Here is a 1,153,433-nt window from a genome sequence, read left to right as displayed (position 1 = left end):
GAACTACCCGGTTTTAATTCTATCGTCTGGTTATAAAGCTTTGTGGTGGTTAATTTATCACCCGGTAGGAAAAAGACATCCGGATATTTTGCGCATATATTCTCAATGGATTTCTGTTCCTCTTCGTTTAATTTACTCAAATCTAAAGCAGAAAACAACAACTTCACCCTTTCGGCATTCATAGTTGGCTTACTAAATTCACAAATAAAGAAATCGCTCAATCTGCTCTTATTAACTGTAAATCGGCTTAAATTTACGTCGCTATCCCTTGTATTTAATATTTTAATTGGTATTTTACCCTGAATTGGTTTAACTATAGCACTTGCAACATATATTCCCTCGCATAATTCCTGACTATTTACTACAAAATCCTCCGTAATACTAGTATCCATGTAATGAATGATTTCACTACGAGCGGGTATAGTTAAATAACTATTTGCCGGTTCTGATGAGCTTCTAAACCCTATCTTAGCTAACTGTCCGTGTCGCGATAGTAATCGTACAGTGTTTGTTTCAAAATCAATATTGGCTTTATGCTTCGCAAAGAAATCTTGTCCTAAAATACCGTCCGCGCTACATGATAAATTCTCAAAAACAAAAAATGAATGCTCGAACTCACAGCCATTGTAATTTAATTTTAACATAACATATCCGTTAGATGTTACTTGTCCGCCTATACCTGTGACACATAATCTCTTATTATGGAACGGAATGTCCCAATTTTGTATGATTTCATACTTTATCGCGCATAAAGATGCTCCCGTATCCAATAGCCAGTTGTAAGCGGTTTTCCCTATATTTAAGGTTACTCTATTTAAATCACTACACGTGTAAATAACATCAGTCTCGAAAAAAATGATTCAGCGATTCCGTATTTGGTGCACTCGGGTGTTGACCGGTCGAGCCATTCTCGGCGTGCCGTATCACGTGCAGGCTGCCACGAGCGGTGACCCCTCGGGCACGGGACCCGAAATACGAACCCCCTCGTGCCGGCCTGCCTCGTGACTTGTATCCACGGCCACCTCCTCGCGAGTTGCCTTGTTGGGGTTGAGGATATCGACCATAGGAGTACTGTCGCGGACCCCTTTGATTACGATGCCGATGACCTCTGTACGAGTTGTGAGCAAAGCCTCTGTGGTACCTGTTAAAAGAGTTTTGTGAGCGGTACATACCCATGACCTCCGATTGGCTGGACGTTGTCGGCCTCGATACATCTTCGTCCTGCGCAGCCTGGATCGCATCCTTCAAGCTGCTGAAGTTCCGCGCCGCAATGATGGTGCTGAGCCTTGGATCCTTCAAACCATCTGTGAACTTTTTAATGCACATTTTTTCGTTCAGCGGCTTTAGCACATCATAACTCGCCGAATTACCTTCTGCCTGAGTTATAGTCAACTCAGAAAAAAGTTTCTCTATTTCGGATCCATACTGATCTATACTACGCCAACCCTGACTTATATTTTGAAGTCGGGAATGGATTGCTGTAAAGGACTTTTTAGGTAAAAGTGAGTTACGTAAATCCCTTATAAGTTGCTCTACGGTCGTATAAGTAGCTGACATACGTAATTTCGCACTTTCAGACAACCTTCCTTTTAACACAAATGTAATTAGCGACTTTTTACCTGTCTCGTTTAACATACCCGAATACATATCAACAGCATCTATTAATCTCTTTGTTGTTTCCTCAGTACCATCCATAAGTGGTATAAGACTACACGCTGACTTTAAATCGAACTCCATGGTGTCGAATTCACTGTATTCGCTATCGCTACTTGTAATTTCCTCTACCTCAGACTTTGAACATAACTCTAATATTTCGTTATGCAAACTAGTAATATTAGCATACAATTTGTTGGTCTCCTCAATAACTCCTGATTTTACGTCCTTTAGTAGGGAAAATTGTGCGATAAAATTATTACACCTATCTATAATATCATTAACTTTTGACAGTTGATTTTTTGTTATGTTACCTTCAAACCTTGATTTCCCTTTTTTAACTAAATATTTTCTTATTACGATTAACTCTTCGTAACATTTCAATAATTCATCTGCCATCACAAAATTATAACTACCACTTTAATATACCTACGTGTTTTAACTTACATTGGCGTCTCATTACTGTCCTTAATTTGCTTCATATGAAACTTTGTTCACTATATCACTTAGCAACAGTTGTTTCTCGGTCCGTTGAATTGTATCATAAAACAAAATCCGATACACACACTACACGATATACGTTATCCGTTAACACTTGACTCAAACACTTATAGGAGCCGTACGAGCAGCACGCTGCAGCTCAGCTAGAGCGACCTCCTGGCGCATCCATTTCTTGTGGGTTTTCTTACACCTTCTGTACAGGGCGTAGCCTCCTCCAATGACGAATAAGACGAGCATTATACCCAGGATAATATTAGTGGTACTTGCGTGGAATCGAAGTTCGTCGGTGCCCGCAGAAGCCTTATTGTCACCTCCGGCCGCAGTTTGTGCGATGATAACCTCTTCTTTTGATTTTGTAGCCCCCATGATGAAACTTTGAATCAGCAACAGCGTAACCACTTAACCGTGAGAAACAGCATTACATTATTTAATTGTTCTATTAATCGTCCACTTGAGCATGTTTACATTGTAACTAATTGAGCTCTCAATATCACTCGGTGACTGACCGCACGCGCGACACCGTATATGGCAGGATCGCCATGTAAGGTGAGGATTCGGAGCTGAGTACAAACAAGTGTTCAGCTATAATGATGATTTATTACTGCCCTAAATACATTAGTAAATGGTCCTTATATATATCCTATGAACTACGTACATAACTATATCTAGTATACACTACAAACCGGTTCATGGGTATCTATTGATGTACCCGTGAATGGGTTCCAGCAGGCGTTCTACATGACATCAAATCTCTCCAAATGGCCTCTACGTGTTGGATCTATATCCCCACGCACGCCTTATAAATGACCGGGCTCGAAAGACTCGAGAGTTTTATAACGGAGATACAAATAATAATAATAATAATACGTGCTCGTTGACATCACCATCCCCCATGATGAGAATCTCGTGAAAGCCGAGAAGGACAAGTCCAGTAAGTACCTAGACTTGGCTCACGAGATAACCGCCATGTGGGATGTTGATTCGACGATCATTGTCCCGATAGTTGTTTCAGCGAACGGTCTAATAGCGAAGAGTCTCGACCAACATCTTGAGAGACTCTCGCTAGGTGGTTGGATCAAGGGCCGGATGCAGAAGGCGGTGATCTTGGACACGGCGCGGATAGTCCGCCGGTTCCTCTCTCTGCGGCCCTGACCACCGGTAGCTTGGGCCCTGCCCCGCTGCCGGCGGCATTCTAGGTTAGGTTTTTTATAATGTGTTTATATGTTTTTTTTTTATTGTTTTGTAAGTGTTTTTATATTTTACTTTTATATTCATATTATAAAAACCCTAACTTAAGAGAAAAGATAAATAAAGAGATAATAATAATAATAAAATGTTTTATTGCAGGCATTAAAAAAACCCATACACTTCTTAAAAATTAACTATTAACTAGCTTAACTTTAACACAAATTCAAATAATGAGTATTAAATAAAATTCAATATTCAATATTATTATTTCCGGTTCTCGCTCTGATGAACAGATAGCCAGTGCCTAAAAACATGACTATTTGGGTTCTCACTTATCGTCCTCAAAATTTCGTTTTTGGAGCTTCTAATAGCTTCCCAAAAGGAGGCTACTCTGGCTCTGAGGATCCCGAAGAAGTCGGGTACTCTGGCCGCCGCAAACATGTCTGATGCACTACAGTATCTAGGCTTATGCATCAGGATACGATATGCATCATTATATTGTACCCTGATGCTACTGTACGCCCGCCTCGTGTACCTAGTCCATAACTGGCACGTATACTACTTACTTACGTACTTTGGCAATATGCTTTAAATAACGTGATTTTGACCTCGTCTGAGCAACGACCGAATTTACGTGCCAGCATGTTACAACGAACGGACAGAGCTCTTCTCTCTCTTTCTATATCTGCGTCATCGTTTAAGGTCTCCGTCACAATATGACCAAGATATTTGACCGATGTTGCAATCCGAACTGGTTGTCCATTCAAAAACACTCGTGGGACCCTGTCCGGACCCCTTCCACATCTAAAAACCAGCAGGTCAGATTTGTTTACGTTATACACCAATCCATGATTAGCTGCATATCGCTCACAAATCGCTAGTAGGTCACTGATACCATGGATCGAGGGGCTGAGAAGCACCATATCGTCTGCATAGCTAAGGTTATTTAAGCAAACATTACCTATGTGACAGCCTATTCTGGTACTTCTCAGCTCCTCGATCAGGCCGTTGACATAGATGTTGAACAGGTCCGGAGAGGTTAGCCCACCTTGGCGCACGCCACATTCTAATCTATAATCATTAGAAAGCACGTCTCCCCATCTTACGTTATTTAATTGGTTCTCGTACCACAATCTCAACACACTCACGACATCCGGTGCAACCCCAGACCTAAGCAGTTTCTTCCATAGTAGGTTATAATTAACCAGGTCGAAAGCCCTGCTTAGGTCTAGGAAGCACGCGTACACCGATGTACCTCTTTGGGTGTAATAGTTTACACAGTGTTTAAGTGCAAATATGGCGGAATCTGTCGAGAGTCGGGGCCGAAAACCAAATTGTGCATCACTTATTTTAACATTCCTCATCAGTTCGGGCTGCAACAATCTCTCCAAGATCTTACCGACGACGGTACCAAGAGATATTGGCCTATAGTTTTTAAGGCTGGATAAGTCACCCGTCTTGTTTTTAGGCACCGGCGTCACAACAGTACGCATTAAGTCACTGGGCAGGTAGCTATATTTAATGCAAAGATTAAAAAATACAGAAAGTACGTTACATAATTCGTCCATAATAGTATTTATTAAATTTACAATTTTATTTCAAAGTAAGTGCTTGATTGTAGAAAAAGTATTCTATGCAACGTGGTTTAACTGAGTCAAAAAATACTCGTGGCGTCTTTATTAACAAACAATTTTCGGCTTCGCCTCAAATTGTTACTCACGCCACTCGACTTTTTTGACCTTTCTTAAATAACGGTTGCATAAAATACTATTTTTCAGATATCGGGTTGAAAAAAGGTTATCTTCAAAGTCAAAGTTGGCACCTGTCAAAGTGGGTGTGCCAGAGTTGGCACACCCACTTTGACAGTAAAAAAAGGCGGCTTAAAAATGTAGGCGCGAAGTTTGAACCACCTTGGAAAATTTGAACAGAGTGGGTATGCTATAGTATAGTTTTTGTATTAAATAGGTATGGCGATTGAAGAAGTATGTTTATTAATCTTTATTATGACATTTATGACACAGATTGGCAACCTAAACAGATAAGATTAAACTGTTCTTATAAATAAATAAAAAACTCTTAAAAGTCTTCAATTTTCAGCCAATAAGTATGTAAACTATCTCAGATCACTAAGTATAGTCAGTGAAAAATTGCTCCGAAAAAGTTGCATATTTCCTTAAAGAGTTTTCGATTATGCTAGGACATTGCCTACTAAGAATAATATTTAGTCTTGATTCGAAAACACCTCGGTTCCTATCTGAAAACTGTATTAAATAAAATACTTTTATTCTCGATCTGCCGAAACAATCCGAATTGAGTCATAAAAGAAAAGTCCCATCGCAAAATGTGCCGATCGACATAAAAACCAAATGGTGATGGCGCTTACGTTGCTAGGCGTCGCATATTGTATTGAAATTACGATCAAAATGGCGTAAGCACCAACAGCCTAAAGGTCCTTTTCTAATGAAGAATCACAATATATCTGAAAAATAGTTCCGAGTTCTAGCATCCTCTGAAGTGGCTTTGTAAGCCCGTCGGCACGTGAACGGATCAAAGTATTCTTCCCCGGGCTTTCACCGGAATACGCAGTATTTTCTTATTTGAGTGTTTCACAATAGGATATTGCTGACTTATCTTTGTGCATTGTTGGAGGTGTTTATTAAATTTCTGTGAGGTGACAAAATTCTTCGAGTAGGGTAGACCGGGGACAATTGAACCATTTTTTGGATAATGGTTTCTAGTTCAAAATGTATAGAAGCTGAACCAAAACTGTACGTACATATGAAATAGTAGGTTATTGATTTAGGTATTTTTGAGGGTAATTGTTAATAAACGGTAAGAGTATGGTAGAAAATCCAGTTTTTCGTCAATGATTCCTAGTGGTACAATTGACCCTTAGTGCGGGTCAATAGTACCAAAAATTCGAACGTAAATAAAACCCAAATAATATGTTTATCATATAAAGATTTATTATTTTAGAGCTTTACTGTAATCAATACTTTCAGTTACATAAGTCTTAAGAAGGAGAATATTTAATAACACTAATTGAGATCAGTCGTCACTTTGAACTCACATTACTATTAATATATCTCACTAAGTAACAATAATATAGTTTAACGAACAAAACCACAGCCACAGATTGCTCATAGTATTCTAATTTGACAACAATTTATACTAAAAACTAACAAAATAACGATTTATTCAACAATCGTACTTTCTATATAGTTACTATTGCCCCCTGTTACAATCAACCCCATATAACAGTCAAAATTGACTTATAGCTGCGTTAGTGCGTGCGTGCGTTATGACATGTCACACCGCTTACTGGAGGTTTTTTTTTTTAATTTATTTTTTCCACTTCATAAAAAGGCTCGCTCATACAGCAGCAGATCTTTAGTGCCACGCTCAGTTTTCCTTAGTCTTTTTCTCGGCATCTAAAGGGCAAAGGATATTTGAATTCAAAAAAGTCTAAATCTGCGGCGATCCCGTTACAAAAAACGTTTTTTAGATAACAGGGGAGTTTCATCTAGTTAGGTATGAAAATTGAATTATGAAAGTACACATAGTGTTTATCATACGAAATACGAGTTTAATATATACTATTTTGTTATAAAAACATGATATTTATTTGTAATTTAAAAATTAAAATCGCAGTTTTATTATCTGTATGTCACGTGACCGCAAACACCATATTATATGGCGGTCGACGCCATATTTCATAATTAAAAGAGAAAAAAACAACTAAAAATAGTAAGGGGTCGTTTGTACCGCGGTGTCAATAGTAACGATACAATTGTCCCCGGCTCACATGGTACTAATGCCCCCGAACACCCAAAATTACATAAAGTACTGATATTTCGATTACTTTACCTAACTCATCCCCATACTGTGTCACAAAACAAACTTTGATAACTAACTAATCATAATCAAATACTAATCTAACTCTAGGATTATTTAGTTTTGAATAATATGACAAAACATTTCTCGTAAATACTTACTTTGATCGCTCGAAAACAAAAATGGTCTCCTAGCACCTCCGTTCCGCGTCGCAGCGAGCGGCCGACTAGTGAGTGGGTCCAGACAAGTATTGGGCTCCATCGTGTATACCCACATACACATATTTCGTTGTAATTGTGAAGATAATAACGATGGTACTATTGCCCCGTGGTACTATTGCCCCCGGTCTACCCTAAGTACCTACAGCGGTACCTACATAAAATTGTAGAAATTAAATAAAATGGAACTAGGTGAAAAACATTGGCAAGTTGGCAACCCCAGACGCCCAGTTGACTTATCAGCTTACGAATATGTATAGTTGGTTAAACCAAATTGTCAGTAAATAAGAACAAAAAAAACTATCCTTTTCTTTTGAGTGCTATTAGTACTAGTGTAAGACAAAGATAGTATAATTCTCTATCTGGTTTGAAATCAGACAGTCCTTTGACAAACTACATATATTAAGAGTATTGTTCATTTTTGAGATCCGTATATTTGACTGATTTGTTTTCCCAAGTACTTAACTTAATCGCGTATCTAATAAGTTTTTAGATTTACCTCCGACGTTTCGAGGACGGCGTTGTCCCCGTGGTCTCGGAGAAGACTGGCTTAAGTTGACATCAGCATCTTCTAACCGCGCGAGTTTTTCGAACTACCCGCACTTGGTTTTGTTTATCAGCTTGAACGTTTTGCACACTAGGGATGTCACTCTGTCGACACACAACACTAACGATATTCGATTTATCGACTGTCGATATTCGTTTACGCTTACATTTACTAATGACTGGATTCCATGTGGATGAGATCTTGAAACCCTCATCCCGTTTAAAATTACTTTTTGATTTCAATGGCTTCCCGTACTTTCCTGCAGTAGAAATGACGATCCATGGACAGGATTTTAGGGTTATGCAGCTCAATCCAGTGGTTTGGTCCTGACTCCAGTAAATGCTCAGCCACGGCAGACTTGTTCACCTGACGATTTTTGACAGCTGCAATATGTTCCTTAACTCTTTCTGCTATTTTGTTCTATTGTGTTATATATCGGAGAAACAAAGCGCACAATAGCAGAAAGAGTTAAGGAACATATTGCAGCTGTCAAAAATCCTGTCCATGGATTGTCATTTCTAGAGCAGGAAAGTACGGGAAGCCATTGAAATAAAAAAACATAGTAATTTCAATCGGGACGAGGGCTTCAAGATCTCATCCACATGGAATCCAGTCATTAGTAAATGTAAGCGTAAACGCATATCGACAGTCGATAAATCGAATATCGTTAGTGTTGTGTGTCGACAGAGTGACATAATATATCCCTAGTGCGCAAAACGTTCAAGCTGATAAACAAGACCAAGTGCGGGTAGTTCGAAAAACTCGCGCGGTTAGAAGATGCTGATGTCAACTTTAGCCAGTCTTCTCCGAGACCACGGGGACAACGCCGTCCTCGAAACTTCGGAGGTAAATCTTAAAACTTAGATAGAATAAGTCGCGTTGTACAATTTAATAATACCTAAGTACTTATTAATTGACAATGATATTAAATAACTTATAGATAGGTTATACTCATACATAAGGAGCACAAAAAATACTTCCATGTTTATTTTTATACCTAGGAAGAAAACTGTTATTTTTGATTCATTTTCGCATTCCATTCATTTTTGTCATACTCGTTGTTAGTGTTGTTACACGTTAAACAGAAGCTTGTCTCTTTCTCTTTCGGTATGCGGGAGCTCGTTAGCACGTGCACATTTCTCGCTTGTCTGGGCGCGACTAAAGGCAACTTGTACAATTTGTACTTAGCTTATTCATACCAATCAATCCAATCATACCCACCTATGTTAAATTCCCCAGGTCTGACCCCTGTGGAAGGGTGCCCGTATTCTGTGATTAAATATTCGTTATTTAGTTTTCGTATGCCTATCTATTCCATATTCTGAAAATATTTTTCAAAACACCTGCCTTTTTCAGGTATTTCTTTTATTTGTGCCAGAGTAGAGTTAATTAAAAAGAATAAAAGCAACAGCGCAACTACAAAGGGCAACTTAATTGTCGCCTCACAAAGACAGCGTATTTAAAATGTATAAAGACTTTTTTCTGGTAGTCAGAACGTAATTGCGTTTTGCCTGCAGCTACGTTTTACTCTGCTATTATGAAAATACTCGGTATTTCGCTATGAAATTTTGCCGTCTCTGTTATAAAAGGTTTTAGTCTACAGTGAGAATATTAACTCGCATTTATAGACGACTATCGCGTATCGCGAATACCCCGACCCGTCTATAAATGTGAGTTAATATGTGTTCAAAACTTAGAGGATACAACTAAACGGAGTAGCCATTAACAGGCTTTCCCCTCTGTCGAAAATAGGCGGCCAACGGTCATACACAATGTATGGACTGACGTTTATCTGACATGGCTATTTTTACGTTACGCATACATTTGACGTTCCCTTCCCCCGCAAAAATCGGCAGACTGTTTTGTACAGAAAATTACAGACATGGCGTCTCCGTTTGATTATATCCTCCAAGGTTCAAAACGCGAAAGTTATAAGTGAGAATATGTAACTCAGCTTTTTTAATGCATATCATGAATTTTAATCTCCACATGTTGTGCGTAATGGATTTTCAGGATTTTTATTTTATGTCTGATTCATGATCAATATGATCATGGAATGTTATCGGAATGGATCGTACTCGTAATAACCTTTGACGGAAAAACTGCCTTCACAAAACGGTTTGAAATGCCATTATTATTATTTGCAACCATAGCTCATGCATGTCATAACAATTACAATTAGCCCCAAGACCTTAAAAACTTGTCGTGGAGGAGTTCCATTGTATAAGTCTTCATGAGCAATTGCTCAATGGAATTCCATTTCAGCAAATATTCTTGGATTTCAGATGAAAATCAAAAATATTTTAAGTTTTGAGGAGTTCCCTCGATTCCTCATGGAAGCCATCATCACAACACGACCTTGATAAAAATGATGCTTAAAAATGTAACATGCTAAACACATGTCGCCCAACGTGAAATACGTGTCGTTGTGGTGTTCCGTTCTGGGCTTCATCTAGGGTTGCCAGATGGTCGGGATTCGGCGGGATTCTCCCGATTTTTAGCATGTGTTCCCGATTCCCGACAAAGTGAAAATTGTCTCGAAAAACAGCATCACGTTATAAAACAATAATTTCAAGTTCCGAACTGTCGTCGAGCGAGCCAGCGACCCGCGTCGAACCCATCAGCGCGCGCGCAGGGCGCGCGTGGCGAGATTGGGCAGAGCAGTACGGTTACCATCAGTTTGTCACTGACATAAACGCCGTCGAGAACGTAATTTACTTTGGCACGTATTTAACCGGTCAACTAATTAATCGATTTTGGGTAGTTTAAAAAAATAGAAATGGCTACTAAAATTAATAGTTTGGCAACAAAAACGGAGTCTTAAAATATTTCAATATGAGCTGTATTTTAAACGTTTGATTATTTTTAGGCAGGTACCAAGTATTTATTTGGCAACTGAATTAATATATTGAAGACTATTTATGAAGCACATTTTAAAAAGAAAACGGCTATCTATTAATTCAAAAATGAAGTTCTTTTAAAATATTTTGTTTGGTCATTACACTGTCAACCTAACACGCTCCTCCTCGCTTCGCTCGTCGTCGCACCTATCTATTGACTCTAGCAGAACACAGTGGTAACTATTGAAATTAGTAATTAAAAATTTAAACATCTAATGGTATAATGGCCATTAGGCGTTTCATGATTAGAAATTTCGACTATAAGTATACTGATTACTGACCATTGCGTATTGGTAAATTAATTTGAGGTGTTTTGTGTAAAAAGTGACCAATATTCATTAAATTTAACTGCTTTCGTGTTAAAATACTACCAAGCTGAATACGATATGCTCAGTTATGATTAGTTGATTACTTAGGTGTGAACAACTAGATGACAACTAAATTGTATGATCGCTTTACAATATTAGTTGCCAATTTATTATTTTAGACGCCAACCTATCACTTTATGTTCCCTATATTTTTTTAGGTGGCTTGATTTTGCTGCCAGTTTTTTTAATAATATGATGCTTATATTTGAGGCTAAAATATTTTTTTTTGGCGCCAAAATATGAATGCACAGCCAAATTATATTATTATATGCCCAATGAAAGTTCTTATTTAATATTTTAGTTGCCCGGTTAATAATAAGCCATTTACTTTCTATACATCCCGTTTGCACTAATATGCGAGTGCGAGCGAGATGTATAGAAAGTAGCGAGATGTAGTAAAGTACGTTCTCGACGGCTTTTATGTCAGTGACAAACTGATGGTAGCCGTACTGACTGACGTAGTGCCAATAATGTAAAATATCGTTGTTTTTAATACAATTAATTTAATTTGAATGGTTTTTTTCCCGACTTAAGGCCCAAAATCCCGAAAAGTTGTTTTTTTTCCGATAATAGCGCCTTTCGATCTGGCAACCCTAGCTTCATCTCCTGATGGGGTGCGTATCATAATGAATACGCACTTTTGGTATAATTTCAATTTACAAACGTTCAAAACGTATACTAATCTTATGTATAATGCACTAAATCTATATTTTCAATAAGGAGAACATAAAAATAATATAACATACACTATACATACCGCTGTTTGGTATAACATACAAATAAACTAATTACATTTAATATAACATTCATTATGCATATAAATTAAAATAATGAATAATATCTCATATAAATATCTGAACAAAACACCAGTAAAATTATTTGGATAGCTCAGTATTTCATAGGTCATCGAAACTAATTACTGTCAGAAAAGTAGGTTAGGTTAGGTCAGAACTGTGACTCCCCAAGAAAAGAAACTGCTACCAGAAAAGTAGGTTAGGTTAGGTTAGAACCGTGAGTCCCCAGAAAAAGAAACTGCTACCAGAAAAGTAGGTTAGGTTAGGTTTGAACTATGTGACCCCCTCAGAGAAAGAAACTGCTACCAGAAAAGTAGGTTAGGTTAGGTTAGAATTGTTACCCCACAGAAAAAGAAACTGCTACCATAAAATAGGTTAGGTTAGAACTGTGACCTCCCACAGAAAAAACTGCTATCAGAAAAGTAGGTTAGGTTAGGTTAGAACTGTGACCCCTCAGAGAAAGAAACTGCTGCCAGAAAAGTAGGTTAGGTTAGGTTAGAACTGTGACCCCCCACAGAAAAAACTGCTACCAGAAAAGTAGGTTAGGTTAGGTTAGAACTGTTACCCCGCAGAAAAACACAAGGTTAGGTTTATTGCGTGGTATTTGTTTTGTATATTATATTGTTTCAAAGTTATACCTTTTTATACTTATCATAAACGATATTATATGTAAAGTTTTATTATAAAATTATAGCATTCATTGTTATACGTATTGCACGTTATACTTATTGCACGTTATGCCATTCAAAATTATACTAATTGAATTTATATTCTATTCGATTCTGAGCAATATATTATAGGTTTGTATACGTTCTATTACTTACCCCTCCTGATGAATTCTACTTCATCATGATGAATTTTATTTACGTCACTTTTCATAATGTTAAATGCTTGGTTTGTTGATGATATATAATACAAACATTATGTATGCCTATAAGATTCGAGGAGTGCACTCGATTCCTCATGTAGGTATCCTTTTGTCAGAGCTCGATTTTGACATGGGACCAATCTGTAAGTCTGTACTTTCAATTAAAAACAAGTTTCCAAATAGGTTTGGAAATGACGGAGGTATGAGAAAAAAACCAACCGAATTGAGAACCTCCTCCTTTTGGAATTTTGAAGTCGGTTAAAAATATATATATAACATTTTGCGCCACTTGCACCATCCCATCCGGGGTTAACCGGTTATACCTGGAGTTACCATGGTTACCAGTACAATTTGACACTGTGTTAACGGTTTAACCCCTTAACCCCGCGTTAAGTTTATTATTATACAGTAGTAAGCAATTTCTTAAAATAGGTTAAGTATAGTACAGGCAGTTATGATTTGATCACCTGATAGTAATGGCTCACGAAGGGTTTTGAAATAAGGGATTTAATGTAAAATGACCGTCTATGAAATGTCAGGTCTTTCAGGGTGATGTCCGACCTTTTGTCAGGATATTCCATTTTTTTATGCAACCCTAGTCTCATCCTGTCCTCTCTATTTCGAGAAAACAAAATACACCGACCTACTTGAACTCATATCTCATGCCACCAAGATTCAGAAGTCGCTAAAAATAGCAGGGACGGTGGCAATTTGCCGACATTAGCGCGGCAGTTTACACTTACAGCGCAGGCGCGTTATCTGAGCCATTACGCAAACGACCTTCTTGCGCCCGCGCACCGCATAATGCAAGACCTGTATGTGACTATGTGACTGTTTTGAGATTGCATCGTTTGTGGGAATATTTGTGGTCACACGTATTAATGACGAGACATGAAAATATTTTGAATGGTTATGTATCTACTCACAAGTTGAACGCATATTTTGCAAGATACAGATGTCCAAAATGAAATATTATGGGAACTGGAAAACTCCGGGTAAATTAGTTTTTTATACTTATAAATGAACTGTATTGTGAGCGCTTTGCTTCCTCTTTTCTTATGCGCACTGCCAAGGAATGGAATTCCTTGCCGGCGTCTATATTTCCGAGCTCATATATTTAACCCGGCAACCTTCAAATCAAGGGTGAACAGGCACCTTCTGGGCGAGCTCGCTCCATCGTAGGCCGCGTCTTGGCCTCGGCTAGTCTGTGGCCATGAGTAAGCCCATTTATAATTTAAAAAAAAAGAAAAAAAAACGGAGCGGTTCTTTAAACACGTATTTCTTCTAGGAAATTTACTACTGATGCCTGTAAATAAGATTGAAGGGCTAATAATCATTGCAGAGGGGCGCCATTAGAAATTAGGATAGTTTCTAATTATCTACACTTGAATAGGTTAAGAATACAAGAAAAATTGGAATGATTTTCAAATAATTTTGCTCTGGTCCAGTAGGACATCCACAGAACACAAGTAACACAACACATGGGTGTACGGAGATTTTCACCTATCAGGAGACCCATTTTTGCTCTTGAGTAGATACCTAGGTAGCTACAGGTATTACATATGTATATCAGAAAAGACAGAATTTAAAAAAGACTGTGAATAAAATATTCAACTGGAGATTAGTGGTTCAAAGTAGGGAATCTTAGGGACTTAACGCTTTGTGGATTTGTTGAACGAAGATGGTTTTGATTTCGTTTATTATATTTAGCTTAGCCAGCTCTTCTAGCTCATTGTTTTTCCTCTACTTCCATTACCTCCAACCCCCTCTTTATTTATCAATGAGTGTCCTATGACCTATAATCAGAGCTCGGCGGGGGTGAGCTATTTACCTTATAATTTGACATGGCTTACGTCATATTATAAGGAAAATCGGTCACCCCCGCCGAGCTCTGCCTATAATACATATATGTAATCTAAGGGTCTCTAAACTTTTATAACCGAGTACCACACGGCGTCCACGGCGGCCTTTTCGCGGCCCGGAATGTTTCGAATTTACCGGGGTGGCAGACTAAACTTTGTACAATATGAACACAGCGACCCGTTTTCTGTGCTTATGACAGTATCTATGCCATATTTGAGTATCGTCGCGTCTGCAATTCCGTGACTAAATTAATCGGAAATCCACTCAGCGTGCACTCCGCTCGCGAGGGGTTAACTTTTCTTTCCTATCATATGGATAAAGTCTTGCTAGTAGTGGCACAAAATAGCTGGCTATACCAAAACATATCAGGCCAACTCTTAGTGTAAGAAATCTATATTTACCTATTTAAGGAAGGGAAGGAACGATTTTGCTTTAAGAAGAGCGAATATAAGACGTTTAAGAAAAAAACGTCCCGTTAAGCCATTAACCGCGATACATGCCACTGGAGCGGCTGAAGTGATGACATTAATTATTAGAATGCTTTAATGCTTTTGGATATCTAACTGGCTCAAAATAGGGAAGATTGGCGATCGATTGTGTTGAACCAAGGTCCAAGCCAATACCCTCTTTGGGCTGCTAAGCCTAGTTGTAATAGTTGGTTTTTAGGGTTCCGTACCCAAAGGGTAAAAATGGGACCCTAAATATTAGGTACTAAGACTCCGCTGTCCGTCTGACCGTCTATCCATCCGTCTGTCTTTCACCAGGCTGTATCTCATGAACCGTGATTGTCTGTCTGTTGCTATAACAACAAAGACTCAAAAGTACGGAACTCTCGGTGGGCGAGTCCGACTCGCACTTGTCCGGTTTTTAAATGTTACTCTACACTTTGACTTTGTTGTTTTAACATTTATTTTACCATCAGGGGCTGCGACCCTCGCTCTGGTTGCACTGCAACAAATTACACTGGCAATTCAGCGAGGGAATGCCGCCAATATTTTTGGCACATTTGGTTCGAGTGAATCAGAGTGGGGGGAATCGAGTGAAAATTGTATTTAAGTTTAATAGTAGATAGGTAGGCAGTTAACGAAACCTGTTGTGGGTGTATATTTAGTAAAGTAGGCTTCACCTATGTAATATAAACATTGTATTGTAGACTTTATGTTAAGATTTCTTGAATAGTTGGTTATGTAAATTTCCGTAATGAAGGTATAGTTTGTAGCTTTCTAGTAGACCCCGAAGGCTTATCCTATTGTCTATTGTTCAGTAAAACCGCACGTGCTACTTACCTGCAAAAAAGGGTTCTAATTATTCTATTTGGCACCTGAGCGCGGGCTAGTCCAACGCTCAAAAAACCAGTGTAGGTGCGCTCTCCGATAACGCGCCTTTGTTACGCATCTCGATGACACATTTTAGACTGGTTCTGTAGCGTTCGACTCGCCGGCACTTAGTAACCGAAGTACCGATTTTTTATGCAGGTGGTTGTGGCACGTGGCACGAGCGGTTTTTCTTAACAATAGACAATAGGATTAGCCTTCGGGGTCTATTAGAAAGCTACAAACTTATAAGTAATGTAATGTATAACTTCATCTTGTGGTTGAATATTAATTTTGTATGAGTTTGTATGTATGTAGATAACTTACGAAGATTTGGTTTGAATGAGACAAGTTATTGCATGGTTAAGAAATAAGAACAAAGTGTATTTTAATTCTTGAACCACCTAAAAAATAATGCCGGCTCCATGTTCTTTAGTTAGGCTTGCCTAGTTACGTACCTAATAAGTTAGGTAGTTTTACAACTGTAATAATTACATACATACTTGGTACCTATTAGGTATTTTAATTTATTAATATTTTTTCTCATTTCATATTTTTCCCAATATCCCAACACCTCGCTAGTTTCAAACCGCCAGGCGATAAAAGCAATTATTTTAAAAGGCACTCCCAGCAGCAATCAGCTAAAAACCAAATGATTTTCCAATCCCATTTCCGCGTGGAAACCAGACAAAAGATCACAAAGGCCGTTGTTTCCTGGCCGGGCCGGGCCGTGGCCCCCTGCGGGCGCCCGCCCCCCTGGCTTCCTTCCCCCTCGCCCCCTGCGCCCCTTGTCCCCCTTGGCCGGCTTGGCCCCCTAGGGATCGCGTACTCTAATTGCGACGCTAAATTGGGGTAATGTATGGAACTGCGCGGATAAAACGGGCTAAGCTTGAAGGATCAAAGCTGCCATTTGTTTTAGTTAGCAGGATTTTCCTGTCTCGTTTATTCTTTAATGGGATTTTTGGTGTACGGAGATCGATGCGGGATTATAGCAACAGGTTTACGACGGCCTGTGTATCCAGATCAATTTTATTCATCTTTATCTGTACCTCCTGCTGACTGAATAACGAAATACTCCAAAAGTATCTAATAGAGTCTGTGCGGAAAGAGAAGAGTCGTGAAATGTATGGGGTCCATTCTACGACTCTTCTCTTTCCGCACAGACTCTAGTAAATGTGACACAAAAAGGAATGTCTGTGATAGAATGATATATTCAAATATCAACTGGCGGCAACTGTGACATGGCATGCAGTAAACAAAGCAAACATAACGAGTTGTTGTTACGAAACGAACGCTGCGCCCGACCTATTGGAATATGTAAATCATACAATGTAAATGGATGGGACCGAATACCAAAATGAATGAAATGATACATCGCGTGCGGGCGTCCGCTTTCCAGTCTTACCTCGTCACGAATGTTATCGGCTGCTATTAAACGAGGCAACGAACATAAAATTCGATTGAAACGCCGTAAATAAAACATGTTGCCGGTCTCCCTTCGCATTCGCGTTATTGAGTTACGCGGCCCTGGAGCGTTTTGCCGCCAAAACAACGAACATTTTGCCCCCCGGCGCGCGTAAAAACATCCACAGAATTCTCCACGCGAGAGCAACACGGAATTAACGCGCAAGACAGAAAGGGATGGGTGCCTTAATATTTTATCAGGCATCTTCTCATCAGGAAATTAAAGATCATTAAAAATGGAACTCTAGCTGAAAGTCTTAGAGTTTACAATGGGATGTCGTCAGTGACCATTGCGTGTGTGCCCTTACGTCGGTGAAAGGAAATTACAACCACACCCACGTATAATGTTGCCGCAATAAAAAACGTGTGAGAAGAAATAATGAGCGGTTACTGGCGAGTCGAGCGGCCAGCGATTTGATCTTTTTTCGTATCCCTTTAATTGATTAGAGGAAGGAGCCGTCAAAGTACGCAGGCCAAGACTCAGGCCATGAATGATGGATGAAGGGTCGCAAATCTGATTACAAATTTAAATGTCGCGTACAGATGAGTCGTGGTCGAGGCTTGTTCAAATTCAATGAGAACGGGGCCACCGTGATCATGCATCGATAACACTGGATGGTTCATGAATTGTCATTCAAAACATCCTACCGACGCATTCGATATCTAAATATAGAACTATTGTGCTGTTCAAAAGACTGCATCGATACTCAGTGACGATTGAATGGGCCGTGTTATTATTTCGTTAAAATATTTATTTTAATAGGGGCCTAAGGGTCTAACCATGCACTCAACTTGCATTTAGACCAAAACAACACAGTCTTATGGTTTTTAAAAATTGTTTAGAGGTGATGTTGGGATTTGGGAAGATGGGAAGATAACGTTAACATTGAATATGCCATTACAATCTAACCATAAACGATCTTACATTTCTACAGCGTTACCATAAACTGTACGGTTACCATCAGTGTGTCACTGACATAAACGCCGTCGAGAACGTAATTTACTTTCTATACATCCCGTTTGCACTAATATGCGAGTGCGAGAGAGATGTATAGAAAGTAAATTACGTTCTCGACGGCGTTTATGTCAGTGACAAACTGATGGTAACCGTACAGTACTACATACTTATGTGATTAACTAAATTAATGTATGCTTGTCTCGTGTTCTTCGATCCCAAAAACCGTGAGAAGTAAAATACATTCATACCTCTATTTAACCTGTGCGCTGTCCCCGCATAGCAAGTACTTACAGATCGCTCGAAATACTGACAAGTTGATACGCCGCAGTGGGGCCGATAACTGCCCCTAACTCATGGCAAATGGCCACAATTCCACCACAGGCCAAGGCGCCAAGACTGATATCGTTCTCCGCGTTTACAGGGAGCATTTAATTCCTACCTTTTTTAAATTTGGCTTTTTCTACCGATGGCTCGGGCACCTAGTCCGGATGGGGGAAGATCGCGCAGTCTGGAGGGAGTACTCTGGATTACCAAGTGGCGGAAGACCGTCTGGACGCCCTAGGTACCACTGGAGAGACGAAGTGCAGAAAGGCCTTAGCGAACTCAGCGCCGTCGACTGGACAGAAACGGCTTTGGACAGAGTAGCATGGCGGTCTTTAGTGTCGGAGGCCAGGATCCACTTCGGGTCGTTGCGCCACAGCAGTAAGTAAGTAAGTTTCTACTGACAAAGCTAGCTTACAAAGGTTTAATTTATAGCTTGAAGTGCTGGAGTTGGCAAAAAGTTTTAACTGGTCAAAATACAATACATAGATACTTTACCTGTCTTATTTTTTTGTTCAGCGGTGCAGAGGTTGGGATATGTACTTAAATATTGGCATAATGTATTTTCTTTCCAGGGATCATCATCATTTATTCTCGTAATCTTTGTTTATCAAATTTAAAACCTGTTAAAATTGTATACGTATTGCGGTGTCCCTCTTGTCAGTTACTATAGATTTAGGAAGGTGTAACAAGCTCTTTAGATGCCTTTTTGACAACCGTACCAACCAAGTTACACGTAAGAAGCTGTAAATGGGCAATCCTTAAAATCATACACAACAGAACTTTTTTTATTTTATTTTTGTTTAATCTTACCCAGAATCGTGAGCTCTTTCGTTCCTAATAGGATATATACTTGTTTCGTTCCAATCCGATGTCTTGTTTCATAAACTACCTATGTATACCTATGTAGTAACTACCTAGTAATAGTAACGTCACCAATCATAAAACATTTGGCGATTGTAAAAACTACAAATCAGAACCAGTTTACTTTGCGTTATGTTATGACATGGGGTTTTTGCAATAAGTGAATATTCAGGATAGGAGTTGTAGATTTGGTACAAAAGCTTACTTAAAGAATTTAAAAAGACATCTTACCATTATAGTCCATAAAAACTAGTGCCCACGCCAATTACTGGGATTAGTTGCCAAGCGGACCCCAGGCTCCCATGAGCCGTGGCAACGCGAGGAAGATGATGATGACCATTTTAGTCCATAGTTGCGAAAATCTCTTCATCATCTTCTTATACCTTTGTCCCGGCATTTTGCCACGGCTCACTTGGGGAGACTGAGGTCTAGGGTTTGCTCACGGGAAATACCGGTACCGAAAGTACCGGGAATTCCCGGGATTTAGAGCCAAGCAAAGAACCGGGATTTCAATTTTAAAATCCCGGTACTCCCGGGATTTTCGGGACTAAAATTTCCGGTACAATATTTGACTGCTTTCTGTTACTTAGCATGAAATATCATGTTTTATAAAGAAAATAAATATATTTTATCAATCTAAGGCTAGGTAATACTTTTACGGCTGACCACTACATTAAAATAAATTTAAAAAAAAGTCAATGGGTTTGACAATGCCGACAATATAAAATTGCGTAATTTGACACTTTAAGTTAAGGGCATATAAATGTTTGTACGATAAATAATTTTATACGAACAATTAGTTATTTCATATTTGTATACTAACTAGAAGCAAAAATAGAGACAATTTTGTAATTAATAAAATACTACTTTTAATTAAAATTCAAACACGGTATAAGAAACTCACATATGAGAATGATATTTTAAATGAATTAATAATTCTGGCTGAATAATTTCTTGATTTGTCGTATTGATAGTTCTGTTATTATATGTTCGAAGGTCCACAGCCCATTTTGAACGCATGCGAAAATTATCAGTTTTTTTACTCCTTTTTCACAAAACGTCTTACATATTTAAAAAAGATGATGATATTACTGTGCCACAATTCAGTTTTTGCCAATCAACAAAGATAGTAAAAATATCATGTAGTTTAGTAAAAAAAAAACAAATTATATTAATGATTGTGTGACTTAAAGACACATATTATGGTACAAAAGAAGTGTGTACCTTCACTGTGCTACTTTTTTATTGTTTTAAGAAAGATTCGTGGTCGTTTTACGCTTTTTTTTTACTGAAAATTGATGTGAAAACTGATTTTTGAAGGCAGTCCCGAAAGTACCGAAAATACCGGGAAATCCCGGTTCCATTTTTGCCCGGTACCGAAAATCCCGGTTCTTTTAAACAGTACCGGTTCTGCAATCTCTACTGTGGTCTGCTGGGCAAAATTATACCAAGAATTAGAGCACAGGCTAGTTACGCCTTCATTGGAGTAAAAGAGAAAGATCCCCGCAATTTGGCGGTAATAGGTACTACTTTTTGTGGGAGCGGCTGGCGTCTGCCCGAAAACCTGCGGAATAAGAGGTAACGATAAACGTTTGTTAGATCTTCTAGCTACAATATGTAGGTAAGTTTTTTTGCTTCCATCTAAGCGTTTTCCCGGTTACAACTTAAGAGCCTATAGGCCCGCGGGGTCCGCTTTGTGGTATGATTTGTGGGCGTCGACGGCGATGGCAAGATGACCTCGACGCCTTAGATAGGAACAGACGAGCAGACGAATTGCCTGATGGCAAGATTGGCAAGTCACTATTGTCGCCCACGGACTGGCAAGTCACTATTGTCGCCCACGGACACCCGCAACACCAGAGAGTATTAGGGTACGCTCTTTTTTAGGGTTGCGTAGCCAAATGGCAAAAAACGGAACCCTTATGGATTCGTCATGTCTGTCTGTCTGTCTGTACGTCTGTCCGTCTGTCTGTCCGTCCGTATGTCACAGCCACTTTTTTCCGAAATTATAAGACCTATACTGTTGAAACTTGGTAAGTAGATGTATTCTGTGAACCGCATTAAGATTTTCACACAAAAATAGAAAAAAAAAAACAATAAATTTTGGGGGTTCCCCATACTTAGAACTGAAACACAATTTTTTTTTCTAAACGAGATCTAGTAAGTACTTAGTTTTTTTTAATACGTCATATATCCCCTAAATACGGAACCCTTCATGGGCGAGTCCGACTCGCACTTGGCCGCTTTTTTTGAAGTTTTGAAGGTAATACCTAACTATGTAGGTACTAAGATATGTACTTACTTGCGGCAAGACAGTGACTACCGCCCCGTCTTTCACGCACGCATCATCAATGTAGTCTGTCTGTCAGTCTGTAATCTTAGAATCAAATCTTGTGCAAGTTAAATTTGACCCACTTCCCGGTTTCCGATGAAGCTGAAAATTTGCATACGTGTGTAAGTCGGATGACAATGCAATATTATGGTACCATGGAGCTGATCTGATGATGGAGACAGGAGGTAGTCATAGGAACTCTGTGTAAAAACAACGGAACCTAATTGTATTTGGAGTTTTTAGAATTGTCTCGATGAGTATAAGTTGTCTGTGGAAAAAAAGTACAGTTAGCGATAAAAGATTGTACCAAAAATGAAAATTTTGCCAAAAACTTATGTAAGTAACGTTGATGTTCGTTGATTGTATGTGGCTCAATCGAATTATGCGCTTTCCAGTCGTGAATAAGATTTACAAAAACACAACAAAAAAAATTGAGTCAAGTAGGTAATAGGTATAATATACCTACCTACCTACAGGTGGGCTCTTATTTTACAAGCTTTCAATACCCACGTTTGTAATCAAATCTTGCACGCTAAAAATTAGACCCACTTCCTATTATTCGATTGATCTGAAACTTCACATATTTATGTAAGTTGGGTGACAATGCAATATTACGGATCGAGCTGAACTGATGGAGAACCATAGGAACCAACTCTGTGATAAAACAACGAAACTTCATTGTTTAGGTTTATTAGAATTGTCCCGATGAGTGTACCTATTAGTTGACGGTTGAAAGAAACTTTCAGCGATAAAATTTAATTGCAAAAATTAAAATTTTGCCATAATACTTATTTAGAATAAGTCATTTATTTACAAACAAGATATATGTATACAGTGTATTACTAAAAGAAATTAAAAACTAGCTTAAATCTAAAATAGGCCCTTGAGGCATTGTACCAAGGATGCTGGCGACATTTCCTCGCTGTATCGCAATGCTGATACGTTGTGCGAGGTAGCCGCCAGCTCTTCGGTCACCAGTTACGTCAACCAGATGCTTCGCGATTTCTGCGAACAACTTATGCGCGCTGGGACCCCATGGACCTAGAGTTTCAGCTCCAAATGGTACAAAATGGTACTCTCTACCGAGGCTCTTATATTTGTTACGTTTTAAAATTTCGGCGCTTTCCGCCGCCCGGCCCGCTTTTACATTAGTCCGTTGGAGGTGGGACGGTGCCAGTGTGTCTACGCAACTTATTTAGTAGGTCCAAATGTCTACTTCACTAACCTACCTATTACGGTACGTTGACAGTTCTCACTACATAATAATTACAATGACATAAATACAAATCAAACATCTTTATCATCGTATTAATCACTCTGGCACTGTTAGCAAGTTAAATGACAAACAAAAAGACGTAGGCATTCATAACTCTACCTAAACATTTATTCATTTCATTGCAGCAATAAGAAATGAAACACCGCCGACTAATCTCCGACAATCATAAATAATAACATCACGAGTTCCCACGTCAGTCAAGACGTCTTATTTATAAGCTTGTTATTCACTAACGCACTTGACCCTTTCAGAGCGGTCCCCGGTAAAAAAAATGCAGAGAGAATAAAACTTATGAACGCATCCATTAGACACAGCCACACATACACGCGATAACCTCATTCGGACGTATCAAACGATTTAAAAGTCATGCACACGCACAAAACCCTGCTCGTACACGCACAAGCGTAAGTAAACCCAATAGACACACATGCGCAGAGAACCGTGTTACCGATCAAGCATTCGTGTGGCTTCCAATTTCAAATTCTCGTTCGTTTGCTCCGAACGGCGGCCTTAATTTGGATTCGGCTCACTTGCGCAGTGCGGCTCCGGCCATGTTCGTCGTATTTTTAGAGCTGATGCGCTGTTTTGCTGACGCTATATTTGCCGACTACGCGTTTTTACCGTTAATTCTTTCGAAGTTAAAGCATTTTAAAACGCTGACGTGTGGCTAATGAGCTGATAGAACAAGTTCCTAATAAAGACACACTGGGTTATTCCTCTTTTTATTATCAGGAAAAACATCTTGTTGTATGTAATTTATCGTGTTTTTATGAAAGTAGGTAAGCGATAACTTTTATTAAACAGCGCATATTCATATAAATGAGTTTCATAGAACTGCCAATTAGGTAATATTGACTTACTGGTTACTGGTCGCCTTATATGGGAAGGGGCTAAGTGGACTGAAAAACATCACCCTCTTTTATGATAACAAAGTAGTACCTATTCCAGTCTTTCATTCGATAAAACGTGGTTATGGTGATATGATATCTAACGGTGTGAAAATTATTATACATTACCTACTTACAGAAATTGAATAATGAGCAGTGTAACCTGTTGCAGACTGCAGAGTTAAAATATCCGGTTCAAATACTTACCTACCTACAATCTGCCTAAGGCTGCCAGCCGTCCCGGATTCTTCGCAGCATTTTTATGGTAATAAAAAATGTGCAGTAGGTACGATGTATGTCACCTATGTTAAGTACCTACACAACGAAGGCCGCAAAAATATCTGACACGATCTTATTTCTAATAGAGCCATAAGAGCGTGTCACATATTTTTTGGGTGTAACATATTGTACATATTATTGCAGGATTTACAGGTGACTGCATGTACGATGCCTAAAAAGTCTTACAGCCCATACAAAAATAATAAAAAAAAACCTTAAAGTCAAACTTATAATGAATACCTTAGGTAGGCAGGTATATAATATTTTTGCACGATACATTTGTCACGAATTACGATGAATATATTAGTATATACGAAACTGTAAATAGGTTCGATTTCCGAATATGTAATTGACTTACCTAAACTACACGTAGTTCTAATTCTAAGTATTCATAAGTAACTATTCATTAGTAATTTACCCCCTTTTCATAAAAGTTAGCAAAGCTTTGTTAAATTTTGTCTCTACAGATGTCAAAATGTCGGATCGGGTATTAGGAATGACAAACGATTATCAACTGCGTGTTACACTTATACGAATTATATACGAAACTAGCGATCCGCCCGGCTTCGCACGGGTTAACAAATTGTACATAAACCTGCCTCTTGAATCACTCTATCTATTTAAAAAAACCGCATCAAAATCCGTTGCTTAGTTTTAAAGATCTAAGCATACATTAGGCGACTTTGTTATTATACTATGTAGTGAAGACGAAATGCGTGTGATGATTGTGATGACCATGGTTTGACATGAGTATCTAACTTGTAGATAATCAACACGAATCCATGGGAACTTAAGTAAGTAAATTATGTTTAAGAATTAAATTTATGGCCATTATGAATTAAAAAATACAAGAGTTATCTGATAAAGTATCAAGTCTCTACATCAGTCTTAAAGCAGAGGATTCAAAGGACTCGAGTCTTAATCAACATTTACGTAATATTTAATAAAAGCGGCCAAGTGCGAGTCGGACTCGCCCATGAAGGGTTCCGTATTTAGGCGATTTATGACGTATTAAAAAAAAACTTACTAGATCTCGTTCAAACCAATTTTCGGTGGAAGTTTACATGGTAATGTACATCATATATTTTTTTTAGTTTTATCATTTTCTTATTTTAGAAGTTACAGGGGGGGGGACACACATTTTACCATTTTGGAAGTGTCTCTCGCGCAAACTACTCAGTTTAGTAAAAAATTATATTAGAAACCTCAATATCATTTTTGAAGACCTATCCATAAATACCCCACACGTATGGGTTTGATGAAAAAAAAAAAATTTTTGAGTTTCAGTTCGAAGTATGGGGAACCCCAAAAATTTATTGTTTTTTTTTCTATTTTTGTGTGAAAATCTTAATGCGGTTCACAGAATACATCTACTTACCAAATTTCAACAGTATAGTTCTTATAGTTTCGGAGAAAAGTGGCTGTGACATACGGACGGACAGACAGACGGACAGACAGACAGACAGACAGCCAGACAGACATGACGAATCTATAAGGGTTCCGTTTTTTGCCATTTGGCTACGGAACCCTAAAAAGGTGTTCTCGAAAGAACGGAGCGTACAAAACTCTTTCGAGAACACCTTTAAATATTAAATGGGTTGCCATACGTCAGGATTTGTCCGGACATGTCAGGATTTTTGACCCTTTGTCCGGATTGCGGCCGGACTTGGCAAGTGTCAGCATTTTTAGGAATGACTTCATAAAAAAAATGTTTAAGTAGGTACGTGATATATTTATTACAAAGTCGTTCAAGCTACGCCAAATCTCTGTTACAAGAAATGTCAGGATTTTTAGGGTGATGTCAGGATTTTTATCAGGATATGGCAACCATAAAGTCTATTTTTTTATTCGGTAGACTGAAATGACAGTTCATAGTATGAACATAAAATGTCATTTCATACTATGAAATGTCATTTTAGTCTACCGAATAAAAAAATAGACTTTAGTCTTGCTGAAGACTGGAAAGCACTATGAAAAAGTAAGAATTTCCTTTACGAACTCTACCTACTCTTATATTATAAACTTTCTAAAAATTATAGGAGCCGTTTTTGGGGTGACTCTGAGTTACCATTTTTATAGTGTCAAAAATACTTAAAACAACTCAGCTTTCTAGCATTCACAACAAAAATCAACAGACCCCTCGAGATTATAGTCATAATTATTCGTCTTGACGAGTCCAATCATTTAAGAACATTATTTACATTCAACATAACCTCCTGAGGCCCCGTGTCATAAATATTTATGTTACGTGGAGTTTGGACTCTATACCTACATACAGGGCTGAAGTTAAAATTTGTCTGATAAAGATGACGTCACCGGGCCTCTTAGATCAGTTAAGTATTTGAAATTATATTCATAGCTCAAATTTATTTTGTAAAAGATGATTGCTTTCTAATTTTCGTTATATCCGTGTTCGATGGTAGGTGTAACATATACGTACGAATTATACATTTCTACATATTTTTAGGTGATTGTCCGACTAGATCAGGTTCCCCTACCTATATAGACCTCAACCAGAGTGGCGGCCGCACCCACGTTATCGGTAGATAACCGTGACAACTCTAAACTGCCCTTCACGTACGCGCACGCGGAGTGTTCCCTTTGTAGCCACATACTGTCACCCGCCGTTGGGTACTTATTCATCGATAGTCAATGAGTGTGAAACTTCTGTACAAAAATCGCAAGTTTTTTCATATGTGTGTGTGTGGTGGCCAACAATCGGGTACTTTGGTCGTACTCTACGTACCTACAGCGACGGTATACATATAGAGAAAAAAAACTTTCTTGAAAAAAATGCAAAAACGATGACTAAAAATTCACACAGACAAAAGGCTAAGTCGACACTGGTAGATTACATTTTTCTAGCAATAATAAGTAGGTAGTTATACTGAGGCATTTATCATTTTCGCTTTGTATTTAAAAGTATAATGTTAATTATGTAATGGATCTTGAATTTAGTCGTCATTAAATATAGTTTTATCACGTTATCAACTCAAGCATTCCAAAAAATTAATGTTTGTACCTATATATTCTAAGCTTCACGCCTAAAACGCCGTTTTGCCAAAATTCGTGATTTCGTGCCTCTTCCATATGTCAAATCACGCTTGAAGTATGAAGTAGGTAATTCATCTTTCGACACACTTATGACATACTTATGTTAAATTATTTTTGTAATTTATTAAATCACTCCTGTACCAACATGTTTCTGTTTCACCCAATGGTTGACTGGTACAGTACACAATGAAAGAAAGCTGTAGGTATACAAATTGCGGACTTAATGTCAAATTAAGTCCAACCAAAAAAAACATTTTCCGAATATTTTTCGACGCGCCGCCATCCGCACATGCACTGACGCAGTGGAGGTCCGCAATACTAACCTAACCTAACCTAACCTAACGTAGGTACCAAAGAATATGTTTGACATAAACCACACCTCGGACACTGGCGATCAAATGTATGAAACAAACGCGTTCCTAACGCACACAGCCTAAGCTCGTGTCGGTGAACGCGTACCATGTTTGTGTGAGTGCAATGAGATAAGACATTGTAGGGTAACTGTGAGGTAACCGAGAGCGGGTGGGCGGCACTTTCAACGGGAGGCAGGGAGTGTCCATACTGTACGCTAGTACTTACTCTTTATTATACTCTGACATAACTGACATAAGCCAGTGGTTGTAAGCTAGTGGTGCCAAGCGGAGCGCTCCGGCTCGGCCAGTCCGGTTGTTTGTGGAGCAGGATTCCGTGCGTTAACGAGCTGCGCACACGCAGCGCTTCTGAGAAACTGCCGCTCCACTGCCATCAGCTTCTAATGCATTCCGAAAACTTACTGTTCATTCTAACCTGCCCTGATAGTGATGCGAGAATTTGAGTGCTAAGCTGCTAAGAGATGCTCACTAAAAAATGTATCCAATGCAGCATTTATCCGACTGCAAAGCTTCTACAAGATTGAGACTTTCGTGTAAATTTACTCATAGGTATATGTGTAATTGTAAATCAAGTAGCTTGAGAAAGCACTCCAATGCCATCAGTTTCTAATGCATTCCGAATATTAGCTAAACTCGCTAGAAAAATAGAAAATAGTAATAGAGAATTTGAGAACTGACAAAATTAATAAGTAAAGTGAGGTCTAATAATGTATAGATAGGTATAGTGCAAATGGCTTGGGTTTAAGTTTCTGAAGATCAGCCCGCTTCCCTGCTCATCATCTTCCTCGCGTTGTCCCGGCATTTTGCCACGGTTCATGGGACCCAGGCTCCGCTTGGCAACTAATCCCAGGAATTGGCGTAGGCACTCGTTTTTACGCGACTGCCATCTGACCTTCCAACCCAGCCCCAGACCGCTTCACTGCTATCTTCTAGCTAGCTAGCTTCTAATGAATTCTCAAACTTACTTATTCTAGTATGTAATATAATATTAATTCATTCTAATTTTATCTTTATTTTATTTTCATTTTTTTTTGTAATAAAATTTGAGAGAAAATAATTTGAATGCTGACAAAGTTTGCAAGCTGGCGTATCCCAAGAATCTGTACTAACGCGTACCCTATTCCTTCTGCATAATCAATGAAATGTTATTAACCAACAATATTAATTAACACATCTCCGTATGGGCTCTAGACATCATTTCATCCTGTTCAACTCAACCCCAGTAAATAAGACACAAGTCTACGCGTTTTCCCCCAAGAAAATCCCATTTGACACGGCGCCAATGTTTCAATTTCCTCTTACCACCTCTAAAAGATGGTGTTGACATTAAGAACGAAGTCCAGTTTTGGAGTCATCTGGAACAGGGATGTTGCGAATATCCGCATCCGCATCCGCAACCGCGGAACTTCCGCATTATTTTCAACATCCGCATCCGCATCCGCATCCGCATAAAATCGATGCGGATTTAATGCGGATGCGGATGTGGAACAGGTCGGTACAGGAACGTCTTAGCATCGGCGTAAGTGCTAGACTGCTAGGTAATTTAGTCATTAACCAAAAAACCTATTAGAAGTGAGCAGTCAAGCGTGAGTGGGACTTAATGTACGGAACCCTTGGAACGCGAGTCCGACTCGCACTTGGCCGATTTTTTGAAATAAAAATTACTAAAATGTAATATTTGACGTTTTTTATGGTACTATCTTGACATCCGCATCCGCATCCGCATCCGCGGATGTGAGCCTTTAAAAATCCGCATCCGCATCCGCATCCGCGGATGTCAAAAAATCGGCATCCGCAACATCCCTGATCTGGAACATAAAAATAAACTGGCCTTTAAGAAGCCGGGGTGCTTAACAGAGCCAAACAGTACTTCACACCGGGCCACCGGCTTTTGTTATATAAAGCGCAGGTTCGACCTCATATGGAGTACTGTATTCATCTCTGATCTGGCGCTCCGCAATATCAACTCCTTTATATCTTTTGACTTCATCCAACGGCGGTCAGTTCGTATTGTTGGCGATCTCGAACTTACTGAACCTCTTAGCCTTCGGAGAGACGTTGGCTATAAGCCTATATCTATACCTGGTGTACCGTCTGTCAATGGGGACAGCTCCGAAGAACTTTTTATCATCGCACCTCCCGCCAAAGGAGCAAAGCTCATTATCACTTCTTAGATACATGGCACACCAAAAATAAGCGGGCATCTTGCTCATTTCTTCCCAAAACATACAGAATATGGAATGAGTTAGCTCCGGTGAGGTATATTCTTTGCGCTACGACATGGGGTTCTTCAAGAAGCGGGTACGCAAGGTTCTCAAGGGTGGCAACGTAAATTGTTCCTCCGATGTTGCTCAGTGTCCATGGGCGTCGGTCGCTTCCCATCATGTGGCTAGTCTGCTCGTTTGCTTACTATCATATAAAAAATGTAGCAGTCCATTAAACTATTATGCTTTATTTTCTCATAAACTCTTACTTTACTAGAAGAATAACTAGTCCATATCAGTAAATACGTGACTTATCTCAACAAAACTTTTGTATTCAATGTATCAAACATACTCACATCAACGCTAATAGTGCAGACATTCATCGGAAATAAACCACTCATCTCCCTCTCCCTCCCCTTGTTCAAGTCTCTAGGGATGACACATGTGTATTGTGTACCTAATGCACATACACAACTGTCTAGATGAGTTAAGGAACTTTGTGTGCATGGTGAATCCATCTTTGAGGGCATGTATTTAGGTACAGCGAATTCTCAAAATGTTTTAAATTGAGAGCGTATAACTTCGATTGTATGGAGGCGAGGCGGCTAGGTTCGTGGGACTCTCAACCGGGTACTCAGACACAAAGTCTAACAAAATCAAAACTTGGCATTTGGTACTAATAACAATCAGACAGAATGGCTTTTTGTATCAGCTACCTAATCTACAGCACATTTGTTTCTGACGCTCAGATGACTTCAGTATTTTAAAGCTAATATTAGACGCTATAATATTTACACTAACCGAAATTAGTACTAAACTAGCAGTTTTCTTTGTACATAAACAAATTATTATTAAAATCTAAAGCCAGACTCCACAAGTCCACACTCGAACTTGCCTCAAACGCATTGCCTATTCCATTCTTAGCCGCCGCGACAGCCGCCTACACACTCATTCATTCAAGCTCATTTACATCAGCCTCGACCCCCACGCGCCAGACAAGGATAAAAATACACGTTAGAGCAAGATGGGGGATGTCTAAAGCGAGGGTTCGCTATCGACTAATGAGCTTCGGACAAGAAGCGTGGCGGCACTTGATAAAAAGTAGAAGTGTGATTAAGTACTTACAAGTTGTGGGATACGATTGTGTTTGTTTCTAGGTTTTGTTTTGAAAAAGTTGGCGTAGGCTTTGGTATATCTTATCTTATCAATGAATTCTTTGAAGTGGCAATCATAGGAGTAGTTTTTGTAAGATAATGTTACATAAAGGAATGTCAACTTTTCCAATAACTGCGTAACAAAGCAATCAGTAGTAATACAGGGTTATGTCATTAGTAAGATTGTGCAGGATTAAAAAATATAGAATATAGATAATGATCAAATTATTAACATTGCACTAGTAGAAGTTATTAGGTCGCGAGCGGTGGATGTTTTAATGAGCCTACTAATTTATCGTTAATCGACTTGTTTTCCATTGCCAGTAGCCATAATAATTTTAGCAATTTAACCGTCACGGTAATGAGACAAAACAAATTCTACTAGTTAGTACAAAGAAACAACATCAAAAGAGCATTAAGAGTTTAAGACATATTTAACACCAATTACAATAAAACACACCTTTGAACAAGCCCATTACAAACGTCACACACCATTAAAGGTCAATTAATCTCACAACGTCAAACAATGACTCTACTCTGCCACAGTAGAGCAATAAACACGCACAATACCCATTTAAAAACACTAATTTAATTCAAAAAGGAACTTTACCCCATATTACTACGCGTTACATTCGAAGCGTCTATACATGAGCGTAATACGTTGTTGTGAAAGTTAGGGATAATAATAGATACTTTCTTCAACCGCAAGCGGCGATGCATGAAGAATAGAATGGGCTAAAGAAATGGCGCAATGACACATGGCCGGCATATGGCAACTAATTCACTCTAATTAATAATGGAGTAATTTCAATAATAGGGAAACACCGACATTGCGAACATAGTTATTGTGTTTTTGCTGTCGTCGAAATGTTAACAGTGCTAAATGGTGGGTGCAAGTTCCTTACTATGGAAGTTTAAAAATATGTAATTATCCGTTTAAACCACAATGCATGTAGATATAAAGAAATGACAAAGTATGTCTGTTAATTCCTATTATCTCGTTTCGTATCTACCTATTTTACATCCTCTTATTGTCTTCGAAATAAATAACATATTTACTACCATACATCAGAGCATCATTAGATTTACATACAAAGAACATTTACAATAGACTTGTAAAGTAATATTCTCTGTCTACAAATAAGTACATATTTATATTTTTGCGGAATCAGTATTTTATCTGTACTAATAATTGCAACTATGCCATATAATTCCAATAGGTATTTCAAAAGATTAGTTCAAAAGACGTAACTTTTTATGCAAATATGTACGAGTAGAAGACACCTGTGCCAGTGAGTGCGCAAAAACTGCTAATTCCAAACAAGATTAATGGTTATTCAATACGCCCCTGCGCGTAATCGGCGAAGCGGTAACGACACGCTATACCTACAATGTAACGATAATTGATATATGATATTGTGGTTATGTAACAACTATCATTGCGGTAGATGTTGAAAGTGTATTACGTGTCTTCTCCTAAAAAGCCCCTCCTGGAAGCATGGCATGGGCCTGGTGAAGTCCCCGTGTACTTGTAAGTACTTGTACAAATTAAATTCGAGTTTTGAACTCATATAGAAATAAAAGAAAGTTCCAAATTCAAAAGCGCCAAAATTGCCCTGGGTCTTACGAGGTTATTGATCCCATTTTGATGTATGGATTTGAAACTTGAACTGAAAGAAGAAATCATGTTCTTAGTGGTAAGGAAAAACTGACAGAAGATTCTATAAGACCTAATCAGGGATGAAGATGAAGAAGTTAAATGCGTACCTAGAAAGAATAGCGAGCTAGGGGAGCTGGTTGCTAAGCCCAATATGACTGGCGAGATCAAAGCCACACTCCACTAGCTAGGATTTGGAGGGGATGGGAGAGGATCGAGCTATGAGAACAGCGTATTGTGTGGCCACCCGTATGGAAAACGTCCGTCCGGAGTCCGAACGTCCCAGATAGGTACGCGTTAGCGCCAAAACCTCTCCGTCGGTTATTGTGAAATCGATCTGTGAAACGCTTTACGTAGACCAAGATATAAAGCTATGGGTGCAATTTGACATATAAATGCCCGCGATATGATTAGCTTTTCTGAATATACTATAATGTTTATAGATACCCTATAAATACAGACAAGTGGCGATATGTAATCAGAAGCAAATGAATTACGCAGGGAAGTTACGACCCTCAGGAACACGACGCCACGCGGTGAGGATACCTTTAAATATAGTAATTGTACTTAGTATAATAAGTCATTATTATACTAAGTACAATTACTATATTGAAAAAGTTGACAATGATTGTCAAATCATTGTCCCTAATAATAGTTTTACAAATAGAGATATACCTCTCCATTTCGCATTTGAATGTATCATCTACACTCAGATTTTTTTATACTTTCAATATAGAGACATAATTAATAATTAAATGATCTCTTTCTGTACTTAAACTAAACATTGTGACGCTTATCCGTTTACCACCATACTTTTGATGTTAGCTTGTAAATAATATAAGTATACTATATTTTTCCTTACGTAATAGGTTAATATTTAATTATGAAGTTAAAACTATACATAGAGTACTTTAGTTGGTTTCTCACGGTTTAATATTCAGTCACATATCCGAGTTGTCAGCAAATCACAGCCCGCGCACCTGTTTCCTGCTCGCATCCTGAATTTTATTTATATTTTTACTACCTTTTGCAGCAGTGGCTCTGCTCCTCGCGTTCATTTTAATGTTTTTTCTCATATTATGAATGAAAAGATTTGATTTTATCTGTAAAAAAAATTACCCAGTTCCTAGTTTCTGTTTGATTGACCAGGGAGGTATCTATAGCGTTAATGCAGTCATGACTATGTATTTTAATAAGCAACGATTGCCTTACTCAAAAGTTATATGTATTTAAACAAAAATTTATGACGGAAATAAGTTTACAGTATGAGATTGAACTTAAATAAACAGGTAGATGAATTCTATTGACATTGTGATTACATATAATATGACCATTGTGGGTCTCTCGGTGAATGAATGAATGAAGAAAACGTGAACCAACCTGACATTTACGGATGTACGATATAACTTCTAGGATATTCTCATTCTCATATTTTATAATTTAGAAACAGTCGTTACGGCAGCGTGGCTGGAGCCGGGAAAAAGTGACGTCTCAATGGGCATTACAGTGATGGATGGGATAACCACCGGCCGACCCATTGTCTCGTCTGTGTAAGACAAAGTACGCAATAATGCCACACAAGCGTTTCAAATACCTACTCTATTTATTATACGTAGAGTTGAATTTCGATTGTAGTGGTGGGATAATACCTAGAGGTTTCTCTTGCGGTTGCGGGAGTTTTTCGTAGTTTTCGTCCAGTTTTAATGCTTTGTGCTTTTGGTCATATTTTAAAGGACTCTGCTATTATTTTAAAATATTTAGGTACGCATTGTTATCAATGTTTTTTTTTAATTAAAAGGAATACTAACATCATCATTTGAAGGCAACATAAAATAGAACAAGGGCGAATCAGGGACAGGTCGAAAACAACACTTATTTTGAATTAAAGTACTAAATGACTCAAAATTAGTAAGATACAGTGGGTTAATTAGACAAAAAACAAACTGTTTAGATGTCCCTTTGAAGTACTTACTTATTACCTATTCTGAGAATAAAGCAATGCATTTATTTCATAATAGCGTCCTGTCTTTTCTAAAAAACTACAACACAACACAAGACATAGGTACATACAAAAGAAAATAGATTTTACGTCTGTAGTAGGTTAGTATATTTATTTACTAATCGATTGTGGTATCTAATGTATTAATATGTAAATATGTATAGACAAGTGATAACATTGATAATAAATTATAACTGCGTCATTGCTTGTTTTTATAGCGGAAACCAAAAAAAAACAACCATTACCAAATCTAATAAATAACAGTCAGCATTTTCTCTTTCTCATAACCTTACAAAAAGATGTAGGTATATGTAGAACAATGGGACTGTGACTTTAGAACGCAAACTGTAGATATATATGTACCTCTATTTGGAAAAGGACTCCACTTTCCGAGCGTTGTTTCATCCGCTACTATTGATGCTGACTGTACCTAGTTCTGAAACGGTATCATCTTGGGTCGTCCCATTCGTTTTTCGTCAAGTTCTTAAATTAGTCCTATTCTTAAAATTATACAACGGGACTTAATCGCGTATCTAAGTTTTAAGATTTACCTCCGACGTTTCGAGGACGGCGTTGTCCCCGTGGTCTCGGAGAAGACTGGCTTAAGTTGACATCAGCATCGTCTAACCGCGCGAGTTTTTCGAACTACCCGCACTTGGTCTTGTTTATCCGCTTGAACGTTTTGCGCACTAAGGATGTCACTCTGTCGACACACAACACTAACGATATTCGATTTATCGACTGTCGATATTCGTTTACGCTTACATTTACTAATGACTGGATTCCATGTGGATGAGATCTTGAAACCCTCGTCCCGATTGAAATTACTATGTTTTTTGATTTCAATGGCTTCCCGTACTTTCCTGCTGTAGAAATGACGATCCGTGGACAGGATTTTAGGGTTATGCAGCTCAATCCAGTGGTTTGGTCCTGACTCCAGTAAATGCTCAGCCACGGCAGACTTGTTCACCTGACGATTTTTGACAGCTGCAATATGTTCCTTAACTCTTTCTGCTATTTAATAATGTGTAAAAATCGTGAAAGTTTAAATCAGTGGTAGTCCTATTCTGCTTTCGTCACTCATTCTACATTGAAAGCCACTGACGATTGTAACGAATGTAGAATGGGTGACGAAAGCAGAATAGGACTAATTTAAGAACTTGACGAAAAACGAATGGGACGACCCAAGATGATACCTCTGAAACTAATAATAACCCAATCCTAATTACGTGAAAACTCACTGGTCAGAGCACACTCCAGCGCGCCCATAAAAGTGTGAGCCAAGATAAGCGAGGGTTGAAGCCCGAGGTTTTCAATTTCCGCCCCAACCCTCCCCTCGCCTTCACCCTTCGGGCCTGGGCTATTAAGTTCATACAATTGCTTGCAGAATGTTTGCGAGTCACACGCGTTCACGACCAGTGTAACGGTTCTCTAGAGTTGTTACGGTATTTGAGGTCACTTTTTAACTGGTTATTGTGGGAGTTAGATTAGACGTTGCTTAGTGAGCGTTTGGAAGCGTCCCGGGCTCGGGGCCCGTCGTCGGTAATTTTATTAAAAAAGTCCGGACTGAATTTTTATCTCTTCATGCATTCCGCGTTGGTTTTGGTATTTGAAAGGGGTCGATGTTATTTTTATATTTGGAGTGAGTTAGGTAAGTTTTAACGTCTTTATTCTTTGGTTTATTACGAAAATTCTATTTCGGCTATTTCGACACTTAGCCTTGGTTCCTACTTACTTACAGTAGGTACCTATTATATACAGCAGTTACATTAGAGAGGTCAGAAAAATGCCTTCGGTGCCGATTTAAGGCGTAGTAGGTACATAAGTGTTGCTGAAGGTGAAAATCACTTGATGGGTAGAGGCAGAGATACCTCTACCCTCCATACGTGTGACTTTAATTAAATTGTCCTTGCCAGTTAAGAAATGTTCAAGTAAATAATAATATCAAAATAGTATTCTACTAAAATTCCACAATTTAACACGAGTTTTGTGTCTAAATGAAGCCATAATGTTGAGGGTTGGCCGAGCTATAAAATTAAGGAATTTTAAAATATTTAGTATGATTCTCAAAAAACATTTTATTTCATCATTTAGCTAAAAAAATAAATATCGAATACAAAGTCCTAAAGTCTATAGCTATACTATCTAAAGAGATTTATCCACAAATGGGCTCAACTCAATGGTCAATTGTCAGATATGCTTAGTCTGAGCTTGTCAAATTATGTCACTGTTTTGCTTGGCTCGTAAAATTTTACCTTAATCAAGAATTATATACTTTCAACAGCAACGTCAGCAACACTCTATATATATCGAGGTAAGATTTAGCACTGTTTTAAAGAAATACTTATTTTTTGAGACTGCTGATTTATTACCAAACCATCCGACCGATCTCCAGAAAATCACACCAGGCAGAGTGATGCTCCAGAAATGAAAGGCATAATTGAAATATTTCAGATCTGAGTACGAGTACGAGTCAGAGGTACGAGTATCTGTTGAAATTCGTATAAATGTATACATAGTAGACATGATTAACGACTACTCTTGCATGATTAAATGATTAGGAACAATGATTATATTTAAAGTAGATACCGGTCTACATAACTATATATATCTACAGCTGTAAGTACATATTTTTCGGGTTCTAACGAGCATGGTGTACGAGTAATTCACCGGTAATACCTACACTCTCATGTCAAAAGTTTATAAAAGTTTGCTCTGTAGGTACAGCACACAACCAAGGTTAAAACCCACAATTTTTGACCACCACACACACACACACACACACACGGCTGTAGCAGCATTTTGCCTAGTTGATGCCATCTGTCTATGTAGGTAAGTATGTATGTAGGTACTTACATAGGTACCAGAGTTTAATAACAAAATTAAACAAATTTTTATCAAGCAGACTGTACGTCTGCAAGCGATACTCCAAATTATTCCTCTACTTAATATAAAAACTAAATTAAACATTTGAATGTAAAAAAGTTAATTTAGGTTAAAAGATAGGTACTTTAAAGTTTGGGTCATAAAAAGAAAAGGCTTTCACTAATCAGAACTCCTTCAGGCAAGAAATGTCTTCTGCAAAGTGCCTATCGTTTGTATTGGCCCATATTTAGGCGTGCGTCATAACTCGCATTACGAAGAAAACTTCAATTTGAAAGGCAATAGGTACACACGTGTACTATAATAGGTACTACATAGTTACAGGCCGAAACGAAGCGCTCCATATATTATATCTCCTTCTACAGTAAAATTATGCCACATTCATCCAAACAGTTAGCTCGACCGCGTCCATATCTCCCGAGGATTCAGTGGTCGCATATTAGTTCAGCGGTCCATACGAGTAGGGGCGCGACGTGACAATACTACCGTTTCGTACCATCGTCAACCCACTGCAATGTAAACCTTATTTCAAAGATATAGGGTCCACCAATGGCTAACAATGTCGGTGTTGGTACGTGTTACGAATCAGAATCGGCACCATTGTCCGCGATGTCTTCTTTTCAACATCTGGTCTGGGAACTTTCACGATTATATTTTGCAATTCTTATTTGAGAAGACAAACACGTTTCGTTTGAACTTTATGGTTTTAGAATGGGGTAGGTACTCGTATAGCTACTTAGTATAAACCAGCCAGCCTATTATGGACAGCTTTATCCATCTTTATCCACGTGATAAAATAACTGTCACTGTTTAACACCGTGGGAAAGAAAGTGACGGACACCGTTTTATCACGCTGTCACGTAGACAAGAACGACCATCATATCCGTACTGATGTAGTTTTACTTTAACAAATATGTTATACTGTTTTTTGTTCAATGTGTTAATGTGGTAATAAATATGATGACGATGAATGAATTACGTTAAAGGAAAAGTAAGTATAGGCCTTTATTTATAGTTATAATAGTTTATGCATTTTATATATAAAATTGCAAAGCATCAAACTGAAAGATATAGGTATTTTTAACAGACAACACACAACATATATCTATACGTTTCTATTTAGAATGAGTATTAGTACATATAATGAACCACAACACAAATAACCAAAACCATTTTAAGAAACCGATAACGTCACAGAAATCTCTACAGCGAGAACAAAGGTTCATCGCAATTTTTTTGTACAAAGCACCCAAAAGCCACATGGTGATACCGACCGCGCAAATTCGCAAACAGGACCGTTCTCAGAATATCCTTTGTCAGCCCAGACTCATTACAACGCGCAAATTTCGCCCGACCTCGCATCCCCTTTATGTATGCCAGACATTAAAAAACGACAACATCCTATTATCAATCTTAAATCCGCTGCAAAGAGCTCATTTTCAAGTGCCCGCTCGGGTGAAACAAATTTTACCCCTCTGTTATTACGCTCAAGGCACCTCCGGTGCTTGGGTTCCACTTTCAAATATCACACAAACTAGCGCTGCTTATCTCCATACATTATTCATCCGTCTAGCTGACGACAGATAGCTTTAAGCGCTTCATCCGCTGAGCGATAAGGGTGAAGGAAAAAAGAATTTGTCGAATCGGTATTTTCCCAAGCCATTGTCGGGCTCTTTTCAGAAATACCAAATGTTATTTACAACACTGGATTTGTTTCTTTTGTGTTTATGCGTAATCATATATAGCAAAGAGGTTGCTTAGCTGTCGGCCCGAGCCAGACCTATTTTGTGGCTAAAGGCGGACCATAATTTACGAGGCTTAGACAGATAATTGCAGATGATGAGGTTATTTTATTCATAATGGGCACCCATTGTCTCTTTAAGTGGTTTTTGCGCAATTCGTGTTGTGGAATAGGTAAATTATTGTCATTATTGCGATTAATGAGGGTTATAGGCATGCAACTAACCAATAATGAATGCTATCCGTATATTTAGGTATTTTAAGCATTTTGCAAATAAATACCATTACCATGTAAGCAATATATTGAGAGATGAAGTAAAGGTCAGCAGGTATGCAGATAGATAGGTGATGAAAATCATGATAATGTTAAAGTCAATTTAGGTGGGTTATCTTATCTATTCATTGGTGTTCTTGTGGAGCAAAAAAAACAAGAACGGTGAGCGGTGACCGGAAAAATATATTTTAGATTAATAGATTGGTAGGTAGCTAGGTACTATAAGGTATAGACAGTACATAATAGTGAATAGGAAGTTATAGATAAACCATTATTACTTGTGCACTGTATTGTGATTTGTAATTTAAATCCAGTAGGTAAATGAATTACTTTTACCAGCCTAATAGACATTTCCAGTTAATACTTAGGTATATTTCTGTTTTATTTTCCAAAACCAACCTATAGTGTATTAATTAGCTGCCAGCAACTTCTTCTGCTTAAAATAAGGTATTTCCACGACAAAAAATTGGGACAACATCGTCCATCATCTTATTTCCTTGGAGAAATACGTGATCATTGATCATTTCTGTTTTATTTTCCAAAACTAACCTATAGTGTATTAATTAGCTGCCAGCAACTTCTTCTGCCTAAAATAAGTACTTAGGTATTTCCACGACAAATAATTGAGACAACATCATCCATCATCTTATTTCGTATTTCCTTGGAGAAATACGTGATCATTGATCATGATCAACATTACAGTAGCTGTAACAATTATAATCTTTCAATTGTCACCAAAGCGAAGTCAAGCAGACTTTTAGCACTAAATAATGTAAACTAGAGCCAATATTTGATACGCTTGCCGTGGCCCGTGAGCCCATACGCCTGGCACTGGCACCGACATCACACAAGCAATATGTCTTGTGCGCCGCTTTCACTCGCCGCCGATTTCTAGACCGCCATCAATAACATTTGATCGATAAAGTGCTAAGACTCACGCAACGTGAATATTAGGACGCTTGGTTAATTCCAATGGATTTCCATAACGCTAAGTGTGAATCAAGTATTTGGGTCGTTCCAAGCAAAAAGTCCCACTTTGTCGCTTGCCATAAGGGCGGGAGGAAGGGGTTATTCGTATGAAGATACAGAGAAAATCTCGTCCTTATGGTAAGTGACAAAGTGGGACCTTTGACTAGACTTCGACACATTTCTTGTTGTGTTTTTGTCCCGTCAGCCAGGTGACAATAGTAGTACAGTTAGTTAAATTACTCTTGCACCAAATCATGCATATCGCGTTCGCGTGCTTGGTAGATGGCTAGATGGCCCATTGTGGAAATAATTGCCACAAAGTTAATGTAGGTATGTTCAGGTAGGTAGTTTAAATGCCATAAAACCTTATATGATTTACCAGTGACCCAGGCGACCGTAACCGTGGTAACGAGTGAAAAGAAAAAGTGTATTTAAACTACAAAGATGCCGGGATATATTATATAAGTAGGTACACCCGCCCCGGCTTCACACGGGTTACACAAAACCATAAAAAATTATACACCTAAACCTTCCTCGAAAATCACTCTTTTGGTAGGTGAAAACCGAAGATTTCCATAACGCTAAGTGTGAATCAAGTATTTGGGTCGTTCCAAGCAAAAAGTCCCACTTTGTCGCTTGCCATAAGGGCGGAAGGAAGGGGTTATTCGTATGAAGATACAGAGAAAATCTCGTCCTTATGGTAAGTGACAAAGTGGGACCTTTGACTAGACTTCGACACATTTCTTGTTGTGTTTTTGTCCCGTCAGCCAGGTGACAATAGTAGTACAGTTAGTTAAATTACTCTTGCACCAAATCATGCATATCGCGTTCGCGTGCTTGGTAGATGGCTAGATGGCCCATTGTGGAAATAATTGCCACAAAGTTAATGTAGGTATGTTCAGGTAGGTAGTTTAAATGCCATAAAACCTTATATGATTTACCAGTGACCCAGGCGACCGTAACCGTGGTAACGAGTGAAAAGAAAAAGTGTATTTAAACTACAAAGATGCCGGGATATATTATATAAGTAGGTACACCCGCCCCGGCTTCACACGGGTTACACAAAACCATAAAAAATTATACACCTAAACCTTCCTCGAAAATCACTCTTTTGGTAGGTGAAAACCGAATGAAAATCCGTTCATTAGTTTCTGAGTTATCGCGAACATACACAAACAGACAAAGGCGGTGGGGGACTTTTTAGGGTTCCGTAGCCAAATGGCAAAAAACGGAACCCTTATAGATTCGTCATGTCTGTCTGTCTGTCTGTCTGTCTGTCTGTCTGTCCGTCTGTCCGTCTGTCCGTCTGTCCGTCTGTCTGTCCGTCCGTATGTCACAGCCACTTTTCTCCGAAACTATAAGAACTATACTGTTGAAACTTGGTAAGTAGATGTATTCTGTGAACCGCATTAAGATTTTCACACAAAAATAGAAAAAAAACAATAAATTTTTGGGGTTCCCCATACTTCGAACTGAAACTCAAAAAATTTTTTTTCATCAAACCCATACGTGTGGGGTATCTGTGGATAGGTCTTCAAAAATGATATTGAGGTTTCTAATATCATTTTTTTCTAAACTGAATAGTTTGCGCGAGAGACACTTCCAAAGTGGTAAAATGTGTGTCCCCCCCCATGTAACTTCTAAAATAAGAGAATGATAATACTAAAAAAAATATATGATGTACATTACCATGTAAACTTCCACCGAAAATTGGTTTGAACGAGATCTAGTAAGTAGTTTTTTTTTATACGTCATAAATCGCCTAAATACGGAACCCTTCATGGGCGAGTCCGACTCGCACTTGGCCGCTTTTTTTTTATAAGATGTAGCGATACTACTTAAGTCATGCTTATCTAGGTGACATCGAAACAAAGCTTCAGACTAATAAATATGTAATTCCATGACGATAGACGTTAACCAATAGGTCACCTCCGGAAGGAAGTTTTCGGAAAATATAGGTAGATTGCCGTGAAGAAAACTCTCCGTGATAGCTAGACAGTTGAAATTTTCACAGATGATGTATTTCTGTTGCCGCTATAACAACAAATACTAAAAACAGAATAAAATAAAGATTTAAGTGGGGCTCCCATACAACAAACGTGATTTTTGACCGAAGTTAAGCAACGTCGGGCGGGGTCAGTACTTGGATGGGTGACCGTTTTTTTGCTTGTTTTGCTCTATTTTTTGTTGATGGTGCGGAACCCTCCGTGCGCGAGTCCGACTCGCACTTGGCCGGTTTTTTGATATTTGATTTGCGAAGTAGGTACCTATTGAGTGATCTGCAGCGCAGCTTGACCCATGTTTGACCTCCAAGGAGTAGGAAATGTCAAAGATTCGATATAAAAAAGGCACTGGTTAACCTTCGATAAAAACTTGCGAAGAGAACTGAAACACGCGAAGATCGAGGGCTATGACTAGAAGCAAATGTTTTTAATGTTTCTTCTTTGTCGGTCCCTTATCGGTCATCACTGAGACTAATTATAATATTCTTCATGAGGCGCGGTCTAAAGCCAAACATTTTTAACGGAACAGCACTGAACCAGACCAGAAACCAATTGAAGAGAATTTAGTATTTGAAGTATTTAAGTACCTGTGTCTTCTCTCTTTCAGCATTAAAATTAATAAGTAACTTTTGTATACTATGTAGGTATAAGAAAATGAAGCAATAACGGTTTGAGTCTACAGAAGAAGATACAAATTCTAAAAATTCTTGAATTATCGACAAGCAAAGTCATATATTCTGGAGCATACCGTTCCACGCTGGATCGAAAAAAGACTAAATCCGGCCCCACGAACGTCGTAATTTCTGCTAAGTATTTCTATCGATCAGAATAAAATTCCAAGCCGCTTTAGAATTTGAATTTCGAATTCTAAGGTTTCCAAGCGGCGCGGGTGTGATAACGATCGGAGCCGAAACCCAACGGTCAGTGGCGATAAATAAACAGAAAAAACTCGAAGGGTCGGGGGGTCCGCCGCGCCGAGTGCCCTATTTGCATAACCACTAAATAACGGCTCGGAATTAGGTAGTATCGACGTTTATGTATACCAATACGAACTAGCATTAAGGACGAAATTTCATTAGGTAATTAATTTTATTATTCTGGTGTTCTTAAATGATGCGAAGGGGCGAAGAGTACATTGCCAAGAAAGCTCTGAAAGAAAAGAGAAAGGGAGAGGCCAGGGACGCCCGCCGACAACATGGTGGAGTAGCATGACCCATTACTTAAGAAAAAAACCGGCCAAGTGCGAGTCGGACTCGCGCACGGAGGGTTCCGCACCATCAACAAAAAATAGAGGAAAACAAGCAAAAAAACGGTCACCCATCCAAGTACTGACCCCGCCCGACGTTGCTTAACTTCGGTCAAAAATCACGTTTGTTGTATGGGAGCCCCACTTAAATCTTTATTTTATTCTGATTTTAGTATTTGTTGTTATAGCGGCAACAGAAATACATCATCTGTGAAAATTTCAACTGTCTAGCTATCACGGTTCGTCTGTCACGTCACGGTCACGGTTAGCCTGGTGACAGACGGACGGACGGACGGACGGACGGACGGACGGACGGACGGACGGACGGACGGACGGACGGACGGACGGACAGCGGAGTCTTAGTAATAGGGTCCCGTTTTTACCCTTTGGGTACGGAACCCTAAAAACGATTTACCCGACCCGACAACCCTGGACAGAATCTCGTGGCGCAAAATAATTAGGAGAGCCGACCCCACTTAAAGTAGGATGGAGCAAGGAAGAAGATTCTTGTGTTCTTAAAAATGTATATATTTTTGTTTTAAACTTTAAACTGTGTAGCAACTGTCTTAAAAGAAAATCTCTGAAAGAGTTTTAAGATAATACTACATGTCACGAGCGTAATTTAAACACACAACCGTAACTTCAAGTGATAGGTAGGTATATCAAATGAAAATAATTAGAGTTAAGTATGTGTTATAATTATGTACATACGCTACTTTTCCTATGATAGTTGGCCTGCGTAATAGGTTACTAGCGACCCGCCCCGGCTTAGCACCAGTTAACAAATTATACATAAACCTTCCTCTTAAATCAATAATATCTCATTCTTACTCTATCTAGCTAGCTTATCTATTTAAAAAAATGCATCAAAATCCGTTGCGTAGTTTTAAAGATCTAAGCATACATAGGGACAGACAGCGGGAAGCGACTTTGTTTCATACTATGTATGTAGTGATTTAATCGCCATAGTACCTATTATTTTTTACAAGCCAATATTTTGTTAATAGGCTCTCACGGGTTTCCTCACTCGCGTTTGCTACGCAATGAGGTAAATACAGTGTTTAAAACCCAAAGGCAATTATCGAATCAATCCACCATTGCTATCGTCGGAGTATCCTATAGACGCCAGTCCATTCAAATATAATATTATCATTTTTAGGGTTCCGTACCCAAAGGGTAAAAAACGGGACCCTTTTACTAAGACTTCGCTGTCCGTCCGTCCGTCCGTCTATCACCAGGCTGTATCTCATGAAACGCGATAGCTAGACAGTTTAAATTTTCACAAATGATGTATCTCTGTTGCCGCTGTAACAACAAATACTAAAAATAAAATAAAATAAATTTAAGGGGGGCTCCCATACAACAAACACGATTTTTTTGCTCTATTTTTTGTTGATGGTGCGGAACCCTCCGTGCGCGAGTCCGACTCGCACTGGTCGGTTTTAATTACCTACCAATACCTACTTATGGCATTATTCATAAACGCGTTACAACCCTCAATAAGCTAATTAATCGTTTGTCCTAATCTGTCATTTTGACTTATGTAGAGTCTGTGCGGAAAGAGAAGATTCGTGGAATGTAATATGGGGCCCAATACATTCCACGACTCTACGCACAGACGTTCTACCTATTTGTAAGAAAGGGATAAAGAATAAATAAATAATTGAGGCTTGTAAATTTTAGAGGTTAATGTCTTGGCAACACCGGATTGGCTTGGTTATACCAACCTCGTCTATACGCATCACGGAGTGCTATTATTAAAATTAATATCTGGGTGACCGAGCTTCGCTCGGAAAACATATAATAACTCGAAAATGCGCGTTTTTCCAGAGGTAAGACCTAGCTAGATCGATTTTTCGCCCCCAAAAACCCCCATATAGTAAATTTCATCGAAATCGTTAGAGCCGTTTCCGAGATCCCCGAAATATATATATATTTATATAAATAAATAAATATATAAATAAACAAGAATTGCTCGTTTAAAGGTATTAGATTTCATCCCTCTCATTTGAATCATATACTTGGTCAACCAGATCTTGACAGTAGAAAAAGGCGGCAAATTTGAAAAATGTAGGCGCGAAGGGATATCGTCCCATAGAAAATTTGAATTTCGCGTCTTTTTTTACTGACTAGATTTGGTTGACCAGCTATAAATGAGCCATTGAAATGGATAGAAATTCTTCAGAATTAGGCTACAATAGTATCTTAAACCGGATCCAGACGGGTGTATATAACGTGTATAATGTAAGAATATCTGGGAGACCGAGCTTTGCTCGGAAAACATATAAAAACTCAAAAAATCCGCGTTTTCCCAGAGATAAGACTAGATCGATTTTCGCCCCCCGAAACCCCCATACAGCAAACTTTATCGAAATCGTTAAAACCGTTTCCGAGATCCCCCGATCCCCGTAATTAATATATATAAATATATATATATAAATAAATAAATACCTATACAAGAATTGCTCGTTTAAAGGTACCTTTAAACGAGCAATTCTTGTATTGTACCTATATAAGAGTTTACGATGTAATATAGCGTCAACGTGTGGACACTGTGTGGACGCCGCGCGCTAAGAACCAGGGATGTTCCGAATATCCGCAGCCGCATCCGCAATCGCGGAACTTCCGCATTATTTTCAACATCCGCATCTACATCCGCATCCGCATAAAATCGATGCGGAGTTTATGCGGATGCGGATGTCGAACAAGTCGGTACAGGAACGCCTTAGCGGCGGCGTAAGTGCTAGGTAATTTCGTCATTATCCTATAACGAAATCGTCTAGATCCAGAAAAGTCGGCCACTGTTACTGTTTATTAAATACTAGCGACCCGCCCCGGCTTCACACGGGTTAACAAATTATACATAAACCTTCCTCGTGAATCACTATTATCTATTAAAAAAAACCGCATCAAAATCCGTTGCGTACCTACTTTTAAGCATACAGACAGACAGACAGACAGACAGACAGCGGGAAGCGACTTTCTTTTATACTATGTAGTGATAACGCACCCTGTCTATATTCTTGCTCAAATACTAAACGATTAGTTTTTTTTTATACTAAAAATGACGATGACTTGACGTTTTCTAAGTACCTAATCTTGACATCCGCAACCGCATCCGCATCCGCGGATGTGAGCCTTTACTTAAATATCCGCATCCGCATCCGCGGATGTCAAAAAATCTGCATCCGCAACATCCCTGCTAAGAACCGACAGGCGATGGATCTGGCACGAGCGTTACATGTAATGCTCGTAGTGCCGTCCACAGCTCCACACGCAGAATTCGTGTTACATTATACAATTACACGATGGATTACATTACACGTTACAGCCGTCTGGACCCGGCTTAACCGTGATGCGACTAGTGTGGCTACCACCAGTTTGACACTGACATAAACACCATCGAGAACATAATTTACCTACTTACTTAAATTTCCATGCATCTCGCTCGTACTCGCTTGATATATATAACGTTCTCGATAGCGTATGACAGTTTTGACACTGTCAATGACTCATGGTACGGGCTGAGTTGACGATTCGAAACCGTTCGGGTGTCATCAACCCCTGACCTCTCAGCATCGAGAAAACCTATATACATAATATAAAACATATTGTGCTGTTCAAAACATAGAATGCTTAAATATCATAATAAGTATTGCTTACATAAATACAATGCTGTGAAGCCGATAAATTTGCCGTTGTTTACAAAAAAGGCCGCCTGAGCGGCGCCGTTTACGTCATTGCAATGCTTAGGTAAGCGATATAGAACGCGACACGGTAAACCGTCTAAGGAAAAGAGGACATTTGATTTGAAACAACATTAAGTAGATTTGTAGGAATTTACTATTCATTGTCATTTATATTAAATAAATATATTAAAAACGGGTCACTCACGCAACGCCTGTGTCTCACGGAAGTTTTGTTATTATAATTGTCATCTATGTTATGGACTTCCTTCTCTGTCGTTCACTTTTACCCATGGTCGTGGTCACGCATTATGGTGGTCGTTCTCGTGGTAGGTATAGAGGAACTCGACCCTTTTGAGTCTAAATTTGAAGAACTCGACTAGTTTGTACGCGACTCTGCGCGTGTCAAGTCCTTAATTAAGTATTTTAAGCGCAATTGCCGTATACAGCCACGAACGTAGGTAAGTGTCGACACCGGGATCAGGCGTGTCTCACTCCGCGATTTCCTACAGGTAGCTTAAAGTACATCCGTTCCGGCCCCAATTTTGGGGAAAGCCATAAGCCGCGCGTGGCGCTGTCGCCACCTAGCGGCCATATCTGTGCTAATCGAAAAACAGACGCGTTTTGTTAGAGAGTGAGTCTTCTGTACTTAGTACTATTATTTGTTTTGTGCCGGGATGCTGCTTGAAACATCTTATTACACGGATAAGAAGGCCTATTATTAAAAGGACTAGGTATATAGGACAGAGCCTTCGGATAAAGACTTCGTCAAAATTGTTGGGGGTTTTATAATTTTTGTATGTTTAAGGAAAATAGGTACCTATTATTGAATGATGTGTAGGTACCTAATCTAGTAATAGGTAGGTACATGAATTTAATGTTGAGACACTGCGTTTTAAGAAAACTTTTGTAATATGAGAGTTATGGACTCGAGTCTTCACAAAAACTGAGTTAAGTCTTAAAGCAGAGGACTCAAATGACTTGAGTCTTAACCAATACTAGAAGCGGCTTTTTTATAAGTCGGTTTAGCTGGTTGGTGTAGCCTTCCATCCTACTATGATACCGGGAACTATGAAACATGGCCATGAAGAAACCTGAGCGAAAGCGGCAAGATGTAATCGTACATTATAGAGATTAAGAGATGAAATGACCGTGGTATATGCTGGATGTTCGGAGTAAAGCGAAATAACCGCATAATCCCGCAACTCTCGGATCCAGGCGGCCTAGCCAAGGTGACGATCGCTTGCGCATCGCCATCGAATCGCTTTGTGTCTCTCTATCAAACTTCCATATTCGTTATCGTCACCTTGGCTAGGCCGCCAGGTCAGCCTTCATGTGCATGACTGCAGTTATCTTCGTCGCCTCTGCGTTGGTGCATGTTAGATATGAGCGCCGCGCCGGCGCGCCGCCGCCGCCGACAAAATTTTCGCGCCGCCGCCGCCGACGCTGCGCTATCGGCGTGGCATCGGCGTGACCTTGGTAGTTACTACTACTTTCGGAATCAGATAATATATTTTTAATCGAGTTTAGATCATTAACGGCGCCACTTCGAATAGTTTATAGGCATTCAAAAGGTATTATAGGCCCATATAATTAAAAAATATCGAAGGCAAATGCAAACTTATATGTCTAGTAACCGCGCTAGTAGTCTTGGGGAAACGAAATTATTTAATATCAATTTTAACATCAATATGCTTGTAATAAACATACTGATTTCCTTCAATTTTTATTGTGGAACGTTCCACATTACAATTTATATTGTATATATACGAGTACACTAGACATATGTCAATCACAATGAAAAAAATAACTGTGATCAACTCTGGCTAACGTGAGACTCGAACCCATCTTTGGATTACCGATCCAATGCATAACTAATTTTGCCAGCTAACCATCCGTCATTTACCGCGAATTTAACCATTGCAAGCATGGTTAAACGTCTTTAAAAGGTATTAAATGGGGTTAATTTTGAGATATTAAGCGTTTCCACGTCCAAATGTCCGGCCGTTGGCTTCGCACGGAAAGGCGTCGGAATCGGGTCTCAAATATACTTGGCCACTGTTCAAATTTCAAGCTTTGCTCTCTCGCAGCTCAATCTTTGGCCTTGCATCGTTCGCATGGAATTAAGCCGCTATCTGAACCTGCAAGTTTTTGGCCCTGTTTGGAGCTCAACTTTCGGCCTGTTTTAAAACGCTTGAGCATTGGTCCTTATGCGATCTTAGCTCCATTGTAGCTCGGCCTTTGGCGTCGCACGAATGCGCCCGCAGGAAAGCTCCAGATCTTTAACACTATGGCTTCAGTCTTTATCGGCCTGCGCCCTCGCTCTGCTCTCTTGCAGCTCGGCCTCGCACAGAAGCGCGCCGCAATCAGCGCTCTAGGCGTTCGGCCGTCAGCCAAGCTTACACTTGGCGTTCGATTCTTAGCTGTATGCTTACCTGCAGCTCATCCTCTGGCCTCGCATTGGGAGGCGTCGAAATCAAGTCTTCGGTGTTACATGGAGCTCGGCGTTGGGCCTCACTTTTTGACATAAATTGGTTTTGATGAATCGATATTGGTTAATGACGGAGCTCGATTTTCTTTGGACTGTCGACAAGACGTTTCCCTGATACAGTCAATCTGCAATTTTTAACTTAGCACAAAAGATAAGGGCCTCGCTAAGATCTTCCGGCCAGAGCCTCGCCAAGATTAAGACCGCCTCTGATGCCGCGCGATACCGCTTATCCACAGTTTATACGATATCAATTTTTTTCGTACCATTATTCAATAAATTATCCTTGAAAATAAAAAATGCATTTATTTCATAACTTTCTTACAGCAAATACATGTTTTTTCGGTAAAATTTTGGTTTGAATTCTTTTTTCATTAATCGAAGGTGTTTCAAGGCCACGCCGCCGATTCGCCGCCGCCGCCGACCAATTTTGACCGGCGCGCCGCCGCCGGCTATATGCCTATCGGCGCTCATATCTAGTGCATGTACACTACATCGTGCGAAAACCGGCGAGTTACATAGTTAACAAATGTACATTCTGCCTGGACCTGGCCTCTGCCTGGACCCGGTAAAGGAGGAAAGCCCTGACGGTGCTGACTTGTCACTACGAGGGATGCCAATGGACTCACAAAAGAGTCGCAAGAAGCGCTTTGCTTCTTCTTTTCTTATGCGCACTGCCAAGGAATGGAATTCGTTACCGGCGTCTATATTTCCGAGCTCATATAACCCGGCAACCTTCAAATCAAGGGTGAACAGGCACCTTCTGGGCGAGCTCCATCGTAGGCCACGTCTTCGCCTCGGCTAGTCTGTGGCCATGAGTAAGCCTATTTATAATAATAGAAAAAAGTAGGCAGGTGGCGATAATAGTGCAAAGCGGTGGAGGAAAAGATTGGAAATGTAGGAATGCGGCCCTTTTCTTTTTACGTACGTTGGAAAAATGCTTTTACGCATCCCGTCTCGAGTGTCCCGTTGGACCTAATCTTTCGAAGACTCAATATGGCTTTAGGGCCGGTCGATCTACAGTCGATGACCTTACCCAACTAAAAGACCTAACAAAAAGTACGGTTGACTAAGAAGAAATGACCGTGGCAGTATCCCACAATACTAGGTACATGTTATTGGATGGCGTCAGATAGAGAGTTTAGGTTCTGAGACCGTTATGAACCTAATCCAGTGTTTAGTTCTATTAAAGTCACGTGCGCAGAAGTCGTTTATATCTTTGTGTAGACCCGTTATATCGCGATTATATCGCGGTAGACCCGTTTGTGTAATTAAATATGTGTACAAAACGCGAGAGTTTAAAGTGTTATATCGTTGTGTAGGTTGGAGACAAAGACAGTAAGACGAAGATCGTACCGACAAACACATATTCTGATATTTCTGATACGTGTCAAGGATGTCTCTTCTAGTTTCTACAGAAACCGGCGGTTCTAACTATTTTTACGCTCCACATTTAGAATTCTAATTCTAAGAATAGAGACTTATTGTTATTACACATCTACCTACTTAATTACCTATCTATTTATTTCTAGTTCCTAATGTAGTTCATCTAATATGTAGGTACCTATGATAAATGAAACGAAAATTAACAGGAATCTAGTAGAGATTGCTTTAATTTTAGGAAAAAACGATTGTAAAATACATGTGCCACGGAGTACAAGAATATGAAGTGACATTGACATGAGAACCGTCAAGTGTGAGACGGATTCAAATAAGGCGCGAAATTCGAATTTTAAAATAAACATTTAACACTCCCTTTGAATTCGAGCCTTTTCAAAATAAAATAAGATAACAATAGCACAATATAGTTGCTTAACAGAAATGCAACATAAGACACATTTCAAAGAAATAACAATCATATAGATCCAAGTGAACACATTCCAAGTTTGAATCTAAGAGAATTGAATTTATCTTTTGACAAAGCTTTGGTAAAAATATCAGCATATTGATTTTTACTGGTAACAAATTTTAAAGAGATAATCTTTTGCTGATACTTTTCTTTAATAAAGAAGTATTTCACTTCAATATGTTTACATCTTTTATGAAAGTTCACATTTTTAATAACACTAATGGCACTTTGATTGTCTAAGTGAAGACACAAAGTGTCTTGTTGATATTCACCAATGTCGGTGAGAAATTGTTTAATCCACATTGCTTCCTTAGTAGCTGCGCATGCAGCCATAAATTCGGCCTCAGTTGTCGAGAGAGCCACGGTTTGCTGTCTTTGACTGGACCAAGTTATTGCTGCTCCACTCTTTAGGAAAACATAACCGGTCACAGAACGACGTGAGTCTGGGTCATTGGCATAGTCAGCATCACTGTAACCAGTCACTTCTGAGGACTGATTAGTGTTTTTGTAATATAAACCATAGTCTTTCGTTTCTTTTAAATATTTGAAAATTCTTTTCACTGCATTCCAATGTGTTTGGTTGTAACAATTAAGAAATCGACTCACCAGGTTGACCGCAAACGTTATATCTGGTCGACTCACAGTTGCCAGGTGCATGAGAGATCCCACTGCTTCTCTGTATGGCAGATTCCTCTCAGGCTCTTCTTCTCCCTTTTGCAACTTCATGTGAGGGTCGACAGGAACACTGTTGGGATTAGCATCATGCATATTAAATTTATTCAACATTTGCTCTATGTATTTTGTCTGGTGAATAAATATATAGTCATTACACCTTTCAATTTGCATCCCAACAAAATTGCTAGGCTTATCCATAACTTTAATTCGAAATACTTTATTCAGTTCCTTAGTTACTGTTTTTAAAGCTAATTCATCAGTTGAGAATAATAGTCCATCATCAACATACAGACATAGATAACATTTCTTGTTATGAACTTGACCAATATAAACACTTTGGTCAGCTTTACTACTGACAAAGCCAAACTTTTTCAACACCGAATCAAATTTGCTGTTCCAACATCGTGGCGCTTGTTTTAAACCATATAATGATTTGTTAAGTTTACATACCATATTTTCTCCATGAGGAAGTCCTTCTGGTGGAGCCATGTATATGGTCTCTTCAAGCTCGCCATAGAGAAAAGCTGTCTCGACATCTAGTTGGACCATCTTGAGATTTTGTTGAACGGCTAGAGAGAGTAATAACCGAATTGAATCATACCTTACAGTTGGTGCGAAGGTTTCTTGGTAATCAATACCTGCTGTCTGTGAAAATCCTTTCGCGCACAAGCGTGATTTGTAACGCTGACCAGTTGGTTCTTCTTTGATGCGGAACACCCATTTGCATCCTATAACTTTTGCATTTGGGGGTTTTTCTACCAATGTCCAGGTATTGTGTTCATCATGGGAATCTAATTCTTCTTTTATAGATTTTCTCCACTTTTCTGCAGCAAGTGATTTAATTGCTTGTTTATATGTTTCAGGAACATTTTCCGTAGGTTCTTCGTCATAGCACAGGTAAGTATTTTCTTCTAACTTGTTTGTACCCATATTCTTTCTAGGTCTCAGCTCCATCTTATTGACTGCAGTTATATCCAGAGTTGTATCAGGTGCATAATCACTTTCTGAGGTAGACCTGTTCTCACATACTGTATCATATGAGCTGTCTAGACTTGTGACATCGGTGTCACTGACACTTTCATTTGATTCTTCCTGGATATTATTATTTTCTGTCGGGTCACTTGAAGATAGTTCTAAAACAACGTAATATCTTTTCACAGTAGATTCTAGAAATATAGCATCTCTGCTCTTTATTACTGTAGTCGTATCTGGTACTATAAATCGGTAGCCCTTGGTATGATCACAATATCCAATAAAGATCATCTTGAGTGCTTTGGGGTCCCACTTCTTACGTTTCTCCTTGGGCAGGTGGACCATAGCTTCACAGCCAAATATGCGCAAGTGTTTCACATTCGGCTTTTGTCCAGACCACATTTCTTCAGGAGTTTTGAATGATAAAGACTTAGTTGGAGAGCGGTTGATCACATAAGCAGCGGTGTGTACTGCATCAGCCCAATATTTCTTTGGTAAATTGGCATTCTGAAGCATACATCTTGCTCGTTCCACAAGGCTTCTATTCATCCTCTCTGATAATCCATTGCTTTGTGGGCTATACGGTGTGGTTGTTTGGTGTATGATACCTGCACCTTTTAAGTAGTCAGAGAAGTTTTTGTTAACATATTCGGTTCCACCATCGGTACGAATCACCTTGATCCTGACATTGAGCTGGTTCTCAACTTCGTTTCTAAATTCTTTAAATTTTTCTAGAGCTTCTGACTTGTTCCTGAGAAAGTACACATACACTTTCTTTGAGTAGTCATCAATAAATGTAATAAAATATTTTGCTCCGCCAAGCGTCTGAGTTTCCATAGGTCCACATAGATCAGAGTGAACCACTTCAAGCAAACTTTTAGCTTTTGGCCCTTCACTTTTAAAAGGTAATCGAGTCTGTTTACCTTCTTGGCATGTTATGCATGTCACATTTTCTGTTTTCGCCGAGAAAATTACATGATCAGTATTTTCTGTCATTTTCTTTAGACTCTGAAAGTTGAGATGCCCCATTCTCTGGTGCCACAAGTAAGTATCTTCTTGTTCTGCAACGTCAGACATGCATGCATAGCCTTTTCCAGGCATATCTAGCCTGTACATGTTGTTGATATGGGTGCCTGTTGCTACTATCTGACCTCTATTGTTTATAATAGTACACCCGTTGTTATCAAAATTTACTTTGCCACCAGTTTTTGCAATTTCACTCACTGACAGGAGATTGTTAGCAAGATCAGGAGTATAGAGCACATTTGTAAAAAGCACCTTGTTTGCTTTACCTTTATCATCATATGTGTCTAAAGTTAATTGCCCTGCGCCCTGCACGGATAACACTTCCTTGTTGGCAACCTTTATATTATTTATCGGAGGAGCAACTACATTACAACTACTAAATCTATGTTGGACGACATGCTGTTGGACGAAATACGTGTTGACGTAATACGCGTTGGACAAAATGCTGTTGGACGAAATGCATGTTGGACCAAATACGTGTTGGACGAAATGCGAATTGAAATATCATTTGGACGAACTGCGTATTGGACGTCCAGCTAACAAATCGCTATAAGTACTAGCTATAGGTATATAGAATAAGCCTATATATAAAAAAAAAGAAATCATTTGTATTAAGTACATTATGATTTTATGGACATCTTTATTTAGTTCTCATCAACCTCGCTACGACAACTAATAATAAAACACAATACATAATTCGCGTCCTTTGTGTCGCAAGCTGTAAGTATATTTATCGCTCGTATCTCCGCCGAGCTGACAACAATGCCCTCAATGTGCGGCCCGCATCCGGACCCCTCGCTATAATCCAAAATGTCCGTTTATTTTTCTACATGAGCAGCGTACAAAAAACAAAGTTGAAAATCGAACTAGAGAGAGAGGCAAACACGCAACTGCCGAGCCGCGTCGGGCGGGGCACTGCGTCGCGTGTTCTTATTGGTCGCCTCGGCTTCTCGCCCGCCGCCCGCGTCGAGCGGCCAATCAGGCGTGCGTTCGTATCTCCTCTCCCGCACCCCGCAGCCACGAAACGACGACGGCTCACGAATACCGACCCGATTCGACACGACTGTGAGTGCCTTAGTTACTTCACACGCGTTCTGATAGCCGGTCGCTTTCGCTGACGTTTTCAGTGAAATTTAAATAAGCTGGACCACTTTCGCGACCGAGTCTTTGTTGTCTTTCGACGTAGTCAATTCGTTCGTCATCGGAGCTGTGTTGTGCCGCTACTAAACAGGTATAATTTAAAACAAACTCGTCACATTGTTCCTAAAGTCATACTAAACCTAATACTTTTTACAGAATTAAAATATCTCTTCAAAATCCCGTGATAAACAAGTAATTTCGCGCCGGATGATCGAACGTAAAAGCGGTGTCCTCGTAATCAACGTAGGCCGTTCGGCGCGGCAACGTCGCGCGTAAATAATAGGGTAGCGCCGTGTTTCTCTCGCAGCCGGCGCGGGCTGGCAACGCCGCGTGGCTCCGCGGGAAGCGCCCGGCGCATTCACCGACAACCGAATATACCTACCTAGCCGCGACCGCGCGCAATCACAACAACTGCTTTCCTTTTGCAAATTATAACTTGTACTAAGATGCCAACTCATTCGGAGTATATCTTTGATGGTTTGTCTATCACCTAGGATCTTATCTTTATATACCTATTAATCTAATTATAGTACACACTTATATACACATTAATTATGTGTTATATACAATTACCTATCTTATATATGAAAAAGACAATTTATATTCACGATAATACTAATTTTAACATCTTAACTGCATCTATAAAACTTGAAAGTATTATAAACTGAAAATAAGGCACGATGTTGATGAAAATAAAACTTGTTTACAGATATCGAGCGGTTGTTTGGAGACCGGTAGCGCGCTCTGTCGGTGCGGCGAGGAGTGACGCGAGCGGGGCGCGCGGGGCGAGGACGGCCTCCCCCTACTTCAGTTTCTGCCGAGAGATCATACGAGGAGGCCGCGTCGCGTAACTCCAAAATCAAGGGACGTTCGCGCGGCAACTTTAAACTGTGACAGTGTGTGTTGACAAGAGCAGTGTACTGGATTGCGGTGCCTAACCATTTGGATGCAGTGATCGGATCACACTAACTGGATTGCAGTGTTCTTGTTGGATCTGTTGAACGAATTTTGCCGGCAAACTGGGGATGCACAAGATGGGCCTGGGCGACAGCGTGTACGCCGCCGAGCGTATCATGAAGAAGAGAATTAAAAAGGTGAGCTTTCATTATTTTTACGCACGTAAAAGTTTACGCAATTCGTTTAAGCATGATCATATACCGGCTTTGGCTTGTTTCATAATAACAGCTTGTTTTCGGTTGCGAATTAAAACACGCTTTGTGTAGTTAGTGCCCGATGCATGGTCTGATTATAATTTAGATTCTGGTGCATTAATCCTGGCATTGTGGCGGCAGCAGCTGGTAAGGGTTCAGGCTCCTTTCACGCGTGTTTAACGTTGCTTATTATTATCAAGGCTCCCCTTACACGGCCCACAGAAACCGGGGCCCACTGAGAAATTGAATGGCCCATTATGCCCGTCTTGAGATTACATTAAGTTTTTGATAGTAAACAAGTTTCTCGTGAGGGTAGCCTTGTGACATTGTGACATCTATTTATGTGTCTTTTGGTTCTGTTACTAACCCTGAGTTTGAATAAAAGTTTGAATGGTTCCTGTTTGTTTTCTTGTGTGTCCGGTTTTTGTGGGCTGCACGGGTAAGGTCACACACGGGGAAGCTCGGCGTGTGGGAGGCGAGTGTTAACTCGATACGCCCACTGCGGTAAGTACTCTTTGAAGTCCTAATAGACGTTTCATGCATAACACTGTATTTTCAGACATTATAGTATAATTGAGTAGTGTCCATTTGTTCCATGGAACGTTACAAACAATGCAACAAAATGGGGATTATTTCTTAAGAGATAATTGGGATTTTTTTGCTATACCAAGGGAATTAATGGGAATAACTCCTCAAATTTACTGCAGCTCTCTTTGTGGGGCTGACATATGTTTTATAATGAAACAAAGCTCTTAAAAGTTCAGGTTTAATTTTTTGCCGGTATAATGTCAATGCGTCACGTGACACTGGGCGTACACGTCAGTTTCCGGCGTTGCAATCACATGCGCAGGGGTAACTGCGTACACTTTTATTTACACAATTAGGTATCGCGATACTTGCGCGTGTAGTTATTTACTGCTCTACAAATTTATCTTCTCGCTATATTTATTAGTTAGTTTTGAAGCATGTTAAAAAAAACAATATTGTTTTTACTTTTAACTTTAGGATGCTCCAAGAATTGACCCATATTTATTAGAATCACTGTGTTTATGTTTAATATTACTACCTACTTTAAGTAAATTTTTAATTATTTCATACTGTCTCCTCTTTTCCTAGCCTTTTTACTTTTAGGATTTACCAAAATAGTTTTTTCTTTAATGCGCTGATTAATTTTATTTAAACATTTTGTCGTCTAGGTAATTTTATAAAATGGTCTGAGCCGTATTTTACACACAGAAAGCTATGCCTAGATTTATCATATAGTAATTATTAAAACTTAAAAAAAATCATGAACGTAACTTTATTTGCGTAGCTATTAGAAGAAATCGAAAAGTCGTTAAATTACTTAACACTCCAATGAGATTTTTTTTAATACTTTGCCAACAAATAACTGCTTTCAGTAACACGTTATAACTAATAGGTATTGAAATATATTTTCTATTAAAAGCCGAGTATAGTTCTAAATTCATGAACCATATCATCCTGATACGCTCTAATAGGAAATGAATCCCGAAATAGGCTCCATAGCTGGAATATCAATATGGAACCGTCACAGAATGCCTTAATTAATCCTATTCCTGGAGCTGCCCAGTCTGCCGTGCGTTCATTGCGCGGGGGTGGCTCTGAAATATGTCATAGCCATATTTGCAAGGGGTTATTCAGAAATTTAGCTGGGTTAGTGGGAAACTTGGAAACTGCAGGTAATCTATTTATTGTTATACCTACTCTCCCATTTTGAAGCTCATTTTAGGCATAGGTATTTAAGGCAAATAATAAATTAGATAACCAATTTATTGCGAAACCAATAAATTTTAGGTACGGCTAAGCTTTGGCAGAAAGAAATGAAAGAATAGAAAATGTGAAAACATCTGTTTCACAGTTTTTGCGTAGCCTTGTTTTTTGTGTTGAAGTTGTAAAAAAATTGGAATATCAAAACAATAGAAAAATTGCCACAGTTATTTTGATTTGGATCTCCACCACATCCTAAAAAATGTATATTCTTAGGTCTGAATCAGTTTTCATATAGAAAGTGGTCTTTAAGCTTTAGATAAATGATGTGATCCTTATTCATCGCTTTACCGTTATTTTAAACATGCTCTTTATCACATTTTAGTTATAGAACTGTTCTCATTAGTCAAAGCTAATACCCAACCCGTCCCGACTTCACAAAGCTAAATTGGAACAGATTTAGCGAACACGTGACTCGTGACTAGCAGTTAACGACACATATTGTTTTGTACACACGCAGTGCTGGAGCAAACGTAATGCATTGCAGCTATGAGAGTTATACTATGACAGTAGGTACTTATTATTACACTGATTTAAACTTTCACGATTTTTACACATTATTAAATTGTACAACGGGACTTAATCGCGTATCTAAGTAGGAGAAGACCCGAGACCACGGCGACAACGCCGTCCTCGAAACGTCGGAGGTAAATCTTAAAACTTAGATAAGTACTTAGGTACGCAATTAAGTCCCGTGTTACAATTTAATAGTACTTATATTACCTATAACACTCTCAAAATGTGCGAAGTTTCTTACTGTTGTATTGATCTCATATCTGTGGTGGTCCTTTTTGCTGTACGTATATATGCTACATTAAGGACTTAACTTCATTCCTTCATATATTTTTCAATAGCTTAAAGTGTCTAATCACTACATACTAGGGCTTCCAAATACCGGACTTCTCACAATACCGGTATTAATACCGAAACTCTTCATCAATACCGGGATCCCGGTATTGGATATGAATCGCTTAAAAATATATAGTTTTATTAAAAAGGGGAATTAGAAAGGCTCACTGGAATACCAGATATGTCCTAAAAGCTATTACAACAATAAACAATCAATGCTGCCATCTGCAATAATTTTATTTCACACTCCAGGTTGGCAATAATTTTATCCAATTTATTGACTTCACCTCACCAGTCACATTTGTAGTCCAACTTAACCAACCAGACAACATATTTTCAAATTTCCGTCAAAATTGGTTTGCCATTATTACAGTTATCCTTGCTCTTTCGTTTTATTTTTTGATAAAATTATAAGAACTAATTATGTTAATGTTAATGTCACGTGATATCATCATATTCATCACTCACATAACTTCAGGATTCATCCACCACCAACCACCAAATATTTATCTACCGCATTAGGCAACGATCTTGTTTCAATAATAAAATGCGGGCTAGAGACCAGTTAGAATTAGACCAAGTAAAGTCTGCAACGATTTTGATAGCATACGCAGTGCAAGTATTATTTGTACGTCATCATTTCATGGAAGTTTGACGTTTAATATAACACTGCGCGTGCTATCAAAATCGTGGCAGACTTTTCTTGGTCTAACTCTAGATGCGTCTGACCTTTAGTAAGCTTTTTGATACAGCCGAATATAATGGATTTAAAGGGTTTATACTGCGCATTTCCCTCATTTTTTTAAATACCGGGATCCCGGTATTGCCTTTAAAAATACCGGTATTGAAAAATGCGTTTAAAAAGACGGGATCCCGAAATACCGGGATCCCGGTATTGGAAGCCCTACTACATACCTAATATAAAACAGTCGCTTCCCGCAGTCTGTCTGTCCCTATGCATGCTTAGATCTTTAAAACTAAGCAACGGATTAAGATGCCGTTTTTTTTTAAATGATAGAGTGATTCAAGAGGAAAGTTTATTTATAATTTGTTAACCCGTGCGAAGCCGGGGCGGGTCGCTAGTCTTATTTAAATTGGCAATATCAAGCTAATAAGCTAGACACACTGGGCTTTAACTATCTGCAAAGGTTAGTCGAGCTCAGTTAACGACACATACCTATTGTTTTGGACACACGTATTGCTGAATCAAAAGTACCTACCTTGGTCTAGTCTTATCTAACGTTTAACTCTAAGTTGGGCGGTATAGTTTTTGATCAAAACCTGCTAAATTTCGTTCTGTTTGTTACTGTGTTATGAGTCCTATGCCCAGGCTTCATTTTGCTCTGGGTAAGGCCTTCACAGTTTCTAATGCCTTCATACATTTTAGAGTCTGTGCAGAAAGAGAGGAGTCTGGGGCCCAATACATTCCACGACTCTTTCCGCACAGACTCTACATAGCTGCAATATCGAGAATTTAAACCCAACAAGGGGCTTTTCTTTAAATATCCGCAAAGGTCTTCCGTTACAATACTTCCGCGTACAGAAATAAAGTAGGTAGGTACCTACATATTTACTGGGTAGAAGAAAAAGCTTGGAATAATATGGACTAACCTAAAATTCATAACTGCAATATACACAAATTCACACTACATTTCAACGTGAAACGTACCCTTTATTAAACTTCATTCATTATGACAAGCTGCAGCCGAAGTTAGCCTCTACGGCACGGCCGCGTCAAAAGGAAACTACTTAATACCAATATAAATAAACCTATACCAGTGGGATTTAAACCATCTCGTTAGTCAAATAAAGGCTATTTCAATCTGATATCTCCTTGGCTTCTTATCTGTCGGCATATTCTAACGTCGAGCTAACGTACCAAGTTGTACGAATTTCAACTCTGCGTCACAGTCATACAGCGCAAAACGTATAAACAGCGGATAATTCATAAAGTAACTCCTACAGAGCGCTGTGGCCCTGGTATCTCGGAGCGAACGCGCCAGTATTCGGCTACGACCGAACGGACGTCGAGTGCGCATGCTCCCCGCCGGTTCCGCCGACCAATCAGCGCCAAGCACTCGGTCGCTAGCGACTAATGCATTCCGCACGTCTTATTCCAGGAAAACTAACTCAATTGTGTTTGATGGATGCATCTTAACTTTTTGCTTTCTTCACAAGAAATGCCGCCATATAGTAAATCTTACCGTAATAGCCGTAATTCGCGTTAGAATATGTTGTTTTTGCGAGCAGATAGATGCCACTTTTCCACTACACTTTTGCTAGCAACATCCGTTGTAGTTCAGGGGTTGACGGTGAGATGGCGTTGTTATAAATTAGTAGAAAAGTAAGGCAAACCCTGTTGATTGCTTGTCTGTTAAAGAAAGTTTCGAGAAGGGTGGTTTAGGGTAAGCTTTCGTATAAGTTTCTTGTATTAAAAAGAATATTTGAGTAGTGTGCTAATTCGTTTCCCATTTTTTTACTGTTGTTTATTCAATTGTTTCTGTAATCAATACAATCATAACCTTGCATTTACATAACCTTGGAGTTATCTGATTGCAAATTGAATTTATTCACGTGTAACCGTAGGTACCTTAATTAATATTATGACTTTACGAAAGAGTACAGAGTATAAGTTTCATAATTACACACCAAAATACACAAAATAAAATCTACTCTAAAATGTATTATGGTGACCTATTTTTCAGTTATTAGATACCTACTTAATCGACATACAGAATGATTTGCAAGTGTTGTGAAAACCATGACGTTTTATAGATATTAATAATAGGTAGGTATAATAAGAATATCACTGCATAAATTTTAACTGTTTTGAAAAAAAAAGTGTATTTCAAATTATAACGGCCCTTATATTCATAAAGGTCAAAGTAGGTACAAATTAACAAAAAAAGACACCGTTATCCACGGGTCACGATCTCACCCGAAGCCTTCGAGAGCGCCAAGAAGGAGCCAAGAAGCGTCCCGGGGCGACACAAAGCGGCCAAATTTTCTATAAATAATCGCCTGACAATGCCGATCTGTAATTTTATCCGGCCCTACCTATATCGGAATGAAATAAAAAACGCGAAGAGAACAGGGCAAGGTGTGGAGAGGACGTTTTTTAATTTATTATTTTCGCAACGATTTTATTTGTTATATCTTTTTAACCTTCACCTACAGGCAATAAGTATATAAATCCGGCATTAAATCCGCCATTTGTACATTTTTTTGTGTATTGTGCAATAAAGTTTAAATAAATAAATAAATTGAAAACATTGTAAAATGAATGTCTGTGGCAAGGTTAGGTATTATATGTATAAAAACATAAAAATAAATATCAACGGATACGAACATGACATGTTGCATAGGTTTTAGGTTATCATAATATGTATTCATTTATGATCGCCTAGAAAAAAATCCGTGTAACACGAAGTCAATGCATTTCAAAAAATATTTTTTACTTATTTTAATTAACCATGTATTTTTTAACATTTTTAAGACCGAGATGTTATGACCGAAATCTGTTATTAATAAGTTTGAATAGTGTGATGGGTACAGGCCAACATGATAGACACCGGATTAGTTATATATTGGTAACTTTAATCGAATCAATGTAGACATTCTAAATAGAGTTAGTTCACTTAGTAGTTTTATAAACACAAGTTACTTTGTAGTACAAACTTAATAAAATAAATAAATTAAAAGCCGCAACTACATCCACTGCTCTCGATGTTCCAATTCTTCCTTTCATTATAACTACACTCTTATATACCCGTTGCGTAGGTACCGGGCCGCCACCCTTCAAAAAACTATGTGAAGGGTCCCCCTATATTTAGAAAGCATACTTAATCGGGTACACGTTCGCTCCGAATATTAAAGCAGTGAATGGGGAAACGTCATATGGGAACGGACCCCTCGCAATTAGAGAGAACGCATTGTCTGCCACTTGCGTGGCATTCCGTTACACGCGGCGCGACGGGAACCACAATGCGAAATCGAGTTCTCACAGTATTCGGAGCCTGGTTCTTAAACGTCTTTGAATGAGTGTTTTGGTTGATGACTGCTGGCTTCGTCTTCTGTAATGATTTTGAATGAACAAAAGATACTGTAGTCTGTAGTACAGTAATCAGGCTAATAATGTACTTTATTGAGACTCCTGTTGCAATTTTCATTAAACAATACTATCTTTTGTGCAAGGAATGTATCTAGAAGTGTTTGTTTACCTTTTTTTATCCTGACATAACATTTAGAGCCACCTTCACAACCATTACAAAAATTATAATATCTATGTCATCACAAAAGACTATTTTTTTGTTTCGTCACAACTGAACTTAACGATATACCATTGTCGATCCATGTTCAGTTGGCATATTCTGTCGATTTAGGCCTGAAACAAAATCCCACCATCAATCCCACTTCCACATACGAAATAGGAAACGACATCAAAGAACATGGACACCGTTACGAACATAAAAACGAGAGACAAGTTGACACTCAGTCATTATAAACGCCTTTAAAGATGAAAGGTAGTATAAAAGCATAAAGCCCATACAGCGGCTGCTTTTTTAATGCAGTATTATAATGCGCCCGCCGATCGGTCGTTATGCCCCACGCATTATTATGTAGATGTGATGTGAAACGAAAAGGAAATGTTTTTTTGTGCCTTTATCTGATGTAGATAAAGCCATAAAGGGACAGTAATTAGTGAAGGATATTGCAGGTGAGATGTTCCCACATGATGCGAACTAAATTATATTATACAGGAAACTAAATAATTTTTGATGCATCTGCTGTGGACGATGTAATTTTGCCCCTACAGAACCGCATTGCTCAATCTAACTACAAACACTTTGATAATTACTAAGCTGAACCGTGCCCCCACATCGTCCCGTTGTCGGACCTCACCCTTCTTTATAACTCTTCTAAATCATCAGCAGCACATAATTCCATATTCCTATAATGGAATGTAATCAGTAACGCCGCCTGCGAAGGGCCGCGAGGGTCAGCGCTGGAAAATATTTGGTGTATCTGCGTCCCTCCATTATTGTGTTTTTCTTATCGGTCCCGCAGGGAATGATGACTCTTAATTGAGTTATTATTTGCATTCATATTTGGGTCCAAGGGTTATTTGTTCAACAGATTCAGAAGTTAGCAGAATTCTTATATCAAGTTTGAATCTGCTTTGTCTGATAAATGGGTGTAATCTAAAAACAGGAATAATCTCTTAGCGCTTGTTCATGAATCTCATTCTTTTTCCGTTTACGCTTAAGCCATACGATGCATAAGTACCCCACCTTGGATAGGTATTTTGTCTGTTAATCAGAAAGAACCATCCGATAATTTACCGTATTCACCTATAGATTCCAATACAACAGTACCTTTCTAACAATGAAGAAACGCGGCGTCTGCAAATCAAATCAGGACGGTCATGTCCTCCACAAGTGTTTGTGCAGCGACTTAGACACGAGTGCGGAAGGGTCGCCCCCTGCCCGAGCCTGCAGCCCTACATCGCCCTTTTGCTTAATTTGCCCAATACAAGCATTCGTTATCGCAAGAATTTTACCTATCAAATGGTTCAGGTCCTTTTGTGACAGATTAATTATGAATTTAGATTTGAATGGCGCTGTTTATTGAGAAAGTTACCGGTCGTTGTCAATGTCACCCTCTCCTTAATTATAACATATTAGTCGTTATAATTTGAAACCATGTGTACCTGCTTGTCATGCAGAGCTGTTCTAATGAAATACACATACTCGTATGACATCAACCTTAATGTCAAAATAGATCACCAACTTTGCATTCCTATTGCATTCAAAATGAGGTTAATGTAAACTAACATATGCAAAACAGACCCCAAAACTAAACAGATAAAATCAAAATCTATCTAAATACCAAGGCCGATTAGATAATTATGACCCGTCTGACAGCGCAGCGTGTTCGTTGATTTTATAACACTATTGCCAAATCCATTTATGTTTAATGATCGATATAATATTAACTGTTACGGATTCGAATTATTCGTGAACTATGAATTCTTTATTGCATATTACAAAATAGTTTTGTTGAAAGATTTCACGTCGTTGTTTGATATTCACTTAAATGTAGGTTATTCATAGGAAGAATTGTTAAGGAAATGTCTGTATTTGTACAACAAACCCCTATTCAAGTGATATAAGAATCCTTTTTTTGTGGGGATTATGGTGCTGATCTTTGCCTGAAGGTATTGCGTTGCGTCTCGCTGGCATCCTTTGAGCTATTTTCTACATTTCTATTGGCATGATTATTAAGCTTCTTATGTGTTTGTAGACCGGTTGATAAACATTAAACATGAATAGTCCTTCCTTATAGTGGTCGTTTGATTTTCTAGATATTTTCTCATTACCTTGCTAATGAGAATACATTCAATAGAAGAGCTTCTGTTTACGACATCCGCGCCCGCAAAAGAGGAAATCCTACCTGGTTTTGCCGGTTTGTTTTAGATACATTACCAAGTTTAAATTCAATTCTTGTTAGTATACATATTTATATGTATAATCTAATTTAGTAGGTCTATTTTAGTACCTATCAGTAAATTAAGTCCAATAGCGCTACAACCGCAAACATTCTCGTCTTTCCCACTCATATTTCGATGCGTGACGGGTGACAGTGCATCGATTTAAGTCGAGTCGATGACCACGAGTGCCGTTATCGGTACTGTTTTACAAGGCCCTCCAAGGCTATATAGGTTCATTTCCACTGTCGTTTTGGGTAGCAACGATACGATTTGTAGGATTAGTAACGACATTAACCGTTACATTGACATAATTAATTTCAAAATGTATCGGTTTTGTTAAATCTTATCTTTACTTCTTTCTTCAAATCTTTCGTAATTTAATACACACAATACTTTGCCTTCACCTTCACGAAGTAAAAACCTAATTAATTCATAAAACATATCGATATTATGAAGACGACACGTCCGTGCGGCATCGTGGCAGCAGAGCAACTGGCGGCCGCCGGCAGCCCGGCCCAGCCCCGTTCCCAGACTTGCTCGCCTTGTCTGGCGTATCAGTTTTCTCGGCTCGAACCACCACAGCGCGCCGCTGCGCTCCTGGTATTTGAGTTACGAAAGAATACGCGCGAGACTGCGTCGGCTGATAAAAAACCGGCCTTGTTCTTGTTGTTGTTTAAGAGTACCTTTATTATTAAAAATTCTCACTGCAAAGTGACTGATACGTCTTTTTTCTTTCACATCGCCCTTAGCAACCGTCACGTGTGAGGTCGTCTGTGTTGTGAGGTCCGTACGTGGCCGGAATAATCACGCTCGCTCGGTGCGAGCTTGTCCTCGGACACTTGTGATGCTGCCCGCGTTCTGCTGGCTGCGAACTTAACTTGATTACGTGAATAATTTACGAAGTCTAGAGACTTTATTATGCAAAAATGCATGGAGAGCCACTGAGATCTTTCGAAATGTATGTTCCACACGTACACTCAAATTACACACATGGGTTATTACACAATGTATCAAACTATCAACACATAACTAGGCATTAACGAAATTATCTTCACTTTACAATCGATATTATCACAAGTTGTGTATAAACAATGTGGAATAACTCGCACCCAAGTCGAGTGAATTTCATTTCTAAACATCTCGGTTCACGCGTTCGGTGTAATTTAATTATCATAGCTGCAGTGTTGCCCTTATTAGGCGTTGTTACGACTCTCGTGCGAAGTTGTAATTCACAAACTAGGTTCTGTTTGGCTAGCTACCGAGAGCTGATAGTAATTTCAGGGAAACCCGTATAAAAGAATTCTCTAAATCTGTACAATATTCTTGCTCAAATACTAAACGTTTGGTTTTTTTTTTTGATAAAAAAATCCTAAAAATTTAATATTTGACGTTTTCTATGTACCTAATCTTGACATCCGCATCCGCGGATGTGAGCCTTTAAAAATCCGCGTCCGCGGATGTCAAAAAATCTGCATCCGCAACATCCCTGATCTAAACGAACGAGAGATAAGCAAACCAAAAATGTGGGCAATAAATACGACAAAATTCTTATTCGCTGAAGCTGATATCTTAATACGCTTTAAATGCTATAGTAATTATTTACGTCAATTTGACATCTGATAGTCGTTTAAGCTTGGTGCTAAGGTGCAGCTAAAAGCATACAAATTCAATAAAGCGCGGGGTCTAGCCAGTCACTGTCGTTCCACTTTAGATAAATGAATTTTAAATATGGAGGCCATTTTTGGGGGGTAAATGAGAAAATTAAAAAATAAAGTTTTTCAAACTATATCGTGTTATAATCAAATGAAAGAGCTCATTGTAAGAATCTCAAATATATATTTTTTTATAATTTTAGGATTAATAGTTTAGCAGTTATTCAAGAAAATAAGCAAAAAATTACCATTCCCTCCCTTATCTCCGAAACTACTGGGTCTAACATTTTGAAAAAAATACACAAAATAGTTCTTTACCTATAGATGACAGGAACACCTATTAGAAATGTGTAGTCAAGCGTGAGTCGGACTTAATGTACCCTTGGAACGCGAGTCCGACTCGCACTTGGCCGGTTTTTTTTAAAAACATCGCATTGTGACTACCTAGCTCTTATCGTAATAAAAGCATTGAAATATTTCATTTTATACCAATACCTTTACATCTCCGGTCTCGATATTGCGGCCGGACACCCGAGGGGGGTGGGGGGTAGGGGGATTAATAGCCTGCCCCCGGGACCACTGAGCTTGGCGGCTGTCAAATGCTCCACTTTACCAAGTTTACCTCAGTTACGCTTAGTTAAATACCTGCATGTACCTACCTAATAGCGATTGTGGATTCAAACTTCAACTGTATAAGCTATGTGTGAAAAACAGGGTATTCATACTTTAAGTATTTCAAACAAGATTAAGCCCAAAATTACTTTAAGACATCATTAGACCTCTGGCCTTTTCAGGTGTTTTTTTTATAATCTGGATTGGCTACTATTATTTTAATTCAGTACCTACTAAATATTTGATAAAATTTTAAGTTTATGTTTATAATTGATGAAAATCTGAAATATCACTAGGTTATATACCTAACGAACCTAACCTAACCTAATTGATTCCACTTCGTAGCAAGAAATTCCTTTGTAAAGTAAAAAAGTAGGTAGTGAAGAAACGAAAAAAAGTAGTGAAGTAACGAAAAAAGCAATGAATATTATAGTTGAAATCTTTTAAGCTTACCGTTTAAGACTATGAAAGCTTATGTTCTAAACGGTCAGCTTAAAAAAATTCAACTATAAGTATATAGTTCGTTTTTTTTTAGCATTAGAAATAAGGTAAACAATCTTGACGTGTCTTTTTATTGAAAAACACGTTTTAAAAATACATAATGGCAAATATGTAACAATTATGAATCTAATATGATCATTTATATTCTTCTGCTTTCATAAGTAATAGTTACTGATTTTTAAAAAGCGTTTTTCAATTAAAAGACATGTCAAGATCGCTTACCTTCTTTCTAATGCTAAAAAAAAACGAACTATAGATGTTTTCTTTTATCCATTTAGGTTTTTATGTAGGTAGGTAGGTAAATACCTATACTCGTAGTTATGCCAAGCTCTCAGTAGTCTTAGTATATTTCCAACCTCTAGTAGGATACCTATCTGCTATGCTATTCTGCTGTTTCATACTTAAGGCACACCGCCTTAATAAATTTTGTGAGCAATATTACTCCGTCTGAACTAGCAGCAGGCATTTTTTCTCCATTCCGCTCCGCTATTTAACTGGTGTATTTATTCGAAATGTATCTCTCAAAAAATTCTTAGAAATCATACAGCAAATAAAAGTCGAATTCATTCAATAGAACAAATTAGGATGTTTTGTACCTTTTGTGCCTTCCTATCCAAGTAAGTACCTACATACCTATATCTTCTATCTTCCCAGTTCCCTGAGACATCGTTAATATTAAGGTACTCTGCTCTGGCAATCTTCCGTTTCGAGCCTAACAGCAGCCAGCAGCTGCTTTTCAATCGGATTTCAACTTTGTGTGCAACACATAGAGTATCTTCTCAAAATGACCAGTAACTCAGCGTAACTTTGGAAAGCGTGACGCTGACTGTCCTACCCATTAACGTCCTTTGAGGAATGCGTCTCTTTATCGTCTAAAGCTATTGAATAAGTCAATTTTCGTAGCTATTATGCCAAACGCCCAAGACCTCACCACATTACATTTTCATATTTGTCTCATTACGAGTATTTAACAACAGCACAACAAGAAACTATTTTTATTGAACCTATAAAATATAGGTAAATAAACTGTCATTCAATAGAACTTGCTAACTATGTAAACAAAAGTTACTAGTAAATTGACATTCAGTGTCAATTTTAGTATGGCGGTTTATTTACATAGTTAGCAAGTTCTATTGAATGACAGTTTAGGGGAGCATAGGTTACTGTAATTGAAATAAATTACATATTTGAATAAAGTGAAAACTCAAGTTTTTCTGCACTTTTAATCTTAAAAAAATCTAATAAAAAGGAGTTTGATTCCTCCAACGCGTGATGTCATGTTTGAAAATTATACAAACTTCATGGCGAATCGTTTTGAGTAGGTAACTCCTTTGACTATAGCCATTCCGATCCCCTATTCTTCCCCTGACTGAAAAGCAAAAAATAATTATAACACCCGCGATAAACCATCACAAGCTCATGTCGATATATTTTCTAAAAATTACTGTCATTTTAACTCCGACAAAATTTGATTTAAGAACACTCCGTAAATTGCTCTCCCGGCAAGATATAACGAGCTCAATCCCCAATGCCCCAGGGTGTAAATTTGAATGTAATCCGATTGTAGCATTTAATTTCGCGACCCTCCGCGCTAAAAGGGTGGGTAGAGGGTGAGGCCCACAATTGGCGTGCCTAATAAGCTGCCGTGATTAATTTTTCAATGGAACTTTATGAAAAATGGCACTTCGCATGTCTTACTTTCGGAAGCTCTAATCTTTCTTGATTGTTTTGTTACTATTACGACTGTATCTAGTCTGAATAAAGTCCAGATTTGTAGAAAACCAGAGAAGTTTAAGAGTTTCTGTAGATTGTTCAAGGACTTGTTGATTGGGTGTGACGACTGACAATTCAATTCTTGAGTACGGAAAGGGTTTTGATAGATGCCCGCTTCAGATTTGAGGCCCGATTTCACCGCTAATTGAACAAGAAACTGTCGCGGCTCTTTTATAAAATCAGACTCTTCATTTTTCAAGTAAGATTAATGAGGGAGATCGGATGAGAAAAGTATTTTGTTTGTCATTTTATACAGTTTAATGGGGCCCACTGATTAACAGTTCCGGACGATATTATCGGCCTGTCAGTTAGAACAAAAAGTTGACAGTTCCGAACAACTGACAGGCCGATATCGTCCGGCGGACTGGTAATCAGTGGGCCCCTTAATAGGTACGTCAGTAAATACAGGTGCGGGATATATTTATCAAATGAAAACTATGTTTTTAATTTTCTTCTATACCTAGTAGGTACCTTAGTTTGATCATATCCACATCTATGAGTTATCTTTATCTACAGCAAATAATCTACTTATAATCAAAATCGTTTGGAAACTATTAGCACACATTAGATGGATTATTTCTGTCCTCATGGAGCCCAGATACCTTTGTAAAGAACAAATTCCCACTTTTATCTTTTAACTTTTATTAAACATATTCTTCCAAATTCTAAAATATAAAACTTGTGGGGTCCAGGAGGAACTAAAAATTATCATAAGTATACCTAGAGGTAATTTTGAAGTCAACATTTTATTTTGTTCTGCAAATAGATCGAGGCCCCAGGGACTCTTTAAAATGGGGTAGGCAACTGTCAAAGGTTTTGCATAGATGGCGCCATCATAGCTTGCCCCTTTTTCTATGAAATTTAGCTTAAAGGACTTGCATCCAAGGCATAAAAAAAAAATTACACAGTTTTAAGGATTGTCAGGGCTTGCTATGCTGGCGCCATCTGCTAAATATTTCGACAGGGCAACCCCATTCTGGAAAGGAAAGAAACGTCATCAAAAAATAACCGACTAGTTTTCCCTTCTCGTTATCTCATATATCTTATCTTGTAAGACAAGCATTAACCCTACCAACGCCACAGAAGGGGCACACCAGTTAACCCCACTCGCGCCGAGGCGGGCGAAGTCGCGGGATGATGCGGGCGATCTGTGCGCTCGTTAATATTCAGATTTAGCCATTTAAAATACTCGCTCCAATGGTTATTTATCGTGTGTCGTTTAAAATATGCAACCACTTGACGAGTCTTGTGATAAAAATTCTACGATTTAAGATATTATTATTCGACTGTTCGTCGTTGAAGATATTCCTCATATTTCTGTGCCACTTATGTCCAGTACCTAGTATAATCTAGACACCAAGCACAATCGGAGACCAAAATCTCAAGAATAGAACGAATCTAATGAGTTTTTAACTATAAATAAAAACTAATACAGTTTTTAACTATAAAGGCTCTGACATAGGTAGGTACTTCAGTATTAAAATTATTGTATACTGGTTACTTACTCGCGCTCGATCGTTAGAGTATCGTGAGCTAGAGACGGTCGAGTCGGTGCTCCAGTCGACGAAGATCTCCAAAAACGGATCTAAACATGGGAGTCGAGAGTATATTCGGCTTGACTGATTAAAATATTTTTAAATATGTATCTTTGATCCCGAAGAAAGGCGGATCCATAACTTCCATAGTAGATACATAAGTACCTATCTATTTAAAAACTCCCATACCTATTATTGATCCAGTAATTTTATACATTTTGCTTTTGCGTCAAATCCGGTATAGTTCTGATTTTTTGCAGACTTGTTTATGATGTTGGCCCAATGAATAATCCAAGTTTGTGACCTCGAGCGCCGAACGCAACTTTTTCAAAAATCGAAAAAAACGCGAAAATTTCGTTTTTTTTTTAAGTTTTGGGCGATTCTAACCCTATAGGACTAGTTTTTGATAGTACCTTCCTTAGACGTTTTTTGACAAAGTCGCGTTCGGCGCTCGAGGTCACAAACCAGCGGGCTCAGCACGGTTCCATTTTTATCCACTATCACTAAGCCCGTCACTTTCGCACTTACATACTTGTTAGAACGTGACAGGCATGGTGATAAATGATAAAAATGCGACCGTGCTACTAGGGCTGGATTATTAATTGGACCAACATCATAAATAAGTCTGCAAAAAATCAGAACTACCGGATTTGACGCAGAAGAGCCACGTTACAAAATTCTACAATTTCACTGGATTATATTAGGTAGGTACTGTAATCACATAGCAATCTTATAACGTTGCGTATCTGCTCTTCTAACGTAGCGTTTATGTCAGGCGCTGCAGTAATGTAATTGGCATCACAGTTTTCATATTACAATCCTATAAGTACCTAGAGTCCAGACGTGCTGGGCAAATCGACCGATTTTACCTATCAGGAAAATATTTGGCGCCAATCTCATCTAGCGTCCACGCGTACACAATTTAATCACCAATTTTCATTCCATAGATACTAACTTCGAAAATTGGCATTTTTGTCCGCACCTGCTGATTTGATCATGGAATGAAATTGGCGTTTGCGTCCGCATCGCACAGCCTGATTCGATCGGAGAATTTCATCAGATTGGCGAGAAATTGTCTCGTCTAGACTCCACTACCTTTACCTACCAGTGGCGGCGCGTCAAACATATATCCATAGGCAAATTTGGCTTACATATTTCGTTTACAATTCTGCTCAAACGTCCAAAAACAGGCCAGCTGGTGGAAATCGGCTTTTATGGACGCGCCGCCACTAAGCTGTCATCTACGGAAATTGGCACATATTTTGCTTACCGAAGTTACCTACGTACAAGAGCTCAACTATAATAGGTATATGGGGCTACACGTGGCTAATAGAACCTTTAAACTGATTATAAAACGCTTGTGCGGACATTTCTGTGGCTTCCTTCCGTGTCCGGACAAGCGAAGCATATGCAGCCTTGTGCCTTGTGGCTCACTTAACTTGTAGGACCTGCCTAAGTAATTTATTTGTTAGATTGTAAATAGGTAAATTTAGCACTAACTTCAGGCGGACTCTATCGCTGCGTCTTACTTAAGCCATAGAGAAAAAAATACATAGAGTGCTCACTCCATACATCAGTTCAGACTATTAATTTCAGTGTCTACATCTAGCATCGAGTAGCGGAACTATCAGTACTGCTACTTGACAATAGATGTAGCACCGACCGGAAAGTCTTATGCCGTTGAGATAAGACTTTCCGGTCGGTGGCGACATCTATTGTCAAGTAGCAGTACTGATAGTTCCGCTACTCGATGCTAGATGCTAATAGTCTTTTTGGTACTAAAACTGATGTATGGAGTGAGCACTCTATGTATTTTTTTCTCTATGCTTAAGCGAACAACTCGCGAACGCGGGGGTTGTTGAATCAATCAATTGGCAGTTCAGCAATTTTGGAGCCCCAAGATTAAAAACGGGCCCTTGGCAGACATGACAGTGCCTACACCGTTCAGGTAGGTAGGTAACACGTTGTAATCAATAATCCTTTGATGATTCCATAACTTCCCATTAACTGCCAGTGCCATCAGCATAAACGTCAATTAAGCCCTAGGTATTATCTCATCGACCGCATTGCGGCTGACTTTAATTACTCGCACTAATTACCACGCGTTCTGTTCCGTCCTAATTGGCGTCGTCCGACCAGACGCGGTCCGCCCATGGCGCGATTACTACCATCAAATCTACCATCTTAGCCACACCCACCGAACAAACAAGACTCAACCTTAACGGCTTACATACAAGGGCTATAGTACTGGCATTAGTAACGTGGTAGGTCGAGCCGGACGTGCGCGGGGGTGGGGTGCGACGCGGAGGAGGCGGGGCCCTCCCTTCGCCCCGCCCGGGCCGTCTCTCGGCCAATGGCGGCGCGCCAGCCGAACGAGTTCACCTTGCCCATACGTCCCGGTGGGTCCTTTTATTCTTTGAAGGATTGCATTCGTTTATGGTTTTGAGTTTTGCTGCGGCGAATACTTGATGTCTTTTGTTTGGGTTTATTGGTCTGACCAGGTAAAGAATTTGAATTGTCTTTTTGTTTAAGTTTTTTACCTGTTTCTTGTCATTATTTATCTAAGGTACTTAATTATAAATTCGTTTAAAAGCAATCTAGAATGCATAGGTACCTACAATAAAATCATTATGTATTTACTGCTTTTGTCAAAACAAAGTTTTAATATTCCGGTTTCATGCTAATTTTAGTCAAACAGCTAAAGAAATGAAACTAAGTACCTATATTGAATTTATTTATACTACATCCCGACGTTTTGAACCCTTCGTTTCGTCAGGCGTGGCTCACTCCGCGATTTCGTCGCTTTGCTACAGGTAGCTAAAAGTACATCCGTTCCACACCAATTTTGGTGGCTAGCCATAAGCCGCGCGTGGCGCTGTCGCCACACTTAGCGGCCATATCTGTCCTGATCGTAACAGACGCGTTTTGTTAGAGAGTGAGTCTCCTGTACACTAGCACTATTAGGTATTTAGGTATTCTGTGGTTTCGTTTCGTTGTCGGGATGTAGTATAAATTCAATATACGCGATATAATCCGTTTTATTTCCAGAGATGCGATTTATTTGAAATACTTCTATTTAAAATGCAAATACAAAATGCAAAATACCTATTTTGTATTTTGCATTTAAATGCCTTTTAGTAAAAAACATTTTGTATTTTATTTGAAATACTTTTCGAGATGTATTTTGCATTTTTAATATTCATTTCAAAATGCAAAATACTTTGTGATTAAGTTTAGCCAACATTACCAGTCAAACAAAATGAAATGAACGAATGACGCTTGTATTGCCGAATTTGACCGATAGAGGCGTCTGCTAGCCATGCGCGCCCTTTTTTTAGGGTTCCGTACCCAAAGGGTAAAAACGGGACCCTATTACTAAGACTCCGCTGTCCGTCCGTCCGTCCGTCTGTCACCAGGCTGTATCTCAAAGAGTAGTATAATATATATATGAGAACCGTGATAGCTAGACAGTTGAAATTTTCACAGATGATGTATTTCTGTTGCCGCTATAACAACAAATACTAAAAACAGAATAAAATCAAGATTTAAGTGGGGCTCCCATACAACAAACGTGATTTTTGACCGAAGTTAAGCAACGTCGGGCGGGGTCAGTACTTGGATGGGTGACCGTTTTTTTGCTTGTTTTGCTCTATTTTTTGTTGATGGTGCGGAACCCTCCGTGCGCGAGTCCGACTCGCACTTGGCCGGTTTTTCTTTGGTCAGAGTGCGCGCCTTATAGCCGTTTAGACTCGCGGCTCGGCTCGCGGCGCGTCTCGTGGCTCGCCTCGACACACTCGCATTCGGCTTGTCATTCGGTTATAAATCTTATGCCGTGCCGTTAGTGTTTAAATTATATTAGCTCGATGAGCTTGCGAGCCACGAGAGTCTAAACTGGCTATTATGTCTGACTAGTGTCAATGTGAAACGAAAATGACGAACATTATCTATTCTATGGCTATTCTCATGATAAATACCTAAAATAAATAAAAATATCTGAGATTTGGTCAAAAGGTATTTTATTTTGAAAAAGTATTTTGAAAATACCTATTTTGCATTTAGCATTTAAAATACAAAACGCAAAACTATTTGGTATTTTGCATTTGAAATAGTAAATCTGAAAAGTATTTTGCATTTTGTATTTAAATGCTTTTTTTAAACCATTTTGTACATCTCTGTTTATTTCATAAGTACTTAGTATCGCGGTAACCGAAGACAATATTAATATGGCTGAAGTCGTTTACATATAACGTAACGCCATACCTAAGTGATTAAGTATGAGGCACTTATTGGTTAAGGCGAGGAATTCTCGTCTTAATCATTTGAGATAGGTACCCACCTACGTATTAAATATGAATGTTATATTTGAGATTTTAACCTCTATCTCTCGGGTACCGGTTAGGTATACCTACCTAATAAAATAAATTTATTTTTATTCGATCGTATAAATTATGGGCTGGTACTCAGGTCGTTTCACTCCCGGACATACCTAGGCCTTATTCTTATAAGGCGTTTGAAGATGCTCGCCGTTAGTGGTACATAGACTTACATAGTATAGTCGTTGAAGGTTCAGGCTATTCTCAAATCGTGTTGATCTCTTGGTACCTATTTAGGTAAAATTAGGTATCTACCTATAGAGTTTTCGTATAAGCCGTAAACATTTATTTTCAATACAATGGTAGGTATTTCTTATTTATGTAGGTACTAGATACCAACATAGATACACACTTATAGGTCTCTATGCAATTTTGTGCAAGGCATAATAGTACTGCTAAAGTTAGGTAATTCCCACAGATCTGAGTTTTAACCGGTTTCGTGATTCCTATGAATTTTAGTTAGAGATTTAGAATATGTAAATATACCTAAAACGGTACAATTTGTCCTTGCTAGTTATTAATTTCTCCTTGCATCAACATATGTGTCCCTGTTTTATTTCACCCAATGGTTAACTGGTAGAGAATGCCTTTTGGCATTAAGTCTGCCATTTGTAGATACGTTTTTCTTTATTTATGCAATAAAGTCGAAATAAATAAAAACCTAATAAATAAATAAAAACCGAACGCCCCTACAAAGTCACATCGCGCGTACCGCGTTCTTACTCACCCTCCGTCACTAAAACCAATAAGAGGCGAGGGTTCCCGAGATCCCGCCCAGTACCGAAACGGCCTATGTACATAATGACCAATAGAATTGAAGCCTTATGTAACAAAGTTTAGAGTTGGTTTTTCTATGTATTAGCAATGGAATTAAGAGTGAAAGGTAATAAAATGTAGGGTTTTATTTTTGGTTCCGTGTCGCGTTCGAGTAATTGCGAAGTCCACAGATGGTCGATACTGTTAACATTTGGAAAGGAATTTTATTGAACGTACTTTATTAAATTTTCTTTCATATTTCTTACTGCAGTACACAGATCATCGTACCAAACCAATAAATATAAGATCGTGTATACCTATACTAATGACATTAGTACCCTATTTAGGTAATGACATGACCTAATGACAATTCAACTAAGTACCTACACATACCTATTTGCAGGTAGGTAAGTTGATAGGTATCTACTACCTACTTCTACCTAGCATGTAGCTCAATTAGTAGATAGGTATTAGGTAACTATAGGTACCTAATTAAATAAAATGTCCTAGTTATAGGACATTAGATTAAAAAAAAAGTTTTTTTTTAATAAAGCCTATAATGTCCTACATTTAAGTAGTTCAGCATCAGCCATTTGACCACTCATAGCATGACATTAAAATACAACTGTTTAACACATGTCCGTCATAAAGTTCCTCCTACGAGTACCTACCGGCTGGCAAAAAAAAGAGTAGAAATTAAAAAGTGGCAACACTGTAGTTTCGTCCCTTTCAAATCAATCTAAGTAAAACGGGACGACGCTGCAGTGTTGCCACTTTTTGATTTCTACTTTTTTAGGGTTCCGTACCCAAAGGGTAAAAACGGGACCCTATTACTAAGACTCCGCTGTCCGTCCGTCCGTCCGTCCGTCCGTCCGTCCGTCTGTCACCAGGCTGTATCTCACGAACCGTGATAGCTAGACAGTTGAAATTTTCACAGATGATGTATTTCTGTTGCCGCTATAACAACAAATACTAAAAACAGAATAAAATAAAGATTTAAGTGGGGCTCCCATACAAAAAACGTGATTTTTGACCGAAGTTAAGCAACGTCGGGCGGGGTCAGTACTTGGATGGGTGACCGTTTTTTTGCTTGTTTTTTGTTGACGGTGCGGAACCCTCCGTGCGCGAGTCCGACTCGCACTTGGCCGGTTTTTTCCCATGCTGTACTGGCGTGACGATGTCAGATTATTAGGTACAAATATCTGGGAGACAGAGTTTTACCGAGAAACATAAAAAACTCAAAAATGCGCGTTTTCCCAGGAATAAGACCTAGCTAGATCGATTTATCGCCCCCGAGAACCCCCCCCCCCCCCCCCCAAACAGCAAATTTCATCGAAATCGTTACAGCCGTTTCAGAGCTCCCCGAAATATACATATAAATAAATAAATATGCAAGAATTGCTCGTTTAAAGGTAGGTATTAGATAGATAGATATATGTATTAATTAGGTAATACAAACATATCATCATAGTCCGCAAGTTCATGTCCTTTATGAAGAACAACAATATTCAATAATATTATTAATCTGTCCTTATATTGCATTGCCTGTCCTTTATGTAGTACAACAATAACTTTATTAATCTCTCGTATGGCATGACAGGTTTGCATGGGTATTCAATAAAGCCTGTTATTATATTTTTTACCGACCGATCGCGTAACAAAACCAGCATAAGTCACTAATTCTTTTAAACCGAGTTTCTGTATCTATCTCGGTCACTTCAATAAGGTAAGATAGAGACGGGAAAAAACGAAACTATAGCGGATACTTTTACTGGTTTTGCTTTTTATTTATACTCGGTAAGTGTTGACAATAGCCGAGTGCGCGAGGGTTCTCGGTTCGATTCCCGGGGAGATAGTCGCCAGCTGGCCCGGCAGGTGCGCTGTCTTTTGGCAATTATTTTTTAATACTTTAGGGCTCCGTGTTCTTTTTTGAAAACGGAACTAGTTTTGTTTACCTCATGTGGTATTTTTTTTTACTTTACAAGCCGTGCATAATACCTACATGATGCATGTAGATATACATTAAAAAAATAGTACACCTATTTATTTAAATCCGGCATGCCGCAACGCAACGCAATTTAATAATGAGTCAGTAACTTAATTGAAGTAAGTAGGTAATAGATACCATTATCTAGGTATGTATTTAGTCGAAAGTCGAAACTAATAATTATTTTCCGCGTATTATCTTAATTAAGTATCTAATTTTGTGCAACGACTGACTAATTCATTAAAAAAAATAAGATAAGAGCCGTCAATAGAGAACATGCAAGTTTAACGAGCCACGATAATGACTGAACCCGCGCTCTCACGCGAGTGAACAGTCGTTAGGGCTCCTGTAGGTAGCCTGCAATTCCCGCAATATGCCTTATCGCCTAGGTACAATCAACACGTACTTTAGGTACTGTGCTAACGTGACATCTACATCACAGAATTTGCAACCCTAAACAGTGCAACCTAAGATAAAAATTCGCAAACGCTAATTAGACCAGTTAAGTTTTTGAATTGTTTGAAACAGACCCACGCCAGTCGCGGCACGAACGCCTTCCGAGCATGACTTAACGTACCGGTCTCTTGTTACAGGGCAAGGTGGAATACTACGTGAAATGGAAAGGCTGGAAACCGAAGCACAACACCTGGGAGCCGGAGGAGAACATTTTAGATCCCAGGCTGATCCAAAGCTTCGAGAGGGGAGAGGATTCAAAGAGGCCAGGCAGGGAGAGGAAACGCGAGCGCGAGCACTCACCCGAGAGAGCCCGGAGCGGGTCCGACGAGAGGGGACCGCTGCCCGGCAAGCGCAAGGCGCAGGTCTTGTCCCAGGAGTCGGGAAAGATCGGAGTGACTATAACTATGAGCCCGCAGAGGAATCGCGCGCCGCCAGTGCAGCCTCCGCCAGCCGCGCCGGCCGGAGGCGCCGCCGCCCCCGCCTCGCCCGCCGCCGAAGCGGCAGCCCCCAAAACAGGCCAGCGACGAGTACCCCATTCTCCCGAAGAAGCCGACGCTCACACGCCTCCTGAACGCGAAAGGCGCACACAGACCCAGCCTGAAGCAAAAGCCCCCGCGGAGCCTAAAGGCGCGCGGCCACCTCCACCCGCGCCTCAGGAAGACGAGGACTCCTGGAGCGAACCCCCAGTGGCTGCAGCAGCGGCCCCCCAACCGCGCCGCAGCGCCGCCTTCTGGCTGGCGCGATCCCCTGTAGCAGACCAGATCTTCATTACCGACGTCACGGTCAACCTTCAGACCGTCACGATCCGCGAGTGCCGCACGGAGCGAGGGTTTTTTCGTGCCCGAGAATCTCGCCCCCTCGACGTCACGTAAATCCTGTATTCATTTATTAGTGATGGACAATGTACAGTAGCTAGTTATTTAGTGATTACTACCGGAATCTCGGCTCCCATAGACCGTACAACTGTCTAATGTCAAGCTAGGTTTGTCTTGATGCGTCAGAATATGATGAGCTTGTGGGTCACGGAACAATCTTTAGCTTGATCAATTGCCGACGGAGTACGTAGACTGTCCCCAAAGTTTATTGAAAGCCTAATGGACAAAGTGATTGTCAATTGTTAACTTAGATTATTTAGTTGTTGTTCAATTGGTTCGGCTGTGGGCATTATAAAGGACGTTAAATACAAATGTGAGGAGAATTGTTGGAAAATTTATGCAATAATAAATGTATTTAATATAAATTTGCTAACGAGCCTTTATATGTAAATCCCATTTAGAAAAATCAAATATCGGTTTGTATGATAAATGTACAAATGTCAGGACCTGCGACTAAATGCCAAGTGACTACATGATACCTACCTAAAATTATCGTGATTTGTGTGTTTGTAAACGTACGCACGCTTATAAATAAGTACCTATGTATCACATAAAACACGTTTTATGATACCCATTGATTTCATAATCATTTAATTCATATTATGAACATGGCAACTATTTGTATATGAGCTGGATAATGCGCAGATGCACTGAGAGTGACTGAAATCGTTTTCGAGAACATACTATGAGAACGGATTGTTCACATCTGTATTTAATGTACCTACTTGTAGGTATATGTAGATACATTTCTTAATCAGTTTTGTCCTAAATTTAGGACATTGGGCCTACTTAGTATGAAAAAATATGACAAATGATCTGCAAATAGCTGTTCATGTATTTTAAATATCTATTAATACTGGAAAAATCATGCAAAACATTATTATTAAATTAGTACTTATGTCACTTGTGTTGTGTCTAACAAATTTATTCAACGACGAATTAATTTACAGTTGTTTTATTTTAATAATTGTTGTTGTTATTTATGTAGTCTTGATTTAATTGAATGATTAGTATAAGTTATTTATGCAATTCTTTGAATTCTCAATACTGCCGAGGAGCAAGTTTAGTTTTAATACTTTTAATTGATCTAATCATTGAATATACCTACCGGTTGAAAGAAATGTAATTTAATTAGGTTTGAATAACACAATCGATATAAAATATATTTCTTCAAACATACCTATTAAAAAGGAACGCTGAAAAAGTGTAATTAGTGGCTGTTTATTTAAATGTGACATTTTGAACCAATAGGGTACTTATTTTCGGTTGTCAATTACGCGCTATTTCCATTAAGCTTTAATTTGAAATCACCTAATCGACCACCGACAATGTGGTACCTTTTACTTGAAAACGTCACAAATGATATATACTTGGTCAACCAGATCTTGACAGTAGAAAAAGGCGGGAAATTCAATTTTTTTATGGGACGATATCCCTTCGCGCCTAAGGTGAGTTCGACTAAGATCGGACACCGGGTAAGATCGTATGATTCAAATTTCTGCCTGTTGCGGGGCTTTTTTTCAATGCTGGCAAGGTGATGCAATGCGCTGTTTTGTCCCGGGCATTGCATCACCTTGCCAGCATTCAAAAAAAGCCCCGCAACAGGCAGAAATTTGAATCATACGATCTTACCCGGTGTCCGATCTTAGTCGAACTCACCTTACATTTTTCAAATTTGCCGCCTTTTTCTACTGTCAAGATCTGGTTGACCAAGTATAGCTGGTCAAGCAGAGCTTGTCAGTAGAAAAAGGTGGCAAATTTTAAAAAAATAGTCGCGTAGGGCTATCGTTCCATAGAAAATTTGAATTTCGCGCCTTTTTTTACTGACAGGATTTGCTTGACCAGCTATATGATACCTACGCATTTATTTCTTTTAAAAATGTCAACTTGTCTTGATAATGATAATGCACACCATGCAGTAGCGTAGACGATTGCGTTTGCGGGCCCTACAATTTTTACCCTGGCCGCACACGCACAGAATTTTTATTCGGTTTCCGTACGGAATGACAGGTGGAAACGGGACGTCGCCCTACAAATGCATAGCGCTCTCTCGCTTGCACATGTCATTCCGTACGGAGAATTCCGTGCGTGTGCGTGCGGCCAGGGTAACCGCGGCTACACACGTTAACTTTAATTATAAATGTGCAGTCCGATTTGCGCAGTTTTATCTACCGTGTGGTGTGTATGACAAACCGTTACGATAATCGACAACGATTTGTCATACACACGGTAGATAAAACTGCGCAAATCGGACTGCACAGATTAATCGCTACGATTTATAGTTACGGTAGCCGGCATTAGAAGCTGTAGTTGTCGCCATGCTGCATACGCATATACTTGGTCAACCAGATCTTGACAGTAGAAAAAGGCGGCAAATTTGAATAATGTAGGCGCGAAGGGATATCGTCCCATAGAAAATTTGAATTTCGCGCCTTTTTTTACTGACAAGATTTGGTTGACCAGCTATATATACGCATGCGATGTGGTCTGGCCATTAGTCATTATTGGTCTATCTATGGTAGCATCTCTGTGGTTTACAGAATGAACTATTTGTTGTACCTATGTCATAAATATAATTTTGTTCTGTGGTAATAAGTTATTTTAGTTATTACATTTTAAGATTGTATAGCATTGAACGCTAGTATTGTGTTCCTTTAAACTTTTATTGTTATTTTGGTTCCTCTTTATCAATAAGGAATTGTAATTACCTGTATTCGTGGATGGATTGAGTTGAGTATTGACTTGACAAGTATTTCGCGGCACTGAGCCTTGTAAATAGTGTAAATATAATATAAACCCTGTTTTATAATGTGATAGTTTCGCATTGTAGTCTGTAAATAAATGAGAATGAATTAGACTACGTTGTATTAATTCCCTCTTGATCCTAGAACTTCTACATGAAAACATAAAAGACACATGCGATTTAACAAATATGAAATACGTAGTTAATAATGTTCCCCGTGTTCTACGAGTTCTATGACAGTAAATTTTGTCTAAAAGAAATACCTACACTTGTATATTGTATTAGCTTTTATATTTTCTGTACTCATTTCATTCTGTATTAATCCAGGCTTGACAATGTAACACCCTAATATTATATCTAGTATTTCTTAATAAACTGGATGATTAATACAGTGTACCAACATTAGGTTATGGTAATAATGACAGTTCGCGTAAGCCCGCCGAAACATCAGTTTTGGCGCGTAGAACGTATATATGTTGTCTGTGGTAATATATTTTTCTGGCTGTCAAGCATTTTTGTAACACGAAGAGAGAAACGTTTGTAAAAGTTACCGATTAAAACCACTGAAGAAGTACTACGTTTTCATATTTCAAGCATCTTACGAAACCCCAGAAGAGGCTCACGAGGTGAGCTTTCAGTTCAGAAGCCGGGATGAATTGGAGAAGCTGGCTCTTTGAAACCGACGCCCGCCTAGCTGTACAGGACAAGAATTCTATGAATCGGAAGATAAGGTCAGAGAATTCCATTTATTTGCATCTGTATTCACCGTGTGTTGGCAATTAACGGAGTGATAACTTACTAACTGAGCTCAGAGACAAAAAGGGGGATGTTTGAATAACGAAAACTAACCTATATGAACGAACAATTTTACATAATCTAACCAAGCTTTCCTATAAGACGACGTGGTGTGTTTGTGTCGTGATCGTACTTACAAAAGCATGTTTAGTGGAGTTGGGCGTTTGTGAGTGTGCGTTTTTTTTTTGGGATCTGGACGCCTACAGTAACTATAACCATAATAGCTGAAATACTGCTGAGTGAATAGAAATATCTTTTTAGCTGCTGGTCTGCATTTTAATGGTGAAAATATGTTTAAGATAATTCTGAAAACAATCGACTACAAGGAAGAAGTGAAATTGTTATTTAGTTAGGTAGCCTATCATAAATAGCTGTAGTAATTTATTTTAATTTTATCCAGAGACTGTCAGTTAAATAATTGTTTACTTTAAACTTCACTCTGAGTTACTGGTATTAATTTTCATTCTATTTGAGTTGCGACAGGGAAATTGTAAAATGGGAAGATCTCGTAGTCGTAGTAGGGAGTGTGATAGGAAAAGGAAGAGAAGGTCAAGTACTAGTACAGATACACACTATAGGTGTATGAGTAGGTCGCATGATAGGGCACACAAACGTAAACGTAAGAGTAGAGAGCGTCGTAAGGATCATTCATCTCACTCACATAGTTATCGCCAAAGGCCGAACTATTGGACAAGCTCGGAGTCAGACCGCAATAAGACTCGAACACCACCAATACCATTTTCTTTTGGTTCTAATAATTTTCCAGTCTCGCACAGTGTCGTTCCAGAATTTGATCCTAATGATAATAGCCAAACTATACTTACCTGGTTGACCAAAGTAAATGAATGTGCCCAGATATACCATTGGGATGACCGACATATTTGTCATTATGCCATACCAAAGTTAAGCGGCTTAGCCAAGAAATGGTACCAAGGACTGCCATCAGTACTGTTTTCATGGGCTGAATGGACAGAAAAGTTAAAGACAGCTTTTCTAATTAATGAGAATTATGGAGACCTCTTAACAAATATGTTGAAACTTCGTTGTAGGATCGGACAGCCCTTAGAAAATTATTACTATGACAAAATGGCTTTAGTAAATAAGTGTGAAATATCCGGCCGAAAGGCTGTTGGATGCGTAATCCATGGTATTGATGACAAATTTGTACGGATGAGTGCCGGTGCATGTATGTTTGAAAAACCAGAACAACTACTAAACTATCTACGTACTGTTTCTTTAACCGATACAAATAATCTTATGCGTAGTAAGAACATGCCATTAAACAAAGCTGTACACAGTCAAAATAAAACCAACGATTCAAACACACAGCCGCTGAGATGTTTTAATTGTAATGAGGCAGGGCATATTAGTATTAGGTGTACTAAACCACTAAAAAAATGCACTTACTGTTACAAATTAGGTCACGAAACAAAAGACTGCCGTAAAAAGGCCGATTCAGGTAGTAGTAGCAATAATAAGGAACGGCAGAATTTAAACGGAGAAAAAACTATATTATGTATTGATAATTTTGATAACTCTACAGATGGAAATGAGAAATATTTTAAGTCCATTCATGTTAACGGGGTACAGAGCCAGGCATATGTTGATTTTGGGAGCCGGTGCACTCTGATGAGAGAAACTAATGCTCGAAATTTGCTTATGGATTGGGACCTTAGCGACTTACCTTTATTGAAGGGATTTGGCAATTCTGTTAGAGGTTTCATATCTGTAGAATAGTAACCTACTTATTGTAATCCTGGCCGACGGCATATGACATATGTGATTGACGTGCTTGTTATTCTTTCTATTCTTGTTCTTGTTTTTACTCTTGTGCTGAATATACTCTGCTTACATATTTTACAATAATATGTGTTTAAATTAACCCATACATCAGGTGAAGTTAAACATATGCTAGGCATTAAAGTAGATCGCACTAGTAGTGAGTTGAAGCTGAGTCAGAAAAACTATATCGAAAAGATGCTCGAACGGTTCGGTATGAAAGACTGTAAAGTCGCAAAGACGCCCTTAGACTTAGGTCTGAAGTTTTCTGATAATGTTACCCACGATAGTAATCTACCATATCAGGAGTTAATAGGTTGCCTGATGTACTTGTCTGTGACCACTAGACCTGACATTTCATTTGCTGCCAGTTTTCTTAGTCAGTTTAATAATCGTTTCACAGCTGAACATTTTTCTGCGGCCAAACGTGTATTACGTTATTTGAAAGGTACAATGAATTTAGGTCTTGTGTACAGGAAAAGTGATGTTAATGATAAATTTCGTGTTTTTGGATTTACTGACGCTGATTGGGCTAACGGGGCGGATCGTAAATCATACACGGGGTATTTATTTAAGCTAGGTAAGAATGTCATTTCCTGGGGTTGTTACAAGCAATCTTGTGTCTCACAGTCGTCTACCGAGGCGGAGTATATAGCTTTGTCTGAAGCTGCTAAAGAGGCGGTATACGTCCGTGCGATTCTTGCTGAGTTGACAGGTCGTAGTAATACTGTTACTTTGTATAGTGACAACCAGTCTGCTGCTAAGCTGGCTACTAATCCAGTTTTCCACAAACGATCTAAACATGTGGACGTTAGATATCACTATATTCGTGAGACTATTGAGAATAACGTCATAGAGTTGTCTTATATGCCTACTGAGCAGATGACTGCTGATATACTTACGAAGGCATTGCCATATTGTAAACACGAGTCTTTTGTTCAGGACTTGATGGAAGTCGTCCAAGATTAATGTTTTTACTCTTGTGCTGAATATACTCTGCTTACATATTTTATAATAATATGTGTTTAAATTAACCCATACATCAAATTCGTTAGTTAAGCCTTTGGGCAGGAAAGCAGTGACTCTAGAAATAGACAATGTGAGAGGGGAGGTTAAAATTTTGATTGTACCCGATCAGTATTTGCTAGCACCTATATTAGTTGGACAGACATTTACTGAACAGCCGCATGTCATGGCCTTTAAAACAAACGATGAGTTGATATTTTTGCAAAAACCTGAGGCTGTGGGAGAGAATGAAAAATTGCAACTATTCATTCAGGATAATATTGCTATCTTGCCTCGTTCCACCTCTCCAATGGATGTCAAAGTGGAAGGTGATTATTCAGGTGGACTGTTTGTACAATATGGCCATAGACAGAAAGTAGGTAATACTGATTACATGGTTCTTCCAGGAATTTATAAATTTGAAAATGGTAAAGGATATGTAATGATAAGTAACTTATCAAATAATACCTTAAACTTTAAAGTTGATGAGTTACTTACTCGAGGTTATCGGTACAAAGAAGTATCCAATGAATATGTAGGCACATGTACCACTAGTCAAACTGGTGATTACCAACCATTGCCAATAGATCAAGTGAAATTAGGTATAGAGCTAACTGAAACTGACAAACGTGCATTCTATAATTTACTAGACAGGTATAGGGATTGTTTTGCGTTGAATCTCAAGGAACTAGGAAGGACCGACTTATCAAAAATGCACATAACTTTAAATGACAATGTACCAGTAGTACATAATCCTTATAGAATGTCACAACTTGAACGCGAACAGTTGTCGAAAATAATCGAAGATCTGTTGTCAAACGATATTATACGGGAAAGTACGTCTTCCTATTCAAGCCCGGTAATATTGGTGAAAAAGAAAAATGGTGAGAAACGCTTGTGTATTGACTACAGAGCTTTGAATAGGAAAACTCTAAAGGACAAATATCCGTTGCCTCGAATTGAAGACCAGTTAGACAGTTTAGGAGGCAACGCTTATTTTTGTAGTCTCGACTTGGCGTCGGGATATTATCAGGTGCCAATGGATGAGGAAAGTAGGCATCTCACAGCGTTCGTTACACCTGACGGATTGTATGAGTTTAATCGCATGCCGTTTGGGTTGGCGAACGCTCCGAGTGTTTTTCAGAGAACTATTAATGCTATGCTGAGAGGTTTTGGTCGGAATTTGGCTTTGGCCTACATGGATGACTTATTAGTTGCTTCCAAAACCGTAAGCGAAGGTCTAGATAAATTGGAAAAGGTGTTTCAATTAATACGATCCGCTAAACTCACGTTAAATTTGAATAAGTGCCACTTTTTCCAGACCCGTATCGACTATCTGGGGTATGAGATTAGCTCAGAGGGGGTACGACCGGGTTTAGGCAAAATCCAAGCTGTACACGACTTTCCGGTACCGACAAACGTACATGAGGTTCGTCAATTTATTGGGCTCACGAGCTACTTCAGGCGCTTCATCAAAAACTTTTCAGTCATAGCGAGGCCATTGACGTCCCTTACAAAAAAAGACACGGTTTGGAATTTTGGTGAATCTCAAATTAACGCTTTTACGGAGCTTAAACAAAAGTTGACTAGTCGCCCAGTATTAGCATTGTACGATCCAAGTGCTGAATTAGAAATTCATACAGATGCTAGTAAGTTAGGCCTTGCAGCTATACTTATGCAACGTCACCCTACAGCGGGGCTGCAACCTATATCGTATTACAGCCGCCAGACCACTCCTGATGAGAGCAAATTACACTCCTATGAGTTAGAAATGCTGGCAGTGGTCTGTGCTTTGGATCGGTTTAGGGTATATGTACTCGGTAAGGCCTTTAAAGTAGTTACAGACTGTATTGCCATTCGTAGCACAATGACCAAACGTGATTTGATACCGAGAGTGGCGCGATGGTATATTCTTATGCAAGAGTACGACCTGGTTATAGAGCATAGGGAGGGTACTAAGATGCTTCATGTAGACGCTTTATCCCGAAACCCAATACAGTCCGAATCAAATGAAATTACGGAAGTAGTAGATATTTTATCAATTGACGATGATACATGGCTTCAAACAGTACAGCAACAGGACTCTGAAATACAACGTATTATGAACATACTGAGCGATCCAAATACTAAAGAGATTGTTGAGGTCCATAAAAATTTTACTCTGAAAAACGGACGTTTATATCGAATAATAAACAAGAACGAGGAAATAAATCTCAAATGGGTAGTCCCAAAAACAGTTCGATGGCAAATAGTTCGTATGAACCACGATGATTTAGGTCACGTAGGATTCGACAAAACTTACGAAAAAGTCAGTCGCGTGTATTGGTTCCCAAAAATGAGACGCTTCATCAAAAAGTATTGTAAGGCGTGTCTTAACTGTGCGCATAATAAAGTACCAGCTGGGCCCAAGGAAGGGTATCTTCATCCGATACCCAAAGTAAATAAACCGTTCGATACTTTGCATACAGACCACTGTGGCCCATTCCCCATGAGTACATCCAAAAATTGTTACATACTTTGTATAATTGACGCATTCACAAAGTTTATTTACATTAAAGCTGTGAAAAACACTAAAACTAGTACTACCATAAAAGTGTTCAATGAATATTTTTCTCTCTATGCCGTACCGCGACGAATTATCTCAGACCGTGGAACTAGTTTTACCAGTAAAGAATTTGCCGAGTTCCTGAAACAAAGAGGTGTCATGGAACATGTGTTAAATGCTGTCGCCAGTCCTCGCGCGAATGGACAAATCGAGAGATATAATCGTACAATTGTAGACTCGTTAACAGCCGTTAATCATGATAAACCGGATAACTTATGGGATTTAGCTGTACCTCAAGTTCAATGGGCAATAAATAACACGGTTAACAAGACGACAGGTCGCACGCCTGCTGAAGTGTTATTTAGTTTGAGGCCTACTGGGTGTTCAGATGGGGTCATGAATACTGTAGTATCAGAGTTTGAGCAACCTCAAGACATCGACAAGATAAGAGAAGAAGTTGCCCAAAATATAGAAGAAAGTCAAAAACAGCAGAAGGAACATTTTGACAAATCCCGGAAAAAACCTGAAATATACAAAGTAGGCGATTTAGTACGCGTTCAGAGAGAAGCTCGTGGTGAACCAGGGCAAAGTAAAAAGTTAGTTCAAAAATGCGCTGGTCCGTATAGGATCAGTAAAGTATTAGGTAACGACCGGTACGAAGTGGAGGATACTCCCATCACACGTAAACAAGGTGCTAAAGCGTACAAGGGAACTTATGCGGTAGATAAGTTGCACCCTTGGTTAGTTTTCAGTAATGATGTTATTTCTAGTGATTCAGAGTGAAGACAAAGGTTAAATTTAGAGCAATTGATGTTGAGTGAATTAATAGTTAATAAAAAAAAGAGAAAAAAAACCACGAATGTGAAAACTTATTAGTTTCAGAGCTATTGTAAAGTTTTAATGTTTAGTAAACATAATTAATTACAGTTGTGATAATAACTTGGGAAACAAGAGACTGGTGTGAATAGTATATTATATTGCTAAGAATACTATCTGATTACTTTTGTGATGTGTGAATAGATTAGAGAAAGTCAATGTGTGATATATAATTAAAACGTTAAAATGTATGTTACTACAACAGATGCGTAGTTGTAACAATTTAATATTCAGCGAATAAGAGAGTTTTGTGATACTATTATAAACATGATAATGTCTAAAATGAGCCAGAGAATTTAGTGAATAAAAAAAAAAAAGAGAAGTTTATTTTATAATTGTTTATAATACTGAAACCTAAGTGAATTTATATTGAAAAGTGTATTTTTGAATGTCTTTGATTATTTGATAAAAGAGCGAATCATTACAAAAGTCATGTAATGATGTGCCAGAGAATTTAGTGATAAGAAAAAAAAAGTATAAATATAAATGTAATTCAGAAGTCTAAGTGACATGTGAATCAATATTGAAAAGTGAAAACTTCTGAATATCCTTGATTATTTGATATGAAAGAGCGAATCATTACAGAAGTCATGTAATGATGAAAATTAAGAGTGAGTTATGTATAAGTTATAAAGTGAGTCATTGTAGATGCAATGATGTAAGATAACAGTGAGTCAATGACATGAATGACATGCATTGATGTAGTCGTTAAGAGTGAGTCGTTACAGGTATTGGAGATATGCCTGTAGTGATGTAGTTGAGTTTTTTATTTTTTATGGTTTTCTATTGTTCATTATTTGGTTGTGCAGTATGCGTAATGTAGATTATTTCTGTTTAACTTTAAAAAAAAACGCAGAGTCGCGTTTTATGTCAGGATTAGCCGAGTATTAGCTTTTATATTTTCTGTACTCATTTCATTCTGTATTAATCCAGGCTTGACAATGTAACACCCTAATATTATATCTAGTATTTCTTAATAAACTGGATGATTAATACAGTGTACCAACATTAGGTTATGGTAATAATGACAGTTCGCGTAAGCCCGCCGAAACATCAGTTTTGGCGCGTAGAACGTATATATGTTGTCTGTGGTAATATATTTTTCTGGCTGTCAAGCATTTTTGTAACACGAAGAGAGAAACGTTTGTAAAAGTTACCGATTAAAACCACTGAAGAAGTACTACGTTTTCATATTTCAAGCATCTTACGAAACCCCAGAAGAGGCTCACGAGGTGAGCTTTCAATTGGTAGGTATGGGTATGGGTGAGCGAGTTAAGGTAGGTATGTGTTTTTATGATTTCAAGTCTCTTCAACCCTTCATTCAAGGATTCAAACCTTAGAATATATGAGGACTATCGGTATAAATCTAGAACAAAGGGAATCAAATCTATTTTGAAAAATAATACATTTACCCAATCGATATTTAGCTAAATTTATTTAAAAATGGCGCTAAATAAAAGTACGCTCAAATACCATTAGCAACAGATGTCTCGGTGGTAAAAAGCGCAAGAAAAAAAATGAGCACAAATGGTCAACCAAACTTGTCAGTAGAGAAAGGCGCGAAATTCAAATTTTCTATTACACGATATCCCTTCGCGCCTACATTTTTCAAATTTGCCGCCTTTTTCTACTGACAAGATCTGGTTGACCAAGTATATATATTATTTTCTTGCATAAAACTGTTTATTATAGGTATAGGTATAGTCCGTCAACCAAATCTTGTCAGTAGCAATGTAAAGCAAACTAAAGTAGGGCAACACTCAAAGAGCAGTATTGCGCTAAGAAAAGCAGCAATGTACATCGAACCAAAATATTTTTTTTTCCGCTGAGCGCGCCCTGCGTACGTCAATTCAAATTGTCACTCGCGGTTTATTGAAAAAATTTGAAACATGGACGGACAATTTAAAAGCGATGTTAAAACAATGTTAATCAAAATGATGAACAAATTTGAAGATATCAAAAAACAACGCCCTATCTTAGTGCTTATATTCTCTTTGTTCCCTATCTATGTCTTCTAAAGTTTACTAAAATAAAATCATATCAAAATGCAGATAATTAGATAGTGCATATATTTGTTATTTACAATATAATATGCCACTTGTTAATGAAAATTAGTGTACTCTTCTGGATGAATATGACATACCTGTGTAATTTTTTTGATTGGTATATATTGTACAATAGGATTACATATTAAAAATAAAACAACTGATATTTGGGTGTTTATTTAATTGAAAGGTAAATAAGATAAGGGTCACTTTAGCTTACACTATAATTCAGGTCATTAATTGAAAAAATATAATGAAGTTACCAATGTTACCGGGTCACTTTAACCAAGCATAATACTCTGTAGTATTCTATTGCATCTTTGTAAATAGTCACAACTGATCGCTGAAAATATTAGACATGTGGGCCTATGGACGGTTTCCAGGACACAATTTATGGTCTTGTTGGATAGATTTAGGCATACGTTTTAATTTTATTTATGCCTTTTAACCCTAAAACAAAAAAACTGAACATAATCTTAAAAGTTCGAAAGAGTTCTTCCAGTATGTACTTGTCATAACCTCAATTTTTAGTAATGTTTACCATCAACGAGCATGATTGTACATTATAGGCCCCTTAGCTTTGCTTATTCTTATTTAATGTATTGGTATTTAATGGTGACAGCAGAAATATCTCTTGAAACAGAAACGATTCAGAATGAAAACCAAATGAAAACAAATAAGGTGACGGCTGTCATTCACGGTCCACATTCCACAGATAAAACACAGATGACACGCATTTTGGAATTATTCGAACACAGTGTTGCTAACCCGCGATTTTTCAAATTTGCCGCCTTTTACTACTGACAAGATTTGGTTGACGGACTTTAGTTGGTGATATCTGAACGTAATCAAAATATGACAACACTGGCTGGATCGGTCTGACAACAAATGTATCGATCCGCGCGTCGACGTTTGACAGTTCGCTCCGGCAACCAAATTATCGAACAACAATCCGCGCAGTCTAGCAAACAATCCGGTGATCTGTCTTCAAATTATTACCTAAGTAACATTGCAATTCCAATGTTTACGTTTTGCTGTGCCGACTTGTGAGACGATGGAGTGGTCAAAAGAGAAGACTTTGAAGTTAATCGAGTTGTTACAAGTTAGTGCTAGCCTATGGAACCCCTCTTTGTGTGATACGCGAAGGGATAAACAGAAAAGAAAGGAAGAATTGCGTGGTATTTCTGCAATACTAGGTATTTCTGTGTCGGACACTACGAAGAAAATACAGCATTTGCGTACGCAATATAACCGGGAAGCCGCTAGAGAGGCCAGGGCTAACGAGGAGGACCCTGAGGACAGATTTTTGAGTAACTGGTACGCGTTTGAATACTTGCACTTCATGAAGGACTCAAGTAAACCTTACAGGATTTTGCAAATAGTAAGTGACTTCAATTTTGGCAATTTTAATATTTGTTGCGCAAAACGATTTCAAAAATTATATTATAATTATATCAACAATTCTCTGGAAAAAAATATTGCAATATTATTATTTAAGCATGTAAAAAAAATGTTATTTTGATCTGCTCCTGTATCAAAAGTGTGTAATATCATTGTATGAGGTAACTACAACTACTACAACTATTATGAATTAAATTTCAGGACACCCATTCAGAAGTCAACAGTAGTCTTCCCTCAAACTCAGATGGCTTTGTTGAATCACTCCAAAACAAACTAGAAAACCATTCTCCGCCCCACAAAGTTCCGCGGACAGACAACTTGCACTTAGTCAAATCTGAGCTGGTGTACTCGTCTCCACAATCAAGAGATGAGTTCTCAGTGTTCGGAGAATACATTGCTAATGAGTTAAGGTCCTTGAAGGGTGAGAAGAACTTACTTGTACTAAAGAAGAAGATACAGGATGCTATATTTGAAGTTAAAATGGGGATGATCCATGAGCCAAAGACTGAAGAGAGTGCATGCACGGTGTACGTCCACACCAGTCAACCACAAAATGTTACTCCTATACACAGTAAGCTGTACACTACACCGGTAATGACGACGACGGCCCACATAGACCCGCTCACATCACAAACACCCACTTCAGGCATCAGTGAGATCATCATTAATGGTGCTTGCCATTATTCCAACTTTAAGGTGGATAGCCAATAGCAGTGACATCCACTTCCCAGCGGGGAAGTGGATAAAAATGAGACTTATACTATTAGGAATTAATATAAGATACTCATAGTTTATAAGTTTATGCTGTGCTATTCTGGTGTTATGTTTAGTTTTAATAAGTATGAGAATTGGCTACACATAGACAGTAAGTTAAGTATTTCTCTGAGGTCTTTGACCACACTAAGCTAGTACTACTCATAGAGTCTGTTCGGAAAGAGAAGAGTCGTGGCATGTATTGGGCCCCATACATTCCACGACTCTTCTCTTTCCGCACAAACTCTACTCACACTGTTTACATAAGTAAATTGTTCACAGGTTCAATGATTAAGAATTAAGTCATTGCTAGTTTATACCAATGTAAGTTACTTGACCTGTTTCAATCATTGATGACTTTGCAACACATAAATTATTATTACTTAATATTATGGAGAAGTAATAAATGAAATATTTTTTTGTGAATGGTACAAAGTATACTAAAGCTGCTAATTGAAGAATAAATAAATAATGAAATGTCTAATACCGAGAAGTATTTGTTATGGTCATAATTTGTACCAAACTAATTTAATAGCTTACCTATGTCAAATAATGCGTGTGAATTTACCATCTGTGTCAGTATTTCTGATATTGTACATATCTAGTCATCTTCTCCTTATGTGTACCTTAGTCAATTGCAGAGATACCTGGCACACAAATTTTTATAAAGTGTCATTCAATAGAACTTGCTAACTATGTAAACAAAAGTTACTAGTAATTTGACATTCAGTGTCAATTTTAGTATGGCGGTTTGTTTACATAGTTAGCAAGTTCTATTGAATGACACTTTACTTACAAATGCCTCTGCAGCTAAGTTGACGTACTTGCCATTAATTACTTTAATTAGCATTCAAATGTATCAACTTTACTAGTAACGCTCAGAGGGCCTACCGCGAACCACGTTCGATGTGTTGTCTCCCTGTCACACTTACGTACGAATTTACAAGTGCGACAGAGAGCCAACACGTCGAACGTGGTTCGCGGTAGGCCCTCAGGATACATATAAATATAATGATACAAAAAGTACATCTCTGTAGCTTTATTTTACTCCCTATTACATACTATAGCGGTAAATCTAAACCTATCATAGGTATAATTTATTTTTTTGATATACACATTATTAGCAAAGTTATTACTACCTAATACATAACATAACACTAAAATTGTGTATTGTACCATTCTTTTATAAAACGTCCACTCTAACATAACTTATAAAATCTTTGATTTGAGGAGTTAATCCTCGAAGGTCAAAACACATTTTTAATAGGTAAGTACCCATTTTGTCACTAAAGTCAGTCCATGAGTCCATGAAAAGTCTGCAGCGGATTTGATAGCCCACGCAGTGCACGTGTTATTTTAAACGTCAAACTTCTATGAAATTATGACGTATAAATGACACTTGCACTGCGTGGGCTATCAAATCCGCTGCAGACTTTTCTTGGTCCGACTCTAGAAAAAGATACAAAACTTAAATGTATGGAATATCAGCGCTTCGTGCCTACATTTTTCAAATTTTCCGTCTTCTTTTCTGACGGAAATGGCTTGCCAAACTATACCTGGTCAAGCAGATCTTGTCAGTAGAAAAAGGCGGCAAATTTGAAAAATGTAGGCGCAAAGGGATATCGTCTCATAAAAAATTTGAATTTCGCGCCTTTTTTTACTGACACGATTTGCTTGACCAGCTATATCAAATTTAAAAGTGTTAACACACTATCGCACCGCACCGCGACTTTCGTGCGTCGCACTCATAAGTGAGAGCGAGAAACAGATATAGCTGGCCAACCAAATCTTGTCAGTAAAAAAAGGCGCGAAATTCAAATTTTCTATGGGACGGTATCCCTTCGCCGCCTAAATTTGCCGCCTTTTTCTACTGTCAAGATCTGGTTGACCAAGTATAATACCAAATATCTCTTTTTTGCTCTCCCTTATGGGTGCGACACTCCAAGGTAGGTGCAATAGTGTGTTAACACTTTATGCCTTTTGTCGCAAGGTCTTTAGAAGCCTTTTGGTAACTGGCAACTCAAAACATTTGTTTTTAATTTTTTATAAGTAACTTCCTTCCGTTACCCTGTCAGTTGATTGGTCGAGGATTTGGACTCGATATTTGAATCGATGTTTGATTTGTTTGGCTGTAGTGTCAAATGTCATAATCATAAACACTATAATCAGGTTTTGGTTCAAGCCGGCCGGTCGTCCCGTCAGTTGCGATTCGTAAAGTTGTTTTGAACTTGCAAAGTGATAACAACTAACGGTAAAGATAACAGTTAATAGTCTTTGTGTTCTATATTTATATTATAACGAGTAATGCTAAGAAAATATCTAAAATGAAAAGTGTGTTGCTGTTTTTTCTGCTCCCCTTTACAAGTGCAAAAATTCGTAATGAAAATTATTTCAATGTGGAAAACTTCGATGTGTCGCGACGTTACAGTCCTAACTGGGATGATTTGGATACTCGTCCTCTGCCCCAGTGGTACGATAACGCTAAGATAGGTATTTTCCTTCACTGGGGTGTATTCTCTGTCCCGAGTTATGGTTCTGAATGGTTTTGGAGTAATTGGCAAGGTGAGTGGACTTTTTGTAACTTACTTAATATCAACTCTCTTTACTATGCGCCTGAACTAAATCAAATGCTTCGTAAGTACTTTACTGTATTAGGCTTAAGTTCATTATAAATGTGCCATGCCTAGCTTAAAAATATTGTACCTACCTACTTAATAAAAAAAAATTAAAACTTCTGTCTGATTATCTGTCTTTTGTAGGGAAAAATGATAACTACACAAACTTCATGAAGAAGAACTACCCGCCAAACTTCACTTACCAGGAGTTTGCTCCTATGTTCACTGCTGAGTTCTTTGACCCGGCAGAGTGGGCTGCCCTGTTCACTAAAGCTGGAGCCAAGTAAGTACCAGCATTGTTAACTCCGTTATACATGAAGATATTTAATTGGTGATCAAGAACCAATTTTCTAATTCTGTCATTGATGTCATCACATTTAAGTATAGGACCAACTCTGAAATCGCAATAAAAAATTGGCTCTCTCATTACTCTCATAGAAAATAATCAACATCGGACCAGCCTAAATGTATGAAACAGCCAAATATTTTTTGTGATCTTGAGGTTGGTCCCATAGTTAAAGGTGATCACCATCAATGACTGAATTAGAAAAATTGGTTCCTGATCACCAATAAAATTTCTTGATGTAGTGTCATGTCATGGGGCCCTGCAGGCAAGTTTTTGTTCTTATTCCACCATGTTCATGTGTTTTGAATTTGGAATGAGATATGGGGCATTATCTATGAAAAGGGACCTTATTGTCGATGGCGCTTACACCGCACAGTGTCGCGAGGCAATGTATTTATATCGGAGCATGGTTAATAATGGCGTAACCACCATCGACAATAAGGTCCCTTTTCATAGATAACGACACATATAGTTCCAAATTCTAAAACACAACAAGAGCTTTAGGGTCTTAGGAGATTCAAAATGTAATAATATGTCCTAATGTCCAAATCCTATATATAGGGATACTACATTTGTGGTTTCCTATGGTTTCTCTTTTTAGGGTTCCGTACCTCAAAAGGAAAAAACAGAACCCTTATAGGATCACTCGTGCGTCTGTCTGTCCGTCTGTCACAGCCTATTTTCTCCGAAACTACTGGACCAACTAAGTTGAAATTTGGCACACATATGTAAGTTTGTGACCCAAAGACGGATGTGTAACGTAAATGAATGAATTTTAAATATGGAGGCCATGTTTGGGGGGAATGAGAAAATAAAAAAATAAAGTTTTTCAAACTATATCCTGTTACATAACAAATGAAAGAGCTATATATTTTTTATAATTTTAGGATAAATAGTTTAGCAGTTATTCAAGAAAATAGGCAAAAAATTACCATTCTCCCCTCCCCCCCCCCCCCTCTTTATCTTTAAGATTTAAGATTTTTATTGAACATAAGAAAATAAATGGGTCTAAAATTTTGAAAAAAATACACAAACAATCGTTTTTTACCTATAGATGACAGCAAAACCTATTAGAAATGTGCAGTCAAGCGTGAGTCGGACTTAATGTACGGAAGCCTTGGAGCGCGAGTCCGACTCGCACTTGGCCGGTTTTTTTCATTTAGTTTTTACTTTTAGCTTCTGGAATTTAATTTTGGTTTAGGGGCATTCCTTCACAGTATGAAGTGTGTGGCCTAGGGCACCAAATTGAGACACTTGCTTTTTACTGGGGTATAGCGAGCGTAACAAGCGTAGCTTAGCAGCATCCCTATGTTTTATTTTTGGGCCAGTCATTTCCATTACCTATGGAGGTGAAAATTGGATAAACCTTCCATGCCTTCCTTCAAATATGCCGCTTTTTTAAGTAATGCATATATTTGGCCAGATTAAAGGTCTAAATTGAAATGTTTTACAGGTATGTAGTCCTCACAAGCAAGCACCACGAAGGTTTCACTCTGTTCCCGTCCAAGCGCTCATATAGCTGGAACGCTGTCGACGTCGGCCCACATCGCGATTTGGTCGGCGACTTAGCGGAAAGCGTGCGCGATGCAGGTAGGTTTACGGCATCGATGGACCAAGGATCTAAATATCTGGGCAAAATATATAAATGTGCGCTGTGCCAAGGAATGGAATTCCTTGCCGGAGTCTATATTTCCGCAACCTTCAAATCAAGGGTGAACAGGCACCTTCTGGGCGAGCTCGCTCCATAGTAGGCCACGTCTTCGCCTCTGCTAGTCTGTGGCCATAAGTAAGCCCATTTATAATAAAAAAAAGTCGAGATTTAAAGGGGCCCACTGATTAACAGTCCGCCGGACGATATCGGCCTGTCAGTTAGAACAAAAAGTTGACAGTTCCGAACAACTGACAGGCCAATATCGTCCGGCGGACTGGTAATCAGTGGGCCACTTTAAGATTTATGTCGCGAGATACACAGATTTTTTTCAACTTTCCCTCAAATTTTCCTTTCTCCCACGTATGCAGGACTCAAGTTCGGCGTCTACCACTCCCTCTACGAGTGGTACAACCCCATCTACCTAGAAGACAGGGAAACTAACTTCACTACACGAACTTACGTCATCAACAAGCTATGGCCGGACTTGAAACAGCTGATTAACGACTACCACCCCTCAGTTCTCTGGGTCGATGGGGACTGGGAGGCCTACGACCGTTACTGGCATTCGCAGGAGTTCCTAGCCTGGCTGTACAGCGACAGTCCGGTTGCTGATGAGATTGTGACTAACGACAGATGGGGGATCGGCTGCTATGGCAAACATGGAGATTTTTATAATTATGCTGATAGATATAACCCAGGTTAGTACTTAGATAAATATCTGTGACGGACTTGAAACAGCTAATCAACGACTACCACACCTCAGTTCTCTGAGTCGATGGGGACTGGGAGGCCTACGACCGTTACTGGCATTCGCAGGAGTTCCTAGCCTGGCTGTACAGCGACAGTCCGGTTGCTGATGAGATTGTGACTAACGACAGATGGGGGATCGGCTGCTATGGCAAACATGGAGATTTTTATAATTATGCTGATAGATATAACCCAGGTTAGTACTTAGATAAATATCTGTGACGGACTTGAAACAGCTAATCAACGACTACCACACCTCAGTTCTCTGAGTCGATGGGGACTGGGAGGCCTACGACCGTTACTGGCATTCGCAGGAGTTCCTAGCCTGGCTGTACAGCGACAGTCCGGTTGCTGATGAGATTGTGACTAACGACAGATGGGGGATCGGCTGCTATGGCAAACATGGAGATTTTTATAATTATGCTGATAGATATAACCCAGGTTAGTACTTAGATAAATATCTGTGACGGACTTGAAACAGCTGGCCAACAACTACCACCCCTCAAGTCAGTTCTCTGGGTCGATGGGGACTGGGAGGCCTACGACCGTTACTGGCATTCGCAGGAGTTCCTAGCCTGGCTGTCAGGGATCGGAACCGGTTTTTTGCAAAAACTTAGAAATAACCATATTTTTCGAATTATTTTATACTCGAAATGTAGGACTCAGTTGTGTTTTTAGGTTACGACTTCGTATTATTAGATTGCCCAATTAGAAATGAAGTAATTAGCAAAGAACGAAAGTATACCGTTTCCGTTCCCATACAAAAAATACCGGTATCCGATCCCTGCTGGCTGTACAGCGACAGTCCGGTTGCTGATGAGATTGTGACTAACGACAGATGGGGGATCGGCTGCTATGGCAAACATGGAGATTTTTATAATTATGCTGATAGATATAACCCAGGTTAGTACTTAGATACCTATCTATGGCCAGACTTGAAACAGCTATCAACGACTACCACCCCTCAGTTCTCTGGGTCGATGGGGACTGGGAGGCCTACGACCGTTACTGGCATTCGCAGGAGTTCCTAGCCTGGCTGTACAGCGACAGTCCGGTTGCTGATGAGATTGTGACTAACGACAGATGGGGGATCGGCTGCTATGGCAAACATGGAGATTTTTATAATTATGCTGATAGATATAACCCAGGTTAGTACTTAGATACCTATCTATGGCCAGACTTGAAACAGCTATCAACGACTACCGCCCCTCAGTTCTCTGGGTCGATGGGGACTGGGAGGCCTACGACCGTTACTGGCATTCGCAGGAGTTCCTAGCCTGGCTGTCAGGGATCGGAACCGGTTTTTTGCAAAAACTTAGAAATAACCATATTTTTCGAATTATTTTATACTCGAAATGTAGGACTCAGTTGTGTTTTTAGGTTACGACTTCGTATTATTAGATTGCCCAATTAGAAATGAAGTAATTAGCAAAGAACGAAAAAAATTCCGTTCCCATACAAAAAATACCGGTATCCGATCCCTGGCTGTACAGCGACAGTCCGGTTGCTGATGAGATTGTGACTAACGACAGATGGGGGATCGGCTGCTATGGCAAACATGGAGATTTTTATAATTATGCTGACAGATATAACCCAGGTATAGTAGTTTGCCTAATTTACTTTTGGTAAGTGTCCGCGCGCGTTCTATTAGGATTGAGCCATTTAGCGGTTATGGAAAAGGGCAATAAAAACATATTATTTCAGACAAAAGTCCATATAAAAATTAAAGCAGCGGATTTCCGATTGCTTGATTTATAAATTGTTAACGATAAAGCTTCTGTTCATTACTTGCATGGCATACCTACTCATAATTAACAGGAAAAAACAATATTTTGTTAAGGAGTGCCTATAGATATTATGAATTTATTGTTATTTGTTATTGTCGTATTGTTTATGCATTACCTATAATATAGGTGTCACAATGGTATTATGAAACTACGTCCATATCTGTTAGATGTAGGTTATCTATAATTTTTTCGCAATTGAAAACATACTTATTTCAAAATCCACATTAACCTAAATAAGTTGATTTCAAAACCACTAAAGATATAAGCTCTGATATGTAATCGAGGTTGACAAACAACGTTTTTTCACTGCAAAATTACTTAGTTATTTCAGGCAGATATTTGATTGACCTAAATATTTGATTTGAGAAAAGCGGTTTTAGGTAAGTAGATACTTTTTGTGTTTTGGCGCTCTGGTGTGTAACTGAGGGACTAAAGCTGGTTTTAGTGTCACGCGGACCGTCCGTGCGGATCGCTCCGCACCGGACCAATATGTATTAAGTTCAGGGAGCGTTTTAGAGTGGTCCGCGCAGACAGCTTTCTCATAGAATTTGGCAATCCTCACGGACGGTCCGCGTGACACTAAAACCAGCCTAAAACCATGTATGCTCTACATATCATACTCTTTGATACTACAAGACGCACCACCACTTCGCTAATGGCATTATTCATAAACGGCTGCTAACTTCAGATAATGATGATCATCGTTTGTCCCTATCTGTCGTTATGCCATAGAGGGACAAACGATGATCATCAGCTGATTAACGCTTGTGTATACCTACAGGTAAACTGTTGGCCCACAAATGGGAGAACGCGTTCACGGTGGACTTCAAGTCGTGGGGCTACAGGAGGAACGTCAAACTGAGCGAGGTGCTGAGTTTCGACGACTTGTTGTACCAGGTCGTGTCGTCCGTCAGTTGTGGAGGTAACCTTGTTATAGGGATTTGTAGGTAAACTCTAGGCCGACAAAAAAAAAAAAAAAAAAAAAAGGGAGTACGCGTTCACGGTGGACTTCAAGTCGTGGGGCTACAGGAGGAACGTCAAACTGAGCGAGGTGCTCAGCTTCGACGACTTGTTGTACCAGGTCGTGTCGTCCGTCAGTTGTGGAGGTAACCTTGTTATAGGGACTTATAGGTAAACTCTAGGCCGACAAAAAAAAAAAAAGACAAATGGGAGAACGCGTTCACGGTGGACTTCAAGTCGTGGGGCTACAGGAGGAACGTCAAACTGAGCGAGGTGTTCAGCTTCGACGACCTGCTGTATCAGGTCGTGTCGTCTGTCAGTTGTGGAGGCAACATTTATTATGGGGACTTATAGGTAAACTCTAGGCCCACAAATGGGAGAACGTGTTCACGGTGGACTCCAAGTCGTGGGGCTACAGGAGGAATGTCAAACTGAGCGAGGTGTTCAGCTTCGACGACCTGCTGTATCAGGTCGTGTCGTCCGTCAGTTGTGGAGGTAACATTTATTATGGGGACTTATATTATAGGTAAACTCTAGGCCGACAAATGGGAGAACGCGTTCACGGTGGACTCCAAGTCGTGGTGCTAGAGGAGGAACGTCAAGCTGAGCGAGGTGCTGAGTTTCGACGACTTGTTGTACCAGGTCGTGTCGTCTGTCAGTTGTGGAGGTAACATTTATTATGGGGACTTATATTATAGGTAAACTCTAGGCCCACAAATGGGAGCACACGTTCACGGTGGACTCCAAGTCGTGGGGCTACAGGAGGAACGTCAAACTGAGCGAGGTGCTGAGTTTCGACGACTTGTTGTACCAGGTCGTGTCGTCCGTCAGTTGTGGAGGTAACATTTATTATGGGGACTTATAGGTAAACTCTAGGCCCACAAATGGGAAAACGCGTTCACGGTGGACTCCAAGCCGTGGGGCTACAGGAGGAACGTCAAGCTGAGCGAGGTGCTGAGTTTCGACGACTTGTTGTACCAGGTCGTGTCGTCCGTCAGTTGTGGAGGTAATAACATTTATTATAGGGACCTTTTATGCTGCAGTATACAAATACATGACATATCTGCTTATAGTAGGTACGGGAAAAGTAGCATATTTAGGCGGCAAAATAAATATGTACATTCATGAAACTTTGTATATGACCATTATTTTGGCACTATAAGTAAGGATCTGCCGAGTCCTATCACTTAAATCTTAGCTCCCAGGTTGTAAGTACTTAATTTCTTAAAACGTTAATAAGACAGGTTTGTTGGCTGACAGTAAGGTCTCTTACAAGTTGTGTTGTCACTTGTAAGAGACCTTACGCATTTAACCTTTTGGGCGCCAATGACCGATATATCCGCACCGTAGGTTCAACGCAAAAGACCGATCAATCGGTCACAGACCACAGAGCAACATAGACCTACGTGCATATGCATAAAGTTCAATATCAGTTTTGACACTTCGGTGACGTGGCGTCAGCGTGGCAGCTTTTGTGTTTGACACGGCGTCGAAAAGGTTAAACTTAAATAACTTTAACCATTGTTTTTTGTTCTCGCTGGCCGACGTTTCTGAATTGTGATTACGCGTTTCACTCAATTGTTTCGATTAGAGAATTCCCTGACTGAAGATAGACTCAGTTAAAATATACAAACACAAGAAAACGCGCCCAACGGCTTCATAGGCAATTTAAATAATCCACTAAGGGCCAGTTGCACCAACCACATTTGACAGATTTGTATGTATGAAACTTTCCATACATACAAATTTTACGAACTCTTTAACGATACACAGACAGACAGAGTGTTCTTGCTACAGAAAAGGGCTGTTAGAATGTTGGCTGGGGTGCCGCCATTTACTCCGACTAAACAGTACTTCCGCGAATTAAGAATTCTAACGGTCCCCTCTTTATATATCCTGGGTGGCAAAGTACATGTATAAACACAAAAGTGAATATGTGATGCGTCGACCTGAACAAAGGAAAACTGATATGGACATTAAGCCTGTTTTTGTCAGGCTTGCGAAAACATCCAACTCGTTGGGGGTTGTTGGCATTAAAATCTTTAATAGCCTGAGCCGTGCGATTAAAGAAGCGGCATCTTATGACCTGTTTGTTGAAAAGTTGAAAGCCTATTTGTTAGATAAGGCATTTTTTACTATTAGAGAATTTTACAGTAAATTTAATGTTAAATAATTTGCATAATATTGACATTTGTGATATCTTATATGATTGTTTATTGTCCTTAATTATTATTATTTTGAACCAGGGACCGGAAAACCCCTTTTAAAGATTAATCGTATCGATAAAGTAACCCTATTAAATGCTTACCCAGAGGTCATGGTTACCCTATCGTTTGGCTTACCCTATCGTTATGGAAACCATTTAGAATATGATTAATCATATTAGATGTGGTTACCAAATCAAATAGGGTGTAGATAAGGTAGTTAAGCCTATAATATTTACCTCTTACCCCTTCATAGGGTAACCCTTTTCCCGTCTCTTTTCTACGTAGGCGGCGATTCTACCTTTCTCATTGAACAGAACAGGATAGATAGAGATAGGTAGGCGGGGGGCGGGGGGGCGGCAGCCGCAAAAGCGAAACAAGTGGAGTGAATTGGAGCAGTCACATCACATTCTGGAGTCCTCTCTAATTTCTCGTGTTACTCGCGTCCTGAGTTTGGTGACACGACGTCATGGAATATACAGGATGGATTTTCTTTTTGGGTCAGTGAGGGCAGCTACCAGATCCCGTGCTGCTACGAGAAAACGGTCTAAGAAGACCTTCCCTCGATTTCAAATTAATGAAGATTGGCTTTTACAGGTTTTGGAAAAAACATACAGGGTGGGAGGAAAAGGTCATTTTTGACAAACTTTTTTTTTGATGCCAATCGATCCAATTCCCAAAGCTTGTATGGAACATTCTCGTAGCAGGACGGGATCTGGTAGCTGCCCTGACTGACCCAAAAAGAAAATCCACCCTGTATAAATGCAAGTGTCCGGACGGACTGACTGATTCATCAACGCAGAGCCGAAACTACAAAAGATAGAAAGTTGAAAATTACACACCAGATTACATTTATAAAGTGTACAAGAGATAAGAAGCGATTTTGAGAAATTCAACCCCTAAGGGGGTTAAAAAGGGGAGGAAAGTTTGTATGGGGTTCAAGTTTTATTTTAAGCTAAGAATTTGAAACTTCGTAAAAAGATATATTATTATAATACAAGAAAACTAATTTCAGCGGTTTTGAAAATTTATCCCCTAAGGTGGTGAAAAAGGGGTTGAGAGTTTGTATGGATATCAAACATTTTTTCGAACGCGGAACTTGAATCTTTGTATTTGGGGATATTATTAAAAGACAGGAAAAGCAATTTCAGCGTTTTGTAAAATTCATCCCCTAACAGGGTTAAAAAGGGGTTGAAAGTTTGAATCCATTACAAATGCTTTGAAACTTCTTAGAAAGGCATAATTGCCGATTACAAAAAAAAGTAATTGCAACGGTTTTGGAAATTCAACCCCTAAGGGGGTTAAAAGGGGATGAAAATTCGTCTTGGGGTGCGAATTTTATTTTTAGCTAGGAACTTGAAACTTCGCAAAAAGGTATTAAATTAAAATACAAGAAAACTTGTTTCAGCGGTTTGAAAATTCATCCCCTAAGGTGGTGAGAAAGGGGTTGAAAATTTGTATGGATATCAAACATTTGTTTGAGTGCGGGACTTGAACCTTTGTATTGGGGATATTATTAGAAGACAGGAAAAGTAATTTCAACGTTTTGTAAAATTCATCCCCTAACAGGGTTAAAAAGGTTTTGAAAGTTTGTATGGGGTTTAAATTTTATTTTAAGCGAGGAACTTGAAACTTCCTAAAAGGGTATTATTTCAAAACGGCAAAAAACGCATTTCAGCGTTTTTGAAAATTCATCCCCTAAGGTGGTGGAAAAGGGGTTGAAAGTTTGTATGAAGATCAAACATTTTTGTGAGTGCGGGGCTTGAATCTTTGTACAGAGGCATATTATTAGAGTAAAAGAAAAGTAATTTCAGCGTTTTTAAAAAATTCTTCCTTTATAAGGGTTAAAAAGGGGTTGAAAGTTTACAAGATACAAGATATTTATTCATAAACAATGTCAATTGTGTTTGAATACATGCAGTAGAAGCATAACATTAAATAAATTCATGAAATACAATGTCCATTTAACTAAAACAAAAAAAACATTAATAAAATAAAGGAAAGAATTTGCCATTATAAATATACCGAAGATAAAAACATAAAAAAAAATAGATAAAGTCTAGAGTGCAATTAAAATTGAACCAATAAAACATTAATAAAAATAAAAGGAAAGAATTTGTAATTTCAAAAATCGTCAATATTATATAAACATTTGTCGAGCAAGTATTTTTTTAACCTATAGCTAAAGATCTTATGATTAACGAGTCCCTTCAGCTCGATTGGCATTTTGTTAAATAGTCGCACGGCTTGAACTCTGGTAGTATGCTCTACCACCACAAGATGGGGTGTAATAATAGGAGTAATATTTTTTGTCCTCGATTTTAATCTTAAAGCCATTTGCTCATCCGATTCGAAGCGATATCTATGCTTGATTGCATCCGTCAATAGGACTAAAATATAAAGGGCGGGGACTGTTAGTATCTCCAACTTTTTAAAATGCTCTCTACAGCTATCCCATGATGGAATTCGAACGATCGTTCGTATTGCTCTTTTTTGTGAGACAAAAGCACGTTGAATGTTATATTTATAACTATTGCCCCAGAGCTTGATGCTGTATCTTAACTTAGATTCGACAAGGGCAAAGTATACCATCTTTAGTTGCTCCAACGTCAGTTCATCCCTTAATTTTGTTTGGAGTTTGTATGGAGATCAAACATTTTTGTGACTGCGGGGCTTGAATCCTTGTATAAAGGCATATTATTAGATAACAAGAAAAGCAATTTCAGCGTTTTTAAAAATTCATCCTTTAAAAACTTTTTACAAAAAAAAAAAAACCGACTTCAAAAAGGATGAAATAAAATATTATCCTTTTTGAAGTCTATGCGTTACCAACTGATATGTTTGAAGTCGGTGCCAAGCCAAGTAGTAACAATACCAGTCAAAAATGGGATTTATAGCCGTAAAGCTGATTATTTTTGACTGGTATGGTATTGTTACTACTTGGCTTGGCACCGACTTCAAACATATCAGTTGGTAACGCATATACTTCAAAAAGGATAATATTTTATTTCATCCTTTTTGAAGTCGGTTTTATTTTTTTTGTAAAAAGTTTTTATTTTTCCATTTTTAGTTTTAACGCATTGTTAATAGCGCGACACATGAATGAAAAAAATCGGACTACTCTGTAAAAAGTTATGCGTGGTCATACGTTACAATCGGTGAGTGAAAAATCAATCATCCCCTATTTTCCTACCCTTAAGGTTGGATTTTTTTTCCAAATTTATATGGGACCAACTTCGGGGTATACCAAATCCAATAAAAAAATAATTATCAAAATCGAACTACTCTGTAAAAAAAAATATGTGATCATACATAAAAAAAAATACGCGTCGACTTGAGAACCTCCTCCGTTTTTTCGTCGGTTAAAAAGGGTTAAAAAGGCCGGGGTTGAAAGTTTGTTTGGGGTTCAAATTTTATTTTAAGCTATGAATTTGTAACTTCGTAAAAAGTTATTTCATTAAAAAAGAAGAAACCTATCTCAGCGTTTTTCTAAAATTCATCCTTTAAGTTAAGGTGATGAAAAAGGGGTTGAAGATTTGTATGGAAGTCAGACATTTTTTTAAGTGCGCGACTTGAATCTTTGTAAAATGGCATATTATTAAAATACGAGAAAAGTCATGTCAGCGTTTTTAAAAATTCGTCTCTTAAAGGGTCGAAGGGGGGTTGAAAATTTTATAGGGTTCCAATTTTATTTAAAGCTACAAAGTTGAAATTTCGTAAAAAGGTATTTTATCAATATAAAAGTAATTTCAGAGTTTTTGATAATTCATCCCCCGAGGTGGTGAAAAAGGGGTTGAAATTTTGTTTTTTGTTTTTCGTGTTTTTTAAATATTACTTACGGGTTTCAAAGGGGAACGAAAATTTGATTATTTTTGACTACGATAAAGTTTTTTTTTTGTTTTTTTTTTATTTCTCTTTTGTGTTTTTTTTTTAATATTTATTAGGGGCTTCTTACAGAGGAATGAACATTTATTATTTTTGCGCTACGACGCACGGTTTAGGAGATACAACCCATAAACATTTTTCTTTCTTTTTTTAATTTTTTTTTTGTTTTTCGTGTTTTTTAAATATTACTTACGGGACTCAAAGGGGAACGAAAATTTGATTATTTTTGCGCTACGACGCACGGTTTAGGAGATACAGCATTATAAAGTTTTTTTTTGTTTTTTATTATTTCTTTTTTGTTTTTTTTTTTTTATATTAATTAGGGGTTTCTTACAGAGGAATGAACATTTTATTATTTTTGCGCTACGACGCACGGTTTAGGAGATACAACCTATAAACATTTTTCTTTCTTTTTTTTTATTTTTTTTTAGTTTTTTGTGTTTTTTAAATGTTACTTACGGGTTTCAAAGGGGAACGAAAATTTGATTATTTTTGCGCTACGACGCACGGTTTAGGAGATACAGCCCTATAAAGATGAAAACTGATGATGATGATGATGATTAACCAAAACATGTCTATGGTTCACTCATCTGTCAGAAATGACAATTAAAATTAGGTTGGCAACAATGTATTCCATACAATATTTTTTAAGTGGTGATTACACGAAGTATCGTAAAAGTGCCAAAAAGATACTGCGTGTATGCACAAATACTTTTTTGGGGAATAGACTAAAGACTTGTCTTGACAACTATAAGAGAGGGGTTTAAAGGTGTGTGCACGACCCTTTAAATGACAAATAAAAGTACGGGAGTAGAAAAAACATTTTTTTTTAATTTTGGCCATATGAAACGTAGAAATGTAGGTATATTATTATTTACCAAGTCCAGCCCCCTACTAAATAACTATGATTTTTAAGCCGGGACAATTTCCTTATCGGCCGGGACGCCGGGACACCGTGCTTCAAACCGGGACATGTCCCGGCGAACCGGGACGTATGGCAACCCTACCTTAGGGGCTTGAAACTTCGTAGGTTGTGAATAGGGTTGCCAACTATTTTTTGGTAGAATATAGTATTTTCCAGAATAGGGCATCAAAAATATAGTACATTTCAAAAAAATATGGTACTTTTAGATAAAATACTAAACATAAGTGTAACATACGTTTAATCGGAAATATAGTATTATAGCGTACTATATATTTTTCCAAAAGTATATAGTACAGAGAGCCAAAATATAGTACAATACTATATAATATAGTACGGTTGGCAACCCTAGTTGTGAAAGAGAAGTCTCATGCGTTGTATAATATTAATAATTAACAACTGATTAACCGTCCCGTCCTACTGCAATCTTTTGCTGCATAATGTTCTAAGCTAACGTAGAATATATATATATATAACCACCAAGTGAAGTAAGTATTCACAATATTTTGCAATTTAAAATTCCGCCGACCGCAACGCACTATTACGAGCTCCGTCCGAACAATTCTATAAACACAAACAGCAAGCTCGGACTTGTTCGCCACCGCCGCCCGGCAAATCACAACGATATTTTCGCGCACGGACAAGCAATAATAGCATCTTGATCAAAGGCGTAAGCGCTACGGCTAATGCATAAAGTCTGTTTATTTGTGTGTGTAGGCTCGCTCGTGCCGCCATACTTGTACCTATTGTCAACCATGCGCTTGTATGTTGCTGCAATAATCAGCCGAAAGCCTTGGTCACAGAGATTAAAATAGCTTGATCGCATTTGAAACCCGCTTCATAGGGAAACTTTAATAAAGGGTTTTTGGTTTTGGTAAGCGCTTACCCGAGTTAACTGTATTCAATTTGGTAATTTTTTCGTTTGGGTAAGTCAATGATGTGCTTTCCGAATTGATAGGGTTTTTAAAAACCACTCTATCATTAACCCGGGGTAAAACCCTCTTCAGGGTAAGCGGTTCCGGTCCCTGTTTTGAACCAGTTATATTTTTAATTTAGTGTTGTTTATTTTGTATTTTTATTCTGGAAATGTCTCTGTAATTTAGTGTTAGTTGATTATTTTGTGTTGTTATTTTTATTTTATTGTAATTTTTGACACGTGTTGTTTTAACATTAAAGATTTTTGAAATTGAAATTGAAAATACGAACAGTTTGGTACAACCGACCCTAATTCACGTAATATTCCAGGTAACGCCCTAATCAACGTCGGCCCGACCAAAGAAGGCACCATCGCCCCAATCTACCAAGAACGCCTCCTGTCTTTAGGCGCCTGGCTCGACACCAACGGGGAAGCTATCTACGCCTCCTCGCCCTGGCTTCACCAGAACGACTCCGCCAACACCCACGTCTGGTACACTTGCCACAGAGCCGAGTACAATGCGCAGTCGCCCACATCGAAGCCTTTGGTCACTGATAGTTTGACAGCAATCTATGCGATAGTGCTGAAATGGCCGCAGGAAAGCGTGCTGGCGGTGAAGGATATAACGATGACGCTACACAGTGGAAATTATAAGATTCAGATGTTGGGTAACCCGGATGTTAATATACAGGTATGTTTGTGACTAGAATTACCAGTAATAGTGATACAGAAAGCGTAGCGCAAAGGATTAGCACATTAGCATCCTAGCTAGACCCCCAGTTCCCCTACCACCTAAAAAAAACATGTTTTTTTTTCATTAACCGGCACAAATGTATTAACATTAACATACACGATAATGATTCATACTTACACATATAAGTATCATATATATTTTAGATTTTATGATATTTATACGAAACGTACTATTACTTACTTGATATTGTACATTTTTTTTTTCAGTGGACGATAAAAGATGGGCGAGCTTTGATCTTGTTGCCGAATAAAGCTGTGGTCAAGTCTACCAATGCATGGGTACTGAAATTTACTTTGAAATAAATGTTTTTGATTAACTCTATGGATTTTTTTACAACTAACCTATATAATACAATGATAATCGCCTCATTTTAACCTGGTATGTACCTACGAGCGGAAAAGAAAATGTATGTCAACTCATGTAATAATAATAAAGATTTTGCTACTGGCGTAAATAATGATACGAATTAGCTCTACAGCCGTGCGTGGCGCTAGTACCTACAGTCAGCATCAAATAGAAAGTGGCTACTTATTACAACCCACCTACTAATAGGAGTAAATGTGACAGTCCATTTCCAACCGCAGCTGCAATACTGTTCATTTTACTATGGATATTGACAGTAACGGCGACGCGTTCAGTACCAGTAGTGCAGCTGCGGTCAGAAACGGAATGTTACCCAAAGATGTCATGCGATGTTTTGTCAGTAACCATGTTACTCTTTTATGCTTGTGAATAACTCCACACGATAACGTGTGCAATGGTGTGACACGAGTAGTTAGCATGTAGATATCATAGGTATGTAGGTTATATATGATACCTGCATGTTTAAGTAATTTTAGTTTAGGTACTAGCTTTATGCCCGCGACTTATAACATATAACACCCCTGTTTTTGCGTCGGGGGTCATAAATATGAGTGCAGCTTTCATATTGATTGAGATAAGGATAAACTAATTTAACAGCATTTTGACTAAAAGCGTTTATGAAGGCACAAGTGTACACGCTCGTGTATTATTTTTGTTTATTACAAAGAAATAAAACCCAATAGATAACGTCAAACAAGTGTATTCATGTATAGGTACAATCCTTCGTATAACAGAATAATCGGGTAAACCGTTGGAATACATAGTCAGATAACCCCAAATTGTGCATAGATTACATTAGGAATGAATTCTACATGAAGATTCTTATAGGATCGAAAACTTTATAGACAGTTTAAATTTTAAATAACATAGGTCTGGATGAATGCTTGAAATAATTATGCCAGTTAAAGCAATGTTCAATTGTTCAGTGCTTAGACAAAATTTAAGTAATAAGTACTAATAAAACATAATTTCTTTAATAGTCTTTTGAGATAAGATTTGTTAATTACATGATACTGTATAATACAAAACTAGACTCTACAGGGCTAAACATACTTCATACATTTTTTTTTATAAATAATCGGACTTATTCTTATTTAAGAAGCATAATTACAATATTGTCTGGTACCGGGGCGTACCTAATTTCTGTAGAGGCTCCTGGTATGATTACTGGTTAACATACAAGCTTATAAAAATATACTTCTACATATTTCGATAATATAGCTATAAAGAAAAAAATAAGTATTGTATCGTAAAGACAGTTACATAGATTTCACCATAGACAAAATGATCATAAGATACGTTTGACGGTTAATGGGGTAACATGGGTCGTAAGGAAAATACTGGCCAATTATTATTAATACAGACACAGAAATATACTACTTATAATCCTTGCATCCTGAACGGTAACTTGATCAATATTGTGTACTGCTTTAACTAATTCTTCTCTTAGGCCCCTCAAGTCCCAAGTTACCGAATTTATGGTAGATCGTTAAGCTGTTTTGACAGTGTTAAGTACCGTAATACTATGTAATATATATAACAACCGTGGCATGTAGTTCATCAGTCATAACCGCTACAAGATCTGTCTACTAGAGTTTTTCTGTCTATGGTTTTAGTAAATGATTTAAGGTTCTTAAGAATATCTTGCTCACGCTCAGATTTTGCGTGGATACCTACACAAAAAAGCGTGGAAAAACAGTATAGGAACACCAAGGGCCAGAAAAACGCCCGTCATTTTGAAAATATAACCCTGTTCCGTACAACAGACTCCTTATACCAATGCCAACGATTAAATATGCCCCAATGACGTCCGTAGACTGTGAACGAACATTTTCGACTCATAAATGGGTCTTAACCTTTTGGACGCCAATGACCGATATATCCGCACCGTAGGTTCAACGCCAAAGACCGATTAATCGGTCACAGACCACAGAGCAACATCGACCTACGTGCATAATACATAAAGTTCAACTTCGATTTTGACATTTCAATTACCTGGCGTCTGAGTGACAGCTTTTGTGTTTGACACGGCGTCGAAAAGGTTAAATTATGGTTATGTTTTCAAAATGACGGGCGTTTTTCCGAGCCTTGATGAACACTTTAGTTCATTGGCTTTCACAGTCCAATCTTAGTTATTGCACTACATCCTCAAACACGGCGTATTATATTAGCGAAGCACCATTATTTTACATATGAAGCATGTGCAAGCTATGAAATATGCAACCCCTCCGTACTTTCCTAAAAAATATTTAGCTTAAAAAATAAAATACGATTAATACAACTATAATTAATATGGCTACTTTATAAATTCATTTAAAAATAAACCTTGGGACTTTTCAAAGTGCCTATCTATAACAACATTTTTTGTTGATTTTAAAATGTAGGAAAAAAAAAGTTTAATCGAACTGGTAATTTCATTGGAAGAACTCCTTCAATATCTTGTGACAGGCATGAAAAGTTTCAAATAATTATTGGCATAAGATTAAAATAAACCTGATGTTAGTGTAGTAATGAACTAGTGTACAGTCAGCAGCAGAAGTTGCTAAGCGGGCGGGGTGTTCAAAATTACCTTGACGCGCTCTTATTCTCTTAACAATAAAGTCGCGTCAAGATCACCTCATCATCATTTTGAACACCTCGCCCGCTTAGCAACTATTTCTGCTGACTGTACATTGTAGACAACTAATTTGTTACTTTGCATGTTCAAAATTAACTGAAGTTTTTTTATTCTCTTCTATTTTCTTAAAAAAAAATCTCGTTCCTATTTTTGGCAATTCATATTATTATAATGACTACAATCATTCAATACTCACTACCTTTTACTAAAATTCATGGTAATACATAAGGAAAAAGACCCATTTTTACCTTAATATAAAAAAAGTATTAAATATAGGTAATAAGTAACGATATAAAATTTGGAATGTTATTTTTTATCGCTTATCATGCGAATATTGCGAATGTTTCAATGATAAAAAAAATTCAAAGCAATAAATTTACACGGCCATAAATTTCATATCATACCTGTATAATTTTGACCTAAAAACACAGTGCATTCGGTGGTTATGTGATTTTTTTAATGAAAAGTAGTAGTATTCAAAGCTAGGCGTTTTTAAGTTCCAATATTTCACTCTTGATTTTATTAGCATTTTGTTAACAAGAAAAACAAATTGTAGGTAGTTTTCTTCTTAAAGAATTAAAGATAATGTTACACTAATAAGTAAAATAAACGATTATTCGCACGTATGTTAGTTACTAACAGAAGTAACAGATCAATACAGTAGGAGTTCGCCATAAAACGCCTACTCTTCAAAATAGAGATCGTTTCGGACACAATACCATTACCAAAGATTCACTGATTGTATACGATGTGAAAAGCCAAAGAAAAAAATCGTGCCTTCGAGCGTGACAGGTAAAGAGTATAGCGCTGTACATCGCCAGTTGTTTTGGGTGTGCATTAACAATAGTAGTCAAACAACAACCGAGCGTTTCTTTTATTTTTTGACATTTTTATACAGTATGGTTGTATATGTCACCGTAAAATTGTAAACACTCGTCATATTATAATCTCGCTAGTTACATTATAAACTGACGGTAGGGAGATTATAATCTAACCTAACCTAACCTACGTTAGATTATAAACTAACGGGTTCACAATCTTACGGTGTCATATACATATCGTCGCTATACTTACTCAACCTCATATCTGCAACAATCATTTGACGGAAATGTCGCTTTTCTTTCATTCGGAATACGGGTGTTTTTGTCATCAAATGAGTGTTGCAGATACGAGGTTGAGTAAGTATAGCGGCGATATTGTGACCTTTATTGCCATTTTTGTGTCATTTCTACTCAAAATCACGAGCCGAAAGAGCTCCTATCCTAATGGGATAAAAAAATATCACAGTTTTTTTCCTATTGTGTTATCATTTCCCCATATACTTTGTATGGCGGTAACAAAAAGGATTTTTTTTTAAATATATGGAAATTTTAGGACACTTCTCTCCTATAAGGATGAAAAGGGCTCGCGATCCTGACTAGAAATAACACAAAAGTGGCAAAAAGGTATCAAAATATAAAAATGGCAAAAAATAAAAGAAACGCTCACCCAACTACAGTTACTGCATAATGTACCTACGGAGTCGTACAGCGCTCTCTACATAAGCTTTTAAACTCGAAGCACGAATTTGTCTGACACTTTGAACATCTAATACAATCGATGTAGGTATCATTGCTATTTTATTACGAAATAAAGTACATACTACTGATAAACTGATAGGTACCGAAATAAAAGTAGGTACATTGTGTTAGCGATTCTAGTCGCTAAAGGTTTGGTTTCCTCCGAAAGCGGTGCCGTCATATAGCGGCCGTCTCCATACAAATACTACGACATCCATATTTAGCCGTATTATTTGGTATGGAGACGGCCGCTATATGACGGCACCGCTATCCTAGGAAAACCGATCTTAAGGGTGGTATACCATCTGTCCAATATGTTTGTCCAATCTCAAGGCGTCTCACTCTCTCTCAAGCAAAATGAGAGACAAAACACACATTGGACAAAGAAATTGAACAGGTGGAATACCACCCTTAAACCCTTTGCTTGGTCAATGGGTTCATATTATTATTACTTGTCATACGTATAACAACAAAAACTATAACCGGTCTAACACGACGCAGCAAATTTACAATGCATATATTGCGCAAAAGGCCTCATTAAATCTCTTTTATAATTAGAAAAACGCATTTATAATTTACAAAAATACCTTCAAGACATCGACTGAAGCCTGTCTCTTTGTTTCAAGGCTTCTAAATCAGGTAGTATGGATACTTTCTCGTTGAAGAATGCCTCTAGAGGTTCCTGTGAGAGCATTGTGGCGAGGAACTGCTCGAGGGAAATGGACCATTCGTCGTCCACCGAAGGTTCGGTTTCCTTTGACGGGGATGGCGCAGTGTCTTGGTCGGTTGTGTTGCCGTTGGGATCCATCTGTATAAAACAATCATTTTAATATTTAAATACAGTGATAATTCAAACATGTCCAAAAAAAACAATAATTAAATGCCTTAAAAACTACTACATTCAATAATACATCACTTAACATGAAACTTGTAGGACTAATAGGTAACTATTTAACTAATCAAATAACCCACCACGAGTCATTCCAGGCGCAAAAGTTCCCAACACGCGCGCTGCGTTTCCGCGTTGAATCCATCCAACCACCCATTTTAATTATATGTTATACTTATGTGTGATAAATAATAAATAAATAAATAAATAAAATATTTTTTTTGACAATAACAAGTTACAAAGTAGGTTTTTAAGTCCCTGTCCCTTTAAGTAAATAAAATATTTTTTTTGACAATAACAAGTTACAAAGTAGGTTTTTAAGTCCCTGGCTTCTGAGCTAGGTAAAGACCTGTGTTACAGAAGTCAGTGTCCTCTCCTAGACAATAGAAACTATATAAGGAACATCGAATCTAGTATGGCTTATTTACTACATTTCCCATTGAAGATTAGTATTGCATATGATTTATGTAAAGCAAGAACTTTATCTAGATTTAAATCCTAAACGGCTAGTAAGTTTAATGTAAATGGTGAACAACAGTATCGGGTTATTCCCACTAGTTACCACCAAGTTCTTACCACCAACCAGTGTTGGCCGAAAGTTAATGCGAATTGAAAATGTTGGCCATTAACCATTATAAATTGAACCTTAAACCGTATCGGACGATTATAGTTTACGATTCAATTTATAATGGTTAATGGCCAGCATTTTCAATTTGCATTAACTTTCGGCCAACACTGCCACCAACTCGGTTTGGTGGTAACTACTAACTAGTGGGAATTTTTATTCCCAGTAGTTACCACCAAAATTTTGTTAGAGTTAAATACTAATAAATACAGTATAAAAAAATAAATATAGAGTGATTTAATAAATCATTATTAAGTCGATTAGTGTTTTAGTAAACTGCCTTAAAAGTGACGAAAAAATATTGAAAGAGTTTAACCGGTACTAGTACAAAAACTATAATATATGCAAGGATAAATTAAATAATCCATTTAGATTATTTTTAAGTGATTTTATTCGGTAATTCAAAATCACTCTATATTTATACTATACTATTTTATACTGTTTTTATTAGTATTTAACTCTAACAAAATTTTGGTGGTAACTACTGGGAATAATTTTTCCCAGTAGTTACCAGTGGTAAAAGGTGGGAAAAAAAATCCCAGTAGTTACCACTGGTAAGAACTTGGTGGTAACTAGTGGGAATAACCCACAGTATCTTACCTGTCGCATTGTGGACTGCTTTTCGGCGGCTGCTAAGTACAAGCTGTCCTGTGATATCTCGCGGTCCAGGCTCCGTCGCCGGTGGTTCCATTCACCCATCTTCAACAGGAGCGTGCCTAGAAAAAGAAATACTAAAATTATAAAGGTGAAGGTAGTCGTTTCCATAGGAGGAATAATAGGAAGTCTGAATGAGATTACGATTCATGATTTTATTATGCCTAGTCTTGGCCACACTACGGGAAACGCCGTAGATTATTGCAAAAATCCCAGTGTGGCCGTATGAAAAAGGTCCATTATTGCGATAAACGTGTGGCCACGACATCACAAATAATGTCGCGGCAAAGCTATAATAAAATTCAAAGTAAATATGACGTGATATGCCAACCAGGCAGGACGTAAAGGGCTAGCATCCGTCCAGGTTTATTTGGATTTATTTTAGTTTGGTACGCGGTAAAAACCAGACTATTTTGAGTCGGGGTAAACATCTGCAACCAATATTATTTTTGAAATAAGTTTATTTTCAGCCTGGAACCGACTTTAGTAAATTCGGCGTCCGTATCCTAGGTAAAGGCAGCCTTAGAAAGGAGAGGGTGCAGATTGGGACTCACATATAAAAAAAAACGTACCAGCTTGCACGGCCGGCCCTTACAACTGGTCTTTATGTAGCGTGAGTCGGCCAGGGGGCCGATTTTTGAATTACGATCGCTCGATTTCGTCACTCGAAAATCGGTGGAAAACGGTGAAATGCTAATTTTTGAAATACGAGCGATCGAAATTTGGAATCTATTGGTATTGACCACTCGATTTCAATTCTATTAGTAGAATTTAAATGCCTAGTCGTGGAGATATTATTTAACGAAATACACGAAATCGAGTGGTCGAAATTCAAAAATCGGCCGCCAGTAGTTGGAGAATGTGAGCTCGAGCTAGGTAGGTACTTGGGAGCGGCGGTGCCGCACCAGGCGCGAATGGGATTTATTTAGCGCCTGGAGTGTACATTCCTGTCAGTTACATACCAGCTTGTGCCGCCGCCTTATACAGCTGGTCCTTAAGCCCTTGCTACACGGTCGCCGACAAGCCTACTAACCGTCTGACCTTGGTCAGTTTTGGTCAAATTTTGTTGGAAACAACTGTCTACACGGTCCGGGACGGACCAAGGCCACGCGGTCTGGGGGCTTGTCGGCGACCGTGTAGCAAGGGCTTTATACAGCGTAAGTGCATGGCGGCCAACAGTTGAAGAAACTGAAGAAAGTGAGCTTTAGGGCCCTCCCTAAAGCGAAGCGAAGCCGTGGTCGGGGCAGACCTGGGTGTTGATGCACCGGACCCGGACCCGGTGCCCCGTCAGGCGCGAATGGATTCTATTTAGCGTCTGGTGTGAATATTCCTGTCTCACTTGCACCATCCCATTAACCCAGTGTCAAATTGGACTGGCAACCATGTTAACTCCAGTGTGATGAATCAAAATCCTTGGTACAACCAATAACTTTTATTTTACTCCAACTTCTTACTTCAACACTCTTAAACAATCTTAAGTTAACAAGCAGGCACCTTCATGCCAAATGTTACTGGTTTAAGCGCCAAGCGAGAATGAATCTTCCACCTCATGTTACGTTATCTGTATACTTTTTTATAATTAGAATACGCGGGTAGCAGAGAAGGGTCCTTTTCGCGAGTACCGACAGATTAATTAACAAATATTCGGGTAAACACTGATCATATTTTCAATCCCTACCCACTGAATGCCATTAGTTAAACCTAACTTACACTAAATAATTATAATTTACTCTCGAAATCTTATGAAATATCACACCAGGTTTAACCGGTTAACTCCGGGTTAGTGGAATGGTGCAAGTGGGTCTTAAGCTTTGGATTCCTCCGAAAACGGTGCCGTCATATTACGGCCGCTATATAGCGTTGACTGACGTCACTAGAACGTTGTCTATGTAAACAAGATGACGCGGTTTCCTAGACGGCGTTACGTTACGTTGATTGTCAACGTAACGTAAGATGACGGCCGTCATGACGGTGTCGATAGTTTCGTGAACGTTTTATTAGATAGCGGTGACGCCATTTTGAATAAATGACACGAGATTTGAATAAATGATTCCGTACTACGATTATTTTCCTCTTCTGATGATATTTCATCCTCCAAGTAAACTATAGATGATCAAGCAAATCTTGTCAGTAGGAAAAGGCGCGAAATTCAAATTTTCTATGGGACGTTATCCCATCGGGCCTACATTTTTCAAATTTGCCGCTTTGGCCTTGGTGGATGACGGTGTGTTATGACGCCGTGGTACTTTCCACATGTCGCCACCGTAAAGACGGCCGTCTTTTGCTGCCGCTATATGACGGCCGTCATATGACGGCACCGTTTTCGGAGGAATCCAAAGCTTTAGGCCCCCGTTAACCCAGTGTCAAATCGTACTGGTAACCATGTTAACTCCAGGTTTAACCGGTTAACTCAGGGTTAGTGGAATGGTGCAAGTGCTTAGAGTTACATACCGGCTTGTGCCGCCGCCTCATACAGCTGGTCTTTATGTAGCGTGAGCGAGTGTATGGCGGCGAGGAGCTGCAAGAAGTGGGCGCGGGGCAGTGTCAAACCCCGGAGTTAACCCAGTGTCAAATCGTACTGGTAACCATGTTAACTCCAGGTTAAACCGGTTAACTCCGGGTTAGTGGAATGGTGCAAGTGCTTAGAGTTACATACCGGCTTGTGCCGCCGCCTCATACAGCTGGTCTTTATGCAGCGTGAGCGAGTGTATGGCGGCGAGGAGCTGCAGGAAATGGGCGCGGGGCAGCGGCGGCGCGGCGGCCGGGGCGCTGGTGCCGGGCGTGGAGGCGCCGGACCCGGACCCCACGCCCGACCAGGCGCAGGCGCGGATGGACTCCGCTATGGGGTCCACGCTGGACGCTGGAAAACAACGTGGTATACTTTAAAAGTTTGGAAAATCCATAGATACACTTAACCTGTCAGCTCCCAAGGGCTCAAATTTGAGCCAGAACGCTTATGGTGACGTCACACACGTGGGAACTCACGGGTTAATCATCCATTGTTTTGATGTTTCGAGGGAATTTGTCAGAAAAGCGAACTCGGGAACCAAAATAATCTTGTTCTATGCGTTTTTAAAAGGAATTTCCTCTAACGCCTCGAAAAATTGACTGAATGCTGTAGAATTAACTTTAAAAAAGAACTAAAATGTGACGTCCCACGGATAAAGATACCTTATGGCCGTTGGCGCTTACGCTATTATTAACGCCGCTCCGCCGCCGCGCGCTATTGTTATTGCGGCGCTATGCGACGTAAGCGCCAAGTGCCATAAGGTACCTTTTGCCGTGGAACGTCACAAATATTCTGAACGTCCAGCAAGGCACATGTGACACCTCTGAATTTCCAAGCTAACATATCTATACCGTAACTGCTAACCATCAGACAGGCTATATGCTAGTATGATAAATCATTGAATACTGCTGGAAGATAAAACCAACTTGGTCTACAGCTAAGTAAAATATTCATGTACAGCAAGCTGCAAAGACAACCGTTCCCCTCTGCATATAAACTTGTTTGCAGAAAGGGGTGTAACGTCGCACTCTCAGTGTACGCGTTAACATAATATTTAATACGGAACCACGGTATTTACTTAAAGCGCTTAAGGTTTTAATCGCCGCACGCCGCGGTACGCGGACAAGAGCGGATCCCTAACGCTAACGAGCTTCTCCGAAGATGCGCGAGCGCCGCCTGCGAGCGGCATTCGGTTTTCTCTGCCTTCACACCGCTCCGAGACATCGAACGGGGAGCGCGTGTTACTTTTTATCAAAATTCCGTTATTCGACACGTCGCATGTCGTGTCGTGCATAATATTAATATCATTAGTTTTAGTGTCGAGTGTTTCCCGCTGGGGTGAGTTCACATTATGTAGCTTCTGTGCTTAATTGTATATTAGAGCTGTGCTAAATACTGTTATAAGGTTTTAAAGTTGCCGGTTGAGCTAGGTAATTGCGCTTCCCTTCAATCCTTAACACTGGACCTTGACCGGCACAAACAGATGACATGGCCTGCACCCTAACGCTTATCTCTGGGACTTCCAGGATCATTTACTCGACGCCTAAGTACCGGCGTAAGGGCTGGAGTTGCCGTACTACAAGCGGTCACGGAACTCACTGGAGCCACGCCTAGCTGACGTGGAGCTGCCTAGTCCCTACAACATCCACCTTGGAGTCTCCGCTACCGGACCCTAGTCAGGCCAGTGTTATTTTCAGTGCGCTCATCTACCCAGTGCTGTTAGGAACGGACAATATAGTTATTTTTTAAGTAACCTGAGGTTTCATTGACCCGCGACCCTACCCTAGCGTGACCAAGCGTTACAGGGGGGTGATCAGTTATCTCTGCATACTGTACCTGATTGGCTGTTGGAGCTGTCGCTGGATTTGTCCATGTAGCCAGCGTCACCCGAGTCGCTTATAGACCGCTGCAGCTCTTGAGGCACGGGTTCAGATCCGGACGGGTTCTCTACACTGTAACAATACAATATATCATATCATAGTGTTGCATTTACATTAAAAGTAAAAACGTTAACTTCCAATGAAATATTGTTAAGTAGTGTAAGAAATATGGAACGTCGCGAGAAAAGACAAGAAATAGTAAATAGGGTTTTACCGGTTTTCTTCACTCACTGGGAAAAAAGTACTGCCGTTTAAGATTTCGCTTGTGACGTCGTTCGGCTACATCACTATACATTTTATTTATACTATGTAATTATACTGCTACGGTATGCAAATGAAAATTAGACATTTTGTAGTACGTTGGGCTTAGCCGATAACAGAATAAATCCTTACTAATATTATAAATGCCAAAGTGTGTCTGTCTGTCTGTTACCTCTTCACGCTTAAACTGCTGAACCGATTTAGTTCAAAGGGTATAGCCGGGTACGCATGGCCAAACTGCCCTTAGCGTAAAAAAACAATTTCCTTTTACTGGATTATTAACCTATGTATATGTAGTGCTTTCACCAAATATTAAGCCTCAAATGCTTCAGATTAAAAAAAAAAAATGCAAAAAAGAAAAATCATTTTTATTTTATTACAGTCAAAGTACTAATCCGATTTCTTTGTAATTTGGGTATGTTGTATATACAATTAAGGTCGCTTTCTGAAAAAAATAATATTGAATTATCTCTTAAAATAATAGTAAAAAATTGAGATGAAAATTTTCAGAAAAATAAAAAAAATACGTGCGAAATAGCGACAGTTACCAAATTTACATATTTTATGTAGAATTTAATAATGTTTACATATATTTTTTTCAAAACTTAAAATCGGGATTAACAGTGTGAAAAACTCGAATTTGTAACATCCCATAATCTCTCTCTTCATACAAAGCAAAGCTAAGCTAAGTAGTCATAAACGAATGAAGTATATTGTGAACGCAGTCTTTACGAATTTGAATTTAGAATGTGACGTATTTTATTCATCAAAGGAACAGACATTTTTCAATCGTTAACGCTCTGTATAAAATTCGTGCCTATTTTCCTGTTCCCGCGCTTTTTTTAGGGTTCCGTAGCCAAATGGCAAAAAACGGAACCCTTATAGATTCGTCATGTCTGTCTGTCTGTCCGTCTGTCTGTCCGTCCGTATGTCACAGCCACTTTTCTCCGAAACTATAAGAACTATACTGTTGAAACTTGGTAAGTAGATGTATTCTGTGAACCGCATTAAGATTTTCACACAAAAATAGAAAAAAAAAACAATATATTTTTGGGGTTCCCCATACTTCGAACTGAAACTCAAAAATTTTTTTTTCATCAAACCCATACGTGTGGAGTATCTATAGATAGGTCTTCAAAAATGATATTGAGGTTTCTAATATCATTTTTTTCTAAACTGAATAGTTTGCGCGAGAGACACTTCCAAAGTGGTAAAATGTGTGTCCCCCTCCCCCTGTAACTTCTAAAATAAGAGAATGATAAAACTAAAAAAAATATATGATGTACATTACCATGTAAACTTCCACCGAAAATTGGTTTGAACGAGATCTAGTAAGTAGTTTTTTTTTATACGTCATAAATCGCCTAAATACGGAACCCTTCATGGGCGAGTCCGACTCGCACTTGGCCGCTTTTTAAATCTCTGAATGCCGTTCGCCCTAGCCGCATACAGCCACGGAGTTTAAGGTCCGCGCTCAGCGAAATAAGTCGCGTTCTAAATTCAAATTGCGTTGGGAATATAACTTTCTAGTATAACGTACAAGTTATTTTGTATGAAGAGAAGGTATTATGGGATGTTACAAATTCGAGTTTTTAACACTGTTAATCCCGATTTTAATTTTTGAAAAAAATATATGTTAAACATTATTAAATTCTACATGAAATATGTAAATTTGATAACTGTCGCTATCTCGCATATATTTTTTTTATTTTTCTGAAAATTTTCATCTAAATTTTTTACTATTATTTTAAGAGATAATTCAATATTAATTTTTTCAGAAAGCGACCTTAATTGTATATACAACATACCCAAATTACAAAGAAATCGGATTTGTACTTTGGCTGTAATAAAATAAAAATGATTTTTCTTTTTTTGCATTTTTTTTTTAAATCTGGAGCATTTGAGGCTTAATATTTGGTGAAAGCACTACATCCAATAAAATAATAATCCAGTAAAAGGAAATTGTTTTTTTCGCTAAGGGCAGTTTGGCCATGCTTACCCGGCTATACCCTTTGGTATGGAGATAGTTCGAGTCTTGGGGAAGGACGTAGGGTAGTTTTTATCCCACAAATCACACTTCAAGGGGGTGGATGTTTGTATGGGAAATCGTTAAAAAGCGGATTGGGTAAAAATAAGCTACCCAAATTAATAACTCCACGCAGACGAACTCGCGGGCAAAAGTAGTAAGAAAAAAAAAAACGTTTATTCAGAAATCTTGCTTACAACTAATTACATATATTTATCTGCCAAACCACAGAGTGGTTTGTTGGCAGACGAGGCTCCTTTATGCTTATAAATGCAAGCTAGGTAGTTGACAGGTAACTTAAACTTAGGTATCTACTTAACCCTTTACCGCATGCGCAGCCCTATATAGCAACTATTAAAGTTCATTTTTAAACAATAGTTATTTGTACAACAAGAGATCAAAGTTTGATATTTCTTCGAGTGCTTATTTTGAGTCCCGTGCAAGCGAAAGATTCTATACTAGATTCACGAGCGTGGCGAGTGAATCTAATTTAGAATCTTGAGCGTAGTAAGGGACTCAAAAGTGCACGAGATGTAAATCACTTTGATCTCGTGTAGTTCACAAAAGTTTTCACCTCAGCAGTGAGAACATATTAGAGAACCCGAAAAATGTATTTCTTCTTCATTACTTACCTCTATTCACTCATGTTTTCTTAAGATATACCAACAATTAAGTTTTCACCTCAGAAGCTCGAACAAGGGTACTTTGCTACTTAAAAACAGTGAGCAAAACCGCATTTTGCTCACTGAGTGAGGAAAGTTGCATTTTGCTAATTTTGTCTCACTCAGTGAGCAAAATGCGATTTTTCTCACTGTTTTTAAGTAGCAAAGTACCCTTGTTCGAGCTGCTGAGGTGAAAATACTTTTTACTTATGACATGAAGTAAGGGGTTAACTCTATAATAAACCGACCTGTCGAAGAAGGAGATAGCGTCAGTGGCGAGTTCGGCACCAGCTTGCGCGGCCCTTGCGTCGCGCAGTTCCTCGTGCGACAGCAGCGGCGGCGCGTGCGCGCAGTACAGCACGCGCAGCCGCCGCGCCGCCTCCGCGCGCGCGCTCACGCCGAGCGCGAGCGACAGCCCGCGGGCAGACACGAACCCGTCGCTGTCGTTGTCCATTAGCTGGAATAATAGTTGAGCGTTTTCCAAAAAAAGTGTACATTTCATTCATGTCTTCAAAATATTGACTTCTTGGGCTCATTTTACTCAGAATCATTTGTACATTCACGCCTCATACATGAAAAAATGTGTCCCAAAATTTTGTATGAAAAAAATTTTTTCCAGTGCGTCACGTTCATACAAATAAAAAAAATTCATACAAGAATGTGACGATCTGGAAAGGAATTTTTTGGACACATTTTTTTATGTATGAGGCGTGAATGTACTAATGATTCTGAGTAAAATGAGCCCAAGAAGTCAATATTTTGAAGACATGAATGAAATGTACACTTTTTTTGGAAAACGCTCAGTTATTTGTTTTACAAGTGGGCAAAGTTGTTGTTCAACCGCTCGTGCTAATATTGATACCCGAGCAAGCGAAAGATTCCAAAATTGAACTACGAGCGTAGCGAGTGGTTCGAAATTTGGAATCATGAGCGCTGCGAGGGTTTCAAAGCACTAGGGTTAAACAGAATTTGCCCCCTAGTGTAACACAAAATTTTTCACCACACCAACCCGAAGCAAATATTAAATGTAAACTTTCCTTGGTTAAAGTACTTACTTAAATTATTACAACGAAATTAAATTTACCGCACTATGTAAATACTGATGAACTGTATAACTGTTGACATGTAAAATATTACTTTTTACCAATAAACGCTATCTATCTATCTATCTATCTATATCAAACAAAATCAAATTCAAATGAATGTTATTAAATATTTATCATCCAAAATCATCATTTAAAAGTCAATTCTACCAGCAAACATAAGTAAGAAAAAAACTCAAAATTTGCATTTGATTACATGTGAATTACTGATAGCAAAGTGCACGTTTTTGAAGTGCAAAGTAAGCCTTTCCGAGCTGGTGTGGTGAAAACAATTATAGTATACTCGTACCTACATTATTATCGACGCGGGGAATGGAGCAATACGGCTGACAAGGCGGCCTAGCCAAGGTGCCAATCGCTATCGCTTCGCGATCGAATCGCTTTGTGTCTCTCCATCACTCTACCATATTAGTGTTGACATCAGGGATGTTGCGGATGCAGATTTTTGCGGATGCGGATGCGGATTTTTAAAGGCTCACATCCGCGGATGCGGATGCGGATGTCAAGATTAGGTACTTAGAAAACGTCAAATATTACATTTTTAGTATTTTTTTATTAAAAAAACCAAACGTTTAGTATTTGAGCAAGAATATAGGTGCGTTATATTTAATAAACAGTAACTTCGCCGACTTTTCTGGATCTAGACGATTTCGTTATAGGCAATGACGAAATTACCTAGCACTTACGCCGCCGCTAAGACGTTCCTGTACCGACTTGTTCAACATCCGCATCCGCATAAGCTCCGCATCGATTTTATGCGGATGCGGATGTTGAAAATAATGCGGATGTTCCGCGGTTGCGGATGCGGATGCGGATGTTCGCAATATCCCTGGTTGACATTGACAGTTGCGTTTCGTTCGCTACGGAGCGTTAGCGATTGGCATGTTGCCTACGAAACTTGAGTTGTAATTTTGAACGAAATACCTTGAAAGTCTGTTTAATTTAATATGATGCCATTCTCCAAGTCTATCCTCTCTTTCCCTCCCCACGACAGAGCAATGAAATAAAGAGGTTTTTGAACTGCGTGTAGTCAAATCCATAAACTTCATATGCGTCTTCTAATCGTTGCCCCAGCCCACATTTGACCCGGAGACTTCATTTTTATAAGAAAAAGATTATTTGTCCCTAATTTTATATTAAAGGAAAAAATGGAAAAATTACGCTTCCGGCAGGACTTGAACCCGCAACCTCCGCAAGTCCTGCCGGAAGCGTAATTTTTCCATTTTTTCCTTTAATATAAAATTTGGAATATCGCTCGCAGACGTAATCTGCATGTTAAAAATTGATTTATTTGTCCCTGTTCTCAAACACTTCTATCAAATATCCTTCCATTGGAAACCAATAATTTGTTTTACCCTAAAACATCCTAGCAGTGATGGCCTCGGCGCACTCCCCCTTCCCCCACGGCGACAGAGCAGTGAACAGGTTCTTGAACTGAGTATAGTCCAGTCTATACGCTTCATATGGGGCTTCTAGTCATTGCCCCAGCCCACATTTGACTCAGACACTTTATTTTTATAAGAAAAAAATAATTTATCCCTGTTCAAACACTTACTATCAAACATTCTACCATTGTAAACCAATAATGCTACCTTAAACATCCTAGCAGTGATGGCCTCGGCGCACTCCCCCTTCCCCCACGGCGACAGAGCAGTGAACAGGTTCTTGAACTGGGTGTAATCGAGTCTGTACGCTTCGTATGGGGCTTCTAGTCGTTTCCCCAGCCCACATTTGACACGGAGACTTCATTTTTATAAGAAAAAAATAATTTATCCCTGTTCAAACACTTACTATCAAACATTCTAGCACTGTAAACCAATAATGTTACCTTAAACATCCTAGCAGTGATGGCCTCGGCGCACTCCCCCTTCCCCCACGGCGACAGAGCAGTGTACAGGTTCTTGAACTGGGTATAGTCCAGTCTATACGCTTCGTATGGGGCTTCTAGTCGCTCGCACGGCACGCGTTTAGCCCACAGCAGCTCTTCACGGATTATACTTAACAGTTCCTGTAAGCAAGAAAAAAATATAGGTTTACAACGTGTGCGTCCAGGGTAATCTACTCATTAGCTGGGACCAAACGAGCTATGTCAGTTTGCATACCAGTTGCATACTATACTTTGGCAGGAGTCATTTGCCAATTCAGTGGAGCATAGGCAGAGAGAATATCTAATTAGTCTTATTACCTCAAAAAGAGGGATGAGTAGAATTTCGTTCTTCTACAAAACTGATAAAACTTGTTTGCCAGATTATAATTTCTTAGATGGAATGGAATTGGGAAGTATAAACGCTGAAATCGGTGCCCATGCTACTAAACAATGACCTCTCACTAAAATACCACGATACTTTTCTTACAGAGGGGTTATAGGGGTAGCTAGGTAGGTAGGGGTAGGGGTAGGAACCCCAGAAGACACTAATAAGAGTATAACCAGCAGTTCCTGGGGCTCCAGAAGCCGGTCCATCTGCAGCGCCCGCAGCGTGTTCCTCTCGAGGCTGTCTTCTAACTGCCGCACCACTCGGAGTCTGTGTTTCAGACGGAGATGTTCTATGCATTCTGGTGTCACGCTCTGCCCGTATGAGCGGTAGGACTGGTAGATGATCTCTTGGATTTTCACACTCTGAAAATGAGAAGAAACATTATACAAATCGTGAAAGTTTAAATCAGGGACCGGAAAACCCATTTTAAAGATTAATCGTATCGATAAAGTAACCCTATTAAATGCTTACCCAGAGGTCATGGTTACCCTATCGTTTGGCTTACCGTATCGTTATGGAAACCATTTTCAATATGATTAATCATATTAGATGTGGTTTCCAAATCAAATAGGGTGTAGATAAGGTAGTTAAGTCTATAATATTTACCGCTTACCCCTTAATAGGGTAACCCTTTTCCCGTCTCTTTTCTACGTAGGCAGCGATTCTACCTTTCTCATTTTAAATTGAACAGGACAGAATAGGCGATGGAAGCGGAACAAATGGAGTAAATGGTTGCTGTTATGTAGGTATTTATTCTGGAGTAGTGATCAAAAATAGTCGGGTTTTGACCGATTTGTTTGTTCGATCGTATAATTGTGACGCTATTATTCAGTGTTTAACATTATGCCATTGTAAAAAAGTTGATTAAATCTCTGAAAAAACTTTTGAGTCATTTGTTTTCGATGTGTTTTAGTCTTCTCACGATACGTACTGACGTTGGTTGTGTGCAGCTAGCACTTCGACCTTGGTCCAGTCGCGTTCAGTGCTTGTCTAAAAGCGCATGCAGATTCGATAACATTAGTATGCACGACTAACGCCAGGACTGGAATGACTTCCAACTTCGATGACCCGTAATTTCTTACGGGGATTCTTTTAAAAAACCCATATGTTTTAAATACTACAGCCAGCGAGTTTTACGACGGTCGGGGTTAACGACCTGATAGAGCAAATATCACTTTTTAAAATTAGATCCGCTGGGTCATAACCTTGTAACAAAATGTTAGTATGTCCTGTATAGTCGACACGACTTAAGGCCCGTCTCCATATTGCGCGGCAAACTATCGAACATTGGCTCGCGAGGCAGCCGCGCGCAATGGATACCGGGTTGGCTCGCGAGCCAACTCGATCAGATCGCGTTGGCTTGCGAGCCAACTCGATCAGATCGCGTTGGCTTGCGAGCCAACCCGGTATCCATTGCGCGCGGCTGCCTCGCAAACCAATGTTCGATAGTTTGCCGCGCAATATGGAGACAGGCCTTTAGTCTCACCTTCTCAGCGGTCCTCGGTTCAGTAGATAACGCCATGGCTTCATCATTGTAGATGCCCTTCAGGTAGTCGTTAAACACCTGCACAGCCTGCCCGTCTTCTGTACATTTGAGCAGTTTGTCCCGGTTGATGTCCAGAATCTTTAGCGTCACCTGGAAGCATAAAGATAGTTATGTTGCTTCGAAACTGACCACTCCTTTCTATAAAGGATGAACCAACAAGTCACCCCAATGGTTTTCAAAGACTGATCAGATCATCATCAATAGTTTTAGCCCAAGTACTGCTAGAAACGACCTCCCCAAATCTTCAATAGTCTTTCGTTACCCTCTTCCATAAAAATCACTAGGTCATCCACAAAACATACGTCCATCAGACATGAGATTATAACCAAGGTCAGTGGCGGATTTCCCATAAGGCACAGTAGGCTCGAGCCTAGGGCGGCGAGATATTAGGGGCGGCAAATTGTGACAAAAAATTCGCTGATTATAACAAGAAATAATTCAAAATTAGGCAACGAATTCTCAAAAAAAGGTACCCATAGAGGGAAATGCTTGGAAGTCTTGGAACACAATTTTGGACTTCGTAACTTTGTTTGAACTATACTTGGTCAACCAGATCTTGACAGTAGAAAAAGGCGGCAAATTTGAAAAATGTAGGCGCGAAGGGATATCGTCGCATAGAAAATTTAATTTTCCCGGCTTTTTTACTGACAAGATTTGGTTGACCAGCTATATATGAGTGTTTAGAGGTGAATTTTGGCAAAAAAATAAGATTTTTTTATGTTTCTTTTTAGATTTTTTGAATATTTTTGTACATAAAAAGTAAGTGTTATTGGTAAAACTGTCACTTAAAATGAATAAGTATTTGCTTTTTTCGTAAAATCAATTTTTTTTTGCAAGGCGTTACTACTTTCTGACATTTATCAATAAGGATAATATGTAGACTACGTCGCATAGTGGCTATATCGCCACCGTAAATGCATTTTAGATGTTTTGTTTTTAATTGGTAATAATTCTGAAACTAGGCGAGTTCCAGAAAAGTTTATAGGACATTTTAGTCTTTAAATTAAATATGATCAGCGGCGATATCATGGTCGCATTTTTATCACTTGTCATGTTATGTGTCACTTTCGCACTTACATACTTGTTAAAACGTGACAGGCATGATATTGTTTTTTTTATGTTAAACTGATCGGCGATTGGCTCTAGACACACCTGATGGAAAGTGAAGACAGAGCCTAAGATGGAACTCACCGGTTCAGTAATAGCCTATTCACTCTAGCTTTAAAGAGACCGAGGTCATATTTCTCAGGGAATACGGATGACGGGAGCGCATTCCATTCCTTAGCCGTCCTTACCAAAAAAGACGAGGCAAATCGTTTTGTGCGGACAAATGGGATGTTAACCACGAACGGGTGCATTCGCTCCCCGCGCCTGGACGTCCGATGATGGAAAGGGGAAGGTGGAATCAGGTCATGCAGCTCTTGTGCGCATTCTCCAGAATGTATCCGATAGAACACCGATAGACATGCGACTCGTCGGCGATGATCGAGGCTCTGTAACTTTGATTTGACAGCTGGGTCATCGCCTAAAAGTCTATGAGCCCGGCGCTCTATTGAGTCTAGGGCCGCCAGCTGATACTTGGCGGAACCGTCCCAAAGGTGGCAGCAGTATTCCATGCACGAGCGGACCTGTGCTTGGTATAGGGAGAGAAGCTGATTCGGCGTGAAGTACCGCCTCACCTTAAATAGGACACCAAGTTTCTTGGCAGCAGTTTAGCCCTGGACTCAATAGTCGACCCGAAGTTTAGGTTGGGTTTTAGACTTAGACGGCTTAGATCAAGAAGCTCAAGATGGTTGGTCACGGGAAGGGACACATTCTGGAAAGTGGGAGCCAAGGTGAACTGGCTCCGTTTTGCGGTGAATAGGCACGCCTGTGTTTTTGTGGCGTTGAATCTAACCAAGTTGGCCGCGCCCCATTCGGACACGGTATCCAAGGAAAAATTCAACCGCTCCACCATGGTCTCTCTAAGGGTTTCGGTGTCACCTACACTGGCTCTGGCGTTAGAAAAGTATCTCTCTGTAACCGTGCTGTCATCCGCATACCCAAAGATACCGGGCTTGAGCAGATCGTTGATGTGCAGCAGAAAGAGGGTTGCAGAGAGGACTGAGCCTTGAGGCACCCCGGCCTCAAGATATCATAAAAAACCGACCATCTTAGCCCTACAGGAATACACTGTTAAAATCTTATAGGTTGTACGTAGTTGTACCGTAAATATTTACATATTATGTATTGAAGGAAATTTAATGCAAAATTACAGAGAGCGGATTTCTCAAAAACTAAACAAAATACCTATCGAAAAACTCGACTGATTCGACTGTATAAAACTTGTAGCAAATTTAATTAGCTTTGATTTTGTATAATGAATTTGTCACAAGGACGCATAGTTACTGAGATATAATAAGCAAAAAGCCGAAAAATGGGACCTTCAACCAAACCTCCTACCCCCGCTCAAGGGGACTTTTGATATGTTCACCTCCTAACGAGTCCAAATAGAGTTACTAAGTTAAAAATGTGTCCCAAGCATTTCCCTCTACACCTTTTCGTCGCCTGACCTAAATGTAGTCAATATGATGGGTGCTGATGCTGAGAAAGGGGCGGCTACAAGGCCTGGAGCCTAGGGCGGCAAAGACTGCAAATCCGCCACTGACCAAGGTCTTCCAACAGTTTCCTAAGATCTTGAGCAGATTCTTGGTTTGTTGAGGGCTTTCCGAAGGATCTTAAAAACTGTCGGAAGAATGTTCTTCTTCGAAGCTAAATATACTGAAATTCATAAGACACACTTTTGAATAGAATAGTTCTTTCGGGAGAACTTTACTGACCTGGAAGATGACCTTAGCTCCGTCGTAGAAGAAACAATCCATGACGTTGACGGCGCACTCGTACGGCATGACGCTGATGAACAGCGTGAGGAACCAGGACAGGGAGATCATGTTCATCATGCCGAGCTCGTCTAATTTCGCGTGGAGCTCGGGCAGGTGGGCTTCCGTTAGCTCTTCTAGGACCCCTTGGTCGACCTGGAAATGAACATTGAATGTTTATTGGTATGTGCAATGATGGCGGTTAATAAAAAAAAAGTATTGTTATGGAGCGTTTACAAGGGTCTGTTCCGTACAAACGCATGTTTTGTTCTCTATTGGCGTTTTTCTGAGCATTATGAAATTGATGACGCATTGATGATGAAGCAATTTTGGAGTATATGTCACCGAAAAACACCTGAGATCGCCATAAAATCGCGTTAACACTGGACATGCGATGGAATACGTGGTACTTATGCTACTTCATTTTATGACTAACTAGCGACCCGCCCCGGCTTCGCACGGGTTAACAAATTATACATAAACCTTCCTCTTGAATCACTCTATCTATTAAAAAAAACCGCATCAAAATCCGTTGCGTAGTTTTAAAGATCTAAGCATACAGACAGACAGACAGACAGCGGAAGCGACTTTGTTTTATACTATGTAGTGATGTGTACTGAAATACGGTAAAACCCACCACGTCTCATTATAGTTTTTACGAATCCTCCACACTTACAATTAGTAGTAAGAAATGCAACACGAATAATGAAATACGGTGAAGTTGTGGACATTTCATACTCACCAAAGCGCCAACGACCCTCGTGTTATAGTAATCCGGCAGTAGCGTCTCACAGATAGTGGCCAGTAGCCAGAACGCTTGCTCTTCAGGGCAGTATATGAGAAGCACTGAAGCCACGATGTTCATGGCTTGGCAGTAGCCGATGGTCGGGTTCTTGAGTGCGTATGCGCAGAGGACGCGACGGAGTGCGGAAATGCCTGGAAAGGTCGCATTGAAAGGACCATGGGCAACTTTGTATAGAGCCTGGACCCAACGCCAACAGAAATGAGAGTAAGGTAATAGATAGGTATTTCTATGTACTTCATTTTTTTCTATGGGCACTAATCGGAATTCCATTGCAGAACTGAGATATTGGTATTTTAGCCAAAATGACGTCACCCTTATTACCTAGGCAATAAAGTCCAAGTAAGTAAATTAATTGCTGCAGGGTAGATGTTCGCGCACCGCCGGGAGAGCACACCGAATGATTTGCCGCGCTCATCCGGCGGTGGACTCTATTGCCTAGGTAATAAGGGTAACGACATTTTGATTAAAATACCAAATTCTCAGTTCTGAAATGGAATTCCGCTTGGTGCCCATAGAACGAAATGAACTACAGAAAAATACCTATCTAATGACCTAACTCTCAACTCTGTTGGTTTTGGGGCAATTTTGACGCATAGTTCTTTAGAATACAGTAATCCCACCAAAAACATTTTCATGTAAAATGTTGCCAAGACGAAACCATAAGGCTCGCACTGACAAAAAGTTATCAGATCTCTTGTAGAGCCAAGCTTCTAACTCTACAAGCCCTAACTTCACATACTCTACACCTTAGTCAAAATATGTGGCTTGACCGTTTCGCTACTGTCACATGGACGTAAGGTGAAAAATGTATTCACTATTCATTATTTTTTATAATGAGTAACGTTTCGTCTTGGCAACATTTTACATGAAAATGTTTTTGGTGGGATTTCACTTCTTTTTGTAAGTTGCTTCCAACCCCTAATTTAAAGGGTTGCGCGTGTGATTTAAGGTACTATTAAAAATCCTAAAATACGTACCTCGGGGCATCTTTTATACAATCTGCTTTTTACTGATTCCCCATACAAACTTCAACCCTCCTTCTCCCCTAACGCCCTTTTCCACCCCCTTTTCACCCTTACGGGGTGATTTTGGGGTTGAAAACTATTCAATGCCATTCCACATTATAAAAACTATCTACATACCAAATTTCAACTAAATCGGTTCAGCGGTTATTGATTTCCCATACAAAATTCCACCCCCCTTTCCCCCCCTTAGGGGCAAAAAATTTCAAGTTTTTGAATTATTTTGTTGTTTGTGTACTAATACTATCTTACATACCAAATTTCAGCTTCCTAGGACTTCAGGAAGTACCCTAGAGGTTTTGATGATCAACAGTGAGTGAGTGAGTCAGTGACGAAATTGGGGTTTTTTAGATATGAATAAAATCTTAAGTATAAGAGCTATGCAATTGAATTTTTTTATGTTTAATAAGTCCACTATTGACATCATATCCCGAGAATTTTGTTTATCTGGTATAATCCAAACCCAAGTTATGAGGGTTCAAAAAAACGACGAAGCGCTTCGAGAAAAGGTAGGTAGTGCCCTTGCGCTTCGCTTTGCGTCTTGGCGGGGGCACTGCCGTGCCCCCAGATTATAGTTTCATTAAAATTGCAACAAACGCCGGGGTATTATACTCGTAGTCCTAGAATGGGTTTTGGAGGAAAGGGCTTTAAAGGATAGCCTATAACAATATGGACGGCTGGCCTCGTAAAGGTCGCTGGGATGCCGTAGTATGTTGTAACTCCGTACTTGGAGGATAATATAATAAGGATAATATCTCATACACCAGCCGTAAGTAGCTGCTTGCTTTTTAGACTCTTAGTATGATATTGATATAGAAAAACTTACCAACATTATTCTGAGTGTTCTGTAGTATCTAGCCTGAGAAGACCCTTCACAGCTCGCCTTTTAGACTCTAGTATGAATCGAAATGTTCAAAAGAAACTCACCAACATTATTCTGAAAAGCCGGATGCTCGGGCAGCGACCGATGCAGATCCCTTTCAATTTCATCATTTGCCTGATTCTTCGAAGATAACGTCTCATTCACGAGCTGTTCATACAGACCTTTATTCTGAGTGTTCTGTATTAGTATCTAGCCTGAGAAGACCCTTCACAGCTCGCCTTTTAGACTCTAGTATGAATCGAAATGTTCAAAAGAAACTCACTAACGTTATTCTGAAAAGCCGGATGCTCGGGCAGCGACCGATGCAAATCCCTTTCAATTTCATCATTCGCCTGGTTTTTCGAAGACAACGCTTCATTCACCAGCCGTTCATACAGCCCTTTATTCTGAGTGTTCTGTATTAGTATCTAGCCTGAGAACACCCTTCATAGCTGGCCTTTTAGACTCTAGTATGAATCGAAATATTTAAAAGGAACTCACCAACATTATTCTGAAAAGCAGGATGCTCGGGCAGCGACCGATGCAGATCTCTTTCAATTTCATCATTCGCCTGATTCTTCAAAGATAACGTCTCATTCACGAGCTGTTCATACAGACCTTTATTCTGAGTGTTCTGTATTAGTATCTAGCCTGAGAAGACCCTTCATAGCTCGCCTTTTAGACTCTAGTATGAATCGAAATGTTCAAAAGAAACTCACCAACATTATTCTGAAAAGCCGGATGCTCGGGCAGCGACCGATGCAAATCCCTTTCAATTTCATCATTCGCCTGGTTTTTCGAAGACAACGCTTCATTCACGAGCCGTTCATACAGTCCTTTGTTCTGTGTCTTCTGTAGTATGGATCCAGAGAAGACGCTCCATAGTTCGCCTCGGAGGGACTCTGGTATGCCGTTGATGACCAGCTCGCTGCCGGCGGTGGTTTGGTACATGCTTATACCGCGGCCGACGTCGGTCATGTGGTCTTCCCATTGTTTCTCCTGAAAGAATAGAAGATATCGTATTTTCTTATTTCCAGCTCGTTGATAACAAATGTAATTGGATGTAGACAAAGGCATAGAGAAATATAGTAAGACAAGAGTGACATCCATCAGTTTTGGTACCAAAAAGACTTTTATTTTCAGTGTCGACATCTAGCATCGAGTAGCGGAATTATCAGTACTGCTACTTGACAATAGATGTCGACACTGAAAATAATAGTCTTCTTGGTACCAAAACGGATGTATATAGTAAGCAATCTATGTATTTTTTTCTCTATGACAAGGGTTAGTGGGGATAGTCTTCGTTATTCGGGAAGTTACCTACTAATAGAAACACTGACAAAAATGCGTGTTTAAAAAGAGGTCTTCGTAAAATCTGTATAAAATTCAGTCTGCGCGTAGCCTATGGCGATACCATTCCGCTGCTTGTATAATAGTTAATTATCGAGCCTAAAGGCCATGCCATTCCGCTGCTTGCTTGTCTAAATATTATCGTTTGCTCACTCCAATATTTTACGACTCTGGTTATGTATATCGTACAATAGCCATTACAATTACCCATTTCTAAACCTTATTACAAAGACATATGTTCCATGAATGATCAGTTAAGTATTGATAACCGATTTTTTGGTATGCTCGAGTGCAGCCCTATACGGTCGGTGTCGATGGGAATACTTACGATTGGCGCGGCCCTGACTGTGATTTACCTAAGCTAGGGCTGTTATCCATGTTTTTATGTATTAAATCCTTTATTTAATGATGTATGGTGTTTTCTCCTTTAACAGTATGTTGCTGTTAGTATGAAACCCCGTCTCGATATCGCGCGGCAAACCATCGAACATTGGCTCGCGCGGCAGCCGCGTTATGGATACCGGACGCATCGAGTTGGCTCGCGCGGCAGCCCGGTATCCATTGCGCGCGGCTGCCGCGCGAGCCAATGTTCGATGGTTTGCCGCGCGATATGGAGACGGGGCTTGATATAGAGTTGAACGCACCTTTTTCTGCTGTATCTGCTTGATGGGCGAAGTCTGCTGTGTCAGGAACAGCGTCATCAGCGGCGGCTGCGGCACCCACGACGGTTCCTCGGTCTTCTTATGTGGCTTCTCCCTGTACACATCACTGACATTCAACAGATTGAGAATTGGTTTACGAAAAGGGGGCACCCTTTTGTTAGTAGACCATACGCGTAGCAGGGGTAAAATTGTTGCAGAAACCCATACTGAAAATTATTGGAAATGATACGTAAGTTGAAAGATACGTTTCAAACTTTTTTTTTGAAATCGTTGAATGTAACTGGCATGAACTTGAGAAGAGTTAGAGATCATACGTTTTGATAGTTTATTTACGATCTTGTTTACATGTTCTTGAAAAAAGTTTGATAATGTATCCTCAACTTGAATAACCCCAATAGTCGTCCTGGCTGCATTCGAGTTAATAGCTGAAATGAAACTGAAAAATTAGATGATAGAGCCCAAAGATGAACATGTATAAAAAAAATCTCATGCAATTTTTTTTTTTATAATTCAATAGGATCAGCATCTTTGATAATATTGCTGATCCAAAGTACCCCGTGGAAGGTAAAAAAAAGTTGTACAATTGTTAGTGGTGGGGAGGTAGAATATTATGTTAGGTTCAACTGGGTATAAGATTTTATTAGGTATGTTCATGTGTAAAGTAGTGTAAGATATTGTAGTCACATAATAATATGTTGAAGTAGATGGCGCTTTACGGCCCCTTGTATGTTGATAAATAGGGTGTCAAACATTAACTACTAGCAATAGTAAATACGACAAAAAATTACGGTAAAATGTTACATAGTGCGCGATTACGTTGCGTCGATTCTGGCTCGTTCGCCGATTCAAACAATGTCGGATATCTGGCAAGTGGCAACCCCATTGATTCAGCGTTCGCATAAGGTGAACGAGTAACAAGCTTAGAATCATTCACTCACTTGGGCAGCTTCGCGAGCAGCTCCGAGATCTTGTGCACCAGGAACTCGCGGTCGGAGATGTTGCCGAAGAGGAAGCTGATGTTAGCATAAGGTGAACGAGTAACAAGCTTAGAATCATTCACTCACTTGGGCAGCTTCGCGAGCAGCTCCGAGATCTTGTACACCAGGAACTCGCGGTCGGAGATGTTGCCGAAGAGGAAGCTGATGTTAGCATAAGGTGAACTACTAACAAGCTTAGAATCATTCACTCACTTGGGCAGCTTCGCGAGCAGCTCCGAGATCTTGTACACCAGGAACTCGCGGTCGGAGATGTTGCCGAAGAGGAAGCTGATGTTAGCATAAGGTGAACTACTAACAAGCTTAGAATCATTCACTCACTTGGGCAGCTTCGCGAGCAGCTCCGAGATCTTGTACACCAGGAACTCGCGGTCGGAGATGTTGCCGAAGAGGAAGCTGATGTTAGCATAAGGTGAACTACTAACAAGCTTAGAATCATTCACTCACTTGGGCAGCTTCGCGAGCAGCTCCGAGATCTTGTGCACCAGGAACTCGCGGTCGGAGATGTTGCCGAAGAGGAAGCTGATGTTAGCATAAGGTGAACTACTAACAAGCTTAGAATCATTCACTCACTTGGGCAGCTTCGCGAGCAGCTCCGAGATCTTGTGCACCAGGAACTCGCGGTCGCAGATGTTCCCGAAGAGGAAGCTGGTGTTCGCATAAGGTGAACGAGCAACAAGCTTAGAATCATTCACTCACTTGGGCAGCTTCGCGAGCAGCTCCGAGATCTTGTGCACCAGGAACTCGCGGTCGGAGATGTTCCCGAAGAGGAAGCTGATGTTAGCATAAGGTGAACTACTAACAAGCTTAGAATCATTCACTCACTTGGGCAGCTTCGCGAGCAGCTCCGAGATCTTGTGCACCAGGAACTCGCGGTCGGAGATGTTCCCGAAGAGGAAGCTGATGTTAGCATAAGGTGAACTACTAACAAGCTTAGAATCATTCACTCACTTGGGCAGCTTCGCGAGCAGCTCCGAGATCTTGTGCACCAGGAACTCGCGGTCGGAGATGTTCCCGAAGAGGAAGCTGATGTTAGCATAAGGTGAACTACTAACAAGCTTAGAATCATTCACTCACTTGGGCAGCTTCGCGAGCAGCTCCGAGATCTTGTGCACCAGGAACTCGCGGTCGGAGATGTTCCCGAAGAGGAAGCTGATGTTAGCATAAGGTGAACTACTAACAAGCTTAGAATCATTCACTCACTTGGGCAGCTTCGCGAGCAGCTCCGAGATCTTGTGCACCAGGAACTCGCGGTCGGAGATGTTCCCGAAGAGGAAGCTGATGTTAGCATAAGGTGAACTACTAACAAGCTTAGAATCATTCACTCACTTGGGCAGCTTCGCGAGCAGCTCCGAGATCTTGTGCACCAGGAACTCGCGGTCGGAGATGTTGCCGAAGAGGAAGCTGGTGTGGTGCGCGGTTGTGATGAGGATGCTGCCCGAGTCCGCGCTGCCCGTGCCGCCCGAGTCCGCGCGCTCCACTTGGTGCACGGTCCGCAAGGGGATGGTGAGACGGACCAGGTTACGCACCTAGAATTAAGTATAGCCTCCTAAGTCCCCGCGTACAAATTTTTGTACATATTCCAAAAAATATTTTGAACTTTAATTGAGTAACTAAGGGTTCCAAATTCAAAAACAAAACAAATGCTTCTGGGTCTTAGGAGGCTAGATAAGACTAGCGACCCGCCCCGGGTTCTTCGCACGGGTTAACAAATTATACATAAACCTTCCTCTTGAATCACTCTACCTATTTAAAAAAAACCGCATCAAAATCCGTTGCGTAGATCTAAGCATATTAGGGACATACAGACAGCGGGAATCGTAGTTGTTTTATTTACTATATGTAGTGATTAGGTGTGTCTAGATCCAGTAATCGCGCCGCGAATGCACTTGATATCAATATACTATGCTATGCATGTCCAAAATAAGAAATTATCCTGATATTTGCGAGTGTGTTTCATAAGATTACCACATTATGGTGCAAACTTAAAACATTTTATCAATTGATGTTCGAATCATATTTATACGTAATGTTAATCTACACTACATAAACCCCTCGCAGATGGCTGAACGTTGAAAAACAACCCCGTCCCTGAGTAATGTACTTAAAATAAATTAGGTACATTTTGGACTCGACATTATCATTAGCTATATTAGCTCTTGCTGTAACTAATTAAATAGTAACATCGCGTGCCACGATGCGATAACCTATTCGGCAAACAAACTCCATATGTCAACATGCAGTCTTACTATCATAACATAACTTGTTATATCCTCCGCCCGTATACGTCAAACCTTGCCAAGCAAAATGAAATTTTATTTTGTCAACACAAAGTTCAAATTAGAATGGAACAGGAGACCTTTTTATAGGTCTCTGGGCGGCTAGACGATAATGTAACGCCCTGTTTAGTCTGGGTAACTATGTGAATATGCAAACGGACCTAATTAACACTATTCTATGAGCTATATGCATTTACCTATTATTACAATTATGTGCCTCATTGTTTATCGCCAATTTTCAAATAAGTAATTTCGGAATTGACGTAAATTACGATTATGGAAGCGTTCCACGAAATTTCGCTTTGCTTACGAAATGCCATTCTTCTAATCTTTCTGAAAATACTGAGTACCTAAGCTATATTTGGTTAATAGTGGGTAATATTTTCCTGACTTGGCTACCTAAGCAATCGGCCGTATATTCCCGAGCGTTACGCATTTGATTGAATTAGCTGAAATAACTAAGCAAAAGCATCTCGTAAGCGACATTCTAGGGAAATTTTACTGTGACAAGTGTTACGGCTTTAATCCATTTTAATTCCTGCCTTGACAATAATCAAAATAAAGTTGTTACATATTTAAATCACGCTGGCGCTGCCGTAATTTTACTTTACGATTGCCGTAATTTTACGATTATTACAACAAGATAGAAAACCAAATGTATAAAAACCATCCGTCAACCACAAACTAAAGATAAAAGCGTAATCATAAGCAAATAATTTTCTCATTTACTTACCCGACTATCAAAACAAATGAAATTCTGCGATAAGTACAGCCGCCCCCAATTATGCCTTTTATTATAAGGCGTCCACAGGGAACACTCTTCGGACCCGTCCAACTTTTCCGTCTGCGGCAATCTGAACCTTAGCGTGTAGAGATTAGACTGCTTTCTCGCGTCCAGGTCTCGTTTTAAGAAAGAGGGTTTCTTCGGTACGTTTTTGCTGAGTTTCGTTAGAAGGTCCTTGTCTATATTGAAGCTGCCCGATTTGTCGTCGATCAACCTTGAATCAGATAAAGATAAAAGATAGTTTATTCAAGTAGGCATAATTTTATTACAATGCGCTTATGAACGTCAAATAAAGCTACAGCGGCAGAATAAGGTAGAATAGATAGAATAAGGTAATAGGATAAACCATTTTACAACGCCAGTTAATTGACATTGTAATAACATGCTATGGTTTGCTAATCGACCGAGTGAAGGCGAAGGTCTCCGTTTCAGGTTGGGCAATAATACTTTTGTTCGGATGTTCTCCTCTGGTCGCATTTCTCAAACGATTCTTGTGAAATTTAGTGAGCTGGTTCGATAATTATTCATATATAAATTTTTACCCGATTCTCTTTTTGGGTTTTTTTTTTAATCCGGAAGCAGGGGGTTTCGCGAGATGTACACCTCACTGAGCTAAAAAATCTCCCAAGTATGACAATTGGCGCGCGGAGGATTCCATACCATACCAAATACCTAACTAAATTAAATTGGACAGCTAGGAGTGTTTTGACTATTTGGATCAATTATTTCGTCATTTTTATATAATTCAGAGAAACTTCTATCAAGTATTTTTCTACATCTGTCTATATTAAAGGAGTGAGAGTTTGATAGTTTATTAGTAAAATTCAAATCAACACAATTAATAAACTACACTTATCAGTAACTTGATATGCTCCACAAACTATTGATAAAGTTCTATGACACACCAAAACCGCGGTGATACGTTGAACTAACCACATTTCAATTTAAAAATGAACTACATATAATATTTTCCCTATGCTGTACTTGTTAGGATGTCTACTGCACTTTATTATAAAAAATAAAAAGCAGTAATTGATTGGGTTCTCAATTATTTTAGAGGTGCAATACAATAGAAATAATTGAAAGTAAAAAAACATCTCAGCTAACAATTGAAGGGATGTTTACAAAAACAACATAACTGCTTAGAGCGGTTGACACTTTTTTAAGAACATTGTTAATCGTTTCAGGTGTCAACCAGTGTAGTCAGTTATGTTGTTTTTGTAAACATCCCTTCAATTAAACTCAACCTTTGGATAATGGATTGAGATTAAGGTTAAAGACTCATTTACACAGTATTATACATTTCAATACTTGCTATTGAGTACAAAAAATTCAGCCGTTTGACCAAATACCGCATGTAACGAAAATTGTATGCAAGTTCTTGATCAGTCTAAATAGGGCCTGACAGTTGATTATTTCATTGTTTCAATATTGTGGTTTGTTTGTATGATGTAGGTAAAATATTGTATTGCTAAATTGGTAAGCACACATCATAATTAACACATTCACTGCCAGGGACCATAATCATAATAATAATCATAATCAACCCACCTGGTGGGCGCTCGTGAACTTTGTTCAGATGCCAGACAACCTGCTGGGCGGGTTGTTTTATACACAGCTATAGACGACCGGTTTCTGGGGTAAAGCGCCGTTTTTTGTCTGGCAGTGAATGGTAATGTAATGGAAGTGGTAATGGTGCTTTAACACATGTGAGAGACGTTTGATGAGGAACTTACATTAAGACCTCTCCTTAAACAGGATATCACAAAAATACTCACTGTTTCATTGCAATGTTAGCTAACTGCTGCATAAGCGCATACGTCTCATTTTTTTTCAAAAACAGAGTAAAGTAATGCTCCGCGTCTCTCGTCACCACTTTGATAGAGTCTGGAAACAGTAAACTGTTGGTCTTGGCTAGCTCCGTCACATCGGCCCATCGGATCTTGATCGTGGTCTTGTGTCCGAATATGTTGGAGTAGAAGCACATGTAGTGGACGGACAGGTACATCCAGCCTTGTCTCGGCATTTTGCTTTTCCAGTAACTGTCAAATGAGAAATACTTCAGAATCAAAAGCAACTTACTATTCAATTAACACATTCCGCGCCAGGCCACAAAAACTTCTTCATATAAAGGAGTAGTACCATGATCCCGACTATCGGGTTGTCCGGCCTGGAAACGGAATCATAAAATACCCGAAAGTCGGGTTTTGCGGCACTGAATGTGTTAAACTACACTAAATAAATGACACATAAATGGTGTACATGATAGTTGATATTGTTTAAAATCCTAAATTATCAAAAAACTTAATTGGGCCTATATGCTACATACACATAGGGTACTAGTCATCAGGAGACCAAAACAATTATCACAAACCCTCATTAAATTACAAATCTAACCTACACAAGGGCTATTTATTTTGTATAATTTTGCTCATAGCAAATAAATATTCAAACATACATACACTCTCACTCTTGAGTCACTATGTTATCAAATCACATTTAAAATTAAGTGGTACCCAGACCTCTATCAGATTTAGAACAAACATGATTCATGATTGAAATGTCAAGACTTGTATGAACAAAGACATCGACTCACCTACAGGAGTAATAACACACCAATTTTTCATCTTTCGGCATTCCAAACCTTTGGTGGAACTCATACACAACATTTTTGTATGTTATTGTATCCTCATCTAAAAAAATAATATTTTTATTAACATTCTTCAAGCAAAATATACATTATTCAATAATCTAACCCAATTGTATGATTTCTTTGTATAAGAAATGTAGAAGAAAATTACTATGGTGTTGGAGGGGCATAAAGAAAATAGAAAAAATTCAACCTTCTGTAAAGTTTTCTTGTTCCGTAGCAATGATCGAGTTAATTTTACAACAAACAAACTCGGTGATCTCCTCCTCAGTATCAAAGGAATGTAGTGTGGGGCAAACATTGTCTAGCAGCCACTGCCAATCTTGACGAATATCTTGTTCCGTTAGGGCTGATGATATAACTGCAAAAGTCAGAAACTCATGTATGTGAGGGGAACTTTTTTAGATCATAATAAAAACTTTTATGGTGTATACCTGTGGTGTATAGATCACAAATATCACAATGGTATGAACTACTAGTACTGCTGAAGTAACTTAAATTTGACCAAATTCTTCTAGTTCTAAAATAGTCAAAATCAAACTACCTCCTGACTAATTTGATTAAATAGGCAATTTGAAAGTTAAATCAAAGAATTCTTATAGTAAATTGTTACCGTAATATATTTCCGAATTCGGAGTTTGGTGGAGTATCCTGTATGGAGCAGGCTTTGTGTCTCGGACACTATCGAAAGTACTAACGAGCAACGAAGACAGCCCCGCCGACTTGCCATGTCCTTTCCGTCTCTGAAGTACGAAATATAGCGTCGTTTCATCACTATCCCTGTAAAATATTACTCCATTTCAACTTCCAGATCATCGTTACTGCATATGTACAAAATAGATAAGCCACAGCTTGAATATACATTACCACAACGCAGTTTTTATAAACACTTCCTGCGGCTTAACCCACATGATAACAATTTACGATAACCTTGACAATGAATCTTCACCGGCCATCAAACAATATTAGCATTTTAAAACAATTAAGAGTTTTCTGTGGACAAAATTAAAGATATTATGGTACAAAATGGCACAATACAAAACAACGGCAACTTGACAGAACCAAGACAGAACTTGACAATCGTTTTGACGTTTCACGGTGAACGCAATATGTTGGCGTTTATAAAGGCCGTTGAGAATATATAGCTGGTCAAGCAAATCTTGTAAGTAAAAAAAGCGCGAAATTCAAATTTTCTATGGGACGATATCCCTTCGCGCCTACATTTTTAAAATTTGCCGCCTTTATCTACTGACAATATCTGCTTGACCAGCTATAAGGCAAAGAGTAGTATAATATGAAAAAAAAACTTACTTTATAGCCACAACACACTACCGCACCGCACCGCGACCTTGGTGTGGTGTAGTAGTGTGATAAGGCTTTTAAATAAAATTTACTTTCTATAGTTTGTCAAAGGACTGTCTCATTTCAAACATAGTCAGAGAGAATCATACTATAGCTTGTCAACCAAATCTTGTCAGTAAATAGGAACCAAAAAAACCATACTCATCCTTTTCTTTTGGGTGCTAGTACTAGTGTAATTAGCTGGTCAACCAAATCTTGTCAGTAAATAGGAACCCAAAAACTATACTCATCCTTTTCTTTTGGGTGCTAGTACTAGTGTAAGACAAAGATAGTATGAATCTCTCTGTCTATGTTTGAAATGGTACAGTCCTTTGACACACTATATCTTTATATATACTTGGTCAACCAGATCTTGACAGTAGAAAAAGACGGCAAATTTGAAAAATGTAAGCGCGAAGGGATATCGTCCCATACAAAATTTGAATTTCGCGCCTTTTTTTACTGACAAGATTTGGTTGACCAGCTATAGTTTTTTTTGTTCTTATTTACTGTCAATTTGGTTTTACCAACTATATAACCTGCCAGTTGTTGATTTGTTATAGCTGGTCAAGCAATACTTGTCAGTAAAAAAAGGCGCGAAATTCAAATTTTCTATGGGACGATATCCCTTCGCGCCTACATTTTTCAAATTTGCCGCCTTTTTCTACTGACAAGATCTGCTTGACCAACTATATAAAATGACAAGGTAAATTTATTACATTTATAGGAGTTCTTAGCTTTGTGTGGTTCTTTAAAGCACTAATAATCATACATTGTACATGTAAAACTAGAAAGAATCACCTTTTGCTGTATATACCTATAAACACTGACAATCCAACCTCGAGGTTGGATTGTCTGTGCCTATAAATAACTGGAATGTAACATTTGAATGAAGGAAAAGTTAGGGTCGTCACCCTACATACGTAGTATCTTCTTAATAGTTTGTGGTGACCACTGACCACTGACCATTCAGCCTCTAGACATAGCATAGTCGCGCTACCCCCTCTGCCACACATACGGTAGCGTTACTCCATCTTCGAGTCACGCCTACACCGCTTACTTCAGTCGGCGGACCGGGCTCGGTCTAGAAACTTCGGTAGCTCGAAGAAGTTTTTGCTATCAAAAATGCATTATTGTTGTGTCAAATTGTGTGGCAAGAACACTAAAAACTCTGGTGTACAAAAAAATGGCATTTCATTTCACAGGTAAGCCGATTTTTTAGAGATTTGGATAAAAAAATATTTTAATTTAAGCGTCTCATCAAATTTGACAGCGCTTGAAACTCGATGACGTCTTTTAAGAAAGTCTCTTTCTATCGCGCTGCATCCGTATACATCCTTTCTTGTCTTTTATTACGTGACATTCCTAAGCCCAAACTAGTGATGTCCATATCCATAGAATGTGATTGTTTACTATTGATAAGGTAATTCAATTCAAATCGCATAGGTATTTGCGAAAAATTCACTATAAAACAAATAAATAATATGAGAATTACACTTACGGTCAGGTACCAATTTTCCCTTGAACATAACCGATATTGTCAATTCAGCACTACATAGGTACTCGTATTACTTTTAGCGATTATAAAAACATTGCAAAAATTAATCACAAGCCCAATTTTATACAAAAACACACGGTTGCAATTTAAAATGCATTATATTGATTCCATTTTTGTTGAGAATAGTGGGCGCCGGTTTAACTTTTTAATGTTTGCTTTTTTTCTGTGTACGACTGCCAACATGGCAATGATACTTGAACATTCGGCCAAATAATTTAAACCTCATTTAGTTAGATTGTGTTAAATAACATTTCATTTACATAATAACAAATCAATATTTGATTTAAACCATGTAATAACTCTTAATAGAATTATACAGGCTGTTTTTAATGGGTGGGTATAGTAGGATACCGCGAATACAGGGTGGATTTTCTTTTTGGCTCAGTGAGGGCAGCTACCAGATCCCGTACTGCTACGAGAAAACGGTCTTAAGAGACCTTCCCTCGATTTTAAATTAATGAAGATTGGCATTTACAGATTTTGGAAAAAACATACAGGATACGAGAAAAAGGTCATTTTTGACAAACTTTTTTTATGCCAATCGATCCCATTCCTATTGAGGATCAAAAGCTTGTATGGGAGCAAAAAAATATTTCATGCTAGAAAAGCCACAAATCGAGGAAAACTTTTCCCATAATATTTGAATGAAAATGAAAACTTTTATTTTTACATGCTACTTTTGTATGCCAATCGATTCCATTCCTATCCAGTATCAATAGTTTCCTAGGGGTCGACTTACGGTAATGTACTAAAAAGCCACAAATTGAAGAAAACTTATCCATACATTTACTATGGAGAAAACGTGAAATTTAATTCACAGTTTTCTATCTGGCCAATCAGTCCTGTCCTGTTACATTTAAGAACCATAATACTGTATGAAGACATTGCTGTACGAATGATGGGCGAGGTAAAAAATTGTGAATAAAATTTCACATTTTCTCCATAGTAAATGTATGGAAAAAGTTTTTATTAATTTGTGGCTTTTTAGTACATTGCCGTAAGTCGACCCCTAGGAAACTATTGATACTGGATAGGAATGGAATCGATTGGCATACAAAAGTAGCATGTGAAAAATAAAAGTTTTCATTTTCGTTCAAATATTATGGGAAAAGTTTTCCTCGATTTGTGGCTTTTCTAGCCGGATTTTTTTTTTGCTTCCATACAAGCTTTTGATCCTCAATAGGAATGGGATCTAATTTGAAATCGAGGGAAGGTCTCCTAAGACCGTTTTCTCGTAGCAGTACGGGATCGGGTAGCTGCCCTCACTGAGCCAAAAAGAAAATCCACCCTGTATATAAAGCCGCAACCCGACTGATTAATTGACATAATTGCTCTCCCAGAAGGGGGTTCCTGGGGTATTTGACTTTGATACGGTCGTATAGAGGGGGTGGTTTGGTGACTTCCAGAAAAATCCGACTTTTGGTCTACCGGATTATCCGACTTTTGGTCACTAAACGGTGACAGATACGGATACGGGGAGATGCTCGACCAAATGTCATAGAGGGACGCTGACAGTTTCTGAAGCCGCCATTATTTTTTTAAAATGGCGGATTCAAAATGGCGATCATTTTTCAAAATGCTCCCAGCGCGCTAAAATTTTGGTCACGAAAACTCGGGGTCACCTAGCTGTATTCCTATGGATTTTTTTTTAATAAAACCAATATGGCGGTAAAAATGGCCACTTATTTTTTATGAAAAGCTTCAAAGGTGAGAGATAGGTGGGGGGTGCTCGACCAAATGCCATAGAGGGCCCGAGACAACACAAATTGCATTTAAAAAGTTTCAAAATGTACTAACTAACATAAAAACACCTTGTAATACCATGGGTGCAATAAAGAATTATGATTATGATTATGATTATGAAAATGGCCGTCTTTTTTTTTTCAAGTTGGTCTGAGCGCGTTGAGATTTGGCATGCGGCGAGCTTGGGGGCCCAAGATTAGTAAGTGAATTATTTTTTGAAAACACTCAAAATGGCGGCGGACACGGGCAAAGGAAAATTTCCAAGTAGGTTAAGCGAACCCGAAGGGCGAATATCAGGCTGGGAGGCCGAAGGCTGACCCGCCGAAGGCCCGAAGCCTTCACCCCGACTCCCAAGCGTGCAACCCTCAGTAATTTAAAGCGAGGCCGAAGGGCGAGCTGCGTGAAGAAGTGCTTCCAAGCAGGGATGTTGCGAATATCCGCATCCGCATCTCGTCTCGTCTCGCGCTTCTCTAAATCCCATAAGACGCCTTTTTACCAATAGTTTATTTTTAAATTAATTATATAAAGCAGATACACCTGCTAACGAAACCACAACGTTATGGGTTAATGTTTTCGAACGAACGAATCAACATAGCATTCAAAACATGCTTGCATATTATTACTGTTATTACATTATTGACCGTGATTGACCATGTTATTATTCAACGTGTCACATCACTAGCGCCCGGCAGATATTACTGTCTGACGCCCACGTGTGTTTGAACGGACCAATCACGGCACGGGACTCGCTCACCTCGTCCCCCGCACCCCTGTATTTTTGGCAGCATCGGTTTCATGAAAGAATTGGCCTAAGTTGAGTCTAGAGGCTGGATGGTCAGTGCCACTGACCGTCTGAGGGCCTACCGCGAACCACGTTCGACGTGTTGCCTCCCTGTCACACTTACGTGCGAATTTACAAGAGCGACAGAGAGGCAATACGTCGAACGTGGTTCGCGGTAGGCCCTCTGTTTTAACAGCGGGCGCCGGCGGTGTTTTAAAGAATGCGTTAAGTGCGTCATCGCTGACATAAAGAATCGGGGGTTTAAATAAAATTAAACTTCGGTCGTGCTTTATACAGTCGAGTTGAACAAATCGTTCTCGAAAAAAAGCAAAAAGTGGACTAAAAATTCGGCCAAGATCCGACTTCACCCTTCAAGGAAAAGTAGGTATGTAGTTTTAGAAAGTAATTTTGCAATTTATCAGTAGTTTTATTGAAAGATAATAATGGTAACAATATGTTCTTAATGATGTGCTTCTTTTTCAGCTATTTTTCTCTGGGATTCTGCCCAGCTTGCTTTATTCGCGTCAGAATTTACCACTGCGTGAATCTTTGCAAACGCATAAAATCCTACAACGCAGCCTAATGGATAATACATCCAGATGTTGTTATATTTCATATAGTGAAACATAGGAAACTGCGCTATTTTTGCAGATAAAGTGTAAGGAAATTTCATGTGCCTTCCGGATTTCCTGAAATTTTTTAAATTAATATGATTAGTAAGTATTTTAACAACAAAACTGGCGCCAAAACTAAGTTCGCATAATAAGGACAGTCAATTCGTGTCCGTGTCTTATAATTACAATTTATAACTGAAAGAAGGGGAAGGCGCTTCAAAGAAAGGGAATTATGTATATAGTATATAGTAACTTTTGAGAAAATAATAATTATTATGTACCCGGCAAGGAAGCCCATTTCGCGCAGAGTTTTCTCAAGTGCTATATAAAAGACTTGCATGGCCTTGGGAGAAACCATATTGGCGCTTGTATTAAATGAAAGAATCTCTGAAATCTACTGTATACTTGTGAATCTTTCTGCCAAATCTACGGATTTACAAATTTATTTGGCAAAACAAATTGACATTCATTCGTTCGAGGTTTGACCGTTTAGAGATTGTCATTTTAGTTTTTTTTTTTACTATTTTATGTCCAGATTGTAGGCCTCTACAAACCTCACCGATATCGTTTGCAATTTTAGATATAGTCTGTCAAACAACTTTGTCAGTAAAAAAGGCGCGTAATTAAAATTTTCTATGGAAGATTAACCCACCGCACCTACATTTTAAAATTTGCCGCCTTTTTCTACCGACAACGTGGCTGTGCCAGAGTATAAAATTCGTTGTTTACCTATATGTAAATAATTTTCGGGCTCTACCGCTAAAATCGGACGCACAAGTGGGGGCTTTAAGTCCCCTCCACGTGCGCGAATCACGGCGCGAAGCCGCGAACGTGAGTGTAGAGCCCCCTCCAGGGCTATAACCGCGAAAATCGAAGTTCGTCAATTGTAGGCATTTTTCTCTGTCGCTCTAATTACGCCTTCGTTGGAGTAAAAGAGAAAAATCCCCGTAATTTGCGAATTTCGGTTTTCGCGGTAGCCCCCCAGACTATGCACATAATGCTGGCTACACACGTAACTGTTAATAATATAATGTATATTTACATTGGCAACAATCGATTTTTCAATGTTCGTTCCGGACGTCTGTAAACAGCCTTAATTTCATTATTGAATTGTTTCTGAACGTCTATTTATCCCAACTTCTCCCCCACTACCTTCACTGACATCTGTCTATCACGTCAATTGGCGAAATTACTTCACGTGAACCATCGGAAGGAAATTATTAAAAATTTACAGACGGCTATTCAGTTCGCCAAAATTCTATTGCAATGAGCGATAACGAAAAGGAAGAGGCTGCCAATTTGGTAAAATACAAATCTACAGTTGACAAAAACATAATTATCTAATGACATTTTGTTTAGAGCGCTATCCTAACAATCTAACGTTTGTGGTTTTTGTGTTTTTTAGAAAGAAGAATTCGAATGGGTTCTTCGAGAGGAGGTTCACTCGATCTTGCATCAACTACACTCGGTTTTAGTCGTAAGTTTATTTTTAATTTAATGAATTAATGTACTGTGGCATAGTTAGTATATGGATATGTATTGCAGGGTTGCGCTCACAGATTTCCTGTCCCTCTGTATGGGAATGAGGGCCAGAAACAAGACAAATTCATATTGACCTCGCAGCCTGAACAGCTGAAATGCATTGTAACCCTAACTGGCGACAGCATAACTCATGCCGTGAGTATTATATTACTTGTTAATCCTCACTCATTGGAATACAAATGAGTGGCCTTACACGGTTGAAATCGCTAACAGATGTTTGTGGTGAGCTTGTTAATAATACTTTAGTACAAATGTATTGGTGTATGTTATGAAAAGATTTTTTATTTTATAGTAAATTTAACATAATACATTCTAGGTTTCTCAGGTAAAATAATGCTTAAGTTTTACTAGGTACTAATTAATAGCTTTCTAACATTTATGAAGCTTTCTATTACAGTAATAAGGGCATAATGTGGTGGTAATCAAAATTATATGCCTTCAATATTACTAAGGTTTGTTAATAACCATGGCAAGGCAACACTATAGATTTAATAACATTTGTTTTCGAAACTGTTTATCTTCAATAAACAGTCTTGTTTCTCCCACCAGGACATAAGTTTCAAAGTGCTCCGGCAAATGCACACAATATGCCGCACTTCAATCAACCAGGACGGGCCGTGGAAGCTTCAGCAGATCCAGGATGCAGCCAACCACTTGCAGCAAGCCATCGGCTACATTGACAATGTAGACAAACATTATATATTCAGGTTAGCAATATCTTGATGACACTATTTTACAAGGGCGTTATAGAAATAACATAACCTTATTGTTTCTGTAAATATATGATAGCAATGACATAAGCCTAGTTACATATTTTTGGCCTCAAAATATAATTCTTTTCAGTAGAACTGTGCATGTCTAATACACCTGTGTGGCTTAATGTAAACCTAACTGACAGTATTTTAACTTAAAAACATGGTACTTGACTTAGTATCAGGCAAAAAGGGTGGAATGTCGTAAAAATAATACTCTTCAGTTATTTCTATAATTAATGAAAACTCATTTAGGTGCAATTACTGCACCTATGCTCAAACGATTTTATCATGAAAACAACACCTGGATATAACAAATCTCAAGATGTTTAATCAGATTCACTACTGTGAATACTGCATACTGCTACTGCATTTTATCACTTTTATTTTATCAATTCAATTACTCATATAATCAGTGATTAAATTAAATCAGATAATTGACTAAGTTGAGCCTTAGTTAGCAATAAATTCATCTTTTTTTAAAATAATGGTTTAGCATTAGCACCTATCAGACCTTTTTGAGTTACAATAAGTAGCTGCGTAGAGAAAAGGTACTGTTATAGGGCAGCCTCCGTCGGAGTTTTGAAGAAAACTCTTGAATTCAACCCAGTTTATTCAACTAAAATACACTGCACAAACTTACACACTAAAAGATTTAGAATATTGTTAGATCTATGTTAAAGAGTAAATTACGAGTGACGATGTTTTTAATATTATTCGAATTTTATACAGTAATATTGCTGTCAATGCTTCACCTACAATTTAGTTTTACCTGGTAAGCAAAATAATTATGAGTGTATATAACAGTACCACCCCTGCATACAAACTTCTATGCAGGGGTAGTACCTTTTCTCTGCAGCTGACTGTATTTGTCTTCATTGCAGGTCATCGGATGAAGTACTACATATAATACAATGCCTGATTGGTTCCCTCCAAAGAGCGCGCACAGCTTTAGTTCTGCCAAAAAAGAAAGCCATTGATGAACTAATGAAAAGTCGAAATATGGTAAGTTCATACCCCATTCATGAAACTTTATAAGCCTCAAATACATAGTTAATTTATGCCTTTCTTACAAATAAATAACTCAAAATGACAAATAAAGACAAACAATTAATTTCGCTAATTGAGGTTTGTAGCATGTTAATGAACAACGCTAATGGTGTTTGACTATCAAGTCAACAGTGATATATATTTGGCAACACCACCATAAACATCTTTTAAAAAAATGTAACAGTGTAAGGCCTGAGCGGACGCTCGAGTTGGGCGTGCAGCGGGGCGGGGCGTACGGCGTGCATGTTAAACAAATGCAAACGTATAGGAGCGGACTTAGTGCACGCTGCTCAAATCACTTGGGAGCTCGACGCCACGCTGCACGCCCCGCCGCACGCTCCGCTTCGAGCGTTCACTCAGGCCTTACACTTATGGCGGCGATGTTAACAACCACTTTGCTTACAACAGAAAACTACTGAGGGAATGAGTTTTTTTGTATATTTCCAACAATACCTAACAAATATATCAAATTTTAAGTAAAATATGTATTATTTTAATCTGACAGCTGCAGTGCCTGCAGTTGAGTGACAATAAGATAAAAGTCAATTAGACATCGTACTGATTATTTCATGTATCGATATCGGTTATCTGCAGAGGTTCTCAAAATGATTAAATAAAGAAATAATAAATAAATAATAAAATTATTATACCCGGACGACCTGGATGATGTCCAGGTTCTCATTATGGAGTCAGGAGTTGGTCACCGAACTCCTAATCTACTCATCATAACTCATCGTGTTTGGGCTCAATAGATTTGCCTTGACGAGCACCATCGATCTAGATGAGGTCCAGGTTGGATAATACAATTTTTATCAGAGGCGGCATTGAAAATAAACTACCAATTCTGCCTGTCTTTATCTGGATTTGGTTAAGTTTAATTGTTGTTATTATGATGCATTCAACTTGTAAGGCTTTACCATATCAGTACCTATCTCCTGTAATCTTTTATCAATCAAGTCATTGTCTAATATTTATCTGGTGTACCTAATCTTCAATACCTACTAGTAGTTTGGTACAACTACATGCACAACAAATAAGATGGATTCTTGTTGAAAAACTGTGTCTAATCTTGATTAAATTATTAGTATGACCACAGAATAGATAATAGTACTAGGTACAGAAGATTCGCTCTCTAACAAAACGCGTCCATTACGACAGATATGACCGCTAGGTGGCGCAAGTGCGAGCAAGCGTCCGTTCCGTAGCGGAGCGCAGCAACTACTATGGCTAGACACCAAAATTGGTGTGGGCCGCATGTACTTGTAGCGACGCGACGAATATGACTAAAACAAGTAAAACTCTTGAAAAACTATAATTGTTCAATGTTTTGTTCAAGGTTTTGAAGTCAGTTAAAAACTAAATCGATTGACACATTTATCAAAATCGGCTCAGTAGTTTTGACGTTACGATTGAACTCACGACACAAATACCTACTGCTAAAATAATCATTCTTCCCGTAGTCATATAAAAATAACTACTTAAAAATCAAGTAATTACAACATAAAACTTTTTTAATCGACGTTGTGTAACTGTAATATTCCCATGTCCTTGACTGTCAGGAAAGTAAATAAGAACTCAAATCAGCGTACGACTCATTTCCTCAGACAATGTGTTCATGTGTATTTTTTATTTTGTTCCTAACCTTAAAAGCATTACAGTTGAAAATCCATTGCCTTACCGCTTTTGACCTTCTGTGGGATAAGAATGACATAACATGAACGCTCATAAATTCATGTTATCGCACGAAGAGCGTTGTATAGAAAGAAACCCATTTATTGTCTCGGCACATTCATTATACCTACACAAAGACTTATTTACTTTTGTAAAAAAGATGGAAAGTCTAAGAAAATTAAATTGCCGTCAAGTTTCACAGCCGAAATAGATGGCTCTATACGAACTACGAACTGAATTGTCAACCGTCAACTTTTGATAACCAAAGTTAATGCATCAATTTCTCGAGGCACCTCTTCTACTATTAAGAACTCTTTGCTTAATACTTGTCTCTTTTATCGTCGTGAATAAATATTGTACATATAATATACAATACTGTGTCCGTTGTCCGGTTCACCATTATATTATACGGTATCTAACATCTCTAATGTCGTACTAACGAAATGTCGTGAATGTGTGTGCTGTTGATGCTCCCAAGGGGGTATTACACTGCGCGTTCTCTCACGCCCTGTTTCTAGAGTGCCTCGTCTTATTATATTACGCTAGAAATTGTTTACTGACTGTTTTATTCTCAGACCTGAGCCACAGAATAAGTAATAGTATTATCATACAGAACGGCCACGCACCGCCCCGCCCCGACTCGCATTACCTCGCCCCGCGACTGGCTCGACATGTATCTGGCGGACTTCTGGCGTCCTCTCAGTAAAGCGACATACCCACACATACACAATGACGCGTGTACAGACGTGCCGCGCACACATATAAACGCAAATCATTTTTGATGTATGGCGTGTCCGCCCTGTGCCTGTCCATTGCCCTGTCCAGGCACCCTGTTTCTTATTACATTACGCTATTCCTTTCAGCATGGGGCCCGGCAAAACGTGTCCCTTATACGCTAATTTCTAAAGCCAAGTATATATTTTCTCTTTCCAGAAAGCCCTATCACCAAACCTACCCGAAGACCTCGCAATATCGTTCTACATCCAGTCGCACAAGCTGATATTCGTGGCCTACCAGCTCAGCTCGGTCCACGGAACCATGCGTATCGACTCGTGCCAGGCGGACTGCGCTGTCCCATGGCTTAGTGATGTCTTGTTCATGCTGACGGCCTCGCTACACATGTGTCAGCAGCTTAAGGATAAGGTGAGGATGGATGGTAGTCCCGATTTTACGGATTGGCCTGATCTTGGAAGCTTTGTTTGTGCTACTGTTGATTATGATGACATTGATGACTAATTCTTAAAATATAATGTCGATTAATAATTTCTAACTATGTATGTAACTGTTGTAAGTCAAACAAGATAATTGCGTCCATGGTGGAAATCACTGGTCACTTTCTCTAGAATTACAAATGCATAGAATTTGTTGTAATTTTACTGTGAACGCAGTAACCCCGGGAGGTATTCGCATTTGGTCGCTACGTGAAATAAAAAATACTGCATTGGTTCTTATGTACCTACGCAATTATCCTGGTTGACCTTAATTTAACGATATTTTATATTTATATTTTATATTTATACACACACTAGTTTATAGTTGTTTACTTTTATTTTATTGTGACAATAAAGTATAACCAATAATTTATAATAGTTCTGTGATGTTTTGTTTTGTGATGTTGTTTTTTACGTTATACTAAACCAAAATAGTAACATAACCTAACCCTGCTTAATTATACCTAATCAATTTATTTCTCTACATAGTGTGCATGCTTACTTACCCGGCAATATACATAACTAAATATGTCAAAATTTTAGACAGAAGAGAATTACGTACAATACAAACGTACTTGAATTCATTTCTCCTAAAATAGCTAGCGAATACTCAAACTCAATTTGGTAGATACCTACGTGTTTCGCCTCCCAAATCGACCACTTAATTTCGCCAACTCGTATTATTGCTTCGACATCGGCCTAAATATGAACTCTTTTTCTATTATAACTGAGTCGATTTTGCAGTGGGAGAGTTGAGTAAAATACGAGTTTGCTTTTGCATTTCGAAGTGGGTGGTTTTTATCTAGACGTGACCTAGCACAAGCCTTGATAACGTTGTAAACGATAATAATCGAATAAATAGGTAAACGTAGTTTTTTTATCGTTTGATTATTAATATCGATTTATCGAATCGTTTTGTTTGTTTTTTAATCTGTGCTAAAACGGATTACTGTCTATGGATTCTATAGTCATATTATTTATGTTAAAAAAAACTACGGCCATAAATTCTCTATTTACCTAGACAACATTTTTAAAATTTCCTGTAGATACGATACCGATCGATGTATGTAGAATGGCGAATAAAGTCAACAAAATTAGCAAATTCTTTAGGTGCTTTCAGGGCTTACGAACCATGTTATTAAAAGTACAGTCGCCATCAGATATGTCGGAGCGGCCTCAAAAATATCTGAACACGCACTCTAACGCCTTGACAATAGAGTCGTGTTCAGAAATTTTAGAGCGCCTTGGCCGCTCCTATATATCTAATGGTGATGACTGCACCTACAGTTGGCGATAAAAGATTGTACCTGGGCCATTTTATTTTTTAAAGTTGTCTCCTACACTTTATTTTATTTGTGAATTTATATCTTATTTCTACTCAGAATCACGAGCTCTTTCTATCCTAATAGGAGAAAAAAAGTGTCCCAAGGGTTTTTTCCCATTCCGTTACCATTTTTTCATAGACTTTGTATGGCGATTTCGGAATGGAAAGTTCGAAAAATGTATGGAAATCTTGGGACACTTTTTTCTCCTATTAGGATCAAAAGAGCTCATGATTCTGAGTAGAAATAACATAAAAAATCCCAATTTTGAAAAAAAAGTGTAGGGGACAACTTTAAATAAAATGGCCCACCTATCTTTTTTAGGGTTCCGTACCCAAAGGGTAAAAACGGGACCCTATTACTAAGACTCCGCTGTCCGTCCGTCCGTCTGTCACCAGGCTGTATCTCACGAACCGTGATAGCTAGACAGTTGAAATTTTCACAGATGATGTATTTCTGTTGCCGCTATAACAACAAATATTAAAAACAGAATAAAATAAAGATTTAAGTGGGGCTCCCATACAACAAACGTGATTTTTGACCGAAGTTAAGCAACGTCTGGCGGGGTCAGTACTTGGATGGGTGACCGTTTTTTTGTTTGTTTTTTTTTTGCTTGTTTTGCTCTATTTTTTTGGTGATGATGCGGAACCCTCCGTGCGCGAGTCCGACTCGCACTTGGCCGGTTTTATTTACTTATCTAAACTTTTTCGTTACAGCTGTGCGTGTTCTCGCAGTACAAAGACTTCACGGTAGGCTCCCGGTCCGCATCCATGGTGTTCAATTGATTCCATTCTTCACGTGATTCTCAATGTACGTATGATTAACGAATGGGGTTGGCCAATCGAAGCTTTACAGATGGCGCCATTATAGATTCCCATATCAATCCTACCAATCCTATCAAATTCTGTTTTTTTTATGACTGGATGTTGATTTTACCGTATTCTTGACGACTTTTCTGCCCTCCTAAGGTAAAAGGCCGTATTTTCAAAGAACACTATATGAAAATACGGCCTTTTACCTTAGGAGGGCAGTTTTGACCACTGGTCTGGCCTAGTGGGTTGACCCTGACTGTGAAGCCGCGGTCCTGGGTTCGAATTCCGGTAAGGGCATTCATTTGTGTGATGAGCACAGATATTTGTTCCTGAGTCTTGGGTGTTTTCTATGTATTTGTATATTATATATATCGTTGTCTGAGTACCCACAACACAAACCATCTTGAGCTTACTGTGGGACTTAGTCAATCTGTTTAAGAATGTCCTATGACATTTGTATTCAACCTGCGGCCTGCCGGCAGCTTGTTATGTGACCCCCCAGATGATCCTGGTCACCTTTAAGCAAATGTATCATACGGCCCGGGGCTACAAGGCAAAACCATCTTTGTGGCCCTCATAAAAAGGTTGAGTATATGGCTGCTTTAAGCCAAATCCCAGAGCAAAACTAGAAACGGGAAACCTATGCTGGCGCCATCTGTGAAAACCTTCGAAAGTCGCTATCCCCGTTGTATGTATGTGTATTTATTTTATAGTTAACGAGTCCATTGTTGATATTCTTGTTGAATATGTTGTAACATAATGTATATGCGTAATAACTAACATTAATTGTGACGTTATCTATGAAAAGCGACCTTATCGTCGATGGCGCTTACGGCATTATTAACGATGCTCCGATATAAATATAATGCCGCGCGACGCTGTGAGGCGTAAGCGCCATCGACAATAAGGTCCCTTTTCATAGATAATGCCCTAATTTATTTAGGTATTGTTAAGGGAGGTTTGCACATGTTAGAAGGATAACGGATGGTAGCTGTTGAAATTAATATTATGGCGCACTACAAAGCTGTTTCCACATTTTTATTTAGCCTATCTATCCCAACGTTAATTAAACTGATTATAAAGTCCAACGGAAGAATAAACAAAATAAATAAATGAATAAAAACAAAAACACATTATTATAAGCGTCTCAAACGCTGACACAAAATTTTCAGTTGGCATATTGAGGTGTTTTCATAATCATAATGAGGAATCGGACTTATATGCCTCGCATCAACATAAACTATGACAACATGTCAAACTGGATTCTATCGGGAAGGAATTGGCAGTGTTCATACATATATGATTACGAGACAAAATTTTCATGAGAGTAAATATACCAAAGACATTCCTTAAATAATTCAAGTTGGGTATTAGATTTGTAAAATCAATGTGGACACAGCTTTTTACACAAAAGCAATATAGCACAGGGATACCGATACCGCTGCCGATAAACTTAATGTTATATCACAATTGTATAGAGTTGTAACTTCACAGACTATTTTGACATACAAACATGTTGGTAGAAATTATTTAGTCTTGTAATAACTAAATAGAACAGTCTCGTATAAGTTAGGCTAAAGGCTTATTTCTTGTAAAATGGGTGTTTTACAATTTTAAGTTTAGCGTACTACAGACTTAATTATATGTTTATCACAAAAAGTGTAAAGGATGCAACTTGAGTTAAAATGATAAATTACCTCTCATTCTAACGCCTTGATCAATGATCACGAAACACTAATAAAAAAAAAACAATATACATAGCAGTCGGCAGTTGGTAAAAGACTTTCACTTCGCAAGACTAATGTTAAATGGTTATTAGTTGTTATACACTAAACTGCAATATTCGGTGCTATGGATTCTTTGTTACAGAAACATGTCAAGTACACTGGATATATTATAATTTTCTATGCTATTTTTTAATCAATCCAATCAGATTTTGATATGACAGTTAGAATGCGTTTTTAGGACAAAAACTTTTACTTATATTAGTTACTTTTTTTTTCAATCAAAATAGAAATAACTACTTAAATATTACCAAAATATGGAAAATTGTTATTTTGTTCTAAAATCAATTAACTATCCGTATTTTATTTTATTATAATTATTATATCTATTTCCAATAGTAAAAACTAACGCACTGTAAGCAACGCTTTTATAGAACCACGATAAAATCACAATGCTTAAAAATGTACTAAAAGGCAAGTTTTGAAATTGTATTCGGATAGATCTGAACGAAATGATAGGTTGTTGGCTAGTAATGTAATTTCGAAGCAATAACGCTTCTTTTAATTTAATCGTATTAGTCGCGAGAATAAACGTAACCCTCGAATGCATCGTAGCTAATTAAGTTTGTAGAAATAAATATGAATAATGTCTCTTCCTAGAATTCAGATGTCAAATTTTATTTTATATTACATTATACTGCCCGCGTTTTATAGTAAAATACTTACCTTTAGTACCATTACATTAGAATTTAGATAGAGACGAGTAGAAAATTAAGAGCCTTATCACACTGGCGATTTGCAAGAGTTGAAAGTGAGACGGCGAGTTCGCCGCGGGCGCGCAATGATTTCGCCGCGAGCGCGCTAGTGTGATGAGGCTCTAAGTTTCCTGATCTAAGTATGTGGAAAGTTTCATCTCTGCCCGATGGCGATGGCGCCACTTCAGACCGCTATAGACAGCCCTGGTGTCATCAATTACTTAGAAAAAGCACGAGAAACACCATTGTTACATCGATTAGTAGTCGATATTATTTACTGGTCTCTCAATTAGCCTAGAATTGACTTTGTCACTGTCCAGAATTGTGCAATTAAGATATGTTTATAGGTATATGAAATTATAAATTCATGAAATCATGCTGTAAATTCGAATATCAAAAACCCATTCATAACGGTTTCCATTTGCCATAAAAGGCGGTCGCTGATGAAAATAGTGGAGGTTTACAGAGGTAGGCTGCGGTCGTACTGCAGACGCCGCACGCAGCCGACAACGTCACGTCGCACGCAGCGTCTGAATGGTGTGTTCGAGAATGCTCGGGAGTGGTCGTTTTCGCTCGCTGCGTGCGGCGTCCCCCCGCCAACACCATTCAGACGCTGCGTGCGACGTGACGTTGTCGGCTGCGTGCGGCGTCTGCAGTACGACCGCAGCCGTAGCCATTTTGTGTCAGCATCGAATAGCTGTTGACGTTGCAAGCGGCAGCGTCAACTGCAGCGGATTTGCTCGGAGCGTTCATTTTGGCTATATTTCCACTGGGGAGACTTTCCACGTGCAAGAATCAACCAATAGCACGTCTACACCTAACATCTCATCCTAAGTGAAATGGCATTCTTAGGCCTGTTTGGCCTACTACATTGTAGGCCATCATAGGCCAACACATTCAACGAATAGATACTGGTGACATAATTGTTACATATCTGTAGATCTCATATTATGTTTTAGGATCTGATCATAAATGCATATTTCCGTAATAGTTCAAAAGTTTTTGCTGATATAATATCAAAATTATAAAATAACAAAAAAAGACCTGTAACTTAAAAATCAGTCATTAGTTACATTACTTATGTTGCAGAAAACGTCATCTGTCCATTTTAAGTAGAATTTACTACTTATCTTTTAATTTAAAGATCTATTATGATATTTATGATGTAAAAAGATATATTGTGATAATAAATCAAACAACGGAATTGGGAAATAAATAATGTTAAAATTGTATTTTTATGCACACAATAATAATTATAGTTAATATTGTTAACGCACTTTCTATTGTAACTTATAACCGTTTGAGAAGTACACGTAGGTACCTACTTTATTTAGTCCTTGTAATTAAAGAAATGTATTATTGTATTTTTAAGTTATTTAATCAGTACAAACGGTACCTAAAGTCATACTTAACTCCACTAGTTTTCTGGTATCGGCTTAGAAAATATGCAGGCCATGCACGACTCGTGTAATAATAATACTGTTTATTTTTATGTTAGCATCCCTATAGCGAAGAGTTAATTATTGTAGAAGAATTATATTATAGTCTGAAAAATTGATGCTTCGAACTTGACAGCTGAAGCAGATGGCGCTGTACGGCCTCCGTACATGCCATTTATGCGACCCCAAAACTAATATCAAACTCAGGCCACAGTTTTTTCTTAAACTTCACAACTCTTCTATAATCAATAGTTTTTTGCTTATAGTATAAGAGGTCCCTAATATTTGGTAGATTTCCAATAATAAATGTATCCAAAAACTGCATTTATAATTAACATTTTCTTTTTATATGACCTCTTAAGTACCACCTGTGTAATTTTTTTGACATGTTTGACAATAAAATTATTATACTATACTAGTATTATTAGGTAGTCGCGGACTATTTAAATCTGTAATATATGATAAATAAACAGTTCTTGTGATTGTGTTGTATTTCAGTAAACCAAAATGATGTTATGTGTTTGTAGTTTTATTTATGTTTATTTCCATTACTATTTGCAGATCTTTAACATGCCCAAAAGATATCTTCGTAGGTAGGTAGTTTCAACATAGGTATATAAGCTCACATATTAACTCACACCAGTTAAATGAATTTATAAATGAGCTTTCGCTAGCCTTCTAATGCCTACAATTTTATCTGTCCAGTTAAATTAGAATAAATTGAATTTTTTTGGGCGGACCACATTACACACGATCGAAGAGGCCTCGGACCGGATCAAGGTCACGATCCGGTACGCCCGTCTGTAATAGCTATTACAGCCAGTGTGGGATCACCTTTACTTGTTTCTATTGCCACGCTTTTGCCACGGATGTTAGAGTTAGACCAAGAAAAGTCTGCAGCGATTTTGATAGCCCACGCAGTGCAAGTGTTATTTACACGTCATAAATTCATAGAAGTTTGGCGTTTAAAATGACACTTGCACTGCGTGGGCTATCAAAATCGCTGCAGACTTTCCCCGTCTGACTCTTGTGTTTAAATGTTTACAGACGACCGCACCGGACCGCGATCTAGGCGACCAAAACTGTAGAATGCAATACTGATTTCATGTTTTGGCCATTCTCAATTTAATGGACGTATTGCAACCTATCTCCGTAAACGCCATTAACCTTTGGCTGCGTTGACGTCTATCAATAGACGCTTTTGTTTTGAATACTTTTGTTGACGAAAACGTCGCCCTATTTTCACAAAATGTTGTAAGTTGTGAAACAAAACATATCGTTATTACATGTAGTTAAAGCTTAGAATCGTTTACGATGATTCAATCAATATTGATAAAAACAACGTTGCAGTTTTATTGACATTTGGAAATTGTAGTGTTTTAGGGACGTAGTGTTAAGTTGATTTCACTGATATTTTCAATTATTTATATTTTTCTTCGTTCTAATGCCATTAAATTAAGGTCCTGCAACTGTAGAATCTCCAAAGCACAATGGCATTAAGAATTGGTGGGTGGTTTGGTTTAATTTCCGTGATAGTGATTGGGTTGTTTGGATTCGGATGGTATTTAACAATTCTTTCGTTTTTGGTCTCCTTTCTGGCAGGGTAAGTATGTTTATTTCAACTGAAAATACTGTTTTTTCATTGAAAATATCCAAGAATCTAGTTTCGACCTTTCATTGACTGAAATTTGTCAATAATTTTATTTTACAGGATATTAACGATCCTTTATTTAAATTATGACGACAAGAAGATCTTCAATGTAGACATAAATTGCCTGGATGACCCACTGCAGCGAACAAATTATTCCATTCAGTCCCCAAAGGTGAGCTTAGCAGAATTTCTATGGTTTTGGTTATGGTGTCTTACCGTTAACCTTATAAGGCTTTATGACCTATTATCGGTTGTAAATTTATGCTGGTGGTAAATTGTGCTTCAAATTACCCAATCAATGCCCCTTTTGTATAGATTTAAACAATAACTGTTTTTATAACTCCAGTGGACTCATTCACATCATCAATGTTCATATGTTAAATTATATTAGAAGTACTACATATAAATCTTTGCCCCTGATAATAATAATATTGTGGTGTTAAAGCTTTTTTTCTGCTCTATATTTTTTATACTTTGTGAATTTTCCTAATGTAGTGACTTCTAATATAATTGATTAGAAAATATTCAGTTAAAATTTTAAGTTTCATTAACTAATGTAATGTATGTTTCAGATTCTAGAACTATTCAATTCCAACCAACCTTTGCCAAAATTTGACCAGCGCATTACTGGCAGTGATACAGTTGACTCGTTCCTGAATGAAATCATCACTATCATCATAAATGACTATGTGACCACATGGTATGGCATCTTGACTGATGATGAAGAGTTCACAAGTCGTTCAATCAAAAAATTGGTGATTTCTACTAGCGCTAATGTAGCCAATAGGTGAGTTTTGCTTTAATCCATTTACATCCTGTTTATTAACTTCCTGACTCACACAGTTAAACTTTGGAATAAAATGTAGCCCGCAGTAATTCCAGACTTATTTTAAACCTTTAAGAAAAGATCATGATCCTCATCTTAATGCTTTAAAATTTGCTTACCATCAGGCAAATTGTCTACCAGTTTGCCTTGGTTTGAAAGACATTGCTTTAATGTATGCTTTAATATTACACAGTAAAAAAGGAATCTAACTTATTTATTTGTATTATGGAGTTGTTTAATAGTAGTAGTAACTTCAGTATCGACGACATCATAGCAATTGCAGGAAAGACTTGGGAGAATAATGCTACAGACAAAGAGAAATGGAAAAAGATGGAGGAGGCTTTTACAAGGGATCACACATCGGGAAAATATAATAAAGAAGAAGTAAATTTTAAATTTTATAACGGATGTGCGAGAAACAAAGCCATTATACAACTTGTTTACATTACATTTTTTCACGGTTTATATGCTTTCCCGCCTAAGAAGCTATGGCATAGATATAGCAAAAATATGTCCAAAAGTGTACACCTTCATTTTGATTTTGTCAGAGTTGTACAAAAAACCTCTGTTTATGACAGACTAACAAGAATAATGTTCCTTGTGAATAAATCGCAAATGCTCCTACATATTAATATTTGTTTTGAACATAACATTGTATATAAATAATGTAATTAAAAAGAGGTTAATGTCCGCTGGGAAACATAATTAATGCTTATCTAATGAACTCTTTGCTAATTATGATAATGCTCTCAAGAAAGGTCTGTTACGATTACTTTAGACCTTGATGAATGATTATTTTTTAAATATTTGGTATCTTAGCATTTGGTATTCTTCATTGCTGCAATTTCGCAGTAAATGTTTAAATTCATAAAACTATTACACAATATATATTAGCGGGTTGCGGGTGCTTCTATACATATATTTCATATGTTTAAACGCAAGTCATGTGCCGCGCGCCCTCGTTTGACTATTGGCGCTACTTTAGTATCTACTGTGTAAACATATATAGGAGGTTCAAATTCATTTGACACAAGTGAGACGTGTCCCTACATAAAATGTTACCTTTTCCAGAGTAAAAAGCGTAGACTGGATCCACCTCCTCTCAACAAAATTTCCCGAGGAGCTAACAATGCACCTAAAACTGTTCAAACAGTCGAGAGTGAGGTTGAAGCACATAGATCTAGTAGCTGCTAAAGAGGTCAATGGCAACGGCAAACCTAGCCCAAAGAAGGAGGAAAAGAAGACGCATAGAAGGAATAAGAGTGACACAGATTTGTCCTGGCCCCCAGGTACCTATGATTTAATCTGATTATCTAACCTTGAATCCGGAATGTGAAACTGCAATGTGAAGGTTGCGAGCGTGTATTTCAAGAGATTACAAAAAAAAACAACCTTGCTTCGTTACTGGTACGATTGGCTCTGAACTTGTAGTAGTAATTAGTGATTTTTGCTGTCACCATGGAGCCGATGTAAAGTTAACTTAAATGGACTCACAGATAGACAGCGTATTCGTCAGATCAGATCAGGTGCCAAGACATAGACAAACAATAATAAACTTAGCCAGCGGCGATTTTTTTCAGATACTCAAACATTTGGAAAGTCCAAGTTTTACGATAGCTCCGAAGATTTAAGTGGGAAATCATTGACCGACCTGTTTTTCGACTTGGAAACCTCAATAGAGAACAGACAGCTCTGCCGCGACGCATTTTGCACCGATCCTAAAAAGGAATATGGTGAGAAATAGTAAATCATGAAGACAATTCTTATCTATGTGTTACTATACATTCTACAATTTATTCGATTGTGTACAGTAGGTATTCTCATCCAAAAAAGCACATATTTCAACTGACTTTCCAATGTCACATAAGAGTGTTATAAGAAGCAGAATCAGAAAATACAACAGCAGGAGTAGAAATTATGTCTATATCAATATAGTAAAACAATACTTGTGTCGGGAGAGGCCGCTCTTCCATTAGGAAAGACAGTGTGTTGTTTTTTTTTTTTAATTCTATTTTTTTTTTTTTTTATTTAATCCAAAACAAAATTAAAGTGTATTTATTGCACTTATCTGCCAAACTGCAGAACAGTTGTTAAGTAAACTTTAGCTTAACTTAAGGGCAATCCTGCTTTAAAAATTGAAATGAAATTTCTATAATAAACCCTTATTTTTTTTTTCAGCATTACTATGCGAAGTGTCAGAAGCCGTGATCTACCTAGTAGCTCCTGAGGAAGTGTGGAAATGTCACGCCTTGAAGCTGTTACTCATTGATCTACTGTCGTCGGTGGTTCTGCGACCTGTGGTGGCGCTGCTTAGCGATCCGGACAACATCAACAGAGCCATTATTAGGACGGTGAGTGTGAAACAAAGTTAATAAATGGTTGGTGTAACATAATATAACACAAGGCCGCTGCGTCGCCAGTTCACTTCTTTTGAACTTGGCTTGACACGCTGCCGTGTGTCTAGCTTTCGGTGGTTGCACCGTTTAGCTGATAGCACTGCAGTGTGGAAATACCTTGAAGTTGCTACATAATCTACTATCCTCGGTGGTTCTGTGGCCTGTGGTGGCACTGCTTATTGCTTAGCAATCCGGACAACAACGACAGAGCCATTATTAAGGTTCCGTCACTCAGGCGCGTTTTCCGGGTGGGGCGTAAGCGGGGCGCGCCGCTTTTACATATAAAACGCTCACGTCCCGCCCGGAAAACGCGCTTGTGTGACGGAACCTTTAGAACGGGAGTCTGACCCTATAGAGTTAAGTATTTCGGTTGTTGCACCGTTTACCTGATGGCCCCTGAAGTGTGGTTTATTATAATTACTGTTTATTCTAGTGTTGTCGCGACGCGGTTCTGCCGTCAGAGCAGTTCCTCACAGTAATACGGTGCTGCGGCGACGCCGAGGAACTAGATGCCACGTTGGAAATGGTGCAGAAAGACATACAGAAACTAGTAAGAATTCTTAACCTGACATTTTAAATGACATTTTATTGGTAACAGTGGTCTACAGCGACTAGCGACCAATTATTTTCTTGCATAACAAACGTATCATCGTCGTTCACACTGTTGACTGACAATTCGTTAACTTTATTACAAAGATAAGGTCGCTCTAAATTAACTTTTCCAAGAGAAAATACTCGTTCACGAGGAAAAAACTTGTTTATCGCCCTATTTGGACGATAATGTTCAAGGTATTTCTGTAATTTTACTGTAACATAATATATTGTAATTATAGCATTCGAGAGACAGTGCTGGAGAGTGGGAACTGCAAGATCGGCAGAAGCTGTCTTCACTGCAATACCTTACTAGGATTATACAAGCCCGGAAAGCCACTTTAGGTCCTCAAGGTAAATTTAGAAGCGTGTTTGCATTTTTTTCTGTAATTTTTCATATGTAATTTGACCTTTGTATGCGTAATTTTCACCTCTGTAAAAATGACCACAATTTATTTTATGTGTGGGATTGGCAACGAGTTTCTCAACCCGCCAACGGAGCATCGGCTGACGTTTATTAACCTTCCTTTTTAGGAACCAGCAGCGCCACAGAAGTGAAATTGTCAGAAGAAGTGATTAGATCCGAGAAATTTCTGCGGGCACAAGAAAACTGGAGGTCTCAAGCGCAGTACACACTAGACATAGAACTCAATGAAACAGGTTGGTACCGTTTCTTTCTACTTATAACGTAGCATAAATTATTACACAAAATAACTTAAAATCATGATTTGCTGTAATTATTTTGAATTTATCAGTAAATTCATGTTATTGTAACGAAAAACACAAATATACCTAATGTTATTTTACTTGTTAAGGTCATAAAACTGCACTTTACACAAAGAAGTTTATACTAATAACTAAAAATATTAGTAATATTAGTTTTTAGTTATAATTACAAATAGACCTAGAAAAAAGGGATGAGTTCTAGTTAATTCATGGTGGTTTTTATGCTCGTAAATTCTTGCAATAGTAAACAGTAATACTTGTTTTATATTTTAAAGTGACTCTATTTCGGAGGATGTCAACATTATCAAACAGAGGTAGGCCTATTCTGCAAGATAGGCATTCTAGATTAGCCTGTACTGCTTGCTAGTAGGAGTAGTAGTTAATCATTAGATATAGTACGGTAAAAAGTTATTTTAATAGTGGAGGAGTAGAGTCGTCTATGAAAAAATTGAGCCTCGAATTTGGCAGCTGAAATATGTTACTGTGCAGTCGATCACGTCGTACATGGCGCAACTTTCATTTTCAAACAAAGTCAATTCAGTTAATGTCCATTTTAATTTTTAACAAGCAGAAACGTTAAATTTAAAAGTGGTAAAATTACTTAGGTCTTACGGACCTTACGGTAGATGTCGCTCGGGTCGGGTCTTATGGGTCAAGGGACCCATATGGTGCAAAGATTTGCTGGCTATCGATGAGGTCTTGGTGGGTCAGATGGCAGAGCGCTGGAGTATCGATCCAGAGGCCGTGAGTTCAAGTCTCACCCAAAACAGTATTTTTTCCACTTTTAATTTTATTCTTAGCTTTATTGACAATTGCCAATCAAAACCCCGGGGCACAATTTTTTTCAGTCTACATCTCTTCTATATTAAACAACTCTTATATCTCATTAGAAAAACATTAATTATGCTTATATCCGATAACAGTCTAGTGTCATTTTCCAGTCCATGTTTAGTCTCATTGGATCAACTTTGACATAAAATAGACGCTGGTTACCTTATGCTTAATTCAACGCGCAACGCAACCTAAATACACAAACATAAGGTTCAATTTCCAACTTCCAGATTCGATACAGTCTTCTAAACTAGTGATCGACAAGCTTCGGTCATCCGCCTTGGAAGTTTGCGACACGTACCTGTCTCCGAGCCGAGTGGGCGTGCTAGGGCTCCCTGAGAACACTTACGCGGAACTGGTCCGGAAGATCAATACGGAAGGGGAGGAGTTTACGAACAACCCCGTTATATGCTTCGATGACGTGTATAAATGTGTTTGGGATGCCCTTCAGGTGAGTTTTTCATTGATTTACTTTGTATACACTGATTTCAAGCTTTAAAACTACCTCGACGCCATTATCCCCGTGGTCTCAGAGAAAGACTGCTAAAGTTGACATCAACTTTCTAGCTGCGCGAGTTTTTCAAACTACCCGCATTCGGTCTTGTTTATGAACTTGAACGATGAACTGGAATAACTTCTAGTGGAATACTATGAATTTTCTATTTATTTATGTGCTAAGAACAATAATATCGTTTTAAACATTGTGACGAATATAAATTAATACTTCCGTCTGATTGATCGCCGCCGGTGGGACGACTATGTAGACCTAATCATAGAGAAATATAGTAAGACAAGGGTGCACTCCACACATCAGTTTTGGTACCGAAAAGACTATTAATTTCGGTGTCTACATCTAGTATCGAGTAGCGGAACTATCAGTACTGGTTCTACTATGAGTCTTATGCTCAACAACATAAGACTTTCCGGTCGGTGCTACTTCTATTGCCAAGTAGCAGTACTGATAGTTCCGGTACTCGATGCTAGATGTAGACACTGAAATTAATAGTCTTTTTGGTACCAAAACTGATGTATGGAGTGAGCAGTCTATGTATTTTTTCTCTATGACCTAATTAAGTTTGTTATCAACTGGATATGAGTATTCATAAATATAATTTATTTCGTTTTAGGACGATTATTCGTGGCAATTGTATTGCATGACGAACGGAGAACAGGACTCAGCTGCTAACAGGTACTACTGAATCTGGATATTTGAACCAAAAGCGAAGAAACATATGTTTATTTATTCTAAAATCTTGATGACGTATTGAACTTTTCTTTTCAGTGAAATCAAAAAAGATGACAAAGACGCCAAGAAATATACCGGTAAGATATTTGTTAAAACATCTAATAGCTATAATACAGTAGCTTTAGGGATCGTGTGCGTTGGAGTCTGCCATCTTGTAGCCTAAAAAGAAAACTTAAACTTAACATTGAAACTGTCACTGACAGCGGGTGCTACGCCATACAGTTCAATGAGTTGGATAGTCGCCCACTTTGTAGTCTCAATCGGAAAACTAAACTTAAAATTAATAGTTCGCGCGAATCTATTGGACACTCCTACAATTCATACACCCTCCCTATTGGTAGGAATTCACTAATAAAATTGGGTACAATAACATTTTAACTTTTTGGTTAAGTGACTAAGGCGTGACGTCACACCCTTGTGTCATTTACTCTCATTTCTTATTGTTACGTGGCATCAATGCAGGTCCAATATAGGGATCTATATCTGAATCCCTAAAGTCTTTTCTCCTATCTTTAAATTCCCTAATATTGTTTGTCATAATGATCAGTTGTCCTAACACTAAAAACCTTAATTTTGGTTTCCCTAATTATTGATTATTTATCCTAATGTTATTAAGCATATTTTCTTTTTTGCGAGGGTCGCAGTTCTAACCCTAACCTAACTTACTTTTGTGGCAGCAAGTTCTAAAACCTAACCATTTTTCAGAACCTTACATGGAAAATAATCGTTATGACAATTGGTCGTTAGGGCATGTGCCCATTAGGACAAACCAGTTAGGGCAAGTGACTTTAGGACAAACGTTGTTAGGGATTCAGAATGACACACATGTAATCGTCATCAAAATAGTATATATCGACGATATAAAACCATTTAGTCAACATGCGGCTTACATTAATAGTATTTGTCACCAAGCCAACCCAGGCAAATGCAAGAGACTATTGAAGTCGTGCCTCAGCACGTTTCCCAAGTTGTTCCACAAGAGTGACAAGCCCCAGTGGACGAACAAGGCGTCCACTTTCCCACGCAACGTCACTAGGAGACCGCCGTGCGACAGGAGCCATACGCTGCCTAAATGCAAATTTGGTATTTCGTTGCCGTTTTGTAGTACAACACCATCATAGTGCCAGTGGAGTTATACATAATAGAAAAAAAAAAAATAAAAAAAATCGCGACAAGTAGGTAACTATAGCTCGTCTTTTGGATTAGAAAAATAACCGTCTATATTTATTCCAGCCATCTTAAAAGAATATTTTTCAGTTTTAATATGGTTTTCTTAGAAAATACACATTTTCTTAATCTAAAAAAACGAAGTATACATTTCGATCTCACACATACCTACGTTAGTATTGTGATAGCTATATTCTGCCGGCACGGTGTTTTCTTACTGTAATATGTATCTTTAGTGTCAGTTAGTACTTAGATTATAAATGTACTTACATTGGAGTAGCATTTGGTTAGTTCGATTAAATGTAGGTAAGTACCTACGCTCTGGATGAATATATTTCTGTATTGAAACGTATTATTGATTACCGAATTGGCTAGATTTTATAAATGTATATAGTAGAGAGTTTTCATCATTGCTTCCCTGCTGGTGGATATGACTTGAACGCTAGTAACAATTCTTTAAATTACATAAATATCTAATAGTACTGTGGAACATTCTTTATATCTTAGTATGTATTTTAAGTTTTAAGCGTGAAATGGCACAAATAGTAAGCTGATTCTTTTTTTCACTTAAGTAAAATAGTATTAACTATTGTCTATGTTCATCGTCAGTAATAATTTTATGTTGTCTTCATGACAGGAGTAGACACGTTACCAGTGCCCGGTGCAAGACACAACCGATCACGGTCTGATATTGTGGGGAATTTGGCACAAAAAATGATCAGTGAAAGTGCAGGTTAGTTTCACTCTCGCTCTCTTATTTGTGCAAATTATTACAATTATAAGTTGAAAACATTATATTGAAAAAGATTCCGTTGAATAAGTTGAACTAGTAATTAGAAATTTTGAAGCTTATATGTTACTCTAAGTGACATGGTTCGCAGTTTCTCAGGGGTCCTCTGACTCAGGTCCTCAGAGACCACTCATTGAGATGATATGTAGAGTTAATGGTCACGGCGGCCACTTGTGGACCCTGAGTTAGAGCATTTTACCCTGTGGTTTTGAATACTGCAATATTATGTAGGTACCTACTGTATTTCCACGCACGTGAAGAAAAAAAAATTGTAAAATTTCAGGACCGTCAAATTTGACTTCTCCCAACACAAGCAATATGTCGCTGTCTCACTCAAACATCAGCCAAAACGCAAGGAATCTCACCTCTCCATTGCAAGCGTCAATCATTGAAACAGGTAATCATTTATATCAATCATGTGTAGAAAAGTATTTCATTAAAGAAAGAAGAAATTTTAGCACGCTCCGTGGTCTCGTTTCATTTTCATTGAAGTCAAATGTTTATTATGTTAATCGTGTAGAAAATGTTTTTATATGGTGGCGGCAATAACCTGATACCTTCCTTGTAGCTCTGATGCAAGACAAAGGGAAGACAATTGGAATCTACGCAATAGCAGTGACTAGAGTGTCAGATAACGAGAAATGGCACATTTATAGGAGATACAGCGACTTTTATGACTTACATTCATCGATTAAAGATAAGGTAAATGAGCTGAATTTTACCCTTATTCATTATCTATATTATATACTTAATATACTAATAACAATTCTTTTAAATGTGGACCTTATGTCTCGGCATTAAGGTTTACGAAATGTAAGTTATACTTGGTCAACCAGATCTTGACAGTAGAAAAAGGCGGCAAATTTGAAAAAATGTAGGCGCGAAAGGATATCGTCCCATAGAAAATTTGAATTTCACGCCTTTTTTTACTGACAAGATTTGGTTGACCAGCTATAATAATGTGACGCGTGTCCGGGCTGTTTGAAATGTATGCATTTTAATAAAGTTTATGAATTAATTATTAAACAATTAATTCTTCTCTATTTTTCTGGACTTGAGGTTAAAATATCAATACCTTATGAAATATCACATATCAGTAAGGGACTCTTTGACAAAAGAGTGAGCCGCTTACTAATGCGCCGGCGGCAAATTATATGGACCAGAAACAAATATTAGTACTTAGTAGATTTTTATTTAATTCTTCGAGTTATCTTTCATGTTCCAGTGGCCTGAATTAGGCCACCTCCCTTTTCCTGCGAAGAAGACATTTCAAAACACCTCCCGCGCCGTTTTAGAAACCAGAAAACGAATGCTGAATAACTACCTGCTGAATTTAGGGAACCTCGCAAGGGAGGCGCGGTATATGGCGCTCTGGTCACCAGATTACCTAGGAGGATTCCTTAGCCAGGAGATACAGACAGGGAAGACTAGCAATATGGTAAGTACGATTCTACATGCAATTAGAAAGCGAATGCTGAACTAGTACCTGATGAACTTGGCGAACCACGCACTATTGCGCGGTACACCGTACACGGCGCTCTGGAAACCAGATTATCTAGCAGGGTTCCTGAGTCAAGATATACCTACAGACTGGATAGACTAGCAACACGGTAAGTACGAGTACAAAAATTATAAAATACTTCTGTTTGTAAGCCAGGTTTTCTTCGGAAGCTTCGTATCCTACCGACTGCGCCAAATAACATGTATTTATAGGTCCGTACAAAAAATACTGTAGCATGACAAATACGAAGGTTTCCGAGAAAATACGATGGCAAAGGATTATGTACTAAAGATGAACTATTCCAGCTTTTAAAAACATTCTACGACTTGCACATCTGTACTACTTACTACTTTACATTTTGCAAGGATTTTAAAATGCCTAATCTCTTCTATTCCCCAGTTCGATGCCCTGTTTGTGAATTCAATAAAGGCTGGTGTGAGGACATTAAAGAACATGCCTGACCAGTTTGCTAATACAGTCGATGGAGTTATGGATGGTAAGGAGCCAATGATTACAGTTTTTTGATGCTGTATGAGGAGGAGCTGCAACGGGACATAGAGGCGGTCTATCGTTGGAGTGTTGAAAATGAACTCTATTTCAATGCAAGTAAATGCGAAATGATGTCTTTCACCCGGTCCCATACACCTCAAATATTTCGTTACAATATTGGCGGCGCCGACATATCACGCTCGGAACAGGTACGTGACTTAGGAGTTCTCTTTGACTCAAATATAACGTTTCGCGAACATGTCCAGGCCGTGGCTAAGACTGCATACAAAAGACTGGGTTTCGTTCTGCGCAATTCAGCGCCCCTGACTGTGGAAGCCACACGCGTGTTGTATGCGGCACTCGTGCGCAGCGTTCTCGAAACGAACGCTGTGGTGTGGAGTCCGCATGAAAGCAAATATATACTTATGCTGGAGCAAGTCCAAAAGTCGTATCTTAGGGCATTATACAAGAAAATACACACATCCGTATATGTACCCTACTCTGTTTCTGCAGGGACATCTAGGGTACGACTCGCTTCAGCTACGGAGGTTGCTCTCTTTGGCGAAATTCACGATCGGTATTATTAGAAACTTAATAGATAGCGTAGCCCTTGTCGAGGCCTTCATGCGATTATTTGTGCCTAACCAGTACACTCGCGCGCGGCGCCACCCGCTGCTGGCGGAGGGCACCGCGCGCACGCGGGCGCACGCGCAGGCGCCGGTCGTGCGCGCGCACGCTCTGCTCAACTCCGTGCTCGAGGCACACCCGGAATGTGATTTGTTTGCGAGTGCAATTGGACGACTGATGATTGAGTGTAAGAGAGTGATAGAGCGAGAGATGCCTGTAAGTAGTATTATATAATGTTGTTATGTATGTAAATACTTTCTCCCAATTTGTGCCGCTGTGGCTTTAGCTGTTAAGGTACAATTGTCAACTTAATAAACAATAAACAATAATAAACAATGAGCATACAGTTTGACAATATACATGTACATAAATTCTAATATTCACTTCCATGAAAATTTGACATTTCACAAAAGAGTACAGCATATTCGCTAGCAAACTAATGTTAACCTTAATTTGATCAGTTAGTCAAGTATTACTATTTTACAGGTATTTCAAAGGTGTTCCAAAGCAAAGGAAGTGACAGTTGCGAGGACCTTAGATACGCAAATTCCTCGGATAGTCAAGATGTAAGTATTATTTATTTAATTTTAATGTCTGCTAGTTTCAAACTTGAATAAGATCATTCTTAGTTCCAAAAGCACTTATGGCGGGTTGCAATCCGGAAAAAATCAACGAAATGATTAACAGGAAATAAATATCGCCGGTGCCTACGGCTATTGCTATTGCGCATGATATGGCACAGTGCTTTATTTAGAAATGAGAGCGGGCGTATAATGTACGCGGTTTCCGCATAATAACCACATAATATGCAATAGTAGATTGTTAACCAACGGATGAAAGGATAAAAATCGTTATTTATGGAATGGTGAGTTAAATATCAGAATGAAAATTGTATAACAAATAAATTTAAACCCAAATTTCAGTTGCTTATCGTAAATAAAATCATTAAATCGTACTTGGAACGTACAATGCTCCAGTTTCTGCGTATCATTTTCTGCACACCTTTTAGGACAACAATGACCCTCTCTTAGAGCATGAGAAATGAAAAGTCTAGTAACGTTATGTCCTGGTAATTGACCGAAGCGTAGCGAAGGTCTACGTTTTGACTCGGGCATTTTGCTTTTGTATGTCCGGATGTTCTCCTCTACAGGTCACAATTCTCAACCGATTCTTGTGAAATTTTGTGACCAGATTCTATGAGTAAATAATTTTTTTTGTCGATCCCGTTTTTGGAAATTTTCAAAAATGGAGGAGTTGTGATACCTCGCGTTTAAACAAATAGTTGTATCGATATCATAAGAGTATTTTCTTTTCGAGACATATTTACATAGTAAATGGAAATAAATGCAGAAAAATTGTATTGCTGGTTTAGGCGGTATTTAGATATTTAGTTTGTACTCGAGAATGAGTAGCCGAATTTCGTCAGCTTAGCTAAGAACTATCATGGCGCATTTTGTAAACAATCGCTTTTTTTGTTTGCACACAGAAAGTCTGGGTTCGATCCCCAGTAAGACATCACTTTTTGTATTTCTTTTTCACTTAAACTTCGTATTTTTTTTAATAAATTAAAATCTTTGTATTGTTGATTGATCAAACCGCTGTGTGGCGCTGTCATCGTGCACGGTCCCAATAAGCTATGCTCGCGAGGTCTACAGCTCACAGAGCCACTAGATATTATAAACGATTGTATTATGTACGCAGGAGGGCGACGAAAGCGCAGCGCTGCGTCTGCTGGAAGAGGTGTTAGGCATTCGGGGGCTGTGGCTGCGGAGGAAACTGCTAGCGCCGTTGCGCACACTTATTGCAGACCGGGTCAACAAGTAAGTTCGGTACAACTATAGCCACAGACCACCTCAACTACTCACCAGAGGTCACCACATATAAGCACTCCCGGGCAAATAGAGTATGCGAGGGAAACTTATTTCAGTTGCGCCTACAATTACGAGCAATACTCGTGAAAGTTAAAAATACATACAAAAATTTAGCTTTAGGGATGAGCAAATATTTCTCTTATTTTTACAGAAAGGTGTTTGATTTAGTATCTTCGCTGACTTCGCCCCGGAACGTCGTTCAATATCTTAAGACATTTAAGTAAGTTGAATACTACTTTATTTTTTATTGGTTGCACCATGGTCTTCAAATTAGGTAGGTATACAGCCATCGCATATAATTATGTTGGGGGTGTATTATAATACCCAATGTACCTACTCGTAATTTTGACACCAAAAATGATTACGCAAGCCATTTAAAAACGCACAGGAGAGTAGAGCAACAACACAACTATTTAATTTGTCATAATCTTAATTCTGTCTTCTTGTAGGACCTAGGTCTATATGGATCCCGACCTAACAATATTTCTGTTTCAGACAATGGCTCACGAGCCGCAACAACCCGCAGGGCGGTAACCGCGATGCGGCCACTAAGGCTAGGACCAGAGTTGCTGCCAAAGTTGCCCTATTAGCTGCTTCATCAGGTTTAAAACCAAACAAATATTACAAGCTTTTTATCTTAAATACCTAAAAAGCAAACTACATATAGTTCGTTTTTTAGCATTAAAAACAAGGTAAACAATCTTGAAACACGCTTTAAAAATAGTTTATATTACTTATGAAAGCAAAAGAATGTAAAAGATAGTATATATGATTTATAATTCTAACATATTTGCTGTAACTTATTTTTCAATGGTGATTTTTAAAAAGACATGTCAAGATAGCTTACCTTCTTTCTAATGCAAAAAAAAAACGAACTATAGTTATTGGCCTTTTAACTTGAACAAGGATACTGCCAGTGTATAATTTTAGCTGTTAAGATCGGTTTTCCTAGGATAGCGGTGCCGTCATATAGCGGCCGTCTCCATACTAAATAATACGGCTAAATATGGATGTCGTAGTATTTGTATGGAGACGGCCGCTATATGACGGCACCGCTTTCGGAGGAAACCAAAGCTTTACCTCAGTCTGATTTACTTATGGTCTGCCAGTTTATATAATGTATTTACTGCCTCTACAGACAGTCCACGCACGATCCCTATGAATGTCTTATTTAATTCTCGGAAAAGTGTAGATGTGAAGTTGTGAAACATAAATAATCGGTTATGTTATGTTTGTATTCTACCTACTACGAGTATATATCAGTTTTAAAAGTACATATGTATTATGTGTGTGTGGAACTAGATACTTTAATCGTATACCTAATAGTATATTTTGTTACTTTTGCCTGTTAATGCTTTAGGAGTTGAATTATTGTAGAATAAAGGTTTCAACGGTGTTTAGGTTATGCGTTGTCTGTTAGTGTTATCTATCTATATATATAAATGCAAGTGTCCTGACTGACTGACTGACTGACTGACTGACTGACTGATTCATCAACGCAGAGCCGAAACTACAAAAGCTAGAAAGTTGAAATTTGCACACTAGGTTGAATTTGTAAAGTGTACAAGAGATAAGAAGCGATTTTGAAAAATTCAACCCCTAAGGGGGTTAAAAAGGGGATGAAAGGTTGTATGGGGTGCAAGTTTTATTTCAAGCGAGGAATTTGAAACTTTGTAAAAATGTACTATATTAAAAAACAAGAAAATTAATTTCTGCGTTTTCGAAAATTCATCCCCCAAGGTGGTGAAAAAGGGGTTGAAAGTTTGTATGGAGATCAAATATTTTTGTGAGTGTTGGACTTGAAACTTTGTATATGGGGATATTATTATAAGACGGGAAAAGTAATTTCAGCGTTTTTGAAAATTCATCCCCTAACAGGGTTAAAAAGGGGTTGAAAGTTTGAATCCATTACAAATGCTTTGAAACTTCTTAGAAAGGCATAATAGCCGATGACAAAAAAAAGTAATTGCGACGTTTTAGGTAATTCAACCTCTAAGGGGGTAAAAAAGGGGATGAAACTTTGTCCTGGGGTGCAAATTTTATTTTAAGCTAGGACATTGAAACTTCGTAAAAATGTACTATATTAAAAAACAAGAAAATTAATTTCTGCGTTTTCGAAAATTCATCCCCCAAGGTGGTGAAAAAGGGGTTGAAAGTTTGTATGGAGATCAAATATTTTTGTGAGTGTTGGACTTGAAACTTTGTATATGGGGATATTATTATAAGACGGGAAAAGTAATTTCAGCGTTTTTGAAAATTCATCCCCTAACAGGGTTAAAAAGGGGTTGAAAGTTTGAATCCATTACAAATGCTTTGAAACTTCTTAGAAAGGCATAATAGCCGATGACAAAAAAAAGTAATTGCGACGTTTTAGGTAATTCAACCTCTAAGGGGGTAAAAAAGGGGATGAAACTTTGTCCTGGGGTGCAAATTTTATTTTAAGCTAGGACATTGAAACTTCGTAAAAATGTACTATATTAAAAAACAAGAAAATTAATTTCTGCGTTTTCGAAAATTCATCCCCCAAGGTGGTGAAAAAGGGGTTGAAAGTTTGTATGGAGATCAAATATTTTTGTGAGTGTTGGACTTGAAACTTTGTATACGGGGATATTATTATAAGACTGGAAAAGTAATTTCAGCGTTTTTGAAAATTCATCCCCTAACAGGGTTAAAAAGGGGTTGAAAGTTTGAATCCATTACAAATGCTTTGAAACTTCTTAGAAAGGCATAATAGCCGATGACAAAAAAAAAGTAATTGCGACGTTTTAGGTAATTCAACCTCTAAGGGGGTAAAAAAGGGGATGAAACTTTGTCCTGGCGTGCAAATTTTATTTTAAGCTAGGACCTTGAAACTTCGTAGAAATGTACTATATTAAAAAACAAGAAAATTAATTTCTGCGTTTTCGAAAATTCATCCCCCAAGGTGGTGAAAAAGGGGTTGAAAGTTTGTATGGAGATCAAATATTTTTGTGAGTGTTAGACTTGAAACTTTGTATATGGGGATATTATTATAAGACGGGAAAAGTAATTTCAGCGTTTTTGAAAATTCATCCCCTAACAGGGTTAAAAAGGGGTTGAAAGTTTGAATCCATTACAAATGCTTTGAAACTTCTTAGAAAGGCATAATAGCCGATGACAAAAAAAAAGTAATTGCGACGTTTTAGGTAATTCAACCTCTAAGGGGGTAAAAAAGGGGATGAAACTTTGTCCTGGGGTGCAAATTTTATTTTAAGCTAGGACCTTGAAACTTCGTAAAAATGTACTATATTAAAAAACAAGAAAATTAATTTCTGCCTTTTCGAAAATTCATCCCCCAAGGTGGAGAAAAAGGGGTTGAAAGTTTGTATGGAGATCAAATATTTTTGTGAGTGTTACACTTGAAACTTTGTATATGGGGATATTATTATAAGACGGGAAAAGTAATTTCAGTGTTTTTGAAAATTCATCCCCTAACAGGGTTAAAAAGGGGTTGAAAGTTTGAATCCAATACAAATGCTTTGAAACTTCTTAGAAAGGCGTAATAGCCGATTACAAAAAAAAGTAATTGCGACGTTTTAGGTAATTCAACCTCTAAGGGGGTAAAAAAGGGGATGAAACTTTGTCCTGGGGTGCAAATTTTATTTGAAGCTAGGACCTTGAAACTTCGTAAAAAGGTATTAAATTAAAAAACAAGAAAACTAATTTCAGCGTTTTTAAAAATTCATCCCCCAAGGTGGTAAAAAAGGGGTTGAAAATTTGTACGGAGATTTTTTGAGAGTACGGGACTTGAATCTTTGTATTTGGGGATATTATTAAAATACAGGAAAAGTAATTTCAGCGTTTTGTAAAATTCATCCCCTAACAGGGTTAAACAGGGGTTGAAAGTTTGAATCCATTACAAATGCTTTAAAACTTCTTAGAAAGGCATAATAGCCGATAACAAAAAAAAGTAATTGCAACGTTTTTGGAAATTCAACCCCTAAGGGGGTTAAAAAGGGGATGAAAGTTCGTCTTAGGGTGCAAATTTTATTTTAAGCTAGGAACTTGAAACTTTGCAAATAGGTATTAAATTAAGATGCAAGAAAACAAATTTCAGCGTTTTTAAAAATTCATCCCCCAAGGTGGTAAAACATGAGGTTAAAAATTTGTACGGATATCAAATATTTTTGAGAGTGCGGGACTTGACTCTTTGTATTTCGGGATATTATTAGAAGACAGGAAAAGTTATTTCAGCTTTTGGTAAAATTCATCCCCTAACAGGGTTAAACAGGGGTTGAAAGTTTGAATCCATTACAAATGCTTTGAAACTTCTTAGAAAGGCATAATAGCCGATTACAAAAAAAAGTAATTGCAACGTTTTTGGAAATTCAACCCCTAAAGGGGTTAAAAAGGGGTTGAAAGTTCGTCTTAGGGTGCAAATTTTATTTTAAGCTAGGAACTTGAAACTTTGCAAAAAGGTATTGAATTAAGATACAAGAAAACAAATTTCAGCGTTTTTAAAAATTCATTCCACAAGGTGGTAAAACATGAGGTTAAAAATTTGTACGGATATCAAATATTTTTGAGAGTGTGGGACTTGAATCTTTGTATTTCGGGATATTATTAAAATACAGGAAAAGTTATTTCAGCTTTTGGTAAAATTCATCCCCTAACAGGGTTAAACAGGGGTTGAAAGTTTGAATCCATTACAAATGCTTTAAAACTTCTTAGAAAGGCATAATAGCCGATAACAAAAAAAAGTAATTGCAACGTTTTTGGAAATTCAACCCCTAAGGGGGTTAAAAAGGGGATGAAAGTTCGTCTTAGGGTGCAAATTTTATTTTAAGCTAGGAACTTGAAACTTTGCAAATAGGTATTGAATTAAGATACAAGAAAACAAATTTCAGCGTTTTTAAAAATTCATCCCCCAAGGTGATAAAACATGGGGTTGAAAATTTGTACGGATATCAAATATTTTTGAGAGTGCGGGACTTGAATCTTTGTATTTGGGAATATTATTAGAAGAAAGGAAAAGTTATTTCAGCGTCTGGTAAAATTCATCCCCTAACAGGGTTAAAAAGGGGTTGAAAATTTGTATGGCGTTCAAATTTTATTTTAAGCTAGGAACATGAAACTTCAAAAAAATATATGTTATTAAAATACAAGAAAACTAATTTCAGCGTTTTTGAATATTCATCCCCTAAAGTGGTGAAAAAGGGGTTGAAAATGTGTATGGATATCAAACATTTTTTCGAACGCGGGACTTGAATCTTTGTATTTCGGGATATTATTAAAATACAGGAAAAGTAATTTCAGCGTTTTGTAAAATTCATCCACTAACAGGGTTAAACAGGGGTTGAAAGTTTGAATCCATTACAAATGCTTTGAAACTTCTTAGAAAGGCATAATAGCCGATTACAAAAAAAAGTAATTGCAACGTGTTTGGAAATTCAACCCCTAAGGGGGTTAAAAAGGGGATGAAAGTTCGACTTAGGGTGCAAATTTTATTTTAAGCTAGGAACTTGAAACTTTGCAAAAAGGTATTGAATTAAGATACAAGAAAACAAATTTCAGCGTTTTTAAAAATTCATCCCCCAAGGTGGTAAAACATGGGGTTGAAAATTTGTACGGATATCAAATATTTTTGAGAGTGTGGGACTTGAATCTTTGTATTTTGGGATATTATTAGAAGACAGGGAAAGTTATTTCAGCGTTTTGTAAAATTCATCCCCTAACAGGGTTAAAAAGGGGTTGAAAGTTTGTATGGAGTTCAAATTTTATTTTAAGCTAGGAACTTGAAACTTCGTAAAAATATATGTTATTAAAATACAAGAAAAGTAATTTTAGCGTTTTTAATATTCATCCCCTAAAGTGGTGAAAAAGGGGTTGAAAGTTTGTATGGATATCAAACATTTTTTCGAACGCGGGACTTGAATCTTTGTATTTCGGGATATTATTAAAATACAGGAAAAGTAATTTCAGCGTTTTGTATAATTCATCCCCTAACAGGGTTAAACAGGGGTTGAAAGTTTGAATCCATTACAAATCCTTTGAAACTTCTTAGAAAGGCATAATAGCCGATTACAAAAAAAAGTAATTGCAACGCTTTTGGAAATTCAACCCCTAAGGGGGTTAAAAAGGCGATGAAATTTCGTTTTAAGGTACAAATTTTATTTTAAGTTAGGAACTTGTAACTTTGCAAAAAGGTATTGAATTAAGATACAAGAAAACAAATTTCAGCGTTTTTAAAAATTCATTCCCCAAGGTGGTAAAACATGGGGTTGAAAATTTGTACGGATATCAAATATTTTTGAAAGTGCAGGACTTGAATCTTTGTATTTGGGGATATTATTAGAAGACAGGAAAAGTTATTTCAGCGTTTTGTAAATCCCCTAACAGGGTTAAAAAGGGGTTGAAAATTTGTATGGATATCAAACATTTTTTCGAACGCGGGACTTGAATCTTTGTATTTCGGGATATTATTAAAATACAGGAAAAGTAATTTCAGCGTTTTGTAAAATTCATCCACTAACAGGGTTAAACAGGGGTTGAAAGTTTGAATCCATTACAAATGCTTTGAAACTTCTTAGAAAGGCATAATAGCCGATTACAAAAAAAAGTAATTGCAACGTGTTTGGAAATTCAACCCCTAAGGGGGTTAAAAAGGGGATGAAAGTTCGTCTTAAGGTGCAAATTTTATTTTAAGCTAGGAACTTGAAACTTTGCAAAAAGGTATTGAATTAAGATACAAGAAAACAAATTTCAGCGTTTTTAAAAATTCATCCCCCAAGGTGGTAAAACATGGGGTTGAAAATTTGTACGTATATCAAATATTTTTGAAAGTGCGGGACTTGAATCTTTGTATTTGGGGATATTATTAGAAGACAGGGAAAGTTATTTCAGCGTTTTGTAAATCCCCTAACAGGGTTAAAAAGGGGTTGAAATTTTGTATGGAGTTCAAATTTTATTTTAAGCTAGGAACTTGAAACTTCGTAAATATATATGTTATTAAAATACAAGAAAACTAATTTCAGCGTTATTGAATATTCATCCCCTAAAGTGGTGAAAAAGGGGTTGAAAGTTTGTATGGATATCAAACATTTTTTCGAACGCGGGACTTGAATCTTTGTTTTTCGGGATATTATTAAAATACAGGAAAAGAAATTTCAGCGTTTTGTATAATTCATCCCCTAACAGGGTTAAACAGGGGTTGAATGTTTGAATCCATTACAAATGCTTTGAAACTTCTTAGAAAGGCATAATAGCCGATTACAAAAAAAGTAATTGCAACGTTTTTGGAAATTCAACCCCTAAGGGGGTTAAAAAGGGGATGAAAGTTCGTCTTAGGGTGCAAATTGTATTTAAAGCTAGGAACTTGAAACTTCGTAAATAGGTAGTTAGGTAGTAGGTTTTATTACTGAAAATCTTCTAAGGGGGTTTAGAGGGATTATATCGAGGACAATTTTATTCAGTTAGGGGCTTGAAACTTAGTAGGTTGTGAAAGACAAGTCTCATGCATTGTATAATATTAATAATTAAGAAATGATTAACCGTCCTACCGCAATCTCTTGCTGCATAATGTTCTAAGCTAATGTAGAATATATAACCACCAATATACAAATCCACGCGTACGAAGTCGCGGGCAACAGCTAGTTTAATTATACATATGTAAGTAGGTAATGTTGTAAGTACAGTCGCCATCAGACATATCGGAGCGAACAAGATGTTCACAATATCTGAACACGCACTCTAACGCCCTGATAATAGAGGCGTGTTCAGATATTTGTGAGAGCCTTAGCCGCTCTGATATATCTGATGGCGACTGTCCATAAATGTAGGTAGGTAAGATCCACTTCGGGTTACTGCGCCACAGCAGTAAGGTAATGTTGTTGTTGTTGTTGTTGTCAACATTATTGTTATTGTTTGTCAGATGAGCTGAAACACATTGTCGGGTCGGACGCGGCCAGACGGGGCCTACTTACAGTCTTCGATCTATTCCAAAATGAAGAGATCAACAAGAGGCTTATCTTAGTGCTACTTGAAGGTGAGTTCTTATTTATCTCGAACTATTGGATGAATTATGTATATTCATACATTGTGTAAATAATCAATCACTTGTGTGACATTTTGAAAAAAAAAAACGCATTAAACCGATTCGCAAGACCGAAGTGATCCCCCAGTGTAACAGTGAAACAAACTATAGTGGAATTATTCTTATTAGCGTCATTTGACACATTATAACTGACGTATATAGAGATGTAACTAACCCAAATCGATTGTCACAGCAAGCGATTACGATTGGATGGCACCTAGACTGAGGTATCGAATTGTGACGTTTAATGAATTTTTATTTGAGATTTAAATAAAGCTAGAATTATATGGTTAATAAATAATAATAAGAAGATATAATAAATTTAATAATACTTTGTTATAAATATCTAATAACTATTGTAATATGAATGATTTATAAAAAAAATACCTAAATTTAATAATGTTTAAAAAATTTACGTGTAAAATGTATATTTTATGAATAAAACATTGAATTGAATTGTTGCGACCTAAAATGAAAAATTTATATCGATTTACTTAGACGACTACCGATTTATAACGGTAGTGTCCGGCCAACCCTAAATAAAAAAAAAAGACGTAGAACGTAAACGTTCGTAATGCAATTGTCTTCCTTTGTAATTTCGATGTGCAAGATATTTTACGTTCTATTGCTGTTGTCAGTGTCATGTGTCAAATGACGCAAATACGAGTGCACAAGGTATAATGTGAACTTTGAGTGCCGATTTATTTTATGAGAAAACATATGAAAGTATGTTTATACACCGTGTTTTTTTTTATTTCCGTTAATTTAAAGGGTGCATTCCTGAGCTTAAATCAACTAACTTTCTCAAAGACGCCGATATTCTAATTAACTCCATTTCGGAGATAATCAATAATTTTTTTTTCCTATAAGGCCTCTACAAGCGTGTAAACTTGCCGGTTTACATATTGATTAGTGTTTAGAATGAGTTCATACATTTGCTACTAAACTTAAGTACAATCTCGGTCAATCAATGTTCGAAATGACATTGATATGTCACAGATTTCAATTGTTTGGTTGAGTTAAATGTAATGCCCGTGTTACAACAACGCTACATGCTACATTTAATTACTTTTGAAACTTAATTTTTTTTTGTAAAAAAGCAAAAAACATTTTTTTTTTTTAAATTAACTATGCCATTTAGTTATCTTAAACGTACTTAACCATACCCCGAAGTTAACGGAATTCAATAAAAACACGGTGTATAGTAGTAGGGGAAGCTGTTTTACCTCGGACAGTTTTTTCTTTTATGAATTTTAGAAAAAAAACTAATGGCTGTAGAATTATTGTTTATCCGAATCTTATAAGATACATTAATAAATTATCTATTACGATATAAAATTTAAAGATCAGTTTATTTATTTTGATGGGATACGTTGACGAAAAAAAAAGGGAAGTGTTCAAGGAACAACACCCCTGATGTACCTTGGTCATTTCCCGTTGTACCTCGGACATGAAAATTTTAATTAATTTATTTATAATTTAATCATAGAAAAAATATTTATATATGAAATCACAGATATTTTTAGCATATTTACGCCATTGAATAGATTTTTCTACTACAATTACCTTCGAAAAATATACTTAGCAATGGTAATTTTTTTATTTTTGCCTAAAACATTTTATGCATTGTTTCTAAAATTGATTACTTGGTAACTTATAACGCATATAACTAATAATTATAAACACGGCAAATATGAAACCTTAAGTTAAAATAGTTATTTTCGATACAAGTGCGGAAAAGAGGAAATTCGAAACGAGTGGCGATAAATTAAAACACGACCGAAGGGAGTGTTTTAAATCGACACGAGTGGCGAATTACCTATTCGCACGTGTATCGAACAACGTTTTACAGTACATATGGCACTTTAAAGTTTCGACATACGCACGAAAAGTGCTATTTTACGCACTAGTGCGGAAAAGTAGCCCCATATGTACTGTAAAAAATATTTTCAGTAAGTAGCAAGTACGGGCCAAGGTACAACCTATTTTCGTTGTCCGAGGTACAACAAAGAAACTTTTTGGACAAGTAAGCTTGGTAATTATCACTTCCAATTGAGAATAGGCTGAAATGATCCTACCAACCTAATTAACTTAAGTTTAACTTATTATATTCAGTTTTACTATCTATTAGCAAAACATGAAATAATCATCCTTGATGTAAAGTTCGAAATACTGACTTTTTTCTTGAGTTACCAGCCGCTCTCAAGTTTCGTTGATGGCTTGTTTTTTATACTTAATAATAACGTTTCAAATAATATAAATGAAATATTTCAATAACCGTGGCAATGTGGAAATATTGCCATCTGTCCGAGGTAAAACCATGTCCAAGGTACAACAGTTTCCCCTAACTAACCGTAGATTTTATTCATACAAAAATACAATAGTATTTTTTTTTGTTTTTTATAAAAAAAAATTGTAAGTTCGGGGACTTATTAAATCTCTAAATTCATCGTTTGGTATTGTTACAGCTACTCTGGCGAACTTGTTCCCTGACAACGAATTCCCAGAACTGTTCAAGAAACTATACTCCAATTCGCCGAGAGTGCCTGCGTCTAAGAAAAATGTTAGTACTTAGATTAAATTGTTCAAGGGATCAGCTGGTCTGATCTGTTCAAAATGCCGCGTGCCAAGTTATTGACTGAAATTGATGCGTTATTTAAATTGGCAGTATGTTGTGCCCTAAAATATTCAAAATGATTAGAGAAGCTATTTTGTACTGTATGTATACATGTACAGCGAGCTACAAAATTGCACATTATTAATGAAATTAATTCATAAAGTGGCCATGCACTGCAGCTGAGTGCAGGTACATTGTACAGTCCGAAGTGGCCAAATATATCGTAACACACCTTTGTTATCATAGAAATAAGGATGTGTTCCATTATATTTGGCCACTGTGCCCGGCACTATCTATTTGATGCTGATTATACCTATAGTAATAGCACGATAAAAACCATACTACAGCGAAACATGTTAATTTCTAAGCGTCAAGTATACACCACGACGATGATATAGGATCTTAAAAGAAATTGTGAAATCACTATACTTAATTTAAGAAAATATAAATTCAACTTCATTATATTCGTTTACAGCGCATGGTCTTCGTTGGACAGTTGTGTTTAAGATCTCCTGTCTGAACTTAAAAAAAATTAAAGACGCTAAAATAAAAATTTAAAAACCGTTTTTATAATCGATAGAACTGTGAATCTACCGCATGTTTTTTTCACACAAAATCATATTTCATTTAGTCAAAAAATTCCATCCTTTATGTATGGACTAGTAATATAAAAAGTTTAAGTATACATATTTAACTAAAGGACTACATTGCACCGTGATTAAAGTATTATTCATATTTAATGAAAAATTAAACAATTAGGGTATTGGAAATTATAATGTGATAAATTAGAAAAATTTACATACCTAAATACTTGTACAAAAAAGCTTTTTACTATTGTTGTAATATTTACATATTGTAGCAAAGTTTTGAGATTACTTCGCAATTAATATACTATAATTGTATACAATTTAGGTTGTCTTGGTAAAAATAACAAACTTTTGTTTTGTATTGTGAAAAACTATGAAATTGCTTGAATAGTCCGAGAAGTCCGAGAGCCAATCTTGTGGAATTTAAATAAAAAAAAACATTAAACGATATTATTAATTTACCATTGAGCAATTTCACGCTTATTTTAAAACATACTGATTACTGACAGTGACAGTTTGCGTGAAATTTTGTTAAAAATTATTATGATAATGTACTTTATTGACATAAAGCATTATTGAAGCAAATATACTCTAATTGGGAGGAATTTGCTGCGAGCGCTTGGTTTTTAAATACTAGTTCTTGGAAAACATTGTATACACGCACTTCATGTTTAACTTTTATCACAGACAACTGAATAGACGTACAAAGTAAAAATGGTAAAAATAAATCGTTTCATCGTCATACGTTTTGAAGGCTTTTGTCAGAGTTATTTCGATAGCACACAAATTCTCTTCTTAGCAGTACTATTTTTTGGGGTTTTCTGTGTTTTTATAAGCTTTACATTATAAGCAATAGGGATGATGACACATGTTGAATTTTATAACAAAATCTAGTAAAATTGATAGCAAACGAGCAATTTATCACAATAATGTGGATATTAAAATAAAACATTGAAAAATTACAAAATTACAGGACCTGAAAGTTTCAAAATTTAAGTTTTTTTTAACTTCCAAAAACGATAAAAGTAAGGGTACCATTTGATTCTTTACCTTTCATCCAAAAAAATATTGTATAGCAACTATATACATAAACGCAATATTTCACCGACAAACACGCAATTTTCTTGTTTTTTCCATACTATAAGATGGGCGATGACGTCACGGCCTCTGGCCGTTTTGTATAGGGCGTTTCGCGAGTGAAGTGCGACTGTCGGACTTTGACTACAATTTCTGACTTTTGTGTTACTTTAATGCAATGGGTCCCATATACTCGTAGACATTTGATCCTAAAAACAAACCCGATCGATTGATACCATAAAAAGAAATAGTCATGTAGCCTATTATTAGTCTGGAGGGGTGCCATGTGACGGTAAAAATCTTATAATTTTACTTTTATTTTAAGTTTTTGTTTCTTTTACTCATGTATGTTATAAAAGAGGTTATACAGGTTTTATGGTTGCTGGTCTGATAAAATACTTTTAGTTCAATTTAAAGCAATATAATAATCAACACATATCATGTAAGGTTAAGTAGTTTCCGCGTTGTCCTCGTTACTATAATGTTAATAGTATTATATTTTTTATAGCTGGATACATTCCACTTGTTTAACTTATTTAAATTTTATAAAATAGCCGAATGTTAGTGTAATATAGTTACGTGCCTATTTATTGATTTTAAATAAAATATTTCAACTTGAAGGAGACATATGTTTTATTGATATTAAAAACAATTATTTTTTGTTACTCGCCTCCTAAAACTATTACTCATTAGATAATCCTTAACTTTCCGTAAAGTGCCTTTCATTACTTAGATTTAAAACATGTTTAACATCAATTAAACAGCGATTTTACGATTCAGTGTACTTTGGAAAACTGGTTTTAGTACGATAATTTCTCCATCTATGTAGGTTATTGCATTAACCAAACTACCAAAAGCAAGTAGCCCAGATTTATAAAAATGCGCTTAGCATTTTACAGGCATGTTTACTATAGGTAGGTTCTAGTACATGCTTGTAAAATTCTCCCAAATCTGCAAATTCTGCCGAAACTAGACCATTAAACCGCCTCGTTTGCATACAATTCATCGTTAACCAGAAGCTTTTCTCATTATAACAGCAATTAAAACAGTGCAAGACGTTCAAACGTAGACACTTTCTTGGTTTTCTCACAAAACTTTGTGAAATGGCTCTTGATTTCTTGGGTCGGCTAAAGTCGGTCACGAAGGCTTATGCTTGAACATGACTTAAGAACTAACCCCTCATTTGACCGACTGGCAGAAGCCTCTGTCGAGTTTAACCTAATGAGAACTGTACTGCAGTTCTGTAAAAAATATGCCCATTGAGATGGCATCTATTAAATTAAAATTAGATAATTATTAATTAGGTAGTGCGCCATGCAGTGACGTAATTTATAGTATGATACAAATTTACAAACTAACGCGTTTCCCATTCAATGTCAATAAGTTAGTAGGTCATATATTTAGGTAGTCCCTTTATTGTTAAGACTACGTCAACCGTCCAGTGGCGCCATCATTGGGGGAATTGTTTTTTTCTAATAAACCAATTAATTTCTGTATAAATCAGTATATTACTGTGGTTGTCCTACTGATTCCCCAACTGTACGTAGTAGTCATAGCAACAAATCGTAAAAGTATCTAAACTATACACCAACATTTCACAATTTCCAAAAAAGTCCACTCGCTTCCCAGATTAAAACCGCACCGCGTGGCCAAAAGCTAACTCACCGTAAACCGACTTAACCTTCCTTAAATTATTCAAAAGGAATAATAGTGTAACATGAATTGAATGCATATTACTATGCAGTGAAAGATTGCCAAATGAAGGCGGTAAACGTTGCGACCACTTTGTGTCTGGGGGTTGGGCGGCCGCCAGAGGCCCCGATGCCAAGTTGCACTCGCACTCGTTAATGTGAATGGATTTGGACTTCAAATCTGCACGTCCGATGTGTTTTAATGAGATGTAATCAACGCATGTTTCTTGCTCATTGCTTTTAGTTTCATGTTTTGCAAATTTTTGCGTGATTTAATTCTGTATATGAGCACTTACAAATAAACACCCAAGCGAAACGTTAGATTTTTTTTAACTCTACCTTTTTTTTTCATATAAAAATGCTTCTCCTATTTATAGCCTATGTCATGTGCATCATGAAAACATTATATTTACTTTCTCTTTGATGAAAACGTATCGATTGTCATCTTATAAGTATGTACCTACGTATACATAAAAATCGGCTCAAAAGTTAAGTATGCGCTAGGGTGAACATATGATACAAAACCTATCCGTGTAATCCGTGTATGTATATGCAGTATGCAAGTACTCATGCACAGACTGCTGTTCCTATAGTCGAGTAATTGTAAAGTGTTTTTAAAGTTTATTTTCATATTTTGTTACCATTTGCAACCTATTAATGTTGATATTGTTGATACGAGAGTCAGCATTCCTATTTTTTCGCTGCACATGACATGGTCTTCGCATATCATCAAATTCAGTTCTCTATAACTACATCATAATTCCTTAAGTTTTAGGTTTTTCAGTGGATCGTTGATAAGTTGGTGGCTGGCTACGTGACTTGCTTGAGAGCCTTTTTATGTTGATGTTGTAGTGAGCTTTTCAACTTGCTGAGCATGCTGTTAAAAATGAAGCTCATATTTGCATCTTTAACATATTGTCCACAATGTTTATTTGCTGAAAATTGTGACTCGGTTGTCTATTAATTAAGGCTTTGTTTGTTTGTGTGTTGTTCATAATGAATATTTCAAATCAACTCCATTGCAGTACCTAGGTATCGTTCCTTTACGCATTACGAATCGAATATACGATTATGAATCGAAATAGCGAAAGAGGTCCAATAGGTGGTTATTAGGTATCGAAATAGAGATAATTGCACATTGCCTTTACCTACCAGGTATTTAACAAGTTGGCCCGGTTAATTTACCTTATATTCTTAGACTTTGATCTTATTATTATCTATTATATTATAATTATATACCTATTAGTATAAGCGAAATGTGCTGGCTGTGCTGCGAGTATGTTAAATACTTAACTATAGTGTCAAATCATGACTAAAATGAGATTAAGTTCGAATAAGTTTAGCCAACGAAAATGAAGGGCTTAATTTGGCTTGATGGTTTTCCATTAATTACATTCTAATGATAGGTAGGTACAACGGTTAAGCAATTAGGCAATATTGAACTCTTTTCTTAATGTTTTACAAGAGTAAGCCTTGAATTGGACGTCGTCCAGAGTTCAAAGCTGCTGACGCGACCCGCGGTGTCAGGGACCTCCGGTACGCTCGTCGCTTGATGAATAGCGGAAGTTACTTGACAACAGTTTAAACTTTCAGGTAAAATCGTTTTTAACAGATTTGTCGCAGATAAATGGCCCGGGATCTGTTTTCGTTGTGGTGGCAGATTATTTGCAGATATAAATCCATGATGAATGTTGCAGTCGACGTTCTGACGTTGGGATAGGTACGTATAGGATAGGTAGGTATGTATTTGTATCTTCATGCGTATCTACTTCCAATTGTATACCGCTGAGAGCGCTATTCTCTCGAACCGAACGTGCTTATTACTTATTTAGGTTAAAATAGGATAGGGACATATATAGAAACACTCTTGCTAATTACTGGGTACCTACTGGTTTTAGATATATTATGCATGTTATTTAGGCCGTAGGCGTTAACTCAGTAACTCTATAGATGAACGCGTTCATAAGTAAAGTAGGTACCTATCGGTTAAGCCGATCATTTATTTTATTGAAAATTTGAGCTTGGGTAGAAAACAGACCCTTATTTATTAACCCCAAATGAAGGAATATAATTATTGTTCTAACATATGTTTTAATAGCATCTATCTTGAACTGTTCATTTAAACATAGGTAACTCTCGCTCATAAATAAACCTTCTATTCAGTAGGTCACAAAGACGGATATTTATCTTGGGGTGAACAACTGTTGTATTCCCAAAATTCTTTCTCACAACGACCATCGGGATTTCTCCAATATAACTTTCGTCTAATCCGCAAATTAGGCGCTTCGTATACTCCGGGGGAACACCGAAAAGACTCACCTCAAACGGTAAACAATTTCACGGACAGTGCTTCGATTTAATTGGTCGATTATCTTTTTTTACGCTCGGGTTGTGTAGAACCGTCGTCAAGTGTGTGACAGACAATAAATGATGCATCGGGCATCGCTAACTAAAGGGTTCCGTTAGCGACCGAACCTGGGGTTCTATTGACTTGTCGGTTTTTGAGTGATTGGTGGCCAGCGGCGAAAGGTCACGTCCTTAACTGTCTTTGATTTGTGCTCTTTTGTGACGGAACCGTTTAAAATCTCATTGATGTTGCCTTGTAAGGGTTTTAAGTACTTTAAGGAAGCGCGGGTTTGAAGCGTTCACCCCAATAATAACGAGTCGCTATTAAATACTTGCTATTGTTTTTGAAGTAGCAAATTAGTATTGCGCGAGGGGTGTTGACGGTAGTACACACTTTCAATCTCTTAAGTCACGCTCTTTGATTTGATCAATCAGATTAGGATCGTCTGTAATATCTTGCCCTAATAATGGAGTGCCTATATTAAAATTTCATTCTTGAATTTTACTTGACAACAACCCGATATCTTTCACGTCGTAATGTAAACATAATAGGTACCTTATAGGTAATGGTAAGTAGATGGGTGGAGACATTTAACCTCCGGGGAGAAGAATATGTAGGTTTTACTATAATATAATTACTTTAAAATAACAATTTTTCTTCATAGATACATACCTCTGTTTAATCAAATACAATAAAACTACATAACTTGCAAACTGCCACGGCGAACTATTGGAAACAGGTAGGTACCTACTTTTACTGCGTATTTTCGCGTTTAGTTGCCATTGGACGCTAACGAAAACTTATGAGCAGAACCCGAACAGCAATAAACCATTGCACGGCTAGATGTCACAGCGAATAAAATTATCTGAAAGTATTTTCTCTCCTAGCACTCAAACTGCCAAACTGTAGGTAATAAACTTGCAAAGAAAATTAAGAATGTGAAAAGCAGTGAACGTTTTTTGGCAATCTCCCCAGGAGGCGGCCGACGGCCGACCTTGCGAACACATCTAGAGAAAGTCCAGGATATTGCAATTCTCTTCGCACTACATAAATCGAGGGTCCCTTTGAAACAACTCGAACGGCGCGGGGTCTGCAGGGCCATTTGCAAACAAAATGCCCTACACGATTTTAAAAGGCAAAATTGTTTCCTCTGCTACTGCTACGGTCTTCGGCGGCAATAATGTAGGGGTATTTAGCAGACTATTTACTGCGCGACACTGCGCTCGGCGACTCCTCTAATACTCTTAATTATTTTTGCCAGTGTAAGCTGTTTTTCTGACGGGGAAATGCAATTGCAACATTTTGCATCCCCCTGCCGGCGGGCGCTCTCATTACGTACCCCGCATCCGTCCGCCACGGCTGAGATCGCAGAATAATTAGACTTTAAATCAGGAGTAGCAAAGCGGTCAACCTCTCCAATGTGGTATGAATAGTCAATCGTCATTAAATTGTTCAGCTTTGGTAGTCTAATGCGTTCGAGGGCGGATGGAGAGCCCGTGCTCACGTATACCTACGTATGAGGAGAATTTATAATGAACGTCAACCTAGCTACGGCGAACTACGGATTTATTTACGTAAATTAATTTGTTGAACTTTCATTTCACCTGCGCTTTCCAACTTGCCGTTCCGGCTCGTATGTGCGCTGCGCTATCTAAGTGCTGCATAATTATTTTATAACAAAAAGTTACCGTATAATAAAATTCTCATTAGCGATTAAAATTAAATTAATACAGTCCGGGTGGAGTTCGCTCAAATTTAAGCAGTGCAAGATTTAAACGACAGCTCACATTTCGTACGTAATTATACCGTGGGTCGCCCGCTCGTGGCGCAATGTGCCAAATCGCTTACTCGCGGCTCTGACGAGCTACCATCGTTGCTCATCGAGTCATTGCATATTGCGATGTTACGTAGTGTGAACTCACAGCGAGCTCGCTTAGTTCCGCCGCGATCCTGAGTCCGCCGCCCTCCGCTGACCGCTTCCTGTCGCTATATGCTGTAAAAGAGGTCCAAGGGAAGAGTCGAGGAATGTATAGGGCCCCATACATCCCACGACTCTTCTCTTTCCGCACAGCCGGCCTAGCCAAGCTGACAATCGTTATCGCTTCGACAACGAAACGCTGTGTCTCTCTATCGCTCTCCCATATTAGTGCGACAGTGACAGTTGCATTTCGATCGTTATTACGGAGCGTAAGCGATTGGCACGTGGCTACGCGGCCAGAGGGCCTACCGCGAACCACGTTCGACGTGTTACCTCCCTGTCACACTTACGTACGAATTTACAAGTGTGACAGAGAGGCAACGCGACGAATGTGGTTCGCGGTAGGCGCTCAGACTCTACAACACAATGTGATGTGAGTGATGTGACGTCACCTCACGCTGAACTCGCGCCGAGCTCGCGTAGTACCGCCGCAGCGATCCTGATTCAGCGCCACTCGGCGCGCTCCGCTGCCCGCTTCCTGTCGCTGCATGCTGTAAAAGAGTTAACCATCAGTTCATAGGTCACTTATATTCACATGTGAGTGATGTGACGTCACCTCACGCTGAACTCGCGCCGAGCTCGCGTAGTACCGCCGCAGCGATCCTGACTCAGCGCCGCTCGCCGCGCTCCGCTGCACCCCGCTTCCTGTCGCCGCCCTATGCTACAAACTTTCAGTTCATTTCATCGGTTACGTTTATTGTACGCAAAATGACAGAGTTGGGCTTGTTGTTATCTGTTCACTTGACTTGTTCGGTGAAATGGCGATAGGAATTATTATTTACAAACCGATTAGATTTTATTAGTTGTTATTATTTTTGTAAATACTTAATAATATAGCCTTTATTTACTAACAAAATTGGCCGAAGCATATAATTGTAAATAGTGTGCCACATACTTATAGTTTGGTAAAGTAATTTGTCAGTAGAAAAGGGCGCAAAGGATCGATCTCAAATAGGTACAAATTCTGAATTTCGCGCCTTTCTCTACTGACAAATTTGCCTTGCCAGAACATAATATGTATACCTACCTACCTACAATTTGGTAAACTAATTTGTCAGTAGAAAAATTCAAAATTACAAAAATTAAGACTTTATTATTTACCCAGGTATAATATATTTATTAAATCGCATAACATAATTGAAACAGAATCGGTAATAACTATAAGGTAATAAGTAAGAAGTTACCGATGACCTCTACTATATAACAATATCTATACTTGACACCTCTTTTAAAAATGGGTAGCGAGTGTAGCGACATATAAATCTTCCCAAAGCCGGGGTAATTAAAAGAACGGCGTTTTACATTAGAGCTTAATCAGCACTCGCCCGCATGGAGCACGTGAAACGCTTGCTTCCATTTCCAATGCAAAACATAATAAAGAATTTTCATCCACTCCAAATAAAGAAATTTCTAGAATATACACAGGTATTTATGGATGCTAGGTACTACTGGCTTTTGTTAACGGCCTTAGACTGCGTGGAATGATAACATGGGCTCAAACTTGGCTTAAACAGCAAATTACATCTAGAGCACAGAAAAAGTAATGGACTAATGGTACTACAGCGAAGTTTGACAGCGATTCAGGGTCGAATCATGATATGCCTTTCTAACTTATGGCACTATCCCTTGCTGTGACTGTGACTGGTCGTGCACTCAAAGGGACGTCAAGTTGTGTCCACCCTAAAGCCCCCTCCACACTCGTGCGCGAATCGCGGAGCGAAGCCGCGAACGCGAGTGTGGAGTCGATTTTCGCAAACAGCGAAATCCCCCACTAGGAAACAGTAGGACGTACGTACACGTAGTACGGGAAGCCATTGAAATCGAAAAACAGTAATTTCAATCGGGACGAGGGTTTCAAGATCTCATCCACATGGAATCCAGTCATTAGTAAATGTAAGCGTAAACGAATATCGACCATCGATAAATCGAATATCATTAGTGTTTTGTGTCGACAGACTGATATCCCTAGTGCGCAAAACGTTCAAGCTGATAAACAAGACCAAGTGCGGGTAGTTCGAAAAACTCGCGTGGTTAGAAGATGCTGATGTCAACTTTAGCCAGTCTTTTCCGAGACCACGGGGACAACGCCGTCCTCCTCGAAACGTCGGATGTAAATCCTTAAACTTAGATACGCGAAGATTAAGTCCCGTTGTACAATTTAATAAACTCAAGAATTTGCTCAAGAAACATCTATAGGTATATGGTCTCTTATTTCCGTTTGCGTGACGGCTGCCATGGCGGCGTCCATGAATTTTTCGCGTTGTGACATAAGTATATATATAGGTATATTAATTTAGAAATAAGTGCTAATTTAGTGAAGTTCATGTGTGTGTAAATAAATATGTATTTGTAGTTTTTCAAGTGATATGTGGAGTGAAACATTTGCTGCCTTCAAAGCAAAGAGACGATTACATTGCAAGTTATCCAATCCTGGTGAGGAGCTGAGGATACCCCAAGGCAGCAGATTGCTCGAAGCGTAGCTGCAGAATAACTCAGATGTTATTGAGGTAGGTACGATAATCGTGTGATTATTAAAAACTATTATTTTAACTTGCTTGTTCGCTGTCTGTTAGTATTTAAATCGGTACGGTGCGTTTGGGCGTTACACAAAGTCTGATGACAATTAATGTTGTAGGTTGTTTAATACTCCACTCCAGTCACTCCAGCGCTTATTACATCTAAGGTAAACGTACTAGTGCTCGACTTGCTAATGCCCAATAGATGACATCCTACTGTCACCTCTATTGACAATGACTTAAGTTTCAAGATAACATGTACTGGGAGCGCGTCGAGCACCAGTACGTTTACCTTACACGCTCGCCGGGCATTTTTTGTAGGAAGGTGGATAATTTTTTTTGTGTTGTTATTCTGTCCCGTTAGCCCCTTGGCTAACAACCGTTGGCCCCTGCCAATAGTAGCATAGTTTGATAGAAGAAATGTTATGCTTTCTAGCCTTTTTCATAATGGGTCACTAAGGTCACTTAGCATAATAAATATTTGAGCAGGAGTAAAAAAAAACAAAATGTACAATTTTGTCGCTGACTGTAGGTACATTTATTGCAAAATCTGTAGATGCCAATTTTAATTGTTTTATAAAGTTACGGGAGATCTCCTAAGACTATTTTTACATAATCCATCGAATCCTTTATACAGCGGTTCACATATCCACACACAATAATTTGAATTTTATTTGAATACCTTCCGCTAGCAACTATTGCAGGTGTGGTACAGAAGCTAAGCGCACAAATTGCAACACAACTTTGCTGCACATTGACAACGCTCCACTTTGATTAGACGGCTTCAGACCCCTTTAATAAGCATACCGGGCTTAAACTAATAAATCAACGTGATTTGATTAGCGGTATTTACTGCCGCGGCTCACGTGTTTGCGGGGCTTGCGGGATTACGTCAGATTCCCGGCATTACTGCGTTACGGCTGCAGATGTACTGCACACGTGATCATTAACTTTGCTCTTACAATACAATACATTTTCGAAAGCGTTCTGCGTTACATACTGTGCTGCGCTTTATGGTCATTAACTGGGTTGTTACAATACATGCTTCTCGCGGCGTTGGTATGCTTCCGCAATTTGTGCATAAGATTTTTAAGTACCTTCAGCAGCGACCGATTTAATACATTCAAATGCAACGAAAATGGTTCTGTCTATCAATATTTTCTTAAAAGTGTAGGCATACATTACTTTGATGTTCGAAAGATAATGAAAAATCTTGAAAACAGCTATTATTCTTAGCTGTTTGTCTGTTTTTACTAATATAAAGCTTCTTGTGGAAGCAGAAGTCTCCCTTTATACTCATTTTAGAAATGGGACTTTGGCTAAAAATTATGAAACATATTGCACATGATCGATATTAAACTTTCGTGAGATATATTTTAAACTGTTTAGACGACTGTTTTGTGTTTTGTTCAGACGACTGTTGTTTTGTTGTTTGATATTGCACATGTGATGCACTAGCATATATTTTAACTACAATACGACTACATCTTATAGGGCAACTTCAAACCCTTTAATAAGCATACTGGGCTTAAACCAATAAATCAACGTGATTTGATTAGCGGTATTTACTGCCGCGGCTCACGTGTTTGCGGGGCTTGCGGGATTACGTCTGTTGAGGGGCTATCCTGGTGTCTGGATGCTGAATATGAACTCCAATGTAGTTACTATGAGTTTAATTATAAAAAATATACAAAAATGTAATGCAGCCGAGTCATTGCCGCGGTGGCTAGTAAGTAAGTCACGTGATCACTTGGCTGCCCCCCGCTCGAACCTCACCCCGCGGTCGCCCTGCTGGAGTGGTACGCGACATGCCGGCGGACCTTGAAGTATCGTCTTCAACTGCAGTGTCCACAGGTAAGGGGCAGATTTTGGTGAAGTCTCTGCGCAGCAGTCCAGTGGCGGTTTGAATTTCGGCGACTCTGGTAACACCGTCGCGCCCTGGGAAGACTCGTTGTATTCTCCCTAGGAGCCATTTTATTGGAGGCTGTTGCTTATCTTTAATAACGACGAGGGTCCCAATCTTTAGTTGCCCGTTCGTCGATTGCCTCCATTTAGTTCGGATCTGAAGCTCGCTTATGTACTCCAGTTGCCAGCGTGCCCAGAAGTGCTGGCGTAGCTGCTGGATCTTCTGGTATCTGTCCACTAATCTGGTACGTGAAGTGAGATCTGCCTCTGGGATCGCTGTCATACTTCGCCCGATTATGAAGTGGCCAGGTGTGAGTGGCAATAAATCATTCTGGTCCGAGCTAAGTGGGGTCAAGGGTCGAGAATTTAAAAGTGCCTCTATATAAGTCAGTGTAGAATACAAATCCTCATAAGTTAGATTAGCCGAACCTAATACGCGGCGCAAATGATGCTTTATAGATCGTACACCGGCTTCATGTAGGCCACCAAAGTGTGGCGCATGTGGAGGCAAAAAATGAAAATTGATTGATTCCGAAGTTGTAGCGCCTAATATGTCAGAAGCGTTTTGTGCAATAAAAGATTTGAGCTCGTTAGCCGCTCCTACAAAATTCGAGCCATTATCGCAAAATATGTCTAAAGGTTTTCCTCTGCGAGCAATAAACCTCTTGAGAGCGGCAATAAAGTTAGCTGTGCTCAAATCGCCCACCAGCTCGATATGTATGGCCTTGGTTTTGCAGCACACAAAGATACAAATGTAGGCCTTTATGAGACGACAACCACGTCCCCTACGATTAGCCATCATTATGGGCCCAGCGTAGTCTACATTTACTTCCAAAAACGGAGAGCCTGGTTGAAGTCTTTGTTTGGGTAGATTGCCCATGATTGGAGTTACGGTACGACCACCAAAACGACGACAAGTTACACATTGGTGTGAAATGGATCTCGCTATACCGCGTCCCCCAATAGGCCAATACCGTTCCCTTATTGAATAGAGCAAGTGCTGAGGACCGGCGTGCATGAGAGCTTTGTGTTGACATTCGAATAACAATTTAGTTATACGATGACCCTTGCTTAATAGAATCGGATGAACCTTGTCATAATCATAATCCGAATTCGACAATCTGCCACCTACCCTAATTAAATTAAAATCATTTGTGTCTATGTACGGGTTCAGTGACGAAATTGTAGATTTTTTGATGGACGTTCCCGATTTTAACTTAGTATATTCCGTGGGAAACGATTCCTTTTGTGAAATTAATATTAAATGTTTTAACGCGTTGTCTAATTCCTCGGCACTGAGTGGGCCACTTCTTTTGTTGGACCTAAAGCGCGTGTTGTGAATGAATCGTGTAATATAAGCAAACGTGCGTTGCATGCGCTTTAGGTCCGAGAACTTGTTAAAAGGAAATGGCTCATCATTGCCGGAACTCACTGCCAGACATGTATTTTGGGTTTTAACTTCAGGTAAGTTACTAGTATTTAGTTTTAATTTTAATTGAGGCCATGAGTGCTCTGGCTGGGACAAAAATTGTGGACCGTTCCACCATAACTGGTTGTGCACTATTTCGTTGGCTGTCAATCCACGTGAAATGTGGTCTGCGGGATTTTCGTTGGTTGGAACATGTCTCCAAGTATGGTTGGCGCAAGTGGACTGTATCTCGGCAATTCTGTTACGAATGAATGTTTGCAACTTACTTGGATGCATGCTCAACCAACCCAATACGATAGTTGAGTCAGACCACAGAAAGCAACTGTCAAATTGTAGTCTCATGGATGTCAAAATCTTGTCTAGCAACCGAGAACCTAGTAGGGCTGCGCATAATTCCAGACGGGGAGTGGTCAACGGTTTAAGTGGGGCCACCTTCCCCTTTGAGCACAGCAAGTTGACAGTCACTTCGTTATTTTCGTTTGTTGAACGCACGTATGCACAAGCACCGTAGGCTACTTCGGACGCGTCCACGAAGATATGTAATTGTAAATTGACAGGACTGTGACATATCGCGTGTCTAGGGATTTGTACTTCGTTGAGATTGTGCAACGTGAGCACAAAGGCTTGCCACACATCTTTGATGTCATCAGGAACAGCTGAGTCCCACGATAACTGGTGCAACCACAACTTCTGCATCATGACCTTGGCTTCTAAAATAGTTGGTGCGACCAAACCTAAAGGGTCAAATATCTTAGAGATAGTTGACAATATACTGCGCTTAGTGACAGAGCCCTTAAGGTCTACATTGGTTGTAATGCACAAGCTATCGGAGATGCTGTTCCAGGTAATGCCTAAAACCTTGGAACTATGCTCGGGGCATAGGTCCAGGTTTCCTTCGGCGTCTACAGTCTTGTCATTAGCTATATTTTGAAGTACGCTAGTGTCGTTTGATCTCCATTTTCTCAGTGGAAAACAAGCACTATTCAAGACTTCTGTAAGTTTTGTATATATACTAGTGGCGCCCTCTGCAGAGGAGTACCCGGTGATAAGGTCATCGACATAAAAATCCCTAGCTATGATTTCTTTAACAATAGGATCATCACACTCGATTGATAATTGTCGTAGACAGCGGATGGCTAGAAAAGCCGCCGACGACGTACCATAGGTCAAGGTATTTAATTGAAATGTTTTTATAGGTTGGGAGGGGTCGTCCCTCCACAATATTTGTTGCAATGGTCGTTGCGACTCAACGACGCCGCACTGGCGATACATTTTTGCGACATCCGCAGTCAATGCCACGTCATGTTGTCTAAAACGCATTAAAATTGAAAACAAATCGTCTTGTATAGTCGGACCGACTTGCTGCAAATCATTGAACGAGTAGCCAGATGACGATTTAGCCGAACAGTCAAAAACGACTCTTAATTTGCTAGTGAGACTGTCGCTTAAAACAGCATGATGTGGCGCAAAGTAGGTAATTTGCGACCTATCGTTATGTGATTCACTCATGTGACCTAATTGTATATATTCATGAATGAACTTTGTATAGGATTCTTTTAAGCTAGGATTTTTTTGTAGTTTATTTTCTAAAGAAAGAAACCTTTGTTTTGCTAAGCCATAGCTATCACCTAATAAGCTAGGCGATTCTTTGAGTGGAATGGTAAGTAAAAATCGACCGTCAGGTAAACGTGTCGTGTTTTGTACAAAGCTTTGTTCACATTCCATCTCCTCGACACTCAAAGACGTAGAATCATTTGTTATGGAATCTAGTTCCCAAAACCTTGCTAATTGTTTTTGTATTGTGCAATTTTCTATGTTATTTTTGTTTTGTAATTGTGTACTTGTCATATTTTGTGCATGTGCGAACGCGCATATGTCCGTCATGCCTGGTTCTGAGCCTCCTAGGACCCAACCGAATTTTGTTTCATGCAAAATTAAATTTGTATTATCTAAGTCGATTTGCTCTGAGCCTAATAAACCCCAAAATACCTTGTTCCCTAGTAGGATGTCAATATTGGACTTTTCATAAAAAGTAGGATCAGCCAATTTGATGTTTTTGGGTATATTGAATGATTCAATATTCATTGGTTCACATGGCCACGGCCTACTAATTACAGGTATGACAGTACAGCGTATTTCAATGGAATAGTCACTATATTTTGATTTTAAATTAACGATACAAGTTTTATTTAGAATTGATTCATGTTCGTTTATTCCTGTTATCGAAATTAAAGCTTCTTTCGTTTCCAGATTCAACTCTGTGCACAATCGCTCACTTATAAAATTTATAGTACTACCACAATCTAGCATAATACGTACTGGATAAGCGTTAGTGTCAGCAGCGCGCACGTCGACTATAGCGGTTGTCAATACCCCTTCTTGCGGCTCGGCGCAAACCAGGCTAATAGGCGCAGGTGCGGTGGTCGCGCCGTCCGCCCGGTCAGCAGGCGCAGACGCGGCCGGTTCGGCCGGCGCGGGCGCAGGTGGCGCTACCGCGACGGGCAGCGCGAGACCGCTTGTGCTAGGTACCGAGGTACTCGGCGCGTTGTTATCCCGCGCAGTCGGTTTAGTCGAGTGCAAAATAGTGTTATGTTTTTTCCTACAAACTCTGCACGGGCTTAAACGACACTTATTGGTAGGATGCCCATGGCGGAGACAATTGAGACACAGATTCAAACCTAGGGCCTTGTTTTCCCTATCCTTAGCATTCAAATCTAGAAATGTTTTGCAATTGTAAATGTTGTGAACGCTCGAATTGCATACAGGACATGATTTGGTATTATTATTGGTAATATTAGTTTTAGTAGGTGAATCGTAAGTGACTAAGGCTCGCGGCTTCTCTTGCCTAACATTTCTTTGCTCGAGAGTTTCTAGTAAATCGGCCCGCATCCTAACAAATTTGACCAAATCGTCAAATGTGTTAGAATCGCCTTCTAATGTTAATTTGTATTTTTCCCACTCAAATAATGTTTGGGTGTCTAGCTTGGTACACACAATATAAGTCAATAATGTGTCCCACTTATCAACTGGTTCCTTTAATATTTGCAATGACTTTAGGTTTTTTACGAAAGTATCAATTAACCTGCGTAGCTGAAAGGCTGTATCTTTTTGCACTGCAAATACGTTAAATAAGGCTTTAACGTGATTAGATATAAGCAAGCGTTTATTATTGTATCTGTCACACACGAGCTCCCATGCAATTTGGTAGTTCGATGCACTAAATTCGATTGATTTAATCACGAGCGATGCACTGCCCTCTAAGTAAGATCGTAAGTAATGAAACTTCGTAATATCGGATAAGCTAGTATCGTTATGAATCATAGATTCATACATGTCACGAAACTCCAACCATTGACTGTACGTACCGTCAAACTTAGTAAGGTTTATTTCAGGCAATTTTACCTTTGTGTGCTTCACATCCGTCACCTTCATATCGGCTGGTGATGATTTAGCATTACTGACCGCAGGTCCCTCCGCCTCGCTCAGCAGGAGCTGGGCGCGGGCGATGCTGCAGTAGTACGTTGCCTCGAAAGCCTTTCGCTGGCTGTACTGCTCGGCAGCATCCTCATGGGCACATTCGATCTGTAATTGTACGTCATGGAAGTCATTAAACACTAATTCCAACCTCGAAATGCGCAGCTCGAGCTCAAACCTTTGATGAGGAGTTAATTTTTCTGGTAATTCACTCAAATAGGTATTGAAATTAGTTAACTGAGCCTTACAAGTACCACGACGTTTAACATTTTCTTTCAAAATGGCTTCAGTCATTTTTCACCTCCAAAAACGACACTGCAATGCTAAAACAATCAACAGGAAACGAATGTAAACAACACTTACTCGTAATTAGTAATTTTAGGTTAAGATTATTTGCACTATATTCTTTGTAGGTACTAATATCTTTGAACACTAGTTGTATTGATCGAAAATATATGTAATGTTCTTGTTTTATGCACTAGAAGTTAAAATAACTGCACTTTAATCACAATAGGCAAGTATTTTAGTTAATTTAGTTGTAATTTCTATGAGCCGGCAACTAGTACTGACGGCGTAAACATGTGATTTTTACCGTTAGCTGCAACAAGATAACGATGGCTAAGTAGATATCTATAGTTGCACTTTATGAGGATTCGTATTTAATTCACTGTTTATTATGTAAGTAAGGTATGTTTTACGTTGTAATCTAGTTTTTAATATGATTTCTGACGCTAGTAATTTTGAAATGATTACCTAAGTAGGCACTTATAAGAAAGGGAGTGGATGGGAACTTAGCTGGTTTCTAGTAATCCTGGGCTTCTGGTTCCTTAAATCCGTCCATAAAGGCTTGTAGATCCCTTCTTGAAGTATTTTTAGTGGACTTAGCTTGTTTCTTGCGGCGAACTCGACGTAACTTAGCTTGTAATTTCGAATAGTTAACTGCGCTGTGACAATGGCGGTGCACGGACACGTTGGCTGGACAGTTAATTCGTAGTTACTCGCTGGTTCTTGATTTGTAGGCTCGAAGACCAATGTTGAGGGGCTATCCTGGTGTCTGGATGCTGAATATGAACTCCAATGTAGTTACTATGAGTTTAATTATAAAAAATATACAAAAATGTAATGCAGCCGAGTCATTGCCGCGGTGGCTAGTAAGTAAGTCACGTGATCACTTGGCTGCCCCCCGCTCGAACCTCACCCCGCGGTCGCCCTGCTGGAGTGGTACGCGACAACGTCAGATTCCCGGCATTACTGCGTTACGGCTGCAGATGTACTGCACATGTGATCATTAAATAAATAATTACAGATAATTACCAATCGAACCTGCTGACAAATTTTCAGAATCATTTGAAAAACGCAACATGTAGAGAAGAAAAGCCGGACATACAAAATATTTTTCCAAGGTTAAACGGAGAGGCTTCGCTCGCCCTTCGCGCTCGCTTGTTCAACCAAAATACCTATTGATAAATAAATACCAAAATACTCACTGAAAAATTTAGTGTGGTGTGGGTTCAGATACTGACGCATGAAGATTGATATCAAACCAATATCAAATTTTAAAAGTCTAAACACGCCTCCTGTCTCGTCACAGAATGCACCCCGCAACTCCTGATGCCAGTTTAATTGCTCCCGACTGTTCTAATGCCCAATGTTTGCAAATCTCTCGCACGATCAACTTACTTGATAACAATGTTGTGTGAAGTTTAGCCGCGATTGCCGTAACGTAACTTCGGTGCGGGATTAAAACAAGCGTAAGTGTTTCTTTAAGGATTTGAATACGGGTTGAGGGTTACATTTGAATTCTGTTTGTAATTACGCTTTTAGACTGACTTTTTTATGTATTTTTATTATTTATTTAATTATGATCATCATCTTCCTCGCGTTGTTCCGGCATTTTGCCACGGCTCATCGGAGCCTGGGGTCCGCTTGGCAACTAATCCCAGTAATTGGCGTGGGCACTAGTTTTTACGAAAGCGACTGCCATCTGACCTTCCAACCCTCTGGGTTAACTAGGCCTGTATTGGGATTAGTCCGGTTTCCTCACGATGTTTTCCTTCACCGAAAAGCGATTGGTAAATATCAAATGATATTTCGTACATAAGTTCCGAAAAACTCATTGGTACGAGCCGGGGTTCGAACCCGCGACGCGACCTCCGGATTGCAAGTCGCACGCTCTTACCGCTAGGCCACCAGCGCATTATTTAATTATGATATCACTACTGTTTACCAAAATTGAAACTTAAGGTCAAGGCGGGGAAGACCTTCTATAAGGAAAAGCCGTATACAAGCTCTGTTGTCGCTTTCAACTCCTGCGTACACATACTCCGCTATGTATTATCTGCAATACATTGTATATGCCGGTTTTCTCCGCAGTTTTTCTGTTCAAAATAAAGAAAATTTGGATGCCATTTTTAACACATAACCAAAAAGATATCAGTCCTACATTTAGGTAGATTTGTGTAATATTCAATAAAACATGAGTGACCTGGAGCAATGTTAATCTGAAGCAAGTCTAGTTAGTGGCGCTTCGCTTCGCGTTCGCGCGTTGTTCGCCTACGTAGTACGCGGCGTTATTTGTTCTTCAGATATTTAATCAGACTGTCTTTTCGTATTTAGTTTGTCGACAAACAAGATATCGATACTTTTTTAACACAACAGATGTCAGTGCCTATTGTTAGGTATGTGCTGTGCAAGAATTCGTTTCAACAGCACATGAGTGACCTGAAGCAAAGTTATTCGGACGTGAGTCTAGTTAGTGGCGCCGCAGGTCCAGCCGCGCTCGCCACAACTGAACAGTTTCCAACTAGCCGCGTTACCTGACTTAATGAACTGAATTAACACTGTATTTAGGCAATTTATTTATTACTTTAATCTTTAATCAGATTGTCTTTGGATCAGTTCAGTTGAGCACAATAAAAGTAGACATGATTTTTAAAATATTTAACTCATCGTAAGTATTGGCTAAAGATGGCTAGCTCATTTCCAATGAAATTAATATAGGTTTTCAGGGCGGCCATACCGGATGCCTGTGCGTAGACTTGCACGTAGAAACGCGAGTATCACTATCACTGCATTTTCAAATATAGTAGGTAATTTTAACCCTAATCCTAAAATTAAAAACAATAGGTAATAACAATAATGCTTCTCATCAGAAAGTTTTTACTGAGTCTGTACCTAACACGTATATTGTTTTATATTTAAAATTGATATTTCAAGGCATAATTCACTTTCGAATAAAGACCTGTGGCCCGTTTATCAAAAGCTTGTAACTTGTAATACAAGTGGAAGTCCCTTTCTAACCAAAGCTGTCAAAAAGGGACTTCCACCTTGTATTACAAGTTACAAGCTTTTGATAAACAGGGCACAGCACACAAGTTTTTACGGCCACCATTATCTATAATGATTGCGCATCAGATCAGTAAATGTGACTATACCAAAGCACGAATTCGAATCAAATAGCATTTTTACAGCCGCGATACTGACAAACGACCATAAGATACCTTTTCCTTTAAAACGACACAAATATCAAACCTTAGTTATAAACGAAACTAAAACTTTTACTTATTTTGAAGAATTTTGTAACAAATTGAAGGCGGACAACTTATCAAAACAATCGCTGATAACTTATAAAGCAAGTCAGAATCAGAACTCGCAGTACAATTTAGACTTTTCAAGATACACATTGAAATGAATGATAGCTTCCACCTAATAAATTTGATGATTAAAACTGGAAGTTTGGACGTTAATAAAATGCTCGCGGCGTCAGTGGAAAGTTTCATTTATAGATTACTAACTCAATAGATGGAGCATATAAGACTAATCAAATTGAAACTTACAGTACGCGGCGCGCGGTCATCGTGAACTGGTGGTTAGCACAATTAATGCTTGAAAATGGAGACCTCTCCGAAATACGTTAAACTCTAAAAGACTGACAATACATTAATCGTAAAATTTGCTATACCTACATAAAAATAGTTCGAACTTTTGAATTCGATTGATTGACAGTGACACCTAGCTGTACTTACCTGTAGTCAATACGTCTAGCTTGCACTCAAATATTGCGAGGAATTTTGAGTCAAATAACTCAGAGTAATGTCAAAATTCTATCGTTAACAGATTTTGAAAGTTCGAAAGCTATTCATGAGATCAGTGATAATGAATAAAATATGCAAAGTTCAGTTACACCGACGTAAACACCTTGAAGCGGCATTCGAAATTGTAATAAATCGACTTGCTTTGATTTTGATTTGTTATTATATTACTCACACACTGCATATCGCTCAATACTAATATATTTTTATGACATCAAATCATCTACCTACCTATTACTGTTTATTCTATAAATTCCATTCCTAAATGTGCATAAAAATTAGTAAATTTATACATACTTTTAACTTGGACTGAACAACTTGGAATAACAAAACAATGTAAGATGTACCTAATTACTTGTTGGGTACTTAATGTACTTATATGTACGAGTATATAATTATATGTATATGTTGAGACCGAGTTTTTGTATAATCTTTATAACGCGAAATCTAGGGGAGGTAATCTGTGGTTGGGCTAGACAAAGCTCGACGGTCAAAGGGTTCATTACTTTATTGTAAATTACTTCGCAATAAATTCCAACACAGATGTTTAATTTATCGATGCCAAGTATCGCAATCGGGGTTTTTATGAAGCTTGCCCGTAACGTTAACAAAAAAGTTAAGTAGTTTAGAGACTATTAAAACATCTTTTAATTGTTCTTTTGAATAAAATACTATTCTTTTTAAGGGCAAAACGCTTTCGTAACGACGAGTTTCTCTATAGTGATTATTTATACAATGTTATACTTAGCATTATTTTTGTCTAGTTTAATTTTTTTGTGGCAAATGAAAATAAGTGGGATTAGGATTCAGTATTTTTTTTTGAGTATTCTATCCTTTATTATAAACATAATACAATTTATATGTCAGGTTTACAGATTTACACAACAAAGTAATCTAAAAAAAACATGCGATCTAAACTAACTAACATCTTTAATAAAACAAACAAAAAAACATAGGTATAAGATTTGAATTTTCATATCCCAGTTTTCACAGTTCTAAAAACCTAGTTCTCTGTCAGGACGCTAGCCCCCGGGCGCAGGTTCGACTCCCGATGCTAGGCGATAAAGCGTGTGAAAGATTCATCACGGCTCCCCCGGGGGCGATTCCTCTTCAAAGTTGTTGCCGACCCTCCCTCTCGCTCCGTTAAATATCATATTTTTCAAAATTTCCCGCAACTTCGAAATTTCACCGGCTATATGATGAGAACTTTTAACATTGAATAGGATCGACGATCCGATATTATCCTTGTTTGCTATCTGTTTAATTACGTTTAACTCAGCTTGATCTAGTTCTGTTGCTTAGTTTGTGGTTTGTAATAAAAGTTTAAATTGTTGGAAATTTTTGGCCGTGTTTCGGATTGTTTTAGAGGGAGAATCTTGGATTTTAATTAGAGCTTAAAGTAAGTCGGTCCTGAGTTTGCTTATTTACGCAATTAGATGCCTGAAATAGCAGGTGCGTGGTTAATTGAAATCACAATTAAACGATTATTGTTCACGCGATGTATAAAATAAAGTTTGGAAATAAATTTTGTACTTTAAGTAGGTTATTAAAATTCATTTCCATTGTTTTTTGCAGTGTGATGTCATTCAGGATTTGATATCAGTTTATTAAAAAAAGAGAACTAAGAACGCACATAATCGTGATATTGATGACACGACTGACTTTTGATGACTTTTAGATACTTTTAGATAATATTTTTACCTTAACTGTTTTCAGAGCTTTTACTGGATATCTTTGGATACTATTTATGGTTTTCGGTAAGGAGCCCTGTCGGTCTCGATACTAACCACTTTTTGTCCAGATTTTATAATTAGTTAGCTAAGCCCGAGGTCACAAACTTGGAGTGTTCATTAGGCTAACATTATAAACAACTTCGCAAAACTCAGAACTAATAACAAATTTGGCGTAAAACTCAAATGTTTAAGTTCAGTTTAGATTATTGTGCTAGATTGGGGGCAAGATAAACATATTTAAAATATGGCACTCAGCAGCTAGTTATATGGAGAAATATCCAAATATGATTGATTAACAGGCTTACCACACAAGTAACAAAACCTACGGATGGAAGGACTTACTATTTTAAGGCCCACTTGCACCATCCTACTAACCCAGGTTTAAGCGGTTAAACCGTTAACCTAGTGTCAAATTGTACTGGTTACCATGGTAACTCCAGGTTTAACCGGTTAACCCCGGGTTAGTGGAATGGTGCAAGTGGGCCTTAGTTGTGTCTTTCTCCTATATGTTACATGTCTTTTTTTGCAAATGATTGACTTCTTTCAGATTTGCACTGCATCAAATCGGGATTCTTCCGACGGTTTTCTATCCGAACTATACCGTGATTATTGGCAAGAGGAAACTAGGCGCTGTACGGGTATGTGTGATTTTATCTTGTACCTTGTCCTGTCTTCCTATCATATAAGGTAACCATATTTCATCGAATACCACATGTAATGGTACCACATGTGTTATGTAAGGGTAAAAAACGGGCTATATGTTTTCAAATTTCCATACAACATAATCCGTTTTTAATTCCATTCACTGATTACACTAGTACCTAATGAAATAATATTAATTATTAAGGTATATATCGACTTCACAATGTACGTCCTTAAAAAAAAGGAGGTATGAGTAGGTTAAGTGATTAATAAATTACGAAACTTATTGTTATCTAAAGGGGCCCACTTATTAACAGTCCGCTGGACGGTATCGGCCTGTCAGTTGTTCGGAACTGTCAACTTTTTGTTCTAATTGACAGGCCGATACCGTCCGGCGGACTGGTAATCAGTGGGCCCCTTAAATGGTTTTCACCTGAGGATTAGTTAAGCATGAGCGTAAATCAAACTCCAACAGAACAAGACACTAGGCTAGGCACTTGAGCCTAAACGCACCAAATAGCAGCAATAACCGATTTGAGAGGCATAACTTGATAGCTCTCAATAGTTATGGCGCGGTATCGCGTACTAACGAGACATTAGTCTGCCGGTCGGTCAAATTGCATATCATCTTGATTATAATTAACTGGCAAGTTATAGCCGGCAGCCACTCCCAGCCGTTAGGGCTGGTACACACCTACAGAAGCGTTGTTCCAATCGTTTGTCTAACGCAGGCGAGTTGGTTCCTAATAAGAATCAGCGTATGACAGCTATCTGATTCCGTATAGTCGTTACAGACCTCGGGGTCAAGTAACATTAGTCATCTTTAGAACTCGAGTTTGCTCACGCTCGCTCATGCGTAGTGAATACAAAGAAAGGCTATATGTGTAATTGTGTATCGTCTTGTTCGTTCTCTCGATGCTTGTGCGAGACGGTGCTCTTATAACGTAGCTCAAACGCAAGTTTGTTTATGTTGTTAGTATTAGGAACTGATTATCAATTAGATGCAACCTGAAAATTGGTTTTGAATTATCGAGATTTTTGAATTATTAGTACCAATAAAAAAAACTAGAATTGTCGCTACCTACTTCATTCAAACACCATAAATAAAATCGAATTTATTTTTAATGTTTTTTGTTGTATGATAGCTATTAGAAGGAATGCGTGTATAAACGCAAAACTAATTACAAAACTTGAAACTAATATCGCAACAGTACGGTCTATTAAAACATTTAAAACTATCTTCCCTGTTACAATTTCTGGGGCGTTTCCTGATAGTTAAGTACTTACACAAATCTCTGTTTGACAATTTGCTGGAACATCAGATATCCGTGACCACGACCTCGACGAGTGTACTCGTAACCTATGTCTAAACGTTGGAAATAATAATATGTATTTAAAATTTCTATTACACCTTATGTGTATAATTGCATGAATTCTATAGTAATTTAAATTGTATTTTTTTCCTTATTTTCTCGTAATGCATGTTAATGATGTAATGCACGAAAGATGTAATTTTTAGATGTGCCCCGCCGAGTTTGTTGCCGGTCCCATATATTGGGATACCCTCCTCCATCCAATTGGGGGGGGGGGGATTTAAATCTTCTCGGGGCAGAGGTGCGGTGGTGTAGGGTTGGAGCCGGTGTAGCTTTATTTAACGTTCATAAGCGCATTGTAATTATGCATACAACTACATGAATAAACCATCTTTTATCTTTATCTTTATAAATTGCGACAGATCCAGTATAATTTCCAGATTTTTTAAGATTCAGAACATTTTTATATTATGTTCTTTGTCATATTGGTGAGCAATAAAGAATATTTGTATTGTATTGTATTTGAATGTGTTCAAAATGCAAAAGTTTTAAATGTTATAATGGTTATAAAAATATAGGTACCTACTATTGAAAAAACAAGCAACGGGTTGCACTCCGGGAGTGCCGGCAGAAGTGAAAACTCAATGACATTGTAACCGATAACTACAAAAATATCTACATTTCACCCGAGCGAAGCCGGGTTTTCATCTAGTATATTTATAAATTACTTACTCATTTTCTTTCGCTATTTTACACAGACGGTCAAGCCATCATCAGTGACAGTCGCAGTCGTGTGAATAAATACACATGTATCTTTATATATTTGTATCATTCAAACGCTTTTTTAACGCGCGTTGAAAAAGCTGCCATGCGAATAGGGCCTTACGCTTGTTTAAAATTCGAAATTCAAATTTGTAGCGTTAATTGTTTAAAATTCGAATAGACATTGTAAAGTTACCTTGCAGACCTCGCATCTAAATATATAATGGTCATGGTATTTTGAGTTTTATTCACCAGTACTAGAGTTCACTTTTATTAGCGATTTCATCAAGATGTAGCTTTAATTGTTTAAAATTCGAATAGAAATTGTAAAGTTACCTTGCAGACCTCGCATCTAAATATATTTGGTCATGGTATTTTGAGTTTTATTCACCAGTACTAGAGTTCACTTTTATTAGCGATTTCATCAAGATGTAGCTTTATTGAATTATGTCATTGAGTGGTCCTTATGGTCCTTACGGTCCTTACGCTCTCGAGTTTATAATTTTTTCCCCACCTCAAAATGTGCCCAGCGCCGCTAAGGAAGTTTTCACTTCAAAAATTGTTGATGCATAGCGTAATGGCTTCAACTCAACGTTTTGCATCACTTGTATTTTATAGGTCACAAAAGTGTTATCTTTACAAACAAATAAAAAAAGAATAAATGGAATAAAATATCTTATTCAGCAAAGTTGGCTGGGAGGGATCGGTACGTTACTTTCCCGGGGTATGCCTCCCGAGTAACTGCAATAAATGTCGGGAAACTTTTGCAAAACATCCTTTAGTTGTGCTCGTTCGACATGTTTGGTTTTTAGATTTTCACTTGAGCGAGTTTCGCTATTTCGGTTCTTAGTTATAGTACTGGTCTTACCGGTTCGCGTGTATCTGATATGTATAGTCCCCGCATGGTTTTGTTTTGACGAGGATTTACGTATGAGAAGATTGTCATGTGGACATGTCTCGAGTCATGTCGATTGGAAGTTAGTGTCATATGTTGTGAAGAAATGGTAGCCGTGGGCGATTCCTTTTATCTTATATATATATTATACATACCTTTAAACGAGCAATTCTTGTATATTTATTTATTTATTTATTTCGGGGATCTCGGAAACGGCTCTAACGATTTCGATGAAATTTGGTATGTGGGGATTTTTGGGGACGAAAAATCGATCTAGCTAGGTTTTATCTTTGTAAAAACGCGCATTTTTGAGTTTTTATATGTTTTCCGAGCAAAGCTCGGTCTCCCAAATATTGAATATGTAATGCATGAGTAAAACACATACATATTTTAATGATGTGCATCCTCTTTTGTAGTGACGATATATTTTGCCTCGAATATTAAATTAACATTAAGTACATACAAATTTACGTAGATTTTACAGAATGCTGAAACGACTGGTGTTTTTTTTAACACATGTAGTCGGTGTTCGAACATAAATAGGATCCACTTTTCTATACAATTAGTATGGTGACGTGTGTCTGTGTACTTAAGTTGGGGCACCGACCGTAGATCAAATATTAATAACAAAAAAATAACAAAATAAAATAAAATATTTTTTTAAAGAAATGACGATAATATGTTATGTTATGTATTAAACATATAATTAACTAAATAAATAACTATGTAAAATGTAGTTTAATAGAGCATCTTCTTTACTTGTAGTGAGTTAAATAAGAACCAACTCAGACAAACAAATAAAGAGAACAAGACATAAATAGCAATGTGTATGAAGGTCGATCGATACGAAACAGAAGTTGAAACCTAACGCCGTAAAATAACCGGGATAAAGCGGTATCAATAGTTTACTAAGTAAATACAGGGTGGGTCATAAATTTGTGCCCGTTTTAAACATGTCATCTTGGAAATGTTCTTCTAGCAAAATTATGTATATTTTTCTATTTGAGTAAAAACAGTGTCTTGCTCGCTCTATCTCGTCAATGCTACCATCTACAAGTGGTAGGTAACCACTTGTAGACGATTCTATGACAGACACGGAACGAGACCGATGACTACGGTTGGCACCGTAATTTCAGTAATAGGGCTTTTTGTCGCTGAATGGCATTGGTAATAATTCTTAAGTCACATAGTCATATCGTTCATAGTTAAATTTATAGTGTGATCGCTGGAACAAGGAACAAATGTTAGCTTTTATTTTTTTTCTTATTTTAATTACTGTAGATTATGCTCACTCAATACCAATAATACCATTTGATCATCCATCGAACGTCTAAAACTCATTTTCTTTAAAACTTAAATGTTTTTACTCCTAACATACATACTTAATTGTGACTATAAATGCATAAGATTATCCGTTTCCTTTTACTTCTCATAAATAATACACTGGAGTAATTTTTAGAACGCACCATTATGTCCAGGCGTATTATAAAGCCCTCCTGTATATACCGACAAATAAAAAGTATCTCTCTTAATAATAACAGTTAAGATAATACGCGTATGAGATCCAGAAACAGTAAGTAGTTTCCTTCTTCTTTGGTTATTGTTCAATAACGTTAAATCGAGTTGTATAGGAGCAAACTGGGTTACTAACTTCTGCAAGTCGCTGCTGCTTCCAGCAAAATTGATATCTTACTAATTTTTTTCGATAGTTTCAACTGATTACGTATAGTTGTTTATTGTTTAGCTGGACACTCGAGAGATATGAGAACGAGTCACTGTGTTTGGAAATTTATTTAATGTAGAGCCTCTTTTATTTTTTAAGTGTAATTGCGGTTATTGACTAGATTATTTGCATTTATATTCGTTTATTTTAAATTTTCCAATGTTTAAGTATTTATTTCTTGCGGCACATTATAAAATAACGTAAGTCTAAGTGATAGTAGAATAAAATAACCATTACTGAGAAAGTCTAAGTGCTGGTACAAATAACACGAGCTTGCTCAGCTTGAAGTAATTAAGATTCTTTGTCCAGACAGTCGGTGAGTTCGTTGATATTTCAGTAAATTTAACCGTCTTTCACTCAATAGTGTTTAAATGTTTCAAATGTTTGGGACTATTTGGTTTATTAACGGCTGTGTATATAGGTGGTAGTTGGTACTGAAATCGAAGCGAAGCTTGAATCCTAAATGCGTAATACCATAGTTTGTTCATATAACACTTAACACATCAAAATAACATAATCTGATCGTTTTTCGGGATGCATCCTGTAGGAATTTGATTTGGCAGCCAAAGGAAGTGGACCTTTTTGGAATTAATCCGGTTTGTACTGTTAAACATATATTTACAGTTCTTAGATTTTCAAGAAATTAATTGATACCCGCCTGAGATCGGGCGGGCGGCTTCTCGACATGACTACGAAACTTTTTGCTAAATTCAGCCTTTAAAAGTGCTGTACCATCGACCAACTTTTTATCTGCGCTTAGAAGTTTTTTAAACGTGTATACATACGTCAAACTCTAGGAGCGGCTTGTACGTTTTTAATACGTACAAGCCGCTCTTGGAGTTTGACGTATCACATTTAAGCGGCATTTACCTTTTTCACATATGATAAAATGAAACCCATAACGTGTATCTAACTGAGGAAGATGCGCGCTCATGTCTACGATTTATCTCAGTCCGTATTTATTCCATTTATTATTTACAGGCACCGAGAATACGTTCTTCAAATATGTCACGAGCACACAAATCCAAAGTTGCCCTAAATAATGTGTGCATTTCGTGGAATTGTCACACGTCGCCGGCTTAACACGTGCAAGACAAAGACATAGCTAGCACACCACGGCCTCTAGCACCTCGCTAACTTACCTGGCGTTCCTGTTTAACTTTTTGGCACTTTCGACTAACACAAATATTCTGAAGAAACAGTCGAGTGAAATGGCGCTGACATTTCTAGCTGTTAGAAATTTTCAACGTGTGACTTAGAGCTGTTTGTTAAGATTTTACGGGTTACGTCTAACAGTTTTGCAGTTTTCTAGTAACAAATATAACGAATGAAATAACGAGAGAATCCAAGTCGTAGTACGTAAATAATCAGCCAGTTTTAAAACCACATTGACCGGATAGTAGATTAGGCCGATTGACCGGATAGGGGTTTAACATAAAAAAAAATCTGTAATTGTTGTGAGGAGAATAAGTAAATTTACACCATACATCGCCTAAGCTTTGTAGAACTGTGATAAAGAAGAGTTATTCACCAACAATATTTACGTTTGTGTCTAGTTTTCACCACATATTTAAATATTTTATACCAGCGACCCGCCCCGGCTTTGCATGGGTTAACAAATTATACATAAACCTTCCTCTTGAATCGCTCTATCGATTAAAAAAAAACGCATCCGTTGCCTAGTTTTAAAGATCTAAGCATACAGACAGACAGACAGACAGACAGGGAAGCGACTTTGTTTTATACTATGTAGTGATGAAGAAGTCGTGGCAAGTAAACGTATCCTGCAGATACATAGAATAGAATAGAATAGAATAGAATAGAATAGAATAGAATAGAATAGAATAGAATAGAATAGAATAGAATAGAATAGAATAGAATAGAATTTCTTTATTTGCCAGAATACGTATACGTATTTATTAAAGCTAAGACAATTCTTATTAAATTTATATTGCATTGACGGAAGATATCAACGGAGAGAGAGAGAGGGATTTCAACTGAGTAAAATAATCGATAAATCATAAAATACCACTTTAATAAAATTACGTATCGCTAACGATCAGTTCCGTCTAATACAATATTCATTACTGCTCTCCGTCAAGTAGTCTTTGATCAGTGCGTAATACCGGGCTATTATATCGAGCATCCTCACAAGGACCTAAAAACGTGCTATGACAAAGAGTGTCGGGGCCTCGCCTCGGAGGGCCTCGGCCGGCCTCGCCCCGCGAAGGGCCCTCCGCTTTTGTTCGAGTTGCAACAATGCCTCTGTAAGGGCACTTGAGCGCACTTCAATCCGATGTGATATTCGCTACTGGATTAGGGTTTCCAACTTTTCCAAGTAATTGTATGTTAAAAAGTGCCTTTGTGTTTGTCCATAAATTGTAGCATTTCTTAAAATAGGAGCGCTAAGTAGTTGTTAATGTATTCTGGGAAGGCGATACGCCTGCAACTGAAGGAGCCGCATCTCCTCTTGCTGATCTAAGTTTCAAGGAATACTCACTGTTCTTGTTTATTAAAATTTGCAAGATCTTAGTCTTCAGCTGGAGAAAAAAATATTGTCGGAATATAAGAAAACATGAAACAGGCTACAAACCAGTGAGACCAAATATATATTTTATGTGTAGAAAAATCCGTCTAAGGTAACTTTGCACCCCTTACGCCGCGTGGTCCGATCGGCTTGTCCGATCAATCGGACTACGAATATTTTTTTTTCCTGTTGGCTCGATTGATCGGACGATAAGTACTTATTGAAGTCTTGTAGTCCTACTATCGGACTAACGGGATTTTAAAAGTTCATCTAGTTCGATCGATCGAGCCACGAGACTTTGTAAAATCCTCTTAATACGATTACACAAATTTTATTCTTCCTGGTGGTTCGACCGATCCTTTCGTGGTGAATTTTGTGTTCTGTTCATATGTCGAAAGTGTTATTTACTTACAATTAGTTAAGTAATCAATGTACTGTATTAGTTATTTTATGGCACGGACGTAGACCGACTGGGACACCATGGATTATCTTGTCAAAAAAGTGCAGGCCGTTTTTCGAGACATGCGTCGCTTAATGACATAATCCGTCGGTCTCTTGCCACCATCAATGTGCCTGCTCTTCATGAACTAACGTCGTATCGGAGACAATATACCTAGAAAAGATTATCTCATGCCAGTTTCTAGTACCTAAGCTAAGATAAGCCTTCATGTATTTTTAGCTGGACTTAACAAAACAGTTTCTATAAAAATAGTCCGATCAATCGCTTTAACGGGAAAAAAAATATTCGTAGTCCGATTGATCGGACAAGCCGATCGGACCACGCGGCGTAAGGGGTAAATGTGCTCTCTTTATTTTTCAAAAACTGATTTAACTACGTAAATTTGGATTTGATTTGTAATGTTAGTATTTTCCTCGCTTCGATTTGTTGATTTTTTTGGGTTTTACTCGGTACCAAAGTTTGTTTAACCCTCGCCTCGTGTCTTGAAACCCTCGCAACGCGAAAGATTCAACTTTTCGAACGACTCACTACTCTGGTGGTTCAATTTTGGAATCTTTCGCTTGCTCGGGTTTCTATAGCACGAGGGGTTAAACAAAAATTATATCATAGCGCCCTTGTAAACCAAATAACTATTTGCAATAAAGTCTGAGGCCTAATAATCTTCGGTTATTTATGTAAACCCATACAAAAGACGAAAGCAAAAGTGCGTGAGTAGAAAGTCTCAGTAAACGCCGGAACTGAGAGCACTCAGCATTGTTACAGTTTCCATGCTTCAACAAAATGCCATCTCTCACTATCAAATACATGGTACTTACGATCTTCTGTAGACCTAACGCAAAGTTGTATAACAATGGTAAGGAAGCCGTCTCGCTCGCTCGCATTCAACAAATTAGACTTATTATAATTGTGGATGCAAACTTGTTATTATTACGCAGTTGACAGAGAGTCTTTCCGGCAAAGTTGCCCTAATCCTCCGTTGTTTAACACGGCTGTGTGTGTATGCTGATGAAAACGCAACAGAGAAGTAACAATGCTTATTTATGAGAAATTATGATTTGTAGCTTTAAACAATTCAAATAAACATTGTAATAAATTGCGCTCCCTATTGTCATAACAAGCCAAATAAATTTATTTATTTTTCATATACTAGAGAGGTAAATCAACCATTGGTGTAGGAAAAATCCGTGAGAAAACCGGTCTAAATGTAACAAATCTAATAGGCAACCGTTTCATTACCATACAAAAATATTAATAATTTTAAATATAATAATTTGAACCTATACAATACACGTCCCACTGATGGGCACAGGCCTCCTCTCATGCGCGAGAGGGCTTGGGCTATAGTCCCCACGCTAGCCCAATACCAATGCGGATTGCCATTATTAAAATACTGTACGCATTTTTTTACATTTTTTTTTACATAAAAAGCTTAATCTATACCAATCAGGATAAAAACTCCGGGATTTACGTGGATTCAAACTGGCTTGAATAAATTGCGAATTTTATAGAAGTCATCTCGCAAAATGTTTCCAAAATCATAGCGCACAATAAAAGTTTTATTGGCTCGGTATTGTCTCGCGGGAGCTCGGCTCCGCTTGGGGCCCCACCCGCACTTTATTTTCATTGATTAAACTGTTTGTTTAATTGAACATTTCGTTTAAAATCGAATGGGTTTGTTTGCAGTTACAATGACCTTTTCCAGCACAGATAAATACGTGTGTTGTGTTTAACATAAAATATTAGTAAGTAAGTTTTGTACCGAAGTTAGCGTATACTTCACTGATGGTTTGAAAACTACTTAGTTCAAATAATGTAATTACTTACTAGAAACTTTTCAAGTTCAAAACGTACTTAAGCGTAATTTTAGAACGCGTTTTATTGTCATCGATGCTCAAGTCTTTTGACATTAAAATTGTACTTACCACTAAACGAAAACGGACGTCGACGCGAATGCTAAGTAAAAAACCTATGTAGGTACAACATTTTAAACTGGGAAGTTATTACTTCAATTTTGTCCTGTGTGTGTCCATAAAGGATAAAGGTTATTTGCCCCCGAATCGTCTTTGTTAATAATATTATGTACTGTACAAACTTGTAACTACGGCTTTGAAAAAAGTTCATTATTTGAATTTGATGAAAAAAATACACTTACAATCCCTATATATGTAGAGTTTTGTACAAACTAGTTAACTAGCGAACCTAACTGCCTGATTCGAACTTTAAGATACGTAAATTAATACTCTTTTTTTTAATCAAATACTATTACATTTATTTATATAAAGAATAATTAATTATATGTCAATACAAATCTTACAATCTACAATACAATACAAATCTAAAAATTACAAATGTCTTAACCTAAACTAGCAACTAACAGAACAAAAATTAATAGATTAAATTAATAGATCTAGAAACGATATGGATTATACGTGTCAGTGTCAAAAGTGACGTTTTTGTTTGAAAATACTTCAGATTTGACACTGACATATCTAATCCGTATCGTTTCTAGATCTATTAATTGTCGTATCTTAGAGTTTGAATCGGGCCGAGCCTCCTTAAACATGCAACGGAAGTCGCTTAGATGACGACTCTCGACGCTTAGATTACGGTCGTTAGGTTGCGTTTAGGGTTTGCACGACGGATCCGAAATGTATGGGAATATCCGCGGATCCAGATCCGGATATTTTCATACATTTCGGATCCCGGATTGCAAACCCTAGTTGCGTTAGGTAGATCTAAGTAGAATGCACCCAGCGGCGTGGGCGCGACTGTGAGCGGAGCGGGAAGCGGAAGCGAGTTGACATGACGTCCAGCAACTTCACCGGACGGGAACTTGTGTAATTTTTACAAACGTGAAACTTCAGCGTGACGCAAGGTGACTTGTTTCTCGATACTTTGCAACCGGTGTCCAGAAGAACAAAACCGGCCAAGTGCGAGTCGGACTCGCGCACGGAGGGTTCCGCACCATCAACAAAAAATAGAGCAAAACAAGCAAAAAAAAACAAGCAAAAAAACGGTCACCCATCCAAGTACTGATGACCCCGCCCGACGTTGCTTAACTTCGGTCAAAAATCACGTTTGTTGTATGGGAGCACCACTTAAATCTTTATTTTATTCTGTTTTTAGTATTTGTTGTTATAGCGGCAACAGAAATACATCATCTGTGAAAATTTCAACTGTCTAGCTATCACGGTTCGTGAGATACAGCCTGGTGACAGACGGACGGACGGACGGACGGACAGCGGAGTCTTAGTAATAGGGTCCCGTTTTTACCCTTTGGGTACGGAACCCTAAAAACGTTCTCAATTCGACTTTGTTGCTAACTCTGTCCTTGACTGTTCTGTAATTCAGAAACCGATGTAATATATTTTTGACCTCTTAGCGCCAGTTGCACCATCCCGCTAACCCGGGGTTTACCTGTTAAACCTGGAGTTATCATGGTTACCAGTACAAACTGTGTTAACGGTTTCACGGGTTAACCCCGGGTTAGTGGGATGGTGCAAGTTGCGCTGAAAACATCCACGAGAAATCGTCGAGACTCTTAGGAGAGAGGAGCTTCTGAAATGTTTCCATACATATTTAATTTAGTAACCGTTTTGATAAAATGAAATTTTTTATAAAGACACTTTACGTGAGCGATGAATGGATAAATCGCGTTTCAAAGTGCTTGTATTACTTACAAGCACTTTGAATATACCTTACATAGGAAAGCTCCCGAGGATGCACTGAAATGTCGACCAGCCATATGTTTTTGTTTAACCTGTCAAATCCCACGATATGACGTCACCATAATGCGAAAAACATAAAAAATTATTTGGGGATCTACATCTTCATCTTCCTCGCGTTGTCCCACCATTTTGCCACGGCTTTTGGGAGCTTGGGGTCCGCTTGGCAACTAATCCCAAGAATTGGCGTAGGCACTAGTTTTTACGAAAGCGACTGCCATCTGACCTTCCAACCCAGAGGAATAATCTGACAAAAATCAACTTAGCCCCAAACTAAACTAAACTATGGGTAGGTGCCGATATTCATACCTGTCTAGATAAATACAAACTTACATAGATACACATAAACACACAAATAAATGCCCTTACCGGGATTCGAACCGATGCATTGCAGGTAGGGTCACTACCGACTGAGCTAGGAGGCCGTTAAAGAATACTAATACAAATAATTTATTGAGAAAAGTATAGTACAGTGGTTGCTCTTAAAGACTAAAAATTTATAAAGACAAGTGATTTACAAATGCCTGAACTAGGATTCCCTGTGTTTCAGGCAGCGAAGGACAATATTAATTATTTATTGTTATGAATACTGTGAAGGGACGGCAACGCTCATGTGACATTTTTGGAGTCGCAGTTTTCTTTGGTATCAGTGCCGTAGGTACTTTCATTTGCCATAATTGGTTCTATAAGCTTTGATGAAAATATTACCCTCCCACTTACGACTCTATCGAGTATTTTGTTGGCTGAACGTAGAGATTTGAATTCCCTAAAGATTGGTTTTCCAGCCACCGGTGTAAAACGAATTCTAAAATGGTTTAATCCTTTTTCTCCGTGAGAGAAAGAATATCGTCCACGACCGTCGTACGATGAACCTGTGGTCATCGTCATCATCCTATTATGTGCTGTTGACCATGATCTTTGAATCTCAGATTGTTTAGGATTGATGCTTGGCAAAATAAGTTTTATACCAAGTGAGATTTCCTACATATTCCAAGCAAAACTACTGTAACAGCTACAAGCTACAAAGTAACTTCATACAAATGCCATTTTAAGGAACTCGTTTTACTTTTGCAAAGTTGAACAAATTCAAACTAGTCGAAGTGCGTCATTTCAATACGGAGCCAGTGTGCCCCCCACCTTAATCTATGCGGCGGATCTTAGAAACAATCCCGCCAGATCTTTCCAACAATTGAAATGAATTCATTATTCGAAAGAAAACACAACATGGCCAACTTCGAATTAAGTACTGCACTTTTAAATTGTTAGTAAAGTGAACTGGAGAATTGCATCGATTTCTATATTTCTCGCAATAAAGGAGAATCTAAATTCATCGAATACAAATAAAACGAACTGTGAAGTCCTACCGTGCAATTAAACCGCACTTTACTGCTACAATCCCTTCAGTTAAATAGAGAACTTTAAAGGCGTGTCCTTTTGTCCGAGTTCCTTTATTTCTTGCCGGGAAATAATGTGGGTGCGAGCGATGTACCTGCACTGCATGCGACGTCCGACCTCAAATGGCGATGCATTTTGTTTCTTTTCGGGAAGAGGATTAACCGTATTTTGGAATCATTTGCATAGGTACGAGTACGCTTGAGTGCTGGACTCTTTTGTTTAAACGGTAAAATAAAATCATTGGAACGAAATGTGTTTACATAGACACGAGATTAAACAACGCCTTGCCTTAGATAAAAAGACATCGCCTTGGGCTGGGCGTTCTGTACCGTACATTATGGAGTTTAGTTTTCCCGTCGGTGGTTTACTGTTGGATTTTCAATAATTGTCATTGCCAGAACCACGTTATCTACGAAAAAAGCGAGCTATCGTTATTTCGAATTTATGTCTCTGTCGAAACTGTGTCCGACTAATACGATAAGTTGTGATACGGCCATTGAGCAAGGACTATTTTTAATAAAACAGTACGTAACGTAAAAAAAATGACTACGTTTTTTACTCGTCCTAAAGCCGTTTCTTTTCTCACATAAAACTATTAATCTATACTAAGCAGGGATGTTGCGGATGCCGATTTTTTGACATCCGCGGATGCGGATGCGGATGCGGATTTTTAAAGGCTCACATCCGCGGATGCGGATGCGGATGCGGATGTCAAGATATTACCATAAAAAAAGTCAAATATTACATTTTAGTAATTTTTATTTCAAAAAACCGGCCAAGTGCGAGTCGGACTCGCGTTACAAGGGTTCCGTACATTAAGTCCCACTCACGCTTGACTGCTCATTTCTAATAGGTTTTTTTGGTTAATGACTAAATTACTTAGCAGTCTAGCACTTACGCCGATGCTAAGACGTTCCTGTACCAACCTGTTCCACATCCGCATCCGCATTAAATCCGCATTGATTTTATGCGAATGCGGATGCGGATGTTGAAAATAATGCGGAAGTTCCGCGGTTGCGGATGCGGATGCGGATATTCGCGACATCCCTGATACTAAGTAAAAATTGTTTTGACCCATATTAATTTAACACTGTAAATGAAAAATAGTTCCCAAAAGGCAGTTTTTCTTCCACGAGCACGGGTTGTTATCTGTGTATATTTAGACGCGGGTAGTAAGAGTGGGGGCGAGATAGCAATCAAATAGATGTTGTTTCACTGCAGTCCCCGTATGCACACGTGCCGACAAGTGGTCTCGACGTCTTGACACTTGCGCTTATATACTGCGATGTAGATTATGACAACGGACCAAGGCCGTTTGTAGGACAAGAGTATATTTTCACATGACATTCGTGTGCATTGTGACTTGAACATGTTTCGAAGGATGGTTACGATCGATCGCTACTCACGAAAAGTTTCTGTGCAAATGTAGGTTACAATATGAAATCGTTTTCATTGTTTTAGTTCCCAACTTGTCTGAATAATGCAGGATTTTTTAAATTCTGCTAGTTTTTCTCTTAAACTCTTTATTGTACAAAAACACTATATTAAAAGTAACATACAATTAGGAGAAGCGAAGTACAAAGGCGAACTTAATCCCTTTGATCCGATCTCTTCCAGTTAATCTTTAAGTAGATAAGTTAGTACAAAAAATATAAATAATTTAAATATTTATGTAGGTAGGTAATTGCCGAATATCCTACAGAACGGAACCAAAGTAAAAATTATTTGGATTTTTCATTCGATATCCTATTCATAACATGATTCATTTGCCGGCCTTGCATGGCAAATGAGAGCCGATGACGAAGCGTTTTGTCCAACTATCCGTGGCATAAATATTAAAATGCAACCGATACAGCTGATAATTTTATTCTATCGTTTCGAAATTTTCGACAAAATATGCAAAAACAGCGAACGTTACATTTTTCGAGCGAAATACAACGGTGAAAACCGATGTTTTGTGGAAGTGTAAATTATAAATTGGTCCAGTGGCAACGTTGCACCGCATTTCAGAGGTAACATTTGAAATCGGCGCTACAATTAAAATATTTTGAAATACATTTAATTTAGGTCAGAAACATATTTTAAAATCGTATTAAACGGTGTAAATTTCCACGAAATGCACGGGACAAGAGCAATGGGCCCATAGCGACATAAAATATTTCTGGTAATATCGCGGTCGCTGGCGACAAGCAATTGCGGTAGGTATTTGTGAAGAGATTGTTTTAAATAATATTGCGTTTTGTGTTGCAGCCGCTTCTGTGTTTCCAAGGAAACTCACTAAATGCATTTCATAGTCGCTAACAATGTAATTTTTGTAGAGTCCGCAAATAATATCCTGGAACAAAAGAGGCGAGAAAAATGCAATTTTACGCGCTAAATCACATTTCCCTGCTTTACAAAATAGTGCACACTGCCCTTTTATCTTTCTGATTTTACATTCCTTCTTATGCTTACAAGCACCATATAACTGTACCTACCACTATTTACCAACTAATATTAAACAAAGAAGAATAACAAACTATCAAAACTTCAGCTTCCACGTACATTTTTCACCTGAAGTATGTTTCGGCTGACGTAACGGTCATGAAACGTATTTTGGAAGAGCGATAAGGAAATGACACAAAGAAAACAAACTACAGTCCTCCTCGGTTGAAAATTTGTCGAGGCGGGCGGAGGCGGGACGGCAGCGGGCGCGGGCGCGGGCGCGGGAGCGGGCGAGATAGTAGCAAATGTCAAAGTTATCGAAACGATGTCAGCGATCGCTCGCAACGGATATCTATCGACTTTTACGACGTTATTGCAATCTTTCGACGCTTTTAGACATATTCCCGTTGCCAATAAATTGGCGAGTTCCTAGGTAAGCTGCATTTAATAAAGTATGTACGTTATGTTGTTCGCGGAGCTTTGTCGTAAAATTATTTTGTGACATTTACGAACGAGCAGTTTGCGCGAAATTGAATAATGGTGATCCCACCTCCTGAAAATTGTGCTTTTCATCTGCAGCAGGCTTTTACTTGCTGCAAAATAAATCTATATTTTTACTAGAGATGATTAGACCAATGATAAAAGAAGTTTGTTACTCAGTACATTCGTTATTTTATTTACGTAAGCAGTAAATATGAGTACACTAGGAAGTTATTCCTGGAAGCTAGACATGACAAATCGATAGGCATTGTAAATTCAGTCCAGATTAGAATTGTATGCCGCACGCGAGCGATTGACGTGTCATCATATTGTCTTTGAAAATGGCCTTCCAAGAAATGATTTCTATAGCCGGCCAGTAAACATTACAGCAGCGATTTGTCAAAGGGAATGGATTTCAACAAAAGGGTCCCAATTTGAATGGCAACTTGTTGTACGGCCGTTTTAATTTCATAAGTCGTTTATCATAATCAAGGCGTCGGGGTGATTTCACAACCCATGTCAATGTCTCGCCGTCGCCGATGAAGGAAATGTCACATACCTGCTTGGGCAGATGTGTGGACAAGGCCCAGACAAATAATCCACATGCTTGATAAAACCAAACATACTTTCAGGAGTCGGCCCGCTTGCGTTGATCCGCCAACTCGTGCTCCCGTTGAAGCTCCTCGATGTGGAGCGAAACATGTTGAGCAATCTTCGACTTAAAATACGCGAGTGACCCGTTTTGAGTTGTGTACCTATCCTAATTAAAGAATATCTAGATTTTTTGGAATTGTATAAGTAATTTCTAATGAAAACTTCATATAAAAACAATCACTTAAAAAAAAAAACATGAAACGAAAGTAACAATACATCTTAATACAATGTAACAAAAACTAATGCTGGAAAACCGAAAGCCGTCTCCTCTTATCCGAGCAGGAGACATTACGACAGATTCAGGTAGCTAAATAGTTCGCGCGGACCGATATCCCTAATCTAATATGCTCCGTCCGGGGTCCGATGTCCGTGCCGGCTGTAATCTTCACTCTGTTGCGGTAACAGTGTCCTTTTCACCCACTATTACTTGGACATTTTGTCCAGCGCTGACGCTACTTTTGACCAGTGGTTTTCGGACGCTTTTCGAATATTCGGAAGTGTAAAATACTTCGTATATTATACTCTTTAAAATTCTATTGTTATTAAACTAAACTATTAAGGGGCCCACTGATTAACAGTCCGCCGGACGATATGCTGATATCGTCCGGCGGACTGTTAATCAGTGACAGGCTGCTGTCAGTTGTTCGGAACTGTCAACTTTTTGTTTTAACTGACAGGCCGATATCGTCCGGCGGACTGTTAATCAGTGGGCCCCGTTAGACTTACAGGCCAATGCGAACGCGCACTGCCATCAGATTGATATTAGAATGATATTGGAATCATATCAGTTAGCTGTCATTATGTAAGTATGTCGGTAAGTTGGGCGTCTCGCTCGCACTTATACTTGTGCGGATAAGCGGACGTGCGGGTGTCTTCCTGTACGTAAGCCAATACATTGAGGTTAGTACAAGAAACTACAGTTTTTGTATCAACTAATCGTTTCAGATAGTCAAGTCAGTACCTAAGTCCATCATAAAATCAATTTTGTTTATTATCTATTCTATGAAAACAATTAAGGTTATTTAAACTCACTAAATGGCAAAATTAGGTAAATAAATTACAAATTTACAAATGTGTGGTCAAAAATTAAATCTAGTTTTTGTTCCTTTAGTTATAGTGTTACAAAATAAAAATCGTGTTCACTCTGATTTTACGGTACGGTACAGTACAGTAACATATGTAAAAAAATTACTCGGTAATTCCCCACTTAAAATCTGTAAATATAAGTTTATTTTAATTATAAAATAGATTTTTCAAAAATTTAATTAACGCTGTGATTTGCTTAGTGAAAAATTATCTACTGTTTCGCTAATTGCTACCCCGTACGGTGACCGCGCATTCGAAATGTTCTACGAGTAATCCTGTATTAGTTGAATTAAAATTAACCTTCCTAGCTGTGCTTATGTACCTACAATCGCACACGTAGGTGTGAATACATAGTTACTGGAGCATTGTCGTGTTCGAGTGAATTGAATTGAGAGGATTGGTCCAGAATAGAATCCTAGTTTTAAGAAATAACTACTTAGAGAAAATGGGTTTCTACTTATTTGTTGTAAACTAATGATACTTTTGAGAGTATTTGTCTACGGTCGAGTGGCTGAAAATCTGTTCAAATGTTGTTTTTTTTTATTTATTTAAAGCTAAAATGTCAGCTAACTGCTAGCTTTACCTACATGTCCATCTAAAATACAGTCTGGCTGCGAAACATTCCAACAACAATTGTAATGTGACTCAAGTGTTTGGTTTCAATTGACCGTGTCCGTCACTCCAAGTCGATACCGACTGTCAGAAATATTCCGCAATGCTCAAAACAATTCTATTCCTAGAAACAGACCGACATTTGTTTTAAAAATAGCTATCAGAACCCAAATCTAAGTACGAGTATACGTATACGTGTAACTGAAGAACTCTTTATTTCTTTAGCTTCACAGTCGATACTCGCCGGCTTTATTGCGAAACTTTCGGCAAGCATTCCTCTTTTATTACTCCAATTTTGTACGACTAAGCCTACGGAACAGAGGGGCCGCGCGCGATCTTTATTATTTAGATTTCGATTGTTTGAGCTTACACACAAAAATACACGGTAACGCGTCATATATATTCAGCGTTTCTGATTCGGAATCAATTGCGGATTTATTGTCTCGCGGCATCAATGCTTTATCTCCTTCATTGAGATTTTATACTCAGTTTTGTTGAGCGTATACCTACTGCCAATGCAAAACAGAAAACCTGTTAGACATTTAAAAATTAACTTGTTAATTATTGATAGAGTATCAGGCAACAATTGAGATCGTACCAATAAGAAATTAAGTTGAGATTTTAAAATTTTAATGTCGCTACAGTTTTCTTACATTCAGTCATAGAGAAATAAGTAAGACAAGAGTGCTCACTCCATACATCAGTTCAGACTATTAATTTCAGTGTCTAGATGCTAATAGTCTTTTTGGCACTAAAACGGATGTATGGAGTGAGCACTCTATGTATTTTTTTCTCTATCATTCAGTTTAATCAATATAAATTATTGATTTAATATCAACATCTGCACGTTCGACTTGCACCTGTGTGCGAGTAATTTATCATTACTCGACCTCCACCTTACTGCAACTTAAGTATGTACAATTGTACATAATATATCAATTGCAGTAATAATTGTTCCAACTTTTACAGTGTCTAAAACAAACATTGCCCCCCGCCTTAATTGCACTTTGAGACAACTAATTGCTATTGTATTAAGTGCACCGAAAACAAAAGGAATGTGATAGACAAATTAAACCGTTACCAAAATGAAGCGGGTCGTTTCGCGCTTAGCGTTTTTCGAGTGGTTTGAACATACACCCCCATACGTACCCCTATATAACGCGGTAAATAATTATCTACGTGCTAGCCGTGACGTATGCGCGCTATTTAAGCCAGGCGTCCTTATTTCCAAAGCGTTCGGGAAAGTTCCGATAAAATACCTGGAGGAATTCTACATTTAAATTGGTGATGGATTTGTAACTATGACCATAGAGAAAAAAATACATAGATTGCTCACTCCAGACATCAGTTTTGGTACCAAAAAGACTATTATTTTTATAGTCTACATCTAGCATCGAGTAGGTAGCGGAATTATCTGTACTGCTACTTGACAATAGATGTAGCACCGACCGGAAAGTCTTATGTTGTTGAGCATAGTTGAAATAATAGTCTTTTTGGTACCAAAACTGATGTATGGAGTGAGCACTCTTGTCTTACTATATTTCTCTATGCTATGACATGTAAATGTAACAAAGTTCCTTTAAAAACAAGGTTGTACATAGTTACTGCTGTTTAATATATAACTTGTATAAGGAGTTTTCAGAAAAAAAGTGGTCCTTTGATTTTATTCCAAAAACTAAAAAAACTTAGTAGAAATAATCTAATAGTTGATAAATAGTTATTCGAAAAAAAAGTATTTGTTCTGAAAATGCACTTATACCCGTCATACAGATCATGTGTCAAATATATTATATGTATAACTCGGTCTACACTGCGCCCAACCGGATATAACCTGCCAATTGTTTACGTTGGAAGGCATCCGCGGAAAAGGTCCAGTTTGACAGCATCATGTCCCTATAATTGTGTCAAATTCTTGTGCTTTATTTTTATTATTTTATGGCCCTTTAAGCCTTATCTCATAGCATAGAACAAAAGTAGAGAAAGGGGCAAGCTATGATGGCGCCATCTATGCAAACCTTTGACAGTTGCCTACCCCATTTAAGCTCACCTTCGAGACAGTCTTAAATATGTTTTTAACGCTCAGCTGTTTTCTTACGTTAGACCTATGAGCTTGTAAGTACTTTCTGCAATGTGTTTTTATATTCCAACCACATTTCGCTAATAATCTCGCAGGTGTCGGAATAGGCTCCCAGCGAGAGTGATGGCGGCGATAAGTACTAGCAATTAAAGCATTGCTACGCGACGCACGCGTTTCTTTGCGCCTCCCTTAATGGAGATTTGTGGTTGGCTGTTCCGCGTGGATTGGAGTCCGCGGTACCTACTGTGAGATGCCTGGTTAAAAAAGCAACAACGGTTGCATTCCGGGAGTGCCGATAGAAGTGAAAACTCACCTCACTATGTTACCGACGCCCGGTAACACGATACATACGTTTAGCGGAGGTATTCTATTTATTTATTATATAATTATTATTATCATTCTCAAATAATATCACACTTTTTCATTGACATGTTTATTTACATACTACCATGACAACGTCAAATTATTTGAAAATAGGTAAAGACTCTTGAAAAGGAGTCCGCAACATAAATGTCAAATACCTCACATTGAGTTTTTCTTTATTGATTTAAATGCCATTTAAATTATGAGCCTTACGCCCCTTACGGTCACGTGATCGCCTTACGCTGTCTCGAGTTTATCATTTTTTCCCCCCCTCAAAAAGTGCTCAGTGCCGCTAAAGAAGTTTTCACTTCAAAATAAAAAAACTAACAAGAGTGTAAAAAAGTACACTGGACTTTCAGGCTCCGTACCAAATTTGGCTGAAACAGGATGGATAATGGGATCACTTCCGAGTCTGCCTGACCGTTTTTAGCTGGAGTTATTATTATAGAAACTGTTGAGCCAATTACAAAATTACAAACTTAATGACAATATCTACCTATCCAGCGGGCCCTTAGATCAGCTGGTGTGCCATCGGTACTTGAGCCACCAGGTCTTAGTCGTACCGACGGTAAACGGCCTGATGGCCTGACTTTGGTACCATGGGAAAGGGGGCGGTGTTTGGTATGGAACGCTACGTGCGTCAGTACCTTCGCCGCTCCCATGTCAGCCGTACCTCACGCGTGGCCGGAGCGGCAGCGGAAACATAAGCGGATGTGAAGCGTCGAAAGTATGATCCTCTCTCCCCTGCCAACATAATCGTCCCTTTCGCAGTTGAAACGGCGCGCGGCGGGTTGCTGGGGAGCCGATGCGAAGCGCTTCACACGCGACTTAGGACGTCGACTCAGACAGAAAGGGGAAGGCCCCCGCTCCGAGTCCTTCCTCGTGCAAAGGCTGTCCGTGGTGATCCAGCGTGGCAATGCTGCGAGCATCATGGGCACCTTTGCGCCAGGAACGACTAGAAGCGTTTTGTCTTTTTTAAATTTATAATTTTAATTTTAATTTGTAATTTTAACTAATAAAACTTAAATCGTGATATATTAGCACGATAATATCTACCTATTTAAAAGATAATTATATATCTGTAATACCATGGATGAGACTAATAAATGAGGGGTCATCCATTAATTACATCACACGTTTAGGAGGAGGGAGGGGGTCAAGAAAATGTGACATATTGTGACATGGGGGAGGGGGGAGACATAAACTTTGTGATAACCGAAAATTGATTCAAATTATTTTATTCGCTGTACATTTAAATAACAAGTTTTTAAAACGATAATCGTTGTTATTCGTTTAATTTTCTTTCCTAAGCAGTTTTGGGTTATAAAATTACTAATAGTTATATCGACAAAAATATTTTGATAAAACATTAATAATACTTAGGGACTTACTTAATTCGATTTGGCAATTTCGTAGAAAAAATGTGACGTCACACTAGGGGGGAGGGGTTAGCCAAATGTGACCAAGTGTGACAAGGAGGGTGGGAGGGGTCAAAAAACCTAGAAATTCGTGTGACGTAATTAATGGATGACCCCTGATTATGATTATGTCAAACTTGAGTGGTTTTCGAGGGGGATACATATATATGTACTTATGTCAGGACACCGATTGTACTGTGCTAACGATTTATTTGATGGTTATAAAATATTATTTCTCAAGTGTGATTAAGAAAATCAGCAGGCATTCTATATTTTTACGAAATCAAATAATGATTAATATTTTAAAGCAGGTAGCAACTTAAAACGGAGTCGTGTTATATACAAATAGGTAACAATTTCACGGCGAGTATTAAATGCTCAACTTTCCGCCCGTTTGGCCGGTTATTTCAGCTTTTTCAGATCAATTACGGCTTTCTGACTTTAATCCGCACTTGCTGCGGCACTGAGCCGGTTTCAATTCTAGTTAATAACTCTCGCGCGACTTATAGTACTTCTCAACTATTGTATTAGTCTGCTGATATGTATGTTAAAGTATACGGGGTCCCGTTGTTTCCCATAAAGTTTTAAGTCATAATGTATTGTTCGTCATATTATCATTATTCATAAAACTGAAACCGTTAACTTTTCAGGATTTTCGTAAGGTTATCCTATATACAGGGTGCTTCCTGTAACAGGAGCAATAAATTAAACTGTAGGCTGTACTCCTCAAACTGACCAACATTTGTTCAGCAACTTTTAAAAATTATGAATCCTTTAGACTTCCTCTTTTTCATACAAAATAAATATTGCCTTCAATGTACGCTGACATCAGTGTGTTTGACGTTGCTTGTCACGCTTTAAACATAACAAAATTTGCAATACATTGCGTCTTAGAATAAACTTTAAAGTGTAATGAAAATCAAAACATGAGTTATTTTCAAAAGTTGCTGAACAAATGTTGGTCAGTTTGAGGAGTAAAGCCTACAGTTTAATTTATTGCTCCTGTTACAGGAAGCACTCTGTATAGATAGGTTAGGTTAGGTTTGTTTTATGGCAAGTGACGCGTTTCTGTACCAAATGAATTATGACTAACGAAAATGCGGGCAAACAATACATTATGACTTAAAACTATTTGGGAAACAATAGAGGCCCAAAGCATACACATAACTAGTGTGGTTAGTTATACACGAAAAACATTTTGTAAGGCTCGTTTTATTTAATAATAATGTTTTCAAAATTATACCTTTTATTTATTTTGGCCTAAAGATGTGTTTATAATCTTACTTACATACATACATAATTAATCATGTAACCCTAAAAATAATTCCAAAGTATGAAAAATTGTTTGAATTAAATTGTACAAGGTAGATTTCTTACGTAGTTAAGTCCAGGAGCCACATTTGAATAAATCATCAATATCAGTTGTAGCACTTGTAGCGAATCAATACTTAATACTTAATTGTTTTACAAGGGAATAAAGTTGTTGTTTAACCGCTCGTGCTAATTATGATACCCAAACAAGCTAAGACTCCAAAATTGAATCACTAGCGTAGCGAGTAATTCGAAAAGTGGAATCTTGAGCGTTGTGAGGCTTTGGTCCAGTGAAACACAAAAAATTTCACCACACCAATGCGAGGAAAATACTGTAAAACATAAAACAAAATCAAATCCAAATGAACGTTATTAAATATTTATCATTCAAAATAAACTTTTTAAAGCCATTTCTACCAGACAACATAAGGAAACAACTCAACATTTGCAACAAATTACTTTGCCAGTCTTGTGGATAAAATAAAACTTTCTCATCAGTTTTTGAACAATCAAGAGAGCCTTTAAAAACTGATGTGTTGAAACATTATGCCTATTAAATGTTGAGTGCTTAGGGTTCAGTGTAGTAGTGTTAAAAGATTATCGCTTTGAATGCTCATAAAATCCGGTTTAATGACTGATAAGCCATTTATGATGACGTGACATAATAATTTAACTACGTGGATTATGAATCGTAGTTTTAATAACAAAATAAGGTAATTATTTGGGAACATAACCATGTATATAATATCTCATACGGAAAACTCAACTCATCTGTCTTATGTATTTTCGTGTAATGAAATTCAAATTCGCTGGTTCATCATTGTAATACATGGCTGCTATTTTTGCTTGGTACAGTAGAAGTATTGAAGAATAGTTTGAGAAATTTTGTTAAAAATTTGTAAAGAATTAGAGAATGCGTGAAACAAAAACAAGACAAATATAGTCTACTCTTTATCCACTTAATCAGTGTTTATTTTAAAGCTAATATGCGATCTAAAAAAATAAACGGTGATTTGGTTATAACTGGCTAGATGTGTAGTGTATATTGTATATAATTGTAATTGTATTGTTGTGTATTGTTGTTGTGTTGTATAATTGTATTGTATTGTATATGTGTTTATTGTATACGCTCGAATATTTATTATCATTTATGCAAGCCGTTATTATCTATTATATTTTGATTCATATTCATTTCTTTTTAATTTCAATTAATTTATTTATATTTTGTTACAAAATGACATTGTATAGTTTATAGATCATAATACTAACAATATTTTATAAGGCATAGTCGTAAGTACTAACAAAAATGATCCCTGATGGTCCTTAAATAAATGAATTTATTATTTATTAATTATATTTTCCAATTAGGATTTTAGTCGTAGGAGTAGTAGAAAGCAGAGTCGAAGAAAGAAAGTAAGAAGATGTTTTACTATTTGAATTATTAAAAGCATTTATGTATATTATGTATATAGGTTAGGTACATAGCCTTAAGCCTTCATTACATGATAACATATTTATTTCACTACATTGCTTCCCTACTTTCCTTGTAAAATGATGTATGACGTTCCGATTCATGCGAGGCTTAAAGATTTTCCCATCAGGATTTATATTCTTGATCCAAGCATGTTCGTAAAAACCCTTTCCAAATATCCTCAACTACGATAAATCACACTAAACGTAATCAGTACATTTCCATTGGGAATTTTATTTCTAAATCGGGAAACCCTCTAGGTATAATTTAACAACGAGAAAATCAGGAAACTTAGTAATACTCGGTTCTCGCTAGCTTACAATTTGCGAAGTTCACTTCAGTACCCGTAACTAGAATTTGGTAGTTTGTAGCAAACCTACTTGAAACTGAAAAGTTTCAATGGATGCTGGTGCATAGGGAAATTAAACGTGGATTAGCAATGTATAGACTCACGGTTAACTTTGATTACGGTGCGCAAAACAGATCTCTTCGCTCCTTGACTACCTTTGGATGGTCAGAGTCCGCATTATTAATATTTGGAAGATGTATACTTTTTGACTGAGCCCCGATTTTACCAAACTATGCAGAAGTGAAAGTTATATGTCCTACGGGCTCAGCACGGTTCCATTTTTATCGATTATCACTATGCCCGTCACTTTCGCACTTATGTAAGTGGTATGTACCTACTAGTTAGAACGTGATAGGCATGGTGACAAACGATAAAAATGCGACCGTGTTACTATAGGGCTGATCCGGTTTAGTTATCTTCGGGGATAAACTGTTGTCTTGTTTATTCGTATTAATAACATTCAAAATTATTGGATTATAGGGCTACTAATTATTAGCTTATAACTATCATGCATCAAACTGGCTTACTTAGGTACCACTAGTTTGTCATTGACAGGTGATTTTTATACAATTAATTTGTACATTATCTCAATTCTCATGATGCTCAAGAATTATATATCAAAAGTCGTATCAGTTCTTAAAATATACATTTTATTCTGTTTGTAATAAGGTAGAAAAGTTTAAATTATTTGTCAATCATAAACTAGATAATGCACCTGAACAATTGTTATGCTAATGATCTTTTACCTACTTCGTACTGCTGGTACATCGTAAATTAGGTGTGAAAATACATCTAAATAAGATAAGATGGAGACTAAATATTATGACTATTCTTTTGGAAATACATAAATGAATTGACAGCGCATTGCATAGGTCAGGATATCCGCACGACAATTAGCACAAGTGCGTCAATGATGAACCACTAATCCGGCACGGAATAAATTTGCATCCGTAACGGCGCATTAAACTTAGGCGCATTCAAACTATATATTCCACACTATTTCCCAATATTCAGAATAATACCTGTGCGACTATGGACTGCCCCAGAGGCAAGATGCTTGTTTCCAATTTGAGACCTGGAGGCCTAGCCAAGATTGTGCATCGACAAACGCCAAATGAAAAGATAAAATGTATCGGGATGACAGATGCTACGAAAAATCACGTGACTATTTGTAGCATCTGTTGTCATGCACTTACATTATTTAAGTTTCGACTGGAGTTTCTATCAGCGATTGTTTTTGCGTGATTAGGTTTTATAATTTTCGCAAGCTAACTTTGCACAAGCTTGGCGGTATAAATGCATAAATATCCCCCTATAAAGTCCATACTTGACGTAGCACTGGACATGAAGACTTAGCGTTCCGACGGTATTTACCTATACGTGAACATGAAGTTCTAACATTTCTTTGACCTATATAATAGACCCCTTGATGGCTTGATAGGCCTATGTTAGGTATGTGCATAATTAGACTACCCGCATTGTTCTAAACTATTTATTTTAAAATTAAATTGGACGTACAATAAACCATCCGTTTCAATGTAAGTTTCTTCAAAACTACAAAATAAACCTGAATACAGCTACAATAATACAGTCGCTTCATGCATTAAAACAATGTTTATCTGTAAATGCAGGGAAAACTGGAGAAAGATTGCATCATTTGCATTGCACCAATTCGTTTGCCTCAAAATACAGCGAAATAATCCACCTGCATCATACGAAACCCGCCGCTATTACAGGGTTCCGCGGCAACCTTAATAGAGAAATTGGTCTCATTGTAATGCGTTTATTAGTCATACCGCGGTATTCGGAAAACAAGATCCGTTCTAGAGAAGAGAACGATACGATATGTACTAGATACCTGGTAATTTAGATTTCAACTAGATATCTTTTGCAGCTCAATTCGGGCAATCAATGTCACTTTTACGTTAAATTATCGTAGTAGGATCGTTTCAAAATCGTTTAGAGATCTAAAAATAAATAACGAGACGTTTTAGACATTGTGGAAATCGTTCAAGAGTATCACCAGAATCGCGGAAATCTCAAATTTGACAGGCTAGATCTTAAAAATATCGTTGTCGTATCTTGGTGATGTCTAATAGATATCTAGTTCGAAATCCGAATTGGGCCCTTAGTCAATTTAATATGTGGGACATGAACTATGCGACTATATACTAATATGTAAAGGTCTGTTACATTCTGCGTCAAAATCTTAGGAGAGTGAACTTCTCCACCGTCATTCATTATTGTTTTTTGCGTTTAACGGCGCGATTCGGGAAATGATTTAGAGATTAACTAGATATGAAATAGTAAAGATATGTGAAGTTCCACTGCAAAAGGTACCATTGCCCCGGGTGAATATTGGAGCGGCGTTAATAATAGCGTAAGCGCCAGCCGCCATAAGGTACCTTTTGCGTGGAACGTCACTTATCTTTACCATTTCATATCTAGTGAATCTCTAATTCATTTCCCGAATCGCGCCGTAAGTCATGTTTTTAACTTCGTGTAGCAATTGACAAGACAAAATAAGACAAAATAAAACGTCTTCCCAGCAACCGGATTCCAAGATTTATTTTTCTGGACTTGTACTTAGATTTGAAAATAGCTCTGTTTTTATCTTCTATAACTCACGAATGCACATCGCCATTCAAACATTCTTTAGGAACTCTACAACGTTTGTGTATCGCATCATTAAAATCGGCTTATCTGGGATACCAGAGTCCATATAACGTTGACTGGGGTGGGTAAACATAATTACGCTTGTTTTATAGCAAAATTTTGTGTAATATTTAGTTTCTTATTAAAATTTGGTCCCACGTAACTCGTGTAGTTTTCGAATATACTCGTAAGTATCATCATCAAATATATGAATAACACTTAATACACAGGAGTTGGTATCCTAAACGAACTAAGTACATTATCATTGTCTTTGTTAGATGTATCTCGTATATCAAATATATTAAAATCATAAATTGAATGTATGTATTGAAGCATCCACTTGACAATAGTTACTTCTGCTTTTTTCTTGCCTACCTACATATACTACATGCATGATAAGTTTCTTACTTTCTCCCGGGTTGAACTGTTGAGCTTACGAGTCTGACTAACATAGTTGTTTTAGGTGAAAACGTTCTATTCCCCTAGCTTTAAGGTTTTAGACATTTGCTCGTTTTTCGATCCTCCCCTAATTATAACAGCCGTATAATACTATCGTATGTTATAGGAATTACTGACAGAAATATAGTACCCACCTGTATAAGACGTAAGGCCTCATTTATAGAGGAAAAATGCCGCCGGTTAGTGCAAATGGAGCACCATATATCATGTGTTACTGACCGCTTGCTATAGTAAAAGGTTTATTGGTAGGGCAGTCGGTAATGTAGTATTCGTGTGACTATTGAACGCTGAATGTTAATGTTCCTATCGATATATTTCTGAAATAATAAAACCTAAATAATACTGTTTATAGTTAAACGGTGAAGGAAAATCTTAAATTATGAGAAATAAGTCTATTTATCGTAGCAATCACGAAGCCGAATTTAGAAGTGAGAAACTTTCCTGGATTTATACTATGTAATTAATTTTCATTGCCTTTAAGTACTTCACCCGTGACTTTACAGACAGCCGTTGAAATAATTAACTTGTATTCGCGGTACACATACTACATTAGGTCGAAATGAGGTAATTTTGAAAATCAAAAATATCTATTAAACTACCACTTTAGACCATACTTATAAAGCAACACACAAATAGCCATATTGCAATGTTGCACCAATAGGTGCAGAGACCTAGGAAAGTATGTATACAGTGTGTGGCCTATAACGCGGGCGAAAAATTAACGTAGATTCTACTCCTCAAACAATAAAACTTTTGTTCAACAACTTTTTGAAATTATGTAGTCCTAAAATTGTCCCTTTTTCAAACAAACTAAATAATATTTTCAATGTACTTTAAATTCCGTCTAATTGACATTGCCCGTCAGTTTTGTCACCGTACAGGCATAATCAATTTGTAATACATTGCGTGTTAGATTAAATTTTAAAGTGTTTTAAAATACAAACCACAAGTTATTTTTAAAAGTCGCTGAACAAACATTGTCTAGTTTGAGGAGTAGAATCTACGTTTTAATTTTTCGCCCGCGTTATAGGCCACACACTGTATATTGCCAAAATATTAAGTGCTTCTAGTTAATCAAGTTTGTAGATGTTCTATAAGATATCCTAACTAATATATCTTACGACTTTATTAAACTGCGTCTATATCTAAAGTTTATGACTAAGGTTGAAAGTACGCAAAGTCTACACTTACAAACCATTAAATAAAACAAACTCAACGTTAACAATATTCTTTCAGACCCTCACTATTCAGTTTTATCTCCCTTTGCAGGTCCTTAATAGCGTAAAACATTCTATTACAGAGTTTTACCGTGGCCGTAGCCGATTTAACTGCAGTCCGCTTCGATTTAACCTTTCACGTGGCGAATCATAAACTGCGCCGGTTATGGAGCTCAAATTACGAAGAATGGCAGTATGCCTCCCTCATTGTCTGCCCTTTAAGGGCCTGAGTGTACAAAGGAATACACCGAAAATGCCCAATCGTATAACATTTCTGTGACCTTTAAATTTGGGTCAGGAGAAAAATTGAATTGGTTAGGGATTATGATGGCGCTTTTATGACTGAGCTTGTAATGTATGGCATCGAATGGCTTGTTAAAAGGCAGGTCGTTTCGTTGCGTAATGATTTGCTATGAGATTTTGTAGGTTTGAAGCTTACCTGATAGGGCGTGTATACATATATATGTAACATATACATTCTGAATTCTCTCTAGAATGTTTTAAACGCACGTTGTTGAAACATGTTGTGGATCAAAATAAAAAATATATATGTGATAATTTCCTTTTAGTGGATAATAATGAACAATCGAATGAAAGATTTTTAACAGTCTGATGTTTTAAAGTGAACCGTCATATTTTTGCCCTCCCGTTACTACTCCGAAATAAGAAAATACAGTCATCAATCAGCAACAAGCACGAACAAAAACTGCAAATTAATCGCGAGCGATACAGACTGACAATAAAGTGGAGACGTCCCAAATTGCGGGCCACTTCGAGGCGTAAATAAAAATCGTGGGTCGTCGAAATTAAGGTTCCTACGAGCGTTGTCATTAGGGCCCGAATAGGGTTGTATCTCGGTGGTTGTAATAAGTCATGTCTGCCGCAGGACCCGACGCCCTCGCCCCTGCCCCCCGCGCCGTGCTGCCCCCTCCCCTGCGACGCCCGGAGAACATTATCGCTCGCTAAGTATCGCCAACAGTCAATTTAATGGACAAATAGCCCGACTGACCGAATGAAATAAGTTTCTGGTTTCACCCAAATCTATCACTCATGTTAGTGCTTAGGTTTCCTTTCTTAGTTATGTCACAGAATAAATAATAGATTAGATTAGATTAGATATATTTATTTCTTAAAGAAAAAGACACAGTATTTTACACAACAGGATAAAACAAAGGCTTTCATTAAAAGATCGTCAATTTAACATTAAAAACAGAAAGAAAAAAAAATATAAGAATATAAAATTTACAAATAAAACAATGTCATAATAAAAAGAAATGTTAATGTATACATAGCTAGGGCCAACCTAGGTATTGTCGAATGTCAAGAACAAAATAGTACCAGATCTTAGATCCCGTTTTCTAAGGGGACCTTGCATTTTGGAGACAAAGCAAACCGCTTGGAACAGGTGTTCCTGGGGGTGATCTGAGCTGATTTCGCCCGGTTGCCGAGAGCTCCCCCATAGCAGGTGGGCAGGGGAGGGGGGGGGAAAAGTGCCTCCGGCGCGCCTCACTCTAAATTTTATATCTGCATACATCTAGCAACTATATCAAGTTTGGTGTCTTTTTCGTGTAATTCGAGGATAAGGAATTCATTTCTGTGACTAAATTTTCACTCACCCATACAAAAAATACGAAAAATTCAAAATTCAAAAAAAAATCTTTACACTTTTTTTTTCGAAAATCCTCTACAGAATTAAAAGTATGAGGATTTGCTCTAGAAAAAAAATACCTGTGAATAGCCCAGTTATCCTTCTATATAGAGTAATAAACTTGTCAGACATTTTTCTTTTATAACTCTCGTTAAAATAAATGTTTTGTGTCGCGCGGCGTACCTGCATTGTAAGAGCGGTATGCAGCTTTAGGATTTTTAAGCAGATTTCTGATAAGTTGTTATTGTTCTGGTTGTAGATTAAATTAATAAATTACTTTTGGACGTGATAAATTAAATATATAAATAAAGATGTTGGGAAAACTTTCGAGCGTAGAGTTATTATAAATGTGATAAAATTTTAACATATTTTTAGTTACCTAGGAGATTTTTTTAAACTTTATTGCACAAATTTACACAAAAAAGTACAAATGGCGGACTTAACGTCTTGAGGCATTCTCTACCAGTCAACCATTGGGCTAAACAGAGACAATATTGGCAACGCCTGCTCAATATTTCCTTGTTTGCCTTATTTAAATCCCTCCGTTACAGCAGGATATGCGCTCCAAGCTTGAAATACGATTTTTTTCCCTTTCCACACAAAAAAGAAACAGTGTCGCAACCTGAAAAGGCGTGGAAGAATGGCAAAACTTCTGTCCTTTCTGGTCCTGTAAAATTAATTATAATATCTAGGAGACCGAGCTTTGCTCGGAAAACATAAAAACTCAAAAATGCGCGTTTTCACAGAGATAAGACCTAGCTAGATCGATTTATCGCCCCCGAAAACCCCCATATAGCCAATTTCATCGAAATCGTTAGAGCCGTTTCCGAGATCCCCGAAATATATATATAAATAAATATACATATACATAAATAAATAAACACAAATTGCTCGTTTAAGGGTATTATATTATTATAATATATTATAGATACCTATCTATGCGTTACAAATAAAATCATATTATATTTAAAGAAAGTTTGCAGCACGTGACCAATTGCCCAGATGACCTGTTTCGTACTGCGGTGACATATTTATTTTATTTACAATTAATGGAGGAACTACAAAAGTTACCTACCTAAAGAAGCTGCAATAGCATGGCACAAGAGAAACTGGCAATTCTTTCCTGTGCCAATATGTACCCATAACTCCTGGAGCTCCGGCAATTGTGATAAACATGTAATCAACAGTAGCAGAGATAAACAAAAACGAGATCTAAGTAGCCACGAGGAAGCAGACATGCGCATGATGGTCCATGTCGCTGATGCTGTAGCCCAAGGTCACACAAAAAATATGTTACGCTCAGTGGATACTGATGTCGTTGTTCTCGCAGTTGCATTGCATGTACATCACACTTGCCGGAGCTCCAGGAGTTATGGGTACATATTGGTACAGGAAAGAATCACCAGTTCCTCCCGTGCCATGCTATTGCAGCTTCTTTGGGTAACTTATGTAGTTCATAGATATATAATTTATTTTAAAGGACCAAAAAGGACAGAAGTCATGCCGTTCTTCCTCGCCTTTTCAGGTTGTGACACTGTTTTCTTTTGCGTGGAAAGGGGAAAAAAGCGTATTTCAAGCTTGGAGCGCATATCCTGCTGTAACTGAGGTATTTAAATACAGCAAACAAGGCAATATTGAGCAGGCGTTGCCAATAATGGAAACAATTGTTATTGTCTTGTATGACAAGTAAGAGTCTTACAATATTAGTCTGAACAGATTTGAATTACGAGGTGTGGATTGGTCCCTAGACATTATTTTAACACTATGCATTTTGTTACTGATTTCAGATCAGGTATAAGTATAAATGAGTGCCGTTAAGTACTTTTTACAAAAATAAATCTCCAGTAAGAGAATCTGTCTCCAATGGAAGATGCGCTACGTAAACATATTCTCCGTGCAGTTTACCAAAGAGGCTATTTTTGGGGACAGATGATAGCCCCTCAGCAACAGCTACCATGCCCTGCTGACTGGGGCTCGTCCAAACAAAATGGTTATTGAGAGTATTTGAGAGCCCATATGGACAAGCCTACCTGCGCGCGGCGGCTGCTGCTTGTTTAGAGCTTATTCGTTGCCGCTGCAAAACAAAATGCACAGGGAGGAGCAACTGCATTAAAAAACCGGCCAAGTGCGAGTTGGACTCGCGTTCCAAGGGTTCCGTCCATTAAGTCCGACTCCCGCTTGACTGCACATTTGCACGGACCTATGTGCATTTTTTGTCAGACATATCCTAACTAAATATGTTAATTTTATCACAATTATAATAACTCTACTGGCGAAAGTGTTCCCAACATCTTTATTTATATGAATTAAAAAATGGAAAAATTACTGTCTTTGGTGAGACCTGAACTCACGGCGTATTTTTTAGTATTTTTCCCAATTTTTAATTTATTCTGAGCATAATAGCATCGGTCGCAGACATTTCTGCTTCTTAAAAAAAATTAAATTGTATATATCAAGTCCAGAAGTAATTTATTAATGTTATCTACAACCAGAAGCATAACAAACTTCTAAACATACTTAAAAATCCTAAAAGCTGCTTACCGCTCTTACAATGCCGGTACGCCGCGCGACACAAAACATTTTTTTTAACAGGGTTATAAAAGAAAAATGTTTAACAAGTTTACTATTATATATAGTAGAATAACTGGGCTATTCACAGGTATTTTTTTTCTAGGGCAAATCCTCATACTTTTAATTATGTAGAGAATTTTCGAAAAAAAAAATGTAAAGATTTTTTTTGAATTTTGAATTTCTCGTATTTTTTGTATGGGTGAGTGAAAATTTAGTTACATAAATGAATTCCTTATCCTCGAATTACACGAAAAAGACACCAAACTTGATATAGTTGCTAGATGTATGCAGATATAAAATTTAGAGTGAGGCGCGCCGGAGGCACTTTTCCCCCCCCCCTCCCCTGTCCACCTGCTAGGGGGGACCCCTCGGCAACCGGGCTAAATCAGCTCAGATCGACCCCAGGAACACCTGTTCCAAGCGGTTTGCTTTGTCTCCAAAATGCAAGGTGGTGGACCTTAGATCTCTTGCTAAAAGAAAAACAAAAATATTACAAAAAAAAACACTCAGTTGTAAATAACTTTATCAGATTATTTAAATAAAATAAAAATATATTAAATGTCAACGATCTTAATTAGGTAACGAAAAAATAATAATAATAATATTTAGTCATTTCTCACCTTCTGTACATGGATGACCTCAAATTATTTGCACCAAATAACCAAGACTTGAAGGAGCTACTGAACACCACCGAAGTCTTCAGTAGTGCCATCAACATGGAGTTTGGTGTCGATAAATGTGCGGTTATGCATGTACAGCGGGGGAGGGTTGTAAATTCAACAAATTTACAACCTTCTGAGACAATGTCTTTCAGATCTATCTCTGAATCAGAAACCTACAAATACCTTGGTATGTCACAGTCGTTGGGTATTGAGGACGAGGGTATTAGACGGTCGGTGAAGGAGCGCTTTTTCAGTCGGCTCACAAAAGTCCTTAACAGTCTTTTGTCAGGAGGCAACAAAGTGCGCGCCTTCAACGCCTGGGTAATGCCCCTACTCACATACTCCTTTGGCATACTAAGGTGGACTCAGACCGAGCTGGACGCCCTGGATCGGAGGGTCCGATCACTGCTCACCGCACATCGCATGCTACACCCACGCTCGTCGGTTATGAGATTGTACATCCCACGGAAATGTGGAGGCCGAGGCTTCCTAAACGCCAAGGATCTCCACAACCGCGAGGTGTACAATCTCAGGAATTATTTCCTTAACAACGAGTGTGGGATGCATCGTGATGTGGTGGCAGTAGACAGGAACCTCACGCCGCTCTCCTTGGCAAACGAGAACTGGCGCAAACCTGTGGTACTAAGTACTGCGGATCGCAAGGCGGCATGGGAGAGTAAGGTGCTACACGGGCGGTTCTACAAGGCCCTCACGGGACCCGATGTGGACCTGCTCGCGTCGGTGAACTGGTTACGATTCGGGGACCTCTTCGGAGAAACCGAGGGTTTTGCCTGTGCAATTGCGGACGAAGTAATGATGACGAACAACTATCGGAAATATATCCTGAGGGACGGTACGGTCGACATTTGTCGGGCATGCCGCCGTCCCGGAGAGTCACTCAGGCATATCATTTCCGGTTGTTCTCATCTTGCTAACGGCGAGTACTTGCACAGACATAATCTCGTAGCCAGGATTATTCACCAGCAGCTTGCTCTTCTATACGGTCTTGTGGACCGCGAAGTACCGTACTACAAGTATTCACCTGTGCCGGTTCTCGAGAATGGCCGTGCCACGCTCTATTGGGATCGATCTATTATCACTGACAGGACTATTGTAGCCAATAAGCCTGACATTGTGATAATAGATCGAGCGCAACGCCGGGCCGTGCTCGTTGACATCACCATCCCCCATGATGAGAATCTCGTGAAAGCCGAGAAGGATAAGTCCAGTAAGTACCTAGACTTGGCTCACGAGATAACCGCCATGTGGGATGTTGATTCGACGATCATTGTCCCGATAGTTGTATCAGCGAACGGTCTAATAGCGAAGAGTCTCGACCAACATCTTGAGAGACTCTCGCTAGGTGGTTGGATCAAGGGTCAGATGCAGAAGGCGGTGATCTTGGACACGGCGCGGATAGTCCGTCGGTTCCTCTCTCTGCAGCCCTGACCACCGGCAGCTTGGGCCTTGCCCCGCTGCTGGCGGCACCCTAGGTTAGGTTTTTTTATAATATGTTTATAAGTATTTTGTATTGTTTTTGTAAGTGTTTTTGTATTTTATTTTTATATCCATATTATAAATTAACCTAACTTAAGATGATAAATAAATGAAGAGAATAATAATATTAATGGAAATGTCAAAATTCATATAAAATTAAATTAAATGTTACAATAATAAAGTAGGTATAAAATCAATATAAAATTATTTCATAATAAATTATTTTTCGCTATATTCTTTAACTGAATATAGCGACATTTCTATTAAAAGTTCTTTCAGTTTATGTGCAAACTTGTCATTCGAGGATTCGTTTTTGAGGTTGGCGGGTAGTCGCTCATACAGCGACGGGCCGATCACTCGCGGAGACTTATCTAACAATGCGAGCCGCCGCGGCACTGGTAGTAATCTCCCCGTCTGGCGGGTAATTCTACCGGGCATATTTGCACGTTTAAACGAGTTTATATTTAGACGCGTGAACATAATTACCTCGTATATGTAAAGCGAGTAATACGTCAATAGATGGTACTTTTTGAACAACTCTCGACATGAGTACCTCGGATTCACACCTGCCAGGATACGTACGGCTCGTTTTTGAAGTTTAAATACACTGTCTGAATTTGTTGAGTTACCATACAAAATTATACCGTACGACATTATTTAGTAAAAATATGCATAATAAATCTGAAGTAATGCATCACTAGAAACAATTTAATTAAAATTTAATTAATAGTACTAGGTACAGAAGACTCACTCTCTAACAAAACGCGTCTGTTACGATCAGCACAGATATGGCCGCTAGGTGGCGACGGCGCCACGCGCGGCTTATGGCTAGCCACCAAAATTGGTGTGGAACGTACTTTTAGCTACCTGTAGCAAAGCGACGAAATCGCGGAGTGAGCCACGAGGTTATGTTTCGGCGTGATTCATAAATAATCAGCTTAGGTGTTTGAGGAAATTTTACGAAGCCGCAGTGCGAACTTGCTTAGTTAATTGTACACTTAAGAACATTATAGTAATTATTCATTACCACTCTGCTTTGTAATATTTGTATTTAGTAGGATTTTCCGATAAAAATTAAATTGGACCAAGTGGGTTGAAACGAAAACCGTTTCCCGTTTATCTTGAGTTAGTAATTTGGAGGTGCACTTATTCCCCGTTCGTACTTATCCATGTAAATACCTCACACACACAAATCCTGAGCGTAAGCTTGGGGCACTTTCCTGGGTCCCCGGTATCAGTTCGGTCCATAAACTACGTGCCCCTCCCGTGCCGCACTTTTCCCCCGATGTGTTCCTCTTTGCACCTCCTTCCCCCATCCGTTCTTTCGCTCGTGAACATAAGCCCGGCCATTTTTTTAAATGCGTGCTTCGGACCACGCCGTTACATGCTATATCGACTCTTTGAAGTGTTCAACTTTTATTTCTTCCGTAGGTGTGCTAGGATTCTTTTGTTTCCCACGCTGCGAGTGATATATCGAATGGCGCACATGTTAGTGCTGTTAGAACGTATATAGAGCATTGAAACGTTTTCGGTCCTAACGCGTATCTTTTTCCTTGTTTGTTATAGTTTTTCATTTCGAACAAAAAATTGATCTCTGTTTCGAAAATACATTACTAGTAAAAGTAACAAGGTTGAAGAAAAAACATAGTAAACACCGGGTAAAAATATTTATTCTTTAGTTCTAGGTCCATTCCTTATATTTTTCGAAATGTAAATATTTTACCTAACGCAGAAGATAAATGTATTAATAATATGAGTACGTATTACATATAATATTCTATGCATAAACTACACATTATCTGCCGTAAATGTTAATCGTAAACAGATTAGAACAAGCGAATCTGCCATGATACCAGTTTAACCAACATTAAATTAATTTTGGCAGCGTCATGTAACGTATGAGGCAAATAATTGCAGCGATTAAGTGGGTTCAGATAGGATGTCTGAACATTTGAAAAGTTACTATAGCTTCAGACTGTGTAATGTAAGCTAAATGTAATCTACATGAGAGTAAATATTGTAGTTATAATAATATATTTACATTTCATTTATTTTTTTGGTCGCATTACATTATACAGATACAATTATAAATCTAGTTCCAGAGAATTAATCCACTTGATAGCTTCGTCGTTTAGTTTTATCAGGTCTTGCGGGGGGCCTCCAGTATGTCGATAAGTAAAATTTATTAATAGAATCTTGTTGTAACCGTATTATCATACAAATTCGCACTATTCGTTTTCCGTGCGTGGTTAGGAAATCCTGTTCAAACGTTAATATTGTAGATATAGAAGGATTCCTATCCATACCTTCATTTAAGTACCTTAGACATATTTTTAAGGATAGTTAAAGTGCGCTCTTTTTAATAGTAAAGATACTCTTCTAAGCACTACTTGCTCCATCACACTAACCCGGGGTTAACCCGTTAAACCTTTTACCCAGTGTCCGAATGCCCTAATAGTCTAGGTGCGAATCTCTAGATTCTCTAGGTTCGTAATCGAAGGAATTACAAGAATGAACCCGTAACGCTGCCTACTTATGCATTCTGCGTGAAAGCTACCAAGTAACGGGATGGAAACTACCACTCTCCGCCGCTTGGTAGTTTTTGCGAGAGGTTGTCACCGGCATGACGGGTCGTGGCCTCTCGTGACGCAGGAGTGACGCGGAGTGTGGCAATTAAAACTTGCGAATGTCAAGTGCCTGCGAGGTCGCATTATAGTTTTATAATTGTAAACGTTGGGATTTGTGGGGCGTTTATGTACTGTGGGTCGCGTAATTGCTGTGGGGCATTGTTTTTAAAAAGAAATGTCGGTGTGATTATGAATTTAAGTATCCACACTTCGTTATACAAACTGGGCCGTTAGTTCATTGCAACTTTATTCAACTAGGGAACAAATGAGATTATTTTGTTACATGTTTTTTATTTGTATTTTTAAACAGTCACACTGCAATATATTATTATGAACTATACACTGAAATAGATGTCAAATACTAAAGAAAGAGTAACCAAAAATATTTAATGGAATAATTTGTTTTGTAACGAAAAAGTATACATATTTGATATCAGTAAAAATCGCACATATATATTATTTCCGTTCACTTAAATTGGTGGTATTTAATTTTTAACTCAAATACGAGTATCCCAACATAACTAATAAAACATTGAACATTTTAATCGTAAGTGCAGATACAGATTACTCCCGCATTCGCATATGATTTTTATGTTTGCACTACGTTAAAAAGCAATCGCATCGCAAATATCAGCACATTTTAATCCAGAAAAGCCTTTGTGCAACATGAATACGACTGAGCTTAATGGTAGGTACCTTCTTGCAATTGACACGCCAAAATAAATTAAACGTACACAGTGTCACAAAAAGTTATTATCATGCAGATTTTCAGGAATTGGGTTGAATGTTTATTATTCTTTTTTGTTCATAAAGCTTGCTTTTGTTTCTCGTTTCTTTTTCACGTAGGCATACTCAGGATTTTTTTATCTACTCTCCATTTGATATAATGATGAAGCACGCTTGTATCATATATAGTTCGTTTTTTTTAGCATTAGAAATAAGGTAAACAATCTTGTGACTTTTAATTGAAAAACACATTTTAAAAATAAGTTACGGCAAATATGTAACAATTATGAATCTAATACGATCATTTATATTCTTCTGCTTTCATAAGTAATAGTTTTTGATTTTTAAAAAGCGTTTTTCAATTAAAAGACATGTCAAGATCGCTTACCTTCTTGCAGGTTCTTTCTAATGCTAAAAAAAACGAACTATAGTTGTTATAAACCCATAACATCATTAAAATCATGTGTCAGGAGCTAATGGCTCAATGATCTAATCTAATATTTAAGGATGTAACCAAATGTAGCAGACTTTCTATCCATTCCTACCTAAATTTAAAAAACAAAGGTAAGTAAATTGACTTAATTTAAAGCAACCTGGAAAAAAATCCGATGTTTCATTTTGTCGAAGGTTTATTTTTACCGAAAGGTCTTTTCTAAACCCGTATTATTGTTTTATTTACTCTCAATACTTTAACCAACGAGGCCACAAGGTTTGGTTAAATTTGTTATCATTCTTAAAATCGAAATTTTGAAAAAAAAAAAAAAACGCGTTCAGTTAAATCTAACTAATGAAATAAAACATGAATTGACAAACAATGTTTCGAGGTTGCGAATGGTAACCCCCTTTTGTGACTATATGCACCATTTTGATATCCCATTCACATTGATCATTTATGCATTTGTCGATTTTCAGTTTCCTCTTCCCTCCGTACGTCGCAGTTTCTTTTTTAGCTCGCTTCATTCTTCCATTTAAATTCGAGAGCTGCTCGGTCAACTTAGTACAAAAGCCATAATCGCATAACGATTCTTTGTATTTACCATCCAATGCGGAATCAAAAGAGAAATTCGCTATAAGCGCAGGTTAATAGTACTTGCAATTGACACAGTAAAATACGATAATATTCAAAAGTGGGGTTTTATCTAAGGGAATCCGCGACTGGGAGTGGCAAGAATCAATTGTTCGGCTAACGGCCGCGGCGATAAGCTAAACTTACGACGCCTTTTGTACCGCCGATTCTTTATTGTGAGTGTTGTTGGGGAGCGCTGCGGAAATAATTGGAATAGGATAATTAAGTGAGTTTTATTGAGTAATTTACAACTTTCCAAGAACGAAAATGATGACTGAAATTATAAAGTAATGGTACAATAACTATTTACGCATTCATGAAGCAAACCAACATTAAATTTAACTTATTTTTATTCGTTGTACAGTTTGTTTAGTAAACAACAGTTTCATACATTTTACAGCGGTAACAAAGACGTTAAATGACACGAAGCTCTTGATAATAAATAAAGGTTTCATTTCTGAATGTTGAATACAGTAAATTAACATATCAACCGTCCATTTAAGTACTAGCATTTTATTTCGCAACTTTTTAACTGCTGGCATTAGGCGGCCAAAAATGGTAACCTTTTGCACCCGCGGGTATCTCAGGAAGCCTCGCCGCTCGACGGGTCATTAGGCAAAAATAAACGATTATAACCATTTCAGAAAAATGGTGAAAAAAATCTTTTTGGCCAATTTAAACTCTCGTGGATACGGATTACGCTTTACAGCTAAATGAGAGTTTTAGACAAAGTTAGTCGATAGGCAACTCGTGCGCGTAAATGTTTCAAACTGGTTGAACTTCTGACCCAATTTTAAAGTGAGTACATACACATGCTCATCATAATAATTCCAGTTATTAGGTAAACTGACTCAGTGCTAGCAGATCCGTCGTGCTCTAGTTTCGTGGCAGCATATAATTTGATAAAGTCATCCTTGAAAACCGTAGCATTGATTTAATATCTATTATACTGAGGAAGTCTTAGTTGGGAATAATATAATTTGGTTATTTTATTTAGGTATTCCGCTGCTTATTAGGAATTAACTATGCATAAGAAATTAAATATAAAAATAAAAGATAAGAGCATAGTGGCGAAGATGGAAAATAACGCTTAGATGCCCTAGTAGTTTCAGGACTTTCAGGGCCTATTCAATATTCGCTCGCGACCCACCAGTGGGCCGCGACCCATAGTTTGGGAAATGCAGCTACAGATAATCAAAGAACCTAATAATATGATCATAAAAAAATATTGATATTATAAATAAATATTTAAAGGGTATAGCCGGGTAAGCATGGCCAAACTGCCCTTAGCGAAAAAAATAATTTCCTTTTACTGGATTATTAACCTATATATATGTAGTGATTTCACCAAAAATTAAGCCTCAAATGCTTCAGGTTTTTAAAAAAAATGCAAAAAAAGAAAATACATTTTTATTTTATTACAGCCAAAGTACTAATCCGATTTCTTTGTAATTTGGGTATGTTGTGTATACAACTAAGGTCGCTTTCTGAAAAAATAAGTATTGAATTATCTCTTGAAAAAACAGTAAAAAACTGAGTTGAAAATTTTCAGAAAAATAAAAAAAATACTTTCGAGATTGCGACAGTTATCAAATTTACATATTTTATGTATAATTTAATAATGTTTAACATATATTTTTTTCAAAAATTAAAATCGGGATTAACAGTGTGAAAAACTCGAATTTGTAACATCCCATATTACTTTCTCTTCATACAAAATAACTTGTACGTTACACTAGAAAGTTATATAACTTCAACGCAATTTGAATTTAGAACGCGACCACAGAATAAATAATAGTATAAATAATAGTACTAGGTACAGAAGACTCACTCTCTAACAAAACGCGTCTGTTACGATCAGCACAGATATGGCCGCTAGGTGGCGACAGCGCCACGCGCGGCTTATGGCTAGCCACCTAGGGCGTACGGCATTCAGAGAATTAAAAAAAAGGGCGGGAACAGGAAAATAGGCACTAATTTTGTACTGAGCGTTAACTATTGAAAGATGTCTGTTCCTTTGATGAATAAATACGAAGCATTGAAAAAAATATTTTCGAAGCAACACCGCCCGAAATCGTTGTATGTTCACGCTTATGATTTGATGTATGTGAGCGTTTTCCAAAAAAAGTGTACATTTCATTCATGTCTTCAAAATATTGACTTCTTGGGCTCATTTTACTCAAAATCATTTGTACATTCACGCCTCATACATAAAAAAATGTGTCCAAAAAATTCCTTTCCAGATCGTCACATTCTTGTATGAAATTATTTTTTATTTGTATGAACGTGATGCACTGGAAAAAAATTTTTTCATACTAAATTTTGGGACACATTTTTTTCATGTATGAGGCGTGAATGTACAAATGATTCTGAGTAAAATGAGCCCAAGAAGTCAATATTTTGAAGACATGAATGAAATGTACACTTTTTTTGGAAAACGCTCATGTATGGTATATTCAAAAATGCGTACGCCGTAGCCATATCGCCGCCCAGCCGTGTCGCCGCCCGCGAGCCTCCCGCGCGCGCGCCCTCCCCCCGCCTCCTTTCTTACAATATACTTCATTTGTTTATTGTCTACTTTGCTTGTATGAAGAGAAAGTATTATGGGATGATACAAATTCGGGTTTTTCACACTGTTAATCCCGATTTTAATTTTTCAAAAAAATATATGTTAAACATTATTAAATTCTACATGAAATATGGAAATTTGATAACTGTCGCAATCTCGCACGTAATTTTTTTATTTTTCTGAAAATTTTCAACTCAAGTTTTTACTATTTTTTCAAGAGATAATTCAATACTTATTTTTTCAGAAAGCGACCTTAATTGTATTTACAACATACCCAAATTACAAAGAAATCGGATTAGTACTTTGGCTGTAATAAAATAAAAATGTATTTTCTTTTTTTGCATTTTTTTTAAAAACCTGAAGCATTTGAGGCTTAATTTTTGGTGAAATCACTACATATATATATAGGTTAATAATCCAGTTAAAGGAAATTATTTTTTTCGCTAAGGGCAGTTTGGCCATGCTTACCCGGCTATACCCTTTAATCTAGTCATTAATTTAGTTTAGTATTTAGTAGTAAAATGACATTCAATAGAACTTGCTAACTATGTAAGCAAACCGCCATACTAAAATTGACACTAAATGTCAATTTACTAGTAACTTTTGTTTACATAGTTAGCAAGTTCTATTGAATGACACTTTAGTGTATCTATTATTTCAAATTCTAACATCAAAAATATCCACGAAATTTTCATTCTCTGTCGTGGGATTACCCATTACTATTATTTTAAACAATAAAAAATAATTGTATACTTACCCTAATTCATTATCAATACACACTGCATAAGCATACATTGGCTACATAATCTTTGTCCTATTCTCTAACCCAAACCCACTTTTAGTTCCTTGGAGCCTAACATGCATCTCATCTCCACTTGTTTTTATAAATATTATGTGTTGAATGTTATTACGTTATTAATTATTAACCTATTCAATTTGTTACGTGATTACGGTTAATTAGAACTGTCATTAATATAAATGTTATTTATTGCATTTAACGGAATGTTTATAGGAAATGAGTCAAAGCACGTTATTTGACATAAGTACGATGGTTTACTCACTGCAGAGCGGTCGTGGTATAGTTCAAGAGCAAGGTAAACAACTTATGAGTAAAACTACTTGTTCTACGATAAATTTGAACACTGTGTGAATGTATTGTAGGCAGTTCGAATTGTATGAAATATAGTTACGAATTGTATGAAATATAGTTAGAAAGTCTCCACTTCTTTTGATTCTTAGATCATATTCTGGGTATACTAGGAAGTGAGAATGGCCTGATTAATCAATATTAAAAGAAATTGTATACTTAGTAAGTTGTGATAATGTAGCTACACATATATAAAAAGTAGGTACATGTTTTTAGCAAGTTACTAATATATCGCATGGATGTGTTACGTAGTTAATGACAACTAATGATCTGTTACCTCTAGTTACATAATATCACAAGTGCATAGTACGCATACAATGTTAGTAATAACAAACATAGACTATTAGCGCAGGGTTATAAAGACTAATAACCGACTTCAAAATGAAGGTACCGGTAAATTGTGGTTTCCTTCATCATCAATTTTTAAAAATTAATAATTTGTTTTTGCACGATATCATCATATATTTCTGTTAAGGTTCCTAAGAACACATCATACAATTACTTTGATAAATGTTAACCCGCGAATCAAAGTCACCCCAGTTTAGAAATATCAACAAGTTTTAAGGGATGATGTTTATGGTTAATGTAGTTTTGTATACTTATGAACAAAATTGTTTTTTTTTTAATGTTATACGCCTACTGATTTATCTAGGCCTTTCGATATATTTACGTTAGATACTTACCCACCTGCAAAACAATGTTCAAAACCCACTTTTCCTCAGAAACATGGTCGCGTGTGCAACGACATTAGCTCTTGGTGTATCAGTGCGCAAGCCAATCGAGCCATTAGCGATATTGCACCGTTTGTTATAATCCTATCAACTAAAAGTGGACTGCATCAAATGCTGCCGCGTTGTTGATTGAAATCGAGGGATTTAGTTTGTTAACTGCTTGGGTATAACAAATTTTGTTGAGCCTCGTATTTATTACACAACGATTTCTTAAACACGGTGTCAGTTATAGTTATATTTTATTTAAATGGAAGGTGCTAAAGGTTTTTTTCTAAGTCAGACTGACAGCAACCAACTGATGGTTCTGTTAATAAAGTGACTGATAGAGTATGTGCGTAAAGTCGTAGAATGAATGGGTTCCCATATATTCCACGACTCTTCTCTTTCCGCACAGACTCTAGCAGAATGAAAACAATATACTTATTTTGATTTTTTAATACAAATATAGTGGTTTCAGTGGTTAGCTTTGCCTTAATACCACATTATTCATTATTATTTATGATTGTCATAATAAAGTACATACATATATATTTATGGCATTTAGGTCACATTTTGTATGTACATTAGTTAAAATTGTCTTCGATTACATTACAGTACACATTAGTTGTACATAAGTATATTAGTTATTTTTTTATCTACGAGCGTTTGTTGCCTAAAAATAAATTTATTTCATTAATCGTTTCATCATAAATTTATTTTTAAATAATAATTATTATTCCCATTTAAAAATGAAAATGCAAAGGAAAAATATTTTATTTGGGTTACAATTTACATTTCAATAGCAATAAGGTTGGAACCTTCTTTAAAGTATAAAATATACTTGTGGCAGAAGGCCCCGCTCTTCCATAATTTGAAAGGGTACACAGTCCAGAATATAATTTAGTAGGCATGGTACATTATTTTAGAGTAAATGCGTATGTAGAAGAAGTATCAATGCCTTTTCCTTTGGGGCTTGAGGGATCCTAATCTGCTCAATTTTCATAAACTATGCTTATTTTCCCTACTAATCGAGTTCTAGGAACGCGTCGCCATCAATAATTATTATTATTGGCTTGTGTTAAATTTATGAGTTCGAAACACCGAACGCGCGGAAAGGGATTAACTCTTTCTAATAAAGCTAGTGTAGGAAAACGCTCGCAATTTGGAGTGCGGCGTGAAAATAAAAGTGGTGTCCGTCGCGGGATATATTTCATTTTTTATCGCGAACGCGGCCAGCCGCTAACTCACGCCGCTACTGCACACGCGGCCGAATCGTGCGCAACCATTTGTTCTAGATCCCACTAGAATCTACTATACTCGTACAGTACTATACTTGACAATTAAGATTAATGTGAATTATCTAAGTAAGTAGTTAAGTAAGTGCAGATTAATTAACCTAACCTACAAAAATGTCATCCAGCGAAGGGAATAATAGGTAACTAAGTGACTAAGCCTCGAGGGACTGTTAGCTGAGTTATAGTTCATTTTTTTTAGCATTAGAAAAAAGGTAAACAATTAAAAAGCGTTTTTCAATTAAAAGACATGTCAAGATCGCTTACCTTCTTTCTAATGCAAAAAAAAACGAACTATAGTATTTAAACTGCACTGTGCGCCACAAGAATGTTTGTACTTGTACCGCACACTGGTGGAACGCCTTAAGTGTAACAGAAATGACAATAGTAGGATAATAATAATATGCGTTGACCAATTTAATACATTTATTAAAATTACTTTAACTGAGCGAGTGGAATTTCCAGTGGCTAGTGTTTAAATGAAGAGTATTGCAATTTATAAAGGCAATAAATATTACTCCTATTTACTCAAAACAAGTGGTTTATAACTTGTGAGGTACAAATTAATTTACACTTAAAATTCGGAATTGCTAAAAGTTATATTATTTTCCTTTATGTTATAAATTATCTCCTTTGGACGTATGGATCACACATATCGAAGTGCTACAACAGATTATCTATTACCCGTGCATTTGTGTGTGCTACGCGCTACGTCGTAAATGTCGTCGTCAAACAAGTGTCAAAAGTGACGCGTTTGTTTGAAGAAACGTCACTTTTGACACTTGTTTGACACTGACATATCCATTCCATATCGTTTCAATCTCTAGTATTTGTTGTATCTTAAAGTTCGAATATGGCCGAACGTCTTATACTGCCGTATTCGAACTTCAAGATATTCACAAGAGACGACACGTACTAGATCCATTCTTGATACGTTATAGTTTAGATTTCAACTAGTTCTCTTTTGCAGCGCAATTCGGGCAACCAATGTCACTTTTACGATAGATCGTGTTAGATATCTATTAGATGTGAATTAGTTCTCTAAGTAATATCTTGTGGAAATCGTTCAAGAGTATCCCCAGAATCGCGGAAATGTCAAATTTGACAGGTTAGATCTTAAACATATCGTTATCGTATCTTGGCGATGTCTAAAAGATATCTAATAAATGTCTATTACAAAATCCGAATCGGGCCCAACGTCTTATAAATCGATGAACACCGGTAGCATGCACGAAAAAGTGTCACGTTGTGGACAGATCTCCATGGTAACGTTGTGGATAGATCTCCATGGTAACGTATAAAAGTAGGTATGCAATTTTTCATCAATGTTTTCTTAATGACGTTATCTCGCAAAATGATCGTCCGTAAACCGACTTTACAGACAACATTTTTTTTTAAATTATAAGATTGAAATGAGATTTTTAATCAAAACATGTATGTAAATCTTTTACAGATCCTAAAACAGAGTAAACAAAAAATTGCATTTTATTTAGAACACCCATAGTACTGCGACTAATGCCGCGGCAATCGCACGGTTTGGTGGCGACATAGTTTTTCAGAAACAGTCCATATAAAGTTAACTTTATACGAACGTTTAAGCAAGGAAAAGGATTTATGTTAAACTTGAAGTTACTTTACGGACTACTTCACTTTAAGGATTGTAAAAACAAAGCCGTATACTATACCGGCGGTTAAATGCTTTTTACTACTTGCGGTTACCTGCACAGTTCATTAAAATAATCGCTGTGTACAGCTTTCCTTACTTATGAACATTTTTCGCAATAAAAATATACTTATTTAAGGGATTCCTAGAAAACGCCCATGACCTATATCTCTTTGTAAATAGTTGCCATATTTAAATCTTGTTTAAACATGTATAAAACGGTATCCTTGCGTGACACATACCCTTTTGCTCTAAATACCACCGCACTACGTTATCCGGTCGAGTCAGAGCACTAGTAGCATTATCCGTAAACACCAGAAATAACATTTCAAACATAAAACATTCGTGAAATTCTACCGCAAATTCTGTGGTATTCCCACTTAGCGTACACATGCGCGGTCGAGTCCAAAACGTAAACTATTTAATCAACTCATGCAATATGCATTCGCCGAAATTCTGTCTCGTCCAGTCCATCAACTGAAGTCCTTATCGACGACGGCTTATCATCAACAGGTCCGCTGCCGGCTCGTGCGCTGTTATCTCCTGCTACAAATACTCACTGACTTAGCAGGCTAAAAAGCTTCTAACACCATTTTAGACACATTCTAATTTCGACCGCAATGCGCGTTCGTAGAGCTCAAAATTTGAACGAGAACCTACGATGCTTGTATAACCGTAGATAAACATACCCTATAGCGTATGTGTGACGGGGCCAGTCGCCTAATGCGCTCAATTCACGACAATGTAGACAGGTCTTTAGTAAATTAGTACTAAAGTCTATTGATATTGCAATAAAACAGCCATAAAGTGAGTTGCTTTAAGTGTATTGCATATTACTAACATTCAATAGCTCTCCTAGTTATTATTAAAATAATATCAATATTAAAAAAAATTACGTTTCGCGGTAATATTTGCTTTGCTTTAGCACTTTGTTGTATACGTGTCGATTGCGTTTAGATACAGTTTATATTGATATTACTTTGCGCTCGGCTAATACTAGCCATTAATCTCACAACATGTTAAAATTAATGGCTGCATCCGCTAATTGATTTTGTGTTAACAGAGACATAGTACTTAAATACAATGTAAAATGTCCACCTTGTTACTGGTTTATGTTCATTTAATTGCCCTACAGCATGGGACGTTCATTACACCGGTTTACGAGAGTGCTGTTTGACAAACGACCGCGCAATATTGCGTATATATTACACAAATGCCAATAATATTCGATTATATTATAATGGATTCTGATGTTTCATGTGACTGGAACCTAAATCATATCCCAGGCCAAACTATTTGAATAACTAGATTACACTACAATGGAATTTAAGTAGTAAAAGTGGCTTGTGAAGCAAATACATACCTATAATATTTTGGTAAATAAAATGTAATGTATTTTGAAATGACATGACTAATAACTGATTAGATTAATAATTAATCTGCTTATATTTAGGTGGTCTAAATATACGAAAAATAAAATACAGGTCATTAATTAAACATTACATTATAAATAAACTTACAAATTGTATCTAGAAAACGTGATTATATAAACAGCATTGCATACTTAGTTAGGGATATTAGTCCTTTTATATAAAAGAGAATCAAAAAGTACAAAATTTACTTTGATGTGTTTGCCTATTCATATGTCTATTTTAAGTATTTAGGAACATGATTTTCAATATTAAACAAATTTTATAGTTTATTCGCGTATTAAAAAAAAAAAAGATTGACTCAACACAGTTGACATTTTTCAATATTGTTCATTTGGGTAAGTACTTTACTAAAATGATATCTGCTCATCTATCTGAACATTAAATACATCTCTGTAGGTACAACGTGTTTCAGCGACATTAATCGCTGCCAATTGCACCTCAAGATAACCACCATAAGGGCTGATTTAGACGGCGCGCGAACTCGCATGCGATTTTAGTTATATTGCGGACTGTATAATGTTGGTTACGTCAAATTCAACCGACCGATCAAAACCCGCAATGCAATGAAACTCGCATGCGAGTTCTCGCATCGTCTAAATAAGCCCTAACTTCGGACCACTTAGCAAACAATGTAAGGGAATTGAAGAGTCGCCGGTGCCAGACATTGCTTTTAATTACGCTCCTTGCTCTGGCGAAACTGCACTATGGCGGATACGCTAGATTAAAAGGAACAATTAAAAATATATTTCTAGTATTTTAATCACTACATAGTATAAAACAAAGTCGCTTCCCGCTGTCTGTCTGTCCCTATGTATGCTTAGATCTTTAAAACTACGCAAAGGAATTTGATGCGTTTTTTTTTAATAGATAGAGTAATTTCAAGAGGAAGGTTTATGTATAATTTGTTAACCCGTGCGGATCCAGGGCGGGTCGCTAGTACTATAATATTACAAGTTTTCTTAGTATCTAGAAAATAAACTAGAATCACGCACAAGTTGCATTGGAAGAAACCAATAAAAATACTCCCATTGTATTTGTTTTTAGGGTTTCGTACTCATATGATTAAATTTTTTCATTTAAAAAGTAAAAAAAGACATGTTTTTTATGAATTTATTCATTTTGGGGGATACATCAGAAAATTTGACACCCATCTCGCTAAATTCATTAGAAGGTAACGCGTGCGTCGATTTTCCGAAAAAAAAAATTAAAACTTTAAAATAAAGTGTTTCTAAGACCATTTTTGCGTATCAGCACAGGATCTGGTAGCTGCCCTCAGTGCCCTATTTGAGAAATCGACCTGTATATTTGACAATAATATTACAAATGTGTGTAGATGAATTTAGAGAACCATTTACTACCTTTCAAAGACCCCCGGTGTTTACCTGTGGATTATAAATCGCATTTCATCCAGTCTATATCGTGCAGTATCACTAGTTGTCGCACGCCTTTGAACCCGTGTCCTGGCACGCTAATCGACCTACTGTCAAACGCACTTGCTCCTTCCGAGCGATCGTCCAAACTGACCCGACCAGGACTTGACACATAAACAAACAAAATACATTCTTATCACAAAGGCTTAAGAAGCAGCAGGCCTGCAGCTTTTACGTTGGCTTAGCTGTCACGCTCGCTGCAGTTGATACGGCCAAAAATCGACTTAAAGTCAACATTATTACGAGGTTACAAAGTGCTTGATAAGTTGGTTAGGTGTCTCAAAATGAATGTAATGTCCACTACATTGCGTATCGATTTCAGTACCACGAAGGGTACTTGTATGGTGGCATTTGTAAAAAAGTTGGTGATTTTGTTTCATTGTAGGTATATGGTGATAGGTAGATGGTGATTGATATGCAAGATTTGTGTAGAATTTGTGTTATTCTCTTCTTATACATGTATGAAGTGTAGGTAAAATTATGGTTTATGTTCTGTATTTTTTCTGTTGTGCATTTTGTATGTAAATAATTTTAATAAATTGGGATGAACAAGATTTCCTTGATGCACATATTTGAACATTACGACATGTAATGGTATTCTGGCCCTATAGAGTGAAGCTTGGACAAACAATAACCTTGGCCACACACCTCAGAACCACTTCCTCACAGAAAGAGCCTGAACCACTATAATTCGTGTTCGTCTGGGACGAAAGTAATTAATTCTCGACCGGTGTTGCGTCCAACGCCGGAGAGGCGCGGAACAGTTTTTCCTAAGCGTAAGTGAACTGTACTGAACAAGGCAGCTTCTGAGGTACCAAAACTTCTAGAACTGTTTCGTCAGCTACCCACGTAGAGCCTGTGTCTAATAAGTGTGTAAGCTAGCTAGCGTTATCGTATGGAGGGTTAGCAGGTGCACAAGTGCACTATATGATGTTGGATTGTAATAGTAATTGATGTTAACTGGTATACCTTTATTATTACTTGTGAGTGGCCACTATAAGCTAACCCTCGGCGCCTCGTATAGGTAGACACAGGTTGTTCTACGCAAATCATATAACCGTGATGTGTACTAGTAGCTCGTCTAATCCCTAGGCCTTGCTTGACGTATGGACGTCCAAACCCACCTGTATGCTGATAGTAGTTATACTTGCTAATATGATGGCAATAATGGAGGTTCTAAACAAAAGGAAACCCAAAAAATAGCGTCCTCAGAGGTTATCCCCATCCGGTTGGACTCCCTCCAATTCCGCGTCAAAACTACCAATACACATCAGAGCTTTACCTGAAATCGGTTCTAGTCGTTTATTAAAGCCAGGTATGTAAGGTATAAGTGGATATTAACTCGGTATCTAACAAAATACCCTCTTGTCTGTCCAAACTAACTGTAAGGTAACTATGAAGGCTTAGGTCCTAAGACAAGTATGGAAGTAGTATGAGAGGAAACACTAAATTAAAAGCAGATCAATTTATAGGTGTTTATTACCCGCGATTCGGAAAGGTGGACACTGCAAAGAGGAAGAATCGCTGAAGAAACCCCTTCAGATTATTCTTTTGGTCTCTTTTCAAATAAAAGTTAACATGTTGCTTACAACAAACCAAATCTGATCTACTACCAATATAACCTAACCACTAGCTTACGCATACAAAAATATAGCCCCTTTATTATAATATTATAACCATGGAGACAAATTATCTATATATTCCCAAACTGGCCTAGTTACGCTATCTTTATTAAAGGTTGAACGAGAGTAGCGAAATTTACAAGACAAATACACAATCAGAATATAATAGCCTAGTATTGGTTGATAAGTTTCAGGAAATAACAAGGGAATGATGTGAAGTGATACCGAAATCACCGCGGCGCGGTTTAAGGAGAAGAATATAATTAATATTTTATTTCTTCTCAACCAATACCTCAGCCCAACACAGTCAAATACACACGATGGGGTCAATTTTCAGTGACTAATCGGATAATTTTATTATGGCACTAAATCGACAAAGCCCTACGGCCTTGCCCTACAACGCTATGAAAATATGATGAAATAAATTGATCAGTATATCTGATTTGTCACCTCACATTAACAGAGTACTTAGCTTTGGATTAGCTGCTCGTCTGCCACTCGACACTGGCTTTACAACTCTCTATTTGGAACAATATTGAGATACTTGTTGTTCGTGAAAATGGTGAATTAAGTCAGACGACCTATCTCTTCCGCGTCTTTCAAATAAGTGTCCTCAACTTCTCTCTACTAACTTAACCAAACTTAATTACTACAACTTTATTATTTACATATTATCTTAACCTAAATACAATGTAACAGGGATGATTTTCGCTCGTCTCTGGTCCGGCGTCTTTGCAGCCCCTCCCAGCAAGTGCTCCGTCTCGTTCCTTCGTACTGGGCCCCGCGCTGTCGCGTTCGCACCTCCGGCGGCGCTGGAGTCGCATGGGAAGTTATCTCGAGTGTCAGCCCGTTGTGTTGCACATGTCGACTTATTCTGCAAAGATTTGAAGGAACCAGAGTAGTGCCTGCATTGCATAATCACTCGTATATGTCAGCGATAGACTTCATATTAGGTTGTATTCAACTTTAAGAGTTAATACATTTCTTTATTCTTTTCCTTGGACTGTCTTATCGCACACTTGTCTATATTGCATTTCTTTTACTTCCTTAGACCCTAACTAGAAACATAAATTGTATTGTTTTTATATTTCTTTGTTTTATTAATTTATTACTTTCGAGCGTTTGGTTTTCTCGTTCTCAGAATACATTCGTTTAAATTTATCACTCTCCCGTCGTTTTTAGTTTCGTCTCAAATTACTTAACAATGTCTTTAAGCCGAATAATATTTATGATGCAATCCTATGTTACCATCTCACCCCCCTCTCTTGTAGTCGATCAAAACGTATAACCCACCTTTTGGTCGTCTACAACAAAATAATACGGTTAACTAATTACCTAACCTACTCCCGTAACCCTACTCTTACTTATACAAAGCCTAACACAAAAAAACTCAAACTATTCTTTCTTATACAATAGCTTCAAGCACCCCATTTACTGCGGTCCTACCATGATAAGTGGGTCATAAACCCGAAGAATGTCTACCTAGCGCCGGCGCCTTCTATTCCCTTCTCCATATCTACCTGTTTTGACTCACTGACCCGAAACTATCCCTGTGCTCGCGGGTTGATTAATTCCCGACGTTCCCTGGCCTGACACACTACTATTAACACTATCGCAACTAATATTCTGGTCGTAATCGAATAAGAAATCCGTCGCTGTCCGTACGCTAACTTTCCCTACCCGTGTATGTGTGTACCACATTTGTTGTACATCCCTCGGGTAGTGACGCATAATATACCCCACTAAGTCACTCTCCTCTAACGGTATAGTTAACGCACTAACCGTATCTACCTGTTCTGCGAAGTGCTCCCCCATACTCAGTTTCCCTTTGCCATCAAACTTTCCTGTAATAAGTCTAATTTTCGCGACCTCTTGATGTTGTTTGGTCCAGTACCTATTCTTAAAATACATCTCAAAATCTTCGAAATTCTGCCAATTTTTATTATTTAAACTCAAGACGGTACGCGCGGACCCCGTCAGACACTCGACCACTACATCTAAGGCCCTATCTTGCGCGTTAATCGAATTAACGTATCTACGTAGTTTCTCAATGAATTTCATCGGGTTCGGGTCGTCTTTTCCGTTAAAGCTAGGCTTCGCGAACGGCGGCATCACATAAACGCTAGCCCTCTTACTACTGCACGCGTTCCCGTCCGTCTCTATGCTCTGCGCCGCCTCGGATTCGGTCCGAGAAACTGCACTCTCACCACTCCCACTTACGGTTGACGACATAGAGTCCACACGCTTTACTAGCTCGTCAAATCTAGTTAAAAGAGACTCAAACTACGCTGCTGTAAAGCAAACAAATCTTCACTAGCCTGCTGTCCCTCGTCATTGTCGATTTCAATTCGTCGTTGTTTACTTGGTTCGCTTCTATTCGTTAACACTGCGCTACGTTTTGCGCCACGAACTTTACTACCACGTCCTGACATCCTGCTACGATTAGACGGTTCAAGGAACGAAAAACCAACCGCTATATTAAAATTAATAATTATCTGGAGCTGCAATTATAAAGATGTACACTCGTTCAACCTTTTAAATCTGAATCAAGGAAACTGTATTGTAAATACCCCTCTCCAATCTTTAGACTAAAGTTGCTGGTATAAATGACTCGCCTCAATCGAAATATCTATTCTTAATGTAATTATTCTAAATTGAATTTTGTTTTAAAAGTGATCGTCAATTTTAAATTAGATGCCTACGTTGTGTTTATTCATTTTAAAGTAAATTTGAGTAACAGATTAAGTCCTTCTAGTTGTGTCTATTTATTTTATTTTTATTTTATTGACACAAAGTCTAGAATCCTGGTCACGCAGCACCACGTGTAATGGTATTCTGGCCCTATAGAGTGAAGCTTGGACAAACAATAACCTTGGCCACACACCTCAGAACCACTTCCTCACAGAAAGAGCCTGAACCACTATAATTCGTGTTCGTCTGGGACGAAAGTAATTAATTCTCGACCGGTGTTGCGTCCAACGCCGGAGAGGCGCGGAACAGTTTTTCCTAAGCGTAAGTGAACTGTACTGAACAAGGCAGCTTCTGAGGTACCAAAACTTCTAGAACTGTTTCGTCAGCTACCCACGTAGAGCCTGTGTCTAATAAGTGTGTAAGCTAGCTAGCGTTATCGTATGGAGGGTTAGCAGGTGCACAAGTGCACTATATGATGTTGGATTGTAATAGTAATTGATGTTAACTGGTATACCTTTATTATTACTTGTGAGTGGCCACTATAAGCTAACCCTCGGCGCCTCGTATAGGTAGACACAGGTTGTTCTACGCAAATCATATAACCGTGATGTGTACTAGTAGCTCGTCTAATCCCTAGGCCTTGCTTGACGTATGGACGTCCAAACCCACCTGTATGCTGATAGTAGTTATACTTGCTAATATGATGGCAATAATGGAGGTTCTAAACAAAAGGAAACCCAAAAAATAGCGTCCTCAGAGGTTATCCCCATCCGGTTGGACTCCCTCCAATTCCGCGTCAAAACTACCAATACACATCAGAGCTTTACCTGAAATCGGTTCTAGTCGTTTATTAAAGCCAGGTATGTAAGGTATAAGTGGATATTAACTCGGTATCTAACAAAATACCCTCTTGTCTGTCCAAACTAACTGTAAGGTAACTATGAAGGCTTAGGTCCTAAGACAAGTATGGAAGTAGTATGAGAGGAAACACTAAATTAAAAGCAGATCAATTTATAGGTGTTTATTACCCGCGATTCGGAAAGGTGGACACTGCAAAGAGGAAGAATCGCTGAAGAAACCCCTTCAGATTATTCTTTTGGTCTCTTTTCAAATAAAAGTTAACATGTTGCTTACAACAAACCAAATCTGATCTACTACCAATATAACCTAACCACTAGCTTACGCATACAAAAATATAGCCCCTTTATTATAATATTATAACCATGGAGACAAATTATCTATATATTCCCAAACTGGCCTAGTTACGCTATCTTTATTAAAGGTTGAACGAGAGTAGCGAAATTTACAAGACAAATACACAATCAGAATATAATAGCCTAGTATTGGTTGATAAGTTTCAGGAAATAACAAGGGAATGATGTGAAGTGATACCGAAATCACCGCGGCGCGGTTTAAGGAGAAGAATATAATTAATATTTTATTTCTTCTCAACCAATACCTCAGCCCAACACAGTCAAATACACACGATGGGGTCAATTTTCAGTGACTAATCGGATAATTTTATTATGGCACTAAATCGACAAAGCCCTACGGCCTTGCCCTACAACGCTATGAAAATATGATGAAATAAATTGATCAGTATATCCGATTTGTCACCTCACATTAACAGAGTACTTAGCTTTGGATTAGCTGCTCGTCTGCCACTCGACACTGGCTTTACAACTCTCTATTTGGAACAATATTGAGATACTTGTTGTTCGTGAAAATGGTGAATTAAGTCAGACGACCTATCTCTTCCGCGTCTTTCAAATAAGTGTCCTCAACTTCTCTCTACTAACTTAACCAAACTTAATTACTACAACTTTATTATTTACATATTATCTTAACCTAAATACAATGTAACAGGGATGATTTTCGCTCGTCTCTGGTCCGGCGTCTTTGCAGCCCCTCCCAGCAAGTGCTCCGTCTCGTTCCTTCGTACTGGGCCCCGCGCTGTCGCGTTCGCACCTCCGGCGGCGCTGGAGTCGCATGGGAAGTTATCTCGAGTGTCAGCCCGTTGTGTTGCACATGTCGACTTATTCTGCAAAGATTTGAAGGAACCAGAGTAGTGCCTGCATTGCATAATCACTCGTATATGTCAGCGATAGACTTCATATTAGGTTGTATTCAACTTTAAGAGTTAATACATTTCTTTATTCTTTTCCTTGGACTGTCTTATCGCACACTTGTCTATATTGCATTTCTTTTACTTCCTTAGACCCTAACTAGAAACATAAATTGTATTGTTTTTATATTTCTTTGTTTTATTAATTTATTACTTTCGAGCGTTTGGTTTTCTCGTTCTCAGAATACATTCGTTTAAATTTATCACTCTCCCGTCGTTTTTAGTTTCGTCTCAAATTACTTAACAATGTCTTTAAGCCGAATAATATTTATGATGCAATCCTATGTTACCATCTCAGACAGTGATATAACTCGTAGGTTCGTCTATCTCTCACTGTAGCCAATACCGGCTCGTCACCGAGGCCAATACAAACGTTTTTTTTACATCAAAATTATATATAAATAATGTAATGACATTATAAGTTGAAAATGAAAATGAAAAATGAAAATTGTTTATTTTGGAGTTGTGTTCAAAATATATAATTTTCTTACGCTCAGCAGTTTACACTCATTGTATAGTTCAGCTGTTGGGTATCTATAAAAGTATAAATACAGGGTGACATTTGAGTCGTGATCAGTAATATGTTTTTCTAACTCCATAAACAACGAGCAATTTAATGCAAAAATTAGACAAGATTTTTTTTATTTTTTTGTTTATTTTTTGTCATTTATTTTACTTTTACAAGTGGCAATGTGGTATTTAAACAGCTTTGTAAGATATTTCAAGTGAAAAATTAAGTAAATTATATTTCTAACTGGGACAAATGACAAAATTGATGTCAATGACAGTTCCGATTCAAAGAGGCGATTCAATTTACTAATTTAAATATCTTAATAAGCCGTTGTAATATTCTAAATCCACTTATAAAAGTAAAATAAATGACAAAAAATAAAAAAAATCTTGTCTGATTTTAGTAAGAGTAGGGGCATTAAATTGCTCCTTGTTAATGGAGTTAGAAAAACATATTACTAATCACGACTCAAATGTCACCCTGTATAGTTATCATTCGTGAGTGCATTTCGCTCGCAGTATTCCGTACATGTACTATTGGCGCGAGCGTCACGCACGGGCGACTGATGACAAAATGACATAATTTTGATATAATTTAGATGTCAAAATGTAAATTTAAATAGGAATAGTGCATACTTAGCCCGTACCATGAGTCACTGACAGTGTCAAAACTGATATTTATCGAGAACGTAATTTACTTTCTATACATCTCGTTTGCACTAATATGCGAGTACGAGCGAGATGTATAGAAAGTAAATTACGTTCTCGACGGCGTTTATGTCAGTGCTAAACTGATGGTAGCCGTATATGCACTTAACGTTTTGCAGCAGGTAAGTACCGGCCCGTGATAATATCACTTATTTGTTTTAAGTTTTTCCTGTTTTTAGGGTTCCGTAGCCAAATGGTAAAAAACGGAACCCTTATAGATTCGTCATGTCTGTCTGTCTGTCTGTCTGTCTGTCTGTCTGTCTGTCTGTCTGTCTGTCTGTCCGTCTGTCTGTCCGTCCGTATGTCACAGCCACTTTTCTCCGAAACTATAAGAACTATACTGTTGAAACTTGGTAAGTAGATGTATTCTGTGAACCGCATTAAGATTTTCACACAAAAATAGAAAAAAAACAATAAATTTTTGGGGTTCCCCATACTTCGAACTGAAACTCAAAATTTTTTTTTTCATCAAACCCATACGTGTGGGGTATCTATGGATAGGTCTTCAAAAATGATATTGAGGTTTCTAATATCATTTTTTTCTAAACTGAATAGTTTGCGCGAGAGACACTTCCAAAGTGGTAAAATGTGTGTCCCCTCCCCTGTAACTTCTAAAATAAGAGAATGATAAAACTAAAAAAAATATATGATGTACATTACCATGTAAACTTCCACCGAAAATTGGTTTGAACGAGATCTAGCAAGTAGTTTTTTTTAATACGTCATAAATCGCCTAAATACGGAACCCTTCATGGGCGAGTCCGACTCGCACTTGGCCGCTTTTTTTTATATTATGTGTGAATCTGGCTGACTTCAAGACATTTTGATCACTTAATCAAAATTAATAATATATTTTAGCCGGTATTGTAAAAAAAAAACATCATAATTAATAACAAATTATATAACCCTAATTGATCGAAGACTGAATTTACCGACAGTTTAGTTTACCGGCGTTAAGCATTAGTAGGAATAGGGTGAGATGTAACCAGGAGATACTCGAACCCGCGATAAGTGTCTATAACACTAATTAATCCATCTAACGTCGTCCAAAGCCGGAAACGTGGCTGGGATTATTGATATACATCATGACGTCAATCAACAATATCAACACTCACTGATTACAATCCATCACCATCTTCGGAAATGGAATGTCATATATTAACAAGTATTTGTATATATTTATGTTGGTATAAGGTATTGCTCCCAGTAACATCATATTTTATTATAAGTACGAATATAGTAGCAACGCAAGGTGAGCAATAAATATAGCAAAGAGCGCGTAGGATACAATAAAAGTGAATTATTTCCGCAAAACATAAGCGCATTCTTATTTTTTGCGGTGCAAATATTACCTTTCCTTTCGGATGTTGGCGAGAATTTTGGCCCCGAGGTCGCGTATGAAATTTTAATCGTCACATAGTTTCTAAATTTCAAGAGGCATCCTTAGTGTAAGGCCTGAGTGGACGCTCGAGTTGGGCGTGCAGCGGGGCGGGGCGCGCGGCGTGCATGTTAAACAAATGCAAACGTATAGGAGCGGCCTTAGTGCACGCTGCTCAAATTACTCCTGACCCCGACGCCACTCAGGCCTTAAGGTGCAGTGGTTTTCTTTTCTTCCATAAAGAATTCGTAGAATTAAGCATTACAAAGATTAAGGTGCAGTGGGTTCAACCAGTAGAGTTTTTGAAAAATCGTAGCACTTTTTAAGATCATAATACGGTTGCCGAGAATAATAAAATAATCTTGGCCTTTCTCAAGTAGCTCAATCATGAAATTTATCAGATAAAAGCAACTAAATATGTACTTATAATGAATGATATTTTTAACGTTTAATATTCTTTTGTTCCTTAATTTATTATAATTTATTACACAACTTCTGATATCTTAAACCGCTGAAAAGTGCACTGTTGTATTTAATGTTCACTAGTTCTGAATCGTTATTCCTATCGACCAGCGCATCGCCTCTGGAGAATCTGATTACTTACAGTTGTTGCGGAAGTCCGTGTTTGAGACTTATCTATCTCTATCCCTGCCACTCCAATATTGCAATATTGCGTCTTCGTCTCGTTCGGTTCTAGACTTCTGTCATATGTGTAGTGCTGCGAGGAATGCCTTCGCAAGTCACTCGGATCGGATGTGTAAAGACATAAAAATCAAATTCTCAGATTGTTACTAGTGAATTCTCGATATAACTTGGGATTCTTGGCCCGTTACGATAGAACATTCTTACGGTAAATGACGCTATGTGCCTTCTTAAACAAAAAAGGAAGGAATGAGAAGATTCACACGCTTCTGGTATGCTTCTGTAGCTCAATTTCTTAAGAGTGATCGCAAGTTCGAGTCTTGCCGAAGCGGTGGTTTTTCGTTTTTCCTTTAATATTAAAAATGTAGTGTCTCTCGCAGTATACAAGAAAAATGTTCGTTTTCCGGAACATTTTTGACCCATATATACAGCCTAATTCTAACTTCAATACACGTCATAAATTAACTCTATATACGTTATGGATCGGATAGTTAAGTGAGGTATTTTCCATAATAAGTTTTTGGCAAAAATTTCATTTTTGGTACAAGCTTTTATCGCTGATTGTACTTTTCTTACGACAGACAACTAATACGTCATCGAGACAATTCTAAAAACCCCTAACACAATTAGGTTGCGTTGTTTCATCACAGAGTTCCTATGGCCACCTCCTGTCTCCATCATCAGATCAGCTCGATGGTACCATAATATTGCATTGTCACCCGATTTACATGTGTTTGCAAAATTTAAGCTCAATCGGCAACCGGGAAGTGGATCAAATTTAACTTGCAAGATTCCGTTACATAATTACAGTGCCAACCACTTAAATAGCCTCACCTATATATTGTGAGTATTATAATTATACGTGATAATTTTTATCAATATATCTTAAATTTGGATTGTACGCCCTGACGTTTATCCAACGACACATTAACAAGTCCGAACTTATCTGCGCGCGAAACGTCCTGGACGCAAGAGCTAATACGGGCCGTTCACATGAATAGCCTCAGTGTAACGTAATCGTCCAAACCGTGCATTTAAGTTTCGCTTTCAAATTTATTTTATTATGGTAAGATAATACAGATGGCATTCTATTAAGTACCTGCAGTAACGTGATAAACCCAGTGTTTTTGTGACTATGGGACGTGGTAAAAAACTTACAAGTTTAGAAATTGAAAATGTTAATTTTTATTTAACTCTAAAAGTATCCCATCGTGAGATAGCTAAAAAAATAGGTCGCAGCCCTAAAGTTATTAATAATTATGTTAAAAATAAGGAAAATTACGGCCACCAGTATAAAGAACGCACAAAATTTGCCACTACGGATCGTGAACGTCGACTTATTTTACGCTCTGCTTCAAATTCTACCAAGACCGCGAGGCAAATAGCTAGTGAAATAAATACTAGAGCATCTCTCTCTACAAATCGACAGAATTATTAGAACATCATCCCACCTCAAACGAAAAAAAATCATGAGTAAACCTCCTTTGCGCGAACAACATGTGGCGGGTCGACTGTCTTTTGCTAAAAAGTACATGTGCTGGAAAACTGAGTGGCGAAATGTGATTTTAGTGATGAGAAAAAGTTTAATCTAGATGGTCCAGATGGATTTAAATATTATTTTCATGACCTAAGGAAAGAACCGAAAGTACTATCACGTCATCATTCAACTCTCGGATCGGTGGTGGTTTGGGGAGCAATTTCTTACTATGGTACTGTTGATTTAATTGTGGTAGACGGAAGACTAAATGCTGAAAAGTATTTAAATTTATTAATAGAAACAAAAAGTAAGATCAGAAAAGTAATAGGTAGAAAAAAAATGTTTTTAGCATGATAATGCTCCTATACACACGTCAGCGATAGTTACAAAGTGGTTTGAAAAAAAAACCAGATTGATGTTCTAGATTGGCCATCCTTGTCCCCTGATCTGAACATCATGGAAAATGCCTGGGATTGGCTGTCTCGGCAAATTTATTACAACGGAAGACAGTTTAGTAATAAAGAAGAACTGATTCAAGCTATTTACACTGTTTGGGATTCTGTGGACGTTAATTACATACATTCTTTATATGAATCACTACCTAATCGTATTTTCGAATTAATAAGGTGTAATGGAAGGTATACAAAATATTTAACGAAAGAGTTTGAATAACTAAACAGTATACTTTAGCATGTGAGGCTATTCAAGTGGAAGGGCCAATTATTTATTTGACGTTATTTCTTAAAACTTTGATTAGATAACAATAAATATTTTATTTACTATTACAAGGCTTCTTGTTTTATTTCATATTTAATGTTTAATGTATATCTCCTTTTTATATTACTATGAGAAATATTAATTTTGGTGAGTGAGGCTATTCAAGTGGCTGGCACTGTACATACAGGTCGACCTAATAAAAGCTTGTTAAAAATCGTCACTAATGACACTGTCATATAAGATAGTCCCCGTATACATAGTTGTTACGAATCTCAATGCTAGTTATCCCGAGTCGAACGCTCCTGACCATTGTGAACACGACTCCTGAACTCAGGCCGCAAGACGGCTATATCTGGAGCCCGCGTCAGCCAATCTTAACCTAGCTATTAACATGTAAATCAAGAAGCTCCACGAACACGCTACATTGCCACGTAATCGCTCTTGACATACTACAGACGCATCGAGTTTTATCTACTCTTTTTAGGGTTCCGTACCCAAAGGGTAAAAAACGGGACCCTATTACCAAGACTTCGCTGTCCGTCCGTCCGTCCGTCTGTCACCAGGCTGTATCTCATGAACCGCGATAGCTAGACAGTTGAAATTTTCACAAAATGATGTATCTCTGTTGCCGCTATAACAACAAATACAAAAAATAAAATAAAATAAATATTTAAGGGGGGCTCCCATACAACAAACACGATTTTTTTGCTCTATTTTTTGTTGATGGTGCGGAACCCTCCGTGCGTGAGTCCGACTCGCACTTGGCCGGTTTTTTTTTTACTTAAGTATATGAAAAATCAGTTGATGCACGATGGCACTGACTAACGATGTATGTTTCCCAACTGTTTTGTGTACATTGAACACATTCTAATGTCACTAATGCAAAAAAGCGTGCATTATGGTTATAATATATCCTGGGCGTAGTGGGTGTTTGGAGTATTTGTATGTAATGCAAGATTTTACGTTGAGCAACTAAGGTAATTCACGGTTGTTATACATAGTGGGGCAGTATTGCTGTTTATATTACAACATGCTACGCACTACGACGTAGCACCGCTGGAGCCGATGCGTCACACTTAGAGCGCCATTCGAACGAATTAATTAGATGGTACTGTCAGTGTATTTTACTTTGATGTATAGGTACCTAATGTAATGCTAAATCAAGATCCTATTTGTATAGCTCTATGCCAATCATTATTGTAACGCACCAGCAAACGTGGTAACGAAATCAATAAACATCAATTGAATAGCATCTTTAACTGAAAATACGCACTTGCATTTTTTTGCAGCAGCACACCGCTATTCTACAGTCCCTTGCGTAACGAGGCGAGGCGGCGACCGTTACAGTCACACTGCCGTATTCGAACTTCAAGATATTCACAAGAGACGACACGTACTAGATCCATTCTAGATACGTTATAGTTTAGATTTTAACTAGTTCTCTTTTGCAGCGCAATTCGGACAACCAATGTCACTTTTACGTTAGATAGTGTTAGATATCTATTAGATGTGAATTGGATCTCTAAGTCATATCTTGTGGAAATCGTTCAAGAGTATCTCCAGAATTGCGGAAATGTCAAATTTGACAGGTTAGATCTTAAAAATATCGTTATCGCATCTTGGTGATGTCTAAAAGATATCTATTAGATGTCTATTTCAAAATCCGAATCGGGCCCACAGTGATTGCGATTTAGGTGTCTCTGGGAAGTGTAAGGCCTGAGTGGACGCTCGTGTTGGGCGTGCAGCGGGGCGGGGAGCGCGGCGTGCATGTTAAACAAATGCAAACGTATAGTAGCGGCCTTAGTGCACGCTGCTCAAATTACTTGTGAGCCCGATGCCACGCTGCACGCCCCGCCGAACGCTCCGCTTGCGTCGGGCTCACAAGTGATTTGAGCAGCGAGCACTAAGGCCGCTCCTATATGTTTGCTTTTGTTTAACCTGCACGCCGCACGCCCCGCCCCGCTGCACGCCCAACACGAGCGTCCACTCAGGCCTTACACTTACACGAAGTCTTGCAACTTTGCTATTCTCGGGCCCAGATATCGATTCCAGTGAACTTTCGACCGACTTAACAACTACCTGTGAGGACGATTGATTTGTTTATAGTGGAAGATCTCGAGTGTTTTGTAATACTACGATATTTACTTACGTGGAACAGTGGGTCTGCGAGCTATAGACCTCACGCACCACTATCCGCCATGGTGATGATGATGAATTGTAAGTTTTTTGTGAGCCATAATTATACTATAAAAGATGTATTTAAGCCTCACCAAGCAAAACTTCAATAAACCTAATTAATTGTAACTGATATAAGAATATGAAAACATGACAATATAAAAAGCTGTTTAAGGCCAATATGAATATAAAATACTGTAGGTATTATAACCATTTTCCAAGAGAATATTATACGAGTTTCAAAAAGATTGAATTGACTTGTCTACTTCAGCGCATGTCATTTTAAGTAGGTACCACGTCATAGTTGCCACTAGACACGTGTAATGAATAAAACCTCGCTCATCGTGGTATTCTAAATTTTTTTATATTAAACAACACCGCGCATTTGCGTCGTAGATGAAGAACAGCGTTTCCGGAGGATCAACTGCTATCAGTGAGATTGGTCGACTTGCGAACTTGGGAGAGTTATATAAGCAGCTTCTATCCTACTAAAAGTTCGTGTGTCATTTTAATAATCGCTCTTATATATCCTTTGAGTAATATAACTGCGACGCGGTAAACGTTAATGTGGCGTCTGACTTAGACCGACATGTTTGTCTAGTCTACTTAATTGCTGCATGTTCATTGGAATAGATTTCTCTTAGGGATAATGTGGTCTTAATAAAATGTTCTTGACTTGTTTTTAATTTTGTCGTAGGTTTATTTAGTTTCCTAGTAATCTAGTTATTAGTGTTAAATCACATTATTTTGGGCTACATTTATACTGAGGGATTTATCATGCAAATAAATCTTTTGTAACGATGTTGAAAGAAATTTAATGAATCTTTTTGTTCACATCGAAAAAAGCTTAAAGTCATACAATTATATAAAAAAATACCCGTTAAAAATCGTAATACATTATTTAACGTGGCACATCTAATTTTTATAAATAGAACATCCAGCGAATGGAAATTAGTGTTAATTAGTTTTTAAATATTCATACAAAATATTTCTTTTTATTGCTTCACGAGGTTGTCCATATTATATACATACTTACTTCATTTTAAGTACCTAATACTGAATGCGTAATTCATATTTTTATTTCTCTTGACCACTATTATTCAAACATGATGTTATGCAGATTTATTTATGGTTAAAAACGTTCCCTATTCACAATAAATCATGTGAACATTCCTAGGATATTATTTGAAACGTTCCCTGTGTATTGACTCGTAACAAATGGTTCAAGTTTGCTCATTTATTTATAATAATTACTCTATGGTATTTGGCGACAATGCTCCGTTGCTGGGCAATATTAATTAATATTAGGGAGATATTGTATCGGTCTACCTTTAACATTAATTACGTTAAATATTATTTAGAAACGAAATTTATGACGTCACAATAAATATTACCATTATTAACAGCTTGGTGTAAAAGTATTTTATCTATCTATCTATCTATCTATCTATCGCATACCTTTAAACGAGCAATTCTTGTATATTTATTTATTTATATATATATTTCGGGGATCACAGAAACGGCTCTAAAGATTTCGATGAAATTTGGTATATAGGGGTTTTCGGGGGCGAAAAATCGATCTAGCTAGGTCTTATCTCTGGGAAAACGCTAATTTTTGAGATTTTATATGTTTTCCGAGCAAAGCTCGGTCTCCCAGATATTCGTATATTAAACCAAAGGCTCTAAAGCGATTTCGGGTTCTAAGTATATACGGTGAACTAAATATATATAACTAATATGTATATGTTTTATCCTTTTCATACAGTTACTATAACTAATGGAGGCTTGTAGTGCGTTTATAAGTCTGTAAATGTCATGCTTCTGATTCGCACCAGACTTGTCCAACGATTACATTCAAAGAAGCCGACAGTGGATGTGGGCACTGTAGTTACGTTTTGATAACACGATACCTTCACTTCATTGGAGATAACAAATGACAGGGTACTCGTTGGATTCTGTAGTTTCTCCGTTAGTTTTACGAAGCTGACATGTGAATAGAGCAAAAAAAGTAATCTAAAACAGTTCTTCGATAATTCAAAGACTCGACTTTATCGGATACTACTACTAAGTAATTATAGTAAGCTCCTCGTCTAAGAAGTTGTTGTTGTAAGTACTGTTCCTTGTCATTTAGTTTGTAGCTTATAACATTACATTTGTTATTAAATTGTACAACGGGACTTAATCGCGTATCTAAGTTTTAAGATTTACCTCCGACGTTTCGAGGACGGCGTTGTCCCCGTGGTCTCGGAGAATACTGGCTTAAGTTGACATCAGCATCTTCTAACCGCGCGAGTTTTTCGAACTACCCGCGCACTTGGTCTTGTTTATCAGCTTGAACGTTTTGCGCACATTGCATTTGCTTGTTTAGAAGTAACAATTCGGGGCTTTATTCTACACCCGTTTCATAATAAACCACTTAAGTTTAAGCACGATATAAGCGAGCACCCCGTGTGGCTTCTTGCGAGATATTGCGATCAAAGTTTACAACATTATTGGTACGTTAACAACAGCTGGATCTACACGCATTAAAGAATTATTATTTAAAGAAGCGGCACTCATTTATTAACAAGATTTTATTAGGTCGACCTGTATGTAACTATGTAATGGAATCTTGCAAGTTAAATTTGATCCACTTCCCGGTTTCCGATTGAGCTGAAATTTTGCATACACATGTAAGTCGGGTGACAATGCAATATTATGGTAATGGTACCATGGAGACAGGAGGTGGCCATAGGAACTCTGTGATGAAACAACGCAACCTAACTGTGTTAGGGGTTTTTAGAATTGTCTCTCTCCTTCTTCCTCGCGTTATCCCGGCATTTTTGCCACGGCTCATGGGAGCCTGGGGTCCGCTTGACAACTAATCCCATGATTTGACGTAGGCACTAGTTTTTACGAAAGCGACTGCCATCTGACCTTCCAACCCAGAGGGGAAAAGGCCTAGGCCTTATTGGGATTAGTCCGGTTTCCTCACGATGTTTTCCTTCACCGAAAAGCAACTGGTAAATATCAAATGATATTTCGTACATAAGTTCCAAAAAACTCATTGGTACGAGCCGGGGTTTGAACCCGCGACCTCCGGATTGAAAGTCGCACGCTCTTACCGCTAGGCCACCAGCGCTTCGTCGTTTTTAGAATTGTCTCTATGAGTATTATAGTTGTCTGTCGTAGGAAAAGTACAGTCAACGATAAAAGCTCGTACCAAAAATGAAATTTTTGCCAAAAACTTATATTCCTGTTGAAATTTATGCATTAAGTTCTCAGTCAATTCTGAGTATTTGCTGACATTTTTGATGATAAACTTCCAAGATTTTTACATATTATTAAATTAACTAATATGGGACTTGATCTCGTATAAAGAAGCTTGAAAATAACCTCCTATGTTTCGAAGGCATTGCCTTCTTGGCCCCGGTGAGTGACTGGTGAAATTAAGTAAAGTATTGTACTCGTAGTATTAGCGGCTTTATTTGCTAGTAGGTAATACTTAAATAGTGGTTAAAAGCATAGAAAGTATTTTAATGATAACATGCCTATGGTGTAGTATCGGTTACTTACCTATCTTTTGAAAGAAATATAATATATCATCACCGTTGTACTTTTCTAAAAAAATTGACTTGACGTGCCTATGAGACTTGCGATCGCGCTCGTAGCAAATGTAGTGTGTGTTTTGCATTCTCCGCACTGAATAGTCTTTACGATCTGAACATTCGCAACTAACAAAATACAATTACAGATTACTCATTAACAAATAGGTATATCAAGTTAATGGGCACATAAACAGCAGCCTGTAGGGGCCGACGAACATTTATCAACGAAAAGTGGTAATTTTGTCGAACACATTTCTCGCCCTGCCAGTTACGACTACCGTAGGTACTCTACTAGGTTGCTTTAATAACTTTTACGAGAAACCTAATGTTAAGTTGTTTGGTCAACAGTTTCATTAGGGGGAAATTATCATGATGGCAGCTTTCATTCATGACATTTGCTAATTATGTTATGTCGTATTTTAGGTTGCACTACGTTTTTAGGGTTCCGTACCCAAAGGGTAAAAACGGGACCCTATTACTAAGACTCCGCTGTCCGTCCGTCCGTCCGTCCGTCTGTCACCAGGCTGTATCTCACGAACCGTGATAGCTAGACAGTTGAAATTTTCACAGATGATGTATTTCTGTTGCCGCTATAACAACAAATACTAAAAACAGAATAAAATATAGATTTAAGTGGGGCTCCCATACAACAAACGTGATTTTTGACCGAAGTTAAGCAATGTCGGGCGGGGTCAGTACTTGGATGGGTGACCGTTTTTTTGCTTGTTTTGCTCTATTTTTTGTTGATGGTGCGGAACCCTCCGTGTGCGAGTCCGACTCGCACTTGGCCGGTTTTTTTCATTTATGAATGTATGAGAATGAAATTAATGATGATAAAATTAAAGTGGTAACATGTTTAATCATTCTTAGTAGGGTGTCAAATACTAAGCTTAGAAGGTATTCGAATTGTTGTAAAGTTGGCAATTTACTTGGAGGTACCCCATAAATATCGCAAAGAGTCAATAATTTAGGTCTGTAGAGTGCGACATGGAAGGAAACAATGCGCATATTAATCAGACAATCTCAATGGCGGGTCTAATTAGGTCTGACAGTGACAGAGCAGAGCGGGCGGGAACACTGTTTGCGTGTTGCAGCCGCATTCATTGTTTTCGCGGCATTGTCCCGCCCGCTTTGTCCTCTGTACACACTGTTTATTACTATTGACTATCTAGTTGGATATTTAATATAAAACGTGGGTTTTATAATTTTTAGGGTTGCGTACCCAAAGGGTAAAAACGGGACCCTATTACTAAGACTCCGCTGTCCGTCCGTCCCGTCGGGCGGGGTCAGTACTTGGATGGGTGACCGTTTTTTTGCTTGTTTTGCTCTATTTTTTGTTGATGGTGCGGAACCCTCCATGCACGAGTCCGACTCGCACTTGGCCGATTTTTTCAACACACTCGCTCGTAACGTGGAACTTATTAAACCGCTTTTAGGCTCATATTCCTAGATATTAAATCCGCGTCCTGTTTTCATTATAATTATCGAATGGTAGGTACGTCAGCGTGTGATAATTAGATTGTAATTTATTTAAGGGCCTACTGCAGCCGCGTCTGGCGCTTCGTAAACCACGCCCGCTAGTTCTTCCCTCCCCGCTAACACGCACACATGGAAACGCTTCGCGCCGCACGTGAAGTTTGTGTGACCTTTTAGCACCATCTAGCGTTACAGAAGTTAACTACCATTATACGCGGTCGCTGCGGTCGGCCAGAAACTTAAATTCGGAAAAAATTAAAACAGATGGCGTTGTTACTTGTACATAATAGCAAACAATAAAATAATTAATTAATAAACCTGAATATTTATTGTTGTTTTGGAAGATGTTAACAGCATAGAAGCAGCAGCGTATATAGCATATAAGTTAAGAGTATTGATAATAAGAAAATAGCACAAGAACAGAAAAGAGATTATTTTTGATAAAATATGATGAAAACAGATTTACTTGATTACGCTCACCTGACTTTGCGGTCACTAAATGCAAATTTCAACCTTATTGTTATGGGGTTACAATACCCCTAGGGTTGCAGGCGTCCATAGTCGTTATTATTATAAATGCTTTGGTTGAAATGCTTTTTAACCCTCGAATTTTTCATAGGTACAGTCACCTGCAATAATATGTTACTCTTCGACGGCCGCAAAAATATGTGACACGCTCTTATGGCTCTACAAATAAGATCTAACATGATCTACCGCAAAACGGCCTTCGGTGTGTAACATATTATTGCAGCTGACTGTACTCGTATTCATTGTTGTATAGGTAGGTATTAATATCTTTTATCCGATCGATTTGCATTTATTTGAAATAAATCACAGTGTTTAGTAATTATATGTTTTATTGAATAAGAGATTATTTAGGTATGTAATGGATACAGGGTGCCTTTTTGAAACACTCATTTTTAGGGTTCCGTAGCCAAATGGCAAAAAACGGAACCCTTATAGATTCGTCATGTCTGTCTGTCTGTCTGTCCGTCTGTCCGTCCGTATGTCACAGCCACTTTTTTCCGAAACTATAAGAACTATACTGTTGAAACTTGGTAAGTAGATGTATTCTGTGAACCGCATTAAGATTTTCACACAAAAATAGAAAAAAAAAATTTTTTTGGGGGTTCCCCATACTTAGAACTGAAACTCAAAAAAATTTTTTTCATCAAACCCATACGTGTGGGTAGGGCATGCAGTACCGGTCCCGGTACCAAGAATTTCATTTCCCGGTTCTGGGCATGACCGGAACCGGGATTTCCGGTTCTTTCCGGTTCTCAAGGTATCTTATGATTTTTTATTGTATTGTTTGTGTTAGCGTTGAATCTTTATGAATGACTTATTTTCATATAAATAATTGCATAATGTATTAATAAATGACTTATTTTATTTAAAAAAAAAACCGTTTAATTGGCGTTCCAACATATTTTACGAAATTAACCGGCACACTTTGCTTCCGCCTATACTCGTACACGGCCGTAGCGAAGTCGATGCACTCAGCACTATGAACGGCACGATATACAGAAGTTAAAAATTCGACCCGAGAACGGAATTATTTTCATATATAAAACCAACTTCCTAGAAGAAGCTTATTCGAATATAATATCCTACTTGAGATTTAAAAGTTGATTAAAGAATAGCTCAAGTCACCTGGGTCAAAATGTATAATTTAGTAGCTTTATGGCTCCATCGGGACATACGACAAAAACATACATAGATTACTAATATCATAGTCCTTTACGCAACCAGCTTAAAAGTACTGAGCGATGTTTCAGATAAAAACAAAATTTAAATAGATAATTGGGCGAATTTTTACAATTTACCATTATCCGTAATATCGATTGGAAATATTGGAATGCCTACTTTACTAGGTTAGTTTGTCGGGTTATTATTTGGGTCCCCTGTTTCATAGCACCATTATTAAAATGTTATTTAATGTCCCGAGATAAAGTACTAAAACATTACTACTATTGAAATGGGAATTAAATAGTCATATGATGAGAACCGGGAAGTACCGGTACCGGGTCTTCAGTACCGGTTCTTTTGACACTATAAAATTCCCGGGAATTCCCGGGAATTTGAGAACCGGGAATTCCCGGGAGCATGCCCTACGTGTGGGGTATCTATGGATAGGTCTTCAAAAATGATATTGAGGTTTCTAACATCATTTTTTTCTAAACTGAATAGTTTGCGCGAGAGACACTTCTAAAGTGGTAAAATGTGTCCCCCCCCTGTAACTTCTAAAATAAGAGAATGATAAAACTAAAAAAAAATATATGATGTACATTACCATGCAAACTTCCACCGAAAATTGGTTTGAACAAGATCTAGTAAGTAGTTTTTTTTTAATACGTCATAAATCCCCTAAATACGGAACCCTTCATGGGCGAGTCCGACTCGCACTTGGCCGCTTTTTCTGGATAATTTTGAATTTCAATTGTCAGGGGTGCCTACATTATTTTTTAATACATTTTACAACGACAACAAACAAAAGTTCAAATTCGCCGTATTTTTATTACCCGGGTCGATCGCAACAAAATAGAAAATCATGTTTTTCAAATCTAAGCGTTATTGTAATTTATCTCAAATAACCAAAAAGTCAATCTGACTAGAACTTAAAAACGAACTGAATTATTTTAATATGTCGATTTTTCTTGGTGACCCAGGAGAATTTTTTTTTGTATCCCATACAAAAAGAGCGTATCCCAATCGCGTATCGGTTTTGGTTTTTACTTAAAAGTGTGAAAAATATATTCTACCATATACGAAGGATGTGTGTTTTTTCATGTTTTATGTGTCTTTTTGTACAATAAAGTGTTTTACTGCTACTAATATATCATATTAACGATTAACTAAAAAGGTATTTACATCTAATTTAACTGGTAAATTATTAAAGTCCGCTAAAATTAATATATACCTATTCAAAAAAATATTTGTTAATATGTCCCAAAATCATGGCTCATTTTTTAAGTCTCCTGACTTACCAAACATATCGCAACGAAGGCAAGGGTACAACGCGGCATCGTGAACCTAATAACGTAACGTTTCAGTTACTTTTTTAGTCGCCGACCATTTTATCCGGGGTACGAAAAGAGGTATTAGATCTATCCTGGGTCTAATATGTTATAAAAACATAGTTTTTTGAAAAATGTTCGTAGGTAGTACACAAAATTTACATTTTCTTTTAAATGTGATTTGGGTCATCGTTCTCCCTGGTGATTTTTCTGGTGACCCAAGAGACATCAATTTTATTATGACTCAGGAGACTTTTTTTCTATGCACTTTGATTTTTTTGATGCGCTAATTTTGTAATCTAAAATAACTTTAAACTGCTGATATACTTATATCACTTTGCTGATGAGTGGAACTGGAATTGAAACTTAATTTATTGTTCTCTCCCTTGACATTTTGGCATACATTTGACATGCTGCAGTGCACTCCTAACGTTAATAAAGACATAATTTTTAGAAAAAGCTTTAGGAAAACTCACTCTTGAGCTTAAAACGATTAAGTCCTTATCATATTATGTTAGATTTTTAGTACAGACCCCAAATCAGTGAAAATGTCTCTTAGCCAACTAAATTTGTCTCTGGGAAAAGTACGATATTCCTAAAAATTGTACGTACATTTCGCATTTTTCTGAAGGAACGGAATTCATAAATTGGGTTATTATTATTTTTTCAGATTATTTGATTGCATTGACATATCACCAAGATAGATAGAACATTTAAGTTACCAGAAGAAAAGCATTTGTGTTCTTTTATACAGTGTGGAAAAAGTAGGTTCGATTCCCGGGCGCGACTAAGCGAATTTAAAAAAAACAACGTGTTGCATTCCGGGAGTGCCGACAGAAGTGAAAACTCAATGACTAGTCCAAAATGTCTGCAGCACTATGTATAATTGACCCATCCTCCTTTCTATTCAAAACTTTTGGTTCTGAAATTGCTGGTCAGTGAGCTTGTTTAAAATTCGAAATTCAAATTTATAGCGTTAATTGTTTAAAATTCGAATAGAAATTGTAAAGTTACCTTGCAGACCTCGCATCTAAATATATTTGGTCATGATATTTTGAGTTTTATTCACCTGTACTAGAGTTCACTTTTATTAGCGATTTCATCAAGATGTAGCTTTATTGAATTATATTTGAGTGATATAAAGTTATAATACTGTGAGATCCTCGTATTTCAGCCCGTACAAGATTATAACCTTTTTCATGTAATGTCATTGAGTTTTTCTTTATTGATTTAAATGCCATCTAAATGATAGGCCATCTAAACCTTACGGTCACATGATCGCCTTACGCTGTCTCGAGTTTATCATTTTTTCCCCACCTCAAAAAATGCCTAGCGCCGCTAAAGAAGTTTTCACTTCAAAAATCTTTGAATGCAGTTGTTTCTTTAAAAAACAATAATGTTTCATTTAAGTAAAATGAGCAAACTTAAGGTTTTAAGGCACTTTCCCTCCAGGGCCCATAATTTTTTTCCACCCGGTAGTAGACAACTATTTTTTTCGACTAAATGAAGTTTTATTAGATAAATCGTTGATCACATGGTTCGTTTCACACATCACATCAAATCGTTTGTCATCACAATCAAAATTTGTCAAAAGTAATGAAATTTATGCCAAAAAAACATAAATAAAACATATAAATTCAACACATTTTTTTAATAAAAATCTTTCTCAATGATATAAAAAAGAACATCTACAAATTATGTTCAAAGAATTAATATCAAAACAGATGTCATAATTAGGATTGGCTACTTTAAGAAAGGGACAGAGAGATTTAATCCTCTCGCTCTGCACGTTTTTCTCATTCCTCCTTGTCAAGCCAAAATAAACTATAAAATGATAGTAACACAGTACATTGTAATATTCACTTTTTCCACGGTATCATGTCATTGTAAATTACTTATGTGAAATTGTAGTGGCGTGCGACTTTCAAACCGGAGGTCACGGGTTCGAACCCCGGCCCGTGCAAGAGAGTTTTTGTAAGTAGGGACCTTTTTTTAGTGGTACTTAAATATAATAACTTTTCGTATTATTGAAATAAAATATTTTATTCAAACAAACTTAATAATATAATAATTCAGATCTATCTCTGAATCAGAAACCTATAAATACCTTGGTATGTCACAGTCGTTGGGTATTGAGGACGAGGGTATTAGACGGTCGGTGAAGGAGCGCTTTTTTAGTCGGCTCACAAAAGTCCTTAACAGTCTTTTGTCAGGAGGCAACAAAGTGCGCGCCTTCAACGCCTGGGTAATGCCCCTACTCACATACTCCTTTGGCATACTAAGGTGGACTCAGACCGAGCTGGACGCCCTGGATCGGAGGGTCCGATCATTGCTCACCGCACATCGTATGCTACACCCACGCTCGTCAGTCATGAGATTGTACATCCCACGGAAATGTGGAGGCCGAGGCTTCCTAAACGCCAAGGATCTCCACAACCGCGAGGTGTACAATCTCAGGAATTATTTCCTTAACAACGAGTGTGGGATGCATCGTGATGTGGTGGCAGTAGACAGGAACCTCACGCCGCTCTCCTTGGCAAACGAGAACTGGCGCAAACCTGTGGTACTAAGTACTGCGGATCGCAAGGCGGCATGGGAGAGTAAGGTGCTACACGGGCGGTTCTACAAGGCCCTCACGGGACCCGATGTGGACCTGCTCGCGTCGGTGAACTGGTTACGATTCGGGGACCTCTTCGGAGAAACCGAGGGTTTTGCCTGTGCAATTGCGGACGAAGTAATGATGACGAACAACTATCGGAAATATATCCTGAAGGACGGTACGGTCGACATTTGTCGGGCATGCCGCCGTCCCGGAGAGTCACTCAGGCATATCATTTCCGGTTGCTCTCATCTTGCTAACGGCGAGTACTTGCACAGACATAATCTCGTAGCCAGGATTATTCACCAGCAGCTTGCTCTTCTATACGGCCTTGTGGACCGCGAAGTACCGTACTACAAGTACTTACCTGCGCCTGTTCTCGAGAATGGTCGTGCCACGCTCTATTGGGATCGATCTATCATCACTGACAGGACTATTGTAGCCAATAAGCCTGACATTGTGATAATAGATCGAGCGCAACGCCGGGCCGTGCTCGTTGACATCACCATCCCCCATGATGAGAATCTCGTGAAAGCCGAGAAGGACAAGTCCAGTAAGTACCTAGACTTGGCTCACGAGATAACCGCCATGTGGGATGTTGATTCGACGATCATTGTCCCGATAGTTGTTTCAGCGAACGGTCTAATAGCGAAGAGTCTCGACCAACATCTTGAGAGACTCTCGCTAGGTGGTTGGATCAAGGGCCAGATGCAGAAGGCGGTGATCTTGGACACGGCGCGGATAGTCCGCCGGTTCCTCTCTCTGCGGCCCTGACCACCGGCAGCTTGGGCCTTGCCCCGCTGCTGGCGGCACCCTAGGTTAGGTTTTTTATAATGTGTTTATATGTATTTTTTATTGTTTTGTAAGTGTTTTTATATTTTACTTTTATATTCATATTATAAATCACCTAGCCTAGAGAGTTCAAGTAAATAAAGAGAATAATAATTAAGACCAAAAATAAATAAAGAAAGTTTAATAATTAAAACGAATAATATCAATTAGTTTTTAATATTTATTCAATTATTTTAAATTATTTGAGCATGAAACATACTAGATTTATTTTTATCATTACAATAGAAAAAAAGCAAAAAATATATTCTTATAGATATTTTATTTTCAAACAAAAATAAAGCAAAAAGTTACGGTTAGATTCTGATGGCTAAATACCAAACAGCTACCGATTCATTTCAATATCTGTCGAAATTTCCTAACCCGTTGTAACTGACAAAGAGTATAGATTTCGACGTAGCATGACGTAGCCTAGCAAACACGTACACATGCGTAACGTATAGGCCTGTAAGAAGGCACCATCATAGGTTTACCTCCGGTTCCGTTACTACTCAATGGAGTTACGACTCAACGTTTATTGGATATTAAAATTTTACGTAATTCGGAGCGCTGTCTTACCTCTTTGAGGCACGACGGCCATCTAATATTACTGGCATAAAGGATGCATTTATGACTTTGACGCATGACAGAAAGAGAAACCGAACTGCGTAGAATGGGCGTTTGCTGTTGAATTCATAAAATCAAAAATCGATAATAAATCCATCGGTAATGGATAATATGTTAATATTTAGTTCTTTGAAAGTTAAGACGAGATGAAAACCTTTGCTGTAAGGTGGGTTGTGCTGGATATGGATGTGTTTTCTAGTTGCACGAAGCTAAAACCGAAAAATGAACACGTAAGTTTGGATTTATTTTCTATCGAGAACATTTTAAGCATTCGTGTTTCGACTACTACGAAATCTCTTATCATATAGTCAAGAAACATATATCCGAAAATCACTACTGTTTGTTTCCGGGGCTAGCCACTGCCACCTTTCTAAGATCCTGTTATTTTTCGATGCACGGCCTTAATGTACATTTACTACCTAACTGTTTTATTTCAACAATTAAACTTCGATTACCCAATAAGTTTTATTGTTTTACTCGCAAGCGTATTGAAAAATGCCGTATGAAACACGTGTACGATTAAAACAAGACTAATCTAAATGTATAGTCATCGAAAGGATTGCCGATCTGACGTTAATACACGTCAAAATCAGACAATATTGTGCTTAATTACCGAAAATGTAGTGATAGAAGCACCTGCGTGAAACGCGCTTAGCGATCGCATCGCAAGCCCACAATGGATTGCCGAACCAATCCACCGCTGCTTGCGACAGACGTATAAAACCATTGTTGTAACCCAACATTGAGTTAAAGCTAATGACAATGAGTGTTACCTATACGACGACCGGTCTGGCCTAGTGGGTAGTGACCCTGCCTGTGAAGCCGCGGTCCTGGGTTCGAATCCCAGTAAGGCCATTGATTTGTGTGATGAGCACAGATATTTGTTCCTGAGTCATGGTTGTTTTCTATGTATTTAAGTATTTGTATATTACATATATCGTTGTCTGAGTACCCACAACACAAGCTTTCTTGAGCTTACCGTGGGGCTTAGTCAATTTTTCTACTCCAGCACTTAAATGTGTCAATTAAATGACTGACAGTGATATCTAAAGCAATGTCATTTGAATGATTTGTCTATAGGCTCATAAGATGACTGCTAGCAGTCATCTTATGAGTATAATACAACTGCTTTATTTTTTTTAAAGATACAAGTTCCGATCATCTTGATTGAAAGAGGTATGTTTTCATTTACAATAATAACTCTTTTTTTTTTTAAATAATAACTCAATTTTTTTTAAATAATAACTCTTTTTTTTAATAATAACTCTTTTTTTTTTTTTTTTTTTTGCTGCAGCTGTCATAGAAAAAGTAATGTATGCAACAGCTCATAATTGGTTCTTAAAATTCTCGGGTCTTTTTTTACAAAACTCGACTACGTCTCGTTTTGTAACTTCGACCCTTGAATTTTAAGAACCCTTATTATATCACTGTTGCATAAACTACTATTGTGTAATAATGTCCTATAATATTTATTTATTTATTTTATTTATACAGGTAGGAACATACAATAACCCAGGATAAAGTGGCTAGTTATCATCTATCTTCTATTCTACATATCTCTTAGTATTTTTAACCGCCTTCAAAAAAAAAGGAGGTTCTCAGTTTGACCCGTATGTATGTATGTATGTATGTATGTATGTATGTATATTTGTTCGCGATTATCTCGCGTTTGGCTGAACCGATTTTGGTGCGGTTTTCAGAAAAGTGTTTCTTACATTCTGGAGAAGGTTTTAGTATACATAGATCTGAGCTGATGCTGAACCCTGGCTGTACCCAGTGGAACTCAGGTTTGATGCAACATAGGCTCACGCTGTTTTGGTCATCCGACACGCCTTGATGAGCACTTGGGAGAGCAGTACCCAAGATAGAGCTGATGCTGAACCCTGGCAGTACCTAGTGGAACTCAGGTTTGGTGCAACATAGGCCCACGCGATTTTGGTCATACGTCACATCTTGATGAGCACTTGGGAGAGCAGTACCCAAGATAGAGCTGATGCTGAACCCTGGCTGTACCTAGTGGAACTCAGGTTTGGTGCAACATAGGCCCACGCGATTTTGGTCATCCGTCACATCTTGATGAGCACTTGGGAGAGCAGTATCCAAGACAGAGCTGATGCTGAACCCTTGCTGTACCCAGTGGAACTCAGGTTTGGTGCACCATAGGCCCACGCTATTTTGGCCATCCGTCACATCTTGATGAGCACTTGGGAGAGCAGTACACGAAATAGAGCTGATGCTGAACCCTGGCTGTACCTAGTGGAACTCAGGTTTGGTGGACATAGGCCCACGCTATTTTGGTCCTGCGTCACATCTTGATCAGCACTTGGGAGAGCAGCACCCAAGATAGAGCTGATGCTGAACCCTGGCTGTACCCAGTGGAACTCAGGTTTGCTACAACATAGGCCCACGCAATTTTGGTCATCCGTCATATCTTGATGAGCACTTGGGAGAGCAGTACCCAAGATAGAGCTGATGCTGAACCCTGGCTGTACCCAGTGGAACTCAGGTTTGGTGCAACATAGGCCCACGCTATTTAGGTCATCCGTCACATCTTGATGAGCACTTGGGAGAGCAGTACCCGAAATAGAGCTGATGCTGAACCCTGGCTGTACCTAGTGGAACTCAGGTTTGGTGCAACATAGGCCCACGCTATTTTGGTCATCCGTCACATCTTGATGAGCACTTGGGAGAGCAGTACCCAAGATAGAGCTGATGCTAAACCCTTGCTGTACCTAGTGGAACTCAGGTTTGGTGCAACATAGGCCCACGCTATTTTGGTCATCCGTCACATCTTGATGAGCACTTGGGAGAGCAGTACCCAAGATAAAGCTGACGCTGAACCCTTGCTGTACCTAGTGGAACTCAGGTTTGGTGCATCATAGGCACACTTTGTTTTGGTTAACCGACTTGTCGTCGTGTGCCTATGTTGCAGAGTTCCACTAGGTGGGTCGATAAACTTTTTTCTAACTGCCTTTAAAAAAAGGACGTTCTCAGTTTGACCCGTATGTATGTATGTATGTATGTTTGTTCGTGATTATCTTGCGTTTGGCTGAACCGATTTTGATGCGGTTTTCAGAAAAGTGTTACATTCTGCAGAAGGTTTTAGTGTACAGTACATGGATGGTTTGAAAAACCAATTGGACCCCGTAGGTGGCCATGCTATCCGTATACCTACCAACAAATTTAAGTTGCTGAAACCGATTTAGATAAAATAGTGGGAGTGGGAGGCGGACTCGGACTGGGACTGGGAATGGGAGTGGGAGGAATATACATACAAATCGTTTAGCACCAAAACGTCATATTATGTTGTGTCGCGATTATCGTCGAGTTAGGCCATCACCAACATTAGTAGGTAGTTACGAGCCCAATATTAAATGGAGAGCCTAACAAACATATTTTAGCCCAAAACCTAAAATAAATGAAGTACCTACCTATCACTAAAAAGTAAAAAATAAAATAAAATAAATAAAAAAGAATTAAAAAATTAAAAATAAACAAAAATAAAACCAAAATAAAATAACTTAATATAATATCTTTTTTAAAAAAAGGGAACCGCCTTCAAAAAACCAACCCACTGAAAAGTACAAAATAATTTTTATATGGCACCCCTTTACGTGTCCAGTCCCTATCCCGTCGTAAAGCAAATTTTTGCCAAAAAGTAATTAATACCTAATAATAAGAAAAATGATAATCATCCGGGTAATTACTTAGTTTTTGAAGGCGGTGCCAAACCAACAAAAACATTCTTTACTACCAATCAGAAAAAAAATACGAGTACGTAGTACCTACAAAAACTAAATTAATGAGTAAACTAAGTATGTCTTTATAATGCAAGTAAGTGCAGCATTCTTCGTTGTCTAAAATATCGGTTCTCAAAAATTTTGGTTTGGCACCGACTTCAAAAACTAAGTAATTACCCGGATGATTATTAATTTTCTTATTATTAGATATTAATTACTTTTTGGCAAAAATTTGCTTTACGACGGGATAGGGACTGAACACGTAAAGGGGTGCCATATAAAAATTATTTTGTACTTTTTAGTGGGTTGGTTTTTCCATACGAATATTAATATTTACTAATATATTAACTTTGAAGAAAGATACTTTATAATTCGTATGTAAAAAATTAAAACTTATGTGTCAACATTTTTTGAAATTCCTGATATTCATTATGTAAGCCAAAATACATTCATTGCTGTGCACAAGCCTCCAAGGATTATTAACCAGTCGTCGGTCGAGCTCATTTGCAACCACCTACGTTTTCTGGTGCATTTCCGACACTTAAGAACCTTTTTGCCCCAGCGGTCATCGGTTTTACGACCAATATGCTACTTCCACTGCAACTTGAGCCTGGCAAACCTTTGCTATCTATTTTAGTCTCAAAACTATAACAAAATATAAGTACTATATAGTTAGCATTTTTTTAAATTCCATTATTTATGTTACACATGTAACGGACATCCGTTTTTAGGTCACCGACATGTGTGTACCGAATTTCAATTCAATCGGTTCAGTACCTAGTTTTTGAGCAAATTGAGTGTAACAGACGTATGAACAGAGATACACTTGAGTTGTACAGCCCGTTTACTTAAGCCAACACTACATCAACTTTGACGTGACAACGTGTGGAATTACCATTATAAACGCCTTATTTTCATACTAAATTTGACGTTTATGACGACACTTGCACACTGTCCCTGCAAAGTTGGCTTGCTCCAACTCTACAGAGTTCAATTTTCCTCTTTCGAGTTACGGAACCTTAAAAATAATGGACAAGGGTCGATCAAGCATTACCTGTTAAAAAGCGTGCTCATACTTTTGAATCGGAGCCATGTTTGTAATTGATCTTATTTCTTTCACAAATTGAAACTGCCACGATTTCCTTCGTCACTGCGAAAAAGTATTAAGAGATCCAGCATTTTTCAGATTGCATGAATCAAAATATGATTGTAAGACGTGTGGGTCTAAAAAGAACTTCAAAGCACATTTCGACGCTATGCTTGTACCTCTAATTCAGTTACAATAATCACCCATTAGACTATCGATAGGTGCTATCAGTGATGTCCATTAATTCATGTAAATTATGGCTTCAGAACATCATTTCTTTCCCTTATCGGTGAATCAACAGCCAGTGCGTTGAGATATGACACATAATCACCTAATATACATAATTCACAGCATCCACAATAGAGCATCGGCATAGACCACGGCATTGCGCATATTAATCAGCCTATTTCAATGGCTCTAATTAGGGCTGACACTGACAGAGTTACACTAAGCGGTGAACATTATACACACCACCTCCATTAGACACCGGCGAATAGAACCAACACACCATTTTCCACCTTAAAGCCACGTGGTAAAAGTTATTACATTCAAAGTACGTGTAAGGTATGTTGGCACAAATTACAAGATACCTTTGTGTGGTGCGCTGCCTATAAATTCGACCGTCAGGTGTTTCTCAGGTGTCAACAATTTTAGTTACTAAGAAAGCTCCAAGGTTGGAAGTTAGGGCTGTTTCAAATTCCGTGTAAGGTGGCGATCAATTGAATCGGTTAAACTGTAAATAAATAAACGAATAATTCGTAATATTTCATAATATTGTGCGGCGGGTACATTGTAAATATCCACTTGTGTGTCTTATGTTTCGGAAACCACTTCTCCAAAAGAGACTATTCCTGGCGCCTATTTCACCAACTTGACAACTGACACTTGACACTGACAATTTCTTGTACATTTCTGGGTCGGTATGTAACGGCGGTAGAGCTCTTTCCCACTGAGGTCCAGGTTTTTGCTGGAACGGTTTTGTGCAAGATCCCGTTTTAGTAGTACCGTTTCAGAATGCTGCACGCATACTATTAAAAACGGGATCCTGCAGAAAACCGTAGACCTCAGTGGGAAAGAGCTCGTACAAATCGTACATATTAGCTTACTTCTTGGCCCAGCAATGTACGAAAAATTTACAATGTCGGACAACAATTGTCAGCGTGGTGAAACAGGGACTCCATGTTTTATACAAATAATTATAAATATAACGATGTCAACGAGATATTATATGTCCGTCTGGTGCATTAAAAAAAGCCTTTATATGAGTAGGTTTTTTTGAATTAATTATTAAAAATTTTAAGGTTCAATAATTGTATAATTATGTTAACATCCTCTCTATTCTTGATAGCTCTTTACCCGTCCGGTCCGCGACTTTCTTACTAAGAAAAGCCAATTAGCAATGGTACTTTTTATTTTTCAAATAATTAACAATTCTTAGATACTTCAAAGAATTTAATCTCAGTTCATTCAGTCCTAATAAAAGAAAACGTAGAACCATTTTCTGATTCGTTATTTGAGTTTATAATTGAGCATATATATACTTATCTTAATCCACCGGCTTTTGCTTTTAGTATATTATTTTCTTGTGCAGCTATGACAAATGGTTTTGAACTTATGACATTAGAACTAGACATGAGTCTATTTCATCCTCTATTTGACCTCGCAGATTTACAAAACAGGCTAACTTTCATGATGTTTCATTTGCAATGAAACGGGCCCCGCTTACTTGAACAACTAATCAAACTTCAAAATGCGGCCATTAACAATTAAAGAGCTCTTCTGAACTAATTAAAAATGAGCATCGTCATTAAAACGGGCGCTTCTTCGACACAATTTGGACTATTTAAGTGCTTACGCGACCCGCTTCTGTCCAACTGCCGTATTCGAACTTCAAGATATTCACAAGAGACGACACGTACTAGATCCATTCTAGATACGTTATAGTTTAGATTTCAACTAGTTCTCTTTTGCAGCGCAATTCGGGCAACCATGTCACTTTTACGATAGATCGTGTTAGATATCTATTAGATCTCTAAGTAATATCTTGTGGAAATCGTTCAAGAGTATCTCCAGAATCGCGGAAATGTCAAATTTGACAGGTTATCTTAAACATATCGTTATCGTATTTTGGCGATGTCTAAAAGATGATAGATGATGATGATAGATGTCTATTACAAAATCCGAATCGGGCCCCAAGTCTGAGTTCAGAATAAAGAATTAATTATGAAGTGGAGAAGGCCAAGTTGGCGAGGACGGGCGACTTGCGAGTTGGAACCGGTTACAATTTGTGGGAAAGTCGCAGGTGTGACTCGGGCCTGAAAACTTGGACTCCCGTACACACGCTTTGTTGCCTTCGCGGATGATAAAGTTGATTTGAATCACAGATTGTAGGTGTATTATAAACTTGCTTTGTCACACGCTTTAGTTGAAACTTATTGTCGCTGGGAGTAGTTGTTTGCTTTATCTACCTACTGTCTCTATCTATCGTGACTAGTAGAGGGTACATTTAGTCACGACACGTTTACATACGCATGGCTTTACTCTCTTGCAAGGTAGTCAGAGATAAGTAGGCACTGTCGTGCTGTGAATAATGCTACATCTGCAGCGTTTTGTACGGAATAGTACACGGCGGGCGGGTTGTTCGCCAGACCCATTCCCTGGGGACTATGATAGTGATTAAAAATGCTTACTATTGTTTTTGCAGAGTTCTCCTAGAGCTTTACACTCAAATCATTTGGATATCATAAACATGTTGGTACAAATACGGATAGGCAAGCAAAGATTCGATAATTTTTTTGAATTATAGATACATATAAGTCACCACCAGATGAAACTTTTTTCCTGGGAGCTTTATTTAACAAATAATAATACTAAAATATAAAGCAATACATTCGCTCTTTAGCGATAAGACTGCCTGTTGTCTGCTTCTATCTTTAATCAACTATTTTTCCTTAATACATTCACCACTGCGCTACGGTATGGATTTCCCGGTATGTAGCGAGAATGCTTCGTAGAGGCAACACGACAACGTGTCGTGTTTAGCGCTGAAAGGGTTAAGTTGTATCTAAGGCATGGCAATAAAGAGTATTCTATCTATCTATCTACATTTAAATATAAATAATTGAAATCGCTTTAAAAGGTGACAGTTTATTTAATATAATTAAATATTAATTCAACAAATCCTTGACTCAACTTGTAAGAAGACCATTATCAATTTAATTTTAAATTAGTACCTAAACGTGTATCTTGAGAGGACTAGCCACCCAATAGTGAGAAACTGAATTCTTTATAAGTATCTATGGTGTAAGTAAATCTGTATATTTATTTCACCTAAAATTGATGACTTCAACGTGTCCGTCCGGTGGTGAATCTGTCGCGGTCCCCAGAGCGGCCTACGTTCCCGTCGGTATAATGTAATAAAACGTCATCTTGTGGAATGCACTGGAGATCGGGATGTGATAAGGATTCACTGGAGGGTTCGGTCATTTGCGTCGGGCCCAACCGTTGGGGTAATTAATTCGATTAATTGCTTGTCATCTGTTGATTGTACTATGCAGACATTAGTCAAAACAAGCCTTGAGCTATGGCGCAATTGATTGTGGCTAATAAGTATCTGTCAAAAATGGAGGGTTGACCATGCTAGCACAGAATAAATAATAGTACTAAGTACAGAAGACTCACTCTCTAACAAAACGCGTCTGTTACGATCAGCACAGATATGGCCGCTAGGTGGCGACAGCGCCACGCGCGGCTTATGGCTTTCCCCAAAATTGGGGCCGAACGGATGTACTTTTAGCTACCTGTAGCAAAGCGAAAAATCGCGGAGTGAGACACGCCTGATGCTAGTATGCCAAGGTAATTTATGTAATAATGTCTTGTTTCCGTCTAGTTCCAGGCTCAGCTTTCTTATTCAATCTTCTTCACTTTGCCCGGTCTTCGGCATCCTCAGATGTGAGATTACGCTGTATGCCTACAAAATCCATTTTATGCCAAAAATGCCTTACATCATTTTGGAAAAGAGCTGATACTCCTCAAACTGCTTGATCGATTTCTATGAAACATAGCTAAGAACCACTGCAAGAAAACCTGCTTTCACATAAAAAACCGCATCGAAATCGGCCCATCCTTTGGAGCGCTACGATGCCACAGATAGACAGACATACAGACATTGGCGTCAAACATATAACACCCCTCTTTTTGCGTCGGGGATTAAAAATGGCAGTTAAATGCATGCATCTGATTACTTACAATCATGTCGAACGTCCACAAAGACATTGCTCGAAAGTGGTTTTACAGAGTTATTATTAGACAAAGTGATCTAGGCGTTTCCAAAACAGGAGTGAAGGAATTAACTATTATTATTTTTATCAGTGGAATTAATTTTGTCTCTCCCCATCCGTTGAAATTTGGCTCAACCAATGGCCACTTAGTAAGTAGAACACGCAAAGAATCTTTAACCGATTATCATTTCGACAGTCAGTTTTCAGATTTATTTCAAATATTCCCGTAGCCGCCCTAGCACATGATCGGCGCGACAGTATCTCGCGGCGAGATAGACTACCCGTCTTTTTCTATGTTAATAAAAGAGGGTCGGAGGGAGGAAGGGATGTCGCGCTAACGATATACTATAGCCCGGCAGAGTTGGTACCGTGATAAGGTGAATCTTTAAATGGATAACAGAATGAAACAAGCATTCAGGTGTCATATATTATACTAAATAAGCTTTTTGAACAATAGGTACTTACCAAGACGCCTTGATAAGCTTTTCGAAAAATAAAGTATATTTTATTGAAAACAAATTTGCGATCTTCAAAATTACCCCGGTCTGCGAATTTGCTTCGATGCACTCTCCATATTGCCATATGCGTATTGAAATTCGTATTATATTGCTATGGAATACTTATTTCAGAATGTGACTGCTGTAAAAATCCATGAAATATGATTGTATAAATATTCTTACGAATGGCAATTATCTACAGGAAGTATCCCGTAGATAGGGCATGCTGGCGCGGGACAACGAGCGAAGGACACACGATTACAGCTGACAGGGCAATTAATAAGGGCAGATGGCGATTGAACACGCGTCACCCACTCGACCGGTATTAATCATAGGTGCTGGGGTTTATTCCGTGTCGATATTGCTATCATACTGCGGTATTCGGAAAACAAGATCCGTTCTAGAGAAGAGAACGATACGATATGTACTAGATACCTGGTAGTTTAGATTTCAACTAGATATATTTTGCAGCTCAATTCGGGCAACCAATATCATTTTTACGTTAAATTATCGTAGTAAGATCATTTCAAAATTTTGAGATCTAAAAATACATAACGAAACGTTTTAGACATTGTGGAAATCGTTCAAGAGTATCTCCAGAATCGCGGAAATGTCAAATTTGACAGGCTAGATCTTAAAAATATCGTTGTCGTATCTTCGTGATGTCTAATACATCTCTAGATAGAATCTTGGAGTTGAAACTCTAGGTCCATGGGGTCCCAGCACGCATAAGTTGTTCGCAGAAATCGCGAAGCGTCTGGTTGACGTAACTGGTGACCGAAGCATATCTTATCCAGATCGAATTATTAACCTGTTATTAAAATCAGAGTATGCCCGTTAGTTTTATATTCTACGCAACAGCGATGATCTTAAATGTTGTGCTTGAACTTAACCGTTTGATATTTAAGTCCATTGAGAAGGCAAGTGTATTATGTAATTAAGCGTCAAAGATCAGTCTTCATAATATTACATTTTGTGTGCGACGTTCCGTTATCGACTTACCTTTTATTATTTATTGCTGATATTTGCCATAGTTAAGGTACCTACTCTATTTTAACGACAACAAAAAACTTTGTGTCTTTTTATGCAGCTCTTCCGATCTAGGTGAGATACAAAAAATATAATGCTTCCGTGTGATAGTTCCATACAATGTTGTAGGTACCTCCTACGTATTTCACCCCCTTAAAGGCTAAAGACGCGTAAATGCGTAAATATATATTTATAAAGAGTGAACTCATTATCACCTAATTTAACTTAATCTAACTACTCTGAAGTCTGCAGTCAACACATCCGAATACAGAGAATGTTGACAGTCTGTGAAAATTAAGTTACCAAGCGCCCAGTCGGAGTTCAGTGTCCATTTGATCTTCCATTGGCGCTTTAAACTTTGTAATTGAACCGTAAGTGAAATGGAACAGAAAATGGACAATACTGTTGCTTAAATTTAACACTAATAAGTAATTGAACTCCAGGCGCCGAGTTGCCGTGATTATGAGGGACGTTTTGTTACGGTTATGGTATAACCATTAACTATCTTTTTAAGCAGGATCCAGTTGAATACAAATTACTAAAAGTTATTGTATTTATAAAGGAATCTATATTCCTTTTTTGTGCCATCGACATTTCGCCAGTAGGTAACATGTAAAGTTTACAAGTAGGAACGTTGACCGCGAAAGGCGGGGTCGGGTAGAAATACGGTGGGCTCCTCGTGGATGCAGAGGGCCTACCGCGAACCACGTTCGACGTGTTACCTCCCTGTCACACTTACGTACGAATTTACAAGTGCGATAGAGAGGCAACACGTCGAACGTGGTTCGCGGTAGGCCCTCAGATCACTGGTTCGGTTTGATTAAGTACAGTCGAGTGCAGTACACAGTTGGCTATAGTCTAATGCTTTCGACGTGTTTGTGTTTTAGCATCTACCATCGAGTGGTCGCACATTCGCTGCCAATGTGGCATAAGCCGATCCGATTCGGCCGGGTTAGCTACCGCCGGATGCTCGCGCAGTCGCTACGATGCGGCGGCAAACGAGCCGCCCTGGTACGAAACAAAATTATATTATTTTAATTAGAAGCAACGTTTTCACTGAAAGTTCAATACTCAATATAAGTATTACATTTTTATATTATTGTCCTATCTATGTTTGACAGCGAGGTACCTACACAAAAATATTACTTATAGCGTCTTGCTTAAGAATCTTGCGTGCCTGCCTTGTTTTTATGCCTTTAAGTGCAAATATGCAATTTGCGAAAAAAGGTATGCATTAACATAACGGTTAGCATTGATATATTTTTTTAACTTAAATTGAATTAAAACAATATTTTTATTCTTATAACATCAAGCAAAATATATGACAAAATTTAACAATATAAATAATGCTGTTTGAGACAAATGCAGGTACATAACAAAAAGCATATCGAGTAAGTACTTACACAAATGTAGTGCAGCGTGCACCAAGACGGTAATTCCATCAACCGAGTGGCAGTGATCTCCGCGCTTATCGGGCACCTGTGGACTTGAATAAAGCCGTCCATTTTGAGAAATGGACCACTCTCTGTCAACCATTTGCAGATTGTAACTAGATTGCTTCCGTTACATTGCTCTGGCTCGGCATTGCACACCATTCGTGATCGAGGGCTCTATTTCAGGTTTTAGTTATTAAAATTATTACAAGTAAGGACGGGTCACTGAGGCTTTTTATTTGTTGTTATTTTGGCATGTGATCAGCATTATCAATATTTAAGTTAAAGTATGTAATAGAACAAGTTTACAAATTAAATACATAATATATATTATATACTATCCGGAAAATACTTTAGGCAGGTATTATACAATTTTAATCAAACTTGCGCTCTGAAATTCCTTCAACCATTTATTCCTAAATAGCCGCTCGTATGTTACTGCTAAAATATACAATTTCGCGAACAAAGACTAGGCTACCAGCAACATACAGGTGTTACCAACTGCGTCTCAATTCCGAGCTTTACAAGACCGCAAAATCTGTCCCCGTCGAGCGCCGCTGCCCAGCTGCACTTCAAACTAATAGACGGCTCTGCTAGCCTGGTTTTAATTTCGGTACGTTTTGATTTACGGTGTCCATATGAAAGTGCGAGCTGTGCGTACATCTTTTAAAGTTTGGTCTGCGAAGTAACAAACGTCAACCCCTTGGAGATAGGTTATGAGACGAAGTGCGGGCGGCAGGGAAACTCAACCGGTGATGGTGCTATAACTACGCCGCCTTTTCAGGTCCATAACGTAGAATTAGTTCAGCTATTCATTACACGGCGGCACGCGGTGCGATGTTGATTGCTTATTGAACTTGTTGATAGTTGACGGGAATTGCTGTGAAGGCGGAAATCGCAAATTGAGGTTAATTTAGAATTCATAGAATGCAGCAGTTTTGTTCCACGTCGCTATTTTAATGCTTCGAAGTTCTAAGGCTTATCGTTTATTTGTTACGTAAAAATACCTAATTCAACTGGATCCATTTCTTTTAAAACAAAGTATGCCTTATCGTCTTGCCGGTCACGCAGGCTTTTCGAAAGGTATGTTATCACGGAGAAAACAAATGTTCTGCATGGTATGCTGTTTATCTTCTTAGAAAATGGCGTAGTTCAGGTATTGGTGCTATTTATTGTGATACAGTGGTCTGTTGCATGAATAAAATCAATTTCTCAGTAATCATTAAAGCAAGTTAGTCAAAGATTCAAATTAAGCTTCCACTGAGTGACTAAGGGCTCGATTCGGATTTTGTAATAGACATCTATTAGATATCTTTTAGACATCGCCAAGATACGATAACGATATGTTTAAGATCTAACCTGTCAAATTTGACATTTCCGCGATTCTGGAGATACTCTTGAACGATTTCCACAAAATATTACTTAGAGATCTAATTCACATCTAATAGATATCTAACACGATCTATCGTAAAAGTGACATTGGTTGCCCGAATTGCGCTGCAAAAGAGAACTAGTTGAAATCTAAACTATAAGGTATCTAGAATGGATCTAGTACGTGTCGTCTCTTGTGAATATCTTGAAGTTCGAATACGGCAGTAATTGTCTGTTACATACCGGCAAATTATTTGTAACTGAATTATTGTTAATATTAATAATACGCTACGAAGTGATGTAAATACTGTTAAATTTTAATCTACTCTACGGAAATTGTATTGTATGCTATTACTGTTCTGAGTTAAATTAACGGTTTTGCAATATTTAAGGGCCGGTTACACCAACTAAAGTTGACGGACTGATCAACGTTACTCAGTGAACTATAAAACTTCCCATAAAATAAAATTTAGCGACCCCGACGACTGCCAGCGTTAAAGCTTTCGCTAAATATTATTGTATGGGAAGTTTCACAGATCTCTACTGACTTATATTGCACTAACTGTGGTTGGTGCAACTGGCCCTAAGTCCGTAATTCATCTAACAATTACTTTATTTGTTATAAACAGTTTGAGAAGTAATTGATGAGCGAGGATATGTTTCATGGTCATTGGTAGTATTTCACGGTACTCGCTAAAAAATGCATAATGCTTATAGTTAAAATTGCGCCCACTCAATGAAAACTGTAATTAAAGCGGGGAATCTAACGCTTAGTTGCATAAAATACTTGTTCGAAGTGAATATAGCATTCAGCTGCATAATAGAAGATGCAGGTTGAAACAAGAATAGAACCCTTGGCACAGTGGTAACAACGTCAGCATATTTCGATATTGGCTTGCCAAGTTTAACCTGACCATAGACTAGGAATCCTCTAGACTGAGTTTAGAGCAATTATTTCATGAAACCGATGCTGCCAAAAATACGGGGGTGCGGGGGGACGAGGTGAGCGAATCCCGTGCCGTGATTGGTCCGTTCAAAGACACGGACCAATCACGGCACGGGATTGACTCGAAGATGGAGTAAAACTACCGTATAAGTGGCGGAGGGGGTAGCGTTACTATGCTCAGTCTAGAGGATGTCTTGTCTGTGAACCTGACATCTTATTCTGGGCGCTCACAAACCTACTAGTGTGCAATAATACTGAAGATTGAGGTCTATTTGCTTTGCAGTTTTATTTAACGAGTAATCGATAATTTTAAAAGTAACATAAATTATATACCTATATGAACGCTGCCTGCGTATTGGGCACCCTCCCGAGGGCACCAAATTTTGATAGGTATTTTTAATTTTAGTTATTTTAATTGTAGTTAGTTTTAGTTTTATATTCTTGTCTATGTCTTTTAGTAATTTATATTAATAAATTGTTTTACCTATAGCATGATATTAATAGTTAATTTCTTGAAAGAAGAGGAGTTTTATTACGAAAATACCATATTCGGGTTAGTTAAAGCGTTCGCGTTCTATCTTGAAACGGTTGAGCGTATGAATACATGTTTGGTGCCGCAAGTTTTAAGCTTTACAATGTTTACCTTGACGTAAACATCAATGGAGCAAAAGAAACTTCAATATTCGCAAAACCCCGAATAACTTTCGACGCGCACACGACTTTCAGGTACAGTCGTCATCAGATATATCAGGCGGTCTAGCATGAGTTGCGTTCTCGTACGCGACTCCATACTTGAAGTCGCGCCAGATGTATGGAGTCGCGCGCGAGAACGCAACTCATGCTAGACCACCAGAGCGGCCAAGGTGTTCACAATAATCTGAACACGCACTCTAACGCCTTGACAATAGCGGCGTGTTCAGATATTTGTGAGCGCCTTGATCGCTCCGATATATCTGATGGCGCCAATACTACGACTTTTAAGACAACTTACAGAACGCCATAATAAAGGTGTTTACGAGTTTCCAGGTTATATATGTCACCGTAAAATTGTAAACACTCGTCATATTATAATCTCGCTAGTTACATTATAAACTGACGGTAGGGAGATTATAAGCTAACCTAACCTAACCTACGTTAGATTATAAACTAACGGGTTCACAATCTTACGGTGTCATATATATTATTCTCATTCCGAGGTAAAACCCTTTATTTGACTGTTGTTGTTGAAAAAAAAAAACAATATAAAAAAACAGTCCGTGTGTTTTAATTGTCGTCTTCGATTTTAATATTAACGCGGTCCTTATCTTTGCCTGAATCATGTAATTATACTAAGTGGATTCAATTTTCTTTGGCACGTTCGATCTAAAAGGGTTTAAATGACATTGATATAATTATACTCTTTATAATAGGGGGCGACGCGAAATGCTACGTTGCACTTTACAATTATGTATGGGGATATTAAATTGTTGTTAGGTGAATTATAAGGTAGGATTACTTCTATTATTATCTTCCGTCGTCCTTTGATAGATAAACTTACAAAGTAAACTAACTTTGACACAAATCTACTAGCAATCCTTTGGAAGCCGTAGCACATCTTCGTACAGTTTGAATGTTTGCGCGCCTGTAGCTAGTATAACCTTAAGCTTAGAAATAAATTAAAAGTGGTAAAAATTTCCTGTCTCAGGCGGGATTCGAACCCGCGCCACTGGAACACTAGTCCATGCTCTGCCAACTGAGCTACTGGGACCACACCCGAGGACAGCGAATATTTCCACCATATGCCTTAGTGAGGGCCTAGCGACATCTACCGTAAGGATGTTACACTTCTTAAACGGCTACCGGAGTTCCAAATCATATTGGAAATTCACCAGTAACGATGCGCTAATACATACAAAATTGGCAGGGCATGGACTAGTTAGTGATCCAGAGACAGTGATATTTTTTTCTAAGGTTCATATCAACGTTTGCAGACGTTTCTGCTTAATACAAAATTCATTAATTAGTAACCTTCATCAAAGATCTAAGAGAAGAAAAAGGAGTTAATAAGATTGACAGGCCAATTCGAGTTTTAGTTATTAGATCTGTTTCCAATACAATACTGCTATGTCAGTGTCAACAGTGGCATTTCTTCTATCAAACACGTCACTTTTGAAATTGACAGATCAGTATGATATTGTCAACAGATCTAATAACTAAAACTCGAATTAGCCTGTATGTTTGTCATGCAAATTGATAACAAGGGATGATGCTTTCTCTTTCACTATTGCTAAAGGTGCAATCAAAACTCTAAATTAAAGTCTTTTGGTTCATTAATTCATACCAAACTCCGAGAATCCAAGAATCTCATTAAAAATAATCCTAGAGGCCCACTTCTATTAAAATAATTAAAAATTTACAACAAATTAATTTTTACCTGACTTTCAGAGTTTATAAAACTAAAAACGGTTTTCAAATACGATATCAAAAGCACCGAACAAAACATAAAACCTGCAGCATTTTAACTCGGAGTTCGGGAAATCTATTACGGCAACCACTAATTTTGGCGTGATCCCTGTAAACGTGGTCGTACCGTAAGCCCACCAAGTCCCGGTACATCATACCGCCCTGACACACGGCTTTGCTATTTGATAAAGTACCTGTTCACATATTTTATAGTACAAACATGGGTTAAAATTTATTATAAGGTGAAGCTATATAGCGGCACGTGTTGGAACTATTTGTTTGTTCAGTGGATTGTAGCGTTTTTTTTAAGAATTAGAGGTATCTAATATTACGTGTGTTTACGCATTTTTACCAAAAACATTGATTAAATTAAATATGTAAATAAATATTAGACAATCCTACTTTACCAAGCAGAAACGTCTGCGAACGATGCTATTAAGCTTAGAATAAATTTAAAAGTGGAAAAATTACTGTCTTGGGTGAGACATGAACTCACGGCCTCTGGATCGATACTCCAGCGCTCTGCCATCCGAGCCACCAAGACCTCATCCATAGCCAGCAAATCTTTCCACCATATGGGTCAAGGGGACCCGAGCGACATCTACCGTAAGACAGTAATTTTTCCACTCTTAAATTTATTATAAGTTTAATCCTACATACATCGACCTACTTAGTCCCACAGTAAGGTCAATAAGGCTTGCGTTGGCTAGACGACGATACATAATAGCACAGAATAAATAATAGTATTAAATACAGACGACTCACTCTCTAACAAAACGCGTCTGTTACGATCAGCACAGATATGGCCGCTAGGTGGCGACAGCGCCACGCGCGGCTTATGGCTTTCCCCAATATTGGGGCCGTACTTTTAGCTACCTGTAGCATAGCGACGAAATCGCGGAGTGAGACACGCCCGATAATAGAGAGATTCATATTCGTTCGATTTAAATTCGAGGCAATTAAAAATCGAATCAAAACTATTCTCTTAGTTATCGATTATGAATTTCATTCAAATATATTTGTATGTGTAATTTTATCTTATGAATATGTGTAAGTTTACTGTATTTATTCAATAACTATTATATCTTAATGATAATGATACATTTATTGTATAGTCACGGGATTTGAAGGTTAGTCAAATAGTCACTTTTCTACTCTATGTAATGGCATTAAGGATGAAAAATGACAAACCTTCAAACTCCGTGACTGTACTTTTAAAATACCTACAAAAGTATAATTATGTCAGTTTGAATTTCCACTTTGAAACAAATTTGCTCAAGATTGAAATAAACGTAATTCGCCAACCCAATTCTTTATTCAACAATAGAAAATTATCAAATCATACTGGCGCCTCATAATCCCTACCTAATCAACCTGGCTCGCTAAAGGGAATAACTTATTCGATTTATCCGCTAATAGAGCTACGAATAAGCAAACAAGATTAAGTTGAAGTAAGCGGGCTTTATAAATTTATGAAGGAAATCCTTTAATTCCCGAAACTGATGTTAGCATTTTAAGTTCGCCTCACGGGAAGATTGTAGGAAGTTCGTTAATCCAGCTCGGTGCTTGCGCAGCGCTGGACTGGCTTTTCTATGTGAGAAAAATTCCTTATCTAATATTCCTCGGATTGCCAATGAAATTCCATTTGCAAAATACAAAAGCCGTAGTCATCAAATTAACCGTCTAGTTAAACCGTTTCGCTACGACTGTAGCTGTTACTTAGCAGTTTTACATATTGTAACAAATAGTTTGCAGTTTTACATTTTTTATTAGTAGTTTACTACTAATTATTACCTACAACCTAATAAACACTTCTAAATTATTTCCACGTATCTGTATACAACAACGAATTCATTTCGGTCCTTGATGTGAATTATGATATTTCCATGCAAAACCAAGCATGGAATAGAACGTAATTTAATCCAGAAGTTGTATTTCGCAGAGAATGTTTAACTTTTTGAATTATTTAACTAAATTTGGGACAAAACAACAATGATGCAATTATAAAAGTTTGAATATTAATTATTTATTTCCTCGCTGTCACACTCATAGTCTTCTTCTTTCTCCCGTTGTCCCGGCATTTTGGCCACGGCTCATGGGAGCCTGGGGTTCGCTTGGCAACTAATCCCAGGAATTGGTGTAGGCACTAGTTTTTACGAAAGCGACTTCCATCTGACCTTCCAACCCAGAGGGTAAACTAGACCTTATTGGGATTAGTCCGGTTTCCTCACGATGTTTTCCTTCACTGAAAAGCGACTGGTAAATATCAAATGATATTTCGTACATACGTTCCGAAAAACTCATTGGTACGAGCCGGGGTTTGAACCCGCGACCTCCGGATTGCAAGTCGCACGCTCTAACCGCTAGGCCACCAGCGCTTCCTGTCACACTCATAGTACGGTATGACTTACCTAATGATGGAGAGCCGGAAGGAAGCGTATTCAGATTGTAACAACAGGTTACGAATTTAATCTGTAAACCAACGGCGCGATTCGGGAAATGAATTAGAGATTCACTTGATATGAAATAGTAAAGATATGTGACGTTCCACGGCAAAAGGTACCATTGCCCCGGCTGAATATTGGACCAGTGACGAGCATCATCGCGATCGTTCGCAGAGTCATTACAATACTTAGGTTTTAATTTCATATTTAGGTTTTAATTTCATATTTCTGGAAGTGATGAACTTTGTTGAAACAATTGCCCGTAATTTTCGTGTAACCCCAAAGTTCGTCGGAAGCATATTTGACAAATATACGTCAACACCCCAAAGGCTTTCAGGAACGGAAGATGAAACGTTTATTTTTCTGCGTGTGTATATAATTATGTTACCGTAAAAACTCGTTTCCAGTGAAAACGAGTTTTTCCTAGTTAAAACTATTAGTTTTCCGTACAGTATCATACCTATATCCAATCCACCCATCCAGCTAATAGTTATCTATAGATACGTGACTGTAATGATGGTTTTGTGTTAGAGGTTTTTTTTAAAATTACATATATCGATAAATGTAATATGTATAAAGAAACCCAAAAGGACTATCGCTTCTGTCAGTATTGAAAGTGAGCAGGTAAGGTACTCAAATGCAAGTTCAGTTATTTTTATTATAGTGTCGTTTTATTTAAACCGGATAATAGCGCGCGGGCGATACACGGCAGAAAGGAGATTATCTTGGATTTAGCAATACAATTCCACCAGTCCAATACATAAAAGCGCAATCCATTAAATACTGGGCTACATTGTTTCGTAACTTTGTTTTTGTAGAATTGGAGTTTGTACGAGGATGCAATCGAGTCGAGCAATCTGTATTACATCAAATTTGATTATGGTCAATATTTTTTGTATGTGTTGGTTTTTAAACAATCAATTTCATTATGCGCTATTTCAACTTAAATACGATTCGTACAGTTACATATGTAGATACACTTTTATCACCATCATCATTCGCTTTGATGTAGGTATCCTATTTAATTAGATTCGTCGAATCATGTCTTTTTCATCTATACCTCTCTGTCACGTCATCTCAAAATTCGAATAGTAAAGTAAAGTAAATACACTTTATTGCACCACAAAGAAAAATACAATAACAGATTTACAGTGTAAATAAAGGTAGCAACAGGCGGTCTTATCGCTGTAAGCGATCTCTTCCAGACAACCTTGGGGTGGGAATAGTTTATCCCTTCTTCTGTAAGGGCCCTTTCTTTTGCGTGTTCCTCCATATTCATTGTTAATATCTTTCTATTCATCTGACTTTGAACGTTTTACATCACATGACCGGAGTGCCACGCAATGCGAATTAATATCCCCAAGAAAATCATAGGTGAATTAAGTGTTATATTTAGTTTAGTTATAATTAACTACCCACCCAGCACACCCACAATCACACAACAGACACAACAGAGTCAACTACAGGGATTTTTCTCCAACGATCAGACACTGTAGACACTGTAAAAACCATTATGATCCAGAGCTAAACAATTATAGCTGCACTAACTCTATTACACGGCTCCCCGACGCAGACAACCCAGTATTTTAAAGTTATATCTAGGTATATATGCATAATAAGCTGGCTCCTAATAGGGTTGACTGGATTAGGTACCTAATGCGTTATTATTATTTGAGGCCAATTTATGCCCCTCGTTATGGTTTAGATGATCCTATTGTACGATACATGCCGTAATGGGTTATTGGTATTATATTTATAATACAATCACTTTGCTTTTTGTACTAAATGAAAATAGTATGTTTACAGAGGTTTTGTTATTGCTTGCGCATTACATATGTACGAAGTAAACGTTAGTAGATCTCCTAATACTTTTTATAATATGATTAAAAATGTGATGTTACATTTGACCATTAACATCTATTTAGTACAGTCGGCAGCAGAAGTTGCTAAGCGGGCGAGATGTACTAAATGATCTTGACGCGACTTTACTGTTAAGAGATTTTATTATTTCAATCAACTTCACAAATAATATAGCCTCCTAAGTCTCTGCGTACAAATTTTGGTACATATTCCAAAAAATATTTTGAACTTTCATTGAGTAACTAAGGGTTCCAAATTCAAAAACAAAACAAATGCTTCTGGGTCTCAGGAGGTTAAAATAAATGTTAGGTATTAAATCTTTAATATTATTAACCAATTATGAATACGAATGAAGCACGAATTATACAGTTCTATAAGGCTAAATACAGTGTTTATAAATATTACCTTTCTTTAAAATTAAATTCATAATGTGAAGTAATTACACTTTGAATACACTATATTATTCCGTTGAATCCGTTATATTATTCCGTTCCGTTCCGTTAAGTATTCAATGTTAGTATTTTAAATTCGATTATATTATTCCGTATTAATTTAGCTAATAAACCTCTTGTCGGTTTTTCAAATATTATGGTCCAAATCTATAAAACAAAACGTAAATTAAAAAATGAAGCTTTAACGAAACAACTACAAATATACAATATTACTTTTAAGAGATAGACAAAATAAGAATCAAAGTTTTGCGTCTCAGATTATCAACTCAGTACCGTCCGCACAGAGTTAACATTGGCAAATAGCTCGCGTAGTGAGATCAATATGCCTTAAGCCCACTACATATGCGTATATTGTAGTGTAATTGCCAACTTATGTTGTTGATGTAATCACGTTAATTATCCTCACCCAGTGGGGTGTGAACATTATTTCGACTGCCAAACGCAGAGGTCGGTCATAGAGCTGGGACATTTAGACTGCTAATTGGAATAAAAAAACGTATATTGGTCGTTTATGAATGACTATATGAATGATGACAAGTACGAATACGATGATCGTATTTGTCTACGTGACAGCGTGATAATATCCTGTTATTTTATCACGTGGATAAAGCCATAATAAACCTGCTGATTGTCAACGGAATTGACATGTCGTTGAACTAACTATAATAATGTACATTTGTGATAACATAATTATGTTTGATTTTAAAAGCCAAGCAGCACTTACTCGTATTTCGATTTAGAGCATATAAGTACAATATAAACGTGTTTTTCTATAAATAATGAAAAATGATAAACTTTAAAGTAGACGCATGACAAACGATATATAGGTATGTACATATAGACCTATCTACATTAAAGCTAACATTTAATTTCGCATAAATACCCGTGGTCCCGCAAACATCCCGATTTGATAACGGTGGAGATCGTTAGTATAATTTCACTGAGCTCTGAGAAATTTCATGCAGTTTGCGTCTGGATTCAAGTGTGTTTACTTAGAATTACCATATCGACCACTTCGCACTGCTCATTTTCAATTTACGAGAATCAGTTTTCGATTTATATGTACTTATCGTTTATTTTTTTCTATCTCCCTCACACTTATCTGCATGCTGTACAGTATGTAATTAACTTTATGTACCCACGGATACTTATGTTTGTGTACTGACTGTTATTACTGTTATTAACATGGCATACAAGTTAACTTATTAACTTCCTTTTTCTCTTGTGTAGGTATTCTCTTACATTAATAATCGCATATAATTTGAAGAAAAGGATATGTTTTCTATTTGAATATCACTGTTGTCTACAACAGTTTAAGTTATCTGACTTCTGGCCGAAAGGTGTCGTGTTTCGGAGGTTCCGGGGCAAACTGCCGAATCCGACACAGGAGCAGCCGATGCAACGGAGCCACGCCGTTTTATCGACTAAATAACTAGGGTTTAGTTTTAAGTTTATAAAATACAAAAGGTGTCGTGTTTCGGAGGTTCCGGGGCAAACTGCCGAATCCGACACAGGAGCAGCCGATGCAACGGAGCCACGCCGTTTTATCGACTAAATAACTAGGGTTTAGTTTTAAGTTTATAAAATACATATGTATGTTAGTCTGTAAGGTATTTGTAATATGGGCCTTGCTGCCTGAATTAAATTTCTAAATAAATAAATAAAAAATAAATATGCTTAATTTGTATAGTGATGATGAATGAATGAATTCCTCAATGTGATTTGATGTATCGACACCGTTTATAAAATGCAAGTTTTTTTTACAGTAGATCACTATAAGAGCCTCCCTATTAACATCAACAAAAATAAACTGTTTAAATTAGGTATTCACGGAACAGATGCGAAGTTTGACATTAAATACTGACGCCAAAACCCATAGGTGAGTAAATACAATCCCTGACGTCAATCCGCTCAAAAGCGAATAAATCCCATTGACACCGCAGACGATTTTATCAATTTCATTCGTAATACGTTCGGGTGGAATTGAGCGAAGTAGCTAATCTGATTTCGGAAATCATTGTCGGGCAGCGTGAACCGGCGAAAGCATAAATTGTGATAAAATATGCAGATATAATAATAATAATTCAGCCTTTATACGTCCCACTGCTGGGCACAGGCCTCCTCTCATGTGCGAGAGGGCTTGGGCTATAGTCCCCACGCTAGCCCAATGCGGATTGGGGACTTCACATACACCTTTGAATTTCTTCGCAGATGTATGCAGGTTTCCTCACGATGTTTTCCTTCACCGAAAAGCTAGTGGTAAATATCAAATGATATTTCGTACATAAGTTACGAAAAACTCATTGGTACGAGCCAGGATTTGAACCCACGACCTCCGGATTTAAATTCAGGCGTCATATCCACTCGGCCACAACCGCTTCATCGCAGATATGTTTTTGCATAATTATACATGTAAGTAGTCAATCAAAACGGTTACGGGTTTTGTGGGGTTTGATTTTGTACTAATGTGATTCCTATAACTAGAATTTTTTCCGGCAAACGAGGGATTGATAAAACGAAACGTCGACAAACCTGTAATCGATGAGCAATGCAAGTCAAAGATAAAATGTATAAAAGTAACACGACTAATATTTACCCTATTTATAGAACCTGACTATAAAAACGAAAACTAAAGTATATAAAAGGTACCCTAAAGTAATTAAAAATGAGGTGATTAAAGTAGATAGGCTACTATTTCGCGGTAGATATTTTCTTAAATAATGTTAGTTATTCTCTATACGAGTAGAGTTGAGGTACCTGCGTATCGATAACAGTTATGTCGATATTTAATTTAAATTTTGTCAATCTCTCGTTTTTTTGCTAGTCCTAACAAAGTTATATATTTTAATTAAACGGCGAAAAAATTAAAATGTGTTACTTGAAGCGTTGTCGACTCTGATACCAACTAAACTAACGAACTCCACTTGAAGCCGATGAATGTTTCAAACACTTTTTTATGCCACAGGGAGCCATAATAGTAGTTTGTGTTACAAGGGATCAAAATCATATATTTCCGTCAAGGGCGTACATTGAATCCTGAGCATAATGAGGGGTTCAAGTGTTAACGCCCAAGACGAAATTTTGATACCGTGTGACACATACTGCTTTCCACATCAACTATGAGGAAAGTAAAAAAATCTTAGTGTTGACACAATCTGATGCTTAAACAGATTATTTAAGCTAAAAAAATTATGTGCAAAAAAATGAAAAAATAGTGTGATAGAACAGAAAAGTGTTACTTTGATCCCTCCTAGCAGGGAGGAAAAGTGCCACTTTGATCCCTCCTAGCAGGAAAGAAAAAGCTCTTTTCCGAATAGGTGGTGTGAAAAAATATTTGCCGTAAAAATCGATTTTCTTGTTTGAAATTCTTATCATAACGCCATAGGACAGTTACCGTAGTTGTTTTAAACTTTAATAACATATGAATTCAATAATTTCTTTAAAAAAAGGTAGGGAGTATCGTCCTCTTCTCTCAAAACAACAGTCATCGGCACAATAACTCAAACTACTTGACTTTAAAAGCATTTTTCGCTAACATTCCCATCTATTACACGAATGCTATTACGAAGTCGGTATACTCGTAGTTCAGGCAAATAGAAAACCAGTAGCAAAGGCAAATGAGGCTATTTTGGAGAGGGGAGTAATTTGATCCCCGCTGTATTAATGTGTCAGTTCATTTGTGCCTAGTGCCCAGATAGCTGGCTTTATAACCACTCCGCCATAAGTACTTTGACCTACAGTGAATAGGGAGATTATGTTATCTCGTTAGTTAATTCCTAGGTGATTGTGTCAATTACATATGACCGAAATTGTGGCGCGCTGTTACACCAGAGCGAATAGGAGAATCACAGAGCGAACAAGAACTAAACATTTAAATGTTAAGTAGTATTTGCAGATATTATGATGGAAATGAAAATTGAATCTATAGGGCAATTCGATGTATAGAAATCTCTTTTTTAATCTGTTAATTACACGTTTACATGTCGCACGTACCAATATATGTAGGTATAAGAGCCTATTTTAGATTTAAGCTAGTTTTTATTTCTTTTAGTAATACCACTGTATAATATCTTGTTTGTAAATAAATTATCGGTATAACAATATCAAAATTTTGATAGGCATTTTAAATATTTTGTTTTAGTTGTTTTAATTTTAGTTACTTTTATTTTTATACCACTTATATTACATAATTAATGAGTTCTTAAGTGAGCTCAGCTTAGGTGAACTTGTATGAATAATTGCAATAAGTCGATACTCGTATAAAACAATAGGTTTTATGGTGCTCTTCAGTAGTTCCACTTTACCAAATAATGCTTTTCGAGAGCAAGTCGTCGCGTTGCGGATTATATCTTAGGTAAGGTAATGCCCACTAGATGACACCCTGCTTTCACCTCTATTGACAATGACTTAAGTTTCAAGATGACATGTACTCGGACCGCGTCGAGCACCAGTACGTTTACCTTATTATCTAAAGGAAAATACTCACCTGATTTTTATATATCATAGTGTAAATTTCCAACTCTGTTAGCTGTACGTTCCGTAACTCGTTCAGTCGTTAAAACTGTCACACAACTAGTTTACATGCTTTTATTGAACTTCACTCCCGTGTTAGTTTAGTACACTGTGGTAACATTTTTGAAGACGATTTTCATCCACTTGCGTTTTAGTTTACGTACGTATGTTAAGAAACATTTACAAAACTTTGCGGACCTGATTTAGTTAAAATATGTTTTATTCCTTTCTTACAAATACATAAGTCAAAATGACTGATAAGGATAACCGATTATTAGCTAATTGAGGTTTGTAGCGCGTTTATAAATAAGGGGGTTAATCTGAATTTGTTTATTATCCATAACAGAATGAAGAGTTAAAGAGTTAGGTATATTCCCATAATAATAATTTATGCTAAGAATCAACAACAGATTGCCACCACAGCTTTAATAATATAATCTAACCAGCCTTAATAACAACAAGCATCTTATGCCAAATAAATATTTACATTCCGAACTAACCGGTAAATATGTAAGTTATTTTAATAATACTAAAAGCAATGCTCTAAACTAGGGATGTAACGATACCGATACCGATACGATATATCGTCCGATATAATCGGCAGGCCGATATATCGACATCGCCGATTTAAATACACCCGATATCATAACAAAATGTAAACAACCCACAGTAAGGTACTTATTTTATTGGGCAAGAATATTCTTCACCTCAATTTTAACTTGATGTGTCAAAACTTACGTAAGTTTTACTACGATATATTACTTACTCAACGAAACAGTGAAGCTGCTATAATCGTGTTATTTTGCTAATAGAAATATATTTTTCTTTATTTTTATTTGTCAGTTTTTCACACTTCTTAAAATCGAGTGTCTATTAAACATAAGTATGTATTATGCATGTAAAGGATATAATTCTTTATTTATTTGATTTATTAACTAACTACCAGGCTATCGATATCGGTATCGGTATCGCCGATTATTTACTTACTTTAAATATCGGAATCGGTATCGTATCGACAAAATCATGTATCGTTACATACCTACTCTAAACTGACATACGTGGGCTTTATTTACCTATCGCAACTTAAAAACATTATTAAATTTGTCCGATGTTTCATTAGCCAAATTTAAATTTTCCCCGGCGCGTTTTTTTTTAGTTGAATTTTTAGAAGGGTGGCCAACCTAACCTAACCAAACCCAATGGCTTGACTAGTCTAGAGGATGCCTTCTCAAAAGTTTAGAAAAAGTAACAGCTGCTGCAATTAGATACCGGACTTATATCTATGTAATAAGGTTTAAGACTTGTCAGTTAACAGTGTAAAATGATGGTACCCGATAGTCAAATATTTGGATTTAAAACGCGTATACACTAACAAACAGTATTCGAACAATGCTTATGAGATGTGGCAACGATACGATACCGATCTGTCAGTGTCAAAAGTGACATTTCTTAAATCAAAAACGTCTGACATCTTATAAGCAATTATGCATTTTTCAAATACGGCCGCTATTTACTTCTAATCTTACAGCCACTTTGAAACATACTTATAATCCATGTTAAAGGAAGTAATGTACATAATGTATGTAATGTATGTGTTGTATGTATGTAATTGTACTGCTCAATAGGATATCCTGTTTAATTGAGTTACGATGTCACTCCGGTTTACAAGTAGGTATGTACTACATATATATAATATACATGTATATTGGTACAGTCAGGTTCTTGACGTACCTCGAGATTTCCTTGGCGGCTGAATTGTATAGATGGCTATAGACTAGTACCTATTTTATTTGACCTGATTGTTACAAATAGTGCTAATTAGCATTGATTACTTCATATGAGCACTTTAACCGCCTTGAATATCTATATTTACATCTAGATATAGTCAAGGCACTAACGGTTTACGTTTAAAAAAAATTGACTTAGGGCCAGATGCACCAACCACATTTGACAGACTGATCATTCCCGCCCGCGCGCCCCAGCGCACTTACTATGAAACTTTCCATACATATAAATTTAGCGAACTCTTTAACGATACGAACAGTTTGGTGCAACCGACCCTTAGTGATGTAGTTAAAAAGCTCGCTTTGAATATCGTAGGTAAATTGGCTAGCTGTTGTTGACTCATTACCGTTGTAATTAGACCGTTCAGTCTGTCACTTGTTTTATCAAGGAGATTGATAAGTACCTACATTACCTGTTTGCCACTCCTGCAACGCTGCATCGCCAATGCTGCTGCTGTCGGCGAGTGTTACCTTAAACCGTCATGACATTAACAGTCCAAATTATATTTATTATACCAATGCTCATGCATTGTCAGACCCAATTTGACGCCTCATATTCGTATGATTAGGTTCTTAAACTACGCAACCATTTGGGGTGCTATTATTTTATTTTACGACAGTACCCTTATATACCCCATACAACTTAGCAAACCTCTCATTTATCAGACATAAGTGTAAATATTACAGATAGAGTGCGTCTAACTAAGCTAACCCTGCTGCACAGACTTTGAAATGTAAAAGTCTGTAATTGCAACTATAAACTAATAAACGGCTGCTAACTTAATCAGTTGATGATCGTCGTTTGTTTTGATCTGTCGTAATGCCATAGAGAGGGACAAACGACGATCATCAGCTGATTAACTTAGCAGACGTTTAGGAATAACGCCGTATGTTTTCATAGGAATTATTCTGTCGCTGGCGACACTGGAAAGTCTGTGCAGAGTTAGCTCGGTTGGATTCTAAGGGACAAAGTATTTTCGATGGCATTTTTGAGTTGACAGGCGTTTATGAATAGTGACACATATAATTAGGTATATATAATTGTATATATGTACCTACTCCTTTGGTGTTTAACCTATAAAATTTTCAAGCTTTTCTTGATACAGATCAAATGCATATTTGTCTTTGTTCGATGTACTCCTAAATTAAGCTCTTCGACAGTAAATGAAGGAACTCCAGGATAGTACTAATCTTCTTTTATTTTCTTAACAACTAGATATAAGTACATATAATCGTTTAGGTTTTTTGGAAATCTATACAAGATATGTGCAGCCGCTTCGGCTGTACGGTGCAGTCTAAATGTAGGTACGCGGAACGGGGAGCCGTGACGTATGTGTGTGACGTCATGTGTCGTCAACTGGTCTTCGGCCGAGTAGGTACTTATGTTGCGCCAACAGTCTTCATACAAGACCAACTTTATTTGGTCAGATAAATTAAGTCAAATTACATTTTGGTCTGATGAGCCTATTCCGGTTTTTTACCCGCATACTTACCACAATTTCATCAACAAGATGCAATCTAATTCTGTTCGTGCTCCTAATTTCACCAGCACCGAAGTGCGCGCGATTCTCACTTTGACAGCAATAGCAGTGAATATTATTTGCACATTATAAATGATATCAATTGTGAATTTTGAATAGATCCCTCTATAGCGAAGCATGCGGTTTTATAACTGTATTTTTGGGTTCGAAACCCAGATCATACGAGTGATGTGTACTCGCCTCATGTATGGAGGAGGTCACATGGGATATAATTTATTAATGTGCACAGAGACAGTTTTAGGTAAGGTCAATGTGGCTAATTCCGTCATAGGGACTATTCTGTCTACAAGCGTCGAACAACGAACAAAATTGATAATTTCATCGACAAAGCAGCGTTTGCTTGTAGTCTCAGCAATCAAAAGCAGATGGTATTTTTCCTACGATTGAAAAATCAAAGAAATAGAGGCTCGTAGACGGAATAGTCCCTATGACGAAATTAGCCGCTTTGACCTTATAAGTAACTAATAGGTAGGTAGGTTTTGTTTCTGTTGTTCATAATCTCTTCACTTTTTCACTTTTCAAACATTAGGTAGACTAAAGCTACGTTTTCGTAATGTCTAATTTGTGATTGTCAGACGGCTTTTATACATTGAATTATCCCTATTATCATAATAATATATGCTTAAATCAAGTTAAAATCACCATATTAGGTATCGGGTTTAATTTAAGAAAATCAAATACATAAAAACCATCATCTGACCATCACAAACAAGAAGTAATTTACTTTGTCGCTGATGTAACAATATTGGGGTAAAATAAATAATGAAACAACTGGTTATTGTTTGAACAATGTCCATATTATATTTATTACCACATACACACGGCACGATGTGAACCTTGTCTTAAATCATTGTATCATAATAGGTATATGTACATTGCACAATGTGTATACATACATCGCCATACACGCGCGCCCCGAGAGGCTGTATGATTATATATCTCATAGTATTATGTACGTTATATAATGTAATATTCCCATAAGTTAAAGTGCACTGGTGCACGGAATCGGGGCGGCGGACATACCGACCGCTTTTTACAAAATGTTTTGATATCATTATTTTAGTAAAGAGATGACGTAAAAACTAATTTATTTATTTTATTCAATCATTATGATTTATATCCATATTGTATACAGATTCATGTAACATATAATACACGAAGAAATGACGAAAATATTGCGTCGACGTCGCGACCAACAGTCGCGACCCGTTCGCCTATCGTTATCCTTCTTTCTCTAATATTTTAAATGTACATGACACCAAATTCGAACGTATATAAATCCAAATTTATTTTAATGTAAAATCTTAGGTAATTGATTTTTATTGCTATAGAAAATCAGTCAGCACGCGAAGCACGCAATCGAGAAGTAACCGCGAGAACGAAACCAAGCGGGCGGCGTTGCGCGGGGGGCGGGGGTGCCGGGTGAAGAGGGGTGGGGGGGGGGGGACACAGGCGCGAGCGCCGGCGGCGGCGGCGACGACCGTCACCGCGCGGTCGCCGCCCGGCGTGCTGCGTGCGCGTCGCGTGCGCCGCGAGCGGCCGGCTGGCGGTGCCGCCGCGGCCGCCACTGCCCGCTGCTTAAGTGACTTCTCATCATATTCTATACCCATAGACACGCTCTGATGGTGCAATGAAACAACCGATCGGCTGGGGTCGGTTCGTGCGGAGCCAATGCGCGTCCGGTTCTACGCGAATAAGTATACCTTTGGTCCTTGAAACATTAAGTTGGCCATCGCCGAATATGCAAAGCTACTTGATCTAAGGCCGCCACGGCGACTCTACGAACTTTACCAGTCTGTCACGTTATTAGATTAAAATTAATTATTATCTTTAATAACAATATAAAGTAGGTCGAGTGTAAAATAATGTAGAATGTTATTATACAAAATATAATAAATTATCTTTTCAATTTTATATATAAGATAAGTCGCAATATTAGGATCACATAACGAATTTTTTAAAATAAATTTGAGATCTCGCTTATTATTACGTAGTCTTTATCGTGATATAGATCACATTTCTAAAAATGATGACTGAATTAAATCAACTAACGCATTACGAGGAAGCGAGAAAGCGGTGCAGCAGCGGCAGAACGCCGGGGCACATGCATAGAGGCGGCGGTTCACGGCGCCGAACTATCGAACTGATATATACTTATTATAGGTTAGAAAGTTCGATGCCATCGTATTCGTGTCTATGTTTGTACCTCTAGGGCATCTCCCGCGCCTTTCCGCGGCAACTAGGGTCACACTAAAGAAACAACCTCACATACCGTATCAACAAACCATTTCAACAACAATGAAACTAATCCATCGTCAAGCTAATCCTGATTGCAGCTCGAATGAGTCTAATTTCGATCAGATGGTATCGGCTAACGTCTTTTTACATGCGGCTAACTATGTAACTATATACAATAGTAAGTATCATCGTCTCGATGCATCGCGGCGAACCGATGGCTTCTCACGAACGCGGCGAAACGAACGTCTCTCACTAAAATGTTTGTTTGTTTGTACTCGTTCTCGCACGGGGACAAGCGGCCGTGTGCGCTTCTCCTACATTAAAAAGGTCGGTAAGAAAATATAATTAGAGTGAGGATGTGAGAGTGAGAATGAGTCGGCCGACGGCGGAGGGGAGCGCGGCCGCGCCGCCGCCGGCCCGGCCTAACAAGTATAACATCTCATCGTAATAATTAAATATCCTAAGAAAAAATGTCTTAATTACCTATAACACCGTAAATATAAAACAAATAATTACGTTAATTTGTTAGGTATGATATCGATTTTCCGACCGTCCTACAGACTCACACCTTTCGATTTCATTATCAATTTCCTAGCTAACGTTTAACAACATAATCGCGGTCGCGTCTCCTGCGGTGCGGTGTGCGCGGCTCGGCGCGGCGCGGCGCGGCGCGGCACGGACGCGGCGCGGCGCGCTCGAGCGCGCTCGGCGCCGCTCGGCCGGCAGGCGCGGCGCCGTCACCGTCGCGTCAGCGAACCGACTCTCGGCACGAACGAAAAAACGCAAGCGAGCGCGCCGCCCGGCGACGAGCGCACTCCGTCTAACACTCCATTATTCAATTAACTACATACTCATAAGTAATAAATCACCTTTAAAAAGAATATTGATTTATTTCGTATGATTTTCAATATTTTTTTTTGTAACAGGAAACATTTATATTTATAACGTATTTATATAATAATAGCATTTAAAAGATTGTTTATTATAATACCTAAAATTTAATACCTAGATTTATAATATTAATGTTTAATTGATGTAGATAATGTGTAATAATAGTAATTAATAGTAAATAACGAACGAATGAATGCAACCGAATGCATGTGTGTAGCGAGCAGGCGGCTGCGCAGGTGCGGCTGCGTAGCGGCTCGTAGCGCGTCTACGGCGTAGCGGGCTACGACGCCAGCTACGCGCCTCTCTGCAGCAAACTAGATAAAAGTGGCCGATAAAAATGTCTCCAGTACCTAACGAATATGATTAATGAATTGACTTCATATTTAATCTATTACCTCGAACCTGCGCCTTTGGCTAAGTTACTTTTTGTGATATCCCTGTCTTTATTTTATTGAAATGCTTGTGTCGTGTGACTTTATTATCTGTACGAAAATTTATTGTTTATTAATAATTTGATTAAAATTGTAAATACAACTAAGTACGGTGTGACGTCACAATCTAGCGACGCCTCGTTACTCATTAACAGTGGTCTTACATTACGGTAAATACAATCGTAAGAAACAATGAAATATGTATTACGTAATGCACAAAATTGTCATTTATTATAATTACAATACCTAATTTTAAAGGTACAAGATAGAAACGAATTATTATCTTAACGCGATGAGAGATATTGTGAAATGTTCCGACTTAGCTTCCCGACCGTCCTTATGAACCGTCTGTGATCATTATTATCCTTAGGATAAAATTTTATATCATAATACATAAATATTAGAAAGTATGTATACGTAGTATTTTATCATAACTAACATAGTCTTATACAGAAGTAATCGAGAAACTGTTGTTAACTACATGAAACGGAACAGCGGTTCAAAGACGTGATTTTATACAATTCGAATTAGGCGAAAAATAATTACATTCATAGGTAAAATATGCGTAATATATAGTAGTATAATAATTATGTTAATATTTGACATTAATATTAAAAATAGAATAAAATATGTGTTGGTGGACGAGCTAGGAGCGTGGTGCGCGTGCGTCGAGCCGGCGCGCCTCGCTTATTGTCACGTGGCCGTCCGGGCTGCGGACCCGCTGCGCCGACGCACGCCGCCGCCATGCTTGCGACACGTTAGAACCTCCATACATAACTGCTCTTCATTTTCAAACTCCTACTCATTACAAAAGCTTGTTCCTAAAAAATTGTGACCCGTGAAACGCGCTCGGTGGGCGACGTTATATAGTACATGCCAAGTAATTCTGTATCTAGAAACGAAGGTCCCGCGCGCGTGGAGGGACATTAAGTTACATCTTAAAACTGTAATTTAACTATGAACAATAAAATAGTGAAGATATATCTCCCTGCGATTTAACTGTCTAGATGCATGTTTATATAATTATGAAATGTATTTTTTTGTAGTTTAATCCTTTAATATTCTGACAACACATCTACGGTACAGTTGAAAGCGAGAAAAGTTTGAAAAAATACCTGTTTAAGTAATAGACTATCTCTCGTTCACACGATAAAAAGTAGATTATTATTATTTACAATAGACAGGGTCTCCTCGGGGTCTTCTCGGGATAGGGGGTGGATTTAAGGAAGGAGGAAAGAGGGGGGGTAGTGATGTTTGCGGTTGACGGATCGGTCCGCGCGGTGGTCGGACGGATGAGACGACCGTCGCCGGCGCACGCGGGGGGGGGGGGGGGGGGGGGCGCCCGGTTGGCGCGCGGGGGGAGGGGCGGGTGCCGGTCGAGGAGACGTGTCGTGCGGCGGCTGCCGCGGGACGTTACGCGACGCCACACCGCTCGCCACCTACAAATACGACACACTCCGTTTCACATACTCTAAATTTACACAATATTTTTATAGGTACTGTAAAAGTAACCAAGAAAACCAACATAGATATTAAAAATTCAAAGAAAGTAATCTGGTTTCTTGAAAGTCGAATCCACTTGCGTTTTACAATGTCCCCACTAATTAGGAAATACTTAACACTTGTAAATATTAGATTATAATTAGATAATGGCAATCAATTAGTCTATTGTACAAGTTATTTGAGAATAAAAAATAAGTGTAAGAATAGGAGGACGATGAGTTTAAAATTACACTTACGTAAAATATTACTGCTGAGACACTTTCAATGGTATCCATTGGTAAAAGCCGCAGGAATCAGGGGTCCCTGAAATGAGGAGAAAATGCCATCAAGTACTTTGTTTTAATCCAATTTTATTTTAATCTGAAAGGATGATTATTCGACATTGCACTTAATGTCCTATCCGTTTTGATCCAGTTTTAAAAAAATAAAGCCGAACTGCAAGCCATAATTGAATGGAAGTATAAAGCGTTCAGTCGAACATTATCCTCTCGGGGGACAGATTTAAAGGTAGTAAGTTTGGTGTTCGCAGTCGATAGAGCGGTAGAGGCTTGGTGGCCAACAAAATAAAAACAGTGAGCGGATGAGTTAGAGCTGCGCGCGACCGCTCGCCAACGGTAATTACACCGCTTGTTCTCCTTGATTTACTGTTATTGCCCGGGGGGCACTCCCGTTACCTAATAAGACCGTTTTACACCCGGGAACCACATGCGCCGCGGCCCGCCCGACGCCTGGACCGTTCATTCTCTCATTAGCGACATATTTGTTTTACCCCGGCGATTACGGACGATTGAGTTAATATCCCATTTGATATATAACGCGCCTGCAACGGAAGGGTAGCTTATAGCCTCCGACCACTCGAATTAAGCGTCGAAAAACATTAGCTCGTAAGTCTACGTCTACTCAAGTCAGTAACTGTCCATCATTAGCACTAGGCCGTTTTTGGTTTAAGTATCCAGCAAATGAAAGGAGCTTCCGCTCTTGAAAAATGTGTTCGAGATACGACGACGTGAGGAGTTAAGATCTCGCCGGCGGCCGCGCTGGCGGGCGCCGACAAGCAATGAAGACTGATGGCGTCTCAGAGAAGCAGTTATGGAGCGTGGTCGCAGTTTTAAAAAGCCATTACCCGCGGCACTGCACCGCGTAGATTGCCGCCCCGCCCGCTCGTCCCGCTCATATTTCGGAACACTTTATAATCGCATCTCTCACGCTTCACTCGCTCGCTAACTTATGGTGATTATGCTTTAAGAGCGACAAGGAAGATCGGTTCCATAATGAGATTGGACCGTCTCGCTTAAATTTTAGAGTGCCGTCGGCTGCTAATTGCGTCTGCGGTGCTCGGCGCGCAGCTCGTGGCGCGCGCGGCGCGTGTCCCTGTCCCGCTCATCAACACGTCACTAACTAACTGCTAACCGAATTTTTGTTTTTTTTTCACAACGCCTTGAGCTGTAAAACCCGCTCGGCATTTTCCTGGACTCTGCAACTGATTGTGGCTAATAAAGAAAATGCAAAACTGATTTCAACATCTCGAAGCGCGAATCGAAAGCCCCGAAGAAAAACAAAACAGAACAAGCATTAATTTGAGTTCCTTGACAGTTGAAACTTCCCAAACGAGGACAATTTTAGGGATTGCTGTCGTTTGAATCGGCATTGGAATAGGCATTTTTGAACTTGACGTAATAAATTAAAAAAGTTAATAAATAAGTTAACAAGTTTTAACATTTGTCCGTGATGAAAATACTAAATTGTTAATTTGTTTACTACCCTATCCTTTTGTTGTGTAGTACCTATCTATCTATCTAATATAATATAAGAGTAGATACTTAATATTATATGATATCATAACTTTAAAATATTTAAATCGTTCCATACAGTACAGTACCCTTCAATAAACATTAATTATATTCATTAATACCATAATTAGAAATGAAAGAGTAATAAAACTGTACAAAGTTAATGTAGTTAACGTAGTAATAAGACTAATAAGTGACATATCCTAATACAGTTTTAGCGTCAGAACAATTTCAGTTCAAAGATTTTCGAAGTTTAATGATTTTTGAAGCACATGTTGCACTAATGTCAATCTACAATATTATTATATTATATTATTAATACATATAAAGGAAGCCACATAAGAGAGTTTGTGTAAATTAGTATAGGTATAAGATTTGTAAGTTATCATGAACAAGTTGCAAGTTATTATAAAGGAAGACATTCCGTACGATTTTCCAGCTTAACCTGTTAATATGTTTGTGCCCCGATCAAAACGAATGCACCAGGCTCTTACCGGGGTGTAATTGAGGGGCGCGCGGCTGACTGCGATCGCGGGGAATCCAGAGGGCTGGGGGCTGGCCGCCTGTACGTAGCCGACGCTATCCGCGGCCGAGCCGTACACGTCCAGCGCGGGCCCGGGCGAGCTGGCGGCGGGGAAGCCGGCGCGGCCGCTGGCGGCGTGGGGGGAGGCTGGCGGCCCGAACCCGGCGGCTGCCGCTTGATAGTTGTTCATCACTGTGGATGCAGAAGCACACAATGAAGGCCTAGTTGAAGGATGTGTAATTCGAAAATAGTTCATTTGGCCTCATGATAACTAAGAACAATTTTCTGTATATCGGTTTTCCCTTGAATTCTCGATTTGAATTGCTCGCGTTATTTTGATAAGTGATAAGAGCGCATTCATGCATTTACAGCATAATGTATGAAATTGAACTGATCACCGATTAAAATGATGATGATTGCAGTGGTCCTATGATTGGTATCCAATCGGTGTGGTAAGTCTTAAGAGGATAGTGGACGAGCGCTTTTTCCTGGTTATTGACATTATGGAAAATATATGTACACCTCTTCGTTTTTTTTATCATTATTATAAGAATTAGGAGCGTAAAACTAATTCCATACAAATATTTAAAAACTCCTAACTCCTTAAACTTCGTTTAATAATTGATTGTGCAAACGAGGGCGTAAATCCAATCCTTTTTAAATGATGACAAAAAGGACACAATGGATATACATTATTTATGCAAGATCTTTGATGGATTCTGGTTTTATAAATAAGTACTTATAAATGCAAGGAAGATAAATTCAAATGTCATTAGTTGTCATTTTATAATAATCTGCACTAATTGGCCAATTATAAGAGCATCGAATGTTTTGAAATACGGCCAACTGTTGCTCCAAACGGGGTCCCTTTTTTACCATAAAGTTTTAAGTCATAATGTATTGTTTGTCATATTATCATTAGTCATAAAACTGAAACCGTTAAGTTTTCGGGATTTTCGTTAGGTTATCCTATAGATAGGTTAGGTTAGGTTAGGTTTGTTTTATGGCAATCCTGAAAAGTGACGCGTTTCTGAACCAAATGAATTATGACTAACCAAAATGCGGGCAAACAATACATTATGACTTAAAACTATTTGGGAAACAATAGAGACCCGCTTCAAATATATATTATACATATTAACCCTACAAGGGCCATTTGCACCATCACATTAACCCGAGGTTAAGCGGTTAAACGTCAAATTGTACTGGTAACAGTGGTAACCATGGTAACTCCAGATTTTACCAGTTAACCCCGGTTGCAAGTGGGCTTTATAGGGTTAAATCGGACAACTTTGTACATAATTTAACCTCTTGAGACCCAGAAGCATTTGTTTTGTTTTTAAATTTGGAACCCTTAGTTACTCAATGAAAGTTCAAAATATTTTTTGGAATATGTACAAAAAATTGTACGCGGGGACTTAGGAGGATAAAGCATACTATGTTTCTGATTCAAGTTTGTATTTAGAAGTTATGATAGAAGATTGCCATTTGTTGCTAAACAAACCGAAGTAATGACAATATATTCCATTTAGTTTAATAGTAGTTTATGCAACAGTGATATAATAAGGGTTCTTAAAATTCAAGGGTCGAAGTTACAAAACGAGACGTAGTCGAGTTTTGTAAAAAAAGACCCGAGAATTTTAAGAACCAATTATGAGCTGTTGCATACATTACTTTTTCTATGACAGCCAGCAAACATACCTCTTTCAATCAAGATGATCGGAACTTGTATCTTTAAAAAAAATAAAGCAGTTGTATTATACTCATAAGATGACTGCTAGCAGTCATCTTATGAGCCTATAGACAAATCATTCAAATGACATTGCTTTAGATATCACTGTCAGTCATTTAATTGACACATTTAAGTGCTGGAGTAGAAAAACATAATTATGTACTCATATTACCCGGTACACGATAATCTTATAATGGGACAGCAATCTTTTTACCCCAGCGTAATTATTATTTCACTACTAAGTATACAGGGTGTTTCCTGAACAAGAGCAATAAATTAATCTGTAGATTGTACTCCCCAAACTGACTAACATTTGTTCAGCAACTTTTAAAAATAACTTATGTTTTGATTTTTATTACACTTTAAAGTTTATTCTAAGACGCAATGTATTGCAAATGTTGTTATGTTTAAAGCGTGACAAGCAACGTCAAACACACTGATGTCAGCGTACATTAAAGGCAATATTTATTTTGTGTGAAAAAGAGGAAGTCTAGAGGATTCATATTTTTTAAAAGCTGTTTAACAAAAGTTTTATAGTTTGAGGTGTATAAAATATATTTTAATTATTTGCTCGTGTTACAGGCAACAGCCTGTATATATTATGCAGGCAATTGCACTAACCACCATTAAGCGTAAGTTCGTTAGCTAGAAATGACTTGCTTTTAGATCAACTTCTTATTATGATTTAAAATAATGTTTATCGTAAATTGAAGAGTTGGATTATATAGTTTGGAGTTTATAGGTATACTTACCTAAAATATTTTCTAGCATAAACGAGGAATTGACGAAATGTTGTGTCATTATTTTATTTTATTAATCTATCGTTTTTGTAAGAAAATGTTCTAGGTGCCTATACCTAGTAAGTAAGTTTATAGGTTAGGACGAAAATTTATTAATTTAGATTAAAAATTCTACAAAACTGTATTATTATCTAGTTTCATAGTCTACTTGCATGGCCATTTCTAGCGTGTTTCCGTGTAAGTTTTGTGTTACATTGAGATATATAGTGTGTAATAGCCCCTACAGACTTACGCCCAGAAAATTCTGCAAGGTATACTGATAATTGTGGAGAATTTAGTGAATCATCAACATTCACGGCTTGTTCTCATTTATATTCTCGTCACCATCCAGAATGCATGTGTGTATATAGGTGTAAGTGCGCCAGTATAACTATCGTAGTTTCATAATGACCTGAGCATTCTCTTGCTCGTGAAATCCCTTTAATCCTTTACCAGGCTAAGACATATATTTCCCACATACGGCACTTCGAACAGAGTGTGAATGTGTGTGTGTGTGTGTTTTATTTTCCATCAGAAAGACTGACATTAGATTGTCATTTTTGAACTGTCAGCCTGGTAAAGGGTTAAAGTGGGAAAAAGATAGTGCCTGGAGGCCCCAAAATGAAAAGACATGGGATTCATCACATACTTGTTTTGAGTCTTCTCGCCGTGAGTGTATAAAAGAGGTAAATGAGTTCTGGATTAACAGTAAAGCTGTTCATTTAACTACCGACTAAATGTTCTTACCTTCTTACCATGTACCTATCTAAAAATAATCAAAACTCTACAAGCAAAAAATAATTCATGATATGAAAATAAATAAAATGGTTTCCATGTCAAAAGGTACCTTATGGGTAATGCTTAAGACCATGAACTTTACAACAAATCTTTTTTTTTTATTAAACCATTAAGGGGGTAAAAAGGGTTCAAAACTATTTAACGCTTACAACGCGGGTGAATACGCGGGCAGAAGAGGCTAGTATTATAATAAAAATGGTGTAATATTTTATATATTAAGTACCTGAAATAATTACACGTACAAACAGAAGAAAAAGAAAAAGTATTTCCACAAAAAGAAAAGAAAAAAGAAAGACAAGGAAAGTAGTCGTTACACTGTTTCCGTTCTGATAAAGTTCGACGTAAGTAGGTATTAACTAGTACAGAACATCTAATGTGACAAAGCAAACAGAAATGTAGTTGACAACGACTAACACAACATTTAAAGACACAAATACAACACTGAGATCTCAAGCGACCAACGTCGTGTTATTAATGACCGTAGTGAAATTTTCTGTTATTTCGTGTAAATTGTTAAACCTGTAGGTACAAAATGAGTTACTGCTTTAAGCGACTAGTCAAATTTTGCGTGTTTTGAGAGCGTTTTATTCTATTGTTGCGACAATGCGTTGCGTTAGTACAAAAGCAAAGTTGAAAAAGTGTGTTCGTGTGGTTATTGAAGTACATGCGCAGGATTGGTGGCGGAGGGAGCGGGTGCTCACCTGAGAGCGCCTGCGCGAGCAGCGGTGTGTTGTTGTTCGGTGTCAGTTGGCCGTTGGTCAGGTCAACTGCAAACATACACACAGTTCGCATTCGCTCCACGTTCGAGTGACGCGCACTCTCGTTAGTGACACACACATCCATGACTGAACCATCGCATTTTTGAATTTCAAAAACTTGCCACCTCGCTCGCAACACCTCATCTTTTCTCAATTTAGCATATTGAACGGTAAAGTGACTATCGATGTAATCCCAACTCAATATTAAAGTTCTCCAGAGCGGATAAAGTTGGAGCGCGTAAATGCATGAATAATTTAGCCGTTGGAGACAGATGCCGTGCTGACGAATGAGGACAAGGAAGACTCCCCGGACTCAGATTATGTCGGAACAAAAAATATCACGTATGTCACGTGCATTCAAATGAAAAAGAGTACTCCGAGTTTCGCGGGTATAAATCACAGAGGGCGAAAAAACTTTTACAAACTATCCAGTAAATTATCCGACGTGAGTTCTCGCTGGCACGCGGCGGTGTGCTTATTGAATAGGGAAGGCATTAGCATACGGGGCACGTCGCAGCGTCTTGACGCCGCGCCCGCGCGGCTTACGCATTCCGCGGGGGTAACTTTGATACAGCTTGCCGGACTACGGCGGCGGGTGCATAGCGATTGCGTCGGGCTGCGGACGCAATATGTCCACGTACCAGTGATTTATTCTCCGTCTGAGACCAACTTGTTATTCAGATTACTAAATTTGCAGTGAATTCAAGTAATGAAAAGTAGTCGTTATAAAATATGTATTATGAAAAAGAGTGAATGTTTATTTTGACAGGAAATCTTACTTATCAAGTAACCGATTAATATTCGCTTGTCGTTTTTTGCTTGCTCATAGTGTTACCATTAGCCCTATCGGCTTGTACGACAAATTTAATTTTTGTCAGATGCGCGAGTTATCATTTGGTGTGAAAAATGAAGGTCCGCGGTCGCACCAGGTGATTACCGGCCTGCGAGTGACTTTGCGAAAAAAGTACAATATAAGTAATGGAGGATGAATGATAGATGGCGTCGCGAGCCGGGACGGCGTGCGTCCCGTTCGTGCCCGCTGCGGCGCCCGCTTCCGTTCTCGCTCGCGCTCTGCTCGGCGCGCCTCTGCTCGTACTAAAATGCTGACACGTTTTAATAACATTACTTTGCGTTGCGAGAGGCTATTTATTTTAGGGTTGCTGTGTACCTACCAAATATGAAGTGGAGTGTTAGTTCAGACACGTTCTTTGGTCGTTAGCGCGCCGATCCGTCAAACTTCATTTATTTCCCATTACTATAGGAAATAGGCTTTCTATTTAAGTAGCACTATTTATAACGAATACCAATATTTTTGCGGATATAATATTTCTTTCGTAGGTATGTTAAACCGGGAGGGCTCAAGGGATGATAAGCCGTTGAGCCGGTGAAACGTTTGTTGAAAATGTTTAGTTACACACTGAATTAAAAATAATTAATGAATTAGGCGATTGATCCACTATTTCTTATTGCATGCTCTCTGTAGATTAGTTTATATTTTGGCTCTCAATCCCGGACGCTAGTTATATAGCTATATAACGTTCAGCCATAATAATCGGGCTGCAAAAATGGCAGGCAAGTGCCATAAATCTTTATTTATCCGTCTCAATCATAGCCCATGGGTCAGTGGCGATCAAAGTCACCGTCAGGATCCGAGTCCGCCGACCTCAAATAATTTACGACTCAGTTTACAAGTACGGAGAAGCAACTCTGTTGTTAGTTCTAACGCCGGTCATATCTGCGTCCGACGTTAACTTCCAACTGGAAACTTGTGGGAATTACGATAAAATTGCCATCTGTCTTGGAATTGCCTACCACGAGCAAGAAAAACAACAAATAAACAGCGAAAAGTGCACGCATGAGTCAAAAAGTGCTTGTCTTATAGCAGTAGCAATCTATATACTTACTTTGAAATTTGGTATGAAATGTTAAGAAAATATTAATATACAAACTTTGATGAATCATTTTTGTTATACAACTTTACTATATAGGATAGGACCGATCATATCCATCCCGTCATACAATCAGACTACGCCTCCGGTTTACTCGTATCCTGTGTACTTAGTTAACCGTACCTATTACCTATCTCTAAGATTCAAATTTAGGATATCGCTATCTGTCAAACGGCCGTTAATGAAAATGTAGGCTGTCTCAACTCCGCACACTTGGGTCAGCGCGTTAACAGCATGAGTGATGTGCTAATATTCGCCAAGTATGTTCTACCTTCCAGGTGAGCATACATCTATAAATTCAGGAGCCGTCCTGCGAGAGCTATTCGAACTTTCATAATTGCGAAGTTCGGGGGAAACTTAATAATTCTTCTTCAGAAGTGGGATGACGGTCGAACGGGAATATTCACAGGGCGTACTCGCGTAACACCCGCCCTTCAAGCTACTATATTACTTACAAGTGCCAGCTTTTTATATCCTCCACGCAATATAAAAAGTTTTACATGAAAATATTTGGATGGTGTGTTGTGGAGTTTTTGAGTTAAATGGTGTGTGGGAAAGTTTTACTTTGAGTTAGACTTACAAATTCTTATTACGGCGTATCTTTATGCTTTCAAACTGCGGAGTTAATACGTATAAAATATATATAATGTGCCGTACATCGCTTCATACATTAAACATATTGTTACACAATGTATAAAATAACCGCATTCTACATTTCTAAGGAGCATTAATAAAACAAAGGTATCTGGAGTAAAAATGCAGTTGCAACAAAGCAGCGTAAGTTAACGCTCCCACAGCGACGCTCGTAATCGCGGAGGGCATCACTCGTCGATAACATATGCGCATCTACCGACATTCGCAACCGGCGGATTGAAATGTTTTATATGAGCGGTTACGGGAGGCTCATCCGCACACGTCTTGCCGGAAACGTATATTTAATAGACGCCATCAATAACTCCTAGAGATGATACGCTTTGCGGGTTCTCGCGATGGTTTAGCCGTTGGGACTTATCTCAATTGCAAATTAATCGAATTTCTATGCTGGGTGGCCGAGGAGTGGCCATCGCGCACGCGCCAACGCCCGGATTTGTAATTCAAAGAAGCATGCGTCCTTCCTTTAAATCTCTCCCCGGACTATATTTTAGTGCGGCTCGCCGCTAATTCAATAAGCTGTTTACTTTGGGATTATTACATAAGTGCGATCCCAAGTGTGCGATGCACGATTGTGCGACATATTTTTTTTAACGACACTGCAATTCTGCGAAGTGATATTGTGTGACATGTCACTATTCGACCAAACTATAGTCCGGCAGTATTTTTGATCGAAGTTAAATTGTGCGACATATTACGGCTCGACAATACTTCTAGTGCACGACAGTAGGTATTTGTGGGTCTACGGGTAATTTATTTTTAACATGGTCTCAGCTCAGCACTTACACTGTTTCTTCTCAAAAAACACTTCCTTTACAACTAAACTAGACGGAGCCCCGCTTTTGGGCGCTTTGCCCTTCGGGCATTTGAAGCTACCTAACGAACCTAACCTACCTATTGATTTATATTTCGCACACACGATGATTCGCTCAAACGGCACATCGTATAGTCGTGCATCGCCTAATAATGTTTCGCACGAACAATAGTTCCCACAAATGACATGTCGTACAATCGTACATCGCCTAATCATACGTCGCACTAACAATACTTCGCACAAGCGTGTGTCGCACTCCCGTAGTAAAGCCGTTTACTTTGGTGCGGTCATGCGCACCTACGTCATCCTGGTTCAGTCATGGACACGAATGTTAATCAGTACAAGTAAAGCGACATTAAAGAAGCAAAATGAAACATAGACAAACATTTTTAGTTAAAAACCCTTTAACACACGCTTCAAGTGCTCAAAAAATGCTACATAATTACTATCTATAATATTTGTTAAAAAAATTCTACATAAGTTTAATACAATTTTTAACGTTACTAATATCCATCAATTTGGATTTACCACTACATACATTTTAAACTACAATAGTAAAATAACGCAGAATTATTCTAGACTAGTTTTATAAAAATAATTTGTCTATTCTAGTTGCAATTTGTGAATATCTGTTAACATTGTAATAAATTTACCTAAGGTACAACAGTGTTCAAATTACAGTCTAAGTCTATGTATCTTAAAACTAAACAATAATATTCAACACGCTATAAAGAGTTTGCACCACCAATCACAAATTATGTTGACCATTTTTCTATCTAGTCATTTACAAAGAATAGCTACCAACTGTATCAATTACTGATAAAAGCAAAGTTTTGCCATCCTTTTATTTAGCACAAAATACATGGGGCCCTTAATACTGACACTAGTTTTGAAGCTTTGCTAAATTACATAAAATCAAATAGTCCACCATTATTTTAAAACAATCTAGACTATTATACCGATGGAAAATCCACTAGTTTAAAATTGGTTAATAACGATAACAGATCTACAGACTTTTGATTACTTTGACACGCTTAAAAAAATCTATTTCTTAGTCTATTCTAGTTTCTATCAGAATTCACTAAAAACTAATTCAGCATAATGTTTATCTATTGAAAATCTACCACACTTGGATTTTAACGTATGAAACTTTAACAACAATATATCCAACGGTATAATCAAACTATTCTATATTTTCAAAATGGTATAGTACCTTACTGATCAACTCGATAATGTTCAAATAGAAAATTACTCGCCCTAGTTTCGTCGTCGTCACACTCCATCCACCAAACTGCTGTTTCTCTTGTTATTCTCTTCACAGATTTTTTTGTTTATGCTCACTCATATACTTGACTATTTGTGCTATTTATAGCGTTCGTAAATCCTTTATCCCTTGCAGGGATATGAAGGGTTTTATTGCTTACGTTGTAAAGCAGCAGTGTGGAGTGTAGAGAAAGCTACGTCGACGAGTGTTATTACGACACAGAACGTCAAGCCTTTGGCTGGTGTATTGGTGTTACCAGAAACCTGACGCAAGGAGACGAGTGGCTAACGCGCATGAGAGCGCTACCGGACCGTCCATGCAGGGGAGAAAGGATTTACTACGCAAACATCCCGGGTTTCTGCGCCGAATTCGTGCGCTCAACTGAACACTAACTAGAAGAGATTAGTATGCTAATAGTCACCATTATGGTCCCACGGACACACTTCCATTCGGTGAAACACTACATTAAAGTTTATAGGCGATGGAGCTCGCTAGACTAGCGTGTTTATAGTCAAAATCTATAGACATCCATAAAATAAAATAATCATCTAAAACAACAAACTAAATAATCAATTCTGACCCATCCAAACACAGCACTCGTGATCTAAGACAGCGATGGATGGTCGCCGGTCGCTATGAACGACAGCTATGTCTATATATGTACATGATGGACTAAGATTGGTCAAAAGTAGCCGGCGTCTCGAGCCACGTTCCGACCAAGCAACAAGCACTAAACGTAACAGTTACTAACACAATTAACGGTCAAATATCTTAAATTACAAATGGAGTTGGCACAGTTTGCGACACGCGGCCACTCGCCGCCTCGCCAGCTAATTATTTGGATTCAACCCTCGACGGCTGTGTGACCCTTTAAGGGATTTTATTTTAATGCGCTTATTTTGCTGAGGCATTGAATTAAAACTTCTTAAAACGAATCGAGAATTTAATCCGCTGTCTTAGTAGGTACAATATGGGCAATATTTTATCGGAAAGGCGAAGCTGAATAATTCAGATTCGAGTTGAAAGCATTAAAGTGGCCGAATTAGGTAGTGTAGGCGTGTTCGGTACCTAGATAGTGCATTCTGGGGGTGAACGTGTAGAATGCGAGGAATGCGAGTTACGCGTGCGAGGCGGCGGCGGCGGCGGTCACCGGGCGTCCCCGGCGGTGACTAGTGCATGCACTCGGATTGCAAGTTGCACGCTTACCGGCCGGTTGCGCAGCGGCGCGTCGCGGACACCACGCTGCTAGTGCCGCATTGGATGAGTCAGAAAACGAAAGCCACCGTTAGAACACATCGAAATTACGGCTGCGGTGCGCTTTCCTGGACCCATGTAAGGAGCATTCTAACTTCACCACTCGCTAGCCAACTCCTCGCTAACACACTATCTCTTCCAGTTATTTTGGTCGCAATCGATATGCGAACGAACGGTAAATAAGTGAGGCCGCGATTGACCTCGATTACAAAACGATTGGACAATAAGCGATAAACGTTTTGCTTATACAACGGCAATTTCCTTTATTTTAAAATATAGCGACTTCACAATATGACAAACTTACGGATAATGATATATATAAGACGATATGTTAGAACAGCGATAAGAACATTCTTCTATTGACTTATTATTAAGAAATAGACTTACTTATTGAAATATGAATTTGACAAGTGTTTACATTACAATGTTAAATGTATTGCGCCGTTGACGACGCTATTTATTATAATATAGGTGCCTAATTATTTATATTAATGGTAATGACTTCCTGAGGGAGACCGCAATTTCCTGATTAAATTCGAAGTGAATTTGCTCAAGTGACTTGCAACGGGCTATATGGGCGAACCTAGTCGGGCGATCATCGGCACACATCTGCGAATCCGGGCGGGCTCAAAGTTATTTATAAACCCTTAGTTTTTGCGACATTGCATTCCTGGACCGCGGATCGGGGTAGCGGAGGGCATAATACCAAAGAGATATTCGTTCGATAAAAGATTTATTTATGTTCTTAGATGTATCCGGGAGCCGTTAACGGGTGGTGGTGGAAATAGGGAGTGGTATAGCGACGTGGAGGGCTCCCCGGGAGTACGACCGCCGCGGCGCTACGAGCCCTGCCCGAGCACCACAGGGCTAACGTACTCGGCGCCGACCAAGAGCCGACTTTCCGCCGGGATAACTCCTACTACACCTGCGGCAACAAAACATACAGCTACAAAGATGGCCACGCAGCCACTGACCGCTCAAACCGACTCACGTCTGTGCAAATAAATCAACATTTAAAAAAAAAACTGACAAAAACGAAATGTGTTTTGCAACTTATGCGGTGATCTTCCTACTTAAAAAATGAACATTAAAAAACCAACCTTTCCAAAATATATAATTACTCATAGAATAGTATAAAAAACGGAGTATATCGCCCGGGGCTCCACTCATCGAATCTTTATGGGGAAACTTGGAATTGATAGTTTCCTGTTTACTGTTTTCGGGGTATTTAAAATTGTTTGCACGCACAGACACGGAACGATAGACTTGGCTTTATTGGGTTTTTGTACCCGTACTCAAACTATCTGCATCACGCACTGCCACGATGCGGGGAGGGGGCATTTCGTGTTACACTTATTGATTCAATCAAACTATCACAAACATACGGTTATTTACTAATATTTCATTTGGCGTTAGTACATCTAGACACGCACTGGGAACTCAAACGGAGTAAATATTATGTAGTCCAGTTGCCCGAGTTTGATATTTTTGGAGGACGGTTTGGTACATAATAATGGTTAGGTAGTGCTCCAATGATACTTCCGAGCATGACTGGCGCGAACAAATGCAACAGATGCATGTTAAATAACATTGCTCTATCCTAAATAGGAGTACCTTATTTTCTCTTATTGTAATATAACCTTATTGTTATTTATGACTAGTTTAGAGGATGGCGATAAGGACGGTCGCTCACTTCGGTGATAGCGATTTAATGATCAAACATTAACTTATAGTTATGTAGTAATTTTGATATCACACTTTAAATTTTGACAAAACGTAATTGCGAGGTTTGGTAAGCGATGGCCAATGAAGCACATACTTGCCACAAAAAATTGACAATTAGATATATCGTAATAGAGCGGTACACAAGGCCGAACCAAATCGGATGCGTTTGCATACTCCGAATGTGGTTCGGTCTGTACTGCCTTTGAAATTCGTTGCACCGTTAAATACATGAATACAATGAACCACTCCATAACAACAATAACACGAAGAAGAGCATAAAATAGTAGCATTCAAAAATAGCATACAACAATAACAATAAATTTTATAATTAAGTACTTCATTTTATATAGAGCCGTGTAAATATAATTATAATAGACAAATAACTTTTCGAACAAAAATACACAATAGTTATTAATGTAGGTATTATAGTTAATACAAGATAAAAATTTAGTAATAAATTATATTATCAAGCTCGATAAAGTTTTTATTATTTATATACGATTGGCATAGGAAGTGAGAAACTATCTAAACTAGTCTAGCTACGGGAAGCTAAATAACAAAACTGCTAAATGTACATTGGTTAGTAGTACTCATCCTCTAAACTTAGTAATTTGAAATTAAAGGCTAAGAGTAAGTAACCTTCTACTATACCTATCCCTTAACTATCTAGGTCAGATTATTTTACTTATCTAACTTTAAAATCTTAGATAAAGGCAAATCTAAATTCAGACTGACAATAATAATACTACGCGTATATCCAACGTCAATTTAAACTCAATCATCGGATTAAAAAAGAGCATAAGAATCAATTCCACATCAATATGAGAACGTTATGAACTTTCATTTGGTACAAAACGCTAAGAACTTTCTTTTGGTACAGAACGCGTCTTGTAGTAAGTATTATTGTTGGATAATATATGAAACAACGTAGACAATGACAAATGACTTTTATTCATTTTATTGTACGAAAGTACGGCGCGGGCATATGCCCGTCATTTCGTATGCATGCACTGGGACATAGAAGCCCCTACCACGAGCTACTACAAGCAGTCAAATATAGCCAAAAATAAGAACTAAGAAGCATACTTTTTTTATGCTTAGCTCAAAAAAATATCTAAAAATATAGCCCTGCCAGAGTGCCTTAGAAGAAGGCCTCGTGTAGGTAAGGTACCTGATGTTTAAAATTTAATAGCAGTATTATTATCGTCAGCCAAGTCTAGTTTCTATAATGAATTCGAAACTATCGTCTACGAAGCTAAATTGAAGATTTCCTGAACTATTAAAAACACTACAAAGTGCCTAATGCTTCTAGTTATTATAATAACTATTATATGTATTACCTATTATAGAGAAGTAAATTGATACTAAATTTAAATCTATTATTATATATGTATGTCTACGTGTATTAAGTAGGTACATATCTAAGAAATCCTGAAAAGCTATGATTAATTTTTTTTAATGCAAAAGTGATCACTGCATAGTTTTAGCGTTGACAGTGGCTTTTATTATAATGTATATTAGAAAAAATATTGTTTATTGTCACGCCTGATGTTCAGAGCTATAAAAACCAACAAATTGTTTCTGGTAAACTTGTATGATTAGTTCTACAAGTTTCAAATACTGGAATTAACTACTTAGGTAAATATGTATCATTAAATGTGACTGTCTTATATGTTTGGTGCACTTTAGAAGCTGATCAATACAAATATTCAACCACTTTTTTACTTCTCGATAACAGCAGTACCGCGCTCGTAGTAACACACAATAATTTCACGGAGTTATTTGCCATCGTAGTGCGAACTATGTGTAAACTATGCCCTTGCGACTCGCATCTTTTCTGGCAACTGAGGCGATGTATTAAAATGTAAGAGCTGCGGAAATTTCTTATTATTTTTCGAAGTAGGTTTAAATCTAAAATATGTTTTAGTAAAAATATTGGTATTTATTATTTTCTTCATTATTCCAGTACATATATTCGTACGTATTGCAGCTTAAAATGTAAATATTCCTGTGTCAATGTATGCTACACTCTAATTATTGATGGTAGGTAAATAGTGGGAACGCATGCCATCGATCTCATTATGATTTCAGCAGCGTAATGTAGGTATGTCTGGGGGTGTAATTAATTTATTATGTAGGTACTTAAATATCGCTGTAGATGACGTTACCAATAAGCCGGCGCGTCGGCGGAGGAATGCTAATGGCCGTAATGGACGTACATTAATTGCGAGCGGTTGCGCGGCATACGCGCGTTGCGGTCGCGGGCCCGTGCCGGTCGCCGACTACGGTTCACAGTTACCGCTTCCAAGAAAATAATTTTTCTCCTTGTCGAAACGCCTACCATATATATACTACGCGCTCTTTAAATTTCACCCTCAATAAATAATCTTCTACTCAAATGTACCAGTGTTTTATCTAATTTTGTGTTTGTAATAAGTAGCTCTTTCTGGATTATACCGTGATCGAGCGGCTAAATGGCTTCCGTAAGACCATTAAATAAAAGGTTCCTATGGGACACTGTAATTATTGGGCCGGTTCTATTGTTAAATTATATTTACAACTAAACGAACGCCTACAATCAGTGTCATTTTGTGAGCCAGCCTGTAGAAACGTCTGTCTCGCGTGCCGTAAAACGCTCACTCGTAATTAACGCGGAACGATTTGTACGACTAATACGAAAGAAAAACTACCCTAAGCGCGGTCACCGGCTTTGCTGCGATAGCATCGACTACCGCCAAGTTCTCTAAACAGACCGCAATCCAATACAAACTGAACCACGGTTTACGCGCGATTCTCTCAGTTAGAATTCTCAATTGCCTTCGCGTTTCCGAATTCTGTATGCTGGGCGGTGTTGGGACCAAAAAAACTGTGAAGTCAAAGCTTAGTGGCGCAATTATGGTGGAGCGAAGGCGGCTCAAGCACGGAGTGTGGACAAATAACGAGGAGAGTATTTGTACAGCTGTGCTCTGCTACGGCACTTTTTAGGGAACCCACGCCCTATATCGAATCGCCTTTCGATGCAACTCACTGACCTCAAAAGTATTGTTAGATTCAAGCAAAAATTAATATTCTGGCTTCATTCGAGAGGCTCTACTACCGACCTCAGGAGGACTACGTTTAATTAGTGAAAAATATTTTTCGTCTGTTCGAGATTTACATAGAAGTTACCGCAAAAAGGACGTCACTTTTCAGTACTTTTGTTTGAATCTGTTTAAATCTCTTTTAAAAGCTTTTGCTGTTAATGAGGGCCGGCGATTGTGCGATACTAGTCCGGCGCGAGCGCGGGGGCAGACTTGCGGGCGGGGGTGTGTGGAGCGAGGGCAAACACGGTATTTGCGCTAGAGTGTTTGCACGACGCGTAGCATTTGAGAATCGTTAGGGCGACTCGTCGGTAAACATCGAGCGAGGCGCTCACGATTGGCCGGATTTTCTAGACAAAATTCTGGAGATAAACAATAAACATCATTTCTCAAAACATGGACGTTTTGTAATTGACAGCTTGGCAGATTTATCTAGATGGCTCAGTCGTTGTTAAGGGTGTTAAATTGTTAGTAAAGTTGTTAGTGAAAGTTTACACGAATGAAAGTTTTGTTTTAGAACAAGTTAGTTGAAATCACAAGTTATAAGTAGTCACCACAGTTACGAAAATCAGTGCAATGCGATTTTAAGTTGGGTGCCTAGTTTTAATGACGGGATAGAAGAAAATAAAATAAATCTACGACAACGATTCGAAATACGTATCCAACTATAGGTATCTTGTATCGTTTGACAAGTGGTCCGTTTAATCCGATATCTGACGCACTTCTCGTTGATCGAGTTACAAAACGGTCGAGATATCGAATGAAACGGGGCCGAGTGTAGCGCGACAAATGGAAGCGAATCGTTGCCGCCGGAAGTTAGCGGTTAGTGGAATGCATTGTCGCAGGCGCGAGTTCACAGATGCATGGCGTGTACATTGTAGACGCCGCTCAACTCGAGCGGGTGGTAAGGCAAGAGTGTCGCCAAGTGGTGGTAGTGATTGCCGGACAGTTGGTGGTGCAAGCTCGTCAAGGGATTACCTGCAGGGTATGGCAGCCCGAAGCTAGGATAGCCCGAATAGCTCCGTCCTGCCGCGTAGGCGGCGTATGCTGCGGGGAAACCTGTACAACAAACGAAAGACATTAAACAACCGCTTCGTAAAGCTCCGCCGTGAGAAGCAAAGGTTAATTGTCAGGTTGCATGCTTTCTTTGAAACTTTTGAATCGATTGTACAAATGTGTCGACGACTCTCTTGGCCGTGATATTAAAAACTTGTTCTATGTTCCTAAAACTTGTCCTGATGGCCCAATTCTAAAATAGAGCTGTCTCAACGAAAACATAGGTAAGTGTATCGTACATAGTTCATCGTACGACATCGTTTTGGACAATGTCCAGCGGAATATATTTTGTAAACATCGTTTCATGTTGCGCACTGTAAGTGGAGTGACGACGGCTTTATTAAACAGCTACAGCGATGCCTAATACTGCATGTCATTAACAATCTATCTATGCGTAACGTTTTGCTAAACAAAAGGTAATTACACTATTTCAAAACATGACATTAATACTAAAACAACTAGTTATAACAATGGTATCATGGTTTCATTAACATGTAGGTACTAAAAAATCTACTGGTTCATCACATTTCCGATATCAACAAAGTCCGGCAAATATAAAATGTAAAATGAATGATGGCCGGACCCGTCCACAGCGGCTGATATGATTACTACACCGGATCGTTTATCATATTATTGCCAATCAAAATAGTGTATCTGTCAGGCTCCGCGATCCATCATGCGGTAGATGGACGTACAGCGCGACAGGCTGATGTTCGATAATTCATTAATTAAATGTACTAACACCTACTAACACTTAAACCGACTCGCCGAGTTAATTATTACTGCCATAATCCATTTCCATAACCCCAATTAGGACAAGTTCATTAATTGACATCGAAAAGTTTATCGAGAGACATAGGACGCGTTCATTCCAATGAGAAATGATCTGAGAGATGCAGGATAGCAGAATGAAGTGACATTGGTAAAAAAATATGCAGTAAACTTACCGTCAGGAAGAGCACCCAATGACCACATGAAATCTAGAAATGTAAAAACATTTACATAAATCGATCGATTCTTACACTTATAAATGTGTCAAATGTATAAAATAAGACTTATTTGACATTCATGTGCCGGGAGACACTATTTTGCTTGGCGAAAAGTTTTGCTAATTACTAGGTAATATCAATACTGATTGTATAAAGAGCGTGGAGTAATAATTAATAATGAATGTTTTGAAAAGCATTCATTGAAAAGTGTTTTGCCACCGACTGTATGAGCGGTGGCTCAGGGGGTAAGTTAGTTATGTCATCAATGATGATAATAGTAGCTAATTTAACATGTTAATCTAATCTACACATTGTTAGTCTAACGCTAAACATGTTAAACAAACAGACGTTTTCAAATATTTTGGAAATGATATTTATTAAACTAGACTACCGATTACCTACTTTAAACGTTAATACAATTATTTCTATTAGTCGACGAGAACTACGATTATAATACAAATTACAGAGTATCATTATAATTTTACTGCTTTAAAAACAGAAGGGTTTAAAAAATCTACACAACTAAATCAAACAAATGATGAACATCTGTTTATTCTTAAATTGGTATATAGCATATAATAAATAATAAGAATACTAAATAGTAAATAGTGAACATCTATGGTATTCAATATTTATCTAAAATTAGGTGACTATAAATACACACAAAGATGCTTTTAAGTACGTATACTAAGTTTGAAAATCATATCATTATTATGACACAAGTTAGAACAGGTAGTTCCTAATCGTCTAAGTGATAACACAAAACGCATAACATTCACTGATAATACCTCTTGTTTCCACTCATATAAATTTTTCAAAAGCCGACATCAAACTGTAAAGCTATTTATAGTTAAAAGCTAAATAATAATAATATCAGTTAGGAAAATATGTTTTATAAGTGACTTCACCAAGTATCCATAATTACTGGCGCGACTAGATTCTGTGGCTAGCTAGAAGATAAGTTAATATGGATGGACATGTGGCATGGCAAGCTGGTCGAACCAAAAGGCTCTCTCCAAAATGTATATCATATTAAAAACTACATAAAAATTTAAAAATACCAGGCTTAGTATTTGTAAAATCTATATGTAAATCAAATTGAATTAAGCGCCTACTACCTGGTAGAAAAATATTGCTGTCTATCTCCCTAAAATTAAAATCGATCCTGCTGTTTCTACTCTATATTTAGCACGATGATAATATTATTTTGTATTAATTGAATGTCCGAACTCCTTTCAATGGCTCTTCTATTCTGATTAGTACACAATTCGAAAATCTGCTAACTAACTGATTTACTAATGGCATTACTAAAATAAGACACTTTAAGATATTATCAGTTTCCTTAGAATTATAAACTTTGTCGGTCGGAGAGAAAGTCGCAGGAATGTAATATATACTAGGAATACATAGGAAGTTTGCCGCAAAGGAGAAAACAAGCGGAGTGATATCATCGATGTGATTATTTTTCCCAGAATTTTCAAAAGGGATGGTGCGGATGTTGCTGGAAAAGGATCGCGGATCAGAGGGGCAGAGCGGTGGGCAAGGTTGCGTGTGTCAGGGGGGAGTAGAGCGCCGGGATGTCCAGGGCATGGGCTCCCAGCAGTTCAGAGATGGAGTACGTCAGGGGAGGGATAGCGAGCGGCGCGAGCGCAGGGCGCGGAGGCCGCGGGGCGGGGCGGAGCGCAGCGAGCGCGCGGCGGTAGGCGGCCGCGTGCGCAGAACCTCCGCCGCCCGCGCCCCCGCCCGCCACCAGCAGCTGGGCGGGCGCTGGGATTGGGTAAGGAGCGTACCGGATTCCGCTGGCACCGGCCACCGCCGCACCGCCTAGCAACTCACCGTACGCGCCGCGACCGGCGGCTCTCGTCTTCGCCAGATTCGCTGGTAGCATAACTTCTTTAGGTTGTGCTTTCTTGCATTCCACCTGAAACAAGTATACATATGTTGTAAATTTACCAGAGTAAATAGAACCATTAATTGCTTTTAGACGGAGGTTAGGTTGCTTAACAATTGACTTTACAGAATAGCGAAAATGCTTCCTTGGAGCGGGAGTTCGTAGAATTATGGAAGAAAAGGGGCGACGAAGCCGGTCGACAATCCGTTATGCTTCACGGTTCGACTCACAAATTGAATTTTAATTTGCTTTATCAAGTCAAGAAGCTTATCATTAAGTGTTTATTATACACTACGACAAATTTTACGAAATTGATGCAATTGTTAAAAATTATGTTCAGATTGTACGAACTGGTGTTTATATGTATGTATTATGAATATTACAAAACATTTACCTCTCAAACAAAAGTTAAAGTAAATAAATATATAAAATACAAATGCAAAAAAGCTTACTTTTTTTGTTTATAAATCGTAAATATTCAACATTAATATTTATTTGTTAAGTAGTTACAGTCAAAACAGTTTATAACGACTTCGCATGTATTATAACGATCAACTGGGTACAACGACGAAACTTTGAGGTCCTGTCTTATACTGTCTACAATATGAATATATATTTAATCTTGGTTATAGCGACTTCCGGTTGTTTGTTGATAGTTCATCTTTGAACATTACATAAACATAAATAGCTGTATGTAGTGTGGACCTTTGTAGTAAACTACATTTTAATATCTACAAAATAATTAAATTCAACGCTTAATCGATCCATTAGGTAATTTTAACGAACAAGATAACTCTCTGCAGTGCTTGTATCTCCCCCTCCCGGGGTGGAGGGCAGGAGGCAAGTATAAATTACCCAATCTACGCTAACCCAAACCTTTAGCAATAGAATTTTCGCTACCAAGTAGCATCGTTACAGAAAAGTACATAGGCTTAAATAATGTTAAAGCCAGTAGGATAAATCACTTACTTAACTCTCCCCCGATCCTGTTCCCAAGTTACGTTCCATTCAAATGCGAGTTTCTACTTGATGAATAGTTATCGCACAACGCTTGACAGACAAGTAAAAACTTTTCAGTTTCATTTTTCATAGCGGTGCATAATCGCGGTCGACTATATGTGTGTAGATGTAGCTAGGGCAGAGGCGGTGTAGGTAAGTCGCGTCCACATTTGTCACGCGGACGTCACGAGTCGACAAATGAAGGCTTTGCCACGGCGTTCGCACACTTTGTGCACTTTGCACAACTTTCTGCGCCGACATGGAACTACGTGCTCTTGCATTAACGCGGCGAAGTGAGTGCGACGCCGCCGCTATGAGTGTCTTTCCACCAAGTTTTATGCCTAGATAAAGCTGATTAATCAAAACGTAAAATTAAAGTTTGTAACAACCTCGGCTTTAGGTAATAAAACGCGTACATATACGTACCGTACCGCAATGCTATCTTAAAAGTTTTTAGATATTCGTGGCTTTCAGAAGTTGTATTACTTAATTATGTATTAGCTTGCATTAAAGTTGCAACATGAAAAAAGTTGAACAATACGAAACAGAGCTAAATCGTTCCGCAACATGAACGGTATTCTTCGATCGTCCACGACATAAAAATAGTAAGTGTCGCCATTTGTCAGGTCCGATAAAGCTTTACAAATGAACCGGCGCCTACGCCAGTGGCGGCCGCCAGCGCCGGGCCCACCCTCCATTTGTTCCCCAACACGCAACCTAGGGGACATGCCAGATAAATGCCACTCCACTTTAAAACTAAGACAACACGACTTTTGAGATTTGTTAAAATTTAACGATTCTACTTTGTTTCGTGACCTCGGAACCGAAGTTAAGCCTGGAGAATTTGAGCCCAGTGACATAACGGAACTCCCGCAGGTACGCAGCATTATTCAGCGGAAAATGATTTAATTTTAAATCTATCTACAATTCGCCAGTATAGCCACGAAGAAAATTCAGCCGGGGATCCGACGTTAATTGATGTCGCGTCGCTGGCGGGCGAGCGAGAAACAAAAGCTCACAAACAATTCGCATTGGAGTTCGCAATCCCGATCAAGCGTTCCGAGATCGCGACGCAGTTAAATGACACGAAAAATAACAAAGGTAAATTGTATTTAGCCCCCGCTAGGTACGCGACGTATCGATCCGACACGGATCGAGTAGTCCTCGACGCTGCCGATGCCGACGCAAAGATGTCGGTTTAACCGAGCGGACTTAAGATCCGCTCCGACGCGCCCTAGCTTAATGCGCCCAACCAGGGTCTTTCGCCCAGAAACTCCGCGCTTCTAATCCCAACGATGTATGAGAAATTTAATTGTTTCGCAGGAAAACGCCGCGCTTCATGCTCTACCACACTCACTGAACATACACGTATGAAGGTGAATTAATACGAATCTGAAAGCAGTCATTAAATTTTCGCTCGATTGGTTCTGGTTGAAAGCCTTTTAAGGTAAAACAGTAATGTCAATAAGGTGGGTTGCAAATGATTTGGCCTACCTTTTTGTGCACGTCATTACATACGTGAATTTGAGTAAATACCAGCATAATGGGGCAGCGTTTTTCGACTTGTTTCGTTAGCATTAAGGGATTACGTGAGAGCTTGCGGAAGCAATCGGGCCCCGGTTGATGTTTTTTTCATTCACCTTTATGGACCTACCATTGAACATAAAAAAGCGTCGAAATAAAAACGGCGAAATAAAATACTCAGGAGTTTTGCGAATAAAAAGCCCTGGGGTGTGTTTAAGTAGATGCAGGACGGAGTCGAATTTTATTAATTCGCGTATTGGCTGATGTATATAGCGGGGACCGATGAGTTATTGCCGACCCTGCTCCTAACGGGGACCTTAGGAACAAAAGACACTGAGATTAAGTCATTCACTGCGAGCAACCCGCTAGGCGGGCTCTCTGCTCGTGCGAATGGCGATTTTAATGTGAAAACCGGCCAAGTGCGAGTCGGACTCGCGCACGGAGGGTTCCGCACCATCAACAAAAAATAGAGCAAAACAAGCAAAAAAAACAAGCAAATAACGGTCACCCATCCAAGTACTGACCCCGCCCGATGTTGCTTAACTTCGGTCAAAAATCACGTTTGTTGTATGGGAGTCCCACTTAAATCTTTATTTTATTCTGTTTTTAGTATTTGTTGTTATAGCGGCAACAGAAATACATCAACTGTGAAAATTCCAACTGTCTAGCTATCACGGTTCGTGAGATACAGCCTGGTGACAGACGGACGGACAGCGGAGTCTTAGTAATAGGGTCCCGTTTTTACCCTTTCGGTACGGAACCCTAAAAACTGTGTTATCGGCTATGCTCGTAGCGCGTAGCTTGCACTGGCAGTTAGTGATCGAAGATGTCGTAAAGTGGGATTAGGAGCCAAAGCAAAGTAGTAGTAGTAACTACTCTATCTATGTAACAATCAATACTGAAATAGTAGTAACTAATAGTTAGATCCATTGCGTCGTGTGCTCTGAGTACCTAGGGGATATACCGAGTACTACTAATGAAACAAACTGCCGTATTCGAACTTCAAGATATTCACAAGAGACGACACGTACTAGATCCATTCTAGATACGTTATAGTTTAGATTTCAACTAGTTCTCTTTTGCAGCGCAATTCGGGCAACCAATGTCACTTTTACGATAGATCGTGTTAGATATCTATTAGATGTGAATTAGATCTCTATGTAATATCTTGTGGAAATCGTTCAAGAGTATCTCCAGAATCGCGGAAATGACAAATTTGACAGGTTAGATCTTAAACATATCGTTATCGTATCTTTGCGATGTCTAAAAGATATCTAATAGGTGTCCGAATCGAGCCCCAAAGCAAAGTAGTAGTAGTAACTACTCTAAGAGTATGTAACAATCAATATTGAAGTAGTAGTAACTAATAGTTAGATCCATTGCGTCGTGTACTCTGAGTACCTAGGGGATTATGCAGAGTACTACTAATGAAACAAAGTCCTCTGGCTGTGGACATTACGAGGGGCGTTCAAAATATTCTCGGTATTGATATCTTACGACCTCTTCTAAAATTTCTTTCGTTACTGGCCGCTAAGGTTTATTCATTGACATTAAAAAAAAGTATAATTCGAACCGAGATAGTCTTTTGTTTTTCTGCAATTGCTGAACAAACATGAACATCATGTGCGAATTGACAATGTTAACTAAATTAGAACATCGATGCGTGATAAAATTCTTGACAAAATAGGGTAAAAATCAAAAAACCATAAAAGAGGAAATGGATTGTGTTTACCGTGAGTCTGCTCCTTCTTTATCTACCATTCAAAAGTGGTCAAGCGAGTTTAAACGCGGAAGGGAGAGTATTGAAGATGACCCTAGACCTGGCCGGCCTGTAGTAGCTACTTCACAAGAAAATATTGATAAAGTGGAAAAACTTATATTGGAAGATGGTCGAGTGAAGGTAAAATCTATAGCACAAGTAACCAATCTCTCTATTGGTACCGTACATGATATTATACATGACCATCTTAATATGTCAAAAGTAAGTGCAAGATGGGTTCCGCGAATGCTGACTCGGCTTCAAAAAGACATGCGTGTAGCTTGTTGTTCCGATTTTATTGACCTGTGCGGTGAAAATCCTGATGAGGTGCTGCAAAGAATAGTTACTGGAGATGAAACCTGGGTTCATCATTATGACCCAGAGAGTAAACAAGAGTCCATGCAGTGGCACATTAAGGGTTCAGCTCATCCCAAGAAGTTCAAGGTCATCCCTTCAGCTGGCAAGGTCATGGCCACGATATTTTGGGATTGTGAAGGAGTATTACTAATCGATTATAAAGAAAAAGGTGTAAATATCACAGGACAGTACTACGCTAACATTCTACGTCAATTAAAGGATGTAATTAAAGAAAAGAGGCGAGGAAAGTTAACCAAAGGTATTCTGCTTCTGCATGACAACGCCCCCGTCCATACTGCTCATATTGCCAAGGCAGCTATTGTTGAATGTGGGTTTAAAACTGTTACTCACCCACCGTATAGTCCGGACTTAGCCCCCAGCGACTTCTTTTTGCTCCCCAATCTTAAAAAGGATCTGCGTGGAAATAAATTTTCTGACGATGAAGCATTGAAGGCGGCAGTGGAGGAGCATTTTTACACGAAAGATAAAAAATATTTTTACGAGGGATTAAAAAAAATAATTGATCGATCTTTTAAGTGTATGAACATAGGGGGGGAGTATATTGAAAAATAAAAATATCAAACTTTTCGTACTTGTTTGTTTTCATTCTCATACCGAGAATATTTTGAATACCCCTCGTAGGTAGGTATTACTTGAGATATGTAGTTAGCTACCTAGCGTAGCGCAAAGTAAGAACTTGTAGAATAAAGCAACTTCACCAACTTGGGTACAAGCTCACCGAACCAGTCGGCATGTGTGTTGACGTTAACTGCATTTTATAAGATTTCGTGTTTGTTTTCTTTTACTAAAATTTCTGTTTCCTTTGAAATTCTTGCGGCGGTCCTCGGGCAACCAGCCAAATAGACAACTTTTATAAAAGGATAAAATATTATGGCCATTCTTAAACGAATATGAATTGGTACACGATGAAGTGACATTTGATAACTTCTGAGTATACATTTAAGTGAATACTGTAGGTTGTCTTTATAAACTGAAATATGTGATTTTATACTTTATTTGTTGTCGTCTGAAACATTATAGTTAGAACTTTTTGATTGTTACATAGAGTCGACGCACTGATAAAAAGTCAAGGAGCCAGCGTCACATTCTAGGAGAGTAATGTGGTGCGGGCGAAGCGTTGGGAACATACGTGAGATAAACGTAGTCGACGGGGGAGGTGCGGGGTACCGGGGAGGAGAGGGCGCTAGATAAGTTTATCAAGGAAACCTCTCGCCTTCGTATTGACAGAGCGCGTCGCAAGCGCGCCCTGATTGCCGCTAAACGGAAGCCCGAACGTGGGAACCGGGAGGTTTTTCCCAAAATACTCGATAAAAATACTAAATATCGTCGATAATTTTGGAAGATGTTTAAGAAAACGCCTATTCGTATATAGTATATAGTTATTATTTAGAATTAATAGTGTTTTAAGCGATGGGAAAACAAAATAAGCATCTTCTTAAGAGCGTAAGTATAGGTACCTACTTGTTTTAGTTCTTGTGATACGCAAGCATTCAGTCGCTAAACTACAAAGATACTTTTTTTTTCATATTTACACGCACGTTTTTAAGAGCACACTGGAGAGTGGTGCAGCTACACTCAAAAATAGCAAAATATTTCAATATAGAGTCTGTTCGGAAAGAGAAGAGTCGTGGAATGTATGGAGCCCAATACATTCCGCGACTCTTCTCTTTCCGAACAGTGTAGCTGCTCCACTCTCCAGTGCGCTCTAATACTTACGTGTAAAAAGGTCTACTATTTAAGACAAAGTATTATATGAACTTCATTATTTCCTAGAAATCGACGAGTCAAAGGGCTTGTATTTAGGTACAATGTACCGGATACATTTAAGCTACAGGAAAGGTTACGTAAGAGATGACTCACAAATCTTGCGCTCAACAGGTCACAGCACAGATAATGAAATAGTCAGCCGCACCCCAGGAGCTCTTTCCATATTTATCTAACCGTTGTCGGATAAAATAAGACAAGCGCGACTCGTGAATTTCAGCTCTCAACTCTGTGTTTACGGAGTGGGGACGGGGGCCCGATGGGCTGTAATGCGAAATTCAAATCAGATATAAGCGATCGACGCTCGGCGCCGATAAGCGGTAACGTTACCTGCAATGCTTCGCTGATAGCCCTCCAGCCAGTCTTATATTGAAGACGTTTTATATGGAAACGTTAAAAATAAATTTAAAATACGATAAGCAGATTTTACGCGCTTAGGTGACTTTAAACGTTTACTAAAATATATTAGATACGTATTTTTAAGCTTGATTGGGGATATGAATTTGAAATCTTTAGTCTTTTATTCATAATGATAGGTATGCAGTTTTAGGGGAGAAAAGCCTAAAGCGGGTATGCGCAGTTTGATTGAAAATATTAGTTATAAGTAGTTTATAAATAAAATAAGTTACTTGCTTATGTATAACATTTCTTATAAGTAATAACAAGACTGTTTAGTTATGGAGGAGCGGGGCACCCTGATACAGGTTCACTCACCTAAAAGGAAGTTATAACCACTGATGGCAATTTGTAGAAGCTTAATAAGGAAATAAATAATTTTTCATTTTCATTGCGAGGTTAAGTGCGAATGACAAATATATGTAGTGATATACTTACTCAGAACTTCTTGTAAGCTCTGATCGGGCAACAAATTTATTTATTTTATCATACTTAAGTACAAAATGACAGTCCTTTGTTGAAGTACCTTGCCTACTTATGTACCACAGGCCTTGAAGTACGTTATTTTTCATTTGAATGTAATAAAATTTATTAATAAAATCAAATATGAATCTAAAAAAAAATTAATGCCTCGGAGGCCTAAAGCGCGTAAGCACGCGCTTTAGGCCTCCCTCCCTCTTAGGTACAGTTATATTATAATGCTTATTGCGTTACAAATTATATGGTGTTAAAAATCTTCCTTTTTTATTTTAATAAAACCGACCTCAAAAATAATAAATTAAAATATTACCCCTATCGTAACGAGAAAGTAGGTGTTGTGGCGTTAAACCGTGAGTAGGTATAACTTTAGTTTCCTGTTTGGAACTAATAACACCTGAGGCTCGGCTATCCCTAACTTCCCCTCTGGCCATGCAATGGTTGTATTGCCTGTTAAATTATGTAGTATTCTTATAAAATCCCTATAGTGAATCATATCAGATTATTCTAGCGGCCTCCTAACCTATTTTCATAGTGACCCTGCCTACGAAGCAGGAGGTCCCGGTTTCGAATCCTGGTAAGGGCATTACATTGTGTCTTTATCACCTTTCTTGAGTTATGGATGTTTTATGTAAATACTTATATTTATTTATTTATTTATGTTAAGGAGAACCAACAGCTACAAACTTTCAATAGATAATAAGATTAAAAACAGGAAGCCAATTACAGGAACTCACAGGTAGTTACAAAGTATTAAATTTTAAACTAATGCTAGCACCTACGCACACACATGCGTACAAAAAGAGAGGAAAAAAAAAGAGAAAAAAAAACATAATTGAAAATGGCAATAGAAGCCTTACAATAGATCCTAAGTTTAATAAGTTTAATACTTAGTACATTAGCGCCTGGAATGTCAGAGGTCTCAGAATTCGAGCGATGAAAACAAAATAAAGTAAAATTATCATAATGGTAATACAGTTAAATAACATAATTATGTAATGTCGATATCAAGGCGCCAATAAACTTAGTTGAATAAATTAATTTTTAATGCATTTTGCTCGAAATGAAAAAAAAAAAAAAAACAAAAAGTATACATGAATTAAATACATTGGTAGGAAGGTCGCTCACATAAAACACCGCTCAACCAAACTATGCCTCACATTGGGAACTTTACAATTAAATATATCGATATCAAGTTCCTTCGACAACTCATTTAGTCTTCGACTCGCGCGAACTAAGAAGCTATTCTGTCTATACTTGGAGGATGCAGTCTTAACAGATAATGGGGGATAGTACCTTAGATGTAATTACTGTTATAAATATGTAATATATCTATTATATATCGTCTAATACCCATAACACAAACCCTATTTGAGCGTACTGTGGCAAACATATCAAAAATAAACAAAAAAATCGCCAATGAATTTGGGTACACTAAGGGCCACTTGTATGATCCCACCGTTAACCCAGTGTCAAATTGTACTGGTAGTTCTATGGTAACTCAAGGTTTAAACGTTTAACCCCGGGTTAGTGGGATGGTGCAAGTGGCGCTAAGTAAGTACATATATTATCATTAGGAATTCTACATAAACTGATTCGACACTTTTCTACAAATCGCCCAACGACAGCCGCGGAAATATCCAGTGGTTAAAAACAAATTGAATAAAATCACTTCAAATATTCAACAAATAGTCGGCAATCACTTACGGCTTCAACATCACAAATTTAGCTCGTGTCACATTAATGTTGAATTTCAAATTACAGTGGCATACTTGCCTTGCGATTCGCCGTCATAGAAATGTTAGTTAGGCATTAAATATGGAGGGTGGTGTAGAACGGGGCTTGCAACATTCTGAGCAAGTGTAGCACCCGCGGCTATTTCTGAGACATCGATCGCAATCGATAGCAATCGCTGCGAGCCGCGGAGCCCTCGGCCTGACGCGGCGCGGCCGCTTCGACGCTCACTGATTTATTTATTTTTACATTTTACTTGCACTTTTCGAGTTATGGAGCGAAAAGTAGAATAATGTTATTAAAAAGCAATGAAAATTAAGTACCTAACAAGAAAAATATAACTGGTAACCACTCAACAATATTAGCCGTTTGCAAGTGAGCATGATAAACCGCGGTCTCGTTGCTTAACTAATTCTTGTAAGAGGATACTTGGATGAATAAGAATGGGATAAAATAACGATGCGGAATGATCCGACACTTTTACAACGATTGTTCGTTTCAAATGTATAAGTAAGTAAGTATTTTTTGTAAGTATTAGCAGCAGACCTTTATTGACGGGTGTAAAAGTATTTCCATGTATTCAATTGAAATGCCCCAGGAATGAATTCTTCGAAGAGATTCAAATAAAATAGCTTGAATTGGTTGCAGAAACTGCATTAGCCAATAAAAGGTAGTCGTTCATGAATGCAGCAATGCTTAATTGATACATATTGGTGCAAGATGGTGGTGGTTGGTGATACATATAGTGGTGATTGAATTTAAATTACAGTTATTTGTTTTCCTTTGGTGTGGCTCTTGAAGTATAATGTGCAGGTGACGTGAGATTTTAATGAAGGTGATATTCCAGGAGCCCGCAATAAGGTGAAGTTTATGCCGTACGTACATATCAGCTGCAGCAATTAGTTGGCAGTAATTAAGTAGGTTAGAGCAGGCGCCGCCGGCACGGCTTGTCAGCCGGTGCCGACTAGATTAAGGTCTGTGGCACGTGGTCTCACCGCTCGTAACTTGTTTTGCATGAATCTGTACGCGACTTTCATATGACTCCCGTAAGGAGTCTCCGCTCAGCACCTCTAATGTAAATGAAATTGTGCGCAAGAACCAAGAAACAAAGCAGGGCTTCTTGCCCGCTATTTATCGCCGCTCGCGTCTCCTAACTCCCACGTAATGGGGATGTGGAGACGCCGAGCGCAGTAATGAACCGGCCTGCCCTAACGTATGGCCTTTATTGATGACGCCCGCGCCCTCAACACTCTCGCTACTTTATTGTCTCGCTACGCAGCGACACCGTTTCAATTACGCGCGGCTTCTTACAATACTTTATGGTGATTGAATAATTTGTCGCAAGCTCCCGTTCGAACGATTCAGTTACTTACCATAATACTGAGTAATTTGGGTAGTGCGCGATTGTTAAAAGTTCCAGCTGTGTCAGCCGTCCTTTACACCAGGGGTAGGTATGCAAGTGTATGCGTATAGGATAGGTATGGCAGGTTCGTGTGCGCGATGCCGTGCACCACCTGTGATTAATTAATTTTCTTTCACGCTTCGAATTTAAGTCGCAATCGTTAACGGCAGGAAAGGCCTGTTGAGCCATAATTTACGTCTTCGCGTTCGACTGGAGTTGGTCGCGTCATTTGGAAATTGCGTGCCGGTTGCCTTATAACCATTAAATTTATATTGTACGTACATAGGAAATTAGGCAGTTGTTCAAATAGACTGCCGTGAGATTAGAATCGAACTTGTAAACTTTCGTTAAAAAGGTTCGAATATATACAGATCAATAATGTAACCCAACTTTCAATTCATCGATGTAACTATTTTTTGGATTAATTTTAAGTACGTATTTTTGGATCAATTTATATCATAATGTTATAGTGCAGGATAAAGCGGTTCTCGGATCTCATTAGCGGGAAGGTATTGCGCACTGCTAATCCGACAGGGGATTCATGGTAACGTAACGCCTCTATTATTAATGATACAGATATGCTCTGGGACAATTCCCAGCCCAACTTTAACAAATGCACATATACATATATATATAAGTATATGAGTATCCAAATATTTTGCGGCCAAATATATTTGTAGACCAACGATACATTCGTAACCCTTTAAAAATTGGTAGGAGCATTACGCGTACTTTTCACTCGTTAAAATTGTATGTTGGTATTATTAAGTACCTATACAGCTAGAGATATTTTTTAATTACATGATAAGTAACCATGAAACTCGTTACTAAAATATATTTTATGACAACGTTATCAGTGATCACTAGAATAACGTCAATATAGTCTTATTGACGTTATTCTCAAGATAATCGAAAATAATATTTTTGATTTAAGTGATAATTAGGTATAACTGATGCTCAAAAGTAGGTAACTTTTACAAGTAATCAAACTTTAAAAGCAGATCAATAAACAAAAAAGTGTCTACCTAGTTCAGTCGCGGCAATAGTAAGTTCATAGAAAAGGGGACTGTCACAAAAACTCTTAGTATAGGTATAGAAAGCGTAAAAATGGCCGAATCGATAAGTAAAGCTTAGAAGAAGCGATCCGGGTCGTGCTAAAACGGAAAGTTTATGGTAATCACGGAGCAGAGGAACCCGTGATTGATTGTTCGACGGGCCACAATGGCGGGAGAGACTGCTGAGTCGTGATAGACGTGTCTCTCCAACACGCATATCCAGCGGCCGGCCTAACAATGGAGCACTCAGAACAAGTTAAGCTTCATTTAAGTGAGTCTTTTAATCAAAAGTTAAGCTCGGATTGGCTTGTGACAACGGCCGTATCTCCATCTTAATTTAAAGGGTTAAAGGTCGTGAGGCGTAATCCTTATCGAGGGCTATCAGCGCCGCTTAGGTATGTAGGACATTCTTTAATGCGCAGTAACGACAAGGGTGCGCCCGGGCCGGCCCCGCACCAGTTAAGACACTAAGAGAAATGGCGATCGAGGATCCCAAGATTTAAGTGGCAGTTTCAAATGTGCCTACTTTTAGTGTTATTTCCTAAACGGAAACCATTTGTTTGCCTCATGCTCGATCGAGGAGAAAAATATACGCAATACCCAAGATCTTCCCCTAGAGCGTTTACGCGAGGATGGCCTAAAAAAATGCATATATGTATGTATGTGCCACGCAGAACTTGGTTTGGAAAGTGTTAATGAATATGGAGCTCCAAAAATATTAAAAATAGTAGATTTATATGTATCGTGTGAGGCGTATCTGCCATAAAAAAACTTGCCTATGAATCATCCAGTCCTGTCACGTTGTTTTGGGAAACCATTAGTTAAACGTCCAATAAAACGCAACGCGTATAGCGAACGAAAAATACAATTTACGGTATTATTTTATATCGCTAGAGTTATAAAAGTTTCTTATGCTCACAAGTTTTAAATTATAAAACTCGTTTTAAACGTATCCAGCTACGAAGGTAAAATAGAATCAATTTAGCTGAAAACTGAAAAACAAATTCATGAACTCGTGAAACATATTCGTCTGGCTCTGAAAGTGTCATCAGAAACAAACGAGTCTTTCCCCTAGTATTTATGTTTGGCGTCGAATGTTTACAAAGTTGATGCGATAGTATTCCCGCAGAGGTGGAGTTGGCGTGTTTTCATTTGTACAGCAGCGCAGGTGCGACTTCATGAGGCGAACACCTACATATGCATAAGGCGTGTCGACAGTGCTTCTGCCGTTGTTGCATTGATTGCTTATCGACTACCTACTCGCGCAATATGAGAACAAGAATTTTATGTCATATCGGGAAATATTTTAACATGCTATTGTATAGGACTCAGGGTTTACTAACCAATGTAACACGTGCTTAGTAATACAACAATAATTTCATAAAACACGCATTTTTACTGCCGCAAGAAAGTCACGTGGTATCACCCTATCACTCTCGTGCGAGGAGGCGGTGCCGCTATTAGCTTAACGACCATTTTAATATAAGAGATGACATATTAAATTTACGAGGCCAGCTACCCGTAACGCAAACCTCGCGTTGACGTGCCATGACCCCTCTGTCTCCTTTATTGCTGGAAATATAACTATCGGATGTGTTTATGATACGAAAAAGTGATTGTTTGCATTCATAGGTACTATTTTCTGTTTCTCCTTGTATGTATGCGTCACATCTATTACCTATAGCTCATACTTTACTTGAGAAATACTTTGTCAAAATAAATTATTTCATTAACAACTTTATTCGATGTACAAATTATATGAAAACACAAACACAGAAAGGAACACATTACTATTAATGGTATTTTAGCAAACATTGTCCACATACACAAAATACTTTGTTACTTAGCAAGTTTGTACATTTTATTGGAACACGGATCGGTTATAAAAATACCTTTGTACTATCAATATTGAACTTTTACAATTCACTAGATAAAGTATTTTATAAGTAGTATAGTATTCAATAATAGTATCAATATGCAGGGAAGTATTCATCTCAAATTACAAGGATTGAATACGATTATGGCAGCACTTGCAAGCTAAATAAATATAGTGCTGCTTGCCGCAAGAATTTAATTATTCAAAAAAATCTAGATTTATATTATGTATAAATATAAATGACATAAGGGTAATCTTAGATAATGCGACCAAGTTTCACACTAAGTTCATTACGGCTTATGTTTATCTACATGCATGTGTATATCGCAATACTATTGGCCTAAACCTACTTAAAACATATCCGAGCTCATCACATAAATAATTGCCTTTGGGCCGCTATTGTCCGTGTTAGGTGACGATGTCTTCTTGGGGTTGTAGCAGTTGGTAACCACATACAAAACGCGCGCGAAACTCGTCCCGTTTTCCGATGAAAACAACGGACGTATACAGGCGGCTTTACAGTTGTGGCCAACTATAGGAACACCTCTCGTAATAGAAGAAATAGTTAAAGGTGGGGTAAATCATATCCCATCAAAATCATAAATGTGATATGAGAGCCAAGTTCAATATTAAGAATATGCGTCGTTGTTGACTTTGCCGGCAAAAGAATTGAGAATAGGGGTAAGTTCTAGTTCGTTTAGGATGTAATTAAAGTTCAGGATTTGACTTGGCTAGTTTTTTACGTAGGCTATATTATAAGTATTTGTCTATGTAACTTTTCTAAAATTTAGTTTGTTGGTAATTTAGTGCATACAGACTGCTCTATGCAATGTTAGGAGAGACATTATTCGATAAATTTTCGCTGTGGCTGCGTGTGTAGGTACATTACGCGTCGCGAAAAGAGCCCGATTCATGCACACCTCACGTTTCGCGGAAGCGAACCGTAATTGCTCTAAAACGCCGCCCATTTGTTTGATGTCTTTGTTCCTTGTTTGCACCAAGGGTACATCACGCGGTACTGTACTCTGACGAATTCAGACCCGCGAGTTTCTACACCCATTATGGCGGAGACAATGGGTGACACAAAAAACAAGCATTAATAATCAGGAATATGCATCGGCTGGGGGCGGGTGCTGAGACTTTACAGCGACAGTGAAAGATGATCTCGGTGAAAACTTTTAGTGACAATGAAGGTGGGGGTCTGAATTGCGGGTGCGTTTTAATGAGTGTTCGCGGATTTTCCCCGTGAAGAGTGAAAATGTGTGGTATTGTTAACGGCTAATGCTTCCATACAATCTCCTGTTTATGATTATGAGTACCTGCCCCGAGTTTTTTGTTTAAAATAACACTTATACTAGCAGCAGCTGGCTGTACGAGTACGATAATATTTTACATTTTATACAGTAGCCTGTTTAGTAGTTAGTATATAAACATCTCACATAAGTAATATATAATGCCGAGAAAAGATATGCACTGCCTTTTGCCCTTTGTCTCGTCTTGGCGGGGGCACGGCCGTGCCCCCAGATTATACGTTTCTACAAAGTAATTCGTGGAACTTACTCGTAATTGTGTAAGGTCAACCAAAGCTTAGATGACTGAAGTAAATGCAACTATCAGGCCAATTCAAACGTACGCTGACATCAGAATGATATCTAAATGATGTCATTTAGTTACCTATCGTGCGTGTCGCTCCCGCCAATACATATACGGACAAGTACGAGCGAAATGAACAATAACTAAATGACATCATTTCGATATCATTCCGATGTCTGTGTACGTTCTGTTAAATACACTCATAATTATTTTGCTTACCAGGTAAAACTAAAATGTAGGTGAAGCATTGACAGCAATATTACTGTATAAAAATTCGAATAATAGTAAAAACATTGTGATTCGTAATTTACTCTTTAACGTAGATCTAATAATATTCTAAATATTTTAGTGTGTAAGTTTGTGCAGTATATTTTGGTTGAATAAACTGTTTGGGTTGAATTCAAGAGTTTTCTTTAAAACTCCGACGGAGGCTGCCCTATAACAGTTCGAATTCGCCTGTATGACATTATTTCGTCTTTTTCGTTATTTCGCTATACGATTGGTCGGAACGCCCTCTATGTTGCGTTTGATTCTCCAAGCTCAGGCTTTTATTACTAAACGACAGGAGCGAAGCTCTTGTTATTCACGATGTTTAAAAAATAACTCAATTAGACGCAAATCTCCATAGTCACATTTAACCCGGTCGACCTTACCTTTTTAATAGTATTTTATGCAACCGTTGTTTAAGAGAGGTCAAAAAAGGCGAGTGGCGTGAGTAACAATTTGAGGCGAAGCCGAAAATTGTTAATAAAGACGCCACGAGTATTTTTTGACTCAGTTAAACAACGTTGCATACAATACTTTTTCTACGACCAAGCACTTACTTTTGATAGATATTTGCTTAAACTTGTTTCTATTAGTAATGTAGACTGGTGTGGTTGCAGGCTTGACAGCTTAGGAGACCCACTAAAGTAGTAGAGTGAGATGGATATATAATAAGCTCTCTGACACTGATCAGGTCTGCAATGCGCCTAAAGGGATTATTTGATGTTATGGTATTGTTATTATAATAGATGTTTTATAAAGTGTCATTAATATTGTTAAAATGTAATAGTTGATTAATGTTAGTAAATATCAAAAGTATTATATAATGTCATAGTTAAGACAGTTGACTAAAACGAAACGCCGATGGACATGTACAATAACAAAACGCTAATGTCTAGAACTACGGATTTTGATATAACCTAACAACCTAAGAGAACGCTTTTGTTAAATATGCATTAAACTACGTGTTTTTCAGCAGATAAATGTGGTTTTAATTGATGATTCCACATGCTGCTTTTATCAGAAGTGGAAAAGAAAAAAAAAAAATTTTTACGTCCACCATATATTCTGGATTGGCGAAAAAGCCGTGGATTGCTCGCTTATTGTTGACGGATCACCGGATGAACGCCACCGGTCCAAGTGATTTTGCTGTAGTGTTCGCACCATTCATCATTGAATAATAATTATGGCAAATCTTTGGTGAAGCCTTATGAAGGCGGATGTGTTGTTTATGACTGTTTGCATGGCTTTCGTTCATGGCGTCATACCAATCTTGCCCAATACGAGAAGTTAGTTGGAATAAGACATTTGGTAAGCTATATCGTATCGTTTCAATTGTTGGAGTGAGGTACAAGCCACCTAAGTTATAATATAATTGTAAGCAGATCAAGAACTTGAGTGCCATAGTGTCAAATCTTGAATAGTATTACATACTTAATCAAGGAAAACCTGTGAAAGGTTGTGTTATAGACTATTGCACTTGTTGTAGGATAGTATTGCATGTATGCAAACATTTTCCAGCCTAAAATCTTAGATCTAATGGTACAATGGCAATGACCCTCAGTTATGAGTAATCGAGGAAGAAGAAGAATGTTAAAATGATCCCTTTGAGAATGTTTTGGGAAGTGTAGCATGATCACATTATGGAAAGAGATGTTAATAATTGTCATTTCAGATAAAGTTGTCGCTTCATTTATATTTTCACAGAATAAATGTGTTTTCCTGTTGGAGGTATTGTTTACCAGAACAAGCTTTATGTCTGCATAAGCGCAGAGGCGTTGCAGAATAATTACACACAAATGAGTAAAAGGATTTGGAGGTATATAAAATATAATCAGCCATACAAGATTGAACGAGGTAAGCCAAATTATACAAAGTTTTATGGTGTTATGTGAGCAGAATTCACATAATTTGTAAGTAAAAGTACTAGTAGGTATAGCATGGTAAAATTTTAAATAAAATATTTACAATTGAAATTGAAATTGTCTTCTACATTGAATAATTGTTATTTATTAACATGTTTCAAATGAAGACTGCCTGAACATGTTGCAAAAACAGAGAAGACTATAAAGCTTTAGAGGGTTTTTGTCGGAGACCCCGACAACCTGACTAGTGAAAATGTAAAATCAATGATAAAGAAATATAACAAAACTATAACTGAGTCAGTGATTGAAGGCTAATTGTATTGTATTGTTTCAAATAAAATAGAACAGGCCAGCATAGATACTAAAAGCATGTGATGTCCAAATGGAAAGGTTGAAGTGACATGTGCCATGAGCACGGACATGTACTCGAAGGATATGGTTGTTGACTGTACCATATCAGACAGTTCAGAAGTGAATTAATAAAAATGTTATGTTATGAATTATGATACTTGTAAAAGTGCTAATTAATTTAAATTATTAATGAAGTCTTGGTTAGTCATGGAAACCATAGTCAATACTACTATAATATAACACAAGAATGATTAGAATGATGACTCAATGCCTTGTTTCAAGGATAATAATATTTCTGAATGTGTTTGTTCCTAAGTTAAGCTTCAATCTAATTGTCAAATAAATAAAAAAAAAAATGCGGAATAAGATGTGACAGAAGCAGATCACATATTTTTGTTGTTTGTTAAATGTTGCATGTTGTGTGTTGTTAGAATGTTCGAATGTCTTCACAAAGGGCCACTGCAGCTGCTTGATGGGAGTCCTCACCGAACTGGATGGTGCAAGAAATTATTTGCAGTAAAAGAAATCTGTCGGTGAGAGATGACTCCGTAGTATGTCAAAAGTTACCAAGTTGAATGCTGCATGCACCACTATGAGAGAAGTTAAGTATTCTCAACACAAGTTCTTTTGTTTCATTAAGTTGAAGTATTTGGCTGTTTCATGCCAATTTTTATTGAAAATTTGACAGTGTCATAGTATAATGGTAATAATATAATGGCACTACATATGTGTTATAAAAGGTAAAATATAATAAATTTATTGGTGTTTTGACACGAAGGTGGTAAACCTTATGTGGGTATGTGAAGAATTAACATTGAAAGATGGCTAGCTATAGAATAGAATAAAATTACTTTTTAACAAACTGGGTACAGAAGATGACATTTATACAAGAACATTGTCCCAACAGTACCCAATATAGGCGTGCAATGTTTACTTACATCTACTTAATATCTATATTTACTATGCTAGCATCGTGCAAAGTATGCCTTAAACTAATTAGTTAGGTACCCAGAACCCAGAACTAATAGTTAAGTTATTACCTGACGTAACTAATTTTGTGACTTAAAAGCTTGGCGTTATATAATATTATCCCTATCATATTCAAAATATTCCTTAATATTGTTAAATGATTTCTGCATTAGCCAATGTTTTAGTTTACATCTAAACTGATTGCCCTCTAGATATTTTAGTAGATCGGGGAGGTTATTAAATATATCCTTTGCATTTATATATTTTACGTTTTTTTTAAATTGAGGGTTTGACTCTAGGACGAACTAAATCATGCTTATATTGGTTACGAAAGTTACTTTTAACTATCCATTTCTTAACAAAATATTAACGTTATGTCGTACAACAGTACATATTTCTAGAATATAAATTCCATTTAGCGTAAGAAATTCTTCCCTCTCAAAGTAGGCTCTATGGGATTTCCAGTTTAGATGTGGGTCAATGGTTATTCCTGTTTCACTAATATTAAAATCATCGGGATTGTAACTGCTGAGCTGCATAACATTTGTTTTGGTAAAATTTACATTTAGGTTTATTTTTCCTAGCCTTTCGATCGTTTTTCTTAATGTGCAATTATAGGCTACTTGCCTACTAGTCAAATTAGCTTCTTTGTTAACTGTCAAAACGATTTACTAGTGTGGAATTTACATTAAAACGAGTATAGTGACATCACGGTCAACTCACCTACTTTTCATATTTTTACCCGATTTATTAAATAGTACGTAATTGTGATTAAAAATAACTTTCATCTGTGTTTTATAATGATTATCACGCTTGAGACACGCCTGTATTTACTATCACGTATTCCGATTGATTTATTTCTATTGTTTTGGAATTATTACAATATTTTGAAATAACTGTACGTTGTCTATAAAAAAAGGTAGTTTTCAAACAGATTTAAAGCATGACTTCTTACGCCTGTGTTTTTTTAATTGCCGTAATAAAACACTGTGAATGACACAGACGAAAGTCTCGTACATATCGATAAATAAGGCTACACATTCATATGACAAATTTTATCCCATATGTCTTTGAAAATTCTATGCTCATACAATATGGACAGTATACAGATACACCTTAGGTCAATATTGTGATCACATGTTTTGTTGACATTATAATTTTTTTTATAAAATCTATTTTTAATACGAGAATCTCGAGAGAGTATGTGACTTGTTATATAAGTGTACATTCTGATACATGTTGATGTAATTGAAGCCATCATCATTCTTACCAGTTGACGTCCCACGGCTGGGCATATGCTTTCCCTGATTGGTCATATATAATTCATTCTGATCAAACATTTGGATAAATTATTAGAAAATATTTAGAAAGCAAGGATGGTTCAACCGTAATTTCAAATGTTGAATCCAAACGTGTTATGACTTATGTTATGTATGACGAACAAAATTATTGCCCTGACGTATGGTTACAGAATGTACTGGCAAAAGTCTGCGTGGGTCTGCATACCTGAGCATTGGTGCGAGTCTGGCGGGCCTAAGTGGCGCGCAGTCATCGCGGACATTGGAGTTGCTGAGCACCAGTCAGCTGCGTCACAAGTCCCCTGATGTGACTTGGAAGGCGTATGAGGCTCAAAAGTTAAGTGTTATAGAAGCAAGAAAAAAAAAAACTGCCGACTTTCAGGGCTAACCTAACTGTTAACCGATTATGAGTTATATAGTCATGTTTATTTTTGTTAAAAGAAAGTATTGCCGATTTTGCTGTTATTTGTTGATAAATATGATTGAGATTGAGTGATCATGTTCGCACGGCTACACTGGTGTCAGTGGTGACTGGTGGGGTACGGAGCGAAATGTCTCAACGTAATTGAGATTAATGAAACAATATTTTTAATGACATATTAGAGAATGTGTGATAAGTAAAATGTTACAAATAATAATTTTGAAATGTAAGTAATCTGGCTTGTGTGTATTTATGGCTTTCAGGTGAAGTCCATGGTGCAGTTGCGGCTGTAAGCGTTGGGTGGCCAGATCAATTGTGAACTGGTGAAGTCCACGGTGCAGCTGGGGCTGGAAGTTGTGGGTGGCCAGATCAATTGTGAACTGGTGAAGTCCACTGTGTAGCTGGAAGTCGTGGGTGGCCAGATCAATTGTGAACTGGTGAAGTCCACGGTGCAGCTTGAAGTTGTGGGTGGCCGGATCAATTGTGAACCGGTGAAGTCCACTGTGCAGCTGGAAGCCGTGGGTGGCCGGATCAATTGTGAACCGGTGAAGTCCACGGTGCAGCTTGAAGTTGTGGGTGGCCGGATCAATGGTGAACCGGTGAAGTCCACTGTGCAGCTGGAAGCCGTGGGTGGCCAGATCAATTGTGAACTGGTGAAGTCCACGGTGCAGCTTGAAGTTGTGGGTGGCCGGATCAATTGTGAACCGGTGAAGTCCACTGTGCAGCTGGAAGTCGTGGGTGGCCGGATCAATTGTGAACCGGTGAAGTCCACGGTGCAGCTGGAAGCCGTGAATGGCCAGATCAATTGTGAACTGGTGAAATTCACGGTGTGTTGTTATAAGTCGTCTGTATCCTGATGTAGACGGAGTCAATCGTGTCGCCGATGTAATCACAAATCGAGGAACAACAAGAAGAGCCATCAACAAGATGTGTATTATCCCAACTACAGACGTTGTCGAAGGGAAGAATGGTTTACCTACCCATTAAAGGGCAACAAACTCTGAATTCTGTAGAAGGGACTTTGCTACATTTCTAAACCGACCTATAAGAAGATATAGTTTAAGAACAAGCTACTGTTCAAGCACCTTTCATCTTCAAGCGAAAGCAATCAAGCTAAACATATTGCAGGATTTGCAGGTTGTCGAAGGGTTGACTAGACCTCCATTCTAGACCCGTGAAAGGCAACATAAAGAATTTCTGCAATTTTTTTTGGACCTAGCTATACGCGTTGCAGGTTGTCGAAGGGTTGACTAGACCTCCATTCTAGACCCGTGAAAGGCAACATAAAGAATTTCTGCAATTTTTTTTTTGGACCTAGCTATACGCGTTGCAGGTTGTCGAAGGGTTGACTAGACCTCCATTCTAGACCCATGAAAGGCAACATAAAGAATTTCTGCAATTTTTTTTTTTGGACCTAGCTATACGCGTTGCAGGTTGTCGAAGGGTTGACTAGATCGCCATTCTAGACCTGTGAAAGGCAACTTAAAGAATTGCAACTGTTTAGTTGAAAGCCAGGCTTTCAACGCCGGGAGGATGTACGAGCACCCGACGGCCACGAAGGGATGCGGGGTGCGGGACGCAGCCCACACGGTAGAAGAGCGCGGCCGATCGGTCGCTCCCACCAGTCGGCGAGTCACCTCTGAAGCACGCACACGTCACTTAGAGTCAATTTTTATAATTTTCGTAATTTAACTTTGATATTGTGAACTTAGTAATAAATAGCTGGAGTTCTTATTGTCCGCCTGGACAATAGTGGCAATTTTATGTAGAGAATGGAAAATGTGACTAACTTCAACTGGGTCCTCGTATTTCATGTTTTAATTAATGTTAGAATTGTTTCACATTTTTGATAACTAAAATCACAAATTAAACATTGTAATTTTATGTTTGTTTAGGGACAAACAAATTTTTATCAGGAAGGCCGACTGATAGATATTTGCTTAAACTTGTTTCTATTAGTAATGTAGACTGGTGTGGTTGCAGGCTTGACAGCTTAGGAGACCCACTAAAGTAGTAGAGTGAGATGGATATATAATAAGCTCTCTGACACTGATCAGGTCTGCAATGCGCCTAAAGGGATTATTTGATGTTATGGTATTGTTATTATAATAGATGTTTTATAAAGTGTCATTAATATTGTTAAAATGTAATAGTTGATTAATGTTAGTAAATATCAAAAGTATTATATAATGTCATAGTTAAGACAGTTGACTAAAACGAAACGCCGATGGACATGTACAATAACAAAACGCTAATGTCTAGAACTACGGATTTTGATATAACCTAACAACCTAAGAGAACGCTTTTGTTAAATATGCATTAAACTACGTGTTTTTCAGCAGATAAATGTGGTTTTAATTGATGATTCCACATGCTGCTTTTACTTTGAAATAAAATTGTAAATTTAACAAATATTTTTCATTCAAGAAGTAGCAAAGAATACGGTACGGGTGGGAAAAGAATGAATGAAATAAAAAAAACCGGTCAAGTGCGAGTCGGACTCGCGCACGGAGGGTTCCGCACCATCAACAAAAAATTGAGCAAAACAAGCAAAAAAACGGTCACCCATCCAAGTACTGACCCCGCCCGACGTTGCTTAACTTCGGTCAAAAATCACGTTTGTTGTATGGGAGCCCCACTTAAATCTTTATTTTACTCTGTTTTTAGTATTTGTTGTTATAGCGGCAACAGAAATACATCATCTGTGAAAATTTCAACTGTCTAGCTATCACAGTTCGTGAGATACAGCCTGGTGACAGACGGACGGACGGACGGACGGACGGACGGACAGCGGAGTCTTAGTAATAGGGTCCCGTTTTTACCCTTTGGGTACGGAACCCTAAAAAACATGTCTATGGTTCACTCATCTGTCAGAGAATGGTCAGAGATGACAATTAAAATTAGGTTGGCAACAATGTATTTCATACAATATTTTTTAAGTGGTGATTACACGAAGTATCGTAAAAGTGCCAAAAAGATACTGCGTGTATGCACAAATACTTTTTTGGGGAATAGACAAGACTTCTCTTGACAACTATAAGATAGGGGTTTAAAGGTGTGTGCACGACCCTTTAAATGACAAATAAAAGTACGGGAGTAGAAAAAATTTGGTAAAACTATCTGAGTCTCGTAAATTTACATAAGACCAATTGAATTATCTGAGGCATAACACAAATGTCGAAAATTTACTATATACTGGACAACGGTTGCGTGTTGTTACAAGTTAATCGAGGGCGAGGTTTACTGCGTCACATGATTGTAATGGTCTTGTAAAGGGTGAATGTAATGTATTGCGGACGGTTGTAGACGACAAAGTACTAGTAAACATTAGGCAAAAGGTTTGGCAAATGTGCGGACGTGTTCTTTCGTAGAGATAACTTGATTAAACCAAGGATTTTGGTTTGAATTAAAGCATTCATTTGAATTTTGAATTATCTTAATGGTAAGAACAAATTAAATTACTTTGTATGAAAATATTTTAATTTATGTTTTTCAAGTAGACACAATACTATTTAAACTATAAACCGAAATAAATGTCATATAGTAAGGAGAAAATGACCAAAGCCTCCAGTGGAGTGGTTCAGGCACCTGTCAGGTAAACGGGGATAGTTAGTACAATACTTAGTAGATACTAACGTCCTAAAGTATAATTCAAGAAGACGTATTTAGTTGTGGTGACATCTCGAATACACACATCGCGGCCCTCCCCGGGAAAAATCTAAACACAGTAAAAGCTGAGTTTACTGGTGTTTGATGGCTCCTCTACACGATGAGCCAACGCCGGCCACTCCAAGGGACGTATGCGTTAGAGGGAGCAAGTGATATTGCTATCTCATTCTACCGCATGGCTGCGTCGCCTGCGTCCCTTGGAGTGGTCGGCGTTGGCACATCATGTAGAGGTGCCATTGTTGGCTCCACTTGGATCCGCGCCAGCGCTCTTCTTCGCTCCTAATTGATATCTGACAGACAATGTTAAACACTGGGATTGACTTGCGCTGCGCAGACGATTTCATGTTTGTGTTACGATTTACGATTCATGAATTTAAAAAAAGTTCATGATCGTTGAAAATATGTAAATTCTAAGAAAAAATTACTTGACCTTGAGTTTGACAGCTGTATTGGATGGCCCAGTAAGGCGCCATATAGTTTGTGGTAAGGACACTAAGCACGCAATCAGAAATATTTATATATATATATATATAAATTTAGTTGTTTTAAGTTTTTTTAAGGACTGTATAATGTACCATTAACGAAATTTACTTTTGACAACCGTTTAGGTAAAAAATGCACAGAGCTGTAGGTACGTTAATTTTCCAGCAATTTTGGTGCAGCATTGTTGGTTAAAAGCATCTGTATACCTTACTCTCTTAGGTGGAATAGATAATTAGGGTTAATAACAGTAATATTAACCTTAACCAATCCTCTCCTTAGAAAAAAAATGAAGAAAATCCTTTTGTTTTACTATGCTGCACCAAAATTGCTGGAAAATTAACGATCACTGAATAACACATCTAATTCACTTTCAGTTTGAAGTTGAAGAGCAATACGCAATTTTACATACAAGTTATTTATCATATCAAGTTGTAATTAAGTAGTTGTAAAAATGACTTACCATTTTGTTGTTGATTTCGTGAAAATGTATTTCGCACACTTTATCTACTATGTCTTCACTTTGAAACGTGACGAAACCGAAACCTGAAACAAAACAATAAAATGTTAGAACTCGGTATTATAAACTTTTACAGCAGTTATTGCGAGATACGTTCTAACTGCGAATATAAACTACACTCGTACTAGTAGTAAAGGTAAGTTTGCGCTTCGAACATTTCACGATTCGACAAGTCTCGCTATTACTGGCTAATATCCCGGAAAATAAGTTATAAAACTTTAAGTTACCTGTGAGCACCGACAATGTTTAAGTTAAAATTGTCTTATCTTTGGGATAGTTTTAATTAAAGGAAATTTGTGTCGGACTAGTTTAAAAGAAGCGCGTCAGTCAGTTTTCGACAACATCAGCTATCCGGTATCGTGCGGCGCGTGGCGCGAGCAGGCACGGCCGTGTTCGTACCTACTACCGATTTCATAAAACATAAACTCACCAACTACTTTCATAAGTGTCGTCATCGACAAACCATACAATATTCCTTCCTTTAAACGTTCCCATATTCGCTGAGCCGCAGCGCCGAACAACTTCGGCGATACGTTCCGCATTCGACGCATAAGATCGCTCAAGTTCGCTCCCCTATGGGATTCATGAATTACAAATTGCGATTTCGAGTTTCGCGCTCAACATCCGAATTGCTTTCCGATATTTACTCTATACTCTTAGATAACTTACTTCAGAGATTGAAATGTGTCACCTGAATTACTAATAATTACCTGACACGGGCAAGTTTCCGCTTAAAGTGTCAACCAAAACACGATGATGAACCGGCGTGTTTCGGTCAGTTAACGATGAAGACACACACACGCAGACGTGACGTGACGCCTCCACTACGACAAATAGCATTAGCGAGCCGCTCGACAAACAGGAGGTGGCGCCGCGATTATGCTGACACGTAGGTGCCGAGGGCGCGACTCCCCTGTCTCGCGCAAAAACTTTCTAGTTCGTCCCATGTCCACATGTTGATATGAGCACGTGTGAACAAGTCGCCCGCACTATACATGATGCGGGATCAGCGTCTCGCTGTATAAGAAGGGGATAAGTAATTTTGAAACCGAGTCACATTCTATAAACAAACTATGAACCGCTATTTTGAGCCTCGCTAATCAATACCCGTCCAATGCTACTTTTAGAGGAGGCAACTATATGACAATTTTATAGTCGATAATTCGGGCTTTCACGACTGTTCTGCCCTAAACAAACAACGCGAACTCTGCGATCGGCGAAACTAGGACGCATTTGGTATTTCGCGCGCGAACGGATGGCTTTACGTTGGAATTGAGGCAAAGATAATAACACCCCGAAACACAAATAAGGGTTCCCGACAAGTTCCATAGATGATGGTGTTTTCTTAATCTATCGGGCATATAAATGCATCAGAAAAAGTTGAGTACCTACAAATTATTTTACTGACAACCTTTTCGCAATTCTTCAGCTTGTATTTACGGCTTTTTAATATTATTCATATTCATTATTTTATTAGTCATTATTATATTTTATTTAACTATAAAATATTTTGAGTACTCACTGCAGTACATAGCGGATGCCACATTGAAAAATGAAAAGAGTTGGCAAAATCGGCAAGCAAAGAATCGCGGGGCGCTACGATGCCCTTATTTATGCGGGTTCGCAAACCGAATAAAGTAGGAAGCAAGCAACAACGGTCCGTCTGAACTTATCTGCGGGCCAATGGCTAAGCAAATATGAAATAGGATCTCCGGATGAAACTAAATGAAGTTCCTCTAAACACGCGAGTTAAATTCGTCAATGTCAGTTATCGCATACCTAAAAAGTTTTGGATTTCGTTTTTCTTTTGTGTGGCCGCTCTAGATAAATGGGCAGTTTTCTAGAAATTCGTCCGCGTCACTTCTGGTAACAATGGGGAAGATAAATATCACTGCGTAAGAAAAGGATTCTGTAAACATAATTATTTGAACTTGTAATTGTAGCCGTGAAACGCTAATGAAAGTTCTCGAGCGGCGTCGCTCCAGGAATTAACTTTATTTTTTCCGGCTTCAATTAAACTGCCTTTATTTTTTAGGAGGAATACTTTAATTAAATCCGGAAGCTTACAGGTGATTTGCGAGCAGTGCTTTGGACGTTCGGTGAGATAAATTGAGTTTGCATCACGGATCGAGAAGTTCCTACTTATATTAATAGCGGGCTCGCACCTGTGCGGGTGGTATTTCCTATTTTAATATGTAAGAAGTGGGGGGGTTGTAAGGCGAAGATTATGAAAGTGTCTTCCGATATCGGGTATCTCGACACATCTGTCGGGCGGCACGTGGCGCTGACAGTGGGCGGGCCGCCCGCCCCGCGCCCTCGCCCCCTATCGGGGCCACCGGCAGTATAATCTGCCCCGGCACTGTATGAAACACCGGCCGGTGGCGTTTATGGTGCTATAATAACCGTATAAAGTGCGACTTATTGTAGGCGTCGATAACGGACGTTATATACAAGCTTAGGCCTCTAGTTCGTGCCCCCTGTGCTGACGTTTTCGTCGTCAAAGCTTTGTATTTTTTTATGGTACCTTACTTTCTTTTCTACGATACCTTACTAATACAGTTATGATTTTTCGAAGTTTAGTTTAGTCGTGTTTCAGGTTACATTTTGAATAGCCATTTATTTAAATAATTTCAATTGACCTCATACAATATATAAGTGTTATAATTAGCTAATAAATAAGTACATGACCCCCCAGAATACAAAAATGTGTGATGAATTCTTTTAGAAAGAAGTATCAAAGTCTGTTAGGGGCCGAAGGGGTATTAGACAACAGCGTAAGGTCAGTCAGGACAATTGTAACTATGTGGCAAATGCAACTACCTACTCTAAAAATAAAAGGAGTCTAGCTAGAGCCACTTCTATCCATGGCACACTTTCGCCAGTCATAATATAATGGTATAAGTGGCTCTAGCTCTAGACTTACTTCTTGTAGTTTTAGAGTAGTTGTATTTGTCCCATAGGGGCATTTGCTGACCATACCTATATGAAAATTTAAGAATGAATTGCAAATATATATGGGAAATGTTATTTTGATGTTGATACGCAGTCTATGCAAAGTGATCAAAGTATATTAGAGCGCAAGTCATTGACGACAGTGGACTGCGCGCGAAAAATAAAAGTAGCATTCGATGTTCGCGGTAACTAACAAGTTTTCATTAGGAGCGCGCAGAACAGCACTCAAATGAGCAGCAAACTTGCCCAGCCGCGCTCCGACGTCCAAACTTTTGTTATTGTTTCGCTTCATTATTGTAATACGAAATACGCAGCAGTATAATTAAGAGATGCCCTAGAATTGTCCTCGCCGACGGAATAGTTGGCCAAAACTTTTATCTACGAGCTCTCATCGTGACAGAATGTTTGCTGCGTAAATAATTGCCATTTTTCTTCTGCGTCCAGCTAATAATAACAAGTTAATCGTAATAGTTATTAGGAATGAGAGACCGTTAGGAGAAAATTGGCCACGCTATGTCTAAACGTCGTGGCGAATTCGGGTCTTATTATTAGATATCGGCTGATTGTTGGCGGTTGATTAATTAATGGCTTACGCATAGCTGCGGGGGAGTCGTACTGTTTGTCGCCAAGTCACTATTACTTGCTAAAGTATTCATAAGCAAATACAGAAACAAACTATAATAATGATGAGTTAAAAGTTCTAATTAAGTTAACAGTAACTTTTCTATTTTGTATATTTCATCATTGTACCTCTAAACAAATTAAATATTCGTAAGTTGTGGATGTTCGAATTTTATTTGAGTGTGTTTTAGTTCAAACAAAGATGGAAAGAAGCAGACAATACATTGTTATGGAAACAAACAGTTTATCAAAATTGGAAGTTTTAAGGTAGTAGCTGATTCCAAGACAAATATGTACAGAGATTCTAATGCATTCTCGGCGAAGTGAAAACTGTGCGCAAACTTTCGGCTGAGCGAAGAGATTCAGCAGATAAAAGCTGTTGTAAAAAGAATTGGCTCCTCTTCATTTTCTCTATTGTGAAGTTGAATGGAACACGAACAATCAACTTTCCCGTCTAGCTGATTGTGTGGAGACACCCTTATTGTCTACCTTCAGGTAAATAAAATAGAAACACAATTGGCCCGGTACTCGGTGCGTCGAGATGCTGAACTTTTAAATTCCCAAACTTGACTAAGTTATTTTTATTTACTTTCATTTATTTTGTTCGTTTCAGTGTACAGTTGCCGGTACGATTTTTCGATACTTCGATTCTTCACCAGTGTACAAATAAATTTTCTGAAAACTTGTCTAAAGATATGAAAGAAACTGTGTCATATATCAAGCACACATAAAATTCTTTGGAGCGATACGTTAATACACGAGAATTTATTTGGTACGTTACATCGAGAGTGACCGTTAGGCCGCAGCTAGCGGAACAATTTATCAAAGGCGACGGAACCCTCGTCCAATCAGTTGATAGCAGTGCCATAAATATTTACTTTAATAAGATTCTGTCCTTTCTTTCGCGACCCTATTGTTTTACAGCACACTTTGCCCTATGGCTTTGACTTGCAGTAGCCAATATTAGAAACAAATACCATTCAATTTTCATGTAACTATTTCAATAAAATGTGAAATTTTTGGACTAAACAATGTCATATTTGATCTCATAGGTATTTCAAAATGAGAGAACGTCAGAATGACACCCGACAATATGTTACTTCCTTCTTGAAGACGGCTCAAATAAAGCATTACTCAAGTTTTCGTAGTATTACTGAAATGCCAGAAAGACATCATTAATGCTATCCTTAAGCCGCTAAGACGCCAGCATTACTAGAAGCGTATGGACGACCAGATAGTCGAGTATGATTGTTGTGGTCACCCGGGATCGCGTCTAGATCGCGCAAAGCGCGTAATCCCGCGGAGAATACGTGCCTGCAACTCAAGGGATGGGATTTGCGGGATCATCAGGCAAGACGGGAATTCCCCCGTTGGCCTCGACGTTGCTACGAGTCTGATCTGCGTGTTCAGTTGCAAGATAAACTGGATAGTGTAATCCTTACATCAAACTATCGCCCTGTTTGTCCTCTCATATGCAGCCGGAAGAAAACCGATGTATGCATAAGGTTTACTTTGTAGTTGTAAGTATGCTATTTCATTTACTAATGAGTAACGTATGTGTAATTTATTTAACTTCACACCAGAAAAGTCCTTGACTGCATAAAAATGATTGTCACGTCACTGCGTAAATCAAATAAGATTCATAAAGCTGGGGCGAAAAGTTAAAACTTATGATTATGGCACAGACCCACATATTCTAATATTAATAACGGCTCACACGAATCCCACAAAGATCGGGCGTTCAACGTTCATATGTACATTTATAATTCAAGCACTGCCAAAGAGAAGTGCATGATTCTGATAATATCCTTTTAATTGCGTAGCCAGCGTGGGAGCATTGTGATGCCACGAGCGTACGCTCGGGGAGGCAAGGCGCTCACTTGTTAGTGAGACTACGGCGCGGCGGTAAAACCAAATATTAACAATTGAGGAAATGTAGTCTGATTAAGATTTAGAAGGAAACAGTAATATGTTTTATAAATTTATTACGCTTATAGGAAATGAATTTTGTTTAGTGACTGTCGTAATACGAGAAGATAACATTCTCTGGTAGTCTTTCATGATTTCAATTATAACTTTTCTTTTTAACATATTAAATGACAGCAAATTAACATAGGGAGGTTACTCGTACTTTGTTGTAAAAACACAAAATCCATATATATTTTAAATTTATTTTAGGTGGAAAAAAAAGTTGAGAACTGAACGTAGACAATTTAACCCATAGCGATACGTATCTCTAAAAACTTTGCACTTGAAAAAGAGTCGTCCGAAAGTTGTAGGACGGGTCGTATTTCGAGTTGTCCTCGGTCGAGTTCTCGAGTGACCGGCCCGGGTCAGCCGTTATTGCGAGAACGCTTATTTGCAGAACACTAGAGAACAGTTTTCGTGCTGATTTTGGCAATATACGACTAACGGTAGTGGCCGGTGTGTGGTGTGGAAACTTTTTCGGATTGTGTTTCGAACGGTTTACAAAACCGCCTATTTTGTGATGAGTCTTTTATGCAACCATATTGTGTGTCCAGGTTTTCTACGAGACATAACTATTAAGTAGGATAGGGTAAACTACCCAGCAGCAGCACTCGGCAGGGTTGAGTGATAGTAAGTTTCTACAAAAATAAATGTCAATGACTGGTATTATTATTTAAGTGCCTTTCATTGTGTAGTTAACCCTAACTGGCACAACGTTATGCTAAGCCACTTGAATTTCAGGCGTGTATAAGTAAGGCATGAGTGCAATTTTTTGGCCACTTAATGAAAACATAAAAATGTATATAATCATCTTCCTCGCGTTGTCCCGGCATTTTGCCACGGCTCATGGGAGCCTGGGGTCCGCTTGGCAACTAATCCCAGTAATTGGCGTGGAACTAGTTTTCACGAAAGCGACTGCCATCTGACCTTCCAACCCAGAGGGTAAACTAGGCCCGTATTGGGATTAGTCCGGTTTCCTCACGATGTTTTCCTTCACCGAAAAGCGACTGCTAAAGACAGAAACTAACTAATAAAAAGTAGTAGCAATTAAAAACATTGTATTATGTATAGAGTTATAGGTGACACAGCTCAGGTAAGCAGGAAAGCACATCAAATATTATATGTTGGTAATTAATAATAATCAATCAGATTTATATAATATGTTTTCCCATTTCTTTTAATAACTTTATTTTCTTTTCCTTTTGTAAGAATTTGATATGTTTTCTGAAAGAGCTACGATTTTGTATGATTCCATGTACATATGTATATTTTCTAAATCAAATTTCTATTACACCTTATGTGTATAATTGCATGAATTCTATAGTAATTTAAATTGTATTTTTTCCCTTATTTTCTCGTAATGCATGTTAATTATAAGATGTAATTATTTTTGAAAAGATGTGTCCCGCCGAGTTTGTTGCCGGTCCCATATTGGGATACCCTCCTCCAATTGAGGGGGGATTTAAATCTTCTCGGGGCAGAGGTGTAGGGTTGGAGCCGGTCTACCTAGCTTTATTTGACGTTCATAAGCGCATTGTAATTATGCCTACTTGAATAAACTATCTTTTATCTTTATCTTTAAATATGAAATGATATTTCGTACATAAGTTCCGAAAACTCATTGGTACGAGCCGGGGTTCGAACCCGCGACCTCCGTATTGCAAGTCGCATGCTCTTACCGCTAGGCCACCAGCGCTTCTTCGCTTCGCATAAAAATGTATATAATGTCTGCATATTTTTGCCGAAGTCTCCTACGAAATGAAACAACTCGCAAACAATAATGCACGTGACTAGAAGTATGTTACACCACGTGTCTCCTCTCCACATCACGGTAAGAAACTCCGGGCGTATGTGGACACCCTGATTTCTGTAAGTACCTACATCATATCAGCTCGACATTAACCAAAGAGCCACTTGTGAAACCACCCTTATACTTAAAAGTCGATACATTGAACGCTTTGATCCACGCTTTGTTCCGGTAAGGGCCTGCACACACGGAGGCATAAGTGCAGAGCGTATTTGCGTGCCGCGATTACGGTGGTGCAGCTGTGTTTACAGTGGAATATTAAACGAACGTTAATGAATGCTTAGGGTTTTAACTTTCTTTAATTTTAAAGTGATTTTGAAAAACTTCAATGGTGTTTTAAGGATTACATCCCGTATAAAAATCAACCGACTGTTCGATCTCGATGTTTAGTATAGGTACAGTCAGCAGCAGAACTTGCTAAGCGAGCGAGGTGTTCAAAATTACCTTGATACGTTCTTATTCTCTTAATAATAATATAGCGTCAAGATTATTTTGAACATCTGGCCTGCTTAGCAACTTCTGCTGCTGAGTACGTTGTACGTTATTTTAGTGTGTCATGTCAATAAATGGCTGTAACATACGGACGGATAGACGGACATGAAGAAACTACGATAAATATATCTACTACTATCAAAACAAACTCCACATTCAACAAATAAATTACTTTCGGGGTACTAAATTAAACAATTAATAAACCTATAACGAGAAACAATACACTTTTCCTGGTAATAAATAATTCAAATGCATTAATAATAATAACAAATGATCCTGTGATCGTGACGTAAAACTTTTGGGATTATATAATTGAACGATGCTCGTCCATTGTGTTAAAATATTTGTGGTGAAATATCGAAATTACTTACAAAATAACTGGCTCGTTTAAACTTCGAAAAAATATATTTATTTGTTTCCGTTCCTATTAAGAGAGGGCTAACGCAAAATTGTAGTTTTTTTATTGAATTATTACACTTTTTAATCAAGGGCCAATGCCATGAACAAATTTAATCGAAAACTAGACTATATTTGCAAGGGAAAACTATAAGAAAACCTTAAAAAGTGGCTGTGGCTTGAGGAAAAAAAAACATTTTATACTTACTAATATTATACTCGGGTACTTTTCTTTCCACAGGCAACTAGTACTCATCGAGACAAATCTAAACAACCCCAAACAAAATTACTTTACAGTACCTACATATGGGGCTACTTTTCCGCACTAGTGCGTAAAATAGCACTTTTCGTGCGTATGTCGAAACTTTAAAGTGCCATATGTACTGTAAAACGTTGTTCGATACACGTGCGAATAGGTAATTCACAACTCGTGTCGATTTAAAACACTCCCTTCGGTCGTGTTTTAATTGATCGCCACTCGTTTCGAATTTCCTCTTTTTCGCACTTGTATCGAAAATAACTATTTCCTTGTTTTATCACAGTGTTCTCATGACCACCTCCTGTCTCCATCATCAGATTAGCTTGTCATCATAATATTGCATTGTCATCCGATTTACACTTGAATGCAAGGTTAGCTCGATCGAAAATCAGCAGGTGGGTCAAATTTAGCTTCCAAGATTTGACAAATCAAATCCAATTTCATAATATTCCATTCTAATCCTGTTATTTAGGATTAAATTAGCGTAGTCAGAGTTGTAATGACGGAATCGGATAGGAAATTTACAGGTAGGTCGCAATAAAGACGCGCATAAGAGAGAGTTAACTGCGCAAAGTAATCGCGGCCGACCGTTGTTTTACGGTCCAATTTTGCATATCCCAACATCTGTGAGAACAATAAACCCGAAAGAGACGCCGGGGTGTTGTGCGGAGTTGTTACTTGTTATTCCGTCCAAATCTATCCTTTTAAAAGCTTAGAAACGTGTTTTTATAAAATGCGTTTGATCTACATTAATGTGTAACCTAAAACGTTGTGCTGGATTCAAAATATTTTAGAACGGTGATGAACGGTGTCCACATAAAATTAAATTTTACTGTATATTCCAAGAGTACTTCAATGTTTCCCTATAATTTATATGTCTATATTAAAACTAATACACGTGTATTGTATAAGGCAATACCTACTCATAATCTAAAAATCATTTATGTAACTAAGTAATTTAGAACGAGTTGTTGTTGTTGTTTTTGAATAATTCCGATTGATTTAAAAACCATTGAGTCATATAGTCATATCTTTCATTACCTTCTTACTCAACCATGCATCTTTCTCCTAGCAGTTACCTTGGGACTGGGAGGGAAAGGATAAGTTACAAACTTGAAAAATGTACCTACCTTAAGTTGAACGAAACATTAATTTGATCAAAAGTAATTAAATTTATGCAATTATAAATTTACCCACCCTGCTACTTTTATTAGAAAGCCAAAACAACCTCATATTTAAAACGATATGGCTTATGGCTATGCAAATGCTTATGAAACTGACAGGCATATTCGGATTTGAATAACAGGTTATGAATTAGATATGGATCGGATTTATCAGTGTCAAAAGTGAGGTTTCGTTGAAGAATTGTCACTTTTGACACTGACAGATCAGATCCATAACTGATCCAAATCTAAGACATAACCTGTTATTAAAATCCGAAGAAGCCTGTGATTCTGCTAGTATAAAATATCGATGCGACATATTCGTTATAACATACCAATTATAAAACGCGCTATGAATTACATAATACAAAATAGTTTTAGCATGATCGCATCAAATTATTTTTTCTACTCCCGTACTTTTATTTGTCATTTAAAGGGTCGTGCACACACCTTTAAAACCCTACTTTATAGGTGTCAAGACAAGTCTTTAGTCTATTCCCCAAAAAAGAATTTGTGCATACACGCAGTATCTTTTTGGCGATTTTACGATACTTCGTGTAATAACCACTTAAAAAATGTTGAATTAAATACAGTGTTGCCAACCCTATTTTAAAGGTCATCTCTGACAAATAAGTGAACCATAGACATGTATTTTTTTAAAATTTCATTCATCATTCATTCTTTTCCTGCCAGTACCCTCCATTTTTGCTACTTCTTCAATTAAAAATATTTGTTAAATTTACAATTTTATTTCAAAGTAAGTGCTTGGTCGTAGAAAAAGTATTGTATACAACGTTGTTTAACTGAGTCAAAAAATACTCGTGGCGTCTTTATTAACAATTTTCGGCTTCGTCTCAAATTGTTACTCACGCCACTCGCCTTTTTTGACCTCTCTTAAACAACGGTTGCATAAAATACTATAATCGTATGACATAATATGTTAAGCGTATTGACTAAATAATTATTATTTAGTCAATACGCTTAACAATGTGGATGCACGCTATTTTATAGCGATCGTAAATAATAACGATACTCCTGTTTGCCGTTCTTTGAAAGTACAAGCAAGCCCTCGTTAGTAATGCTGCGATAAACATTGTCTTCAATTAAATATTATTGAAAGGATCCTAAAGTACATAGCTTTTTTACACACTTTTTTATTTACTATAAACGCCTAAAGGAGTTTAGCTCGGAAGAAATTTAAAATAGGGGCCCGATTCCGATTTTGTAATATACATCTATTAGATATCTTGTAGGCATCGCCAAGATACGATAACGATATGTTTAAACCTGTCAGATCCCAAGGGCTCAAAGAGCCAGAACGCTTATGGTGACGTCACACACGTGGGAATTGACGGGTTAAGACTTAACCTGTCAAATTTGACATTTCCGCGATTCTGGAGATACTCTTGAACGATTTCCACAAGATATTACTTAGAGATCTAATCCGCATCTATCGTAAAAGTGACATTGGTTGCCCGAATTGCGCTGCAAAAGAGAACTAGTTGAAATCTAAACTACATATAACGTATCTAGAATGGATCTAGTACGTGTCGTCTCTTGTGAATATCTTGAAGTTCGAATACGGCAGTAGATGTTTTTAAAAATTGCAAACTCTCTCGCATTTAAATTTGAAAAGTTGGCCGGGACCGTTCGGCTCGGTAACGGTAAAAGGGTATTACTTATGAATCAATAGTTAATGAGTATCAATGGGAGGCTTTTGAAACTCGCCGGCCTCTCTGTGTGCATTCTCGGCGCATCATTAATATTGAAACTTACTCTCCCGTCCATTGTCTCTCGAGTGGGCCTCTTTGTATAACTATACAGCAACTTCCTTGCCCAAATGAAACTACTCATTTCCTTTGCAAAGTGCTTTTCTCTCAAAAATTATAATCGGACTGGCGTTCAGCGAGTCCATTTTACAGTTTATATCTAGTTTTAAGAATGTCATTCGAATGTGGAGATTGGAAAGGGAGAGGGGAGGCCTTTGCCCAGCAGTGGGACACAAAATAGGCTAAAAAACGAATGTGGCTAAATCTCTGTTTGATGATTCTTTTTTAAAAATGTTTTCTTTAGACGACTTCGAACGTACACTGACATCAGAATGATATTTGAATAATCTCATTTAGTTATCGTACTTGTCCGTACATGTATTGGCGCGGGCGAGACGCATAATAACTAAATAACATGATTCAAATATCATTCTGATTTTTGTTCTATACTCAATAACAATTTTACCACGTATTTTTTTAGTTAAAACGACCCCGTTACTCAGATACATTATATCATTATACTGAATAACAAAAGCATCGTTTTGTTTGTAAACTAAAGGGAATGAAAACACTGCAATAGAAAAATAAATACAGTGTGTAAGTCAAATAGTGGCAATAAATTAAACCAGATATAGAATTTACCCGTCTTATCATTAATTAAGATGTTTTTTTAAGTTACACTTAATTATGACCGAGCAGCAATGTACTGTAAACATTAAGAAACAAGATGATAATGACATTACGATATATGAGCTTTTCATAGTAACTGCCAACAAGCGTTGACAGTTACTTTAAAAAGCTCGTATCCCGTAACGTGTGTGGTATATTACATTGCGGGCCGAATTATTTTGTATGGTTATAATTTTCAATGCATTTCTAAGTAAAATCTATCTCAATATACTTTTTAGGTCCTATGCTAACCACCGTTTAAATATTCGCCCGTATTGGATTTACACACTGTATATTTGCTCATTTTTCTATGAAATTGTAGTTACTACTGCACGCAAAACGCGGGAAATGTTGGAAATAGAAAGCTTTTTTCATAACACAAAAATGGCTATATGGCATAAAATATACTATTTTTCCCATGGAAACTATTTTAATTAAACCCGTTCGGTTGGAAGGAGTTTATAGAGGGACAGAATCGAACGGGAGCCGATAGATTGGGAATGTTCAATTTGGGGGCCTCTCGATGAAGCTTGGTGGCAGTAATTGTCGTAGTCATTAACATTTACGATAATGACCCGGCTGGGATTGACGCCGCTATCGCCGATATCGTGCGCCGGAGATATCGTCAATCCCTGTGCGCGCAAACGACCGCGACGGATTGATATGTCATAAGTGACGCCAACGCCGACGCCGACCCATTTCTGACGAAATTAACTCTAATTATGAGAATCCAATTTCCCAGTAACGACGAAAAGATAACTAAACGTATTTGAGGCTTATCTAAACTTCACTGAGTGATCACATTTTGTCATTGCTCACAGAGAATGTTACTATATCAACGAGATGGACAGTCAGCATCAGAAGTTGTTAGCAACTTCAACGGGCGAGGTGTTCAAAATTACCTTGATACACTCTTATTCTCTTAACAATAAAGTCGCGTCAAGATCATTTTGAACACCTGGCCCGCTTAGCAACTTCTGCTACTGACTGTACTACGAGTAAAATTTAAATAAGATCACGTAGAAAAGTTTAATAGCCCTCCTGCATGCTTAATTCAAAACTGGAATCATAATGTACTTAAATAATTAACCCTGTATCCTTGATTTTTCAATTAACGTCTTGAAAATTGAAAATACATTTGAAGAATTTGAATTACAACTAGTAACAGCAAATTTTCTTATCTGTTATTTTAAAAGTCTGTCCTAGAAAAACAATTTATTAAGAAACTTTCACCGCATTTCCAAGAAATGTTTATCTCTTGCACAATCACTTTATTGGAATTCTATTTTTATTAGCTAATGAGTAGCCATTAAGATTTACAATTTAATTGGAAGTTTAGCATTAAAGAAATAAATTCGCCTTTGTACCTACTAATGATGTGAGCTTTTTTCTATCTTGTTTTTCTTTTATGTACAAGTGTTTTACTACTACTAACTACAAGTTAGTAACCGTTAAAACGTTTACATTTCTTCTTCAAATTAAAGGTCTGTAAAAAAAAGAAAGTTAAATATCATAGTCATACCAATATAGGTCATTTATTTCAGGCGGTTGGTAAAGAAGTTGCGTGGTGATATTCTAGTAGATACATCTGAGTTTTGGAATTAAAATTAGTTTATATATATATATATATGATATTTTTTAATCAATAATGTGATAGACAAATAATAATGCGTTGCTTTATATGAAACGTAAAGAAACGACATTTAATGTCTATTCGTCCATTGTATGTACACTAAATCACTATTTAATAAGTTATCTTAAATAAACATTTTATTTACTGCATTTCATACTTTCTCATGACATATGTGACATTATCGACAGCCACACATCCATAGAGTAGGCGGCGGCCAAGTAGGAAACATAATAAAGTATAAATACTTTATACATACGAGTATATAACATTTTTAGTTGCTTAACATTAAAAAAATCAGCATTATACAGCCAAATTCCGTATCTGACCATGCCTATACCTACCGCCGCAGTTAAGCGGAAGATCTTTTAAGGTTTCATAATTTTCTCATCGCCAGTTTTAGCTGATTACTAGTCGTATGAGTATTGGTAAGTCATTAAGGCGGAGACATCTGGCGAGGCCTGCATATGCATGATTCGCGCATATTAATATCGGGCTCACGGCATCGATGCTCGTTGCATAAGACGCCGCAGTTATGAACTCTGCATATAGACATTACAATATTCAACACTAATTAGACGAGTCTTTTTATGTTTTGAAATATAATCTACATATTAACGAATACTGTATACAGGTCATGCTGAAAGTTTCTATAATCCTAAAAACTGTAGTACATATGCAACAATAGGTTTCATAATCGTTTTATCCTAACTCTTTCTTACAATGCATACAAATTATTTTTACGATGGGATCAACCTAAAAAGTACAGGGCTCATTTTACTAAGGCACTTTTTGTCTGAAAATCTGGGTCCCTAATTGACAATATACCTACTTGTAATATAAGTTTGAATTCGCCTCCGTGAAATGAAGTATCTAAGTAGATTTAAATAGTTATGCCTTTATGCCTTATATATGCCTTTTTTAACAGTGCTGTCAGCCCACTCACTGCTATCGTGCAAAAGTGCTACGCCGTAGCATTTCGTAGTTTGTAGCACGTTTATCACATTCAGTAACAGCGAGTGCTTCGCGCTACGAGCGTAGCTGATAACAAGTGAAAATCCGTATGTAGCGAAAAGCGACTACGGACTGAGCGCCCGCCTGGCGGGTTGCTGGCATCCGCCAGCATGAGCTATTATAATCGGATCTATTTCTTATTATATCAGTGCCTTAGGCAATAAAAAAAATATCAATGCTATTTTAGTTATTAAACTAAAATAATAATGAGTTTGTGTTTTTTTTCATCATTAAAGTGCCACAAACTTGCACAAATACAAAGCATCTAATCAACCACAAAAGTCCACTAAAGAAAGAGGAGTAATCTTAGTCTTAAAAAACTTTTTAAAAAACTTGATGGCAAGATGGTTTTCTGTTTGAGCGTCAGAGATGCGGATCCACGTCGAGTACACCATGTAAACACAGCACCCTCAAATGAGGCTTTTGGCTGTGTACACAGTGCGCTAGCGAGCGGGTAACGCGTAAGTAGAAAATAAAGATAGGTTGTCGCGTACGTACACATGTTAGAGTTTTATTTAGCGCTCCTCCTTATGATATCTATTTATTAGGATTCCTATCTTAAGAATCTTCAAAAAAAGAGTTTACACAAAAAATCACACAATTCCCTTCCAAATTAAAATTAAATATAGGCGTCTGATATTCTATTACTTTATTCAGCAGTGATACCGGCCATCTCAATCAGGCCGTATAGGCTATAACGATAGCTGTAGAAAAAATATTGTCTGTCGTGGACAATTTGTCTGTGGTACTTTTTAAATTACCTACTTTAGTACTTAAATTTTAAGGTGAAATGATATGGACTATCTGTTAACTTCTTCTTCTTATCGTGTGAAGGAATCATAACTAGATACTGTGGGCCCGATTCGGATTTTGAAATAGACATCTACTACATATCTTTTAGACATCACCAAGATACCATAACGATATGTTTAAGATTCAACCTGTCAAATTTGACATATCCGCGATTCTGGAGATACTCTTGAACGATTTCCATAAGACATGACTTAGAGATCCAATTCACATCTAATAGATTTCTAACTCTATCTAACGTAAAAGTGACATTGGTTGCCCGAATTGCGCTGCAAAAGAGAACTAGTTGATATCTAAACTATAACGTATCTAGAATGGATCTAGTACGTGTCGTCTCTTGTGAATATCTTGAAGTTCGAATACGGCAGTACTTATCTGTTAACTAAGATATCAAGTTCATAATATACATTATTTTAATAGTATTACTTTCTAATTTATATTTCACAAAACTGGGCGTCGATAAACTAATGTAAAAAAACGCATTCCGCTCCGCTCACCGCTTCCTCTTTCCCAGAGTCACCTGCCCGCCGCCCTCGGCGCCGCATCACCCCGTAATGATACGTCTCGAGAGATGCAACTCGAGGCAGCCTCGCGAATTTTAATTACGTCACGCACGCATTTATGAACTGTGCTTTATTCTTCTTTACCAGCGGGCTCAGCACGGTTCCATTTTTATCGACTATCACTATGCACGTCACTTTCGCACTTACATACTTGTTAGAACGTGACAGGCATGGTGACAAACGATAAAAATGCGACCGTGCTACTAGGGCAGGCTTTAATATGACATCGGGAAGTCGAGAGGAAAAAATGAGGATTGTTGTAAATTACGAGGGCTAGTCCGAAAGTTGAAAGCTGCTCGAGCACTCAGCGCTCTTGAACTATACACTTTACAATTTCAAATAAGACTACCGATACAAAATTAAGCACCTAGGCTTAACACGAACGATACGTCAGTCATTTCAACCCGCAAACTTTTCTTCAGCTAATAAATGAGTCAGTTCAACGGAATTGTGAATCGATACAGCCCATTATTACTTCACAAACTACACATATACGTTATATTAGTTTAGGCACCGTAATTACATCAGAACACATAATTTTAGCTTTATAAATGGGGTTGTACATAATTTAAATGTGAATTAATCTTATTAAGTGACCTACGTATGTACCTATTTTACGTAACCGTCTATTGTATATAAGTTGGCGATTTATGGAAAGTTTCTAACTTCATAATTCTAGCAACCGTTATTACGCGGCTGTATCATTATTATTATAATACTTGTGAGCCAAATCATATTATTTGGTCACTGGCTCAAAGTTGTCGGTTTTCCTCGTCCATTTTATTTGATTTCCTCGAGCATGCCTAAGCTCTAAGGAAAAATTTTATTCGTAGAAATAACAATGTGTACAAAGTCAGTTAGCCACCTGACTTCGTGTATGGCTTCGTGTATTGATGTAGGTTGTAGGCCCATATATTTATTTAGTAATAGTTACTTACATTATAGATATACGTATCACACACATTTTTTCTTTAGATACGCTACGTAAAGTGTAAAAAACTATTAATTTTACACCAAAGCTAACCATGGCCTAAAATATATTCAGTGTATACAAGGTTATCACGCTTTATAATTAATAGTAATTTATATCCTTCTTAACCATACCTAATTATTGCGAAAATAGGATTATATAAAACAGTCCGTGTTTTGCGTCTCTTATAAGTACGTAAATAATCGGGTGTAGAAATTGTCCAATATAATATCCATAAATATATTTCTGGAGATAAATAAAAATGTTCAAGGGGTATGCAGGTGTGTTGAATCCAACTGATCCCCTCACCCTGGGGAGTCAGAAAGAAATATCGTAAAAACTCGCGAATATCGCAAACAATTCGTGAAGTTGTAAGTACCTTAACATTTTTCTCTTTCAAGTATTCGCGTGCTGGAGTTTTGGGGCTACATTTTGTAGCTAAATGCGAGATAAGGGCGTACTTCAGAGCGTGATGCACTAACGAAGGAAAAAATGAAGCTCTCCCGGCCTCTCCACTTGAAAGAGGGCACCGTCTCTCAATAGCTCCAAATAAAGATATTTGAAAAATATACATGTTTCTTTTGCGAATATGTTTTAAACAGAATGTGGAATTAAATCTATGTTAATGTGTTTTTGACTGCATAAATACCAAGTTTAAATATTAAAACAGCATTATATTAAAAAAAACTGCATTTAATGTAAGTCACTTTCATCCCTTCTCATTAACACTATGTAGTAAACAACGGTGTCAATAATTAACGTGATCTTAACTCTACTACGTAAATTTGATGTCTCGGACTATTTCATGCAATAAAATAGTCAGCTTTACCATGTGATAGATAACTATATGATGTACAGGACATATGTAATTTAATTTGTTAACTAAGTACTTACTCGATTTTAATTATAAATTCCTGTTCATACCAAAGCTCAAACTAACAGCAATTATGAACGTTACTTACACCCACGACCCACATACTCTTTCGTGCGCGCATCAAAACATAAAAATAATCAAATTAATATTATGTAACAATACCTAGAAAAAACAAATAAGCTCAAGAGCAATGAAAACGGGCCGCTTTGTATGAATATTTCCACAATATAGGTGACCTGTTTTTACTGCAATTAAAAAAACAAAAAAAAAACGGTCATACTTATGTGATTTTAAGTCAAACAAGAGGTTATACAGAGAGATCATTTTGAAGTACTTAACTAAGTAACATATTTGTTACTCCATACATGTTTCAGAAACATATGTGTGTCCTCAACAGGTTTCCAGTTTTTTTCATAGTCACTATTTACGGACATTCAGGAAGGCAAATATCACTAACCTATTTTGTAAAGGATAAAGATCCAGAGTGTCGTAAACTTTAATGCAGTGCATAACATCGCAGTTCTGTAAAAGAATTTCCACAGATGTCGCTGGTGTCACCGGCGTCATAAAGGAGGAATATGTTTACAAGCCGGTAGCTCGTCAGCAAATCCACCGTTGCGAAGGCGTCTTACAAATTGTCGCACCCGCGGCTACGCTGTGTTATGAAAACTTGCCACAGGTAAAGAGAGCTCCGGCAAACAATTTGTGCGCCGTTTACACACTGAATAAATATACTTGCTTTTTTGCTTGCGTGTTTACCATAGCACAAAGTTATTCTCTGTCGAGGGCGATGTCTGTACTGCTAATGTGAACAATAGATCATTTCAAGACAGTCAATATTTTCATCTAAACCACATGATATATATGTCGGCGGCAGATCGTAACATCGGGCATATCGAGATATTCCTAGGCATATCATGAAACGCCGCCATTTCATGATCTGACTAAGATTAACCCAGGCATATCATGATCTGCCTTATAAAAGAGGCGGCAGTTCGGTCAGACCAATGTATTCGTTGATATTCCTAGCTTCATACCGGGCGCATCGTAAAATAATATATGACACCGTAAGATTGTGAACCGGTTAGTTTATAATCTAACGTAGGTTAGGTTAGGTTAGATTATAATCTCCCTACCGTCAGTTTATAATTTAACTAGCGAGATTATAATATGACGAGTGTTTACAATTTTACGGTGACATATATATATTACAGTCGTCGAATATTATATATGTAAGATAATTAGTAAAGGTTTCATAATGTTGGCTAAATTAAAATCTTGAATATATTCTAATATTCGACACAGACAATAAATCAAGTCACTAAATTCCTACAACCATTTTCAACAACACGCAAACCTAGATAATGTGGAAAATTTATACATTCGCGGTCCCAGCACGGTTATTATTTATCTTTATTGTATTGTAATAGCTTTTTACAAATAAAGCGGAACGTCGTACACGCATACGTCTATTTTAATCGGCCCCCGAGGAGCCGTAATGACGACTCAATTAAAAGCAATCCACCGTAAAGCGTTTACTGTAATAGACCGTTTAATACAAATGGCGTCTTCAGTAAATATTATAAACAGTTATTGGCGAGTTCTTGTATTTATGTAAATAATTATTTTCTCCATAATTGCTTAGTCGAGATAGCGGCTCGCATTTCACTATTAATGAACACAAATGTAATGGATATTTCTATAAGGTACCATAGAGGAGAAAAGATGCTGTGTCCGACCAAACGAAGCCAATTTTGATCTATTATGGACCCGAAGCGTAATAGTAGGCTTAATTTTCATTTAGCGGAAGAATGGAAAGTTGAATAATTACTCGTAATTGCTATGAACGAAAACGTAAGGATAAATGTCGATTTATGCCTGCTTTATAATTATGGCAATTATTTCAGCAATCCAAGGACTGGCTGAAATTGCGTGGAAGCTTTTTCCGGAGCAAATGTGTACCTATTTACCTTATAGTTGGCGGTAATATTTGTTCCTTTGAAAATACAGTAGCTTTAAGTCGCATTCCTTCTAGAGGCCTGTTAACGTCTAATTATTAATAGTAGCCTTATCAGCTAATAAAATACAGAAAAACACTGGAGTTTATGGCGGACAGAAGAAGGGCTATAATTGCAGGTTGAGGTGGTGATACCTGATACGTCGGCGTCAGTGATTTGTTGAAACTTTAATTACAGTGGTTGTAAGTAAATAATTAATGGGGTCGGGCGTTTTATCGTTGATCAGGAGTTGCGTCTTGAGGCGGCGGTGCGTAATGCTGTCACGTATTCGATGGATTCAAGCTGAACGAAGATTGCTCTGAACTTTAGTTAATAAAATGCGGTCAGCTTCAAATGTCTGTGTAATTTTTATTATAGTATTTTAACCGACTGGAATCAATTATTTAGTCATACGTTTAAACAACATAACTTAATTATTTAAGTTTGCTGATTAGATGCAATATGATCCAATTTCATTAAATTGTTTATAGGTATTTGTATTTCAATTTCAATTTCAATTTCAAAAACTTTAATGTCTAAACAACACATGTCAAAATTACAATAACATAAAAATAAAATCACAAAATATACAACTAACACTAAAATAGACACATTTCCAGAATAAAAATACAACATAAACAACACTAAATTAAAAATATAACTAGTTCAAAATAATAATAATTATTGTTAGCCCGCAGGGCAGCTTGTGGCGAGCTGTTGGGGAGTAACGACCCCACGGACCCGAGTGCTCCAGAGAGTCGGTCAGGGTCTCCGTCTCCAGCGTGTCTTCGTCGGTCGGAGTGGAACCCCAAGGGGACCCGCAGGACTCTCGGCTCTGGCTTGCCTTCATTGGCCGTCCAGAGAGGAGTCGTTAGAGCTATATGCTCCAGGGGTGGAAGTGACATTTGCGTAAGCGCGAGTTGGCACAGTGGCTGTTTAAGTCACTGGGTAGAAAGCGGTGTACAGCTCTCGACACCCCTGAGCCGCTCACACCGATGTTGCCCCTGGTCGTCTTCGCGACGGCAGTTTCAGGGGCCCATCTAGTGCGCGGCAAGTCACCACCTGCCTCGATAACTTGTGTAAACCTTGTTATGGCAGGTGCCCGTAAGTCTTTGCAATAGCCCAGTCTCATTGTCCAACCAAACTTCAATCCATAGACCGATATTCTGTTCACTTTTTTCTACAATAGTCCCAATGCCTGCTGAGACCGGTTCATGAGTGTCTATTGTTGCACCTGTAAAGGGGTCCCAGCAGGCGTTCTACATGACATTAAAACTCTCCAAAGGGCCTCTACGTGTTGGATCTATATCCCCACGCAAGCCTATCAAAAGACCAAGATTTATAGGCCCGTGATCCCAAAAAAGGAGATACAAATAATTATTGTTAATTTTGTTACTTATAGTGATTCGCTTATTATGATAGGCGTAATGACTTATCATTTACCTACATAATTACAAATAGGTACATCAATCACAACAAATTAAACAAAGCTTGAATCAGAATCTAAATTAACAAATTAATACATTCAATTGGTTAAGCGACTTGTAAAACAGAACCAGACTTATTTTGGTGCATTGTAATTTAAATTAATTTAACTTCATTCGCTATAATAACTATTTCGCTACATTTAAAACGTAACCTTATAAGTAAGCGGGCGGTCGATGGTTTGCGTTATGACTGTGAAGCACGCTGTAGATAATTACCGCAAGCCGAGTGGCGGAAACAGATCAAATATATACACGCACACCGCGATCCTGTCTAAAAACAGAAACAATATTTTCAAAAACCGGACTCCATTTAGACCGGGCAGATATCTGCAGTTATTGTAATACATAAAAGGGCATAAATAAATTAAAAATGAGATTTCAAATTTCGAGCAGTGATTTTTTCAAATTAGGGTAACATTCCATTTCTGACCGCAACTGCACTACTGGTACTGAACGCGACGCTGTTACTGTCAATTTCCATAGTAAAATGAACAGTAGTGCAGCTGCGGTTGGAAATGGACTGTCACCTTTACATTAGTACATACCTGATTATTTATTCCCCCTTTAAATTTATGGGATATCTAATTGTGTTCCATTAATAAATATATATTTTTCTTATCGAAATTGTGGAGTGCACAATAACACTTAGATGTAGGTACATATACGATATCTACAACCTACATCTAAAATACTTACGGAGATATCTTAGCTGCGATCAATATGGACCAGCTTGATCAAACGCGCAATAGCCAATGTCTATTGTCTGCCCCCAATTGTATTTCAAATTAAACCTTTCCTACGGTTACATTACTTTTACCTAATAAAAATGGATTATCGACCCTTGCTTTAGTTTGATTAAATATGTAGACTTACTAAGTATGTCGTGGTCTAGTTATATCAAACGATAGACCATGCTAACTCTCAGCTTAGTTTTATCAAACGTGCGTCCAAAACAGCTGCACTTCCTAGTTAAACTTTGTAAATGCTAAGGCTAAGTCCTTTTATCTTTGAATTTATTCAGCCTTTAAAACTTTTCTAAGACTCGAAAGCGATTAAGGAACTGGCAGTCGCGCGCAAGATCCTGATTATTCTAAAGTGTGAGTCGTAGAATTTTTAAAAAGCTCACGGTGCGCCGCGTTGGGTAAATAGTTCTGTTGTAATCTTGCACTGCTGTTCTTAAGCTCAAGTATACAATATACAAGGTTAAAAAAGTTTTAGTACGACATATGTTACAAATTGAAGGTGAAAAAAGTTGATAAAGTACCCAGTTACTTATAAACCCGATAGGTACGAAAAGTTTAAGTCAAAGTTAAAGAAATAGCAAAGTTTCAAGGTGCTTGTTTTTGTTGACGCGTCAAAATTTAAATCAATAACGGCTATAAATGCAACGTGCCGCGAATCTTTCTGGAGATCGTTTCCTTAACTCCACGACGCAATGGAATCTAAGCTGTCACACCGCGCGCCACCTTTACACAACTTTTGAACTCCTAATGGTTGTAACATTGTGGGAGTTCAAAAAAGCAATTTCGTGCTTGCCGGTCTAAGGTTTATGTTAATGCCGTTGTGTCCCGTCTATAGCTTTGTTTAAAATTGTGCAATATTTGTTTGGAAACTGCGCCCGTGGTTTTCAGGTGCCTTACACAATGGCCGTGGAAGTTAGTTCCAGAATCTTTGTTTGGATAACGGATACAGCTTGAAATAGTGGCCGGTGTATTTTAAAAAGTGGTAACTGATTTTCACTAGCGTATTTTTATTTACGTGTAGGTAACTGTATATTGTAGTGGTGTAGTTTAAGTTTTGCGGCACGTCGAACGTGGTAAACGCGCGAGTCGGAATGATGTTGTACAAGTGAGCAAGCTGTAACAATAATGTAATACTCGTACAGATATAGCCTGCGGGAACGTTGGGCGGACGACGGCGGATTCCGGCCCCGCTCGGCTTATCATCGCTGATAACGCGCACCACATATCTAACTTTCTACCTACACTACGGTATACATACCTAACTTTCCCTAACTTTCTACCTACACTACACTACGTTATTTATCTTGTGCATTTTCTATCATAATTGCGAAAAAAATAATTCAAGTTAATAATTAAGTTTTCATATTTAAAATCATTTTGTTTAATGACCGTACCAAGTTATAATAAAAAATATTAATATAAGTTTGATAACATAGACACTATAATATTGCGTGTTAATCACAGAACAAGTAGAATGGCGATGCGTGTAGGTTACGTAACGTGTCTCCGCGGGGTTTTGAGCAAACGCTCGCATGCTACTCGCCCGCGCTTACCGAAAATGAAGTAAACATGCCTTTTTGCGCCACAATAACGTTCAGATTAAGAAGCCAGACGTCAATTCTGTTTAAAGGAGGCGTATCCATTCACCACGCACACAAGGCGCTAGCTAGTTTTTACTACCGTTGCGCGAGTGTTAGTAAATGTGGAGAGGAACGAGCGGCGACACCGGTTCCGATACTAATTGTGCGCGATAGCCATTCTAACCTCTTTAATATGTTCTGTGGTGTTAATCAAATAATTAAGTGAACGCAGTAATTAGTGATGTTTATACATATAATTGCAGCTCTGTGTCGAAGATGAAATTAAGAGATTTTGTGTATACAACAACAAAACTACTTTATATTGATAGCAAGTAAAGTTAAAATTCTTCACTTTTTCATAGGATCACAATGGGTACGGCTTTATCAAAACTAGCGTTTCTTGAGATAAAACAAAGCCTGAATGTATCGGCAAGCAACTTGAATGTAGCATCATTAACCGTACCTAATACTCGTCCGTGCATTGTTATCTTCGTAATAACAGCCCTTATAAGACCACTCAGCGTGAACCCCTACATTCGCCATAGCTTATCGTCTCATCTTATTACGAACTGATCCCCTTTTTATATACCACAAACCAGGAATACCCGCTTATTTCCGAAATTAGTTCCCAACTACAGTGTTATCGAAACTTGTACACGGCTCGATTGGTCCAATTTGTGTAATATTACATAAGTTCTTGATTAAATTTAATAAAACCAAGACGGTTAGCTAATTGCGCGCGCGAAGTTTGGTTAACGATGGTTCGATTCCGGCGCGATCGCGGTATTTCCGATTCTTGATTTGACGAAATTCAAGGAGGATCAGTGGCAGAAACATATATATATCGGCGGCCGATCGTCAGATCAGGCATATCGTGAAATTCCTAGGCATATCGTGAGACGTGAAAATATTTGACTCGTTCCCTGAGCCGAAGGAGCCCCGCTACGCGGACATCTACGCGGGGCTCCTATTTCTGGGCAGTTTGCCCTTCGGGCATCTAAAGCAACCTAACGAACCTATCCTACCTATATATTGGTTTAATGTCACTATCGTCCAAACATTACACAGGAACATTACGATCTGCCTGATCTTACGATCGGGCGCCGACATATAGAAGACATTCACGCTAATGCTTCAACTTTAAAGTCATTTAATTCTTTTCATATTTTTTATCTTAATTAAAAATATATTATGAACCTAATAGATTTGTTTCTGATTGTATTTTATTTGACGTGCTTATTACACGTTTAAAGTAGGAAGATGGATTGTTTTCATACAATCGCGGGTACGTTTATTTTGATAATTAATGAGGTATCACAGTGATGTGTCACGTAACACGTAAATATTTAACACTTTACATCGCTAAATTGCTAGTGATATTGCATTTTTCACGTTATTAGGATTATAGTCACAAAGCCAGGCATTATCATTACCTATATGTCAAGTTTAACACTCCCTTAAACTAAATCAAGAAGCAAAACGATAACATAATAACAATGTAAATCTCATAATAGGATTAATTTTTGAGGTATATATCGTTCGTCTGTAATTTTGGCAGGATTGCTGGCATTTTGTAAATTGTATGTCGTGCGGTAAATAAAAAAGTGTCGTTAAAATAAAGAGAGACGGGCTAATTAGGACTACAGTTTTCCCTATTCTAAACACTTTTAGTATGTAGCTATAATATTTTTTTTTAATTGAGCCCTAGAATTTGAGGCAGTATAGACCAATAAACAATTTAATACAACCGACACAATCCTTGTTTTCACACAGTTTCAAAGTAACCAACTGCCAGAAATTATTATGTATTATATAATAGATATGAAACCAAAGAGTCATGATTATTTGCTCTAGGTTAAAATATAAACTTTCTTGCTTGAGGATAAGCCAAAGGCGTTATGATTATGCAGATTAAGCTGCGCCGCGTGCTTTCAGTTTTGTCACTGAACCAAAATTGGGAGAGAAAATGATTTAAATAATGCTCTGAACACTTAAGAAGATAGCTAATAAAAAAACTGTTATTTTTAAATATGAATTAGAGCTAAAGTTGAAAATTCTAGTTACATTTTTTTACAAACAGCTTATTCATTGATGCATATCAAACATTCCACAATATTCAAAATTATCAGCATCAAACCTCGCGAAATAGGTACCGATCTCACCCTCTTTTAATTAAAACAATGAAAAAATTATTCTACAATCGACCAACCCGATTCCGACAATTCCATTCGCGCGAGTCACCTAAGCCCAACAAAAGATCCGTTTTCCATTTTAATTCTATGTCACGTTTGCGATTGAATCATTTGGGAAATGTGGGACCGAAAATGAGAAAGCCCAGCGAGTGGATGAAATGGTACTTGCGTAAATGAGATTTATCAACGCGGTAGATTTGGCAGACGATTGCCCGTTTTAATTGCCGCCCGACGCTCTCAGCAACCTTGGGAGTTCGCAAACTTGTTACACTGCAATAAGGTTGCTACGATTGCATCATTATATTTTGTGTTTCATAAACTGCCAGTTACTATAAAGTGTATTTAATATTCTCCGACTGAAGCAATTAAATCACTTCATACTGGCGCCTGGGGATCAGAGCACTATCATGTTAATATCAGTTTAAAACACGGCAACATTTCGCCTCGTACCTACACGTAAGTCTGAAACTAACACGGATAGCAACACCGGTGCGGTTGTTGCTTATTAAACTTCGCTCTACCTTCTACTAGTAATAATCTACATGCGTTTATTCTATGTACATCCACGCGCTCCGATACTATTAAACAATTAATTAAATTGCTCGTTGTCTTACTTGTACGGATATACACGTATACAGGATCTGTATTGTTGATATTACCAGTTAAGAAGTCAGTTTATTTACTATGTTTGATTGAAAAAGTTCCAAATACATAGAAGTAATATTTAAAAAAAAACATAAAAACCTTCTCATTTTGGGGCTGTTTCACATTTGACGACAACATTTATTTTATTGATATAATTTATGGAAACTTTATTTCTTTTACTTATTGTTACATAAGAACAAATTAAACGTACAATCGCAGCTTCAAATAAGACTGAACTTATCAAGTTAATCAGTACATCACGTTAAGCGACAGCGCATATAAATAGTTCTCTTACTGATGTTCATTAAAGCAGTTAAACTGTAGGTTCTAGAAGCTGAACAAATTCCACAAGCAAGTCAGCTCTGACTCCTGTCTAGACTACTACAACTTAGAGCACTGCAGAAACAAAGTGAAGCAAACTTTAACTAAGACAACTACTTTTACATACAATATTCTCGGGGACATACTGACTTTTGACTTTGCAAGTTTAGTAAACAAATCATACAGAGCAAAGAATATCGGAAACTTTGTATCCGTTGTCAGATTGGAATCGCAGACGAAAACACCTTTAGACTTTAATCAAAAATTCGTGGCCAATAATCAAAGAACGAAGAAAATGAAAAATCAAATCGTCGTCTTTTTTAGTTCATACAAAGGCCTACTGAAACCGGCAGACTGTGAACAAAATCAGTAATGGATTCGAACTTATGAAGCATAATTTTATCAATTAACGTTTGGGGAGCATAGAACGGGCCGTCGAAAAACCTCTCACCTCGAAAGGCAAAAGCAGAACGGAAATAAAACCGATATTAATTTAATTGAAACTCCTCTTCATTAGTTTCAGTCGTGCAGTTGAGTGGGCAAACAAATAAAAATGTTTGATCTCACCAGTTATGCAATTGGAACGATATTCGAATCGTAACAAACGGCCGAGCGCTTCGATGGTTATGGTTTTGCGGCGGGGCGCATAGACTAGGAATCCTCTAGACGGAGTTTAGAGCAATTATTTCATGAAACCGATGCTGCCAAAAATGCGGGGGGACGAGGTGATCGAATCCCGTGCCGTGATTGGTCAGTTCAAAGACATGGACCAATCACGGCACGGGATTCTGACACTTTGACTCGAAGATGGAGTAAAACTACCGTATATAGTGGCAGATACTATGCTCAGTCTAGAGGATGTCTTGTCTGTGGCGGGGAGCTACTACGAGTACCAGCTGCTGCTTTCATTATGCATCTAACTTTTTCTGCGTCATTTGCTTATCGGTAATAAATAAGCAATCTGGAGGTACGCGGTACGCTATATCAGTGACATCGAGTAACTGTCCAGAAATGGCGTGCCCTGAAGATTTGATAAATTAAAGTATTGTATGTATGCAAAACGTAATACGCAACTTGACATTCCAAACGTTAGTTCATCGTTGACATGAAATTACTTAAAAGTTTTACGGAAAACAATAGGATTTAGATAGCATAACTCCGTCTTCATAATTTATTGTTAAAGTTGTTAAATTTATAAAACTATAAACATCAAATTTCAATCATGGATAAATTCCGGTGAACTATTTGGAATAAATTAAGTGAAAATATAAGAATTTTGATTTTATTATCTAATTTATAGCGTAGGGTATATAATTCGAAGATATCATTTTACATACCTACAAATAATAAAATCGTTTTATTTATTATCGAAAAATCTTATGAAAAACAACAGGAAAAAGTAAGTAATTACCTTTTATACTCTAAACAAAACATTCGTTGGCCAATATTCATCCAACATGTTTATCGCGATCGCTCGCAGTGAATAGGCAGTTCTACCCCCGTACGTTCTATCCGTGTTCGATTTTATGCCACTGTTATTGTTTTCATACAAACACCTATTAAAGCTTTTGACCGACTACAAAAGCTGGCCTCCGCAAAAAAGGGGAAACGTATTTAGGTATTTTCGTGAAATGTAAAACGGTTTTCTCGATTTGGGCTAAGCGGTATATTCGACGGCTTTTAAAAATGCGTGTAAATTTTGAACTTTTATGAAGGGTAAATTTAATTGTGAAACGGTAGACAATGGGGTTAAAGCGTTAAGCGGTGTTTGTTTTAATTACCACTAAAAGGCTAAAAGCGTCTGAGATATTATGCGCAATTTAATGGCTAGTGAACAAATCCTAGTTGTAGGAAAGTTTGTGCTTAAATCATGAAAGCATTGTGAATTCTGGATTAAAATATCTTTCAGTGTGTAACGAGTTCCTAGTAAACCGAAAATTTAGTTTTATTCTCATTGAAAAATGTCGGTGTGTGCGGTTCCTGAGGCTCATCAATAGCTAACAATGTATTCTCTAATAAGCCGAGATCCGAAGAAGCGCTGGCATCCGTCAAGCGAACACTCGACTCCGTCGAGAGGCCTACTGCGTTCGTTAGCGGCAGCGTGACGAACTGCTGTCCCACTCTGTCCCACTCCTCGGCTCTTTTCATTAGGAAGTAATTCAGAGTGGGCACTCTTCCGCTTCATTCCTCCACGTTTGTGTCTCGCAAGAGTGCCTCGTGGCCTCGCTGATTCAGGTGAGGCTTTTGTGACGAGATTAAAGAGAACACATTTCCTTAGTGGTGCAGCCGTGTTCTCGGAGCTATATTTGGAATTAAGGTTGCCTCGTTGTTAGTGTAGTTGGGAAGTTGATAACTTGGTCGTACGTCTCCGGTGTCATAGTCGCGAGACGCGCTCGACTTTCTTACTTGTTTTGGAGTCGTCTTAATTCAATAGTTTTACCACAAAAAAATATACAGTAGAAAAGCAACATTAACTAATATTATGATGAAAGCAAATTTAACGCAAGGATTATATATATAGAAATGTTGCTAAATAATGTGGAGTGCACCTGTTTGTATGCACTCAATACTAAATGCGTGCAAGTGCGACGAAATCATAATATAATGCCATATTGAAATGCTTAAGGTTAGTAAATGTCAGTCGAACAATTTATTTTTACACAAGAATCAATACAATCGTCTATTTGTTGTTTCATTTACTCCAATCTTAAGGTTAACATTTATCAATGACGTTATTAAGAATGTTCTTCTTGAAGATCAAGTGAGGTGCGTATTATACAAACCTAACGTATCTATAACAAATACTTCTTGTGTTGTACTCGTAGATCAAGCGTAATAAAAATGCAGCTAAACTACAGAATAAATAATAGTACTAAGTACAGAAAACTCACTCTCTAACAAAACGCGTCTGTTACGATCGGCACAGATATGGCCGCTAAGTGGCGACAGCGCCACGCGCGGCTTATGGCTTTCCCCAAAATTGGGGTCGAACGGATATACTTTTAGCTACCTGGAGCAAAGCTACGAAATCGCGAAGTGAGACACGCCTGGCTAAACTGTAAATAAACGGCCTTACAAGAAATTCTATGAAGTGGGAAACGGCAGTCTCGCACGTTTCGCACTGAAATTACTGAGCGAGCCGTCACTTCAGTGAAATTACTCGCTAAAGCGGCGTGTGAAGCAATTCGGTAATGCACTTTTATCCCGACTGCGGACATGTATGTAAGGCGGTTAGAAACCAGCAATACCTCTAAACGACACTGCCATTACGTGTATAACATTAAAAAGTCCAAAGGATCAAAGAAACGTGGAATACTTTGATTTACTTTGATGACGAATTCAAATTTAATATTATTTAAAGTAAATACGTCATCTTATTTTACCGATACTCATATCTTCATGGTTCTGATATGATCCTTCCGGCCGATTTCGGCTCCTAGTTTGCTCGGCGCTCGTGCGCCCGAAGATGGCTGACGTGGCCGATCTTCGAGGTGAACCCCCGCGCACATTGAGGGCACGTGAGGACACCAGCCACGTAGTGGCAGTGAATCGGAGCAGGCTGGCGCGTTTTCAGCTCATCGCGCTTAGTGTCGAGGCATGTATGTAAGGCGGTTAGAAACCAGCAATACCTCTAAACGACACTGCCATTACGTGTGTAACAAAGTCAGATTTATACCGCATATGTCGAATGACATTAAAAAGTCCAAAGGATCAAAGAAACGTGGAATACTTTGATTCCAGACCAGCTATCATGGTCGCATTTTTATCATCTGTCATGCTATGCGTCACTTTCGCACTTACATATTTGTTAGAACATAACAGCCATGGTGACAAATGATAAAGAGCCGGCCATCTTAGCCCTACAGGGGTTACTTTGATGACAAATTAAAATTTAATATTATTTAAAGTAAATACGTCATCTTATTTTACCGATACTCATATATCTTCACGGTTCTGATACCATAAATGCTAGTAGGTATTTGCGCTACATCAGTTAATTAAATATTATCAGTGGCTTGGTAGGTTATTAAAACATTTTTATGATACGTCTAAACACAAATAAATCACATACTAGTCTCTAAAATATCTTTCCATCCAAAAATCCATCCAAGTGACCCAACAACAGAATAAACTTGATGAGTGTCTTTTTTTAAAGATATAGATATAATAATACAATATTACTTATTGATGATTTGGTGATTCACAATAGTGGAGCCAAAACGGATAATGAATGGCATTTTTTCTCTTTCTTTTTTTAATTCATATTTGGAGAGATCTACAGTTTTACATTTTGAAATTGAACAAGGTAACCCCATTTTACAGCAGTACCTTAATTAGGTTAAAAACAGAACTCTCGACATAAAGTTGATACAAAAAGCAAAGATATAGTTTTAACTGCACTAAAATTACTACTATATTTGATAGCAAGTTGAGGCATATTGATATAATAACACATTACAAACTTTAGCTACCTTACTTTTACTTTAATCAATGGATCTTTACTGAAAATCATGTTTTGAATTAATCTGATAGTAAGGAAATTTTTCTTTCAGTAGCTTCCATTTAGATACTAGAGATAACGAATGACCCAGTAAATACAAAGTTTCAGTGTTAATAGGGCTGCATTAAAAGTAGCATAGTATTTTACGCAAGAGGCGTATCGTAGGGATCAATCGGCGGTTATCGAGGAAGTGATCTCAGCGCGTGTGTAGGGCATGTAGCGCACTATCGCGCGGCGATCGCGCGCGATATTAGCGCCATTCGTCTTTGTCGTACCGTTACCTAATTTGAATAATCGTCGGCGACTAAGGTGAGAATACCGAGTGAATTGCCTCACACCGTACGAACCCTCCTGGCAACCTGCAAGGAGCAATATGTCTTCCAGATTGGAACTTGTTTTTCTCCAGTCAACAAAGCATAAATTCCTTATTTATATGCCAGCAATAGAACCCCTATAACTTCGAGTTCAGCAGTAACAACAGGAAAATAAGACGCGTAAAAAATACAAAAGAGAAATGACAAAAATTCGAAGTGAGAATTTTCTCATTACACCACAAATCAACTGTTAAAACAAATATTTAAAAAGAGAAAAGAATTTGCAGACAAAATGCTCCTCATCCCTGGCTACTGCGAAACGCGAAATCCGATTTAATTTATTTTTATCGCGAGGCTTTATAATTTCATTTTCGCACTTTCCATTTCGAGAGCGCCGGCACCGCGGACCGCTGCTCTATCCGAATGAGATCTCTACGAAATCAGGTACAAAAGAACGATAATGAACGCTCACAGCTCGCTACGTAATCTAAATTATTATACGAGTCGAAATTCTTACTTGGCAGCGAAAGAAATCAACTTTATCTCGGTACCGGGAGATGTTTAATAAAATTAAAACGTCGGAATAGGGCTCTGTAACAGTATTCCGATTCTAATTTTCTCTCATCTCTCCAAAAACGCGTTTTATCTTCTGCTACATACAGTCAGTTGATTTCGGGTGAGCAAGAAACTCTGGTGTTTTTGTTAGATACCGCCAACGTAAAGGTGGGATTCCACCAGTGTGCGGCACAAGCATATTCAGTACAAAAATGTTCGTATTATTAAATTGCACAATGGGACTTATTCGCGTATCTAAGTTTAACAAACAAACCACAAACAAGGCCAAGTGCGGGTAGTTCGAAAAACTCGCGCGGTTAGAAGATGCTGATGCCAACTTATGTCAGTCTTCTCCGAGACCACGGGGACAACGCCGTCCTCGAAACGTCGGAGGTAAATCTTAAAAACTTAGATACGCGATTAAGTCCCGTTGTACAATTTAATAATGTGTAAAAATCGTGAAAGTTTAAATCAGTGAAAAATGTTCGTGCCGCACACTGGTGGAATCCCGCCTTTACATGCCCACCTTTTTTAAATATCGCTTGTATCTACGGAATACCTACGTAGTTCAACAGAAAGAAACAAATTGTGCGTCGTTCTGTTTAGTTCTCAAGTTCAAAGACAGTTTTTCAAAAACAAGCGCAGGAGTCGACAGCGCGGCAGGACTTTGAAAGTGTGAAATTCACCTGTTGAAAATTATCCAAATAGGGTAACAGCACCAGTGGCCAGCCAGGTACCAGTAGTCAGCCTTTTGAGACGTTTATTGGTCATAAATATCTGGTATATTCGTTTAAACAAATCACGAGTACTCAAATAGGAGCTTTGATTCCTTATTGGTTAATACGTCACACGACAGGTGCGGTGAGGGAACGGGGGGAAGAAATATACTCGTTCAAACAGGTGCTGTTTGTCGACGAGTGCAATAGTGTCATGTCCGCCATATTTTTTACTGCACGTGGTGTTCTCTTAACAGGCAAGAAAAACTATGTTTTAATGTTAAAAGTTATTGTATTCGTTAATGATTGGTTTATTTATTAGTTTATCTATTAAATTGCATTATATTTGAATGAAAATATAAATATTTCATTTATAAATTGAGGGGGCTGGCCACTGGATAACACTTTTTTCCAAAGAATCCAGTGCCCAGCCCCCCACGGCTGACCTTTGGGTTATTCGTTTATTTTATTATTTTCGAGCCAATGCGACCGTTAGGACCGTTAAATTTACATTTTCAAATTTAGTTAGGCATGCCCTAGTCAATTTAAAGTAAAACCCAGTAGTCAGCCCCATTTGAAATAACGTTTTAATGAGGCTGACCACTCGGTTTCGCTGATCCAGTACTCAGCCATTGACCTTGCTTGGTACGTCGCCGCCAAAAATATGTCCACATTTTTAAACCCTATCTCATTGAAATAAGGTTCAAAAGTGTATACATATTTTTGACATTAACAATACATAACTATCATTTTGCTTTTTCCTGGTCTGTATAATATGACTTTGTTTATTAATGATAAAATGATAATTAGATCTGAATAGACTCGTTTAATAATTTTTTACAGAATACCTACTAGGAACATAATTATATATTAGGCTTTACCTCGTTAATTTTTGACGGATTAATTATTAGAAAATAAATATTGCGATTCTTAGTTTGCAAGAATAGTGTTAGTTAAGTATAATTATACCTATGGCCAACAAATTTCGTGTCATAAGAATTGTATGTACCTATAAGATTTTTTAATTAAATAAGTAAACAAGTAGGTAAGTAATACATATAAGCAAAAAAATAATAAACTACAACTAACTACAATAACAATAACTAAAATTATAATTAAAAAAAATATTATAACATCGTTGATTTTGATATATGCAAAAAATTATAAACTAAAATTAAAAACTACAACTAACTAGGTACAATAACAATAACAAAAATTATAAAGAAAAAATAAATATTATAATATCGTTGATTTTGATATAAATATTAGTGATCTTGATTTAATTATTATGAGTAGTTTATATAGGCTGAGTACTGGGTACATAGAGGCTGCTTACTGGATTTTGGAGGCTGACTACTGGAGAAAAGTGCCACTTTTCGTTTAAACTTATTTAGAGATATTATAAAGAGGATTGTTATTTTTTTTAATATTTTGGTTTAAAACTATGATAAACAATTGATCTAACCATGTCATTTGTTTAATTATCTAACTAATCCTGTAGAAATGCCGAACGTTCAAACTTAAAAAAGTCGTTATAAGGCTGACTACTGGTGCCTTTACCCTACGCCTTTATTGTTCGGGGAGTAAGAGCGTGTGCAAAACATATTGAGCTTGCATTTTTGCAGCTTTTTCTGTGAATAACTTCATAACTTTTTAAATTAATAATGTAACGAAATACGATATAAGAAAGTAAGACCTTGATATAGAGTTTTAAAAGTAATACTGACATTAATTTACATCCAGTAGACACTTTGTTGTTACCTTTTGTACTCTAATTGCGTTTCATATTACTGAAGACGAGCTAAGTTCAGTATTTCACACCCTAAATAATAAGATTCCATCGGGATGCGACCAGATGATGTCTGAGCTGAACTCGAATTTTGTAGAATATAATCGGGCTGAGTAACGTAGACGTCTCCCGAAATAACCGTTTCGGTAATCACGAATTGTCACACCAGTGAACTGAGCTGTAATTAGGCAAATGCACCATGTAACGTGAAGTGTACGGGGCGGGCGCGGCCCGCGCTCCCGTCGCAGCTCGCTCGCTTCGCAGCCGTATTGTTCCCGTAATGATTATATAACCGTACTTTTACTACGCAATTAAAATTTAAGCGTTCCTAAAATTGTACGGAAGATTGTACAGTGCCTACCTACTCTATTTCATCTCAACCGACCGTAGCGGGCACGAAAGGATGTACCCGAAATCAGACTTTAATGTTAAATTCAAATATTAAGAAAATCGTTAGCGAATTTTTAAAATATGATCCAAAGACATTGTAAACCTAGCTATCATGCCATTAGCAGATGCAACTTAAGACGCAGTAGCGAAGCGAGTGGATTATTGTCAAGGTAGCGAAATATGAAAAAGCAGCATTCTGCTGAGGGGCGACAAATCCAACAGAAAAGGTTAAAATGTTCTCGGCGGTAAGTTCGTCAGCAGTACACTCGGAGTTTATAAAGCACCTTATTCGAAATAACAACGCGAAACGCTGCGGATGTCTAACTTAAATAAGATTTAATATTCCTATCCGACAGGAAGTTTCTTGAAGGAGCGTGTGTAATCAAAATCTGCACTGGGAAAGTTTGAGCGGGAATCTCCCAGCAATTGCAGAACCAAGTTGCCGGTAAAAAACTGAAATGAACTTGTCGCTTGAAACTAATTTCATTCCCAACTTTGTGTTAGAATAGTTTTTTTATGTTTTGCAGCTTTTTTCATCCCAACTTGTTCACAGCTTAAAAATCAATTTCTTGAAAGTTAAGGAAAGGGCAAGTTGTGAGGTGTTTACTCCGGCCCGCGACACTGCTGTGTGAAAGAAAACTTTAACTTACTTACTCTACGTACAACGGATTTTTCTTTCCTAAATTAACCAACTTTAAGAAAATATTTGCGAATAAGTTGCGTCGACTTTAAAGCGGATCACCACTAGAGAAAAAGTAAAAAGTCATAAAAAATTAATAATTGTAGAAAAAAGCTCATATGGAAGTAAATTTACTGTAGGTTATTTTTTTATTAATATCTCGTTATCTGTCATATCTTTCTGTTGTTATCTCTATAAACAAGTCGAGGTTTCCTTGTAATAATCCCTACCAAGAAAGGTCGCAACAAAAACCTTAACTGTAGCCGCTGTATCACTGCAAGTTATAAAAGCAATCTTATAAAAAATATAAGCTGGAAAAAATTAATCCCGTTCTGTTGATTATCGGGGTAGGAGTGAGCCCTCGAGTCGGTGGAAATATTAAACGTGACTAAGTACGTTTACGACAGAGCGGTAGTGCCCCTTGTCCTTCAAGAGCGCAATTAGTCCGCTTTTTGCTGCACTCGGATGCTTTGAGTAATGATTGGACGCTGAGAGCTGCGGTTGTTTACGCTCGCAACAAACGCTGATTTATAGTTGTACTAGCGAACCATTTAGGCACATGACATCATCATTACATATAAGACCATCACGTTTAGAAAATTGTTATTTTTATTTCTTCAGCACTTACTAAAGAATTGCGTTTACCGCTAAAATGTGCTCCAGTATCAAACAATTCTATGAAATTGGTGTAGAACTCCAAGGAATAGCTTAAACTGTGACGGCCGAAAACAAAAAGACCCTAGACAAATTTCCTTCTGCGTACACAAATATTTATCCTGGCAAACTCGTGACGCCCCGCTGTGTAGACGGATAAACAAATCGTCAAGCAAATGGGTCACCCCATTGATTACCAGCTTATAATTTTCTAGTTAGTCACTATATTGTCGATGGCAAAAAAAATGGAATTAACGAAAAGGATAAAATAAAATATGAACGTCATAATGTTTTCGATAGTTATGGTTCTAAATTACTAGCGGCTTGGAAATGTTGATATACATATATTTACTATAAAAATGAGACGGAGACGCAAGCGTAAGATGCAAATCATATAACCGGACTTAAGGAACTTGGCAACGAACGTGTGGTGGTGGCGCTAGCAAATCTGTGCGACAGGCTTATCAGCTGATTCACATCCTCGCCGCATACAGGGCATCGGGGACAATGGTAACGACAGAAGCTAGACGACTATGCAACTTTGCATATTACGGTATGGTGACCGCGCGCTGCACTTTGTATCTATAACTCTCACTGTCCTAGATCATTGTTAATCATGATTGACTGTAATAGACGAGTAAATTATGATTGATAAAGGCGCATAAATATTGTTTAGGAAATGAAGCTTACATCGACAAGGCCCATAGCAAATTTGATTCTTATTTACTGGGATTTAATGAGACTAGACCAAAGTAGACGAAATTGAGCTGACAAGCCGACCTCGTTCAAAACACAGCACATCCAGTAAACAATACCTGCGAAGGTAATGCAACAGTTAAACAGGAAGAGTACGACGTTAACAACATTTTTTCACTTGTAGGTCGTTACAAAAATACAGATAACAGCGCACGTGCCGTTTATGGCTGGCAACGTTGAGGGAGACGCGAGCACAAAGCGGCTGAGATTTATTGGTCTGCCGTAAACGCACGTAAGAGGAAGTTTGTTTACTCGCGCTCGACGAATGGCAATATCTAACGTTCAACTATTTCCATCAATTTGTTCTACCAAGAAAGGAAAAACTTAAATTGAAGCGATTAAATCGCGCGCGGCTCGTGATTGATTCCTCGGGGCGTGCCGCGCCCGCGCCGATGGACCCGCGCTCGCGCCGTTGCCCCCATTGTACCCTTAGATTTATTTCTATTTCGCTGTTTTTATTGCGTACTCAGAACTTATAACGAAATAGTTACGGCTGTTAAAAGGTTTTATTGGTTAACCTTCGGCGTGTGTGGTCATAAAATAGATTCGTAACCAGAGAAGCGTACGCATAGCGATAGATTTATAACTGAATCACGTGTAAAAGAAACAAATTTGCCCTACAGAAGGATATAAAACTAGAGGTATAGAGGAAATTTATCGGAAAATTGTGCAAATCTCCGTATAATAAAATATTTTCTATTGAATATTGTATGGAAAGAGTTTTACGGGTCTCACTCATTTCACTCTATTTTACTACATTTTTATGCAGGACCTCTGTATCTTGGAATACAAAACAGCTTAAAGCTATATAGGGGTTTAGGATGTCGCTTGGGGCTCACTTACCTGAAACAAAAGAAGGGTTCAATTAGAAATATGTAGAAATAACAGTTATTACTTATAGGTACAGCTTCCAAAACATTGACATAATATTATTACACACCTGACACGATATACATACAAGTGCAACCATCATATTCGACCTGCTCACATCTTTTGTCACATATGTTTTATGTTGTTATTGCGGACCTCATATATATGCTTGTAAATAATTATTAAAGGAGGCGTATTATCCGGAACCGAAGTCCTAGTGGTTATTAAAATCATGAATGTCACTAGAGTGATCACGTTGCAAGCGGTGCCCCTAGAGCTTGCGAGAAAATTCACTTAATTTACCTCTCGCGTCGGCTTCGAGCCCTTCCGCTAAAACTTTACGCACTTAATAAACTCCGAAACGAATTAAAATTCCGCCGGTTTAGTAACAATCGTGTCGGAACTCTGCGCTCGAGTTATTAATAAGAAACACGCCTCGCCGCTGATTGCTGCCCGTTACATTTTGTACATCTTAATTATTGTCTATTTAGAGGTTTTTAACTACGTGAGGCTGTGCCATTTATTTATAAATATGGTAGTAGTATTAAATTTATTGTACCCGACACAATTTGCAGAAAAAGAGGTACAAATGCGAATTTATCCCCAAAAAGGGATCTCCTTCTTCGATTAGAGAGTTACAAATATTTGATTTGTAACTCCAAGCGCCACTTGCACTATTCTACTAACCCGAGTTACCATGGTTACCAGTAGAATTTGATAAACAGTTTAACGAGTTAACCCCGGGTTATTAGTGGAATGGTGCAAGTAGCGCTAAGAAACATAATATACATGGAAAATTCTAATTAGACCGACAAACATACGGAATGGACAAAATATTTGAAAAAGTTTACAACCATTGTGTCCTCAAATGAATAAAATACATAAATAACATTACCTATGTACTACTGATTATTACTACTTTGTTATTTTTACTACCTTCATTATTACCTTAGAAATCCGAAAACGAGGACTTGAATAGATAAATATTATAACCAATAGGCTAGCCTTAATAATGTATATTACATATTAAAGTTTACTGACCGTTAAAACGTGGGAAGGATTCTGTTTTTGTAATTTAAACAAGACGAAATTAATACTTGCGGTGCTGTGCGTTGTTTATATGCAAATCATTTTTGAGTGCACGTTAGTTCGGTTGCACTTGTTTAGCATAAGCAAATCGCACTCTCGTGTGGCCACTCTAGCGTAGTGCCACAGAATAAATAATAGTACTAAGTACAGAAGACTCACTCTCTAACAAAACGCGTCTGTTACGATGAGCACAGATATGGCCGCTAGGTGGCGACAGCGCCACGCGCGGCTTATGGCTTTCCTTTGGGGGCCGAACGGATGTACTTTTAGCTCCCTGTAGCAAAGCGACGAAATCGCGGAGTGAGACACGCCTGGTAGTGCCAAGATTGTTGACAATATTATTTTCACCTCAGCAGCTCGAACAAGGGTACTTTGATTCTTAAAAACAGTGAGCAAAATGAGATTTTGCTCACTGAGTGAGACAAAATGACATTCAAGTGACCTTTATAGTCAAATGTCATTTCAACATGCGGGGTCTAATAAAAGTTCGAAATACTTGGGTTCTATTATCTCTGTCCCTTTCACACTGTTAGCAAAAAGAAACAGACAAAAAAAAGTTAAAACGACATTCAACAGTATATTCACGGTTTATAACAGACCCCTGAAAAACTTCAGACCGCATCGTTCCAAACCACGTACGAGTATGAATTCTTAATAATTTATAAATAAAAATAAAGTTTAAGATTTGATAAAAACTGATAAAATACTATATTTTAGGTATTTTATTGTACAATTAAAATAACGAACTCAAAAAATACACAGATCATCACGCAAAATTAATTATTTTACTTTTAAGAATTTCTACCATAGTTGACAAATAGTACGTATCCGCAATTCGGACCGTATCTTACATAGATTTTTTTTACAAAAAAAAGTGTCAGTTAATGTTTGTTATTTCTATATTATTTTACTGGAATTTATTATTACGTTTTGTTTTTGTGTTCCATTGCGGTAATTAAACTTAATTGTTTGTATATCTTAAGAAAACATGAGTGCAGGTATTAAGTGATGAAGAAGGATTACATTTTTCAAGTTGTCTAATAGGTATGTTCTCACTGCGCTGAGGTGAAAAATGTTGTGTACTACACGAGATCAAAGTTATTTACATCTCGTGCGCTTTTGAGTCCCTTACTACGCTCAAGATTCTAAATTAGATTCACTCGCTACGCTCGTGAATCTATTATAGAATCTTTCGCTTGCACGGGACTCAAAATAAGCACTCGAAGAAATATCAAACTTTGATCACTTGTTGTACAAATAACTATATTACAGGGGCCTAATTTTACTCGAAAACTTGACTCAGTCACTCCCACGTATTTAGCATATCGATATTTCTGTTTGTCTGTGTTTTGTTTTTGTGTTCCATTGCGGTAATTAAACTTAATTGTTTGTATATCTTAAGAAAACATGAGTGCAGGTATTAAGTGATGAAGAAGGATTACATTTTTCAAGTTGTCTAATAGGTATGTTCTCACTGCGCTGAGGTGAAAAATGTTGTGTACTACACGAGATCAAAGTTATTTACATCTCGTGCGCTTTTGAGTCCCTTACTACGCTCAAGATTCTAAATTAGATTCACTCGCTACGCTCGTGAATCTATTATAGAATCTTTCGCTTGCACGGGACTCAAAATAAGCACTCGAAGAAATATCAAACTTTGATCACTTGTTGTACAAATAACTATATTACAGGGGCCTAATTTTACTCGAAAACTTGACTCAGTCACTCCCACGTATTTAGCATATCGATATTTCTGTGGCAGGCAATGTCAAACACGAACGGTTACGTTTTGAAAGAGTAAGTCGGTGTGTCTAATTACACAAATTGAGACTTTTCACATCATAGTATCGATATCATAATTATCGTGGCCACACGTCATGTAATATCATATTTACAAGTGGCTTCAGTCATCTTTTTTTGAGAAAACTATTACCTAAGCTTGATCTTTAGCGTTAATAAAATTTCCAATTTTTAAAAATATGTAGTTAGTACTGCCTTGTCGTATGAGTATTGTGACCGGAATGTTAGACCTCTGTTTAAATAATGCATGTTGTCCCTCCGACATGTGTACGAATTGAAATCCATCGAAGTTAACTATCTCCTAGACATTCTTGGCTATCCCAAAACATTATTTCGTCGCTATACTTACTCAACCTCATATCTGCAACAATCATTTGATGGAAATGTCGCTTTTCTTTCATTCGGAATACGGGTGTTTTTGTCATCAAATGAGTGTTGCAGATACGAGGTTGAGTAAGTATAGCGACGATTTGTATCTCCTTTTGGCTTTCACGGGCCTATAATCCCGGTCTTCTGATAGGCTTGCGTGGGGATATAGATCCAACACGTAGAGGCCCCTTGGAGAGCTTTTATGTCATGTAGAACGCCTGCTGGAACCCGTTCACAGAGGTGCAACAATAGACACCCGCCAAAACATTATTATTATTATTGTAAAAGTTTCAAAGTTTGTTAACCATGTAAACGGTTAAATGTATTTTATTAAAAATTTAGCTCATAGCGTATTTATATGTATGTATTTTCTATCCGGGAAGTATTCCATAAGGAGATTGGAAGGGTTCGCAGGTTTGTAGGAAAGTGCCATACGATTTCAAGCGGACGAACTCACGGGCACTTGGTGTAGCCATTATATAATTTGAACGTATATATAATAACCTATATGATCCAGTATAACATTACATATGCTGCACTCGAAACTGAATCCTCAAGTTATCTCACTTATCGCATTCGTTCAGCAGATAATATTGTTCCGCTGTTCTTCTAATGGACTGCGAGAGAATTAATTAAATAAACTTACGATACGGCGTGTTCGAAAGCAATATAACTTTGTTTTTAGTTTCGTGTCATATTGAGACGTTTACTGTAATACTTGTGGCGAAGTTGAGGTGGAATAAAAATTAAAACGTGGACGAGGAAAGTAATTTTTTTGGAAAATGATTTCATTTAGTAGAGGAGCATTAAGACTTGTAACATATTTCAGTTTCAGTATCATAAATACTTAAGGAGGCACGCGATACCTTGATCTTGAAACAAACTGATATCTATTTGATTTGTAGAACATATTTATACAAATTCTGAGACGCCTGTCATGTCATTTAGTCATTTATTTATTGCAACCATAGTGTAGTACAGATCTTATAACATTTAGAGTCATATGGGCCCTGGCAGGGCATTGATTAATTTTTTAATTTCTTGTCACATCAACACTAATGACTTCCATAACATTATACCGACAGAACTTCATATAGCAAGGTTTATTATACCTGAACTATTTAGGAATGTTAATTAATGAATTATATTGAAATTATACACTATCGTACACATTGACATCAAGTTAAGTATAAGTGTAAGGCCTGAGTGGACGCTCGAGTTGGGCGTGCAGCGGGGCGGGGCGTGCGTCGTGCATGTTAAACAAATGCAAGCGTATAGGAGCGGCCTTAGTGCACGCTGCTCAAATCACATGTGAGCCCGACGCCACGCTGCACGCCCCGCCGAACGCTCCGCTCCGAGCGTCCACTCAGGCCTTACACTAAGGAAGATTCGTTTTCAAATAAAGCCACTCTTAATATCTTCATTCATCAGAATATTCAAATAAAGCAATAACAAATTAGGTTGCAAACTGAAGCTTAAAAAAATGGTTGTAGCATTAACTAGTTTGGTACTCGAGTTTAACTCAAAATTTTCTTGTGTCAAGTTGTGCCTTATCTCTGCAGTAAAATTAAGTAAGTTGCCGCAACTAGTTAGAAAATATTCTTCGCCACTAACTTAGTGTCTATAAAAGTTAAAATAAGCGCCGCTGCGGACGACTCCAAATAATAAACGAGAGGATTAAAGATCGCTTAAATATTAAGATTACTTTAGTATAATTAGCTGTTAAAACGGAGTTGATCCCTATTAATTTACATACTTAGTTAACTTTTTAATAATAAAAAAAATACGAATTTTACGTTTTCATCTTCTCAATGGACTCAATGGTGGTATCGATTTGTTACAAGTACACTGTTAAATCTTACAGTTGGCCAAAGGTATCTAGTTTTAACAAAATTGCATATACAGACTGCCGTATTCGAACTTCAAGATATTCACAAGAGACGACACGTACTAGATCCATTCTAGATACGTTATAGTTTAGATTTCAACTAGTTCTTTCTTGCAGCGCAATTCGGGCAACCAATGTCACTTTTAAGATAGATCGTGTTAGATATCTATTAGATGTGAATTAGGTCTTTAAGTAATATCTTGTGGAAATCGTTCAAGAGTACCTCCAGAATGGCGGAAATGTCAAATTTGACAGGTTAGATCTTAAACATATCGTTATCGTATCTTGGCGATGTCTAAAAGATATCTAATAGATGTCTATTACAAAATCCGAATCGGGCCCTAAGTCGTGTCAATGTTACGACTTGGAGTACATTATGTAATTCATCACTCGCGCCACGCTCGATAATGAGATCAAATCGACTTGAATTCGAATTGGTCTCCATGTCCCGTTAAAACTCATATACTGATTAAATTAATAGTACGATTTGTTTGCCTTTCTTTTTTTAATCAATACCAAAATCTAAAAGTATTCCTAAAAGTAGGTATTGATATATATTGTAAAATCAGGAATATAAAAAGTACATATCATTATCATTAACGAGTTGTATGTATATCATAATAATACAATGTACTCAACAGAACAGAAGGATTACCTGAGGAGAGGATAAAAGACAGGCTTATTCGCGTCTCCACGGCACATTGCTTATATGGAGATTACAGGTAGGTATCTGAGACGTACGTAAATAAAATAATGCGCTGGCACATGGACTCTCCCACGAAGCCTCAACGTAAATTATAATTTTCTATTTAGGTACGATTTCTAGCTGGCATAAGCTATGATTAACAGGCCAATTCGAACGTACGCTGATATCAATATGACATCTAAATGTTGTCATTCAATCGTGGTACATTTTGCTTGTACTTCGCCGTACCTGTATTGGCGCGGGCGAGGCGGACGATAACCAAATGACGTCATTAATTGATCATTCTGTGTCAGTATATGTTCGAATTGGTCTGCAAGTCGATTTTGAGAACGAATTTTAATAACTTTCATGTAAAAAAAATTGTGAACTATGTTTCATTTGTAGAACTTGTTAAAGTTCTGAACTATTAAGTAATATTATTGTAACTATACGCTTAAAAAAAAACATACGGTACAATTATTGTACCGAATGATTTCTTATGTTCGATCGTATTATACGATGAGTGGTATTTTTTGAACCAAATTGTACCGATATTTTTGAAATGCTTTAAAGAATGTCTTAAAGCATATTATTACTTAATTAATACGTAGTATTAACATAATATATTGTAAGTATAGGTATGTTTCACATATTACAAAATGAAAATGTAATCTCTCATGGTATCAAATATATTCATTTACATTTGATTATACAAAACAAAACAATTTTCCCACAGGTATAAACGTCTTATTACGTATACCTACTTATTCGGACACACACGAGCTCAGAGCGCCTACCGCGAACCACGTTCGACGTGTTGCCTCTCTGTCGCACTTGTAAATTCGTACGTAAGTGTGACAGGGAGGTAACACGTTGACGTGGTTCGCGGTAGGTCCTCAGGTTGACACCCACGCTCGGCTACGTAAATGGGCGGAGAAAATTGCGTTTGCATAACGTTGATGTTTCCAGAATTAAATTAGTAAATTGTGAAGTCATTTGTAGGGTTCCGTACCCAAAGGGTAAAAACGGGACCCTATTACTAAGACTCCGCTGTCCGTCCGTCCGTCCGTCCGTCCGCCCGTCTGTCTGTCACCAGGCTGTATCTCACGAACCGTGATAGCTAGACAGTTGAAATTTTCACAGATGATGTATTTCTGTTGCCGCTATAACAACAAATACTAAAAACAGAATAAAATAAAGATTTAAGTGGGGCTCCCGTACAATAAACGTGATTTTTGACCGAAGTTAAGCAACGTCGGGCGGGGTCAGTACTTGGATGGGTGACCGTTTTTTTGGTTGTTTTGCTCTATTTTTTGTTGATGGTGCGGAACCCTCCGTGCGCGAGTCCGACTCGCACTTGGCCGGTTTTTCACGGTGGTCTGCCGTGCAAAGTTAGGCCTCTTTTAGGTAGTCTAAATTTAATAGGGCACCTACCCTTTAATCTTCATACAACCTATAATACGTATTTTATTATAATTATTTTTGATATGAACTGAAAGATATACAGTACGATTTCCAGAAATTCATGAATCTAAATTATCATAAATGAATTAAAAGTGAGGAAAGGTCTTCTGACGGTAGGTATGCGTATAATGTCACTGGTCGCAGTAGCTGCCTAATTTTTACTTATTAAATAATTAGCACCTTGTACAAATAGGTATTGAATCTGTCCTAAACACGTCTCTAATATGATTTCAATAAACGGCTAATTTATAAAACTTTTATTACAAATTGCATAAACGTTTACAGACATGAATAGCAGCATTTAGCTTAACTATATTATATCGAAGACTCAAAGTTGAATACTAAAGGTAAAGTTAAATAGTAAATCAGCAATTTACGATAATCAGTATGAAAATTTATTTTGACAAGCATTAAGAGTATTTTCACTGAAGTTATAAAGGATACTGGCAGGCGTGTCTCACTCCGCGATTTCGTCGCTTTGCTACAGGTAGCTAAAAGTACATCCGTTCGGCCCCAATTTTGGGGAAAGCCATAAGCCGCGCGTGGCGCTATCGCCACCTAGCGGCCATATCTGTGCTGATCGTAACAGACGGGTTTTGTTAGAGAGTGAGTCTTCTGTACTTAGTACTATTATTTATTCTGTGGTACTGGTTCAAATAAATGCAGGAAAACATTGACAACGCATCGATACGTACACGTACGCCTTAATACCGCGGAGGTTATAATTTGCAGCTCACCCTGCACTTATCAAGAACTACTAATAGTATGGTATTAAATGAATGACAGACATTATTAACAGAACATAATAGGAGCTAAATGGAAGATACATTGATTCTTCTTTACTGTTGATCTAAGTATTACCACTACTAACGTGCATTATTCACTAATTTTACGCATCACTACGTAGTATAAAACAAAGTCGCTTCCCGCGGTCTGTATGTCTGTATGTATGCTTAGATCTTTAAAACTACGCAACGGATTTTGATGCGGTTAAATAGATAGAGTGATTCAAGAGGAAGGTTTATGTATAATTTGTTAACCCGTGCGAAGCCGGGACGGGTAGCTAGTAAATTATAGAAATGAGAACAAGCGGAGAAAGTCGAACAAAACTTTTTTTATATATTGGACTGTACAATCGGTACGATAAACATTGAATATATTTTTACACTAGAGCTCGTTATCTCTGACTACTAATAGAAATTATCATTTGAAATAAGGTAAATGGCCTAGTTTATGACTTAAGTTTGAACATTTGTTTTCGTGTTATAAGGAAACGAGATGTAACACATTTGGTGTGCAACAAAATAATGATATAAGAAGCGCGTTTATGTTTAACCATTATTGGTTAAACATAAACGTGTATGCAATCTACATGTCAAAGTAGGACTCGGAACGAATCTACTGGCAACTCGTCTAAATTGATGATCTCTGTGAACTTGAAACCAGAGAAATAAGTAAATTAATAATTATATACTGAAACAACAATTTAGTAAGTTCCGCCAGCATAATGCAAACTGCCGACCTATTGGAATTGAAATTGGAAAGTTGTCTCTAATTAAAGATTCCCGGATAGGGTCGCGACGGAGGCCCGCCACGTGAACGCAATTTCTGCGATTAATGGTGCGAGCCTAATCCAACTAAGCAGGCGCACAGAATCTCGATTACAACAGTGATCTCATGGCTCCTCTACACGATGAGCCAACGCCGGCCACTCCAAGGGACGCAGCCATGTGGTAGAATGAGATAGCAATATCACTTGCTCCCTCTAACGCATAAATGCGTCCCTTGGAGTGGCTGGCGTTGGCCCATCGTGTAGAGGAGCCATCAAATAGAAAGCAGAATCTAGGCCTGACATAAAACACGGCCAACCTTAAATGCTTTTTGTATAGTAGTATTTATGACATATCTATCCGCCAAAAGATATTTATTGAGAAACAACCAGTCATTTTTTCAGTTTTATTTTGCCTTTCTTCATATTTCAAGTTGCATTGCGTAAAAGATGCGATTTCTCCACTGAAGAGTTAATAAGTACCACAACACACACTACAGCTTTAATAAACATGGCGTTAATGATAATCTTAACATGAACATTCATGACCGGTCCAGGTATTAGACGTATGTTTTCCTGACATATCGATGGCATTTTAATATAGTATATATTATCTTGTCACAGAAACATAATTTTTTTTGCACTCTTGTGGTATACTGTGCACATCACGTATACTGTGGCTGGAGATGAGGTACCTACGGAAATTCGAAACGTTTCTCACAAGTCTATCACCTCAATGTTCTCGAACTATTTCAACTTAACTCGATTTCAAATGAATTTGAGGTGTTTTTTCAATGGGAGTCCAACGATTTTATTGCTTTTTCCAATATGGAATGCGCAGGACAAGATTGGACAATAAGAATTAATTGATTGGACCTTTTCACGAGAAGCCTACCTACCTACGAAGGTAAATAATGATGAGAACGTTTCTTATTGTATTTTTTATGGAAATTAAAACTCCTTAGTATTACATTTATATTATGAAATGAACTCGTGGTAACGCTGGTGACGTTCTGCTCCGTTAGACCATATACATAAATGGATACTACATATTATTGCACTGAGCATTTGTATTGGTTCTCAAAATTGGTAGGGAACAAATTTCGGGAATGGCTTAGTTATCCATCAGTCCATTAATACTATTTACGAATTAACTTCTTATATAAAATTGATAACCGTACGCAGGGTTTCAACGAATAAAATTACATGAGCGGCTTAGGCGTTCGGGGATACAATGTTTAAAATAAACTTGGAGCTGTTTGCTAGTCTCATAAGTTCTATTGGTTATTTATTAAATGCTTAAAGCTCCATTTCTATAGCGTTTATTTTCCGGATACGATGGTTAGCCAAGTAGAAGCTTCGTTCGAGTGTTATGTGCTTAATCGATACGTGGTAATTAATCTTCTTTGAAATTAATTTCAACTTTGATCACGACGCTTATTAATTGCAAGGCACTTGCTAGAAATTATGTTCATGTAGGTAATCAAACATATAGTTCGAAATGATTAAATAAGGTTAGGTTACTACCATTTTTGTCCATATTTTATTTTATTTTAATTTGAAGAAGTCGTGGTCAATATTATTTTTTACTTATCGTGCAGAGCGGAAAGCAAATTATGAAAATGTGTTTATTCAACAAGTACTTAAAGCCTTTATTGTACTTATCAGCGAACTGTTCGCAGATTATTTGAAATTTGAAATAAGAATATCAGACGTAAGGTTAGACACATTGTCTACTTGGTTAAAAATGCGAATATCTTGTCCACTTATAATTAATAGAATACCACTAATAACAAACATTTGCCAATGCAATGCTAGAAAGACTTTACCTTAATTACTATATTCGTCTCGTTTTGTGTCTAATTTTTTTTCTTCATTTCTTTTCCTATGAATGCGGCTTAATCATTCCTTGTTGTATAATGTGCTTTTAAAGATATTTAAAAACATTCTCCAAGTATCTCTCATACGTTGCATGATGGCGGCATTGTGCAGACGTCAGCGATCAATCAACCGATTGCCTGGCTCATCTATCACGCCATGGACTTTGCACCAAATGGCGGCTAACTGACGAGAAATTAGAAAACAATTTCCACCTACTTTGCCGTGAAAAATATTTAAGTCTTTGCTTTTAGTGCCACTTCATCATCATCATCATCATCATCATTTTAGCCTTCGGTCGCCCACTGCTGAGCATAGGCCTCTCTTCTTGTACGCCACTTGTCCCGGTCCTGTGCTAGTTTCATCCAAAAGTGCCCCGCGATACTTCGAACCACATAGTGCCACTTATGTGTAACGAACAAATTGTTATCCTAACAAATATCTATATTAATTTCTAGAAAAGATAAAAACATGTTGATTTCATAAAGCAAAATAAGGCGAACCGTTCTTACCGAAAGTATCCATATTCTTAACAAATACGCATTATTAAATAATATTACAAATTGAATTGAATATATCGAGAATCCCTTCAAATTACACGTTTTGCCTGTAAATATTGAGGAAAATCAGGCTTTAGATGCCACATAATACCGTGGATCACATGACGTAATATAATTACAGTAGGTTTTAATAATCAACTCCGTATAGAGGTTTGTCTCACGATAATTTCAGTGACATGTTTTGAAGGTAAATGATAAAACGACGTTGTGTTTGCAGTTTTATAAAAGCCAAAGCAGCGAATCGATTCTACGGAAAAATACATTTGTTATGGCAATGATGTGTCACGTAAGCAATATAATACATTGTCCTTTGGATACATTGCCGAATAAAAAAAACAGTAATTTGTAGATAAATTTCACCGACTTTCTTAGTTTTACTATTTAATAGCAGAATTTGTAAAGAATTGAAATAAATGTAATCATGCTCCAGTACAATTGCAATTAGGTAACATAATCTACGTAGGGTTTTGCTAGAGAACATTCTTTACACTGATACAAAATAATTGTACCTACATTACATGAGAAAAATGTCTAGATGCTACTAGTGAATGACAATAGGTATTGTTTTATACCTACCATTTAGTAGCTTTATTGCAAAACGTTTTCGGGTCATAAATTTTACCCTTAAATCCTATTTGGATAAAATGCAAAAATGTTCGGAAAAAATTTAATCACGCGCGGTAATTTCCACGGGACGCGCCTAAATCGGACGCTTTTATGATGTCAGACACTTCGCGTTAAATACGAAGGCTTAAAAAGGGTTGACAGCGAGTAGCCTTGTCACCTGGCAACACTGGGACATCCCGCTACCTTCATCATACGGCGCGGCCGGACGTTCATTGATAATTAATGGGCGATGCCACTGTAACGAAAACAAACGACTGGCGGCACGCGCACGATAACGATTAATATCTTTGCGGGCGCAGCAAAAACAAACCTACTCCTGGCCTTGGTGTGATAAATCATATCTCATCGAGGCGCAAAAATAAATGAAGCCAATGATAAACGACGACGAATTCATGGAGTACCGCAATAGTCCATTTGAAAATTTTAACTCTCGAAGACACTTAAAAACGATATTACGCCATGGATAGAATATCTGACGTCAGGACAAAATTAAGGGTGAGTGATGAACCGAAAAATAATCTGGGCGGATATTATCACAAACACTTTACGTTTACCGTCAAATGTGCCTCCGCCAATTTAGCCCATGGGCTAATGGAATCCATTTATTCCTTGAAAAAGCGGCATTATAGCCGACGATTTTACAGCCAATAAGAAGGTGACGTTTTGCGTTACGAACGTTGCTGTTAATAAATGTTAATAGCGCAAGCGATGTTGTAAATTGCGAACAAAGTAAACATTTTGACATAATTCAACAAAGTAACATTTTTATCGAGGAATCGTCTCAATCACGTAATCTCAAAAGACTCTTATTTGATTTTACGATAATGGTCCCAGGAGCGAGCATCGGCCGTCCCCAGGTACCCCTACATCCAGCCTCGGAAATTGTGTTAGCCACGTTCGAGGACCAGGAAATTAGAAACGTTGAAGGATGTAATCGAATGTCCTTCTCTAGCTTCGGTAAACCTTTGTTACCTCTATCACTCTGATAATACAACAAGCTAATCAGTGAATGGAATACAAATTTCACATTTCAAAAGAAAACTGAATATATATCGAAAGCATATTAAAATTTGTTACGTTCTGGCCTATTGACGTATTGAAATTATTATATTTATTATAAGACTTTGTGCTCAATCTTAGAGCTTAAATATATATACTTTAAGAACAATTAATCATGAACAAAAATGGCGAACAAATTATTTTCATTGCGTTTTTTTAAAACAAGATGTCGGTTCTGATTCGACGAAAAAACCAAATGTTCGTCGTGCTAATTTCTGGAATACTTTGTGTTCGTTAGACCGACGTGACTCCGGTACGGTCGCCACCGACCGACTGTGCTAATTACGTTAGTGATCCCCACCCACCCCCCAAAGTAAACGACTCCGCTTTCAGTGTAAACAACCACTCAACTTTACCAAGAAAAATTCGCAAACCCACTTATTCACGTCTCTAAGGTATACAGCGACAAAACGTATACGATTGCTAGTTCTTTGGTGTGATAAGATAAATTTTATTTATTTTGTTTCAATGAGAAAACTACAAACTATTTTTTGATATTTACAGAACAAAAAGAATAGTTAACTTCTAAAATTTATCTAGTTTAGTGACGTCAATTAAGCAATTTTTTAAATAAATATCACGTTAATGCGCAATAAAAATATCGAATAAAAATATATACCTAGGTAATTAGTAACTGTTTATGAATCAAAAGAGGAGAGAAAATATAAGAAAAGTCAAAATCTGTAACAAGACCTGCTGTCCAGATATTATATTTTCCAATTTATTGATCCCCTAGGATATTGTGCTCGGTTTCGTTTCGGTATACCTAGAAGTTTTCAATCCCTCTGCGTTTTGGGAGTTGCACTCGACAATCTTATCAGGGAGGGAAGATTTTCCAGTGTCCGGTGCCCTCTCACCTTGAAGGATTTCCCTCGGCGCAGAGGGTACCGATACTATTTCAAATTATGCGTGTAGTTCGCCTTTGAGGGCTTTACTATTCGTAACGTTGTTTTGTTTCGCTTTATTAGAATTGTGCGTAGGTTTACTGGTGAGATTTTAGCAGCATCTCTTATTGAAGTTCAATATAAAAGGGTAGCGAAATTTGTTTCATAGAAATTCATTTTTCAAGTAGAATATATTATCATAAAATGTAACCAAATCAATAATAAAGATAACTTGAAATAATGAGAGCGGAGAAAAAGTTTTAAGCCGCAATCGCGTTAGAGACAGCGCGGCCCTCGCCGATGATAATGCCATTGCAATACTCGAGATGCGATTGTATTGGCAAATTGGATCAAATGCAGCGTTCGCCGCGCAAAAGATAAGGTACCCGTACAACCCGTGTAATACGGGCCGTAATATCAAGTCGTGCTATCGGGCCCTGACCACCGGCTCTAATCGCTACATACAATCGTTTTCTGGGTATTTCTTTTATCTTACGGGCAATTCATTTGTTCTTGATAATAAACTGCTTTATGAGTTTGTGTTCTTAGCTTTTTTTATGAAGTCTTTGCACTAAGCTTGTGTTGCGAACGCAACCTTTATATTTGTATAAAATCTCAATACCTATATTCCTAATGCAGTAGCTAAACGCGGCCGTCGGGCTCGGCTAGTATTCGGAAGCTTTTTCTTAAGCACCAATAGGAGCGCTCCACATACTTTGTATCGCGGCCAATTAGAGGCACCTAAATTTAAACCACCTTTTGTACTATTCAAATTATGCAAATCACTCTCTCATCAGCCTTCATACAATATCCACCACTTCTACATTTAACCGTTTTGGCAAGAACCCTTGTGAACCAGTACTTTGGAAAATTATATCAGTTCACTAAGAATTGAAGCTTTTTATTTGAGTCGTCGAGCTCCTGACCTGCACGGCGGCTACAGCTTGCAAATACTGTACATATTATGATTTTTGTAACTTGACTGTACCTACTACCTGTCTAGTCGTTAAAAGTCGCACGCCTCGCCACTAGGCTGCCAATGCTCATATTCAGATATGATATTTATAGTAAAATAAAAATGAATATTTTGTTGAAATACATTCGATTCAAAACAAACAATTGGAATGACAGGTTTAAAAACATCGCCTCAAAATGGTATGAACATGAATAAAACACAGATAAGACAAAATAACAATATCGCAAAACATTGCAACAATTCCCTAAATGTTTCGCATGTAACAAAAAAATATATGTAATATCGCGTCGTATCAAACACAAGCGCCGACGGCGCATTCGTGCCATTGTTTTTGTAACAACGAATATCATTCAAATAAACGAGAGCGCTGTTACGCAGATTATTACTGCGCTATGGAGGCTCGTTACTAAACATGATAAAAATATGAAAAAATCAAACATGCGCTCATTACATATTTCAATTCGAAATGAAATCAAAGTGAACGTATAATGAGTGAAGTGTCGATAAAAAGTATCTAAGTATTTGGCACGTAACATAACATAATTATGTTAGCATGTAATTGTCAGCTACTACATATTAGAAACGTACTTATCAAAACGTTTGGATGTAACTAGCTCAGGGTACCTAGCCAAGGTGACAATTGCTAGCGCTACGACAACGAAACGCTTTGTGTCTCTGCCACTCTTCCATGTGCGACAGTGACAGTTGCGTTTCGTTCGCTATGGAACGTAAACGATTTGAGCGGGATAAGTGGTGTTCATGTGGCAAGAGTCTAAAATGCTGTTGATGATAACGTTCAAAACATGAGGATCAATACAAAATAAAAACTTAAATTAGAACGTTCCAAAACCGGCTACCATTTCAAAACCCTGACTTGTAATATTCCCATTTTTTACATATTATAACAGTAATTGCGATCAAACACCGGTTCTCATTAGGGGGTGAATTTTAAATTTGCGAGGGTGTCCCACTCAACTATGTATGAAGAGGTCCTATCCTCGCACAGCGTTTGGTCGTAGCACGCATACTGGAAAACCTCATTGTGTTCAGGATTGCCAGGGAGGGCTGAACAGTAGAGTGGCTTCAGTCTATGCCTGAACAATAACTTGTACATAAAAGGTATTTATATAAAACTATCACTTAAAATGAGTCGGTACTGTGTTTTAGTAAAACTATGTAAAACCTAGTTTTTCCAAAGTGTTATTTGTCACTTTTTGATATCCGCCAATAAACATATTTAGACCAGCCCCCATCAAAAAGGCGTTTTGCACTAAGTAACAATAAAAATATGTTTTTTTTTCGTAAATTGGTATTAACTCTGAAACTGGGTAAATTCCAGAAAAGTTTATAAGACATTTTAGTCTCTAAATAAGATTAGGAATACACTGTTATAATCTTTCGGGTTCCTCGTGAGCATGTTGTAATTGAAGCATGAATGACTTTATTTTGCAATCTTGTGATGTAGGTATGTTTGAAGTAATAAAGGGAGGTAATTTTAGTATCAATGTTTATTATTTATTCAAAACGAGATTACTTTTTTACTTCTACGCAATCATAATGAAATATAACATATAATATTGCGTTATTTTATTACTATCAAAATTTTGGACTTCATACTTTTTCAATTAACACTAACATAAACTCATAAAAAAGTATAATCACAAAGAAAATTGGTATTAAGTATTTTTTTTATATACCTGAATTACGCAGATAGTACCGTTAAATTTTCATAAAGTTTTGATTTTTTATCAGTCCGTATTGCCTGAGAAGGGAATTATTTATTTATGTTGCACGAAGGCCATTTAGTTAAACACAACTAGTATTATACATAACTTTTCGCTTCATCTCCGCGATCTTTCCCACTCCGCGGGTGAAAACTCAAGGTAAACCGATTACGTGGTAAAAATTCATAACGCCAATGTTATCTTCATGTTGAGCACCTAATGTTTAGTAAGTGGGCTTGGCTATTACGCGAATATTTGCGTTTACGTAAATGACTGAAAACAATTTTTTCGCTGATAAAAATGCCGCGTGTTTCCCTGCTACGAAACGCTTTTGCTAAAAAGGTTAAAAATCGAAAACCGGTGAAAATTCTGTGCTTTGCTTCGAAGTTGTAATATAACTGTAATCTAGTACCTATCTTAATAAATATTAAAACATTTGAATAACTTAAGGTGACAGTCTATTTCCAATCGAAGCTGCACTACTGTTCATTTTACTATGGAAATTGACAGTAACAGCGACGCGTTCAGTACCAGTAGTGCAGCTGCGGTCAGAAATGGAATGTTACCCTTATGTAATCATCCAGTTGTACAAAGTTTTTATTAGAAACTGATGTAGGTACATAATATTATGTCTGAATTCAATAAAAACAAATACGAAAATTATAACAAATTTTTTACTAGGCGACCGGTCTGTTCGTGAAAAAGGCCCCGACGAATATCTCAAAAGACGTTACATGACTGGAAGGTGTCTGATACAGAAGGCACGGATGGTCTATACCCACCTCTTTCTTATTAGAACGTGATATTGTCGCGGCGTACTAAGGCCACGAGAGGACCGTCTATAACCAAGGCTATAACCGCGAAAATCGAAGTTCGTCAGGGCCACCCCACATCTAGCGTCTTTCGAGCGTCGGCGTCTGGTCAGCGCTATGGAAAATGACGTCGCTGCGCAGTTGCGTCGACGTTGCGTCGAGCAGCGGCCATAGAGTTGTAGACGCTGACACTCGAAAGACGCTAGATGTTGGGTGGCCCTTAATTTAGTAAGTAGTACCACTGTATATATCTTTTATGTAAACAAAGGCGTTATTCCCTACTAATTTCTTTTCAATAAATTCTTATACTTACACCATTAAATAAATAGGTTTTTAGAATAATCTCTTGGTACTCATTAATCGCAAAAGCAAATGACGCAAATAATGAAGCCCTCAAGCGCTCATTGAAAACAAAAATCTCAATAGAAACGTGGTAAACAATACGGCATCAGCTTAACCTTATCTCCCTCGCTGACTTATGATATCATTATTTCCCTTTTTGCAAAAATTTACGGAGCAAAAACAGGCGCATGGCGTGAATACTAATATTTCGGTCAATATATTGATATCGGCGCGCCTCGGGCCTAACGTAATTGCCCCCTCGAAGTCAAACTCTATTCGAAATAAAACAGATGCAAAAAGATTTGTGTATGTAAAGTTTGGCCTGTGAAAGTTATCATTTGAAAAACTTTCTTTTTTCACTATTACGTTACTTAAATTGTACAGCTAAGCTGCTAAATAAACTCCGCAACACATCCCTAATGTAACAAAACCTTGCTTAGTTATTAATGGAAAACCACGTTTCATTGTGGGTTTTAAGCCTTTTGCCGGTTTAGCATACGGTTTTTATTTTGTTGATGTTAATTCTATTTTATTATTCCATTTTAAATCACAGATTATTAAGTCCCGCTAGCTCAGAACATGTCTAGAATTATTAATGTCCATATCGTGTTTTGTGTTATGAAAGGGAAAATAATGCCCATTCGCTGTCACCCTCGCATAAAACTGGTGATTTAGTGGAAAATACCGCTTATTTGCATTGCCAATACGTCTCTCCGTGGGCATAAAACATGTGAACGTAAAACCGGATGAGCGAAATAAGATATAAACGGCCGCTTGCATATGGAATCTCAGATTTTACAGCCATCTTATATATCTTAAAGTGAAATATGGGACGATGTCATTTTAGTCAATCGCCTGAAGTCGACGGCCCAAGTATTTATTTGCGAGGCGGTTTGATGTGTTTTGACTACATAGCTTATGTTTAAAGCGAATTATACTTGCATAAATTTAAATGTCTCCTTTTATTTGCCTCATCAGTAGCTTTCAAAGTAATATCCACGGATGATTATCTTTCATAAATATTTCATTGTGAGAAATTTGCTTTTGAGCGCGTTACGTTGAAGAATTTAATAATTCATACGTACGAGCCATAAATTAAATCAAAACCTTGGGAATAGATAATGCGATCTCTTGAGGAAAACAGGATTGCCGAAATCTGTGCAAACAGGATAATGTAGACGCAATCGTGATGGACAAACAACGCGACAACTGAATAGCGCTCTTAAACGAACTGCTTTTAGCATTGTTTGTGTTTCGATTTGCAGAACGAGTATTCAAATAGGAATTCTATATCAGGTTTTGAGAAAATAAAGAGTTACTTTGATGACCTCGAGACACTGATTTAAACTTTCACGATTTTTTACACATTATTAAATTGTACAACGGGACTTATCGCGTATGTAAGTTTTAAGATTTACCTCCGACGTTTCGAGGACGGCGTTGTCCCCGTGGTCTCGGAGAAGACTGGCTTAAGTTGACATCAGCATCTACTAACCGCGCGAGTTTTTCGAACTACCCGCACTTGGTCTTGTTTATCAACTTGAACGTTTTGCGCACTAGGGATGTCACTCTGTCGACACACAACACTAACGATATTCGATTTATCGACTGTCGATATTCGTTTACGTTTACATTTACTAATGACTGGATTCCATGTGGATGAGATCTTGAAACCCTCGTCCCGATTGAAATTACTATGTTTTAACTCGAGACATCTATTATTTAGTATTTTTTGCTATGCTGGTATCATTAACGTTTATTTTATAGTAAATAATTACGGGTTGCGTGTTACGTTCGTTACTATATTACTTATTATTTGCACTCACCAACCGTTTATTTGCTTTTGTTATTTAGTTGAAACACAAAACCAGGAATGCGACTAATAAAATGTGATATGCAAACTCGAACATAAAACCTCAGTGGCAGTGGCAGGGATTGCTCATTGTGGATGCGCGCGCCGGAAACATAAGTTCAAATGGCGGGTTCCTGCCCTTCATACATACTTGAGTGAGCCCGCTTTAGTATCGTAAAAATTGTAATTAAAATTCACATCCAAGCGTCGTTGAGAGCCAGGGAGATAACTATCCTGTGTGTGCGTCGGCGTAATATATATACCTACACTACTTGTACTAAAGCACAGACAATATAAAAATGCAAACACTTTAAAGTACATATTATGGAAAGGAAAAGTGGACGCGTCCGTTTAAATTAAAATAGATAGATAGATAGAATACTCTTTATTGGCACACCTCAGTAAAAAAAAAGTAAAATAGAGAAGTATTATTAACCATAATTTTGTACAACGATTATTATATTATATACTTTTGGTCCTTTCAGGCCAAGTCGAACGTATACTTAGTTAGTGTCATTTAGTTGGGGATATACTATGCATTCAATTTATTTGAATAAGTAAGATAATTATTTCAAATCTACCCACTCTTACAAGATTATTTAAAATGCATACTTGTGTTTCATACTAAAAACATATAAGCTAATAAACATCTTCAGCCGGGCTAGCACATGATTGGCGCGACAGTATCTCGCGGCGAGATAGACTACCCGTCCCTCTTTTATTAACACAGTTAGAAAAAGACGGGTAGTATATCTCGCCGCGAGATACTGTCGCGCCAATCATGTGCTAGGGGTGCTGGAATATAATGAACTAATAAAAAGTATATTTGATAAAAAAAAAACAAGGTGCTACTTACTTGTAGCGCTCTTTGCTCGGAACGAGATGCACAAGCAAGTAATCTTAAAATGAGAAATTATTAACAACACTCTTAGCATCTCATATCTATCAAAATATGTGTATAAGTGGCAAAATTAAGATATTCATCTACTTTTATTTCCATGTATTGAGTATTGAACCGACTGCTGCGGGCAGGGACTGCAAAACTTATATATCCATGCTCTATTTCCCAAACGACTCAAATTACCTGTAGTATGTATAATAAAACGTTCCCATAAAAGCAAATGTAGTTTGCAATATGAAAATAATACTCAATGTAAATATTTTATAACAAATGCATGTCTGTCTGCTCAAAAACATTTGAATAAATAACTAAGACCCACTTGCACCATCCCACTAACCCGGGGTTAAGCGGTTAAACCGTTAACCTAGTGTCAAATTGTACTGATAGTTATGGTAACTCCCGGTTTAATCGGTTAACCCCGGGTTTGTGGAATGGTGCAAGTGGGCCTAAGTGAGGCAGTAAAAAATTGTGAGAATTAGTTTTTTATTTTAGGTTTTACTTAGTCATTGTAGAAACATTGAATACCTAGATAACAAAACCTGGACTGTGATGCATATATGCAAGTCGCACTCTTTAATTTACCATCACGTAGGTAAATTTATATAATGTTCTTATATATTATGCTAAGCCTACACCCTAATTAAAAGTGCGTTAAGCATTCATTTTGCTTGCTTACGCTCACACCATACATAATGCATTTAAGCCTTCAAGCGAACAATGAAACCGTCAGAACATCATTCCATTGTACCAGGCGTTATCTAAAGATACGTTCCTGAAATCAAAAGTTCATGAATAGAACGCAGATTACACGTAACGTGGGCACGCGAGGCATTTAATGAAACAATAGATAACGTTCAAAAACACAAGGCAAACAGTACAGCGCAGCGTAAAAATACACAGATATTTCATTTTACATAGCTGCAATCGGAAAAGACTGATATTTTTGTGAAACACCCTTTTTTAGACCCATGAAAACAAGCGTAAAAGTGACTGTTCAATTAAAGGCAGGTAGTAAGAGGCCAATTCGAACGTACACTTGACATAAAAACGATAGCGATTTCAAAATCTTTGCTTTTTAATTGAATCGGTAAATAATCATGTAAAAGTCATCATCATTCTCTTGCCCTTGTCCGATTTACTTGGGGTCGGCGCAGCATGTCTTTCTCTTCCATACCTCTCTGTCACCCGTCATCTCATCACTCACGTGCGTTCGTTTCATATCATCTCTCACACAGTCCATCCACCTTTTCCTCGGGTTTCCTCTCCTTGTACTTCCCTCCACATTCATTCTTAATACCTTTCTCGTCACATGAAATAATAATCACCCAAAAGTATGAAGTTTTAATTCTAAGCATATACAACCTAAACATGATGAAATCGATTAACAATTATTCGCTACGTTTACTAAAACCTCGGCAACCTACTTTACACATTTTAAGGTGTGGTGGAAATCATTTTTCACGCAAGAGTCGCTTGATAGCGGCTAATGCTTTGCCGCGGGCTCGACCACTCCGATAGATAGGAAATGAAGACAGATTATCGCGTGACTGCGCACGCCTGTAACTATGGATAAATACACTGAGTTTGGACATAGCAGAGAAATTAAATTTTATAAAATTGAGCCACAATTCGATTATTAAATATAAACATGTTAGGCCGTGCTATTTATTTTTATTATTAACTTGCATCTAAGACAATTCACACACTAGGTAACACTAGAATTTTCCATAATGAAAGGAGTGATAATATCAATCGTCACGCGCGCAGTCATGTCCTTAGTGTGTATAACTGGGGGCCCGATTCCGATTTTGAACTAGATATTTATCAGACATCACCAAGGTCCAAGATATGACAGTGTCAAACAAGTGTCAAAAGTGACGTGTTTGTTTCAAGAAACGTCACTATTGACACTTGTTTGACCCTGACATATCCAATCCACATCGTTTCAATATCTAGATTTGACGTATCTTATAGTTCGAATATGGCTGTATGTATGTTGTATTGTCAAACTGACATGAGATGAGCGTCACGACCAGTTTACCAAGAGTATACGGGAAGAAAAAGTTATTTTGCATAGATTGTTAAATCTGTCTCTAGAGCGCTAAGTAAGGAGGTATGTCAGTGTGGAGATCGCCTAAAAGTTTTAATTTTCTGTTTATGTTACACTAAAGTGTTATCTGTTAAACGTATTTGGTTTGATGCTATGGGTTACACTTTTTTAAATATTATACTCTGGATACAAAGCTATTGGAACTTAAAATTTGATTGTACATCAAATAAGTACCTAAGCACGAATGAGATATTATGAAAATAATGCCAAATAAAAATCAGGTTGAGATTTTTAAAGTTCAAATAAGGTTTATTCTGTTAAGGGTTATTGTGTTAAGGTGTATTCTGTTAAAAATACTTGTTATACTTTATACACCTTTAAAATAACAAAAATATAGCTAGTTTTCCGCTCAAAGCATAATATAGTACAGTTTTGTACAATTTACGACAACAGTTTGCTCTGTTTGTATGCGAGTTAATTAAAGCAGAAAAATTACGTCATGCGAGCTTAAAAAATAAAGCTCACATATTGTAGCTTTTTACACAAAGCTCCTGTACTTTTAACTAACTGAAGTACTTGTGCGGGCGTAGTAATAAAATATGTAGTTTTATTTTTCATAATTTTTAAACAGTATATACAAGAAGGTACCTACTATAAGTATCTGCAGGCGCACAAATGCTACGATGGGATTTTTAACTCACATTTTGCATTTTAACTATAAGGGATTGGTGAATGAACGAAGCATTTATACGTTACTTCTATAGTCATTGCCATGTAATATAGCAATGAAAGGAAACGAAAAATCTACCCGTTTGATTCAATTTTAATCTGAATATTCTTATTGAAACCCCGTTCTTTTAGCAATCACCTTTGTTAACTAGTGTTTTAACTGAACGTGAACTAGCTAAGCTTGCAAATCACAAGTGATTAATTAAAATAGAGTAAGCAGTCGCCGAGTCAGTGTGACACACGTGGTGCGTGCGCGAGCTCCGTGCGTGCCAACAATCACGCTTAAACCAGCCTGAATGTTTACACATAAACAAGACAATTATAATTTGTCGTCCCCTATCTACCGCTAACTTACCGCTCTATTAGCCGCTGTTTTACATATTTATTTACGTCATTCATGAAACATCGTTATTTGTATTTTATATTTTTAGGACATGTTATTATCATAAATTATCATTGCTTGGTATATTAGTTTTTAGGGTTCGGTACCCAAAGGGTAAAAACGGGACCCTATTACTAAGACTCCGCTGTCCGTCCGTCCGTCCGTCCGTCCGTCCGTCCGTCTGTCACCAGGCTGTATCTCACGAACCGTGATAGCTAGACAGTTGAAATTTTCACAGATGATGTATTTCTGTTACCGCTATAACAACAAATACTAAAAACAGAATAAAATAACGATTTAAGTGGGGCTCCCATACAACAAACGTGATTTTTGACCGAAGTTAAGCAACGTCGGACGGGGTCAGTATTTGGATGGGTAACCGTTTTTTTGCTTGTTTTTTTTTTGCTTTTTTTGCTCTATTTTTTGTTGATGGTGCGGAACCCTCCGTGCGCGAGCGAGTCCGACTCGCACTTGGCCGATTTTTTCATTGATTGTTCTATAATGTTAACAAGGCATAAAATATTTAATATATTCTCGTTCCTTCTTTAAACAAAGTGGAGTTTCCTTTATAATTTTGCTCTACTTTCGTTAGAAGCAATCATAATTAAATACCGTGCGTGTTGTTAAAAAAGGCATCGAATAAAAAGCATCGTAATGCCAAAAATTATAACGAAACGCAAAACTCTCGTTTACTTTTATTTTGGAATCATTTATTTTCGTCAAACAATTAGGCTGCGAGCGCTTCAAATGCCGCGGCAGCCCGGCGGAAGAAAAGTTCACGTCACATCGACTCTTGAAAAAAGGGTTATTTTAAAAGCACTTTTTTGTTACGTAATCCCAGGCCACGCGGTCCATTGTGCCTTCGGATAATGCGCATGGCTCGGTCGAGGCGTGAGTTTAAAAATGTCATTTGCAGGGCAAGTAAATCCAGATTTGTTTTTAGCGGGTGACTTTCTAATTCGGACGTCGGGGGAGAAGTTTCTGAAACGTATACCGTGTTCACGAGACCTGCGAGTGACCGCGGGTGGCCTCTAATCCGATCCGCGGCCGAGCCGAAACTTCTGCCGGCTCGCCTCTCACAGCGCCCGCTTTGTCACCGCTTTATAATCGCTACACACTATACAAAACTCTCTGATTAATTTATACCGCAGCCGGCATAAACTTTTGTATACTAAAACAGAACCGTTATTTCCCCGCTAATCCTTATAAATGCGACTGGCGTAAAGTTCATAGATACCTAATTTGTATTTGATATCTGATTATTTGGGAACGTTAATTTTTGATTAATAACATTAATCGTTCCTTTAAATAAGAGAATAATAACAATTAATTAATGTGGTAAATAAAAAATCGCAAACCTGGTATGCGTCTATGCCGACTGGTAGGTATTTCCAGCTAATATTGTAAATCCTTTTGTATGTAAAATTATATTGTAAACGTACACGAAGTAGGTAAGTGGAATATATTATACAATAAAATATAGAAACTGCGTCTCTAATTGGTAAATTTGAGATAAAGGTCGTCGTCCAAGTATGATATTTATTTAAATGCATTCAAAGTTTCTTCTGGCTTGTCTCAAAACTAATAGCGGTGATATGATTCGCAAAGTAATTGGCAGAATTCGGGCATATGGCAGAATGGGTAGCTTACCAGGCAATCAGCGGGCAGCAGGAGGCTTTATTAACCCGTCAGGGCACTGCGGGCCCGGCTAATCAATCGACGCTCGCGTGTCGACCGCGCTATCTGTCTTTGGCCGATTGGACCCAGATAACGCCGACGCAAGATTACCGACGTATACGGGAATAGCCCATTTATAAAATTAACTTCTTTTATCTTGCCGAATAGACAGCATTACGAAGAGTAAATAAGTCTAAAGTGCTCCTTAGGAAATGAATAGGCCGATATGAATGTAGTCACCGTTAGAATAGACGCGTGACTAGATAAGCATGTGTGTTTACTGAGATACAGCCACAGACACGAAGTTTACTTATCCCTATTAATATGATAAATGCCAACGTTACTCTGTCTTCTGTTACTTTTTTACGCTTAAACCGCTAAGCCGATATACTTCGATGCAATTTAATATGGAGATAGTTTGAGGATCGAGAAAGGACATACAATAGTTTTCATCCCGGAAATCTAAAGAGGGTGAAAAGGAGAGTGGAACTTACTTGGCTAGTGGTATACGGAAATATACTCATTCTACGCAGACGAAATCGCGGGCAGATGCTAGTTTAATAAACAAGTTTTGTGAATTTCTCTTTTTTTCTTTGAATTCGCTTAGGATCTTACTAAAACTAAAAACTTCCCACCTACATGATATTAATTTGTGTTCAAGAAAGTATGTAACAATCTACCATTACCTTAATCTAGCCCTTATTTCAATAAAACTAGTCTAGTTATATTTGCTTACAACAGGAAATTGCTAGAGTATGATTTTTCTGTTTGATTTGAAAACAAAGCTTCACTGCGCAATTAATACAAAAATAGCACAGTTACCAAACGAATGAATTCGCGAAATACAAATATTTTCACATACAAAACTTCCAAATAAATGCACGCGATTTGCACAGGATATATCATACACAAAGATTACCTATGAATCGAAGTGCATTATTTAGACACCACAACAAAGTTAGTTAACCACTGGAAACTGTTTTTTATTTCTCACAATGTTCGACTATTCATAAATCACTGCTCTGAATGCCAGAGGAACAACTTTAAAAGTAAAGTCCGATAAACTCTCCCTAGAACCTTTTATGATACTTAAGTCATACTTTCCTTGATTAGAAGACATTATGTTGTCAAATACGAAACTGAATCTACTTAATTTGTGAGAAAAAATACAAGGAGGAAACGTTCGCAAGAGGTGAATGATTATATCTAAAGGAGCATGCATTTCCAAAACGGCGTAAAGGACCGCTCGTTACCGTCAACGCGGATGCTGGACCACTTTACAGCGCCGATACCTTTAAGGTATTTACAGAACGGTTAAGCGGTCGCAATCTAGCTGAGCGCGAAAAAAAATCCCGCACCCAAGTAATCCTGGTGAAATGCCCTTTAAGAGCCTCACAATTTAATGCTAAGTATCGCAATTTCAAGACGACGGTGAGTCGGTCCTCGGGAGAGGGTTGAAAAAATGATACACGTGGGGTGAAGGGGGAGGGGGCAATCACGGTTAGTTAGCGGGGCAGCTGCTCCCGGGGCGCGATAACACTTAAGGTGGTTTACGGGGCGCTCCGACAGGCAGCTCGGCGCTTGAAACCAAGTTCTACCCACTGAGATATCGCTCGTTTACCCGCTAACCGCTTGACCGTTTACTAAAAATATATTAATACATGCACCCGATTCTACAATACAGCACTGAAAAAGTTTACTAATAGAACATTAAACATATATAATTATATATATTAAATAAATGTTCCCAATTTAATTTCGCCCACCCACGAGAAAAGTGGTAACCCCAATAAAGAGCATAAAAGCAAATTTCCTCTTGATACTTCGTTACAAATTTCAGCATTAACGCGGTGACAAATGACGTTTATAATCACGTAATAAACAAGTAAAATTAAAATTTACGCAGTGCTGTTAACATAATCAGTTTATTAATCAAAATGTGCATAGTTCGCTGCAATTTATTGGGCAGTCTGAACTCGTTAAGAGGATGAGCGCTAAAGCTCTCCGCTTAAATTATGCGTTTCATTTGATGTGTTTCACCGAGTGTAAACAAACAACTATCTAAATTTGAGTGGTTTCGTTATACGTTTACCTATAACTACTATGTTGCACATAAAAGTATAAATGACAAATGTTATAGGTACTTTTTTAACACATTGAATACAGTTAAATGCAATAATGCACGCTGATGGCATTACGTTGCTCCTATATGACATTACCTAATTAGCGAAACGTCTAAAAACAAATTGCAGCCGTACCGTTTAATGATTCTGTTTAGGAACATTACGCAGGGGTCGAAAGAGAAATAACAGTTGATTCAAACCCGCAGTTTAGGTTACGCGATAATCGCAGTATCGTATTCGTCGTAATGGCGGCTAGTTAATTCATTATCGGGTGCGGCAGGTGTGCGCGCGGCTTTACGGCGTCGTTACGTGCGCCCGCCCGATTGATGCGCCCCCACCCGCGCCTATTCAAACGTAAATGCTATAGCCAAAAAACAATACCCATTCGATGGTACGTAATATTACTTGATATTACGACATTAGGAATGTGTGGGCAATTAAACCGTAAACACCTACTTCACCAGTGGTGTTATACAATAGTATAGTATACCATAGTATAGTGGTGGTGGTTTTATTTTAGTATTAAATATACTAGGTAAATGAATACATTTACCTAGTATATTTAATACTTAGTCTAAATCCAAAACTTGTTTTTTAAATTACGATGTTGACATTAAAGTAATATATTTAGTAGTATTCGCTGTACCTAGTTGATTTACTTTCCGAAGAAATGGAGCGTAGACGAATCAATACAACGAATTCAATTTACAATTCTCCGTACATCACTGACGTATCAATTGTTCAATCTAAGCGAAGGCTGATAAACGCACAGATCTGGCGATCGCTTTCCGATGAAAAAGACTGAAGATCCATCGATAGGATGTCCCAAAGTGAAAAATGTACATTCGGATGGCGTTAATTCGTTTAATTTCCGGTGAGATGGAGGGGCGGGGGTGATAAGCGGGCGGGGGTGAGCGGGACGGGTCTCTCAGATTAATTCCGCGCCAACGCCGCTGCGATAAGGACACTGAAATAAATTGAAAATGTTCCGAGATTGATTTGAATACTCTCGAGGATATATCGACGGCGGTCGAGGCAAAATGACCACCGCACTCTTATCATATTTCTTCGAGACTTATCTGGAAAACTGCGGCTCCAATGAATAAATTAAACGCTTCACCGTCTAAAATAAGTGGAAGTTTAATTGTGTTATTTGAATATCATGGGCCACAATATTCAATTTATTAGTGACATACCAGGCTTTAATACTTAAATTAACTATTACCATTTTGCGTTGGATATAACCGTTTTCCGTCCGATTATAAATAGCAGAATCTGAAGATTGACTATTAAATGGTTTATAAAATGATAAAATTAATGTAATCGGTGCGAGTGAGCCGAGATGGGACATCGTTCTAGGATTCCGTGCGCCGAATGTCAAATGAACTCGGGGCCAGCCGACCCGGGGCCTACCATTTACATATTGCGATTTTGTAGCAATACCGATTACGAGATGGAAAACTCTGGAAAGGTAGACAACTTCAAGATCAGAAAATTCAGTGTTAAGTAACTACAAGCTTTTTATCATTTACATTTTGTGTTTGATTCAGCTGCGGTCATAAAGGTAAATAAGACAACGAAACAACATAAACTTGCAAATGAAGACATGCCACAACGAGCATCCAGTCAGTCTCGTGTTTCTGTGAAAATCAGAGAATCAAAACGTCCGAACATGAAACAAATTGATTGCTGTGCGGAGGCGCTCGACAAGCGCCGAGCTCGCCGGCAGATTGGTAATAGCGCATGCTAAACTTATTAGCCAAACGGAAAATGGCATTAGCAGACGTACAGCCGTCCAGTCTGCCGTGAAACTTCATTCTTATTTCAGAGTTGACACAGCCGCACGTAAATGATTGTTGCAACCAATCAAACACGAGCTAATCTGATTCTAGTCCCCTAGGGAACTGAATTAAGCTGACTGATTTAGAGTTTGGAAAATATTTTCCTAGAGAATTTTAAATGGGATAATGGAGTTTCGTTTCATAAAGATTATGGATGACGTCCGGTAAAATGGCCACTTCCAAACGCTAAAACAATTTATCCGGAGTAATCCCAAAGTGTCAGATGATAATAAGAATGACATTTGGAGCTGGCCGAGCGGTTAATTCTGCAGCGGCGGCCCATTGTGACACGCGCTAAACCCTGTTGCCAACGGTAAGCCCATCAGGTGTTCGTTGCGAGCCTTCGACCTCACACTTCGTTTGCAAATGCACTCATTTAAATGTGCTTGTTTTATAAGTGGAACAAGAACAATTTTAGTATCGTTTTGACAATTGACATTGTATTCGGGTGGAAAAAATATTTTAGAGTGTCTAAGAAATTTCTAAAGACGAGTTCTAAATCTAAAATTGTATTCAATTGTAATATTAGTTATTTCAATGGAAATATTAAATATTTCCACAACAGAGATGTCCGCTCATTTGAGGAAGCTATTAGCAAAGAACATAAAATGTACCATTCCATTAAAACTACACGATCCATATCTCGCAACGAAAGCAATTATTCGCATTCAGTCAACAAAGACGTAGCAGAGAACTGCACAAAGAGACCATTTCATAAGTTAAAGCGTCGCTGACGATACTTATCTGAGCGCAACTAGTGATGCGGTAAATCCTGAACGTATACTTCGGAACTATCCCTTGTTACGTTTCTGAAACCTACTACTTGTTCTATCCGACCGCCACTTTAATATTTCATTCTATATCCACTATTTTTGGGACAGAAATCTATTAATATTTTTGTCTAGAGCTGTTAAAATAACCTGTTAAAGTGGCCCTAAGTATTTAATCTATAGATCTACATAAACATCTTTAAAACAGATCACTACCTTGCCAGCTTGAAATTAAGGCTAATCGCCTTTAAACCCGCGGAGCCACGCGCCTGGGTTTACTGAATCACGCCGTGCCTGGTGCATGCTCAACCGCCTGAGAACAGGAAATAGCCACTGTACCCACCTTCGGAAAAATGGGAATGGAGCGACCAAGAATGCTGCGAATGCGGATATCCAAAGCAAACCGCTCGGCATATAGTTTTGGAGTGCCCACTAACAAAGTACGATGGCCCAGTGGAAGATTTTAAGACCATAACGAGAGCAGCCATTACTTACTTGGAAAAATGTAGATTTAAATTATAAACTGTGTAACTATGTACGAACAGTGTAAAATAAATGCCATACGATAAATAAATAAACCGCCTTTAAAACACGTTTTATGCTAACTTCCCTATCTTCTGAGCTAGAGTCTGGCTACTGAAATATTAACAAATGTTAATTATTTACTATTATTTAAGAAGTGTAGTACTCTTACGGTAGATGCCGCTATGAGCCTCCCTAGGGCTCATATATGGTGGAAATATTCACTGAATTGGGTACGGTCTTGGTAGCTCAGATGGAAGAGCACTGTACTAGTGATCCAGTGGTCGTGGGTTCAAGTCCCACCCAAGACTGAATTTTTCCACTTTTAATTTATTTCGAAGCTTAATAGCATCGTTCGTAGACGTTTCTGCTTAATACAAAATTAATTTAGTATGGGATAGCGCATCATTACTGGTGAATTTCCAATATGATTTGGAACTCTGGTAGCCGTTTAAGAAGTGTAGTACTCTTACGGTAGATGTCGCTATGAGCCTCCCTAGGGCTCATATATGGTGGAAATATTCACTGAATTGGGTACGGTCTGGGTAGCTCAGATGGAAGAGTACTGTACTAGTGATCCAGTGGTCGTGGGTTCAAGTCCCACCCAAGACAGTGAATTTTTCCACTTTTAATTTATTTCGAAGCTTAACGAAATATCTGTCAACAATTTTTGGTTAGCCAGACTCTACATTATATACTATATTATTTTCTTCGAAAGAAAACTCATCAGGTACCTAAACACAGAAGAATTTTAAAATATAACCTATGTTTACAAAAATCTCACAAAAAATGGATTGCTGTGACAAAACAACCTAGTGTTGCATTATGATACTTTTTAGTTCCGTTTATTTAATTTATAAAAATTGGAGGACTGTAAATGTGTATTCACGAGTTAATAAAGACGAAACTGAATTGTGACTATTACTAGTAGTGGTAGCGGTTTTAGTGGAAGATCTTGCCCACACAATTCCCTGCGAGGATTATGGCAGAGAGAAGAAAAGTAAGAAGATTAATCCCACAAGGTAGAGGAGCGGTGGAATTTATTATAAAACGGTTTCGTCGGAGGCTTTAGTGCGATCCCGGTTGGTGCATTCGCCTGGTTATCGATGTGGTTGTTGCTGCATGAAATGTTTATGTTTAGTCTTCGGTTATTTAGTTTGAAAAATGCGTTCGTGTTTTTATAACAATTTGCTCGAACTTATTTACGATATTGGAGTATTTGATAGTCTTTAATAGGGAAATTGTGAAAGGTTGCCTCAAAAATTGTACTTTATCTACTTTAGAACTGCTATTTTACTGAAAGAAGTTTTTCATTCAGTAAAATTTTAACAGGTTTTTTAAAATCTTTTAAATTAATTTTAGCTAGATTTTCATGCGAGTATATTATTGTATATTTTATAGTATTTTACAATCCGTGCATGTGCATGTACCTACAATAAAGTGTATATCAGATACTTTTGGCGTTGTTTCATCCGCTACTATGATGCTGAGTGTATCTTCAGATTATTAAATAAGGTGTTGCTTCAAAATTAGAAGTCAACAGGAAAGTGATGCACGGTTAAAGTTTATCGTGAATAGTTTTTATAGCTATCGCGTGCTTAGAAACCAATTCGGTTTAGGCAAGTGCCTGCGTAAAAGGTCATTATAGAACTAATCAATAGTTTCATGCTCTACAAAATGTAGTTCAGCCTAAATGCCATGTCCTCACCTGTGCAAATGTCAGTCAAGGAACTGTGGGCGGTGGTGTTCAAGGTGACTTTGGGTAAAGATGTTTATGTTGGGCCTTATTGAATTAAAGGCAATATTATTTGTCTCAATTTTATTCACACACACGTACTTAATGTTTTTGAGGGTATCAAATCAGTGTTGTGAATAACGCTTATTTTTAGGCTTAAAGACTCGAGCCCTCAAGACTCGTAAGTCTTGAAGACTCGACTATATTTGAGAATTGTTTTTATTTATTTTACGCATATGGATGTAAGAAGTCGTCTTTGCCGCGTTTGAGGCGTTAAGCCTAGAGAGTCTTAAGGGTTCGAGTCTTTAAGCCTCGAAATGAGCGTTATTCACAACATTATATCAAAGCCTTAAACATTTTACTTATAATAATTTTTATTTATATATAAAGAGATGAAAGATTTAATTTATAGTATCAGACCTCTTATATAGTAGGTATATGTTTAGTTTTTTTTTTACTAAAACAGTCGATAGGTCAGTGTATCAAAATATATTTTAATCTCAATCAATGCAAAGTGCGAAACCAAATTCCGACGCCGGCATGTTATTCTGTTCTAATCCTGTTGTCACTGTCACATTACAGACACTAAACCATAGGCATATCATCCGCAGTGACATTCCAAACATGAGGGGAACAAATGGATCTGACGTTCAGTAAGTAGGCACCTAAACTATAACGTAGAAAGCAGACGGGTTATCTCCAATTATTTACGGCTCTGACAGACGCAAAGAGTCTCTAAAGTGACAATAGACCTCTCTTCAGGGGAATAAAAGTTTGCTCGAATACATGAATAGAAATCAGGATATATACATTTTTGGCAGTTACGTATACTTATAAGTTTTTATCGGGTTCGCATTATTGAAATCTTACGGGATAATTAACTGAACAAAGTTTATTTAAAATCTTTTACACGGTTTCCGAAATACAATTTCCATGAAATAGGCACTTCTTTTATGATTTTACTATAGGATTCCCTGGTACAACAAATTCATCGGGGTTCTTACGAAATAGAATAAGTTAAACGGGAATAATTTACATTCTCAAACTATCTAGACTGAAGTAAGGGGGTTCAGTTCTAAGAGGAAGTGTTCGCAGATGTGAGGCAGTAGTAGCAAGGGAAGGGGAGGAGGGGTGCCGTCGGCCCTGACGGTGTAAATAATTGCTCTGTCGAACACACCTGCCGGGAAAGAAAATTAAGCAAAACGCAATTTGACTGAGTGATGAAGCACCTACAGCGCTGGATCAGTTTAATGAGTTACTGGCGAAAAATTACTTCTGATTAATACATTCATTATCTCAACTCCATTATAAACAGCTTAAATTCAATTGTAACTAATTAATTTCTACGGAGCGAGTGTAATTTTGACACCGTTAGCAATACATTTTCTATAGAAATATATATATTATATTACGTTAATAAACAATATTAGATATTAATTTTATAAAACCTTAACCGTTGGACTTGTACCTAAGTTTATAACCATATTATCCTTAAAAACAACTTTCAAAGAGTTATGTTTAAGAAAGTTGTCTCTGCACATGATAGTATGTACTTTGTTCCGAAGCAATGATCCGATAACATTTCGACGCGCGACACACGCTGCGCGATAGCGTTTATGTGCTCATTGCATGACAACCCCTCCTTAAGACTGCGATACTTACACCAATCAAGACCCTAGACCTCGTAAAATAGACTATTTTATCAAAATTACTTAGGGATTACTTTTATTTGGGCCAAATAGCCATTTCAGATAATTCGCTTTAGCGTTTTATAGTGCGCTAAAGTAAACTTTGTCGCCAATTTTGTGTTGGGTAAATTGCAGAGGTAACAGCCTTTCACTCGGGCGTTTATTGGCAAATTCATAAACATCGACTCGCAAATAAAACGGTTGCGAGTGTACTTTGGAATGTTAGCGAGCCAACACGTTCCATATTTTCATGGGATTCAAATAAAAATAAAGTGGATGACCACGGGCCGGGCGGTCTAATTTAATATAAGCGTTGCATGTTCTGTCATGCGGCTGATGTACCTGTTTTCATTTTATTGCTTAGGAGTGTAGCCAGAATACAAAAATGTTACACGGGGCGGCGCGTTTGACAGCTGTTAAACAGTTTTATTATTGCCGGACGAACATCGCAGCGCGTATTTGCATAATTGAACGGCCACTTGGACCAACTAGCTTTGTTATACTCTGCCGTGCCATTTGTCATATTCGCCGTATCATTTATGCATGTTGCTCGTAACGAGAGCTGCGCCGTTTTTCTGGACCATTCATTATTTCTTTTGTGTTGTTTGCTATCCCGACCAGTCTTGCCCTTACTCGGACGACATAGACACGAGTAACATATGTCGAGTTTCCTCCCTATTGACACAAGCAACCGCATTTTTGTAACATGAAGTTGAAAGGGCTTTAATCTGGAATTCAGTCAGGTAAAATAAACATTTGCTTTTTGTTGCGCTCCAACAAGTTAAAACGGACTGTGATAGCTTTTGTCGCTAGCGTTTAGGTAAAAAACAAAACTCTATTTTTGAACGAAATTGCTTTCGGAAAAGGTTGTGCGAAATAAAAATTATGTTCGGCTACCGCGGTGACAAAACATTGATTGAAATGTGACCCGTGAGTTTAAACGAATAAAACTGCCTGTAATTACCATTGAGAAGGACAATAAATCTTTATCTAGAAAATCTATAAATATTGGACTCAAACTAGACTGATACCTCTATTACATTGCTTAACATAGCATAACAAGCATCAAATTAATCCGTATCTTTCTTTGCGCAAGAACTTTGAAAGCCGCCGATCAGATCAGGGAATAATAAAAGAGCCATAAAATAGGTGTAGCCAACACAAAAAGCAGGCGTTATCTCGAACGCGTAAATGTTTAATGGCACGAGCCACTCGGAGCGTTCGTGCGCAGCTCGCGATCCGATTTTAAACTGATGACTTTTAGGAGCTGGTACGGAAATAGCTACTTAAGGTCGTGAACTGCTGAGCACTTAAAAGAAACACTATCAAGTCATACAGACAGGTATCGTTAATTAAAAAAGCTCTCGAGAATCATGCTTTAATTACAGTTATTTGTACATACATCTATAATGAAAATAATAAATCAAATCCTCTGAGCACGTTGTTTCGAACCCCCCGTTTTTTAGCTTCGTTGACTTTGTTTAACGTGATTCAAATAATTCCCAATCGTAAGGCCGATTCGTTGTTATTAAAAGAACCACTTTCTCTGTCATTTTGGCGACATTAATCACGAAGCTATGGACATCAAACAGCAATGTTCATTGTCAGAGAACAAAGATTACAAGACATTCATAGAACGAATGTGATTTTTATTATTCAAATGCTCGCACACGCTTATTGAGGTATTGTGGAAAGGAGCTTTGTTGCAGGGACTTTCCTTTGTTGATCCTCTTTAGCCAATATTCAGTTATATTTTTAGAGGTTTCATTATTACATTTATATAAATTTTACTAACCATCTTGTTGTGTGTCACAGTACTCGTGGTTGAGCTAAATATATAGGTGAAAAATAAAAATTATTCCATACGCAGATCTAAACTAAATGTTTAAGTTACACTCGTAGTTGCTACCGCGGTTAAATTACGGTTTCGTATTAAACAACCTTATTATAGTCCTGAGGGCACTGCGAGTGTGAACTGAAGTCTCAGAGGTGGCCGAGCTGTCGGAGCGAGACAGCCGGCCAGTCCTCGGGGCTCGCTACACGAAACCCCTGATAGTTCCGTGGTTTACTAGACAAGTTGCAAATTTGTTGCTAGCGATCAGAGAATTGAATATCAAATAAAGTTTGTCGACGTTCAACTGTCCATTGCATCTGCAGATTTGTAGTACTATTGCATAACTATTTATTATTTAATATGTTTATCGCAAAATAAATAATTATAAAAACGTAAAAAATACAGATTCAATACTTGGAACGTAATTCAGTTGCATAATTTAAATTTTTATAGCGAAGTTAAATAACAAGAATTGGTTATACTTTAAATGATAGAAACTATAGGTTTACCTATATACCTAGAAGCCCCTTTTCTTTGTTGTGTATGTAGGACACACGACTTCAAGTAACCCTGGGTTCCTAAGTGAAAAATTTGATGCGAAATTCGACAAGCGCACTATTAAAAATATTTCCGCTTCTGAAATGATATCTGGTGAGAATGTGTTTGAGTTTTGAGAATCAGAGAGTAATAAAATGAAAATGGTTTCATATTCGACTAAGCGTCGTACGACGTTTTGGTAGTTGTTCACTTGGTAGCAGTCAATTATAACCTTCTATTCGATTTGATGCTCGCTCGGTCCCTTGGGCGGTACGGCGCTCGGTTTGGCCAGCAAAGTTTAAATTAATTCAAGATTGACACATCGCACCTCGTCGATGCTCGTATTTTTAATCCTTTAATCATTTTTAGCAACTTTTACCTCGTTATTTGTCATCTATTTAAGGGGTTGTTCATTGGAAGGAAGGAATAACATATACATAGTTTGACTAGTAGGTATTAATACATTAAGTTACGTATAAAACATGTTATTAACATGCATTTTTATTATTTTTTGATCTAAAACTAACATTCCACAAACAATAATGTGTAAATGGTAAGCTATTATACTGTATCAACGGAGGCAGCTAACATTTTTCGGCGGTGAGCGTGCACTGGCATACAAGACAAACGAATAAATCTGCTCGTCGCACACATTCGTTGCGTGCTCCAGTCCGTCTCGGATTTATGGGCCCAACCTCTTACAGCTCCATCAAAGCTTGCAAAATATTTACCTGACTGAACCATCCCTAACTGAAACAGCAAACGGCAGACAGCGTTCATAAAATATCAAGCAGTTTTGTACTCGTCGCTAATACGAAAGTTAATATTCCATCCAAATAGTTGGCTATTGGCGTTGTTGTTTTCCAATTTTGTTGTCAGAAAATTGCGAGCCAAATTTACGTTTCCACCATTTTGTTGCGAAATATCTGTGTGTAGGTACTTTGCCAAAGTAATTTTCGTATTTATTTATAGAGCAAGTATTAGTTCATTATTATCCAAAGATTATTGTCCATGCTACAGTTTACGACAGTCAGTGTAACAGATTCCCTAAAGATTAATTTAAATTGTGTAAAAAAAGAAAATTATTGAAATGTGTTTCAGTTCAAATGAACTTAATCACAATGGTGGACATGGCGCGAAGCGCTCGGCTGTATGTTGAGAATGCGTTTTAATGCAAATTTCCATTTGGCCGGTTGATATGCGCGAGCGAGTGAGTAAATTCGCAACGAATCACGTGTGACATTCAATTGACAAGCGAACAAAATGTGTAAATGTAGTGATGTTGTCGGCGCCAGAAAGTTTCAGTCGCAGTGTTGTGACCCTCCACCCGCCGCCTGACGCACTCGCCAGCAGTCAATGACAACTCGAAATGTATTAAATTGATCACCTAAAGGGACCTGCACTCGTGGTCGTATCCAGCGACGTAGCCAATTAAATCGGTTTTATTCAGTAAATCACTGCGTCATTTAAAACGGGGCATTAATATTCTGCGGTTTTTGAATTAATGTTTTAATTAACTTGGATTGGCAGTTTCAGTAGGGTTTGCGCGCGTACCCGTTGCTGTTTTTCTTTTAGTTGAGCTTTAGACAGTAGAGAATAGGATAGCTAGCTAGTGATTATAATTATAAGTATGCAGAGGAGCTCGGATCGTCCCTCGCACCTGTTGCCGCACTAAGCATACGTACGAGTTGAAAGTCCGCCTCGTAGACTTTAGTAGATAGATAAGTATGTAGTTAGGTCTATATTTTGAACAACTTTTGTGAAGTTTGAATATATGAAGTGTAATGAATTAGCTTATTACTGTTTTTTCTATTAACACGCTAAGCAGTGGGACACATGAATAACTAAGTATGTCAATGGAGCTGAGTTCACAAAATAACGATCGTAATTTGGGGAGAAAGGTGACTTCTATATTACAAAAGTACTTGCTGCGTAAGTTTTGAAATCCATTAAAAGTTCAAGCAATGATTGACCTATTAATCCAAGCGAGCTGATGTGTTTAAAACATTTAAGACCCCTTTAACAATGGATAAGTTTTGATCGGTTTATTATTCAACGTATAAAATAGAGGGTGCGAGAAACTTGGGAATATATTTGTGAGTTTTGACATAAAATAAAATGTTTGCTCACTTCAAAGTCAAGTAACGCTTAGTGTGTTGGTTTAGAACCTTGTTCCGTGTATCGCTGTCGGTAGAATTTGTCTTACTCGCGGTGCATTGCGTTATACCCTGTTACACTTTACGGTGTTCGCTTATGGAACGGCGTGGCTAGAACAGTCGACAGTAAAACTTTCAGTGGATTGTTACATTGAAGCCAACTAAATAAAGGCGGGGGTAGGTTCTCGCCAGAGCCTTTTCACGGGCGTCGCCTTTATGCCGATTTTATGTTGCATGAGCAAAGTACAGCTGTAATTCCGACACGGGAAAATGTATATTACGGCGAATCCTTAGTAGAATCTGGCAGGCGAGTATAATGCGGGGATTTCTTGAGAGACCCCCGGGCTAGGTGAGGGTAGGCGCGACTCGAGTTTGTTACATAAAAATCCCGTTACCGCTACGGAGGTCGACAGATTACTTTCTTGTTAAGAGGATGAAAACAAGAGTTAGTTCACTTTCGACACGGAAATAAATAAGAAAGATTCTTTCTTTTAAAAGGCTCTTTTTCAGCGAATCCGATAAGTGTATCTGTGGGGCAGTTTCTGGAATGTATTCCATTAAATTGTCATTCAATAGAACTTGCTAACTATGTAAACAAACCGCCATACTAAAATTGACACTGAATGTCAAATTACTAGTAACTTTTGTTTACATAGTTAGCAAGTTCTATTGAAGTCATTCAATAGAACTTGCTAACTATGTAAACAAAAGTTACTAAGTTACTAGTAATTTGACATTCAGTGTCAATTTTGGTATGGAGGTTAAAGTGTCAACTTTAACTATTAAAGCCAATTCGAATTTTAGTTATTCGAGCTGTTTCCGATACGATACTGATCTGATGTCACTGTCTATAGTGACATTTCTTCAACAAAAACTTTTAATTTACGTTAATTTTGACACTTGCAGATCAGTATCACATCGAAAACTAATCGACGTTACTAAAACTTGAATTGGCGTAACTAATACTTAGTCACTATTTGTTTTAAAAAAATTGATACAAATAAAAATATTCAGGAACGTAAAGCCGTAAAGAACGTAAAGAACGTAACATCTAGATAAAAATACTACAAGTTTGGACGTGCTTTGCGATGTAATAACAACATTTTATTGTGTAATAACATTCACATTGCGGATATCTCTGAAAGACAAAGGAATTTTGATTTGACTTACATTATATCAGTCAAGATGACGTTTTATTCGTAATAAAATGTCTATTGTAAACAAAGTGTGGTCAATGCCGCAATTATGGTATCATACGGATCCTAATAGAGAGCTTATAATATGTGTGTAGATGAAGATTGACTCGTGTTTAAATGCATTTCATTATGTAGCAGTCACATAAAACATAGAGGAAACCGATGCTAGAATCTCGGCGGGGCTCATGTTTTCAAAAATACACGACAAATCCACTCATTAGATGCTGCACTGTCATGCTGCATGATCATTTTAAGATAAATGAAAATATAGACGGGTATTTATCACGTACCTAACTGAGACAGGCCAATAACTTACCAGCTATGGAAAAGCATAACTGATTCCGGAAAGAACGAGATTCAACGATAGAACTAGGGTTTGTACGACGGATCCGAAATGTATCCGCGGATCCGGATCCAGATCCGGATAATTTCATACATTCCGGATCCGTATTGCAAACCTTAGACAGAACAAATATACATAATTATATTATTACGCTACAAGAGTAATAATAGTGCATGTATTCCAAATTGTGCGAAAGTAATCAGTCGGTTTATTCTGTGTTCTGGAATGATCTCCCGGCTGCGGCGGCAAACACGCAATTTGTCCTCGGCGTTAAATCGACCGCAAACAAAACGGCGGCGCCGGCGCCGCGCCATCATTCACCTGTGGTCGCTCGTGATAATGAGATGGACCTACCGTTCAACATATTAGGCTGATTGCAATTGTGCATGCCGTACGTAAATCGACAGTACCCAGCGTTCTTGCTTATTGGAATAGATTTATACAGTCAACAACCCTATTGGACTTATGTGCTTATTGTGTCTTTTTTCTTTTTCCTTGTTTGTTTTATTTTGTTACTGTGTTTTGCGACAATAAATGACTTTTTATTTATTTATTTATTTTATTTATTTCCATTATCCAGACGCTATTCCGAGTTGCGTATGTGAAATAAATGTGTGTTAGTACACAGTATAAAAGCTAGTAAAGTTTTAGTGTTTACTTTTCAGAATAAATGTATGTTATACTATATGTAATCTATATACTTACAGTTAATATTACCTTATTATGTTGAAGCTGAATTAATAGTAATGACTATTAACCTTAGAAACTTGTTTTATATACAGAAATCGAATTTTCAACGAGATTTTCACCCTGCGCGATGTAAAAAATATATTAGAGGTCCTAAAATATGAGTAGCCTTAAATCATTCTAAGTATCAAAAGATTTCACCATAATTTTATTATGAAAAAAGTTTAGGGGAAGTTATTATTTTAAGGTGCAATTTGAAATCCTGAACTAACTTCGTCGATAACCACAAGCGTATGACATAAAGAGATTTTCGCGATCGCGACTTGTTACTAAGTTAACGGGATGACGCTCTTTAGGCGTTATTAAGTTTTACCGGGTGTAATTAACTTGGCCTTAGTAATTAAGATGGTTAATAAATGGCCGCGTAGTAAGTCGCTTTGAGATATGCCTGGAATCCTTTAATATAACCAAAACAAGCTCGAATAACTCGCGTTAAAGTGTTCGTGTTAATGTGACAGAAGGACTTGGGGTAATGCTTTAGTGGCTAAGTTGTCGCGGAGGTCGCTTAATTATGCGAGTGCGTGCGATTATCAACACCTTAGTTTTACAAAAGTTTTATTGAGGTGTCCCTTAATAGCAATATATTTCAGTAGCATTTATTTTCATGAAATTATTTTAACCAGCACTTTTACAGTTGAATAATTAGTTAATACTTACAGAAAAGTTTGTTGGACCAACTTGCTTGCTTAACATTTTTTTAGCTAAAAAATTTGTTCATTATATCAGGGTCTCGCTTCGGTTTTTAAAAAAATCATTAAGTACTTATTCATAACTAATAAGTCTTTTCTTAACATTTCGATACATCTACACAGTCATATACTAAAAGTACTAGTAGATATCCACATAAAACCGGTGGTAGTTACCGACGGAAAAACAAAACGGTTGATAAAAACACGTACGTACCTACGTGACGTACTTACGTCCTTTGTTAACAAAATTTAAGTCAGTATAGTAAATAAATTAAAAGTTTGTAATACATTTTGATACGTTACAAATTAATAATTGAGGGGTAATCGTATTTATTACTTGTTTAACCAGTGTTCCGTCTTTGTCCTTCGGCGTAACAATGTGAAGGTTACAGTCAATTTACCTCGGCCCAGAATGGATGACTTTTCAATTGCTGCCACTTTATTTACCTTGACTCGGTAAGGATGTCTACAATAGCTTTTCTACTGTGTCATTTCCCGCACTCACTATTTTTTTATCCATCCCTTTTCGGTAGGAAGTGATTTGCTAAAACATACTTCTAATGTACATTGTCGAAGCGTCGGGTCCTTAATGCTCCATTGACGACCAATTCGAGGTTTCGATTTATTGCTATCTATTCTTAAGGAGGTATTGTTGTACGATCCAAAAGAATTATTGGACGATAGAGTCCGAGCGCGTACGTGATTCCATTGGTCAGATTACACAAATATAATGGCAGTAATGTTCGCTACTAAGTATTAAAGAAGATTAATTTAGCTACTTAAAATTGTGTTCAATTAACACTATAAATATGCTCACCTCAATCACACTAAACAGCTATTTTCAGCGTTCAATATTACACGTAAAACCTAAATTATCGGCAAAGTTTTTACCACTAGACGTAAAATATACAAACCACCAACTAGTTGAATAAACCACTTATATATAACTACCGCCCGCTGAAAAACAGACCAACTAAATTCTCCAGTATTTTCCATACCACTACTCCCCGCAGGGATCTCAATCCTCCACTAACGTGTAAATGAACTTGTTACTTGTTGCAACAGGGAGATATAGCTGCCCATCGTTGAATGTATAACAGTCTAAGTGTGTAGTTGTGTTATTTGAGGTGAGTTGGAAGTGGTTTCAGGCTGAATTTGATTTCAGTTGAAGTGTGCGGTGGAAGATTGTAGTTTAATTTACCCACAGATAGAGGATTACCGCAAGCTGTCGCGATTCAAGATTATCAAGTATTAAAAAAACAAAATGTGTGCAGCGACCTGCATTAATTAAGTATCAACCAATATTTATCTTGGTTTTGTCTGAGTTTTATTCCAATGTATGTATAACAGATTCTACTTTTAAACTACGATTTTCAAATAATAGTTACATCTAAACTTATTTATGATAAGTAATTTAGGACTATATTTGGGAACTTTTTGAACTATATTTGGGTTCCTACTTCATGATTGAATCCCATTCATAAAGTGGGTATGCACTTTTGCAGCTGTGTGCGTATCGAACGAGATAAATAAAACATTAACAAAAAAATAATAAGAAGACATCATCAAGGTGTGTGTTTTATTTATGGACCTAAGACGCCAGACACCAAGTCAGCGAGAGATATCACTTTATTTTTTCAATTACTCAAAATAATTTTGAATAGGTATGTAAGTGGTATATAGGTTGTAAGTAGACTTTAACTAAATTGCTTTGTAAAAAAGGGTTTGTATATAGCTACATTTATCATTTATTTTGTCGCCTGGTTGTCACTTTAACAATAATATGCGTGTGTTTATCATCACCTTAACTATTATGTGCTGTGCTTCGTTTATTAACGTACAAAACCATGAAATGTTCATTGAATGAAACTTTTAAGTTTTCAGAAAAGAAAACATTCGATAAGAACTTAAATCCTTTCTACTCAGACTTGAAAATATACAAAGAGGCGCGGAGCAGGTGATTACGAAGCGGTCCCAGAGCTCGCGGGCCACATCCTCTCATATGCAATGCGACGGCATGCATTCTCACTCAACCGCGCCTTCTCTGGGGAGCCAGAGATTCGATACCGTATCAATATATCAACATTCTATTTAGAAAATGCAGAAACAAAAATGGTACGTAAATAAATGTAACGCCGATTCTTTTCCGCGAGTGAGTTGAAGCGATTGAGGTTATTGTAGCTATTTAGGGTTTGTTAGTCATTTCTTTATGACGGTTTTAGGCGTATTGTAGGTAAAGCGATCGCATATTTGTCGTTAAGTTGAAGCGGTTTTCGTGGTGTAGGTGTAAATTTAATATTGAGCAAACTTGATGTAATGGAGTTTAAATTGTTAAATTAGTTAGGTACTAGTATTTTATACAATCGTGATATAATGGAGAGCTTTTCAGTCGAGTACCGTGTTTAGGCAACGAAGCTTGCTGAGTTGCCTAAGTAAAGGTACGAGATTGAAAAGCTTGATTATATCACTATTGTATACAATACTTTTTCTACGAGTCAACAAAAAAGATACTTAAAACTAGTAGAAGAATCATATATGTAGGTAAAAAATCAAAAGTATACAGCTAAGATGCGCGAGCAGCCGCGATACCTTCATACTCGTACGCGACCCGGCCCCCGCGCCCCGCGCCCCCGGCCGGTTGGTCACCGACGCCTTCTCGTAACTCATGAGGCCCTGGTACTTGCTCCGCACTTTCGATTGATCAATTTCATTATAGTTGACTAAACTGTATCGAAATGAATATTATAGTTGACTAAACGGTACCGAAATGAATATTATAGTTGACTAAACTGTATCGAAATAAATATTATAGTTGACTAAACGGTATCGAAATGAATATTATAGTTGACTAAACTGTATCGAAATAAATATTATAGTTGAGTTGGGGTCCCATAGTGAAAAAAGTATGCGATTTCACTTTGGTATACGAAGCCTTAATTCAAGCATTGCAGTCGAAGAGTAGAAAAACTTCTTTATGCTTGTACAAAACCGTAGAGCTTGCTAACAACGCACACACGTGTGTTATTAAATTGATATTGTGTACGTAGGTATTGAATTCTTGTTTTTGAATAATCTATCGATATGTTATGAAAAAATACCTTTTGAGGGTAACATAAAGTATACTACATTAATATCGATAATAATAACGTTACCATGATATGGAGGCCGATCGAAACGTATACATTTTGATATCTAAATGATGTCATCTTCATCTTGTTATTATATTGTTCGCGCGTGCATTTCGCTCATACTTGTTATATCGGCATGAGCGAGAGTCATGGGCGAATGATATCAAAATTACATAATTTGGATGTCAAAATGGAAGTTTGAATTGCCCTCATGTTAATTTTCAATATGATATACATTAACAAGTGGCTTTGTTATTTTAAGCGGATATAATGGGTGACCTCACTGCCATGTTAATAACGCAATAATTATGATGACTCGCGGTGGAGTAATTTATGGCTATATCTAAATCGTCAAATTAGTTCAAAACATCGGTAGGTGTTTTAGTTATATGTATTTGTCTGAATGCGTGTGGTCGTTTTATTGATTAATATCTGGGTGACCGAAGCTCGGTAAACATATAATAACTCGGAAATGCGCGTTTTCCCAGAGATAAGACCTAGCTAGATCGATTTTTCGCTCCCGAAAACCCCTATATACAAAATTTCATCGAAATCGTTAGAGCCGTTTCCGAGATCCCCGAAATATATATATATATATATATAAATAAACAAGAATTGCTCGTTTAAAGGTATTAGATAGATTATGAGCGTTTGCTTTAGGGCTACTACGATAGTAATTTAGTTGGATATATGAGTTGCTACACTTACTTACATAAATAATAAAGAACATAATTTACTTATTATAACATCTACTTCTCAGTATTAGCGTAGAAACCGGTGTACTGATGTTGTAAAATAAATTAATTGTAATACACGTAATATTAACAGGGCGGTTTGGTTTGCCGCAAGATGCATCTAAGCTCGATGTGCTCGCTCCCCGGGGACGCTCCCACGTGCCGCCACTTAGCACTCGGCGAATACACGCTTACGAACTTTAAAGACAGCCCAAACAACTCTTATTGTTCGCTCATAAAGACCAAAACCGCATACTCTGATTCACGGACTAAGATGGCAAACTTTACAGAGTCTGAGAGCTCTACTCCAGAAGCTTACTCGTGTTGGAATTGCCTCGACGTGTACAAAAATAGCAAAAGTGTTCGGTGAATTGAATCCAATACAAAACAAATATCACATTTTAGTGTGTTGTTTGATTCGAATGCAATTTATGATTCGCAGCTACAAACACGTAACAGTCCGGATACGTATAAGTTATTTTGTTAAAAAAGAAGTGTAAACTATGAGAGTTTTAAAAGAAATATCACAAAAACACGACAAATAGCGAGTTGAAGCGCTCCGTTTGATACCCCTTTTTTGAGTGAATCGAAAACGATCGTCATCTATGATTCACGCGATAGGCGTCTTTACACACGGCGAACAGAGTCGAATGAAATATAGATAACACTACTCTTATGCAAAGTGAAAGGTGAAATTTTCCCGGTAGCAGGGCACGCATTCGACGAAATGTGTCCCATAGGTGCGTGTTCTTTACCAAAAACCGAGTGGAATCCGCCCCACTGAGATTGGTTCCGCTAGTTCCTTTCCCTTTAATATTTAACAACTTGGTGGCTCACACATCGCGTTCACCTTTTATAATAGCATTTGATTCGAGCGTCACAGCCACTAAGAGTCGTTGCCATAACGTGGTATGATAAAAAAAACGCCCAAGTGCGAGTCGGACTTTGTTGTATGGGAGCCCCCCTTAAATATTTATTTTATTCTGTTTTTAGTATTCGTTGTTATAGCGGCAACAAAGATACATCATTTGTGAAAATTTCAACTGTCTAGCTATCGCGGTTCATGAGATACAGCCTGGTGACAGACGGACGGACGGACGGACAGCGAAGTCTTAGTAATAGGGTCCCGTTTTTTACCCTTTGGGTACGGAACCCTAAAAACAATAATGCACGGCCTTGCAAAAATAAAAACAATAATACCTACCGACTTAATCACACCAGTTTAAAAGTTAGAAAATTAAATTATTAAAAAAGACAATGGAATATTTCCGTTAAGGGATGCCATTAATATTATTTTTTACCAACGAAGGTCGTAAATAAAAGTAAAGGGTGCTATTAAACGCATTATTCGCGCATATTTAACGTACTGTAAAGGTTAAAAGGATTTTATTTTTCGCATTTTCTACGAATTAAGTCCCTATTCAACACGTGATGTACAGGCAAAAAAGGGCACCAAGCAAACAATTGGAAATCCTAAATATAAGCTAGCAGTGTAATAATGATATTATAAGCAAATATTTGTTTTATGCAAAATCGTTTGGGAGCCTTTGTAAGTGAGACTATTTTGGTTACGCTCTCTAAATTATTGTATACGAGTATATAATATAAATGTAATACAATAACAATAATAATATATAAACCTACACTAGAAAAGTAATATAAACCGCCAATGTCCACTGAAACACCCCACAACAGACGATTTTACTTTCGCGATTCTTACATATTATTAAATTACTTATAAAACGGGAACACCCCTAGTGCGCAAAACGTTCAAGTTGATAAACAAGACCAAGTGCGGGTAGTTCGAAAAACTCGCGCGGCTAGATGTTGATGTCAACTTTAGCCAGTCTTCTCCGAAACCACGGGGACAACGCCGTCCTCGAAACGTCGGAGGTAAACCTTAAAACTTGATTATACGCGATTAAGTCCCGTTTTATAATATAAAATACTCCAAGCAAAGATATGAGGTATATCCAAAATATATTTTATTTAAATAGGTCCACAGTTTACCTGATCAAACTCATGCGGAACAGAGACCACGTGAGTCACCTATTACGCTTAGTCACAACCGTTGCAGGTCATTCCACTCGCTTCAAATCACTAGGCAAGCGTAAAGCTATTGTTGTGATTTATAATTCAGGCGGTGGGATATTTTGTCGTCTTGCGGTGCCTCCGCCCTGGTCCGGGCCTTCGGTACGAAAAAATAGATAATAAAATGTATTGAAATGGCTGCGGGCCGGCTTATCCGGTTGAAAGTCAATGAATATTTGATTTCAATTTTTTTCCCAATGTCGCCGTGAAGTATTCACGATATACCTAATTTGATTTTCGCCATTCCGCCCGTTCGTCGGGGCAGTTTGCATTCATATTCAGTTTGAATACGCGTTTGGGTTGCCTCTTGCCCGAGTTTGATACAAATAAACAGGGATATTTTTACATTTCTTGCTAGTATAACCCGACCCAACTGATTACGTTTCTGGGATAATAACCCATACTGTGTATGAGCCTATATGGAATATTTACATGAAAAAATTATACTCTTAAATTACATCATAATATTCGGATGACTCTTTACATAATGATATTTGTGTCTCACAATCTTGCGATGCGAGATAGGAGATAATGTCATTGCAAAGTAAATTGAATTTTATGACATATTATTAACCAAAATTTCCGTATAGATACGCACACACACGCAAAATATTCGTAAAATTTCCAATATAGGGAAGTACTTGCTCCATAAATTGAAAAGAGGGGTTTAAAAGTACAAGCGTAAGCTTTTTTAAAATAATTACCGAGTGAGGAGCTACAATTTTCATTAGGCCGTTACGCAAAAGGCGCTAAAGTTGGATCCAGAGAAAAATCGTACGTAAATCATTTTATGTCTTAGGACGACAAAAAAAGGTTCGTTTTCCCTGAGCTGGGAATGAACAGGATTGGTTTTTGCGAACTTGCACAAATGACGGCGCAACGATATTTTACCCAGGCTGAATATTTGGGTCAACCTGTTTTTGCGTAATAGGGATTACAAAAGCAAATTTAACATTGTGTTTGTTGTAACTGCTGCAAGGGAACCTTCGTTGGCAACAAAAGATGGCCGGCCTTGATACATTTTCCACGGATTTTAATTAAAATCTTACGCGTTGTGGGGATAATGAAACTGACTGAATATAAAGAGTCCCGGCGAGTAGAGTTTTTAGGATAAAATATAATTGACTCCGTTACACATTTAATTACATAAAATAACAGCTGCGTTGAATGGTAAACATTCTTACAATGATTCCATTATTTATTTTAAAAGTTTTTACGCCAATCCTGAAAACCGAATGTAATACTAATGGACCACGAGCAAGCAACATATTTTCAAGACCACCTGCCGTATTCGAACTTCAAGATATTTACAAGAGACGACACGTACTAAATCCATTCTAGATACGTTATAGTTTAGATTTCAACTAGTTCTCTTTTGCAGCTCAATTCGGGCAACCAATGTCACTTTTACGTTAGATAGTGTTAGATATCTATTAGATGTGAATTGGATCTCTAAGTCATATCTTGTGGAAATCGTTCAAGAGTATCGCAGAATCGCAGAAATGTCAAATTTGACAGGTTAGATCTTAAACATATCGTTATCGTATCTTGGTAACGTATAAAAGATATCTAGTAGATGTCTATTACAAAATCCGAATCGGGGCCCACTTCCCCTCAGGCGTAAGCTAAGTACGTGAAGCGGTATGTGCTGTTCACGAGGCTTCAATATATATTTTATCCTTGCTACCGAATATCGCCCGGAAAAAAAAAATACTGATAGAATTAATTGTAGGTAGGCTCGAGGTCTAAAAGCAGAAAACAAAATAAAATTACTGTTCGCTAAGATAAATGATTCAACGTTGCTGATACGGTTTTCAACCAATTTTTCCCTTTCACCCGCACTAGATACCTACAAAGAAATCTCCATAAGGAAGCCATACGTTTTATTCGGGCGTCGATTTGTTATTTATTAGCCGGGAATAGTTGCAATACGAGGGAGGGAACACAATACCGAAATCGGTGAGCCTATTTAGTTTCGATACCACCTCGAACCTCCGTTTCGCTTCGTCTGAGCTGTAACCTCTACCAGCGATCCTTGACCTCCCTTGCCTCTCTGGGACCCTTTGTATTGCGAGGTGAGGGTAGGCTATAATATGTCTTACTCCACTGGCCGTGCTTCATCGAGCGTTGGCGTCTGTATTTATCCGTAGCTAGGTTACCAACGACGACTTTGTGGCGAAGACGGCCAGTGAAATAAGGCGAGACGAGCACAAAAATGATATGTTTCCTTATGTGACATGCAAGCCTTTGGAAGTTGGCTGTTTTTCTAAGGAAAAGGAGGTGACATGACAGCTGAGCGCTTATGCGTAGTGATGTGCCGTCTCCGGATATATTTCCCCAATTGTGTGCGGAATGTTCTCGCTTAGTTAGCCATACAAATGAGGTGCTATATCCAGGGACGGTATATTATAACTTGTGCTCGCGCTACTAAGTATTAGATTGTATTTTAAGTTAAGCTTCTTTTACAACCCACAATCTTTATTTCGGCACCGTATGTAATTAAATTATAAATACTGTTACCCACTGCTGAACATTCAATGGTCGTTTGTTATACCGATTTTATATAAACTACCTGTTACTTATGAAATTATATGAGCAGCCCCATTATTTAAATGTACCTTCCATTTCGAATTGCTTGTACAGTTGCAGACGCAGGTCCACTCACACATGTGTAGGCAGGGTTGAAACGAAATTCAGTTGCGTGATTCTAATGGTCAATTAATTATTTGTAAGCGGAGTAGGTATAAGATGTTACAACACGCAAACATACAGTTTTTGACCGCGCACCATTGAAATTATAGGCTGACCCAATAAAGGTTGATCGCTTGAAATATTTTATGGAAGTTTGTATCGTTACTCACCTCTGTGCCTATTGGTTTGTTTGTCGAACATTAACATGGCGTCCTCGATCTGCAACAAGAAAAAAAAAGACATAAAATAAAGTTCAAATCCTGAAAAGATCGGGGGAATATAGCGAAAAACAAGGGCGTAGTACGCGATTTTAGCCCCGCCCCGGCAATAAAACACTCCGGCGCTGTAATAACGAATAAGCACCGGTACAGAGTAAACCACACGCTGCAAATAAACTTTGATAAGCGGGGGCGAGCAGGTAATAACGTATTCATAGAGAAATAAATGGAAAGTCGGCGGTTAGGACACGAACAATACACGCGAGGAGAGATGTGGTGTCAGCGGCGCGCGCGCCGCGCGGGTTGCTCGCGCTCACCAAACTCGCCCGCGAAGGAGCATTTTTAAATTCCCCATCCGGTTACAAAACAGCGATAAATCTCTGATGCTAGGTAGCGAAATAGCATCGTCAATATTCATGTTGAGCGTACGCATTCTACATTCATGTCGGCCGTTGTAAATTCTATGCTGTTCAACATTTTCGAGTACGTTACTTAGTCTATAAAAACCGTTTTTGTTGTAAAATTTTTTCCTCGCTGAAATTTACTGGATTATCGTAAAAAAAACTAAGCTGAAAAAGTAGCTTGATTTTGCTCTCCAAAAGCAAAAAAAAGTTTCTCAATAGGAGTTTACATACATTTTCGATTAATTTATTACCTTGGCTCCTCTACACGATGGGCCAACGCCGGCCACTCCAAGGGACGCATTTATGCGTTAGAGGGGGCAAGTGATATTGCTATCTCATTCTACCGCATGGCTGCGTTCGTTGGAGTGGCCGGCGTTGGCCCATCGTGTAGAGGAGCCATAAAAAAAAGTGTCCGTGGAACACGATTGGACAAGTTGAGTTTGACAAGCGAGTGGTGCGGGTGTATCTCGGCGCCGGCGTTGGCGGCGGTTCCCTCGGGCCACATTAGGCGGAAGGTCGACGCTACGCATTCCCGATGATCGATGCCGAGAACCCGTAACAGAGGGCCTACCGCGAACCACGTTCGACGTGTTGCCTCTCTGTCGCACTTGTGAATTCGTACGTAAGTGTGACAGGGAGGCAACACGTCGAACGTGGTTCGCGGTAGGCCCTCAGGTGACCTTTCGCTGAATTATTCTTACCTGTAGAAACGTTTGTTTAGCGGTGATTTGTTTGAGTGGGAATTGCGACGCTTTTTGTTTCACATGTGAAGTGGACAACCCTTTTTTGCACAGAAAGAGTTGTATTAAATTGTGCCGGTTTGAGTCGAGTTTTGTTCTGAGTTTTGCGGTAGTTTTTAGCTAATGTGAGTTATTACGAACCTTTGTGAGGGATTTCGTAGAAGATTTAATCCTTTACGCCGGTTTTACATAGGTGTGTCATAAAAGAGTATTAATCAACGGAGCCTAATTTGGTCGCAGAGATTCAACAGAGCTACAAAACAGAAATCGACTTAAATCTTTGTCTTTGAAAAATGAATTAATGGCCATTGAAACGTTTTATTAGAGAAGTTTGGCGTAAAGCAATCTTGTAGGAAAATGAGAGAATTTGTTTAGTAAGGCGTTTGCTCGCGATTCGACATCCAGTCCCTCGGGCGACATTATAAATAAAGCAGCCTATCCGACACGTCCATACTACCAAGTTTGTGGAATGCGTTCGATACAATAACGTATAACAAGTTTTTGTCAAAATCATAATTTTTTATCTAGACACGCGGTAGCGTGTCCAGCCAAGTTCAAAGAAAAAGGAATAAAAACTATTGTCACCAATTGCACTTTTCTTTAGCCATCTATGAGTTACTGACATGGTTCTTAAAATCCCAAACTGAATAGTGATGCGTTGTTTTTAGGGTTCTGTACCTCAAAAGGAAAGGAATCTTTATAGGATCACTTTGTTGTACGTCCATCCCTCTGTCTGTCATGACCCTTTATTTCAGCAACGCGTAGAGGTATCGAGTTAAAATTAAAAGCATAATATTCAGGCCTATAACCTCTTGAAATAAAATTAAACTTCTATGTTACCACAAAAAACGTAAAGTTCTACACTCTCAAGGGAATCAAGATTTATAGGGTACTTCCCGTTGACCTAGAACTATGAAAGGCAAGTCATCGTCTTACAAGGAAAAACCTAAAAAATGTTAAATTTGTACGGAACCCCCGGTGGGCGAGTCCAACTCGCACTTGGCCGGTTTTTTCAGAGTTAATACGGCTACCTTCGGTTACTGTCTTAATAATAAAAGACTAGCTACTTGGCAACTAAAATAAAGTAATGTTTTATTCTTAAAATCGATGAACAAATAACTAAGCGGTTTTTGTTAAAAGGCATAACATACTAGAGACTACCAAAAGAACCATTTCCTTGGTAAATTTCAATTCACCACTTTACTTCGCTACTAACTCAGCGTGTATTTATACGGCTTCGATAACTCTAAGAAGATTGTGATCTAATGCGGTATCGTAACGGGCAATTTGTAAGGTCTGGTACTGTTGTCGCGCTCTAGCTTGACGGTGTAGCGGGGGTGCGACAAGGACGGGTGACTGGCACGGCATGGGCCGCTCCCTTGGGTGACGTTAGAGAAATCGAACTTGGCTTGATCGACGCGGCCTCTGCAGTGTCTTTCGCGTTAATGATCTTTTGTTATCTGTCTAATTGATGGATTTGATTTTAAATCTTAACTTTATTCTGTGATATAACGTTAACGTAAGAGTTTTGTGGTCTTATTTAAAATTAATTTGATTAGTTAACTTATGTTTAGTCCCTTTTTACAATCGGTCTCAATCGGTCGTTAGTCTTACAAATACATATGTGACGCTATCTATGAAAAGGGACCTTATTGTCGATGGCGCTTACGCCTTCATTAACGATGCTCCGATGTAAATACAATGCCGCGCGAAGCTGTGCGGCGTAAGCGCCATCGACAATAAGGTCCCTTTTCATAGATAATGCCCCATATACATATTTGTAAGACTAACGACCGATTGAGACCATCGATTAATAGCAAATTGATGCTTGTAGAGGGTTTACAAATAACTGCATATGCTATGCTACATTGCGTTCGTAGGCGCTACACCGCGATACGCTGCGTAGCAAGTTGGATTCGTAGCAGAATGTTTTCGATTCGTAGCCAAAACTGCTCGTAACGCCAACCGTCAATTGAAATCATGAGCCACTTTAAGATTGCAGTGTTTGGGCCCGATGCGGATTTTGAAATAGACATCTGTTAGATATCTTTTAGACATCACCAAGATACGATAACGATATGTTTAAGATCTAACCTGTCAAATTTGACATTTGCGCGATTCTGGAGATATTCTTGAACGATTTCTACAGGATATGACTTAGAGATCCAATTCACATCTAATAGATATCTAACTCTATCTAACGTAAAAGTGACATTGGTTGCCCGAATTGCGCTGCAAAAGAGAACTAGTTGATATCTAAACTATAACGTATCTAGAATGGATCTAGTACGTGTCGTCTCTTGTGAATATCTTGAAGTTCGAATACGGCAGTTAGACATTCACTAGATATGAAATAATAACGATATGTGACGTTCCACGGCAAAAGGTACCTTATGGCCGCAAAAATATTGGAGCGGCGTTAATAATAGCGTAAGCGCCAACCGCCATAGGGTACCTTTTGTTGTGGAACGTCACATATCGTTACTATTTCATATCTAGTGAATGTCTAATTCATGTCCCGAATCGCGCCGCCACTTTCAGATTGCAGTGTTTCTCTTACGCGCTCCAATAACTGCGAACGAGATGTTATGATAGTCCTCGCGTGCAGTTTGATTTGAGCGCACCAAGAAACGCAAGGTCGATTCTGATTTAACACGTGTTCTGTGCTCAGTACTGAATGGTAGGCTAGTAAAAATGCTATAAATTCTTAGACGGCCATTATTTTCAAATAAATTACATAAGTCTGTACAAATTATATAATAAATATAATATGTGATCGCGGTCGTCGCGGAACGATTTTTTCGGCTAGTTTAGACTAAGAGTAATTTGTGTTTTATTTTTGTTTATTTTTTAAGATTTCTTTTGACATTACCATTAGTTAATTTATATCGTATGTTTTTTTTAATGTTTATTTTTTGTATAAAATGTAATTATGTACCTACTATCTTTTATAGCTGTAGCCGACGATTGCAGCCACAGGTGGAGAGGAGCGAAATAAGAACAACTAGGGATACTTTTTGAGGTAAGTGTTAGAGCGCATGGACATGCGTTTATCGCTCGGAAGCGTATAGGGAACTGACGTTGATTGGTCGATAGCCGAGGCTCGTTGCACACATAATGCATGCTCTCGCGCACACTTTATTAACTCATAGAAGACAACAGTGGTAAGCAAGGTAAGTACCTGCATATTATTTTTATAATATTTAACTAAAATGTATATTAATTACTAAGTTTTATGTTTCAGGTTACTCATTTCAGGTCCAGTACATTGCGTCGTCTTACATAAACCTTGCCATTCAAATTACGCAACAGCGTCTTCGCTAAACGGCCGTCACCGCCAAGCAAACTATTCACTTAGTGAAATTTTCGGATATCAATATACAATTAAACATGTAGCTGCTCGCAATAAAGCGCGCAATTTTGCTAAATGTCGCCGTCTCCCTAATACAAAGCTGCCGGCCCTATTATTATTTTACTTAGGGGGTAGGCTCCGTCGTCCCCTGAGATACCTGTCGCTGTAATTTACTACGTGTAGGTACTTGTTTTAAGAATACTCGCTTTAATTCTTCTCAGATTTCCCTGTGTTACCGCGATTTAATGTAATATGGCGAATTTGAGACGTTTTATCTCTGTTATTGTTGAGTTTGTGATGATTTAAGACTAAGCCTGGCTAAATAGCTTTGATACCTTTATTTTATTTAAAAGTACTGATGAGTTTTTTGTGCTGCCCATCTAAGTATAAAAGGTTTTCACAGCCATTCATTACTTCTTCTTCCTCGCGTTATCCCGGCATTTGCCACGGCTCAAGGGAGCCTGGGATCCGCTTGACAACTAATCCCAAGAATAGAAATAGTAATGACAGCCATTCATTACTATTTTATTTTATTTATTTAAGGTTTACCAACAGATACAACACTACAGAAATTACAGATAAAAGCATTACATTAATAAGTGTCTATCCAATTATAGGTAAACACGACATACGACTATTGATATATATATACCGCGGTATTCGGAAAACAAGATCCGTTCTAGAGAAGAGAACGATACGATATATGTACTAGATACCTGGTAGTTTAGATTTCAACTAGATATCTTGTCGTTGTCGTATCTTGGTGATGTCTAATAGATATCTAGTTCAAAATCCGAATCGGGTCCATATTCCGCTTAGGTATTATAAACTCAAAGAGTAATATTGACTGACTTCAGATACAATCAATCAAGTAACAGACAAGTTTGGCTTTGAGCAGCACACTGAACAGTCGACTTATTGCATTTCAAAAAAAATGGATAGGTATGTAAACAACAGAAGCTAAGTGAACGCGTGTTTGTGCCGCAGTCCATTAAAAGCTAGCATGCGATATCGCGAAGCGCCAACATTTTGTCAGTTGAACTAATATCAAATCAATCACGGGTGTGTTTGCACGCGTTTGTATCGGCACCGGTTTAACCCAGCACATGCAAGCGGATACCGGCCACAGCTTTAGCAAACACGTATCTCGAACAGTAGCACGAATTCAAAAGCGACCTTGCTCAAATCAAAATAGAGTTTAAAGTTTAAATTAAGTTGAAACTTAGACGTGAGATTATGTGATAAACGCGAATCCGTAAACAGAGTTAGTTATGTAAAATTTAATTGGTTTGTTTAATCACGATAATGGGTACTTTGTTAAAAGGATCAATCTGATATTCGATACGACACGAATCACAAGTAAAAACCGTTTTTTTAGTTTAGTAGTAATATTATTGAGAGTCTGTTCCGTTTCACTGTTGGGCAAAAGCCTCCCCCCGGTTTTTCCATCCCTCCCGATTATGTGCAATCTTCGATCGTTCTGTTAAAAAGAAGTCTTGCTTGTCTCGCCATAGTATTAAAGTGTTAGAGAAAGATCAGCACCGTAGTATGATAACAATAACTCTGTTTATAAAATATTTCACTTGACATTTTATGAAATATGTATTTTCTATCTTTCAGGCCATGCGAAATTGTAGTTGATTTATTTAAATTATTTTAAGTGGATTTTCACGTTTTTTTGTCGAATATAGCCCGATATGTTTCGATTCCTAACATGCTTGCTTATCTTTGCATCTCATATTTTTATATAATTTTGTTAAATGCCATAGTGAATCCCGCACTTCTAAAGGGGCCCACTGATTAACAGTCTGCCGTACGGTATCGGCCTGTCAGTTAGAACAAAAATTTGACAGTTCCGAACAATTGACATACCTACCGTCCGGCGGACTGTTAATCAGTGGGCCCCTTAACACGTCTTGTCAAAAGTACTACATCAAGCGTTACTTGACATGGATTCGCTCCAATCGCGGCAAGACGTGCTAGGCGTGCTTATACGCCACATAAAGCTCGGTAACATTTTCGTAAAAACTATTTAACCTTATCAAAACTGATACTACATATGACGCAAAGTATCCAATCGTCGGACGTAGTGCCAAGTCGTAAATAAGATAGATTTTCAAACGATGCGATGATGGCGGTCGTATTGCAACTACTTCGAACATAAATACCTACCTAAATGTAATTTATGAAACCTAAACATTTTATAGATATAATAATCAATTTTAAATGTTACGTTTAAAATTCATAAAGAAAAATGGTACTAGATAGTTCTATGAACCGGCACTTAATTGTGTTATCACTAATGGTATTACTGTATAACTAATTTAAAATGATATATATTTTTTATGTTAGAAGATTACAATATAATTATAGTTAACGAGTTGTATAAGTAGGTAGTGGTATATCGTTGTTATATTCTACAGTTCTACACGCTCCGTATTTAATGTGAAATATTATTTGATAATTCATATCCACGATTTAAATTCAAATTCAGAATCCCAAAACGCCAGCTCATAGATTTATGGTTCATAAATCAGCTTTTACATATTAATTTCCTAATATCCTGACATTTTTATAACGAAATGAGCTTCCATTATCCGGATATTACGCAATAATTCCTTATTATAATTTCAAACTGCTTTATTGCATTTCAACAGAATTTTGCACAGTCACTTTAATTTTACTTAAACACTCACAGAATCAATCACTCAACGGTAATATTGCAAATTAGTACCGCTTGTTGTCGAAAGGAACTTTCAAACTATGCAACCGTTTTCTCATGACGGTCAGTGGTTACTTTAGCAGTTTGGGGAACAATGGTCTAGTCGTAATGGTCAGGCTCGCGTCCATCAAAATACCAACAATGTTGGGCTAACAATGCTGCTTGTCTGTTATCTTGGTTTACACTGGACGTGGATCGTTCACATTTATTAAAGCTGGATTTTAGGAGCGCCGTTTTTTCGTGAAAATATTGTGAAAGGGTCTTTTTCACTCGTTAGTAGCAGTGAAACATACTTACTTTTTGTTATGATTATAGTTGTTATTTTTTTCATTTAACCCAAAAAATAAAAGTAGTGTATTTATTCAGCTATACAGCCTACGTTAAGTGTTGTAAGGCAAAGTTTTAATTTGTTTAAATATTTCCGCGGGGCGGCGTTCCCAGGGCGGTTCTCAAGTTTCACGCCTCGGCATTACAGAGCCCGCGGCGACCTAATGGGACAAGCCACCTGGTCTTAAAGGCGACATAACAATTAACTTGAAGAAGAAAATATTAGTTGAGTTAATAAAGCCACTCAGATACACTCCTGCCCCTGCCCTCTATAAATAACACCCTTTCCGGAAAGACGCTCTAGAATTTTGTCGTATTTACGTAATGATTCTCTAAGGAGACAACTCTCGGAGGAGGATAGCGGCATTTTATCCTGTGTTTTTATAGGCGAATTGATTGGGAGCCTTGCGAAAGAATCACGGGATGGGATTAGTTTTCTTAGGAAAGTTTAGGGACGCGCGTTTTCTTATTTAACACTAGTGGGCGACCACTTTGTTTAAAACTCTCTCGGTACCTTCGCTTTCTATTCAAAATAACTTATCGACTCAGGTAAGAGGCAAGTTTGAAGTGAAAATTTAAATATAATAGAAAATGAATTGAAGTAAGTCTAGTGAAGGAGGTAAATTCCTCCACACTTAAATAAATTGAATGGCGTAGGACAGGTATAATGGACTGTTCATTTAACAAAATGTAGGCAAACGTGAACTTATTAATTAAAAATGACAGGCAATGTTATCGTTTAATTATATCATTGGGATTCTACAATCTTTTGCTTTATTTACACAATGGATACTGCAGACTATTTTAATGGGTCATTCTATAATAACATTTATCATACGGAGAAAAATTACAGTCCTAAGTAATTATTATGTATTTACAAATAATAAACTTCATGTTAATAATTATGTTTAAGTACAAGCTACAAAGTGAACTTAGAAATCATAAAAAAACGGTAAAATGCGTGCAGTAAAACATTTATAAAGCTTTATTTTCTTGCCTGATTCTGTTTTTTACCATCTATGTTCCAAATTTCATTGATTTTTTTGTGATAACTGTATGTGACATGCAGACTGATGGACAGATGGACATGAAAAAACCGGCCAAGTGCGAGTCGGACTCGCGCACGGAGGGTTCCGCACCATTAACAAAAAATAGAGCAAAACAAGCAAAAAGACGGTCACCCATTCAAGTACTGACCCCGCCCGACGTTGCTTAACTTCGGGTAAAAATCACGTTTCTTGTATGGGAGCCCCACTTAAATCTTTATTTTATTCTGTTTTTAGTATTTGTTGTTATAGCGGCAACAGGAATACATCATCTGTGAAAATTTCAACTGTATAGCTATCACGGTTCGTGAGATACAGCCTGGTGACAGACGGACGGACGGACGGACAGCGGAGTCTTAGTAATAGGGTCCCGTTTTTACCCTTTGGGTACGGAACCCTAAAAACTATAATGTAAGGTGTCCGTTATTGCCATTTTGGCTACAGAACTCTAAAAATCAATCTTTAAATTAGTATCCAATGTAAAATGTGGCATAGAATGTTCACACACACGGGTCAATGTAAATCATCCGTTTCTTTTCTGTCAGCAAATAGCTGTGAAAATTCTAACAACAATTACGAATTCCTCAAACCGTGAAGAAATCAGTGAATAAAATATGAGAGAAGTTTAGGGAAAACCGAAAACGTTTTTCGTATTTGAATAATCACTTTAACAAACAAAACTCGGTCGAATCCGCTTCATTACTTATTAACCTGCGCTTGAGTACCGAGACAAGCGGGAGCGAACGGGACGACACCCCCGGGGAGCCCGATCGAACCCAAAGATGAACCCTTCGGTTTTCACCCATTCTGTTCAAACAACCGGGACTTATAATAAGACCCCTGAAATTTTTCATCCGTTGCAAGCGAAACATGATATTTTATTAGGTTTTAAGTTTCAATTAAGCTTTTTGACAATTTTGGTCATTTGTGTACTCTTCGCAGTTTTGCAAAACAATTTAACAACTTATTATTTATTAAGTAAGGAGGCTGGAGTACGGAGTTAGTCACTAATAAGCTAATGGTGGTACCATTAGCTTATTTAGCACACACATTAAAATCGAAAAGACATCCAATGTCAATAAAATTACTATTGCACACTCTAGACAAAATTTATGCACGGAAGCGGTTGTCATATTCGGTATTGATTTAATCTCAGCATTAGTAGAATGGAAGCAGAGTTGTAAGCACTTTCAAGTTTGTACCTTTTTAATTACAAAACTTCTCCTATCATGCGACCTGAATAAAAAAGTCATCGTTTTGAGCAAGCGACTCCCTGTTAATGATTAGGGCATTCTCCAAACTTTATGAACACTTCAAAAGTTAGGACGTGGTCTGCGACTCTCGCCCGATGTTAATTACCAACTTTTTAAAAACTGCAACTCATAATAGACAGGCCGGGTAAAAGATGAATGATGTGTAGGCCTTTTTGCTGGCTTTCTTTTTCCCTAAAAAAGTTAATGAATGATCAGGAAAAAATAAAGCAACGTGGATTTGACAGCAATTCTGGTATCCGAATATCCAAATTCATGGCAGTGCGGATTACAGAGAAAATTAATTACGTATTTAGTGAGGAGGTATGGTTAAAATCTATCAGACAAGCTCGGACGTTGATAAAGTGTAGCCACTCATTACACTTTGATATAATCTGCTAAAGCTTGTACTAAATAGTTGAATGGATTAAGTATATTGGTTGTTATTTATAAGCACTCCAGGGGGCTGATGGAGCGGAGTGAAAGAATGCAACAGACTATGGGCCCGATTCGGATTTTGTAATAGACATCTATTAGATATCTTTTAGACATCGCCAAGATACGATAACGATATGTTTAAGATCTAACCTGTCAAATTTGACATTTCCGCGATTCTGGAGAGACTCTTGAACGATTTCCACAAGATTTACTTAGAGATCTAATTCACATCTACTAGATATCTAACACGATCTATCGTAAAAGTGACACTGGTTGCCCGAATGGCGCTGCAAAAGAGAACTAGTTGAAATCTCAACTATAACGTATCTAGAATGGATCTAGTACGTGTCGTCTCTTGTGAATATCTTGAAGTTCGAATACGGCAGTGAGCATTCGACGGGCTGATACGATCGCTGAAACCATAATGACGCTGCTGAAGTTTCACTCGTTAGTGTGATGGAGACCGTTGCCAGTCATTACCTATGGGAAAAGCTACACTTTTATGTGCTTGCTTCCATTTTATAAATTACTTAATGTTGACAAAGCAGATCTCTTAAGAGCAAAACTGAACACAATATTTTACTGAATACGAGTAAGCCGTCGTGTGTGATTGAAACTGTTTAAAACTATATTTAGAATAATACCTATGAATTTTAAATATTAGAAATATATTAGCGTCCAAAATAAGCTATATTTAATTGAATACTAGAAGTATGAGTTAAACAAATGACGCCAACAGAGGCATTAAGGACTTTTGAACTTTAAGAAGCTCAAAACAATACTCAAACTGAATAATTTCCTTGTCAAGTGATTTCTCGGATTAGGTCGGTGACACTCTTCATCTCGCATACTTGCCATGAATAGAATCGACTACCATTGTGATATTTTATTATCACTGAGTAAAATGCAGTAAAGCGAGAGATATTGTTAAGCCCTTACAATAGAGCTTCTGTCGTCTTAGGGTCCAGTGCGCAAAACTTTAACAAGGATCTCAGTTCTGTTGAAAATGTCGGACGTTTATATACGAACTACAGTAAGCATCTATTATCTATATTACTTTCAAATTTTTACATAAAGATGGGAGACATTACGATAAGTAATAATATCGTAGCGGGTAGGTACCGTAGCTGTCAGACATGGCGGCATCGTGAGGACGTCGCCAGCTGTGACGTCACGCTACCACGGCCGCGCCCACGCTCCTTTACTACCAATCTGCATATAAATCGAATATCGATAATGACGTCACTATCGCATGAATCCCGAAATTCGTTCAGAATCCGATAAGCCTTGCCGGTGAAAACCCTAATCCACAGAAGTTTTGATGACCTCGATAGGGGATAGACCTACCGTCTTCTATTATGTAAATTATCTGCCACATGAAACTAAACTATTTAGCCGCTGTGGCTTCTAAGTTTGTGGGTAAAAGTTACGTTATTGACAAGCGGTCGTATCTTTTGATAGGTAATTTATAATTACGATTAAATTAGTAGTAGTATTAGTAATCACATTATTGTACACAACACAGGTTTACATCAAAACAGAAATAAAGGTACAAAGGCGAACTCATCCCTATAAGGGATCTCTTCCAGCTAACCTTCGAGTAGATGAGAGGAGAATTCAAATTGGATAGACAAACTTACGGAATCATCCACATAACATTTAACATACACACATAATAAGTAGGTACCAGTGGCGGCGCGTCCATAAAAGCCAATTCCCACCGGCTTGCCTGTTTTTGGACGTTTGGGCACACTCTAAAAAATGAAGACCAACTAAGAGCAGTTTTCTCTTAGTTGACGTTAAGTTAATTACAACAATAACGATCTTATATAAATCAAAGAAAGCTGATTACTTAAAACAATAAGTGTATCTGTGATTGAACTAATAAAGTAGGTATGTTATTAATCCTATCAATTGTATACTTTGCATCTATCATTAACTTATTGGCATAATTATGTAACGTAGGTTGATTCAATCCTTAACAGCCCTTAGTTGATCTTGCTAGGATCAATTAGTTAGCATAATTATTTTTCGTGTAAATATTGAACAAGATCTTAATTGGTTCAGTTACATAGATATAGTAATAGCAATCAGAATTACCTTATTTGTTGTGTCCAAGTTCTTGTTAGGCTCGTATGGAATCAAGATGCTTGATTACGACTATCAAGATATTGATAGGGCAAACCAAATTTTTTTTGGAGTGCAGAGTTGTAAAGGAAATATGTAAGCCAAACTAGCCCCGGCTTGCCTATGGATATGTTTGACGCGCCGCCACTGGTAGGTACTGTTTAATTATGTTTTATAAAATTGCTATGGGTTGCAGTTCTCGGCGCTATCAATGAGTTTACAACTGCTGGTAAACGGAAGTAATTAGTTTTGTTAATCAAATTTATTGTTACACATTAGTGCTTTTTATCATGTAAAATGTTATGCAAGCAATACTCTATTGGTATAGGTACTATAGTAAAATTTCCTATGAAAAGAAGAGGTCGTTGTGCCTGTGGCGACAGCAGCTGTTGGTAACGATGGGTGCAAACGAGTCGCGTAGAAACACGACCGCCGACCGGCAGCCACTGCCCGGCCCCGGCCGGCGCAAACTCTTGCCAATTACGGACAACGTATGACATTGCTTTAATTATTACTCGTGTGTGCTGTGGATAAGCTCCAATTTAGTTCTATATTATACATATTTTGAATGTAGTAAAATTGTAAAGACGAGGGAAAATTTATTGTATTTAACAAAACAATACTGTGAACTACAAATGTGGAACTTTTCGAAATGTTTTTGTTGTAGTTTGTAACCTTATTTGTGCTGACAAATGTTTTTTAAGTTTTCTTATTCTATTTTGATGCATATTTTAAATTTGCCTAGTTACCTTACTTCGAATAAAACACTCATGCCAGTTACATCTCTTTTAACTTTAATTTTTACAAATACCAAATTTGCAGATGAAGAGCCAACAGGTGTGGAAGAGGAATCTCTACCTGACCCGAGATACCCCTCAAGAGATAGGAAACCACCAGATTTCCTAACTTACAATGTGTCAAAACTAAGCTTTGCATTATTAATTATAGCATTCGTGCTGATAACGTGTTGTAAAATTTAGGTATTTGTAAAATTAAAGTTAAAACACTCATGTCAGTAACATCTCTTTAAACTTTAATTTTATAAATATGTACCTAATTTTTACAACAGTTGTAATTGAGCGTTTTCTATATAAAATTTACATATCTTCAAAATATTGACTTCTTGGGCTTATTTTACTCAGTATCATTTGTACATTCACGCCTCATACATGAAAAAATGTGTCCCAAAATTTTGTATGAAAAAATATTTTTCCAGTGTGTCACGTTCATACAAATAAAAAAATTATTTATACATGTAAAAATGTGACGATCACGAAAGGAAATCTTGGGACACATTTTTTCATGTATGAGGCGTGAATGTACAAATGATTCTGAGTAAAATGAGCCCAAGAAGTCAATATTTTGAAGACATGAATGAAATGTATTTTTTTTTGGATAACGCTCAATTATGCAAAAAAAGAATAATTATTCATTTGCTCGGCACAAATTGACGATATTGCCAAGTGGTGGGTTGCCTTTCCTAGTGGCGTTCTGGGAAAAGTTATACGGCCTTCTATTGAGTGCATGTAACTTTGCTTTTAGAAGTCAAGTACACTAGCTAAAAGTAATGCAAGTTAGTGTGATTGGCCGTTCCTTTCCACGGTTCCTGTTTTGTATAAAAATAATGTTATTAACAGTGCTACCTTTCGTTAGGTATAGATTAACTGGAAGATACACCTCTTAGGGATAAGTTCACCTTTGTACTACTCAAATATGTTCTGTGTGATGTAATCAATAATATATTTATTTCTATTCTCGTACAATAAGGTGTTTACTTACTTACTGGACCTTATTACTAATGTAAATTAATGTTTTATTTTTGGTTGTAATGTAAGTAAATAATAATCTTTATTGCACACTATACAGTTAAAATTACACAGAAAATTATATATAGTTAAAAGCTAGGTAACAATAGGCGATCTTATCCCTGAAAAGCGATCTCTTCCAGACAACCTATTTTTTTTTCACGAGATTTTAGTCTCATGACTACCCAGATATTTAGAAATACATCAATGAATGCCACAATATCACTGAAAATATGTGTAAATAAAAATTAAATATGGTAGGTACGTGGTTAAGACGTAACTTGGAGGTAGCTACCCACACGCTTTGTTTTCATAGGGTAGCTTTACCCTGACCCAGTTTCCTTTTAATCCATCTCTTACCTATAACTTTTTATTGGCAATGGCCTATTACGACCTACATTATCAACATCATCCGATTTTACTATTTCCAGTCACGTAATCTTGAACGACGAATATAAATCATACGGCTGGCACATTTCTATATGCTTAGAATAGGGACCCGATTCAATTCAAATGAACGGCGAAGTGAGAAGGAAATATATTTCCCTGAAACTTTTTCAATAACACTCCCGTCGTAAAATATCATGTCATTTTGCATAGCCTCCTTAGCCTTTTTAGATTTTTTGGCTTCAAAGCTCGCACCCAAGAATCAACCACTAAGACAAATATGAATAGGGAAATGAATTATATGGCAAGCTCCTTCGGTGTGACGTGTGAGAGATTGCGTCGCTTTGCGTCGACCTCTGAATTTAACCAGTCGTTTGTGCTCCGCGCAAAACTTGCCTCGAGGTCACATTAAGCGGATTGCCAGCGTCAATCAAAACCCGCCTTTTTTCGTATATAACAATCCTGCTACACTGGATACGTAAATATTTTTTGTCGGCCTGCTCTACAGAATACTTAGTTTGCGTAATGAACGTGCAAATTGCATTCATTACGCCAAGTACAAGCTATTTTATCAAGCATATTTATTTAGGTACCTAATTATCATGTTCGGTGTGTATTCGGTGCACTAGGACACAAAATAAATACGAAGCTTAAAAATGGAGCAACCAAATTCTAATGTTGAGCTTCAGACTTTATTTAGTATTAAAGCTGCGCTTAGGTGGATTTATTAAACGCTTCCCGCGTTAATGCATCCCGGTAAGCCTTGAAAAAAGACTAGCCTTTTTCCATGCGACTGACCATCGGTCCGACGGTCTATCGAGCCGTGGGATCCCTCGCTGATAAATTGCAAGTCTTAAAACCAGTGGCAGGTAATTCTGCACAAATTCCTGTCGCTAGCCCTCCGGCCTGCCTTGGAAAACTTTCAACGATTACTTTTACTTCTAATTTATGTCCGTGGGTACCGATAAAACGGTAGCACGGGAGCCGAGCACAGGTGAGACCCCGACCAAATTCCCCACTTTAATTTAAAAAGCGCCGCGCCGATGAGAGTCACTGCTGAAAGTTTTAAATATTTTCAACTTCATAAGTAGGAATGTAATTATGAACAACGATTTTTGTTGCACTTGGTTTTACTTACTTGAAGGTGGATTGGTGGGCTAAGTCGGAGGGCCTGAATGTGGGCTTACGTGAGGCTGATGAATTGGCACACATTTATCACGCGCGGCGCGGGCGTGGCACGCTCCGTTGGGACGTGAACTTGCGTGAGGAATCCCATTTAAAATCGAACGTCTTTGCTTCTTGAGACATAGGTATCTGCTATAAATTTTTCAAATATCGAAATAAAACATTCGCCCATACGGTTGTATTGGTATTTGGTTGCTTAAAACTTGCAAGAGTAACTAAAAACTAGTTTTAATTTGTCGCGTGTTAGCACTTAATAGAATGAGTTTCTCAATGGTTGTTAAGGCAGTGAGTAGTGGGGCAGAGAAAGCGAATATATCAATAAGAACACTGACAATATAAGTTATCACCTGGCTCGTAAATAACTTCTATTAATAAAATAGCACGACGAAATAAGACAGACACAAAAATAACTCATAATATGATCCAATCTAAGTGAACCGATTTACCTCATCAGGAAAACTATGACCGCAGCCGCCCTTTTCGTACGTGATGCTTCAATGTTTTATTCCAGATTGTCCCTTCCGTCGGATTGGTTTTATCGCAGGCCCGGATAACTCACGGTGATGCATCGGGGAAGTACACAATCACTGTAACTTGGGATTACAAGTGAACATACCCTTAAAAGATTTAACCAATTCTCCATATAAGTACCTGCCCTTCGAAACAAATCCCTGTCCAAACGTCAGTACGTTAGGATTTGTATTTGCGTAGCAGGTCATGTGTAATGTTGATTGGCATTTGAAGTTTTATTTTCCTTCTTTTTCCTTAAGCAGTACCTACCTATTCCCGTGTTTTGTGTTGCCGTTTTCGATTTATTTTCCTTGGCAGAAAGATGATTTACGATATGGGAACATTGAAATCTATTTTAAGACAAGAAAGTTGTATGAATAAAATAAAATGTTATTTTTTTTTTTGATTCTCAATGTTTAGTGTTAATATAATTTTGGTGACCAAATATTTTAGAAACCAGCCACACTTCTTATAGACTAATAGGTAGGAAGGTAGCTACTTATGTAAAATAGCTGTCTGGTAATATGGGGCTTGATTGATGTAAGGTCTGCTATATAAATATTTTAGCGGATATCATATGTAAAGTATGTCATTAATCTAAGGCAAATATTACATTATATAGTAAGAAAATACCGTAACGCATACTGCGAATACCGTAATCCATTTATCGCGAATGAAATAAAGATGGCGAGATTGGCTGGATCACAACGCTCTTACACAAATTTCGTTCTCGTGTCTTCGGCGATGAATAATAGATGTCGGCCGCACCGGCTCGAACTCTCCGATACGATGCGTACACTATTGATATTGGAGCGGTCGAGGCCAGTATCAATACCGCTTTTTCTATACTAATATATTTCTTACGGAAATACGAGTACGTGTAAGTATAAAATACAAATCCATGTGAGTAAAAATCAAGATTTACGTTACAACAATTTTAATAGTAAGATTTAAGTATTCATAGTGAATCTGTCGATTAAACATTAGGTACATAAATTAAAAAAAGCATAAGTGCATAAATTGAATTAATCAAGTTGTATGTATCCATTAATGCATGCAGATTCTATCGGTATTGTAACACGGAATGCGTGGATAGGAATTATTTGAACATTTGGGCTGGTACTATTGCGGTGCCATCGGCTACAGTCTGTTCCGAGAGGCGGAAGAGATTTATGTACGGTATTCAATACATCTTGTTTAAATAGAATCTACGCAATTCGCGTAAATCTTGTAGCTGTTCCATTAATCTGGACATGAAGTCGTTTTACAGACGTTCATAAAACAACAGAAATCGTACTCTTAATACTCAGGCACTTAGGTAATACATTTTCCATCTCATTAAAATGGTGCGAGTAATCTTTATATCTAGGAAAAAGAGATATTTTTTATAGAATGCAACAAATATAAAAAGAAATGGCCCTACATTTCGTTGAGTTACTTTATAAGCGAAACACATCGGGCCAGGCGCGGCAAGTGCAAATGGCGCGAAACGACAATTTTAAAGCACAACATTGAATATATCTGGTGTTCGCACGTGCGCGGCGATTACTCGGTTCCCGCTCGAACTGAGCAAGTTGTATGCCGGCGCTTTTAACGCATTACCATGAATAATATATACTCAAATTGAAATGTCGCATTCGTGTCGCTCGAGCTGCCTATCTGCCCTCGCCTCCCGGCTGCCGATGCCGCCGCCAACCTCTTCTGTATTCTGCCTCTCTCGATTTGCCAATAGGCTTTACCTTTTATTGAAATCCCGATTTTTCTCTTTCAATTGTTTTAGGACTTCTCTGTTATAGTAAACTTCTAATGATTCTCTATAAATCCTCCAAACTGCCCAATATTAATTTTATCAGTTGCGGAGATTAATACCCCAATAATAATTTTAAAATTAAATCGACACGTTTAACACAGCTTATAATAAAGCAGAAGCTCTATATACATCTCAATTTCCTACTTCAATTTAGGTTGTTAAAGTTAACCAAACATAATTATCAAGAGATCCAAAGGCGAAGTAACAATATAATTTTGAAAATTACTTTTGCTAAATAGCCCTCTCTTCTTTACACCGCACTGAGTGAAACGGAAACACCACAAATTGCCGCTTTAAATATTTAATCTGTGAAGAAAACGGATTAGCGAGTAATTGTGGTGAAATTAATACATACGGAATACAATACAGAGTAAATCGTACAGAGCTACTGCTCTGTTACTTACTAGTAGGAAGGAATTTATTACGGTCCCAATTATCAACCTTACCCACGATCCATGCCATTCATTTCGCCAATTAGGCAAAATTTCCTTAGAAACTATTAAAAGGGACCTTCCGACATCCACCCCTAAGAAACGTATAAAGCAAGGGTCATCTTCAGAAATCAAAGCCGGGCCGGCCTTATTTATGACCTGGACTCGTCTGTCCTATTTGGGCAAGATAAGTCCGTATATTATAATATAATAAAGTTTATACTGTTAAGGACGGCTACCTTACTCCATCTCGGGGTTAAGATAAGATCTCCATTAGTTGCAGATCTCATTCATCGTGTGCGTGGAGCTAGCTGAAGGAGCCTCGACCCGTAATTACACTTATAGGGGCGCGCGCAAACAACAGTCGAGCCGAACCGCCACCGAAACGCGATATGCGGCTTTATTCCTTAAGCCATTAATTCTTCGATCGTGCAGCCCAATAATTATTCCCTCTTTAGAATAAGTAAATAAATACTGTGAGGAAATAATATGTTTGCTACAAATATTATATATGGTTATGTTAGTGCTTTATTGAGCAACATTAAATTTCCATAAAGTAAAATTGCACGGAGCAGTCTAAGCTCAATGTCTAGTCGGTTTTTAAGCTCTCAAGGAAAAGTGTGATCAAAGAGAGTCTGATGTCTTGTGTGACTTTAGTGGATCTTGGGCGGGCTCGTGAGTGCTAATCTTGGGGGCGAGTGGGCTCTCTAATCCGGGTACTACTGGCTGCGCAGAGGCCGGTATAATGCGCAATAGGCATTAGTATTAGTACAGAGTGTTGCGGGCGCGCCCGTAATCAGATTAATTAGATGATTTTACGGGCGTTATTAAAAGTTGAGCCGACTAAAGCGCGGCTCTGTTACCTCTGCCAAGATAGCGGGCTTATGCGCTACATATACTACTTAGCGGATATTATACACACGCCGGGAATGCTCTTTAATGTTTTAGTATTTTCGACTGAGGTTGCGAACTCTGTGCCGTTTTGTTTGTGCGCCGCAGTGGGCGGCTAGAATAATTCACTTAAGCTTAACTGGGAAAGATAATTAGGATTCTACGTCGGTTGATGCAAAATGAACGCGAAAAACATGGTGGAGGATTCTTTTTTTGCACTCATTCAGAAATTGAATTTTATATTTGTAGACCAAAGTTTTAACGAGATGAATATTTTTTCTGCGTTTAGACATAAAATGAAACTGTCGGTTCTTTTTCATAATTAGATATAAAGTGCCTCTATTTCCCTTTGTAATAAAGTATTAATTTACAATGTAAACGAAGTTTATAGTGTTGAGGTAGACTCAATTAAAAACTCATTCTTAAGGTTAATAAAATAGATCTCCAGTAGTATATGTACACGGATCAAAATTATTAATACATATATCGCGCTCCATTTCCTGTTTTTCAAATTCGAACAAAAATTTAAATATAGTGGGATTAAGAGGGATTATGAGCATCAGAATGGTTAAAAATTGATAAAAGTGAGGTTTTTATTAGAAAGTTACATAAGTATGAAACATAAGAGACAGATGGCTGCTTGGAACATAACTAGTTTTGATATCGTAATAACCTCACGCACCGCGATTACCGTGTCACTCTATTAGGACAAGGCCTAAAAAAACTTACACGTCAAACTATCCATAGCTTTTTCGGTTGCAAAATTACGAATTCAGAGCTCACAGTGGTCTGTATTATGCAACACGTGACAATGTGCACAAACCGCCCAGCAGATAGGTCTCTTAACAGCGGATCACGGCCGGCTGGGCTGAACGCGCGACCGAGCACGGCCCGTGTGCTGTCAATCATAAAACAAAAAAAAAAACGGGTGACATTTCAGTTGCTAACTCTTTGTTTAGTATAGACGTGCGACCATAGGTACTAGCTGGCTTTTAACGCGGCCGCAAGCCGCAACCCCAGTTGCATAAAGCCACTAAAAATGACGGCCGTTCGGTGGATTTAATCAAATGTCACCATTTCTACTATGTAAAATAAAAAATAGTCAAGTGACGAACTGAGTGTTAGCTCGAACTGAGTAAGTTAGTAGCATATGAATGTTAGTACCTAGCAAATACTTTTTACTTCATAATCTCCATACGTTAAGTTATTAGTTTCTCCTAAGCTAGCATTTTATGAAATCGTTTTTGAACCCACTACATAATATTGTTATCAACTTTTAAGACCGTTAAATCTACTTAATGGATAAGAACGCGGTAAGTTAGGAAAATAGATACGTATATTAGAAATAGCTGCTTTGATTAATCACTTTATCTAAACGAATTACTACTAAACAATAAATATCGATAAAACGACTTTTCTTTGTAACCTTCTGTAAAGACCGGTGGACTTCACTCGCACGTGTACGTTTTGGCCTCATGTTCCAATCGCTTGCCGAGCTCAACGGACATTGGTTGCTGCTTAAAGTGTGATCTTGAGATTTGTAACAAGTATGCATAATCAGAGTTCATAATTACACTGGTTAATATGAAGCGAACTCTCGGCAAGCATTGGAAATATTTGGTCCAGTACGAGCCGATAATGCACCGTGCACCGATTCGTCCGGCCGGTCCATTCTTTTGTTATTTTCTCTTTGTTCCGCGAAAGGTGGCGGTATTGTTTACCCACCGGAATGGCTCTAGATTGCGCTAAGAGTTGAGATTAGCGACAACGTGACGTGTGTGTGTAAGCACCTTAATTTAGTTTCGATAATGCGGAACGAACGTAGAAAACGTTTTGTGTGAAGGTACTCTTATTGCCGTATGAAATTTTATCCTTGTATTTATTTTACAGTACATTTTGTAGATAAAGTACGTGGAGTATTTGTGTAAAGTTAAATTAATAGTAGGTAGCAAGTAAGCGAGAGAGGTAAGGAGGTTAAATCAAGGCTTTTTATGTGTAATTTAAATACAACATGCACTTAGGAACGTTTTTAACAACCACTCTCAGAGTAAATCAAAATGATAGCATTTACATATTTAACGATCGAATGGAACTTTATATAAATATTTTTGTAAAATCTTACTTCTGAAAATTGTTCGTTGTTAGTATAGCATTGGACACAATCATTGTTATTAGATTGTACAACGGGATTTAATCGCGTATCTAAGTTTTAAGATTTACCTCCGACGTTTCGAAGACGGCGTTGTCCCCGTGGTCTCAACAGACTCTCAGAGAAGTCTTCTCTGAGACCACGGGACAACGCCGTCCTCGAAACGTCGGAGGTAAATCTTGAAACTTAAATACGCGATTAAGTCCCGTTGTAACAATCATTGTTGAAACAAAGGAAAAGCCCTATTGCTTATAAAATCAAATAAATAAGTGAAATGGTATTCTGCATTCTACCTCGCTAAAGAAAATTATCGCTGGGAGTTATGTTTCCACCAATTTCAATTTGGTCACAAACTACTTAGCTTACACACTCATACACTAAACGTTCCATAATCTCCGTCGGCACACATGCATTCCCTCAAACTTAATAATCCCCACTATTAGTTCAATGCACTACAATTACATTGTGCTTCTAGGTGCGTACTGGGCAAGAATTATGCAAACCTTCAATTGGATTAGGTTCCCTGTTTCCTGCGTCTGGCGGCAGTGTGTGACTGGACTAAGGCTGTTACGATTACTAAGGCGATCATGACTTCAGTTACGTCTATTATCTCTCCGAGTGCTGGTATTTTATGAAGTAATATGAAATAACTGGCATATATGTGTTAGAACTTAAATAGATAAGAAATTATTTTATGTTAGCGATTTTAATACAATTTGCTTAAGAGAAAAATAATTATGCTACGAAAATCTTCCGTTTTAACTAAATTGGCGAATTGATTTGCAGGCCATTTAATTTGATAGCTTAACATTGTCATATCTGAATGATTCAATATTATATCTTCTTGCTTCGGTAGTCTGCTGTAATAAATCCCCAAGTTCTCAAGTACAAAATGTTTACGGGCAATACTATATCAAAATCTTAAGACGGCAGTTAGAAACTAAAATTGCAAGTTACAAAACAAACTTCGATAAACATTCAGTAAGTTAAAACAAAATACACGATGTGTTTTGGCGGTTATGTATGTTTAAATGGTAGGAAAGATTTATATTTTTTTATTACTTATTTAGCCTAGATATTTTAAAGGCCGGTAAGGTTATTTATGTCAGTTAACAGCAAGACCCGTAAATTATATTGGAATGAGTGTCGGAGAATTATATAAAAAGTTTGAAACTTGAATTTATAAACTCACTGCCAATTACTTGATTAAAGAAAACCAGTCTGATACTAATTTTTATGGATGCACTGTAAACGCTTATTTAATCGAAGCAATTGCCCGTGGGTATTTAATCCAAGTTTAAAATTAAATTCCATCCAAAGTCTCAGTGGAAAAAACACAAAAGGGTAGAGGATATATAATGGCTTATTTAATGTAGGTACCTATATCCTTTCCGCGTGCCATGCCGCATTATCGTCGGGTGAAATGGACAGTCCGGCCCCTTGAGAAGCCCAAAGGGTTCGGTTTTCGTAGGCACTCAATAATTGAAGTCGTTGAAATTCCGAGCGGATTGTTGCGGCGCCACCTGAGGGAGGGGCGGCGGGGCGTTTAACGGGAAACAATAACATTAATGTTTATTATAATGCCCGATTTATTGGCGATTCTCATTTACGGTCCACGCTCGGAGTTAAATTTGCGCGGGCTTATTAACGCGCCGCACGCGCTGCGTAGTCGATTTTACTGCGTGGTGCGGCTTAACGGCAGGCCTAGCTTAATTAAAACTAAAACGACACTGTAAATACGTTGATGCCCTTGTATTCATCTGCTTTAACCAACTAGACTGCTCCGTGCTCTAATGATCTTACAACCGAGATTGCGTAGAGGCCCAGCAAGACCGTGTGGCTCCACGATGTATAATAATTGAGCAAGCATTAAAATGATTGAGGTGAACCATTTCCCAGGTAGGTAATAGAACCGCGGTAAGCTCGCAATTATCGGAGTTCATTAGTAAGGGCTGTGTATTTTTCCCCTGTTAAAGTTTCTGTGCGTGGCTAAACTATTTTCAGGGGTCCGCGGTGAGACATTTTAATCCGATAATATCGCGCTATGTGTTGTGCACGAGTTTGTAATGAAGTTTTGTTGTTTAACTTTACTAAGGCTATTTGCGTAACGTTTATATGCGTCGAATCCGAGACAACTTAGTTAAGTCCCAGTTTTCGTGCAATTCAGATATCAAATTAGTTTCACATCGTCGCCTCTGTTCGTGACATTACACAGTGTGACCGGTAGAAATATAACTTAAAAGTAAAAAGAAAAATACATCTAGAAAGGGTATAATTTTCTTTTGCCGGTCAGTGAAACTTTTTTGGTGAAATTTCCTCGTACATAAATGCAGCAATCCACATCGAATTGACGGGCCGCTGGCTCCTTCGGGGTGCGGTTAGCTGAATTCACGTGCAAATACATCTCGGCGTAGCTCAATGTGCTAATGAAAGGCAATACATTATTCAACCTTTGAATTATACAGTGGCATGTAAATCGATATTTGCACCGCATAACCGCAATTAGCTGCTGAATGATTTGGTGAATGCCGATATAATTGAAAAGTACACTTATATGCTGGATTTGTTTCTGTGTTTTGTTGAATCAATTAATAGTAGCTGCGAATTGCTTATAATGTTATATTTGCCACCATGTTAAATGTTCTAGATAATTATTGGATTAATTTAATTTTAAATGAATTGGTTTATAGCGGTTGTGTGTTTTATTTTCGATTGTACGTATAAGATTTAGCAAAAATCTAGGTACGTTATAAGTAGTTAGCAAAGATCATACCAGTTAGCAAATTCCGTTTAAATCAGCAGTTATGAAATCATCGGCAATCAACATTTTTCGGAAACAGTCAAATAAGCGTGGGCAAGCATTATTAAAAAAAAGCGAATTGGAATTCCCGTTCCTCTGTTCGGGCGTTGATTAGTTCGGTAACAAAAACTATTCCCAAACGGTGTGCAACAAGCGATGTGGAAAAAATCGATATGAGAGGGAGGCCGTGCTATCTGATTGTGGGACGTAAGGTGCAATCGACGAGATGCGTTTCACAGTGAGTGCGCACCATTTTTAAATGATCATCATCCCGGGGTACAGGCAGCTCGAAACCTATAGGACTTGCGAGATCGAACATCATCATTGATGTACCTTTTGTAAATGTAGCTGAATCATTTTTTAATCAAGATTTAGTCAAATAATAAGTACCTATACTATATCAAAAATGTCAAGTGTGTAATTATATACTATATACTATACTAATGGTGCTACTTTCCCGAACTAGTGCGGGAAAGAACACTTTCCGTGCGTATGTCGAAAGTTTAATGTGCCATATGTACTGTAAAACGTTGCGTTACTGTAAAATGTACTGTAATACACGCGCGAATAGGTAATTCGCAACTCGTGTCAATTTAAAACACTCCCTTCGGTCGTGTTTTAATTTATCGCCACTCGTTTTGAATTTCCTCTTTTCCGCACTTGTATCGTAAATAACTATAGTCAAATCATCACTCCATAGTAATACATGTTAGACCTCCATAATACATTTTACATTTAAAGCACAATATTTTTAAAGGAAACCATTAATAAAAAAGCGATTTTCTTTTATTAAAAACTTGTTCTATACTAAAAGTTCAAAACCCATCGCCTAGCCAATACCTCTCGACTCATAACCATTGATTGCTCTACACAATTGGACCGAAGCTCGCACGCACTAGTCCGCTACAAAGAACTGTGAACCAATTACAAAAAAGAGAAAAACGACTTCGAAGATTTTCATTATGCCAATGGAATGCCAGTTTTTTTACTCTGGGCCGCTTCATAAAGCAATGGAGTTGGGTTTAGACAGGTAAAACCATATCTACAGCAAAGAGAATTTGTATTACACTCTATTTATTGATTCATTTGTTGATTTACACGCTATTCTCTTTGTCTACGGTCAGGTGTTAGTATTCGATATAGTTTTATTTTAATGATTCGATTTTACCCAATTGTAATAACTTAGCTTTAGTATTTATTACTTACGCTTTGATTTATCATGCCGTACATTACAATCAACAAAAACAGGAATCGACAGTGCAATAAACGTTGCCTATTTTTTTGCAGAAACGTGTCCAATACCAACAGAGAACCAAAATTCGTCACTTGCGAAAACGAATTCATTCGTCGGATATGTAAAATGCTAAAGCATTCATCTATGCCCGCTCCGCACACTGGAATTCATGAGAGAATATAGAGCACACAAAACTGCCACGACAGCAAACCTCACTGCATCAAACAACAACCGTCACATTTGATTAAAATAAATAAAAGGGAATCATATGGCACGAGCGACGTGCGTCCTTCCACCCCACCCGTACCGTGCACACACCGGCGCTCCACGAATGCACATACATCACAAATCTAGATAAAATTTTAAACTTTACATTGTGACTGCATATTATTTATGGCAAAAAAACATTTCAACAATTCTCATCTCCTATTTCAAAACAACCCAGCAATAAATTAAAATGCATGTACGCGATGTAACAAATCAAAATTGTATCATGCAAATACGTGAAGTGCAAACCGTCATAAATATCTCGAACGCACGTCGAATACAAGTAAGACGCAACACTCTAAAACGGCATATCTATTCTAAACGGAAGCTAGCGAAGTATCGAGTTTCAAATCGTACAGAAAATCTAGATGTTGGCCATGCTCCAATCGAGAAGTGATCATATCTGTCAATATTCTTTGAGTATAAGATCCGTTTAGACCGTTTTCTACTACAATGTAAGAAAAGGAAGGTATAGCTAAAATAAGCTGTTTTTGTGTGTAACAATAATGTGTAACATGTATTGCACATAATTATCTAGGTCGTCATATTATCGTACGTACCTAATGTCTTGAGATCTACCTATACCTAATAAGACATTTTTACCATAAATACTGTACATTTCAAAAAAATGAAACTTAAAACTTCATTTGAATGCAACATAAAACAACGACACTTTGTCCTCAATCTCCATCTAAATCCTAGCTGACTCCCAAGTCTCTTTTAATCTAATTATGTCAATTTACTGAGTTACCACTTCACAGGGCCTTGGCAATTTCTTTTAATAAGTTAAAATTTTGAGGGCGTCTAAAACAACTTTTTAATTAAAGATAATCAGGCTGAAATGTCAGCAATAACGCGGTGTCACGGAGGCAAACGCCAACTTCATAATTCTGATGCGACTCCCGTTGACGTGCCGACGGCAGGAACACGTTTTATTGGTAATTATGGCAAGTGGTGAAACATAACTTTGTAGCGGAGTACCTACTTCGCTCGAGAAATGCACATTTGCGGCGTTTGTAGGACTGTAATGGCTTCTCCGTAGTTTAAAACAAGGAGGATTCTCGACGCAGTTAGGTGATTGCTCTCGTTAGACTGCGTCGCAAGGACACTCGACGGTTCCTATGCGAATTCCAGTCTCCTTACGTGGATTATACGGTACAGCCGTACGGCAGTCGACTGTTTTGCATAGATACGTACAGTTAAGTAAGTACGTAGGGCACAATCTAAACAATTTACTGTCGTAAACTACAAACTCGCATGTTTTGGTACAGTCAGCGCAACGGCGCCCGTATATTTACTGTCGGTACTGTCGAGTTGTCAAGTTGCGCGGCAACATTTGGCCGACATTTACATACAATTTCATATTCATATCAGAATTAGGTGGCTGGCGTGTCTAGGCCGCACTCGATACGATGCGGAGACGAGTTGCGGAACTAGCCTGTAGCCTACTGACTCATTTTTATAGCATTGCTCAAGAATACTTTCTGCATATTATCTTTTTCAATTTTCTAATGTCGATATCATTTAATAATAAAATTATTACAACATTTTCTGTCTTATTTAATAATTTATGTTTTACTTTTCTTTATAACAAAAACAATGTCGAACTGACAGAGAAATACAAACGAATCCATACTAATATTATTATAAATGCGAAAGTGTGTCTGCCTGTCTGTCTGTTAGTTCTTCACGCTAAAACCGCTGAACCGATTTAGTTGAAATTTGGTATAGAGATAGTTTTGAGTCCCGGGAAAGGACATAGGGTAGTTTTGATGTCAGCAATCATCCTTTAAGGGGGTGAAAAGGGGGGTGTAAGTTTGTATAGGGAATCGTTAAAAAGCACATTGGATAAAAAATAAGCTACCCAAATTACTAACTCCACGCAGACGAAGTCGCGGGCAAAAGCTAGTAATTTATAAATATTATTAAGTACATTTATTAATTACGCCGTTAATATTTCTGGGTTCTAAACAGGCTGTTGAAGTGCTCATTCCTGATAATGTCTTAATTGAATAGTGAATATTTATTATTTAATTCAGAATCCAAAAATCCCTATAAAATATTAATTTATTTGCACTTCTTCTGTCAAAGGTTTTGGGCATTGCCTCCAATAATGACTTATTTCTATCACAGAATGACCTACAAAAGTACTTCCCTAGGTATATTTATTCAAAGTATAATTAATTTTTTGGCATCAAACTGACTAGGTAATTAAGGTAATTTTATATAAATCACGGTTGTACCTTACGGGGTTAAGCCCGTTCACGCGCCTAATAATAGGTACCTTCATCCGTGTGAAAGCAAACCTCTGATTACATCCATCATTCAACATTGTCTGACTTAATTAAACGTAGAAATATTAAATTAAAACGCAAACAAAACAAAACAAAGCGTGGCTTTCAATGGCTTTATTTAGCACGATAGGAAGTTACAATAACTTGTGCATTGCTGATGCGAATAAGAGAAACGGAAGATAAAACAGTGCAAGTTATATTGAATAAAAACTTTACTCTTGCATACTAATGCTAAAATTTGTATTCGACTGAGTTTGCTTGACTTTTCATTAACTTTCTCGGATCTCGCGGGCGAGAGATGAAAATCAAAATAATCATTAAGTCTGATTAAGCGTCTTGCAAATCGCAGTTGTGATGTTTTCTTTGTTAATATTAATTAGCGATCGTTTGGCTTTGTCGTATTGAATTAAAAGGAAATGGTTCATTTAAGATATGATTATGATTTCCTATTAACATAAATTGATATTTATTTCAGGTAACATTTCATCTCACAAAGTTATTTATCATAATACTTCATCCGGACGCCTTGGCGAACCTTTAACCAGCATCAATTTAGATATAAATTAAGACCATTCCTCTTCCTTTCTTGTTACTTAAACAAAAGATTTTTTCTCTTCGTTAATTGCTCTGAAATGTTGTAAAAAGTATTTTATTACTTGAAAGATCAACAAAAACAAAACTAAAAACTTACTGCCATAGAAAAAACAAGCTGCTAAAAATTCAACAGCCACCGAGTACTAAACGCGTTGACGCGAAGGCATACAAACTAGCATTGCACTTAAGAAATAGCGTACAAAACCAAAGACGAGGGATGTCGTGTCATGCATTAGGCGAATTAAAAAGTTTTCCTAGTACTAACAGAGCTGCCACTGAATGAAGGGGTGCAGGTGCGATCATTCTAAACGTTAATCACGGTGAAAGAGTTGTTGGAATCAAACGTTCTAAACGCGCCGGCTTCAAAGGGCGCGAAATGAGCATGTTCACAGTGGAACGAATTCGAATAAGTAGCAAGCGGGCGGGTCGTGAGCACGAGCAGGTAATCGCACCGACCGGTGCACAAATAAGTTTTAATGTGATGAGCATCGAACTGCGGGATACCACGTACCGATAACACCGCTCAGAATCCATTTCATACGAATAGCTTCTGTATTCAATTGGAATTAGCTGAATGTGAACTGAAATGTTATTGCTGTATGATATTGAACAATAAAGATAAGGTAACGGGGTTTGATCAGGTTTTATGATTTGAAACATTTATTAAGTACATAAATTGTAGGTAACTTTTGAATAACATAACATAGCAATTACGTATTCCTATATATTTCAAACCTCCATCGAATCACAAAAGGCTCGGAATCAAATCAATCCCCGGTACGCGCCTATAGTTTGTACACAAACTGTTTTGTACCTCATAAAATATTAAGTTCCGTGTAAAACCACAACGGACGAACGCGCCATACCTTTCAAAGCCGTAACTGCCTACACACATTTAGGTTAGAAAACCTCCGGCAAGAATTACTAAGGTCAAACGTAATAAATTTAGTTTTAGCCAGCAAACTATGCGGTCAGAGATTTTCGGGGAGCTCGGCCTTTGTTTTGTCGATGCCTACTTTATTCCATGTAATCCATTAAGACACATGACGAATAGTTGGAGGGGGGAAGGGCCATCGACAGCCCTCTTAACTGCCCGATTCCGTGGCAAAGATTTGTAATGTGTTTACGAACCCCTTTTTGTAGGACAGTTCAGGCCGGGATGCGGTTTCCTAAAAGGCTATTTGTTATGATTTCAAACAAAGTCCTGTCAGAGAAAATAGCTTTTGTGTTTTATTTTCTGAGCCGGATATTTTAAGACCCTTACACGCAAACTGAAACAAATGCTTAGTGCGGGTACAAGACGGCTTCGATTCAGGGTTTTGTTTGCGTATGTGGGGTATTAGGTTGGTACGATCGCTTTGTATTTACGCATGCTTACATATTGCGCGGAAATTAGGTATTTTGTTAAATATACATATAATATATCATGCGACTAATATATATACATACATACATACATACATAATTCTGTATTCTGGTTTAATTTGGAAAAAAATAAAAATTCAGAGAGATCAGAGTGGTAAGTCAGAGATGCGAATAAAGTAACATATGAAAATCATATCACGCCTAAAAGGCAAAACAAACCTAATACCACAAATCATTCAGAACCAAGTGAGCATGACATCAAAAAGGAGGAACACTCTTATTTTTTTGCGTAGAGTATTATAAGACCAAGAAAATTTTCAATTTTTGTACATTACATTAAATTTGTATAATGTTCCTTGAGTAGGTAAATTATTGAACAAGTATATATTTGTATTAAGATGTAATTTAATAAAACAGTACATCTGATCCATTACGACACCCTATGCTATAATGATCACATTACGTTACTTCGTCGAAAATTTAAAGGACCATATTATATACCTACTGTAAAACGTTGTATAGTTTATTCGCACTAGTATCGTGATGAGGTGTGCAATAAAGAGTATTTGTATTGTATTGTATTGTATCGTAAACAAATAAGTATGATTAAAAAATATCTGGATGTACTTAATAATCAAACTTATCTTTGTTTATATAAGGCAATAGACTTCACTACAACAGCTTTGGTAATAAAGTGTTAGATAGGTCTAATTTTTCTTAAACGAAAATTATTTTATGGAACGTCAGTCTGATATTTCTGATTTGCAAATCTGTTATTGATACGATACGATCGCTCACGCTGATTAGTTCGCGAGAAATGTACTGCGATATGAGGCATCTCGTTCTCAACTTTATCCTTTTTATCTTAATAATTTTTTAAGTTACTAGGCCAAGTTTGATATCGTTTTCGTAGGATGCAGATTTCATTTATGGTACCTATCTTTTTGACACCATTCCGAAATAAAAACATAAAATATAAAGAATATAAAACTTTTTTTAATCCTCTTAACGCTTAAACAGCTGAACCGATTAAGTTCCGGTCTATACCGGATCTCTCTCTCTATAGATAGTTTAAGTACCCCCAAAAAACATTTCTTCAGGGTGTGAAAAGGGGGGTGGAAATTTGTATGGTAAACTATAAACAGCTTTTGATTAAATGTTTGATTAAGTTGACTTTGGTTTAGAAGTTTTATATTCTTGCAACAATTACGCAGTAAATTATGATATAAAATACAAATTCATTTAAATTGTAACAACACCAAAGAAGAACAATTTGTACTTAGGAGTAGATAACTTAAAAGATGAGTACCCAAATAATCAAGACTTGTAATTTAAATTCTACTCAATGTTGTTTTTAAGTTCTGAAAAGACGTTTCCACGAATATAAATAAATCACTCTCAAGGAAGTTGTAAAATTGCTTTATGTTTTTCACGAAAAGAAACAGAAAAGTAATAACTTTTCAACCAATTACAACACTCTACTTACATTAATCCAGTGAACCCGGCCATTTTTCCCAAAAAGAAAAGTTTCAAAACAACTTACCCTCCGAAAGAATCCCGAAAAAAGCATAAATATCAATGGTGAGGAGGCTCAAAAGCGATTTAAGCCTTAAGTAAGTCAGTAGGACTGAGAGAGAGGCCTTATTAGAATTGACTGGGGCGCGAGGGAGACAAACTTGCCCGAGTGATACATGACATTCACGAAATACTGCCGTATTCGAACTTCAAGATATTCACAAGAGACGACACGTACTAGATCCATTCTAGATACATTATAATTTAGATTTCAACTAGTTCTCTTTTGCAGCGCAATTCGGGCAACCAATGTCACTTTTACTATAGATCGTGTTAGATATCTATTAGATGTGAATTAGATCTCTAAGTAATATCTTGTGGAAATCGTTCAAGAGTATCTCCAGAATCGCGGAAATGTCAAATTTGACAGGTTAGATCTTAAACATATCGTTATCGTATCTTGGCGATGTCTAAAAGATATCTAATAGATGTCTATTACAAAATCCGAATCGGGCCCATAATCAATATGTAATATGACTTCTCAGCGCAATGAAAACTTTTGTCCTTCATCAGGAAGTGGCCTTATGGAGAAAAATCAGTGGAGCGACGCTCCGATCATATATTCCGAGGGATCCGTAATTTCCGCAGGAGAGGGTTGTGTGATGAATAATAGTTATGTTGACTACCAAGAAATTATTCAAAAATATATAGCTTCATTTTTAGGTATGTTTTACCTGTATTTTTTGGGTATATTACGAAACAAATAAGTCATTATTCACATATTGCTCTCCAATAATTACACACACAATCATTTATACATAAATAACAACAAGTTGACAAAATACATAACAAAGCCATTATTTTGATATGATAATAAATAAACGTCATAAATACCACACCAAAATTAAATTAGCGGATTATTTGCGTACGCAAATGTTGAACAAATGATTAAGCGTTTCCAACACGCGCTTTCTCCCAAAAGACTAATACGTTGTGTGGCATAATTACTTTAGGCAAAAGGGGCGCCAGTTTAGGGCAAGATGAAGAAGAATCGCAGGTGTAAATGGCCGTCTATTGCGCTTTCCATTACCAGCACTGCGGGCCGCCCGAACCTCGGCAGGATCACCTCAAAAACAAGCTAAGCAACAAAGAGATGTGGTCGATTTTGGCACAGTTAGCGAGGAATGCCCGAGAGCGAATACGCGCGGCGCGTTTGCGGCGGAGCTACGTTCCGGACAGCGGAACATTTAGAGCCAATTCCCGGCTGGCTTGTTGTATGAACAATTAAGTGTGCCAACCTGCTCCCGCGTGGTAAGAAACGTAATGAATGTTTACTGCTTCTAAGTGGTATGTCTAATGCTTGTAACGTTAAACTGTAGTGAACTGTCCTGAACTGCCGCCACATGACACTCAGTTTGCGGTTGGGTAGACTTGATACATTTGGGGTTTTTAGACTTGTTGAATAATAATTAGATACTATTTTTTGAGCCTAGCAAACATACAATGTTGTTTAGCTAAATTTAGATATTTTAAAGTCAGTAATTTCTTGTTTTACCCTCGAAACTGTACATTTAAGGACTTGTCCTGATTAGGTCAATTATTATAAGAATACAAGTATATGCAACGATGACTCGCTTTAAGCTAAACTGAATTAAGACTAGGTAGTAAAAATATTGCTCGCCGGCTTTGTATCAAGCAACGAGCGAAATTTCGGCTTCTAGGCAATTCGCGCGTTACTCGAATGCCGTTCATGCCAACGCACGGTCTTACTTGTTTTTTTCTAGTGTGAACTTAAGTAAATAGCTGTCCTTGCATTTTATTTCCATTTAGTTCCAACCTATATCAAAGGAACACGTCTTAAAAACTTTCTCAATAATTCAAAGGAAAATTCTCACCCAAGCATAGCCATTAAACTGAAGCTCGAACAACTTACCTGAAATGATAAAAATAAACATATTATAGGGAAGATCCTGCTCCATCGGGTTTAGCAATATGTTTAAGTCGGAACAAAAGCCCGTTCGGCGTAATGAGCGTTGCGTGCGGCTCCGCGCGCGTCAAACATGTAAGCAAACAATTTAGGCACGGCTGAGTAAATACAACTGCGAAATATCTTTGCTCGGGGCCCGTCTGTGCAGACTTGCGCCTTGGCACAAACTCCGAGCGGATGCGTTTTAAAATATAAATCTGCAAAGTTTTATTTTAACGATTATTGAAATGCAGTCTGGATTTTATGTGGTAAGTATTTGCGCATAATATGGTAGTACCACCAAACTTATTTACTAATTTACTTATTTACTAAATACTTCGTTTTATCGTATAGTTGAGTACTTGTGAGTATATAGTCCGTGAGCTCTAAGGTATTCGGTTTTCAGGCCAAATAGGACGTAATAATGTAACAGAAAATGACTATGAAATAAATTTTATATTTAGCCTAAAATTATAAAGAAGCAGTTGTTTTCCTTAAAACATATTGATTGAGAAACTCATCGTATAAGGTGTCTTTAAGTGGTAATATGCTATGCCATGGGCTATTTTAATTAAAAAAATACAAATAGATGGAATGTTATGATGATAGTTGTAATTTGTTGAGTAAATACAATTATGACCAATAATTCCGTAATTGTCATTGACAATACCTTTAAGTAATCTCACTAAGCTGTAATTAAAGGGCCCAACGAAATTAATAAAGATAAAAGCTGTAGAGTAGTTTAACTGTTCCTGTACAAATAATCATCACTTATTTTCCGTATAATAAGAATTCTGATTATTTTGAAAATCCGTTTTATGGCAACACGACATGAGATTATGAATGTAGAAATGAAATGTAGTGAAATCGAGCATTTTGTGACTTGCGGGCTATTGTGTTGGAGGCTTAGTGCCGGTTCACCTTGAAATACGAGTAGTGCTTTTTAAACGGAACCTTTGCTAGTAATATTGCAATATTTAAATATTGTGCTGATGTCAAACCTGACAGAGCATTATTTGTTATGGAAAAGTGTAATCATAAACTGAAATAGATGTCATATATTAAAGAAAAAGTGACGAAGCCCTCCAGTGGTGAAGGCCGGATACTTAATAAAATAATTTGATTTGTTCCCAAAGTTGTGTAAAGTGTAATCAATTGTAGGGTCGTCAGCTTAATGTTGAGAACCTATTAAGCCATGTGGGAACAGACTTGAAGCGGCATTCCCAAATTTACCCATACTGTCATTTTGATCTAATTTTGATATCAATCACAGTGTGTGTCACTCGTACATATACATATATTGCTGCGAAAGAGATGCACTACGAGTAATGTCGGGTAAGATCGGTTCGTTAGACGACAGTGGATGTTCTCTTCTAATCTTCATACAAACGTAGCTCGTAGTCCCCATTTTCCTCTCTTTCCGCCTTAATAAAGCTTTTAACACTTAAACTGAAAACAAATGTCTTATACGAAATAAAAAGTGACTAAGGCCTCGAATTTCTCCTAACTCTTTCCTATAGTAATGAATTAGGAAAAAAAAAATAAACAAACCTAGCTAGCTGTTAATATAAATCTATCTATCTATCTAATACCTTTAAACGAGCAATTCTTGCTTATTTATTTATATGTCTATTTATTTATATATATATTTCGGGGATCTCAGAAACGGCTCTAACGATTTCGATGAAATTTGCTATATGGGGGTTTTCAGGGGCGATAAATCGATCTAGCTAGGTCTTATCTCTGGGAAAACGCGCATTTTTGAGTTTTTATATGTTTTCCGATCAAAGCTCTGTCTCCCAGAAATTCATTCGTTTGCACGAACAAGCAGTCACGTGACGTATCCGTTCCTCTTAAGTTCGAGTGCCGCTTTATTAATTACCATACTGCAGTTTTGCTTAGATGACATGAAATCATTAGATTTACAATTAAATTGAATAGGACGAGGCATATACGTTATTAAATTTGTATGTATGTTTGTCAGCTAAAGTAAACCTAATTAATAACGTTCCTTAAGTCTATTTCCGTTTCCGTGGTTACTGTAACAAAAATGATATAAAACAAATTTAAACTAATTAACTGAAGCAAACCTCAAAGCGCTCCGACTAAGTTCCGGATTGAGGCGGTTCTATTCAAGTACCTAACAAGGGAGAGATTTTGCGACAAAAGTGTACGCGTAAACAGATTATCTTTATAAGTTATTCGAGAGCACAGAAATTCAATCTGTGTAAAAGCTAGGTGCGTCAACCATTACATTCTCCTACCGTCAGTTACTGCATGCTTTTGTTTTTTGAAAATAATCTATCTATCTATCTATCTATCTAATACCTTTAAACGAGCAATTCTTGTTTATTTATATATATATATATATATATATTTCGGGGATCTCGGAAACGGCTCTAACGATTTCGATGAAATTTGCTATATGGGGGTTTTTGGGGGCGAAAAATCGATCTAGCTAGGTCTTGTCTCTGGGAAAACGCGTATTTTCGAGTTTTTTTATGTTTTCCGAGCGAAGCTCGGTCACCCAGATATTGGTGTTTATATGATGTCACAGTGTAGAGTTCACTGTTTGACGTTTTAAATACATTCGACTTTTTCAATTTGAAGGTTATTTCACGATACTTAGATAATATAAACTAGCGAAGTACCATTTTTATTATTTATGGTTATACAGTTTTTTTTTCTGTCATACGCAGTTCGAAATTTGTATATTTGACTGTTAAAGAAATCAAAATCAAATTTCGTCTAGAAATACACATGGATACGGAACCCTTAAAATAATATACACTTTTTAAAACAGTCGTCGCATTTTGATTAAAACTTAATATGATTTTGGTTTAATATTAGGTAAGTACCTACATATTTTCAAATCGGAATACCTGTGGTTTTCTCACAGTCTGTCTATATTATCTACGGTGAAATTTATGAATAACTTGATAATTATGCATATATTGGCTGTTAGTGCACGTGCTACGTCTATACGTGTATGTATATCATTTCACTTACTAGCTTATCATTTATAATGATTTATATAAATTATTACATGCCTGTAGCTTCAAAATGACTAAATTAATGTTTGTTTTAGCAGTTCACACTAAGCCGCATGTAATCTGCTAAACAAAACACTAACGCATTAACATACCTCAGCGCAGAATTTCACTAATAACAACCGGATTCACAAATCTGCAAGTTGGGGAGCGTAAATAGAAACAGTCGGCGAAACTTCGCTGCATTAGGCCACAATACGTGGGTTGCACGATTGCGCATATATTAGCGTCTTGTCCTTTGGCGAGATATCTCTGGAAGTTTGCCGTAGCCCGCGACGATTTACATTACTTCCGAAATAGTAAGGCGCGCTCGCCAAGCCGTACGACTAGTACCGAGAGCTTGCGTTGCTTCCGTGAGAGCAAACTAATTTGTCACTACAACGGAACGACGCTTCCTGGCCTTTGAATGACAAGTATGACTATAGTATACTATACTATTTTTCTGGCAGGAAGTCCGAGATAGCTTTGCCTCGGTCCTGCCCAAAAAAATCTAGATAGGTAGGTACCTACAGATTTTACTAATCTCATTCTGATGCGGAATGATGCCTTGATAAAGTGGTATAGTTTTGTGAGAATTCTAATCCATGATACTCTGCATTCTTCTCTCTTTTTAGCTACCTGCTACTACTATCTTAACTTCAGGGAATTATGTAGAAATGCGATTTTCTTAACTTAGTCAATATTTCAGTTTATTATAAACGTTTCAAATTTTTTTATCTGACTCAAAAAGTTTGTCTGAAATCGTTAAAAAAGAAATAGACGATAGGATTAAGTCGGAAAGCACCGCAAGCCAACCCCAAGACCGCGGCACACACAAGAGGCGCGCCGCAAACGTACACAGGTACTATTTTACGTCGCCAAAAGAATGCGGAAAACGGCCAGTAAACTTCTGTCTGTGCGACGCGGCCGGGAGATGGCGGCTGCGTCCGGGTCAGAAACTACGGATTATTTTACTGCGAGTTATTTGTCAACAAGGGTATTGAGGCTAAAGTCAGAGATGCTTGAAGATGTAACAAATAATATGTACTGAACATACAACTGTTAAACTACGCTTGTAGTGCTACGCCGTAGCACGTAGCTAGTTAATATTAATATGAAGCAAAACGGCGTCCATTCTGCGTCGAAATATATACTATAAGGCTCGTGAGGCGTAATAGCAATGTATTAGGATTTGCTCTCAATTATTTAATATCTTACAAGAAAGAGTCATAGCTTTTTAATATCTATAAAAAGTAGTCAATTATAAAAAAATATGATGTAAGGTAAGTTTTTTGTAAGTAGGTAATTTAGGAGAGGCTTTATAGTATTTAAGTAGGTACTTACATCATTGAACAGTCTGTCTGGTCGGTCTGGCTGTCCGTCGTGAACTGATCTTATTGTCGTGTCGTTGTCATGTCTAATTTTGAATTTAAATGTCAGTAGTTCCAAATATGTATGTCAGTCAGCCAGTGAGTCAGTTGGTCTATGTCAGGTCGCCACGGAGGTTGGAAGCCACGACAATCATAAATAATAGTGAGCCAATTCTTGACCAGACTGCCTGTTGAATATGAAGCTGGGATATATGATGTGCGGATATCTGAACATTTACAACTATTTTAGGCATCGTGAACTTTGACATTGCTTTTTGAAAAATATTCCTTGAGACTGACAATATTAAAAATTCTTGGAAGTCACAATAATTTGAATCTAAAATTATTTTAAGTAGCCGCACTAAACGGGGACTATTAGGTTCAGAATCAAATATGAACAAATGACATTAGTAATGAAATTTCAACAAAACAAACGCCATTTGTACGTATTTCAATAGTATTCGTACCACAAAATAAACACGGTTTCAGAAATTAATTAAACGCATTATTCAGTTAACCAATCTAAAGGCAGTTAACAAAATAGCTTATTTGAAACAAATCGGAAACAAAGATCATATTACTGTAGAAATTAAAGGTTAACAGAGCAATACTCATTTGTGTTAACGAGCCCAAAGCACTATCTAATCAGAAGGCCTACCGCGAACCACGTTCGAGGTGTTGCCTCTCTGTCGCACTTGTAAATTCGTACGTAAGTGTGACAGGGAGGCAACACGTCGAACGTGGTTCGCGGTAGGCCCTCAGAGCCGAGTTGCCAAATTACGTGGCTGGTATTAAATGTCGGTTTACTGTAAGCTCGCGATGTGCGATACTAATACGTATGTAGAACTGCGGTGTGTCTAAACCCAGCTCGCAATCCACTGCATTGAGTCGGTAATGTGACTCTCTTATACTTGTTTATTTATTTTTCTTCAGGTTTTAAGTTCTAGTGAACATTTGACATACTTTTATTGATGTAAAGGCGCCGCATAAGCGATCAATTACGTCAAATTGAGTATACAAATAATTACGCTTTCTATAATAGCCCTTGTTAAATTAAGATAATTCACAATAAAAAATATACAGCGAAGTGTTTTCAAGATAAAATGTGAATTAAATGCAGGAATGAAAGCGCGCTCATCGATGGAATCCAAGTCGAACTTTAATACCTAATCTCGTTTCAACTATTATTGAGATCAGAATCTACAGATTGCACCTATATAAGTGCTAGCGAAATATTCCGAGTAATGAAAGATTAAGTTAGTGATGAAAGACTTATAAAATACAATAGCAGCACCTTAAATGTTATATTCGGATGGCGACTACGACTACATGTGCTATACGTATATACGCACTGTTACATCGGTACTGCAGCAGCGTTGAAGATGGCGGTGTCGCTTTCAATTTATTTGATAAAATTAGTGGAACTTTCTATCGCGACAGCAATGTGGCAAGAACAGAAACGCCATTTGTCAATGAAATTGACAGTGATGTCGCCTGCGTTAACGCTGCGGCTGACGCTGCAACAGTAAAGCTGCTTCAGACAAAATTAGTCGTCTCGTTTCTGTGATATATTTTGTAGGGATAAATAATTCAATAATGATTGTTAAACTTCTTACTTAGTCAGTGCACGTTTTCATAGCACTTAAAACTTTCAATATTACCTTTCTTCCGATTAACGTATACGATCAAAACACTTTCTTTAGCAACTGTTGTAATCCGTCCGGTGATGTCATAAGTTTCGACCCGGACAGGCGGACAAGCCCGGCCCCGGCATTGGCGGCAGCTAACTTATCACTTAGTCACGAACAAATGAATCCAAGGAGGTTACCGAATTAATAGTACGGTGCTGTTTCGATAGCTTCTCGCCGTTTGTCCTTTATCGCTCCAGTCTCGATATGGCTGTAATTTATTCCGCAGAGAGCCAAATTAAATATAAAACGTCGTTGCGGTGTATCACTGTAAGTGACTGTGATAAATGAAGCCATTAGTAACGCGAGCTGTACTTTTTTCGGTTCATCCGGCGGCGTCAACGGGCCGGGGGTTGCGGCGAGCGGGAGTTTGTGGACAATTTCATTAGAAAACGTTATAAGTGTGTCGCCGGGTGACGGGGTGACGCGGGTGACATAGAGGGGGGCGGCGGAGGGGCGGAATTACAAGCGACGCGATAAATTTTGTCGCCTCGCGACATTAGGCTCACGGCGAGATAGGGACCGGGACACACCGCACGGCGGCGGCGACACAGCGAACGGAACGCGCTGATCCTTGAAAGAAATTAAAACAAGGAGCGCACTTGGCGAACAATAAAAACGTCCAATAAATCGCAGCTGCTGTCGACGTGTGTCCTGCAGGGCTTTATCAGAAACTCTTGTGCGTTTCGTGAGATTCAAAGGCTTAGCAAATTAACACTTATTTTTTAGTATGTACTATGACATATATGTAACAGCTAACAATTTCCTTTGTATTAAAATAGATAATAGTTATGAGTTTTTTTCTAAAGTATGAAATACAAATGAAAAATAATGCTAATTACGCTTTTTGTCGGTGCACGTTTAAAATAAGCGTTATTTATTCTTGCATAACGGCCCACGTTTTGAAAGACGTTACTTTCAGCTGTGGTCCACAACGACCAGCTATAAAGTTAGAAACAAAGTAGAAATAAATAAACATTAAACACAAGAACTTAGAGTATTTTCATTAAGGGGCTACAACGTTGCATGTTCGTACCGACAACGATTACCTACTTTGGAGGAAAAACTAATTACGGTTGACAGAGTCTGTAAAGAGGGTAGGTGCGCGCTCGCTCCTTATAGGGGAATGTCGATGATGTTGCAAAGATTTTGTTACTTGACGTTTTGTTTAATTTTTAAATTTGAAAACTTTTAAGTAATAAACTATGTAATCTTCTTTTGTTAAATAAGTGGGAATCTGAAGAAAAAAACTGTCAAAGTTTTGTAAAAATAAAAGGAGCTACTCCATTGAAGTAAAAAGGGATTCGCCTTCAATCAAACGAAGTCGTTACACAATATTGAGCGTTTCTAAAGTGGATGTCATCCAATTTGTTTTGTCTTGTTTACTTATTACACCTACATAATTTATATTTAAGCAATATTTTCCTCTACCCTCCTTTTGTTGTGTTATTACGAGTGAATAAAATTCTACCGTAAATCTCACCACTACATATTCAGTAAATAAAACAATCAAAAATATTTCCGAGTCCATTGCTGTTACATGGCGGCACTTTTTTGAAGGCAGGGAGGTCGATTCTAATTTAAAAAAAATTTAAGGTTTGAACCACTTGTGATACGACCTTGACGATTGTCTCGGTGATTAGCTCTCACGTCTCACGGACGATCGAAACCGTAACAAATTGATAAATATGAATCAGGCTCCAGGAAGTCGATTCTAACTTGCATTTTGATATCAAGATGATGTCATTTTGCTATCACTCGCGCGTGTATTTCTCTCGTACTTGTTCGTACATGTATTGGCGCTAGCGAGACGCACGGGGATAACAAAATGACACCAGAGTGTAAGTTTGAATTGACCTCCTATTTGAATTATTCATAGTAATTCGGGCAGAATGTGTAAATACATTTTTATTTGAGTATTTATTTTGTTTCGGTGCAAATAAGAAATATGTACTAAATTTGTTCACCATGCAATAAAATTTTGTTCCACTCATAAATAAAATAATAAATATTCAAATGTTTTCAAGATAATTAGGATAGACGTATATAGTCCACATCTATTTAGCACAAAAACCAATTTAACCACAAAGATAACTCTTGTCTTCTTTCCAATTGGTGGGGACTTGTATAAATACGTACGAATAGAACGTGTACAGAAAATGATTATGATTAATCAAATCCTGGAAATATATGATGATAAGGATTCGGGTCTGGAACCCAAGGAAATTGTAATGGTGTTATTGGCATGCATTACTGTACCCTCGCCCTATCGACATTCAGGGCTCGCCCGTCCTACTGCCAAATATATTTATCGCTTTCACCAATTAGATTTTTACTGCTTTAAACCTACCGAGAAAAAACTTTACCAAGATACATTATCTAATTCCATTGCCGAGGATAACAGTAAAGCAAGTTTTATTACACCGACGTTGATGAACGTAGGCCTTTTATTGAGTTTATAGGCGGCATTAGGAAGTATTCAAAGTTTCGTGTTTCACATAAAAATTCTAAGGGCCTGAAAGTTAATAGAAATATTTTTTTTATAGGGAGGAAATTAGATCCGTCAAATTGCCGTATTCGAACTTCAAGATATTCACAAGAGACGACACGTACTAGATCCATTCTAGATACGTTATAGTTTAGATTTCTACTAGTTCTCTTTTGCAGCTCAATACGGGCAACCAATGTCACTTTTACGTTAGATAGAGTTAGATATCTATTAGATGTGAATTGAATCTTGTGGAAATCGTTCAAGAGTATCTCCAGAATCGCGGAAATGTCAAATTTGACAGGTTAGATCCTAAAAATATCGTTATCGTATCTTGGTGATGTCTAAAACATATCTTATAGATATCTATTTCAAAATCCGAATCGGGCCCTAAGTATTCCAATTCGTTCCTAATGTCTACAGCGGCTGTAAAACTTCGCTGTGAATCGCATTTTGATACTTTTACTATTTTTTTTTACCTTTTAATATTAAATGTAATTGTAAATCTATAAAAAGATTAGAATTAAAGTTGTGTATAGAAATTCGTGCAGTCATGCTGACTGTATGGAACCATGCAAAAAAAACTCATAATGCCGCCAAAGAGTGACGTTACCGGCTTCTATAAGAGGTAAGAATGAAAATAATATGAAAAAAGGAAAAGGATAATAAGGTCTCTCTTTGCTTCTAAGATTTTTTTGAAAGCTAAGGTTTTTCTCATTGTTTTCCTACTCAACAAGTTTAAATTACAACATTCAATCACTATCCGTAATGCGTATACATAGTTGCTTACTGACATTATAAAATGTGAAAGTTCAATTCGAATTTAATATGTCTTCTGTATTCCGAAGCCACCCTATTTCTCCTGGAGGTATAGTTACCTACGTATAGAACTTGTGACGCATTCAATTTGAAATCACATTATGACTTTCCAACATGCAACTCAAGCTTTCTATTCCTTGCTTTTACATTGAATCTTTCTAAATCTACGTTTTCAATATGACGCACATACATGGCGTAGTATAAAATATGTATCGGGATGCTACTACTGTTACGAGATATATGTAGGAATGGAGAAGATGTATGCTGCATATTAATTCGACTTACGTCCAGGTTGTAACTGGTTGACTGTCCATTTAACTATGTACTTACTTGGATTTGAGTTCACAATACAATTGTACACATAACACTGAAATTTATGATTTGATTGAGGTGGTTATACAATTCATTAGGTACAAAGTAAATTTGCACTAAATTTCGATGCTTGCTCTGTAAGTGTAACTGATTATGGATGGTTTAGATGCATGCAAAAAAAAAAAACAAAAGTAAACAAAGGGAATAGTTGTTATTATTTTCAAGTGTACGGTGGGTTATTATTTAAATACATGTGTTACTCAATTATATACCTATAAATGAATGAATATTATTTTAAAACAGTCCTTTAAAGATACGACATCCACGAAATATACTGACGCTTTATAGTATAAGGCTGATGGCATGAACAATACTTAGTATTATATCACATAGATACATCCACCAAATGCCACTAAATTCTGCAAAACGAACACTTTATATTATAGCTTTAGCTAACAGATTATCCTGATAATTCTGTAAAGTACACATGATATGAAAGTACATGAACAAGGAGAGTTTTGCGGCCCTAGTGCCACAGAGCTGGAGTAATTCCATTAATCTTACAGTCATTAGCATAGAGGGGACAGGTCGGCGCCGTTTGATCTGTGATCTACGCGGCTTACATACCCTTAATACTACATATTAATTTTCATAATTAATTACCCGGTTTCAAGGATATACCTATACCTATTCTAAATGTCAGCCTAATTCAAAATACAAGGTTCTTTTTGATAACAACCTCCTCATCAACCTTTTCCTTCCCGTGTATTTGTTTTTAAGGATAATTTCTTCTATTGAGGTGTGCAGTAAAGAGCAAGTACCGATTTGTATTGTATTGTATTATACAACAAATAAATACATGCCCCTTACATGCGTCACTACACATTTACGTTTATCCAGGAACGAGTGAAAGTATTTTTTACTAAGAGGGGACAAATAGAAATTTAAATACTAACTTTTTATGTTCCTAATCTAATACCACTTTAAACGAGCAATTCTTGCTTATTTATTTATTTATATGTTTATTTATATATATCAAGGGATATTTACAAAAACAACATAACTGACTACACTGGTTGACACTTGAAACGATTAACAATGTTCTTAAAAAAGTGTCAACCGCTCTAAGCAGTTATGGGTTTATGCGTCGTTGGACTAAAAGTAAATATGGCGATGTATAAAAATGTCTAGATATAAAATAAAAATTGGTCCGAGTATTAGAAAGCCAATACTTCAAAATGTTTAAGTCTTATCAAGTCGGAATATAAAAATGACTACTTTCAAAGTATACAAATGTCTAAGTCTTATCAAGTCGGAATATAAAAATGACTACTTTCAAAGTATACAAATGTCTAAGTCTTATCAAGTCGGAATATTAAAATGACTACTTTCTTTACATAGGTCCAGGATTATAATAATACATATATGGAACAAATTCATCCCCTCGTAACATCTAGTTCTTAAATTAAAACGAATAATATTCAATAAATATGAACAAGCTAATAGATAAGCGATCAACAAACAAGCTGAATTCTAAACAGACAAACTTTTATCTATAAATTATAAAAAAAAAACTGAGAACATTTGAAAATATATTTATTAATTATCTTCAACAAAACTACTAAACCAAATTGCTCTGCTTACACTTAAAATAAAAATATTTTATTCATTGTTAGACTATTAAAATTATAAGTCTAAAAGTCGTCCCTTTTATTTATTTATTTAGCCATTTATTCCTTAATAAATTTTACATGCATACATTTTCATTTCTCATAATAAATATAACAAAGAGTAATTTTAAAATACATTGCCATATTTACTTTTAGTGTCGCAACATATTTATATTTGGTCTAATATACAGATGCACATTTTTATACTTCGTCGAAATTATATACGCACGAACTTATGCAAGTAGACATTTTTATACATCGCCATATTTACTTTTAGTCTAGTGCCGCAACATATTTGTATTTGGTCTAATATACAGATGCACATTTTTATACTTCGTCGAAATTATATACGCACGAACTTATGCAAGTAGGCATTTTTATACATCGCCATATTTACTTTTAGTCCAACGACGCATAAACCCAGTTATGTTGTTTTTGTAAACATCCCTTCATATATTTCGGGGATCTCGGAAACGGCTCTAACGACTTCGATGAAATTTTTCGGGGGCGAAAAATCGATCTAGCTAGGTCTTATCTTTGGGAAAACGCGCATTTTTGAGTTTTTATATGTTTTCCGAGCAAAGCTCGGTCTCCAGATATTAAGTTACTAAATTGTACTCAGTCAAGATTGCAATTTTCTCCTTACATACTCGTAAAGTCATGGGTCGTAGCAGTAAGGTACGCGAATCACGATACCGTCATTTATATACGAATTTAGTTGTACCCAAATACTCGAATATCCCATCGAGGGCCATTCTACGTTCTCGTTTGTTGAAACGCCAAATCGAGCCGCATTATTCTAATTCTCTTTCCCGATAGCTTTGGAAGAAGCTATTTATTTACGCCGGAAGTCCAATCTGCTCCCTCAGAGTTGAAGCAACTCTGCTTAAAACGTAAATAATATCTTATATTATGCTGGCGTGTTATAAGAGTATACATTGAGTATTAAAGACAAAAATATTTAAGAGATTTTAGTACATATCAGCCTTCGTGTCGAATATAGTGTATAAGAGAAAAGAGAACATGATAAAGATGACAACACAAATTTGGGCATGGGAAACAATAAAAAAATCATTAATAAACAGTCACTCTAAGTTTGAGCACAGATTGCTCTTACAATAAATCACAAGAATGAAAGGGTATAACTTTTCTTATAGGTATATCATGATAATGTAACATTGGAGCACATGTGGAATCCTTATTTCTCGCGGGCCGCAGAAGTGAAAGATATTCCAGATATAAAAACACGTGCCCAATGCTAATAAAGTTGGGCAATATCGAAAAGGTGTTTTGTATGAACGGTTTCCAAGGGAGGCCAAAAAAGGGACATAAAACGAAAAGACGAAAAGAAACGAATGTGGAAATATGGGCAGTATTTTATTTACTGCATACAATCGAACCTTTATCACAAAATGTATCGCTTTACAGTGTTTTGTAGTACGGCGTATTTGAGGAAGTTCGACATAAATGTTATTTTGTGTAGCATAATATTTGTATAAAAAAAAATATTTTTGTCATAGGTAATATTTTTATTGGTATGTCAATCTGCGTAAAATTGTCCTCTAATATCACGGAACAATGCGGATATTTCGGAGGCGTGTGCGGAGCCGAAGTCAACACGTAGAGGCTCTTTTGCATTCATGCCCGTGTCATGGGCACGCATGCAGAGGCAGACACATGTCAGTAATAATATTTATTTTTAATGATAAAATTAGCTGTGCGATGAATTAGTCGTTTTATATTACATATTTGTAGCAATAATTTATTTTATATAAACTTGAGAGCAAGTTATCAATTATTATAATATGCAACAAAACACCAATAAGCTGACCTAGAATTACCGAATCGCGTTTACGATATTACATAGTCCCTACACTCACTTTGCGTTAGTGCTTGCACAACAGCCTAATTTAGACAACCTCAGCTGAGCGAAATTGCACATCCCATGTATGAAATGTTCAGATATAAAATTATGGTAGGTACTAAATCATACAGGTATCATATATATTTTATACATGTTTATGATACCTGTTCATATTGCCTACTAAAATTTTGTTAGGTACTAGTTAGTATATAAAAGTAAAAATACGTCGAAAAACAAAATGATTACTTCCCAGTAGTTTCACAACAGTATACGTTAATAGCCAAGCATTAAAAGGGCGTAGTGGCCCTTTTATAGCAAACAATATTTGTGTGTTATTGCATATTTAAAGATACGGAACCCTAAAATTTTTTTGTGGCTCAATGAGAGCTCAGTTCATCTTTTAAGTAGTAATGAAATTTAGTATTTATTCATAGTTTGACGTCCATACATATCCCTAGACCCTATTGTAGCTAAATGATTTGGTAAACAAAAATACTTTAAATAAATCGAATCTGACATCAAAATGAAAAACAAACGTGTAGATTTTCAAGAAACTCAATTCGATTCCCTCGCGTTGTTCAGCCGATCATAATCAATTGTATATTAGCAACAAAGACGGCGAAGCGTTCTATCGGTAAGGCTCAATAATTGGATTCGAAGGAAAGGAATTTTAGAGAAAAAATGTTCGACAATTTGTCAGTCAGCTAGGCGGGGATCTCAGCGACATGATCGTGCTTCATCATCGTTTTTTCGTCAAAGTACCCGCCCCTCCTCGCGGTGATACCAGAGAATTCTTATTACGCGCTCTGGATACATTCTGTATATACTTTTCCTTAAAAATAACTTTAATTCTCTTCGCCGGTCCTAAATAGGGGAAATCGAGCAGCTTTATTACTTTGGGTACGCTTGTTTTTGTTTTCTTTTACGATAAAACACGACGTTACAACATTGTGCCGTAAGTGAGGGATGTGGAGCTGCTTCACGTCATGTCGAGATTTTTATAAAAATGTAGGTCGCGACGCTACAACTAACACTGATGAGAAGAATTTTTGTCATAAATATCGTAGTAGGCAATTTCTCCTGTAAGAAAAATGTACATAGGCTTTTGAATTCACCTCTACCTATGTCATAAAATGAGCATAGTGATAAAAACGTAGATATGATAACTAGACGCTGTTTGTTGCCCTAATACATATACAACATATTATTTAGCCAAGATTACGCTTATAATATAACACTTCTATGGTTAACGCTTATTATTATATTTGTATTATTTTATTATAGGTAAATATTATGTTTTGATGGCTCAATGCATTTATTAGATTGCAAGCGCTAGTACCTACGCGACGCGAAGCGCAGCGCTCCGTACCGCGCGTGAAAAATACCTTTTCATCCAGGGAATTCGTGCAGAGATGCCGAACTATTATAAAGCGAAACGAGAAATAAAGAAACCGAATGATGGAAAAAAGGAACAGACTGAGTGTAAGTGTAAGGCCTGAGTGGACGCTCGAGTTTGGCGTGCAGCAGGGCGGGGCGCGCGGCGTGCATGTTAAACAAATGCAACCGTATAGTAGCGGCCTTAGTGCACGCTGCTCAAATCACTTGGGAGCTCGACGCCACGCTGCACGCCCCGCCGAACGCTCCGCTTCGAGCGTCCACTCAGGCCTTACACTGAGACTTGCTCGCAGCGGCCGTAGATCTAGCTGATTGTGAGAAACGCCGTGCCGCACCTTGAATTATTTGACAGTTTGAATTGTCACCGCTCGCCCGCTCTGTTATTTTTCGCACTTTCCTGCCTCGCACGCCGAAAAGATAATGCGTAAGTTATAAAACATGCCGAAACTTGTTACAATACACCCGTCGCTTCGGTTTGTATTACCACTTCGGATGGTAAGAGAATAATATATTCCCGGTAGACGCGTGGTGCAAAATACTTGCGTTGACGTTTTCCTGGGCGGAATTTATGTTTTATTTATAAAATATCGTAATACAAAATGTTTTACTATCTATGATCAGTTCATACTCAATTACATAAGTAGGTATATACTTGTTAATTGTCACTTTGCTGAACAACAATTTAATCGAAGTGAAATATTTATTGGTTTTACCCGCCTTGTCTAATCAAGGCGTCTGGTCACACTAACGATTAAAGTAACTAAATGTGTTTAGTTGTTTACCTGGCTTTTAGTACGCAGACTGGGGGCCCGATTCGGATTTTGAACTATTAGATATCTAATAGATATCTATTAGACATCACCAAGATACGACAACGATATTTTTAAGATCTAGCCTGTCAAATTTGACATTTGGCGCGATTCTGGAGATACTCTTGAACGATTTCCACAATATCTAAAACGTCTCGTTATGTATTTTTAGATCTCAAAACGATTTTGAAACGATCTTACTACAATAATTAAACGTAAAAGTGACATTGGTTGCCCGAATTGAGCTTCAAAAGATATCTAGTTGAAATATAAACTACCAGGCGGTCTAGCATGGGTTGAGTTCTCGCGCGCGACTCCATATATCGTGCGCGACTTCAAGTATGGAGTCGCGAGCGAGAACGCAACTCATGCTAGACCGCCTCGTCTCTAGAACGGATCTTGTTTTCCGAATACCGCGGTGGTTCATTTTAATTTTCTTGAGACATGTGAAAGATAGTCCTTACGTTGTTCGGATAAATATATTGATATTCACGTAGTTAGGAATGTCATTTGCGTTAGCTTGGACGTTCTCGAAGTACCTATGTACCTACATAGAATCAGTGTGCAGTAGTAGGACGATCCTCCGAGAGCCACGCAGGATCCATTAATTACCAGAGCAGCCCGCCGCGTGAGACGTCAACCTTCGCCATGAGGCGCCTGCCCCACCCCACCTCCGACCGCTTAAACCAAACCTCCCACCTAAATCCCAACACTGATCTTTTCTCAAAGAATTTTTTTCACAAAGCCGTCATAAAATGAATGAATTAGCATACCTAATTGTCCCTTGAAATGGGAACAATAAATGAAGAGCCCCTCTGTAGAATCCGAGTGGATTTCTACGAGGCAATCAAAATTTAAGATTTATTTAACAGTTCCATCCACATGAAAATCCTGTATTTTTAAAAGGGAAAGTTAACGTGAGAACAAAAAAGTGATATAGGCCGAGATGATGAGTTTTGTGAAATTTCAACACTTTATTAACGTCAGATAGATAGAAAAAGAAGAAATAATTGAGCCGGTCGCATATCAGCTTTGCGAGCTTATAAAATCGAGTCCTTAAAGTCGACTTGGAGAATCTCCTCACACACGCGTGAAACGAACCTCTTTCGATTCTGAAAGAGCTTTGAATAAGACGTCTCGGGCGCTCTTTTGTGTGCTGATTCAAATGCCTACGTTGATTTTTTCATTTTAAAGGCGACCCTTTCTAAAGGCTTGCGGATAAGTTAAATGAAATTAATAAAACACGTATTTTATATTTATCGTCATTATTAATTTTGCTTAAATATAAATAAATTGTAACGGAACTTGAGTTATCAAATGTCTAAAAAGTTCAATTTGTATAAGAAACAAATTCCTATGCGTCCTCACCTTTCGATATGATGTAGCCTGTAGGTAGGTCAGAATCACTAAAACTTCTAGGTACGGAGTATTTATAAATCATGTTTAGGCAATGTTAACACAATATTTGTTAAGTAATGTGTTGCTCTTGGTTTTACATTTAATTCAAACTACATAGTGATGCGCGAATATTGAATAATTGAGTACCTTAAAATTGACCAACAAAAGATAATCGGGCACCATCACAGCAGCTTTTGGCGGGAGTGAATTCCGGGACCCATTTCGTATTTTAATTTATTTTGTTATTTTGCAAATGATCGGCTTATAATGTCCCATCGGGTTCGAGTATTGTAACAGGATGAACTAGTCGATGCGTGAACCGTATTTATTAAATTTCACTGGAAGATTTTTTATTGGGAAAACCTTTTAAAGGATTTTTTAACCAGTCGGATATTGCGATTCGATTAATGTTTTCCAAACAGTAAGCATTTGAGATACCTTTTTGTAACAAGTTTGCGGGAAAACATAATTAACATTTTTATATATTCAAAATTTTATGCTTTTTTATTTACTTCAGTTATGGAACATTATATTATTAACCTTACAGCATTAGGTTCATCTTTTGTATAGGTATATGTTAAGATTTCCTTGAGAACAATACATTTGTAAACGAGCGAAGTGAGGAGAAGAATGTTATGTTAACACCATGGCATGGAAGGCTAATTTATTTAAAAAATAATATTTTTGTTTATATTATTTTTCCTAGTCTAGTAAAATCGAATATAAAGAATGTTTAAAAATAATGCTTAACATCTTAAATAATTATGTCTACAGCATGAAACAAACAAACGACACGCAGCATGCACTCATGAATTTCTCACTATGCTCAGGATTCAATATACGCCCACGCCGTAAGTAAATATGTAATTTTGCTCCCTTGTTGTTAGTAGGTATACTTTTTTGTATAATTTGGTGTTGACAGTGTAACGGGAAAGCTACAGTAGATTAAACATAATCTACAAAAAAGTATACCTACTCAACAGATAGGTAAGTGGAAAATAAAAATAATGAAATATGCATTCTACCACAAAATAAATTGACATTGAAAAATTTTACGGTTTAGACTCACTTGTTTTAACACCAATACACCGCCGTCGTGAACGCTGCTCACACTGTTAGTGCTTGAGAAAGGAGACCTAGGCTCTCCGAAACATGTCGCGCAAGTGACTTAAAACAAGTGAGTCTAAACCGTAAAATTATTCAATGTTATTACGTCTCACAACAGTTTAAATTCGATAAATTGACATTATTTATCCGAAAACCCCAATAAAGTTTTTAGTTGCCGTGACCTGTTCTCGTCACGTTCTCGAGTGGCAGACGTATCGCGACGGAGCCCGGGGCGTCGACAATTACGAACAGGACGAGTACTAGACTTCTAATACAAATCGCTCGCCCCAGGGTTCGTTTATCCGTACCTCCCCACCCGACCCCTTCGGGTGCGGACGCACTTAGGACGAATCAAGAAAATGTAAGGCTTAAGCGCTCTTGTTCACTAAATTTAAGGCACGTTTTTAAAACGTGGAAATGTTTTTTAAGACTAGTTTTAGGGAGCTAAGTAATTATACGGCGGATTGTATTTTTTTTGTAGGAGATAAATACCATTCTGATAAATTTATTTATATTGATCTTATCATAATGTTTACAATCAAAATACATTTGAAAATATATCTCACTGGCTTCTGCTGGAAACGTCATCTCTGTGGAATTATGATGATTGATAAAAACTATCCTCCGGCGAGTTTTAAATTATCTTCATACCAAATTTCATCTTAATCGATTCAGCAGTTTAATTGTGTAATTGTGAAGAGGTAACAGACAGACATACAGAGTTACTTTAGCATTATAATAATAATATACTAGCTTCTGCCCGCAGATTGATTTAAACTAACACGATTCTAACTCATACTTCTATAACTAACACTGGACTTAATCGCGTAAGACTTAAGTACATCTATTTATGGCCTGACGTTTCTAACTTGACTTTACGTTCGTGGTCACAAGCAGACTTGCGAGGTATTGTGTCAACATCTTCTTGCTGCGCGGGTTTTGCGAACTACCCGCACTTGATCTTGATTCTGCCCGCAAATTCTTTAGTATATCCATATGTCAATTCAACCTCCCTTTTCACCCCTCAAGGAAGGTTTCCATGATGAAAATTATCCTATGTCATTTTTCAGGACTGAAAATATCTTCATGCGAAATTTCATCTAAATCAGTTTAGCAGTTCAAGTGCGAAGAGGTAACGGACAGACATATCTACTTTCGTATTTATAATACGAGAATAAATTAATATGAATTATTAAATAATCACATATTGTAGGTATATATTATAATAAAATAGGGATTACTTGTATTATCATACTGTATTAACTACTAAATATGTTATAATGCACAGCGAGGTTCTATTTTTCTATTTAATCTCTCCTAGTACTGCCACACCCCAATGCCGAGAAAACTATTACATCATTGTCCCACCACATTCCGATTTTATTTCTCTCGGCGAAAGCTCTTGTATCAACAAAATATACGACAATGTAAATGTTTCGCTTCGACTTTCCGAAACTCTTTGTTTTTAGGCAAATAGAGGAACAAGACGGATTTGAATGTAATAAAGGCACTTTCAGTGACTTGTTTTGGTTAAAATAGGTAATCCACGCCCGAAAACTATACTTAACAAATGAACTAAACCTTAACGACTGCAGCGAAAGAAACCATAGGAAAAAAAGAACTTAGAGAAAATTGTATCCTGAAGTTAAATAACTCTTTTAACACATAACGAGTACTTACACTAATGGTTACCTGCTCATGTGAACGATTTAAAAGAGTATTTCAGACAAGAAGGAGGAAATATTAAATTACACCCTATTGAACCATATTTTAAAAGAGAAGTTCCTTAAGGGGTCATTACGTGGTCCTGTAAAATCGTTCGGAGCGTAATTAGTTCGCCATTTGCTTAATATATTGGCACTCCTGCTACCCAACTCGCTTCAATGCCGATGCAAACGAAAAAGCAAAAAAAGTAAAGTCTATTTAGAAAAATGTGCTCGTAATCATTAGAGCCAGAGCTGTTTGAGTTCCTTTTAGCAAGTGCATTTTATTTCTGAATTTTAATTTAATCTGAATCATAATTTAAATTTTTGCTTACCATAAAAGAAATACAGTTGAATCAATCAGGGCTTGAACAGTCTGTCTGGTCTTGCTGTCCGTCGTGAAATGATCTTATTTTGTCGTGTCGTTGTCATGTCTAATTTTGAATTTAAATGTCCGTAGTTCCAAATATGTATGTCAGCCAGTCAGTCAGTTGGTCTATGTCAGGTCGCCACGGAGGTTGGAAGCCACGACAGGGCTGTTAACTTTCCCATTATTCACCTTTCACCCAAAATATAATATATCTATCTGTTATTATTGAGTTCGTTTCATTAGAATTAGTACCGTGCTTTCTATCATTATTGCAGTAACTTTGAAGTGGTATTGAAACAATTTATTCTACTGAAATTCAATGTTTTTGTTATCAAACACAAATTTATCTAAAGCGCACTGACTGCTGAAAGATTTTTAACTTATCCGTTTTGAGAAATCTAAACTTTGGTAATAACATGAAGTAGGTCGGTAATGTAGTAGCACTTAATTCCTACTTTATGGATTGTAGGAGTCATAAAAACCTCCAATTAGGTCGCCATTAAGTTAATATAATGCCATCGAAAAAATTCAAGTTTCTTTCTTAACGTAACTTTGAGGCAGTCCGATAAAACTTAAGTAGGTAGACTCAATTCTTATTAAAAAGTGTTATTAAGAAGTTTATAATGGTAGAAGCAAAGAATAATATTTCAGTTCTAGTATCTAACTCGACATGTGAACATAAAACAGTTATGCAAAAGCCTATACAAATTACATGCCACAACTCGAGTGTCGTTGGTGGCCAGGGCTTTAGCAGCCTTCGATCACCCGTCAGCGCATAACCAAATTAGAGCAATTTAAGTCAGGAAATTGGAAGCGCTATCGGCCGTTCGATGCACCGCCGTTGCAACGGGGTGCGCCTCTACCGCCACTGGCATTTCAGACATCCACCGTTTCAGCAACCGTGTCTAATGTCTGAACAATGCACGAATCTGGACAGACAGATCCGAACGGACCCGAAGATAAACTACAACCGTGGCGCGTTGTAACAACTGATTGATATACGGTTTGCGATGATATCGTACCTAGCTATAGAAGTAGGCTACAGCTAAGCCGAATTCCGGGCCCGCTTCAGTTACAGTTCGAGTGCTGTTGACAGTAAGCTATGTTTAGTTAGTGTTGTGAGCGATAAGAGACGAATAGGGATCCAGTTACATTTGTTTGTTTTGATAAACCTATCTGCTGAATCCGTTTACATTTTTCCCGGCAGTAGTTTTTAGTCTTTTAAAGTGCTAGTCTGTAAATGAAAGCGGAAATGACAGGATGTTATTGAATTTGCTTTTAGAATGCGTACAAATTAATAAATGAATAAACGACTAACAGCTATTAGACCCGACCCTTCTGCACAAACATTTTACTTACGGTAAGGTGGAGTAAATATAAGACACGGGTAAAAATAAGACATAAATACTTATCATTTTCAGCATTAACATACCTATATTAAATTTAACATTAAATACATCACGTTGTAAGGCAAATATTACGGGCTATATGAAATGCCAAAGCGGGTCGCCGTTGTTATAAATATTCATTATTATTTTTGATGAGATTGGCCGATATTTTCGCTGCATGTAAGTTTGTTACGTCATGAATATGGGTATCAAGCTGATAATAATCTGTTTGATGCGGAAAATTCCGCAAGTGGACCGGAACAGTTCGATTTGGGGAAGGGCATTGCGCGGTTGTAGCTAATCCGAATGAATGTACATATGTATAGGCTGTGTAAGTGTGTAGCCGTGAACATTTTTATGAAATGATTTAAATTTATTTTTAAATTGTGTGTACCTTTTTCCTAAGTATTCTTGAATGATTTAAATATTTTAACATACCGACATAATACAATTATCTGTAAGTATTTAGTAGCAAACTAAAAAAAAACATCGACTCGAGTAGTAATTTGCGACATAATGACATAACTTCATCAAGACAGTTGATCAGAGATATCTTGTTTTCTCACCTGAAACATTTCAAGTTTGTTCACACAGCTGAAAAGCACAAGGCAACTCGCACAAACACCTGGTACGCCATTTGCAACTGTGTACGGAATTCCGGCATGCAGTTGCAGTCAAGAGAACATGTCGATAGCCCATACAAAGTTAAGGAGCATAAGTTAAGATAATAACAAGTAATCGTGCAAGTTGGAGCACGATGCAACACTTGCGTACGAGCTCAGAGCGAGCCGGTCAGAGTTTGGACTCGCTCGACGGTAAAACAATGGCGAATCAAGCATGCAACGGAACTTTCTCAAAGACACCCTCTTGTGCGTGCGACGCTTAGCGAACGCTCGGTCGCTAACTTTATATTGGTTAGGAAACTTCATCGTTAGCCGAGCTTAGAACCAGGCGAGGCGCCCGATTTGCAAGAAAGCACATTTTGATAATTATTACCAAAGTCAAGAGTAAATAAATAACTTTTTCTTTGCTGTGATATTAATGCGCTAAGACATACTTAATATAGTTCAATGTAAAAGAATAACTCATTTATCTCGTGGCGCTAAATTAAAATATAATCATAATACAAACGGATACTCGAAAAAACAGTTACGGAGAAAGTATATTTTTATTTAAGCATCACAACCAAAATTGTTGAGAATAAAGTTGTCCGCTTAACATTAAATAAGATCGTTTTAGCGAAGCAGATAGACAGATAAAGACGGCATACATTTTCATGAGAACAGAAAAAATAAAATGTAAGCAATCTGCGGCAAACTTGTGAGGGCTAAGAGTCTGTCGAGATTGGCAGACGCGAACACTCGGGGAGCAATGACGCAAGCGACACGGGGTGTGCTTCAAGATGACACCTACACCCCGACCCCTGGGGTAAACATTACAAACAACAAACTCGGCTAGATAACACTTAATCGACGCAGTCTACAGAGATTACACCGGTCGTTCGGCTAATTAATTTTTAAGCATCTCGGAGCCGGTAACCGGCATTCGACTTTCAAATGAATTAGAACGCTAAGTAGGTTCTGCTTGAATGCTTAAAACGAGTATATTGAAAAACTTCTGCAAAACTAGTAAACCAATATAGAGCTAGTTATTTTATGCCTACAAGAATGTGACACATGTTGTAACAAGAGAAAACTATTTAATTTGTTAACAAAACAACTTAAAGTAAACTGTAATTAAGACGATCCTTTTCATAAGTGTAACAATTCACCCGAAATTAATTTATGAGACGAGGTTAGGGCGCGCGTACGTTATTAAATTACAGAAATTTATTTCCTTCAACGTTTTTCTTACACATATTCGTAATTTCTAACGGCTAGGAAAAAGCAACATGAAAAGCTACTCGTAATTAGCCTACGTACCTAATTAAAGCAATCAAGAACCCTAAAGTAGATAATGTTTTATTCTTTAGGTGCCGTTAAATTCAACCAGGGGAATCTATTTCTGTCTTCTTAATAAACCAATGAATGACCAAATATACAAAAGTCGTACACAAATTCGTGCCTCGAATTTGACAACTAATGTAGATTGCGTTGTATGGCTCCATAGATTATCCGGTGAAAAGTTGGCGCTTTAAAATTCATTAACTACAAAACATATGGTATTTGCCCGTTTAGCTGTCAAACGGGTGTTCACGTGTTCGTGACGATTTTTTCTTGCACTTCACATGTCTTCTTTTATATTTATGTGAGAATATAACCCTCTTTGTTTTTTGTATTATAGTGCTGAAACCGTCTTTATTTTACTGGACCACAGCTGTGCCGATTAAACCGAAGGCACGTTATCTCCATAACTCTTTAGCTTAACTCCTTAGTTCCACTTAAAAGTTCCAAATGGAGGGAATTTTATGGAAGAATGATGTCAAGGGAATATCTCTAGAAGCAACCGATAGTAAGCGTGCGATAACGAACACTATTGAAGCGAATGAAAGTTGCACCGACCGATCAGGCCATAAATACTACTAATACTTGAAAGGGCACTGCCAAGCAGCTTTCATCAGAAAATTCTCCATTATCTGGAGGAAATCGTTACCGGGGTTGAACCTCGCCCACCCTTCGGTCCCGACCCAACGTGCTCCTTTCATTTACGGCGGCGTTGCGTGCACGCGTGCCCGCGGCCTTTGCTTCAGGTGGGCGTAGTCATTGTGTTCGGTATTTAAGGGGCTCATTTGATATTCTGAGACAGTTTGCATTCGGAAAGCTCGCACGTGGGGTGGGCCGGGGCCGTATCGAGACATCGGAGCCACGGAGCACGCACACATCGCCAGTAGTGTCGGGAGCTGGCCGCACCGGGCCGGCTCACGGTGCCGCACGTGCCGCGTCGTGCCGCCGCCGGCACGCCACCTCGCCTCGTATCGTAGCTAGCTCCCACGCACACGCACGCACCTAGATTGCGCCGAGTTACTGAGCTCATTGCGCAATGTTTATCCACAAATACACTAATGAAGGCACCTACAAAAGCGACTGGATTGTTAATTAAACTTGCTCAAAATGTGACACCCTTACGAAATGATGCCGAGTTGGGAGCACAGTGCACGGCTTGAATGTTATTGAATTAATTTGTAATCAGAATTCTCCGTGTGCGTTCTTGGATGTAATAATGGTATTAATTTATTTTGCCGCGTTAGTAGTACATACCCTTTAGGCTTGCTAAGTAACGTTTTGTGTAATCGTTGGTTTTGATAATAAACACAGCATGTCAAGGTCGACCTAATTTACAAGTGACCTTAAAAGTCACATTTTTGCCCCGACAAAAAATAAAAGCAGTATTATCTAAAATACTTTCTTAACTATTTTGTAAATACAGTTTACAGAAGCCGGTTTATTAAAAAGCTACCTATGTACACCGTCCTGTTAAGTACACGTCAGCCGGTTTTCCTTCCTCCCGTTTAATTAGATTAATTGCGGTTACACAATATTTCGTAGACGCAAAAAGTAATTCAAAAGACCCCATCATTAGGCCTCTGACTAAAAGGAATAACCATTCCCTTAATCATTATTCTTAAAAGTCTTCATTAAATTCCTTTTATCTCTCTCAGGATATTTCCTTCGGTCGGCATCAATCACATCGAAAAACTCGTTGGCTCGTTATTCTAAACTCTCATAATAGGTAATGAAGGTCTTGATCGGCCGGCGCGGGCGACTGGCAGGCACCGATTACTTTGAGGGCCGGCACAATGACTCCCCGGCTGTAGCCAATGTTGAATTCTGAAAAGTCCCTTAGTCTGCATCCACGATGGATACGGGGCTAATTACTACGAAACTGCTATAGATACCTGCGCGGCCGCCAGACAAAGACCAACTTATCGCAGACTCCCAGGCAGGCAGGCGCGGAAAAGGCGTTAATGGAATATATACTTTAATGACAAATATCAGGGCTCGATTTTGCCCATCGCCGCGCCGCTTTAGCGCCGACCGATGGTGTTAAGACGGCAGCCTCATTCAATGTCGATCTAAGACAATAATGAGACAAGGCAAATTGTTCTTTGATCGACATCTTTGTATTGGTATTGACTTCAACATTAACAATACTGTGGAAATGTTATATTTTTGCTGGTAATGTAGGTACCTAGTTATGACAGTTTTAAATTTAAAAGGATTGTACGGCGTTAACTCTCAGTTTTGCATATTTTACTCAGTATTTCATTCATCATATATTCAATATTAACAAATTTTATTGGGTATCCAACAAAAACTATACAATACGCAAATGTTTTTAATCTGATCTGTTTATCTTCGGAACCGAAGTAAGCGAGCATGAAATAGTCATAACACAGTTTGCGACTTTGACAGACACGCCTTAATTCGCGGGTAACGTGTTTAATATTATGTGCACGAAATGATTTAGCTGCGGGCAAATTTAGGGTTGGCTAATAACAACTGAGACATGACAGCACCAATTCAGTACACTTTTCCAAAAAGTTCGATGTAAATTAAATTTCGCGAGTGAAGTTGGCATAAGTTCGCGCCTTCGACGCTGACATGTCTCACGCAACATGTCAGCATTCCTCCTGCGTCTTGCTAACAAATATAAGATACAGAAATAACTAGGTACTTATATCAAAAACTTTCAATGTAATAACTTAAACTAAATAAATGTCATCTTTGTTGCAATAAGTTGGCAGTACTCGCCTCCGGGAAATAGGAATCGCTATGAAACATTGCAAACTAAAATGTGCTCACTACTGTCTTCCATAGAGGCGCGGCCTATTAAAAAAAAGTGATTGTTTAAGAAAACGGGACGTAGTCGCAATGCCGTCATCGAAACGTCAGAGGTAATTTTAAAACTTAATTATACGCGATTAAGCCCCGCTTTCCGTATCACTGCTTGTCGCTTTCATATCCCATAGATAATATTCATATAGGTACTTTACATTTAAAAACCTATTCATTGAACCAGGACGTAATATAGAAAGAAAATGTACTTACCGGGCCAAACTGTTCGAAGTAATTCTTTACGTCTTCCAGCGTTGTGGGTGCTGATAATCCTCCTACGAAGATTTTCTTTGTCCTGGTCACCATCTGAAACAAAACATTTATATTCATTAAAAATATGTACCTGGCTGTCTATGCTGGCAGATTTCAAATTATTCACTAAAGCATCAAGATTAAGTACAAACAAGAAGTCTAGCAAATAAAGGGGTATTTTTAATCGTTTTTTGAAGGCGTCCACGAATTAAAATTTTACAGTAAGTATGTATGTTTGAGTTCAGTGGGTACTTTTTTCTGTTCCTGTTGACAGCTAGAGTAATTTAATATTTTTTAAGAAAATCATAATTATATAATGATGGGTTAAATAGTTGGTCCCATCTGGTCGCCATCTTCATTAAAACTCGGTATGTTTGAGGATTGCAAAGTTTCAAGACTGTGCGCCGTAACAAGCGGGCGGACTTGAATCTTGACCTTACTTTATAAAATTGCAGTACATTTTTATTCTTTATTCTGCTAGGGTTTCTTGTGAAGTGTAGTGTTGCCATGTAATAAAACTAGATCAAGAAAGTCTTATGTTAAACAAAATGAAACGTACACTTTCTTTGCTTACCTATTCCAATTAAATTTGTTATCATTAATTGTCTGCTCTATATATTTTTGGCATTATTTGAACCTCTATGCTCAGTACGAGATTTTTTCTCTAAATGCACATTTTGCAGACAAAGGAATCCATTAAAATCTAGTGATATTTCAATAAATATTTTTATAAATAAAAATGGATTTATGTGAATGGAAATGTGATATGAAAAATGGAAATGTGTTGCACGGTGAAAAATGTAGAAAAGCTTACGAAATAGCGGTTTGGTTTTTACATGTTTCACTTAATCTGTTTTTAAGTTCGATTTATGCTCTGTTTAAAATAAATATGTAACCGCAAAACCCGTTTTTAATGAAAACGCGTTTCCCTAGTTAAAATTAGTTTTCCGTGTCACCTCAGTGAAAACGCGTTTTCACTATTTAAAACTAGCATTACGTCTCCGTAAAATTAGTATTAGAAACCAGTTTTTACTAGACGATGCAAATATAATGCTGTATTATTATGGATTTATGCACAGCTATTTTACTTTTTGTCAGTTAAAAATGGTTTTAAGATTGTATAAAGTATATACTTTAAGAGTTAAAGCGTAGACGTTTATAGCGGATTTCATTATAACGTCAATATCGTTGGCTCGTTGTCAAAGGACGAGCCTGTTTCTTCTTGAATATTTATGCCAGTAATAACGAGCAAAAAAAGCATGCGACTAGCTAACAATGGGGATTTTAGGTATTCGGCGCCGGTGATAGAGCCGGCAGTGGAAAATGAAAACAAAACTGCACAGAAGCCAATTAATTTTACGAAACTTACAAAAGACCCGTCATTTTATATTATTTATGAATATTTAATTTAACTTGTAACATTGTTATATAACAACGAATATTTCAATTAGACTTTTGTGCTTCGGTAATGGTTTGTGTTTTGTGAATATCCGAAATAACGTCCTCATATATACTTAAGTACATATTTGTGCTGTTTTCGAAATTAGAAGATTTCAAATTATGTGTCTTTATTGACGTCGCATCAGTATTGACGTTGTTTTGACTACCGTTGAGGTACTGACTAATATTCCCGAATAGGTACCTACAAATGTTGTAAATTGTGACATACATCAGCATGTAAGGTTTAACGAATTCACATTAGATCTATGTAGATATGCTCAACATTAGAAACTAGACTTAATTAACAGGTGACTGTTAGTTGCACTCAAGATATGGTAAGGACATGCAACACTCGGGAAGTTTATTTAAATACCAATTGTAGATAAATAGGGTTTCTGAATAAATCGTGTTTTACTAGTTAATTTTTGCATTTTGTTTTAATAATTATAACGTAATATCTTCCGCCAGATATTTTTTCCGCATCGAAGTTGTTAAAAACTTCCGAAAGCCAGCAATTACCGTACAATCTAACCGGTAAAATCACTAAAGTCAAACAAAACAACCAACCGCGAGCTGTCAACGCGATACTTTCTCAATTCTACCACTTCAAACTCAAACTCTTTGTATTATAATATAGCATATATTTATATTGCAGTTACAAGGCAGTCATATATGTACATATCTATATTGTATAATGTTTTTCGTGATCATCATCTTCCTCGCGTTGTCCCGGCATTTTGCCACGGCTCATGGGAGCCTGAGGTCCGCTTGGCAACTAATCCCAGTAATTGGCGTGGGCACTAGTTTTTACGAAAGCGACTGCCAGTGCCATCTGACCTTCCAACCCAGAGGGTAAACTAGGCCCGTATTGGGATTAGTCCGGTTTCCTCACGATGTTTTCCTTCACCGAAAAGCAACTGGTAAATATCAAATGATATTTCGTACATAAGTTCCGAAAAACTCATTGGTACGAGCCAGGGTTCGAACCCGCGACCTCCGGATTGCAAGTCGCACGCTATTAGGCCACCAGCGCTTCATCATGTTTTTCGTGATATAAATTGAAAAATAAAGTTAGTCATTCTGTACCTGTGTACCAAAATTTATTACATTTTTAGCGCTAAAATTCTGTTGATAAAATATAATAGCTGTGTAGAAACTGAATATAACAAGATTCGGAAACATAATCTAACTAATATAAGTAAGTGAGGCGCTTCGGAGTTCTATGACGATCCCAAACGAAATCACACTCAAATATAAATGACAAGAAAGTGTCTCCGCCCGGTCCGCTACGTGTCCAAGTGGCGGTCCCCTCCCTAGCACCCCCGTCTCTCCCGTAAATCTCGAGTGTGACAACATATCCCGCTTCCCCCGTGTCGGTGTCTGTATAAACCATCGATTTTAATTTTTGTGAAATGATGCCATTTCTGATGTCCTTTGCAACTTACTACGAAGTTCAATTTCAATAGTGGCGCGTAAATGGGCGTTTTTTTTTTGTTGTCCCCTACACTTTTTTTTCAAATTTGGGATTTTTTTGTTATTTCTACTCAGAATAACGAGCTCTTTCTATTCTAATAGGAGAAAAAAAGTGTCCCAAAATTTCCATACATCTTTCCATTCCGCGACCGCCATACAAAGTCTATAAAAAATGGTGACGTAATGTAAATAAAAACCTTCGGACACTTTTTTTTTCCTATTAGGATAGAAAGAGCTCGTGATTCTGAGTAGAAATAACATAAAAAATCCCAAATTTGAAAAAAAAGTGTAGGGGACAACAAAAAAAAAACGCTTAAATCTAGATATATTTTTATTTAGACCATCGATCACTTAATTAATTTATACTAAATATCAATAGCATACCTACTTTCAAGAAATGGTCTTACATCATTAACGCATTACCTATTCGATTTTTTTACACTGAGTTTACCACTGTTTTCTTTCTCGCAAGAAAACGATTTTGCAGGATAGAACTCATTATTACATTAAATCACCCCACCGTAATCTCACGGATGAAATCGATGTGATATTCAAAATAAATAAACCAATGGGCGATAATATCGCGCGTGGGACCGATTTGTCCCGCATCGATAACTGGTCCGATCTTGAATGGATCACGTTTCGCTTCATTCATTCGTTCAATCGATATTTGCAATTTTAATCATCGATACACTAGCTGATACATTAAGGTTAATTAATAAAATACCTATTGGATAGAACTTTACTGTTAATTAATTGTCAAATCAACAAATGTCACTAAAATAACTTAAACACAATACTTTCCTTGTCAAACAAGTTTAACCAAACGTGAGCCTCAAAGAGCGACAAAGTGCAACTTTATTTTTTCGCTATATCTGTAAATTAGGTTAAATATTACTAAAACAATAAATAAAAATTTGATAAAGCGGCATTTATTAGTGGGATTGTAAAGGGCGGCCCCGCGGGAGCGAGTGTCAGGTTTACCGGCGGCCGTCAGCCGAAACTGTTGGCAATTACCTTAAATGTGGACAACGCAGTTTACTCCACTGGGAACATTATTATTCACCGCATATCCAATTTTTGGCCTACCCTAAATTGGGTCGCAACCTGTGATTGCCGGACGTAATCGCCTCCTGACTTGTTTCTACAAACCTGGTTCCTTGAGTAAACTTCATTGCTGATGGTTATCAATTAATTAAATAGGTATTTTTTTTTAATGAAAAAACTAAAGCTATGATTAAAATGGTTTCTAAAATTTGTCCACGTTCTAGCGTCATAATTCAAAATTTTCAAACATGTTTACGGCAGATACAAGAGCGCCGCTTGGCCAAACGACATTATCCACCCCCTCGTTAACAACAGTCGGTCACCGCAGTCGTTTCGTTGTGAAAAATACAACAATTTAATTTAGTCTAACTTGACCGGAGGCGGCGGCAAACACCGAACGGTCGTAGCACGACAAAAACATACACACATCAATTACAACACGACCACCCGAGCCACGCCACGAGCGTCCCTCGCGACTGCGGGATCGCGAGCGCGTCCGCGTGTCCACGTTCGCACGACATCCGTTTACAATATCCCGGGCCATTTCCAAATAATAATTTAATACAAAATGATTCAAATGCAAACTTTTAAGAACACGCATGTATAGTAGTTGCGATGCTTATTTCGATATTTAAAACTAAATTGTCACAGCGCAATGCATCAAAACACATTTAATTTGAATTTAATTCCAACCTGAGTCGCCAGTTGCTAATCATAAAAATTTAACATATTGGAATTATATTAGCATAGTATGAAAGTTATTTCTGACTCATTAAATAAAAATAAAATTTTACCCTCACGCTAATTTAACCCATTAGGATTTAAATTCAATTCGAATTGAATTGTTTGTAGAATACAGGCCTACAAGTATGTATTGGCAATACATTGTCGGTTGTTACGCATAAATTGCTGTCGCACTTCTGTTACTCATCGCTTGCTATTCATTCATAATTTTAGAGCTCTACTCTACCCAGTGGATGTAACAACGATGTAATTAAGAACATGTTTTGCATCCTTTATTATTATTATACTTGTCGTAACAGATATAAATGTGTCAATTATATATGTGACTACTGTACCTACCAGAAATTAAACATAGGCATGAATGACTTGAAATCATGCTGAACGGGGCTCTCTGACTGTATGATCTAATAATTATTAGCCTGATTATTTGTGCACCTATATGATTGAAATAGGTACAGTAGCAGGATTAGTGATCTATCTATCGAATATATCGGTCAGATTAAAACAGTCGTTATAGCAAATTTATTATATTTGTATTACACCAATACATTAGATACGTGGGTATTAAAATGGACGTTTCAATTCTTAATTATTAGTGTTTCAGTTGAAATACAGGGTAATAAATGCTAACATGGATTTCGGATATTATTCACCTGGAAACGCGTACAGACTCTAACTCAATTCATAATGTGCCATGCACGCTGCGTCGGTGAAATTTTTATGTTTCCACCTGTATCCCCCAACGCTCTGCATCTAAAGGTATGCACCCAACGTCAGCACTCACGCTATTACTTTGAATGTAAAACCATTTTAAACTGTGAAGGTTATTTGATTAATCTCTTTTTATGATGCTTTTGAAATTAGACTCTGTATACCTTTTATATTTATTATTATGATATGACAAAGTCCTGTTAGGAGGGTATTAATTAGTTTCCATCCAAAGACAATTTTGCGATCACCCGTCGCCACACAAAGGTCGCTCCAACGCTGACGTTGCGTTTTATTTTTATGTTTGCTCCCGGCGTCTGGTCTGCCTATCCGTTCTTTGTCTTCCTGAATAAATGCGTGCTTTGAGCTACACGCATCTACTACAAGACTTGTGACATAGAAATTGACCTTACTGAAATACATGTTTTTGTCATGGACCCTACCTTTATACATATATATTATGTATGTGTTATACCTACTAAAATGAAGTAGTATAATTCTGAGTAAAAAACTACGGCGCATACTAGAAATTAACTTTGTACCACTTAACAAATTTATAAGTTTGGTTTAAAGAGATTTTAAAGAATACTGGTTTAAAGAGATTTTAAAGAATACATCACAACTTCCGACGTTTGTTTGAATATATCGCAATATATTCACGATATTACGTAAGACGGGGAACACATTTACCTTGAGCGCAGTGAGCATTCCACATAGATAGCAGATGATCCCGTCTCGTCGTGTCGCACACCTTATCTGGTTCACAGCTCATTAGGTCCGCACGGAGCGGCTGCGAGCAGACCTGTGCCATTTGTAACAATTCAAGGACCGCAGGATGGCAAATGGTGATTCCCAGGGCTTACTGTGCCAGTCTCGTTACTTCAGTCGCAACTCGCAGTCTCCCTCCATGCGACGTGAAATAACTACGCGGCTAAGGCGTGCGACATCAACCGACGCAAGACACTAACCGCGTACGTTCTAAATGGCAGACATTAACAAAACGTTATTGCTTCTCGGCTTCACTAGCACTTGCACAGTATTAATCTCTATCTCGTTCTGATGTTCACTATCTGACGCTTTGTAGACTAGTTAATTCCTAGAATAGCTCGACTTGGCTCAGGCACGTATTGTTATTCGAAGGTGAGTCGATTTTGGTATAGATAATCGTGACTGTGAAGTGGATTAATGCAAGTGTTTGTACGTAAAGTACCCTTGTTTGCGTATAATAACTATTAGAAGATTACACCGAATATTTTTACAATATTTTATGCTCAGTTATTAACACATGCTGTGAATAAAATATATACTTAGGGGTTACGTTTCCTTTCAATATCTGAGAAAGCAAGCACAAACAAGTAAAATACGAAAGAAAAAGCGAATGCATGTAAATGAGCAAACTTCTTAGAATTACGTGAGCTGAATAAATAACGACTGATCGATGGGTTGATAAGCCCATGATTTTTTTAAGAAGATTCTATGCAACGGAGAAACATATGAAATTCGTATCTATTCTGAAGTTTAGACGTTATATTAGTCTTTTGGGATCTTTACACTAGTAGGTTTACAATGCCTTAACCCCGAAATCCAAAGGACTACTTGTTTCAATTTTGTAGCAAACGCACTAGTAGTTTAAATATTTCACTATATATATTTAGATATGAAGGCTAGCTAACATAAATATCGAAATGCCGTTGTGTAAAATCCTTTGATAGCGGTACACGCTCTTACACGAGGGTTACAAAACAAAAGGCACATTTTAGCCGTCTAAAACCGTCATCGAATCCCATTGAAACACATTGAAATGACTCCATTTCCTTGAATGTTCGGCGTTTATATCGTAGTAGGTGTGCATGTACTTGCCTTTCTTTTTGCAGTCTCGCCCAATGAGTGGATGAAAGCGAGACGTCAAGCCGCATTGCCGCTTACTCCCCCATCTTTGCTAAATGCAAAAAACCGGCCAAGTGCGAGTCGGACTCGCGCACGGAGGGTTCCGCACCATCAACCAAAAATAGAGCAAAATAAGCAAAAAACGGTCACCCATCCAAGTACTGACCCCGCCCGATGTTGCTTAACTTCGGTCAAAAATCACGTTTGTTGTATGGGAGCCCCACTTAAACCTTTATTTTATTCTGTTTTTAGTATTTGTTGTTATAGCGGCAACAGAAATACATCATCTGTGAAAATTTCAACTGTCTAGCTATCACGGTTCGTGCCTGGTGACAGACGGACGGACGGACGGACAGCGGAGTCTTAGTAATAGGGTCCCGTTTTTACCCTTTGGGTACGGAACCCTAAAAACCTACGCTCATGCTAACCCTAACCTATTGTTAAGACTCGCTGAGAATGTTTTATTTCGAATATGCAGACAGGAACGCTGAATATAATATCGACACGAGAATCAAAGACCGACATAACTGCGCTAGATTCCTGTAATTTGACGCAGTACTACGTAGTCTAAACTAAATTATGTCTGATCGAGTTTCAAATAAGTGAAATTCAAATAAACATTCAATGGTAGACTACTTAATTCGAGATATCTCTTGTGAATCGGAATTACATACCAAGGTGTGTGGTAATGTTTGAGCACGCAAAGCAATTTATGCAGAACTTTGTTGTAATAACAGCGCTCAAGATTTTCGGCTTTTATTATAAATGAATTCTTGAATATGGTTGATGAGAAGGTTTAGTAAATACCTAAAGCGCAAAGATTTTCGGCCTGATTCGGATTTTGTAATAGACATCTGTTAGATATATTTTAGACATCGCCAAGATATGATAACGATATGTTTAAGATCTAACCTGTCAAATTTGACATTTCCGCGATTCTGGAGATACTCTTGAACGATTTCCGCAAGATATTACTTAGAGATCTAATTCACATCTAATAGATATCTAACACGATCTATCGTAAAAGTGACATTGGTTGCCCGAATTGCGCTGCAAAAGAGAACTAGTTGAAATCTAAACTATAACGTATCTAGAATGGATCTAGTACGTGCCGTCTCTTGTGAATATCTTGAAGTTCGAATACGGCAGTTAATCTCCATTACGAGTAAAAGAGAAGGACATGAGGTATTTCGAGTTTATTTATTTATTTTTGCTACGCATAATCAAATAAAACTTGATTTTATGTTTCGAGTCAAATTATAAGCGGAGGGGAGAGTGAAATAAAAAAGTGAATAATGAATGCGGAGGCCAAAACCGGGACCGCGCGACCGGAGCAATTATTTTGTTTCGAGTGCCATCAACACGGTACGTTCTTTCAAATTTTCATACATTAAGCAAATGTCGAGAATTTGCAACAAGGTCCTAATTGTACTAAGCCTCTGCAGCTTCACATTAATACACAAGTAAGCCAGGAGATCACGGGTTCAATTAAAATTTTCACATTTTTGGCATACAACTGATATTACATACCAACCGATTCTATAGTCTACAGACCGATACTCAAATCAGTAAATGTATTAATGTGTGTGTAATGTGTGTGTTTGTGAACGACTGAACCATTTATTGTTCAAAGCAATAATAATACTCTGGGTGTAAAATAGTTGTGCAATTTTATCAAAGTTGCGGTTTCAACATTAATATCAAACAGTGGCAATATTACTGTTTACTCGCTCAACTTTATAGCGCTATTAAATTTTAGAGAAATTTGTAAAGTGTAGATACCATTTTCTTCTTTACTATACAAGAAGTAATGGCGTCGCGAAACAACTTCTTGCCGTTCTCGTTTCCACACAAAACGTGCTGGGAAATGTATGGCACACCATTCATAAGAGTGAGTAAATAAATACAAACTACAGAAACAAGTGTCATGTATGACGGAGGCTGCCTACAAAACATGCAATCCGTATGAATGATTGCCGTCTGACTGAACTCTATGTGCCTTGTAACCGTATTTTTTTCGAATCCCTAGTAAAAGAAAACGACGTTCCCGACAAAACGACTATGGATTCTGAGTCGTGTTATGTAGGTGTAAGAGTAGTATTCTGTATGACACATGAGGCATTGGGTTGAGCGTTTTCGTCTCCACATGGGTCGATAGTGTTGACGAACAAAATAAGCTCCCCTCGGGTGGGAGCGGTGTCAAGAGGCTATAGGATTAAACTTAAACTGGGTTTGCCCGCAGTTTAATTACATAAAAGGTAGGTAGGTATGTATTCACGTGCGACTTTCGCAAATGTACTGTTCCCTGACACTAAGTTAGAAATTAGTTAATTAAAGTGTACCTACGCGTGGTTTCAGCGCCAAAATTTAAATCTTGTTTCAATTTCACACTCAAACGAGACTAATGGTTCAATGGGTTGTAAAACAAAACGGTATAAAATAAGTTTTGTTACGATGAACTTAATACAATTCGAATTAACAAAGTTGTGTAATATACAAAAGCAGTATACGGAGTAATTTAATAATACAGTTCTGTTGTTTGCGTGCGTTGTAAAGTATAAAGGCCGCACACACACCACGACTATACTAAATTGTGCGTGGCACGGAAAACTTTTACAATTTTATGGCATGGCAAGAGCAGGTCAATAAATTCTTAGCGCTCCTCTCAAACCAAACTTCCTAGAATAAGACGCTGTATTTTAAGATTACGGTATCATAATCCCCATTGAAACTTAATAATGGGTCATAGGAGAAATTTCATTGTATGAGATATGCTTTGCTTTTGATAAGGCTTCGGGTGTTTGTTCTGATTTTATTTGTCAGTTGTAGAAAAAACTTGGTTCGAATAAGGTAGAAAAGCACGCTTACTTAATAATTTAATTATTTTCCTAGATAAAGTTTCTGCTTTTCGGTTTATCGCGTGTAAAGTTTGCAATACTGTCTCATATTGGCACTTGTATAGGAAGGTTTGAATTACAAGGTCTTTAAAAGTAAGGCAATTAAAAAAAACAAGGGGTTTTTATGAGCAGTTCCAACATTGCGAACATAAAAGTACCCGCTGTACTTGCGGCGCTGACGACGTTTCCGACCAGCTGACACGGGGCAATATGGCGGACTTCCGCGACCGCGAATAACGTCACGTACGCGACTTCTTGTTTGGGATTTTGAATATTTTTTTACCTTTCGTAAGGATTTCCATTGGAAAGTATCTTACCAGTGCAGGTAGCTACTGCAAACATAAGCGTTGGCTGCAAGTTGGCTTATTACATTTAACTCTAAGTATCATTTATTATGACATCTGTCCTGACCTGACTCTTTAATAAAATAAATGAATACATCATTCACGACCTCCAATTCATTGAATGAAAAGAGATTAATTAATTTAACTATGTCTACACTTGAAGGTTAAAACTAAATGTGGTACGCAATATAAAAATGACAATCAAATTGACGACCTTATTCGGATTAATTTTCTATTTAGCTTTTCGTAAACCAAAAAGATCACCGACTCCTAATATATAGCGCGGGGTAAGGCGAGACTCCGCGTGGCGGTAGGTTACGATAAATGCGTTAAGACCGTGGCTACATTTGGATTTAGCGTGCCATTAGACGAAACTCACGTCACGTAGGTAAAGCCTTGGTATTATTTAGCCAAGTCTTACCTATTTATTATGTGCTAATTGTGACAAAATTATTTTCAGTTTGTCTAAAAGAAGTCGCTGATTAGCTATTAAAGCTACCTACTTCGCTTCTACAGGTTAGAATAATTCCTTTCATCAAAATTAAATACATATTATTTTCTCTAAAAACTATGATGTCAAGTGAACTATATTTGATTATGTAAAATGTCTGACTGAGAGTAATAAATAACACTACGTTGGCACTTTGTAAAATTACTCCACAAATGAGATAGCGTCAAATATTTTTGCGCGCTCCGTTATGCAAGATAACTCGTATTGCAGGTAGTTTAAATACTACTGGTTGATTAAAATGTATTTTGTAGGGTTGTGTTTCCCATTTTAAATGTTTATTAAACATATTTGTTATGTACGCTCGGCTGATCTCTATGTATGCAATTCTTATCATCAACTTACTTTAACATTGAACCCATAAAAAAGAAAAGAAAAATATTAAGACGATCCGCGTTCACCAGCTGCCAAATTGAGGCTTAAGCAGTGTTGCAGTTAATTGTAATAAGCTTCGAGCTAGATTGAAGTCCGCTGGTGTGGGAGGGGGTGGGACGTGAACGGGGAAGGGGAAGAGTGTTGCGCAGGCGCATGGCAGCGGGTACTCGAGCACGCGTCGACACTCGAGCGCCCTCGAGCCGGTACTCGGCGCTCGCCGCGTCGAATTGAAAAGATACCTACGCCGACACCGCACTGAATATTCGCTCACGTATCAAAACCGTAAAATGCAAATCTATGCAGTGCGGTTGTCTAGAGTGCTCGCGGGCGCGATTCATCAAATACAATCTACCACGGATTATCACAAATCCAGCGTAGATATGTTTTGATAAAGAGTTTTTGCCTCTTTTAACTGACCAGTAGCAAAAACAGTAGTTTTTGCTACTGTTAAGAACTTCATAATATATATTATTTTAATTTTAAAACTAATTATTTTTACACTTCTCATATTTTTGTAAGCGAATCGAAACTATTTCGAAAATGAAAGCTTCCTTTGTTTCCTGTGAAATTTTCCTGAATTTTCCGAGAATTTATCAAACTGTTTGGAAACTTTCTTGCACAACTTGCACTCTAGCACATCTGTACTTATTAATAAACACGTACGCTGATACTGAATTATTATTAAAGTAAAATAAAAAGTTATACACCTACATAGTGGACAGATTCTTATACCTAGATCGTTGATTGTGTGTATATTACCAATTGCAATATTTGCATTATTTTCTCTTATGTGTATTATTTTCTCACAAAAAGTATAACAAAATCGGTGTCGGAAAAAACGTCTAATCCTGTTCTAATTTAATAAAATTAATTTTGTTAAAAAAAATTAAATCTTAATATTGCTCCTCTAAATTTCGTATTATGAATCTAAATATAAGTAACGGATTCCTTTGTATATTGTTGTGTGTTGTTTGTTTGGCGTATACATGAAATCAAATTACAACATCCATCTCGCTGGCCTAATAGTGTCCCGGACACGTTAATAGAAAACGCAAACGAATGCGGTGCGACATGAGATGGAAGCACAGGGTCACAGGACGCGTCGCCTGTGTTTGCACAGTACCTACCTATGTATCTACGCTACTCCAATTTATAATGCGGACAAGCCACACTGAAATGGATTTACAGCTGCAAACCTGCTTGCCTTTGATGAGGGTCTATTTTCAGATGCGGGCCGAGCGCACCGCAACGTTCCGATATTTCCAGCCGATATATTATTATTACGCTCGAATCCGAATCGATGGCATGTTATAAAATTTATTACGCACTCGTCTCCCCGACGTTTCTTATTTGTAAACAGAGGGCCTACCGCGAACCACGTTCGACGTGTTGCCTCTCTGTCGCACTTGTAAATTCGTACGTAAGTGTGACAGGGAGGCAACACGTCGAACGTGGTTCGCGGTAGGCTCTCAGCGCTTGGGTAACTTCTCGCGAGCCGTCGATGATGTTTGATGTTTCGTTAAAAATAAAGACGACCGTCAATTGACGCGAATAAATCCGTAACTAATTTGTCGAGTGACATGCCGAGGGACGTGGTAAAAATAATTTTTAGCTGGTTTCGACATGAGTTTGTATTAATAAACGTTCAAGAAACGAGGCTTAGAAATTGGTGATCCGATAATAAAAAATCACTAAGGATTAAGAGCGTTCACTGGAAGCCATTTGAAGTGGGGGCTTATACGAATTCAGTATGTCAGAATTCGGCTTGAGTCTGCAGCGTGGAGTTCGATGGCGTTGCAGTCAGATTCAGGTGGCATGTAAAGTTTCGTGTAATCCACTGTAGGTGAACTAAAGTCCGCAGTGTCTTTTAGGCACGCCTACTCTGTATGCAAGCGTTTTCCTGCACATCCGTTGTACGCGACCGCGGCAGGACTTCCGTACACAAAATACTATGTTTATGTTGAGTTCTTTTAGAATTCCTCGTCGCAGTTGACTCTTCGTGCCGACAGCGAACCGGAAATACACATACTTTTAACTTTTCGCTGGGATTATCAAATTCCGTACATTGTATTAAGTTAACGTTGTTTTGATACGAATGCGTACGATGCTGCCATATAGGTAAAGTTTACAATTCAAGGCTTGTAATGTAAGACGTTGTAATTATCTTATTACTAGTCACCGTTTCTTGTATGGTTCTTCTAAACATAAGCATGCGTACGACAGGTAGTGTATGGGTAACATTCCATTTCTGTCCGCAGCTGCACTACTGGTACTGAACGCATCGCTGTTACTGTCAATTTCCATAGTAAAATGAACAGCAGCTGCGGTTGGAAATGGACTGTCACCTTAAGTCCCCTAGTATCGTGAAAGGTAAACACAATAACGCCAGTCGCCTGGATTATCGTATGATGTTAGCCAAGCCGTATTCGACATGCCCAAATATATATTGCTTCACATAGAGCTGTACTGCATCTTGCTACTGTTTTCACGCAAGTGAGTAGGTACATACGCATAATATCCTTGTTTACTGACACGTAAGATTGAATTCCAAACAGAGTTGAAAGGATTAATAAATATGTATTATTGTGGCTAGGTGGTCTTCCAATTTACGAAAAGAGGATATCTCAAAATTGAGCTTGATTAGAGGACTAGCAGCCATATTCGAACTTTAAGATACGTCAAATACTAGAGATTGAAACGATATGGGTTGGTTATGTCAGTGTCAAACAAGTGTCAATCAATCAATCTTTGGGTGTTATGGCTCCATCGATATTGTCGATGATTCCGCCAACGTCAAGGTTTAGGAAGGCACGTGCTTTATGAAGACAATTGACCGGTGAATATCCACGACGCAGTTCACTCAGATGAGAATCGAATGTAGATCTACCTACAACCAGGACAAAACAAACATACATTATTAAAACTAACTACTACAAATACAAGTTATTGTTTTTTATGTGTTTAGCTAAGACGTTCACAAAAGGGGAGGTAACTAATGTAAGGAGGAAATTAATGTTAACCGGACGGGGAATTTTAGGGGGGAGGATGTCATATAAGGGGGTAACGAGACGATTACAATCCCAAAATACGTGTTCGAGAGTACCCTCCGCCAGACCACATTCACATAGAGAGTGGTCTCGAACACGCATCTTTTTTAAGCGAACGGGGGTGCAAACGTGGCCCAGTCGAAGGCGAATGATCGTTGATGTAATGTTCTTCGGCATTAAAAGTGACGCGTTTGTTTGAAGAAACGTCACTTTTGACACTTGTTTGACACTGACATATCCATTCCATATCGTTTCAATCTCTAGTATTTGACGTATCTTAAAGTTCGAATATGGCCGTAGGTCGATTTAGGTACATAAGATTATTTATTTTCCTATACTATTGTTTATTTTATAATTGTCATAAAAATAATCGATCGATATGTCGATAGTTAATAAGGCTTTGATTGCCAATCAGCAGTCACGCAGAAAAAATGATACTTAATTTTTAGTCTTCTAAACACCTCTAATTTTATTTTATTGTGAACCATATCAATAGTATGATATAAACCTGTAATTTTGTATGAATCTCATACTTAGTAACATCACCGCCTTTGCCGCTATACCTACGTATTGTTTTTACCCACTTAGTGTGGGAGTGGCTTAACAAACGAGTGAATAGCGTAGTTCGAGATATTTGCCACGCTAATCTCCATTTTAAGAACGGTCGTGCGATCCTCGAGCCTAGGATTACGGAACTTGCGTGACACTAATTAAGTTGGAATTAAGGCCGAGCCTGTATCAGGAGCCGCGGCGCGAGTTATAAATGAAAGGGTATTACGCGTGTTTACTTATTACACCGAGCTCATAGGAAACTGATAAAGCGTATTATTTTGTTACCGTTTTCTACCTGGACATAGTAGCTGCGACTGGGAGTGGCTGGTGGTGACCTTCATATAATTTTGATTCTAATTCGTTATGATTGAAATTTAATTATTGAAATATTTGCCTATGGTTTAATGAAAAAAAAAACGGGTTGCATTCCGGGAGTGCCGACAGAAGTGAAAGCTCAATGACATCTTACGTCTCGCGAGTTTAACATCTTTTCGCCATCACAAAAAGTGCACAGCGCCGCTAAAGAAGTTTTCACTTCAAAAAATGGACTTGATAGAAAAAGTAACAGAAGTTACACCAAAATCAGTCATCTGCCTGTTGATGAGATAAAAATTTAAAAATTCGTAACGTTAATATGAGTATTTAATGATAATAATTATAAATAAGTATATGCATATTGTTTGTTTGAAGCAGTTAATTCACACCAGCTTTAAAGTGACAGTCCATTTCCAACCGCAGCTGCACTACTGTCAATTTTACTATGGAAACACATTGGATAGTAACAGCGGCGCGTTCAGTACCAGTAGTGCAGCTGCGGTCAGAAATGGAATGTTACCCTTAGTCAATTGATCTATAAGTATAAATAATTTTAGCTGAGCGCCAGTTACGAATGTAAGGTATGTGATTGTATTTTTAGACGGCATCATATTTAATCGCTGATACCATTCAACAGATACACAAAATATCACGTGTTCTAAAATGTGGTTGTTCAAACTTCTAAGATGTTTACAAAATATATAACAATACATTTTTCTCAAAGACTTGTCAATATGATATTCCCATAATCCTTTTGAAGAAGCGTAAAAGTCAAACACAAATCCTACTTTACCGTCACTTGTGTTAAAGTAGGGTACTCACTTTGATGGCTTTTGGGAAACGACAAGTTTTGCAACTTCGGTATTTATCAACTTGCCTATTATGGACTTATTGAAGACATCGTTACGTTGTCGATTTAATTATCTGCGGTCATGTCGGTAGAATGAAAACGAGGATAAACGAAAGAAACGGAAAATAAAGGAATGAAAACAGAATAAGGCAAAGATCGGACATCGATTGAGCGTGGTATTGGGGCCTCGAGTATCCGATGTAAGCTGCGCCCGATCGCCTAATCCCTGTGCTCGGCTAACGGCAGCGGTTAGGCCCTCTACGTAAATTTGTGTAATTTGGAATCCAGGCCAAGTGCCAAGGGATCGGGCGGCTTGGCGGCAATGGTGATTGATATGACGCTGTAGTGAGCAGCGCCTTGCCCAGTCTCCGGGCCGCGGCCCTGTCAGTCTCAGACAGCGCGTTGCATTTGTAATAGGTTACTAGCTTCTAATAATACAATTAATAGGTGAATCATCTACCTTAGAAACGATACCTACATTCTTATAGTTTGTACACCCATAAAACTTTTTAGTAAAACATATTGTGCATTTCGCTGTAACTATGAATTTTTATCAAACAATATTGTCATAAAAGAACAGTTATATGTATTTCTTATCAATTACGAATGTCAATGGCCAATTTGTTATTGAACCCCGAGTATGATGGATCCCAATCTTTATTTGTGTTTATATCAAATGTTTGTGGGACATTTTGTAATAACGTCTAGGGAAACTACATTACACGTTAATGCGAAAGTAATGTCGATAACTAGAACAATATTGAATCCAGCATGTGTGCGCCACCGTCCAGTAGTTACAGGGCAAAAGTTTTGATGCGTCGAGATGCAAATTTCAAATTCTGGCTTCCACAACGCGTTTAAAAGCGATCCATCTCCATTTCATTCCATACAGAATTTATATTACTCGTACGGGTTCCACGGGCGATCGCTCCTCGTACCGCCACGCTACGAGAAACTGAATTTCAAATAGCTACGCAAAACCTGCGGTTGCTCCAGCGCGCTCTTCAATTTCTGCCATTAGTTGCCTTCCGCTTCCCGCAAAATGTACCTGCGCTTACCGTCGCCGTACATCGCCGGCCAAAAAATGGTCAGAGCTAGGGAGGCTGGCGATTTTATGGTACAAAGCTACTATAATCAACGATCGCATAAAAATGCATTAGAAAAATAAAACGGTAACTTGCTTATTTTTGTTTGTTTTGCTAAATTATATAAAGAAAATATTACTAAAATACTAGGGGTCATTAAAGTGCTTGTGACTTGTGACACCCACTGGTGTTGCCACCGCCCATAGGTCGCGGTGGTCGTTTACAAGTTGCACGTTTGCTTGCCACCGTCGTTGTATAAAATAAACAATTATATGTTTGGTTGACACATTTTTTTAAAATTAGTAATACACACAATATGTATACACACATTTAATTTACTAAGCGAGCATTTGTAAAACACGCAGCTGCGATAATAACAGTACACTAAGCCTAACCCTTGAGAAATGTAGTCGAGTCAGGAAACTAAATGGGAAACGAAATAATAGCAGCAAAACCACCTTCAGTTTTGTAAATTACAATAAACCGTGGAGAGATCGTGGGCAGAATTCATGATGGCGGTGCCGGCGACAATAGGCTTAGATTCGGTTGGGCGGCCCGATATCTAGTGCGGATGTGAGCTCTCGCCGGCCATTAACTTAACCCGTTTTACAATTACATCACACGACTAACTGTTTCAAATAAATGGGAATCAAAATAAAACTGACTTTACAGAAAATAATTGTTGTGAATAATTGTAAATAATTATTTGTGTTTCCATTGTACATTTATTCTGAGGTTGTGCAATAAAGAGGATTTGTATTGTATTGTATGCTCGAACCTGACCTTTACTAAAATTGCTTTGTTTGACCGTGTGACCAGCCTCACATAATATAATATATCCATTTTCGGAGTGGGTATTAAAAAATGTAATGCTTAAAACATTTATCCGATATGCTATGAAAATAAATAAACCGATATGATAAAATGTAATGTTACCTACAGAATCATTAATTTGAGTCCATTTCAATATAAACTTACCTAAGTACGGTCACAGACTTTAAATGTTGATCCATTTAGGGTTCAAGCTAATTTGGTTGTCAATACTAACGGTATGAAATGTCCAATGTAAAGTAAACATGGCTATAGAGAAATATAGTAAGACAAGAGTGCTCACTCCATACATCAGTTCAGACTATTAATTTCAGTGTCTACATCTAGCATCGAGTAGCGGAACTATCAGTACTGCTACTTGACAATAGATGTAGCACCGACCGGAAAGTCTTATCTCAACAGCATAAGACTTTCCGTTCAGTGCTACATCTATTGTCAAGTAGCAGTACTGATAGTTCCGCTACTCGACGCTAGATGCTAATAGTCTTTTTGGTACTAAAACTGATGTATGGAGTGAGCACTCTATGTATTTTTTTCTTTATGACATGGCTCAAAAATTTAATTGCGTGACTGTACATAGGTATATCTTGCTTTTGGACAAAATAAAGTATTATAAGTAGATATATGCTTATTATGGTTATTTTAAGGTAGGACACTCAATAAAATGCTAACGGAAAAATGTAAGCATTGTCTAAGCATTTTTTTTGAAGTTGCATGAATGAGGCAAGTTAAAACAACTTATTCCAGTATTTTTTGATCCATTTTCCTACCATTATATACATCAGTCGATAATCGATATTTATTGTCGATCATATGACAGTAATTGTACAATTCTTATTTTACTACATACTCGATACTTAACATTTACAAAAAGAATCGAAACAACAATGCCACATACTATCATAACATAACGTACAAAAGAGCGCCCTCAATTGTTACGGAATAGATTGGGCGGCGATATCGAAAGAACTACGGCTGAAAAGGACGACCTCGTTATTATTTGATAGACCTCATGATGAAAATCCACGCGACACGCAACTTCCCTGGCGTTCACTCGTCAGAATAAAAACAACAATGTATGGCATTCTGTAATCCACATCAAGCGACCTAGCCGAGCTTGGGCCATGAATACGAATAAAGAATGCTAACAGCCCGCCGAACGAGACAATTTCTTGACAAGCTATGAGGAATTGGCCTTCATCACGCACAAATTTTCGCAAAAAGCTTCGGGTATCAGCGTGAACGTACAAGCCCGCGGTAAACGGTGACGTCGAGTACCTTGCACTGGCGGTTAAAATCGAATTTCAACCTTTTACCGGTAAACGGTGCGAAACGTTGAAGATTTACGTACCTATAACGGTATCCTATTTACAGACTAGCAAATTGTATTTGCCTAAAGGTCGAATGGAGGCAATATCGTGGACGTCGCGACGGTGTGGGCGGGGGATGCAATAAGCGGAGCGGCCAGCGGCGGTGCCGTCGCCAATTTAAAGAAAGCCCATTGAACCGAAAGACAAGCGCATTGGCGGCTCACGAGCACCGTGCCCGCACCACCCGCTTTCTAAGGCTCCTCATATAATTTTCAATCCAGCGAGCTCTAAAATCGATTGCTCTTTGTAAGTGCAAAATAAAACAAAGGAGATAACCGCACGCCGCTAAATTAACTCTTTAATTTGCTAATTTTCTCAGCAAGTTTTTCTGCTATATATTATGAACAAACGATAGTAAATACATATAGAAACAGCACCGTACCTATAAGTGACTATTATTGAACTCTAATTTATTTTGACAGTCCTAGTAGCTAAGTAATAAGTCTAATTTCGTTGATAAATAGTCGATTGATGTGGTTTAATACCAGTCAAACCTCAACTTTTACCCATATCAGAGGGATATCGGTATTGATGGCAGAGGATTGGGTAGTTCCATTCGTAGCCATACCGTTTCGTGCGAAGACCGCACTTAGGGGGCGAGTGCGTAATGTTCGGGCTTATCTGTCTCCTTGATGCCACTTTAATGAAAGGGTTTGATCGTAAATCTACATGGCTAAACTTAATAGACTGTCCTATTGGGTTTTGCTCGGCAATGGTTAGTAATTAATGTGCCGTCATATACTAAGTTTTATAATTATAAGGTATCTATTGCAAAATCTCTATAATACCCACTCGTGTAATTCGAACATAAACCGTAAGACTATAAAAGCTTTTATGTCATAAAAAAGCTATCATGATTTAATGTGTTTAAAGAGATGACTTAATCATTTTCTATATTTAAGCTAAATGTAAACTTTTATTACATCACACATTGCCAGGACCGCACAATTATATCTCATCATCATCTTCCTCGCGTTGTCCCGGCATTTTGCCATGGCTCATGGCATGGGTTCCGCTTGGCAACTAATCACAGGAATTGTCGTGGGCACTAGTTTTTACGAAAGCGACTGCCATCTGACCTTCCAACCCAGAGGGTAAACTAGGCCCTTATTGGGATTAGTCCAGTTTCCTCGCGATGTTTTCCTTTACCGAAAAGCGACTGATAAAAATCAAATGATATTTCGTACATATTAAGTTCCGAAAAACTCATTGGTTCGAGCCGGGGTATGAACCCACGACCTCCGGATTGCAGGTCGCACGCTCTTACCGCTAGGCCACCAGCGCTTTTCACCGCACAATTATATCTACGTTAAAAGAAGATAATAATTATACATTATTGCATCAATGTTACACCACGAATCAAAGTAGTTTACAGTACTTATTCGTTTATGTTATATAATAAACACTTATTGCATATATCAAATAAATATTATTCAATAAAATGTCAGATAATTTGTACTGGGAGCGTTATTCAAAATTAAAAAGGTGTTATGGATTTGTCTTTTGTATGATACGATCGTTCACGTCTATTAGTGCGATAAATGCATCGTAGTGACGAGTCATATCAAGGTCATATTATAACACAGATCGTTAACAGTTATCATATATCATATTTTAGTACCTATTGAAACGTTACTCTTTGGCAGAAACCTTTTTTCTATGAGTTAATTCCCGATGTCTGGTTTGGCAACTGACAAAAAGGAAAATAAATGAAGTTGGTGTCAACGTGAGAAGATATTCACAAAATAGAATTAATTCTGCCTATATAGCCTAGATATCGATAACGAAAGTTTTAAACGTTAATTGAACATCGCTTTTGCAATTGGGAAAACCGCTTTTTATCGCGAACATCAGCCTGAGCGTGGGCAGGGCACCATAGGCCTAAGCCTATTCCCGACATCAGTCTGAGCGTGGGCAGTACACCAGAGGCCAGAGCCTGTTCCCTACGCAGCGCTATCCCACAACTCAAGTGTCCATCCTTTTTATAAATTCAACAAAATGTATAATTTAAAGCAAACGCAAAATTATTCAACAGCTTCCTTTGTGTATTAAAAAAAATATTGTTACAGTTTTATTGCTCGCAGCCTGTTCTTTACTGGTACCAATAAGGAACAAGAAAGACTTAGCCAGGTAGGTAGCCTTTTTGTTCATAAGATTGATTTCGGTGGCACATTCTTAAAAATTACCTTAATCTGAGTACTTAGCTGATTTCGGTGGCAGATACCTTTTTATACTATCTATGATTTTGTGTTGGCAAGGTGTTTACTTATTTATTTTAAACTGTAAATTACAAAGTCTATTATTTATAGTTTCCAAATAAAACGTTTATCTCATGTGGCAATCTTGTTATATTTATTTTTTACTAAATTTGCTACACTATTAAATAACTATATTCTAATTTTGCATAAAATTGGATTGCATTAGAAACTAACATGCATAAGTTTTAGTTGCATAGGGAACAATCGGTCAGTCACATCGTATAAAAATTGTATTTACAAATATAGCTAGGAGCCGCCAAATAATTGACGAAGCCCCGCTTAGCGGAGCTTCTTTTTCCAATCTGAGGGATAAGAGGTATTAACTAAAAAAAAAATCTACTTTGGTAAACCGATGTCCAGTTTTTTCTTGCAAATTATATGATTATGGCGTATTAAAACACATAGGTATAAAACTTTCACATTCATAATGTGAAAGTGACCCTTAATAACAGATACGTAGGTAGGTAGGTAACCGTTTCTGATATTTGAATTTTTTAATCTAATCCACCATAATTAGAAATATACGAAATTAAACCTTATTGCAAAGATATAAGGTTAACTCTTATAAGTTCATTAATCATTTTGGTGGTTATTTACAATAGTAGATTATTCACAATATTCACCAAGTGCATAAAGTGGCTTATTTTATTCTAGCCAAATTCTCGGTCCGAGCGGAAGCGAGTGCCGATTTAGGTCGAGGATAAAATGGTACGCCCGAGTTATAAACTCTGATTTTCACTTCGATTGAAAATATACAGAAATATCAAATACCTATTTAAGGTTATTTTACCGTAAGACTAGTACTAAAGAAGTGAGTACTAGGGCTCGCGCATGGCCGCGTGAAGAGCGCGCCGGTCACCATCCGCAGCAGTAACAGTTTTTATGGCAGGTTTTGGACTTTATTACGAATTCAATAAGGCTCGTAATAGATGATTTGACTTTGCGAGCATGAGAAGTGATAAAATATCATTGCTTGAGATTAAGCTACCATAATTAGCAAACACACAATAAAAACTTCAACAACTGTTGTATTTACCTAAAAGTAGACTTAATAGGTATGATAAAACTAAGAAACAAAATTTAATAGAGTACCTATACCATAATATTATTTTAGAGAAGAATTTAATGACAGCATATTTTATGTGAAAGTATTAGTACTTAATCTTTGTAAAAAAGGATTTTCTTTAAACGTTAAAGTAATAAAATGTCATAATAGCTTTATTTTTTTTATAAAATCTGCCTCTGGAAAATTGAAAGCGCCGTTATGGAAGCGTAGTCAAATTTTACGATCCGTTTAAAAAGTCTACATTTTAAGCGACAGTGCGGGAGATAGTTAAAAAATAAATGACATGAGGCGTAAAATCGCAATACAATTTTATACAATAAAATAATTTTTCTCTAATTGCAGCTTAAAACTCATTAAAACGTTGTTTTTTTTAGGTAAATGTATTTGTGAAATACCAACGCACTTCAATATTTTATTCATATTTTTCTTTACTAATTCTAATTGCCTCTCAATACATTTCGCCTTCACACTTTGACTCACAAGGGCTCAGCCTACGAGGGTCGGGCATAGCTAAAAGTATTGATAGGTAGCTGTAATAATCCCAATCCGGACGCATGAAGGTGAAAAGGCGAAGATATCGAGGTCTAAGCCGTGTAAACACCGAAAGTTGTGAATTAATAACGATAACCTCAGACCCTAGCCCCACGGGGAGCAGTGGGCTTGTAGTAATAAGAACAAACTACAAGTAATTATAACAAGAACAACTATTATTTATTTAAAAACAACAGGTTAAGGAGCTTGTTTCCTGTTTAATCTGCATGCAACGGTCAATTAAAAACGGCTTCTTGTTAGTTTTGTTGTTGACTTAAGCGCTTATATTGTACTCGCGATTTAATAATACGTTTCAATATTATTTTCGTTCTAGGAAATAGTGAAAAATATGGGTCTCTATTTGTTTCCCAAACTGTTTTAAGTCATAATGTATTGTTTGCCCGCATTTTCGTTAGTCATAGTTCATTTGGTTCAGAAACGTGTCACTTTTCAGGATTTCCATAAAACTAACCTAACCTAGGCTAATTTATCTATAGGATAACCTTACGAAAGTCCTGAAAAGTTAACGGTTTCAGTTTTATGACTAATGTCATATTAGACAAACAATACATTATGTTCGGTATGACTTAAAACTTTATGGGAAACAAGGGGACCCCGAAAAATATACTTATCGTTTTCATTGCCATGTTTTTATGTTTCAAAAGAATAAAATTAAAGTATCATCCACACACAGCATTTAAAACTTTAGGTAAAACAAAGTCTAGACTTATTATAGAAAAGTAACGAAAATAAAGTGATAGAATTATATGGATTAAGTTTTGTCATGAACTTTCTCCTTATCCTTTGACATTAATACCACTATAACCTGATATCTCACATCCTTCAGACCACTAAGTTAGGTGTGCGTCACATTTAAGTTTCATCTATCATCATTCCCTGCTCTTCAATCATTACTGTTTACTTATTACTGGAGACAAGAACACCAAATAGCTGTTAAGCTTCACTAAACTTCGTAACAGCCTATAATATTAGGTTAGTTACTCGATTCAAAGGGTTATTTGGATGATGTTATTGTTTTCCAAAATATCGATCATTCAGCCTAACTTTTATAAGAACTGAGAGACTGCGGAAAACAAGATCCGCTCTAGAGAAGAGAACAATACCATATGAACTAGATACCTGGTAGTTTAGATTTCAACTAGATATCTTTTGCAGCTCAATTCGGGCAACCAATGTCACTTTTACGTTAAATTATCATATTAAGATCGTTTCAAAATCATTTTGAGACCTAAAAATACATAACGAGACGTTTTAGTTAGACATTGTGAAAATCGTTCAAGAGTATCTATCCAGAATCGCGGAAATGTCAAATTTGACAGGCTAGATCTTAAAAATATCGTTGTCGTATCTTGGTGATGTCTAATAGATATCTAGTTCAAAATCCGAATCGAGCCCAGAGTATATGAGGTGACACTTGAATTTTACAAAGTAAAGTTACATTATTTATACATACTGCCATATTCGAACTTCAAGATATTCACAAGAGACGACACGTACTAGATCCATTCTAGATACGTTATAATTTAGATTTCAACTAGTTCTCTTTTGCAGCGCAATTCGGGCAACCAATGTCACTTTTACGTTAGATAGAGTTAGATATCTATTAGATGTGAATTGGATCTCTAAGTCATATCTTGTGGAAATCGTTCAAGAGTATCTTCAGAATCGCGCAAATGCCAAATTTGACAGGTTAGATCGTTATCGTATCTTGGTGACGTCTAAAAGATATCTAATAGATGTTTATTTCAGAATCCGAATCGGGCCCATAGTAATATTTTTACATTACGTTGCTAAAAGGTCAAATATGCATTTGCCTAGATCGAACTGGATAACGTTTTGTTTACAATAAATACATACAAAAACTATTACCAAACACGTAAACGTAATTTCAAACCATTACAAAGATTTATTTTCTTTTATGATATGACATAATGAGATTAACTCTGGTTATATCGTGTCCACAATGGAGCATAAATTCTTGTATGGAAAAAAATATAATTAATTATTATATTCTATTTTAATATGATATTTTTCGCAGGCTTTTAACCTGACAGGCAAATTTTATTCGCATGTATGTAGTACCATCACAATTTTTAGAAAAGCCAACAAACTCCGCTTCATTTTGGATAAAAGTGTAATTATCAATTTAAAGTTTAGTATCTCTTCAGTTATTATATGGTTTCGTGTTGATATACTTATATATCATGAAAAATCACCCATAGTACTTACCCTCGAGAGATCTCCATTTACCCAGACAGAGTTCAAGATCCGTTTAATGTTTATTATTGTAGTGTAGGTACAGTTGTGTGCAATATAACAGCAGTGATGAAGATTGTCATAGACTTTTTGAATCTACTTAAACAAGCAGTCAATAGTAAAATGAAAATTAGGGGAAAACTATAACTTTAGATCAATTATATGGGATCGTTTTTATTAAATAATATTGGAAGTAAAAAAGATCGTCTTATAGAAAAGTTTTTTTCTGGATGACATAGGTTTAGATGTAAAGCTTTGATTGGAAATAATAGGCAAAATACTAAGTTATAATAATAATATTACACAATTGTATTTTTTTCGTAGGTTGTTATGTTCTTATAAGAATATCTGCGAGGTAGTAAAGAAGGCGTTTTCATGTTTTTTTGTTTACTTTCAATATTATTTAAGTAAAGGCTACAGCTAATTTTGAAACAATATCAATTAATGCATAAGAATAAAAAAAATCACATATAACTGATCTAGTTTTCCCCTGATTTAGTAGATTAAAAAAGTCTATGACAATCTTCATCACAGCTAACTTAGTATTTTGCCTATTGGAAATGATAGGCAAAATACTAAGTTACAATAGTATTACACAATTGTATTTTTTTCGTAGATTGTTACGTTCTTATAAGAATTTCCGCAATAATGCAGAAAAACTATAAGAAAATATCCAATATAATTGATCTAAAGTTATAGTTTTCCCCTAATTTTCATTTTCCTATTGACTGCTATTATATTGCACACAACTGTACCTACTAAAAGCCTTAAGCTAAGGAATTTAAAGTTAGCGTCATTATCATCTAAAATCGTACTAGCTTCATGGTTATAATCCATCTCTAAAAATCAACAGGTATTTATATAGGTACAGGAAATATTTGTGATAATTTCTAATTTTTTTATCATTAAACCATGGTTGATTTTGTGAGCTTTTCTTTAATATAAAAAAAAAAGATTTAAATGTAACAACGGCAATATAAAAAAATGCTATTATGCATAAAAATACTAAGTGTAATAGTAAGTGTGTAGTGTAAACTGGTACAAAGATATAAGAACAGCCCTATCAATTTAAATCATAAAGTGATGCCTTCAAAATTGAAATCAAAATATATAATAACATACGTTTACAAAACAATTTGTCCTTCTTTTAAAATATCCATTTTCATAACATTCAAATTAACTATGAGCGTTACATAGCATTGTTACACAAATCACTTGTTACTATTACCCATCACTGTATAAAACAATTATTTTTATGTTCACGTATTCAGGGAAGCTCACGCAATAGGAATATTACGGGCAAAACTACGGTATCAAATAATATAAACTAGCAATATCGTAACTACGGGTCTCATACATTAAGAATTAACTGGTTATCAATAGGAAATAATGTACTTTTATGTAAGTAGATGAAATATTCATCAACTAATTTGACAACCTAAATTCAAACGTTTTAAGCACCACACAAAATCCCCATTCAATTAACTTTTTGTATAGAACTAGAAAAAGCGTGACATTAACTTTATATACAGCGGGGAAATGCTGCCAGCGTCTTCGGCACCATGCCAAAGGGGTCCAGTTTTATAGATTTATTTTAATTTTATTTAGTATTAGTTTTTAGTTTTAACTTGGTTTTATTTAGTTAAGTTAGTTTATTTCTTTATTAATGTACAATTACCTGTTAAATTAGCTGATTACTTAGTCTCGCTTGCACCACACAAAATATGTTGATTGGATTTAGTATGTCATTAATAAAACTCATACAAGATGTGGAACATTTCTCAACTGACGTTGATAAACTATCGCTGCGAAATAATTATATTTCATTGAAGATATTTAATGATCTGTGACAATACTGATGCCAGGCACTTTTATCTACGTTATATGTACCTACTTGAGTCCATTCAAGAATTTCACCAACCTATAGGTATATATATGTATGTACAATGTGTGGTTCATATCATAGCAATACTAACTGAATGTAATTATAGATATTTGTATGTAAATATAACTATGAAGATAAGTGAGAGCAGTTAATTAGGTTTTAACATGTTATTTGCTTTTAGACGAGAAAAGCAATGTATGTAGCTGTATTAAAACTAGTTACTTTCGTCAAGAAATAAACGTATCAAAACAGACGACGACTCTCGAATTTAGTTTACCATAAAATGGCCCACCGACGTAATTTGAGAAAATAGTAGGTAAACTTGAACTGTGAACAGTTAATATCACCATTGCATGCGATCGCACAATTTTATTTCGACCTAATAGTGTAGTTATTCTTTTTCTATCGTTACATTCGGGTATTACACAAAATGTTAGTTCATCAATTGAAATCCGTCGGTTGGATTAGCTCTTTTAAATCGTATCTGTCGAAAGTAACAGGTCGATTGATCTGTTTGTTGTTTTTAATCGAGGAGGGAAGCGTCTCCGCGGCGCCGCCCAGCAGATACGAACCACTTGCGGCTGGCAATGTGCAGCGGCGCGCACTTCAACTTTACAAAACTTTGCGCTCCCGAAATAAACTTTTTCCAAACGGTACCAATCGATCACTCGAACACCGGGATGTGAGTGTGGCGAGATGATGATGATACTAACCCTGATCGTCGCGCAGTTCGGGTTCTTGTGGATGGGTAGCACTGTAGTAGCGATAGGTAGCACTGACTTTAGCACTTTGGTCATGTAAAGTCGTAGGGGTGGTCACGTGTTTGCGCGGCGCGGGCCGGCGGCGCGTGTGGAGCGACGGTCGGGCGCGGGCGCGGATGGCGTGTGTCGAGCGACGCGGCCGCGGGTAGTGTGACGCCGCCGCCGCCGCCGGGCCGGCGCGCACGCGTCGCCGCCCAGCGCACGCCCCGCGCCCCCACCACCCCGCATCGACCGCCGACACCCTGCCCGCCTACCACCACCCGACCTAGGGTTGCCGATCAACCTAGCCGCACACGCTCAGCGCTCAACTTTCAAAAGTTACTACCACCAAAAAAAGTTATAATCCTACTACCTACGGTCAAATTACTTGCTCATTCAAAAAAGTTTATTAATCGTACTTTAACCATTATTTAAATGTTTCTAAATAGTATTTATAGATATATCACGCAAGATGACAAACGTAAGTTTGATCTAAGTGTCAGTGTGTCATCCAAGTGCAAGACGCCGGCGGCGATAACCCTACGCCCGACCGACTGTTTTTCTCTCGGCACCCGAGCGGGGGACGCACCTGATTTTTTCCGTGATATTTTTTCCTCCCTCCTCTTCGCGACGCGATCCGTTCGCTTTCATTACGGTTTCGAGTTTGATTTATCACCGCAGTAGGTCTGAAATATTCTTACAAATAAAACTGGGTGTCGATCGCTAGCCTCCCAATTAGCATCAATTGATCAAACGATCATTGATAGTGAAAGTAAAAAAAAAACCCTGATTATTTTTTTAATTATCAAATGTAATATTAAAGGCAAAGTAAAAGAAAAGTATTTACTCGATACGAAAAAAATATTTACTTATTTAGCTATAGAAATGAACCCATAAATAAATGAGCCTTAATTATGAGAACGACGTAATTACTGCAGAAACTCTCGAAGAAGTTTTTCGTATTTGATCAAACTTTTTCTTCAAGGGTTGTTCGTTTAACCGCGTTCCGATAGCTTTTCCGCAGCATGCTAAAGGCTGCGTAGCACATGCCACGGTCGTAGCACTGCAGACTACGGCGTAGCCGGGCGTAGCGAATCTCCCACATTATTTGACCAGTCCGTAGCCGATTGGTATTCGCCGACCACTCCGTTCCTACATCCCCTCACCGACTTAACATATTTGGCCACGATTCAATTTTAATGTTTTCATATTTGTGTCATAACTTGCGGTAAAGGGGAAAACAAAAATTACCTCCACCACAGACGTTATTTGTAAACGCTTGACGTCTCGGCATTTTTATGCAAAGTATGAGACACCCTTGTTACATTTTGAGAAATTGTTTAGGTGGCCGGTATGGGGCTTGTAAAACAATAGCCGGTATGAGTTTTGATATGAAAAGAGCCGCGGCGATGTTGCGCTGAGATTGTGAGGTTTCGTATACGCTGCAATAAAACTTGCGTGACACTGACGGATCTAATATGTAGTTCCACAAATCTTTTACATATTCGTTTGTGAAGTAGGACTTCGTGGTAGAGTGGAGTCAGTTTGGCGTATTTTTAATTTAGCTATAACATCTGATGGATGTTTCATAAAAAAAGGGGTAGGAATTAAAAGTAATCGCCGTCAGGCCATGGCAGCAGAGACATGAAAAATAATATGCATGAGTAACTGGCGGCGGATGTGGGGCGATACTGGGATTCGGATCTCGGAGACCGCGCTGAACGCTTATGATTTAGCCTCGCTGAAAATATTTAGCAACCGATAATCGTGGTTCTGCAAGTTTATTAATAATGCGTTATGATTAATGATATATTATTATAAACGTTTGTTACTTCGTCGCACAAAAACGTCGACATAGATTTGAGTCAAACTTTGGATTATGTTCGTCAAAAGACCAACATATATCTATAATTGAGCTTGTAAACTTAGATAAGCATTTACTTTATGCTTTTTATATTTTATTATAATACTTACCTAAAAAATATTTTCTTGTATTTAGTACTTACAAAATAAGAATCTATTCAACACTACTTAATACACTATTTTTCGTATTTATAACTAAAATAGCTTCTTTAATATACATATTAAAACTGCAAAACCCAAAAATCTAATACATCTAAGTTGAGCATCAATGTTAATTCTCAACTAGATTATTTTCGATGTTTTAACTCAATTGTCGCCTAGATTCTCTTAGGTAATACTGTTCTCAGAGTCTCTAAATAAATGCAAGCCACGAAATCTCCGGGGCCATCCTAAACGTCGGATGCATCATGCAATTTTTGACGCGCATAAGGCACTGAGTGTTTTTCAATTAAGTACACACAGAACACAAGGACACACAGAAGGTTAACTGGAAGAGATCCCATACAGGGATAAGTTCGCCTTTGTTGTATTTAATTGACTATGTAACTATTATGTTTCTCGTGTTTTTATTTCCATGTGCAATAAAGTATATACATACATACATAGATACATACATACACAGAAACTGTGCTCTAAAGTCTATTTTTTTATTCGGTAGACTAAAATGACATTTCATAGTATGAAGATCATGTGTCATTCATACTATGAACTGTCATTTTAGTCTACCGAATAAAAAATAGACTTTAGGGAGCCAAGTGTAGGATTGACACTGAACCATAAATACTCCTTAGATTTCTTAAATCAATTAAGTACCTAATTTTATATCACAATCAATTATCGTTATCAAACATAACACAATTTTTATTAATTTTGAACTACACCTATTACAATTATTTCTACTTTTCATTATTTAATATGCAATCCACGTTGGTAAAATAAATTAAAAGTCACAATGTCTACCTCCTATTTATCTAGTAACAATGCTACAGCAAGCTGGTATAGTAATACTACAATTTTTTCTATAATATGAATTAAAAGTATTGCTTTACTTATTTAAATAGATAACGAGATGGTAAAATTTCAGGCATAACTGACAGACTATAATAAAATCATGAGAGGTCTAGCAGGCTAATTCGAATGTACACTGACATCAGAATGATAACTGAATGATATCATTTAGTTTATCGTGCGTCTCACTCGCGCCATGTACGGACAATACAGGCACAAGAGCTGGCACGGAGACTGTGTACCGTATCATAGAGAAAAAAATACATAGAGTGCTCACTCCATACATCAGTTTTAGTACCAAAAAGACTATTAGCATCTAGCATCGAGTAGCGGAACTATCAGTACCGCTACTTGACAATAGATGAAGCGCCGACCGGAAAGTCTTATGCTGTTGAGATAGGACTTTCCGGTCGGTGGTACATCTATTGTCAAGTAGCAGTACTGATAGTTCCGCTACTCGATGCTAGATGTAGACACTGAAATTGAGTGAGCACTCTTGTCTTACTATATTTCTCTATGACCGTATGAAAGTTTCGTTCATTCTATTCTTGCCAGCTTTCATCAATCAAGTGCACAATATTTTTTCCGTGTAGGTCCTGTTTCATTTAAACATTTTCATATTTTGTTTTATTTTTCCTGCTAGCTATTTACTTCATTAAAGCAAAGATTTGATCATACGAGTTCATATTCAAATAACGTGACCCATTTTCTTTTTCAATACTATATTTTTATAGGTACTCTAATATTTTTTTCTTTCTTCTTCATATACCCTACTGGTACTTGTACTTTTGATGGTCTCAAAAAACTTTATACCTATACTTATAAACTCGAATTGGGTACATAGGTACATTTTTGAATGATCAAATAGCTAATTTGATTGATTAGTATCACTAACTACCCCAATCTTTAAAGCTCTCAGCCCTATAGGTCTGTCTCTCCGTAGCGCAGCACTCGTCGCAAAACGGTCAGTGTTCCGTCCACTTAAGTACGTAAGCGGGTGCACAGCCAGCCCTAATTGGATCACAATCGGTACCTGTTACGTCAGCCACGCTCCGTAGGGCAGAGTCCCTCGGGCGTCCCACTTGTCTTATGCCTTTTCTTCGGGTTAATTCGCTTTAGTAATTTTCGATTACATTAAGGATCTGATTTAGTAATTTCCTCAATTAATCTTCACAAACAGAATAACCATAACTAACTGCAAAGCCTGTAATTAACTGAGTAACAAAGTTAAATTGGCGCGGATTACCGCGATCGGAGGCTACGATAGTGCAAAACAGATAAAACTCTCATCAAATACAATCAGCCGGCGCCTGGACACGGCTTACAGCACTAGGCCTGGCCGCCATTTCCTCCGAGAATTTCATTACCACTAGCTCGTCCAGTAATCCCCATCAGGCAACTGCCTTAATCTCACTCTCACTTCGATTCCAACTCTAAAATACGCCACTTGTTTAATTTTTACGTATAATCCATTTTTAATTGTCTTCTCTCCTCACTTGGCCATGATTAAATTTTCGAAGAGAAATTGATTAGAAAGACAACTTTCAAAAGCCGTCGATGTGACAATAGATTGTATCGGTGTTAATTTATTAAATAAAGCCGAGTTTAGAAGACTTTTGTTTCTGATTGATGTAATTCGTGGATTAAGATTTCAGATAAGCGAAATTCTCTGGTATTGTGGGAGAGTGGAAGTCCAATCTGTGTTTCATCAAAGTTTGCTATTGCGTCGTCTACTTAATTTTAATGCTAAAGCACATTTCATAGTCATGAATGCAATTCGGTAACATCTGTAACTCTGAGGTTGTTAATTATTATCTGTAGAAGGATTAGAGTGGGAGTAACAGGTAATTTACCTCTCGCAGGTAGTAGGTTTGTCAAAGTGTCGGCAGATGATAGGAAGGGTGACACGTGCCGCCGATCGCGCAGTGCAGGCGAGGCGGCGTGAGCGGCCGCGAGCCGCGCGGTTTAATCGAAGACTGCAGTTACGATTAGTCGATGATTAATGCTCGTACGGCGACGCCATCTGCTGAATTAATTGCTTCATTTCCTCTCGACGGCACCAAATGGCATTTTGTATTTCGATTCGTAAAACGTTTGCCGTTTTTGTAGGACGTACTACAGTCGTTCAATTCGTTCATGTCTATTACGGAATTTGTGATTTATCTTTATTTTACACTGTAGATACTTGAATACTTGAATTTGCATTTTTTTTATAACAAGACCACCCTAATATTTACGATAATGTTGTTTGTAGGTAATTACTTATTAATTTACACGTTGTTGACTTTGATTCCATCTCGTATTATTAATTTACAGAAAAGGAAAACACAAACAAGTAAGTATAGGGGCAGTGAACAAATTTAACGCCTCAAGAACGAGTTGAACTCCTTTGTAGGCTTTGGAAGTTTTCACAAAAGAGGGCCCGCATGATTTGTGAATGCGTGTAATTTTTCAAACGTCATATTTTTTGCAACGGTTTTCCTAACGTTCATATAAAGTTTGCTTTTGTACCGAAACGACTTTTGGAAATGTTTCTTTCGTTTTTTCAGTATTTTTGGTTAGTCGAAGTTTCATAGTTTGTCTCAGGTGGCTTTGTTAGTTTGAGAAAGTTTTCAATGAAGATTAAATTATTACATTTGATCTTTATATTTTGTTATCTGAACACAAAATAATAATATTGAAAAGGTTTGTCAGTTCATAAAAAATACAATATGTTAAACAAAAAAAAAAACATAAAATTACCCATCGCAAAATATTTACTAATTCTATTCTATTTAAAATTCTGAAAAACGTTTTTAAACTTTATTAATGCAGTTAAGGGTACATTGTTGTTGCAGTGCTATTGCTGAAATCGCAATCAAAACTTAATAATGTCACGTCGATATGATATTAAGAAGAACCTATCTTATCCCATAACAAAATTAATCAAGAAGGAACGAACCTATTCTGTACACCTCGGCAATAATCCCAAGCGAACTTTTTTTTATTTTTTTAAGGTTTACCAACAGTTATTACATTGAGGCTTATATCAATACAAACTTAAATAACATGCCAAATGTATAACTAATTACTGGTAAACACCACATGCAAAAATTAAAAAAGCAAAGTCAACAACAAAGCCGACACATTTGAACACCTTATTTACTATAGAATAAGGAGCAAAGCGCAACCACGATGTAGACTGGTTAAGTAGGTATATAACTAAATATGGAATTAAAACTAAATATACTAACAACTAGTGAATAAATTTATAATTTTGGTTAGAGAGTCAAAGTGAATATCAAACCTGTTACTATATCTATTGAGTAACTTGATCAGTTTACCATGCGGCTTGTCCGTGTCCATTTCAAAGCGCAGGTGACGAAGTACCGAGATGAGTTATGACACAGAGGGGTATCTCTGAACGAGGTAATCCTATGACGTCACGAGCCGCAGAAAGGCTATCTGTTGATGGCTGTCGTTGGGTGATCGACGGACTCTACGCCCGCTGTAGACGGGCTAGCTAGATGAATTTTACTGTCTGTATCGTCGAGACAGATATTGCTGCGAAATTTAATGTCACATGAGGACATTTTTAAAAATATGATGTCATTTTAGTTGTATTGTACAAATTTTAGACAAAATGGGTTATAAGAAATAAGCTGAATATGACAATTAACCTTCTTATTCATAAAACTTATAAAGCCTTTAGATGAACATCAAAGAAGTGACTTATTTAAATAATAATATACTTGGGAGTGAGTCGCATGAAAGAGCGAGGAAAGGTCGCATCAGAAGTAAATTTTTAAATATAAAATACACTTGCTTCAATGTTTCAAAAATATGATTCTCGAAATTGCTAACGCTATTTTTGATGTTTATTTTTATATATTTTTATCTTTATTAATATACCTTTCGAACAAAATGGATTTCAGTGTAAAAATAAAGGTATTATGGATTTTTTCCATCGATTGTCGATTTTTTGTCCAATTATATAACAAGGACATAGATTAAGGCTTCAATTTTTAATATTTAATTAGGGACGTATTATCTCAAAATAAAACAATATAAACGACTACATTTGTTTTTATACTAGCTCTAAAAGAATTTTTTATTGATAAAGTGAAGGCCATATAATAGGAATATACTAACTTATTAAATAATTTTTAACCAATTATTTTCCAAAAAATAAATAATATAATCAGAAATAAAATATTAGATACGTTTCAAAGAACACTCTTATTAGAATGGCGCATTTCACTTGCGACAATATCACAATATTCATTGTCACTGAGCGATATTCTGATCGCATTAACCTCTAGACACAGAAACGACCTTGTTTGATAAAAACACTTTCACGGTTAGCGGCGATGCACTCATATTTCCGGATTTCATTCCCCCGCGCTCACTATATTACACACAGCAAATCCAAATGTCATCATAACGTAACCCTAGCGGTGCTCCCTGTAGATTGTATTAAACAAAAGGGAATTAAATAGCAGACAGCGCGGTGCGCCGAGCCGCGACCGGCCGGGTATATGAACCACTTTATTCCACCTTCTATGCTGTATGCGCTCCTAGTACTTACCCCACAAATGTCACACACCACCGCCGTTTTATTGAAGTGAAAACTTCTTTAGCGGCGCTGGGCACTTTTTGAGGTGGGATAAAAATGATAAACTCGAGACAGCGTAAGGCGATCAAGTGACCGTAAGGACCGTAAGGACCATAAGGACCGTAAGGGGCGTAAGGTTTAGATGGCCACTCATAATCGGCTCGCGGTGCTCGGGCCCGGCGCCCCGGCGCGGAGGCGGGCAGCCTCGCGCGCCGCAATAGGGTGCCGCGCTTCAATAGGATAGGTTTGGTTAGGTTAGGTTAATTTAGATGGCATTTAAATCAATAAAGAAAAACTCAATGTTATTTGACATTTATGTTGCGGACTCCTTTTCGGGACTCTTTACCTATGTTCAAATAATTTGACGTTGTCATGGCAGTATCTAAATAAACATGTCAATGAAAAAGTGTGAATTATTTGAGAATGATAATAATATATAATAAATAAATCGAATACCTCCGCTAAACGTATGTATCGTGTTACCGGGCGTCGGTAACATAGTGAGGTGAGTTTTCACTTCTATCGGCACTCCCGGAGTGCAACCGTTGTTGCTTGTTTTTTCATGTAAACGACAACTTTATCCCAACGTTTGATTACGTTAAAATCGCTCGAATGTCACACTGTGACTTACAAAACAAACTGATTAGGCGAATCAACACTAGCAGGCGTTTTTGATTACCATCCCGCCGTTGAAACAGCAGCTGATTAATTAGCATAATCTGGTTTGGAAATAAACAAAGTTAATTTTGTATAAACATTTGCCGTTTTAAATTCGGATCGTGAAGCGATCGGACAACGAGATTTTTTAAGCGTGTAGTTCCTACAATGATTTACACTTAATGATTGTTCGGGCGCGGTCAGTGCTCATTACCATTTGTAAATGAGAGAGAAAAAGCAACGGCCGGCCATTAATCAAGAGAATGGAGCAACAACACTGGCTAATACACTTATCAACTTTAATTCAATAATCCGGCGGCGCCCGCGCTGCCCTCGCTGCCCTCGCCACTGGACTTTTCGTAACGTGAAAAATAAGTGGGAAATGGAACGCACGACCTAACAGACTAATCCCAATTAATTGCGCAGTACTGTAGCACAGGAGAATTCACCGGACATTTAATATGCGTATTATGGTTAGGGCTCAGTACTCCAGGCCGAGTTCGTATTATCATTAGAATATGTTAGAACTGATAGGTACAGATGAAGTTCACGGCTTACTTGCTACATTTAGAAAATACTGATATCTGTGACGGCTGAGAAAAGTGAGGCCGCTTACTTTTGTTAATAGAAAAAATAGAAAACTAGAAAAAATTATAATAAAATTAAATCGATCGCAACGTCGGGCCGTGGTCGTTGACATCACCATCCCCCATGATGAGAATCTCGTGAAGGCCGAGAAGGACAAGTCCAGTGAGTACTTAGACTTGGCTCACGAGATAACCGCCATGTGGGATGTTGATTCGACGATCATTGTCCCGATAGTTGTTTTAGCGAACGGTGTAATAGCGAAGAGTCTCGACCAACATCTTGAGAGACTCTCGCTAGGTGGTTGGATCAAGGGCCAGATGCAGAAGGCGGTGATCTTGGACACGGCGCGCATAGTCCGCCGGTTCCTCTCTCTGCAGCCCTGACCACCGGCAGCTTGGGCCTTGCCCCGCTGCTGGCGGCACCCTAGGTTAGGTTTTTTTATAATGTGATTATATGTATTTTTTATTGTTTTGTAAGTGTTTTTATATTTTACTTTTATATTCATATTATAAATAACCTAAGTTAAGACGAAAAAAATAAAATAACTAAAATAAAAAAGATTTAATTTTTTTTTCAGATATGTAGACTGCGGCATATTTCACTACATATACGTTTTGTTAAAAAAAGGACGATACAGTTAAAAAGTGATTATAAATTTTACCTAAAATATTAAATCAACTATTTGTATACGGCAGTCTGTCTGTGTGCGCGAGAAGATCAGCAGAGAGGACATATATTATGTCTCTACATGTCTAAACTTAAGTTTCTCTAAACTGGTATGTCGATCGCTGGTTAAATTGTTAATATAAATAAGTTTTTGGCAAAAATTTCAGTTTTGGTACAAGCTTTTATCGCTGACTGTACTTTTCTTACGACAGATAACTAATACTCATCGAGACAATTCTAAAAACCCCTAACACAATTAGGTTGCGTTGTTTCATCACAGAGTTCCTATGGCCACCTCCTGTCTCCATCATCAGATCAGCTCGATGGTACCATAATATTGCATTGTCACCCGACTTACATGTGTTCGGTTGACAATGGAATGGGAAAGCTCAATTGGAAACCGGGAAGTGGATCAAATTTAACTTGCAAGATTCCATTACATAGTTACATACACGTCGACCTAATAAAAGCTTGTTAAAAACATGATCAGCGGTTGAATTGAAACTATTTTAAAAAACGTCTAGTGTATTAAGCCATGTAAAATAGTATTTTATGCAACCGTTGTTTAAGAGGGGTCAAAAAAGGCGAGTGGCGTGAGTAACAATTTGAGGCGAAGCCGAAAATTGTTAATAAAGACGCCACGAGTATTTTTTGACTCAGTTAAACAACGTTGAATACAATACTTTTTCTACGACCAAGCACTTACTTTGAAAAAAATTTGTAAATTTAACAAATATTTTTCATTCAACAAAAATAATACTTTAAACAAGTGGAATCATATAGGACATATATGTAGGTAAACAAACCAAACCCGGCCACCGCGCCCCGCGCCCCACGGCCGGTTGGTCAGCGACACCTTCTTGTAACTCATGAGGCCCTGGTACTTGCTCTTAGTTAAATTACAATTTTGGACAGTTTTTTTCTCGATTTTGGCCTCAGTAGCCTATGGAGACTAACAAGCAACGCTAAGCGGTGTTCGTAGTCTATGGATCTTGCTATATTACGTCACATGCGCGTTTCTGACTTCTGAAGCAATTTTATTGTTTCTACTAGTTAATACTCATCTGTCAGAGATGACAATTAAAATTAGGTTGGCAACAATGTATTTCACACAATATTTTTTAAGTGGTGATTACACGAAGTATCGTAAAAGTACCAAAAATATACTGCGTGTATGCACAAATACTTTTTTGGGGAATAGACTAAAGACTTGTCTTGACAACTATAACATATGGGTTTAAAGGTGTGTGTACGACCTTTTAAATGACAAATAAAAGTACGGGAGTAGAAAAAGAAGTTTATAAAGGCGACGTATACGGTTTCATGACTATAGTTAATTATATTAAGTATCCACGTATCCAGAAAATAAAACTGCTTTAAATTCGCTGAACAAGCTTAAAGGTGCTTCGCAACTGTGAAATTGTCCATAAATTAACTCACAAGTGATAAATACGCTAACAAAAACTATGCTAAATTATTACAAGGCATAAATAAGAAGCGTCTACGGCGTAGAGCGTAGCGCCGTAGCGCCGGTCTACGAGCGCACGTAGCGCCATTTAGGACACCGTGTACAGAAAATTTGGTACACTTAAACTCTTTAAAACTATTATCATAATTCTATAGTCGTATTACGTCAGCAGCAGGCTTTAGGGCCCGATTCGGATTTTGAAATAGACATCTATTAAATATCTTTTAGACATCACCAAGATACGATAACGATATGTTTAAGATCTAACCTGTCAAATTTTACATTTCCGCGATTCTGGAGATACTCTTGAACGATTTCCACAAGACATGACTTAGAGATCCAATTCACATCTAATAGATATCTAATTCTATGTAACGTAAAAGTGACATTGGTTGCCCAAAGTCTGCCGTATTCGAAATTCAAGATATTCACAAGAGACGACACGTACTAGATCCATTCTAGATACGTTATAGTTTAGATTTCTAATAGTTCTCTTTTGCAGCTCAATTCGGGCAACCAATGTCACTTTTACGTTTGATAGAGTTAGATATCTATTAGATGTGAATCGGATCTCTAAGTCATATTCTTGTGGAAATCGTTCAAGAGTATCTCCAGAATCGCGGAAATGTCAAATTTGACAGGTTAGATCTTAAACATATCGTTATCGTATCTTGGTGATGTCTAAAAGATATCTTATAGATATCTATTTCAAAATCCGAATCGGGCCCAGTGACTCCTCACTGCATTCCGCAGTTATTCTCTAGTGTTAGGTGCATTTTCGCCACAACCTGTAGTTTATGGGTTTCCTCCTGGCCTGTATAACCGCCAATAAGTGAATGGATTTTAAAAATAGCTATATACTGAAACGTGGGGAACAATACTAAAGTATTGAGCACAATAAACTAAATATTATTTGGGGTTCCCAACTAACAATTTGAGGAAAAATCTTGGTTTATACGACCAGATTCTGTGGTCGTATAATCGTCGTATATACTTTTATACGACGCGAATTGGGCGCACCTTATTCAACATAAAGTCGTAAAGAAGTTGAATAATGGTCGTTTTAATACCTATTTAGTTGCGTAGTCGTCGTATATGCGTCGCTGATTCGACACTTCGTCGTATAAAAGTAACTACTCCGACGCCTATTCGACTTAAGTAAGAGTAGTGGTGCGTAGTACGATATTTATACGACTTCAAGTTGTGTTATCACCGTTTAAAGGTTGTATAAATAACAATTTCAACGCAAGTTCAGTGTGTCAAATTGACCGGAATATTATTAAGCAAGTGGTGTGAAATTGTATCTTTGAAGGAAAGTTAGTAGCCATTTTTATTAAGTTGGTGGTCTATGAAATAGGAGACAAAAGTGTATTTTATATCTTTAAACTACTGCGCAGTCAAATTTACTGATGATTGCTATATACGTTTATAGCTAATTAGTAATGCGCTTTTAAAATTCTTACTTATTTAATTATTTTGATTAACAAATTATTAAGCAGTTCCCTTATAGGACAGTTATACAACTTAAGGTTCTATAATCTACATATTTGAATTGGAATGGCCGCCATAACTTTTCAAAATTTGTATAAAAGTTTATTTAACCACATCTATTCGACTATTGGTTACATAGCGGTAGTATGATAGCACTTTTGCTACCTAAATACGGATAGCGGTCGCCCCAGTAACAGTTAGTCGACTGTTCTATAAGGAACACTTTTACGACGTTTAAGCAACTATTGGTAGTTTAAAAGTCGCATAATGGGTATCCATACCACAAAATTGTCGCGACTACGACATTATTACGACCTTATGGTCGTAGAGGTTATCCTCTATGCGATCAACTGTCGTTTAAGAAAGTTATATAAAAGTCGTCGTAATACCTACTATACGACTGTCGTATAAAATGGTAGAATAAACGTTTATTCGACCTCGCTATACGACAATATGTTAACCGACTAATTAGTCGGATAAAATGGTAGAAAAAACGTTTATACGACCTTGCTATAAGACCATAAGTTTCACCGACTATTTAGTTGCATAAAATGATAGAATAGACGTTTATTCGACCTTGCTACACGACAATAAGTTTATCCGACTTTTAGTTGCATAATGCACCATTACTCGATGTACGGTCAAAATGACGACTGTTATACTACTTTTATAATACTTCGAGTCGTATAGCTCCTTGATATACGACTAAATTGTTTGTTGGGTTGAAATCAAAATCACAAGTTTTGTAATTGCGGCTGACGTCATAATTATGACATTTATCTATCATAAACGAGGTGAAAGAATTCCAAAAAACAAATGACAATATTTACTGAACATTATTATATGTAAACTTGAGTGGCAGACTTTAGCAATTTTTCCTTATTTTCTCGTAATGCATGTTAATTATAAGATGTCATTTTTTTGAAAAGATGTGTCCCGCCGAGTTTGTTGCCGGTCCCATATTGGGATACCCTCCTCCAATTGAGGGGGGATTTAAATCTTCTCGGGGCAGAGGTGTAGGGTTGGAGCCGGTAACTTTATTTGACGTTCATAAGCGCATTGTAATTATGCCTACTTGAATATACTATCTTTTATCTTATCTTTTGATCTTTTAATGATCACACTAGGTACCAAAAGTCCTTCTTCGATTTCTGCCCATAAACCAGTAAATTACCCTATTTTTAATCGAATCACACAGCCATTCTTAAATTTCGAAAATTCAGCAGTGCCCCAGTTCTAAGAATGGCGAGCTAAGGTTTCGCGATCCAATTTCATGCCTTCCTGAACTCATGCACCAATGGTCTACCCACTAGAGAAATTTCACTAACACAAAGTTATGATTAATTGAGGCAATAACATGAAGACTGCTACATTGTCCTGCCGAGATCCCGGAAGACAAAGAGGTTAAGGCGAAGTCGTAGCTGCGGCATTTATTCCGTTAAGTAGCCATTGGCTTGTTTTACGGCGAGCTTGCTTGTCCAATAATTAACAAAGCCGGTCAAGCAAATCTTGTCAATCAATCAAATTTCTTTTACACCTTATGTGTATAATTGTATGAATTCTATAGTAATTTAAATTGTATTTTTTTTACTTATTTTCTCGTAATACATGTTAATTATAAGATGTAATTTTTTTTTTAAATATGTGTCCCGCCGAGTTTGTTGCCGGTCCCATATTGGGATACCCTCCTCCAATTGAGGGGGATTTAAATCTTCTCGGGGCAGAGGTGTAGGGTTGGAGCCGGTCTACCTAGCTTTATTTGACGTTCATAAGCGCATTGTAATTATGCCTACTTGAATAAACTATCTTATCTTGTCAGTAAAAAAAGGCGCGTAATTAAAATTTTCTACATACGTTTTTCTAATTTGCCGCCTTTTTCTACTGACAAGATCTGCGAGACCAGCTATAGTTTAGTTTAATGTTTATTTTAGCTTATCGATCTTAAATGTTGTAGCTAGAGAGATCTCTCTCTAGCGGGCGCAGCATGGTTCCATTTTTATCGCTTGTCACTATGTCCGTCACTTTTGCACTTACAAACTTGTTAGGCATGGTGATTACATGTTAAATAAATACACAAAACCATTTGTAGAACAGTTCACATTTCTCAGCCTAGTTAAATAAACATTACGGCTATATTGAAATTACTCTGAAGCATAGTTACTCTGCGCTAAGGGTTAACCAAATAGTTGTAATCTACGTTCTAACTCCCATTCCAGCGCCATATATATTTGACTGTCGAGAGACTCAGTACCTAATTCATAACATTTTATGTGTGACCCTAGTTCTGTTAAACTGAGATTACTATAAAATAACAAAAGTTAATTACACCACTAAAATATGTAACAAGATAAGCTGTTTTAGTTGAGCGCGGAGGTTATGTCGGAACGAGTTTTTAATTAGTCAAGCAGGTTTCATTACTTAACGCCGTTGCCACGTGTTGCTCTCGCAGACGCAGACGAGCACAAAAGTTTAGATTTTTCTCAAAACAATAGATATACACGGCACTGCCGAGCGCTGGATATTCCTTACAGCAGTTCCGACTTTCATACCGAAGACAAAGGGACTTCCTACGTACCAACAAAAACTCATCCACGCCAGATGATGTGTCTATGGCGAGAAATTGCAAAAAAAGAAAAAGTAACTTCTACGTGCCGCTACGTACGCGTGGAAATTTTCAAACGAGTCGTTTTTTCCCTACTTTTCGTTGAAGAAAACTGTACCGGATGCGAGAAGATAGACAAAAGGAGGGCTCTCTATACTTTGTTAGATATCTGGCGCGAGTAAAAGCGAATGTAGATGAGCCTTGCCCCGCGTCCCCGCCGCGCCCCTGCTTAACTACAAACACAAAAGTCCTTACATAAATCTTGTCGTGCCGAGAACTCGCTCGGCGCCGACTCACCTCTCGCTGCCACTACGCAGTACGCACGCTCCCCTCGCCGATGAATTCGATAACACGACAAATTAGAACGTTGCTTCGCGCCCATGCGAATATAAAATAATAAAAAATGTGGATTTGCCGCCGTAAAGCTCTACAGTTTATTGGGTTTTACGTGAGTGGCTCCCTTATTTTTAAGACACGTTTTTCATAAAAAGAAGTCTAGTGAAAAATCTTCGCAAAATCGTGCGTAAATTTGCGTAACTACCAATTTAGAACACCTTTTATCTCAGAGGTATTTCAATTCGCGCCTAAATGTTATTGTATCATAAACGCTAAGTATGGCGATGAAACAAGACAACAATAAGTCATTAAACTAAACAAATGCGGTCCTGACAATATCAGTGATATATTTAATTATATTGTTATTTTTTATGTTCCAATCCTATTTTTATATCATTCTGTTTCACACCAATTACTACACTGTCAATAGTAATTGTAATTATTATAAATAGTGTCTGAACCGCAATATTATACTCATATAAGTAAAATTTGTCAGTTAATCACTAATAAATAACCCTAGTATAACTATTCCAACTCACAATAGCTAAGAAAGTGCTACTTATTTGGTCTTTCAAACATGCAAGTCATGATAAGAATATAAATACCTACCCCATACAGCAAGAAATAAGGTTGTAAATGGCTAAAATGCACCGCAGTTCCCGTATGTAGTTGGGTTGATTTTACACGTTCGTACTTGTGAAGTTTTATGACGGCAAACCTTACTACAAGTGATGCCCTGGTTTTAATTAACGATTTCCTTGGAACTCCCGTCACTCGTTCTGAGCAAATTGAGCGCGAGTAATGTATGTCCTCGTCTTATTAGGTTAATTTAGTTATTCACTATTCCTATATAGTATATACTATTCCTATGTAGTATGGTAACAAAATAACTGACTGCTGTGTGCGAATCGATCTCACGCAACCGGAGTTCTGTACCATTGCGCAATTGTTTTTAAGGATAATATTTATTCACGAGACTATACAGGGTGTCCCAAGAAGTAGTGATATACTGAAGCTGGGAGGTAGAGGACGTAGGGGGCTATCTGAATCACCCCCATGTATGTTCCGCGATTTTTCGTATTTTCGGAGTTATGATTTTTTTAAATTTTTCACCTATCGCCGAGTACGATGAGATTTTTATTTATGGTGACGTGAATTATTGCGGTAAATGCTTGATTTTTTTTGTGTGCTAAGCTGATAGATAGGCCAATTCAGTATGGTAACATTTACTATCGTTAGATCTTTGAATGGAATTAAAAAAAATTTAATGCCAAGAAAGATAAAATTACCCAGTATGTTTTATTTTTTTAAGCGCCCTTGAATTTGTGAACATACTGGGTAATTTTATCTTTCTTGGCATGAATTTTTTTTTAATTCCATTCAGAGATCTAACCTACTACCTCTACCTCCCAGCTTCAGTATATCACTACTTCTTGGGACACCCTGTATAATCATTTTTATATTTTTTTATTATACAGTATGATTTGCTTAGTCACCAAGTTTCATGTTTAGGAATGTGTATAGTTCTGAGAAACAACATTATACAAAAGAAAACACGTTACATGATTTTCGAAAATACTTTCTCTTAAAATATACCTATCAACGACAGAAAGCTAAGATGTGGTATGCGGTGTTTCTCACAAACGCGTATTTCTCAACAAGCAGCAAATAAATCTATAGGTCACGAAATAAAATAATGGAGAGAGGTAAATTTGACATTCAGTTGCGTTGATTAGTCAGTAAAGGAGCGCCGGAGATTGGCCGCTCAGCCCGTGCATCAAATATTCTACAAGTTTATTCCTACTAAACGCTCACAATGAAAATGAGACTATAAACTTTCCTTGCGACGCAGAGTGATTCTATTACGAATATGAAATGTTATTACCTCGGACGGATTATAAGCAGGAGCAGGTTTTCACAAATGAAATTGCTTCCCTCCTTTGGAATCCATTTTAGGGATAAATGGTATAATTCTTACGAGTAGACTTTGTCAAGCGGGGCGCGCATTTGTTATAATGAAACCATCTTATTCATCGAGCCTTCAAATGGTATATTAGGCAGTGTTTTACTTAAACACATGTGTCACTTTGATTTTATGAAATAAGTTATACAGTCAATCAGTTTAAATTACTTAACTACACACATTTAAGCCAGGGTGCATATAAATAAGTATAAAAAGCAAGTACTTGAAATGTTTCTGCATTTCTACTTATCTCTCATTTTTATTTTAATGACTGTTTCAGTGTACCAGAACTTTATAGAGTGAAAACATTGAATAACACTATTTATATTTCCTAAGACACATATTTAATATGCTTTAATACATCATTTAGGATCACGTAAACCTTATAAAATAACAACAACAAACAAGCTATCATGCACACTACATACCGTGTCGAACGAGACATCATTACACCTGCAACCTGACTTACCTGAAAATAAAAATGGTTTCATGTAAATAAATTCTAATTGCATAGAAGTCATAAATTGCACTTATGTAATCCCGTATTCACGACTTGCAAACTCGAACGCCAACCGGGCGTGATTAAAGGCATAATTCGAGTTTACGACGCAACGATATGTACTTAGTCGCACTTACGTGCGAGAACATAATTCCCTGTCACGGTTTTATTACAATTTAACTCCTCTTCACACCTGTAATGGCACGTAATGTCGGGCAGCCATTACTTCAAGGGTCGAAAATGATAAACACGTTAAGTTCCGGACGTTAAAGGCTCTCGTATAAGTGTGAAGCAGTTTTAACTGCCGCGTAGTGGGTAGGTTTTTTACTGAAGTCACATAAATGGCCTCATTGGTTTTTTAACGTAGATATTATGGCCATAAAATGTTTGTTTTGGACAATTTAATAAATATATTATTGTATATCCAGCAAAACTAGTTTTTTCTCACTAAAATGATAATTTTAAGAGATGAGACCAATTAAGTCAGTTACACGTCTCATATATTTGTAATAAGTTGCATTCTTCACAACTTTCAATAGTAAATTGCTGTGGCCTACTAAAAAATGGCATAATCTTTCAATACTGTTAACTCAACCCTAGTATTTATTTGCTTGGTGCAAAGTTCAGTGTTTACGTAAATAGGTCAGCATTTTATTTTGGGCATTGTATGGTGCCTATTTTTGAAGTTCACAAATCAATCATCTACTTACGTACAAAAATGTTCATGTCAACAAGTCAAATAGTAAACTCAAACTAATAAAACTTACTCGTCAAGTGTGAAGTGTATGATAAGCTTAAGTACCTTTAGAAGTTCATTATGTCATATACATACATGAGACGTATCTTTCTTTACATCGGTTCAGTGAAGCCCCAAAATATATTTCAAAGGCGAAGTGCTTACAACTTTCTCCACCTACTTAACCCATTAAGTTTAGTTTAAGCTGCGGTTTAAGTGATGTTCACAGGTATTGTTAATGTTCATTGTAATTTTAACTATTGTTATATTAAATTAAGTTTACCGTTGCTGCTGTGCTGCGTTTCATCTTCTGAATTATGCGCTTGTTTTTAAAATATTAATTGTTAATTTTATTGGCTACGGTTGTTGTATTATTTATTATAATATTTATAATTTCAATATTAAATGGAACTATGTTGATTTTATTGTAACCATTCATTGTGTAAGACTATTTCTTAGGTCAGTGTGTACTAATATGACAAGTATCACAGCGGACAGCGGTCATGAAATCAAGTTTATGGAAATACACTAAAAAAATAAGTTCAAACATAGGTATTTTGGTGCTGTCTGCTGTGTAATATTAAGTATTTTAAAATAAAATAAAATAAGACCCATCAAAGGTGTAAATCTTAAGTTCTATATAGGTAACACATCGGTTTGATTGCATACCTACCGACCATACCTATTTTCACATTACAAAGTTTGAGCGTAATTCTATGAGGCGCGCAACTCTAAAAAGCTTTTTTAATACACTGTTGTCTGCTTTCACCGTCATTAGATCATCATTAGAGCGATGATAAATCGCCTATCACTTCTACCATCAGCAGCTGATTACGGAACGGCCGGTGCAGCGGTGCGTGAGGAGCCTTGACGCGGCCCGCGCCCTGCGTGCCTCTGACAGCAAGAAACAAATCGCCTACAATACATATATTAGCCAGGCCCCATATCTGTAATCTCTAGTAAAACCCATTTTCTAAGCACGCAATACGCTGATACGCAACGAATGAAAATAAACCCCTTGAATAATAGGTTTAATCGGATAAAAATACGCTTGTGACTGATAAGTTTTATAATAAGCTGTTCTGATCACTTGTAAAGAGGATACCTATATCTAGTCGTAGCAAGTTCATGGCAGCCCTGATAACAGTGGTTGTATGTGTATTTGTTTTAGTGGTAACTGAAATAAGCAAAAAAACATAAAAAATTACAAAATATGAAGGAATTGAATCAAATAAATAATTCAAAGTTTCTTGAACCCCGTAACACTGCAACGATTAAAGCATTGTTTCTATTAGCTTTCTTATGTTCTTCAGAAGTTATGAAGTATTTTCGTAAGACGCTATTATTGGAAAATAATTTTCTTATAAGCTTTTGAATATAGGCATAATAATGTCATTTCATCCAATAATTCCGGAAGCCGCATCGTATACTCTTTGACAAATTAGATTTTTGCTGAGTATTGCTGGCTAAGACGAAATTACTGCTGACTTAGACTCAAGTGCAGGCTTTTAAACGTGAATTAGAGACCGCGTCGCTCAAGCGTTAATGGCATATTATGACGAAGCGGTTGCCGCTTGTGAAAATAATTAAGTCTTTTCCACTTTTTCGATGCAAAAATCGTTACAGACAAACCGCTTTACGTGCACCCTTTTTGCGATAAATTGGAAGAGAACAAATTTAATTTCTCGCATCACCGTTGTTACATCCTGGTTTGAAACTTTGTTTGTGAAATTATTTTCGTATTGAAAAAAAAACACAGGAAGTGTGTTGGGACGATGATACGTCCATGAATTTTAATGTATCTGCGCCGTACCCGCGCCGCGGCGGTTTAACAAACGAATGTTGAGCTTTTGTCTGTGGACATAGATAGCTAGGTATTAGCTGCTCGTGTTTAGCAAGGGTCATGTTATACATTGTAGGGTCCTGTGGCGCAGCACAACATAATCGGGTGCTCGCCCGCCATCTGCCGGAAGTTTTACAATGTTTATGAGCTCCATCGGGAAGCGTACATAAATTCCGACTATTGGACGTGTACAAACGATAACGCGATACAATGGTTTAACTGTATTAAGCCGGGTAATTGTTTATGTAAGCCTAATGTATTAATGACTGTTTGTTTTGCAATTAAGAGTGTTTTCATTTGTGTGGTAGCTGCCAGTTTGGTCAGTCATATGTTAGCTTGAAAGGCAAATGGTATGTATAAATTTAAAATTATAGGCTGATGTTTCCTTATTTTTATTCCACACTTGAACAAAGCTTAATGTTTCATGAATTCATTGGCCGTAGCATAAACTTGACATTTAGTTTATCGTTATCGCTCACGCTATAGGAACGCATGCTTGAAGCCCAGTTAAGTTTGTCATGCATGGTACGTAACAGGAAAATAATGGTACTTGCATTGGACTATAAATTTTCGCTTGCTTGTTTGAGGGAAATATTTTGACTACGTTAAAGGTGCAGCCACCTATAATAAATCTTGACACAGATACTACGTAGGATATTCTTTTAATGTTGCACCAATTAACAGGTGAACGACTTCTCATCATGCCATGTTCATCAAATTCTAGTCCAAAACGATTAACAAAACAGTTGCTTTCCATTTTTAGGGTTCCGTACCCAAAGGGTAAAAAAGGGGACCCTATTACTAAGACTCCGCTGTCCGTCCGTTCGTCCGTCCGTCCGTCTGTCACCAGGTTGTATCTCACGAACCGTGATAGCTAGACAGTTGAAATTTTCACAGATGATGTATTTCTGTTGCCGCTATAACAACAAATACTAAAATCAGAATAAAATAAAGATTTAAGTGGGGCTCCCATACAATAAACGTGATTTTTGACCGAAGTTAAGCAACGTCGGGCGGGATCAGTACTAGGATGGGTGACCGTTTTTTTGCTTGTTTTTTTACTTGTTTTGCTCTATTTTTTGTTGATAGTGCGGAACCATCCGTGCGCGAGTCCGACTCGCACTTGGCCGGTTTTTTTTATTAAATATTCAAACACGTGCGATGTACATTGTACACCGACTATTTCTCTGCAGTATAAGTATTTAACCGCAGGTTTTTCTCTCCTTTATTTTAAATCCTGAACAACCTTCAAGTCGCAACAAAGAAACAACTACCATACACAGCTGTACTACAAACTAAAGGTAAAACAACGGTCTCAATTTATGGACAACTCTTCAGAGACGACTCCCAAAATTATTTTATATTCAGTATTAATCCCGCAACCCGGTCTCGAGCACCGTTTCTTCCATACTTTGCGAGATTTCTGAAAGAAAGCTGCTTCGAGAAACTTCTATCCAAACTCCCGTGTAATCTTACTTATAAAAATAAACTTTTACATTAACTGATTCTGAATCAGGGGTGAGCAAGTTTGGAAGGTAGGCTGAGGCCGCGTCGGTCGGCAGAGGCTAGATCCAATCAGCTACAAAATAGAAACAAATAAATACGTGCTTAGTAAATAGTTTGACTCGATAAAAGTAAGATGCAGGGTCTCAAATTTATGGAAGAGTTCGGCAGATAATGTGAAAGTTCGCAGATAAGACAGGCTTTGCCGAGCTTGAGCGTGCACTCGGCACGGTAGAATATTCCCATTCTCAGGACTTCCTGCATACACAATAACAATCTGATGCATATTTTAAAAATAACTATTAGTTCATTCTGCGGGAATATGATAAATACCTTATTATTATGTAGGTAAATAATTAATATAGGTTCATTATGATCATTTTTCACGAAGTCTTCGTGTATAACTATTGTATATGGTTACTGGAATTAATAAAGTACAACAAAAATCGATTTTAAACTATCGTGAGACATACTACCATTTAGCTAATTTTACGGTTAAACTTACGTATTTTTATCTAATTGCAAAAATATAGATTTTATCCAAAACATCGCCAATCTGTCAATAGATAAAAAAAGTGAATAAGTGCTCATTTTCTATGTCAGATTTTTCCCTATCTTTGGCTGGCTATACGTCTAGTACTTGTGCTGAGGCCGGGTGTAATTAAGGTGCAAGGATATCCGAAGTCTGCCGACTAGAGAGGCTCGAGGACCCTTCAGTGGTTGGTTGTGTACTCAGAACCAGCAAGTGTTGCGTGGGCCGCCTTTATTCCTCTGTTTTGTGCGTTCAAAAGATTCCAAGCAAGCTTAATTGGGTTGTAGAAAGATTTTCTTTTAAAATTCTGCACAATGTTACTTTTAATGCACCATAAAATAAATCTGAAATAACGTGAGACAGTAAGTAACGATACTAAGTTTATTTCGCTTTGTCAACATAAGAGTCAACTTTATGAATAAGACAGATAAAGTTTAAAACCTAGAGCGTCTATAATACGAAACTCTGTCGTTAAAGCCAGAGCTAACTCTGCGCGGCGTTACATAGCGCTCCTAAATAAACTAGTGGATGGAACAGACAGAAACATAGAATCCAATCTTATTACGATTGCCCAACTTATATTCCACATTACATTAATTTCTCCGGAGACGTCTCGCAAACTAAGGAATAGCAGCTGCCCCGGTCGGTCGCATGTTTATTGAGAAATTGCCTAATCTCGAAGAGCTACAAAACAAAACCACATCGGAAATGTTGAACTAAAGTATTTCTTCTCTCCAAGGATGCTAGTTGTACCCTTGTCTGCGCCAACCGATCACACCCTTAAGGCTCCCGAATTACTGTCCGGGTTGATTACCGCCCCCGCCCCGCCGTCGCCTCGCGAGCCCTCGCGCCCCGGGCCCTGCGTCAACTAATATTTGTGTTCCCTACTTATAATTTGTGTGCTAGAAAAGTTCGACAAACACCAGACATTTTATTAAGTATAACAAAACTTTTCGTGAACTTCTGTAGTGCGCTCTGGGATTGTTTATTGACATTGCCTGATCGGATCGTTACCGATCTGCAATTGAATTAGGCAACTCTAATTACCTGAGCGCGATTAACATACATTAATTTGTGGGGTAGAACATAATAAGACGGTGTGCGTTTCAGAATAATAAATCTCATTTGAATAACTCGTAAAACCTCTTTAATGAATTGCTACCGACTTTAATAAGTAATAAATATTTATGTATGTGTACGCGTTCCTCGGCGAAAATAAATTTCAATTTATCGCCTCCTCTGCTTATTCTCATTAGAGTAAAAGATGTGAAAAACATTTTATCAGCAAACATCAACGAATATTTCTATCGTAAATATCCTCTTCACACGCCATAAAGGTACACAAAAAGGCACAAGGTTTTAATGCTCTTACCTACGTTCTTGATTTTTCACCAAAACGGAAAAATGTGTTCATTGGCGCGAAACGAAATCATCGTCCCAAATACGTCTGTGAACAACAAAGACCGCCTCGGTACGTGTTTTACATATTTTTCTTTAAACAGGACAGGATATTTACTGGCTCACACATATATGGGTTTAAGGGGTAAACAATGGAGCTGCAAATAGGTATGTGCCTGCTTCAGGCAAACAGTCCATTTGACAGCACAATACAACCAATTTAGAAAGTAGTATTGTCCTTATATTTGAAAAGGTTATTGATTTTCTTTTCATTAATAGGCATATCAAGCCAATATACCACTTATCTATGGGTATGTTCTTATGGGGGTAGGGGTCATGCATAACTGATATGAATACTATTGCGTGATTACATATTCTTGCAAAGCTGTTTTTTATAATTATGTAAATAAACAAATCTGTTTATTATGTTGGATTGATTGGTATATTGCACTACAAATGTCTGATATGTCAATATATTATAGGAGCCTGCTTGAAATTGGCGGAAGTGAAAAGTGTACAAATAAAAAACAACAGTTTTCGAATAATGAGTAACTATTTTGTAGCAGAATATATTCGATTTCTCGTTCTAACCTTCTCAGCGGCGGGTTACACAACAGGTTATCGTCCACATGCGACATCTTTGTGAGGTCTAATCCGAATTTAAACTTTATATACCTATAGGTAAAAAGGGGTGAAGGTAGATTATACCCGGAATATGTTAAAATTATGGTACGTCATTGATAATCTAAAAAACATAATTTTATATTACACATATGTTCAGAATTAAAGTGGTTGTAATATTGGTTTTTAGGGTTCCGTGTCTGAAGGGTCGAAATCTTATTACTATTACGCTACTATTACCAATTGTATAAACATAAAAGCACACTATTGTGAATGTAGCTTAACAACTACACCACCAATATCGCAGCGTCATGTCTGTGCGTCGAATAGAAGTTCTTATTATTAAGCAATGATTTATAACTCAAGATAGGTTATAGGCGTTCCAAAATTTAAGCGCTTACCTTGTGACAAATTGGACAAGTTGCCTTTAGTCGCGGCTGGACAAGCGTGAAATCAAGTGAAATGCACACCGAAAGAGACCAGCTTATGTTTAACAACGAGTGTGACAAAGATGGATGGAATGAGAAAATTAATCAAAAATAAATAACAGATTTCTTCGTAGGCACAGAAATAAATATGGAAGTATTTTTTGTGCTCCTCAAGTATGAGTATAACCTATCTATGGTTATATAATATCATTGATTATTAAGTATTCAAACATCCTTGAAGCCGAAATGTGTCACGTACCGAGCGGAGACTAGCGCGTTGTAAACTACGTCTTTGCCAACGTTTTTCCAATATAGTGTTAACACTTTGTGTACCAATCGACTTAGGTATCAACTGCAAGTGAACAGCAGCTCTGGCTCACAGTAGAGTTTAACGGCAGTAACCAGTTTTGATTAAGAATTGTAGAGATTCAATCTAAGCGTACAATGTGGATTGTGGAGTGAAGTGAAGGTTGCTCGTTTGTCTGCTGTTGATTGTGCTGAATAAGAATACTAAGTATAACCGATAATTGGATACGGATTCGCACGCCGTGAGATGGTTCTCACGGCGTGCGAATCCTATCCTATCAATGTAAAGACCGCCTAAGAAAGTTGCATTTAGTATTTTGCTAATGAAAAACCTTACCAACACACCGGTATGACGGCGATAGAAATATGTGGGTATACGTATATAAAATTTTTTCTTCGCGCTATCCCAGAATTTTGCCACGGCTCATGGGAGCCTGGGGTCCGCTTGACAATTAATCCCAAGAGTTGACGTAGGCACTAATTTTTACGAAAGCGACTACCATTTAACCTTCCAACCCGGAGGGGAATCTAGGCCCTATTGGGATTAGTCCGATTTCCTCACGATGTTTTCCTTCACCGAAAAGCGACAGGTAAATATTAAATGATGTTTCGTACAAGTTCTGAAAAACTCATTGGTACACGCCGGGGTTTGAACCCGCGACCTCCGAATTGAAAGTCGCGCGCTCTTACCGCCAGACCACTCCAGCGCTTACAAAAACATACGAATAGCATCAACATCTAGGCACCTTGCTCGCATATCGTTACGCGTGAGATGCACGACTACGAGTCGTGTCAAGGTGCAAGTCGACGACGGCGGCAGCGACAAGCATAGTGTGGGTCCGATCGCTGTGGCTCGCTCCAACTTATGGTCATCGCTGCCGCCGTCGCAAGTCGCGCAATGTCGTGGCAGAGCCGTGAGGGATCGTCAAAGTCGTATCGTAACCAGATCAAAACCTTAACGAATTTTAATACAGAATTGACCCCAAGGCCTTATTTAGTACTAAGTATTCTGTGTGCTGCGGATTCGGCGATGGGTGGAGCATGTCGGACGCATTAAGACGGATCGCTGTAGTAATCAGTTAATGCATTATGCGGTTTAAACTGCAACATGGAGAGTTTATACAAATATTACCGCAATGCTGAAGCGTTTTTTTTAGTCATCATGAAATTTATATACCTACTACTACTAGTACAGAAATTATAGTTAGCGTGAATACTTGGTATATTATTTTTTTGTATTAAACTAATTTTCACTTCTTTCTGGTTTTATTTTTCAGTCTTTGCTAAAATATATATCTGTAGAAAAATTACAACGTTTAGTAACAGTTTGATTACATTTTAAAATTTTGCTAAACAGTCTCTTTTTATAAGAAGTGTACCTAAAACATGTGTAGTTATTTTTCTTAATATCTATTATCTTTTTTCGCCTATATTTTGGTACGATGTTTCATGGTAAACTTTAAGTAGGTCCTGAACTAATATTGTTCAATTCAATTCAATTCAAATTCAATTTGTTGCCTAAATACATATTGACATAAAAAGCTGAGAAAATGATAAAAGGGAATCTTAGTCTATGTATATCAACACATGATCTAGCAGTTATCTACCCTTAACCTTTCTATTAACCTAACACGTTTGGTACGTAAGTATAAAATAAAGTATTAAATTTGTTTTTGTTAAACCCTGGCTTCGTAATGGTTGCCCCATCGCCATAGCGTCCAAAACTAAGGTGCACATTTAAGAGACAGATGGCGTCATTCGGATAATTCTGTTATCAGCCGCGAGAGGGCGCCCCTGCGCTCGTATACTCAGACGGCCGTTTCCTGCGACGTTAAATCCTTATAAAGGTAACTGTGCTACTGAAAAACTCCCTATTTCTGTGACAAAGTGCGCTTTTAACCGCCCAAGTGAAAATTCTACGAGATTTTGTTTTTATCCGACGAGATACCAATCTTGCCCTCGCAGCAAAAAAAGAAAGCCCGATTTCAAGACAGCCTTATTATTTTCCTATTACAATGTCAAAATATAATAAAGTTTCTGTAATAGTTTTGTTATTAAGTATATCGCGTCGCACGGCGCGCAATCAGCAGTTTGTGAACTATGTAGCTATCTGTAGCGACAGCGATATCGCATAAACATAGAAACATAAATAATTCCTCTCTTTAGATTTATCGGCTATTGCATGTGCGACTTGAATCTGTAGCTTTTACTTTTACGCACTAAATCATATTTATATGATTAACGACTGCTGACGTATGAAAACAAGGTGAGTGGAAGGTAGGGTGTGAGATAAGTAGACATTAAGAGCCAACAGGAGTGGTCATTTCTCCATACAAACGTACTCGACTGTTTCCTCCGTGGGTTTTGAAGCTAGAGCAATGATTTTTTCAACACAGATTAATATTGTCAATATCTGTGTCGGACCGTTTTGATTTTTTTGATATTTTTGTTTTTTAAGGCGCTAGAGCCCTTCAAAAATGGCCAAAATGGCCTAATTGACTATGCCGCAATGAGAGGCGTGCTATTCAAAACTGACATCAATTAGTCAAAAAAGCAAAACGGTCCGACACAGATAATGTCATAATCATTTAGATTTCCAAATTTGGTTACGATTGGTTAAGTTTTGGAGGAGGAAACAGTCGAGTACGAAACCTCGATTTTTGATATTTTTACGCAGGATTTTTCGCCTTGTCCTTATCGCACTAGTTTTAGGAGCCGCTTCCGTTAGCGAGACGGGTATATTTACCTAAAATATTTTAATCTTAGCTCCTGTTGGCTCTTAATAGTGCTACTTTTAGTAACAGAAACATTGTTATTAAAGATCGGTTTGTCATCAAAATTGTTCCACCGGAAAACGAACAAGATTATTTTCCACAGCATTGTAAATAATCGCATTACGCATTAAAATTCGAGTTCACATTTCGGCTGGAACTGACACACTCGTTACCAACAATGTGGACAATTTTATCGGTTCAGTTCCTCTATTCATTCCAGCATACAAAAAGTAATTTGAAGTACTGATCCGGATGAGCGCTTACTTAGGTATCTATTTTTGAGAGACGCACCGAGACTTAAAACGAGTGGAGCTGACTTCCGCGCATATGTGAGAAGGCACGCACCGTCTCACACGTCCATGTCGTGCTTACGAACACGGTAAACACTTACATTATTCTATTCAACAGATTCCACTCCCCTCTGTAAAGGCGGTATTCCTTTCTGTTGCATTTAAATCATTTCGCAACGACTCGACACTCTTCGGCACTTTAGTGCAATATTAATAAAGAATTTTCATCGTCGTATGAACCTGAAGAGGTTAGATTCAAGTGGATTAAGTAAATCGCCATGAAACCACTATGGAATATTGGAGTGGCAAGCAGGCTTCGTCCCGTGAGTGGCTAGTAACAATGACGACGCAGATAAAGAGGGTCGATAACGTGAAATAGCAACGTGAAAACGTGGCGAGAAAATAGCATTATTAACCTCCCGGGCATAATACGCGTGCCAGTGCGCCAGATATGGTAATGATTATGTAAATCCCCTCCTCACAGGTACATCTCGGGAACGTTATGTACTTATTAAAAGCAAGATTGCGAGACCGAGGGGATTGTCTCACAAAAAGTTTGTCCGACCTTCAAAAGACTCCAAGTGTTTACCGCCCTCTCAAATTTTACGACGTTAGTAATTCGAAATCTCAGGTTTCCTGAAATCGGACTATCGACGCTGCAGTTTTACTTGGCGACTCTCTTTTCAATTTTCTTAGTTTGCTGCCACTCGATGCAGGGAAGCATTATATGGCTAGATTCTTATCTCTCTCGAAAGCTATTTAGCTAAATGGAATTTACAGAGCCCGCACTGCAGTTCGACAAAGTACATTGCAATATTTAAAATCTTGAATTTTAAGTCTAAAACCGAGGCATTGTATTATGTGTCTAAGATTTCTCAAGAATCTTTTTACGAAACTCCTCCTGTGTCCCTTTTTCATAATGCACTTCGCAAAATTAAAAAGTATCCTCCGCTGTGAACATATTTTCAAGTGAAAACTTCTTTAGCGGCGCTGTGCAATTTTTGGGGTGGGGAAAAAATTATAAACTCGAGACAGCGTAAGGCGATCACGTGACCGTAAGCCCCATAAGGTGGCCACTCGTAATTTAAATGGCATTTAAATCAATAAAGAAAAACTCAATGTTATTTTACATTTATGTTGCGGACTCCTTTTCAAGACCCTTTACCTAGATGTTCAAATAATTTGACGTTGTCATGGCAGTATGTAAATAAACATGTCAATGAAAAAGTGTGATCTTATTTGAGAATGATAATAATATATAATAAATAAATAGAATACCTCCGCTAAACGTATTTATCGTGTTACCGGGCGTCGGTAACATAGTGAGGTGAGTTTTCACTTCTATCGGCACTCCCAGAGTGCAACCGTTGTTGCTTGTTTATTTAACTAAATAAAGAGCTTCAAAGAGATTTAAACGGAATTGAGAGTTCATGAAAGTTCTAAATTATCCATTTTATGTACGCTTTTGAAAAGTAGGTACATATCCGGTAAACATTCGTCAACAATTACACAAAGCAATGTTTAAGATGTTTAACTTGAAGCACCTAATTGAGCCCCGTTAATCAAGATTCAAGAGTACAAAGTTTTAACAAGTGCTTAAATTGTTTACCTCAAACAAAAAACATCGACATTCAAAGCATTTCTGAGATGTTGTTGCTTACACTGAAAGGGCTGAACACGAAGTGTATAATGCGAATATAAAATATTGAAAGCAGGCGCTGAGCGTCAAAAAACTGAACCCGAACCTCGTTAATGAACTTAATGAGTAAAGAAACTGAGTTGTATCACACGAATAAGTTTACGAAAGCATCTCGCAAGTTTCTATTCTGAATGCTGGTGCTACAAGCCGGAGTATTCGTTTAACTTGCACGGAGCAAAATTAAATGCATCATAAAATAAATACAGTCTTATTTCATGTTTCAAAATTTCCCAACTGTTTAACATGATATCCAAACTATTTTGCGCATTATTCGTTGATTATGCATTTGCCTGTAATGATTAAGAAGATTATCTACTCAAAGGTTAACTGGAAGAGATCCCTCAAAGGGATAATTTCGCCTTTGTACTTCTTACTAATTGTATGTTATTTTTAATATGTCTTTTTGTACAATAAAGAGTTTACTACTATTACTATTATCTGTGAAATCGGTAATTATGTGATTGAAGGAGACAATTATACACCTAAATGCAAAAAAAGGGTCATTTTGTATATATGTCGCAGTAAGATAGATAAAGCCGTTATATAGTTATAACCCTAGGGATATAATTATATGTCGTAACATAGTTATACGAAAGCGATTCATTACTATCTTACTAGGAATATAACTATAATACGTCTTTAGTTTAGTGATATAGTTATATTACTGGATTCAGTTTAGTGAAATAATTGTAGGTAGGAGTGCGGCGGTGCGGCGGAGGTATAGTTATATCCCTAGGGATTTAGTTATATGCCGTATAGTACGTATTATAATCATATTCCTAGTAAGATAGTAATTGTAGGTAGGAGTGCGGCGGAGGTCTAGTTATATCCCTAGGGATATAGTTATATGCTGTATAGTACGTATTATAATCATATTCCTAGTAAGATAGTAATAAGTAATATATTACTTTAGTAGTATATTACTTTTACGTAATATTGCTAAAAAGTATTACAACTAATTGCAACCAACAAAGTTGATTTTGTAATAAAAATAAAAACGAATATACTTACTGTTTTCATTGATTCCCTGGCAGATTTATAACCATTTAACCACATTAGTTTAGTCAAATACCGTATTATAATCATATTCCTAGTAAGATATTACTATTTTACTAGGAATATGATTATAATACGTACTATACGGCATATAACTGGGATCCCTTTGTTTCCCACATATTTATTGCTTCGAATTTCGATACTCAGAAATTGATATCCATATGATTTATGAACATAATCATCAATAGTCATAATTTTTGTTAAGTACAACGTTTCATAGTTCTAATATTAATGATCTATAATATTAAACACTATAATCACAATAGTTATAAAACTGATGAGTATAACATTCAAAGATCTATCAATAATTATTCAGAAATATTTTAAGGCATATATTTCATCGTACTAATGGTCGTTAATCATATCTTTTTAATGTCATCCCTTTGTTTCCCATAAACTTACTGTATGGAATTTCGATTGTCAGAAAATGATATCCTTACGATTTATGGACATAAACATCAATAGTCATAATTTTTGTCAAGTATAATGTTTAATATTTATAATATTAAAGAGCTATAATATTAAACACTATAATCACAAAGATTATAAAATTGATGAGTATAACATTCAAAGGTGTATGAATAATTATTAAGAAATACTTTAAGGCATATATTTTAAACGACTAATTGGTCGTTAATCATTATCGTTTTAATGACTAAGATGAATTACGTCTAAGAAACATCCTTCAGATTAGGTCATTATTACTCAGAAAAATTTAAAGGTATTTGAAAGTTCATTTCATTATACTTTCGATAATATGTCTTATTAAAGTTATGATGAAAAACTTTATAAAATGATAAAAGACTTCCGATTTTACCTAATGTAAATTACGTCTTAAGCGATCAGTATAGAAACGAATTAGAACAAAAGAAACATATTTCCCCAGGTATGTAGTTCGTTAGTTACCTTGTGTCCCTCAGAGCGCAAATAGCATTGCGGGGCTCCGTCGATTCGTTGGCGAGAGTAAATGGCTTAATAAGTTACATGAAAAATAAGAAATGGCGGGAAATCAGTAAGCCAAACAAAAAAACCCTGTTTCCTCAGGTAGGTTCGTTAGTTACCTTGTGTCCCTCAGAGCGGAAATAGGAGCCCCGCGCAGCAGGGCTCCGTCGACTCGTTGGCGGGACGAAATGGCTTAATAAGCTACATGAAAAATAAGAAATGCCAGGAAATCAGTAAACCAAAAAAAACAACCTGTTTCCTCAGGTAGGTTCGTTAGTTACCTTGTGTCCCTCAGAGCGGAAATAGGAGCCCCGCGCAGCAGGGCTCCGTCGACTCGTTGGCGGGACGAAATGGCTTAATAAGCTACATGAAAAATAAGAAATGCCAGGAAATCAGTAAACCAAAAAAAACAACCTGTTTCATCAGGTAGGTTCGTTAGTTACCTTGTGTCCCTTAGAGCGGAAATAGGAGCCCCGCATAGCGGGGCTCCGTAGACTCGTTAGCGGGACGAAATGGCTTAATAAGCTACATGAAAAATAAGAAATGGCGGGAAATCAGTAAGCCAAACAAAAAAAACCCTGTTTCCTCAGGTAGGTTCGTTAGTTACCTTGTGTCCCTCAGAGCGGAAATAGGAGCCCCGCGCAGCGAGGCTCCATCGACTCGTTGGCGGGACGAAATTGCTTAATAAGCTACATGAAAAATAAGAAATGGCGGGAAATCAGTAAGCCAAACAAAAAAAAACCCTGTTTCCTCAGGTAGGTTCGCTAGTTACCTTGTGTCCCTCAGAGCGGAAATAGGAGCCCCGGGCAGCGGGGCTCTGTCGACTCGTTGGCGGGACGAAATGGCTTAATAAATGGCGGGAAATCAGTAAGCCAAACAAAAAAAACCCTGTTTCTCAGGTAGGTTCGTTAGTTACCTTGTGTCCCTCAGAGCGGAAATAGGAGCCCCGCGCAGCAGGGCTCCGTCGACTCGTTGGCAGGACGAAATGGCTTAATAAGCTACATGAAAAATAAGAAATGGCGGGAAATCAGTAAGCCAAACAAAAAAAACCCTGTTTCCTCAGGTAGGTTCGTTAGTTACCTTGTGTCCCTCAGAGCGGAAATAGGAGCCCCGGGCAGCGGGGCTCTGTCGACTCGTTGGCGGAACGAAATGGCTTAATAAATGGCGGGAAATCAGTAAGCCAAACAAAAAAAACCCTGTTTCTCAGGTAGGTTCGTTAGTTACCTTGTGTCCCTCAGAGCGGAAATAGGAGCCCCGCGCAGCGGGGCTCCGTCGACTCGTTGGCGGGACGAAATGGCTTAATAAGCTACATGAAAAATAAGAAATGCCGGGAAATCAGTAAACCAAAAAAAAAACAACCTGTTTCCTCAGGTAGGTTCATTAGTTACCTTGTGTCCCTTAGACCGGAAATAGGAGCCCCGCGTAGCGGGGCTCCGTCGACTCGTTGGCGGGACGAAATGGCTTAATAAGCTACATGAAAAATAAGAAATGCCGGGAAATCAGTGAACCAAAAAAAACAACCTGTTTCCTCAGGTAGGTTCGTTAGTTACCTTGTGCCTGTACTATATGCCCAAGTTAACATATTAACAGTAACTATACGTTACTGCCTGCGACATAATTATGCGACGCACGTAATTGTATAAATAGCATGTAAGCAATAATAGCCTATAAATATGTGTTATGTTTAGATTTACTCTCTCTCTATACTTGGATACCGAGAATACAACACAACTTCGGTAATGTTTGGTTTTACTTAAACTCCATTTCGACCCTCCGACTACCAAGTCATCTCATGGCGACCCATACCAGAAGAGAACCAGGAAAGTGAAGAATACCACGGCGCACCGCATACGAGAATGAAGATAGAAGTCAAGGCAAGAAGATCACCCTAATGAAGATTCAAGTTGAAGAACCTATTTTTCAAGAAAGAAACTTCCTGCGCATTTTCAAGAAAGAACCTTCCTATTAGAACAGAACCCTCCCACACATTTTGGAAGCGAAAGAGAAGAAAGAAAAAGATGACCAAGAAACAAAACTCAAATTAAGAAGAGACGAAGAAGGAAGAAAGAAGAGCGTTGTCCAGGGTTATCCCGGCTCGCAATTCAAGAGGTGTCCAGGGTTATCCCGGCCCACATCAAGAGGTGTCCAGGGTTATCCCGGCCCATGCTCGAGGGAGTCCAGGGTTAGCCCGGCCCGTCATCGTCGTCGGAGCAGAGGCAGCCACATGCAGCGTCAGCGAGTGCCACATGGAGGTGCCAGCTCGCCAGCAGCGTCACGCGACCGCCCGCCCGTGCCAGCGCGGAATGCAGCGTCGACATAACCTACTTACGGGAGTACATTGCCCGCTACTAATGTAAGTTAGATATAACTTTATTATTATGTTTTATTATTTCGTCACGATATTTAGCGAATGATAGGTATCCTAATTTTAGCCATTGTATGTAATTAATTGTAGCCGCGAATTTATTATGCTAGCCGAATTACAGTCCATACGCGACAGATTAAATAAATTAAGAGAAGATATTGTAAAGTTAGGTCCAGAGAGGCGACGGAAAGAAATAGGTAGGAAGAAATTAGACGAATCGAACGAACTGCATAACCGTGCGGCGGATATTGTGTCTCAGTTACAGGAGCAAAAGGCAAACTTTGTGCCTTCGGAAATAGAGTTAGCTAATAAGCATATAAACGATATTATCGAGACTTACAGTAGGATAAAAATAGCATTACAATTTTTCGATACGGAATCTCAAACAGAGGTAAAAATGGCTAAGCCCAGTTTTGATGTCAAGACGGCCATCGCCTTGTTGCCCGTCATGACGGGGCAGGAGGATACCACTAAGCAGTTGATAGACGGCATTCTAATGTACAGTTCCATTATTAATAGCGAAACTCAACAGGTTTTAATAGAGTTCGTCCTGAAAACAAGACTCTCATCTAGCGCTAAGCTCAGATTAAAGACGTCATATACTAGCGTAGAATTACTTATCGCGGATATGCGTACATTCTTACTACCTAAAAAATCGTCCGAATCGATTCAGGCTCAACTGTACAGAGCTAGGCAAGGTAGGAGAACTATAGAGGCATTCGGAGCCGAGATCGAGGATCTTTTTATCAATCTGACCATATCCCAGGCCGACGGTAACGATAGCAGGTACGATATACTTCGTCCACTGAACGAGAAATCAGCTATTAAGCGTTTTGCAGACGGTTTAGCAGATCCCAAGTTAAGTACCATAATATCATCTAGGCAATTTACATCACTGCCCGAAGCGATCAGGACGGCCATTGACGAACACAGTTCATCACCACGACAGGATCAGGTCCTACATTATGGGAGCGGACATTCCCGTAATAATTACGGGAACCGGAATGCCCACACTGCGCGTTACAGTAGGAATAGGGGTAGAAATTTTAACGCAGGTAATAAGAATACATTCGGGACACGGTATTACTCTAGTAATAACCGTAACATAGGTATTTCGCAACACGTCCCGCCAAATAGAGTTAAACGACCTGACAATTTCGCTGACAGTGCAGCTACAGTTCGCCGACCTGCGCGCGCACCCGCTCGCCCGAATACGCGTGCGCAGCACATACAACCGTCACACGATGATGAAAAACCTAACAGGCAGTTTTTTCGTGACTAATATGAATAGCGCAATATTTAATTATAACACAGACAATTATAGCACAGTCACTTGTAGTGTAGGTAATGGATATAAGTTAAAGCTCCTGGCCGACAGCGGAGCAGCCCTGTGTGCTATTAGATACGAATATTTACAAAACAAACCCGATCTTTTTAAACAAATACAAGGATATAGCATTACCATTAATGGAGTATGTGGAGATTTAACTTCAGAGGGATATATATATTTAGAATTAGACTTTAACGGTTTCATTTGCGAAGAAAAGTTTCATGTTTTTAAGAATTTGCAATGCTCAGCCCAAGCAATTTTAGGAGAAGAATTTTTCAAACGTTACGATGCAGACATAAGTTATAAACGCAATGCATTAATTTTAGAGGACCGAGGTCAGTCCGTATCGATACCTATGCAAGTACATTCAAAGAATACGTATGTCCATAATATACCTCCGCGATGCGAAGTTATGACTCACATTACGTCACAACTAGACGATGATTGCGTAGTACTAGCCGAGGAAATGCAAGAAGGCGTTTTTGTAGCAGGTGTTATTTCAAGACCAGACAAAGGTCAAATACCCGTACGGATATTGAATACGACTGATAAGCCAGTTACTTTAGATTTATCAAAGTTAAAAGTAAACAGATTATGTAATTTTGATATTTGCAATTTTGACTCAAGGAAAATTAGCGTCAATAGAGTAAAAACCTTATTAGATCTTTTAAATTTACACACTTATTTAAACACAGAGGAACAGTTAAGTATAGAACAAATTTGCGCAAAATACGCAGATGTTTTCCATCTGCCAGGGGACAAGCTTACTACAACAAACTTGCTGGAGCACAAAATTAACTTAAAAGAAAATGCCAGCCCAGTATACGTAAAACCTTACAGGATACCACATGCCTTACGCAAAGAACTCCAAACTCAGATCCAAGATATGCTAGACAACGACATAATTGAAGAGACTACTTCCGAGTGGTCCAGTCCAGTTTTGCTTGTTCCCAAAAAGAGTGATAAGTTAGGAGAAAAGAAATGGAGATTGGTTGTCGACTATAGGCAACTAAATAATAAAATACAGGATGATAAATTCCCATTGCCCAACATAACAGAAATATTAGATTCCCTAGCAGGTAGCATATATTTTTCAAAGCTCGATCTTTCCCAAGGTTATTACCAACTAGCTTTAGACAAGGAATCCCGGAAATACACCGCGTTTACGACCGATAAAATGTATTCAATGAAGAGATGTCCCATGGGGCTCCGAACAAGCGGTAGTGTTTTCTCAAGGCTTATGACCATAGCCATGTCCGGATTAAATTACAAACAATGTTTTATATACTTAGACGATTGTATTGTCATAGGAAAATCCATGACGTCACATAACCATAACCTTACTCAAGTTTTAGAACGTTTGAGGAGCGCGAATCTTAAACTAAATCCATTAAAATGCGAATTTTTACGTAAAGAGATAATGTATTTAGGGCACAAAATAACTTCAAAAGGAGTAGAGCCCGACCCAGCGAAAGTAGATGCATTAACCAAATACCCAAGACCAACGAATACAGACGAGGTCAAAAGATTCGTAGCATTTGCCAATTACTATAGACGGTTTATTCCAAATTTCGCGAACATAGCTTATCCCTTAAATCAACTTTCCAAGAAAAACGCAGTTTTTAATTGGTCTACACAGTGTGAAGCAGCATTTTTAAAATTAAAAAATATTCTTACTAGTCCACAAGTCTTAGATTATCCAGATTTTTCGGAAAATAACACATTTACGTTACATACAGATGCATCAAAAATAGGATTAGGGGCAGTATTATCGAATGCTAGCGGGAAGGTAGTCGCGTACGCAAGTCGAAATCTTAAGCCAGCCGAAACGCGATACCCAATCATAGATTTGGAATTACTTGCCATAGTTTGGTCGACAAGACATTTTAGACCCTATCTCTTCGGGAAAAAGTTTAAAATTGTCACCGACCATAAACCATTGATTTATCTTTTTGGAATGACTGATCCTTCGAGTAGATTAACCAAATTTAGGTTGTATTTAGAAGAATTTAATTTTGATATCGAGTACATTCCGGGGCGAAACAATGCAGCTGCAGACGCATTGAGTCGCTTACCGATGAATAGTGAAGATTTAAAAAATATTAGAACAAACGTTGTATCAGTCATGACCAGAAACCAATCACGGAAACAGCGCGCGCAACAAACTTGCGATCAAGGTGACTTAGCGACAGATGTACCCGCAAACGATAGGCTTGATCAACCTAGAGTTGTAGAAATCATCAAAGCGCCAAAAAATTGTATTGAACTCATATTAAGTTCCAATTATAAGTTAAGTAAGACATGTCAAAATAAAATAATGAGTAGTAAAGGAAATTTTGAGTACGTACCAAGCAAATCATGCATATATCTAACATCCCGATCGTTATCTACCGTAGGCGTGTTAGCGAGGGAATTGGAAGAATTTTGCAAGAAGCAATGCATAAATGAAGTTATAATAATAAAAGATAAACGAAATGCGCAAGAAATAAATGAATTTTTAGCTAGCTACAAATGTGATATTCCTAGGATCCTTGTAACAAAAGGTGTTACGAAAGTATACGATAAAGAGGAAATAAGAGTTATTTTGAACGATTTCCATCTATTACCCACGAGTGGCCACGCGGGGGTTAATAGAATGTTAAACAATATAAGACGTCATTACTTCTGGCCAAGAATGAGCCACGATGTATACGAATACGTAAAGAAATGTGCACATTGTCAACACAATAAACACACTAATAGATACATTAAGGAGCCAATGGTTATAACTACAACACCAAGCTCATCCTTCGAAAGAGTTTCTTTAGATATTTTAGGACCTTTAGAAGTAGATAATTATAACTATAAGTACGTATTAACAATTCAGTGTGAACTGACTAAGTTCGTCGAAGCATACCCTTTAGAGAGGAAAGACACAGAGTCTGTAAGCAAAGCATTTGTAAATAATTTTATTTTAAGATATGGCGTACCAAGCGACATCATAACGGATCAAGGTACCGAATTTATGTCCAGTGTATTTAGCGATATTTGTAGATTATTAGGTATCAATAAACTACACTCGACTGCTTACCACCACGAAACTATAGGAGCACTCGAGAACACGCACAAGAACCTAGGAGCTTACCTTAGGATACAATGTAGTAATAACCGCACAGACTGGAGTACCTGGTTAAGCTATTGGTGTTTTTCGTATAATACCACCGTACATACCGAGACGCAATATACGCCATTCGAATTAGTTTTCGGCAAACACTGTCGTTTACCGAATAATTTAATTTCTTCTGTCGACCCTCTCTATAATTATGATAGTTATCCTAAAGAATTTAAGTATAGGTTACAAAGAGCTCAGTCAGAAGCTAGAAATAATTTAATGTCTAGTAAAGTAAATAGAAAATTAATGTATGATAAGAAAATGAATTCTGTACAATATAAACCAGGAGACTTAATACTTTTAAAAAATCAAGTAGGCGATAAATTAGACTCCATTTATAACGGACCTTACAAGGTCATAGAAGATATGTCACCGAATGTTAAGATATTAAAAAATAATCAGGTTTATATAACTCATAAAAATAACACTAAGATGTATTTTGAAACTAAGTAATAACTAGTAATTATTATATTCAATTATAATTAAAAAAAAAATGTAAATGCAACTGCGTGTGTCACATTTTTTTTCTCCTTTGTGGGGGTGAAGAGTAACTTTCCAGGGAGGTGTACTATATGCCCAAGTTAACATATTAACAGTAACTATACGTTACTGCCTGCGACATAATTATGCGACGCACGTAATTGTATAAATAGCATGTAAGCAATAATAGCCTATAAATATGTGTTATGTTTAGATTTACTCTCTCTCTATACTTGGATACCGAGAATACAACACAACTTCGGTAATGTTTGGTTTTACTTAAACTCCATTTCGACCCTCCGACTACCAAGTCATCTCATGCCCCTTAGAGCGGAAATAGGGCTCCTTCGACTCGTTAGCGGGACGAACTGGCTTAATAAGCTACATGAAAAATAAGAAATGGCGGGAAATCAGTAAGCCAAACAAAAAAAACCCTGTTTCCTCAGGTAGGTTCGTTAGTTACCTTGTGTCCCTCAGAGCGGAAATAGGAGCCCCGCGCAGCGAGGCTCCATCGACTCGTTGGCGGGACGAAATTGCTTAATAAGCTACATGAAAAATAAGAAATGGCGGGAAATCAGTAAGCCAAACAAAAAAAAACCCTGTTTCCTCAGGTAGGTTCGTTAGTTACCTTGTGTCCCTCAGAGCGGAAATAGGAGCCCCGCGCAGCGAGGCTCCATCGACTCGTTGGCGGGACGAAATTGCTTAATAAGCTACATGAAAAATAAGAAATGGCGGGAAATCAGTAAGCCAAACAAAAAAAAACCCTGTTTCCTCAGGTAGGTTCGTTAGTTACCTTGTGTCCCTCAGAGCGGAAATAGGAGCCTCGCGCAGCGGGGCTCCGTCGACTCGTTGGCGGGACGAAATGGCTTAATAAGCTACATGAAAAATAAGAAATGCCGGGAAATCAGTAAACCAAAAAAAACAACCTGTTTCCTCAGGTAGGTTCGTTAGTTACCTTGTGTCCCTTAGAGCGGAGCGGGGCTCCGTCGACTCGTTAGCGGGACGAAATGGCTTAATAAGCTACATGAAAAATAAGAAATGGCGGGAAATCAGTAAGCCAAACAAAAAAAACCCTGTTTCCTCGGGTAGGTTCGTTAGTTACCTTGTGTCCCTCAGAGCGGAAATAGGAGCCCCGCGTAGCGGGGCTCCGTCGACTCGTTAGCGGGACGAAATGGCTTAATAAACTACATGAAAAATAAGAATTGGCGGGGAAATCAGTAAGCCAACAAAAAAAACCTGTTTCCTCAGGTAGGTTCGTTAGTTACCTTGTGTCCCTCAGAGCGGAAATAGGAGCCCCGCGTAGCGGGGTTCCATCGACTCGTTGGCGGGACGGAATGGCTTAATAAGCTACGTGAAAAATAAAATTGGCGGGGAAACCAGTTGGCCAAACAAACGCGTGTATGTAAACAAGTATTAGGCATAAGGACAGTGACGGAATTTAAAGGTTTGTCACAAATTGTCATACTTTACATGTTCAAAAGTGACAAAACTTCAAATCCCGTGACTGTACAATTTTATTGTACGTCTTTCTTGAGTGCCTAATTTGCTTGCAGGGACACGTTTGTTTGCTTGATTGCCGCACCATGACTTTACACTTGACGTTTACATTAGCCACTGCGTGCATTAGAATTTAACGTCAGATGCAAATTTAATATTTTTGCCGTATAGCGTTTGATAGCCAAACTTTTGCACACGCCGGAAAATTATTTGCCCTAGATGAAAGAGACATCCCTTCATCGTAACATTATCGAATAATCTTTTAATGCTATTATGTGAGGCTTTTTCAAAATCTAAGACAACATATCTAGGTGAAAAATTCAAATTGTATGATTCACAACATTCCATAATAGTCGAAAAAAGCATGTCAGCTTTGCTTGTCTTTGTATGTACATAAAGCAAAAATTAAGGGAAATGTTTTCGATTCCATAATGCAGCCGTGAATACTGTATAGTACTTACGGGACGATTTCGAAGGTTCCATCCATTAGTAGAAATTTTGCTTTGCATAGATATGACAATAAAGTTTCAGTAGTATATATTATTATCCTTTTTTTGTCAAATTGTTTGTCCAATATTATAATATTTTCACTATTATCATCATTCTGTAATAAATCTTTCTGTTATTGAAAATCGATGTCTTGCGGCTCTGGTAGTGCAAATTCCTTTTTCCTTAATCGATAAATGCTTTGCCTTAAATTTGCCATAGTCGGTAAATGTGGTAATACTTCTGAAGACGTCGATGCAACACTTTCATTTAATAGTTGTGATGGTTTCACGGTTAAGTTTTTTTTGCATTATCTTTCAAACTATTTACTGACTTTGCTATTTCCAACTTTAAAGCATCAGATTCGTGATTGTGCTCATATTTCGATGATTTCAGGAATAAATTCTTACCATTTTTCGGATCTAATTGTGTTATACAACGTGATTGGCACTTGAAATCCTTATTACTGCGTAGCTCACACATCCAATAATATTTTTCATCTGACTGGTTGTTTTTTTCATAAGTAAACCCATCGATGTGTAATTTCAGGCCTCCTCTTTTAGTTTTGAATAACTCGCAGTACACTTTATCACTTTCACCTTCGTCCGACATAATTATTTGCAATCACGAGACAAACAAAACAGTGTTAACTATATCATGAGTTAGCGACATAGATGCGTTTAAACCAATCACTCTCTACCCTCTTTATTTTTCCTCAAGTACCCACTTTAATTATAAAGCGGTCTGGAAGAACGCGTTCACTAACATCTATTTTTGTTGTTAATATTTTATGAAATGTAAGTAATTATTTTAATTGAACAAGATTTTAATATAAGAGTATCTAACAAGAATTCTTATATATATTAAGAGTGTTTTTATTGATTGTGACATTATGAAGGCTGCCAACACCATGACAACAACACCGTTGAATGTTATAGCTAACTAATCACGTGACTACCTATGATTATAACCTGCGAAAAAAGTCCTTATAACAATTATTATAAGGAAGTTTATTTGCCTTCAACGTTATGTAATGGTAACATCTGGACTTTGAATATAATGAGTAACAAATTTTATGGCTAACAATAAAGATGACCTACAAAAATTGAAAATGCAATTTGTAATGTTTAATTTTATAACTAATGATAATTATGATGGAATACGTTATGGACTAAAAAAAATCGGTACATAATATTTATGGAAAACAACAGAGACCTCCTACTTATCATTATAACCTGCGATAAAAGACCTTACAACAATTATTATAATCAAGTTTATTGCCTTCAACATTATGTAATGGTATACCATCTGGACTTTGAATATTATGAGTAACACATTTTATGACTAACAATAATGATGACCTGCAAAAATCGGAACTCCAATTTTTATTGTTAAATTTTATGAATATTGACAATATGACTAATAAAAATTATGATGGAAAACGTTATGTACTGATAAAATCGGAACAAAAAAATTATGTGAACCAATAGAGACCCCATATAACTATATCCCTAGGGATATAACTATACCTCCGCCGCACCGCCGCACTCCTACCTACAATTATTTCACTAAACTGAATCTAGTAATATAACTATGTCACTAAACTAAAAACGTATTATAGTTATATTCCTAGTAAGATAGTAATGAATCGCTTTCGTGTAACTATGTTACGACATATAATTATATCCCTAGGGCTATAACTATATAACGGCTTTATCTATCTTACTGCGACATATACATGTATGCAAAACCTGTATAATTAAGGCTCAACTAGGCTATATTTATTTGTCTATTTAAACTTTATTGTACAATATTTATAACAAATAAAGTATAAATATTATATAATTTAATTATATCCATTAATGTACATGTACACAATAAATGACAAATAAACAAATATAGCGATAAATAATCCATACTAACGGTAATAAACTTACATAAATAATAATAAATATACCTACTATAATGAAATAGACTGACATATTATACTCGTCTATTACCTACTTTATGTACCCAGTACAAAATGTACTACTATGACTACGATCGATGGACAATTTAACCTGTAATTAATTAACCATTAATTAATTATACACGTGATGAATGAGAAAAAAATATGATGTCATGGTGAAATACTCAACAGGGCCGTCCGCCCCCTCTAGGAGGCCACAATTCAAACTTACATTTCGACATCAAAATGATCTCATTTTGTTCTCATTCCCCTGTGTGTCACGCTCGCACCAATACATGTACGGATCAGTAAGAGCGAAATGCACGCGCGAAGCTTAACTAAATGACATCATTTAGATATCATTTTGACGTCAAAGTGTACGTTCGACTTGGGGTCCACGTTTCCGGCATCCACGTTTCCTCAAACCGAAATTTCGTAATAAATACCGTGAACATAGATGGTAGGATCCTATAGATGTGTAATACGCGTGCGTCCATGAGATACAGAACATACGCAATGCAACATATGATTGGTCGAGTTTATTTGCTGCCCACCATAAACAATACTAATTTTTTTTTACGGAATTAAAAATATGAGACAAGTACCTATGTACAAACAATAATAGCGATTTCTCTGCTACTCCTACTGAAAGATACGTAAGACTATCCCGTTCGGTCATTTCCCCCCACCCCTCATGCCTGATCCAGTTATACTAGATTGATGACCGTAAAGTAATGTTTTCAAATCGTAACCTTTAGCCAATTACGGTGGATAACATCGTTAAAAAAACTGATTTTATATATATTTAGTTTTAGTATTGCTCGTTCCTTAAAAACCTTGTGGTCGGTATATGTATATGCCCACTTCCCGTTATCAGCGGCTTGAAATGGTACGTATGTGGCCACTACACTGCTAGAACCATACAACGATTTTCGATTTTTCAATGTTAACGGTAGGCCGTCAGGGTTACATTGGCCTCGTTAGCGGATAACTGATGTTTCAGTTAAATCTTTGAAAAAGTTGGGGTTAGATATCACAATTTCATACATAGACTAGGAATCCTCTAGACGGAGTTTAGAGCAATTATTTCATGAAACCGATACTGCCAAAAATACTGGGGTGCGGGGGACGAGGTGAGCGAGTCCCGTGCCGTGATTGGTCCGTTCAAAGACACGGACGTCACACAAAGACACTTTGACTCGAGGATGAAGTAAAACTACCGTATATTTGTGGCAGAGGGGGTAGCGCTACTATGCTCAGTCTAGAGGATGTCTTGTCTGTGATTTCATACCACCCACCAAAGTCGTATATTTCAACTTCTGGATCACTGATGGTTCCCAAGTCGAAAAGTATTAGGTAGGTAAACAAGTAGAAGTAAAATATAATGGTAAACAAATCTATAAACCCACTAAAAATATTTTATATATTCGTCTAAGATACGATAAGGTTTTCAAAGATGCGATAAGTTTATATTATTATGATATTAATTAAGTAGAGAAATGTTACGTCTAAAAATTAGTGGAAAAATCCTTTATACTTGATAAAACATTTCCTTTTATATTTTTTGTAACATCTTTTATCGGTTTTTATCAAAGAAACGCAACAAAGGCTTGACAGGAAAATTGACACTAGAAAATATTGGCGAATAACGCCAACAAAAACTCGGTCTGAAAAACTATGCGATACCTACGTACTCAGTAAAATGAAATACGTAGTCGGCACCGGCCTTCGAAAAATGGTTTAATATCGAAATGTGATCACTTAGCGCAATCTCTTACCAAAGAAAAAAAAACACAGAAAATTCCCGAATGTACTTAGCTTTTACCAGAAACCGAAATATGTTTCAATTTTCATGAAACACACAAAAACAGTTGGATAGGCGGCCCAATCCATTCCTTTTTTGTATTAGATGAATGAGTTTTGCGTTTTTTCCGCTACATGCGTTGTGCTCACGATTTTATAAAATATTGGAATATATTATTTAAATTACGAGTGTTGGCATACCATCAGTTTTATGATTGTATGACTGTTACCAAGTAACCCTTAATTCGTTTCTGTCTATTTTCTGGTCAAGTTTTAAGATATTGAAGGTATTGATTAACTAAATTTGAACGCATAGGTACATAGTAGTTTCCATCACCTCGATTTATCAAACCTAGAAATAGTTAAGTATTCATGGAGATACGGCTATAGAATTCTTCGACGTTGCAAAAGCACCCAAGAGGAAAATATTTACGCTTTTTCGAAATGCAGAAATCAAGTAAAAGGCTTGCGAATAAAACGAAAGTACCAACGGTGCAGTAATAATGCTTACCTTCTGAAATATGAGTGAGGCATCCAAGCGTGCCGCAATGCTGGCGAATCATCGGAAATGAGCAAGTAATTAGTGCAGTCTTGATATTTCGTAAGATTATTTTTTTAAGAGGCAACAGGAGTGGTCATTTCTCCATACAAACGCACTCGACTGTTTCCTCCGTGGGTTTTGAAGCTAGAGCAATGATTTTTTCAACACAGATTAATATTGTCAATATCTGTGTCGGACCGTTTTGATTTTTGAGATTTTTGAGATTTTTACGCAGGATTTTTCGCCTTGTACTTATCGCACTGGTTTTAGGAGCCGCTTCCGTTAGCGAGACGGGTATATTTACCTAAAATATTTAAATCTCAGCTCCTGTTTCGTCTTAACCATTTTATCGTGGGTTACTTTTGCGAGCTTGGTCAGACATGAAATATAGAGATGGCTTCACTTAAATTCTGATAAATAGCAACCGATTGCTTTCATGTTTTCACTAATAACTTTGTAAATATTCCAGTGTCTCTAATCTAACGTTTATTTGAACAATTAATACATATGTATTAAATAATATTATTTAACATTATATGAAAATGACTCTATGAATTTTACTTTATTAAATAAAATAATTATCATTTATTATTTATTTATTTCTTGACTAGCGCTAAGATAAAAATGCCAAACGTATATAGACAGCCACCTTACTCACAGATATGTAGACTAATGAATGATAATAAATTCAAAATACTTAATCATTATTATCCATAGTTGGTTGTTCTTGTATCAATAGGAACTAGTGCGCACTAAACGGTATAGTCTCATATGGCTAAGCATTTTGTTTATAACACTTGACTACTCTGATGCTCGTATGCCTGTCGCCTGTAAAGGGTTAGACATGTCGTGCAATCTTCGACTTAAAATACGTGAGTGACTCGTTTTGATTATGTCTGTCTCATTGTAGTTTTGGTTATTAAAATAATTTCCGTCCAATTGAAAATATTAACAACAAAAACAATAGGTTCATAATAATTAAAATAAAATTGTCTGCCTAAATAAATGTAGCATGAATTTCTCGAGGATATTATACGGTTAACTATAAGTTTGATTATAAGTGCTGCTTCATAAAGTGGTATCTTTGTTTTTATTAAGTCGCACGTTGTCGTCCCCGATCTAATCACGAACAGTCCCGTGCGTCATTTGCCTGCTCCTCTGGTACAAGTTTGATTTCCGTGTCGTGTAGTTTTATCAAAGCGTTAAAGGAAAAATATTTTTAAACGTCACTGAACCTAAAAAAAATATTGAATCTATGAATACTACTTAGTATATAAAAATTATAAAACAACATTGCCCTCTCCCTGGTTCCCGTTTCTACTATAGTCTCGGTTATGGGCCCGATTCGGATTTTGAACTGGAGATCTATTAGATATCTATTAGATATCACCAAGATACGACAACGATATTTTTAAGATCTAGCCTGTCAAATTTGACATTTACGCGATTCTGGACATACTCTTGAACGATTTCCACAAGATATGACTTGGAGATTCAATTCACGTCTAATAGATATCTAACACTATCTAACGTAAAAGTGACATTGGTTGCCCGAATTGAGCTGCAAAATAGAACTACTTGAAATCTAAACTATAACGTATCTAGTACGGTCGTCTCTTGTGAATATCTTTAAGTTCGAATACGGCAGTCTATTCTAACGGAATTAATGTAAACACACTACTGTCACTGTCAAAGTGACACTCGCAGTCAAGTCTATACAATGAATTCTTATATACCTATCGAAAGAAAGCAATGCACATGTGGCACCTCTGGAGTTGCAATCGTAGGTACATGATCTTACCATTAGGGTAACATTCAATTTCTGACCGCAGCTGCACTACTGGTACTGAACGCGGCGCTGTTACTGTCAATTCCATAGTAAAATGAACAGTAGTGCAGCTGCAGTTGGAAATGGACTGTCACCTTTAGGCGACGTTTGTTTACGACACGCAAACTCCAAATTAGATTGAACCAAATGCAAAGGATGTAAGCTCCAAAGAAACAACTTATTTATGCCAAAAGCAAGTAACAATAAGAAGCGAGATCGTGGAAAATCACCGGGTAGCGAGTTGCAATTAGCGGGCGAACACCCAGCGGAAATAAATAACGATATTTGCTTCCAGCCGCAGATCCGGGTAAAAAATAAGTTAAGTACAAGTACCGACACGAATATTGAGTGCTCGATAAAAATAATGCGGGTAGCATGGATTATGTGCTTGGTAAGTACAAATTGCACTGTATTTATAATCTAGTATTTTTATTAACTGTTGAAGTTTAGGGATTATATTTTTGTGTCGATACAATATGACGAAATTATACCACAACGAGCAATATTGGACATAAAAAAGGTGAGTTACCCGCTTAAATATAGTCAAAATATAATTAAGACATGCATGCATCTCAAATCAAGACCTGCGATGTTATTAGAAATCTCAATATCATTTTTGAAGACCTATCCTAGTTTTTTTTTCTATTTATGTGTGAAAATCTTAATGCGGTTCACAGAATACATCTACTTACCAAGTTTCAACAGTATAGTTCTTATAGTTTCGGAAAAAGTGGCTGTGACATAAAGACGGACAGGCAAACGGCCAGACAGACAGACATGACGAATCCATAAGGGTTCCGTTTTTTGCCATTTGGCTACGGAACCCTAAAAAGAGAGGCAGAGGAAGCCCGAGACGTGCGTTTTTGGACCAAGCCAAAGAGAAAATCAACCTAGTGACGTATCAGGAGCTCAAAACAGTGGCAGAGAGAAGAACAGAATGGCGATTACTCCACCGACAAGAGCCAGGCTCTTAAAATTGTGATGATGATGATGCATCTCAAATACCTACCTACACGGAACAAAACAATAATATCTAAATGGGTGAATTTAAAAAAAAATGTGTGCCTAGTTAAGGACCAGTTATTATTCTTAAGATAATTGATTCCATTGTGCTACGACAATTTCTATTTAAGGTAATTACATGCATTAAAGTGCGTTAGCGTATATTTATGAATTAAATACAATAAATGCTATATAATAAAATTTACATGGTTAATTTTCGTACGACAGTGGAAATATAAATTATTTAAATGAAGACTAATTACGGGTCCTTAAATAAGCCTAATTACGTACATATTTTTGCAATACACCGAACTACTCTCATTTAAGGACTGACAATATATCTAATTATTCAAAGGCAAGGTTACCGAGCGACCACGACTTAGGTCATGTTTGTATTTTGTAGGTTTTTAATTTATAAGTAATTCTACTGTATCGTTGTATTAATAAAATTACTCAAAATGCAAAAAAAAAAACTTTAGTTGTGTTGGGAATCTTGGAAACTTTATTACTTAGTAATAAAGATATAGTGTTGCAACATCATACGTATTTTATTTACTCTAAGCTGTCCTAAAATCCATAAAAAAGTAATAAATGTCCACTAACTACTGAAATGAACGAAGTAATGGTATTTAGAAGTACAATATCAATTAATATAAATTACAAGTAGGCACTCAATTGTGATACAATCTCTCCAAAATTAATTCACATCGAGCTTAGCAATCGGTAAGTTAATAACAATTTAGAGTAGGAAGCAAAAGCTTTATTACTCACGAAGATGGCTCCTATCTTGGTGCCCACCTAATAGACGCTTTAAATACACTTCGGCAGAATTTAATTTATAAATTCGATGCTGGGCAGTGAACGTTTGACGTGGCGGGAGATTCACTAATGGCGACTACAGAAATGCAAATAGAATTGATTGGCTGGTCCTCCGTACCTCACTTCCCTACCTGTCTTTACGCTCCGGATTTTCCCTACAATTCAATACATCGTTATTCAGGAGTGCTTTGAGCAATTCCGATGATCATACAATGCATGTGAAATGATATAGCGAGAAAGCGGTGGGCGAGTAAAGTGCGCCTTTAGAAAAAACAACGTCTCTGTTGAATATCATAGGTAGGGAAGCCGGGGGCTTAATGTAACAGGGGTAAGTAGTAACGCTCAATTTTGATGGGGAATTAAAAGCATTTTTTTTTTTGCTAAATGACTTTCTTAATACTCGAGGAATAACGTAAACACCGCCATTGCCCCGCCAGACATCGAAGCGAGTGGATGTGTATACGAGCTCTGTTTCGACCAGGTATTGAATAATTACGGGGTAAGTTGTAACAACTCCCAGTTTTTCAAAAAGTGTCTTTTTTTTTTAATCGGATTTTTAAATTATTTTGTAATCGGAATTAGTGCTTAGATAAATACTTTACAAACTGAAAATAATTCAAATTAAGTATTTATTAAGTGATTTAATATCGTACTGTTAATTGGTTAAATGTACCTACAAAATTTAGTAACGTACGTTTTTTTAACGAAAACTTGAAAATAAGGAAGCATTAACCAAATCATAAAACCTACATACGGGACGTAACTTAATCTGGCTTGTAATGATCGAAGCTAGCCTTCGAGATTTTTCCTCCTAAGGGACCTGCCAGCGATATCAAGTTACTTTATTATTTGAATTGGCAGAAATCGGCTAAGCTCAGAATGGAAATCATTACAAGAATAATTTACTAGCAATTTCATTGCCGAAAATGTTTCTGAGACCTACTAGCGTACCACCAGTTTAGTATTTCATGTTGCTGTGTTACATTTCACTGTTAAAACTATTTATTATACATATAAAAACTCGTAAACCTACCTCCCAGTCTGACATTCCAGTAACATAATATCTTCGCATAAATGAGCTGCTGGAGTTCCCTTTGGAAAGGTTTGAAAACTCTCTAGCGTTTAGTATTTCCACAACTGATAGCTTGCACTTATATCAAATGTGGACCCACTTCCATTATTGGCAGTTGCGTCTTCCTGTACAGAGACAAAACAACGAGTTGACAAACTACAATATTGCAGTAGGTATTTGGGGAGCTTACCAGTATAATACGCGATGACAAAGCGCCGTGAGCCGTGCCGCATTTCAAGCTCCAACTTATACGGCTAAATGCGAGTAAGTAGTGATGCAAGACAGGCTATGACAAATTGATTGAAAAGCTAGAAAGTCGCCTTAAAGTTGTCGTTCTTTTTTGGAAGTATTTTACTTATATTCATGCAAGCGACTGATCTGATCAGATCGAATTAGTTTATATTTACATCGGCCACGCAAGATTATTTCGGGATAAGATGTTGGGTTTGTTTTTATTTTATGTTTAATCAGTTTCAAAAGATTAAGCTTCTAAAAAAGGCCTGTATTTTCACCATAGCAACTGTTTGTAATGTTATTTGATTATTCAATAAAATTACGACTTTTTAACCAAGCTTAATACAATAACCTTTAACAGCGGCAAGTAAGCTTAACTATAAAAACAGCGCTATTTCATTGTATAAAGCATCATTTCTAAGTTATGGCATAAAGTTTGAAATATAATAGCGTGAAGAGAGTTTACGGTCAACGAGCGACTAGAAATTGGGTTTAAATAAACGAGGTGTATTCTCGGTATCGCAAAATCTTATTTAATTGAATGATAACAGCCGCAAGACAGTACTCTGTTTATGTAAATTTGACTCTGTTATTAGACACTCGTTGGAATGTTTCGATTAGCTCATACTAGAGCGGAGTGCCAATGTTTTAATTATAGTTTTAGCTGTCAATAATTTAAATATTTATAGCTCATTACCGCAATATTACAAAGCTTTTAATACATTTTGATTTTAATAATTAAGGGAAAAGTATTAAGTATGTAATAAATGTATGCAGTCATTTATCCGATTATTACAAATAAGTGAAGGACTATACCCCAGCCAGCCTGGAGAAACAACAAAATAAATGCTCTATGTTCTATGCTCGCAGCGCTACGCCGTAGTCTGCTTGTTGTTAACATAAAGGCAGAAAGTCTTATAAAACGGAACCAAATACTTGACGTCTATTCCATTTACATTTTCCCCTATTCGAAAATTTACTCTGACGAAATCCATCCTTCTTATTAACATTCTAAAAACAATTTCATCCTCACAAAGGGGGTAAAGTGTTTATATCACAACACCTATTCAAACGGCCGAGGAGAAAATTTGCATTAAATCCATTTACAGCGAAGATTATGGCCTCACGGAATAGTCTGCTCTGCGGCGCCGTATTCCGTAGGCAGTATTGCAACGCACAATACACGTCGATTCGGATTACGCTATCGGCCGCCTCGTAAGTGGCTACGTAGCCTCAAATAGGCACTTACTGACACCACAATGAGACACCTCACAGCTTCCTTAGCTAGATCGTGCCCAAGATTGTGCTATCATCACCGATACGAGACGCGCTTTTACGCTATAATTGAATTAGATATTACTTACGTTAAGGCGTTCACCATCAATATATTGCTTTAGACGGATATGTAAACTGATAATGTTGGGCGTGAATATTTGCATATGATTAGTGTGACGTGTTGAATACGAAATCTTACGCATTGTTTAAGGTTGATGATATATGTATACAGATGTCTACAGAGATTATAGATTAATATTCATATTTTAAAAAGACCAGGTAATTTTTGAAGTGAAAACTTCTTTAGCGGCGCTGTGCACTTTTTGTAATGGGGAAAAATGTTAAACTCGTAACAGGTGTCACGTGACCGTAAGACGTAAGACGGTCACGTGACCTGATCGAAAAAACTGTTACTTCAATGTCATTGACTGTTTCTTTATTGATTTAAATGCCATCTAGTGAGTTTCGATCTAACTGGTATTCATATAACTCGAGTACTAACAGTGATGTGCTTAGGGGTTTCAAGTAATGCGACGAAATAACGCTAGATGGCGTTAACCTCAATTATACATAGTGCTGCAGACATTTTGCAATAGTGATTGAGTTTTCACTTTTGCCGGCACTCCCCGAGTGCAACCCGTTGTTTTTTTTACGGGTAAGTATAGGTTAAAAATATAAATACATAATCCCATCAAAAACATTACATGTAAAAAGGTGCAAGTCTCGCAACGCTTTTACTACAAAAAAGTTTTGAGATGTAATGTGAAACCAAGTCGGTTATTTTAATCAGTGCCAGGGGGGTGTTAAAACCGTATCAATAAGATATCTTTAATACGTATATAATTTGTAATACGTATAATGACTTAGCCATCGCACGGCTGCATAATGACAAAAGGATCATCGTCACCTATTAAAAATAATTCTAATTGAACATAATAACGCTAGCGCTAATTGCATATTTACGAGTACGGTACGAGTAAAGCATTATGTGCGATTGCCAAGTCATTATATACTGTATTACAAATTAATGATATCTTATTGATACGGTTTTAACACCCCCTGGCACTGATTAAAATAACCGACTTGGTTTCACATTACATCTCAAAACTTTTTTGTAGTAAAAGCGTTGCGAGACTTGCACCTTTTTACATGTAATGTTTTTGATGGGATCTCATCTCTTTTTGTAGGCAGTCCTTCTTTTCGGGTACTCATACCCATACTATGTATACACATATCATAACTAAACATATCTTCATTCATACTCACATCGTACATCGTAGTGTACCTTTACTTTACCTACTATTTGTAGGAACTGCAACAGTAACTTTGTAATATCATATATTTATATGGGATTACAATCTTACTTATGCAGTTCTTATATCTTTAAAACGTGACTGATATTGCAATATTTTTAGGGTTTCCCTTTATGTGGCCATTAATCCCTAACTCTGTACCAAATTTCAGCTCTCTGAGTTTATGGGAAGTACTAGTTCCATTCTGATGATCATGAGTGAGTGAGTGAGTGTCATAAATGCGAAACTTTGCTTTCGCTTAACTTCGGAACTAAATGACCTACAGCCTTGAAATTTTGGATTTTAAGTATGTGATTATAGCTTACTGGATGTCGAAAATTTCTGCGTTCTGGTCTTATCCAGAGGTTCTCAAATAGGGGCCTGAAAATGCGGCGAAATGGTTCCAGTAAAGGATGGTACGGCAGTGTTTGCTTCGCTCTCGACTTGGCGGGGGCACTGCCGTGCCCCCAGATATTTTTCTCCCTTTTTGAGTTTATTGTATTATCAATAGTTTTAGCCTATTTCAGCCTTTCGATATATTCAAAGTACGTGCATTGAATAGTTATCTTTCGTTTGCGTTTTATTAAATTTCCTGACGACGCCGCTTTGAACGTTATTCCTGCGTCGACCGACCTAAACCTTTATAAACGCTCGTAACAATTTTCAGTTTTGAAATCGATACACGGCGAGCAGAATGCCAGGCGGTTAGCATCAAATTCTATGCACATTTTCAGGAATAGGGAAGCAATTTTCACTCAATCCCTCTCGACAACAAGTTCAAACTTACGCCGCGTACGTTCCTATCAATGGTATAACAAATAGGCTGGTATTTCGTCAGAAATAACCCGAATCAAGTTTCAGTGCGTGCTTTGTGTGTGGCAGGTGAAAAAGTGAGAGGCTTGATTTATTCGTCCCGGCGCCGCCTAACGCTGGATGATTGAACGGAGAACGTGTTTATACATCGGCCAAACCGTGAAATATGACAGATGAAATACGTTTGCAATCGTAACGTTTGTCTATTTTGAAAAGTCAAAGTCAGAGAACTCCTTATAGAAGTGACTGGTTCACTTTATCCGGACCTCTACAAATGTACACATGTGCATGAACTATATGGCGCATGTAGACACTATAAAAATTATTGGACATACTTAGTGGTATTCAGTTCTCAGCCTCGCACGTAGGTACTACTAGAATGCCAGCCCTGCTAGCACATGATTGGCGCGATAGTATCTCACGGCGAGATAGACTACCCGTCTTTTTCTAATTATGTTAATAAAAGAGGGACATGTAGTCTATCTCGCCGCAGATACTGTCGAGCCAATCATGTGCTAGCCCGGCAGTTACTATAAAATAATCTTGTTTGTTTTGGAATCGCACGTTAGATGGCGCTGTTACACGAAAACGTGATAATTCTGAATGGCGCTATTCCAAGTTTTTTGAAAACATGAATGAAACACGAATTACCAGTCGCTTTTCGGTGAAGGAAAACATCGTGAAGAAACTGGACTAATCCCGATAAGGTCTAGTTTCCTCTCTGGGTTGGAAGATCTGATGGCTGTCGTTTTCGTAAAAACTAGTCTACCTCAATTCTTAGGATTATTTGCCAAAGAGAGTTATGAGTTATGACAAGAAGCTCGGGTTTTTTGAATTTATATCTGCATACTTACTTGTGTGTCATTCATGCCATTTGCCTCTTATTAAATTGCGAAACCTATACAAATGTGAAATCGTAACGACTATTGAATTTTTGTTCGGAAACAAAGAAACACTTGTACATTTATTGCAGCTAGACAGATTATTTTGTTCTTTCAAACGCCTCCATTTTGCTTTGCTCGGATACATGTTACATATCGCTTAGGTCGTGCCTACGTCTTTTCAAATAATCGAATCTGGGTTAATTTTTGTGTTTATAGTACAACTAAAAGACAATTTGACGTGATAACAATTATCTGTGTAAATTAATTTAATCAAATGTCACAAACTGTCAAATAAATGTATTTTGATTTCTTCTAGATGATATACTTTGTTTTGCTTTCTTAAAATTAAATAGTGTACAGTAAAGTATCCAAAACAGGCAATCTATTACAATAAGGCAACGAATCGATCCATTTTTTTTGCCAAATTCTTCACTACAACCACAAGTTTAATAAGACTAAACTGTTTTTTCAACATGAAAGAAAATCTTAAGAAAAAGCTACGCCTACATACATCCAGCGCTAGGATACGAGTACGTCGTAAGTGAGTTAATAAGAACTGCTCAGTACATACGAATTCTTTTTTGGGGAATAGACTAAAGACTTGTCTTGACAACTATAAGGTAGGGTTTTAAAGGTGTGTGCACGACCCTTTAAATGACAAATAAAAGTACGGGAGTAGAAAAACACTTTAAAATATGTCTCACGAAAGTTTAATATCGAAATAAACACTTGTACACGTATTGCAGCTAGACAGATTATTTTGTTCTTTCAAACGCCTCCATTTCGCTTTGCTCGGATACATGTTACATATCGCTTAGGTCGTGCCTACGTCTTTTCAAATAATCGAATCTGGGTTAATTTTTGTGTTTATAGTACAACTAAAAGACAATTTGACGTGATAACAATTATCTGTGTAAATTAATTTAATTAAATGTCACAAACTGTCAAATAAATGTATTTTAATTTCTTTATTGTTATCTTAGATGATATATTTTGTTTTGCTTTCTTAAAATTAAATAGTGTACAGTAAAGTATCCAAAACAGGTAATTTCGATTACAATAAGGCAACGAATCGATCCATTTTTTTTGCCAAATTTTTCACTACAACCACAAGTTTAATAAGACTAAACTGTTTTTTCTTTCAGGAACATTAAAGAAAATCCTAAGAAAAGCTACGCCTACATACATCCAGCGCTAGGATACGAGTACGTCGTAAGTGAGTTAATAAGAACTGCTCAGTACATACGAATAAAAAAAACAACGGGTTGCACTCCGGGAGTGCCGACAGAAGTGAAAACTCAATTACTAGTCCAAAATGTCTGCAGCACTATGTATAATTGACCCATCCTCCTTTCCATTGAAAAACTTTAGTTCCGAAATTGCTGGCCAGTGAGCTTGTGTAAAATTCGAAATTCAAATTTGTAGCGTTAATTGTTTAAAATTCGAATAGAAATTGTAAAGCTACCTTGCAGACCTCGCATCTAAATATATTTGGTCATGATATTTTGAGTTTTATTCACCAGTATTAGTGTTCACTTTTATTTAGCGATTTCATCAAGATGTAGCTTTATTGAATTATGTCATTGAGTTTTTTTTATTGATTTAAATGCCATCTAAATGAGTGGCCATCTAAACCTTACGCTGTCTCGAGTTTATCATTTTTTCCCCACCTCAAAAAGTGCCCAGCGCCGCGAAAGAAGTTTTCACTTCAAAAATATATGTATACAAATTCCGACCCAGCTAATTTCTAACAGCGCCACACAATGAATTTCAGCTTACGAAATTCACGCGTGCAAGTAAGTAATAGATGCTCGCTATAATGTGTGTGGCTGAACGTCGACAGTCGATATTGACTTTGATAAATGAGCTAGTCAGTGTCGCCACAACCAGCCGCGTCACCTACTTTGGTGCATTGCGGTTCTTACTTCTTACCAACACAAGCGCTGCCCATGTTTACACTCCATCCTAGTAGGTTTTATGACTACTAACATAATATTACGTCCGACAGGAGTGCCTGTGGTAGTCCTTTATTTGTTTGATACAGTTTATCGATTGTAAGTAAGTAGAATGTTGTAAGCAACTTTCACGTTCGCTTCCTATTGCTATGTTGTTTTGATCTTTGTTTACGTTTAAGAACTATTACTTTATAGTATTTTATGCAACCGTTGTTTAAGAGAGGTCAAAAAAGGCGAGTGGCGTGAGTAACAATTTGACGCGAAGCCGAAAACTATTAATAAAGACGCCACGAGTATTTTTTGACTCAGTTAAACAACGTTGCATACAATACTTTTTCTATGACCAAGCACTTACTTTGAAATAAAACTGTAAATTTAACAAATATTTTTAATTCAAGAAGTAGCAGAAATGGAGGGTAAGTACGGGCGGGAAAAGTATGAATGAATGAATGAAATTTAAAAAAACATGTCTATGGCTCACTTATTTGTCAGAGATGACATTTAAAATAAGGTTGGCAACACTGTATTTCATTGAAGTGGTCATTACACGAAGTATCGTAAAATCGCCAAAAAGATACTGCGTGTATGCACAAATTCTTTTTTGGGGAATAGACTAAAGACTTGTCTTGACAACGTAGGGTTTTAAAGGTGTGTGCACGACTCTTTAAATGACAAATAAAAGTACGGGAGTAGAAAATTAACTTAATGTATTTGTTGCTTAGCTGTTAGTTTCCCAATCAAATTATACGATTAGGGAAGACTTTCAGACATATTTTTTATTCTAAACATAATGATTTATTTATTGCTCCGAACCCGTTAGTGAGTAGTTCTGAAAACTGGTATAATTTACTAAGAGAGTTGAATGAATTTAATGAATTTGCTTAAAGCCAATATTAGACGTAATTACGAGAATAATCGCTCTAGTAATGCAACTCACTAAAAGGTATAGCTGTATTTTGATACGATTAGTTTATCAACTGACACTTGCAGGCGTTTAAGTGTTATTTCTGCGTTTTGATAAAATAAAAATAACTATATTTTGCTATTAGATCATCAATACTGGTTTTTGTAATTTATCGAGAGCGCTATTAAAAATAATATGTACGTAATATTATTATAATGCATAATGAAAATGTTTTTTTAATGTCAAACGTTGTTACAAAACAGGTTGGGATCTTCTTATAAGCAACAATTATGCTTGTGACAGAAGACCCCGCTATAATCGAGAAGAATATGCTTATTTGATACTTTCTGGTACCAAAATATATTCTATTCGGCGAGTTTTCGTTATCGTTGCTTAACGGTATCAGAGACGACCACCGGAGGCTTTCAGCCAACTAACCGATAGCATTTGCATAATATTGAAGCGTTTCCAATACGGTGCCCTGGGTTCATTAGCCTCATTGATCGGATTACGATATCAACCATATGTAGTAGATATATATTTAATACTATTGATATTAGGTACATGTAGATAAATCATTTACACTATGCAATTGCTTTAACACTGATGCTATTTAGCAGCTTTTTACGTAAATTTCATACTAGTAATACCCTTATTCCCGATATAATTCTTCTGTGAATAGTCACCACTTGCCTTTCGAAACGATTCTAACGAACTCATGTTCATTAATGTTGCTTTACTTTTAAACAAAGTATATATCATTATTATTATTATTCTATGGCGTTTCGTCTTATGGCCATCAGCCCAGCTTGATGGCTTTCACTTTGTATTTGTACTAACATATGCTTACGGATATCGGAAACCCGGATATGTATTTATTTTTAACGATAGCAAGTAATCTAATAAACTTTACAATGTATTATTTCTACTTATTTTGTTTAACTACATGGTCATTTCTCACTTATTTCAGTTTCAGACTTAGAATAGATATTATGTGTAACTTTTGTTAAAGAAGTACGTACCTAAGGATAAAATAATTAATGTTGATTGGTAATGCTAGCGTCATGACTTGTATTGAAGAACGTAGATAAAAAAACTGGTTTAATTTATACCTACCTCATTTTACTATACTTAGTTGTTTTTTTTAGCATTAGAAAGGAGGTAATCAAAGGTAACAATTTTGGTGTATCTTTTTATTAAAAAATATTGAAAAACGCTTTTAAAAAAATTAGTTTATATTACATATGAAAGCACAGTAATGTAAAAGATCGTATTTGATTTATAATTCTAGCATATTTGCTGTGACTTTTTTCTCAATGGTGATTTTTAATGAAAAGAAAAGTCAAGATTGCTTACCTTCTTTCTAATGCAAAAAAAAAACTAAAGTTTAATTATCATCACTTATGCACAATGTAGGTGTATTTGACCAAACTAAATATATAATATATAAGTACATTATGGGTTTAAATAAAGCAATATTTCTAATATCTTTCTACCTTAAATATTATACTGTTAAGTATTTCAGGTACTTAAATTAAATGTTTGAAAAGTACAATTACAATTCATAATTTTACGCAAAAGCCGATTAGATTAAAAACTAGTCAGCATGTTATTTCAAATGCATCTTAAAAAATAATCGAGTAACCTGGTAACGAATAGGTACCGACAAGAAATATTCTGTACTGACAAATTTAAAAGAAGTAATATTTTTATTAGATGAACGCTGCAGTGTTGATCGTGCACAGATGCACATAGCTCAGTGGTCACTAGAAGGCTGATGGCGATTGGCTTTTACTCGGTAAATAAACGCAAGCTCCTGGCCGCATATTCTCACTGCTTATCGAACACAGGCGAGTTAAGAGCTCAACTAAACCACCATGTCGGTGACCTAGTAATCGATCACAATGATGTGCAGCCAAAGAGGGTGTTTGTAATGGACTTAGTGTAAGGCCTGAGTGGACGCTCGTGTTGGGCGTGCAGCGGGGCGGGGCGTGCGGCGTGCATGTTAAACAAATGCAAACGTATAGGAGCGGCCTTAGTGCACGCTGCTCAAATCACTTGTGCGCCCGACGCCACGCTGCACGCCCCGCCGAACGCTCCGCTTCGAGCGTCCCCTCAGGCCTTACACTTACTGTGCGTCCGATTCGTCAGCACTCGGTTAGCGAGTCGAATAACATCTCTGCATAATATTGAATCGTCAGCGATACGGATCCTGTGCTCATTAACGTAATTGATCGGCTTTCCGCTGGTCCAGAATCAATCGCACGTCCCGTCATTGATTTGCATTAATTACTGAACACCGAATGTCACATACCGTCAATGTATTCATAAAGTAAATGGTTTTGATGAACTACGCATTTGATTATAAATGAAAGTGGTATGTTTTTGGGCATATGCTATTACAATAAAGTCGTATTTTATTCGCATAGCTGATGTGACTTGACTATCAAAGTTGTTCTATCTATTAATCCTATAACAAATGCATAAATAATTATTGATTGTTCAAAATCTAATATCTCAGTTAAAATAATAGCCTCAGTAATTCAAGTAAGAAAACGAGTACGAAAATGTCATCATCAATATCGCGTGCGTTACGTTAAAACATGTAGTGAACCTAATACCTTCCGTCGCGAAACAAACAAGGCAAACAACAATGAGGCTCCGTTTCAAAACATACAACTTTGACATCTGCCAAACCAGAACAAACACAATCCAGCGGAAGGCGGTGGTACACACCCGGTTTAAATCAAATAACTGTATTGCTTTTAGCTTTGTAAAGCTTCAAGTGCAATAGCGTCAGTGGCGGATGTTCCCCTGTCTCTAGTCTGTAGTCTATGATATTGCTCTCCGCCCTTTACGTGTAGCAGGGGTCTGAAGACGGCAGGCGCGAGCACGCACGGCCCGCGCCCGCTTACCGCTCGCTCGCCGGAGATATCGCGAGCGTGACGCTCGACTTAACTGCTCCAGTTTATCCCTTTAATTGCCTTTTTTCTGGAGAGCCGAGAGAGCCGGTTCAAGCGCGCCCGCCATATCTCCTCACGTCGTAATTACGAAGACGTCTTATGATAAATCTGCCGTAATTTGCATGAGATAGCATACGCTCTCAACTTTCGCGCGGTCCTTCCTACTCTTGTCGTTTATTACATTAAGGAACGTTTCCAAGAATGAGAATGAGCTATTTAACTACTAACTAGATAGTGTTAACTACGTTTTGCGGTTTTAGTGCTGGTTGAGGATTTTTCTTGTACAATAACTGTGACATAACTGGGGTGAACAAAATTTGGTGTCGAAAATGGTAATATGTATTATGTAAAGTTTTGTTCCATGTTTTGATGAATAAATTATTTATGAATGACAACCACATTTATTGCTGTATGTACCTTATTATATATTGTTGTGATGTAAATAATCAAATTTTTGACAATTTTGTCTTGACACTTTGTCCTATCTTTTGAACTTTTGTATATTTCCGCGAGCCAATTTTGCAAGTGTTTCCAAGAGCAAGAATTTTATTAGCGCACTGTGCCTTCATACAATTTTGCTCCACGGAAATAAGACGGTAAGAGGCAAACAAAACAGACGGCACAATCTCCGTGTTGCAACGTAGCGGTCGAGCTGACACCCCAAGGCTCTTCGGCAATCTCGACATTTTTTCGCAGTTGCCAGTAGGTTGGTGAGCGGTGAAAATTGTAGAGTCAGCGTTGCCTGCCCGCCTTTCGCCGCCGCCTACCGCGCCGCGGCGCGCTGACCGCCGTACGCTGCGGATTGCGACGGCTATTTGTCGAACGATGCGCCAAAACATCGCTTCGCAATCGCAGGGAAAATTATTCCTCGCTAGATTGTAACTTTTTGAAGGAATTTACTTTGCAGGTTGGAGTTTTATGCTCCGCGAATTGGGCATTGAGATTGTCTTATCTTCTTGGCAACCGTTTCAATGCCATTTCACGTTTCGATAATGCGGATGGGCGAGTAAAAATAAAATGCCAACAATATTTAAAAAAATATTTTATGTTGCTTTTATTTATTTTTGTTACTTAGATACCTACTTCTTAGTTTGATCTTTTGATTTCTATTTTAATACAGCGTTACGAACCGTTTAACATCCAACCTTAAAATTTGCATCACACACAAAACTTTTTCCAATTTTCCACCCAACATTTTAAACATAGTAAAAACCGTCACACGAAGCGCACAGTAAAACCTCTGGTCGATAAACTTATCTTATTACAGTGGAGTGTTCAATGATCGTTCGAGCGGACGGGCGGGCTCTTACGATGACACGTCATTAGTACCGCTTAGCTTCTGGCCCGGGACTTACTAGGCAAATAAAGTGGAGGAATAAGACTGCTTGCAGCATATGACCTGACTACTAGTGTTTTGATTACAGAATTTGCAGTTATAAAGATGTCATCCACAGCTGCATTACTGTTCATTTTACTATGGAAATTGACAGTAACAGCGACGCGTTCAGTACCAGTAGTGCAGCTGCGGTCAGAAATGGAATGTTACCCTAAGAATGAAACATTTTTGTAACTTTGTGTTCTTTGTGTTTTGACCCATATCGCCGCTCTACTTACTCAACCTCGTATCTGCAACAATCATTTGATGACAAAAACACCCGTATTCCGAATGAAAGAAAAGCGACATTTCCATCAAATGATTGTTGCAGATATGAGGTTGAGTAAGTATAGCGACGATATGCATATTAATATGCAGGTTTTTACTGAAATTTCACAACAATTATGTTAGACAGGTAAGATGATATTGATAATGCAGTTTTATGCACTAAAATTGAGACAATATGTACAGACAGAGTACAAAAAGTTATTTAAATTACTGCTCGTAACTCACCGCGGGTAAGCCTACTTATATTCAGTAAAAGGAGTACCAATACTTAAGAGCGAGAGGTAGTCGTGAGCGGGTCGCTGATGAGTCTGTAACTGAGGAGCAAGCTACCCATCATCTGCGATGACACCCTATTAACCCAACGGACTGGGCTTGCTAACTTACTTTGCTAATATGTTTTGAGACGTACACCTCGTTACCATCTAGCTGTAGGCATGTTTAGCAAGTCAGTAGATTTATGTGGAACGGACATATAATGTCTCGCCGGGCCTTGTAAACTGAGAGGCGGTCTTATAGAGTTATTTATTCACTGACGCGTGTCCCTTTCTGTTAAATGCGTACATACGATGTCAGGAGTAAATTATTAAGTCTCTTCAAAATAAGCTGAATAAATTGGTAACAATTCATGAAAGTACTTTGCAAATATACTTAATTTTGTGATGCTATGCAGTAACAATTTTAATTCAATTAAAAGTCGTTAACGGCTAAAATGTTCGTTATGTATTAAGGACTCGTCGTAAATAATAATGTTGAATAAAAATGTTTAAGTGGCTTTGTCCCTTTCACATTTCGTCCTCGTCACTGGTGGCCAATTTAAGTATTAATAAGACGACAAAACGTGACCCGGGCACCGGCCGCCATCCATCAGGGCCACCCGTCAAGTGGCGGGCGAGCGATTAAAAAAGTGTACCTAACCGATGTACCTAGCGGCAGATAGGGAAAGGTATTTCGGGACGCACAGCCCGGCGGTAAATGTTTTAGACAAGGGTGAAATTAAATATTAAATTCGCGGTTAGGAATTTTGGGTTGAAAAGTAACGGCGTTGAGCATGCGCAAACCCTGATCCCCAGTCGTTTCAAAATCCAGTTACCATCGCTACTTCCGGACTATAAACAAAAGTATGTAATTTTTAACATGTTCTAGAACGGCCGGTAGACTGTAAATTAGGAAATGCTTTCCATGTGTGTTAACGAATTTAGTAGTTGGGTGAATTTTGAGCGCAAATAACCCAAACATGGGCCCCGAAGTTGGTAAAGGCACGTCGTGTGCCAACGCGATAACGTAACTAATGATTGATATACTCTTACGTCTCTGTTCAAACTAATGACAGGGCGAAGGGTGTTGACTTTCAAGTTATTAATTAATACAGCTATTATTTAGACAGAAATTATTACTTACACATTCGCTCCAGTTTGGCGTTGACGGGCCTAAAAATTTGGATGTCAATGACGTGGATAATTGGATTAATGTACTTGCAACATTAAAACCATCGATTCAAATTGAAAATATTTCTATTGATTTTAAGTACTGTTAGATTTAATTGGTTTCCTAAAACCACATTTTTCACGATTTCAAGCACAAGTCTAGTTCTATTTAAAAGATCTCAAACGACAGAAAACTCCGTGGAAATGTAATCCTGGCTTAAATACATGCGCGTTAATTAAAAGTTGCTGAAATATCACGCACGGAACAGAACTTAATCTACATAGGATGAATTAGAAACGTTGCTTAGTTGAGCTACGTAAGAGATGGTTTTATACAAATCCTCAATATAATCAGATTGCATTGAGAATACCTGGTCTACCTACTTGATATAGGTACTTCAAAATTTGATATTAATTGTGATATGACTATACTTATAAGATGCATATTTCTCGCACGTATCTATAAGTGCGCATGCAATACATAGAGAACAGCGATAGAGAAGTATTAACGTAAGTTTAAAATATAAACCGTAGGTCGTATCAAAGATGACAATTTTACGTGACAAACGAAAAGTGATCATTGCCATATATCTAAATGATTAAATAATGAAACGCAAGTTTTTGTGAAACTTACAAAATTATATCCGTCAGTTTCCGTCACAAAGGGGTGCGAGTAAAAACCTTATACAACGTTGAAAGTATTAAAGTAATAGGTTGACAAGAAGTATGTTAGGAATTCATAAAATATACGAGAGAAAGCCAAGTTATGAGAAGGTCTCAACATGATTAAATGCAATTTCTTTACAAAGTATGCTCCTTGCGCCCCGTACTGGAACTTTTGCTTTCTGCGGGCTGTGTCGAAGAAGCGATTGTTTAAGTATTAAACAGCATGTTCGCATGTTTGCGCGTGTGTTACATGTATGGAATTATTTCAGGCGTGCCTTTTTTTTGTTCCCAATGTGACGATGTAGGTAAATGTCTAAACATTTTAATGGTATTTTTTTAAATACCATTTAGATGGTATTAAAAAAAAACTTGTTTTGATTAATATCTCCCTGTCGTATCTTTTTCTTTGAAGCCTTACGTTATTTAAATAATGTTCAAGTAACACTTTGAATTTTATCATTAGTAGATAAAATTCCAAGTGTTTTGCACGCCGCAGTGCGCACGCGATATTAAGTTATAGTTTGTGTATGTAATTTGTTTTACTTAATTATATAGCACTCCGGGGCCCCAAGATATTAAATGTGCAGCACAGTTTCGGATCAGCATCAATGTACCTATATTACTGCATTACGTAGTGAATTATATCTTTTTTTGTTTTATGGAAAACTTGTATTTTTTTAATAACCGAACCTTGGCAAATTTATATACGCCATAAACCAATAAATTGTATCACGATCTGTTTATTTATTAGCTTTGCGGAGAATTCGTAGTTGCAAATGATATGCAGCGCTGGTTGCAGCTTCACTCTGCGGTCGCGGGACTTATGCCCCGCTGGCCGGTAGTTATGAGTCCCGCCTAGCCCGTAAGTCACTCGCCGCATCTGTCCCATTCAACAGGCTTACCTTTATTAACTGCAAGATTTTAGTACTAATTTGCTGTTTTAGATATAGTTCGGTCTTAGTTACTGTTTTAATCTTCTGTAATGGAGTTCTATAGATAAAGTTTCTCAGTAATTGCGTAGCCGGAAAGTAGTTTTACTTGACAAAATAAAAAAGTACCTACCTACTCAACTTATCAGGTTTTTATGTTAGCAAACATATGGTAGTATTTTGATTCTGCCGTGTATTTTATGTGTATGTATGATTATGTGCCACTTGGAAAAGGTTTAGTTCTTATCAACAATCATATATGTACAAGTTAAAGTCATATATAAGACTTCGTAAGACAATTATCTATAAAATAATGTGCTTGGCTGCTGTTTCTTCTTCATACCATCATACCTATTTATTTTTACGTTTAATATTCAATGGTAAGAAGTGGAAACAAAAAAAGTGCTTGCATGCGCTCAACCACACCCAATTTACCGATTCCGTGAAGCACTATCGCATAAAACCTTACAATTTCATTAAATCCTCCCTAAATAGTTCTAAAGAACTTTGTTATTTGGCTGTCAGTCAGCTTTTAAAAGCCCAACAACAAAGTTAAAACGAAGTAGTTAAAAAAGAAAACACAAAATGCTTACAAAGTCGGAAGCTCGGCTCTCTTCACTTAAATTACTTGCGATTACACCGACAAAACGTTTAATGAAACACGTTAAATCGCGCCAACTGGGCCCCGCCACACCGCGCTCGCGCCGCCTGCCGCGCCCACCGCGCCTCCGCCGCCGCCGCCGCGCCATTCGGCCGCGTCGTGAACCGCGCGTCGCCGTCTCGCGCCTCTACGCGAACCATACTTCTCCAACTTCGCCACTTACTGCGGTAGGTGCGGGTAGTTTTTCCTCAAATATCTTAGCCATAAGGAGAGTTGGAACTACTTCTGCAAAGTCCATTAAAGAGTATAAACTCACGCCACGGTGACTACAAATGCCACCGAATTTGGCGACCGTTTCGGGCTCGATTAAAGCTTTTTAATTGAAATGACGGTGGATAAACTTTGAATAAGCATTGATTGCTGAACAGAAACGCGATAAGTGGGTGTAGCCACGTAAAACGTGGCGTTGAGTGGACTAATTTAGAAAGCTTTATTTGATAACGGTACCTTTCTGCTTGAATAGAAAAAAATTCTAAAGATTTTTTTATAAAATTATTTTATTCAACAAGTTACTCAATGCACATTTTAGATGGATTGTTCTGGTACCTACCTAACCCTATTAAATGAAATATCATTATTATCACACCAAAATGATAATTTAATGAACGTTTAAATAAGTCTGCCAGTCAGAATATCCTTAGTACGTAAAAAATAAAATCTAGTTTAAATTTTAACCGAAGCTAACAATGTGCAGACCCTATTAAAATTAAACGAATAGATATTATTTTGTGGAACGCAAGTCAGCGCGTCGTATAAATATGTAAGCGAAGGAAACGCTGACGTCTGCGTTCCGCCGCGCCGGTGCGGAAACCGCGTCAATTAACTTGGCCGCGATGACATATTAGCCTTTGTTCCCGCTCCCTCTCCGCATTCTCCAGCTTGGAACCCCCGTATAATCCAGATACAGATATCGCCCACAAGTATGCAACACCCGCGATGCATCACAAATCTTGCCCTGCGTTATTTTATACGACCGGTCTGGCCTAGTGGGTAGTGACCCTGCCTGTGAAGCCGCGGTCCTGGGTTCGAATCCCAGTAAGGGCAAGGGGGTGTGTGATGAGCACAGATATTTGTTCCTGAGTCATGGTTGTTTTCTATGTATTTAAGTACTCGTATTTGTACATTATATATATCGTTGCTGAGTACCCACAACACAAGCTTTCTTGAGCTTACCGTGGGGCTTAGTCAATTTGTGTAATAATGTCCTATAATATTTTTTTATTATTTATTTATTTTTATATCCACTCGACCATGCACTTCCCCTTAAGCCCGAGGACGCAATAATTTTGCCAAAAAGTTTGCGATTATACAAGCAGTCACCTGCCAGATGCTAGACAAATTAAGTTTCACTGAATCAAATCTAAATTGAATAGACCCACTGTGAAAATACAAAGTTTAGTGACTGTCAATGTCAAACAAAGAAGATGAAAAAAGTTTTTTCTTCCAATTCCATTTTCCTTCACGATTCCTCTTTCAGTCTCTAAAAGTTTTTAAAATAAGAGGTTTTCGCAAGAGTCTCAATTATCGATAAAGACGATATTAAAAATTCGTTTGTTTTGTTCTCAGCTTCCGCTTGAGAGCGGTGTCCCCTTTTTTCCATTGTTTGCGCTAGAAGGGAAAGCAGAAGCGCCGACGATAATCAGAATTTTAAATTTTCAGCCCCCCTCAATTAATGACAACGTCATCCAATTTATGATATATGAGTATTAACCACCTAATTAGGCAAACATAGTTCCATTAAAATTAACATTTTGTGTAAGCAGCAACGTAACATACCAACGTACTATGAATTTGTTACTTTACAATAAGTACCAAATTTTTTATGAATGTTATCGTTGGTATTGTTAGATGGAACATAAAAATGTATTCAGATACAATTCAGATACCACCATTTACTCAGACAATAATTACATTGTACTGTATGAGTAGCTCATATCGGAATAATTTAATATCGTACGTCTCTTATAATTAGTTATTAGGGTTCCGTACCCAAAGGGTAAAAACGGGACCCTATTACTAAGACTCCGCTGCCCGTCCGTCCGTCCGTCCGTCCGTCCGTCCGTCCGTCCGTCCGTCCGTCCGTCCGTCTGTCACCAGGCTGTATCTCACGAACCGTGATAGCTAGACAGTTGAAATTTTCACAGATGATGTATTTCTGTTGCCGCTATAACAAAAAATACTAAAAACAGAATAAAATAAAGATTTAAGTGGGGCTCCCATACAACAAACGTGATTTTTGACCGAAGTTAAGCAACGTCGGGCGGGGTCAGTACTTGGATGGGTGACCGTTTTTATGCTTGTTTTGCTCTATTTTTTGTTGATGGTGCGGAACCCTCCGTGCACGAGTCCGACTCGCACTTGGCCGGTTTTTTATATTTATTGCAGAATGCAGTTTATAACGAGCGCCATAGATTGCTAAAGGCAGAGGGTTCACGGCACGAAAAGGCTGGCTAGTAGGTTCTAATTTCGACCGTCATTCCGAGACCCCTCGTTATCACGGACGATCTATACACCCCGTCGAATTTCCATACCTACATAGTTGCCGTTTGGTAGTGCTGTGATGAAGGAACATGCTCTAAATTTATTCGTGAGCATTACACTGTAACATGTACGAGGCAGTGCTCCCTTAATGTATTCATGTAATTCGCATAGCCGGCATCCCCTTTGACCGGCCACGCAACACCGCACTGGCTCGGATAGAGTAATACAACGTGATGTTTTAAAACCATCCATCACGTTTAATGTCTATATTATGAAAGAAGGAGCTAGCATGCTGGCGATCGTTTTTATATAATTTGCGGTCGCACTTGGCAAGAATGTATTTCCACTTTTTATTTTACACAATTTTGGAGTGATTGGATATAATTTAATCTATAGTTCACTTCTGTAACGGCAATTTGCTTAGAAGTTTTATGTGGCATTCCCTAAACCTGGTCCAAATTTTGTCATTTATAGAGAGTAAAAGAAGTTTTCGACAGAATACCTGCTTGATGATTTCACGTGCTCTTAATTGTTTTTGTGATTAGGTTTTCATATTGTAATAAATATTAAACAATCAATTTTAAATTGATATTTAGAATAAATTATAGCATTATAATACGAAAGTAACAAAACAAAATTATCAATTATCTACACTCAAACACACAACATCACTAATACAAAAGCGAAAGCCGCCCAACTACCCTTAGTGGGGACAAATAAAACCTCAAGTTTCAGCTACTTGAATGTAAAAACGCTGCGATGCGGCCGAGCTAGCGGCGGCGGTCGCCAATTTACATTAAATGCGGCCAGCCCCGACCAGTGATAACTCACACTTACTTACAGAAGCTACAAAACAAGTGTCCAACCAGCTCCATGGCGAATTGCCTTGCTATTGCCAATTGGGGTCGTGATTGGGCTGTTTTGGACCTAATGAGGACAACGTTTAATGGGCGGTTCGCTTTTCGTACTGTGAATTTAACTTGCCAAATTCAAAATTCACTAAATACTTATTTCAGTAGAATAAACTAGAACACTTCACTAGACTTTATATAATAAGTTTCATCTAATGTAATAATTATATAGCAATTCAGTTCTAAAATATTATTATCTATTCTTACCGACGTAATAGTAAACGTCGTTATTGAGTTACATTGCACAACATGAATTATAACCGACTGATGCGCCCGTACAGCTGTCATAACCTCTATACGAATAAATCTTCAAACATTCCGCAGCTGAATTCAAAATTACCTATTTTATGCGGTTTTTAACGTGGTCGCTTTGAGGAGCCCCATTTGCAACTATGTTGAACAAAACGGAATAATACTAGACGCCGTGAGCCTTTGATATTAAACTCAATTTCATGCATTTATTAATAAATAAACTAAAATTGAAATTCTGGAATGGATGTAAAATTTGGCACGAACGGAAATGGTTGTGTAAAGGGGTGGATGACATTGAGTAAGAAAGCTACCTAGCGCATGTAAGGTGCATAGGGTTAATTTAATAAAACCGGCCAAGGGCATGTCGGGCCATGCTGTGAGTAGGGTTCAGTTTATCTGGCCGTCACAATAGGCTGCCCTGAACGGGGGCTATTAGAGGGTATCATGTACATAAAAAGCAAAAGGAAGGACTTTCACATTATTTTTACTAAGAAAGGGAGACTTTTTGCGAAACCTCAAACACGGCTCACCCGATCACATATTTGCTATAGGTTTTATTGAAAGTCTTAGTAAGCTATAAACAGTAATAGATATCATACACTAAAGAAACATCTCCACTTCATCAAATGATACTTTTTTTGAATTCAGATGCTTGATATGTTAATGAAAATACAAACATCGCCTTTAACATTTCAGGAGTTCCCTGAATTCCTAATGGATTCCATCGTCAGCACTGGATTATCACAAAAATGGGACCAATCTGGAACTATATATTATTATATTGGAACTATATAACAAAAACAGATCTGAGGACAAATTCACAAAAAGAATACGGCCGATTTGATAACCTCCTCCCTTTTTTTGGAGTCGGTAAAAATTCCCTTATACCCGCTGCTGCTGCTACCTCATGCTGAGGTTCGCTCCTTTTTAGCATCATAATTTTAAAAGTTTTTATATTTACATGATTGTAAACATATTAATTTGTGCCTATTTAAGTTTAATTCTAAGGCTTGTAATGTTTTGTAGCATTGCCTGTAAATATTTTTCAATGTGGTGTTAAATAAAACTTTTCTACGTCTTATATTCACTAATGTCAATTCTTGACTGGTTTTTAATAGGTAATGGCACAAAATCAAATGTTATAAAACCATTTATAAATTCCAAATCATAGTAAGTCATTCAATCAATCAATTATTTTAACATCACACCAGTAAGTCTGCGTCGGTCCGCCAGCGCATGCTCCCTATGATGCTGCTCGGTATGAAGTAAAACATGTCGAGCAAATTCGACAAAAAATACGTGAGTGACCCGTTTTAATTTTTGTCTGAGTCTCACGGATTTTGTAATCAAATGTTTAAGATTAGTAATATCACCTTCCTTGCATCGTCAATTTGCCAAGTATATTATTGTATTAATATTACTATATTGGAACTATATAACAAAAACAGATCTGAGGACAAATTCACAAAAAGAATACGGCCGATTTGATAACCTCCTCCCTTTTTTGGAGTCGGTAAAAAATCCCTTATACCCGCTGCTGCAACACATGCTGAGGTTCGCTCCTTTTTAGCATCATAATATTAAAAGTTTTTATATCTACATGTAAACATATTAATTTGTACCTATTTAAGTTTAATTCTAAGGCTTGTAATGTTTTGTAGCATTTCCTGTAAACATTTTTCAATGTGGTGTTAAATAAAACTTTTTTACGTCTTATAATTTTTAGAAGATGACATGACATAAAACATTATAATTTTTTTTTTTAAATAACCAAAAACTATGTAGGTATATTTAGAAATGCAATCACATATACATTTAATTATCAACATTACAATCAAAAAACATTAAAGTAGGTACACACAATAAATAGACAAAATCACCAAAAATACTTAAAACTAAGAAATATACTAGAAATAACCTTAACTATAAATACAACTAAACCTACTCATAAAAACTAATCAAACAACCCACCCCGCATCGCCTCCGATGCAAAGGTGCCCATCACGCTTGCTGCGTTTCCGCGTTGAACCGCGATGGACAACCTCTGCGCCAGGAACGACCCGGAGCGGGGGTCGAGGCCTCTCTCCTGCAAGCGACGCCCCAGCTCCCCAAGAAAGGTTTTCGCCTCCGCGCACCAGCACCCAGATGTCTCCACAGCCAGAGGAACGAACAAGTAATTCGTTAGCCCCGAATACTTGTCCCTCTTTAGGGACGCCGCCTGCTCAGCGGCTGCTCCTGCCGACCGCACAGTGCGGCCAAGGTGACTGGCGGCAAATGTGCTGACGCAGGTGGCGTCCCACAAAAGGCACTTACCTTTCTCCCACGGCACCAGAGTTAAACCGTCCGGCCTTTTGCCATCTGACCGACTAAGGCCCGGCGGCTCCAGCACACACGGGACATTGGCTGACACCAACGCCCTTCGAACAATGTCGTTCAACGCGTGGTGGCGTGGGAACCTCCCCGCGCACCGGCAGCAGCTCAAAGCATGGTGCCCGCTGCTCTCCACCATGGACCCGCAGATACATAGATGTGGTTGACAAACATCGCAGCCCAGACGAAGAGCAACGGCCACCCGCAGCGAGTCATTGTCGAGCAGGGTGCCTAAGTTCGGGGAGGGAAGGGCGTGCAACCAAGCCCCAGATTCCGGTGCCGAAGCCGCGTTCAGCCTGGCTCTATCCGCGCCAGAAGCCTTCTCCAAAAGACGGTCAAACAGACGCTTAATGCCGACTTCGTCCCACAAACGCTGACGGAACGGCTGTTCAGGCATTGACACACCCGGGTTGAGAGCCCCCCAGGCATTATTATTTTCAATCAATCAATTTATTAATATATATATATATATATATATATTTTTTCTTGTATAAAATTAATTGACATCAAGTAGGTAATTCTCTAGTGTTTAATTTTAGTTAAACCTAGTACAATTGCATGATAATTACTTTAAATAATTTATTATACTATTATAATTAAGTAGTGTAATTGTGAATTGTATTTAGTTATTAAGTTTAGTTATATATATCCTATATTGTACGCCCTAGCAGGGTGTCATGCACCTACGAAGACTATTTAAATGTAAGACCTATTGTACTGATGAGCATGAGAACAATGGATTAAATGAATATGAATATGAATATGAATATGAATAATATATTCACTAATATCAATTCTTGACTGGTTTTTAATAGGTAATGGCACAAAATCAAATGTTATAAAACCATTTATAAATTCCAAATCATAGTAAGTCATTCAATCAATCAATTATTTTAACATCACACCAGTAAGTCTGCGTCGGTCCGCCAGCGCATGCTCCCTATGATGCTACTCGGTATGAAGTGAAACATGTCGAGCAAATTCGACAAAAAATACGTGAGTGACCCGTTTTAATTTTTGTCTGAGTCTCACGGATTTTGTAATTAAATGTTTAAAATTAGTAATATCACCTTCCTTGCATCGTCAATTTTCCAAGTATATTATTGTATTAATATATATAGGTAATTATTTTCATTTTCGTGAAAGATGTAGATAATTTGATATTTATTTTTGTGCACTTCGCATGAACTCATATTTTGGTGTAGCAATCAGATTACGTCACAACCTTATTATATTAATCAAATACCTATATTTTTAAAATGTTGAAAAGCTATTTACATGTAAATACGTTACATTCAAAATTACTTCTATTCTAACTTTCCTTAATGCATTTGGTTGTAATAACTACATCTAAATAGTAATAATATATGTGCAGAGATATCATGAGAAATAGAGTTGATACGTTATTACACGATTCAATCAGGGGTCGGCCTCTGATTGAATCGCATCCAGGATAAGGATGGCCTCAAGATCACAGCCCGCATACTAAATTGTTAGCCCTTAGTTATTTATGCATCGTAAGCCAACATCTTAATAGCGAGCGAGAGTTATGTCCAGCCTAAAATAATATTTTGTGTAAATGTTTGAAAATAAACAAGCAGAGCGTTCAAGCGGTATGCTTTACCCTCATAATATGTCGTAACTTTGCAGTACAAGGTTGCCATTTTGCGGCGATTTAATGTCGGAATGAGTTTATTTACTCTAATGGCAAGTTTAAGTTTCAATTTATTGCTAACCACAATGATATTATAAATCACTTACCTTTGGATGTGCTCTTCTGGGAAAGGCCACTTTAGGATCAATCTGGAAAGAAAATTCACCATTACATTTTATGAATATTATAGTCCTTATTATGTAAATTTGTTTCAGTATTAAGCGGAGTTGAAAATGAACGTGGAACGAAATTTTACGTCGAATCATAACATTTTACAGCGTAAAGGTTTATTCTAATTATTTAACTAGATTGTAAGCAGAGTGAATAAGGATGTGAGTCACGCAACACTATTTAATGAATGTGAACTAAAAAGCAGACTTTCTCCTGCCAACTAATCATAGACCACACGTCGAGCTCGGGAGAGCTCGATAAATTCGCATCGCTAGCGCGGCTGCATAGTCCAGACCCAAAATCCAGCTAGCAAAAAAGCATCGGGCTGAAAATCCTGCGCCGCGGTCCTGTCACTCGATTTCGGCCCTCGTCTTTTTCATGTAACCGAGCGCTAGTATTTCATACGTAGCACTGTTTAAGCCCTCAGATTTTCTCCGGCCGCGGCCGCAGGTCTTTTTACTCGTGCCGCTTCGCCGCTGACCGTTATAAACGCAAAATGTAAACCTAAAGAAGCTACCTTTGACATTTTTAGAGGTAAAATGCTTCGTTTCCACTCGCGTTGATCATTCTGTCGCTTCTGCGTAGGTACTTTGGATTGCAGCGGGTTTTATGTTTTAAAATTAGTTTTTAGATTTTTTTACTAACTTAACTACAGCGGAAAATATAGCAGGATAAATAATGAATCTCGCCGTCCTTGACAGAAAATACTCAAACGAACCAGAAATAATTATGAGAGGTACGAAAAAAATATTAGGTTAAGAAAATATAGTAATTATATACATAGGTACTATATTAGTCGTCAGTGATGTATTTTGTAACTACACCTCATTGTGTAATGTACTTAACTAGGTATAGGAATGTATGTTACCGCAGTTTGTAAAATATATAACTAAAAATGTATAAAAGAATTTCTGAAAAATCTTTTAAACGCTATACACAATAGATGCGCAGGCTGTAGGCATCCGCGTCCGCGTAATTACGAAGCAAGCGTAAGAGAATAATTTAAAAGATTTTGCCCAAGAGGACTGCATTATTACAATATCAGGGAAAACGGCTTTACAGCGTCATTCATACATTCTTAATTATTTAATTATCTTCTGAGTGCGCCACGGAACACCGCAACTGCAGAAAATCTACCTCACTTATTTGATTAAATTGGATTTTGAGAAGGAATTAAAATTTTCTGGTAATGTCATTATACATACAGGGTATTTAACTAGCTTATTTTTTGTTCTTTGCAATAATTATTATCATTTTCTGAGTACAGAATAGATAATAATAAGTGTCATCGTCATTTATTGAACATATGTTTAAACTGGGTTTGTTTCTAGTAAAAAAGAACATATTTTATTTCCAAACTCATATTACTTAGGAGTATCATATAAACGGTAAAATATTATTTCTGTAAATTTTAGGTTTGGAAAAATTATAATATGGAAAAAAATAGATACACAATGCAAGGTCCAAGAGAAATTCGAATTCGCCTAAAGATCAATCACTCTTAAATAGGTATATTATATATTAGAATTAAAAAAAAAACATTTGAACATATTAAAAGTAGGTACCTTTGTCATCGCTACTTATTATACTTAATAAATGTTTATTATTGTGGCCACAAAAACCCTACACACAAACAAAAAGAGGACTTGTAAAATGTAGCAAAGCTTTTAACCCCACGCAAGCAATTTTGTAAACGTTGTAAAATGACCACGAAAGTACACAGAGCAAGCAGAAAAATCATAAAACCCCAGATGGTGGCGTTAAAGCGATTAAGCGGGTCGATGATAAATTTTAACGAGTTATTTTAATGGAGGCGATCGCAGTCAGTGGCTATCCAGCAGCCTGCGTCGATAGAAAAATAAAAGGTAACATGCCAAAGGCTTTTTAATGTTTCGTTTTTAGCAATTTATTTTCGTGCGTAAATTTGGATAGTAATTTTAATCGCAAATAATAGCCTGTAAATATGGAAAGAAAAGCATGGTGGCCGAGTGCGACTTTGAACTTTGAATAACGAACGTGCGATGAACGACTGTGCGACCGATCGCTGTAGCAATAACCTGTTGGTCGACAGAACGTTTCCGTGACGAACTTTCGTTCGAAAGATCTTTCGTCTTCGTTTTCGAAAAACAGTTGCTCGACATAACGGATGGAACGTTTGTTCGAAAATCTATATCGCGATAAATTTGATGCTCAACGAAACTACCTATATGATCGGTGTTACGATGTTACGAGGAACGTTTATACAGAACAACTTTAAATGAGTGCGATAAATTATCAATCAACTTATCGGTTTTACGATGAACGATTGTTCCACACAACGTTAGCATGTAAAAAACAATCGAATGATCGGTATCATTAGTTTGACTTGAACCCATGACCACTGGATCGCTAGCCCATTGCACTGTCATCTGAGCAACCAATACTTTACCAAATACAGCGAATATTTCCATTTTTAATTTGTTTCTAAGCTTGATGCTAATTGTTCGCAGATGTTTCTGATTGATACAAATTTGAGGATAAATGTTTACGGTCAGTCAACGAAAACTAAAAGTACCTAAAAATACAGATAGAACTCAATTGTATAAAAAAATCAAGTGTATCATCGGACAGCAAACCCCAGCGAGTCCCGGTCATCCAACAAACGACTAAAGGAAGTTTCTAAAACAAATATCAAGACAGTCAAGGTACTCCTGCGCAAAAATGACAACGAAACATAGAAACGAATGTGACATTTTGATATGGAGCCATTTGCGTGATTACAATCGACGCAGTGGCGCACCCTCCTTAGCCACCTTCACCTCCCCCTTCCTACAACTTCCCTTTGCGATAAAGATTGACATCGCCGCTTTTAAATTTTAACTTATCCTATGTCAAACACCAGAAACCAAACCAAAGTATACCATAAAATCGACCTGCTAAGACAGAGATTCATTTTCGGTTCCATTGAATTTTTGCTTGTCATCGTAAGGAAAGATTGTAGGAGAAAGCACATTAGTAGGATACCACTAAGGTTGGAAAAGAGCATGTTAGCTTTATGTAGTCAGAGCGATGTCATCGACATAAAGTCGATTATGTTAAATTTTATATTAAGCAAACACAATATCGGTGTCTGACGCGGCGAACACGAACGCGAACGCCCGCAAAGTGAGTGTACAAAGCGTTTGCTCACTTTTTCACGGATAATGTGTGTGAATTCACTAAACACATAATCCTATTGTACTTCCAGCGAGGTCAAAGATTACAGTTTTATTGTTATATGAAATGCTACTTTGATGTTCTTTACTGTAAATATATATTTTGGTGTTTTGTCGTTTACAGACTTTATAAATACTTTCGACTTATCGTTTAGAAAGTTATTTATTCCTGTCATAGGAAAGACACCTGTTAGAAGTGAATGATTGTGAAGATATTATTAAATTTAGGGATCCATGTCCTACTTATTTACTTTGGAAATGTAGTCGTTTTTATATTTAATAGGTAGAAAAAAACGATACCTACTATGGAAATCCAAACTGAAGTTACAATTAATATAAGTACGAATATCTTTCTATAAAGTGTCCAATTATATTTCAGTGAGTGCGAATCAGGGTAGTTGTTTGAACTCACAATAATTAACAAGCATCCGGCGCTTCGGTCAAAATTAGGGAGCAGCTGTAGTGCACTTTAAGTTACACATGTAGCGCTTAATGACGCAGGTATACTGAGTGAAAATGTTTACTAAAATATACGTGCAGACGACACGTAAATGTCGCAGGGGCGGTATTAAGTGGGGACCGTATCATTCGGTGTTCAGTCAGCACCGCGCACTCTAACTCCGCCTAATTGGAACGAATTTGGCTCTAGGTGCAATACTCGAGTTGGCTCAAGATTAGGGCGGCGAGCTATTGCAAGTATATTCCGGACCGTTCCCTCTGAAATATTTGATGTGCAATGTGCGACTTGCAGAGTTGCGGCCCGTGAAGTGGCACCGCTTTGCTCGCGCCATCGCCCACGTGCGCTTCCACTAACTTGAATTAAATTAAGAACAATATTTACCCCCGCAGCCAAGATAAATGATATTGCACCGTTTAGCCAGAGTTTATGCTCAGTGACGACTTATTGTACCCACATTCTTAGAATAAGCTAGTGAAGTGCCTCCGCAGCGCCACGATGAATTAATATGAGCCTGGTTGAACAGAAAGAGAAATACGAGTCTGGGAACCACTTCCAGAGGTACGATTAAACGAGCCGCGACTTTACCGTGTAGACAAATTGCCGTGGTAAGAGGCGGCATTCAACTATGCCATTGTTGTAGATTTAGCAATTTTGAATTACGTATAATTTTATTCTTAGGGGATTCGTGAGATAAAATCAGAAAATACTTTACGCAGATGGTTAGCAAAATCGGCGTTGGTTTAACGCTACGAAACCAAGCCGTAGGTAATGACACCGCCAGGGAAGAGGCTCGACAAACGTCATTACTGGGGCACGCATAAATATGCAAGGCAGGTAACGCACATTTTCATGCGACGTCGCAAGAATTTTATCGCTCGTTTAATTCTGTAAGAAAAAAGTGGAATTCTTCCCGGTGTAACACGAGACAGGCGGCCGCGTGGGAACCGGGACACCGGCTCGAGCCTACTCCTCACACCTAAGTGCAACCGAAATATATTCTCTCCATTTTGTCAGATATTACTTTCTCTTAAATACCAACGTCGAAAGCGTAAGCGGCGGATGGGAAGAGACGTAATCTTATCCATCAGTCGAAAGCTCATTCGTCGGGCGCTAATGTGGGTGCTTCGCATACCTAGTTAGACGCACCTATTAACGTGTATTTTATTCATTGCCCTTTTCCTTCACTGTTTGTTTCACGTCGACCATTGTGAGCACAGTGACCGGGCTCTAACGACGCTCTTTTTTCGTAATACCTTTGTTAAACTTCCTTGCTATTTATTCAACAGTTGTAAGTTTGTTCATTAATAACGCGTCTAGACATTCCCAAAGACCCTCGTGCCTAACGCTGTAAGAGATTGAAATAATCTCTTTGTGGTTTTAGTGATAATAGTTTAGCAGCACAAGTTAGCTGTAGATATAGTTTATAGTCAAATATTGTCAGCAACAGCTGCATAAAGGCCAGTCACGACGTTAGCTAAGTCAATGTGATTTGAGGACTCTTGGGACTAAGACCACTCACTATTCCCTTCGAGTTACGAGAATGTCACCACAACGTTTAATTGTAATCGAAGTTACCTAGTAGGATTTAGGTGGTGGGTTGTTTATGATTTGTGCAATTAAAAAAGATAAACGTAATACTACTTACTATTACTAGGTAGTTACTTTCTGTCTTTGGAGCGTGGGAAAGTCGCTCGCTCTTGGAAACCAGAGGTCATTTAATATTTCATACGATGGTTTCGTAAAAACTGATGTTAGCAACCAATTTTCTTGCTCCTATAGTGTGCCATGGCAAAAATCAGGATAGCGCGTGGAAGATGGTGATTCTTATCATTTCGCGTGTTAAGGTTTAATTTTCACGAAGAATACTTTATCTACGTCACATTCAATGCAAACTGTTACAAGTCTCCGCAACGCAACAAATCAGAATGTCGCAAGAAATTAAACCTCGGCGAAAGCATTTACAAAGCTTAGTCCTTTGAGACTTAAAGAAAACTACGAGCTGACGATGAAAAAACATCGTCTAGTTGCGTGGTGGTGTTGGTCTATCTAGGACTGTGCGGGCCGACCGGTAGACATCCGGCGCAGATATTTGCAGTCAAAACAGACTTAGGGCGCTGGCTCCACTCTGCGCATGTCACTCCGCCTCTGTATTATTTAGTAACTCCAACGAGCTTCCGATGTTACTTTATTCTATTGTGCAACTGTATCTATGCCGGTTCCTGATGTCCGAGCTCGGGAAGTTTGCTCCGAACTGACACGACTCGGAGAAACTTTTCGTGCATAGAATGAATGCCTGTCAGCCAAACGTAAACAGAACTGAGATGCTTAGCCGGTGTGTATAGCGTTGCAGTTGGATTTGGATATAAAGTTATAAGCACAAATGGTTTAACCGTTTGTGGGGATGAATGATGTGAAAATATAAATTTGTAAATATATTTTTATTTATAAAAATTGACGCTATTAGATTTTCGAATGTACTTATATTGAATTATACTCCGACTTCAATATCGTGTAGTTTGTGTTGATACGAGTGTAGGTATGGCCGCGTAGGTGAAGTGGGGGATGTTATTCGGGGACCGGGTGCAAGTAAACGACTCTATATTAAGCATTCCAGAGCCCTGATCTCGTCAGGTGAGCGCGCCGCACGGTACATGAACTCAACTCAAACTTATTATTTCAAAGCCGCATACAACTCCTTTGTTTTTCGTCTACAACCCAAACATTTACGTATAATATCTACCAACAGTCTCTAATCCTCATATTACATTCTACAAACATTTTGTGATTCCAGGACTTGAAAGTACGTAGGTACTTACTGTCTGTCGACACTTTTATAATTACTTTAATTAACGCGTGGTTAAAATTTGTACCAAGAACAGTAAGAATATTATTTACGAAAAAAATCGTCCATTTTTGCATTTGGGACTACGTAACGTAGCAGCATTTTTTGTTTTACCCGGCGCTCTGTAAAAGCTGCCCGTTTTAAAACTGCCTTTAAATCGTCCATCATTAATGAACTCGTTATAACGTTAATTGTTGCCACAATCGTGCCGTGGCGGGGCATTAAAAATGTATGTACACTATTTAAAGATTCCCATTTCGCGGTACTCGCGTGTAGGCGATTTACGAACGCGACTGGCCCAGTGCCCATTAAGGCAGATTACGGACGAAAAAAAAACCTCAACGAGCTCTTGGCGTTATGAGTTAATTTTGGAAGAATAACGCGGGCGTCGGTTAGTGTTTCCCTTTATTTGGTGTTCCGGCCGCTCGGTTTGTTTAAACGGGTAATCCAGTGCAAAAACAAGCCGAGGCCGCGCTATACGTACGGCATGTGCTTGCGGTGCTACACCAAATGTATGTTGCTCGCAATTTTGGCCTAACGCTATCGCCAACGATAAAATCACTTAGCGCCTCAGAATAACCAGTCGAGTCTAGTGCTAACTGCTACTTAGTTTACTTACATAAAAAGCGTATTCTTACTTCACTTGTATAGACAGGAAAGATACAATTGCTACTTAAATAAGTTAAATATCAGAAAGCGACTCTATGTTAAGGCCTTCTGATATTTTTAATGATGCCTACAGACATCTAGAAACAATTTTAACTATTTTTACACTGGATCAAACAAATATGTCAGTCTCACATTTTTTTTATTCCCCATCATAAATTAGTATGGATTACGGTGGGCAACAAATAAATTCGACCAATCATAGCGTCCCATTGCCTATGTTTTGTCCCTCACGGACGCACTATACCATATCTATTAGGATCCTACCGTATATGTTGTCTACACTTATTGAACTCCAAATGAAACAAAGGATAAAGTTCTTAATTTACGAACCTATGTAAATAAAATGCAACTATTACTAATGTCTAGCGGGTGCTCCATATTTTTGCAGGTGTCGAAAGGAAAAAGGAAGCATGCGTTTTCCCTGAATCTGCTTACAAGTTATGCAATAATTCAAATCGCTTAATGTACTTATATCGCTGCAAAAAGCTACTTTATGGGCTGCATTGGAAAGTATTTTATTTCCATGGATGGCGGCGATTCTCTGCAACCACCCGGTGTCGTATTTTCGAATTCAACCAGAGAGCGCGGAACGTGGTGGTTGACAATATGAATTTATGATTATGGGAATGTAAAATCGTTAAAGGCGAACGTGATTCGACGTCGCAGTAATTGTAAACAGCAAAAATTGAAAAATTTTGGTACTTCGGCAAGCGTGAGAATTCTTGGGAGATTCCAACTGTCAAGTTCTGGCTTTTGATGGCAAAATAATAGTAGTAGTAATAGTATGGTATGGTATGGACCATACCATACTTACATCACAAAACTGATCAAATATTTTAGCAGTGTGTCTCTATGTGTGCGTGTATGTGCGCTGGACAAAGATTTCAAAAGTAAAGATAAGCCCGTTCATATCTGGGGGCACGGTAGTGCCCCCGCCAAGACGAGCAAAGCGAAGCGCGAGGGCACTACCTACCTTTTCTCGAAGCGCTTCGTCGTTTTTTTGAACCCTCATAACTTGGGTTTGGATTATACTAGATAAACAAATTTCTCGGGATATGATGTCAATAGTGGACTTATTAAACATAAAAAAATTCAATTGCATAGCTCTTATACTTAAGATTTTATTCATATCTAAAAAAACCCCGATTTCGTCACTGACTCACTTACTCACTGTTGATCATCAAAACCTCTAGGGTACTTCCTGAAGTCCTAGGAAGCTGAAATTTGGTATGTAAGATAGTATTAGTACACAAACAACAAAAAAATTCAAAAACTTGAAATTTTTTGCCCGTAAGGGGGGGAAAAGGGGGGTGGAATTTTGTATGGGAAATCAATAACCGCTGAACCGATTTAGTTGAAAGGGTGTAGCAGGATAAGCCTTCAAAAATTGCCCCCAAAGCTTTGAGTTCAAAACTACTACCAGTTGATGCCCCGTCAAATGAAAATAATCCACACCAATTTTTAACCCTCTACTGCCGCCTGGAACCCCGTGACATTCATTTAACCCTAAAAAGTTTTTATTTTTTTTCTCAAAAAGTATAAAACGGACAATTATGAAATTTTTCATAAATGTTGATGTCATCTATACAAACTATCAAAAAAAAAACTAACTCTCTACTTACTTATTTTCCTAGAAAAAAACCTAAATAAAAAAATAAAACACCCTGTATATCAGTTCAAGCTCGTCGTACTATCACCATTTTTGTACTAATTATTAACCAACTACCTATCTACATAATATATAAGTTTCATGTAAATAACAAAGGTGGAACAGTGTGAAAATATAAGTATTGTTCAGTACGTACCATGTATAGTGCGTCAAGCAAATCTTGTCAGTAGCAATGTACTGCAAATTAAAGTAGGGTAACACCATGTAACACTCAAAGAGCAGAATTGCGCTAAGAAAAGCAGCAATGTACATCGAACCAAAACGTGTTTATTTTTCCGCCCTTCATACGTCAGTTCGAGTGAATTATCATAACCTCAAATTTTAGTAATGTTTATCGTCAACGAGCATGATTGTACATTGTAGGCACCTTAGATTTGCTTGAGGTCATGCATAATCTTGGTATTTAATGGTGACAGCAGAAATTTCTCTTGAAATAGAAACGATTCAGAATGTAAACAATAAGATGATGGCTGTCATTCACGATCCACATTCCACAGATAACACACAGATGACACGCGATTTTGGAATTATTCGAACACAGTGTTGCTAACTCGCGATTTTTCAAATTTGCCGCCTTTTACTACTGACAAGATTTGGTTGATCTAGTATATGTAACACGCTTACCAAACGTTGACGACACTAGTAAAAGATATCGGCCCGCCAACCGGGAAGCCATCCGTAATCATTTTTTTTTTGTTAATTTGAAATTGAGGACAAATGAAACTCATTAATACTTATTCGAACAAGTGTTTCTGTTTATTTTACTTTATTGTTTTGTAAAAAGGTACTACGTAATTGAGTTACTTAGCATTTTATGTAAGTTCTTGAGTCCTGCAACCGAAATAAATTAAAAAAAATGGCCCTCGGCCGTGATGCTGGCCGTGTTCGATTTTCAAATATTTTTTTCGTAATTAACAAAAAAAAAATGATTACGGATGGCTTCCCGGTTGGCGGGCCGATATCTTTTACTAGTGTCGTCAACGTTTGGTAAGCGTGTTACATACATGGTACGTACTGAACAATACTTATATTTTCACACTGTTCCACCTTTGTTATTTACATGAAACTTATATATTATGTAGATAGGTAGTTGGTTAATAATTAGTACAAAAATGGTGATAGTACGACGAGCTTGAACTGATATACAGGGTGTTTTATTTTTTTATTTAGGTTTTTTCTAGGAAAATAAGTAAGTAGAGAGTTACTTTTTTTTTTGATAGTTTGTATAGATGACATCAACATTTATGAAAAATTTCATAATTGTCCGTTTTATACTTTTTGAGAAAAAAAATAAAAACTTTTTAGGGTTAAATGAATGTCACGGGGTTCCAGGCGGCAGTAGAGGGTTAAAAATTGGTGTGGATTATTTTCATTTGACGGGGCATCAACTGGTAGTAGTTTTGAACTCAAAGCTTTGGGGGCAATTTTTGAAGGCTTATCCTGCTACACCCTTTGGTATGTAGATAGTTTTTGTAATGGGGAATGGCATAGAATACTTTTCAACTCCAAAATCACCCCGTAAGGGTGAAAAGGGGGTGAAAAAGGGCGTCAGGGGAAAAAGAGGGTTGAAGTTTGTATGGGGAATCAGTAAAAAGCAGATTGTATAAAAGATTTATACAATCTGCTTTTTAATGAATATAGTGAATACATTTTTCACCTTACGTCCATGTGACAGTAGTGAAACGGTCAAGCCACATATTTTGACTAAGGTGTAGAGTTTGTGAAGTTAGGGCTTGTAGAGTTAGAAGCTTGGCTCTAAAAGAGATCTAATAACTTTTTGTCAGTGCGAGCCTTAAGGTTTCGTCTTGGCAAATTTTTACATGAAAATGTTTTTGGTGGGATCATACTTCCACCAAAGAACATGTGCAAACGCGATTTGTGCACCGACGAACTGGACCACTTTGTAGAGCCCGTAAATAAGGCTTAACTTTACGAAGTAATAAGTCAATGGTGCTGTGACGAGTACATTATGTCAATTAAGTTAAATGTGAAATCAATAAACAGATTAGGTTTTAGAACCCGGATATATCTAAATATAAAACTACATTTTTAACTGGCCTTGAAAGAGGAGGATTTTTTTATTTTTTATTTTTTTTTTATTTAGAAATTTAATTCAGACAACAAGGCCCATATTACAAATCCTTACAGACTAACATACATATGTATTTTATAAACTTAAAACTAAACCCTAGTTATTTAGTCGATAAAACGGCGTGGCTCCGTTGCATCAAGTCATAGTCAGTTTTAAGAAGTCATAGTCATAACCGTAGTCAAGCTTATGCTTTTAACACGTGTTGCTTATCCTAGGGACAATCTACAGTCATTAAACTACTTTTGACTATGTACTATGGTACCCTTATAAATTTTTGAAGATTTTGTAAGTAATGGGAAATTTTTATCACTATTTTTTTTTAGCCTATGTGTGTGTCCCACTGCTGGGCAAAGGCCTCCCCTCTCCTTTTCCAATCCTCCCTGTGCTGAGCAAGATCCCGACAATCCCGCTGGAATGCACTCACTAAATGTTGTATAAAATGTAACGTTCCTTAAGTATAATAGTTGCTCGTTGGAATATAAAACAAATAATGGGCGTTTTTTTTTTGTTGTCCCCTATACTTTTTTTTTCAAATTTGTGATTTTTTATGTTATTTCTACTCAGAATCACGAGCTCTTTCTATCCTAATAGGAGAAAAAAAGAGTCCCAAAATTTCCATACATTTTTCGATCTTTCCATTCTGCGACCGCCATACAAAGTCTATGAAAAATGGTGACGTAATGGAAATAAAAACCTTAGGACACTTTTTTTCTCCTATTAGGATAGAAAGAGCTCGTGATTTTGAGTAGAAATAACATAAAAAAGCGGCCAAGTGCGAGTCGGACTCGCCCAAGAAGGGTTCCGTATTTAGGCGATTTATGACGTATAAAAAAAAACTACTTACTAGATCTCGTTCAAACCAATTTTCGGTGGAAGTTTACATGGTAATGTACATCATATATTTTTTTTAGTTTTATCATTCTCTTATTTTAGAAGTTACAGGGGGGGGACACACATTTTACCACTTTGGAAGTGTCTCTCGCGCAAACTATTCAGTTTAGAAAAAAATGATATTAGAAACCTCAATATCATTTTTGAAGACCTATCCATAGATACCCCACACGTATGGGTTTGATGAAAAAAAAAATTTTGAGTTTCAGTTCGAAGTATGGGGAACCCCAAAAATGTATTGTTTTTTTTCTATTTTTGTGTGAAAATCTTAATGCGGTTCACAGAATACATCTACTTACCAAGTTTCAACAGTATAGTTCTTATAGTTTCGGAGAAAAGTGGCTGTGACATACGGACGGACAGACAGACGGACAGACGGACAGACAGACAGACAGACATGACGAATCTATAAGGGTTCCGTTTTTTGCCATTTGGCTACGGAACCCTAAAAATCCCAAATTTGAAAAAAAATGTAGGGGACAACAAAAAAAAACGCCCTAATACAATTCAACCTTTCTTGTCCTTTATAAGAGCACAATAATAATAATCCAAGCTATAAATAGGTGTAGCTAAGTTTAGTCTCGTTAAGGCTCACTAGGGCCCCACACAGTTCCGGCCGCGACAAAAGGGAACCCATCCGGACCCACCGACCGGCGGGAAGAGGAATTTTTAATTGGCCTCGAAATAAAAGCCTATCTTACCTATGACAGTCACGCTTTCATGGCGCAATTTGATGGCAATCTTTTAAATATACAATGAAAAGATTTATTTATTAGGTAAAAGGTAATCTTGGTCATTTTGGGAGATATCCAGTTGACTATTTACCTTTTATAGCAGTTGCATAATATTAAAATAACATAAAAATAACAGAACATTTCACATATGAGTTAGATAGGTATACATTTTTTGAAAGAAATACTCGTTTTACACTGTTCTCCGTAAATTTTCATCTACATATTTATTCCCGCTTAAGATGCGTTTTTGAAGTGGCCCTTTCAGAATCTTCTTAAGCGGGTTTCACTATAGGTACCTTCTAAAGATCGTATTTCAAAAGCCTCTATTTATCTACAACTTGACCAGTCACATACAACAGAATGTTCAGTTGTCCTGTGAATGTTTGTGTCATATGAAGCAAATGCAATCGGAAGTGTACTAAAGGTAGCTTCAGTTTTGGCATCTTGTTGCTTCCTGTGAAGTGTCTTGGGATGTTGACATTTGATCGTATCTACGAATGTCTTTGAGCTACAAAGCTGTATATCTTTTGCGGTTATATTTGCCTTTGAACAAGGTATCTCTTGATTGCCTATACCAGATCAATATAATAAAATCTATCTACGTACACAATAAAAAATAATTGTATCTAAAGATTGGCCATTTTGGACGGAATATGCACTGCCTCAGGCAAAACTTCAATTCATGACTACGGGACCAGCCCTCCGCTCTACCGAATAAGCTATGATGGAGACACCCTAGAGACGCAGCTACTAATTGTAACATTTATTTCGGGACATTAAGTAAGTTTTTGAATATTTAATGAATGAGATGTATTAATATGCTATTTGAATTAAACAGTAAAGGGTCAAGAGTGATATATTATTTTCCTAACGATATCGGTACTAATAATTTATCTACAAGAGCTGACACTTTGACTTGTGCTGTTTTACATAAAAAGTGGAAATAGTAATGAACGACGGATACTTAGAATAGAAAACATCGTGAAGTATACCTAAAGTGTACCTAAAGACGATATTCGATTAAATAAATAGCCCGCATTGAATTTATATCACCACCACATTTTAAACTCCGTTAAATTAGTTCGAAACGTCACATTGCGTTAACGCGCCGATCGTGCGAGTAACAAAGTGCATCATATTTTCGAACGGCGGTTATGAAGCCGCATAAAACATCGAACATTTCCCGCGTAAGTGAAAATTTTATTTTTACGCGAAATATTCTGACGGCGTAATTTAACCGTCCCGTGATTTAGAGCGTTACGCTGCGGCGCATCAAAACTCAGGAGTGGCATGCAGATTTAAAGAATTTAATATTGATAAGAAATTGCTCTCAGTGCATCTCGCTCGCGCTTATTCTTTGGTGCGAAGACAATGCATAGGTAGTCACATACATTTCAAATGCCTACAATTTAAAAAAATATTCAGATTTCGACTTCTGTAACTTTAAAATATTATATGTTTTACATTGTAAATGAGCAAGGTACTTTTCAACAAGCGTTTCTGTACAAAGTTAAATACCTACTATAGATACTAATTATCACTATTCACATTACAAAAAAAATCCCCCGCCACGTTTGTCTGTGTGTATGTATGTATGTTGTTCGCGATAAACTCGAAACCTGCTGAACGGTTATCATCCTGCGGTTATCACCTATCAATAGAGCTTGAGGAAGGTTTAGGTGTATGATTTGTTAAGGTTTTGTTTTGTGTAACCCGTGCGAAGCCAAGGCGGGTCGCTAACTCGCTAGTTCATAATAAGATAATACACAAAATGTTGGGACTTGACAGCATTAGTACTCGTACAAATTAAATACGGATTCAAATAACAAAATATTAGACACGATGGATGGGTGCCTACTTTAAAGCAAATCAGTTCACGTATAAAAATATTTTTACAAAATTTTGATCTATTTGAACGAGATGAGAGACATTTTTGTCCCGTAAGGAACCTACGTCAATGGTACTTTGATCATCGCATCAATTCTGATGTATTTTTATAACAAGGGATGAAAGATAAAATTGTTTAATTTTCGAAGGTTTTCCTCCTCCTGAGGGTTTGTAATGGTACGTGGAAATAAATATTGAAGTGCAGTTAACAAGTCAACAAGAGATAAGTAAATTTAAAAGTGGAAAAATTACTGTCTTGGGTGAGACTTGAACTCACGGCCTCTGGATCGATATTCCAGCGCTCTGCCATCTTGGCCACCAAGACCTCATCCATAGCCAGCAAATCTTTCCACCATATTATGGGTCTAGGGGACCCTTTGGGGGGGTCTTGGTGGCTCAGATGGCAGAGCGCTGGAATATCGAGCCAGAGGCTGTGAGTTCATGTCTCACCCAAGACAGTAATTTTTCCACTTTTAAATTTATTCTAAGCTTAATAGCATCGGTCGCAGACGTTTCTGCTTGTAATAAATTAAAAGAGATAAGTACTATTTATTTTTGACTATTTTAAATTACAAAAGTCACGTGACCTCTGGCTTGTGACATAAACGGAGGCACATGTGCACGCGTTGTTCAATCGTAAATATTGTATAAATATTGATGACACAGAAAGCAATAATGTTCAGGCATACTCCAGAAAAAATGCCCGACAATTTACGACCTAAAGACATGCGATTAAGTTTTCCGCTTGGAGACGGCATTTAGCCGACATTGAAACCGATTTTTATATCGATAGGTAACATTTTCGATTAGATATAGATTTTATAGATGTCGAAGAGACTCTGAATATAGCGTATGACTGTTACTTGAACAATACGTGGTATGAAATCCTAAAACTATTTTTTTTTTCTTAGCCTGTGGGCAAAGGCCTCTCCCCTTGATGTCCACAACTCCCGTTGTTGTGATTTTTCCAGCCAGTTACTGATGAAGGTGTTTAAGTCGTCCCGCTATCTCTGTCTGGGCCTGCCACGGCTGCGCTTCTTTTGCGGTATCCACTTGATGGCTAATACTAGCCCACCTATCTGGATGCATGCAGCAGACGTGACCCGTCCAGTCCCACTTCAGCCTGGCGGTGCGTGTTTTGGAGTAAAATGTAGTGTTTTGGAAATTAACAAATAAAAATGATAGAGTGTCGAGTGATACCGTATCGTGGATCATATTAACCTCAGTGTTGATATGAACGGTTATAACAGGTTAACTATTAACAACAAAATGATAACGATATTATATTATAAAACAAATTATCGAGTACGGCGCCGTGAATAATTTAATTAATACTGGTTTAGAGGGTGACGAAATATTATTTCTGCAAGGTTTTACCCAAACCACCTCGCTATCTCAAATGCTATAATCTTATCCTCTAGATCCAGTTGTAATTTCTTAAATACCGTATACTTATGCTTATTCTTTAACAGGTGTACTACCTACTTAATAACTGTTATAGAGATGGAACTACCATAATAACTTTTACCCAACTACCATTTTTAACGTGCTATTAACTAAAGGATCTGGTCTAGATAATGTACAAAAAAAAAAGATATTCTTAGTATATAACAATAGATATACCTACCACCTGACTAAGTTATATAGCGAAGCAATATATATTGTTGCTGGTTGTGACAAATATTGTTAATAGTCTCAGCAAAAGCTAAAAATACCAGTAGTAGGTACACAGCAACAGCATTATAAAGAATATGAAAACATTCATTGTAAACAAATACCTACTTAGAAATCCACTATTGCGATCTTCCGCGTTCGTTTTATGTAAATTGAGAAAACGCTCTCTCTTCTCGCTCGATTTGCGAGGCTTCGGCTAATCTTCCGCCAGTCGACTACAATTTAATCAAAGTAAACAACGACGGGCGCTGTAATTTATCTAGATTATTTCGTGGCGAGCGATAGTAATCGACTTTTTTCTCCATCCGTACACGGAATGGGAACTCGTAATGTGTCTCGAATCCCAAGATACAAAGATGATTATTATCTACATAAAAGGCTAGACGTTATATGTATAAATAGCAGTATTATATTTTTGCTGCGGGATTTGGCGCAACTATCTGGTTTTATCGAAATAGTTTGCCATAATAAAGCATTCGCAACAGTTGACCCATTCGTCTGTTTCAGGGACGCGAGTGAGTGCGTGATACATTTATCACGCATAATATTTAAAACCCCCCGCTTAAATAAAAATATTGTAACATTGAATTGAATAAATGTCACTGTTCGAGCTTCTCTTGCCTTAAAAAGCTGGAATAAACTAAAGGCATAATACATTTAGAACTCAATAATATATTCAATAAATAAAACTTTCTGTTAGCACTAACAATTTATGTCGTAAAGCTCTCCGCTGAAGAAGAGACACAAATGTATGTCACTTTGGGTATGTAAATAAAATCTCCCAAGAAATCATGACTGAAATCGCTATCAATAATATAACTCGCGTGGGAGTAATGATACTAATGATTCAATCGTTGTAGGTTCTAACATCCTATGTAATAAGACAGAAGCGCCTGGCGTCCGTTGACTCATTGGGTGGAAGACATCCGGAAGATTGCGGGTCACTTCTGGATGAGATTAGCTCAGGACCGGGACAAGTGGCGTACTAGAAGAGAGGCCTATGCTCAGCAGTGGGCGATAAAGGGCTGATATGATGATGATGATGATGAATTAGGTACTCAGCCGATCGTATGCTTGCTTAGGAAAGGAAGCTTTGTGTATAATAACTTATTCAAGTTTATTTTTGACACATTCATATAGATATTTCTAGAGTAGATTGCATATTAATTACATTGAATTCTTACTTAAGTATAACTCCTTATTAGAGCAGTAATAAATTACTTACCTTTTTGCCGTCTAATTCGTGTGTTCCTTGCGCTAATACTTTATCTACACTACCAGGGTCTCCGAATGTGATAAAGCCAAAACCCCTGTAACAATAGAAAAACAAAGGTTAATTCAGTCAAATGAAATAATAAAGACTTAGCTTAAAGGTCTTGTAACCAGGCCATAAAAAAAAGAAAAAAAAAACATCGGTGAACGAACATAGAAACACATACAATAACAGTAGTATCCTCTAGAGGCCCTTTCATAAAGAAAAATGGTTGTTATCAAATTTGAATCAACGATATTAGGAAGAAGAATTACATGTGCTTTGTTTTACAAATAAGAAGCAACTCTGTTGCATTTAATAATTGTATAAATTTAATTGTAGGTAATTAGTACTAGTATTAGGACGATGGGACGCTAGAGGTTAAAGTCATTATATTTACATAAAATAAATGTAGCGTTTGTAGACTCTTTAAACAAAAACAAAAACACAATGTGTGAATACAACTTTATATTTTTGAACAAGTACTTATAGTATGTGTTTCAATAAACCTTACAAGTTTTAGATATTATACGAATAATACTAATCGCATTCATATTTATGTGCACTAGACCAATAAAAATAGGTTGTATAGAAATGTTCACACTACATCAATTGGTTTTGAGTGTCTATTAAATAGACCAATTTTGTCCCGTCATTTATTGATAGGTTTTCCACAGACTGTCAGATTAGCTTCCTTAGGTTTATGGTATAAACCTAAGAACACATCGGATATCCCAGAATTGCACCTTATAGAACATGATTGTTCACAAATTCGTTCATCATAACCCAAACGAAACTACATATTTACTCAAAAGACAAGTCAATGCAGCATTTTACCAGCTCAACAAAATCTCTGTACGAAACTTAAACTAACGTAAAAGTACGTAACAGGTAGAGTACAAAATGAGAAATTTCTTCAGTGTGTACTGTCGTCGGAGAGGAGACGGACCGATAGGAGGTGTCTCTCTGATTGCGCCCCGCCCGACTGCTGGTTCACAGTAATCATTTTAAAAACAGTACTTGAACTAGTTGCATAAACGTTTTATTTTTGAAACCTGCAGGCCAAATCGAACTTACATTCCAATATTAAACTGCGAGCAAGACAAACTGGCGAATGAAAGCAAAATGGCATAATTTTTATATCGGAATGTAATTTCGAATCTGCCTCCTGTTTTAAGTAGTTCCGTCCAGTAAGAAAGAGAAAGGGAATGTTTTGCATGTGTGCGACACGTGTCATATATCAAAAACCCCGCTGTTAATTACATTATTACGTATACGATCTGTTGAGCATACTCAGCTTTTTCAAGGCTAATAAAAGAAAAATTACTTTGAAATAATACGGTACTGGTTTTGCTACTTTTACTGTGTAGACGGCGACACTAACGACGTTTGTATTTATTTTGTTCCGACATTCAAGTTTGTTTGCAAACTTTTATAAGTAATGAAATAAATTAAAATGATAACTTCTGCGTCTAGGACTGTATTTAGAAAGATAAATTTATAAAAAATATTTAGTACCTGTCGTTTAAGATGTTTTCGTATTTTTCATTAAAAATAAGCATAGGCAATCATAAACCAATTTGAAACATACGAATACAATTTATCAACCTTGTACTTTCCAAGCTGAAAACAACTGATATTTATGACGTCTTAGACAAATTTAGCTTCCATCCATTGCACAAAGAATAAATGATCTTTTAAGAACTTGATATCGTGATTTGCTAATAACCCTTGGAGTTGCAGGTTGCCAGAAAACGGTCAATTAAGTCATTCAAATTTGAAAAAACAATTAAGTTTTCCTCTTATTTCCCTTTTTGAACCAATCCCAATCGCCTTTTTAGTGCGTGGCATTCAAAATTGTCTCTACAAAATTAGCACGCATGCATTCCATTATTAAATTGAACAAGTTAACACAGCGTATTTTGGAATAAGCGGCCAGCGGCTCGCAAGCGATAAATAATAAAAAGCCTTCTCCACTTTAGGACTTGCAAAAATCACAATTTATAGAGCATTTTAATTTCACTTAGCCGATCCATATTTTACATGTGGCGGGCGCCCGACCGTGCCCGGACTCGAATTAATACTAAATTGAAATTGTAAAAATGGAAATACAATTTTCTTGTTGGACCTCGCCTACCTTCCGTTTATACGGAAGATGTGTTCTCCTCACCGAGTTAGTTTTAAATGGGTATAATTCAAGCGAGAAAGGGATGTGAACCATGTTATATTAGGTTTTTAGTTGTGGGGTGACAATATCATAAAATTATGACTAGCCTATATTGAATATAAAAGATAATCGTGCTGAAACGATTAAAAATATAATAAACCCCAATATGCAGATCAGTCAAATAAGTGAAATAACAAATAGGTAAAACAATGTAACTTGATTTTAAAATTATAGAAATGTTATTTGGGTAAGAAAGTAGTACATAGGTATAATAACTTCTTGACTAATATTACGCGACGACAATTTCACTTAGCAACGGCTAAAATTAATTTCAAATGTTTGTGGCAAACTTCATCCACTTTGGCTTTTGACTTATGCCTATCTCTATTCCATTAAGGTATATAAATTTTCAATCTAAAAAGTTAACCCAAATTGGGTTACGACCCTTTTTCAAAAATGCTCGCATCACAGTCGTATACACCCTCGAAACCGTATTAAATCAGGCAGGTCTTTATAAGATTCATTACTTAATACACTCGGCACTCATATTCGTATACAAAAACATCTAGAGAAGGGCGCTCGTGTTGGGAAATTGAAAATAACGAGAACCTCCGTTCGCACCGCGCATCATGCCGCCTATGTGCACTGCGACCAACAACTGGTGACCCACCGCCGGCCTTTCGATCTACCTTATCTCCTCTGATCTTCTCATCGATATAAGACACGTCGGGGCTCAGGGGTACATGGTAGCACTACGGTAGCTCCGAGTGGAGAGGCCTGTTACCGCATAGAGTTACGCCCTACTTATCTTTAAGGAGACGATGCCTTATTTTCATCCACTTGCTATAGGAACACCTCAATTCACTTGAATCTATCATTAAATCTTTTGAAGATTTTGCGGATCTGTTACTGTAACTTTGTGTCGAACTTTTTTTTTTTTATTTGATTATACATATCTAAATTATCATTACTATTAAGTGAATCACTAGCGTCAGTTCAGCGGGAGCTGTGTTGTGGTTTCCTGTCCCTCTTCGGTTATGCACAATGGAGCTTAAACGGCTCAGTCGGTAGCAAGCGTAACCGCGCCCTTAATTTATGGATGGCGAGATTTTGATACTGCAGCTCCACTAGTTATCTTGTTATAACTACGAGTCCGGTTGTGGCTACCCGTGCCTGTTGACGCAATTGCAAATAAATCACACATTTCTCTTTTTAATTTTTAGTACGTACACAATGTTTGACCTCTACATGAGGATTTTTCTAGGTTTTTTCTAGATTTGACTAGTGTAATATTTTGCCTATATCTCTTTTAGTCTACATCGCAAACGGTCTAGAACACAAAATGACCACATATAGGTAGGTTAGGTTCGTTAGGTATCTTCAAATGGCCGAAGGCCAAACCGCACAGACATAGGAGCCCCGCGGCAGCGGGGCTCCATCGACATCGCTAACGTAAAGATAAACCGACAAAATGTAGGTAAATAAAGGTCTAAATAATTGTAGTCATTTTGTGTTCTAGACAGTCCGAGACCAACCCTTTTCTAGTAGCAAAATAGCAATAGGGTGACTGCTATAGTTATTGGCTACTACATCGTAATTGGCCACTCCTCACAAATCAGAAAGAAACAAGCCAATTGAAGCCTTATTGTTAAGAATGGCCAAATATTATGTAGCAACTCTAGTAGCAAATTTTACTTCATATATATTTTTTAAGAATACGATAGTAGGTTAGGCATGTCAAATAATGATATACAGAGCAATATTTACTAACCATTGATTCATTTTCCGCCATTGCTAAATACAATTATTGGACAAAAGTTCATTAATACGCCCAACCCGCACTAGAGTTATTTCAAATGAGTCTATTGTTTTCCGCGGCGTTAGGTTAGGGCCGAACTATCGAAATGAGTCCGATAATCCAGTCGGCTATTGTGTTTGGACAAAACTCCAAGAAAATAAATATAGGACGGGGTAGAGGCAAAAGCCCAAACCGCAACGTCAGGAACAAATAGCGGTAACTCCCGTATTCATGGCTCACGGCTGCAGCTTCAGAGGGAGCCGATAGCAATTACCGGCGGAATTAATATCACGCCCCAAATGTTGCTCGCACATTTATACGTATCGAGTGCAATATTGTCTCCTTTATTAGTTGCCGGGACAAATGCCGCCGCTGTCGTAATTCCACCCTTATTTCGGTCTTCGATTGCCGCTTTTCTTATTTAATCTTGACGATAATTAATACTTCTTACGGCCTCTCCCGTTACAGTTCTGGGGTTGACGTGGTCACCTTTTCAATTTGTATTAGTTAGATGTAATTAACTCGCTATTGGATTACGCAGTTGAACGGAATATGATTTAATGCCGGTACAATTTGGGCAAACGGCGCGGCGCGTAAATGCTAGCAGTTTTCAAATGCATTCACCATTGTGAACGGTACTGTGCAAGTATTACCCACATAATCCGGAGCGAAATTAAGTAAGTAATCCAATAATTAATCTAAATGGACCGTACAGCCGAATGGTTCAAAACAATCAGCCCTGCCGCAAAATACGTGCATTAAATGAAACGAATCGCCGCCTCCGGGGATCCCTGATAAATTAAATTGATTAGAATCCGTTCGATGCCGGCCGGTGGTGTAGCTGTGTAAAAATAAGGCCCACTGAAAAACAGCCCATGATTCTTGATCGGCCCTCTTGCACCATTATGTTCTGAACTTCTAATTTTCAGTATTGGGTTATTTTGTATTTTTTTAAAGATTGCTTATTTCGAACGTTATCTAAGAGTGTTCTGTCTAATAAATGGAGAAAACTAATTAAAATAAAAAGTTATAACAGGGGCTATATTAACATTTAAACAGGTAATATGTATTATAGTCCTTTGTATTTGGTACGGGAAGCCAGATAGCCTACCTATAATTATAATGAAAATTTTATTTATTTATTTTAAACTTTATTGCACATCAAAAAAAGGTACCTACTTAAATGGTGGACTATGGAATGTAAACATGAAAAAAACCTGATTTTTTTAAATGTAAACAGATTTTTTTAAATATAATATAATTATAATTTAATAAAATACTTTGCAATATAAACATTCCGGGCTTATTTAAGAAACAGTGCGTTTGATTTTCATATAAGTTTTTCAGAGTTATAGTTTTTAAACTATTGAAAATTTACCATAATCATTGCGTACTTCATTTCTGTATTTGTTACGGGCAATTGGACGATTTTAGTCACAATGAGCAATAAATTGTCTGTACCTATACAAATATACATAAGTAAACAATGCCGGTATCAATAAAGAATATTTTTAAACTACATTTCAACACTGCAGTACCTAAATATGCTGGTTTTATAGGTTTTTTTTTCATAATATTAAAATTTTACCCGGTTCGTGTATGCTTCGACAAAATACTCTGAAGGGATGATAAACATTATTCTCTAACTCCACAGCAATTTACTCTTGCCCTTCAAACTCGCTCCAAATCTGCCTATCGCCTACTACCTAAGTATACCTGTCACGTACTCGCAAACATTTTAAGTATAGCACCAAAGTGTTCAATAAAGAGGAGCTTTTCACAAATTCCGTTCACGTAAGCTTTAACTGGCGATTAAAATTTAAGCTCGAATTTAGACGGCCTAATCTCAGCGCTGCACCGTTTCACTGCATTTTCGTATAATTTTATATAATGAACTCGTCTCAGTTATCTATCTAGGTTGGCCAAGATGGGAAGGGAGTGCAGCTTGTTGTCGTGTCGCTGCGACTGAGCTTATCTGTTGCGACACACGCCCTGTATCTATGTTTATTAGCAGCCTACTACCCTAGTATTAGGAGCACAGAACCCTCGCGTCTTATGCTTGTGTAGTTAACAAGTTTGGCTTCGCAGCTATTGCATTGTGCTTCAGGCTGGTGTCTGATAAACTACGACCTTTGTCGTCGTAGACGACGGATGATATATTATGTGACGTCATATAACTGCGGTAACTTGTCTGTAAGGTATGTCTTATTGTGATTGTGATGCACTCGAACTTGTGCCGTTGTTTGCGAGGATTTCGAACTAGGAATACACGTTAAGCACTTGAACCACATATCAAAATACCTATGATACGAAACTCCATACTACAGAAGCTGGTAGCTTTTGAAGTGTTGCAAAACACACTGTAAACGACTGTAACAGGTTTATAGATGACAAAGAGGTATGTTTCTATTTCTAACGTCATGACGTAGTTAAATTTCAGAATTTCAGGTTGCGCCTTCGGTGGATAAGGCTAAAAGGATACAGCCAAGATTAATTCCGAGATAAGGTTAATTCAAAGGACTTCAAAATATTCTTCTAATCACAAAGTTACTGTAATGTAGTAGTAGTAGTAGTAGTAGTAGTAGTAAACTCTTTATTGTACAAAAAGACATATTAAAAATAACATACAATTAGTAAGAAGTACAAAGGCGAACTTATCCCTTTGAGGGATCTCTTCCAGTTAACCTTTGAGTAATCAATAAAATAGAAAGCGCACGACTCATGACCTAGTGGTTGACACTAACAATGGTCAAGAAAATATAATCTAACTCACTTTCCTACTCTGTCTTAAAAACGGCGTAATACAAACGTATACACTCGTAGCAGTTCATGTAGCTATTGTAGCTCATCAAATAATTCATCCCTATATTTATTTGTTTGCAGTCTGCATCGAGCATTGTTTGTCGATTGTGTACAAGGATACCGCGATAGAGGCCATGTGTATACTTAGTTAATAATTACATTAGCCCGTCCATATTCCGGTTTATTGATTATGTATACAGTATTTGCGTGTACAACCATCGCTTGTGGCAGTAACTGAAGAGTGGCAACATTGAGTGTTAGATCAAGACACTTGATTGATTAACAGTTTGTAAACACAGTAATGTCGCAACTATCAGACACAAAGTCCAACATGTATATTGTGGCTTTATTTCATTTAGGTTTCTAAAATCTAAAATAGAACACAATGGTTGGCATTTTATTGGATATAAAAGTGACACCCTTCTACTTAAATCATTTGTTTATTTTGTATCTGATATCTAAATGATGTCAATCGCACGTACGTCTTGATCGTGCCAATACATATTACGGGCATAATACTATTATATGCACGCGCAACTGGCATAATTTGTATCATTTTGATGTCAAAATGTAAGTTTGAATTAACCTCCGTACGGCCCAATTCGAACAATGCTTAGGTATAAGATGTCACAGCGATACGATACTGATCTTTAATTTTTTTAACTGTTAGTTTACATTTGAATTGCGTGTCATTCTCGTGAAATTTTGGAGGCATGTTCGTAAAATTATTTATTATTATTATTACTTTTCTTGTTCTCTTGTTTTCTTGTTTCAAACTGACCAACATTTGTTCAGCGACTTTTAATAATAATGAAAACTTACCCATTGGCCTTGGCCTTTGCGTCTATTGCAGACGATTTATGGTGCAAATCGGAGAGACAATGACCTATCCAGACTATATCCGGACGGAATTAAGGAAACGCAGGGATGCCCAGCACCTGCATTACCCTCTCGGCTTCACTGTCTTAACCCACAGGAAAGGCGAGCCAATACATGTGGAGACAGGTCGGCTGCAGGAATCTGCCGCTTATTACAGGTTGGACCCTACTCGCGCCTTACGGTAACTCCATTCCGGGATTTAATTTTGGACTATCCTTCTCCTAGATGGATTGCAAGCCAATGCTAAGAGGTCCATCTCCCCTGTGACGAAACAGCTTTTTGCTTCGTTTGTGGACTTAGTCGCCTCGTACAACACCCTTATCCCATGTGAGGGTACTTAAGACTTCCTATTTTTCATACAAAATAAATATTATCTTCAATGTACGCCATTATCATTGTGATTGACGTTGCTTGTCACGCCTTAAACATAACAAAATTCGCGATACATTGCATCTCAGAAAAAACTTTAAAGTGTAATAAAAATCAAAACACAAGTTATTTTTGTTGGTCAGTTTGAGGAGTACACCCTACAGTTAATTTTTTTGCTCGTATTACCTGTAGGCTACACCCGGTATAGATATTATAGATGATGTTAATTACGTTTTCAAATACTTAGTCAACAAAAGAACATGTTTCGGTATGTTTTAGAGAAATCAGATAAAGTGTTGTATCGTATTTCTTATTCAACTCCCTCACATAATGGGTGAAATGAAACCACTGTTAATTCTGCACCACAAAATAAACATGTTCTGTATTAACAGGATATTTTAATTAATTGAAATACCATCAGTGGATTAAATAAATATTGATGTTTTGTTGCTTAATTATTTTATGACGTACATTCGGTGACAAATAATTTTGAAAATGTGATATTGCAATTGATATAAATTATTATGTTTTATGCCCGGGCACGAGAGAGATCGTTGTGGGGTTATCAACAATTTAAATTAGCTCATTGTGGTTTTATAATTAAACTTTAATTTTTAGATTGTCCCACTTAATAGGAACGAAAATATTGCCGTAATTAATGTGAATACAAATGGCATTCATAGTAATAAATTTCCACTAAAGCCCTACTTCAGCTTTGAATGTTTAGTTTTCAGACACTCAAAATCCAGTAGGCAATGTAATTAATTCGTGGTGGGTAGCGGAGGGCTCCCATCCTGGATTAATGGATAGGAATTACAAGCGCACACACAGAACATTATTCTTTACGTTTGAACTTGATTGCTTTCCCTTGTAGTAAGCTGTCACTAAAACTGCTGAACCATACTCGTATACACTGAAGAAGTTTCTGATGTCATTTTTTTAAGGTTGCAATGTCATCTTCTAGGGTGCTGCACTTTTGGAGTTACGGGGATTTATCCGCGACCGACACGAGCTTTGTTTTATAACTATGTATTTTACTTTTATAGTAAAATGTTTAAAAAAATGGGAGCTTGAGAAGTAAACTCGAGTTAAACCCCGATTATTACACCATATGACATAATTATACAAACAAAATTAACATCTACATTACAACCGTACTGCCTTGCCTGTTGCATGCCGTTTATGTAAAACACCTAACACAAAATTAACGCGTTTTAATAAACCGGAGAGGTAAAGCGAGCCAGACACCTCCGTGGCACCGACCCGCTCTTCGAGAGAGAAGGTCGAAACCTCAGCCGGGTTAACGCGAAGCCTGCGACGTTTCTCCGAAATACATTAGCAATAGCTACCCATTAGGACAGCATTATTTGACCGGCAGAGGTGGCGTGCTTGAGGGCCGTTTTGCTTCAACGAAATTTACACCAGTAGATATCCAACCTACCAGACAGTCAGATATTAAAACGTCTGCAGCTTTTGTGCAGGAAACTAACTGGAACCGTTTAAAACGAGAGCCTGAGCGTTGGCTGGAAAGATAAAAGTTTATGACTTATACATAAAACGATTTTCAAATCATATTTATGAGTGTCGTCCGAACATCTGCAATAGCTAGTTCGCGAGGAAATTGAAACCGTAGAGTGCATAACGCTTTCACGAACAATTTAAGTTGGTATTGTGCTGAACGCCGCGGACGATGCGCTTTTTGCGATGGTCAGCGGTTCCGGCCAACTTTATTGTTGTGTTTTGTGTATGCCACCCTCTGATATCTTTTGTTGGAATGTTTGTGCAATTTACCTTATACCTGATAAGCTCGAAGTTTTGCGAGATTAACAAATGGGATTCTTTTGTAAAGTAACATTGTATAGGTACACAAGTTTTGAAAGCATTTTGTAACAAGTATGGAGTATAGAATTTATTTAATCGTATGGCATTAAATACAAAAATAGGCAATTCTATACAAAAGAAAAAAATTAAAACGAAAATTTAAACGGAGTATAGAATTATTTAAATTATACTTGCATTCTGAATAAGTGAAATCCATAATGCCAAAAAATGAATTTATTATGTCTGTAAGAATTGTATTGAACAATATTGTAAATATTGTACAAATGTAATAGCATAGAGATTCGATTTTATTAGATGCAAACTACATACTTATATTAAACTAATCGTAAAAAATGCTTTTAGTTAACTCATAAAATAACGCCATACGGATAACAGTAGCTGCAGGCTAAGTGTGGCTGGCCTTCACATTGGGGTCTGTTTGTTTACACATTGATTAGTGTTTATATCTAGATCAGGCATTTGCCATTAAATGAAAAAAGCAAGGAACAAATGTATGAACTCTCAATAAAAACTAATAATAGATAAACTATGTGAAAGTCAGCCAAACTTGGGTACTCGTATCGCCACACTTAAAATCCGTATTGACCTCATAATAATATTATTTTATTTTACACGTAAAATTATTCGCTCTTACGCTCCCTTGTATTTTATAGACTCGTTCACCATTTAACTTTAAAAACGAAGTTTGGTTTACGTTCGACGTAGTAGAAGGCATAATCCTCGCAGCATCGCACTGCGCAGTCACGCTCCGCAAGTCAAAGTCTTCTATTGCAACTAAAACGTTCCTTAAAATGCATTAATCATAGTATTCCGCGCCAATCTTGCGAAAGAGTTTCAACTCTATCCCTATCTGTATAAAGTTTAAAATTCCTATTTTACATTTTGCGTGAACTTGAACGTACCGCACGCTATATCATGCTTCGGCTTCGTTCCTACCGGATATGTTTTGCATTTTCTTTGAGGGTGTTGCTTAAGTCACTCACAGTAAAGTACGTATTATATCATTCTTTACGAAATCTTTTCATTCAAAAGAGCGTATAGTATAATAGATTATGAGAAATCAGAAGCCGTCCAAATAAACATACGTACTTATTTAGCATTTCGTTTAGTTATATAAAAACATTCTTTTCTTGGGAATAAAAATTCGTGACAAATACGCAAGTAAATACTTTTACTGGCATTCGAACCTAGGTTGGTTAACAGAGTAATTATCTACTAGACTAACAGGCTGTTTTTGTTGTATTCCTAAAAACCTGTTCGGAGTTAGTTACTTGAGCTTTCGATATTTTTGCTCGCGTCATATTGTGTAATTTAAAATCATATGTAAAACGTTATTTTTATGATAGTCTGTCTGTCGTTTAAGATCGCTGTAGGCGTTTATTAACCTCTAAATAGTGCGACTCTTCGTTTTATCACAAGCTATATTATTATTTAACATTTCTCAACAAGATCACCTTCTTAAAGGAGCATCCACAATCATACTAATATTAACTGAAAAGGGCCATCGACGAAAATGAAACGGTCCTTTAATTTTCCCAAAATTACCCACGCGCGACTTTCGCTTTAATTCGACAAGGAGAAGAGAAGAGGCAGCAATCAAAAGAACTAACGGCGGTTCAAACGAGGCCTTTCCATACGCGAGGGGGGCTTCCCAAAGTGCAAACGACACGATATTAGTTCGCAACTGATTACATTCCTCGCCGCCTTCGCTACGAACGACTCACAATGAAGTAGCGACGAATAAACTTCATTACGCCGAGTTAAGTAATGGGAAATTATAAGGAGGAATTTTCGTTAAACGGCAGCGGTAGCACGTACAACACATGTTCAACAGAATACTTGGGGATTATGGCCCAGGGCACTTAGGGCCCGGCCACATGTCAGCGGTGCGGCGCCGCCGCCGCCGCGCGGCGCGGCACCGCAGAAATCTGCGGCGACGCCCGCCGCAACGCAAAATTTTGCGGTGCCGCGCTGCGGCGCCGCAAAGCGGTGCGCGGCGCCGCGCGCGGTGCCGCAAAGCGGTGCGTTTCGCCGCGCGCGGTGCCGCAAAGCGGTGAGTTTCGCCGCGCGCGGTGCCGCCAAGCGGCGTGCGGCGCCGCGTGCGATGCCACGCTGCATAGTAAAGAATAAAATTCGACTACCAGTTGTTTAATCAGACATGGATTCCTTCACACGTGTTCTGCTCTTGCTGTTGTTATAGCGATAGCGGTTCGCCAAAAAACGCTGCAAATGGTGTTAAAGGTATGAAAATCGGTACGATTGATCTTTAGGACATTTGAAACAATTTCACCAGAAGCACCAACAAATAAAAAAACGAGAGGAGTTATGACGTCATCTTTTCAGGGTTCCGTAGCCAAATGGCAAAAAACGGAACCCTTATAGATTCGTCATGTCTGTCTGTCTGTCCGTCTGTCCGTCCGTATGTCACAGCCACTTTTCTCCGAAACTATAAGAACTATACTGTTGAAACTTGGTAAGTAGATGTATTCTGTGAACCGCATTAAGATTTTCACACAAAAATAGAAAAAAAAAACAATAAATTTTTGGGGTTCCCCATACTTCGAACTGAAACTCAAAAATTTTTTTTTCATCAAACCCATACGTGTGGGTCTAGGTCTTCAAAAATGATATTGAGGTTTCTAATATAATTTTTTTCTAAACTGAATAGTTTGCGCGAGAGACACTTCCAAAGTTGTAAAATGTGTCCCCCCCCCCTGTAACTTCTAAAATAAGAGAATGATAAAACTAAAAAAAATATATGATGTACATTACCATGTATACTTCCACCGAAAATTGGTTTAAACGAGATCTAGTAAGTAGTTTTTTTTATACGTCATAAATCGCCTAAATACGGAACCCTTCATGGGCGAGTCCGACTCGCACTTGGCCGCTTTTTTTTGTATGAAATTAAAAAAAAAATGTTTAGAAACCTATCGTGTGTAGTATTAAACGAAAGGGCTTTCTGAGCCGATTCCAAAAATATATCACATCATTACACACAGTCATTTTTTTTTTAATTATAAAAAAAATATTTTTCAAAACATACCAAGTTTGGGTTTCTCCAGATACAATACCGTTAACATTTTTATCTAGACACATGTCATTAGTGCTCTATAATGCGTTCAGAAACCGTAGGAAATGACCAGCTTTATTACAACCAATTTTACTATGAGAACTTTCTTATCTGTGGTAGTAGGAAAATTTGTACTGTAATGTTATAAGTAGTTATAACGTTACAAATTTTTAGTATCGTTATGAGTTTAAATTTGGAACAGCAGTCAAAACTCAAGTGGGTCTCTATTCTAGTATCCATAGATATTAAAACAGTTATCGATATGAAACGTCAGTTTAGTATGTTTTTTTAATATTAACCGCACGATATTTGATCTCGAGTGACATGAGAATAGGAACTCTATTCTTTTGTCTAGGAATTAAAAAAAACTATGGATGCGTGACATGCGTGAAAAAAGTTTTCATTCACCGTCATTTGGCGTACAGTTTATCTTTTAATTAGTTTTAAGTATGTGTTTAGATAAAGTAGTGTATGTAACTGTACATAATTAGGCATTAAAACTCGTGTGATCCTATTAAGAAACTCACTAACGTTCGTTTCTTAAACCCACACTAGTATTTTGATGCCTCTCATTATGTAGCAGTCACATAAACTACTATTTTTGTTAAATATACCTCAAATTATACCTAATAATCCTCATATCTAATTCTAATAAAGCAATTTTGAAAATTTTTACATTTAGTATATTTGTTTTAATTTTTTCTACTCCCGTACCTTTATTTGTCATTTAAAAGGTCGTACACACACCTTTAAACCCCTATGTTATAGTTGTCAAGACAAGTCTTTAGTCTATTCCCCAAAAAAGTATTTGTAATATCTTTTTGGTACTTTTACGATACTTCGTGTAATCACCACTTAAAAAATATTGTATGAAATACATTGTTGCCAACCTAATTTTAATTGTCATCTCTGACAGATGAGTACTAAGTGCATTGCTGCCAATTTACAAAATTGGCAGCAATGCACTTAGTAAAAGGTGAGTTTTTTCAGTTAATTCTTACATAGATAATTTTTACTACGACTTATAGATTCCGAGATATAAGCGACTTTCTGGAAAAACCGTTATACTTATATTAATTTTATGCTTTCTATTTAAATATTTAATTGAGAGATTCATAGATCACACTTTGTAAAATTGAAAATTACAAAAAAACATATTTCATGTAATTATTTTCAAAATTGATTTCTTAGGGTTAGATATGAGGATATTAGGTATAATTTGAGGTATATATTACAAAAAAATATTGAACGGTATTGTATCTGGAGAAGCCCAAACTTGGTATGTTTTGAAAATTATTTTTATTATAATTTAAAAAAAATGACTGAAATGTAATGATATGATATTTTTGGAATCGGCTCAGAAAGCCCTTTCGTTTAATACCACACACGATAGGTTTCAAAACAGTTTTTTTCAAATTCCATACAAAAAAAGATAACTCATCTCGTTTTTTTTTATTTAATGGTGCTTCGGGTCAAATTGTTTCAAATGTCCTAAAGATCAATCGTACCGATTTTCATACCTTTAACATTTAACATCATTTGCAGCATTTTACTGAATTTCTCGGTGTACTGCCAGCGCTATTAAAAAGGCGCAGAAATAAAAAACAATTGAAAAGAAAATTTTGGGTGAACCCATATCTTCGTATAATGAATGAAGATGCAAATCATTACAAAAGAAAATACCGGCGCGGCACCGCAGAAATCTGCGGCGCCGCACGCCGCTCGGCGGCACCGCGCGCGGCGAAACTCACCGCTTTGCGGCACCGCGCGCGGCGCCGCGCACCGCTTTGCGACGCCGCAGCGCGGCACCGCAAAATTTTGCGTTGCGGCGGGCGTCGCCGCAGAGCGGTTTGCGGCGCCGCAGATTTCTGCGGTGCCGCGCCGCGCGGCGGCGGCGGCGCCGCACCGCTGACATGTGGCCGGGCCCTTATAGCGGACGCAACGCCACCGTTCACAATCGCAAAGGAGTTTACATTTGTCTATGTGAATGTTACACACCTGGAATGTTCTTCACGATCTTGTTGATTGATATTCCGGTAAAATTCAAAATTCGTAACGGAAGCCCTGGCGTAAGGCGCAAGCCGCTTTGAGCTGCTCGGCCGTCGACCGTTGCAGCAGTGGCAGTCCCTTGCGAAAAGTAAATAGTGGTCCGGCAGAGGGCTTTACCAGATAAGATCTAAATCAGTCTTTGTCTCGTGCTAAACGCTATCCTTTTGAGAGATTTTCCATCTTTGCGGCAGCTCTAGCGTATATTGTATTGGATGTCGAAATTGAAGGCTTCAACGCATTTTCTGAACCACTTTGTTCGGAAAATGATTGTGTGGAACGATTTGGCATGCAGTTCTAATGTGATCAGAATTTTTAAAATCGTGTTATATTTCACAACATTATGATATTATATTACTCAGCTTTAAAATCCTCAAAAAACATGTACCTACTTAAAATATATTTTTATAAAAAAAAAACTAAAGTAATGCTTTAACTATAATCACAGTTTAAGTGAATTTGCGACGAGGGATTTTGGCAGCAGTTCATTCAAACGGCAGTGTTCACGTTATGGTGATTTCACATGTGGTTCGGAATTAGGGTCTTTGTAGCGCGTATTAGGTACCGTCACAAATAAGTTTTAATTAATGGAGTGGCACTTAGAGACACGCGCTCCCCGGTCGCCTTCTATTACACGCATGTTCGCTCGTTGGCCCTTACACCAGACGATACATTTACTTTATATATTTATTTAATTAATTAACGTTCAGAAAGTTTGTAAATTGTTTAAATATTATTTTTAAAAACCGGCCAAGTGCGAGTCGAACTCGCGCACGGAGGGTTCCGCATCATCAACAAAATATAGAGCAAAACAAGCAAAAAAACGGTCACCCATCCAAGTACTGACCCCGCTCGACGTTGCTTAACTTCGGTCAAAAATCACGTTTGTTGTATGGGAGCCCCACTTAAATCTTTATTTTATTCTGTTTTTAGTATTTGTTGTTATAGCGGCAACAGAAATACATCATCTTTGAAAATTTCAATTGTATAGCTACACGGTTCGTGAGATACAGCCTGGTGACAGACTGACGGACGGACGGAAGGACGGACGGACGGTCGGACGGACGGACGGACGGACGGACGGACGGACGGACGGACGGACGGACAGCGGAGTCTTAGTAATAGGGTCCCGTTTTTACCCTTTGGGTACGGAACCCTAAAAATCGGGTTAGCAACAAGCATTGATCGATGAGGAAAATAACAAAGGATATTCCAATTAAAAAAAGTAGGATATAATATATTTATGTATAACTATCGTCGTAAATCCAATACTTGCCTGCCCGCTCGTCTTATTCCCGTCTATAATTGAAACCTGTTATCTGCGAGAAGCACAAAAGCGTAAGAAAAACAATTTTCCGACATAACTAATAACAGGAAGTCACCTCGTTACTCACAAGTGAATGGTACGTCGACAATCTCGCGAGCGCGCCCTCCACTTCTCAACTTAATGAATGAGAATAATTTTGCCAAAATACTTCGGAGAGATGGGACACACGCCCCGGGAATTTTTCAATTTGCAAACTGACATAATGTAATAAGAGTTACACCGTGAGCATGCCGACGCTGCGTAATTAATAACCTGTGAAATATTACCTGTTACAATAAATTTAGAGGATAAAAGTTGAGTGATAAATTTAAATAACAAGATAATGGCTCGTAGCCGGGACGAGGCCGAATACTTGGGAATAGTTCGCGTCGGTGATAAGTAGGTGTGTCAGGCGTTTTAGGGGATTCGCAAGTTTGTTCTCGTGCCTAATGAACGCGTGAAAGCGGAATAACTTCGCGAAAGCTTGAATAATGTATGCTTTAACGAGATGTTTTTCTTGAGGGAATCTCATTAACCCACTTTCTGATTGTGTGAATGTAAACTTTGGAAACTTCTTATTCTTAGTGTGAGGAGTCTTTTACGAGTTCCGTAAATTAAATCACCTTCAAATTAAACTAAGTGTGTTGTCTGTTAACACTCGCTGAATTCTAGTTGGTGCCGTTGATTTTCATTTCGATATCGTGTGAACGTAAACTTACAAATGCTGTTAAAATTATCTGTTTTTATTTAGATTTTAAATAAACGTAATTTCAATTTGGTCGTTAGATAACATCACAAAATGTTTTGAAGTAAATATAGATATGACAAGAAAGTCTCCTGTTCATCAACCAAAAATTACTGTAGGTCTTGCGCAGAAATAAAGGAAATGTGGGAAAATATCCAACAATTATCTCTTCACTACTGGTACCGAATCACAGCTATTAGTAAAAATGCTATGACTAATATATGAGAATTTCAATTGTATCTTTGCCGAAATAGAACCAATATAGCATTTTAAATATTCACATAAAATCCTTCGCCCGGCGTTGTTTAATCGGCGCGTTAAATTCGAGAAAAGTCGAGAACACATCAAATATTAACCCGGCTCGAGCGTTGTTTCGGTAAATGGGATGATATCGCGATCGTCCATCTAAATACGGTTATTTTTATATACAATTTAAAAAAACGTGCCAGAAAACGATTTGGTAATTCGTGTTTTATTGAAAGCCGGGCGACATAAAATCGTTTCTTTCCTTGGATCCCCTCGAATCACCATTAATCAAGTGGAACTGAAGTTTCGCGCTACCTCCCGAATCTAATTTCGCAAACAAAGAAAGCGAAAATCTATCTACCTTTATCAATCAAAACTGTTTGAAAATTCTATTCCGTTAGTTCGCAATGCAGCGGCGCGCCACGGAGACAATTGGAAAAATGTATCACGAATAAAAAGTCGAATCGGAATGTAATATCGAGGGGACGCGGCTCCGAATATTCTTGTCAAGTGAAAATAAAGGGTCAGGAAAATACAGTGACAGGTTGTGAGTGGACAGTGGTCGTCCGGAGCGGGCACAAGTTTCGAATAAATAAACCCGGGGCAAATAATGACGTCATCTTCACGTGCTCTGCTCGCTGTCACGGAAAAGAGCACCTGCTCTTATATGACACATTTGTGACAGCGAAGTCGGACTATTGTTAATTTCGAAGCCCGAGTGCTACTTTTTCGAGAAAGAAATTTTGTCATGTATAATATAATATTGTGCTATTTTGAGAGGTTGTCAGCCCTCACATAGTGATAGACCTGCGATTTATGATCATTTTGGATATTAAGGTTACGATGGGTGCATGAGATATTTTCTTCCGAGGTATCGAACATGAGTAGGGATTATATACCTACTCGTATATATGTCACCGTAAAATTGTAAACACTCGTCATATTATAATCTCGCTAGTTACATTATAAACTGACGGTAGGGAGATTATAATCTAACCTAACCTAACCTACGTTAGATTATAAACTAACGGGTTCACAATCTTACGGTGTCATATATAAAAGGTAAACCTTGTAATGTTGCATTTTAATTACACTCATATTACGTTAGTGAGAACCCAGAATATAATTGTGTAAAACTAATACCAGACATAGATGTATGTAAATGTCACGTAAATGTTCATGCAAGTTTCATGTAATTTAAGCATGACTGTCGTTTTAAAATGAAAGTGTAACCTCGATTGTACCAAAGCGATGGACATACATATACTGCCCTTATTTTTCGAAATCCTGGTGAGGGAGAGAGGGGCGGCGACACGCATAGTTAGTAGGTACTTAAAATTGTTATAAGTTTTTTTTTCAATCAGGGGTGTTTGAAAAATAACATTCCGTCTGTTCAAAACGACGAAAAGGTTTTATTTAACAAATTCAAAGAAGTGCTAAAACAGAGCACCCCGCGGGCTCATTTCCATAGCATTTGACTATCCAAACATATCAGACACCGCCCAGCTCCCACTATCTTCTGCTGCAGACTTCATTGACTTCTCACACTTGACAAAAAAGCAATTCAGCCGATTTTATACAGTGGATTGCTAGATTTGTTTAGTGGCCGGTGATAAGCCGGGCAAAAATGAACGAATAATAAAACTTTAAGATAAAGGAATTCGAGAAAACATGTGTATTTGAGTTTCCTTTTAGCATTCGTTGAAATAATAACAGAGTATTAGATATTTTTTTAACCAAGTCACTGGCAAACAAGTAAACAGCCTGTCTGATGGTAAGACGTTTAAAAAATACTTGGAAATTCCTGTGAACCGCACAGTGCATATCCATTTAGTTACCAGGGCATGAGGAAAAATATCCTACCGACGGCGAGTGGTGCGCGCGGTGGTAGAATGTAGCCGTGGGTAACAAATCAAATCATTCTTCTGACCACAACCCATTGCATAAGCAGGATAAGGAGCAGTGTCCTTAGACTTAATTAAAGGTTTAATATCGCTTATGAGTCAGGGATTAACGACGACTCTTACATCGTGCCTTTGGATCGACCCAAAGGGCTTCCTACTCGATATCAAGGTGTATACTCGTGAGGTTTATTCATGAATAACTAAATAACATGATATAGCTGCAGTGTTTTGGATTCCAGCGTGGTGTTTACTTCTGTAACGGAATTGAACACGAGAAAATGTCAACCTCGAAGATCCCAATACTCTCTGACATGGTAAGTTAATTGTGTGTAAGTATTAGGATTATATACTTATATTAAATCTATATCTATAACATCCGTTTTCTAAATCGTTGCAGAATTTTAATTTCCTTTTCAATTGTGTAAATATTAAATAACTAACGTAATAAATATAAGCAATTTTCATTATTGCAAACAACAAAACGTTAATAAAAAAGCCAACAACGCAATACTAGGTTTAATTAAGGACATTTGAAAGTTTACTTCATTGAATAGAGTTCTCATTATTAGGCACCGCAGTCCCGAACGCTAGGTATACAATATGTTACATAGTACCACAGTTGGAATGTTAAGGAAGCAATATTATGCAAATCCGCGTGGAAGCCGCAAATATAAAAAGCTCTCGTTCGCCTCACACTTTGCATATCAAGGCTTGCATCTGACTGATACCAAGATGCCCCTGGAGGAAAAAATGAAAACCCTATTTGAAATTTTATGCGTTTTTAGAAGCACCTGAAAGCCCCATGAATGGGAATTTAGGATAGTGGTAATCACATATTTGTAATATTAGAACTAGTTAAGTATATTTAGTATAGGTTTAATAACCATATATTAACTCTTACTATTACTAGGTATTTATCTAGTTATCCAAACACAATAGGGCCGAATTTCGAATCATTGCACTATATGTAGGTGAGTGGTTGTAACGTAATAGCATGCACTATATTATCTGCGTATGATCCGCTCAACGAACCACAGCTAATTGTTTGCAATACTTCATCAACTGCCTCATTTAATTAATCAATCAACCCAAGCAGCGTAAACGATACAGACTAGATACGAGGCAAGTTTGTAGTGTTTAAATCAATTATAGCCACTAACGTTCTAGGTAGAATTGATTTCAAGATAACAATCTTCCATGACGGACAATGGGACCATTATGTGACTAGAGACGTCTTGTTCCATATGAGGGGAACCATGAATGCGAAAGCCGAACTTGCAATAAGATGTTATTGTAGGTTGTGTAGGATGTATTTTGATCGACAATAGCCAATGTTACTGTGGCAGGGTCTTAAGATGATTAGCTTTGGGGCACACATTTGCCAGTTTGGACAATAGAGAGAGGCTTCATGTAGATTTATCACGGTCTAGATTAAATACGATGTCTCAGTTAGATTTATAACCCACGGCTTGACATGTAAAAGACTAATTACTGTAAGACAAAAGAAACCCCCTTTTACTTTATTCCAATTGTCACGTTGTGCAAAATGGTAGGTAGGTACCTACTTACAAAAGCTACTTAAAAAACGCGATAACAAATTAGTAGTTAAGTTTGAATTGGATGGCAACGGGTTGGTCCCTGATGGAATTCCTTTGTGTTATCAAAATGTTGTGTTGTATTGCTAGTTAATCTACAAATTAATCAAATTAATTACGTAGGTATTTTAAATGATTTCCAACGATCGCCCATTCGTATTGTGAACATAAAACGAGTCTTCATAATATGGCATAGTAAATGAAAGTAGCCCTCTCAAAAATCCGTATCAGACAGATTATGCATAGCCGATGCTTCGTATGTAGGCATCAGATTCGGAGCATTGTTATGCAAACTCCGTGGTTCGGTTTGCTAGCGTCAGTGTACAAGACAAAGCGCCGCTGACGACCGACGTCGACGTCGCGCGCTATCAGGGATCCTGTGGACGCAACTGCTCGAATTTCGTTCTTGTTACGTCACTATGTCATCGTTCGCCAATGGATGTTGTACAGACGTTTAACATGCCGGTAGCAATTTTGATTTTGCTGTGTCAACTGGATTGTTGATGGGATTCTACGTTTTTATTTTGTGTCTTCCGTTAGCTGACATGTTGTGGGTAGAGTTTTGAAAATTGAAATACAACTTGTGTTAGTCCTTTCGGGCGCAGCGAATTAGAACGCTGTCGAAGGAAATAACAATTTAAAATTAAATGTTGTTATTATTAATCTTGCGTGTGACAACATACCTATGCATAATAATCACTTAATTATTATTGTTCTTAAGAATCACTACATAGTATAAAACAAAGTCGCTTCCCGCTGTCTGTCCCTATGTATGCTTAGATCTTTAAAACTACGCAACGGATTTTGATGCGTTTTTTTTTAAATAGAGTGATTCAAGAGGAAGGGTTATGTATAATTTATTAACCCGTGCGAAGTCGCGGCGGGTCGCTAGCCCTAAATATAAGAAAGGAATATCACTTAGGTGTAACGAAACATTGCGCATCTGGAGTAGCGCTAACAATAGTACATTGTACAACATGGGGCGTAAGTTAAATATTGTAAACGAGAGTAAGTTAAATCGAGACGGCTTGCCGGAGCGATTTATAGACTCGAGTTTGCAATATTATTACGCCCCGAGTTACACACAATGTTTTTCATCACATCTAACAAAAATGAAGTATAAAGACAAAAAAAGCGTTCAAGCTTGGATGTCTTGAGTATTAAATAAAAGTCGCAGATACTTAAAAAGCTTCTAATTCTGGTTCCACAGAGGTACTTAAGATTACATTGTATGTAAAATATATTTTGCGTGTGTGACGCGCACATGAGCGTGTATCTCAGAGCCTAATGGCTCGCTAGGCGTCTATAGAGACGGCGGGGGGCGCGGCTGATGGGCCAACTGGTTTAGTGGTGTACGGTCCCCGCTTCCCCTTCGTTGGTAGGAGCCGCAACATCCTGGGGGCCCTTGGAGGCGTCAGCCTTCAAGGCTTCATGAGTGTCGTCCAGCAGTGGGCAGAGGTACTTCACACCTCGTTTATAAGTGCCCGTTACTGTGGCAACTTCGGCCACTCGCGAAATCCCGTCGGCGCCAGGAAACAATTTGGCGATTCGTCCAAGCCGCCAGTGTAGGGGAGGAGTATTCTCTTCCTTGATGAGGACCAGGTCACCCAGTTGAAGATCTCGTCCTGGAACACGCCACTTCGTCCGTTGTTGGAGCTCGCAGACGTATTCCAATTGCCAGCGCCGCCAGAAGTGCTGTCTTAATGCCTCGAGCCTCTGAAACCTATCTAAACGGTTTGGATTTATATCCGCGAGGTGGGGCGACGGCAACGAAGTGAGCGCGCGGCCGATGATGAAGTGACCTGGGGTTAAGGGTTGGAAATCGTTTGGTGAGGACGACAAAGGACATAAAGGACGACTGTTAAGGATAGATTCTACCTGACTAAAGAGAGTTGCCAATTCTTCATAGGTTAAATGAGCGTTACCTAATATACGATTGAGGTGAAATTTTGCCGATTTGACTCCTGCTTCCCACAAACCACCAAAGTGAGGAGCATATGCCGGTTGGAATTTAAATTGTATTCCCTCATTTGCTGCAAAATTGCAAACCGTGTCTGAGTTTGAAGTAAGGTAATCGCTAATTTCCTTGGCCGCTCCTACAAAATTACGTCCATTATCGCAGAATATTTCGCGAGGTCGCCCTCTACGAGAGATAAAACGTCGCAGCGAAAGTATGAACGAATCCGTCGACAGCGTGCTTACTGCCTCTAAATGCAAACATTTGTACCGGAAACAAACAAATATAGCTAAATAGCACTTTGTTATTTTGCAACCTCTGCCATGCCTGTCTGTAATCATAAAGGGCCCAGCGAAGTCTACGCCGACACTAATGAAAGGAAAATCAGGCGTTACGCGCTGAGAAGGCAGAGCGCCCATCAAAGGAGCAGAAGTGTTGCCAGCTGCACGGCGACAGGTCACGCATTGCTGCGATACGGTACGCGCAAGCGTGCGCCCCGATACGGGCCATACCGTCTCGCGAACGGCGGCTAGAAGCAGCTGAGGAGGAGCGTGCAGGAGACGGATGTGTTCCTGTTGAAACAGCAATCTAGTCAATCTATGTTTAGAGTGTAACAACATTGGGTGGCGTTTGTCAAATGGATAAAACGACGAGGACAGACGTCCACCAACTCTGAGAAGCTTGTCATCTTCATCGTAAAATGGGTTCAATGATAAAATAGGGCTTTTAGGGCCTAGAGGTTGCTTGTCACGAAACAAATTCAATTCAAGGGGGAAACTAGCCTGTTGTGACAAAGCGACCAGTTTTTTAAACGAAACCTCGAGCTCCTCAGGTTGTAGCACACCCGTAGTTTTATTGGATGAAGGGCGGCAGTTATGCGCAAACCTAAGCATATAAGCTACCGCACGTTGTAAATGTGTAAGTTTCGAATATCGATCGAAATCAATAACATTGGTTTTTTGCGAGTCGTCAGTAATCGCGACGTTAACCTTTAGCTCGGGTAAATCGAGTTCCGAGTTTGCGGAAAACTGAGGCCAGTTATTTTGTGGCTCGTATAAGAATGATGGCCCGGTCCACCACATGTGCAAATCAGGTAAGCGACGCGCTTCGACCCCTCTAGATGGGTAGTCAGCCGGATTTAACGCGGTTGGAACGTGACGAAACTCACTGCCATCGGTGAGTTCTAAAATATGAGCCACGCGATTGGCAACAAACGTTTTTAATTTGGTTTGATTAGTTTTAAGCCATGCGATTACAATTGACGAGTCAGTCCAATAAAATTTCTGCGCAATCTGGCAGCGCAACGTCTTAGAAACAGCTGACGCGAGCTGCGCGCCTAGAAGGCAAGCGCATAATTCCAATCGCGGAATAGTCGTAGCCTGGACCGGCGCGACCTTGGCCTTGGCGCACAGCAACCTGACTACAACATCGCCCTTCTCATTAGTGGACTTTAAATAAATACAGGCCGCGTATGCAACTGAGCTTGCATCACAAAAGACGTGCATCTCGATATGCGTCGGCGAGTCGCAAAGTACATTACGAGGTATTTGGAGCGAAGTTAAAGACGCTAACCCGTTAACAAAGTCCTGCCAAGACTCGTTTATGTAACTCGGCACGGGAACATCCCAGTCGATTTTTTCAATCCATAATTTTTGAATTAAAACCTTAGGTATAATCGTCAGCAAACACAAGAGGCCTAGGGGATCAAATATTTTACACGAGTCCGATAAAATTGAACGTTTCGTAGGGTGGCCGTCCTTGGCAGAGTATTGAGTAGGAAAATGAATGACATCTGCCTCAGAGTCCCAGCCCACTCCTAGCGTGTGCGACGACGAGCTAATGATCAAGCTGCCTTTATTTTCACCTACACTATCGTTTTGTGAGTCATGCAAAATTGACGGTAAATTTGTGCGATATTTGCGCAAGGGAAAACAACCAGCTGCCAGCGCACGCTCAACCGACTCTTTAATATAACGCAATTTCTCCTCTGTGTCTGATCCCGTTAATAAATCGTCAACTAAAAAATCATTTTGAATGATGGTCTTAATTTTTTCATCTGCACATTCCTCGCCCAACTGCCACAAACAGCGTGTACTCAAAAAACTAGCACTTGAAAATCCGTAAGTGACCGTGTTAAGCCTTAAAGTTTTTAAAGGCTCGTTCTCATTGGAGCGCCAGAGGATTAATTGTAAATCGCGGTCGCATTCCTGAACCAGGACCTGCCGATACATCTTAGCGACATCCCCAGTTAAAACATATTTGTAAGTACGAAACCTCAGAAGAATGTTAAACAACGAATCTTGGATCGTCGGCCCAACCATCTGTAGGTCGTTTATAGAATAGCCAGACGTAGTGGGGGCACTGCCATTGAAAACGACCCTTAATTTTGTAGATTCGCTGGAGGGCTTTTGCACAGAATGATGTGACACAAAAAAAGAAGGATCCGGAATGTCAGAATCGGACACAGAGAGATGGCCTAATTCGGCATATTCATTTATAAATTGCTGGTAAGCTGTTTTCAAATCAGGGTTGCGTTTGAATCGTTTCTCTAATGCAAAGAACCGTTTTTTAGCAAATCGATACGAATCCCCTAAACAATCGGGTTCCGTAACTAATGGCAAACGCACGTGAAACCTACCGTTATCGTCACGATAAGTGTGAGTGACAAAGTGTTGCTCACATTCCGCCTCTAAATCGGTAAACGGTTGACTAGGTTGGGGCACCTGCTCCAGCTGCCAGAATTTGGTAAGCGAGTCGTCAAGATTATCACTTGTGTACAAGTGATTGCATTGTAAAGAGGAATTGAACGACTTATCGTTTAACATTGAAAATGCATTGTACTTACTTACCACTAACCAACCTAGTTTCGATTTGCGCAAAACAAGCGAATCGTGCCCTATGTCAATTTGCTGACCTTCAACCAGACTCCAAAAAACGTCACCGCCAAGTAAAATATCTACAGGTCCGGGCTGATTAAAATTAGGATCAGCGAGCGTTTTATTACGTGGCCACTGGACGCTCGACACATCGACATACTCTAGTGGCAAAGTGCTATTAATTACAGGCAGCGCTAAACATGCGATATCGAATTTAGATTTTTTATCATGTTTAGACCGAATTTGCACAAAGCAGCGCTCCGGATTACTAGATATAGGAACGTCGGACAATCCGAAAAGCTTGGAATTACTGGGCAGCGGTGCGAGTTGCAATTTCTGTTTAAAACTGCTTGTAACAATAGAAGGCATGCTTCCGCAATCTAAAAACGCGCGCGCTGTTACATAATCATTAATAGCCGGGCTATATATGTCTATGTACGCGGTAGGCAAGAGTATTTGATTTGAGCGCGACACGGTCACATTCGACGACAGCCCGAGCTCGGGCTCCGAACGCGGCGGAGGCGCATCTACGGGCGCAGCGGCAACCTGAGGAGTCTCCCTATGCAACAAAGTATTATGGCGCTTCTTACAAGTGTGACACGGAGCTACTCTGCAGCGATGAGAAGTGTGCCCCTTCCGCAAACAGTTGAGACAAAGGCGTAACCTTGACGCTCCGGAGATCCGGTCTTCAACTGGCAGGGACAGGAATGACGAGCAATCGTAAATCCGGTGCTCGCCGCTGCAGAACACACAGGCAGGAGGAGAGGCCGAGGCCGAAGCAGCAGGAGTGGCTGAAACCGCAAAACATTTGGTGCTAGACTTCTCGCGTTTATTATGAGGCGAGGCAATAGGTTCGCGTTTATTATTATTATTAGTGATAGGCTTATCAGATTTATTACGCTGAACCGATTCCAAAACATCCGCACGTCCCTTTAAAAAGCGATTAAAATCGGCCAATGACGGCATAACGTCATTTGAAAATGAATTACTTTTAAATTCCTCCCATTTTAAACTCGTATTACTATCAAGTTTATTCGCGACCATATGTATAAGAAGCGTGTCCCACTTATCAGTGGGCTGGCCCAACGTATTTAAAGCCCGTAGGTTTTTGGACACATGATCCACTAAATAGCGCAAGGACTTTGCCGATTCGCGACCAATCTGTTGTAAGTTAAACAATGAGTTTAAATGGTTGCTAATCAGCTGTTTTTTGTTGTCATATCTCTCGCAGAGTAGACGCCATGCCTCAGCGTAATTATTGTCCGACACTTCTAAATTACTTATCACCTGAGCCGCTTCACCGTCCAAATAAGAATTTAGATAGTGAAATTTGTGAATCGGCTTGATGTGGTCGGAACTGTGAATGAGTGAATCAAATGTGTCTCTAAATTCGAGCCATTTAAAATACGAACCATCGAAACTAGCGATTTTAATCACAGGCAAACGAAAATTTAAACCGTTGCATACATTGTCATGACCACAGTTACTTTGAACTTCAGACTTTACGCTGGCGAAATCAGATCTTTCGGCTATCTTATCAATAATTTTCTGCGCCGTTGCAATAAGAGAAATAAAATCATTTTCCATCTCTTCTCTTATGTCAATTTCGGACTGCATATCAGATGTAGTCGCAATTTCTATTTGAGTTTGGATCTGGTCGAATTGTGTGAACATATTACGAAAACGATCCAACTTCAACGAAAGTTCGTCTACATCTTTCGAGGAAATATTTTCCTGAGCATTCAATTCCACAATGTAATTTTTAAATTTAGTAATACGCCCCTTAATGGACGTTCTAGTAGGAATCAACGTAGCCATTATATGAAAAAGATCCGATTTCAATTAAAAACAGCGAATGAGGAAATGAGAAATCAAAAATAAAATATTGGAATAAATACGTAAATTTTTCCGGCCTATGTTCACAGTCACAGTGGTTGGCTCGGTCGGCAACAGTGCTATGCGGAATGCAGGAGTCAGCGGAAAACGCACCGCAGCTGCAGCTGAGTAGTGGCTGTTGCCGGGAGCGATGCGACCGGTTCTTATCTGAAACACGGTGAACACTTGTGTTACTATGGAATGCAATGGAATTTTTTGCGTTGAGATTTAACTGTGCGTAATTAGTAAAATCGCTAGACAGTATTCTATATAGCACAAAGTGGGAGTATGCTTTATGAAATAACGGAATGTTTAAATTAAGTTGAAGAAATTAACTAATAAGAATGTCACTCAAATAAGCGTTCTGTTCTTTAATAGTTTTAAGTTCTTAAATTGTCGTGAAAGACTATAGGTTTTAAGTTTGGCTATAAAGCAGCGATCAGATTATTTCACTGACACTAGCTATTAAATGAGGATACGTGCTAAAAAATGTTTACGTCACTAGTGCAATAAAATGGCATACAATTAAACTTAAGCACGGCAAAGGGTGAAGATGGCAAAGCTAAATAGTCAAGTAGATGGAGGATAGTACGAGCAGAAAAATAGGAAATATGAAGGAATGGTGCACTTCCCTTGCTAAACCTTGGCTGCGGCGGCGTAGTTCTGACCGGCGGCGGGCTTGAAGTAAGGGTGTCTGCAGCTTCCAAAATGGCGTCGTAAATCTCCGAATATATATTTGTACAGTTCAACTGGCGTCGTAGATAGGAACAATAGGCGTCGTAAGTCCAGAATACTGCGTTGACGCCGGGATGTCCAATTTCTGCCACGTTGTAGCTGTCGTGACCTTTGCTCTCTTCACACGTAGAAATTCCGTTCGACTCGGGCAGAAGCAATCGTTGCGTATTAATCACGTCGATGGGTCACCATGTTCAAGCTTGGATGTCTTGAGTATTAAATAAAAGTCGCAGATACTTAAAAAGCTTCTAATTCTGGTTCCACAGAGGTACTTAAGATTACATTGTATGTAAAATATATTTTGCGTGTGTGACGCGCACATGAGCGTGTATCTCAGAGCCTAATGGCTCGCTAGGCGTCTATAGAGACGGCGGGGGGCGCGGCTGATGGGCCAACTGGTTTAGTGGTGTACGGTCCCCGCTTCCCCTTCGTTGGTAGGAGCCGCAACACTGTTAATTATGGTACTAGAAACTTCATTACTCCCTAGGGAAAACGCTTTTTCTATTACTCCCGCTAAGCCTGCGTGCAATTCCACATTTACTGAGCGAGTGTGATGAAAATACACTTTATGACCTTTTCCGGGATCAGCGGGCTCCAGCTCCTCACGATCGTGACTTACATCTGAACCCTATCCTCAAAATGAGTATCGGAAATTTACATCGGCCCGTAATCCCGTACCGACTGAGCCTTTATTGTAAACGGCGTAATTTGAATTTCGTCTTTGATATTTAAATGAACCTCTACTTGAGACACTGCCTTAGTTATTTGAGTTTTTGTAAAGCAATCAAGTTTGTTTATAAGAGTTCGTGTAATTGTAAGTCTGATTCTGTGAACTTAATTAATGCATAAAATCACTTGCCACTCTTTGATGAGACAGGCCCGTTTTAAACTGAACGGAATAAATAATGTTGAACGTTCAACCAATTAACTTTATGAGTTCACGTAACTGTTAAGTATTTCACATCTAGCGTTGTCAATTAGTGTTATTTATGTAGTGAAATTCCTAGTCTTATTCCAGTTCATTTTGTTTATTTTATAAATTTTCCGTGTTACAATTATAAATATTTTATTTTTAATCCCATGCACAGATTTTTTATGCAACTCATAGGCCCACATAATAGCAGCGCAACCTGTTTGACAACGTGCGTAACAACAATAGGCTAGATGACTCGTTTTCATTTATGGTATCAATCAATCAGGTTTGTTTTTAGGATCAAAGGTATATATGGGATTAAAGCATTAAAGCAATACAAATGTCAAATATGATAGTCAAAGTCCGACAGTCGTACTTCACTCGCGAAACGCCCCTAACAAATCGCTATGTGAACGACGACGTGACGTCAAGGTCACTGAGATCGCATCTTGAAGTATGAACAAAACAAGAAAATTGCATTTCTGTCGGTGAAATATTGCGTTTATGTATATAGTTGCTATACAATCTTTTTTTGGATAAAATGTGAGGAATCGAATGGTATCCTTACTTATTTCGTTTTTGAAAGTTAAAAAAAAAAACTTTAATTTTGAGGTGCTGTATTTTTTGTATTATTTCCATATATTTTTTTAATATCCACAATATTGTGATAAAATGCTCATTTGCTATTAATTTTACTAGACTTTGTTATAAAATTCAACATGTGTCATCATCCTTATTTCCCATGGCTATATCGAACGCACAATATCAAAGGCAAAGAGTTTTCTCGCAAAGCCAGCGTTCGATGTCATCCTGTATGTACTATTTATTGAATAAGAAGCTGTTTATCTTAAACTACAAGGAGTTTTGATACCATTTGCGGTAGAATCCCTGTTATTTGGGATCATATATAACACCTATAGCGCCCGATTTCCATGCTGATAACGGTTAGCGTGTTCGATGCCCTTCCGTGTTCGAAAGTTTTCAGCCGAACCGTCTGTCCTGAGATCGAATCGATATCGAATCACGAATGTTCCAACACGAATGAATCTAATATGATTTTGAGTTACTCATATTATGACATTGATTAGTACCTACATAGGACATACTTAATGTAAGTACAGTGCGTTTATACATTCAATTTTCTACATTGTTGTAATAATGACATGCACATTACAGCCCTAGGTCGAAATACCCTATTTTTTTAACTGGGTGCCAAGAGGACCCCAGGCACATAATTACGATTTATTACGAATTATACATTTTATCCATGTTCTGCGACACGTGAAAATAAACTACTAAATATTATATTACACTAAGCCAATTTTAATGACGTAATGAATACAACGGTTAATTACAAAACTGTCCACAAAGTCACGGTAATGAGACAATAAACGTGATTAATAAGCGGTCAATCGTCTCTTTAATTAGTGAACCACGTAATTTACTAAAACCATGCACTAAACGCGTCAAACCAACTATTGACGCGGCGAAACGCGTCATTACTGCGCCATCCACTTTACAGTGGCTGTATTTGATATATTAAATCTTTTTATTTTGACATGGAATGCAGTATGGTGATTATTTGAAAGCTATTATAGCAGCTGATATTCAAAATGTTATTTGATATTTTGTTAAAAGATCCGATTAAAAATAATTATACAGCAACCAATTAAAGGTAGTACGGTTTGTACCATCAGGCGTACTTAAAAGTGCATAGCAACTTTCTCAATGAATTAATTCATAATTTCTCCATGCGATTTCGCAGCTCACTGTACATGATTTAGAGTAGTACAATCAGCTACAAAAGTAGCAAATCGGACACTATTCTCTTATAACTTAACAAAAAGAGATATAATTATATCTATCTATATGTAGAACAATTAGACTGTCACAGAAACATTTAATGTGAACTGTAAAGATATATGAGCAGATAGTTTTGGCGAGTTGTTTCATCTGCTGCTATAAATGCTGACTGTTCACTCAACGCACAATACATCGAACTGTAAGTAATTAAAACCAAAATATTACTTTGCTTATCCGCGAAAAGATAACGTGCTAGTCAATCAATGCTAACCCGTTATAAATACTTATCTGCGTATTGTTACATGCAATTAATGTTCCTACCCTAATGTAATGGATTGTAAGTAATATGTATTTATTTCTATATTTGTGTATATAATTGATAGTTTATGTAGGTATTTACATGTAATAATTTTATGTTTTGTACAATCTTAACATCTTAATTTATAGGTATATTCTTAGTTACATTTTCTTACTATTTACAACTAACTCGACGCATTTCTGTTTTGGTGCAACTCGTTTTGTTAGCCAGAACCATTACTGCAAACGTATGGGAAGCTATTGCTACGCTTAAACTCTGGCTCCAAACAATGACATCTCGTATCTTTTGTATAATAAATGTGATATTTACTTACCAGTTGCTTTTTGGATCCCATAGGTATACCCTACCCTATATAATTTTCTATGAAATTCAAAGAACACAACTTTGAAGTTTCCGAGATCCGCATCGGCAAAGCGTTAGGCAAAAGTTCAACCCTCTTCTATAACGAGAGTAGGACAGTAGGTATAAAACTAATAATGATAATTTTCACAACTTTTCCTTTAAAATTTAGTGCGAAGTTTTGACATGTGACTCGATGCGATGTTGCTTTTTTTTATTTCACCAAACATTCAACAATAACACGCCTATTAAAACGTGTATTTATTTCAGAGACCATTAAAGCTCGTGTAATAGGCAACCAGGCAAGCAAATCGCTTAGGTACCTTAAGATAGCTTATAGCGCTCACGTCACGGCGCTATCAAAGCACCGCCGTGGCTCAACCCTCCCGCCGTCGCGGCGAATGTAAACAATCGCCGCTAAATCGTGTTATGATAGCCATCAGCCATTAACACCTCGCCGCGATGTTATCACTGCAGTGACATCACTATACGTGTCACTGCCGGTTCGCGCTTCACGTAATTGCAGAACAAATTGGATTTAGTTTAAAATGATAGTTAGTTTACAATTTTATGTTTCACACGTTTATATGTAAAGAGATGTTAAAGGTGTGTAATATGCATATTTTGTACTTTAATCGGTATTAACTCTACTTGGGTTAATTGATTGGCGTAAAATGTGTTCTTAAGTTATGGATGTTTTCAATTATAATCTAATTCAATAATAATATTGTAAATGTCAATGTTTCATGTTAGATTATTCTTTATTCAAACGCAGAGTTCTTATATGAGCATTGTTCATAAATAAATACACAGCAGGGTCTTTGATTCTCTAATTACAGAATTAATGCACGAACAGATAAAATTATATTAGTACCTGTATATTTTACTGAGAATACGTTCTGTAGGATAATCTTAGCATGTGCACTACGCCTTAAAAATGAATTCCCACTTATGCACTTGTTGCACTTTATACGACACACACTAATAAAGTTGACACAAAGTTACACATAACTCTGACGTTACGTTTTACTACTTTTACACTTAAGAGACGGAAAGTTGCAAGCACAGAGTATGTCGTAAAAGTTTTTTATTAATTTATAACCCGAAAATGCTGGAAAAAGTCGCCGAGTGAATATAAAAAAAAATGTAGATCTTTTTGTACCTATAAGATATTATTAGCTATAGATATTAATTAAAGAGTAGGTCCATGGGGTCCCAGCGCGCATATATGTTGTTCGCAGAAATCGCGAAGCGTCTGGTTGACGTAACTGGTGACCGAAGAGCTGGCAGCTACCTCGCACAACGTATCAGCATTGCGGTACAGCGAGGAAATGTCGCCAGCATCCTTGGTACAATGCCTCAAGGGCCTATTTTAGATTTAAGCTAGTTTTTAATTTCTTTTAGTAATACCACTGTATATATCTTGTTTGTAAATAAATGATTAAAGAGTTACAATTCTGAATTTATAGTCACTCGATGTAAATATAATGGCGTTGATAACTTTGACTGAGTTAATTCAGATTGAAAATTAGCTCTAAGCAGCAATTACATGGCAAGCGAAAATATTGCAAACACGACAACGTGTCGACAAGGCGTCGTGTTAACACGTTAGCGTGCATTCTTTCGCAGCGTTCATTAGCATAACAAGTAGTTTCGTTAATCAAATGTACGAAATTAATAGTGGAGTTTAGCGCCGGCATTCCGCCCTGCGATCACACGGCTATTACAAATTGCCAGCAATTACCTGCCCCTCACCTTTAGCATGCATGGCCGGATTTTTTGCCAGCACGGAACATAACTATAATAGTTTACACTCGGTACACGTGTAGTCGTTAATAAATATTTGTTTGTTTTTGAACAATTTAATTTTACAGTCCGGGGAACGGTTTATGCAAATACCTTAATATGTACCTATAATTGTTACGTTACGTATTATAGTTGTACAGTAAGGTTCTACGTAAATATGTTATTGATGCGGCTTTAACATATACTTAAATTATTATTTTTAACCATTTAATAAATTACATAAATATGTTTTAAATAATAATCTATTATTTACAAACAAGATATATACAGTGGTATTACTAAAAGAAATTAAAAACTAGCTTAAATCTAAAATAGGCCCTTGAGGCATAATATGTTATTATTTTATTTTATCACTATTACTATAATAATATAAACAAACAAAGAATGTAACAGGAGCCAGGTATCACGTATTATGTTCACTTACGAATGGAAATTGTTTAGGTAACGTAAACTCAGGGCAACTTCTTATCAAATTATATTTTGATACACAAATGGATTGGACTTTGTCGAAATCCAACACTACACCAACTTCAAGGAGTTACGCTTACATCTCCCCTGCTTCGGTATGTAGATCCGCAAATATTCATTTTTACTCACTCAAAGGCGTATAAAGCTCTCCATTCCTCATCCTTTGAATGATGTTATCGCGATTTCCCAAATGTTTCGCTCTTTTTGATCTAAATTCTTTATATTTGCTTCGCGTTTTGCCTTTTCCTACCACACATAGCGATTCTTTTGTAGTAGGTACGATAAGGGTTAATAAAAAAACCGGCCAAGTGCGAGTCGGACTCGCGCACGGAGGGTTCCGCACTATCAACAAAAAATAGAGCAAAACAAGCAAAAAAACGATAACCCATCCAAGTACTGACCCCGCCCGACGTTGCTTAACTTCGGTCAAAAATCACGTTTGTTGTATGGGAGCCCCACTTAAATCTTTATTTTATTCTGTTTTTAGTATTTGTTGTTATAGCGGCAACAGAAATACATCATCTGTGAAAATTTCAACTGTCTAGCTATCATCGGTTCGTGAGTACAGCCTGGTGACAGACGGACGGACGGACGGACGGACGGACAGCGGAGTCTTAGTAATAGGGTCCCGTTTTTACCTTTTAGGTACGGAACCCTAAAAATCGAATCTTATTCATAGCGCAATGCACTAAAAATAGCATGAGGTTTGTTGTTAGTCGACTGTCTGACGACCAATCAATACCCGGCGGTTACACAATCGTATCAACCTTATACTTACTCGTTAAGGAATATACAGTACCTATAGTAACAATACAATAGGCTACATGACTAATTTTTTTTATGGTATCAATCGATCGGGTTTGTTTTTAGGATCAAATGTCTATATGGGACCCATTGCATTAAAGTAACACAAAAGTCAGAAATTGTAGTCATAGGCCGACAGTCGCACTTCACTCGCGAAACGCCCTATACAAAACGGCCAAGGGCCGTGACGTCATCGCCCATCTTGTAGTATGGACAAAACAAGAAAATTGCGTTTTTGTCGGTGAAATATTGCGTTTATGTATATGTCGCAGTAAGATAGATAAAGCCGTTATATAGTTATAACCCTAGGGATATAATTATATGTCGTAACATAGTTATACGAAAGCGATTCATTACTATCTTACTAGGAATATAACTATAACACGTCTTTAGTTTAGTGATATAGTTATATTACTGGATTCAGTTTAGTGAAATAATTGTAGGTAGGAGTGCAGCGGTGCGGCGGAGGTATAGTATATCCCTAGGGATATAGTTATATAGACAGGTGGAAATCGGCCTGTTTCGAGAAAAGTCGTCGACATCTCTTCTAAATACCTAAAACTGGTATGGATGTGTTCCTCGTGATCTCTAGAATACGAAATGACCGGTTTTAGTTTATGGAGTGGGGGACGGGTCGAAAAAAAGGGGGGCAAAGATGGCGGCCGACCATTATTGATATTTGTTCACATCTTGAGTCCTATGAGACCGATCGGTTCGTGTGAGGTGTCGTTTGAAAGAGTATTAAACGTGCTATTATTGTTTCATAATAACCGTAGTCATAACTGTAGTAGTTTACAAAATATTTTAAAATATTTGATTTTATACCGTGCATGGATGGCATAAGTACTGATTAAATATGCGCCTAACTCAATAAATTACAACAATACCGCAATTATTTTATTACAAAATATACGAGACATTTCATTAGCTTACCAAAAACATAAGTTTTATTGGCGTATGATATTATATAACCAATTAATAACGAATTTTGTTCAGTATGGGTCACTACGCACCGTCACGTAAATGGCGGGCGACCGACGTAAACTTTTCATTATTTCTCGGGTTCTATTTTATTGATCAATTGCTGATAGGTACCATTTGAAAGGTTATTAAACGTACAATAAATGGTTTCTAATAGCCGTAGTCATAACTTTAGTAATTTACAAAATATTTTAAAATATTTGATTTTTTTACCGTGCATGGATGGCATAAGTACTGATAAAATATGCGTCTAACTCAATAAATTATAACTTTACTCCAATAATATTCTCACAAAATGTACGTGAAATTTCATTAGCTTTCCAAAAATATAAGTTTTATTGGTGTATGATATTATATAACCAAGTAATTACGAATTTTGTTCAACATGGGTCACTAAGCGCCGTCACGTAAATGGCAGGCGATCGGCGTCAACTTTTCATTATTTCTCGGGTTTTATTTTATTGATCAGTTCGTGATAGATACCATTTGAAAGAATATTAAACGTACTATAATTGGTTTTCAATAACTGTAGTCATAACTTTAGTCATTTTCAAAATAATTGAAAACATGATTTTTTACCGTGCATGCACATAAGTACTGCTAAAACATGGTTCTAACTTAATAAATTATAACTTTATCGCAATTAATGTATTTACAAAATATACGAGACATTTCATTATCTTTCCAAAAACATAAGATTTATTGGTGTAAGATATTATATAACCAAGTAATAATGAATTTTGTTCAGCATGGGTCACTGCGCACCGTCATATAAATCCCAACAAACAATTAGGCGACACTTAGCACCTATTTTCTTACCTAAAGACAGCCTGGCTCTAGAATAGCTACATCTATAGTCTTAGTTTACAGTTTACAGGCTCGGTGAGATAAAAGTGTTTAAAAGGTTCATCTAAAGATTTAAGATCTACAGTAGCTGTTTTGGGCGCTATATTGCATGTTAAGCTGCTAGTATTATAGCTTATAGCTCAAAGTGAATTGAACAACCTTAACATCTATATGAGTAATAATCTGCAATTTGCACTTAAGGTTCTAAACGTGTGATAAAGCCTTCTACTTAACTACTTAGCTACTTAACTCTCTTGTATGACTTACAGTCGAACAGAGAAGTTATGAGTCGCTATTATAGATCTAAGATCATGTAGTTACAGACGAGCGTTATTTAAATACCGTAGTACATCTTATAACTGTCAATAGAGTCATACTTACAAGCTAAAACTACAATGCCAAACGCCAATGAATCAATAGGTAAGCAAAAACTATAAATTAGACCGTAAAATAAAATAGTAAATAAATATAATATAGATAGTTTACTCAATATTGACCTTGTCTTACTATTACTATACTTAAAACCGGACTTCACGGATAGTTATTATGTGGACATACGCTGCTACTCAAATAGTAGTCACTTATTTTGCATCCTGGAGCGTGCGGCGACAAATATCTCTTTAACGCCACAAGCCTCAGATCTCACTAAAAAGGTGATTTTAAATTATTAACTACGGAGTGGGTTTGAAAACGTTTTACGTGTAGACGCGTGAGTCAAATAACAACACAGATATTAAGTACTTCATATGCAGTGGTTTTGCAATCATGAAAGCTACGAACTTAACGATGTTATGAACCTAGAACTGGGCTTTTGTCAAAAGAGTCAAAATATACTTACGTTTCCTGTGATAAAAAAACAAAACAAACAAACCATCATTTATATCGATATTTTATCATTTTGGATACCTACATTATAAAATGTACTGTCAAACAATAATAGACTGCTGCTGGTCTACCAGGCGCTCGCCGCGCCGTGTGTTTGCTTGCTTGGCGAAATTGGTCCTGGCATACCTACATATATGTTTATAGTTGTACGGTAACTAAACAATATTTTTGGAAAGTTAATAAATAGTTTGCTGATTTTACTCTAAAAATTTCACGCTATATTTACTACATTGTCTCTTTCTCAAATTATTTCAGTCACTAAGCAAACCTCTAAGGTAAAAATTAAACATTTTCTTTAATATTTTTAAAATGGTTATTTTGGGCCTCAGATTTCAAACAATCGAGTATTCACAGAAAATTTAATATGCTTGCAAATGGTATCCACCATGTATCAGAAAAATAGAACCTGAAATATAATGAAAACTCAACGATGGCCGGGCTCCATTTACGTGACGGTGCACAGTACCCATGCTGAACAAAATTCATGATTACTTAGTTATACAACATTATAAAGCAATAAAACTTATATTTTTGGATAGCTCATAAAATTTCCCGTATATTTTGAAAATATTTATTGCGGTAATGTTATAATCTATTGAGTTAGAAGCATGTTTTACCAGTACTTATGTCCATGCACGGTAAAAATCATATATTTTCAATTATTTTGTAAATGACTACAGTTATGACTACGGTTATTAGAAACCAATTATTGTACATTTAACATTCTTTCTAATGGTATCCATCACCAATTGATCAGTAAAATAGAACCCGAGAAACAATGAACAGTTGGGGTCGGTCGCCCGCCATTTACGTGACGGTGCGTAGTGACCCATGCTGAACAAAATTCATCATTACATGGTTATATAATACCATACACCAATAAACCTTATATTTTTAGAAAGCTAATGAAATTTCTCGTATATTTTGTAATAACATTAATTGCGGTAAAGTTATAATTTATTGAGTTAGACGCATGTTTTGTCAGTACTTATGCCATCCATGCACGGTAAAAAATCATATATTTTAAAATATTTTCTAAACGACTACAGTTATGACTACAGTTATTATGAAGCAATAATAGCACGTTTAATACTCCTTCAAACGACACCTGAAACGAACCGATCGGTCCCATAGGACTCAAGATGTGAACAAATATCAATGCTGGTCGGCCGCCCACATTCCCCCCCTTTTTATCGACACGTCCCCCACTCCATAAACTAAAACCGGTCAATTCGTATTCTAGAGACCACGAGGAACACATCCATACCAGTTTTAGGTATTTAGAAGAGATGTCTACGAAAATCGTGAAGGAGACGACTTGTGTTTAATTTAACTCCAGACTAATATGCCGTATAGTACGTATTATAATCATATTCCTAGTAAGATAGTAATTGTAGGTAGGAGTGCGGCGGTGCGGCGGAGGTCTAGTTATATCCCTGGGGATATAGTTATATGCCGTATAGTACGTATTATAATCATATTCCTAGTAAGATAGTAATATCTTACTAGGAATATAACTATAATACGTTTCTAGTTTAGTAATATAGAACTATATTACTGGATTATGTTCAACTAATTGCAACCAACAAAGTTGATTTTGTAATAAAAATAAAAACTAATATACTTACTGTTTTCTTTGATTCCCTGGGAGATTTATAACCATTTAATCACATACCTACATATAGTTTAGTCAAATACCGTATTATAATCATATTCCTAGTAAGATATTACTATCTTACTAGGAATATGATTATAATACGTATTATACGGCATATAACTATATCCCTAGGGATATAACTATACCTCCGCCGCACCGCCGCACTCCTACCTACAATTATTTCACTAAACTGAATCCGGTAATATAACTATATCACTAAACTAAAGCCGTATTATAGTTATATTCCTAGTAAGATAGTAATGAATCGCTTTCGTATAACTATGTTACGACATATAATTATATCCCTAGGGTTATAACTATATAACGGCTTTATCTATCTTACTGCGACATATATAGTTGCTATACAATATTTTATTGCATGAAATGTAAGGAATCGAATGGTACCCTTACTTTTATCGTTTTTGGAAGTTAAAAAAAACTTAAATTTTGAAACTTTCAGGTCCTGTATTTTTGTAATTTTTCAATATTTTATTTTAATATCCACATTATTGTGATAAATTGCTCGTTTGCTATCTATTTTACTAGATTTTGTTATAAAATTCAACATGTGTCATCATCCCTATTCTAGATAATTTGCCGGGGGTATATATATGCAGAATTTTCAGTGACATAAATACCTACATAATAATCATTTTCAACTTAACAGTGCTTATCAGGAAAATTGTTTTAGGACCGAGTTTAAAAAAGCTCGGTTTAAGAAGTCTTATCCCAGGATGAAATAATTAAGATATTCATGCGATTATAAAGTGAGGAAAGTGACAAAAAAGAAAACTTTAATTAAGCGCTCCAGAATCATTATCAGATAACATTATTCATTAATTTTTAATGGTCCCAAAGCCTGGGCCGATGCCTGATAATTTTTGCCGAGTTCCAGGCGACAGGAAATGACGTAAAATTTATCTCCAAACCAGAGGAATTACTTTGTGCCAACTTCGCGCAGATATGGAAATCTGTGCAGGTTTATAACTTTCGTGAAAATTGTTTTATTTTTCGATTTGTTATTTTATTAACTTTGGTAGCTAATTTAAGAAGTTTGTTTATTAGGCGTTATTAAATTGTGCAGACTTTGTGGGTGGAGGGTTTATGGAGAAATCATTAGTAAAGGTTGACAGCTTTAACAAACTGTCACTGGGCGCGCTAGTATTTATATGGGAGGGACGGTCGGCCATAAACGGAAAAGAATATAACGCATTCAAATATCAACGAAATTTTATCAACCTCCAAGCATCGGGTCCAATACGTTCGGGTCGTTTATGGGATATTACAGACGAAGACTCGTCAGCTCTCCGGCGGAAAAGTCAATTCGACGCAGATTACGGGACGACTGAGGAGATTCTTACTAAAACGTGAATGTTTGTAGACATTTCATTCGATATGAATAAAAAGGACGCGGCAATTGAATGTAATTTACGATTTGCATCTAAGTTTACGTTTTTGGATTTATCGATGTATTAACTTACTATAGTTAGGTACTTACACACTTAAATTACCTATCAGTTTTAGAATATTTGATAAAATGAGAAGAAGGAAAACGGATTAAAATGCATGAAATATATTTATTACAAAATAACAATTATTATTATATGAATTAATTGGGTTACGCGCCAGTTAGGTTTTATAATTTTAACTTTTAATTGTTTTTTTTTCAAATATGAATCTAATTCCCTTAGTCTATACAAAATAATATTGTTTAATAACTAACCTAACCTAACAATGTTCAATATACATAGAAAACGGTCCATCAATATCCCATAGTCAGTAGTTTACTAGGAAATATTACAAGCGTATTCGTTATCAAGCATTGTGTTCGTCCCTCGGATACACACACTGAGTAAGAATGTGATAATAGTTGCCTGCGGTTCATTTTATACACGCACTAAGGCTGCGATTCCATGGGATTACGATATTTTCATCTTGATATTCAGAGCAATATAATAATAACAGGTTTTGTTTATACAATAAAGTATATTGAACAAGTACCGGGAAAAATAGTTCTACACGCAATGGATACAATGCATGGGACTAAATTTAGTGTTACACAAAATATTATTTTTATTGAAACAATATATCATTTTTATCTATCTTTTAAATATTTACTGCAAGAGGCGTTTTTTTGTTGACCAATGACGTTCTTAAGGTAACTCTATTGGATACTATGTATAGTTAACAGAGGTTGATACCCAAAAGAAAATTAATCAATGTGCTAGGTATCTAGAAACATAGTTATTACTCACTTGTAATCTTTGAAAGTTGTTTTTTAATTTATTTGTTTTTCGATTTCTTTACATTTATGTTTTGTATAAAAAGCATAGTGAAAGTTGCGTATAGTTAAAAATATTTTAGTGAGTATAATACTTTTTCCCGTTTAAAGCAATACTAGCGACCCGCCCCGGCTTCGCACGGGTTAACAAATTATACATAAACCTTCCTCTTGAATCACTCTATTTATAAAAAAAACCGCATTAAAATCCGTTGCGTAGTTTTAAAGATCTAAGCATACAGACAGACAGACAGACAGCGGGAAGCGACTTTGTTTTATACTATGTAGTGATAGTGATAATGATAAACAAGATTATCCAAACATTTACTGTGGAGTCAAAAACACGCGGCAAGCTCCACGGTGATCGCGGCCTAAGCGTCCACTGAGTGGGCAGTGTAACTCCATGGGCGCGTTTCGCGACGATGTTCTATTACAAAAGGGAATTGGATCTTGATTCATTGGTTCGGAAAATCGGCAGCGTACCTTGATAATTTCATTTCTGTACAATTTGACCGCGTCCGTGGTCAGACGATTCTTGGGGCCCTCCGCGGACCCGAACACAATATACGGAGTCCCCTGCGGTACTCTCACACAATACTAAGCTTTTATTGCCTCCTTTTACAATCTCCCATTACCTCCAAGGCTCTGCTACTGGGAATTAGTTTTGTTACAGTTTTTTTTTATTTTTCCTTTTGAACGGTTTTCTATGGTTCGGACAGTTTTTTACCGTTATCGTTTGTAAATTTATAACACCCTTGCCAAGTTATGTAGACTTAGCACCATTTCATACATCATATAACACCATACATAACTACTGATTAATAAGTTTACAATACCTGTAGGAATTACTTCCTTCCGACTTGATTCTAAGAAAATAGTTGACTAACTGGTGAGAAATTCTTGATATTATGATATAATTAGGCTGGAAGAGATCGCTTATTGCGATAAGACCGCCTGTTGCTACCTTTAAACCGATTTTGTAAAACGGTGGACGACTTTTTTATGTAAAAACCGTATTCACGGTAAAATTTTCCAAATGTTTTGCATAGTAAGCATTTTTCCTACAATATTGTTTGAGAGAACAAACTACAATCGTCCGCAATGAAATCTAAGTCGTTACGATTGCAGCAAGAGCAATGCAATCGCCGGTGGCGGTATAGCATCAAAATATCACATTAGAGACCATTATACCTACTTTAGGGCGATCCGCGCACATACCCGGCTTTTACAGATATTGTGTAGGTGAAAATAAACGGAGGTATTGTAAATACACTTGCTGGCAGCACAAATTGAAAAATTTGTAAAATTCATGAATATGAATAAGTGTTCCGTAGACGTAAATGGGACATCAATTATGCAAAATGTACTGCATTGATCGTCGCTGCCGCTGCGGTGCGGGTTCGGTGCTCTGCGATGCGCTCAATCAATACTCATCATGTTCGTCAATTGCATACCCTGCCGCCAGGATTTTTATCGATATTTTACATTATTAATGTTTATTGTGGAACTGGTATTTTCATTTTAAGTTGCGCCGTTCAGCTTAACTTAAGTGATATTTAAATTATATATGGAATGCGTTTGATATTATTATTATTATACTTATTTTATGAGGTTAAATTAGGTGGATAAAAAAAGTGCTTTTATAATAATGGCGGAACCGGTAATGTTTTGTAAGTGTTTTATACGAGTATTTTAATATTATTTACATATTGTAAAATTCCTAACCTCAAAAGAAAAATGAATAAAGGGAATAAATCTTACACAAACTATATTTGCTAATCAAAATTATCCATCGGATAATATTTATACTTACTTACCGTACATTCAATTTTGTATATTTAAATTCAATTATTGATTTACCTACATATAAGCATTGACCTACCAATTTATGTATATAATTTACTTTAGACTAACAAATACTTCTAAACAAAAATGTTACAAAAAATAGGTGCACCTATTTGAAACCGCACTCCCTGCATCGACTGGCTATAACTACAGTATATTTTCTAATAACAGTACGAACTTTTTATGCCCAAAGATTTGGTCCTTGCAACAGAGTTTTATTTGAAGGGTCCAGTTAGCGGACCTCTCAGCATACTAAATGTATATAAAGTCCAATTAAAATAAATATTTATTAGAATCAAGCCTAAACACATCCTCAGGCAGTATGTCCGACCGACGGCGGTCAGCATGTAGATAGAAAGGTTTTTTCTTCGTCATTAAGGATTTTATCTTTAAAAAAAAAACATATTTTCCTTGAACAGCCAGCGATCAGCTATTTCAAGTATATGCATCTTTGATCCACAAAGTATTTACCTTTAAATAGTTGATCGCTACTTACAGAATATTATATGATTACGCCAAGATAATTAAGATTTTTAAAATATTTCAGTCCAGATTTTAATGGCCGCAGTTAAACAAAACACGCTTTAGGACAGTGGACAGAAATGTAAGTACAATCAATACCTATAATCCTGTTCCCCATCTTGTAATGGCTCCTCTACACGATGGGCCAGCGCCGGCGACTCCAAGGGACGCATTTATGCGTTAGAGGGAGCAAGTGATATTGCTATCTCATTCTACCGCATGGCTGCGTCCCTTGGAGTGGCCGGCGCTGGCCCATCGTGTAGAGGAGCCATAAGACAGCTACAGCTGTCGTACTGTTTGTCCCCTGTGCCTTGCGGCTAAAAGTCCTGACGCAGCGTTCGGTGAGCGATGTCAACTTCAAATTACAGGGCATGGGAATTCCGAGCACTTGCGCCCGCACTTCTCCTTCCACTCAAAGCTTTGTGCTGTGGTCGGTTTTTGCGCTTTGCTTGCAGTTCCGATAGCCAAAAACATGTATAGTGAATTCAACTACGACTGCAGAGAGAACACGGTATTACGTAATGAGCTAATGAGTAAATGTTAAGTTACTGAACTGCTCTATATTTACGTCAGATTTAAATCAGAATGAGATCTTCAAGCGCATTTGAATTTTAAAAAACAGTCTTGATTTTATCTTGCTTAGATTCAGTGCGGCAATATCTGAATGACAGCAGAAAGCACTGATCCTGAGGCTTGATGTATATGTTGCAGAATTGTTGCTACCACTTAGACGTAATATTATGTTATATTATAATACATAATACGAGTACCTACCCTAAACCGTTTAGAAGCACGTTTCTGTGGAAAACTTAAAATTTTATAAGTAAGTTGTATATTCAGATGACAATCACAATAAAAAAGAAATAAAACTTAACATTTAAATTTCAAACTTGTAAAATGTACAGCGAACAAAATTAGGTAAAAGCGGAAACTTAAAGTTTACTAGATATAGAATACAATTTCTGATACCTACTTGACACAGTATAGTAATGGCATAATTTGTGGAACTACGCAAACATGCATTTTACTCAGATAGTCAAGACAAGATTTCACGTTGTTCTTATTTCGTAATCTGTAGTATGGTGAACATACTTTATAAAATGTAGTTCATTAAATAAGAGAATGCTTCATGATTTAAAAATCACACTAATTTGTAATTCAACTTTATATCATCGTAATACAGTCGAGTTTTCAGTGACAATGAAAATGTAATCAGCATTACAAAGTATAAAGAAGTGAAGAGTTAAAACGTGAAAAGAAAATGTGCATTGGAATGAATTCTGCTACGCGGGTAGCTGCCACACGTATCTATGCCACAGTAGAAATAAAATCAGTAGTATTAAAGGTTGTTTAATTTAAAATCCATCACAAAATCAGGCAATACTTATATGACAAAAAAAAATCTGACCTCATTTATAATCATATTAATCACTTCCAGACGTGAGTACCCGATATCCTAAATATGTTGTTAATCAAAGGACACCATTTAAAAACCAGAAAGTACATTGGTCTATTGGGCATACTATGTTACAGTCAACCAACTTTAAATGTATATATAAATAATAAATATACTAGTATGCCGTTGTGAAAATGCTGCTTAAACAACAACCGGTTCGTTAAACTACGGCATAATTAGTCAGTATTTACGGGACCGCTGCCCCTGCAAGCTGTTACTTCAGAATGCAAAGTATGCAGGAGCGTTAACTATCTCACAAATTCTTAGACCACGCGTCACCTAGCACCTATACCATTCGGCTGTCCAGTGGAGAGAGGCAGTAACGACAAACTACATAGGCACATTCATTCATATATAATAATATGAATCATTGTTAAATATTATCCGTTAGTAGTCTATGTATTTAAGTTCCTACCGTCTGATTGGCTTCAGATCACTCCCAGTGCAACTTATATACCTATATATACTTAAGTAAAGTTATACCGTGCAATCCGTGTATCTTTAATGCAACAGTGTACTTGTACATAAGTACGAGCAAGACGTAACGCAACCCGAGTAATGTCAAATCAGTACCTATCAAATCAGGTTAACGATAAAATTAAGAAGCATTATTGTGATTTCTGCTACAAACATTAGATGTTTAAAATTCACAAGGTCACCACGGTTGCCAAACTGCCACTGCATCTACTGCGAATTCACCGTCTAGGCATTTACTTGAAGATTGCACATTGCACAAGCACATTTGTAATCTCACAAAAATGCACCTAGCGACGCGTGCATCCTACAAATAAAAGACCAGCGCCCTTATAATGTTGCCTGCAAACAAACGATGGAAATAATGTAGTCAGAGGAGATGCGAGCAAAAAGCCGAGTACTTTGATATTTTAAGGTTGATGCAAGATACCACTAACGTTGTGACTATAGATGGTCAAACCAATTTGTCAGTAAATAGGAACCAAAAAAACTATACTCATCCTTTTCTTTTGGGTGCTAGTACTAGTCTAAGACAAATATAGTATGATTCTCTCTGTCTATGTTTGAAATGGGACAGACCTTTGTCACACTATATATTAAAAGTTGATGGCTACCGGCTTACTTACTTTTATTCGTTTATTATTTGAGTAAGAGTAAAGTAAATACATCAAAGAAAAGCGTGTTAACGTTATAAGCGAAGTGTGAAAATTGACCCCGAGCGACTCGCGTCACCTTGAAATTGTGGAGTTTTATCTCTTTTTCTCTATCCAATTTAACTTGAATGTTGCAAAAACTCTGTAATTTTGCCATTTAATAAATGTAACAACTAATAACGAACGAAAAAGAACGATATTTTAATAGAATAAAATGTAATAACGTGATTTATAAGCGATGTTAATTAATTAAACTAAATTCCGAAGAAATACCCAGAGCCACGGATTTTTCTGACGAACATAAAAGCTAATACGTTTATCAGCCGGAGCTCATTTCCTCGCTGGAATTTTAATTCTCTTAACGCTTTGCCCGAATTAAAGTTACGGCGAACAATATAATTTTTATAGACCTTAAAATTTACTCCTTTAAATAACAGCCTTTTTTCTGAGACAGACTTTAAGGAGAATGGGCATTTGGAACGTAATATTCGGATGGCATTAAAAGCAATCGAATCGTTACAGGCGGTTCCAAAGGGCTTCTGCAATATCCCTTCTCCTGCGAGCCACTCTATACCGGCACGTTCCGTCAATAATTTTCTTTGAACATCACAGATCTCGTCCAAGTACAATCGACGCGCAGTAAACATCGAATAATACGCCATGTCTATATAATATCATTTTTAGCTGTTAGATTTTTTGTTTTTCGTTGAACCCCGTTCTACAAGTGGGCAATAATTGAAAACGAAACTGTTGTGTGGGGGCGGGAGCGTGAGACACAGTATAAAGGCGCTCAAAATAGATTGAACGTATAAAATTTTCAGTTGAAATTCGCACGAAGCGGCACCGGGGGAGGTGCTGTGTATCTTTTTACTTTGTGACCTCACTTTTTATTCCATTAGCGGGCGTGTGGGCCCCTCTAGCCCTGTAGCCAAATATCGTGGAATAATAAAAGCGATTAGTAATGATAACGCGTTGCGCAACACTCGCTACGGCAGCCTAACTGAATTAAACTTGCGCGCTATGAAATTCGCGAACGAACTCTTATTGCCGCAGTGCATTAGTTTGTTTTAAACTAGTCTAAATCGAGTCATAATTATGGAGAGTTCAAAAAACTTACTCAGAATCAGACGTTAAATATATTTGTACACAATTTACACTGAAAAGTAACTAATGCATCTTTGACGTCTGACCTGTAATACGTGTCCTAAGCTCTTAGGCAAACAGTATATCATAACAAAGTGTTGGTTAATATTTTTTCTTAGGTATCCTACGAAGTTTTAAAGATAAAAGATAAAAGATAGTTTATTCAAGTAGGCATAATTACAATGCGCTTATGAACGTCAAATAAAGCTAGGTAGACCGGCTCCAACCCTACACCTCTGCCCCGAGAAGATTTAAATCCCCCCTCAATTGGAGGAGGGTATCCCAATATGGGACCGGCAACAAACTCGGCGGGACACATCTTTTAATAAAAAAAATTACATCCTATAATTAACATGCATTACGAGAAAATAAGGAAAAAGAAATACAATTTAAATTACTATAGAATTCATGCAATTATACACATAAGGTGTAATAGAAATTGGATTTAAAAATATATACATATGTACATGGAACCATACAAATACGTAGCTCTTATAGAAAACATATCAAATTCTTACAAAAGGAAAAGAAAAAAAATCATAGAACTAAAATATAGGTACCTTATTTTTCTGTAACGCATTTTTTTTTATAATTTGCACCGAGGTTATTTCGGAAAGTCAAGATCATTTTATTAATGTGACCTCATCATCGATTTTCTATCTATAGGTATTACAGTTTTATGGCGTTATTCATAAACGGCTGCTAACTTAATCAGTTGATGATCGTCGTTTGTCCCTATCTGTCGTTATGCCATAGAGAAGGACAAACGATGATCATCAGCTGATTAACTTCGCAGACGTTTATGAATAACGCCGATAGCTAAAATAAGAACAAAATTTACCGTACCTATTGTAGGTATAATTAGGTAATTAATATTTATTTATTTTTTAAATAAATATTAATATATAAGAAACAAAATACATTTCACTTTGTAAAGAAAACAACTTTGTACAATAACAGAAGTCGTGTTCTATCATATGTTTGTGTTTACAAAGTTTCAAAAAAATAATTTGTATTGAGTAAGTTACATTTAGGTAACCAAACTCTTGAGATAAAATGTAAACCATTTTAACCAAAAAATCCACTTTTTTATCCTCTCATTGTATTTTATCTACACAATAATCCTCACATTGCATTGGTGGAACGAAGACTTTATGTTTAATCTTATTTTCCCTATGAGACACATTGCAGTTCGTTGGTTGCAGTCAGAGAGTAGCAACGAGATTTTCTGTGACTACAATACAATTCTTTAATACAGCAAAGCTCTGTTATCTCCCGCAAATAAACAACGTTATATTGATCGTCTTTTTTACTCATACATTTGGTATCCAGAAAATATCATATTGAAACACATGCGATCATTTGAAAATTAATGTAAATATTAATTTCACGAATGTCGAAACTGTTGCTAACTTGCTAGTAATGAGCTTGAAGCCTGTTAAGTATAAACCATCTTGGTAGCTAATCTGCAAATAACACGAGGAAACACGCTAAGCGTGCAATATATCCTAGTGGATCTAAATATTTTGATGTGTCCGTTAAAATGTGGTATATTTTTTAAATGTTCAGGTAAACAAAAAAAACATACATTACCTACTCTTAAATTGGTTACGGTACTCTAAATTTAAATTAATTTGTTTACTCTGTAAATAAATTATATATTATGCCAGGGAGATTCCTAATGACACGCCTCAAGAGCTATAGTCAAGGTGGAATCATACCAAGATCAAAACCTTAGCAAATTAATAAAACAGATTCGGCCTCTCGGAGCAAGGATAAATAGATGTTGTAATCAGGTACAACACAATTCCAGGATATTTATATTTATATACCCAGAGTACAACGCTATCGGTCTTACACAAAACTTTTTATTTCCGTCTATAGCAAGTCAATCGTCTGCAAAAATTTTTCAGGCAAACTTTAACAGTGGAGGCAATCGCTCCTGAAATTCGAAAATGAAATCGTACCAAGCGTCGCAAAGATTTATCGATGAACGTTCCCAACTTTTGGGGCATAAAACTTATGACATGTAATCATATTATATTCCATTCTAACCTAGCGGCGTGAGTGCCTTTTATTTTAACTTTCGTGAAACTATTTACAGAGGCTTTGTTTGCTCTCTGATTTATAAATGTGTGTGTTCAACCGAATACAGAGTGAGCTGCCGGATCAGCGTTTAAAACCATTTGAAGGATTACACTGCCCGTTTGAATGGTTGTTGATTAGCATATTTAATGAAATTATTTTATAATCTTTTTTTATACTTTTGTAAGTAGGAACTTATACTACTAGTAGGTCATCATCATCATTATTTTAGCCTTCGGTCGCCCACTGCTGAGCATAGGCCTCTCTTCTTGTACGCCACTTGTCCCGGTCCTGTGCTAGTCTCATCCAAAAGTGCCCCGCGATACTTCGAACGTCATCCACCCAACGAGCCAACGCTTCTTTCATCCGTAAGCGGCCACCAATCCGTCAACATTTTGGTCCACCTGCCATCACTCTGCCTAGCAACACGTTCCGCCCAACTCCACTTAAGCGTGGCAATGACGTCACCCACGTAGTCTACTTCGTCACTAGTGGGTAGTATCATAAAAAGTAAAATAAATCAAACTCACGGTAACTCGCGGAACTTGTACAACATTCACATGCGAACGTTGCAAACTTACACGAGGAGCGAGATTTTAACTTTCAATAAGAACAATATAACATAAATAGGTTTTTGTTATTGACTACAATTAATTGTCCCTCTATATACAAACCGACGTTAAAATAACAAGAAATTGGAAAACATTCTTTTAATAGGACATAAAAGTATATTAGCTGTTTCACTTTTGTTATAAAGTAGACCAATCTCTCGAATAGATTGTATTAAAAACTTAAAGTATCCGAAAAGAAAAAGAGAAAAAGGTATTGAAAATCGAAATGAACAAAAACTACAAGTTTCAATGCAAGCGCAAATGAACTCAATAATGTGTGGAGGGATAAAAATATCAGATACGGATAGAAATTCAATTAAAAGTAAGCATTTTAATTTGCTTATAACATTCCACATCGTTACACGATCTAGAGTTAGCACATATGCAAGGTGCACTTGTATTTGAATAGTTAAATATGATGTAATTAATGCATTTGTGAATTTAGCTATACAACATTTAAAAAGTAGATACGTAAAATTTAACTCAGTAAAATAATTAAACAAAAAATCAATCATTAAGTAAGAACCTCAACAGGCTAGATTACAAGGTGTTTTCAAAGGTATCCGTCGAGTCGGTTTGTTTTGAAGTTTAAATGAATTTGTGTCCCCATTTCAGTAAAACTACTAACAATGTATTAAACCCTTTTCAGGCTAATTACAAACTTTTTTCTAAATTCATTGAATCGTACAATATAGTCGCGATTAAACATGCAGCGTGTAGTGTTAAAATAAATGTGGCCTTTTAACCGTAACAACATCCTCCTGCTTCATTCTCAAGTATTCCAGAACATCTCCTGCGATGTTCGAATCTTATTCCAACAGATACATTTCTGCGTACATGCCGTCCGCGGCGCCGGGCGGATTAACCGATGCAATACGTGACGCAAACAAATAGACCACATTACGCGTGATTGATTCGCGTGTCAAAACGCTAGCGATTGTGCTTCCTGCTTTCCTGGCTTTACTTAGGAAATCAGATACCTTAGAGATGTAGCTCTGTGATTTTGTCAGGAATTACCTATTAGCAGAAGAACCGATAGCTTAAAATTTTAAGAAAAGTTCTTGTTACTCGTATAGACAGAAGCATAACTACTAATGTTATATCATTGTCAGCACATATCTAAATATATCAGTTGTTTGTCACATACAATACATACATAAGAGGGACTCCTTACATTGAGACCTATAAAAATAGTAAACCCCAGCTTTATACGTCCTATTTCTTTTGTGTGTCGAATATATGTATCGCGCTTTTGCTCATATATTTATTATTTACTTATTTATACTATGTAACTATACGTATTTCATCCATTTGAAATAGTAATAACATATTTAACTTTATTAGAAAAATAACCCTATTCAAGTCGAATTTAAACTAAATATAACAAATAAAACATTTTATCTTATAGATAGTCTTCGTTAACAATTCTTCTCATAATAAAAATACTTTACCAAAAAATTACAGTTGTTTTAGAAATTATGGTCACATTACAAAACACGCCAGATAATAATTATAATAATAATGAGTTAGTTATAATTCCATCACTCTAGTTTTGTTTTGTTTCTTTCCGTAAATAAAGGAATGTTTCTATTCTATCACTAACTCAATATTCAGTTTTCGAAGTGTGCTAATATTAAATGATCTAGATTCGATTAGCATTTAAGCGTCTATCCGACTAAAACCTTGGAAATAATGAGCACTTGTAACAAAGGCGCTATCTCTGCGTCTGTATTGATCTTAGCATTAGGTACTTAAGGTGCTTACCCAACTCCATCTTTACATTATTTCAACGGATCCGTGGACGAATGCCAATAACAACTTGTTAATTTCACTAGTGGTTCTCGCAAAATGAAGGCTCGGACTCGTATTTCCAACTCATGAAATATTTATAGCGGTATAAGCAATCCCACCATTGGAAGTCTAGACGCAGTGTGAATGAGATGAAATGAAATATTATCGACTCAGTACAAAACTGTCCTCGTGTTTATTGCCGTTTTAAAGTCAGATTTAGAGACATAATCCCTTAGTAATACTGAGTATTATGGTAAGACAGAACACTTCGTTGTATGTGAAATATCGTCAATATGAAAATGTACATACTAACATAATTGTGTTTGTTATGTATCACGAAACATATTTTTGTTATTAGGCGATCCTAGGTTTTTGTTACATTTGTTTCACAGCTTTGATTAAAAACCTGGCCAGCTGGTTTGGCCAGCAATATAATATTATCATTTTGCTGAGCAGAGAAATATATTTGGTTTAACATATAATTGATCAGTAAATTATGATATGGAGGCTTATTCTGATTTTAATTACAGGTCATGATATTGATCTGGATTTGTACTTTGTAGTAGTAATAGTAAACTCTTTATTGTACAAAAAGTTATATTAAAGATAACATAAAATTAGTAAGAAGTACGAAGGCGAACGTAACCGTTTTTGGGATCTCTTCCAGTTAACCTTTGAGATCTTTTATTTGTTATGAATATGATCTGTCTTTTCAACCAGAAAGGTCACTTTAACTTAATTATTGCTTTTGCCTTCGCTTGAAAAAACAAGAAAACTTTATTTTAACTTCTCTGACACTACTTGTACTGGAAGAGCCCTTCGCCCTTCGAAAACAGGGCAAAAAAATCAAATCATAACATTTTTTTAAATGTTAGAATTTTAAATATACTAATTAAGCTCTTATATTTTTTATTCCTTTGCGCTTTATGGCTTGCTTCGTTTGCGCACAACGCGATTTGACTCCAATGTTCTGGCCCACTTCGTATCGCCCGTATGGCCCGTCTTTACGAAGTAATATATTATTATATGTTGATGTACCTACATAAATGTATACACACCACAATGAATAATCTAGGTGGAGCAATGAAACCTAAAATTGCTAAAAAGAAAAACTTACGAGTATACATATTGACTGTTTTCTCTATTTAAACACTGTTATTGAGTCCGTTAGCTGATCTCGTATCTAAAGTTATCATCGAGGAGAGTAAACATTTGCAGCTGACGTTGCCGCGTGCAACACGATGTCGGACAAAGCATAAGTTCGGGTACATTTCGCCGATGGGAGAGCAATCTTCGTGAGTGGTAAGTAGTCGGGAGTGATCGCAGCGGACTGTGCAAAGCCACAGGGCATAAACATGCAAAGGTATCATTCAACGTACCGTAAAATGAGGTGTGTAGGGTTCGCGAGGAGAGTTGGGTTATGAATAGGGAGAGAAGGGATGAAAGGGGGGTGAGATGAATTTGTAAGGCTACTGCTACAAAAGTAATGTATTGGAATTTAAAATGGACCTATAGTAATACTCATAATTAAAAAAAATCGATCCAACAATCTTCCAAAATCACCTTTGTATGAAAACCCAACTCACCCCAAATACGAGGGACTACGGGGTGAGGTGGGATTTCCTGTTTATCGTCAAAGTTATGAAATGGAACTACCCAAAATAAAATAATAACTAATATACAAACTTCCGGAACACATTTTTATGCATATGTAAAAATAAAATGTTATCGAGGTTTGAATGTCAGTTTTGCACCTACTCACCCCATTTTACGGTACAATCGAACAATCTGATTTAGAACAATAGAACGTTTTCAAGGTGTCCTAATAATTTTAAGGATGACTCACGCTAGACCCGGCCAGGCCCGTGCCGATTTTCTATGACGGCTAATCGGTGATCACGTGGTACTTTACATAGAAATCGAAGCGCCGGAAGCTCCGGCCCGACCCCGGCCCGGTCTAGCGTGAGTCAACCTTTACTTTTAGAATGACGTAGTAAATGTGAAAAGGTTTCACAGTGGGTCAGGAATCAAGTTGTTCATTCCTACAACTAGTTTTACCATTTATTACGTAAATGAACGTGATTCACAGTGAAGTCGAATATAGTCGACTATTACACAACCTACCTATAACAACAGCGTTAACTGAATACAATGAAAGTTCTTTGCAATGTTAGAGCTGTAAATGTAATTTTTCCGTTATACGTTCTAACAAGTATGTAAGTGCGAAAGTGACAGGCGATAAAAATCCTACCATGCTACCGCCGAGGTTAGATTTTTTTTTGTCGATTCACTTTTAATCTTTAAAAAAATAATTAAACAATAAAAACAACCTTGCTTTATTACTAGTATACGGTTTATAATAGCTCTGAACTTGAGGTAGTAATTATTGAGTTTTGGTTTTCAACTGACTAATAATTATACAAAATAATAAACCCTCTACCTTGCTAATATTAGCGTGGAGTAAAAGTCATTTATTTAAAAAAAAGTTAATAAATTTGACTACGCTGCCCGTGTATGCTCTGTGGCGGCTAACAATTCCGTTCGTACCACGTCACCGCTCCCGATCGGATAAAGCCTCTGTGCGGACGAGCTCGATGCTTATACTAATATTGCAAAAAGATAACCTATTGTGAACCAATAACTGAACAGACTTAGTTCGATTGAGTATTGTTATTTGTGTTCCTATTTAATGTTATCGTTGACGGGAACCTTTTTTTTTATGATATAGGAGGCAAACTAGCAGACGGATCACCTGATGGTAAGCGATTACCGCCGCCCATGGACACCCGTAACACCAGAAGGGTTGCAAGCGCGCTGCCGGCCTTTAAGATGGGAGTACGCTCTTTTCTTGAAGGTTTGAAGGCTTTCACGGTAAACAAGCAAATATTTTGGACAATCTTATTTAATGAAGGGTTTGCCAGTGTTACTTGATTATTAATCAATTGCGTTTAGCATTTACCATAAAGTTATAACCTTTATTTTAACTTGCAAAAATTTATAAATTATATTAAATAAAAACTTTATTTGATAATTTACCCTAAAACGAAAAGGTTTATGATTTTATCAGTCTATTTGTGTATCTATGAAATATATGTTTATATCGGGTGGTCCGGCGTAGCGTCAAAACCAAAAGGCAGATTTAGATGAATGGAGGTGTTATTAGATTCGTTTTAATAATGTAATTTATTTATTTCTATAACAATAATAAATTGTGTTAAAAAACTTACGAACTAAAATCTATTTTTTTATTCGGTAGACTGAAATGACAGTTCATAGTATTAACGTAAAATGTCATTTCATACTAAGAAATGTCATTTTAGTCTACCGAATTAAAAAATAGACTTTAATTACTTATATGCTTAAATGCATTTACATGGGTATCATATGCTATAGTTTAACTGACTTCAATAGAGAAAGAGTTTTTGTTTATACAATAAAGTCGAATGAACAGAGACAGTTAATGTTAACCTAGAACTATCGCCATAAAATAGAAGATTATATTTATTTCTATGTATATAATATTACGCCTGGAGGCTTACTCTGATTGTAATACCGGCAGGCGTATGATATAAAATGAATGTCACTTTTTAACATTAAGTGACATGGTTACTGTCATTATCACGCTGTCTCATGGACAAATATGACCTGATGTTCCGTATTCGTTTTATTTCTGGCTGAAGAGAAGTCACTTTTAACAGCTGACAGATCATATCCATAACAAATCCAGATCAAATTCATAACCTATTATTGCAATCAGAATGAGGCTCCCGATTGAAATTAAATTCCTCCAATGTACGTCGATCAAAAGTGACGGCACTTTTTAGGCTTGAGCTCAAATAACAGGAAACTTGGTTTCAATTCTCAGAACTTTGAGCTTACCGAAATATATTTGTGTTTTGTGTTTTATACAATAAAGAGTTTATACATACATACATACATACATACATATAGCCGATGTGCCTACCGTCATATCATAACGATAGTGGATAGCCTCATACGATGGCCGATTAATGAAGCCAGCACTGTGGAGCACAACGTTCCTGTAATGGTTTTACGACGGAACGTTTGATTTATAAGCGGTAGCGGAAGAATAAGCGGCAACGGGGAGTAGAAAGACGGCTCTATAAGTGTAAGGCCTGAGTGGACGCTCGAGTTGGGCGTGCAGCGGGGCGGGGCGTGCGGCGTGCATGTTAAACAAATGCACGCGTATAGGAGCGGCCTTAGTGCACGCTGCTCAAATTACTTGTGAGCGCGACGCCACGCTGCACGCCCCGCCGAATGCTCCGCTCCGAGCGTCCACTCAGGCCTTACACTTGGGCTTGAACTCAAAAAAGAAGAATCATGATCTCAATTCTGAGAACGCGGGGCTTTAGCCGAAATATGGCCGGTCTGCCCACCGTCATAACGATAACGATAGCCTCATCCGATGGTCGAATAATGAAGCCAGCACTGTGGCCAAAGGTTTTTGTAATGGTTTTACGACGATACGTTTGAGTTATAAGAGGTAGCGAAACAATGAGTGGCAACAGGTATGTAGGCTCGTATTAAAAAAAGAAACATGAATCTAAATTTTTGAGAACGCGTAGCTTAGGCCAAATATGGTCGTATGCAAAGGATATCCTAATATGATGACCGAATAATGAAGCTAGCACAACGTTCCTGTAATGGTTTTACGAATATACGTTAGCGTTTATATTATAAGCAAGGCTCGGGAAAACGCCCGTCATTTTGAAAACATGATATCATTAAGGACCCATTTATGAGTGGAAAATGTTCGTTCACAGTCTACTGACGTCATTGGAGCATATAATTTAATCGTTGACATTGGTATGAGGCTGCAATTCCTGGGGCCCGTTTCTCAAAAGCTTGTAACTTGTAATGTAAGTGGAAGTCCCTTTCTAACAAAAGCTGTCAAAAAGTGACATCCACTTGTATTACAAGTTACAAGCTTTTGAGAGAAACTTTTAAAACGTTTCCGCATACGCTATTACTAGTGACTTGCTCCACACGCCAGTTCCTCTCTCCCCGCTAACTTCACCCCTTTAGCGCAGCAGACTCGACTACTTGATTATGCATCGCGCTACTTCCGACCGATTACCGAACTAGTAATGAACGTTACCGCATAGAAAGTTCAATATTTAATAACGGACTCTAGTTACTATTAATTAATAATGTTCATATAGTTATTGCCTAGTTTCTTCCTTGTACTGCAGAGGCTGTGAATTCGTTTGTACCCAGTATCCACATATTGTTGGTCTGTTCCTGCTCATGCTTTTGTTATACATTTACGACACAAGTATTACGATACAAGTGCTAAAAATAAGGAAACTTGCAACGAGTGGCGATATGTTGCGATAAGTAGGAAATGTGCGAATTACCTTTTCGCACGGGTATTGTACAACGTTTTACAGTACATATGGCCCTTAAAATTTTCGACATAGGCCCGTATTGTGCTAATTACCGCACTAGGGCGGTAAAGTAGCACCATATGTACTGTCTAATTAAAACATGACCGACGAAGTGCGTGTTTTAAATCGACACGAGATATGATAATATATAACACGTGTCGAAAAAAAAGGTAATCCTTAAAAGGTAATCCTTTTATCCATATCTTATCTAGACCTAATATTTGACGTATATTAAAGTTCGAATCAGGCCGGTTGGCAGTGAATAAGTTAAAATGTAACGCTTTTAAGGCCTTTACGCATGCACGTTAGCGTTACAACAAATACTTATACATCTGGTTCGCTACGCACTACGCAATGCTACGACGTAGCAGTGCTGTGCGCAAAATAACAATACACAATAGGTATTTACATTTCATAATTTCAGACATTTTCATACAAACTATTACACCTATTCGTTCATAAATCTATCACCCCAAAAGCATGATAAATTATCCGTTGTGAAATTAATTATTTCATCACTTTAAGACTCTAATCTTTTAAAATGAATGCAATAATTTCTACTAAAAATACAAATAATACCTATACTACATTTTATAAAATCTGACCAGTCATTTATATGTAGGTATAATAAGCAACTGCTTTTGTATCATCAAATATAGAGTAGGTACATTTTTATACGTATATTAGATGTATTAACTTGCAATCAATAACAACAACAAGCGCATATTTGATCTTTTTGTCTGGTGATTGTAGAAAAAAATAGGTACTTAATAAAATAAGTCCACTTTGAACCTCAATATAAACCCTCAAATCGCTTACACACGGCGTGCATTCGTTGATCTAATTGCTCGTAAATAGATTAAGGCGTCTATCAATTAGCAAAATTAATTTTGGACGCAACTATTCCCCAAACTTGGTGCCGAAGTGCCGTATAATCGAAGTGTTGTATAGACGTTTGTGACGTTTTGGTTAATCTGGCCGAGGCCGCACGTTCCGTACCCCATCACCCCATCAATATCGCAATACGGGTGTGCGATCGGTCAGAATAATGCTTCCTCGGTACTAGTAGCGTTATTATTTCGGATAATTATCTGTGTGAAAATTGGAAAAGGTTTTTTTTAAATATGCAGCGTGTGTTTTTGATACGACTACATAATAATATTTTAAGGGTAGTTAGTAGTTTATTTTATAATAAAATAATTCAATACGCAATGTGTTACCACTTCGTTTTTATTCAGAACGTCACACTTACTGACCACGACTATTTGTTTTTATGATGCAGATCATATAGGCTAGATTGTAAAGACTGACGAATATTCGTTTAAGGTTGCACTCGTCATCAAAGTGAGGACTCGTCTCAAGATTACCGCGACTTAAGTGCAGAGCGCGCGGCGGCGCGGGCGCCGAGCCGCAACCGGCAGAGGGGGGGTATTCCCAATCCCTCTCATTTAAACACCGCTCCATTCATCTGTAGGTATTTGCCCAAGCGATTTCGAGGAAGGATCTCCCTTTTATAGCGCTACTTACAGCCTCATAGTGATTCGCGGTTTTATTTCGGACGCCTCTTGTAATGGGGCGTACATTTTTCATGCCGCGCGAAAAGCGAACGAAGTAATCTTTGCATTTATGCCGTGATCCTTTATTGATTTTAGATTTTTAGTGGAAAGCGAAACGAATGAAACGGGCGTGAATGGAGACGCGCCCGCTCAAAGCCGCTGTAAGCCGCGCTATGATATAAATTCCCATTCAGTCGGGCGTATATCAGAAAACCCTAAAGTTGCCCGCATGTTTGCACGGGCCTAACTAGTTCGCCGATTTACGATTCCCGGCTAATTCAGAAATTTCAAGTCTCCAAATGAATTACGAAAATTTTGCCATTGCTAAATCATAATCATCTGTTCGGCCTCCCCAACAGGAAATAGGCGTCTTAACTACAGAAACTTGGACCATAAAATTATAATAAAGGGTTTTGTTTTTACGACTAGAATAATTTGCCAAAAGTTGATTTTCAGCGTTTTAATATCTGCCACTGATGAATATTGAACTAAATGCATTGTTGTATCTCTTTACATATAGGTACGACACATTCCTTCTCTTATACCTTCCCAAAAAAAAAACAAAGAAAGCGACTTATCATTAAAATAAATAAAAGGAAATAAAGCACCACCGCAAATTATTTCACTTACCCACCTACTTCTTTTATAAAAATGCGAACGACGCATTAAATTTTGGGGAGAAAGGAAACTCCCTTGTAAGCAATATCGAGCAGGCAAATTTTTCAGATATTGCCTTCAGGTAGCGCACATTTATTATGTACCCGAATATATTACTCTTGATTCATTGACTTTCGATATTGATTTACTTTGCTTGCATAAGCTGTAGTTGGGGAAACTCCGTGGCGAGCAAACTAAACGGCCTTTGATCTAAGGAATTAAGGGCGGGCTCGCGCGTGCGTGCCCTGAGACAAACACAATACGAATCCGCACACGAACCTTTCCGACTTGCTAAATCTGTGAGGTGTGACCGGAAAATGCCATAACCGTTTCCATAACACTTCAAGCTAACGTTTATTATATAACACACCACCATTAGCATTTTTTCGAAGCAAACATTCAATGATAATTTGCAAGATACAAGACCGCCATTAATATCTTTGTTTATGGCCGCAAGTTTGAAACTGTTATCACTTTGGGGCGCAGGACGACGGTACATCTCGGCCTTGCCCGATGTCCACTTGATTTACGGTAACGATAAGGTGTCGACCTGAAAACTTCCGTGCTTCCCTTGGACGCGGAACACTGTCGCAAAAGATTTAAAACCGAAAAAATAGCACCTCAGATATTACCTCTTTCCCCATTTTCATGATTCAACTTTATGGTATCTAAGTTAAAGATTTAAGATAGGTGTACGAGTTGAAAAGAATTTTCAAGTTTAAAAGTTTGCTGCAACTTTGGTTTTTGGCGCGACCCATTTTTTATAACAAACTGACAGCTCGTAAAGTTACTATCAGAATGCCAATAGTGGCTAGATTGCTTTATGTGAATTTATAGTTCCAGAAACACAATCCAAATGGGTACGTTATTCAGTTTATTGAAATAAAAAACTTAAATTTTTTCATAGCGTAGTCGTGGCCCAAGTCACAGCCCAAGTATAGGTACTTTACTTACTAGATATAATTTAATTTGAAATCTCTATTTGGTTATTAATCTAAACTGATTCCAAATATAAAATATCAAAATACTAAATGCAAGTTCCAACAAATGAAATACCTAGGTATAAATAAGGTAAAGCGTTTAATTAACAGGGATTTAACGTTTATCCCGAATATAGCAATAAGCATAAACAAAAGACGTTTATGTTACATTTGGCTGAGAGGCAGAGCCCCGTAATAGCTGGCAGGCTGCATTCTGATTCAGCTGAGCCGCTTCAATATCGGTTCTCTGGATATTATTTCAGGGAGGGGCGAGGGGTAATATTGAGTTGTGAAACCGACGATTTACCTAACAGGAGACGCCGTTTACCGACGAACTTTACCTCGACACTTTGACAACTTATTTCTTGTCTAGAGAGTTGCTAAGCCACTTGGTTTGTTTATACAGTGGCTTGATTGTTGTACGGCGCGATAGTGTTTGTAATAGCTGAACGAGATTGGTTTTATTCCGGAATTCATGAAGTTTGGACAAGTTAGTTTATAATGCGTACATACTCGTATTATAAGCGAATGATCCTGTTGTCAATTACACGCAGAATATCCCTATTTAATTTGTGTTATTTGGTTTAATAACACATATTAAATAGGGATTGGTTTTATTGCAGACTTCATGTTAATGAAGTTTGGACAAGTTAGTTTATAATGCGTACATACTCGTATTATAAGCGAATGGTCCTGTTGTCAATTACACGCAGAATAACCCTATTTAATTTGTGTTATTTGGTTTAATGCGTTTACATTACATTAAATTACATATTTATTTACAAATTAAAATTAATAATAGACTGATAGCGTTAAGTATAATCGAGGGTCAATGAGATAATTATGCAGCAAAATATTCGAGATATGCCCAAGGCAAGGCTTTTGTAGGAATTTAGTTTAGCAACTGTAGAGTGGATACTGAAATCCTCACTCATTGTACTCGTCCAAACGCTTAATTTAGTTGAAATAATTCGAGTTCTATTGTTAAGTTCCTAAATTTGAAGTCTAACATTTAACTACTTACAATTCAAAGGTAACCGCAAATTTTGGAACGAGCGTGCCTCTACATAGAACAAAACTTATTTGCAAACCGATAACTTTTGGCGGGAGAGTCGCCAGTTCACGCCGCTGCGCCAACTGAGTGACCGCCGCCATTCCAAAGTTGGCTGTGACAAAAATGAACTGCCCTGTGTTGTTTTAGAAGCAATACTCATAACAGATACCAGTATGTCACCATATTAAAGCCTTTTTTTCGTAGTTAAAGGAATTTTAGTAAGTACTTCGTACAAGAAATAATTTAAAAAACATAACTCCTAATGCAAATTCTACGTACATATCTATTTAAACTACACCAAAAACTAATTTTGACTATTCAATGTTAATCCTGTAAAATCTTTAAACATGAATGTTTCTGTTGCTGTGTGTATAATTATGTATAAATAGATATTGACTTGTACGTTCGCTTATTAGTATTATGAGTGTTATACCATATAGATAGGTTTATAACCTGATAAAAATCGTAAGGTCCTATTGTAGAACCAATCTTATCCTATCCTAGAACTTGGACTGTGTCACTGCGATTAACTAGTTCTAAGGCTAGTGTTACAAATATACATACTGCATTAAAATCATCTTATAAAAAACGTAAAATTTTGCATAAATAAATTAAATACTTTTTGTAAACCATACTTTCCTTATCCCGCTGGTGCCCAAGTTAAATCTTTATTTTCCGTTTTCGTGGAAATATCTGCTCAACGATTACAGTAAAATACCAAAATCCTAGTTGAGTATCCTTACAAATTGAATATATAAAGACGTACCTCGACCGTCTCGTTGTTGGATCTTTCATAACCATAACTTCTGTGATTTCGCCGAATTTGCTAAAGTAATCTCGAAGGCTTTCTGGAAAGGAAAGAAAAAATTGGTTAAACAATGTTCAGTAAACTTTTAATAGGAATCGGAAAGTTCAATAGTTAGATGAGAATGGAGACGCAGGCTATATTTATAGCCTTACTAAGTTACATATCAAAATAATTGTAGTTATAGGTATGCATGAAAAATATATGTTACTTTATGCGACGGAACATATTAAGATTATGCACGTAGAGTATCGACATCGAGTCCGGTGTGGCATTAACTTGGCATCCACGTAAAGAAGTCACTTAGCCAAATTGAATATGATTTTAATCCTGGCATATACCGCGTGCGTGGGTAAGGGAAATGGTAGTATGAAAAAAATAAAGTACACGAATGTATGTTGAATTTTATTATCAGAGGGTTAGCGTATTTTCCGAATACGAAAAGTTACGAAAAGTATTGGTACAGCGACAAAGAACGTTCATGGTACATTCACTCAACACTTCCACACAATAGAAGGGTCTCGTTTTGTAACGTCGAAGCCTTTTCGATTCGCAGTCCATAAAAGTAAGACGATAAGAGCCGTTCCCTTCAAATGACTGAAGGAGTCGTCAGGCAGAATGTTCGAGAGCGCACGCTCCGCAGAACCGTTCCGGTTGTTTATCGTGTCACGAGAGATTTGCTTCGACAAGGAGCTCGAGTATTTAGTATCGAGTTTCTCTATTTATGTTGGCTTGTTAAAACGTCTCGAATGTTTGCCTTAAATACATGCAAGGAGCATCCGCGAGATTTGTTTGCGGCCGCGCCGCCCTAAGTCTCACTCTAATGGATAGGGTTCCCTATAAAATGAATATTCTGATTTTCCACGTTCACGTTTTAGACCTGCTTTCCATAATTTCCGGTCAGTGACTAACGTGGTATTTTGTAATTTAATGAAAGTAAAAACATCACACATGTATGCGGTGCAGTGGGATTGTCAGTGTTCATTTAAATAAGTAAAAGCGAAATTTCAAAGTCATATGAGCCCTCAGGTTTGCTAATATATATTATGAATGTATGGAGCAACAAATTTTATGTTCATTAATTTATTGTATTAAAATTATAAACAGAAATTAAAACAGTAAATACTAAAATCCAAAAAGCGCAAAAATGGGCGAGTGAAGAAGAAGTTACCTCGTAATAAATTATTTCGAATTTATTGTCTGTACTTAGTAATTGAAGTATTTTATAATTTTTGCTGTGAAAAAAGTAATATATAGGTAGTTTTATAAGAAAGCTTAGCGACAACCCTGCCTGTGGTGCGTTGCAATTTATCGCGTGGTTAACTATAACTTTAACCACTTCCTAAAGTAAACATCCATACCTAGTCGTATGTATTTACTTCTATTTAACATCGAAATGACTGCGAGCGCTGCATTTGCTTGGCATACATACACACGATCACATTCAGTGTGTGAAACCATTTCGGTATAATTAAATGCGGGGTGTTATTGGAATGGAGAGGGCTTGAATGTATCCAAACACCATTCTTTTTCAGCTGCATCGTGTAAAACTTCCCGATTAATACCTAGTAGGTAATTAAGTACAAACAGGCCAATCACGAGAGGCTTATTGCGGGATACATTCCAATTTAAAGTTGCCTTCAATCCGACTGCCGAGGCGCTTGCAAAACCAAATGTTGGGCCATGCTTTTAAAGTCGATTTTCGACTTGTTTAGAAGTAAACTTTTCTAATCTGACCAGGCGGCCGCGGCTTTAGGGTCCGCACTTCGAAACAGTAATGAAAAGTAACGATTGCATGTTGACTGTACCATTAATCACCTAGGACATACTGGATACGGCGCATTTTACACTTTTTATTATTCTTTGTTGTGAGCAAAGTGAACGTCGGTAATGGAACGTGCATTGGTTTAATTCAATTATTACATTATTATGCAAATTGGGATATTGGAAATTCGTCAAAAGTTTTTAATCACATTTAAATTCAGAATGAATTGCATTCACTGCAGAAGTTCTGTAAATATTAAGTGAATAATTCAAATTTTCAGGTTGAAAAATAACTTGTTTTCTGACAAACAGTCACTTGGACTGCAGTAACAACTGGGGAAGAAGTTTATGGATTCAAAGCAATAATTTAATGCAAAATTTATGACGGATAAGACGTTGACAATTTGACTTATTTCAGCAATCATGTCGTGAGTTTAAATGACAAAGACTCTGACTCGTAATTACTAGTAGGTACTTAAATTAAGGCTCTGTGGCAAATTGGCACAAAAAAAAAATATATTTAATATTTTTATAAATACTTAAAGAAATGTTCTTAATGATATTTATTCAACTTCGATATTGTTAAGTCAAGGTTTATTTGATATTAATAAACGTATGCGAACCTAAAATTACACAGCATAAAAAAACGCCACTAAATACAGCTTAAAAAGGTTATACATAAATATCGTATCGTTCGTTTCGTTCATATAAATCAGCCTTACAAAGTGTATGTATATTTTATTTAGATGATGCCTACTAGGCAATACTGGGGAGCCAGTGCGAAGGACAGCGGGGTAGATTCGGCACAGTTGCTCAACCACCATAAAATTAGCATTTGGCTGGCGAGTAGCGTTTCCATCCGAACACAAGTTGTAGCGGTACCTGAATTATTCGACCGCACTTCTCGAGAGATTGGAGATTTGGTACGTCTAAGAACTACACGGACATTGGGGGCTGTCGCGGGTATTTTGTTTGCATTTTGTCCCTTTTTCCTTATTCTTGTTCATTCTTAGATAGTGCCAAAGGAAGCTGCTCCGCGGAGTTACATTGCAGCATAAACAAATCAATTTACAAACACACACACAATTTACAAATACAAACACTTTTTGAGCAACCGAGTAGTGAGGGCTTAGAACAAACTCCCTGAAGATGTAGTTTCAGCACATTTAAAAATAAACTAGACAAGCACACCTATACATCTACTCGTCAATGAGAACTGTCAATGATTACTGGATACAGGCAATATCAGTTGTCACAACTGCCTGCCTGGTTATAGAATAATAATTTAAGACAAGTTTTGTAAAAAAATCTTATTTAATTGAACTCAATTTGTTGTAAATGTAACCTGCTATCATAATATTGACAATATAGTTCGGTTTTTTTTTTGCATTAGAAAAAAGGTAAACAATCTTGACATGTTTTTATCGAAAAATGCTTTTTTTAAATCATTAACTAAGCAAAATATTGTAAATGATCGTATATGATTTATAATTGTCACATATTTGCCGTGACTTATTTTTCAAAAGTGTTTTTCAATATAAAGAGACACGTCAGGATCCCGTGGTCTTTTTCTAATGCAAAAAAAAGAACTAAAACACAACATTTCTACACATTTCACACTAATGTAATATTTCAAATCTTGCAAACAAATATTGTATTTTATATAGGTATGTATATTCTTAATTGCTCACGGTTCGCTAAAATCAAGACTAACTTTTTACATACTTGCACTCAAATATGACGGTAAAACTAATTTATCCTAGCAAGTCCAGACTAGCAAGTGTTCCATTTATTAAGTTTACTGCGTTTAACTTTGCCCCTTAAAACAACATTTGCTCGTCGGCTCACCTCCAAGTAAGCTTTAAGGGTGCATTAACATTTACTTTTGAAATGAAATGAAAAAGTTTAGTTTCAGGCAACTATATTACAAAAAAATATATTTTAAAACTAAAAACACATCATGGTTGCGATGTATTACGTAACCCCGCAGTGTCATGGAACCGGCCGCGGAACTGCCGGAACTTGACACAATGACACAGTTTGGCCGAAACTCCTCCTTGTTGAAGGTCGGTAGACGTTCAGCTTTTATCCAGCTATGTACCTGTTATATATTTTTAATATATGATAGAGAAATATCTACTGATTATGTCGACATCTCATCAGGTACTTGCGTCTAACATAAGAAGGCCCATCAATTTTTTTTATAATTATGAACTTCCGTCTTCAGTTAAGAACAAGGGCGCAAAATTTAAACCCGTTCACACTTCTAAGAGTATGAAATTATGAAGGTAGGCAAGCTTAAGAACAGGGCCTTTTTAGACGCATGTACCTTATTTAAGTCAAGTTAGAAAAAGGAAGTGACACTTCAAAACCAACTGATTATCCTCAGAAAGCCAGTCTATCAAATCAAAATCGGAACTACTATTTTGCAAAAATCATTGCCATAAAATCTTACTTACGGTAATGAAGCCCCAGCATCATTAAATTGCTACTTTCGCAGCACACGGAAGCCGCGTATCGCATATCGGTAATGACGTAGCCGTACCTATTATATATTTTATATCTTTTGTCGGTGCGCCACGCAGCAGTTGCTCAACCACCATTAAATTGGAAGTCACCATATTACTGGAACTAGCGCGCCGCTGATATACGTCTATATCGCAGAAGCACTTTAATTATTACCTCCGAGCTCGAGCGTAGGTGTCCAAACTTAGTCAGTTTAACAATAACGGATAGTTTGGTTTCAAGATTAATTTCTATTTAATAACGATCTTAAAAATTTTTTTTCGTCATTATATGAGGCCTACCTTAGTCTACCTATCTATTATTAAGTTGACATGTTAGCATATATTAGGAGGCATCAGTCAAGTTCAGATAAAAGCAGCAAGTTCAGATTACTTATTACATGTTACAAAGTTATAATCAATCAAATTTGTTACTAGAAGGGTTATTTGAACTTTAAATTTGAAAGATGAATACCACCACATGTTTTTTTTTTTCACATAATAAAGTCAATACTAGCGCGATGTAATGTCAAATCAAAAAGTGTGAAATGTAAATAGATTAAATTTCTAAAGCTCTAATGCCAGTCTAGGTATGAATCTTCGAAATCGATACTAGCTTAGTACAGTCGGCATCAAAAGTAACGTACCAGTATCGTATCGCATTCTCTAGTAGCTTGACAAAGAGAGATTTGGGTATGTTGTCTATATGTAGATTAATTAGACTGTGCCGAATAATTTGAACGCAAACTGTATATATATTCTAGTATTCGGAAAAATATTCGTGGGAATCGTGGGTGACAGATACTTTTGATTGACGCGTTGTTTCATCCACTACTTTTGATGCTAACAGTAAATACAACAGTTTCATTAAAGATACCATATCTCTCATGGCCGGCTACCTAGGTACTAGTTATAACAGTCTCAATGGGCATAGAGACATCAGTTTGAATTTGGAGTTTGTTGCGCGGCTTTTTGTACATTCATGAGACGAAGATGAGTACATTTGGAGCCTCATTACAGCTTTCCCACTTACGAGTCGTATAGACTCCTTAAATCAAAGTGAAATAAAAAACAAGGAAACATAGTGGATCTACAAGTATTATCGTAATTTCAGTTCTTAATAATATATTTTTACATCAGGATTATCCGACGGTTATCCTAGATTTTTCGCGAGCGAAGAGCTTGGAAGTCTTTTGAAAGTGAAAGTATTTTCTAGTCAGGAAAACGTTCAATGACTGAAGATTGTTCAGTGACCATAAAATCGAAATTCGGTCGGGCTCCGTTCAACCCCTCACACTACACGTAGATACGTACAGATAACATCAAAATTGTTTACAATAATTATTTATTCAGGACACGTTCTCGCAATATCTACAGCCTAAGTCAGTAGTATATCAAGGCTGGTTTAGATCTAAAAAATAGGGGTATCTTTTGGTGTTTTTTGTCCAAGATAAATGCCTGTGGTGTTGCAGTAGCTTTTATGTCCATTGACGTGCAAATTCGAGTTTTGCCCGATTAGTCGGAGCCGAACCCTACCAAGCACGGAAACGCATTTATTTTGAAAATCAGAACAATTGTTATCTCAGATAACGCATAGTAGCCACGGACCTTTAGGTCAATTTATACTGGTTTAGTTCTGAAATAAATCCTTGCCCTTGGCGGCTAGCGATGAGAATAGAGAACCAGCGCCTGAGTCAGGAACTCGTTCAATAAATAGTTGTTTGTCTTTGGTTTGGACACTGCACAGCCGTGTGTCCACATACATATATACAATTGTCTAAACAGTGTCGTGTGTTAGTTACTAGATACGAAACCTTAGTGTAGTGTAGCATAGTTTTTTAACTAGGAGAGATCGGGCTGGACTTTCCAACGATAGTGTTCCGACAATAATAACTTTGTACGGAAGAGGAATAGCTATATATTGTTTGCAGGCATTTTTGTTAAATTGAAATCGCAATTCACTTTCGTGTATAATTATAATATAAGTATTTTATACAAAATAAATAACCACCGCTTTGACGAACCGGACAATTACCCTAAGAAAGGGTTATTTGTGGATAGAATTGTCAAGTATCCATTCTCGTCAAGTCATCCAGGAATAATTATTATGCGAATTCTTTAACAACTTGGACTTGAAATGCCCCTAATTGGCAGGTTTAAATAATGTACTACTAACTTTTGTACGGAATTCGACAGAAGCAAGCAACAACTTGTCGTGGTTGGTAGCGGAACAAGGCGTTTCTCTAATTGAAAATTTTAAATTTATTCCGGTTAATTATACTAACATAGATGCTTATTCAGATTGTAATAACAGATTATGAATTTGATCTGAACTTATTATGAATAATATGATCTGTCAGCGTCAAAAGTGATATTTCTCAACCAGAAATCAAAACAAGATCAATGCCGTAACAGATTGTCAATTCAGAATCGGCTTGAAGATTGATTACTAAAATGTCATTCAATAGAACTTGCTATGTAAACAAAAGTTACTAGTAAATTGACATTCAGTTTCAATTTTAGTATAGCGGTTTGTTTACATAGTTAGCAAGTTCTATTGAATGACACTTTGCCCTTGCAACTACCGACGACTTACGTTGGATAGGGCCTACAGTGCCTATACCCATGACTACATAGTATAAAACAAAGTCGCTTCCCGCTGTCTGTCCCTATGTATGCTTAGATCTTTAAAACTACGCAACGGATTTTGATGCGGTTTTTTAATAGATAAGAGTGATTCAAGAGGAAGGTTTATGTATAATGTTAACCCGTGCGAAACCGCCGGGTTGCTCCTCGTAGTTTATGATAAAATTTTGAAAATTTGGTCAAACGCTAAATAGACCCTTAGATTTGTATATTTTTGTCATTATTTGCACAGAAAAAGCCTAGTACTTACCTATTTATTTATTTTTCGATTTATATTTGTCCGAATTCACCGGCGACTGAGTTGGAAATTTCGCACATTTCGAACGAGGGCACGATATCGATGCCGCTTGCCCAACCACCATAAAATTGGAAACTAGCCCGACAAATTCGGCCGAAATGACCCGTCGCATCCATCACATTGAAACAGTACGATATTAGCTAAGTGTAGTTGGCAGGAATTGCAATAAGTTGTAAAGAGTTAATTACACTTATTTAATTTTATTTCGATTTTTACACATTATTAAAATTGTACAACGGGACTTAATCGCGTATCTAAGTTTTAAGATTTACCTCCGACATTTCGAAGACGGCGTTGTCTCCGTGGTCTCGGAGAAGACTGGCTAAAGTTGACATCAACATCTTTTAACCACGCGAGTTTTTCGAACTACCCGCACTTGGTCTATATATACGCGATTAAGTCCCGTTGTACAATTTTAATAAGAGTTAATTATTCATGAAAATAATACATTTTAAATTATAAAGTGTAGTATGTTGATCTATGACTAATGATGCCTTTAAAGGGTTTTAGGGTTTAAAAATAATAAGTACCGCTTTTTTTTCTACGCTCGCAATACAGAAAAAAAAGCGGTACTTATCATTTTTTGTTATATCGGCCAAACTTCATGTTCACTATTCACAAAAATATTTTATATTGACAAAATAATCTACATTTAATGTTTGCTTCAGATAACAAGCCCTGAAAAACATAAATATTGTTATATACGTCTCCAAATGTTCGTAAAAAAACTCTACTAAATAAATGCCGAATAAAAAAAGGAATTAGTATGGCCAAAATTCTGATTATTTATGCCAATTTTGCTTAAACCTTCAATAAAGAAATTACTCGAGAAAAATAATGTTCGTTTCAGAACAGTTCGTCATAAAGGAATATCAATATCCGTTTGTCATAAATATCCATTACCTACCTCTTTATTTGCCATATCCTCCTAAGTACCAGAATCATTTTCGCATTTTTTATTAGGAAGCTTATGTTTAAAAATTAGGTACATCGGGACCTAAAAACCTAAAATGAACTGAAAGAGAATGTCAGTGGTATTTGAAGTCTGTAGTTTGTACATTTTTAACCAAAACAAATAAGTTTTTGGCAAAAATTTCATTTTTGGTACAATCTTTTATCACTGACTATACTTTTCTTACGACAGACAACTAATACTCATCGAAACAATTCTAAAAACCCCTAACACAATTAGGTTGCGTTTCATCACAGAGTTCACCACCAGTTTATATGGCCACCTCCTGTCTCCATCATCAGATCAGCTCGATGGTACCATAATATTGCATTGTCACCCGACTTACATGTGTATGCAAAATTTCAGCTCAATCGGAAACAAGTGGATCAAATTTAATTTGCAAGATTCGATTACAGACTGACAGACAACGGGACAGGTGAAAGTAAATGAAAGCTTGTAATTAATAATAAAATATCGTTACCTATCTTTGATTTTCGAACAGTCATTAAAATCATCTCACACACTTGAAAATGAAACAAAAAATGTTCTGTTGCTGAATTCGCAGTAGTAATGAAGCAATCAATCAAAATGTAAACGAAAACAATCCGCATCGCATATTTTATCTTTAACAATCCTTGCCCAACCGAACCAATTAGCGTAAAAACCTTTGGTAGTACAGTCCAATGTTATAAATTTGGCACTTAGCCTGACGCAAATTTTCACAGGTGTCAGCAAATAAAGTGTGCCGCAGTCATAGTTTTCAACTGAATGCATTAAATCTACAATATCTATAACATTTTTCAGAGCTTCTGTTGCCCATGCCGCTCTTGTCACATAGTGTTAATATGTACATATACTCGTAATATTTACTGCGATAAGCGTTCACCTATTTACAAAATGTAAATATATTTTCATTAGTTTATGACCAATCACTTTGTTTTTTTTCTAGCTTATTGCTTTACAAATGAAAATCATATTTTCATGTCGTAATCAATCCATATTATCTTTTAAACTATGTTAGAAATTGCGATTCAAAAATAAAATCAGAACAAAATAAAAATAACGAACCGGTACATTACTTACTATTACTTTTAACGTTTATAGACTACTTTAAAATTGTGTCCTGTGAATAAAAACTGCACGTTAAATGTGTATTCGACACATGAGAAGAAAAATGCCAAAATAATAGGTAGGTTTCCTAGACACTTAGGACTATTCTCGTTTGGGATTCTGTATTGCGGCTGGCAGAGAGCCAGCCACGTACGACACACGTTTGGGTCCGTGAAGCTCTCACTCGCTCCGATACCCGCGTATTTCGCCACACAAACACTGACCAAATTAACTTACCTAAATAGCAGTTTTCTAGAATGCCTAATACCAATGTCTTCTCAATTGTGTAACAACCATTATCCTTCGTTCTCCCAAAAAACAAAATGAACGTAAGTGCATCGCACAGACGTATTTATCACTGTACGTAGTTCCCAAATAGTGTTTCTCGGGGTATAATTGAATACCTTGTTTCATTTGTAAAATATTATTCGGGTTAGTCAAAGGATATTTAAATAACACGTTGTCAAATCAAATTAAATAAATAAGGACGTGTTTTGGAATAAAAAATACTACTGTAGGTAAGTCATTTTTAGGAACCTTCTTTCGTTACCACCACGTTACCAACTTACCACCGTCGGACCACCGACAAGCACTTGGTTATTTTATGCGTTTTTATAAAGTTTTAAAATATTGCAAGTTTCGTTAGAAAAAACTTTGTCCCGAAATAGGACATAGCGTAAAATTCCATACCATTCCCATCCAGGATTTGAGAGGAAAAAAATACCCCTAAATAATAAAAAAAAATCGTTAGGTAACTCTTATTCAAAATATTTGTTTCCGGGTCTTCACTACGCCAGAATTTCTATTTTGCCGTATTTTTCTTCCCAGTTACACAAACTCATTAATGGATGAGTACACGAAATAGACAAAGGCTTGTGGCGAGCCCTCGACGAACCTTCAAAATGATAAAACATGACTTATCAACCCCTAGCTTACACTCAAAACACAGACGCGGCGGCGCGAAAAAAATCCTGCTTACATCAAAGTAATTGCGAGCGAAAAACGCCACAGAGTCGAGGGGAATGTTGTAAAAATCACGACGACGTGTGAAGTGTCATCTGCTTCGTCTCAGTCGAGTGGCGATCGGTTGTTTTTCCCACTTTCGATGAGCGCCGCGGGCCGGCCTCGAGTCGAGGACTCTCGGATTTCAGCGGCCCTGCAACGGGCTCTGTGTTTTATGAGGTCAAGAGAGGGCCTCCACAAAAAACACGTTCCGCGATAAATTACGCACTGACACATTCAGATTCGCCCATAATATACACGATCGTTATATATTGCTTTTACGATTTCCTGCGGCTGTTCACGTTATATGTATTTGTGTTTTTACTCAACCGCCTGTTGTTGTACATTTAGAGAGCCGCAATTCTGAACAATAGACGCGTTTTACCTGAAATAAAACGCATATTAAAATACTTACCTCACTGGAAGCTTTATAATTGAGATAGCATATCTGTTTCCGTCGAATTATCACCAGTCTAGTGCTTTATTTGACTTCGGTTTCCGGCGACAGTGGCGACACCTGGCGGACCGCGCCATCTTTACACCAGGTAAAAGATGTCCGGTGAGCTGTTTGTCATTGGCTCAATTTCACCAGGCAGAAATGAAATGAAAGCTTCCAGTGAGGTAAGTATTTTAATATGCGTTTTATTTCAGGTAAAACGCGTCTATTAAATTACTTGACCGTCACTGGAAGCTTTATAATTGAGACCTGTTTGTTATCGCCTGGTGTCGCCCCTTATTAAATTAATTTTAATGTAATATAGCGCCAATGTGACTGATTAGTAGGTATCTGAATGAATGATGAATTAAAATACTGAAATATCGATTTCAATTATTTTATTATTTTAATAGATAATTTTACACTTAGTAAATAAGATTTAATGATTTATAGTTATTTACTATAATTTATTTATGTACTAATATTAATTGTACAATGTTGGCCGAATAATTAGCTACAATGATCACAACCAGGCACAGTGCCAGAAAAAACAATTTTAGTTTAAATCTATTTAATTATTATAATACCTATACAGGATTAAACAATCGTGTTACATTTGTAGAAGAAGTACTTGTTCTTGCTACCTCTCTCCTATAAAATCGTTGGAAAGTGTTAGCTGATTGCCAGTTTCCACGCGCCATAATATCATCGAGGGAATGATTTTCCCACCAACTTTTTGAAGCTACAGCTGACCTAATGCTACCTGGAGCGGCTGCTATGTTCGCTTCTTTAAACAAAGTTTTTATCCAATTAGCAATGACCGTCCGTGAGGCTGGCTGCGGCCGACCTTTAAGTGTCATGAACAAATTAAAAGACTTAGCAGTATTACGTCTGTCATTTAGAAGTGATATAGTTCGTTCTATCCAAAAAAGAGGATTTAGCTTACTATTACTGGTATTTGCTAATAGTTTCCAACCGGACTGCCTGTAATTACTAGAGTCTGTCTTTGAGCCAAACTGGGGCCAAAAAATTATACATTCATCTGATCTTATACAATTGTCATGGTCAATCGTAAGCAAAGTTAAATCATGTATACGCCTACCAGAGCAAAGAAGCAGTAAGGTGGCAGTATGACGCGTTGTTTGGAAAACATTGTTCTGATCTACTGTATAATCGGATAAAAATTTGATAAGTTGATCAACATCCCAAACTGGGGGTTTAACCGTTTTTGGACGTGTTAAGGAAATCGACTTAAGAATGTGTTTCACCAGAACATGTGAACTCAAACAACTTGATGTTTCAGTGTTACACAACGTAGAAACGACTGACTTGTGTAAAAGTATGGTATTATAAGATAATTTATTTATTAAATGTAAATCCGATAAAAACTGTGCTAGTTGAGCTCCTGTCGGATTTTTTGGGTTTATATTTTTTGTACTTGCCCAAGAAATCCAACGTTGCCAAGCTGTTTTGTACGTTCTTAAAGTCGATTTTCTCCAAGAATTTTTAAGCAATAATAATTGATCTGAACTCCACGATTCTAGCGCCTCAGACCACCCCCACACTTCCAAACCTCGAGAATCATTTCCTCGACTTGGGCAGGTGGTAGTCCTGTCGTCGTGTCGACGAGATTCTTCCGCAGGTTCCTCAGAGTAAGTGGCGCTGCTAGCGCTCGGGCTTTGAGATCTGCCCGCCAGAACACTTTGTCCCAGCGAGGCACCACTACCAGAAATATCCCGGTCGATTGGTTCAAGTGAGAGAGGACTTTGGGCATCAGAAAAGGTGGTGGGAACACCCACGCGAGCGGGTAGTTCCACGGAGTACTGAATGCGTCGTGGTACATCGCTTGAGGGTCTCTCAGGTCTCGTGATACATAATTGTGTACCACATGGGCTGTTGCCGAGGCAAATAGATCCACCACCGGTGTTCCCCACTTCGCAAAAACTGTCTCTACGCAAGCCGGTAGTAAGTGCCATTCCGGCGGTAAGCGACGACGCGATAGGTGATCGGCTTGACAATTGTACTTGCCTGGTAGGTAGTGTACGCTGAGGTGTATTTGATTTTGATCTAGAAGATCTAAAATCCGATGAGTTATGTTTACCAGGGCTAGCGATTTCGATCCCCCTTCTTTCCTGAGATGGGCTACGGCTGTCCTGTTGTCGCATTGTATCAGCATCGAACTGTGATGCAACAGGTGAGCGTAACCTTGAAGGACATGAAGGATGGCTAACATTTCCTTCTGATTGCAATGAAGGTTCTGTTCTTCTCGTGACCAAGCTCCTGACAGAGCTAGGTCGTTCAACTGCGCCCCCCAGGCTTGGTCTGACGCATCGGTTGTTAGAAAATTGGTGGGGGGAGGATGATGTAGAGCTGTTGACGCCTGGCAATTTTGTACCCACCAATTTAGTTCGCTCGACACACTTTGCGGTATCGGGAATGACGTGGTCGATGGGTTTGGCAGGGAGTTTAGAAACATTAGAAGTCGTCGATGATTGAGCCGACCCCTTGGAACGACAAAACTTGCGAAATTCAGAGATCCTACTATTCTCTGAGTGTTTTTCAAGGTCAGTTTTCCTTGAATAAGAACTTCTTCTAGTTTTTGACGCAATGAAGTTACTTTTTCTTCTGGTAAGGATTTTAAGTTGTCCCAAGTTCGCCAAAATATCCCTAAGTAAACTATACTTTTTTGTGGATACAGAATCGATTTTTCGAAATTCACCTTCCATCCGAGACTTATGAGGGTTCGAATAGTGATTTTGACACGATCTCGTAATATGGCTGCATTTTGATGGACAATTAGAAAATCGTCCAAGTAAACTACAATTCTGACGTTCCATTGTTGCCGCAAGGTTTGAGCTACCCAATTTGTTAGTATTGAGAACGTTTTCGGAGATGTGCTTAGCCCGAACGGCAGGCACGTCATTTCTAACAATTCTCCGTTGTAAACTAGGCGCAGGAAGCGTCTGTGTGCCTCGGCTACTTTCACGTGAAAGTACGCTTGACATATATCGACCTTGCACATCCAGTCGTTTGGTTGGAGGAAGTCTGGAATCCGATGCATGTTTATGAGGTGAAACGGTTCGGCCAGTATATAATCGTTTAGCGCTTTCAAGTTGAAAATTGGTCGAGCTGATCCGTCCGGTTTTGGCACAAGGAAAAGAGGAGAAATGAAGCTTGGTGACGGCTGTGCTACACTTAGAACACCTTGAGCTTTCATTTTGTGCACAATTGCAGACATTTCCTTTGACACAGGAGTGTGAAAGGGGCCCGATTTTAAATTGGGATACACCAGAGGAGGTTTTGCAAGGAATGGTATGCGATACCCTCGGATTAACTTTAATGCTATTTCTGGTGCTCCCATTTTCTTCCATTGTGTAAGGAAGTGCGCTAACTGGCCTGCTTGAAACGGTTCCGAGTCATGGTTTCTGCCGTTTCTGGTTACCTCTGTAACCTCTACCGGCATTCCCTCTTCCTCTGGTACCTCCACGATCGGGCCGCGAGCCTCGATTTTGAAACGACCCTCTTCCACTTGTGTGGTAAGCAGGATGATTGTTTGAAGGTTGAGTTACCCAAGGGTAATTCGGTTGTTGACAATTTTGACAATGACATACACCCCGCGAGGGTGCGTTGTTACAGGTTTGCATATGCATATTTTGCGAGGGAAAGTACCCTGAGCTAGCATTGCACTGAATTCCACGCGATGGAATTGTATGTTTTCGTATGCCTTGCCCCCGCGAGGGGCGGCTGTTAGGCTGATTCGCCTTGTTTAGAGCATTTTGTTTAAGAGGCCAAAATGTTTTTCGAACACCTCCTGCCTTTTCAAGAGCTGATGTAAAAGAATCAGCATCGAAAATGTTAGTTGTGGAAGGGGGAATTTTGTTTACAAATGCCTTGACAAGGGGTTCTTTAATTTGGCTGGTAATGGCCTCTCTACGCATTTCGATAGCTTCGGCGCGGTGCCCACAAACTAATTGTAAAAGATCAGAGGAAATCTTTTGTAAATCGCCTTTTTGGAAAAGCTCATCGACTTTAGTATTTAATTCGTCATAAGAAAAATTCATATTTTTAGCCCACGACAAAAGACTACGAATACTATCCTGAATAGCCTGTTTTTGTTTCAATATGCAGTAGGTAATAGCTGCATATGATTTATCAGCATAGGTTAGATGGCGCAAAGTATCATACATTTTTACCTCTTCGTTTGTTTCCAGGTCTACGAAACCTGGAGTATGATTGTAAAGTTTTTGTGTATCAGAGTATCTAACCTCTGACCATGCCGCGTTTCCCAAGCGCTGAACATCAAGAAGCATTTTCAGAAAATGTTCTGGAGTCTTAGGGACCGAAGGTTCCTTTAGTTTTGTTTCAATGTCAAAAGTGAACGGCAAATTTGAATTTGCTTCTTGACTCTCAGCGTTTGAGCACGGAGCATCATTCACATCGTTAACTTCATATAATTCACCACTAACCTCTGAGAGAATTGACTCGTTATCAGGGAAAGCAACGTTTGAATTTTCGAGGCAACGATTATTTTCAAAACAATTAGTATCGTGGCACACATTGTTGTCATTACCAGCTGTAATATGTTTGCGAAGCTCACCCATTTCTTTGAACAGTTTGTCCATCAAGCGTGCGGAGCGCCGTGATCGCTTGCTTTTCTTGTGACGGTGACGGCGCGACCGCTTTTGACCGCTTGAGGATGACGAGCTTGACGTGCTGCTGCTCGAACTGCTGCTCGATGAACTTCGACTTCTAGCTCGTTTATGTGACATCCCACTCGGACCAGGTTGCGGCTCTGTCGAGCCTTTTTGACCACTATCCATTCTGAAATAGTAATTATATTAATTCTAGTTCCAAAACTGCAAGCGATTGTATAATTTCTCACAAAAATTACAATCGGATAGAAAAGTCTGCAAATAAAACACTATAATAAACTGGTTACTTATTTAGCACAATAATTTAAAATGTAGGTAGTGGTCCGAACAGAAAAACTGTTAAAAATATATGACCACATACTTATTGTGAAATTATTAGAAATTGGGTACTTACGTGATCACTTTTTGTATTTAAAACACTCTATTACACTAACGTATTGGTTTAAGTAATCACGCGTAACAATTTCTATTTTTTAAAATAAATTTGTAACGGTTGCAGGGTCAGTGAACCTGACTCGCTGCGCACATGTTGCTTCGACGGGAAACTGAACGCCAATGACAAACAGCTCACCGGACATCTTTTACCTGGTGTAAAGATGGCGCGGTCCGCCAGGTGTCGCCACTGTCGCCGGAAACCGAAGTCAAATAAAGCACTAGACTGGTGATAATTCGACGGAAACAGATATGCTATCTCAATTATAAAGCTTCCAGTGACGGTCAAGTAATTTAATAGTTTGTCACGATAATATTTATAACCGTGAATAAACAATTTTAGATGTTAACCGTGTAATAATCCTCTCTTGTCATTGTTACCATTAATTAATTTGGGAAAGCTTAATTCAATTTTATAACTCCTCTATTGTGCGATTGAAACGTTAATTAGTTTAAAACGTTATCCGTTACATTAAGAATTAATTTGATTGCTAATTTGGATCAACATTACTTCGATGAGGGAATATAAATTTTGATTGCCCAATGTAAATTTTCCATGTTTTATTTGCACTTAATTTTCATATTATTATGTGATATTATTGAAACAAGCTAACTAAATCTATGCTGGTGTTTAATCCAATATGAATGCACCTGATATATATATATATATTGTATTATTGTAGATCATAATCATAATAGAGTCATATTAATTATAAAACATAAGTACATATTTTTTAAACACATACAAATAAACTCAGCCAGCAATCGAAACACCACCGATATGATGTTGAAATATCGTCTAATGTAATTTTTAGCAATAACTATCAAGCGAGTGCAGATGGTGTTCAGTTTCAATTTAAGGGCCCCGCCAGAAGTTGCCTACGAGGGAACTCCGACGAACTTTGTTACTCATGACAGTCATGACATTGTCAAGTAATCTCCGACCGCCGGCGTACCTAACAAACAATAATAGCTAGCTTGTTTATGGCTATATTAGTTAAACTTTAATCGTCGTACTTTTTGCTGCGTTGTTGTATAACCAATTATATTTTAGGTGCATTTATAGTTTGTTTGTTGTATGATATCACTGCAATTACAATAAAATGGTCCCGTTATCATATGTTTTAACTATAATTTTCTTTAGCAGGTACATATTGGTACAGTAAATTCTTTACTGGAAGCATTTACGTATTGAATACAAACAAAGTGGTTCCAAATATAAAACAATCTAGGTAAGTAATTTCATTTTTGTTAAAACATAATACAAAATTCATACTTAAAGTGTCATTCAATAGAACTTGCTAACTATGTAAACAAAAGTTACTATTCAGTGTCAATTTTAGTATGGCGGTTTGTTTACATAGTTAGCAAGTTCTATTGAATGACACTTTAGGCGTAAATATGAAAATCGTGTCTTAGAAGTATGAACTTATAACCACTGATATTTTCTTCCCTTCAAATGGCGCCAGCGAAAACGCGAAAAGTAGTCAAGTGGCGCCGCGGATTTGCGCAAAAGCAGTCACGTGGCTGGGCCCCGATGGGTGGTCAGCGCAGATTAAAAGAATTTTACAAAATCGTCGATTTAAATTTTTCTATGTTTGAAAGTATATTAAATCACATATCGTTAAAATCAGCGTTAAATACGCTATTTGAATATAGCAATTAAATTATTATAATGTTTATACATTTGGCCAGACCTAATCAAACTCCGGAAGAATGTCAATTTTCCAGTTTCCTTGTTAAAAATGAATACCACCATAAAACAAATCGATGATTGGAGTTGATTGATATTTATTTATCAAATTAAGACTTTTATTTTTAAGATTATATCATTAAAAGGGACCTAACATACAATTTATTTAACAAAACAATTTCTTATAAATCAAGACTTAGTTCGAACTCGGCGGTCGCTCCCGAATGAATGGTCCTTACCAACAAATTTTATACCAAGTGTATTTGTGTTTCTTACGGTATGCTATCCTTGTCTAACTCGCTACCTAATTTTGGGCGCTAGAAGAGCGTAACTATACTTAAATGCGTCCAATTTCACCTCTAAATACGGCAACACCTCATTAACCACTCACTGGTGGCCGACAGTTTACTGGTTTTCGCATCGACCCGTGAGTGGTAGCCCGCCAGTTTACTGCTTTTCGATCCGACTATTAACGGGTTGACCGCCACTTGAAGGGTTATACCGATTTAAACGTCACAAATGAGTGAATTTTCAATATAACCGGTTATATTTCATTTTTAAGTAGATACTTAAGTTAACAGAATAATAGTAACGGACCCGGACCAAAGATAGCCGTGATAGCTTTGTTCAGCAGTTAATAACAAAGCATCCAGATATTTTGGTACCCATTTCAATTTAAGGGCCTGGTAGAAACAGAAACTTATCTAACTCCTGCCTAAAGTTTGCGAGAAACTCTGGTCCTTAGCGGCATTGTCTGTAATCTGTAAGATACACTTACACAAACTAAAATATTTGCTGAATAATCTGTATATGACACATTGCGTTAGTTATAACTTTGCGTGGAGATATAAATTAGTTTCTAGTTAGTATTTATGTTAAAATGTCTTATCTAAAATTTTCGTTTGAGTATCTATTCATTTGCATCTTTTGTCACTGTTATGCTTTCATAAGCTCAGTTATTATAAACAAAAATTGGTATATTCGTCACAACTCCTTGGATTTGTTACTTACTTGAAAATAAGTTAGTAAAAAATATATTTTCGGTCAGATATAGCATATATGTACCTACCTTGTTATTATAAATATTTTATAAAAGCCTAGAAAAAAGACTGAACTACACCAATAAAACTCAGACTTGAAATAACACAAATCATAATAACATAAAATTAACATTCAAATTTTAGTTCTCTAAATATGTCTTGTTTATATACTTAAACCTCAGTAGTTCAACTAAGCCGAAGTTCCAATCGAGACGTTTCGGACTGTAGTGCCTCCGTGACAGCTTCAAGTAATCCCAGATGGCGTTGCTGGGGATGAATTAAAGTCACTCAGCCCAGACTGGGAGCTAGGAACTTAGCGGCCCGAAACTCCCGTTTTGGAGTCCGCAGATACTGTTTTATTTGTCTTTAGACGATACAAGTATAGAACTATATCTGTACATTTTACTGCTGATACAAGTTGAATCCAAAATCCTCATTTTTGTTTGAAAAGGTAATAAAAGTCAAGCACAATATAACGTTTGAATGTAATCCGTAAGACAATTTACTTCAAATGGTGTGAAAACATATTTTGGAGAAATATCCAACTTGTATTACACGTGGTTAGATAAAAAAATGTTGTTACTCTGTCCCATTGTCCAGGGGACAATAAGTAGTGGCACATTTTCTTAGGTGACATGTTATATTACATTCTACTAACAGATGGACCATTATGGCGAGGGTTTATTTATAACTACCACAACACGTTTATTTGGCACATTTCAATGCCAAAAATCGTAGTTTTAAGAGTTGTCCAGTGGAACGTAACCATGGCAACGAGCGAAAAGAAAAAGTTATACTTACTTCTTAAAAAATAATCCGTGCCACAAAAATTACACACCATGTTGTTGTTCGTGTATGGTGTTAAATCGTACCGTGAAATTCACTAAACAGGCAAGGCGTGAAAATGCTAACTATTGTTATCAATATAACAACCGTAGCTGTCAAAATAACTAACTGTATCATATGCCCGCGTGAGCGCAACGCAGAAACACAGGATGTCGGCTAAACAAACTACATATACTTCTTGCAGGGTTGCCTGTGGGGATTAAGGAAGGAATATTTTGTAGTTATTATGTCTATTGTATAATGATGTTTTTTTTTCTCATAAAAAGAAAGGCAGATTGAGATGATAAGTCACAAGATATAATACAAATATTAAGTAGGCCGCACATCTGAAGACAGATAAACAATAAGTGTTAAATACATCGTTGACCGTTACAGTAAGATATTTAAAAAAATACAAGTAGGTACATTACAAATAATTTATCGTCAATGTTACGGTTTACGTGTAGTAAAATATTTACTTGATAACCATAAAAAGGCTCCGCATTACCTGTTCAAGTAGGCACACATACCATAAAAACTCATTTGAAGTTCCGGTCCCGCAAAAACTCCCTATATTAAACTTGCCAAATTTGGCTTATCTCATTTTTCTCCGGGCAACCCTAAACATAACAACAGCATTTTCGGGGAGCAACATTATAAACAAGTAAACTTAATATTAGACCACAGTGACACAGTTTATTCATGTCACCAGGTGTGGAGACACGGCCTAACACCCCAAGTTACCGCCATATTATACGTTTATACGTAATACGATATTCAGACGCATTACACTCAACTTTACGACTCGAACTGAGGTGGAAAGCTTATGTTTATGAATCTTTAAACATCTTTTAAAATCCGTATTGCGGTGTATTTTATGTCGCCAGTCTACATTATAATGCCATCATTACTCGTGTGATACGAGTCGGCGTAAGACTGTTTTGAGTGGATCTGTAAACCGTGAAAAAATAATGATTCCCTCGTTAAAAACACGATTAATTTGCAAAAGTTATTGGCAAAATCAGGCTAAAATTTTTAGATTTTATGTAATAATTATATATATTTTCTCTTTGAGGAAAGTCTAATGTACTGAAAATCCTAATGATTCGTACGTATAGGTAATAGATACGAAAGAAATCTCCCTCGCGCACAATTTTTTAAACGCTAGGCGCGAATGCACACACAATAAGTTTCGGTATAATTGGAAACGTCAATGTATATTCGAGAATAAGTCATCTAATCATAATAATAACCCACCCCCACCTGTATTTTGATCAGCATTGTAGCCGAAACGCATTTATTATTTATTGTCTTGCATTTAATTGCCAGTTCTATTTTGAAATGTAATTTATACAATTTATGGCACCCGTTCATTCTACGCTTCCTACAATCGCTGTCTGTTCCCATTCACAGTGGTGATCGCTAAATGCGTCCCAAAATTAGCAACATATAGCTTGCCAGCTCATTTCTCATGCCGAAGACAGGGATGGATAAACTGGATATATGCGATTACACGATATTATCCAACTGATTATATAAATCATGGGACGCAACAATCGTCCACTTAATCACTGCCTACGGGAAGGCGAAATTACAGACCACGCAAATTGTTTATGTATCGATTTGCGCGCAGTGCAAATTATAACGATTTATGAACTTGTTAACTGATTTAGAAATGTCATTAATGATTGTTCATGATTTACACTGTCATATCTTTAAGGATGTTTGTTACCAGACCATATGAATATTCGGGAACGTGTACCATTAAAAAACCAACCAAGTACGAGACGAACTCGGGCCCGAAGGTTCCAACTAACGCTTGACAAGTTCCTATTATTTGTTGTTTTGCAGAGTTTTTTAAATTATTGCCTATACTATGAAGCTTTTTAAAGTTGTCCTGCACTCCAGCCAAACGCGTTATTATCTCATGTGATAATAATTATGTATGTATACCTAAAGTGCTAAGCAGACAATGCTCTTAATAATAATGCTCTTCGACAGAATGTAGGTAGATTAATATTAAGTGACGTCTGTGCAGAGACTGCACGGTGCAGTTCTAGGATGTTCACACATGTTGAATTTCCTGACTCGCAGCTCTGCAGGGACGCTCCAGCTAATGTCTTCAATAATTTTGGCAGATTTGCTTTAGTCTCAGGATGGAACATTGTGTGAATTAAATTGGCTCTGCATTAATCAAAAATTTCTAGTGTTTTCTCTTTTTTATTTACGATGCTGTGTTTAAGCCTCTTTATATGTTTATTTATTTCCGTCTATTATTAGGATAAACCAAACGATTCTAAAATGCTCCTAAAAACATTGATTTGAGTGAAGCTAGGACGCCAGATTGAAGAAATATCTTGTTTCCGAATAAATTCTTGTTTGTAAATTGCGATTTTTTTTACGAATGAAACATTGTTCAGCCAGTGATTAGGTGTAAGCGGGTCTACTCAAATATTTTGTACAATGAAAGCAAGACCAATACCGTGGCCACTCTTTCTGGTCGGGCTGAAGCATGGCCGGCCGTCACGCGATCTAACCGCTCCGCTTCCATGAGAAAAACCTTGGTAATATCCACTGGTTACTTTATAATCCTCGTATATTCATGTAAGTTATATTTCAAATATGGATTTTACACAATGCGATACAAGGTTGCTTTTAAATTAGCATGACTAAGCTTGATACGAGGTCAAGACATTAACTGATTGTATTATTAAGGATACCTACGTAAAATGAAGAAATGATATGTTGCTAAAAATATTTGTAATCTCATACTTGTTTGTAACTGAGGAAAATTTTTGAAGGTTGTTGACATTAAATAAGATTAAATGTTGATATTAAATATGCTTGATTACTTTTACTTTATGATCGCTTAGATCGTGTTGGTAGCAGTAAACATATTCTGATTTTCCTAATCATAATACATAATAACCCCATCCCTATTCACGCTAAATCCACTACCACATATTATTTTTATAAATAATGTTCCATTAAAAACGTACACCGAAGTGTGCTATGTATTATAAATATAGATACACCCTCTGTCCTCGAAATGAATAGAACTTGTCAGGAATTGATAAATTCAGGTCAGGCGTCTATTCTTGAAGCGCCAAAAAAGGTTTGCGCTCAGTTTTGCCGACGGATAGTGCGCTGTCCCCGACCACTGATTTTGTTACAATAATATACTTTGCCTCACCTATTGAACTTGGTTGTCATTGTTACTGTTTTATTTTCTTTTATTTAAGAAGTAGGAGAGGGTGGAATAAAAGTTTTTTTTACAAATGACGTACTTATGCCATTGTACTGTATAGGTATTCATATGTAGTCATTATTTATATTTCTAAAAGATCATAACTGATTGTGAATTTGTACTTACAGATGAAAGTTTATTAACACGCGCTATGACCGTTTCCATACGATTATGAAAAACGGCTTACCGTAAATCTATGTGATGCCTACACTATTAGCACATTTTTATTATTATTATTTATTTTAGTTCTTTATTACACAAAAGTTACACCTTTTTGTTAAGGACAAAGCTCCACAAAACTACATTTGTTTGACTGTTTAAGATTAAGATCTTTGAAAAGAAAATACATGTCAAACATTTGCTGGTAATTGGGGATAATCATACATAGATCGACCTAGACAATCGTACCAGGCGACGATATATGTACATACTTATATAGATAAATAAAAACTTAGATACATTGATATGATAACATACATAACTCGGAAACGGGCCCTCCTCGACTAGGCAATGAGGTCGTGAAAATGAATAAAAATGAAATGTATGTATTTCCCAGTAACACTGTATTTTTAAAAAGTATGTGCTCGCATGCAGGTACTGTAGATTCTGAAAATACAACACTACACAGACTAAATAATAACATTGATGTTAGCCATATTACAGAAAGCAATCTTGTCCAGTGAGCTTTGAATGTGGCAGTGAAATATAATTTCGATCGGACGGCAATCAGGGCCTGTTGAAGACGGCGCGTGAGACGACTTGCCAAAATATTAAACGTACTCCCGTCCCGTTGCCCATTCAACCCTCGGCCACTTTATTTTTGAAGGCATTTTAACACAGAGACACGCATCTTAAATATAATTTATAGTAAATTACCTATATAATTATGTAGTACTTTTGGGTTCTCTTTTATTTTGTTATTTTTTATAAAAAGTTTAGACTCAAAAATGTAGCTTAAAGATTAATACAATCGTTATTAACTTCCGTCATCAAATAATCCAACAAAGCCAATAGATTGTTATAGTAAGTCAACTCTCTTAGAAGTTACCTCTCAGGAAAATTCTAAAAAAGTTTAATTCTAATTACAGAACACTGGAAGCGAAAAGTCAATAGTAAGGATTTTTAAAATTGCATGGCTATTTACTTAGAAATTGCCAAGAAAATTTTATCTTGGCCCTCAAAACCTTTGAACGGTTAAGCGATCCAATTACTTCTGTTTATAACAACTTGAACTGCAGAAGTTTTTGAAATAGAAAAATCCTTGGAAGTGTAGCTGTATCATGGCGGGCAGAATAGATCACTCCCTGTAGGAAGGCGTCAATCGCAGGGTGATTTATAGAGAGCGGTGCGAGCGTCGACTAAACTGCTCGGCGTTTTGCTCGTGCTGCGCCGGCAAACAAGTCACTCACCTGCCCTGCCGCTCCCTCATCGAAAATGCGAACCCTATAAAATACCTTTATAAACGGATACATTTTAAATTCCGAATAGTCTACCGAAACATCGGCGGAACTTCCAGACATGACGTGCGTGTTAACGAAACGCTCGCATCATATTTCGCATGGAAATTTTACAACTTTATATGAGCAATTTTAATATTAACAAGTCATTTTGGTTGGTTTTTAAGTCGGACTGCTATTTTAATGAGAAATCGTGCCGATTTTCATGCCAATTCAGCTTTTACTTCTGTTTTTAAATATCGCTTGATGAAAATGTAAGTAGGTAGTGTGTGTCTACGTATTTGTCAGTACTTCAAAAAGACTATATCCATGTAGAGAGTTAATTTATTCTTTTGAATTTTTGGTGTTTATCATATTGATAGAAAAAACCCAGTGCCGAGTAAAACTCAGTTATAAAAAATTATTATTGGAAAATATATACGTTTTACGGTACTGTTAACTAACTTCTTAGAAATGTAACGGAATAGAAATGTTCTACGAGGAAATTAATAATTTGCAAGGCGTCTTTTATGCAAACTTTAAACGCAAACTTAACCTAAGAATTCAATTAGGATTGGGTTGGCAATAATTGCACGATCCGGAGCGCACTATTGCAAAACTTTACATCCCGTTGTTAACCTTCTATTGAAAACATCTTAACGTTATTCGCAGTTCTACACCGGGGTTATAAATTGTTACAATGCAAACTACTTACAATTGAACAAAGTTTAAATTTAATCTCCAAATGCAGACAACATTTTCAAATTACATCCCGCTTTAATTAAAGCCGAATTTCGCCCCTTTAATTAATACGACATCGATTCTACAAAGTGACAAGTTGTTCCAGCCATTTGTTAACATTTTTGTCATTGACCACCGACATCGAAAGATAATAAAACGAAATGACAATCACATTTAAATTAAATGCATCTAGATAAAATGTTTAAGATGTAGGTAATTGAAACATTTTGGAGCATTGAAGAAGTTTTTAGTTCAATTTAGCGGCAATCAGGACGGCCGCTGAAGGCGGCGCGTGAGCCGAATGGCTAAAATATTAAATGTGCTGGAGTGACGGGTGCTGCGCCCGGCACCGGTGAACGCCAGACGCACCGGACGACAGTTCAGACTAACAACCGCTTACAATCATCATACTGACAAATAAGTGATAGTCTCCTGTTGAGTAGATTGATTTCAAATCCAAATATATTCAAAAACAATGCGAAGACTTCCTTGAAAGGGTTTTTACTCGTCAAAGAGCTGATTTTCTTATGATTTTAGTCCAGTCAAATTTCAACGATTATTTGTAAGTCTAAACATTTTAGTTATTTACGTTTGAAAACTGCCACCGTACTGCTATTTATGTCAAAAGGTAAAATTGGACTTGACTGACCGCAGTTAAGCGGCTAAAGCTTTATAATACCGTAAAATGGGGTGAATAGGGTTCGCGGGGAGAGTTGGGTTATGAATGGGGAGAGCAGGGATGAAAGGGGGGTGAGATGGAATTTTAAGGCTACTGCTACAAAAATAATGTATTCCAATTTAAAATGGAGCTATAGTAATACTCATAATAAAAAAAATCGATCCAACAATCTTCCAAAATCACCTTTGTATGAAAACCTAACTCACCCCAAATACGAGGGACTACGGGGTGAGATGGGATTTCCTGTTTATCGTCAAAGTCATGAAATGGAACTACCCAAAATAAAATAAAAATAAACTAAAATATAAACGCCCGGAACACTTATTATATACAACTTTCAGTTTGTAAATGTAAAAATAAAATGTTATCGAGGTATGAATGTCAGTTATGCACTCACCCCATTTTACGGTATAGGCCTCGAATTAAAAGTCACTTTATATAGGCAAGTATAGGTACTTATACCTAAATGAAATTAAGACTTTTTCAAAAACTGCAGGTAAAATTATTTAAAAGTAATTTTAAGCACTTAAAGAATAAGAAAAATGCGAAAAAGACGTGAAGGAGCAATAACTAAAACAGGTAGAGATAAAATTTGTGACAGAGGGAAACGAGCCCAGCCGAGCGTATCTCACGAATGCAGCTCTGCTGATTTTAATTTAATTCAAGAAAATATCACGTTAATTAATTCGTTTAGGGAAATTTGCTGTTTATTTAAATGAGGGGTGACTCTTCACTCGCAGACAATATCACGATTCCATTACACTACTTAATGGAAGAGGTAAATGAATGGAAGTTTGTTGTTTTCAATTTATGTTGATGTTAATAGGTACTTTTCCATTTTTATTGTTATGATTCTAGAACAGAAATTAGAATTAAGTAAATTTAAGTTATAAAATTCAAAAGTTTCATCATAAAACTGTCTAATTCACTTAAGAATTCATCTGCGCTATTGATTTATTCAGCGATAAAAGTGACTGAATTGCGCTATGAAATATTCAATTTTTATTATTTAAATGAATAGATTGGAATCAACCATTCGTGATTGTGTCCAGTACGTTGTTTGGCTTGAATGTAGTGACATCATTAATAATGTGAAAAACTCATCCAAGGGACTCATTCGGAAACAAGAATTGAGTACCAAAACAATAATTTATTTTCATTTTTATAATCAACATATCGGTGTGTCACTTTCGAACACATGAACCTGTGCTCTGGAGAGAACAGGCGCGTGTAAACCGTTCGTTAAACATAACGTTAATTCATCAATAGACATTTGAGAATAAAAAGTTTGTAGGTATGTGTTACAGTCAACATACAGGAGTCTATGCAAACTACATATAAAAGTATGTTATGGATATTATTGCATCTGGCTTGCACCTTTACTACTCTTCTTGTTTATTCAAAAAACACATAAGTATGTTACAAAATAAATATCAATAATAGACACAGATGTTAATACGAGACTAGACGGACGAGGTTAGACGAGATTTTTTAAAGTTCAAATGGCCTCATTGTATATTTACGAATCGGTAAGTATGTGGAGCAACAAATTTCCCAAATAAACGTGCCGCAGCATATCACCGAAGATCAATGTAATACGCAAGGTAATACTTTCACGATCCGCGACAAAAACATTTTTTTTCATGTTACTTGAATTATACCGTATTGTGCAGCCTAGAACGATTATTTTCACTCACTAGACGATCGATTTCCCAAATCGTGCTACGTTTAGCTGTTCATAAATATGTATATTTTATTTTAAGGTTGAATTGATTAATAATCTATGAACGCCTAAATGGTATTAAAACTGCTCATCGCATTTGCGTTTTTGTAGAAGTAGGTAGTTATGTCCTATAGCATAGGTTGGTCCATTAGTTATATGTATATGTCCTGATTATATTCAGCGCTAGATTTTTGGTCCTACTATTAATAAACTAATCCGACCACGTGCGACTCGGGCTTTTTCATCTAGAGTTTCGTTTTAATTCTTCATCCGACATTTTGTTGTTTGTTGTTTTTCTAAGAAATATGTTGCAATTATTATTGAAAATATTTCGTTACCATTAATATTTAAAAATATTTTATAATCCTATTTATTATACTCGTAACATTAAATATAAAATGGTAACTTTCCACTTCTTACATTTCTAGTGGAAAGCTAGGCCGACGCAATCGCGAGCCCGCCGCGCCGTCTTCCTCTATTTGCTTCATTTTCAACAAGATTCGGATTGCCAAGAAGTTTTGCGTTCAATTTTTATAATATTACCTGCTTTTCTTGCGATGCACGGCTCGTTTCAGTAAACGGTTTTTCAGCTTAGTCGATTTGGCGAACGTCTTCATCATTCGTCAATCTTATTGTTTTATGCGAAAATTTCCCGAGCTCTTTCTGAATCTAAATAGGGGAACGTTGGCAGGATTTGAGCAGTATTCTCGAAACTATTTTGTTTCGGCAAGTTATTTTAGTAACGTTAACATTTTTTAAGTAACCTGATAAAAAAACAAAAAACAAATAAGATTTTAAGCGTATTTACAAGATGCCTAACTAGTTTAGTACAGTCCCTATCGCTAACACATTTTAAAATCATAGTCCCATGCATGTATGAAGCTTAGGTATTACATGCCCGTTTTGAGTTATTAAGTTTTTTTTTTATGTAAATGGCTTAAATAATTCGATTAATTAGTTGACCGGGTAAATACATGCCAATAAGTTATAAGAAAACTGTCAATTAGCAAGACATTCTTATTCTTTATACCTATCTCTAATATTATAACGACGAACCTAACCTCTGGAACCGATAACCAATCGCAGTGACCATCTCTCGTAACACCATCTGCAAGAACAGTTTCGCATGCAATCTGACACTTAAAACCACTTGGCTGCGATTTCTTGGAAAGTTAGTGCGCTCGGTATGATACCCGTCACACCCCGCTTCCGATGGACCCAAATCGATGAACTATAAATCCATTGTCTAAGTTTGCACAGACAGTGCTCCTCTCTGGACTCAGAAGATTAATTTTCTTAGTTTAGATTGTTTCGTGACCCTTTGTGCAAGCGATAATTGGATTTTCTCGACTATCTGTGATCTAGTTACCTACCTCTTGAGCTTGACTTAGTGTAAAATTCATCCGATTATTTCACCGCAATATGCATGACAATAGCGTGTATGTAAAATTTTCACCTAAACTTACTAAATAGTACATAAAACAAGCTCCAAATCGTTGAACAAAAACAACAAAGTAGGTAACCCGTAATCCAAATACGAAACGTAGTTAGTGCCGAAATAAAATGTTTCGTTGCGCACAACGCCCAAACCACGTCAAAATTCCAAACGATAATATTATTTTTATTGAAAGAACGTTGACTTAACATTGTTGGTATTTTATCCCTGCAACTTGGTTTCTACCTTTTCACGACAGGTGGGTAGCAACAGCAATAAAACAGTTCTGTTTTATGAGCTTCGTCGTCAAAGTCAGCTTAGCTGTGCGCGTTTCGTCGCGAGATTATTCTTTGCTCGAACATCATAACAGCTTTCAAGCGTGCAAACGTGGTTTTTTAATTTTATGAACCTTAAGTAATCTTGCACGCAATTAACAAAATTGCGTGTTAGCAATATGCAAAAGCGCTGCAACATCAACCGAGTCTCGAATAATCCGAAAGATGCTTCGCGCGAACTTAGCGGGTGTGATTTCGCTCTTATTACGCTAACTAGACATTGGTATGTTTCGCACTGCCAGACAACTGTCAAGTAGGTATAACCTCCTTTTCCGTATTAATAATGTTTATCCCATTTAATAATTATGAAATATGGGTATTTATTTTACTAATTAATGTAGGTAATACCTATGTACCTTGTACTTCTTTGTTCGATACTTCCACAAGTCCAGTTCGTTAAATAAACTTTTAATAAATACTTAATAAACTTTTTAGAACAGACGTTATATTAATAGCTAGTTTTTAGCCGTCCCCGTCGTACAAAACACCGCCCGTCCGTGGGTAATTGATACCTACGTGCTGAACGTACCTTTGAATAAATAAGACGATTGATATTGATCTTTTCTAATTGTGTTGCGGCTGTGAATGTCGACCGACGGCCCCTTCATTAAATATTACTTAAAAGGGATTGTAAGTAACTTGTTAGAAAGAATAGACGAGGCTTATTGGTGCCATCTCTTTTACGTTATTTTAAAATTCAGGAAAAGGTAAGTCGGCGTGTTGAATCGAGCGAGTTCAAATAAAAAGGTCAGGTTAATGTAGGTCGACTTTTGGTTTCTTAATTGAAAAGACTTGTCCTTACTAATTAATATATATCTATTTACTTTTACGTTATTCCTCAAGGTTCCATAGCCAGAATGTCATATGTCCAAAACACAATACCCAAAAAAGTCATATTTATGTGTATGTCATGTTAAAGGCATTTTATTCCACAAATATCGGGTGCAATTAATTTAATTTAAAACATACACTCAAGAGCACTAAAATCGGATGAGAATGAATGGCAATTGAACCAGAGTTCTTATGCTCTTAAAATTATAATTTGTGTGCCGCTACATATATAGTAATGTATCATAACATTAATGAAATATATTTTTACAGTACATATCCGCACTAGTGCATAAAATAGCACTTTTCGTGCGTATGTCGAAACTTTAATGTGCCATATGTACTGTAAAACGTTGTTCGATACACGTGCGAATAGGTAATTCGCAACTCGTGTCGATTTAAAACACTCCCTTCGGTCGTGTTTTAATTTATCGCTCGTTTCGAATTTCCTCTTTTTCGCACTTGTATCGAAAATAACTATTTTTTATATAAAAGGGACAGTATGAAGCTAAAGTTCAAACTAACACACGATAATAACAATGTATGTATGTCATATTCCGTTGATCGATAGATTGCAGGTCTTAACTTCATTATTATACAAATGATTTACGCAGATCATAATAGCATCGTTACTTAAACCCCGAGACATCCCGTTGTTATTAAAATAACTTTTAAACTTGTCATTTTAGCTGTCAACGACTAAATCATAAATAAAGTTCGAGGGATGAAGTTTTTAAGGGACTTAGTGGGGAGTTAAAAAGCGGTGCATTTCATGCGGCAGGTGACCGGAGCTTTATCAGCGCGGTGCAGCCCGCGGGTGACGGCATTACACCGGTCTGCAGTACCGCACGCTGCGCCGCCGGTCTATTAGTCCTTGCCCGTCCACGATATACTTTGGTCTCGCTAAGACTGAAAGATGAATGTATTTTGTTTTGGCAGACTACTAAATTTAAACGGTTTTACGAGGCTTCAGCTAAGCACTCTTGAAACGTGTATTTTTAGTTCTTCGTATTCTTGAGTGCTTCATTAGATAGATTAAGTATAATTGTTTCTGCTTAAAAATAGGAAATGGTAATGAGATAGAGATTTTCAAATATGTATGTATTAAACTCTTTTATTTCCTCTATAGTATAGTTATGACCATGACGTTTGATAAAGGTAGATAACCTTTAGTAGCATGTCGATATGAGCGTACGAGTATGGTTTAGTAGGTAAGGTTTATTCGGGTAATTCCGTTCATATTCCGTTGTAGTAAGAGTCAGCTTTATATTATCCGCCACTATTCGTCATTCGGAAATACCCGAATACACCTTAGATAATTTTTTTGCATTGTTAAAACAGTACGTAATTCTTTATTGACAACCGAATATTTTGCACGAAAACAGTACGAAATAAAGTTTCTATGTTATTTCGCTCATTAAGACGACTTTAAATGTTCTATTGCAATTATTACAGTAAATTAATTTTCGTTTCTTATTGATTCCCAAACAAACCATCTATGTTTAAATACATGGTAATTATAACAGCATTTATCATTCCAAGACCTAATTGTTAATAAAAATTAAACTTCTTTACACAAGCATGTTATACACATTCATGATGTCTTCTGTGTGCTATGTGCTTGACATTAGTAATATTACTTACCGCCTGTTTCATGTACATATCCAAAAAGAACATCCGCGAATGTTGTACAAAACTTTCTAGAAATGAAATAATGACTTACATTAAGTACTTTAATTGCTCGTATATGTATTCATTGGTCATTTGCTATGTGAGCGTCGTATAAAGATGAAGAAGAGCAGTGCAGTGGGCTAGCCTTACTGCAGTTCCGCGCACTGTGGCGGGTGGGCTGAGCCACAAGATGCGGGCTGGCACACCTATCGCCCAGGACCTCCGCGAGAGGATAATCGGCTCATTTATAAAGTTTAGCGGGACAAAGCTGTGCGAGTTTTTGATTGAAAACAAACTTAGAAGGGACGGCCTCATTTGAATAAGTATTCTGCGAATAAAGTGTGGCTTTATGTTTTCCTTTAGGTGTTTTTTTCTTTTGTAATGCAAAACAATGTTCCACCTTGTTTAGGTACAGCACGCTTTATTTTTGAGTGAAAGACTCTTTTGAAGTAAAGCTTTACGGTATAAATTATTTCATTTTCATTGCATTGTTCTTAAAATACTGTCTTTTGAAACTTTATGTGACTTTAGGCAGGGGGATCTCAGTTGATTATTTAGAGTACAACTTAATTAATTAAATTTATTAAAATAACTTCTTAATTAAAATATTGGTAATTCATTCATGCCTTTATGTGTACTTGCATAAAGTCAATTTTTTTATTCGGTAGACTGAAATGACATTTCATTTCAGTCTACCGAATAAAAAAATAGACTTTAGGTAAGGTCACTTCAAGTGGTTCAGTGTTCCTTCTTAGTCCAAATTCATTAAGTGCCCGTTGGTATTAAAGCAAAAGCGAATGGCGATGTACATTTTTCTCTAATTTCGGACATTTTTAGGTAAGGTTGTTTGTAAGCCTGTTATATTTATCTATCAGTTATTTGCCTATGTTATATAGGTAATATTTAAAATTTTCGCGTTTTGAGCACATATTAACTCACATTTATAGACGGGTCTAACGCGAACCCAGTTAGCCGCGACCATGACCAGTGAAACCTGTGTCAAACCTCGGTAAATAAAGGTACTTATGTGAATAAAATTCGCGTTAGACCCGTCTATAAATGTGAGTTAATATGTGCCTATGTTATATTTATTTGTTTAAACATGGTTGCACAAAACAGGAAATTACAAAATAAATTGCGGGCATAATGGCAGAAGGCATTCTCGGCCAGACAAACTGAAATATTTTTTCGGGTTCTGTAACAAAAATGAAACTAGGAAAGTCATCATGGCGTGTCTATCCGACCGTTTGTCACAACCACTTAACTGGACTTAACCGCTAGCCGACCATACACGAAAAAATGTCAGTCTGAATAAATGTTATTTGAAAATATAATTGCATTTGTTTCGTTTTATAATCAAACAAAACAAAACAAAAGCAACTCTGTTCTAATTAATAATAATGAATAATTATTAAATTAAATTTCAATACAGGGAATTTGTACTAGTATTAGGACTTGAAACCCCAAGAAGTTACAGTTAGCCCCGAAAAATTGACAATTATATACCTAGTTGTACTACATCCGGGCGCCAGGTAACTGTTCGTGCAGGCCACTTGTAGGATTCAAAATAGCCCCGAAAACTGGGACATTAATCTAATGTACCATTACCCCAGGGTGAACCCCTCTTATTTAGTAATATATTTTTGGTTTTCTCTTCGTTACTTTTTTTCTAAAAATTCTAAATTGTATGGAAATTTGAAAACATAATACATTGTTCGAAATCCAACTCTGGTGGCCGGTTTTTCTACATTTTAAAATGTTATGGAAACCGGTAATAGCCTATATCCTGAAAATAATAGACTTTATGGGGACTTATAATGCCCCGATACAAAAATTTAATAACAATACTCTTTGATTTTTTTCTTTTAATATTGTTTTAAGAAGAAACGGTTGCAAACGATACCACAGTGCTTAGAAAGTTGGAAAACTCACCGTTTTTGGACAGATTTCTGGATACCAGTCTACCGCTCGACCAACTCAGTTACCGAGACTTACCCGTTGACAGCGAATATTTCAACTATTTAATTACCTACTGTAAGAGTGAGTGAGTGATTCTTTATTTCTAAGCAATGTCCTTGTTTTTTGTCTCCAAATCAAAGTATCCAAGATAATCGTTAAGTAGTGGTAGCAAACACATTTACTCCCAATCCGGGCCGCTTAGTTCCGAATTAGCACGTACCGGCGGCGCAGTGATGTTGATTAGACAAATTTCGCGCGGTACAGCTAACTTGCTTTCAGATTAGCGGCTCACGTCCGTCAGTCGGTCCGGCTCGCAATTAGCGGCCTGATGCCGATGGGACGACAATTAACAACTTCGTACGAATTCCAACTGTTGGTGAGGCAAAGACATTTAAGGCTTTAAATGGTGGTGCGAGGAGTTTGTTGCTCCAGTCGGTTAAAGGTGATCAGCGGCTGACACGGAAAAGTGATACTTCGACAACGAGTAAATTTCCTAATATATTTTTTTTTTGCCAACACTTGTAAATCGTTTTTCTTAATAAATATAAATAACTTGACAGCTTGATGCCGATTACTTACATAAATATTTATAACAATATGTTATTACTATACAATTTCACAAGCTATTTAATAAGTTTAAGTAGCCTATCCTGGTGAATATCCGAAACACTTAGATTGTGAATCCTCTGACGTCATCGAGTTTACTTTACACACCATAGAAAAATAAACTCGAGTGATGAATGAAAGCACATTATTGAACTCATTTCTGTCCTATCATCAATCTTTGCGGTATTGAAATTAGGATAAAGTACCACACCTAAATTAACACAATTTATTTTCTTTGAGGATTAAAATAGTATAATACCTATATCTTATTATCTTCTAGATCAGATTTGACCTAGAACAAAATGAGTTAGATAATTGAAAGGGAAATTATGAATTAGGCTTGAAATGAATTAATTGTTCGATTAAATTGCGAAATAGAATATAGGTAAAGTGGGCTAAGAAAGTGGACTACCAGTTTTAACAAAAGTTTCTGCGAGATCTAACGATCGCTAAGGTTGACAATGACGTACAGTTGACGTACGTGTGTCGACCTTGTTGTCTCATGACGTTTAAACGAACCTCAACCGTAGACCACTTTCTTGGCCCACTGTACCTAAAATATACTATCAGTAAATGTAAAACATTATTTATGAAATTAAAAATTTCATATTGTTTTTTGATTGACCACTCATGCTTCATGCTTTAACTTTTGACTTTTACCAGAAAAAGGTGAAACTTTGATATTTTAATGTACATAATCGAAAACTCGCGAAATTAGGTAGGTATAAGTTCTGATTGACATAGTGATATGACAATATTTTCTGTCATGTCATAAGTAAGTAAATCTAATTCTGTTTCGTTCAGTTTTCCTGCAAACGAGGTACTATGAGTATGTTAAACTAAGAACCACGAAAACTTGGGTTAGTAATAATACAAACAGAGAAAGAGTACAATACGGAGCAACCATGCCTAGCAAGTAGGTACACTGCCTACGTCAAGATTAGCTGCAGGCTGCGGGCTGATTAAGTCGCCACGTATAAAGAGCCGAGATGAGCGCTGTACGTGGCTTTTCGAGAACTTTCTATGGATGACGTCGTGCATTCAATAACCAGCTTTTTTATGAAAAAAAAAGTTTATCAAATTATATGCATAATCGACGAAATGAATAGTAACAAGTAAATATTTCACTGAGTAATTTAATCAGTTAAAAATTGTTCATAAGCAACGGGCAGATGACTTTTTTCAAAATTCCTTGCATAATAAATGCGTGATGACTAACAGCCCGATTCGAACTTTAAGATATGTCAATTAATAGATCTAGAAACGATATGGATTAAATGTGTTAGTGTCAAATGTGACGTTTCTTAAAAACAAAAACGTCACTTTGACACTGACACATCTACTTAATCCATATTATTTTCTAGATCTATTAATTGACGTATCTTAAAGTTCGAATCGGGCAGTAAGATTGGGCCCAACATTCGAGTTATTTGGGCACTTTACTGCTTTTAAAAATGACCTAAAAACATCCCACTTTGTAACTATGAAAGCCTGTTGTGTACTCGTAACTATAAAACTACGTGCGTGAGTGCACTAAACGTACGCAACCAGATTTATTAAAATTCTCGCACCTATATATCGAAGCGAGCTTTTTATTGGGGCAATAAATCTATTTTTTGTAGCCTTACCTGCCAGCGCAATCGTACAAAAAATATTAAGTTAGTATCGGAATAACAAAATAAATGAAATAAAAGTGGCCAATCGCCTGTTCAAAATGAATTGCAAACAATATTACATTTTGGAAGCAATCTACGTTAAACCAAAGGGGAATGATGTGGCAGCTCTTTATATTGCAATTTTTGTGTCCAAACAAAACGAATTTGCCGCGCAATCAAAGCCGAATCCGATTGATGACATGGCGGAATAATTGTTTCGCGGAATTGAAAACATTGCGGCTGGTTTCCTCTGTAACACCTTGCGCGGCGCCGCGAGCTTCGTGGCCAATGTGATGCGTAGGTACTATGATAACGATAGAAACTTGTGTTCTATCGAAACGACGTTAGATATATGTCACCGTAAAATTGTAAACACTCGTCAGTTTATAATCTCGCTAGTTAAATTATAAACTAACGGTAGGGAGATTATAAACTAACCTAACCTAACCTACGTTAGATTGCAAACTAACGGGTTCACAATCTTACGGTGTCATTTATAAGAGCAATTTTAATTTGACCAATATGTCAACGCTGTAGTTACTATAACTGTTCAAATACTAAGGTATGTATACGTCGAGCGGTCTCTGAGAAAAATCCTATAACAGCATCGAAGTGATCTCATAAGAGCTCCTAGAATAAAGTTTTGTACTAAGCAACCACACTGTTCTATAGGTACTCGCATATTTAGTGCTGCTCATCAATTTACGTAAGTACCTATAGGTAATCAGGATTATTGCGACATGAAAAATTGAAAATCGCTGTCGCTGTACTCGGGTGCGGCGCCTTTGTTATAATTGTTATAACCACCACAGACTTACACTTCAATTATTGTTATTACTACGAATAGATAGTCATAATTATTAGTATGAATTTTACCTCATTATTGACATAATGGGTATAGTAAGTTAAAAGGCCAATTAGGAATTTTGTTCAGTTACACTTCCTGTTTAACGTGTAAGTACATTAGTACTTTTTTTCTAATCGCATTTTGATAATGCAGCTCCCACATCCTTCACCTCGTTCATCTATCATCATCATCACTGTCAATAATTTTCACACTGCAGTCAAACAAATAGATCAAACGGGCCGCATTAACATGCAGCTAACTCAGCGGCCATTACTGTGCATAAATCAATCATGCAACTACCATTCAACTCATTATTGGAGTTACCATTCATTGAGGATTAAACGCGATGGTCCATTGGCATGATGTTTGTGAGACGTGCGATATTGCGGAACAAGTGTTTTGACATTTAATGTGTCGTAAAGAAAGATGAAGAATGATGGATTTATTTCAAAATTGTAAGAACAATTTATTGGACCCGGACATAAATTTTCTTCTAGTGCATAATTGTCTGCATTAAGTTATTTTAAAATAAAATGAAAATGCTGTAGGTACAGTACAGTCATAATACTTTAATCTGGGGCCCATTTCTCGAACGGTATTAGACTAACATTATTAGTGTGTTGCCATGGTAACCCATACGACTTGACAGTTCATGGACTAAAAATATTAGTCTAAAACCGTTCGAGAGATGGGCCTCTGGACTACTTTGTACTTTGTCACAGTGAAAATGGATTAGGAAAAATTTTCCATACCTCTTAATTGTAATTGCGACACAATGGGTATTCACTTTTGCAGCTCGTTGTACAAAGTGGCCTAAAACTCTAATTAAGATAATATTTTTTTTAGATAAGATAAGATAATATTTATTCATTTAAAACTTATGCTAATTTGATTGATACAATGGTAATTATCCAATTTATGCTTAAATACTAGTACATTCATAGATTCAACTTAAAATAAGTAAAGGTCATGTTAAGAACTATAAATACCGGACAAATGTGTATTTTCTGTCGCTAATGGAAATTTGATAACAATACCTAAACTAAGTAAACATTTACTTGTGTCTTAGGTATGCACTTTTTGTAGGTCAATGTGTAAGTGGGGAAGTGCTTACCAACAAAAAGATTATTTACATAATAATAACAATAACTAATATACTATGACTATCTTCTACTCTTTAGAACACTAAGTGGTGGCATAGGTACTTAACAATTTTTTTTTTTTTTGTACATATAAATCTTTCCTATTTTTCTTAAGGTGACGGTAGAGGTGGGTAAATTTTCAGATTCTGTCAATTTACCCCATTTCACACACAAGCGCACTTCACGCACACTACCTCACTTTACTGGGACAGGTCATTGACCCATCAAGTTTTTTTAAGATTGCGTTTTGAGTTTAGTGTTAACCACTGACCTCTTTTGAGGAACAGAAACTGTAAAAACGTTCCATTGAAAAAAGAAAGAGAAACAATACATTAAATCTTGCTCTCCTTGTCTGTTCATGTCACACGTGACGTATTTAAATTCTAATTTAATTCATTTGATTGTTAACTATTTTCTGCATATTATGGCTTTGTCGAGATACGCGTTTTGTAAAGTTAAACCGAATAAACCCAGATGTCATTAAGTCAGATGTAAAATGTTATTTACTACTCTATACGGTTATTCATAAGGCGAAAAATCAATTCAATTAAAAATTTAAATAAATAAAGTTTCGGCAGGGTGGAAATTTTATTAAGGCCGACAAAATAAAATTTAATAATATATGTCGGCTGATGTACCCCTAAGATCTTTACAGATTTACTTGTACGAGTATCCTATATTCGCTATTTATTTTGCTATTAAATTTATAAAATTAAAATAAATAATTAAATATTATACTGGCATTCCACCGCTATTATTTCAGTGCTGAACTGATTATCTTCGATCGTAGCCTTGATGATGTAGTTGTACTTACACTTACGGCGGTAGGAGCGGCAATGAACCCCGCGCAGCGTAGAACGAGAGGTGCGTTGGGATAAGTGCATATACATATAATTCTTCGTGCGTCTGTCTGTCTGTCCGTCCGTCTGTCACAGTCTATTTTCTCCGAAACTACTGGACCAATTCAGTTGAAATTTGGCACACATATGTAAATTTGGCACACAAATGTAAATTTGTGACCCAAAGATGGACGTGTAACGTAAATAAAATGTATTTTAGAGAATTTGAAATACGGTAGCCATTTTTGGGGGGGGGGTAAATGAAAAAATTAAAAAATATGTTTTTTAAACTATATAGTGTTACATATCAAATAAAAGAGCTCATTGTAAGAATCTCAAACATAACTTTTTTTATAATTTTAGGATTAATAGTTCAGCAGTTATTCATGAAAATAGGCAAAAAATTATCATTCTCCGCCCACTTTCTCCGAAACAACTGGATCTAAAATTTTGAAAAAAATACACAAAGTAGTTCTTTACCTATATATGTCAGGAAAATCTATAAGAAATGTGCAGTCAAGCGTGAGACGGACTTAATATACGGAACCCTTAGAATGCGAGTCCGACTCGCACTTGTTTTTGTTTAGCTCTTATTAGGTTTAAGGAGTTTTATGAGTGAAAAAAGAAGTTTTTTGTTTTATGTGCCCGCGTTATTGCCGATCGATTGTGTTTTAAACGATAATTAGACAAAAAAACTTGTTTTTCACCCAACGAATATAGATCCCCATGACACATCTTCCAAGTCGCCTTTGGATAGGCTTAATTTTAAAAATAATTGAAATAATGTTCTATATCATTCATACTTGCAAAAAAAGACTAAAAATAATTTACGTGACCAATGCTTATTATTAGTAAATATCTTACAATTTAATATCTGATATATCACACGATACAAAAAAATGGCCGCAAAGTTAAAAGTTTATTTATTTACGTTACTAGTCCATCTTTGGATCACCGACTCTTTGTCATATGTGAAAAATGTGTACCAAATTTCAATTGAATTAGTCTATTAGGGGCAGACACACGAGTGATCTTAAAAGGGATTTTTTTCTTGAATGATTTGTATGTACTTACCCCAACGCACCTCACGTTCCACGCGGCGCAGCGTAATCAGTAAGTACCTAATAATTAGTGTCCGACCGAAACACAAATTTCTGTATATATAAATATTGTTGTCCTACTTGCTCGCCAACTTTTGGTCTTTGTCACATAGTTTAGTTTCATAATACGAAGTACTATTTCGTATGTTTCGGCCAGGCCGAAAGATTCGGCCGTTTTTTGGCCGAAACCGAAACTACGGCCGAAACATGATTTTATGGCCGAAACCGAAACCGAATCTTCGGTCGGACACTACGAATAATCACAATGGTCTTAAGTACCACAGACCCTACTGTCGCTTAAGTCCTTTATGACAATCTCTGCCTATTAGAACTTATAAAAAAAAAAGAAACCGAGTAATTATATCCAACTACCGAACCTGCTTACAAATTTTCTCGAGATATTTGAGAAATGTGATATGCAAAGGAGAACATTCGAACAAACGAAAGTATTTTTGCCCAAGCTGAAACGGAGACCTTCGCCTACGCTCGGTCAGTGATGGTTTAGGTACAGTCAGCTGCAGGTCACCCCTGCATAGAAGATTGTATGCAGGGGTGGTACCTTTTCTCTGCAGCTGACTGTACACCTATAAAAAATTGTTGTACCTGCTGCAATTTTATACCGGTACCGTACTTTATATTTCAACAGGTATAGTACCTTCAAAACGAAGCGGTATTGATAAATAATAACGGTACCGTACCGCCTATAAATAATAATAATAATTCAGCCTATATACAGGGTGGTCCAAACCTTGACGTCCAAAAATTTTTTTTTAGATTCCTCACGTCGTGGGCTATCAGAATATACCCCATGTATGTTAGCCGATTTTTCGTAGTTATCGAGTTATGATTTTTTTTTACTTTTAACTTTTCATATGAAATTCCGGGGTTCCCATACAGAGTGGCTAAAAAATAACTGCATTTCCGTTGCCAGGGAGGTTTTGGGATTATACTGAGCAACTTTTACAATGGGGCCAACCCCGAAACCGCGAAAAAAAATTACCCTTCCATAGAAAATGGACTAGCCAAAATGTATAATAAGCCAATTTTTTTTTCGCGATTTCGGGGTTGGTCCCATAATAAAAGTTGCTCAGTATAATCCCAAAACCTCCCTGGCAACGGAATGCAGTTATTTTTCAGCCACTCTGTATGGGAACCCCGGAATTTCATAGGAATAAGAATAAGAATAGAATAAGAATAAGAATTGTTTATTGCCACATACATGAACATAAAATAGAGTTAGAATTACTTACATAATAAAATAAAACAGTTGTTATCATATACAAAACAAAAGTGAGAAGATCTTTGTATTAGGCAAAGGGTTCCAGTCTCAGCGTGTGCCGGGCCTAGGTGCCCGGCGCTGGTTTTCAGACCGGTCCCAGACTAAGGACGGTCGGAGAATATTACCTACATAGGAAAAGTTAAAAGCTTAAAAAATCATAACTAAAAAAACTACGAAAAATCGGCTAACATACATATGGGGTACATTGATAGCCCACGATTTTTGGACGTCACGGTTTGGACCACCCTGTATAGACAATAATCTCAACGCTAGCCCAATGCGGATTGGGGACTTCACACACAGCTTTGAATTTCTTCGCAAATGTATGCAGGTTTCCTCACGATGTTTCCTCCTTCACCGAAAAGCTAGTGGTAAATATCAAATGATATTTCGTACATAAGTTCCGAAAAACTCATTGGTACGAGCCAGGATACCAATGAGTTTTTCCTTACCGCTTATACCGTAAAGAAATAATGCAGTCTCTGCTTTGCACGATTATTGTGTGGACATAATTCTTATAATCACCGAAACATACATACCTCTACGCACAGAATGTCATTGAAATAAAACATTGTTTTTTATAGTAAATTAATATAACATTCGATTTATACACATAACAATAAGCAGGCCAGGCCGCAGCGATATTGGCCTGTAAGCTTCATCTCGGTCTCCAAATCCGCAAAACTCGCTGGTACTAAATGCTGGTCTTGCCGTTATTAATTATCTTGATTCTTGAAGATTATCAGAACAGCACGTTACGTAATCGCATACATAGACGGAACGAACGTCAACAAAGTAGGTGTAGACACTGCAAGTCTTTAGGTATTAAACGAATTACGCTTCGTATTAATAGATGAGTAATATTTAAATGAACATATAATATTCTCTAACATAAATACAAGATTACAATTAATTGACATCAAAAGTCATTGACGTACAGAAGTCATATACATTTTTATAATGACGCAAAATTGATACCAGCATAATGAAAATCATTCCCAATCAGTAAAACGAGTCTTTAAACTTTTTTCATTTTAAGCGGGTTTTGAAGGAAGAAGTTACTTAAATTCGATTGTAATCGTATTGTTTTAGGATAATTTACTGCTGTTTTCGACCGTTACGACGCGTAAATAACAACAACTCACATTTAAAATTTGACTGGAGCTCGACGTGATTATATTTATTTACCCTATTTTATGAAATACAATTTATCTACTGGTATACATTTTCGTATGCGTATATGATGAAATGTCTTTATTAATGTCAAAAACGAGCTATGACGATGTACACGTCTGCTTCGATGCAAGGCCAACGGCCATCTGACTCGAAGAAGAGTTTTGAGTGATGTCGTCAATGTATGGAAATTATACGAAAGTTTACATTTGGGATTGAATTTCTGTGTTGTATTTGTGAGTAAAAATATTAGTAGATAATAATCTGGTAGTTTAGTTATCTAGCCTTCAAAATCCCACAACAACTCAATTACTGTCAAAGACAAAACTGTAATGCGTCTTGCTCAAACGGAACTCCATATTTTGATTTTTGGACACTTTTAGTGTCGATTTGTAGAGAATTACAGGAAATAAAAAAAAATATGGCGTGAAGAGCCGGTACACGGCTTCTTCGTGAACAGATTTGCGTATAATTTAATGCAGTTATTAATCATTCATTGAACAAATTGATTGCACAAAGTGAGGTCTAAATCGAAAACGTCATATACCGTCCCCTTAACTTCTAAGTAACTATTTCTAGTAGCCTTTCTGTGTCCTCGTACGACTTGCCAGTGAGTAACGTTTGTACCGCTTTTATGCAGACTTTACTGGGCATTGGGTAAATATTCAATAGCAGATTGAATTTATTGTAAAGGAAAGAGCCGAGGAAACAGAAAAACTTACGTGTGTTTGCGGAGCGGAATGAATCTTTGGTGCAAACGATGTCAGCACGTCGCTTGTCAGATAAAATCTGGGGGTTATAGGGTATGAGTAAATGTTTTTTTAATACTGTGTTCAAGACGAATAACTGTCGAACGCTGAGAACTTTACACTCGGACAACAATTGGGTCGTGGGATAGCGAAAGGGACGGAAAGTGCTAACTTTAAGGACTGCCCTCTGAGCTCTTTCTACGTCGATGATCATTGTCTTGTTTGCCCCTCCCCAGGACGTGATACAATATACTAGCAGTGATTGACAAAGTGCAAGATAAACGGATTTAATAAGAGTTCGATTTGCCGCATGTCTGAGGTTTTTAAAAAAATAAATTAATTTTCTAACTCTAGCTGTCAGAGACTCAATGTGTGCTTTAAAGTTAAGATGCTGATCGATAATTACGCCCAGGTACTTGATATTGTTAGTGCTACTGAGTTTTGGGCAGTTATTAGGGCTAAGGTTTACACACGATGTGTCGGGATCTGAACAGTTATGTGCTATTAAAGAGTGAAAGTTATCGGACGGTTGGGTAGATGTATTTAAGGAGAACGTGATATATTTTGTTTTATCGGTATTTAATGTTAGTGCGTTTGTTTTGAGCCAGCGGGTAACTAGGTTAAAACCTACTTGCGCGTTTTTGAATGCGTCACTCCATGTATCGCCGTTAAAGAGTAGGGCTGTATCGTCTGCGTAGGATATAACTCTACCGTTTGGGATATGGAGGGCACATAAGTCATTTATGTACGTCAGAAAAAGGGATGGGGCCAGGATACTTCCCTGAGGAACACCATAATCAATGGGGAGTTCGTCACTTACATGGTTTTCAATCGATACTCGTTGTTTTCGATCAGAAAGGTAATCTTTAAAAATTCTTAGAGGGTGACCTCTTATTCCTATGTACTCTAGCTTGTCAATAAGTGTTGGAATTGTCACAGTATCGAAAGCTTTAGCCAGGTCCAGGAATATGGCTATACACTTTTTTTGGGAGTCAAGCTGTCTAACAACATAGTCTGTAAGATCGTGAACTGCGTCGTTCGTTGATAGCCCTGATCTAAAGCCATATTGTGATGACGCAAGGAGTTTATACTTGTCTAAGAATTTGACAAATCGTTTTGATATTACACGTTCTAATATTTTTGATAAAGATGGCAAAATAGCGATTGGGCGATAGTTATTAATACACCTCTTATCACCACCTTTGTGGATTGGTTTAATGAGAGCTATTTTTAGAATTTTGGGAAAAACGCCTGTAGAAATGCACAAGTTGAAGAGATGGGTCAGAGGGGGGGTCAAGATTTTTTTATGTTGTTTTATAAAAGAACAAGGGATTTTGTCAATACCGGTAGCGCAGTCATTTCTGAGAGTCATTATAATGCTGTCAATTTCGGCTTCGTCTGTATCAGTTAATACAAAGGAGTTTGAATTTATCGCACGGTAAGGGGTCACATTCTGAGAGTTAGGCAATTGGGAATAACAATTTGTCTTTTCTGCGAGCGTTTTACCTATATTCGCAAAGAAACTGTTTGCTGTATTGACTGTCTGCCGAGCGTCTATAGCGTCAGCTATAAGCGCTTGAGACGTCGACCTCATATTACTCATACTTGTTACGTTTTTGATGACTTTCCATAATTTCTTTTTATTGTGTCCTGCTTTTAATATTTCTGTTTTGTCGTGTTGTCGTTTTAGCTTTTTCAACAGATTATTACAAAAATTTCGATAACGTTGGTATGTTGTTTTAAGTAAAGTAAGTTTTAAGTTATGACACAAGTCATTTGGAGTTTTTGCCAGTTTTTTATGCATTCTGTCACGGTTTCTAATGCATCGTAACAATCCAGGGGTTATCCATGGTTTAATAGTTTTCATTTTGCGGGACATTCTTTTAGTCACTGTGTTATTTTCTATGATTCGGGTTAAAGATGAGACTAAGTATTCCATAGCGTCATTGGCATCTGTCGCTTGGTAAATAGGAGTCATGTCAAGATTTTCTAAGTCACGGGTAACTGTTTTATTGTCCAGTTTAGATATGATAACTTGACTAGGGGCTCTTTGGTAGAACTGAGGTATACATAGTAATAATGAACTGTGGTCAGTTAAACTACTATTGAGCACTAAAGTTTTTAAGGCAAGCTTAGACTTAGCAAAGACATGATCAAGACAATTTTTTTCTCTAGTAGGTCGTAGGTGAGTAGGAAGATATCCAAGAAAAGCTAATTGAGTTAAGTATTCAAATGAGTTACGATCTTGGTTGCCGTTTTTGATATCAATGTTCAAATCTCCCATAACAAAGACATTTTTATACGTCGACAGCTGCGATAAAATTTTATTTAGGGAAAATAGAAAATTGTTAATGTTTTTATTCGAGGGAGAGCGATAAATGCCTACTAAGGCCGTATCAGTTCCTATTTTTGATATTAAGCAGTTTGCATCTAAAAATATATCAGGCTCTTCCACAGTTACATTATTAATATTTTCTTTAATGTAGAACACGACACCGTCATTTTGCAACACATTGGTTTTTAAACTTACGTAAGAATTATAGCCGTTTATTTGCGGGATCGTTTGGTTGGAGTTTATCCAGCACTCTGTCAATACAATGAAATCAACGTCAGAATTTATTAAGCTTAGTAAAGGCAAAAGTCCATTGAAATTACTGTTTATGCTCCTAATATTTTGTAAGACTATTTTTAAATTTGAGCCACAAGTATTGACAAGCGACGAGCATCTATCTGGGTCGCACACTAGTGATTCATACTCACACGAGGCATCAATTTCATCAAGTAAGGCGTTGGTTGCGTTATCCATTTTTGTTTATATGTGCAGCAGATGTCGTTAAAACGCGGCGCTCTAGGCGCCCTCATAATCTATAGAATCTAAGTACCTAATTTGCGCATTTTTCTTCGCTGGGCACTGGTCGTCTCCGGTTTTATGATTCGACGGTTTTTTAAAGCGTAGACACGTAGCGCATTTGGCGGGTTCGGCTCGTTTTGGACACTCCTTAAAACTATGGCCTGATGACCCGCAATGTCCACAAGTAGGTTCTGTGTCTTTGCAATATTTAGCCGAATGGCCGTATAAATGGCATAAGTAACAACGGGTCAGGAGAGTAAAATCTCGTACTGGGCAAGATGTCCAATTGATAAAAATGCGTTGTTGTTGTATGAGCATTCGTCGGACTTCAGCTGTGCATTCTAGGATGTAGTTGCAGGTGGATAAGTCCTTTTTTCCTGATTTATGACTAAGTTTTACTGAGCTCATAAATATATCCCTAGTGAGATTTGGTTGAAGGTCTGCAACGTTTTGTTCAAAAATACAATCGAACACTTCTTTTTCTGACATATTTGTCGGGACTCCTAGGATGATTATCTTCGGTCTCCTTTTGGTGGTGTCTTCCACTTTGAGTCCCGATTGCTGTAGCTGCTGTGATGCTTTAAGCTTTTCAAGGTCATCCTTTCTATCGGTGCTGATTATGACGCCACCGTTCTTTGTTTTTCTCATACCACGAACGTGAAGTTTCAGGGTCTCGGGCTTGATTAAATTTTGGATCAGGGTTTTGGTATCCTCACTGGATTTTTCTTTGTCGGCTGGGTAAATTACGATGCTACTATTTGACTTGGTAGGTACCACAGCAGAACTTTTCCCGGTCCTAACCATGTCGGCGAACGATTGTTTTTCTTCAGTTGTTACTTTTGCTTGCATGCACTGCTTGAGTTCATGAAGTTGAGTGCTGAGGTTGTTTTGGAGGGACAAGGTATTCACTTTGGCTTGGCTAAGTAATAAATTCTGCTTGACCGCCTGGTATTGTACAGCCATTTGCAAGATTCCTCCCAATACGCTCTTGCTAAGCGTGTTTATTCTCAGTTTTTGTTCTGAGTTTAATTTGCCATCATTTGCAATGTTACAAATTTCGCTAAGGCGCTTTTCAATTTCGGAAATCCATTTCTGGATTTCAGTGGTTGAGACTACATCAGGTGCCTCGGCTGGTGCTACGGCTACTGGAGTTCCTTGGACGGCTTCCATAACTGGTCTTCCTTCTGGAGGGGGGCTTCGCAGAGTCCGTGAACTTCTGTTAAAAGCGTCATTACCACTCATCACTGCGTTTTTAAAATTGTACCCATTACACAGTCGTTATGACTCACGCGTAGATTCACAGTTTTATGAGAAAGTGCTGACACTGATTTGACACAGTTACTACTTTATTGTTATGACTAAATAAATACACAATTCGCGATGGACACGACCGCCGATGACGGCAGTCAGAATGAAAAAAAAAAAAAAAAAATTGGTTGACTATTCAACATATACAGCTAGGTACATGTGCTTAATACTAAATGTACATGTAATAGGGTAACCAATATAGTAATTGGCCTTTTCTAACAAATCAGAAAGAAACAAGCCAATTGAAACCTCATTGCTAAGAGCGGCCAATTACTATGTAGTGGCCAATAACTATAGCAGTCACCCTATTTCCTTTCTTAATAGTTTTTGAAAAAAAAAATTAGGGTGTAGAGCTTTCACTTAAATAAATAACTTGATGAATTACGGAATTAAGAAACAAATTGAAACCTCGTCCTTTTTTGGTATTTAGTAAAAATACCAAAAAACATCATTAATTACACTATTCTATTTCGAACAAGATAGTCTACTAAACTACTTTTTACCATAAACACACATAACACACATGCTCAAAATATTGAAATTATAATATAATGTATGTGTAGGTTTATTTTAGTTTATCGTATCAACAATGATCATAAAGTTAAACATAAATATCAGTTCATACGAGCCCATTCAAACCACGGTACGGTGAATGTCGTGAATCCAAATACACATACATTATATATCCTTGAAACAAAAATCGCGCAATCCTATCAAACCGGTGACAAGCACAATAAAAGTTTACCTATAAGCAATATTTCATCCGTAAACCAATGTCACACTCGTCCTCAATCTCAAATGGTAATATTTTATGAAGCGATTTCCTACGTAAGAACGTAAGTCAGAAACGGAAATGAGTGTACGTAGAAGAATTTAGATTATATTAGATTATAACACTTTAAACTCTCGCGTTTTGTACACATATTTAATTACACAAACGGGTCTACCGCGATATAATTTCATTGTTTTTACCTTTAATTCCGACGTTTCAGCTGAGTTGCACCAGCTGTGGTCACGGAAAGACTGACGTCCCAACAAATGTCAACGGAGATATAAATAAAACACCACTAAACTGCCCGAAATTAGTTAATAAAAATGATCGGGGTAGACAACGACAAAAACAATGAAATTATATCGCGGTAGACCCGTTTGTGTAATTAAATATCCCTTAGATTCATTATATCGTTTTTCCATGCAAGTAATAGGTAGATTTATAATAATGTATTGTAATTTTAACGATTAAATTTAATGTATTTGTAAAATAATGTAATTTAAATAAAGAATAGCAATGTATTGTGATTATTATTATGAGTAAAATTTTGATTTTATTGATAAATGATTGAATTGAGTTGATAATTTTGCACTTCTTAACAAGTATCATTGCTTTGGCATTAATTAAGCCTATGGACAAATTACACAAAAAAGACCCTCAATGCCCTGCGTGTCCAATACAATAATGGTTTCCGCATGCTGATGGGACTGCCACGTTACTGTAGCGCCTCGGGGATGTTTGCGGAGGCTAGAGTGGACGCGTTCATTGCGATAATCCGTAAACGCACTGCCTCCCTCATGCGCCAGGTGCGTGACAGTTCCAACAGTCTGCTTCAGCTCATTCCTGGGGATCCTGCTGGTTCACTCTGGAGGCACTGGAATGACCTACATATGGGTTCTAGAGGCACGGTGTATGATTTAATGTAAATAGTTATTTGTAATTTTAATTTATTTTAATGTAATTGTACTTTTTAAATTTGTTGATATGTATTATTTTAATGTTAATGTGACTTTCGTATTTTTATTTTTTTTATGTTTTTATGTATGGGTATCATTGCCTGAAATAAAAGATTTGATTGATTGATTGATTGATTGATTAATGAAAATTCGTGGTTGTTAGAGAAATTTGCGCTACAAGTTAAAGATGCCTAAAAAATATTTTTTATAGGTAGCTCGAGCTAAAACTATATAATGTTTAGAAGTTTAGAGTATTTTATTCTAATTACCTGTTGGTATTCTGCTCCAGAATGAAAACAGTCGGTATATAAAGATAATTTTAATAGTATCGTGTCTTTTTTTCATAGCAGCAGAGCAGCTAAAATAATTTTAGTACTTAATGAAATTTATGAATTCTATAACTTCAACATTTTGAGCAGTTTGTCCCATAGATACAAATGTTTTCAGTGGGCAAGTATTACTATGCGCGGTCACGGCTCGCCTTACCGCAAGCTCGCTAACGTCACCTTGTGACAATGCGCTGAACTAAATCATGTCCCGGGAGAACGCTTGAAGTTACACTATTATTTTTTCTTAATAATTATTAAGTATTATTACTCATTACTTTTAAAATCAAAATCAAAAATGTATTTATTACAAGAAGAAAAATACACACAACCTGATTCGAATTTGATTTTGTACGCGATCTTTAACGATTTATTCAGATTAAAGATTTAATATAATTTCAATGATAAGTACTTAAAGCAGCCCAAAGATCATTCAATCAATCAGGCAATATTATTAAAATCTTAAATCATATTTTGTTCTTAAAATTACTGCATAAATTACGTAACGGAAAAATTCCGTCTTTTTTTTAAATTGCTTGCCATATAATAGCCTCGAATGGCAGTTAGTTTTATCCACATAAATGCAAGATAAATGTATTGATTAAAATCCGTGTATTTTAACATCACAACTTGTCAGTAATAAAAACCGACGTGTTGATGGTCACGCCATTGCCATTTAGCAGCTTATTCATCTCATAAACAATTGCCTAATGAAATTGCAAATTTGAATATTGTGCAACAAAATTCATCAAAACCAGTTGGTGTTACGTACTTCTGTTTCACGTGCATTGTACACGAGGTAAAGACACTAGTAGAGAAGGAAATTCCAATATTTATGTTTATAACACTTCTAAAACATACTTAGGTTTAGTGGTTCTTTCAAAAATATTGTAGGTAAAATATGTTTATGTTTTTTAGTTTATTATTAATTATTATGTTATATTTATTATTAATATTTAATATGTTAGTTCTAAAAATATAATCATTATAATCAGTTATTATACAGATCCTTAAAAACCGTAAAATATACTGTTTAGGGTTCCGTATCTCAAAAGGAAATAACGGAAACCATATAGGATCACTTTGTTGTCTGTCTATCTGTCAAAACCCTTTATCTCGGGAACGCGTGGAGGTATGCAGTTGGAAAAAAACATTTACTCATGTCTATGTCTGCAATCCCTTGAAGCTATGAAAAAATAAAACGTCAAAGTTAACATTAAAAAAAGATACGGCCGTTTATGCCGCAAAAGATGTATATTTCGACATTCTCAAGGGAATCAATATTATTAGGGTACTTTCCGTTGATCTAGAACTATGACGATATTTCGTCTTGCACTACACGTACAGAGAAAAATCTAAAAAGTATTTTTTTAAATAAGTTAAATTTGTACGGAACCGTCGGTTGGAGAGTCCGATTCGCACTTGTTCGGATTTTTTAAATTGTTTTTTGCCAGTTACCTATGTTATAATAAGTGTGATACGGCAAAAGTTACTGATGACGTTTTATTCATTTTAGATTAGCGACAAACGAGTCCAAAAGTTTCCCATATACAACTGTTCAAACTGGTTCATATTACTTCAATAAATATGCCACTGTAACACTAATACTTAATGTTTGTTGAGTTGGAGTTTGTTTTTTCGGTTATTATGCGAGTTTACTTTACCACTTACCATTCCTCGTGTACACCGGGATAAAGCGAATAGCCGATAATTAAATGATGACGTAGAGCGGTGCCACTGACGGACGCGTGGATTATTATGGTAATTTTGAGTTACATTTATGAGTTGATCACTTATGAAAATCTAAATGGTTTTGTTCGGTTTGTGCTTTTGTGACGGCACGTTTTATAAGCTTGGTTTTTAAATTAGTTGCCGTCATGCCAGTTTGTAGAGATCATCTTATAATTTTATTGATAAAAATAAATATTGATGCACATATGTGTAATTGTACATTCAGAAAAAAATAAACTAACTTATTTATAAAATAAAACTAAATTAAAACTAAAAACTAATACTAAATTACATTAAAGAAAATTAGAATAAAAAATTGAATAAATTAGTACCTACCTATAAATACTGTATAAAAAAAAAACCAATCATAAAAGAAATGCCCCGTCCATGCACATATTATGTTTCCGGGAATCCAACAAACTGTTTGAAAAAAAACCTACCTACTTTTTTTAACCAGGTCGCCTCACTAAAATAAACAAAATATTTTAAGTAAACTGTAAAATATGTTATTTACATGCCATAAACACATGCCTCAGTATGAAATTTGAAATACAGGATATTAACTAGGGATTAAAATTGACAATTATACGATTATCCGGATACATGATTACAGCTTACGAATATACGATTATATGGAATTAAATTTCTATGTAATTGCAATAAATATATAATAAGTTAATTATATCATGAAAACAATGAAACAGGAGTTCTATAAATTACCTTTGTTACTACATGTTTATATTTATTGCCTATAATATTACAGGAGTTATAATTTTAGATAGTATATGGTGTTTGTTATATTGGAGTAGAAAATTAGAACTTTTTTATTTTTACTGTTGTACCTACCTATGTTTAATAAATTAGTTCAGATTTTTATTTATTATTTCTCAGGAGTTATTATCTCTTAATTTTTGTTTACAGACACCTACCGTAATATCTGTGCTTAGGTATACCTGTTTAGCATAAAATATTATCTTTAATGAATGTCACTCTTTTTGCTTCTAATTACTTTCGACGTTAATAGTGCGGAAGTACATAAATCATTTATCATTTCAGGTGGTGTTACCGTAGCTACCGTACGGATTTATATATAAGAAGGAAAAACTTACGGTAAATCTACTTACAGCCTTTTCATCATTCAAGGATCTCTATTAGTTGAGGATCAACTAGACTATAGCCCCAAAGCCCGAACGTCAGCAGAATAGATGGCTTGATAACACCCGCGTCAAAATAGCAGACGTCGCGTTATCATATTCAGTCAACTTCGTGACAGGATAATCTGCCAGCCAAATCGAATTTCCAACTAATCGAGCTCTATTGTTCCACTAATCGTTGTAAAATTGCTGAAGAAAAATACCTCGAATTCTCGAGTACGCTTAATAGTAGCGCGGCGTTCATTATTTTGTTGTACATTGTATCGAATTACAATTTGTTAAATCCCTTAGGGATCTTAAACTGAGATCCGTAAAATTAATATAAATACTTAATAAGGGTTCGAGGTATTGGTTTAAACAACTACTAATTTATAGGCAAATGGACACTGGGTACCTAAATATTTATACCTTTTTTAATCCAATATTTTATATTTAGGATTCCGTGCCTAAAGGTTGACATATAAAACCTTATGAGTAAGCTTCCGCTCCGTCCATCTGTCTGCTCATATATTATCTTTATATCTAAGGGCTCTCTCTTCTCGGTATAACATTACAGTCATAATTATTATACTGGATCAACCAAATCTTGTCAGTAGTAAAAGGCGGCAAATTTGAAAAATCGCGGGTTAGCAACACTGTGTTCGAATAATTCTAAAATCGCGTGTCATCTGTGTGTTATCTGTGGAATGTGGATCCTGAATGACAGCCATCATCTTATTGTTTACATTCTGAATCGTTTCTATTTCAGGAGAAATTTCTGCTGCATTAAATACCAAGATTATGCATGACCTCAAGCAAAGCTAAGGTGCCTACAATGTACAATCATGCTCGTTGACGGTAAACATTACTAAAATTTGAGGTTATGATAATTCACTCGAACTGACGTATGAAGGGCGGAAAATAAACACGTTTTAGTTCGATGTACATTGCTTTCTTAGCGCAATTCTGCTCTTAGAGTGTTACATGGTGTTACCCTACTTTAATTTGCAGTACATTGCTACTAACAAGATTTGCTTGACGCACTATATAAATGTATGTTAACCAGAAATGGTCAATTTGTTCTCATATAAAAACTTAAAAAAAAAACAACTAACTGGCTCTGTGGACCACTAACGCCACAGAAAATTTTCCAAATATGATCCGACAATAAAAATCTATAATTATAGAACCTGCTCATCAAGTTTCACGAGTATCGGTTGAAAAATGCGACCGTAAGAGGCATACGAACATACGAAAGCATTTTTGTCCAAGCTGAAACGTGGACCTTCGCTCCGTCAATAAACCTAGCAATTAAATTTAAGTACTATAAATCAGTTTGTTTCTTAAAGTAAAATTAGAACCCTTTCTACACAATTAGCATAAATTATCTGTCGAAAGTATAGTGCTCAGGCCGCGTAGCCAACGTGCTTACGCTCCGCTCCGTAGCGATCGAAACGCAACTGTCACTGTCACACAAAGCGTTTCAATGGCGAAGCGATAGCGATTGTCACCTTGGCTAGGCCGCCAGCGCGGATGACAGCGTCGTCAATAATGCATGCGGCGGTCTCCGGCCTAATTGATTCCTGACGCGACGTGCGCGCATCACTGGCTCCTCGCGAGTGCTGCCCGGCGGGGCCCGCGCGCTTCATTACGCTCTTATAGGATCACGTGCATGCGGAGATAGTGAGTCGCGTACAACCGCTTTATCTCGTAACGAACGCAGTCTATACAGGATGATTCATGAGACGTGAGCAGGACTAAGCCTACACAATCAGTAAATGTAAAAGAATCGTTCACCACAATATTTAAATAAATCAATCACGCTTTTTTTCTGTTGTTATATTTTTGGTAAGGATAAATTTAATTATCTACAATCATGGACACCCTACAACATTAAATTAACAAAGATAAAACCTTTTTAACCGTTATGACAGTACTTTGAGTATGAAGAAATTAAAATGTTACACTTGAGTGAGATACGATTTTTGAAAAGTAACCAGACTCCGACGACAGTCAATTTGACACTTGTTATGGATAAAACAAAGAGGGTGACCATAAATGTCGTAAAATAAATTAAAACTTTTTTTTAAACAGTATAAACTAAATTAAAGTTAATCTCACAAATACTGGTACAAAACAGTTGATCTTGCTCACGTCTCCTGAATCACCCTGTATTATGTAAGTGCGTTTTTTTACTGATTTTTAAAACCATATTTTTGAGTAGTATGTGAATGTATTGCTTAATTAGCCCTGTTGGTAACTCCAACGACTTTATAACTGAAGTTTTCGATAAATTAGTTTAAAATTTAGAGAGTGATAATACATGAAAGTATTAGGTATTATTTGAATATCTACAAGGATTAACAATTACCAAAAATTCATATGTTGGGTAAAAAACTGCTATTGATATTTTATTACTCCTAGCAAACCCGCTTGTGCCATGTGAGTATGAGCAAGATGGCAAGGGCGAATGATATCAACATTTATATGAAATTGATATCAATTTGTCATTTTAACCCTTAAATGCATAGTGATGCATTTATACACACAACATAAACATCAAATGTTATGCATTATTAAACAAATTCTATTTGTTCTTGTATATTATTTCAATTGTAAAACTAATAAATTTTCCGAATTATTACATAAATTTACGCAGTATTTTAATTTATAAAAGTTACATTTGTTTATAGACGAAATGTCGGAAAACTTGGAAAAACCTGGAAGTTGATGATTTTTAGTATGTGATTTTGGGCAGATTTTTCGGGGTTTGTAATTATTTTATATTTACAAATTTTATCATAGGAACATCACAAATAGTGTACCATTCTGTTGGCAGTTAAGATTTTTCCTATACCCCTTACTAATAGCTATATATTTCCAAAAATATGATTTAGACTATGCAACTTTTAACACTGATTTCCCAGTGAAAATCGATGATATATTTTTTTACTATTTTTCCTAGAAACGGCAAACAATTATGTGATATATATATTAATTTCGGGCAAAACGAAAAAATCATGTATTTAAGGGTTAAATGGGCCTCCAAGTCAAATGTTAATTTTACAAATTTAACCTAAAATTAAACGTTTTCCTATCAAATTACATGCAATAATATGTACTTACCTAGTTGTCCAACCCTAAATTAGTGGCAGAAAGCAAGTACCCGGCCGCAGCTAATTGACATTCAGAATACATACCTCCGCAATCCCACTAGAGGCCATGATCTTGAATGGCGTGACACAGGACACAGCGAGCGGTCCACGCTACGTCGTTATTCCGAAAACTATTGAATAACGATTTCAGCGATAATCATTTTAGAACAACATTTTTCCAAATTGAAGGTTTTTGATAAGGTTGAAAAATGTTATTTATTACTACACATTGCAACACAAATGCTATTTTTTAATATTGATTCCATCAACCCATGAACCCTGACGTCATTTGGAAATAGCTAAATTGCTGTTACTCTTATTGAAATAAGTACCTATCATATTATTAAAATTTGAAACTTCTTTATGAAATTTAGTCTACTCGTAGACTTAAAAATGAGTACTCGTAGATCAGATCTCACAAGTTTAGTCTTAAAAACCACATTAATATTCAATTAATTACTATACTAGAAATGTCAAATGTAATTTTAGCTGGGTTCAGTAATTAGTTTGTGTAATATTGAAGTTAGTTCTAAACGTAACAGAGGTAAACACGACAGTATTTACCGGCCTATCCGTGACGTTCACCTGAGCACTTTAAAATCTGAATATTTTAATACTAAAAGTGATTAACATTGAAATGAAAAGGTCCTAGGTTTATTTAGATTGCAGATTATGCCGCAATCCGACTTGTTTACAAAGTTGTGGGGAGCAGAATAATTCCGGCGATCCCCGCTCGTAATGACAGACGTACGTGACTTATGTAAATAATGGCGACACCGAAGATCAGTGGCCGTTACACGTTCTTACAGCCGTAATCATATAGTTTGAATATGAAATTGCCTCGAATGAATGCATGTTAGTTTTGATGTGCAAATATTGTGCAGCAGGCAAGTTACGGATGGTTTTATAGACCTGATGAAATAAGTGTCACTTTTGAACCCGACGTGGTTTATAGAGACGGACACAGTCTTTATCATGCTGTCATGTAGACAAATACGATCTTCATATCCGTTGGTACAGGTCTCTATTGTTTTCCATAAAGTTTTAGGTCATAATGTATTGTTTGTCCGCATTTTCGTTAAGGTGACAGTCCATTTCCAACCGCAGCTGCACTACTGTTCATTTTACTATGGAAATTGACAGTAACAGCGACGCGTTCAGTACCAGTAGTGCAGCTGCGGTCAGAAATGGAATGTTACCCTTAGTCTTAATTTGTTTTTTTTTTCAGAAACTAACTTTTGAGGATTGCCATAAAATAAACCTAAACTATCTATAGGATAACCTTACGAAAATCCATAAAAGTTAACGGTTTCAGAATTCGTGTCCTTTATTTACTGGACAGACACATTATTTAGTGAAGTACTCTAGACTAACAAGTTACTTACGTGTTAATAATCAAGTTTCACGTTATAACATTACAAATACTTACGCCAAATCACTCATTATCACGAAATTGTCCATGTGTAGCTGTAATGCGTTTCTTTCTCAGAAAACGCGCGCCTGCGCTGTCCGTCTGTTGATTTGATCTTGTTTTAACTTTTCCGTCATAATTTAAATGTTGTATTATAATCAAAACATATTTTGACGTCGTTGTTACAAAATAAATGTTTTTCGGAGTATTCGGCTAGTCCCGAATGTACGAATGTAGGTAATTCCGAAAATTAATTTTGATACGGTTGAAATACGAGGGATTTACCCAATGTTCAGAAGTGATTCGCAATAACCCCAATACATGTAATTTCAAATGATTGTATTGACTATATTGGCTGCAAGATAAATGCTGAATGTTTGTAAGTTTTGGTGTTTTCAATTGTAATTGTAAAGTTTTCATTATAGGGTGGCCCGAAAATACGGTATATTTTTATTAGTTACTAGTACGTATTTTACAATAGTCATTAATATAAAACTACAGTCTTAAATTGAAACAAAACATTATCTTCAAATTATTCTCCTTTGACTTTGATACACAAATGCAAAGCATTGTTAAAATTATCAACAATATGCACATTTAAGAAATATTCACAAAATATTTTTGGGAAATCCTGTGGATTATTCAGTATCCAACCAATCAGCTCTAGCTAACCAATGGGACTGCTACAAAAGGCACAAACTGATAAATCAAAGTTCCCCACTGCAAATACGGTGCGTTTTGCCTCGTTGCCTTGCAAGTGACCGATAGTTTACCAGCACAATACAGATCTGAGCGATTCATATCATCGTCGGCATACCGGAATGTAAACAATTGACTGAGGTCCAGATCTATACCTATTTACGAACAAAGAGAGATATCCGAACAATTTAACGTTAGGTACGTATTGTATGTAATGACACTAATTACGGATATAGATAGCTCAATTTACTTGAAAATTCTTCAGTTTCGCTAAGATAAAAAATACAACATTTTATTTTAAATGTCATATAGAAGATTACTGATACACTGATACAAGTTTGACAAGTGCCATAAGTTTAGTAACTTAACTGATATTTGACATGGTAACTATATATGATAATTGATAAACAAATTTATTCTACCAACGTCATTCAGGGAGAATGTGTACGTTATATCAAAACTTTTGATACATTGAACATGTTTTGATATGACATATAATTATTGCTGAAACTTTCCTACTTAAAAACTTTACCCATAGTTTCAATCTTTATTATAACTTAGTAAATATCTTCATAGTTTATTTCTCTTTAGTCTTGATATTTTAAAGATTTCAGGGTGACGCGTTACAAAATGTAATCGAATACAGGCATACTGCCGTATTCGAACTTCAAGATATTCACAAGAGACGACACGTACTAGATCCATTCTAGATACGTTATAGTTTAGATTTCAACTAGTTCTCTTTTGCAGCTCAATTCGGGCAACCATTGTTACTTTTACGTTAAAATATCGTATGAACGAACGATTTCCATTAGATATCTATTAGATGTGACTTGGATGAGTATCTCCAGAATCGCGTAAATATCAAATTTGACAGGCTAGATCTTAAAAAAATCGTTGTCGTATCTTGGTGATATCTAGTTCAAAATCCGAATCGGGCCCCTAGACTTCGCCGACTAGAGCACCACAAGAACACGCCGACTGACACTAATGAGATGCAAGGACGACAATTTCTTTATGGCGGCCGCCTGAGGGCCTACCGCGAACCACGTTCGACGTGTTGCCTCCCTGTCACACTTACGTACGAATTTACAAGTGCGACAGAGAGACAACACGTCGAACGTGGTTCGCGGTAGGCCCTCTGCATACAATGCGGGGGATGATGACAAAAAACTACACTGTTGCATAGTTAAAGAGCCGAAATGCGTCGGGGAATTTTCGAAGACTGTCACGCTGGTGAATCGTGATGTAAAATGGATATTTCGATTTTATGCCGCGCGGTTGAGTAGATAGTATTGAATGTACTGTTATAAATATACCGTAAAACGGGGTGACTTTAGGAAATTTTGGGGATACTTTGATAGTTTTAAAACTGCCACTAAATTAGCATTATTCATTATTTTCCCGAACTGTTCGTGTAGCAAGTTAGATTATTATACATACTTGTATGCCTACTACTAAAAATACCAAATAAAAATATGTTACGGCTGAAAAACTAAAATAGCGAAGTCGCCCCTGCATTACCTAGAACTAATTTTGGCAAAAACGGATTGCCTTGCGGCCTTGGTCACTTTTTCTTAGTATATGACATTTATTTAAAGTTTTCAAAAACGGATTGTTATTATTTGTGTCGACGCAAATACTCGTAAGGTTTTATGTATATGTATAGTTGTATACTTGAACCAAAATATTACAGGTAGGTGTATAGAGTTATATTATGTATGATACGATAGTACAATCACGTCTTTAATTTTTTTTCTTATATATAAAATATGATTTGGTTGTTTATTTTTCTCCTTCTATTGCTCAAAGGTTAACTGAAACAGATCCCTTTATGGGAATAAGTTTACCTTTATATTTTGTACCTATGTCAAAGTGTTTGCATGGTTCAAGTCATAAGCAATGTGGTGAATTCATACCGAAAATAAAATTCTATGACCGCAATTCAAAATCACGATGAGATCAGAAACCCACTAAGAACGTGTCAGAATCAGTGATTGCATATGTTTCTTACACCACGACGCTGTTTAAGCGTTGAAATTCAAGTAAATACAGCCCTTGTGGACGTAGTTTGCATCGTAAATTGAAGCCTTTTAAACTCAAACGCATAGGTAGCTTGTTAGGAGCGAGTCGGGAATTTCTTCGACAGGTTTCGCACTAGGTGAGATTTCAAACGCAGTACCATACTCGAATGTGTAAAACGTCATTTGCCGTGAGTCAAGATGAATTATGCACTAGTTTTGATAATCCTTATTTCGGTTTTTTTTCGCGGGTTAGATAATATATAGAAGCCACGTTTTTCAAACAACATGTTAATACTTTCACTTGAAATTTTAACCTAGATGGATAATACCATCTATTATATACAGGGTGTCTAGTAAATAATGGAGAACCTTTTTACCACCTTTAGTTAAAGTTTCGTGGTGTTATCTGTAACCTGGTTTTGCCAGTCTTTCTAAATTTATTATAATATACATAATTACATATTATATTCGATATAGGTAGTATTTTTATTTTTTATCTCTCTTGCGAGAATTATTTGTATGACCAGCATTTTAGTTTTTTACCCTCTGATAAATGATTCCTGTTGATTATGCTTTTGATTTTTGATAACTTCACATCAACGTCGTGTTTGTACCTGAAACAAAAAAAAAACTTATAAGAAATTCATCATTCTGAACTTCATGTTAAAGTCATTTCTATTTACTCAGAAAATCCGACCCAAGTTAAGGGGCCCACTGATTACCAGTCCACCGGTCGATATCGGCCTGTCAGTTGTTCGGAGCTGTCAACTTTTTGTTCTAACTGACAGACCAATATCGTCCAGCGGCTGTTAATCAGTGGGCCCCTTTAGATGGTTCGACAAAAGGCACTTAGCAACTGATTGGCAATAAATGTCATGGCAGCATAATACTCTGTCCTGTATTTCTTATTTATCTTCGTCCACGCTATAAAAGTCGCGGCCCTGTATGTCGTACACAATAAATGCCCGTCGCGAAATCCAGTTACGTAGAGCGAGCCTCGGCAGTTGATAGAGAAACTGTGTGCAACGATGAAATTTAAAAAGTCATTTATTTCGAAATCCTTTTTCTCCGGTCGCTCGAGGCGGGGTGATATCAATTTTATTTTCTGTTGCGGCTTCTAGCGGGAGTACAAGCGAGCGGTTGTTTCCCGAGCGATAACACGCGTCGCGATGCGAGATACAATAACATTAATTACTAACTCTTGCCCGCGGCTTTATACGCGCGCTAAGACTGTTGCGTCGACTGGGGGAGACTGGAAATAAACCTTTCTTTTTAATCATTGTTATTAATTTCGAGTATTGTATGCATGAACACTGGAAATGTATGCAGTAATAAAAGCATAATACTGTTCTTATAATAATATCGTACCTATACAAAGTAAATATTATGTTTTTTTAATACTTACGGATAAGTAGGTACCTAACATGAGTTTAAAAATTTAAGTAATTTAAAATAATTATTATTTTACTTCGTTGAGGTAAATATTGTTCATAGGTACTTAAAAGGGCCAAAAAGAGAATCCACTTTAGTTACGTATTTTAACGATATTTAAAAAAATGGTTCTTTATAAGGGAAATGCTGGCTTCGATCTTTAGTAAATAACTTACTAATAATAACTTAAAGTAAAATAGTTAATAGTACATATTAACGCAAGTGTGGAAAGTGTGTTATTATTATTTACGAGTCCCCCCGAGATCAGAGCCCGTACCATGAGTCACTGACAGTGTCAAAACTGACATTTACGCTATCGAGAACGTAATTTACTTTCTATAATACATCTTGTTTGCACTAATATGCGAGTACGTACATCTCGCTATGTATAGAAAGTAAATTACGTTCTCGACGGCGTTTATGTCAGTGCCAAACTGATGGTAGCCGTATAGATCAAAAAAAGTATTTACTTTGATCTGTCAAAGGATAGGACACAAATCAAACTAAGTTAGCCATTTATGCCAAAAACAGAACTTCCTTCTAGCTTACGTATCAGTTTTAAAGGCATCCACTATTTTTATTTTTATCCATTTTCTTTGTTGGTCGACATCGGCGGATGTCCGCCACCGGAGCGCGGTCAATGCAATTAAGCTTTGATCACATGACGTCATATTTTCTAGACTTCCTCGCTCCACTGACGATAATTTAATGCTTGGTGGCAAAAAAAAAACATGAACTTCAATTGATATTATGAAATAAAATAACCCATCCAAAAAATGAGCTTCTTCCCGCAATTCTGCACTGCATAAAATAATTATTTCCGCGATAAACAATACCTATACGGCAACCATCAGTTTGGCACTGACATAAACGCCGTCGAGAACGTAATTTACTTTCTATACATCTCGCTCGTACTCGCATATTAGTGCAAACGAGATGTATAGAAAGTAAATTACGTTCTCCATAGCGTAAATGTCAGTTTTGACACTGTCAGTGACTCATGGTACGGGCTCTGATCAGACAGAGTTACTTTCGCATATAATATTAGTAGGTAGGTATCTGGTAACTATATTCATTATATCAGCAAATTTTGTTAGTGTGACTAATAAAATTACAATTTTTGATATTATAAAATTTTAGTAGAATGTTCTACGTAGCTATTTAGTTTAATACGATAATATATGAATGTTCTGGTATTAATTAATATTAAACAAAATTATTGTAATACTCGACGAATTACCACCTTGATTATAAATAAGTAGGCATATTTATGAAATTTGAGTATTGCTACAATGGGCACGATATCGATTATTCGGTAAATGTATTTATAAATAATTCATCCTTTAGGTAAAAGCGAGATAAGCTTCAAAGTAATCTGATATTCTTACTCCGCCAGCTGAAATATTTATTTAAGAATCTTTCGATTATTTTTCCTGAACGATCGCTCATCTTTATTCGGTATATTATAATTTCAAAACGACTGACGTCAATTGGCTTTAAGATTTAAATAGTGCTGTCTTTCACCGACTTGTTTGTGTTGAGGGGGATGGCGTTATATTCCGTTAACCTCTTGAGGGTCAGTCAGTAAGTCAGGGGTCGCAAGCGTTGTTTTATCAGCTTTTTGATCCGTTGGTAAACATATGTGGTGACTCGGATCAGGCATGTGTGCAAGGTCAAGTTATTTACTCCCAATATTACAGTTAGATCAGATTTAAAAGAGATGATAATGTGTCTGTGGCTGCCTGATGTGCCTGTCAGTACGCGACGAATACGTAAAGCGAATACAGTCTGGCCGATCGAAATTTAAATGATTGCCGCCGTTTTATTGAATACCAATATCGGATAACATTTTGCTTACTTCTCAGACCAAATTACAAAAACAATATACGAACGGCAAAGTTACCGGAACCTCAGCGCTCTGAATCCCAAGATTTTATCAAGATTCAAATAATTTGATATCGGTTTACTTCTTGTGTTTTTAAGCAAAACTTACCAAATATCTGACATTGTATGATTCTAATTTTCATGCTCAATCATATTTCGTTTTAAATCTTCTTCAAAAACCTACACAACAAATTATCCATTATGATTTCGTGGAACAATTTCCCTTTGAAAATGACGTTCAAACAAGAAATACTTTATATCTCTCGCCGAACAAAATGAAATCATCAGGCCTAAGAGCGTTGAGGGGCCGCGACTATAACATATTACCAGAAATTTACGTAATACTAACACCATTCAGACCCGCGGCGTCTATTACGAGATATGAAAAGTAAAACGTTTATAATACGAGCGAGAATGAAGTATGGGCGGAGAGAGAAAGAGAAAAGATAAGAAAATAATGCGCCCCCATATATCATGACAATCGCCATAATTCTAGTCGGCCGGGTTGGCCAGCCGCGACCCTCTTCAGCCGTGAATATCCTGAAAACATTTAACTAAGCAAGAATACCCGCCACGGCCGCTAACGTATTTACACACCTTCCAATTTATTTTCAATTCCATTTCATTTTGAACGATGTACAACATTATTATGTTTAATCTACATATTTATACAACGTTGTGAAAAAAAACAGATATCAACGCTAAGTCAAACGACCTAAGGTTGATAATAAAAATCTACCTCTAAGTAGTTGTAGTATAATTCTCGGTAAAAAAGTATACGTTATTTCGTTTGAATATTCTTTTTTTTTTCATTTTTGTTTTATTTATTAGAGAACTAGCGACCCGCCCCGGCTTTGCACGGATTAACAAATTATACATAAATCTTCCTCTTAAATCACTCTATCCATTAAAAACCCGGATCAAAATCTGTTGCGTAGTTTTAAAAACCTAAGCATACATAGGGACAGACAGACAGCGGGAAGCGACTTTGTTTTATACTATGTAGTGATAATGTTAAAAGTAAATAGTAGTAGGTAGTGTATTAAAAAAACTCGGCGTTGTGATCACTACACACAAAACTAAATATACTTGCGATATAGGTAATTTCGTTTTATGCCATGACCGAGGCTTGGCAAAACATAAACAGGTAAATATTACAATCACTAAATAAAGTCTTTAGTTTTTAATTTTAGTTTAAATTTTAGTTTTTAATTTTAGATAGTATATGGTGTTTGTTATGTTGCTGTATTTTTGAGAAATAAATACAATACACGTTAATTTAAAAAAAAAAGTCTTGCTGAAAGTTTTAGGAAAGGACGTGACTCCTATAAGTTATTTTAAAACTGATTAAATATAAACCTTTTTGATATTAACACTTGTTAGGAACAGATGATTTATTTATGTAGTATTAATCTTTGACCACCTTGTGTTACAGTGGATCGTAAATAGTAAAAGCAACCTTAGCCGATCGATACAGAATAAACTTAATATTTGGAAACGAGCTTGAGAGTGTAAACAGGCGATTTGTCAGGGTAAATAAATATAGTAGCCAATGCACTATTAATTCTGCAAAGTGATGGATGCCTACGCCAATAATTTTAGACGGATGCATCCATCAGGTGAATCGTGATTTAGTTCCGCTGAATACATTCTTAAAACTGCAAACCTCTGCATTATAACTGATATGTTTAGTTTAAAAATAAACTGTTATACCTAAGTACATATTCATAGTTAATCTGAAGAGTAAAATAGCGATTATCTACGACTATTGATATCACATCAGGGTGCAAGGCACTCGCCAGCATAAACTTCCGGTTTATTGGTGTGCATGAGACGTACATTGAGTCGTGTTAATACAAAATCATAATAAGATCAAAACCATAACAAATTGGTTAATCAGAACCGACCTCCAGGTCTGGTCTTTAAAGGGTACCTCAGACTAATAATGTATGAATTAGTGGGGATTTATCCGCACCTGTCCTGAGCGTTTTGATGGCACTTATAAATTTTACACAAGACTGTAAAAAGAGTTCATAAAAATCCGAGCCCGTTATGAGGAAATATGAGGAAGTTAGCGCAACGTTACTAAAATAAAATCCTCAATGAGCATATAATTATGTATAGGCAGGCGTGGCTCACTCCGCGATTTCGTCGCTTTGCTACAGGTAGCTAAAAGTACATCCGTTCCACACCATTTTTGGTGGCTAGCCATAAGCCGCGCGTGGCGCTGTCGCCACCTAGCGGCCATATCTGTGCTGATCGTAACAGGCGCGTTTTGTTAGAGAGTGAGTCTTCTGTACCTAGTACTATTATTTATACTATTATTTATTCTGTGGTATAGGTATACATACATGCAAGAGTGAACGTTGCAACATTTGGTCACGTAAAGAGGAAGCAACCTAACTACGTGTTGCAAATTTAGCAGTCCAACTTTCCAACGCCGGTCAAAAATGCAGAGGTAACATTATGATTGTCAACTATCTGAAGACCATTTTGAGAAAAAGGTGAAGTGAAAAATAAATAAAAAGACAGTCAACTGAAGTATATTTACTTTTTACAAGCTTTTATTTAGTTTCACCTGTCCCGTTGAATGTGTGTTAATCAAGTCTTGCAAGTTAAATTTGATCAACTTCCCGGTTTCTGATGAAGCTGGAAATTTGCATACATACGTAAGTCGGGTGACAATTCAATATTATGGTACCATCGAGCTGATCTAATGATGGAGACAGGAGGTGGCAATAGGAACTGTGATAAAACAAAGCAAACTAATTGTGGTTGGGGTTTTTAGACTTGTCTCGATGGGTTGTAGTTGCCTGTGGAAATAAAAGTAAAAGCAATAAAATCTTGTACCAAAAATTATTCATAAACTTATTCATTGTGTAGATATCCTAGGGCCTTCTAGTTTATTCGGTACCTAGTGATTCTGACTACAAAGCTGGATGTCCTGTATTCGAATCCCACTAAGGGCATTTAATCGTGTGATTATTTATCAATGACTTACGTAATGATTTGTGATCCACCATATAAATTTTTTGGTTGCACAGTTCACAGTAGATATATTTACAATACGAGTATGGTATACAAATGAATGCTCAGTAATAGGCTCCCGTTTGTAAGTGAAAAATTATCATTCTTATTGGAATAGTCATTTCGGACCGTCATCATTACCGTCGTCTATTTAACAAAACTAAGTATCTTTTTCATCGCAGTGCGGCGCCCTGAGTTCCCATTCATTGCGGTCAATTCGGCGTAATGTAATCAATTGTCGAACCAATAAAATAAATCAGTCGAGACAGTTTTAATTGATACCGTTCGGTATTAACTGCGTACAGTAACGGCACACTTGTGCCGCGTTATTATTGGCCAAGAACTGCCGGCAAAAGAAAAATGGTTGCTTTAATTATGAAGGTGTGTATGACAAGTTTTGAGCCCTTGTCGATGTATGGTTTTTCGATATACTTTTTGTATTTTTCAGACAAAACGTCCAAAAGATCCCTTTATTTCGGCATTTGTTCAAATGGTATCTTAACGGAGTAATTAAATATGTAAAGTTTTTTTTTTACAAAAAGTTAATATGTAAATGACTATGAAAAATAATAATTTAATATCTTCAGGCCATTCCAAATAGATTTCTGCAGTAAATAATCCCGAAAACTAACAGTAGTCATTTAATTATAATAGATCCAATAAATAACTTTTTTAAATTAATGGATCTAATATAATTTCATTAACGTCATAAATTTTCCTGAATAGAAACTTATAAACATACAAGATACTCATAGCATCTTGATATATTAGATAATTGTTACTTCCGTATAGTTGTATACCTACCAAGTATATTCCGGAGAAGAGATTGGCTTTGCTTGGCATGTTAGAGTGACGGCTGGATCGGATTGCGTAAATACTAGACTAGATATATCGGCGTCCTACTAGTGCTTTACTCAACTTACACTGGTCAAATATATTACGACATTTAGTAACAGGAATAATAAAAAAATAATGTATTATTAATAATTTCATTGCAATGGCGTTTAAGGAAAATGACGATGCTTCACACACAATTAATTATGCAATTAACGCATACTCGTAGTACGAGGGGAGGCTGAAATATTCGCGGCCTAAGCGAGAAAAAAAAGAAAAAAAAATATGGTACATTTTTACCCGTCTCTTTGGCAGTTTAAATATTGCCGCCATTACTAGCGATTATTAACGATTAAAATTAACATTTACTTTAATACTCTCTTTCATTTTTTTTTCTAAGGCTGCAAACTTTTCAGCCGCCCCTCGTACCTATATCTTTGTTAAATTTCTCATAGTGTTTCAGTGCACCTTATCCACCCTAAGGTAAGGCAAGGTCCAAACCAAAAAAGAGTACTGTATAAAGCGAATAAACAACAAATACACCCTTCCAACCCTTCAACATGTACGTACATAAAAATATATTTTTATTTGATTATTTATTATAAAATAAACACTCATGGAGGATTTACAATATAGCCGCATGGTATTTATTTTAACGGTAAATATTTATTATATGCACGACGGAAAACAGTATGTGAAAAACACATGTGAACTTTTATCGTGCAGTTAAACTGTGCCCAAAAAGTGTCAGAAATATCACATCGCATTTCACGCAGACTACCAAATCACACAACGAAATAAATAACATCTTTCGGTATTTAAATCTGAATCAAAATAGCTCTGCGTATTCCATTACCACGAAGTGAATGTAATGTGTGGACGAGTTCCTGTTGGAATATTTGACTCTCATTATTTTTTGCAACTTTAATTATTTAATGTTGATTTTATTCTCACGATGGGTCTTGATTAAAAAGATGAAGCGCCTATGATGGTGGCCTAGCGGTAAGAGCATGCGACTTGCAATCCGGAGGTCGCGGGTTCGAACCCCGGCTCGTACCAATGAGTTTTTCGGAACTTATGTACGAAATATCATTTGATATTTACCAGTCGCTTTTCAGTGAAGGAAAACATCGTGAGGAAACCGGACTAATCCCAATACGGGCCTAGTTTACCCTGGGTTGGAAGGTCAGATAGCTGTCGCTTTCGTAAAACTAGTGCCCAAGCCAATTACTGGGATTAGTTGCCAAGCGGACCCCAGGCTCCCATGAGCCGTGGCAAAATGCCGGGACAACGCGAGGAAGATGATGGGTCTTGATTAAAAAAACGATTATATGCAATAGACTTGAAAAGACATACCAAGTGGTACGGGTTCAAAAAAACGACGAAGCGCTTCGAGAAAAGGTAAGTAGTGCCCTTGCTCTTCGCTTGTGGCGGGAGCACGACATTGCCCTCAGATTCCGACTTTGAGTAATTTTCAGCGAGTGTTGTTGTTAGAGTGTTAGTTAGTTAATTACTTTCCTGAGAATTTTTCGAATTCGATTACAAATTATAACTTTTAACGGGTCTATCGCGAATTAGTTTTGTTTACCTGTACCTATTTCTAACTTACTTTATTTTGACTTATCGTCAACTTGGAGACCAAGTTATCAAGATGTCAAAGCCATAGGGTCTATCTTCGGATCTGTTCGCGGATGTTGTGAGTGTTGTGTGTCGTACTGATACTGATTTGTGATGTTTACCTTAATTTTTTTATAGACTTTCCGGGTAGTTACACAAATATACCTATAGTCTATAGTTCGGTAAGAGAAGAGTCATGGAATGTAGTGGGCCCCATACATTCCACAACTCTTCTCTGTCGGCATAAAGTCTATTTGTATCTCCATTTTGACATTTTTCTGGGACATCAGTCATCCGCAAACAATACCAGTGGTACCGGCATCGAAACGTCGAAAACAAAGGTAAACAAATTTATTAAGTGATTATGATTAAATGCGTGTTCAAAACGCGAAAGTTTTAAATGTCAATGAAACATATTTCCAAATAACCTGAAACAATTTTTAAAGCTATAGCTTAAAACGGACTATGTTTTTTTTACATTAGAAATGCAGTCTCACCAATGCACCTCAAAAGCAGTGGTAAGGTGCAGGCGGGCAATTTCGACTGCGGGTAAATTTCAACTAATCGAAATATCTTACATGTTTTACATTATTAACTAGAGTATGACAAAACCATCTTTTTCGCTATCTGGACATATATGGCACTCTATTTAATAATGTAATTCTACCTACATCTATTAGCCTTTTCTTATCCACGTGCAACTGGATACTTAGTTAATTTAATTTGCCAGTTGACTTATTTAAAGTCACACGATACATTAGGCCCGCAAACAACAGCAGGTAACAACAAAACAGTATTTGATCCTGCCATTGCATTGATTGAGTGAAGCGCGGGGATAGCTGTTTATTTACTTATCGGCTCAATTAACGAATACGCTCCAGCACATTATCGATTCAAATCGGAATCGGAGCTCTCCCACGTTCGCCGATTTCCCGTGAAAACTTCATAACAGTGTTGACTTTACGCTTGGAAACTGATCGCGTAATGGCCTTTGTCGAGCACAAAAAGCGACTGATCCGGTCCAGATCCGCTTTGTATAGTCCGTTTGCTTTAGTCAGTTGACAACATAATTATCGACTGTTGTGTTGCAGCCGGTCAACGCACCGCGTGGAAATAGACTCGACCGCGACCGTCGCGGGCCGTATTGACATGTTAGCAAAGCGACCAGCAAGAGCATGGCTTCTAATTGTGCCTCCTACAATCTGCTAACAGTCTGCTGCGGACTTGGTGTTACCAGATGCTAAACACGAAAATCCTGGCAAAATTTCAGATCTTTTAACAAAGTCATGCATGCCACGCAAATAAATTTATAAAACGAATTTTAACACTTTTAATTAACTAAACAGTATTATTAGATCACTCTTGTTGAAATAATGTGTGAAAATGATAAAAGTTCAAGTTAATAAGTTAATCTCATCTAATATTATTCCAAATTGGGTTTAGTGCTCTATTTACTTGTCTAATTTTCCTGAAACACTATCCGTTTCCGGTTGAAATCCTGACAATAAGTTACCAAAACTCTTGCATCTGGCAACCCCTCACGTATCAATGATAATTTGTTATCGAAGTCACTCATAAGACTCGTTCAATATTACTGAACTACTGGATAATAATGCAAATTAGTGACTATTTTATACTTAGCCGTTAAACGTCTTGTTATTTATTGCAGTAAACTGCAAAGATAACTGACCCCTGCTAACTATCTATCAGTTACTATCAGTTAATCTATAAAAAGAGTGTCAATAGAATTTATAGCGTGTTAAATTCATAAGTTTAATATCAAATAATAATTCCAAATTGCAATAAATGCTTCTCTCTAGTCAGATTTGGGGCGTTCTTGAAACTACCAAATCAAATCAAGCGAATCTATTCACTTACCAAAGTAGGTAATGCACTCGTCTCATCCCACTATACCGGCTTGCACTTTGCACTACGACCGCGCATTGTGAGTCCAGCCCATCGCTACTAGATGGCGTTAAAGAAAACATCCAAGCCTCAGGGAAACGTAAAATTCCGATACCAACCGTTCCTCTAGATGTCGCTCAGTCTCCTTCGGTCACTCCAATCAGGCAAATGGCTATGTCATGTAATTTTCAAGGCTGAGATTTAAAAGCAATCAACATAATAAAAGGATTTATTCCTCTTTCACTTTATAATGATGTCAGAGTCCATTATTATTTTACTCTGTTAGAATATTTATCAAGCGTCTTCTATTTTTTTGCTTATTATTTGTTCAACCTTGTATTGTTTCATAGAAAATATATTTTTGACAATAGCTTGTCAAAATTCCATTTCAGAATTAATCATATGTCCAACGTACCTACATGTGGTATACACGTGTGGTGTCTGGTTGTGCTTTTTTTGGGAATCATTGAGCTACGTTTATACTACCATTTTTAAACAATTTCTGGCATTTTTTTTAAGCAATATTTTAGTTAACTAATTACCTAATAGGGTCAAAATTTTGTTCGTTTTTGTTTATAAAAATATGATGTAGTACATTTATATCAGGGAAGTTCCACGTACAGTCGATTTCACGAACATCTATACAAGCAGTGTTCCAAAAATATATTTACAAGCCTCTAAGGCATTGTGAATAAGGTCGTCTATTATGTGGCGTTCCATGCCTAAAAAGTTTTTTTCGTCTTGTTTCAAAGGAGCAAGGTGCAAAAGTTTACACATATCTTTGACGTCGACTGTACATACTAGAATAAATATCTATTGTTACCATTTTATGCGTGTTCACACTACAAATTATAATTAGTATGTAACTGCGTCGAGAAAGAAATACAATACGACACTTTTTTTGTTTTCAACATGAATATATCGTTGCACAGTGGGCAAAAACAAAGTAGGTACGAACGTAAAATGAAAAAAGAAATATTTTAGTTTAGGCAAGCACCCATATATATATAATATAATACTGATCTAATAATTGCATTTAAGTTTTTTGTTACAAATGTTTTCAGAAATCCCTTCTGTTTGATTTAAATAAAGTTTCTAGCGAGCCCAAACATTAATATGTATAAATTGATAGCACTATCTATGTATTTAGTGCTCAAACAACTGGTACATAATATTATTGGAATATAATTATAATTGGAATATATGTATTATGTTTATTTATATGTGATGAAAAAAAAAAGAGTGGCCGCTGTAAAGTGTGAACACGTCTTTATAGGGATAACAAAAGACGACGTCGTTTCTAAAGGAGGACATTTTTGGATGGTTGTTGGAACATTTTTGTACTAGCGGTTCGTCATTCGACATGATAGCGCGCATGTTATTTTAGATGAAGTGACGGCTGACACATGTCAATTCGCGCGCGATTGATTATAATTAGACGAGCGTAGTCAATAGGTACCTGAGGCAATTTAATTTTAACCGCAGATCTAGGCATGCAACTATAGGTACATTCTTCTGTATAGGTTAACCCTTTTTACAGCACACTACATATGATTCATGCATATTTAATTATTTACCTACTTATTAAATATTTTTATTTACACTTAGAATATTTGCAACTAATCCCTAATACATTATAACAGAAAGAAAGAACAAAGTTTGTTCGACATTTAAAGATCTTCAGGTCTAAATAAATGAGTGGGATAGGATAGACCCTTTTGTTTCAATCTGTTTCACTTTGCAGTAATTACAAAGTTAATAAAAAATTACGATATTCCGCGCCTCCTTCCAATGTTGAAAATGAACATTTTATGAAACAAACCAGCCTAAGTAATAACCGCTTTAAGATGGATATTTTTCACATTTAAGCACGACTTGGCTTATAAAAAGTAACTTGCTATACCAATCTCGGTTCATCTATTATTTTTGTCCTCAATAAAACAAAACGACTAACTTGGTTATTGTTGATAACGTTTGGAATAACCTATAGAAAGAAGAAAGTATAGATTCTTGGAAATGCTTACTGCTCGCAGGAGTGAGCGTAATGTACTCGTTATTTAATGAGCAATTTTCATGCACAACTACTTCAATAATTCAAAAAGCATTTGTTTCTGACATCGTACGTGACTCAAGAAATTAGTGCCGTAAGTTCGTATTCACATAACTGTTCCGTAATACTGGCCACTCTATTTGGTCTGTATTTTTAATGAAAGAGTGACCTTTCACTTGGTAAAAAACACAAAGTGCATTCAATTACTTGAGCGACGTGGAAACGTTTTAAAATATCACTAAGTGATGTTGATATTTAGAGTTTGGGAATAGTTAAGATTCCAGAAGGGGAACTAATTAAGGGGAGGAACAGTTTGAAGACTACTTTTTAATCGTTGTTCGTTCCGGACAATTGTCAACAGAATTCGCCGTCGTGTTTTAGCTTGAATCTTAATTGAAAATTCAATCATTTATTCATCTGATCAGAGTCGTTAGGGCTCTTTAATGGATCGCGTGTTTTCTAACTTTATTTTTACTTGCACGTAGGTAATATTATTTGTGTTAGTGGTTAAACACTAACTTTTTGATCGTATTGAAATGGTGGAAGTAGGTACTATTTTCTTTTCAATCGCGAATTATTTAGCTAGTACCTACGCATGATCAAATAATCGAAGTTCTTAAGGCAGTGTCGGCAATAAGCACGTTCACCACACGCTAGTGATATTCTTTTATTGCCACCGCATCTACATGATGAAACCGTACTCAGCCGAGCGTGTTCGCAATATTTATTTTACCTTATAATAAAATAGGCAAACAATCTAGCAAAATAATATTCCCACCAGAGTTGTAGTCTGAGAAAAAACAAAAGGTGAGAAAAAGTGCATTTGAAGGGAGCTTATTGAGTTTCCAATAACGTGTGATAATGAAGTGGGTGAGTAATATTACGTTCGTGAGCCCACTGTGCTTCATCTCATATTTATAACTTTATTTCTATCGCCCTATAGCCGTGCACGTGCTCCAAGCAAAACTTATTTATTTATACGAAAAGGAAACCGTATATTCTAATATAGGTTTGGGTTGATGAACGACTTACAGATACCGATGTAATTTGTTTTATGCTTATTTATTAGAATCTGAAGAATGAAGTTAATAAAACGCTTGTAATGTAAACATTAGTTACTTAAATATTTCAATTCAGAATTACCTATATAGTTCATTTGTATATTTCCTTACTTCTATGGAACTAACAAAGCATTTTTGACACTGTGTTTGTTTATCTTCGTTTTTTACATCAGTTTCTACTCTAAAACAGTGTTTTTGTTTGTGTAAAGGGTTAATAATAATAATCCTAAATCTTGTTAACGAGCATTTGATACAGTACAAAATGCTTCTTTGAAGATACCTAATATAACATCATAAAAACTCTATAAAAGCAACAGGTAAATATTAAACGACAACGTTTAATACATAATTACTCAATAATTGTTTAATTTACGATGATGCTATAAAGCTCAATTTTGTGGAAAACTAATCAAAATCCGTTAGACGATAATTTAGTATGTACCCAACAAATAGTAGGGAGTGTCTAAACAAGCTCTGTGCTAGCAGATTTAGAAGTTAGTCGTTCATATTAGGTAGTGAGGACTGGGCTATAACCGCGAAAATCGAAGTTCGCAAATTGAGGGCATTTTTCTCTGTCACTCTAATTACGCCTTCATTGGAGTAAAAGAGAAAGATCCCCGCAATTTGCGAAAAACGGTTTTCGCGGTAGCCCCTCTAATATGGATAAAATTGCGTAGTGACCACGTAGTGTCAATAATTCGGAGTTCTAAAATTTTTCTTTTTTGTTTTATACAGGGTGTCCTTAGCCATTGGACACACGAAGGGTAACTTCTCAGGAATGCTCTAACACTAACAAATGATAAAAAAATACGTTTTCAAACATAAGTTATTTCCAATTACCTCAGGAGCTACTAACCCATGTATACAGGCTGCTCCAAAGTAAAAAATCTTAATTTGGTAATTTCTTCGCACCGCTAAAAATTAAGTAGGTACCTACATAATAAATAGGTAATGAAAATCAAAACGAAGTAAACATTGAAAAAAAGTGTGAATAGATATTCTCAACTAATTTTTGTGCTAAATATATATTTTATGGGCTATAATTATTTTTCAAAAAGAGCATCGTTGTGCCAAGAAGACATTGACCCAATATTTTCATACAGCGGCCGGCAAAGAAATTTAGAAAATAATTGCCGCATGCAAAACACGTCTAAGAAAACATTTTCACAAATGTGAAACAATAAGTGCTATCGCAGCTTTCAAGCGAAGCCAAGAACTCAACCTTTGTGAGAATTTATTTCATTCTTATGGCACTATTATGCCGTTCTCAGCTACACAACATAAATAATAATGCGGAGCGTTATAGGGTCATTACAGAGCGAACGGGCCTTGTGACGTAAAGACCTTCTCCACTACGGGCGCTATCCTACTGAAGAATTATAACAATAGTTATTAACTGCGTCGCGAATATAATGTTATAATAGCTATCATTGTGTTTCAGTAAAATAAATTAGCTTAGCCTTTAAATTCAACACGCTTGGCCTTTATTTCATTATGCCGTCTTATTTTATGATATTGTTTGTACATATGAATATTTTTCAGTATTTAATAATCTGATCTTTACAGTGGCAATGTTTTATTTTTTATTTGAATAAATTTCACCGATTACTGCACGGCTATTTGGACTATTAGGAGCTAAAACATTATAAGTTATAACAATAACAATTCTCTTTCCTATGTATCCCTCAAATATATACGTTTGTTTAATAAGTTATCATTGTTAAAATAAAACAGAAATGTCTTAAATGTAAGCCTGTTGAAGGTATAGAACGAACGATGTAATTACACCAATTGTATCATTCGAACCCCGACACTTAACACGACGTTCCCCACATGCAGCAGCACTTTAAACCTGCACTCATAGCTTTATCCATATCGGCAAGACGGCGAAGTGGGGTAAGCCCGCCTCAACACCCAGTATCTGCTCGCCTTTGCAGCCCATTGAGGGCGCGCTGAAAGCGGGGTCATTACCTAGAACAAAAGCACGAATGCCGCTCAAACTCTAGCATAAATCGGACCCTGTTTGCTCAACGTGGTAAAGAAAAAACGCAGCCATTTTGAAAGGGCCGTCTGAAAGGACGCGCGGACCTTATACGTTTACTACGTCGTTAGGAATATATTTATTACAGGCTTTTATTCGTATTGTTTAGTTACCTTTCAATATTTTTTACACTGAAAAAATGGTATTCGTATATCGTGACTTTCAATATTATAAGGTACAGTCAGCATCAAAAGCAGCATCGGTATCTAAAAGTACAATTATCTAATAGTTAACTTGAAAAACAGAGATATGTCTCTAATATTAAACGAGCAATTCTTTTATATTTATTTGTTTATATATATTAAGTATATTTCGGGGATCTCGGAAACGGCTCTAACGATTTCGATGAATTTTGCTATAAGTACCTAAGGGGGTTTTTGGGGGGAAAAATTGATCTAGCTAGGTCTTCCTCTGAGAAAACGCGCATTTTTGAGTTTTTATATGTTTTCCGAGCGTAGCTCTGTCTCCCAGATATTGTCTCTGATATGTAGAACAATTAGACTGTGACAGATACTTTTGAACTGCGTATATATGGCGAGTTGTTTAATCCGCTACTATTGATGCTGACTATACTAACTTCTCTCCTGCCCGCGACTTTGTCCGCCAGGAAATTATTAGAATGTACAGGTAGTACCTTAACTCACCCGATTAGTAGGTACCTAGAACAATTTTAATTAGAGATTAAAATTGTTCTTTAAAATGTATTTCTATCTCATAATCATTTTTGTATTTCACATTCGACAAAAAATTGGTAAAAACTGTAAAAACAGCATATTTTAATATTTCTAAGCAATTTAGAACTAACTATTTTTTTTTAAATAATAGTTTGGTAACAACATATTTTATAATGAACAAAGTTATAAATACACGAAATCATTCCCGCACACAATCTAGGTATTGTAGGCGTATGCTCATAATCTAAGTCTTAAGCCAAATTTTAGGTTTATCTAGTTTTTTTAGAACGAACATTCAATAAATACGCTTCAAATGAATATTCTTTAAACACTTATAAGCTATGCATAGAGATGGCGGGGTATCAAACTAATCCCCTATAAACCTTGGAATCCAAATAAATCGCAGAAGCCCTTTATCATCCCATCGGCGCCATTATAAAAGAATAACCGTATCACACTGCAAGCGATGCATCGCTACATCCATTTGGCGGTGTCAGGAGCAGTTGCAGTTGATACAAGATTTGCTAACAATTGAATATGGCAGTAAATCAGCCGATAGCGGGACCGCCTGACCCGGCATGTAAATCGCTGCTGCTGTGGCACCGGCTTAAGTACCGGCGTAAGGCAAGAGAGTTTGACATTCATGTTTTATCAGTCAGTGTCTGGTCTCTTTGGTTTTAACGGCCTTGCAATTACGATTATAATTATTCTTTATTTACAAATCTATATTTATATACTAACCATTTGCTTTGTCTACTGAATTATGTCTATGATAATTAATCACTTCTGATATTTATTATAGCCATGATTGGCTGCGAGTGCTGATCCTATAGAAACTATTTCGATAAGTAAATTTTTCATTTCCATGTAATATGAATGTAAACCACTACGTTTTTAAAATAGAATGACACGCAAAATTCATTCAAGAATAAGAAAGTGCCATTAAACAACCATACTTAAACGCAACTTCTTTCTTACTTTCTTCATAATCTAGATTTTTTTATAATGTACAACAAAGATTGAAATAAAGTTCATAAAATCTAACAATCACTTATGCCTTACATCATTACCTGAGACTGTTTTCCTATTCTGTACGTGATACTATATCTGTTTTTGTGTTTCAAATATGTTTCCTTTTAATTAGAACACCAATCAGTATAAGTGGGAATCGTCTTTCCTTACAAATTGCATCGCATCTCAAGCTTATCGCTTACACACAAAATGTCACAATACTTACTAGACAGTCTTGGAATTACAGACCAACCGAACATCCGCGCGTATTTTCCGTAATATGACGCGACTCTCGTTAAACTAGACTCGAACCGAGTATATCGCATTTCGCATTAGACATAATCGAGACACATGTTCCGGTGCTGGCGATCGCAGCCAGGCGAGCGTAGAATTTATGCTTGTTGAGCGTGGTTGAATAAAATTTTTCCATTGCTTTAAAGGGTTTTTTAAATGAACCGTGAAATGTTATACCGTAGGACTAAGGAACTGTCATCATGCTTAAATTTCAACTTACTTATTAGTCTAAATAATGCAGTTTAAATTGAAAAAGACTCCCAAATGTATTATTTATTCCAAGGCCTTATGAAAATGTAAATGTAGTGTATGTATTTATACTCTTTCTGTTCATTGAGATAAAATTGTAACTATCTAAATTAATAAAAAAATCGTTTAAATCAAACACTTCGCCACTTAAAATTGCTATTTTATTTTGATAATTCTAAAACAGTTCAATATTTTTAGCATCTGTTCTCTCGACATCAACGACAGCTCATAACGAATGAACGAATAGACAATTCAGAATCATACATCCATGTGCATAAAGCAGATTGCATCCGTCTTCACAGTCTGGAGAGAGACTGTTATGTTTATGGAACCGACGCGTTATCTGATGTTAGTGTATAAATCATCGACTCTGACATTTAAAGCAAACGTGATGACTCGTTGACAACGCAAAGGGCGGACCAATTAGTCATATCTTTTATTGTTCAGAATGGAATAGTTAATTTAATTCAGATTGTTTCAATTACAACTGTATTAACTAATAAATTACATCTAAGGAATAGATTTTGACATGCACATTGCGTTAATGCCACCGCGATGTACATATTTGTCAATATGTTCATAAAATGAGTGACGAATTCAAAGTCATGTTTCATCGCAGCAGTAGGTAATGCAATATCTCTCATTGCAGCAAGGAAATTGTCAGTGTCAGCTCCCGCGTCAAGGCCAATGCAATAATATCGCAACAGTAATACAGCTGCAGTTGACATCCGAATGTCACCTTCAATGGAAATAGAAATAAATGACAGCTAAAATCAGGTACATACATTAATGGTTACTGGTTACAGATTAACGAGCCCTTTCTCAGTCGAGTTAGCTCCATATAAACCGTCATTATAACAACGTCAACAGCACCTGTTGCCTCTAAAATACATAACCCTTATTGACTATGTTTAGAGTTGGTTCGCATCGTAAACATCTTGAGCACTTTTCACTGTAAGATCCTATTTGATGTGACGTAGGAACTGCCCGCGACTACAGTTGGTTGGGCATACGCCAGATTACTCTTTTTGCTCAGCACATGAGACGTATGCTTCCTTCGCGACAGTCTATGTATCGCACATTCTCTCTAGGAATGAGACTCTGAATGCGTGGCTGCGACGCGACGTCCACAAATCAGTAGCCACTTTGTTCTTTCACGGTCGCAAACCATTCTCTGCCGAGAAATCGTTATTGATCTATTTTAAAAGTGATTACTGTCCGTTTGTCTCCCATTGTTCGATTTGGTTTCTGACGACTGAATTTAGAATAGACATATTCATTGTAAGCTGAGACCGTAAGACTTCACGCTTAATGTGAAACTAAGTGGCGACCAATTATGTTGAACTTTTGTTCTGTTTTCTTTTTCCGTCGAGAGAATGGTTTAAATGATCAAGTTTTTCATAAAGTTGCAGGTGGAATTTATTTTGTTTGTTAAGAAAAGTTGTTTGCCATCTGCTTAAGAGGTAGTTTGTCATATTTTATAACGTTATTGTTTCAGTTGTTTTAGGGTTCCGTACCTTTGTTTTAGCCTATTTAGCCTTTGCTGTTCTACTGTTTCTCTTTCAGTGAACTGTTCTCTCATGAACCGTACTTGTAGACTGAAGAAATCTCAGAGTAAAAAAGTAGTAAAAAAAGGAAACATTGACGTGTTTTTGGCTTGGCAGGGAATATGACCTGGCAGATTGTTTTTCCATTAACTTATTAAATAGTATACTTACACAATAGTGTAAAAGAATATTGAACTCTTAAAGGTCTGCACAATGGTGCCTCCGACGGGGCCTGGCATTCCTGGACGCTGACTACTGCCTTATGCATCAGCGACGCACAATAAATCCCATTTATAGGTTCTGGGCGAGGGTCTAATTCAAATTCAGATTGACTACCTAAAAGCTTTCCTTTACATGGAAAAGGAAATGTCGTACGTGTTAGCGTCTGCTTACGATTGCGTACTTGAATTTATTGGTTTTTAGCGATTGTGTCTGAGAACTACAAGTTAGTAAAGTATGTAGGTACTGATTTATTGAGAAGGAATATATAAATATATATGATAAAGTCAATACTGGAATATTTATAAAGGTACTATGAATACGAATATATTCTATAACACTTAGCGGTAAGGACTATGTGACTTTCAATTCTGGTCGCAGGTTCAATTCCTGGCTTGTACCAATGAGTTATTCGTAACTTAGGAGAGAGTTGTTTAATTTCGTAAAAACTAGTGCCTACGCTTTCAATTCTTGGGATTAGTTGCTAATATGAGCCTAGGATCCGGCTGCCATGATCCGTGGCCGGTGGCAGAAAGCTGGGACAAGACAAGGATGTCGAGACATTATTAATTTATGTAGATAAATGTACAAAGTATTTAGTAATAAGCCACTTATTTAATGATACAACCTTTTTTTGTATCTACTACTGTTAATAAAAAAAAATATTTAAGCTGATATTATTCAATACGTTATATCAATAACCAGATACGATACTGTGTAAGGATCTATTACTGTGAGAAAATAACGTAACCCGATTTCTTCCATTATTCATTAAAGTCTATTCTCGCACAGATCAGTAATAAATCTGTCTTAATTAGATCTAAAAACAAAAAAAAACCGTGGTCAGTAACGATAGGTATTTTTATGGCGATCATTAAGTTCATTTGCTCTTGCCCTACAATAAATTCTGCTTCTAGATTTTGGTCTGACTCTCCTCACAGACTGACGGCCCAATTAGAATAATTCTTATAAGATGTCACGCCGATACGATACCGATCTGTCACTGTCAAAAGTTACTTTTCGTGGAATAAATGTCACTTCTGACACTGACAGATCAGTATCCTATCGGTGGTGACATCTAAGACATCTTATAAGCATTGTTCGAATGGGGCCGTGAGTATACCTACACCTATTTTCAGACACCAACTCAATTTCAAATTCCCTTCGATTCAAATAACATTATACGTACCTGCATTAAAGTTTTCAGTTTTTAGTGGCACTATTTACAGGGGGAGCACAGTTTGCAAGACATTCTAAAACTTGGAAAAGAAACTGTCTCAAAGAGCCGGCCTCCTTAGAACGGCACTGCTAGAAACTTGCGCAATTCTCAGACGCAATAAATGGTACGATCAATTGCTTGGCGTACGTGGCTACTTGGAAAAAAAGGAACGCTTCGCAACTGTTTCATACCATAAAGAATTATAAAAGTGCGGTGTAAAATTCGCGATAAATTCGCACTGGATCGCGGATTTAAGTTAAAGTTACTACTATATCAGTAACATGTTAATGGAAGATGTTTTGAATGAAATAATTCCTTGAAAAATGGCATAACCCTAAATGGCGTCGTTCAATGGTTGATGCATATTTATGTTAAGTTGTATTTATAAGTTGTTATATAATGAAATTTGTATCAAAAAAAATAACAAAATAAGATTCCTATACAAACATTGCCCCTTTCCGAAGTCTATTAAAACACTGTCCTCAACTTTCCCAAACCCGAAACATTAGCATTTGCACTTAAGGCACGTGTATGCAAAGTTTCAAGACTCCTTTATTTGTAAAAAGCCTTCGACATTACGCCGACTGCTTTCTTCTCATCCCAATCACGGCGGCGCGGCGCACTCTCTGCCGGCAACCGGGTTCTTTAAAAACGAGACAGCTCACTCCAATGCAACCACTACCACTGGTTTCTCGAATACACTTAATATTTTTCAGCAGTCCTTAAATATATATTCCTATCGAACCCGCAACATAAGCACAGATTATAATATAATAGACATAAGTTCAATTTAATTAACCACAGTTGACGGCATAATTTGAAGTTTTTTTAGCGTTATTAGTGTTACCTACTCAGCCCTAAAGAAGAAATCGGCTCAAAATATAATTATAACCACGTGCCTAAAAAAAAATGTCGTTGTAAACTAATCAAACGAATAAGTAAATGTATTATTAGTCTAATTTTAAGATTATATATTGCAATATTGGTTTGAATAACAGTTTCCAGTTACAGTTTCCATTTATTTTCCATCGGTACTTAAGGTTTACTACGTTAAAATATCATACATGGTTCGCTTACCGCATCGGGTTTTCGTTTCAGCTAGGACAATGGAAAATAAAAGAGGAAATTTTACATTTCTAATTCAGCTGCACGAACTCTCGCCGCAACTCTCACAGTACCCTAGTATGGGTTTTACAATACAAGTACTTACTCCAATATTGTTTGTATGGGTTTCTGCAACTCTCTGCTACTTTGAGGCCTCCGTTTTAAGCATTTCAGCGAACAAACAACCTTTCGGTTAATTAAAGCAGGACAACGTTGTTAAATGAAAATTAAATAGGCTTCTAATGACGCTACAAGGCTCGGGTTCATACGTACTGGCTTATAAACTAACTATGCCTACTCTCTGAGAAGTTAAACGTCATGTTTTCAAGTTAATTAATTGAATCTCTCGTTATTTCCTCAGTTCTATATTATGTAAATAAAAATATTACTCTGCTTATCCACTGAATAGCGTAAAGTTCAATTAGCGACAATAAGAGTAAAATATACAAGTTATAGTCGATAATGGGTCTGTCTGTATGTATATATGTGTATTTAGGAGGAAATCGCAAAAAGTTTTGTTCTTTTCACATATTATGTTATACCTTGCAGATATAAATACAAAGATGTAAATGCCTTCTACATTTGAATGTAGGTATATTTTTTTAGTAACGACCGCAAATACCCCTCATTTATGATGCAAACAGTGCGTAACATTTGACAGCCCATCTAAATCATGAACACACGAGTGACGTGCATGCGGCTGTCAAGTCAGTAGGCCATAATATCAGATTAGACCCGGTACAGTTGCATATAATAGCAGCTATTTACGATCGACCGCTTTATAATTATTTACTAAGTCAAATTTTATTATATTTCAAGACTTTTACTTACCTGAAATCATTTATTCAAGTACGCAAAATGTCATTTAAATTGTGACTAAGGATGTAAGGATAGACAATATACACGCCGTTGCATCCTACATAAATCCAAATTGTTCAACTTCGAACACATTAGAAATAGAGCGAGACGTTGATAAATATTAGGTATATTTAGGAACGTGACATTTGTTGCGCGTATTTTGAATAATGAAATACCTTCTAAAATGAAACAGTGTCACTGGTTTGCACAAACTAAAAGTACCTACCGACACATTTAATTTTGATTGTTTTAAAACAAAATGGTACCAAATTTAAATAAATAATGCACAACAGTTTTTGTGTTTTCACATAATTCATGAAATGAGATAGGTAGGTAATTTATTTAGGCATTATTGGATTAAATATGTATACCAAATATGCGGAAAATTACATATTTTTAATACAACTTAGTTAATCAGCATAAACTCCAATAATACTACCCATGATTTAATATTATTATAGGACGTATGTATTAAACATACAGACATATTTAAATATCTACTTTTTCATTATTGAAAAAAATGCTTAGATAACACGAAAACCGCACACAACGCCATCTATATCAATATCAGGTCACCAATATGCGATGCCCTCCTTGTGTCTCTGACAACTCCGCTCAAGGCGGCCATTGCAGCGACATTATAATATACACTTGACAAATACACTATACTCGCCAATTCGCCAAATCTTGTGCATTGTATGTACAGTCGACTACAAAGAGATGTATCCACTTTTTCACCTTACTGCCTTGTAATAAGGTGAAAAAATGGATACACCTCTTTGTAGTCGACCCTACATAGTTGATGAATAATGAATATTCACGCGACTCTTGCCAATATCAAGCAATACATATATGCCTTGAATGCCAACTCAAACTGTGACCTCAACATATTTTTAGCAATGTATTATAGTTTAAGAGGGAAAGTTATTTACTAAGAATGATTTCACTGCTCAATATTACTGCAGCAGTTTGAAAACGTAACTATTTCGAGTTTATGGGCTATGCTGTAATTAAGACGAATTTGTATTTACAAAACAACAAACCTCGACTGAAGGTAAATTCTGACGGTTACCTACCTATGCCGAAAATCCCGTCTGACATATAAGATCGCTTATCTAATGCAATGACAGAAAAATGAGTAATATAGTCGTCGAGAAATATATGCTGAAATAACAGGTCGTGTCGCGTTTTGGCGTGTTTTACGACGAAAAAGTTACCTTCAGAATGTACAAACAGGTGTGAAATAATTTGGCTATCTCCATGAACTCTTGATTTCACCAGTCGTAAAATTTTTACTCGAGAGATTTTATCGTTCGTCGGGTGGTCTAAAATAACCTAGTGTACTGTCGCTTACGTCTCTCGTCTGCGATGGCTATCACTGTAGTGCATGCTTTCAGACACCACCTGTTGGAGTCTTATTTATATCCTAGAACATAGATATAGAAACAGTATGATTATAATTTCAGTTTATTTTTCTTTTCAATTCTCCTTTCTTGAATATTATGAAAGTTAAAGTTATTTAACTCTTGATATTTATCCATGATAGATAATTTTTATTATGTCGCTTCGCAGTTATTTGTGAAATTATTTTATAAAATCATTCAATAAGCAATGCCTTAAAAAACGATCTTTGATGAAATGTATATATTTATGACTCTTTCATACTGAATCATACTGGCTCTGCACATTAATACTACGATGACGAAAGAGCACGGAAATAATTAGAGACGCTTTATCCAAGCAGATCGCATTCAGCATCGCATAATGAATGGAGCGTCACGGTACCGTCACAGGCGAAAGAATATAACGCCATAGACTCGCGGCCGCGCTGGTCACCCGTCAAAATACCGTACACTAGCATCGTTACTGCCAAATAATGCTTTGCAATATCCTTTCCCTAATTATAATCGTAGTCCAATAACACAATTAAAATATAGCAATTTCCACGATTTATATTCACAAACCTTAATGCAAAAATAAATCAAAACATCGCTTTAGGAAACAAATAAAAAAAATCTGATTCATTTGCCTACCTTGCGGAATCACTAAACACTCGCATCGCAATGAAACAAAAACGTGGCAAGTGTTTCCAACCACAACGGAAATCGATACGAGAAAAGTAAAAAACAAAATATTAAAAAATTTCAAACGATCCAAATCCTAGCTATCGGTATCAAAGCACGTCCAATCAAAACGAGGCATGACACTGAATGAGGACCTTTTCGATTTTGTGAATGGGCTCGCTAACTTATCGCCTCTTTATTTACTGATTGCTGTTTGACACCGGCGCGCTGCGGCGGGGTGGAGGCTCGCGCGGGGGCGGATTTGGTTGGCATTTTTATTTAATTAACTTTAACTGTTACGTTTGTGGCGCGGGAGGAGGTGGGAGGGAAACACAATGATGACTAATTTACGCGCGGTTCCAGTTGCGTTTTTATTTCCCGTCTCTATCGGAAGTGTTGCGCGGATTTTCATAACTCGGTTTAATTTGTTTTAGAGTTTCATAAAAATGTTATTTTGTTTGCTGCCTGCGAATATTTTCACTTTGCTAATGAAGCTGCATAAAGTTCGTGTCTAATTGAAAATGCAAGTGGATGAATACAGGCGCAAAGTTGTATACGCTTCTAGGGAAGTGAGCGAAAGATAAGGCTATAATAATTCTTCGTGAAATGCCATGAAAGTTCATAACTGATAAAAGTTGAGTCCCTTTTCAGAAATTTTAATAGAGATTTAATTTTCGCAAGTGCCCTAACTGTTGCTGATAACGGAACTAGTGCCGACGCCGCTGTCCCAGCACCCCTTAAACAATAGCCGAGATAACTTACGTTTAACGAAGCTCGCTAATACAACCAATCCGAACATCTAGATACTAATAAAGTACTTTTATGAAATTACGCTGCTGACTACTTTTAAGGAAAGTAATATATTTAATATTTATTTATTGATCCCTTTAACCACAGCTCTCCTGGCGTAAATTATTATTATTATCTAATGAGTCGTTGTACTTTTTTAATATCTTCGACAAGAAGGTTAACGTTTAGTAGGTTATGTATCTACTAAGAGTGCATAATAATCCCACTAACAAAATGTCCTTTTTGCAAAACGCCGTTTCTATAAAAGTCGCGTTAAAATGATGTCCCTCCCTTTTGCTACATCTTAGTTTTGTTGTAAAATTCCGAATTTTCAATTCGTTTCCATGTATACTAGCTTTCATTATTAAAAAATCTAGACTAAATTATAATTCTTCATCTTTTCATCTGTTCTTTTAGACATCTAAAACTAATATTTCGTGGACAGGACATATAACGAAAGGAGTACCTATTCTGTAAACTACTTTCGAGAAGGAACATTTTACGATAAGATGGATATTTTGTGAAAGGAGCTAAAATAAAACCAAAAGGGACGAGTTACTAAACCGACGACTTGCAAATGAATTTTAGATTTTTTTAAGGGATATTTTCAAATGAACCCGCGCGGGGGCACAGCTGGGATTGACGCCAGGATGATGATGATGATGATTTTCAAATGAAACATTATACCTTGTAAACTTCAACTAACACTGTAAAATTAGATATGAAACACTAATAATATTAACCGTGATAACAGTTCTATTTTAAGTTTAAGTATATTTCAATTAACTTTAACCACATTTGCCAGCAAGTGCGATATTTGATAGGTTCGATGGGCTATACTTACTTACCATCTTCGCGCGGCGCATGCAAGTTTGTAATTGAATAAGTTGGCGTCGTATTTCTGATAGCTTTTTTTATTTGCTTTTACTATTTTGTTTCATCAAACCGAAATCCAGCTGCTGCGGTTTTTCTAGTTGAAAAAAAAAACATTTTGTTAGAAATATTCCAGGTATTTTTTTACAAAAAAAACTTAAGCTACTTATACCTAGTGCACTTTCATAAATTAATATTTGAACAGTGAGTGCAGTGGATATAGGTACATACGAGTATATGTCGTAGTCACATTGTAAGATTCGGCATTTTAAAAACGGCGTCGTCATTTTACAAACGAGAAACTTTAGTGAAACATTAACTTTTATTGCGCTCAATAGTGTCAACGTAAACGTGATTGTTGTCTGTTGATGACCATGGTTTTCTGTTTTATCAATTTATACACTGTATTAACTTTTTACCGCACCAATAATCCTCACGGCCACCAAAATGTCAAGGTCACCCAAAACCGAAGAGCATCCCACTATCCACGTGGTCTTGTCTGGCCTACCCCAGCGGCGGTAGCACGGTCGCATTTTTATCGCTTGTCACCATACCTGTCACGTTCTAACAAGTATGTAAGTGCGAAAGTGACGGGCATAGTGACAGGCGATAAAAATTTTATTGAACAATGCTGCGCCCGCTGGAGCGAAATGGGAGGCGCTGAGGCTAGTAAGACGAAGCTGCGGAGCCGTGTGTACACCCCACTTGACCTAGTAACTTGACTTTGAAATTTTTTCGCCTCCTTCATACTAAACATATACCTACTTACCCTCATAAGGAATTTAAAAAAAAGAACACTTTCAATGCGTCAGGGTTAGTCTTGTTTAAATTTCAAATCGAAAGTGTATGTAAATAAGTAGTTGAGACGAACGGACAGAGTTTCACCATAAGGGTTCCTTTTTAGCTGAAGGGCATATCTGTGGTAAAAATAACCATCTAATGGCGTAAAATACTTTCTATAATCTTAATATCCAGAAAGGAAAATGGGGGCTACCTTTGCGGGGAGAAGCGGTCACGTGAGTTAGCCCCCTTTCCTCTTAAATATAGTGAACAAAACTTTCAGATTTATAATAAATCATCATCTTCCTCGCGTTGTCCCGGCATTTTGCCACGGCTCATGGGAGCCTGGAGTCCGCTTGGCAACTAATCCCAGTAATTGGCGTGGGCACTAGTTTTTACGAAAGCGACTGCCATCTGACCTTCCAACCCAGAGGGTAAACTAGGCCCGTATTGGGATTAGTCCGGTTTCCTCACGATGTTTTCCTTCAGCGAAAAGCGACTGGTAAATATCAAACGATATTTGGTACATAATAAGTTCCAACTCAGAGTAAAACTCATTAGTACGAGCCGGGGTTCGAACCCGCGACCTCTGGATTGCAAGTCGCACGCTCTTACCGCTAGGCCACCAGCGCTTTTCAGATTTATAATAAATAAGTAATATTATTACTAATAGATGTAGCAGAATATCGTAGAACTTCAGTTTTGTAAGAATAACTACCTATTCCACTACCTACAATGCTCCAGTTAACGTAAATTGAATTCTGTGATACTGTGAACGTAAAAAGCTTTTTGAATTACTTACACTTTAACAGAGATTTAAAACTAGACAGTTTTTTTAGGAGCTTAAAGTGTTAGCGAGAATACAGTGTGATCGTTTTTTAGAGTTTTTAGTGCTCCTGTAAAAAAGAAGAGATTTACTTTGCAGGAATGAAGGATTTAGATGTTTTAAATGGAATGTCAACGATATTGCAAAGCAAATTTAAATGTCATCATATTCTATTATTTTATTATATAAAAATCAAACTTAAAACGTTAATATTGCAAAGCAAATTTAAATGTCATCATATTCTATTATTTTATTATATAAAAATCAAACTTAAAACGTTAAAACTGTTGAAGTGTTAATAGGGATAATTCTCATGGATATACAAGCTTTACAATCTTGCTTAACACAACTCTGAATAAATTAACCGTTTTTTTACAAACGTTAATTCAATTTAAAAATTAATATGGCGCTTACACCATGTAATTGAAGTCGGAAAAAGCTTGATTTAGCATTATAAAATTCCAGTGCAATGTGTTTTACTCGCTAGAAAAACTATAGTTTTTCAATTTTCCTTCTTAACTGTGTGTGATAAGACTGAAATTTACTACGTCTCGCCTACTTGAAACGTGGGTCGTTTCATAGCCTGGCTTAGTGTGTAATTGAGTCATTAGTAGTAGGGGAACACGAGAGGTGAGAATACGTCAAAAGGTGCAGGCGATAAGTAAATGCAATTTCCTTCCAGACTGTGATGTTAAATAACTGCATTTATTACAGCTTGTCTTTGCCCCAGCGTATCGTCTTTGTGAAGCCGTTTGCATGTTTGGTGAACCAAGTAAATAACGAAGCTTTAGTTTAGGCCGTGGGAAAAGTACATAGCATCGTGGTACCGCCTTTACTCCATGTCCCGAAAAAAAATTTGGTACCCGTACCATGAGTAACTGACGGTGTCAAAACCTACATACGGTAACGTCTACGTAATTTACTTTCTATACATTTCGCTATATGCGATTACGAGCGAGATGCATAGAAAGTAAGTTACGTTCTCGATAACGTTTATGTCAGTGCCAAACTGGTGGTAGCCATCACATAGCTCAACCAAACAACAATGTGTTAGGTACTGTGAGAGCACTAAATTAGACTTACTAACACGAAGTTAGAATGTGTGACCACCAGAGCAACCAGAGTGTTACTATTTTATCATTTATGTCCAATGAAGTATGCAGGGTCATTATTAGGTCCGTGTGAAGTTAATAGTTAAATTTCACGTGAGGACACTTCACATTGAAATAGTGTATCCCATTTATTTTGAATGTCTATTATAACGTTACAGTAATCGTGCCACATCGCTTACACGGAAATAGAGACTTTTGATGCACACTAATAATATGTCTTTTGTATCATTATTTTGTTATGTTTAATACATAAGTATATATATGACCAGTGATCGTTAATTTTCCAGCAATTTTGGTGCAGCATAGTAAAAATAAAGGATTTTCTTAAAAAAAATTCTAGGGAGAGGATTGGTTAAGGTTAATATTACTATTATTAACCCTAATTATCTATTCCACCTAGAGTAGGGCATACAGATGCTTTTAACCAACAATGCTGCACCAAAATTGCTGGAAAATTAACGATCACTGTATATGACAAAACAGTTCAAAACAAAAGCCTAAATAAGTATTAAAATAAAAAAAAGTTAACTTTATTAGTACGATAAAAGCAACCAACCTTTCCTTTTTGTGTAATTTTTGAAGCAGCTGTGCATATCTTTTGGAACTATTCAATACCAGCATAGGACTAAAGGTAGGAATCAGCAAAAACGGCGTCAGCGAAATCAGCGAAATGCATTGTCCATCGACAGAGCGGAACGCGAGCGGCCGCGTCCAGCATGGGATAGCATTCGTTTTTGGTCCGAATAGCGGAGCCAGAACTTAATTGCTCTATTGTTAATTACGTAATGTTTCAACGTTCACCGCATCGCTTGGTGACCAATTCGGAAACCGCTATTTAACTTTTAATTTCAGAACATCAATATAATGACGTTTCGTTTGCGGTCGCGAATTACCCAAACGCTGAAATTTTCTATGAATTTGAATGATGTTGTTTCTCAACGTTTGAATAACTTTTGCTGTGTTAAATTATTTACGGGTTATTTCAAAGTGATCATTGTTGCCATTATTGAATTTAAGTTTGATTTGTACTTAGAAGGCCAACTAATTTAGCGAGTGTCAAAATTGATTGGCCACGGGCAGCTGTGGATTAAGAAATCAAAACCTTTACTTTTAAATGAAAGCAGGTCGTCATTAATCATTGTGAGGCAATCCAATTGGTAACGGTGAAGTGTTTGTATCTCTCAGTCAATTGTCACGTCGATTCGGTTTGATGGAAGTCTATTACAGTTCCTGTCGTAAAACACATGTTTTTAGACTAAATTTTTGCACAACATTAGTGGAACAACGTTATATTTTGTTAAATAGTATATAAATGACCCAAGTAGGTACAATTACTTGCTAATAACGATCGTGTCTTTAGACTAGGGATATGCTGTTAAAAACGTCCTTATACTTACTTGGCTGGCGCGATGACCCAAAATGGGTCTTGGCCTCCAACACAAGAGCACGCCACTTTGCTCGGTCCAGAGCGGTATCACGCCAGCTTTCGCCGACGCTGAGCTCACGGAGATCTGCCTCCACTCTGTCCCCCCAACGATATTTAGGTCGACACAAGTAGGCCCTTTTGGCTGCCCGATCTTCATCCATCCTTTCGAGATGGCCAAGCCACCGGAGACGATGCGCTTTGGTTTCACCTATTATGTTCGGCTCGGCTATTAGCTGTTATATTTCAGCATTCTTTCGGATCCTCCAACTGCCATCGTCTTATAATTGTCTAAATTACATATTTTTACCTATTTAAATTTCATGACATGGACGCTCACTAAGCAGGCTGTGCATAAAATACGAGTAGCACAAAGAGTGAGGAATGTCGAGATCCGACGCCGCACCAAGGTGCGGGACGTGGGTGACGTCATTGCCAAGCTTAAGTGGAGTTGGGCGGGACATGTTGCTAGGCAGAGTGATGGCAGGTGGACCAAAATGTTGACGGATTGGTGGCCGCTTACGGATGAAAGAAGCGCCTGGCGTCCGTTGGCTCGTTGGGTGGATGACGTTCGAAGTATCGCGGGGCACTTTTGGATGAAACTAGCACAGGACCGGGACAAGTGGCGTACAAGAAGAGAGGCCTATGCTCAGCAGTGGGCGACCGAAGGCTAAAATGATGATGATGATGATGATTTAAATTTCACTTTGATGTTATTGAGAAAAACTTAAGGGTTTATGAAATTCGAAGATTTACTTTAATGAATTATTAAACAGAGAAATATTAAATAGGTACTTGTTGTTGCGTAGTATCCAAATAAATAATTGTTTCAAATACTTCGGGTTTTTAGTTCAACCTTCACCAACCACTAAGCTAAACTAAAGATATCTTTCTTGTCACTCATAATTTGACAATTCTACATCAGACCTTAAAACTACACAAATACATTGATTGATTATGAAATTAGCGTAAGAACTAATAACACAAATAGTAATAAGTTTTATGGTAAAACGTGTGCACGGTGTGCATTTAGCATTGACCTTCAGTACCCTTACCACGAGTCACTGACGTTAGCGTATATGTCGGTGTTGACACTATCAGTGGTGGCCTTTAATCACCCCATAATGACATTAAATAAAAATGCTAGTAAGGCTGTAGAGATATAATCGGTTCGTCTCATTCGCACTAATATATAAGTGAAAGAAGGACGTTCCATGTTATTTAACTAATGTGACAATTACAGGGCAAAGTAGCAACGTTGTATATCTGGCGTCGCATGTTTACAAACCACTAGGATACGCCAATGTGACGACAGTTTGCGTAGATCTGATATTAACTCTATACATAGAAACAGGTGGACTAGACGTGTGCGTCAATAGTAGAAAGTTGTAACCGCAGATGAGAAGATACTATCAATGTAGGGTAAGTAATAATAAAATAAATAAATGCAACATTTCATTTTTAAGTATTTACTCGTACAGGCTGTATGGTACAGGAGATGTTTATATCAGGAAGTAAAGGTACCCAATAGATCTGACTGTAAAAAACCCACCATAATAGAAAGAAAATGAATATAATAGATACAAAAACCTTTAGGTATGGGTTACGGCGGTTACCTTAAAGTAAAAACATACCTTAAAGTTCGAATCGGGCAGTTAGTCAAGCAAGTTGTTTCCCATAAACTGAATTCCCTTAAACTGAAATCATATTTCATAGGCCTTTGATAGAGGTGGGCCTTGTTGAGTGTTATACAACACTTTGAGAAAAGTGATGTTAAAAACTCTTCATAAACATGACGATTTTCGGGATTTATAAAGCTAGCCATGTGCCAAATCTTATCCATAATTTTCAGCCCTTATTAACCTTAATAAGTAGGTAACAATAATCTAACAAACAAACGTTCAGATGAATACAGATACCTGCATTATTGTAAAAATGTAAATTGGTATTAATATTACAACTATGTGTTTCGTTAAATAACTGCAGCACTTGTTTGAATATACTTAATTGAATTAGCACGTTTACCCTCTATTGCACGATGCAATCATACATACAATCATATTTCAAACATCCACTACACCATCTGTAACTGATCATGCGGGATTTCACAAGCTATTTCATTTTAAATGGCTCGGCGTACCTAACTAGGTATTTACATGAAATCATAACACGATGCTGTGCCTGATTATTAACATATGCGCGCGTGCGCGACGTGCGTAACGATGATCTATTTTAAACAGTACCTCATTGAACGAAGTTATTGGACGATTATTTGCCCTATTGCCAAAGTTCAATTGGTACTACAGTCATGTTACGTTATAAAACAAAAGATATATAAATTTCTTTTAACAAATATTTGTAAATCAGATAAATACATTTATTTATGGAGGTAAGAAATATAAATTCGTTCTCGAATACATCTCGTCTCTAAAGATTCAGATAATATTTATAATGTAGGGGCGCTAAAAGACAGAAAACCCTAGTTTTCTTGTGACGAAGAAAACATTATTCATTTTAAATATTTAATATTAACTACAATAAAAAAACATTGTGCTCAAACTAATTTAGAAACGTACACATATTATTATACAATGTCTGGGAGACCGAGCATTGCTCGGAAAACATATGAAAACGCGCGTTTTCCCAGAGATAAAACATAGTTAGATCGATTTTTCGGCCCCGAAAACCCCCATATAGCAAATTTCATCGAAATCGTTAGAGCCGTTCCCGAGATCCCCGAAATATATATGTATACATATAAATAAATAAATATACAAGAATTGCTCGTTTAAAGGTATAAGATATTTCGTTTCTAACATTAATACACACATATGAATATGAAACAAGAACATAAAATAAATGAAAGTAAAATGAGCTTATAATTTTTTAGTCTCACACTTAATTCATTTTTTTTATTACAAGTACTTACGTTTAATTTTTGTATCCATTGAGGTTAAACCTTATTTTATTTATAAATAGGTGCCTACTTAGTTACACGTTCGCCATAAATTGGGAAAAGAAAACAGCGGGCAGGTGTGTGCCATTATTTATTTAGCTATTAGAGGAAATGATTTATTAGGCTTAGATCATATTCATATATCATCCTTGCACGTAATTAGCCGTTAATAAACAACCGGTCGACTCGCACTTTGAAGTCCGATACAAGGAAACAATTATACTGTCCTTATAGCAAAATAACATAAAGTGAAGATTTATATCAAAAACAGGCACCGTTTTGTCTGTATTTGCGCGCTCCTATGACATACACAAGGGTTAAAAAGAAGTAATGGTAAGTGAATTTACAAACACGTTTATTTTTCATGATATAGAATCTCTGACATTCGCTAACATAAGAGCACAGGGTTTTTAACTATTTATACTTTTTGCTACTAAAACAAAATACATACCAAAGTAAATAAATATACGTAAAGTTTGTTTTTAAATGAAAATGTTACTAAGCAGGTCCTAATTAGCGACTATCGTAGACATTCTTTTATTTTCAGCCGTCAAAAACTCAGAAACAATGCTGTATAATTTGGCCATAGTTTTTTTATAGCGTGCATAAAGAGCTCGTTTGCAGCGTTCCAGTAATCCGCTTAAACCGCCGTTTAACGTTAACCACCCATCCGTTTTGTGCAAGTTTTCGACTCTAACAAGACACTCTTGTTCTGGAGAAACTTCTTGCCGTGTCGCATCGTTTTACTCACCGTGTTCTACGAGTATTCAGACTATCTCGACAGATCTCTGCACTCCATTTTTAGGGTTCCATAGGCAAAATGGCAAAAACGGAACCCTTATAGTTTCGTCATTTCTGTCTGAGGGCCTACACCGAAGTTCACAAATTGCGGGCATCTTTCTCTTTTACCTTTCTTTACTCTAATTAAGGCGTGACAGATGAAGATGCCCGCAATTTGCAAACTTTGGTGTTCACGGTAGGCCCTCTGTCCGTCCGCCCGTCCGTCAGTCCTTTTGCCCATCAGTCCGCACGTCTGTCCGTCAGCCCGTCTCTCTGTCTGTCCCGATTATTTTAGATTTTACTTGTTTCTAAAAGAAGCCAAAGTTATTTATAATTGCACCAAATTTATATTTCGTCTACCATACGTTAAACAATAAACAAAATGGCGGATAGTACTGTAATTTAACTTCACTTTATGCACCTTGTACTATTGTGAGAAGTGTAAGATAGTAAGATATATATTATTTATTTAGATACTTATACTTAAATCCACTATTTTATTGCATGCCTCGATGCAACAAAAGTAAATTTCAATACAAACATTACGTTATTTTATATGCTCAACAGATGAGTTTAACCCCTACCAGCCCGACACAACAGGTATTTAAATCTGTCGCCGCGGAGTAGCGGACAATACTTGAGCATAGTTAACCATCCTAACGGCCCTCGTGAGAAGTGGGTCCGCGTCGAGAGTAACCTTTCAATACACCACCGACGTGCCTGAGATGCAAAACCGCAGACCAAAGATAGGTGTGCGTTACCTACGACATCTCATCATCATAAATAATGTATATGGTCCCGGCGACGCCTGAATTATTCAACGTTGACGTCCACTTTATTAAATTTGTCGTTTTATGAAAATATTAAGCAACTCTGTATCCACGAATACAAATTAATATGACGCCGAATTAACATTTTCAAATTAAAAGGTTTATAAAGCGCCGGTTGCTCTTTAATTGATACTGAATCGCAGCGTGCTTTAAATACTAATTATGTTTAAGCAAAACTAAATTAATCCAGCGATCAAATTTATAAATTTGATGACATTTGGTTCAGTGATTCAATAAATGCGACAGGTTTTACTGTCTGATTTCATGCAGCAATGAATTACCAATTTGACGTAATAACAACAATGTCGCTCGTAAGAGCATGTTGATCTCTTTTATCCAGATATATTACAATGCTAAATTAACAAAGAAACATCTAAAACAAGAATACATAAGAATAACTAGCGAAAAATCATTAGTGAAAAAGTCTAGAAGATATATTTTTTTAATTAATTTTACGGTTTAATTTACGTACTCTATAGGCACACGGGCGACATATTTCGCAGAACTATAGTTCGTTTTTTTTAGCATTAGAAATAAGGTAAACAATCTTGATGTGTCTTTTAATTGCAAAACACATTTTTAAAATAAGTTACGGTAAATATGTAACAATTATGAATCTAATACGATCTTTTATAGTCTTCTGCTTTCATAAGTTATAGTTATTGATTTTTGAAAAGTGTTTTTCAATTAAAAGATATGTCAAAATCGCTTACCTTCTTTCAAGTTCTTTCTAATGCTAAAAAAACGAACTATAGCGCTCCTTCTTAACCAATAACATTGCTGAGCATTGGTTTACCTTGCCTACGCGTCGCATAGCTGCATGGGCTTGAAAATAGAGACCTGGGCTGGGCTCTACGATATGTCGCGCGAGTGACTAAAAATATGTGAGTAGATCAGTAAAATATGTTTTATGTTTTTAATTTATTACCTACTTATTCCTAATAATCAAATAATGCAGTAAAAATGAGTTTTTTATTGAAAACACATTTTCCCTAGTTAAAACTAGTTTTACATATCGCCTCTGTGAAAACTAGCTTTCCGTAATTCTTCGGTGAAAATTCATTTTACCTAGGATTTTCAGTCAAAACTAGTTTTGACTAATTGTTTAAATTTTTTTGCTCGGCTTCTCATGCCATTTTTTCGCGGTTAACCTAACGCTATCTACCTAACCTAACCTAACGCTCTCCTCCCTTCTTGCTTCGCTCGTCGTCGCATCTATCTTTCGGCGCTGGCAATATACCGTGAAAACTAGTGGAAACGCGTTTTCACTACTCAGAATCAGTTGTAACTGAATGGTGGAGGGTAGAATAAGTTTTCTGCCAACAAACTGCTATGCAGTTTGGCAGATAAGTAACAATAATTACGTAACTTTTAATAAAAAAAAACTAAAATTAATTTTGAATAATTAGGAAAAACTAGTTTTCACTGAAGCCTTACGGAAAACTTAGTTATATCTAGTGAAAACGCGTTTTCACTGAGGCAATACGGAATATAGATATTACATTTACTTAGTCTAAATAAAGGTAATATTAATCATTTTAATTAAATATAGTCAAAAAGAGGTAGTCAAAAATCTCTTCGCAACGCGTTATTAAGACGATGTTCCCGAAATAGGCCAGATCCAAAGTGTTCAGTCCAGCGTACTTGACTGACTGGCCAACCGCGATTCATTCAAGGGTTGTTGACGACGAAGGATATTCACAGGAAACTGAGTCAAGTATCTATCCCGAGGGATATATTTTCATCGTTTCTCTTTGATGTGCGTATGTACCTCTAGTATTATGACGTCGTTACCAACAAGGATTTCCAGATATTCAACCTGAATCTAACCTTATAATAAAACTTATTTAAACGTTTGATTTTATTAGTCGATTTTATTAACGACTCACTCCGTGCGTCATTCGATTTATTATTTACCCATATAGTTCCACTCTTGTTTTACATACTTTCCAAAAACAACTGAGTAATATTTTAAAATTGCCTAATTCAATACCTATTGTATTGTTAAACATATGTGGCTGTGAGTGGCGCCTCTGTTATGATTAATACGGTTTATTAATTCTTCAAAAACATTCTGGAGTAGTAACATTTGCGGTAGATAGGTACTTACAACAAATTTTACTTTTATACTTGTCTTACGATGTCGACTATAGTCCGATAAAAAGTAAGGTGTGGCCGGTAAAATAAATTTTGACCGCTATGATTTGACCCTTATACGATGACAGCTAATTATCAGTTAAATGGTAGGTCTTAGCTTCGTAAATATAAGGGTCAATTCATAATTGTCAAAATTTACTTCTTAAATCACACCGACTATAGACTTAATGGCTCCTTTACACGATGGGCCAGCGCCAGTCACTCCAAGGGACGCAACCATGCGGTAGAATGAAATAGCAATATCACTTGCTCCCTCTAACGCATAAATGCGTCCCTTGGAGTGGCCGGCGCTGGCCCATCGTATAGTGGAGCCATAAGGTAATAGTCCATTTCCAACCGCAGCTGCACTACTGTTCATTTTACTATGGAAATTGACAGTAACAGCGACGCGTTCAGTACCAGTAGTGCAGCTGCGGTCAGAAATGGAATGTTACCCTTAAGTAGGTACATAATGCGAAAAATCATGCGAAAGAATACTACGTAACTCTTTCTTTACTGTAAATATACCTAGCTGCTAAAATTGGGGTAAAGCAAAAGTACCTAAATTATATTAGAGTATGGTCGTTCGATTGATGTGGTCGTGTCACGCTATTGCATCCTTATTGACTTTTATTGACTTTTCAAATTACGGTTGTTGGGTTAAGGTTAGATAATAACGGCAATTTCGCAATCGGCCACGTACGCTAAGTACCTATCTATCTGCTTATTACCTACGTACATGATTTTATAAAGCGCTGCTTGGCTTACTACTTACTTTAATACGAGTGCAAGATTAGGTACATAGCATAGCGTTAAGGACAACACAATACGATTTATTATTTTTACCCTAGAATGGTGGCTAACAAGCGGTCTGCCTGCTGCTGTCATCATACCCAATCTCCATCTGTTGCTTTAAACAGCTGGTTTGCTTTATTTTTTACTTAATGTTGACTGTACCAAATACTAAGTAGTAACTAATAAATGTGTGCAATATATTTTCCGAAACGTTCGGAACAATAGAAGGACCCTTTAAATCGACGATGGGCTCTCTTACAGTATAAATACGTTAGGCAAACATAGTCCTTTCGGGGCAAAAGGTCAAGAGCGACCCACATCTAGGCCCTATATTCCCACCATTATCCGAACACAGAGTAGTCGAACACTCCGTCAAACTGTAAGCTCACGGTCCTTAACAATAGTACGTAATGGAAAACTGTGGTTAAACCGGTTCGAGTTCGACTCGTTTACACTTGGTAAGTGATTGGAATACCAGCCCTGTACCGATTATTAAATAAAATGAGTGAGCTTGAGCCGAGGGTTGGCCTACGTAATTACGCCTATAAGAGATTGCTCTGTTACAGTTCCAAGATCTTATTGACCTTTGTGTCGTATTGTTGTTGGATTATGCGTTATGTTCCTATAGTCTACGTAAATCATGTCAACATCGCAACATTTCAAGTTTAACATCGCATTTTCTATTTTAATGCCACTTTTTCTACGTTATTTACCTACATTAAACTTGTACAATGTACATACCTAATTATGTTTATTGCAAACCATTACAGACCGAATCAACTTTTTTGTCACTTGTTGCCAAGGTTACAGTCGCTAAGGTCACTCTTAAAATCCTTGTTTTCTGGAAGGCATTCAAAATAACCTAACATACATTTTGAAGGCAGATAGAAGCCAGTTCCAATAACTATATATTCAGTTCTACATAGAAAATTTTAAGTAGTACTTATAACATTTCTAACAAACTACCTATGCTACTATTATCGCCTAGCTGACGCGAGAGAATAACGAGAAAAAAAAAGTTAATTCACCCTATAATGATATATTGTTGATCATGTACCTAATTTTTTACTTAAAAATACATTTTATTTCCAATAAAAGATATTATATAATCATTTAAATCTATAAAATAAGTAAGTAATCAACGATATGCATAAAAAAATATTTTCGTAACTTTTTTCAAAAAATTAAACCTTTCTAGCGAACGTCTTTGCCATCAAACAGCCACTTGTCACGCCAATGTGCCTCGAATGAAACTCGACCTTGAGAAACACTGGTAGCCCCGCTTTGTACCTGTCAAAGATTTTTTAAGTGCCATCGAACTGAATGGGTCCGCGGTGGCGGCCACTTACACACGGCCCGCTTCTACAGAAAGAGGGAGAATATTCTTTAAAAGGGACACTGGAGAAGTGCAATCTACAGAATCCTGTAGTAGTTAAGCACCTAGCAAATTATAACAATAAAGCTATATTTTCTCTAGACAAACGGTTTGTTTTGATATATTTAATTTTAATAATAGTTTAAAAATACTTTTAAAATTAAGAGCTTAATATTTTACTTATTGAGCATGCGAAAGCGAAGGTCTACGTTTCAGCTTGGGTAGTAAGGCTTTCGTATATCCGGCTATTTAATTCTCCTCTACAAATCGCATGTCTCAACCGATTCTCGTGAAATTTAGTGAGCATGTTCCATAACATTTCTTTGTCGTTCCGTTTTTTGGAAAATATTCAATATGGTGGAAATTGGCACAAAAGACTTAAACGCCGTTATTAAGGTCCCACCAAAGCGTGGTGGGCATCAAACACCCGACTAAATTACGTAATTTTTGGTATTTTGTCACTTGTCAGAAATGTTAAAACGTGTTTTGTTTTTGATTTCATCGGAGCGTGTGTGTCTCTCTAACTCTATGATAAGCTTGCTATTAGATCACAACATTATAATTCTACTGACACAGAGTTCTTAGCAACCGGGAATTGTATTGGCAACATTGCACTAGTGCTGTGCACTACCAAGAGAGTCACGAAATCAATCCTTGTAAATAAGGCGAGTCAGTAAAGTAGGTCGCACGATGGGGTCGGGCTCGAGGGTGACGATGCCGAGCCGAGCACATCTGCCCACTCCTCGATCACAAGCTTCTCCACCTCAGTGTTGCAGACTGCGGATAAAACTCAACTATGTCAATTGACTTGGAACTTGTGAGGATATTTCAAATAATTATGTAGCATGCTAGCTTCTGCCCGCTTCGTCTGCGTGAACTGATTATGATGATTGATAGAAATAAAAACTACCACATTATCCACATTGGTTCAACGGTTTAAGGTAACATACAGACAGAGTAAATTTCATATTTATAATATTAGTAGGAATATGAATAATAGTAGTATTATTTCAATTGATACGAGTATACAGTATGCGCTTCCTCTCTACCCTATATACGTAATTTCACCTGAGTTAAATCTAGTTAACAGCGTGCCCCGCTTACGCAAGTGAAACCATTCGTTCTAATCTGATCCGGACACATTAAGTTAAGCGAAATTCAGTGAAAATTTTAATTTTACTGATTACTTATACACTTAATTACTTATGATTCAGGGTTATACACTGAAAACGTATACCTGCTTCGTCCCAATCATGACATACCATCAGGCAAAATAGTTATCAAATACTTGCCAACTATATGTGACTTCTAGAAATGTGCAGTATATATTCACTTTATTTACAAAACAATTGGCAACATTCTAGTAGCGCACTTAAACTTCAAAATGTTGAGTCAGGAAATCATTCCGTGTAAATAAGAGGAGCCAGCAATCTGGGTCGCGCTATGCCTGGCGTACATCTGCCCAGTGCCCACTCTGAGTGGCATAATATAAAATTTTCACCTCAGTGTGTCAACGAGAGAGGATGAAAATATAATATGTGAAGAAAATAACTTCACTTTTACTAAAAAACAATATGCTCAATGGAAGTAACATGAATTTAAGTGTCATTCTATAGAACTTGCTAACTATCAGTGGCGGCGCGTCCATAAAAGCCGATTCCCACCGGCTTGTCCGTTTTTCGACATCTGAGCAGAGTTGTAAAGGAAATAAATAAATAAAAAAAATAAAAAAAAAGCCATTTATTCACACTAAGTTTGGTTTACATTTTTGTGTTTTAAATTTAGTTGTCCTGTACTTAGTGGTGAACCCCTCTTTGGGTGAAGGCCTCCTCCAACTCAATCCATTTGCTTCTGTCTAAAGCTATTGACATCCATTACATCTATCAAGCAATGGATGTAAAGGAAATATGTAAGCCAAATTAAACCCGGCTTGTCTATGGATATAATTGACGCGTCGCCACTGCTATGTAAACAAAAGTCACTAGTAAATTTACATTCAGAGACAATTTTAATATGGCGGTTTGTTTACATAGTTAGCAAGTTCCATAGAATGACATTTACGTAAAATTATGTTCTTATAGACTGGTTTGTACTCGAGTACATTGTTTAGCGATTTTTAACTGTTCGCCTGCGATATTTATGATTGTGGCCGTATAATTCTAGGTAACCCTTTAGGTATAAATAAGTGCACTAGCATATCGTGACAGGTTTAATTTCCACGACAGTATTATGAGTACCTCCCCTTATATATGGAGCTAACTGTACAAGAGAGCTCTGTCGATCATTTGCAGGAGCCTTGCGTCACGTCCAGGCCCGAGAGTCAAATCAACTAATTCAATGTGCTCGTACGTCAAAGCTATCACCTGTCCAAAAAAAACTGCTCAAAACGCGACTGAGACTAATTGTTTTTGTTGCCGATAGGTGACATTCCACGAGTTGGAATTTCATTTGATCTAGCTAGTGTACGAGTGTTTGTCTTTTCATTAGCTTTCAGCTCTCCAGATCAGTTAGCTATTTGTTTGATAGAGTAATATTTTGAGGAAATACTGACCAACTTTGAAGGCAAACAAGCAAATGCTAGCTGTGTTTATTTAGTTCGCGACTTTTGCATTGCTCCTAATTTAACTAAACCAGTATGGGAGTTCTAACCTATAGGTTATAACTTTTATATGAAAAATCCCAAAAGGTGCATTTCATATACATTCAAATAAATCATATGCAACAATTAAATTAGAACCGCCTGCTTTTACCGAACGTTTGGACACGCGCACATGTTGAATATTTTTTATATATTTCATCATAGATTTTTTATGGTAGAATCCATCTTTCAAGTTACGTGCCGCACGTTGATTACCTCTGAACATGATTAGCTTGATTGATCTGCTAGAACGTATTGACTGAAAACAATATGGCACCGGTACACCAATCTCCGATGGCAATTAAGACTATGCCGGTCCGTGCAGGCTGAAACGAATGGGGCTCTTCAATCAACGAATCAATCTACAATCGCGAATGGTCGCCACTTGCCAGCGACAGCTCTACAGATTTATTGCTTCAAATGGGTGGTAATTTTCAAATTTCGACGCCTGTTGATCGCTGTTCGACGGGACGCAACGCGCTACGTGACTGCACTACTTGCAAATCGGGTTCTTTGTTTACTACTATATGATTTCCATACGCAAATGAAGCTGCGGTAGTTGCGGTACAGACTGGGATTATAGGTACGTACAAAACGCGCGGTTACATTAAACAGTTTAGTCTAGTTCACACGGCCGTTACCGTGTTGTGAAATGTTAGTTTTGACTACGATCTTTAACTTTTTCTTTCACTGTTGTAAATAGTGGTGATAAATTAGGAGCAAAGTATCGTGACAGTGCGTTGGCATGCATCATCTGTTAGTAATAGGCCAATTAGTGGCCCTATCCTTCATTACCCAGTGACATTTTGAATGTATACTACACTACAAGCCAGTTAAAAATTTATAAAAGAAATTCATTTTAAAGGAAAACATAATTTTTTTTTTTTTGTGAAACGTACTTACATGTCGCGAAATAAAAACTCCCTAGAAGTTTAAATATTATTTATAAATAATTAGGCAATAGATGCTTACGTCTCAATATCAGTATCAGTAACCCGTCCGCAACCTTGTCTGCAAAAGTTGTTTAAGCATTTAAGTAACCCTTTTCATTAGGAACAGATTTTACAAACATGCTTGCTTGCTTATAAGCATTTGAAGAATACACATTTTGAAATTTTCTAAGGTGTTACCCTCCAATAGTTTAGTTAGACGGTGCATTGTCTGACTTTAAATTTCTAACACGACGCAAAATAATTAACTTCGTTTACTGGCAGGTTAGATCAGGAATCCAACAATGTACACTTGACCACTGGGACTTTTTGAATACTTCATCTTTGTGCTTTACGTACCTACTTAACATAAGTGTTTAACTGTTTTCAGCGACTTCTTTGAGAGCATTATTCTGACTCAGGCACTTGGTGAGTTAGTTAAACGTTTTTTTAGTAGAAAGTAGCTTATGGTGCTAAATCTTAATATTTAAAGCATTTATTGGTTATTTGTTATTACTTATACATCATTTGCTCACCATAGCCACACTCAATCAACTATAATACCTTTTCAGTAATCGTATAGGTTAAAACCCCATATAGCATTCTTGCATGCAGTATTCGATACATTGCTAACTACAGAGTTTTTACTCTGGAATTCAATCGTTTGACCAAATACCGCAATGTAACGAAAATTTCGTGCAAGTTCTTGAACCGTCTAAACGTTATTAATTATTATATTAAACTTCTAACAAATCCTGTATTACATAATTAAATTTATCACATAAATACTTACGAGTAGTTAACCTTTAAAAACGCGGAAATTACTCAAAAATGAATTCCACTATTTTTGAATAAAATAAAGTCTAAATCATGGTGATAAATATAACGAAGTATTTAACCTAATAAACCTGAAATTGTTTCGAAGTTTACTCATGCCAAATTCCTAAATCAAATAATAAAATAACTTAAAAGTAACAAAACCTCACATAAACATTACAAGTTTTAATCCACGCTCTGGCAAAACTACGCTTTAATATGAAAATTCAGCGAAGGCGAATCTCGCTATTAACAGTGCTTGAGCACGTAAAACGACGTTAAGGCGTGCTTAAGGCGTGCTCATCGGTTCCGACTCATTACGAGTTTTGCTCGACTCGTACTCGAGTTTAAGCCTGGTTAAGGTGCGCCGTGATTAAGCCAAGCACATGTCGGACGTTGCCAAAACCACTTCAGCCATCGGTGGTTCGGTGGCTGCTTGAGTAGACACCTTGTTAGCGAGACTTAATTTTAATACGTTGTTGGTACTGGTAGCTAAATTTGTCACGTTCTCACAAAACTTATCTATCCGGTATCCTATTTTACCTACTACACCTCTCGCGTCAAATGATGGCTATGACAGTTCCATCAAATGCTTTGTTTTTTGTTGGACTTAATTTTAAAAATAATTGAACAGTTATGCTGTTACTGTATCTTTATTACTAAGGTAAATGTTAGATTTCTAAATAAATTCATGCGCTAAACTTGCAAAAAATGTCTACAAACATTTTAAATATCAGCTACTCCATAAAAAAATTAACTATAAGGACAGTAAGGACCATCATTCGACGCGAGTGGTATTAACTCTTTTTAATGTATTATTTTTGAATTACCTTTTTCACCTACGCGATATTTACAACATTATGAATAAATAAATAAATGAAAAGGCTACACCTCAATACTTTTGTTTATTGTCCACGTATTGTCCTTATCACAATACATAAGCCGGCGTTGCCAATACATCTCAACATAATTATATTATTATTAACAACAAATGGCCAACTCCGTCACGTGCCTTAAAACAAGTCCGTCGAAAAGCTTCTTCTTCCAGATACGTCTTTCAGCGATTTACCTGAAAATAAGGAAAAAAGTTCACGTTAATTTATGGCGCTGGACACTAGCCAACCATTTCAACCACTCGTCTAATTTGGTCTTGTCGTAAATGAGCAGTGAGTCTTTTAGACAGTCGTTTGGTTCCTGATCAGTTATCTAAGAGACTTGAGAGATAGGCTTAGGTGCGAACAGACAATATAAAACTCATTTATATCCCGTCATCGTGACGTGCAGGGCGTGCCAAGGCGTTTTCCAATACGCTCGTTTATCACACGCTCCTCGACATAATGAGACGCATCTGAGCCGCTCGGCGCTCAACCGCTCAACCGCCTTACCGCTCAACTGACTCCCGCGTCCTTTTCCTAAACATTTATGTATTTTAATACAATTTAATATTCATTGTCAAATTTATGTCTCCGAGTTATACAGTAAAAAATATCTGTCTTATTGTACTTAAATCTAAATAATAAAAAAATAAAAAAAAATCTTCCGTTCACATTTAAACGCTACAATAAATTTATTTTGTATTTCATAAATCAAAAGAGACGGAAATATTTAGTGGGACAATACGAGAAAGAAAATAAATAACGGAGCAAGTGTTGGGTATCATCTAGCCGCCCAGAGGCCTATAAAAAGGTCTCCCGTTCCATTGAATTTTGAATCTTAAATTTGACAAATCAAAATTTAATTTGTCTTGGCAAGCTTTCATTCGTGGGCGCTAGAGGGATTTTCAGAATCGTCACGGCGATCCCTAGATGATAGCGTGTCAGTGGCAACAAGACAAATATATTCTGCTGCCTACTTAACCTGTGCTAACCTCGATTCAAAACAAGTATTTTGTTTTTATTTTCGTAGCCATTTAAAATCGTAGGTGATCTTCTCATCTTTAGAACTATAAATGAATATGAATAACATGTTTAACAAAAAAATAGACGATACCAAATCTAAATTGACAAGAGCAATTATTTTCCCTATATTTAAAAGAACGCTGGTGGCTGGTGGCCTACCGGTAAGAGCGTGCGACTTGCAATGCGGAGGTCGCGGGTTCAAAGCTTGTGAGCTTTTCGGAATGAGTTTTTATAGTTAGTAGAGGTATGAGTTTTTCGGAACTTACATATGTACGAAATATCATTTGATATTTACCAGTCGCTTTTCGGTGAAGAAAAACATTGTGAGGAAACCGGACTAATCCCAATAAGCTGGGTTGGAAGATCAGATGGCAGTCGCTTTCGTAAAAACTAGTGCCCACGTCAATTCCTGGAATTAGTTGCCAAGCGGATCTCAGGCTCCCATGAGCCGTGGCAAAATGCCAGGACAACGCGAGGATGACGATGATGATGATTTAAACGATAACAATAAAATGTAAACGCAACGGTTCCGACGATGCAACGGGTTGTTGTTGCTTACTTCTGTTGTTTCTCCAATAAAGAAAATAAATAAATAATAAATTCAAAATAAACACTATAATAACCCCGCGTAGTATTGCTGAAACTCTTAAGAATGTTGAAAAAAGATTTATTATTCTTTAACGTAAACCTGTGTCGAAACATCGGTAAATAAAGATAATAAAATAAATTTCGCGATATGTCTATAAATGTGAGTTAATATATTAAGGTATTTGACAAGTATTCTTAACCTTTTGACATACCCTAAGCGAACCAAAGGTGACAACCAAGCCGCAAATTTGAAATTTACACCACTGCCAATCAGCATGCATTATCTAAATTTAATCAAATTTCACACGTCTGTTGGAGTACGTCTGTCAGGCGTAACAAGCCGCGATATTTCTGTCCCGAGTAAAGGCAATCAGTTTTAGACATTAGGTACATTAGAGAATCAAGAAGCATTAGCAATCACATGACAGCCGACTTCGGCCAACTAGGCTAACGCCCGCCGACGCATGAGACCGACAAAACAAATTCTAGTAATATTTAAAACGAGTTTTCTATTTCAAAGACTGTTGTACCGTTACAAATTTTAATAACATTATTCTTTTCAATGGACCGCAAAGCTCGACGGAGAACTATTTCACATACCGCATGGAAAGTTTGTGTGGCTATTTACAAATTGTTGACGAACTCCGAAACGTTTGAAATGCCCCGACTAATTTACCACTATGCTTCGAATGATTGTTTTTCTTTTTTAGTTGTTGTTGTTTATTCCCACGAACGGGCGGAGTCAGCGCGCATTTCACATTTGTACGGCCTCAAGCCGGTCGGCTGCTCGCGGACGCGGACGGCTCCGGTCGGATTGCATCGCTTCTGTCATACATAATGTATAGTCACATTGTAAATGCGCTCCGGCGCGGCGCGGCCCGACTCCAGCCGGTCGTTAGGAATCGTACATAAGAAAAGAGCGAGCGAGCGAGCCTTGGCGTAAGACCCAAGTGCAGAGCGTGCATGGAAGAAGAGGAAACAACAAAACACATACTCCTAGACTGGTAGAAACATACAGGAACAAATACCTAGGGACTCCGAGCACACTAAAAGAGGCAGTCAGCAACCTGAAAACACTGCTAGGTTTCATGGAGGAGCTGGGGTGGTTAGAGTAGCGCCACCTCGTTTCACGCAAAATAGTGCCAATGATGTCGATTTGCGGAAAATGCCCAGAAGCACTAACTAACTAACTAAGACTTAGATTACTTGCTTTTTATTTAATAAAGCTAATTCGAAATTGCAATTATTTTATCATATTTACTTAGTTATTTTAATATTAATAGCAGATTTTAACGTTCGAATGCCGAATTCAGTTCTCCTAATTATTGACGTCAGCATACTGTTGGAGCGTGTCCGGTGCGTCGATCACGCGGTGGAGTATTGCGCGGGCGCGGTCCTCACGGCGTGCGCGCACTGTGACGCGCAGTGACGCACATGTGACGCGCTAATGCCAATCATAACCCACAAATTATTTTTACTACAGAGTACCCGTCACACACTACTCGTATCAGAGTGAGGTTACCAAGAGCACGTTTTTAGGGTTCCGTAGCCAAATGGCAAAAAACGGAACCCTTATAGATTCGTCATGTCTGTCTGTCTGTCTGTCCGTCTGTCCGTCTGTCTGTCCGTCCGGACACGCGTCCGTATGTCACAGCCACTTTTCTCCGAAACTATAAGAACTATACTGTTGAAACTTGGTAAGTAGATGTATTCTGTAAACCGCATTAAGATTTTCACACAAAAGTAGAAAAAAAACAATAAATCTTTGGGGTTCCCCATACTTCGAACTGAAACTCAAAAAATTTTTTTCATCAAACCCATACGTGTGGGGTATCTATGAATAGGTCTTCAAAAATGATATTGAGGTTTCTAATATCATTTTTTTCTAAACTGAATAGTTTGCGCGAGAGACACTTCCAAAGTGGCAAAATGTGTGTCCCCCCCCCTGTAACTTCTAAAATAAGAGAATGATAAAACTAAAAAAAATATATGATGTACATTACCATGTAAACTTCCACCGAAAATTGGTTTGAACGAGATCTAGTAAGTAGTTTTTTTTTATACGTCATAAATCGCCTAAATACGGAACCCTTCATGGGCGAGTCCGACTCGCACTTGGCCGCTTTTTTACACGACTGCCCAAAAAAAGGAGTGTATTGTTTTCAGCGTTCATGTTTGTGGGTATGTAAGTTTCTTTGTTCCACCCTAGCAGCTAAATGCCTGAACCGATTTAGATGTATGATGTATCATTAGAATCCTTACGTCATCCCGAGTGACATAGGCTATATGACGTCATTATAAAAACAATATGGCGGACTAAATACGCCATATTGCGAAACATTTATAAAAAAATATCTTGCAAACCCATCGAGTAGGGCATCAAAATGAAGCGCCGACGGTCCGAAGCGTAAGGCAGGTGCGTGCTTCCTGTAACTTCCCCAAGTATCTTAATTGCGAAGGCCGAAGGCCGAGCTTCGCGTAGGGCCGAAGGCCCGGAGCGTAAGAAAGGTGCACGGTTTTTGCAGCTTCCCCAAGATTCCCAATCGCGAAGGCCGAAGGCCCAGCTTCGCGTAGGGCCGAAGGCCCGGAGCGTAAGAAAGGTGCATGGCTTTTGCAGCTTCCCCAAGTTCCTCAATTGCGAAGGCCGAGCTTCACGTAGGGTCAAAGGCCCGGAGCGTAAGAAAGGTGCACGCTCTCTGTAGCTTCCCCAAGTATCTTAATTGCGAAGGCCGAAGGCCGAGTTTCGCGTAGGGCCGAAGACCCGGAGCGTAAGAAAGGTACATGCTTTACGTATCTTCCCCAAGTTTCTCAATCGCGAAGGCCGAAGGCCGAGCTTCTCGTAGGGCCGATGGCCCGGAGCGTAAGAAAGTTGCATGCTTTCTGCAGCTTCCCCAAGTATCTTAATTGCGAAGGGCGAAGGCCGAGCTTCGCGTAGGGCCGAAGGCCCGGAGCGTAAGAAAGGTGCACGCTCTTTGTAGCTTCCCCAAGTGTCCCAATCGAGAAGGCCGAGCTTCGCGTAGGGCCGAGGGCCCGGAGCGTAAGTAAGGTGCATGGTTTTTGCAGCTTCCCCAAGTTCCTTAATTGCGAAGGCTGAAGGCCGAGCTTCGCGTAGGGTCAAAGGCCCGGAGAGTAAGAAAGGTGCACGGTTTTTGCAGCTTTCCCAAGTTTCTCAATCGCGAAGGCCGAAGGCCGTGCTTCGCGTAGGGCCGAAGGCCCGGAGCGTAAGAAAGGTGCACCCTTTATGTAACTTCCCCAAGTTTCTCAATCGCGAAGGCCGAGCTTCGCGTAGGGCCGAAAGCCCGGATCGTAAGAAAGGTGCATGCTTTCTGCAACTTCCCCAAGTATCTTAATTGCGAAGGCCGAAGGCCGAGCTTCGCGTAGGGCCGAAGGCCCGGAGCGTAAGAAAGGTGCACGCATTCTGCAGCTTCCCCAAGTATCTTAATTGCGAAGGCCGAAAGCCAACTAATAGGAAATAATTATGTAGTTACAGAGATATTAAGCCATAGCACTTTTAAATACGTCTGGTTTTTGGGTCCGACCTATTTAGGTATTTAAGCACGTTTTATGCTAACATATCAAAGATCAACATGATGAAAGCTCCTTCAAGCAACTAAATTTCCTTAAATCATAAAAAATGTGGTTGGTTTGTATGGTCACTAAAATGTATAAAATAAAATAAATTAATTAAAAATTAAAAAACACGACTGCAGTTTAAAATCGAACTGAAAAGCTAAAAATAATTTTTAGTTATGTTAGGTACTCAACTTAATGAATGTAAAATACAATATAAGTGTTCAGTCCGGGTCATAAACAGCAAACGGAAAAGTTTAGGCTCATTTAGGATCGTGACTGTACCTGCATATTTTATTTCTATTGCAGTCGGGGACCTTGATATATTGAAATTTTCCCATTCACAGGTCCCCGACTGCAATAGAAATAAAATATGCAGGTACAGTCACGATCCTAAATGAGCCTAAACTTTTCCGTTTGCTGTTTATGACCCGGACTGAACACTTATATTGTATTTTACATTCATTAAGTTGAGTACCTAACATAACTAAAAATTATTTTTAGCTTTTCAGTTCGATTTTAAACTGCAGTCGTGTTTTTTAATTTTTAATTAATTTATTTTTTCTGTAAATATTAAAACGAATGCATCATAAAATAATAAATCATCAAGATAACGCACGTACGTAACGTTTAGCGAGCGATCTACAGAGTAATGTCATTACAGCTTAAATAAACTAAAAACAACGGACGTTATTAAAAAATCTCATCTCCGAAATCAATTCGCAAAAAAGGTCTGTTGGATTTTGCACACGCGGCGACATTGCGAAACAACAAAAATATTCAGTGGTAATCAAACACTGCCCGGCACACAAGCTAATATTTACTCAGAAAATTTGCGTTAATACTCGAACAAAAACTCTTCAATTATAAAGCTTCTCAAAGCTTTTTATAAAGGAATTATGTTGTTATATTTAGCTATGAATACCTACACCATTTTTTGATAAAATCATATATAAAAATACATCGCGTTTCTAAGAATTTCCTACTTTTTAAAATGATACATAAATAGCTTCATAACTTTTGGCCAAAAATTATTTTGCTGAGAGACCTATCTACGTCTTGCTGCTTTATTATCACCTCGAATAAATTTTACGCAACTTTGTCATTTTATTGAACGTTATGAAAAAACATAATTTCCTCAAATTTGACGCCTTTCATTCGCGTATCGCGCATTAAACGGCACTTAGCACATCGGTTGGTTGCTATTGCGATTTATTCGATTCCCTGTACCTTTGAAAAAAACATTAAATTTGTCAGTCATGATCGCTTAGAACGAAAATGGCCCCCGGAGGGCAGAGCGCAATCGGCTTACAGCCGTTCCTGGCAGGGATGGCAGCATATGACTAAGGACTTTATGCAAATTCATTCAAAGCTACATATTTTGCAACGGCAATTCAAATACGCATGTGAAGGCATGACTTGATACGCAAATAAAAATCTCGTTATTTACGTAAAACTATACAAATACCAATTTAATTCAGGAAAAAGCTGCTGAAATTTTAGATAATTTTATTCGTTTAGGCGTTTCACATTGATTTTGAGTAGAAGTTGACAACCCTGCTTTGGTGCCCCTCCCCCACTCCACTCTCTATGCAAACACATTAACGCCAATTTCTCCTGAACCACTTCCTCAATACAATATGACACACGACGGCTCGTATACATTACGCGTTTTAATAAAAATAAACATAATGACATTGAATTAGGAGCGTTTTATTGAAGTTTATATCGTAACTTAACTTCTACATTATACACTAATTCATATTAAAATAATAGTCAACCTGCCGACAATGCCGATTTTGAATATTTCAGTTATCTACATGTTGAAATCCTTGCTACTTCTAAAGTTAAAATGAAAATTCTTATGTTCAACAATAAAAAAAAATCATTGATGACTGAATTCAAACATAATTTTGTTTTGATATAAGGTAAGTACTCTCTTGTAACATGCTACGCTACAGTAATGATGTTTTACAAACGAGTAAACTAAAAAGCGAAATGCAAAGTATCCTTAGAACTAATAAGAAGAAAGATATTCAAATAAGATAACTAAAGTAGCTATAACAGTCAAATTTACTATAACGAGAAAAACTATATTGCAATAAATCTAACTTTCAAAATTGACCATTTTTGATTCCAGTTACACCGATCAGCGAGCCTCTAATAAAACTGCCCGTAAATTACATTAATCAACAGTTCGCCGTAGGTACATTACAAATACTTACTTAGGGCCCGATTCGGATTTTGTAATAGACATCTATTAGATATCTTTTAGACATCGCTAAGATACGATAACGATATGTTTAAGATCTAAACTGTCAAATTTGACATTTCCGCGATTCTGGAGATACTCTTGAACGATTTCCACAAGATATTACTTAGAGATCTAATTCACATCTAATAGATATCTAACACGATCTATCGTAAAAGTGACATTGATTGCCCGAATTGCGCTGCAATAGAGAACTAGTTGAAATCTAAACTATAACGTATCTAGAATGGATCTAGTACGTGTCGTCTCTTGTGAATATCTTGAAGTTCGAATACGGCAGTTAATCTTTTCTGGCAACGTAACAAAAAAAGATTGGTATATAATCCTATTCGAATATCCACAAATCCGGCAAAGGCTGCTAATATTTCGTTGAAAATATTTTGATACAATATCTATTACGTATTGATTGATTCAACGGGCGAACGTTCAGTTTGCATTCTAAATTGAATATTGCTTTTGTTTGATACTTTTTTAGGATTTTGCAGCGGTAGCAAGCCGCGTCAGGGATTTCCATACGATCTTTTAAGTCAGAATATTCTTTACATCTACATATTAACAAAGTTTGTGTAGGAAAATAACACAAAGATCGGCCACTACTTATTGCTTATTTATAATGTTATTTGGTTCGCAGATTAACCTTTTTTATGTTTTTAATCCCGAAAATCATTGTAAAATCACTCATATTCCGTTGTGGTAAGAGTCAGTTTTCGGAATTATCCGCCACTTTCGTTCATTCGGAAATACCCGAATACACTATAGAAATATGCGCTAGTAACTGATATGTTTGAAGTATATCGAGACCTTTCTAATATTTAAGCCTCTACTCGATCTTCAAGTTCCAACCATTTATCTCTTAATGCATGATAACTTTTGATAAATTCTGAGCATATCAACATTAACATGTTCGGTTACTATTATGGCATATGTTCCCAAGCAGCCAGAGGGCCTACCGCGAACCACGTTCGACGTGTTGCCTCCCTGTCACACTTACGTACGAATTTACAAGTCCGACAGAGAGGCAACACGTCGAACGTGGTTCGCGGTAGGCCACCAGCACGTGCGCGTCACGTGACCTCGCGCGGTCCCGACTCATGACACGAACACGCGCTAATTGAATAAACCATGTTACTTGTAGTTTTTTTTACATGATTGGCTCATTAAAGTTCCTAACTAAGTGAAGCTTAAACACCGACGTTTATTGTACGGTACTCGTAAACGTCAAAAATAATGAACGGGTGACATGCACAAGCCATGATCATGTGTCGTGTTTTATGTGGTTTTCCTGCCGCTTGGAAAATTCAAAGGCGGATAGTTTGTGAGGTATTGCGTGTCATTTATTACACGGTGTCAATATTAAAACATGGATAATTGAGGGTATAATTCACGTAATATTTAAATGACTTCAAAAAATGTTGTTTATTTTGTAGACCGTACCATATATATACGTTCAGTGCATTAAATACATAATTATTATTTAACAATACCTAAACTTCATTGAAGATTGTTTCAAAATCAGTTTATCTATACCACAGTTTTACTAATGTAAATAATAAAAGACGTAGCTATATTAATATAAGAAAAGTGTGGGTTAGGTTAAATAGATAAAGATCGAAAGGTCCCAGAATAAAGATCCCATACGGAAAGGTTCAAAGACTTCATCATCATCATCATCATATCAGCCTTTTATCGCCCACTGCTGAGTATAGGCCTTTCTTCGAGTACGCCACTTATCCCGGTCCTGAGCCAATCTCATCCAGACTTACCAGATCGGAATTTGACGGAGCTTTACCTTGCGAATGTTAAGTTTCAGCGCAACAGTTTCAATACGCCTGTATATTTCAACTAAATTCTGTTGCGTTTGATGTCCTAAATGAAGTCGTTGTGATACAGCAAAATTGGTGATATATTTCGAGCAAACACTTTTAGACTTCCTCGGTAACAAATAAAAATGATAGCCACGAGTGAGAAGCGACAATAAAACAAACGGAAATCGCTCCCGTATCTGAGTGCCTGAACTTACATAGATCCACGTTTAATAGTGTTTAAAAGTTGCAACAACTTAACTGTTAGCAAGATTTACTGGCGTTTTAATAGCCTCTTTTAACTTTGATGGCGGGAACTACTTCCGATACTAAACAAAATGCGCTTAGTTACTGCCAACTTGATGATAAATACGCAAGAGAAATCTAAAGACTCTCAATCTCACTGACTTTTCTTGTTAACTGTTCTTGTTGAAAACTAGTTTTCTATGCTATAAGGGGGGGGGGGGAGGGCTGCGGTTTCTGGCGTTCCAATGTTTTAGAAGAACAAGAGCGTAGTTTGTAAACAAGTACATAAAATACTCATTTTAAGCTGCATTAATTTAATAGAAACATGAAGCTCTGACATTTTAATACAAACAATTTTTTTTTTTGAATACTTTGATGCAGCAATCTTATATCTATTGACAGATCTCAATGAAAATACTTTGCTATCCTCGCATAGTGTTATTTTTTAAATAATAAAACGGATAAAATGTGAAGTTCATCATTTCAATCTATTTACCAGACCATTGAATTAGGTAGGTACCTAAAGCCAGTTGTTCCAGCTAATTATAATTACGACTTATGTTATAGACTACCAGTAGGTAATCTATTATAAAATCAGTAGTAATCTAGTAGATTATCAGTAATCTAAACAAATGCGCAACATCTGACAAAAAAGTATTGAATTTAAAAATAACTTCGCTAGCGGAAGATTGTGTCATTTCGGTATGTAGAAAAATGACTTATTACCGGGCGTTTGGTAACGAGGTTAGCAGATAGCGGCCAGCAATCAATCACGATAGTAATGAGTTGATCTCTCCTTGCGAGTAAGTGGTACCTACTGAAGCGCGTTATACCATGTGTGTTTAGTGATATCATAGGAGTTTTTTCAGGAAGGCATACGATTATTGAAAAAAAATGCCTAGAACAACTATTTAAATGTTGAACTAAGGGTAACATTCCATTTCTGACCGCAGCTGCACTACTGGTACTGAACGCGACGCTGTTACTGTCAATTTCCATAGTAAAATGAACAGTAGTGCAGCTGCGGTTGGAAATGGACTGTCACCTTAAGGGTAAAAGTGCTTTCATTGAACTTAAGTGAGAAAATAAATTATAGTTGTTTTTTTATGGCCGTTAGCTGACACTACCTACCTATTAAATTGTTGAGATATCACGACCGTTCGACTTGTTAAAATCCAGAGTAAATTAATAACCTGTTATTAAAAAAACAGAACAAGCCTCCGCCTCCGAGTTATACGATATCACGAAAAATTGTACCACTATTGTAGGTAACTATGACATTTCATTCCTTGTACCTCTAGGTATACCTTTTGAAATTCCTGCTAAAGAAACTGTTTTATTTTTGTTTCGGGCTATTTAGTAACTCTTATAAAGACCACTACATTTTAGAAAAACCCGAGTAATCTGCGTGTTACTTTGTAATTCTGCAGGCTTAAAAATAATTTCGTTATAAAAATAACTTGCAAAGTTAGATAAGGGGGTGGGTGGAAAACCTGAAACTACTGTGGGAATAAAATTCATAACGTGCTTCTAAGTTCACCTGTCTCGTCGCACTTTGGAATTTTTAAATTAAATTCTGAGTACCGCCGGCTGAACAAAGTTACGAATTCTTAAAATTTGGCATCGTAATTAATCTTTCGGTTTAATAAACATAAAAAAAGTACACTCAATGTTCTTAGTGACAGTCGGGTTCTTCCAATTTGTCGGGTGAACATTCTTAAATTTGGGTTAAGTAAGTTGGGATTAAGATTTGATTATACTTAGACTAGGGACAAAAAGAACCCCACAGTGTTTGCAATTTGCAATGCTTATTTATCACGAGTTTTTATTTAATGCCACCTCACCCATTTTCAGTTTTAATCAAATATAAAGTAAAAGGTATTTTTCACTTCGCCCGCGGTCGTGGTTTCATTAGTTACTTATCGAAAAAGTATTGTAGGTCCCTATAATGACCATGAAATGCAGAATGTGTATCTTAATATGCAGAATAGTCCTACTTATTATTTCAATTGGAAGTAGCAGCGAATTAAAAGGGTTCAGGCTTGGCGGGGCCCTAAAAACAGGAAGGAATGTAGAATGGGGCTTATGCCTTATTAATGGAAGGGATGACGCTAAATCTTGTAATTAATGCAGGTGCTCGCGTCGGCAAACTTACCGAAGGGATCTTCGGCAATTATCGGAAAATCGCTTTCTATAACACGTTGCGCACAAAATTATTCTACATTCATTTTACTAAAAGCTTTTCAGCGATTCTTAATGACTTTAAATAATTAGTATTAAGAAATCAATTACGAGAATGATGGCGAGACGTCCATTGCAATTATTCGTACAATATGGCGTTACGGAAGATTGTTAAACAATTAAAATAAATTTAATTACTTACTGAATACATCAAGTAATCTTACCTATTTTTAATGATGCGAATATAGTTTTTTACTGCTAAATAGTGACATGATTGTGTCTACCAAAATATATATCTACAATTGGCTAAATCTCTAGTGTAACTAAGAAACACAATAAAATTGGCTAAAACTCTAGTGTAACTAAGAAATAAAACACATGTGGAAGAGGGCAAAGATACTGTAAGTATATCTCAAAGCTTTTAACAACTATCCGATACAAACTTGCTCCAGTCCTTCTTCTTAGAGAGGTACTAATGCGTTTACAGCTTAGAAAAAAGATAAAAGGATATCAAACTTCATACTAAGTACTATTTGGTATATGTATTCCTACATATAGGAAAGAACTACACAGATGAATGTCAATATAATGATAAATTGAAATTTGTCAAAAAGTACCTAATTCTTAATATTTTTTATGACTTTGTTCCCGCAAACTTTACTTCTTAATAACTAGATTCAAAGTAAGAACGCTTAGAAATTTTAACTAAAGGTCTTCCAAGTCAGTATTAAATACCTATCAAGTTTTGTATTATAAAGATTTATGCCGACTTTTGAAACATTGTTTCGATGTCAGTCAAAAATTACAAAGTGCTTAAAATTGAAAAAGTTTAACGTACCGCGGACGTGATCTGAAAAATATTAAAATATTTCCATACGAGGTTCATGTTAATGAGGCACTGGATGCGACCCGCGCTCGAGGAGCGGGTATGTGGAGCCAGTACGAATGTCGGTGGAGCGACGTCAGCATGGTAGGACACCAAACGCACTTCTGGCGTATGTTATTGATTTTCACCGCCCGATGGGCGGGGCTAAATGTGCGCGAGAGGGATCACTAGATTGGCTCCTCATCAAATTAGAAGGGGATCCAGCATTTCTCTCAATAGCTATTCTAATAAAAGACGTACCATTAACCAACTATTTGAAATAGGTAAGGGCCCGTAGAAAAATATTCCTGCAAGAATTGTCTTCTGTACGTCAAAGTTGGAACATCTCAAGTTTTACTTTATTGATTGTCTTATTTTTGTTTCTAGATTGTTAAACATGGTTATTTATGTTAAATGTCTTAACGTAATGACAAGTTCGAAGCGTCAAGGCAAATAAACATGCATAAGTGTATGCGATTAGTCGACGTTTCATTAAAATAATTGTACCTAAATAATTCGTCACGCAATCAAGTGGTCGTGTTGTATATTGTAGAAACATTCTGTTATTCGTATTATCTTAATCCATAGGTACTATAAATAAACACTCAATTTCGTCAACCTAAGCAGTAAACCTAAGAGCTGGTTAGATTTCTAAAGTTAAATGAACAAGAAAAGAAGCTGCTTTATAAGTTAAAAACACTGAAGAAAACGAACAATGAGACAGAACACAGACGCCATTTGTGTCGCTCTTCTAGTTCTAAGAATGAAATTATAGCTAACTATTAGACATACTTTAGCAACCCATGTCAATGCACGGAGGCTGCTCACAGACTGCTACATAGGCTGTATGATAGCAAAAAATACCTTGCAAGATATTTTAATCCCCTCAAAGGTCCGTTGTGCTTGAAGCTGGGATTACGGAAATGTTCCCTTAATCACGTCGAAGTTTATTCATTAATAATCTAAACAAAAAATATTACGGTTAGATTAATCTTTCGTGTTTTTAATTTTAGACAACTTAAGCTTTCAGCTATAAGTTATAGCCTGATAGACAGTTACGAGTTGATTTCATAGTAAATATTCTGTGGTCATATTTTCATAGGATCTGACAATTTTGAATCAAGTTAAAATCATATTATATTCTCACATTTTTCTTTGTAGTACAGCGAATACAAATGTAGGTATGGCTAGATTGTGCACTTTTATTTCAATAATCAGAAATAATTAATTGACGCTAAGTGCAGATTCTGATGATAACACATGATGTCAATATTGTATTTCCATTTGAATGAGTGCTCCGGGACCGTTGAATCGGAAACCGCATATGTGTGTGTGTTTTTTTTATTTCAATATAATTCTTAATTCTTACCAGACTCCGCGAGCTAACAACGTGATTCGCTGAAGGTGAAACCACGCCAATGTACTAAAGATTTTCTAGTAAATCCTTGCATCTAGTTACAAATACCGTACCGGCGGGAAAGTAAAACTCAACACAAATGATCTTCGTCCCGTGACATTTCTCGGGAGTTCAGCGGGTCAGGGTTGCGGGATGAAACGTGATCGTAACTATCTCGGCGATCGTGGAAGGAATAAGAATTGTGCAGCGGATTTGAATCCCCTTCGCCTTGTTTGTACATAACAAGCGGAAAGGTTTGTAAACAAGCCATTAGGGCGGTGATTCCAGGAGTGCACGTGGCAGCGGAAGTGATCGCAAATAATAATTATAAAAATTGTGACATTAGTTGGGAGGCTGTTGCAATGTTTGATTAAAAACTTTAATACGAAAATAACGTGATATAAGTACCCACAAACGCATATAAAAAACTATTTGACAAAAGCGTTTTTAATAATTAAGATCAACTACTCAGAAATGCCTTATCCCTTGTCAAACGTCGTGGCAAGTTTCTGGAAGAAAAGCTTGAAAAATGATACTTGCTACGTTCTCTAATATAAGCCAGCTTAGCCAAAGTTTTAAAACATCATTAAATATACTTTAAAGCAGGTAAAAAGCAAGTAACCCTTATCATAATGACCTACGTAATACAAAATTCAGCAAAGTTTCGTCGTTCTTTCTTTTGAGCGACCCCTAGGTAAAAGTATTGTGAAGGTTTAAAAAACATGCCATCCTTTGAAATATAAGTCAGAGAAGAGGTTTCTGCTGTGCGAATACAAATTTACCAAAATCACAGGGGATCACTTAGATCACAGCTGTATTTGCATTGAAATTCAATTTTTGCTGCCAGCAAAACAAAAAAATAAATTGAAAGGATCGGCTCGCAAATTAAATAATAAACTTTTTTTCTGTCATCTACAATTTCAAGAGAGGATTTATCGACTTTAATCGTAGTTAAAAACCCTCCGACGACGTAAATGGGTTTCAAGTTTCAGCAGAACAATAGCAATTTGGGATTACAAAAAAAGTGAAAAAGCGGTCAAACTCAGCACAATCAAGACTCTCAAGTGCAGAAACATAAATGAAGCAATTAATTATCCGCGATCCCAATTATTCTTCCTGCCCTCTCTGCCGCTGCCTGCGCACTTATATTTTTCTCTTTTCCGTTAATTTGTCGAAAGTTAATTGAAGGGATACTGCTGTAAGCGCTGTATAGCTCGAACATGGGCCGTAATGACGCGCGTGAGGAAACTCAATGGCCAGCTTAAGCTATTTGTTGCAATCTTGAGCAAAGCTTTCAGAAACTATTCTCCCATTAAGTAATTCTTAACACGCAGATTTACTTATTACACAATTTGTATTTAGTTAACGTATGGTACGTTAAGATTATCAAAATGTAACTCGGAAACAATCGATTGGTGAATTGATTTGTTTAATTTTAAGTAGAAATACTGCTATATATACTTAAACTAAAGTAGATGTCATAGGTATACGAAAGAAAAAGTGATTAAGGCTTCCAATACCCTAGGCTGGGATCGAACCAGCGTCCTCTGCATTCGCGGCCGATGAGTAATCCATAGTGGAAACGGGCTAGAATATTCGAGCCATACCACCTTTCTCTTTCGTATACTATGACAAGTGTAACCAACTGCACCCCAAGTTTTCGCAAATCCATGGGCTCTTTATTACCGGCTGTCAATAAATGAAAGACTAGCGCTTAAATTCGTGTTTTTATTAGCGCATAGTCGTGCGTCGTAATCGTCATGTTTATTTTCACCGTTTCGATCAAACACCCCGTTACACACTCAAACTTCTAGCTACATATGTTATCAAATAATTATTAAAAACACAACAATACGGGGATACAAAACCGTAAAATTAATAACTGATTCGACGATGGAGAGATCCATTCATCACGTTCGTCAAATAAAAACGCGTTTGATGAATCCTTTGAAAATTTACGATTTTTTCACACGCTGCAGGATCTACTTATCTGAGCGGGTCAAATGTAAGTTGATTTGCTACATTGACATAAAGTGTATTATTGCTTGTGCGATGTTGAGTATAGGTTGTTTCGTAAAAGGGTCGTCACCTAGTAAGGCGAATAACTGGAAGGATTGACGGCGCGCCGCAGCATTGTGTACAAAAACAATGGCCGACCTCCGCGGAGTCATTAAGAGCGCTCCAACAAGAAAAGTCAAAATAATGCAAAATTGATGATATTCCTCGATGACATTCAGTACTTTAGGGTCATTATTAGAAACAATGAGTGCTTGTTACGATAAAAGCGTCTTCTTATCTTTAGGAATTACTTTTTAAATATTGGAAAAAGGGCTTATTAAATTAGTAATGATTTTTTTTCTGATGGTTGTTTCCGAAAAACCACGTGTAGTACTAAATTGTGAGCTCGTATTTGTAAATGTTGAGAAGTTTACTCTGGTAAAGCTGGCTATTTTGTATTACTAATACCCTGTACATTAGGAATTACTTTTGACATTTTTCCTAAATACCTTTGAGAAAGAGAAAATCGAAGAAAAACAAACTCAATTTTCTCTCCGAAACAAGTGTCAATTCCTACGAAATTCTACTTAATATCGAAGTCATTTTCATACTCAAGCAATCTGCAGCGTTTGCTTATACTGATGGTATACATTAGTGTTTATGAAATTCTACTATAATTTTTTGGCAATTTTTTGAAAACGACTCTAATATTACCGATGACGCGCGGTCGTGAGCTCAGTGCCGCGGCAGAGCTTGTAGAGGTAGGACGTGTGTCGGTCGGCTCCGCACGTTTTCAACGGCGACGACGAGGTTTTTTATCATTGTGTGCGGCAGGCGCCGTGTAAAATGCTATACTGTGTGCGTGTAAACGGCGACTGAGAAACTTTGATCCTAGTACTGTGCATTTGTTTTTATAGTATAGTATGTAACTACCGGACAGCATTAAAGATATTTGAAATGATCTGATATTTTATAGGTACTAAATAAAAAAATGGCTGAATACAAATGCTTTTGATGATATGTCAGAATCAGAATATATAGGTCTGATGATGGAGCTGGGAGGTGGTCACCGGTACCAATCAACCATGCAACTAAACCACTTCGTGTTTCGGCTCGTTTGATTCGTCTCAACAAGATCTTTGACACAAGATAGGACTCAGGGTCTGATGATGGAGCTGGAAGGTGGTCACCGGTACCAGTCAACCACGCAACTAAACCACTTCGTGTTTGGGCTCGTTTGATTCGTCTCAACAAGATCTTTGACACAAGATAGGACTCAGGGTCTGATGATGGAGCTGGAAGGTGGTCACCGGTACCAGTCAACCACGCAACTAAACCACTTCGTGTTTGGGCTCGTTTGATTCCTCTCAACGAGGTCTTTGACACAAGATAGTACTGAGGGTCTGATGATGAAGCTGGAAGGTGGTCAACGGTACCAGTCAACCATGCAACTAAACCACTTCGTGTTTCGGCTCGTTTGATTCGTCTCAACAAGATCTTTGACACAAGATAGTACTGAGGGTCTGATGATGGAGCTGGAAGGTTGGCACCGGTACCAGTCAACCACGCAACTAAACCACTTCGTGTTTGGGCTCGTTTTATTCCTCTCAGCGAGATCTTTGACACAAGATAGAACTCAGGGTCTGACGATGAAGCTGGAACGTGGTCAACGGTACCAGTCAACCATGCACCTAAACCACTTCGTGTTTGGGCTCGTTTGATTCGTCTCAACAAGATCTTTGACACAAGATAGTACTGAGGGTCTGATGATGGAGCTGGACGGTGGTCACCAGTACCAGTCAACCATGCAACTAAACCATTTCGTGTTTGGGCTCGTTTGATTCCTCTCAACGAGATCTTTGACACAAGATAGTACTGAGGGTCTGATGATGGAGCTGGAAGGTGGTCACTGGTACCAGTCAATCATGCAACTAAACCACTTCGTGTTTGGGCTCGTTTGATTTGTCTCAACAAGATCTTTGACACAACATAGTACTCACAGGGTCTGATGTGCAGCTGGAAGGTTGTCATCCCAGACACGAAGTGGTTTAGTTGCATGGTTGACTGGTACCGGTGACCACCATTCAGCTCCATCATCAGACCCTGAGTATCACCTAGTGTCCAAGATCTTGTTGAGACGAATCAAACGAGCACAAACACGAAGTGGTTTAGTTGCATGGTTGACTGGTACCGGTGACCACCTTCCAGCTCCATCATCAGACCCTGAGTATCACCTAGTGTCAAAGATCTTGTTGAGACGAATCAAACGAGCTCAAACACGAAGTGGATTAGTTGCATGGTTGACTGGTACCGGTGACCACCTTCCAGCTCCATCATCAGACCCTGAGTATCACCTAGTGCCAAAGATCTTGTTGAGACGAATCAAACGAGCTCAAACACAAAGTAGTTTAATTGCATAGTTGACTGGTACCAGTGGCCACCTTCCAGCTCCATTATCAGACCCTGAGTGTCACCTAGTGCCAAAGATCTTGTTGAGACGAATCAAACGAGCCTAATCATGTTACTACATGGTTGATTGGTATCCGTGACCACCTTCATCATCATCATCAGGCTTCATCATCAGATGCTTAGTATCACCTCGTTTCTAAACTTAAGATACAAATTAAAGGTTTTATTATATAGCTAAAATAGTTTCCGCGACCGCGACTCGGCAAACGTAGCGTAGGACGCCCTCCGACCAGGTGGGATGACGATCTGCGAAAGACTGCAGGCAGATGTTGGATGCGGCAAGCTGAGGACAGGGCGCTATGGCGCTCTTTAGGGGAGGACTATGTCCAGCAGTGGACTACTATAGCCTGATGATGATGATGATGAAAATAGTTTCACTATACAACCTATACCATATGCAATGACGAGAAATGAAAATAAGCGAGTACCTAAGTAAGTACGTATAATTTCTTTCTAGTAATAATGACCTACATAAGTATGTATATTTGCACTGGATTTAGTATTTTCGTACCAAATAACATTTTTAGGACTTTGATATTAAAGTACAGTTAGTGTTGTTATGATTGATTTAATGTGCTTCACGATCGGATCAAGAATGTTTAATCCATCATTGTAGTGCGACCGAGGGAAAATGCGGTGGAAGGGTTCGGCGACCTGAGATCGCGGGGCCTGCCGCAGCGCGTAAAATACCTAAACTCGCTCATCCCCGAAATGTAATAGCACTCTTAACCCACCTCCGATGTCAGAGCTTGCAGCGTGCATATCTCAAACGTTTTAAACTTTGCCGGTGAAACTTATTTAGGGTTTTATCGTTCATTTTAGTAAATTGTTAAAAATTTCATCTAAAACCATTAGTGTTCTTGATGGTTTTTCAAAAATGCCTTAAATATACTAACAGCAACTCACAAGCGTATTCAGATTTTAATAGCAGGTTATGAATTAAATCTGGTTTCCTCGTTTACGCATCACTACATATTTTCGATTAAATTGCGCAACGGTTCTACGCGGGTCTCTTCTCTAGGTCCCCGGCACGCGTCCCGATCAGGCGGCCAGCCGCGTGATCGCCCACGTGCTACATAAAGAACGAATGGGGTTCCTGATGATATTTCTCAATAGCTACCTAATCGACTATAGGCATATTGACCAAATTAAGGTAGAAATAGCATTGCAAGTGCTCAGTTACAGCCGATGTCCACGAATGTAAAAAAAGTAAACAATACAACGTATAAACATAATTCCCCGATTTAGAAACAATTTTTCAGGACGACATATCCAAAGAGCGAAGTAGAAAGTGGACTCCTTTAACATGCAACTAGCATATGCGTTATGATGAGGAATAATAGCTAGGTAGCTGCAAAGATAGTTATTGACACCCTCCACTGCAAACGCTAGCTAGCAGCTATCAGTACCTAGGTAATCAAACCTACTCATACTTTATAATACGAGCTCACTTATTTTCCTGTATCTGTAATGAAAATAAAGACTCAAAATAAACTGTTCAATAACAATACCACATAAACTTGCGAAAATTCAATCCCTAGTGTCAATTACGTACCGTATTCCCGACAAGTCTAGCGAATAGCTAGAACGCGTTGAAAGGGTAAACATAAAAGAGTAGAAAGGAACTTTTATCACGGCCTACCTATTCACCAGATTTTACAACATAATAAATTACTGCGGAAAAAGTACTATCATTTTTAAGGGATAATAGCCTAGTTGTATTGTAAAATTATCATCATCACACTGAAAGAAATGTTTGCATAACAGTAACAAAATATGATTAGGTATTTTAAGCTTCCCTGTCTGTGTAAAGATTGTACCCAAAAATATTCATTGGTACGCGTAAGATGCAGTACGAGTATTTAGTATCAATTTTGTTTTTAAGGTTTTTAAAGTTTGGAAGCCGCACGGCTCGCGTTTTACTAGTGCTTCATTGGTAGAACATAAGTTCAAGTAACGGTAAGCGTCTCATTCACTTGGTATTTAAGTCCAATTTCGTTGATTCTCTAAAAAAAACAAATAAAAAACCGTTCGTGTTAAGATAGTCCGTTTCGCTTGCTAAACCTCAACACGAAAAATATACCAAACGGTCGTTTTCATTCCTGTAATGAAAATTGTAACTCCGGAAAACGTCAAGCCAAAATCACTGACCCAGTTAAGTTCGGAACGCCATGCTGTGCATTTGTTTTCAACGGTTACTGAGCGGGCGCCGGATCGGTGTCACGTGACCACGCCGGCGGTGTCGGAAACGTCACGTGGGCAGAGCATCCGACGGCGATACCTGGCTGAATTAAATGTGCCGTCGAAAACGGTTTTGTTAATACCCAAGTTTTGCTAGTTGTATCTGAAGATAAATAAGATTTTAACGTTTATCCGACTATACATTTTAGTTACACAAAAAATATATAAACCTATATTCAAGATAAATACGAAATACTGTTTTATTTAATCTTGAAAATAAAAGACTAAATAATATGTATTTTGATTTTCACTCTTCAATACGACAGATGCTGATGCTGCGCGTTTCAGAGAAATAAGTAAAAATTCATAAAATTATTTAGGTTATTTCGTTTTAAAGTAACACAACTTTACGAATAAAAAATGTACTTACCTACGCCATTTTATAATAGGTATCTAATTCTCACTATAGAAAAAAGTGTCAGTAAATAAAGTCAGTAGGTACCTACATTAAATGACGGGTCTCACTAAAAATGTTTTGTTCCTGAAATTTTATCCTTAATTGTATGCTTTGTTCGTAGGTGTTTCTCTCGGTTCTAAACAAAAGTATCTTTTACAAATTTACACAAAGAAAAACATCGTAAGAAGCAAAGAATTTTTATGAGCATACTTTTGTCGGCGTGGTGGCGATATCGTTAATTCTCCACATTGTCAACCACCTAGGTATTTCCACGCTTCTTTAAATTACCACTTTTCTTTTAAAAGGAGGCAATTTTTCGTTGGACCTAGTCGTAAATATACTTACTGAGTTTTAACGAAAGCGACTGGCATCTTACCTTCCAAGCGAAAGTAGTGCTTATTGAAACTTAGTCCCATTTAAATTATTTATTATAAATGTCGCTTAACAGTTGCGTTTTTAAATAGTAAGATCAACATTTATTTAATTATGAGCAAAGCTGGCAAAAAGATTGATCGACCTCACTGGTGACCGAAGAGCTGGCAGCTTTCTCGCGCAGCGTATTAGCCTCGCTATACAGCGGGGAAATGCTGCCAGCGTCTTCGGCACCATGCCAAAGGGGTCCAACTTTTTAGATTTATTTTAATTTTATATAGTATTAGTTTTTAGTTTTAATTTAGTTTTATTTAGTTAAGTTAGTTTATTTATTGATGAATGTACATTTACCTGTTAAAAATTAAAAAATATTAAATGTTTAATTATTATTCCCAACCAAAATATTGTGCCATCTTCAACACAAATCCATAAATAGGTATGTCGTTTATTAAAAGAGCATTTTCAGCGCACATTGCGATGTAAAAAGCCATTTGAAAGAACCTTCAAAGATTATATGGGTTAAGTAGTGAGTCATTCATTACGCAAACAATGTGTCTCCGCGGAAAATTGCACATGAACGTTGCGTCATGCCTGTGAAGGCTATGCACATGCAGTGCGCACTGCACTGATAAACCTAGATAGGATAGGAACTCTCTAATATATAATAGTTTTAACTTTTTTACCCACTAGTTTACGATCACGATCACATGTGTAATCTATAAAACGTGATAAATACATTTACTCAAATCCCAAATATGTAGACTATGTAGTTACAAATCTGGTGGACCATTGGCGAATCTTGTCTTTGCAATAATGTTTACCAATTGTCATTTACCTTTGTGGGCGATGGTATGTGTGGGTAAGCTTTAACTACTTAATTATTTAACCAAATAACTTTGATTACTGATATCAATTTACAAATAATATAATAATGATGATATTTGAACCAATTTAACAGAACTGGAACAATTATTATCCACTTAATAGGCTAGAAGACAAATTTTCATTTATGGTATCAATCAATCAGGTTTGTTTTTAGAATCAAATGTCTATATGCGACCCATTGCATTAAAGTAATACAAAAGTCAGAAATGATAGTCGAAGTCCGACAGTTGTACTTCACTCGCGAAACGCTCCGAACAAAACGCTATGTGAACGTGTCGTCAAGGTCACTGAGATCGCATCTTGAAGTATGAACAAAACAAGAAAATTGCATTTTTGTCGGTGAAATATTGCGTTTATGTATATACAGTGAAACCTGGTTAAGTGGGACCTGGATAAGTGAGAAACCTCTATAGCTGGGACTCATGGTGCGGTCCCGACACTTTAGCACTGAATTACCTCTGTTAGTGAGATAAAAACTATATAACTATAACTGGGATTAGTTGTTGTGATTTTATAGTCACATTTACCTCTATAATTGAGACAGAGAGTGTATTTTACCTCTTTTACTGAGAGTATATTTATAAGATTACATTTTCCTAATTGTTTTTTTTTAATTTTATAGGAATTGACCTCTGTATCTGAGATAACGATCTATGACCTCTCTAACTTGGACTTTATTGATCAATTTCCGTATTCTTACTAACTCTTAGTCTATCCACAAATTCCGCATTTGCTTAATTGTGTCTAAACGACTTCAAGTTTCGTTTAGTTACTTTATGTAGTTAAAACTATAAAGCTGAAATTTTGATAAGTAACACGAATAAACAAATTTTAATTTAGTACATTTCTAAGACGCAATGAAGTCCGTATCAAATTTAATTGAAAAAATCTATTCAAAATAAATAAATAAATTCAAAGAAATATTTAAACGGACTTAAAAAATATTTAGGGACAAGGATTATTTTACCTTGTTTATTTTTAAAGATAATTACAAAATACCTTATTAACCACCTCTATAACTGAAATATATCCTCTATTCTCACCTCTATTAATGGGACCCTCTGTAAATGAGACAGAAATTTATTTTTACCTGGGTAAGTGGAATACCTCTTTAAGTGAGACAAATCTGCTCGTCCCTTGAAGTCTCACTTATTCAGGTTTCACTGTAGTTGCTATACAATACAATCTTTTTTGGATAAAATGTGAGGAATCGAATGGTATCCTTACTTATTTCGTTTTTGAAAGTAAAAAAAAAACTGAAATTTTGAAATTTTTAGGTGCTGTATTTTTGTATTATTTCCATATATATTTTTTAATATCCACAATATTGTGATAGATTGCTCATTTGCTATCTATTTTACTAGATTTTGTTATAAAATTCAACATGTGTCATCATCCCTATTGGCGCCTAAACAATAATTTAATGTGCAAATATTTTATATAAGTACATGACGTCTAACTCCGAATCAACAGAAGTTTTGCAAAATATTGCGTATCATGAAGCAAGCTTTTAGGCTGTTTGCTTAAATCTCTAAGTGCGCGTTACGACAGCATTTCTTTTAACCGCTTTTCATTTGCTTCAGTATATGGGGCATGTAGCATAACAACGGTTACTAGAGCAGGCTCACTTGGCAGCGGCGGCGCGGGCTCGCAGTATCATGTTATTCCTCGCCAGCCGACTCTGTGCCAGGACTTGGCATCCTCGACGCGGACAATTTGGGCCCAGGCCGAGCCACCTACCCGTTATTGGATTGTCATAATTTAACGTTGTATGTATCGGCGTTACTGCCAGGAGCTATGGATAAACTTGCCCGTAGCGAAGCCAGATATTTGATTAGTTTTTAGTTTCGAATTGAACGGGTATAGGTTGTTTTGATATGTCACCGTAAAATTGTAAACACTCGTCAGATTATAATCTCGCTAGTTACATTATAAACTGACGGTAGGGAGATTATAATCTAACCTAACCTAACTTACGTTACATTATAAACTAACGGGTTCAAAATCTTACGGTGACAGATATATACCAGAAGTGTAGTATATCCATATGCATTCAAGATAGTATGTATTAGGTTAATGTGAATATTCATGGAGTTAGCTTTTTTAGGTTTGATCACAGCAAGAAACAAGTTATAATTGAAAGGAAAGTTCAAGTAGCTGGCAATGACTGGACTAACGAAAGACATTTTTCGATAGGACGAAAGCCGCGATTTATTTAAGTCGATCTAATAACGTTGATACATTCATAGCAAGCAAATAGATAGGTACAAAAGCATTAATTTAGCGACTGGCGTGGGAATCGCGCTTTTATTCGCAGCGCACAATACTGACCGAGCTCACATAAAAATATGCCACAATGCAAGAGACTGCTCACCGTCCCAGTCCGTAGCTCGCAAATGAGGGCGACAGGCTTGCACAATTTAATATTTATGACCCAGTATTAGAGCTAATTTTGCTAAATTGTATTGTTTACTTCTGAACTGCTTATTTACATACCTAATATTTTATTAATGATTTAATTGAATCGCGGTCCTTACAATTTATTATAGAATCTTTCAAAAGTAAGTGTAAAGATTAATTTGTGCCACCTATGGATATTCAATTTTCACCTCTGCGGGGGTTAACATTGAAAAAAAAAACTGCTCTATAAGTTGGAATTTGCCATATAGGTTAAAACCGTGATTCAGCCAAAGCTAGTTACACATCTGGTTATCGTTCTATCCACCTGTGTGTGAAGAATGCCTATTTATATTTATTATAAATAATCGTACGATATATTATATATTTTAAATTAACTATGATACAATCATAAAAATAGACATTCACTATCGTAATCATCAAGATAAAAACCGAAGTCATATAAAAAAGACGTTATTCCCTTTATTGATATGTAAAAAAAATTGAGTCAATATCATGTTGTAAATGTTTCATCATTAATACACATTCGACAAACATGCGCGTCTTTTAATAGGTTGTTAGGTATTCTGCACGACACGCACTTAAAGTTTCGCGTAAAAACTGTCTAGGAAGCAGGAAATTCATAATTTCATTTCAACGCCGTCTAATTTCTGTCGGCAGTCAAGGAGCTCACGTGTTAAAAGCAATTTCCATACAAATGATGTCTCCGCAATCTGTCTGGGGTTTAAGCAAGTGCAGCGGCCATTAGGGGCTCGATGCCGCGCGCCCATTAATTTAATAGCAAGTTTTCTTTGCGGCAGCTATTAACCGACTGCTCTCGCAGACTAATTCTTGGGAAGTTTAACGGCAGATTTACGCGGCGCTCCCTGCGTCGCATTGAGCCTGAGGGCCCGATTCGGATTTTGAACTAGATATATATTATATATCTATTAGATATCACCAAGATTCGATAACGATATTTTTAAGATCTAGCCTGTCAAATTTGACATTACCGCGATTTTGGAGATACTCTTGAACGATTTTCACAATGTCTAAGACGTCTGGATATGTATTTTTAGATCTCTAAACGATCTAAAAAAATAATGTGACGTAAAAGTGACACTGGTTGCCCGAATTGTGCTACAAAGGATATCTAGTTGAAATCTAAACTAGTTGGTATCTAGTACATATCGTATCGTTATCTTCTCTAGAACGGATCTTGTTTTCCGAATACCGCGGTTAGTCTGGCTGTGATCATGTTATGTCACTGGCCCTTTACTGTTAACTCGATGTTCTTAAGCCGAGTTCTAATTTAAGTCGATTCAAACAAGGAGATTAGTTGTAACTATAACATTCGTTTTAGATAGTCATACTTAGAACAAGTCGAAATCGAAATCCTCTGTTGGACATACGAGTAGACCTTTCTAGAGAATTTTCAGAACGACAGGTCGCTCGCTGCCCTTATTCAAATATATATGTAACTAAAATAGTTTTATTAGGGAGTGCTTGTATATGCCCCTAAAACTGAACCTAAAATAATTTTTCATTTACAACAGCCATAAACTGTTCGTTACGCCAGTTTATAACTTTATAATGGGGTGCAATTACATACTCGTATTATATTAAGGGTCAATTAAAAGTTGTTATATAATATACCAACTAACCAAATTATAATCAATTATTTTTGATTAGATGAAATTATTTATTTGTTCTTAATTAAGTAATAATAAATTCTTAACGCTTGAGCACAAGAAAACGCTTCTAAGCCCTTATTTGCAAATTTAAATAGCAGGAATTACAAATTCTCGTGACTACTATTGCTACTTTGAGCATAAAACCAGGCTTTCTCTCCCCCACACTGCTAACCAACCCCTTATAAATCTTTGAAACTACGGATCTCATTTCAATAAAACCTTTACATTCACGTAATTAATTTCCTCGAAGCTTTATCTTGGTGTCTTCAGTATATTTACATAATTGCCAGCCTGCGAGCGAAACCGCAAGCAAAAGCTACCTTTTAATAATTAAATTTACACTTTAAGTCCGGTGAATTTGCATATAATTCCATTGAAAAGAGAAAATACATAGAACGCACGCTTACCTCAGAGCCGAAATGAAATTAAAAGTTATCTTACAGCGGTAGAAAGTTGAGAGCGTCGCGAGATCCAGTTGTGCTGAAGAGATTAGCGGCGCGGCACGGCGCGGCGGCGCGCGGGCAGCTCTGGTTACATTATCAATTTACAGGCTCTCATCTAGACTAGACTACCAGAGCCACAATAATATGGCCAGGAGGACTTTTCGCACCTTTTTGAATGAAAGTTAATAGTTTAGACTTTGTTTTTGTATATACCTTAGTTACCTATAATTTGTGATTGGCACATGTTTGCAGCTTAGCACACCTTTAATATTTCTAAATATATTATGCCTATAATAAATTATAGTATATTTAATTTAATTATCATAAGAATTATACGATTGTGCGCCCTATTTTAAATGTGGTGTTAGCATCCAGTTTGAATATAAGTACCACTATAAATGTACTAAATAAAATTACTAATACTTGTAATAGTTTTCAAGAAATTATATTTTTAAATTTCATTCTTACAAAATTCTAAACACAATATCCTAATATGAACTCGCCAACAACCTCGATTAACTTTGGAGTACTAAGTATCAAGCTATTTATAATACTGTATTCTTTTTTAACATACAGAATTGCAAAATTACCTTTGGTTCGTCTTATAAACCAGAGGACATGGGTTTGAACCCAAACAAGCTTCTAAAGCTCTTCTTATGAAGGTCCAAAACGAGTATGAGAGAAAGCAGTGTTTAGTGGCGGAATGTACAAATATAGACTGAACAGATTTCGCCCTTCCCCAGCCATAACAATATCAATATCACACTGGCCTGAATGCTACCAGTGTAAATATTAATGGCCACGAAATTATCAATTACCCGCTCGTTTACAATACCTAATAGACACTGATTATTATAATTAGGGCAACGACATATCTCTAGCTACAGGAAATGTGCTTAAGCGGCCTAAGGTACATTTTGTCACCGTCACAACAGCGTTAAATGAAGCAATTTCCGCTCCTTAAATTGACTCCTCTGTGAAATTGGTTTTGAGAAATGAGCTTTGGCATTATTTGAATTGTTTTACTGAATTGCCTTTGTTAAATGGGGAAACAAAAATGCGCTCTTGTAACACTTCTTAATCATAATGTGATAATTTCGCGTTTCGTTTTGTTCCTTAAAGAAGGTATTATTTGTGTCGTCATTTTGTTTGTATTGGTTCTAAAATTAAAAATTCATACAAACCGGCGATACGATCACTGCTCGCGGGGCGGATCTCACGTTTGATGTCGATAAAGAATGTTAACTAATACTCATTCATTAGTTAACTGGAGCTTTTCGTCATCTTAACGCATTCTTCGTCCGTTTTGAATTTGTGATCCGATATAAGAATGCTGCTGCGGGTAGCAGCGTCAGTAGACACTCCGGTCGCTGTGTGTTTGTCTCTAGTCCCATGCCTCCGTACCGTGAAATCATTCTTCGCACCTACTCTACCCGGCCTTGTCCTTACGCACCTCCGTCTTCACGCGTGCTGGTTTTTCAACTTGAGTGCGCGTGAACGAATGCACACAGTGCTTCCAAACCATCAGAATTAAAGAGGTTACCCGCAGGGAACGTCTTCCGACAATACCGCCGCGTCTCATACTCGGCTGGGTACCTATTCTAACAAGTGCTTCACGGTTTGTCTTGTTATGCTAAACAGTCTTGATTTGCTTCCCTCTGCTTTGTTTTCTTTGTGCGTAAGTTGCTTATTCAAACGTTCTTTTAGGTATATACTTAATTTTAAAATTAAACTGAGCCTCAAAGTTTCTCAGAAGGTAGAAAGCCATCTTACATTGTTAAACAATTGAAACCTACAGGGTTTTACTTCACGCTATTTTATTGTCGTTTTTCCTTTGTAACGACTGAGGGCCCGATTCTGATTTTAAAATAGACATCTATTAGATATCTTTTAGACATCACCAAGATACGATAACAATATGTTTAAGATCTAACCTGTCAAATTTGACATTCGCGCGATTCTGGAGATACTCTTGAACGATTTCCACAAGATATGACTTAGAGATCCAATTCACATCTAATAGATATCTAACTCTATCTAACGTAAAAGTGACATTGGTTGCCCGGATTACGCTGCAAAAGAGAACTAGTTGAAATCTAAACTATAACGTACTTATCTATAATGGATCTAGTACGTGTCGTCTCTTGTGAATATCTTGAAGTTCGAATACGGCAGTGAGTGTGAAGTAAATAATAAATATAAGTACGCCTTATTACAAAGATTGTGGAGTTTTCTCAAGAGCGAAAGGTTAAGCTACAAGCAAAAGCAAGCAAGGTAGGTGATTTACTGATGAGATAAGATAGACTATACATATGACGAATGTTATTTTTCCTGTTTTGTTCTGATTTTTGAACAATAAAGTGTTTTACTACTACTACTTACTACAACTACTCTTTGGAAAAAACTTTGAAATATACACCAGTTAGTTTACAATAACAAAAACTGCTTAACTTAAGCACCACACTAGGACAGTTACTAAATTTTAAAAGGTTTTAAAAGATTTACTTAAAAAAAAATATTTTTTATTTACTTAGGTATTTTGTCGTTATTCATTGCAAGATTTTCTTTGTCCAATACACATGGCAAAATACATTAATAACACAAATACATTAAAGTATTTATTGTATAATATTTGCATGGTAACTTTGAATAACAAAATGATTACTTCAAAAATCTAGCCCTAAACTTGCCTGGGGCATTGTACCCATTGTACACAAGTACACAAAATAAACGCTAGGGATAAAAATGTGAATTGACTTTCATCCGTAAGTTCGTTCTAATTTGAAATCATTTTTAACTAAAGTTAAGCGGTTATCACACTGGCGCTGCATCCAGAATCCATATCAGTGTGAAGGGTCGGTAAATGACATAAATTGGAAACGGAAACAACTGAGAGTAGGTACCTGTCTTGTCACAAAAATTTCAAGTTTTGATATGACATTTGTCCATGAGTAAGTACACTGTTGAATATTCATACCATACTGCTTTACAATTGACGTGACACCGCCAATTATGACGAAATCACCGATAACTCGTCTTTGAAGCTCGAAGGTAAATTGCCTTATCCAGGTTCACAAACGATTAGCCGAAAAAGGCTGTTAATACTAGTTTTTAGTGCGGTGGACGTATGAATGGAGTTAATTGTCGCCTAGGCGTATTGAGGCCACAGATCGTTCACCTACTAGATGGGGCATATAAGAAGACTCGCCGTCACGACACACAAGGTTAGGTAGGTACATTCGAATGGGGAATACTGTAGCAGTGTTACTCCTGCGTCATCTTTAGACGTTTCCATGCTTGATTTATCATGGGATCCCAAAGTCACAAGCGGTATTGAACCTTTAAATCTAAGAAGAGACTCTGCCTCTTTGTGTGTGTTCTACCGTTTGTACAATGGGCTGTGCTCTGGAGAATTGTTTGACATAATGCCAACGTCCGCTTTGCATCGCCGCATCGCTTCCCGTCAACGGGGTTTTCATCCTCACACCCTAGAACCTAAATGGTCGCGCATTGTGCGGTTTAAGAGTCTTCCTACTGCGGACTAAGCTCCATACCGAGGTGTTCTCGAGGGACTACATTATGGGATCCTTCATAAAATATATGTACAGGTTTTTATAGGGTTGGTAACGCGCATGGAATAGGTACCCCTGGAGTTACAGGCATCCAAAAGCTACGGTGACCGCTTACCACCAGGCGGGCCGTATGCTTGTTCGCCGTTGACGTGGTATAACAAAACAAAATAGCACTGTTGCTCAATCTATTTACGTCCACGTGTACACGACGTCACTGACGTAGGTAACAGTATTTATTAAATTCTATGGGGGTCATAGATGGAGGAGGGTGCAAATGCTACATATTCTTGCGGATCGCGGTAAAATTTTCCGGTAGGTGAGCACCTATTTATCGTAAACGGATTCAAGGTTGTAATCTCTTTTTAATACGGAGTCTGCTTGGGGCAGTCCACGGCTGAGGCGGACGTTTGGCCGGCGCGCGCGACGCGCGTGCCAGTTGGCGGGGCACCCCGCCGCTAATCAGTGGAAGGACTGCCGAAACCACGACATTGGAGCACTTACGACTTTTACTTTAACGACAAAACTATCATTTTTAGGGTTTCGTAACGGAACCATTATAGTTTCGTCATTCGTCATGTCCGTCTCTCGATCCGTCCATCTGTCTGTCCGTATGTCCCAGCCAACTCGAAAACTATAAGCCATTTTTAATGGAATTTTGAACATATTAACGCTATGTTGGCAGTTAAAATGAAATAAAAAGAATCTTTAGGGAAGGCACTCCATACATGTAGCTAAAAGGTAACAAAAAAAATGTGTAAATAACCAAGGTGTGGCTCACCATTCGATAGGTTTATATTTCTACCAGCAGCGCCACGTGGGCCGCCGGCGGGCCAAAAATATTTGAGTACCTACAGCAGCCCACTATATTTTTTGTGACTTTACAGTCAGGCCACATGGTACGCCAAGCATCCCGTACATCATCGTATTGTTATTACATATTGTTAATAAATTTTGATAGGTTTTTATTGTTCAATTATGCTTTTTACCTTAAATAAGTAAAATATGAGACTGTTTTTGAATGTTGATTTTTTCTAAGCTAACCTTTTTTCTCTTTGTCAAAGTAACCCCAAAGGCAATAAAATTCTTATAAATCCTAAACCTGCGAACGGATTTTTTTTGTAATGTTTTGAATTTTTAGTCCCTATAGGGGTTACTATCGAATTCCGTCGAAAAAAAGGGGGGTATCAAAGTAACCCCAAATTAAGTTTAAAGTTGATCACCACTTTAGAATTTTTTTCAAAGGACACATTAGTATTTAAAAAAATATTATTGGGTAAATCGATAGAGGAGCAAAAACCGATAGTGTCATTTTTTGATGGATTCCATATTCAGGGAGATAAATAAGTATTAATTTTGAAATTGATCAAAGTAACCCCATTCCACGGTAAGTACCCCTTCTTTTCTGTATTCTTTGTTTTTTTTTTCTGTAATGAGGTGTGCAATAAAGAGTAGGTATTTGTATTTGTATTGTATTGTAGAAATACATACAAGTACATGTATATCAAGATCCCTATTACGAGAATAACGTTGATTCACGCGTCTAGGTGCGGCGTAGGTAACTTATAAAGATCAGGGTCCAAAAATTAAGTAATCGATCGAAATTTTGTCTAGATATTAGACCCACGTTGCCTGCCGGTAAAGTTACTAAATATCCATATAGGTCGGCTGTAGGTACTCTTTTTAGGGTTCCGTACCCAAAGGGTACGGGACCCTATTATTAGGGTTCCGTACCCAAAGGGTAAAAACGGGACCCTATTACTAAGACTCCGCTGTCCGTCCGTCCGTCTGTGCGTCCGTCCGTCTGTCCGTCCGTCCGTCTGTCACCAGGCTGTATCTCACGAACCGTGATAGATAGACAGTTGAAATTTTCACAGATGATGTATTTTTGTTGCCGCTATAACAACAAATACTAAAAACAGAATAAAATAAAGATTTAAGTGGGGCTCCCATACAACAAACGTGATTTTTGACCGAAGTTAAGCAACGTCGGGCGGGGTCAGTACTTGGATGGGTGACCGTTTTTTTGTTTGTTTTGCTCTATTTTTTGTTGACGGTGCGGAACCCTCCGTGCGCTAGTCCGACTCGCACTTGGCTTTTTAAATATTCGGCTCAAAAGACGAAAATAACTGTTAAATGTACTGACTACAATAGTATTATTATAACATTATACTCGTATCAGCGTCATTGCGGTGTTAATTTTTGATACTAAACTAAACAAAAGCAATGCGAATAATATCAACAGTGAATAAAGCACTTTCGTAAAGTGGTGAAAATTATTCAAATGTGTTATCACGACGTGACATGCCCATTAACGAACGAACAGAATGCATTTCAATTAATAATCGTAAGCGACACAGCACAATACTAAAACACTTAAGGTCGTATGGACTCGCTTAATGTGCAGAACTTACGTCAAATAGCATACGTGACGTTGGACTACAATAAGCCAAAAGTCATTGTCAATACTTTTAATACAAATGAAGTCGTTATTCCAGTGCAATATGGTGCACTGTCGAGTACGACGCTCTGGTCGTTGCATATTCGCTATAATAGGCGATAATCGAGTGATACTCGAAATTGCAGCAGCCGATTTTCTGTAAACAGACTGGATCCGGCTGAAACTGCTACTGAATTGTCAAATTTAACCATTGACATTTGATCATTGACAGACAAGATATTTATTTTGTAAATAACAGTGAAGCTGATATACCGCAATTTTTAATAGATTCCGCATTAAAGAAATACTTAATGTTTTAATGTAATCTTAATGTTTCATAAATAATAGATATCTACTTTAAAGAGTCGTGTGTGTTTAAGTAAAACACTTTTTCATCACACTTGCTCGTAAAAGCTGTTATTACATGTAGGCGATGCGGTCCGTAAATCGTAAAATTCGACCTAGGGCTGTAATGTATTTTTTCACAATATGCATCTAAAAAGGTTTTAGATTGGTTTATCGAATATTGTTTAGACTTGTTTTTAAGGTGTTTTACTTTTATGTGAGGTAAGGTAAGTTCTAGTGCTTACGACTTTTGAACGAAAAAACTGATTTGAAATCAGATTTTACTTTAATCGTAGTTCCTAATTTATATAAGCAAAATAGACGTTACAATCTCACAAAAATCTAACTATCCCTACTCAGTACGACAGCTTCAGTGATACGTATAATGCACTTGAAGGGTCCACGGAAAGAACATGTCTAGTCACACGAGTTACATTACATTACATACAGTAATCGCGGTTTTAAAATTTGGAACAATGTCAAAACGTATGGTAGGTAATTCCGTGACCAGGTATTATTTAACTAAAAATAAAGTTGTGTTACATTTATTATACAGTGGTAGCAAAAGATATAACTAAAAGTTCATTAAGAGCTCTTCATTTTGAGATAAAAATCTCATTTTCCGAAATATGTGACTAGACATTTTCTTTCCGTGGGCCCTTCACTTGTTTGTTCTCGTTGTCAGTATTTAGATATCATTATGTCCTTACAATTCCGAAAACCCGACTCGGTGGGGAAAGTCGGACCTGTCTTAAATGGCGACCACTGAAACAGCAAAGGCCGTACAAAGAACACGACGTAATGCTTGCACGTCGTGGTGCTCGGGGCCTTAAGGGCCGTTTACATTTTTCACCGTACTAATTTTATATGACCCGCCCTGAATATATTATGTCCTATTATTACGCCCACCCTCCGCAAGCGTTTAATGCCAACAATGAGAAATTTTTCCTCCCTTAAATGTTAACATTAAATTCAGCTGAAAATGTTAAAAATCTGATATCATTACCTTTTATTGCTCATTAAGGTTTGCTTTTATTTTTCCTTTGCGCGTTAAACTGACACATTTACCAGGGCCACGGTGTCAATGGTTTTAAGCAGCGTTTTATGAAATTATACTAGGCTTTTAATAAATAAGACAATTAATTTTTCAAGTTAAAAGCTTAATCCGAGGTAAATATTAGCATTTATCCCGCTTTGTACTATCATTTCAACAGGATTATAATCTTCGGTACATATCCGTAATTTATTTTCATCGAGAGCCGGATAAAATCTGCCATTTCTTATATTCTACTCCAAAGTTGAGTGTCTCATAATAAGTTTTACCGTTATCGTTATAATAACACTTATTTAAATTTCAGAAAAGTTACCGGCCTATGAGATAAAATGATTCTTCTATGGGCCCGATTCGGATTTTGAACTAGACATCTATTAGATATCTATTAGACATCACCAATATACGACAACGATATTTTTAAGATCTAGCCTGTCAAATTTGACATTTCCGCGATTCCGGAGATACTCTTGAACGATTTCCACAATGTCTAAAACGTCTCTTTATGTATTTTTAGATCTCAAAACGATTTTGAAACGATCTTATTTAATACGATAATTTAACGTAATTAAAAGTGGGCCCGATTCGGATTTTGAAATAGACATCTATTAGATATCTTTTAGACATCACCAAGATACGATAACGATATGTTTAAGATCTAACCTGTCAAATTTGACATTTGCGCGATTCTGGAGATACTCTTGAACAATTTCCACAAGATATGACTTAGAGATCCAATTCACATCTAATAGATATCTAACTCTATCTAACGTAAAAGTGACATTGGTTGCCCGAATTGCGCTGCAAAAGAGAACTAGTTTAAATCTAAACTACCAGGTGGCTAGTACATATCGTATCGTGCTCTTCTCTAGAACGGATCTTGTTTTCCGAATACCGCGGTATGTATATAACAAGAGATTCTCTAAGTTAATTTAATGAAAGCTCGCTCCTTGGAATGTAGTTCGCACCTATTGGGAAGGTGCGAAGTCGGCGGAGGGGGAAGTGGCGCTGATCGTCACAAACACAGGTAAATTTATGGAATGTCCAACATTAGTACTAGCGGCAGCCGCTTGGACTAATTTTACTCCATAAGATTTAACGTAGAAAGTCCGACAAAATGAGCCCTCATGAGCACCAGTCGTGCACCTACCGAATAACCAAAAAAATTGCCACGGCGTAGCACTCGTAGCATTTCAAACCTTCGCGGTGATTTTGGTCATTTTTTACCTCATATAATTATATTATACGGTCATAATTCATATATGTAATTCGGTACACGGCGAGAAGAATTTGATAACTCGAGATATAAAATTGAAGAAATTTTAACTTAAAATATAATTACATGAAGTTCAAATTTCTTCAATATTATATCTCGAGTTATTAAATTCTTCCCTCCGTGTATGGAAGAAATTATCGGGTGGTTTCGTATACGGCGTAATTCCAAATGTTCAATTATCTTCTAATTTTATTATTTATCTCCTACTACCGCATATTTTAGAGCTGACTGTTATTTGATATTAAAAGGTTTTTATAATAAGTATCAGACTAATGTCTTTTTTACCTTAACTCCTCTACCTCTTACTTCCTACCTCTCTCTAATACTAATAACTTAAAGATATTTTTATTGGAACCGTAAAATTACTAAAATTATAATTACGAAACGGACAGAACTTACATCATGATTATTTCCATTGTAAAGAGCTGTGTAAAAGAATTTCTCGTGCGAAACGGTGCATAATTCTACCTGAAACAAGAAAAAATGTATTAGTGCTGTGTTTTTTATAAAAGTTAGGTATTTACAAAGACACACACTTCAGGAAGATCATGCAAGTTTTTTTTACATTTTCCTTAATAATAACGCACTTAGACATCATGAATAGAACTTCCTTATCCTTTAATTTAAGGTAACATTCCATTTCCGACCGCAGCTGCACTACTGCTCCGGCACTACTGCAGCGGCCAGAATGTGTCGGTTTTTGCCAAACTCCATAGTATGAATGACAAGCCGGACTGCACGTAGCATGGTGATGTTTGCGTATTTGGTGTACCTATTATTGCAACTGCAGCTGCAGACCGCACGTCCAATCTGTCACCTGCACTGAAATGTCTTTGGTTACAGATACTAGTCGTTTTAAGCAAAGAGGATATAACCACTACGTTCTAAGGAGTTTATTACACCCACGGATAAACAACCCCGATAGTTCCTAATGTTAATGGTCTTCTTTTTCGTGTAGCATTAGCATTATTGCAACTTGATTCTTCTCGTAAAATATACAAAAGTAAATTAGTATTTTTATTTATACATCTGACACTGACACATTATTCATAACTTGACATTGACAAGCAACTAACGAATGCTGCTGCGACTGCACGTCGCAACAGCAGCAATGGCCGTCGCTATCGCCGCTGCAATAATGTCGCACCAGTAACGTCGCAACGGTAGTGCAGCTGCGGTTGGAAATGGACTGTCACCTTTATGCTGTCAATGTAAAAAGATTTTGCTATGTATAACGTGATCCTCTGGGCTTCTCATTACGTGGCTGTACCACCTGAGCCACGTTACCCCTAATTCTATGCCTGGCTAATATTTAATGGGAATGAACGGTTACTGCGATCGGTGACGCCGGGCGGCTAACTGGCAATTAATCGCTAATCTAAGGCCACGTATTTGCAATGCCTACCGAGAAAAGGAGAGACAAACGCTCATCGAAACCAATTTAACTATGACCTCGAGACCTTTAACGAGTGTGTGTAATCAAAGAGCGCACTTAAACTGGTATGCCTGAGCGTTCTAAAGTTTGTGCCTGGAAAGCGACTGAAAGGACACCCAAGGAGGTGTCACATGCATGCGAGTCTCGGTCATCATCACCAATTTATGATATGAGGCCACTTACGCAAGGAATTGAATGGACATTAAACACGAATTTGAGGACTCCAGGGTGTTACTTATTTCGTCGAAGTTAAAATTTGCTACGTCTCACCCCATTAATGTAGTCTTACGGCCATATTCGAACTTTAAAATACGTCAAATCTTAAAGTTCGAATATGGCCGTAAGACTACATTAATGGGGTGAGACGTAGACGTATTAAAAACCAAATGTAGTTTTATTTTTATTTTCAGTAACATTTTAGAGGTCGCTGAAAATTTTAGCTTAGACGAAATAAGCAACACCCTAAACTAAAGGATTCCCCAAACATATTATTGCCTATAAACTGTACATTATTAATTATCCTCGTCACGACCTTCTTGTTTCAAGTTAGGCCAAGAGATATCTATATTACCGTGATATACGTAACTGCCATAAACTAACTGCCGTATTCGAACTTCGAGTTATTCACAAGAGACGACACGTACTAGATCCATTCTAGATACGTTATAGTTTAGATTTCAACTAGTTCTCTTTTGCAGCGCAATTCGGGCAACCAATGTCACTTTTACGATAGATCGTGTTAGATATCTATTAGATGTGAATTAGATCTCTAAGTAATATCTTGTGGAAATCGTTCAAAAGTATCTCCAGAATCGCGGAAATGTCAAATTTGACTGGTTAGATCTTAAACATATCGTTATCGTATCTTGGCGATGTCTAATAGATATCTATTACAAAATCCGAATCGGGCCTTAAAGCTTGTACAGTGAAACCTGGTTTAGTGGGACCTGGATAAGTGAGAAACCTCTATAGCTGGGACTCATGGTGCGGTCCCGACACTTTAGCGCTGAATTACCTCTGTTAGTGAGAAAAAACGAACCTCTATAACTGGGAATAGTTGTTGTGATTTTATAGTCACATTTACCTCTATAAATGAGACTGAGAGTATATTTTACCTCTTTTACTGAGACTATATTTATAAGATTACATTTTCTTAATTATTCTTTTAGAATTTTATAGGAATTGACCTCTGTATCTGAGATAACGTCAATCTATGACCTCTCTAACTTGGACTTTATTGATCAATTTCCGTATTCTTACTAACTCTTAGTCTATCCACAAATTCCGCATTTGCTTAACTGTGTCTAAACGACTTCAAGTTTCATTTAGTTACTTTATGTAGTTAAAACTATCGAAACGAAAGCTGAAATCTTGATAAGTAACAGTAGTAAGTTTTCGTTTAATAGATTTCTAAGACGCAATGAAGTCCGTATCAAATTTAATTGAAAAAATCTATCCTTTGGAGAATCATTCAAAATAAATTCAAATAAATATTTTTAACAGACTTAAAAAATATTTAGGGACAAGGATTATTTTACCTTATTTATTTTTAAAGATAATTACAAAATACCTTATTAACCACCTCTATAACTGAAATATATCCTTTATCTCACCTCTATTAATGGGACCCTCTGTAAATGAGACAGAAATTTATTTGTACCTGACTAACTGAGAACCTGGGTAAGTGGAATACCTCTTTAAGTGAGACAAATCTGCTCGTCCCTTGAAGTCTCACTTATCCAGGTTTCACTGTAAAATATAATGGAAGCATATTCAGACACACTCAGAAATAACGTTAACGTTTAAAAACTACCGGCCTGCAACAACACATACTAAAGCAACTCTACGTAATGAAAGTGTGACTGAAATCACGTCCAAAATAAATAAAAATAAATGGAACTTAATTAACAACGTATTAAGCATTCAAACAGGCTCATGTTTACACATGTTAAAACGGCAATCGCATTCGTCGGAAACTCGGGAGTTAATCCTGGTTTCAGTAAATCCAACATTACAATTGTTTTATCTAGTAATAAATAAATTACTCCCGATAATCTAGGGAAATTAAATAAACAGAGAGCGCATTTAATTACTTCGCATTTAATCAACGACCCGCTCGCACGGCATAATGACTCGGATAGGATAAGACAGCTGAAATTCGGAGGCACTCATTCGAACCAATCCAATAATAGCGTGCTTCGATCGTTCCAAGTATAACCGGCCGGGAAGCCTCGGTGCGGCTTGCAGCGCTAATGGACCCACTGTGACATTTGTTTTTAAATTTAAACCACTCGCTGACCCACTCTGCCAGACAGTTCCCAAATTATCATACCCTACTGCTTCGGATGATCAAACCTACAAAGGCTACAAATCGCTAATGGACATCATAGTCGATTTTAACTTATTTAACCTGCAAATGAACCATTTAGTTGTGATATATTCATGCGGTTTAAATAGAATATTAATAGTTTATACCGCATCAAATATAAAATTGCGGTCATGAAGCTTTTTAGATAATAGAACATCATTTTCTAGACTATTTCTTGCCGTCGCATTTTCGACACTTCATTTCCTCGTCGGCAACGGGCGTGACTCTGACGTCTTTCTAGTTTGGAATTGCTATTAAGAAAATAAAAGCGCACTTAGAGCGTCGGCATAAGCCATGTACTTAATACTAGGTAAATGACACGAGGAATGGGGAGCGGGCGTGCCGGTGCGGCGGCGAGGCGATAGCGCTGGCTTACCGGGCTCTATCGCCGGGCGCACCCGCCACAGCCTTAGCGCAAATACGCGCCGCCGCACTGCCTGCATTTTGCCTGCGATTGCACTCGACCTCGCTTACAATAAAATAGGACAACACTTAAACGCAGTCACTACGTTACTTTTACGAGGCGAAAATGAGAAATTCATTTTCCACTGGCTAGTCTCTATAGAACACTTAAACTTCATCTTGGAAATAAACAACGTATAATTTCCTTCGTATAAGGCTGAGCTGAGATTCATAAAGTCCGTTTTAAATAAACATCACTTGTAAACGCGAGCATCTCATCTAAAACGCGGCGCCGAGCTTGCGTTTCTTAAGATGCTCGCGTATAGTAAGTATACGTAAACAACGTCCGCGCTGTTTATTACGCGCGGCCGCGGCTACCCATCGGTTTACGAATGAATACTAACATTACCTACAATATGAAACGGTCACGCATTTTGTGCAATGCTTAGCAGAACGCGATTATGAAACATTCCTATTATTTAGTACGTATTTTCTTTGTATAAAACAGTGTATTTGACCTATCAAATTAGCTTCCGCTATTAGCTATAGTTGTCGGTTATAGATATGTGAGACTCCTAAACTCCACAAATAAATACATTTGAACTAGACGTCAAAGGATCTATTATCAAACCAAAATAATCGAGAGGAAAAATTCTAGAACGAAAAATCGATACCTATTTATATGAGGTTTGGCAGACAAAATAGTGTATACGAGAAATGACTGCACTGTATTGCGACGTGGCTGTCTTGTAAGGCTAAACAAAACAAACATCAGAGGGCCTACCGCGAACCACGTTCGACGTGTTGCCTCCCTGTCACACTTATGTACGAATTTACAAGTGCGACAGAGGCAACACGTCGAACGTGGTTCGCGGTAGGCCCTCAGTGCAGGGAGATACGGCTGAAAGCTCGACAGCCGCGGCTCCTGCCGACTCCCGCGAATGCCTCTTACGCCGCCTGAGCGCCTGTTTCTCTGTCAATTACCACCTCATTACCATGCTCGCAAAGCTCACCTGGAGGATTCACAATTGTTCATGGGTGTCATTCTGAATCCCTAACAACGTTTGTCCTAAAGTCACTTGCCCTAACTGGTTTGTCCTAATGGGCATATACCATAACGATCAATTTTCATAACGATTATTTTCCATAATGTAAAGTTCTGAAAAATGGTTAGGTTTTAGAACTTGCTGCCACAAAAGTGGGTTAGGTTAGGGTTCAACTGCGACCCTCGCAAAAAAGAAAATATGCATAATAACATTAGGATAAGTAATCAATATTAGGATAACCAAAATTAGGGTTTTTAGTGTTAGGACAACTGATCATTATGACACACAATATTAGGGAATGCATCGATAGGAGAAAAGACTTTAGGGATTTAGATATAGATCCGTAGTCTTTTTTAAGCACAAAAGTTTTTAACCATAATATTAATATTATCTTTTCCTATTCCTATGTCGAGAGAATTCGTTGGTGCCAAGGCAAGGGAGCGAATATCTTAACTACTACAAAACAAACAAGATAAGGTGCAAGTCTGGCACAGGGTTACACATGTATGCCGCTATCGGAGCATTTTATAGACACGACTTAGTGTTATTGTGTGCGTGAGCCACGAAATACGCTAAGCAGGTCAACGTTCTTCAGGCTGATGATAATATGCGTTGTTACCATACCACATATAGATATAATCATACACTGCGCTGACAGTGATCGATTGTTGAGAAGACCTCAGCTTGGGCAAACATCTCCATATTGAGTCTGAAGACAGAAAATCTCCTGCCGAGGAAACGATGTATGCGATGTATGTATGTAAGTCGGTGCGTGATAGATCGCGTAGTAAATGATCTAGACAATCTCGCGGCAATCGAAACGTTATTATAGGTACAAGCGAATACACAGACTTTTATTACTTACTATAGGAAAACTACTAATTCAGAGGTCACAACACAATAATATAGATTGGTATTATATAACACTGATTTAAACTTTCACGATTTTTACACATTATTAAATTGTACAACGGGACTTAATCGCGTATCTAAGTTTTAAGATTTACCTCCGACGTTTCGAGGACGGCGTTGTCCCCCTGGTCTCCGAGAAGACTCGGACTCGGACTCGTGGTCGGAGGTAAATCTTAAAACTTAGATACGCGATTAAGTCCCGTTGTACAATTTAATAAGGTATTATATAGGGTCAATTATTTCAAGAAGGCATTTATGAAAAAAGAAAGTATCCAAATAAATGCAACGTTTGCATATACATAATCAACAATCGTCGTCTAATCACCCATAATAAATCCTTCACTATCATCACTACATAGTATAAAACAAAGTCGCTTCCCTCTGTCTGTCTGTATGCTTACGTAGATCTTTAAAACTACGCAACGGATTTTGATGTGTTTTTTTTTATTAGATAGAGTGATTCAAGAGGAAGGCTTATGTATAATTTGTTAACCTGTGCGAAGCCGGGGCGGGTCGCTAGTTTTATATAAATAGATAGAAATGGTAAGAATGTATATATTGTCGCTCCGTTTTTGTAGCAGTGTATGTGCGAGAGCGTGACGCACAAATGGGTGATTATTAAATTGTGTCCAAAAAAATTTTTTTTTCAGAAAAGGTTTAATTTTTGACATATTGTTACATATATCAAAAGAACATACAAAAAGCAAAATTTTGATGCATATGGTCAAGCTTAATACCTTCAGGATTGGTAAATGAAATTAGTACATAAACACGGTTGTGACAAAGTGTCCCTCAGTCGTGACATTTCGGCATTTTGGCGGCCAACCCCACTATTTTGATTAATGTTATTATTTGAACATAGCCTAAGTGAATACCATGACTACGACAAACCTAATGACAGCTTATACGTTGAAATCCGTCAAACTATATAGGCCATAGAGCGTGACAAAGAAGTGGATACACATCATACATACATACATGCAAAAAACATTTTTCGGCTTTGGCATTCGGGCAATAATAGCAAATGATCTTTAAAGCTAATGAAAATCCATTTCTAAAGAGTACATATGCCTCTAAATTAATCAAACGAATTAATAATTTCACGACCACGTGTCTATATGTCACAAACGTGGACTCAAAAGTCCGTGGCGGTGACAGATTTTTGAGGCCACGGTCGTGACAATTTGGAACATGTTCGGTATTATTTAAAAAATACCTTTGAATTTGCAAATGTTAAATAATTAGCTTAATCTTCAATGTATGACGTATATCTTATGTTACAAACTATAACGTGAAACCGGTACTTATTTTTAAATTTCAAACACGGCGGTGACACGTTAAGGTTGACCATTTTTACAAATTAACACAAATAAACAATTTTCGACAAAACTTCTACCATCAGCCATTTCCAAATCTGACAACAACACAGTGTTGTCGTTCTTAAAAAACTTTAAAAAGGCTGCCAGTAGTAAAGATAATTTTCTACCGAGTACCGCATGCTTATATTACCACGCGCGGCGGTGACGCGAAAACTGATCACAAAATGTATGTTGTTTAAAATTATATAAAATCGTTATAAATCCATAAAATTTTTATACAGTGTTGTAGAACAAGGATTAGTGTTTTATATTTGATATAAATTATTGCAAAATCATTTCATAATAAAAAAAAATGAAATATCACAAAATCCGGGGAAGTCACACTACACGATCCGTGACATTTCGCACTTGTAAATTTTTTTTATATGTTTCTAATACTCTTTGGACAATACATTTAGGTTGACCTAAAACTAGAGGTCAATTGCTAAGTATATTGATAAAGAGTTTACTTATTTTCACAAAAATACATGCTATTCTTACGTGTTACACAAAAAATGCATAAGAATAAGAATTACCCAAATACATATTACAACACAGATTAGAATAATATGTTTCTTTCTTTCATTTATCACCTTGTAAGCGTTGTATTTTTGATTACTACACGAACCTGGATGGATACCTAATACCTCATTCTGGAGATTGCAACCGCTATACCTACATTACATGCCATATGTAACTAATGTCCTCTCGTCAATCTATTAATTTGTTGTTTATGACAAATTACTTTGATTTTACGACGCTCAAAAGCAATAAAATTATTATCTCCTAAACATTAAGATAGCTTGCTTAATTTATAAACTGCGATAGATAGCTACTTGTCGACAGTCGACACAACGTATAAATAATATCATAATTAAGATTTTTGCTACCATGTCGGGTCCTAAATGGAATCAAATATTAATTTAAGTATAACTATGAAGGTACTTACTTGTATTTATTTGTACTATTTTGTAGTTTATTTTTGAGTATATTACTACTTCCATTTCCACTTAAATAGTGCATTCTCAAATATTGTTAGCTCACAAAACTATACACTTGATGAATCACAAATATACTACAGACACGACTAACCTCTTGTCCAATAGACAACGGTCATAAAACAGCTGTAAAGATGATTAATAAGTAATGATTGGGCAATAAAATATTATAACATTAAACTAGGGTCTGGATAATATATTATGACGGTACAGATCAAAAATTGTACTTTTAAGCAGTTATCATTAAAGACCAGTTTCTCTTTGAATTTTTATGCCAACTATGCCTTATTCAACTGACACAAACGATTATTTTGCTCTGCACTCACATAATATTTCTGCTTTAATGCTTCCAACGACAGGGTTCCAGCTCCCGACGCAAAGTCATCTATTTATTTCGCTCCAGTGCTTTTTATTTAGTCAACTTATGAGAAGCGCAAGGCGAAATTACGGGTCTCAAATCTATGACTGATTGTAAGGACAATTTATGGGCTAATATATTACAATAGCGGTATCTGGCGGTGAAATGCGCCACAACGTGGAGCCACATTGTTGCTCCAACCGGCGAATTATGCAATAAATCCTCGGATGCGGACAACGGCTCACTACTAAGCCGATCGACGAGATTGTATACAAGATTTTTAATCGCAATTTATAGCGACTACATCCTTATCACATGGTAATAAGCGCGAGAACCCAGCCTTTACCATCCTACTGCACCGTATCGTCTTTCATTATTGGCAACTATCGACCGCGAGTTTCCGAACACGTGCTAAATGAAAAATCATGTGTTTCACTGCCCACATAAAACCGTGACGACACATTTAACACTCAAACTCGGTTAGTAACAGTACCTTACGTTACAAAATGTATGTGTGTATGAAAAATAGGAATAATCCTGTTTGGCTTTGCGTAACATTTGTTTAGTCGGTTGCAGCTAAGCGTTTGTCAAGAAAGTCGTGCCTCTCTGATCAGGCCAACATCTGATACTTCTCCGAAGAGCCGACCAGGAGTGAAGTGCTAACGGAAACAAATGAACTGTTGCTGAAGGCTATCTCGAGCCATATTGCGGCGTGAGCAAGAAACAACCTTATCAGCCTGTGATAAAGTTGCATTTGGAATAGAAATGCAAAATAAGCAAACAGGTCTAGTTGCTTTCAACGCACTGCATTGCATTCTATTGCATAGCCGCAACGAAGCGGTTGGAAAGACATTTGACACGTCCCCGTGACAATAATATGTGTATGTAAAGCAGAGCAAAATAGAAGTAAATAGGTGTACGACCTACACAACACGTCCACGCACCTTAAAAGACCTCTGGCCATGCTAATTTTTCTGGTATATAGTAACAATCATAAGTATACATATTATAATATGTGAGAATATTCCAGTTAAGTATTACATAATCTAGTATCCAATTCCGTCTATTCTGACAATTGCTATTAAATTATAGTACAGTCAGCGTCAAAAGTAATGGATCAAACTACGCGTCAAAAGTATCTACAATAGCTTAAGGCCCCGTAGGTTCAGGTTTTTTTCTCACTCTCACTGAGCGTATGCATGAGCGAGATGGCTGTGCGTGCCCGGGACAGCGGATGTCATGTTTTTTAAATTTAATTTTTTTGTAAGTTTTAATTTATAAAAAGGAATCGATGAGTTCCATCAAAATATAATCTTGCTCATATTTAGAAGCAATTTTCATATTTTTTGCTTTAATGCAAAAATTGTTACAAATTTTTAAGGTGCGTTTTAGACCTATGTTCGTGATATTTTTCTATCAGATCAATCGTTTTAGTTACTAGAGAAAGGCCACATGATTGCTGATAAAATTTTTGGCAACCGTACGTATTGCGAGCCAAAAATTCAGTACAACTTAACAAAAATATATAATGTCTCTATACCTACATAGAACAATTAGATTTTGACGGATACTTTAAAACGCGAACCGTAGAAATAAACCACTTTATGCAAAATAATTCCAGGATGGTAGATACTTTTGGAGCGTTTGTTTCATCCGCTACTAGGTATTGATGCTGACTGTAGGACATTGTTCAGAAAAGGCCACTAAATAATGACAATTGTTAACGAGCGACAAATTAAAAGAATCTTTAAGTGTTCAAATAATTTTCATTCATAATCTGAATAATTATGAATCTTATGATATTCATGTAGTGCGTGAAACGATAAACAGTGTAGCAAAATCATCAGAGCCATTCGAATATACTCTTTTGCTTCGTTTATTAATTACACGGGTGAATCGGTTCTTCCCCCCTCAATTCCGGGTCTCCTTCACCCCCTCAATAAGCCAATAACTTGTTTATCGCACGACTGCGGAAACTAGGGGCCCAATTCGGATTTTGTAATAGACATCTAATAGATATCTTTTAGACATCGCCAAGATACGATAACGATATGTTTAAGATCTAACCTGTCAAATTTGACATCTCCGCGATTCTGGAGATATTCTTGAACGATTTCCACAAGATATTACTTAGAGATCTAATTCACATCTAATAGATATCTAACACGATCTATCGTAAAAGTGACATTGGTTGCCCGAATTGCGCTGCAAAAGAGAACTAGTTCAAATCTAAACTATAACGTATCTAGAATGGATCTAGTACGTGTCGTCTCTTGTGAATATCTTGAAGTTCGAATACGGCAGAATATCCCTAACTCCGATCGGAAAATATCCTCCGAATTTCCGTCGCACGTTTAACACGTTAATTCATACGACGTAAACTGACAAAGTTTCCACGGGAAAAATAATTAAGGATATCCTTTAAGGAAAGGTCTATACATTTATTATCAAGATTTACTTATGAAACCCAACATACTTATATTTTATCCTAAATCAATAATAATATATTTTTGAGAACGCTCTTCTTTTCACAAAACCTCCTCGGTTAAGTATAAGAGAGAAAATGTCCCGATTTGTCCGCTCCAATGCGTTACGTTTTAATATATTTTATCACTTTATTATACATTTTTAATTAATGTACAATGGCGTTCAAAAGTGCATGGATAGATATAGACCGTAATGCCTTAATATTACGGTTGAAACATGTATATGCACTTTTGAACGCCAGTGTACCTAAACATGAAGCAGAGGAAAAAAAGTTTTCATACCTATAAAAACTGCTATCGATTTTACATGAAAATTACTCTAAATTTTAGAGTCTAAAAGCTACGACTCATAAATATGTATGTACCTAATATGGTATGTCCCTTAAATATTTAAAGTTGTATTAAAGTCGATCATACAACGAAAGTAAATGCCTGTGCTTGCAATAATGATGCAAATACACGACCGATATTAATGTACAGCCTAAACTGCGTCATAACTTCGCTCGATGTAGAAATGATTCGATGCACCGCAATGTCGCGTTGCTTGAGAACTAGGGCAAAGACCTATCATAAAGTTTGATATCTAGACTTTGATTTTTTCTGATAAAACGTTAATAGTAATTCCTTATCTCGTGTTCCAGTTGATTGTGGGTGCACCGCGAGGTCGGGTGACAGTGCATCGGAGGGAAGGGTGCGGTCAGGGATGACACTTGCTCGTTTACGCACTGATAAATCTCTTCAACTATAATAATGTTACATCGGAAAAATTTTACCGAACCCGATTTGACTAAGAAATTAAAATTAAAGTCGTTTTTAATATATGTACCTAATAAAAAAAAAACTAAACACAAATTAAACATATGATTTGATTTTCTATCTATGTTAATAATAGTTTTCTGACATTCCTACATAAGTATTAAAATGTCACCATTATTTTTCTGAATTTAACACATATACATACACGAACGAGAAACTTTTGTGAACGTTTAAGAAATTTTGTGGAGTAGGTACTAATTTTTATTGAGCGAAAATTTGAAAACGAATATATTATGTCGGTTAATTATTAACCTAATTAAATCACGCGATAAATACTCGTATTCACCTAGAAACATTCATATTTCGCGTATAAATACTATAGTATTTATACCTTATAAGGTAAGAAATACCTATAATAATATTTGTGGTAATATTTGAGTAAATCTGTCAACCCTAAGGGGTAGGCACGGCGCGGGCAGCGGGGAGAGCTTCCGCGCCGGCACCGGAGATTGCGTCCCAGCCTCCCGCGCAACCGTCTAACTCAATCATCTGCGTGAAAATATCGAATAAAACTTGCTCCCAGCGTCACTTTTAACTGAACGCATGGAACGAACCGTGGACTACAGGTTCATAAGAGCTGGCGCTAGGTTTTGTTCTAAGCTGTCAGTGTTTCCATAGAAATACCGCGTCTGCTATCGTGAGTCAATTTGTAGGTCCTCACCGCAATATTTTCATGTTCAATAAATTTTAAGTTGTTTGAGCTCCAATTACATAGGTATCAAATACTAATACATGTCTACACTTGCCTAATTGCAAATAATCCCACTGCTGGGCACAGGCCTCCTCTCATGCGCGAAAATGTTTGGGCTACAGTCCCCACGCTAGCCCAAACCCTTTAATTATTAAATATAATTTTAATTTCCGTCTTTCAATCATACTGTTTTTAGTATGTATTTTTACAGTGAAAAGTATTGTATTGTCATCCGTATTATTTATACGAGTACTTACTTGCAATGCTTTTCAAATCGATACGACTTAGATGTACCTTTGTAGAATCGACTTGGTTGGTATCATAACTAACATTGTTAGTTTGTCAGTTACTTAATTAGTTACTTACAAGTACAATACAATAAAATACTCTTTATTGCACACCTCACATACACGTAGTTTACAATAAATGTACAATAACACAAACAAAGACAATAGAGGTAACAACAGTAACAGTAAAGTTAATATAAATGTTAAAATGTATAAACGAGATTAAATATTGAAAGCGGCGTCGGAAGCTACTGTAATAATAAAATTTATGAAATAACGATGACTTTGCGTTTACTGGCGGTGTTCCATTGCAAAGTTTAGACAAAACATCCGCAGTTCGCTCCTTTTTCTTGACAGCGACGTCAAAAACAAGCGTGCGTGAAGGTGAACATCAATCAAGTGGGATGCTCTATTTTTGAACGGTCGATGACTACTTTGTAACATTTTTATAACTGCCGGAATAGTATTTAAGTGCATATCTTAGAGTGGCGCCTGTTCTGTTCATTTTTTTTACAATTTATCTATGTATGCTGAGTTTTTGAACTTATATGAAACTTATTTTGTTACACTACTATGTTAGTTTTACTTGCAGGGTATTTATTTTTGGTTCCAATATAATTTATAAATTATACTTCTCTATAATAGAAATAGTTATCGTTTCATCGAAGTTAAACCGCCTCTCCCTTTGGCAACTGATTGAGAAAAGTTTTTATAGATGTTAATGTAACTGGTCACATGAATGCCTGTTTATAATAGTACTTGTGTTTTATTTTCATTCGGTGTTAAAATCCAGGACTAAAATAAGGTACCTATAGGTATCCGGATAAGATCGGATGGAGGGTAAGATCGTATGATATTAAATATATATTATATATATATTTATAGCAATACAATGGGTGACGCCATTTCATGCCGTCCCTCGTGCCACATTGTAGTAACCGTTCAGTCGTGTGTTACGAACGTTTAGAAAAAAAGTGTGAGAAATTTAATGGAAAATTATTTTTTTCCATTTTTTTTTCCTTGCTTTAGAGTTCCAATTAGCATTTAGTCCGATCTTAGTCCAAGAAGGTTTTTCGGTTTGGTGTCTTGAAAAAAGTAATTCAACTTTGAGTGTAGATTACTCCTAAACTATTCTATTATAAGGGGCATTAAGTGAATTCATAATAAAAAAAAAACTTTTTTATCATTTGCAATAAACATTCGTAGGTAGAAGTTAGTGAGAAATGAGTAATATATTTTTTGTGACACCCTTCCAACTCGCCGAAAAATAGTCCGGTCTTACCCGGGTATAAGTGTCGCTAGCACTGCGGATGATTCTTAAATTGTGTCCAGAAAATATTTTTTTTCATAAAAGTTATTATTTTTCACATATTGTTACATATATCAAAAGTACATACAAAAAGCAAATTTTTGATGCATATGCATTTTTGACCATATGGTCAAGCTTAATAACTTGAGGAGAGGTAAATAAAATTAGTACACAAACACGGTTGTGACAAAGTGTCCCTCAGTCGTGGCAGTTCGGCATTTTGGTGGCCAATTCCACTGTTTTGATTTATAATATAATTATTTTAACATTAGCCTAAGGTACTACCATGACTACGACAAACCTAATGACAGCTACGTTGACAGCTTATACGGTGACACAAAAACTGATCACATAATGTATGTTGTTTAAATTTATATAAAGCCATTATATATCCATACAATTTTTAAACAGTGTTGTAGAACAGGGATTAGTGTTTTGTATTTGATATAAATTCTTGCAAAATCGCATCATATTTTTCAAAAAAAACACAAAATTCGGGGAAGTCACACTACACGGTCCGTCACATTTCGAACTTGTAATTTTTTAAACATGTTTTAATACTCTTAGGACAATAAATTTAGGTTGACATAAAACTAGAGGTAAATTGCTAAGTATGTATATTGATATAGAGTTTACTTATTTTCTGAAAAATATATGCTATTCTTACGTGTAACACAAAAAATACATAAGAATAAGAATTACCCTGCTGTCAACAGCAAATTGTTTAACGATGGACAAGTTATTATTAGTTTTTCGTCGAGATAACGAGCCGCGTATGACAACGCGTAAGCCGCGAAACACGAAAATCATGCTTTTAAATTCTCAGTGAACATGTAAATTGTGTCTTTAAAATATTAGACATTGTTACAACTGAATAATCTCGTTTCGAAAATTTATTGGACGCGTTTAGTATTCAACGGTTGTTATTTTAAATATGACATTTTTTTTGGCTTTCACGTGCCTATCTATAATCCCGGTCTTTTGATAGGCTTGCGTGGGGATGGAGAGCTTTTATGTCATGTAGAACGCCTGCTGGAATCCGTTCATAGGTGCAACAATAGACACCCGTGAACCGGTCTCAGCAGGCATTGGGACTATTGTAGAAAAAGAGGACAGTATCGGGTCTATGGATTGAAGTTTGGGTGGACAATGAGACTGGGCTATTGCAATATGACATCATTATTATCCTTCGTGTGGAATAAGAAAGTGCGTTATGCATAATATATAAGTAATACCTACGACTGGTTCCAAAATAAATTATTAACGGATTATATTTGGAAGGGATAAACTGAAAATGAAGGAAATTGATAAATAAATACTTATATCAACAGCCTTAATCAAAGTGTAAAAGTGTTGGGCTGGCATTCACTGAGTCAGACTATAGGTATATAAATGGACAAGATAAGTAGAAATGATCTTCAGACTTTGGTGCTTATCCTTTCTGCAAAGACGACCAACAATATTTGAGGTTTGGAATGTTGCCAAAATTTGATTTTAATGTCAGTTCATACGCACATATACGACTGTTGCTTTAGAATTTTTCGTTAAAGACGGAGACAAATAGTTACCTACGTCTTCTTTGTGTATAAATGTATGTACTTATATATAAAAAATAACTTAGTTAAGTTATATTTTATTTAAAGTGTGACTGAAAGATATGACTTTATGCATAAAAAGGTCATAGTTGCACCGCGCTCTCCTTCTGAATCAAGAAAATAAGTGAAATAAGTATAATGATTTTTTTATTAATTACATTCCAAATGAATATTACAATGGAAGTGTCTTTTACACAATTAAAGAAAAACTATTTCCATAAAAGATGTATGACAAATAATAATGACATTATTTTTCCAGTCATAAATATCCTGGCCGGTTTGGCGAACCGCACAAATCGTCGGTCGAATATTTATAAATACGGTAGCGGAGTTGGTAATGCGGCTCGACAGACAGTTGCTAAATTTCAATGTGCTCTATTTCGAATTTCTAGCTTCGGCTTTCATAGCGTCAGAGAATAGCTCAGCGGTGACTGTTCGCTGTCGAGGGACACCGGTTCCGCCTCAAGATTCCGATATGGCGGCTTTGCTATAGCATCCTATTCTTTTATTAAACTACTTATTACTATAGGCAAATACAAAAGAAATAGGACGTACAAATTGAACGCAAAAATCCTCTTAGCTCTGAGATTGACTTCACAATTCCATAGACGAGGTGCCCGATTCACTCGGTGGCTTTCGACGCAGCAAAACGCGCCAGTGTGTGACCTGCAGCCGTATAAAGTTCGCGGAGCTTCCAAAATATCCTAAAGCCGACATACATTGTGGACCATATTATTCTGCGCACTTCCATTTGGGTTCAGTAAGAACTACTCAGCCAAATTTTTGAGTTATATTCACATGAAGTGAAGACAGTTTATGTTATCGTCTGCTATTTTCTATGTAGATGCGATTTCGCAAACCCCCTATAATATAATATTCTGCAAGACGGCAAGAACTGTTGTCGTATTACGCAGTATGACTTTTAGTGTTATTAATGAGCACCGATTTTTTTATTTAATGCTATTAAAGGATGTTTTATTAGCCCAAAAAATATAATGAATGAACAGAGCAAACTACTTATATTTAGGGTGTCGTATTTCTATAAATATTATACTAATATAATGAAAAAATTAAGTGTGTGCAGTATTTAAGAAAGAAATGTTTAGTTGCTGGGGTTTAGTTGTTGGGGTCCAATTGAGGGGGGACTTAAATCTTCTCGGGGCAGAGGTGTAGGGTTGGAGCCGGTCTACCTAGCTTTATTTGACGTTCATAAGCGCATTGTAATTATGCCTACTTGAATAAACTATCTTTTATCTTTATCTTATCTTAACACAATTTATTATGTATATTAACTATTTATATTTTTACCTTAATGGAAATAGGTAACAAATAGGGGACGGACTGAAAATCAGTGCTGCGCAGGCAAATTGTAATGAAATGACTGACGCAGCGTATGCTGAGCCCGTTCCTTTTGCCGCACAATTATTATTATTTTTTAAATCTTATGTTTTGTCACCTGTATGCTTTTTGTGTTGCAATAAATGGTTTCTTATTCTTATTCTTATTCTAAAGCCTTAGAGGGGCCTTACAAATCTTAAAAATTAAATCAAAACTGCCAAAAAGTTTGAAGGGTCATGTATTGGGCAATAAAGGCAGTGGCTGACGTTTAATAGCTGGAATGTTCGTGAGAGCATGCTTGGGGACGTAATTGCGTTTCTAGACGCAGTGACATCGTTCCGCGTCTTTATAGGGCAATTACTGCCGTTATCTGGCATTGATATTGCATCTAATTTATTCATGCTCGCATTGGAATAAATACATGCCAGCTGCACTGACCTCCCATATCCATTTCACTCTTAGACTTTTCGCATCTTATACGAGCCGCGCGAGACGTACGATTACCATATAGCAACTATTATTCCCTAAGCAAGCCAAGAACGGTTTAAAATGGAACGTGAACCCAGCACATCGAATGAAGCCGCGGCTCTGGTTTTAATTAAATGCAAGGTTTTTGAACACGTGATCCCGGATTCGGGGCACGCGTGTGTCGTCTACCCAAAGTTAAATTCTGAGGGAGTAGGTAGATTATGTTTGAATATTTTATAGGAAAGCGGCAGTAGATAGTGAGATATGCAAATTTTGAGGTCATGCCTTGTTGAAATCCAATTTTGACGTTTTGCGTCTCAGTTTCGAGTCACAGTTTTACTTCCTACTGTTTCGTTCCCGATTATACCGTGCTCGCAGCGTGACCTACGGCAATTTTCAAATTGACTAACAAGATAATTCTAATACCCATTACTTGTTCAGATATTTCTGCAACGTCATAAAGATTAAATTGTTATAAAACTTGAATTTCCCTAGTCAATCGCGACGACACTCAAAATTTAACAAAGTTATTCAGAACTAAGTTAATGTATATGGTTACAGGCCGCATAGTAATTATATGTATTACTACATCGTATCATAGGTAACGATCGGGATGGTGGGCAAAATTAGACATTTTCATGCCCCATATGATAAATATTTCTCATACCAAACATTCTCAAATATCATATCTGTTGGGTGGAATGTGGTTTAACAGCGAATTAATTTAATGCAGTGATTTGCAATATAAAAAAAACTGTGTTTGTCCACCCTACCAATATACCTATCTGAATAGACTCAAACTTCAAAATCATGTGATTAAATGGTGATTAATATAAGATTCAGTGCTAAAAGCACTTGTCTGAATTTACTGCATTGTATAGACCAGTTAGATTTGTAAAAGCAAAATGATGTGGTACGCTATTCAAACTAAGGAGAGGCTCATAAGCCGGTGGGGCTTGCCAACTTCGATTCTTGGTTGTTTCTTTAACCAGAAACTATTTATCCTCCACAAAATATGGCAATACAGCTTGAACTTTATAGGGTCGGCACACGTATTCCTAAATACCATACCATTTCCTACCTACTTATTTTTACAACTTTTTTCTGAAAGTTAATATATGTTCCTACAACAATGTAAATGTACACGGTTTTCAGTTATCCTGCCAAAAACATTTAATTTTAAAACGGTAAATATATTATTAGTTTTAATAGTTTTATTTATTGTTAATCGAATTATTTACCTACATCAAAATGTCACAGATTCATAATAAAGATAAACTTAGACAAATATTAAAGTCAACGCGGCTCGATAAGCTGTCTAACGAGGGCATGGCATGAGTGGTGGGGATAACTGACAGAACGGGATAGTCTTATGTATCTTTCACTAGGAGTAGCAGAGAAAGCGCTATTATTGTTTGTCTTTGTCACAGTCTCATATTTTTTTATTCCCCACCGTAGTTTATGGTGGGATACAAACAATGCGTAAACGTCAAATTGGTGTGAAACATATGAACAGTGCAAAGATTATCAGGAAAAACATTGAAATCAGTGTTTCGTGTGCATGTGGTAGTACTTAACAATTCAACAAATATGGTGAATTGCTCAGTTTTCCGCTGTACAAGTGACTGCCGGCAAAAACAGGACAACGTAACATTTCACAGGTAAATACAGTATTTTATACTTCGGTCACATTATCATGCTTAGTAACAGCATCCTACAATCTATATAAATTAAAATCTGAGTAGAAAAAGCATTTACAGTAAATAATAACTCGGGTAAAAAAATTAACCTATAAATATTTCCTGATAAATTAACCGACCAAATTACGTACGCATATTGACAGTAAGCCGTCACCCTTTTAATAACGTGTATTCAATTTAGTCGCATTGCTATTAATCGAGGGATACCAGCCCGTGATGCATACAATTACCCCAAAATTCGGGTATTTTGTATTTTAATAACATTTTTATAAATAATTTTGCTGTAGAACTTGACATATACGAACAATAAAATTGAACTGTGTTTAAATTAGAATGTAAATTATATAATTATATTATGTAATTATATTATGTATTTAAGCATTACGGATTCTTTCTAACGTTATAGGGGGTTTTGCCACGACTCAGAGAATCTAATTGATATGCTGCAGGCACTAATTCTTAATTTTGCAATAAGAGTGACAGATTACAAAATGAATATTTCGTTTATTACCTCCAGATTTCCACAAGATGCAGGCACGCGTGCTAAATGGATTTTAGCAACCGGAAGGAGAAACTGGGCACCGACGCAAAACTGCCGGATATGCTCAAAGCATATTTACGAAAACCTACCTTTTCTATTTCTTCCTGTGGTACACAGTATGCTAAAAATTCTTTCTTTAGGCGTACTTGTAATATGTATAATGAATCGCTTAATGATATAGACATTTTTGTTCATAGTTTGTCCGTTTTCAAGAACAAAGTTCGGCATATTTTGTTTACTAGTAATTGAAAAATTGTTTGAAGTAAATATTTTGCATTGTTTTCTTACTTTATTTGCGTGTTGTACTCACAACTATTGAACAATACCTACGGGTAATTTAAGTAACCTATTTACTTTTCATTGTAATAGTCAACTTAGTAACGTATGAAACTTTAGGCCTATTTTTAGTCATTTTTGTAAGACTTATTTGTAAAAGGCTGTTTGTTTTCTAAATAAATAAAAAAAAAATTGGCCCATTGATATTTTATTTATCGCTGCGTCTTACGTAGGAGAACAACTCGCGAACGTGATTAAAATTACCCCAATATTTGATAATATTGGGGTAATTTTTACCTATATGGTATCCCCGGGTTTGTGACGTCATCTATGTCTATCCCTTACGGGGGCACGCGGTAGGCCACATCTATAGAAATACTACCATCTATGCTGTCTAATATCATTAAAGATTATTATGTTGCTTGAATAATTTGAATATAGCTTGCCTGAATAGTGAGTGATGTTGTGACATCAATAAAAATGTCATCGTTAATTTTATTGGCTTTATAATATCCACTCACACTTGTTAGCGAGATATGAATAATAGTGTACCTCTGAAACTGGGTTCATATTATCATTTGTTTCTTAATGGTGTGGCGGTTGGCAGCGCATCTATTGAGATCGAAAAATAATTTGAGAATACAATATAGGTATATTTAATGCACCAGTGGTATGTTTCTAATTGACTATTTACAAAAAAATCGAGCTCAGATTACTTGTAGATTTAATATTGTGGGTCATAGACATATCCAAAAGTTGGACACTGGAGCTAATCTTCTGCTAATGAATTACATCGCTCAAAAATATACCCGACGTAATTAATGGTTGAATGGAGGTAACGCATTGGAAATTAGAAGGGTCACTTTGTCTCCTATTAGAATCAATACTGCTCGTGGTTACTAAGAGCTCATGAACTTTTACAGCAATAAAAAAAAAAAATTAGGCAAAAATTACATTTTTGGTACAGGTTTTTATCGCTAACTGTACTTTTCTTTCCACAGGCAACTAATACTCATAAGTATGTATTAAAATTTTCAGCTTCATCGGAAACCAGGAAGTGGGTCAAATTTAACCTGCAAGATTTGATTACAGACCCACACACAGACAGACAACGGGACAAGTGAAACTAAATAAAAGATTTTAAAAATCGCCCGAATTCAATGTATGACCCGATTCATGATCGATTCATTTACCTTCGCGTACAAAATAATATAAGTTAAACATTTTCAAAATTACTGTAATGTTAAATGTATCTTCTGCTAGTTTAATAAATAAAAATAGTTCTTATCGCGTCATCCTCGCACTAACTTAGATTTTGACGCAAGAGTCAACAGTGCTTATCTGTAACGAAAAAGCAAATTCGGTTTATCAAAATGATAAAACCGCATTTTAAACAACGGCATTGACAAAATCTGGTGACTCTAGGCTGTGGGAATATTTTGTTACCAGCGTCTTAAGCATACATTTTTAGATACCAATCTTTTTTCCCTTCCGACTGTTTATAAGATTAATAGATAAGTATACAAGTCTCATATTTGCCAAGTATGTCTACTATACAGTGTGGAAAGATAAGTCGGGCCCTGGAGGGAAACTACCTTAAATCCTTAAGCTGGCTCATTTTACTTAATGGAGACATTCCTTTATTTTTAAAAAGAAACAAAACTGCATTCAAAGTATTTTTCTTCAATTTGGCTTCTTCTTCTTGAGAGAGAAAAATCTTGAGTACTATTAAATTTTATGGATATTTTTTACGACAGACGAGTTTAAGACCTAATGTTTCTTGGAGAAATGTTATCATTAACATTAACTGTATCAACTAGTAGAATAAAATTGCGAGTTTTTATATTTCGGAATTTTTAGTCGGTTCGAGTCCCGGGCGAGGCAAGCGAGTTTTAGAAAATCTTTGAATGCAGTTTTGTTTCTTTTTAAAAATAAAGGAATGTCTCCTTTAAGTAAAATGAGCCAGCTTAAGGATTTAAGGTGGTTTCCCTCCAGGGCCCGACTTATCTTTCCACACTCTATAATAATGAAGTAACATGAGAAGGGCGTTACTGGAATGATATTCTTGGACGCCATCCTTGTTCAATGCAACAAATTGCCGTGTAAAATACAACAATAAACTTAAGTACCCTTCATTAATATCCCTCCGTGCTCATTAGTAGGCTGCACTCTGATGTAGTAATGACACTTCCGCATGTATGCCAGAGAGTATTGATGAATGTCAGCGGCTGCAGTAATCCCCTGTGATTGGACTGACATCTGATTCGCCCTGACGCGAATGAACTTGCAGGATTCGATTATTTGCTTTTAATACCAGCTCTACGAAGGATTACGCCCTTTGAGGTGAATGAAACCGCGGTGAAGTCATGTAAGCCGGTTGAACGCCGCGGCTTTTACCGACGTTATTTAAGCATTTTGTACATTTTCATCTAGCATCGATTGATAATAACCACACTTCACCTGAATTCATTAATTCAAACAAATAACTTTCTAGGATACCTCATATAAATAAAAGCTTGAATATTAATCACAATTCACTTGACTGCTGAAAGCGCTGGAGGATATTAAAGTATATTTGCTATGACTCCGAATCGTCCCATTGTAGGACACATCGTTCTAATTGTCAATCAAGTGACTGTGGCCGAGTACCCTGATTGATTGAATAAAAAATGTTAACGTATGTTTTATGGGCAAGTTAATATTACAATATCCTTTATTATATTTTATTCTTATGCTTATTTACATAGCTTTTTTTATACAGCGTGTATTTTTGTTTTGATCACTTATTCCACGGTTAGTATAATGTTTTAAACTAACAAAATTTCAGGATTGTTCAAGAGACTTAAACCTTTATCGCAATTTTTTGTGTAGGATCTGAATATAAGTACCTGTATGTAGTTAGTTAGACGTTACAATATAATTTTCATTGTCAGTTTAATGACTACAATTTTAATAATTGTTAAGTATAGCTTGGTATGGTTTAAAAGTTTCAATTCAAATTCAGACAAAAACTCTACAAATACATTAAGTCTGACTTAATTACAAATACAAATCATTTATTTTCATTATTTTTTATATTCAACGTGGGTCTTATTAGTTATATTATGACTTGAGACAAGTATATTAAGCCAATTTTGCAATTTACTAATTCCGCGGTAGATTAATGTAATTTAGAATTCTATCTCATGGTGTGGCAAACCGCAGTAGGCGGCTTAACTCGACATTACCCATATCAACACGGTAGTTAGCCTACAGACTACCTTAAACATAAAATGACTTTCAAACCTGGCAGAATATGAGAATATTATTGATGATTAACTTTCTAACAAATAATTTATCAAATAAAAAAATATTTTTTTACCAAGTACCTCCTAATACGTTACTTTTACCGTTATACCGTTCTAGCGTGACTCATCCTACTTATAAGCGTCCAAGGTTTTTTTCGCTGATTTTTTTTTCTTTTTTCTGCATGTTATGTCGTTAAAAAAATGTTTCTTTTTTTCTTCTTTCTATCAAACTCTGGTCACTTTGTATATTAATCCGGCAAATTAAAGTAGAGTGGTATTCAAGACATTATGTTTCAATCCTTTATTAATAATAAATAGCCGAAGGCTGTGCCGTATGCATTAATGAGGGTCGTCGACCTAATGTCATTATTACTCATTACATATTTACCGATTTAGATATTAAATTATTGTAGCAATTCTTCAATCAAGGAATTCTTTGCATATTTGACTTCAATGGGCGAACAAAAGACGCCGTAGCGTTCAAGACCTAAATAGGAACTGTGTTGTAGCCTAGAAGCGTCTAGGTAGTGACGCACGCGCTAGGAGCTCGGCGACCTAAGTGTTTCTTTCCTGCCACGGAAACACGTTCGTTAATTTAGTCGGTACCGGTTTAACTCCGACTCTTTGGGGCTATTTAGAGCTGGCAAGAACTGATTTTTACTGCCCAAACGGAAGATGCTTTAACATGTTAAATTAGTTTACCGAGATGAGTAGTTAAGTCGTGAAACGTTTTCAGGTCTTTGGTCAAGTTAGGTCAAGTACACAAGCTGTATTTCAACTTTGAACATTTTATAAATGCATGGATTACTATTTGAAAACAACATTAATAACTGAACAGTAATAACTCAGCTTGCGGTATCTTTATGTTGTCGATGACACTGAATTGCTGTTATTGGAAGTTACGTTGTAATAACATGCTGAATGTTTGATTATTATCGAACGTTTCTTTTGAGTATGAAGCTTTGTAAAAAATAGTCTAGCAAACAACCGCGCGCTCGACCGCGTAAACATTGGTTTAACTTGACGTCTCGACAGTTCCAATAGCAGCTCTTTTATTTTACTAGCTAATGTTCGATATGAACTTCTATTTATTATTCTGAGAGGTCTATAAATTGACTGTAGTTTATTTTTCATGACTTAAGTACATATTCATTTAGAATTCTCCATTCACTGTTAGTATCTTCCAAATTATGAAAGTAAGAAGCCGGTCAAGTTTTTTTAGAATTATTTGACTTGGTTAATAGATTATTTTATAAATTTTATAATGACAGCTTTTTGGAGTAATGCAACATTTTTGTTTTAATAAACCTGCCTCTCGCCTAAGTTAAGTATAATAAAGTTAATATTATTTGTAGCATAATTATTTGATAAATAAAGTTTGATGTACAAAAAAAAAGTTAATATCTGATGATAGATTGCTAATCAATTATTAACCCTAACCAAAACTAATTTATTTCATAAATGAAATTTTAAAAACTATCACAAACATTAATACTCAAACGCAACTTATTAAACGTGAAACGTTGACATAAATATGTTCCTAATCTGGGTTGCCAGTTGCAAGGTTAGAAGATCCCTCAGCCAACTACAATTGGGGTCCGTATTTGCTATTTAAAACTTCAATTAGTTGGTATATCCGGGGAAGTTTCGCGCTAAAAACTATCTAACTGGCTTCAAGTAATTTGGCACTGGACACAAAGTGGGCAGTGCGCAAGAATTGGACAGCTGACCACAGCATTAGCACATGCTGTCTCGTACTTCTCCATTGCTGCTACTTCCAACTTAATTAGTTCATTTGGACTAAACAGATTTTACATGAGAAACGTCGCAAAGAACGCGAACGCGAGTTGCGAACGCTGTAAAGGGTTCGAAACGTCGGGATGTAAGTAGTATAAATTCTATTATACGCCGTATTAATAGTTTTATTGCATGAGAAACTTTGTCGAGCATTACACATACAAAAGGTATACAAAAAGTTTTTTTTTTCAATAAGTTTATCGAATAACGGATATGCTGTGCAAGACCACGCCTAATGAACTCGGTGCCTTCATAAATGATGTAAGAAAACGCGGAGAATTTGACGACGAGTCCTGTATGATGTCCCCGTAAGTAGGTAATTATATAATACTTTTTTTGTTTATAGTGGCAGAAAAAATGCATACCCATATTGTAGAAATGTCACTACGATTATTTAGCCGGAATATACCTCGATCCGAACGCGAAAGCCTAATTTTGTATAAACTTTTTTTGTATAAATTTATGTATTGTTCATACGTTTCGAACCATCTGGTAAACTCACGTCAAAGACATTATTCTGTCCTTGGCCTTCCATTCCATGTTTTATTTAACGATATTGCTGTATTCGTAACTACACGAAGGTTACAGTTGATATGTTGCATGCGCTATTTATATGTTTGGGTAGGTACCGATTTATAGTGTAGTAATGTGTCCGACATTTTTGAAATTGTAGTCAGTTAAATCGTTATGTCTTCAGTTAGATCGTGAAATATAGACCTAAAATATACTACTTAAGTTGAGATTGGTATGTTATTAATGTTATGGTTAAAATCCGGCTAAGTGCGTGTCGAGTCACGCATAATGGAGGGTTCCGTACCTTCATACGATAAAAAAGGCAATCGGGCCAAATAACGTATCTTCCCGGCACTTGCGTCCTTTTAATAAGAAGAGTGTTTAAAATTATTTTCGTGGAAAGTTTTTATAAAGGTGCAGTGCATTCAGCCAGCAGAATTTTAGAAAAATCGTAGCGCTTTTTTACATCATAATATGGTTACCAAAAAATATGGCAATATGAGACTCGAGGGATTTTTGTAGTGACTTCATCAATTCGAAACCTATTTAAGCAACTTTTGTAATCGTACAACCGTTTTGTCCATCGGGACAAAATCACAAACATAGGTCTAACACACCATTAAAATTTTGTTACTTATTTTATTTCAGCACAATAAGTATCAAGTATCAAGCTCTAATTAAATGGGTACCTAATTTTATTTTTGAACTAAGTAACTCATCGATTACTTTTATTTTGTTAAAGGTAACAATTCAAGAAAATATATATCCGCGCGAGCTGCATTTTAAAAAGGACCTGAACTCACTGCACCTTAAGCTATATTTTCTTAATATTTTTAATTTGAGGTTTAACTTAGAAGAGGGAAAGCGCGACATCCTATTTACGACTTTCGTTGCGATTATTTTATAAATTATTTACTTGAACAATAAACTTTTTTACAAATTTTAACCTTATTTTCAGGTCATTGAATCCAATCCAATAATGTGTCTTGTGTAAAATGCAGCATATTGTCACGATGAACACGAAAATAGATAATAACTAATCAGCATTCTGAAAATCTTATTTTACCATCGTTTGAAGAGCTCATGCTGCTAGTAGTCACTGTTAACTAAGAATGTAACATTTCTATCGACCCCACGCATTATCATGCCAACTTGTAAAATGTATTATGTAATACAAGGTGAATTGCATAGCACAGATTGGAAACGCAGTTTAGCTCAGATTACTGCAATCTCTTATTATTCAAACATCGATAAAGTACATCTCCAGCTCGAAGAGCACAAAATGCTGGCGGTGGCGAGTGTCTGGGAGCGTAGCATTTTGTTACATGTACCTAATCCGATTAACGCGGCGACGTCTGCGCCCTATGCGCCTTGCACGTCTTCCGCATATAAATACGGTTCTAGTACTAGAGACTGCTCAACTAGATTATATTTTTTTATTAAGTTCAGATTCGATATTAACAATTTTCAAATTGTTTATTAAATTGTACGACATTTTATTCCTATTTTATTTTTGAAAAGCCCAAATTCGACTACATTTAGAGAATTTAATACAGGCTCTAGTTTATGGTCTTTTTTCAGAAGGAAAACTAGATTATACTTCAGCCCAAGCGTGTGGAGAACTAGACTGTTGTGAATCTGCCCAGAGGTCTTTAATATGGCTTGATGACTACGACTGCTGTCACAAAGGAATTAATATCTACTATTTACCAGTAAAACATCGAACCGCAAAAGGCAGTAACAACTGGAAATGGTCTACGCTCAAACTGTTTATCTTTGTCTACTACTAATATTCCGGTTTTTTATCAATGTATGACGAAGGACCTACTCGTGAGTATTGGCTGTATTAAATAAGTATCCACATGTTCAAATGGAGATGCTACCATAGGGATAGAGCCACAGTAGGTGGTGCGCCGAATTTGCAGACTTCTATTACACGGCTCAGTTGGCTCGGCGGCAGATTCAGTGTACCCATAATAAGCCAGCTATCGACAGGTAAACCAGTATAACTGTGGCCTTAAAGTCTGTAGAACTGTGCGCAATCCGAGATCTCAAAAATGCTGGTTCACCTATAAATAAAGATCGTTGGCGTTTGATAAACGATGGGAATATGGAGCCTGGCCCTGCAGCGATTACGCTGATAGCTGTTCACACCAATAATACCAGCCGATATCTTAAAGTCATAACTTAGCCTCGTATTCCAAACGATTTCTCGTAAATATTTTTATGACGCGGCCTTCATTCTGAAAATACACTGACATTTAGAAAACAATATAAGACAATATAGGAACATGAAAAAATGTGCAATAAACACCAAAATACATCACAATAGGTACATAAATGTAACAACAATAATAATCGTGCTCTTATCGTAATCATGCATAGCGTGACATCGACTGTTAGACGCTCTCTAAGTGTATCTACTAAGCTCTGTACTCAAGCGCTACTCTACTGTGTAAGAATGCGTCCGGTGGTTCCCGGGAAAGAGCTATTTATGCGTGATGTTCCGCGGTGTCAAGAAGCTTGCGACAGGGCATCAGCGGTACAATCGACAAAATATTTCTCTCCGGAATCACGACGGGCAGACTGTATAAATGGAGTGCCTCACTTACCAAACTTCGGAGGATGGCAACTAAGGTGCTCCACCACAATTACCGCTTGCGTAACCCTGGGGAAAATATTTTCTCCGTGAATCTAACGTGTAAGTTATTCTAAGTACAACGGTTGGTCTTATAGATAGATAGGGCAACTTTACTGGATTCAAATAATACTCCGTGACTGGGTGTGACTCTTAACTCTAACATGCTGGTCTGTTACTGCTGGAGCATAGATTAAGGATTGCCTTTGCATTAGGATTTTATACTCTAACGTGGTATACTCTGCTTTTTGTAAGTATTTGAAATAAATTGACACATAATCTACTTGACTTTAAATAACAAAATAAATAATTGTACTAATAACCGCTAACCGGTTCGTACTAGAAACTGATTCTATAAACTACAATATTTATTCTCTAGGAGTAAATAGGTACGGTTTTCTAACACACAATTACAGCAATTTAATGAGTAAGTAGGTAGGTAATTTAATATTGCTCGGCGGTAGTACAATAAACAGACTACGACAATAGTGGAGATAAATAGAAGTACATATTCAATTATAGACTACAATGGAATAGGTTTTACAAAGAAATAAAGTGAATGATTATTTTTATTTTCCAATGGGAATATTACCATTTATTTAAACGAATTGTAAGTTCACCTGGAAAAGATGGTAATTATTAAAATACATACATTAAACACTTCGCAAATAAATTAATTTATATTCCTGTCGATAAAATTATGTTTCAACCAGATCAATTAAATATGTATTTAATTCAATAGTAAATCATAATGGTGTGGACCTTGAAACCTTTTCAGTTAGGTCGGCGAGCGCGCACTAAAGTCGCTTAAAGCACATTGTGAGTCAAACAAACAAGCATTGTAGGGGCAACGCAACGGCGGCGCGGGCGCGGCGTCCGACAGAGGCCGTGGTCCGCTCATTGAGCGCTCGCCAATTGAGATAATGGCCTCGAATGCAGATGATTACTGACCCATTCATTGGAAACTAGCTGTTAGTAGCTCGCTGCGTTAGCGATTTATATCATTACCTACGCAACGATAGGGCACTTCTATTAAATTAAGTTAACGCTGAACACTCGTACCGCTCCCGGTGAAATGTGTGTTTACCTAAGCCCGATATATTAGTTTGTACCTACCATTTGTTTTAATGGTTTGCCAACGGAAATAATATATGTTGAATAATTTGTGGTTAAATAACCAATAAATAGATTAACAGACTGTGATAAATGCATTACACGTGCTTAGATTAGGTAGGTAAGACAATCAACCGAAGACGTTAGTATAGGTTATATGTGTTATGACACCCTAGAGACTATAATATCTTAGTAGTCATGAAGGTATTGCTTTTCGATAGTCCCTAGCTCCCAGTGGTTATATTAGCATATTAATGACAACAATATATCGAATGCAAAGCCGGCTACGATCCCGCGGACGGAACGCAGCTTGTAATTTGCAGGAAATGCAAATTTTCTCACTAAACTATGTTCTGTGTCAGAACGCTAGTTAGCAGTTAATAAATAAAGTTAAATATTATGTATATGATTATGATTATTATGATTATAACTTACACTATAATTTCGAACAAATTTTAAAAAGTTTTTATGTTAAGTTAACAGTTTTAGCGCTGATTGTGATTGTATAACCCACACTGAAGTCGCACCCGCTCGGTATTTTCAATTTAAGCTTCGTTGAGTTTATTACTGCCAAATACATTTGTGTTTAATTGCATTTATGACAAATTTCATATGTCATTAGAGTGTGTAATATAATAACATTCAGTCAGCGTCACATCCTAATGATTTACGCGCTAACTTTAGTCTTAACCGAGATTTACAGTGTCATACAAACAGCTATTTTTGAATCGGACCGGCTCTCTTCGCACTTTAATAATAGACGCGAAATGTTAGAGATATTTCAATGGCTAGGTCCAGTTCCTAAAAAATACTATTATTTGAGCTAAATATAAACTTCGTGGTATTTTGCTAGGTGCTTTTAATAGGTGTACGCTTACGCTGATTTTGACGATAGTAATAAAATTTTAATCTTGTAGTAACTACTAATAAAATATCAGGCACAATGCAATTATGAAGCAACAGTTTGCTTAAATTGACTAACACAGTTCCATGAGTACAGTATCTATCGAAGCTTTAATTCCTATAAATATTGGCACGACCGCACAGCCGTACAAATGTCAGCACAGAGTGAATGGACTCAAGTGTGTCTTTTTTTATTTCTGCATACGTCCGCATGCACGTGCCAACTGCCAACAAACCATAGAACCGCTAAACTCCTAACAATAAAATATTCCGAACTCCCGAAATGACATATTATACGAGTATTACCTACAGCTTGTTAGGGCCACTTGCACCATTCACTAACCCGGGGTTAACCGGTTAAACCTGGAGTTACCATGGTTACCAGTACAATTTAACAAAGGGTAACGGTTTAACCGCTTAACCTTGGGTTAGTGGGATGGTGCAAGTGGCCCTTAGGATTAGGACAGAAATAAACTAAACCTATGAAACATTCGTTAAGATTACATGCGATCGTTTTGGAACGACGTTTTCTACGGTTGTAGCATTTCCGGAGAGCCATTAGGTTCGCGTAAACATGTGTTAAGTACGTAATGAAGTTCAATGACGTGACACGCAGTTGCCTTGATCTGGCCGAGTATCGTAAGTGGATTAGTGCGGCGGGCTATCGCAGGGCACGCTGCGTTGCTCGCTGCACTTCATGCGCCCGGCGGAGGTCGCGCGCGCAGATCTAATTGCACTAGGCATAACCGCCTTAAACGTATTTGAAAAGTCATTGAATTGTGAACCTTGTTACCAGACAAGAAGTTCCACAATTTAACGTGTAATCAAATGCAGATACAACGGTATTGCCATAGGTACGCGACACGGGCGCAGGCGGGAATATGACGTGCTAAGGTCGTTTCACACTACATCTACAATGCCTATGCGATAATACATATAATGTTAATTAGTATTTTTTGTGCATTTCCTGATAACGTTACTAATGCGAACTATTGCGGCTATTTACCACACTACACGGTTACGTTCCATTATACTAATGCTACGGATAGAGCTTTTTGAAGCGTATATAGTTACAGGATACAGGTAGTATTGGTAGTACCTATTGTATGGACGTCATATTCAATACAAAGGATACACGTACTACAATTTGAACTGTGGTTTTTTAACGAATACTCATATGATTTATAATTAAACTATACATATGGAGTAAGTAGATAGGTAATGATAAAGATATGCTATCGCCAACTGTACTAGAACGAATAGAGATTAATTGAACACTTGAACAGCTTAAGAAAATAATAACGGATAGTACAAAGACGATGAGAAAACTAATATAGTTTCAATATTGAAAAGGCATGTTGATCTAGTTAGATAGATTAAGATTAAAAACATTGAGAAGATATTATATATCGATGAAGCTTACTCAACAAGGTTTCGCTTGTTACAGTTATAGAGATAGCAACATGCAGTATCACGACTAGCCGAGTCATGACATTTTCGAAAAAATTTAATTACCTATCGAATTAGTTTATAAATATTATGTTTAACACGGTACCGTAACCACCAATATAAGTTTATTGGTACAAACTCGTAGGTAAATAATTTACTATAGCGAGCGAACTGTCGGCGAAGTGGAAAATACAATTATTTATATACAAACGCTGGAGACGTCATAAACCACTGAGTTACTTAGGTAGTCAGATATTAAACAAACTCTTTTCAACAAAAAGAAAGAGATGGCGACAAATTATTAAAGCTATTTTGTACCATAATATGTATATCTAGTACTGATCTCTGTAGAGAAGACCACGATCCTTGGTCATAAAAAAACAATGAAAGGAGGATGTCGCTTTTTCTGTCAGCGTGCTATAATATTTTAATGCACAATTAACTTGGACGGCAACTCTCTGAACGAAGTAACGAGCTTCAAATATCTTGGTTCGAACATCCAAAACGACGGATCTATAGGTGCAGATATCGTCAACCGCATCAACACTGGATGGATGATTCTCTGCGATAAACGAATGCCAGTTCGTATTAAGGGCAAAGTTTACAAGGCAGCTGTGCACCCGGCAATGACATACGGCTCTGACTGTTGGCCACTCAAAAAAGACCAAAACGCTAAACTGCATGCTGCGGAGATGAGGATGCTGAGATGGGCTGGCGGAGTAACGTTGTTGGATCATGTTAAGAATATCCACGTTAGAGGCAGTTTCAGAGTAAGGCCAATCGAAGATAAACTCACCGAAAATCGACTCCGATGGTATGGCCACGTCATGAGGCGCCCACCAGACCACATGACGAGAAAGGTGCTAGAGATGATTGAGAAGCCTAGGGGTCGCGGGAGGCCCAAGACAACATGGTTAGGTATTGTAAAAAAGAATCTCGAAGAAAAAAGAATACCACCAGAGACGACCCAGGACAGACGCTCCTGGCGACGCCATGAGAGAGCCGACCCCAAGTAAATGGGACAAGGCTAGGAAGAAGAAGAAGATGCAATATATTAAAGCGAGGGCCAAGTATTCCAAAATATGCATTTTGCTTTCAAATTCTGTCTACGTTCAGCTAAAAATTTTAATGGCCTACGACGCTGCTTTGACATGCGTCGAGTGCGTGCGATGTATGCGCACTGAGTGACGGCGCTGTGAGATGTACCTACATGAATGGGTGGATTGTACCTAACCTACTCACATTGCATCGACCCCTAATGCATTACAGTCTGTAACTGATAGTGATAGCTAGAGAAAATCTAAGCGTTTTATCGTTATGACCTGACTGACTTTAGATAGGTACCTATTTTGCCTAAGTTATAAAACGTACCTACATCAAAGTGGAAGATAGCTGTACTTGCGTACATCTCGATATCATGCATATCCATTAAAAATAAATCTGAAATTTTATGGATGTTACGTGTTTGTTTCTTAATCATACAAAAGCGGCTGAATGGAATGGATCTTAATGGAAGTTCAACCACTTCAATTAGTTTCTCGCTATATCGCTACTTGCATAGTGACGTTGACGACTTTGTATTGGAAATATTAAAAAAAAACATTAATATGTATAAGATGATTTCACTTTTGTTGATATGAATTGGACGAAAGAATAACTTCATGTGTTGCTCTGTAAACAAAGTTTTATTTTTTATACTACAAGATTTAATGTTAACCTACAATGTATGTACTATTACAAAAAATACCGACCTGTAAACAAAGAAACGACATTTAAAGTTTATTCCTGCTTTAGTCACTCCTTTCTCAATAACAAATAACAATTATAACGACGATTATTTAAAGCGGCATTGCAATCTCTCTAACCTCACTTTCCACCTTTGACGTATGACATGACATTGACAAGTCAAAGCAAAGTGTGGCCACATTTAAAAAGGTAAACGATATCGTTTATTTTTTTACATCTCCCCCCCTAGAAGGAGAAATTTTTTTATATAAAATTTTCGCTACTAAACTACTCCTCTTCTTCTTGTATCCTATGACATGGAATTAATTTTGTAATATGAAAGAAGTTGGATTCTGTTTTTCTGTGTCCTGTATCTACCTTAAATATTGAATTTGAGATTTTTTCAATGATCACATATGGTCCAATTCTCAGTTCATCCAATTTCCTCCTGTTCAGTTTATTTCCATTTTCAACATACACCATGTCACCTGCACTCAATTCAAAGAGTTTTCTATCTTTGTCAAATAACTTCTTATTGTAGTTATGTGATCTTCTTGTGTTTTCTAATGCTGTTTCCCTGTCCTTGATCCAGTCACTAAGCGATTTTTCCTCCTTTAGTTCCTTTGGTAATAATGTGACATCTGTACCGTTTAGAAGATAACTAGGAGAGAAACGGGTCACTGAATGGTTGGTCTGATTATAGTTCTTTACACATTCGTGAGCTACTGTTGTCCAAGCTCTTTTGTTGCCTTTCTCATTCATTCTGCACCTTATTTTATTCACCAAAGTCTGATTCAGTCTCTCGTTCAATCCATTTGAGAAAGGTGAGTCTACTGCTGTAAATATCAAAGGTATATTGTTGCTTCTCAAAAAATCTTTAAACTCCTTCGAATTGATTCCTGGATACTGGTCTGTAAGAATCATACCAATATCCTCTGTATCTGATATAGTTTTAATTAGCTTTATGAAGTCATTGGCATTTTGGGTTTTTGAAGTAGAAATGAATGCGTATCTAGAGAAGTGGTCGACTAACAGGTGCAGATATTTCTTTGAAGATCTTGAACCACCAAAACCTCCAATAGTGTCTATAGACATGATTTCGAATGGTTTGGTAGCTGGGCCCAGCTGTGACATAAATCCATATTTATTGTGTCCTCTCGACTTATTTTTAATGCAAACTTCACAGTCGGTGCACACTGATTTTATGTTTTGTATCAAGTTTTTAGCTGCATAAAACGGGCCAATCGTCTTCTGCATTTGTCCTATTCCAATATGACCTAGGTCAGCATGTATAGATTTCATAAGTTTTACACTAAATTCCTCTGATAAAATAATTTTTCCTCTTCTTCTACCCATTTTTAAGTATACATTGTGTCTTTCAATTAATTTTCCTCTTTTATTCTGTACTTCTGGATTTTCCTTCTGATCCCTTACAATGTCGTTGAGACTTATTAAATTTACTATCTTCAATTGTTCCTCAGTATTTTCATTAGGTTCTAATACAGGATTTCTGCTTAAGCAGTCGGCTTCTAAGTTTTCCTTCCCCGGAGAATATTTTATTTTAAAATCATACTGTGACAGGTAATAAGTTAAATCACCTAGTTCCTCATCGGTTCTTGATTTCAAATTCATGTTTTCTAGTGGTTTGTGGTCTGAATATACTGTAAATGATTTACCTATTAACCAGTATTGCCAATATCGTACCGCTTCCTTGATGGCTAAACATTCTAAATATATTGCTTTTTTCTTCTTCTGAGCTTGATTTAATTTCTTTGAAAAATAGGCTACGGGTTTTTCTTTACCATCAGGCTGTATTTGTTTTAAAATTGCACCAACGCCTTCTAATGAAGCATCTGTGTAAATTTGTATCGGCAAATTTTCATCGAATATTTCCAAAACTGGTTGAGAACATAAGAGATTCTTTATCTTTTCAAATGCATCTTGGCATTCAGCGGTCCATATGAATTTCTGGTTCTTTCTTAATAGATTATGCAATGGGTCTAGTATTATTGCACTCTTCGGAATATACTCATGGTAAAAGTTAATTTTCCCTAGGAACAGTCTTATATTTTTCTGCGTTCTAGGAATAGGGAAATTCTTTATTGAGGTCAAGTTATCTTTCAATGGCTTAACTGAATTGTTTTGTATTATATGACCCAAATATTTTACTAAGTCAGATGCAAATGTGCACTTCGTAAATTTTAATCTGAAGCCCTCCGTCTTGATTGCTTCCAGCAACTTTGTTAAATGTTCAATGTGTTCGGTGAACGTTCTGGAAAATATAAGGATATCATCAATGTAATTAACTGCAAAGTCCGTAAGCTTATATTTCCTCAATATGTTGCTTAAAATTCTTTGGAAGATTGCTGGCGAGGTCTTCAACCCAAAAGGCAGGCAGGTCCATTGAAAGTGTCCATCCTGGGTTACAAATCCTGTTTTCTTTCTGTCCTCAATCCGTAAAGGAATAGACCAAAACGCTGAGTTGATATCAAGTGTCGAAAAAAATCTACAATTCCTAGTCTTCGTCATAAGGTCTTCGATCAGTGGGAAGGGCTGAGCTTGTGGTACTACTATTTTATTTAAGTCCCTAAAGTCAATACATAATCTTGATTTTTTATTCTCCTCTCTTTTAAATGCCAATGTGACCGGTGCAGCAAATGGACTATAGGATTCCTCTATTAACTTATTATCTAGTAACTTTCCAATTTGCTCTTCTATCTCTTTTTTATCTTCCATGGTACATCTGTATGGCCTCTTGCTGCAATATTTATCCACCAACAAGTCTATTCTGGCTTCATACCCATTGACAGTCCCAACATCATATTTATGCCTTGCAAACACTGAGTTATATTTATTGATCAATGTATTTATTTCAGACTGTTGCTCCTTGTTCAAATGATCAATTTTTATCTTAAAATCCTCCTCCTTTATATGCTCATTAAAATTGACATAATATTCTTTTGTTGTGTTCTCATCATTCCCAGGAACTTTTGATTGGTTATGATTTATTTCTTCATTTGAGACTTCCACTTTCTCATTATCTTTTATGTTTGTACCCAGTACCTGATGTATATCCAAATTCTCATCTTGAGTTAATCGGAATATTTTTATTAGGTCCAAGCCAATCAGAAAATCATGCTTGAAATATTGTTCATCCACAATGGATATATCAACATTCTCTTCTTTGTTAAAGATTTTTATTTTTAGGTTGGTCAAACCGTCAGTTTTTTTAACACCACCAACTGTTACTAAATTTTCTTCATTTAATTCGTTTCCTCTCCCTTTTAGGCTTAAGAGCTTAGAATTTATAATGGAAACAACTGAGCCTGGGTCATAGACTGCATTTATCAGATGTTTATCATTAATTAGTAATTTGACCTTTATCAGTGGTGTTAGTATTCGTTTTTTGGAACTGATTCATTTAACTCTGCTTCTATCAATGCATTATTAACATGTTTAATGAAGTTTTTCTTCACTTTGTCATCTTCTTTTGTACGAAACCAACATGCAGTCTCAGCGTGATAGCGGGTGCCTTTGTTTAACCCTTCACAAATTTTGCATGGCTTTAGTTCCTCATTCCTGAAATTTGTTCTTGAGGGTCCATATTTCTTCTTAAATATGTAGCTTTTTTTGGTAACCATATGCTCATACTTGCTTACTTCATTGAACAACTCAACTGTGTCCTTCAACGCTTCTCTATCAATTTTGTTTAATATGTACTCCGGCAAACCCACTGCGATAAGATCCACCAATGTACCAGAATCAATTGACTTCCTCATATCGAGTAAAAGCTTTTCCTTTTTTATAGCATAATCCAACAGTGAGCCATCCTTATATTTATACAGTAATGCATATGTAACTGGGCTCCACCCTTTGTTGACAAATGATTCACAAAATTTTTTCCTCCACTCAGACCATTCTGCATTCATAGTCAGTTTTACAATCATGGAACTGTACCAATCTGCACAACTTTTATCCATAAAGAGCCTAAGAACTTCTATCTTTTTTTCATCCGATATCTGGTAACGCTCACATTCCTTTTCAAAAATGTCCATCCATTGAGCTGCATTCGAATGTTTGCTAGTAAACTTCTCGATCACAAACTTATCCGCAATATTCTTCAAGCTCTGTTGTTTACTTTCCTGTGTACTTTCTATTAACTTTGCTAATAAGTTTTCTAAGGTATTGGCCCCTTTTGTGCCGGCAGCAGTGGGTACGGTAGAAGCACATTGGTCCTGATTCAATTCTTCCAGGTATCTGTCTGCAAACTGCACATTACCGTCCTCATCCATATAAATTTGCTCTAGTTCCTCGGTTAGCGAGATCCAGATTCTCCTTGTCTGGTACCTTTTTGATAAACTATTCTTTACTTTACTATATGCCGCTGTTTTTATCAATTCTTTGTGATGACCAACTGACTGTAGTCCGTCCGGTAATGCATAACTCTTGTTGTCCTCGGTGGTTATTGAGGTTATACAACAGACATTTGTTTTTTCGTCACTTCCAGGTAGTATTGTGAATTCAAAACGAAGCTTCGTCATCTTTCTTCGAAACCCGTAACTAGAAATGTCGTTTTATAAGATGATTTCACTTTTGTTGATATGAATTGGACGAAAGAATAACTTCATGTGTTGCTCTGTAAACAAAGTTTTATTTTTTATACTACAAGATTTAATGTTAACCTACAATGTATGTACTATTACAAAAAATACCGACCTGTAAACAAAGAAACGACATTTAAAGTTTATTCCTGCTTTAGTCACTCCTTTCTCAATAACAAATAACAATTATAACGACGATTATTTAAAGCGGCATTGCAATCTCTCTAACCTCACTTTCCACCTTTGACGTATGACATGACATTGACAAGTCAAAGCAAAGTGTGGCCACATTTAAAAAGGTAAACGATATCGTTTATTTTTTTACATATGTAGTTGCAAATATGTAAAAAAAATCAACCACAAAAAGTTGTTTTAATGTGGAAATAATAGCCCTATGCCACCTTAAATAAGATTCAAAGTGCATTTTACATTTATTTTTTGACTTCATGATGAATACTAGTTCTTTCATTGCACTCTTCCGCGACCTCCCAGCTGCCTTGTTATAGTTTGTTTTTTTAGCATTAGAAAAAAGGTAAACAATCTTGATGTGTCTTTTAATTGAAAAACACGTTTTAAAAATAGGTCACGGCAAATATGTAACAATTATTAATCTAATACGATCATTTATATTCTTCAGCTTTCATAAACAATAGTTACTGATTTTCAAAAAGCGTTTTTCAAATAAAAGACATGTCAAGATCGCTTACCTTCTTTCTAATGCTAAAAAAAAAACGAACTATAAACTAATAAAACTACACATAACTAACTATAAAACTGACATTGTTATGCTAGTTATCTTAAAGTTTAATATACCTATTTAGAATTTCTTGATGCATTTTAAGTACCTATGTGTTTATTAACTCATGTACTTTAACCTGCCCTAGTAGCACGGTCGCATTTTTATCGTTTATCACCATGCCTGTCACGATCTAACAAGTATGTAAGTGCGAAAGTGACGGGCATAGTGATAGTCGATAAAAATGGAACCGTGCTGAGCCCGGATATACATAGGTATTTTTTAACTAAATTATATGGATTAAAGAGACATTTACTCGTACTTGGAGACCGAGATAGATCACTTTTTTTTATTTAACTTTTAATCTAGTTCTAAAGAGAGAGTTTTCTTTCTTACTTGTCTCTGAATAGAATCGTTAGACTTTTAATTAGAGATGCCACGAATATTCGGCAACTATTCGGTATTCGGCCTATTCGGCCACTTTGCCGAATATTCGGTATTCGGCCGAATGTTGCCTACTATTCGGCCGAATGCCGAATATCTGTTGCACCTACTTAAAAAGAAAAATTGCACAATTAAAATAACCAAAAACTATTTAGGTAATATTTAGAATGTGTTCTTGGAAAGTTGAATACGAAGACCCTTTTTTGAGCATTTGTTGATTAAAAAACATTTTATTTTTATCATGAGTCTGTTTTGTTGGACTCTATTGATTAATGCTGTTCAACAAAAATATATCTTAGCTAACGTCATCTTAACGTTGAGCTTTGTTAACGATCAGTTTTCATAATAATTGTGACTCAAAATGTTCTCATGTCATACCGAATATTCGGTATTCGGCCGAGAGAGGGGCCGAATATTCGGTATTCGGCCAAAACCACTATTCGGGGCATCTCTACTTTTAATAATAACGTCTTAACAAACATTCTCGAAAAAGTCGAAATGTAATCCCTATTTCAATGCTATCGCGCTCAAGAGGGGAACAATTTCTATGCCTAAACAAATATTTGCCGTCGCCTCTGGAAACTTTCGTAAACGGTGGATTGTTGTGCCTCGACGCCTACAGCACCTAATAACACTCGAAAGCCAAGCGTCAATATATCCTCCTAAGGCCCAAGGTCCTACCCATAGTACTATTAACCTTTTTATTCAGACCCAGCTCCTTCAACAATTGTGTAGTCATAGCGTACCACGGTCCTACCAGTAGGACTTAATAGAAAACCCATCATTTTGTTTTCAAATTTCGCGCTTACCGAAATTAGCGTGTACGAACTTCTAAAGGACTGCTTTATTTTGTCTGTGAGCCCTTTAACAAGTTCGTAAAAAAAAAACAAAGTGCTGTACAAGGTACTGTATAAGTACAATTAACATTCAAAAAAAGTCTTCTAAGTACTTGGGTCTGAATGAGTATAAAACAATAGTACTACTGGTTAGTGTTGAGTCGCTCACTCGTGAGGCACCTCATTTGTACCACTCATTTTGTTAATTTGTCGCAGTACTTCGTACCGCAAAAATGTCTTACTTCACTCCTCTATTCATTTTACTTGATTCTAAAATTATCTTTCTCCTAAAAGTTCTATTCTTAACCTCCAGAATTGCACTCCAATTAAATGTTACTATTTATTTATTTATAAAGGAAGTGATGAATACATAAATATGTATATACATTAAATATTTTTGTCGCCGTTGGAATTAATGGAATAGTCGACGCTGAAAATATGCTAGTACCTCACCTCATTTGAAGTAAGACATTGTAACACCTCATTTTAGAAAATGAGGTACTCATACAAACTCATTTTAAATTGATGTCCAATCCATCACTACTACTGGTAGGACTAGGGGCCGTACTGACTACATACTCAATTTTTCGTTGGGCCTTAGGAAGATAAAGTTACGATAAAATCCTAAACAACACGTATTGGAATCAAATTTTACGATCATCGTTAAATTACTGTACGTTATGTTCTGTACGTACTGTCTGTTTAATGTATGTGTAATTTTCCTATTCCTCAAATTAATTCGTGCACTACCTGTTTATAAAAACTTTTCTGCTCTTTATATCCTGCTACCCTAAGGTTGTCTGGAAGAGATCGCTTAAAGCAATAAGACCGCCTGTTGCTACCTTTATTTACATTGTAAATGTGTTTTTAATTTTTTTTTGTGCAATTATGAATATTTATTATTATTATTAATTTAGCTAGAGCGTTATGTGGTTTTAATAAAAACAATGGCTAAATATTTATACGATACTGCGACTAGTCCATTGAATTCTTAAAATAACTCAGAAAAGCACATTTTTCGGAGTGTTAACATGACTTACTACTAAGCCAAAATGAGAAAATGAAATTGTCCTGCTTCCGTTCTCATTTTGTCGAGCATCATATGACATTAATAAGTTCGTTACATTGCCCAAGTTGGGTCAATAAAGACTAACAAAGGGGTCTAGTATGACGTTTGGTTTTTAAACTAAAGTAATAAAACCGCGCAATATACGTATGCAAATAAAATTGTTTCCTTTATATTTTTATTTATTTTATCTGAAGGTTGTTAAAGTATAACGATAAAGCACAGAAGGGAGGATTAATGTGACTGACACACAGATCGCATCCAGGTGGGTCATGGTAGCGTCCAGAACATTTGTTAGAAGCCCCAATACAATAATTATCTTCATATATTTGATACTAAGAAGACAAATAGAAAATCAAGCACAAGTTTGCACGGCAGTAACTAATAGTTTTACGACTTTCATGTTATATTATGCCAAACGAATAGCGAGTGAACGTATTTCGCTGCATTCTTGATATTATCATGACACCGAGACATGTGTCTTGGCTAGCATCCAAGTACTTTCTCTTAAATCAGGACATTATTTCATTAAATTGTAACTTGCGTGTCGTTTCAGACGCTACTATGTATTAGCTATAAAATTAAGTACCGATCAAAACCTATAAAAGTTTAACGTCGGATGTTTTGATTTTGATAGTGCACTTGGTCGGGATACGAGCTAAACTGTTCTTTATAGAAGCGTAGTAAAATCAAAATTGTTAGTAATTTTGTTGGTAAAGAAGATTGGACTAGTACGAAGGCGCCTGAGAGATCCATTAGGGCCCTGGAGGTACGGCAGCCATTAATTGCGGCGGCCGTGTCTCCGAGTGACACCCTCGACTCTACCTGGAACAATACGCTTTTTCTCAGCTCGAGACTCGAGATTCGACAATTCTAAATGATAGCTCAATCAAACGGCTCGTGGCTAATTTACAACGCTCGTTTATTTTAATTAAATTTAGCGAGTTCAATTTCTCTAAAGCGTTTTTCACTATACGAAAGTGTAGGTCATAAATTAAACCAGTGTGTTGTGATTTTAGAGAAGCAAATAATAACTAAAAATATATCTGTAATATTTAAGGTAGGTAGGTAGTCCATATACATATAAACATATAAACCTGGCATTCGTTAATTGATTAGATGCTATTCAAAGACGCTAAAGACAGGGACAGTATCAAAACATTAAGAGTTAATATCACTCATTGTTTTATTAAACGATGCTTGTCACTCAGTAAGAGGAGCTCACGGAATGCAAAAGTAATTACTTGAGCCCGCATCAAACTTACTATACGTTTAAATTAAGTATTGCGTGACATATGAACGGTCTAATTAACTTCCTCTTTATCTGGATGTAGGTACACGCTTCGAAATGCCACAGTCACGTAACATTTATGGTTATTTCAGATCCAGTTACTTGTCTTCGTTTTACAATTTCTCTTGCACGTGCTTTACGCATCTAAATTTAATTTATTTGTAATTATAGAATCAGTCTATGTACATATAAGTATTGTCTATCGTATTCAAGGTTAGAACATACTTAGAACGCGCAATTCATAAAATAAGAAGTGACTGCAGCGCATGACTCTAGTAATCATACTCGTATTATTTTAGCCGTAGAAACAGATGAAGCATGTATATAAAGACAATAATCCTCAGCAAATGCGCGGGTAATGTTTTCTCTTAGAGTAATTTTATTACATGATAATAAAAGAAATTGAGAAAAAACTACCATTTATACCTAATAGTGGAATGTCTGTCGGCTCCAACTCGTAATGTACATGTTTATCCCTCACACACGACTCCGTGAGACGGCCGAGAAGTCAATAAAATCCTGCTTAGCATTTTTTATTTATAAAACAATCTGAGGCCATAGAAAACGACGCATGTAGGTATCTCGAACAAGATTTTCCTTCCCTCCCTATGATAAGTCGTCCGCAGTGGTCACGAATGTGTGAATCCACTCAGCCAGCTGTGCTCGACGGAATAATGTTTCCAAAATGAATAACAGCGCCATATCAAAAGTCGATATCATTATTGTGATGTTATCGCTTTCATACAAGGTCTACTCGTACATCTACACAATCTTAAATTTAATGGAGAATTTTTTTAGTTACTCGGCATCTTTTTATGCTTGCTTTTTATTAGGTATCAAATAAAAATAATTTCGGACTGCGAAGATAAATGTACCTATTCAAAAAATGGTCTATTCCTCTCTACTTTGGAGCAGTTCCGTTTTTAGGGTTCCGTACCCAAAGGGTAAAAAACGGGACCCTATTACTAAGACTTCGCTGTCCGTCCGTCTGTCACCAGGCTGTATCTTATGAACCGCGATAGCTAGACTGTTGAAATTTTTACAAATGATGTGTCTCTGTTGCCGCTATAACAACAAATACTAAAAATAAATTAAATAAATATTTAAGGGGGGCTCCCATACAACAAACACGATTTATTTGCTCTATTTTTTGTTGATGGTGCGGAACCCTCCGTGCGCGAGTCCGACTCGCACTTGGCCAGATTTTACTTCTAATGACAGTTCTCCTTTGACATCAAATAAATCGGTTCAATACGGGTAAAGTAGGCAATCGCCATTCAGTTAAAAGAGTTACGCAACTCACTCACGAAGCTACTAAGCACTCGTGTAATAAATTTTCTAACCACTTTATGAGAAGTTTGTGCTAATTACAGTAACTTACAGTATATATTTTATAAATAATATTATACAAATACCTAACGTACATGTAGGTTAAGTCGATAGATAAACATAAATCATGGACATTTCAAGTGCAAAGGGACGTCATATATATTATGGCTATAGCTCTTTATGTGAAATGAGTAAGGTTACTGTTTTTTTTCCTGTCTGTGACCTTCTGGTACTCGAACTGTCTCCATGCCGAATTTCATCTATATCAATTCAGCCAGACGCAGTCATTTTTTATATTATTACTGAATCGCGATTAGAAAGGGATTGAGATAGGCTGTCAATCCATATTGATTTTGACGTAAGTGTATGGAAATCTTTTATTTCTGATCCCTTTCTGATCGCGGCATGATAATACTAGTAGGGTTTTTTACCTTTTTATAAACGTACAAGTTGTACAACACATAAACTGTTTCCAATGGAATCGTAGACGATAGAAATCGGTGAAAGTGAGCTTAAAAAACCGGTCAATTGCGAGTCGGACTCGCGCACCAAGGATTCCGTACCTATGGAAATAATTCGATTCCCGACAACCCCGATCTTCTAACGAAAAGATGCACTGAGGGACTATATTAAGATGACATTTTTGTTTGAAGAAACGTCACTTTTGACACTGACATATACGATCCATGTCGTATCTTTAGCAGACCAAATGTGTAAGGAAATCTGGTAACAAAAAAAGAATATTTCTTAGAAACTTTCTGGGACATTTTGGGAAATGTGGTGGAAGTTGTTCAGCTTCATGTACTTTACCAGCATACCAATTTTTATAGAAATCTAAGATGTGATCGAAATGTACAAACTTTTTGAGAATTGCTCAGCAAATTTTTCACATATACTTATTAAAGTTCGAATCAGGCCGCAAGCGTCGTGCGTTTCGCTTGCACTAATTATTTAGTTAAGGTTTAGATTTATTTATTTCATATTATGAAATTACAATATAAATTATTTTACACTAATATATACGAATTTATATTATGATTATCAAGGGTCACAAACCTATCAATATTAAGTCTTAGACATCTCGTCAATATACTTAGGTATTCATTCACTCGTCACGTCTTAAATCGCTTATCAAACAGCTTTTATTTTTATCCTCCTTTAAATTAAGATCTCAATTTTTCACTTCGTTTCTTTTAATAAAAGACAGCAATAAATGTAGAAAATACATCTAGAGCAGTGGTAGGCAACCCGCGGCCCGCGGACCGCATGCGGCCCGTGAACCTGTCATTTGCGGCCCGCGAGCCTCCCTGGCTATTTTGTATGTAATATTGACAAACGACAATGTCTAGTCTAGTCATAAATATTAACAAAGTGCGGCCCGCGTCAACTTCGTTAACTACTATGTGGCCCTTGGCTGCTAAAAGGTTGCCGACCGCTGATCTAGAGGCATCACTGTCAAAGGTTTCCGTTTGTCGACAAATTTAAACAATTCCGTTGTCATAAAAACCACAGGAGCAAATATTTATTACAGAAAAACCAACAGTTAATTTCCTCCTTACCTTTGTAGGAGAGTCGTTTCAAATCATGGTGGAATCTAAAGAGTAGAGCAATTTATCTAGGACGGCTTTACCCTTTGGAATATAAAACGTAGTATTTTTAGGGTTCCGTACCCAAAGGGTAAAAAACGGGACCTTAATTACTAAGACTTGGCTGTCCGTCCGTCCGTCACCAGGCTGTATCTCATGAACCGCGACAGTTAAAATTTTCACAAATGATGTATCTCTGTTGCCGCTATAACAACAAATACTAAAAATAAAATAAAATAAATATTTAAGGGGGGGCTCCCATACAACAAACACGATTTTATTGCTCTATTTTTTGTTGATGGTGCGGAACCCTCCGTGCGCGAGTCCGACTCGCACTTGACCGGTTTTTTTTCTGTGTATCTTGACTTTATTGTTTACTAAATATATTTTCATGGTGAGTAGCAAATCTTTGTACATTTTATGCAAGTTGTATTTTTTTCTGGTAGGTATTATGATTTCGAAGCTGACATTTCATTTGTGTGATGAGCTGATGAGGATGAGGAGGTATGCATTAATCTACGCAAGTTTGACCTATATCGACGCCTAGTAGAGTCAGCACTATCTAGTTAGTTATGTGAATAAAATGACTGGTAACTTAGGAACTAGCAAAATCTGTTCAAAAACTTTTTAAACAAATTCATCTATATGTAATTCTGAACTCCGTCTGATTACAGTATGTTTTTTTTAAAGATGATAGGAATTTTCCCATATATATTGTTAGCAACGTTGGAATTTGGTTTTTTAGAACGTTTCTAAACTTTTTGGTTTTCTGGATGGACGTCGGATACGACGACACAAGATACGACGGCGACGAAATATAAATTATCATAAGGGTGTCAATTAAACCTAAACACGTTTTGGTCAAGTGAAATTTCTCATATTTGAACATTGGGTCCAAAATATAAAAACTACGTCTCTTTACCCTCGCTTCACGCTGCCGTCAATTAGCATGTCGTTTGAAGATACACTGTAGTTCACAACAACTAGTATCCTTAGGTCACAATTCATATAAAACTTAAGTTAGATATCCACCTTACGGTTTAGTTTTTAGGGTTCACTATTTTGTGTCAGCGCAATGGAAATGTGGAGTTTAATGGTTAGCCGCGGCAGGTCGGCGGCAGCGTGAAGTCGTGTGCGCGACATATGAGTAATGACAACAACGCAGTGGCGTGTGTCGTCTGAGTCGAACGTTCCCAGATGTGAGTCCATAATGCGCGGATTGCAGTTATGCAAGCCTCGAAGAAATGTTCGTGCGAGGATTCCAGCCAATATTATGGCGATATTAAAGCCGCTACATGTATGTACGTTGGATATGTCTAGATGAAATCTATAGCAGCTTATTTTATGATAAATTAATAAACGTATGAGTACAAAAAAGCTTAAACCAATGTGAGGAGTGGCATTCGAACTTTAATTTTATTGCTGTGATATTGCAAGTTATATCAAATAAACAAACACCAAATTAAGACGGATCTAATTTATCGGACCTTTATCAAAAATCCGATAAATTAGAAAAGTTTTAAATAAAATATAATTTAACAAAAAATAAGTTTTTTTTAATTATTATTCCACCGAAGACAGATAAACCGCACTTCGTAAAGACTAAGTGCCAGTTGCACCATCCGCACTTGACAGACTGATCAACGTCGACCCTAAGACTAGGTATTTTTTTATCGTATCCGTATGCTATCAATTTTATCTGAGATGATATCATTATTTACATTGCATGTAGTCCATGAAATTGTTTTATTAACTACGCACTACTACTGATGTACCTAACGTATCATTCATAAAGATTAAGTACAAAAACAAAATGTTACAAAAAAGTTTTTAGAGAATTATCATTCAAATACCACATTGTTAGGAACCTAATATAAAATAAAAATATTCAACACATTAGTTCTTACCTATCCAAATTGCCTGAAGGGCGAGCATATTAGTAGCTCCCCACGTTACCAGTACACTATAAATAGTTACCAACACTACGGGGAACTCGCATTAACCACATGTGTCGTATCAACAAAAATTTCTAAATTGTTCCATAGCGTTGACTGACGTTTCGTCGTCAGCGGGGAGCCACAGAAAAATATTTGTTATGATGTTGCTCAGAGCTGAAAAAGAGTAATCAAGTATATTGGTTGCGCCTGCGGGCATTTGATGGATTGCTTTATACATAAGTATTAAAACCAGAGTACCTATACATAAGATAGGAAATCATTGGCAGTCTTGAACGTAAGTAAACGGTTCATTATTGGTTAGTTTGTTTCCGTAACTGCAAAGCGACTTGGCCTTAGGTACAGTCGACGTCAAAGATATATTTACAATTGAAAGTTACAAAAAAATCTTACATTAAAATAAGTTGCCATGTAATGTGACAAGTACTTGTTTACGTGATATATTACAGTTTTATATTTTCACACAATGTGCCCAAAATATGTTTACACTATTTAATCCATGTAGTTTGCCCCTTTTAGGGTTCCGTAGCCAAATGGCAAGAAACGGAACCCTTATAGATTCGTCATGTCTGTCTGTCTGTCTGTCCGTCTGTCTGTCCGTCCGTATGTCACAGCCACTTTTCTCCGAAACTATAAGAACTATACTGTTGAAACTTGGTAAGTAGATGTATTCTCTGAACCGCATTAAGATTTTCACACAAAAATAGATAAAAAACAATAAATTTTTGGGGTTCCCCATACTTCGAACTGAAACTCAAAAAATTTTTTTTCATCAAACCCATACGTGTGGGGTATCTATGGATAGGTCTTCAAAAATGATATTGAGGTTTCTAATATCATTTTTTTCTAAACTGAATAGTTTGCGCGAGAGACACTTCCAAAGTGGTAAAATGTGTGTCCCCCCCCCTGTAACTTCTAAAATAAGAGAATGATAAAACTAAAAAAAATATATGATGTAGATTACCATGTAAACTTCCACCGAAAATTGGTTTGAGCGAGATCTAGTAAGTAGTTTTTTTTTTATACGTCATAAATCGCCTAAATACGGAACCCTTCATGGGCGAGTCCGACTCGCACTTGGCCGCTTTTCTGACGTATGTTCATTTACATGACAAGTTACAGAATAATATTTACACCCAATGTGTCAAACGTGATACACGTCAAGAGCAACATTTCTGTTTTTACGTTTCATGATGCATAAAAACTTTTACGCATTCTGCTACAAAAACATATTTACACAATTCACCTGTTTATTTACTAATTTCTTTATAATTCACCTATTTCATTCTGGCCTACTTTTTATTTATGAAACCTCCTTGCTATAATTTTCTTTACCTTCTTACTTATTTTTATTAATTCATATTAAGAATATTCATATTAGCTTTTGCGTTTGACATGGCGCCGAAAAGGGTTAACTTATAATTCTTCAGTATCTATGCATTTACAAAATAACCGGCCAAGGGCGAGTCGGATTCGTCCATTAAGGGGTCTGTACAATTGGCAAAAAATCACGTTTGTTGTATGGGAGCTCCACTTAAATATTTATTTTATTCTGATTTTAGTATTTGTTATTAAACTTAACGGCACAGAAATACATCGTCTGAAAGTTTTAACTATTTGTGAGATAGATGCAGTCTGGTGACAGACAGACAGACGAACGGACAGTAGAGGTTTAGTAATTGGGTCGGTTTTAACCTTTGGGTACGAAACCCTGAAAATCAAAAATACTGAAAATGGTTTAAATGTAAACATCGGAATTACATACTCGACATAGCATGACGTCAGTCATCTAAACGAACGAGACAAACAGACCATTTGACTCATTGTACTCTTTTCGACGATTGTCATTATTTGAAATTAGAATGCAGCTTTCAAATGTTTGTAAAGATATTTATTTAGCAGGAGGTATAAAACTGTTTATGTATGGTTGATTGTAAATATTACATTAGATCTTTACATGCAATTTAATTTGGTACATTAAGAGTAAATATTATTCTGTAACTTGTCATGTAAACGAACATACGTCATAAAAAGGGGCAAACTACACGGATTAAATAGTGTAAACATATTTTGGGCACATTGTGTGAAAATATAAAACTGTAATATATCACGTAAACAAGTACTTGTCACATTACATGGCAACTTATTTTAATGTAAAGATTTTTTTGTAACTTTCAATTGTAAATATATCTTTGACGTCGACTGTACTAAGAGTTCTCGAAGAACCGCGCGGATGACACGGTCTCTGGCAACCATTACCTACTTACCTACGTGTGCTGTCATTTATGTTACAAAGTCAATTGTGTTAAAAGTGTATTATTATGTTACAATAGTAACTTGTACGTTTGCTTGCCTACACATTAACTATTGCCTTCTTTAGCTTGAAATACATACGTTCTAATCTAACAAAAAGCAAATAACATGTGCGTGCCGACAAGTCCATAAATTGTTGGCTCTCCACTTGTCTTTTTACTAGTTATAAAGACAACAAATAATTAACAAAAACATATTCTATATTCTTTTAAATAAATTTGTTAATAAATTCATCCCAATTTGCAAAACTAAGTATTTGTCCCTTTTTTGTTAAACGTTTATCGTTTGGAAACTTTCCTAAACCCCTAAATGTAGCGTAGTGAATATGTTAAAAAAATAAAGCTATAGCAGATGGGACCGTAACCGAGATTTTTTCGAGCTAAGACGCTATCTTTGACGTTAACGGGCTCTAAAAACAAACAGAATAGACCGCAAGTTCGCCGTTTATTGCCTGCTAAAAGTTAGACGCTATTCAATGATTTATTATTTTTTTCTATCTTGATTTATGCGAGATAAAGAAGTGTTCGCACGCGCGCACTATGCTTATTTGCGGCCAGGCCAAAATAGCCCACAAAACGAAACGTGTATCCGGTTCCTATAAATGGTAAAGCAGCTCCCAAACTGCTGTTTCCTAGCGCAACGCTTTGTAGGAGGATTATGCTACGATTTGCGGTAATGCGGTCGACTCTTCAGCTCACTCGCTACACTCTTTCCTCTTTGACCACTTGCTAAATCTTTTGCCTGTCAGATCAGTAGAGACCGGAATGGAATAATGTAGAATACTCCTTTGCCGCATAATACTCGGATATCCTTTGAAGCTACAGAGAAGCAAAGCTATTTTCGGAATCGACCTGTGATTTACACTTCACTTGATATAATTTGCATTGTGTTCAGGTGTAATCCTAGCTCGGATTTAGATCATGGTTTTATTTCACTAGTTCCGTTCCCCTTCGTTTTATTTCATTAGGTATCTACATCTATTTTGTTAACCCTATTAAAACATTATGCTAAATATATGTAGGTAAGGTCAGTGAAACAAGAGCATAGTTATTTTTGTAGTGTTAATATAATATTCCGTTGAATATTTTTAGGCAACGTCTCCGAGTAAAATGAAACTCAATCCTTTTCTCTACCACCTGCTGAGCGCTCAGACCGTTAACGAAGTACTGGGGAATGTTTTTTGTAGTGCGCTGTCAACTTCAGCTCCGGGGCTTACTGAAGCGCGGCACTTGCCTTCTATAATTGTGGAAAATAGAACTGTTGAAATAGTTTTTGAAGAATAATTTATTGGCACAAAACGAAAATGTGTAAAATTTAAAATATTTTTTTCCTGAATGTATCTTGTAATAAATAGGTATTAACTGTTTGTTAATACAAGGAAATAAAATAAGTAAACAGTTATGATATCATCAGGCGGTCTAGAATAAGTTGCGTTCTCGCGCGCGAGTCCATACTTGAAGTCGCGCTTGATGTATGGAGTCGCGCGCGAGAAAGCAACTCATGCTAGACCGTCTGATGTTATCATCGTCAGTTATGATTTTTTTTTATGCAGACAAGTTTTAATAAGTACTAAAGTAATGACGCTAAGCATGAGGAAAATCGTACATTGACCCGCCTCTTCTTATCTATATCGCACGCGCGTAGGTTACCTACCTAATTATATTGCTAAATATGTCCCGTCCATGACGCCGGCGGTCAACGACACTGTGCAAGCAGGACAGCAATATAATTACGCGCATGCGATAGAGATAGGAACATGCGGGCCAATATCCGAAGTTATCCGTGCTTAGCGTTCTTACTTTATGAATTAATTATGAAATCAAATCGAAGCTGGGTAACGTTTTCTGATTGTAGTTAGGGTTGTTTCATTTATTAAAAAAAAACTATTTTATTCGCAAACAGTAAAAAAATCTTTACCTCGCATTGGTAATAAGGGAGTTGATACACTTAATGCCATACTCCTCGTTACGCACGTTTTAAACAATAGACCTACCTATGTGGCTCCCATACCTACCATGCTGAGCGCGTGCGCTGCATTGTGCTTGCGCCTTAAGATGACAGTCCATTTCCAACCGCTGCACTACTGTTCATTTTACTATGGAAATTGACAGTAACAGCGACGCGTTCAGTACCAGTAGTGCAGCTGCGGTCAGAAATGGAATGTTACCCTTGCATTTATCATGATTCACTCGGACTTGAACTTGACTATATAAAACTCGACTATAAACCTTACCACGTATATATTCATTTTTACTATACCTACACTTTTAAACTGTCAACACGAAGATCTACCTGATTGCCTCTCTCTGTCTGCGTACTCTCGCAAAGTTCACTCGAAGTGGAAATTAAATAAGGACAATCCGTTCATTCTGCATTAGAGATTTGCCTGCTGCATAATTCAGCGTATGGAAAATGTCTGGTTTAATAATAGATAGAGGCAAAGGTGAATTTCTCGCAATCGACGAAGGAATTGAGTTGTGACCCTTTCAGCAACTGAAAGGGGTGCGCAGTCTTTTGTCTTTGGAGGAAATTCAATGATAATTTCCATCATCTTTAGAAGGGCGAATGTGCGCTTACGTCCTACCTACAAAACAGCTTCCATTTATATCAATAAATAAATTCAGTAACTAAAACAATTAGATACCTAAAAATTTATCTTTATAGTTAAAAAATATAACTATTGTAATTATCACGGCAGATATAGGATTAAAAGAAGCCAATATATCAATAACATATTCTTAAAACTTCGTATGCCGCTCCTAAATCGGGAACCCGCGATGATAGCCAAAAACGTTGTTACAAATACGAGGTACGGTCGATAGACAAGCTCATTAAACACTCGCAGGATTTGTAAAGCCGATCCATTGATTTGTACAGAGTCGCGTAATGCTCGAGCTAGGCTAACAATCGTATTCATAATTTAACCGTAACGTGTTTAACGGCGATGCTGCTTCATCTGTATTGTGTTAGGAGCAGGCCGAGTACCTATTACTATAGTATACTGAGCTCAGGCGACACGAACACTCTGCGAATACCAGTGTAACTGTAATCTTGTGATCCTACGAATATTCTGAACAGTCTCGCTCTTAAACTGGTTCTAAGTGTTAGGCTCGCATGCACTTGGTGAGCTATTGGAATAGCACTCCAAGCACGAGTCGGCGGCCACTAACGTTTCTGGGACAGATTTTACGATTGCCGCCATGATCAGTTCGCGTTACTAGTGTTACTACCTACTACGTTTTTCTTATTAGTACTAGACATTAGACGTTGCTATAACAAGCGGGAAAAATTATTACCAATTTTCCACAACAGCTACGTTTATTGATTGAAGTCGGAAATTTATGTCCCATTAGATCTACTTAACAAATGCTACTAGTACCTATTACTTTTAAGGAAACCCTAGCTACATAGTTTTACTCAGTTCAGTAATCCGTGTTTGAAAAGCTTATGGGAAAATGTCCTACCCCTAAAACTAGCAGGATTAGACCAAAAAAAGGATTGTCTCTCAAGAGTAATCCAGACGTTCGAGCGTAACCGAAGAAGTTTACGTAAATCGAAGCTGGCAATCGATGTCCCGGATTAATATTTATTTTTCTCAAAACGAGCTTACAAAATCGACAAGTTAAATGTTGGTACCAGGCTTGAAACATACATACATCACAGGTTTAGAAAAACTATTTACACGCGTAGAATTATCTGACAGATGATTTGTCGCTTCGCGAAAATGTTAAACGTATTAGGTATAGGTATTCCAGATTTATAGGGAAGATATATTGACTCAATCGTATCAATCAATCAAAGTCCTGATAACAAATGCATTGTACTTGTCATCTTTTTTTGTAAAGCTACATGTATTACATCAGATTTCAATATCTAATTCTAACACGCGGACAATCTAGGGAGTCACTTAAAGAAGCCGCCTTTGTAAATTGCGAAGTCACAGCGTGTCAATGATATGTCAGGCGCGAGAAGTGAGCCAGATAAAGCAACCTTTTGTCTAGCAACTATTTACTATGAAACAGCTTACGCTCGCAACACGGGGATAATGAGTTTGTACTGTGGAAATATAAAATAGAATAACTTATCTCGCTGTTGCATACAATTTAACAATAAGGTGGGCGCTTTTATCTGGAATTAAAGATTTCTTAATGCTGTAAACAGTTCCATGTTGTCGATTTATTTCATGTTAGAAGTAATTATGATGATTATGAATTAATACGTTCTAGCTTCGTAAGTCCCAATGACTCCTGTTATTATAACAATAAATCACTTATCACTATCATTAGGTACATAACAGTCCATGTGGTTGATTAAAAAAAAATACTAATTACACTTTCTAAGATTGACATTTTAAAGTAGGATTATTTATATATTTTTTTATATTTATAATTTTTGTATAGCGGCCTTTTTTGGACACCATCATTAATTTTGTTTTAATTTTTGCCTATAAATATACACCGTGCTCTTTAGTGGGACTTAACGGTGAAATGGGAAGAAGAATCATGAGCATTTAGCTAATACACGGAGTCAATTTTGTTTCGTCGTTAAAACGTCGTTAAGCCAAGAGATCAAGTCACCCACGCTGAGTAGGATTCGTTTCCTTCCGTTCTCATGGTGTTTTAAACCAAATTGTCTACACGAACCACTAGCTCTCTAATCTCTCATCGTCTCATTAGGGAGCCTGTTGTTTGAGGTATAGGCCCACTTGAGTTACCCAACGTCATCTCGTGGGTACATACATATTACTCGTACAACTTAAGAAAAAGGATGTTTCTTTCCGGCGATAATTTATTTTTATAAGCATTACCACGCATTAGCTTATAAACAGGCACAGTCTTCTAGTAGGTAAAAATAAACTGGAAAAGAAAGCTTACATCCGTGATCCACAGAAAACATACGAATAAGAGTTTTGGTATAAGTTGAACCATAAATTCGTTGCTTGTTATAAAAATATCTTATCGCATTATATTTTCCCATCCAAGGAAAATCCCATCCATAAGTCATATTTTTACACGTTGAGTAGGCATGTACATAATACCTACTCTGTCATGGTCTTAAAAGCGGTGTGTTCAGTATTTTATTTATGTCCGACTAGGTACCTATATCGCAAATGTATGTTAAAAAATCTCGGGGTTCTCAAAGAATTAGATAAAGTCGAGTATAAAATAACGCCTGTCAGTATTTATCACTTAGATATCACAGAGTTGTGATTGATTCCCGTACTGTATATTTAAACATTTAAGATTACCAAAATATATCTTAACTATTTGTACGGCGCCGCGATAAGGAAGACTATCCGACTATCGTGCGATAACAGGTAACGAATTATCTTATCATCACGGCTCTGGTAAGGTGTAAACAAGCGGAGCAAACTTAGCTCGGGGAGAAAAAAATCAATGAATTCCATAACTTACACATTTAGTATCACGGCTAGAACCGGCATGAAGTAATGTACCTACCTATATTTTAGAGTAGGTATACATGATTGTAGTGATGCCTTTTCTAGAGCCAAATAATCGCCGAATTAAACCTGATACCTATATTAGATTTGGTTTTTCTAAACAGAAAAAAACGACAACGGTTTCACTCACTTTAAAATATGTCTCACGAAAGTTTAAAATCGAGAAAAAAAATAGACAAAATAGTTAAAAATTGAATGTATATTAGCGTTTCTGGCATATTGTTGCAATAGCTTGTGAAGTAGGAAAGATATGACCGGATGAAACATTACACGGTGCATGATCGAGGGCTGATTCATGATGCTACCGATATAGAAATGCGGGATTGTTCGATCCGATAATATCCAAAGCATATTGGCTAGTAATCGCCGATGCAGCGCCCTAGATATCTCCAGAGAAGAACAAAGTTGGCATAGATAGAGGGATCAAAGTGCGGCGTGGGCGCTCGACCCAATACCGCGGGCATCACTTGCGCCGCGCGCGCAGACCTTTTGCGTTGCACACGCGCAATTAGTTTAAAATTAATTGATGGCCTTTATTACGGGTCTAGGGGAACGCTAATGGACGTAAAATTATACGTTTTTACTGAGCTATGTAACGCGCAATGAATAAACGCGACAATATTTACTATAACGCGATATAATGAATATGTAGGTTTTAAAAATAATTTAACATAATCATTAGTGTGATATTAAAAAAAAATTAAAAACTGTACCTATTTATTACGATGATAGCAAATTATAGTAATGATTTTGAGTTAAGTTTCCTTTCGATCTTGTTCTAATGCCGCTTTGAATTTCATGCACACAAGGATTGGAATGAAACAATTTAAATATAATTTTGTTTTGTATTTAAATATCTTACAAGACATCAAGTACAAGAATCAAAACTTATTGCCAATTGGTACGGTGTGAGCATAACCTAAGTTCACGGAAACGCGCCGGTCGGTAGCGCTCTACCTAGATTGAGGTTATGTTGTGATAACCGTTAAAGGAGAAAAGCCGGTAACGGAAAATATTGCTAGAGTTTCCAACTGAATCATTGTAACAATAGGGATGAGATTGGCTTGAGAGCTGACAACGTGAGAGGTCGCAGCGGCGGACGAGCCTGCGCGCGCACCTGGCATGGCCGCCGCCACACACCTGACTCGCAATACACCTCGACTTCACAACTCAATTACATCATGTTCTATAGCAACTCCAAGTCATTACACGCGCCGAAGACGCCGAGTACGGCCTACACATGCACCTCACCGAATATCACGTGCACTCAATGAACGACACCGGTTACTATTCGGCTACATAACACGACTAATCAGCTGATAACGAAACTTTTTGGTTACCGGTGTTTACGTGCCGGATTTTAGTACATCACTGAAAACGCGAGAGTTCCTATTGAGTAGGAAATGGTTTTCCGCGGTGCGGCGGGCGGCTCGGCCGCGCGTGCATCGGATGCACTTTTCGTCGCCGGCGAGCGTACCTGGACTAGTCTGCCAGCTGAGTCCTCCGACGAACATCTTCCTGCAACAAACATTGCGATTAGAGTCAGGAGTCGCCGGTGGAGATGACAGCCGGCGAAGGGACAGCGGCGGCGACGTACCCGGGGTCGTTCGGCACTTCAGCGGGGCTGTGTGCCGCATCCTGATTCTGGGTTTCCATGGACTCGTGGGCCGGCGTGGGGCGGGCGCACTACGACTACGAGCGAGCGACGGCGCGGCGGGGACGGCTCCCGGAGTCGCTCGGTTGACCTACCGACTACCGGCACGAGACTGGCGCGCCGCGGCGCACCCCTCCACGCAGCCGCCCCGCTCCGCCGCTCCCGCTCCCGCGCCGCGCATCGATTCATTCACTCCGTACACAATTATTCATACGGACCGGCACGACGGACGCGCGCTCGGTGGCACCACGTGAGCGCGCGGCACGTGCTCGGCGCTTGCAGCCCCCCCTTCCCGCCCGAGCCGCCTCAGCTCGCACGCCCACCAAGCACCTACGCACGCCAAGCCACCCCCACATTTTGCACAACAATATTAACAAAACAAAAGTTAACATTACAATCGGGAACTTACCTAAAAGTTTTATAACTTTTCAGATCTTATTCAACTTACACTTGGAATCACAAATATTATTTGCATGTTTAGATACAACTATTTGGCACATAATATGTAGGTACCCATGTAAAAAAAAAATATTTTGACACACTAATCGATTATCTGACGATCACGAAACAGTTCGTTTACCTTTCTGATGCAACGAAGTGACAATGATAAAAATCGTAAACAAAGCGATTACCGTGATGTAAGGCGAGGCGGCGTTGTGAAATCTCCCGCCGACGTCACTGTTACGTACGTGCGGGCGTACGTAGCGGGCTACGAACGTGCTACGCAACCGGCGCTCAATCGCCGCTACGTGTGTGGATCCGAACTTTTGACAACTTAATAACGATATCAATTGATTGAGATTACTGGTTAACGAGTTATTAACAGTTGCTTTGAATTTAGAGTTTAAGTTTCATAAACCTGTTTTCAGAGATTTATTTCTAGAGATTCGGTTTGACAGAGATCATAGACATAAAAATAAATAAAAAATCATAGACATATAGATCGATAACGCCTATAGAGATCACAGCATACTATATTTTTTGTCTTTTTAATATCGAATATAAGAATAAGTGCGTCGGCTTAAAATGGATGATTTTGTGGATGCGAGTGTATATATTAACCAGCAGGAGATTATTCGATAATATTAATAACTACCTACTAGGTTTCGTTTAAACAATTTCTTGGTGGATTAATTGGTAGGTACTATATAACTTATAAGTTTGTCAAAATATTTCTCGCCGCGCTTTTTTTTTAATTGTCATAATATTTCTCGCCGCACCATAATTATATTTGAATCGTGTTGCTACATGCCAAGGAAACAGTATCCGGATAAAAACAGTAGGTACCGTTGAAATAACAAGGAATACATTTCGGTCTAGGCGTTATGGCTCATTTAAATTATTCGTTTGATGACCGTTAAGCCGCTCGAGGTGGCGCTGTGGTCGTTGAAATTACTACTTCCAGCCATTTGTTAAATGGCCTGAGCCGGCCTACCATTGCTAATGGTTTATATATGTTGATAATCCGAACCCGGCCTAATTCGACCGTGTTTGCACTGGTTTTGCGGTTCCTTTATGTAGAAGTCAGTCGACGAAAAACGAGTAACTGTCTGCCGGGCTAGCACATGATGGGCGCGACAGAATCCGGCGGCGACCCGTCCCTCTTTTATTAACATAGAAATAGACGGGTAGTTTATCTCGCCGCGAGATACTGTCGCGCCAGTCATGTGCTAGGCCTACTGCTGGGGGTCTATACGGCTCATCAAAATGACTAGTACAGTCACCTGCAATAATATGTTACTCTTCGAAGGCCCCAAAAATATGTGACACGCTCTTATGGATCTACAAATAGGATCGTGTCAGATATTTTTGCGGCCTTCGTTGTGGAACATATTATTGCAGGTGACTGTACGTGACCACCATATAGTAGCTTGATAGTAACCACGACATATTTGTCACTTTGACATACATTACGACTTTACTACCTAAGAGAGTGTAGGAACCCTTAAGGTGACAGTCCATTTCCAACCGCAGCTGCACTACTGTTCATTTTACTATGGAAATTGACAGTAGCAGGGACGCGTTCAGTACCAGTAGTGCAGCTGCGGTCAGAAATGGAATGTCACCTTTAGAAACCCGTCAGTTACGACTAGACTCAAATTACCCGACGCGAACATACCTTCTTCGACTTTTAGTTAAGTTTAGGAGCACAATTCGTTATTATTTTCGACAGTTTTACACACCGCGAATATTGCGATACTTATTAAAATAATTATATTAGCACCTTAACTTTTGTATTGTCTGACAATTCACCGATAGCATCGCCATACCTTTAGACGGATATTAAGTGACCACGATGCCCACAAAACATATGAAATTATACTAAACATAAACAGTACGTCGACTATAAAATTATACAAGTGAGAAATAGTTTGTTAACACATCATTTATTACATCCACAAGCTCGCAATAACAAAGGCAGTCTACACTTACAACCATAAGTCGAGTAGTCTAGCTTGTACAATATGTACAGGGTGACATTTGAGTCGTGATCAGTAATGTTTTTCTAACTCCATAAACAACAAGCAATTTAATGCCCCTACTCTTACTAAAATCAGTCATGATTTTTTTTTGTCATTTATTTTACTTTTACAAGTGGCAATGTGATATTTAAACAGCTTTGTAAGATATTTCAAATGAAAAATTAAGTAAATTTTATTTCCACCTGGGACAAATGAAAAAATTGATGTCAATGACAGTTGCGATTCAAAGAGGCGATTAAATTTACTAATTTAAATATCTTAATAAGCCGTTGTAATATCCTAAATCCACTTATAAAAGTAAAATAAATGACAAAAAATAAAAATAAAATCTTGTCTGATTTTAGTAAGAGTAAGGGGCATTAAATTGCTAGTTGTTTATGGAGTTAGAAAAACATATTACTGATCACGACTCAAATGTCACCCTGTATAGATACTAGTGTTGAACAACTTACATAGTGCTCCACACGACCCACTCACAAGATAAGAGTAGGGGTTTGCTATAACATTTGCATTTCAACTAAATACGAGTAAACTGTTTATACGACAACGGTTTCACTCACTTGAATTTTTAGTCGCTATTGGAGACATGTTGGCGAAGTGAGTGAAACCGTTGTCGTATAAACAGTTTAAAATATGTCTCACAAAAGTTTAATATCGATAAATACGAGTACTTGTATTGAGTAAAGGATGTCTCACGTTAGACCGGGCCGTGTCCGGGCCGGAGCTTCTGGCGCTTAGTTTGTAGCTTTCTAGTAGAGCCCGACGGCTAATCCTATTGTCTATTGTTCAGTAAAACCGCACGTGCTACTTACCTGCAAAAAAGGGTTTTAATTATTCTATTTGGCACCTGAGCGCGGGCTAGTCCAACGCTCAAAAAACCAGTGTAGGTGCGCTCTCCGATAACGCGCCTTTGTTACGCATCTCGATGACACATTTTAGACTGGTTCTGTAGCGTTCGACTCGCCGGCACCGAGAACTGAGTGCCGGCGAGTTGAACGGACCACACACATCCTAACAAAATATGTATCCATTAGTCCATTTTGAATCTTATTGCAATTTCCATAGGAGTTATAATTCAATTACCTGGGTAAAGTGAACGAACGATTTTTTATGCAGTGGTTGTGGCACGTGGCACGAGCGGTTTTACTTAACAATAGACAATAGGATTAGCCGTCGGGCTCTATTAGAAAGCTACAAACTATACCTTTCTATGACAGATGACCGGTGATCACGTGATGCTTTCTATAGAAAACGAAACTCCGGAAGCTCCGGCCCGGTATAACGTGAGTCATCCTTAAAGAAGAGACGCGTTCCATATAGATTTCGTACTGCCTGTTGACATCTTTATTGCACTCGCAATATTATTATACTGCTGTCAAGCTCGCACAGTGACGTTGACAACCGGCATCATAGGCGGGACAGCAATATAAATTATGCGCGTGCAATAGAGATGTCAACAGGCGGTTCATTGTACTAAAATCTATATGGAACGTCTCTTCTTTAGGTACCTATGAGTATTAAAATAACTTTCTGAAGAGTAACTTTAAACCTAACGTAAAATTTTTATGTCATTTTGTTATCATTTATACGTTCGTACTTGTATTGGCGCAAGCGAGATGAAATCATTTTGACATCAAAATATATACGTTCGAATTGGCCTCCAGGTTAGCAAAAGTCGAACTAAAATAGTATAGAAAAGTCCCAAGTGACAAATGGCCCCTATTCGACATGTACAACTGTCAGATTTCGCGTCCACTTCAATTCAACAGTTGAATGAATCACATGTTCATCAAATGCGGATCATTTGGTACAACCAATAATTCAACAAATATCAACTTTGTTTTATTACTACTTTAAGGTTTATAATGGTTTGGTTTGGTTGTCACCTAACTGTGGATTGCTAATCAAATTTTGACACAGGATTGTTCAGATTCAACGAAAGTTCAACACGATACGTCAAACGTCGCTTGTCGAATAAGGCCCCAGGAATGAGTAGGATTATTTTAATGTTTATTTAAAAGGAACTACACTATTATAGAGACTAGTACAGCAATTATAAACGGCCCTGCCTACAGGACGATCATATTACCCTCCGTCTATTATACGCACGCATGGGTGCCCTCAAAAGCTGGCATCCTGTCGCGTCTGCATGTCGCACGAACGATTCAAAAATGTTCCATTCTTGTAAAGAGAAACACACTTCGATAGTTGGCTCGTTAAAAGTGAAACTTTAACAAGATTTTCGATAAGCATTATGATTTTATCCTCCTGAGACTTAATGTACAGTCAGCATCAAATACTTTGTAGCAGTCAAAGTGGCCAAATAGTTCGGTACACCGTACTAAATATATGGTGTACCGAACTATTTGGCTACTTTGGTTGCTACAAAGTATTTGACGCTGACTGTACTTACATTACAAATATTAACTCACATTTATAGACGGGTCTAACGCGAAATTTATTCACATACCTTTATTTACCGACGTTTCGACACAGGTTTCACTGGTCATGGTCGCGGCTAACTGATGTCCCAGCAAAATGTCAAAACAAGAGATTTGTGCAACCATGACCAGTGAAACCTGTATCGAAACGTCGGTAAATAAAGGTACATATGTGAATAAATTTCGCGTTAGACCTGTCTATAAATGTGAGTTAATATGTGTTCAAAACGCGAAAGTTTTAAATATTATACGTACATTACAATGCACATATTCGTGCAATCTAATTTGAACCTTTCATGAACCAAATAAAGTAGTATTTCTTTTGTTTCATTGCTTTTTAAAACAAACGAAATTCGTTCTAATTTACACATACAATAAGGTTCAAATAAAAAATTTGAAAACTATATATGGTGGGTCTTACGAGGTTATGGCAAATTTTATAAGGGCGTTTTTCCAGTGTTTTTCCTTACCTACTGATTTCATGGCAGGTAATTGATATTTTTTAAGAGCAGCTGAATTTACTCATCAGATAACTAATTTAACTATAAGGCTGCGTTTCCACCAGGGATGTGCGAGGATGCGTAGACAGGGATATGTTTGTTAAGAACCAATAGAATCACTTAATTTGTCTTCCTCGCTCAGCGTGCAGTGATTCTATTGGTTCTTAACAAACACATCCCTCGCACATCTCTGGTGGAAACGCAGCCTTATGTGGGATAAGTGTGACATAAACAGTTATAAGAAACAATATTGTGGTTGAAATAAATTTACTAGTAAGTCTAACGTTCAGACACATTCAACATTACACACATAATCCACTAATACAACACATTGCAATTAGAGAATGCATTAAGTAATAATATCGTCTAGGTAGTAGGTATTAGATAAGATAGGAATCATTAACAACATCAATATCTGATACTAATCCTTTACACAGCCATAATAACCTACAACTATTTATTTAGTAATAAATGAATAATGTAGTTAACGATTTATTAAAATGCCTGGCGATAAATAAATAAATAAAAGATTCCAAAATAAGGTCGAAGTCCTACAGGTCGATTCACGAAAGTTGGCACGAATGGAATGAATGAGTGAATGGAACTATCTGTAACAGATAAAACCAATATAATGAATGAATGAAATCTTTATTTCAGGCAACTAGTGGCCCAAATAATAATGGTGAAACACAATATCTGGCTGCATACCGATACAGGTGTCAGTCATACAATGACAGATATAATTCGTTTCGTTCATTCCATTCGTGCCAGCTTTCGTTAATCCACCTTGTACATTAAATTTAGAATCGAACTTACCTATCATTTAATTAATGTATCTATGAATCACTTGAACAGATTAAACATTATTTGTGTAAACATGGTTTGTATGATTATATCACAGCAAATTACGTCAAGTTATTTAACAATAGCTTTACTGATTGTGACTACATAGGAGCAAAAACTAGGAATACATAAATATGTATAGTGAATATTGATTTGTATATACCAATAAAATATTTTGTTATAAAACATGGAAACTAAGTCTATTCGTCAGCCGGATTCATGTCACTAAACAAGCTAATTCGAACTATTTCGAACTACAAACTTTTTATGGGTTCCAGTTCGAACCATTATAATTATAATCTGTGAGTTTTTAACCTCATTCCGAATTTAAAATAACGTTGACAGTTTCATGTTTAATACACGACAGTCGTTGTGTGACAGGCATCTCTCCACCGTCTATTTTTGTTTTGCTTAGTATTGTTGTAATTTTTTTAAATGTATTTCTTAACAAATAGCCAAAAATTCACGATGAGTAAAAACCTAGGATATTTCCCAGATCTTTACTCTTTAATCCTAAAAAAACATCCTGAATTACTTTTAATACTAAGTTCTACGTAGCACTGTACTAGTCATATGACGGCTTAAAAGGATTTATACCGGACATCTATTATCTCAAACGAAAAAAGACAACCACGAATGATATCGCAGTTGCAGCAATGCAGGCGCGGTATTTTCGGAAAAATTGATCGTAGTTATTCTGGAAATAGGATCGCCTCCCCCTCTTCGGGGGAGCAGGGCTGTTATTTCAGTCGGTCTCCGGTCATTCGCTCGAGATAAACCAGCATAACCGTTAGCTCGAAATCCGTAACAACTAGTGGGAACTATGCTACAGCCGATAGTTCGCCTGCGCTCTTGTAGCTAAGAAAATACCTGGCATTACCTGGCCAGATCTGAAACTACCACTGCGCCGCATCCGAGGAGGCTAACTTTAACCCAGGTCACAGGGAAACGAATAATGGACGCTCTGATCGATGCCCCAGTAGGTAATTCTAAATACGGAATAGGTCGGACACGGAACGAATAGGGTCATTAAAATTCAAGCTAATATTCTACTCCCGGCGCAAATCCGCTCGCGCCTGTAAATGGTGTATAGGTATTTGATAAAAAATATAAACTCTCGTGTTTTTTAATGAAATTAAATGTATAGTAGTTAAGTATATATACAACTTGAAAATAAAAGCCTTTTTTTATCTTTCACATATTAGTGCTTTCTCGTTGCAATATATTATAAAGTATCTCGTGGTAGCTAATTAATTTACGTCAGTAAATTACCAAATTATCTTTCGTACACAAGTTCCATAATATTTGCTAGTCCGATAGCCTCATAACTTTTCCGCGCTGACACGTGTAGGCATAATTCATTAACGTAAAGTTGACTTAGGCGCAAGTGACTTGCGAATCTTTGAACATGACGAATATAGCTTCCGTTTTGATAGTTATTGAAATAATAACAAAAGTAAATTGATATTTTATAATACGACGACTTATTAATCTTAGTATGGGATATACCAGCGGCCTCACGCTTCCTTCAATCTATGTATTTGGTTTGGGGTCGTCAGGTGATAACCCCACATCACTAGACGAAATTAGTCGCTCCACGATAATACGTTACAAGTGTCGATGGAATTGTTTATGGTCACGAATAATATATGTTTTTAATAAAATACAATACGATTTAGCAACTGTAGAACATCGAGATTGAAACTGACCCCCAAAAGACTAAGGGCGTAATGACTCAATAACATTTTTTTCTACTCATAAGCCCCCTCAACACTCATGCGCGGTTCGCGGTGCGGAGCCGCGATTCGCTGACGAAAGTGGAGGGGGGTTATACAAATAAATACCCCCGCTAGGATTGGAACCCAGTGATGGTAAATGGTAATCTGCTTCGCAGGCAGGGTCGGTACTGACTAGGCTAAAACGGACATGACTACCAACATTTAAATCTTACAATTTGAATAAAGGGCAAATGGAATAATTCACGGCCACGGGCAAGGTTTCAACAATTAGGCAATACAAATTAGCTTTTTTAGGAAACACAATGGTAAGTTATAATAATTGGTGTGTTATAAGATTGCAAAACATCTAGTTACGAAAAAACAAGCCAATAGAAAAATATTCTCATTGAAACTACTGTTCTGTTTTACAAAATGTAGATTGCCATACATGCGCGAATGGACGAAAATCTTATTTACAAAAATATGTCTGTATGTATTCTGTATGTATTCTGTTGTTTATGTTAGTCGACTTAGCTTAAAATTAGAATTAAAAACCTAGAATACATTTATTAAAACTACGTGCGTCGCCGCGACATGAACTTCTTAAAAATTACTAATAAAAAACAATACAACAATAAGATTAAAGCTTAATATTATAAACACAGCCAACTTATTTATATTTATCAGTGACAACTTAGTTTAAGACGCAAAGCATGTCTAAAATAATTAAAACAATTGTAAAATATTGTCTTAAATTGCACACAAGCATCAAGCTAATGGTCGCTACGCTTCTAAGTTCAAGTCAGTAACGACCATTCGTAACAACAATGAATACCTATTGCAACTAAAAGCATAAATTATAAATAAAAAAATTAAAGCTTACAAATATTAAGCATTTTACAATCAAAATACAATAATTTGTAACGATCATTTGTAAAAACAATGAATATTGCAACTAAAATAATACAAAAATTAAAGCTTATATTATATTAAGCATTGCCACAAATAAAAGCATGGCTGAGAAAGCCTAGTCTTTTGGTTTTATAAAAAATAAACAGTACAGCCAAACAACTTAAACAAATATAAAAATACAATAAAAAACAATTTCAACAATCTAATAAAAAGCCGCATAAAAGCAAAGCGAAGCAGTCTTTTTCATTTGTAATATGATTAAAGCAAATAATTAGTCGTAGATATTTTTGGTTTACGACCCTTATAAGGAAATGAGATTCAATTAGACAATTAAAAGGAATATACAGGACTAGTATTTCCAAGTTCTAACATTTAACTAGTTCCGATAAAATGAGTGATCGAACGTTGTGTGCATTTGATTTTGGTATCGACTGTAACTAACATTTAAGAACAAAGTATTGAAATAATAATATTTACGAAACATTTACTAACACTATCTCGAAAGTTCTATTCTTTCTAATTAGGTACATTTAAATAAATGCTATCCAAAACCATTGTAGCCCTAAAATACAATGAAAAATTAGCACATATAAATAATACTGATTTACAGTTATTTGTACTCTAATTTGGCACATATTATAATAAACACAACCTTCATTTAGCCAGACGATAGAAAGTTACAAATAAGTCAAGTCAAAGAGTACCGTAAAAATAACAGTATTATTTTATGGTATTTTAATCCATTTATCCTTTGACTTAGCACTTAATTATAGCTCACCACATTCTGATTTAGTTTACTAATAATAATAGACTTCAGTATTTCACAACTAAGCGATCAGGTAAGTTAAGAGGTAATCCAATTAAACATGTCTCGAATTACAAATGTTCACTCGCACTAAGTGAAATGGTTTTCCGAATGATTCAATCAATATAATTTTGACCATGATACATTAAAAATTACTCTACATTACGGTTCATAATATTTTGAAATGGCTTTGTAATTTTGAACCATATTATGTCTGGTTTTGACGCCTATTAAGCTTTCAATAAATAGTGCAACAGTAAATGCATTAATAAATAGTTACCTTAATAACTACATTTTGAGATCATGAATTCGAGAATGATTAGTTACTTGGGAATGTTGGAATCTAAGCTAATTTTAATTCTTGGTTCCTTGGGCGTTCTCGGCGTTCGAGGCGAGCAAAGCGGACAGTGTGGCGTGAGTGGCGCTCAAAGTGCCTGACGTGGGACTCGTTATGTTCGAAGTAGGATTAATGATGGCGTTGCTCAAAATGGTGCTGCCCGAGCTTACGATGGTCACGTTAGGAGGCGGGGTAGACCCGTTAGCGAAACCCGTAGACAGCACCTTTTGTGTGTTATGCATCATGAAAGATTTAGCGGCGCCGGCGCTTCCCAGAGTGAGGACTTTCTTGAGCATGACCGAAGAGTTACACGCGTTGTCGATCATGTCTTTAGTAGTGGAAATATTGTCGAAGTCTCCAGAGCTCGCTGTTACTACCGTGCTAATTTTAGGAGTAGTTTGCACTGCCGGCTTGACTGTGGTAACGTTGAACGACATGGCGGATGTGACCGCTGTGCGGTTGAGAATGTTGCGAGAGACGATGGCGTTATGCAAGATGTTACCAGTGGGGAATGATTTGGAGGAGACGTTGACGTACTGGACTGGAGTAGCGTTAGTAGTACGAGTTCCGAAGCCGATGATAGCGCTGGCGGTGCCTTGAGACATTACGGTGCTGAATGTGCCGGTTTTAGTGTTGATCGGGATTCTGAAATGAAACGTAAGGATTAGGTGAAACGCGTGATAAGCGCGTGCGTTAAAAGGCATATAGAATCTGTGCGGAAAGAGAAGAGTCGTGGAATGTATGGGGAATGTACATTCCACGACTCTTCTCTTTCCGAACAGACTCTACATTTATTTTTTTAACCCTTTGGCCGCCAAAGACGTTATCTGACGCGCGTGAGTGCAGCCCAATATCAACCTTCGTGAACTCAGACAAGATTCAAGATGACGCGCCGCACACAATAGACGTGGCTGTGTGTGGATCATGCCGCTCGTGGTGGTGTGTTATACTGACCCGCGGAGCACCTGCGACTGCGGCAGGCCCTGGATGGTGACGGACGGCAGATGGTGCACGGTGCGCTGCGGCACGCTGGTGTAGTAGTGCACGGTGGAGCCCGTGATGCGCGGCGCCTGGATGTGCGCCACGGGCACGCTGTGGATCATGCCGCTCGTGGTGGTGTGTTATACTGACCCGCGGAGCACCTGCGACTGCGGCAGGCCCTGGATGGTGACGGACGGCAGATGGTGCACGGTGCGCTGCGGCACGCTGGTGTAGTAGTGCACGGTGGAGCCCGTGATGCGCGGCGCCTGGATGTGCGCCACGGGCACGCTGTGGATCATGCCGCTCGTGGTGGTGTGTTATACTGACCCGCGGAGCACCTGCGACTGCGGCAGGCCCTGGATGGTGACGGACGGCAGATGGTGCACGGTGCGCTGCGGCACGCTGGTGTAGTAGTGCACGGTGGAGCCCGTGATGCGCGGCGCCTGGATGTGCGCCACGGGCACGCTGTGGATCATGCCGCTCGTGGTGGTGTGTTATACTGACCCGCGGAGCACCTGCGACTGCGGCAGGCCCTGGATGGTGACGGACGGCAGATGGTGCACGGTGCGCTGCGGCACGCTGGTGTAGTAGTGCACGGTGGAGCCCGTGATGCGCGGCGCCTGGATGTGCGCCACGGGCACGCTGTGGATCATGCCGCTCGTGGTGGTGTGTTATACTGACCCGCGGAGCACCTGCGACTGCGGCAGGCCCTGGATGGTGACGGACGGCAGATGGTGCACGGTGCGCTGCGGCACGCTGGTGTAGTAGTGCACGGTGGAGCCCGTGATGCGCGGCGCCTGGATGTGCGCCACGGGCACGCTGTGGATCATGCCGCTCGTGGTGGTGTGTTATACTGACCCGCGGAGCACCTGCGACTGCGGCAGGCCCTGGATGGTGACGGACGGCAGATGGTGCACGGTGCGCTGCGGCACGCTGGTGTAGTAGTGCACGGTGGAGCCCGTGATGCGCGGCGCCTGGATGTGCGCCACGGGCACGCTGTGGATCATGCCGCTCGTGGTGGTGTGTTATACTGACCCGCGGAGCACCTGCGACTGCGGCAGGCCCTGGATGGTGACGGACGGCAGATGGTGCACGGTGCGCTGCGGCACGCTGGTGTAGTAGTGCACGGTGGAGCCCGTGATGCGCGGCGCCTGGATGTGCGCCACGGGCACGCTGTGGATCATGCCGCTCGTGGTGGTGTGTTATACTGACCCGCGGAGCACCTGCGACTGCGGCAGGCCCTGGATGGTGACGGACGGCAGATGGTGCACGGTGCGCTGCGGCACGCTGGTGTAGTAGTGCACGGTGGAGCCCGTGATGCGCGGCGCCTGGATGTGCGCCACGGGCACGCTGTGGATCATGCCGCTCGTGGTGGTGTGTTATACTGACCCGCGGAGCACCTGCGACTGCGGCAGGCCCTGGATGGTGACGGACGGCAGATGGTGCACGGTGCGCTGCGGCACGCTGGTGTAGTAGTGCACGGTGGAGCCCGTGATGCGCGGCGCCTGGATGTGCGCCACGGGCACGCTGTGGATCATGCCGCTCGTGGTGGACGCCACGGTGATGCATTTCGTTTGGTTGCTGGAATACTGGGGTAATACAAGTGGGATTATATATGTGGTCTTATTGAATGCTTGAATGCAGGCACACACTGCCGCGAAGGGCAGTAACGTTTGTAAACCAACAGTTTATGACATCAATACACCTCGGCCCCACCTCGCGTGATAACCGTTAAGTGAAGTTGACAAATCAGTGCACTCGACAATCGTACCTATATCGACAAATGAACGAAAAGAAACAGATGTATCGGAATGACGAATGCTACAAAAAGTCACGTGACTTTAACCATGCATAATTCAAGTTTCGATTTTCGTTTTCTATCAACGATTGTCATTTTGGCTAGGCTCCCAGTAAAAAAAAATGAGGTTTCTAATGTCTGTGATTGCATGGTAGACTGATTTCCTATAGATTCGAAAAACCGTAGAAATTCATAATGGATTTCTAAAACTTTTCTCAGTATTTCTGATGAATTCGGAAATAGTCACAATAATAAGGTTAGGCGAATTTGGTTAAATGATGATCTTATACCCCATGCCTGACTAGTTGACTAATTCGATTCCATCTTAATAAACAAGTTCTTATAAAAAAATCTCTAGCGGGGAGAAAATCCCACTTACGGGCCTAGGTGACGTAAATTATAAAACACTTACGTTGCTGGTATTCAAAGTGGGCCCCAAATCAAACTCGTCTCCCACAAGCGTGATAGTATCCGGATTGGCTCCCGTCAACTTCTCAATAGTTTTCCTGGCGTCCGCATCACTCTCGATATTACCCAGATTTCTGCTGAGAAACTCTATATCAGACTCCAGCAGACCATCGACCAGATGATTCTGATCATCATCTTGCTTGCACAGAGCGAAATCTTCTTTCTCCAGTTTCATATCCTCTACATTGATTCCGTCGATGTCATCGATGTTTTCGACTTTGATATCCACATCCAAATCCTCCACCTTAATTCCGTCTACTTTCATTTCGTCTAGATCTTCAACTTTTATTCCGTCGACTTTGATATCTTCAATGTCTTCTACTTTGATATCAGCTAAATCAGTGTCATCTTTGTTAGTTGGTACGTCAGCGAAGTCTCTAGTATTATCTGTGTAGCGGGATGCGTCGAAAGAATCGTATGTATCTTGATCGGGTTCTAGTTTGACATCTGATTTAAACTTGGGATCATCATTGCTGGTGGAGGCTTGAGGGCTGTCTGGATTACTAATGTCTCCACTGAGGGCCCGTTTCATTACGTATGCTTTGATTTTTCTGAGCATGAATGGTGGCACTTTGAAGCCAGTTAGTTCACCGAGCATTGGTAAAGAGTTGTGGCGGTAGGCATCGCTGTTCGCTAGTTCTTCTATGTCTTCGAGTACCTATGACAACATATTATTATTACAACTTTAATTATGTACCTACCTTAGGCCTGAGATACACTTGTAAGTTTTACTTTCAAAAGTAGCGACAAAGCTCTAAGTTGTTTCTAGATAAGTTCTCTTTTAGTTTTCTAATGCACCGCCTACAATATTTTCTGCTTGGCCTTAAGGTTGACTGGTAGAGAATGCCTCATGGCATTAAGTTCGCCTTTTGTACATTAAGTTATTCTTTTGTGCAATAAAGTTTAAATATATAAATAAAGCTACTTGTAAGAATGAGATAACTGTACTCATCTCTCGTTCTGTAGTATAGCTGTGTCCCTACTTACGTAAGTAAAACTTTCAAGTGTGTCTTGGACCTAATTAGAAGGTTAACATAAGTTTAACAACAATTTTGGAAATCGCTTAACATGTCGTATCAGGTAAGACAGAATAACCACAAAAGCTCATATTTTCACCACGTCGTGCGTTGGCGTCGTATTTCCCCCACTACCAACTTCACACATAGGTAGTCAATAGCAATTTAATAGAGAATAGGGATGATGACACATGTTGAATTTTATAACAAAATCTAGTAAAATAGATAGCAAACGAGCAATTTATCACAAAAAAAAATATACCCTGAAAGTTTCAAAATTTAAGTTTTTTTTTAACTTCCAAAAACGATAAAAGTAAGGGTACCATTCGATTCCTTACATTTCATCCAAAAAAATATTGTATAGCAACTATATACATAAACGCAATATTTCACCGACAAAAACGCAATTTTCTTGTTTTGTCCATACTACAAGATGGGCGATGACGTCACGTCGTTTTGTATAGGGCGTTTCACGAGTGAAGTGCGAATGTCGGACTTTGACTATAATTTCTGACTTTTGTGTTACTTTAATGCAATGGGTCCCATATAGACATTTGATCCTAAAAACAAACCCGATCGATTGATACCATAAATAGTACATTATTGTCGAGGTTCGGAAGTAGCTACTTGCAGGCTGAGGATTCGTTTTAAACGGACGACCTTGGGAGTCCGTTTAATTGAATCCGAAGCCAGCAAGTAGCCTTCCAGCCGAGTCATATACAGGGTGGATTTTCTTTTTGGGTCAGTGAGGGCAGCTACCAGATCCCGTGCTGCCCAATCAGTCCTGTTACATTTAAGAATCATAATACTGTATGAAGACATTGCTGTAAGACTGATGGGCGAGATAGAAAATTGTGAATAAATTTTCACGTTTTCTCCATAGTAAATGTATGGAAAAAGTTTTTATTAATTTGTGGCTTTTTAGTACATTATCGAAAGTTGACCCCTAGGAAACTATTGATACTGGATAGGAATGGAATCGATTGGCATACAAAAATAGCATGTGAAAAATAAATGTTTTCATTTTCATACAATTTGTATACGAAAAGTTTTCCTTGATTTGTGGCTTTTCTAGCCGGAAATTTTTTTTTGGTTCCATACAAGCTTTTGATCCTCAATAGGAATGGGATCGATTGGCATCAAAAAAAAAGTTTGTCGAAAATTACCTTTTTCTCGCACCCTGTATGTTTTTTTCAAAATCTGTAAAAGCCAATCTTCATTAATTTGAAATCGAGGGAAGGTCTTCTAAGACCGTTTTCTCGTAGCAGCACGGGATCTGGTAGCTGCCCTCACTGACCCAAAAAGAAAATCCACCCTGTATAGTGCTTTTCTCAAAAATGGTGCAAGAAATAGAAATATTTTACAGAACTTACAGAAGCAACGTTCTAATTTTCACAGAAAAAAATACAACCATTAAAAAAATTCCTTGCCGCCTTTAAAAAAAAGAAGTATATTTTTCTGCTGAAAATACGCCAACCTATTTGAGACACCTAAATAAATAGTCGCGGTACCAACATTAAGCCTGTAACAGACTATCGCACCGCACCGCGACCTTGGAGCGTCGCACCCATAAGTGAGAGCGAGAAAGAGATATCTGTTTCTCGCTCTCACTTATGGGTGCGACGCTCCAAGGTCGCGGTGCGGTGCGATAGTCTGTTATAGGCTTTATAATAATAAGTGCTGATCATCTGTTTGGCTGTTTAAGGGACCTATGCCTTCATTTGATATGGCCATTTAAAGTTTTAAAAAGTTTGGAACTCGTTAAATAATGGAATTTGTATGCGACATTGCAGTCCCGAAATCGAGACTGCAATGTTTTTAACTTTTTAATTTTTTGAATGACCATAAACTACGCACTTCGCGACCTATTTTTTAACCGGCAACGTCGACTTTGCCGTCCATTTTTGAGAAAAAAAAATTAGTCATGTAGCCTATTGTTACCTTACCATGATATAGGTTTTGCCGCCGACGGCGTTGACCAGGTTGTGGCTGGCGATCCACTCCTTATCGGAACTGTCCGCCGGGTAGCGAAGCAAACCAGCGTGGCGCGTATACAGCCGACCTCGGCAGTTGCCCAGCCCTAAGACCTGCAAACACAAGCGATTATTTAGTAATTCCATTGCGTAACACTGGCTGGTTGGGCCTAGTGGGTAGTGACCCTGCCTGTGAAGCCGCGGTCCTGGGTTCGAATCCCGGTAAGGGCATTTATTTGTGTGATGAGCACAGATATTTGTTCCTGAGCCTTGGTTGTTTTCTATATATTTATGTATTTGTATATTATATTTATCGTTGTCTGAGTACCCACACCACAAGCCTTCTTGAGCTTCCTGTGGGACTTAGTCAATCTGTGTAAGAATGTCCTATAATATTTATTTATTTATAACACTGCCATAAGTTCCCAGTAATCATATTATTCCGCTGTAAAGAATGCTGATTGGTCTCGTAGTATCTTATCAGCGAAAGTTGACTCTTTGAGCGCCACGCGTATCGTATACAGTGTCATCGTAAACTTATTTCCTAATATATTCCATTAACAATTTTACACCTTGGTCGCTCAGTTAAGTTTAATAAAGGAATGAAGCAAAGATAACACACAACAGTCCCACTTTGATTTCAACACAAGTATCTAAACCTGAACATTGCAGACTGGATAATTATATCTGAATATTAGAGTGGTGCTTCACAGTTTGAGCAACACCATCTTTAAAAGGAGAGCTCTTGTTAGATAGCAAAACGTTAAGTACACACTTGCAAAAGTGGAGAAATAGCCTGGGAGAGGTGAGATAACTTCTTGGTTGGTATAATGTCTCCAAACTCACACAATAAATTATGTTTGGTTGCCAAATCGCATGCTAGACCTAGAACTGCTCCATGTACCTAGTAAAAATCTAGAATCGCGCTAATACGGTTTTTCAAGCGAGTTTAGTTGTCAAGCGAACCCCAGGCTCCCATGAGCCGTAGCAAAATGCCGGGATAACGCGAGGAAGAAGGTGCCTATAATGACCCAAAGGTCCCGTATTTATACGATTTTAATTTTATTTCTCGCCTTACATAGCTATTCTATGTATGTAAAATCCTGTACCTATCGCGTTAACATGATTTGGAATTAGGACCCAAAGATACTTCGCCAATAAATGATATTCATCGAACATAACTCTTTGACCGCCCAAAACGTCAACTGACTCGGGCGGCTACAGCCCAATATCAACCTTCTTACATTCCCACAAGGTTCACGATCGCGTGCCGCACACGATAGGCGTGGCGTTCAAAGAGTTAACGAACTAATAATAGGTAATAATGGTACCTTACCATACTTAAAACCAGGGATGTTGCGAATATCCGCATCCGCATCCGCAACCGTGGAACTTCCGCATTATTTTCAACATCCGCATCCGCATAAAATCGACGCGGAGTTTAATGCGGATGCGGATGTGGAACAGGTCGGTACTGGAACGTCTTAGCATCGGCGTAAGTGCTAGACTACTAGGTAATTTAGTCATTAGCCAAAAAAACTAATTAGAAATGAGCAGTCAAGCGTGAGTGGGACTCAATGTACGGAACCCTTGGAACGCGAGTCCGACTCGCACTTGACCGGTTTTTTGAAATACTAAAATGTAATATTTGACGTTTTTAATGTACCTATCTTGACATCCGCATGTGAGCCTTTAAAAATCCGCATCCGCGGATGTCAAAAAATCGGCATCCGCAACATCCCTGCTTAAAACTCTGCTATTTACCTTGTGAGCGTGAGACCCCATAATAAACAGCGTTTCCTGCGTCAGCCGGTTCGGGTTCCATTTCTCAGGGTCCCTGTAGGTGGACAGCGGCAGGGGCGACGAAGACCCGCTGTCTGAAGTCTCTTCTTGCTTAATCTTCCGCCGTTTGAAGCATGCGTCGAATTCCGAATCGGACTCTTTGCGTTTAGTATGCGAGGGACTCTGTAACTATTTTTTTTTAAATTACATAAGTCAGGGGTCGGCAAATCGCTCGCAAGCCGGCGTTTTGGAGGCATAATTACGGCTCTTCAAATCAATGAAAACAATTTAACATTTGCGACTCTTTGAGATTCCCAAAACTGGTATGATCATCATCATCATCATCCTCCTCCTAGCTATGTCCCGATATTTTGGCATTTTTTTAAACAAAATGAGACGCAAATACACAATGGACACAGATATCGGACAGATGGAATACCATCCTTACATGTTACTGGCTACCTAATGCCAAGAATTGACATAGGCACAAGTTGGCACAAGTATTAATGTTTCAAGTGCCATCAGGGGCCTATTGCATAATGAAATACAAGCTAATATTATTAGTGATTTTACATAAAAAAGGGGTCATCCATTAATTACATCACACGTTTATGGGGAGGGAGGGGGTCAAGAAAATGTGACATATTGTGACATGGGGGAGGGGGGGGAGACACAAACTTTGTGACGTCACTTTAACTTCATCAGTAACCGAAAATTTATTTAAATTATTTTATTCGCTGTACATTTAAATAACAACTTTTTAAAACGATAATCGTTTTTATTCGTTTAATTTTCTTTACTAAGCAGTTTTGGGTTCTAAAATTACTAATATTTATATCGTCAAAAATATTTTGATAAAATATTAATAATACTTAGGTGCTTACTTAATTCGATTTGGCGATTTCGTAGAAAAAATGTGACGTCACACTAGGGGGGACGGGGGTTTGCCAAATGTGACCAAGTGTGACATGGAGGGGGGAGGGGTCAAAAAACCTAGAAATTCGTGTGACGTAATTAATGGATGACCCCAAATCACTAATAATATTAGCTTGTAGGTATACTTTATTGGGTATGCAATCCGGGCCTGACCTTCGAACCCAGAAGGGAAACTAGGCCTGATTAGAACTAGTCCGGTTTCCTCACAATTTTTTCTTCAAGTTCTTAATAAAACTGTAAATATATACATAGCTGGTCAAGCAGATCTTGTCAGTAGAAAAAGGCGGCAAATTTGAAAAATGTAGGCGCGAAGAGATATCGTCCCATAGAAAATTAAAATTTCGCGCCTTTTTTTACTGACAAGATTTGCTTGACCAGCTATTGGCAAGGTGCGAAGTCGGTGGAGGGGGAAGTGGCGCTGATCGTCATAAACACAGGTAATCTTATGGAATGTCCGCCATTAGTACTAGCGGCAGCCGCTTGAACTAATTTTACTCCATAAGATTTAACGTAGAAAGTCCGCCAAAATGAGGGCAGCACCAGTCGTGCACCTAGCGAATACTTACATTGGTTTGTTTAATCTTGCTGTCTGCACTGTTAGAGTCATCGCTGTTGTCGGACGGGGATGGCGCCGGCTTGGCGGGCGTGGTGTATAACAGGCGCGTGGCGTCCAGCATGGCTCGGCAAATGGCTCGCACCTGGGAGGAAATATTAATTTTACTTTACTTGATGCCTAGTACACTGAATACTGCGTGCTTTTGTGTTACAAAAAGCACGCATATTTGATCAATGTATTCTGCCTGTTCTCACTTATGGAGCTGAAACCTGGGTTTTCACCAAAGGCATATTACGTAAACTAAGCGTTGTCCAGCGGGCGCTAGAGAGGAAACTGGTGGGGATCACATTGAGAGACCGTAAAACAAATGAGTGGCTGAGACAGCAGAGCAAGGTCACGGATGTTGTAAAACGCGTAGCCAGTTTGAAGTGGGAATGGGCTGGTCATATGGCACGAAAGACCGACTCGTGGAGTAAAAGAATACTCGAGTGGCGACCATGGGGGGAAGAACGTCCTCCAAGTAGACCCAATATGCGTTGGGAAGACGACATCAAAAGGGCTGCGGGGATGAGATGGCTCCAGGTTGCACAGAACCGTGACGAATGGAGAAGAATGAAGGAGGCCTACACCCGAAGGGTAGAAAAGGGCTAAAGAGAGAGACACTGAATACTTAGGGCTCTTTTGGACGGTGCGCGGACTCGCATGCGAGTTTCATTACATTGCGTCATTTGATCGGTCGACTGAACCGGCTGGCCACCATCCTCAGGTGGCCCCGATTCTCAGGGGCCCGAAGGACAGACAGTAACAGTGAACAACCGGGTTAAGTGCATAGAAAGTGAGATTACATTGACTTTGAGGATATTTTTACTGTTCAAAAGGGCCCCAAATTCTTGAGTCACCAAGGCCCCAGCATAGTTTAAGAGGGCCCTGAGTAGAGACAGCTAGATGGAGGAAGAAGCCCTCTACAATCTAGTAATGCCTAATTTGTACATAGACATAATATATTACCAAAACATAAATGAAATCTAACTGGTTCCATAGTAATAATAATAAACAATAATTTGTGCTTTAAAAACTATGGAATTATTGCGTCTCTCCGTTCTTTCTCGAATACGATTGGTTGAAACACCCTCTACCATGCAACGTTTCATGCCTGAGTTACTTGGAAATGAAATGTTGTTGCAACCCCATAGTTGCATTTACCTCACTTGACCTTACAGCATTACACACAAAAGACCTTATCATATGTACTGTCACTAACCTGATCTTCACTAACGGACTCATCTCCCAAGTTCAGCCTAATATTGTTTACTGCAGGTACAAAGAATTTCTGAAACAAACAATAAAAACTTTACTCATTTAACAGGGCCAAAAGAACTGATACAAAGTATGGTTATTTACTAACTGCCGCAGCATACATGTTAATACTGTTTGAAAGACATTAAATGTAAATGTATAGTATAATTTTCTTTCTGGTTAATTACATGAAATAGAGATTACTTTAAGTGCTTTACCCGATCCAAACTCATACATGGGCCATTTTATTTAAAGTTGTCCCCTACACTTTTTTTTTAAATTTGGGAATTTCTATGTTATTTCTTTCAGGGGAAAAGAGAAATGGAGTAAGAGAATAATATGGTGGTTCCTGAAAGATAGAAAAAGAAAACAAGCACCACCAAAAATGAGATGGGAAGATGAAATTGTAAAATTCGCAGGGAGACATTGGACCAGACTAGCGAGAGACAGGGAAAAGTGGAAAGGGATGGAAGAGGCCTTTGCCAAACGGCATACAGACCAAACCGATGTTGTCTGAAATAGTTTTAATTAGTAATTTGATAAATTGTGTTCAATAATAGTTAAACTCTTAAATTGTAAAATACTTGTCTGAATAAAAGGCTTAATTTATTATTATTCTCTTTATTTACTGGAACTCTCTAGGCTAGGTGATTTATAATATGAATATAAAAGTAAAATATAAAAACACTTACAAAACAATAAAAAATACATATAAACACATTATAAAAAACCTAACCTAGGGTGCCGCCAGCAGCGGGGCAAGGCCCAAGCTGCCGGTGGTCAGGGCCGCAGAGAGAGGAACCGGCGGACTATCCGCGCCGTGTCCAAGATCACCGCCTTCTGCATCTGGCCCTATTATTATTATTATTATTATGTTATTTCTACTCAGAATCACGAGCTCTTTCTATCCTAATAGGAGAAAAAAAGTGTCCCAAGGTTTTTTTCCCATTCCATTACCATTTTTCATAGACTTTGTATGGCAGTCATCGTCATATGTCAGTCATTAATTGAATAACTTACTTCCAAGTACTTTTTTATCACTTGATCAATTTCCCTGGTCACCGCTGACTGTATGGTCTGGCGCAGCATGTCCAAAGACTTGTTGGCACTGGCCCGGAACTCGGCGATGGGCCTGGAATGGGGCTGTACTGGGCCAGGCAGGCTGAACCGTCGATGCATGGCTGCTAGTGTGTTAATGGCTATTTGCCGTGTGATTGGCTGCTTCTGTAAAATAATCTAGATATTTAACAACTGCATTACTGCAATGAGTATATTTTCACTACATGTGTTTAGGCATGTGTTTAATATCAATTATTAAAAAGCTATCAAAAGAAAGAGAATGTAGAACTGAGTAGTCTGCATACATAAAATATAATGGAAACAAAAGAACAAAATTCTTTTTTTACTTAATTTCATGGTCAAGTCTATAACTAAATTTATTAATTTATCACATTTTTGCAGTCACTTAATTTTCAAAATATTTACGTTCTAAATTCAAAACAATTATGCTCTAAATTTGTCACTTAATTTTCGAATTCTAACAAGATTCTTAGGAATCATCACTCAAAACATGACTTACCGTTTGCATGGTGCATGTAGTGTTTGGACGAACAGTCAACGTTTTAGTAGGAGCTTGAAAACTCCATGAAACAGTGGCTGTATTTTGAGTCTGGCTTTCAGAAGCAGACGCCGTTGTTTCAGTGTTATTCCAATTCTTTTGAACCACCATTTCGTATGTAAATTTATCACGACTCTTTACAAATTATCTGCAATAACAAGTTTGTAACATAACATTATGGGTTCAATTTATAAACACACTTAATTTTATAATTTAATCCAATTATAAATAAAAACAATTACGCTTTAATGAAAAATATACGGCACTCCACTTTGCTTGCTCCATCTTCAAAATTATCAATCAATCGTTCGTAGTGATGTATATCAATATGACAAATGTAGGACTAAACTTGTACCGTAATGATAAATCTGGTACAAAATTACGGTTTAATAACGTACCGGTTTTTTTTATTTATTATCTATTTTCATTTATGCGCTTCACTGCATCTTTTGTGTTAAAGCAGTTTATAGCCAATTAATAGCCGGTTTAAACTCTCGCGCGAGCCACGAGACGAGCCGCGAGCCGCGCCACGAGACGCGAGTCCACCGTTTACACTCGCGTTCGGCTTGTCATTCGGTTATAAACCTTATGCCGTGCCGTTAGTGTTTAAATTATATTAGCTCGACGAGCTTGCGAGCCACGAGACGAGCCGCGAGCCCACCGCTTACATTCTCGTCTCGTGGCTCGGCTCGGAACTCGTCTCGTGGCTCGTGCGACACTCGGTTTAGACTCTCGCGCGAGCCACGAGACGAGCCGCGAGCCGCGCCACGAGACGCGAGTCCACCGCTTACACTCGTGTTCGGCTTTTTATTCGGTTATAAACCTTATGCCGTGCCGTTAGTGTTTAAATTATATTAGCTCGACGAGCTTGCGAGCCACGAGACGAGCCACGAGCCCACCGCTTACACTCGCGTCTCCTGGCGCGGCTCGCGGCTCGTTTCGTGGCTAGCGCGAGAGTCTAAATTGGCTCGGCTCGCGCTCGCCTGGCTCGCGTGTAGCAGAGATGGGCATCATTCGAATAAACTTTTATCGGAATAATCATTCGAATAAACAATAATTCACGAATTATTTATTCGCGGATGATTCATTCGCGAATAATTCATACGCGGATGATTCATTCGCAAATAATTCATCCGCAGATGAATCATTCGACCACATTTCAAATGACGAATGATTTATTCGTTATTTCATTGGAATAAATCCACGAAGAATATTTAAGTTTTTTGGCTTATTCCATTCAAATAAACCACACAAATAATAGCACTTTTCATATGACTTGTTTTTACTGTATATTTGTTCAGAAGTTGAAGATTGTTAAGGGTTAAAAGATAAGCCCAGGTAGTATAATAAAAAAAAGGATTAGCGTATGAACAATGAATTACTCGCACACAAAGTTAGTAACTTTCTGGCCTGACCTAGAAAGAGATAGCTGTATAATAAAAGAGTGAGAACACCAAATTTTCTTAGCAGTTGTTTGCTTCAGAGCGAATCTCACAACGCATTTATATTTACAGTAACTATTTAGGTAGTTGGATTGCACATCACAGTTGCCAATTTTTCTAAACCGTGAAAAGTTAATAAGGCATTCAATTAAACAAATTATTCGTGGCAATTCATTCGACGAATAACTTATTCGACGAATAATTTATTAAAATAAGAATAATAATCCGAAATTTTTATTCGTCATTCGTGATAAATTTTGTTATTCTTATTCGTTATTCGTCATTCGAATAAATTTTGCTCATCTCTGGCGTGCAGGAGCGGTTTTTTGGTCACGAGCGAAAGGGGCTCGCGCGGGACGCGCGCTTGGGTTCACACTCGCGTTCGGCTTGTCATTCGGTTATAAACCTTATGCCGTGCTGTTAGTGTTTAAAACATATTAGCTCGACGAGCTTACGAGCCACGGGACGAGCCACAAGCCGAGCCACGAGGCGATAGTGTAATCAGTAGCTCGACGGGCTTACGCGCTCGAGTCGAGCCACGAGACGCGCCGCGAGCCGAGAGTCTAAACCGGATATTATACCAAGGCCCCAACGTGTCTGTTCTCTTTGATGGCGCAGGAACTAGTATCACTTCTCTCTCCTCCCTCTTGTGAAAATGCCACTTGTCAAAAAAGGACAACTATACTGTTGACAAGACGAACTTCAAATCCAGTTGTTGCCGTTTTGCGTTAAAGCTGTGTATGTGTGCGTAAAAACGTCTATGTGTGCATTTTTAGGGACGTTAAAAGTCGATTTTAATCATGTTATATATCGATAAACGCTACACAGCGGAACGAAAAAGCGATTAATTAAAGCTTCAATTTCTTCGTTAAAAATAAACAAAATGGAAATGCTAATGATTATGAATATATTATAATATAAATTCAATTATTGCGGAACACATATTTTAGTACGTATTTATGTATTGTAATTAATAATCTGAAGTTTCCCTTCGTTTCCTGCTGTGGCGTGATGATAAAATCGTGATCTGATAATCACGATAAAGAGTAAAAGCGTTTTTTGTTCATTTTAGGTATCGGTAAACTTTTCAAGTAAAATTCAAATTGCAAGAAATGTCGATAGTTTATCGATATGACTTTATCGACATGGCCACAGCAAGGTGGTTACATATTGTTAATCGTACATAAAAACAAAGTGGCAACAGTGATAGCATGCTTAGGGTCCATCTTATGTGTTTACATTTCTTCTAAAATACGATTCGACATGAGTGGGAATATGCTAAATAAATATTGTTAAAAAAATGCACACATTTTAGCCATTTATAAAATAAATTTAAATCACTGCTATAATTAATATTTTGGAAACTAATGCCGTATGTACGTGTACCGCAACATGAACCATTAATGGCTCTTCTACACGATGGGCCAACGCCGGCCACTCCAAGGGACGCATTTATGCGTTAGAGGGAGCAAGTGATATTGCTATCTCATTCTACCGCATGGCTGCGTCCCTTGGAGTGGCCGGCATTGGCCCATCGTGTAGAGGAGCCATAACATTTGTACAAACAAACGCAAACTTAATAAAAGTGATAACACACTATCGCACCGCACCGCGACCTTGGTGCGTCGCACCCATAAATGAGAGCGAGAAACAGATATCTCTTTCTCGCTCTCACTTATGAGTTGTGTTTTTTTTTTTTTTTTTTTTTGGATTTTATGGCCTGGTTACGAGACCTTTAAGCCAAGTCTTTATTTTAATTACACTGCACTACTATTAAAGTTTTAACACTGTGTTTTTAATGTATTTGTATATTGGTTGATATGTTTGACTGTCTTTTAGTAGATTATTAAGCGGCGGCGGGCGGGAGGAAAAATCACTATTATTTTTAAACACTTCATTTAGTTCACTGGCAAGCACTAATCTGTCAATAAGAAACTTCTGACACTTAAATATAAGGTGGTTAACGGTTCCTTCTTCAGCTTCACAGAAAGTACAGATATTGTTTTGTATCAATCCAAGTCTGGCAAGGTGTGATGGTGCAGCATTGTGTCCGTAGCGCAACCGGTTTATAGTAGTGATAAAATCTCGACTGGCTTTTTGCAGGTTATTATACCATGGTCTTGTAGGCAGATTTTCCTGAATGCTTCCGTACCATCTTCCTTTTCCTTGGTCTTGATCTGTACTCCACATTTGTTCCCATAACATATTTACAGATAGATTTATACAAGACAAGTAATCGGACATAGGAATATACATTGCCTCGCTAACGTCGAGTGCATTTATGCCTTTGAAGGCAACATTGTCTGCTGTTTCATTGCCAGTGATTCCTTTGTGAGAAGGAACCCACATAAATGAAACTTCTACTCCTTTAAGATGACACTTAAATAACAATTCTTTAATCGCATATAAAATAAAATTAGTTTTAAAATGAATTTTCAAATGTTCCAAACCTTGAAGCAAACTTAAAGAATCACTTATTATTAGAAAATATTTACAATTATCTACATTACCAATTCGCAGAAGGGCCTGATAGACTGCATATGCCTCTGCAGTAAATATGGTACATACTTTCTGCAGAAGAAAGCTCTGAGAAAATTTACATTGAGGATCATAAATTGCACTACGCACATAATCCACACCTTTGCTTCCATCAGTATAAATAGTGTAGTAATTATTATCCGAAAGGAATTGTAACATGTCTACATTACTTTTAACAGAGTCTAGTATTTTAATTGGTTGCATAATGCTTCTGTAGTGTGAGGAATAACATGGCCAAGGATGTTGCTTTCTAATTTTACTACAGTTATTTTCAATTTCCAGAAAAATGTGAAACAACATTGGAGAGTTGCCAAGAAGAAGACCCTCTCCAGTTGCCAAGGAACCAGACACATTAACTCTATGAGGTAAAATCTTGTTTATTAATTTTGTATTATTAGAATATAATAACTTGAGGCAATATCTTTCAGCAAGCATTAGGCGTCTTAAAATAAGTGGCATTATATGTGTCTCAACTTCCATGGCCCTTATTGGAGTTGAGCACATTGCTCCAGATATAATTCTCAGAGCCCTGTTCTGCAGAATATCCAATTTTTTTGCATGTGGACTATTTACATATGCCATAGCACTATAATCAAAATGACTCCTAACTATAGCTTTATATAAAACAGATAGAATCTTGGGATCAGCACCCCAAGAGACACCAGCTAAACATCTTAACACATTTATACCTTTTAAACTGTTTTTAGAAATATATTTCACATGTTCTTCAAAGGTCAGCTTTTGATCAATGATGACACCCAAGAATTTTTTGGATCTTACTCTATCAATAGACTCCCCACTGTACATAATATTGCAAGTTGGATCATCATCACCAAAAATCATTAAGCTGCTTTTTGTGGCATTTATATTTAAATTTAATCTATTGTTATAATACACACCTAATTGATCTAAAGCTCTATTTATGTTATTTATGGCAATCTGCAAATTATGGTTACTACTGTACAAAACAATGTCATCTGCGAATTGGAGAATACTTACATTACTAGTATCAACATATTTACAAATTTCACATGTGTACAAATTGTACAATAATGGTGAAAGTGTGGCACCTTGCATAGTGCCTTTAGAAGTTGATCGAGGCCCATGTAAAATATTATTAAATTTTACAAATAAGGTTCTATTGATTAAAAAATTATATATCCACTGACATAGTCGGCCAGGGATACCAACATCGGACATAATATTGACTAGGATAGTTGGGTCAACATTATCAAACGCTCCTTGAACATCAAGGAAAACACAAACAGTGTGTGACTTTAAATTATTTGACATTTTCAGGTCGGAGATGAGTGAAATGAAACTATCAGCGCAACTTCGCCCTCGACGAAAGCCGTACTGCAAATATGGAATGATACCATTAGCCTCCACAAACCAATCTAAACGGACTTTAATCATGTTTTCAAATAATTTACCAAGACAAGATGACAAGGAGATTGGGCGATAGGAACTAGCCTGTTCTGGAGATTTATCTGGTTTAAGTATTGGAATAACACACTGTGATTTCCAGGATTCAGGAATAATTAAATTAAGCCATAATATATTAAGAACATCAAGAAATAACTTCTGGGCAGATACATGAAGCTCTTTGATTACAATATAAGGAAAATTATCTAAACCTGGACTTGTGTTACGTCTGGATCGTAGACTAGTTATGAATTCATGCCATGTAAATGGTTCCATTAAAAACTTTGAATTGCTATTGTTATTATTAATGTTAAAGTAGGTAGGTAGGGTACTAGTATCCTTTAAATTACTATTATCTGATAACTTATCTAAAAATGGAGTGATGAATTCGTCCTTGTATGATCTAATATTGGACTTGACACCTTTAAACATTTTAATCATATTCCAAATCTTGTTCATAGGGGTAGTTCTGTTAAAAGAATGGCATAAATTATTCCAACCAATTTTCTTTTGTTCTGAAATAGTTCTTTTTTTCAATGCGTCTAATTTTTTATAACTTATATAATTTTCTATGGTAGGATCTCTTTTATACACTTTCAAAGCATTATAGGATGCAATAACACTTTGCTCACAGATCTCGTTCCACCAAGGTGTAGGAGGTCTGCTAGCAAAATGAGTAGATTTGGTAAACTTTGGGATAATTTTATGCATAAGGGCATCAAGGCGATTGCAAAATTCTGTATAAGTGGCAAGTGGGTCATTAACATTTACTGAGAAATCCTCAAATATGCTCTTAGAGAGTTCATTATATTTGCGCCAATCAGTTCTTTTGTACAAAAATTTATCCACAGGAGCATTGAATTGATATTTTTCAGCTGTCAAAGATATTACGGTTATAGTGGGGAAATGGTAGCTACCCATACAATCGTCATGTACAGACCATTCACAAAGAGGTGCCAAGCAATCACTAGTAAGGCTGACGTCAATGGCTGAAGGGTTAATTCTAGGGCGGTTCACTGTAGTAAAACTACCATCATTTAGGATACACAAATCACACTCATCAATAACATCATATAGATCTTTACCACGACCCTTTGTTGATAAGCAACCAAATGCAATATGATGAGCGTTAAAATCTCCGCCAATAAAGATAGGTTTAGGGAGGTCTCTGATAGCATTGCGCAGCCTCTTCAATCTAATGTGACCATTAGAGGGAGGACAGTAGACGCATAGAACAGTTAAGTTACCGCGTTCGGTAGATACAGAAACAGCTATAGTTTGTATGTCCTCATAAAAGGTTGTATTTAATGTATTGTATTTCAAGAATGGTTTAATTAAAATTGCAACACCATTGTGAGGATTTTTAGACAGTCTGTAGTGAAGATTATAACCAGGAATTTTAAAATTGTGATGTTCTTTAAACCAAGTTTCATTGAGTAAACATATATCAATGTTTTTATCTTTCAAAAATTTAATTAATAAAGGCTTTTTACTATTGGCACTTTGAATATTAAACTGCGCAATACGTAACTGAGAATCTCCAGAGGGACTTAAGTCCATTATGAAGACAAATTTTTAATAAGCCTATCTTTTATGGATGCCGTGGTGATCGGCACCGGATCAGGATTGTTGCCCAGCTCGATCAGTGTCTGTACCAGGGCCATTAGTACATTTTTATCACCGAGGATCTGGGCTTTGAGGTCCATAGGCTGAACCTGATTTACAACCTGTGATGCAGGTTTGTTATTTACATTTTTATTTACATTATTTACATTTTTATTTACAGGTTTTGGCAATGGCTTGTTTTGGTGTTTTGTCAATGGCAAGGATGGATATTCATTATCAGTGTGTGTTTTAGTTTGTGCTAGGCTTGCATAAGTAATCTTGTTTTTCTTTTCTAATAGTTTTTTAATCTTAATTGGACATTCTTTTGATATAGCCAGATGAGGACCACTGCAATTAACGCAGGAGATCTCATTTGGATTAGTACATTCTTTGTAAAAGTGTTCACCTGAACATATAGAACATCTTTGCTTGCCATTGCACACTCTAGCAGAGTGGTTAAACTTGAAACATTTGAAACATTGTTGAAGTGGTGGAATATAATCGAATACTCTATAGGAAAATAGATCATATTGCACATTGTCTGGTAATACATTGGATAAGAATGTTATGCTGACTGTTTGCAGTGGAACGCGATCTTGTCCTACTTTCTTTGTGAAGCGTCGTACAGATATAATTTCGTAAACGGAGCTTAGTTTACTGTATAGATCTTTGTTTGAAATGTTAGCTGGAACAAATCTTATAATGCCAATCTTCTCAATTTGCGTTGCGCTTATGTATGCCTTCATTTTGTGTTGTTCTAAAAACGCAGAGTTGTTTAGAAAGTTATTTGCCGTGTTATACTGTTTAAAAGATACTGCAATTTTATTTGCATTTACTCTCTGAATTGCCGTCACACCTTTTATGCCAGTAGTAAATATATGGTTTAAATAAATAGGGCTTTTATTCCCTAGCCTGTCCTTGGAGTCAATGTGTTCCACAAACACTTTAAACTCAGTTGTTAACGAGTTTTCCGGAAATAGTCTTTTATAATTAGGTTTAAAATACGGTAAGTATTGTTCATTAGACCGCTCACCGCCGCCGCCATCGTCCTGGAGACCATCGCCACCGCCTTTGGAGCGCTTGTGAGAGGTGGGCGGGTTATCCCCGCCCCCCCCGTTACCAGTCATTGCTAAAAACTATCTGCAGAAAAGTTATGTACAGAATCAACACTAATATATACAAATTTAACTTATTTACACAATTATTTAAGAATTTTAAAACTTGGAGCGAAAAATTTCAAAGTTCCTTGTTTGAGTTCCCGCCAAAAAAAAACTATGAGTTGTGTGTTACCACTATAATGTTACCAGATGTAAATTAAGTATTATCATAAGCCCTCTCCACACTGAAGCGTGAATCACGGCGTGAAGCCTCGAACGCGAGTGAGGGCGGAGTCGATTTCGCGTATCTGTGAAATCGACTCCACACCCGTATTCGCGGCTTCGCGCCGTGATTCGCGCACGAGTGTGGAGCAACAACAAAAACTATCGATAATTCTCAAACACCATCGGTACAAGTGGGTGGCACTAGCATAAATGTGAAGTTTAGTGACGGAAGGAAAGGAAAGGAACGATACGGCTCGGCTGACTGGCTGACAGTTCTTTTTCTGGTGCTAATTAATTGGTAGGTGATTTTCTTTTATTTTAAAGCGTTTATTTTACGAATATTATTCTCTTCTTGTGCTAAGCTAAACCCCCAGTGACAATTATGATGAGTAATTTTACATAGTTCATGCTTTTTTCATACAGACTGATATTAATTACTTCTATTACACGATAACGTCGTGATGTGGCGGATTTACTGTGTAGGTACTCCCAGAAACCGAATGATAATGACTTCATACATTTGCCGAGTCAAAATTATTTTGTTATCAATTAAGTACTATCAAAAGACAGAGCAGTTGATTCGTGGTAGTCGTTAGGGTACGACGTGTCCAATTGGTTTTATATTGTTACTATTGGTAAGCAATTTAATTTAGACTTTCACTAATTCATAGTTTTCCTTTAATATACTTCTTAACATGTCGATGTCAATTAGATACTTTCATTTTTAGACCTAATACAGGGACTTTATTACTTATCTTATATTAAAGTCGGCGCTTGAACTTTGTACTGGTTGTTTACTTACTCGACGACAACCTGTTTTCAAGGTTTCTCCTTTACAATTGTAATTGACATAGAATGTTAAAAAATCGGAGTACAGTTGCCTGTTGCTAGTGGCAGTGAGTCCCTGGTTTAGTAACTAGACTTGTAAATAATAAGCATGTAAGTGTTTTACAGTGTTTCTGGGATCTATTACTTGTTTTTGTTTTTGTTACTATTTTTAGTACTTAAGGCTAACATTTAGGAACAGTGATAGGTAATTAAATTCCGTAAAGACTGCCTACAATTTATAGGTATTTTTATAGTAATACTGCATGGTAGGTATACAGGGTGGATTTTCTTTTTGGGTCAGTGAGGGCAGCTACCAGATCCCGTGCTGCTACGAGAAAACGGTCTTAGAAGACCTTCCCTCGATTTCAAATTAATGAAGATTGGCTTTTACAGATTTTGGAAAAAACATACAGGATGCGAGAAAAAGGTCATTTTTGACAAACTTTTTTTTTATGCCAATCGATCCCATTCCTATTGAGGATGAAAAGCTTGTATGGAAGCAAAATAATATTTCCAGCTAGAAAAGCCACAAATCGAGGAAAACTTTTCCCATACAATTTGTATGAAAATGAAAACTTTTATTTTTCACATGCTATTTTTGTATGCCAATCGATTCCATTCCTATCCAGTATCAATAGTTTCCTAGGGGTCAACTTACGGTAATGTACTAAAAAGCCACAAATTAAAGAAAACTTTTTCCATACATTTACTATTGAGAAAACGTGAAATTTAATTCACAGTTTTCTATCTGGCCAATCAATCCTGTTACATTTAAGAACCATAATACTGTATGAAGACATTGCTGTAGGACTGATGGGCGAGGTAGAAAATTGTGAATAAAATTTCACATTTTCTCCATAGTAAATGTATGGAGAAAGTTTTTATTAATTTGTGGCTTTTTAGTACATTATCGTAAGTTGACCCCTAGGAAACTATTGATACTGGATAGGAATGGAATCGATTGGCATACAAAAATAGCATCTGAAAAATAAAAGTTTTCATTTTCATACAAATTGTATTGGAAAAGTTTTCCTCGATTTGTGGCTTTTCTAGCCGGAAATTTTTTTTTGCTTCCATACAAGCTTTTGATCCTCAATAGGAATGGGATCGATTGGCATCAAAAAACAAGTTTGTCAAAAATGTCCTTTTTCTCGCACCCTGTATGTTTTTTCCAAAATCTGTAAAAGCCAATCTTCATTAATTTGAAATCGAGGGAAGGTCTTCTAAGACCGTTTTCTCGTAGCAGCACGGGATCTGGTAGCTGCCCTTACTGACCCAAAAAGAAAATCCACCCTGTATAAGGTGATGATTGTGCTTTCTTTTAAGAATTCATATTGTTTTACTTACAACATTTATCAGTGTTATCAGAGTCACTGATAATAAAATTGTTATCAAGATGTTGTATTTAAAAAATCAACAGAATTATTGTTGCGGTTTAATTTGTACTATTTCAATTTGTCTTTTAATTAAATCAATCAATATTTGACTGCAAATCACCCAGTTATGGTGCCCAAGTCTTATTCAGTTTTGTTATTGTATTGTTAAAATACTGTATTATTTGAGAATTATTTTTATCCTTAATAATTGACTTTGGTTCAGATTTGCTAGTCTGCGTTATAAGTATTTTTAACATTCTAGCCGGACATAACCATCTGTACATTATCAATGTTATCATTACTAATCAGGGTAATAATCTCGTATGTATCTGTCACCGTAAAATTGCAAACACCCGTCAGTTTATAATCTCGCTAGTTAAATTATAAACTGACAGTAGGGAGATTATAATCTAACCTAACCTATGTTACATTGTAAACTAACGGGTTCACAATCTTACGGTGTCATATCTAACTAAATCAGATCAAATAATAATAGATAAATTGGACTGCATTATGTAACTAGCAATCAAGCAAATCTTAAGTTAAAACCGAGAAAATGAGATCCAAAGATTTAATATTACAAGTGGTTGTTGTATGTTTATTTTTTAATGATAAAAGTACAATTTTTACTCTTAAGCCATAGAAATAAGTAAATAAAAATAAATAAATAAATATCGTAGGACATTTTTACACAAATTGACTAAGCCCCACGGTAAGCTCAAGAAAGCTTGTGTTGTGGGTACTCAGACAACGATATATGTAATATACAAATACTTAAATACATAGAAAACAACCATGACTCAGGAACAAATATCTGTGCTCATCACACAAATAAATGCCCTTACCGGGATTCGAACCCAGGACCGCGGCTTCACAGGCAGGGTCACTACCCACTAGGCCAGACCAGTCGGTAAATAAAAAATAAATAAAGAAAAAAGAAATATATAACGTTTTAGCAATATTTCGCTTGATTCTTTGCTACTGTTTCTTAAACGCGAAGAACGTAACTTAAAGTCATTCAAAGACATGGACAAAGAGATGTTGCAAACCATTAAAATAATTTATTTAATACATTTTCTAAAAAAACAATTAAGTAAGTAATACATACATTATTAATTGATATAAATTACCTATTCATATATTGTGCAAAAACATATTTATTTCAATCATTTAAATAACCGTCTGAATAGGGTTAACATGATTAGCTGTCTAATTACTAATTGATCATTTTATAGACATTGCATGTCCGTTTTTATTGTGAAACACGCTTTTCCATCGCGTGCCTACTATTATTACAGGATTTATTGTTCTAGAATGTTATGTAAGTACCTAATAAAAAAACTTGTTTACAAATATTCAAACTTCCAAAACGCCTTACACTTATGGCCCTTACATTTCTTAATATCTGGGTGACCGAGCTTCGCTCGGAAAACATATAATAACTCGAAAATGCGCGTTTTCCCAGAGATAAGACCTAGCTAGATCGATTTTTCGCCCCCGAAAACCCCTATATACCAAATTTCATCGAAATCGTTAGAGCCGTTTCCGAGATCCCCGAAATATATATATGTATATAAATAAATAAATAAATGAACAAGAATTGCTCATTTAAAGGTATTAGAATATACCAAATTTCATCGAAATCGTTAGAGCCGTTTCCGAGATCCCCGAAATATATATATATATATAAAAAAATAAAAAATAAAATAAACAAGAATTGCTCATTTAAAGGTATTAGATAATCATTAAATGTAACAACATTATACTTAAATATGTACATACAAGTTTTATATTACCCAAATAATGAGACCGTAACCTACCTATAATGCAACATATCCATTATATGTTGTATGTGCAACATGTGTATTTAAATTATCCTATTTTAGGTAATATTAAAAAAAGATTGTACTTTTTAAATGTTTTTATATGTGATTTACACAGTACCTAGAGTTCAAAATGAGGAGGTACTTTATTATAAACTTTTAACGCAACATTATTTTTATTAGAGGCTAATAACTTCATTTGTTTGCATGTTTAATTTTAAACCTTCAATAATGGAATTATTTATTGAAGATATTCTACTCATTCTACCATAGTTCCATTTGCGATAACGCACTCGTATCTCATTTTGTGCTGTGCTTTGATACATTTTATCTTCAAAGTTCATAATGATTGTGGTAAAATTGCCATAAACTTGTTATTTTTATCTTTGAATAACTTCATATACGCAGATACCGCATTGACACGACACGTACACTCTTATCCCTTATCACTTTAAAGAATAGTTTGATAGGTACCTACCAACGCTACCAATGATACATATTAGTGTTAGCATGACACATGGTAGTTGTAGCTTGTAGCACTTCTAACATTTTCTTCGCCATACGATTATAACTAATAGGCGTCTTTAAGATAGGTGATACTTCCCATTGTAAGCAAATACCTACTTACCTACTTTTATGTAGACAGACGGTAGTGCGAGACCGCAAGGGGAGCGTGAATTTATACGCACCCTTTGTAATTTTTCGATAAGTCGGTAGTCTGTTCTTTGCAAAGGTATATTGTATTCCTTTTCCCAAAATATCAACCAAATTCATTAGAGAAAGGGGTCCCTGACTCTAGGCATAGGCACTTAATTCAGCCATTTTTATGCTTTTGCGATAGACGCTATCGGGCAAGTAGCTCTACCATTTGTATAAATAGTTTACGTGTGAGTTTACGCGTTCATTATCAAGGTTACTATTGCGAGTGATTGACCCACCTATGTTATAATATTATTGCTAGTAATGTGATAACGCGCGTAACCTTTGAATAAGAGCGTCTTCAATAATCTAGAGATAGGTAATATAGCATAATATCCAGCAATAACATAATAAACGCGGATGGGGCCCTATTATGTCGAAAAAAAAATTAAACCAACCGCTGCTAGTAGTGGGGAGCACCATTTGGTATACATTTCATAGCTACATTGAAAATAATTGAACTATAAATACCTAAACTACATATTATTTTCGTAACGTTATTTTATTATTGTTACAGAAAAACCAACATGTCGAAAATCAAGGCTGGACCCGTCGTTGACATCCTTGGTGATGAAATGACCAGAATCATCTGGGACCTCATCAAGAATAAGCTAATTTTGCCCTTCCTGGACATAGAGCTGCATACCTATGACTTGGGCATGGAATACCGTGATAAGACTGACGATCAGGTTACAATTGATTGCGCCAACGCAGTTAAGAAATATAATGTTGGCATCAAGTGCGCCACGATCACTCCCGATGAAAATAGAGTAGAGGAGTTCAAACTCAAGAAAATGTGGAAGAGCCCGAACGGTACCATCCGTAATATCCTTGGAGGTACCGTCTTCAGGGAAGCTATTATCTGTAAAAACATTCCCCGCCTCGTCACCGGCTGGGAGAAGCCCATCATCATCGGCCGTCACGCTCACGCCGACCAGTACAAAGCCACCGACTTCGTTGTCCCCGGCGAAGGCAAACTCGAGCTCATCTGGACTCCTCCCTCCGGAGAGCCCATTAAGCACGTCGTAAACGAGTACAAGGGTGCCGGTGTTGCTCTTGCCATGTTCAACACTGACGCATCCATTATCGACTTTGCGCATTCCTCATTCAAATTCGCTTTGGACAGGAAATACCCCCTGTACTTGAGCACCAAGAACACCATTCTCAAGAAGTACGATGGACGTTTCAAGGACATCTTCCAAGAAATCTACGAGAAGGAATACAAGGCACAATTCGAAGCTGCCGGCATCTGGTACGAGCATAGGCTGATCGATGACATGGTCGCCTATGCAATGAAATCAGAAGGGGGTTTCGTGTGGGCGTGCAAGAATTATGACGGTGACGTCCAGTCGGACTCTGTTGCTCAGGGTTACGGATCTCTGGGTCTCATGACCTCCGTGCTCATCTGCCCCGACGGCAAGACAGTGGAGGCCGAAGCTGCTCACGGTACCGTGACCAGGCACTTCCGTTTCTACCAGCAAGGAAAGGAGACTTCCACCAACCCTATTGCTTCCATCTTCGCGTGGACGAGAGGCTTGCTACATCGCGCCAAGCTAGATAATAACGCTGAACTTAAGAACTTCGCTGAGACCCTCGAAAGCGTGTGTATCGACACGATTGAAGGAGGTGTCATGACTAAAGATCTTGCTATTTGCATTAAGGGTATGAATAATGTAAAACGGTCGGACTATTACGAAACGTTCGAGTTTATGGATAAACTGGCCGAAAACTTGAAAAAGCGCCTTGGCAAATGACTGCCTGAAGCAAAACTCTAGATTTAAGAGTTTTATACTGTTCTGTCTCAAAATGGGATAAAGGGTACCTATTTACACATGTAATGCTGAATTTGTATGCTTTTATTTATTTGATTGTATTAATATTTTCTTATTTTAATAATATATTTCATTTACTTAATAACTTTAATGTTTTTATCATGCCTTTATTGTTCACTAGCGACCCGCCCCGGCTTCGCACGGGTTAACAAATTATTAAATTGTACAACGGGACTTAATCGCTTATCTAAGTCCCGTTGTACAATTTAATAATGTGTAAAAATCGAGAAAGTTTAAATCAGGGTTAACAAATTATACATAAACCTTCTTCTTGAATCACTCTATCTATTTAAAAAAAACGCATCAAAATCCTTTGCATTGTTTTAAACTTGAACGCCAAACGGCGCATCCATTTGCCGTGCCTCTGACGCCACGGGGGTAAAATTTAGTTTTGTGAATAAATAATGCCAACCTAAAAGGGGTGTTTTTCAGTAGATTTTCATCAAAAAACGAACGACGGCAAATGCCGTCTTTGGCGTCGTTGTCACGATTTTGCGTTGACGTCAATTGCCGTCTGTGGCGTCCAAAAGGTTAAAAAGATCTAAGCATACATAGGGACTTTATTGGGACTTTTTTTTATACCTACTATTGATAGGTGTTGGATCGATCTACTAGTGATAGGTGTCTTTCAGCTGCTGCTTAATCTTTACCTTACGTAATTTATAAAACAAATGACAAACATTATTATGTAGGCATGTATTTGCCCAATCAGTATAAACAATTAGTTATTTATTCGATTTATTTACGTCAACTTTAGTTGAATTTACCTTTAGACCTGGAGGCCTAGCCAAGATGACAATCGTTGATAGAAAACGCCAATTGATAATTAAATAATGTATGGAAATAGTCACGTGACTTTTCGTAGTATTTGTCATCCCGATACATTTTTTCTTTTCATTTGGCGTTTGTCGATGTAGAGATAAGGTAAAAAGAATAATCTTTGCACTTCAGCCAGTATTCGAAGACGGTATGGTATTGCACAATGCACAGTAGGTAGTCAAGTTTAATGCAACAATAGGCTGTTACAGCGATAAATTATCAATGATCGGAATAGGTAGTGCCATTTGGGGTGAATGACCTCAAACATTGTACTTAACATGGATAAGACTCGGGATTCCAAGACTCTCATTTTTAGGGTTTCGTACCTCAAAAGGAAAAAACGGAACCCTAATAGGATCACTCGTGCGTCTGTGTGTCCGTCCGTCTGTCACAGCCCATTTTCTCCGAAACTACTGGACCAATTAAGTTGGAATTTGGCACACATATGTAAGTTTGTGACAATTGTGACCCAAAGATGGACGTGTAACGTAAATAAATGAATTTTAAATATGGAGGCCATTTTTGGGGGGTAAATGAGAAAATTAAAAAATAAAGGTTTTCAAACTATATCGTGTTACATATCAAATGAAAGAGCTCATTGTAAGGATTTCAAATATAATTTTAGGATTAATAGTTTAGCAATTATTCAAGAAAATAGGCAAAAAATTACCATTCCACCACATCCCCCCCCCCCCCTTATCTCCGAAACTACTGGGTCTAAACTTTTGAAAAAATACACATAATAGTTCTTTACCTATAGATGACAGGAAAACCTATTAGAAATGTGCAGTCAAGCGTGAGTCGGACTTAATGTACGGAACCCTTGGAACGCGAATCCGACTCGCACTTGGCCGGATTTTTTCACAAAAATATTTTTTGGCATGTCTTTAATTGAAGTAGGTAATATGAAATCCCGGGGTGAAAAGGTATATCCATACTAAGCTTACGCACCGAAGTCCCGTGAAATGGCACTACCAATTCCGATCACTGTAAATTATGGACAAACCTGGGAATCGACTACGGAAGAGTAAATGCTTTATAAACAATGTATGTTACCTAGTAGTTAGGTACCTACTAAAATACGCTCTGTAGCCCAAAGGCTTCAGACTTCCACATTTTACGATGAATAATAATGAGCACTAATTGCCACTAAATGGTTTAAACGTAGATGTAGAAATTTAAACCGTTAATTCTGTACATCAAGCTGAAAAAAAAACAATACGTACTGATCTTGAACCACATTCGAACTATCAAAATCTTAACTTGACTTTGCTAGCAGTACATCTCGCTTGTACCTATTTATATGGTGAACGTGCAGTGTGCACTGCAAGTTATGTCAAAACAGAACCAAATCGAGTTGGCTTTCTAGAGTTCAAATGCGACTCATGTAAGTCGTAACCTCATATTCCGTTGCTCTGGCGCGGCCGACCGCAAGCGCGTTATCATTAGGGTAAGACATCCGGTCCATTTGCGTTACTCACAAATCTCGCAATCATCTTGTTCAACTGTTCCTAATACACCTTGACCTGGAGAACACTAACAGATATATGGTTAATACGAGATTTTCTTATACTGGTCACATGGAAGCGATGGCACCTCTTGGGGAGCAAGTGCCGAAGTGTTGCGAACATCAGCGCTATCTCTGGTGTTTTCTACAGGAGAATACTGTGCAGCGGCGTGGCTAGGCAGTGCCCACACCTCTAAAGTTGATGTCGAGCTGAACAAAGCCATGCGAGTCATATCCGGGACGCTCCAGTCTACTCCTTGCCACTGGCTCCCTGTGCTGTCACGGATTGCCCCGCCGGATCTCAGGAGGAAGGACGCCTTGCTCCGGGAAGCGTCCAAGATCCAAAACAATCCTAACCTACCATGTTTCGAGGAGTTTCTAGAGCCAACCAAACAACGCCTCAAATCCAGAAATCCTTCGTGTAGCATCGCCAAACACCTGGTCGATTCCGATTTTAATATTAAACACGAATGGACGAAATCTTGGGGCTTGTTAATGGCAGGAAAGCTAGGAAACGAAATTACGCCTGGCTCCAGAATAATGGGATCAGACCTCCCTAGAAGAGACTGGTGCAAACTGAACAGACTTCGTACTGGCCACGGTCGATGCGCCTATTACAAACACCGCTGTGGGTGGGTGGACTCCCCGGCCTGCGGCTGCGGTGCGGAGGCCCAAACCATCCAGCATATAATTCAAGACTGCCCCATAACGCGCTATGCCGCCGGCCCGCCCGATGACCTGATTACCCTGAGCGACGAAGCCTTAAAGTGGCTGAATGGTCTTAGTGTAGACTTATAATTATGTACGTTTCTATTTCTACAATAAGTTTGCCATACGATTAAATAAATGGAAGCGATGCGCAGTGTTTTGAAATAGACCAGTTGTGTCACATCCTCAACGCTTTTGCACCGATTATAAATTGGTTATGCTTATGACGACCTACTATTAAGGAGTTCCTTTGGTGCTTAGCTGTACGGTTTTTCATACAAGGGCGCAAAGCTACATTAGGTACCTACCTACTTCCGATTGACTTCGAAACTATTTTGCTAAATTTATAGCAGAGGAGGGGTTAGGCATGTACGAGGGGCGTTCAAAATATTCTCGGTATTGATATCTTACGACCTCTTCTAAAATTTCTTTCGTTACTGGCCGCTAAGGTTTATTCATTGACATTAAAAAAAAGTATAATTCGAACCGAGATAGTCTTTTGTTTTTCTGCAATTGCTGAACAAACATGAACATCCTGTGCGAATTGACAATGTTAACTAAATTAGAACATCGATGCGTGATAAAATTCTTGACAAAACAGGGTAAAAATCAAAAAACCATAAAAGAGGAAATGGATTGTGTTTACCGTGAGTCTGCTCCTTCTTTATCTACCATTCAAAAGTGGTCAAGCGAGTTTAAACGCGGAAGGGAGAGTATTGAAGATGACCCTAGACCTGGCCGGCCTGTAGTAGCTACTTCACAAGAAAATATTGATAAAGTGGAAAAACTTATATTGGAAGATGGTCGAGTGAAGGTAAAATCTATAGCACAAGTAACCAATCTCTCTATTGGTACCGTACATGATATTATACATGACCATCTTAATATGTCAAAAGTAAGTGCAAGATGGGTTCCGCGAATGCTGACTCGGCTTCAAAAAGACATGCGTGTAGCTTGTTGTTCCGATTTTATTGACCTGTGCGGTGAAAATCCTGATGAGGTGCTGCAAAGAATAGTTACTGGAGATGAAACCTGGGTTCATCATTATGACCCAGAGAGTAAACAAGAGTCCATGCAGTGGCACATTAAGGGTTCAGCTCATCCCAAGAAGTTGAAGGTCATCCCTTCAGCTGGCAAGGTCATGGCCACGATATTTTGGGATTGTGAAGGAGTATTACTAATCGATTATAAAGAAAAAGGTGTAAATATCACAGGACAGTACTACGCTAACATTCTACGTCAATTAAAGGATGTAATTAAAGAAAAGAGGCGAGGAAAGTTAACCAAAGGTATTCTGCTTCTGCATGACAACGCCCCCGTCCATACTGCTCATATTGCCAAGGCAGCTATTGTTGAACGTGGGTTTAAAACTGTTACTCACCCACCGTATAGTCCGGACTTAGCCCCCAGCGACTTCTTTTTGCTCCCCAATCTTAAAAAGGATCTGCGTGGAAATAATTTTTCTGACGATGAAGCATTGAAGGCGGCAGTGGAGGAGCATTTTTACACGAAAGATAAAAAATATTTTTACGAGGGATTAAAAAAAATAATTGATCGATCTTTTAAGTGTATGAACATAGGGGGGGAGTATATTGAAAAATAAAAATATCAAACTTTTCGTACTTGTTTGTTTTCATTCTCATACCGAGAATATTTTGAATACCCCTCGTATGTTTCATATTATCTATCATAAATACTAATAAGGTAAACGTACTGGTGCTCGACGCGGTACCAGTACATGTTATCTTGAAACTTAAGTAATTGTCAAAGGAGGTGTCAGCAGGGTGTCATCTATTGAGGGCATTAGCATAGCGGGCACTAGTACGTTTACCTTACGTGCGTGTAAGTAGTTTACAAAAATAAAACAGTACTAAAGTCTATTTTTTATTCGGTAGACTGAAATGACAGTTAATAGTATGAACATGAAATGTCATTCCATACTATTAACTGTCATTTCAGTCTACCGAATAAAAGAATAGACTTTAGGTACCTAGAAAGGAAAGTCGTCAATTTAACCCAACACTAATACGTTGCGTGAGGCGTGATTGATAATTTAACTTATGGTCCTTCGAGCCGGATGGTAAGAACTAAGAGTTCGAACTTTTGGGAATTCTTTTTTTATAAACATGTAGAGATTAGAAAGGTTGTAGGGTATCTCATCTCCTTAAGATACTCTCCAAATTAATGACATTTATAAAATAACTAGGTAGCTAGTAGTGGAATTTAAATGAAACATCTTGACCGAAACAAAATAGAAAACAAACATAAATCAAATCGAACTATAAACTCAAATAATATTTTTGTACAAATCGAACGATTCCCTGTAGATGCGAGTCAGCAAATAACTTTTCTTAGTGAATTACCGGAGGCGGTTGACGCGGTTTCCCCTACACGATCATCGAAACACAGAATAAGGCACTAAGACTGTATTGGCTTCTAGTGTTCTTAGTTCCTTTCTCCTTTGAGGAGTAGGGCGGCCCTCCCGCCGTTCTCCCTCCGTTCGAGAGGGCCATTCAGAGTCGGTTCGCGAAGCTCTCCGTGCTTGCTGCTTCAGTTTGGCGGGCTTAGCGTCAGTCAACAGTCGTGCGGTACTGCCAACTTCGCGGACACGCTTGGCGGGAAACGACTCGCGGCAACAACCGACAACCCACCCCAAAGTTTATGTGCGCGTGAAACATGTCTATAAAATCAGACTATTTGATGCTTTTACGATGGTTCATCGTAATAAATATAGCAGTGGTAAGTATTTATGTGTTTTTATATAAACGTTACCTATAAAATTGCAGTTACTATGTATTTTTATGATTAATACTAAATAATTAAGAAAAGGATTGAACAAAATCATTTTTGAACAACATAGTATATTTTTATATTTCACAGATGCTGTAAGATTTTTATAATATTAATTAGGTACGTTAATACCTAACATTACCTATATATTAAACAGGTGCTACATGACGACACCGGTGCTATAATAAGCACCTTGCGTAACTACATAGAAAACTTAAAGGGCCATATGTACCTACCTACATAAGATACACGTGCGAATAGGTAATTCGAATTTCCTATCTTTCGCACTTGTATTGTAATTAACTATTACGGGATAGGAGTAAATAAGTTATTTACGTACTTATTATTATCTGTTGTAGGTAAGTATATTTATTATTATTATTTTAAAGAAAATAACTACAGTTTTATGAAAAATATCAAGCAAGTTAATGGCCAACATTGGTTTCACTATTGATACAACTGTTTTTGTCGATCCATAAGATAGGAAATACTTGTCTAATAATACCTACCAATTAACCTACGCACCTAGTACGCGGTCAAAGGAAATAGTGGCAATAAATATAAAGCTTGATTGCTGTTAACTAACTTCTCTATTTATTTAAGTGCTTTAAGCTATTTGTATTCAGGATTTTTAACAAAATTCCTCATTTTTCTACTACTAGGTATACACTACTAGGTAGGTACAGGAGGTAGGTACAGGATGTACCTACCTATAACTTTATTTAATCGTTTGATGAAAGCATTTTTACTAAAAATTTAATTTAAAAAAAAACATTTTAATAAAAGAATATAACTAAAATAAATATAGGCAACTATAATTTACGTAGGTATCTCTACATAGGTACATATATCACCTGTATAAATAGGATAGGTTAAGTATAGAGTTAATTTTCTCACGCTACAAACATCGATTGAGTTACTTTTGAAACTAAACCCAAAAAAATTACTAATAAGTTTTTACATAATCTACCTTTAACCTAACTATGCGCTCTTAACCACCTAAGTGCATAGTACCTATTTTTAAACTGCAATAGAAAACCTACCAAGGTATTTAATTATTAGTTCTCACACTCAATTAAAAAAACCCGTGAAACATAAATCTAACTCCACATTTAATTTACCACCATCACTAATCAGGTTTTAAATGCCGTTCAAAACACGAAGTATTTGAAGCCTTATCTTCACATCTAAACATACATTAGCCCATTACAAAGTTACGATAACTAACTGTAATGGTTGCAACACCATGTCTGCTTGTACTTGCACTTGCGGTTCAAATCGAGTCTAAAACGTTCTTTATAATAAGTGTACTCGTAGCTACCGGTATTTCCGTTCATTGCCGTGACGATAGAATACATGCCATGTGAAGAACATTTAAACTCGCCTATTTTATCTAGTAATTCATCCTAGAAACATCAATTTTTATTACTCTTTCTCTCGATCCTTGAAATTAAAATTCGTATTTTCATCTATTAAACATTTGAAACCTAAAAACAAAAAAGCAGCCGTAGTAAAAGCGAGGACCTCACCTCAATTCGTTCAGTCGAAATTACGTTCATATTTTTATTAGAAATCTTTCAATTATTTCATACATAGGTAGGGTTCGTTTTTGTATGAAAACAAAACTTTTGCCTGATCGGTGGCCGCTTTAGGCGAACCACCCCGTGTAATTACACCCTTGAGATCATTGTAATCGGTAAATAAATTACCTACACATTAGGTACTTGTTCCACTACTGCACATTTGTACTATTTGTGTGTAAATTTGTGCAATAAAGTATAAATAAATAAAATAAACTTGCAGCTGTCAGTTTGTATGGAACATATAAATTATATAAGCATATAACATTAATAAAACCGGGATAAAATGCTCTAGGTATAGGTATACCTACATTATTTACAAATATTGTAAAGTAATGAAAGTAAATGTTTCTGCTATTACTTATGACTGAATTACTTAAATCGATTTTTATGAAATTTAGCATGTGTTAAGACAAATAAATAAGCTTTACCTTTTGTAAATACACAAAGAGGTAGAAAAAGGACATAGACGGAATCCCACGCTTGTGGGACCACGGTCCCAACAGACTTAGGTACGTAATACTTAGAAAACTTCCTTAACATTCATAGACACACAGTAAAAACAAATAAATGATTGTGCTGATCTTACATAGTATTTTCCCAGCCATGACTCCGTGTCCTGGCGGTTTTGTAGGCATGGTCAATGACGTCATGTCGTATGTCGTATGCCAGTCGTCCGTCGTGCTTTCGATAAGTTATCGTCTCACCGACAAAGCACTGGCTAGGCTACGACTACGACACACGGCAGAGAACCGCTAGCCTGCCATATCAATTACTAGAGCCGCTCGGGTGCACCCAATTACGGGCTCTGGTTCACATGATTCCTATTCATCACCGTCTCGAGATTGCTCGCCGATTAAAAATCGATTTAGCACTCAGTGCAGTAAAGCAGCGATAAGTAATGAGATTATATTGATAAGGGATTATTGATAAAATTCCTGGAGGATGTTCCTCACTAGAGATGTACCGTTGCCTCATCATCTTTTTTTGTTACGGCTCATGCGCTCATGGGAGCCTGGTGTCCGCTTGGCAATAACGAATCCCAAGAATTAGCGTAGGTACTAGTTTTTACGAAAGCGACTACCTTCTAATCCAGAGGGTAAACTAAGCCTTACCTATTATACTTAATACTTTTACTCTTTGAGGTAAACCCCTAGGCCCTATTGGGATTAGTCCGGTTTCCTCTCGAGACATATATTCCTTCACCGAAAAGCGACTGGTAAATATTAAATGATAAGTACTTATATCATACATAAGTTCCGAAAAACTCATTGGTACCTACGACTCCTACGAGACGGGGTTTGAACCCGCGACCACCGGATTGGAACTTGGAAGTCGCACGCTCTTACAGCTAGGCTACCAGCGCTCCTTATAACTATGTTACCTATGCCTAAGTTGGGAAAGCAGCTTGCTGTGTCATCTGATCGTGTTACAATTGCCGGTATTTGGCTATTTAGGTGAATCCACTTTTACCACACAATTTGGCTAATAACGAAGATTGTGTATTACCATCAGATCGGGCAAGCTGTGAAGACACCTACGCGTAAAAGACAATAGGTTTTTCTTTGAAAAGTAGATGGCGCTACTTTAGCTACTTATGTGATCTATATTTTGTTAAACCTTTGTAATAAATCTCTTATACTGCCAACCATATACTTATATCCTACATATATTGCCAGCTATAAAGTACCAGTATCAGTCGTGTTCCAGATCTAACGTTGGGTTTTAAGACCAACCGCTAGTATGGAGATATTAGATATGACAATTAAGGTAACCCATGTAAGCTACTATATTTTATTCAAACGTTACTTCTCCCCATTCTTGATTATGCTGATATCTCCTATCTCGACCTTACTGAGGAGCAACTCAATAAACTTGAGCGCATTCAAAATGTCTGTATTCGATTCATATTCGGGTTACGCAAATATGACCATATTTCCAGTTTCCGATCCCAACTCAAGTGGCTCCCTATCCGTCATCGTCGTAACTCTCACATACTTTCTTTTCTTTATTCTATACTTTTTAATCCCGCAACTCCCCGCTATCTCAAAGAGCGTTTCTCATAGATCCTCTCAAAATTTGCTCCTATCTGTGCCATCTTCCTCTTCCAAATTTTATAATTGCTCATTTACTTTTCCGGCCTTTCGACTATGGAACTCTCTCCCTGTTGAGTTAAGACGTTCTCAATCTATGACCTCCTTCAAATCAAAGCTTAAGGAATACTATCTTTCCCTACCTTAGTTTTATTTTTATTATAATTGACACTGTTGTTTCTTTATTTAATATATAGTTTTTATGTATGTCTAGATGTATGTTTATGGTTATACGTATTTAAGATTTATCTTTATTAATGTTTTCTGTTGTTTGGTTATATTCAATTCGACTTTTCATATTTTTTCTTTGCGCCACCTACCGTATATTCTAATTCTTTTGTCTCCGATACCCAAAGGTTGTCTGGAAGAGATCGCTCTTAAGCGATAAGACCGCCTGTTGTTACCTCTATTGTCTTTGTTTATGTTATTGTACATTTATTGTAAACTACGTGTATGTGAGGTGTGCAATAAAGAGTTTTGTATTGTATTGTATATATCTCATATATCTGGTCTTATTTATGAACGCAAGGTTATTCCAAATACTAGGCAATATCAGTATAAAAGCTTTCTACGATTAGACTCTGCGCTTGCGGTCCAAAATAATTCTTACTTGCCCCTAGCGATGCCGCGGTCCTTAACTTGAAATTTCGCTGATCATCTGTTCATATTCATAGTTAAAATAAAAGTTTTTGAGAACACGTTACACGTATTTAATTCTTTAAGTCCTAATAAAAAGACAATCGTTGACAGAAATCGCTAATCGAAACTTAAATAATGTATAATAATTTATTTATCATAAAGTACCTACACAATAATTTTCTAAAAATTATATTCCTCGCCAAACTGCGATTGCAGTTGTATGGAAATAGTCACGTGACTTTTCGTAGCATTTTCAATGTACGATTGTCATCTTGGCTAGGTCCCCAGTAGTGAAGTAGAGTAACATGGACTAAAATTTACTCGGTAAATGATGTACGTCAAACCGATATACAAAAGCTAGATTCTCACTCATAACCATTTCGCTGTTTCTGGGTAACAGAGATGGCAGCACTAGCCGGTAATTGGGTGCTTCGCTCCCGGCGTTCCCTAATTGCGGACGCAATTCCCACGCGAGCGGATAGTTGCGGCATTAGGTAAACTTATAGATCATTTACCTTTTAGATGGAGCATGTAAGATGATTCGCGTTTATCACGTATTGACGTTCTTTGGTCGTTGATCGAGCTCTTATCTCGATCTGACGAGACTTGACCATTCACTATTTATTGATGAGTCCACGAATAGGATTCCTTATGGGGAACGAATATTCTGTTTTTCAAAATAAATACTTCTTTATTCATTATAAATCTTAAATTTCCAAGCCTTTTTAATTTTTTTGGAAACTTCCCGCAACATGATCATCTGAGGTTGCGTACAGTTTACGATTTGTGGAGAGCTAATTAAAACAACAATCTCAACAATACTATAGGTACCTAATTGTTTAACTCAATGAGAATATCTTAATCAAAATGGTGAGAGATGCAATCAAATAGTGGCGTATTTATTATACTACAAGTAAAATATTTCTTTCATGCGTCGCAATGAGGAGTCTTTGGCGGTAGTCTCTGAGTAGAGTTGATTATTAGATGAGCAACCGCCTATAGAAATCACTACTGCAAGTTGAACCCTTTCGATTAAACTTCAAAGTCGCTTTTCGAACGGTTTCCAATCGGCCAACTTATAAATTGCAAGTACACGTAACTTTAATCCAAATTTTATGACCGTAGGTGGGCTTCAAGCAGTCGGATGCAGTAGTTAGCAGTAGGTAATAGTTAGGTGAGTATAACTTTAACTAGGTATTGTGAAACAAATCGAATTTACCTACGGACCGACATGGAACTTTGTGACAGTGACTATTATAGACAAGATATAGAGTAAGTACAGCAGCATCAAAAGTAACGTATCAAACTATGCGTTAAAAGTACCTATCTCTATCAATCTCTAATACTGTAACAAAAATAGTTTTGTCCCTATTAGTAGAACAATTGCGATAGATACTTACCTACGTTTGAATTTAATACGAACTGTAGAGATAATATATGCCTATATTTCGATTTTTGGCGCGTGTTAGGTACCTACTGTTAAGTACAGCCAGCATATCTATTTTCAAGGGTCTCCTCTCTGCAATCTGTAGAGACTGTTGTGTAGGTATAAGTACTTTAAGATATTGGTACATTATATAACTAGGTTTATTAGGTTGTTATGTATTGCTATAATTAGGTACCTTGTCGTTGGATTATTATGTTCTATCTAAAGCTTGTAGATATCGTAAACTCATTAAATAAGTCCGAATTCCAAAACCATAAACTACCATATATTTAAATAATTGAGTTCGACAAGTTTTTTTAAATATTTATTTAATTTAAACAACTACACAATTGTACAATATTATTACGGGTTGCAAAACTAGCGATTTTGCTTTTCTTTTTCAGACACAATTATGTTTTAGAAACGAAACCTGTTACTCAAGTGGTCCACTGATTAACAGTCCGCCGGACGATATCGGCCTGTCAGTTGTTCGGAACTGTCAAATTTTTGTTCTAACTGACAGGCCGATACCGACCGGCGGACTGTTAACCAGTGGGTCCCGTTAAGCGTTTGTATTGCTAACTCTTTTTCATATAATTATTAAAAGTTTTGTAGGATATTGAATTATATAGTGTACCGGTGTATACGTAAATTTTAGCATGTAATTATGTACATCTATCTATACCTATCTAATAGGTTAAGGTTACATATGTTTATTATATGTCGTCTAAACAGTTTAAAATATGTCTCACGAAAGTTTAATATCGAAAAGTATTTCACTTATAATATACGTATCTAATAGATCGCATGTGCATGGTTGTTTTAAGTTGTTTTATTTAATACGAATACGCTGTGGCTGACGCTACAGTTTTTTATTTATTTTATGCGTATTTTTAGTATGTCTCTTGCTTAACTTCGCTACACTGAACGTTAGATTACACATTCGATTTATATCAAAACATAGTATATAATATAGAATTATCAGCAAAAACTTAATAACCCAGTCGGTGACAAGTGAACTGCGTGAGTAAAAGCCGAAAGCCGAGCCTTCAGACGTAACCTTATTTTCAGTAAGTCAGTAATAACAGACGTTATATACGTTAACGATCGCGGCGATAACGCCATTTGCTTAAAAATTAACCTAATTACGTATAAACAGGTATAAGCAATAATTATTTAGTAATTCAAATTGAAATTCAAAATTATTTATTTCATGTGATTTACACACATAGCTATACACAACAATAAACATACAAGAATTACATATAAACACAACATATACACATTAGAATTGACACATATAGATATAAGTAATACAGTGGTAGCCAAACTCTCAATTTTTGCTACCACTGTATCACACTTGTAGGGGAATGTAGTGTTGTGTGTAGTAGTAATGCATCAATCCTGCGCAGTGATTAAAGTAGGTATATTATTAGTAAATAAGTAGGTACCTACTTGGTGTTGATGAGAAAATAACTTCACCTAATATGTACAATAGGTATTTATGTGGCTTATATAGGTACACATGTATGGCTGTATATCAGCGTTGACAACTTAATGCTTCAGTTACCTATGTAACTTACGAACAGGAGATCATAATATATCATGTTTGAATCATAGTCTGTAACAATGAGTTTCTCATTACACTTGAAGTATGTAAAGTCGCAATAAACCTACCCATATTTTAATAACCTTCCATTTTAAGAGGAAACCGCCAGTCCGCAGTTGTCAATCTAAAGTCGGCTGGCTAAAGTCGAACGAAGTCTAAATAAAATTAACATAGTAATCATTAAAAAGTAGTAGTAGGTAAGTTATAAATAAAAAAGGAACATTAAAATCTCGCAAGAAACGCTTAAGATGGTATGGTCACGTTCAAAGGCGATCAGAAGACCATATGGTAAAACTGCCAACCACTACACGCAACTCAGGCAGACCACCTACCACCTGGTGGACGACGACGGTTGAAAAAGACCTAAAATAAGCTTTAGAAGCTCATTTAAATAAAGACGTAGCGCAAGACCGCGCTAGATGGAAATTAAGGACAAGGAAGGCCGACCCCAAGTAAATGGGAACAGGTCTAGCAGGAAGAAGAAGAAGAAGATTAAAATCTCGCAAGTAAAATATTGAACGAGTGCGGATATTTCCTGTTAAACCCGTACATATTGGATACCCCACTTCATCATCCTCATTCTATGTTAAGCTAATTTAATTCCGATACACAACAATCAAATTCTTATTAACCTTGTTAACCAACTCATGCGTAGCAAAACGTATTAACCAAGTCAAATGATATCACGCACGTAGCGATTGGTATCAACATCAACTAGAAAAACGGTCTGAGAAAGTGATTTGCAAAAAACATACAAGAAACCATATCACATGTGTTTTGCGTCGTCACACGGTCAATAACCCGATCCAATTATCGTTGCATAATAGGCTCTTTTTTTACCGTGATTAGATTGGTTTTTTCAAGCGCGAAGCAATTTATGATATAGTATCTTCCTCCAGATAGTGTCAGCTCGTATTTATCGAGTAGCAGTTGCTTATTATTTGTCTTGGAGAACCGATAGTCAGCTTACGAATTCTAAAAATGCTGACTTGGTGCTTTTTTAGAACATCTTTGGCAAATAGAGATTATTTGTACGACACCAAGATATAAGTTGTCAGTTGGAAAGAGGGTCAGATATAATGGATACTGTCAACAACACCTAATCCTCTACTACGGAATACTTGGAGAGAGAGGTGGAGAACGCTAAACACATCTAGTAGATTTTTTATTTTTACCTAGTTCCTAAATAAGAGGGATTTTACAATTTAATGGAGTTTTTCTATGTAGTACCTATCTCTAATTTCATCATTTATAAAGACCCTTGTTATTTTAGTCTCAGGATTGAAAAACTTCTTTAGCGGTGCTGGGCACTTTTTGAGGTGGGGAAAAAATGAAAAACTCGAGACAGCGTAAGGCGATCACGTGACCGTAAGGGGCGGCGTAAGGCGATCACGTGACCGTAAGCCCCGTAAGGTGGCCACTCATAATTTAAATGGCATTTAAATCAATAAAGAAAAACTCAATGTTATTTGACATTTATGTTGCGGACTCCTTTTCAAGACTCTTTCCCTATGTTCAAATAATTTGACGTTGTCATGGCAGTATGTAAATAAACATGTCAATGAAAAAGTGTGATCTTATTTGAGAATGATAATAATATATAATAAATAAATAGAATACCTCCGCTAAACGTATGTATCGTGTTACCGGGCGTCGGTAACATAGTGAGGTGAGTTTTCACTTCTATCGGCACTCCCGGAGTGCAACCGTTGTTGCTTGTTTTTTCAAAGAATGTTTTATTAATACCAACTACTTATATTCATATATTATATACATTCAATCTCCGTCAGTTTTGAACCGCCCCAGTTTTTAAATCTCCTTAAATACTTAGTTTAAAACAAACGTGGTTGTAGATGCATTACAAAGGTTAACTTTTTAACCTTTAGTTCAATGGAACTGGAAAATAATGATATTCAGTAGGTAGTCACTCATGTCATATTAATTGCCACTAAATACAGTTAGGTAGGTAACCTATTTAGTTTTATCAGATCTCATTTTAGTCCTTAGTAAAAAATCTTACTGAATAATTTAATCTATTTGAAGATCTAATCTCAAATAGGCAGTCGAGGTACGTTGAACTGTTTAACGTGGAACTAATTTCGATTCGCCATTTTCTTGATACAATGTCTATTGTGGTATTTGTGGTCAACAAATTAGGTCCTGATATGATATGGAGGCCTAATTCGAATATGACTATCATATCATATCATCACTCGCAGAACATCCCGCTCGCGCCAATATGCGTATGAGCATGAAACTCATTAAGAGCAATTTATGAGTCCCAGGTTCTCTGAACGATCAGTACTACCAGGCCCCTATTTCACCACGGCGACAGGTGCGACAATTCGACAAATGTCACTGTTGCTGACGTCACAGGCATCCATGGGCTACGGTTACCGCTTACCATCGGGCGGGCCGTAGTCCTGTTTGCCACCATCATTGTACTATTTAAAAAAACTTTATTATATCGGCAAAAAACAGGTATTTCTCTTTCGAAGTTTATGATGATGATGATGACAATTGTCACACGATTTAATAGAACTTTCGGTAAATCTTGACAGAAAATGAGTTCTGTGTCGGAATTTCGTGACAATTGTCGTGTTTCTTGTGACAATTGTCATTAGCTTCGCAAAATAAGTACTTATTTATTGGCGATATAATGGAGTTTTTTTAAATTAATATGTTGGTGGAAAACAAGCACACCGCCCGTCCGATGGTAAGCGGTTACCGTAGTCTATGGAGGCCTGTGACGTCAGTAACAGTGATGTCGACAATTATCGACATTCGTCAATTGCGGGCATTTTTGTCTGTGTCTAATTACGTCTTAATGAGAGTAAAAGAGAATGATCCCCGCAATTTGCGAAATTGGGTTTTCGCGGTAGGCTCCAGTACTTAGGTATTCAAGTGTTGTCCGGTTCATTCCGCAGCGTGTTTAGAGTATGTTTCGATATCGATTACTGATGACGGACGGATTTTATTGTACATTAAATATCTATTCATTTAATTTCATTTGCAGTGTATGAACCTGTCTTTGGAATGCCATTTTATCCGATTCATGATCGCAATCGACGCTTGAAATAGATTAGGAGAAGTAAATCGTTGTTGTTTTCTTACCCGTTTTCCCCTATTTAGTAAACTATTCAACTCCTACAGTAATAGAGTCGGACCAAGAAAAGTCTGCAGCGGATTTGATAGCCCACGCAGTGCAAGTGTCATTTATACGTCATAATTTCATAGAAGTTTGACGTTTAAAATAACACGTGCACTGCGTGGGCTATCAAATCCGCTGCAGACTTTTCATGGACTGACTCTAGGTATACAGGTATCTATCTATATGAGACTAATATTTATGTGCCTATTGTCTAACTAAATATGCTGACCAGACAATCAAAATCGTACCGAGCCTGAGCTGCGATACATACAGTCAGCTAAGCGGGCGAGGTCTTCAAACTTACCTGGACGCGCTCTTATTCTTTCTATTAACAATAAAGTCGCGTATCTTATACATTTAAACGAGCAATTCTTGTATATAGTTATATGTTTCAGGGATCTCGAAAACAGCTCTAACGATTTCGATGAAATTTGCTACATAGGGGTTTCCGGGGGCGAAAAATCGATCGTCTTATCTCCGGGAAAACGCGCATTTTTGAGTTTTCCGAGAAAATCTCGGTTTCCCAGATATTATATCTCAGTGTGACATTCTTCTATGCTTCAATATACGTTATTTTGAGAAGCCTCGTCGTTTCCTATACTCAATTATGGGTCGTCCATTTATGTATGAAGAATTAGATGGCCGAGAGCCGCGCCGGCCGACAATCGTGTCGAATACGGTACGTGTTACGTGAGGCATCCTTAATTCTAACTTCAATCCACGTTAGTCATTTTATGGTTTTCCAATTACCTCGTTTCACACTTGCGTTAACGGTAACGCGCGTGTTATCAATAGTAACGCAGTTCTGACCGTAGATCACTGTTGTTTGCGGTCTGGGATCTAAATTGTTTTGGGCGGGCGTAGAGCTTTATAGAGTAACTTTCGTAGACTCCTATATTCGAACTAAGGTTTAGGCTGAATTAAAAATTATTTCCTAGTCAAAAAGTTTAAATTAGCATGCAGTAATACGTCTGTAATAAAATATTGTGTCAATCGACACGTAGGCCTTTTGCTTGTATTAAGTATTCGACAAATTTTGCTTATTAGTATGGGCACCTTGCCCTTTAGTTTTCGGGCCAAGTGGGTACTTAGATATATGTATAAAAAATATATTTACACATATTTAAATTGATAAGCACTTTTCCGGGACGCTTAAATAAACTAAGTAGGTATATTCTTACTTTACATAATGGTATGTAGATATTTGAATTAATCGCCATGATAACCTTTTATAGTTTACACATTTTTGTAATCGAGCAATAAACTATTGCGCAACTTGAATTAATGAGTGAGTAGGTATGTAAATATAAAAAATACCTCTTTATTTGAGCTATTTAGACTGAAATTTTGGCGTGTGGTAAATTATTCGGCGTAGGGCGTAGGTAGTGTTTACGGCTTGTCTCCGTTACGTTAGGATCTTATGAATCTTCAAAGACTGTAATAATTTTGGTAAGATCAGTGTGGAGAAGACTGTTATAAAACTGTTAGTTGGGAAGACCGTTATGCCCGTATTTGTAAACGTACATCGCTCAGACGCAGTCAGAAAGGAGGAGCTTCGCTCCTTTTGCTGTACCGATTCTGTTAGTGGAGTAGGTATGTGGACAAACACAAGAGTTAGAAGCAAAGCAAGAGCTTGTAGACGGACTTAGGTACCTTTATGTTTACTGTACCTATGTTGGTAGCTAAAGGTTGACTTTTGTTTCGGACCTGTGTAGTGCAAATATAGAGATTATAACTGAGTGTAACTGTACCTCTGAAATATATTTATAAACAGATTAAAAAAAACAAGCAACAACGATTGCACTCCGGGAGTGTCGATAGAAGTGAAAACTCACCTCACTATGTTACCGACGCCCGGTAACACGATACATAGGTACGTTTAGCGGAGGTATTCTATTTATTTATTATATATTATTATCATTCTTAAATAAGATCACACTTTTTCATTGACATGTTTATTTACATACTGCCATGACAACGTCAAATTATTTGAACATAGGTAAAGAGTCTTGAAAAGGAGTCCGCAACATAAATGTCAAATAACATTGAGTTTTTCTTTATTGATTTAAATGCCATCTAAATTATGAGTGGCCACCTTACGCCCTTACGATCACGTGATCGCCTTACGCCCCTTACGGTCACGTGATCGCCTTACGCTGTCTCGAGTTTATCATTTTTTCGCCACCTCAAAAAATGCCCAGCGCCGCTAAAGAAGTTTTCACTTCAAAAACCAATGTAGCAATGTGTCAATGTGCAGAGATGCGATTTATTTGAAATACTTCTATTTAAAATGCAAATACAAAATGCAAAATACCTATTTTGTATTTTGCATTTAAATGCCTTTTAGTAAAAAGCATTTTGTATTTTATTTGAAATACTTTTCGAGATGTATTTTGCATTTTTAATATTCATTTCAAAATGCAAAATACTTTGTGATTAAGTTTAGCCAACATTACCAGTCAAACAAAATGAAATGAACGAATGACGCTTGTATTGCCGAATTTGACCGATAGAGGCGTCTGCTAGCCATGCGCGCCCTTTTTAGGGTTCCGTAGCCAAATGGCAAAAAACGGAACCCTTATAGATTCGTCATGTCTGTCTGTCAGTCTGTCTGTCTGTCTGTCTGTCCGTCTGTCTATCCGTCCGTATGTCACAGCCACTTTTCTCCGAAACTATAAGAACTATACTGTTGAAACTTGGTAAGTAGATGTATTCTGTGAACCGCATTAAGATTTTCACACAAAAATAGAAAAAAAAAACAATACATTTTTGGGGTTCCCCATACTTCGAACTGAAACTCAAAAAATTATTTTTCATCAAACCCATACGTGTGGGGTATCTATGGATAGGTCTTCAAAAATGATATTGAGGTTTCTAATATAATTTTTTTCTAAACTGAATAGTTTGCGCGAGAGACACTTCCAAAGTGGTAAAATGTGTGTCCCCCCCCCCCCCCCCTGTAACTTCTAAAATAAGAGAATGATAAAACTAAAAAAAATATATGATGTAAATTGCTATGTAAACTTCCACCGAAAATTGGTTTGAACGAGATCTAGTAAGTAGTTTTTTTTTACACGTCATAAATCGCCTAAATACGGAACCCTTCATGGGCGAGTCCGACTCGCACTTGGCCGCTTTTTTTTTTCTTTGGTTAGAGTGCGCGCCTTATAGCCGTTTAGACTCGCAGCTCGGCTCGCGGCGCGTCTCGTGGCTCGCCTCGACACACTCGCATTCGGCTTGTCATTCGGTTATAATGTTATAAACCTTATGCCGTGCCGTTAGTGTTTAAATTATATTAGCTCGACGAGCTTGCGAGCCACGAGAGTCTAAACCGACTATTATGTCTGACTAGTGTCAATGTGAAACGAAAATGACAAACATTATCTATTCTATGGCTATTCTCATGATAAATACCTAAAATAAACAAAAATATCTGAGATTTGGTCAAAAGTAGGGCTTCCAAATACCGGACTTCTCACAATACCGGTATTAATACCGAAACTGTCTTCATCAATACCGGGATCCCGGCATCCCGGTATTGGATATGAATCGCTTAAAAAATTATAGTTTTATTGAAAAGGGGAATAAAAAAGGCTCACCGGAATACCAGATATGTCCAAAAAGCTATTACAACAATAAACAATCAATGCCGCCATCTGCAATAATTTTATTTCACACTCCAGGTTGGCAATAATTTTATCCAATTTGTTGACTTCACCTCACCACTCTCACCAGTCACATTTTTAGTCAAACTTAACCAACCAGACAACTTTTTTCAAATTTCCGTCAAAATTGGTTTGCCATTATTACAGTTATCCTTGCTCTTTCGATTTATTTTCGGATAAAATTATAAGCTTAATGTCCACTATCATCAAATATGATATGAATACATCACTCACATAACTTCAGGATTCATCCACCACCAACCACCAAATATTTACCTGACGCATAGGCAAATCTTGTTTCAATAATAAAATGAGGGCTAGAGGCCAGTTAGAGTTAGACCAAGTAAAGTCTGCAACGATTTTGATAGCATACGTAGTACGCAGTGCAAGTGTTATTTGTACGTCATAATTTCATAGAAGTTTGACGTTTAAAATAACACTTTCATTGCGCGTGCTATCAAAATCGTTGCAGACGTTTCTTGTTCTAACTCTAGATGCATCTGACGTTTAGTAAGCTTTTTGATACACTGAGTATAATGGATTTAAAGGGTTTATACTGCACATTTCCCTCGTTTTTTAAAATACCGGGATCCCGGTATTGTGTTTAAAAATACCGGTATTGAAAAATGAGTTCAAAAAGACGGAATCCCGGTATTTCGGTATCCCGGGATCCCGGTATTGGAAGCCCTAGTCAAAAGGTATTTTATTTTGAAGAAGCATTTTGAAAATACCTATTTTGCATTTAGCATTTGAAATACAAAACGCAAAACTATTTGGTATTTTGCATTTGAAATAGTAAATCTGAAAAGTATTTTGCATTTTGTATTTAAATGCTTTTTTAAAACCATTTTGTACATCTCTGTCAATGTAATGTGTCCAATTACGGGGATTAGTTGCCAAGCGGACCCCAGGCTCCCATGAGCCGTGGCAAAAATGCCGGGACAATGCGAGGAAGATAATGAGTGCAAAATAGAACACCATCTCTTTCGATTAATTATTTACAGTCCATTTCAAATGCGTGGGCAACTCTACTACTCGTATTGTCTTATCAAGTTATCACGGTTAAACTACTTAACGATTTTAATAAAGTACTTATCTAGATTAGGTTATTGAAGTGAAAACTTCTTTAGCGGCGCTGTGCACTTTTTGAGGTGGGGAAAAATGTTAAACTCGAGACAGCGTAAGACTATCACGTGACCGTAAGACGGACGCGTGACGATCGAAAAACTGTTACATGTAATGTCATTGAGTTTTTCTTTATTGATTTAAATGCCATCTAGTGAGTTTCGCTCTTACTGGTATTAATATAACTAGAGTACTAACAGTGATGTGCTTAGGGGTTTCAAGTAATTAACACTAACGCTAGATGGCGTTAACCTCAATCAATGTGGCGAGAGGGGGGGGGGGGGGGGGGTTGAAAATACGCTTGAAAACTTCAACGAAGGGCGCCAAAACCCGATTTCGCTCTACCCTGATCAAGGGCTCGGGCCGGCACTGGCAATAATCATTGAGTTTTCACTTCTGCCAGCACTCCCTGGGTGCAACCAGTTGTTTTTTTTTTGCAAATACGGGGTGCAGAAAAGGAAACAGCGTAAAATATACATAACTGTCAGGTACTTAAATATACAGTTAACAAATTTACAGCACACAGAGCGCGCTATCAAGTCGTTTAGGGCATGGCATGGCACATAGTGAATGGCTGCCTACGAATTCCCATTGCTCACCTAACATCGTTGACACATTTAATAGGTCATCTTTAAATCTTACTGCAACGAGATAAGGTCCATCAAAGCTCAGCAGCACCTGTTAGTCAGAGTTGAACGTTACATCCAGTATAAGTGCGCTCTCCAATCACGCATAGTTGTTATGAATCCTGGGGTCATCTTTATATTGGTGTTGCGTTTGGTAGTGAGAATATACGGCCTGGTCAGTGGTACCGTTGCACCGTCAATGGTCCGGGTCGTGCCTTCGACCCCCCGTGCCCTATCGATCCATATACTAGGCCCTCCAGCCAATAAACTACAACTTTCCCTTCCCTTAGCAGTCTAACAGCGACGTGTAGTAAGGATATTTATGTTTCTGGCAAGTTGAATTTAACTGAGAGATTTTTTTTAAAGAAGCAGCGTCTAATTTGACTCTTGATTGGATTTACTTTTTCTGTGTATAGAGACATAATATCGCAATTGTCACTTTAGCAAGTCGAAGTGCCCCCCGAACCTATTTAGAGTTTGTCACATACAAATGTATTCATCTAGTAGACTATTTTCTCCAATTTTGTTACTGAACTTCCTCTCTTCCTTCTGCTCTCGACCACCTTCGCGAACGCACGGTGTCGCTTAACATTACGTACGTAAGACCAACTCCGAACTCTGTAATTCTGTATCCTCGAAGAAATACACGTACTTTATCCTGCATCAGTGTTTTCGTCAAAAGGTCAGCACATCACCCTGGGCTGGGTCTTACAACTTCATGTACCTATTATACTCGTCAGTAACACGGGTTACGAACGAGTATAATACAGGTAATAATCGTTTTACATAAGGATGAAATGCTAAATGCAGTGAAAGGGTTGAAGTATTGCAGACGATTAAAATCCCTCCTGCCCTTAATAAGCCGTGTTATTGTGTCAAGTTGCCCATTCTTAGCGTAAGTAATGCTGTTGATTGTACGGTTCGGCTCACCATTTTTTGCGGGATGCTTTGTTTAATCCTGTGTTGGTTTAGTTTTTGTCGCCGGTTTAGTTTTTGTGAATGGCGTTTAATTAAATAAGCGTTACAGCGACAGCGGGTATCGTAGACTGATAGCAAAAAGTGACTGATAGCGATTTACCAGACAAACGGATGACCACGCGATACGGTTGCTGGAGACTTTCCGAGAATTTGATCATAATCTCTCGCCTTAGTTGGAACGAGAGTGTAAACATTATTCCTATGTTAATGCGTAGGTATATAATACGATACAAACTAGCATATCTCATAAATGTACATGAATTTTGCTTCTGTGACAACATGGGCATAGAGAAAAAAATACATAGAGTGCTCACTCCATACATCAGTTTTAGTACCAAAAAGACTATTAATATATTAGCATCTAGCATCGAGTAGCGGAACTATCAGTACTGCTACTTGACAATAGATGTAGCACCGACCGGAAAGTCTTATGCTGTTGAGATAAGACTTTCCGGTCGGTGCTACATCTATTGTCAAGTAGCAGTACTGAGAGTTCCGCTACTCGATGCTAGATGTAGACACTGAAATTAATAGTCTGAACTGATGTATGGAGTGAGCACTCTTGTCTTACTATATTTCTCTATGACATGGGACACAAAAACTATTTACAAAGAAAAACCGACTTCAAAAAGGATAAAATTAAATACTATCCCATTTTAACCAACTGATATTTTTGAAGTCAGTGCCACAATCGAATACAGAATCTCCTTCTTCTTTGAAAGGACGTCGCTCAAAAAGTAGTTTTTACGAGTTTCATCGGTCACCAAAATATTTATATAAATCGGGCACGGCATGGTTTAAAGTCATTGTCGAAGAAGTGTCACGGCTAAAGAGCTCCATCAAAAATGGATTAAAAAACTTTTATTAAAGGAAATATTGTCACCCTAGCATCGATCATTCATTACTCTGACATTCTGTGAACCCAACCGTGACAAATAGGTAGTGTATCAATGATAATCATAATCATCGTGCTGATTAATAATTAAACAATTACATACTTACATTAATTCGGACAAAAAGCCGCGTTACAGTTAGTCAAGGATTTCGAACCGTTAAGGAGATTTTAGAGTTCTCGGTATATTATTAGAGGTCTCGTGAAGTCTCGTCTAAACTTGTTTGTTGTTCAGTATTATTATCTTGTTAATAATCAGTTGTTTCGTTCAGCATGCGTTCAAGTTCCTAGCCGAGTAGGTAAATAATGTTGATGGTTAGAACCTAGGTTTATGTCCTAGGTTTTGTTTCGTACCAAGCCCGAGTAGAGCCCGGCTTGTGAAATGGACTTAGGCAACTAACATAAAGTATAATAATCGATTACATAGGTATCTAATATTATGTACAAATCATTAAATGACTAAAACCAGGGATAACTCTTTTTAGACATGTTAAGGTGTAACGTAAGTTATTTGTAAACTAAATATACAAATCATAATATTCTAAACCACCTCATACCTATTACTATTTCCAGTTTCTAGTCCTAAAGGTGGACATGATAACCTACACAATGGATTGAGTTGAAAACTGTCATAGAGGTAAGTAGATTCCAAAGACTCTTCCTGTTTCGCAAAGCTAGGGATTAAAACGGTCTTGTAGTGTCCGCACAACATAAACTTCACTAAGTCTTTAAACTTAAATAAAACTTATAAAGTGACGTCTCTTGTTTTAAAATTAATTACTATACCTAGCGATAGTAAGTTTTACTGTCAAGAAAGTTTAAGAAAAAGACTTATTCAATTCAGGTATCATTATCAGTTTAGTAATAGGTATTTATATATTACTTCTATTTCGGCAAAGGAAGTCACCCGTAAAGAAACCTGCATAGGTATACATATTTGCAAAATTTTAAAACTGAACTAGTGAAGAATTTAGCCGTCTAAGCTCTCAGTAGGTACCATTATGCATGTCTCCGGACAGATATATCCATAGCTATTAAGAGGTCTGAGCCGACTTGCTTACTCTTGAGAAGTATATATTATATCTAGGCTGATAATGATCATAGTCATTAATCATAGTAGATTTAATTTAATGTTGGTGATATATGTATGAAGATGTCATCGGCTAAAACTAATATTTGAATAATACGAGTAGGTAGACAACTTATGGGTATAGAACAAAGTTAGTAAAGTTACGTGCGGCGGCGTATCGTCTCTTGTCATTCAAACATCTCAAATATCGGACCTTGTATGATTCCAGAAATCGATGTTGTTTGCAATACGCGGTCGAGGGTGGCGAGGGTGGTCACCCCCTCTATAAATCACTGTCCGAATTACAGCGGTACTATAATATTCGTAATCCGGTGGTTGGACATGCGGTCGGAATGGGACACAATCGCCTACAGCGGGGTCACCCTACACGGATCAGAAATTAATTGAAATTTGAAATGATTTGTCATTGTTGATTTGTTAATTGTGTTCATGAGTAACGACGTAACGACTTGTTGATATCGATAGAGAAATAATAATGTTTTTCGTATGCTTTAAATTAAAGTAATAATATGCAAATAGCAAATTAACGTTCTTCTATGGTGTACCTTTTAGAACGATAGGTACATGTCTCCCAACTCCCAACTAGGTAGCTATTCTACATAACATAATACTATATTCTTAACTACCTACCTAACGAATATCTTTGTGGGCTTAGCTATACCTACTAGAATAGCATATTAGTGTGTATAGTTTCCCGACATTAATATAAGCCGTGTCGTGTATTAAAAACTGCACAATAAATTCGGTAATACATACCTGTATTACCGAAATAGTAGGTCCCTAATAGAAGAGCATTAACTTATTAATACCCTATTTATAGAGTCCAAGCGAGCTAGGGAAAGAAGCCGCAAGCCGCAAAACGGTCCCAAATAATACGAATATTTTGCTCCGTTTCGAAAGTTTGTAACTTTCGTAACTTACCTTACCTGGCCATAATAATAGTGTTCGTGTTTTGATTTACAATGCCGATGTCGAGTTATTCAAAGCTTTACATAATATTAAATTCCAATACACGGTACAAACTATAAACTTTCGATTTTATCTGTAAGTTTGCTTTTACAGTATAAAACCAAAACGATCAGTATTTAATACCGTAGATACCTAGCAGGCTAACTGTTGAGGTTTTCACGAAAATTGTAGATTTCAGATATAAGAAAATGAGCGTCAGCGATTTCTATAAGAACGCAGGTATACGACGGGAAAAGCCACATCATCCTTTTGAAAAATAGCTTCTTGAGAGGCTTTTCTCTTCAGCATGTTTAAAATAGAATAAGTCGATCGTCTAGACGGGTCGGAGGGTGCGTGCCCCGGGGAGATAGGAAAATTGTAAAGCAATAAAATAATATTCAATCTACTTCACAAATAGCTCGTAACTTGTAAAGGAATGAGGGAGTGCCGGCAGAACTTAAGATCCTGATCTTGTTAGCGCGAGTGGAAGAATGAGACATGTGCAGTCTGATTTATTTGTGTACGAAAATTATCTTTTAATAGTTAGATTTACCTAATGCTGGGCCGTTTACGACTGAACAAAAGAAGAAAAAAGACTTTAATGCTATAAATTAAGCTTTTACCAGTCTCGTCGTTTTGTTTGTGATAGTGAAATTGGAAAAGTGAGTATAGGTACGAAACGTTTCGTTTTTGGCGTAGGTAGATATGACGGGAAAATTATTAAAGTTGCATATTTCATTCTGATTTACTTGCAATTAATTTCATTGTAAAATTTTTAAATATAATAGACAAAGTATCAAAAGTAACTTTTAAAATTTAGTAGTTATTATTACAACGAAAATCTGAAAACTCATAACTCCTAAAAATAACTACTTAACCTAAAATGTTCATTATAAAAATACAACTTGAGCAAAGTAGGTATATTATTCTAGTCTAGGTGATTTCACGTTAATTCTGATTCTACGATAAGGGGAAAGTTGCAATCATTTTTCGCTGCGCGTTGCATTTTCACTCAGTCGTGCTAGGCGGACCTGATAATGATAATAAAGGAGAAACGTAAACCACCGTCGAACCCACGGTCCAATGAACTAAAGCGTCAAGTTACATTAATTTAGAAGACCTCAACTGGAGCTAAAATACTTTTCCAAGATATTACGAGCTGCTGCGCAAAATAACTTTTCCAAAGTGCGGTCCATCATACAGGTAAGACTTGTTGGTCATTTTTTATTAAACTGGAGCTACACATTAATTATATTTCATATTTCACTTTGAGTAACTAAGTATATAATAGGTACCGTAACAATTTTAAAAATATGTACTTTTTCTTTCAATTCTGCCGTAGTCGCCGCAGGTGGTTCATGATAGGGTTATTTCTCGTTACAAGTCTATTGTTAACATTGAGCGGAATCGTGAATACGCGGCTAACTGCTACTTACATTTAACGGTTCAACTTTGACATACAAAAGTGAGAAGTTCACACCAAATCCTAGCCCCGTTAACTTAAGACCCTATGTGGCCGGTGGCCAGAGAACAGATGGCGGAAAATTTGATAACCCTTTTATAATGGACTAATAATTGAATAGATTTATAGACGCCATTGTTCAAGGTGAAATTGAATTGACCGCAGAAAGATCTGTAATCGATTAGATTAAGTGAAACCTGCTGACCGATTACTTAATCAAGATAAATTTGCTAGGAAAGTTTTTAAATATTAATGACAATGATTTAATGCGACATCCCATTTTTGGGAAAAATGTACATATTGATTAGTAGGAATATTATTTGCAACACATACCTACAATTTCAGACGAACTAAAAACCTAATAACGAGTTAGGTTTGAAATGAAATGAATGAATGAAATGAAATGAAAATGCTTTATTGCCACATAAAAAGTACAAAATATAAACTAACTAACTTAAACTAACTATTCTAATAATATTAAGTATAAGTTATAATTATTTCTAAATGATGTGGCAAACGGTTTTGGCGTCAGCATGATGCTGAAAATGCCCACCCACATGGGTGACACATGGGTTTCTCACATTTCTGTCTCTATGAAGTATTTTTCAGTGTCTTCAGGTATTATCTAACAAACATTATTTAAGTGGCTTAATAAATTGCCTTAGATAGCACGATGATCCTGTTAAAGACATGGTCCGGTCAAAGCTATAAGCCTATGTCGGGCTAATTGCCGGCTTCCTCATATCGGCATTTTAACCTACGCACTACACTTACCGACTAAAAGCCTCTTCAGGGTTGTCATTACAATCGCAACGTGGGTGAGTCGATCTCTCGGACAAACCAACCAAATTGTCTGTTTGATTATATAGTTATCGTTAAAACTTGTGTTAGAGCAAGCGTAATGCGCTGAAATTTGATATTAAAATGCGGCGGAGCTACCTGCATATCTACTTTAGTTTACGAACTAGTAAGAGCATTTTCTGATTAGGTACGCATAATATTGTAGGTAGTTATGTAATGTAAGTATATATAAGCTTTACTGTAAGTACGAGTAAGTATATAAAAAATAAGAAACGCAGATAACACGCAGATAAGGAAACCTGCCTCCTGTTATTTAAAATGTAAATAGGTACGTCATCTGCCGACCTAAAAATATATCGTCTGTTGTATCAAATATTTTGAATTTAATTTTTGATTGAATTATCTATTGTAGCCTGTATGTGTAAGTATATGTTAATATTATTAAAGCTATATTTTTTAATTCGCGGAAATTTTCAGTAAGTATCTCGAATCGCTACCAGATTAGGGATATTACACAGTTTGTGACCATTAAACTGACCAAGCGACTGCCTATTTTGTAAATAATTAGGTTGGTGTCGAGGACGAAAGGGCCTTTCATTACCACCAAAGACGAAAAGGAAAGGAAAGTTACAGAAAAAAACAATAATTGAGGAGACGAGGAGGAATCTCGACTGATTTAGATGACAGGCCATGTTACCCTAGTTCATCCGGGATCTTGACTCGTACGAATAATGAATACACGGTCAGATAATGAGAAGCAGAGCCGGTAATGACTGTATAGACCGATAAAATTTCACATGATCACGTTTTTAAGTAAATATGGACTTTGGTTGTTTTAAATACGTAAAGCTTAAAAACTATTTACATACAACCTCAACTTAACTAAATACATAAATATAGCTGGTCAACCAAATCTTGTCAGTAAAAAAAGGCGCGAAATTCAAATTTTCTATGGGACGATATCCCTTCGCGCCTACATTTTTCAAATTTGCCGCCTTTTTCTACTGTCAAGATCTGGTTGACCAGCTATAATTTCATCATAAATTTTTTTTTTTTTCATTTTCATTATTTTCATTCGGTAATGTCTGCTGGACAAGAATTCGAAACAATTGCAAAATGCGTTTTTGCGAATACGAATCCATATTTTTTGTGTTAATTAAATTGAAATTTTAATGTAATGTTAGTGAAAGATATATGTAAGTAGTTATTTAATACCATATTAAAAAAAAACATGTATTGATGAAATTATCGTTATTTGATTCTTTTTATTATGCCTATAAGCTTAATGTGGCTTCCATCCAATGGGGTAAACACAACATAAATCTTAAATTAAAACATTGTTTAAAATACATTTATTTTAATGAAGTTTCCTATCTCGCCCGCACTTTTATAACAATCCGTATATTAGGTACCCTACCCCTACCTTAAGGGTTAGTGCTCTGTGGCTTTCTGTGGATGTGGGTTTGGATACTGGCTTATTTAAAACATACCTATTTTTAAAACTAACAAGTTAAAAAGGTAATTTTTAGCATGCGACTCGAAGCTTACAACAAAACTTTCATTGCGTATAGGTACAGCGATCTGCAAAAGCGCATAGGTTCTCACTTTTTGAATAAATTCCAGTAGGTATGCACTATTGCAGCCGTGTGTACCTACAACCTAACAGGTTCCTACTTTAATCTGACATTATGTATGTAGACACGCTAGCGTGCCAGTCTTCAAAACTAGATTATAGCTCAATGACGTGACTAGCTAAAATAGACTTCGTTACCCATCGACCCATGCAATCTAGATTTGCGACCTATAAAAAGGCACGTAGCGCTACTTGCATTATTTTTACTCTACTGTATGACCTCCTTTATATATCCTACGCTGATGAAATAAATGTTAGTTGGTACTAAGCTTTTCTATAGGACTACTATGTAAGCGCCTAAGCGGGTACATCTAGCGACTTTCATTCACCAAGGAGGAGTTTTGGGTGAAATCACAGCGAAATGTGTCATGTTCAGGCGGTTCCGCGGCCCGCGGCCGGCTTCTTGACACTGCGGGGTTGCGAACTGCATCGCAGCCATAATTGTGTGTTTTTATTTTTAAGATATAGTAATATATATGTTAGTTATAAGGTATTTTTATCTATGAGCCAATAGTTGCCTGAAAATAACAAATCATGAAATGTTGTTAATATTTCTAACTATACATAGAGCTCGTTCTTAAACAGTAGTCGTAACGTGTTTGTAATTTTTTTTCGAGTGAATATACCTAAGGGCCCGATTCGGATTTTGAAATAGACATCTATTAGATATCTTTTAGACATTACCAAGATACGATAATGATATGTTTAAGATCTAACCTGTCTTTGACATTTGCGCGATTCTAGAGATACTCTTGAACGATTTACACAGGATATGACTTGGAGATCCAATTCACATCTAATAGATATCTAACTCTATCTAACGTAAAAGTGACATTGGTTGCCCGAATTGCGCTGCAAAAGAGAACTAGTTGATATCTAAACTATAACGTATCTAGAATGGATCTAGTACGTGTCGTCTCTTGTGAATATCCTGAAGTTCGAATACGGTAGTTGGTCATACCTACGTATGTTATTTTAAGGAATTTAACTGAAAAATCAGTCTTTTAACTACACATTTAGTCAGTCAGAGAATTTCTTCCATGCGTTAGGTTCGTCAGTAATTGGTATGTAGGAAGAATACGAGTTAGAGATGTATGGGCGCATTGACAGTGGCCAAAGAGGGCTCGTGCGCGGTCAACGACCACGCGGCGGCGCACGCGGCTCCTATTCTCGACGCTGCGCTTGCGCAAAGTGTGAGCAAAGTCAAGGCCGTACTCGGCTGACCTGACCTTTGAGGTCGTAGTTTATTTTCTATACCAGATATTTTACAAAGACGAGGTGATTCAAAATTATTGTCATGACTATATTGTTGTACAGTTTATTTATTTTATTGTGAGGTTTTTTAATGTTTGTTATTGACTTTAAGGGATTCTTAAAAGCGGCAGAGTTGTCACAATAAATAAATTTATAATTCTTATAAACGGTCCGCCGACCGTACGCATTGTATGACACTGACACCTATTGTGGTTGAAAACGTAAATAGACTACGGTGACTGCTCACAATAAGATGGGCCATAGGTACTATGTATTTTTTTTATCTATCATATTATTAATTAAATTCCTTTTAATTTTATTTAAAGTTAATAATACCTACTCTTGAAATTGGGCCATTAAAATCGGCAAACAAGAATTCTAATTAAGAAAAACATTGAGTCAAAAATTACGAGTATCTTCCTATCGCAGATGACTGCACCTAGGCATTTCGTAATTGAATTTTTACGAATGGAGAACATTCGCAAAACGTAAAAATACTTTAGAGAGGAATATTTCATGATGCATTTTTTATGTCCCGTTCAACATGCTACTCGTAGCTTCGTACATAATAAAGCTCGCAGTGTTCGCACGCACATTAGCTTCCGGTGCATGATTGTCGACCTGCAATTCAAATGGTTTCTATTACCGCCCGACAAAGTACATATTTGATCACTCAAATCCACCTTCATTACGATTGCAAGCCATAGAATGCCTCGACGACGTGCTCGTAGGGAACGGGTCTTAATTGGCAAACAATGCATTGTTTATGCCTCAAGTAGGCACATAAGATATCTCCTCAATCTTTCATAATATTCAACATTATGGAATTAATCAGTTCATTGTGTGATTTCCGTTATGCCCATTCGCGGGGAAAGTCACATAAGTATAAATGTTTAACGGTGCTCGCGAATTGTGAATGCGAAATCCCATGGATATATCGTAGGGTCGCCTTTATTAATAATTTATAACATGACTACTAGTTTCATGGAAATTCGTCCGTGTTTTACTAATTCCGAGCATGTTTTACTGCTGCGAATGATCGTGTGAATGACCGAAGAACTGATTGTTTATGTTTTATGTTTACGGATGTGGATATTGAGTTTTACTATTATGACCGCTGCCGGCTGCGCAGCACAGCTAGCTCCCAGCAAGAGTAATGACTTAATACATGGCAATGAAATGCAAACAACATGTAAAATAATGACATGAATTTATAGTTTTTCATTGTTTTAGTGCAAACACTGAATAGTTATTTGTTTTGATATAGGTAAAATCTGCGTGGAAAGAGAAATATGATATGACATTAATATCTGATTTTGTGTCATTTCATAGTATCTTATTATTTAATTATCAGTGTTTTTATTTGCCTCCTATGCCTATGGAAGAGAATTTAAAGAACTATGTGTTTATTGATGTTAAAAAATAAATGACACCTACAGCAAGAAGCTCGGGTCAATAAATTATGTTTGTTTCCACAAGTATGTAGAGCCACTTATCTATGAATATTCGATGGAATTGCAATTTGTAAGATCAGATACCTAAAATCAAGATTATTAATTTTATTGCCTTAGAAACAGTTACTAACTGGTTTAGTGGCGATCAGTTTGATATTAGACGCGTGTGATCTCGTTTAAATTGAAATATTTGAGTTCATTGACTGTTAGAAATTAAGAAATATAGAGCATAATAAAATAAAATAAATGGAGTAAAATAATATCTGCGGATGAAGAAGAGCAAATACCTATCGCTAGAATAGATTCTTAGGTTGTATAGTACATATTTACAAACACACATTTTTTCACTTTAATTCATTGATATGAGATAACAGATAAAGTAGTAGTAGTAACTCCTATTTATGATCAGAATTTTAGAGTAACAAGACGGATAGTCGGACATAGATTATATGTATTAAGATTCAAACATTTTAATTATTTAACGAAATAAAGCCTAAGAGGTTCTAATTTAATACGTTAGGTACTGAAGAAACCGCGTTATTAGTTCCTATTCATCCAAAGAGAGACAGGTATTTAACAAAAATATCTCAAATTGCAGACTGGATGCAACATACCTTAGCTTAGCGTAAACTTTTTGTTTTGAGGCCAGCTTTGTCAATGGTGACTTGCGGCGACCACAAAGTAAAATATTCACTTGCGGTCTCGTCATATCTATTGTTCTCCGAGTTCATACTCGTATAAATTTTATGTTGTTTTGTCACCTGCAAAGTTTTCTTTCTAACTTGGTTCGCCGGTAGCATTTTATTATTTATCATCATTTAGAATGTCCATAAGTATATAAAGTAGACAATTGCGATTGTTAAGCTACCTTGCGGCTTAATTAAACAGTTGGAATTGAGTCGCCGTTTTTAAATACAAAATAAGTTCATAAAAAAGTAGTTTTAAATCTTCAGCGCCTCAATGCTTTAAGAAGTCAGAAAAGCAAAAATGGTAGAGAGTAGGATCGTAAACGATATTCCATCTCATTTCATACTAGAGTATTACTCTCATGAGAAGTATTAAAGTCGGTTATGATGGGGCTCATCAATGGAGCGACCATTACGCGTACATCTTAGCCTTTTATTAACTTTTTGTAGAAAGTCGGTATCCTGGAAATAAAACGATAAAAAGTAAACTAAGACCTTCGTCCAATAACAGGAATGAAATGATGCACTAGAGATCTATATTTCTATAATGCCTAAATGCAAAACTCGTGTTCGGATTACAAATAAAAATGTGAAAGAAAATTAAACTTATGTAAAACAGATTACTTACTATGTAGACCAGACAAATAAGTTGGCGGGTTTTTTTGACGGATACGAACGGCTTGCTTACAAATTCTTGTCGTAGCCTCATTTATTTCGGGTGTAGGTAGGTACGTCAGCTACATGATATACCTGCGTCGTCAGCACGTAAAGGTTTGTTTATGACACCTGTTCGCCGCATTATTCTCGTCATGCAGCGTAAGAATAGCGCTCACGGTAACTTTCTCAAGCCAAAGTAACAGTTAACCTTTTGTCGAGTTCAATGTGACTTTATCGCCAGTATGGTGCTTTATTCTTCCTTGTTCCTTTAAGTTCGCAAGAATCTTAGAGGTCGCAAGAAAGTAAACAATCGTGCCTGTCACGCTCTCATGGTCATAGTAATAGGAAAACTCACATTTCATTTTCTTGACAGATAAAGTCTGGTTTCAAAAAAATTAATTGCGTCATAATACATCATTATGTCATCACGGAATGCTGTTGTAATTATAGCGCCGGGCTATGCAAACGACGGGCTGTGGTTGTGTCCTAAGATAATGCCCTGTAAAAAGTGCATACCATGCACTTCGCGTACAATGCTCCTTTATCTTCACGAAGAGCTATTTCAAAGATAATCGTATGTCTTACATAGTATTTAGATACTATGTGTACTGTGTAATTAGTTATATCATTGCCCCTAAAGTTAATTAGTACATTATATAAGTGGAAGCCTTGGCCAGACAGTGTCTTTCTTCGCAGTGGTTTTTATTAAAAAACTTTTTAAACACCGTTCCTAACCGATTATACACTAATTAATAGATACCAATAGTCAATAATATTTTAAAATGTGCTTAAAAACTTAAACTATGCATTAACCTTTCATATCTGTGATGTGGAAAAAATTCGTGGGTTCAACCTCGGTGCAAAAAGATGACTAAAATTTCGGTCAGGATCTTTTCATACTCGTCCTAGAGGTTAAATGACAGTACAATGGAGAAAGGAATGTAGCGATATGTTGTTAAAAACTCATCAAACCATCAAACAGGATTTCTTCATCACTATAACATCATTATCACATCAAGTTTCTTTTATCTAATTCGAATCGCTAAATGTAGATAAAAGGACCGCTCAGCGACGCCCATATATAGCAATATCTGGCATCATATTAACATTACACGTTGACTCCCAAGTGTTAATATCTAGCCTATTGTAGATACAGTTAGGGGTAATTTAATCACAAAATGCACTTATGGATTCAAGCTGATCACGCGCACGTTGTATCTGAGTTTTCCCACATAAATCATACAGAATTCTAAATTATACGGTATATTCACGAACTGGCACGACCCATTCTCTAGATATCTGAGATACCTTATGAGTGGTTGGGTGCCTACTGCTTGCAAGTTACCAGGAAATTGATGTGAGATCTTCGTGGGGTCATTTACACGTTGATCTGGGCCTGGCTGGGCTAGCTGAGAAGAAAATGTTCTCTTATTTTTATCAAACATATACGTTTGCGAGCGGTATTACGAAATTCTATAATAAAGGAAAAATTGCCACGCCCGCTTCTGGTAAGCTTCGGTAGTTCAGTTGGTTTAGAGCGATCGGAACTTTAAAAAACCTATGAAATAGATAATCAAAATAATTGTTGTATTGTCGCATTATAACATAAAGCTAACTTTTCCATAAAAAATTCAGGTCAGTGTGTTAGAAAATGAAAATACGACTGCAACGTCGTGACGAAATTAATAATTACCAATTCGTTATCGATTCTCTTCGAGTGTCACATTCGTTCGATACCTACCTTTCCGTCTTATAAATAATAGGTGAACGTCGAACTCTCTTGAGTAAAACTGTTTGATTAACGTCACAAAACGGGACTCATGAATTATGGATGCATATCGGACCCTTCTTCCTTTCTGAATAATTCGGCGTTTTCGGTGCTGATACAAGTTACTGAGTAGGTGCCTACATAATTTTCCCAAGCTGAGACGTTAAAATTTTAATTTTAAGGGGGCGTATTCGAATTTTAAAAAATCGGAATTCCAGATCGGTGTTATTTGCATTACGTCCCTTTTGACAAACAAATGAATAAGAGTGAGATGTCGTAGTAAAAATATCAAATCAAAGTCATATTTTTAAAGTCTGGTTAGGTACGCTCTAGATAGGTCGATTATTATAGGGAACGAGGGGTGAAATACATTAGAAACTCCCTCACCAGCCTTACCACGAGATCGTATGAGTAGTTATTTCGTATTTGGGGTAATTTTACTAGTAGTTTTCAATAGCCAGTTTCCGTGTGACTACAGCTGCCTAATAATTTTACAAGGTTAATAGGATGATTTTGCAAATGTATGAGGAGGCGTACATCAAAGGATATCCTTATATAAGCGAAGACAACCGATTGTAACTGACAGACTCATTTAACAATTTACAACTATGACAACATATTTTAAATGATAATTTGGAATGCGACCAACATCGGCGTAATTTTACATTGTTTTTGACAACTTAAGAAGTGAAGTTGTGACATCAGAAATCTTGAAAAAGGTTTTATTGTGGGTTCATTTTAAATATTTTTAGATTTAATTCGGCAATTAAATATAAGCATGTACCTAGGTATCAAAATTTTATTTTTGTCACCATATTGTTCTTTGCGTTTTCTTACATTAGGTAATGGTCAATTTTCAGCATGTCATGAGCTGTTTTTGAAATAAGTCGAGTTTGTCTCATGTTACTTCTACCTGTACCTGTACGTACTTAATGGGTACATGCATTTATGCAAAGTTAATGAAAAAGGGCCAAAAATTCAGCTTCGACAGTGAAACGGCTTAAAAATAACTTGTCAAGGAGAACAAGCAAGTAGAGTATTGCCCTTTAAACCGGTAAAATTCAAAATGGCACAGCTTACACCTTGTAAATGCAGTCAACATGAACTATGCATAATTATCTCGTATAACCCTAGTAGCTGTCGCGTATAAGTGTCTTGTACCTACTAGGATAATGTGTTCTTGGATGTCTTGTATTTAAAACTCATTTTTATTCACTTTAATTACCAACATAAATATCTTTTTACAACCCAACCTGAGTTAGCGTGTATTTTTAATACCACCACAAATTGATTCGAATTTCGAAGTGTAGATTTCAGTACTTACCATGAAACGATTTTAAAAGAAATTAATTTAGCCGTAACATTAATTTTATTTAAGTTTTTTTGTCGTTGCGTCAGAAAGTAAGTGCGTAAAAATAGGTAAAAACAAAGAAATGATACATACATTACAATGGGTGCTGAATTAATGTTTTGTTTTTATGTTCAGTTCGTCTAAATGAATTTATATGTATTATGTTATTTTTGATGCTAATAAATATTTTTTACTTAATCTTATTCTAATTATTTTATAAAGAAAATTTAAATTGCTCTGTCTTAGGCTTTTGTAAGACATAGTATGTATGTATCTACAATTTTTTTTATTTAGTTTAGAGAGCAATATTACATTAAGAAATTTAAGACGAACTTTTGTATTTTCTCTCAGAGAGCCCGAGGTGCACTATTGGGTGCGCAGTGCCGCTCTAGCTCAGACTGCGCGGTGCTGAACGCGCACTGCGAAAACGGACTCTGCGCCTGCGACCCGTACTTCGCTAAAGTTGACAACTCCACGTGTCTTGAGTGTAAGTATTATTCACTGCAACTACAGTAGGTATTTCTAATGAGCTAAATGCGGGCATCATTACTTAATCTAATATACTTTAATTATTTTTATCAATGTTAGTTACTGTAGGTACCTACTTTAATTTACTGGATTCACTCCTTTACATTGAAACGTTATAATCAACATTGGTTCTTACTTAGAACAAAATTTATTTACATAAAAGTATACCTGTACCGTCCGTTTGGCTTCGACCGTGCCACGCAAGTATGTGTAAGAAATAACAAAATATTTACCCTCGCATTGTTTCTGTGAGAGAATTCTTCTCACTAAACCAGGTTATGTACTTAAGACGTTTGTTTGCTTTCCAATCTCGGCTAAAACTAAACCTACCCATGCACATTCCTAGACTTACAACTACACATCTATCTATCGAAGAAAAAAAATACTTATTATGTGTAGACCTTAACCTTGTAGTGTAGACTTGGTGAACTTATTCATCATCAAGCTTTAATTCGAAGAAGATTGTGCAACGTGCCTACGTCAAACGACACAACTGACCATCATCTCTCTATCAAGAACTTAGCCAACACGAAGATGGCTTCGTAATATAGGTACATTCCTTTCTCTATTTAACTTTCATGCTCGCGTAAATCACCGTCATAATGTCTGAGCACCCTTTTTTATAAAAATCCCATCTTACGTTATAGCCATTTTCACTTTTAACATTACACACAACCAATGAGAGGCCTTTCCTAATGATCCTGTGTGGTAGTCTGCGGTGAGACAGATTACTTTCACTTAAACGGTCAGTTTACAAAATTGACCAGTTTTCCTTACTGACAAAGATAACTTTCGTTTTACCAAAATCGAATTTTGCTTTTCAATATCGAAAGAAAGGCAATAATCAAAGTAATGCCGTTCCGTCAATGACCGTGCCATCTTGATTTCATTGTGTCAGTCTATTCAATAGTTTAGGTTTGATACAGTAGATAGGTATAAACTTTGCATAGCAATTTTATCTGCTTTCACTTGTGTTTTTACTATAATTTCAGCATTTGTTTTTATGTGACGTGAAAATGAAATATAATCATCATTAAAATACCCGCCGGAGACGATGTACATTATACATATAAAGTTATCTGTAAAAAAATAACTCATGTTTTTTGGCTATGTAACCAACCACTTATGTGGCATTGGCATGGTTTCGAGACTTTCGAGTAACATCTTTTGAATTTTCATTTTAAAAGCAATCCTAGGTTATCACGCGCACGTCATCGGCAGGCCGCGTCTGCCGTATACGACTTACGACGCGATGCTATCGCGACATTATCACACGCCTTTATTCTGATCGTCCCATTATCCCACGCTCGCCTTACTTTCTTTGCCCAATTCTTTCCGTGGTAAGTATCCAAATCGAGCAAACCTCACGGAATGGGTTTACAACGGTACATTTGCCGATTATGTTTTTGAATAGCACCTCATTCGGATCAATATCATTAGCAAAATACGGGCGTTTGGTTTGGTTTTAATTCGCACATTGTTAAAACATTCGTATAAACTACAAGGCTTAAATAGGGCACACTTATCGCCACTTACAGGATTTATGGCTACTGACCGCAAAATGCCGCAGGGCAAGAAGGCCGACATGTTTTTATCCCCGTTTAGCTCGATCTAACTACATTTTGTGCGACTAGATGACGCGCAAGCCCGTAATCGTCAAGTTGCTGGCGGCAGGAACTATTAGCGGATGCGGTGAGTAACACACTTACCCCTGGGACCCGCAGGTCCAGTCGGGCGGCATTTCAAACGAGGCCCGACCCGGCCCGCTACGCAGCGGCTAACCAACGGCAAACGTAACTGGCTATTCATAATTCAATGTTATTAAGCCGTATTTCAAACATACACGTAAAGCATCGTCGAGTATTCATTGAGGAATTAGAGATGACCCCCCAATCATGCAAACTCAATTTGCACACGCTTATCCGCCGTAGGCAATAACCTGCAATATTTTTAATCCTGGAGTTATATACAAGGTGAAATTGTTATCTCTGACCATACTCTGAGCCTCTGAGGGGTGGATATGTAGGTCATACTGAACAACTTTTAGTATGAGGCCAACCCAGAAATCGCGGAAAAAAACAGCTGTTCTATAGAAAACATGGTCTCTGATTCACCGAAATGTACTTATGAGACGGTTTTTTTTGGAGAGTCAGAGATTCCACCCTGTATATATATGTAACGTCATCCAGTTTTTAATAACGGGTCCAATCCGAACCCTTGCATGGTTTATTATGTTTGCACAATCGATCTTGCAGTTGTCCTGATAGGATCGAAATAAGTCAGCTACCTTATTCAATAGTGCAAGTTGAATGAAGTTACAAGTTACAACCCAATAGCTGCGCTTAATGTGATATACTGTAGGTATCTAATAAGATAGGTGCGAATGTTAGGCCGACCACCAATGCAAATTCGCGAAGGTCTTATAGATAGGTAATAATTATTCTAAATTCACCATCCCAGTTAACACTATAGGTATTTAATTAATTACCTACTTACACTTGACGTTCTATAAAGTAAGTCGAACTTCTTTACATGCACTCCAATTTAGGATAGGATATCCGTGATAGTTAGTATTTTTATAGACAATTCGCACACTTTCTCTATCAATCAAGGTGCACAATTATCTGTCAGCGAATTTAAGTGGGCTGAAATTGATTCAGGCCCGCCCATTCAACAATAACAAAGGAGATGTCATTGAATATGGGCTAAACGTCTAGTGGAGTGACAGCTGGCCCGGAGCACCCTGGTCAGTGTGCCATGCGTGAGCAATCTCCGGCTAGGGAACGCTGTGCCTTACCGTTCGATGTAGCCTCACCATTTCGCCATCATCCGTGACAGATGAATGTTGCAATTATACCTTTTAAATAACAGTGTTGCAGAGCACGATTATACTAAGGTGTGTACATATACTCAATTAAACGTATACCTACGTATATTTAATTCTTATCGGTTCAGCACAATTTATAAATGCAGGGAATTTAACTTTTTAATGGTTTTCTGGCGTGTTTAAAACTGCGCCCTCAAGAAACAATGTCTAGACTTCATAATTCAGGGTAAAGCCGTCAACGCGCGCTGTCCTTTAATTAAACCGTGTATCAACGCGGCCCAATGAAGCACGACGCGCCAATAAATTCTTATTCCGGCCCTAAAGCACCATGTGTTATTGCAATGTGTCCACAGTGCGTTTATTTGTGGAACCAATTTAAATAAACTTGTTGACGGTTACGAGAGCCCGCCAGGGTTTACTCTGAAGCTCGGTCGTCCGGTCCGGTCCACAGTAAATTGCCTGCAGCATTTGCTTGGGGACGCGATACTCGCACAATTTAATTTAAAATATAATTGGAATCGAAAACAATGACACGACAATCATTCTTTACCAGTTAACAATTTAGAAACTGTCCGACCTGGCAAATATAATTGGCGATCGAGACACGCCGTGTGATTGCGATTTCTAAGTCAGATTACTTCCTGCTCCTCCAGTTGAGAAGTTGCTTGATGCAGTTCGCTGACGTGCTTATTTTTAGTAAGTCTCGTTTAAAGTTACATTTCCGTTGTATAGGTATGTGAATTGTGTCATTTCCGTTTTACCGTTACCTACATGAGCAATTCTTAAATTACAAATTGGATTTTTGATTGCTTCCTCTTTCTGCTAAGCTCATCCTTAGTGCAACTGCAGCACAGTTATTTTATGCAGAATCGGACTCAGAATTGGAATGAACACGTCGAATACTTATAACTGACACAGACGAAGCCTAAATCGGTTTGTTTGTGATTGATTGTCAGTACGTATAACAAAAATAGCTGAAACCTAGGTAGGTTTGTAAATAGTTTATGTCGGATCGAGCGCGTTTTCCGTGTGGCTTCACTTGCTAACGTCAAGCCCTGACACTACACTAGCCAAACATCTAGTTAGATAATGTGCGATGAGTTTTGACACCACATGAGTGGGTTAAACCAAATTAAACGTTCAATGGGATCGCAAAGACAGAACTGATGATAACTTTTTTATTCGCTGGTTAAACGTGCATGAGAACAAAGTTACTTTCGTAGGTATTGTATTAGTTGTGGCGTTCTTAGCAAACTGTTCGCATCCCACGATAAGTACAGTTATCCTTGCAGTTTTATTTTTTATTGCCCAGGTTTATGAGTTGCAGGCCTTATCTTTGGCCGAGATATCGCACTCAGGATGAGCCTTAATTTTACAAGAGCTTTTCTGGGTTAAAGATGTCTTTTGATATTTAAATTTTAAAACGTAAGCCGGTTTTTAATTACCATAATACATTAAGTATATGATGATCTACTTGCCCATTTGTAAACACCTGCTGATATTATCAGCCCTTTATCACCACTCATAATTCCCTTCCCCTTCCTTCCAGATCATCTGCAAGAAAGTACTTAATCACAAAAGTTTTAATTTCCTTACATTGTCTTCTAAAATATCCTTCTACATACCTATATATAGCGACATATGTTATGCTTATATTACCACGAATCTTGGAACATCAAATCGCTGCAACGATTAGACGTTCACGAGTCTTTAATCCGCTCTTTGACCCAACGAACAATACTGTTTCTGCATCCATTAACCCAGTTCATGGCTGTAACAAGCAGCACTTTATTTTCAACAGCCACGGCACGCTAAGCACTAATGATGGATTACCGGAATATTAAATCTTTACCTTGTTCGCAGCCATCATCACCCTGGCAAGTTTGTAGATCGTGTAAACGAGGCATTGGTGGGGCATGTTAACAGCGATTAAGTACGGAGCGCAGTTTGATTATACTTTGGTGATAGGTATTTAATGTATTTTTAATACTCATGCTTTATCATAATTAATAAGAACATTTTCATAATTGTTTCGAATAGAAAGACTAGTAGTTTTATTTGTCAGTATGTTCATTTACGTAGGTAATAGTAGCCCTTGATCGCGTTAGATGGAGGGACATAGTTTTTGGTCAATCTCACGATCCTCAGTCATGAGGGAACGACGAAGAAGAACCTAAATATAATTCTGTTTATGAAATAACCTCGAATAAAATGAAGATGAAATTACGTAAAAGTCCATTTTTCTGACATGGGCATAACAATTAAGAAAAGTAAACACAGTGGTTATCTATATAGGTAATATCCATAGGGGTAAGCTCCTTACTGCACCTGTTTAGGTTTAGACCCATGTATATACAATTACAAAATGTAGACGATACCAACGAAGAGGCAGTTGAGTATAGTATTTACGTATCCCGATGGGTAATATTCGTAGAAGGAGATTTAGGGCTCGTATGATAGCACCGTTACGACGATAGACCTACACACTATATAAGGCAGACCCTCTATGGCGGCGCAACGGAGATATTGCGACGAGCACCATAAAAGTATACTCTAGCCTACTAGGAAACGATTGCTTCTATTCACAATATGTCACTTATCACAAGTGACTCACACGGGCGGCAATCACTCTTGCTATTATAAAGCAATTAAGATGTGCCTAACATTCGCTACCTGGTTACTCCTTCCACGTAGAAGTCGTTGAACTGATGACCCCATACAAATTTTAAATCTACTTTTAACGCCAAACTACGCTAGACTACCTACTGGAAAGTTTCATACATATTCGTTCAGTAGATTTTGCGATAAAGGGAATTAAAGTACCTAATCGGCACAAACCTCACACTTTATACCTCTAAACCTGGGCTTGTTTTCAAGTTTATGTATTTTACATTAATATTCCTGGCTGGACCATCAGTGGCAATGCCCACATAGGACCCTTATAGACAGTTCCCTCTGTAGGACTGTTTTGATTCGAAACAGAATGAAAACAAAACAGACAAATATTTATATTATTCTTATTTGAATAAATCGTTTAAAAATGACCGCTAATGTAGTAAACATTAGCGGTCATTAAATTATTTCGATCACTTTAACTTTACGTAAAAGGCACGCCCACTTACGTCCGCTTATTTTTGTAGGCAAATACCTAAAATAACCGCACATCTACACATAACAATAAAGTCGATATCACAAGTCCGTTTCATTGATATCGGTCAGAACTTTCATAGGTGACAAAAGTTAAGGCTTCGTCACACAGGCGCGTTTTCCAGGCGGGGCGTGACCGGGGCGCGCCGCTTTTACATATAGAACACTCACGCTCCGCTCACACCCCGTCCGAAAAACGCGCCTGTGTGACGAAGCCTTTATCATCCAAAACTTATTATCATTATAAGTTAGTTGCTTTTGGATGAAAACATGTTTACCTGAGCTAAAACTGATGAAATATAGATGAAATAAAGGTGGGACACGCACTTCAAATCTGTCGATCGACACTTTTTTTACTCACAAAAGATTCTTCACTCACTTGCCCCAAATACCCCGTACCGTACCCCGACAAGTAGGTATCAGCGCTGAATCAAATCGACCTTGACTTTGTCTCGAGATAATCTTCAAACCCAAACGCAAAGTCACGCACATCAAACTTTTCACGGCTGTCGACGGTGTGCCAAATCTAATAAACGCAAGTGCCCGCCATTGTAATCCATTTTGAGATTATTGTGTCAGTTCAGCATCTTGATAACGAATGATAACTTTATTGAAGTCTGCAAACTGGCAGCGGTTAACAGTTTTTTTCTTCTAGGTACTTTTACTACTTAATGATACATTTTTTGCTTATTAGTATTTAATAAAATATCTGGGTGACATATAAAAACTCGAAAATGCGCGTTTTCCCAGAGATAAGACCTAGCTAGATCGATTTTTCGCCCCCGAAAACCCCCATATAGCAAATTTCATCGAAATCGTTAGAGCCGTTTCCGAGATCCCCGAAATATATATGTCGGCGACGGATGGTCCCGATGGCGGTGGGCGCGTGGGGATAGTACCTAGATGTATTACTTCACAGCCAAAATAGTAGGTATGCTACCAACGCATGAAATAAACATTCAGACTCGTTACCCATACTAGTGCCTACTATATTTTAGTACTAAATTATCAAAACGACCAATCACTATTCCAAAATTATTTGAATCAAAATAAAAAGATCACATGAAACCGTTCAAATCTTTATTTTACAAAAGTAAGCTTCTAATGGCACATAAGAAACCAAAATAACACTTGGAATAAAACACTTAGCTAAACGGTTAAACACCGTGAGATTCTATAAGCTTTCAGAATAATCCTTCAGGTGTAAGCCTTCAGGAACGTAGCGAATTAGGCACGAGCTTGGCTAACGTCCGATCTCTAGCGCGGTCCGATCAAGAAGAAGGAAGCCAGTTCCAGCGGCGGAGCCAACCGCTCCCGCCTCCAAATTCAAGTTGGTAAACCTGCCTGACCAGTCTACCAACATAACGACAAAAATGCCTGCTCGTGCCTACGTTCACTCAAGATACGCCTCTTGACGTTCCAAAGCCTTCTACCTGTCATTTTCGTTCGACAATACACCAATAGATGGCGTTATACTCTCTGCGCAACTTTATTATTTAGTTACAAGCAAATAATACATAGCCAAACATTGACTAACTATGAACTGTAATGCTGCAATACGTCTTTCTGGTGTCTCGCTCCGACACGGCCGTCCTGCGCTACACACGTCCTCGTGTGTGGGTGTACGCATTTGATACTGAAACAAAACATACAGCACAGTATGTCATCGCTCGGTCATTCCTGACCAACAATTTGGGTCTCACTCAAATTACTATTAAAATCAAACTTTGTCATCAATCAAACCAGAAAAAATAATTGTTCAAAATTACTTTAACAATCCTCAATTCTCTAGTCAAAAATAGTCCATCGAGCAACGACTAAATAAAAATAATCATCAGTAATCATCGCCGCTATCTAACGGATACACTCCAATAATCATCGCCTCCATCTGGCGGATACTCTCAAATTTATGTAAAAACAGAACAATCCCAAACATCAAAAACACAAATCACAACAGCTCTAATTCATTGCTCGACAGTATCACTACTACTGTCGTCAATATCAATTTACGGGGAAATTATCTGGCATTAAAAAAAAAATTGGTCATATGTGATCTAAATGTTTGTAAGACATCTTAAAATAAATAACATTCTGAATTGATAGTTCCAATTTTACTCATATGAACACAGTACATAAACGGGAATTCATTTTTAACAAAACAACACCAGTCCTTCGGTGCATTGCCAGTCCTTCGGCAGATACCAGACCCTCGTCAGAAGTAACCATCTCAGCCGCGTAAGTGCTACTCCTCGCAAAGAGTATTCTGCACATAAAAAGCAGACCACGTGCACCTCTTACATGCTCCGGCACTTCTGATGCGGTCACTAAACAATACCCAGTCCATCGGGCATACTTTCAGTCCATCGAAAGCAAAACAGTATTGCCCAGTCCATCGGGCGTGCCTTCAGTCCATCGAAAGCAAAACAGTAGTGCCCAGTCCATCGGGCGTAATTACAGTCCTACGAAAGTACAAGCTTTCAGTCCGTCGAAAGCAAAACAATGTTAACAGTGAATTCCAAAAAAAAAAGAATTTAAAAACAGGTCTTTAAATCATGTTACTCAGAACCATTGGTACGATCAGCGTCAACTGATCAACTGAAACTGAACATTACTGATCAAAATCAAACTCGCTCAAGACTTCTATGCAGAAGTAAAACATCTCAAAATAATCCCAACGAAATGGGAACTGCTCACCAGCTTAATAAAGTATGATGCACGCGACCAAGTCAAAGGTGGTGGTGGTGAGGTCCAACCCAAGCACGGAGGCTGATTCTTTCCGCTTGCCGTTGCCGTTGCTGCGGCAGATTGCGAGAGACACGATGTGGTTCAACATAGCTGGCTGTTACTGAAATCATCATTTGCACGGTATCAGGTTTATCATGAATGCAGGCTACACTCAAAAGGTTTATGAAATGCAAGGTAGCAGACACAAAAAAAACATGTTTCCAATGTATACGGGACTTCAAAAATCTCAGAATAAAATTTAAACTTCAATGAGTGCGTTTTATTTAATTCCATGAACAAACAAACACGTGTTCCAAAAATAAGTAACACGGTAAATGGGCCAATACGAAAAGTGACAGCTTATTAGTTACGTTCGACTGTTATGCTTCGCCATTACACTCAAAATAAAATTCACTAATAAACAATTAGAACGAAACCTGTCCTTTTATTTCCAAATCTCCAGCACAGAAGATACTGCACAGCCGCCTCTGTATCACGGGCGCAATGGCGTCCGCAAGCTCGCTCGGCTCCGGCTGCAGGACACTGTAACATTAATTTTCATATGCGTAGCTCATGTTTCCATAGTATACACGATTTGTGATCTATCACGGCATTACGAGCAATAATTTGTCGCAATTTTATTAATTACTAAACATTACAGGGTAAAGATTACATAATGCTTGCACTGGCAAATCAGCAGGATCAATTTCTAACGGTGCATTGTATTTTTATGAAAAAAAATATTTTTTGAGGGTAGATGCACAAGTGAGCGATGAAATAATATCACGTCGCGACAGCCAATATTTGATTTTAATTAACAATATGGATTTCACATCAAAATAACTTAAGATCACTTAGATTTCAACGGATTTTAAAAATTAATTGTATTTTCAAATCAATTATTGAGGGTAGATTCACAAGTGAGCGATGAAATAATATCACGTCGCGACAGCCAATATTTGATTTTAATTAACAATATGGATTTCACATCAAAATAACTTAAGATCACTTAGATTTCAACGGATTTTAAAAATTAATTGTAATTTCAAATCAATTATTGAGGGTAGATTCACAAGTGAGCGATGAAATAATATCACGTCGTGATAGCTAATACTTGGTTTTAATTAACAGTATGGATTTCAAATCAAAATAACTCGAAATCGCCTCGATCTAAATGGATTACAAGAATTAATTGTAAAGAAACGCGGCGATACCAGAGATGACGTCACGTAACGACCGCTATGCTCGACTGCCTCAATCATAATTCACAATTTCACAATAATTCTCACCAAATAACAATGAATTACACTCACCATTCAATCAAGGTTAGACACGTGAGCTTACCATTACAAAGTGTCCAGATTATGGAATGTAGGTCACCAGAAATACACCACGCTCCCAGGTGGCTGTGTAAGCAATACATGAAACTCCGCATCTATCCCACTTGCTGATGTCGGCGACGGATGGTCCCGATGGCGGTGGGCGCGTGGGGATAGTACCTAGATGTATTACTTCACAGCCAAAATAGTAGGTATGCTACCAACGCATGAAATAAACATTCAGACTCGTTACCCATACTAGTGCCTACTATATTTTAGTACTAAATTATCAAAACGACCAATCACTATTCCAAAATTATTTGAATCAAAATAAAAAGATCACATGAAACCGTTCAAATCTTTATTTTACAAAAGTAAGCTTCTAATGGCACATAAGAAACCAAAATAACACTTGGAATAAAACACTTAGCTAAACGGTTAAACACCGTGAGATTCTATAAGCTTTCAGAATAATCCTTCAGGTGTAAGCCTTCAGGAACGTAGCGAATTAGGCACGAGCTTGGCTAACGTCCGATCTCTAGCGCGGTCCGATCAAGAAGAAGGAAGCCAGTTCCAGCGGCGGAGCCAACCGCTCCCGCCTCCAAATTCAAGTTGGTAAACCTGCCTGACCAGTCTACCAACATAACGACAAAAATGCCTGCTCGTGCCTACGTTCACTCAAGATACGCCTCTTGACGTTCCAAAGCCTTCTACCTGTCATTTTCGTTCGACAATACACCAATAGATGGCGTTATACTCTCTGCGCAACTTTATTATTTAGTTACAAGCAAATAATACATAGCCAAACATTGCTAATCGATTTGATACAGGCGTCTAACTATGAACTGTAATGCTGCAATACGTCTTTCTGGTGTCTCGCTCCGACATATATATATATATCAGGGATGTTGCGGATGCAGATTTTTTGACATCCGCGGATGCGGATGCGGATATTTAAAGGCTCACATCCGCGGATGCGGATGCGGATGCGGATGTCAAGATTAGGTACTTAGAAAACGTCAAATATTAAATTTTTAGTATTTTTTTTTATTTAAAAAAAAACGAAACGTTTAGTATTTGACGTATTTGAGCAAGAATATATAGGTGCGTTATATTTAATAAACAGTAACTTGGTCGACTTTTCTGGTTCTAGACGATTTCGTTATAGGTAATGACGAAATTACCTAGCACTTACGCCGCCGCTAAGACGTTCCTGTACCGACTAGTTCAACATCCGCATCCGCATAAGCTCCGCATCGATTTTATGCGGATGCGGATGTTGAAAATAATGCGGAAGTTCCGCGGTTGCGGATGCGGATGCGGATGTTCGCAACATCCCTGAGAGATATATATATAAATAAATAAATATATAAATAAACAAGAATTTCTCGTTTAAAGGTATTAGATAGATATAGATATTAAGTAGACGTTTTTCAATATTACATATAGAGTGTATCACATATTTTACGAGCAACTTTTACATACATATCTACTTATATATCTACGTTACGATACGCTAAGTCCATGAAAAATAGAACATAAGCACGCAGACAATTTACAAGTTAGTAGCGGAACATTACATTTAATTTTCCGCTCATATTTATCAAAACATGATCATCATCATGATCATGATCATTTGATCAAAACATGTTTTTTAATCTCTTATTAATAATGGGGATCAAAACAAAATAAATATCGTTGCTGATTTGTTGAAAGCTTATCTATCTGGATAAATCACGATTTGCTAGCGTAAAGTCCGAGGATTTTAAATGAAAAAAAAAGCCTTCGTGTCCGTGTCACATAATTAAAGAAAACTAGTGAAAGCATAAAAAAAGAGATTTCTAATTCATGAGTATGCAAAACAATAATTATTATCAATGTGAATTAAACTGATGTAGAAATTATTGGGTGTCAATTGGAAAATGATTCATTAAGCGGAACTCGGGTTTCGTCCGTTTAAAATCGTTGGTGATTATTCAAGTGCGTAAATCGCATGCATATTCATACACACCTATCAACTGCTTGCCAATTTCCTTATGGATGGCCGCATACCACTGTGTTATCAACAGTCATTTAAATACTTTGTTATTAAACAGTTTTACACATTTTTCACCAGCTTCCGAGTTTTTAATTTATTCCGCTTGATGGTACCATCATTAATAACTATTAGCTGGTATTTCCTGATAGGTGGCCAAGAAGGAATGTACAGCTTTCACAAACTATTATACACACTGATTTATATTTAAATATCGAAATTACAGTTATGACACCTTTTAAATGTTTGTGCGTTAGTACCATTTAACGTTTTAAGCAAAAGTGCAATATACATATGTATAAGAAGATAATGTTGTTTACCAGAGATGTGAAAAATACTTTATAAAAGGAAGTATTTGTATTTAAATACAAAATACAAATACTTCCTTGATATACTATTTCAAATGCAAAATACAAAATAGTTTTTGAATTTGTATTTAAAATACAAAATACGAAATAGGTATTTTCAAAATACTTTTTAAAAATACAAATACTTTGCGATAAAAGGTACTCTGAATAGTGAATACCTAGTCTGAATTAAAAAGTATTACTCAGAATATCCGAATTGAAAACACTCTTTATTCTTTGAAAACAGTGTGTCAATCAGTCCTCTATCTAAAGTGCAAATTTCTAGTTGTTTGCTCATATTAACCGGAAGGATGATGGTTTATAACGGACAAATTTTAAAAGCATTAATTTAGATTTGTAATGTTTTACAGCTAGTATTATGCTTCTCGTTAGTGTGATAAAAACGTCGTCGTGATAAAAGTATTTTGTATTTTGAAAATAGAAAATAGGTCCCAAAAACTATTTCAAATAAAATACAAAATAGTTTTTTTCAAAAGGTATTTAAATACAAAATACAAAATAGGTATTTTGCATTTTGTATTTGCATTTTAAATACAAGTATTTCAAATAAGTCACATCTCTGTTGTTTACAAGACAATTTCATAACTTATACACGAAGAAAATCTATAATATTCGTTAAATCCTGCCTACCGTAAAGTTTTTAATCCATTATTTATATTACGATTTCCTGGAAGTCGACATATTTTAATTACATGAAATTAAATGAGTATGAAATCCTGTTCCGTCTCAATTATACGGACCTGCAATTAAATTGCTCGTAGAAAAATAATAATAAGCAACTGTACGTCAGTGCTTAGCGTCGTTAATTCTACCTATTGATCCACCGATTAATCGTCCCATATATTTGTGAGACTTTGTCATTGTCTAATAAATCGTAATTCCTTTTCCGCTTGTTTCCGGTCTGATTAATTATTTAGTTTTTTTTAAGTCTTATTGATGAGGTCTTACCGCATCGATTAGCTGAAGATAAGAATACAATGAACCCACCCACCCACTTTTACCACCTTTTACTTTTTTGAATAGTATAGCAAAATTTTGCGTTTTTCCTACTCAGGATCACGAGCTCATTTTCATGTAGGTAGAAAATCCTACCTTTATACATAGTTAAATAAAGTGCAATAGAAGTTTATTTGCATTTAACACCTAAAGTCTATTTTAAAATGACATTTCATAGTATGAACATCCTGTGTCATTTCATACTATGAAATGTCATTTTAGTCTACCGAATAAAAAAATAGACTACGAACATCCCTCTGTTTGTTTGTTGTCATCGAGCTCTCATTGTTAGGGTTCCGTACCTCAAAAGGAAAAAACGGAACCCTAATAGGATCACTCGTCTGTCTGTCTGTCTGTCTGTCTGTCCGTCCGTCCGTCTGTCACAGCCTATTTTCTCCGAAACTACTGGACCAATTAAGTTGAAATTTGGTACACATATGTAAGTTTGTGACCCAAAGATGGTCGTGTAACGTAAATAAATGAATTTTAAATATGGAGGCCAGTTTTGGGGGGTAAATGAGAAAATTAAAAAATAAAGTTTTTCTAACTATATCGTGTTACATATCAAATGAAAGGGCTCATTGTAAGAACCTCAAATATATTTTTTTTATAATTTTAAAATAAATAGTTTAGCGGTTATTCAAGAAAATAGGCAAAAAATTACCATTCCCCCCCCCCCCTTATCTCCGAAACTACTGGGTCTAAAATTTTGAAAAAAATACACAAAATAGTTATTTACCTATAGATGACAGGAAAACCTATTAGAAATGTGCAGTCAAGCGTGAGTCGTACTTAATTACTTAGTCTTTGACCCTATCCCTACGGGTTTTTTTTTATGTTTTCTCCGAAACTACTGGACCAATTAAGGTGAAAATTGGTACACATATGCAAGTTTGTGACTCAAAGACGGCCATGTAACGCAAACAAATGAATTTTAAACATGGGAGCCACTTTTGGGGTGTAAATGGGAAACTTAAAAAATTAAGTTTTTCAAACTGTATCTTGTTACAATTCAAATGAAAGAGCTCATTGTGAGTAACTCAAAAATGGGGGAAATGCCTCCGGCGCGCCTCACTCTAAATTTTATATCTGCATACATCTAGCAACTATATCAAGTTTGGTGTCTTTTTCGTGTAATTCGAGAATTCATTTCTAAGGAATTCATTTCTGTGACTAAATTTTCACTCACCCATACAAAAAATACGAGAAATTCATAATTCATAAAAAATCTTTACACTTTTTTTTTACGAAACTCTACAGAATTAAAAGTATGGGGATTTGCTCTAGAAAAAAGAAATACCTGTGAATAGCCCAGTTATCCTACTATATATAATAGTAAACTTATCAAACATTTTTCTTTTATAACCCTCTTAAATAACCCTCTTAAAAAAATGTTTTGTGTCTCACGGCGTACCTGCATTGTAAGAGCGGTAAGCAGCTTTTAGGATTTTTAAGTATGTTTAGATGATTTCTGATAAGTTGTTATGCTTCTGTACGGCTACCATCAGTTTGGCACTGACATAAACGCCATCGAGAACGTAATTTACTTTCTATGCTTCTCGCTCGTACTCGCATATTAGTGCGAACGAGATGTATTATAGAAAGTAAATTACGTTCTGGATAGCGTATATGTCAGTTTTGACACTGTCAGTTACTCATGGTACGGGCTCTGGTTGTAGATAACATTAATAAATTACTTCTGGACTTGATATATATACACATACAATTTAATTATTTTTTTAAGAAGCAGAAATGTCTGCGACCGATGCTATTATGCTCAGAATAAATTAAAAATTGGAAAAAATACTGTCTTGGGTGACACTTGAACTCCAGACGCCGTGAGTTCAAGTCTCACCCAAGAGAGTAATTTTTCCACTTTTAAATTCATATAAATAAAGATGTTGGGAACACTTTCGCCAGTAGAGTTATTATTATACGCAGATGATATGGTGCTGCTGTGTCCATCAATCAGTGCGCTAGTGAAACTTCTCAAGTTGTGTGAAGATTATGCGGTCGCTCATGGTCTGAGGTACAACACAAGTAAGAGCGAGCTGTTAGTTTTTAAAGCAGGTAACAAGGCTTTTGACGAACTACCACCTGTCAGCTTGTGTGGTGCCGCTCTTAAAAGGGTGACACGTTTCAAGTATCTTGGACACTGGGTGACTGACAACTTACTGGATGATGTCGATATAGAGAGGGAGCGCAGGGCATTGGCGGTGCGTTGTAATATGTTGTCCCGCAGGTTTGCGCGGTGTAATGGGAATGTCAAAATAACGCTATTTAAAGCATTTTGCCAGACCTTTTACGCGTGCAGCCTGTGGACAAATTATACTAAAAGAGCCTTTAATGCCCTGCGCGTCCAGTACAACAATGGGTTCAGGATGCTGTTGGGACTGCCTCGTTTTTGCAGCGCGTCAGGTATGTTCGCGGAGGCGCGCACTGACTGCTTCGGTGCGATCATACGCAATAGAACGGCCTCCCTGATGCGTCGCGTGCGTGACAGTTCCAACAGCCTCGTGCGCCTAGTGCTAGAATCGCCTGCTTGCGCCTTCTGGAAACACTGGGACGATGTACATATGGGGTCCAGAGGCGTAGTTTATAATTTATTATAGGTAATTTAGTATAAGTCTCACTAACATAAGATTAAGGGAATGTACACTAACACTATGGACATGGTCCGAAATAAAATATATTGAATTGAATTGAATTGAATTATAATTGTGATAAAATTAACATATTTAGTTCTTAGGATAAGTCTGACAAAAAATGCACATAGGTCCGTGCAAATGTGCAGTCAAGCGGGAGTTGGACTTAATGGACGGAACCCTTAGAACGCGAGTCCGACTCGCACTTGGCCGGTTTTTTCCTATTAGGCCTAGTTTTATAACATAAAATATACGTATTAACTATTGGTTTCCTGTTACAGCAACGCTATTGGGCTCGGAGTGCGTCGTAGCGGAGCAGTGCACCCTGAAGGTGGCTTACAGTGCTTGTTTGGAAGGCGTATGCCGCTGCACCGACGGTCATCTGCAGTTCAGGAAGCACACATGTCTCTCTCGTAAGTAATTCTTGACTTTAAATTAAGAGATTATAATAGTATGGTATTTATTATAACATATCGTATTTATTATTATGAGCGGTTACGTCCAAAGTGTTTTAGAAAACTCACGAGCCGCTTGCAACCCAGTACAAAGTCTGCATGTGAAATTAAGATACAAACAAAATGTATTTTTAGAGTCTAAAGAAGCAAAAAATAACGTATGCGCATAAATTGAGCCCAACTTTATTGTTCAGCAATAAACTGTCTGCATTTTCCCGAGCCCGATTACCAACATCGCTAACCCGCTCGTATTGTCCGAGCCAGTAAGCGTAACAATAGCAAGGCATTATCCTCACAACTCCTCACTCCGATACACACCGGTAACACATCATTTACTTTCGATTTCGTTCGGTCGTCTAGCAACTCATGCCGAATTGACCAAGTCACGGAGAGTTACTGGACTGCGACGAACCAAGATAAGTCGCCGTGTAATTCTATAAATCGGGAAGATGTGTGTCGTCACGGGGGACACGGAGGGTTCGTGGCGATGCGAGTTTTGATATCGCTTTGTGGTCTTATTTAAATTTATTATTTTCTCTTATGTCAAAGATCGCATAATATAACATTTTCTTGGCTATGAGTATGAGTGGAGTATGAGTCCACTAAGTTTAAGATGATTATTGTGAAAGTAAATAAACATTTTTAATTTTTTAATTTTAATTTTTTTTATGAGTCTTAGAGAATAAGTACTCTAAAATCGCGACAAAATTATCTAAATTGTAAATAAAAATATTGGAATTGCACTTCCAAATGGTGTGTCTGTATTGAACTAATGATCAATGTGAATTACTACATATTTTTAAATAGGACACCTGACAGCAATTATGAGATTTATTCTTTTAAAAGTTGATAGTTAGTATAAGTAGAACCTGTAAAAAGGCTTTCTTCACTTATTCTATATATTTTCCAATATATAGTGGAAGTAGTTTTAATAGAGCATCATTTCCGTGTGCGAAGCTAGTCTGTGAGAAAACGAGGTAATTGTTCTTCGGACTGGCGGCGACTTCATGTGAACCTCTCTTATTACGGCCAATAACGCCACCATTATAATCTTATTGTGAGAAATATACCACTTATAGCATAGTCTTTCTAAATGCCTTAAATAACCAAGTTTGCCCACATACTGCGAAAAACAGTGTTGGCAGATGGTAATTCCATAAACTACAGGTAGCAAAAGAAAGGACTGTCATTAACATCTACAAACATCAAAATTACAACGTAAAGTAGTGAAAGCATACCTACCTATTAAAAAACAGTGTTGGCCGAAACGTTAATGCAATTGAAAATGTTGGCCATTAACCATTATAAATTGAACTGTAAACTGTAATCGTCCGTTACGGTTTAAGGTTCAATTTATAATGGTTAATGGCCAACATTTTCAATTGCATTAACGTTTCGGACAACACTGTTAAAAAAGGCTCAACGTAGGAATTACGAATAATTCCATCTATAGATTGCCGTAGTAACAATCCAAACCGCAATGACTTTCAATGTGATACAATAATAGGAGTATTCACAATCATCAAACTGAAGATTGGATTAACATATTGTTTCCAGCTCGAAGTCGAAACTCTTAATTTGCATATTAATTGTAATTATATTACGAACTAGTTCTGAAAAATCATTGCTGTACTTAGTTCTGAAGCACCGCATTGTAATCACACCACAACATCTTCTGATTGTCTAATTCAAATGGAATAAGTAGGCGAGTAGATACTGTCCCAGATAAATCTTCCTATTATCTAGTCAACATTTTGATATTTGAATGACCACAGGCGATGACTAGGTATCTGGGTCGTCAACATATCTGAACAAAGTCCATACAAAAAAGCAGTCGGAACACCAACCATGGTGCGTGCCTTACTGTTTCTGATTACCATATAATGGACTATCAAATTACCATTTGTAAATTTACATTCACAACACTTAATCAAATTGGCGTCGTTTTATTATTATAGTACATATTTGCATTGTAAAACAACCGCCGTTCGGAAAACTTGCATCATTTACATACGCAAGCAGATACATACCCTCCCGCGTTAGGTCATCGGTACGATATCGTATGGTGATTTACTTGGTCTATTGGGAGAATATTCCTTTGTTACTTGCTCTGCTGAATTAAGTCTTGGTTAATTAACCACAATATATTATTACTTATACTTGCTTGCTCACTTTATTCTTACTGTAAATGAAATCAAACATGCAAATGAATAAGAAAAAACACAACACGTGTTTCGCCCTTACGAGGTACCCGCATTTTGTAGGTATCTACTGTTCTATTAGATACCTTTATATTAAAAAATATATTGGTACCCATGTTCTGGCAAACAAGTCATGATAGTAATAGTAGAAAAGAAACTATATGTATAATATTTACTATCTTCTTACCTCATCATGTTGTCATCTATAAAAATCGAACCATAACCAAAGTACGAGGCGTGTCTGATGCATCTTGAATAAACGAGAGTGGGATTTTGCTAAACTATTGTGTTGTGTACGCACTAGACATAAGAAAGAGGCAGTATGATTATTTTTAGTTATTAACCAAAGCCAAACAATAGCTTGCGACGAGCTGCAACTAAAATTCTTCATTCTAGGTTTTTTTCTGAGAAACCGTTAACTTTCAAATTCCAAAGGCAAAACTATGACTTATTGCACTGTAACTTTTTTGCACTGTATAGACGATAACACTTGACATAATGATGCTACACAAACAGCTGTTTACAACTGTACATCGGCTATTAGAACGTTAGCAGAGCGTCGCGTATGGTCAGCATCAGGAAAATTGCTATCAACAACCGATCATTAAGAGTATTAAGACCAGCACGTTCCATGCATTACTGTAAATAAATACAACCATTTCTAGAATATACGTTTGCGAAGGACTCCCATTAATATATGAGTAAGATTATGTACTAATTATTGTATTATTATCTCGCTTTCAGCTGCACCACCCGGACATGTCTGCTACAGTAACGAACACTGTCGGCTATGGGACAGAGAAAGTCATTGTGAATTTGTCATACCCAATCTCTTTGGCAGATGCTCCTGCAATGCATTTTACCGATTAACCGGCGATAAATGTGTGGCACAAAAACCGACCTTGGTCACAGAAGCGGTTGTTGCTGAACAAGAAACCGTGTTAGTGGACGCCAACGGAACCATATTAGAAAATACTCTTAACCATAAATCGCCCACGGCATCCGCATTTGTAAATTCTGGGTCCGTAGATTCTTTACGACCAGCAAACACATTTACAGATTCGTCAGAAGATGTCAAGCCCAGTAATTTACCAATGTTCACGAACAAAAACGAAATACTAAGCACACAAGAAGATAGTCCGCTAATGCAAGCTGTTATGAAAGTTCCCGAGCCAACTAAAAAACTGCCGGTGTCAAACCGCAAAGATGGAGAACCTAATGAAACCGTTGGTATCGATGAGTTGACTGCCAATTTGCATGCAAACGATCAGCCGATCTATAGAGTTGTGACGCAACCGTCCTTAGATAAGAAAAGTAACAAAAAAACCGGAACATCTAAAGACCAGCAGAAATACAAAACGGGACATCAGAAGAAATCATCTTTGAAAGGTAACTTGCTTTTTATAATAATTAACATTATAAACAAACAGTATGATTTCAATTCTAATGAGTAGCCTAACCTAACGTTATATTTGCAATTTCTAGATAAACACCGTATCCGAGCAGATTCCGTAGCTGATATCGGGCCGGCCTCTCTTGGAATGCCTTGTTTAACCGACTCACAGTGCCATCTCGTTGATCCTTATACGCGCTGTCTCAACAAACGCTGTGACTGTGCGTATCGGACTAATTCCACTTCGGCGTGCTCAGCGAGAAACAGAGGATGCTTGCCGGGGACATTCCAGGTTAGTTAACCTTTTTAATTTTATACTTAATTATTGACGTTTATAATTTTTTTAAAGCTATTAATTTTGCAATCTATTATTTCAGTGCCGTTCTACTGGGGCGTGCATCAGTTGGTACTTTGTCTGTGATGGCCGAAAAGATTGTCCCGACGGATCCGATGAAACTTGTCAAGGTACCGGTAAAGGTTGGTAGTTAATGCACATTATCTTTTTGCACTTCTAATCCTTCTCCATTTTAACTGTCTCTTTCTTATTTATTAATATAAATGTTTAATAGTTAGCAAATATACATAGTTTGTACACTTGATACATACTCGTACCTACTTTTAAGATCTAGATCTTCAAATGTAGCTCAAAGTCGATGTAGTCGCGTGCCTGTCCTCTTCATCGTTACCATTAGCGCCAGCAATGCTTAGGTATTTATATCAGGCTATTTGGTATAATTCCCTCGTTATAGTCTAATTTAAACATACTCTGTCTTATAGGAAACGGGTTGCGAACTGGTTTAGTAGTAATTCTCGTCATATACCTACATAGGTAATGGTCGCTCAACGGCGCTGGTTGGTGTCTACACGACATTGCTGTCAGTATCGCGACTTCGCATTAATGTACCCGTTTAATAATCTAGAGTGGTTAAATTACTTTATCAACGGTAATAACATCGCCTCTCATTGCCGTGTTAGAAATTCTAAATGGCTTAATCTGAAGTAAAATCGTCGTTAACTTGGTTTTTAGATCCCATGCCATACTTTGTATCATCTATAACTATAGTCATAACATAAACTCAAATAGTGCTAATAAACTTAAGTAGTGAACATATAAAATAAAAAGTTACTATTAATTACGATCATTAAAAAAATTCCTCATATTGATGTCGATGGAAGAGTCGATATCTTACTAAGCCCGAGCCCAAGCAAAAGTGCATATTTTTGATCCTGTCAAACCGGGGTTTGATCATGCGACTCTTGCGCCATATGAAGCATCGATCTATCAACATAATATGAACATACCTTTCAAGCTGTCACATGGTCCATTTAATTTGCAGATGGTACTGGCGAGCGGTGTCCCATGCACGCGTTCCGTTGCGGCGGCGTAGGGTCTCAATGCGTGTCGCGGGCGGCGCGGTGCGACGGCACACCTCAGTGCCCCGGAGGAGAGGACGAAAGGAATTGTCGGGCTACAAGGAGAAAAGGGTAAGTGTGTGATAGTTAGCACCGACCTTTTATAAAAGATATTAAAACGGAAATTTTCAAAATAGGTACGTACTTTGGGTTGGCAATCATTCAAATGATAGTTTACTGCTGTAAAAATGTCACGTTTTAAAGAGCGTTTTATTACATTGAAAGCCATATCCTAATATTTATTAAAATAAATAAACCATGAGGCATTCTTTAACAGACAATCTAAAGGAATACGCAAGATTAAGGTTAGATTTTACTATCGGTCGAGAACCTGAACCTACACCATGCAACTAAACTAATATAGGTATATACATATGTACCCCCTATGTATACCCTATCTTTCGCAAATAAATAACTTATGACTTACCTACTAATGTAAAACAGACGACACTCAAATTGATACCTACTCAAAGGCGTCAGCGTTAACGATGCCCTCTTTCGCACAGGTATATATCGTATAGAGCCATAAAACTGTAGAAAAACTGGTTTTGATCATAGTTTAAATAGTGAAGAGATAAATATAAACAGCCCTTACTCATATTAATTTCAGGTGTCCTCGCCATACGTTCCGCTGTGGCTCCGGGGAGTGCTTGCCCGAGTACGAATTCTGCAACGCCATAGTGTCTTGCAAGGATGGCTCGGACGAGCCTAAACACCTCTGCAATGAACAATCACGGTACGTACTTACCTCCTTCAATGTTTACATTACACCACTTTGAGGCTTATTCTGATTGTAATAACAGGTTACGAATTTGATCTGGATTTGTTTTTGATCATTCCCATAACAAATTAATAAACTGTTATTACTTATTACAATAGGAATAAGCCTCGTCATTCTTATTCGGAACATGTTTTGCGATGGCCACGATCACAGACTTTACTGCGGCTGCATGGCTGCAGCAGCGCCGCGTCAACGATGCCGGAGCTTATTTGACTAATTTAACACTTTCAGTGCCAAATGCCCCATTTCCTATACAAAATAAACACAGCTTGCATGTTCTTGTCAGTGAATGTAGTAACAGTGGCGTAAAGTATACAAGTCTAAACGTTTGCGCAAGTGAAAAAATCTTGTTAACATTGTTTACAAGATTTATCCGTTTTATCTCACACAAGATGTTCAGTGAAGAAGTGAATTGAATTTCGGGTGGACGGAAGATTTAGTTAAATTAAATCTTTCACGGTGTTCCGTTTGCACAACAACCCTAGAAAGACTGAAAAAGAAGTGCACCCATTTCCTTATAATTTTTTTGTCCTAATAAAAATTTATTTTGTTTTTCAGATGGCGGGCCGCGGACTTCTGCCCACTTCGTTGCGGGAACGGGCGCTGCAGGAGCACGGCTGTGGCCTGCTCGGGCCGAGACGGATGTGGTGACAACAGCGACGAAATTGCTTGTACCGTCTGTAGTAAGTTGCACTTTCTATAAAGCAATTTGTTAGTTCACTCACTTTTCGTGTTTCTTCCTTGGCTTCACCCATGTCATCCATTGCTCGTTGAGGGCCTGCGATGTAATACCAACCAGAGTTTTATCCACCCCTTCATAGCGAATAACCTATGTAAAGCTAGCCTGTTTTAACGGGACAGTTTTGCTAGGCACGTCGCGCGTTTGTTTTTGCGTTGCTCATTAATGTATTAGGGAAATCAATTTAAAACTTTGCCGGTCGAATCGTCAGCTAACCCCTAAACCCCGGCCCAGGGTACTAATTAGTGAAAAAAAATAAACAAACTTTCATGCTTTTACCGTGTGGCCTATGGAAGCAACAGATATTAGATATAATGTACAATTGTACCTACATTATAATTATGTTCACGATTGTTTTTCGCTTCTCTACTTACCGTAACAATTAAAGCGCAAATTCACTCCCAGCGTGAGATCGAAAGAGGCAACAAAAAAAACAAAAGCAAGCTACAATAGAAGCAATTTCTAGTTCCATTTTGAATAAGTTCGTTGCCCATGAAAATTGACCTTGTAGAAAAAGCCAGTCCAGCTGATTAAATATTTGTCCGCTATGAAGACATGTGGCGCACATTAGGACAATTTGCTACGATATGTGGTCCCGTTACTTGTACAATGCATGCAAATGATGCCACATGTGAGTCTATAAACGGAATACCAATAGGGTGACGGCCGTTTATACGTATGTTGAATGAATCGCAACACCTACATGTAACATTCTGTCATTTCATGTTGTTATTACAATTTTACTTCTGTAACCGAATCTGAATTATTAGCTAATAACTATTGTTATGTAGGTACGTAAAATTAGAACTGATAACCTTTTTCCTTTTTTTCCTCAGGATGTCCAGCGCCACAAGATAAACCTTGAATTAGAGTGTAGCTCAACGAATCATTCTAGTGAACATTCTTGGCTGTCGGATCTCAACTTATAGTGCATTTATTATTCGTCGAGTGAGATCGTTCTGTCTCTTAGCATACACGCGATATCCGAGGCTGCTCAAATGGGAACACACTGCCTTAAAATATAATGAGTTCTATGTATTCATTCTTAGCATTTTAACTTCTGCCTATAAATAAGGCAAGTGACAAACGGAACAAGAACCTTATAAAACATTGAGAGAGTAAAGTAGAGGACTTGTTTCATGAGTACGCTATCTATGTACCTATCTATAGAAAAGTGGTTCTTAACCAGTACCTATATAGTCTTCGGACCACTGATGCGGTCTCTGTAAGGACCAGACATGGTCCGCGAATCATAAATTGCATAACCTTTTGTTGATTTTATTTGTCACAGGTATTTTATATTTAAACCGAAACGTTGTCGAGTGGTCGCTTATCACTGAAAGGTTGATGTAGTAGGAGATAGTATGCCATACGGCAAGTATTTGTTGCCTTTTCTCTGCCTGTATTTGAAGCACTTGTCCTGTGTAACTTGCCCCTTCACCTGACCCTATTTCTGGACTGCGAATTCTAACTTCTTACAAAATATAAGACGTAGGACAAGCTTTCCTATGTCAAAGTCTTTTTGAAAATGATAAAAATGTAATAGACTTGCAGGACATTTTCATTACACATGTATGGGGTAAGACCTAAAATATGTATACAATTAAGAAATAACGAATTTGAATAATTTATTGTGTAATTACACTAGCGAGCAATATTCTAAGTATAGGCAGTGGCACGATAATAATAGAAATAAATAATAATAGTACGTTTAACTAGGTCATACTCAATAAGACTGAGGAGTAATACTCTGGCTATTAACGTGTTTAGAATAAATATTACCACTGCACTGTAAATATTAGTACTTCGTAGGCCTGCGCTCATTCACAGTTTATAATAGTATAGATATACCTACACACTATTAAATAGTAGAATGTAATGTGCACAAGAAGAGATTTTTATTCACTTATAAATTTTCGTTATTAATTGTAACTGTCATATGACGAAATAGGTAGCGTTCTTCTTTGACTTCAATTAGCATACTTTTCTAAAAATTATACTTTAAGTTTAGTGTTCAAAAATGTTTGAATTGAGAAAAATATTTGACGAAACATTATCAAAAAAAACCAATGTTGCCATAAGTGTGATGTACTATCAAACTTATGTATAAATATATCCCAAAATTAACGTATATTGTCAACCCCCATCCAGCTCGCTATATTCTACATATTAATTATGTGTTCGAGGACAACCAGACCTTGCCTTTATGCACCTTACTAGTATTCAAATCATAAATGTATAATTATACCTACTTAGTTGTATGCAAGTAAATATATAAGTACGTGTTAATTCTTATAAAATACTATGCTAACTATTCCCTTGGTTGCTAATAAATTGAACGTTCCATAAGAATTAAAAGATGAACCCTAAAGTGAAATAACATTGTCAAAAATGTCGTAATGTTATGGGCAAAAGCTACCAAGGGTTATTGTCAGTGTGAGTCATACGAAGTCGATTTATTTTTAAATGTTACTTTGTATTTATAAATATAAGTTGGTTCACTTAGCAAAGTAAAACTATGGGCTCTTTGGAACTATGTCACAGTACAGTCATATATTGTACTTAGGTATACTATGTAATTTATTAAAAAAATTGTGAGATTTTTGAGATATCTCCTGTCAATTTGACAAGATTCTATGACATGCCCACAGTTGCATTTGGTTAAGTGTCCATATATTTAAGTTAATTATAATTAATTATGGCTCAGTAATATTTATGTTCAGAATAAAGATTACCCGTAGTATTATAAAACTGGTTGTAATATAGCGTGTTTAATGTGTGTGAATGTGATATTTATTAAATTACGATAAATTATTATTTTGCTGTTTTTGTCTGTACGTATTTGATCTTTATCCAATCCAAATAGGTAACTAACTAATAAGGTTCCATTTTCGATGAACACATTTACTTTCAGCGACCCGCTAGACTGTCTGTTGGTACTCGTAGGCGCTTTGCGCTACATACGGGTTTTCTCATGTTATCGGCTACCAAATGTGTGTTAAGAAGGCTTTCCTGCTCAGTTTTGCAGGATGCTGCGTGCTACGGTAAATGAGACATATCATTTGTAAGTTACAATCGCGACATCAAAGCAACATCTATTTATCAAGGAGAATGAATGTGACATCGCAAATTTCCTGCTGGATGCAGCATACTGCAGAGGCAAGGCAATGTTTTCGCAACCGGAATAAAACCTTAATTTTATTAGTAATTGCGCGATGAGGGCGACATGGCCAACATTGCTAACGAGAGTCAATATAAATACTCGACGCCCGAAGGATGATGATTTTCATAACCAAGGGCAATCAATTTATGAATTTTGCGTCTAACTTAATTTTTTAAATCCTTTAATAGAAAACTGAGGGCAATCTTACAGATTGACCAAGGCCAAAACCAAGCAAACCTTGTTGGTATGTTATGACATCGCTCAAGCAAGAACAATAGTTTGTCCCAATCACACAAATATGCCCTTATCTACAAGGATTCGAATCCACGACCACTGCTTATCTTCATAGACACGCTAGGGTGAAATGGCCATTATAAGCTTAATAACATTGTTGGTATTCCAATTTCGTACGAAAATTTAAAATTCAGGTTTCCGAACCCAAGGATAGCGTAAATACTAGAAGAACTAGAATTGGAGGATATAACCATACGGAGACGCCTTGTCTGTAATTTTCTGTACAAAATAGTCTGCCGATTTTTGCGGAGAGGGGCACGTCAAATGTATACGTAACGTAAAATAGCCATGTCAGATAAACGTCAGTCCATACATTGTGTATGACCATTGGCCGCCTATTTTTCGACAGATGGGAACACCTGTTAATGGCTACTCCGTTTGGTTATATCCTCTGAGACTAGAACCGACTTAATTAAGATTAAAATATGTAAAGCAACTGCGCATGCGTCAGAAAATAAAGATGGCACCCAGCCTCCGGACCTACGAGTAACGTAGAACGTGGACCGTCGAGAACACTGCTGACATCGATAACCAACATAAAACGTGCTATAACCATGTGACTTGCGAAACACAAGTCTACAAGATTGAGATAAAATAACACACAGGTGAGTTCACTTTTGAATAAGTACCTATATATATTATATTAAGATTAATGATATACGTACTAAACAGCATATATGTGTTTACATATAGGTACGTATCACGCACCGGTAGGTATAAATAATGTTTTTACAAATGTACACGAGTTTTTTTAGCAATTTACTAACAAAATTCATTTAATTTTTACACGCTTGTCTAAGTACGTAGAATATGGCGAACTTGTAAATAGTAAATACTGTATTTATACCAAGTAATGTAACCTATATTGCGCAAAATAAAACCAATATCAATTTCATAAATTATTTTAACTTATCGAATGATCAAGTGGTCATCCAGGATATTTATTGTTTACGAATTTTTCTTGACTGCCTGTAAACACACACTGAATAGGATTGTTGATATGATACGATTCAACATGCATTATTTTCTTTTAACGTCAGTAGTCGGTATCTCGTTAGTTTAAATGGAAAATAATAGCAACAAGGGACTACTCATCGTTTGCTTGAGGATATCAAAATGGTTATTAGCAACCGTTCAAAGGTTAGTCTATAAGATTTAATTTAAGAGCCCATCAATGTGCTCACTAGCGCCACTGGTAAATAAGTAATTGTGATTATTTACATTTAACGATAGATATTTATAAAAGGGGGACGCTATGTACTGTATTTTGTATTTAAGTGCCTTTTGAATACATTACTTATATCTAATAGTTTTTACGTTGCTGGATTGGACTAGTACTAGCACCAAAAAGAAAATAATGAGTACCTATAGTTTTTTTGTTCTTATTATTGACAAATTTGATTTGACCAATTATAATTTTAGTTTGTATTTGTTGGTCTAGCTACTGGAGAGAAATAAGTGGACTGTAAAACTTATGCAAAAATATATTAAAAACTACCAATTGACCGTTACAATAAATCAGAGCGCGGCGCGTACAGTCTATCGCGAGCGGGACGGGCGCGAGCCGTCGTGTTTCGTGTGTCGCGGTTGGTGAGATAATGGCGTACGCGGTGCGCGGGGCGCGGTGCGCGGGCGCGGCCGCGGATGGACGACCGGTTCTGCTCCGAGCGTCCAGGACTCATGAAGATGCGCTGGTGCTATCAGCACCATATACTCCCGGCGTTGAAGACCCATTGTCTTCAAGACTGTAGATCGGAAGAGGGCATATTGTATTAAAGGCTCGACGTATGATTCCCTTCTTTGTCTTGATGTCTGCTACTCTGGCGACTCCATCTTTCCCAGGTAGCACGTTGACGATACGGCCCATCAACCACATGAGAGGCGGTTGGTTGTTCTCCTTCACTACCACCATGGTTCCAACTTCAAGCTTTCCTCTTGAATGGCGCCATTTCGTTCTCTGCTGAAGGTTGAAGATATATTCGTTTGAGAAACGATTCCAAAAGTGCTGTTTGAGAACTTCTATGCGATGGAACCTTTGGAGACTTGAGATGTTCTGGCTGGAGACTTGACGATGTGGCACAGACGTGAGAGATCTCCCAATAAGGAAGTGAGACGGAGTAAGGGGTGTTAGGTCAGAGGGGTCGTCGGAAAGGGGGGTAAGAGGTCGTGAATTTAAAATTGCTTCGACCTGACTGAGGCATGTTGAAACCTCTTCAAAGGTTAGATGCGTAAGGCCCAACACTCTACGTAAATGATGCTTGACCGACTTTACAGCGGACTCCCATAAGCCGCCAAAATGAGGAGTGTACGCGGGAATAAAAGAGAAGTTAATACCTTCAGTGGCCCTATCCTTAGCTAAATCTTGATTCAGCACGTTAGCGAGCTCGTTGGCAGCGCCAACAAAGGTAGTACCATTGTCCGAGAATATGGTTCTCGGCTTCCCTCGACGAGCTATAAACCGATCGAGCGCTGCAATAAAAGCTTCTTTAGTAAGGTCAGAGACAAGCTCCAAATGAAGTGCCCGTGTCGCTAAGCAAACGAAAATACAAATATAAGCTTTCACGAGCTTGCAGCCTCTACCCTTGCGATCGGCTATCAAAATGGGTCCTGCGTAATCAGTGCCTGTTTCGATAAATGGAAATTCAAGATGTAACCGCTCCTTTGGTAAGTTTCCCATTACAGGTTGAATTGTTTCTGCTTTAAGCCTAATGCAGCGGATACATTGTCGAACAGTATGCTTTACTAAGTTAAGACCCCCAAGAGGCCAGTAGGTTTGACGTAAGATTGACATAAGTAACTGAGGACCTGCATGGAGGGCGCGGAGATGCAACATCCTAACTAAGAGCCTTATTATAGGTTGCTTACAACAAACAATTATAGGGTGCTTAACACCGTAATCGTAAAATGAATTACTAAGTCGACCGCCAACTCTGATAAGGCCAGAGTCGTAAAATGGGGACAAAGATTTAAGTCGACTTTGTTTTGATAACTCCTTTCCAAATTTCAGCAATTCATAATCTTCAGGAAAGGCAGTTTGCTGAGACATGCGAAGGATCAGAGTAGATGCAGCAGATAATTCAGATGCACTAAGGTAACCATGTTTTTTATTACTAGCATTTCGACAGTTGTACGTGAATCTATTTATGTAGGCAATTACCCGCTGTATCTTTGCATAATCTGAGCGATTATTTATCAAGGTTTGAATGGCATTGGTGTCATCTGAATTTGATGAAGTAATGACGAATGATTTATGAGTTATAATCTCTGGTAATGTGGTTTCACCTTCAGAACCAGGTGCAGTCGGCCAATGTGAAGGATCTGACGCTAAAAAAGGCGGCCCTGACCACCATAAAGACGCTGTTTGTATAAGATCCGCATCAAGACCCCGAGACACGAGATCAGCTGAATTTTCCTTAGAAGGAACGTAACGCCAACATTCCGGTTGAAAGCTATCTTGTATCTCGGAGATACGGTTTTTTACGAATGGCCTTAGAAGAGCCGGAGATGATTTTAACCAACCAAGGACAATCATGGAGTCGCACCAAAATATGCAACGTTCTGGTTTCATAGTCAGTGACTCCAGGACCTTCGTACACAGTCTTGCTCCCAACAATGCTGCACAAAGTTCAAGGCGAGGGATGGTCGTGGCCTTGATGGGTGCGATTTTGCTTTTAGAGGCCAGAAGACGCACACACACAGAGCCATCCCCGGCCACGGAGCGGACATAAAGGCACGCTCCATATGCTTTTTCTGACGCATCAGTAAAAGTGTGGAACTCAATTGAAGCAGATGATTCACATGATATCCATCTTGGTATCTTTACATTATTTAGGTTAGGAAGTGATTTCGCAAAATTGTTCCATGATGCAAGTAAGCTGCCTGTAAGAGGCTGATCCCAATCAATTTTGTCCACCCACAACCTTTGCATTAAAATTTTAGCTTCTACAATGCAAGGTGTAACTAAACCAATAGGGTCAAATACCTGTGCTATGGCTGATAATATAGTGCGTTTGGTGACTACGGAAGGAACTGTAATGTTTATTTGAAAAGTTAAAGTATCTTGAGTACAATGCCAGTTAATGCCAAGTGTCTTTGACAATTCTTTTTCGCTTAAGTTAACCGTATGATTAAGAGAAGGTTCATTATTGATTTGCTTCAAAACTTGTTCACTATTGGATTGCCACTTTCTAAGATTGAATTTTGCTGAGCGAAGAGTGTCTGTGACCTTTTGACACAGAGACACGGTATCAGCAATTGAATGTGACCCTGACAGGAAGTCATCTACGTAAAAGTCTTTAGATATTGCATCTTGAGTTTGCTTGTCTGAAGATTCCTGCGCCAATTGGAGAAGACAGCGTGTGCTAAGATAAGGAGCCGACGCTGTACCATAAGTCACAGTATTAAGTGTGTAAATTTTTATGGGTTGCGAGGGGTTAGATCGCCAAAGAATCTTTTGAAGATACCGTTGATCCTCGTCAACAAGGATTTGTCGGTACATTTTCTCTATGTCCGCAGACACTACATACCTATGTTGCCGGAATCTAAGTAGGATAGAGAATAAATCATCTTGAATTCTAGGACCTACTAACTGGATGTCGTTTAGGGACTTTCCAGACGTGGTGACAGCAGACGCGTCAAAGACCGCCCGCAGCTTGGTAGTTGTGCTAGATTCCCTCAAAATTCCATGGTGTGGTAGAAAGTATGATGGTCGCGAAGGGTCATGAAAACTTTCGCTCATGTGACCTAAGGTTTCATATTCAGTCATAAACTCACTGTACCGCTCTCTAAATAAAGGGTCCCTATCAAACTTTCGCTCTAAGGAAAGGAACCTGCGTCTAGCCAGTTCGAAAGAGCTTCCCAATACGTCTGGTGACTCCTTCAACGGCAAAGTGACTACAAAGCGTCCCTCTTCATCGCGTTTTGTTGTAGTGGTAAAGGTTTGTTCACATGTATTTTCGTCTACAGTGAGATTATGTTTTGAAGGTATTGTGTCAAGCTCCCAAAATGGAGTAAGATCTATGCCCGTTTGCTGGTCATTAAGAAAGAAACAAACAGGATTATGACGTTTATTAAGACTTGGCTGACACAAAGCGCCTACGACAAGCCAGCCAAGTTTTGTTTCCGCAAGGAGTGGATTTTGTTTTCCAAGATCTACACGCCCCGAACCAAGTACAGCCCAAAAGATTTGAGCACCGACAAGAAGACTAATTGAAGACGGTTCATAATAAGAGGGGTCAGCTAAACAAAGTCCTGAAGGTATTGGTATTTCATTAACGTCTAAAAATTGATCAGGAATGGGTTGTGTGACTTTTGGCAATATGTAACAATCAATGTCTGTCTTAAAAGTTCCATCACGAGACTCCATATGAAGAGAGCAAGCCTGTACACTTTTCGACTGTTGATCGTTTAGACCAGAAGTATTACAAATAATAGGACGTGTTGGTAATGATAGCTTATTAGTCAAACTCTGCGAAATGTAATTTGCTGTGCTGCAATTATCTAGCATGATTCTCACTGTGTGCAACTGACCCTTGCTGTCACTGACCTTCACCAGAGCTGTGGAAAGAAATACATGTGGCGATACGTTACCCACGACGTGATTGTTTGCCGACAATGCTACATGTTCTGCCGGAGCATTTGTGTCGTTATGCTTGTGCAACAACGTATTGTGCCTGACCTTGCAATATTTACAATGACTAAGACTGCATTTCGACTCATGATGTCCCGGGCGCAGGCAGTTAAGACACACTTTATACTCCTTGGCCTTATTCCAACGTTCGTCAATCGGCAAGGCTCTGAAGGTGTCACAATTAAAGATATAGTGGGTCTTGTTACACAAAGGACAAGGTTTAATATGATTTTTTGCAGTATCATGTTGACTTGAAGAGGCTAGGAAACTTTTAGGCTTACTGACTGACGCCTCTGCCTTGGACTTATTGTTTTTGGATTCTTCTAATGTTTCAAGAAGATTACACCTGTTACTCAAAAATGTAAGAAAGTTGTCAAGTGAAGGAGGCTCTGACAATGAGTTCCTATGCTCCTCCCATTTTCTGCTGGTAATGTTGTCTAACTTGGAGGACATTATATGAATGACTAATGTGTCCCAATGATTAACTGGCTGATCAAGGGTAGCCAATGCTCTAAGATTTTTATTTGCGGTGTCAACTATTTGACGAAGACCTTGACAAGACTCCCGGTGAATCGGGTCTATGTTGAAAAGAGCTTGAACATGATTATTTACCAATAATTGTTTGTTGTCGTACCTATCGCATAGCAGTTTCCATGCTGCATTATAATTTTCTGCTCTGAAATCTAAGCTACGTATCACTATGGCCGCACTTCCGTGAAGAGAAGCACGAAGGTAGTGGAATTTATTGATATCATCTATGCTTTTCTCCGTATGAATTAATGAGACGTAAATATCTTTAAATTCCAACCAATTTTGACAGCCGCCGCTAAAATGTGGTAGGTTTATTTTTGGCAGACGTACGTTACTTTGTCTACATGATATGACAGTCGGGCACTCATCGGAACCTACCTCAGACCTGGCGCCAGCGTACTCCTTAGCCCGCTGACTACGATGTCGCTCCAACAACTCCCGTGCGGTCGCTAGCTCGTGGTAATAAGTCCCTTCAAACTGCTCTCGATCGGTATACAGCTCGCTGGGGTCCTCCACTAGCTGCTCCAACTCGCCCTGAAACGTGTCGTATGACTCATATAAGGCATCTATTTTATTTATGCGTAGGTCTAATTCGACCAATTGTGGTTCGCTTAATTGTTCACAAGATTTAGCTGTTGCTAAATAAGCAGTAAATTGCGTAAGCTTAGCTTTAACTGTACCACGTTTCTTAATTAATTCTTTGCAGCGTGCTTCTGTATTCATTATGCAGTGAAAAATTGAAAAGACAATAAGTGAAATGAAATTACTAAGTGCTCTAAGCAATATGTTACTCGTACCTAATTGAAAAAAATAGCAACACTATCCTCAACTTTGCTCGTAACTTTTCGCAGGCGCTTAAATTTTTATATGTGATGAGCTGATAATGAAATTGCTATTAAAAAATCGTAAGGATCTAAAACGCGTTTCTCGACCAACCCACTTTATATTTTGAAAAATAATTATGATTACAATTTTGATTTCTAATTAAATTACTTTGCAAAAATGACGAAAATAATGATGGAAGTTGAAAATAAAGCTTTGAAAGACTGAACAATATAACTTTAACATGCAACTATGAACTAAGATCGAAGCACTTTTAATGGTTTGTTTTGATTGTAATTTTAATGGAAAGATTTTAAAAGCTAATGTATTTTTTATAGGAATGCAAACTAAAATAAGGGAAATATTGGAATGATCTCACAGTTATGCTATCCGTAGTTGTAAGCCGGTAGGTAGTGAGCTCCAATCCTGGTGATTTTCCTGTCCGTGATTTTTATGATGTTTGCACTCGTTTTTCACCCGGTGTTGCTTATAGATCCAAGATAATGCTGTTCTGCAGGGGCCGTGCACTTTGAAGTTATGATGATCACGGCGAAGACCTCAGTTTTATTTATGTAGCAATCTCGAAGACAACTGAAGACGGGCGATTGTAGTTGTATGCTTCTCACGATGCGCTGCGACCTCCACTCGTAGTTCCGTCGTGATGAATCGCAGAACGACGGATGCGATATTAACGGTTTTATTTCAAATCGCGCTTGTAACGGTCCACTGTCATCTACTACGGCGTTTAAGGACCATATGTTGGTCTAGCTACTGGAGAGAAATAAGTGGACTGTAAAACTTATGCAAAAATATATTAAAAACTACCAATTGACCGTTACAATAAATCAGAGCGCGGCGCGTACAGTCTATCGCGAGCGGGACGGGCGCGAGCCGTCGTGTTTCGTGTGTCGCGGTTGGTGAGATAATGGCGTACGCGGTGCGCGGGGCGCGGTGCGCGGGCGCGGCCGCGGATGGACGACCGGTTCTGCTCCGAGCGTCCAGGACTCATGAAGATGCGCTGGTGCTATCAGCACCAGTATTTTCATTGAAATCTTTTTATAGCATACCTACATGTAAATCAATTTTTTAACTAGCAGATACGTCTGCGAGCGATATTCCAAATATCGCTTATATTCAAGGAAAAAATGGAAAATGTTACGCTTCCGGCAGGACTTGAACCCGCATCCTCCACAATCCGTGTTGCTCTTAACCAATTGAGTTACGGAAGCCTACCAGGACCTCGCAAATCTTTCCATTCCTTCCATTATGCATACACGCCTTTGGGGTGGCGTATATTGTGGAGGATGCGGGTTCAAGTCCTGCCGGAAGCGTAACTTTTTCCATTTTTTCCTTTAATATACAAAAATACCTACTTACATGTAGGTATTCCATCTACTTTATAACTCTTTGTTTAATGTGTGTGCTGTCTGTGTGAGTGTGTGTCAATGCCATGTACTTATGTCATGAAACGGAGATACCGGAGATACACATTTTAGGTTAAGTATATCGTACATAAAATATATCGTAAAATATAATACATCTAAAAGTGAGATTATGATTTTCAAAGCGGGGTCCAATTGTCCGTCTAGCGTTCCTCTTGTGTGTCTCAACGGAGCACCCTTGAAGCGGGTCCACAAGTTTAAATACGTGCTGACCATAGAATTAATATGACTAGAACAACTGTCAATCTTCAAAAGTGCGACCAAAAATGAAATGCAAGTGTGTGCGTAAATTGTCTATGTGAGATCAAAAATAGTGATGTCATGTTACAACATATTAATAATCTGTCGATGTCTGATTGCTTTATCGACTACTTTTTCAAATGTGTTATTTTAAACGTTAAAATTCTACGACATTATGACGTATAAATAACACTTGCACTGCGTGTGCTATCAAAATCGTTGCAGACTTATCTTAATGTAACTCTTACTGTGTTGGAAAGTGAAGTTTAAATTTACCGCTAAACATGAGCACCTTCAAAAAGGTATAACAATCGTTATTATTTGAAGTCGGTTATAAAAGCTAATATCTTAATGATGTCTTGTGAAGAAATAATTACATAGCTATTAATATACCGACAAGTTATCGATACTGTCATCTGAACATTTTGTCAAGCCCTAGCGTAAAGTAACAGTTTATGTTTTTACACAAAATATTTTAAATTATTGAGTAATATGATAAAATATTAGCACACAAAGGAAGAAAAACTTATAATCAACTGTATAAACCGGCTTCTTACACTTTTTATGCTGTTAATTTGACAAAATATCGTTAAGAAAATTTCGCTCGGAATATCATTATTCCTCTGAAATGAATATTTGCTAGGTTTATTTGGCCCCGTGACACTGAAATCCGGTACACTACAAGACACTATCTTCATTGTATTAGTTTATCAAATAGTTTTCTTCCGAATTTGTGTATATTTTTCAAATTGAAAATTACGGTGATACGCTCTTGGCCGTCCGCGGCCGTCGTCAAACTCAAAAATGGTCACGTTTTCTCATTTGTAGTCTGACTCTTTCGCACTCATGCGATGTTCATATACGTGATGGCTTCCCTTTCGCACACTTCAGCTGTCTGTCAAGCGCGAGCTCGACAATGACAGGTCTGTGGTGCTGACCGATGACTTGAGTGACGACTCTGATATTGAAAGGGAACGGAGAGCGTTGTCAGTTCGTGCCAATATGATAGCCCGCAGGTTTGCCAGCTGCTCGAAAAACGTGAAAGTCACACTGTTCCGTGCATATTGCACAACTTTCTACACATGCAGCCTGTGGGTTAAGTATACACAAAAGGCATACAACGCTCTCCGTGTTCAATACAATGACGCCTTTAGGGCGCTGCTGCGGCTGCCGCGGTTTTGCAGCGCCTCAGGCATGTTCGCGGAGGCGCGCGTAGATTGTTTTTACGCCACAATGCGTAAGAGGGCTTGGTCAGCAGCCCGCCGCGTACGCGCCAGCGGCAGCGCCCTACTAGCGGTCGTCGCTGACCGTGTTGACTCTCCATTTGTGAGGCACTGGTTGTCATTGCATGCACCAGTGTCTCAAAAATGGGATAAATAATAAGTATTGTTGGTTGATTTATTAGGAGACATGTGATTATACTTCGTGACATTATTTACTTTAATTATTATTATTTAAATTAATTGTTTAATTATATCTTAACTGTTATTATTTTTATTATTTTATTTTTGTGACATGTTTCCCTTAAATCAATTAATTATATTTTAGTAGGTAATATCTTAATGTATTCTGTATTTTTAATTTTTAATTTTAGTTGTAATTGAAATTTTTATGTTTCACAGCCTTTTGAGCCATGTTGCTTGACTAATAAAATATATTATTATTATTATATCGGTCTAAAATGTCATTCAATAGAACTTGCTAACTATGTAAACAAACCGCCATACTGAAATTGACACTGAATGTCAATTTACTAGTAACTTTTGTTTACATAGTTAGCAAGTTCTATTGAATGACACTTTACGAATCAATGATTTTAAAATAAATACATACTTACCTACATTTGTTTCAGAAGGAAACTGAAAAGATTCAAAATGAAGCAAATTAAAGTTGGAGTGTTATTCCTACTACCGAGTTGTTCTTTCGTCATTCTATTACTATACTATTGGCAACAGTCGCATTTAGGACTAGGTTCTCGCCAATCTCCGATGATTACTGCCCAGCCTCTAACCTCTACCGGACATCACAAAGTGGTGCCCTTGAAACATGTAAATCTTGACGAGTTGTATAAAGACAACAAAGAATCAGAAGAAAACTTTTTAAATGAATACAGAACAGGTAAGTCTCGTATCTACCTGTTAAATATATGTAGACTTGATTCAGAGAATCACCATCATGTTATAACCAGAATAAACTTAGTCAACATTATTTTCTATCCTTATATAATCTAGACATACTCGTACATCCATGATTTATTTGGTAGGTACTAATGTCTTATTTCATCTACTTTCAGTGTACTCTATAAATACGCCAGGGTGCCAAATTCCATTCAATATGATAAATTACAGGAAGCAAATCGAATATGAGAAAAAACATAAGCAGAAACGATCTGACTGCGGTAAACGAGCCGTTCATATAAAGAAAATTGACGGGGATCGCGTACGAGCGACGGTTAACCCATTGGTAGTGAAAAAATATCTAAGGAAAAGCGCTCGTTTTGATTGCTGTTACAGATTTCTACAGCCCCGCCCTGGTCACGAAAATACCAAAATTAAGTGAATACGCCTTGTCCAAATTATTTAATTATATTTAATTTATTATTTTAGATCTCAAATAACGTTTTTTTTTTTTACAGGTATACGCTATGTGTGAAATTTAGCTCCGGTGCCACGATTGTTCTTCAAACTGATTTCATAAACGTGAGATGCGTTGAATACGATGTGAGAAACAAGACACATCCGGTATATGATGATGTTCTCGCCTTCGCCAAGAAGATCAATACGACACACAACCAACAATATTGTAATAACAGCTACAATGTACTGATTTTGGGCATGGACTCTATGTCTTTGCCGCGGATGGTGCAGACGATGCCCAGAACTACGGATTACCTACACAAGAACTTTTGGTTTTGCTTCCGTGGCTATCATAAGGTGTTTATTAATAATATTTTTTTTACGTTCTTGTACTTCTCATAGTCATTAAAAGTAGGTATTATAACTTAATAAGTATTATAACATTTATAACCGATCAAAGGTTTTCCGTAAACAATTTGAACTTTAGTTAACGATAGCACCCTTAGCTAAAATCTCATATCCGAGGATCACGACTACCTACCATAAGTTCGCTCTATGATGAAGTGCTCTCCAGAGTGGCTTATTTCGGTAATTATTTGTATTTTCAGGTGGGTGATAATACGTTTCCCAACGTAATGGCAGCGTTGACTGGCCAGAGCATGCCAGTAATATCCTCAAAATGTCAAGATCAAATGGACCAGTGTAACAAAATGTTAATTTGGAGTAAATTCAAGGATATCGGATACGTCACAGCGTACGGTGAAGACTTCTTGCGTTTACCTGATACTTTCAGTAAGCGCTACGCGTTTCATAAACCTCCAACCGACCACTATATACGGCCATTATTTATCAAAGAAGAGAAGGAGTTGAATAATAAATCGCTAGTATGTACAGGAAAGATATCGGCTGGACAGCAACTTTTGGATTACGCTGCTGATTTTGTGACAACATACCGAAATGATCGCTTCTTTGGATTTTTTTGGATAAACTCATTCAGCCACAACACGAATAGTCGTCCTCAGGATGCAGACAGGCTACTGGAGAATTTCTTTAACAAAATAACGTATACTGGTATTCTTGAAAATACGTTCGTCATTTTTTACAGCGACCACGGCATTAGATTCGGACCACACCGTTTTGAATTAGAATCGTACTACGATGAGCGGTTGCCTTCCTTTTTTATGCGACCGCCGACAATGTTCAAAACCCAGCGATGGAAAGAATATAAGGCGCTTGCGGATAATCAATTTAAATTAGTGACTCCCTACGACCTGTTCAACACGTTAATTAATATAAACGAGTTGTCTAGATGCAAGGGTATCTCCGACGTGAGAGTTTCTCACGGCTGTCCGAATTGTCACAGTCTGTTCATGCCAGTTAAAACTTCACGAACATGCCGCGACGCTGCCATTCATGATAAATGGTGTAGTTGTCACCAATTGTATCCCCTAGATAATAACGACGTTCAAGGCATCAAGAGTGTGCTACTAGCGATCACTCATATCAAAATTTTAATTAAATCTATAAAAACAAAACATTGCTGGCAATGCCTGGACGTGTCGCTCAAAAACGTCATTAGAATACATTTCTATTACGATGGTAGTAAAGATAACATCTATTATGTAGTTGCGTTCACTACGATGCCAGGTAACATGTCTTATGAAGCTGTCGTGAAGAAATCGCAATTAATTGGACATCTGAGCGTTATATCGCCGTATAGAGGTCTAGGAACCTGCACAACAGACAGTCCAGAACTTGCAAAAGCGCGATTGTATTGTATATGCCAAAAAAATAAAAGTTGCACTTAATAATGGTGATATATATATATTTGACTTGTTGTAGAACCTTTTGACCATTGAAGTTATCTGTATTATTACTGCAGGACATAGCACTATAACGTCAATGCCTTATAAATCAATAAATAGCTAAATGAATTTTCTGAATAAATAGAAAAGAAATTAATTACACTTTTAGCACACGCTCGTACCTGACCTTATTGCTTTTAGGTTGTCTAAGTACGATTTAGGTCTACTAAATATACCTAGTCTGTCGCTTATGTGATTATTTTTTCGCTAAACTGTGATAATGACCAAGTGCGATGATTTATTTTTTATTGTAATATACGCATATGGCACCTAATATTAGTCTCATAATTTTTGTATCATTGCTTCAGTTCGCTTTCCCAAGTATACCTAATGCTGCAAAGTGAGTTAAGCAAGCCAAGTTGGCAGATATGATGATAGCCGCAGCAAATGTTATTTAAACGTCGTAATTTCATAAAAGTTTGACGTTTAAATTAACGCTTGCACAGTCTGGGCTATCAAAATCGCTGCCGACATAGCTTGGTCTAACTTTAGCGACCTCTGGTAAGTTAACATTGTGGGCCTGCCTAGAACTAAACTCCAGTGTTTGCAAAAAACTGTTCTTGAGAAGAGGATACGTTGCGCTAACTCTTGGGATCAAGTAACTATTATTAATATACCTAATACTTACTTACTATAATATAGTTCTGTTCCTGTAATAAAGATTATTACATTAAATCAATTGCAAGCCGTAAACCTTATTGCTAAGACGCAAGGTCCATTACTGAACAGTTAATAGTAAACAAGGGCTAATTATACGCTTTATGTAATACCAAAATTTTATTTGAAAAATTGTATCATTTAACAGGGATAATGAGATACATTTGGCTGTTCTATTTTTTTGGGGACATACTCGTACACTGTAGAAAACGCGATCATTCAATTGTCTATTGTTATTTATTATAAGGATTCGTTAGACCGCAAGTATTTATCCCTGATTGTGCCGGACCAAGCCTCATGGGCGTCGCCAGCGATGCACGAGCACGACGGACTATACTTGGACTAACATGAGCAGGGGTCGGACAAAAAGTGCGGATGACGTCAAACCACTTATAGGATGATTTCAAATAGTATTTTTGATTTTCATAAACAATTAAATCACTTATCATTTATCAACCTCTTTATTAAACGATATCGCCACTTGAAATGAGTAAGTACGTTTTTGACTGACACATTGTCAATCAGATGAACAATAAATTGACTTCGTTATTGTTTAGCTATTGTATTTTCACGATTATATTTAGCTAAAATTTATCTATAAAAGTATAATAACATCAAATTATCTTTTTTTATTTTTACTAATCTTACCTACTGTTCCCACTTTTGACTATTAAACCTATTTATCTGAGGATCCCACAGACTTGTTCTAAGTGTTCTAACTCATTTCAAATAATTATACCTTATGGTAACAAGTTTCGTGAAATTTATTTTATTCACTACATCACCCTACCACCTGTATTATTAATTCCATGGATTTATTTACGATTATTTTGTTACTTCATTAATACTACTTTGTTACTACATGTCACACGGAAGTTTAAATACAAACTCAAACATCATCCTGTGTGCAAGATTACGTCATTTTTACGTCATCCGCACTTTTTGTCCGACCCCTGAACATGAGTAACATGACATTGACAAGACTGACGGAATTTTATGAAACTAACCCCTAACAGCCCAATATTTATAGATGGTAATAAAACTAATAAATTACTTTAGTCCGAGTAAAGCGAACACCCCAGGCAAAGCGAATTCGGGCTCCCAATCCTAAACTATTCGACTTTGTCGCACCATGCGCCTATATGATGTTCAGGATCCTTCGCTCTATGAACGGCAAGCGTCACAGGGAGCGGTTGCTGTGAGCGTCGTCGGTGACAAGTCAAAATGTATCTTTTTTTACGTTTTGTTCAAAATTGCAGCAACTATTAAACATTGGAGGCTAGTGTTGTTTTAAATTAAAAGATTTTTAAATAAAGACTTATTATTGATACTTTTTTCATTTCTTCCTCGTTAAATTTTTCTGTTATGTCAAGTCAAAGGTAAAGGTGTTCACTATGCCCGGACTTCCCCTACCATGAACATAATACAGAGTAAAATGGTATAAACATGGTAAATGGGTGGTAAAACTAGCATATTAAGATTACTTTTGGAATTTACGTGAGAATAGTTATAAAACTTTTACTTACATTCCGATAAAAAAATACAAGTGTAGGCAGTGCTAAATCGTAAAGTCGTAAAATATTTAAATTTCTTTTCAAATGAGTTGATTAAATAGAACATAAATTCAACGTTTATTCAAAAGTAGTAACAACACGCTGAAAATGTTATATAGCACCACAGTGAAGTAATATTCTATTACTAAAATAAATTACATTGTACATGTACAGGTACCTTTAACCTTATACCTTTAACTTTTACCTTTTACCTTTAACTTCTCAGTACATAATAAGTTAATAATTTACAATTACTCTATAGAAAACCATAATATATGCCGCAACGGGTATAGGTACTAGAATAAATTTATTGTATGTATGTGTATATCTCACACCTAGTTTTTTTATTTCTTTGATAACAACTTATATTGGAAGTTGATCAAAAAATTAAACACTGACACTTCCTTTCCACTGAGGCGTTGATGAGGGGAGATGAGAGAAGACGTGCCAGAATCAAACAATAGCATTCTTTGTAACTAACTTTTGCCCGCGACTTCGTCTGCGTGGAATTAGTAATTTGGGTAGTTCCTTTTTAAACGCCCTCGATAAGTGTAAAGGCAATTTCAATTTGAGCGTAATACTAACATCGATTGTCAGGCGATGCTTTAATTATCTCACTTTCGGGGTGGAAGTGAGATAATTTCCACCCTCTTAAGGGATGATTTTCAGGATAACAACTACCCTATGTCCTTCCCCAGGGCTCAAACTATCTCTATAATAAATTTCAACCAAACCATGCACCAGCGCCGGCGCGCGGGCGGTGCTACACCGCGCGGGCGGAACTGTTCCTATCGACAAAGTTTGTTATGCAGTTATTGTTCATTCCCCATTCAAAATTCCACCCCCATAAGGGATGAATTCTGGGATAAAAACTATCCTATGTCCTTTCTCGGGACTCAAACAATCTCTATACCAAATTTCAACTAAATCGGTTCAGCGGTTTAAGAGTGAAGAGGTAACAGACAGACAGACAGACTTCCTTTTATAATATTAGTACCTATAGATTTGTAATCCACATTTCTTCTCCGCTCCGCTGGGTTACAATGCTATTGGTTGATTCCCACTAGTGTTGAGTCGCTCACTCGTGAGGCACCTCATTTGTACCACTCATTTTGTTAATTTGTCGCAGTACTTCGTACCGCAAAAATGTCTTACTTCACTCCTCTATTCATTTTACTCATTTACTCGCGCGCATCACAAACACCTTTTGACACACAAATCATTCACACACTTCAAATTTCAAAAAAACTCTTATCCGTTCAAATTCACTCGCGAGTCTCGCGACCCTCAAAACTCATACACTCCTCACAACTCGCAACAGAGTCCCTGGATCGTGCGAGGCGCTAGGTGCTCGCCTGCTCGCCGACACTCAAAACTCAAATGTCTCAAATGAAGAAACGAGTAATGATCCACACTGTCAACTGCCGAACTACAAACCTTATTGCAACGACAAAAGGTCCACCGAGAAATGCGTTGAGTTTGTACCACACACCGCCTCTCTGTGACATGAACCCCTCAAAAATCCTTTCAAAATGAAACAATGAATTAGGAATACCCAAAGAGGGAGTGAGACCGACACGCAACGTACTTCAATATCGCTTCGCGTCACCACCGAAAATACGTTAACAATTAAACACGAAAGACAACAAGCGTAAGCGCTGCAAGCTTTCATACATCTTAAAAATATTGTCGCTGTTGGAATTAATGGAAAAGTTGACGCTGAAAATATGCTAGTACCTCACCTCATTTGAAGTAAGACATTGTAACACCTCATTTTAGAAAATGAGGTACTCATACAAACTCATTTTAAATTGATGTCCTACCCATCACTAATTCCCACACACGTCTTCTCTCATCTCCGACTCAGTGGAAAGGCAGTTTTAAGGTAATTACTATTAATTTTAAATTACAATCCTTATTACCCTTGGAGGATACAACTAAACGGAGTAGCCATTAACAGGCTTTCCCCTCTGTCGAAAATAGGCGGCCAACGGTCATACACAATGTATGGACTGACGTTTATCTGACATGGCTATTTTTACGTTACGCATACATTTGACGTTCCCCTCCCCCGCAAAAATCGGCAGACTGTATTGTACAGAAAATTACAGACATGGCGTCTCCGTTTGATTATATCCTCCAAGTTATTACCTAAACTAGCACTCTATATGCTCACACATACTTAAACATTTGACTTATTAAACCTGGATAAAATACATTTAAATGATTCATTAAAATGTAAAACAACACAAAATACAAAAAATCCTCATCTTTTCCTTTAATATAAAATTTGGAACACAAAATACATACATCGTTTTTAGGGTTCCGTACCTCAAAAGGAAAAAAAAGGAACTAAGTTGAAATTTGGCACACATGTGTAAGTTTGTGACCCAAAGATGAACGTGTACGTAAATAAATGAATTTTAAATATGGAGGCCATTTTTGGGGGGTAAATGAGAAAATTAAAAAATAAAGTTTTTCAAACTATATCGTGTTACATATCAAAATGAAAAAGCTCATTGTAAGGATTTCAAATATTTTTTTTTTATAATTTTAGGATTAATAGTTTAGTTCCCCCTTATCTCCGAAACTACTGGGTCTAAAGTTTTGAAAAAAATACACAAAATAGTTCTTTACCTATAGATGACAGGAAAACCTATTAGAAATGTGCATTCAAGCGTGAGTCGGACCCCTTACGAAACCCTTGGAACGCGAGTCCGACTCGCACTTGGCCGGTTCTATTTATAATTCGTCTCTTTGTATAATTGACTTTTTTAAATTATATTATTACACAATAGAAAAATCCTATTCTGTTAACTGGAAGATCACTCAATCAGATCATACGAAAACTTTTTTTACAACATTACAATACACTATACAGTAACATATACAATTAAGCAATACTTTATGTTATGTCATGGACATAAAAATATGTATCTATAGTAACTACGCAAATTCTACAAGTTAACAAATTATACCTGCTTGATCAGAATCAGAGATCTTTAAAAATTGTCATTCAGTATACCCATAGGTAGGTCCTTTGCTTTTTATCTACTTATATGTTACCTACCAATCGTTTTATTTACGCCAATGAACTCAAATGCGTATCTAACCCTGTAACTCTTAAATAATTAGTCACATATTTTCCTTTTTTTTTAACATTTAAAACATTTGTTTTCGAAACATTAATACTATAAATGTGTTTTCATTTCAAACTTGCAATTAATTACATATACTGGCAATGCTCACTAAGGTGTTACAATATTTCACAAATTAAAAGTGTCTGACCTTTTTTTTGTGGTACTAAAGAATGATACCTACGCACGCTAGTCACATATATGTATGCTAAGTGCGAAGTGCATCTTCGCCGCTAGGCAACAGCCGACACAGTCATAGTAACGCCCTAACAGCTACTAGTAAAACATAGGAAAACTTACATCATTCTCAGCACAACGGGTTTTCATTAGCCTTTAAGTCTGTAGATTACGCTAACACGCTCTTAGGCAAGAGAGGAGGTGTACGGGGAAACACGACGAACAGCGAAAGCTGGAATACCGAAAGGCCCCCGCCCACTATGTTTGGTAGCTGAAAACAAAAACTACATTTTGAATAGAAACCACAACCTAAGAGTTCTAGACTTCTGAATGTGCGGAGAGTTCTTACGGGTACACCGTTGAAAATTTAATCGCTGCGAAAATGCTTGTACATATGTTTGTTTTTCGCCGTATTACGAAGGAGTAAGGTGCAAAAGTGTAAACATATTTTTTACGTCGACTAACTATTGTTCAACTCAGCATGTCTAATGTGTAAGGACTTGTACAAACCTTTCGGTGCCAGGGGGGCTACCACGAACATAGAACGTCTATATCTCCATCTCTATCGCTCACGCTGTTTTAATGTGACAGGGTAAAAAAAATATTTCCGAAGTATGCAGTAGGTTCTCGTGAACCGATCTGTACTAAACTATAACTAAAACTAAAAGTAATTAATACTCACAATCAAATAATTATCTTCCTCTATAACACCATACAGGAACCAGAGACTTGACACAAAGAATGACATGAGGATCATAGGGAACGGGAGGCATTCTGTGCTCTTCACTTTTAACACATAGAACAGCTTGCTCATTGGAGCAGCTATTGCCAGCAGTGTGACGAGGCATGCAACTGTTCCTGAAATAAATATGTGGTAATTTAAATTACAACATTGTACTAAAATGCAGGGTGTGTTCCAAAGTAGAGGTTAGTTCTTTCAGTGTATATAGAGCAGACCTGCTAGCATGAGTTGCGTTATCGCGCGCGATTCCATAGATCTAGCGCGACTTCAAGTATGGACTCGCGCGTGAGAACGCAACTCATGCTAGACCGCCAGGAGTAATGAAACAGGATATAGTTTATCACATATCATACATCCGGTTTTGTGGATATTTTTTTTTCTTTGATAATTATTATTGATAATGTGTCCTATAGGGTAGGTGACATTATTAATGATATGATATCAGTTGATCCAGAATAAAAACAACAATTAAGCTTTTTTCTCCCTATACAATTTATGAAAGATGTAGTTTTGCATCTACAGATGTATCTGGCTAGATATTAAATTGTACAACTGACATATAATCATTTAACAAGACAACCAAAGAAGGATACTTGTGGCCAATATCTAATATCATATCTATTTAAATACCTCGTCTCAAGTGTTTGGTTTTATAACTATGAAGTGCCCAGCAAGTGCATTTGTATTCTCTTTGTTTATTAATTGTTGGTATTTGTTATACATATGTTACAATGTTCCCATTTGCAATTATTCATACTTGAGAAAACATTTTGCCATAGCATGTAGCTTAACTAATGTACCTTTATCCACATTTTTTAAAGAAAATTCATAACCCTTATTGTAAAGGCATTAGCTCCATTAGTGATGTGTTAATTATCGGTAAGAAGTATTTATTTAATTAGTCACACTTATTGTTGATTATAACCAACTAGAGTGTTACTAATATGTTGACATATTTCTTATAATAGATAACAGCTATGAATGTCATTGTAATTAAGTTTATTTAAAAATATATATACATTATAATTCATGTATTACTGGCTAAAAGTACAATGACATTTTATCCATTTATAAGTAAATATCTGGGCGACCGAGCTTTACTCGGAAAACATAAAAACTCAAAAACGCACGTTCTCCCAGAGACAAGACCTAGCTAGATCGATTTTTTTCTCCCAATAACCCCTATATAGCTAATTTCATTGAAATCGTTAGAGCTGTTTCTGACATGCCTGAAATATATATATAAATAAATAAATAAACAAGAATTGTCGACAAAGTCAAGTTGGAAATATATTCCCTCAGTCTTATAAAGGCTTAAAGCATGTTAGACATAGCAGTATTTAAAACAAAAGACTTAAGATTAAATGTGGCTTACCCAGCCGGCCGAGAAGAATTTCTTTATCCTCCTCAAATCTTAAATATCCTACAGACGAAACAAGCAGACCCATTGTAAAGACCATCTGCTTAAATGTAGTAGACTTCTTGTAGGTATACATATAGAACACAAGAGAATACAATGTCATGAGTGTTATTCCTATTATGTTCACTAGTATTATCTTACTATCATCTTTGGTGATCCCATACATGAGCCACAGGGCCGAGCTGAAAAGATAAAGTTAACAATGTTAAAATAATTATTCTACACTTGTACTGAAAATGCATGCTTTCATAGACTAATTTTATTCGACGTATTTGACCGTATTTATTTCTCAGACGAGCCATATGTTTGTTCCGCAACATGCTCAAAAAACAACTCCCTTACAAATACTGACTTAAACAACTTACGCTAGAACACCGGTAAGAAAAGGCAGTGGTGATGCTTCGGCTGTAGATCTATTAACCACATATTGCTTGCACACCAGCCTGGAAAAGGTAGTAACATATTTGAACTATTTAAACAGCTGTAAATAATTCAAAAAAACGCCTATAAGTAGTACTTTGAATATAACATACATTCCTGCCAAAAAATTCAATACTGTTGTGACGACAGCTAAGCCGCTAATAAGTTCCTTATATTCAGACAAAGACATATTTACTGTCTAGAAATTAAAATTAACGTTAACATATACATTCCCACGCACTCGTCATTTGAAAACTGAGAAAATAGCTTAGGGCTATAACTATGATATCGCTATGACAACATCGACAGTCTGCGATGTCAGATGTGACTGATGACAGCTTGCCTCCAAATGACAGATAAATAGCGATCCGATATAAGATACATTAACCTGCCAAATTTACTTAATTTTTATGTTTTTATTGATATCTATCCCTTGTTTGACTTGTGTACTGAATGAATAGTATAAATACAAATTATTCAAAATTATGAAAATCTAACACTTACAATTATAGTCCTGTTTCAGTTTCTAAATTAAATTCCGTAAAACCATATCTTGCGTATATAGAAATGGGCGTTTGCTGTTTCCGCGGGCTGTTTCAAACACTGCTTTACGCGCTGAACCAATAAGAAAATATCTTTCTAGGTGGTTTCTGCTCATTTTCGGTGAACGGCGGTCTAAATATAGCAATAAATACATTCCATTTGCAATTATTTTATAAGTTGAAATATACATAAAACTACATAATCTGTTAAAAAAAAGAAAATAAGAGCGTTTTTATATATGTGCCGGCTAGTCTGTCAATTTTGTCATGTTATTTGGTGTTGTTTTATCCATCCATACTTTCTGTAAATTCATTTCGTGTAATACGTATATTTATCGTAAAAGCTAAATGATTTTATTCTATTACAGTCGATTTTGTTAAATAAATGTACGAAAAACAAAAAGACCATGAGCTCCTTTTTAAAATGAGTAGTTTGTAATCAATCAAGGGCGATGAAGGCGTTTAAACTTATAGTCCACCAAAACAGCTTCAGTAGTGAGTTTTTTGCATACCATTATTTATTATTGCTTGAGTATGTATTATTTCATGTACATATAAGCGATAACCTATATAACTGTAGTACTTAACGGTGGTAAAGGTTAAAAGGCAACAACTTAATTATAGTGATCAATCTATTCTGTATGAATTAATATATAACATAATCAGGACGGACGGACAAAATATAGTTGTTGACAGATTACAGAAGTTTCCGAGTTATTATTGTTAAAATTTATATGCTATATGTAAATTAAAATATCTAACAAAATAAACAATAGATTTTTAAGTATTGTATTAACATACCTGAAACTAAGAATATAGATTACTAGCAGTAATAAACAGCTAGTATACTCTTCTGCTTTATATTTTTGCACTTCATTTCAAAGGCACTCTTAGTGGGGGAAGAACTTGAATATTTTTGTGACTATCAAATTCATTTCCTTCAGCTCAAGACCATTTATCATACAACAATCTCGGGATTAGTGAGAGTCTGAATTACCAAGGCGACTACTGTAATATTATCCCTTGAATCTTCGCTCCGCAAATGTCCACCATCATCAAACATCTCGGTGAAGCCATCGCTAACCGTTGGGACAGATCCCTTAGCGTAGTAATGGGTTGGCTAAGATCCAAAATTATGATTTCGATAATCCGAGCCACCAGCATGTGTATCCGTGGGACACGGTACAAATTCAAACCCATCCAACATTTCTTCGGTCTCAATGACGGTGCAGCCATACCTACCCTGTCTACCTCCACCCTGCACTAGCGCCATGTTTTTGTTGTTGCTTATTCTGTTTTATAATTTTACATTTTTGATAATTAAACGTGATTGGATATTATCCCTTTCCGGCCCTATTCAATACAATATTAGCATCTTTTTATTTATTTATTTATTTAAACTTTATTGCACAAAAGAAAAACTTATCGTACAAAAGGCGGACTTAATGCCAAAAGCATTCTCTACCAGTCAACCTTACAAGCTTTTATTTAACTTGCATTGTATGTATGTATGTTTGTATGGGTAAAATCTTGCAAACTAAAGTTTACCCATTTCCCTGTGTTGAAGCTTGCATACATGTGTAAGTCGGGTGACAATGCAATATTATGGTACCATGGAGCTGATCTGATGATGGAGAAAAGTGGCCATAGGAACTATGTGATAAAACAACGCAACGTGATTGTGTTTGGGGTTTTTAGAATTGTCTTGATGAGTATTAATTGTCTGTGGAAAGAAAAGTACAGTCAGCAATAAAAGCTTGTACCAAAAATGAAATATTTGCCAAAAACTTATTTATTTAGAATTATTATGAAATTTGAACATAGTGTATATTGATGTTTTTAAGAATGTGACGAAAATAATATAGTCTGTTTATTTATTTCCAGCCGTGGACTTAATAATCAGTTTAAAAGATTATCCCGGACTCAAAGAAAAAGACATAGTGGAAATATACCACCCTGAAAATGACTATCCCAGGCTGCTGCTACAAGTCATTAAGGATGCCCCAGGGAGAGGCAGAGGTTATTTATTACCAATCTTTAATCCCTGCAGTATATGGGTCAGTGTTGGCCGAACCGTTAATGCAATTGAAAGTTATTGGCCATTAACCATTACAAATTGAAACCTACTACCTAAATACTGCAATTGCAATTAACATTCGGCCAACACTGATATGGGTTCCTTGTAGGCTTAACACAAGCATATTTTAATATTTAGCGCCCTGGGCCAGCGGGCCTAGGCCACCCTTTTCTCGGCGCCTTCTGGAAATTGGGGCCTGCGCCACCCACCGCATCCTGCCACCCCGGGCCATGGTCTTCTTGGCCCTAGGGTAACAATGGTAACAATGCTTAACTCTGTTAATGTCAGTGAAAGTGTTAGCTCCATTCACTGCAGCACTGGGCCAAAAGACCTGAGGCATGTAGATGTTGTGTAGATGTAGTGTAGGGACGCCCGGCCGGAAGCAGGTGGGCTGTCGATCGCGTGTCGCGTTCATTCAGCCCTGTTCCCTGGAGACCTGAGGCATAGTGCCGCAGCAAACATATTAAGTTAAATTTAGTTTGTAGTTCTCTCTCTCTCTCTCTCTTTAGCCCTTTTCTACCCTTCGGGTGTAGGCCTCCTTCATTCTTCTCCATTCGTCACGGTTCTGTGCAACCTGGAGCCATCTCATCCCCGCAGCCCTTTTGATGTCGTCTTCCCAACGCATATTGGGTCTACTTGGAGGACGTTCTTCTCCCCATGGTCGCCACTCGAGTATTCTTTTACTCCACGAGTCGGTCTTTCGTGCCATATGACCAGCCCATTCCCACTTCAAACTGGCTACGCGTTTTACAACATCCGTGACCTTGCTCTGCTGTCTCAGCCACTCATTCGTTTTACATTAGTTTATATTAGTTTGTAGTTATTTAGTTGTAAGTGTATGGACTTAAGGTCTGAAATAAATGATTTTTATTTTATTTTATTTTTTATTAAGTAACTTTCAGACATTTTAAAAACTTTTAACTATACCGTGGAGGCAACGTAAAGTTTACAAAATATTTAAATTTTAAATCTAATTGTAAAATATCTAAGCGGCACTTGCACCATCCCACTAACCCAGGGTTAACCAGTTAAACCTGGAGTTACCATGGTTACCAGTACAATTTGACATTGGCTTAACGGGGTAACCCTGGGTTAGTGGGATGGTGCAAGTGGTGCTAAGTGATATAACTCACAGTCATGTTTGGCTGTCAAATTAAAAATAATGATTGTATACATATATATTTCTCTAGATACCATCAGTGTGGAGCAAAGCATCGCCACCACATTCCAACTGCGGACATTTGCCGACGTTTACGTGAACATAGTGAATGTGCCAGATGTGGCCCTGGACTCCGTGGAGCTCACCTTCAAGGACCAGTACATGGGTCGCTCGGAGATGTGGAGGCTGAAGAACCACTTGGTATGTTTATTCTTCACCTTAGTACTTTTTCTGGTGGTATAGGAGTTAAAGGAGAAATGAGTTTGGCAGGCTTATCCCAAAAATAGGGAACATTACGCTAAACTCTGCATAGGGGGCGCCACAAGTACAAATAGTAAACAAACTGCTACAAAGCATAAAATGTTATATTTATTCAAAACAATTAATCTGTGGAAACTTGTCAAAAAAATGTTTCAGGTATAGTATAGGTAAATAAGTTACTTTATGGTTTACGCTTTGCGGTAATGCTGCACCCTTGCGGCAGAAGATTGCAGTAATAATCTATTTTGGTGAACCCTGTCCATAAATACATTGACAGTAGCATCAGCTAAAACATGTTTATTGTTTTGTATGCTTTTACTTAATTTACTCATTTGTGTTAAGTATACAAAAGCAAATTAATTTTTTGCATTTCCTGATACTGATGGCTGATGGTGACTAAGCTATCTAAATCGGTCAGCCAGCCGTCACGAGTAAGGAAAGGAAAGTATCCAAAAGGAAATGATAAAGGTTTAAAGTACAGTCAGCAAGTGCTTAACAAAAAATAATTTGGCAGTACAATAGAGTTGATGTCAGGTAAATTTTGCCCCATAATCTCTAAAATGATGCGAATATGTACCGTTAATATTATCTTTTTTCCATTTCCATATTATTACAGGTCAGTACATGTGTGTATCTCAACAAAAAGATCGAGTACTGCGGCGGTGCCATCAGATGTCAGGTCTACGAGATGTGGTCACAAGGCGACCGCGTGGCCTGCGGGGTAATTACGGAAGACACCAAGATCGTCTTCAGGTCGTCGACCTCTATGGTGTATCTGTTCATACAGATGTCCTCTGAAATGTGGGATTTTGATATACATGGGGACTTGTACTTTGAGAAGGCTGTGAATGGGTTCCTTGCTGAGCTTTTTACGAAATGGAAGGTAAGGAATATATATACTACTACTACATTTAGAGTTTTTTACAAGTAGCCGTACCACGAGTTGACATTTGCCGTTTACGTTAACGACTGATATAGTGGTGCGATAGAGAGGGAATCCGCTCGCACGTTTACGCAGTCGCTTACGTAAATGTCAAATGCCAACTCGTGGTAGCCGTGAAGGTCAAAACTAAATGATTCTTGTGAAAGTGATAAAAAGAAATGACGTGTTGGCATGTGATGTTACAGAAAAACGGCAGCAACCATGAAGTGACAATTGTGTTATTTTCAAGAACATTCTACAAGGCTAAGTCTTTGGAAGAGTTTCCACAACATATGAAAGAGTGCCTGCAGAAAGACTACAGGGGCAGGTTTTACGAAGACTTTTACAGGTATTCAGTAAAACATTGGGTAGTATGTAGCTTATTTATCGGTAAATATTTTATCGAAAATGTTCACTTCCTCAAAAAAAAATCTATTAATAATTTAACACAATTTTTTATAACGTTATTTTGCCTAATTAACGTTCTGCAATAAGTTGGTTGGGAAATGAAAATAGGCGAAATTTATTCATCAATATGGCAGTACACCACTTCACAACCCTTTTAAAAGAATGGTGTTAGATAGAAATACAGTGGGACTTCTCTACGGAATATATTTCGTGTTTTACTATATATTTAGCCACTTTGATGCTGAGTGTACGCCTAGGTAGAGTGACGTCGATTAGCCACTTTTTCGCAAAAAAAAAAGAACTCGCGGATATGTAAATGATACAGCTTTTATGACTGTTCATGCAAAGTAACATCGCGTTTATTTATCTAAACTACTCTCTTAATTATACAGAGTGGCGGTTCAAAACGAGCGTTACGAGGACTGGTCGAATGTGTTGCTTCAGCTAAGGAGATTGTTCACCGACTATCAGAAAATCGTACTTCAATACCACGAGCGGCCTAACATGGAGATACCCACTGCTATCAACTCCACTGCGGCGCAGGGAAACTTCCTTGAGGTTCTCAATATGAGCTTGAATGGTGAGGATACTATACTTAATGGCTATTAATATTAGAAGTTTTATTTAATCAGATTTGCAGCCCGTAAAAAACTTCACCCAGGTATAGCGATTTGACGGATATTTCACTTTCTTACTAAAGTGCGTCCAAGTCTAACAAATGCACCGTTAGCACGTCTTTCGAGCCTTTCGCAAAGAGACAGGCGTGGCTCACTCCGCGATTTCGTCGCGTCGCTACAAGTACCTACAAGTACATGCGGCCCAGACCAATTTTGGTGTTTAGCCATAGTTGTTGCCGCTCACCGCTAAGGAACGGACGCCTGTTCGCGCTTGCGCCATCTAGCGGTCATATCTGTCGTACAAGACGCGTTTTGTTAAAGAGTGAATCTTCTGTTATTTATTATGTGAGAGAGACGAATTCATGGCAAGTTAGTCGGACTTGGAGCAACACTAACTAACACCTCATGATGTTTATATATAGGCTCTACGCCCAAGCATTGTAAAACAATAACGCGACTCTACTCATATTACAAAACATGTTAGTCAAAAAATTATTTTGCTTACAGTATTCGAAAAACACTACCTAGACAGATGTTTCGACCGAACCGGTCAGCTCAGCGTAGTCATAACCCCCGGAGTCGGCGTGTTCGAAGTCGACAGGGAACTAACAAACGTCACCAAACAACGAATCATAGACAACGGAGTCGGCAGTGACTTGGTCTGCGTCGGCGAACAACCCCTACACGCCGTCCCACTCCTAAAGTTCCACAACAAAGACAACAACCTCAACTCTATAGACGATTACTCTATGCCCCACTGGATCAACTTATCGTTTTACTCCACGAACAAAAAAGTAGCATACTCCAATTTCATTCCAAGAATAAAATTGCCGCCTCGTAAGAGTCAGGAGCCGCTTAAGAAAATGTATGAAGATGAGAGAAAAAGCAAGCTTTTAAAGGAGGACGAATATATGCACAATTCTATATTTGATTATGATGCGTATGACGCGCAAGTGTTTCAACTGCCACCGGCGCACAGTACTTGGTAAGTTTTCTTTTACGTTTGGATTTTTACAACCACACTGACATTTGAGTTAACATAAATAGGCCTTATTTCATTGCATTATAAATAATTGTGTGTTATTGACATTATTTGACGTTAGGTAGCCGATAACGCGGGAAAGTAAGTATATAACGAAATGAGCCTGCGACTAGAAAACCTACCTAGTAAAATGAGACAGATTTAATAAAAAACAGGCTTTTGAAAGCTTCAATTTATTACGAAATACAAAAAAGTACACAGAAAAATACAAAGTGTATCGCAAGAGCGGAAAATAGGTTTATGCATTTCAAATCTTATTATTTGTAATTTTGTTTCACCCCTGGCTACAGCTAAGTACCTATAGCTTACTGATTCGACAACTTACTGGCCAAATGGATGGGGAAATACGAGTAAATCATCTTCCTCCTGATCAGATTTCACAGACACATCGCCATAGACGTCAATATATACTGTAAATTGGTTACTCGCTCCTCTAGCATTTGTAAAATCAACTATAAACGCGTTATCTTGAACACCATAATACAAATAATTCTGTATGTCGGTTTGGTTTACTCTTAATTTATATACGAAGCTGCAATGTTGATCATTACGCATGTGAAAAATACGCTTACTGATAAGTGATAACATTACGTTATGTCTCAGAAATCTAGAAGCCAGACTATCTGAGAGTTCAATAATATCAATGTACACCCAAGTCGCACATTCGGTCATAGGTATTCCCTGTTATATCTGGGGATGTGGCGTAGTTTCCAATTGTATTATAGGTTTTGAGATTGAGTTGAGGTGAATGATCTGATTAGCACCTCTAACACATGATTGGCGCGACAGTATCTTGCGGCGAGATAGACTATCTGTCTTTTTCTATGTTAATAAAAGTGCGACGGGTAGTCTATCTACACACACATAGGTACTAATCGCAGAAATAGTATTGAATAAATGAGTGCGTGAATGTGCCTTAAGCGCGCGATATTAAGCTACAAGAAATAAAAATAAATTAAATAAACCTTGAAGACATTTTTTGTTCCATCCTGTTGCGCGCCGCCATCGTGTTGGCGGTACAACTTGCTATCGGCACGAAAAAAGAATACTAACATAAAAAAAATCTCCCTGGCACATAAGTGGTAGGATCCTATAGATGTGCTATACGCGTGCGTCCGTGAGGGACAAAACATACGCAATGCGACACTATGATTGGTCGAATTTATTTGTTGCCCACCATAATCCATACTAAATTTACGGTGGGGAATAAATTTACAGTCCACGGAACGATGTCGGCCTGTCAGCTGTTCGGAGCTGTCACCTTTTGCCACAGAATAACTAATAGTACTACCGTACAGAAAATTCACTCCTTCGCAAAAGTCAGGTTTAGGTATAAAATTACACCTATATCGCCGCCTGCAAGCAAAATTGAAAGTTATAACCGCGCACGAACCGTGAATCTCCTTTGCGCGCCGCAGTTTTATGACCGAGCTGTGAGTGTCGGCACGGGGTTATCACTTGACAAGTTTTTATACCTATACCCACTGATTTATTGTTTTTAAGTAAAATATGTAGGAATTACAAACGTTGATTATGTACACATACATTTGTTATCCGAAGATAGCATGTCTGATTCTCGCGGAAGTAAGTTTCGAAGCCATTGTGTATTTTCAATTTTGCGCGAGCGCCACGTGACACGACTATCGTGCGCGCCGAGCGGCAGCCCACTGCTATACTCCTGTCCGATGGGCGCGCCGGCCAAATGTACCTAAACTGCGGAGTGACACCCCCCTGCTTTTGCGTTTCAACTGACAGGCCGATATCGTCAGGCGGACTGATCAGTGGCCCCTTAACAGGTAAACTTAAGACCATGGTTTAATGTGAAATTTTCAACTTTTTCCTTTTGATCGTAGTGTGCAGAGGGTTGCTCGAACCAAGAAGACCTCGGTAGCTGGCCTGGAAGGCTTGAGGCGGAGCCCGCCTGCGTCCGTCACACACAGGAAAATGTCCGATCCTGACATCCACCACAGCCTTGGAGACATTCTGTCTACAGGAAGTACGTATATTTATGTTTAGAATTAGAGCAGGATGATGTTTGGGGTCGTAAAACAGAATTGTGTCCACGGCAGGCAAAAACTGGTCGCTTGCCATAAAATAAATTTTTTTTTAAATATTATAGGACATTTTAAGGACGAGATTTGCTTGTATCTTTATACGACCTGTCTAAACGACCTTATAGCAAGCGACAAACTGGAACGTTTTACCGGCCGTCCTTCCCATAGTACTAATTATTTCAATGTAATTAAAACCCTTTTTTTTTCAATTGGATAAGATTGGCATTTCTTTGTTTCGTTCGATTTCAAAATAAAATAAATATTACTACCATATTTCCTACACTATTGGTGTCAAATTCAACTGCTAGTTCTTTTTATATGATGAGTGTTAGGAAATTAAATATGTATATGTACATGTTTTAAGGTTAGGTATCCTTGTAATGTATACTTACGCAATATTGCGAAAAATGCCTAAATCGCTTATATAGCCAGCTCAAGCAAATCTTGTCAGTAAAAAAGGCGCGAAATTCAAATTTTCTATGGGACGATATCCCTTCGCGCCTACATTTTTAAAATTGCCGCCTTTTTCTACTGACAAGATCTGCTTGACCAAGTATAAATGTGTTTCTTTAAAGCGACCTTTTTCTTTACTATTATTTAGATAGTATCTTCGCGCTTCGAAAACATTTGAAAAAGTTCTCAACTTTCGACTAAAAAAGATTCGAAATAAACCATTAATGCGCAATATAAAATTTTCTCCGAGCCCTCCACAATATTAATTCTCCGTAACGTTAAATTCTTCGTAGTTTCAGCTCTAATCTACTATAATTTTACATGTTTTCAGTCAAACGTTGCGATTCCGGTTGTGACACACCAGACTCGCCCACCGGCGCGCGGCTTTCACCACGGAGTTCCATCTCAACCCACAAACCCGTCATAAGAACGGGACGGGCGCTGATTAACCCCTTCGATCCGTCTCATGTCACCGTCAAACTGACCAGTAATAGGCGACGGTGGACGCATATATTCCCTAAAGGTGAGTTGTAACACGCTAGACTCTCCCATCGTTAACACGGAACTCGCTATGGATCGACAAGCCTGTTGTAATAACGGGACGGGCGTGGATCAACCCCTTCGATCCGTCTCATGTCACCATCAAACTGACTAGTAATAGGCGACGGTGGACGCATATATTCCCTAAAGGTGAGTTGTAGCACGTTAGACTCTCCCATCGTTAACACGGAACTCGCTATGGATCGACAAGCCTGTTGTAATAACGGGACAAGCGTTGATCAACCCCTTCGATCCGTCTCATGTCACCGTCAAACTGACTAGTAATAGGCGACGGTGGACGCATATATTCCCTAAAGGTGAGTTGTAGCACGCTAGACTCTCGCATCGTTAACACGGAACTCGCTATGGATCGACAAGCCTGTTGTAATAACGGGACGGGCGTGGATCAACCCCTTCGATCCGTCTCATGTCACCGTCAAACTGACTAGTAATAGGCGACGGTGGACGCATATATTCCCTAAAGGCTCACCTTTAAAACCTTTCCATATATTTGTTACAGGCCTACTTGTTCAGTTTAAGACTACGCTGTGTAAAACTGATTCCTGATATTTATTTATTTGTTACAGGTCCAACTGGGGTGTTGATTCAGCAGCATCACTACCAAGCGCGGCCGGCCGGTGAGCCTCCATCCAGAACCGAAAACCATCGCGAGAACACCAGAGAAAGCCACCGAGAGAGCCATCGAGAGCGCAGGGAGAGTCACCGAGAAAACTTGCCTAAAGAAAATGGGTCGCCGATGATCAATAACAACCATCCTATTTACCAGGTCGATGGTGAGTTCATTTCTTATTACATTGTTAGGTATTCCCGATGGATGGGTATATGGGTATATAAACTCTACAGTCGAACCATAGAGAAATATAGTAAGACAAGAGTGCTCACTCCATACATCAGTTTTGATACCAAAAAGACTATTAATTTCAGTGTCTACATCTAGCATCGATTAGCGGAACTATCAGTACTGCTACTTGACAATAGATGTAGCAGTACTGATAGTTCCGCTACTCGATGCTAGATGTAGACACTGAAATTAATAGTCTTTTTTTTATACTGTTTAATATTTATTATATAGTGTCAGATTTACACATCAAAGTAACTTAAAAAAAAAACATACGATCTAAACTAACTAAAGATACAAGAAAACTTAAAAAATTAAACACAAATTACAGTTAGACTAAATTTAACTAGCCGATAAAATAGTATTTTTGGTATCAAAACTGATGTATGGAGTGAGCAATTATGGTCGAACCTAGGACTGTAGAGTTTATATAGGTACCCATATACTCATCCATCGGGAACACCTAACAAGTCTAACAAGCCGAGAGAGCCACCGATAAAACTTGCCTAAAAAAAGGGACAGGAAATGTTTTAAGTATGTCTGAAGATTTTTTGTTGTTACCTACGCAAATCGTTATCTACGGCCATGGCCGGTGGTTTCTCCACACCGACTTTGTTCATTATCCAACAGGTCATCGGGGTCCTGATAATATTGCAATATTCCTTATAACGGCAGCCAAAATAATTTAAAAGTACATTTTGTAGTGAAACATTTTTTAAATTTAGTAATAGGTAGGCAAATTAGATTTATATGTATATAATGTAAAGTGTGTGCCTTCTTTAATTATGTCGTTTAGGAATATTTTATAAACTTGATTATTGGGAAAGAAATTTTTTATTAGAGATTTCAGAGATTATTTCCCATCTTGTCGAAAAATTTCCGCAATTTACAAGTGTATATCCAACCCATTTTTTTTTGTAGGCAACATAATTTCGCAAAGCCGCAAACGCATGATCAGCGCTTCAGGTGCCTTAAACATTCTGGGCACTGTGTTAGGCCCGCCATCCACCAACAATGCTTCCCTGGCTTTGCTATGGGGCGCTACTGGCGAGCAGGAGTGGACGCCCGCCCTTACTACAGGTCAGTACAACACAATGTATTCGTGAGTGAGTTTGAAATGTATGCTTGCTTTCGTTTCTTTTTAAATTGAAAGCCTATGATATTACTTGGACGGTTTTGGTAACTGAGAACGATTTTGAAATACTAATTAAATCGTGAAGTACTTTAATGTATAAACTGTGTACATACGTTGATCATGTATTGCCATCAATCATTTTAACCAATCATTATCAGCCATTTTGGGACCACGGCCATGCGAGTTAAATACTTATTCATTTTTTCATTCAAATACTCAAAATGTTGGTTAAAGTCTAATAATGCTTTTGGCCAGCGAGGCAGACAGATCGATTTTAAAATATATTTTCATTATGTTTTATTGCTCCGCCTCGCATCGCGGCTTCAATGGAAATTTCCCTTAAGAAATCCAACTATAAAGTAAACTTATATTGAAAATAATTGGTTGGTTTATAAAATTGAAACCTATTTTATAAAACAACAAGTTACAACTTCACAATTCTGAACCGACAACACCACACATTTATAAAGTCTCTCGTAGTCTTTTACAAAGAGACTCGTTCTATCTCGTAAGATTTTGATATGTTTTATAAAATAGAACACTTTATTAGATATTCTGTGAGCAGGTGGCGTTCATACGGTTCCATCGACCCTGTAATTACCTATGATTAGTGGCAAGTCATGTTCACTTCGATACTAATCGTTCACCTCATTTCTAATGTTTCATGATATCGTCGCATTGATACCGCGTTGGATGTTCGGGGACAAAGCGAACCGAGCCATAGGTTTGATATTTAGACCATTTATGTTTGCATCGAGTAGCTAACGCGTAGATATATTTATATAATATTTATTATGGTCTCCTGTATCACTACCGCGTACTTGAGCGTTTTCCAAAAAACATTTACATTTCATTCATATCTTCAAAATATTGACTTCTTGGGCTCATTGTAGGTACTCAGAATCATTTGTACATTCACGCCTCATACATGAAAAAATGTGTCGCAAGATTTCCTTTCCAGATCGTCACATTTTTTTTGTATGAATAATTTTATTATTTGTATAAACGTGACGCACTGGAAAAATATTTTACCATACAAAATTTTGGGACACATTTTTTTATGTATGAGGCGTGAATGTACAAATGATTCTGAGTAAAATGAGCCCAAGAAGTCAATATTTTGAAGACATGAATGAAATGTATTTTTTTTTTTGGAAAACGCTCATTTTCTTAAATACTAATACTAAACTAAGGACGCTAAGTATGAAGAATCTCGTACATTGACCCGCCCATGATGGCGGCGGTCATTGCCACTGTGCGAGCGGGACTGTAATATAATTATGCGCGTGCGATAGAGATAGGAATAGGTGGGTCAATGTACGAAATTCATTGTGCGTAGCGTCCGTACTTTCCTCAGAAGTAACTTAGTGACACGAAACAGTTGCTATTTGTCTACTATAAAAGTAGGAAATCATGAGTCATGAGCATTTGTTTCGACAAAAAATCTGTCCACTATTGTTCTAAAAGCAACCCTACGCGCATGAAAATAAGGTCGATTTATACTGTGATCCGAATGGTTTAGGATTAAACGTTCTTGCTGACTAGCTTCGTGGTGTGATGCAGGGGCCGTGGGCGAAATAAACGCTTTGGGGTGATAATATAGTACAGCGGTCGGAAACCTGCGGCCCGTGAACCTGTCACTTGCGGCCCGCGAGCCTCCCTGGCTATTTTGTATGTAATATTGACGAACGACTGTCTGATAAAGTCATAAATATTAACAAAGTACGGCCAGCGTCAACTTCGTTAACTACTATATGTGGCCCTTGGCTGCTAAAAGGTTGCCGACCGTTGATATAGTAGATGCAAGTAGTATAGAAGTTACACATACATATCAAGCTGATTGAAAATCATTATATATATGCTTCTAGAACATTATCAACACTGCAATAATGAAGCTTAAAAATAGGTAATTAAATACAACTTAACAGCACATAACATTTGCTGCAACTATAAATATATACTTAACTTACAGTTGCATGCTTACAAAGATTACCTTCTCACGGCCGGTTTCGATTGAATGCCTTGTTGAACTGATATTAATTCATCCCATAATCATCTGTCATCAATTCATCATCACTATCATCAGTTTCCAAGCTTTTTAAATAGCGATCTAGCTTCTGTCTTATATTATAATATAATAACTATATATTCACTTGTATGCTTCATATAGCATGAATTAGGTTAACAATTAACACATTTTTGTAGGTATAACCTTTATTTTCAGACGTTAGTTGAAAATCGAAACAATTTTAAAAAGTCCTGAACGGTCCATACAATACGATTTGTCATAATAGAAACTGTTTATAACGATGTTGATGTTTATATTTTACAAAAATATTGATGTTTAATGCTTTTCCTATAATAGTAAATTGTTATTCAGTAACATTAAATACTCCTTCGAAAAATATAATTTACTAAATACAAATCATAAACTTGCTCTGCATTTGCCTCAAAAATGAGTGTTGGAATTTTGGCATATACAGCAACATTTAGTGACAATTTTCAATAGGTAATTGATAATTAAAATAATCTTTTAATACATAAAATTGTACTCACCTATGATATTATTATTTTGGGTAGGCGTGGACTGGAAATCGCTCACCATCCCGGCTTGCCTGCCGATCACAACCGACTACTTCCCTGACAAGCGGTCTCTTCAGAATGACTATCTTGTGTCCGACTATAACCTGCTGCCTGATGATGTGAATGCCGACTTCGCACAAAACAGGGCTATTTATAAGGAACCTTTGACTACTATGGAAGTTTTTAAAGAGTTGGTGTCGCAGAGGTTGGCTCAGGTATGTTGAAATGAGTGACTACATATAATGCTATATCGCCTAATTATTCAAGTCTTCCCTTTAGAACAGTTCTTCTGCCTGGTTCATGAGTTCATGACTTTAGTTACTTTTTAGGGTTCCGTACCCAAAGGGTAAAAACGGGACTCTATTACTGACTCCGCTGTCCGTCTGTCCGTCCGTCCGTCTGTCTGTCACCAGTCTGTAACTCATGAATAGATGATGTATTTCTGTTGCCGCTATAACAACAAATACTAAAAACAAAACAAAATGAATATTTAAGTGGGGCTTCCATACAACAAACGTGATTTTTTTGCTGTTTTTTGCCTAATGGTACGGAACTCTTCGTGCGCGAGTCAGACTCGCAATTGGTCGTTTTTTTAAATGTATAGTTTACTGACAAAAATCGAACTGTTGGCATATTTTAACACATATTTTATTTTTACATCCAATCTATTAACGGCAGGGTTTCCAATTAATTGTGGGCGTGAGCGAGAGTGATGTGATTGAAGCACATTGTCCGTCCACGCCTGCGCCGCCGCCCTCCAAGGTATGTACACATTGTTATTTTACATATATACTACATATTAATAGTACTGCAGCTAATCCTGTTTTAAGTTAGACTTTTATCACTACACAGTATAAAACAAAGTCGCTTTCCGCTGTCTGTCTGTCCCTATGTATGCTTAGATCTTTAAAACTAATATTATATTATATTTTTTTAATAGATAGAGTGATTCAAGAGGAAGGTTTATGTATAATTTGTTAACCCGTGCGAAGCTGGGGCGGGTCGCTAGTAAATATTAAATTACATCTGCCTTAGGCCCACTTGCACCATCCCACAAACCCGGGGTTAAGCGATTAAACCGTTAACCGAGTGTCAAATTGTACTGGTAAACATGGTAACTCCAGGTTTAACCGGTTAACCCCGGGTTAGTGAAATGGTGCAAGTGGGCCTTGACAGTTTTGAATGATTCACGGTTATTTCAACTAGACTTATAACAACCGGATATCGGGAGCTCGAAAACAATACAATCGATATAAGTCTAGTACATCTGCCTTGTATGTAAACACATGATTAATTGTGCCAACGCGTGTTGTGACTGTGAATCAGATTTCAGATAGCGTTTCCGTATCTTATAGCATTCTCACGAGTGCTACGCCATTTAGTGAAAATGAAAATGCATTTCAGTTGATTACTTACTAAAGTTAGTGCTAAGGCTACTAAGGCCTGAGTGGATGCTCAAGTTGGGCGTGCACCGAGGCGGGGCGTTCGGCGTGCATGTTAAACAAATGCAAGCGTATAGGAGCGGCCTTAGTGCACGCTGCTCAAATCCCTTGGGAGCTCGACGCCACGCTGCACGCCCCGCCAAAGCTCCGCTCCGAGCGTCCACTCAGGCCTTACACTAAGGCCTGAGTGGACGCTCAAGTTGGGCGTGCACCGGGGCGGGGCGTTCGGCGTGCATGTTAAACAAATGCAAGCGTATAGGAGCGGCCTTAGTGCACGCTGCTCAAATCCCTTGGGAGCTCGACGCCACGCTGCACGCCCCGCCGAACGCTCCGCTCCGAGCGTCCACTCAGGCCTTACACTTACTAGTAGTTGTAGTAGCATTTTTCTTAATCTTCTACCGACGTAAATTTTTAGGTTGCACCGCAACACAGCAAACCTGTCAACCATGCGCCGACAAAGAGGTTCCTCCTGTCCATCGGTAGGATATTCCACAAGCTGACCCTCGTTGGCTCCACCATCACAGTTACAAGATATCGGCCGAGGTAAATAAGTATGCTATTATAAGGTAAAAGTACTAGTGCTCGACATGCTAATGCCCAATAGATGACACCCTGCTGTCATCTCTATTGACAATGACTTAAGTTTCAAGATGACATGTACTGGTACCGCGTCGAGCACCAGTACGTTTACCTTACCTACTACATAATTTTTTAGATCAATACTGTTTTCTTACCTTGAGGACGTTTTTTAAAGAAAGAATAAGGTTAGTGAGTTTAAATAAAAAGCTGCATTCAGGTGTTGTGACATGTATCTTGGAACTTTAACTTGGAAATAATTCCAAAACAATACTTATAATCTTTAATAGAAAAAAACCGACTTCTCTAACTACTAGCCTGATGGACCCACTTAACGGCGCTTATACTTTATTTGGTAATACGTATACATTTTATGGTAATCATAGTGGTTTGTTTAGTTTAGGTATCATAGTGGTTTTCCGGATCAAGGTCCGGGTCCGTGTCCGGATCCGGGTCCGAGTCCGAGTACGGGTCCGAGTCCGGCCGAGGCGGGCCCAGTCCAAGTCAAAATCGAAATTCAGAATCACAAAACGTGTACTATGCGTCGTTGAAGAGTTCTGTTCTGATCATCATCAGCAGTTCCGCTTCATCAAATGCCACAGTTTGTAATGTAAATGCTTGATTTTCTGATGAAAATATATAAAATTATATACGTATGCCTTTAAGATTTGAGGAGTTCCCTCAATTCCTCATGGATCCCATGTTCAGGACTTGAGATTGACATAAATGTGCCTAAAAACCTAACTTGCTTAACAAACATAACGAAAAGGACAAATCGCCAAATGCGAGCTATGCGTCGTTGAAGAGTTCCGTTATGATCATCATCAGCAGTTCCACTGCATCAAATGCGACAGTTTTTAATGAAAATGCTTAATTTTTTGATGAAAATACAAAAATCTCTATATGCATGCCTTTAAGATTTGAGGAGTTCCCTCGATTCCTCATGGATCCCATCATCAGAACTCGAGCTTGACAAAAATGTGGCTTAAAAACTTAACTTGCCTAACAAACATAACGAAGAGGACAAATCGTCAAACGTGTACTATGCGTCGTTGAAGAGTTCCGTTCTGATCATCATCAGCAGTTCCACTTCATCAAATGTCACTTTTTTAAATGTATATGCTTGATTTGTTGATAAAAAGACAAAAATCACTATATGTATGCCTTTAAGATTTGAGGAGTTCCCTCGATTCCTCATGGATCCCATCATCAGAACTGGGTTTTGACAAAAACGGGACCAATCTGTATGCATATACATACAATCAAAAAAAAATTTTCAAAATCGGTCCAGTAATGACGGAGATATGGAGTAACAAACATAAAAAAAAATAAAAAAAAATAAAAAAAAAACATACAACCGAATTGATAACCTCCTCCTTTTAGATTTGGAAGTCGGTTAAAAATGGCTCTGGACTCCACTCTGATGTTCGCTGTTGCAATCTTGTCTATATTAGATTTATGACGATTTATACTAGATCATTTAGAAGTAATTTTCACTTTATTTAAGTCATTTACTTTTTTGCATTAATACTTACTTATTATTTACTTTTCTGTCATTTACTGTCTCCCTTCTTCATAAATCTGTTACAAATCTGTTTTAAATGTTGTCTTTCTAACAAACAGAAATGTCAAAATGCCGGACAGGGACAACCGATTATTAGATTAGACAGACGTTTATGAACAACGCCATATGCATGGTATAATAATATATTCCGCCTGGTACTCTCTTCCGACCACGTGACTGACACAAGCCTACGTCATCATGCGACAGCGCTATATAATAATATGCAATAGCGCTATATAAAGTGGCAATGTTATTGTGACGTAGGCTTGTGTCACTCTGGGAAGAGAAGACCATGTTTTACTAGACTATGGCCATATGTATTTCAGACATCCGTACCCGCCGTTCAACATCCACTACCGGTACCGGTTCCACGCGCCGAACCACGACACGTACGAGGTGTCCTGGGTGTCGTTCACCACCGAGAAGCTGGAGAACTACAACTGGAACTACATGGACCACTACATCTGCACCCGCGGCGACACCGACTTCGCTCTTGTCGAGGTTATACTTAATGATACATTTTTAGGGTTCCGTACCACAGAAGGAAACAACGGAACCAACGCCACAATGCCACATGTATGTCAGACATCCGTACCCGCCGTTTAACATTCATTACCGGTACCGGTTCCACGCGCCGAACCACGACACGTACGAGGTGTCCTGGGTGTCGTTCACCACCGAGAAGCTGGAGAACTACAACTGGAACTACATGGACCACTACATCTGCACCCGCGGCGACACCGACTTCGCTCTTGTCGAGGTTATACTTAATGATACATTTTTAGGGTTCCGTACCACAGAAGGAAACAACGGAACCAACGCCACAATGCCACATGTATGTCAGACATCCGTACCCGCCGTTTAACATTCATTACCGGTACCGGTTCCACGCGCCGAACCACGACACGTACGAGGTGTCCTGGGTGTCGTTCACCACCGAGAAGCTGGAGAACTACAACTGGAACTACATGGACCACTACATCTGCACCCGCGGCGACACCGACTTCGCTCTTGTCGAGGTTATACTTAATTATACGTTTTTAGGGTTCCGTACCACAGAAGGAAACAACGGAACCAACGCCACATGTATGTCAGACATCCGTACCCGCCGTTTAACATTCATTACCGGTACCGATTCCACGCGCCGAACCACGACACGTACGAGGTGTCCTGGGTGTCGTTCACCACCGAGAAGCTGGAGAACTACAACTGGAACTACATGGACCACTACATCTGCACCCGCGGCGACACCGACTTCGCTCTTGTCGAGGTTATACTTAATGATACATTTTTAGGGTTCCGTACCTCAGAAGGAAAAAACGGAACCAACGCCACAATGCCACATGTATGTCAGACATCCGTACCCGCCGTTTAACATTCATTACCGGTACCGGTTCCACGCGCCGAACCACGACACGTACGAGGTGTCCTGGGTGTCGTTCACCACCGAGAAGCTGGAGAACTACAACTGGAACTACATGGACCACTACATCTGCACCCGCGGCGACACCGACTTCGCTCTTGTCGAGGTTATACTTAATTATACGTTTTTAGGGTTCCGTACCACAGAAGGAAACAACGGAACCAACGCCACATGTATGTCAGACATCCGTACCCGCCGTTTAACATTCATTACCGGTACCGGTTCCACGCGCCGAACCACGACACGTACGAGGTGTCCTGGGTGTCGTTCACCACATCTGCACCCGCGGCGACACCGACTTCGCTCTTGTCGAGGTTATACTTAATGATACATTTTTAGGGTTCCGTACCACAGAAGGAAAAAACGGAACCAACGCCACATGTATGTCAGACATTCGTACCCGCCGTTCAACATCCACTACCGGTACCGGTTCCACGCGCCGAACCACGACACGTACGAGGTGTCCTGGGTGTCGTTCACCACCGAGAAGCTGGAGAACTACAACTGGAACTACATGGACCACTACATTTGCACCCGCGGCGACACCGACTTCGCTCTTGTCGAGGTTATACTTAATGATACATTTTTAGGGTTCCGTACCACAGAAGGAAACAACGGAACCAACGCCACATGTATGTCAGACATCCGTACCCGCCGTATAACATTCATTACCGGTACCGGTTCCACGCGCCGAACCACGACACGTACGAGGTGTCCTGGGTGTCGTTCACCACATCTGCACCCGCGGCGACACCGACTTCGCTCTTGTCGAGGTTATACTTAATGATACATTTTTAGGGTTCCGTACCACAGAAGGAAACAACGGAACCAACGCCACATGTATGTCAGACATCCGTACCCGCCGTTTAACATACATTACCGGTACCGGTTCCACGCGCCGAACCACGACACGTACGTGGTGTCCTGGGTGTCGTTCACCACATCTGCACCCGCGGCGTCACCGACTTCGCTCTTGTCGAGGTTATACTTAATGATATGAAAATTGGTCAGTGTTCGAAAGGATAATTATCAATGATAGTTATCTTGAGTTTTATGCCTGATAATTATCGATTTGATAATAACCTAAAATTTGAAACTTAAAGTATGAAAAACGTCCCAATTTTTTTTATTATCAAAGAATTGAAAGAAAATAATTATAGCACCAACCATACCTGGGATTATTATTATCCCAGGTATGGATACCTGGGTTAATTATCCGATAATTATCAAAGACTATAATTATCTGGATAATTTCGAACCCTGAAATTAGTGCAATTTTAGATATGACAGTGACATGAATCATGTCACTTTCCATGGCAAATGTCACTTTTCGACACTGCTTGTTAGGAAGAGACAGACGCTTTTTCCTTTTATTATCACGTCGAAATCCTGAAAATCTAAATCGGTTACATATAGGACGTTTGCATAATTTCGAAGCGATATTTTCCTGTAGTTTTATTTCAATATGCCATATACTTATGGTCTTGTTCCCCGAGGTCAGAAAACGCTTGGAAATTACTTTACAAATTGTTTAGGAGCTTTTGGAACAAAATGTATAGTACATTCATTTTTTGAAGCTATCCTAAGTCAAAATGAACTAACGTTCTAACTATCTTCAGGCTCTCAAATACTGGCGGTTCCGCACCCTCCTACTGCCTCTACACAACCCAGCCACCAAGCAAATCCTTGAGGACGAGTCCACTCACTGCGACATTTACCCCACGCCCACGCGACAAGACTTGGACCAGCTCACGGACGGATTCCTCAAGATGACAGAATCTTACTTCAATAAGGTCAAAAGACCTAATAAGCAGAGGGTAAGTGTTACTATAGTCGAAACAAGAAGATTAAAAAATGAGTTAAAGATTTTAAAGGCAAATCTTTCTATACTTGACACATTGACATAAATATTCTGAAAACATTTTGTAGTGTCAGTTAACTTATTTCGACGGTATTCATATCTGAAAAACTGTTTGATGCAGTACCTATTGATATCAACGAGACTACGAAAGATTTGCTTTAATTTTTATTTTATTACTTTATAATTATCTTAAAATAATTATTAAATACATTTAATAATTACTATACACTGTTACATAATTGAATTCAACTTGATTTTAATAATATATGAACATTTTAGTCTTATACAGATATTACTCTGCATAAATTGTATATAAAGTTAATGTATAATTTGTATATAAAGCAGTTACTGTACATAAACGTTTTGTAGCATGACGATATTATTTGCACTTTATGAGTAATGTAGATAACGCACTGCATGGTTGTATCAATGCACTATACTGTTTTAGTTGTAATGTATCCCTTAACCAGTGCCCGAGTATTTTGAGATTGTTCTCTTAATAACTTGCACAGTAAATACTAGATCGAAACTCAAACATGAAATTGAAATGTCCCGAGAATGTGGTGTTGTTACGCACGCGACCTGTTACCGAATGACCTACGTTTTCATGTCTTTTTCCTTCCCTTTACATGCCGAAAGGCATAATATCGAGAACTTTGTTTTGTTTGTATTGTCGATTAGATCTTTGCATAGCTACAACAGGAACGTAAAATAGCACAACACTTCCTTTAGATATTCGTCAAGCAATATTTGAACTCACTTTTATCGGAATATGAGATTATTATCTCAAACGGAAGAGTTCTTAATGAACTATCAGTTATATCTTATGCTACCACTGTATATTAAATGTAACACAACTTTTTTATTAGTTCAATAATGCCTGGTCACGGAATTACCATACGTTTTGACATTGTTCCAAATTTTAAAACCGCGATTACTAAAAATGTTACTGAAGTGACTAGACATGTTCTTTCCGTGCACCCTTCATTTAATACTACTGCTACATAGCCGGGTAAAAGCTGGTTAGAAATACTATAAATAGCATAGAGATAAAGGAATGTTAACTGAGAAATCAGAACTGTGAAGAAGCCGTGCCTGTGCAGATAAATTAATTATGCATTACAGCTTAAATCACTGTATTGTCATAAAATGATGACGAAAAATAAACGTCACTAAATAAAGGCGCAATTATCTTTGCACCTATTAAAAGCGTGCTTTAATAAATTAGCTATGCAAGGATTAATCTGACTCTCGCGTATGGATGTTTTATTTAAATCTCTTCGTAATGCACGTACTTAATTAATTTCCTGTTTGGGTCCGAAAGCATGTTATTAACTCGAAAGCTAACTGTAAAATGCAAATTGGCGTCAATCGGTGGAGGATATAGATCAAAATTCCAAATTCGAGTACAAAAACGCCTCGCGGCCGCGGCTCTCAATTCTGTGTTGAAGCGTCGCGTTGAATGAGGCTACAGTTTGACGGGGAGGGGTGTAGAATAGCGGATTGAGTTGTGGTGGCTTCAGATGGCGCTCGGCGGCTGCGACAGCGCGCTCACGAGGCGGCGCCACTCGACGTCCATCCTCAGGCCCAGCGCCCAGGTACTGACCGCCACTCACCGGCCTAACGAGCGAATGAGACTTGCACCCGACACTCACCACATTTGTCGGCGCGAAATCGGATTATATCGATCACATATCTTGCACACTTTTTATAATACGGATAACCTCGGCTGTACAGGCACCAGCAATAATATGTTACACAACAAACGACGCAAAAATATAATACGCGCTCTTATCACTACAAATAAGATCGTGTCAGATATTTTTGCGGCCTTCGTTCTATGACATATTATTGCTGGTGACTCATTGGCATATACAGAGACGTTTTTGTACCCCTATAAATAGATAGTATAACTAGATCTACATGATTACGGTCCCCTGCTTGAAGTACTTTAGTTGACTGCCGATGACGCTCGTTCTTTCTGCCGCGTCAAAGTTTTAGCAATTTCGCGTCGATTAGTGTGGTGAGGTCCGAATCTTGTATTAGTGAAAAGTTGAAAACCCCTCTTGGATTTAGCCCCTATTACAGTTCATGTTATAGTGGGGTGGCGTTCTAAGATCACTTTCCGTTACATGAAATTTGTACCTAAACCAATTACAATATATCTGGCATCTGAGTCTTTGTAATGTCGTATATGAGTATAAATTATAATTACACCCTGAGTAAGGAAAAGTCAAATATGCTTCATTTTCCTTTTAATGTTCTCGCCCCAAGTTACTCAATTATATTTATATTTTGTAAATAGTCTCTAAAATACAAATCATGGTCGACCAAACGACCAAATTGTCTAACTCTAATCTTATCATTACGCTCGTTAGTCTGAACGACAGACGACTTTTATTTTTAGGACAATCAAAATTTTCCTTTATAAATACTTTATGTTTCGTGGCATACCTATTCTGCGCACAGATTTTTTTATTGGCTCGACAAGAAAAAAATGTAAAAACTGGAAGAAAAATTAACATCTTAAAACCGGCGATTGGCATTTTAATATTCCCTGCACATCATTTTAACCCTCAGAAACTAATTGTAACAAATCTTCAACATTGACAGGCGCAATACTAAATTTCTTTGAACTACAATGTATATTCAGTATAGGACGGGTTCACAGGTGCATTTTCCGTCTCCTACCCTTACTTTGAGTACGCACCGTATTTAGGTACTATTTATACCAATCTTCTTCCAGATTTGGAGTGGACCGAGCAGAATTGTAAATGTGAAATGCGTTAATGCACTGCTTATTATAAAATTATGCGATTAAAATGCACGGATTGCACTTAAATACTGTTATATTGTTTGCTGGCTTATTTTTAATTTATTTTTCATTAGATGAACTGTCGCCTGTGTATGTCGACGTCGAACGAACATGACGAATCTGGTTTTAGACCCCGTAAAACAAAAACAACGAACAGATGTTTCTAACTAAAATAGCAAATTTATGCTAGTTCACTCAAAATTTTATGGCTTAACTTATGTTCATATTAGTTTATATACAGACTGGATAAAATTCAATATTAAGACACGAATGTCCTATCCGTCATTACGAGTTTCACACCCTGTTTAAGTTTGAGATACTAAAAGTTCAATCTGCCCTTAACCTGAACTGTCATTCTATTCTAATACATACAAAACCAGATAGAACGAGTGAGTTTGGGCAATAGAATTGTCATAGTAGATTTGTATTTACTATGTACCTAAATTGTAGAGAAGCGTTCAGATTCTGCCCTCGGTTAAAATTCGAATTGAATTTCCATATTTCGCTCGATTCCACTCGTAATCGACAACTATACTTGGTCAACCAGATCTTGACAGTAGAAAAAGGCGGCAAATTTGAAAAATGTAGGCGCGAAGGGATATCGTCCCATAGAAAATTTGAATTTCGCGCTTTTTTTTACTGACAAGATTTGGTTGACCAGCTATATTTTACTAATTAATGTTCGTTCGTCGTCGTCTTGGCTGTCGTATCCCTATGTTAACGTGTGGTGTGGTGTCAGGGCGGAGTGAGCTCGCCGTTCCGCGAGCGCATCGGCAGCACCCGGCTACCGGACCGGCCTCGGCTGCGCGTCGAGGCTATGTCAGTACCGCACCAACCCGCAATGCTTACATACACGCTATACCTTATTTCATTATCTGTCTAAAGGGAAGCCAAAATTATTTCCATCACTTTCGCTTTAGCGGCAACCGAGTGAAAGAGACTGTTTAAATATAAGGCAACCAGGACGGATTTTTCTTTTTAACTATCGGAAATTCCTCGTAGAGTTTAGCTTTGAGCTCACAACACAATATGTCGCTGATAATTATTTAATATCAATTTCTTTTGTCCAACAATTACTCTACCTTACCTACACAACTATCAATAATATGTTATGTGTATATTAAAAGCAGTGGATTAATTATAAAACTAAAGATAACGGATTAGAATAAGCTATACAAAGAAGTATTTTAGTTACAAAAGTAGTTAGTCGCTTGTAGCGGGCATGGTATGCGGTTCTCTAAAGTCTAGAGGAAATCACTTCATTTGCTTCTTATGTATTACTTTTATTAATTTTATGTAGGTATATTTTATTCTTCATGTGCCTATATTATATTTATATAACCTTATTTACCTATTACTGATGTTTTGTTACTGTCCTTTTTGCAATTTGTGTTGTTGCACCTTTTAGCAGGATTAAATCTACAGCTGGTTTCTTGCAATTTAATTTTATGGACTAAAGCAATTTTCTTTTACAGATTTTATCACGGTTCTATTAACGAATGTTCTTTTATTTCTATCTTATGCTATCATTGAGTGGAACGCTTGTGAGCCCCCTTGGTTGCTTGTACCCTTACCTACCGAATGTTTCATTCCAGCAAGTTTCACCTACTAAGTCACTAAACACTAGTCAGACCAACAAGTAAGTAACGAACGCTTTCATCACTCATTTCTAGATTGTGACTTATCTATATTTTCTTATTTCTTGTTGGCATTTATGAAGCAAAATATGTTGGTATTTTCGTCATTGTTTCAACGCGACACTTACCTAGGTACTCGTATTATTATTATTTAAAACATTATTTTCCAGTTATCATTCACTGGGTTTTCGAAAGGTTCGCTACAAAAAGATAATAAAAAAGAAAAAATGCATGTACAGTCAGCTGCAGAGATAGATGACCCCCCTGCAAACAAATTTCTAAGCAGGGTCTGTTATCTCTGCAGCTGACTGACTTTAGTATGGAAGTGTACAGTTGTATCGAAACAAGAAACAAAATATTTACTTAAGTAAACAGGTTAGGCTGTGACTTACGATCGATTTTGTCGACATGACACAATGAATATTTGATGTCACTGTGTACAGTGGGCCAAAAAAGTGGTCTACCAGTTTTGACAAAAGTTTCTGCGAGACCTAACGATCGCTAAGGTTGACAATTGCCACTGACATAATATTATTGCAAGGGGAAATCGACCTTGTTGTCTCATGACGTTCAAACGAACTTCAACCGTAGGGTGGTAGACCACATTTTTGGCCGACTGTACCTCACACAATCTCATCGGTGTTTTTAATTCAAGAAAACATATATTTAAATCACAACTTAGAAACTTAAGTTTTCCAAAACAACTTTTGTTTCTGACGTGTCAACCAAACTTGCTTCAGCTGGAAATGGCTTGCGAATAGCATTTGATAGAAGAATTATAACTGTGGTTTAACAGACCATTTAAGATCCTAACACCATTTCTATATTTCAGGGCGGCGGCGAAAACTGTTTTAGAGAGGACGCAGTCACAAACAGGCGAATCGGATGACACATACGACGACAGGTTTTGATATTAAATTTGAAATTATTTTATTCAATTAGCTAAGGGTAGTCTGAAGTGATTTGTTTATTAATCAAACCTCTTGTTCACTGTGCAGTCTATCTCATTTAACTAGGTTCACTTCATAGGTTTCTGTTGGCCCAGGAGAAATATATGTACTCTGCCATACATATGTGTGGCTACTAAATTTATATTTTTCAATGAAACAACCCTCTAAATTTCTCCCAACGTACCTAGAAACCTAAGACTACTAGGTACCTTAATCTAATACATAAAAAGTCGGCCGACAAAATAGCTGATCGCATTTTCAACTTCGTCATTTCAAATTGAGAAATCATCTACTGCCATTTAAACCTTATTCTCAATATCAGTGTGGTAGAACCGAAGCTGAAATCAACCGCATCGCTAGCAGACATCGTGGAGCGCATGCGGCACCCACAGCTGGGCGTGGGCTTCCTACAGCAGACCGTGAGCCTGCCGTCGCACGCCTTCGTCTCCATATACGCCATACACTGGCTGCAGGCCAATGTGGACGGCGTAACTTATGAGAAGGCTACGCATATCATGGAGGTAAGAGTGGTTGGCATTTACCATACATCTTTTGTCCCTCTCATACAACCGGGTTTTGGTGTGAACATCAGATTGTTGGGGAGCTTGCGATACCCACAGCTGGGCGTGGGCTTCCTACAGCAGACCGTGAGCCTGCCGTCGCACGCCTTCGTCTCCATATACGCCATACACTGGCTTCAAGCTAATGTCGAAGGCGTTACGTATGAAAAGGCTACACATATCATGGAGGTAAGAGTGGTTAACATTTACCATACATCTTTTGTCCCTCTCTTACAACCGGGTCTTGCTGTGAACATCAGATGGTTCAGGAGATGCGATACCCACAGCTGGGCGTGGGCTTCCTACAGCAGACCGTGATCCTGCCATACACTGGCTTCAAGCTAATGTGGAAGGCGTTACGTATGAAAATGCCACGCATATTATGGAGGTATACTTTTCAAACAAAGAGGTGCTGGCGCTCTTATACACCAAGACCTTGTTATGATACCCAGATCATTGGTCCACCTTTTAATAAAATGTTTATATACCTAATTTATACACACTAGGTACAAAACAACATTTGACATTCTCTACATGTCTTTTCTTTCCCATCCAAGCAATTCTCGGAATAATGGCTCTATCCTTTGGTACTTTCTCTCTAAATGTCTGACACTTGTTTTCTTTTTCAGAAAATGTTACAAGAGAAAATGATATGCCACGCTTCTGGCGATACTACCAAGCGTTTTGTCGTTGGGTACTACATGTATCACATCCTACCTCAGAAGAAAGACAAAGGTGAGAACATAATATATCTCTATATGGTGAGATTACAGTGGTACCCAGATTACCCAGAATAAGACCATAGAGAAATATAGTAAGACAAGAGTGCTCACTCCATACATCAGTTCAGACTATTAATTTCAGTGTCTACATCTAGCACCGAGTAGCGGAACTATCAGTACTGCTACTTGACAATAGATGTAGCACCGACCGGAAAGTCTTATCTCAACAGCATAAGACTTTCCGGTCGGTGCTACATCTATTGTCAAGTAGCAGTACTGATAGTTCCGCTACTCGATGCTAGATGCTAATAGTCTTTTTGTTACTAAAACTGATGTATGGAGTGAGCACTCTATGTATTTTTTTCTCTATGATAAGACTGACTTAACTCACATCAGTTGGAAAATAGAAAACAAGTTGGAGTTTGAGTTTTGAGCAAGATAGGCTGTAAATTGAGTCACCTGCAATAATTTACGGGGTGAATATATTTTGTGTTTTGGGGTTGGTCCCATAGTAAAAGTTGCTCAGTATGACCTATGTATATTCACCTCATAAATTATTGCAGGTGACTAAATTTAAACCCTGTAGAATTAGAATTTTGCGTATAGCGAGGGACTCTTTAAGACGGCGTGCAAAAACTCATGCCTCGTGTGGCACACAACTTTTCATCTCAGATATGAACATATAGAAGTAAAATAGTTATTTCGCAAGGTGATGAAAAGCAACAAGTATAACACCGACTTTCGTTAACAATTTTAGCCATATCGCCTTTATTGCTGGTTGCGAGCTTCTGTAGTAGTTTGCAGCCGGTTTAATTTATAATTTTTCACCTCAGCAGCTCGAACAAGGTTACTTTGCTACTTAAAAACAGTGAGCAAAATCGCATTTGGCTCACTGAGTGAGACAAAATGAGCAAAATGCGATTTTTCTCACTGTTTTTAAGTAGCAAAGTACCCTTGTTCGAGCTGCTGAGGTGAAAACTTAATTGTTGGTATATCTTAAGAAAACATGAGTGAATAGAGGTAAGTGATGAAGAAGGAATACATTTTTCGGGTTCTCTAATATGTTCTCACTGCTGAGGTGAAAAGTTTTGTGAACTACACGAGATCAAAGTTATTTACATCTCGTGCGCTTTTGAGTCCCTTACTACGCTCAAGATTCTAAATTAGATTCACTCGCTACGCTCGTGAATCTAGTATAGAATCTTTCGCTTGCACGGGACTCAAAATAAGCACTCGAAGAAATATCAAACTTTGATCTCTTGTTGTACAAATAACTATTGCCCCCAGACCCAACAGACTACGTCCGCCCCCTCGGCGACCTCCAAAGCTTCGAGAACGAGTGGATGGAAGTGGAAGTCCTCGGGCCACGATCCCCGCTCGTGCCGCACGAGGCCAGCTCGGGCGCCTTAGACATCTCGGGTTGTAGTCCACAGACGGACCTCACCGGCGTGCCGGCCTTCCTGTGCGACAACATCGACCCCGACTACATGCACTGCGACAACGATAACGACAGTCAGTACCATCATTTTAGAAAGAAAAAGAAAAGAAAGAAAAAGCATTTATTAGCACAATAACAACCTTAAGAGCCAACAGGAGCTAAGATTAAAATATTTTAGGTAAATATACCCGTCTCGCTAACGGAAGCGGCTCCTAAAACTAGTGCGATAATGACAAGGCGAAAAATCCTGCATAAAAATATCAAAAATCGAGGTTTCGTACTCGACTGTTTCCTCCTCCAAAACTTAACCAATCGTAACCAAATTTGGAAATCTAAATGATTATGACATTATCTGTGTCGGACCGTTTTGATTTTTTGACTAATTGATGTCAGTTTTGAATAGCACGCCTCTCATTGCGGCATAGTCAATTAGGCCATTTTGGCCATTTTTGAAGGGCTCTAGCGCCTTAAAAAACAAAAATATCAAAAAAAGCAAAACGGTCCGACACAGATATTGACGATATTAATCTGTGTTGAAAAAATCATTGCTCTAGCTTCAAAACCCACGGAGGAAACAGTCGAGTACGTTTGTATGGAGAAATGACCACTCCTGTTGGCTCTTAAAAACTAACAAAAGAGAACACAAAATGAGAGGTTTCGCTAAATGGTCCTCACTCAGCTAGGTGTCACGGTATGAGCCACATGGCACACTCCGCGACGCTGATTTTCAGTAAGGCCCAGTGGATGGACTAGGTGGCACTCAGTAATGGACACAATGTACAAAAATAAGGGAAAACTTAAGTAAAACTAAAATTAAACATTAACAATCAAATCAAATCACTCAATAGAAATTAGCCTATAAGTCTTCTGTATGTTTGTGTGTATGTATGTAAATGTCTATGTGATTGGTGTGTGTGTGTGTGCACGGTTGCCTAAGTGTTGCATTTTTGTTTGGCCAGTATGTACTTACGGAGGTGAATTTTAATACTATACTAGCGAGAACGAAGCTACAAATGAAAATAGATGCGCTGAATTCTGTCGTTGAACAATTTGCTTCAAATGCCGTTTCTAGTATGCGTTTCTCAATGCGACTACATATATTTATTTCGTCTATGATAACCCCAAACCCGATTAGATGTAGAATGACAATGATAACAACAGACAGTATCATGGACTAAACAACTACCTAACCTAAACACTACCCCGAAATAGTTACAGAACGTATCGTGGAGGTGTATTGGCAGCTTGACTAGGGTGACTGCTATAGTTATTGGCCACAGAGGAGTGGCAACAATAAGACTTCTTTTCGCTTGTTTCTTTCTATTTGTTAGGAAAGGCTAAGGATTACTATGTAGTGGCCAATAACTATAGCAGTCACCCTAGATGGCATTCAATGTAGCTGCTATAAGTCCTACATGGTCTTTGTCATTTTGAGGTCGGTATTGAGTCTTGTTTTGTCTTGAGTCGGTATTGATATTGGTCACTAGTTATGGCTACATCTTCATCACAGTCAAAAATCATGCACTGAGTCATAATAAAAATATTGGCATTATGTATGAAACTAGGTCGAATTTAGTAAACCTTTATACGACATTTTGGTGTCTAAACTAAATATGATCAGAATCATTTCTGGCCACATTGTATAAGAACATTATTTCTCCTTGTTTCGTAATTCAGTGTGTATGTTATCATAGCAAATTACATTTAGTCGTAGTAATAATTAATGTAACGCACGTTACTGATATCATATATCAATTTCATTAGGTACAGAGTACTTACTTTGTTAAATGAATGATAACCTTTTAAATGCCCGATAGCACTGGTTCAATGACATCGAATAATCAATATGCAGAGTTCTTCGTTTTCTGGTTAAAATACGAATATGAGTGACTATTTTCTGAATGTACGCATATTCTTACGTCATCTTTACATAGGAATAGTATACTTGTATCGAAAATAACTATTACAGTACATATGGTGCTACTTTCCCGCACTAGTGCGTAAATAAGCACTTTTCGTTGCTATGTCAAATATTTAAAGGGGCATATGTACTGTAAAACGTTGTACGATATAAACGTCGTGCGAATAGGTAATTCGTAACTCCCTTCGGTCGGGTTTTAATTTATCGCCACTCGTTTCGAATTTCCTCTTTTCCGCACTTGTATCGTAAATAACTATTAATGCTTACATGCTCAAAGCATAAAGCGTTACTTTGCGCACGTTTGAGCAACAACCAAGAATTGAAAATCCAAAGGAACAATAGCATAACTTCCCATTGTCCTCAGTGCCACTCTACAAGAACACACATCTCGACATCGACATTAACAACAAGAGCGACCGCATTGAGTGGGGCCATGCACGCTACCAGGCCACGTTTAGGCCCGACCAAGCTTATGAGATGTGTATACAGTGGGCCGTCGCGTCAGGGAACATCGTCGCCGAACTGGTGAGTCACAAATAGAGATGCAACGGATAGTTGTTTGGCCGGATACCGGATATCCGGCCTTGGCACTGGCCGAATATCCGGTATCCGGCCGCCGGATATTCGGCCGGCGGAACTATACCTATATTTTGAGTTTTTCAGGTGCGCGTCGTGCAGGTTTCAACCTGTTTCGTAGTGAACGTTCGCGCGGACACATTTCTGGGATCGTAACGAGTTTTATCATGTCATTAGGTTGTAAGTTCGTTTATAGTTACAAGTGCGCGCGCGTATTTTTGTGTAAACAAATAAGTGTATTGAGTGACATTGGTAACGTATTCATTTCTATCTACTGTGTCGTTAGCATTATGACCGTGACTGTTTTTTAGTTTCCATTTTTTACCCCAAAATGTGTTAATTTTACTATCCGGTATCCGACCGGATAGTATGTCACTATCCGGTATCCGGCCGGATACTAAAATAACGGCCGGATAGGCCGGATACCGGATAGTAACCGGATATCCGGTGCATCTCTAGTCACAAAATATAGAATCAGTAACTTAATAACTTGAATCGTCCTTTGCGTGAAGAGTGCTGCAGAATTGGGTTTTTTTTTTCGATGTGGCGCGCGCTCAGCTCTTGTGAGCAAGGACCCCGCTAAAAGGATACGGGCGAGCTTTGCTCATATGCATATCTGTCTCCAGTTTTCCCTTAGTCGCCTTATACGACACCCACGGGACGAGATGGGGTGGTGCTATTCTTTTCTGATGCCGGCACCACACGGCACCAGCATTGGGGGTTAGTGCAGGATCAAGACATTACATAAAACGACCAAGCCATCAATGGACCGATTGCAATCGCACTTACGTTCTGAAATCTCTAAATTCATGTTCTGAATCGAAAACTTAGCCGCAAATTTTAATATGATTGTTAACATTTTTTGTGGCCGAGTTTGTTTAATTTATTTCTCAATCACGGGTTGTCCAGTTAACGTGAGACGTTTCATTGTTTCTTTGTATAAACGCTTGTTTTTTTTCTCTAGATCTTTGGCTGGGCTCGCAAAGCTCAGAACTGCCGGCTACAGATGGTCCCGATCCCAGCGGATCCTCTCGCCTTGCCATTCACGCTCAAGTCTGACCCTCTGCGCGGACCGATCTACGTGCCGCTCAACGAGGAACCGCTGCTTAGGAACAAAAACGCGCTGTTTGAAGGTAACTGATGGCTTTACCTTACTTGTATCTACACTTTACCCATCAGGCGTCGAGAAGGTTGGTGATTTTCGGCTTATGAGCTTGCAAAGCACAGAACTGCCGGCTACAGATGTTCCCGATCCCAGCGGATCCTCTCGCCTTGCCATTCACGCTCAAGTCGGACCCTCTACGCGGACCGATCTACGTGCCGCTCAACGAGGAACCGCTTCTTCGGAACAAAAACGCGTTGTTTGAAGGTAACTGGCCGCGTAGCCAACCGCAACACTCCGTAGCGATCGAAACGCAACTGTCACTGTCGCACTGATATGAAAGAGTGATACAGAGACACAAAGCGTTTCGTTGTCGAAGCGATAGAGATTGTGACCTTGGCTAGGCCGGCTTACCGCATCTTATTGTTTTAATTGCGGATGCATTTCGACTCCTCGGGGTCTTTTGTGTAATAGCCCCCTTGAGAGCTACCTTCTTCCTACCCAAGAGCAAATCGGATGTAAAAATTTCGGATGGTAAAGCTCAAGGGCTGCGCTTTGAATTCCTTCGGTTTCAGATAGGTTTATTCATACATTAGGTGTAGGTACTACTGTCTGTCTCTTTAGAGTTTGTTGTTGGTCCCATATTGAGATACCCTTCTCCAGGGGGATTTAAATCTTCTCGAGGCAAAGGTGTAGGGTTGGAGCCGGTGTAGCTTTATTTGAGGTTCATAAGCGCATTGTAATATGCTTACTTCAATAAACTATATTTTATCTTATCTTTATCTTTGCCACACATTCAACCTTACTTGTACGCATTACACTTTACGCATTCGAAAACGAGTAGGTTGGTGAAGTTTCGGCTTTTAGTTTTTTCATCATTGATGCTTTCATTTAATTTTAGTTAACTCGAAACATAATACCACTGTTGCGTCTACATTTGCTCTAGGAGTATTATCCTTTGATATTGGTAGGTAATATAATAATATCATAGGATATGATAAACAAAATGCACGAAATCATTTAAATAATAGTCAAAATAACAGTATTGTGCGTACAAAACATTAAATCTACCTTTTGCTTCATATTTTAGTGTTATTATGGTTTCAGTTTTCCTTATTGATGTTGTTCAGTAGTTATTTTACACGGCATAATAACTGGCCACTATATGTGCCACTGACCTAAAAGGATCCTATGTAAAATTCTATAGTATATGATAGGGCAGCGGCAGCCAGCTACAAATTTGAATTTATTTATAAAGTAGCAAAGCACTTTTGCGGCTGAGTGTACCATGACCATGACATGACTTATTGGGACAATTTGGTCAACACTTAAGATTTAAATCAACGTTATTTGATTGCACCCGGTTTTTTTACGCGATAAGATAAGGATTGACCGCGGGCAACGATACAATAGTGGGCAACGATACAATAAATCAATTTGTACAAAAATGTATTCCTACCTTTGCTATTTAGTTTTTATAATTTTCCATAAATAACTGGTTGTTGTGGATGCAACTGCAATACAGGCAAAACCTAGTGCGGAGACCCCTGTAATACTCTTAACACATTCAGTGCCGAAAACCCGACTATCGGGTATTTTATGATTTCGTTCCCAGGCCGGACTATCCGATAGTCGGGAGCGTGGTACTACACCTTTATATGAAGAAATGTTTGTGGCCTGACGCGGATGTCTTGTTTGGCTCGGTGGCAATGAATGTGTTAAACATGTTGTAACTGGTTCACCGCAATACCTACAGGCAAAGCCTAGTGCGGAGCGTAGACCCCTGTAATACTCTTAAACTACTTACATTCTGAGAAACAAATATTTATGTTATTTTAATAATGTACATATATCTACAACTTTTTGATATTTCGGAGTCACTTTGTTTACGAAATAACTCTAATAAACCTCAACGTTTGTTTCTTTAGGTTTCCCAGAGGACACTTGGCTCGAGCGACTATTCCTCTTCCAAGAGGCGATAGTCGGCCGGTTCGGCTTCATAAAGTGCACGGTGGAGAGCACGTCGCACGCGGCGGGCGTCGGCGACCACCTGTACGTGCACGTGACCGGCAACATGTTCATCCTGATCATCACCACGGTCAAGAGCGAGCAGAAGGCGAGAGGCACGCGCCGGGCCAACAAGCCGCTCAATGCCAGCAGGTTATATATAGTTGTGTCTTTAGGTTTCCCAGAGGACACTTGGCTCGAGCGACTATTCCTCTTCCAAGAGGCGATAACGTGACGGGCACGTGACGGGCAACATGTTCATCCTGATCATCACCACGGTCAAGAGCGAGCAGAAGGCGAGAGGCACGCGCCGGGCCAACAAGCCGCTCAACGCCAGCAGGTGATATATAGTTGTTTCTTTAGGTTTCCCAGAGGACACTTGGCTCGAGCGACTATTCCTCTTCCAAGAGGCGATAGCGTGACGGGCACGTGACGGGCAACATGTTCATCCTGATCATCACCACGGTCAAGAGCGAGCAGAAGGCGAGGGGCACGCGCCGGGCCAACAAGCCGCTCAACGCCAGCAGGTTATATACAATATCTTTTTATACCACGTCGGTGGCAAACAAGCATACGGCCCATCTGGTAGTAAGCAGTCTAGCCTATGGACAGTGCATACTTGATAGCTCGAGCAAACATACAATAGGGTATTTTCCTACTAGTCAAACATAGAAGGTAGCACCCTATAGAAGTGGTCTACGCGTGCCTCCGTGAGGGACAAAACATATAAATTCGACCAATCATAGCGTCGCAATTTATTTGTTATGGTGGGGCAACAAATAAATTCGACCAATCATCCATACTAATTTATGGTGGGGAATAAAAACAAAAGTGAGACTGTGACAAGGACAAACAATAATAGCGCTTTCGCTGCTACTCCTACTGAAAGATACATAAGACTATCCCGTTCTGTCAGTTATCCCCACCACTCATGCCCAATCCAGTTTAATACTAGATTCATGTAGTCAAAGCAGTCATTTATAGGAAACATTACATCGTGACGTCACGGTCAACTCACCTACTTTTCAATATTTCTATCCGATTTATTAAATAGAACTTGTGTTTAAAAATAACTGCTATCTGTGTTTTTCTAATAATTATCTGGTGCTTTATTTCATGCATGGTGTAAAATTATTTATTTTAAATACAGTATAGCCCTGTAGTGGCTATTAGAGGGTTTCATACTGTCCAATCCAATATCAGATACAACTACAAAGAAGTAAAAAGTGACTTGTAACTTTTTTCACATGGTGGAAGGGGTGAAGTGAAACTGTTATTTCAAAAGCACGATTTTATCTTTTTTATGTTTCTACTCTATTGTGTCAGTATAGTTTTTTGTACGTTGAAAAAACAAAAAGATACCTGTGCAGGTATAAAAATAGTTGGCAATCTTTTGTCAACTTGGCGACCTTTTGTTCAGCGAAAACAATTATCTGACAATAGTACTCGAACAGGTTAAGTATTGTCAATGCAATAACAAACTAGTTTCGACCATCAACAGCATAATTAACCGACTAATTGTAAGCTTTATTGCAACTACATAAGGTCCACCAATGCCCAGTTAAATGCGTTGCTGTTTATACCTAAAAGATAAATAAATTCTTGTCATTTTGCCAAATGGTGCATATTTTCTCGAGAAGTTTGGGTCACAATGTAATTCACTGTATAAGAACCGACGAAAGGTGTAATTTCACAACTCGTTATTCAATGCACATTTGTTCTAACATGTAGGTATTTCGTTTGTTTTCAGGTATCCTGTGCATTTAGAAGCAGCGCCTAGCCCGCACGAGGCCTACATAACGCGACACGTCAGCGGCAAGAACAAAGATGACTACGACAACAGTCGACGAGTAAGTTTCATTACTTTTTACCAGGGATCGGAACCGGTTTTTTGCAAAAACTTAGAAGTAACCATATTTTTCGAATTATTTTATACTCGAAATGTAGGACTCAGTTGTGTTTTTAGGTTACGACTTCGTATTATTGCCCAATTAGAAATGAAGTAATTAGCAAAGAACGAAAAAATACCGTTTCCGTTCCCATACAAAAAATACCGGTATCCGATCCCTGCTTTTTACCTCATAAGTGGTATAATATCTATGTTTATTTTATCCTCTTTGGCACGGCTTACTTGGGTTGCCTGGAGTCTTAAGTTTTGACTGCCAGGAGCACTAGTTTTTACGAAAGCAGCTGCCATCTGACCTTCAAACCCAGAGGACAAACTAGTACATGTTTGCACTAGTCGTTTTCCAAATGTTTCGTGAATATATTGCATAAAAAAAGAAAATAAACATGGGTAGGATTATGTAAATAAAAGTAATTAACATAGGAAGAGGAAAGTGTGCCACAACAGATGTACATTTAGAGTAGGGACTACTCAGTAGGCACTAGCTCTAATTGGCCTTATCAGGGCCTAGATAATGGTTACATTAACAGCAACAAAATGGGGATGCATTTGTTTTATCTCTAGCCTTATCTATGCAGAGTGTAGTTACCAACTATTGTAGATCTTTGTAGCGTAGTTGTTGTAGGGTAGGTCACTCCATTACTGGTCCTTGTCGACCTTGTCCTAAATTGAGCCCAGTATACTTATACTGGCTTATACCGTAAAATTGTAAACACTCGTCATATTATAATCTCGCTAGTTACATTATAAACTGACGGAATACACTTGTATTTCATATCAAAATAAATACTACATTAGCCACTGCCATCGATAATATGCGATATATATGACACCGTAAGATTGTGAACCCGTTAGTTTATAATCTAACGTAGGTTAGGTTAGATTATAATCTCCCTACCGTCAGTTTATAATGTAACTAGCGAGATTATAATATGACGAGTGTTTACAATTTTACGGTGACATATATAAGGTCCATAAACGTCATATCTACGCAGCCGAAATTAACCGAGCCTCTTTCGAAAGACATGTGCAATATTTATCCCCGGGTACCTACTTTAGTTAAGGTTGACTACTCTGTGTCACCGAAACTTTCGAAGAGCATAAATGACATCTCTGTTTTACGCAAGAATAATTTACATAAGATAAATTTGTATTTTCAACTACTCTCGCGTAATTTTAAATATATCGGAATGCTAATTTGCATGTTGCCAAAACGTAAATAACTTCCCACCCACGTCGCAAAATGTACTGATGATTACAAACCTAATATTTATTTTCAGATGGGATTCCTATGGTCCTGGAATCACATGATATCGAAGAAGTGGAAATGGTCGCAGTACCCGGCGACCGGAGACGAAGCCTTCCAAACGCGGATGCTGCGAGACTTCAAACATTTCTGTGCCAACCAGGAGCAGCGACTTAGCCAGTTTTGGGATCAGTGCTGGGCGCTTCAAGAGAAAGCCCATGGAATTGATATAGAATAATTATATTTTAATATGGAAACCAAAAATATTTAACTGTTAAATATAAGCATTTTTTACGTTACAATCTCGTTTTATTATCATTCAATTACCTACTAGGATGTAGTTAGTTCGGAACTTCAACTAGTGCTTGCTTGATTGAAAATCGTTTCTAAGCTACCTAAAATGTACCTAGGCAACTCTCTCCTTAAAATAAAGCTAGAGCACGTGTAGTTTATTTAGAGCACCAGATTAACCTTTTCGACGCCGTGACAAACACAAAAGCTGTCACGCTGACGCCACGTCACCGAAGTGTCAAAACCGAAATTGAACTTTATGCATATGCACGTAGGTCTATGTTGCTCTGTGGTCTGTGACCGATTAATCGGTCTTTGGCGTTGAACCTACGGTGCGGATATATCGGTCATTGGCGTCCAAAAGGTTGAACAGACGCCACATTATGAAGCGGTTAGGACCGCGAGGTCACCAGCACCACACACAATTTTACTTATTAGTAAATATTTTTAATTTACACGAGTATCTACAGGTGGTAAACGCCGACGCAACTGAAACAAGCGGTCGCGTTCTCATGCTAAATTATTCAGTATGGGAGCGCCCATGTGTGGTGACCGCGATATGCTCCATCTTGTAGTTGAGAAGATCCGTTTCTGTTTCGTTTACTTATTATGTATCTACTTTGCTGCATATTAAAAAAAAAACATTCATGGAAGAAAAGTTTATTGCTTAATAAACCTTATACAATTAGTATAAAAATAGTTTCACTAACAAATTAACTCCGTTATTTATGCTCTTGTTAAAATCCCTATGAGGAAATTGTGCATTAAAAAGTTTTTATGATCATTACATAACTACGAAATATTAAAGTGTCTTTAAAGGCACATACAAAAAGAATGCATATATATCACACATAGCATATCATTAGAATTATTTTCCTCACAGGTATTTTGAATACTTTTTATCACATTCTAATCATTATCAGTTCAATTCATATCACATACACCAGTCCAACATTGAGCATAATTCTGAACATTGCCAAATTTCTACTAAAATACTTAGGTAATTTTGATCTATTTTTCTCCTTTACATCATTGGTATGATACTTTGATATGAATACATGAAATATTATACTATACTACTAAAATGGCAGAAGAATTCTTACACTTAAAAAGATCATTTCAAGGAATATTGTATACATTATACTAAAACAAAATTGACAAGACTTCATCAAATACAACTAACTTATTTTCACTATTTTGTTCATGGAATCAAGGTATGCAAAGAAAAATAACTTAAAAACTATTACTTCAATACAAAATAAAATTAAGCTCATACAGTTATTGACTAAGTAAAAGTAAATCAAATGGAAACAAAAATCTGGCAAAATTACATGACAAGTGGCCATCAAGTGGCAAGTTCAAAATTCACAACTAGCACACAATTAATTTCTATGAGGCTTATTGAAGTTACTAACTTATCAGGGGCGAGGCTTTAAAAAGTTACTTCCATTGGCTTTATATTTTGAGATAATTTGTAGGCCAAATTAACATGTTATATGATGCCCCGCCACTGTTATATTTAAGTGTTATTGTGAAACTCACAAGTAACACTAATTTTAACTAAACATTTCCTAGATTAACAAAAACATAACATAACTAATATGGAGAAACAAATTAGGTAGGTGTTAATGTTGCATTGTTAATTATAATAATTTTCTTTAAACATAAAGCACATGAGAAAATAAATTACCCATTATAGGTAAATATATGAAATCACCTAATTAAATCATTATCTTGTTAAAAAATATTACTGTATGTAAAGAAATTGTTACTGTCTATAAAAGTATTAAAAATATCAGATCAATTAATTCAGAGTATTGTGACTATTGTGGATGTCATGATTGTGCATCAAAGCATTTCAAGCAGGTTAATAACAAAGTAATAATTACCATTATAACTATGATAAATGCACCGAGTAATAAAAACTTCATTTGCCACAGGCTTTGGAAGGAAATTTGTAGAGGTGTAGGTAACAGGGTGGTGGTAGGATCTAAGCTACCCATGTTTGTGATTATTTTAGGAGGCCCCACATAATCTGCAATTATAAATACATAAGTATTATCCTACTCTGTGCTTTATAATTATTTGTGACCATTTATTATATAGCCAAGGAAGAGGAAAATTAATATAATATATAGTATGGTAATAATTAGCTTACCATATACAAAGGTTTATCAAATTTTGATATAATTGAATGTATATTAATTAGGCATATTTATAAGTATATGTGATACATATACACTACAGTAATAATGTATCAAAAATCTCTTGTAAGTACATTAATCTAATAATCATTATGAATTTCTAGCTGCTCTATAATCTCCAACAACTGCAACCACCTTTAACTAGGTATTCAAATTATAAAAATAAGATTTGTTCATACATTTAAGCTCGCACCTCTTCAGAGATCACAGAAAATGCAGAATTAGATAAAACACATAATAATTAAATCTAAAAAACAAAAATTAAGTGGAACTAAGATTGTTTTAATCTTGATAGATCAGTAGAAAATCAAGCAAATGCATAAACAAAACTTATTTCTTACTGCCAAATACAAGGAGTCGGGTCAGCATGCTGGTGATGCACGGCACCTGCTTCTGTTGGTGCATAGTAGGCATGTCTGGAGTGTTCGACTCATAGTCAAGAGCCACTTTTTGACAAACGAATGTTAGCAGTGTCAGAATGTCTCTATCAGTTCCAGCATACCGCAGCTCCTCACACAGTGCTTGCATGAACCAGGACCCACGGGTAGTGTTGCGCCAAGAGAAGTATCCGGGCACAGTAGAAAACACTATCAGAAAATCAGCATGAATAGGGATTCTGTAGGTAGAACTGGACAAGCCATCAGTTTCAGTGCGATTTGAAGTTGATAGAGTGATTCCGCCATCAAGCTTGTCTCCTTGACAAGCCTGGATAAAGAACAACTTTGGTTTACCAGCCAATGATGGACATTTATCAGCTGTGAAGTAGTACCACAAGTTGTCTGGCTTGTAGTGAGTATCCTTAGCATACAGCATACCAAGTTCGCCATGACTCAGCACCGCAATAAGCAGGCAATCATTATCGGTGTGATCCATTCCAGCAAGATCCTGTATGTACCTATTAATGTCTTCAGATTTCAGATTGTGGCAAACCGTGACTCTGAAGCCAAGGGCTTTGAGCACCTTGCTCAAGTTATCGCTGTCGACGTTCGTTCCCGTGCGCGATTTGAGGCTATGAATATCAAAATGCTCGTGGTTGAAGATAATGGCCATGCCGCGGTTTTTGTGGTTCATGTTATAATATGCGGCATTCCTATCGACAGGCATTTTTGCCACTTGCCGTATGTATGAGGAGTCACTACTTCCCCATGCGTCGCCTTCATCTCCTCCGCCGTTCTCCCTTTGTTCGTCTCCGTTACTACCATTACCATTGTTTTCTGGTTTTGGCTCCGCCATCGTAGTTTCCTTGACGATTACTATAAATGAACTATCGCACTTGTATGTCCCAGCACACAGTAAACGATTGCAACACACAATAGATTGTTGTAAATTGAAGTTAATACACAAGTTTTGAAAATCACCACCACAAGGTGACGACACAAACAACTTTATGAAAAGCAAAGCAGTTTTGATGGCCAGTGTTGTCACTATCACGAAAATGACATTGCGTCTTCGCAGGTGTTACCGCTTGAAAAAAATATTATTCATGTGGTTTGAGAGCGGTTAACTGATGGTATGACCATATATGCTGGTCATAGAAGGTAGCATCCTATAGAAGTGGTCTACGCGTGCCTCCGTGAGGGACAAAACATACGCAATGCGACGCTATGATTGGTCGAATTTATTTGTTGCCCACCATAACCCATACTAATTTATGGTGAGCAATAAAAAAAAAAGTGAGACTGACAAGGACAAACAATAATAGCGCTTTCGCTGCTACTCCTACTGAAAGATACATAAGACTATCCCATTCTGTCAGTTATCCCCACCACTCATGCCCAATCCAGTTTAATACTAGATTCATGATGCTGGTCAAGCAAATCTTGTCAGTAAGGAAAGGCGCGAAATTCAAATTTTCTATGAGACGATATCCCTTCGCGCCTACATTTTTCAAATTTGCCGCCTTTTTCTACTGACGAGATCTGCTTGACCAAGTATACTTACTTTACTCTTTGGTATGACCATTTCAAATTTAGTATATACGGTCAGCAGCATATAGCTGGTCAACCAAATCTTGTCAGTAAAAAAAGGCGCGAAATTCAAATTTTCTATGGGACGATATCCCTTCGCGCCTACATTTTTCAAATTTGCGGCCTTTTTCTACTGTCAAGATCTGGTTGACCAAGTATAAATAAAATATAAAATTATGATAAAATGCTTTCAAAAGAGAGGAGCAACTAAAGCTTTTAACTGTGCATATAAATTTAAATTTAATACGACAAAATAAAAATCTTTCGAATATAAATTTGACGGTAGGTGTTTTGTTGACCTTCAGGGCTCGAAAAGACGATTGATCAAAAGTAGGTATTCTAAAAATAGGAACAACATGTAGCACCGACCAAGTTTTTCCATAAATTCAGAATGAACTTCCCGTATGAATGTTTTCGTTGGTAGTTGCCCCAGCAACATGAATCAGCTGCCCCAACCATTCATGTTCTGACTGAAGTTTCATAGTAGGTAATCATAGTACAATGTCTATATTCAAAGTAAAACAGTGGTGGTCAAACAATGATTCACGAGGAGACCAAGCTGATGTGGGAACCCAAAATGGTGGTTGTCTTAAAGTGGACAGATTTAGCTCTCATAGTGATAGTGACTGTATTGTTACTAGTGAAGGATCAATACTTAAACTTTACAAGCCCTGTGGTCAAGATGCATCGCATATTCTACTAGAGAATAATTTCAATTTGCCTATACTACAAATTGAAACTGGGAAATTTATAGCGTAAGTGCTTTTCAAAGACCCATCAGACCATTAAGTACCTACCTGTCTATAACCGCTAGGCCTTATACAAAACATGAACCAGTTAAAAACTGTGAATTAGATCTTACTAGCGCCCCGCGCCGGCTTCACACGGGTTAACAAATTAGTTTACACACCTAAACCTTCCTCAAATCCTCAAGAATCACTGGTGTTGATAGCTGAAAGCCGCATGAAAATCCGTTCAGTAGTTTTTGAGTTTATCGCGAACATACAGACGCGGCGGGGGACTTTGTTTTATAAGATGTTATAGTGACGTTTCATGGTGTGTAATTATTAAATTTTCAATCATTTTTAATTTACAGAGGAAAAGAAGACAGACAAATCTTAGTTCTGCATCCACAAAGCTACGCCGTCTACCAATTAAACAGGAAGGAAGGACATACAGATGTTGGTAAATAATTCACTGTTTATTTTGGATATTTTTGCACAGCCTTAATTTAATATTCTTTTTAAGGTACTTAACTGTAAGGTAATTTGCGTGAACATTACCTACCTACTGCTATATATATACATGCTAGATTACCCGGAAAATGCTTACGTTGACCTTAACAGGCAGGCAACAGGCAACCAAGCTTCCGGTCGATGGTCCAAGATCACCCTGGCTGTGGTTGTGGCTCAATACTATTTTCGGGTTGCTTAATAATATGTTCTCACTGCTGAGGTGAAAAGTTGTGTGTACTATACATCAAGCATTTACATCTCGTGCGCTTATGAGTCCCTTAATACTACGCTCAAGATTCTAAATTAGTACTATAGAATCTTTCGCTTGCACGGGACTCAAAATAAGCACTCGAATATCTATGGGAAACTTAATAATTCTTGGCTGAGTTACGTTAATCAGTCTTTCGATGGTGGTTGTTGCAACTAGCCCTAAATTAATATGTGTACTTACCTACTACTACTAAGTACTTTAGGTACCTGCTTAGAAAGTGATGCTACACCTGCTGCTAACTGTAACCCACTATTTTCAGGAGATCAAAATGCCCTTGAGTCGGTTGTGAAGCACTCGTTCACACGCCGAGCCTACAGCGTCACATGCGGTCCCTTCGGAAATATTAAAACAAGGGACTTCATATGTGTGCAGTCTCTTGACGGTACCTTGAGCTTCTTCGACCAAGACACGTTTCTCTTCATGTGTATCTTTAGCGATGTTATAATTCCTGGCCCTGTGTGTTACGTAGCTAGCTGCGATTCTTTCGTTGTTTGCAAGTCGACGTGGGTGTTAGAAATATACAGGTAAGTAAATATAGTATTACAAAGTTGTTTTCGTTAATTTCAGTGAAGCAAGTACTTTTCAGTCGAAAGAATGTTACTTATTGACCGAAGCGGTAGCGAAAATAGCGTTAGATACTTACCAGTTGCGGCATGTCAAACATGGCGTGCTGGTTATTCTACTTATTCTTCAATATACGACAACGTCATCAACTCCTTTAAATTAGGGAAACTGATGGAAATGGCACTGACTAACCTCAAGCAGGGATCGGAACCGGTTATTTTGCATAAACTTGGAAATAACCGTACACCTGTTTTTTTTACTGAAACCGAAGGTTCAGTTTTGCTTTGGTTCCGACAGAAACCGAACCTTCTGTTTAACATACCCAAGTTTCTCTGCCATGTCGTTACAGCTATCAGCAATTGAGAGAGCTCAGTGAACTAACCGCCAGACAAAATAAAAAGAGCATCCCGCAATGGGTGTATAATGCGGGCGAGGAAGTGACGTCACTACAAGCTATCCAGGTTAGTCACTACACTACCTCGTTATAATATCTATTGTGCTACAAGCGCATAATAATGTCACAAGAGGCATGCAAACGGGTTAAAAACGTTCCAGAAAACAGGCGTCCTCCCTGTAAACAATATAGTAATTTGGGATTTGGCAAAATTTTATTGAGGCCTTATTTTGATAATAAGGCCTACAACTTTTAAACAGTAGAAAGTAACATACATTAAAGAGTCCAGCAAGAAAATTTGGCTTTCAAGATCACACACTAAGTAATTCGCAAACTAGCAAATGAGATCCTGATTATGCACGCAGGTACTTAAAAAAAAATCTTAACAGTGCGGTTCAGGATTAATAGCTCCATCTAGTGTGCGTTTCGTAAACTAAATAATAGGTAGGTAGGGTCATTATCTAAAGAAAATCAGTGCTATCTAGCGATATTAGTATTAACAAAATATACGGCTATAACACACCATTAACACAATTATTGTCCCCACCAGACAAGCAGCAATTTCTCAAGCATCATTGCCCTGGGCGAGAGACATCTCTACTGCTTCCAAGACAATGGTCTCATGAAGTATATGATCAAGTTTGATTACATGCCTATTTGTTTCAACGCTTATCTAATTGGCTGGTATTATGGTAAGTTGTTAAAACACCTTTAATTAATTTACAAAAAAATCTCAATTGGTATAGGTACCTATTGTAGTCCTCTTGTTAACAAAACTAGGTAAAGAAACCGTTTACTTTTTTTAGAACCAGGATCCCGATTACTAGTAATGGTCGCCTCTGAAGACTCCAAGCTATTTGTATACGAAAACAACACTTTACTATGGTCCTGCGATCTGCCCCATTTTGCCATATCGATATCGCGTTGTTTCCTGAAGTTGCTACCAGGTGGCGTGGTCACACTCTCCAATAATGGTACCATTCAGGTTAGCTATATGGGGACGGAACCCGATTTAAATGCGAATGCTGGGTCGATGATAAATGATGTTATGGATCCGGAGACAGTGCAAGCTGAGTTGGATGATGTTGAAGAGACGCTGCAGAGGATCCTGGAAAGTAAAGAAGGTAGGTACCGGTTGCTTAGCCTTAACAATAGGTTCCTATCAGAACAATTTTCAAAGTAATCTATCATGCTTTCAGAAATAAACGACCAATATCCTACAATAGACAAAATAATAACCATAAAGGCTGACGCTGGAAAACCAGTTCAAAATCTATTCCAAGAATTCACGCAAGACGACGCCTTACACTTGTGCCCAGTTGTCCTAATAATAACATGTGACGACCCAAAGATGGTTCAAAGCATTCAGATCACATATGTGTGTTCTCCGCCCTTTGCCTGCTCCGAATCTGTGATATGCTTAGATAGTATAAACGGCACTGAAATAGTGGAAACTCAAGTATTCATGTCCAGTGACGCGGATATTTCTGATACGTTTGTTAGAATTATGCTGACTGTTACGGATGCTAAAGGGAAGATAGATGTGCTGAATAAGAAAGTGTCATTGCCGGCGAGTTTGTATTGTGCGCCTAGCGAAGATGCTCATGAGAATAATATAGTTTTAAATTTGACTGTAAATAAACCTTGCATTAAGTTTAACGAGATATTTACAGGTAAAAGATTCAATATTAAGACTGCCTAATACTTACCTACTGTAGCGCATGGCCAAAAGAACCACTGTGCATTTACCGAATTTGAAAATGTAACTTTAAGGAATAAAGTGTCTTAAATAATTGCGCAGTGTGCGCTAAATTAGGATTATGCTGTATTTGGTGTTTATTAATTAATTAACTTTACATTTACAGATTTTTCCGAAGAAGAAATGACAGAACATGGAGACTTGACAGAATCAGTAACTTTCACTTACAGGAATACGAAAAGAAACGTAACAGTTAGGGCAGCGGAAAAACAATACTCCGTAGAGGCGAAGGAATTTTCAGATATTATTGCGATATTAGACCATTTGGTTATAAAGTTATCTGACCATTACGCTAGAATGGACAAGGCAGATTTCCGCTATAATTTTCATTTCGACTCCGAATTGAGCAAGCAGATTATTGTCAAGTTGCTGAAAAGTATCGAAGTTCATGCAAAGGAAAGAATTAAGTTAAAAAGCTCGGAGGTAAAGATATACTATACTATACGAGATTTTTTCTAAGGCATCGAATACTGCATCTGCTTTATACTTTTCAATTCTAAACACGACACACCTAAAGTACTTACTCAGTCATAATATTTCCCAAATTGCTTAAACAATTTCAATAGGTTTAAAAAATTATTTAATCACATTTTTATCTTTGTACCATCGTCAATATGTGCAGTTAGTCAGTCTGTTAGTACAGTCGCCCCACGGGTTGTTACGCCGTTTAGGGTCCTAGCTAAATTGGTTGTTCCATACTTACGCTAATGAATGTCCAATTTAGCAAGAACCCTAAATGGCGTAACAATCACGGTTTGACTGTACATACAAACAGGATATAAAGTGTCATTCTATGGAACTTGCTAACTATGTAAATAAACTGCCATATTGAAATCGTCTCTGAATGTCAATTTACTAGTTACTAGTGACTTTTGTTTAAGTACATAGTTAGCAAGTTCCATAGAATGACACTTTACCTAAGTCCCTTTTCAAAATAAATAATATGTTACAGGATGAATTGAACTTACTTCAAAGACAGTTCACGCTAGTACAGAAAAGGCTACTAGTACAATACGGGTCGCTACCGCCGGGAGACTGCGACCCATTGGAGTATCTCATGAAGGACACTCACAGCAGATTGATTACACGTGTCAACGATATTATACAGGGGAAGGAAGCTGTTTCTAGGTAAGTATTAGGGTGTCCCTTATTTTACGATTTTCAGGAATAAATAACGCATACCCCCTAAATCAGTTTCTTTTATCCCAAAACACTCTGTAAAAAAATTTCAGGTCATTCCTGTAACTGTAACCCGTGCCGACTTTCATGAGATTTTCCCATACAATGTATGAAAATGACATTTTTTTTTTCTTTTTTCTTTCATATCGATTTTGTATAATATTGCCATATTTATAAACTTTATTTAACAAAAAAATCTCGATGCGAACACAAAACCAATGAAAAATTATCAAATTAGTGTCTAGTCACCATAGTAATGTGTATGGGAATTTCAGTTGTAAGTTCGGCACGGGTTCTAGTTACTGGAATATCCTGAAAAAAAAAAGTTTCAGGGAGTTTTGGAGTAGTATCGTTATATTTAGGGGGTATGCGTTGTTAATTTTAAAAATCGCAAAATAAGGGACACCCTAGTATGTCTACTTAAGAGGAAAGGGGACGGCCGCTTCTCCATACAAAAGTAGTCTCCATTTTACTCTCTGGATAATGACGTTATGATGGAAAATATTTTTACACAAGTAATTTGATGTATATTAACTATAGCTATGCTAAATTCGAAAATAGTTATTTTCGATACAAGTGCGAAAAAGAGGAAATTCAAAACGAGTGGCGATAAATTAAAACACGACCGAAGAGAGTGTTTTAAATCGACACGAGTTGCGAATTACCTATTCGCACGTGTATCGAACAACGTTTTACAGTACATATGGCACTTTAAAGTTTCGACATACGCACGAAAAGTGCTATTTTACGCACTAGTGCGGAAAAGTAGCCCCATAATGTCATAATAATGTCAATATCCAGACAGGAAAATGAGGACTACGTTGGTATGAAAAGGCGACGTCGCACTTTCGTCTTAATAGCAAATACAATTAAACCAATAGAAGTGTGAAACGAAAATTAGAATTAACTTGAACAAATAATGACACATGTAGGACGGCATGGACTGCGCCATGCTACGCTAAGCAATAGTATAAATACAATTTTACAGTACATATGGCCCTATTTTCCCGCACTAGTGCGTAAAATAGCACTTTTCGTGCGATGTCAAAAGTTTAAAGGGCCATATGTACTGTAAAACGTTGTACGATACACGTGCGAATAGGTAATTCGCAACTCGTGTCGATTTAAAACACTCCCTTCGGTCGTGTTTTAATTTATCGCCACTCGTTTCGAATTTCCTCTTTTCCGCACTTGTGTCGTAAATAACTATTATTTGAATGATGGTAAAATGGACTACGTGATTCGTTTACATCGCAATTAAAAAGCTTGTTGGTAAATGCTAACCGTTATTACTCAAAGTTTTTTTTTATATTTCAGAGCAAGTAGCACTGTAACAGCAGTTGGAAACCTCATTGTGCGTATTCTAAAACACACTACGCCGGATACTTTTAAATTAAAATTGATAGAAGAAATGTTGGCGCTAAATTCGTTATATGAAGATTTTCAAGTAAGTTATATTTGTATTTTAATAAAAAAATAACTCTTTTCGATAAATTTCAAATGGAATATTACTTTTAGGAGTTGGAAGAAACAGTTACTCAGGCATTATCGTATATTGTGAACGAAGTGTTGAAAAAATCTGAAAAGGATAGGGAGAAATTAGCACCAGTAACTGAACAGGGGATACTATCCCATATTAATTTAAAGAGGTTCTTGAAGCAGATCAAAATGATCATGGATCGAATGTTTGAAGAGGCAGGGGCAAGCGGAACTGAGACTGATAAAAAGGGAAAAGTGATACGTATTGAAGAGTTTGTGGAGGTGTTATAAATATTTTATACCTAATCAGGCCACTTTGGGACTCAAGTTTGTTAAATATATACATTTTATCTTCACAGACCAAAAATGATTGAAATGTAAGTTTTATTGTAAGCTGTAAAATTCGTTATCGCCTTAAATGTTTGAATAAATAAATATGAATTTTCTTAAAATGGTTATAGTTATTTGCTACTCCACACTTACTGATACATATATTTTTCACGTTTGGGTACGCAGGCTGTCATCGGAATACATATTTTGGGTATAATGTTAATGTCACTGCTATAGCTGCTATAACTATATGAAAAATAAATACTATAATATAAATGGTGGTGTATGGATACATACACAGTAAATAAAACTTATGTTCTTTGCGTAGTCATGAATTCATGATTAATGAACTTGTTGGGCCAATTCAAAACATCCCGATAGGATCCTGTCTCTCCTATTTCCTTGAGTTCCGTAATGTGATCAGCCTTATGATATAAGAAAATTGCAATGTAATCTAAAACTAAAAAACGCAATAAAAATCATTAAAATTTGATTTAACACCCATAGTCACAGACAGTGGCTAAATAAATAAAAGCTCTAAAAATTACAAACTTCAACGAGCTTTATTATTACATGACATAGACGATCAATATAAATATTATGAATTCACTTATTGAAAACTTACTTTGTAAATAAAAAAATGTTAAACCGTTTAGGCGACGTGCATTAGGGTATAGAGAACCAAGTTCAAGTACAGGCAATGTACTAACATAAGCAGGACCTTGTCGCGTCATTTCTTTTTGGCATCCTTCAGGCCCGCGCCGGCGTTGAACTTGAAGAATATGATGTCACCGTCCTCTACCACGTAGTTACGGCCTGGAAATAATGAAACAGGGCTATAATCGCGAACTTCCTTCGTTAATCTATTTGCCACTCAATTTGCTCGAATATGTAAGAGCGATAGAGAGGTAAATAGACAATTTACGCTGCCCCATACGTTAAATATTGTGTAAATGCCACGCTCTCGGTAGAATGTATTACTTTGGTTGCGGCTACCTGTAGTTAAGGAATTATAATCACTATACAAGCTTCAGTTGTTATCTATTCATGCACATAGTGGCCCAAACCGTGGAGTAAGTGCAATGAGGGAGCAACCGAAAGATCCCAATGGGTTGATGTGTGAGTGCACCTAACACACATTTTATGAATTGTTTTGTATGAACTTTTACAGTAGATTTAAATTACCTCTTTGGTATTTGTATTTTCTTGGCAGATTAAAAGCCGGTACAAACACGACTCGCAGTTTATGGCATATTCTAGCTTATACACTACGACAGTGGGTTCAAATTACCTTGTCGGTATTTCCCGGCTGACTTGCAGGCCGCTTTCAAGCCTTCCTCCTTGAAGTCCTTAAAATGCATCACTTCTGCCATGATGAATCCTTTCTCGAAGTCGGGTGTGTATGTGCCACGCGGATTGCACCTTATGTTCTACGCGACTAGGTTCAAATTACCTTGTTGGCGGTATTTGCCGGCAGATTTGCAGGCCGCTTCAGAGCCTTCCTCCTTGAAGTCCTTATAATGCATCACTTCTGGCATGATGAAACCTTTCTCGAAGTCAGTGTGAATGTGCCACGCGGATTGCACCTTATGTTCTACGCGGCTAGGTTCAAATTACCTTGTTGGCGGTATTTGCCGGCAGATTTGCAGGCCGCTTCAGAGCCTTCCTCCTTGAAGTCCTTAAAATGCATCACTTCTGCCATGATGAAACCTTTCTCGAAGTCAGTGTGAATGTGCCACGCGGATTGTACCTTATGTACTACGATGGTAGGTTCAAATCGCATGGTCACCGTATGTTATGCTGACGACACACTGGTGGCCGTACGGGGAAAGCAGCTGGAAGAGGTGCTCAGAAGGGCAGCGGTAGCGACCGAGCTAACGGTGCACCGCATAGGACTCCTGGGGCTTAGGGTCGCACTGCCGAAGACCGAGGCCATGGTCCTCGGGCGAATGAGGGCGTGGGGGCAGCTGCCGGCGGGCACTGCAGTGAGGGTGGGGGGCGAAGCTGTCCAGGTCAAGGCCCACATTAAGTACTTGGGCCTTGTCCTGGACAGAAGATGGTCCTTCGAGGAGCACTTTGCGAGACTGGCTCCTCGTCTCGTTGGTGCTGCCTCGGCTCTGGGCCGCCTACTGCCTAATCTGGGGGGGCCGAATGCCCCATGTAGGCGGCTATATGCGGGGATCGTCCGGAGCATGGCGCTCTACGGAGCGCCAATTTGGGCTGGACGACTGACGGGACGCGCGAGGGCATTGCTCCGTCGGCCACAGAGGGTGCTGGCCCAGAGGATGGTGAGGGCCTACCGCACCACCTCTCACGCAGCAGCATGCCTCCTTGCCGGCACCCCGCCTTGGGAGCTGGACGCAGGGGTGCTGGCGGACAGGTACCGGCTGAGGGCGGAAGCCAGGGGGCGTGGGGAGCTCCCAGACGCGGAGGAGGCCGAGAGGGTGATGCGGGGAGCCGCGGAGCGCCTGCGAGAGAGATGGAGGGAGGCCTTGGAGGATAGCCACTATGGAACCCGAACCATAGGGGCTATTCTCCCGATAATGGACGAGTGGGTGGATCGGGGCAAGGGGGCCCTGACATATAGGGTGACGCAGGTGGTGTCCGGACACGGCTGTTTTGGACACTACCTGCACAAAATACAGAGGGAGCCGGGGCCTCAGTGCCACGAATGTGGCGCAGCGGATGACACGGCTCAGCACACTCTGGAGGAGTGTAATCGCTGGGCCGTGGAAAGAGCTTCCCTCAGGGCAGCGACGGGGGTGGCGGACCTCTCGCTACACAACATAATAGCGGCGATGCTGGGTAGCGAGAGGAAATGGGAAGCGGTGGCCTCCTTCTGCGAAGAGGTTATGTCGCAGAAGGAGGAGGCGGAAAGGGAGCGAGAAGCGGCTGCTGACGCGCTTCCTCTTCGACGCAGGCGGCAGGGTCGAAGGCGAAGGGCATATGCTCGCCTCGAGCCCTAGTGGGGCCGGCGGGTACCGAACCTGCATTGCACGGCCCCACACACGTCGTAAGGGTGGGGATCAAGCGTGTCTGATCCCCCCCCTGCATTGTGAGGGTGCCCTGGCGATAAGCCGGGGCTGCCGGAGGGCGCCGTGGTGGTATGATATCGATCCCAGTGTGCCCTCACGAACGGCAAAGAGGATGAAACGCCGGAGTGGGTTTAGTGGGTAGGGCCAATTTCTCCCCCCCTCTCGCCAAGAGAGGGACAAGGAGCGGCGAGTCCCACACACCGTGCGTACATGCATTCCCACTCCGTCAAAAAAAAAAAAAAAAAGGTTCAAATTACCTTGTTGCCGGTATTTGCCGGCAGATTTGCAGGCCGCTTCCGAGCCTTCCTCATTGAAGTCCTTATGGTGCATCACTTCGGCCATGATGAATCCTTTCTCGAAGTCGGGTGTGAATGTGCCACGCGGATTGCACCTTATGTTCTACGCGACTAGGTTCAAATTACCTTGTTGGCGGTATTTGCCGGCAGACTTGCAGGCCGCTTCCGAGCCTTCCTCCTTGAAGTCCTTATAGTGCATCACTTCGGCCATGATGAATCCTTTCTCGAAGTCGGTGTGAATGCGACCCGCGGCCTGTGGCGCTTTTGTGCCTTTCTGTAATGACACAAAAAGGGTAATAAAGTAACTTTTCTCAAACATGCAATGAAATGTCGTCGCTCCGGGCGTTATATCAGGCTTCGAAGTATCACGTTTAGGGCGGAGCAACTCCAAAGAACTGTAAAGGAATTTCATACGAAATTGAAGGCCTAGGCCGGGAAGTAATTTTTTTTTAAATTCTAATGTAAACATGGGGTCTGTGTCCATGAACAGACTAAACAGCCGAATTATATATATATTTTTTTTGGTGAATGAATGGTTATCGGACCAAAATATCCGTGTTAACGCCTGTTATCTTTGAGTATATAGCCTAAGGAGATGTGATAACGTAAACTCTTCGAACAAATTTTTTCACCACTTTTAGCGGGGGGCAAGGTAAACACCTACAGCACACCACCAAAAGATAAGTAACTCAACAGACACAGATTTTGCTGTTGCGACAAACGCACACTACAATAAAATTCAACACATCAAAAATTACACGCACACAGACAGAGTTTTCACATAACTATGCAGCATACATACGAACATAATAGTGATGGGTCACATCTGAAGAATGAGTCAAATCAGTTTGATGAATGAACTGAATTGTCTTATACTATTTATTATAAAATTGTAAAAGTGAAAATTCTGTACATTGAAGATATTAGGTAGCCAATAAAATGATTGTTTGTATGTATGGTTGTCTGTATTTATGTGTCTTTGTGTCTTAGCCCGCACGCACAGCTAAACTGTGGAATGAACTGTCGCCCGCGGGTTTTCCGGGTTTATAGAAAACTAGCTTTTGCCCGCGGCTTCGCACGCGCAGGAGAGTTTTTTTTAAATTTTGGACCCCCATTTCACCCCTCTAGGGGATGAATTTTGAAAAATCCTTTCTTAGTGGACCCCTAGACCTTATAAGGAACCTACTTGCCAAATTTGGACTTTCTAGTCCCAGCGGTTTGGGCTGGGCGTTGATTTAAGTCAGTCAGTCAGGTCTTTCACGTTTATATATATATATATATATAGATTTGAATTTCGCGCCTTTTTTTACTGACATTATTTGCTTTATCAGCTATTTTAAACAAACTGCAGTGATTGAATGAATGAATGATTCATTCAATCATTCAAATGTTGAGTCGCTTTTTTGACTTTGTCACATCCCTTAAGACCGATTCGTCCCCGTACCACTGTATTCATGTTTACATTTTTCTGTCGTTTATGTATCGCAACGGTTTTTTCTTTAAATGGAGATTGTACTTCAATATACATTTAATTGTTAGTATAAATACTTATTTATGATAGGAAACGCAATCTTGTTGCGAATTTAAGCTATCAGATCACCTTTTACACGATAATACTGAACAAGTCACCATTTTTTAAGAGAAACGTCTCGCGACACGAAACGATGCAAAATGGCGGTGAAGCGACTTCAAGTAGTTTTATATAACGTGTTTGAACAGTTGACCAATGTACTTTGCCGGAGGGGGTCGCCCGTGTATCACATCTCCTTAGGCTATATACTCAAAGCCTGTTATACACGAACGTACTGATATTAAGAATACGAATCTGTATGATTCAATGTGTTGATGAATAAATTTAAAATTTTGTCTATACGTAAGTCACCAGAGACCATAGACAATATTTAAAATCCTCTGCATTTATTTTATTTATAGAAATTGAGATTCTTATTATCAGATTGTGTATAATGGCCCTAATAAGGTCTATTCGAACACTACACACGCGAAATACGGACGACTTCCGTAAAAAAAAAACAATTATGGCGGCAATTATAAAATTAAAAAACTTTTGTTGTGAAGTTGGATTTTTATTATAAAGATTATACATTTGTTTTTTTGAGTGGTGTATTTTTTTATTTCATTGCATGTTTGAGAAAAGCACTATACATGCCTAGCCGTGAAAAGGTCTTGCCGGCTTCGTATCACTATCCGGCCTCCCTACGGTCGGCCGGCTATACCTACTCACCCGGCAAGCCCTTCTTTCCCGGCGTCTGCAGTAATGTACTATTACTGTAAATGTTTTATTGGTAAGTGAAAGACCTTTTAAGGCCTACTAGTAGAAGATTTTTTTTATGCTACGTCGGTGGCAAACAAGCATACGGCCCGCCCCGCCTGATGGTAAGCAGTCTCCATAGCTTATGTACGCCTGCAACTCCAGAGGAGTCACATGCGCGTTGCCGACCCTAACACTCCGCACGCTCGTTGAGCTCTAAATGTTTGTATTTTGTAACACCTGAATTATGATGTTAGTCTATAATTTACACATTTAGACAAATAATTGATCGTGTAAATTTTACGCCTTCATCTGGGGGCCGATTTTTGAATTTCGAACGTTCGAATTTAAAAGCGAGTGGTCGAAAATAATCGTACACGAAAATGTGTAACGATTTTTTTCGCATGATCCTAATAGTACTTACTTTTGAAAGTCACCATTCGTACATATTAGAACAAATTAAATTATTTTCAGAAAATATTTTAATTTGTTGTTATTTCAAGTACCTAGAAACACTTCCAGCCTGGGGCACTGGAGGCTTGGGTAACTTTTTCTTAGTACATATATGACATTTATTTCAGTTTACAGTCACCATTCGACCGTGATGACTTTCGATAGTAAGGACTTAACAATATTTATATTTCAATCAAAAACTAGCTAATCTAATAAACACAAGAAATCTAATAAATTAATTCCTTTAAGATATTTTTTTATTGGCGGCATATAATACAAATGTGACTAAAATTGTGCATTCCTACTTTCTACCGATAGAATTGAATACCGAGTGGTTAACACCACTCGATTCTCAAATTCTATCAGTAGAATTTCAAAAATAGCATTTCATCGTTTTCCACTGATTTTCGAGTGACGAAATCGAATGGTCGAGATTCAAAAATCGGCCCCCTGGTCTGTGGAATTTGTATTTAAATGCATGACAATGATGCATGGACAAAAGTTTGTAAAACTATATGATCAAAGGTTTAGAGCCCAAAATGACAAGGACATCAGATTTTTCACAGGTTTCCAACTTATCAAAACGGATAAAGTTCAAAAAATGGTGGGAATTATATTCCCACGGAACGTTAAAAGATTAACGTCGTACGAGCTTAAAATGTGAAGTGTTAACACGTTCACTGTCCCAACTGTTAACTGTCAACGTTACGGCCTTTTAATAGAGGCTTGCCGTGACCCGTATATGGGTCACGGGACAGTGAACGTGTTAAACTGGTAATTAACCTGTATGATCCAAGCCTTGACCTCGTCGGCGCCGGCGGTGAAGAAGTATTCCAGCTGCAGAGCCTTGTAGCCTGACACGATGATTTTATCCAATGCACTGAAACAACGCACTTCATATAACCAGGCTAACAATATTATAACATAAAAAAAAAAACGGCCAAGTGCGAGTCGGACTCGCGTTCCAAGGGTTCCGTACATTAAGTCCGACTCACGCTTGACTGAAAATTTCTAATAAATTTTGGGAAGTAATTAAATGATCAGCCGTTTTTAAAACTGATCTGCAAAATATATTTTTGTTCATCAAAATAGGAATATTTTGCAGATCGATTAAATGACAAGGTTTTCCTGTCATCTATAGGTAATGAACTATTTTGTGTATTTTTTTTCAAAATGTTAGACCCAGTAGGAAATAAAGGGGAGGGGGATGGTCGGACAGACAGATGCACGAGTTATCCTATAAGGGTTCCGTTTTTTCCTTTTGAGATACCCCACCCTAAAACCCTAAAAAACAATCGACGTACTTTTGGGGCAGACATCAAGTGTGCCGAGACGCCTATTTCCAGAGTTGTAAAAATTACAATTTATTTTACGTTTCGGTTGGCCATTTTATATTAAAGTCGGATTGGTAAGTAATGATGCTTACCAGCGACAATATTTGTTTGTTAGACGAACTATGTGCGGTGAATTTTCATTGCCAAGTGACTATCACAGTCAGGGTAGTGAAAGGAGCCAGTTCTGGCTATACTTAACAGTTTTGAATGATTCACGGTTAGTTTCACTAGACTTATATAGACCGGGATATGAACCGTGATTACCTTTAGTATTGTTTTCGAGCTTCCGAGCACGGTTCATATCCCCGGTCTATATAAGTCTGGCTATACTTGTATTTAGAGATGTCAATAGCGTGAACTTGTCAATATACCTGGTGATTATTAAATTATACAACGGGACTTAATCGCGTATCTAAGTTTTAAGATTTACCTCCGACGTTTCGAGGACGGCGTTGTCCCCGTGGTCTCGGAGAAAAACCCGGGAAAACCCCGGAGGAAAACTCGGGTAGTTCGAAAAACTCGCGCGGTTAGACGATGCTGATGTCAACTTAAGCCAGTCTTCTCCGAGACCACGGGGACAACGCCGTCCTCGAAACGTCGGAGGTAAATCTTAAAACTTAGATACGCGATTAAGTCCCGTTGTATAATTTAATAATGTGTAAAAATCGTGAAAGTTTAAATCAGTGTTATACCTGGTGATGCCGTGTTCCTTGAGGAAGGCTTGTCTTTCGGCGGGCTCCATATCCATGAGTTTGGTCTCCAGCACGCCGGAGAAGGGGATGAGCGGCGCACCCGGGTCGTTCTTGTCGATCCATTCCTTCAGTTTGGGTAACCTACAAAATTATATTGTAATATCATATTACTAATATGTTAAGCATTAGTGAATAAAAAAAACAAAATTTCAATAGAAGATGTTATTGATGATTGTTTGTTATATTCTTCTATTCATCGTGCCGACCCTAATGAGCCGAAGGTTACATTGTTTAATTACATAGTTCATGTGATTCCTATCATTTAGTCTCCATCATACAGTCAGCAGCAGAAGTTGCTAAGCGGGCCAGGTGTTCAAAATGATCTTGACGCGACTTTATTGTTAAGAGAATAAGAGCGTGTCAAGGTAATTTTGAACACCTCGCCCGCTTAGCAACTTTTGCTGCTGACTGTACTATAACATTGCATTGTCACAGAAGTTACGTTTTAATGCTAGATTTCAGCTCAATGGGAAATCGGGGTCCGATCCCATTTCTCCCTGCTGCTAACTAACTAATAAACATTGTGGGATGTGCGGGTTAAACAAGTTTCTAAACACACACGATCCATTCAAATTGAAATTTTAGGAAAATCGGAAATTCTCAAAACTGAAGGCAATGTTAAGGTTAAAACAACGTTACACCTATTATATTAAATGCACATTTTGTGGCAACTAGAACTCTGCTTACCATTTATTCTTCTTTCTAATGTAATCCTTCTCAGATAAATTGACCAGATAAAGCGCTGGTTTTGATGTGATAAACAAGTATTTGTTTAGTATTTCTATCTGTAAACATAAAAATATATAAACAAATTAATTAAAAAAAAAATTGACTTGTCGGTTGTGGTTCGGTTTAAAGACTAGTAGAATATCATGTCACTTTGGTTTTTTGCAATAGATAAATGAAAATGAATAAACTTACATCAGCTGCACTCCAATCTCCGAATCGTATATGTTTCTTTTCATCAACTAAAACAGCCTTTATTTTTAACAGGGCGTCCTGCAACAAAAAATATATATTAAAAATTATACGGGGTTTGATGTTCTTACATAATTGCATTCGGTATTTTCGCAATAAAATTTAGATTCTAAATAGTGATGGGATTAAGGTTGCTATCTAAATGAGACGGTGAGGGAAAACCAGACATTAGAATAAGAATAACAATAATATTTATTCAAAAGAAAAAAACCTTATTAACAATTATCAATGTCCTGTGGCCCCACATTTATGCCTGTCACGAATATAATAGATAATGTAATACTTAGGCTGCCGCGGGCATACTTACGGTGCACTGTGTACTCTAGTTACTCTAGCGAGCTCATGACCGGTTCCTTATCCTGTGATGGCCTCTCCAAGTTGCATGGTCTAACTTACAGTCAATGTAAAACCGTCGTTAGCTCAACTAGTAGTAGGCTGCGTTCCGCGTGCCGCGTTCACTTTTACAAAACAATAAATAAAACCGGCCAAGTGCGAGTCGGACTCGCGCACGGAGGGTTCCGCACCATCAACAAAAAACAAGCAAAAAAAACGGTCACCCATCCAAGTACTGACCCCGCCCGACGTTGCTTAACTTCGGTAAAAAATCACGTTTGTTGTATGGGAGCCCCATTTAAATCTTTATTTTATTCTGTTTTTAGTATTTGTTGTTATAGCGGCAACAGAAATACATCATCTGTGAAAATTTCAACTGTCTAGCTATAGCACGGTTCGTGAGATACAGCCTGGTGACAGACGGACGGACGGACGGCGGAGTCTTAGTAATAGGGTCCCGTTTTTACCCTTTGGGTACGGAACCCTAAAAACGTACATATTCCGGCTTGAGTTTCTTATCGCCGCCACGGCCCACGGTGCGCTCTAGCTTCTCGAGCGAGTTCATGACCTGTTCCTCATCCTTGAGGCGCAGCTCCTCGGCGATGATCTTCAGATCGCATGGTTTACTCACCGTCGTTAGCTCAACTACAGTAGGCTGCGTTTCGGGTGCCGCGTTCACTTTTTACGAAACAACAAATAAAAACGTACATATTCCGGCTTGAGTTTCTTATCACCGCCACGGCCCACGGTGCGCTCTAGCTTCTCGAGCGAGTTCATGACCTGTTCCTCATCCTTGAGACGCAGCTCCTTGGCGATGGTCTCCAGATCGCATGGTTTACTCACCGTCGTTAGCTCAACTACAGTAGGCTGCGTTTCGGGTGCCGCGTTCACTTTTTACAAAACAACAAATAAAAACGTACATATTCCGGCTTGAGTTTCTTATCACCGCCACGGCCCACGGTGCGCTCTAGCTTCTCGAGCGAGTTCATGACCTGTTCCTCATCCTTGAGGCGCAGCTCCTCGGCGATGGTCTCCAGATCGCATGGTTTACTCACCGTCGTTAGCTCAACTACAGTAGGCTGCGTTTCGGGTGCCGCGTTCACTTTTTACAAAACAACAAATAAAAACGTACATATTCCGGCTTGAGTTTCTTATCACCGCCACGGCCCACGGTGCGCTCTAGCTTCTCGAGCGAGTTCATGACCTGTTCCTCATCCTTGAGGCGCAGCTCCTCGGCGATGGTCTCCAGATCGCATGGTTTACTCACCGTCGTTAGCTCAACTACAGTAGGCTGCGTTTCGGGTGCCGCGTTCACTTTTTACAAAACAACAAATAAAAACGTACATATTCCGGCTTGAGTTTCTTATCGCCGCCACGGCCCACGGTGCGCTCCAGCTTATCGAGCGAGCTCATGAGCTGCTCTTCATCCTTGAGGCGCAGCTCCTCGGCGATGGTCTCCAGGTCGCATGGTTTACTCACCGTCGTTAGCTCAACTACAGTAGGCCGCGTTCCGCGTGCCGCGTTCACTTTTACAAAACAACAAATAAAAACGTACATATTCCGGCTTGTGTTTCTTATCGCCGCCACGGCCCACGGTGCGCTCTAGCTTCTCGAGCGAGTTCATGACCTGTTCCTCATCCTTGAGACGCAGCTCCTCGGCGATGGTCTCCAGATCGCATGGTTTACTCACCGTCGTTAGCTCAACTACAGTAGGCTGCGTTTCGCGTGCCGCGTTCACTTTTTACAAAACAACAAATAAAAACGTACATATTCCGGCTTGAGTTTCTTATCACCGCCACGGCCCACGGTGCGCTCTAGCTTCTCGAGCGAGTTCATGACCTGTTCCTCATCCTTGAGGCGCAGCTCCTCGGCGATGGTCTCCAGATCGCATGGTTTACTCACCGTCGTTAGCTCAACTACAGTAGGCTGCGTTTCGGGTGCCGCGTTCACTTTTTACAAAACAACAAATAAAAACGTACATATTCCGGCTTGAGTTTCTTATCGCCGCCACGGCCCACGGTGCGCTCCAGCTTATCGAGCGAGCTCATGAGCTGCTCTTCATCCTTGAGGCGCAGCTCCTCGGCGATGGTCTCCAGGTCGCATGGTTTACTCACCGTCGTTAGCTCAACTACAGTAGGCTACGTTTCGGGTGCCGCGTTCACTTTTTACAAAACAACAAATAAAAACGTACATATTCCGGCTTGAGTTTCTTATCGCCGCCACGGCCCACGGTGCGCTCCAGCTTATCGAGCGAGCTCATGAGCTGCTCTTCATCCTTGAGGCGCAGCTCCTCGGCGATGGTCTCCAGGTCGCGCACGGGGTTCACCTCGCCGTCGACGTGGATCACGTCCTCGTCGTCGAAAGCGCCTGGAAATATACACTTCTAATTTAATCGAACGAGCGAGCGAAGCGAAGCTAAGTTCTTACATTCGACTTGGGACACGCACACACGGCTGGCTAGGGGCACGTCCCGGCATTTCAATGTTTTTAAGCTGAACTATCAGAGGATAGTTTGATACACAATAACTTAAGTAAATTTGTTCTAATTTAAATGAAATTGGGTAAACGTGTAGTTGAGGGCATTATATTTTAGTCATTAAATTATGAGCAGGCTCGCTCAAGGGGTTATTGCGCTAGAAGAGCTTAGAAGGCCAAAAAGCAATTTGAGAGGGGTCTTGCTATTCTGGTCATCTTTTTTGCAAGAAAGTATGGTCGAGTTTGGTATCAAATGAAAGTGCTCGGCTTACACATTTATATATTTTTGTAATTTAAAATACAGTTCTATGCGAAACGCGAGTTCTCAGTTCGGGGCGAACTACTAGTATTTTTAACAGCAACTTTTTTAAACACACTTGTTTATTGCTGACTATATCAATCAGTTTGATGGTATCAAATTCAGATCGATACGGCTATAAGTAGGTCAAAATCAAGTTGCAAGATTTTATTACATTGATAGTTACACGCGAAATTAATATTAGTAGGTATGTTAATTAAATTGTATTCGTCGTTTCGTTACTTTATAGGGGCCGTACGCGTTGGAGGGTCTGCCATCTTGTGACCTGAATCGGAAACTACTATACATTGACACTTTACGCCAAAGCAAGTGCTGCCCCCTCTACTTTATGTACGTTTTCTTGACCTTGTGCTTGTAGGTTCTGCCATCTTGTGGGCTACATCGGAAGCTTAAACTTGACGTTTACACTTAGCGCCAAAAAACGGGGCTCCTACAGTTAATGCACGTACCCTATAGACTCTAGTTGCCTGGTGTTGTTAGCGAAAATGGTTTTAATAACCACATACCATTAGAAAGGAAATATAATTGTAATGCTAATGAGTAAAAAACGTACGGCATAGATTAAAAATGGCGTCGCAGGCCTTGATGTGGGACAGGAAAGCGTTACCCAGCCCCTGGCCCTCCGCAGCGCCCTTGACGAGACCCGCGATGTCCACTACGTTCAGGAACGCAGGCACTTTGCTGGAAACAAATACGGATTATAAGACATCGTGGTTAGTGTTATCGGTAGGTACAGATCGATCGATTCACAAGAGCTGGCACAAATGGAATGAATGAGTGAATGAAAATATATGTATGTACACACATGGGTTGGTTGGTTGGCCGGTCGAAGTATTTTACTGATGGCGCCAGCATAGCCCTAGAATTGGTCAAATTCTTGTTTTTTTGCCAGCCCTTTAAGCCAAATCTTATTCTAGAACATAACTAGGGAAAGTGGCAAACTAATATGATGGCGCCATCTATGCAAACCTTTGACAGTTGCCAACCTCATTCGAGAAATGCGCAAGGTGAATAATCATCATAAACTCACCTTAATGGTTTGTGATACTCGCAGAGGAAATCATATCGCTCGTCCGGCACTGGTACCCTGCTTGCTGAAAGAAAATAAATGGTCAGACATCTCCAAAATTTAACACAAAAATACCGTTAGTTAAAAATACGTACCAGTGATGACCTTGCTAACAAACGTGCAGAAATAAAACCACGGGATATTAAGATTATCTTTAAATATTAGATTACATATCAGAAAAACACAAAAACAATTAAATAGGTTTTCTTCAACATTCAATAAAAACATAAACTTAACTTCAACTTGGGTAACTAGTATGTCACCTGTAGCAAAAAATAATTGTCTAGCAAAATATCTAGGTATAAACTAAGAAAAGGTGAACATATTATATATGTACAGTTAAATTTAGGTCGAATCATAGACGATAAGAGACTGGAACGCATCTCCACTGCCACCGGAAGCTAGAGAGTTTAACTCAGATTTAGACACCTTCCTCTTCGAAGGGTGGTGACATATAGGATATTTGGAAAACGGATTGTCCATGGCTCTCAAGCGTAACCCGACATTTATCATTAATTTGCACCTAGCTTCAAATACTTCAAGAGCTCTCAAATACTTTGGCAGGAAACTCTTATCCGTATGAGTGTTGTGCGTTTTTAGATAAAGCGCTATATAGAGCACACCCGAAAGCTGTATATCCAAGCCAGGGTACTTAGGTCTCAGCACATTTACTGAACAACAAGCTTCGGTAATCATGTCTCCTACAGTTTGTTCTAAGTAACCAATATGCGGTAAGCTCTTAAGAGATAGCTTTGGAAACATCTTTGCATCTTTAAAAACAACTACATTATAATACAACTGAGGTTTAGCCAAAAACTTTTTTAGGCAAAGGGCAGAACAAAACAAATAAGTATTTCTGTGGTAGTTAGCTGCAAACTTATTACTCCCTCTTTCTATCTTTTGTGCTGGTAAGTTTTCGGCATAGGATACGATACAAATGCCATTTTCGTAAACAAGTGAAGGGTTGATTCTTTTGACAATTGCCGGGATTTCTGGAACATCGATCTTTCTATGAGCTAAGTAATGGTCTGGGTTATTAAGAACCAACCTTAAGTGCTCTTCGCAAACCCAATAATATATGTATTTGTACTGCAGTACACCTTTTTTATCAACAGGGAATTCGCTGTGTCTCAGAGTATTTTTGGAGAGACAAACGGGACACAGGTTTTTATAACAAGACATTTTTTGTTTGAATGCTTCATTCGAAACACACATGACGCCGGCAGGTACAACATTTGAGTGAACTTTGTGCAAGTAATGACAAATCTCTAGAGCTGTTGACTGAATCCTGAGAATGGCATCTTTTAAACACTGCCATCTGGATTCGTTCCCGTTTAAGAGGGAAAGGTTTTGAATGTCTTCCTTCACAAAATCCCTTACACTTATACAGTTTCTAGCCCAGCTTATAAACCTCTTTTCAATAAAAGTTCGTGAATACGGCGGTTTATACTTTATGATATCTAAATATATCTCATTTTGTGAATTGTCTAGGATCGTCATTTTGTCACTAGAAAGATCGAATATTATATGAGGATAAAGCCCGATACTTAACAATTCCATTGCTTCAGCTGCACTGTCAGGAAAGCCATCAAAGACACAACCATTCGTAACTGTGCGGTGATCTGTCGCAACAATCTGAACAGCTTTGATAATGAGGCCTGTTTCAATACATTTTCCTTCTCTTAATTGCATCTGCATTTGTTCTGCTAATTCGGTCCAGTGCATGTTATCTAATACATGTCGAATAGCTTTACCTTTTGAAATACAAATCAATCCATATTTTTTTGCCAATTTCATTGCTAATTCACTTTTTCCACACTTTGGCGGTCCAATTACGCTGACCCTTAAAGGGTATTGAATAAAAGTAGTTATGTTATTGTTTACAATATATTTCAGAGGATTAAGTCTGAACTTCTTTAAATTTGTTTTACCACTGATGAAATAAATGTAAGAACGATGGGCAACAGTGTAAGCCGTACCTTTAGTTTTCATTACTTTGTAGGGATTCATTATGGTGGTGGGGTTTTCAAAAATATGTACTGGACACAGTCTATTAAACCTGCTAATAAAGTAGAAACCTTCTAACAGAAGTCTTTCTGCTACGTCCGGATCAAGTATAAATGTTTGCTCCAAAAAGGATTCGGATCTATTTCTTATGGTTTTAAGCTGGGTTGAAACTTTTCTCAGAGTTTTATTTAATGACTTTGTATTATCGATAGGAATTATCTTAATTTTTTGTACTTCCCCAAGGTCTCTCAGACTTTCAATGTTTCCGTCGTCAATCTCAAAAATTTCATCTATTCTAGCTTCGATTCTATCGCGAGCGTCGGTTGCATTTTCCCAAGTGCTTAAATCGACGGGCTCTGGAAATTCTTCGACTATCTCGTTATAGTACTTGATCAAGTCAGATTTCTGTGTATCGACTTCAATTTTATTACTTTCTGTTGACGGTGGTTTAATAGGGTCATCTTCTACTACAGCAGCATTTAAAATCTCATCTAAAATTAATTTACAAACTACTTTCTGTGTTACAAATGACAACCATTCATTTTTTTCTTTGTCAAATTTCATTTTAGCTAAATATTTAGCTTCAGCCATTTGAGCTTTCCACGTTTTGTACATATTAGGCGCTGTCCTTGCTTGTACATCGTCTGAACTAGTACTTACATCAATAATAAGATCTGGAATGCAGTAGCAAGCTACCATATCCTCAACATCAGATGCCATTCGTGGAAACCCATCTAGCACAATACCTGTGGAGCAAAAAGGTTTTTGAAACCATATTCTCTTTAATAATTTTTGCAACAAAATTGACAGAAGTGGTGTTCCTTGCTCAAAATAATTATTTACTATGCGTCTAAGCTCAGTCTCATTTGCCAATAGATCAGCTTCGAGGTTTTCGTTTTCTTCACCCATTTGTATTTCCACAGCATTTTCAGTTGATGTATTAGTGAAGCTATTTTCATACTTGGGACCAATTTTCTTGAAATGTCGCGGTATTAAATAGTCATTCACAAACTCAACAAAATCGACATGAATTAAACCAAGTTCTTTTGCTATGTATTTTGCTATTGTAGTCTTCCCACTGCCAATACATCCCATTACACAAATTCTCAAACAAGGAATTTGTTTAAACGGCTTGGTGTATGACTGATACTTAGTAACATCTTTTGAAAATATTTCATTTAAACAATTTTCATTCGAGAATAGATGCAGTTTGTTGTTGTATTTGATAGAGAATTCAGGTTTTCCTTCCCATAATACGCCATAATCATAATACGCAATGGGGCAATAAACATTCGTTTCACACAAAAAATAAGGCAAATTAAAGGTACTTGTATCTTTTTGTTGATCCTCATCTTCGTCGAGATTTTCTATTTCCTCTGGTTCGCCAGGAACACACGGCAAATAGTAGCATTGACGTAGCTTTAATAACACTTCTTCTATAACAGCAACATCAGTTTTATTCCCGAGCTCTACCACGATGTGGCATTTGTTAGCTTCTTCAATTTTAGATTGAACTTCAGTCCAGTTTTCTCGGAATTTTTCTATTGCTCCAGTAAATGTCGTTATTTCAGTTGTTAAGTCTGAAGCCTCAGCAGCATTTTCTGGACTATTATTAAAAATATCATCCAAAACTTGGGCCTGGTGATCATGAATTATAAATTTTATAACTGAACGTGGAGATGGGGAATGTTTTTCCTTTAGTTTAGTCTTGATTAATGGATCATCAGCTAAAACAAATCTCTCTTGGTAATGTTTAACGCTATTTTCAATATTTTTATATTCTTTCATGAGGTCTGCCGCTATTTCTCGGTTTTCTATTAACGCTATTGTATAATCAGGCATGAAGCCGGAATCTATTAAAACACGCCAAAATTCTGGATCTGATGGAAAATCATCAATTACCCATTTTCCATATTGTTTCTCATTACATGTTCTCTCAGCAACTTCCTTATCAATACTGTCTAAAATCTTGCATAATCCAGTCACTAACTCCTCAGTAGTAGGTTCAAGGTCTTTATGAAGTTCATTTGCGACAATATAGGCGCTAATTGCTTCAGTAACATCAGCATCACCTAGGACCGGTAATGATGGATTTTCTGTTGGAATAATCAAGTGATCAGGGCCATATCTCAACAAAGTGTCTTTATCAACAATTGCTCGTTTAATTTCCCCCACATCATTGACGAATGGAAGGGTCAACAATTCGTTCCTACATTGCTGAAATGTGCTTAAGAAAACCAGGTCTAGAGGGGAATGCTTTTCATTTCCTTTTATTTCTTCGACTTCTTCACCTTCCTTTCTTCCTTCTTCTTCACCTTCCTTTCTACCTTCTTCTTCACCTTCCTTTCTTCCTTCTTCTTCGCCTTCCTTTCTTCCTTCTTCTTCACACGAGCACTGTGCATGCGCTAAGTAGTGAACTAGTAAAGGGAGGTATTTTTTAAGATTCTTCAAAGTTGTGTCATACCAGGCATTTAAATATTTCACTCTTTCAAATTCAGTGGTTTGCCACAATGCAAATCTCGCATCCTCTATTGTTGCAATTATTTCAGAAAAAATATTTCTTCTTAAGCTTATTTCTTTCTTTTTCTTTTCTTCTTCATATAATTTATTAAAGTTGATGTATTGTGTGTCAAATAGCCACTCAAGACATTTACAGATCATTGTTTTGCCTGCACTTTTAGTGCCAACAACAATAGCTCTGCATGTAGGCTCTAAATATGTTAATTTCAGAAAAGGCCGAGGATTTCTGCAAAACTGTATCATAGACGATAATGTAGACAAAAGATATACGTGTTTCAGGAAAGTAACAGCAAATTTGGGGTGTCCTCTTTTTGATATTCTTTTCTTGAGTTCTACAGGACATCTATTGTACCATGGAGATGCATATCTATTGAAACTGATATTATTACTACGAATGACAGCCAATTCTTCCACAGTTTGCCAGAATTCCTCCAAATCATCAGAAGGATCTTCAAGATACATAGGTTCAGGGATACAAACTGGCTTGATAGACAAGAAAAGAAGCCGTTCTGAAATTTGTTGCATCATTTGATAAACTTGAAGACAACCGTCTACTTTAATGATAGTGGCAGGTTCAAATTGTTTAAGTTGGCATTCCATATATGTAAGGAGATGTTTCCTAAAGTTACACACTTGTTCAACAGAATTCTCCTTGAAATTCATTGGTTGTCTACAATAATACTTAGAATTAACAATGTGATGTTCTTGTCGGTTAGAATGGTCTACATTAATATCACATTTAATGGGCCATCTCAAGTCTGCTTGAATTCTACTAGAGATAGATTTATACACAGTAGATGCATTACCATAATTCAAATAAGTGTTTTGTTTTTTGGATATAGCGTCTGCATCTGAGCTTGTGATATAAATTACAACATCCGGTTTAACAGGCAACTCCATAATCTGTTTGAACTGTTCTAGCAATGCAACTTTTTTAGAGGTCATATATGGTTTATGAAATGAGATAATTCCAGAACATGGTTCTAATAAAAATTTTGGTAACTCAACTGGAGGTTCTTCTTCCTCTACATTTTCATCTTCAGGTTCCTGTTCTTCTTCAGCCTCCTCCTCTCTGTTGTCTTCTTCCACTTCCACTTGACTACCGAGAGAAGAGGCAGTCTCAACATCTTTCTTTCGCTTTTTCTTTTTCTTCAAATTGAGTATAAGATTGTATAGAAAATCATTTGCTTCTAATAATGAATCTTCATCATGTAAACTACCAAAAAGGTATTTCTCATTCCAACTCGTAGTCACTAGCGGTAGTCCTGACATCACATAACCCCTGTGTTGGACAGCCGGTGATTTCATCTTTTCTTTAATGATTGGGAAAACTGTGTCATACTTGCACACCTTATTACGTCTCATGTTAAAATCCATACATTTTCCAGTTGAGGTCTTCTGTTCCATTTCATCTATTATTACATTTCTGGGGCACAAGTGAATGCAATTGAGTTTTTTAGATATAGATTCACCCAGTGTGTATGCCCCAACTCCAGGCTTACCAAGAATGAGAAAGCAAGTAGGCTTTGAGTTTAGGAAGAGCTCTTGAGCATCAATATCAGTCCAGGCATTATAAAACTTTGTATTTTCTGGAAGGGGGGCATCAGTGTTATTCAATCCCACCACAGCAGCACCAAGAGGTGGAATTTTCGTGCCAAGAGAGTAACTTGCACTGTTTTTATTTACTAAATCAATGCAGCCTCTAAAATTAACACTTTTATCAATATTGACATCTTTTACACCAGATTTGTCATCAACATCTAAATTATTTTTAAATGTTTCAAATCTTATCATTTTAATATAAATATTTTTAATTAGTAAAAATATTTGAAGTGATTGTCATGTGACAGCTGACTTATAATCAACTTTTTTTTCTATAAGTTTACAACCAGTTTTGTTATGTCTCAAAAACTAAAATTAGTAGGTATGCAACCTGTTTTTTAATATTTCTAAAGATATTCAAGACCAAAGAATATAATACTCACTAGGACAAGACCTAATCAGATACTCATGATTAGGGTACCAAGAATTTCATTTCCCGGTTCTGAACATGGCCGGAACCGGGATTCCCGGTTCTTCCCGGTTCTCAATCTTCTCTGATCTAATGATTATGTTAAAGAAATTGTTTGTGTTAGCGTACACTTTTTATGAATTACTTATTTTTATATGAAAAATTGCATAAGTATTAATAAATGATTTATTTTATATAAAAAAGCAATTAGCGGTCCATCGTTTACGAAATTAACCGGCACACTTTGCATCCGCCTGGGCTTAGGTTTACGAGCAACACGGCCGTAGTCGATTCACTCAGCACCATGACGGCACGGCATACAGGAGTTAAAAATTCTACCCGAGAACGGAATATTTTCATATAAAACCAAACATAGGAGAAGAATATTCGAAATTCATTAGGACATATGACACAAACATACATAGATTGCTAATATCATAGTCCTTTATGTAACCGGCATAAAAGTACTGAACAATGTTTCAGATAAAAACAAAGTTGAAATAGAAAACTGGGTGAATTTTTACAATTTACCACTTTACTAGGTTAGTTTGTCAGGTTATTTGGGTCCCCCAATTCACAGCACCATTATTAAAATGTTATTTAATGTCCGGAGCTAAAGTACTAAGACATAACTACTATTGAAATGGGAATAAACATGCATACTGATGAGAACCGGGAAGTACCAGGACCAGGTCTTCAGTACCGGTTCTTTCGACGCTATAAAATTCCCAGGGATTGCCGGGAATTTGAGAACCGGGAATTCCCGGGAGCATGCCCTACTCATGTTAAACAAATCTATATATATAACAGACTTTTGTGATGTGGTGTGTGTGTGGATACAGAACCTTGATTTATAAATTTACTTCTCTTGACAATTCCAGAATCATACATAATAAGTGTTATAATTATAGCTCTGCAAGTAGAAATGATAGATTCCATACATGAAATAAGCAATAGAGTATTATAGTAAGAGTTAAATAGAAGGAAATAATAAAATGGGATACTTATTTTCATTAGGATCAATGGTGCAGAAGGGGAAGTTCTCTGCAGCAGCCTGGCTCTTAGTCAGGACATTGAAGAATGTGGACTTGCCCACATTGGGCACCCCAACAATACCCACTTTCAAATTGGTACCCACTCTACCAATAAGAGGTTTCTTTTCAGGTTCTTCAACTTTTTTAGGTGGCATCCTAGAATCAAAATAATAAAAAATAGATTTAATTTTCTTTAATGTAACAATCAAGAATATTAAAGCATACCTACTACCATAAAGCAAACCATGTTATAGATAGAGTAATCCATCCGTCTTTATCCCAATGTAGACAATAGTTAAGTGAAGGGGCAATACCGCAATGCATGTGTGTGATAGAATGGCCCAGTTTAGACGGCTCACTTTTAGACTTTCTTACTCTAAGATAAATAAGAGCTTATTAATCGCTTTCAATTTAGGAATATATTTTGTCAAATAAAAGTTGCTTCGATAGGAGCATACGTTGCGGTCATAAGGAGTAATTCCGAACCAAACATAGACTGATGTTATCTTTATATAGAGTTATAGATCTTGCAAGTTTAATTTAAATGTGTAATAGTGACTTTAAAGCCTTTATGTTAATTATTTATTACAAACCAGGTGTATTTCTGACATAAATACTTAAAAAACTCACCTTGTAGATCGTATAAACTCCACTAAATAATAAAGTAATTCGCTTAGAATATATCCCACGTAAGTTTCACACGAAAACTAATATTTTAAGGGAGATAACCATACGGATTTGATGGCAAAACGCCGTATTTTCGACGTATGGGAATGGAAGAATTGGAAGATCTTGAAATGTGTCAATTGTCAAAATTTGTTTTTTAAAACTTTGACTATAGCATTTGGTGAGCATACTGCCAAAATGTTTCCATTTTTTAGGGTTCCGTAGCCAAATGGCAAAAAAACGGAACCCTTATAGATTCGTCATGTCTGTCTGTCTGTCCGTCTCTGATGAATCTCTGAAGATCTGCTTGACCAGCTATATTATATATTTTACATTCACGATTCACCTGTGGTGAATAATACTGAACTTGGTTAAACCGTTTTTGATTAATACCCTTTTTAGGGTTCCGTAGCCAAATGGCAAAAAACGGAACCCTTATGGATTCGTCATGTCTGTTTGTCTGTCTGTCCGTGTATGTCACAGCCACTTTTTTCCGAAACTATAAGAACAATACTGTTGAAACTTGGCAAGTAGATGTATTCTGTGAACCGCATTAAGATTTTCACACAAAAAATAGAAAAAAAAACAATAAATTTTGGGGGTTCCCCATACTTAGAACTGAAACATAGTTTGCGCGAGAGACACTTCCAAAGTGGTAAAATGCATGGTATAATAATATACTTAGACCATGGGTAAAATGTATGTCCCCCCCCCCCCGTAACTTCTAAAATAAGAGAATGATAAAACTAAAAAAATATATGATGTACATTACCATGCAAACTTCCACCGAAAATTGGTTTGAACGAGATCTAGTAAGTAGTTTTTTTTAATACGTCATAAATCCCCTAAATACGGAACCCTTCATGGGCGAGTCCGACTCGCACTTGGCCGCTTTTATTGTTTATTTATACCGCTCATGAACACAGTTAGGGTTGTCACTGGCTTTTACACAACTGCCCAAATACTTATTACAAACATTTCAAATAAGACACGCTAGCCCTGTATGTAGTACCGAGCTACTAACAATGGCGATGTATGCAGCGCGCGCGACCCACCCCTTACGATTGCCCTGTCTAGACGGATTCGTGAAATGACTGTATTGTTGACATTGTTGTGTTATAGACTGTGCTTACAAAATTCGCTTTAACCTTTTCGACGCCGTGTCAAACACAAAAGCTGTCTCTCAGACGCCACGTCACCTTAGTGTCAAAACTGAAATTGAACTTTATGCATATGCACCTAGGTCTATGTTGCTCTGTGGTCTATGACCGATTAATAATACGTCTTTGGCGTTGGACCTGCGGTACGTATATATTGGTCATTGGCGTCCAAAAGGTTAAAACAGACATTTATAACATCCTTAGAAATTCGACTTTTAGCTCTTGTAAGAATTTGGTTAAGCTAAGGTTTAAAATAACCTACCTTCTTTATAAGAAAAAATATTTTAATTCAATTAATAATCTTTATTTCAACATAATCAGACAAATAATATTATTATAACAGTTCTCTCATTAATACTAAGTGGTGAGGGCAGCCCATGGTGGTGACATTGGCTGAGGGTTCTGGAGGTAGGACATGACTACAGCTGATATTGACAGCATGAAGGAACTGACAATCTGAAACAAAAAAACGCGTTTTAATACTTTTAATACTTAGAAGGTTTCAATAGATGATTAAGAATAATTGCAACATGCTTGTGTTCATTTTATATTGTAAATGGGGCATTTGGTGCTGAAAATGTACTTTTATTAATGTATTATTAATATTGTCTCTTTATTTATTTTAACTCTTAGGCTAGGTTATTTTATAATATGGATATAAAAATAAAATACAAAAACACTTACAAAAACAATACAAAATACGTATAAACATATTATAAAAAACCTAACCTAGGGTGCCGCCAGCAGCGGGGCAAGGCCCAAGCTGCCGGTGGTCAGGGCTGCAGAGAGAGGAACCGGCGGACTATCCGCGCCGTGTCCAAGATCACCGCCTTCTGCATCTGACCCTTGATCCAACCACCTAGCGAGAGTCTCTCAAGATGTTGGTCGAGACTCTTCGCTATTAGACCGTTCGCTGAAACAACTATCGGGACAATGATCGTCGAATCAACATCCCACATGGCGGTTATCTCGTGAGCCAAGTCTAGGTACTTACTAGACTTGTCCTTCTCGGCTTTCACGAGATTCTCATCATGGGGGATGGTGATGTCAACGAGCACGGCCCGGCGCTGCGATCGATCTATTATCACAATGTCAGGCTTATTGGCTACAATAGTCCTGTCAGTGATGATAGATCGATCCCAATAGAGCGTGGCACGACCATTCTCGAGAACTTGCGCAGGTGAATACTTGTAGTACGGTACTTCGCGGTCCACAAGGCCGTATAGAAGAGCAAGCTGCTGGTGAATAATCCTGGCTACGAGATTATGTCTGTGCAAGTACTCGCCGTTAGCAAGATGAGAGCAACCGGAAATGATATGCCTGAGTGACTCTCCGGGACGGCGGCATGCCCGACAAATGTCGACCGTACCGTCCTTCAGGATATATTTCCGATAGTTGTTCGTCATCATAACTTCGTCCGCAATTGCACAGGCAAAACCCTCGGTTTCTCCGAAGAGATCCCCGAATCGTAACCAGTTCACCGACGCGAGCAGGTCCACATCGGGTCCCGTGAGGGCCTTGTAGAACCGCCCGTGTAGCACCTTACTCTCCCATGCCGTCTTGCGATCCGCAGTACTTAGTACCACAGGTTTGCGCCAGTTCTCGTTTGCCAAGGAGAGCGGCGTGAGGTTCCTGTCTACTGCCACCACATCACGATGCATCCCACACTGGTTGTTAAGGAAATAATTCCTGAGATTGTACACCTCGCGGTTGTGGAGATCCTTGGCGTTTAGGAAGCCTCGGCCACCACATTTCCGTGGGATGTACAATCTCATAACTGACGAGCGTGGGTGTAGCATGCGATGCGCGGTGAGCAGTGATCGGACCCTCCGATCCAGGGCATCCAGCTCGGTCTGAGTCCACCTTAGTATGCCAAAGGAGTATGTGAGTAGGGGCATTACCCAGGCGTTGAAGGCGCGCACTTTGTTGCCTCCTGACAAAAGACTGTTAAGGACTTTTGTGAGCCGACTGAAAAAGCGCTCCTTCACCGACCGTCTAATACCCTCGTCCTCAATACCCAACGACTGTGACATACCAAGGTATTTATAGGTTTCTGATTCAGAGATAGATCTGAAAGACATTGTCTCAGAAGGTTGTAAATTTGTTGAATTTACAACCCTCCCCCGCTGTACATGCATAGCCGCACATTTATCGACACCAAACTCCATGTTGATGGCACTACTGAAGACTTCGGTGGTTTTCAGTAGCTCCGTCAAGTCTCGGCTATTTGGTGCAAATAATTTGAGGTCATCCATGTACAGAAGGTGAGAAATGACTTCACCCTCTCTCCGAAGCCGGCAACCTAGTCCCAAATCCTTTAGCAGGGTGCTGAGGGGATTCAGAGCTAGGCAGAACCATAGGGGACTCAGACTATCACCCTGAAATATTCCTCGCTCAATCCTTATGAAATCCTGCGGGCCAGGGCGGTCATCCCCGCCTCCTGGTTGACGAAGGACTGTGGTCCACTGTCTCATACACGCGCTTAGAAAGGCCCTCAAAGCTGCATCAACTTTATACAGCTCTAAGACCCTCCCCAGCCATGAATGAGGCACCGAATCATAGGCCTTCTTGTAGTCAATCCAAGCGGCTGAGAGGGCCTCCTTGTTCCGCCGGATTTGTTGGCAGATGGTCATGTCTATGAGGAGGAGCTCTTTAGTACCACGGGACCCAACCCTACATCCATTTTGAGCGGGGGCCAAAATATTGTTAGCGACAATGTGCGCGTTGATTTTTGTCCTCAAAATGGATGTAAGGAGCTTATAAAGTGTAGGTAAGCACGTGATGGGTCTGTAATTCTTCGCTTCCGTGGTACTACCGGACTTATAGAGCAGGAAGGTGACACCAGTTGTTAAGGAAGGTGGGAGAGAACCAAGCTCGAGGGCTTGTTGAAATTGTGCTGCCAAGCACGAGTGCGAGCATCGGAACCATTTTAGCCAGAAGTTGTGCAATCCATCCGGCCCAGGACTTTTCCAGTTCTGGGCCGTGCGGATGGCACAACTTACGTCATCGGGGGTGATAGTGACTACCCCCATAGGTTCGATGGACTCGCACTCACGCTCGACAACATTCATCCAACCCCCCTCGGTGTGTCCGACAGGCACCGACCAGATGCTACGCCAGAAGTCAGTCATGACAGTAGGATCCGGCGGCTGCGTGTCGGACTCACGAAGGTTGGTTTCCTCCCACTTTCGGTACACCTTCCTTTGGTCACTCTGGAAAAGACGATTCTGCTGGAATCGATCCACACGCTCTCTGTAGCGGCGAATACGGTTTGCCCATGCGTAGACTTTCTGCTTTAGAAAGTCGATGCGCTCCATAACGTTGGCCATGTAGTCGCGGGGCCTGATATCCGTCCCCGCAAACGCCTGGTTTACAAAGCGCATTACTCGGGGGCGATTGTTGCCCCCCCTGAAGCAGATCAGCTTTGCGATAAGAGTCCTAAAGGAGCTGATACGTCGCTCGATCCGTATTTGCCATGCGGGGGCACCTCCGGCGGTCCTAGGTGCACGTTCAGAGTCCGGAAACTTGACTCGTGCAACACGGCACGCCGCGATGGCTCCGCAATACATGATCGCGTGCGTATCATCTAAATCTTTACTAGTCCGTAGATATGGCTCTAGTAAAGCGTTTAGGGCTCCCATTAGCGCTAGATTGCGTCTATTCATAGGCAAACGTGGTAATCGTGGCCTAGTGTTGGGAGTGGAGCGATACTGCGTAATCGCCTCATCCAGAGTCCTCCTCAGATGCTCATTGGCTGTACTACTCACACTCTGCGCGATCTCCTCCTCGTCGGCGTTGAGATCCACCCGCGGTGCCCCCGGTGCCTGGTCGGGTGCGGGCACCGAATCCGGCAACGTCGCGGGCGGGTCCCGCGCCGAGGTGGAGGCCGCGCGAGCAGAGAGAGCCTCCAGGCGAAGCCGATCAAGTGTCGAGTCATCCAACCGCTTTAGCCGCTGAATGACGCGCACCTGATCCGATAATCGTTGCTCCGACACGGTGATGGTGGGTTCAAGAGCCTGAAACAGAGGCAGTATTCTTGAACGATAGGCGGATAGTTGTGTTCCCCCCTCTGTAGCCCCATAATAGGCGCGCATGACATTCTCGTTCATTTGCCGAGTCCATCTCATGCGACGCACTATACCACCGGCAGCGGGAGCCGTGGGCGGGGCAGGATGTCCCGCAGGCCCCAAGCGTGCCGGCAGCGGTGGCCGCCCTCGTCGCGCAGGTGGTCGTGGCGGCGGCGGCGGCGGCCCGCTCTCGTCACTGGACCCGTCTGTGTCAGGCGCCGTTGTGAACTCGTCACCTGACGACGGTGTGGACGAGGAACTGGACGAGGCGGGCGGGGGTGGTGGGCGTGCGCTTGTTGTTGCCGCTTTTGCTCGACTCCTCGTTATCATTTCTTATTGTGGTGGTTTTGCCAGTGAAGTATGACAAATGTCAACACAGGTCACAACGCACCCATGGTCGCGGTGTTTTTAATCATATTTATCAATTGTCCGCATGATTTACGCATAACTCGGTTCACACATGAGTATTTAACAGTATTTTAAGGCAAAAACCACATTTAAAAATATATTTTATCAAAAGAAATGTAAAAGGACGTCTGTCAGTGTCAGCGGTTTTTTTTTTTTTTTTTTTTTTTTTTATTATTTATTATTATTATTAAACAACCTCAAGTGTTTTGCTTTAAATAATAATATTTTTTAGGACAAACTAATGCACTGTACACTACTTTACCTATGTCTTTACATGCATGATTAATAAATTGTTAGAAGCTCAATAATCAATAAGCACCTGTTTAGTATCATCAGAAACCCTGGAATTGGCGAAGCTGATGCTGGAGCAGAACACAGCAGTCCATGCGCACCACTTCAGGCGCATCATGAGACCGCACATGGAGAACACCATACCTTAAACAAGAAATTGAAGTTGTTCATTGATAAACATGAAGACAGATTTGAATGTCATATAATGCAGGTTTTTTTTTGCATCTGAAAAGATTTGCAGGTGAAAAGCAGATTTCTTTTGATTTTAATAAAACTGCTTTTTGACTGAGGTTAAAATGGCTGGAGATCTCCATCCGTGACAAATACGGGGCACACAATACTGGATGGAGATTTCTGGCCAGGGTAGATAGAGGGGTGCTTTTTTTGACAGCTTGGTAGACAACAGGTTCACAGCCAAAGTATTATAGTATTATTAATATTACATACTTATATTATTATTATTTAGATTTATTTTTACTCTCAAAATAAATGTTCACGAAATCTATTTTCACAGCTCGAGATTACAGTAAATTAAGTATATATTTAATAGCACTTGTTCATAACAATTGCGGTCATACCCAAAATGTTCATATAGTCCGTGGTGAGATCCTCAGCAGGGGCCGACGACGGCGGAGGCGGCTTGTAGCGGCGCTCGCGGTCAGCCCTGCGTGGATCTGATGTCAATTGCATCTGAAATAATTACAATTAAATCTTATTGTTAAAGCCCTTGGCACCTTGTTGAATTAAAATAACTGGTCAACTTCATATACCTTTTGAAATTTAAGGATTGGCCCACAAATAATTAAAATGTAATAATAACTGGATAGCACCAAAAGAAATAAATATACTCTTAGATATTTCTAATTTGATTTATTCATTCCTCATTGTAAAACCTGTAGGTGTAGCATGAACATGATCTTTATCACGACATTGTCAATGTCATCGTATTTATGTTATGTCATGGCGACAGCTGTCAAGTGTTAAAATTATGAAGTCCGAATTGCACGTAAATAAAGTGATTAAAATGTTAGCCGTTTTTGATATGGTTCAAAACAGCTAGATTGTAGAAGCTTTAAATACCTACGTAATACATATTTATTAAGTTTATTCAATAATACTTTGTGAAATTGTTGAACCCGTTCACCACCTCCTAAAACGGTTATTGCCTTTTTGGTGCGATGCGGTAGTGTGTTATGGCTTTTACGGCTTTGAAATATACTTCGTATTTAAAAAACTTTTTACATTTGTAATATTGTTTACGCCACCCTAGGCCCGTAAGTTTCTTCTTAATCTCACTTCCTGGCCAAGGCAAGACGTAAAACTTTAACCTTTTCGACGCCGTGTCAAACACAAATGCTGTCACGCTGACGCCACATCACCGAAGTGTCAAAACTGAAATTGAACTTTATGCATATGTACGTAGGTCTATGTTGCTCTGTGATATGTGACCGATTAATCGGTCTTTGGCGTTGAACCTACGGTGCAGATATATCGGTCATTGGCGCCCAAAAGGTTAAACAAACTACGGTCGGTAATTCGTAAAGCCCCATCGCATATTTATAACAATTTATAGCAATTAAACACCTGCGATTTGGAGCATTTACGAATTCACCTCCCTAGGTACCTACCTACCTATACATACCTATGTAATGTACTATTGGGAATTATAACTGTGCATTTATGACTTTGCAATAAATGTTTTTTCTTATAGTTCGTTTTTTAGGGTTTCGTAGCCAAATGGCAAAAAACGGAACCCTTATGGATTCGTCATGTCTGTCTGTCTGTCCGTCCGTATGTCACAGCCACTTTTTTCCGAAACTATAAGAACTATACTGTTGAAACTTGGTACGTAGATGTATTCTGTAAACCGCATTAAGATTTTCACACAAAAATAGAAAAATAAATTTTGGGGGTTCCCCATACTTAGAACTGAAATTCAAAAATTTTTTTTATTTATTTTTTACCACATACGTGTGGGGTATCTATGGATAGGTCTTTAAAAATGATATTGAGGTTTCTAATATATATTTTTTTAAACTAAATAGTTTGCGCGAGAGACACTTCCAAAGTGGTAAAATGTGTCCCCCCCCTGTAACTTCTAAAATAAGAGAATGATAAAACTAAAAAAATATATGATGTACATTACCACGCAAACTTCCACCGAAAATTGGTTTGAGTCTAGTAAGTAGTTTTTTTTAATACGTCATAAATCCCCTAAATACGGAACCCTTCATGGGCGAGTCCGACTCGCACTTGGCCGCTTTTTTAGCATTAGAAAAAAGGTAAACAATCTTGATGTGTCTTTTAATTGAAAAAGATGTTTTAAAAATAAGCCACGGCAAATTTGTAACAATTATGAATCTAATACGATCATTTATATTCTTCTGCTTTCATAAGTATAAGTTACAGATTTTTTGAATTTCATCAGATTGGCGAAAAATTGTCTCGTCTGGACTCCACTTAATGAACATACTTTTAGGTACCTACATATACCTACTTATAGGTACCTACATACTTACTTACATACAAAATATAACTTTATACCTACATATAGAAGTAAGATATATTGTGTTTACTACTCGTGCCAAACAACAAGAAAACTATGCTTTTACCTAAACCAGTACATATCCGAATAAAAGCCCCAACAAAATTAATAATGGTAAAAATATGCAAATCCTCTCAATTAGTGTAACTGCTGTAAAAAAGGTAGAATTCGTGTTGGCCCGTCCGCCATTGGCCGGTGGCCGGACTGCGCACGCCCACCGCCCGTGGCTCGCAAGCCTGCTGTTTACATGTGAAATCTTAAATAATACATTTATATTAAAAGTGGACGTTTATATGCCATTACCATTAGGTATGATTATAGGTAGATGTGGAAATAGAAATATCTTCTTATTGGACTGAGAAATTGAAATTCTACGTATTCGTTTGCGCAGCTGTAGTGTAATAGAGAGGTAAAGCTTAAGCACATCTTACCTACATCTTACACATAATTATAAATAAAGCGACATACGAAAATTTCCGCGGGACATCTATTTATATATTATATCTTCCTTCCTTCCTGCTGAAATTTGAGTAGGTACCTACCTACCTATATATGTACTTTTAAAGAATCCTACATGAATTCCCAAAGTAACAATAAGGCCTTTCAGTATACGAAACTTAGACTACAGTGCCGCTCACCTCGCTGGTCCAATGCGGGGTGATTTTGGGGTTGAAATCTATTCTATATCCTTCCCCATAACAAAACCTATCTACATACCAAATTTCAACTAAATCGGTTCAGCGGTTATTGATGTCCCATACAAAATTAAACCCCCCTTTTCATCCCCTTAGTGGCTAAAAATTTCAAGTTTTTGAATTTTATTGTTGTTTGTGTAGTAAGACTATCTTACATAGGTAGTAAATTTCAGCTTCCTAGGACTTCAGGAAGTACCCTAAAGGTTTTGATGATCATCAGTGAGTGAATGAGTGAATGAGTCAGTGACGAAATCGGGGTTATTTTAAATATGAATAAAATCTAAAGTATAAGACCTATGCAATTGTATTTTTTAATGCTTAATAAGTCCACTATTGACATCATATCCTGAAAATTTTGTTTATCTGGTATAATCCAAATCCAAGTTATGAGGGTTCAAAAAAACGACGAAGCGTTTCGAGAAAAGGGAGGTAGTGCCCTTGCGCTTCGCTTTGCTTGTCTTTGCCAGATATGACATTTCGCACATTCATTTTCAAAAATCTTATTTATAATAATTGGTTCAGCCGTTCTCGAGTTATAATTGTTGTAACACTTTTAACAAACCCGACATTGTTTTATATAAAACTAGCGACCTGCCCCGGCTTCGCACGGGTTACACAAAACCTTAACAAATGAATACACCTAAATCTTCCTGAAGAGTAACTCTATTGGTAGTTGAAAACCGCATGAAAATCAGTTCAGTAGTTTTTGAGTTTACCGCAAACATACATACATACAGATAGACGCGGCGGGGGACTTTGTTTTAAAAGGTGTATATAATGAAGAAGATTAGGAATATTATTTAACGGAGTTGATACAATCACGGTGTGCATACCGATACCCAAAATATAATGTAGGTACTTAGTTACCTATCAAGGTAGGTAACAGGTACATAATGAAGTAATGACAGTGACATCAGTCCCGACGCTATGCCCACACCCAGCCTACGCTATGACTAAATTAATAGAGGGTCATAACGTAAGTATACTTAATAATTAATTTGCTTTGGTCACCGTAAATGATCTAAGGCTGATCTAAGTCTAGATTAGTAGGTTCTGTATTTAACTTAGAATAGGAATGACGATATCGCGTAGGTATATATCTGATGATCAAATATTATGATATTTAGGTATAGCGGTATGTATATGCCTACTACGATTGGGAGTGCCGTGTGACTTACTTCACAGAAAACTTATTCTTGCTAAAACCCTTTTCTGAAAATTGTTCTCCGAGTTCCATTATAAGAGCTTTTCTTTTATTTTTTGCCATTTTTATTTATTGTGACCTTTTTTGCCACTTTTGTGTTATTTCTACTCAGAATCACGAGCTCTTTCGATCCTAATAGGGTAAAAAAATGTCCCAGAGTTTTTTTCCTATTGTGTTACCATTTCCCCATATACTTTGTATGGTGGTAACAAAAAGGAAAGTTTGAAAGATGTATGGAAATTTTAGGACACTTTTTTTCTCCTATAAGGATGAAAAGGGCTCGCGATCCTGACTAGAAATAACACAAACGTGGCCAAAAAAATCACAATATATAATAATGGCAAAAAATAAAAGAAACGCTCATAAGCCTTTTAACTTAAAGTCTAGCTACGCGGAGAACACTAACAGTGACCACTTACTGGTGAAAGAAAAAGGGGGCACATACCATATTTTTACAGGTAGTCACAGTTAGTAGTGAACCGTGTTGAAAGTTTCGTAATATTTCTTTCTCGCCTGAGACTCTCATTAACCTTGCCAAAGGTTCCACTAAGGAAAAACCAATACTTCAATTAAAACATTACCTTTGACTTTCTTTTTTGCCGCTTCACTTATAACAGCTATTTAGATCAGCAAAAAAGGTAGATTAGGTTTTAATATCTGGGAAACCGAGCTTTGCTCGGAAAACATATAAAAACTCGAAATGCGCGTTTTCCCAGGGATAAAACACAAGCAAATTTCATCGAAATCGTTAGATCCGTTCCCGAGATCCCCGAAATATATATACATATAAATAAATAAATATATAAATATGCAAGAATTGCTCGTTTAAAGGTATTAGATTCATTAGATACTTTAATTAAAACAAAACACGCTAAAATTATAGGAAACAAGATCAAGACAAATTAAAGTGAATCTGAACTTTTATAATAAATAAGAATGTTTGTTGATTATTGAGGTTAAGAAACTAATAGTGTATAATTATTTGATTCAAATGAAGTAGAAAATTAGGTACCTACTTAAAAAAAGCGGCCAAGTGCGAGTCGGACTCGCCCATGAAGGGTTCCGTATTTAGGCGATTTATGACGTATAAAAAAAACTACTTACTAGATCTCGTTCAAACCAATTTTCGGTGGAAGTTTACATGGTAATGTACATCATATATTTTTTTTAGTTTTATCATTCTCTTATTTTAGAAGTTACAGGGGGGGGGACACATATTTTACCACTTTGGAAGCGTCTCTCGCGCAAACTATTCAGTTTAGAAAAAAATGATATTAGGAACCTCAATATCATTTTTGAAGACCTATCCATAGATACCCCACACGTATGGGTTTGATGAAAAAAAAATTTTTGAGTTTCAGTTCGAAGTATGGGGAACCCCAAAAAATTATTGTTTTTTTTTCTATTTTTGTGTGAAAATCTTAATGCGGTTCACAGAATACATCTACTTACCAAGTTTCAACAGTATAGTTCTTATAGTTTCGGAGAAAAGTGGCTGTGACATACGGACGGACAGACAGACGGACAGACGGACAGACGGACAGACGGACAGACAGACAGACATGACGAATCTATAAGGGTTCCGTTTTTTGCCATTTGGCTACGGAACCCTAAAAAGGAATGTTCAATTGTTCATTATATATTTTTTAACAAAACCTTTTGAGTTACATACTATTTTTCTAATTTGTTGCCTTCATCATCATCATCATCCTGGCGTCAATCCCAGCTGTGCCCCCGCGCGGGGCGCGAGGACCCGGGGTCCGCCTTCCGACTCCTTCGTGTCCACTTTGCCCGATCTTCGGCGTCCCTAGTGGTGAGTCGGTTGGCACGCATGTCCTCCTTAACGACATCAAGCCATCGCTTCCTGGGCCGGCCTTTTCTTCCCGTACCGGGAGGAGGCGGCATGGCCAGGCATTTGTTACCCACGTAACTTGCCGGTCTGCGCGAGACGTGGCCATACCAACGAAGGCGGCACTCTTGCAGTTTGTCAGCGATGTCACGGACGCCAAGACTACCCCGGATGTGGGCGTTTCGGACGCGATCCTTGCGTGAAACTCCGCACATCCACCGCAGCATCTTCATTTCCGTGACACGCAGTTCCTGCTTGTGCCGCTCTAGTAAAGGCCAAGTCTCGCTGCCGTACAGAAGGGCAGGTCTAATGATGGTCTTATAGACCTGTCCCTTCAATTTAATCGGCATTTTGGGGTCACAAATAACCCCAGTCATCTCCCGCCATTTGACCCAGGCAGCGGATATTCGGGCTTTGACGTCGCTGTCGATGTCCCCGGTAGTGCTAAGTACAGATCCTAGGTACTTAACTTGATCCGTGCGCTTGACCATGTCCCCGCCTATGCGGACGGGTAGAGGATCTGTACTATTGCAGGCCATGTACTCGGTCTTCGCCACATTTAGTTTAAGACCGCCGTTCTCTAGCGACCCCCTCCATCTGTTCACCCGCTGGACAAGTCGGCCCTTATCAGAGTCTGTCAGCGCGATATCATCAGCATACATGAATAGCCACGGTGGCTGCTCATGGTAGTCTCGGATGCTGGCTGACAGGGCGTCTAATATCACGCTAAACAGAAACGGGCTGAGCACAGAGCCCTGATGTACTCCAACGGTGACAGAAAAGGGGATGGTGTCACCAACAGCGGTCCTGACTATTGAATCGGAATCGCGGTACATGTCCCGGATAGTGTCAATATAGGTCTCAGGTACAGCCTTGGACCGCAGCGCCCACCAGATCATCTCACGAGGGATACAGTCAAAGGCCTTTTCCATATCCAGAAACAGGAAGTGTAGAGGCGTGTTCTTTGCTCTGTATCCCTCCATGAGGATCCTCAGAGCAAATACAGGGTCCATCGTTCCGCACCCTGGCCGAAACCCATACTGACACCCCGAGACTGTACACTCCTGTCGGAGCCGAGCATCGATTATGCGCTCAAAGAGCTTCATGGTGTGAGACATAACCTTTATACCGCGATACTTGCTACACTCCCGCACCGAGCCCTTACCTTTGAAAACTGGAGTAATGATACTCAGCCTCCACTGGTTGGGTATCTTCCCGGTGAGGAGTATGCGGTTATAAATATCCGTGAGTATGCTCACACCCCGAGAGCCCATCGACTTCCACGCCTCTATAGCGATTCCGTCGGCTCCGACAGCTTTCCGATTCTTCATGCGGCGAAGGGCCGCCTCGACTTCCTCTGGCGTTATCGGTGGCACTAGTCCTTGATTCGGAGGGAGATCCGGAGGTTGCACCTCTTTGTGCTGGTTATTCAGCAGGTTGTGGAAGTAAGAGCGCCATCTCTCCTTTACCGCGCGATCCTCGCATAGCAGGTTACCGTGAGGGTCATTTACGCAGCGGCACATGGAGATGTCCTGCGCCGCTTTGACCCTCGATCGTGCCAACTTATAAATGAACTTCTGCCGCTCAGACGACTCCAACTTATCGTACAGAGGGCGCAAGTGGTTTCGTCTGGCTCTGGCTACAGCTCGTTTAGTGGCACGTTTGGCATCCCTATATGCCGCGTGGTCTTCTGGAGATCTGGACGCTTGCCACTTTTTAAAGAGGGCTTTTTTCTCCCTAGTCTCCCTCTGGACTGTGGCGTCCCACGCGCGCCTTACTTATGCAAAAATAAATTACGACAATTTTTCGGCGAGGGTTTCACGTTGTGTCCATATCAGCATCTTCATTTTGTTATATTATGCACCTAATATTGTTTTGGATGGAAAATTGGATTTGTGTAGAATGGTCCTTCTAATATTTATTAAATTAATTTTCTGTGAAGAATGCCGCTCTAAGTCAGCATTCATTAAAATTAATTGATAGCAAAAATTCATCATAGCACAATGAAAACAACATAATTCAACGGATACATACATGAAGACATGCAATTACCCAGCGTGAACCAAGCGTAACGCGCGGGGTAGGGGCGGGCGCGGGCGGGAACAATTAACTAATATGGCGGATTAATTAGCGGATATCTCTTTATTACTATTGTGCTTTCATCGTTGTGTTTATTGTAACTTGGTAGGTACACGTAACTGTAAGGGCGTCCGCTAGCTAACGCGGGGTGCACGGAGCGGGCGCACCGCACGTATTATGCGGTACCATTTGTAGGTAAAATCCGTCGCACGCGTCACTATATATTTTTCGTTAACCCGCTCAGCACCCGCTCCGTACATCCGCGCTAGCTAGCGGTCGCCCTTAACAGCATATACATAGCAAAACCAAGCTAAATCTGCACAGAAATGTGGCTCTACACTTTGTCACGTCAAAGTCGGTGCTTAGTAGGTTTATTTAGTCGGACTCGCATCAGTTAACAATTCTTAAGTATTTTCGCAACTTAAAGGCTGTTTTCAAAAGCACTAAGAAACGCAAATAGGCATTGTAACTGCAGGTGTCTGAGGTCTGAGGCTAACAAGCGGCGTGCATAGCTGCACTGCACGCTCTTCATTGTGGAAATCAGAGAAATTGAAGAATATGGGATTAAGTCACGAACCCAATCGTGCCTAGCAGTGCACCTTATGATCTAATGTATTGGGAATATTCTCTGCTATTTAGAATAGGTATTCGGCTAAGTACCTACTATAAAGATCTCTCACGAATCATACACTTGCCTAACCCTGAATACGAGTAGGTATGTTGAAACCATCGCATTTCCACACTCCACCTGCTATTGCCAAAGAAGCTTCTAATTATCGTTACTTCCTTTCCTCTTATTAGGTACTTACCTCGCAGGAATCGGATGTAGATATTGGATCTTTCACAATAATCTCGCTATCATGACATAATTAGATTATAAGTAGGCATGGAAGGCCTTCTAAACCCCTCAATTTCGTGGCATTGAAGAAACCTACTTAGCAATACACCTGCATTATATTTAGTCCCCGCTCATGCCTATTTCCCGATTTGGCAGCACGATTCCAAAAACTGATTATGTATTTATTTCGCTGCAATTTGTATTTTTTGATGATGGTAGATTCGTTGGTTCTGAATCAGACATGATTGTTGCAAAATTAAGTCAAATTACGTGGTGGGTCTAATTTTATTAGCGATTTGAGTTAATGCTCGTCATTACGGGATCGTCGGGAGGTTAAAACCTTAAAACAATGCTCGGGTGTTATAGGATATTTATTATTTAAATCGTGGTATGAGACGGTACGAGAGTTAAGTATAGACGAGAGCGGTTCGTAATTCGGTAATCAGTGGTTGCAAGTTCACGGCGGGACAAGGTCGTCGGTCCAACGAGATAATTTAGCTTAAGCACCGGCGTCTTGCTGGCGCGGCTCCTCAATAGTTCATCGTCATACTGACCCAATTCCAAGAGCTATGTGGTACTGCCGGATATTCAAGGGAAGGGTTGTTGCTTTAGGAAATGTTGACTTGCCCAATAGGTACCGATATACTACTGATCATTAAATTTTTTCTTTGGTTTCCTTACGGTATGTAGGGAGGTATTATATCTATTAAGTCCTAAAAGAACAGGAAAATACCAACCTGCTTTACTTATAAGAAAGAGTAAATAACGGTCTTTCGAGAATACCAAAAAATATTAGGTAAGTAAGTACCTACTTTGTATTCAATCTACCCTTAAGTATATGTACAATGAGGGCTCACACCTCAATTTTATAACGTCTTTTTGAAAGGCGACTTTAAGAAAAATGTGTCACGTGCTGTCGTAGAAATCTGGAGGGCGGAGTTCCTAACACTACAATGCGGATCCTGGGGTGCCTAAGGATTCCTAATTCCAGGGTGAGGGTTCCGTTTCCGGGGCCTGCTGCTTGGCAAATTGCTGAAGAAAAGGCCCCGCCGGCAGCCATTGTGAACCGATTGCTGCGACAAAACATTGTTAACATCGTGTAGCCGATCAACTCTTTTGTGTCGTTGCGCACTCCTTAATTATGTGGAACAATGAAAGGGTCATATTTTCTATTTAATTTACAGAGGGCATATACAGCGTGATCATTTTAGTAAAGTGGAATCAAAACTGTGGCAGATTTATTGGCACACTCAATATTTTCGATTCTACCTAGTGTTATGTGACTTATGTGTTAGTGTGGAAGCTTAGGTACAGTAGGTAATTTGAATGAACAATTTTATATATTTTTAACAAAACAAGCGCGAATTAATGAAGATTTTAACAATCTACCTAAACGTTTATCTTAATCCATTCTGTTCTGCCATAGACATAGTTCTGGTGGCCACAGTTAGGTACTTATGTTTTTCTTAATAGGTAATGTACTTATTCAACATTTCAGCATAGGTTGAACTTCCTTTAGTCGCAACTAATACCTATTTTTTGAATATCCGGGCATTCAGGGCTTCTATTTCTATTCTAAGCGTGTATGCAAAATAACTAGAAAACAAATCTTTAATAGTTTCATTAATTATTTTGAGTTATCTTTATGTAAATTCTAAACTGATAAGAATGTCATATATACCTACCTACGGAAGAGAACAAAAAAAATCCAGGTAAGTACAATTCACATAGGTACCGACCTGGACAAAGCAAGTCTAAGTGGAGCAGCCTGTACCACGAGCAGCGCATGTGGTGGCGCGCGAGTGCAGCTCTATTGTTCCCCCATGAGCAGATTACTATAATCATGGCGTCCGTAATGTGGTAAATGATAAGGTGTGCTCTAGTGCTCAAAACATATGCTTTGTAACTCATTCGTTCCACCAGGGCACCCCGGTTTGAACTGCTTTGTTTAAACAACCCTTAAATCGAGGTATCCTCCAACGGTTGGTTAGTGTCGCAAGTAAAGTTAGGCTAGACAAACATTCCACTGACAATAGACCTAAGATTATTTAATGTACTGGAACTACACACACCCACTACTACTTAATTCATTGTACCTACTTCGTATGTTCTTTTTACGCATTATTTTTGGTTGCCGCGAAAAAGTTATTGAACATAAGCCTTCAGACCATTTTTCGAGGTTGTCCCATCTGTTACTACAATAATATTATTTTAAATAAAAAAAACCAGCCAAGTGCGAGTCGGACTCGCGCACGTAGGGTTCCGCACCATCAGCAAAAATAGAACAAAACAACCAAAAAAACGGTCACCCATCCAAGTACTGACCCCGCCCGACGTTGCTTAACTTCGGTCAAAAATCACGTTTGTTGTATGGGAGCCCCACTTAAATCTTTATTTTGTTCTGTTTTTAGTATTTGTTGTTATAGCGGCAACAGAAATACATCATCTGTGAAAATTTCAACTGTCTAGCTATCACGGTTCGTGAGATACAGCCTGGTGACAGACGGACGGACGGACGGACAGACGGACGGACGGACAGACGGACGGACGGACGGACAGCGGAGTCTTAGTAATAGGGTCCCGTTTTTACCCTTTGGGTACGGAACCCTAAAAAACAACAATGTTTATGAGTGATATACTACCTAATTTATCTTAAATAAAAGAAATACCAATTGTAAGAGACAATTTGTAAACAAATTCAAATTGTTTCGGGTAGTAATTTTTAACAGAATGTACGAGTAGTAAAGGATATTATACGAGGGAAAACAACAATGCACGCAGAAGGGAAGTGAGTACCTAGGAGAGGGCAATATGATTTGGACAACGTTTTTTAAGTCCATCTTTTTCAATTATGGGCTATATTACCTACTAAGTCGTTTGATCTAGATGTGTAAAATACCTATATATTAAAAAAAAGGTTTTCCTCCAGAAGATCTCACTGCATAGGGGCTAGTATAGATATTTACAGATCTGAATCCGGCTGCCGTATACATACCAATTAGCAGCAAACCAAAGGCAAACCCCACGCTAACCATAATGTGAAGCGTCTCTAATCAAACCTAATTAGAACCACTAGTAATTCTGATCGCCCGCGGGCTTCCTAGTACTTACTGTATGTGCATATGGGCTTAGGTACTGCGGTATAACCTACATACATAGATTGCGCGGATCAATGGAGGATCGGCTCATTATGCAGCATCCACGAGTAGACGCCGCGGCCTGTCATTACGCCAAATGGAGGCAAATTGTGCACATCTAACGCACTGCCGCCGCTGATCATGCCGACTGCTGGTAAAAGCGTGAACTCGAATCGCTTCAGCAACAAAGTATATGCTAATGTCGGTACGCGGCGTAATGTTTCGGCACTTTCTAACGCACTGGCGAAACGGTGTATTGACATGGGATTTGCCATGATGTCCTGGTGCTAATAAGTTAAAGTTTATATTAAATTTAAAGTATGTCCCGGACTGATTTTACAGTTGAAATGTAGAAAACAAAATGTTGAGTGAGGCTAGCACAAAATTGTAGTTTTTATATTGATTTTAAGACGTTTTAATCGAGGGCATATAATATGTCATGAAAAAATAACACGGAAACGAATATAGTTGGGAGGGTTGGTTCCAAGGTAAACCTTAAAAAGTTAAATTTTGGTCCAAGGTAAATCTTTAAAAGTACCTAAAAGTTAAATTGACTGTAACATTAAAGTACCCACTTAAGTCCATTTTACCAATTGGTAAATTTTAGTTTGAGCATAGTGTAATAATTTGCTTTGCGAAACATGTACTTATAAGTAGTTAAAATTCTCTCAGAATAAAAAACTAAAAATACTAAAGTAAAAAAGAGGGAAAAAACCTAGCGCATATATTTCAAGGATTTCGCATTGATGAATACATACGTTTGCGGTATGTAGGTGAAGGAAGACACACATCAATTCGCATTCATAAGAACGCGAACGTCATTAGAATTGTCGTGAGTCTGTAATTTGAAGTCATTTGCGTAATAACCACAACCCTTGAACACTTTGCGCGGGTACCTTTGTAAGCGAGACCCAATTATCTACATATTTCATAGGTTTTATGAACAGGTAGAATGGACAAGTAAATAGAGTTAGGTATCACTCAAAATTTTTTTTGGTAGAATAGTCTCTAAAACTATAAAGTATATTCACCAAATCTGGCGTAAACGGATCAAAAATAAGTTTGATAGGGATTAACATAATTATAAAAGACATCATTCAGATTTTGCTAGTGAGATATCGTTATTATTTTGCTGCCACGAGCTTTCGGGAATGTACTGGAATACTATTAATTTTAATATGGTGAATTTTGTATGGTGGAATAGCCCCTGCCCGCAACTTTGTCAGAAATCAATCAGAAATTATTTATTTGCATTGATACAGTATGTGTTATAGATCATGTATCTTGCTTGGAGGCAAGCGTGCAAATTCATCATCAATACAATTATACAATACCTATAGGTAAATTTGAATACCTAAATATAAAATGTCAAATTGAAATAATTGAATATTTTTTGACTACGTATAACGACGATAAAAACTATTCTATATCATATCTCGGGACTCAAACTATCTCCATACCAAATTTCTTCTAAATCGGTTCAGCTGTTTTATCGTGAAGAGGTAACAGACAGACAACTAGACAGAGCTACTATCGCATTTATAATATTGTATAAAAAATATAAAATAGGGATACCTAGACTAGAGTATACCTATTCGATTCCAATTTCAAATTTTTCGTAGATGATTTTTGGCTGATGATAGTGATGATCTGAATGGTCACGGACTTTGATCATAGAGAGTATTAAGCATACTCATTTGCCTATACAATATTACCTAATACTAACAAATACAAAGCCAAAACACAGTTTTGATATAAGTAGGTAAGTATCTACAAATATTAATATATTTGTAGATACTTACCTACTTATATCAAAACTGTGTTTTGGCTTTGTATTTATTAAAGTTGACATCTTGCTATGCCATCTATGCCGCTAATAGAATTAGTTGAATACTTGAATAAGCTAGTTACGTAGGTTCTGGCTTCGTTCGACAATTTCTGATCGTATTGCCCTTAGGCTTAATCGCCTAGTCATGACAAGGTATACCTACTCGAAGTTAGGACACTTAGGACATTCCATCTAAATGTCAATTTACAGTGTTCGAAGAGACGAGCACTGAATGCTTTGGTGGCGTATAGGCACATAAAAAGTAATAATATATACCTGTGTATTTCATAGTATAGGTGTGTGATATATTAATAGAATATATCTTTTAAATGCGTTACCTAAAGGTTATCGAGCATTGTCGGTTGTGATTAGGATAAAAAAAATTTAATTGAATCTGCATGTAGTTGCAATAGTCGGTCCTCTTTATTGGCAACCGCCATTAAGTTACGTCATAAGTACCTATTAAAAAATCGAAAACATCATTGTTTTTATGACGAGTCTGTTTATTCTGATTGCGGGGTATAGATAGATATTAAGCCTTTTCCCACAGAGAGTTTAGGGTAAAGAGTAAAGTAAGTATATTAGCCCCATGCAGATTAGGGACTAGGTACTAACACACCATTTAAATTCTTCGCAGACGGATACGGATTTCGTCACGATGTTTTCCTTCCCCTAAGAGAAACGGTGTAGATACCAAAAAATATTCCTAATAAACGAATTTCATATTATTATAATACTTATAGAAAATGTGCCGACTGGCCAGTTCCACCAACTACTTAGTCTACCTAGGTACCTACTAGTAGCCTTAACAAATGAATTACCCGCATCGTGGCGTAGAGTAACAAGCGAAATGACATCAAATATGAAAATTATTTTTAATCGTGTCCAATTGGCGGGACGCTGTAACTGGCTAACCACTGGGCCGCCGCTAGCCGAGCGTTACCTTAATTAAACGGTAGCTGACAACCGTTGTGTCAGACCACGGACGCTCTACCTAGTACAATACCACTTCCGAATCTACATATTCATACATATGCCAAGTCAATAGCCTGACCTAACTCAATAAAAGGACTTGATAAAGATGTGGTGCGCGGAATTGGTGCAAATTAGTGCTGTGGGGTTTGGCATAATCGGGCCAAGCATATTACGAGTAGAGGTAGCGAATTAAGGGTAGGGGTGGCTTGCTTATATGTAGTGCTTTTGGATGACTACGAGCATTTGATTCCCTCGTGACTCGTGTAAATGTGTAAAGACAATTACTACTTTTCCAACAATGAATGTACAGTTAGCTGCAGAGATATTTGACTCCCCTGCAAACAAATTTCTATGCAGTCCCCCACTGTCAGTTAGGGATCTGTTATCTCTGCAGTTGACTGTACTAATAATGTTAAAGTTTGTATATTCCATTAAGAATTTTGTAGAACTCAACCTAAACAAAGCTATAGGGCATCGCGTTACCGCCAACACACCCTCTAGTGCCTACAAATTTAATAGCTACTGTAATATTTCAGCCCACTTACCTAGAGCAATTTCGCGCATTAAGTCACTATCGTACTGTAATTACGTATATACGGTCGAAACAATACGAAATAATAAAAGCGGATCGGGCGTAGGCCATTTGAATTTCCGTCAGTCGAGTTACAGGAGGTGCTTTTCCTTTCTGATGCAGCGCCGCCGCGGAGGGCAGAGAGAGAGGGCGGAGGGCGGCCTCCGCGGTGTTCTGTGCGCCTGATACTTACTAAATGATTATTTTGATTACGTTTAATTTGCATACGACCGGAGTGTGCGCCCCAGGCCAGCCGACGCCGTAACGACCCCGGTACTTTTCTGTAATGTTTTCGCCATTTTCAACAAAATTCCTCACAAATCGTATAATTTCAGGCTTTATCATGGTTATTACGAAGAAGCGCCCGTGGTCCTCGTACCGTCATAATAGGCCGGTCGATGCTCAAATTCATGATAACTACGAGTAGGTAATCAACATAGAACCTGCCCCGGCAGGCTTAATAACCCTCGTCTTCAATTATTGGTAATATCAGACTCTTAAAAGTTTGTAGGAAGCTGACTGACGAGTCAGGTGGGTTGGTGGCCGCGTATTTATTCTAAGGACATTGGAATCTCGTTCTGAATTATTACTTATGAAGAAGTATCACCAAGTAATTACACCTTATTGCAGGAGGATACCTATTTTAATAGCTAGCTATTTCGCTTAATCTTTCAGCCATTTAAGACTTGTAAAGAAGAGCTCTTTACGACTACTTCGCGAATAGGAAACTTTTTGCGTTTCGGAGAATTCTATAACCACCTACATTTTATACCGTAACAACTGTTCTTACAGTTTAGTGGAGTTCGTTACCTATATCATTCTTAGGAACTCGTTATTCCAATTTTGGGAATAATGTGGTTTTATAATGATTATAGGCAAGTATCTCGTAGACCTCACCTACCTTCTGAGATCCTTGGTTAATTTTTAGTAACTAACGTACGAGTATGTGTTCGATTCGAACCGGACATTGCGCATCGTTGTAAGCTGCGTAGCTACCGTGCAGCGCCCGCGCATTGGCGGTGCCCGGCCCAATCGGCGCTGGCCACGCCCCCGCGCGTAAAACTATGCGATGAGCCTTAAGGTTTGATGAAGATGGACCGCATGCCCTTATGTGGATATGGTAGGCACAGCCTTTAGGTATAATTAAGTTTAAAGGTACACTTGATAAAGATACCCACCTTCTCCTACTATATTAAATAGGTAAATCAATTTTATTCTATTTTGCTTTCATTGTATTTTTATTGTGCCTATGACACTGCCAGTGTCAAGCAAACTCAATTTAATATTTAGAAGTTATAAACTGCAGTAAGTTTTTCAGACGCACTAAACTAAAATGGAATTAGTAGACTAAATGGAGAGCCTAACAAACTAGTATTTTAGCCCAAAACCTAAAATAAATGAAGTATCTACCTATCACTAAAAAGTAAAAAATACAATAAAATAAATACAAAAAATAATTAAAAAATTAATAAATAAATAAATAATTAAAAAATTAAAAATAAACAAAAATAAAACCAAAATAAAATAACTTAATATAATATCTTTTTAAAAAAAAGGGAACCGCCTTCAAAAAACCAACCCACTGAAAAGTACAAAATAATTTTTATATGGCACCCCTTTACGTGTCCAGTCCCTATCCCACGGCGTAAAGCAATTTTTTGCCAAAAAGTAATTAATACCTAATAATAAGAAAATTAATAATCATCCGGGTAATTACTTAGTTTTTGAAGGCGGTGCCAAACCAACAAAAACAGTCTTTACTACCAATCAGAAAAACAATACGAGTACGTAGTACCTACAAGAACTAAATTAATGAGTAAACTAAGTATGTCTTTATAATGCAAGTAAGTACAGCGTTCTTCGTTGTCTAAAATATCGGTTCTCAAAAATGTTGGTTTGGCACCGACTTCAAAAACTAAGTAATTACCCGGATGATTATTAATTTTCTTATTATTAGGTATTAATTACTTTTTGGCAAAAAATTGCTTTACGCCGTGGGATAGGGACTGGACACGTAAAGGGGTGCCATATAAAAATTATTTTGTACTTTTCAGTGGGTTGGTTTTTTGAAGGCGGTTCCCTTTTTTTTAAAAAGATATTATATTAAGTTATTTTATTTTGGTTTTATTTTTGTTTATTTTTAATTTTTTAATTATTTATTTATTTATTAATTTTTTAATTATTTTTTGTATTTATTTTATTGTATTTTTTACTTTTTAGTGATAGGTAGATACTTCATTTATTTTAGGTTTTGGGCTAAAATACTAGTTTGTTAGGCTCTCCATTTAGTCTACTAATGTTGGTGATGGCCTCTAACTCGATGATAATCGCGACACAACATATTATGACGTTTTGGTGCTAAACGATTTGTATGTATATTGCTCCCACTTCCACTCCCATTCCCAGTCCCAGTCCGAGTCCGACTCCCACTCCCACTCCCACTATTTTATCTAAATCGGTTTTAGCAACATAAATTTGTTGGTAGGTATACCGATAGCATGGCCACCTACCGGGTCCAATTGGTTTTTCAAACCATCCATGTACTGTACTGTACACTAAAACCTTCTCCAGAATGTAACAAACATTTTTCTGAAAACCGCATCAAAATCGGTTCAGCCAAACGCGAGATAATCACGAACAAACATACACACATACATACGTACATACATACGGGTCAAACTGAGAACGTCCTTTTTTTAAAGGCAGTTAGAAAAAAGTTCATCGACCCACCTAGTCGAACTCCGCAACATAGGCACACGAGGACAATTCGGTTAACCAAAACAAAGTGTGTATGTTGCACCAAACCTAAGTTCCACTAGGTACAGCAAGGGTTCAGCATCAGCTCTATCTTGGGTACTGCTCTCCCAAGTGCTCATCAAGATGTGACGGATGACCAAAATAGCGTGGGCCTATGTTGCACCAAACCTGAGTTCCACTAGGTACAGCCAGGGTTCAGCATCAGCTCTATCTTGGGTACTGCTCTCCAAAGTGCTCATCAAGATGTGACGGATGGCCAAAATAGCGTTGGCCTATGTTGCACCAAACCTGAGTTCCACTAGGTACAGCCAGGGTTCAGCATCAGCTCAATCTTGGGTACTGCTCTCCCAAGTGCTGATCATGATGTGATGGATGACCAAAATAGCGTGGGCCTATGTTGCACCAAACCTGAGTTCCACTAAGTACAGCCAGGGTTCAGCATCAGCTCTATCTTGGGTACTGCTCTCCCAAGTGCTCACCAAGATGTGACGGATGACCAAAATAGCGTGGGCCTATGTTGCACCAAACTTGAGTTCCACTAGGTACAGCCAGGGTGAACCATGCCAGCCAGGATGGTTTGGTGCATCAGCTCTATCTTGGGTACTGCTCTCCCAAGTGCTCATCAAGATGTGACGGATGGCCAAAATAGCGTGGGCCTATGTTGCACCAAACCTGAGTTCCACTAGGTACATCCAGGGTTCAGCATCAGCTCTATCTTGGGTACTGCTCTCCCAAGTGCTCATCAAGGCGTGTCGGATGACCAAAACAGCGTGAGCCTATGTTGCACCAAACCTGAGTTCCACTAGGTACAGCCAGGGTTCAGCATCAGCTCAGATCGATGTATACTAAAACCTTCTCCAGAATGTAAGAAACACTTTTCTGAAAACTGCATCAAAATCGGTTCAGCCAAACGCGAGATAATCGCGAACAAATATACATACATACGTACATACATACATACATACGGGTCAAACTGAGAACCTCCTTTTTTTTGAAGGCGGTTAAAAAAACAGAGTGTGTCTATGTTGCACCAAACCTGAGTTCCACTAGGTACAGCCAAGGTTCAACATCAGCTCCATCTTGGGTACTGCTCTCCCAAGTGCTCACCAATACGCGTCGGATGACCAAAACAGTGTGTGCGTATGTTGCACCAAACCTGAGTTCCACTAGGTACAGTCAGGGTTCAGCATCAGCTTCATCTTGGGTACTGCTCTCCCAAGTGCTTATCAATACGCGTCGGATGACCAAAACAGCGTGGGCCTATGTTGCACCAAACCTGAGTTCCACTAGGTACAGCCAGGGTTCAGCATCAGCTCTATCTTGGGTACTGCTCTCCCAAGTGCTCATCAATACGCGTCGGATGACCAAAACAGCGTGGGTCTATGTTGCACCAAACCTGAGTTCCACTAGGTACAGCCAGGGTTCAGCATCAGCTCTATCTTAGGTACTGCTCTCCTAAGTGCTCATCAAGATGCGTCGGATGACCAAAACAGCGTGTACGTATGTTGCTCCAAACCTGAGTTCCACTAGGTACATCCAAGGTTCAGCATCAGCTCTATCTTGGGTACTGCTCTCCCAAGTGCTCATCAAGGGGTGTCGGATGACCAAAACAGCGTGTGCGTATGTTGCACCAAACCTGAGTTCCGTTAGGTACATCCAGGGTTCAGCATCAGCTCTATCTTGGGTACTGCTCTCCTAAGTGCTCATCAAGATGCGTCGGATGACCAAAACAGCGTGGGCCTATGTTGCACCAAACCTGAGTTCCACTAGCTACATCCAGGGTTCAGCATCAGCTCAGATCTATGTATACTAAAACTTTCTCCAGAATGTAACAAACACTTTTCTGAAAACCGCATCAAAATCGGTTCAGCCAAACGCGAGATAATCGCGAACAAATATACATACATACATACATACATACCTACATACATACATACATACATACGGGTCAAACTGAGAACCTCCTTTTTTTTTTGAAGTCGGTTAAAAATAGGAAAATAGCGCACCTACAACAATGTTGAATCACTCGGGGAACGCGGTGCTGTATGGAGGTTGTTGATATTTTCTATCTACCTATTATTTAATAGCCTCTGCTAACAGTACCTAATATTGGGATGGGGTCGAGGATATATAACATTCTAAGATATTATCAGAATCAGCACTCTGAATTCCCGAAATATATAAAATATTCTGTTGACTGTACAGTCAACCTCTATATTTGTCAATAGAAGCGCTACAATTTTCAGTTTTTTGTTACTTAGATACATATAAACGGCTAGAATAACTAGATCATCGATTTCTATGGATTTCTGGGTGTGCTTGGTCCAACCAAGTCCTCAGTTGGACATCAATTGCACCCAGTAAGGCCCACTTGCACCATCCCGCTAACCCGGGGTTAAGATGTTAAACCGTTAATCCAGTGTCAAATTTTACTGGCAACCATGGTAACTCCAGGTTTAACCGGTTAACCGCGGGTTAGTGGAATGGTGCAAGTGGGCCTAAGTAGCTTAATTTTTTATGGTAGAGACCTAAATGGTTTGAATTTGAAGCAATGATTTGTGTGTAAGATGGGGCCACAAATCGTTTAAATTCACAGGTATTTGAATTCGTTGGGTCATGGGTGGCGATGCACTGAATTGCACTGGGAGATTCAGGCATGCTCTAGAGCGATTTTACAGGAGTAGCGTTCGATTCTTTTACATTTTAGAAACTGGCCGTAATGGTAAAAAATTAAGCAAATTCATGATGTCTATGACGTTTGCGGAGTCGCAAATACAATACCAACTAAATAAAACATCAAATACATCATATTCGAAGTATTGATGTTCGTAAGAAAAAACTTGCCACAGTTTAAACGTGTTGAGGTCACGGGCAAAGTAATCAGATCCACAGGGAGACTCAGAACAGTGCCGACATACTACGAGCGTCTACCCGCTGAATTACGAATGGAAACATCTGACGAAATATTTGAACGTCGAGGGTCTTTTTATTGGATAATCAACTTTATTCAGTAAATGAGTATATGACTTTGACATTTGAAATTGTAAATTGAATCGTGTAAATTTGACATGTTCTCATTTATTGATATTCAACGTAATTTATACCTATTTAGTATTTATTGTATTTAGAACATGACGATCATTAAGAGATACTCGTACTTAGTTATTCCCGTATTTTGTTTTGACATGAATGGATAAAATGGGGTGCTCATCCTTACTCTCAAAAACTTTTGTATAACGCTTTCATCAGGTCACATCTAGATTTTGGTACTTTTATATTTGAACCTTGTAGTGTAGAAACTCTTAAAATTCTTGAAAAAATACAACTAAAGGCTCTTAGAATTGTTTTAGGGTGCATGAGAAACTCCCCGAAGAAAGCAATCCAGGTGGAAAGTTTGGACCCTCCCCTCGATCTCAGGCGAACATTTTTAGCTGATCGGTTCCTGTCTCGCACAATTTGTTTATCATTGCACCCCCATATCCCCAAATTAAAATTATTACAAAATTTCTGCAACTCTAAACCATACTGGCGCAAGAAGAATAAACCTAATTTAGTTCTAAGCTTAGAGAAAATTTCATCCCTTAGAGCCCCCATTCAAAGATACCCCTCCCTTCCCATATACTCAGTCCCGTTTGAAGCCCTTATTCTCCTTCCTAATGTAATTCTAGATTGCGGCATTAATAAAAATTCTCTTCATGCAAACTCGGAATTCAATAAATTTGCGCATGATAATTTTCCAGATTATGTATATTTTTATACGGATGCCTCCAAACTCACGGACCTTGGTTGCGTAGGTTGCGCTGTGGTGTGCCCCACGTTAAATCTTACAGTCAAATATAAACTCCCCCCTGAATGTTCAGTTTTCACTGGTGAATGCTTGGCCATTTGGACGACGATTAAACATATACTATCTAATAGACTTCCTAAAACTGTTATTTTCACTGACTGCTTAAGTGCCCTTCAGGCAATTTCCTCTCGGCCTTTTTTAAATTGTGCTCGCAATTATCTAATAGCTCAAATCAAACAAGCTATTTTTTCTTGCCGCTTAGCCAATATGGATATATATTTTGGATGGATCCCGAGTCATTGCGGAATTTTAGGTAACGAGCTAGCAGACCAGGCTGCAAAAGATGCTGTTCTACGCGAAAATGATTCCTTCTTTAAGATTTTCCCTTCAGATCTGGTTTGTATCCCATCAAAAACAATTTAAAAAAAATGGTCTGCTCGATGGAAATCTTCCAAAAAATGTTTTTACTCGTACATTCAGCCCTCGATACCCTCTCGCCCTTGGTTTTTTAAAAATCGTTCTCTCTCGAAAAGGCACACCAGTACCATTATTAGACTCCGCTTGGGCTTCTATTCTTCACCAGAACTCCTGCATCGCTTCAACCGCAGAGACTCTCCTATGTGCGATTGTAATGTGGAAGTGGGATCATTGGATCATATTTTCTTTAACTGCCCTCGCAACTCTCCCTTCTTTAATTTATACTCCGTCTTAACAAAATTAAAAATTCCCCTCCCTATAAAATCTTCGACCTTACTAAGTCTCACTGATAATAAAAAAGTATTCCGGTTTCTTGCTAGGTTTCTGAAGAAAAATAACATCGTACTATAGTAACCGTGTAGTATAGTATAACTAATAACTATATAATGTGTGTGTCGTCTGCATTTGAACTAATCACTCATGCACCTTTGTTTTACTTAGTTATAACAAAACGTGTAGTGCTTTCATGTTCTGTGTGGGCGTTGGTATATGTTTGTGTTGTCGTCTGTTCTCAGGTGCAGATCGCAGTATTTTATACTTGACATTGGCAAATTTGTGCCAACTTGTTTGGCCAGACCGCCATAAAATAAAAGAAGAAGAAGAAGAAGAATGGATAAAATTGTTGACAGATGATTGATTATTCCTAAGACATTTTTAATTTGTATCTAATAAATAATATCATGTTAATATTAATGACGATCATAATATAAATTCATGTAGATTAGTTTAGCATAATTTATAATGTAATTTCATATTATGAGAATAAATATCTAAATCTAGATCATCAAAGTATTTATACATATAGGTAGTACCTAGAGGCAGTAAACCACGACTCGCCTACATCCAAGGCCCCATAACTTAGGTCCAGCGCCATCATCTAACATATGATTGGGGACAATCGGGTCCATCGCTGTGGGCCATGGGCCGATTGAGCTTTTCAACGCGACTCGACATCCGGGACATTCCGGCACTTAATGGCATAATCGCGCCCCACGGCGTGGCGCGTTCCTTCGGACTAACGTACAGAAGATGGACCACTTGAAGTGCTTTTCAGGCTTTGTTTAGATAGATGAAGATGCATGACCACTTCTATTCTCTTATTTATACCAAGTGTGTTTGTACTAACGAAAAAAGCTGTTAGAAAAAATCTTTTAACTCGAAGGTTGAGGGTTCATATGGATGAGTTTCTCGTAACTTATGTACGAAATATTTTTTGATATTTACCAGACGCTTTACGGTCAACGAGAACATTGTACCTAAGGAAATTAATCTCAATAAGGCATGTTTGCTAATTTGGCTTAGAAGCCTAGTCTAGAAGATATTTCAGCTTCCTATTATACTAACGATCAGCAAAAATGGACGACGGACATACATGACAAAACTACGAAAGCCTAAAAACAAGTGCCTACGCCAAACCATGGGATTAAGTCGAGTAGCCTGGCTCCGCGTTCTTACTTAGCAAGCAGTGTATAAAGCCGGGATGAACCTTAGGAGACCAAGTTTTCTTGCTGCGTGTGTTATAAGCTACGCCAGCAAGGATGACAGAGACTGCCCGGGCGGACAGCGGAGCGGGTAGCGGGGCGGGTAGCGGGGCGGGTACCAGGCAAATTGATTTGTTGCTGGCGGCCAGTGCTGCACCTGATCTGCGCCAGTGAGATGGCATGAGGACTGCTGTCTCTGGCTGTTTTGCTCATGTGACCTTATTGAGTTGAGTATTTTTGTTAGGTACTCTTTCGTTAAGTAGTTTAATTTTGTTCTGGTTGCCTTTCTCTGTGTTCAACGCTTCGGCCTCGATGTTATAGTTGTTACATTTTGGTCCCTTGTGAGACAATCTGTTATTGTTAACATTACAAAAGGATAATCACGAAAAAAAAGGCGATACCAACGGTCCGACTCACGCTTGACTGCACATTTCTAATAGATGTTCCTGTTATCCATAGGTAAAGAACTATTTTGTGTATTTTTTTCATAATTTTAGACCCATTAGTTTCAGAGATAAAGGGGGGAATGGTCAATTTTCATCTATTTTCTTGAATACTTGTAAATTTTATTGTTCATCCTAAAATTAGAAAAAATAAATTGAGATTCTCACAATAAGTTCTTTCATTTCATATGTAACAAGATATAGTTTGAAAAACTTAAATTTTTAATTTTCTCATTTTCCAATAAGGCCTTTATCCATGTATAAAATTCATTTGTTTACTTACGTTACATGTCCTCTGTCTTTGGGTCACAAACTTACATAATGTGTATCAAATTTCATCTTAATTGGTTCAGTAGTTTCGGAGAAAATAGGCTGTGACAGATGGACAGACAGACAGACAGACGCACGAGTGATCCTATAAAGTATAAGGGTTCCGTTTTTTCCTTTTGAGGTACGGAACCCTAAAAAATAACCAAATATTTATTTAACCAAACCACATGTCACGAGTTGTTTCTACAACAAGTAGAATTTGCCTCCGGTCGGTGGATACATTTATTTCTGTATAAGCAAACGACTCAACTTGTTTCCGCAGCGCAACTTCTGTGAACTGTACACGTAATGGACGGTAATAGCTTTGATTTTCCACGTCGCAATGGCGGGATTTTTATTGTCCCAACTAGTGTTTTCTGCATAATGGTCGCTAGGCTAGATTATAGAGCCGCTGCAGTTATAGCCGTGTTTCCGTGGGACTGCCAATGGTAACGGGAACGTATTAACAAAACGCGCAATTTATTGTGCACCTATTACTTTCTAACGGTAAATGACAAAGAACTTGCATATGTCTCTGTATTCGTGTGGAAATGCTTTAATATCGATTTATAGAATAGTCGCAGCCTGTAGTGTTAACAACAACTGTCAAAAATATGCCATTTATTGATTACTTTACTGACATTAAAAGGAGGGGTATTGTTATTATTTATGTATTTTTTTCATCACACCAGCTCGGAAACGCTCTCTTCATTCTTCAAGAACAGATTGTAAACTCTCATTTTTTCCTCTGGAATGCCAAATAATATGAACGCAAATTTTGAGTTTAAAAGTGATGATCTTCAATGATAAATATTAAATACAGCAATATATTAAAATAGCATTAATTTGGATACGATTTGTTATGTTTTACAGCTAGTATTTCCCTCGTGTTGGTGTGAGGAGAAATGTTGTTTTGCACTCGGTAGCAACGCTTGCTTAACCCTCGTCTCGTGTCCTTGAAACCCTCGCAATTGTTCAAGATTCCACTTTATGGCATCTTTCACTTCTTTAGGTATCAATTAGCACGAGGGATTAAAGTAACTTTTCTCCCTTGTAAAACAAATAATATTTCACCTATATATTTATTATAGATGGTCAAGCAAATCTTGTCAGTAGAAAAAGGCGCGAATTTCAAATTTTCTATGAGACAATATCCCTTCGCGCTTACATTTATCAAATTTGCCGCCTTTTTCTACTGACAAGATCTGGTTGACCACGTATACTAGGTATAATACGTATATTTAATTACTATGGGGACGTAGGAGACGAATCCTAACTGAATTTTAATTGTTTGTAATTTTTAGGGTATGCTCAGTGGACTTCTTCAATTTAGGATGAAAGCTGTTTCAGGGCTATCACATAACAAGTACCTATTTTTATTTAAAAGTGTATTGGAGTAGGTATGGAGGCGGCCACATCACGACCAAAACAGAAAAATTCTCAGGTTTCCATAAGGTACTTACTATCTAAATAAATACCTTTGTAAAAACCTATAACAGCTTAATACACACGTACGTAGGTACGTTTACTCGTACATGCAACTATAGTTTGTCAAAGGACTGTCTCATTTCAAACATAGACAGAGAGAATCATAATATCTTTGTCTTACACTAGTACTAGCACCCAAAAGAAAAGGATGAGTATAGTTTTCCTGGTTCTTACTGACTGACAAATTGGTTTGTCCAACTATATTTGCTGTTTTATTTAGTTTGGTCGTGACCAAATCAATAATACCCAGAAAATGTTTTGGCGGTTTTGTCTTATAACTATTTTCATACGTAATTATACAATTTATACAGTATGTAAAGTTACTATACGTGTTAATTAAACCGCAGAAAATGACTTATTTTTAGAGAATGGACGTAAACAGACGATAACGACTCATATTTTCTGCCATCGGACATCCATTTTTACTTATTTGGTGATACTTTCTAACTTCTGGAAAAAGTAAAAATCTTCTTTTATAAACCTCTCTATTAATACTAATAATAAAAGTTGGGGTAGTAAAATAATAATATGTTACGGAACTATAGCGTAAACAGGTGCTCATAAGAAATCATAACATCTACCTTCATAATAGAACATGGTGACTACGGTAATTGCCATTCTATTTCAAAACTAAGTATGTTAATTATGTTATGATACGATCTTCGTCAAATTTGAGACAATTTGGAGTAATAAAATAAAGTTTTATGTCGCATTTACTTTGATGCGGTCTCTACAACCTGTCATTATGGGACAAAGGGACTTTCGGTCCCATGTCAGACCCATTAAATACTCCTTCCTATCACTTTAATGGGCTTCTAATATTATTTAACCACAGAAAATTAAGAAGCAATTTTACAAATAGCGCTGCAAACAAGAATACTGTTTCTTAAATCTCATTGAGGGTTGGTTTCCTACCTACTTAACTATGTATGTATAGATTATAACATATATGTATAGATTATCTAATACCTTTAAACGAGCAATTCTTGCATATTTATTTATTTATATATATATATATATATATATATATATATATATATATTTCGGGGATCTCGGAAACGGCTCTAACGATGTCGATGAAATTTGGTATATGGGGGTTTTCGGGGGCGAAAAATCGATCTAGCTAGGTCTTATCTCTGGGAAAACGCGAATTTTTGAGATTTTATATGTTTTCCGAGCAAAGCTCGGTCTCCCAGATATTAACATATAATACGATTTAGAACATTGAATTTGAAAATGCATTAAGTACCTAGATTGTTATTTTATCTTTACGTGATGCGATTCGGTACGTGGTATGTACAGGACTGACAGTAGGTACCTTCTTGTACCTATCTAGGTATAATAGGTAGTTACATTAGTTAGTACCTGAGTACCTGCTCCATTTCTTTTTTCTGCTCTATTTGTTTTGTTAGTATATATATATATATATATATATACTATGAAATAAATAATTTTAGATCATAATGTTGAAAATTATTTGCAAAAGTTATTACTTATCGACTACCATTTCAATGTAGTTCTACTACTCACCGGAAGATGGCGCTATTACTTATTACGCATCCTCTTAACCTTTATGCAGGCGTTGATGGGTCTTTTATGTCTTTCCTTAATAGAAATAAGGTATTTTACCAACCATAATTAATGCTCTGATGACAGTTACAACTACAACTAATACGCTGTACTTAGATATACCGACTAATACAAATTCTAACCACGTTCGTGCCTACCATCAAATTATTAATACAGGGGAAATGTCAGGCCACATTCAAACAGTCATACATCAGGTGCACCTAATTGACTCTAACTACCCATTAGATATATGTAAGCAATTACTGTTTGGTACCTATCTATTATATGTTTAATTACGTGCTTTTTCTTGTTTATGGGCGGGTTCAAAGCATGTCATTAGTTGTTGCACAAATGGCGAAAAAACCGTTCGCTTGGGCCCCGCCTCGGATCGCCATACATTTGTATTCCTCGGGCCGCACCGCTGCGGCGGACCGGAACGTAACTGTGCCGCGACATGCAACCACCCCCGGTTAAGGGCTACGAAATCTACGAATGTATACTTCAGAATTTTGATCGAGTTTTCTATTGTTATTTACATAATGATAAAATTATATGCAAGCTGATTGTGATTATTTATTGTCATTGTAGGTATTTAGCGAGCTAGCGTGGGGACCATGACTCTACACGCGCTATTATGAGAAGAGACCTAAGTATCAGATCTAAGCCCAGCAGTGATCAGTAGTCTCGTGATGTAAGAAGATAAAAATAACTTGATTTTTAACTTAGAACTTCTGTCCTGTGTCATATTTTTTTTTATTTAAGTCTAGATTGCCGAAGACCGGGCAAAGTGGAGAAGACTGAGCAGGAAAGCGAACCCTGGCGCTAAGCCGGGAAAACGCTAGGTTGAAGTAGAAGAAATCTTGTTTGAAAGCATAAGTAATATTACCTACCTATAGTAATTTAATTAACGTACCTACTTACCTAGGTGAGTGGTTCAGTTCAGACCTACTATTCATATACTCTATGGTCGACTTTGAGCTTTGAATGCGAAAGACATGTGTAATATTGTTGTAATCCAAAGTGTTAAGCAACGACACAATTTTTTTGGTAATTCCAGTGAGTTTTCTTGTGATCATATTACTCAATATTATTCACTGAACGCTTTTATTCTCTCTCTCCTTACACAATTACTGTTTTCAGAATTAAAAAAATTACCTAGCGGGAAGCGGGACTACAGATGGTACGAAAAATCACTAGTAGTCGTCTTTACATTATATAAGTTTCGATTGGCGTTTTCTATCAACAATTGTCATCTTGGCTAGGTCCCCAGTACCGTGCATTTACGAAAAAATATGAATTAATAATGGTCTAGTGTCTAATAAAGCGAGCGTGGCAGCACCGGCCACAGCGGCGGGGCGGCGCGCGCCCGCCTCCCAGATGGTATCTCGCTTAAACGGACACTATCATAGAAATTAGGTAGCTCTTAAGTTTTTTATAATTTACTTAGGTTTTGTTCTAACACCTGGCCTCACATTTTGATCAGCTTCAGGATGGAAATTACGACTGTTTTAAGTAGTAAAATAAGTTTTGTATTCCATCCAAGATGCCAATTCGCACTTAAAGATTTGTAAAGTTCGAATTGGCATCTTAGATGGAACTTACTATTGGGACATCTAACTATTGTGCTAAGTACCTACTTATACTTTACTTACTTCAAAAATATAAGTAAAGGACATATAGGTTTATTTCTGTTATCCACATCTAAAACAAAAGTAAATCCACATTTAGGTAGTCACTACCTCTTACTTATAGTCAAAAATTTTACAACCTAACTAATGTCACTTGTTGACGGTTGTTAGGTACCTAAGGTACCATTTTTAAAGGCTAAAAAAATGTTTCCAGCAGCAAGTAGAGGCGCATACGCGTAAGTAGAGGAGATCTTTTAGGTACATCGAGAATTACCAATCTTCAAATTTGTACTCGATCATATTATGTTGATAATTATGTTTGATAAAGAATATAATGTCCGTACGTGTTCAGGAAGGGCTTAAAACTATTTGGGAATTGTTTCCCAAATAGTTTTAAGCCATAATATATTGTTTGCCCGAATTTTCGGTACTCATAATTCATTTGGTTCAGAAACGCGTCACTTTTCAGGATTGCCATAAAACAAACCTAACCTTACCTATCTATAGGATAACCTAACGAAAATCCTGAAATGTTAACGGTTTCACTTTTATGACTAATGATAATATGACAAACAATGCATTATGACTTAAAACTTTATGGAAAACAACGGGACCCCGTTCAGGGTTGGTGCTGCGGCTGCTGGTGGCGGCAGCTGGGTGGGTTCGGGCGGCAACGTCCCGCCTCGCCGTTTGTGCTGAGGATAAAGGACTGCCCGGCCCCGTGGAAATCGTAGTGCTACTTGTTTGCTATAAACATCCTACAATAAAAAGAAAATTTCCGAATGTGAAAATAACAGCAATCTGCGAAATTGTAGTTGCTCTACGTCGGGGTCAGCTTTTGACTCCAGCGATTTCCGGCGATTGGAGCGGGTTATCTAGATCCGCGAATACCTATCTACAGGTTAAAGATTTGGAGATTTAATAATCGTTAAATATTCAATCGTATTATTTTGATAATTTTGATAAAGAATGTAACGTCCGCACGTGTTCAGGTACGGTGCTGCGGCCGCTGGTGGCAGCTGGGAGGGCGGTTGGGGCGGCAACGTCCCGCCTCGCCGTTTGTGCCGCGGATAAAAGACTGCCCGACCCCGTGGAAATTGTAGTTATGTTACTACTTTGTGATAAACATCAATAATTAATGATATAAAAAGTTAGCTTAGAATGAATAGATTTTTTTTTCAAAATTGTGGTAACTCTACGTCTGCGTCTACGTGTTTAGCCGCTGTCATTAAGAACCTAACACAAGAAAAGAGTTTTTGACTTTCAGACAGTTAACAAAAATATGTAAGTAGTAACAAAATTTGGTGAGATTAATTTAGGCGAAAAATTAGGCTGCATTGTTTTGAGGTTTTTATGTTGTTACCAAGGCACTTTGGCTGTTGAAATAAAAATCTCAGCCCTATTTTGGTAATGTTTTATTGTTTTGATAAGTAGATCAAACACAATGGAGTCCAATGTAGAGTCTAATTTCTATTTGTCACTTTAATCGACGTAGGTTTGGGCTGCAGGTGTTTATGACAAGTTGTCTTACCAAGTGTAACTTTTGGGGTCAGTTAAGATAAAATTAGAACCTGATGAATGTGCGCGTGGCCCAGATTTATTATGGTAGGAAATGTAGGAATATTAAAAGAAGAAATTAGTAGGACCAATTTTTTTGTGAATTGAAACATGGTATCAGAATGCCTCAGCAGACAGCCCCGTGAATACCTACCCAGTTGACAGAAGATAAACTTGTAATAATTGTCCATATTTGTATGAACTAGACTAGTAAGATACCTATGTAGTACCTATGTAAGATTTTATGGTGACAATCATATTTATAGCAAGCGTTGCTATGAGTTAAGTAGCAGCGCCCGCGCCACGCCGAGCAGCTGAGAGGGCGGCGCGGCCCGCCTTGCTGATTGTGTCCCGAATAAAGAACTGCCCGGCCCTGACAGTCCCGTGGAAATTCAGTTCGTTATGCTCCTTATGCTTACGTGATAAAAATATAGTTACGACTGAAGTCACAAAATTTCTGGTATTAATTTTTTTACCCTTGAATGATTGTCAGCATCACGATACCTAACTAGATGCGTATCCTGTAGGGCTATGATGGCCGGCTCTTTATCATTTGTCACCATGGCTGTCACGTTCTAACAAATATGTAAGTGCGAAAGTGACGCATAGCATGACAGGTGATAAAAATACGAGCATGATAGCTGGTCTGGTCGCGTAGCCAACATACCAATCGCTTGCGCTTCGTAGCGATCGAAACGCTACTGTCACTGTCGTACTAATATGGAGGAGTGATAGTGAGACAGAAAGCGTTTTGTTGTCGTAGCGATTGTCACCTTGGATAGGCCGGCTGATTCTAATAATGGGTTATGATTTATGAATTTGATCTGGATTTGTTTCGGATATGATCTGGCCACGTCAAAAGTGACGATTGCAATTAGAATACGCCTCCTAATTACGATATTAATAGGGATTCTACTGGGGCATGGGCAGGCAGATTCATAATATACAACGCGCTTTAATTACTATCAATTTTATTTATTCTCTAAGTCCTGAAACCCGTTATTCAGGGGAGGAGCCCTAAGATGGTAAAACATTTGTACGATTTGTATTTGTACGATTGTTTCGTTAGTTAATGTCTGAATAAAAAATAAGTCTCAATTACACTTGTGGACTCGTAAGTTTTTCTAATTGACTGACAATAAGTGATTCCATTCCATTTCATTCCATTAAAGTGATTCGTATATTGAAGTATCAATATTATGAATCCTTCCTATAATTTATATATAATACATGATAATACCTATGAATAGATGCGGATGCGGCACATTTAACCTAAATAGCTTATAAGTATTTTTTTATTATCGGTGGTTATGTTTTAATTAAGGTAAAATGAACTAAGGCCAAGGTAACTCTCTCCTCCTTCCTAACTTCCTAATATACTCGTATCTGCTGTGGTGTTTAGAATACATGAGACATAAGTTATCGATAAACAGAGTGGAATCTGCGTCATCGTGTAGTACACGGTGTTCAATCGTTCCCGCAATAAAACCGAGCGTATTTTACAACGCTCCATAAATATGGTCAATATGTCGACCGGCATTGTCGATGCTGACAAATTGCCCCTCTCGCCTGCCGCATTGTTGCTCACCGAGCGAGCGACTTTTGTCGACCCTTTCATGTCTCTCGCGCCACAATACCGAATGACTTTGCCGACTATCATACTCACTCCGATGTTTTGAGAGAATGTTGCGAATCGCTTTTATTATGTCTTGTGCATCGCGAGGATTCTCCGGTTTTCAATTTCGAATGATAAATGGGATTCCTCTTTTTCTTTGTATATTTGCCAATAACTTGTATAGTCGATAATTTTACAACAAAAGTGTTTGGTTTGTGGATGGCGACAAAGGGTCGGTTGGTCGGGACTAGTGATATTCAAGATCAAAGCAAATAAAAGTTTAAATTTTGATCCCTATTATTCGATTGGTGTTTTGTCTATTTTTTGCATAGATATCCATTATAAAAATCATCTACTAGAGTCTGTGCGGAAAGAGAAGAGTCGTGGATTGTATTGGGCCCCATACATTCCACGACTCTTCTCTTTCCGCACAGACTCTACGCAAGGCACAGTATGATTGTCTACCCAAGAAACACATTCAGAAATAGTTGATCTAACCAACAGTAGGTATTTACATGTGTTTATACTTAAGGACTATATAGGATACTATTATAAGCGATTAATAATTTCCAATCCATAAAATAATTTGTTAAAATTGGGTTTTAAGTGCTTTTTACGTTAGTAGTTAAAATATGCCTACAAACTCAAAACATTTATTTGGTTTAAAATCATACTGCACAATGAATCTGTGCCCCAACAAAAACAAATTACTGTGAAAATGGAATAAAAACCCGCTCTTCGTCCCCTACTATTAGGAGATGATGTAGCGATACTTGCGCAGACGCAGTTGCCAGACATTTCGTACTCCGCGTCATTTGAAACAGTCGACATCCGTGACTGTTATAGGACCATAAACCTTGTGAACGACACAATAGGGTTTTAAATCATTTTGGTTGTTTTGGAAGTTTCGTTGTAGTGAAATATAATCTAAAGTAACCGTGACGGGTGAATAGGGCATAAAAAACATATAAATCAAAGTCAAAAAGGCATGGAGAATGGGCATCGCGGGCCGCGGGTAGATTGTCACCAGCTGTTGTTGAATTTCGGGGGCTTCGGGCTCTGCTACAAAGCTTTGTGCTTCCCATCAATAATGAGGGTAATTTTCGGCATTTTGTCACATTAGCGATACCTATTGTTGTTTGTCTTCTGTTGTAAAATTCCTACTGGTTGTTATTTTTTGCTTATTAATAAGTAGGTTTGCGAATGGGATAATGTCCTTTTAATTTAATATAGTGCAATTCAAACATTCCCCTAAGTAAGCTTAAATCTACTTTTATTTTATAGACTCAGTGGAATATCTGCGAAGAGAATAGATACCTAAACTGTTTATACGACAACGGTTTCACTCACTTGAATTTTTAGTTTGTGTAACATGTCGCCAATGCGACTAAAAATTCAAGTGAGTGAAACCGTTGTATAAACAGTTTAAAATATGTCTCACGAAAGTTTAATATCGAGAATAGATACCTACAGTAAAACCCGCTTAATACGATCACGTTTAATACGATTTCCCGCATAATACGCCATTTTACGCCGGTCCCTGCAATTTTAGGCCCGTTTTCATACATTTTTTCACGGTTAATACGACTCGAGTCCCGCTTAATACGCCATCTAAAATTATATATTACTTATCCGTCCCATTACGTACCATCTGTACGTTTGTGTTTTTGTCATAACCGCCGTATTATTATGCAATACGCCGTTAGCCAACATTTTATGTGTTTATTACCTACCTTAGGTTTTTTGTTTTGTCTAATATCTTTTGTCGGGTCCTTATCGGCGTGAGAAGGCGATGCCATCTGCTTGACCGTTATGGAGCACGGAGTGCAAGCTATCGCTCCCAGATTTATTGGCAGCCAGTTTCTCCAAGACTTTCTAGTTGAGCCTATCGTTAGTGTTCCTAGATTATTTAACTTATACCTACCTACACTTAAGATCACATTCGCTCATTATCATCCATTATTATAGTTTTTTTTGTTCACGTTTAATACGATTTCCCGTTTAAGACGCTTTTTTGGCTAGGTCCCCTCAGAATCGTCTTAAGCGGGTTCTACTGTAAGTCAATACCTTATTGAGCACCCTTCTAGGCTTATGTCCCGAGTTGTTCTTGGATTATTTTGACATAATACATTTAATGATAGGTATCTTTTATCCTACTATAAATAAAATCTCAACAAATGTCGTCTATAAATTGTGCCATGCACCTCAGGAGCCTAACGTTACGAAAACGTAGGTAAATATTAGCTCCCTGTGTATTATTTTATTTAGCGACAAACCTGTAATTTTGCGGTTCCACCATTCGAATCAGCAAATTTGAAGCATGTCTTCATTACGTATGCGTGTCTGAATGTTTTAGCAGTATTTGATATGATTATTGCAGGTTTAGACAGCTTTATGCAACCAGCGCAAGTACCTAGTTAGGTGTCTTGAAAAGTACCGTTCTACTTAATTACGTAAGTATGTAGTTTTACAAATTTGCTTATTTTAGCAAATATTTACTGCTATTGACCGCGTATTCTGGCCGCGTGAAAGAGTATGCCTTTAAATAGGCGCTAGTACAGTACCTATAGGTAGCAGTGTTGGCCGAAAGTTAATGCAAATTGAAAATGCTGGCCATTAACCATTATAAATTGAATCGTAAACTATAATCGTCCGATACGGTTTAAGGTTCAATTTATAATGGTTAATGGCCAACATTTTCAATTCGCATTAACTTTCGGCCAACACTTTAGGTAGGCAGTCGTTTGATTATTTGTGCAGACAAATGGATTATAAATGGAAAGATATGTATTTCATTCGGTGTTTTGTTTTAACTTGCTTTCTTGCTGAACCCATATCCAGATCTAATATTTTTTGCTCTTAACGCCTTACGGTCACAGGCTCTTTCCTATTAAATCATTTTTTTAACAAGCAGATACGTCTGCGAGCGATACTCCAAATTTTATATTAAAGGAAAAAATAGAAAAAGTTATACGCTTCCGGAGGTACGGATTGCGGAGGTTGCGGGTTCAAGTCCTGCCGGAAGCGTAACTTTTCCATTTTTTCCTTGAATATAAAATTTGGAGTATCTCTCCTATTATTTTAAATGACGACCCAATGGCCATATAATATGAGTAAGGTACAATTTAGGCATATACTAAAATTTAAAGGAAACATTATCTTTAATTACTCGCACAACTTGAATAACATGACGCCGTTGAGTTTAAAATATAACATCACAACAGAATTTAGTAGGTAAACACATAACTAACATTTTAGAGATTCATGGTACAGTCTTGCATGAACTTGCTACCATTGCAGTCCATATGAAGAGTAACAACATATTCAATTCATACATCGACTTTTCTTCAGAAAATCCAACCGCTTCCTGGCTCTATATTCTTACAAGTAACGCGAAAGTGTGTGGATCGAGTACCGGAGCTATCCAGCGTAACGTGTACTTACAACCTTAAAGTTCATGCGTAATCGGAGGACCATCTTAAACTGGTTCTACCGAGCAACAACTCGCCCGCGCTCGGTAATCGATCGGAACGTCACCCCTGGCATGTGCGGTTACCACGTCCAAGACGGTTGCGGTCGTGGACAAACTCGAGCGCCATCTGCCGGCCTAATTACTTCCTACGCTTTCAACCAACTCCGGCCTATTGTTGAAGCCCCAGTTAATTTTTTTAAAAGCCAATTACGCAATAAGAAAGTAAGCCACACAATGAAATGAAAGAACGAGAAAGTCGGGCGGCCATATTTGCCTGCCGTGAAATTGTCAGTTTATTTTCTAACCGCAGTTTATTTTTTGAAGATAATTGATACCATGCGAAGGGTTTGTAGCGACAATCTGTCGGAAAGGTAAAAATCATTCATAGGTAATAATTCTACATATGCGGCAAAGGGTGTAGGTACGCCAACAGGAAGGGTAGATAAAAGGCAATAAATAGCACATTTCACTGTTTCATGGTAGGTATACACAATTTTTCTGGATTGACTCTGATTCCAAAAACTAAAATAGATAGAGGTAGGATAAGTGTACACCCATGAGCAATGAAAACAATTAAGCCATTTAAAATGTAATTTTGTACCTGTTTCTTTAGGTACCTTTTATTGTTCCGACCGTTACAAAAACTAATCTTAATATTCTTAATACTTAAATCTGGAAATAGGATAGTATGTAAAGTAAAGGTTTCAGAATTAAAGGTAAAAAATTAAATAACTTAAACATTGTTCCCTTACGTCGTCGCGGCCCGCGGCCACTATAAAGGAAAAGTTCCGCTACTGCCCGCTAGATGGCTATATCCAAACCGTACGGTTATATTGTTCGTTTATATTACCTACATGATTTTTCAGATTCAAACGTTCAGGAAAACCGGCATCTTTTCTGTAGGCAATACAAAAGTTAAGAAAAATGTCTGTCTTCTATTACATATTAAAACGTTTCAGACTCATCTGTTTGCGAGTAGGTACGTAGTGAGGTAAATATTGTCACCAAAAATTAAAAGTTTGTAATTGTCTGTGGTCGTTTTTTTTTAAATATAGGGAGGTACAATAATTAAATAATAAACACTTTATTGTACGAAACAATCATGGTAACAGTAATTTTACAGTAGATAGTTCAAAGGCGAACCTTTCCCTATCCCTAATGGTCATGAATGTACATACTACATACATATCATATCTAACTTTATACTTAAAGTGTCATTCTGTGGAACTTGCTAACTATGTAAACAAAAATCACTAATAAATTCATATTTTTTGACAGTTTCAATATGGTGGTTTGTTTACATAGTTAGCAAGTTCCATAGAATGACACTTTAGTTGTCTGTATTTCAGTAAAAAGTCACAAGTCCAGTTTTTTCCTTTATGTACAAGAATAAGCAAAGCACCGACATATGTACGAAATTCCTCTAGATGCAGTCGCAGTGGGCGGGGCCGTATTCGGAACGGGAATTGATCGAGTATTGTCTGCGGCAAATAAATAAAACAAATGAATTAGAGAATTAATCCCAGCTTGCGAGGTGAACAGTCGTGTCGAGGCTATAAATAAACAAATGACAATACGCCCTGCCTGAGGTTTCCTGTAGATACGTATAGGAATTCTACTTATATTTAAACCCCAAAATATAAAAAGGTATTATTAATAAATTAATTTACTTATAGCCTCATTTTTTTTTTCAAATTTCGCAAAACCCCATGATGACTCATTAAGTGGTTTTATTGAGAACCGCAGCCTAGTATTTATTTGATTTTTAAGAACCTTTATTATGTACCTGTTGCACAACACAAAATACTATACAAGTAATAGTGCGTATGTAGGACGTTTTGCCTTTCAAAATTATAAGCTTAGCTTAAGAAAGGTAGTTGTTGGTCTCAACGAAATCAAAGCAATCGTTAAATGAGTATGCATTGCACCGAACAGTTCCCTTCAACGTAATTAATTGCTTAAAACAATGCAGACCAATATTAAATCAGCACCAACTGACTTAACTCCTTCAGTGATTTAATTATGAAACGTCCAAACATTTAAGCATCCAACGTGTTGGCTCTTCTCGAGCGATCTAATTCGATTAATTTATTTCAGCCACCAATTAACAGAACAACGGAAAAGCGACCGAGCGTAGAAAACGAGAACAAAATACGACTATTTATTATTTGTTCATTGTGTCGCGGGCACAGGAATACCCGGGCGGCGCCGCACAATAGCCGCCATTATGGCCTAAAACAATACCCGGCTTTATTAAAAAGACATTCAATAATTTATTTTATTCGCACCGGTTTAAAACAAAAGTGTTCAATACAGGCGCGCCAATAAAATATATGAAAAAATCCTAATTTATAAATCTATCGCAAACATTTCACACAAGCCGCATTGAACAGTGGAAGAGGGCGTGTGCGAAACCGCACTGAAAGAAATAATTAACTGAACTAATTGAGTACTTTAAGAAATAGTTCAACTTAAGTTACAGCGAAACAAATTTTAGTTATATTTACAAAACTAATTTTGTGGTGTACACAATACTAGTCATGTTATTTTGTATTTGATGTGCAGTAATTTAATATTGGGCTGTTATTTACTTAATCAACTTAAACAAAATGGTAGGGCTGCGGCAACGAAACCGTTTTTTTAAATTAACTTAAATGTATCCTTATTTATTATCAGTATGTTGGACTATTTATTAACAAACTGTGTAATGTTGTTATAACTAAACTGTATATAATTACTAACTGTTAATGTGTTTAATTGATTTTAACCAAATCTAATCGCATACTTATAATTTTACCTAAATAACAATCAGGAAACAATATCATTCAGATATTTGACAAACAATTATGTTATCTTCAATTTACTACTTTATTTATTAACAAAAAATAGTTTTGTAACAATTAAGTGGCTTTTCAACTGTTTATGAGCTTAAGCAAATGTACGAAATTAACAAAACTATAGTTATAAAGTACGCAATGTTTAGTAAGATAGCTACCAAACTTTTGTTATCTGTAGCACGAGTGATTGTTTATAAATATGTGAAACGGAACGACGCGCACGTTATAAAACGGACCGAAGCAAACCTGTTTGTTCCTGTTTCCTCTGTCAGTTGTGAGTCCGGAACGTTAGTAAAGTTGTTCACTAAATTTTGTTTCTACAAAGATACTAAATATATTGATGGTTTTTGTTAAAAAACCTTTCAGGCAAGCCCTTGTTGTTAATATGGACGAATTTGTGGAGGCGGCGGCGGCGGAGTCCGCCGGAACTCCGCCTGAGCGTGATGCCTCATGTACAAGTTGTACTACTACGACCATGGAGGAGTATTTGAAATCATGGGGACTCCCTATGTATATTGATAAATTTAAAGGTAAGTAACAATATTATTTAATAACATTAATTAATTACATGATATTTGCGAGTTGTAGCGTTACTATTAGACATCTACCTAATGTGTTCAATGCCCAGAAGGGTTGAATGCGCAATTAGGTAGGTGAAAGGACTGGCTATATTGACATTCGTTGGAATTGTTGGAAAGTTCTATTGTACCTATCTCCTTTATCAGTGAACAATTGAACATAGGTATGCTGATATGTGCATGTTTTAATTTCAGAACACAGCATCGATTTCGATACTCTTGGCGGCCGTCTAAGCAGGAGGTGCTGGAGGGATTCATTATCCATGTGAAAAGTGCGGCGCAAATAGAAGACACCATCGCACGCAGAGCGGAAAAACTTCGCGGAATGGACTTAACGTTGCAGCCGGCTATAGTAATTGTGGGACCTCGTATCAAAGAAATATCAGCCAGGTACATAATTGTAAATAATGTTCGTTACGAAGTAACGTCTATTGTAAATGCAGTTGATGCGTATTTTAAAATGGCTACCAAAATTACCCCCGCCCCCTGTACCCGTCCTGTTGGGTAAATATCCAGCTGCTGCCCATATATTTTTTATATTAATGTTTGTAACGTCAGTGCGGCCAACTCCGTCATAGGGACTATTCCGTATACAAGCGTATATTTAATTTTTATCAACCATAGGAAAAAAGCCCCTCTACTTTTGATAGCTGAAACTAAAAGCAATCACTACTGCTTTATCAATGTAATTATTACCTAAATCTGTACTGGTGTGTAAAAACCCCTCCTGGGGGGAATAGCCCCTATGACGGAATTGGCCACATTGACCTTATGTATTAGAATGTCTCTAGTGGCCACAAATGGGAATGATAATGATTACCTAGTTACCTTTAATACGTACTCTTGTGCACTCGAGCATTTTCCTTTAAGTAAGCTGATAATGATAATATTTGTTGTATACAAATTTGTTACCACTAGTGACAGCTGAGATTTTTTTACCTGTTGCCACTGATAAGTACTTACTGGAAATATAAATTCTCAGCTTAGCAACTGGGAATTTGTATTCCCAGTACTTATTACTGGGAACAGTATTAGAAATATGTAGAACTATAATTATTTTTACTGAGGACGCTTGGGAAGAGATGGTACTTTTTGATTAGACCTAAATAAACTAAAAACGATTATATTGTAATATTGTTTAAGACTTCATAAATACAGTAATTATTAGAATAAACATATACTTATCATTTAAAGGAAGAGTTTTACTATGCTACCTATACCTACCTAAAAACCATACAATTCAAATATTCATATCAAGTTGCATTATGTTAATTTTCTGAAAACTTTCAAAACTGATTTGCTAAGGGACGGAGTTATGCGACTGTAGTTCCGTCCTGTAGCAATTCTGTTTAGGTGCTAAACAGAATTGCAATAAGACATCATGGTAAGGCTACTAAAAGGTATACTTACAATTCATTTTGTTATAAATTACTAAATCGGTCAAGCTACTTGTAGCTAAACAGTTTAGTTACTAGTTACCAGACTAAACAGTCTTATTTACAACTTAACCTACTGTAACACATCAGCAAAATAAATAAGTTACCAGTTGACGAACAATGTGGCTGCTAATAAACAAATCAATTCAGAAAATAATTCAACAGTTAAACTACTAAGTAAATGTGGGATTATTTAATTATGACAAAGTATTTTTGTGTTTGCAACCAACTAGAAGATATTAGATTCATGAACAATTTGGTTATTAAATAATTAAATTGTTTCCTCAATAGTAATAAAATGATGCTGGTACTTTTGTTGTAAATTACAAAATATTATAATTCTTTCTAGACTAATACTTTTGTTATAAGTAGAACATACAATTTAATATAGTAACATAAATAGTTAAGTTGTTCATATCTCAACAGAAATAGCAAAACACGGTTTGGTAATGGATAACACCTAGTTCGCAAGTCCCAATTTTTTAGTAAGCTGTAATCAAATATTTGGTTACAGTTATGCAAATATTTCTTTCAGTGCGCACAAACGGTTAAGCTATTCAAGGAATGTTTGAACAATTCGAGTCGCGCGCCATCTGTCGACAGAGATTGAGACATTTTTGCGAAATAGTGACGTAATTACACACTTCCGCTTCCGGCAGCGCGTGCGCAAACGACGCCGCCCCCGCCCACTGCAGCTTTCATGAAATTTAACACTATTCCATTCACAAAGCTGTTACATTCTCTGTAACGAGCGGGGCATTATAATAGGTAGGTACTATGTTTCTTAAAACATTTTTATGGCAGGAATGTATAGGGCTTAGCGCATCTATTTCAATACATCTCAATTTAATTAGATACAAGCAGAGGATAGATCTGGTGAAGAGTTAAATATGTAACTTAACCAACCTTCCGACATTCGAAGTTGCAAAAACAAACAATGTATACGGACAGAGAGTGTGGAAATGCGTCTTACCGAGCACCTTGAATAGATTTTCATTGGAACTATTAAAACTTATAGAAGGACGGACGAGTAAACAAGCTAGAAATATTATTAAAAAATACCTACTTAAAATGAGAGGGCAGTGCACCGAAATCACTTAATTACGGCCTTGTCTATTATGTACCTAACCATTAAAAATGAATTTGTAAATAATTTAAGACTCCTTAACTCAAAAATCTTTTTAAGTTAAGATTAGTAGTTAAGTTTAGTAAGTAATACAATGTCTTTTTACTGAAATAAACAGTCTAAATTTAATTTTTTTTTTTTTATGTAATACCAACACTTTTAGTTACTATTACGTATGTAATTTACTTTCCTATAGTTAGGGCAAATAGGTCACACATACAGGGAGACATAGGGCAAATAGCCACATACGATACAAACATACCTATACACCTATAGAGTGCCTACCTACCTGAATTACCTTAACTCAACATTTATTCAGCAAATAGGCCATAACGGCACTTTTACACGTCAACATGGAATTTACATACAGCAAAAAAAAACACATCAACAATTATAAAATATAACTAAGCCGCAAATATAAAATCAAACTAAAGTGTTATGCATGTTTACTCTCCATTGAATCTATTTAACCTACAAATAATTGTACGTTTCTCGGAATGTCCTCTTTCAGGGTTCAGTGGGTAGAATTCCCATTATTAATTATTAAAGGTCTCACCTGACAGTGACATCGTGAAACTGAGAGATTTATTTTCCAATGGAATGTCAGTTTTTGCCGTGACCTACGGTAGACACAAAAAATGTCGCGTGCATTAGGTATTATGCATGACACTAATTAATCTTTATTTCTTTGTATGTAAAACAGATTACTTAAAAGGGAGTTCTCGAGTCAATCAGTTGATGGAAAGAGTTATTTTAACGTCATTTACATTACACTTTGAAATAGTGTCATATCTTGTTTTGTACCGCGCAGGCATACATTTTTGTTATGGAATTGATTTTATGGGCGTTTACTCACTACTTTTTAACGTTTTTGTGGTTTTTAGAATGTTTGTAAGGTCATGATAGGAATACAAAAAGAGCGCAAAAGTTTTTGTACGAGTACTAGGTACAGTTTACTGTAGTAGTAGATATTCAGTATAAAACTAATAATTGTACCTACTTACATACTTAAATTCACTGTTTTTAAACGTACTTGTCACGATTTTAAAATGTACTTACGTAGCCAAAAGCTTTAAGGGTTACCGCATGTGTCCTACATCCATAAGGCGGTTGTCTGATTGGCGATGGTCCCCGATTCGCCGCCGCCGACAAAGCTGGCATTTGCATCCACTTTGTCATTCATGTCACCGCTCTGCCTCATTCCTATTCCGCGTTTATCCGAATGTGGAGCTATGGTAATGAGATTCAGACGTTTCCGACTTTCTTTTATAACAATTTGTATACGGCATTAAAACGTAACTTTGGCAATAAGGCACTATTTTTCCACTCCGTAGAATAGTCTGCAATATTTCAATCGTGTATGTAGTTGTTGGTACAAATGTTATGTAAAGCGTCATTCATTCAGTTTTGTATTAGCGTCAGCATTGAGGTTTCGAATAACAAGCACATTGTCACATATTTATTAGTTTACTCTAGCAATTCAGTAGTAGAAATTGATGTCATTAATTAAGTAAACAAGTATCCTGAATGGCATATATATTTATTTGATAGTTAATCTACCTAACAAATAACAAACAAATATCTTAACTTTTAGGATCATTTATGGTAACAAAATACATAATAGAACTTTTAAGCAACATAACAAAAACTCCCATAACAGAGCCCGTAAATATTAGTCGGATCGCTAACAAACATCAAAAGGCCACAAAGAGGAAAGTAATAAAGTGTCGCAATAGGAGATTGCTTTAATCTTTAAAGTCCACAAACGAGGGTTGATTGAATGCTCCCCTCACGCCAAATGAGAGAGCAGTTTCCATTTTATTCAATAGATGCGTTAATTTGCATCATCTTTGTGCGTAATCAACTCTTGGGTCACATTTTACCCTTAGGGTTAGGTTTATAAAAGCTCTGTAAAAAGTTAATGAGCAAATATGAGTCACCCTTTAAATACGGAAAACGTGAGGCTAATTTCTACACACTTGGTATCATAATTTAAGGAGTGAATTTTCTTATTAGTTGTGTACAATATTGATGTAACAATTACAAGTGAATAGTTATAGAAAATCTTGTGAAATTAAAATTATGCACGCAATAACCCACCAACACCAACTAACAAATATTTGGGTTTATTAAAATCCTTGGCAATTGCTGGGCGAGTGGCTGTGTCAAACGCAGCACCAGCCCAATTTGCTGTCATTATTTTATCAAATCACAAAAAGACAGTCAGTGTATTAACAAATTTTAAATTCACCCGTTGTGTGCGCACCCGACGCCCCCTGCCTTTATTGGCATTCCTTTATTAACCAGTGTTTGATGTTCGAGCGACGCGCAAGGAAATAGATAAATTGTTTGTTTTCCTCTGCCATATCAATCCAGTCAAAGAGACGGCAGGGTTGGGGGTGAGCGCCGTGCTAAATCTCGAACAATCGCGTGATTATTGTACGCCGTGTTTTCACCTATTTTTTTAAATTGTATAAACGTATGTGGAGTGGCCTCGTTTGTTTAAATAAGTATTTAAAAGCGTGGCCGATTTGTATGACACTTGAACTAAGAATGATACAGGTTCGATGAAGTAATTGAAAACTTCAAATAGGTAGAGGTAGTTATAGCATACTCTTAATGGCACTAATTTATCGAAACCGAGTTCTCAATTTAAAATGACAAAGTGCTTGCCATAAATTTAATATAGGTAATATGATTTAAACCATAACATAAGAGATAGGTAATTAAACTTAATTAAAATGAACTTGCCACAGATTTAAGAATTACATCCATATTAAGTGACATATATATATACGGCATCTTGACACTTGACAGTATTAGAATCACTCGCTACAAATATATGTATTTTCTAGTGTCCGACCGAAGGTTCGGTTTCGGTTTCGGTTTCGGCCAGTTTCGGCCAAAAAATCATGTTTCGGCTGTAGTTTCGGTTTCGGCCAAAAAACGGCCGAACCTTTCGGCCGGGCCGAAACTTACGAAATGGTACTTCGGACAAAGACCAAAAGTTGGGGAATAAGTAGGACAACAATATTAATACCTACATATACTGATTGATGTATATTAGGTACAGACATTAATTGGTTTATTATAAAACACAATTCCACTAATGAGGGCGCCACTGGACGGTTGACGCAGTTTTAAGAGGCTGTCAATACCTATAAGTGAATGAGATAGCACTGTCGCATGTTGCTGGGCCCTGGGCAAGATAATAATAAGAAAACTAGCCTCACTTTTTACCTCAATTTACCATTGGTTTATGTTTCACATGTCCTCTACTTCAGCTTAGCCTTTGGCCTCGCTGCGCCATGCTCGGCCTGCGGTCTCGCTTTTGAATACAATGGACTTTGGTTGGAGTCTGTGCTCAACTACTTATCCTGAAGCCCGGCACGGCTTTGACTTCGCATGGAAGTTCGCCTCATTGGGGCACTTCGGACTTTTCGGCCCAGGTGAAGATCGGTACCTGGCCTTGCGATATTGTTAACAAAAAATTTCGCGCTCGCTGCGCTCGCGTTTTTAGTTGACCCTGTGTCTACATGTTAGCTTGACTGGTTAAATAATAGAGTTGGACCAAGAAAAATCTGCAATGATTTTGATAGCATACGCAGTGCAACATTTGCACTAGAAATGTTATTTATACGTCATAATTTCATAAAAGTTTTGACGTTTAAAATAACACTTGCAATGCGTGTGTTATCAACTTATCAAAATCGTTGCAGAATTATCTTGGTCTAACTCTAGTAATTTTCATAAAAAACTGCTTAAGTAACATAAATTTCAAGGACATTGGGTGTTGACAGCCCCATAATATGTGTGTAAAAGCGGTTTTAGGACATTTTTTCAACGATTTTAACAAGTCTACAAAAGTTTCGGTTTCGGTTTCGGTTTCGGCCGAAACTAGAGCCAAAGCCGAACATTCGGTTTCGGTTTCGATTTCGGCAAAAAACATGTTTCGGTCGGACACTAGATTTTCAAACGCACCGTTAACTCTCCTCATTAAAGCGTATCATTAAATTATGCTCCAGTCAAAGGGTTCTCATTTCTGTGATTAGTGTTCCGAGTTTGGTGGAGATTTATCGTCTCCCAGAACGCGGCGAGTGTCAAATGGCGGTGATGGCGGATATGGCAACGTATGACGGACTGCTGCGGTAAATTAAAACATTTTAACTTGACAGTCGGTGTCACGGTTATTGTGAACATGTTTTAACTGGCTTCTGTGCGCGATGAGACGAACTGGCTGGAATATGGGTGCCGTGGATGCGCTGTTCGTTAATGAGTATTATTAATTTTTACCTATGTAGGTACCAGGGATGTTGCGAACATCCGCATCCGCATCCGCAACCGCGGAACTTCCGCATTATTTTCAACATCCGCATCCGCATCCGCATCCGCATAAAATCGATGCGGAGCTTATGCGGATGCGGATGTCGAACAAGTGGGTACAGGAACGTCTTAGCGGCGGCGTAAGTGCTAGGTGATTTCGTTATTAACTATAACGAAATGGTCTAGATCCAGAAAAGTCGGCCAAGTTACTGTTTATTAAATATAACGCACCTATATTCTTTCTCAAATACATAACGTTTCGTTTTTTTTAAATAAAAAAATACTAAAAATGTAATATTTGACATTTTCTAAGTATCTAATCTTGACATCCGCATCCGCATCCGCATCCGCGGATGTGAGCCTTTAAATATCCGCATCCGCATCCGCATCCGCGGATGTCAAAAAATCTGCATCCGCAACATCCCTGGTAGGTACTTCTAAATCTCAAGAGCAATTAGTAGATAGATCTAATTATATTTTCTTTGTTGTTACTGTGACAAATAGCTCAGTATAATTTCCCCTTAAACCCCACTTGCACCATTCCACTAACCCGGGGTTAACCGGTTAAACTTGGATTTACCATCCATCGTTAGTCGTTACCAGTACAATTTCACACGAGGTTAACGGTTTCACCGCTAACCCCGGGTTAGTGGGATGGTGCAAGTGGGCCTAAGGAGTTACTAATGTGTTGCAGTAAGTTTTTTGATATAAATTTGTATTGCATAATGTTACTTGGCAGAAATGTCGTTTGGCAGAATTACCTTTCGCATAGTATCATTTAGCATACAATCACTTCGCAGAGTTTTATAATCCAGAACCATATTTTGGCATACTGTTGATGATCATAATAGTATTTTAATCGAATATTGATTTCGCCGATAAATGTATTGCATACTATTTTGGTGGCATAAAGCTATCAAGTTTAATTAAAGGTGATGTTTATGGCAGTTGATCTTACTTTTCTGGTAGCCGTTCGTTTTTGTAGGAGGTCGCAGCTCTAACCTAACCTAACCTATTTTTCTGACAGCCATTCGTTTTTGTAGGAGGTCGCAGCTCTAACCTAACGTAACCTATTTTTCTGACAGCCATCCGTTTTTGTAGGAGGTCGTCGCAGCTCTAACCTAACCTAACCTATTTTTCTGACAGCCATTCGTTTTTGTAGGAGGTCGCAATTCTAACATAAACTAACCTTCTTTTCTGGCACACGTCCAATTTTGTTGGGGGTCGCAGTTCTTACTTAAATAACTTAACCCGCTTTTCTGCTAGCAAAAAAAAATCATGATGCCATAATAAGAGTATGCTGCGGGATGGTTATGGTACATAAAATTATGCTAAATGAAAGTCGGCAACAGTAATAATCTTCTGCTTAATGATATGCTGCAAAATGTATTGTATGCGTAGTAAATAGTAATGCCAAGTAATAGTTATGCAAAATTATCATTCGACTAAAAGTGTTTCTGCGAAACATGTTATGCGAAATGTATTTCTGATAAACAATATTATGCCAGATGAGGGGAACCCGGCCTAAGAGTTTCTGTGTCATTCGCTATCAATAATTCATTATTTATGTAGCGTTGTGATTCCAATATATCAACAATACACTTACTTACTCCGTTGGCTGAGTGACCCAAAATGAAACTTGGAGGTCAAGTCCTCCGCTCCGACATCGACACAAGACAGCGCCACTTTTCTCGGTCCTATCAACAATAATAATATGTAGTTTCTTAAACGGAAAAATTACTTCGGTACCATACAATTTTAACTATTTAGACTAATTACGTTGTAATTAATGAATACGAATATGATGGACTTGTCAAGAGGTATAGTCATGGACTTTAATTGATGAGCTATTTAAGGTTTACCTTACATTAGACATTACATACTGTTACACTGTTAGTATTGACAACCAAATTATCTTGAACCCTAAATGGATCAATAATTATAGTCTGTGACAGTAGACGCAATTAAACTTAACCCTGATATCTCCATATATTTTCTGTTCCTGCCGCAATATGTCACAGGAGCAGCTACTGTTTTATGAAAGGCGCTGACAGTTCCAATAGTCGCGTCCTCACAAAAACGAGCAAGAGACACCGCGCATCGTAGTCTTTTAGACAAGGAGTGTAAACGGATTCGGAATTGAAGAATTAATGAGCAACGATTCACTTTGCATATATTCACTTTTGTAACATTTTTATTTGAATCCAATAAGTAATTCATGTTGACTGAGCACACTGGAATGTTTTAACCTAGTATTATTCTGATGATGATGATATCTACTCCTAACCGATTTCGGCCACAACGACTGTGTACGGCTACCATCAGTTTGGCACTGACATAAACGCCGTCGAGAACGTAATTTACTTTCTATACATCTCGTTCACACTAATATGCGAGTACGAGCGAGATGTATAGAAAGTAAATTACGTTTTCGATGGCGTTTATGTCAGTGGCAAACTGATGGTAGCCGTACTGGAGTAGGCATTTATTAATTCGCGTTTTTAGAGTGTAGTGTAGTGTTCCTGCACTGGAGCGCATTTTGGGCACGTCAGCACACCAACTACATATAGTAGGTCAACTTGTTTTCCGTCGAGCTCACTACTACGGCATTCAGTCTCAAAATCGCTGACTAGTTATACGAGTAGTGAGAGGACTATTAAGTATAGGTATGTTGTATGAGCAAGGGAAGTAACTTACTGCTTGCTTTGTAGCCCGACATTTCCCTTTGCATTTTGAAGTATGGCAGATTAATGTGAGTTCGAAGAAGTCAATATTATTTGTGAAGGGGGTCTAAAACTTGTGATTTACTGCGAACGGGCAAGGCGGTTAAAAAGTTGTAAACTGCCTGTGTTTCCGCCGCTGCAACAATGTTTATCAGACGTTTATTCGTGGTTTCTATTCTATGCAAACTATGTTGTACTTATATCATCATAAAACCGGAGACGAGCAGTGTCCAGCGATGAAATTTGCGCAAATCAGATATTTAAATTCCATAGACTATGAAGGCGACTAGAGCGCCGCGATTAAACGCCATTTGCTGCACTTATCAACAAAGGTAGATAACGCAAACAACGTCTTACTTGATGAGCTACATTGAATTTAAAATTAGGATAGACTTATTTGTACAAATTGTATAGTTATGTCATGACTTAACATTTTTAATAGTAGAAAGTAGAACATAGTCACTTAATTTATTGTTATTATAAATAATATTTTTGTTAACTTAAGCATTTCCCCACTTACTCATTGACCTACAAAATTTGCATACCTAAGATACAAGTAAATGTTTACTTAGTTTAGGTATGTTTATTAAATTATATTTAGCAATTGAAAATAAAATTATAGTTGGTATTTTAGTTCTAACTTTATTAAAGTGTATTAGAAAATAATATGTATGAATGTCCTATTACTTAAGTATATATTGCATAATTACCATTGTAAAAATCAAAGTAGCATAAGTTTTATTGAATAAATATTATCTTATCTTATCTTATATATGTATACGCCATTTTCTTATTATCACAAGGTTTTTAATAATAATAGTGAAATAGTCACAAGTAGCTAAACAAAATTAAGTAAAGTAAACCTTACGTAAGTGGTGGTCTGTAAAACGTGTACCTACCGTGGTAAGTTTGTATAATCTTGTCCACTAATAAGTAGGTAATTAACTCTGTTAATGGTTTTTTTGCTACGGAACCCAAATGATATTTTGCTAAAGGATTATTAAGTTTAACTATTAGTTTACTTATGAGCTTTTAGGTCGTTTGAATTCATTGCTTCTAAAAATATTATGAATTCATTATTTTATAACTTTATTAAGTAAAAGGTCAAAGTATAAATACTTAATTATACCTACAAAAACCTTTATTATTATTTTTATTACGTAAACATGTTTTAAGTTCACATATTTGTAGTATAACAACAGCTCCTTTCATAATTTTAATCGGCGTCTCATCTCACCACATCGTTTCCTTTTAAGTATTTAATAATGGTTAAGTAGGTAGCTAATAAAGATAAAATATCATATTGTACATATAATCTATTCGAATCAATCAATATTGAATTAATTATTCTAGTGGGTGGGGGTGAAAGTAATTTGACAAAACTACTGTTATTTTAAGTTAAGAGGACAAAGATCTTTTTAAACAGGTAAATATTATATACAAAATTATTGTGTACGTCACAGATCTTAATACAGTACAGTGCAGACTTTTTTAAATATATTATTTGTAATGTGAATAAATAAATATTAAAAAAATTGAGATTACATTGTCCCCGATTTGGCCCGATGTGGTCTAATTTGGTTGCCGTTTTTTTACCGGGCAGTGCGCAAGCGCGCTTTCCAGGAAGGCGTCACACGTGCTGCGCGCTGCGCCCGCGCCGCCGCCGCCGCCGCGTCTCTTTGACCCGCCGCGATTTATGATTTCTGAATGAACCGATCTGGAGCGACTTTTAGAATTAGTAGGTAAGGCCTTGGGCTAATATTAATAAGAATTTTTTTAGGGTTCCGTACCCAAAGGGTAAAAACGGGACCCTATTACTAAGACTCCGCTGTCCGTCCGTCCGTCTGTCACCAGGCTGTATCTCACGAACCGTGATAGCTAGATAGTTGAAATTTTCACAGATGATGTATTTCTGTTGCCGCTATAACAACAATAAAATAAAGATTTAAGTGGGGCTCTCATACGTGATTTTTGACCGAAGTTAAGCAACGTCGGCGGGATAGTCGAAGTACTTGGATGGCTGACCGTTTTTTTGCTTGTTTTGCTCTATTTTTTGTTGATGGTGCGGAACCATCCGTGCGCGAGTCCGACTCGCACTTGGCCGGTTTTTATATACATTTTATTTTGGCCTGTGGCGGATGAAAAAGCTGATGAAGAAACTTCTGAAATCGTAAGTTACCACTGATAGTTAGGTATGTACCCACTGTTACCTCAAGTGACAACATCTTAACATAACAATTACATATATCTATTTAGATATAGGTACCTAGCTGTGAAAGGTAGGTAGTAAAGTTGTCGTAACTTTCCACACTAAAACATCCTATTGGTCATAACATAACTGCATTCCTAATATTGCTGTAGACCTTTAGTTAAAAGCTCCTTTGATGTGTCTGCCGGTGGTCGACAGCGTCTGCGCGACATTAATCCTCAAAGGAGTGACTTGGAGTTAAGCACTTGGAACATTCGGCAGAACTAAGTATAGGACGGACGGAATACCTCTAGGGAAACCCTTGAACGACAATGTAGCTAGTACTTTATTTTTAGAGTTTAACAACTTTATGATTGTAACGACAAGTGTATGTTCTCAAAGTGCTTTCCAGGGTCTGCACCTGCAGTGACAAACAACACAACTCTTATCTAAAAGGTTACAATCGGAAATATGCTCAGATGTCCTGAATTTGGCTAGCGGGCTATTCTACTGGTGAACGCGTTTGAATTCTTCTTTACGGCAATACCTAATACAACAATTGAAATTCATTTTGAAACCCAAGTTGTTCCATACCGACATATACATATACTAGAAAAACGTAATGAAACTGGTGAACGAAAAATCTTATTGATAAAAAAACTTATCTCAAATCACCCGTCATTTTAATAGGTAATATATACCTACCTACCTAATAGACATTTCTAAACACAAGGCTGCTAATTTTAACGCCTTTCGTATCAACTCATAATAAAGCTACCAGCACGATACTTCATCATCTGAAACTAGAACTCAATGAGCCATTCGCGTAATCTGATCTGTTGGAATTAAAGACCCCATCGGCGTTGTTACGCTCCGTCGCCCCGGCTGATTTATCACTTATCAGCTGGACTGTGTTGCACATGAGCGTGCATACCCACATGCCGAGATAAGGCAATTATGCTGATGATCGTATTTCGCACACTTGTAGTACTTCGGTAGCTACCGCTGTCCACACACTGAGCGAGTCATATTGGAGCCGGTACTCTTGTCCTAGTTTTATAGGTGGTTAGTTGGTTACTTTATGTTGTTCGAGATAATGAATACATGGTAAAAGCATGGTCACCTTATGACTTTTGTCATCAGCAGTGAGGAGAGTAATAACACAAGAATAATTATCAATATCCAAACCGACATAAATAGAAACTTTTATATCAATTTGACCAAGTTTTTCTGACATGACCTATTTTATAGCTTAGAAGCTAAATGCACTTTATGTATAAGGAGTCGTGCGTTATATTATTCTGTACCTTTTTATTTCAAAATACCTTCCGTGTATGAAAGTGACGGTTGATCTATATTGTCGTTATCCCTCGGTAGGAATGACTTCGGTATGACTATCCCATTTAACTGAACTGGCCGCGTAGCCAACATGCCAATCGCTTACGCTCCATAGCGATCGAAACGCAACTGTCACTGTCGCACTAATATAGAGTGATAGAGAGACACAAAGCGTTTCGTTGTCGAAGCGATAGCGAACTTCTGTTGAAGTGATAAGTACGTTACTAAGCATTTTGTTTAGGCTTGGCAAATGGGCAATATTATAGTTGATGCATCATACAGGTACCCATTTTCCTTGCTCTCGAGGGTATTTTGAACTGGAACCGTTTTCCAGACAAGGGAGAGCACATGCCTAGAATATCAAGCCGAGCCTCCCTCATCGACTCCAATCAGTTGACGATAATTCGTTTAGGGGCTATAAATCTCTGTTACTTTAAGGGTAACGACTGTATATTAAATTACGAAAGGCAAGCGCGGATAATGCTGTATTTGATATAATTATAAAGGTCGATGTATAATTGTGTTATCTCTTACAGATTGTTTTAGATTAATCTTATTAGTAGTGGAGGATTACATTCGAGAGATTACAAAATATACGGGTGCGAACACTGTGAACTTGAAATTGGAGTTAAATTCTCTATTCATATAAAAGAAAATCCTAAGTAACTAACTACGCTCGCTACGTTCGTAGTTCAATATTAGAATCTTTCGCTTGCTGAGGTCTCGGTATTAGCACGAGAGGTAAAAATCATACTGTTAGCTCCCTAGTTATTCGTTGAAGTTGCCAAGATGGATTTATTTGAAGGTACATAATATTACCAGCGTTCCAGAAGGTCGTCAATAACTACAATATAAAGTGTACACCCATAAAGTCGGACAACTCTGCATGGAATTTGCAATAACAAATTGTGGTAACCAGTAACCAAGCTGGTGCGGCGGCTAAAGCGGCCGAAAAGCTTAAAATGCTAAGTACAGGGGTCTCGGCCCCGAGTATATTTTTATGCCATTTGGGGTTGAGACCCTTAGCCCGTGGGGTCCTAGTGCCCTACAACTTTTTAAAGACCTGGCAAAAAGACTGATCGACCTCACTGGTGACCGAAGAGCTGGCAGCTTTCTCGCGCAGTGTATTAGCCTCGCTATTCAGCGGGGAAATGCTGCCAGCGTCTTCGGCACCATGCCAAAGGGGTCCAATTTTTTAGATTTATTTTAATTTTATTTAGTATTAGTTTTTAGTTTTAATTTAGTTTTATTTAGTTAAGTTAGTTTATTTCTTTATTAATGTAAAATTACCTGTTAATTTATTTATTTAATTATGTTAACAAGATAAATATATTTTTGTACTATATTTTAATTGTGGTATAGTTATCATTAATGTCAAATTTCTATGAAAATATGACGTTAATCTAAGTACTTACTACTTTCCCTTAAGTAGGTACCTTTTTCTGTTCAAGTCGCTGCATGAACAATGTCGCTGTTAATACATAGCTTTTCTAGACGTACTTAAAAAAACCTACTTTAGTGAACGACAGAACACATTAAGTAGTTACATATAACATAATATCGTAAATGTAAACATTGTTAAGCAGAGGAAATATAAAACAATGTTGGTGTGATTGTGATCATCAGGGACCACCGCCGTCGCCGTTAATAAAGCGCAGATTAGCCTAGGCCACGAACGGTAATGGAGTCGGCAGTCTGCAGATGAGCTCGGTTTTTACGGCACGAGCTCGGCCACCCGCAGAGGCGACACTCCGCTCCCCTCCTCATTATTTGTGGTTTCAATTCACTTTTTACGACGCTCGCCCTCTTTGCGGTTCTGGCTACCGTCTAGAATGACGTAATCAACTGAATGGAGTACGCGAATTGTTTGCTTTTCGCAACCGCGTAAGGTTCATGAACTAGATGAAATGCTTTTAGTGTCATCTGTGCGTAGACTGTAGATAGGATAGTATAAGTACAAATGAATTCCATTTAGTACCTACCCTTGTGAATGGATGACATTATTAAAGGTAGCGGAATATGCTTCTGTGGTAGATTTATTAGGGCCGGTAGATTTTAACAAACAGTTAGCATTTTTTTGGGATATTTCACGTTTGATCTGATGCATTCTATTTACGAAATATTGTTTGGTATGTACCTAACTATATTTATTTAAAAATAAATGTTATACCGTCAATCCAAATGAAGTCATTTTCTATTTGCAAGTACAATACAGTCAGTATTACTGATTGATGAATTTAATTTAATATACTTATTCATTCATCAGTATTAAGGTAGGTAAGGCCAATGTGGGGAGAAGGTCGGCATATAAAATTTATTGCTGGGAAAACCATCATAAGGGCAAGAATTCTCGTACCTACTTGTACGTCGCTCAGACGCAGTCAGAAAGAAACAGCTTCAGTTCTTCTGCTCTACCGACTTTCTTTAAATAGAATATGCCTAATTGCGTACAAATGTCAGAGTTAAAAGCCACGAAAGAGCTTGTAGACGGTCTTTCCTTATAAACGGTCTTCCGCACATTGTCCTAGATAACTCACCCAGTAACCATTGTATCTTATTGTAATATAGAGGCCCAACGGAGCCAACATGTCTCATTGATAATGATAAAGGCTTCTTTTAAATATGTAGATTAAAATAGTTATTTTCGATACAAGTGCGAAAAAGACGAAATTCGAAACGAGTGCCGATAAATTAAATCGACACGAGTTGCGAATTACCTATTCGCACGTGTATCGAACAACGTTTTACAGTACATATGTAGGGTTGCCATAATTAGTCGGAACTGATAAGGGACAGTGGTATTCTAGGGCCATATTGCGCCTCAGAAACTTCCGCGCGGGCCACCGAGGGGGGGGGAGTGTATCTGGTTTCTGGTGTTTGGAGCTGGGGTTTGGAGAGGCCTGTTCTAGAGTATAGGACGTTTTTACACAAATTGACTAAGCCCCACGGTAAGCTCAAGAAGGCTTGTGTTATGGGTACTCGGACAACGATATATATAATATATAAATAAATACTTAAATAAGTACATAGAAAACAACCATGACGCAGGAACAAATATCTGTATCACCATACAAATAGATGCCCTTACCAGGATTCGAACCCGGGACCATCGGTTTCATACTCTTCATAGGCAGGGTCACTACCCACTAGGCCAGACCGGTCGACAAAATACGGGACAAAAACGGGACCAGTAAAAATACGGGACGTGATACTTAAATACGGTGACAGTCCCGTATATACGGGACGTATGGCAACCCTATACATATGGCACTTTAAAGTTTCGACATACGCACGAAAAGTGCTATTTTACGCACTAGTGCGGAAAAGTAGCCCCATATGTACTGTAAAAAACATTGCATCTTGATTTAAGTATATATCTTGTATACAGTAGTGGTTGAAAATATGTACCTACCTTTTCCATCACCATTGTAACTGCGTCCGGGTGCTCATTTATTTTGCTGGTCCATTTCAGTATCGTGTCAGTCGGCGTCTATCGTGTTAGTCGTCTCTCTCTACTCGTCCTTATTTACTTACATACGTTAAAAGCGCGACCATCCTAAACCCCCAAACCATATATTTAACGCAGAAATAATGTGCTGTCATTGACTCTTTACATAGCAATTTTACAGGTTCACATCATGTCGAGTTGGTGTCTGTTTAACTGGTTGTTAGTATAGTATTTATATATAAACTAGTACAGTAAGTAATTTTATTTTTTGATCTTATAGTGGATATTGAATATCAGACATGACATGACAAATAGATGCACCTACTCAAATAAGTCAATGAGGGTAAATTCAACTATGTGCCTAGACGCGTTTCCTGTGACTGCTCAAAGACATAGAATAATTGTATCTGACCCATTGAAATCCTACACAATTATTACTTAAAGAATGCATAGCTTGAGGTGTAGTGCCCCTTATAACAAAGTCCCCCGCCGTGTCTGTCTGTTTGTATGTACCTATGTATGTTCGTGATGAACTCAAAAACTACTGAACGAATTTTATAGAGTGATTCTTGAGGAAGGTTTAGGTGTATATGTAATTTGTTCAGGTTTTGAGTAACTCGTGCGAAGCCGGGGCGGGTCGCTAGTTTTTAATAAAAGGACAAATACCCACTCGGAAAAATATCTTTAATTTTTATAAAATCAATATCAGGCATTTTTAATTCGCACAATTTTGTACACTATACAATAAAGTTTAGATATTATTTAATTACATCTTTCCAAGCTAACAAAATAGCACAATAATGGACACATACTTGTATAAGTATTGGACAAAACTTTTAATGGTCATTGAGGACTAACAACAAAACATGGGCAAGAAACCCATTTTTTGATCTATTATTTACAACGGATAAATACTTAGTATGTCAACTTTGTATGAATATATAGTTACATAATGGTAGTTAAACACAACAAAAGTACTTAAAGTGTCATTCAATAGAACTTGCTAACTATGTAAACAAAAGTTACTAGTAAATTGACATTCAGTGTCAATTTTAGTATGGGGGTTTGTTTACATAGTTAGCAATTTCTATTGAATGACACTTTAGGTAAAATATCCCAATGTTTGTCACTAAGGGCTAATTTAGACGGGGCGAGAACTCGTATGCGAGTTTGATTACATTGCGTCGTTTGATCGGTCGGCTGAATTGATGTCACCTCAATGGGCCGCAATGTAACAAAAATCGTATACGAGTTCGCGCGTCGTCTAATTGAGCCCTAATTCAACTGACAACCTGTTTGTCATCTGTATTATTATGAATTATGGATGCAGAGCAGGAGCAGTGTCGTGCACTAAGACATTTTACCGTACCTATAGGTAATATTTTTAAATGATTTTTCTAAACATCAATTATTAGGCAACATTTTCGCGAGACCTTTTCTTTTGTGTCGATATTTGATCTAAACATCATTACACTCTGTGATTAAAGTTAAGTATACCTAATAGTAGGTAATTTTATTCGCTGGGATGATAAACGTCCCAATTGGTCTGATATGGAGGTTTATTCGGATAACTAATAATTTATTGTTATAAATATAAATATCTGTCAGCTGTCGAGTCGAAACTGACATGTCACAGTTGACAGATCATATCCATTAAAAAATCGTAATAAGAAAT

At 37.6% G+C, this 1,153,433-nt stretch overlaps 22 protein-coding genes across 34 annotated transcripts; 11 read left to right on the top strand and 11 right to left on the bottom strand.

The window, feature by feature from the left end:
- Positions 1-840: 840 nt before the first annotated feature.
- LOC134649153 (uncharacterized) lies at positions 841-1,938 on the bottom strand. The gene has a single exon (XM_063503865.1). The coding sequence runs from the start codon at positions 1,735-1,737 to the stop codon at positions 841-843; it is 897 nt and encodes a 298-aa protein (XP_063359935.1). The 5' UTR covers positions 1,738-1,938.
- Positions 1,939-55,544: 53,606 nt separating this feature from the next.
- LOC134648958 (polycomb group protein Pc) lies at positions 55,545-81,131 on the top strand. Its single transcript, XM_063503627.1, has 3 exons — positions 55,545-55,909; positions 56,528-56,912; positions 79,879-81,131. Exons 2-3 carry the CDS (start codon positions 56,844-56,846, stop codon positions 80,611-80,613), a joined length of 804 nt encoding a protein of 267 aa, XP_063359697.1. The 5' UTR covers positions 55,545-55,909; positions 56,528-56,843; the 3' UTR covers positions 80,614-81,131.
- A 12,175-nt stretch (positions 81,132-93,306) lies between these two features.
- On the top strand, positions 93,307-94,535 carry LOC134649260 (uncharacterized). Its single transcript, XM_063503982.1, has 2 exons — positions 93,307-93,785; positions 94,007-94,535. Exons 1-2 carry the CDS (start codon positions 93,459-93,461, stop codon positions 94,514-94,516), a joined length of 837 nt encoding a protein of 278 aa, XP_063360052.1. The 5' UTR covers positions 93,307-93,458; the 3' UTR covers positions 94,517-94,535.
- A 2,276-nt stretch (positions 94,536-96,811) lies between these two features.
- Positions 96,812-111,662, top strand: LOC134648978 (alpha-L-fucosidase). The gene is made up of 7 exons (XM_063503649.1): positions 96,812-97,120; positions 97,318-97,456; positions 98,973-99,109; positions 99,539-99,868; positions 102,486-102,626; positions 110,921-111,282; positions 111,552-111,662. The coding sequence occupies exons 1-7, from the start codon at positions 96,883-96,885 to the stop codon at positions 111,645-111,647; spliced, it is 1,443 nt and encodes a 480-aa protein (XP_063359719.1). The 5' UTR covers positions 96,812-96,882; the 3' UTR covers positions 111,648-111,662.
- A 4,728-nt stretch (positions 111,663-116,390) lies between these two features.
- LOC134648972 (TBC1 domain family member 9) lies at positions 116,391-145,648 on the bottom strand. The gene is made up of 19 exons (XM_063503642.1): positions 145,429-145,648; positions 145,175-145,341; positions 144,755-144,922; positions 144,508-144,604; positions 143,690-143,953; positions 141,861-142,125; positions 140,178-140,377; positions 137,836-137,959; positions 136,561-136,840; positions 133,895-134,088; positions 133,114-133,308; positions 130,235-130,384; positions 128,922-129,110; positions 128,322-128,501; positions 125,639-125,847; positions 122,398-122,513; positions 120,709-120,912; positions 117,999-118,114; positions 116,391-116,692 (listed from the first exon to the last, which is right to left on the bottom strand). The coding sequence occupies exons 1-19, from the start codon at positions 145,470-145,472 to the stop codon at positions 116,474-116,476; spliced, it is 3,381 nt and encodes a 1,126-aa protein (XP_063359712.1). The 5' UTR covers positions 145,473-145,648; the 3' UTR covers positions 116,391-116,473.
- A 4,742-nt stretch (positions 145,649-150,390) lies between these two features.
- LOC134649259 (uncharacterized) lies at positions 150,391-151,013 on the bottom strand. The gene is made up of 2 exons (XM_063503981.1): positions 150,880-151,013; positions 150,391-150,673 (listed from the first exon to the last, which is right to left on the bottom strand). Exons 1-2 carry the CDS (start codon positions 150,954-150,956, stop codon positions 150,445-150,447), a joined length of 306 nt encoding a protein of 101 aa, XP_063360051.1. The 5' UTR covers positions 150,957-151,013; the 3' UTR covers positions 150,391-150,444.
- A 740-nt stretch (positions 151,014-151,753) lies between these two features.
- Positions 151,754-158,997, top strand: LOC134649258 (protein rogdi). Of its 2 annotated transcripts, none has more exons than XM_063503980.1 (7): positions 151,754-151,900; positions 152,004-152,075; positions 152,144-152,275; positions 152,690-152,847; positions 153,777-153,897; positions 156,547-156,756; positions 158,863-158,997. In XM_063503980.1, the coding sequence occupies exons 1-7, from the start codon at positions 151,865-151,867 to the stop codon at positions 158,929-158,931; spliced, it is 798 nt and encodes a 265-aa protein (XP_063360050.1). In that variant the 5' UTR covers positions 151,754-151,864; the 3' UTR covers positions 158,932-158,997. The 2 variants fall into 2 exon arrangements, with proteins under 2 accessions (XP_063360050.1, XP_063360049.1); XM_063503979.1 differs by having other exon boundaries at positions 152,672-152,847.
- Positions 158,998-164,121: 5,124 nt separating this feature from the next.
- LOC134648929 (sorting nexin-13-like) lies at positions 164,122-188,221 on the top strand. 2 transcript variants are annotated; one of them, XM_063503552.1, is made up of 24 exons: positions 164,122-164,479; positions 164,588-164,699; positions 165,100-165,314; positions 166,425-166,642; positions 166,934-167,086; positions 167,532-167,704; positions 168,183-168,299; positions 168,583-168,694; positions 168,875-169,000; positions 169,342-169,380; positions 170,128-170,348; positions 171,025-171,086; positions 171,180-171,220; positions 172,948-173,043; positions 173,384-173,497; positions 173,669-173,802; positions 174,326-174,538; positions 175,001-175,097; positions 176,204-176,283; positions 177,419-177,537; positions 177,740-177,808; positions 178,084-178,190; positions 185,477-185,590; positions 188,107-188,221. In XM_063503552.1, the coding sequence occupies exons 1-24, from the start codon at positions 164,367-164,369 to the stop codon at positions 188,211-188,213; spliced, it is 2,952 nt and encodes a 983-aa protein (XP_063359622.1). In that variant the 5' UTR covers positions 164,122-164,366; the 3' UTR covers positions 188,214-188,221. The 2 variants fall into 2 exon arrangements, with proteins under 2 accessions (XP_063359622.1, XP_063359623.1); XM_063503553.1 differs by lacking the exon at positions 169,342-169,380 and having other exon boundaries at positions 164,123-164,479.
- Positions 188,222-321,503: 133,282 nt separating this feature from the next.
- Positions 321,504-895,907, bottom strand: LOC134648953 (RNA-binding protein Musashi homolog Rbp6). 6 transcript variants are annotated; one of them, XM_063503615.1, is made up of 15 exons: positions 895,549-895,886; positions 895,429-895,469; positions 698,781-698,862; positions 636,436-636,520; positions 619,035-619,076; positions 517,143-517,235; positions 457,088-457,136; positions 368,593-368,675; positions 343,801-343,885; positions 341,923-341,955; positions 340,898-340,978; positions 329,126-329,191; positions 325,087-325,307; positions 323,039-323,105; positions 321,504-322,738 (listed from the first exon to the last, which is right to left on the bottom strand). In XM_063503615.1, the coding sequence occupies exons 1-14, from the start codon at positions 895,605-895,607 to the stop codon at positions 323,064-323,066; spliced, it is 1,062 nt and encodes a 353-aa protein (XP_063359685.1). In that variant the 5' UTR covers positions 895,608-895,886; the 3' UTR covers positions 321,504-322,738; positions 323,039-323,063. The 6 variants fall into 6 exon arrangements, with proteins under 6 accessions (XP_063359685.1, XP_063359686.1, XP_063359687.1 ...); XM_063503616.1 differs by lacking the exon at positions 341,923-341,955 and having other exon boundaries at positions 895,549-895,904; XM_063503617.1 differs by lacking the exon at positions 329,126-329,191 and having other exon boundaries at positions 895,549-895,899.
- LOC134649088 (uncharacterized) lies at positions 580,037-583,840 on the top strand. Its single transcript, XM_063503805.1, has 4 exons — positions 580,037-580,622; positions 580,807-580,902; positions 581,725-582,048; positions 583,836-583,840. The coding sequence occupies exons 1-4, from the start codon at positions 580,037-580,039 to the stop codon at positions 583,838-583,840; spliced, it is 1,011 nt and encodes a 336-aa protein (XP_063359875.1).
- Positions 658,487-661,974, bottom strand: LOC134648909 (uncharacterized). The gene has a single exon (XM_063503506.1). The coding sequence runs from the start codon at positions 661,510-661,512 to the stop codon at positions 658,579-658,581; it is 2,934 nt and encodes a 977-aa protein (XP_063359576.1). The 5' UTR covers positions 661,513-661,974; the 3' UTR covers positions 658,487-658,578.
- Positions 744,466-745,710, bottom strand: LOC134649087 (uncharacterized). The gene has a single exon (XM_063503804.1). The coding sequence runs from the start codon at positions 745,708-745,710 to the stop codon at positions 744,466-744,468; it is 1,245 nt and encodes a 414-aa protein (XP_063359874.1).
- Positions 895,908-905,552: 9,645 nt separating the features above from the next.
- On the bottom strand, positions 905,553-918,296 carry LOC134648908 (uncharacterized). The gene is given in 10 exon segments (XM_063503505.1): positions 905,553-906,289; positions 907,838-907,902; positions 907,954-908,214; positions 908,836-909,549; positions 911,854-911,994; positions 913,645-913,851; positions 915,165-915,296; positions 916,416-916,484; positions 917,471-917,674; positions 918,030-918,296. Coding segments are annotated over 10 exon segments (2,571 nt in total). The 5' UTR covers positions 918,180-918,296; the 3' UTR covers positions 905,553-905,661.
- Positions 918,297-926,644: 8,348 nt separating this feature from the next.
- Positions 926,645-933,043, top strand: LOC134648949 (isocitrate dehydrogenase [NADP] cytoplasmic). Of its 3 annotated transcripts, none has more exons than XM_063503607.1 (2): positions 926,645-926,698; positions 931,644-933,043. In XM_063503607.1, exon 2 carries the CDS (start codon positions 931,654-931,656, stop codon positions 932,878-932,880), a length of 1,227 nt encoding a protein of 408 aa, XP_063359677.1. In that variant the 5' UTR covers positions 926,645-926,698; positions 931,644-931,653; the 3' UTR covers positions 932,881-933,043. The 3 variants fall into 3 exon arrangements, with proteins under 3 accessions (XP_063359677.1, XP_063359676.1, XP_063359678.1); XM_063503606.1 differs by lacking the exon at positions 926,645-926,698 and adding an exon at positions 926,917-927,035; XM_063503608.1 differs by lacking the exon at positions 926,645-926,698 and adding an exon at positions 927,315-927,339.
- A 5,268-nt stretch (positions 933,044-938,311) lies between these two features.
- LOC134648940 (serine protease nudel-like) lies at positions 938,312-994,322 on the top strand. 2 transcript variants are annotated; one of them, XM_063503583.1, is made up of 10 exons: positions 938,312-938,731; positions 970,022-970,157; positions 986,541-986,672; positions 989,660-990,304; positions 990,401-990,600; positions 990,686-990,773; positions 991,646-991,793; positions 992,332-992,457; positions 993,061-993,185; positions 994,078-994,322. In XM_063503583.1, exons 1-10 carry the CDS (start codon positions 938,669-938,671, stop codon positions 994,104-994,106), a joined length of 1,692 nt encoding a protein of 563 aa, XP_063359653.1. In that variant the 5' UTR covers positions 938,312-938,668; the 3' UTR covers positions 994,107-994,322. The 2 variants fall into 2 exon arrangements, with proteins under 2 accessions (XP_063359653.1, XP_063359651.1); XM_063503581.1 differs by having other exon boundaries at positions 938,314-938,731; positions 990,686-990,785.
- A 12,990-nt stretch (positions 994,323-1,007,312) lies between these two features.
- Positions 1,007,313-1,009,750, top strand: LOC134648907 (uncharacterized). Of its 3 annotated transcripts, XM_063503501.1 has the most exons (4): positions 1,007,315-1,007,480; positions 1,007,656-1,007,917; positions 1,007,998-1,008,295; positions 1,008,547-1,009,750. In XM_063503501.1, the coding sequence occupies exons 1-4, from the start codon at positions 1,007,351-1,007,353 to the stop codon at positions 1,009,744-1,009,746; spliced, it is 1,890 nt and encodes a 629-aa protein (XP_063359571.1). In that variant the 5' UTR covers positions 1,007,315-1,007,350; the 3' UTR covers positions 1,009,747-1,009,750. The 3 variants fall into 3 exon arrangements, with proteins under 3 accessions (XP_063359574.1, XP_063359571.1, XP_063359572.1); XM_063503504.1 differs by lacking the exon at positions 1,008,547-1,009,750 and having other exon boundaries at positions 1,007,313-1,007,480; positions 1,007,656-1,007,825; positions 1,007,998-1,008,088; XM_063503502.1 differs by lacking the exon at positions 1,007,315-1,007,480 and having other exon boundaries at positions 1,007,708-1,007,825.
- Positions 1,009,751-1,015,372: 5,622 nt separating this feature from the next.
- On the bottom strand, positions 1,015,373-1,018,173 carry LOC134649257 (sugar transporter SWEET1). The gene is made up of 5 exons (XM_063503978.1): positions 1,018,023-1,018,173; positions 1,017,855-1,017,932; positions 1,017,445-1,017,671; positions 1,016,010-1,016,185; positions 1,015,373-1,015,598 (listed from the first exon to the last, which is right to left on the bottom strand). The coding sequence occupies exons 1-5, from the start codon at positions 1,018,097-1,018,099 to the stop codon at positions 1,015,497-1,015,499; spliced, it is 660 nt and encodes a 219-aa protein (XP_063360048.1). The 5' UTR covers positions 1,018,100-1,018,173; the 3' UTR covers positions 1,015,373-1,015,496.
- A 582-nt stretch (positions 1,018,174-1,018,755) lies between these two features.
- On the top strand, positions 1,018,756-1,056,609 carry LOC134648970 (GATOR complex protein Iml1). Its single transcript, XM_063503640.1, has 28 exons — positions 1,018,756-1,018,946; positions 1,020,336-1,020,470; positions 1,021,719-1,021,888; positions 1,022,565-1,022,831; positions 1,023,077-1,023,219; positions 1,023,671-1,023,858; positions 1,024,403-1,024,880; positions 1,026,791-1,026,933; positions 1,027,776-1,027,967; positions 1,028,572-1,028,778; positions 1,029,765-1,029,923; positions 1,030,688-1,030,702; positions 1,032,559-1,032,776; positions 1,033,240-1,033,323; positions 1,034,419-1,034,546; positions 1,036,470-1,036,644; positions 1,039,186-1,039,383; positions 1,040,951-1,041,025; positions 1,042,982-1,043,061; positions 1,044,712-1,044,783; positions 1,045,152-1,045,350; positions 1,046,019-1,046,124; positions 1,047,399-1,047,623; positions 1,049,835-1,049,995; positions 1,051,011-1,051,179; positions 1,053,077-1,053,308; positions 1,054,906-1,055,005; positions 1,056,342-1,056,609. Exons 1-28 carry the CDS (start codon positions 1,018,904-1,018,906, stop codon positions 1,056,543-1,056,545), a joined length of 4,566 nt encoding a protein of 1,521 aa, XP_063359710.1. The 5' UTR covers positions 1,018,756-1,018,903; the 3' UTR covers positions 1,056,546-1,056,609.
- Positions 1,056,610-1,057,242: 633 nt separating this feature from the next.
- On the bottom strand, positions 1,057,243-1,060,214 carry LOC134648906 (caspase-1). Its single transcript, XM_063503500.1, has one exon. It carries the CDS (start codon positions 1,060,033-1,060,035, stop codon positions 1,059,133-1,059,135), a length of 903 nt encoding a protein of 300 aa, XP_063359570.1. The 5' UTR covers positions 1,060,036-1,060,214; the 3' UTR covers positions 1,057,243-1,059,132.
- Positions 1,060,215-1,061,190: 976 nt separating this feature from the next.
- LOC134648934 (protein PTHB1) lies at positions 1,061,191-1,068,028 on the top strand. Its single transcript, XM_063503573.1, has 11 exons — positions 1,061,191-1,061,524; positions 1,061,866-1,061,954; positions 1,062,535-1,062,799; positions 1,063,189-1,063,300; positions 1,063,784-1,063,925; positions 1,064,040-1,064,357; positions 1,064,433-1,064,906; positions 1,065,099-1,065,415; positions 1,065,945-1,066,120; positions 1,067,489-1,067,618; positions 1,067,690-1,068,028. Exons 1-11 carry the CDS (start codon positions 1,061,271-1,061,273, stop codon positions 1,067,939-1,067,941), a joined length of 2,529 nt encoding a protein of 842 aa, XP_063359643.1. The 5' UTR covers positions 1,061,191-1,061,270; the 3' UTR covers positions 1,067,942-1,068,028.
- Positions 1,068,029-1,068,518: 490 nt separating this feature from the next.
- Positions 1,068,519-1,089,637, bottom strand: LOC134648979 (obg-like ATPase 1). The gene is made up of 11 exons (XM_063503650.1): positions 1,089,496-1,089,637; positions 1,088,836-1,089,021; positions 1,081,255-1,081,311; positions 1,080,778-1,080,905; positions 1,079,622-1,079,797; positions 1,077,041-1,077,118; positions 1,076,807-1,076,904; positions 1,076,060-1,076,200; positions 1,074,817-1,074,913; positions 1,071,438-1,071,585; positions 1,068,519-1,068,796 (listed from the first exon to the last, which is right to left on the bottom strand). Exons 2-11 carry the CDS (start codon positions 1,089,018-1,089,020, stop codon positions 1,068,711-1,068,713), a joined length of 1,194 nt encoding a protein of 397 aa, XP_063359720.1. The 5' UTR covers position 1,089,021; positions 1,089,496-1,089,637; the 3' UTR covers positions 1,068,519-1,068,710.
- Positions 1,089,638-1,090,977: 1,340 nt separating this feature from the next.
- LOC134649256 (protein Asterix) lies at positions 1,090,978-1,096,356 on the bottom strand. The gene is made up of 4 exons (XM_063503977.1): positions 1,096,228-1,096,356; positions 1,096,036-1,096,147; positions 1,095,486-1,095,601; positions 1,090,978-1,091,147 (listed from the first exon to the last, which is right to left on the bottom strand). Exons 2-4 carry the CDS (start codon positions 1,096,145-1,096,147, stop codon positions 1,091,049-1,091,051), a joined length of 327 nt encoding a protein of 108 aa, XP_063360047.1. The 5' UTR covers positions 1,096,228-1,096,356; the 3' UTR covers positions 1,090,978-1,091,048.
- Positions 1,096,357-1,153,433: the final 57,077 nt, after the last annotated feature.

The sequence above is a fragment of the Cydia amplana genome, chromosome 6 (genome assembly GCF_948474715.1).
Source record: "Cydia amplana chromosome 6, ilCydAmpl1.1, whole genome shotgun sequence".
In the NCBI taxonomy this organism is placed as follows: domain Eukaryota; kingdom Metazoa; phylum Arthropoda; class Insecta; order Lepidoptera; family Tortricidae; genus Cydia; species Cydia amplana.
The sequence above is the reverse complement of the archived record's forward strand: the minus strand, read 5'-3'. Positions and strand labels throughout refer to the sequence as shown.

Excerpts from the sequence above, each read along its gene's own strand:
- LOC134649153 (XM_063503865.1), bottom strand. The coding sequence starts at position 1,737 with ATGGAGTTCGATTTAAAGTCAGCGTGTAGTCTTATACCACTTATGGAT.
- LOC134648958 (XM_063503627.1), top strand. The coding sequence starts at position 56,844 with ATGCACAAGATGGGCCTGGGCGACAGCGTGTACGCCGCCGAGCGTATC. Across the intron at positions 56,913-79,878 it reads TGAAGAAGAGAATTAAAAAG|GGCAAGGTGGAATACTACGT; the intron begins GTGAGCTTTCAT and ends CTCTTGTTACAG.
- LOC134649260 (XM_063503982.1), top strand. The coding sequence starts at position 93,459 with ATGGAGTGGTCAAAAGAGAAGACTTTGAAGTTAATCGAGTTGTTACAA. Across the intron at positions 93,786-94,006 it reads CTTACAGGATTTTGCAAATA|GACACCCATTCAGAAGTCAA; the intron begins GTAAGTGACTTC and ends ATTAAATTTCAG.
- LOC134648978 (XM_063503649.1), top strand. The coding sequence starts at position 96,883 with ATGAAAAGTGTGTTGCTGTTTTTTCTGCTCCCCTTTACAAGTGCAAAA. Across the intron at positions 97,457-98,972 it reads TTCACTAAAGCTGGAGCCAA|GTATGTAGTCCTCACAAGCA; the intron begins GTAAGTACCAGC and ends AATGTTTTACAG. Across the intron at positions 99,869-102,485 it reads TGCTGATAGATATAACCCAG|GTAAACTGTTGGCCCACAAA; the intron begins GTTAGTACTTAG and ends GTATACCTACAG.
- LOC134648972 (XM_063503642.1), bottom strand. The coding sequence starts at position 145,472 with ATGTGGGTTAAGCCGCAGGAAGTGTTTATAAAAACTGCGTTGTG. Across the intron at positions 130,385-133,113 it reads GAGCTAAGGTCATCTTCCAG|GTGACGCTAAAGATTCTGGA; the intron begins GTCAGTAAAGTT and ends TTATGCTTCCAG. Across the intron at positions 118,115-120,708 it reads TGAGGCGGCGGCACAAGCCG|GCACGCTCCTGTTGAAGATG; the intron begins GTATGTAACTCT and ends TTCTTTTTCTAG.
- LOC134649259 (XM_063503981.1), bottom strand. The coding sequence starts at position 150,956 with ATGGTTTCTCCCAAGGCCATGCAAGTCTTTTATATAGCACTTGAGAAA. Across the intron at positions 150,674-150,879 it reads GAAATGGGCTTCCTTGCCGG|GAAATCCGGAAGGCACATGA; the intron begins GTACATAATAAT and ends AAAAAATTTCAG.
- LOC134649258 (XM_063503979.1), top strand. The coding sequence starts at position 151,865 with ATGAGCGATAACGAAAAGGAAGAGGCTGCCAATTTG. Across the intron at positions 152,848-153,776 it reads GACAAACATTATATATTCAG|GTCATCGGATGAAGTACTAC; the intron begins GTTAGCAATATC and ends TCTTCATTGCAG. Across the intron at positions 156,757-158,862 it reads GTCAGCAGCTTAAGGATAAG|CTGTGCGTGTTCTCGCAGTA; the intron begins GTGAGGATGGAT and ends TTTTCGTTACAG.
- LOC134648929 (XM_063503552.1), top strand. The coding sequence starts at position 164,367 with ATGGCATTAAGAATTGGTGGGTGGTTTGGTTTAATTTCCGTGATAGTG. Across the intron at positions 173,498-173,668 it reads AGCGTCAATCATTGAAACAG|CTCTGATGCAAGACAAAGGG; the intron begins GTAATCATTTAT and ends CCTTCCTTGTAG. Across the intron at positions 177,538-177,739 it reads ATTGCAGACCGGGTCAACAA|AAAGGTGTTTGATTTAGTAT; the intron begins GTAAGTTCGGTA and ends TTATTTTTACAG.
- LOC134649088 (XM_063503805.1), top strand. The coding sequence starts at position 580,037 with ATGGCTAAGCCCAGTTTTGATGTCAAGACGGCCATCGCCTTGTTGCCC. Across the intron at positions 580,623-580,806 it reads TTATGGGAGCGGACATTCCC|TGCAGCTACAGTTCGCCGAC; the intron begins GTAATAATTACG and ends TTTCGCTGACAG. Across the intron at positions 580,903-581,724 it reads GATGATGAAAAACCTAACAG|GGGACAAGCTTACTACAACA; the intron begins GCAGTTTTTTCG and ends TCCATCTGCCAG.
- LOC134648909 (XM_063503506.1), bottom strand. The coding sequence starts at position 661,512 with ATGGTTGGGCCGACGATCCAAGATTCGTTGTTTAACATTCTTCTGAGG.
- LOC134649087 (XM_063503804.1), bottom strand. The coding sequence starts at position 745,710 with ATGAGTGGTAATGACGCTTTTAACAGAAGTTCACGGACTCTGCGAAGC.
- LOC134648953 (XM_063503615.1), bottom strand. The coding sequence starts at position 895,607 with ATGGAAACCCAGAATCAGGATGCGGCACACAGCCCCGCTGAAGTGCCG. Across the intron at positions 343,886-368,592 it reads ACGAAATCAACAACAAAATG|GTGGAATGCAAGAAAGCACA; the intron begins GTAAGTCATTTT and ends TACTTGTTTCAG. Across the intron at positions 325,308-329,125 it reads GCTCGCGCAGGCGCTCTCAG|TGATGAACAACTATCAAGCG; the intron begins GTGAGCACCCGC and ends CTGCATCCACAG.
- LOC134648949 (XM_063503607.1), top strand. The coding sequence starts at position 931,654 with ATGTCGAAAATCAAGGCTGGACCCGTCGTTGACATCCTTGGTGATGAA.
- LOC134648940 (XM_063503581.1), top strand. The coding sequence starts at position 938,669 with ATGTCTATAAAATCAGACTATTTGATGCTTTTACGATGGTTCATCGTA. Across the intron at positions 938,732-970,021 it reads TCGTAATAAATATAGCAGTG|AGAGCCCGAGGTGCACTATT; the intron begins GTAAGTATTTAT and ends ATTTTCTCTCAG. Across the intron at positions 992,458-993,060 it reads CTCTGCAATGAACAATCACG|ATGGCGGGCCGCGGACTTCT; the intron begins GTACGTACTTAC and ends TTTGTTTTTCAG.
- LOC134648907 (XM_063503501.1), top strand. The coding sequence starts at position 1,007,351 with ATGATTACTGCCCAGCCTCTAACCTCTACCGGACATCACAAAGTGGTG. Across the intron at positions 1,007,481-1,007,655 it reads TTTAAATGAATACAGAACAG|TGTACTCTATAAATACGCCA; the intron begins GTAAGTCTCGTA and ends ATCTACTTTCAG. Across the intron at positions 1,008,296-1,008,546 it reads GCTTCCGTGGCTATCATAAG|GTGGGTGATAATACGTTTCC; the intron begins GTGTTTATTAAT and ends TTGTATTTTCAG.
- LOC134649257 (XM_063503978.1), bottom strand. The coding sequence starts at position 1,018,099 with ATGTCTTTGTCTGAATATAAGGAACTTATTAGCGGCTTAGCTGTCGTC. Across the intron at positions 1,017,672-1,017,854 it reads TTTCTTACCGGTGTTCTAGC|CTCGGCCCTGTGGCTCATGT; the intron begins GTAAGTTGTTTA and ends TTATCTTTTCAG. Across the intron at positions 1,016,186-1,017,444 it reads AATTCTTCTCGGCCGGCTGG|GAACAGTTGCATGCCTCGTC; the intron begins GTAAGCCACATT and ends TATTTATTTCAG.
- LOC134648970 (XM_063503640.1), top strand. The coding sequence starts at position 1,018,904 with ATGAAGGCGTTTAAACTTATAGTCCACCAAAACAGCTTCAGTA. Across the intron at positions 1,033,324-1,034,418 it reads CTGCGCCGCCGCCCTCCAAG|GTTGCACCGCAACACAGCAA; the intron begins GTATGTACACAT and ends GTAAATTTTTAG. Across the intron at positions 1,049,996-1,051,010 it reads GGAACATCGTCGCCGAACTG|ATCTTTGGCTGGGCTCGCAA; the intron begins GTGAGTCACAAA and ends TTTTTTCTCTAG.
- LOC134648906 (XM_063503500.1), bottom strand. The coding sequence starts at position 1,060,035 with ATGGCGGAGCCAAAACCAGAAAACAATGGTAATGGTAGTAACGGAGAC.
- LOC134648934 (XM_063503573.1), top strand. The coding sequence starts at position 1,061,271 with ATGTCTATATTCAAAGTAAAACAGTGGTGGTCAAACAATGATTCACGA. Across the intron at positions 1,063,301-1,063,783 it reads CGTCACTACAAGCTATCCAG|ACAAGCAGCAATTTCTCAAG; the intron begins GTTAGTCACTAC and ends TGTCCCCACCAG. Across the intron at positions 1,065,416-1,065,944 it reads TTAAGTTAAAAAGCTCGGAG|GATGAATTGAACTTACTTCA; the intron begins GTAAAGATATAC and ends AATATGTTACAG.
- LOC134648979 (XM_063503650.1), bottom strand. The coding sequence starts at position 1,089,020 with ATGCCACCTAAAAAAGTTGAAGAACCTGAAAAGAAACCTCTTATTGGT. Across the intron at positions 1,077,119-1,079,621 it reads AGAAACTCAAGCCGGAATAT|GACGCCCTGTTAAAAATAAA; the intron begins GTACGTTTTTAT and ends TTTTTGTTGCAG. Across the intron at positions 1,076,905-1,077,040 it reads GAGATTGGAGTGCAGCTGAT|ATAGAAATACTAAACAAATA; the intron begins GTAAGTTTATTC and ends TTATGTTTACAG.
- LOC134649256 (XM_063503977.1), bottom strand. The coding sequence starts at position 1,096,147 with ATGCAATTGACATCAGATCCACGCAGGGCTGACCGCGAGCGCCGCTAC. Across the intron at positions 1,095,602-1,096,035 it reads GGACTATATGAACATTTTGG|GTATGGTGTTCTCCATGTGC; the intron begins GTATGACCGCAA and ends TTCTTGTTTAAG. Across the intron at positions 1,091,148-1,095,485 it reads TTTCTGATGATACTAAACAG|ATTGTCAGTTCCTTCATGCT; the intron begins GTGCTTATTGAT and ends TTTTTGTTTCAG.